The sequence below is a fragment of the Crotalus tigris genome, unplaced genomic scaffold (genome assembly GCF_016545835.1).
Source record: "Crotalus tigris isolate CLP2741 ecotype Arizona unplaced genomic scaffold, ASM1654583v1 scf7180000017814.3102382, whole genome shotgun sequence".
Taxonomy (NCBI): Eukaryota; Metazoa; Chordata; class Lepidosauria; order Squamata; family Viperidae; genus Crotalus; species Crotalus tigris.
In genome coordinates this window covers 1-1,099,694 of record NW_024096652.1, presented here as the reverse complement: position 1 = coordinate 1,099,694, position 1,099,694 = coordinate 1, and the positions used below count along the sequence as shown (strand labels likewise).

At 39.7% G+C, this 1,099,694-nt stretch overlaps 6 protein-coding genes and 1 long non-coding RNA gene across 26 annotated transcripts; 4 read left to right on the top strand and 3 right to left on the bottom strand.

Annotated features, from left to right (window-relative positions):
• The first annotated feature begins 3,735 nt into the window (after nucleotides 1–3,735).
• On the top strand, nucleotides 3,736–32,627 carry LOC120307743 (MYCBP associated protein). The gene is made up of 19 exons (XM_039342837.1): nucleotides 3,736–4,070; nucleotides 7,193–7,320; nucleotides 8,705–8,867; nucleotides 10,851–10,957; nucleotides 11,540–11,720; nucleotides 11,934–12,049; nucleotides 13,456–13,603; nucleotides 13,809–13,924; nucleotides 14,097–14,209; nucleotides 15,660–15,762; nucleotides 19,890–20,079; nucleotides 21,994–22,181; nucleotides 22,606–22,752; nucleotides 26,829–27,149; nucleotides 27,545–27,666; nucleotides 29,535–29,650; nucleotides 29,903–30,012; nucleotides 30,534–30,716; nucleotides 32,482–32,627. The coding sequence occupies exons 1-19, from the start codon at nucleotides 3,986–3,988 to the stop codon at nucleotides 32,578–32,580; spliced, it is 2,736 nt and encodes a 911-aa protein (XP_039198771.1). The 5' UTR covers nucleotides 3,736–3,985; the 3' UTR covers nucleotides 32,581–32,627.
• Nucleotides 18,489–37,711, bottom strand: LOC120307745. The gene is made up of 2 exons (XR_005556631.1): nucleotides 37,004–37,711; nucleotides 18,489–18,645 (listed from the first exon to the last, which is right to left on the bottom strand). It is a non-coding gene; the product is annotated as an uncharacterized LOC120307745 (long non-coding RNA).
• A 10-nt stretch (nucleotides 37,712–37,721) lies between these two features.
• Nucleotides 37,722–74,403, top strand: EPN3 (epsin 3). Of its 7 annotated transcripts, none has more exons than XM_039342842.1 (10): nucleotides 37,722–37,880; nucleotides 49,203–49,921; nucleotides 52,595–52,713; nucleotides 65,551–65,631; nucleotides 66,422–66,529; nucleotides 67,720–67,804; nucleotides 68,521–68,817; nucleotides 70,491–70,595; nucleotides 73,218–73,445; nucleotides 73,910–74,403. In XM_039342842.1, exons 2-10 carry the CDS (start codon nucleotides 49,336–49,338, stop codon nucleotides 74,230–74,232), a joined length of 1,932 nt encoding a protein of 643 aa, XP_039198776.1. In that variant the 5' UTR covers nucleotides 37,722–37,880; nucleotides 49,203–49,335; the 3' UTR covers nucleotides 74,233–74,403. The 7 variants fall into 7 exon arrangements, with proteins under 7 accessions (XP_039198776.1, XP_039198774.1, XP_039198775.1 ...); XM_039342840.1 differs by having other exon boundaries at nucleotides 67,720–67,882; XM_039342841.1 differs by having other exon boundaries at nucleotides 65,548–65,631.
• Nucleotides 74,404–81,530: 7,127 nt separating this feature from the next.
• On the top strand, nucleotides 81,531–131,646 carry SPATA20 (spermatogenesis associated 20). Of its 5 annotated transcripts, none has more exons than XM_039342831.1 (16): nucleotides 81,535–82,267; nucleotides 89,157–89,294; nucleotides 91,611–91,675; nucleotides 93,215–93,369; nucleotides 93,456–93,599; nucleotides 94,325–94,526; nucleotides 94,624–94,754; nucleotides 98,363–98,467; nucleotides 102,347–102,421; nucleotides 103,419–103,631; nucleotides 105,253–105,445; nucleotides 106,459–106,627; nucleotides 110,692–110,900; nucleotides 113,173–113,372; nucleotides 114,868–114,948; nucleotides 130,671–131,646. In XM_039342831.1, exons 1-16 carry the CDS (start codon nucleotides 82,173–82,175, stop codon nucleotides 130,839–130,841), a joined length of 2,346 nt encoding a protein of 781 aa, XP_039198765.1. In that variant the 5' UTR covers nucleotides 81,535–82,172; the 3' UTR covers nucleotides 130,842–131,646. The 5 variants fall into 5 exon arrangements, with proteins under 5 accessions (XP_039198766.1, XP_039198765.1, XP_039198769.1 ...); XM_039342833.1 differs by lacking the exon at nucleotides 81,535–82,267 and adding an exon at nucleotides 82,400–82,604; XM_039342832.1 differs by lacking the exon at nucleotides 98,363–98,467 and having other exon boundaries at nucleotides 81,531–82,267.
• Nucleotides 131,647–347,102: 215,456 nt separating this feature from the next.
• LOC120307736 (tyrosine-protein phosphatase non-receptor type 13-like) lies at nucleotides 347,103–450,560 on the bottom strand. Its single transcript, XM_039342816.1, has 14 exons — nucleotides 449,702–450,560; nucleotides 407,903–408,022; nucleotides 394,746–394,915; nucleotides 392,652–392,717; nucleotides 389,867–390,052; nucleotides 382,589–382,682; nucleotides 378,398–378,952; nucleotides 372,588–372,683; nucleotides 369,264–369,366; nucleotides 349,577–349,629; nucleotides 349,189–349,211; nucleotides 348,111–348,173; nucleotides 347,560–347,684; nucleotides 347,103–347,226 (listed from the first exon to the last, which is right to left on the bottom strand). Exons 2-14 carry the CDS (start codon nucleotides 408,015–408,017, stop codon nucleotides 347,103–347,105), a joined length of 1,773 nt encoding a protein of 590 aa, XP_039198750.1. The 5' UTR covers nucleotides 408,018–408,022; nucleotides 449,702–450,560.
• Nucleotides 450,561–566,060: 115,500 nt separating this feature from the next.
• LOC120307740 (mitogen-activated protein kinase 10) lies at nucleotides 566,061–778,292 on the top strand. 7 transcript variants are annotated; one of them, XM_039342825.1, is made up of 15 exons: nucleotides 566,061–566,431; nucleotides 610,659–610,869; nucleotides 671,549–671,620; nucleotides 685,178–685,347; nucleotides 708,751–708,880; nucleotides 712,870–712,928; nucleotides 714,571–714,709; nucleotides 715,640–715,805; nucleotides 730,157–730,228; nucleotides 740,135–740,317; nucleotides 743,183–743,307; nucleotides 756,623–756,686; nucleotides 758,714–758,791; nucleotides 765,672–765,810; nucleotides 777,906–778,292. In XM_039342825.1, exons 3-15 carry the CDS (start codon nucleotides 671,555–671,557, stop codon nucleotides 777,955–777,957), a joined length of 1,443 nt encoding a protein of 480 aa, XP_039198759.1. In that variant the 5' UTR covers nucleotides 566,061–566,431; nucleotides 610,659–610,869; nucleotides 671,549–671,554; the 3' UTR covers nucleotides 777,958–778,292. The 7 variants fall into 7 exon arrangements, with proteins under 7 accessions (XP_039198759.1, XP_039198758.1, XP_039198763.1 ...); XM_039342824.1 differs by lacking the exon at nucleotides 730,157–730,228 and adding an exon at nucleotides 722,680–722,751; XM_039342829.1 differs by lacking the exon at nucleotides 730,157–730,228 and adding an exon at nucleotides 722,680–722,751 and having other exon boundaries at nucleotides 671,549–671,637.
• A 6,254-nt stretch (nucleotides 778,293–784,546) lies between these two features.
• Nucleotides 784,547–1,090,186, bottom strand: ARHGAP24 (Rho GTPase activating protein 24). Of its 4 annotated transcripts, none has more exons than XM_039342819.1 (9): nucleotides 1,089,894–1,090,174; nucleotides 1,037,676–1,037,763; nucleotides 848,825–848,947; nucleotides 821,828–822,035; nucleotides 805,379–805,511; nucleotides 805,163–805,236; nucleotides 802,870–802,991; nucleotides 794,524–795,595; nucleotides 784,547–785,624 (listed from the first exon to the last, which is right to left on the bottom strand). In XM_039342819.1, the coding sequence occupies exons 1-9, from the start codon at nucleotides 1,090,071–1,090,073 to the stop codon at nucleotides 785,381–785,383; spliced, it is 2,244 nt and encodes a 747-aa protein (XP_039198753.1). In that variant the 5' UTR covers nucleotides 1,090,074–1,090,174; the 3' UTR covers nucleotides 784,547–785,380. The 4 variants fall into 4 exon arrangements, with proteins under 4 accessions (XP_039198753.1, XP_039198757.1, XP_039198755.1 ...); XM_039342820.1 differs by lacking the exon at nucleotides 784,547–785,624 and adding an exon at nucleotides 791,123–791,278 and having other exon boundaries at nucleotides 1,089,894–1,090,186; XM_039342823.1 differs by lacking the exons at nucleotides 1,037,676–1,037,763; nucleotides 1,089,894–1,090,174 and adding an exon at nucleotides 928,626–929,358.
• Between the last annotated feature and the right edge of the window lie 9,508 nt (nucleotides 1,090,187–1,099,694).

Here is a 1,099,694-nt window from a genome sequence, read left to right as displayed (position 1 = left end):
AGCATAGCATAGCTATTTATAATCCCAAAATTTTTCTCAACTTCATTCTAACTTCACACAAAAAATAAACAAGTTTAATAAGATATTCTGAGTTACTGAAAGTTTTTTTTTTTCTAAACTCTAGTATTGCTTTTAATATAAAATTAGTCAAATTCCAATTTAATCAAATTCCATTCAGATGGAAACAGATTTCCATTAAATTTCCATTAAATAGGGAGAACATTTTACAAATCTAAGCAAACTTTCTTGGTTGATATTAAACAATTTAAACTCAAAAATTTCCCCAAAAAAGTTGTCCAACAATTACTGACTCCTCTTTTGAATAGAAAAAAATTGCAAAAGTGGGCATTAAATTTTCACAACCACCCAACCTTTCTCAAACCTGAATTCTAAGCAGGGAAAAAGTTAAAAAGATCAACCCCCCCCCCTTTTCTCCTCTCTCTCTATCTCTCTCTATCTCTCTCAAAACAACCACAGCCAGAAAAAAAAAAGCAGGGGGGGAAAGGGGGTTGTGTCTGCAGATAGAATTTGAAAAGGCATTAACACACTAACATTTGCCAAAGGGAGAGAGCAGAATAGGCAAGAAAATGGTATAGGATTTCCTGCCTGAGCAGGTAACTTTGGGCTGTTCTTAAGAGGGAGGAAAAAAAATAAATAAATAAACAAACACATCTTTCTTCACTTTGTTTGTTGGCCAGACAAACAGAGTGAGGTTATATATTTTTTTGTATCTTCTTTTCTCTTGAGGTTAGTAACAGTCATATTTACTTCACACACAAAGACTCTGCTTTCAAATCCACAACTGATCTTCCTGCTCCAGTATCCACCAAAAACGTTGTCTGTTTGCCCCCTATATCTAAAGTAACCAATGGCTCAGGGGGGGCTTTCTCCAAGCCAGGTCCCCGTCAATCCGACCAGTTAGTTCCTGCCAATCCAATTCCTTCAATCTCCCTATTTCTATTTTCATCTGTCACATTCCTCAAACCATCTCCTACATTCCTCAGACCATCTCTTACCATCCCTGGACCCCCTCTCTGCCCTCTACCCATGAAGGGGGAGTGCATGGGGGGCCCACTGCCAACACCTCCACATCCTCTGCCTTCTCTTCCTCTCCAACCTCTACCTCGCATCTGCCTTCTTGGACATTCTCTTGGACATTCTCTTGGACATTCTCTTTGCCAATGACCTCCCTCCTTGCAATTCCACAGCCAACAACTCAGTTTTCTTATGCATTCTAGCATCTCTTTCCTGTTTTTCCACCTTATCCCTATTAACAAACACTTTCCTAGCCACCTCCAACAATTCTGTAGTGTTCTTTCCTAATGCTCCTTTCTAACCTCTACAACTTCTTTCTTATATCTTCATAACTCTGTGCTATGAACCTCTCATTCAACATTCGCACCTTGTCTGCACTCCTTGGATCAACCTGTGTATAAAGCTCATAAGCCTCAATCAGCCTTTGCAAAAAAAAAACTTTCCGGACTTTCATCTGCCTCCTGCATCACAAAAGACGGCTTTAACACATTCACTGAAGGCTTTCCAGCCTTGCCAAGAGCCTCTACTACTAAATTCTGATATTCCTTTAACAAAGTCATGTGTGCTGGATTTTGTGTATTCCATTCAGGGTCCTTTTCTGGTGCCCTGGCTTCCATCTCTGGCTGTATATCCCGCACAGCCGACAACCTATCCTTCAAACACTGCCTAACAGCAGCCTTCCACTTCTCCCTTTCCTCGGGAGTCAACAAAATATTCAACAATTGCTCCTCTTTACTTACTTCTCCCCTCACATTTACAGAGAGACCTTCCAAATCCCCTTCCTCCTTGGGGGCTGACAGCCTCCCCCTTTCTGTTTTCGTTTCCCTTCCTCCGGCAGAGCGGCTGCTGGCTCTGTCACAGCCGGCACTGGGGGAGGGAGGGGGAGAAAGGTGGAACGTAGGGAGGAGGTCTGAGAATCAACTCCTCTACCTCCATCCTTATCTCCTTCTTAGCATTTGACACCTTAGTTTCTGAAATCTTCACATCTTTCACTCTTTTAGTTTGTACTTGAAGCTTTTTTTTCCTTTGGGTCTAGCCACACACAAACGAACCATTTCAGCCTGACATTGCAATAACTCATCAGCTCGTCCTGCTACTGCATCCCCCCCTGATCTATATACTGAAATTGGTTAGGATAGTTTTCTTAAAAGTCCCCTCTGGGGGCCACCCCACATCCATACTACGCCCCCCCAGTCTAACACACTGCCAATGACCTACAGCGCCGGCGGTCACTAGTAGGGAATGCACTGGCTTAACCACCCACACAACCTAACACGGACGTCATTAGGATCGCCGTCCCGAGTCCAGGGGAGTGATCAGGCCCCCTCTTCTATCTTCAAATGAGATAGGTACCATTACTTTAAACACATACTCGCCTGCCTTGTAGTTACACCCATCCTGGCCAGGAGTTGGTTCAGACTTCCTTTCCTTTCCCCAAGGGTTCTTGGACTGGCCTTCAGTACTGTCGGCTCTGCTGAGAAGCCACAGCTGTCTCCTGGAGGAAACACACCCCCATGGCGCCTGGAGAATTGTTCAGAGATGGCTTACCAGCAGGTCCGAAGGGTCCAGCCGTCCTCAGCGAAATATCGCCTCACTCAGCTTTTCCGGCCAATGCACCAGAAATGTTTGTAGAAATCAAAGACTTGAAATCAGCTCTTTGAGGAAGGGAAGTTTATTGCTGCAGGTTAGAGAGCCATCCTGGCCTTAAAAACCAGTTCTGAACTCAGATTGTACTTTGATGACCACTTTTATAACCCTTTCTGGCGGGTGTTATTTTCGGGTCACATTACATTCTATAGGTCCTTATTCTAACATAGAAAAACTACTAGACAGATCTATAATCGATAGCTCCTCGTTTACATTGGAATGTTTTTAGCAATCAGCAATATATCAAGTGTTAAGCAATTTAGATATACCATGTGACAGGCAGTTAGTTATATATCATGTGCAGAGCTGGGAACAGGATGTCTGGCCATCCTAAATTTAAGAGTTGTCTTGTAAGCAAAACAAACCCACATTTTTGTTGGGCCATCTGCTTTTTATACACATCCTTTGTCGGACCAGTATTTTTCCAGGTACCACTTTAGTTTAGTTGCTGAAAAGGCAAGTTCTCATACCAAAATAAATGGTTAAGGAGAAAAAAATATTTTTCTGAAGTCAAAAAAGAAGTGTAGATTGCCATGCTAAAATGCTAATATTGCTTTTAGTAAAAAGTTAATAATTAGCCTAAAATTGCAGGCAACAATGGCAGATCCCATCCTTGACTTATCAGCAACAATGCTATGGATAGAGAGCTGGATTGTATGTATTACAAAAACTGGCTGGAGAAGACCAAGTCCCACAGCAGAAAAAAATTAAATGGCATCAAAACTCATTTATACTATAGTCAGTAGGAAATGAGTAATAGTCCTTGAAAACGCTGTTGTGAGACTCTACTTATACTGCACTATGGAGGAAACAGTCTTTCATTTGAAGCTTAATCTCCCGTGAGCAAAAACATATACGGATCAGGAAAGAAAATCAGCAAAATAATAATAATAATATTGGGCCATTGTATTCAGAAAAATAGTATAAGCGGAACAAATAGTATTTGCATGCCCTCCTGCGGAGCCAGGCGAGTGGAGTTCAAAGGGTTTCGTTTACATCTTTAATGAAACAAAAAACTCTAGATTCTAGAAGCTCACGGCCCGACTGAACACACCAGATATACGCAATCAGGCGCGTGCACAACTGCGGGGGGCCTCGACCACCCGAGCCAGCTTCTTTCCACGACCTCTCCGAAAGCGCCCCCGTCCCGGGCAGGCGTGGCCTTCCTGTGCCATGCGATTAGGAGCACAAGGAAAGCGGTAGGCTTCCAGGCTTGGTTGAGGAAAGCGATTGCCATGGAAACGAGAACGCGGCGCCTTGCGCGTGCTCCAGGCTTGTGGGAGCACAGCAGCTCGCCTAGGATATGTTGGGGTCTTTCCGGAGCTTGGTGATCATCACAATGAACAAGATGGGAAAGAAGGAATCGCGCAACAGTAAAACGCCCCCCGGTAGGCTACTAAAGGGAGCCCACGGGGCTTCGTAGCGGGGAAGGGGAGGCCTTCTAAAAACTATGCCGTTTTTGCAGGAGGTACAATGCATCCCTTAATCGTGTGTATGTGTGGAGGATTCCACAATGTTTTTAAAAGGCTTGGCCTTAGAAATAAGCATTTGGAAATGCATCTCTCTAATAAATTTCATGTAAAACTCAGTCTGTCGGATCATTTTCTGTATAGCTTAGTATTGTTACAGTGACTAGCAGTAGTAGTGGAGAAAACAGGGCTAATGCTTAGTGTGTTACTTATAATTGTCCTGGTACCCTCAGAGATAAAGGATTATTATTAAAAGCTTTAATTAAAATGTTTACCATATTGAACTAGATGTTTTCTCTTTAATTCCATGGGAGTGGCTGCAGCAGATTAATGAACTCCGTGTGACCTCATATTTGCTGTATTCTCTTACCATGTACTGCAATCCATAAAATTCATTGGATTTAAAACATTTAGAACTATTTAAATCAGATAATAAGGTTGAGTGCTTGCTTAACTTGATAGTGACGATGAGCATTATGCTGGCTGTTATGTCCTGGGCTGGCAGGCACAGGCTGCAGCGATTGGCCCGGGGCAGACCATGTGGATGCTCGGGACAAGAAAGGCTGCTTCCAGCCTTTGCAATGATTGGCCAGCAAGTATTGTGCAGGAGGACTTTAAAACTTGTTCTGTTGGTGTTGCAATAAAGGAGACTGTTGCAACTCGTTGCTTCATTTCAATGCCTCTTTTCCTGAAACAGAACACTGGCAAAAGAAAGTATAAGGAATGGGTTTGATTATTAGACACTGGAGGTACCGGTAGTTGGGATGCTTTAATGCAGACAGAGCACAGCATGTGGGTGCAAAGTGAAGGGAGAAGATGCAGTGAACAACATACAGTGTGGGCAACATACAGTAGCAATAGATTCCAGGACAAACAGTGTTTAATGTAGAAGAATATGATTGTGGTCTTTAATAACTTTAAAATGTGGTTAATGAATGAATAAAGGAATAGACCCTATTGTCTGCATTATAAAAACAACAAATGAACTCCTGAAGCTCAGAAAAATCAGGCTATGTATTTCAGTTTCTGTGGTCACTTCTTGCAGCTATTAGTAATATCTAGCCACTGCTAAACATATGGTTTGAACCTTCAAAGTTCTTTTTTTCTTCCTTTAGTCAGAGAGAAGCAGCTAACCAAAAATAGCTTATGAATAACGATCCTGCAAATGTGTTTGATATTAATATACACTATATAATTTGTATGGCAGGATCCATGTTTTCAGTGATGGAGTATGACAAATGTAGGTATCTGGTAGGACATTTTCCATTGTTTTCAGGTATAAGATCTGTAAGAATCTCAGACAAATATTATCAAAATTTCCGATACAAATCTGCTGGAAATGTGATTGTGATGCTCGATACCGAAGTAATAGATTCTCAAAATAGATGTATGATAAGATTGTGGAATAGCTGAATCCTGAACATGCTGTACAATGAGGTGAAGGTTTACCTAAATTAGCTTAGTAAAAGGGATAATGTAAATTCACCAAGTGTGCTTTAACAAAAGGTAAGAGGGAGGCAGATGAACAGATATTCCAATAACGAAAAGCAAAATATAGGGCAGTGGGTCGGGATCCCATTTGGGGTCGAACGACCATTTCACGGGGGTCGCCAAACAACGCAGTCCGCCATTTTTCCCCCCCTTTTCCTTAGCTGTGCTACTCCCTTTTATTCTATTGGCTTTTGAAAGCCAATAGAATAGACTCTCTTGAATAGAGTCTAATTCTGTTGGCTTTCAAAAGCCAATAGGAATTGTCCAGGCTGTCTCTGCCCTGCTGAGCCTGCCAAAAATCCCATTCTGCAAACGGTGCTGGACCAGTTGAGTAGTCCTCGACTTACGACCGGTTGAGTAGTCCTCGACTTACGACTGGTTGGGGGTTGCGGCATTAAAGAGGTTGAGAACCACTGATATAGGGTAAAGACAATATTCAATTTCTGTTTGATCAGTATGTAGAAAGGCTTGTATTTTTTTTATATAAAAATAAGGTTCCCTACACAAAAGCACCAGAATGCAGCACAAAACATGAAATGTGCTATGAACTTCACTATATACAGTATAATGACAGAGATCATGACTATTATATTGGAACGCACTGCTAAAGGAAATGTTCTTTTAGAAAGTGGTCAAGATCACCCCCTACCATAGGCATTTTCTATTTTTTAAAAAACTGACAATTTGCATTGTACTATTTAGCTGAATTTCAAATGTATGCTACTTTAATGTTTAGCTTTAATCTGATATTTTGGAGGCATTATTGCTTCAGGTTTTTCATACCAAGAAGCAGGATAGAAAAGAATAAAAGAGAATAGAGGAATTATTCTTACAAAGAAAGAGAAACACATCACATTCAAGATCAGGGTTGGGTGATAGTATTAGGAACTGCTTCAGTTATCATTATGCAAGTTTAGGTCATTTGGAAAATAACTGTTTGACAAGTCCTATCTCCCTTCTGTGTGGTCCACTTTCTTCCATTCATGAAGAGGATGTTTGTGACTATATTATGTATGTGTGATCTCTGACTAACTTCCATTTAGCTTTACAAGCTTCTCTTTGGACCCAAAAACATGACATCTTTGATTTAGAGCAGAGGTATGATTTTTCACCCAAAGTCTTGGCTATGGCCTTTGTAATCTCTCCAAAAGTTACCTTTTCTAATTTTTAATAATTAGCATAATATTGAATTAGCTGTATGCATAACACATACATTAATTAAATGTGAAAACTTTCTGATTTGGTCATACTAAAACCACCATATATATTGGAATTTACTATATGACTGGGAAAATGCCAGATGTGAGGAATTTGTAATACATTTTTGCATAATAGAATAATAAAAATTCTAATGATGATCATGTGTACTTGCAGTTATGCCTCTACCCACCTACCAGAAAAGAGGAGTCCTTTCTGAATTATTTTTAATTTCATGTAGACAGTATGCATGTATTCTCTCTCTCTCTCTCTCTCTCTCTCTCTCTCTCTCTCTCGTACAGTACACAGGGAGAGCTATATATGCCATAGAGAAAATTAATGCTTTTTTTCAGAAAAAAAGAGAATCAAACCATTTGAGCAGCCTTCTTCACCAGTCCAAGAAGAGCCAGAACCTGTAAGCTGTGTACTGCAAGGAGACGAAATCCAGGCTCTTGCGATAAAGCCAGAAGATTTGGCAAAGGTGGGTATAAATTTTTTCCCTATTTCAGGTAATTCCTTTTGCTGATGTATCTTTCATGACCTTTATCTGTCCACTATCTGTGGACAGTGTTGAGCTTCAGTGTTTAGTGAACATGGTCTAGACCAAGGGTCTTCAGACTTGTCTCTTTTATGACTTGTGGACTTCAACTCCCAGAATTCCTCAGCCAGGCACACTGGCTGAGGAATTCTGGGAGTTGAAACCCACAAGTCATAAAAGGGCCAAATTTGAAGACCCCTGGTCTAGACAGAAGATTTCCTTATGTTTTGCTAGCATCTGTGGCTGGCCTCTGTGGCTGGGTTCAGTTGCCTGTGGTCTCTATAGCAGATCTTTTGCCTCTGAAGATGTCAGCCACAGTTGCCAGTGAAATGTCAGGAAATCTGCTGCTAGACTATGGTCACTAAACACTGAAACTCAACACTGCCCAATTGCTTTGGTCTCATCCCTTGGGGGGAAAACCTTCCAAAAACGTGAATGTGTAAAATAGTCATCATGGATCATTGCTTCTCATTTCAGTTTTGTTAAGAGTTTATGGTCATCTCTTCCTGTGGCTCTGCCTCCAGTCAGGCTTTGCACTATAGGCAAAGTGGAACCAAAGAGACAAGCTTGCAAGAATCCAATATGACCGAGTATGAGCTGTAATAGAGCCATCTCTCTCTTGATTGGAGAAAAAAAATAAGGCACTATAATGGAAACATGTCAGAAAAAGTATGTTGCCAGGGCATGTTTGTAGTTAGGCACAAGTGGGAAAAGGACCGTAGGCTTTTGCAGTCATCCAACCATCATTGTGCCAATGAACAGTAAAGGGGAGAGGATTTTTTTTAAAATCTCAGTAATGGCAATATGACATTAGAAGATGCCATATGTGACTGATATGGAAATGGTCTTTCTGTATGTCATATTGTGATAATATTTCAAATTCTTTTTAACTTATATGGGAAACAGTACCTTAATTGCGAGGCAGCTGCTTACCAATGGGTGACATCCTGCGAAATAATTACATGTACATTTTATGTGAAATAAATACAGTTATTCCAATTTATACTAAAAGTTTCAACGATAATAGGGTATTATGTATGCAATTTAATATATTCAGGTCAAGAAAAGGAAGGGGTGCCTGTGGTGTGATGGAAGACAGAAATGTTGTAAGAGAGATAACGAAAACCTAAAAAGTATGTGGATATCCAGAGTCTGACATGAAAAAAGATTCTATCATCTTGTTCATGCAAAAGGACAGAAATGTACATCAAGCTTCATTCCATCTTTTGGATAAATTCTGTAGCTCCTATTATTGGCAGTATAATGAAAATTGTGAAAGTAGAACCATTATAAATATTGTTTGATTGAAGATGTATTTGTTATGTAGCTCCGGGCTGGAAAACGTTCTCAAGAAAAGAAAGAGGAACCTGTTGTTATCAAGAAGTATCTTGTACGCAAATCTAGGCCACAAGAAATTGGAAAAAAAGCTAATTTCCTAGTTGCTTATCCAGCTCTCCCAGATGAATCAGAGAAAACATTGAATTATTCTGGTACAGTTGTCTCATTTTTTTCATACTGTGGTCCTGATCTTAAAATGTGAAATAATTTAGTATCCTTCCTCACTGCTAAAAGAGCCATTTATCCATCTTTCAATAAACAGAAAACAAAATTGGCATGAAATTTGGCTTCCCTATTGCAGTCCTGATTGTGCCTCAACTGCTTCTTTTCATTGCAGTCATCTGACTTCAGATAATGGCTGACAGAGCTTAAAGATTGCACGCACACTGAGAGAAAACTTTGCACATAAGAAAAAATATTACTTTAATACCCAGTCCAGTTAGTCATGAACTATGCTGTCTCACCTGTGGACATATGATGAAAATAACATTATGGAGACAGAACAGAAAAAAATACTATCATAGTTATATGCAGTTTGGGAAAGATGCTAAATATCAGAAATTCCTGAACAGATTTTTAATTTCAGGATTCTTTGGGTTTTAACTAATTCTGGACAGAATGAAGATAGAGATGTACAGATCAGTCTGTACTTATTTTGAAACACTATATTTCTTTGTTGTTTTATTTCATCAAAGTTTTTCATTATTTTGTAATTTTTTTAAAAAATGGCAAGAAAAACATACATTTCTTGATGTATGCATTTTGTACATATTGTATCTTATATGAATAACTTTCCTAATACATGTTTCCATTCACATCTTTCTACAGTGTATGAATATTTGTATGGAGTTTTTTTTTTGAGGAGGTAAATACGTGAGATAGATGTTAAGGGATTTCATGAATTTATGTCATGACAAATTCCATTTTAGGACAATTAGGTATTTCACTAAAAAAGAAATCCATGATTTCAATTTATGGGTAAATAAGTAGGTTATTGCAATTGAAGAAAGTGTTGGAGTAATCAGGCAGGATTTTTAATTTTCTCCAACCCAATAAGATGCTAAAAAAGAGCTAGGTAAAGGAGCTCAGAACTGTCTGCCAGAAAGACAAATCTCTGAATACAGACCGCATTGGAACCAAATTTGGTATTCTGGGAGAAACCAGCTAAAGAAAAAATAGATTTGAAAATTAGTCAGATTTGACTGGGGACTACATGGGAAAAAAATGCAGAAAAAAAAGTAGCAATGCATCCCTATAAGGAAAGGCAATTGGGCAACACTTTGGAATAATATAAACTAATCCTTTTGTGACCTGGAATGAAGCACACCCTACTTTGAGCTTCGTGTGCATACTTAACTATAAAAATTCACAAACAAATCAAAGTAGAAACACACAGCACATTTAAGTATTCACCTTGCTTAGAAATGCTCAGATCTACATGTACAAAAAAACCATAGGCAATTTATGGACACACTCTCTGATTATTCCCCGTGAAAAATTTGGATGCTTGGCCAACCAGCATGTATTTATGATTGCTGTAGCATCCTGGGGTCATGTGATTGCCATTTGTGACCTTCCCAGCCTGTTTCTGACAGCCAAAGTTGATAAGAGGAAGCCAGATTTGCTTAATAACTGTGTGATTCATTTGACAGCTGCAGTGATTTGCTTAACTACTGGGGCAAAAAAAAGGTCATAAAGTTGGACATTACTCATTTAATAAATGTCTTGCTTAGCAACAACAATTCTGACCCCAATGGTAATTTTGAGTCAAGGATTGCCTGTACTACATTCTAAGCCTCCCCTCCCTATGGTCATGTGTCCCAGAGCAAAGCCCTGTACTTCCTAGTATGCCTATGCAAACAATCACTGCTGCAAAAGGATCAGAAAGAATTGCAGAAGATAGCCTTTGCATGCTTTCCTTTCCTTGTTTATGTGGAAGGACTGTGAATGGCTTAGAACCAACTCTCAGATTCGGAATTCTTAAATTCTAAATGCATGTCATTTTGACTACATTCTGATTGGTGGATTCCCAGTTGTAAGCCAGAAATAGAAGAATTTGCATCTACAGTCTTAGAATGTGTATGCTGCACGATTTATTTAACATGTTTAACATTCTATATTATATATTAATATAGGTGTAGAAGGACCTGTGGTTGATACCTTTGGATATATCACCCCATATAGCATTTTAGGAACTCTCCAGGAGTTCAAGAAAGAAGCCATAAAAAAAGGTCACGCTCAGGTTAGTATTATTATGTTATTTGCAAGTTAGTTAAATATTTCCATTGATATGCGATTATTTAACAAGGTCTCATAATTTAGCTATAGTATTACAAAAATGCAAAAGTATTGTGAATATATTAATCAAATCAACTTTTCTGTAGGATTTTTATTTTTATTTATTTAATTTGCCACCCTTCTCGTTTTGAAGTGACTCTGGGCCTGCAGTGGTTCTTCCCTTGGTGTGATAATCATAAGGTATCAAATTTTATACTGGAGGGCTTATGATATTTTTTCATGATTTCAGCCTTGCATTTTCAGCTACTGCTTTAGTTTTATATTATTTTTCTACTGTTCTTCCTTTCTGTGCCAAAGCAGCATTTTTGAGAACATTGTTAGCATAATAGCTATCATGTTTATCCACGTGTTGGTTAATTGATTTAGTATGGAATGAATTGTTGAAAGACCAACATATGTCTGAAGGACAACTCAACAGCCCTTGTTCAAGAGCAGTGCCATGGATCATAAAAAGTTAACATAATTAGCTAGGTCACCCATCAGGACACCGCTCTGCCTTTCTGAATTTCTCCTTGTCTCCTTTCAGATAGTGCGAATGATTCCTGAGGAATCACACCTTTCTTGTGCAATCTCAGTTTTTGGAACTTACAGAAAGAAACCTGAGGAGGAAAAGAAAGTCGCTCAGGGCCCTCCATCTCAACACCGGGCCCTTCAGAACTGGCAGCGCAACATGGCACTCAGGAGGAAACAACAAAAAATGCTGTCTGGTAATATAAAACTTGAACAGATCTACTCTTGTTTTCTGTGACAAATACATCTTAGTGTTAGCAATGATCTCTGGAGGGAAATTCTGGACAAATGTGAAAGTAAAAGAGAAAGTCTTCAAGGATGAAAGCTCTATAGGAGGTTGATTCCCTGGCAATTGTGATATTGAACCCACACTGTCATCATATTGTTTCATTTCTTATTTTTATTCTCAGAGTGTCTTCAGAAATCAGAAAATCAGTTGCTGATGAATTTTTCAGAACACTACAGGAGAATCCAGGAACAACGAACTTTAATTGACCGCAGTATTCCAGCTATGTATTCTGGAAAGGTGATAATTCTGCAAATAATTCTTCTGGTTTTATTTAGGTCAGAAGTTCATGCTCTAGTCATTTTATAACATTGGAAAAACATGCAATATTTTGATGTCTTTGGATGAGATCTCATGAGATTTCAGCTTAGAATGTGTATGATTGTCAGATTCCCTGGAGAAGTGATGATCTTTTGGGAGTTCAGCCACTAAAAAAAAAAAAAATCTGCTAATTTTTGATTGTGGAGACCCACTGTGCCTGAATAAGCTGTTGATTATTTACTTTTCTAAATAATTAAGATGGTGTATATACATCCATAGTGTCCAGAAAAATAGTTACTATAGGAAACTTCTAAACAGTTGTACTGGAAAGGAATGACCAAAGCACCTATATATTCCAATAGAAAAAAAAACATAGGTGGCTCAGAGTTGAATTGTGGAGTGCAGTGATGACGTTACCTAATTATGTAATGAAACATCTTCAAGCAAACAACAAACTTGGTGAGCACCAAGAATTCTTTACCTGTATATGATCACAAGCTGTAACACTGAGGTCAAAGTACCGTAGAAATGTGGTTGCAGATGCTCAGTGTAAAGTATTAGTTATAGGCATTAACGAGCCTATTAAAGCCTATTAAAGAGCCATTAATGCTATTGAACTTAGCTTTCTGCTTACTGCAGGAATACAAATTAAAACATTTCACGCACAGAGGTATGTCTAGTCCTCATTTGAACAGGTCTGGTAAGTAATTGTTGTGCTGTCAAACTCTTCTACTAAGAGAATGTTGGTTTTTTTTTTTTTTTTTTTAAAAACACCTTTCAGTTAGAATTTGCATTTCTGTAACTCAAGGTTCTGTTCTGTTTATTTGTTATGTTTTAGGTTCTTTAAATCCATCCACTTGCTTAGCACTTCTTATTTCGTGAGTTTTCCAATGGAAAATAGCATGGATTTTTTTCCTTTTTTAATAGATGTGTAGGGCAATACATATCTAAATCAGACATGTCAAACTCGTGACGTCAGGTGATGTTACACGATGTAATGGAACTTTTCCCCCATTGCCAGCAATGGGGTGGGTGTGGCTTCCTCGTGATGTGTCCGGCCTGTGGGCCAGCAGTTTGACAACCCTGATCTAAGTTATCAAAACAGGATAGGGAAGACAGTAATTACAGATAGTAGGAACAAATTTGGATATAACTTTTATCATCCTTTGGTGAGCCGTTATATAACAATTAGAATAATTTTCTTATTCCGGCACCACTCCCTAGAGTCAGACATGACTGGAAAGGGGAAATCTTTACATTTACCTTACTCTTTTTCTGTTGTTTTTTCATTGGTCTCTCTGCCAAATGTTATTTTATATTCTTTACTCTGTCTCTCAAAACTAAGCTTATATCTGTATGACTTTGGCTTTCTTCATTATTAATAGGGCTATTCAGGGAATGAGTTCTGGAATCAGCCTGTGCACGTTGGGGATGAACTCAAGGGTCTAACCACGACATTGGGTCAGACAGATCTGGGATTTCCCGAAGAGATTACTCATGTTGGGAAACCACGTAGCATCTGGAGAGAAATGGGTGAGGCCCTATAAGCACTGGATGTTTATACAGGGTTGTGTCATTAGAGAAAAAGAACTGAAATCACTTCCTGAATGGCAGTATACAACTGTGAAGAAACTTGGGCAATCATAATGCATTTTGGCAGTGGATATGCATCCACTTAGTAAAGTTTTTACATGTATTGTTGTGTACCTGCCTAGGTCACTTTCAGATATTCCTACAGGTACCAGTCCACCAAAATATCTCCCTTTTCATCGCCCCTGGGAAAAAAGTCTCTTCCTGCAGCATCGGAGAAATGAGTTAAAGGAGGTTTTAGAAACGCTGGATTTTCATAGCCCGGTATGATATTTTCAACACATAAAGCCATTTATAGATCAGAAAATTGTCATTTAACAATTCCTGTAAGATTACATTACACATGTCATTTAAACAGTCTGATTCTTCTTTTGAACGATAGAAGAAAAACAAATGAGAACACAGTGCTTTTTCTTATTCTCCCTTCTTGAGGAAGGATCTGGATGGCCTGGAAGTCATAGGCAGAAACCAACCTTTCACCAATGTGTCAGCAGACAGTTTTTCAGCTTGTGATGAAGACAATAAAGAATCTTCTGAAGAAACAATCTCGTATGTTGCAATATTTCATTCAGTCATCTTTAAGGCTTTTGCAGTGGATCAGGTTTCATTTGAACGAGTTGTTAAAAGTGCACATGCATGAATATTCTATTTGTTTGTGTCATTAAAATAGCTGTATCTGTTTTCATGTGGCTTTAGCAGAAATCAGATTGAATTGAAAATATACCTGGATATGGGTGGGCAGTTTTAAGTGCCTCAGTTTAATCTCTAGCACAATTAGTTCAACAACAATATTATTTTGTATGTATTAAAGCCTTTTAGGAAGAATCATTGGCTTAAATAATTGTTGGAAATGTAATGGTCAAAATACATCACTGGTTTATACAGTGTGTTCATGGACTGTGGGGCGGGGAACATAGAATTTATTTCATACATGCACCTACATTGTACGGCAAGGCACATGTATAGCACTGTGCCTCGATATATGGAATGATAGTCATTAGATTCTATCATATAAAAATCTGTACTGTAGCAGTATAGAATAAATAAGTAAATACAGTATAAAGCAGTGGTTCTCAATCTTTTTAATGCCGCGACCCCCAACTGGTCGTAAGTCGAGGACTACTCAACTGGCTGTAAGTCGAGGACTACTCAACTGGTGCAGCACCGTTTGCAGAATGGGACTTTTGGCGGGCTCAGCAGGGCAGAGACAGCCTGGACAATTCCTATTGGCTTTTGAAAGCCAATAGAATTAGACTCTATTCAAGAGAGTCTATTCTATTGGCTTTCAAAAGCCAATAGAATAAAAGGGAGTAGCACAGCTAAGGAAAAGGGGGGGGGGAAATGGCGGACTGCATTGTTTGGTGACCCCCGTGAAATGGTCATTCGACTCCAAATGGGGTCCCGACCCACAGGTTGAGAACCACTGGTATAAAGCAAAAGTTATACCTTGGCTTTTGTACAGTGTGCAGATGTTCACTTTCAGTTACATAGTGTCTGAAGAATTCATCTCAAGTGTTTTACCAGTTGGAACTATTTAGAAATTTATATTGCATATTCAGACTACTGTATACACTTAATTTTCGTACTAGCTAATATGTTTGAATATTTTAAAAAATCATCCAATTGAAAATTTGCTGTAAAAAAAAGGGTTCTGCCAATTCTTCTTCATATTATTTTAATATACAGAGGGTTGAGTGAGTGGGATAGTGCAACCTGGAGGCCACTTTTGTCATTTTTTAACAAAAGTGGTGTTAAAAAGTTTCTATTTGCATTGTCAAGTGAGTTGTTCTTTACTTTTATTAATGTAATGTGGTATATATTTCTATACTTAATTTAATCTTACAGTATTGCACTTCCATTAGAAGCTGGCTTGGATTCATCCCTCAAGTGAACTCTGATTCGGCAAGTTTTTTAAGTCATGAGCTGTCAGCAATACATAAAAGCTGAAGCCTGAATCTTAAAATTATTTAAGATTTCTGATTTTCACTTTGCTTCACAGGGACCTATTAGATGAGTTTCCAGATGTATTTTCAGAACCAATATTTGGTCCCTCTCTGAAGTTCTGTGGACAACCAGCTCGTTGGATCACTACTTCTCATGCGGTAGAGTTGTAAAGAATGTTCAAAATAAAGACTTCCATGTCTTTTACTTTTACTTTTGGGTGGGATGGGTAATTTGTCCAAAACATTTTTTATAATATCAAACAAATTAACAAAATGTTATGGCATCATACTGAAATGTGAAGAAGAGGGAAAAAATCTGGAAAATTATAAACAAAACAGCTAAAAAGACAGTTAATCATGTTGCTTGAAAGTCCTCCTTGTTGGTGGAGGAAATAATTTAATTCAGATGCTATCAAGAAACATATAGGCTTCAAATTAGATGTGGATTTGTTTCTGGCTTTATCCACCCAGGTGTGAACAATTTATAATTCTTTCTTTAGGTACTAATTTTATTAAAGATTACAATTACAACCATAAAAGCTAATGCAAACTAAAAACTAAAAGAATAAAAAGAAAAAATAGAAACTGCAGAAAAGAAAGGAAAAAAAAAGAAAAATAAGAATATAGTAAAGGAAAAGAAGTAAGTTATCATTTATTAAAAAAACACCAAATTTAGTCCTGATGTAAGTAAAAGTCCATTGAGTGTTACCAGAAATAACAACACATATAATTGAACTTTAAATAAACCAATTTTATATTTGTGCCTTTTTCTTCTAAAAATCTTAAGTTTCTTTCAGTAATGTTCTAGAAATTGATTTCATTTTTTTCTTTGCCCCTTCTCAAAAATTTTTTCAAAGCTTTAATAGGTCTCTTTTGAAATCCAATATAGGAAAATCATCCAGCTCATTCTCTTAGTTTATTATTTACATATCCCTGTTAATTATTAAGACTTCAGACAGTTTCTTTTGTATGTCCAATTTAACCTTTCCCCCCTCCATGTCATTCTTGTATCCGATCATTTTAAATCCACTTTCAAATCAATCTCAGTCTTGTCAGGTAAATCTTGTTCCTCTTCCATAATGTCTTTTAAATATAATCTGTATAATCTATCTGTCCTTTCATAGATGCCAATTGTGATTTGAGCAAGATGTCTATTCCCTTGTCTCCCAGAACTCTAAAACTGCTGGGAATCACTATCTTGCAGTCTCCTCACAAGGAGCAGTTGTCTGGAGGACTTGTGGGTGATCTTAAGTTTTCTTCTTGTTTGGGGAGGAATCATCAAAAAGCTGGTCCAATTTTCAGGTCTTCATTCCACCAAAGTTGTTGATTCTGCTTTTCAAAGAGCCATCTTGAGTCCATCATTTCTTCTCTACTAGTTGTCTGAGCAGTCCATAATTCTTTATGGATTCTCAGCTCTGTGGCTCACATTGAAAGCATACCTAGAGCTTGTGGGCTTCAGTAAGGACCGGAAGTGCATCCAGCACTGACAGAATCTACCTGTGGGCCCTCTGTTCGCTCAACATGAAAGGCCAGCAGTTTCCAATGTGAGCTACACTCAGGATGCACATACCACCTCCAGGAAGTCCCCATCTCTCTATTCCCTATAGTTCCACTGCCACCCTGAATAGCTGCCAACTTCACCTGGAGAGCCACTGCCTCTTCTGCCTTGCCAGCCCATCCTGCTGTGCTCGCCATGATTTGCAGGTTATCAGTTTTTTCAGTGGTGGCTGAACATGAGGTATCTCTGCTCACACTGCTAACCTGCGCCCCCAGCAGGGTTTGGTAAGCCAGTTTTGGCAGACAAAGCTCCAACAGCCTGCTATGCTCGCTACACACATCCCAGAGCTGTGCCCTCACCCAGTCACAGGAGGAAGAAGTCGGCAAAGGTCATTTGGGGGAGTAGCAGCAGTGGGGCACTTCAGGGATATCAGCAGAGTGCAGGACAGCCAAAAGGGCAGAGGTAGAAGGAAACAGGTGGATGGGAGGAGTTAAAGCAGAGACAGTTCACACGCAGCAGAAGAATGTGATTGTGGGATGCCGTGACCAGTCATAAATGCAGGTTGGTCACTAATTATCTAAGCTTTAATCCTGGGACCATGGAGGTGCTGTAATCGTAACTTCAAACAATTGCTGAATAAATGGTCATAAGCTGTGGACTATCTGTCTATGAGTTAGTGTTCCAACAGCAAGGCAATTTAATAATTTAGCATTCTGAGATGTGTAGTGTACAAAATGAAATGTTCCCTTTTAAGTTTAAAAGAAACAAATTCTATGTTTTTAAAAGACTGGTTCTTTACAAATCTGGAAGTTACCAAAGTTGGAAACACTGTTTTGGACCATCTCCTTGATCTTCTTTAATCTGAGGCAAAATTAATGATAAATTTAAATTTACCACCTGCAAAAAAAAAACTTTCTAGAACTCTTGATTGACTGATTGTGTGTCATCAAGTCAATGTTGACTTTTAACAACTACATATGGTAGGTAGACCTATATATCTTTATAACAGGATGAATAAAAGAATCAGAACAGAGCCTAAACCCCGGCCCATTAAGATATCAACATTATTAAGACATAAGGTTTCTCAGCATCAAAGAAAATAATTCTATTTTGAATTAAAGTGATTTTATCCATTTAAAATCTTTGATGCTTCCTATTTATGTAGTGATATCCAAGATACTGCTACAACTTAGTCAGTAATTCATGTCCAAAATAGCACTTTAAATCTTAGCATCTACATTAATCAAGAAAATAGATCATTAATTGGAGCATTTAATAGGATGCTTGCCCAGTTGGATTGTAATATTCACCTCATAGAAATTGAGAGTAAAAGTCTTTGGAAAAAGTAGCAGTAACTGCCATCACAAATAAGATAAAACCAATATGCTTTTGTTTGAATCAGTTTTAATAGGAAACCATCAGAGCAAATTTATAAAGGATTTCATGATGGCCACCATTTTTTGAGGAGAAACATATACCTGGTATTGAGGTTAGAAATCTGATCTTCTAATAGCTGTTGAAGTTCCACATGTTGTAAAAGGAGTCTGTTGATGAGAAATGGGAATAAAAAATTAAGTACTGTTGATTTGTATATCTGGAATCTGTATGTTCTGCATACATTTTCCATATAAATCACAAACAGAAGACACACTATTGCGGTGATGGCAAACCTATGAATGCTTCTCAACAGTGTGATTTTTGGTGATATGACTAGAGACTGTATGAGAATCTATTGTACTCTCGTGCAGGTTCCAGAACCTCTAGAAGTCACTCAAGTCACAGCCTCTGCAGCCTCTGAAAAACATGTGAGAACTTCCTGCACTTTTTTGGAAGCTCTAGAGACCAGAGGAGAATATGGTGTATTCCAGACCAGTGTTCTCCAGACCAGTCACATGCAAGGGCCCTGCTCTCGTGTGATCTTTGGAGCTTCTAAAAAAAGAGTGAGAACAGTTCATGCTTGTCTGCTTTTTTTGGGAGACTGAAAGACACTGAAGTTTTCAGGTCTCATGCAACTCATAGCTGCCTCAGATAGGTCATTTTTTTTTTAGACAAAACAAATAGAAAATATTTACAATTATGTAAATTTTTAAATTATTATTTATTAAAATTATATGTTGCCTATCTCACTGTCCAAAGCAATAGCAATAGCACTTAGAATTATACATCACTCCATAGTGCTTTACAGCCCTCTCTGAGCGGTTGACAATGTCAGCCTATTGTCCCCAACAATCTGGGTCTTCATTTTACCGACCTCAGAAGGACGGAAGGCTGAGTCAATCTTGAACTGATCAGGATCAAACTCCTGCTGTGGGCAGAGTTTGCCTGCAATACTGCATTCTAACCACTGTGCCACCAGAGCTCATACACTTTTTGCAACTTTCTGTTATGAATTGTCTCTTTTGTCCATGTGTCTGTGCATGGTGCATATGTGCATGTTTGTGTGACACACCAGCAAACTCAAGTTAGGCATTTTCTGAATTTTTGACATGTCAAGCTCAAAAGGTTCACCATCCATTGGTGTTTCTTAATTTTTTATAAGTTAGTTGCTCATTAGATTTTAATCCTCTTGACAGTGCTGTCTGATATAGTAGAATAAAAAAAAAACACAATTTGGGTAGTGTAAAGGAGAAATCCATATACCAATGATCTAATAATAATAATTATTAAAGTAATATAATAAAAATACTTTAATGCAACTAAAACCCGACATTTACTTTTAGCTCTTTGTTGGGCAAAGCCAAGGAAAAAAGTAAACATCCTGGCAGTTTGTTTTCTTTCATTCCAATAGGGTGAAGTTGGCATTGCAGCCAGGGTCACCTTTGAAATTCTTGTAGGTGATAAAGCTGAATCTCGCCTCACAGTGAGCAATGATGGCACAACAGCCATCTGGTATGACTGGCAGAGGCTACCTCCACCTTTTACTTTTCAGGAGAAAACAAAAAGAGGGATACAGAATTTTTACTTTAATACTAGATCAGGTGGGTGATCTGTTTATTATTTTTTTAAGTCAAGCATTCATTCATTCATTCATTCATTTGCCTTCCATCTCACTCTGCAAGCAACTTTGGGCAGTTTACATTTAAAATAATAAATATTAAAATACTAACAATAGTAAATAGAAAACTAAAAAATGAAAGGCAGAACGGTATGGTAGAGGCATTTTCCCTATTCATCTACCAGGCCCTCTAGCATAGAGCGTCCCCAACTGGAGCCCAAGCCAATTGACAGAGCCAGGTTTTAATGACCTTCCAGAAGGCCAAAAGGTTGCAGACTCAGGTGGGAAGATGTTCCAAAGAGGGTGGACCATAGCAGAAAAGGCGTTGATCCTAAACATCAAAACTCTTTGATTGATAGGGTCTACAGCATGCCCCTTTTGCTGAATTGAGTGGAATGGGCCACCAGTCCTATTTGGGCAAGAGAGTTCCTCAGATAGCCTGGTCCCGTTCCATGAAGGGCTTTGAAATTGTTAACCAATAACTTGGAAGCAAACTGGCAACGTCCAGTTCATGCAACAGTGGTGCACCATTCTAGGGGCAGCCAAAACTGTCTGTGCTTGTGATGGCTGATATAAAAGTTTAATATATATTGGAAGAGAAATCTCCCTATATGGCTGAATTTTATACAATAGATCAAATCAATCATGCCAATTCGATCATCATCACACCTTACAAAAAGATCTCAAGAGATGCTGAAGAAAATGGACTGGTTCTTTCTCTCTGATATCCTAATTCTGACAAAGCAATGTCAAGAGAACAATGTCAACAGAAGCATCCCTAGGAGTAACTGAATCATCTTCCTATGTTTTCAAGCAAACATTTAAAAGTACTTGGGTTCTCTGAATTTTTGCACATTTGTGACTTTAACTATTACTAAAGCTTGATGTGCATCCTCCTGTGTTCCCAGTGGGCAGTCTGAGTGAACAAACAATCCCAAAGTTCAATGCTTGTTCCATTTATTTCATAAACAATATAATACAATCTGATATGCCAGGGTGAAAAAAAATCTTCATCTTAAATAGCATTTCCAATAAAAAATAAATTGTTTAGATTAAAGTTGGGATTCACAGGCAGAATTGGCTATTTTTCCTTGTATTATTATTATTAAAGTCCTTAGAAGTACAGAAAACTATGCAGTACAGTATGTGGTTATTAACATGTCTATAATTTTGATGCATTTTAATGTTTTTATCTTACACACAAATTGCTTTCATTGTTTGGTTTTAACATTGGGAGATACCATGCAAAAAAAGGTGCAAAGGAAAGCTGATAATATCTTTACTGGAAAGCAATGTCTGTTTTTCATTATTTTTTATAATCCTAATTTGTTTACTGCAACAATAGCCTAAACTTAAAAGAGTTTGATGAATTTGACTGTTCTATTAATCTTTTTATGTCCAAGATCCATCTTCTGCTTATGTAAAAAATAATGCAAATGTAATCAGCCCATAGTATTCTGCATTCTTTTCTTTAGATAGTTTTGCAAACTCATTTCTTATCATAAAACAGTTTGCTTATGAGGTTTCTGTTAGCTAATTTAAGTTCTTTTGAAGCATTTGGAGGATACTTGAATCCTGGGCTTATTATGTTTTAGGAGTACTCTTAAATCCTGGCTTTTAAAGGAATTCCAGAGAGAAAAATATAACATAAAGTAGAATTCTCATCTTGAAATATGCTTGGATGCATTGTTCTTGGTGGCCTTATTATTTTCTTAGTAACTTTTGTTATTATTAATATGTATTATTGTTTCTTCTTTTATTATATTATTTTTGTATTTTAATTATCTCTTATGATGGGGGAAAAGATTGGGAATGTCAGTACGATGAACAAAATCAGGTGTCCTGCCAGAGTCTGTGGTCCTCTGTCCTTCCCAGTATGTGCTTTTTGTTCCCACAGGTGTTATCCTACCTGGAGAAACCATAAATTTTTCCTTCATCTTTAAATCATTGAGTGCAGGCATTTTCAGTGAATCCTGGGAGTTTAGTACTCATCCTGAGTTATTAGGAGGAGCTATGTTACAAGTTACTCTATGGGGAATTGCACTCTATGAAGATACTACAGTTAAACTGAGAGAGGATCTGGAGGTAACCAAACCCATTTTCATGAGATACATGGTAGAAGAAGTTCACTTTGCTCCAAGTTTACATTGCTTCTAAGATTGGATGTTGTGAAAGATGAGTAGATTTGCATTGCAACTAATATTTAATTGCTTGCAGAAAAACAAACTTTCCGATGAGGTTTTCTATAGAGGGAGGTGTGGAAGTATTACTGAATTATGATTCTGTATGTTAGCACAGATCCAAAATGGCAACTGTTGGAGTTCAAATTACAACTGCTATAAAGCCTGGTAAAGTTTGTGATGATGGGGTAAAATTAACCAGATTTTCTAGCTTAATGTGTTAACGTGAATATGGCCTATCTAGGCATACATTTTATACATAGACAAGCTATGTTCACATGACACATTAAGTTAGAAACTGTATACTATTATTTTGCTTGAAATTCCAGAAAGACTTAGAAGCTCGAGAAATTGCCCTTATAGTAGAAGAAAATCTAGAAGACTTACTTAATCGGATTCGAACACCTGCACGAGTAAGATCCCCAGTTGATGCTTATGTCACAGAAGAAGAACTATTTCACAGAAAGAATCCAGAGGTATATTCTGTCCTTTACAGGGAATGGGGGATGTGGGTGGGGAGGGAGAATAAATAATATGGGGCTGATACTGGTGAGAGAATTGGGAACCTTCTTTTTTTTAAAAAAAATAATTTTGATAGAAGTTTGTACATAAGTAAAAAATAAATACAAAAACATATAAAGACAAGAATGAAAAAAAGTGCAGAAAATAATACAGTTAAGGGGGGAAACCAAATGACTTTCACCCTTTACAGCAGTTACAAACTTACCCCTCCTTCCTCTTTAACATTACAATAATCCCTTCAGTTCCACGTTCAATCTTTTCTCAACCATCACATCCAGAAATCATCATTTCATTTTTTTTCCATTTTGTCTATAAAAGATTTCCAGTCTTTTTAAAAAGAATTTATTATCTTGTCCTTGATACAACAGATGAACTTTGCCATCCCGCTACTTCTGCCATCTTCACAATCCATTCTTCCATTGTGGGTACTTCAATATTTTTCCATATTTGTACATATGTTAATCTTGCTGATGTTATCATATATAAAATCTTCCATAACTCTTTTCTAATGGACCATTCCTAAGTTCCAAAAAAAAAGAGTTCTGATTTCATCTCAATATTAAACTTCAAAAATTTTTGTATCATCATTATGTATTTATTTCTAATTTTTTGCATAGTATAAAGTCCCTTCATGTTTTTTGCATTTCTAGTATTGACTAGAAGTATTTTTTGTACATCTCTGATAATTTATTTGGTGTCAAAGAAAATGAAAAACTTATCTCTTAAAACTTAGCTCTTAAAGTATAACACAATCTGAATATCAGTGTCTTTATACACATTCTCACCCATTGATCCACTTATATATTACACATGTAGTCCTTCATTAACAATGGTAATTGGACTGGAATTTCTGTTGCTAAGTGATGCGGTCGTATATGTGGTGATGTCACATGGCCACATTGTTTAGCACCACAATCCCAGCAATCTCCCTTGCCATATTAACTAAATTCCACCTCGCCTTGTTAGGTAAGGATCCACTCCATCCCCACCATCCCAGCCCCAAGCCTTGGTAAGATTGCCTGCTCTGTCTCTTCTTGAATTCCCTCCACCTGCCTATCTCCCACCCTTTTCTACATTTTGGGCTACCCACCTACCCCTGCCGCCTGCCAGGGGCCTTATTTTCTGCTGCCTTTTTCACACTGGTGGCTTCTCTTGTTGGCTACTCAGGGTCTCTGTTTAAACATGCCAGCCAGGGCTTCTGTTTATACCCTGCTCAGGGCCTCCATTTGTGTACTAGCCAGGGTCTCCATTCAGACCCTGCCTAAGGCCATGTTTCATGAATAAAGGTCCTAGTTATGCTGGTGCGATAGAAGGACCTGATTAGAAGGCCTTGGTAGCGCACAAATGGAGGTCCTGGGTGGCATGTAAATGGAGGACCAGGCTGAGTGCAAGAGAAGCCCTAGCTGCCCTGGTATGAAAGAAGATCTTGGCCAGAAAAGTAATAGCAGGAAGTATTGTGGATGTGATGGTAGAAGGCAGAGCTGGGGGGGGGGGAGGGGGACAATTGGTGGCAGAGAGTAAGCGGCCTGCCAAAAGGCAGTCATAAATGTAGGTGGGCCCAAGTGAGCCAGAATTTTATTCATGTGACTGTGGGGCCGCTGCAATGGTCAGAATCTCAGGCTGGACATAAGTCTCTGTATTCAGTGCCATCATAACTTTGATCAGTTGCTAAATGAATGGACATTAAGCGAGCTACTGTAGCCAAAATTCTTAGCCTATTTTATCATGTAATCTTAATTTGCTTCTCTTCAGTTTCAAATCTGAACAAAAAATATATAGTATGTTTGCAACTAGATGTTTATCATTTGTGCCCTATTGATTTCCAAATTCTGTCTTATATTGTTCATATGAAAACCATTGGAAATTAAATGCCCCTGCAGTTAATTTCTTGAGTTGCCTTCTTCCTGTATTAATAAGTCTTGATACGTTAATCATTTTCTTTGTCTGCTGTTTCTTTTCTATAAAATGTTTCCTGTGCTGAGACCAGTAAAAGTATTTTGGGGCCTAATCTGGGTTTATATGTATTCCATATCTTTAATATGGCACTTCTTATATACTGATTTTTGAAATCTACATTAACTTTATGATATCACAAAAACCCGTGCCAACCACAGATTATATTCTTCTAATTTTAGCATTTTATTTCTCAGCAAAACCCACTCTTTCATCCAAATCAAATAGCAGACAGCAAAATAAATTTAATATCAGGCAATCTAGTCCTCTTCTTTCTTCTGCATCTTAAAGAATTTTATATTCAATATTTGGTTTTTAATCTTGCCATGTAAATCTGGATATGCATTTTGCCATTGCCATTTATCAAAACAGGTATTCTTTGAAATAAAAAAATCTCCCTAGGTAGCACATTCATTTTTACCACAAGAATTCTTCCAAACAATGATAATTGTAACTTTTCCTGTCTTATTAGATCTTCCCTACTTGTAGTAAACTTCTATTAACATAAACTCAGGGACTGGCTTGCGAAGGGCTCCATTATGTGCTCCTTGTTGGACTGACAAAGGAAATAGGCATGCCCAATCGGCAGGCAACTTGTAAGATCTTTTGTTGCACTGCCAGATTGGGAACAACTTCTTGGGTCAAGGAGCAACCTAACTGGTCCTTGGGACAAGATTTCCAAATGTAGAAAGACAGATCAAAACATAATTCAGGTCTGTTTTTGAAGCATATGAAGAAACAGTCAACTGTCAACTTCAGCCATTATGTTGCTGGTTTCTCCCTTCCACATTCCCAATTTCAGCTGGATTAATTGCTGTGGGCACTGGGAAGAATTGTAGAAGAACCACATTCTTGCACACAACCATTTCCCTTCATTTGGCAATAATTTCTTCTTTACAACAGATTACATACTAACCACTAACTTTCCATCAGCATTTTCATGTCTTAAAATTGTCTTCATCTGTTTCCCCAACTTTAGTTGGCATTGTACCAAAAGGCACAAATTCATCCATTTGCTCTATTTTTCTGTCAGTTGGATTTCTTCTTTAGCAGGCTTTTTACATTCTTGAAATAAACATAGCTTATTAAAAAGTTTATCCTAGAATCACTGCCTGTGAGGCTTCTAGTTCTGTTATTGGCCAGTGAAAGCCCATGTGCAACTACACATATGCCAGTTCTGCCAGCTGATCCTTATAAACATTTGCAAGATAAAGTAAAATTCTGAAGCCCCATTTCTGTCTGTGTGTGCTTAGTCTAGAACTGAACAATGCCAAGAAACTTTATAATAGTAAAATAAAATGTGAAATACAATGTTTGCCATAAAGTTGCCCTCCATTTGTGTACATAATTGCAGTCTCAAGTTATATGCTGATATATATTAAGGTGTACTTCAATTATTTCCTGTGTATTGGCAAGAAAATATTTCTGACTTACAAATGCATAAAAATGTGCCTTTTACTCTGTTTGGGAAAGGTAAAAGAAGTAGTAGTAGTAAAACAAATATCTAAATGGTGAATGGCAGAAAGGAAATGATTTTTATTTTAGACCTCTATAATTATTTAAAAGAAAGTGTATGAATAGAATAGATATATTAAATACCAGTGTACATAGGAAACGATGCATTCAGGGTGCTAAAAAGAGAAAGGCAATGAGTCCCACCGCAAATGGTAAAACCATTTCTCAGTCATTCAAATGAAAGGAATCAAGCACTATAGCACATCCATTTGTGCTATAGTACTTTGTGGACATTCCTGGTCTTTTCTTTATTAAGTCAGTTTAGATAAAAAATGAACCAGTAAGAGATAAAATACAAGCTGTTGGCTGAAGCACCATAACACCTGATGCTCCACGAAATTAACATAACGAACTGTTGCCAATGTATCTGATTTTTAAAATAATAAATTAGTATGCTCCCAGAGCAAATGTGGGGCCACTTTTTGTTTTATATATGGATTGAAGTATCAAGATACATACAAATTCAGAAAGGTCTCCATTACAGAAACCTCGATGAGAGGATGTGTCAGAATCTGTTGATTCCTTATATATGCCATTTCATTTGTCATCTCTCTCATTACAGCTGCATTACAATCACCAAATTGTAAAGGGGCTTCATGAATTGTGGAACGCAGTTATGAATCCCCAACCTGTAGAAGTGAATGTAGACGAAGGACGGAGAAAAAGCACTGTCAGCGACTCTTCTCCATCCAAAAGCACTGCAGACTCTCAGAAAAGTCCTGAGGATATGCTTAAAAGTGTTTCCTCGCCTGCTTCCGTAACAAAGAGGCTTGGGTTGGAAGAACTGGTGGATGAACCGAGTAGGGCTGAAATAGAAGACGTGGCTCAAGTAGAGGAGGCCCCCCATGTGGAATGGAACCTTTCTGTTGCTGATTTTAGGCAGGTATGTGAATGAGGTTTCTTATTCTTCAGTCTGAGGATATTCTGAGAGAATCCCATCCTTTTACCAAAATGTCCAATATTTTCTATTTGGGAAAATGGAAAGATTTGAACCTTGTCCATAGGCACCTTCCCCCCCCCCCCATTCAAGTAGTCTCCCTGTTGGTGAGTGAAGGAAGAGACACTTGCAAGCCCGACTAACTGTGCCCAATTTCACTAGCATTACTATTGACTGAAGTAAAGGAAGGTTGGCACATCTCTTTTGCTCAGGCTGCCATTTTATAATTTGACACCCTTTAGATATTATGACCTTGGACTGAATGTAAATATTTGTAGTTCTGCTTGTGTTTGTGTGTGCATTTTAGAGAGAAAAAATGATACTGATTTCTATTTCTTTAGACATTGCTGACAGTCCCTGAAGAAGAAGAACGGGAAGTTGCCCTAGCTCAGCTCAATAAAGCAGCAATGGAACTTTGTACTGCTCCCCTGACAACTCAGAAAGATCTCTTGTACCAAATATGGTACGGTACATAGGAGTAGGCTGTTCCACCCGTTGCTTTGCATACCTAATATTGGCAGCAAAAAGTCTTAAAATAAACCCATTGTACAGTCGGTGAGGAAAAATACAGGGCAGCTAGCAAATCTCATTTTTCTTTATGTGGCACTTCCTCCAGATAGCTCAGAGCAATATCCATTCGTTGTTCTGTTCCATCTTCCTTTATAATCTGACATCAGCCTTGCAAGGTCGATTAGTGGAAAATAATAGCATTTCAGTTTGGAGTCACAAATCAGTTTTTTGGCTGGCTAAACCCAATTCTCTCTTTTTTACTCCAACATTTGCATACTAATTCACAGATTCTATTTTCTTCTCTAAGGAAATGCCCTTGATTTATTAGCTAGCAAGCTTGATTTAGGACAGAAGTGAGCAAAATATGACTTGAACCTCTCCTTGGTAACTTCTGAAGTTTCCAAGCTTGTGCTGTTTAAGTTTTCTAGCAACTAGCAATGCAATTTAATACATTTTTTGAGAGAGAGAAATACACATCTAGCATAGCATTATTTTAACTCTCCAACTTTCAAAATGCTTTTTTAAAAACAAAAATTTTCATCTTGTTCCCCAAATGATATCACTGTATTAGTGTCAATTCCCCAATGTGTTTGAAAGCCCATAAAATGGCCTTAACAGCTACAGTCCACTCCGATTTATGGATCTCTTATTTGGGACATCAGGAACAATAAACTTATTCTATATAAAATATTAACTTAGATAGGAAATAAATTTCCAGTTTCAATTGTGGAGCTGAATAATTCAGTAAAAATGTTAATGGGAAATTCACAAACAAACCTGTTCACTGTTTTGGACAATTTTTTGTTTTTCACCCGAAACCTGTTTGAGAACTCCAAAGCTCTTGTAAAATACAACCTTGGGAAATTTAAATAATAGTAACAACAATACCTTTTTTTTAAAAAAAAAAAAATCTTTTTTTGCTTTTTAAATGTTTATAACAGCAAATTATGATGAGGCTTTTCTCAGATTTAATCCTTCATTTGCTTAACCATTGTTTTTGGAAAGCTAAGAAGGTCAGGTAAATTGGAAGAAACTAAGAGTTTGGCTTGTAAATCTCATTAAGAGTTTCATCCCCATCCCTGCAAAGATTTCCCCTCCTTGGTGGATTGTTGAAGAACAGCAGTTCTCAAAATGGAATTAGACATGTTAAATATAGTATATGAATGTATTGTGAAAAATGAATCCAGCCATACAGTGTCTCCTGGGTCTCCATGTATGCTGTTCTAGCCTTACATCTTTCTTTTATTAGTGGGATTCATTCTGCTGTTTCTCTGCAGTGGGCTTTTAGGTAATTCACTTATTCCCAGTGATGAAATAGATACAAGTTATTCTCATTCCTGGTTGTCCAGTGCATCTGTGTATGAATTAATACTCCATGGTTGCCACCTTCCATTCTAAGATGACTGGCACAGAATCATTGATATTTTTTACGGGGGGTGGTGGTTGGGCAATCAGATTCTCTCACTGGAGGTTTTATGTATAAAAGCCTTGTTCTGTTCCCAAATCTCTTTTCTCTTTTTATGTATGGATTATTATTTAAGGAGCAGGGTGAATAATCATATCTGATGGAGTTGGCATCTCTTTTTAATTAAAATTTATTCTGAAAACAAAAACCTTGTGCTACAGAAACCACCTATTTAGGAAACGCTGCCTTTGGAGAATAATTCAAAAGATTTTTACTTAAATTAGCAACAGCTCCTGTAAATTTGGGTCTGCCTTTGATTTAGAGAAAACCATAAAAATGCAGTAACAGAATGTTGACGTGTCTCCTTTGTCTCTCCTTCCAAAGAGAAATAAAATCAGATTTCTTTTTCCTATTAGTTTCCAGTTGTGGCGAGAAGTAATTGAGGGGCTGGTGAACTGCTCCTTAGTGCTCAGGTCTCTACTTGGTATGCCTGAGAAAGACACTTATGTTGAAACTTCTCCCGAAGAACTAGGTAGGTTCGCCAGTCAATTCAATAGTAACTCTTAAGAAAATGTACACCTTAAGAACGGTGGACAGTTCCTGCTTGATTCAGGTATAAAGTCAATATCATCCCTCTTTCCTAAACTGCATTTAAAATTTTACTAATGTTTCCAGCTTATTGCTTGCCAGAGGGTTTGCTCACTAATCAGAAAGAGGGTTGTTCCACTAATCAGAAATAATGATTAATCCTAAATGGAAGAAAATGATCCTACTTATTTTCCAGCCGAGGTAAAATCAGCTGTTGCAAAGGCTGTCAAAGAAGATCGGAAAGTTCAGAAAGAAGATAAGAAAACTGCTTTGAAGGAAAAGGAAAAAGGAAAGGCAATCAAAGAGGTAGATGTGTGATTGGTACCTTCAAAATTAATATAGAAAATGAAGCTTAATCAAATAAAACTGCATTATGCAATCTATTTCAGGCTGAAGACTACATTTGGCCTGTGGGTGGTATACAGAACTTCAGTGCAAAAAATAAGCAAAATTGAACTGAAAAGTGGGTGGAAGCAGGAAAAACAGTTCATTTGATTTCATTTAAATTTAATATATATTATATTGAATAGATTAAAGAGTGTGATTATCTTCCATATATCCTTCTAATTTTGCTTTTCTCACGTTAAAAATTTCAGAGTGATAGCAATTTGGGGGTGATATTCTGGGGATATTATATAAGGCTCTGAGAGTTCAGATTTTGCATCTGGGAGATAAATGAAAGATAAAAAGAATTTTGTAGTTTTTTTTTTTCATCTGAGTAACCCTTTACTGAAAGTGCTGTTGGTTTCAGATATATTCTGTGGTATTTGAAACTATGCAAATCACATTGTTCTGATCTCCGTTTGGTGTAATTGCATCTTTCTTAGCAAGAACGTCCAAATAGCCGAAAAGGCAAAGGAAAAGAAGAGAAGAAAGTAAAGACTCTCATGAAGGAAACAAAGGATGCTCTCTCTTTCTCACTGGAATCTTCAGAAGCAGAACTTCAGTTACGCCGAGAACAAATTGATCCCATTGTGCAGGAAAAATACCGTGAAAAACTCTATGTTGAAGTAAGTTTGTATATACACTTTACAATAGGGAAAATACTCAACAATGAAACAACACTCATAATAAACCAAAGAAAACTTATAACAGCCCCAAATTTACACGAGTAAAAATCCTGAATGAGCAGAAAAGTCTTTACTGGATACCCAAAAAATCACAGCCCATTGGTGGGCAAATATCACTGGGGAAACTACAGTGATTATAGCCCTTTGTTCAACTGACTAATTCCCTTGTGGTATGTTATGTCAGAAGAGATATCAGGATGCTTCATGTAGTTATTAAATAGCACTGGGAAGTCTGGAATCATGTAGTAGCCCTATACATGATTACCAAGGGGTTTAATACTAGTTTCTCAGTGCCACTCTCTGGAAATTCCCATCCAGACAAAAGGAAAACAGAGCCACTATCAAGTACTGCCTCCATGCAAACTTGGATGGCTAATCTGAAAGGATATATGGGCTGCTGAGGTCAAACATTGTTGAGAAATAAGCAGAATGAATCATATAATACATAAGTTGCACCAATATATTACCAAATAGGAAGTAATATAGTCACTTCTTCTGGCCATAGTTGTTTTAAGCTGTCAGAGTTGCTTAAGATGGGCAGCCATACAAATCTTTTAAATAAATACAATCTCTGTCTTCACTAAAAACCAAAGCTTCATACATTTAACTAGTATTTTACTATTAAATAGTCCCAACTAAAATACATATATACAGTAAGCTTTTATTTATTTTATAATATAACAAAGTGGATGAATTAAAAGAAAAAAAAAACCTTGACAAAAGGGGTTTAGTATCAGCATATACCGGTAGTTGCTTTCCCTGGTTAGGCACTTTCAAAATCCTTAGCCCAGGGGTCCCCAACCCCCCGGTCCATGGGTCGGCACCGGTCCGCAGCATGCCAGAAACCAGTCCGCGCAAACAAGCAAAGCCCCATCCGCAGGATGCAGGCAGTACATGAAACCAGGCCCCCTTCGGTCCATGGAAAACCTCTCTTCATGGAATTCGTCCCTGGTGCCCAAAAGGTTGGGGACCTCTGCCCTAGCCAGTGTAAAGTTATGCTCTGGGCTGGGCTTCAGTTCCATACAGAGATAGTATACAAACTAGCCTGCAAAGCCTCAACTCCAGGGCAAGTATGTAGAACAAGCAATTGATTCCCTCCACACAATACTCCTAATAGCATGCACTCAACTCATTTTATATCAAACATATGGAACAGATTATTATAGCTACATAATGCATTCCAGGCATGGGTTCTCTAGCCGACTTCTCTAATTTGGCACCCTTCAGATGTATTATTTGTTGGATTTCAGTTTCAATAATTTTCAGATATGAACTGTACATTACCTTCAAGTATGGAGCAACAAATTTAGGTTTCCAAATGCAGGGCTTTTTTTGGTCATAGAACGCACCAGAACAGAGTTCCAGCACCTTTTTTCAACGGATTTTCAAGAGTTGCCTTGAACAAAATCCTAGTCTTTTAGATAAACTAAAAATTGAAGGGTTTTTTTCAGGTAAATCTTGTAGGGTAGGCAAGGCGGGTTGTATGACGTGTGTGAGTTCAGCACCTTTTTTTTTTTTTTTTTTACAAAAAAAGCACTGTCCAAATGTATGGTATAAACTATTACAGAATACCCTCTTGAGCAATATTTGTTCTGGAAAAATAAAATTATTTGTAAAACTATGTTGGTTTGGTTCATTGTATATCCACATAGACTCAGTATTTACTTATAAACAAAAGCTTATTTGAATTTGATCTTTCATTCAGGTTTATGGACTGCTGAATTCAATGGTGAACAAAATGGTTTTCCTCTTTGAAACTGTAAAGAAGAATGCTCTAGAGAAGACTAAAGCTTCCTTTGTCTAAGTGGTATTTTTATAACAAAATAAATTATATATGTACACACACATAAATAGTATCAGAGAAGTTTTATTTATGAAAGACTAGAAATTATGTCTTTCCTGCAGGCTTTTTGTAGACAAATACATTTGAATACAGTAAGTTCTCTCGCCAGCTGAAGAATATTAACTAGGTATATGAAGCCAATATTTTCATATTGATGGTATATGGAGGTAGCCACCTTGGCCCAGTGGAAATCCTTAAGAGCTGTGCAAGTGAATTGAATTGATTTTTCCATCTATATACTGTGCTCATTCTCTCTCCCTTTCCCTTTCCCGCTCCTCCTCTCCTCTCTCATAAAGTTGAGGCCCCTATTCAGTAGTCCTTATCAAATTCACTATTGTTCCACTTCTGTTATCAGCAACTGAAACATCACTGTCACTAAGGAGCACAGTGAGGTATGGGAACAGAGACTTCAACTGCTTCACTGTCTTTATTAAGCTTGCCATTTTCCTGTTCCGATTGTATTCAGAAACAATCTCTTCCTGGCAGCCCACCTAATGGCTAAACTGCTGGATGATGGAGAAAAAGTAAGTGGAGTGATGATAGACCACAAAGAGAGCAGTTGTGAGCCATGTGTGGTTTACAGCTTGCCCATGTGTGTTGTATGGGAATATCTAGTTCATACAATCACCGTCACATAATTGACTGCGAGGGTACATTATAATTTTTATTTGGATGGATTACTGGGTGCCTACCAGCCAAATACAGCTCTCAGCCTCCTACTTTGCCATGCTGATAGATCCATTGTTGCCATCGGAAGTCAATAAATGTCTCAGCCACTTTGTCTTGGAGAGATATAATATGAATAGGGGAAAAGGTTTTCGCAAGCCCCTTTCCTCTTTCTGTGTACTTTTCAGCCAACTTCAAACATAAGTAACGTCAATGAGGCCTTTATCTTAATCACCCAGACATTGAGTTGGAAGGGTTCATTTATGTCGTCATCTCCAACTTCCTGCTCCATCCATGAATGATTAAAATATCATTGAAAGAGGATATTTAACCCTTGCTCAAACACCTATAGCAAAAGAAAACCCATCACTTCAGGGTGTAATTTGTTCCATTATCAAACTGATCTTTCTGTTGGATTTTTTTTTTCTAACATTCAAACAAAATTTGCCTTTTTGCAACTTCAAACAATTTTTTCAGATCTCCACTCTGCAAGGAGAAGAGTGAAGTCCTAACTTCCTGTGGGATATTTCAAACATGCTATCATGTCCTCCCTCATTTTTCTCAAAGTTAAACATAAGCAATTCCTTCAATCACTTTTTCAGGATTGTTTCAGGTCCCTTAATTATTCTTCTCTCAATCTATTCCAGTTTATCTGAATCCTTAAAAGTGTGACATCTGAAACTGGAAACAGTACTTGAGATGGTATCTGACCAAATCCCCCTGTGACTGAAAATTATAAGTCTGTCAATACAACATAAAATCACATTTGTCCTTTTGTAGTCCCAACACACAGCTGCAAATAGTTTGTTTTGTTTCACGGGCATTAGAAACTCCCACAAATCTTGACTTCCATTTCCATTAGCATTTCCTACCCTGGAATTCTATTTTTATTTATTTATTATTAAATTTATTTGCTACTGATCTTGTTTGATTTTGAAGTGATTATTTTTCATTGCTCTGAAAGTATAAAAGTCTACTTTCTAAACATTTCAAATCTAGTTACACTCAGGTTTAAATTCCTTTCAAATCAAGAATTCCAGCATCTCCCAGTCATGCTCCCTTACTACTCCTGTAACCTCCACTTCCTTGACTAAGGGCACATCCATAGATCCTGATATTAGCTTTAAGTTACATTGAAGGACACATGCTTCCTCTTCCCCCTAACGACCAGTGTTTCTGAACCTTGACAATTTTAAGGCATGTGGACTATAACTCCCAGAATTCCACCACCAGCAATGCTGGCTGTGGAATTCTGGGAGTTGAAGTCCACAAGTCTTAAAGTTGTCAAGGTTGAGAACCCCTGCCTAGCCTGTTATAAAGTGGTGTTTTCTATCATCTTCCAACACAGACCTTGCAAATGTGGCATATGCTAATGATAATGCAACAGCAACTGAAATCTGCCCAGACTCTGTTGATTGGGTTTGGTGACTGTGGGTATGCTCCTCTTTTCCAATTGCTTCTGACTTCCTTCCTCTGATCGCTGATCACATTTAGAAAAACTGGGGAAGATTGGGAGAAGGAAATCACAACCTGATTTGGTCTGGAGAATGTTCTTGCCCACCCTTAATCAACTGCTTTTGCGGTAGTAAATATTACTACACTTTTGCAGTAATAAAGGAAATAATCACTAAAGTCTAGGAAAGCTCCGGGACCAGAATGGATAAGCTCTGCTAGATGGTAGAACCAGCAAAATGAAGTACCCTTGACCTATTATCCTGAAGGGTGAAAAAATCTCTAGAAAGAAATCAGTGTCTTTCTAGAAGGTTTTGTCATCCTAAAGGCAGCAGAGTCCTGGGCTGGAGAGTCACTACAGGGAGAGGAGGGAAACACCAGCAAAATGCAAGAAGAAGAAGAGTTTGAGGGGAGGGGAACAGTTGCTTCTTACAACTACTGGTAAGGGCTGCCAAAAGTAATTTCTTGGAAAGAAAGAGCTTGAGTGATCTGAGGAGACAGCTGCTTTTCACCTACTAAATTCTGCCTGGAGGAATAGGGTCCTTTAAAAGTTACCAAGCACACTCCCCACCCTTCCCTTAGTTGCCCTCTGCCTGCCTCCAGAGAGGATTCCCTCATCCTTCCTATTATGGAGGCAGTTGATGCTTGTTTTTCCTGCCTGGCAGGTGGGAGGAAAAAATAGGGTACAAATCACGGTACCTGAATTTGCCTCTAATAAAACCGAGAAAAGCATCACCTATCTATTTTGTTAACAGGACAGAGTAGAGGCTGGCTATCAAGACAGAGCAAATTGATGCTGGCATTCTTTGTGTTGCCTCACAGGCTGGTGGAAAACACATTAAGCCATCTCTCTGTATATTCCTCTAGTTTTCCTTATTGATTAGGATCTAAAGGATGTGCTCTTGTGCCTTCCTTTAACTTTTGAAAGAAAAAGTTATATGTACATTTCCTGGAAGAGCCATATTTGGCAAAGTTTCTCTCGCAAAGATGTTGGAGTAATTAAAATCCATCACTACTACTACACCTTTCTTTGCAGAAAGCGTTTCTGCTTTGGCATTTTCAAGCTTCTTACTTTGAAAGAAAATCTTTGAAAAGTAACAATAGAGCTTTTAAATTTTTCTATGCAAATATTGGATACCTTGATGCAAACTATAAATGAAGCAGGAATAAAACTTCTTTTTCAAGGAATCTGGATTCCTGGATTGTTCTATAATTCCAGGTATGTTTAAAATGTCATGGATATATATTCATTACTAATTGCAGAACTAGCCTGACAACTAAAAAGCACCTGCCATGTCCAAGCCAAGGGATGAAAAATGCAGATCAACCATGGCATGTATATCAAAATCTTTGCCAATATCATTTGTTTGGGGAGGATGGATCAAATCCCTTTTTTCAGTACTTGAAGAATGACAGTGGGCTGCTGAGCATGACACACACACACTTCCTGGCATTGCCACAGTCAGTAGTAGTGTTTCTGCATTTGATGGCTCCATAATCCACCTCTCTGGTGCCCTCTGCATTTTGCCGTTTGCTGTAATCACGCAATCTCCGGGGAAAAGCCCAGATGAATTCTCAGCAACCTCTGACCAACCTTTCCAGAAAAATCCAGGACAAGGACAGCAGTGGCCCCGTGCAGGACAGCAGCAGCGCTCTAGATTGCATCCTGATAGGTCTCCGTAAGAGACCTGCCATCCTTAACGAGGTCTCAAATCCGGTGCCTCGACTGGCTCCCTGGCCTTGCTTCTTTGGCAGTCTTACATCGGCTGACCCATCCAGCTCCCCACCCCACCTCCCAATTGCCCAGATGAATTGCAACTTTGGCTTGGAAAGGATTTCTTCGAACTTGCTGCTCCCTAATAACTTTCCCCCAGCGCAAAAGGGAAAGCTAAGGACCTTCCTAAGCGGTAGGGCCACTGGGGGGGGGGGAGGAACTTCCATACACCGGCGCGTGGACCACCCTGTGTTTTAGTGGGGTTTCAAAAATGCAGAGAGGTCTCATGCTTTCGTGAGAAAAGGGAGCCAGTTCGCAGGATAGCACAGAGGGTATTTTCATTCCGGAGACTATGGGAGGGGATCACCCACTATGAGGAAACAGAGTGGGTACGGTGGGTAAATGCACGCGCACGAAAATCGCCCGCCTCCGATTCAAATAGGGCGTGAAAAGAAGCTGGAGAGAGTTTTTTGGGAGGGGGGGCAGGCGGCAAGGGAGGAGAAAGGCTCTATAATGGTAAAGCCGTTCCCTCGCTCGTGGGAATGGCTTTACCTCGGTTTCAGTGTGGCTCCCGCGCCTGTCAAAATCTCGCTGAAGAGAGTTGAGGAAGCATCAGCCGCATGGTGGGCGGCCTCGCTTGCAGCTGTGGGTTCCGAGCACGAATGCTGGCGACGGAAAAGACCAGCGAGCCTCCCGCACAGCTCCGGTCCCAAAGCAGAGAGGGGCTGGCCGGACCCCGGCCACGTTATCCTTTCGTGCCCTCTGACAACACCGCCGAAACACGCGAGTCACTAGTTCCTCTTTCATAATCTCTCGGTCAGATCTCGCTCCAGATTTCCAGAGAGAAGGCGCGAAAGTACGCGGCAGTTCGGTCAAAGGATAGAAAGGTGCCCAACGCCTGTTCTATCAGGAGCAGCGTTGCAGCCGCAGGGTAGGACTCGCAGGGGAGTCCGGCGATGATCCGAACACTCCCGTCCGGCGAGCCGAGCAACTTTCCACCGTGGCGGACTGACAAAGCTTCCTCCCACCCAGAACGCGCGCGCACCTGGCCTGCCTGACGCGGCGGTGGAAAGGCGGTGCGCCCCACCTCAGCGCCAGGTACCCGGTGTGCGGGTTTAGGCGCGGAGCGCTGCGCTGACGGATTCGGGTGGGCTCGCGTGGGCAGGGCTAGGCTGCGGTAGCAGCTGGGGAGGGCCTCGCCACCTGCCGCCCACAGCGAGGGCTCCCCGGCCCTGGAAAGAAGAGCTCGGCGAAGCCCGAGGTGAGAAGGCCCCTCCCCCTCTTGCCGCAGCTCCTCCCCCTCCTCCTCTTCCTCCGTTGGCGATCGCTTCGCATCCGTCTCTAGCAAACCTGCTCCATCTCCGCTCGCTCTTGCCCGATGGCGCTGCCGAACCAAGCCCTGGCGAAGAGCAGGAACCCGAGGCGGCAGGTATGACGGCGGCAACGGCTCGACTGGAAAAGTCATCCGGGAGGGCGGAGGGAGTGAAGGAAAGTTCTGGACGCCGAGAGCTCTCCTGACTGCAGTGAAGCCCGCTCCGAGGGTCAGCAGTACTTTGGCAACACTCAGCCGCAGGGACGCTTCCCCCGCCCGCCCCGTGGCCTCCCCTCCCCCTCCGCGGGCTCCCCGCACTACGGCTGCCACTGCCTGAAGTTTTCGGCCACGTCTGGAGATACTCGCTTCTTTCTTTCCCGCCGAGGATACTGCCCTAAAGCAGGGGCAAGGGAGAGGAGGCGATGGTTGCGGTTGGCGCCGACGAGGCTGCTTCCCTCGCTCAGTGTCGGAATGACGGTGGCGCGGCGGGTAGCCTGGGATAGCAGGTCGGTCGCCCTCCTCCCGGCTCTTGCTTGTTACTTGCGAGGTGTGGTGTCCTGCTGCCGCTGAGGCCGCCGGTTCGCGACGGTCCCCGCTTCCCTCCCCCTCCCCTCCCCCCGCTTATTTGGTTAGAAAGATCGGGCCTCTGCTAGGCAGCGGCTGCCTCCAGCAACTCCTCTGGATTTCCCCCCACCCGGTGCGTACGTGTGTGTTCTCCACGCTGGTAGTCAGGTTGTGCGTGTGTGTTCCTAATCGAGCCGGCACCCCAGTTACCCCACCCCTTGTTCGTTTGCCTGTGGCTTTTTCTGGCTCCCGGGACCAGACCGGGATCGCGGCAAGATTATGTAACGCCGGCTGGTGGGGCTGGGCTGCCTGCCGCCTCGTCGCATGCGCGCACAAGGGGGCAGAGCGGTGAGTGCCAGCCGAGGGTCCCGAAGCACGTGGCGGCCCGTGAGCAGGACCACCCACTAGGGCTCCTTGACTCGAAGGGACGCCTCGAATCAACCCAAGTTTCTCCTCGGTTTCGCAGCTGGGGAAGGTCCCTCTTTCAGAGATGCCATCAGAGGTGGCATCAAGGTAGGAGTCCTCGGGGAAGAAGCCCAGAGCCCTCTCTGGCAGAATGAACGCATCTATTGCAGCAGGGCTGGTTTGCTTGCTTGCATTATGAAACCATTGAGGTCGCTTTCTCTGGCAATGTGCTTTTGTGTTTTGGGTCAGCTCTACTCCTGTGGAAAGTTTGAATTGTTCTAATTCTACCAGTTTCAGTATTTCCCCTTAATTTTTAAAGTCCCCTCAGTCCCTTCCAATCAATTGAAGGTTGTTCGAGTTAAGATGCCAGTCTAGCAGCTTCTTCAAAGGATGAGGAAGTCGGTTTCTTGCCTTGACTTCTCAGAGAAGCGGTGGGGACAAACCAAATTAAAAAAAAAAAGAGGAAAAGTTCTTGAAATGGGAATCTCCCTGGAGAAATTTGTTCTCAGAAACCCCGAATTTCTTGGAGTTTTAAAGACAACTGCTTGAACCCAGTGCTGGAGGATTATACCCAGTGACGTAGCCTTCCTTTCATGCTTGTCTCCAGTGCTGGAGAATTATACTCTGCTACAAATTGCTTCCACCACTCCACATGGCCATTCGCGTCCATTCATTTACTACCACACCTGAGCAAAAGAAATGGCTTCTTTCCATCCTTAGTTTTACAAGGCTGTCAGTGCTTTTGATGCCCAAGTAAAAGAGAAGTCCTTTACTCTGAGGAACATACAGCAGCTTATCCTACTTTTCCCTCTATGGAGAGACAACCAAGGAAGGAAAAGGGAGAGCAGCAAAGTTGATGGGGGTTGCAAAATAGTCCATTTCGCCTCTTCTTTATGTCCTTTCCTATCCATATTTTCTTCCCACTGGTATGCTTTCCCTGGATTTATCCAGTTCTGAAGTTAGGACTATTCTTTTTCCTCTGATGGGGACTGAAATATGGACGATGCCTCCAAAAACAAGGCAGGATATTATTGGGCAACTCAGAAATGATGAGCCAGTCCACCAGGAAACTCTTTTTCCAAGCCTTGTCTGTTTAAAAAAAACAACAACCTGGAGCCATGTGAGAGGGATGCCTTCTCTGGTTTGTTGCAGCTGAGAAAACCTGGCATCAGGATACAGGAGAGTTTGCCCTACCATTCCCTATTGACTGGGCAGCAGCTCTTCTTCTGGAATGTGTCACGAACATAAGGAATTCTTGGCAGTCTGGAATGATTGCTGGTTATCCTCTTCACTGCCTCCTGTTCCCTTCCTGATGGCTCTTTTATTCAAGGTCACTGCAGTAATTTCATATGTGGCTGCCTGGTGCTGCTCCCTTATCTACCACACCACTTCTTTCTCTCTCTCTCTTTGTGTTCTGGGAATATTGTGTTCAATAAAAGCTGCTGTTTTTAAACGCCCTTGGCAGTACTCTATAGGCAAAGATATTCTCTCTTTTCTACCTCTTGTTTCTAGAGCTTACAATGAAAAGTTACAAGGCTCATGCTAGCCTTGAAAGCAAGGAGTTCTTCGATGGGAACGTTATTCTCCCACCCTCCTAAATCTTGGATGTATGCAAGTTAAAATTACAAGACATTCTGCACAATCTCAGGGCATAGGAAGAAATCAACACTGCCCATGTTCCAGTGCTCTGCTTTGATCCATGCCAGTCCAAAACCGTCCTTGCAACTGGGGTGGTCCTGCATCCCAGTATTTGCCAGATTTTTTTTTATATTGTCTAGAAAGAAAAATTCTGACCCCACTCCTGAAATTTCAGTGATTATTTTTTAAAAGAACTATAGAGTATTTATTTGCTTCAGGAGGAAGAGGAAGTAGATTTTTATCATAGCCTTGTATAAACTCAGGTGTGAATTCTGATCTCTAGAGTTAGCTGTTTGCCTTCTTTGGTGGGATGCTGCTTAGCTCAGGGGTCCCCAACCCCCGGTCTGTGGAACAGTACTGGGCCGCAGCATGCCAGCAATCTGTCCGCACAAACAAGCAAAGCCCCATCTGTGAGATGCAGGCAGCACACAAAACCACGCACCCTCTGGTCCACGGAAAAACCTCTCTCCGTGGAACCTGTCCCTGGTGCCCAAAAGGTTGGGGACCTCTGGCTTAGCTCATTAAGAGCTGACGTACCTGGCAGCCTACCTCTTTTGATTTGCTTTTTTCCAGGAGCCACCAATATTGCGCATGAATCCAACTTGCAACTTAGTTGCTTCTGTAGCCTCAAGCTCTCTCTGCCTCTTTTAGTTGCTCCTCCGTGATTGGCCTTTCAGGCTCAGACTTCAAGACTTCATTCCCCTTTCTTCATTTATTTCCCAGCGTACTCATGGCCAAGGCCTCATTTGGCCTCCAGCTTGTTCTTCAACCCTTTGCCAACATTTTTTGGTATTTTCTGCCATCGTAGCAGGGAAGGAAGCACACATTTCACGTGCAGATTTCTGTCGGTTGAGATAGGCCACCTATCATCTTCCAGATGTGCAATTTCCAAAATGCCTCCACCATTGGCTTGAAATTCCTTTGAAGGCCAGCAATATCCCTGCTGTTTCGGTAGCAAAATCCTTGACATTCATCATTTCTAAAAGTATAAAAGGTGATGAAAGACATTCCTGAAAATCTGCTGGACCAGAGGGACAAATGATTTGACCTGATCATTGTCATTTTCTAATACAGTATATAAATCAGTCTCTTCCCCACACAGTTTTATATAGTATTTGATCCCTGTATTTATTTCCTCCTCTTGGTACTTTTCTTTATTTGCCCGCCTTGCATTTCTCTGTAAGGAGCACACCCAAAACCTTGCCATTTCTGATTTTTTTTCTTTTTTTGGATTAGCAGACACTAACTATGGCACTAACTATTAGCAAACACTGCTATAGCTATCATATAAATACTCAATGCTTCTCAGTCCTAGAGTTCTGTGTTCCATAGGGATGCAGTCACACAACATCTTAGAAACTGTGACAACTTGCTGATGGTTCTCAAACAATTGAGTCATCCTGGCTGCTTTGTGTGGCTTGTCATTAACTTTGCAGCTAATGCAAGTATGTTAGCTTTTGCTGTGATTTCTCCATTCTCCAATGATTCTTAAGCATATTAAGTATATCAGGCTCCAATTCCAGTCAACTTAGTTGCATCATGTTATTCCTTTTCTATATAAATATGTGGTTCTTGTTGTTTTTTTTACCTCTTTTGATGGTGTGTACCAATTCTGTACAGTGCTGTGCTTGGCTTTGGTCATTTTTCCTGGCACCAGTATGTTCTAAAAACAGTAACTGGGTTGGATTGTGTACAGAAATCAATATAGGGAAATGACTTTTAAAAGAAACTCTGCAAGCCATGTATTTCCAGATTCTGCATCCCTGACTCACTGTCATTTCCTTTGGGTGGAGAAGGATATCTCGTGTCTCACCTTGAGTTAGGATGAAGGAATATACCCAGGTTGTAGGTTTTGGAGTTTCCCTAGAGAAAAATGGATATGATTCATTTTTGTCCTGCTTTTGGGGTCATACATACTTCTCCGGTGTTTGTTTCACGATTGTAAAACTATAAAACACTTCAGTCATGGAGAAAATAAAGTTATGTATGAGGAGGTTTAATTCTGAGTAATTTAAGAAAGTAAAATATGAAAGCAAGGAGGTAAAACTACTGAATTGCAATGAATTTCCTGTAAAAGCAATAGCACTTAGATTTATATACCGCTTCACAGTGCTTTACAGCCCTAAGCAGTTTATAGACTCAGTCTATTGCCCCCAACAATCTGGCTCCTCATTTTACCGACCTTGGATGGATGGAAGGCTGAGCCAACCTCGAGCTGGTGGGAATCAAACAGCCAAAAACTGCTGGCAGTTGGCAGTCAGCAGAAGTAGACTGCAGTACTGCATTCTAATCACTGCACCACCATGGCTCTATAACAGTGGTGGCGAACCTATGGCACGGGTGCCAGAGGCGGCACTCGGAGCCCTCTCTGTGGGCACACATGCCGTTGCCCCAGCCTCGCCTCCCCCCACGACCTCCTCCTCTCCAGCAGCCCCTCCTGAAGGAGAGTCGCCCCTGAGTGTGGCCTACACAGAGCAGCGCAGCCAAGGACATGGCAGCCAGGCAGCATAGACAAGACTCTGCCCTCATACCTCATCGTGCACAGTTGATGCTGCAGGCAGAGGGCGTGACCACCATAGTGCTGCTGGGCTGCCTGGGCGATCTGTGGCGGTGAGTGGCCCTGTGGGCAGTGGGGTGGGAGATGGGGTGGAGTGGGGGTGGGGCAGGGGGGAGCAGGGGCTGGGCCAGTTTTTGGGCACTCGGTCTCTAAAGGGTTCACCATCACTGCTCTATAAGCTTCTCTAAGGGGTTACATTTAAGAGATATACATAATTAAGATTTCAGATGAACCCCAGATACAGGATTGGAAGATCTTTTGTCCATAGTTTCATTATTGGCTAAAGAAATTCAGAGGAAAATGTTACTTAACTTGTTAGTCTCCCAACTATGAAAAAAGATTCAAACACAAATTCCTATCTTTCAGATTAAATTTATTGTGATTATTAATGTTCTTTATTTTAAACATTTACATTTCATAACACACTCTTGTTTTATTCTTTTGAATTCTATTCTATTCTATTCTTTTATTCTTTTTATTCTATTTTTATCGTCTTTTTTCTTTGGGATTTATGATTGTTATAAATTGTCTATTAACATGCAGCAGTACAGGAATACATTTCATAAATGCAAAACAAGTGCTATTTTAAAGCAGTGGTTCTCAACCTTTTTTGTTTGTAGTTTATGTATTTATATTTCATATTTCTAAACAGCCCATCTCCTTCAAAGAGGGGTCCTGGGCAGTATACAACATAATATAACTATAAAAACTATATAAAAATTAACATTAAAATTAAGTTCTACCACGATGAAAACAAAAAGCTCATTTTTCCCCAAGAAAGACATGTATAAGCATTATATTATTAAAGTTTTAGAGATTTATCCTGTGCCCCACTTAGTTTATTTCAGAAACCCACCTGGATTCCAAGAAAGCATTTAAAATTCTTCAGATCCACCTTGGCCTGAAGATTGAAAGATAAGACTGATAATGTATGCTGATTAGTGTACATTCAAAGTGACAATAAAGTTATTATTCTATATTATTCTATTCTAATGCTGGCACATTGACTGTAAGGGAAGTTTCTTCCCATTATTAATCTTTTCATCAGTTTCTGGAAAATTTAAGGATAACTCCCTCAAAGTATCCCTCAAATGGACTAGGTAGTCCTCGACTTACAATCACAATTGAGCACAAAAAATTCTGTTGCTAAGTGAAGCATTTGTTAACTGAATTTTGGCCCATTTTACAATCTTTCTTGCCTCAATTGTTAAGTGAATCAGTGCAGTTGTTAAAGTTAGTAACACGGTTGGGACACTGCAACCGTCATAAATATGAACCAATTGCCAAGTGTCTGAATTTTGATCACGTGACCATGGGGATGCTGCAACAGTTATAAATGTGAAAAATTGTCATAAGTCATTTTTTTCAGTGCTATTGTAACCTGGAAAGGTCACTAAATGAACTGTTGTAAGTCAAGGACTATCTATACTTTGGATTGATGGAACTGTAGATACTCAAATACTATATTGCAGTGATGGTGAACCTTTTAGAGACCAAGTGCCCAAACTGCAACCCAAAACCCACTTATGTATCGTTGGGTGCCAGGTGGGCGTGGCCCATTGGGTGGGTGTGGCCCATTGGATGGGGATGGCCCATTGGGTGGCCGTGGCTTTGTTGGTAACAGCAGACTGGGTGGGACTAAAAAGTTCAATCAATCAATTCCAACTTTGTGAGATTTTTCCCTCCCCCCCCCGCAAGAAGTTGAAATTGATTGAACCTTTTTTTTTGCACACGGCGGCAGAGGCCTAAAAGGTTTTATAAAACCCAGCTGAAGGCGTAGGACTGGGGCGACGGTGTGTGTGCCCACAGAGAGGGCTTTGTGTGCCACTTGTGGCACGTGTGCCATAGGTTTGCCACCACGGCTATATTGCATGTGGGGAGCAAAGTTCAGGGTTATTTCCCCTCACCCTCCAAGCAAGGCATATTTCCCATGTGCCCTACTATATAAATCGTCTGTGCAATAGGAAGTGAGAATGAGCCCAGAAATCTGACACTCTTATTAAGTCACAACCCATATGGAGCAACTGAGTGGGAAGTGAACCCACATTCTTACTAGGACGGAATGGGCTAAATTTTGGGGCCGAAGGTCTGCTTTTATTTTCTAGCTCCAAGGCTGCTAGGGCATGGCAATGATAAGGAGAGTGTCAGGTAGATAGCGTGAAACTGGAATTTTCAGTTTTTCCTGTGCAGGCCTTTTTGATTTATTAAAAAATAAAATAGATCCATTACATTTACTGGGAGCTTAGTACACCTATTTTGCTTTTTTAAAAAAAAATCCAAGAACCCCAGTATGTTTACTTAGCACCTTCTTCAAGCAGCAACAACTGAATGGTTCTTCACATCCAATGTACTACCTATACCTTTGAAAAAAAAGGGACAAAGCTATCTTTGCTTAGAACATCTAATGCATGTATGTGCATATAGAAATCTATGTATCCTTGGGTGGGGATATGAAGAGTGCTCAGAAGCAGTACTTCTTTATTGCTGCTCTGATATTGTGAAATAAGTTCTCACCTGAGATATATGACCCTGATAAACTTCATGAAACTACTCAAGATTTGGCTGTTCTAACAAAGTTTTGGAAATGAACATCAGTGCCATTCTTAATTTGATTGTGTGTGTTAACTGATTTTATCTTATTGCTGGTATGTGAGGGCTTAACATGCTTTTGGTTGTATTGTGCATCATTTAGTGTTTTATTTTAACAGGATTCAAATACACCGAAAAACATTTGAAATTTAGCAGCTGGGAAAACCTGAGCATAGGTTTTTCAGTAAGGCTGAGTTATTGGCAGTGGTACAGAATCTCCTGTCACTTCCATTACAACGATGCTTGTATGAATTCATGATCTCATTGTTGATTTCCATAAAATTCAATAGGTAGCATGTCCTAATATATATGTGCTTGTATGTCTGTGTGTATTGGGGGGAGGAGCTGCACAGTTATCATCTCTATCTATTGAGTCATGTAGCTTGAAAGAAATGACAAATGGCGACTGAAGTTTTTATTTTAATGGATATTCAGAAGTCAGAGATACAGAGAAAGTAATCAAATTACAGGAGAGCTAACTTGAAGACAAAAATGGGAATAAGATTCCTTTTACCCTATAGTATTTAGATGTAATTCTTATGTATTTTACTAGGTCAAGTAAAAATGTGCCAGGCTAGTAAGATATTTAATACAGCCTTCCATAGTTCCATGTCCTACACTGTTTGATGAAAGCTGAGAACTGTAGAATACATAGGGAAGTTTGACCTTGACCAGTGAGGAAAGGTTAAAAAAAGACCCTTTTCTCACTCATCTGTCTTCTTATTTTAAAAATGTTCATAGTAAATTTAGCCCTTTTATCAATAAAAGATGATGCCAATTTTTAAATAAATGTTAAGATTGTACTGTATTTTATAACATTTTAAGAGTTTAAAATATTATCTTGTTTTTGTAAATTATAATTCATTTTTGTTTTACATTGAGGAAACATGAATATATGTTTTTGTTTTGTTCTCAGATACTGTAGATTTGTAAAGTAAAACAAGTATCATGAAATATATACTCACAACATGTGTGCTATGTTGAATTATACAGATGCCAAATGAATAGAATAGAATAGAATAGAATAGAATAGAATAGAATAGAGCTGGAAAGGACCTTGGAGGACTTCTAGTCCAGCCCCCTGTTCAAGTAGGAGAACCTATACCATCTCTGACAGGTGATTTTCCAGTCTCTTCTTAAAAATTTATAGTGATGGAGCGCCCACGATTTCTGGGGATAAGCTGTTCCACAGGTTGATTGTCCTCACTGTCAGGAAGTTTCTCCTTAGATCCAGGTTGCTTCTTTCCTTGATCAGTTTCCAGCCATTGTTTCTTGTCCTGCCTTCAGGTGCTCTGGTGAACAACCTGACCCCTTCTGCTTTGTGGCAGCCTCTCAGATACTGAAATACTGCTATCATGTCTCCCATTTCTTCTTTTCTTTAGACTAGTCAAACCCAAGTCCTGCAGCTGTTCTTTGTATGTTTTAGCCTCCAGGCCTTTGATCATCCTAGTTGCTCTTCTCTGAATTTTTTCCAAACTCTCAACATCATTTTTGCGATATGGTGACCAGAATTGGCTACAATATTCCAGGTGTGGTCTTACTAGGGCTTTGTAAAGTGGTACTAGTACTTTGCGTGATCTCGATTCTATGCCTCTGTTTATACAACCCAGGATTGTATTAGCTTTTTTTGGTTGCTGCTGCACACTGCTGGCTCATAGTCAAGTGATCATCCACTAGGACTCCAAGGTCCCTCTCACAGTTACTGTTTTTAAGCCAGGTCTCATCCAATCTGTATTCATGCCTTTGTTTTTTTCTGCCTCAGTGTAGACTTTGCTTTTTCTCCACGTTGAAACTCATTTTATTAGATAGGGCCCATTGTTCGACTTTGTCAAGATTTTTTTGGATCCTGAGTTTGTCTTCTGGAGTGTTGGCTATTCCTGACAGTTTGGTGTCATCTGCAAATTTGATGAGTTCCCTTTCAATTCCCTTGTCTAAGTCATTTATGAAGATGTTGAAGAGTACTGGGCCTAAAACGGAACCTTGTGGTATCCCACTGCTTATTTCTCTCCATGTGGATGTAGTGCCATTGATGATTACTTGTTGAATACGGTTTGTTAGCCAGCTACAGATCCATCTGGTAGTGATGTTGTCTATTCCACCTTTTTCTAGCTTACTAAGGAGTGGGTTGTGGTCTACTTTGTCAAATGCCTTACTGAAATTTAGGTATACTACTATGTCCACTGCATTTCGCTGGTATACTAGTTTGGTCACTTTATCAAAGAATGAGATAAGATTGGTTTGGCATGATTTGGTGTGATGTCTATTAACTACCTGTAAACCTGATTCCATATTATTTGGGGTATCTTATCCACCTTACTCAGAAAAACCTAAAGTAGAAAAACATAAAATGCTTTCATCCAGCTTTCACAATATGAAGAAAGGGCTTCAGATAAAGATTGGCATTCTTATTTGAAGCAGAAATGTGTTCAATCATTTCAGTGAAACCTTGATCATACTGTAAATGGCAGTGTTTATTCACAGCCTGCTCTTTGCACAGATGGATCCTTAGTTTGGCACGTAGATCTCTTTTGGTGGATAATATAATTATTCTTTCTGAGACTGCCTACTATGAAAGAAAGCTGTTATGTACAGTACAATGATGTGCCAATAAATGTATAACAACCAGTTCTGGTCCACTGCTGCCACTTCCCTATCTTGCTAGCCACCAAACAGTTGATCCATATGACTTGCAAAATTCCCCCAAAAATATAACCATTGGCTTTTATGAACTAGTATGGGCTGGCTTCAGCATATCACTGCTTATACAGTACTTGACCTTGTCGAGGTACACAGTCCAGGATTTCCTGATATGTATTTCTGTAACATCAAGGACTTGCTATTTTCTTATCTTCTTTCAGAAAGATTTTTCCCACTATAGTTGCTCATGAAATACAGTTCTATGATAATATGGCCCATCAGACTGAAGGCCATGGTAACATAGTGGCTAAGGGGCTGAATTTGGGCTGGTGACATCTAGATTTGCATCCTCATTTACTCAATCTTGAAGTTCCTTGGATAACTGAATATTTCTTTTTCTCAGTCCACCATGTAGGACTGTTATGGGGAGGAAGGAGAAACCACCATGTGAATTAAGATAAGCTCTTGGGGAAAAGACTGGGTGTTAAAAAAAAAAAACCCATAATCATGAGATAATATATTACCAAAACTAACATAGGCTGCCTATTTACTTTCTAACCATGCATTTTTGAAGGTTTTTACTGGGTGGAGATAAAAGGTAGAAGAAATGCAGAGGCTTAAAACATTCATTTCCTCTTTAAAACCCTTCAAATCTCTCCAGAACCGCAGCGCTTGGTCCCACATTTTTGGTGTACTGTATGACCCTCAACATGACAAAAATAAATTTAGATGGCACTGCAATATGTCCACCATGCCGTAATTGTACTCAGAAAAAGATTAGCATAGAAGTATTTCAGGAACTAAAGGAGTTTCTTATATAAATTTTACCCAAATACTCTAGCTGAATAACTCATGGCTGGCTTAGAACTATCTGGAATGGCTCTAGGTTTTGAAGAAATAACATAAAATAGAAAAATTGAGCAGAGGGTGAGGGATAGAAAGGAAGAAATGCATTTTTTTTCCTGACTGGATAGAATAAAACAACTGATCAGCTAAAATGGCTGAACTGAATCATAATTTTAATAGAGTTTCCATTATTTGTTTTCTAGCTCATTGTAGAAACTGAAGAATTAGCACTTCTTAACCAATCACTCTGAAGCTTTGATTCTTCCCTGGGGCCTCTCAAGTTTTCTTCTTTGGATCATTTTTTTCTGCAAGTGAGGTCTTTTTTCAGGTTCAGCCATGACGACCTCTGCCTTGCGTCGACAGGTGAAAAACATTGTGCACAATTATTCTGAGGCAGAAATCAAGGTGCGTGAGGCCACCTCCAATGATCCCTGGGGACCCCCCAGCTCTTTAATGTCTGAGATTGCTGACCTGACCTTCAACACAGTGGCTTTTGCGGAGGTCATGGGTATGATCTGGAGACGGCTGAATGACAGTGGCAAGAATTGGCGTCACGTCTACAAGGCCCTGACTCTTCTAGACTACCTCATTAAAACAGGCTCAGAGAAGGTGGCTCATCAGTGCCGTGAGAATCTGTATACCATTCAGACTTTAAGGGAGTTTCAGTACATCGACCGTGATGGCAAAGATCAAGGCATCAATGTTCGTGAAAAAGTGAAGCAGGTGATGAGCTTGCTGAAGGATGAAGAGAGGCTGAAACAGGAGAGAGCCTACGCCTTGAAAACAAAAGAACGGATGTCCATTGAAGGTATGGGCATTAGCAGCAGCAACAGCAACAGTCACCAGCTTGCCTATGGACGGCGGGCATCACAATATGGCGATGACTACAGCAGATCAAGAGGTTCTCCATCCTCCTTTAACTGTGAGTACTGCAATGGTATGTGGCTGTGCCACTTTTTCTCTGACAGATCAAGTCATCTTTGGCAAAAAACAAACTTGAAAATGTATAATCTAATTTGTGAATGCTTTCAGGGGGGCTGGTGATCCTGTAGTAAAGTTCATGGACATCTTGACCAGCAGTTGCAATACACTGCAATGTAAAGATTAAAGCATATGCTTTTGGAAGCAGTTGTTTGCAACACTGACTGAAATGTTTCCAAATTTCTACCATTTATCGTAATGGAGCTTGAGAAATGAAACCTGGCAAATACCAAGTAATATTTGAGGGACACAGATTGCTGATAGTAGGAATGGGCACAGATTCAAAAGGCCCATAGATAGAAACTGTTCCAAGTATGTAGATTTCATTTCTTCCTTGACATTTCCCCCAGTGTCCTTTATGAATCCACAGCCAAACCTTCACTGTTTCTACTATCATTAAGCAGAAATTTTATAAGTCTTTACATTGCTTTTACAACCTTGGTATAAAGTGTAGTTTCATTCAGTTGAATGCAATCAAAGAATCCTAGATAAATCCTAATAAGTTGAATTCCCTGATCCTGTAGGAATCTAAAAGTATAATTAGCGGAACAAAGTTACATATATTTCCATTTGAAGCTCTCTGGATCACATAGAGAATATAAGATTGAATAGGGAAGCACCATGGTGTACAGCCCTATCATTTTGCCTTTTTGAAAGCTTTCAGAAGGCCAAATCGTAAGAAGGGTATATGGCTATCTAGGTAGGATTTAACTAAGATTTCCAGCATCTTTTACCATCCTTTATCTCTTGTGTTAGCTGGGTTTGCTGAGAATTCTATATATCTAGGGTAGTGATGACGAACCTTTTGGGCTCAGCGTGCCAAAAATTTAGAAAAGGCCTAACTTGACTCTGCTGGTGTGTCACACTTTCTTGAACAAAAGAGAAGCATCTCCTACGCCCCCCCCCCTTCCCCCATCTAGACCACCCCGAATAGCAGCACTTGGAGGCATGCTGATGCTGGGCCTGAAGTAAAGGCCTGGGTCATGACGTTAGTCCTTGCAACACCACTGCCACTCAAAAAGGCTGAACATTCCAGTACTGTACAGTATTATTAATTGAAAAATAAACAAGACATTCAGAACAGTGAATTTGTGCAGATGCCGATGTAGTCATAAAATAAGCAAGGGCATATTCATCTTGCAGGATCACAGTTGTTGAATTTTTGCAAGCTGAGTAAGTAGTAACCTTGCAAAGAGTTTAATTTTAAAAAATGCCACTTTAGTGCTCAATATTTCTATATAATGTACAAAACTATCAGTTTTTTAATTAACCACTTCTACCATGCATCTTATAGAAAATTGTGGATATTGAAATGTCTGAGTTCCTAGATTCCTTGAGTGGCTGTAATTAACTTTTTTTTTTTGTTTAGAAGTCATTGTGAATATATTCAGTGAGGCTTCTGAGGTAAAAGTACATGACTAGAAGAAAGCCCTTAGAAGTGGGGTTGCCATCTGAATAAACTAACAGAAAATTGCATTTTAATTCAATGACTTTGATGTGGATGTGGGGAAAAATAGCACTAGCAGTATTAGCATGCCAGATGTTGAAAAAAACCCCATCCTTTGAGCCTAGGAGAACACATTTTTAGGCATATGGGCCTTAAATCGTACACCATTCCTGACAGAATTTTAGGAACAGTGTCATCTGTGTGGTTGGGGAAAGGGGATTAGACTAACTAAACCTCAGCACTGTAGCAAAGGCTGGTGTTTTTTCTATGTGCCTCACAACATCACAAGTATGATCCAAAGGAGCTTGTGCTCTGACCCAATAACCTTGCTGAAAACACCAGCATCACCCTGCAGATGCCACTGATTCGAATCTTTGTGCAGCGGTACCAATGTACTTTGTTTTTTGTTCCTCCCCCCAAACTCAAGGAAAATGTTGCTATAGAAACACAAGTGGATTGGAGTTTTCAAAATAAAATGTAACTTCATTTTTTTCCCCTCCACTGCATGTGGGTTAGTCATAGCCTTCGACTGTTGGACATCATATGAAATTAAAACACAGAAGGTTGGTAGGCAGAAAATGGAGACAACCATCAGCACAGAAAGAGATATTGAAAAAGAAAAACATTTTTTAGGACAGAATGGAGGACTGCTTTTCTCTCGAGGGCAGCATTTCTTTGAAGAAAAATATTCTTCTTCAGCTTCTTGGATGAGAAGCAAAATTTCTTCAAAGAAAACCAAGAAAGTCCAGTTGCCTCATGAAAAAGCACCTTTCGGATAACTATGACCTGGATGACTGAGAATCTCCATAGACTCTTGTGACCATCCATCTTTCAATCCTCTGTCTCCCACTCTTCTCTCTCTTAGCCTTTCTTTCTCTCTCTCTCTTTCTCTCTGTTCAGTGAGGCAGGATTCAGAGTGCTCATGCTAGACAACTCAAGAGTCACTGAGAGTTGGGTGGCATGTATATTTAATAAATTGTTATTAATAATTGACTGATAGCTTACAGGGGAGCTTCTGTAGCTAGCCTAATCACCAATGACTGTGCACCCATTTTCTAAGAAAGCACTGTAGAACCAACTGGGCTTTCTTTCAGAGCATATTGTGGATGGCTTTCATTCTACTTGCCCTTCTAATTGGTTTTTTTTTTTTTTTGTCTTTGGCTTCAGCTTCTTCATCGTCTCCTCGGTTCAGCTCTGACCTGGAGCAGGCAAGGCCACAGACTACTGGTGAAGAGGAGCTCCAGCTTCAGCTTGCCCTGGCAATGAGTCGAGAAGAAGCAGAAAAGGTGACGGTTTTTGTTCCTTAGACCCTGGCAAATACCAAGGGAGAGTACCAAGCACACTCGCTGCCAGAAAGGTTGAATGTGAGCTGGACCAAAAAGCCAGTCCCAATAAAGTTGAAAATGGGAATAAGGAGAAAGAATAAGATGTCTTGCTTCATTCCCCAAGGAAGGTTTTGTTGGCTTGTTGGAACCAGGGGCAGGTGCACTTAGATAAGGGAGCAGCTTTATTTGTTTGTTTGTTACAGCAATGTGGAAGCTATTATACCTGATTTTAATTGCATTGATTTTATTTTTTAAAATTTTATATTTTTGTTTATTTAGTTGTAGCTACCATAAATGCTGATGCAAGTTAAAAAGTGGTTGATAAATATAATTAAATAACTAAAATACACGAGGAAGACAAATTTAATCCCAATATTGGCACTTGGAAGATGTAGTAAGTATTACACAGAATCATGGAATGTAACAATTTGAAGGGATCTTATAAGTCAACTCAGTGCTGAGTGCAGGATTACGTTTGAAAACCTCCAGCAAGAGGGAGCCCGCTGATGATCTAGGATAGGCTGATTCATTGCTTAACAGTTCTTAATTTCTGAAATTTTTCTTAAGTCCAGTGAGTCAAATGTGGTTGTTTTATTAAGCCAGCCTTCCCCAACCCAGTGTCTGTCAGGTATGGCCTTTGGGCATTTGGGGTAGGTTATATGAGGACTGAAAGCAACAGGGCTTGAAGACAGCCAAAAAGATTGTCTCAGAGCCAGGGGCATCAGGGTGGAGTGTTTGTCAGAAAAGTCAAGCTGGTGCACGGCAGTATCATTTGCACAATTGAAGGTCCATCCTAATGTGGCACACATTAGGAAGGGACAAGACTTTATCCCATGGGTGCTTGCCCTCTTGTCTTTTTTTGACCCTGCCCCAGGGATAACCTTATTTGGAGCAACACTGAATGGGAGCAAGGCAGAGATTTCTGGATATCTCTGTCTGCAACCTTGTTGAGTTTGGGTTTTGATTTTCTTATGACTGCTCAAGATAAGCAAAAGAATTCCAGATATCATCAAAGAGTATTAACACTTTGTTGGTTTAACTATCTTTTGTCTTGTATGCTAACACATGCAGAGTCACCTACGTGTAATAGCAGGTTACACGGTGCCTTAAATCAATAAGATAAGCTTTTGTAGTGGCAGCATGGTCTACCTCCTTTTATCATGAATATCCTCTAGCGATGACTTTAAGAAAAATAAAGGACATATCAAGGTCTTTCCTCTTCCCTCTTTTTTAAATGCAATTCCCTGAAGATGAGGCATAACAATAAGTGTTCTGTGAGTAGAAGGGAAGACTGCAGAACATGCATTTATTTCGTCCCTGCTCCTGCTCACTTTCAGAGGAGTGGGATGATATAAAGTGTTATTAGCTTTATTTTATAAGACTGTAGTGAAAGCTTTATTTAAAGAACTCCTATTATTATACCCTTATTTTGGGCAACTCCCCCTTTCCCCTGGACATACGTCATAACCTCCAGAGTTTGATTGGCTCATCCTCTGGAGGGATTTTGGACGGGCCCAGCAATTGCCCTTTTCCTATTTACATTATTGTATTGGATATTTCGGTATCTGTGGTCTGAGATTTACACAGTAGGCACTGAAATGAATTAAGATAAAATGGGGCGTTATTTAGTAGATTTTTTTTCTTGCATCCTGATGATGTGCAGGGAGCTGAAGTTACCATATCTGGAAGGAAGGAAGTTTGGACAGCCTGAATTGTGGATTACTTGGTAGGATTCTGTTGTTTGTACTTTTAAAACACTGAAGTATGCCCAGGATTTATTTCTGGCAGCTATAGAGAAGAATCCTTGGATTTTATATGTGATAGGATTGTAACATAGCTAAAACAAACAATATGTATTGGCTACTAGCTTAAATTCCATGTTGTCCTTTAATGATGCAGGAACAGTTCCTTCTAGTCAGTTCTGGATATGTCATCTATAATGTAGCGAGTGGGTCATGTACAATTTCCTCACAAGTGATTTCCACTTGTGAAGCTATGAAGATGCGGTTAGTCACTAGTAGGAAAATGTGTTTTCTTTGTTTTGCAATTTTGAAGATGAACTAAGGATGTTACAATTCTACTCTGTCTCCTTGCAACCTATGACACATAATATTTTCTCATTTGATCGACAGCACTTACAGATCATGCTAGAGGGGAACTTGCACAGAGTGCATCTACAGCTATGGGCTGTGCAAATTGTCTCCAACAGAAGTGCCTTTAGACCTAGAGAAACTGCATCTGACAGGGCTTTTTCTTTTACTTCTATGAAAAGATTGTTAGAACTGTAGCACAGTGATTGGCATCCCATGGTTTCCTATCAGAGATTTCCTGCTCTCTTTCCAGGCAGTTAAAACATTTGCTTACATACACAAACAAGGTCAATTCCAAGTATCTTTCTTGCCATAAATGGCACCAGTAACATTGAATAAGCAGAAAGCTGATTAAGACTGTCCCAGTCTGGAGATTTTGACTTGGGACAATGTCCCCTCATCTAGAGGTTTACACTCTTCTGAAAGCTATAACTATTTCTGAAAGTAGTTCACAAGCTTGTTTTTGTAAAAATTAACAGATCCACTCTGATGTCCTTGTGTAACAGGGTGATAAACCAGCTCAATCTTTAGTACCTTGAAGAGATTATCATGTAACCCCAACTGTTTACATTTAGATTTTTGCTTCAAGTGCCAAAATATTCAAGGCCAACTTATGATCTCCTTGAATGAGGGTTGAAAAGTTGCTTATACAAACAAGTTTTGGATGTTGTTCTTAATATAATATCAGTCCTGAGATGTATCTGCATAGCAATATTGGTTGAATATGCATATAATTAAGCTTAGTTTGGATGAAGACATCTTTCAGACTACTTAAGAGTGAAACACCATTCCATTCTATTACATTTTAATATAGAGTGTTAGTTCCTGGTTTTGATAAATGTGTCTGTGTGTGCCGGTGTGTGTGTGCGTGTGTGTTGCAAGGTTCACTTCACTGGATGGTGGTTGTGAGGCAGGAGAGATTGGCTTGATGGCTTTTCCTTTCTGGATTCTACAAGAGTCAGTTCTTGCTCCTGGCTGTTTACCATTTACATTAAACCACCAGAAGAGGTAATCCAAATGTTTGGGGTTAACTATGTTCCCCAGGCCAGACAGGAAATGCAGTTGGAGTCCTGTCCAAGTGACTGGAGGCTTAAGTCCTGGATGGGCGAGAACTAACTTAAATGGAATTCTAGTAAAAAGAGTTGCTATTTGCCCATCTGAATTCTGTGCTTGCTCCAGTGGTGTCTCTTGATGAGATGGCCTTACTCCTGAAGAAGCAAGCCTGTGATGTGTGGGTTTTTCTAGACTGACTACTTTTGTTGCAGCAGCACATGGAGGTTGTGGTCAAGAAAGTTTTTTTTTTTGCATCCTCATTGATATCCAGTTGCAATCCTACCTGAGTAGGAGAATCTTGCTGCCTTCATTACCACCTGCTTAGACTACAGCAATATGCTACATGTGGGACAGCTTTTCAAGATCATATGGAAGCTGCAGTTGGTTCAGAGCACACCTTGTGTGATGAACATTCTCCAGAACACAGCAATGCTGTAATGTGGTTGCCAATATAGTTGCCAATTATTGACTACTTGCCAATACTGGAGGGTCATAGATGCAATTTAAAGTTCTGGTATTAACCTATAAAGTCTTACAAAGTGTTGTGCCTAATTATCTGCAAAGTCACATTCTCCTATTGGAATTGGCATGGTCAATCTATCTGGGAGAAACTATTAGTGGATGCCCCATTTTAGTGGGGTAAAGGGGAGGAGAGTCTAGCCACAGCTGCTTGTCAGTTTTTGGGAAGGACCTTGTAATGAACATTCAACTGGCTCCCATCCTGTTATATTCAAAACATAGGTCTTAGAGAAGCCATTTAGGCCTTTACTCCATCTTGCTTTGGTTATAGATGATTTTGGTTTATTTTTTTGATTCATATTTTCATTAATTTCTCTACTATAGTTTTGTATATGTTTTGTTTCTTGTATATCTTCTCTATAAACCATTGAGAGTCCTTAGGGGTTTAGCAGTCTATAAATATAAGAAATGTAATATAGTTAGCTTGTAACTACTCAGAGGCCAGTTTTCATAGACAAATAAACTAGGAAAAATCAGTGGCAAAATGAAATCTGATGAAACCTTATTAAAAAGTTAATAAAGAATTGATGTTTCCATTTGTGAGAGAAAAATTCTTAAGAATCTAAATATGATTCCAATTTTTGAATGTTTTAAAGTTCGAATCATTCTATGTTCTTAATCTTTGTAGGAAATTTTGTTCCTACAACAGAGCCTTATAACTCTTTATAGGACTCCTTCTCAGTTGTGCATTAGCTTCACTGAAGGAAATAGAGCCAGATGCTTCGTAGTTAGCTTCTCATGATGGGAGGTAGATTTAGCAAGGTGAAAGTTTCAATATTAAGTTGAGTTGGAATCTGAAAATTCAAAAGTTGAGTAGGATAAGGAGGAAAGTGTTTTTTTTTTTTTAAAAAAAAAAAAATCCAAAATATAGTAAATTGGTTGTAAAGAATCTTTCAGGACATAATTGCAGTGAAGACTGTTCCAAAATGTTTTGGATGAAAGAAGTGTTGAAAATCTTTTCACTACATTCATTAGAAGAGTGAACCATAGGCAGAATCCCCTTGTGTGTTTTGGCACGATGACCCATTTATAATTACAAATGCGAACTATCTCTGAAAATAATTCCTCAGACCGGTTATGCTGCATTCTAGGTCAAAGATGGGAACGTTGCAATTTGTCATTTGTGGCCCTCAAATGTAGGAGCAATTTACTTGGCTCATTAGACAAGTTCTGTTGGCTCTTTCTAAGTTCAGCAGCCTGGAATAATCCCTTAAACAGACAGCACTGTAATATTATTTCTTTCTTTCTTTCCGAGTGTAAGCTTCTGTCAAGAACAGATGTCAAGCCTTCAAAAATCTTCAAATTTTAGCCAGCTGACCTGATGACATTCAGTCCTGCTGGTTGCATCTGGCAGAGACTTCCTAGAAAGTGGTGATACTCCAGTCATTCTTGAGCAAAAAGAGAAAATCGGGATTTAAGGCTGACATTTTGCTGAAGCAGCTTTCAAATATGGTGTTCTACCATCCAGTGCAACGAGCAACATTTTAGAAACTCTCACAGCGACATCCAGGAACCACTTTTTCTTTTTCTGCCCTCTTAGATGTCACTGCCTGAAACGGCTCCACTTTACTGAATGCAGATTGATGTTCCTTTGCAGAGAGAAACTAGGCATTTGTGTAAGGCCAAGGCAGGCGTGAAGACATAAAATGTGTGGTTGGCATCTCTCAACCATGCAATGGCCAGAGTTTCCTAAGGCTTCTTCCCACTCCATATGTTGCCAGGGCAAATTACTGTAATTACAGCACATATTTATTTTCCTTGGGGGGGGGGGAGGAACAGCCCCTATCTTATTTCTAAGATAGAAGTAGAGCTCCAGTCAACATAGATTAGAAGGTTAATTCCAGGGACTCCTCCCTTCATCACCAGTGATCGCAGGAAAAAGGGGAACAACTGTTAGAATATTTGAAATGGATATTATCCAGGCAGCTTAGGCTCTGAGAAATCCTTTACTTCCTATAATATTCAGGAGCAAGGAATCTAAAGAAGAGCTTTCCTATTTATTGCAAATAGGCCACGATACCTATAATTATAAAGTTTTAACATTAATAGCTGCAATATGGTATCTAGAAAATCAGACAAGAACTATATATGTATAGAATATTTTTATGATTGTAGATGCATAATAGGGCAAAGAAGAGAAGCAGACCTAAAGATATGACTCCAGAGTACCTTTACTAGACAACAAGACAACTTTTGGAGTTACAGATCTCTGATTTTTCACAGCTGAAGCAGAGACGAGCCTCTGAATAAATGTGTACAACTAATTAGAAATCACAACATTTGCAGCACTTACAAATACTATATTGGGCCCTTCTCTAGCTCTGGCATTCTCGGGCAAATCCATAATTACCTTACAATATATCTTTATGCTTGGATACACCAGACTACATTTTTATATTCATATTCATATTTCAGTGGAGTACTGCTGTATGTTGTTCTCAAACTGGGATGCAAGCCAGCCGATGGAGGTCCAAAACAAAGCTGTTTCTTCCTCTGTCAATCTGGTAAACTCTGGAAATAAATATCAGAGACTACAACTATCCAATTCCCTGTGGTATCTCTTGTTAATTGAAACGTGTTGTCTAAATTTGCACTTTGATCTTTGATTGTAATTAAGATTGGCTTTTGGTTTCTTCTACCAACATCTGGGGGACATTATCCTTATCCAGCTCCATCAAGCAATGTTCTTGTTTTAAGTCAGTCTTCTAAAAGAGGATGTCCTCCTGGGAGACCGACTTGAAACAAGAACAGTATTTGGAGAGCCTGGATTTTTTCATGCTAGGTAGGAGGAGGCATCTCTGTGCTTATAGAAATCCAGAAACAAAGAGATTCAAAGACTGACTAAAGTATAGAAAGAGTTATGGTGGCAAGAACTAACCTTTTAACCTAGTCAAGACAGAGAAACCTGCTCGTCAACTATGCATCAAAGTAAGTAGGACATCCATCAGGAGGTTTATTGAGCCCCAGCATAATCATAAACATAATCATCATGTTGTCATATCCTTTCATTATTTTTAATTAGTATGTCTAGAAAGCAGGTCGGGGTGCCTAATACTGATTATTCTGCTGCACAGCAATGTTATCAGCTGAGGGCATTTCAGACACAGTCATGCTAGGTATCCTATTTTTCCCCTTCCATCCCCTCCTCTCATTTTTCCTTAATACTGAATTTTTTGAGATTTGCACGCAAAACACTATGACATGGAGAAAAATCATGCCTGTGTAATCAGCCTCTCTCACTTACAAAATAATTTTGTGTATTTTAAATTAATTGAAATTAAATATTTACATCACTGTTATGTTCCAGAGTGACTCCAGGGAGGTTATATACTTAACATTTAGTAGGCCACGAAGTAAGTAGCTTGAGATTTGTTGTGTTTCTGTTGCATATTGGGTTGAATTGTTTAAAGTTAAAGTAGCTCTCTTACAATGGAGGACCTTGTAATAAAGCGCAAAATAAGGCAGGACGCTTTGAGGGTCTGGTTTTACAAGTGGCAGCTGGGCCCAAAATATGTAGTTTCCTGCACAGCTCAGGATATGCTCTAGTATTAGCCTTGAACTTAGTTTTCTTCACGGCAATGCACGTACAGAAGGTGTTATTTGAAATTAGTATTTTAAAGACCTGACAGATGGATTTATCCAAAGTATCGTTCCTCCTTTAATAGCATTTTAAATTTACATAACTGCTACTAAATTACAGGTATTCCTTGACTTACGACCATAATTGAGCCCAAAAGATCTGTTGCTAAGTGAGACCTTTGTTAAGTGAATTTTGCCCCATTTTATGCCCTTTCTTCTGCTGCAAGTGAACCACTGCAACTTGTTAAATTAGTGATATGGTTGTTAAGTGAATCTGGCTTCCCCGTTGACTTTGCTTGTCAGAAGTTTGCAAAAAGGTGATCACATGACCCAGGAACACTATGACCATCATAAATATGAACCAGTCGCCAACCATCCCAATTTTGGTCACATGACTATGAGGAGGCTGCAGTGGTGGTAAATATGGCCATAACTCACTTTTTTCAGTGCCATTGTAACTTTGAAGGGTCACTAAATGAACGGTTGTCAGTCGAGGATTCCCTCTAGCTATGTAGCTGATATTTTTCAGCTACACAGATGTCTGAAAACACATCATGGATCTTTGAGAAAACCATTCTCGACTGAGTTAGGTCAGCTTGGGAGGGAAAAACAGGACAAGGAAGTTCTAGAGGCATTCTCTGTGGCTGAGTTCACACACTGGTTTTAATGACAGTTTGTGCAACAACTAATTATGACCTGCTTTACACTCTACACTCAAGTCATAACCTCTGATTTACAAACTATAGAGGGTCAGTTTACACATGCTAAGCAAAATCCAATATTATGGACGCCCATTATCATCAGAGTGGTTGTTTTGTGAATTTATTCTGTTATATATTCACTCATTTATTCATTCAAATTTATATTTTCATTTCCTTCCCAACCATAACATTACATCTGATTTCTGTACTATTAAAGACTTCCCATCCTCTGATATATTTTTCATGATTTTCAAAGTTGCCCAAACTTGATCTAAATTTCAACACTTAATAAAAGAATTTTAATTTTGAAAAGAGACAGGGAAAAAAGTGTATACATGGCAGGGTGACTAGCAACAAAAGAAAACCAAACTTCATTTCTAAAGAACTATGTAGATGATTAATTTTTGCTGTCTCTACCTAAATATTGTACAAAAATTGAATTGAGTATCTTTAAGCCCTGTCCAAATTTGTGCTGCTTTCAAGAAGTTGTAATTAAAAATAGTATCTCAAAAAAAATACCAGCCTTATCAATGAATCAATTGCTTTAACAAAGGAAATGTTATGCACAATCTTGCTTATCTTCACATCCCAACTCAGTCTTTAGATATTATTTTCATCTTCATCTACTCTGAAGTGAAAAAAAAAAGATTTACTATTGATACAGGTACAGCCATTTCAATCTGCCAGTCTTGCAATTTTAGGTGTTGAATAGTAAAATGGGATCCATGTTTGTCCATATATAAAAATGCTGCCACTTTTTTTAAAAACAAAAGCAATTCTGCCCCTTTCCCAAAACTAAAAGAAAAACATTCTTAAGGTTCTAGAGAAGAAAGAAAAGAATTGTGCACTGTACTGTACAGTATAGGATTACAATGTTCAAGTTTATCAAGTTCCTAGAAACATTGTCAACAATTAAACAATAAGTTAGGGAACAGATTCTTCTAGAAATATTTAATAGGGATGATTCTGATACAATTTGACACAACTGAATAAAGCAGATAATTGGAAAACTGGCTGGGGAATATCTGATATGATGAAGAAACTCACGTTCTAAATCAGCGGGATCTTTCTACCAGTATTTGCCTTAATAATAGTAGATGAATTTGGTTCAGCAGATCTTTCTTTTCTTTCTTTCTTTCTTTCTTTCTTTCTTTCTTTCTTTCTTTCTTTCTTTCTTTCTTTCTTTCTTTCTTTCTTTCTCTTTCTTTTCCGTCCCTCCCTCCCTCCCTCCCTCCCTCTTTATCCCATCTTTATTATTTTATAAGTAACTCAGGTTGGCAAACATACACGATACTCCATTGTTCTTCTATTTTTCCCTTAACATCAACCCTGTGAGGTGGATTGGACTGAGAGAGAGAGTGATTGGCCCAAAGCCACTCAGCAGAACTCAGTTCAAATTTTAGGTAGTAGCTGCTGCTTAGTGTGGGCAATAGAGGGACTTGTGGCCTAAGCCAGATTCAGATATTCCTAATAAGGCAGAGTTCCGTGAATAAGATTTTAATGAATTTCCTGCTGTTGGGTTGTCTGGCAATGTCAAATTCTAGTGATCTTCAGCAACACATGATAGCATCCACTCTGAGGATCAGTTGACGGAGTGGCTGGCATTAGACTGTATATAGGTCTCATATTCCACCTTGGCCATCAATTAATGGCATGGTTTTGTATAAATTGTTTTCTTATAGCCTCAGCTGGAAGACACAGAGAGCTATATTTCAAGGAGGCTAGCAGGCAACATAATAGAAGGAAGAGGGAACAGGAATGATTTGTGCAGTAATGGGAAGCCAGATAGATGAATCTCATTACTGTGCTGAAAACAAAGATGGTGATTTTAGCTTGTAACTGTTGCAGACATACAAGTACCAAATATGAAGCCCCTGGATAAATATTTCCATTTGTCTCCCAACCTTACCTTTTAATGCAACTGAAGTGTGTTCTGCATGGACTAACTTTGTGTTCCCTTCAGCTAATTTGCTGAGAAAGAGTAAATCTACATTGGGTCAAAAATCTTGGCAGATTGACATAGTTCACCAAATCCTGGTTTAAAATAGTTTGTTATATCAGGCACATAATGCCAAGTCATAAATAATAGTTTTGGAAGTAAAAAGGCTGGTTCAAATGTCATGCTAAGCCAAAGCCAAACATTTTTCTTTAGAAGGATGCAAGAGTTGGGCAGCCTTTTGCGAATTAAACATTTACACGATTGCTAGCAATTAGCAATAACTCTTCAGAAAATAAAGTTAATGGTGGTGTGTGACAATACCATTTTTTTGGAATGAATGGGCACAATCTGTGTTTGTTCTTTTATGGCAACAGCATGACAATGCCTTGTCTAAAGTTAAGGACAAAGCAGATTGTGCCTACTAGTGCCAAAATCTGTTTGCTTGCTGTTTGGCTTTGTTGCAGGCAACTGAGTTTTAGAACAACATCTGATAAACTTCAAGGTGAGGTCATAGCAGCCAGCAAAGCAAACTCTCAGGTTACATTAGCTTGGCAAGCCAGCCACATTGCTAAAGGTGCAGCAACTCCCTCCCCCACCCCAAATCTACATGTACCACAAATATGTAGAAAGTCACCAAGTACAATAAGGCCACAGCACCTATCATATAATTTTTTGTTTTTTTTATTTCATGTTTATAGATTTTAATAGGATCATTTCTTTATAGGAACCTTGTAACAGTGGCCTAAAAGGACAAGAAAGTTTTTTTACTTTATGGGGAATACACAGATGTCTCTGTTATCATGTGGGGATATCACCCATGCAACTTTTTGTTTGTGAACCCTGGTGACTTCTTTTCAAAACATTTAGTTGCTCACATTTTCATGACTGGGATGCCCTGTAGGTTGCCTAAATCTGGCTTAGGTGCCACCTGGTGTCCAGACTGGTTGACTGTCCAAATACTGCTATGCAGGGTTGCTTGGATCAGCTTTTGATGATTTCCCCAGAAGATAAAGCACCTGAGAAAATTCTGGAGCAGAAGTAAAAGTTGTTCCCTCAATCCTTGTTATTCTTGGCTGTTGGCAGATCATGGGAGACTGACCAACCTGCTTGGCTGGAGACTTAGTATTTCAACTGCAGAGGAATATATACACTCGTGGAAGGCCGTATTACCTCCTCCACAAGAAGAATCTTTGTGAACTGTCTCCATTTTTTTCTGATTTGAAATTTCTGGGAATTTTGAATTGAAAAGCAGCATAGACATATTTGAAATAACATCGATAGCGTTGCAAGCACTTTTGGAAGAAGTGGGTTATCTAGAGTTCCGTAGACTGTGGGCCTTCTGATTCTCTTGGCATTAGTGACTCCAGTGCTCAAGCCAGGAAAATAATCGATCAGAAGTCAATTGGCTTAAAAGGGCTTGAGGAAAAGGCCTAGAAACTGAAGCCCTAAAGCAGTGGTTCTCAACCTTTTTAATGCTGCGACCCCCAACTGGTTGTAAGTCAAGGACTACTCAACCGGTCGTAAGTCGAGGACTACTCAACTGGTGCAGCACCGTTTGCAGAATGGGACTTTTGGCGGGCTCAGCAGGGCAGAGACAGCCTGGACAATTCCTATTGGCTTTTGAAAGCCAATAGAATTAGACTCTATTCAAGAGAGTCTATTCTATTGGCTTTCAAAAGCCAATAGAATAAAAGGGAGTAGCACAGCTAAGGAAAAGGGGGAAAAAATGGTGGACTGCGTTGTTTGGCGACCCCCGTAAAATGGTCGTTCGACCCCAAATGGGGTCCCGACCCACAGGTTGAGAACCACTGCCCTAAAGTGTCTGTTTCTATATCTATTACACGATTCTTGTATTCTGCAGTAGACAGATCTGTTACCTGTTACGATTATTCTGCAATTAAGCAATGAAAGTAAGTAGCCATATTAAATCTTACTGAAGTGAAATTGAATTCCTGGAGGGCCAATATTTATTGCTGTACTTAGTGCGAAGTCTGAGACCCCCTAGTCTTTTACACATCAGACAAAAATACTGTTGTGGAAGATTATACATAGATATGGGCTGAGTTGCCGGTACTAGGCTGATTACTTTAGTTCTTTTTTCCACATCTAGGAAAAAATACTTTTTTGATGAGAGAAATTACAGATGGTCCTCAACTTACAACAGTTCACTTAGTTTCCTTTTAAAGTTACAACAGCACTGAAAAAAGTGACTTATGACTGTTTTTCACACTTAGGACCATTGCAACATCCCCGTGGTCACATGATCAAAATTTGGATGCTTAGCAACTGGCATGTATTTATGATGGTTGCAGTGTCCCAGGGTCATGTGATCACCTTTTGTGACCTTCTGGCAAGCAAAGTCAATGGGGAAGCCATATTCATTTAACAACCGTGTTACTAACTTAACAAGTGCACTGATTCACTTAGCAACGGTGGCAAGAAAAGTCGTAAAATGGGGCAAAACCTACTTAACAATTATCTCACTTAGCAACAGAAACTTTGGGCTCAATTGTGGCTTTAAATTGATGACTACCTGTAACTTCAGCTGACCCCTGATAAAATAGAATCCTGATAATAGAAGTGCTGGTGTCAGCGAACACACTTCAAACTTGATGAAAAAACAGATCAGCCAATCTTATACTTACCAGATGTGTTGGATCGATTCTTGTAGCTGTGGATGGGCATTATTCAAGTTGTCTCCAACACTTCTGGAGTGCACCAGTGCAGAGAAGGCTAAAAGAGCAATTCAGCTGTCTAGTTCAATACTGAAATGAACAAATATAGATTAATTCAATACCAACTTGGCATATGTCCACAAAGGGGAAAAGGGGTTGGTGGTGGATTGTTTACTCAAAACAAATGATTGAGCAGAGAATTCTGAGCAAACTTTTACCCAGTTCTCCTTTGTTATCAGCAGCCACTTCCTCCAGTCTCCAGCACAGATGAAGATGTGCAATTACAGATAGCGCTTACCCTGAGCAAACAAGAGCATGAGAAGGTACCCCAAGCCCAGGTGGTGAAAGGGCACTTTACCTTTCCTCTTCTTGAACTCACATCTCTTCAAATGGGGCAGCTTTCTGTAACCTTCACATTGTCTTCCTGGCACAGTGCTGTTCTGTCCCCAGTGGTCTAGGAATTCTACACACTGCTCACTTGCCAAAAGCTTTGGAATCTCATTTATTTGCTGAAATTCAGAAATTGTTTACAAAAGTTGTTGACCTTTATACATATGAATCAAATCAAGAATGAGAAATGTCAGAGCCCCAGAACCCAGGAATGGGTGTCATGGGTTCTTTCTCCTAATGACAAAAATATTAAATATTGGGATTGGATTTAAAATTTGATCATCAGAGCAAGTGAAAAAGTACAAGCATATTGCTTTTCCTAATCAAATCCAGTCATGAGCTTACTTGCCTGACAGTAAGTCACATTGCCAAGCTCAGTGGAAATTATTGCCCCAAAAGTGTGCATAAGATTGCTACAATTATAGAATTTGTGACATTTTTAGGTGAGAGAATTCTAGACCTTTTCCTTCCTATCATTACTCCCGGCTCTGTCCATTTTCTTCTGCCTTCTGATACTTTTCCAATTAATAGCTTTAATTTTCATGGTTCTAAAGACTAACCTTATCAAGGAGTATCTTAAGCTGGATTGTATTTGAAAACTAAAAAAAGTGATTGCTATTACGAATGCACGTGGGTAATATCTGAATGATGACTGTTGCCTTTAGGAGATAATCATTCCACTTTCTGGTCCTTGGCTCAGGCATGTGTTCATTCTGATTGCAGGAAGTTAGGGCATGGAAAGGAGAAAATTCATTACTACAAAAGGCCCTGGAAGAAAGTAACGTAGGTATTGAGGGAGTTGAAGAAGATGATAAGGCAAAGAAAACACAGGTATGAGAAACCAATTGCAGGCATGCTATAATGCCAGCTTTGAAGTATGCAAATGTATATATCTCATGTGTTATCTCTACGTGGAATTGTAAACTGTGTAGCTTGGAACTGAAGTTATTGATGGTGATTTTGGCTCACATCCTCATTAGGCAAACGGGATGAGCAAATATTGACTTGGATGCTGCATCCTGTCATGCCACAAATTTTGCAGATTCTGAGTCCATAATTCTACAAAACCTTATGAAATTGGTTTTATTTATCCCTGCCGCTGTGATTTTATAGAATAACTGGACTCAACCCCAAAGAACTTTAGAAAGGCAAACAATAAAGCCTCAAAGGAAATTTTTGGAAGCGAGGATGGTTATACATTTAACATGAGGAAATACTCTTATGTTTCATGCTTTTTTTCCATTGGTATTTCGTGTTATTTTACTTCCTTTTTTTAAACCCACATCTACTGTATTGGTAGAATAAAATACCAAATACCAAATATATGGCAGATGAACGTTTGTTTCTATTTCCAATATTGTTAAGGTGAATTATCAGACAATTTTCCTCTCTACAGGTGTATCTATTCTAGAGCCAGGCCTATTGTTCATAGTCAGCCTGGCAGTTTCCAGCCTCCGATAAGCATAAACTATTCTCATATTCCATAGCTTATTCAGCAAGTGATCCCCTGCAGAATGTTATTTCCAGAAACACCCATTGTTCAGGCATGTTAATGTCACCATCATTTCTATTCCACAGGAACTTGAGAGCAGTGAGAATCCAGCTTATTGTGACCAACCTCCCAAGGCTGAGAATGACCCAATCAGTTCTTTCTTCCAGCTATGTATTAGAGGAAGGCACAGAATGGCATTTGGTCAATGCTCATAAGTTTAATGCTCATGTTTTGTGCATTTATCTAATGATTCCTTACCATCCACCTGTGAACACAGATGACACCATGAGATCATTTGGGTGTAGAGTTGATTCTGGGGCAATCCATGCCCATCAGATTACACACTTTAAGAGCCAAGGAATGTCAGCACCATACCTAAGGAGAGCAAGGAGATGCGTTTGATTTCTTTGATACTTTGCAAAAATGGTTATATTCTGGCTGTATGTTGAATTCTTCATAATTGTTTCCGCTCTATAGGAACTATAGAACTACAAGCTCTAATACACGGTATTCCTTTGTATCTTTCAAGTCTTCTGTGTTGGAGCTGGCAGACATTTTTGGACCAGCACCAGTCACCTCTACCCATACTTCTGCTGACCCATGGGATATTCCAGGTGGGGGCACTGTTCGATCTGTTGACACAGACTTCCCTCCTTCAGCTCTATCCTTGTCCAGTTCTTGGGACCATAATAGTAAGAAGTTTTGAACGTGTTCTCTTCTTTCTCTTTTCGGTTCTCCATTCCATTCTTCCTAGGGGGCAACAGGGGTCAATGTTAAACCATTGTCTATTATTGTGTGATTCTACCTTAAGTAGTGGTATCTGTTAGGTAATAAAAATATTTCAATTCATTTTTGTAGTTTTATATGCATTTTGTAATTTTATGTACATTTATATAAATAAATACAAATTAGAGTTTTAAAAATCTTTATTTAAAAATGAGTCATTATGGAAGTACTTTTAAACACCTTAGTAAAAGATTCTTGAGTAGCAACTGTGATCTTAAAAGAAACATAAACCTGTCTGCCTCTATTTACAGCTTAAATGAATTTCCCCCTAAGATTATTTCTGTTGGACTGATATATAGCATCCAGACATTTCTTTCTTCCTTTAGCATACATTCTTATACATGTATATGAAGATTTGATCAGTTAAAGCTCATAGAATAGCTAAGGTTTCTTTCGTCACCTGGCATCTCTAAGGTTGATCTTACTCATTTATTCAATCCTGACTTCATCAAGCTATCTGCTTCTTAGTTGATTCATTCCCTATTTCTTGGGCAAATCAGATTCCACGTTGATAGGCTCTTTTCTATCTGCTTGTTCCTTTCAGATGCCAAATCTTCTGTAGAATCAACAGGAACATCCTGGGGTCCTGCTGCAGACCCTTGGGTGCCATTGCCTTCGGAAGATCCTTTGACTCACTCTTCTGCCGGTCAAGCTTCTTCCAGCCCCTGGAATCTTCCTCCTGTCTCTTCTGCCTCTGATCCATGGGGGATAAAATCATTGCCTTCAGGTGTCTCATCTTCAGACCCCTGGGGAGAACAGTCACCACCTGCTCCACTCTCTGCCAATGCCACTTCTGCCGCTGATCCTTGGGGAGGTTCTGTTGATAATTCCTCTGCCCCTGGTAAGAGAGCCAATACGATGGGATGGGTGAGGTGTTGGACAAGGAATGGGGAGGCACAAGTTCTAGTCCAAACTCAGCCATGTGCCAGACCAGTGGTTCTCAACCTTTTTAATGCCGCGACCTCCAACCGGTCGTAAGTCGAGGACTACTCAACCGGTCGTAAGTCGAGGACTACTCAACTGGTGCAGCACCGTTTGCAGAATGGGACTTTTGGCGGGCTCAGCAGGGCAGAGACAGCCTGGACAATTCCTATTGGCTTTTGAAAGCCAATAGAATTAGACTCTATTCAAGAGAGTCTATTCTATTGGCTTTCAAAAACCAATAGAGTAAAAGGGAGTAGCACAGCTAAGGAAAAGGGGAAAAAAATGGTGGACTGCATTGTTTGGCGACCCCTGTGAAATGGTCATTCAACCCCAAATGGGGTCCCGACCCACAGGTTGAGAACTACTGTGCCAGACCATCAAGGTAGTTCAAGCTAAGAAACCCAATGCCATATAGGTCAGGCATACTTACATTGTATCGGCAATAGTAAGCAAATCTGACCAGTCTGAATGTGCTTGTGGTAGCAGCTCTTCATCCTTCTTCTCTAGGCTCTCTTCAGTGGGCAATTTTGAGCAGTCATTCTCATCCTAGTCTACCTTACAGCGATGTTGTTGAGGGGAAAAATAGGATGAAGGAACACTACTGGTGCCACCTTGAGGTCCTGTACAAAAGTTATAAATCAAGTTTTGATTTATATGTGATGGATGTGATGGATTAATATTATCTGTTCCCCTCATTTCATAACTGCTGGCCATAATTTCTCTCCTGCTTCATGTGAGCCATGTAAAGGGTTTGGCTGCTTTGCAAGAGGAACGTGCGCTTGTCCCAGTTGAGTTCCTAAGGGGCAAGTTGTGTGACCTTCCTTACTGTAAATAAAATGAAAGACACCTAAATGCCTTTTTAGCTGTCTTCAGAAACAGAGATGAAACAGCTGAGTGTCATATAGGATTAAACAAGCTTCTTTCTCTGCTTCCTTTTTAACTGTACGGATGTCTAGATCTTGAAGTAAACGTAAAACAAGAGATTCCATCCACAATCTCACTCTCACTTCTGCAGTTAAGACTCCCAAATTCAACAAACTGGTTACAGACTGGTAGCGGAGGAAGAAGAGAAATATATTTCTTTTTTTCCCCTAGGCCTTTTAGTGGAGTACTGGACAGTAAATCTGTCCCTGTGCTAAATTTCCTTTCCATAGTGTGTGAAGGATAAGCCTACTGTAAATAATAGTGCTATTGCTTTCCCTGAGTTTCCATTCCTTCTCAATGGTACTGAGATTGAACAAAGCATAGAGAGCCAGTTTGGTCTAGTGGTTAAGGCACAAGGCTAGAAATCAAGACACCATGAGTTCTATTCCTGCCTTAAGTGTGAAAGCGGGTTGGGTGACTTTTGGTCTGTCTTTCAGCCCACAATATCAGGCTTGGGCAACAAACAGTTGCTTTATTCTTATCACAACCAAGGGATCAACACTGGGTTAATCTGGAAAAGTGGACTGGAAAATGTTAGGCAGAGAGAGAGAGAGGGAGAGGGAGAAGGAGAGGGAGGGAGGGAGGGAGGGAGAGAGAGAGAGAGAGAGAGAGAGAGGGATTGTTAACTGAATAGATTTTTTTTTTCCTGTCTTTACTTCTCTATAGACAATAGTACATTTGACTTATTTGCAAAATTACCTGAATCTGTGGACCTACCAGCACATGAAAGTTCTCAGGCTCCATCATCTGTGAAGGCCAACAGCTCTATAGGTAAGCAAAGCTCTAATGTAGCCATCTCCAAACTATGTCTTTCCTTGGAAAACAGTGCCTATTAATCCCAGGCAACATGGCCATTGGACCAACCTGACAGGAGCTGTAAGGTGCAACATTTGGAAAAGAGAAGGCTGATCATATGTATTCATGGAGAAAAAAAATGTGATGGGCAAAAATAACTGTGGATGCTGATTCTTGCTGCACATACTGATCTCAAAAGTTTGACAGACCTTGCTGACAATAAAAATCTAAAACCAACTAGTACATGGACAGTTGTCCTAGCAGAAATAGGGAAGTGTTTTATGTACACATTCTTCTTTGATGTTTTTTTTTTACCTTCCCAGTTTGGATTGCACCCCTGGGTTCTTTCATTTAAACAAGTCCAGTCCTTCTTACAATCTTTAAAATCAGAGAAGGGATGGTGTCACAACCAGAAGTAGTTCCATTCTAGTTTTTATTTCACAAGATATCCCCATACTCAGAAAAGTACTTTCCATGCAGGAATCAGTCTTCAGTTACACTTCTCTCTCTAGAACAGGCATGTCAAACTGCTGGCCTGCGGGCCGGATGCGTCACGTCGAAACCGTGCCCACCCCATTGCCGGCAATGGAGAAAAAGTCGCAATACATCTCGTGACGTCACGTGACATTGCGAGTTTGACATGCCTGCACTAGAACTAGTTTAGCTCTTATCTTCCTTTATGTGCACCTCCGATTCCCTTCATACTGCAAGAAGCTTTTTAAAAGCTCTCAATGTTGGATCTGCATGAATGGAATCTCATCGCTGCTTGGAGAAAGGGGCTTCTGGCTTGCCCATTTGGGAAGGATTTCTTATCAGCTTGCAGTCATTTTTAATACCCTATGAAACAAGCATCTCTCCAAAAAGAGAAGTGTAAAGAAGATGGCAATATATTGGCAAGCTGCTATTCCTTGTACAAAGGGAAATGAGATGACTTCAGAACAGTTCTACCCCATATTTGGAGATAACAGTCAGGCAAATTCCTCTTCCTATTAAGCAACCGTGTTTTTTAGGCTGTCAGTAATAACAGATTATTTAATTAATTATTGTAGGAAATTGATGGGCAGGCTTCAGTATTTATAAAAATTTGGATAGTAGGTCAGTCTTTATATGTTGCTGTGCTACATTAGCCATTTTGGCAAATGCTTTAGAACAGAACGACCTAAGGACCTCCCCAAATGAAAAGAAGTGGCCAGAGTCCAATAATAAATACAATCCATAAGAAAAAAAATGTAGATTACCATCTACGGAGTGGCATTAAAAGATACTGTAGTTTGAGCCAGATGGCATTCCGCTCGGCTCCTTCTGTTTCTTTTCCTAAATTACATTCTCAAATTATTTTGATCAAGTTTGGTGCATCTGTTTCATAGTGTAAGTGAACTGCTTCTTTTTTTTTTAAGATTCTTACCACATACGTTGCCTGAACTTAAGGTAAATTCTGCAAAAGAGAAATGGAAGGGCTGTTTAAATAAAAGTACTGACTGGAACTATTTCAATATGAGAACAGAACTGACTATTTTGCATTTTCTACTTAATATATAACTCAAACAGATATAGAATACACATTATCATGTCTTCAAGTGTGCAAGAGTTGTGTTCTTATTCTTTTTTCTGATTATACTTATTTTATATTTAAAAATTATATATTTTAAGAAAGGTAGCAAAAGGGACTTTGCCCAGGTGCTTATATTTGTGTGCTCAAGCCAAATAGTTAACTTTGATTTTGGACAGAGAGTGATAATACAGGATAACATTTGGTGGAATTAGTTAAGAATAGAATTGATTTATGCCAAGTATATAAATACCCCAGTAGCAATATTTCCATTAAATCCTGAATTATTGGATGGATTTTTGATGATTCCAAAGCCAGCTTTATTTGAACCCACTGGACACAGGAGAGTAGTAATTGTAAGTATTAACTGATGAAGCTTAAAAATCATAAAACTGTACTATTTCATTATTCTCAGCCCTCTTCCCTTTTATGGTTATACAATATTGCTTGCTGAAGCCTAGATTTCTTCCTCAAGTGGATAGCGGTGATGAATTGTTTTGCCAACACTGGGAACAATGTGATAGAAATCAAATGGACAATTTCTGTAACAAAATAATTCTGATAATGTCATTTTGACAACTGCAATTTTGCCAAGCCAGAACAACATTAGTTTTTTTTTTGTTAAAAGGAGTGCAAGATCTGCTTAGTGTTTATCAACAGTAGCTCAGGATTTATTTTCCTTAGCTGGCCTACATTTTTGTAAGAACAATTTTCAAGAATTTCTCCCATAGGTCAGAAGTCCTCAAGCATACTTGCACAATTACTGTTAGTGTTGATTATTATAATTGCTGGATTTCCCATATTAACTTCTGATTTGACACTTGGTTAAGTTGTTTTATTAACTGGGAATATCCCGGCATGGTTATTGAAGAAAATTCTATAGCATCAGTAAATATATTAAGCAAATATTTTGAAACCATCTTATTTCAGAAATGGTTAAATATATAAAAAAATAATGAAGAACCAAAAGGAAGTGAGGAACAAGCAATGAGATCATGTGAATACAGTAAAATCTCTTCTCTCTCTCTCTCTCTCTTTCTCACTGGTAGATGTGGATCTATTTGGTAGCCTTATTCCAAGTACCACAGAGAATGGAATTCAAAATAAAGATATTTTTGACATTGCAAGTTTAGGAGATTCTTTACCTGATTCGAAGGAGAAGAAGGACAACAAAACACCAGAGACCTTTCTTGGCCCCAATGCCTCTTCCTTGGTTAACTTGGACTCCTTGGTTACAGCCCCCCAGAGCGTGAAGTCACGAAATCCATTTCTGGCAGGTAGGTTGCATAGGCAGGAACAACAACATGGGGTTGTGTACAGAAGTCTAAAGGAACCCTATAGACTCTTGTTTGCAGTAATTTTGTGGGACTCAATGCTGTATCTATGCCCGGCCATACCTTTCTTCTTTGTTCCCCTTTCCACTGAGCTCATTTCTTCATAGGTTTCAATACTTGCCCCAAAATTCAGAATACCTATATCTGCTTTTGGTTGAGCCTGTTTTTCAATTCTTGAAACCAAATATCCTTGGAACCCGTGGGAAAATATTGCTCTTCAGAAATACTGATGAGATGCCTTTTCACGTATTTCTTATTTGACAATAAAGAAAATGGTGGGCTTTCTTTGGAAACTGTCAGTTTCTTTTGCCGAATCCCTTGATGGTGGGGACAGGGATTAACTTCCTCAATTTCTCACAGTAATTGAAATCAAGATGACTCATGTTTTTCTCTTTTTTTCTCTCTAGGACTCAGTGCCCCTTCACCTACCAATCCGTTTAATGTTGATCAGCCCAAACCAACTCTCAATCAGATGCGGACCAACTCCCCAGTGCCTAGTGTTCCTGTGGGGATGCCAATGAACTCCATGACCTACAGTGCTTCTCTCCCTCTGCCACTCAGTAGCATCCCCTCAACAATGACTCTCCCAGCCTCTGTGAGTGCCTTCCCTCAGGCTGGAGCAGGGCCTTTCCCAGAGCTACCTAGCAACTTGCCTCAACCTCTCCTGCCACTCTCTGGCTCGATCCCACCACCATTAGCTTCGCAAAGCGGTATGAATCCTTTTCTCTGAGAAGACCTTGATCGTTGACGTGTGATGTATCCCTTACTTCTTTCCCAACTGTTATGGAGGATCTCCTGTGCAAAGCACATTTGTTTTGAAGCAAGCATCTCCCTGGAAGTTCTGATCAAAGAGACTCAGCATGACTCTCCTTGCTCGATGAGATACTGTACAAAAAAAAAACAAACCCCTCACTGTCACGCTGAACATTGTCTATAGTCTGCTGATGGTGGCAGTTGGGACCTCAGCTGACACTGTTTGGATGGATTAAAAAGGAGGTTGGAGGGCAGTTCTGCAGAAGGGCAGTTCTTTTTCTAAGGCTCTCTGCTCTCCTGCTTTTACGTTGGCACAAATAGTGACTAAATTGAACAAAACAAAGCAAAAAACTCAAGATTACTTCTTCAATGTGAAGGAAAGAAGTCATTTTGTAGTCTGCATGGAAATACACAAATAATTGCCGAGGCTTATGACTCTACTTCCTGCATGGCAGGGGCACAGTCTCATTCCTGGGAATCTTGACAGCTCAGCAAATTTTGCAATGCCATATGCAAGGGGAGAAGATTTTTTTGTTTTGTTTTTTTGCTACAGTCACTTTCACTGGGTTGCCTAAAGGAAAACTTCTTCTGTTTCCTGCTATTTCCACTCAGTCACATTTTCATCAATGATCTTCTTGCACATCTTTTACTTTGCTTGTGAGCTTTGGATACTCTTTGAGATTTAGTGAGGGACCAGTAGGAGCTACATAGAAGGAAATAATAATGTTTGTTTTTTTAAAAAAAGTGGAAAGTCAAACTCAACGCCTGCACTGTGTGGATACAATGGCAAGAATGCTGATCCATGAAAGGGAGGGAGAATAGAGTTATAAACTCCAACTCTCTAAAAAAATGCCTGACCAAACTATGGCTTCTAAATCAAATGTCTCCAAAATAAATAAATAAATAAAGGCCCCAATACCAGGCACTCCAAATACATTAAGAACTGATAGTTCTTCCTGCTCCTTTTTGCGACTCTACCACTGTATATTAAATCTGATATCACTACTGTTCTGCTTCTGATAGCTTTGATCCAAAGACTTTTCTTTGTGAACTTCTCCATACAGTACTTATAGAGAGGAACATGATGGATGTTCTGAGTTTCGCTTTGGATGGTCCCTTAGCTACATGGCTGATCGCAGACTCTGTTTTCTTAGTGCCTGCCTTTCAGTCTCAAATCCAGTCTGCAAAACGTGGTACTCAGCAACAGCAAACCCAGTCCAGAACACTTGAATGGACTTTGTGAAGTGCACGAGAAAGCTTGGACTATCTTGCATGGTGGGCAAGGGCTTTGTTAGTGTGTTTGGGAACTCTATCCATGAGAACCTTAATATTGGGCTTGATGGCCTGGATGCCTTTCATTCAAGCTTAAAGTTGCTTTGAAAACATTGATATTTGTAACTTTTCAGTGAGCCTCTCCCCCCCTCCCCCCAAGGTCCTCCTTAGGATATCAATGAATGTGGTATAAACCAGAATGCTAGAACGGGTGGTACAGCATAAGCATCCCAGTTACCAGCTGTGTCTTAATTGACAATTTCACTCAGCATGCCAATACAAATTACATCTGCAGGGTATGACTGTGGAGCGCTGATTCAGCTGCAATGGGAGAGAAATCAGGGCTACCCGTGGAGAGCAATGCAAGACAATCATTGGGGCTTTTTAGCCTGTGTGTAAACACAATGCAATCATGCCAATACAGGTTTTCAACCTATATACCGCAGAATAATGGGGGTGATGAGAAGAGGCCAATAAAAAACCCAAATGTGCTTGCTAATTTAGAGTGTTTTATGTCCTCCTTTTAAGTGTTTAGCTATAAGCAAGGGGAGGGCCTGAATGAGATTGAAAGAGTAAGCACAAATGTACACAAAACATTAATCCCCCCCCCCCATTTTACGTCTTTTATTTCTATATATTGCTCCAATTGGAATTGACTTTTGTGCTATCTTTGATCATTGTCAATTCTGAGTTAAAGTTAAGGATTTTTGTTTCCATGCTCAAGGAATAGAGGTTTTTCAGCCTGTTTGGCCAATCCTAAATAATAATTGCTAGGACAGAAATTTTTTGGGTAGAGGGAGATGAAAAACATTCAATGTAATCATCCGCTGATACAATAGCATTTTAAGAGAGCCATGATGATGTCAAAATGACATGTGCACGTCAGACAAAAGAGGCAATTATATAGTTGTGTCAGAATGTCTGATACAAGAAAGTAGTTGTGTTGTAATGTCATGACACGTGCATTGTCATTTGCCTCCCTCCCTTTATCATGTCCTGTGGATGACTATATCCAAGCAGTTGTCAGAAGAGCTGAATGAATTGCTTGTTGTATAGAGCAGAGGTCCCCAACCTTTTGGGCACCAGGGACTGGTTCTGTGGAGAAAGGTTTTTCCATGGACCAGAGAGTGTGGTTTTGAGTGCTGCCTGCACCCCGCGGATGGGGCTTTGCTTGTTTGTGAGGACCGGTTGCTGGCATACTGCGGCCCGCTACCGGTCCACAGACTGGGGGTTGGAGACCCCTGGTATAGAGAATACAGGTAGTCCTTGACTTACGGCCAAAACTGAGCCCAACATTTATGTTGCTAAGTAAACAACATAAGTTGCTAAATTGTTAAGTGAATCTGGCTTCCCCATTGACTTTACTTGTCAGAAGGTCGCAAAAGCTGTTCACATGATCTGATAAATATGAACCAGTTGCCAAGTATCCAAATTTTGGTCATGTGGCTATGAGGATGCTGCTGTGGTCATAAGTGTGAAAAATGGTGATAAGTTATGTTTTTCAGTGAAGTTGTAACTTTGCACTGTCACTAAATGAACTGTTGTAAGTTGAGGACTATCTGTAGTGTGTTTGATTCTGTTGTGCTACATATTCAAGTAAGCACTGAAATAATTCCATGAGAATTAGCCTGGCAAGAGTGGAGATGGCCTTCGTTTACCTGGAGGGAGGTTATTGCTGAAATATTTTTAGTCATCACCTGACTTTTTAATGTAGGCCTGCAGAATTCCAGACTAAAACACAGTACTGGTTTATCCTGTTAAAACAATAGCAATTAATATTTTTATTATAAAGAGAAACTTCTCCCTATGTTAACTATAGTTTCTAGCAGCCTCAACCTTGAATGGTAAATTACAAAGAATATTTGGAGTACCAGATAGGCCACACGTTCTCTTCTCTATGTTACAAACTAGAATTACTGGGCTATTTAAGGATAGCTAAAGTTGCTGAATGTCTTGCCAAATTGCCAGCCATAACATATGCAAAATCAATCAGCAAGAATATAATTTATGAACGTATGTATATGTTTAAGCTTTTAATAATCACATCATAGCTAACCCCACCTCAGATGGGATACCTCAGATCAGGCATGTCAAACTGCTGGCCAGCGGGCCGGATGCATCATGCTGAAACCATGCCCACCTCATTGCTGGCAATGGGGGAAAAGTCCTGATACGTTGTGTGACGTCACATGACACCATGAGTTTGACATGCCTGCCTCAGATGGTATTGTAAATAACTGCTTTACCAAGAAAAAAAATCACCTATCCTGCAAATCTAATAACATGTATGTTATTAAGCTTGCCAATACTATAAAAATAATTTGTTTTTCCAGTTTCCCAATTGAGAACAAATTTATTGCTTGATAATGAATTTTGATAGAACAGACATTTTCGTTGATAATCATGACTGTGATATCCAGATAGCTGTTTGTGAGAGAATGTGTTTCTTCTGCTCATATGCCCTTTAACTGAATCTATTTTCAAAGTAACCTTTTAATTCAGATATCGTTTCTGGTCCACTTCAGATGTTGATCATCCCACTTTTTAAATCATTCATATCTGTGAGAGAGTACACATGACCAATACTGACAGTGGCCTATTTATTTTTGGCATTCTCACATTATGATATTAGAAAGATATTTTCCACAACAAAAGCTTCCTTGCAAAAGCATCTTGTAAACTAGGGTCTGGATTCCACTTAGATTTATATTTGATGATATGAATTTAATAAACCCAAATGAACAAATGAAGATGTAATTTATATTTTACAATCACAAATATAGTCACTGCATAAAACATGAGCAAGGCTGTGCGTGAAAGGAGTATATTCGGTTCAGTGAACTAATTCATTCTTTATAATGCTTTGTGACAATATTTCTCAGATTGGTTCTTAAAGTTTTTATCATAAATGTTATTCAATGAGTGCTATTTTTCAGAGAAATTTCAATTTCAGTCAATAGTGGTTTGCAAAGAGCCAAATAAAATCTCTCTCCCTCTCTGCTGGATTGGAAGTTCTTAATCATATTATAATAATTAGGTTGTATTTTGCCCAGTTGTCAAACATATACTAAATTCTTTATTCCAAGTGTCAGGAAACCTAAATCAAATCCTTAACAAGCCGTCTTTACTGTTGTTAGATTTCACACTATGACGATAAACATCTCCCCAGAAAAGCAACCCCATATTCAGCAACTAGCAAACAGGGGAAGCTTCAGACCTGACATAACACAAAAGTTACTTTAATGCAGAGATAAGTAATGCGTAAAAAAAAAAAAGATTTGTCTGCTGCAGAATTCAGCAATCACACTCTGTGTGATTGTCAGCCCAAGGTTTAAACCACAGACTTTTTCTTGATTTTTTCCCCCAAGTCCATGGACTTTGGGCCATTCTAGACTAACACTTTGAGATATCCGTTTCATATTTATGTAAACCATCAGGTCTGAAAATAATAAGTTCTCAATTGGCAGGACATGGAAACAGCTTGCCTTTGACTTTTATAATAATCTGGGTTTTTTCCCCCCAACCTCGTAGTCAAGCATACAGTCCTATTATTTCCTAGAAGTCTCCCATCCAAGTACTAAATAGATCTGATGCTACTTAATTGCAGAGCCCAAAGTTACTTAGGTGCTGCAGTCTAGTTGGACATCTTGATTTCCAAGTGTGTTGCTTTTTCCATAATGACAGCAGATAAAACCTAATTTATATGTATTCTGTGTCCATTCTCTGAAACTTCACAAAAACTATATAGTACTTGGTTCTATTGGCATTCCTGCTTTCATAAAAAGAGATAATGTCTAGTTACTAATGGTATTCACCAACTCAAATGGCCTTTAGAGCATGCTGCTCTCATGCCTTGCTTGTGGGCTTTCCAGAGTCACTGATATGTCACTGGAAGAAATATGACAGGAGAAACCTTTGATTTTTCTTAAATTGCTTTGGTGTCACCAACGTTGCACAATCTTGAGCCCTGAAGAGAGGTTGAAATGTAATTCCAATGGTCATATGCCTTGGAAAGTATAGTACTGGTATGTCATATCTGAGAGACACCAAGGCTGGTCTATGTTAACAAATTAAGAGCAAAGTTTTGGTGCACATTAGGATGAGATGCTCGTTCTGCTAAGAGCTGGCAAATGCTAATAGCCCCTTTTCCAGCCATTGTGTTTTCTTTTCCCATCTACTCTACTAAAACATTATTTTAGATCATTTTTAAAGATCTCTTTTAACCCAGCTTTTAGCACAATTCCAGTTAGCTTACAGAGGAAAAAAAATGTATTAAAAACTAATTGTAAAAAGCTGCCTAAATAAAATGAATTTATATCTATAAAAATCAGTTGTCTCAGTATCTTAAACCTGTCTATGTGCACTTACAAAAAATAAGCTATTGAATATAATGGTGTATTTTGAAGCAGACATGCACATCCGTCATTTCAGTATTCAAAGCTCTTTACTGTAGAATTTTGGATCTGAAGCAGTAACAGAAGTTGACTGCCATGCCAAATACAGGACTCTCCATATTTCTAATCATTCATTCTAGAGCAGACAGAAATTAAAGGCTTATAAAATCTGAAACAAAACATGCATGAAAAGTGGATTGGGAAGAGCAAACTTGCAGGACTCCAAAAGCTGCCTCAATTCAACTTTCAACATCCCTCATTACTATGTAGCTGGCCATCAGAAGGATCAGGAAGGATCTTGGTTTTTCATTACAGTTTAGTCATTCAACAGAGACCAGTGCAGTCCAGCAGAACACATTTCTAAATAAATTACTGTAAAAGCAAAGATTTCTACTTCACCCAAGCTACATTTCAACAGTTCCGTCAGAAACAATATTCATGCAATTCATGCCATTTAATCAACAAGTTACTAATTTATTTTCATGATTATCTTTCTGAAATTGTTTTTCTTAACTGTAGAAATAGGAAATCAGTGTTCAAAAAGGCACAGAGCAAAATTTTAAATTACAGCATTTTTATTACATCATGTCTTGCACAATGAATATTTGAGATTTAAGAAAACTCACTCTCATTGACTCTAGGAAGCTTACAAAGATAAAAACCCAATATAAAAACAATAAAAAAGGAATAACTTCCCTACCCGCCCTTTCAACAACAGTCAAATGAGCCATTTGATGAACTCAATCCCATTCTGGCTTCCCTTCCCATTGCATCACTTTTCAAGCATCATATCAGAATCTCATTTTGCTTTTAATGTAGTGGACTGATTACATCACTAGAAGCTGGTTCTGAGCATGCCTACTTTTCTTTTAGATTTTAATCTGAAGTTTAAACCTAAGTGTATTTATGTAAAGAAACCAATTATGGACTTTAACTTGATAAGATCAGCAGGCAAGGGAGTCCTGAGGTTTCTGCTTCTCTAATTGCTGAGTCAAAGAGCTTTTCCTGCTAGAATGAAAGGAAATATATATTGGTTGAGCTCACACATCATACTCATGTTTTAAGAACAGGTAACAAAGACTGGGTCTATACATTTGAAACTAATGGATTAACACAATCAAATCTGTATTTTGCATCTGGACAGGAGAAACAACACAGCTCAGTAATAGCATTTCAGATACATGGTTTCCGGTTTTATCCACTTGCTTCAACGTTATCTCCAGTAAAAGGTGAGAAAAAGCTGTCCTTTAACATTTTTACCTCTTAGCAATACCGAGACAGAGGTGAAAGACTTGCAGAGGATCTCTGAATCTTTTCTAAAAGACAGCCTCCTGCAGCAGCAGGATGAGACGTAGCTGACCTGGACAGCTATTCTCACCCAGAAAAGTCGGCCTAGGTCCTAGTAGATCAGTAGTTCTCAACCTGTGGGTCGGGACCCCATTTGGGGTCGAACGGCCATTTCACGGGGGTCGCCAAACAAGGCTGTCCGCCATTTCCCCCCTTTTTCTTTGGCCATTCCCCTGGCACCCAGTGATGTATAAGTGGTTGGGGGTCACCACAACATGGGGAACTGTATTATGGGGTCGCGGCATTAGAAAGGTTGAGATCCACTGTAGTAGATGGACAATTACTGTAGTTTGATCCGAGACTAAATGTGTGGCAATCTACACAAACTGGCGTAGCCTCCCAAAAGATACTAGGAATGCGTACATCTAAAGGATGCTTAAGGACTGGCTTCCTTGCAGGAGACTAGGGGATCCTGCCTTGAAATTCACAGACCTATTAGAAAACGGCTCGGCCCATGTGTACTAGGATGTCTCTTCAATGTGCATGTGCGTGCGCCTTCAACTAGTTTTCTTTGCAACGTTTTTTGGGAAGTGCTTGCCATGGCCTGCTGCCTAGGGCTGAAAGAGTGACTAGCCTAGCTGGCTTTCAGCCTAAGGCAGGACTAGATCTCACCATCTCGCGGTTTCAAGCCTGATGACTTAAGCCACTACACTACAAACTAGCCTCTGGAATAGGTATCCAGTTTGTTTCGATGTAATGTCAGGGAGAGCCGATCCTCTCCCGCTCACCCTGTCTTTTCTCTGTCTTGTTCTGCTGAAACACCCTTCCCCTTTCTGAAACCTGTGTCAAAACAGAGTCACACCCCTTCCGTGACGCTGGAACAGAGCTGTGAAAATCTGGGGAGGGACTCCAATGGCGCGTCCGGTTCTGACGAGACCCGGTGCTTCCTTCTGACTAGGCCCCGATGATCTCCGCCCCCGTCGCGCTCTGGCGCCGCACGAGCTGTAACCTGCTGCTCCGCCGCCGGCCCGGGCACAAGCGAACCTCCTGGACGCGCAGGTATCGGGGCCGCGCCGCAGAACCAAGAGCGGTTCTTCCTGGTCGCTCCAATTCCTCGGCCTCTTGCGGGTTTTTGTTTGGTCCAGGCAGGTCACGTGCTTGCGGTGTTTACATGCAGATTTTTTTTTTTGGGGGGGGGGAGGGGAAACAGATCTGGGAAACCCCCCGAAAGGGGTTTCTCTCCGGCCACGGAGAAAAGCCGTGTGTCTTTTTACCCCGCTTTCATTTGACTGGGGCAACTTCTTTGTCGGTGCCAGTTCTTCTTAACTGCATAACGTTCGCTCGACCTGGAAGAGATTCCATCTCTTTCTGTTGCCGTTTAGGAGACTCTGAGAAGGTATGGCCTAGTTTTGATCCAACCCGGCGGTCTGTAGGCTTGATTTTTACCGTTGGCATGGCTGCAGCAATATCTAGTTCCTACTTCTGAAACCTCGTGGATGGAGGTTTCCCGTGATGGTATGCATAAATTCAATGGGACGTGAAGAGCAAAGGGACCCAGGAAAAGCCTTACAGGGCACGAACTGTCAACTTTTTTCTCTCTGGCACGCTGATCCACTAGGAAGCAGACTTTGGTTCTCCACCTGCCCGTTCTGTTACCCTGATACAACTAGCTTTTTCAGGCCAATGTTGATTTTGGAGAACAGTTAAATTGTTTTTCCTCCCGTTGTTGATAATTACGTTTTTGATACATCCTTATTGGTATTTACTCCCCCAGTCTTGGCCAACTTTCTTTCTCAAAAAGCTATGTGGATTTAGTTTCATGCTGAGCAAGCCATCCATTTGGAAGATTGATGAAGCTTTAAAGGGTTGAATCAGTGTAGAGTCTGAAAAGGAAATCTTTACCTATATTTCTTAAAATCTATTACAGAAGAAACCTGGGATATAAATGCTCTAACTAAAAAAAATCAGTATTTAACATAATTGATTTTTATTTAGAGCATGTATATCCCAGATTATACTGCTATGAATAATAACTGATAAATTATGGTGACTTAAAGCCCCGTATAAATAATACTCATTATTCTCAACTAGTATAATCATGTGAGCTGGAGAAAAATTGAAGTTGTAGTCAAACACATCTAGAAGGTGTCAAGTTGGGAAGACTGATGTATAAACTAAAAAGTATATTTGTGTAGAATATTGTGTATCCAAGAGCTCCCTAAAATAAGTATTTTCTTTGGCTCTGAGATATTCAAGGCCTCACATGCAATGCATGCATACATGCATACTTAACCAAAGCTCATTCCTTTGCTCAAATTGCAAAGGAGGAAAGGTTAAAAGTGCCTCTTCCCACCCTTGTCTGCTTTTCTCCTAATAGCTAGCATTTGTAGTCATTATTTTTTTCCCCCTGAAGTCCTTTTTCCTATAAGGGACAGTGCCTGCAGTCCTAGCATTAGGCCAGAGGTTTCCCATAATAGTATGCATAAATTCAGTGGGAGGTGAAGAGCAAAAGGACCTATGTACATTCTGTAGGAAAAGTCTAAAGGGCACGAACTGCCAGCTTCCTTTTCTCTGGCACACTGATCCACTAGGAAGCAGACTGGAATTAACCTTTGGTAGTAACATTAGGCCACAGCATCAGATACCTTGATTTCTGCAGTGAAAAGAATCTTTGGCTCCTGGGCCTGATGGACCAAGGATGCTAAACAAATTAGTGATGTAGCAACATCAAGGAAGGAGTTAACCCCTTTGACTTCCAGGGGTGTTTACTCAACAGGATGCATTCAAGACTCTTGGATGACAACATACAGCTCGAGGATTGTAATCTGCCCATTGCTGTTAAAGAAAAATCTCAGTAACATTTTGAGAGATGATATTTCGATTTTGAAATCGAAATATATATTTCAAATCTATGGACTCAAGAATAAAGTTGTATAATATGCTTCACAGATATATTATAAACGTGATAAATAATTTATCTGAATATAACACAGAACCCAGCCAGCCAAAATTCTTAGTCACGTGCAGTTTATGCAGCAAAAAAGGCAGATTCTATTATATAGTATATGTGTGTGTGTGTGTGTTTGTGAGAGAGAGAGAGAGTGAGAGAGTGAGAGAGAGAGAAAGTGTAAAAAAACAGAAATAGTAAAAATAGTATAGTGCTATGAGACCACCAATATGGAAAATCACAAGCTGATTTACAATATGTAAAAAGATCTACTGAGTATTTTCCAGAGGTCTTGGTTCAATACAGCGCTTACTTCAATGAATCCTTACTGCTAGTGATCCACGTTATATTCTGGAATGTGGGTGGAGTCAGGGCCAGTTTGAAATTCCTCAGCTTGAATATGTCAACCCTCCCAGGTAAACCCAGACAAGAAACACGACTAGAAGAACTAATCCTACTTTATTGTAAGGCTACATTAATAGAATCTTGCAAGAGTCTGAAGGTACAAACTTCCCACTTTTGAGCCACTTTTAACTATCTGATCAATTAGGGTGGGTCCATCCTAAGTTTTTCTCCCTGACTGTTAAGCCACTGGGAGCTCCTGCCTTTCTTGTCTGATCGTTTCCTCGACAGCATCTCTACTTCTCAATCACCAAGGTCATCCACACATTCCATTACAGATGTAGATTAGTAATGATGGTAGAAACAGGCAAGGGTCTTTGAAAAGGGTGCAAGAGAGGCTGCTCTATCACAGTTTTGAAGTGTGATAGTTTTGAACTCTTAGAAAAGAGTAAGGTATTTTTATCTTACCTATATTTAATGAGAGGCTCTTTTCTAAGCATTCCTAAGGAATGCTTAGGAATAGCAGATATTTGAATATAAAAGACCTCTGGACCCCCCAAAATGGAAGGAAGATTGATATTATCATTAAGCATCTTCTATTTATTGTGGTACTGGTTGATCTTAGGCCTCACTTGCAGTTTCATGAGTGTACATTTATTGATTTATATTTATATCCCACCTTTATTATTCTTTAAAATAACTTACGGTGGCAAACACACATTACTACTACTACTACTACTACTACTACTACTACTACTACTACTACTACTATTAAGTTGGAAGGGACCTTGGAGGTCATATAGTCCAAACCCCTGCTCAGGCAGGAAACACTATACCATGTCAGAAAAATGTCTGTCTAGTCTCTTCTTAAAAACTTCCAGTGTTGGAGCATTCACAGCTTCTGGAGGCAGGTTGTTCCACTGATTAATTGTTCTGTCAGAAAATTTCTCCTTAGTTCTAGGTTGCTTCTCTCTTTGGTTAGTTTCCATCCGTTGCTTCTTGTCCTGCCTTTGGAGAATAGCTCTGCTCCCTCTTCTTTGTGGCAGCCTCTGAGATATTGGAACAATATCCCTAGGGATTGGGCAGCATATAAATTTTACTAATAAATAAATAAATAAATAAATAAACACTGCTATCATGTCACCCCTCGTCCTTCTCTTCATTAAACTAGACATAACCAATTCCAGCAACCGTTCCTTATATGTTTTAGCTTCCAGTCCCCTAATCATCTTTGTTGCTCTTCTCTGTACTCTTTCTAGAGTCTCAACATCTTTTCTACATCATGGTGACCAAAACTGGATGCAGTATTCCAAGTGTGGCCTTACCAAGGCATTGTAAAGTGGTATTAACACTTCACGTGATCTTGATTCTATCCCTCTGTTTATACAGCCTAGCACTGTGTTGGCTTTTTTGGCAGCTGCAGCACACAGCTGGCTCATATTTAAGTGATTGGCACTAGGACTCCAAGATCCCTTTCGCAGTTACTACTATTGAGCAAGGTACCACCTATACTACACCTGTGCATTTGGTTTTTCTTGCCTAAATGTAGAATCTTACCTTTTTCACCACTGAATTTCATTTTGTTAGATAGCGCCCAATGTTCAAGTCTGTCAAAATCCTTCTGTATCTTAACCTATCTTCTGGAGTGTTGGCTATTCCTGCCAGCTTGTTGTCGTCTGCAAATTTGATGAGTTCCCCATCTATCCCCTCATCCAAATCATTGATGAAGATGTTGAAGAGCACTGGGCCCAGAACAGAGCTCTGGGGCACCCCACACTTCCCTCCATGTAGATGCACTTCCATTGAGGACCACACGCTGAGTACGGCTGGTCAGCCAACGAATCCATTTGGTGGTGATGCTGTCTAACCCACTTTTTTCTATCTTATCAAGTAGTAGGTTGTGATCTACTTTATCAAATGCCTTACTGAAGTCTAAGTAAATTATATCCACAGCATTCCTTTGGTCCACTAATTTTGTCACCTGGTCAAAGAATACAATAAGATTTGTCTGGCACGATCTGTTTTTGACAAACCCATGTTGGCTTTTGGTAATGACTTTGTTTGCCTCTACGTGTTCGCTGATTCGTTGCTTGATTATCTTTTCCAAGATCTTCCCAGGTATTGAGGTTCTTATAGTTCTGCAGTTTCCTGGATCCATTTTTTTTTCCTTTTTTGAAGCTGGGAATTACTTCAGCTCTTTTCCAGTCCTCTGGTAGTTTCCCAGTGCTCCAGGATCTTTGAAAGATATAGCTCAGTGGTTCTGAGATCACATCTGCCAGTTCCTTCAGAACCTTGGGGTGTAGTCCATCTGATCCTGGTGATTTGAACTCATCTAGGGTGGACAGGTGCTCACTTACTATTTTCTTGCCTATCTTAACTTGCGTTCCTAATCTTTTTTTTTACGATACTGTTTTTGATAGATTGGACTGTTTTTTCCCTCTGTGTAAATACGGATGTGTAAACCCTTCCTCCTCCGGTTGTGTAAATCCTACCTCCTGTTTTCCAACAACAACAACCCTGTAAGATGGATTGGACTGAGAGAGAGACTGGCCAAAGTCATCCAACTGGCTTTCATGTCTAAAATGGGATTAGTCTCCTGGTTTCTAGCCTAATGCCTTAACGATTAGACTAAACTGCCTCTCGGAGCTAAACTGCTGCAAATGATGAAATATTCGTGGTGACATGTTGCTCATACTGTATGACAAGGTTTCCCTACTTACATCAGAGGTTGGGATGCACATACATGTGGATGGCATTTCTATGATCATGTCACTGTATGTGTATCATCAGTTTAGATTACTATGGATTGCCACTGTACAACTTCAAGCAGCTGCTCCTATTATACTGGTATTATCCGCATTTAAGATGTTCATTTCTTTCTTTTGTGTAGCTGCCCATAATATAGAGAATTTGTACCTAATGTTCCCAAGTGCGTGAAGTTTTATATGCATTTCCCCCAAATATGTGCAGTTTCTACCAAATGTTTGAGCCAAGAATGATGGATTTTGTACATCAGAGGTACTATGCATTACTGTTTTCTGTGCCCTAACAGGAATATGGTCTAGCCCTTGGCAGGCTACCTAGTTTGTTTAAAATAATGGCAGATTTCTTCTTACTTTGAATCTTTATAGCATTTAGAAAGTTTTAGACCCTTGAGGAATGATCAGCAACCCTAGATAAAAAGTGCAGGTTACAAATATTCCAGAGAAGATAACGAGAGCAAAGAGGCTGTTATACCAGGCATAAAGCAGAAAATGTTATTTATAAAGCAAACAACAGGAATAAAAAGAGTAGAAAGTTTAGGAATGATGAGGTTACTGTAGAGCAAAGGAAAGGCTCATTTGGGACAAATGGGCACATTGGTAATTTTGAGAGCCTCTCCTCAGCACATTTATAAAATGGCTGCCAATGAGAAAGCACCCATTTTTCAAATTGTAGGGACTGGCACTCAGCTTTATAGCATGGTAGCTTCTTAAACAAACTATATAGGTATAGGAAATGACAACATGTGCTGGGGGGGAGCTGCAATACAATTTCTGTCCTGTACATGGCTTGGGTTTGAAATCCTCACTTTCTTCCAACTCAGATGCCAGCTGAGAGCTGAGATAGTCTGAGGAGGTCTGAGGTAACTGAAGGAAGTAGTTGCGGAGCTAAAGGCCGCTTCTGCTGCCTTCCTCATAAACGTGAGCATGAATTTTGGAGATACTGTATCCTTTGTGGTTGATCTGGGAAGGGAATCTTATTCCTTTCCGGTAGGCCTTCCTTTCTAGCTAATATGTAGTAATATATAATAAACTTTACCATGGCCTCAGAAAGAAAGGGAACAAGTAAATGAAGGGTAAAAGCCAATGCCTCCAGTAATAGACTGAAATTAAGAAGACAGTCTTGATCATCAGTCTTAATATGGAGGTGATATAATAATAATCGGAACAGCTTACATTCTGCGATGATATCTAACACATCAGACAAAAACATCTGTCTATCCCAGGTCCTTGAGAAGGACTGAGTACTGGATAAACATGCCAAATCCAGTCTAAACATGAGGGGTCCTTGGTGCTCTCTGAGCTTGCTTGTTTTCTTGCACTAGTTTGGGTAATGAAATGTCTGCAAGAAAACAAGCAAGCTCAGAGAGCACCAAGGACCCCTCATGTCAACCCTAAGCTACAATTATTCTCCTGTATTTGCACCAGTCTATTTGTCTGAGTACAGACAACAACAACAGCAACAACAACTTAGGAATTTTTCTACATTTTGAACGATGTCCTTAAACTTTAGGCTAAAAAATGACTTCCTTCTGTTACGCTTAATGTGTGTAAAATCATGATTTACTCCCTGGGGCCTATGCAGGGAGTTACCTGGGAAGGAAGGCTGTTTGACTGAAAACCACATGCCTGCTGAGCCTAAGATCTAGCAGTAGGCCTCCTAAGTTCTGCTGGCTATCCAGTTTTGATTTGGACAAAATGCCAATTTGTTTGTTTGTGAATTCAGATGGGTCTGTTTCCTGGCAATGCAGTTTTGAGTCTGATAAAAAGCCAATTGAGGAAGTATATGCTGTACATTGCCCTAGAAACCCAACCTGAAATCCAATCTACATCTAGCTGCTTGGGAAAGAAACTGACCAAATTGCCTTCGGTCTATATTTGGCATTTCTTGTTTCAGGACGATCTTTCTGAGGGCGACCTCAAGCATGGCTACAGGGGGGAAAGGCAGCCAGACCAACAACAGCCTCTATACTAACCGGCTCCTCCATGAGAAATCTCCTTACCTCCTTCAACATGCCCACAACCCTGTTGACTGGTAAGGATTTTTTTCCCCTTTCTCTTACTAGGCACAGGAGTGATGTGAAATAGATCATTTGGGGATTTCACAGACACTTTTCTTTAAGAGTCTACCATTTTCCTTTAATATTTATAGCAGCCTCCAGACTTTCCATTCTCATAAAAACATTTTTCCTCCTGTAACTCAGTGTCTAAACAGCACTATCTCAACTTTCAGATACAGACCATAAGTTTAATTCCATCCTTGTTTCTGAATTCCTGTTTGTAGCTTGTTTCTGAGTTCCTCCTTTATCTTATCTGCAAAGGAGATGAATCTAAGGTTTATATAATCATATTTATTTATACCTCTTCCTTGTTATTCTTGCCTCTCTCTTTTATTTCCACCCTTTTATATAATTGAGATTTGGATTTCCTCTTCTGCCTTCTCCTTGCCTATTTTTATTTTATTCTGTTCTGCATAGGTTATATGAGACTGCCTAATCCCTACTGTTAGACGCTGAGGCTCAAAATTGCTGAAGGTTGGACATGGTGATTAGTGACAGTGACTGAGATCTCCCTTGGATAACAAGGGAGAAACTAACAAAGTGCTTTGATGTGGCCCTGGGTGTGTGCTGTCAGCACCTCCTTAATTCATATGTCTTTGTCAGGATTGTGTAGGTACTCTGTGAGCCCAGGAAAAGTTGCAGCTGCTTTATGGAGGGCCAATGTACTTCTTTACTTTTTTATCTCTGAATCTGAAATGTATTTTGGTACAGAACAAAAGGAATCTTAAAACATTTTATTCACACAGTTGTTTTAGTAGCATAATTGTTTTTCTTCCATTGTAATTCTCTTTTATGTTGTTTTAGGTTATAGTTAATCTTAAATTTTTAAAAATTTGTATGTTGTTGTGACTATTTTGTATCTATCTTACTGAAAAAATGGACTGAATTTATTGGTTTGATCTATGTCTTGAGGTGAAATCTAAAATGTTTAACCAGACTGAAAAGCTGAGACATGTCTGTGTTTGATTTTGGATGTCTTTTGTTCTGTAAAACCTAAAAATTGTATATATAACAGGTGTCCTTTGTTAACATTTGAATTAGGATGTTGTTGAATTTTTTGATAGAAGGGCAAGGAGAGGACTTTTGAACAATTTGGTCAAAGTTTTTTGGAGTAGCTTTGCTTCTAATATTATTGTCCTTTCCCTTCCTTTTTTATTTACATTTACTTTTATATTATATTGTATTGCTGATACAATCATACAGTAATTGGTTTCTTTAATACAATGCCTCCTTGCTTTGGGACTATCTTAGTTAGCAACCATTTGCCAGTAAGATAGTAATAAATGGTAGTACACCATTCATTTTCTGATTCATGCCATACAATACTTACAACCAAATTTATGCGCTTGAAAATAACATATGGCAGAATGAGAGTAACAATGGCATTGCCGCACAAGAGGATTTTATCTAAATGAGATAGCAGCAACCAATGATCTCTCTGAATCATGTGAAGCATGTGCTTCACTTAGTGACTGTTTTGCTCAATGACAAAGTAGCTGAAATGGAGTGATGAAAAATTATTTTTTTAAAAGCTAATTTTTAATATGAGATTAAAATCCTGAAAACTAATTCTCTGAACTTATCTTTCAAGAATTCTCATAGAACAATAAGAAGTTTCCCATTGTTTATTAATTAGATACATAGTCCAGTTTTCTTCCAACAGCTTAGGATAACTAACATGCAGGTCTTGTTTAATTTTATCTTCACAACAGCCAGCTTACGAGGTAGGTTAGTGAAGAGAGTGTCTGTTTTAAAGTCATTCTGTGAATTTTTATGAAGATGGATCTGAGTATGGGTCTCCCCAATCCCAGTCCAACATCTGACTGGCCAGAACACCCTGATTGTTCACTACATAGCAAGCTACTTTTAATTAAAATGGTTTCATGGATACTTAAAATCAACAACAACAATGAGCTCAAATTCTAATGAAGTATACACTTGACACCTACCTATGCTAAATTGCTCTGCTTCCCCTCCTCTTCAGATGGAGACCATCTGAAGAGTTACTTTGGAGAGTTACTTTGGCATAGTTCCAGATCTTACCAAGTGTGTAATTTCCTGTGCAAATAGTTCAGGCAGCACTTTTTAGAATGCACATGGTTTCTTCTGCTTGGCAGAAAATGTTGGACTGCAAAGCAACAGTAGATGATGTCTTATATGGATGCTGTCTTATAAAAGCTGTCCAAGCAGTTAGAAAAGACTGCAGCCCCTTACCTACATTTAACATAGGTATATTACAAAGGAAACACTATAAAAAAATCCAGCTTCTTCCTTTCCTCAATCTTCTTCAGGTATCCATGGGGCCAGGAAGCCTTTGATAAGGCAAAGAGAGAGGACAAGTTAATATTTCTGTCAGGTAAAAATGAATGTGTGATATGTGTTTGTGAGCTTACAGATAAAAACAATACTATATCTTTGAGAGCAGTTTGAAATCCAAAAGGGTAAACTTGTGGGTAAAGAAATAAATGTTTTTCAAAGCAGATCTTCAGCTGTTCAGTATTTTTTTAACATCTTAATTTTTTCTGGGGGAAAATGAGAAGCCCATCTTTCTTTTCTTCTTCTAAAAATTGTATTTTTTGATATGCAATTTGCTCCTGTAATGAGAAGGAGCTTATATTACAAATATCCTAAATAGATTTGCTATTGATCATCATCATCTTCATTATCACCATCAATAGATTTGTTATTTCATTAGAAACCAATCCATTGGTTGCATAAAACAACTGAGAGTTAAAAGAGTATGGATAAAGATATACATTGGAGGAATGGGGTGAAATTATGCATTGGATTTTTTTAAATAATTTTGCTTGAGTTTATTTATTTCATTAAATTTGTTATGTCTGCCCACTCCAGTAGACTCTTGGTAATGTATAAAATCTATATATGCAGTTTTTATATATATATATATATATATATATATATATATATATATATATATATATATATATATATATATATATATTCTGAGGTTTTCGCGGGTGTTTGTATGTAGGTCTTTGGTTGTTCGGGTTTTCTCCCGCGTAAAATTGGAAGTGTCTTGGCAACGTTTCGACGAAGTCCCATTCGTCATCTTCAGGCTGGTGTTTTCAGCTTCGTGCTTCGAGGAGCAATGAAGCTGAAAACACCAGCCTGAAGATGACGAATGGGACTTCGTCGAAACGTCGCCAAGACACTTCCAATTTTATGCGGGAGAAAACCCGAACAACCAAAGACCTACACACACACACACACACACACACACACACACACACATACACACATACATACATACATACATACATACATATCTTGATAGCCCTGGCTTGGGAGCAAAGTCTTTCTGGAACTCCAGGGGTTTGGGCATCACCTGTATATTTGGGAGGGGTTTGCTGTCTGGAGGGCAGGGACAGTAATCGAAAAGGCATGCTTCCTTGATCCCACAAGATGATAATATTTAATTGAGGGTATTGTAGTATACAAGGAACCATTCAGCAGAACAAAACCTAAAAAGGCTTATCATTTCCAAGGTGCTATTATTGCTTTTCTTGCTTCTACAATTTTTACAATCTTTTTTCAAAACTTCACTATTGAAACTTTTTCTTAAACATTCAAATCACATTTATTTACTATTATACTAATATTATTGCTTCTTAGAAGTAATATTTTCTCATTTTTTTGAAAACCTATGTAGGATTAGAATCACTAGCATTGCTTATGGTCAGCAATTCTTGTTTGATCTGCAGTTCTTGTTCTTGTTTTGCTCAGCCCCTTAAATGTGCTAAGGGAGATTTTGGGATGATCTCATCTTAAACTCCCATCATGCCCCTTCCCTTGGACTAAAAACCAACACTTTATAAATTATGGTTAATCATTTTTTTCCATAAATAATCTTTCTTTAATTTATACTTTTTTTCAGTTGGCTATTCAACTTGCCACTGGTGTCATGTTATGGAACAAGAATCCTTTCAGAGTGAAGAAATTGGTCAGATTTTGAATGAGAATTTTGTGTGCATCAAGGTGGATCGGGAGGAGCGTCCAGATGTTGATAAAGTTTACATGACCTTTGTGCAGGTGGGGAGTTGGATGTAGAGAAAACTTGGTTATTTCCAGAACATATGTGAAGGGATTCTGATCTATATCATTCTTTTTCACTGCAGGCAACCAGCAGCGGAGGTGGTTGGCCAATGAGTGTGTGGTTGACTCCTGATCTCAAACCATTTGTAGGTGGAACTTATTTCCCTCCTGAGGATGGAATTTATCAGGTTGGCTTTCGGACTGTTCTACTTCGCATCCTAGAGCAGGTATGAGATTCAGTATGCATAATTGAAATTAGCTGAATGTGTCATTGGAATAGCACACGAGAGAGTAAGCTACATACTAGTGTCAATTTTGAGCTTTTACTTGAAGGGTTTATAAGAGAAAATGTAATAAATAAGAAATTTTAGCTTAAGCTCAGCTTAAACATGATTTAAGTAAAGAGAAACTGAGTTATACAGAACTTTTTAATGGAAAATATTCCATGGATAGATATCAGTTTTGGTTAAAAAGACATGTTTTTAATATTTTAATTTACATAATGTTGCATATCGCTGAAGGTAGGTAATACATTAACAAAAACTATTAGCAAACATTATTGTGGATTAAAATTTTATATAGTGATTTTTTTTCCTATATGGTCATGATACAGCAACTTAGAGCATCTCATTAACTAGGCTCATACATTAGCTCATTTAACCTATTTTTATTGAAGGAACTATAGGTAGAGTTCATACAATATTCTAACCCATTAGTTATGCATGTAACTATAATGGTTCAGTTTACATAAGAGCAAACATATATATGTAAAAACTCAACTGGAGTGTATTGTCCCTAATGCATTGCTATCTCATTTTTAAATTGATATGTGAGGAGCAGCATCTATGATGTGAAACCATTTTTTGAAGCAACTTGAAAAGATATGTTTTTACATGAGGCACATATAAAGAGTAGCAAACTATGACTTAGATATCTTCTCCCCACTCCTCAGTGGAAACGGAACAAAAATATCCTTTTGGAAAACAGCCAGAAAATCTTGTCTGCACTGTTAGCTAGGACTGATGTTGGCGTTCGAGGGGAGGAAGCACCCCCATCCTTAAAAGAAGTGACAACCCGATGTTTCCAACAACTATCAGAGACTTATGATGAAGAATATGGTGGATTCTCAGAATCTCCCAAATTCCCAACCCCAGGTTAGTTCAAGATTGTCTAGCTATTTCTGTAGGAAGAGCTACTACTACATAAACAATTGACTAATGTTCGTTACTTTACTGTTTTCTTTTATTCCAGTTAATTTGAATTTTCTCTTCTCCTATTGGGGTCTTCAACGGTCAAATGCTGAGGGAGCACGAGCACTTCAGATGGCCCTGCATACACTCAAGATGATGGCATATGGTGGTATTCATGATCATATTTCACAGGTAAGATCGTAATTTGAAACTTTTCATTAAGGAATTCAGAAATAATGTTTGTCAGAGCCTGTTTGTCTGCTTGTCTGTTCCTTTCCAGTTTACATTTGTGGTTTCATAAATCTACTTTCCATTTTGAGAAGTTAGATAAAAAGTATAATCAACAAATACAAAATTGCCTTTGGAATGTAATAATTCTTAAAAATTGTGGCACACTTTTGAATTCTAAAAATATTGCCAAAATGCAGGTGTTTTAAAGCATATTGTTTCATATTCTACTCTGTTAGAATCCTCTCTCTAGGGTCCTACTCATTTTTTCTTATGGGGAATGAATCAGTCCTCTCTTTCCAGTGTAATCATATCATACATAGCTTGCTAAATAGTTGATTTGATGGCGTTTGTAATTGGAAGGATATTGCAAAAGAGGAACTGTTCCTGCATCTCATGCTTTACAAGAAGGTTGTACTGCTTCCAACATGTGGAAGAATTGAGCAGATTTCTGTGATGAAAAGCAGTAGTAGTAGATACATGGAGACTTTGGGTACCTACATAAACTAAGGGCACACTGTAGGCCAGACACATGGCCTAACTAGTCTCTCCCACACATTTTTTTTTTGATTAATTGAGTTGAAATTTACTCCTAGTGATCACAAACCTCTTCCAAGATGATCCCTCCAAAACCTGGTCTTTCAGTTGTGCATCCATCTTCACTATAATTGAAACATCCATTTTTCTGCTGGCCATCCTTTTTTCCCTTCCACCATTCATAGCCATTATAGGTTTCTCAAGAGAGAATAATACGAAATTCATTGGTGAAAAAAGTAAGGTTCTACATTTAGGCAACAAAAAACCAAATGTACAGGCATAGTATAGGGAGTACCTTGCTCAATAGTAGTAACTGAGAGGGATCTCGGAGTCCTAGTGGACAATCACTTAGGCTGCATTAACAGAGGGATAGAATCAAGATAACATGAAGTATTAATACTTGGTAAGGCCACACTTGGAATACTGCATCAAGTTTTGGTCACCATGATGTAAAAAAGATGTTGAGACTCTAGAAAGAGTACAGAGAAGAAGAGCAACAAAGATGATTAGGGGACTGGAGGCTAAAACATACAAGGAACAGCTTCTGGAATTGGGTATGTCTAATTTAATGAAGAGAAGGACGAGGGGGGACATAATAGCAGTGTTCCAATATCTCAGGGGCTGCCACAAAGAAGAGGAAGTCAAGCTATTCTCCAAAGCACCTGAAGGCAGGACAAGAAGCAACGGATGGAAACTAATCAAGGAGAGAAGCAACCTAGAACTTTCCTGACAGTTAGAACAATTAACAATCTGGAACAATCTGCCTCCAGAAGTGGTGAATGCTCCAACACTGGAAGTTTTTAAAAAGAGACTGGACAGCCATTTGTCTAAAATGGTGTAGGGCAGAGATGGCGAACCTTTTAGAGACCGAGTGCCCAAAAACAACCTCACCCCTACCCCGCTCCCGCCTCTCCTGCCGGCAGGGCCACCCACCACCTCCATGGCCTGCCACAGCAGATCGCCCAGGTGGCCCAGCAGTGTCATGGCGGCCCAGCAGCGTCATGTTGGCCACACCCTCTGTCCGCATCTCGCAGCATCATCTGTACATGATGGGGCGCGAGGGCGGAGTCTTGTCCCCGCTGCCCAGCTGCCATGTCCTTGGCTGTGCTGCTCCACACCGGCTGCGCCCAGGGCGACTTTCCTCCGGGGGAGCTTCTGGTGAGGAGGGGGCCACGGGGGTGGCAGGGCTGGGGCAATGGCATGCGTGCCCACATAGAGGGCTCTGAGTGCTGCCTCTGGCACCCGTGCCATAGGTTTGCCACCACTGGTGTAGGGTTTTCTGCCTGAGCAGGGGGTTGGACTTGATGACCTCCAGGGTCCTTTCCAACTTTATTATTATTATTATTATTATTATTATTATGGATCATCACACAGTTAGCCAGATGTTCAGACTGGATTTGGCATTTTGTCTACCTATCGAGTCCTTACCCAGGACCTGGGATAGGCAGATGTGGATGTTTGATGGTATTACAGGTATCGTCGCAGGATGGAAGCAGTTCCTATAAGGCCGCCTTTTGCAATTGACTAATAGCAAATTTGTCAATGCCAATGGTGTTCAAGTGGTGCTCCAGTTGTTTTGGGATTGCACCCAAGGAGCCTATGACTATTGGTACTACCCTTGCTTGCTTTTGCCACAGTCTTTCTATTTCTATTTGTAGGTCTTTGTATTTTGTTATCTTCTCCAGTTCTTTCTCTTCTATTCTGCTATCTCCAGGCACTGCCACGTCCACTATCCAGACTTTTTTGTCTTTCTTATCGACAATTGTTAAGTCTGGGGTGTTATGTTGCAGGTGCTTGTCTGTTTGAATTCTGAAGTCCCAGAGCAGTTTAATTTTATCATTTTCTATGACTTTCTCTATTTTATGATCCCACCAGTTTTATTATTATTATTATTATTATTATTATTATTATTTCCCAAAAGTGATAACTTGAGCCTGGTCATTTGTACTGTGAGTGGGGACTCTGCATTGGATTATTCTGTGATCTGGATTATAAGCCACCCAGAGTTGCTTGATGGTGAGATGGGTGGCATATATATTAAATGAATGAATAAATGAATAAAATTATTTATTTTTTGTCTATCCATGGTGTTCTCAAGAGTTATTTTCAACTCCAGGTAGAGTTGTTTTCAACTCTACATCTTCAATGGCTAACTTTGCTTCTACAGAATATTATAGGAAAAAAAGTCTGAACAGTTTAGAGTTTTGTAGATATAGACAAATCAAGGCATCCAAATATCTCTTCAAAGGCCTTCATTGCTACCTATCAAGTGGTAGCCTGTGACATCTTTCTTGTCTGTTAATACCATTACTGTTACTAGTTGAACCCAAACTTTGAGGACTCCTGTAATAGATCATTTTAGTATGCGAATGAGCTAATATGCTCTTCCCTGGTTATATTAAAATCGTCTCTATTGATTTCTGTAGCAACGTTCACTTTGCCCATGGAGATCTTTACAGTATGATTCAGGAAATAACCTGTCTAGGATAGTCTTTTAAAATAATCTCTTCTCCCATCCCCTTTTCCAGCCGCTCCATCAGTCCAGGCTTTTAACATTTATGAGAAATGACTTTTAGATGATTGATTTGGAAATAGAATATATGCTTTGCTGAAGTGACAGATTCTAGAAAGATAAGCAGAAAATGAAGAAGTTTGTTTCCTGGAATTTTTACTGCTTATGCCAGTCATCACATCGTGGTTTGCCAAATCCAACTTTTACTATGCTTTTACTGTTCTATTTCCATCCAGTGTATTAGCTAGTAGATATTTATGTTCTGTGAATGAGTTAAATCATTGCAGATTGTGATGTGACTGACGTACTGGCAGTTTCATATTATCATTAGGCCATTTATCCACCAACTAATCATCATGATCATTTGGTGACCAGTGAAATTGTTGGCCTGATCAGTTAACTCTCAAAATTATTCATCTTCTTATTTTGTACTGCCTAGGTAGAAGATTGAATCCTAGTTCTTACATGGCAAAAATAACGAAAAGATTTTTCTCCATCCCTCTCATCCTCAATTCTTCTGCAGGGGTTTCATCGCTACTCTACTGACCAACGTTGGCATGTCCCTCACTTTGAAAAAATGCTGTATGATCAGGGTCAGCTGGCAGCAGCGTATGCCAAGGCATTTCAGGTATTCCTTAGCAAAATCTTTTGCCAGCATATTAAGGCCCAAAAGAACCGATGAATTCACTCTGTTTATATGAGCTAGAAAGCAAATTGTAATGGTATCCGGGAGCAAAAAAAAATGGGTAATTTTCATTACCTTTGTTTCTTTCTTGCTGATTTAGATGAATGGCAAAGTGAAAGTTACAGTTTTACCCAGGTATAAATCTTGTGATGCCTAGTAGCCATACCTTTGTGGAACAGTACTATTGGTGTGTATAGAAAACCTACTGTTCAATGCGAGAGAGTTGACCAGTCTTCGGGGAAGTGTATTTCCTTGGATCTGGAACAACAGTTGAGATTCAAATTAGTCTTTGATATTTGAACGAGAATATGTTATTGTTAATGACTAGGGTGAGTTCTTGAATCCTTTTTAATGTTACAGGACATTCTCCACTTATGGCTGAATGAATATGGAGATAACCATGAATTGTAGGGCAAAAAGAGGAGGATGAGGCAAGAAGAAAATATTGTAGACTGACATTTCATTTCTTTACTTCAGTTCTTGCACATAGAATTCATTTATTGGTACAGATAAAACAGAGGGTTCTTCTTTCTTTTGTTCCTTTAATGACATCAATGACAACTAAAGGGAATGCTGATACTATTGATACAGCTTCCCTGTGCCACCATTGTTTCTTACTGCCATTATTTTTAGCAATAATTTTGGCACCCCAAGTGTGATATGAAAACCAAAAGCAACATTTAGACATATCACTTGGAACTTTACAGAATATTTGCCTAGCATTGTTGAGAGGATGAACCCCCCCCCCAAAAAAAAAGCAGTTTACTGACTTGGAGACTATTGCACTTTCTCTATGGCAGACAAGTTCTGGGATTAAATGAATTTCTTTAGTACTCCACCTAAAATTACCTCTTACAAAATTTTGGGGTGTTAGCACCTTACAGCCCAACACTTCCAATATTATTTTTCACATGTGATTTCCAAGTGTCATAAATGTGTCCATCCACTATCACGATGGATTTCATAATCAAAGGCAAACAGTGATAGAGGGGGATTGTTTTTCATCCAAAGAGAAACTAAATCAGAATTAAATGATACAAGACAGCCCGTGCCCCATTGGGTCATTTTTTCAGAGATATTTCTTTACCAGTTTCTTCGAAGCCTTGAATAACGATAGAGCTTCTAATGTGCTTTTTTTTCTCCAGCTGGAGAAGTTGGGTTACATTCAGATATGTATCTGCCTTGAAAATAGTCCTATTGAATTGTATAGGAGAAACATCAGCACAGGAAATGTTTTATGATATTTTATATTATGACATTAATAGTTTAACCCATGCTGAACTGCATAGCACAGTCAGACATGAGCATGAAATGTTTTATGACATTTTGTATTATGTCATAAACTGCTTTGTGATATTGTTGTAATAATAAATACTGAATTTTGAACATATTCCTTAAATTAGCTCATTTGAGATACTTTGATTCAAAAGGTTTTGTCCTGTGGTGCATTATTTTACCCCATTAAAAGTTTATAGAAATCATTTTTAGCAGTATATTAGCAGCATGGCAGGATACCTTTTGTTTTTTAGGTTTCCAAGAGAACCAGCATAATTATATGATATCCCTTTGTTCTTCAAAGTCTCTTTGCAGATTTTATTTTTCCTTCATAACTAGTTTGTTTACTTTTCAAAAACATCCTGTATTAATTCTAGCATTTATAATGCCATTCTTTCTCTTGAAGCAATGCAAATATCTACAAATAAAAATATATTTGAGTTGTAAGATCCTCTGAGACATCCTGAAATACTTTAAAACAGATAATATTAGAATTGTACTAGAGGATATATCAAATATATGATAGTACTTGCATTTGTTTAGATTTTTAAGAAAATAAATTGGAGTCATCAGGTTTCAAATCCATGCATCACCATGATATTATAATATGTCCTGAAGGGGAGTTTTGCTTTTTTGTTTTTACTTCACGCTGCTTATAATTACAAGAGCAATAGTTTTGAAAGCTGACTATTCCTTATTTAAAATGAAAATGGTAATGTCATTTCACAAATGTTCTGTCTTTTGTGGTTTACATCATATACCTCGAGTTGGGTCTGCAACCAATTACTGTTTGTTTATATAGAACACAAGGCCTTTTCCTGTAGCAGTATTTTTTTTGCAAAATAATCTCCCATAAAAGGTGTACCAAACATGTTCCGTTAAAATCTTCTGAACAGCTGTATTTTTGTTATTCACTCAGCTTTTGGGGGGAAACAGAAATTGAGGTATAACTCTTGTTTAAGTTGATGTCAGTTTACAACTGTGTTTCATTAAGGGCTAAGAAAGACTAATATTTTAATATATTTATACTCTAGTACTATGGAAAACCTATGGACCGTATAGTTCTCAGGTCCAATCTTCATAGTCTGCAGAGGCCTAAGCATCCGGCTCACTTTTCCTTATTGTCAGCTGATCAGATAAACATGGGAACAGATTACTGTGGTGAAGGATGGAAGTAGAGAAGTTTATCATTATTTGGAGTTCTTTATCAAAATGTCTGTTTTCCATATTATTGGTATCAGCAGAAAATAATGATCATTTAATTATTTGTATGTATTGATTTGTAAAAAGGAATTGGTCTCCCACTTTATTACAGAGTAACTTCCGCAATAAATAAATAAATAGACAGACAGACAGACAGACAGATGTAATGCTGTTGTATTGATGAATTTTAATTGTAAGTTGTGTGATAGCTCTTTTGAGACAAATAGGCTGGATATCCATCTAGTGATTGACTGTACATATGACACTTTTTGTTTGAATTTTGGGGTAGAATTATGAGTGAAATGACTAGGAGTAGAGAAGAGAGCTTAAAGGCTAAGCCATTTTTCTTTCTCCTACTCTGATTTTAATTGGTCATTATCAGGTTCCCCAGAGGGAGTTCAAAAAAAGATTTCCAACTGTGAAATTCACAAGAATCTACATTTGGCTGAATCTCAGAACTGGATTTAATCAGGAAGCCTTTCTATGTTTATTTAAATAGTAATATTTGTGAAGTATATTCCTATGGATTTGAGATTATATTCATGGAACCTGGACAAATGATTGCATGCTTGTCTATATACTTAGGATTCCCAGCATGGTTTCCACCAGATTTTGCCCCAAGCTGAGATAATTTTTTAATAGATCTTTTGCAGGTAACCTGCAAAGCAAAGCATTGGCCTTTAACAATATCTTTCTTTGCAAGATTACTTGTTTTGCTCCATATGGGCTGTATTCTTAGAAAACAAAAATGGATATTAGCAATTCCAGCCTATTACTTTGTTGGAAATTTGCTACCTGTCCAGAAAACAAAAAAAGACAATTGTAAAACAGCAAAATAAAGGAATAGAGTAGGGGTAGGCACAATCACTTTGTCTTCTAGTAGATGGGCATATTGGGTCTGGTTGTTTTCCACGTTAATACCTGTTTTAGGAATAGTCAGGCTCTGTCTCCTTGAAGCTCTTTAACCTACAGCAATTTTTCAACACTGTAAATATGCTTATTGGCCAAATTCCATATCATGTATAACTTTAAATGAGTTTAAAAGATTAAATGTGAGATATTACAGCTGTAGGGCTATTAGATATTACTCAGATGTGAAATATGAATAGTAAACACTGTCTCAGGGTGTGTGAGTTGTGTAATATTACAACAAGTAAATGATTTCTTTTCAAACTTCAGATTTTGGTCTAGATATTAGGCAACCTGTGGTTTCATGGTTTTGTATAAAACTTCTTCTTACTCCAAATTGGTTTTTTACATTGTTTATTCCAAGAAAAGAATTATTGCGTAGTGTTCTTCCAATTTCATTTTTTCTGGAATAATGTTTTCTTGTATTTTATGCAGATTTCTGGTGATGAATTCTTTGCAGACACGGCAGCCGACATTCTGCTTTATGTTTCTCGAGATCTGAGTGACGATGTAAGGTTTACTGCTATTAGATGATGATAAGCTGCTGAGTTGCCAGCAACATCTGGAATAAATGCAGCTAGACTATGTTTGGTTGGTTTTCTGGGAGCTATAGTTTATGAATGTATGAATGTTCAAAAATTATCAGTCCTACTTAGCCAATTTATAGTTCACCAAACTAAACACTGGCAGTTCACCCAGTTATCAGCTATTTTCTTTGCTTTTTTGAAATGGGTTAAAATGGGTTGTCAAAACCAAGGCAAGTGTGCTATATTCACCCAGTTAAGGATCACCAGTTCAGCAGGCATGGTTTAGAACAGAAAAGTCAAAATGTTTAAAGTATAGTAGAGATTGATGGTTTAGGCCAGAGATTCTTTATTTAGGAATGTGTTTATTTTAAGTTCAGAAATGTGAAAGAATCTTTGTATCTAAACTTTGTTCTTCATACTTATACATGATTATAAGTACAAGTACTGTAGAAAGCCTCTAGTTTTTAAGGAAAATGTCTAGGTTTTTTTTTTCTTTCTCATGCAACATTCTTTATTTTTGCCTCTGAAGATTAGGCTAATATCTGGGCCTATTGCAGACATCACTCACTCCTCACTTAGCTATTACTTTGCTTAGCGACTATTGGCAAATGCAATGGTAATTAAAAACATCTTTTTCTGAGCAAAGCACATGTTTAAAACCAAATTTCTTATGCCTGACAACAATTCATGCTGAGTGAGAGTAACGATGGTATAACTGTATGGGACAACTTTATCTAAATGAGATGGCAGCATCTCTCTGTCTTTCAGCCAATCACATGCTCATCTAGCAAACATTTCACTTAATAACCTGGCCATTGATTACTCAACAGGGAATGGGTACGTTAGGCAGGCTCAGGAGGGGAAAAAGGAGACCTCAATCAGTCCCATTTCTTAGGCAGATCTTACCACCTCGCATACACGTTTTAAAAATTGGGTTGTACATTAAAGCCTGTGATACTGTTAATTCTATGGTTTTTCAGTCAGGGGGTTTCTACAGTGCAGAGGATGCCGATTCATACGCTACAGTCCAATCAGAGAAGAAGCAAGAGGGTGCATTTTGCGTATGGACAGCTGAAGAGATTCGGCAGCTCCTGCCAGATCCCGTTGAAGGGATCCCAGAGAAAAAAATTGTGGCAGATGTTTTCATGCATCACTATGGAATGAAGGAAGATGGCAATGTGAATCCAATGAAGGTACAGTTGGGAAGGGGTGGCTTAGAGAGCCTGTAAGAGTGGGAGAGTTGAGTCCCTTCTTAGTAATGACACACGTGTCAGCCCAGGGGTTCCCAACCATTGGGTTGTGGGCTCACTACTGGGTCTTGAGCCCTTCTGAACCAGGTCGCGAAAGTGTTGGGTGAGGACATGCGTGCATCCTCACTTGTATGAGCAGCAGGTGAACTTGTGCGCATGCGTTACATTTGCATGAGCAGTGGGTGTGCTTGCCGCTTACGCAAATGGAGCTACATGCATGTGCTTGCCCTTGGCTTGCATGGAACTGTTCCCTCTCCCCCTCCCCCACTGGTCTGCAAAGCAGGAAAGGTTTGGGAACTCTGTGTTAGCCAACAGATATCTGTGTCTTGCTGGGCACAGGATTCTCAGTTCTGATGAGACGATGAGCTTTCTAAGATCTCAGAATTCAGGATCACTAATTCTCAAAGCTGATAGAATACTAGAAGCTTTCATTTATTGGAATAAATGTCCAGTTGTCTTGCCCTCGTTTAGTAACCACAATTGAGACTGTCAACTCAGTCGAGAAATGAAATAATCGCCAAGAAAAACTATGACTGTGCTTACGATCTTACCTTAGCTTTTCTTTGCTGCAAAGATTGTAAATCAAGGATTGGTCATGAAGTTACTTTTCCATCACTGTTGTAACTGTGAATGGTTGATAAATGAGGCAGTCACTAAACAAGGACTACCTATATCCACGAGTTGTTCATTAATAAGGTTTGCCTTGAAATATAGCCCTACTTGAAATCAATGAAATTGTTAGCTAAGACAGGCTAAGGGAAATCAGCAGGATCAATTGCTGGTCCTAATTAAAATTTCTTATTTCTAGGACATGCATTTGATAGCTTTATTTGTTTTCTCTTGATTGTATTGAGCTATGTTGTGTTTAGCTAATTCATTGAGGCTATTCATTTTGTTTTGTTTTGCTCTGGGAATGACTTATCAAGGGAAACTGACATATCTAGATGATCTCACAAGAAATACTGATCAGACAATGTTTCATCCCCACTTGATCATTCCAGGAAGGAAGAAAATGATAGGGGAGAGCTCTGTGGTGCTGCAAGATATTCAAGGGGTTCTTTTTTTTTTTTTTAAAAAAAAGATTCAGACAACAGTTGCTATGTAAAATAAGGCAACGCTGATTGATTAAAAACTTCAAGTTGGACTTGAAAACGAATTTCACTATTTGATGCTCCCAAAGTAGTGAAAAGGCTTTATAGGTAATTTAGTCTTTTGACAGAAGAGAATAATTATTTAGGAGATCCAGGAAGGACTGTTTTGATAAGGTCATGACAGTGTTGTGATAGATGAAGTAGTTAGGAATATTCAATCTTTTTCAAATGGCAAAACTTTTGGAATATTTAAGTAATGTTTCAAGCACCTCCCTGAACAGGAGGGAAATTTAGTGACATAATGCACATATATATATAAAAAATCAAACACAAAAAAGAATAATATTGGATGATGTCAATAAAATTACCCATCTGAGAATATTCCATTGATAGGTCACATACCTTATATCGTTCTACCATGTGAAGGCTTAAGGAAGCATTCCTTATTTTCTTACACTAATCTTCTATTTCAGGACCCTCACAATGAATTAAAAGGAAAAAATGTTCTGATAATGCAATATTCCCTGGAACTTACAGCTGCTCGATTTGGACTGGGGCTGGAAGAGCTGAAGACATTGCTGGTTAAAAGTAGACAGAAACTATTCAAGGCACGAACTCAGCGGCCACGGCCCCATCTGGACAGCAAGATGCTTGCATCCTGGAATGGTGAGGTTTGTTCTTTTGCATGGAGCTCAGTAACACACTTTTCCAAACTGCACTGACACTTGGAATACTTCTGTGAGGAGAGAGCAGTATATTTGTTGTAGTAAAATTCTTCCACTGTGTGGCCATTCAAGAGAAATCATTTGGTTAGCCAACTTAACCACACCTGATAAGTCTGCTTCTGTGGTGTTAGAAGAATAGTTTGTAACTCACTAAAGTTAGCTAGTTCTTTTTTCCTTCTTTCTCCTGGCTTTTGATCTTTTCCTCTTTTTTCTTCTGGCCAAAAGTAATCTAGAGAACTATTTATTGAAACTGTTTTGACAGCAGGGGGCAGTAGCACCTTTTTCCTATTCCCTTGCAGCCAATAAAATAAAATAAAATAAAAAATCTCCCTTAATCCATGAAGGTGTTTATGTTATTGTAGTTTTTCACATTATATAAATATAGAGGGAGCACTTCTCTCCATTATGAAATGAAGATACTTGAACATACTGTATAATGAAAAAAATAATAGACAAGCTCACTTAACTATCTCTCTTGGCAATGCATATGCTGTCCAAGTGGTTCCAGAATTCACAGGTAAGTTTTCAAAAACCTTCTATTTAAGTTTCTAAGTTCATTTTTTAATATAGTGAAAAACAATTCAGAGCCACGAAGACCTACTGATTGGTGATCTTTGCAGGCAACTATTTTCATCAAGCCCTGACTTCTGTGAGTGAATCATTGTGTCATGAGTGATGAAGACATTGTCTACTTCTTTTTGCCCGAATCACTGATTTGGAGCAAAATAAAGTATATAAAATAATGCTCTGCTCATGTGGCAAGTGAAGCATTTGATAAATGATAATCTGCTTTTACCTGTCTTCAGCCTATGTGCAAAAGAATCATTTTAAGGAAGAAATGATTTAAACTGATTAAATTATGAGGGGACGATTATCAGGGTCAAAAGAAACATAGATTGAATATTCCGAGGGTATGAATTCAAATGAGCATTCTCCCACCAATTTGCCTTCTAGGACTGATGATCTCCGGCTTTGCTCAGTGTGGAGCCATCTTAGGCAAGAAAGAATACATTGACCGAGCTGTACGTGCAGCTTCCTTCCTGCAAGACCACATGTTTAATGCCAGCAGTGGAAAGCTGCTAAGAACCTGTTACCAAGGACACGGCAACACAGTGACCCACAGGTAAGTGGCAGGCAATCCGAAGCACTGCAGTGCCACCAAAAAGAAGAAAAAGCGGACCGAGGGAGAATGAATGGGACTTTCCTCAGGGATAGACCACCTGCTGTAAATGCTGAGGTTCTGATTCATCCTCCTGGATCCAGTTAAAAGCATTCGTTAGTAGGCGTTGGGAAAGATTTGCGCCTGGGTCCATGCAGAGTTGTTGCCAACTAAAAGCAAAACTATTCTGGGATGCAAAACTATTCTGGGATGAATAAATACCCTGGCCTGGAAACAAGCAGACTTCTTTCTTACACAAACACGTGGCAACTGCATTTTTGTTTCTGTGATATTGAAAGGCGTGTGGATGAGAAGAGGCAGGTTGGTATTGGAGAATGGTAGACCTAGAATTTTGCTGAGTTGAGAAACCAGTGAAGCCTGCAAGATAAAACCTCTAAGGGCATGCTAGGCAGATGTGGCCTATATATATATATATACTTCAATCTTATTATAGATCTGAACATGAAATTTGGAGTTTCCAGCCTGGGTTTTTTCCCCCTCACTTGATCCTTGGCTTTATCCTCAACCTATTTGAGTTACGAAAATACAATTGATATTTAGATGGCACAAAAGACTTTTCTGCTAATTAGGAAATCCAGATATCATAACCATAGTTAAACTGGAGAAACAAATCATATTTTAAAGAACAAAACTGTAAAATTCTCACTAATATTAGTACCTATGGATTGGTACCAGCTTGAATTAGCAGGGCAACATCTGGCCTTAGTAATTATAAGCAATTTATCATTTTTTGTTCTTGCTTTTGTTTTTTATTGTTCTTATTTTTTAAATAACTTAATGGAGAGTATAATACTTTTGCTTATGTGCTCAACCTGCTTCATGTACTCAATCTCACTGTCCCTTCATGGATACCATTTACCACTAGGCAAACACTGTTATTATTGACATTTCAGATGGCAATTTTCAGGTTGCACTTATAAGGTAAGTACTATAGAGCAGTGGCCCCCAACCTTTTGGGCACCAGGGACCAGTTCCTGGGAGAAAGGTTTTTTAATGGACTGGAGGGGGGCGTGGTTTTGTGTGCCTGCATCCTGCAGATGGGGTTTCTCTTGTTTGTGTGGACTGGTTTCTGGCTTGCCACAGCCTGGTGCCAGTCCACAGACTGGGGGTTGGGGACCCCTGCTATGGAGAGTCAGTATTTAAATGATAGAAACATTTAATTGCAGACCTGTAGAGTATGCTGATCATATACAATCATATTGATACTAATAAGTGTGCTTAACTTGTAATGATAACCATTAGATAATGCCGTGGTATACTGATAATATGGTTTTATACAGATAGTCCTCACTTAACAGCCACAATTGAGACAAGAAACTGTTGCTAAGCAATGCAGTCATTAAATAAGACATAACATGACCATGACTTGCAATTTTACTGTCGGCTTCTCCATTGTCTCTACTTGTTGAAATCCATCTATGAAGCACACAAATGGTGATCACATGACCACAGATACACTGTAATGATCATAAGTCTGAGGATTGGTTGCAAAGTAACTTTTTCAGCACATCATAACTTTGAATGGTTGCTAAATAGGGCAGTTGTTAAGTGAGGACTACATGCATCATATATTTGTGTGAATAGATGGTATGAAAGATGGAGTATATAAAGCCCATTTAGGTTAGGCCAGAGTGGTAGAAAGCCTTGTTCTAGATAGAAGATTGCAGCCTATTTAGTCTAGGTAGAATGATGCTTTGAAGTAGATATAGCAAAAGTTGCTTTCAAAACAACAGGTAATTTCCATGAGAACTGGATGAGGTGAAAAAGTACCAATCATGAGAAAACTGCCAAAATTGGATAATGAAGCCATTCCAGAGGATCGAGGAGTGTGCATAGTAGGGTCCTGCTTCAATGCTTTGAAACTCAAACCTAGCCTACCCGGTCATGCTTTAAGTTGGGTAGATATGAATGGACATGTGTATGTGAGAGTAAATGGAGGTTTTAAATAGTAAACATTGTAAACCTGTATTTGTTTCTGTGTCTTGTTTGTGGATGAGTAATAGTAACCAGTAACACTGGAGGCATTATAAGACCCTGTTGACAATTAGGATTCCATCTGAAAGCGGAAACCTTTTGATTAAAATTAGGTATACAGTGGAAGAACCTAAGAGTACATTGTAGTTTAAACTGGTACAGTATAAGGCCTTTTACTGCCTCTTACCTTTTCATAGGAGCCAGTAGGTACCTCTCTGAGATTGGCTAGTTGTGCAAATACTCACTTTCTGACAGGCTATGTCATCTTAAAATTGGCTCTTCTCTTGACCAAACACAAATTACATATCTGTCAATAGAGTTAGAGGTAATGAGGAAGGAAAGGTGATTTGCTTGTCTACTTTATGACAACACCAGTTTCACACCTGCTTTTTAAATCTCAGAATGAACTTTTCTTAAGTAGATAGCAAATTGAGCTGATGGGAGAAAAGATGGTGAGAAGAGACAAAGAAGGGGAAGACTGAAGAGGTTAAGAATAGGAATAGGAATAGGAATAGAAATAGAATAGAATAGAATAGAATAGAATAGAATAGAATAGAATAGAATAGAATAGAATAGAATAGAATAGAATATAGCTGGAAGGGACCTTGGAGGTCTTCTAGTCCAGGACCCTGCTCAAGCAGGAGATGTTGAAACTATTTGCACTCATTTTTTCATGGATAAATATTTTGCTCCCAGGTTAATTTCAGTGGTGAAGATCTTCACCTTTGTTAATATCACTTCAAGAGAGATTGAAGTACTATTTTTCTTATTTGGTCCACACATTTGGAGAAATATATTGGTTCTTCACTTGCCTTGTTTCCAAAATACAATAACCACTGTTTTCAAAAGGGGGTTGCTATCCTTCACTTTCCGTCTAAGAAGATAGAAAACATTTATATTGAATTTGAGAACTGTCTATGCTGTCTTTTCCAAACATCCAGAGCAAAACTGGAATTAAAAAAGTGTATATCTTTTAATATTTTATAAATTAGAATGGTGGTAGAAGATGCTGGTCTAAGAGTAGGGAGAGAATGTGTATATAGACCAGTGGTTCTCAACCTTTTTAATGCCGCGACCCCCAACTGATTGTAAGTCGAGGACTACTCAACCGGTCGTAAGTCGAGGACTGCTCAACTGGTGCAGCACCGTTTGCAGAATGGGATTTTTGGCAGGCTCAGCAGGGCAGAGACAGCCTGGACAATTCCTGTTGGCTTTTGAAAGCCAATAGAATTAGACTCTATTCAAGAGAGTTTATTCTATTGGCTTTCAAAAGCCAATAGAATAAAAGGGAGTAGCACAGCTAAGGAAAAAGAGAAAAAAAATGGTGGACTGTGTTGTTTGGCGACCCCCGTGGAATGGTCGTTCGATCCCAAATGGGGTCCTGACCCACAGGTTGAGAACCACTGGTATAGACACATACATATATTTGTATGTTATACAAACATAAAAATATTACATCCCTCCCTCTACATTGTATAAAATGCTGCTAGACCAGGGGTCCCCAACCCTCAGTCCGTGGACCAGTACTGGTCTGTGGCATGCCAGCAACCGGTCCGCACAAACAAGCAAAGCCCCATCCTTGGAATGCAGGCAGCACACAAAATCACGCACTTTCCGGTCCATGGAAAAGCCTGTCTCCACAGAACCGGTCCCTGGTACCTAAAAGGTTGGGGACCTCTGAGCTAGATTATCCAGCAGTACTTAATGTACCAATCTCCTGTAGCAGTTTCTGGTATGAGAGTGACAGTAATTTCTCAGAACAAATACTTATAGTTTCTCAATTCTCAATCTCATATTCAAGAAGACAAGGTCAAAGTCATTGCCACAGTGCAAAAGAAATAGAATTCTGCCTGGATATTAGAGAATGTCATTTAACCAATCAGAATCTTGTATCTTCTCTTGGAATATCAGAAATGGCTGGAAATATTTCACAAACATTTCTCTGTGGGGCTCATAGCAAGAATTAGATTTAGTAATGATCGCTATGAACTTCTATTATGAGGCTGGATTTTTTCCCTCCTTTGTTTTCTCAGTTCTGTGCCTATCCATGGATTCCTAGAGGACTATGTCTTTGTAATCCAAGCACTCTTTGATCTATATGAAGCTACACTGAACCCAAGCTGGTTAGAATGGGCTGTGGAGTTACAGCATAAGCAAGATGAGCTCTTCTGGGATCCAAAGGGTTTTGCCTATTTCTCCACAGAAGCTGCTGATCCTTCCTTGCTCTTTCGCATGAAGGATGGTATGTATTCTTTCAGAAGGAGAGTCTAGTTTTCAATGGTGGTCAAAGAGCAATCTGTGGTCTGGGTATTGTACTAGTAATACTGCTCACCTAGAACAGAATTATTCAACAGTTAATGTAAAAAAAAAGCAATTTACAATTAATTAGAGTTTGTATTTTCTCCTGAGCTTATTTTATAAACAATTTTCCAGGATACTTAAAAGATTACCTCAAAGGAAAAAATTCCATTATTTTTCAAGCTTGGATTAATATCTAACCAAAGGAGGATTTCCAACTTCTCATTCACTACCATGTACTGTCTCAAAGTGCCCCCTTCAATTCATTCCATCCTTACTTAACCTCAGGTACAGATGTAACCAGTAGCAGAGGTGTCAAAGGTATGAACAGGAAGATAATCAGATTTTTTATTGGCCCATGGGAAATCTTCAGCTTGCCACCTTTGATATTCTCTTTGCAGTTGAAGCTAAGTTAAGGAACAGATGTGTTGGGGATTAAAGAACTGGTATAGAGGAGTGATTTTTTTTAAAACTTTATAGGCCCTTGTTCTAATTGTTGATTTGTCTTTGAAAATAAACTAACTTGCCAATGGAGGAATGAATCTGAAGATAACTATGTGTTCTCTTACAACCTTTTAGTCTTTTGCTGACTAAAAAACTAGAAGGTGAATATGCAAGAATAACAGAAGTCACTCAGCTGGCTTTCATGCCTAAGGCAGGACTAGAACTCACAGTCTCCTGGCTTCTTGCCTGGTGACTTAACCAGATCTTTTTAAGCTAGCTGAAGCAAGTTAAGCTTTACTTGGCAAAGAACACTGTATATAAGCATAATATATATTTTTTTACTTGAGTGACATTGTAATAGATGCTTATGAATATAGATGAGCTTTGCTAGGTGCTCTTACAATCTAGTACCTCTCCAATATGAACTTGCAACCCTCAGAATTCTCCAGCATTGCCTTAGTAGAGACGATGGAGGTATCTTGTCCATTGGGAGAGTTTAGAGTAAGGAGATATGATAGTTAGCATTCCTTTCCCGATTAGCACTGTGGTAGTCTAGCACAAGGGTTCCCAACCCCTGGGCCACGGCTCACTATCAGGCCACGGCACATTTGGAACTGGGCTGCGCCAGCGACGGAAGAGCACACTTGCATGTGCAGGCTCACTTGTGCTCACACAAATGAAGCCATGCATGCACACCTGCCCTTCGCATAAAACCATCCCTTCTCTTCCCCCCCCCCCCGGGCCACCAACCCGGAAAGTTTGGGGAATGCTGGTCTAGCAATCTCTTAATCTTTCTCTGTAACAAAATGTACATGAATACTATATGGTAGATAAGGTTCCTTCTGACATGAGAATGCCAAAAAGTAGTTTCTGTGCTTCTTTTCACTATACAAACATCTGCAAAAAATAATGCATGGTATCTGCTTAAGGGGGGGATCTGATTAATCAGAAGCCCCAATTTATCTTCCAGTTTTTAGTCTTGGTAGGTATAAGTGGTGGGACTGCAAACATGGAACATTAATGGGTTGTGCAGGTATGAATAAGGCATATAGACTGAGGAAATAGAAAAACTGTATTTCTGCAGCAAGCCTATACATTTATTGCCCTTTAACGCTTTTATGTTATTTAACATGTTCTCAGTACCGTTGGCTGTCATTTATTGGTATTAAACCGAACAGTCTAGGTGGTACAATGTCAGTGTATATGTAGACTATAGTGTGACTTAACTGCTCTTTGGCTATTGTCCTAGATAGCCTGGTGTTAGGTAGGAATTGGGTAGGCCCCGTGAGAGCAGTTGGCTGACTGCAGTCAGACATGGGGGAGCATACAGTGTGAATGCTAAGACCTAGAAGCAAATCCCTGACAATTATATAACAGCTCTCAGCTATTCCTATTTTATTGGGATTTGGCCTCACTTAATTTAATGGGATTAAAATAAATTGTACCTCTTAAGGCTGGAACATTGAAGAACCTGACAGTTGAAAAAGAAACTGATAACATAAGAAAACTGAGAAAACAAGTGTCATGAAAATGGAATGCAAGCTGCACTCCTCTTGTATATGTATGCAGGTCACAGTGTCCATACAGAAAGGAACGGTGACTGTATTGTGATGGCACAATGTTAATTGCTTATCCTATGCACCCACCCATCCACCCCCATTTCTGCTTTACGGTATAGAAGATGCTAGAGCATTACCAAAAAAACCTTTAATTAAAAAGTGTGTAGATGTTTTGTGTTCAAAAAATAGTTGATTTACTGACCTTTGTTATAGATCAAGATGGTGCAGAACCCAGCCCCAACTCTGTTGCAGTTTTTAATCTGCTCCGGGCAGCGAGCTATACTGACCATGAAGAATGGGTAAAGAAAGCTGGGCAGATCCTAACTGTCTTCTCAGAGAGACTGGTGAAGATTCCTGTTGCCCTTCCTGAGATGGCGCGAGCCACTGCTGCATTTTATTTGACACTCAAACAGGTACTGTACTGGGCAGAATAAGATTTAATAGGCAGCATTTAGAGCAATGTTCCCCAATTTAATAGTTTCCTAGGAGTTGAGAGATAACTCCTATATTCCCAGTGGTTATTCACTAGTGATTCTAAAAAGTTGTGGTAAAACAAATCTGAATGGCACGAAAAAGCAGAAGGCTAATTTAGACAGAGGGAAGTAATAGCATTGTGTAAGAAATTTTGGGGATATCAAAACACAAATAGTCCTCAGCTTTTAACCACAAGTGGGAGCAGGATTTTGGTTGCGATGTGGGTTGTTAAGCAAGTCATCATGTAACCAAACCTGATTTTAAGACCACTTTTATTATAGTCACTAAGTGAATCCCATGATTGTTGAATGATTCACACAGTTGTTAAGTGAATCTTTCCCAATTGATTTTCCTTGTTGGAAGCTAGCTGGGAATGTCACAGATCACAACCATGTGAGCTCAAGATGCTGCCAGCATCATACTGTAAATGCAAGCTGGCTGACAAGCATCCAATCACATGGCTGCAGGGATAGTGTGATGACCCTAATTTTAAGGATAGGTTGTAAATTACTTTTCCTGAGGCTGTCATAGCATCGAATCATTGTTAAATGAATGGCTGTAAATCGGGGATTAGAGGGAAGATTTGAGATTTTCACAAGTAGACTCATTGTATTAAAGTTCTGCCCTTTTTTCTTGAGTCTGCTCTGTATTTTCCTTACTAATAGTGAGACCACTCTGTCCTTGGAAAACTTCCATCCTGGTTGTCTTGACTCCTGCTTTGAGCCTTCATTAACTGGTACAATGCGAAACAAGGCTAATCTGCACACGGTTTCAAGTTCTTTTTGCACTATGTTAGAAGAACTTCAGCAAATACTTTACAATTACAGCTTAGTTTCTTCCCAGTTACTATTTGGTTGTTGGTATCATTTTTTACATGTTTTTTTCCTCCCTTTCTTTATAGTTATGAATTGTGACAATTTGTTTGATGTTCTGTTTTATCATTGCCAGTCTAAAGCCAAGATCATTTTTTGGCAAAGCTCACCTCCTGTTTCTCTTCTAAACTTTAAATTCCAGGATTTGTGGTACATTTTGAATAGCCTTAGTTTAAAAAGTGGGTTAAGCTGGGGCAGAAATCGCATAAGCCATAAGCAGAGCTAAAAAAAAAAATTAGAATATTTCTAATTTCTAAGTTTTGGAGGGAGACTAAAAAGAAAGATCAAGAGGAAAAAAACTATACCTAATATGACTGTTCCCAATCAAAGAAACTCATGAATTTGGTTCCATCAGTTGAAAATGTCAGTGAATTCAATCTAGCATTCTTATGTTACACATTGAGAATGTCCTCTTCAGTGCATCCAGGGAGACGGAATATTTCTCCTTCTAAACCCATGTCTGTTGTATTTTATCAGTAAGTCTTTACTAGAGAGTTTTCTTACTGAGTCACTTACTCTTTAGAAAAGACTGAAAAAATGTATTACTTTATACTTTGAACAGGTTGTTATTTGTGGTGATCTAAAAGGAGAAGATACCAGAGAGTTACTGCACTGTTACTATTCTACTTACACACCTAATAGGGTAAGAGTCAATAAGCTAGAAATTGGCTTTTCTGTTATTCCTTTTTTGTGTAGTCTGTCTTTGATGTTTTCCTATGCAACATGAGATTGGATTTTTCTGGTTGGAGAGTAAATTACTTTCATAAATTCAAGGCCATCAGAGGGTGTTCTTTAAGAACCAAATCCTTCAGAAATGGCTCTTTGGCCCTCCCCCTTCCGCCTTGAAAATTTTCACACTTTGTGGGATGTATTTCAGGTCCCATAGCCTTCTTTTAGCCTGTCACATATCCCTGTTTCTTTTACATTAAGGCTGCAGAATCCAGGTTGATGGAGGCTGGGTATCTAGAAATGGCAATGCATAAGTTGCTTTATCTGTGCCTGCTTTTGAGGCACATGAGTCTTAACATGGGGTTTTCATTATGTTTTCTTCATGAGAAAATATAATTAATATGATATACCTGTCCCAGCTCTCATCTTTGGACTGCCCATGTAACTCTGTTTATATAATTGACAGAAATTCTATGTGGAAATGTACAGTTTTCTTAACAATGAATGGGTTGGGTAACAGCAAGGAAAATGTTGATTGCGCAGTTTATTTAGTTTTTATGGCGAGAGGTCAAATTAATGTTGCAATTTAAATGGATTTAATTGTATTAAATGTTTAAGCCCTTCACCCTATATACTCTTTGATTTTATCTAAGTTCATGTGCTAGTTTGTCATACCTGTCTTTTGTTACTTAAATTTAGCGGTGTTTTGTATGTAAATTTAGCCTGAAAATATTTGTACTCCAGCAACCCAAAATATTTAACATAGGGATATAGTTGGAAAGAAAATCAGTTTGGGGTGGGTATGAGCTAGGCGTGCATATCTTTTAATTGGCCTATACAGAAGGAGCTTTATTTGAGTTGAAATCAACAGCAAGGGTGGGACCTGGCTTGTCAGATCCAGACGAGCACATGTTGCTGGTTACCTTATTTAAAAGAATTAGTTAAGAAGATTTCAAGGTAAAAGTGAATGCGATACATGCCAGAGAATTTGGGAAATGTGGGGAAAAAGGTTGTAGATTTTTTGGCTTGGGAGAGGTAGTATCCTGCTGGAAATGAAGGACCAATCTGAAAGCAGCTTTTATTAACAATGCTCCCTTAAGTCTTCTGGCAATTGTTACATTTGCTATGATGCATCCAATCTCCTGATTGACACCTAGCTTTTTGGAGAATATATCCCATTGAATAAAACTGAGAGACAGATAAGAGAGGATAGCAGTAACTGTCTGCATCTGGCATAAGAATATCTCTGAGAGGCTAGGAGTCTTGAAGCAAGCTGTAGAACAGTGGTTCCCAACCTTTTTAATGCCACGACCCCCAACAGGTCGTAAGTCGAGGACTACTCAACCGGTCGTAAGTCGGGGACTACTCAACTGGTGCAGCACCATTTGCAGAATGGGACTTTTGGCGGGCTCAGCAGGGCAGAGACAGCCTGGACAATTCTTATTGGCTTTTGAAAGCCAATAGAATTAGACTCTATTCAAGAGAGTCTATTCTATTGGCTTTCAAAAGCCAATAGAATAAAAGGGAGTAGCACAACTAAGGAAAAGGGAAAAAAAATGGCGGACTGTGTTATTTGGCGACCCCTGGGAAATGGTCGTTCGACCCCAAATGGGGTCCCGACCCACAGGTTGAGAACCACTGCTGTAGAAATTTGTAAACTTATCTGTAATGTACTAATCCATATCTTAATGCACATTTCTCAAAGATGGTGCCCTTTTTATTTTGAGAGCACCAGTGAGAAAGGCAAGAATAGTACAGTGCAAACACATTCAATCACTTGCATCAGGGTCTTTAATTTCCAATTTCCATTTGTACATACTCTGATACCCTTATATGGACATATATTCTGACCATTTTCTGGACAATTGCTTCATTGTATTTTCAGAATGCGACGAGCAATAATAAAGGAAGAAGTCTTATAAAGCGGCAGTACTTGCTAGACCAGGGGTCTTCAAACTTGGCTCCTTTATGACTTGTGGATTTCAACTCCCAGAATTCCTCAGCCAGCATGCCTGGCTAAGGAATTCTGGGAGTTGAAGTCCACAAGTCATAAAAGGGCCAAGTTTGAAGACCCTTGTGCTAGACAGTTGGTCAAAGCAGTTGTCTCTTTGTTCCCACATTTAGAGTATTATAAACAGGTTAAATAAATTCTTTTTGAAGGTCTTGGCTTGAACTGCTCTGTGGCCACATCGTATCAATCTCAAGCTATCCTACCTCAAAAGTGGTTGAGAAGATGAAGTGCAATAAGCATACACCCACACATATTTATATATGAAGAGCACTGTGTGAGTATGTGTGTGTGTATGAAAAATAGGAGGTTGGAGAAAGGGGAGAAAAAGAGAGCATGTGTGCAGAGAGTAAGACATGTAAGAATTCCTCAAGAACTGTCCTGATTACCACCACAGTGATTTGCTACAGTAGATGATCTTTCAATGAATGTTTGCTCCACAAGCATCTGTTGGAAGAAGAAGTGACTATCTGACCTCTTCTGAATTTGCAATAGTGGCGAATATCTGTAGCTCGGGTATAGGATGAGGGTAACGGTTCATTCTCTGAGCTTGTGGGTTGGTTTCCGAACATTTTGCTACCAGGCTAGGTAACATCTTCAATGGTGTTTAGGGGATTTAGGGGAACGCTGTTGAAGATGTTACCTAGCCTGGTAACGAAACATTCGGAAACCAACCCACAAGCTCGGAGAACGAACCTTCACCTTCACCTTCTGAACTTGCTCCTGGAGGGGCTTGTCTTTATTGTGCTTTTCATTGCCCACGTCTCTTTTTGCTTCATCTCTTCTCATGCTTTCTCGTATGTTCTTTGAGAAGGAATTAAAGCCAGTGACCCATTTTCCATGTGTTGAAAACACCATATTAGCGGTGGGAAACCAAGTCCGCCTGTGTCGGTGTTAATAACCTATTCTTTCCTCAAGAGCTGTATCGGCTTTTTGTTCTGTGCAACCTTTATAAGTTCTGGGAGAAACTCCCAGATGAACCAGGGAGTAGGGAGCTTGATCAAATCAAACAGCCTGGAAATTAAATTCTATTCTCACAGTTTAATTCAATTTCCTCTTCACTGCAACAAAGAGCTTTGGAAGGAAAGCTTTGCCTGGCAGGGAGATAGGTTCACTGGGAAAAATATATATATATATGCAGGCCTGATTAGAAGTTTAAGGGATTTGGAATAAGAGAGTGGGGTTAGGTAGTTGGCTGTAACTTTTTCTCTATTTATCCATGAATAAAGAGAGGAGAAGGGATGTGAGAGAATGATATGTGAATGCCTGCAGCTTTTAAAGACTTCCCAATGCCACCAGTCAGCTTCATGCACGCATTTGTGACAAGTTGCCACCACCTGCTGGTAATTCAGAGGGCAAGCAGCAGATTTGCTAACAAGAAATCTCTGGTCATGGGCTTACCAAAAGATATGAAAAGTTAGGATCAGTTCCTTCCTTTAGCAATAGGGAATTTCATAGGTTGATGAGGATTGTCAGTGGAATCTCTATTGAACTGCCCAGTCAATTGGTGTAACATTCAAAGGAAGATTGCACGGAATATGTTCACAGTAAGCTGTGGCTGTTCAAATTCTTTGAAAAAGGTACTTGAACTGTAAAAACAGTCAAATCTTTCCTTAGACTCATAGCTGCTTTGCACGTTGCTTCTTCTGACTCCATATGTGCATGCAAGAATAGCTACATTTAGATTTTTTTCCTGATTTGGGCTAAATTCACTGTATCCATACCTTTCCATATACCAATGCATATATACCAATTTTGTTCTTTAAATTTTAAACATTGTTTTCAGGATCTCTTCAATTCTATTCTGCTATGATTTTTTGCTTTTCCCTCTTTCTTTCAGTCCATGGATTCTTCCTTCCTAGATTGGTTGCAATTTCTTTCATTCTCTGGAGGATTAAACTACATCAATATATTTTCATAATAATCTTCATTCTTTCCTAATCTCCTCCTATATTACCATATATATTTCTTATCTAATCCGTTTCTATTTATATGTGACTTATTCCACTCTCAATTCTATATAACAAAGTAAGCAGAAACACTCTCAAACACAGGTGTTTTTGCTTGTCAAAATATATATTCCTCACTGCAGACTAATCACTACCTTTTACTAGTTTTGCCCAAAATAAGATATTTCTATCTTTAGTAAGCATTCTAACAAGGAATATTTTGCCACTTATGTGAAATTTGCAGTGACTCACCTCATTTTCTCTGTGAAACTCAACTACTTTGGTTTTTGATAGATATATCTTGTTGCATCTTGTTGCAAATTGTCTGGGTTCTTAGCCGTCCACACAGCATCATAACATAAAATCCCTGTATAAAAACGTACATCACTACAAGTTTATAGGTATATTAAATAACCAAGGTGGCATATGATTTTTACTCATTGCTTGTTTTGTATCATTTGGTAATCCCTCTGTATGCTTCACTTTAGCGTAATTTTTGCCTTTCACAAAAAACTTTCCGTAATTCAAACCTGTTTACTATGTGATATGTTTTTCTTATATCAGCAAACATGGAATGAACTTTCTTACATTCATATGTCTCAGTGATCTGCTGAAAAACAAAAATCTAATTTGCACATGCTCTGAAACATTGCACTTATTGGCATTTTTAACACTCTTTCAATCAGAGTTCTATCAGATACCTTCCTAAGCACCTGCATGAAATAGTTCGCCAGATGAAGGGGGTATTAATGTACAACCCTTCTACAAATACAGTCTCCCATATTTTAATGTTTCCCCATTGTCTTTATATTCAGCCTTAGTGGTTTTCAACATCCTCGCAGCATGTTTGACTTTCCTTTCATTCTGTTCTTCTGGCAGTTCTTCTTGTTTGTTAATATATCACCATCATTCTCATTCAGATTTCTAAAATGCTCCTTTAGCATTCCTTCATTTAGGTTTTATCCTAAATAGTTTCATAATTTATACTTTCTAATTCTGTTTTCTTTGTTGGAAGCTCCTGATATAGTCCACTTCACCCACTTCCATAGCATAAAAAAAATATTTAATCAAAATTGCTCTGCATTTTCTCTGCCTCTTTTTATTGTTCCTTTTTCTGTTTGATTACATTCTTTCACCTGTCCTTTCTTTCAAATACAATATTAAATAAATCTCTTTTTTTGTAACAATCACACTTCAGTTTGCATTTTTCTCATACACTTTTTTCAATCATTCTACCAAGTGTCTTTTTCACATTTATCATTTGCATAATTCGATGCATTTTTGTTATACTTTTCAATGTATCTTTGAGTAACTACTTCCAAGCAGATTCAACATTATCTTTCCTCATGTCTTACTTTTCATTCATTTTGCTATGAGACTACTTTATATTTTAATACTTTCTCATAAACAGCTTGTACTTTCTTTTCTTGGAATCATTCTACATCCATTCTAGATTATTTCTGCCTTTTTATTCCATGACAATTTTTTCTTCTGATCCATTTTTGACACCACTTATCCTACGTTCAGAATCTCCAATTATCCTTGTATCTTTCACTTGTTTCTCTCAATTTTTCATCATAAACAATCAAAGCAATCATCCTTTTTAGATTCTATCTTTTGGGTAGTGTTAAGCTTAACTCATGAAATGAAAACAGCTTTTCTGAGTAGATTCTAGCAGCGATCATTCTTATTTTTTAGTTGCGCTTGTGAATGGACAATCATTTTTGGTATACTTTTCATCTCATTCTCATCCATCCATAACAAAATGTCTTTTTCCTCAGATTCATTCAAAATATTGCATTTTTCCCATATTCATTCTTTTTTTTTAAATCATCCCCATAACCAGAGTGCACTTGTCTCCGGTCTAGGGATTTTTAGTTTCATAGGTATTCATTACACTCCAGATGATATACATTTCAAACTTAGATATTAGGCCTTTTATACATATTTAAACTCACAGTTTTACTTTGTTGCACCTATTCATCTACTACAGGCCATAACGTAAGACTACTTGCATTCAGAACTATTATCTCCTTCCCCTTTCTCTTGGTTTCATAGACACAGAACAGATATCTATTTCATTTCATTCATTAATTCATGATTTTTACCACTTATTCCTTTTATATCCCAAATCACAATCTTCTGTTCACCATGGTCTTCACCAGATGAGACCATAACTATGGACTTCATTGGTCATCAAGCTTTCATACAATACACTTTAGAAAGATAAAGATTAGATTGTATTACCAGGTATTGTAATGGCATATATAACAGACCCGCCTAACAGTGTTCTAATATTCTCAAATAAAAATTATAAATGAAGATAATGTAAATATAACAAAAAAGACAATGCTAAATCTTATCAGAGGCAGAGGGGATTGGAACAAAATAAGAATTTGTGCTTTGGTATGTGGGATCTTTTGAAGCTTATCTGTACTATGGACTGCACATATTCTAGCTAAGCAAAACTAGTAGTGTTAAGTCTGTGGAAAAATCAAAAAGAAAGCCTGAGGCTTGGAATTCAGATGAATAAGACAGAGGTGGTATTTATTAACTAGCCTGAGAAGAATTATCCTGCTAATTTGTTCCATGGCCTTTTGCAAAAAGCATCTCTTAATTTTCTTTGTAGCTTCTCTTTTCTGTTCATTGAACCTCCTTCCTGTAGGTGATGAAATAACTTTAACTCATTTTATTCTATAGATGAGATTGTTGCTCAGACAAGCCAAAAAACAGGATTTTAAAAGAATGTGCTATTGTCTCACTTGAAACCTCTCTTTAGTTCATAGCAGCAGAGTATTGGTAGCTAAATCTGCTGGGATGAATATAATGAATTTGATGCTCAGTAATTAATTTCTTCTGGAAGAATATAGTAAAGATACCTTTGAAACGAAAAAAACCAGTGACAGAAGAAACCACCTTTACTTCAGATATAGATGCTGGGCATGTTCTAACTTGCACCTACCTACAGCACAAATATACCTTGGCAACTTCTTTTTTTTATGCTATATATCCACAACGTTGTTTTCATCTCATTCCCAGTCCATAAGTAAGGTAAGCTTAAATAGTCCTCAGCTATAGATAAAATAGTGGTTTCCCCCTTGCTTCCAAGCTTCAAGGTGTATAAAACCTCTTAAGGTTTGTCACTCAGTACCCTGGAAAGAAATCAGGTGACTGCAGTGAATAGAGGCAGGATTGGGATCAACACCAGGACAACGAATTAATTGTTGGCATAGTTTTCTGCCCACTTAAGAATAGTTAGGTAGCATTTCAACTAAGGGGCAAAAAAGCTCTAAGTTTGGAGCATACTTACTTTCTGTACTGAGGTAAAATCTCCTCAACGGGTAGTTGCTCTTTTTCCACTGCAAACTGGGATCACAAAGAGGGGGCTATTAGTCCTTTTCCATTTTTTCTCCCCCCCCCCCCCGGACAAGTAGGCCCTGATTTGTAGTTGAGGAAACAATAGCTAAATTTTCAGGATAACCAAGATTTAATGAATCCTTCATAGAATCCCCAGAAGTGCTAACATTAGGGGTATAGCTAATGTTAATGTGGAGAGGGTGGATGGGTGGGTATTTTCTTGAGAAAATGTTTCAGAATTAAAGTTGATGTTGACTAATGATTCTCAGAAATGCAAAATAATAGTACTCTGACATGATGATCTTCTGGACATTCAAGAACAGAATTGGTCAACACAAAGGTACTTGGATGAAGTGACAATGAATCAGTAGATGAGACCAAGGGAGCTAAATAAAGAAAATAGTGAGAGGAAGCAATAGTGAAGGAAAGAAAAAGTGTTGAGCAATCAGAATATTCTGGATAAAGGTTAGCACCCTCAAAGCAAACAACAAAAATAGAGAAAAACATAATGCATCCCTTCTCCTATAAACTATAGTACCTTCCCAAGGTAAAAGGGAAGGTGGCATATCACTCTATTTTGGCAGAGAATCAGAGCAATATGGATAGATAGAGCATGATTTGGGAAAGGAGAATTAGCTTTCTAGTTTATTATTCCCTGCCCTACTAATAGCCAAAGGATAATTGTAAAGGATTTCATTATCTCTACTGTCCACTGAGTGCTAATCTTCTGTTTTTCCTTTATCCTGCCTGACCAAGAAGACCTCAGGGAGGCAGTAAAAAAACCCAACAATACCAAATTAATGAATTTCAGATTGGCCATGAATTGGTAATTAATCACTCCCAGAATTCAAGATAAGGCCAACATAAAAGAATGCCAGGGAAAAAAAGTAAGAAACAAAATACATCACATGTTGATTGTGAGGAGGGCTTCTGTCTATCCTGAAGGAACCCCGAATGTATTAAGTGGCAAAGAAAGTGGCCATAGGAAGATGTTTAGCATTTCCTGGTAAAACAGGTGGACAGTATCATGAGACTTGGAGTTTTTGGAAGTGAAATTGTGGCAATTTGTCTTCCATGAAAGGAAGAGATGACATAGGAGGGGTCGGGGGTTGACGTCTCAGACTGGGGAAAGAATAAGTAAACTAAGAGTCAGGGCTAGGAAGTCTACAGAGAAAATATAAAAATAGCCAAGTTTATGAAGAGACTATTTGGGACATCTCAATGAGGAAGAGGAGAATTAATAATACACTGCATTCTAGCACAGAATCAAGAAAAAAAAATGAAGTGTGTTGCTGAATGGATAAATATGATTGTGATTATTTTTATCTCACAGTACTCAAAAAGTGCAGCAATGTATATGTACAGTAAATATGGGGGGTGTAAATAGAATGCATGTTGATATATTTGAGACATAGTGGTGAAGAAGTGCTTATTAAAATAGATAATAATAGGTAATAAATACCTTAACTGTGATGAGTATATTGATTTTATTTGGAATGATATATGTGTGTTTCGTAGTGTTTCAGAAATAACATCACTTCTTTCCAAGATAGTTGATGTGAGAAACACATTTCTTCTTTTTTATGTGTAAAGTTTTATTAGCTTATAGTATAAGATATAATGAAAATATAAAAATAAATAGTGGAAAAGATGGGGAAGGGCAAAGGGAATAGAGAAGTGAGGTAGGGAAGAGAAAAAAAGGAAAAAAAAGGCATTGACTTCTGACTTCCTTTGGTGCAGCAAAGTAGAGTACAGGTAATCCCCGAGTTACAAGTGCTCATTTAACACTTGTTCAAAGTTATGTGATGAGCGCCCCCTAGTGCTTACGAGCAACTCCCAAAATTACGAGTATTGCAGCACCACAGCAGTGGTTCGTCCTTACGAGCGACCGCAGTGGCTCTGCAACATTCATCTGGGTTATTCCCTTCCTCCCTCTCCGCCCCTGCCGCGAGTCTCCCAAGGCACCAGGCCTTCAGTACCACCTTGAAAAGATGGAGAATTTTCGCTTTCTTGGCTGCTCCAGGCCTTCAGTTTGTTTGCAGAGAATGGAAACCTAAAATAATGCAAGATGACGTGAGATCAGTGGAGCGAGATCTCATAGTACTGATCTCACACGATCTCATGGTTCTTTAGGCCTCTCTGCAACAGAGAACCAAACCGAAGCCGGGGGACGCTTTGTCATGCCTCCGGAAGCTGGATCAGGGCTCTGGAGGCCTGGAAAAGGCCTCTGCCAGCTGGATCTATGGCTGCAGAATGATTTTGCGCCCCCCCGTGGCCTGATCCGGGCTTCGGAGGCCTGGAAAAGGCCTCTGGAGCCCGAATCGGGCCACAGAGGGGCCGCAAAATCACTCCGTGGCCACGGATCTGGTCTCTGGAGGCTTAGAAAAGGCCTCCAGAGACCAGATCAGGCTGCGGGGGGGGGGGCACAAAATCGCTTTGCAGCCATAGATCCGGGCTCCGGAGGTCTTTTCCAGGCATCCAGAGCCTGGATCAGGCCGCAGGGGGCTGTGGACACGTCCCCTGGCCTCAGATCAGAGTGGCAGCAGGAACCGGGGCAGAGAGGAGAGAGACCTTTTCCAGTGAGTCCCGCATGGCAGGAAAGGAGGGGGAAGAATGAGGTATCTTAGTTGGTCGGGGAGGCCTTGGGGGCCTGTTTCATCTCTAGGCCCTCCATGGCCTTCCCCACCCTGAGATACCTCATGCTTACTTAATGAGCTGCGTGTGTTTTAATGAGGAAGAGAGTGATCTCGCTAAAGAAACGAGATTCACTCTACGAGTTTTCGATTTATGAGTGGAATGGGCAGGCTCCATTACACTCGTAACTCGAGGACTGCCTGAATCAAACCTCAACTTTTTACTTTTACAAAATAGTATAAGCTAGCCATTTCGATAACATCTAATTGGTAAAACCCAAAATTAAAGTTTCATTTTTTTCCACCTCAAGCACAAAGTCTAGAAGCAGTTTCCACGTAGCAATAAAAGTGTTCGTATTTTATTCTTTAATCAGTACAGTCAGTTTAGCCATCTCTGTTAGCTCCATCAGCTTTTGTAACCATTTGTCCATTGTGGGAATCAATGTAGTCCTCCATTTTTGAGCATAGAATAGTCTTGCTGTTGTCAACATATATAACATCAAAGTTCTATAATTTTTTTCCAGGTCTTTGTCCATTAGCCACAAGAGAAAAATCTCTGGTTTTCTTTCTATATTCACTTTAAGAATTTTCTGTATTAACATTTGAATCCTACTCCAGTATTTTCTTGCTTTATTACATGTCCACCGTAAACGGTAAAAAGTCCCTTCTTTACATTTCCAACGTTCATTTGAAATACCTTTATACATTTTTGATAACTTGTCTGGTATTAAATACCAACGGTACATCATCTTGTAAAAATTTTCTTTTAAATTATAATTTAATGTAAATTTTAATCCTTTATTCCACATATTTTTCCATTGTTAGAGCATTATATTGTACCCAAAATTCCTTGCCCATTGAATCACACAATGTTTTACTTGTTCATATTCCAGATTTAAATTCAATAACATTTTATAAATTTTAGCAATAATATGTTCATCACTACGGTACAGTAGGGTTTCCAGTTCACTTTTAACAAAATTAAACTCATGATTCTTTTTATCTAACTTAAATCTTCCTTTCAATTGCATATATGAAAACCAAAGGCAAACATTCTGATTCTAGCTCCTCCTTGAAATTTGAGGGTAGGCTCACCCAAATTAAGAGATATTATTTTACCATAAGTCCACCAATTTGGTCTCATCGCCATCTCTTTTTTAAAAAAGGCCTCTTGTGGGGAAACCCAAAATGGCACCTCCATAGAGAACCTTGTTTTATATTTATTCCAAACTCTCAAAATGGCACGCCTAGTAAAATGGTTATTAAAATCAACATTTACTTTAACTTTGTCATACCACAAGTAAACCATGCCAACCAAACCTTAATTCATGGCCTTCTAGATCCAGTAACCTCTTATTCTGAAGATTCACCCGAGAAACACATTTCTGAGTTTGATCGTTGCATTGTGTTTTTTTAGTTTACTGAGTTGATTTTGGTTGCATTATTTTTTTTAAAAAAACCCCAATATGTGTGGATATGTATATGGGAGTGCACATACATGCGCTCTCACACACAGTGCAGTACTCTTTCTTTCCCACTTGTGTGGTTGAGTTTCAATTCATATAGTTGAAGCCAAAATATGCCGAATGAACCCGGTTGGAGAAGGCTGGATTAAGAGGTATTTACGTTTGCTTTTTTGATCCAATACATTTTCTCTGCCTTTGTACATTGCTCATTTAAAGACACATTTAAATAAAGAAAAAAAAGGTTGATCACTTGTGATCCTTTCTGTCTTTCTTCTGTTTATAAACTAGCCAATGTAAGAAGGAAGCCCTTTAATAACAAAGATGCTGGGTATATTTTCCAGTACTTTTGTTTCAACAATGTTAGTTTTGTTTTAGACATTGAATGAAGGTAGATAATACCCAGTCTTGATGAGTTTCATGCCAGTGCTCTTTCCATTAGCTTCCAGGACCTAGGAGAGCTAATAATAATTTCTGTATTGTAAAAACTAATTAGTGCTGCAGTCATTCATTTCTCAGACATGATTAAGGATGACCTAATGACACTATAGTAGGAGCTGCTGCAAGTTTTGAACTGGCCAAGAAAGCATTCCAGAGGACCCAACTTGAACTGTGGTGGGAAAGATGAGCGACATTTTTCATAGGTGTGTCGAATAAGAAAATGGAGAAAAGGAGGCTCTTGTCAGAATGTAGCCTGACACACCCTAAGGTTAAGCTCTGCATAAGAGAAATAGCATTTAGAGAAGCAGTCAGGCATAGTTCAATTACAGTGCAAGTTGAATGGGAAAGAAGGAAAGAGGAAAACATAGAGGCATTTACAATTTAAATGTCCCTCTGGAGAAGGGTGCAGGTTTTGAGCATCTGGGAATATAAGTAACGTACTTAAGAAAAAAGACATTAAAAAGCCAAGCATAATGGACAATAAGCAGGATTAGGACTCCCATGAGCTGCCCTGTTTTGTCTGGAAGCAAGCCAAAAGATCTGATATGAAATTGGTACAGGGGCTGTGGAACTCAGACACTGTGCTATTAACTAGAATTTTCTTATCAAGAAAATAAATAGCTTTTGGCTGTGCTCTTCACATCAGCAGGAAAAAGGGTCAGCTTGAAATGCTGATTCCTCTACTAGTGCAAAGGAGCAGATTTCTAAAATAATGAGGATAGGGCCACTTACCTCACAGAGGATGCCTTGACCTTCTTGTAAGGATGACTTCCCTGGTTGCCCTTATATGGATCAGTAAAATACTTGCATGTGTGTTTGGGTAAAGTTGAGCTGGCATCTTTCTACCCCCAAAGACTGCTGGTGGGAAACAAGATTCAAATTTTCTGCAGAATGTTATCTTGTCAAGTTCAGAATAAAGAATCCTCTGTTCTGTGTCATATCTTCTGAAGATGAACCGAATCAGGATAGGGAACTTATTTCCTGATACTTACAAAAAAAAATGACTTGTCTATGGGAATGAATAATATTTAGGGAAGAAGATAACTGTATGAAGTAAGTTTGAAGCTGACATTGGCAATTCCGATCTCATATCAATAGAATTAAAATAGGAAAATGTGCTGGATATGTTTACATAGCAGAGCTGTTTAGTTATTAGGAGGCTGTCATTTCTGACTTATTCTAAATACAACATCTTCTGGGCTTTAATAGTTTGTTGAATTTGTCACATTTTGTTCTCTTTGTACAGTTTCGTTTTGGTGGATTAACTAGGAAAGAGATTGAATTTATGTAGAAGTGAGAGGTCTTTCCCGTCTTTGGAAACAGAAAACCAGGCTCTGAATTTAAATGTCAGAATAGCCAAAGGCATCAAGACTGGTTTCTGCTTGTTTCTTGAAGGGATGAGCAAGGAAAAGAGAGGCCTGTCTCTACCGGTACTAGCCTAGTATAGAAAACCATGATTAATACACACCCCAACTTGATGAGGACATAAGTGGTATCTAATTAGCTGTAAACCATCTTCGTTAATTATTATTGATACTCTTGCCTTTTCTGATGGGCTTCCAAAATGAAAACAATATGACTGGAGACAAATGCCTTTTTGAAATATGTGAATGCTCGGGTGGGATGAGCTAGATATTCCAGAGAATGGGCTGAGAAAAGCCACACAAGTATTCTTGATGTTTTGTTTCTTTTCAGTTCCACAATAGAGTCCTCCTAGCCTTCCTAACAATTCCCCAAATGCCACCAATCTGCCCATTAATGTTAACATTCGTGAGAAAGGCCTAATATATTACGTATATAATTGATTTCTTTGTCTGGAAACTATGTTTGTCATGTACAGCTTCTTTTTATTATTGAAGGGAAGGAAGGAACGTTCCAGTGGGAATGACTTGGTTTGGAAGAGATCTGATGGCCAGGCCATTCCTTCGGAGAATGTTCCTAGGAAGACTTACTCTGTTGCTTATGCCAGCTTTCGACATAGAAAAGTCCCATAAGTATAGTATTTATCTTTTCATTTTATTTTATCTTTAGCTTAATCTTCAGCTGCTCGCATAATCTTGCAGCAATTCAATATTTAGGGCAGAAGCACAGGGATAGACCACTAGTTTAGGCTTCAGATCCTACGTACAGGAAATTGGCATGCTGTAAAAGTGATTAATGCAGTTTGAATTTTAATTAGAATAATGTTTTTGAAGACTTCTGGGCAAGTGGGGGTGGCAACAGTATGGTTATATTGATTACAGATTAGTTGTGGCACAGATGGAATAGAAGTGGAGAGGGCGGCAGGGAAGTAGGAGCAGGAACACAAACTCCCTTCACCAAACTGCAACACAGATCAGAATCCCTGATCACAAGTGTCAGGAATTGTGAAAAGAGAAACTGTCTTGAATAAGTCATAGTGATATACAGTATCTCCTCAATCAGAATATATGGACTTGTATAGAGAGCTGGGCTCCCTGATTGTTTCAGAGGCTCTTATTTATTGTTCGTTAATTTGAATCACAACCTATCCCTCCAGCTTTCTTATACAGATCAAGTTTATCAATTCAGTTGGACAGCATTACAGTTCCTGAGTACTTGAAGTGGGAGGCAGCAAACGTACATTGTCCCTTATTAAAATGAAGTTGTTACGCCTTACCTCAGTCTGTCCAGAATGCTGATAGGGACCATCGTATTACTTTCAGTGCATGTTCTCTTGCAATGAAAACAAAACAGAGGAAGAAGTTGCTGATTGTTCCAAAAACTCTTTGTGCTTTATCTGAAACATACACCGGAAAGGATCTGTATCTAGTTGAAATGTATAGTGAGACTGATTCCTATCTCCCAAACAATCCCATCACAAGCTGTTTAGTTGAAAAATACTGGGGGGGGGGGGTTGGGGGGGAGGCTATTGTATGTTGTTGCCAACCAATTGCCTACTTTTTTTTATGGTCTCCTGACTTTTTTGGGGGAGAGGAGAATGTACTTGTAGTATATTTTTCAGTGTAAAATTCAATCACAATACATGCAGCTAAAGTATTACTGAGTCATTTTAGAAGTGCTAAATCTTTGATTAGAAGCTTTCTCCTTGTAGTTTCTATCATTAATATCTTTCTTTTGAGCATCTAGTACAGCCATGCTAATTAAGTGCCTCGTTGTCAATTGCTGTTTTCTGCAGGGAATGGTGGACTTAAATTATCAATGTACTTTCTTTTTTAATGATGACATAGGTAAACACTGCAATTAAAAGAAACAGTGAAGAAAAACCCTATTTTGGCAGCTGATGCCATGAATAGGGTATTATTAGTGGTTGCAACAAGAAACTTCTAACTGAAGTTGCAGATCAGCTTTCCACCCCATTAAACTGGATTTACTTTTGAATAAATATGAAAGAAACATTATTGGATAATATATTGCTATATTAAATTACTTTTTTATTCTGTTGCTTTATTATAGGAAAAGATTGCTTTAACAGGGCTATATAGAATCTTAGTCTGAAGAGTTAACTGATGGTATGAAGAGTACAGTGAGTGATGCGAGAGATGTGTTATTACAAAGGTGCCAGGAAAAAGAGAGGAGTAGAGAAGAATTATGGGAGAACAACCAGGTTTTGAGCATTTGTCGGAAGACCAGCAGGATCAGGGTTAGGGTCAATGTAATTGTAGGTGGTAGGATGGTTCATAAAAACAACAGGTGCTCCGTGTGTTTGGGGATATGAAACATCAGCACATTTTTAAGGTTTTATAAGGTTTTCTCCATGTTAATCAAATCCATAGTGCTTGGGGGAGGAGCAAATTGTATTATAACCATGGACTTAGTCCCTGATCTTATTTACTTTGCTAAGCTTTGTGATAAATTTGTTTCAGGTGCTGATTCTTGCTGATGGTGATACAACAGGATTCCTCTACCGTCAGCTTGGTTTCCTCTCCTCTCTGGAAAAGAAAGATGGAAAAGCTACTGCTTATGTCTGTGAAAACTTTACCTGCTCACTACCTGTCACCTCCAGCCAGGAGCTACGCCGCATGTTGCTGCCCTAAGTTACTATCCCTGGTAGTCCTCACATTGCAATAGATTTGAGAAGAAAGAGGCCAACATTGGCAGGGTGGATCTTAATAAAATCACCTTCAGTATAACCTGGCCTGTGGTCAATTTAGCTTGCCTCTCTCCTGTTTTAATAGCATCCTCTTTCATATCCCAGGAATATGCACATGTTCTGAAATGTATTTATTATTTGTGGACAAGGCAATATGTCTTAAGGGGATTTGCAACCTGCATTTTCAAGAACCTGAAGACTGAAGTTTAATTTAAAATAAGACAGGAGTTTGATTTCTGTGTAATCTCAGTTCTTGCTATACAGCTTTGAGAACAATGCTCATTCTCATATGCTGCAGAAAATCATATAATTTAGACTACTAAATTTCTTTGTTTCTTTATGTTTCGTTTTTGATTTGCAAAGGAAATAGTAGGCTTCTCCTCTGTCTTTACTCCTCAGAATAAAGGTTCTAAGAATGAGGATCCTCTTCTTATCATCTTTGTGTCTTGCGGTAGATATATTATGAATAATTTTTATTCAAAGAAGATTTTACAAAGATTTAAAAAACTACAAAAACATAGAGGAAATAGAAAAAGGAAAGATTATAAAGGGGTAAAAGAAAAACTAAAAATAACAAAAAATCAAGAAAAAGTAATCTAAAGAAGCAACTTCCAATCTTCTTCACAACAATTACAAACAACTGCACCCTCCCATTTTGCATACCAGAGTTCTTCCTATAAACAAACCTTTTTAATCAATAAATCTCAAAAAATCAGGAGTATATTTTTTCCATTTTCAATTAAAAAAAATCTACAAATGGTGTCAATCTTTTTCCAGTAATTGTAGTTCCGTTCTTAATTAAACAAGTCAATATGTTTACGAGGTCTTCCATCTTTGCGCATATAACAGCCTTGCTGCAGTTACCGTATATAGAACCAATTGTCCATGATCTGGTAAACATTGTCTGCATGTGTGTGTAATAACAATGGCTAAGAAAAGAGTCACCAACATAGATATCTGCAGCAAATCAAAATTACCACAAAATGACATCACACAAATGATATTATGATGCAAACTTTACCTGTGTATCCTTACATTAAATGTTGGGATAAATAGTTCCACTTAGGTTTGCCTTCTCATCTCCCTCAAACACCTCTGATTACCAGATTATCTCCATCCTGCTCTGTGGCATTAGCAACAAGCCTTGATTGTACCAGAATGACCTCATGTAAGCAGTGATATGATGCAAAAGCTCTCTCTATGTATCTTGATTGACACAAGTGCATTGTTGGGAGTTATGCTCGATGGTATATGTCTTTGTTATGTATGTACCCAAATGTACAGCAGATGCCTATGAATTCCTGCCGTTTTAAACTTCCTGAAGTATCATCACTTCATAAGTGGCTATTATGAATATTCTCCTGTGACAGATACTTCTAGAAACATTTAAAAAGTTCTGTATTGTCCTACTTTACTGTTGAAAAGGAAGGTTATACATACTAGTACAGGGGTCCCCAACCCCTGGTCCATGGAATGGCACTGGTCCACAGCATGCCAACAAGTGGACCGCACAAACAAGCAAAGCTCCATCCTTGAGATGCAGGCAGTATTCAAAACCACATCCCCTCTGGTCAGTGGAAAAACCTTTCTCCATGGCACTGGTCCCTGGTGCCCAAAAGGTTGGGGACCTCTGTACTAGTGGACAGGAAAAAATTGGGGACATGAGATGAAAATAATATAACAAAATATTCAAAGTCTGTACAGCTATATCACTCAGCTTGTTATACAATTCAAGAAACGGGCATGAGAAATAACATTTCCATTTTCAATTTTAAGTGAAAAACAAGTTTCATGATTGAGAAAAAAAAGTGACTTAAAATGAAACGTTCCATCCTGGTTTCTTTTAATGAATAATAGTAAAAAGTCAAATCTAATAAATAAGTTTACAAGGCTCATAATAGCCAGTAATTGCACTTCTCCTGTTATCCTGCCAAAGTTCTAAACTTCCTAATGATCTCCCAAATTAACTATAAATATACTAAGAAGTACATTAAGACTTGTATTCATCTTAGGTATAATTAGATTAATTTGAATATTTTTTTATTAATGTAGGGCTTAGAAATGGTTTTGCTATGCTCCGTGCATTTTAATATTACAAGATCAATCCTAGATGATGAGGAGGACCAATTATTCAGGACAGCTGTTTCTGTGCGGCTAAGAAATGTGTATTTTCACATAGCATTGTTAATGATCTGCTCACTGGGGGAGTTAAGCCTACTTTTGCACTTCCTTTCCTTTTAATCTCCTTCATGGGATGGCAATGATAGAATCCTCAAGGTATCTTGGGATTACTGCTCCCCAAATTTACAGCCAGCAGCTGTACTTATGATCCAAGAAGTTGCCTCTTGATACACTAAGTCAGGATGTCAGGAAAGGAGAATATGTACCAAGGTAATAGAATCTAATGAAAAATCAAGTCATTATTTCTTTGGATGAGGAATTGTGTTAAGCGCTGCCAAGGCCATTTCATTTTGCCAGTTCCCCACTGATGAGGAAGGAGACATTTCGACCAAAATTCAAGGAAAAGAGCCAGAATGAGCTGATGTGGAAGCCAAGAAACTTTGCTCTTGGGCAGAATCGCATTTACTGCTGCTCTGGCTGCTCCCTATTGCCATGTCACAGCAGTAGAAGCTGAATTATTCAACACTTGCCTATTGTGGAGCTAAATCTGTCTCCATCCAAGCAGCGCTCTCATTCCTTTTCATTTTCCTGTCTCAGGTACGCCGAAGCTGCCAGGTATCAATCTTTTTCCTGTGCCAAATGCCACAAACAGTGAAGAAGTGAGGTACTAAATGTTACTTTCTGGAAGGAGAGGTGATTTTGGAATGCTTCCAGGCCATGCAAAACTGCTCCATATTAACTACTTGTAAATATGTTCGAATGAGTGCATTTCCTACATTGAGGACATTTTCTTCTCAATTTTAAGTGTGTGGTAAATACATAGCTAGCAGGGCAACCACACACATTTGGAAATATTTAGTGAATGCTAACAAGCTCCATGTTGAGCAGAGGAATAGCTAAATTCAACCAATTATCTCTGAAAACTCCCCTATTTGGTATGACTTTGAACTTGGCTTTCTTGTAAGGCATTGCAGAGAAACGTATGATGTAACAGTGTGGATGAAGTCTTCTGACACATAGGAAAAATGCAGTGGTAAAACCCTCTCTTTGACTAAGTACATCCTGTGGTTCTGTTTACAACTGCCTGTTTCACAGACTGTTGGCTGTTACTAGAAAACCATAGCAAAGAAGAAAAACTAGAGTCTTGGGGATCGGATTGATCTGCTTGTTAAATCCAACTCTACCAGACAGTGAATATGGTGTGTTAATGGGACTTGTGTGCAATATGGTCCATTCGGTGGCTAGTGGGGAAGTTCTGTCAATCCTGTCATCGCTTTGGCACTTTGACCTATTGCTCCCGGCCAAGCAACACCAGAGAAGCCTTTGCACAAGACAGAAAGAGCCATTTGGAACAAAGAGGGGTGATTGTGTAGAGCAGAAGTGCTGGCTGTGCAGTGACAGTGATGGATAGATTTAGTTATGGGGTCATTTGACCCTGCTGCTATTCCTAGCAGTAAATTAGATAATGGCACCTTCAGACTCCAGATAGGAACCATTTCATTCTCTGCTGTGCAAGTTCTCTCATCATTTTTCCTTTTGACAAGGGGCTTCATCCCAGCTAAAGAATCAGTCTATACATCTTCCTGTACATTCCTTGGCTTAGGGCACAATCAAGTGTTAAAATAGGAAGAGTGGGACATTCAGCATCATTAGCTGGGCTGGTGCTGGTACCGAGGATGCCCCAATAATCCAGGATGCTTCCAGAAAGAAAAAGCACTTCAGATGGTCCTGCAGTAGCTGCATTTGCAAATGCAAGGATGATTTCTTGTGCAGGTGTGTAAGGAAGAAGAGATCAGGTAGTTGCAGTTGATTGCACATTGCAGACACTTTAGGACAGCCAACAGGTAATTTAGCTGTTTCAGCAAAGGAAGAAATATGTAAGGATGCATTCTAATGAGAGAGGGGGCTGGATGAAGCCAGGGAAATAAGTGCCATATTATACAATTGTTAATTAAGGTCCAATGTGTTCAAATAAGTGTTAATAAAACATTATAGTCAGAGGTAACTGCAACTCAGTGGTAAGACAAATGCTTTGCATATGGGATTCAATCTCTTATTAGGGAAGACTACCAATGTTAGGCTAGTCTTAACTTGATGTATGGCAGTTTCCTGTTTTCTCATGCAAGAGATTTACTGCTATCCCTGAATGGGTTTTAGTGAGTCCACATCTATTTCCATTCTGTCGTAAAAACGAATAGCCCTTTTCAGACTTACTTAGCAGCCAGCAGAATATTGAAATATATATATATATATATATATATATATATATATATATATATATATATGTTCTGAGGTTTTCGCGGGTGTTTGTATGTAGGTCTTTGGTTGTTCGGGTTTTCTCCCGCGTAAAATTGGAAGTGTCTTGGCGACGTTTCGACGAAGTCCCATTCGTCATCTTCAGGCTGGTGTTTTCAGCTTCGTGCTTCGAGGAGCACGAAGCACGAAGCTGAAAACACCAGCCTGAAGATGACGAATGGGACTTCGTCGAAACATCGCCAAGACACTTCCAATTTTACGCGGGAGAAAACCCGAACAACCAAAGACCTACATATATATATGTATATGTATATGTATATGTATATGTATATGTATATAGCACCTCTTCTTGGGTTAACTCGTAGAATCCTAGAAGAAGCGATCAAAAAGTGATACATTTTCCTAGGCTTGGAAAATAATAGTCTTCACTTCCCAAACCTTCCAATTTTATGCAGAATCGATTATGCAGTAAAAGTTTAGTATGTGCACACATATGCTAGAAAACGCTCAATGACATTTTGGACTATAGTACTAGGGTAATGGCCTAGTCCCCTCAAACCACATCTAAGACTTCATACTCCCATAGAACATAATGGATATCATCTTCTGTCATCTAAAACTTTGCATTAGGACATTCTGATTGGGACTTTATTCAACTTGTAGGATCTCCCTGGGTTGTTTCTAATTGGAGCATGTAAGACGGTTCTCTATAAATAGGCTTACCTTTGCTTCCAGAAAGCTTAGTCCAACTATTTTAAAACCATGATGTATATTGACCAATTTCTTTTAACAGCGTTGTTTTCTTCCATTTTGTTCCAAGCATTAATTTTTCATTGAGGTGGTATTTGCTATGGTGGTCCAAACTCACTGGAAACCACAAAACTATTTTTAAAAATTCATTGGCCTTTAACAATGTTTTTAATAAGAAGGTAATAAGGACCAGATAGAATGTGCACATCTTATGATGAAACAAACAAGTGTTAACTATGAAGAAAACCAGTTCTGTACTGTATAAAACTTAGACACTTTCATTTTTAACAGAAGCAAACAAGGACTTGCATGCTTGCAAAAGAAAAGGGGAAGTCCTTGAAAGATTATATACTTTTTAATATTGCAAGAAATATTGTATGTATAATATCCATTATATTTATTTAACAACATTTCTCAAGTAAGTTTGCTAGTGGCTTCCATTGAAATGCTTTGGTTATGCCTTTGACAAAAAAAAAATATATTCCCAAACACTTTGGATTTTTGCACAATAAATTCACTGATACTTGAGATGTCCTCACTTCTTTTTTCTGATTCTCAATGACCCCCTTTCCCGCCCCCTCTACAATGTAAACAATTTTATGGAAAGCAGTGTAACTTGCTAAACTACAGCTGAAGTGGACCGCTGTGTGCCACTGCCTGGATGGACCAACAGTTGCAAAACAATGGAAACAACGCAACAGGGCCTGAGAACTTGAGAATCCATCTTAACATACATTAGAGTACATTCAGCATTGGAACAAGATACATGGTAGTGTGAATATCCTGCATCTTTTCTGAATTTATGCAGGGCCTGTAATAATAATTTCTCAGTGGCACAGAAAAGCAAACTCTCTCTGCTAACCCAAATGCTTGTGATTTCTAAGTCGATTTTAAGATGTCGGAAAGAGATCTGATATAATTGGATATTACACACCAATTGAGTAAACACAGGAAAGCAGCTGAAACTTGTACACAATGATACAATGGAAGAGAGATTTCACACAAGAGAGTTCTTGTATCCACACTGCAGTACTTTTCGTTACTAAGATTAGGAAAGTAGTTTTAACTCCATATACCATCCTTTGTCTTTGCTGAAGATACAGTAGCCTCTCCAATGAGGGGATTTAGAAAAAATATTTTAAATATTAACCTCTCCTGGATATTCTGCTTAAAATGCTAGAAACAAATTGCCTTAACTCTGATGGTTTGGAAAAAAAGGTTACAAAATACTCCCCCACCTGCCCTATCACTTCATATATCTCTCAGTCTTCATGAATGGTTGTTGCAAATTGAAAGGTGTAGTAAAGATTCTGTAATGTGTGTGAATAGCTGGTTGTATCCAGAGCTTTCCAAAAGGGTATTCCAGGAAACAAGAAGAGGCAGCCAGCAGAAATGCCTTTGGAAGAGGTATTTTTCACTTCGTTTCTTTGTTTTTCTAATGAATCTTGTAGGAAAGTGTGGTTTGGGTGAAAGATGGTTCTTTTCAAAGTCACCATACCTATCTTTTTTTTTTTTTGTGGAACCACGTAACCATACTTCGGTTGTAATTTCCAATCTTTTTTAAAAAACGTGGTAAGATGCGGAGAAAACTGTAGATGACTTAGGAAAACAATGGATATGTTAGGCTGTTGTCTGGGGCCTTTGTTTAGATCTTCCAATTTTCTTTCAGAGACACAGAGAAGGTAAATCTTCTGCCAAGCCTTGACCAATAGGGAGTACATTTTGCCAATAAAATCACTCAGATAAGTGCTATGAAAATTATTTCAAATCATTTGAATATCTGATTCAAACAGCACAGGTGTCACTTGGACTTCACAAGATAAACTTCAGTGTAAAACAGATTGACTATGTCCCTTGCAGCCATTGATGATCCAGTTCGATCTTCCCTGTCAAGACATATCCAGATGTTGACTGCTGTTCAAATCATTAATTGTTGGTTGCTAAGAGCAGATCAAATAATGCAACATCAATAAGATAGCACCACCAAAGACATTTGACATCAACAAAAATCCTTCCCAAGTATGCAATTGAAGTGAAAAATAAGTTTGAACTGCTAGACGCTTCTGAGAAGATGCCCAATGAACTATGGCAAGAAAATCAATCAACCATCTTTGAAATAGCTGTTAAACACATATCATATAAGAAGCCAGAGAAAAAACACAATTGCCTCTCAGATGAAACCATCAGAATAACCAAGACAAGAAAAGTGGTTAAAGCAACAGGCAAATAGAAGGAAGCAAAGAGATTGGATGTGGATTTCCAAAGAGCAGAAAGGAAAGACAACAAATTGTGGTGATGGTGGCAAATATGTGTAGCTTGGGTGTAGGATGAGGGTGGAGGTTCATTCATCGTGGGCTGATTTCCAAATGTTTTGTTACCAGGCTAGGTAACATCTTCAGTGAAGTTTAAGGGATGTCAGTGTCAGTATTCTTCTGTTTAGAAGGGCTTCGTGCAGTGAGTAGGTATGTGATGGGGAGGTCACATCTGGTGGAGGCCACTTCAGGTGAGGGTCTTGTGATGGATCTTGTGATTCCCACCACCATTGTTCATAAAAGTATCATAAAAAAAAAACAAGCAAGGGAAAGAACTGTCTGAGCAAGGTGTCAAAACCAGATGGCAAGAATATACAGAAGAGCCATATGCCAGCAATAAAGAGACTCAGCTCAAGATGATGAAGGAAAGGGAAGCAGAAATAGAACCATCCATTCTTTAGAAAAAGTTGTGCAGGCAATGAGTCAGCTGCCAAGCAACAAGGCCCCAGATGTTGATACCATCTCCACAGAGTTGCTAAGGCCTGTACACTCACAACTAACACAGCTTTGTGCCAGAAAATTTGGGAAATGAGCACCTTTCTACAGGACTGGAAATGATTAGTGTTCATTTCATTGCCAAAAAAAGGGTGACCTCAAAAATTGTTTCCAATTACTGCACAATTGCCCTTATCCTTCACACTATCAAGATTCTCAATATCATTCAACAATGTCTGGCACTGAACATCAAAAATGAATTAGGATGTTGAAGAATATCTTGAATTCGGCTTCAGAAAGAGGTCATGGCACTCATAACCATATTGCAAATCTACACTGGATCATGGAAAAATCTCATGAATACCAAAAGAACATCTACATTTGCTTTATTGACTTCAAGAAAGCCTTCAATTGTGTCAATTATGATAAGCTATGGAGAGCCCTTGAACAGAGGTCCCCAACCTTTTGGGCACCAGGGACTGGTTCCGTGGAGGGAGGTTTTTCCGTGGACCGGAGAGTGCGTGGTTTTGTGTGCTGCCTGCATCCCTCAGATAGGGCTTTGCTTGTTTGTGTGGCCTGGTTGCTGGCATGCTGCGGACCGGTATTGGTCCACAGACCAGGGATTGGGGATCCCTGCCCTAGCCTAGAAGACCTAGGGTACCAACATAGGTATCTGATCAAGTTCATACAGCTGCTTGCCTCTTGCCTTTTAACTTGGATCAGCTGACTGGCATCTCTGTGTGTTTTGAATACTAGATATTGTGGACCACATTTGCTCCTCTCTTGCTGCCATGCCCCATTTCCCTGAGTTTGTATTCCAGTTGGTTCCTACAGCTTGACTATAAATTGAAATCTTAATTGCTAGTCATCAGACAATGATCTCATTCGCTTATGTTTTTCGGAGTTTGCATCCACCCAACCAGTTATCTGTTTGCCTTTATCATTGCGGTAAATTCATCAGTAAACTAAATTGTAAAATGAACTCCTCACTCTGAAACTGGATGCTTGAGAGAGTCATTACCTCTGAAGGAACAGGTCTTTGACCTGAGGGTCCTCCTAAACTTAAAGTTCCCACTGGATGAGCAGGTGGACATCATAGGGCTGATTACTTGAGAGACTGATTATCTCTCATAATATCTGGGAATATACAGTCACTCTGTGAATGAGATAGGTGGTCTAAATCTGGCAAAATTGGCACACTCCAGGTTCCTCGGTTAAATAATGCCATCTATTGGCGTCCTAGAAGTGTGCCTTCTTTATAATGGTGTTGCCCATTAGAAAGAAGCTATTCTAAAATTTGAACAGCCCCCATCCTATTGGTGTTTCAAAGGGCCTTGAAGAGCTGGCTATTTGACCAGACCTTTGGCAAGGGTAGTTCTCTTTAGATCAGAGGTGGGGAACTATGGCCCCTTTTTATGACTTCAGAATTTCTGAGCCAGCATGGTTGGCTCAGGAATTCTGGGAGTTGAAGTCCACAAGTCATAAAGGGATCATAGTTTCCTATCCCTGCTTTGGATTGTGAGGGTTGATTTTCTTTATTCCTATCCAGTTTTGTAATTTTTGCTATCTTTAATCTTCATTTTTGTATTTTGTTATTTTTAATGTTTTAAATATTTTGTCAACTACCCAGAGTCACTGGGAATCAGGCAGCATATAAATGTACTTGATGATGATGACAATGAAATGTCATTAATTCTGTAAGCCATCGAGAGTCATCTAGGTATAAGTTGGGCAGCTATATACATAAATAAATAAATAGTAAATAAATAAATAAATAATAAAATAAATGATGTCCAGCTTCATCTGATCTATCCAGCCACAGTTCTATATGCAATGAAAATATTTTCTAACTGTACCTTATGTCCTATCACTATTCAGTTGGGATATTGCAACAAATGCTGTGTGGTTCTGCAACAAACACAGTCTTTGAGGATTACTTGAACAGCAATTGACCCAGTATGCTGCAGCTAATTGTTGGTTGATTCTTGCCACCATAAGTCTATACAACTTTTTTGTGGGTCCTGCACTGGTTTCCAATAGGTTCTGGGTGCAATTCAAATGGTTGGTTTTAATTTATAAACCCCATAATGGCTTTGTGCCTAGGCATTTTGCAAGATTACTTTCTCTAACTGGAACAGGCCCATCCAATATAATTTTTGTGGGAAAAACTGGTGGTGGTTCTGTATTTTTGTGAGGTGAAGGAAGCTGATCCTCTGGAATAATTTTCTCCAGAAGTTAGAATAATTTCCTAGTTGTAGCTTCCCAGAAGTTAGTTAAAACTAAAGTTTTCCAAAGAGAGTTTGGGGTTTAAATTGGAATAGTGCTGTCTGTATTTTACTTTTTTTCTATCTTTGGTTGTTTGCCTCCTTTTTAAAATGTAATGATTTTATTATCTACTGTGGACATTTTACTATGACTATGCATAGTTGCAGTGCCTATGTTAACTGCTGGATGTCCTTGAAGTGTGTCCCTAGAACAGCAGATGTTATACTGTGCGGTATCTCTGCTCTGTGAGCTCCATTGATTGCCAGTTTGCTTCCAGGTCCCAATTCAAGGTGTTGGTTTTTATCCTTAAAGCCCTTCATGGCATGGGGTGAGTCATTTGAGGGACTGCTTCTTCCAAACTATATCTGCCTGTCCCACCAGGTCCAGCAGAAGTGATATATTGTGTTTCCATCTGCTGAAGAGCTACATCTGGAGGGACCCCAGAAACGGACCTTTTCTGCCATAGTTGTCCAACTACCAAGCCATATGGCAGCTACAATTTCAGCTGTTCACTTTGCCTGTCTTTAGATATATCCCCTTTAGGTACAGTATCCTCGTTCCAATCTCCAGGCATGGGCTTAAGAGCTTCTCTGCTTGGTTCCATACCATATCAAGCAATCTCTCCAACAGTGGTTAATTTCAGACAATTAAGAATGTTCCCTTTGTGCATCCCTTCCTGATGTGTATCACTGCCACCAACACATCCATTTCTGTGTGTTCTTTCCTGACACTTTGGAAGAACTCTAGCTTCCTAGGGCAAACTCCACAGCCAAAAGGCCCATGTTATTGCAAACAATGTCATAGAAGTCTAGTCCATAAGCAGGCAAGATGGCACAAAGTCTACCCTATTGTGCCTGTTATGGTAACTGATTTATCTTAACATCATTCCAAATCCATCCTGGGACTCTATATATCTGTAACATCCTTGACAACCAACTCTGCTGTACCACAAATGCTACCAGCAACGATCGTCACAAAACCGTATTGAGGCACCTGTGGTTGTTCTGTTAGCATCATGAGATAAAAATGTAACGATTAATCTTTTGGGGTTTAAGCAGTAGAGGCCATACTCTTGGCAACACCTTGCTTTTTACTTCAAATAGAGCTTTGTTTTACATATTTCTACCCATTTCTTTGCTGACTTCCTCCTACAGATCAACAGGGATTGGATCAAATGCATTCTTGTCACATCTTGGGGCCTTGGCAGCCATGGTTTGTCTGTTCCTCCATCTCATCCATATTAAGAATACATCCACTTTTCAACTCAAGCAAAATTCCTTTCTGCATATCATGGACCAAGCTTCTATGATCAAGCCCCTTTGGTTTTGGGGTCCTTTTTTTTGATCTTCTGATCAATATTCCGCTCAGTTGTATTCTCTTTTTTATATATGTACTATTATTTTTTAATTCTGTGTTAATTGTAAACCACCCAGAGTTGTTGTAGAATTGTAAATTAAATTAAACTACAAGACAATGCTCATCAATCTCCTGTACTAGATGAGATGCTCTGTATGAACTTTAGCAGTGACTTTTGCTTCAAAACAAGAGGGACAAGCAAACAGGAACAAACAAGGGGTTATCTGTCATTTTGCTGGATTTCTAAATGTCTTTATGGTATTATGGGAAGACTCACAAGTCAGAAATTCAGTGGAAAGTGCACAGTGGGTAAGCTCAGAACAAAGAACTTAGCTTCTCTCCAAAAATAGTTTGTCCCAGCATGCTGAGCTGTTTGCATTCTATCCATTTGTGTCCAGTTGCAGTCTGTCCCTCTCACACAGCCATTGAAAACAAGTTGTCAATTTTAATTGGACTGAGCTAAGGTGAAAAAGTATTTTGATAAAGAAGAAAGATAGGGATTCTCAAGTCTTTTCAAGACTGCTGCAAAAAAAATCCTACCAGAGTGCTCAAATATTGAAAGAAATTTCAGTGCTTTTTTTCATGTAGGACAGATTTTATGTTCTCCTGAGGAATATATTAAGCCAGGCTAAATAGTTCCCTGGTTGAAATATAAAAAAACATTTTGTATTGCCAAATAATTCGGGGAAAAAGAGAGGCCTAGATCATAATCCAGAGATCATTTTAAAGTATTAGGGCAGTGATGGCAAACCTTTTAGAGACCGAGTGCCCAAACTGCAACCCAAAACCCATTTATGCATCGTCGGGTGCCGGGCAGGTGTGGCCATTGGCTGGGTGTGGCCCATTGGCTGGATGTGGCCCATTGGGTGGGCGTGGCTGCAGTGGTAACAGCAGACTGGGTGGGACTAAAAATCAATTCAACTTTGTAAGATCTTTTTTTCCCTGCAAGAAATTGACTGATTGATTGAACCTTTTTTTTTTTTTGCACATGGCGGTGGAGGCCTAAAGCGAAAAGGTTTTATAAAACCCAGCTGAAGACCTAGGACTGGGGCGACAGTGCACGTGCCCACAGAGAGGGCTCTGAGTGCCACCTCTGGCACCCGTGCCATAGGTTCGCCACCACTGTATTAGGGTCTGTTAAATAGTGAACCAAATTGAACAGATCCAAGAACAAAACTTTTAAGAAGATTGGATCCAATTTTTTTTAATCAGATTCATTTCAGATTCCAGGACAAAAGAGAGCTGTGATGGTTGCCTTATTTTTCTTCCTAGCTCAGTTACATAGAGCCCACTATTCCCATTAGTGATGTTCTGAAGGGTTTCAGTGGGAACCAGTTTTGTGGCATACTTTGTTCCTTCATGATTGGGCGCTCATAGCTTGAGGAAGGAGAACCTATGGTACACCAGTGCTGAAAGTAGCTTGGGCTGGCCTGACCTCGGTAACTGCCCTCCCTCCCTCCCTCCCTCTCTCTCCCCCCCTCTCATACACACACAGAGTCCTGGAAAGCTTGCCTGAAATTAAAGATGGAAAGATTTGATCAGCATTACCCACCATGGAGGAATGGCTGGTGAAATAAATAGATCTTGCTGCGATGGATAAACTAACTTCATTGATTAGAGAAAAGACAATCGGAAACCCCTTATGGACTTCTTGAGTAAAAATAAAAAGAAAAAAAAATCTTGTGATTTATGGCTTGGATGATCAGAGAGGATGAATAATAGAAATAAGAGAATCATGAACTAACTTTAAAGAGAGAGGTCAATATATAGTTGTACATTTATTTATTTTACTTAGATTTCTTTTATCCACCTTCATCATTTTTATAAATAACTCAATGTGGTGGACATATCTAACAATCCTTTCTCCTCCTGTTTTCCCCACCTTCCCCCCTGTGAAGTGAGTTGGGCTCAGGGAGAGTGACTGGCTCAAAGTCACCCATCTGGCTTTCATGCTATGGAAAAAAATATCAGAAGCCTTTATACTTTTTCCTTTTTTTCTTGTTTTTCTTACCCTTTCTTCCACTTTGGCTTTCTCTTGGATTTCCTTCTTTTTCTCCTGCACCCACTTTCTGAAATTGATGCCTGGCCAAAGTTTCCCCAAGCTGCTTCCCTTATTCTGATCCTGGGAAAGATCACCTATGATGAGATCTATTCCTAAACAATGATACTGTTTTCAGCAGCTTGGACCCTTATTCAGAAGGCTTTCAGACTGTTGGGTTTCCAAAGGCAGCAGATAATGTGTACTGCTGTAATAAGATGAGGCACTTGCAATATTTTCTGGTGTTAAATCAATTTAGCTGGCCTTGAATATTACATATTTTGACTTCTGAGTTTGCTTTGCAACAAATAGAGAAATATTTTGACCACTCCCGATTTTCAATATATCTGACAGACATGTGCTCTTCCCTGGCTGCCTCTCTGCCTCAGTCTCCTAATGTATTTTAAATGAGTTTCTTTCATCCAGGCCTATATGGTTATCTAAAAGGAGAGTATAAAATTTCCTCCAAAGCACTTCTGACAATTTGCCAGGTTCCCTTCTTCAGTAAAGTTTCTCTCTGAAAAAAATTGATGGCAGGTATTAGAATAAAGTATTGGTCACAGCAAATATCATCTTCCTCTGCTCTGTTGAGCTTGGGGATTGATTATCAAAAGAATCCAGATAATAATACATTAAGGTAACTACATTTCTTAAAGAGAAATATAAACTTAGAAAAAGAATGTATTGAAACTGTTCCTGCTGCTGCAGGAAAACTCAGGCACAGAGTTTATTGATGAAAGGAATGTCTGTCTGCCATGATCACACCTGTCCAGCATCCATAACAAGGACACTACGTTATCTTGAAGGACTTGACATAGCAGGATGTAAATTCTCTACTATTACTCTACTGAGTTGCAGATAGCCTTGCTTTTGTTCAGCCTCACAATACACACATGTTAAACTCATGGCCATAGCCATCCATGACAAGTACAAGCCCTGGTGTTCACAACTGAGAAATGTCGCTGTACCGAGAAAGATTGCACTTGATATTTTGAGCTCAGTTGACTGAATTATTCTGAACCAAAAGTAAACATGCTTACAGCTTCATTCATTTTCTGTAGCGAACTAAGTTGGGTTCTGTTTTCTTTCAGAAATGAACGATGAGCCACTCTTGAGTCAACATGCTAAATACCTTCTTTCTCCCAAGGCAAGAATGTTTTTGTTTGAGGGTGGTTTCTTTTTCTTTTTAAAGGAATGTGTGCCCCAAAGTCACTAAAACTTGAGCATTTTTGGAACTGAGTGGCCTATGAATTTCAGAAATAAATAAACTTTCTGTTTGTCTGATTTGGTACCCATACCAGACAGACTCCATGGCCTACCAGCAACAAAGTTTCATGGCACCAGCATTTCTTTTTTCTGCCATATCCTTCTGCCTCATCTGTATATAATAGGGTTTCCCAACCTTGGCAACTTTAAGACGTGTGGACTTCAACTCCCAGAATTCTCCAAGTTGGTTGGGGAATTCTGAGAATTGAAGTCCATGTGTCTTAACGTTGCTAAGTTTGGAAAAACACTGGTATAGAAGAAGACATGTATACGTGAGACCAATTTTTCCCCTCATATACCTAATGGTTACTTAATAAAACCTTTTTATAAAATATTTTATCACAAAATATTCTATATGGCATTTAGAAATATATATTTAATACACTTTAATATATTTTAAATCTGGGGATCAACTGAGGGAGATTATTAAAAGGAAAGAATGTGTGAGAAAAAAATAATAATAATTAATTAAACAATTAATATTGGATTTACTTTTTGTTCCCTGTCCAATTTTAAAATATTTTTAATTGGACTTACTATCTTTTGCAGTAGGGCCTTACCTGGACAGCTATTCAAACACTTATGTGCATCCATACTTTAAGGCAACCAAGAATTTAATCTTCATTCTTTTTTTTATAAATTTTATTAATTTTCTATTTTCACAAACAAGTGCTCAATAGACAACGTGATGACTGAGTCCATTAGTAATTCTGTGGTAAATCCAACTAAGCTTCATCCAACTAAATCCAATATTACACCCGCCAGTACATCCTCTCTTCTGGTAATTTTTTTGCACTAAGCAAATACAATTCTTATTATTGTTAGTAAACATATAATTGCATATCAACATTTGTTATATTTTCCTAATAATATCAATAATATAAGTTTAAAATATCTTTTCTAACCAAAGCCTATTTTAATTGCATTTGCACTCAATTTCCATTTATTTAACCCATATCTTATTTTTGCTTTTTTCGATTTTAATTTCCCATCCATGTTCAAAGTATCCCAATCATTTATAATTTCAAAACAAGTTAATTTGGGCAACCAAAAGCATCTTAGTCAAAGTTTTTAGCATATTCTTATTTCCCTTTTCATGCCAAGATATAAAATTCTGATTACAAATCCTAACTATCTAGTTATAATAATACTTCTATTTCTAACAATCTATTCTTAACCATATTCAAACCTCTAATTAATAGTGTAGCATCCCCTCTAATAGGTCAAACCTTCTGTTTCCTTCAATCTTACTCTAGCTTTCTTCCTTTGCCAACTAACTTTCCAAGTCAGTATATTTGGATCATCAAATAATTCTTCCTCTATTTTTGTATATATTATTTGAAACAAGAGAAACAATTTGGTTAAAGTGTTTTTGCAAGAGCTAGCCCGCTGATATTCATTAAGGCCAGCCAAGATCTTCTCTAGTTCTGGGCTTCGAGCCATGTTTCTTTTAGGCATAAATAAGTTGTAGTGCCATAATTCACCACTAGATGTCATCAATGCCATTTTCCAGTTTTTAGATCCAAAACTTATATTGTGAATTTTTCAAGTCTTTTATTTTTTTTAAAAAAAGGTCTTAAAAACAATTTTAGTCTCCAAATTTTCAAGCTGTATGTACAGTATATATTAATTCCAAATAAGTTTTATAGATTTTGCCATTTTCCCCAAGTAATTAATTTGCCACTTTTCTTTTCTGAGGGAATGGGGTGGAAATTCCCTTTCCCTCTTTCATTGGGGGGAGTGGTTTGGGCAGATTTTCAGGAAGAGGTCTTAAAATCATAAAGAGAAGATCAGGTCTCACCCAGTTTCATCTACGTTGCTGTAATGCTTGTTGTCTTCTGTTGTCAGCAGCTTCGGACTGGCTACACGGATGTAGCCAGTCTATCCCCTGCCAGTTTGGAGGGCTTCCTTGGATCAAACGGGAGGGCTGCCCCCCCGCAATCAATGAGAGTCCCCTTTTTGCCTTTAGGGAGCGACTTTCGACCCTTTCCAGTGTCCCCAGCAGGGCTAAACCTGATATGAAAGACAGAGCCCCATCTTCCTGCACCTGTGCTGCCGCAATGTCACAACCAGAAGAATTTAATCTTCAATCTTGATTACTACGTGCATCCTAAAATGCCAGACATTGTGTATGGAGTTTCTGTGTGGAATAGCTGGATAGAAGTGAAGGCTTTGTAAAACCATATTTATTTGCTGTTTTATTTATTTATTCAATTTCTACAGCCACTCATCTAAGCCAAATGATTCATATGGTCTAGTCCAGTGGTGGGATTCAAATATGTGAACAACCGGTTATCTGTGTGGATGCCACTTCCAGAAGTCCATTCTGGCCTGAGCAACAAAAAATTAGCTACCAATTCTGCCGAACTGGTGCGAACTGGCTGAATTCCACCACTGGTCTAGTCTCATGCTCAGTGAGAAAAAACCCAGTTCTAGGACTTCTTCAGGAGGCAACTGTTAAGAGTAGAGGTCCTGCTAAAGTCCTAAGATCAATTCATAGGATGGAATAATTTTATAATACCCTCTCTACTTGATAGGCCCCATTTAACTCTGCTGCAGAACAATACAGTTAGAGGAGGACCTGCACATTTTAGGATAGATTTACATGCCTATCAGGCTACTGTGTTTGTGTTCATTATGATCTCACAATGAATGTGATATGGGAATAGGTCAACTATTGTGGCTTTGGGTACAGAAAAACAGCTCATCAAATGCACTATGGAAGCTGATGCTTTCATCTCTGCTTCTCACTGAGAATTTGTACAAGTGAACTTCGGAGTGACAGACAGATCTGCCCTTACCAGAGTACAGAGATTTCTACTTAAATTTTAATTGCTTTTGCAGATTTAAAAGGAAAAGGAATGTAGGTTAAGACAGAAAATAGTTCCCATCTCTTACTCAGTCGCTGCAGTTGAGCAAAACTTCTATTTAAAGGAACAAAAGGGGAAAGGAACAAGGAAGGAACATGCTATTCAGTAATGGATGGCCTATCTTAAACACACGTACAAACACCTTCGCACAGATTCAATCTGCCCCAAGCCTTTGGGATAACAATGTCTCGCTTCAACTCAATTGTATGACATGCTTAGTGGGTTTTCCCTCAACTTCCTTCTTCTCCAGGGAGATGGTAAAAGTATCCATATTGGAAACAGAAAGGTTAACTTTAGAGCTAGATGTGTCATGCTGTTAGGTACAGCACCCAGGAGAGACACCAGATTTTGTTGCTAAAGAAAGCATGCAATCCCCCCCCCCCCGGCTCTGCTTTGCACCAAGACAAAGTGTGTTTTCTTGCTGGAGAAGCTGCACCTGCGTAGGTCACTGGAAGGTGTGCATGGTGGGCACAAGCAGAGACTGTAGCTCATGCTATTTGGAAAACTTTGAACAGGGAGGGTTTGTAGTGTTGTGTCCTGAGCCTGCAAAAGCAGGCTCGGGACATTGCTATGGTCCTGGGACCAGACTGAGAGGCGCGAAAGTGTGCCATTAATGTTGCTGTTGCCCGGGGATCCGGTCACTGAAAAGGAGGCATGCAAGCCTTGCTGTTGTTGTTGGAGTGAGCTAAAGGAGAAATAAAGAGTTCTTGATTCTACCATGTGTGATCTTCATTCGCCATCGAACAAAGGACTTAACATGTAGCATTCAAGGAGGTTAAGCTGTAAAAGGAGAATATTTGTAGCTCAGTAAAGGAGAATATTTGCAGCTCGGGGTTGAAATGAAGGTTCTGGGTGCTCTCTGAGCTTGGTTGGGGTTTTTTTGAAGACATTTCATTCCCCAAACCAGGTAACATCATCAGTGCTCACTGATCAGTCTGCAAGAAAACAACCAAGCTCAGAGAGCACCAAGATAAAGGCATCTCCTTTATTTGCTGGTCTCTCTTTGCAGGGGCTGGCTCTGTTGCCGGCCTGGTTGGTGTCTCCCATGTAACTATCCCTGAGGGGTCAGGCTAGTCTGCCCCCAAGCATCCTTGACAGCTTCCAGATTTGTGGAATGGGGAGACCTGCCCAAGAAGCTACAAACCTCTGCACCATTATTAAAGCCTCTTCTGTCTTTATTACATTTCCTGCCAGTGGCTCATCCATTTCCAAGTAAATTACACTGATTTGCTGAAACTATTGTTTTTCACCCCTTGCTTGTCTGCACAATTAAATTAAAGTTCTGTTGACAGCCACAATGCATGGACATGACAAGATGCAGTGAAGTGAAAAGTTGCCACTCGATGACTCACAAGCTGATTGCTTTCTGTGTTTAAGGGGTCTGTGGCTCCTCTTTTTGAGCTCCAGAGTCCCAATGCCGATTTCTTCCCTGTGTGGAAATGCCATCAAGCCAAATCATCCATTGTAGATTCTTCGTATCAAAGTGGAAATGGAAGGCTGCAAGCATGGCGTGTACTTGTTCTCTGAGTAGGTTTGGGTCAATGTGGATCATTTTAAAAGCCATCATAAGAAGTAAATAATGGTAGTTCTGTAAAATATATCTTTGAAATTCCTGGGAGGCTGTGCTTGGTGATTTCATAAAACTGGCCCATGGCAAATTGCTGATATAAAGTTGGCTTGGTTTGAGAATCAGTTTCATAATTTGCATTAATATTACTTTATTTTCAGAATTTGTCTGAGAGCTCTGTTGACCAACTTATGAGATTTCCACCACTGTCACAAAAGAGGATGTACAAAATCCTGGTCCATTTGGGATGTTAAATTACTAGACTTCAATGAGAAGTCTTCTCCCATTCCTTTCCTTTTTCAGAGTAACCTCCCCATGTTACAATCTTCTTGAACGTTGTCACCAGATGGTATTTTTTTTTAGCCAATTAAACTATGGTTTACTGAATTAACCCATCTACATGCATCCACACAAAACACACTGATGAACCTAACCACAACGGTTGGTTCACGCAACACACATATAAAGAGAAAGAGAATCATGTAACTTTGAAATGGGAGAAAATAATTGACATAAGGAATCCTATACATGGATGTTTAATCTTTCTGCAAGATTTAAACCTCCTCTCAAGTCTTATTTTCCATACACTACCTTGAGTGATTACACTGGGTATCCAAATTAATCTACCTGCAATCACAGGTAAATGCAGCACCCAGCATATCAGGTGCATCCAGGCACTGTGACAGACAGATCTGTATCCAGACTACTATACAACAATGATCATATGGGTAATATAGGCAGTTAATTGTGGCAATTCTGTTAAACTGCCAGATTATATAACAATCAGGCTATGTTTTCTTCCTTCTGTCTAACTTTTATCTGAGCAGAGATAATCTGTTTAGGCAGAAAAGCCTGAACCAGAAGTGTCATTTGTGAAAGTTGTGTGGGTGTCTAGGTGTCAGCATTTATTATTATTTCCCTCACCCCATCCCTTTTGTTCATACTGTCACGTATTGCCCCTCTCACAGCCATTGTACGTTTTGCTATTCTAGCTATTTGCAGACTAAACAATGTTTCAGGGATCTGGAATCCCTATAGCAAACAACAACAACAAAATGATGTGCCAGTGAATTATTTGGCTCTGTGAATGCACATTAAAATATACAAATTGGAAAAGGGGAAAAAAAAGAAGGAACAAGGTTCAGAAGCAGTCAGGGGAAAAAAAAGAACCTAAATATTCCAACATGACCCACATAGATTAGGACAGAGATAGAATACATTTTAAACAGTAAGATATAGAATAGCACTGAAATGGAATATGAAATAATACATAGTAAAGCTATGGTTCTGATAGCCAGAGAGAATGGGGAAAAGAGAAAATATTTTGCAAACCACAGCTTGCCTCTGTCTACAAACCATTTTGGACCTCAAGGGATATTGGTTCAGTTACCCCAAAATTATTTCTGAATCAGTTTAGGTGAGGGAATGAAGGAAGCTTTATTGGGATCTCTCCCAATATTTAAAGAGCATGTGAGAACAATGAGTTCTGTTGCCCTTTATGATGTGATGTGATTTGATGTATGTGTGTGTATTCATATTTATACTCCCTGGAAAAGTCAAGATTTCTTAATTACCAGTTGTTTCTGGAAAGTCTGGCTTTTAATGATGATTATATTAATGTTACATTAATAGGAGATAAAGATTTTGAAATTTGTGAAGGTGCTGCCAAGGTGCTGCTCATAAAACAATAGGAGAGCCCACAAAGAGCCAGGCAAGCAAGCAGAGTGAAACATCTGGAAAAGATATATGCAGTAATGGAAAATCTCAGGTACCACATTGAGCTTATTACAGTGTGTGGGCTATTTCTCTGCTGCTTTACCAGCATTATGGCAGTTTTGATCAGCATTTCATTTGGTAGCAGGTGCCTCAAAGATGCATTGCATTATCTCATTTTCTTTTACTGCAGGGCCATTAGAAGTGCTGTATGAGTCTTAAGCCATACTCTCCATTTCTAGTTTTCGGAGCAGTCAGAGAAAATAGGTTAGCTATGTGCCAGTATGTTGAATTTCTGCTGTGGTCTTCTTTGTAACAGAATGTTCTGGCAGATCATTCTACTATTGGTTTAACCAACACCCAAGGAAGTGGGAGTGGGGAAGCGATCATCCCAGGATCCTCTTCGTTTTATGGTGAAAGGCAGGCACCCCAGTAGTTGTAAGAAAGCGTCATCTTCACTACAAGTATCCCAAGTGTCCCACCTTTCAGGAGGTGCTTCCCCTGTCAATTAAAGGCATCCTTCTATATGATGGCAGTCATCAATGCAGTGTACAGGGAGATAATTTGGACTGGAATTTATGGTATGAAGATTTTCACTTGAACCAAAGGTGCTTTGTCAAGAGGCAACTGGACTTTCTGCCTCTTGAAAAACCATGACCTGGATGACTGAGAATCTCCATAGACATTTTAACTTAAAATGCCGGGTGTGGACATTATGGGTGATTATTTGTAGAAAGGGGAAAGTTTTTCTAGAAACTCATGAAGAATATTATAATTGGTGCCTGGCAGGATTGCCAACTTTTCTTTTTAATGTGGTGGCCCAGTTTCCTTCCTGTGGCCATCAATCACCACTGGCCAACTCCTCTGTTCAACGACCCTGAACCATTGTAGCCTTGGGACATCACAAACATAACATTAACACAAACATTAAAACAAAAAGAATAATTTTCTTTCATATGATATCCTTCTTGCTGACTTCCTAGAAGCTGGCTAAATAGTTCCATTGCCAGAGCCAGACATTTTTCTATATTCCTTTGATCTTAATTGTTATTGTTGCTTCCAGTGGAAAATCTCTACTCACAAGGAGTATCCCCACACCCAGTTTGGTCTGAGTAAATGGGACTGTAAGTTTAAGAAATCATTTTCACTCAATTCCTAATATTTATGCTTCGACACTCATTCAGTTATAAAGTTCCCTGGAGTCCACTTGGTCAGTTTCCCTCTCATGTCCCCCACTATGGAAGGGGGACAGGCAGGCACAGGACTCTTTCATCCTGGTCTCCTTATGCTTCTGATGGCCCAAACTCACTAACCTCAGTTGGTGGGGCTAAATTAGTAAAGTCTAATAGTTTGTTGGCTGCAAGCAAGCTCCCTATTTAAATTAGAACCCAGCATGCAAGGAACAGCTACATCCTCAGAGTTGGTACCTTTTGGCCAGATGAGTTGCTTTTTAGGAGCAGATCCAGTTCATTTGGCTCCCTTCAACTCCTCTGAGAAAGGGTGGACTATAACCGGATAGTCTCAAGTCCTCCCAGGACTTTTTCCAATAGATGAGGATTTCCTTCATTTTAAAAAGTAAGAGAAACTTTTATTAAGAATTATTAAAGGGGCTCATCTTTAACTTGATGCCTTCACATGCCCTATTTGGAAGACTTGGAGTTAAAATGGAAAAGTTCTGTGTTCCCTTTCCCTGGACCATCAGTTACAATTGGAGTTATTGGTTCTGATTAATAGGTTCTATGGAAGCATCATAACAAGGGATATTTGGATCATATTCTTAACATGAAAGCTGAAGATTCAAGATGTGTGTCTGATACCCAGGACTGTTGTTGTTAGTCAGACCCTGGGTGGGACTACACCAGATACACCTGCCCCCTAAATCTTGCTATCTTTGCAAATGATCTTCCACTACAGGGATTTCTTTTGAATGACTGGAAAACCATATGAAAAAAAAACTGGTAGAATGGTTTCCTGAAAAATGCCTTAAAACTGTAAGTTTAACACAGTTTACAATAACCCTCCAACCCTTGATGAGACTCAGGAAAAAACAAGGAACTTGGGACCTACCAATGTATTTTTCTTACTCTACGTACTGTAACACTATTAAACTAAGTTAAAATGCAGCCTCTGGCTCTTGGACTAGCTCCACATTGAAGCTGACATTCACCTTAATAATAATAATAGTAGTAGTAAAGTTGGAAGGGACCTTGGAGGTCATCTATCCAACCCCCTGCTCAGGCAGGAAACCCTACACCATTTCAGACAAATGGCTGTCCAGTCTCTTCTTAAAAACTTCCAGTGTTGGAGCATTTGCTGCTTCTGGAGGCAGGCTGTTCCACTGATTAATTGTTCTCACTGTCAGGAAGTTTCTCCTTAGTTCTAGGTTGCTTCTCTCCTTGATTAGTTTCCACCCGTTGCTTCTTGTCCTGCCTTCAGGTGCTTTGGAAAATAGCTTGATTCCCTCTTCTTTATGGCAGCCCCTGAGATAAAGCAGCTTTGTAAAGAATGAATGATTTATATTTACGCCAGTCCAAGTGGGAAAGCTCACTTCAGAAGTTCAAAAAATCATAGTCAAGCTATTTTGGATCAGGAATCGTGACTACACAGGGTGATATGAATGAGGAATTCCTTTTTTTTCTGATTATTTGCTTTTCTAGTCTTTATGGCTATGTTCAGATGATATAAGTATGATATACAGTGGCTACATTCGTATAATCCGTGGTGGAATAATGTGGTTATTCAGTTCAGGTGCTTTCACAGGAGGCTCTTTTTCAATTTGAAACTGGCTTCAATTCTCTGCCAGCCTTGGCTGCCTTCAAGGGAGGGAAGCCAATTTATTGTCAGTTTAGCTGCTCTCTGTTTGAAAGCATAGCCATGGTGGTGTTTTCCTTATCACAAAATGGCTCAATACAGTAGAGTTTGTGGGCAGTTGATCTCCAGATCTCTGGATTCAGCTGTCCTAACAAAATTTGTCAGGTAGACAAATAGCCTCTCTGCTTTTCAGCTGACTCAATGAGGAAGCTGAGGCAAGATCCTGAATGGACACAGCATCTACACACGAGCAATTTATTATATTTCTTTTTATCTGCATGGCAAGGGGACCAGGGGAATTTGGCTTCTGAAGGATCGGTACTACCTTGAAAAAAGGAGAGGAATAAAAATATTGCGAGTCCTATTGGGAGAGATTTTTGCAGTGTCATTCAAAGCCAGAGACTTTTCTTGGCACATTTGTTAAACAAATCACTGCAGCTGTTAAGTGAATGACCCGGTTGTTAAGTGAATCTGGCTTCCCCATTGACTTTACTTGTCAGAAGGTCGCAAAAGGGGATCACGTGACCCCAGGGACATTGTGACCGTCATAAATATGAACCAGTTGCCAAATAGCCAAATTTTGATCACGTGACCATGGGGATGCTGCAGCGGTCATAAGTGTGAAAAATGGTCATAAGTCACTTTTTCAGTGCTTTTGTAACTTTGAATGGTCGCTAAATGAACTGTTGTAAGTTGAGGACTACCTGTCCTTGATAGCTTCTGTCAGCTATGTAGATACTGACAGTCTTAGTGCAGAAGAACCCTAAGATGCACCTGAATTTCATTCTAAGGGTTATAAGAAGAAAGGATAACAAGGGATAAAATTCACTTCTAATCCATGTTTAATTCACACTCCAAATAGTGCATATTGCAAATTGCATCCAAGGCATTCCTATTCTGTAGAAGATGGGTGAAAAGGCAGTGTGACTGTCAGGGCTAAATAAATCTGTCTTGTACTGATACCTTTCAAAACCTTGGAGACAAACAACAGGAAACGGTAGCTCTTTTATACCCTGCTGCCAGAAGGATCCACTGGCAAAACAGGATTTTGGACTGGATGGGCCTTAGTCTGATCCAGCAAGACAGATCTTCTCTCCCTATGCCAGGTGCCTGGTGGGCGAATAGATGAGTACATGGAAAAATTAGGAGACAATTTGGCCACCCACCACTTGAACATTGTTTTGCATGGATTTTCTCATTTCTCTTTGGCAAAAAGGACACAGCCTATCCTCACCCCCCCCCCCCGGCTTACTCACTCTCTCTCACATATATGTGTGCATAATATATGATTAGCTCCTTCTCTCTGCCCCTGCACTTATTTCCCACTGTTCCTCTTTTTCCTTTCCTGGTATTAAGGAATTGAATCACAATGTTTCAAGAGGATGTCAGAGTACAAGAGCTAGGCCAAATATTTGCTTTAGTTTTCTATCATTTCTATTTGAAACATGTTTCATTGTTCTGCACCAGGGATGGGAATTTTTGATCCTCTGAAAAACCTAGGTAAAAGGCAAAGGGAAGGGAAATAAAGAAAACAAGGAACCCAAACAGTTTTGTAACTACAAACATTCCGCTGGTATGTCGCTGATCTATTATTTAATATCTTCCTACTGTAACAGATTAAGAGTTGATATTAAATACTGCTGCTATTTCACATCAACAGCCATGCCAGTTTTAAAAGGGACATCTCAGGATTTTAATTATTGTCTGGCCCACTACATCAGGTGTGTCAAACTCAATCTCATTGAGGGCCACATCAGCATTGCGGTTGCCCTCGGGTAGCCCAGTGGGTGTGGCCAGGGTCGGTGCGGCCTACTGGGTGGGCGTGGATGGATTGGGTGTGGCCTACTGGGTGGACGTGGCCAGTTCTACATCATTCACGTCAAGGGTGCCTATGGAGGTGGGGCTGACGCAGCAGGGGCTGGTTCCTCACTGTTTCCAGACGGCCTTGTGGAGCTAAGACTGAATGCGTTTCAGCATAGATGGCCACCACAAAATTGTATATTGGCTACCAGCCGGCCTGGGCCAGGGCCAAGGCAGAGGGGGCCGTTCCCTCACTGTTTCCAGGATGGCTTCGCGGGTCACATGAAACCACTTTGTGGGCCGCATCTGGCCCCTGGGCCTTGTGTTTGACATGTCTGCACTACATGATTGACGTGGGACATTAAATGAGCTGTATCTAAGTAGACTTAGGAGAATTATGACTTGGAGGACCCTTTTTCCTGATAAGATTTAAATCAGAGGTGGGGAACTACTATGGCCCTTTTATGACTTGTGGACTTCAACTCCCAGAATTCCTGAGCCAGCCGTGCCAGGCCACAATTCATAAAGGTGCCATAGTTCCCCATCTCTGATTTAGATGGTGGCCATTTCTTTCTAGATTAGGAATCCTTTGGTTCTTCAGTGCCGCCGATGACAGTTAGGTGGCAAGACTGGTACATCTTTTAAAGTTCCACTTTCATTGCCAAATATTTTGATAGAAAAACAAAACAAAGCATCTTCCTCCACAGGACAGTGACTTGGAGCACTTTCTCACTTTCTTTTCCATACATAGAAATTCAATAAAAATTTAATCTTAAGTGCTGCTTCAGAGAGGTCCAGAGGAAGAATGCAAAAATTCTTGGAAGCAGTATGTGAGGTAGATATTTCTAGGATAAATTGAAGAGCCAATTTGGTCTAATGGTTAAGGCACCAGGATAGAAATCAAGAGACTGTGAGTTCTGGTTTCATCTTAGGCATGAAAGCCAGCTGGGTGACTTTGACACAGTCACTCTCTCTCAGCCCAGCCCAATTCATCTCATAGGATTGGGCTGGGAGGTACGTTTGCCACCTTAAGTTATATATTAAAAAATGGGCTAAAATAATAATAACAACAGGCTGACTACAAAAAACAACAACATGACAAAATAATAACAATGGTGCATTGAAATATCTGTGAGAAATATCATTTGCCTGAAAGCAAGAACTGTTGGGACCACAAAGCAGACAAAGTAATAGAAAATGAAGAAGCTAAAAGCAATGGGACTTTGTAATTCAAACAGACAAGTACCTGCCACAAAACACGTCAGACTTAACAATTGTTGATTAGAAAGACAAAAAAGGCTGGGTAGTGGGCATTGCAGTACCCGGAGACAGCAGAACAGAAGAGAAAGAACTGGAGAAAAATCACAAAATACAAAGACATACAAACAGGAATGGAACAACTTTGGCAAAAGAAAGCAAAGGTACTACTACTAGTAATAGACCCCTTGGGTGCAATCCAAAACATCTGGAGCACCACTTGAACACTATCAGCATTGACAAAATCACCACCAATCAGTTGCAAAAAGCAGCTTTACAAGTCTTAGAACAGCTTACATCCTACGATGATACATTTAACACCATCAATCAACATCTGTGCATCCCAGGTCCTTAGGAAGGACTTTTAATACATGAATAAAGATGCCAAATCCAGTTTAAACATCTGGCTGCCTGTGAGACCAACCATAACAATCCATCTGAGATCTATGTGATACAACAAGTATCACTCCATTGCAAATATCCTTTTCCTAATGAAAGACTCAACAATATTGACCATTTAAGTCTCATATTTAGTCCTTCAAATTGGGAAGTTTGTACTTTATTATTCACTTAGGGACATAGGTGATCTTTATTGTAGAAAGAATCTTTCACTATTATAAAGTCCACGGATGTGACAAAATGTGCCTATCAAGCTCACACAAATGTTGCATCCTACATATTTGTGTCATACAATGGGACATAGCTATGTACAAAACAGCAGCCTCTGTGTGATGATTTTCTGAGGTTGCTGTTTGCTGTGGATGCTACTGTTCAAGAGGGCATCAGCTGAAACCTGTTTCAGGCTGAAGTGCTCTTGACTACAGGATAGCCATCCATGCTCAGATAAAGATATATTTACATTATTTCCATATGCTTTATGCAGAACAGCTTTTGAATATGGGATGGAAGCCTCACTTTGTGCAAAGTAACCAATGGCCAGAGCATTGAATGGCACTGCTTATTACAGGAATGTACACCTTCTGTCAGCTCAAGCCCCAGCTTTTGTCAGCGTATCTCAAAGGTCATGCTTTGAAAGAGGTGTACTTCTACCACACACTTCGTGGATTCTAATGCACGGGGTCAAATCTTTTCCTGATCCGTCCACTAGTTTAAAATTATTAATTTACATTCTCAGATTTTTAACAGGACACTCATCTGCAACTTTGACTTGATATGATTGCTGTATAGTGTCTTGTAGTCTTTCATAGGCAGTAGTATTGAATACCTTCTATTTTCTACTTATTATTTTAAAATGGCTTTGCTTTAATTCTTCCAAGTGTTAAAATACCAACAAATTTGCATTACATTTTTTTTCTTGAGCTTTTTATCAACACCTTCAGAATGATCTTGCATCAAAATCCTAAGGCTTAGCCCGACTCTTTCCAGATTAATGACTGTGCTTTCCCTTATACTGTACTTCCTTCTTGTTTCAACCTCTGTTGATTTTCTGGTATATGCTTCCACCTCCGCTTCTAGTTAACCTACCATAATGAAGGTCTGAATTGGCAGGGAGGAAAGAGAAATTTCCATCCAGGCGTTTCAGTGAACATCCTGGTGTGTGAGTGACACTTGGCTTTCTCTTGGCTGGCAGACCTCTGTTCTAATCTATGTCTGCTGAATCTGGGGAGCACTGCTTTGGTTTACTAAGTGAATTTCTCTTGATTTAATTCTATTCCTATCTGAAAAGTCAGTTACGCCTAATTGGAAAGCTGACTTTCCTTACCCCTCCTTATCTCTCCATGTCTCTACATCAGCAAAATATATACAAAAGTTTCCATGTTTAGCTCATGGCATCTCCAAGAAAGAGGACTGTGGGTAGCCCTAGACAGCTTTTATAGTCAGTTGTGTAAGCCACTCCACCACCAAAGGCCCCAAACTCAGTTTGGAGTTTGTGTACATGAACACATAACTAGATAGTTGTTGTGTACTTTGTTCGCATGCAAACGATGAAGACACATGGCGATGCTGAACAAACACTTTATTCTCCTTCTACAACAACCAAGCAAAAGCAAAAGGCACGCAGGCCTTTTTATATGGTCAGATGCCCGGACAGTGTCAACCAATAGGAACAGAGCGTTTTCACGCCTTATGCATGCGCACAAGGCCGGCGCCGCTCTGTCTGGTCCCGGGCAGCTTTTGGAATGCCCGGGACCAATGCAACGTCCCGAGCCTGCTTTTGCAGGCTCAGGACACAACAATAGTTATCTTGATTACTTTGCAGGATCCAATCTGGGTGGGTCATGGGTACCAGAGGTTTAGTTTTCCAAGCTTTCAGACTTGTGTTGAGCTCATCCTCAGGGAACTTCTCTCTACCAGAATGTGATTATTTCCCACATAAATAATTATTAGGCATCCAAAGGCTTGGTATAAGACACCTTTTTAGATTTCCAATAATAAGTGCCAAGTTGGAGACTGAAGTCCTGGCTGACTTTTTTTTTTGTAAGCAAGCTATCTTCATGTGTGCCTGAATCTTTCCTGACTTTTTCTAAAGTTATGGCTAAAACAGAGCCCAGGTTGCAGAACTAAAGGACATCTCTGGGATGGTCCACAGAACAGCATTGGCATATTTCCCATTCTTTTCATCTGATTACCTGTCAGTGATTAAATGCTTTTGAAAAGCAGGTGTTTCTTGCAATTCTCTTTCCATGGGAAATTATCCCAGTATCATGACAAATAAAAATAAAACCATGTCCTTTTTAGAATGTGATTGCTATTACATAATACGGCTCAACTTCGGCAGAGCAGACCTGGTTCCAAAAACACTTTAGGGAAAATGGCAAAGAATCATTTTGGTGCCTCAATCTGATATGTACCCAGAGAATGCAAAGATATCAAGTTTAACAACAACAAAAAACCCCAGTTTCTTTTCTTTTATTCCAACTGTTTCATTTTGATCTGTGATACTGTTGTTCATCAAGCCCTGTTAGCATAAGAGGCTTTCACAAAATTGGATCCAACTAAATCTGGTCTGGAAGTATAATTTCTTTGCTTTTCCAAAGTATACTATCCTATTTCATGTTTTCTCGTTTCAACAACTTGGAATAAATAAGCAATTTGAACTGCTGGCTTGCAGAAAACAAGCACAGAAGCTGAAAAAAAAAATCCCCTTTCCTTTGACATTTATCTCACCTGGTTCTCATCTCCTCCATTCTTACTTCACTTGGTTCCTTCATTAGTTTCTTCCTATGAAATGCCTGCTTCCCCTCAGCTGGCTGACCCTGTGTGGTAATGTCAGGCGGAGACCCTAATGAATCTTTGCATATCTCTCTGGATGTCGCCTGACCTACTTATGGTTGCTCTTGGTACTTCTTGTTGAACATGGTTTGTTCATTATTCAGTCTTTCTCCTCCAGCTGTATTATCAGCTCGCAGTTTCTAGAAGTGGCTGTATTTCCTCAGCTATGTCTCTGTAATGAAACCCACTGTATATAAATACATAAATGGAATTGCTTCTCTTTGTCGCTTTTTCAATAAACCTGATAAATGCTTATTTGCAAAATTTAGACAAATATGATCAGGTGAGGCCCAATTATTTTATTTATTTATTTTATTTTTAAAATTTATAAGCCGCCCCACTCCCAAAGGACTCTGGGCGGCTAACAATAAAAAACACATAAAACATAACAAAACAACAATACAAAAACAATCATCCAGGGGTCAGGTTTTATAAACCCCGGGCCTGCCGGAAAAGCCAGGTCTTAAGTAGCTTACGGAAGACCAACAGGGTGGGAGCGGTCCTAATCTCTGGGGGGAGCTGGTTCCAAAGCGTGGGCGCCATCACAGAGAAGGCCCTCCTCCGCGGCCCCGCCAAATGGCACTGCTTGGCCGACGGGGCCTGAAGGAGGCCCAGCCTGTGGGATCTAACCGGACGTAGGGAACTATGAGGTAGTAGGCGGTCTCGCAAATGATTATTACCTCTCTAGTGGGCATTAGTTACATGGCATTTTGCTCTGTAAGAGTCAATAATTGACATTTTGCCATAGTATTATTTGCCACAAGTTTCTAGATATAGTATTATATCTAGAAATGTGTTCCTGCCTAGGCCCTCCCCTTCCTAAATATTTGTCTATTTATAAAATGGCTATATCTTTTGAGAACTGTAGGTTAGGTTTTATGTTTCTGGTTGTTTTCTGAAATTCTTGTGTTGTCGACTAACTTTGAATTTGCAGGATGGATAGGGAAGCAGGAAGACATTAAAGGGGAGGCCAAGACTAAAACAAACAATATCATATTAATTTAAATTGTCTCCATTAATTACATACAGTATCAGAGGCCGCTCCTCCATCTGCTATGATGAGCCTGAAAGATAAAGATGACCTTCGGAATTTGACTCATGAAGAGGTTGCTTTTGATTATACCCTTGCAACTTCTCTTTCCCACTCCACTTCCAAAGCTGCTGCATTTAGGTATCAGCAAAAGAAGGTTAGCTATTATGGTATGAAGATTAAATGTCTTGCAGGCAATGGGTGCTGCTATGACAAAAGAAGGAAATACAATAATTATTTGATTGGAGTTAAAGTGGGAAGCTTACTATCTCACAGCTGGCAAGAGTCAATAGGAAGAGCAGGTCAATCACACCACATCATTTTAACTGTTTTTATTGATATGAGTTTTTGTTGTTTTACTTGTGAATCACTTGGAGTCATGTATGTTTGAAACAGAAATAAATAAATATGTGCATGCAGGCATGTATTTCTATTTCTTAAGCGCCTTCTTTTCATAATCTGAAGAGCATTTATCAACAATAGGTTGTACTTCAGACATATACTCTTAATTGTTATTCTTTCCAATTCTGTATCTCTGAAATTAGAAAGTAGGATATAGGACATTGCTCTATAACTCACCTCACATTACACAGCAAGGCTTTGCTTTCTGGGGTCGATGGGAGCTGTGCTCTGAATAGATAAAGCAGGTGCCGGATTGTGGAAGACTGATATAGAACCTATACTTTGCCCAGTTATTAGGAGATGGTAGTGCACAGCCTGATTTTGTCCTCATCTTTGGATAACTGTGCAGGCAAAAGTTGGGAGTGGGTGAAAAAAAGGTAACAGTGAGGCAAAAATGGGCCCAGGGACCCTTTGAGCACATCCTGTCTAATGGCTCCTCCAGTTCTGGCATCTAATGTTATGTCTGGTATTGCCAAGCAGGCACCAACATTATATGGTGCAAAGCATATAAGAGAGCACCACCTTTTCCAGGAGAAACCTGGAAGTGGCCAATGAAAAACTGCATGTTTGGCAACTAAGAGATCTTATAGGATTGCTAACTTGACTGCAGGCAGCATGGTGATGCTATAAGGAGAGAAAGGGGGTTGTTGTGTCCTGAGCCTGCAAAAGCAGGCTCGGGACATTGCATTGGTCCCAGGCATTCCAAAAGCTGCCCAGGACCAGACAGAGCGGTGCCGGCCTTGTGCGCATGCGCAAGGCGCGAAAACGCTCTGTTCCTCTTGGTTGTCACTGTCCGGGCTTCTGGCCATATAAAAAGGACTGTGAGCCTTTTGCTTTCACTTGGTTGTTGTAGAAAAGTGTTTGTTCAGCATCACCATGTGTCTTCATCATTCGCACGTGAACGAAGTATACAACAGGGGTCATGTTGCTATATTGCTGAATTGCATTTCAGGATAATCAGGCAAGCTTTCCAGGACTCTCTCTCTCTCTCTCTCTCTCTCTCTCTCTCTCTCTCTCTCTCTCTCTCTCACACACACACACACACACACACACACATACACACAGAGAATGAGAGAATAGTGCTGTTTTCCTGATGCCCGTTTGTTTTCTTTTAGAAGTGTATACAGAAAACTAAATAACCAATCAACGAAGATTACTCTTTACGTTTACTTATGTTATTATTCTGTTAAGATTATGCTTCATGTAGTGTCTAGCTCAGTGGTTCTCAACCTGTGGGTCGGGACACCATTTGGGGTCGAACGACCATTTCACGGGGGTCGCCAAACAACGCAGTCCGCCATTTTTTTCCCCCTTTTCCTTAGCTGTGCTACTTCCTTTTATTCTATTGGCTTTTGAAAGCCAATAGAATAGACTCTCTTGAATAGAGTCTAATTCTATTGGCTTTCAAAAGCCAATAGGAATTGTCCAGGCTGTCTCTGTCCTGCTGAGCCCGTCAAAAGTCCCATTCTGCAAACGGTGCTGCACCAGTTGAGTAGTCCTCGACTTACGACCAGTTGAGTAGTCCTCGACTTATGACCAGTTGGGGGTCGCGGCATTAAAAAGGTTGAGAACCACTGCTCTAGTTATTAGTGTCTTTAAGCCATTGAGTTTTTTTTAGGACTTTACATGCTACATTTAAATGGACATGAAGTTGTGCTTTTTCTGCAGTAGTACAGTTAGAGTGATTTGGTTCTTGAGATGTTCGAATTGTAAAGAAACTGGGTTTGTCCTGTACGACAAGCATCTCTTGAGGGAGTCACCGGTACAATCAGGGACAGAAGCAGGGCTTTTTTTTTGTCATAGAACGCCCAGAATGGAGTTCTGAAACATTTTTTGGATGAAACCTTGTAGGGTAGGCAAGGCAGGTTGTATGACGGGTGTGAGTTCTGGCACCTTATATTTTTTTCAAAAAAAGCACTGGACAGAAGTATCTGTAACTTGGAAGCTCTGAAATGCTTAACATATCCATGCCATGTTCATAATGCTGTGTGTATTTTGCACTAGGGAAAATGATTATGCTGCACCCCAGCAATCCACATTCTATTTCAAACAAAGCACATTGCTGTGACCTGCTTAAATTTTGGCCTCCTTTGTCTACTACTTATGTAATCTTCCCCTTATAGAATATATTCGGGGAGAGCAAAGCATTTATGGAAAGCACCTTGTTCCAACTTCCAGTTGCTGAAACCGTAGTTCTAGGAGATTTGGGCAGATGTTTTCTGCTTGCTCTTACATTCTGCCATTTATTTGAAACCAGTGTTACAAAAAGTTGATTTTTTTTTAAATACTTCAAAAGCTATTTTCTATGTCTTGTGTTATATTCTGTCTTCTATCTGGTGAATTACTTAACATCAGTCAGAATACTGCAAACCATTAACGCAAATATTCTGATTCTGCATTGTCTGGAGCAGAAGTAGCAATAATTTAGGCTCAAACAAATTTGAAGGAGTTGTTTTCTCAAGTAACAACACATTCTTGAAACTGGCTTCCTGGACTGGGAAAGAAAGACTAGCAGCTAGACCACAGGTCGGCAACCTGCGGCTCCGGAGCCGCATGTGGCTCTTTGAGCCTTCCCTTGTGGCTCCCAGCCTCCTCTGCCTTTGCAGAGAGAGACAGAGGCAATTGCACTTCCCTGCTTCTCTCTCTCTCTCTCTCTCTCTCTCTCTCTCTCTCTCTCTCTCTCTCTCTGTGTGTGTGTTTTGTGTGTGTGTATGTGTAAAAGAGAGCGCACTCAGTGTTCTCTGAGGAGCTGAAAAGCTTACTGGGCGGAGCTCCCCCCCTTTGCTGCGTCTCTGCAGGAAGCAGGAAGCAGGAAGGGCAGGAGAGAGCTAGCTAGCCCAGCTAGGCTGACTCAGGAATTCTGGGAGTTGAAGTCCATGAGTCATACAAGAGACGAGGTTGCCTACCCGGAGGTTGTTGGACAACAGCTTGAAGCTTGCCAGGTGAGCAGCAGATAGGAGGGGGGGGAGAAAGAGAGAGAGAGAAAGAGAGAGAGAGGGAGAGAGAGAGTGGGGGAAGAGGAGTGGCAGACCAAGGGCAGATAGAGAGGGAGGGAGAGAGTCAGACAGACACACCCTTTTGACATCTAAAATGAAGATAACACTGCATATATCCTTTTTTTATCTGTGTGTGTATGTAATTTTATTCTCTTAAAGCATTCTCTTGGTGATCATTGTTTTAATAGTATGGATATTCCCAAGAGTCATATTTTTACTTTTATTTTTAATGTGTATATGTGTGTGTGTGTGTCTATGTGTGCGTGCGTGTGTGTGTGTGTGTGTGTATACACATATACACATACACACACACACACACACACCTATAATAAAGGTAAAAAAGGATATATGCAGTGTTATCTTCATTTTAGATATCAAAAGGGTTTTGCGGCTCCCAGTGTTTTGTTTTTGGTGGGAAACGGGTCCAAATGGCTCTTTGAGTGTTTTGGGTTGCATACCCCTGAGCTAGACTCTTCCTTTTGTTCACATTTTGCATTGTATTACCTAGTTTGTGCAAAAGATGATAGATACCAAGGGCTTTCTAATGTGCCTTGTGAGACAGCATCAATACTAATTATCTGGACAAAGATAAAATGCAGGCTGGAAATACACATAATGAACTAGCAAACAGTAGGAGCTTCTTTCTCATTTACTCAGCCTGACTCATGTTTCCTGACTACTGTCTTATGCTCAAATATACTTTGTGGCCTCTCCCAATTAGAAATTAGGTCTGTTCCAACAGAAGCTAATATTTGTAGCTCAGGGTTGAACTATGGGGCCTTTGGTGCTCTCTGAACTTGATTCCCAAAGGCCCCACAACTGGATCTGTCTTTCAAAGTTTAGCTATAGGCTGTTGACAGATATGGATTCCCATTTCATATCTTTGATTTTCGTTTGATTAGATTGAAGCATTGCCCAACATGACTCAAAATATGGTTGCCAGACCTTCACTGGGACATTGTTCCTTTCCTTTAAAGATCAGAGTTGTGGTGAAGAGGGTCCTGTTTATTCCTTTACAGGACCCCTTGTCCATCCTTTTCACTTCCCACCTGAGGCCCAAGTGCTGCAATCTTTGATAGAGGGTAGAGGTAAGGGAGAGAAAATTAGTTGCTTCATTATTAATGTTTGCTTCTTGTTTTGGTTGTTTCTGAATATTTATAGATATGGATCATGCTGAAGATGTACCGTGAGAGATTTCCTCAAGTCAGGTTTGACTCCTGGGAATGTCAAAGACACAACCATATAACATGCTTGGCAATAGTAGAATAATGGTTTGCTAATTCCTTCATCTGGGATGTTTAAGCATCCCAGATTGTCTAAAGCTGGGACTGTCTAATTGTCTCTCATGCAGGTACTAATCACATGCCACTGGGTTCAAGATCAGTCACTGCTGGTGGATATGCTGGACTAGTGTGTGCCAGGTTGAAATTGCATAATCAGTCTTGCAGTTAGGACTTGCACACAGAAAAACTTAATTAGAATACCAGAGTGGTCCAAAATAGTCTTCAGCTTGTAAAACATCAAGATGCTTCCTTGCTTTCTTACTTTACTGATTTAGAAAATGTACATAGCTGTCCATCTTAAGCAAATAGCTCTGGGTAACCACATGCTCTGCTATAGTACATTATTATAAGCATTATACTGCATGTAGCATATGACAAAAATGTAGAGCAACCTTGAAGCTCACAGATATCTGCTGTACTATTTAGGCAGGGTAAGTCCAAAGGCTCATGAGGTCACTGACTCTTTCTTGTTATAGTATTGATATGGCTGGGATAGTGAATAGTTAGCCAACCATTTGCTTACGGTGCTTGTGCCTTTGGGTCAGGTCATGAGTAGATGTGCCTTGACTTTAAATAGCTGGATTCCATTGGATGGCAAATATATGAGTGTTAGTTCATTTCTAGTACTCTGAATTAGGATTTTCAGACTTACAACCAGTAAGTTACTCTGAGTTCTGAATACTGCAATTCAGCCTTAGTTTGCATGCTTTGGAAAAGCCAGTGACATAAACATTGGGCCTAAAAGTTTTAAAGGGCTGCATCAGCGTTTGTGTGATCATAGACTCCAGTGCTCAGTTTCTAACTGGTTTAAATTATTTTTTCTTCCAGGAGCGTTGATATTACTCGACACCAGGAACTAATCTTGTAGGATCTAATCCAATAGTCTTTGAATTAATACGTATTTGTCTGACTATATCTCATTTTTGGTTCAGGCATTCAAAGCAATGTATAGTACTCATTCCTCTTAATTTTTCCCTACAACAGCAGCCCTATAAGTTAGGCTGGACTTAGAGGCAGTGTCTGATTCAAAGTCACCTAGGCTAAAACAGACTAGAACTTGCATTTCTCTGGTGCTTGTCTAATACCTTAACTACACCACACTCAGTCCCCCAAAATACAAAAGAGTTGATTGCTACCAAGAGCTTGCTTCCAATTTAAATATTGTTGACATGCTAAATTAGGCTGCACAGCAAATATAATAGACAGGTGGTGGTTGTCAATTTGAGCAAAGCTTTGCTTGGCTTGAGTTGACTAACTGTTTTAAAGCAGTTGGCTGCATACTAGGAGACAAGTCACACCTACGAGCTAAGAGAAGAGTGTGGTAACAACTGAGCTGGTTTCGTAAAGCAAGGAACCGGATTTATTACTCTCTTGACTTTGTTGCTTGGGGTGTCTGGGAACTGTAGTTTTGCAAGACCTTAAACATATTGATCAATTATCATTGTCAACCCCACTAGGTAGACCCGACCAGGGAACCAACTCCACAGGAAGACTAAATTGAGATTGACTGTTATAGCAATTCTGATTGTGTTATATCTCCTTCTCCTTATATTTTGTGAATTAGGGATCTGCCTGCCAAGCCACTTCCAGACGTTATCTGGATGTTTTGGACTTAAAAAAATACTTTAGCCACTTTTGCTTAGACAACAGCTTCTGTATATCTGTGTCAGGGTCATCTTCCTCACTTTGTACACCCCCAAGTTGTATATAAAATTGAAACTCCCATAATTTCTAGCAGCATGATCTTTGTAGGCCTGTGCCTCTGGAGGACAATTGGATGGAAAAGGTTAATACAGGAACAAGTTTTTAATATCCTGGATTAAGAGGCCAACTAATTTTACTCAGTGAGTAAGTCTATTGTTCTGTTAATGTTCAGTAGTAGAAATGGAATTATATATATTTAGACTTCCAATTCTCACTCCTGTTGTACTTAGCAGATTCTGTCATGTTCAGCTTCTCTATTCAGTCACTGCCTTGTCTTCTTGTTTTTCTATTACTGTTCTGACACTACCATTCAATAAATGTTTTGCCTGTTTCATCACATCCTAAGTGCATCGATTCCTTTGAGGATGCCAGAGAGTTCCAAGGCTGGCTGCCATTTATCAATAATTTGGAATGGGTATGCACTCTTTGGGTGACTCTAGTGTGACTTTCAGAGTAAATTGTGATGTGAGTGGTGATTCTGTTTCATGTGGTATTATTGTCAACTTCTGCACACTATTGATATATTGATGGAAGTGATGTGAAGAAGGAAATAACTTCTGAGAGTTTTAAGTGCATTCTGCATGCTTGATACAGAAGAGAAGAGACAGACAGTCATCTATTAACTTATCACAAGGAATTTCAAGGTTTTCCTCTTTTAGCTCTGTTTAGAGGAGGGTAAAAAAAAATCTCTGAATACATTTTCTTAGCACAATGAAAGCATGGTGGGCCATGAGACACGGGTCTTGTGTTTAGCATCAGAATATTAATCCATTTTATTGCTGCTTTATTATTAATTGCATCAGGTTTATTTTGGGAAGAGTTGTTGTATCGACTGTCCTAAAACTATGTACCCATATTGGCAAATAGTTATATGCAACGTTGATGTCATAATTGCTTACATTATTGCTAGTGATGCATATGAGCAGTGGAGAAGCACAATGCAGAACTAAGGTACCAATTGTAAGTCCCCAACCTGACAAGACTTTGCTCAAATATACGCCTTTCTGAATGCTGTTGGTTAGTTGTTGGCCCTGCCCTTGTCAAGCTTAGCTTTCTGCTGAACTAAGTCACCTGATAGTACAGAGCTGTGGAACCCCCCCTTTAATTCCTACTTCAGCTTGACTTCCATTCTTTTTCTTGATCCCAGAAATAACTTTCACTTATCCAAGTGACAATGAAAAGCTTATTTGCTCTGGGACATACTGTAGAACCATGTATTTTTCTGGTTGCTTTTACAGGACTGCGGTAACAAACATCCAAATGAACCACCTTTTGGCCTTATAGCAAGTGAATGTTGACTTCACTTGATTAAATAAAACCCACTGATTTAGTTTTCCTAGCAGTCTGGTTGAGGATGATGGGGAGTGTAATAAAAAACATCCAGAAGACAGTTGGTAGGAAGAATTGCGCTAATACTCTCTAGTGTTGTAGTCTGCTTTTCTCTCTCTCTCTCTCTCTCTCTCTCTCTCTCTCTCTCCCTCCCTCTCTCTCTCCCTCTCTCTCTCTCCCTCTCTCTCTCTCTCCCTCTCTCTCTCTCTCTCTCCCTCCCTCCCTCTCTCTCTCTCCCTCCCTCTCTCTCTCCCTCTCTCTCTCTCCCTCTCTCTCTCTCCCTCTCTCCCTCTCTCTCCTCTCTCCTCTCTCCTGTCTCTCCCCTCTCTCTTTCTCTCTCTCTCTTCATTTCAGACATTTCATGACAACAGACCTTGAATTGATTATTACATTTCATCGACTGTCCTTAGTAGAAAAAATGATGAAAGGAAATTACTTTTCTACTGGGAAGAGGGTTGGACAGAGTATTGGACATGTAAAGGGTATTTTTCTTCTCTTAACTGCAAAAGAAGCAATCTTCTAACCATTGGGCTATTTTGTTCCTACTGCAAAAATAACACAAGGGTCTGAGTGGCAAACAACATTCGGCTATGGGAAAAATGACCTTTTCTGGACTGCAAGGCTACCCCAACTAGAAATGTGCTGGCAATACAACCCTGTATAGATTTAGTTGGAAACCTTTACCCTGGCAACATCAGTTTTGTCTTGCATTTAAAGAGTTATTTTTTTTAAAAAAAAAAATCACTGAAAAACAATACTAACTGAGTTACAATGCTGAGTTTAAAACTCAATCATATGAAGAGAGATTGTGCCAAGGGCAACACATACTACCCGAGGAATCCACAATTACCATTCAACTGCATTTGATTAAAAGGAACATGACCCTGAATGTTAGATGATTGGCACACCCAAGGGGAAGGACAGACAAAATTATGGACAGAGTTTAAAAATCCTGTGCAGTGCCTGCCTTTTCTACCTTGTCAACTTAAGGATTCCCACTCTAACTGAAATCCACTCTGGAGATTCCTCCCATCCCGTGAGATATACTTGTTTATGATATGCATGGATGAATGAATGTAGTTAGATATTTGTTTACATAAACACACACACACACACACACACACACACACACTGCTGATCCAAGATAAAGTATATTAATGGAAGGTACAACTACTAATTAAAGTTAATTGTCTGCAAAGTAAGCTACCCCATTTATAAAAGATCTCCCACTTGCATATGCAAATGATTATTTTTCTCACGTGTGCAAACAGACGTTCCTGTCCAAGGAAAAACAGACCAAGGTTTACCCTCACCATCCACTTACACCCTGGATCCTCAGTACAGAAATGTGGCAGAAAACAATACGGAAAAGGGAATAGGAAAAGGGAAGAGAAAATTGGCTGGAAGTGAGATGAAGGGAGTCAATAATTGAACAGACAGATGAGAGAAGACCTCTTTAGATATTACAAAAGGGGTTAAATTCACCAGACAACACTGCAAACAACATATATTCAGGCTAATCCTTGTAGCAATCAGATTTGTATCTCTTAGCCCTTCCTCCCTCCCTCCCTCCCTCCCTCCCTCCCTCCCTCCCTCCCTCCCTCCCTCCTTCCTTCCTTCCTTCCTTCCTTCCTTCCTTCCTTCCTTCCTTCCTTCCTTCCTTCCTTCCTTCCTTCCTTCCTTCCATCCATCTGCAAATATAAGATAAGGTACCAGTTCAAAACTATATGGGGAGAAAATCTCTTCTCATGCTGGCAAATGCAATATAAACATTCTAAGAGTTAAAAATCAGAACTTTTCCATCAGTAGAAAGACGCCCCCATCCTGATTAAAAAAAAAAAAAAGAGAGAGAGAGAGAGATCAATTCCTTAGTTGGCTAAAAGGCTAATTAAATGACCACACTAAGTGCTAGTTTAGAAACAGAATAGCAGGGAGGTGCCACTAATCAGCCTGGAATTGATTTAGAAGTAAAATCAAATGTGTAGGAGCAGGAGCAGCTGAGGGATTTATAGTGGTATTTAAACCACTCAGTGGAAAACCCCAAAGAAAGAGGCCCAGGAGCCAAGAAAAAAGAAGACCAGAATTCACTCTTATTTACAGAAGGCCAGTGGGAAGCCTGTGATTTAGGTATAGCAAAGTCCTCTGCTATACCTTTATAGCATAGCAGACGTCTGCTATAGAGGCGAATCTTGCTATACCAAGACCCTTTGGTAATTCAATTTTTACCTCATTTAGGGATACAGGTAGTCCTCAGCTTACAACCAGTCACTTAACAACCATTCAAAATTACAGTCGACCTGAAAAAGAGGACTGACGACCCAAATCTAAAGTTTTCTTTTTATCTTAATGTTAATTTATCTATCATGTTTACATACATTTATATCCCTATAGCATCTTTGGCATGTGTTATTTTTGTGTTCTTATTGACTGACATATTTTTAATTCTCTCTTTGCTATGTAGAATTTATTAAAAAAAGATGAATCTCCTTATCCTGATGAATAAAACAATGGTAGCACATATGAGATTTGAAGAGGAAAGAAGGGAGAAGGAGTTCTCCACAGAATATATTAAGAAAGGGAAGACTGTAGAATGATTCTGCCAAAATATGAAAGTAAGATTTCCCAGATAAGTGTTCCTCCAATTGCAGTCTTAGAATTCCTAACCCGGATTTTTTTTTGTTGTCAAAAACACAATGACTTTCACAATCTTTTCATATAAAAATTGATTGACTGCCACAAGTTTTCTTCCCTTTCACCAGTATAAATTTCAAACTGTGGATGAATCATATTTCTGTTGTTAACTAAGTGAAATGCTTGCAGGATCTGAAACTTCCATCAAAATGATGAAAGTAGAGTCTCACTACCTTTGTACACGTGTGTGACATCCCCATGTATGTATAAAGGGGGTGGGGCTTGTGCCTTGACAATGTAATGCTGTTTTTGTTATTCCCCCCACACCCCCATTCCCCAATAACTTTCCAGGGATCAGAAAATTTTCCTATTTGATTTTTAATCTGCTGGAATTGAGCTGCTGATTTGCCAATATCCAAACTGATCTCTTGTGTGTAACTCCAGTAAAGACCTCCATGTTGAACTCACACTGAGAGAAATTTGGGATTCTTAACAATTATTTATCAATAATTTGGATTATATCACATACGTTCTAGTAGGTTGTTTCAGAAGTTTTCTAAACTTCTTAACTGAATTATGCTTTCTAGGGCTGTGCCTGGCTTAGAAATGACTTGGAAGAAGCTCCGGAGTTCTTGTGTAAGCCCACCTATTCATTAAACAAGCTGACCTTTTCCAGGCTTTAACACATGCCTGAAAAAAGCAGCTCAGGAATCCAGTCATTAAAATTAAGGGGACTGTGTTAGAATAGTGGCACCTTTTTCTTCAAGCTCCCACAAAAGCCTGGAGAAGATTGGGCTGTTTAATGAGTAGCGGAGAAGTGTTGTGCTCTTCTGAACCATTTTTGAAAGCTAAGCCCCATTCCAGGGTTCAGACTGCCGTTTAAACCCATTTTCCTCTCAAAATGGCAAAAAGCCGCAGGGGTCAGTTTTCAGCAGTCATGGTTAGAAGCAGCTTCGAAGGCTGCCAGAAGAGAACTCGGTGGTGAATGCTGCAACAGTATGAGAAGGACAGAGGAAATAAGCTCTGTTTCTGATGACTATAATCTTGGTTAGCAAAAAGCGGAAAGAATGTGCGAAGGAGGAAACACTGAATTAGGGGTATAACTTTTGTAAGGAAGAACTGCATATTCTTCTGCTTTGCTCATGGTTCTCCTTGTCTACTTCTGGTCAGTGGTGGGATTCAGCCAGTTTGCACCACTTCGGCAGAACCGGTAGCTAATTTTTTGCTGCCCAGGCCCAGAATGGACTTCCAGAAGCGGCAACCACACAGAGAACTAGTTGTTCACATTTTTGAATCCCACCCATAACATAAATATGTTGCATAGGTGAAACAGCAGGCAGTGATCTAAAAATGAAACTTATAATATAGATAGCCTTTGACTTACTATTCATTTAGTGATCGTTCAAAGTCCCAATGGCACTGAAAAAAAGCGACTTATAACTGCTTTTCACACTTATGACCATTGTAGCATCTCCACGGTCACGTGATCAAAATTCAGACGCTTGGCAAATGACTCATATTTATGATGGTCACAGTGTCCTGGGGTCACGGGATCATCTTTTGTGACCTTCTGACAAGCAAAATCAATGGGAAAGCCAGATTCACTTAACAACTGTGTTACTAACTTCACAACTAGGGCAAGAAAGGCCATACAATGTGGCAAAACTCACTTAATAACTGTCTCACTTAGCAACCAAACCTTTGGGCTCCATCATAAGTCGAAGGATTACCTATGGTCATCAAGGCAGAATTATAAAACAAAACAAGTCATTACTAAAAGCCAACATGGGTTTGTCAAAAATAGATCATGCCAGACAAATCTTATTGCATTCTTTGACCAAGTGACAAAATTAGTGGATCAGAGGAATGCTGTGGACATAATTTACTTGGACTTCAGTAAGGCATTTGATAAAGTAGATCACAACTTACTACTTGATAAGATAGAAAAATGTGGGGTAGACAGAATCACTACCAGATGGATCCGTAGCTGGCTGACCGGCCATACTCAGCGAGTGGTCCTCAATGGAACTGCATCTATATGGAGGGAAGTGGGTAGTGGGGTGCCCCAGGGCTCTGTTCTGGGCCAAGTGCTCTTCAACATCTTCATCAATGATTTGGATGAAGGGATAGATGGGGAACTCATCAAATTTGCAGACGACACCAAGCTGGCAGGAATAGCCAACACTCCAGAAGACAGGCTTAAGATACAGAAGGATCTGGACAGACTTAAACACTGGGCACTAACTAACAAAATGAAATTCAATGGTGAAAAAAGTAAGGTTCTATATTTAGGCAAGAAAAACCAAATGCACAAGTACAGCATAGATGGCACCATGCTCAATAATAGTAACTGTGAGAGGGACCTCGGAGTCCTAGTAGACAATCACCTAAATATGAGCCAGCAGTGTGCTGCAGCTGCCAAAAAGGCCAACACAGTGCTAGGCTGCATTAACAGAGGGATAGAATCAAGATCACGTGAAATATTAATACCACTCTACAATGTCTTGGTAAGGCCACACTTGGAATACTGCATCCAGTTTTGGTCACCACGATGTAAAAAAGATGTTGAGACTCTAGAAAGAGTACAGAGAAGAGCAACAAAGGTGATTAGGGGACTGGAGGCTAAAACATATAAGGAACGGTTGCTAGAATTGGGTATGTCTAGTTTAACGAAGAGAAGGACAAGGGGGGACATGATAGCAGTATTCCAATATCTCAGGGGCTGCCATAAAGAAGAGGGAATTAAGCTATTTTCCAAAGCACCTGAAGGCAGGACAAGAAGCAACGGGTGGAAACTAATCAAGGAGAGAAGCAACCTAGAACTAAGGAGAAACTTCCTGACAGTGAGAACAATTAATCAGTGGAACAGCCTGCCTCCAGAAGCAGTAAATGCTCCAACACTGGAAGTTTTTAAGAAGAGACTGGACAGCCATTTGTCCGAAATGGGGTAGAGTTTCCTGCCTGAGCAGGGGGTTGGACTAGATGACCTCCAAGATCCCTTCCAATTTTACTACTACTACTAGTACTACTATTATTATTATTATTATATAAATAAAACTCATTCAGTTTTTATTTATTTATTTTATTTATTCAGTTTGTTGTTCATGGGAACCGTTTTCGATTCCTGCATGTCTTTTCTGCTTTCTTTTGATCTTTTTGAAATGCTTTTCCTTTCTTCTGCTCCCCTTCTCTGCTGAATGGATCCTAGGCTCTCATTGTTTTGCAGTTGTGCTTCCTTAGTCTGAGGAGTCTTGGGGCTTTGAGAAGCTTTACTTTTCTAGACAAATGAGGCAATTTGCACAATCAAGGGCAATGAACATTTCCATTGTGTCTTTTTGTTGAAAGGATTCATCTTTAAGTACAGCACTGTAGTTATGCACTCAGCATATTAAGAAAAAAAGCTAACTATGAATCTAACATATTTTAGAATATAAGAGCAAAAACTGAATGCAGAAGCTCTGCTTCGCAGTAATTTGGCTTTATGCAGAAGATTTGAGTTGTGTTAGCCATCCAAGAACAGGTTTCCAGGGAAGGTAATGGGAAATGCAAACAAAGTTGTTGAAGAATAAGTTGGGCTTGCTTATTATACTTGAAACAACACATGTCTGAACAACACGTTTATGACCGTACATTTTGTCATTATGGGTACATACTCTGCAAACTCATATGTAGTACGTAGGAAATCTTCAGTTCCCTCATCTTGAGAGATGAGATATCTTATAAATCCTGAAAATGGCATGTGTCAGTTTTTTCAGGAAATGATTTTTCAGAGGCAATAAAACCGATTCATCTGAGCTTACATTCAGAGTCTGAGGAGAATCACCCTGAAATTGTTTCACTCATCTTGGGAAGATATTGAGGGATTTATGACATCTTAAAGGGGTCAATTCTATTTGCCCTGGACTGTACAACAACAACAACAACAACAACAAAAATGTCTCAGTGGTTCTTCCAGGATTCAGACCAGTTTGCACTTGCTCTAAAATAGGGAGATGGACAGTTCCAGTCTTGAGATGCAGATGAATCAACAGGATTGCTCCTTGTGGTAAGGAATGCCTCCACTACCATCTTGAGTTTTGTTCTTATAGCAAGAGCACTTAAACTTATATACTGCACCATAGTGCTTTACAGCCCTCTCTAAGTGGTTTACAGAGTCAGCATATTGCCCCCAACAATCTCGGTTCTCCTTTTACCAACCTTGGAAGGATGGAAGGGTGAGTCAACCTTGAGCCAGTCAGGATTGAACTGCTGAATCACTGAACTGCCGGCAGCCGGCAGTCAGCAAAATTAGCCTGCAGTACTACATTCTAACCACTGTGCCACCATGGCTTATAGGAGTTTGAAAGTATGCTTGGTTTGCTTGATCCTCTGCTTTGTTTTGGGGAGGGGGGCTGCAAACTTCAGTCCACTGCACACACATATTCCCTTGCCTTATGAGATAAGTGGTGCTGCAGAACATGCCCTGCTACCCTGAGGATGGGCGAGCTTCATCTGGTAGATGCATCTGTGCAGCGCAACATGGAGACATCTAGCATTGCTGAGTGTCTTCCATGAACTACACAGCTTCGTAGAAATAAGTCCACAGAATCCAAGCTATCCTTTGTGCCTGCCGCTGCCCCCCCCCAGCCTCAGAGGGAGAGAGCCAGTCAGAGGATGCGTGGGTGTAAGAGAGCGACCGAAGCATTGAATGCTACTGGGTTGAGGTTTTTGTCTGTAACAATGAGCAGCACAATCCATTTCTCCCAGAGCCAGGGATAAAAAGAAAGCAGAAGAGAAGAGACTTGCAGGTGTGTCCCTTATTCCTCTGAAGGCCGGTTCCTTCCTTGCCTGTGACAGTGCCAGCAGAGAATGTGTTTTTTCACAAATGCCTCTGACAGCCCAATGTTTGAAGGTGACACAACTGGCAGAATTCAATAAACCCGCTTTGCATGGCTGTTGGCATTGTTTGGTGCTCAGGTGGTGTGCTGAAGAGGGTGAAGGAAACTGAACTGCCGGAGGAAACTTCTTTATCTGAGCGGCTATTATGATAGGGCTAAATTAAACAAGCCCGTTGCTGAGAAGAACCAGGCACTAAAGTCTCCCAGGAAGACTCTCTTGTTAATCAAAACAGAAAAGTCCCCCTCCTCCCCCTCCCTTTTTCTTTTCTTCCATTTAAGGATCAGAAAGACTCCCGCATTTCTTGTGGCTGCAGAGAATTCAGGGGGAGGAGGAGGAGGAGGAGGAAATGCTATACCAAATATCAAATCCACAGGACTGTGTTTGTGTGGCTTTTTGTGCTTCTGAATAAAAGTGGGTTAACCCCTGTGATATTGATGCTCATTCTGGACCGTTTTGCAGACACGGCCTAGGAATGTCCTATTTCCCTGCAGTGCTTATGCCATTAAATGGTCACAGCAGCAGTTCTGAGGTATGTTATAATCCATGAAAACTTTTTGACACTGCATTGTGACAAAGACCGGGCCAGCTTTTCTTTTTTAAGACTTTTTCCTCTTCTTTTTGCTGGCCTAAGTCTTTAAAGATCTTTTGGGTTGTGGGTACAATACTTTCAGTTGGATCTTTCAAACTGGCTTGAGATGGAAGAGGCGGCACCATGGAGGAAGAAATCTCTCTCTCTGAATCCAGAGAGAAATTGCAGCATTATGCTGTGACCATGGTGGTACTCTGTATAGGCGATGCTTCTGTCTTGCATTTTTGTTGAACCTCAACCTGGTACTTTGCTAAAGAATTCATTTTGTTCTAGATAAAGCAAGGTGATCAGGAACTCCTAGGAATGAGATGCGAGTCCCGTGATTGTAGACAAGCTAGTGAGGGAAGTTAGCCCAGAGAAGGAAATATTAAAAAGGGCAGAAAAATATATTTTTCCTCAAAAGGACTTTTTAAAACCAAACCTGGCCCCAAATCTATCTCTCTGCCCCAAGCAAGAGCTAGGCCCATACAAATGCAGATGTAAAACCATTAGAAATTTGGAGCCAGAGCAATCAAGAAGACAAAAGAGAAGATCTGCATACCCCACCCAAACTCTAGGAGTCAGCCCCATCACCTGGGAAGCAGGATATGATAATAGAATTAAACCACAGATATCAAGGCCTAGACAAACACTCAGAAACAGCCTTAAGGTTCATGCCACAGGAACAGGAAACTATTCCAAACAAAAATCTAGAGGGGGTATAAAAACCTACTACACCATGTGCTCAGCCCTTCTCTCTTCTGCACTTTCCTGAAGAAGCATCTTTCTGCAATAAACTGTAACCTTCTTCCCAAAGCAGTCGCCATGTTTGCTTATTTATTCCCGGCTTGGATGAACCAGGATGAAGACTTTACTTCTAACAGTAGAGAAAATCCATTTCCTCCAGTGATTAATTTAAAGGAAGCTAGGGGAGCCTTGGCAGCCCAGAGCTTTCCCAGGCAGGAAGCAGCACATTCCAGAGAGAAGCCCAAATTAAGAGGCTGTACAGTCCCAAGCCAGATGGAGAAGCGGAGAAGAGGTTCAGGGTAGTCACACCCTAGCATCTCTCAGGGTGTATCTATCAGAGTAGAGGATTATAGCTTTAGTGTGACAAGATTCTGTCCATTAGTTGTAAGCACATGAAGGATTGGACTCAATTGGATTTCACCGTGTCATCTTTGGGCTTGGACCTGACATATTACAGCATTTGGGAATATGTATAAATGCTTTCCTGGCTGTCAGATCACTACCCAGATGGCTAATCATTAGTGGCCTCTATAAATCAGCAAATATTGTAAACAGGCTTAGTGGGGAATATGCCCTGATCCTGAGGCATTCCCCAAATCAGGTGGTTTGATAGATCCTCACCCCCCCCCATTCCATCTTGCTTTATATGTTTCTCGTTCTGTGTTTTTCTGAAGTTTTGCAGATTTGCATTTTCTCATTTGTTCCAGTGGACAGGAGATGCTTGAAGTTGCATTCCATTCCTTACAAAATATTCCCCATGCACTCTAAGCAGAATGGATAGAATGGCATTATTGCCTTCTGTGATCTGGATGCAATGCATCTGTTTATTTAATTAGATTTGCATCGGTCTTTTCGCTCATGTATCACACCATTTGTGCATGTTCAGCTGGTTGTCCGCTAGCCTAGATTTTCATACTCAGAGCTGCAAAGATAAGTTTCCTCAATCCTGTTTTCGTGGGAGGGTGGCTTTGGCGGCAAGAATAGTCATGCTATTTTCTCTCATATTATTGCTCTTAATAGCTTAACACCCCTCGTCAATTTCTTCCCGTTACTGGTGAGCTGACTTTTTTTTTAAAGGTTAGCTAGGGCACAGAAAAGATGTGGAGGAGACTTGAGTGGGTGATAGCAGAAAAGAGAAATAGAGAAAAGAAGAAAGAAGAAAAACCAGAAAGAAGGGAAAGTGGGGGGGGGCAGGAGAGAAAATAAAGCTGATTAATGGAAAGGAAAAGTTAAGACAAAAGCCTGTGTTGAACTCCAAGTGACTGGGGGGCCTGGGAGCCATTCTGTATCAGCATTCAGGGAGCTCTTCTCTACCTCAGGAGTAATCCCAAGCCAGCAAAAAAAAAAAAAAAAAAAAAAAAAGTCAGGGACATCAGCTGCACAGAGTAACTGTCATCCCACATGAGTGATGATGCAGGAGTCATAGGATAAAAGCAAGTGAAAGCAACTGTGAAAGAAGTATTTGACAGCAATTTGGTACAGGGAACAAGGACAAGGGTTGCCTCTTCATGCCAAGATTAGGCATGACAGATGAGGTAGGCTGAAGTGATGATGGTCAAGTGGTCCAGTTGTTCAGAATAAGCCAGATGGAGCAAGACTCAGCTGGGAAGCCAGGAAGGTCAGCATCAATAGTGACCACACAAAAGTCCTGGCGAGTGGGTGTGAGCTTCAGAGACACCTGCAAGAAGGATGTCAGGATGGTCAAAAGTGAGTTGACAAGGAAGGGTGCTAGTGAAGGGAAAGGGCTCTGATGAGAAATGCACAGACTGGTATCTGAGATTGGGGCCAGGTTAGATAATGATAATATAGACTTAACAAATAGAATAGAATGCTAGATAGAGATTATTGATTAAAAATTGAAAGTATTAGAGAGCTATAGATAGCAAGTAAGTGGTTAGAGCTATAGATAGAAGGCAGGTAGGTATAGATATTTAGAAGGCTGTTGGATAAGAGAAAAAAGCATGAAAAAGATAGTAAAATAGGACAGAAACAGAACTAGAATAAATGTTAAAAAAGAAAATGTGAAACCTATAGAAATAGCAGAGACAAGAGGCTTATTTAAATAGAAAGTAATGGAGAGCTTTTCTTTGTAATAAAAGTAACATATTTTACAATAAGAATATTGGGCCCTTGGAAGACAACCTTGGAAGACAACAGAGAGACACAGATTGATCCTTATTTTCATTTTGGCTATTCTAAGAGTTTGGATTTGTTAGAGCATTCTGATAATATTAACTTTGCTCTGCCCATCTATTTATTATATTTCTACCCTATTTTTACCAATCTACTACTCTAGATGTTCCGTTATATAATGTCCCAAATGTGCATGGCAATTATGAATTCCCTAACTCCACGTTTCTTTTAGAATGATTAAAACATTTATATTGGTCCATAGTATCAACCAGGGTAGTACCAACCATACCATTTTTCTCCTTTATTAAAATGTGTACATTGATGCAAAAGCAGCAGTTGCTGTTTAACTTGTTTAAATTAGTTTTTAGAGAACCTTTTCCCTACCTATGAAACACAAGGCATAAACCTTTTTATGTGGGCACACAGTCTGTGGAAAAAAAATATTTCTTTTTTTTTAAATGTATGTTGACATGAGTGCACACAGATTTTCATGAAATAAGGAACCCACAGTAATAACTTATTTTTTTACTGGTTCAGAATGTTCTTCACAAGTCCATTGTATGACAAGACTGTTGCAAAATTGTTTATAATACTGCATTAAAATCAGAGGCAGGGAATGTTAGCCCATTTTTATGACATTGCTCTTTAGCCAACTTATCAATTCACCCACAAGGGATTTGCAAGTACCTATTACCCAGCCATCTGAAAATAAACAGTTCGCCATGTCAGCACTAGTGAGCCAGGATAGAGTGATTTAATAAGCGTTGCTATGCATTAGATCTCCCACATGGAGCTAACATGACCTGGTGAAAGGGGTGGGGGAGTGGACTTGGCGTGAAACACAGGATACAGCATATTCATAGTATAAAATAACATATCTGAATGTTGTGCAATGAGAAAATTATATACAGTAAGTTGAGACTCTCTTATCTTCACAACATTATAGATATGACTGTCTTACAAGATATGTAAGCTTAATATAGAAAATACTTTCTCAGGTACATACTCCACACTTGACATATTGGAGATTCTGCAGTGTTGCATCTTCTAAGTGGCCTTTTTAAAAAAAGTCACCATAAAGATGGGTTGAGAAATAGTTCAGTTGGAATAAGTCCTGGCCCTATGAGAATTTTGGTGAAAAAAGTGTGACAGAAAGATCCCTGTTCTTTATTGTTTTGGTTATGCATTCTCCACCATCCTAAAGGTCTAGGACAGTGTGATACACACCACAGCAAGAGACAGTTTGAGGACTAGTGGTCTTTGTCTCTGTAGAGCTGGAAGGGGTAGCAATTGGTTCCTCTGCACCTAAAAATTAGATGTAATCTGATATTAAAAAGATTCCTTAACATCCTGAGATTTTCCAAAGATCCTGAGGCTACAAACTCCCTCATGATTTTGAAATGCACTCTTTATAGTTAAAAATCCACCTTAATTGTTAAACTTTCTTACATTTCTTTGTAACACCTTGTCTGAGGAGTGATAGAGAACTTGAAATCTTGCACACCCTTATTTTGTTTTGGTTGATTTGAATTTCAGGGTATTTGTTTGAATGGAACCACAATGGCTGGTTGCTGTTTAAGATACTTACTCTATTATGTAGTATCTAGTGGAGCTTGTGAATAGTAATACATTTGTTGTCCCACACTGGAACTTGTAGAGAGAAGTATTTGCCTCCCAAGTTGCCCTTTGGTCAATGCTCTAATTCTCTGTGCTTCAAAGCTGTTCTACAAACAAATCTCAGAAACTGCTTAGCTAGACAGAAGGTTAGTACATTTTCTCCAAAAGCTGCTCTCATTCCAGGAATGATCAAGAAACTGCCTTCTAATAATTCTTACAAATAAATACATTTCATTTATTCTGGGCTGTATAGCCATGACCTTAAAAAATTCATTGGCTGGCAGATAAATTATTTGAGCAGGGCAATAAATGTAACTATATATGAGGAAAAACAGACATGTCTAGTATTTTCTAAATATCTATTGGTTTATTCTTTCAGACGCAGAATGAATCCATCTATTAGATATGTGTGTTTGACAAAATGAATTTGGTCTTCTTTTTCAATTAAGAAATAAATGTATCACTTGCACAACTGGAAGCCACCCAGTAACTGACTTGTAACAAATTACCTCCACAAAATGATAGTTAATTTGGGTTAAATTACAGAGACTAATCAGATCAATAGGTTGGAGTGAAATATGTGAACAGAATCAATGGCTTCTAAGGAATGCATTGTGCAGTGAATATGTGTGGCAAACCCCAACATTGTTCATTCATTGTTAAGTGAGAAGGGTAATGAATATTTGCTGGGAATAAATTGCTGTCAGGATCTATGTAGGAATAATAGTAAAAATCTTATCAGTTTAGATTTCTTCATTGCATTAAAATAAAGAAACAAATAGCTCAAAATCAATGAGGTAAACTAAGATTCTAGTATTAAGCTATTACCTCTTAGAAGGCTGGAAGTGGGGGCTGTCCTGGCTGAAAATTCATTAGTAATAGATAGACTTGGCCAGGAAGACAGGACCTTGGACAGCTCCAAGCCGATAACCTGGAGACCAAATGACTTCAGTCTGGGGGGAAAAGTTTAAAGTTAATCCTTTGGATTCTGTTACCGTTCATAAATTCCAGCCAGGGGCGCTTTCAATATCAACAGACTGAGGTGGGAAGTCAGGCAAAGTCCAAAGGAAGCAACAAAACGAATTATTCCTTAGGGATGCTGACTACTGGATCTAATCCTGAGGACAAGATCTGGGTTTAATTGCCTTCTTTAATTATATCATTGGGCTTGTCAGGATTTCCAGATGAATCCTTGCCCTGTTCACTGCTGGCAGCTGAGATTTTTAGTCTTGCAATCATACTTTAGCAGTTGTGGGAATGTTAGTGATGTATACTGATTCAGATGAACAATAACATTATTCAGTCTAATTTTATCCCAATTGATTATGTGATTGCCATTCTGGAAATGAAACACCTTCAACAGAAAAGAAGGAGAATATTCATGCCTTGATAATTTTATACTCTGATGAACATACATTTTACCTAATGGGAAAGTAACAGGCACTAAATAGCTTCTTCTGAAATATAATTATTTTAGTGGTGTCGGTATTTTCAAATGCAGTAGCAAGAATCAAGATACAGAAGAAGAAGAATAAACAATGAGCTTGGGAATGATAAAGCATAATCCCACAAGAGACTTGTGGTGGTCTATTCCAAATAAACAGTGAAGTTCATTGTACAGTTTGGTGGCTGTTCTGCCAAGGGAATTTTAGATGGGCACAATCAATAGACCTAGGTTTTGAATTGGACAGATGAATTAAAAATGAGTGAATTGTGGATATTGAAGGAACGGGTATGCTCAAAACATTTTGTTGCTTCAACCATAAAACAAGCCATCTTGCTTCTTATGTTCTGTGATTTTATCTAGTTTTCAGTTAAACAGCTTTTAAATATTAAACATTAATTCTGGAGTGGGATATCCCAATCTGAGTGTTTTTCTTTTCTGCAAGTGATGGAAGAGTATTCTCTGCTACTCTATGAGTAGCAAGCTATCTTAGAAGATACTGTCCTTCCCCACTCGTAGTCTGAGATAGGTGGTCACATTCTGTCTAATGGTAGAATTGGTTCTGGGAAGAAGCATTTACTCTGCGATGAGGCTATCTGAGCAAGCATTTATATTCTTGTGTAAAAATCTAAGAGAATAATATGATTACTCCTCTATAGACTAGCAACTTCTGGACACATTGTGCTGAGCATCTATTTCCTGTCAGCTTGGTTAGATATGAGAGTTGAAATCTAACACATCTGGAAGGCAGCAGGTAGAGAAAGTAGGGGTGTGCTTTTCAAGATCTCTTCAGCTTCTTCAAGAAAACAACAACAATGGCAATATACCCATGAGAGGAAATGGTTCAGCTGGTATGTTTTGTTTTGCAACTAGAGAGGCCCTATTCTCAAAAAAAAAAAAGCACCTGCTATTTTATTTACCCACAAAATAAACTGGAAGAAGCCTAAAGACAGTATATTTATTTTCAAATTTCTGTTGTCCTTTTAGTGTGCACTCTTAAGTTTTGTTTTGTCATGTTTTGCATTTTTTTTTGTCCATTCTCTGCTGATGCAGACCATGGCTCTTGTTGTTTCTCTGACTGAATGCCAGTTTTGTCTCAATTCATTGGTTGCAACCCATTTGTTGTATTTTACTACATCTGCTTAAAATGACCTCATAGGTTTTAGAGAAGAAACAGTAGCTTAAAAATTCATGTTCTGTTTCCACTACACACTTACAGTTAAATACTCATGGCAGCCAAACTATATTTCAGAAGATAGCCTTATCTATAAAAGCAGTACATGAGGTGATACATTTGTTTTATGGAAGATTTTCTCTAAAGTGATACAGCTTTCCAGCTAGTTAGACTGACAGGATGATGTCTTGCTTTGAGCAAAAGTAATATATGGAATTTGCTATCTACTGTGGACTTTCATATGAATGCCAGACTTGCTTGCCCTTTCTCAATGTCCTCCAAGGTGTGGAATTAGAATTTTCATCTTTCCCAAAATGCATTGTAGATCAGTTGTAGAAAATTGTAGATTAATATTAGTAGGCCTAATATTTCTCTTCCTAATAGTAGGAGAAAAGAGGCCTGCAGTGCAGATGAAGCAAAAAATGGAGCTTCTGTCCCATAAGAATTTAGCCAGAGGAAAGAACATCTATGGAATACAGATAGTCAGTGCTTTTTTTCTAAAAAAAAAAAAAAAAAAAGGTGCCAGAACTCATACACATCATACAACCCGCCTCGCCTACCCTACAAGATTCCATTCAAAAAAGGTGTTGGAACTCCATTCTGGGTGTTCTATGAGAAAAAAAGTCCTGCAGATAGTCCTTGACTTATGACCATAATTGAGCCCAACATTTCTGTTGCTAAACAAGACAGTTGCTAAGTGAGTTTTGCCTCATTTTACAACCTTGCCACAGCTGTTGAGTGAATCACTGCAGTTGTTCAGTTAATAACCTGGTTGTTAAATGAATCCGGCTTCCCCATTGACTTTGCTTGTCAGAAGGTCACCAAAGGGGATGACATGACCCTGGGGACATGGCAACCACCCTAAATACGAACCAGTTGCCAAGCATCTGAATGTAAATCATGTGACCGTGGGAATGCTGCAATGGTCATAAGTGTGAAAAATGGTTATACATCACTTTTTTCAATGCCATTGTAACTTCGAACGGTAACTAAACGAATGGGCTACCTCAGTGGTGGGATTCAGCCAGTTCGCACCACTTCAGCAGAACCGGTAGCTAAGTTTTTGTTGCCCAGGCCCAGAATGGACTTCCGGAAGCGGCATCCACACAGAGAACCGGTTGTTCACCTATTTGAATCCCACCACTGGGCTACCTGTATGCTCCTCTGATGTGCGTGAAGTTGTTTGTTTCTGGTTCCCTACTCACACAAAAAATGGAAATGCAGTTCAGTAAACGGACCACAAACATAACATGTATGTAAGATTGGAGTTAAAATTAAATACAGAATTACCCCATATACATTTGTCATCAAGAAAGATTTTGCCCTCCCAAGTAATAATAATAATAATAATAGTAAAGTTGGAAGGGACTATTTCAATATAATAAAAATAATTATCTTTGAACAAGAAAATTTACTGCTTGACACCAAATGCAACTTTAGGTTTATATTCACAATCCCGACATGGCTATTCTCCAAAGGTTCACATAAACAAGACACTGGGAATAACCAAGCACCACTGTCTCTTCCTCTCTGTTCTAAGAAGTATGCTGGCACCAGTTTATAAAATATTTCTGAATAAGAAAGTTACTTCTATTTTTTTCTTTGGAAGTTTCCCAACAATTACAATTCAGTCCTGCCAGACAGAACTCTCTGTGTTAAAAGTAATGACAAAAACTGAAAATTAATGGTTATGCCACAATATATTTAGTAGTTTTTAAGATGCCATTTTTCATTAAAATCGCTGAAACTTATATAGACCAGCCCTCTTTCCCCTTTCACCCTTTCTAATACCTGCTTCTCTCCTTTTTTTCTTCAGGTTTGCTTTCAGACACCCTTTTGTGCCCCTTTCCCCACCTAGCAGGAACTGCAAAAGATTTTGAGACTGAGATGATGCTCTGAATGCAATTTACAGGTTGCACAGTGTCCTGCCACCTATTCCATTGGACAAAGATGCTTGAAATAAAGTACAAATTAGGAAAGTATGAAGTCTTTTTTGCCCGTTCCTTAATAGAAATAGGTAAGTGCTATTCTATTTTCTTTTCTGAAGCCTTTCCCATTATGTCAGCCTCTGGGGTGCTGGCAAGACAAGTTTGGACTTTGGTTTTCTTGGCATATGCCTGAGATCATGAAATGATCTCAAGTGATCGTGTTGAAGGTAATCCATTGTATGATACCAACCACACCAATCTGTCTCCAAGCAACTGATTAAGTAGAATGCTGCTGACCATGAAAATTTGTCCAATGCAACCTCAGGCTTTTACATGGCAACAGCTATTTATGAGTTTATAAGTTAGCATACCAAATTATTAGGACAGCATCAGTGATTTCTTACTGAACGGAAGAGCAAGAAAGGACTTTCATTCTTCCCCTAAGTTTTTTTGCAGCAACTGGCAATAGAGCCTATTCAACACATTGACAAGTTATACCTTCAAGATGGACAGTGATTAATATTTATATGTTACTTATATGTAAGGGTGTAGGTCTATACATATGTTATATACAGTATGTTCAAATGTGTGTTATGTATGTGTACACTTTGAGAGCAAGCAACTAAATTTCATTTTTAATGTGTGCCATTGTGCCCACAGTAAAAAAAATGACAATAAAGGTTATCTCTCTTTCTCTCTCTCCCTACCTCCCTACTATCTATCTATCTATCTATCTATCTATCTATCTATCTATCTATCTATCTATCTATCTATCTATCTATCTATCAAGGCTGCTAACATCGGATGTTCTTGCTTGCCATATATGAAGAAGCAAACCTGTCTTATTTAGCCTGTATAGCACTTCTAGAGTTAAAGCAGATAATACTAGCCTAGTGGATGGGAAAATATGCTAGTTAAGCATAACAATGTCTGAGCACAGTGTTGCCAAGGTCAGCTATAACGGGAGGGGCACTTCACACTTCACATTAATTGGAGAATGTGATTGATGACTGTAAAATGAAGGAGTGAGTTATGCTTTGTTATGGGTGTTTGGGGGAGGGAGGATTCAGTTTTTGGCTTAACTTTGAATGTGCCGAAGCTATGCAGAAAATAAAGGATTCTTTAAGGTAAATAAGCCTCAAAGTTCTTTGAAAAGCTGCTTCTTTTTGGAACCATGACACTATCTCTCTCTCTCTCTCTCTCTCTCTCTCTCTCTCTCTCTCTCTCTCTCTCTCTCTCTCTCTCTCTCTCTCTCTCTCACACACACACACACACACACACACACTCTCTCTCTCTCTCCATCCATCCATCCATCCATCCATCCATCCATCCATCCATCCATCCATCCATCTATCTATCTATCTATCTATCTATCTATCTATCTATTTATCTCTCTATCTATCCATCCAGTTAATTGTTACTAGAGACAACAAAAGAAGAAAGAGTTTGGGCAAGGAAGGTTAAAAAGGAAACGAAGCTCTTTTTTTCTTATTTCTTTTGCAAATTATCATTACCTAAGCTTTGGAAAAGCCTTTGCTTCCATGCTGAGCTGCCCACACTATCTTTTGGTTGTTTTTTAATTTTTTTTTTGAAATGTATGAATAATTATTTAGGTTTTTTCTTGCTCCCCGTTAATATAGTGGTTAATATAGCGCGGTATTATGTAGGACAAGTTTGCAAATGAGACGTTACAAGTTTCAGGATATAATCTTGGCAACTGTATATATACTGTGCAGTGATATATTGTGAGCCTTTCTTTTTTTAGTGTCTATTTAAGAGAAGTATGATTTTGCAAATTCTTTGAAGCTTATGAGGGATTTTTTCCTAGAAGATATGAACAGCTAAGGTGGGTTCTGCCACCTTTCCTATTAAGTCTGCTGCATCTTTTATCTTCATTGAGTTCAAATTGTGGTGATTTAAGGGATATTAAATTCATACCAGGACTTTTTTTTTTTTTTGCAGTTGAGCAAGATATATGTTTTCTTTTACTAAAATATGGGTAACCTTAACTTACCATAGATTTCATAGAAGATTGAGGTATTCTGAATTGCAGGGTGGGAAATCTTTTTCCTGAAAAAGGAAATTTCTGAGAGTTTGGGTCTCATGGTGGCTGGATCATTCCCTAGTACAGGGGTTCTCAACCTTGACAACTTTAAGACTTGTGAACTTCAACTCCCAGAATTCCTCAGCCAGCTTTGCCAAGGTTGAGAACCCCTGCCCTAGTAGATGGGCAAAGCTCAACCAATAATAACAGCATGCAAATGGAATTTAGAGTTCTTTATATATATATATACATTTCTATAGTCCTAGCATGGCAAGATATTTTGTACCTTCCTTAGGCTGAGTCTCCAGCTTTTCTAATAGTTGGGTTGAATCTCACAGCTTGTAAATACAATGTACACTATTAAATCAAATTTTGAAACCGAATTCTATCTGAAGATGATTGTTCCAGCCTTAATAATGAGTCTAATCCATCTAAAGATGCACCAGTCCAAATTGGTCCCCAATGATCATTGAATGTTTCCATCTTCCCACTTTTGCTGTCCATCTATATTGTCTATAAAACCCACAGCCCTGTTGCTAAGAAATAAAAGAAATGTAAAAATACAGCAAACTCAAGAAATAAACATTTCCTGAGTCTGCTCTATGCAGTATTATGATTCTTTCTTGGCAGAGACAGCTCTCTGTCCTGCTGGCAGAAAAAACAGAAGTGAATTGACAGATCTGGTTCCCTGGGCTGCAGTTTCTGACAGTAGTTTTAATAATCTGGGAACCTTTCTTGGACATGTTCCTTTCCCTACACTTTATGAAGACAGATCAAAACATAGCCATGTTTATTTTTTAAAAAATTTGGAGAGGCTGTGCTGGGTAAAACACAACAAAATGTTTGAGGTGAAAGAAATGCAATTGTTTTAAGCTTCAGAGTAATGGGGTAGGACAAGATGAAAAATGAAACTTTTGGGAAATTGAGTGCAAGAAAGGGAGTGAGATGGAGCGAAAGGCCATGTTCTCATACCATACCACGGTTAATTTAGACAATAAACCACTTACATCTGCTTCTCAGATGTTCTAGTCATACAAACTAGGTTTTAAATAAAATCATTTTGAAACTGAGAGCCACTCGTTTCTCTAAGTTCTTGACCAGGAGAGCATTGGCAAGGCCTCATGACATGATAGCCTCTTCCCATTGGCCAGTCACCAATGGCTAGTGCTGCCAGTCAGGGTTAGGGGTGTGTGTTATGTTCTGTGCTGCCAGGTCTTAGCAGTGAGTTCTTGAATGGAGAAGTTGTTTTTCCAATCACTCTTGTTCTCCATCTTTTTCTTAGAAAACTAAGCAGGCAAAAGGATCATCTGATTTAAATGCTCCCATAACATGATGGACAGATGAAGTAGTTTAACCCTATGCAGAGTGAATATTTTTAAATCTAAGTTTAATTCCTATTCCATGATCATGTGATCCTTTTTGCTGTCCACCCAATCTCATCCCTTGATCAAATATGTGTATGTACAAGGAATTCCCAGGAAATATTTCTTCACCAGTGTCTTTTCTGGAGCTGGGTTAGCACCAAAGTAACAAACACAGACGTTTTCTTTTTCAATTTCTCAATTCTACTGCCTCTGAAGTCTACTGCCTTCCACTTTCTCCAAGCAGAGGCATTTACAGGATCCATTGCTTTTGTCAAAGTGATGAGAGCAGAATTCTCAGAGTTGTGCTGTTGCACTGTGAGCGTCTCCCCTTTTGTGCATGTTTGTAACATCTCAACATATGTAGAAAAGGGACGGAGCTTGTATCACATCTGTGCAGTCCCCATCCCTCCACCTTGAGCAGCTGCTATCTCCACAGTTTAGACTTCAACCAGGAAGGTGTCCCACACCCCAAGGCCAAGTACTTCACTGCCAGATGAAAGAACAAATGATTGCTAAGTTTAGGCTGAGGTGAGCCTGTCTGTGTTGTTGTTGTTAGTTGAGAAGTTGTGTCCAACCTATCGCGACCCCATGGACAACATTCCTCCAGGCCTTCCTGTCCTCTACCATCTTCTGGAGTCCATTTAAGCTCACGCCATTTAAGCTCACACCCATCCAGCCACCTCATTCTCTGTCGTCCCCTTCTTCTATTGCCCTCAATCTTTCCCAGCATTAGACTCTTCTCCAGTGAGTCCTTCCTTCTCATTTGGTGGCCAAAGTACTTGAGTTTCAACTTCAGGATCTGGCCTTCTAAAGAGCAGTCGGGGTTGATCTCCTTTAGGATTGACCGATTTGATTGCCTTGCAGTCCAAGGGACTTGCAGGAGTCTTCTCCAGCACCATAGTTCAAAGGCCTCAATTCTTTTGCGCTCAGCTTTCTTATGGTCCAACTTTCATAGCCATACATTGCAACTGGGAAAACCATGGCCTTGACTATATGTACTTTTGGCCCAGGCCCAGAATGGACTTCTGGAAGCAGCATCCACACAGAGAACTGGTTGTTCACGTATTTGAATCCCACCACTGGTCCCGGGATCACCTGATCCCCTTTTGTCACCTCCTGACAAGCAAAGTCAATGGGGAAGCCAGATTCACCTAACAACCATGTTGCTATCTTAACAACTGCAGTGATTCACTTAACAACTGTGATTCTTTGATTCTCCTCATCATCTTGCTGCTTGAATAAGAGTGTTGTTATTGTTGCTTCTGTGTTATGTTTCTGGTTTCCCTCCCCCAAGGCAGGACTAAATGGTTGTGTCTTCTGTCTCCTTCAAGCATGAACCTGACCAGATGGATTCATTGCCCAACACATTGAGGAATGGGGTGTTCAGAGTTGTTTAGCCTTTTTTGGCCTTGTGACAATTGTAATTTCAAAATCATTAACCTTGACTGACAGATGACTAAATGGGAAATCTTTAGTAGCTTCCACAGCTCAGATGGAGAAGAATCAGGAGAAGAACCACATGAGAAAATAGAAAGAAAGAGGCAGCCTCCCAGCTCCAGAAGGTGAGCTTTATTTATTTAGCAGGTGAGGAAAATCCAGTTTATTTTATGAATTACAGCTTGGGGGAAAAAATTGCAGAGTGGGTGTGAATAATCAAGCAGCTATTCTATCACACTTTCAATCAGTTGGATATCACTGAACCTAGTTGGTAAAGATTGCATTGGGGATCTTATTTTGAGAAAGGAGTCTTTGCATTTCAACAACAATATGTTATTATTTCCCCCCCTGAATGCCTATCTTTGCTAAAAAGTAGTTGTAAAAAGGTTATATTGGAACATATCCCTTCAGACCAATGTATTGCCTTGCCTTGTAGAATTCTTTCTATAGAAATTAATATTCACTTACAATTTGGGGAGGGGAGCAGCATTTCCCAGTCAAATGATTTTTGGGATAATTAGCTTCAGGCATGAAAATGAATCATGACGATGAAATGCCATGAAGCTGGAAGACAGTTTGATCCCAATTGCTTTTCAAAACAGATGAAGCATTGTTATTGCAGCCATCAATATTTAGATAGAGAACATTTCTCTCCTCACGTAAAGTGCACTTATCTGGTATCATTCCTATGTAAATTAAAATAATCTAATCACCTTATTGGAAAGGCTGGTGGAAAGAGTGACAACTGTCATTTGACGTCATCTGAAGTAGTGGCTGATCCCTTTCTTATATAGAGAGTCTAGTGCGGTGTTTCTCAAACTTGGCAACTTTGAGACGTGTGGATGTCAATACCCAGAATTCCCCAGCCAACATGCTGGCTCGGGGATTCTGGGAGCTGCAGTCCAGACATCTAGCTATTACAGGTACTCCTTGATTTACAACATTTGTCTAACCACTTCTGGAAGTTACAACAGTACTGAAAAAAAGTGACTTACGACCGATCCTCACACTTAAGACCATCACAGCACCCCCATGGTTGTGTGATCAAAATTCAGGGGCTTGACAACGGGCATGTATTTATAATGGCTGCAGCATCCCAGGGACATGTGGTCACCATTTGCAAGCTTCCCAGCTGGCTTCTGACTAAGCTATGTCAATAGGGGAAGCTGGATTCTCTTAATGACCATGCAATTCAGTTAATTGCAGTGATTTGTTCAATAACTACTGCAAAAAAGAATGTAAAATCAGGTGCGACTCCCTTAACAACTGGCTTGCTTAGCACTGGAAATTCTGATCCCAATTGTGATCGTACATCGAGGACTACCTATATAGCCTTTGCACTTTGGGAAAGATGGCCATAGTTCCTATTATACAAAACTCTCTCCTCCATCCCACTTCACTTCCTCCGTGTCACATACACAATTTGGCTCTTAATCATGGGAAACATCATGCAAAAGGTAATATGATTTGTGCTAATGCACCATGACAACAGTTTCCACAGCCTGTAAGTACCTTTAAGTGCCTTCATCAAAGCTGTGACTAAAGCTGTCAATGAGCCTGTCAAGAGATGGATACCTTGTTAGGCCAGCAATGACTTTATTACAGGGTGGATAGATGGATGGATGGATGACAAGACAGATAGGCAGGAAGAAGACCTGCGATCTCTGCATTGCTGCTAAATCACACGTGCCAGAAAGTGAAACTGCTCCTGATAAATTATAGCCATTTGTTCAAAAGAAAGAACACAGAAGTATCTGATCGTTTCATAATCCAATCCAAGGTACTCAAACTTATTTTATGCTAAGTGTAATAGCTATAATATAATTAAGTACAAAATTCCCCACTCTCTTTTAAACTAGATTAGATAATTTCCCTCTCCTAGCTGTGCTATTTAAACTGCACATAAATCTTAATGTTCAGAAAATCAAACGTGAGTTCTTCCCTTGCTTCCCTTTGTATTGCTATATTATCTCTCTCTCTCTCTTTCTCTCTCTCCATATATATATATATATATATATATATATATATATATATATATATATATATATATATATATATTTTCTGAGGTTTTCGCGGGTGTTTGTATGTAGGTCTTTGGTTATTCGGGTTATCTCCCACGTAAAATTGGAAGTGTCTTGGCGATGTTTCGACGAAGTCTCATTTGTCATCTTCAGGCTGGTGCTTTCGGCTTCGTGCTTCTAGGAGCAATGTGTGATTGTAGCACATTGTAACAATCACACATTGCTCCTAGAAGCACAAAGCCGAAAGCACCAGCCTGAAGATGACAAATGAGACTTCATCGAAACATCGCCAAGACACTTCCAATTTTACGTGGGAGAAAACCCGAATAACCAAAGACCTACACATATATATATCGCCACCCCCGTAGGGACTGCTTGAGTCCAGGCCCTCCTGACCTCCCCTCCACTAGCCCAAAGAGGTCTCTCACATTGGCGCCTCTGCTTAACAGCACGTAACACAATGATATTCAGTCACTATCGGCAGCCACACACATGGGACAGTGATGGTTGCTCTCTCTTGATGGTGACTCACCTGGGATGATGGTGGTTGATCTCAGGCAATAAGAACTTACAGGGAAGATGGCAGTCAATCTCTAATGACAACAACTTGCCCAGAATGATGTTAATCAGCCTCTAGTGATGACAACTTGCCTAAAACAATGGCAGCTAGTCTCTGGTGGCAACAACTTGCCCAGGATGATGTCAATCCGTCTTTGATGACAACAACTTGCCTAGAATGATGGCAACCAATCTCTGGCATTGGCAGAGGCCTCCCTTGTCTGCTCTCATAGCCCCTCTCTGACCTCACTCCATGTAATCCCTTTTTATTTCCCCCAGCTGATCCTATAAAGAAAAAAACCCCTTACCTCCCACTAAAAGACATATGTTAAACTCTTCCCTAACTCTCCTTCTGCCTAACTTAGGAGGGAAAGGAATTAAAACTCCCCAAAGTACCCTCTCTCCCTCTCTTCATCTGGCCTGCCTGCAACGAAAGAGAAAGAAACAATAAAACTTCACCTTTCTCCACCCACCCCCTCTCTCTCTTTGCCTGGCCTGCCTCAAACAAACAGCTCCAACCAGCCCCCCCTCTCTCCCCCTCCCTCCCTCCCTGCCTGGCCTGCTTCAAGCAAACAGCTCCAGCAACTACTCTCACTCTCTCTATCCCTCCTTCTTTCGTCCGGCTTGCCTGTAACGAAGCAAAAAAAGCAAACACGAAAACCCCAGCTTCTTACTCTCTCTTCAATCAGCTGGCTCAGAACGGCAAGCTTCACCAAGACTTTTCTCTTCCTCCTCTCTATCAGCTTCCTCCTCCTTTTTCTTCCCTCCTCCAAGCCATACCTCACCGCCAGACCCATGGCAGCTGCTGGAGCTCCTCATCTTCCTGCCTAATCAGCAGGGCTCCTGCAAAGTCTCTCAGCTGGCCCCATTCTCACCATTCTCACCCCAACTATGCTACATATCTGTCTGTCTGTCTGTCTGTCTGTCTATCTGTCTGTCTATCTATCTATCTATCTATCTATCTATCTATCTATCTATCTATCTATCTATCTATCTATTTATCTATCTATCTATCTATCTTTCATCTCTCTCTCTCTCTCTCTCTGTTTGTTGGGATATATATTCTCTTGAGATGAGGAAGAAGTGTATTTTTTTATTTTGCTAATAAAACTGACATAGGGTTACTAGCCACCTAGAAAAAAGAGGACGTCCTCCTTTTTCTCCTCCTGTCCCCTATCAGCTCTATAAGCCTTATTTAAGGCATAGCTTTAAAATAAAATATTGTCCATTTATTTTGAGAGGCCTAGGAAGCTACCTGAGCAATGCTTCCTTAATTGTTGGCCTTGCAAAGTAGTCCAGACAAGAAGCAAACCTAATTGTACTATCTCTACTTTATTGTAAGTATATATTAACAGAATCTTGCAGATCTGATAATACATTTCTCCCCCATCATCTTTACAGGCCAAGAAACTAGGGAGGGTCTCTTCTGAGAAGTTTGCCATGCTCATGTTCCTTCTGCATGTTGAGCTGCCTTTTATCCAACCATTCCCTTGGCTGTGGCTCTTTACCTTGTCTCCCAAGATCACTCCCACATACCATTATATTAATACTCTAAGTCAGTGGTGGTGAACCTATGGCACGCGTGCCAGAGGCGGCACTCACAGCCCTCTCTGTGGGCATGTGCACCATCGCCCCAGCCCTGCCTCCCCCCACTGCCCCTCCTCACCAGCAGCCCCCCGGAGGAGAGTCACCCCCAAGCATGGCCCATGCACAGCAGCGCAGCCAAGGAAATGGCAGCTGGGCAGCAGGGATATGACTCCGCCCTCATGCCCTGTCGCATGCAGTTAATGCTGTGGGGCGCAGATGGAAGGCGTGGCTGCCATAGCACTGCTGGGCTGCCTGGGTGAACTGCGACAGGCTGTAGAGGTGGTGGGTGATCCTGCAGGTGGGGGTGGAGTGTGGGGGCAGAGTGGGCAGGGGTGGGGGTGCAGCGCAGGCAGGGGTGAGGGGAGGGGCTGGTTTTGGGGCACTCGGTCTCTAAAAGATTCGCCATCACTGCTCTAAGTGCTAAGCACAAGGTAACAAGCTCCTCTCTTTGACTCTAATTGTTGATTAGTATCCTCTCCCTTGTGCCCCTGCTTGAAACTGACAAGCTTTTAATCAGTTACATACTAAAGGTTTTTGCTTCCCAAGCAAATGCTCTAGCACATTCCTGCAATTGAAAATCTAATATTTCTAATGCTGGAACAAGTAATTTCACATATAGGTAGAACATAGTCCTTTCTTCTTCTTCTTCTTCTTCTTCTTCTTCTTCTTCTTCTTCTTCTTCTTCTTCTTCTTCTTCTTCTTCTTCTTCTTCTTCTTCTTCTTCTTCTTCTTCTTCTTCTTCTTCTTCTTCTTCTTCTTCTTCTTCTTCTTTTGTGCATTTTTTCACTGTATTTTTTTTGGGTCACAGATGACAAGAACGTTAAACAGTAAATGTATTCCCTTTGCCCTGTCCCTGCCGTTTGTCTTCCATTCCAATTATCCATGTCCTTGTTTCCTCCTTTGCCTGTTGAAATATCTGATAACCTTAGACATTTTCATACATAAAGATGATTTTTTTTCTTTTGGGGAGGGATTAAGCATTATGGAATAATGGGTATTATGTTAGATTTGTTATTGTGCTTGAAGGGCTGACTGTATAATAAGTATCAGGATTTCTTTTCATTAATGTAGGGTTTTTTTCGGAACTAAGAGCAGAGATTAACTTTTTGAAATGGATGGCCACGTGAATTCACATCCATCACAGAGGGTATTGTGCAACTTCATTTGTGGTACACTGAGCTCTACCCAGTAGCATGGAGCGCATCAGCTTCTGCCTTCCTGGTCAACAAGGTCTCATGATGCCTTGTTGATAATGAGTATCCTATCCTTATATGGATTTAGAACAGCCATTAGTTCCTTGCCTTAGCCAGACCTGAAAAAGCTTGCATAATTTGTGGCATTACTGGCATTGTGCATGAGCAAAAGGTAGGCAAAAAGCAACTGGTAGAAAGCTGGTCATTTTTAGGGGAAACACCGGGCATCCTCTCATTTTTGGGCATTGAACTGATATGAGGAACTGGAACAGCTGTTCCTTCAACCTGTTACCCTCCAGATTGCCTGGGATTAACTACAAGGATTGTGAGCCAGCAGAGAACCACAGAATTTAAATAAAATTAACAAGTCTTAGGAGTAGTGTAAGAATTAAAAAGTAGGTGCTGAACGCTCAGTTGCTTGCATCTCTCAGAGATGTGTCTGTTGTGGGTCTGATGGCCTTTGATTAGTCTTTGTTTGCTTTCTCTAAATGACTGACTGGCAGTGCTTTGTGGTCATTTGGGGACAGAGAATAACTTCCGCATGCCTTGGCCAATAGGGCAGTTTTAATAGGAATCTTCTTTGAATGGAGTTCCAGTTCAGATGTGGACTTCAATACATTCATACAGGTGGACTTCAGCTTCCAGAATTCCTCAGTCAGCCATGTTGGCTGGGAAATTCTGGGTGTTGAAGTCCACAGGTCTTAAAGTTGTCAAGGTTGGACACCTCTGATTTTCCTAATTTGGCATTGACCTGCACTGACTGGTAGCAGTTCTACAAAATTTTCCTAGGCTCTCTTTGCCTCTCTCTCCTCCTATTTCCTGGCAATATTAGTATTTTATTGTGGCATTTTGGCATATAAACCTTGAGATATTGCACATTTTGGACATTCTTAATAATATAGTGCAAGGAGGAAGGAATTTTAGCTTTTGGGGGTTCTGAATGACCCATCATTTTCTTCTCCCTATTGATTAAAAACAATAACAACTCTGATTTCTTTTGTTATTGACTTGGACTGTTTCAAATGATTTTAATATAAATTCTTCCAGGAACACAGCAGATGTTGGCATTTAGTGCACACGGCTCCATATTTCCGTTTTGCCTCAGCTTGGCCAGGCTTCTGCTGCTTGCCTTCTGCAAACTGAAGTGACCACTCAGCTTCAGTACTGCAGCCAGAAAAAAACCCAAACACGATTTGCTGGATGTAAGGGGTGTTCTTTCTATCTGGTCTGGCCAAGTTAAGGTGGGGAAATGTGAAGTAATTAATAAAAGGATAAAAGAGTCAGAGATAGCCAGCCAAGAAAAGAACAGAAAATATGAAGATTAGCAGCCCTAATAAAATATTATTCTATCATCAGGCTTTTACAAACACTCCTGACAGGAGCTGTTAGCTCACCGTTGAGTCAAACAAATACAGTGACACTCTCTGAATTGAGGCTGTGGCCTCACCGCTAGTGGTTGTTGAGGTGTCAAAGATCAGAAACCCTTCTGGCCTGAGCTGTGATGGACATGAAATCTGGGCAAAAAAAAAAAAAGTCTCTGAACACTGATATGGAGCACATTTGGCTAAACAGACAGGTTATCCATAGCTGGAGCAAAGGCAAGGCCCAGCAAGATTCTGCGCTGCAACAAGAGATGGTTATATATCTGTGGAGATTCTCAGTCATCCAGGTCATAGTTGTCTCAAAGGTGTTTTTTCTAAAGGCAACTGGATGTTTTTTCCAGGAGAAGGAGGAGGAGAGGAGGAAGGAGAGGAGAAGAGGAGGAGAGGAGGAGGAGGAGGAGGAGGAGGAGGAAGAAGAAGAAGAAGAAGAAGAAGAAGAAGAAGAAGAAGAAGAAGAAGAAGAAGAAGAAGAAGACGAAGAAGAAGAAGAAGAAGAAGAAGAAGAAGAAGAAGAAGAAGAAGAAGAAGAAGAAGAAGAAGAAGAAGAAGAAGAAGAAGAAGAAGAAGAAAGTTTTGCTTCTCACCCAAGAAGCTTCATCGGTTCTGTCAGGATGGTGGGGTCGATGGAAGGATTAGTTCTGACAAGATGGATCATATTTGTTTGCAGTCATCTGCCTTTAGTACTCCCCCTGAGAGCTCTTGAGGCCCACTTGGGGGTTTATCTGTGCCCTCAGGGTCACCTGAATCGAAGTACAAATGGGGAGGAAACTTCTTGGAACTACTGAAAGGGTTGCGTTGTAGACAGGAGATAGGTGGTGTCTTATCCCTCACTCTCTGTTGAGAGAGGGCCGCTTAATATTAACATAAATGACCTCTTTTACCCTTCTTTCAAACCAATGGTCCTCTCTATTCAATGGTCTTCTCTCAAAATCAAAGATGCAGGTAGAGGGCAAAGTGGGGCTGATGGGGAGCTGTGGGGCTGAGCGAGGAGTTCCTTGAGGGCCTGTGGTGGGGATGAAGGAAGCCACTTGGGATGGCCACGGGCTCCTCTATTGCTAGGAACGGACTCAGCGCCTTCCCTTCCCTCTCAGGCATCTGTCGCTTTCCCGGTTGGTTAGGACAGGTGGCTGTTCAACAGGTGGAGTTTCCTTACTCCTGGAGGAATGGGGGGGGGATAAAGCTGAGGAATGCCTGCCTGCCCAGAGCCTGTGAGGGGAGAAGGACCCTCCGTCGCGGAAGAGCCTGGACACCCCTTTGTCTGGAATGGTGTCAGGACAAGGGGGTGGACTAGATGACCTCTGAGGCACCTTCCAACTTTGAATTGTTCTGAAATGGGGCAAGGCATTGAGGGAGGGATGCGAGGGTTCCCTGGGGTGGGTTTTGATGAAACCACAACCATCACACAACAGGGAAGCTTTGGGTTTGGCGACACGACAGATTGTGTGAACCCAGGCTGGCCTTCAGGGTTCATCCCAGGCAAAGACGAGGCTGGACAGCCATTTGTCTGAAACGGGATAGGCTCTTCTGTCTGGGCAGGGGGTTGGATTAGACGACCTCTGAGGTCCCTTCCCACTCTCTTTTTCGGAAACCTTAAAGTCAACATTCTGGATATAGCATGCAATGGACAGAAAAGAAGCAAACCATGCACAGCTATAACAAGAAACCTTGTTTTTCAGGGATAAAAAATGGCTAGGAAGATAAACAGGAGTGGAAAACTTTGCCCACTGTCCACCCTATGAGCCCACTTCAGCTGGGACTTCTGCTGCTAATTCTAGGAGTAGTAGTCCCCAAAAAGAGCGGAGAGCATAAAACTGAGGAAAAAGAATAAAATAATAACAGAGTTTGAAGGGACCTTGGAGGTCTTCTAGTCCAACCCCCTGCTCAGGCAGGAAGCCCAACAGTGACTGCACTGCTCTACAAGGCTGTCTTGTTGGGGGATGGATAAAAGATCTAATCAGGCCTGAGGATGAAATCCAAGGGGCTCCTGGGGTGGTTGCTGTTGACTCCTGGCAGAAGCGGATTGCGGGAAGCATCACCAACGGCCCATTTCTGGCAGTTGGGCGGGAGAGGGGAGAGGTGACCAAGGCTCTCCTTCAAACAAGCTTCTGCCTGGGAAGAGGAGGCATACAAGACAGAGCTTCACCTCTCCCCTTCTCCCTCCCCCCCACAGGTACAGGTAGTCCTTGAGTTACGACCATTCATTTGGTGATCATTCAAAGTTACAAAACGACCTATATGACCGTCACAGCATCCCCCTGGTCACGTGATCAAAATTCAGATGCTTGGCAACTGGCCTATACTTACGACGGTTGCAGTGTCCCGGGGTCATGTGATCACCTTTTGCGATCTCCTGACAAGCCAAGGGAAGTCGGATCCACTGAACAACCGTGTTAGTAACTTAACTGCGGTGTTTCACTTAACAACTGTGGCAAGACAGTTTGAGAAAGGGGCAAAACTCACTTAACAACTGGCTCGATTAGCAAGAGAAATTTCGGGCTGAGTTGTGCTCGTTAAGTCGAGGGCTGCCCGTAATCTGGCCTAGTAACACTGTGTCACTGTTCTCTTCCTCTCTTCCCTGTGGAGCCTTCCCTGGAGAAAAGGCCACACTGGAGCCATGACAGAAATGCAGCCAGAATAATCAGCGTCTTAGGCTGAGAAGGGACAGTTAATGGGAGAGTTAACTTCCTGCTCGTGGTCAGAGTTTGGGGCATTTTTGCTCCAGGGGAAAAGGCTCTAGTGAAAACGGTAATAGTCCCTCTGCTCATTTTTCAGTCTGATTGCAGTCAGAACATAAGGGCGCCTGAATAGAGATGGTGATGATGATGGCCATTACTTTAGGGAGAAGCTAATCCGTGGTGAACGCTCGCTGTTCATTGTTTTCTGGTCACGGTGACCTGCTTGATGGTGTTTTGCTGCTACCAATCCCCGCCCCCGTTTGAACAACAAGTGCAGTGCTGTTTTGTGCAGACCTTTTCTTCTCCCGATGGCTGAGAATGCTGTGAACCTTTCTCTCGTGACTGCTGGGCTGTCAGAGAAGCTGGCCTGGCTCCCAGCAATCTTTCGCCCGAGAGGGAGCAACACCTTGTCAGAAGAAGTGAGATCTGAAGATCTACTGATGCTGGGCAGAAGGATCAGGATCCTGGAGGCGATCTGAAGTTGTACATCACCAAGACTGACAATCAAAAGCACCTCTTGTGAGGATGCAGATGACAGATTGAGCTGGGAAGAAGCTCAGCTTTTCGTTTACTTTGCATTTATTTCTCTGGACCTCATGGAAGCACCTGTTTTCAGACTCTAATGGGCCTCCCATTGCTGCCACCAAGGCAGGGCCATTTTATGGTCTTTTGAAATGGCAAACTTATGGCCAACCAACTGGCCTTCCCATGGTTCCCTGTGGGGGTGACATCTCACTTCCCAAGAGTTCAGAAGAAATGCTCCTTTTTCTAAACAAGCCTTGTTTTAGCAAAATGATGCTCTGAAGTTTCCTATGTCCATATAAAGGAAAAGATAGGCCAGTCTCCTTCACTTTCCATGTTTAAGTTGTTCAAAGGCCTGTTTTGCTTCCCAGAAGCTACCTGACCTCAAATAGTGGTGATGAAAGCACCACTATTTGAGGAAGAATGTTGTCTTCCTCTTATTGCTGGCAGGGAAAGACAGAGATCATCAAGAAGCACCTGGCATAAAGAAACCACAGATCCCTAAAAGACCTGGGAATTGAGGGAGGTTGCAGCAGAGGACTGAGGAGATGATTGTACAACGAACAGTATTCACATACAGCTCTTTATCAGTGTGTAACTAAACAAATGCAGGAGTATTTTCATTGCACCTGTTTCAGTTTCTCAAATTCCTCTTCTCTTTTGAAACAGAATCTGAAGGCAAATTCTCTGGCGTAGCATTAAGCGAGAGCTGGTGCAAACAGATGCATGCATCTTTCTCTGCTCCTGCTTTTGAGCAGAAAGTGATGCAGGGGGAGCTGATGTAGAAGAAGAAACACCTGTTGATCTTCTTGGGCTAGGGCTGATTGGCCCCTCCCTCTCTCCTCCAGCCTTCACAGGGCCAGTAAAAACAGTTGAAGGAGCCATGCAAGTGGGTGGGTTGGCGGTAAGAACTCTGATGTGAAAAAACCAGTACAGCAAGATCAGTTCCTGTGAGAAAGGATGCCCATGGAGGGGAGGTGGCGTGATCAACTACAGTGAAGTGGCAGTTTCCCAGAAAGGAGGGAGAACATTCTAGAAAGAGGTGGGAAACAAGAGGCAGCATTGCCTGGAGTTGGAAGGAGGCGGAGGAAGAGAATAATTATAGCCACTGCCTAGACCAGTGATGGTGAACCTTTTAGAGACCGAGTGCCCAAAAACTGCCCCCGCCCCCACTCCGCCTCCCGCCCTACCTGCTCCGCCCTGCCTGCAGGGCCACACACTGCCTTCATGGCCCACCACAGCAGATCACCCAGGCAGCCCTGCAGTGCCATGGAAGCCACGCCCTCCACCCACACCCTGCAGCATCATCTGCATGCTATGGGGCGTGAGGGCGGAGTCTTATCCCTGCTTCCTGGCTATGTCCTTGGCTGCGCTGCTCCGTGCGGGCCATGCCTAGGGGCAACTCTCCTCCAGGAGGCTGCTGGCGAGGAGGGGGCCACAGGGAGAGGCAGGGCTGGGGCAACAGTGCACATGCCCATAGAGAGGTCTCCAAGTGCCGCCTCTGGCACGCGTGCCATAGGTTCGCCACCACTGGCCTAGACGAATCATCCAGGGTATATCTGTTAGGGTGAGCATAATAATAACGATTTAGTCTGGCACGATTCTCTCTGTTCTGTATAAGTAAATAAAGTACTGAACCGTCATTGAATTGTTGTATGTTATTCTTGGGCTAAGCCTGACAGTTCCTGCTTGAGCTAGTTGGTGAAGGTTGTAGAGCTGGTTCTCATTCTATCCTCCCCCATCATCCAGTGGATCATGAAGTTAATCTTAGTTTTTGGAAGTAAAATGGGGGGAAAGATGCAGAGCAGGGCTTCAAGAGCTGTTTCCAGTCTCCTAATGACATATCCATTCTGAGTCACATGACATACAAGGAAAGCTGGTGCTCAATTTGCTTTCCCATAGGAATGTATTAGGGAACTTTTTTGCCCCCCAGACTTTTCTCTTTTCTAGCCCCCAGTTGGATTTGGCCCATTGTTAAACTGAATCTTACTTTCTGCCAGACTAAATTTGGTCTTGTTCCATTATGCTTTTAGAAATGTATCCATGGATGGACAAAAAGAAGGACAGAATTTTGACTCTGCTTCACATAATTACTTTTCGACATTCTGTCAGGTTGGGAAGAATAAAAACACCATCCCCAAACCTATCTCTAATTCATTTTCTGTGAAATAGTATTACTGTGAATAATAGAGACATTCCAAAAGATTTCCAAATTGTATTCAATTTTTTAATTTCATTTAGGTTTGAATTGTTGGTCTTAAGCTTTATGGGGGTTTGGGGCTTGACATCATCGGTATGCTGGTGATATTGATGGCAATGATGCTGATACCTCATTATTTCTTTTGACCCCAGACCATCTGTGAGGTTGTCAAGTTTCTGCTCCTATGAGGGTTTGGATGAGGAGGAACTGTCTCCAACTTGGTCCTACCAAGACTGATCGAGTGTTTGAGCCATCTAGATCTGAGGATATTCCATCTTTGACCTTGGATGGGGTAGCACTTCCTTCTTCAAGGCTGGAACACAATCTGGGGGTCTCCTTGGACTTGCAACTCCAGTTTGGAGAGCAGATGTCAGCTGTGGCCAGAAAGGTCTTTGCACAACTCCATCTGGTGTGCCAGTTGCATCCTGCAAATCCCTCCCCTTCCCGATTTTAACAAAAAGAGCATGATTTTGCAGAAGTCTGGGCATCCAGTTACAGTGATCAAGTCTCTCCTCATTCTCTACCTCCCCAAAGCAGGCTCGAGAAGATTAAATAAGTAGCTTTATTGCAGAGAATTAGGATGAGCCACGTACAAGAAGTTCTCCATCTAATAACATCCAGAGTCCCTGCCCTTTACATATATATGTATAAAGGGCAGGGACTCTGGATGTTATTAGAACTTCTTGTACGTGGCTCAGCCTAATTCTCTGCAATAAATATATCAGAAAAGTTTCTGCCATCTGTCTCTTGTTTGCAAAACAGCCTTTTCTGTCAGAGATTCCCCTTTCACCAGCTTCAGCCCTGACATAGCTTCCTTATTGTGAGCAGATCGGATCGAATCAATGTCTGGATTGCCAAGGGATGCGTGCTTTTTTTTCACCAGCAGGGAGCGGTGCAGGGGGCTTGATCGCGAGGCAATTATGGCCGTATGCTCGCTCGGCTGGTTTTCTATTGAACACAAGTCATCTGCAAGAGCAGGATGGTGGAGGGGGGAAGGGCAGGAAAAGGGAAATATGGTAGAAATCATTGTCCTTTAATTTTAATATAAAATATTGGAGTGCCAGAGAAGACACCGGATGTGCATTGTTCAATTGAACCCATTTATACCATGTGAAGAGAAATAAGTATAAAGGAAAACCATAGAACTGTAGGACTGAAAAAGAGGGAAGACATGTGAAGGGGTGTGTGTGTGTGTGTGTGTGTGTGTGTGAGAGAGAGAGAGAGAGGGGGGGGGAGAGGGAGAGGGAGAGGGAGAGAGAGAGAGAGAGAGAGAGAGAGAGAGAGATGTTCACTGATACACTTTAGGCGTGTGTGCTGCTGGCAGCTTTATGTATTGGGGTTGTGCTTGTTTCTGTATAAGAGAAATAAAGCACATTTGCCCACTTCGTCTTTTTCCCTCGTAGCTGAGTTAATTCCTGAGGTTACTGGATCCCCCTGGTGAGAGGGCTTGCGTGTCTGAGGCCTGTGTATGAAAACAATGGCAGCAATGAGGAGCTGACTCAGGCCCTCCAACGCATTGGCTTCATTTCACCAAAGTATTTAGATCAAAATCTCATCCGTGGAATGCAAATTGGAAGCAGATTTGGTCACAGTGACTGGAGGCAGATGTTCAAAGGTAATGTGTGTAGAAATCTCCCTCCCTCCACCCACTCAAAGATATATGATAATTTTGTTCCTCCCCAAAGGAACCGCTCAGCTAAGAGAGTTGGAAGGAGTGATGGAAGCTGAAATGTTAGCAAGACTGTTTGGCTTCCTTCCTTCAGCACCACTTTCGTTCAAGACATCTTTAATTCTAAGAATTATCAGAGGACCGTCTACTACCTAACAATATTATTTTTGAACCATTGTCCAGTTCAGGGGTAGGCAACCTTGGCTCTTTTATGATGCGTGGACTTCAACTCCCAGAATTCCCGAGCCACCTTATCTGGCTCAGGAATTCTGGGAGTTGAAGTCACGCGTCATAAAAGAGCCAAGGTTGTCTACCCCGGTCCAGTCCAAGACTGATTTAAACATATATTCCCATTAGAAGATATAGGGCTTTGAAATTCCCATCCAGACAATTCTGATTTGTCTGTTTGGCAGCGAAAGAGAAATGAAACTTGCTAGAAAAGATGATATCCTAAAAATGTTGTTAGGGTTTCCAGCCTATTGTGGATTACTTTGTTTAAAGAAATGCTGATATGAAGCAGGTGTTTATTCATTGATGGTGTTTATTGCTACTGACATTTGCCATGTCCTGCTGCTGTAAATCAATGAATGCCATTGAGAAGATAGAGATAAATTATTTTTGTGTTCTCCTAGAAGAGATCAACCCCGACTGCTCTTTAGAAGGCCAGATCCTGAAGTTGAAACTCAAATGAGAAGGAAGGACTCACTGGAGAAGGGCCTAATGCTGGGAAAGATTGAGGGCAATAGAAGAAGGGGACGACAGAGAATGAGATGGCTGGATGGAGTCACTGAAGCAGTAGGTGTGAATTTAAATGGACTCCTGAAGATGGTAGAGGACAGGAAGACCTGGAGGAACGTTGTCCATGGGGTCGCGATGGGTCGGACACGACTTCACAATTAACAACAACAACAACTCCCTCTCTCCGCAACTGGTCCTTAACCAAAGAAATGACAGGGCAGCCATGCAATCCCAGGAAGGATGCAGCTATTTTAAAGTGTTCAAGACAGATGCCATATTCATATTTTGGTATGCTCTGAAGTACTTGCAATGTAATCCATCAGGCTGTATAATTCTAAAATTGTAAGTTTTAAGGCTGAATTTTCCAACTACAACATTTTTTATTATAATATATTTTATTGATTTTTTTAACATAGTCACCTTAATATTTGGTAAACAGTGTGTTGTCTGGGTTTACATTTAAAAAACATTCACTAACAGTTGTTTTCTATGATCTATAATCCACATAATAGCTTTACTTGATTTCTTCTTTTTCCCATAATGTTATCTTTTATCAACCTTTAGTTAATACAATTCTTGTTGTTTTGGTAGATAAATTTTTTTCTAATATTTCTACAGATAATCACATCAATATAATATTTCTTTTCTATCTAGTCATTCTAGTTGCCTCATCATAGATCCTGTTTACAGTTCTTGTTTACATTTGTTTTTCCCACAATGTTCAAGACATTCTTACTGGTTAAGATTTTCTCAAAGTTAATTACATTTAAATATTTAAGTCTATTTTTTCTCATGTAAGCCATCCCAGTACTTTTATCTTTCTTAAGGAATAAATAAGACTAAAAAAAAGAAAAAAGAAAAATAAGAGTAAAGAAAAATAAAAGGATAGTATGCTACTTAAAATCCATATTTCCTATAAGCTAATACATATTTATTTCCAAACTTTTTCCATTCTTTTTTACCATAATTAAAAATACATTTAATCTTTAAATCTTCCATTTAATAAATCTAGTCATCTAGTCTTTTAACTCTTATTCAAAACATTTTTGTAATTTTCTTAAAGTCAATCACATTTAAATATCTAAAACATTTCCTTTATATAAGCCATTTCAACTCTTTTATATTACTCATATCAAGAAATAAAATAAGAAAAGAGAAGAAAAAGAGAGTACTATGTTACTACCACATTTATTGCAGCTAAGGGGACAGGTTTCACAGAAGCAGCTGCAAATAAAAGGGCGAAACATTAGCTAGAGCACAAGAAGGGAAATGGGACATCTCCATCATCAATAATTTGAAACTCATTTGTAAGCCAAATCCAGAATAACAATTCTTTACTGGGATCATGTCTAAAAATCTTTCCCAGCAAGATTTGCCTCAAATATGATAGCTGAGCTAGGATTTTTTTTGAGTAATAATAAGCTCTAGATTTGCTGCAATTATTTGAGTAGCTACCATTGATTCCATCTTTCATTTCCAGTTTAACTTTATAATCATCCAGGAACTATCCCGATCAATTATACAAACAGGCAGAGATTTACACAGCACAATCAGTGCAGGCACTGTTCTTCCATGCGAGCAGGTCCATTTAGGACTGGGATAATAATCTCCATTCTTATGAAACTAGTTGTACCATATTACAATTTTGCTAGAATGGTCCATAAGTGACATTTTGGCTTTTAATTTTTTGCTGGAATGCTGGAGTCCCCAAATCTGAGGCAAGTGCAAGATAGTGGCTTGGTTCACAGGGGAAGATACACTAGGAAAAAACAAATAAGCTATGTCTAAAGCTCAACCAGATATTCCAGTACATCTTCTGCTCATCCTTTAGGTTGGGATTATTCAGCATAAAGTGAATAATGTGGTCTCCTAATCTTTTAATGTGGTCTCCTAATCTTTTAATAATCTTTTATCCCAGAGGCAAAACTCACCGTGGATAAAGTTTCTTTTTTTTAATATATACATTTTGAGAAGGAGCTTTCTATGTTGTCTCGCACATATCCTCTATGGTTTCTATTTGAGTTTCCTAGCTGCTGAAAGCACCCTGAGCTTCTGAGAAGGGCCAGCATAGAAAGTTCTCGCTCCCTTTTTTCCATGTTCTTTGGAGCCTGAAGGGAAAAAGAACCCCGTTGGTAGCCTAAAAGAGAAATAAATAAATAAATAAAACAACAACCCACCACTACAGACAATTTGTTTGCAAAATCCTGTTTCCATGGTGACATTTATTGCAGCCTATGAATTAGTGAGCCTTTCCCTGCTCTCTCCAACCCTCCCCCCCGCCCCCCAGAGATGCCTCTGACAAGGCGGTTTTGCTGAGGGGGAATCCCTGCTTCCCACTGAGGAACTCCTGGCTCAGCCTCACCTGGCAGAGGGAAGTGGCTGAGGCAGCAGGAGATCAAGAAGATTCCCCAGCTGGATCCTGGTCTATTTGCAAGAAGATAAGAAGATCCGAGGGCTACTACCCCAAGCAGAATAGAACTGAATTCCGCAGAGGGCTTGGGATTTTCTTTCCAGCCCCTGCCAGTACCTTCAGATTTATTCTCAGTGATTACAAACATCTCTCCCAGAGCATATAATTATGGAATTAAAATCCAATCTTTTTGGTCCCTTAAGGGCTTTAGCCAATCTGTCAGTGGCTCTCTGTGTTAGATGGGAAAAGCTAAGGCAAGGAAGCAGGATGCTGCTTTATGATACGGCCTCATCAGTAGTCCGACCCCGAGTGAGCTCCCTAGAGCCTTTCCTACCCTGGAAAATGTCACCTGTGTTTTTAGGCCTAGCACTCAACCAGCACCCCTCTGAGATTCGTGGCTGTTTTACGCAGCCTTTGAAAGGCAAGGCCTTGTTTGGCTTGATTTTAACTAGAGCTATGCTGTGAAGATGCACACAAGCTCATTAACACTGGGAGACGAGCAGTGGTGGGATTCAGCCGGTTCGCAGCAGAACTGGTAGCTAATTTTTTGTTGCCCAGGCCCAGAATGGACTTCCAGAAGCAGCATCCACCCGGAGAACCGGTTGTTCACATATTTGAATTCCACCATTAGAGACGAGGAATAGCTTCAGAACACGCAAGGCTGTCTTACTGCTGAAATGAAGCAGATGGCGGAGATCCTAAGCTGTCCCAAATGGGATTATGCAAATAAGCAGGGTAGTGTACACAAACTCCATCACAGTCACAATTGGCAGGTACCCAAATCTGTGTCCTGGCAGAGGCCACACGTGAACGAATGTTCCCTCTCGTGCCATCTGCTCTGATGAGACGCATCTTTCAGAAGCTCCTTTTAGACCTTTTCCAGGCCTTTACTCGCAGTAGGGCCTGATACAAATCTACCCAAATATTTGATACCATGGAGCAACTTTCCCTAATCAGGTGCCCTGCATGATTACTATTTCTGTACCCTTATTGTTTTTATTACACTCAGTTCGAAAGATTAATTAAATGGACAAGTTCTTCACCCTCATTGCATTATGCAGCTTGAAGGGCTGATTCTCTTTGAAGGTGCCAGATGTTGTACAGAGATCTGTCGATTATGCCTGGTTCAGATCCTTGATGCAAGATGTTATTTAGTTCAAAGCTCATTCCCATCTCTTTGCTCACCTAGGGAGAGGCTTTGTTCTTGCTTCTCTTTGGGGGAACAACACAGCCACCCTTTTCATTTTGTTCCCAAAGGCCCAGGGCTCCCCCTCCTTAAAAAGAAATGAAGCTGTAATCTTTGAATTAGCTTCAGCAGTACATAAATCCAAAAAATTACAGCACTCCAAAATATACTTAAGATCTGGGTTAAATCCAAGAATAGAAAGCAATATATTTCGCACAGGATCACTTCTCATGCCAAACTCTGTTTCGCCATAATGGGCACTATATTGGATTGTAATATATGCCTAGATTTTAGCAATCTAAATCACTCTGCAGACATTTTTTCCCACTTTGTACCGAGATCAGACCGTAGCCTATTTTTTTTTGTTCATCAATCTAAGCATTTACATTTAAGATCATTCTCATAAGCAGGTTCATTGCTTTTGATATGCATCTGAAGCATTTATTTTCCCTTTGCTGTTAGTTATTTGGACTGCAATACTACCCAGCCCTGCAGAGGGAAGGAGCCACGAGTTTAGTCTTTGGGAAGTCATGGATGAAGCTAACGTGTGCTACAGGAGCACATTTACTGTATACTGCAATGATTTTATGATCCTTATAATAATGCAGTCATAAGAAGCATTACAAGTTGGGTTCTATCCGCTCAGTTCGTCACATAACGTCCAGAATGCTTAGCTTTGTTCTTGGCTGATGGTGAAAGAGAAGTGGTGTCATGTGATCCAAGATGGTGAATTCAAATACAAACAAAAAGCTACCTTCAGACTGTAAAGTTTTCCATTTCAGCAAATAACTTGAGAGATTTTCACTAATGGCAAAAGATCATCTTGGAAATTGTGGCTATCTCTTACTGCTTACATTTTTTAAAAAAAACGTAACTTAAGAATTTTGATTACAATAGTAAAAACTAAGACAAACTAAACTTAGACAAAGAGAAGGGAATAAAAAGTCCAGGAAAAAAAGAAAAAGAGAAGAATGTAATAAAAAGAAAAGAAATATATAAAGAAGTGACTTCCAACCTTCATCACAACAAGTATAAACATACTGTATTTCACAATTCTTCACCCCCTGTAAGGTTACAAATAGGTATCTCTTCATTCCATATCCTATCTCTTATCTATAAGTGAATTCATAAAACATTAACTTTTCAGTCCTGAGTTCAGCAAAAAGTCCATAAGGAGTTGCCAGAATATTGCTCTCCCCCAAGTCTTATTTTAACCTTGATCAAATAAACCAACTTTATATTCTTTCCTTTTACTTTTAACAGTTTTAATCTTTATCTAATCAGTATTATAATAAGATTAGATTTCTTTTCAATTTTTCTTTATCTCATTACACAGATTTCTTCCAGGCTTTAACAAACCTCTTTTATAAATCCAATAAAAATAATTTTGCAGGTCATCTTTTGGTTTGTCATTTGTATTTTCCTTTTAATTTTTAAAACTTCAGCCAGTTTCTTTTGTATAGAGTCTATACTATACTATAGACAGTAAAGTGTCCTTTTACAAATCATTGTCTTGGCCTGTTATTGTATTTGTAGTTCCATTCTTGGTACTTTCTCTGTCTTGTCAGATAAATTAATTCCACATCTGACATTCCTTTATTAGAATAGTTTGGATATAGTCTATCCATAGAAGCATACATCATTGCCGACAGTGTTGTTATTATAATACTGTAATTTCTGGCTCCATTCTTCAAAGAACTCTTTTAATGTTATAATATTTTGTGTTATTATGTAATTCCTAGTATTAACTGACATCAAGAATAGGCTTGAAATAGTTTTCTTTCTGTGAGCCCCAAGGAAGATCCAGTAACGTATCTTTGTTATGGCTTTAATAGTCAGGATAGCAAAAGTAAGTACTTAAATGACAGGCCATTTATTTATTTTTTAGTTAATTCCAAAATCTTACAGTAAATGTCAATATCCCAAATTTATCTTGACCCTAAAACCACTTATAACATTCTTAGATCAGAATCTTATTTAGCTTTTCACTGTTTATTTGAAACTTAAGTTTCTAATTAATTATTCTTTTGTTCAGAGTTGGAGATAAGCTTTTCATTATGAAGGTCTCTAATATTTTTAAGAAGGTTAATAGGCATTTTTCAAAAGTGTTTAGAAAGTGAGATTTGCAAATTTAGTGTCCTTTAAAAGGCACCACTGCAGCTATGAGCAAGATGGTTGATTCCTTTATCTCCTGGTGGTCAAACTCATGAAACTGCTGCCCTGCAATCTCCTTACAAGGGGTAGCTATCCAGAGTATATATGAGCAATCTCCTGTCCTCTCCTTATCTGGATAGGTTTCAGGGAACTGGTCTACTCAAGGTTCCTTGGGCTTTGCTGCTGTGGTCAGCTCTGTGAATCCAGTTCATCATACCTTCTCTGGAAATCTTGCTTGCTTATATAATAAAGACTTAGTATTTGGTCTTAATTTCTTGATTCTGAACACTTCCTGAGAAAGGAGTTCTTCATTATAATTAATGATCAATTAAACCCTAGATAAAACTGAGGCTTTTCCTCTTCCTTCTTAATTCTCAGTCTTAACCTTTCTGTTATTCTTAACCCAACAAATGTCTGATCAAGAGCACAAATTGTATTGTAAATTTTCTCTGTGAGTGTGTCCACTTAGCTGAGTTATAATATGCCATTTTAATCTGTTTAATCTCTTTTCTGGACTGGAAGGTGATGCCTAGCTTGTGGATGCAGGGTTCTGCCAGACATGATGTGGCTGTTGGCTGGACATGGCAAGACCTTGTTTTTCGCTCCGACCTTGGCTCAGAAATAACTTCACTTTGCTTCAATCAGCAAAGTGTTTACACAAGCTAGGCTAAAATGCTTCTTGTCAAACATTCAGTCACTTTAAGGCTTGGCCTGCCCAAAGTATGAATTGGATAACTTTTGAAGGATGGCTTGCTCCATCTCATTTCTCCATTCCAAATTTAAACCTGGCCATGATTCTTTAGTAGAGAGTTTTGGGCAACAGTTTTAGTATACTCCAGAAGGATTTGATTATATTATTGCTGGTATTGAGTTATCAGGCTTAATAAAAATTGATCCCCAGAATTAGTGGGGAAAGTGGGAGAGACATGCCTTAATAGTTGTACTGAGAGTCTCCTTCAAGAGGTTGGTACAAGGCTTTGCAAATAAAATAGGAAAAAAGGCCAGAGATGCTGCCTTGTATTTAACTGGTCCCACTTGGATCAGACTATAGGGCTCATCAACTTGATCGGAAACATTTAAATCAATTCTAGCAACAACAGCAAATAAACTTCATAGGAAGATTAGTATTTTTATTAAGATTGACTATAATAGCCTAACTGTGACGTACTCCCTCCCTTTCCTTATACTGTGTCTGATGAGTCATTTCCAGATATCTCATTTCTCAGACTTTAAAAAATGTTAAAGTCCCTTCTGCCTAGCCCTAGCTAATTGTTCTTGCATATTTCTATCAAGGTTGTTTTCCTTATTCTCTGCATAAATCTCCTGATAACCACACAAAGAAGCCCAAAAAAAAAAAGTACCATTGGAAATTAACAGATTAATCAGCTTTAGAATTATGAACTAAGCATTAATGGCAGCATGGAGCTTACACTGACCTATTGATGTACTTTGGAAAATTTGGTTATTTCTGTGGTTTGCAACTGAGTGTGTTATTTCACATTAAACAATGGATGCCTTCTTCCCAATTGGTAGTTTCTCTGGTAAAGGCAGGCTTCCAAACCAATGCAATTGGTTTGTCTCACATGCTTCAGGAACTACTGGGGAACGAACAGCTGCTGAGAAGAAGTATTAGACATTTGGGCCTTCTACTGTTTTCTTTCCAAGTTTTAAGCAAAAAAACCCCCCAGAAAACAAAAACAAAACACCACCTTTGCAGAGGCCTTTAAATGGGGCTCTTTTTCCAACTAGTTCAACATAGCATGCAAGTAAACTATTGGCATTATCAAAAGTTCAGATCCATGGCCACGCTGTTTACATGGGGCAACACCAACACAAGCTGTTAACTTTATAGAATTTTAGCAGTGGAAAAAAGAGTTCTTATCTAGTTTAAAATTAGGCATCACATTGCAACTTGACTCAAGCAAAGATTTGAAGTGTGCCAAACCAGAGTATTAAAGGTCAAGAATACATATTAAGTTTAAATCCAACATAATTGGGCAGTAATTTATAATTCCACTTCATCTATGTCCAGTGCATGCTGAGTAGAAGGTAATTCCATAAAGGGGAAGACTGGGGGATGGAACTGCCAATCAACACATGGGAATGCAACGTATCTCTTCCTAGTTTATATTCCAGGAAAAAGAAGGAACCGGAGAGGGATTTGGAACAGATGAGAAGAAGGAAGGTTTGAGAGGCTCAGAGCCTAGGAGCTATACTATGACAAAGTTTTCTGTATTTAAGGGGGCTATGAGCAATAGCAAGAGCACGTAGACTTATATACTGCCCCATAGTGCTTTACAGTCCTCTCTAAGCAGTTTACAGAATCAGCCTATTGCCCCCAACAATCTGCATCCTCATTTTACCAACCTTGGAAGTTTGGAAGGCTGAGTCAACCTTGAATCAGTCAGGATCGAACTCTTGGCAGTGAGAATGCAGTCAGCCTGTAATACTGCATTCTAACCACTGCGCCACCAGGGCTCTTATAGCATATGTGAGCCGTATAACCAGAAAAGGAGCAAGGGATATATTTCTACCTGGGTTCATACATTGTCTTAAACCACAGTTTTGTAAACTATGAGCTGATGGTTCATATTGGTCTGTGAGGAAGATGGGCGGTTTTAAAACTTGATAATAATAAAAAAACAATTGTGTTTTCACATTGCACTAAAGCACCAAAGAACAAGCCACATTATAACTTAGAAGGATATTTGAACCCGGTCAGGGTCTTCCAGTACTGCCTCATGGCTCTGGCTCATAAAGGTTGGCCTCCCTCTTTCGGTGTCACTCCTCTGATCTATTTGGCCCAGTGCTGCCCAGATTAATCTGGGGGCCTTAAGCCATGTTGCAATGAGATTCTCCAGAATTCCTTGTTATCATGAGGGATCCCAGTTGTAAACAGCTAGCCTGCTCTGGTTTGGCAGCAGCTTTCCAGTTTTGGAGAACTGCCTTTCCCAACCCTTTTTCGAGATGCTGAGGATTAAATTGGGACCCTCTGCATGCAGATGAGTTGCTCTACTGATAGCTCAACAGTACTGAACGCCAGAGCTTTGTTTTAATTAATTCCACAAGATGACATGGCTTTCATCGAATCACTTTAACTTACTCAGCTGGCCCATTTCATATTATCTTTGTTGCAACAGACATGCCTGGACAAAAACAACAAAATAAAACACCTGAGGCTTGCTATCTGACAATTGCCTTATTGGTTGTTCCATCATGCAAGTTGCTAGTTGCATGGGAATGAATGGAAACATTTGAGATTTTTTTCCCCCCAGCAATTCTAGAAGATACCTAAACCATCATGGAAGCACAAGGCATAGATATGGTTTTTTTTTTTTTTTACAACATGGTTTCCCATATATTTTCTTGCCAGGTGAATTCTGAATTGCTTCTCAAATGAGTGATGCTCTGGAAAGTTTCTGGAGCTTACTCACCCTGGGCTAATAATAATAATAATAATAATAATAATAATAATAATAATAATAATAATAAAGTTGGAAGGGACCTTGGAGGTCATCTAGTCCAACTCCCTGCTCAGGCAAGAAACCCTATACCATTTCAGACAAATGGTTGTCCAGTCTCTTCTTAAAAACTTCCAGTGTTGGAGCATTCACCGCTTCTGGAGGCAGGTTGTTCCACTGGTTAATTGTTCTAACTGTCAAGAAGTTTCTCCTTAGTTCTAGGCTGCTTCTCTCCTTGATTCCACCCATTGTCCCTTGTCCTGCCTTCAGGCGCTTTGGAGAATAGCTTGACACCCTCTTCTTTGTGGCAGCCCCTGATATATTGGAATACTGCTATCATGTCCCCCCTCGTCCTTCTCTTCATTAAACTAGACATACCCAATTCCAGCAACTGTTCCTTATATGTTTTAGCCTCCAGTCCCCTAATCATCTTTGTTGCTCTTCTCTGTACTCTTTCAAGAGTCTCAACATCTTTTCTACATCATGGTGACCAAAACTGGATGCCCTTCTGCTCCCCTGCAGTATTGCTACAAGAAGGGACGAGGGAGGTAAATTAAATAAAACTTCCAAGTTCCCAAAGTGGCCTATTTTGGCAGGGCTATGGAAGGACTTTGCCTCTCTGTGCCAGCAGCAAGAAAAGAGGTTTTGTATCTGTTAAATGTTTGGGACTAAAGCTAACAGTTTAAAAGACTCTCCAATTTTATTCTTCAATTACGTGCTTTCTGTGAAGAGCTACCAACGTAGAATTAACACCACTCTAAGAACTCGGTGGCATCTTCTGGATGGCCAGAATAGCAGATGTTCTGAGCATTATTGAGGTTTCAAGAGGTACAGTATGTGATAATTGGATGTCACAGGTCAGGTAAAATCGTAATGGGATTTTATTTGGCTTTAGCTTAAAATATGCTGTGAACTCTGCTACTATGATTTTTTTTTTTTTTTTGGCTAAACCAAGGTTTCTGGATAAATGCTATGAATGGGTAGTGCTACTGTCACTTAAAACATAGTTAAAACAAACCATGCTTTTTTACAAACATGCGCAACCTGAGGCCCCTGAGTTGCAAGTGTTCCTGCAGGCCTTGAGTTTCGCCCACAAAGATCTTCCACATGTTATTAGGAAAGCATAATGTTTAGGGTGGCGTAAGGAGGATATTTTAACAGTGCAACTGGAACACAATCATTTGTGCTTGTGTATGGGCTTCAAGTCAGTTTTTGACTCCTGGCAACTGCCAGGACAAATCTCTGCAGTTTTCTCGGCAAGGTTTCAAAAGTGGTTTGCCCTTGTCTTCTTGTCTATGGAGTCTATGGAGCTGAAGAAGCTTCTTGGATGAGAAGCGAAACGTCTTCAAAGAGAAAAAAGAAAGTCCGGTTGCTTTGTGAAAAAGCACCTTTGGGCCCCATGTCTTCTTGTTCCTTGGGCTGAGAGGAAGTGAACAGACCAAGATCACCCAGCTGCTCTGTGCCTCACATAGGACTAGAGCTCATTGTCTCCTGGTGTCTAGCCTGAAATCAAATCTGGTTTTTATTCTGATTCTGCCCAATATTATTTGGAGTGTGACCCCCTTCCAGCACGCTGTTCAAAGGGCAAATATAGCTATTGGTCTGGGATGAAATGGGGATTTATTGTAATTATTTTGGGGGCTTTCAAATCAGTGTTGATATCTGGTCACTGCCTGGACAAACCTCTGCAGTTTTGCTAGCAATTTTTTTTTTAGAAGTAGTTTGCTATTGCCTCCTTCCTAGGACTGAGAGATGCCCAGTGACACCTCACAACAGCTGTGGCCATTTGTGGATAGTGAGAAGGGAATGTTGGGAGTTACGGTCAAGTAACTTCATCCAAATAACTACATGACCCACAACCTGGACGATGGAGGTGAATGTGAGACAGGCCAAAGAAATGAGACCTTTGGTTCCACCAGCCGTGTGATCCATGCAGCAGAATGCTATGCTATGTGCAGTGCAAAAATATTAATAAAATAATAACATAGCATGGTGACTTGGAAGGGGTACAACCATCCCCTCCATCTGCCAATTGCCTGCAATGCCCTATTTTATTGGTAGTAATTCACAGAGGGTTCATTCCAGATAAGGAATTATTCCATTTCTTCCCTCTTCCTTCCTTTTCCCCCTTTTCTTCCTTTCAGAAAAAGATGCTCAGAAGTGGTTCTTTTAAGTTACTGCCTGAACCCATTGATTCATGTCCTTTCTCAGGGCCCTTCATCTCCTTTACAGCAACATTTTCAACATGCAATGAATACCATTGATCCTCCCCCCCCTCCAGGCTTAATGTGTTTAGTTTTCATTTTGGTCTTCTTACATCTGTCTAGCTTTTCAAATACTAATGGCCTCCTTTTGAATTCTTTCCAATTCGTTCACCTTAAAAATTTGGCCATTAAAAAAAAAGACACACACACAGACACATACACACATGTCTGGAGAAAAAAGCTTGGTTGTGTTGGTTGCTACTTCTGGTGGTGTTATTGTTGCTACTACATACAGTCCCAAAAGGCCTTTTGTATTCTGAAAAAAAACAACAACCCATGATTGCTGACATGTTTGGCCTATGATCTTCTTTAACTTCTAATCTCTTTGGGTATTGCTAGTTTTCTCCAACTTGGCAACTATCATCAAGTACTTATTTGGCTGAATAGAATAGAATAGAATAGAATAGAATAGAATAACAGAGTTGGAAGGGACCTTGGAGGTCTTCTAGTCCAGCCCCCTGCTCAAGAAGGAGAACTTATACCATCTCAGACAAGTGACTGTCCAGACTCTTCTTAAAAACTTCCAGTATTAGAGCATTCACAACTTCTGGAGGTGAGTTGTTCCCCTGATTAATTGTTCTAACTGTCAGGAAATTTCTCCTTAGTTCTTGGTTGCTTCTCTCCTTGATTAGTTTCCATCTGTTGCTTCTTGCCCTGCCTTCAGGTGCTTTGGAGAATAGCTTGATTCCCTCTTCTTTGTGGCAACCCCTGAGATATTGGAACACTGCTATCATATCACCCCTACTTCTTCTCTTCATTAAATTAGACATATCCAATTCCAGCAACCGTTCTTTATATGTTTTAGCTTCTTCAAATCTAATCACATCCTATTTGATCTCGTGATCTTAAAATCTAGGCAGCTTCTGCGTTAAAGACAGATGCTCCTCCAGACAACCAGATCTTAAGTCAATCAGTGACAATCAGTGCAGATCTTTCAATATAGGTGGCAATAGGATTGTGTGTTAATTAGCAGTTTATCTGGCACATTAGCTTGTTTCCACAATATAATCAAAGAAATGATCTAAAGGTTGTATTCATTCAGTATATTATACTTGTTAATGCTAACTTTGGTTAGTTGGGTGACATTTCATATACTAGGTGTTATGTCCCGAGCCTTGCAAACGGCTCGGGCGTTTGCAGGCAGTCCCGGGCAGGTGCAAAGCTGCCCGGGACCAGACAGGCTGTCGCCAGCGCCGTGCGCATGCGCGGATGCTGGCATGGGAAAAGTATCGCATTTACCCGGGAAATGTCTATATAAGAAGCTGGGAGGTTTTGGGAGCTGCTGAAGCCATTTACTTGTAAGCTGAACGCAGAATAAAGAAAACTGAGAACTTCAACTGCTTCTCGTGTCTGCTTCCCGCCAAGGACTCAACACTGGCGACGAAGGTGGGATTGCCTTACACCGCCTGGAAAGGAAGAAGTGTAAGCTTACCCAAGTGAGTCCTGATCGGCGGAACGGCGTCGACTCGGCAGCTACCCGCCAATCCAGTGCGCATTCGGGGGTAGGCTGGCTGATAGACCCGTCTCCTGAAGATGGCGAAAATCGGAAGGCTTTCGGAATTCGACGTCTCACATCCAGAGCGGTGGGAGTCATACGTAGCCAGGGTGAAGAACTACTTCAAGGCAAACCAAGTGAGGGAAGAGAGCTTGAAGGCTGCCACCCTGCTTTGTGTTTGCGGTCAAGACGCCTTCGACATCGCAGAAAACCTTGCAGCACCTGTTCCAGGAGAGTCTGTCAGCTACGCAGATCTGAAGAAGCTACTGAAAGAGCACTTCCACCCCAAGATGTCCGTCATCGCATGGCGCCACCCCTTCGAGCAGAGGGATCAACGGCCCGGCGAGTCGGCCAAAGAATTCATCGCCGCATTACGGAAGGCCGCCAAGCACTGCGAGTTCAAAGACCTCGAAGAACGACTGAGGGACCGATTCGTGTGCGGGTTAAGGCATCGAGATCTACAACAGAGACTTTTCGCTAAAGGAGAATTGTCCTACCAAGATGCCTTAAGGGAAATCACCGCAGAAGAAGCAGCAGGCGGCGCTGTCAAGAACATGCGGCCGATCAGAAACAGTCCAGAGGTTGCATCCGTGCACCAGGAAGACGTCCAAAGAAACTCCGAGGAGGATCCGGACGAGGAAGTCGACCGTCTCCACCCCACGAAGGAAGAAAAACAGAAGGGAAGCTCTTCAGCTCCGCTCAAGTGCATCAGCTGTGGAGGTCGCCACAGGAGAACCGACTGCAAGTTCCGCTCCGCTACCTGCCGGGCATGCGGTAAACAAGGGCACATTGCAGCTGTGTGCCTGGGCCGACGAAAGGCACAACCCCAAGAAGAACGCCTGAAGGGTACCAGATTCCCCCGCCAGAATAGGGTAGGTTTTTGCGCTTCGCGAAGAAGCATCTGTAGAACAGGCACACACAAGCCCATGAAGAAAAAGCTGTCACTCAAGGTGAAGCTACAAGGGGTTCCATTATCTATGGAACTAGACACAGGGTCTGCCTTTTCAATTATCTCCTTGCATACATTTAGGAAGATTTGTTCCGGTAGTGGAACTCAGGCCAAGTTAAGGCCTTCTGGCATTGTGTTAACAGATTTTCAAAATTCAAGAGTGTGTGTTAAGGGGGAGGCCACCCTTAACGTGCAATACAAGAATTTTGAAGGTCCACTAGACTTATTAGTAGTAGGGGTGAACGAACGAGTCTCATAGGACTCGATTGGTTTGAGGCCCTGGGGATACATGTCACAGGACTCAACAGCTTACAAACACTCGACCTACAGGAAGTCTGCAAAGAATTTGCAGATGTTTTCAGCCCCCAGCTGGGCACATTCAAAGGACCACCTGTGTCCTTAAAGCTAGACCCCACTGTCACTCCCATTAGGATTAAAGCAAGAAGTGTCCCTTTTGCTTTAAAAAGTAAGATTGACACTGAATTAGACAAACTAATCCAACAAGGAATCCTAGAACCTGTTGATTCCAGCCCATGGGAGACCCCCATTGTCACGCCTCTAAAGGCAAATGGGGACCTTCGCATTTGTGCTGATTACAAATGCACACTCAATAAGGCATTGCAGCAACATGCCTATCCTGTTCCTGTGGTCAGTCATATTCTGGCCTCCCTCAAGGGGGGGCGCGTTTTTGCAAAGCTTGACCTAGCTCAATCGTATCAACAGCTGCCTGTTGATGATGATGCTGCTATAGCTCAGACTATTGTGACCCACAGGGGAGCCTTTAAGGTAAAAAGGCTGCAGTTTGGAGTGAATGTCGCTCCTGGGATTTTCCAAAGCGTACTGGAAAACACACTACGGGGTATACCAGGGGTTTGCCCCTACTTTGATGATGTCTTAATTGCAGGAGACTCCACACACATTCTAGCTGAAAGGCTAAGAGCTGTTCTGTTAAGATTCAGGAAATCAGGCCTCAAGCTCAAAAAAGACAAATGCATGATTGGGGTGCCTTCTACTGAATTTCTGGGGTTCAAAATTGATGCTGCTGGGATTCACCCTGCTGAATCCAAACTGACTGCTATTTTAGAAGCACCTAGGCCAAAGTCCAAGGCCGAACTTCAGGCCTTCCTGGCCTCCTGAATTTCTACAATTCTTTTCTTCCACAAAAAGCTAGTGTAGCTGAGCCTCTTCACAGGCTACTAGACAAGCAAGCAGTGTGGCAGTGGTCACAAACGCATGAGGGTTGTTTTAACAAAGTCAAGGCTTTGCTCACTTCTAACAGTGTACTTGCACATTTCAACGAGTCCCTTCCTGTGTGCATCACTTGTGATGCGTCCCCTTACGGGGTTGGAGCTGTCCTGAGCCACCTCAGGTCTGATGGAAACTCAGGTTCCTGTTGCATATTACTCCAGAACATTGTCTTCTGCTGAGTGCAACTACGCTCAGATAGACAGGGAGGCTCTGGCTGTTGTTGCTGGAATTAAAAAATTCCATGACTTTCTATATGGCAGGCACTTCACGGTCTTCACGGACCATAAGCCTCTGCTGGGACTGTTTACCACACGTAAGCAGACTCCCCAAATCATTTCCCCTAGAATGCTTAGGTGGTCTATCTTTTTGTCTGCATATGATTTTTCCTTACTCCACAAGCCTGGAAAAGAAATGGTCCATGCTGATGGCCTCAGTAGATTGCCTCTGCCAGTAGTAGAAGCTGACCCTGCGCCAGCTGTCAACATTCTATCAATCCCAGCCTTGCCCGAGCTCCCTCTGAGTGCCAGGGATGTTGCCGCTGAATCAGGTACAGATCACACACTTTCACGTGTCCGTTCCTGGGTTTTGTCTGGTTGGCCTGAACACTGCCCTAGTCCTGAGTTTCAGAGTTTCTGGTCCAAAAGGAACAAGCTGTCCCTTTCTCAGGGTTGTCTGCTTTGGGGAAACAGAGTTGTCATTCCCACCTCAATGAGGACTAGGGTCTTAGAATCCCTCCACGGGGGTCATCCTGGCATTGTTCGTATGAAGGCTCTTGCGCGCAGCCACTTGTGGTGGCCTGGTTTAGATAAAGATATTGAGGCTAAGGTGCATGCATGCCACCTGTGCCAACGATCTCGCCCAGAGATGCCCCAAGCTCCCGTGCATTGATGGGAGGAAACACAGTCCCCATGGTCTAGGGTGCACATTGACTATGCTGGACCCTTTCAGGGCCAGTTCTTCTTGGTCCTTGTTGACAGCCATTCGAAATGGCTTGAGGTTGTACCTGTCTCATCCACCATCACTGCAAAGACTATTCAGGTACTGAGGGGGATTTTTGCTGCACACGGGCTGCCAGATGTCATTGTGTCCGACAACGGCCCTCAATTCACTTCCTCCGAATTCCAAGCTTTCTTACAGGCAAACATGACTCGTCATGCCACGTCTGCACCTTTCCACCCGTCCACCAACGGTATGGCTGAACGTATGGTGCGCATCACAAAGGACGCATTGAAAAGACTCACCTACGGGGACTGGCATCACAGGTTGGCTGACTTTCTCCTTTCTTATCGCACCACACCATCCACTTCTACAGGGAGAAGCCTAGCTGAACTTCGCTGGGGGCGCAAACTGACTACGAACCTTGACCGGTTGCATCCGGACAGACTGCCTTTATCTACCTCACACCCTAGGGCACCTAGACAACTACTTGTGGGTGCCCCGGTTTGGACTCGCAATTACGGGCCTGGTCATACATGGGTCCCCGCTTCTATTTCCAGGGTCACATGTCCTCTCTCCTACGAGGTAGCCCTGGACAACGGTCGTGTCCTGCGTCGGCACATCGACCAACTCCGCCCTAGGCGGGACCTTTCAGATGAGACTCCTGGTTTTTTTCCAGGGGGGGAGGGGGACCCTTTGGAGCAAAGGGAAGGGCACGAGCTGCTGCCCATCTCCACTGATGGAGCCACAAATGGCCCATCCCAGGGTTCCGCGAGAGCTCCGAACAAGAATTCTATGAGCCTACCTAATTACCAGACATCCACGCCTACTCCAGCCAGGGAGTCACCCCGGGGGCATACTCACTTTACACATACATCACACAGCACTCCAGTCACGGAAGATACCCGGGGGCATCCCAACAAATCAGTCCCCGCAAGAGAGCTGGCACACAATTCCCAAGGTTGGCCTGACCTTACCCCAAATCCTACAGGGGGTCAAACATACAGGGAGGTGGTTGAGGAACCAAGTCCCGACTACAACACCTCTAGCCCAAATCAGGGAGTAACTGAGTTTTGGGAAAGTACAGAAACCCACACAAGCACGGACACAGAACGGGGTTCAGGGAATGGACAGCCTCCTGACAGGTCTTGGACGGACCTAGGAGGTTCAACAGAGACGCCCAGCAGTGGCTATCACTTCAAGGGGCCCGAGGGTCTACAGCTAGGCAGGTCAACCAGGTCACAAAGTGACAGAAGCCCTGGCCTGACTAGCCCGGTGGGCGAGCAAGCAGGCCAGGCAGCGGGGCACAGTCCTTGGAAGGCACCAAGGCAAAATAAGGAGAACAGGCTCACATCTCCCTCCAGTCAGGGAACTCATGCTAGTAACCCATAGCTGAGAAGGTCACAGAGAGCAAAGAAGTCTCCTAAATACTTAGAGGATTACATAACATTGCTGGCTAAACAAAAGCCAGGTAACGATAGGAGCACTGAGAAGCAGAACACTGCATAAAATAAATGATTATATGTTGGTAGTAGTTTTAGCCTGGGGGAAAGGGGTGTTATGTCCCGAGCCTTGCAAACGGCTCAGGCGTTTGCAGGCAGTCCCGGGCAGGTGCAAAGCTGCCCGGGACCAGACAGGCTGTCGCCAGCGCCGTGCGTATGCGCGGGTGCTGGCACGGGAAAAGTATCGCATTTACCCGGGAAATGTCTATATAAGAAGCTGGGAGGTTTTGGGAGCTGCTGAAGCCATCTACTTGTAAGCTGAACGCAGAATAAAGAAAACTGAGAACTTCAACTGCTTCTCGTGTCTGCTTCCCGCCAAGGACTCAACACTATGCAAATCTAGTTCAATGTATTACGTGAACTCAGAAAATGAGTTATATGAACCCTACCATCCTGTAATAATTTAAACTTCTAGAATCTAGATATTATTGCAGGGGTTGTTCTATTGCACTGTAGTAGCTGTGCCATGATGTCATCAAGGAAGGAGGACTGTTGCCAATTCTGAGTGACATCAGAATAATGGCTTTATAGAATGCTTTGCTGTAGGTTCATGCATGACCCTTAGATGTGTCTTGCTGAGATGATGCAGTTCTACCTGCTGATGTGCTAAGTTTAAGTCATCTCATAGCCTCATCCAGCCATTCAGTTGGTTGCACATCCCCAGAAGCCTCTCCAGAAATTGTCAGAAGAGACTTCAGAAGCAAATAGGATAGAGCTTCCCAAGGCAAAAAGAGGCACTCCTTCCAAGTTTTGTACTAGCAATGACAGTCTGATTTTCATCATCCCCTTCTTGACTAAGGTTGTTACATTAGTGGTTGCCAACCAACTTCAGGCACCTCTGGGTGACCTTTTCTTACTTTTATGCCTCCTCTGAAACAAAAACAGCTGTGGTGTCCCTATGAAGTCATTTTCACCAAGAGCCAAACAGAAGAGAAAGTGCAACCTCTTGATTCTTTTGAATGTCTCCAGCCTATCTGGATAGGGTTGACTATCTGAGTTGGAGCAATACTTTATAATGTTTTGTTCTTATTCGACTAGCCATTTTTAGAAGATGCTGCTGGAGATTTCAGCTCTGTTTTGTTGCAATTGTGTTTTGAACTCCAGGGTTCAGTTTCATGACTACTCTGTGGGACGACCTAAATCAAAGGTTTGATCTTGCTGTCCCTAACTGAGGGAAAACAAAGAAGGGAAAAGTTTCCCCCCCCCCCTAGAGGGAGAGGATTGTGAGTCTGTCAGCCTGAATAGGCTTCAGACTGGGATAATTGATCTTTCTTCTAGATATAATCGATTCTGAATCAATAATAAAATAACAAATAATAATAATAGCCTGAGCTAAGTCATTAAATAGAATTAAACAGTCTTCTGCTCCAGGAGCGAAGACAAAACGCATCTTGGGGCAAAGAGACTAAGTCTAAAACTGGGGTGCAGTTGGCACAGAGGGGGCGGTACTAAATTTCAGACTTAGTCTAATTGGAGCAGATAGATTAAGACAACCCATCCGTGAGTACTCCATCCAATCATGCTGGAGAAAGTGCAACCTCTTGATTCTTTTGAATGTCTCCAGCCTATCTGGATAGGGTTGACTATCTGAGTTGGAGCAATACTTTATAATGTTTTGCTCTTATTCGACCAGCCATTTTTAGAAGATGCTGCTGGAGATTTCAGCTCTGTTTTGTTGCAATTGTGTTTTGAACTCCAGGGTTCAGTTTCATGACTACTCTGCTTAACAACTGCATTGACCTGCTGGAGGACATCATCTGGAGATAGCCACTGAGAAAAAGATTGCGCCGGTTTTATACCTCTGACCTTTCCATTCAGGCAGTTGGTGTCCTTCATTGAACACAACAGTGGTCTGGATGAAGGCCAGTAAATTGAAGCTTTGTCTAGCTGAGAAGGAGGAACCGTCCATGAATGATCTATTGATCTAAGTGAGTCATGTCCAACTTGTTCTGCAGAGAATGCATGCCCTTTGAAAGATCAGGACAAAATTTGCGTCTCTTCTTGTTCCTGTTACTGTCACAAACAATTCTGATAGCAAGAAGAACCTTTTATCAGCTTAAGAACTTATAGCAGCTTGGTCATTATAGTAATGACCAGTTCAGGAACATCTTCATTGCATGACTGCAATGCACTGGACATGGGACTATTTTGAACATGGTTCAGAAACTTCAGTGACTTCAAAATAGTGCAGCAGCATTACTAGGAATAGATAAGATCATGCCGTTCAATTTCTGGACTCAGTCCAAATGATTTTTTTAAAGCATGAACAGCTTGGGGTTTGACTATATCCATATTTTAAAATAACTCACAAATATAGTGAGGGGGTTACATGGTGAAATGGAAAAGCTCCTCCCTGCCTCATTGTTCCATCACTCATTAGTTGGGTAACAATATTTTCTTCAACACATTTTGTTAACTATTGATAACCTATCCTAAAGGAAGAAAGCAAACTAGTAAAATACAATATAAATAACCTGGAATTTAAATACTGAGCCAGTCAGTAAAACTCAGAAGGATATACAGCATAGTAACATAACTCAAAAGCCTGGGGGAAGAGCCAGATTTTCACTTGCTGCTATTACAAAATCCCCCCTCCCCCCTCTGTGTGTGTGTGTGTTATCCCAGAGGAATGGCATTGCATAATTGGCCAAAGAGATCTCCTGCATCCCACAGTAATGGAATGCCAAGACAATCCACAAAGTATACACAGGAAGAGGTATTCCTTTTGAGGATTTTCAGATTGCTTAATTTAAAAGATGGAAGTAACTCAAGAAGGCTGTATAAATACAGTCCTCTAAGAACTCCTAGAATTACTTTTGTCTTAACAAGGAGCCCACACCATATTGATGTTCTGTTGGTTCACATATTCCACTCCAGCATTACATTTAATTGATTGGTTCTGTATAGAATCGTCACCTTAAAACCCAGAGATAAGGACACATGTTCCATCCACCTGTTTCTTTCAGGGCTTTGATTTCTGTTCCCTCTGTCATCTCAAAAATTCAGTTCAAACTGGCAGAAGGGCATAATTTGGGTGATTTTGTCAGATATTTTAAAAGAGCCTTCACGTTCTAAATCAGAAAGTCGTATCTTTTTCACTTTGGTTCCCAGGTGATGCAGCGGTATGGCTGTGACAAGGAACTGTTGAAATTATACTCCAAAAATACTCAGAAAATTCCAGATCACCTATCATTTACCTTAAGGCATCCAGAAGAGTATTGGGGTTCTTCAGAAAGGCATTCCCATCCAGAAAACCTCAGAACCATCACACGTGTCAACATTTGCAGAGCTGTTCCATAACAAGGCAAACAAGTTTGTCTCTTTGTTTACAATATATTTTTATATCAGAAAGTCAGCCATAGCTTGTCTAAAATCTGGATAGAAAAGCAGTATGGTGCTGGCTCCAAATGTCTTTTAGAAGCAACTTTGTTAATTGAATTACACTTTTTGGTAACTGAAAAAATCCTTCAAGGCGAGCCTGACTAATTTATCAGTGTGATCTGTCTTGCACAACCAGGTGAATTTGAGCTATCTCTATGCACTGATGGGATTCACATATAATATTAAGTCATAATGTGGTTTGGTGACTCACCCTATCTATAAATCTAGTCATTGTGGTTTGTAACAATGATGTTAACGCAACCCAATCAATTTATTCAACTAACAATGGCTTAGCAAAACAGGGATTTCCCCCGTTTTGCTAAGCCACTGTGGGATATCAGGGCTCCTTCTAAGGGAACTGTGAAATAGTAAAATCCTACTGATGTGTACTTGCTTCCTCGCACTCCTAACTTTTCATGATTTTTTGCAGAAATAGATCTACCTAGTTATTTTTGCAATAGAGATAAGTGAAACATACAATGCACACTAACTTTCTCTTCTTTGTTTTATATAGTTAATCTTATCTCATTTATATCTATACCCTATTTTCATAAAAATGGAGTATTAAAGTGGTTGTCAACCTGTGGTCCACAGACCCCTTGGGGGGGGGCGCAATGTCACAGGGAGTCCTTGAAGGCGTGAAGTAATGTTATTATTTAAATCTTGAGTTAAGTCTTGGTGGTCTGTGGACATGGTCTGTGGCCACAACAGGTATTTAAAGGGGGTCCATGGTGAAGAAAAGGTTGAGAAGCACTGGAGTATCACAGTAGATGTTATAGCTGGCCTCTGTTTTCATAATCTATAACATTTGCCTTCTTTTAAGTTCTGCATTGTGCAATTTCTTCTGTTAGAGATACATGGATCCTTAACAGATCCAAGAGAAGCTTTTATTTCCAAAGGCTAATAATTTGCAGCCCGATTACCTAAATGTGGAAAATGTTTCACCAAGCTCAGAAGGGGATTTCTGAGATGCTTATAGGCCTGAAGTATCCACTGTATGCTTTCAGACTTGCCTATTTATAGCAACAATCATAGCCTTGATGTCTTGATTTACTCTGATCTATCTGGCGTCACTATGCCAGCCTGAGAAAAAGAAAGCCATTCTTTGCTGTCCACATGAGACAGCTTCTCTAATTCTGTTCTCCTTATCTGATGTTTCCGCATGTGTTTTTTCTTAAATTTTGGGCTCTTATTGTTAAGGTATGCATTTATATTTGGCTCTTGGTCCCTTGACTCTGAGATTGTTTTCACATCAATAAAAAGTAACCAGGTCTAGCTATTCACACAGCATACTAAACCTGGGCACTCATTCCACCCATTTTCTGGACTCGTACAATCACTGAACCCTAAAATAGGAAAGTTAGGTATGACAAGCTAAGACTTTTTTAAAAAAGTGAATAACAGCTAAGGTTAGCATGGTGGGCCAGTGCATCTTTTGGTGTTTACCTGACTTAGTGTTATGTGAACAGAATCTCAAAAGTTGCAGATTAGACACAGATACATAACTGAAGCAAAGAAGGTGAAGAGAAAAAGAAACAGAAAAAAGTAGTGAGCGATGTGTTACACAGGTAGGCAGCTTGGAAAGATAGGCCAGGGCAGTCATGCTGATCTTCCTTTCCCAAAATTCTTGGCTGAACAACTATTAGCCAATGGACGGGTCCAAATGTCTTGCCTTTGTGTTTTGTAGTGTTGGGGCAAGAGTCAAAAGGAATACAGTTATGGATGGGCTGAAGCAAGCTCTTACCAAACTCCCTGTAGATGAACAGCAGGGAAGTCTTGGTTGATGAATGGGACCAAAGGGTGCATTTCTTCAATTTGCAATCCTAGGTCAAATGTTGCAAAAACTACCATCTGAAAGAGAAATTAGCTATAGGCCTGTTTTTTTTCTTCAGATCCTGACATGTAGAAATAGAGGGAATTAATTAGTTCCTTGAATTAGTCTGTCTAAATATAGAAATGGCTCACTTTCTTTTAGGGTAGAAATTTGTTGCAAATATTATTTTTGTAATGATTGATATGAAAAAAGGTTGGATGCCTTTTTTATATATCTTTTCCCCAAATGTACTCATCTTTTTGGCAAACAGATTTCACTAATATATCTACCGTATTTCTCATTCTGGTTATGGAACTTTGAGATAGGATACAAGCACAAGTTCACGGGAAAGAAAGAAGGAAGCAGGACCACCCAGATTTCCAGGTTTTTTCCGCTTCCCAATTCACCTAAAAGGCAGTAAGAAGCAATTTCAGATGAGCGTGGTCAGAACTGTGAAGCAGTTCCATTTTCTTGGCTTTAAGCCTAATAGTTTTGCATTCCTCCTGCCCAATAGAAAACCAGATGAAAAACTACCAATTGAACATGTTTTTCCTGCTTTCTAGTCCTAGAGCAACTTTACCTTAGCATACCTTGGCAAGCCTTGAGAGTAACATATGCATTTGCTTCAAGTACTGTATATGTACATCCTTCTTGGTTGCTAAATACCAGAATCGGTCTCATTTAGATTTTTAATAGGCCATCTTCCATCTTTCTCAGCAAGATGAATAGGCAGTTGGCCTGGATCCAGCTGGTGGCCCTCCAAGATTTTCTCATTTTCTATGAGAAAATTGGTGCCCCATCATTCCATCTGCTTCAGTTAATAATTTGTCTCATGGTGCTTCTCCTTTTTAGTGAGTCTTCTTCAAGTTTCAACCCCAAAGGCTTTGTGGGTATATAAGTACCCATGAACTAGCAGCTTAACCTTCCATCCGAATACTTACTGTCTGGCTGTCCAGTATCAAAGCTCAGGCAAGTGGGCAAGTGCTTCTAGCTGATGAGATGGTCTTTGAAATATCTAAGCTGTCAAACCTTTGAGATTTGAAAGATTGCCACCAACAACACATATTTGCCCAGGAAACTGTCTTTTTTATATTTAATTTCCCCCCATGTAGATATTTTTAATTGCAAAATTCAAAGATGTGTGAAAACCAAATGATAATTGAAGCTGATCTGCATATTACTTTCGGAACTAGGTCAAGTCATATTAAAGTAAAAACAAAATGAATTATGCCCTCACTTCTGATTCCTGTGCCTTCAGTAGCTGCAGTTCCATATGCGGTTCAATCAGAGAAAGAAGTAGATGAACTAGAAAGCATAGCAAGCAAATAATATGTCAAGCTATGCTCCAAAGCACCTGAAGGCAGGACAAGAAGCAATGTATAGAAACAAATCATGCAGAGAACCAGCTTAGAACTAAGGTGAAATTTCCTAACAGAACAATTAACCAGTGGAATGACTTGCCTCCAGAAGTTATAGGTACTCCAACACTGGAGGTTTTTAAGAAGAGATTGGACAACCATTTGTCTGAAATGATATAGGGTTTCCTGCTTGAGCAGAGGGTTGGACTAGAAGACGTCCAATTCTGTTATGTAAACACTGCACTGACTCTAATCTCCACCAGATCTTGTCAGTAATGGAGATCTATTTTAATCACACCTAGGAAACCATTGTTTTCATATTGTTCAATTAAATTTTTTAAGTTAGAACTCTCATCATACCCGACTAGTAGAACTTTTGGATGGAGCTGACTGGAGTTTGTAGCCCAAGCATCTGAAATTTATGAAGTTCTCCATTGTTACCTTAACATTTGAGTACACAACCTGCAGTTCAGAAACCACAGGTGAGCCCTTTCCAAGCTCATTAAATCTCCAGCCCATTCTGTAGCTGCTGCCAATATTTGGTAGGTGCATTAACTGGTTGGTAAACCTGGATAGATTGGGGGAATCTGGATTATGAGGCATAATCCAGTCAAAACAGCTAACAGAATTGAAGAAAAATCTGGTTTTTCAGCTCAACATGCCCGCTTCTGCTTTGGCCTCCCTCATTTACCCTCTGATCCTGCAAACCTATTATTCCCAGGGCACTCCAAACAGCTATTTGTGCCCCTCAATCCGCAAAGCTGATGCATTCATGCTTTAAATGGTAGGTAATCAACTAGGAAAAAATAACTGATGAATATCTGAAGTATTTGTTCTCTTGATATAATCTTGGTGCAAGTCTGGCAAGCAGCAACTATAATAACTAGGATGGCTTCTGGGCTACTCCTATACCACATTCCTGCTTGCCCTCAAGATGTCCCCCAGTTTCACTCATCTGGGGTGCAAGATCTCAACTGGAGGCTGGATGGTCCCTAATTGACTTTTCCTTTGGAAAAGGAAGACAGCTCTGGTAAGGTTGGCTGACAGCTCCCAATCCTTTGTTCTGAGTCTATTCATGATCTTGGGTTTTGCAAAGTTACACTTACTTTTCCTCACTGTGTTGCAGCTTGTTTATAATTTCAGGTAGTTTTAATGGGCTTGTAATTGACGTGCCAGAGGGTTGTGTATCAAGGAGAAAATATCAATACTTACCGGTAGCATCTTCTGCTGCTAATGAGGATTTTCATTTACTTCATTTTGGTTCCAGGGACATGATGTTCTACATCCCATCTCTTGGTTAGGATATTGCAGTCAGACCTTGTTATGCAGCATAATGCTAATGACAGGCAGGAAGCCAAGTCTCTTAAAATAGTTAATAACATTAACTTTGCTTAACTGGTGGATAGAAAGTCGGGAGAGAAAAGTCTGTCGTTTATGGGAGAGTGTAAGTAAAAAAGCACTCAACATCCAAGAGGGAAACAATCACCCCTTTTTTTAGATTTTACTAAATTTTCCTGCAAAGCTACAGCTGGGGAAGAGTTGCCTACAGAAGTGCCTGAGCTCACAAATGAAACTACACAACCTTCTCTACATGAGTATTGGAAGCAATTCTCAAGGCATGAAGGAGGCCTTATTCATGGCTAGGACTGGACTATCCCCCACCTTACAAAGGATGTCAGCTTTCTCTATCTAATCCATCAATGTAATGGTGCATCTTTGAAAATGCCATAACAGATAGAATAGTGGAACTCAAGCAACCAACCAACCTTAGCACTGAGAGGACTCTTTTGGAAAAATGACTCTGACGGCTAAGATGTCCATGCGAACTTTCTGCAGGCACTTGCGCACTGTTGATGAGATATTTCAGAATATCTTTCCAATGAAGGTTTGCTTTATTTTTAAAGGTAACTCACATCCAGAGAACAAAACATATCAACAAGCTCACTAAATAACTCAAACGGTGTCCTGGAAAATATTTGAATCTATGGCACCATATAGCAATAGCAATAGCATATAGAGTTATATACCGCTTCACAGTGCTTTACAGCACTCTCTGAGCAGTTTACAGAGTCAGCATATGGTGCCCCCAACAACCTGGGTCCTCATTTTACCAACTTTGGAAGAATGTAAGGCTACGTCAACCTTGACCCGGTTAGGATCAAACTCCTGGCTGGGGGCAAAGTTGGTCTGCAATACTGCATTCTAACCACTGAGCCACCTAGGGCTCCTACCGTATAGCTGTTTCAAAAGCAGGTGGGTGGAATTCCACCAGATGGGTACAACCTGCTAAACCAGGATCAGGTAGGCATTTGTCACACTTGCCAATATCCATACTGATCTCGTTTGCTATGTAATTTAGCAATGGCAACTTTGTCTGAAGCAATATGCATCTGGGATCCTGCACCTCATAACGTGCTAGTTGGCTACAGTTTTTGATATCCCATTCTTTATGCTCCTTTACACCAGTGGAGGGAAAATAAACACTTTCCATCTCAACTGGACTAGACATCCGAAAGTGACTCAACGCTTGAAACAGAACCTGCTTCTTGCCACAGTTTTGCTAGTTCCTTCCTGCAACAGTAAAACAGGGAGAGCTCCATTCCTTCCTTTGAGGCAGGGTACAACAAGGTCCAACAGTTAATGGCAACTGGATGGAAGCATTATTAGACTCCATCCACCTCTATCCCTTCTGAAAGACTGATTAAGGCCACCCACCTTGTACTAGCTCACAGCAGGTCCATTGCCTTGGACCATTCTGCCACTTCTCCTGAGGGTTCCTGCAACTACAGCAGGGCAGCTTCCTTTGCTTGAGGAGAAGATAAATCACCACCAGGATGGAAGCTGCTTATTGCTGCATGTCCTTGCTACAGATGAAGAACTCATGATACCACCTCCCACCAGTGTGTGTGTGTGTGTGTGTGTGTGTGTGTGTGAGTGAGTGAGTGTGAGTGTGTGTGCTCTCTTTTGGCCTCTTTGTAAGATACAAGCCAGACCTTTCCTGCCATGTTTTCTGGCTTTGATCTTAGGCTTTGATACGAAAAGAAATTCATAGATGCACTAAACCCAACTAAAGACAAAATATCCTCCTGGCTCAGAAGAGATCAGAACCATGACAGTAGGTTACCGTCACTGACCCTTGCTAAGCTGAGCCCTCCCGTAGGATTAGGAAGGCTAAGTAGGAGTTTCATCCAACCCTCGACACAATAAAATTGGTACAATATTAAGTCTGTAGAGCTAAATGGCCAGTTAACAGCCTTTCCAGAAATTTACACCCAGAGAAACGGCAATTAACAAGATCCTCATGTAATAACAATAAAAATATACCCCACTCCAGCTACAATACTAACCACCTGCTGTCTCAATGGGGGTTGAACCTGCTTCACTAGTATAGCAGCTGCCACGGTGAATTGTGAGTTTGCTGAATGATTGATGCACCAGAGATGGTACAGTTCATTTTATGAGCTCTTTTGGGGTGATTGTCCAAAGGACAGCTGTTAGGTTGCTGGTGGCATCTGCAGGAACACCGAGAGATTCAGATAAAAGCAGTTACTAATAGCAATTACCTACTGAGTATAAACAGATACCGTCTCTATGAAGGGAGGTCTCACCTGGGCAGCTGTGCTAGTAGACACCTGGCTTCAAATGAAAGTTAAATGAGGTCACTTCCACCCTGATGATGCATCCAGCCTTTCCCAAACAAAAGCATTTGAAGGAAATCCTTTGTCATTAGATCTGATCAACTCACAAAGTGGACCACAAAGGAACAAAATCCGCCTCCTGCTCTGAGTTGCTCCAGAGCAGCCCAGCAAACCATTCCACGCTAAAGGGAAGTGAAACCAATTACAGTATTTGCATTCCCCCTCCCTGGCTTTACTTCATTTTGTGCTCATTAATTTGTCTGCAAAAAATGATTCCAATGATCCCTCTCATGGGAGAACCGACAAGTCCTCAAGCCCTCCCCCCCCCCTTCCTTGAAAGACCTGCTAACACAGCAGAGTCCAGGATCTGGGAGGCTGGGTGAAGGGAAAGAATCCATTTAAGGGGAAATAGCCTGTCTACAAATGCCACAGATCCTTAGCAAGCTTCATAGAGGCTTCAAACACACTCAAAAGAGCTGGAAATAGTTTGACTCAGCTACCAAACCAGGACAAATTATAGGATCCCAAAAGCCCAGAACTGACCCAGAACAGTACAAAGGCTTCAGGAGCAGATCCCCTGAATTGATAGGCTCTTGAGTGCACGAAGAAGTTTGGATAAAATAGATTTCTAGCCAACTCGTGTTTTCTCAGTATAAAGTATATAGTTACTGTATAAGTGCATGAAGTAAGCTATCATACAAGGTTGTTGCCTGGAAATGAGTGGCCTTTAAAATCAAATGAATGCATGCATGAATAAATCAGAAGGGCTTCCTAATAAAATAGTCCAGGATGACATGATAGATCAATCACCAACCAGCCAGCCACTGTTTAGTTTAGTGTGTGGTTAATTTATGGTTCAGTATATCACACGAACCATATCTAAGCAGTTGAGTTAACTGAGTAAAATATAATTAAATACATCAAAGTGTTTTGAAAGCACAGCTCTATTTGTACACCGGCTGCTTTTGAAAATGGTATATTCTGAAGATTTGTCAGGGCAATACAGCCACAATGTGGTTGGGGGTCACTGGGCCTTGGGATCATTGATGCCACATTTGCATGCCTTCTACCTGCCTTTCCTTTGTAAAGCTTCAAAGGGGGAAAAAACTATAATTCAACTGACCTTGGGTGGAAGATGAGATGGAAACTACATTCATAGCCCAAAGTTGAATACATTCCAAGCTGAATAAGTTTACCCAGCTCATGCTGGCTTCTTGAGAGCTGCGGTCTCAACATTTCAGGAGAATGCTTAACGAAGATGGTTTGCTGTAATCCACTAAGCTAAAGGATGTGCAACATAGCTATTATTCAGATGAGAGTTTGGAGTGATTTGCCTTGCTGAGGCTTGGTGATGAAATAATTTATCTCACTGAGGAATCTTTTTTCACCTCAACACTTCGATTTGCTGCTGCATCAGCAATAAGGGATCTTGAGACGTCTGCTATACATGTGTAGAAGCCTCTCATTGCTGATGGAAGCAGAGCTGAGCTACATAACCTCTTCACAAAGCAGCATTATTCAAAATAGAGCACCCCTTCCAAATCTTTGCACAGACCCACTACACCCCAAGCCTGTGATAGATCCCCAACTATAATTAATCTCCAAAGTCATTCTCAGCATTTGGCATTCTAGGTTCACCTTGGTGTCAAGTGCCGGGAAAATCAGGAGATTCAGGCAGTTCAAAAGTATAAAGATTTATTGCAAGCTTAAGCTCTCTATAAGAATCTGAGCTACTAAGGAGTCAAAGGAATTCAAGGTGGGCTGGACTTAGTTCTCTTGTGGGCATGCAGGGACTCATAACTGATGATGTGTTTGACCCCTCCCTCCCTCATGCTCAGCCTTGTCATCTCCTATACTTGGATTAATTAGAACAGCATATTTAAAAAATGGCTTATCCTGGCAAATTCAGTAGCCATACATAGACACTTTTTTGTGGCCTGTCTGTCCTTTTTCTTCTTCCATGATGCTCCTTAAGCTGCTAAGATAACTTTACGTTCCATTCTCCTGTGCCAAAGCCTGAGTTGATGACTGGGGCATTTCCATATTGGGCTGTTTTTGTTCCTCAGTGCCTCCCAAGCGAACCTGCTGAGAATACAAGAAATTAGTTAGTGCTGTCTTTTCAGCTGACCAAGAAGATCTTGCAAAGAGAGATAAATAGGTAGGTAGGTAGGTAGGTAGGTAGGTAGGTAGGTAGATAGATAGATAGAACTCATTCAATTGGTATCAGTTCTGCAGCAACCAAATATTCAAGAGGAAAAAATGAAAGAAGTTACCGCTGCTCCTTCATATTATAAGTACAAGTTACATGTAATCATTTGCTTAAAAAGAAGAAGCAGAGGATATGCCGCACTGAAAGCTACGAAGAGTTCATGGTATCATTTTTAATTTTCTTTTTTATTGAATTTAAACTCTTTTATTCCAGCACTGCAACTCAAAATTGAACTTTGCAGTAATCAAAAGATATAGGTTATAAAACAACAACATCGACATTGCTACAATCAAAACCAAAATGAAAACCAAGTATTAAAAAATACACACTTAAAATCTTGGCAAGAGAGATGCATTCACTTTTTTAAAAAAATTATAGACACACCGGTATGCCTTTCACCATCACACGGGAACGATCCCTTTCTAGGTGCCTGATCCTAAATTGGTAGCATTGGGGGCACCTTCAGAATGGCCTCCCCTGCTGACCTAAGTAATGTGCAGATTCAGTGCATCATGGCATAGATAACCCCAATTGGCTCAGGAAGGGTCCCAGTTATTAGACTTCTGCCATGACTGTACAAATACTCCCCCTGCATTTGTGCATTGTGCTAATCAAGTGACAACTGGAGGCCAAATAGTACGTTTAAAACTGTGAGCCTGCTCTTTCTGGGGGGAATGTAACCCCATCCAGAACATGTTTTGCTTCAATCTCAGAGTCCTAGTTTCTTCTTACCAACAGCATCTGCATTATGTCTGGTTTTTTTGTTTTTTGTTTTACTTTAGGCAACTTTCAAGAGTATTTGCTACTTCACTGAAGTTAGATGATAGGGAGCAGTAGAGTTGGCATTACCAGCATATTATAACATCCTGCTTCAAAGTTCCAAATGACTTCCTGTAGAGGTTTAATGTGGATAATGAACAATATGGAAAACAAGGAAGACTCTGTTGGATTCTGTATGCCCATGAACTAAGTCAAACAACTTCTTATCATGTCCTTGGAGGAAAAACTAGAACCTTTGTAAAACAGTGTCCCAAAGTTTGATTCCATCTGAGGGCCAAGAAGGATACCACTGTTGATTATAACAAAAGGTATCAAAAGTCCAGAAAAACTAACAGGATCACATTCCTCCCATCCTGTGTAGTATCTGGAGAAAGTAATCCAATAAGGTGTCCAAGGGATTCTCAATGACATATCCTGGATCAAACCCCAGTTGATTTGGATCTAGAAAATTAGTTTTATCTTAGTGCCTCTGGAGATGCTAGACCATAACTTTCTTAATTGTGTTAACCCCAACTGAAACTGGCCAACAAACTTTCAAAATACACAATTGCTGCTGGTTCCACTGATGCCACTGTGCCATACTGCTAATTTAGCTGATTGGCATGTCAGCTGTCATTTCTCAGTTCTGCTCTCAATTCTGGAAAATGTAACAATTGGTTCTCATGAGCTGTTACAAGCCATCTCCAACACATCATAGACTCTAATACAGGGGTGTCAAACTGCCGGCCCACGGGCCAGTTTCATCATACCAGAGCTGCACCCACCCCATTGCCCGGCAATGGCGAAAAAGCTCCGATACGTCGTGCGACGTCATGTGACGTCGCGAGTTTGACATGCCTGCTCTAATACCTTCTGGGTCAAAAAAGGACTTTTTCAATAAAGCTTTACTGCTTCCTTTAAGCAAGTGAGTAACACTTCCTGGACTCAAGAAATGACAATTACCTCCCTTAACCACAGAGCTATTCCCAACTATGTTGATTTAATTAGCTAGGAATGGCAAGACTTGAGCAAGCAAGGGGTGTCTCTCATCTCTCCACAAACCTACTTGTGTCCTGGAAATATATCAGCTGAAAAAAAAAAACATAAGAACTTAACAAGCAGTTGACAAAGCTACAGCCCTATTGTCTGCCCAACACTGGAGTCCAAAGTGAGGTGAATCTAGTTGTCTTTGTTTTTAAGACATGGCAATTGTTCAGAATGACCCTTGGATTGATCTGACTCTCTTCTCCCCAACATCTTAATGAAAGAGATGGTATGGAAAAATGTTGCTACTGCAGGAAGCTTTTTTTCATTATACCCAGTGCTATGGTGTGGGTTTTCAAAGGGCCTGAAAGAGAGACCCACTGCATGCTGTACTCCAATGCGTCCTCCATTTGTGTTCCAACCCCTGTCTGCTTTACCGATTTAGTTGTTTGGTAAGCCAGCATATGCATCTGATGTCTGCTAGAAGGAAGAGGCATTTAGCAACAGTGAGAACTGCCAGGACTATTGCTAATTCTTTAGATTAGCCAGAGGTTCAACAATGTCATTGACAGACAGTCCTTCCATAGTTGCTTCATATCGTTTCCTAGGCCATGCTCCATTCCCTACCTCCCTAACCTGTTTCATAATGACAAGCAACCTTTAATCAAGCCAGCCAAACAAAGCAGTTATTCTCCTTTGGAGTCTTAGCCTTTGAAGATAAACAGGATGGCCTGCCCTAAGGGCTCCCATCCAAAAAGCAATTGTCAGCCTAAGCCTCTGGGGTTGCCTATTCAGCAGCAATCCTACCACTTTGGGTACTGTTTATTCTAGCCCAGGAGCAGAAGGGATAATCTCAGAGCAGAACGGCCCCATCTGGGAAAGTCTTCAATGATCTTGGTCTTGCAAAAAGAGCTGGCAAAGCAGGCGTTGACTTCAGCAGCTTTTCTCTCTTAACATGTCATCCGTTTTGCAACCTGGCACTGTTCCTAGTCCCTTTATCTGGCTGAAGTGGGAAAGGCAAGGTGGTAAATTCTAAAGAAAGTATCTAAGTGTTTTAGACTGCAACTCCCCCCCCCTCCTAGGCTATGTTAGCATCACCACCGTTTCCCTCACCCCCACTCCACTCCATCCGAAACAGAGAGAGATCAAAATTTCAAAAATGAAGCTTCCTGATAGAACCTTTGTCCCCACACAAAACAGAAAGGCGAAATAGACAGCACCATTGTCACTTTCCACAATTGTTCTTGAAGGACTTTCTAGGATGGGTAAAATTGAGGATGGGTAAGGCAAGAGGGGAAACGGGTTCTGCACAGCTTCACTGCTACAGAAAGGACAGTCACTTCTTTGATTTTCTGACTGTGGGAAGATTCCAGAGAAAGAAATATTTTGGAAACTATTAAAAAGGCAGAATATATTTCCCCAAAGGATTTTAAAGGCAGAAACCAACCCCCCCCTCAAGTCTCTCTGCCCCAAACAGAAGCCAGGTCTGCAGAAATGCAGATGTGATAATCTTGTCAGAAAGATTGAAGTCAGGAATCTGGGATTAAAAAGAAAGATCCCTAGAATCATCAATCCCTCACACCAAAAAATCCAACAGTCATCAACCACAGCCACAGGGAAGCAAGATATGACCTGTGGGACATAATAGGATTAACTCACCACCATCGGAATACCAGAAAGGCACATTCAGACTCAAGTCAAAGTTCATGCCACAGAAACAACTCCAAACAAAAGCCCAAGAAGGTATAAAAACCCACTCCCTGTTACATGTGGTCAGTTTTTTTTCCCAGAACCATCTTTCTGTCTGACTCTCCTCTTCAATAAACTACAACCTTCTTTCTATTTGTTTATTCCTGGCTTGAACTGGACCCTAATGAAGATTTTTCCTCCAACATGACTAACACCCCAGCTGAGCCAGAAATAAATAAGTTCAGCCCCTGAACACTGCTGACGCCATGGGATTTAAAGGCTGCTTTGGAATTGGTATGCAATAATAGGTGAAAGGGCCCAGGGTTTATATACCTAGGCTAAATAACAGGGTAGTCTAATTTATTTTAACATAGCATATTTTGTGAGCCCTGACAGCTCTGGATTCTATAATTCATGATTAAGTATACATGGCTTAGCTTGTTATAATATATGGGCTGCAAAAATCCAGATCACCCTTACAAATGTTGCTCCCATTTAGAAGTCATCCAAATAATTGTGGGTTTTAATCTCTGCTATAGGGTTGCCTCTCAGATGTGTCCATGAAAATATTATCAGGACTGGCATTAACAGCTTATGCTTGATATTTATTTAGAACTTCTGTCCTCATAACCAGATTTTCCGCTTTCTAGAAACTGAAGCTTCTCTATTTCCCTGAGTTTAGTTCTGTGCTTCAGCCAGGAAACAAGCCACAGAAAGCAAGAAAATACCACAAAATCTCAGCTCAGCTTCTACAACACACCTTCTGCTTCTTGGATGGCTTGCTGGCCTTTCATTTCCCCAATAGTGCTGGCCTATTCTTTCTAACCTTTTCCTCTCTAGCTTGGAAACCAAAGAATTACAATAGGTAGGTGACTTAACATATTTCAGTTTTCTGGTGCTAGATGTAAAGTTCCCCTTGGAGATCTATGAATATGCATATCATCCCTACCTTCACTACACCAATGGAATCCAAATGAGAACTTTACAGGGGAAAGTAAGTTTCTTGAAGTCAGGTCAGGCTTTAAAAATATGCCCCAACAACTTGATTTTGCCTCAGAGTACAATCAAAATATTTGAGATCCACCCCAGTACAATTAGTATCCTTCCTTCTCTCCAGGGATATGCTGCAGTTGTTGAGCTTTGTATTTGAAAGTGCTCTTTTGTCATTTGAGGGAAATTTCGTTTACTCGTATCCCCCCCAAGTCCACCGCTTCCTGAATCCTAATTTCCTCCAGGTTATAGAGCAAGCCACTGAAACAACAGTGGTTAATCTTTAGCCCTACAGCCTTTTCTTTCTGGGTCTGGCTGGGGATCCAGTTGCTTTGGTAACCCAAATGGCTCTCCCTTCAACTGATTAACAACCATCTCTGATAACTTGATCCATGGTTAACTAATTTGCAGTTTACGTTCCACGTTGACTCATATATTAGTCTCCCTGGCTAGATTTGCACAACACATTAAGGGTGGTTCAACATGCTGTGCAATTTTTAGCTTGAGGGCTTTTCCTTTGATAGAAAGGATCCCCCATATATTGCTATAAATTCAGCAGATGTGCCCAGATCTTTCTCAGATTTTTTTGGAAATATGGACAAAATACAAGAAGGAGCAAGAAAATGAGCTTGAGAACAAATGGTGATGGCTGTGTTCCTGCTGGAAGTCTGTCTGGATTTTCACTCATTAGTCTCCATTCATTTTTTGGGAGTGATTCTGGAAGACTCTTATCCACTCTCAATATTTTAATTATAAGAAACTTATAATTTACATTCTCCTCTAACAGGGCTCCAATTGATCTCTACAGCTTGGTTAGCTTGGCCTCTAGTCTAGGTGTTCCCCTGCCTTCCTGCTTGCAGCCCCCCCCCCAAATCTGCGGGGACTTAAATCCAGGAAACCATAGTTTTTTCTTTGATCAGCCCATGCATTCATTTCCATTTCCTCCAAACCTATAGCAGAGAAAACAAATTGCTTGGAGGAGGAAGAGGCAAAGAGACGAGTGCTAGAAATCTTTGGCAAAAGATTGCATTTGTATGCCTCTATATCAGGGGTCTTCAAACTTGGCCCTTTTATGACTTGTGGACCAACTCCCAGAATTCCTCAGCCAGTGTGCCTGGCTGAGGAATTCTGGGAGTTGAAATCCACAAGTCATAAAAGGGCCAAGTTTGAAGACCCCTGCTCTATATGATCTGGCAGGGTCTGCTCTTTCCTGCTGGAAAAGGTGACATCTCCACAGACTTACCATTTAATATTATTACGATGTTCTGCTTTATGTGAACAAAAGCAGCTCTAGTAGAGTGAACATATCTTGCATGTGACACTTTTTTCAAGTGCAGCTGGTTTTGCATCCCACTGTAAACTGTAAATCAACTAGAAGGCAATTGGAACCATCATTTCAACTACAAGAGTCTTTACTCAAAAACATACATCCGTCTTACTGGTAGGCGATTTTGTTTCTTGATTTGCTCCCAAGTGGAAACCCAGCCAGCCAATCATTCTGATTTAATAGATGAAGCAAATCCCCTGGAATGGTAAATAAGAGAAAGCCAGCATGCTCTTACCTGCAATTTTGAGCCTTTGGGAAAGGCTACGTTTGTGCATCTGCTGCCAGTGCCTGCTTTGGTGAGTGCATTCACTAACATAGCAGAAAAGAAAGGTCAGGTTCTCATGCAAGGATGATGTGCCAAGTTGTAAATCATCACATATTTGGCAATTAGGTGGTAAAGTAAAATAAAACATCACATACTTAGCTTGCAGGTGGTCCCAGATACGACTGCTGGCTTCTTCAAAGTAAACCAGGAAAGACCTTCGCCTGAAATCTTGAAAAACTGAAGCCAGTTAATGTAGTTATTAAGTAAGTAACCTACTCTTTTTCTTGTGGGAATGTCTTTCTTTTTCTTGAGGGATCCCTCTATCCCAGTGGTTCTCAACCTGTGGGTCAGGACCCCATTTGGGGTCGAACAACCATTTCACGGGGGTCACCAAACAACGCAGTCCGCCATTTTTTCCCCTTTTCCTTAGCTGTGCTACTCCCTTTTATTCTATTGGCTTTTGAAAGCCAATAGAATAGACTCTCTTGTATTCAACTCTGGGAAGGAGGGGGGGAGGTATTTTATTGTAAAAAGTTTATAAATATTTCAATAATAATAAAAAAGCCAATAGGAATTGTCCAGGCTGTCTCTGCCCTGCTGAGCCGGCCAAAAGTCCCATTCTGCAAATCGTGCTGCACCAGTTGAGTAGTCCTCGACTTATGACTGGTTGAGTAGTCCTTGACGTACGACTGGTTGGGGGGTCGCGGCATTAAAAAGGTTGAGAACCACTGCTCTATCCTCTCCAATTTTGATATTTAATCTCTCTGATTCTAACCCACAAGCAACCTAGAGAGAAAAGAATAGAAGGTGCTTACTTAAAATAGCAACTGCCCAGAAAAAGGATAAAGGATTCCTCCTCATATGCCACTAATTACAGTATGAAGATGTTATGATCACCTTTTTCAAAGGACATTTCCTCATGACATTGTCACATTCACAGTCCATAGTAGATGCAGCCCAAATTCATTGTTGCTGTACTACTTGTAAAGTAATGTTTTCCTCTAACATACGCTTGCTGTGGAAGGGATCTATAGGGCCAGGTAATTCATGGGGTCTCCTGTCCCCTATTGTCTCTGTTTGTCCCACAAGACCCAGCAAAATAGGCATGGTTCCAATGCTCTCTATAAAAAAAGATCACACAGCGGCACCTAGAAAGTGTGTCTTTTTTGTAGACTGTCTGTCTTATAGAATAGCATTTCTCCTGAGATTCAGATGCTCATTGCCTTTTAGTCAGTGACATTGTGTCACAGGTTTATGGCTACTGTTATGTCCCGAGCCTTGCAAACGGGCTCGGGGCGTTTGCAGGCGGTCCTGGGCAGGTGCAAGCTGCCCGGGACCAGACAGGCTGTCGCCAGCGCCTGTGCGCATGCGCGGGTGCTGGCACGCGAAAAGTAACACATTGACCCGGGAAAGGCCTATATAAGAGGCCGGGAGTTTTGGGCGTTGCCGGAGCATTCAATCTGTAAGCTAAATGAAGAATAAAGCAATCTGAGAACTACAACTGCTTCTCGTGTCTTGCCATTTCGCGAGGGACTCAACACTGGCGACGAAGGTGGGATGCCTTGCATCGACTGAAAAGGAAAAGGTGTAAGCTTACCCAAGTGAGTCCTGAGTGGCGGAACGGCGTTGACCCGGCAGCTACCCGCCAATCCAATGTGCATTCGGGGTTAGGTTGGCTGATAGACCCGTCTCCTGAAGATGGCAAAAATTGGAAGGCTTTCGGAGTTCGACGTCTCACATCCAGAGAGGTGGGAATCCTATGTAGCCAGGGTGGAAAACTACCTCAAGGTGAACCAAATGAGGGAAGATAGCTTGAAGGCTGCCACCCTGCTGTGTGTCTGCGGTCAAGACGCCTTCGAAATCGCGGAGAACCTCGCAGCACCTGTCCCATTAGAGTCTGTCAGCTACGCAGATCTAAAGAAGCTACTGAAGGAGCACTTCCAGCCCAAGATGTCCGTCATCGCATGGCGCCACACCTTCGAGCAGAGGGATCAACGATCCAGAGAATCGGCCAAAGAATACATCGCCGCATTGAGAAAGGCCACCAAGCACTGTGAGTTCAAGGACCTCAAAGAACGACTGAGGGACCGATTCGTGTGCGGGCTAAGGCATCGAGAGTTACAACAGAGGCTTTTCGCCAAAGAGGACTTGTCCTTCCAAGATGCCTTGAGAGAGGTCACCGCAGAAGAAGCAGCAGGCGGCGCCATCAAGAACATGCGGCCGATCAGGAACAGTCCAGATGTTGCATCCGTGCACCAAGAAGAAGTCCAAGGGAACTCCGAGGAGGATCCGGACGAGGAAGTCGACCGTCTCCACCCCACGAAGGTAGGGAACCAGAAAGGAAGCTCTTCAGCTCCCCTCAAGTGCATCGGTTGTGGAGGTCGCCACAGGAGAACCAACTGCAAGTTCCGCTCCGCTATCTGCCGGGCGTGCAGAAAACAAGGACATATTGCAGTTGTGTGTCTGGGCCGACGAAAGGTACAACCTCAGGAAGAATTGCGCCTGAAAGGTACCAGGGTCCCCAGCCAGAATAGGGTAGGGTTTTGCACTTCGTGAAGGAGCATCTTTAGGACAGGCACACACAAGCCCATTAAGAAAAAGCTGTCACTCAAGGTGAAGCTACAAGGGGTTCCATTAACTATGGAACTAGACACGGGGTCTGCACTTTCAATCATCTCCTTACATACATTTAGGAAGATTTGTTCCGGCAGTGGAACTCAGGCCACGTTAAGGCCTTCTGACATTGTGCTAACAGACTTTCAGAATTCGAGAGTGTGTGTTAAGGGGGAGGCCACCCTTAACGTTCAGTACAAGAATTTTGAAGGTCCACTAGACCTATTAATAGTAGGGGGTGAACGAACGAGTCTCATAGGACTCGATTGGTTTGAGGCCTTGGGGATACACGTCACGGGGCTCAACAGCTTACAAACACTCGACCTACAGGAAGTCTGCAAAGAATTTGCAGATGTTTTCAGCCCCCAGCTGGGCACATTCAAAGGACCCCCTGTGTCCTTAAACCTAGACCCCACTGTCACTCCCATTAGAATTAAAGCAAGAAGGGTCCCTTTTGCTTTAAAGAGTAAAATTGACACTGAGTTGGACAAACTGATCCAACAAGGAATTCTAGAACCTGTTGACTCCAGTCCTTGGGAGACCCCCATTGTCACGCCTCTAAAGGCAAATGGGGACATTCGCATTTGTGCTGATTACAAATGCACACTCAATAAGGCATTGCAGCAACATGCCTATCCTGTTCATGTGGTCAGTCACATCCTGGCCTCTCTCAAGGGGGGGCGTGTTTTTGCAAAGCTTGACCTAGCTCAAGCGTATCAACAGCTGCCTGTTGATGATGATGCTGCTATAGCTCAGACTATTGTGACCCACAGAGGGGCCTTTAAGGTAAAAAGGCTACAGTTCGGAGTGAATGTCGCTCCTGGGATTTTCCAAAGCGTAATGGAAAACACACTACTGGGTATACCGGGGGTTCGCCCCTACTTTGATGATGTCTTAATTGCAGGAGACTCCACACACATTCTAGCTGAAAGGCTAAGGGCTGTTCTGTTAAGATTCAGGAAGACAGGCCTCAAGCTTAAGAAGGACAAATGCAAAATAGGGGTGCCTTCTACTGAATTTTTTGGGTTCAAAATTGATGCTGCTGGGATTCACCCTGCTGAATCCAAACTAACTGCCATTTTAGAAGCACCTAGGCCAAAGTCTAAGGCCGAACTTCAGGCCTTCCTGGGCCTCCTGAATTTTTACAATTCTTTTCTTCCACATAAAGCTAGTATAACTGAGCCTCTTCACAGGCTATTAGATAAACAAGCAGTGTGGCAGTGGTCACAAACACATGAGACTAGTTTCAATGAGGTCAAGGCCTTGCTCACTTCTAACAGTGTACTTGCACACTTCAATGAGTCCCTTCCTGTGTGCATCACTTGTGATGCTTCCCCTTACGGGGTTGGAGCTGTCCTGAGCCACCTCAGGTCTGATGGAACTCAGGTTCCTGTTGCATATTACTCCAGAACATTGTCTTCTGCTGAGCGCAACTACGCTCAGATAGACAGGGAGGCGTTAGCTGTTGTTGCTGGAATTAAAAAATTCCATGATTTTTTATATGGCAGGCATTTCACGGTCTTCACTGACCATAAGCCTCTGCTGGGACTGTTTACCACACGTAAGCAAACTCCCCAAATCATTTCACCTAGAATGCTCAGGTGGTCTATTTTTTTGTCTGCATATGATTTTTCCTTACTTCACAAGCCTGGGAAAGAAATGGGCCATGCTGATGGCCTCAGTAGATTGCCCCTGCCAGTAATAGAAGCTGACCCTGTGCCAGCTGTTAACATTCTATCCATCCAAGCCTTGCCAGAGTCCCCTCTGAACGCCAGGGATGTAGCCGCTGAATCGGGCACAGATCACACACTTTCACGTGTCCTTTCTTGGGTTTTGTCTGGATGGCCTGAGCACTGTCCTAGTCCTGAGTTTCAGAGTTTCTGGTCTAAAAGGAACGAGTTGTTCACCTCTCAGGGTTGTCTGCTATGGGGAAGCAGAGTTGTCATCCCCACCTCAATGAGGACTAGGGTCTTAGGGTCCCTCCACGAGGGTCATCCTGGCATTGTTCGAATGAAGGCCCTTGCGCACAGTCACTTGTGGTGGCCTGGCCTATACAAGGACATTGAGGCTAAGGTGCATGCATGCCACCTGTGCCAACGCTCTCACCCAGAGATGCCCCAAGCTCCTGTGCATAGATGGGAGGAAACACAGTCCCCATGGTCTAGGGTGCACATTGACTATGCTGGGCCCTTTCAGGGCCAATTCTTCTTGGTCCTCGTTGACAGCCATTCAAAATGGCTTGAGGTTGTACCTGTCTCATCCACCACCACTGCAAAGACTATTCAGGTACTGAGGGGGATTTTTGCTGCACACGGGCTTCCAGATGTCATTGTGTCTGACAACGGCCCTCAATTTACTTCCTCCGAATTCCAAGCTTTCTTGCAGGCTAACATGATTCGTCATGCCACTTCTGCACCCTTCCACCCGTCCACCAACGGTATGGCTGAACGCATGGTTCGCATCACCAAGGACGCCTTGAAGAAACTCACCTATGGGGACTGGCATCACAGGTTGGCTGACTTCCTCCTTTCTTATCGCACCACGTCGTCCACTTCTACAGGGAGAAGCCCAGCTGAACTTCGCTGGGGGCGCAAACTGACTACGAAGCTTGACCGGTTGCATCTGGACAGACTGCCTTTATCTACCTCACACCCTAGGGCACCTAGACAACTACTTGTGGGTGCCCCGGTTTGGACTCGTAATTACGGGCCTGGTCATACATGGGTCCCCGCTTCTATTTCCAGGGTCACAGGTCCTCTGTCCTATGAGGTCTCCCTGGACAACGGTCGTGTCCTGCGTCGGCACATTGACCAACTCCGCCCTAGGCGGGACCTTCCAGCTGAGACTCCTGGGTCTTTTCCAGGGGGGGGAGGGGGACCCCTTTGAGCAAAGGGAAGGGCCAGAGAGCCTACAGCTAGGCGGGTCAACCAGGTCACAAAGTGACAGAAGCCCTGGCCTGACGAGCCCGGTGGGCAAGCAAGCAGGCCAGGCATTGGGGCACAGTCCTTGGAAGGCACCAAGGCATGATAAGGGGAACAGGCACACGTCACCCCTCAGTCAGGGGATACCTGCCAGAAACCCAGAGCTTAGGAGGTCACAGAGAGCAAGGAAATCTCCTAAGTATTTAGAGGATTACATAACATTGCTGTCTAAACAGAACCAGTAGAAGGGTAGGAACACTGGAGAGTAGAGCACTGCATCAAGAAAATGGGTTGCATGTTGGTAGTAGTTTTAGCCCGGGGGAAAGGGGTGTTATGTCCCGAGCCTTGCAAACGGGCTCGGGGCGTTTGCAGGTGGTCCCGGGCAGGTGCAAGCTGCCCGGGACCAGACAGGCTGTCGCCAGCGCCTGTGCGCATGCGCGGGTGCTGGCGCGCGAAAAGTAACACATTGACCCGGGAAAGGCCTATATAAGAGGCCGGGAGTTTTGGGCGTTGCCGGAGCATTCGATCTGTAAGCTAAATGAAGAATAAAGCAATCTGAGAACTACAACTGCTTCTCGTGTCTTGCCATTTCGCGAGGGACTCAACAGCTACCATGTTATTTTGTCAAGACATTCATTCCATGGCAGCCATTTCACACAGCAGAGTCTCAGAATTTCACAGAATTTAGGCCTAACCCTACCAGCTTATCAGGTAATCCTGTTTTTTATTTGAAGTCCAGGGATTTATAGTGTGTTCCAAAACAGTGCAAGCAGAAGAGAATTAATTAATTTGGCTAGAGCTGGAAAACAGAACTGTTGAACTGGATGCAGAGAAAGGCAAATCCCAGGATGACAAAATGGTAGAGCCCGGTATAAGTAAACCTGAAAAACCATGAGCTCAGCTGGCACTGAGACTGTCAGATCAATAGTGGCCCAATGACATATCTGATGTGTACATTTAGGAGCAAAGAACGATGATGCTTGGTTACATCTGCTTGTCTAAGCCTTTCATCTTTTTGAAGGCCTAGATAGAAACATGACTGATCCTCTTGCTTTACCTCTGCAACAGTTTAGGTTACACAGGATATCCAGGATCAATGAGAAAGGAAGATATAATACAGCAATTGTATTTAAAATCTCTGGAGTGCTCAGTAATACAAGTATATAAGAGAGTTAATGTTTCTGAACAAAGTCCTGTTCATTCAGACTAATCGGGAGGCTATCCAGTTCAACTAAGAACTCAGACAGAGGTACAGTTCTGAAATTTTCACACCTACTATGAGCAAATGCTCATAGTAGGTGTGAGAGGGAGAAAAAGTGTCTGATTCTGAGGGGAGGACTGAAGACCCCCCCCCCCACTTCCTAGAATGCCTGACCAACCCAGAAGTACCACATGATTTGCCACCTTCTAAAACTGGTGATAAATAACACACCATTTTAAAGTATGCTTTAAAAAAAGGAAGTAACACGGACATAATATACTTTTAAAAAAGAAATTCTTGTACCCCAAAAAATAGTGAGACAAAAGCAATACAAGTAATAATAATTACTGACAACAGTAAAAAAAAAACCTTAGAAAATGTGGAACTTCTTTCTAAATAAAAAATAACTGATAAAATATTGCTGTACAGTCAAGATAATAATTTGATTCTTGGAGTCTGCATGAAGAAGTCCATTTTGTTTCTTGGTCACAATACAAAAATGGTTTGCCATTGCCTTCTTCCAAGATACTGTATGTTTCAACTTCCAAATCAAGAATACTTCCAGTCTGAGGTATTTTGGTAGTTTTCTGCCAAAGTAGAAAGGCCAACCTTGCCTAGTTTTTCAAAGTCCACCAAAGTTGACAAAATTTGACTTCTGTTGGTACTAGAGCTCTCATCAAGGTGGATTCACCAAATGTAGCTGTGATGTGTTTAGAGATTATGTGTTTCACGTATTTTTCTAATTAGTTCAAATTCAGTATTGCAGGCTAACTCTGCCCACTGTCAGGAGTTCGATCTCATCGCCTCAAGGTTGACTCAGCCTTTCATCTTGCCAAGGTCGGTAAAATGAGGACCCAGATTGTTGAGGGAAATATTCAAATAATGCTTCTTCATTGTAAACCACCTAGAGAGTGCTGTAAAGCACTATAGGGTGGTATATAAGCCTAAATGCTGTTGTGATTGCTATACTTAATATTTTGGAATGGGGCTGTGCAAACCCCCATTTCAATTAATATTAGGGCTGCTTCTTAGAACTTTGATTTGAAGGGCTAAGAGAAGATTTCTTCTGGGCATGAAAGATACTCTGATCAAACAGAGATCCTAATCCTTGGAGAACTATGCTCCTATTCAAACAAATAAAACAACTCTTGTCAGATCTTGTTGTTTAATATGTACAATTCAAGATCCAAGAAAGTGGGGCAGTAGCATATCTTGGTATGGCAATGAAGACCACTTTTTGTGTAATTGTCCTTCTCCTCTGTTTTAGTTCTCATTTGTTTGGGAGGATGCATGAGGAGAAAAACTATTTGATGGCTTATTTTAATCAAAGTTTGGTTCATGTTTTCCTGCTCATCAAATTTATACCCTGCTTTCCATTAGAAAATAACAATGGCTTTAGTTAATGACTCCTCCTTATCAATGATTCTTTGGTCCAAACATTGATAACCATCATGGAAGTTACCTGCTTCAGAGCTGTCATTTGGGATATTTCGCACAAGCTTCATCCTGTACTCTTTCTCTCCTCCACCATCATTTATTTATTTATTTATTTATTTATTTGTCAATCAAATTCAGCAAAGGTGTCTTATTCAATGCTCATCAGATCATTTTCCACACCACCATGCCACATCTACTTCTGCAAAAGAGCTAGAATACTAATTCTTCTTTTTTGATGAAATCAGCCACATTCAAATAGAGAACTGAACTCCCTTCAACATTTCTAAAGTGAGTTACCATTCTGCTCTCAGTCCATAGACCTGTCTCAGTGACTCACAATCTAATAGAGTTAGCAATGCACAATTGCATACTAGTGAGGCAAGGAAACGTGGTTATTGGTGAGATACAGAGTCACTAGGGCTTTATTGACATCAGCAGTTAAACTCTCCATAGTATCAATATATTGAGAATTCTGTCTCTGTGAAGTCCCCTTGGGCCACTTAATGGCCTAAATCTTTGCTCTTCTACACTTGAGACTAACATCAAAAAGACTAAATGATTTTTAATCCTTTTGCTCCTACAGTTGGGAGCAGATGAGCATTTGATTAAGAATTCAGCCACTGAGTTGCCACCCAAGCAGGGAAAATTTCTCTTTGCCAATCAACAAATAAGGTCAGTGACCAAATTTCTCCAGAGTAAAAGATGCTTTGAACTCTGCCTCAAATGTCCATCAGCTCTTTCCAAATGTTAAGTTAGACCTGACTCTATTTCCCCAATCTCAGAGGAGAAATGTGTACTCAAAAGCAACATTTGAGAAGGAGGAAGATGAAAAGTGACCGTATCTGCAAGGAAGCAATGAGATGCAGCTTCTATCCTGTTGGCAAGACAACTCCACAGAAGTATCTTTAATAGCTGAAGTTGGCACAAAAAGTCTAAAGTAGCATTATTTAACCTTTTCTTGTATTAATTGTCTATTCTAAAAAAAAACCTACCAATATTTGACCCTTTTCCTGCACGGCCCCATAGCTTCCAGACAAACAGTTGTAGATAGAATAGAATAGAATAGAATAGAATAGAATAGAATAGAAAGTGACCTTGGAGGTCTTCTAGTCCAGCCCCCTGTTCGAGCAGGAGAACCTATACTATTGCAGACAAGTGACTGTCTAGTCCAGTGGTTCTCAATCTTTTTAATGCCGCGACCCCCAACCGGTCATCAGTCGAGGACTACTCAACTGGTACAGCACCGTTTGCAGAATGGGACTTTTGGCGGGCTCAGCAGGGCAGAGACAGCCTGGACAATTCCTATTGCTTTTGAAAGCCAATAGAATTAGACTCTATTCAAGAGAGTCTATTCTATTGGCTTTCAAAAGCCAATAGAATAAAAGGGAGTAGCACAGCTAAGGAAAAGGGGAAAAAATGGCGGACTGCGTTGTTTGGCGACCCCCGTGAAATGGTCATTCGACCCCAAATGGGGTTGCGACCCACAGGTTGAGAACCACTGGTCTAGTCTCTTCTTAAAAGCCTCCAGGGATCGAGCGCCCACGATTTCTGAAGGCAAGCTCTTCCACTGATTAATTGTCCTCACTGTTAGGAAGTTTGTCCTTAATTCCAGGTTGCTTTTCTCTTTAATCAGTTTCCAACCATTGTTTCTTGTCTTGCCCTCTGGTGCTTTGGAGAATAGTTTGATGCCCTCTTCTTTGTGGCAGCCCCTCAAATACTGGAATACTGCTATCATGTCACCCCTGTTTTTTCTTTTCTTTAGACTAGCCAAACCCAAGTCCAGCAGCCATTCTTCGTATATTTTAGTTTCCAGGCCTTTGATCATTTTAATTGCTCTTCTCTGAACTTTTTCTAAGGTCTCAACATCTTTTTTGTAGTATGGTGACCAAAATTGGTTGTGAAGATATCATTTTTATTTGCAGAAGGATCCATAAAATATGGAAATGGTAGCCTTTATATAACATTATGTGTTTCTTACAAATACATTCCAAACTTCCTGTATGGAGTTTGAAGAAGCTTTTAACCCATAACAGTGCATTCAAAAAGTATTCAGACCCCCTTCACTTTTGTCAATTTTGTTATGTTGCAGCCTGATTCTACACTTGTTGAAATTCATTTTTTTCTCTCATTAATCTACACTACCATATTGACAAAGTGAAAATAGAATTTTAGAAATGTCTGTAAATTTATTAAAAAGAAAAAAACTGAAATATCACATTGGCATAAGTATTCAGACCTTCACTCAGTAATTTGTTGAAGCACCTTTGGTAGCAATTGCAGCCTCTTGTCTTTCTGGGTATGAAACAACAAGCTTTGCGCACCTGGCCTGGGGGATTTTCTGCCATTCATCCTTGCAAATCCTCTCAAGCTCAGTCAGGTTGGATGGCGATCATTGGTGGACAGCCATTTTCAGGTTCCTCTGGGTTCAAAGTCAGGATTCTGGCTGGGCTATTCTAGGACATTCACAGAGTTGTCTCTAAGCTACTCCTGTGTTGTCTTGGTTAAGTGCTTAGGGTCATGTTGGAAAGTGAACCTTTGGCCCAGACTGAAGTCCTGAGCACTATGGAACAGATTTCCATTGAGGATATCCCTTTATTTTGCTCCATTCAGCTTTCCTTCAACCCCGACTAGTCTCCCAGTCCCTGCTGCTGAAAAATACTCCCACACCATGATGTTGCCACCACCATGCTTCACTGTTGAGATGATATTGGGCAGGTGATGAGTGGTGCCTGGTTTCCTCTAGACATAAAGTTTAGAATTGAGGCCAAACAGTTCAGTCTTGGTTTCATCAGACCAGAGACTCTTATTCCTCACAGTCTAAGAATTCTTTAGGTCAGTGGTTCTCAACCTGTGGGTCGCAACTCCTTTTGGGGTCGAACGACCATTTCACAGGGGTCGCCAAAGTCCTGGAGTTTTTCCTCATAGGATCCTTATGAAACGCAGTCTGGCATTTTTTTTTTTGGTTCCCCCCCCCTTTTTCATGAGCTGTGCTACTCCCTCTGATTCTATTGGCTTTTGAAAGCCAATAGAATAGACTCTATTCAAGAGAGTCTATTCTATTCGAACGCCAATAGAATAGACTCTCTTGAATAGAGTCTAATTCTATTGGCTTTCAAAAGCCAATAGGAATTGTCCAGGCTGTCTCTGCCCTGCTGAGCCCGCCAAAAGTCCCAGTCGGCAAACATTGCTGCAAGTTGTCTGCAGCTAAGGCGAGCTTTCTGGAAATTTCCACCTCTCCCTGCTGAGCAACTAATAAATGTAAGTAAAAGAGGGCCAGGGGTGGGAGGGCCACCCAGGAGTGCCTGGGTCTGCCTGCTGCTGCAGGCAGGCGGTGGCCATGGTGAGGCTAGCGGGGCAGCAACAAGCGCTGGGAGGGTGGCTGGCGCGCTTGGGGCCCGGCGGGTGGCTTACCTCCCTTGGGCTGGGCCAGCTGATGGCCCAGCCGGTGGTCAGCCTGCACCGTCACTGCCGCTTGCCATGGCTGCCCAGGAGTACCTGGGCCTGCCTGCCGCCGCACCGAATGGACATCTTGCTCCGCAATTGCCGGCTCCGCACAAGAAGCAGAGTTTTCTTTTCTTTCTTCTACCCCCCCTTTCTTCCCCTCTCCTGTCCCCTCTCTCATTCTTTTCTCTCTTCTCCTTCCCTCCCCTCTCCCCTCCTTTCTTTTCTTTTCTTTTTTTCCTTTTTTCTTTTTCTCCTCTCCTCCCCCTCCCCTTTCCTCCTCTCTTGTTCCTTGTCCTGTCCTGTCCTCTTATCCCCTTTCCTTTTCTTTTCTTTTGTTTAATTTTCTTTTCTTTCCTTACATGGTGCAACTTCTTAATTGATTGCCTACTCAAATAATGGAGTAATTACTTTGTTGAAATGTTTAATTACATGTTATGACTTCCAGGAAGAGGGTTTGGAAATGGGGAATAAAAGTTGATTTCTTCTGCTCTTTTCCTTTTTAATATTTCATTCCCAGAATGAAATCTGAGGGCAACGTATTTCAGCAAATATTGGGCAGATTCTGCCTACACTCCCTGAGGTTGGGTGGTGCATCTTGGGCTCCCAAATCATGATGAATACTCGGTTATGTGGCCACCTAAATATGGACTTGTGGTTTCTCATGGTCTCAGATCTCTGGCTAAAAATCTGAATTGCGTGAGCCTGGGTTTTTTCCCAGGATAGTGGAGTTGTGCTCTTGCAAAGACTGCCCCGAGAATTTCTGATCTGGTGAAAAAGAAGCAATCTCAACCTTCACACTGATGTTGACTTTTTATGCATACTGTTGAAAAATGTAGCAATGTAGTTTAATGTTGTTATATTAAGACTGTTATCCATGCTACAACCATGCTTCAAGACAAAATTTCATTTTTTTGTAATTAAAAATAAATATTTAACAATATATAATTACATATTTTTTTGTGATTAATCGTTATGCTTTAATTATGTTCAATGCAAATACATCCTGCATATCAGATATTTACATTGCGATTCATAACAGTAGCAAAATTACAGTTATGAAATAGCAACAAAAATAATTTTATGGTTGGGGGTCACCACAACATGAGGAACTGTATTAAGGGGTCGCAGCATTACAAAGGTTGAGAACCACTGCTTTAGGTGCTGCTTTTTTTTTTGGCAAACTTCAAATGGGCTTTCATGTGTTTTGCACTAGGAGAGGCTTCTTTTTAGCCATTCTGTCATAAACCCAGATCAGTGGAGAACTGCAGTGATCGTTGTCCTTCTGGAACTCTGTCCCATCTCCACACAGGATCTCTGGAGCTAAGTCAGTGTGACCATCGGGTTCTTGGTCACCTCTCTTACTAAGGCCATTCTCCCCCAATTGCTCGCTTTGACTGGGTGACCAGCTGTTGGAAGAGTCCTGGTTGTGCCAAACTTCTTCCATGTGAGAATTATGGAGGCCACTGTGCTCTTAGGAACCTTCAGTGTAGCAGAAATTTTATTGTGGCCTTCCCCAGATCTGTGCCTTGCAATAATCCTGTCTCTGAGCTCTTCAGGCAGTTTCTTTGACCTCATGGCTTTTGCTCTGCTACAGTATGCATTGTCAGCTGTGATGCCTTTGATAGAGAGGTGTGAGCCTTTCCAAATCATGTCCAATCAATTTAATTTACCACAAGTAGATCCAATCAAGATGTAGAAACATGTCAGCAACTATCAAGAGAACTAGGAGGCACCAGAGCTAAATTTCAAGTGTTGTTGCAAAGGGTCTGAATACTTATGTCAATATGATATTTCAGTTTTTTCTTTTTAATAGATTTATAGACATTTTTAAAATTCTGTTTTCACTTTGTCATTATGGGATATTGAGTGTAGATTAATGAGGGGACAAAATGAATTTCAACAATTGTAGAATTAGGCTGCAGCATAACAAAATTTTCAAAAGTGAAGGGGGTCTGAATACTTTCTGAATGGACTGTAATTACTATAACAAGTAAGCCTGATGGAGACTTTGTATAACAATTTTTTAAATAACTATAATGCACCAAATTATAAACAACATGTGTTATACAACATGCTATACCATAAGCCCCATAGCTACATTCATGTATGACAGAAAGCCAAAACGTTCAATTGACAGCTTTTTGAATTAGCAGTATTTATAGAATAAGGTTTTGACCATTCTCTTTATTACATTTGATAGCTGGGGAAGGATGTCAATCTGGTTTCTTTGGAACCAGTCCCAATAGCTTTACCATTACACTGTCTCACTGGCTTATGAACTTTAAAATTTGTTCTTAAATTCATCAAGTATAGAGTTTTCTATAGCATCCAACTGAAAGCTGTACTGCATTTTTTTTACTTTCTTTCTGGATTTTGATTCAGGAGAGTTTCCGTTGTAAGTTTTTATTGGGAACGCAGTGGGCATATAATTGGACTTTTATACTGTTATACTGAATGTTTTATATTTTGATATAATCCACCTTGAGGATTAACCCTTAATAATTCTTCAGTTCTGCCGGGTTTTGTATGCCCAGAAGATCCATCCCAGCAATCACTTTTCAAACATTCCTGGCTTACAGAACGCTGTGGAATGTCTAAATCAGAATACTAAGGGAAGAAGTGTTGGATGAAATTCCCAGGTGATTCTTTTAAATTAGAGGCAGGGTACCTATGACCAGTAGAGGATTTTCTTCCATTATCCTCTATCCTTGGCTATGCTGGCTGAGGTTCATGTAATTTCCGTGCGATATGAAGATTCCCCAGTCCTTATTATGATCTAGACTAAATAGTATAAATCTGATCTTGCTTGATTTTCTATTCCTCTAACAGAAGCTGAATGCACTAAACATGCATGACAAGCTGCTGAGCTAGGATGTAAGAAGGATTTCTACTGAAAAAGAACTGTGTGATCATATTTGTGGTAAGTTAAAGAAGTGTACAGGTATAGTATAGGTGGTACCTTGCTCAATAGTAGTAACTGTGAGAGGGATCTTGGAGTCCTAGTGGAAATATGAGCCAGCTGTGTGCTGCAGCTGCCAAAAAAGCCCACAGAGTGCTAGGCTGCATTAACAGAAGGATAGAATCAAGATCATGTGAAGTGTTAATACCTCTTTACAATGCCTTGGTAAGGCCACACTTGAATACTGCATCCAGTTTTGGTCACTATGATGTAAAAAAGATATTGAGACTCTAGAACAGGGGTAGTCAACCTTTTTATACCTACCGCCCACTTTTGTATCTCTGTTAGTAGTAAAATTTTCTAACCGCCCACCAGTTCCACAGTAATGGTGATTTATAAAGTAGGGAAATAACTTTACTTTATAAAATTTATAAAGCAGAGTTATAGCAAGTTAAAGCATATAATAATAATTACTTACCAAACACGACGAGTTGTGTTTCTACCAAACAGTTCTACTTTGGTTTCATCTGACCATATGACATTCTCCCAGTCCTCTTCTGGATCATCCAAATGCTCTCTAGCAAACTTCAGACGGGCCCGGACATGTACTGGCTTAAGCAGGGGGACACTTCTGGCACTGCAGGATCTGAGTCCCTGGCAGCGTAGTGTGTTACTGATGGTTGCCTTTGTTACATTGGTCCCAGCTCTCTGCAGGTCATTCACTAGGTCCCCCTGTGTGGTTCTGGGATTTTTGCTCACCGTTCTTGTGATCATGTTGACCCCACGGGGTGAGATCTTGCATGGAGCCTCAGATCGAGGGAGATTATCAGTGGTCTTGTATGTCTTCCATTTTCTAATTATTGCTCCCACAGTTGATTTCTTCACACCAAGCTGCTTGCCTATTGCAGATTCAGTCTTCCCAGCCTGGTGCAGGTCTACAATTTTGTTTCTGGTGTCCTTTGACCGCTCTTTGGTCTTCACCATAGTGGAGTTTGGAGTGTGACTGAGGTTGTGGACAGGTGTCTTTTATACTGATAACCAGTTCAAACAGGTGCCATTAATACAGGTAATGAGTGGAGGACAGAGGAGCCTCTTAAAGAAGAAGTTACAGGTCTGTGAGAGCCAGAAATCTTGCTTGTTTGCAGGTGACCACATACTTATTTTCCACCATAATTTGCAAATAAATTCTTTCCAAATCAGACAATGTGATTGTCTGGATTTGTTTTCTCGTTTTGTCTCTCATAGTTGAGGTCTACCTATGATGACAATTACAGGCCTCTCTCATCTTTTTAAGTGGGAGAACTTGCACAATTGGTAGCTGACTAAATACTTTTTTGCCCCACTGTAGAAACAGGAAGTCTGATGAAATTACATTTAATTAATTAAATTATTAATAAGATCCCTGAGGCTGATGCTGCGAAACTAAATACTGGATATCTGGCTCAATTTTTGTAAGGAACAAACGAAGGTCTCCTCTTTCGGAAATATTCAGGCGGTTTCTTTCTTTGGTCATAATATGATTAACAGCACTAAAGCCTGATTCCACAAGATATGAGGTAGGGAAAGGTATCAATAAACTGAATATCATTTTCCACATATTTGGATATAAGGCAGGCATTTTTTTACTTTGCCATAGGTTTTCATATCCACCACTTTCAAATTTATGTTTACTTTCTTCATCATATCTAATTTCTAACAGTTCTTCTTGGCAAGTTATATCAGCCTCTTCAATATTTGCGGTAAAAGGATTTTTCATCCAGTCATACACCTTCAATTTCAAAATATCTTCAAATCGTTTTTCCATGTCCAATTTAAGTCCTGGGCAAGCAGGAATGAAGAGAAAGCCTTTATGGCCTCTACCTTGGTATTGAGGGAATGCCCAGTGGAGTCTGGTTTGCCCCCAATCCGTGCCTGTCACAGCAGGATGAAGAGAGAGCCTGGTTTTTGTCAGAGATGCCTGAAATCTCTATGACTGAGGGCTCTGTGCGGCTCTCAAAATGGCGGCCGCACCAAAATTAGCGGCCGCTTGTATTTCGGCTGGGCCTTCCCAGCCATGAGGGGCTCTAAGAGGAAGCTTGTTGTTCGTTGTGCCTTTAATTTCCACCCCCCAAAGCGGAAAATGAGGCACTTGCAGTTTTATCTCGTTGCGCAGCCTCTGCTGCGATCCGGATTGTCGAGAAAGTTGACGGGAGCCTCGCGATGATGGCGCACTTCAGCGAGGCTCTCTGGCCTCCAAGAGCTCCGTGGGGGGTCGCACAGCTGAGGCTAACACCCCACGCCTGCTGGAAAGCTCTGTGAGCCGATCGGAGGGCTCACTGGATCCAAAAATTTAAACGGCTCGATTGAACCCCTACCGCCCACCAAAAAAGCTGGAACGCCCACTAGTGGGCGGTAGGGACCAGGTTGACTACCACTGCTCTAGAAAGAGTACAAAGAAGAGCAACAAAGATGATCAGGGGACTGAAAGCTAAAATATATAAGGAACGGTTGCTGGAATTGGGTATGTCTAGTTTAATGAAGAGAAGGACGAGGGGGGACATGATAGCAGTGTTCCAATATCTCAGGGGCTGCCACAAAGAAGAGGGAGTCGAGCTATTTTCCAAAGTGCCTGAAGGCAGGACAAGAAGCAATGGATGGAAACTAATCAAGGAGAGAAGCAACCTAGAACTAAGCAGAAACTTCCTGACAGTTAGAACAATTAACCAGTGGAACAACCTGCCTTCAGAAGCTGTGAATGCTCCAACGTTGGAAGTTTTTAAGAAGAGACTGGACAGCCATTTGTCTGAAATGGTATAGGGTTTCCTGCCTGAAGGGGTTGGATTAGATGACCTTCAAGGTCCCTTCCAACTTTATTATTATTATTATTAATCATTGCACAGTCAGCCAGATGTTTAGACTGGATTTGGCATTTTTGTCTACCTATCGAGTCCTTACCAAGGACCTGGGATAGGCAGATGTGAATGTTTGATGGTATTACAGATATCGTCACAGGATGGAAGCTGTTTCTAGTAAGGCCGCCTTTTGTAATTGACTAATGGCAAATTTGTATGATGATGATGATGATGATCACACAGTCAGCCAGATGTTCAGACTGGATTTGGCATTTTGTCTACCTATCGAGTCCTTATCAAGGACCTGGGATAGGTAGACGTGGATGTTTGATGGTATTACAGATATCGTTGCAGGATGGAAGCAGTTCCTAGTAAGGCCACCTTTTGCAATTGACTAATGGCAAATTTGTCAATGCCAATGGTGTTCAAGTGGTGCTCCAGTTGTTTTGGGATTGCACCCAAGGCGTCTATTACTATTGGTACTACCCTTGCTTGCTTTTGCCACAGTCTTTCTATTTCTATTTGTAGGTCTTTGTATTTTGTTATCTTCTCCAGCTCTTTCTCGTTTATTATTATTGTTGTTGTTGTTGTTGTTAATATTATTATTATTATTATTCATCTGCCTGCCTCATTAAGGTAGGAAATATTTATTGGTTGTGGGTTAGAAAGAGACAGGGCTGTGATATGTTTCAGATTGAGGCAGAAATTGCTAGGTCTTCCTACCATTTTCAAAATTCCTGTTGCTTTTCTGTAAAACAACCCATGTATTGCTACAGAATGGGCTTCCTCCCTTTGCAGTGGGATTTTCAGTTTTTCATTTTGGGTTCAGATAGCATATATCTCAGACTGGTGAATATTTCCACAAGAAATGAATTTGGATCCTAGATGATAGCTAATATTCAACCTGCAAATTGGATCCCTTTTGTTCTTTTCAGAAAGAGAATTCTAAAATTACCTAAATTCTGTTTCTCACCTATCTTTCTGTTCTCTTTAATTCCTCTGGCTAATAGTAAGTGCCATATCTCTCTTGTGCGACTCTACTAGGAAATGGATTAACTCTAAACATAATCAGTGGCATTTTCCCAGATCACCAAGTGCCATAATTGGTTTCTTAGAGGACTATATTCTAAGGACAGTTCCACACGAGTTGCTTGTATTGCTTCATAATCAGTTCTGAGGTTTTTTTTGTTTTTTGTTTTGTTCCCATGGCACTGACTGCATTGGACAGCTGAGCTAATTTATTTCTGGCTTTCTTTATAAACCAAACTGTGAAGAAAAACAATTTCACTTCTGCAGTGCTTTTTTTGTCATAGTTCCGGCACCTTTTTTTGACGGATTTTCCAAGTTTTAAAAGTAACTTTTGAAAACTTGATGTTTGGTCCACATGGAGTTGAATTGCCCCGTTGAGCGTAGCAGGTCGGCGGCAAAATCATTAAAACGGTGCATGCGGGCTGCTTGTGTGTCGAGTCCGAGTCCAATGCATGCGTACTTTGTCCGCGCTGATTGTGATGGCACTGCTCGGCTTGTGATTGGTCTTGTGGTCGCGCACCGAGTGCTTACTGTGGGTGGCGACCATTATGTTTCATTACACAACTGATGTGTGTGGGTGTGTGTACAGTGATTGACTACATGCGAAAGGTGCATAATTTCTTTATTTTAAAAAATCGTTGGTGAATTGAAAATCTTTTTTTAATTTTTAATGTAAAATTTACTATGAACATTTGCCTTAAATACAATAAATTAAATTTATGTTAAGAAGTGAATATATAATTTTTTAAATAAAACATTAACAAGATGTGAGTTCCGGCACCTTGTTTCTTACAAAAAAAGCACTGCACTTCTGTAACATTAAAGCTATGTGTTGTTTACAAATGATCTATTTTTTTCTTACTGCAAAGCACTCTTACTTCAGTCTTTCTCACAACTTCTGGGTTTCAGGCTAGGTTGCACTGAACAACCTATGAGGGGAGAAAATGACAGGACAACTTAACAGCTCTCCCTCATAACCAGCATGTACTTTTTTGGGGGGAGGGTGGGAATAAGACAACCAGGTAAATGCACTCTTAATCAATTTTTGAAAATAGGATTGACTAAGGACTGCTTTAATTCTTTGCAGTTGTTTGAAACCTTTGCATGCAGAGAAACTCAGGTGAAGAGAGAATGGAAGAGAAGCTAGCATGCAAAGACAGTGCGTCATGCATCAGTTGCCTGACCTCATGGATGTGGAAGGTTGCAATCTGGTTTTCCCTTGTGTGAAACTGGGAGGGGGGGTGTAAGGAATTTTTGTTTCTCCAAAACCATCTCTCCCCACTATAGGCAAGCTTTAGATTTCTGTTTCTGGAACTTGACTACAAGCATTTTTTTTAATTAATGTTTCTATATTACTCCTGCAACTGCTGCACTTTTTGCTGATCGTCATAATGATTGGCAAGGTATCTAGCTGCAAATTTGCCACCAAGCTATTTTAAGAAGTTTTTAAATGCAGATGAGGAATGAGGGCTTAGCATCTCTGCAGCTGCCCATTTAAAACAGTAGGTCAAGTTTTGTTTTGCTCTCTTTGTAGGGGAGCAGACAAATGCACAGACTTTGTACTGGAAATATTGATTGGGATGGTTTTGACTACCTTTTTTTTTTCTGCAGACAATAGTAGATGAGATACTTTTTGTTCAGGGGTCCTTGGTGCTGTCTGAGCTTGCTTGTTTTCTTGCAGATGTTTCATTACCCTAACTAGGTAACATCATCAGTGCTAGTAAGGAGTGCAGTTTGCTTTCAGTTTATATTCTGGTGTCTTGCCTGTCTGTGTGGTTGAAGGCAGTATTAGGGATTCTTTGGTTGGGCTGTTTACTAATGGCTCTCTGTGGCAGTTTCTTGACTGGGGAATTGCTTACTTGATTGTTGGTCTGAAGTTGACCTTGGAGTTAATCTATGCTGATCTGAGTGCTGATTACTGGTGGGGAAGTGCTGGAGTCTTTTTCTCTTTTGGGCTGGTTGAACACTTAGTGACCTCACTAAGAAAAGACAAATTACCAAAGAAGAACAATGGCAGATGAGAAGCAGTGGGCCTATCCTCCCATGGTTCTATGGATGCCCCAAAATACACAAACCTGGCATACCCCTCCATCCAATCGTATCTCTACCAGGGACCCCACGTACAACATTGCAAAAGAAGTAGCAAAAAAAGCTTGGGCATCTCACAAGAGGAAGCCAACATTCCATTAACTCTCCACTGCAATGTCTTCAAACAATCAGGGAGGTGACTATAGATGAAGACGAAATCATGGTCTCATTCTATGTCACAGCCCTGTTCACATCTATAGATCCAGAATTAGCCAAAAAATCCACGACTGCATTGTTTCACAGTAGACCTGACTTAATTGAATACACGAAAGTCAAAACACCCAGGATTATGGATCTCATAAACCTCTGCTTAACTACATGCTTCCAATTTGATAACTAAATTTGGCCAACAAATTAAAGAGACACCTATGGGAAGACTGCTTTCAGTACTTATAGCTGAAGTTGTCATGCAACATCTAAAAGCCATAGCATTTCCACAGATACAACCAAAAATATGGATCAGATATGTGGATGACACCTTCACTATAATAAAAAGGAACATTTACAGAACACCCATAGAACCATCAATAACATTTTTAAAGGAATCCAGTTTACTAGAGGAGAAGAAAACAACTCACTACACTTCCTGGACATCCTGATTAGCAGAAACCGCAATGGCAAATTAGAAACACAAGTCTACAGAAATATGACAAATACTAACCAGGTGCTCTATTACCAAAGAAACAATCCAAACTCCCACAAGAGAAGCTGTGTAAGGACTTTATTTAGACGAGCCCAAACTCACTGCAGCAATCTGGAACAGCATAAAAAAGAAATGGAGCATCTATATAACACATTCCAACAAAATGGATACCCATGCAGCTTCATCAACAAGTCCCTGACCACTCAACCCAATACAGCACAGCTAACACAATCCCTAAAAAGAATTACACTGCCATACATCAAGAATACCCCAGAAACTGCAAATAGACTACTGCAACTACATGGAATCAGTGTAGCACACAAGCCAACTAAAGCCCTTCAAGACATCCTAAGCAAATCAAAAGACAGAACGCATCCATGAATACCAACTGGCAGTCAAAAAGCATGATGAAAATTATTTAATTTCACAACATATAGACAGATTTAACGATAGTTTCAATTGGGAAAATGCGAGAATCCTAGACCAGGTCACATCCAAAAATGCCAGGAAATTTCTAGAAGCCTGGCACTCTGACAAATCAGCCATCAATAGACAGATAGACATTAGTAACATCTATAGATTATGCAAAAGAGACAATCAACCAGCCCCCAAAAGAAAAACACTCCAAGCACCTCTCCACCAGTAATCAGCACTCAGATCAGCATAGATTAACTCCAAGGTCAACTTTAGACTAACAATCAAGTAAGCAATTCCTCAATCAAGAAACTGCCACAGAGCCATTAGTAAACAGCCCAACCAAAGAATCCCTAAGACCGCCCCCACCCAGACAGACAGGCCAGACACCAGAAGATAAACTGACAGCAGACAGCACTTCTTACTAGCACTGATGGTGTTGCCTAGTTTGGGTAATGAAACATCTACAAGAAAACAAGCCAGCTCAGAGAGCACCAAGCCAGCTCAGATTGAGCTACAAACATTCTCCTTCATTGATACTTTTTGTTGTCCCAGGATCTTCGATAGTTTGAGCAAGGCACAGATGAAATAAACTTGTTTGAATTCCACTAGTATGTTTATTTTAAAAGACTTTTATGCCATGTCAACCTGATTGACTGTAGATGATCCAGATCACGATAGATGCAATAAAAATGGGTGCAATGCACTCAGCCGATAGAATGGAACATCCCTATTGGTCACCTGGAGGGAGACAACTGATGAGCTGATAGCATGGCATCCTTTTTTGTGTGTTTCAGAGGAAAGTGAAGGTAATTGTGAGGTTCGCACTGGATTCTGCGAGATTGGTAGAAATTGTGCCATGTGATTATGCACAAAAGTCAAGTTCCTTATATGCTTGTGTAGTGTTACCTCCTCAGAAGCCGCCAAAGCCCAGGCCCTCCCAGCCCCGCTCCCCTCCATTGTGTTCTGCAGCTGCATTCTCAAGGTGTTAGTAAAGTGTCTTTTCTAGCAGAAGCTCATGTGAAGTGAGGAGGTGGCAGACTCTCGTCATCAAAAGGGAGGGCTTTCAGGAGCAAAGATGACTGGCCCCTAGCCCTGATAGTCAATGCGTGACGGTATTTAACAGCCCCAGGCAGTCATAGCAGCAATAGTCAATGATTTCACAGCATTGGAAACAAGTGGGGTGGGGAAAACCCCGGCTCCAGGCAGCGATAGGAACATGAATGAAGATAGTCAGCGTTCTGCAGTAACAGTTTGCCCTGCAACTCCCCACAATGTCTATAACTTACACAAGTAACAATAATCAAAGTTTGGATGGCCGCTAGTCTCCAAAGCAGTAATGACCAGCTTCTCCTTCTCTCCTGTTGTCGCTCACAGTCTCAGGTCTCGTCAGTGTCAATAACCCTCCCCTTTCTTTCATTGTTAAAATCTGAATTTAGCGACCCCAGCAACTTTCTCTCTCCTCACTCTCTCTCTTGCCTCCACTTGGGATATGCCCCCCTGCGAAAGAAAGTAGTAAAATTCCACCTTCTCACTCTCTCTCACTCTCTCCTTCCCTCTCCTTCACAGAAAGCGATCAGCTTAAAACCTCAAATCCCTCTTCGACTTCACCTGGTCTCTCTCCAGAAACAGCAACAGCAACCACCCCACCCCCTTTCTTTCCTCCTTTTTCTTTCCTTCCACCCGATCCATGCCCATTGCACCCAAAACCGGCAGCAGCTGTCCAAGCTTCCCCTCCCCAGGCAGGCTCCTGCAAAGCCTTTCAGCCAGCCCCGCTACACTTGTTTTTAATCTTGGGTTAAATTAAACTTATCTAGCTTGTAAAGGTAGTGATGGATCATTAGGGAAAAAACAAATGATTGTGGAATTAACTGTATTTCTCTTCCCATAGTCTTGCTTTATATATCCTTCAACAAGCGAACATGCAGATCATACTGATCATTGATTTAGCAATCGCAATAGCACTTAGAATTATATAATGCTTCGTAGTGCTTTATAGTCTTCTCTAAGTGGGTTGTATTTTATTTTACAGAGTCAGCGTATTTCCCCCAACAATATGGGCCCTCATTTTACTAACCTCAGAAGGATGGAAGATTGAGTAAACATTCAGCTGGTCAGGATCAAGCTGCTGGCAGTGAGCAGAATTAGCCTGCAATACTGCATTCAAACCACTGCACCACCATGGCCATAGATTATATGAATGAATTCAGCTGGTTGCAATTGTATGGACCACAAGGTTTTAGGAAGGGAATAATTACTTTCTTGGCCATGATGACTGGATACCTAATCCACCTCAAGAAGCAACTTATTCTTATCTCTGAGAATGAGGGTCATCTGTCCTTGCTAGTCTTTAGTGATTCTATTGAGCTGATCTTAAGTCACTCGTTCTTTCTCTCCTATGGCACCACATCTTGAGAAGCATTAGCTTTGTTGCAGAAAGCATGTATTCATTCAACTGAAACAAGAATTGCTATTTTCTTGAGGAATTCATTCGTTTAGGGATTAAGACTGTGCAGAATTAACGAGGATGGATTGGAATTTATTTTGACTCACCTTGAAGGAGCTTTATTTTTTTTCCCCCAGCATTTTTTTTCAAGAAAAGTAAACTGAGAACTGTTTTGTTTCTAGAAAATCTTTCCTCTACTTCTGAAGTGCTTTGGGGAAAAATTCAAATAATGCTTTTCTGTAAATGTTTTATTGTAAGCCAGAATTGAGACCTTGATTGAAGAGCAAAAATGTCAGGCATTTTTTACAGTGCAGCAGGCAGAATTTTCACAGACTAAAAATGACTTCATATATGTAGCTGCAGGTTGAGTTTATGGGGTGAAAGGCCTCCCAACCATCTCCTCTATATCCAAAGCCATCTCCTTAACATTTTAACTCTGCCACCTGCCTTGGTGCACAGGTTGATAATTAGCGTGGCTGCCACTTATCTTTGAAGGAGATACCTTTATCTAGTATCATATTCCCCCAACCCCAATGTATGTAAGAAGTAGGGCTCACACTGCCTGGGATTCTTATTGGGGGGTGGAGAGGGGGGGAGAGGGAGAAGGAGAGAGCAATCAGGAAGGGAAAAGTTATAAAGAGAAAACAAATTCTGTAATATTGAGGCAATACTATGTGACTAGGGTGATCAACCCTGTCTTTCTGTCCTTTTTTAAGGGGAAAATGGACAAATCTCACCAGAGATAAACAGAATCACATTTTATTTATGTATTTATTTTTTTAAAAGGAAAAGAGAATGTTTTTTTTTTTTACTTTTTACTTTTGATTAGTCCAGGGGTAGGCAACCAGTAATTGAAGAAATTAAAAAAAAAATCTAGAGATGCTCAAATTACAGGGTTTATTTTTTCAAAAGATTTCCAAACTCCTGAACAATATACAGAGTAATGCACAGCTCTGAGTAGATTCCACGATGACTTTGGACTGCAGCTTCCATTTAAAAACCAATATGATCGAAAGAGGTGCCATTTTGCATACAACAGTGGGATTGTATAGAGAGAATAAATATTGAAGATGATAAATTAGATATAAACACATAGAAAAAGAAATTAAACCCAGGTCAGTTTTGAGCTATGTTTTCCCTATTCCTTTAAACAATAGATGACCCTTGGAACAGAGGTTACCTCTGTACCGATTTATTACCTGCAAATTGCAACTCTAATTAAGTAATGAATCCTAGTTTTTTTTCTTTCTTCCATTATCTTCCCCCCTCTCTCCAAGGCAGAGAAGATTCCTCCTTTTCTCCTGAAGTTTTTAAAGATAAGAATAATTCCTCTCCAGCAGAGAAAGAAGCCAGGAGACTTTTATGTGACCCAGAATGGGCAAATCTCCCTGAGATGTGCCAGGCTGTCAAGGACAGTTGGGTAAAAGCTTTTCTACCTGTTCATTATAAAAGTTGCTCCTAGCAGTCAAACCTCACCTCAGGACATAGCAATAAATCTCAGGATATAGAATCTAACCAGCCAGATAGGAAAGAGCCACAGGTTTGCTTTGATCCTCCCTTGCCTTGGAGTTAGCAAGAAATCATGCATCCTCAAGCATGGTGTCTCCACAACACAGCCCTAGGATGTATCTAGAATGGTCCATGCAGAGCTGCTGCCCTGAGCGCTTTAATTTGCAACATTCCAAGAATCAGGACTGGAAGTTTTCTTGGCTGAAATCCAGACTTGCCCAATGTTATCTGCCATGGGTATCATCCTGTTCTGCTTACTCTGTATATCATATACTCTCTATATCATCTAGTTATGAATCATCCAGTTGAGTACTTGGCCTTGAGAACATTAAGCGGCAGCACGGAGTTAAACATTTTTGTAGCTCTTGACTGCCATCTGGTGGTTAGCTGGATTGGTGCAGCTCAGAAGGACCCGTCTGATAAGTGTTGAACGGTTTGAGTTCACAAAGAAACTGCAGACTGGAGTTTGATACGGGAAATTTAGAACATGATGAGATGAAGTGAGGGGCCAGAGATTTCCTGGGAGCAGGGCCCACTAAGAAGGGAATTATGCAAATTACAGAAGTAAAATAACCAAGTCTTTTCACTTTTAGCCACCTACATTTAAACAGGGATGGACTAATCCTTTCCCTAAGCTTTGCACTTTCTAGCTAGTCAATCAGTTGACCAAACAATATAAAAAAACAGGGTGGCATTTTTACACTGGGCAAGGAAGCCATTGTGGATATGACCCAGGATCCAGCTCAGATATATAAGTTACCTTTATTGCAGACATAGGAAGAGCAAGTAACAAAGAAAATCTGCTACTGCAGAATCTGGCAATCCAGCTTGCTATATAAATAACAGCCGCAAGCTTCAATCTTAGATTTCTTTCTCCTGCCTTTATGTAATAACTTTTTACAGCTCATTTCTCAGCCTTGGAGAAGGGCACCCATTCTGTGTTTTGAGAAAGATCCTGTCTGGTCTCATCATCATTTGTAGAAGGGAAAAAAAAGGAGTTCCTGTGGACCGCTAGTCATTGCCGACTATAGAGGGTGGTGCTCATCTCTGTTTCAAAGCCATTGATCCCGTGCTGTTCAAAAATATTTCCGTGGTCACATGGCCAGCATGATGTCACGGAGCACTGTTACCTTCCCACTGAAGTGGTATCTATCTACTCGCATTTGCATGTTTTCAAACTGCAGTTGGTAGGAGCTGAGGTGAGGATGGGAGCTCACCCCATCACGTGGCCCTCAGGTCTCAAACCTGGGCTGCTGGATTTCCATCTGACAAGCCCAGCATCTTAACCTCTGAGTCACTGTCCCCCCCATTATTTGTAGAAGAAGGTGTCAAAAATCAGCAAAATGGCAAATAGAACATATAGTGGAAGCCACCTCTCCCTTTGAACATGTGTGCAACATGTGTCCAACATGTGTGCAACCTTGACAACACTTACAAATAGGCATCACAACACTGTTCTTGCTGATTTTGATGTGTCCTTCTGTGGACACCAGTGGATGTCAGGCTTTTTGGTTCCAACTTAGCAGCTTCAGTCCTCTTATCAACTGCTTTTCATCCTCTTTCCCACATGCTAGGTGATTCCATACATGGTAGCTGTTATGTCCCGAGCCTTGCAAACGGCTCGGGCGTTTGCAGGCAGTCCCGGGCAGGTGCAAAGCTGCCCGGGACCAGACAGGCTGTCGCCAGCGCCGTGCGCATGCGCGGGTGCTGGCGCGGGAAAAGTAACCCATTACCCGGGAGTTGCCTATATAAGAGGCTGCGAGGCGTTTGGGCTGAGCTGAAGCCATCTTCCTGTAAGCTGAACGCTGAATAAAAGAACTGAGAACTCCAGCTGCTTCTCGTGTCTGTTTTCCCGCCAAGGACGCAACACTGGCGACGAGGATGGGATGCCTTGCACTACCTGGAAAGGAAAAAGTGTAAGCTTACCCAAGGAGTCCTGAGCGGCGGAAGAGGAACGGTGTTGACTCAGCAGCTGCCCGCCAATCCAGTGCGCATTCGGGGGTAGGCTGGCTGATAGACCCGTCTCCTGAAGATCCGAAGATGGCGAAAATCGGAAGGCTTGCGGAATTCGACGTCTCACATCCAGAGCGGTGGGAGTCCTACGTATCCAGAATGGAGAACTACTTCAAGGCAAACCAAGTGAGGGAAGATAGCTTGAAGGCTGCCACCCTGCTTTGCGCTTGCGGCCAAGACGCCTTCGAAATCGCAGAAAACCTTGCAGCACCTGTTCCAGTAGAGTCTGTAAGCTACGCAGACCTGAAGAAGCTGCTGAAGGACCACTTCCACCCCAAGGTGTCCGTTATCTCATGGCGCCACACCTTCGAGCAGAGGGATCAACGGTCCGGGGAGTCAGCCAAGGAGTACATCGCCGCGTTACGGAAGGCCGCCAAGCCCTGCGAGTTCAAGGACCTCGAGGAACGACTGAGGGACCGATTCGTGTGCGGGTTGAGGCATCGAGAGCTACAACAGAGACTTTTCGCTAAGGAAGAATTATCCTTCCAAGACGCTTTAAGGGAAGCCACCGCGGAAGAAGCAGCAGGCGGCGCCGTCAAGAACATGCGGCCGATCAGAAGCAGTGCAGAGGGTGCGTCCGTGCACCAAGAAGACGTCCGACGAAACTCCGAGGAGGATCCGGACGAAGAAGTCGACCGTCTACACCCCGCGAAGGGAGAAAATCAGAAGGAAAGCTCTTCAGCTCCGCTCAAGTGCATCGGCTGTGGAGGTCGCCACAGGAGAACCGACTGCAAGTTCCGCTCCGCTACCTGCCGGGCATGCGGCAAACAAGGGCACATTGCAGCTGTGTGTCTGGGCCGACGAAAGGCACAACCTCAAGAAGAACGCCTGAAGGGTACCAGAGTCCCCAGCCAGAATAGGGTAGGTTTTTGCGCTTCGCGTAGAAACATTTGTAGGACAGGCACACACAAGCCCATGAAGAAAAAGCTGTCACTCAACGTGAAGCTACAAGGGGTTCCATTATCTATGGAACTAGACACAGGGTCTGCCCTTTCCATCATTTCATTGCATACATTTAGGAAGATTTGTTCCAGTAGTGGGACTAAGGCCAAGTTAAGGCCTTCTGATATTGTATTAACTGATTTTCAGAACTCAAGAGTGTGTGTTAAGGGGGAGGCCACCCTTAACGTGCAATACAAGAGTTTTGAAGGTCCACTAGACTTGTTAGTAGTAGGGGGTGAAAGAACGAGTCTCATAGGACTCGATTGGTTTGAGGCCCTGGGGATACACGTCACAGGACTCAACAGCTTACAAACACTCGACCTACAGGAAGTCTGCAAAGAATTTGCAGATGTTTTCAGCCCCCAGCTGGGCACATTCAAAGGACCACCTGTGTCCTTAAAGCTAGACCCCACTGTCACTCCCATTAGGATTAAAGCAAGAAGGGTCCCTTTTGCTTTAAAAAGTAAGATTGACACTGAATTAGACAAACTAATCCAACAAGGAATCCTAGAACCTGTTGATTCCAGCCCATGGGAGACCCCCATTGTCACGCCTCTAAAGGCAAATGGGGACATTCGCATTTGTGCTGATTACAAATGCACACTCAATAAGGCATTGCAGCAACATGCCTATCCTGTTCCTGTGGTCAGTCACATCCTGGCCTCTCTCAAGGGGGGGCGTGTTTTTGCAAAGCTTGACCTAGCTCAAGCATATCAACAGCTGCCTGTTGATAATGATGCTGCCATAGCTCAGACTATTGTGACCCACAGGGGAGCCTTTAAGGTAAAAAGGTCTGCAGTTTGGAGTGAATGTCGCTCCTGGGATTTTCCAAAGCGTAATGGAAAACACACTACGAGGTATACCAGGGGTCTGCCCCTACTTTGACGATGTCTTGATTGCAGGAGACTCCACACACATTCTAGCTGAAAGGCTTAGGGCTGTCCTGTTAAGATTCAGGAAATCAGGCCTTAAGCTCAGAAAAGACAAATGCAAGATTGGGGTGCCTTCTACTGAATTTCTGGGAGTCAAAATTGATGCTGCTGGGATTCATCCTGCTGAATCCAAACTAACTGCTATTTTAGAAGCACCCAGGCCCAAGTCTAAGGCCGAACTTCAGGCCTTCTTAGGCCTCCTGAATTTCTACAATTCTTTTCTTCCACATAAAGCTAGTGTAGCTGAGCCTCTTCACAGGCTACTAGACAAACAATCTGTGTGGCTGTGGTCACAAGCACATGAGGCTTGCTTTAAAGAAGTCAAGGCCTTGCTCACTTCTAACAGTGTTCTTGCACATTTCAACGAGTCTCTCCCTGTGTGCATCGCTTGTGATGCGTCCCCCTACGGGGTTGGAGCTGTTCTGAGTCACCTCAGGTCTGATGGAACTCAGGTTCCTATTGCATACTACTCCAGAACTGTCTTCTGACGAGAGCAACTACGCTCAGATCGACAGGGAGGCTATGGTGTGTTGCTGGAATTAAAAAATTCACGTTTCTATATGCAGCATTCACGGTCTCACTGAACATAAGCCTCTGATGGACTGTTATACCACACGTAAGCAGACTCCCCACATCATTTCCCCTAGAATGCTTAGGTGGTCTATTTTTTTGTCTGCATATGATTTTTCAGTACTCCACAAGCCTGGGAACGAAATGGGCCATGCTGATGGCCTCAGTAGGTTGCCTCTGCCAGTAGTAGAAGCTGACCCCGAGCCAGCTGTCAACATTCTATCAATCCAAGCCTTGCCCGAGCTCCCTCTTAGTGCCAGGGATGTTACCGCTGAAACGGGTACAGATCACACACTTTCACGTGTCCGCTCCTGGGTCCTGTCCGGGTTGCCTGAGCACTGCCCTAGTCCTGAGTTTCAGAGTTTCTGGTCCAAAAGAAACGAACTGTCCCTTTCTCAGGGTTGTCTGCTTTGGGGAAACAGAGTTGTCATTCCCACCTCGATGAGGACTAGGGTCTTAGAATCCCTCCACGAGGGTCATCCTGGCATTGTTCGTCTGAAGGCTCTTGCACGAAGCCACTTGTGGTGGCCTGGTTTAGATAAGAATATGAGATAAGGTACACGCATGCAACATGTGCAACGATCCGCCCAGAGATGCCCCAAGCTCCCGTGCACAGATGGGAGGAAACACAGTCACCATGGTCTAGGGTGCACATTGACTACGCTGGACCCTTTCAGGGCCAGTTCTTCTTGGTCCTTGTTGACAGCCATTCGAAATGGCTTGAGGTTGTACCTGTCTCATCCACCCCCACTGCAAAGACTATTCAGGTACTGAGGGGGATTTTTGCTGCACACGGGCTGCCAGATGTCATTGGGTCTGACAACGGCCCTCAATTCACCTCCTCCGAATTCCAAGCTTTCTTACAGGCAAACCTGATTCGTCATGCCACATCTGCGCCTTTTCACCCATCCACCAACGGTATAGGCTGAACGCATGGTGCGCATCGAAAGGGACGCCTTGAAGAGACTCACTACGGGGACTGGCATCCAGGTGGCTGACTTTTACGTTCTTATCGCAACCACCCGTCCAACTTTTTTTTTTCTACAGGGAGAAGTCCAGCTGAACTTCATTGGGGGCGCCAACTTACTACTAGACTTGAACGGTTGCATCCGGACAGACTGCCTTCATCTACCTCACATCCTAGGGCACCTAGACAACTACTTGTGGGTGCCCCGGTTTGGGCTCGCAATTACGGGCCTGGTCATACATGGGTCCCCGCTTCTGTGTCCAGGATCACAGGTCCCCTCTCCTACGAGGTTGCCCTGGACAACGGTCGTGTCCTGCGTCGGCACATCGACCAACTCCGCTCTAGGCGGGACTTTTCTGCTGAAACTCCTGGGTCTTGTCCAGGGGGGGAGGGGGACCCTTTGGAGCAAAGGGAAGGGCAAGAGCTACTGCCCATCGCCACGGAGGGAGCCACCAACGGCTCGTCCCAAGGTTCTGCAATTGCTCCGAAAAGGAAGTCTTGGAGCTTACCCACACAACAGGCACTCACGCCTACTCCAGCCAGGGAGTTACCCCGTGGGCATACTCACTTTCCACACACAGCACACAGCACTCCAGCAACGGAGGATACCCGGGGGCATCCCAACAAATCATTCCCCGCAAGAGAGCTGGCACACAATGCCCAAGGTTGGCCTGACCTTACCCCAAATCCTACAGGGGGTCAAACAGACACAGAGCTAGTCGAGGAACCAAGTCCCGACTACAACACCCCTAGCACAAATCAGGGGACACCTGAGTTTTGGGAGAGTACAGAAACCCACATGAGCCCAACCACAGAATGGGGTTCAGGGAATGGACAGCCTCCTGACAGGTCTTGGACTGACCTAGGGGGTTCTACAGAGACGCCCAGCAGTGGCTATCACTTCAAGGGGCCTGAGGGTCTACAGCTAGGTAGGACAACCAGGTCACAAAGCAACAGAAGCCCTGGCCTGACGAGACCGGTGGGCAAGCAAGCAGGCCAGGCATCGGGGCACAGTCCTTGGAAGACACCAGGGCACAGTAGAGAGAACAGGCTCATGCCTCCCTCCAGTCAGGGGACTTATGCCAGTAAACCAGAGCTAAGAAGGTCACAGAGAGCAAAGAAATCTCCTAAGTACCTAGAAGATTACATAACATTGTTGGCAAGACAGAAGCCAGTAAACAGTGGGAACACTGGGGAGCAAATTGGCGTGTAAAATAAATGTTGTATGTTGATAGTAGTTTTAGCCCGGGGGAAAGGGGTGTTATGTCCCGAGCCTTGCAAACGGCTCGGGCGTTTGCAGGCAGTCACGGGCAGGTGCAAAGCTGCCCGGGACCAGACAGGCTGTCGCCAGCGCCGTGCGCATGCGCGGGTGCTGGCGCGGGAAAAGTAACCCATTTACCCGGGAGGTGCCTATATAAGAGGCTGTGAGGCGTTTGGGCTGAGCTGAAGCCATCTTCCTGTAAGCTGAACGCTGAATAAAAGAACCTGAGAACTCCAGCTGCTTCTCGTGTCTGTTTTCCCGCCAAGGACGCAACACTACCTATAAGGTCCATCCCCATTGGAGTATGACATGCACCTGTTGGACTTTGGTTTAACTCTTCTGGAAGAAACTGGGGACTGAGCTCATGGAATAAAAGCAATTGTGGTCTTAGGATTTTGGGGACAGAGGCAGATGAAGCTGGTGTTTGTATAGTATGCTAAATTTGGTTAACTAAGCCACATGGAATTTTGAATCAGTATAGCATTTATGTATACAATTCTCTTTGTTTGACTCTGGAGATCAAGAAAACAATAAAATGTCAACAATATGTGCCCCAGCTTTATTAAAAATGACTAAAGGAAACAGTGTTATGGGTCTGCAAGCTGACAGTTTAAACTAAATGGCAGCTGCTGGATTAAATCTTTGTAAATACATTATACACAGTATTGTATTTCAGATGTCAGTGCAGATTTTGCTAGTAGTAAACCTAATCTTATTGCAGAAAATACAGGTTTTCAATATTACATAGTTTTGTAGAATGATCCCATTCCTAAATTGTTTCCGGAGGGTGGGAGATGGCTTTATGGGATTTGAACCTGGGAAGTTTACATACAAGGCAGTGATTTAACCACCAAGCCACAGGCTCTCCCCCCTCTTTGCCAATCGAGTCAAGGGAGTATATGCAGGAAGTTTTTCAGACAGATGTCTGATTGATTACACCTTGACATTTTTAACTGCTATACTGCAGTTTTACTTTTTACAATCTCTTTTGCCTTGCAGCCCCCCAACTAGGGGCGTTAAGCAGGCTCAAGTCGCAACTGCGAAATATTACAAATCCAAATTTCTTTTTCTGACAATATATATATATATATGTTTTCTGAGGTTTTCGCGGGTGTTTGCTTCTAGGAGCACAAAGCCGAAAACACCAGCCTGAAGATGACAAATGAGACTTCGTGGAAACGTCACCAAGACACTTCCAATTTGACGCAGGAGAAAACCCGAATAACCAAAAACCTACATATATATATATATATATATATATATATATATATATATATATATATATATATATATATATAGATATATTTGTTTTCTGAGGTTTTCGCGGGTATTTGTATATAGGTCTTTGGTTGTTCGGGTTTCTCCGCGTTTAAAATTGGAAGTGTGCTTGGCGACGTTGCGACGACAGTCCCCATTCGCATCTTAAGGCTGGTGTTTCAGCTTCGTGCTTTGAGCAGCAATGTGTGGTCTTAGCGTTTCTTCCTTTTAACTGCCAGTGGGGGTAGGAACTGATTGGGTGGGAGCTTGGCTGTGTTCTGATTGGGTGGAGGTGTGTTCTGAATGGTTAGGGGCTTGGCTGTGCTCTGATTGGCTGGGGGAGTGTTCTGTTTGGTTGTGCTCAGGTTAGTCTGAGTTGCAGAGGGGTTTGAGATTTTGGGCTGCCTTGTTATTTTTTGGCTTCACGTTCGTGGTCGTGCTTCCTCTTCATGGAGGGTGTCAGTTTGCTTCATGTATGGCTTGGAGGGGTTTAAAGTGGCTAATGATGCAGCTGTGGTCTGGCTTCTGGTTTGTGGTCGTGCCTCATCATCGGTGTGGCTTTGGGTTTGCTTTTTGCGTGGATGTGTGGTGGTGACATCCTGTGTGGTTTTTGTGAGTGTGGGTCTGGTATCATTTTTTGTGTTAGGGAGTCGTTTGTCAATAAGGGCGGGTTTCCAAATGGCTGGTAAGCGGGAGGTATCATCTCGCTTGTTCATGCTGTGTGGGCGTTTTTCTATCTCGATGGCTTCTCTGATTATTCTGTTATTAAAATGTTCACTTTTGGCAATGGGTCTGGTATTTTTAAAGTCAATTTCAGGTCCTGTGGCTTTAAGGTGTTGGACCAGGGAAGATGTTGGTTCCTCTTTTTTGACTGAGTTCTTATGTTCTTCAATGCGTGCACTTATTCTTCTGTTGGTTTGTCCGATGTATGTGGTGGGACAAGTGGTTCATGGGATTTCGTATACTCCTTGATTTTCTAATTCAATTTTATCTTGGGGGTTTCTAAGGATGGTGGATATTTTTCTGTTTGTGCAGAATGCTGTTTTGATGTTGTGTTTATGGAGGATCTTACTGATTCTGTCTGTGATGCCTTTTATGTATGGGAGGATGGCTTTGCCGTTTTCTTGTTCTTGTCTTGGATTTTAGTGGGGGTTTCTTTTTGGATTAGGTTTGTAATCTTATTTCTATGGAATCCAATAAGAGCACAGCCAAGTCCCCTAACCTATTCAGAACACACCTCCACCCAATCAGAACACAGCCAAGCTCCCACCCAATCAGTTCATACCCCCACTGGCAGTTTTAAAAGGAAGAAGAAACGGCTACGACCACACATTGCTGCTCAAAGCACGAAGCTGAAAACACCCAGCCTGAAGATGACGAATGGGACTTCGTCGAAACCGTCGCCAAGACACTTCCAATTTTACGCGGGAGAAAACCCGAACAACCAAAGACCTACATACAAACACCCGCGAAAACCTCAGAAAACAAATATCGAACCTCTACGGGGAGGAAATCCACCATCTGACCAGGACCTATGAAAAACTTGAAGTCCAAAGAGCTTCCATTTTATGTGACCTCACATTCCTACGCAACTGCCGAGATCAAAATCTAATCCCCACATGTTTCCAACTGAAATTCCACTCCAACTCTGCAGCCACCAAACGGATCCTGACAAGAACAGAATTGGCCCTAATCAGAAATGAACTTCACACAAAAAGATTCCTCCTAGACCGAATTAACAAAGATCTCCTCACACTCCACCTCAAATCAGCAACAAGATCCACCCCGCACTTTGGGACAAATCCAAACAACTCGCCGTCTGGAGAGCCGAAACACAGACCACCCTCAAGACAGATACACACACCAACAAACTCCGAAGACTACAAGAACACCAGAAACAAACCCCTCCTCCCTCACAGCCACACATGAAACAAACAGTGCATAACATCTCAGATAGGATCCTCACCAAAGCCGAAACCAATGTCCTTTCCAAAGGATTCAACTTTGCAGTCGCTCCCAAACACATCCCCACTGAAACCATTATATGTGGAGTTGAAACCAGCCTGACCAAAATCAACCCGACGACGCTAACAGAATCAGACTCGAAATCACCAACATCCTCTGCACCAGCAAGCCACCCAAAAGCAACTTACCCAAAGAGGAACAGACAGCACTACGTAACCTGAAAGAAGACACCAGCATAATAATCCTACCAGCAGACAAGGGCAACGCCACGGTGGTTATGAACACATCTGACTACCAAACAAATTAACCAACCTACTCCAAGACTCCACATACAAACCCCTAAATACAGATCCCACCAACTACCTGGAAAAAACCACCAGATCCAAAATAAAAGCCTCCCCCATTAGCGAAGAGATCCAGCAAAGAATCATTCCCAGAGAGAAATCATCCAGATGCCCCAAACTCTATGGTCTCCCCAAGATACACAAAGAAGGAACCCCACTCAGACCTATAGTCAGCTCCATAGGCTCACCTCTACAAAACCTAGCCAAATTTCTCGCCAAACAACTACAGCCCTATGCAGAATCCATCACCTCACACGTAAAAAACTCATTCCAGTTTATAGAGATCATAAAGAAACAAAACTTACAGCCCAGCGACCTACTAGTGAGCTTCGATGTCATATCCCTCTTCACCCAAGTGCCTATCAAAGAAGCCTTGACAGCTATTCAAAACAAATATAACCCCCCCAAACACATCTTAGATCTGACCAACCACTGCCTATCCAACACATATTCATCATAAGGACAAAAAATACAAACAAACAGAAGGAGCACCCATGGGATCACCCCTCTCACCTGTCATTGCCAACCTCTACATGGAACACTTTGAAACCCAAGCTCTAGAAAAATCGGATCACAAACCCAAACTCTGGCTCAGATACGTAGACGACACCTTCATAATCTGGCCACATGGGAAAGAAAAACTGGACAACTTCCTCACACACCTCAACAGCCTACACCCCAAAATACAGTTCACCATGGAAACAGAAGCTAACAACCAACTTCCCTTCCTGGATGTCTTAGTCTACAAGAAATCCAATGGCTCCCTAGGACACACCATCTACCAGAAGAAAACACACACAAACCGCTATCTGCACGCTCTCTCACACCACCACCCAGCACAGATCAACTCTGTAGCCAAGACACTCATCTCCAGAACAAAACGCTTAGCTGACGAACAACACCTAAAACCCGAACTACACACTCTCACCAATGTACTAACATCCAATGGATTCCATAGAAATAAGATTACAAACCTAATCCAAAAAGAAACCCCCACTAAAATCCAAGACAAAGAACAAGAAAACGGCAAAGCCCTCCTCCCATACATAAAAGGCACCACAGACAGAATCAGTAAGATCCTCCATAAACACAACATCAAAACAGCATTCTGCACAAACAGAAAAATATCCACCATCCTTAGAAACCCCAAAGATAAAATTGAATTAGAAAATCAAGGAGTATACGAAATCCCATGCACCACTTGTCCCACCACATACATCGGACAAACCAACAGAAGAATAAGTGCACGCATTGAAGAACATAAGAACTCAGTCAAAAAAGAGGAACCAACATCTTCCCTGGTCCAACACCTTAAAGCCACAGGACATGAAATTGACTTTAAAAATACCAGAACCATTGCCAAAAGTGAACATTTTAATAACAGAATAATCAGAGAAGCCATTGAGATAGAAAAACGCCCACACAGCATGAACAAGCGAGATGATACCTCCCGCTTACCAGCCATTTGGAAACCCGCCCTTATTGACAAACGACTCCCTAACACAAAAAATGATACCAGACCCACACTCACAAAAACCACACAGGATGTCACCACCACACATCCACGCAAAAAACAAACCCAAAGCCACACCGATGACGAGGCACGACCACAAACCAGAAGCCAGACCACAGCTGCATCATTAGCCACTTCAAACCCCTCCAATCCATACATGAAGCAAACTGACACCCTCCATGAAGAGGAAGCACGACCACGAACGCGAAGCCAAAAAATAACAAGGCAGCCCAAAATCTCAAACCCCTCTGCAACTTAGACTAACCTGAGCACAACCAAACAGAACACTCCCCCAGCCAATCAGAGCACAGCCAAGCCCCTAACCATTCAGAACACACCTCCACCCAATCAGAACACAGCCAAGCTCCCACCCAATCAGTTCATACCCCCCTGGCAGTTAAAAGGAAGAAACACACATTGCTGCTCAAAGCACGAAGCTGAAAACACCAGCCTGAAGATGATGAATGGGACTTCGTCGAAATGTCGCCAAGACACTTCCAATTTTACGCGGGAGAAAACCTGAACAACCAAAGATATATATACATATATACATATATACATATATACATATATACATATATATACATATACATATACATATACATATACATATACATATACATATACATATACATATACATATACATATACATATACATATATATATATATATATATATATATATATTCCCTAATTATACTAAAAATGTGAATCCTGGGTAAATCCATATAACAGAAATGAAATAGTCCGAGCACCAGGATAATGTTAAAACAAAAACTGTTTAATACAAAAGCTAAGGCTAAGTTTTCATCGGCCAACACTGCTGACATCATCAGAGCATAATACAAAATTACTGGGAGTCCTTTTTATATACTGTTGGATGGCTCTGCGCCCGGCTTCTCGATTTAGTTATCGGTCCATCCGTTTTCTCTACTTGGTTTGTTCTTAAAGGGCAGGCGTCTCTTACTGTGTTGGTATCTTCCGAGGTTGCTATTTTCCTTTTCTTGAGCTCGATCACTTTCTTTCTGCTAGCATACGCAGGTTGCTTTTGCTCATTTACACTTATCCCCTTTTTTGGTTCTATTCCGGGATCCATCTGATTTTCCTTGGCAGGGTTGTGCACGTGTGTGTTCGGGGGAGGGGGGATATTGAATGGATCCGGGCGTCTATCAGGACAGTCTCTGATGGATATGCTCCTGCATGTGTTCCCCCACTCAGGAGTGCTGCCTTCTTCCATGGACATCCGTGGGTTGTCCCCCCCTATCTTAAGGTCCTTTGCTGCTCGATCGTTCATTGGGTTTTTCATTCCCCCTTCATCGTTTGCTAGGTTTTTTGCCCTTCTTGCGTGCGTGGCTTTCCATTGTTTGCTCATGGATCTCTTTTTTGTAGTCATCAGTGAAGTGTCTCGTCACTCCCCTCTTGTTGGCAGGGGTCGTGGTGCAGGTGCCCCATGGGTTGTCATCCAACCATCCGTGTTGTTCGCACCCATCATTATTTCTTGTTGTAGGGTGGATTGGGTGTGCTTATTTGAGGTGTCTATAAGGGGTATTTTTTGTCTCTTCTTTGTTCCCCTTGTAGGATATACTGTGAGTTCGTTACCGCACAAATGGGCTATCTCATCCATCCCCCCTTCCCTCTGATGTTGTAGGGGATGTGCAAATTGCCTTCGTTGTGAGCTATGGTGTTGTTTTTCCCATATCTTAAGTGTTTGGTATGTCGGGCAAAGTTCTATGTGGCAATTGATAGAATCTCCATCAGAAAGCCAGGCTTCCTTAAATAGGCGGCCTCCCTTAATGTGTCCCTGGATATAGGTTGTGCACTGGTAAGATCAAATTCATGCCCACAGTTGGTCATATGGGTCCAAATCTGTGAATATTGTTCCTGTCTTTTAACTGCCAGTGCATGCTCATGTACCCTAGTTTTTAATCTTTTAGTAGTCTCCCCAATGTAATTGCAGGAACAGAGCTTGCACTTGATCTTATATATTATCGAAGATTTTTATTTGTTGGGGAGTGGGTTTTTTGGGTGCATGATCTTGGTCTGTAAGGTTTGGTCTGGTTTATGCACCACTTTTATATTAAAGGGGGCCAGTAATCTGGCTGTTGCCTCCAACACACATTTTGCGTTGTCATTCTATTGGCTTTTTGCAAGTCTTCACGGGATCTATGTGGTCTACTATGCTTCCTGATAAATTCGGTAGGGTAACCATGGTTTGAAAGAGGTGGTTTCTTTCTTCAGTTTTGGTCCTGGTTGTACTGCAATGTGAGTCTATCCATTTGAATAATGTTCTTACACAGTTGATCTTGTGAGCCACTGGATGGTTGCTTTTATAGTGGAGGGTCCTGTTGGTATGAGTCGGTTTGCAGTATACCCTTGTGTGTAGAGTTCCATCCGGTTGGCAATGGACCAACGCATCCAAAAAGGCTAAGGAACCCTGGTTCTCCTTCTCTGCTGTGAAGTAGATGTCCGGGTATACAGAGTTTAATGCATCCATAAAATTGGCCTTATCTTGCTTCTTAATAATTACAAACGTGTCGTCCACATACCGAACCCAAAATTTGGGGTGGTACTGGGTCATCACTATGGCCTCCAGGCATTTCAGGACAGCCTCCGCCACTATACTTGAGATGGGGGATCCCATTGGTGTTCCTTTGACCTGTTCATATGTGGTCCCTTGGAAAGTAAAGTATGTTTTTAAGCATAATGTTATTAGCTTCACTAGATCCTCAGTGTGGAGGGAATCCTGGTGTTGTCCTTGTTCCATTTCGTTAAGGCAATCTCTTAATGTTGTGACTGCCAAGTCTTGTGGGATGGAGGTGAAGAGTGAGGTGACGTCAAACAACACCATCACTTCATCTCCCTCCACCTTTAAGAGCTTGACTTTCTCTAAAAATTCCCCAGCCGATCTTACTGTGGTTTGGTTGTTATCTACCAAATGGCTAATATGGCCACTCAGCCACTTAGCTAGCTCTGAGGTTGGTGTGCCTTTGAATGAGACAATCAGACGTAGGAGAGTACCCTCTTTGTGAACCTTTGGTAGGCCGTAGAACCTAGCCATAGCTGAGTCCCTCGGGCGTATTTTCCTCAAGGTGTTTTCATCCATTTTTCCACGACATTTAAAATTATTTAAAAGTTTGTTTATGCTATTTTTAAGCTTGGTCATGGGGTCTCCAGTGATGACTTTGTATGCTGTTGTGTCACTAAGTAGTGCCAGGGCTTTGTCAGTGTATTGTGTTCTATCCATAACTACCATTGCCCTGCCCTTATCCACTGGTAGAATAACGATGGTATGGTCTTTTCTAAGTTGCTCTGAGGCCTCCTTCTCCTCTCTGGATAGTGTTTGGCACTGTTTGTGACCCATTAGTAGCCCCATGACCCTTTGTCTGATGGAGTTTTTGATCTCATCCCCCACCTCAATCCGCTGTATGGTGGGTTCCAATGCGGCCATGAAATCTAATGGTCGTGCATCTGCCAAATTGTGTCTCGTATCCCGTTTGAGCAGGGTGATCTGTTCTCAGGTCAATGTTTTAGAGGATAAATTATGGACTAACCCCTTGGTCTTCCAATGTCCATAATGTTGCCATTTTGCATTGGAGTGCCGTGGTTGTCTGGCAATTTGCCCTCATGATGGCTTGATGAATCTGATGGTCAAGTGCCTCAAAGTGTTGATGTGTTAGTTCCGCGTTGCAGCGTTCACGACAGCCTTGAATCCATGTCTTCCAAATGCCTATCCGCCTGTGATGGTCATTAATTAGAGCACGCAAGGTGCGATGTTGGAATTGGCAGACAACCAGTTGGCATTCCATAGAGTCAGTTATGGGTCTCCTTCTCAAAGACTTGGGGGGAAGATCTCCTCAGATGCAATCATGAAGAAACGTTAGCTTATGGTAGCTACTGGACATACATTGTGCCAGTTTCTCCCATTTTCTTGCATGGAGCAATACTGCTCTATCGTAATAGTCCCTAATTATACTAAAAATGCAAATCCTGGGTAGAATTAGGGACTATTATGATAGAGCAGTTATATATATAGAATGTGCTGCTTGCACATTAGGCAGCTGTGTTGACCTCTAGGCCATAGGCTCTTTCTCACTTTGTCAGCCGTGTCAGGAAGGGAGGAAACCAGGGAAGGAGATATGTCTTATCTATTACATTTATAGGGCAGCCATCTCATTGTCACATTTCCCCCCTCCCACTTTTCATTCCTCTTCAAATGATAAATGGAGAATGTAGAGTGCGGTGCTCTTGGGCCTCTCTGATGATGAGAGAGAGAGAGAGAGAGAGGGAGGGAGGGAGGGAGGGAGAGAGAGAGAGAGAGAGAGAGAGAGAGAGAGGAAAATACATACTCACAAAAAGCTCAAGAAAGTTTGGCTTGAATCCTTGCTAGGTGGGACTGTCTCTTAGCCCAATCTACCTCACAATGTTGTGGTTGTGGGGAAAATAAGAGGGGGAAAGAGTATTAGGTATTTTATAAAAATAATAAAGGTGGTATAAAAATCTAATAAATAAATAAAAGGCTGGGAGGGGGAATTCACATTCTCTCTGCAGTGAAGTACTCCTAGTTATTTCTCTGACTGTAGCCTGGGCTGAGAGCATCCGTAATGCCTGAGAGTTGAAGAATTCCCTCTACTGCAGAGGTAGCTTTGAAGAATATATGAATCCCTAACAAATTATGCTTATTTTGATATTGGCTGAGCAATAACATAATGCAATGCTGTGTTAGCCCTGACATGCTGTTAACTCTTTGCTCAGCACACCAAAGTGCCTAGTGGCATCCATTTTCACTTTATATGTATGTTCCTTAGAGTGACCTTGGGAACCATTACTAGAAACCTTTCTGTTTTGCTATTCTTAAATAATGCCTAAATTGTTTTTGGTTCATGCCAGTCATATGGTGTAAGGTTTGTCTCTAAAACAATGAGGATGGACCTATGACATACATGTCAAAGGTGACAAACTATGACTTTTGGGATGACATGCCTGTGTTCACCAACACCTGACAACAATTATTCTCAAAAGCAGACCCTGTTCTCACAGAGGCTGTGCGGGACAGGCAGAATGGGGTGTGCTTGTGTGAGGCTTCCTGGCCCTCCAGAAGTTCTCTGAGACTGCCATGCTCTTACCCAGCCTCCAGGGCTCCAAAATTCATGTAAGAATGGGGCGTACTTTCGGATGATTTTCAGAGGCTGTGGAGGCCATGTGAGAATAGGGTGTGCTCTCGATAGCCTTGGGAGCCTCCAAAAATTCTGTGAGAGGATTGTGCTCTCGCTTGACCTCTGTAGCCTCTGAAAATCATGTGAGAATGGGGTGTGCTTTCACATGGTTTTTGGAGACTGCAGAGGCTGTGGAAGAGCATTCTTCGAAGCTGCTTCAAGAATGAAGGCCTCATGCGACCCAGAGCAGCCTCAGGTAGGCTGCAAGGTCCTGTGAACAGAATATCACCTGAAGGTGTACAACAGATCCTGGGGATCCCACACATGATTGAACCGTATTGTTTCTTTTAAAAGTGAATATGTAAAGAATTGATTCTCTTTTGTTGGGGAGAGAGGTGACAGTTTAGCAGAGACAAGTTAGGCATTTCCCCAACTTTTGACACATTGAGCCCAAATGGTTTGCTATCACTGCTTTAAAAACCAGGATATGCAATTCAGCTTCAACTTTCATGCTAGTCATGTAGCTGTATAGGCATTATGAGCAAAGAGGACAAAAGAGTTTTTTTAAAAAAAAAAAAAGGTTTCAGAGTTTGTACTAAAAACTATTCTACTTATAGAAACAACATCCCTAGGCAGCAGTAACCCAGGCAGCTTTGGTTCAGTTTGCTTTTTAAATGCTGTATTCATCACAGATTTAGATTACTGCAGGAGAAATAAAAACAGTTCTGAGATTACAGTGTATCATTTTGCAGTTTTTTAGCATTTGTGCATTGTCATACAGTTGGTGTGACTCTTTTGGGGCTGCAGTAAGGAGATTTCAAGTGCTTCTCAGGAAAATAAATGATCAAATGGCCTGCCTCTCTTATCTGAGACTGCTACCCAGCCTTTTTTTCCATAGGTACAGGAAAGCTTTTCAAAGAAATGATCTGGATTTTTCTTTATTCTGGTTCATGTCACTGACAGCTGGGCCTGGAATGCCAGTGATAGCCTGCAGCCATGAGTCATTTTGCAAATGTTACACCAATTGCTTTTCATCTAAACCAAGTTGAAAGAGAATGGAATAGCCAAGCATATATCAAAGCAGTGTTATTTATCTTATTGTTCTTCAGATGGTTTCGTGGGTTTTGATTTATTTCAATAATCTCCCCTGTGAGGTTAAGGCAAAGAGGTGCATTGTTCCTTATTTAATGATAGAGAATTGGAAAAACATAAGGAATAAGCCTGTAGCCCTTTTCACTGGTTTGCTTGAGCCAAAGACAACTTAAAGTTGATTTATACAGGGAAGATACTGCCTCAGTCAGATCAGCAGCTGAGTCCTTTGACTAGTACCGTATTATGGTAATACAATACCTTGGCCTGTGACTGGACTTGGTTGTATTAGGCACATGTCTGTGCTATTGATGAAATGTTTATATGTGCTGCCATGACCCATCCTGAACCACAGTGAATTCAACCGAAGACAATAAAATCCAAATTTTTGTCCCTGCGTCTTGCAATTCTAAACATGTTCTACCCTAATATAAATCTGTGGTGATTGGTGTTATTGAAAAATGGAAGACAAAATGCTGATGTTACCTACTGATGTATTTGCATCAGTCAGTAGATAAACAATCTGGATAATGCACTAAAAGTAGGCATATATTTTTATCATGCATATTCCAAAATTTGCAATTATTTTGTTAATAGTTTACATCTCCACTGAGGAAAATCAGAGATACAGAATTGATATTCATTTGCTATATATTGTCAGATGACATTTATTCTATTCTATTCTTTTTGCCAAAGAATTGTTTCTCAAAATACCCAAACCCATGTCAATAGCGAACAGTCCAAACTATCTCCAGGCGGTGCTGGGGAAAAACTCAGTAAGGTTGGAGAGTCTGTAGTCAGCAGTGAAGATGTCCTTGAACTAAGGGGGGCAATCTTCTGATTGAGTATGAGACAGTGTCCTGGCATGAAGAGTAGCAGGCCTTATCTTATTTAAGATTGCAATTGTCAGGCATACCTCAAAGTTGTAAATTCAGGTAAACTTTTGTGTACATATAATCAGATATACCAGGGGTCCCCAACCCTTAGTCTGTGGACCGGTACTGGGCTGTGGCATGCCAGCAACTGGTCTGCACAAACCAGCAAAGCCTCATCTGAGGGATGCAGGCAGCACACAAAACCACGCACTCTCCGATCTGTGGAAAAAATTTTCTCCATGGAACTGATCCCTGGTGCCCAAAAGGTTGGGGACCTCTGAGACACACCATAGAAACTGTTTCAAGAACATTAAGAGACTGAGGCTCTGAAAACAAACTGAATCAAATTCCAAGAAAAATCTTGGCAGTTAGGCATTATAGGATAAGAATCCAGAGTTGCAACCTAAATTCTAACCACCTTTCATCCTACCAAAGCATAATTGGCCTCAACAAGATGTAGCCTCCTTCAATTGGCTGTTCCTGAGTAAACAGCCAAGTCCAATTCACACATAAGTCTTTTGTTGCTCTTTTTTAGACACCAGCATTCTTGGGAACTAGGTGGAAGACTTTCTTAATCTAGGTGAGTGTCAACAGAGTCTAGGGCTATAAGTCATGGGAAATACTGTTCAAAGAATACATTGTAAATGCCATGACTTCGGACTTTAAAAGTCATCCAACAGAATCAGATCAGACAATGTCCTGGATACTTCTGCATATTTCTAAGGCTGCAATTTAAGTCATGACAAGCTTGACTGATTTTATACTCTAGGTGTTAACCATATGTCATAGCTATGTAATGGGATAGATCTCCAAACCACTCAGAAAATCTGTACAAGAGAAATGATAAAATGGTAGAGAAAAAAAATATTCTTTGTAATTAGTTTTTACTAAGGCCCCATTAAATTTCAGAAATAATAATAATAATAATAATAATAATAATAATAATAATAATAATAATAATAGAGGAAACTCTATACCAGGGGTAGGCAACCTTGGCTCTTTTATAACTCGTGGACTTCAACTCCCAGAATTCCTGAGCCAGCATGGCTTAGCTTGGAAACCTCTCTCTTTCCCCTCAGCATGGCTGGCTCAGGAATTCTGGGAGTTGAAGTCCACGAGTCATAAAAGAGCCAAGGTTGCCTACCCCTGCTCTATACCATTTCAGACAAATGGTTGTGTTTTCCTCCACAAGTTTTTAGTCATTGCCTAGTTGGTTGCACTACACTTATTTTAAGAGTATACCAAAGAGCTTAATGACATCTGTATAGTGCAAGAAAGCACTCTTAGGGATTGTATTGATTGTGTGAGACATCACCAAACTCTATACAATAATCAAAGCTTTGACATGAGCACATATAGTTTCATATTAGATGGGAGTTCCCCCCAAAGATCTTTTTAATACATTGAGAATATTTAACCTAATTGGTCCTTTACCCTACATAAAGGAATAAATATTACAAACCTAATCCCAACATGAAGTGATATGACCATGACAAGGTACTAAAAGCAAAATCCAGTTTTAAACCACATCCTTTTGTTCAGTAGAAATATAGTCCAAACCCAGAATATATCTGGATGTTTGTTCAATAACAAGTTGGTAAATGCATTTTTATGAAATTTTTAATTGCTTCAAGCTTGGTAATTCCAACATAGATATTGAAAGTCTCTAACACCATCTTTCTAGGAGTCCTCAGCACCAAAACCAGGATCACTTCTCACAGTTCAGGCAGGAAGACTGCCAATGAAATGGGCAGTAAATCAACAAAATCCTGGGTAAGTCATGAGTAATCCACATCAGATACTAGCACTTCATATTGGCAGTAAACTGCCATCTTACTGTACTATATTAATAATATAATGTTCCTTGAGCAGCCTATAAAAATGGATGTTTTTGCTTGGCTTACCCAGTACATAAACTGATAGGATTAACTATGAGAACTGTGCAAAGCACTCAGAAAGGTTGTTTTCTGAATTTGAAAGCATCCCTCTTTAAAATGTTACAGCAGCCAGATTTTCTGGAGCCCTCAGCACAAATCCTCTGAAAACTGTCCCCAGTGGACTTTATGTGCATTTCACACATAGAGACCATTTAATTGCAAAGACAACTTAAGGTCGTTTTGAGCTGTTCCAGTTTTATTGTAGTGTTTTCTCTCTTCTCCCAACATATAGACATGATCTTAGAAACTTTGTTGACACAATGGTTGATGGCATGGTCAGGTGCTTGAAACTATCCAGTTCCTATTGGCCAAAGTAGTAAAGTATGCTACTGTAAACACACACACACACACACACACACACACACACACACACACACTCCTGTGGTTGCTAGGTACTACCCTCCATGGCTATTTTGGTTTGGATATCACAAATGATTGGAGTCCTGGTGTAGCTTCTGGAGAGCTTCTGGCAATTTCTGAAGTATTTAAGTGTTTCATTGGTTCCTTTCCTACATGGATTTAGCACTATTTGAAAGAGCAACTTGATATGTTTTGAAAGCATTGGTTAGGGTTTGGTTCATCTGGAAGATAGGGGAGACTGTTGCCCTTATCTGCCTTAGCATTAAAATATAAGGACAGGATTATTTGCTGCCTTTACCAATAAACCAGAATTGTGCTCAGCTAGAGAAAAGAAATATGCCATAAACCAGCACATAGCAGAGTAGAAATGAAGGCATTCAAGGAGATAGTCAAATGCTGTGATGTGCCTACCTACAAAGATTAGAATTGTGCAGAAAATGGTTTTCCCTGTGACACTCTATGGATGTGAAAATTGGACTTTAAAGAAGCAGGATAAAAATAAGTATTGCAGTGGAATGTGTGGATGACCTTAAAGATGATGAGGGAAAGAGATGCTTCCTAGGAAACAATAGGCAAGAGAAGGGAAGCCTATAGTCGCTTAATAGTCAAAAGTAGAAACCTAGATAGGACCCCTCCTAACTGATCTAGCAGTTAAAAATGGTGGTGGGTTTGTACCTTCAGACTTGCCATTACTCTGTTAATGTAGCTATAGTATTCTAATTCTACTACAATATAGTAAAATTAGAATACTGGCTCATTTAGTTGTGTTTCCTGTCTGGTTTATCCCGGAGGGCTGATTTGATACATTTGTATTATGGGGTTGGAGAAGGCTCTTGAATGGATAACCAGGAAAACAAACAAATAGATCATAGAACAAATTGATCCAGAATTCTTGAGACACAAATGATCAGGCTTAGTCATAATAGTCATGGACATTTTGTACATATGCAAAGATCCATCTCCCCTGAGAAATCCAAAATGCTGAGAAAAGTGAAAAGAGAGAAAGGAAAAAGATGACCAGCAGTAAGAGAATGGATTCGATTACAACAGCAATGAGCAGACCACTGAGGGGCCAGATCCATCTTGAAGAAAGTCTATCCGTATGGCCACTAAAAATGTTACCCTTTGGATGGCACCTAATCAATCAGTATCGTTTTTGAAGATTGGTGGTTGAGAAATTCAAGAAATAGATGCTTTTCAGATGGCTTCAGGATTAACTGAGCTATGAGGAAGTGTCCTAACCCTCTCATACAAATGAATAGTTGAGTTTAAGTTAAGGATACTTTTTTTTTCTTCTCCCAGCTAAATAATATTATATAACAGGATTTTACTTTACTCTGTATTAATCCCTATTTGTTGTCATAAAATTGGCTTTTAATAGAAAGCAATTGTATAAGCCCAAGTCAGGATGTATGAAGACAATATGCATGTATTCAGTTATTATTTCGTTTTCATTTAGATCCAGTTTAGTCTAGAGGTTAAGTCATGAGGCTAGAAAATGGGAGACGTGAGTTCTAGTTCTGCCTTAGACATGAAAGCAGACTGGATGACCTTAGCACAGTCCCTTTCTCTAAGCCTAACTCACCTCTCAGTGTTGTTGTTGTGGTGGTGAAAATAGGAGGAGGAAGGAATATTAGATACTTGCTGCCCTGAGTTGTTTATAAAAATAATAAAGGTGGGATATAAATAAAATAAATACATAAATTGCATCTAATCTTGTATGAATCTTTTTTTAAAAAATGCATTTAAAAAAAATTCATACGTAAGTTTCAGTTATATAGGATATACCAAATGTCAGGCCCCACAGAAACTTTCTCATATAAATTACATTAAATGTTCAAATTGGTTGCCATTTTCTTCTAAACACTTGTTTACTTGTTAGTATACTTTTTGGACACATTCTCTCCAAGTATATACTGTTTTGTATTAATTTGTGTAGTGGGCAAGAATTATACATTAGTCACGTTTATTGAATTGTGCCATTCCATCATAAAAGAAAATGATATAATAATTAATGAAGCAATAGTTAAATACTAGATAGTTGTAACCCATCCATTAACTTCATGATGAGAATCATAACTTGCTTTGTCTAATTTTGGCATTCTCAATGCATGACCAAATGCTTAGCAACCATTCAGATTTATGATGGATCTCACCAGAGATAGTTATAATCCAGTTTTAGAGTTATGACATGTGAATTCATGTTGGATGCTCAGCAACTGGCCTGCATTTATGGCCATTTGCAGCATCCCATTGTCACGTTATTGCATTTTACAATGGGGATTTTGCTGAAAACCAGCATTTACTTCCAGTTTTTGGCAAAGCTGGGCCAGAGCAAATCATTAGCTCACTTAGCAACCATTACAAAAAAGATCGGAAAATCAGATTGGTCATGTGGATAACCCATTTTACAATCGTCACAACTGACGATCTTGATGGGCAGACTCCATTATGGTTGTAAGGCAAGAACTCTCTGTAGCATTCTATATAATCAATGCACTATGTGTTTTGCAAACCATGTATGAACCCAATTATTTTTGAATTATCCATCAAAGTATGGATTAAGAAAGCCTTGACTTAATGTGATGGGTAAGTCTGGCCACGGTGGCAATATATCCTTGCTCAGTAGTTCTGTTCTTCAAGAAAGAAAGGAGGAATGGAGCAAAGAGGTCTTTTGAGCAGATAAAAGTGTATTGCTTGATAGACCACCCATCCACCTGTGAGTCTAGAAAAAGAAAATCACAAGAAGATCAACAGATGATCACTGCCGTGTTTTCTGAGCATCAGTGTAGTATTGGGGGGGGGGAATTACTTTTTCCTGAGGCTAATAAAGAAGTGGCTTTCCCCCCTTTTTTGTGCTGATTTCAGCTATATTCAAAAAAAACAGTAGATTTTTTTTAAAACTTAAATGCTACAAGAGCCTTTAAAGCAGATTTTAGAGCATGTAACCAGGTCACTTCAGCAAAAGGTTTAAGGGCCCGTCACCTCACAGTCTAATATTGTTTCATTTGAAGCAAGCCTAGCAAAAAGAAAGAATTACTCTTAAAAAAAGGTAAGCCCAGCTATTTTTTTGTTTGCTCCTACAGTGATGATAGTTGCTCTGTTAAAATGAAAGCGACAGATTCAATATTGTTGTGTGTACTTAGAAAGTATTTCCCCCTGTTGCCAACACTACAGAAAGTCTCTCATCACGACCCTCTTCTTTCAAGACGAGATTTATCGTTTTTAGCTCTTTCATATTTCTCCCTCATTCCACTCCCAAGTACAGGAGATCCATAACATTTGTTTTCGTGTATTGCCCAGAGAACAGTCTGCCATTAGGAAAATTGGGGAAAGAAGGAGCTTTTAAAAAGAGGATAAGGTAGGAAAGCTCAGTTATAGTTCTACATTTGCTGGGTTTTTTTTTTAAAAAAGCCCATCAAACACAATTAGGCTTTATAGCTCTAGCAGCTGTTTAATGGGCAATAATCATTCCAAACTATAAGGAGTATACCAGTGTTTTTCAACCTCAGCCATTTTAAAATGAGTGGACTCCATTTCCCAGACTTTTCATCTGGGAGTTGTAGTCCAATCACCCTGAAATAGTTGAGGTTGATAAACACTGAAATATATACTTGGATGTGAAATCATGGACAGGACCAGCATTAGATATTTTGCCGTCCTACACAAGATAATATTCTGGCACCACCACCATCCCCTTATGGTTTGGCTCGTCTTCCAATTTTGTTAGAACTTTCAAATGGGCCCCTCTTGTTTCTCTTTTTCTTCAGGTTTTTAAGCTTTACACATAACATTTTCAGCCCAACTTTTTTGTTTCTTCCCCTCCCCTTTTGGGGGGGGGACATTTCCCCTCAATTCATGTAAGTAATTTTAATTACATCAGCACAAGTTATTGTCATAGGACAACAATTCTGCAAAATTATATTTAATCCACCAGCAGGTGCTTGCTTTTACTAATTTTTGCTTTTTTACTGCATTTTTGGAAGCCTTTTTCCATTTTGGCACCCCTTAAAAATTGATGCCCCTAGAGTGATGCCTACTTGGTCATCCCGGATCATGGATAGCAATGAAAGTTCAGTGCTTTCAGGCACTCCCAGGTGTCAAGTTTTATGGGGTCCTTCAGATGCTTTCTGAAGCTTGGTTTTCTTACAGATGTTTCATGATGAAACTAGGAAACTTTATCAGTGCACTGATGAAAGGTCTGCAAGAAAAAAACCAAGTTCAGAGTGTTATGTCCCGAGCCTTTGCAAACGGCTCGGGCGTTTGCAGGCAGTCCCGGGCAGGTGCAAAGCTGCCCGGGACCAGACAGGCTGTCGCCAGCGCCGTGCGCATGCGCGGGTGCTGGCGCGGGAAAAGTAACCCATTTACCCGGGAGTTGCCTATATAAGAGGCTGCGAGGCGTTTGGGCTGAGGCTGAAGCCATCTTCCTGTAAGCTGAACGCTGAATAAAAGAAACTGAGAACTCCAGCTGCTTCTCGTGTCTGTTTTCCCGCCAAGGACGCAACACTGGCGACGAGGTGGGATGCCTTGCACTACCTGGAAAGGAAGAAGTGTAAGCTTACCCAAGGAGTCCTGAGCGGCGGAAGAGGAACGGCGTCGACTCGGCAGCTGCCCGCCAATCCGGTGCGCATTCGGGGGTAGGCTGGCTGATAGACCCGTCTCCTGAAGATCCGAAGATGGCGAAAATCGGAAGGCTTTCGGAATTCGACGTCTCACATCCAGAGCGGTGGGAGTCCTACGTATCCAGAATGGAGAACTACTTCAAGGCAAACCAAGTGAGGGAAGATAGCTTGAAGGCCGCCACCCTGCTTTGCGTTTGCGGCCAAGACGCCTTCGAAATCGCAGAAAATCTTGTAGCACCTGTTCCAGTAGAGTCTGTAAGCTACGCAGACCTGAAGAAGCTGCTGAAAGAGCACTTCCACCCCAAGGTGTCCGTTATCTCATGGCGCCACACCTTCGAGCAGAGGGATCAACGGTCCGGTGAAACAGCCAAGGAATACATCGCCGCGCTACGGAAGGCCGCCAAGCCCTGCGAGTTCAAGGACCTCGAGGAACGACTGAGGGACCGATTCGTGTGCGGGCTAAGGCATCGAGAGCTACAACAGAGACTTTTTGCCAAGGAAGAATTATCCTTCCAAGACGCCTTAAGGGAAGTCACCGCAGAAGAAGCAGCAGGCGGCGCCATCAAAAACATGCGGCCGATCAGAAACAGTGCAGAGGGTGCGTCCGTGCACCAGGAAGACGTCCGACGAAACTCCGAGGAGGATCCGGACGAGGAAGTCGACCGTCTACACCCCGCGAAGGAAGAGAACCAGAAGGGAAGCTCTTCGGCTCTGCTCAAGTGCATCGGCTGTGGAGGTCGCCACAGGAGAACCGACTGCAAGTTCCGCTCCGCTACCTGCCGGGCATGCGGCAAACAAGGGCATATTGCAGCTGTGTGTCTGAGCCGACGAAAGGCACAACCCCAAGAAGAACGCCTGAAAGGTACCAGATTCCCCAGCCAGAATAGGGTAGGGTTTTGCGCTTCGCGAAGAAGCATCTGTAGAACAGGCACACACAAGCCCATGAAGAAAAAGCTGTCACTCAACGTGAAGCTACAAGGGGTTCCATTATCTATGGAACTAGACACAGGGTCTGCCCTGTCCATCATTTCATTGCATACATTTAGGAAGATTTGTTCCAGTAGTGGGTCTAAGGCCAAGTTAAGGCCTTCTGATATTGTATTAACAGATTTTCAGAACTCAAGAGTGTGTGTTAAGGGGGAGGCCACCCTTAACGTGCAATACAAGAGTTTTGAAGGTCCACTAGACTTATTAGTAGTAGGGGGTGAACGAACGAGTCTCATAGGACTCGATTGGTTTGAGGCCCTGGGGATACACGTCACAGGACTCAACAGCTTACAAACACTCGACCTACAGGAAGTCTGCAAAGAATTTGCAGATGTTTTCAGCCCCCAGCTGGGCACATTCAAAGGACCACCTGTGTCCTTAAAGCTAGACCCCACTGTCACTCCCATTAGGATTAAAGCAAGAAGGGTCCCTTTTGCTTTAAAAAGTAAGATTGACACTGAATTAGACAAACTAATCCAACAGGGAATCCTAGAACCTGTTGATTCCAGCCCGTGGGAGACCCCCATTGTCACGCCTCTAAAGGCAAATGGGGACATTCGCATTTGTGCTGATTACAAATGCACACTCAATAAGGCATTGCAGCAACATGCCTATCCTGTTCCTGTGGTCAGTCACATCCTGGCCTCTCTCAAGGGGGGGCGTGTTTTTGCAAAGCTTGACCTAGCTCAAGCATATCAACAGCTGCCTGTTGATGATGATGCTGCCATAGCTCAGACCATTGTGACCCACAGGGGAGCCTTTAAAGTAAAAAGGCTACAGTTTGGAGTAAATGTCGCTCCTGGGATTTTCCAAAGCGTAATGGAAAACACACTACGAGGTATACCAGGGGTCTGCCCCTACTTTGACGATGTCTTGATTGCAGGAGACTCCACACACATTCTAGCTGAAAGACTTAGGGCTGTCCTGTTAAGATTCAGGGAATCAGGCCTCAAGCTCAGAAAAGACAAATGCAAGATCGGGGTGCCTTCTACTGAATTTCTGGGATTCAAAATTGATGCTGCTGGGATTCATCCTGCTGAATCCAAACTAACTGCTATTTTACAAGCACCCAGGCCAAAGTCTAAGGCCGAACTTCAGGCCTTCCTAGGCCTCCTGAATTTCTACAATTCTTTTCTTCCACATAAAGCTAGCGTAGCTGAGCCTCTTCACAGGCTACTAGACAAACAAGCTGTGTGGCTGTGGTCACAAGCACATGAGGCTTGCTTTAAAGAAGTCAAGGCCTTGCTCACTTCTAACAGTGTTCTTGCACATTTCAACGAGTCTCTTCCTGTGTGCATCGCTTGTGATGCATCCCCCTACGGGGTTGGAGCTGTCCTGAGTCACCTCAGGTCTGATGGAACTCAGGTTCCTATTGCATACTACTCCAGAACACTGTCTTCTGCCGAGCGCAACTATGCTCAGATAGACAGGGAGGCTCTGGCTGTTGTTGCTGGAATTAAAAAATTCCACGATTTTCTATATGGCAGGCATTTCACGGTCTTCACTGACCATAAGCCTCTGCTGGGACTGTTTACCACACGTAAGCAGACTCCCCACATCATTTCCCCTAGAATGCTTAGGTGGTCTATTTTTTTGTCTGCATATGATTTTTCATTACTCCACAAGCCTGGGAAAGAAATGGGCCATGCTGATGGCCTCAGTAGGTTGCCTCTGCCAGTAGTAGAAGCTGACCCCGCGCCAGCTGTCAACATTCTATCAATCCAAGCCTTGCCCGAGCTCCCTCTTAGTGCCAGGGATGTTACCGCTGAAACGGGTACAGATCACACACTTTCACGTGTCCGCTCCTGGGTCCTGTCCGGGTGGCCTGAGCACTGCCCTAGTCCTGAGTTTCAGAGTTTCTGGTCCAAAAGAAACGAACTGTCCCTTTCTCAGGGTTGTCTGCTTTGGGGAAACAGAGTTGTCATTCCCACCTCAATGAGGACTAGGGTCTTAGAATCCCTCCACGAGGGTCATCCTGGCATTGTCCGTATGAAGGCTCTTGCACGAAGCCACTTGTGGTGGCCTGCTTTAGATAAAGATATTGAGGCTAAGGTGCACGCATGCCACCTCTGCCAACGATCTCGCCCAGAGATGCCCCAAGCTCCTGTGCATAGATGGGAGGAAACACAGTCCCCATGGTCTAGGGTGCACATTGACTATGCTGGGCCCTTTCAGGGCCAGTTCTTCTTGGTCCTTGTTGACAGCCATTCAAAATGGCTTGAGGTTGTGCCTGTCTCATCCACCACCACTGCAAAGACTATTCAGGTACTGAGGGGGATTTTTGCTGCACACGGGCTGCCAGATGTCATCGTGTCCGACAACGGCCCTCAATTCACCTCCTCCGAATTCCAAGCTTTCTTACAGGCAAACCTGATTCGTCATGCCACGTCTGCGCCTTTTCACCCGTCCACCAACGGTATGGCGGAACGCATGGTGCGCATCGCAAAGGACGCCTTGAAGAGACTCACCTACGGGGACTGGCATCACAGGTTGGCTGACTTTCTCCTTTCTTATCGCATCACACCGTCCACTTCTACAGGGAGAAGTCCAGCTGAACTTCGTTGGGGGCGCCAACTTACTACTAGACTTGACCGGTTGCATCCGGACAGACTGCCTTCATCTACCTCACATCCTAGGGCACCTAGACGACTACTTGTGGGTGCCCCGGTTTGGGCTCGCAATTACGGGCCTGGTCATACATGGGTCCCCGCTTCTGTGTCCAGGATCACAGGTCCTCTCTCCTACGAGGTTGCCCTGGACAACGGTCGTGTCCTACGTCGGCACATCGACCAACTTCGCTCTAGGCGAGACTTTTCTGCTGAGACTCCTGGGTCTTTTCCGGGGGGGGAGGGGGACCCTTTGGAGCAAAGGGAAGGGCAAGAGTTACTGCCCATCTCCACTGAGGGAGCCACAAACGGCCCGTCCCCAGATTCCGCAATTGCTCCGAAAAGGAAGTCATGGAGCTTACCCACACAACAGGCACTCACGCCTACTCCAGCCAGGGAGTCACCCCGGGGGCATACTCACGTTCCACACACGTCACACAGCACTCCAGTCACGGAGGATACCCGGGGGCATCCCAACAAATCATTCCCCGCAAGAGAGCTGGCACACAATCCCCAAAGTTGGCCTGACCTTACCCCAAATCCTACAGGGGGTCAAACATACACAGAGCTAGTCGAGGAACCAAGTCCCGACTACAACACCCCTAGCACAAATCAGGGAACACCTGAGTTTTGGGAAAGTACAGAAACCCACACGAGCCCGAGCACAGAATGGGGTTCAGGGAATGGACAGCCTCCTGACAGGTCTTGGACTGACCTAGGAGGTTCTACAGAGACGCCCAGCAGTGGCTATCACTTCAAGGGGCCTGAGGGTCTACAGCTAGGTAGGACAACCAGGTCACAAAGCAACAGAAGCCCTGGCCTGACGAGCCCGGTGGGCAAGCAAGCAGGCCAGGCATCGGGGCACAGTCCTTGGAAGACACCAGGGCACAATAGAGAGAACAGGCTCACGCCTCCCTCCAGTCAGGGGACTTATGCCAGTAACCCACAGCTAAGAAGGTCACAGAGAGCAAAGAAATCTCCTAAGTACCTAGAAGACTACATAACATTGCTGGCAAGGCAAAGGCCAGTAAACAGTGGGAGCACTGGGGAGCAAAATGTCATATAAAATAAATGTTGTATGTTGGTAGTAGTTTTAGCCCGGGGGAAAGGGGTGTTATGTCCCGAGCCTTTGCAAACGGCTCGGGCGTTTGCAGGCAGTCCCGGGCAGGTGCAAAGCTGCCCGGGACCAGACAGGCTGTCGCCAGCGCCGTGCGCATGCGCGGGTGCTGGCGCGGGAAAAGTAACCCATTTACCTGGGAGTTGCCTATATAAGAGGCTGCGAGGCGTTTGGGCGAGGCTGAAGCCATCTTCCTGTAAGCTGAACGCTGAATAAAAGAAACTGAGAACTCCAGCTGCTTCTCGTGTCTGTTTTCCCACCAAGGACGCAACACAGAGAGCAACAGAGACCCCACAATTCAACCCTGAGCTACAAATATTTTCCTCTGCTACTCCAGGGAATGTTAGACTATAATTTCCAGTATTTCACCATGTACCAGACTGCCTGGAGCTTCTGGAATTCGTAGTTCAACGGTAAGCCTCAGGCTTCACTCCAAAGCAGATTTGGATCCTATGTGAGGGTTGTTTGTGGGGGTCTTTTTATCTCTACAACAACAACCTAATGTCTACTCTCAGGTAGACTGAGCTGAGAGAGGTGACTGATTCAAAGTCACCCAATCAGCTTTTGTGGCTAAAGATGGACTTGAAGCTGAGGCATTCCAATGTGGTCTAGTACCTTAACCACTATACCACAATGTCTCTCTTTAATTATATTAATGTACAGTAGCTTATATCCTATTGCTATAAATACAATCATTGTATGCGTCCAGCATTTGACAAAGAACCACTATCAAATAGTTATTGATTCTTGGAGTTGATTTAACTATTTTTTGTTTCAGCATGTGACCTTTCATGGAAACCAGGCCAATGAGCTTCATGTGAAGCATAAGCTAATTATGCCCTCCAAAGGGAAGAATAGAAATAAATGGTATTATATGGATTCCCTGTTCTCATGTGAGTTGTAAGCCCTTCCATTTGTTTTATGGATTCTTAAGTTTGTTTTTGTTGTTTCAACATTTTACAGTTGTTCTAGGTTTTAAATGGCATCGTAAAGTGGCCTGGAAAGCAGATAAATTCTTTCTGGCAACAGTCCCTCAAAGATGTAGGACCAAACGAAGCAGAAGGAAAAAGTTGGATAAAGACTAAAATTAATGAAATGCAATTGATATGAATCCTCCTTAGATATATAGCAATTCCTGTTCAGCCTAATTAAAAAGTTGCATTTTATGAACATTTTTAAAAGGCTTTCGGGGCTTCACCCAACTTTTTCTAGAGCAGGGGTGTCAACCTGCCAGCCCATGGGCCAGATGTGTCATGTAGAAGCTGCGCCCACCCCAGCTCCGGCAAGGGGGAAAACTCGTGATATGTTGCAACATGTCACGTGACGAGGCGAGTGTGACATCCCTGTTCTAGAGGGTGCTGAGATGTGTTTCTAGAATTCCAGGTTGCACATCTTTTTTCTTGAATTTGAGGGATCTGAAGAGCATATTCATATTTCTATGGCAAACTAAGGGCTACGCTGAGAAAAAGTGTGACAGAGCAAAACAGGCAGGACAGACATACATTTATTAAAAGAATAATTACAATAAATATTGTATTTACTTCTGGCCAATTTACTATATTACTGTGCATTCTGCTATATCTTTTTTTAACCTTTGTATATTTTTGCAGATAACTGTTCATAATCCTCTAAATTTAGATGCAAACATAAATATGGTACAAATATGCACCCTTTTGTCACGAAGAGAGGCATTTGAAGACAAGACATACCTTCCATAAGCAAAACAATTAGCAAACTATTCTGGAAGTTTAGCTTCATATAAAAGTAATCTCTACTTATTAGATTCATAGAGCATCCTGGGTATTTTTCATTTGTCCATTTTTGCCTTAAGCATGCAAGAGAGGGGAGGGAGGGAGACAGCAGGGGGACTCTTTTCCTGGGGTTTGCCCAGTGGTGGGATTCAGCCAATTAGCACCAATTTGGCAGAACCGGTAGCTAATTTTTTGTTGCCCAGGCCCAGAATGGACTTCCGGAAACGGCATCCACACAGAGAACCGGTTGCTCACATATTTGAATCCCACCAATGGGTTTGCCTCATTTTCAGCACTAAATGAGGAGGATTGCCAAGAGGCCCACTCCAAAACTTCAGGTTGCTCCTGGGTGTCTGATTGTCAATTCCTGATCTGACTAAACATAATATGCTCTAATGCATATTCATATATATCATTAGATTGTAGAAATTCCACTGCAGTTTCAGGAGGATCCCCCAAGCTTGATCTTTTTCATACAATATATAGTATGTGTAAGAGTTCTTCTACTGGAGTTGGAATTATAACTGGGCCAGAGTCCTTAGAGAAATTCAATCAATCTCTCTTAGCCCTGAAGAGAAGACCAGGGTACACCACTTCTGCAAAGCTTGTCACAAAAGCTGCAGGAACTTGTCCAGGTAGTCACTGGGAATCAACACTGAATTGAAGCACAAACAAAACTGACATATAATGTTACATCTATAATCGCCTTTCACAGATTTAAAAAATCACTAAATGATGATGATGATGATGATGATGTTGATGATGATGGAAGGGACCTTGGAGGTCATCTAGTCCAACTCCCTGTTCAGGCAGGAAACCCTATATCATTTCAGACAAATGGCTGTCCAGTCTCTTCTTAAAAACTTTCAGTGTTGGAGTACTCACAGCTTCTGAAGGTTGGTTGTTCCATTGTATAATTGTTCTAACTGTCAGGAAACTTCTCCTTAGTTCTAGGTTGCTTCTTTCCTTGATTAGTTTCCATTGCTTCTTGTCCTGCCTTCAGGTGCTTTGGAGAATAGCTTGACTCCCTCTTCTTTGTGGCAGCCCCTGAGATATTGGAACACTGCTATCATGTCACCCTTCTCATCCTTCTCTTCATTAAACTAGACATACCCAATTCCAGCAACTGTTCCTTGTATGTTTTAGCCTCCAGTCCCCTAATCATATGCTGGCTCATATTTAAGTGATTGCCCACTAGGACTCTGAGATCCCTCTCACAGTTACTACTATTGAGCAAGGTACGCCCTATACTATACCTGTGCATTTGGTTTTTCTTGCCTAAATGTAGGACCTTACTTTTTTCACCACTGAATTTCATTTTGTTAGATAGCACCCAATGTTCAATTCTGTCAAGATCCTTTTCTATCTTAAGCCTATCTTCTGGAGTGTTGGCTATTCCTGCCAGCTTGGTGCTGTCTGCAAAGTTGATGAGTTCCCCATCTATCCTCTCATCCAAATCAGTAGTTGAGAAAGTGCTATGCAACAGCTTCAGAGGACTCTGGATGAAGTGGATTATCTTGGCCCATTTTTGAACAAGCATTCATGCCCAGAGATGGAATAGAAATAGTATTGGCTGTGCTTTTAGATGATCTGTGGGATGGGAATGGTTCATCTATTCTTGCTCTGCTTGACCTCTCAATGGCCTTAATATCATGGACTATGGTATCCTTTTGAACTGATTCTGGGCATTGGTGTGGTTGGTACTCTATTGTGCTTGTTTGCCTCTTTTTGGGGTCAATACGTATTGCTAGTTATTGGGTTGGGAGCATCCATCCTCAACCCCTACTATGTGGGGTGCTGTAGGGTTTGATGGTCTTTTTGCAACTATTTAATATTTATATGAGTTCATTTGTTACCGTGGGATAAGGTATAAATTGAGCATAGTGTGAAACCCAATTATACATTTCTGCCCCTGACAAATTAAGCAATACTGTTAAGACTTATCCTGCTGTCTAAAGATTGTGAGTTTTGAATGAGAAACAACAGGGTTCAACAGAACCCCGGCAAGATTGAATGGCTCTGGGTTTTGGGATTTTCTGGTTCATGCCATGTTTGGTGCTGGATGGGGGTTCTTCTAGATTCGTGGCTCCTGCTCAAAAAGCAGGTGACAGTTATAACTGGGATGGCCTTCACACAGCTTTGTGTTGTGTTCCAGTTTTGCTGTCCCTAGAATGAGAGGCTCTGCTCATGGTCACTCATGCCCTGGTCACCTCCTGGATGCACTACTGTAACTTACCCTTGAAGAAACTTCAGCTGATGCAGTATAGAAAAGCATCAGTTGGTGCAGAATGCAGCAATGTGGGTAGTTATGTGTTCCCCTATAAGGGCACAGATTATATCTCTGCTCTGTGACCTGCATTGGTTAACAGTTTGCTTCTGAGTCCAATTAAAGGTACTGCTTTTCATTTTTAAAACCCTTCATGGGACCAGGTTATTTGTGGCACTATCTCTTCCCAAGTACATCTCACCATCCCATCAGATCCGCAGAAGAGATATGTCATGGGTCACATCTGCTAAGGAGATAATCTGGCAGGACTAAGGAGACAGGCCTTTTCTATCATGGCTCCTGTCTTATGGAATATCATCCCTGCCCCCCCCCCTGCCACCCACAGAGGTGAAGTTTGCTTTGTCTATGTTAATTTTCTATAAGTCCCTCAAAACCTGGTTATGTCATCAGGCCTAGAGATCCCAAGGGAATGAATTGCTCAGCTCACTCCACTGTTGTTAATATCTGTAGCTCTTTTCTTGACTTTTAATCATATTATTATTATTTTTTAAAAAAAATATTGTCTGTTTTTTAATATTACTGTTTTAATAGTTTTTTTAATGTAAACCATTCAGAGTTACATTTTGTATGATATGTAAATATGATAAATAAATAAAATTCACATTTATTGAATTTTAAAATTTTTTGCTTCGAATGGAGGTACAAGCTATTGAACCCAAAGATTTATAGCATTTTTTCACTTTGAAAAAAGTGAAAATAGAAGAAACTATCAACATTGTAGTGAAGCAATGAAAATTATTAATTTGGATTTTATACTCCAGTGTATCAAAAGAAAATTAAAAACAATAAATGGAAGCAGAGAACTCAGAACCATTTCTATTTTTTCTAAGTCCAACCTATTATTACTTTTAGTAGCTTCTACTTCTTCAGATCCTTTTCAAAAAATATGTTTATCATTTTCATGGACTTTTCAAACCAGAAGCTCTGCCTTTTTTTGAATATTTGTCTATATCCTTTTACCCTAATCCTAATCTTAACTCTAACCCCCTTTTTGAATATTTTTCTAAATCTTTTTACTTTAATTCCTGATTTGGTATAGTATAAAATGAAAATATTAAGTAATATTTCATAATTCCTTCCTTTTTCTATTATTTTTTTAAAAAATAACCTCTTAAGAGGATAAAGCAGAAAGTCCACACGCAGAGAGACATTGAGACACATTTTCCCTATTTTAATTTTCCCATTTTACTATCTCTTAGGCAGGATGGAAGAATCTGATTCATCCTATTCTCACTTCAGATTCCTCTTCTGATATAGAATTCAAGAGTTCAACATGCTAGCTAGACTGTACTATGGACCAAACAGGAGAGGATTGTTTTTTTTTTTTTAATGATACAATCTTAATTTTAGTTTTTTGGTTTGGGTGATAGTAGCCACAAATCAGAAGAGGAAGATTTTTTTTAAAAAAGCAAAACCTTCTGACACTTGGGGTCCAAAATGTATAAATGTCAATTCCATAAAGAACCATCCGTTAAAATAAGACTTATTTAAGAGTCGTTTTGCAAGGTTGTAAGTTGTAATGTAAGTTTTCACAATGGGTCCACTCTGCTATCTGAGCATAGGAAGGGAGTCACATCCAACAGCATCTGCTACAAAATATGCCATAGTGGTTAAATTGTTGAAGTAGGAGAAAAAAGACCCAACTTCTGATCTCTCCTTAGCCATGGAATTTCAGTAAATGACTTTGGGTCAGTCACTCTTTTTCAGCCTAATCTACCCCACAAGTTTGTAGTTTAAGAAAGGAACACTATATATGTTGCCTTGAGCTCCTGAAAAAAATAGAGGAATATAATCCAATAAAGTCCAGCACAAATGACTCTTACTCACACTTTTTTTTTTTTCACCATTTTCTTCCACCTAGTGCCCTAGCACAGAGGTCCTCAACCTTTTGGGCACCAGAGACCATTCTGTGGAGAAAGGTTTTTTTGAGGACCGGAGAGAGCGTGGTTTTGTGTGCTGCCTGCATCCCACAGATGGGGTTTTGCTTGTTTGTCCAGACAGGTTTCTGGTATGCCGTGGCCCGGTACTGGTCCACGGACTGGGGGTTAGGGATCCCTGCCCTAGCACATTAAAACATCTGAAGTAGCTAAGTGATAACGCTATATCTGTGATAAGTGAATTAGACAAACTAGACATAAAGGAAGGGTGCTTATATTTATGGCTTCATGGCCTATTTGTCAAAAGACCTCAATGGAGGAGCATAAGATGCCATATTTTCCAACAGAAACACTTCAGAAATTCTTCTATGCACTGTCGGATGTTTCAGGATCAGATTACAGCACTCCATAATCCAGCCACAAAATTGACATTTAGAAAGAAGTCAAAAATATACATTACTTTTTTAAAAAGGAAAGGGAGACTTCGCTGCAACTGGTGTACTTTGGTCTATTTTATTTCCTCCTCCAAATTTGAAATAATTTTCTAATCTAATTTATTTTTTTTCACAAATGTTTTAATGCTTTCTGTTCATTTATATTAGATTTCTCATAGAAAACTTTTTAATATGGATTATTAATAACATATTTGCTAATACACAGTCTTATAATTTTTAATATAGAATGTTAAATGAACAGCACACACCAAGTGTACAGCAAGAAAATTACTGGATAATTTTTCATCTCTTGAAAAATCCATATATGCCCACACAAATGAATACACTCACGAAAGCTTATTGGCCATCTCTTATGTATAGACTGTAGTGATTTGTAGCATAAAATAGAAGCAGAAATAATAGTAAAGAATTGCTTCTCTGGGAAGGTAATGAAATGTTTCAAACTGTAAATTACAATAAAAAGCAAAGGGCAGGAATCAATTTTTCTTCCCAATCATATTTTAACCATAATAACACCAACCTGATAGGTTTTCTATCTTTTGGAAGATAAAAGAAAATGGGTGCCAGTGATCAATGTTTTGTGTTTTATTATTATTATTGTTAAAAAGGTATCAAGAAAATGGTATAGCTGAATGGAGAAAGATTCTATTACCTATTACTGAAGAAATGTATAATTTGTGCATTTAACTTTCTAGATTTTACTTGCCTGTTTGTCATCCAGTTTCTATTCACAATAATTTCCCTTCCACTCCATGTTGTTTGGAAACATATTAATTCTTTAAATATGATGTTTTCTGTAATAAAAAAAACCTTTTCATCAGGTGAGTGATTGGAATTGATTATTGTGAAGGAGAGAAAACCCTCAGGCAGGCAGTCCCAAAGGTGCTTTTTTAAAGAGGCAACTAGACTTTCTTGTTTTTCTTTGAAGACATTTTGCTTCTCATCCAAGAAGCTTCTTCAGCTTTGTTTCTGAAGAAGCTTCTTGGATGAGAAGTGAAACATCTTCAAAGAAAAACAAGAAAATCCAGTTGCCTCTTGAAAAAGCACCTTTGGGACAATCATGACTTGGATCACTGACAATCTCCATAGACCTTAGGCAGGCATTTTTATTGGGGCATACTATCTGCACATCTGGCTAATATTAGTTTTGCACCTGATCATATCTGTAGGATTTAAAATGGGAAAGACAGTGGAAATGCAAATACACTATATGCCCCAACAGTGTTGTGGAACTTAGCATAGAAAGCAGTAACTATGGAAGATTCCTTCCTTGCTACTTAGAATGTTATCTGAGTTATACATTTTAATTATGCATTTTAATTAATCTTTCCATAAGAGGACCAATACATGGCTCAAAATAAGAAAAGAAATAATATGTGCAAAAATAATAATAATAATACACGTATGAGAAGTGCTGTTGCACACATATGTAAACCTGAAATGTAGTCCTTTCATTTCATTTCAAGGGCATTCAGACTTGCAAGAGTCTATTATTTATTGCTATTCTAATAAAAATAGTATTAGAACTATAAGGCACGGGTTTCTCAGTTGGGTCTATTGAGTTGACATCAGCTGACCAAAACACAAGTGACCATACAGAGCGCCTCCTAATGTAAGAAAGGGCACAGTTGACACATAAAATGAAGCTGGGCAAAAGTCTCCTTGGCCACAACTGTCACACCTCAAACAAGAGCTGTGAATCTACTCTATACAAATTCTACATGGTATAGTATAGCCCCCATCTAGAAATAAAGATACTTGATCACCTGACCCAGGAAGCCCTAAAATCCAAAGTCATACCACATTCCTAGGATTGAACCGATGCCTATTCTTCCCCATTCGAATCCCCACAGCTACAGAACATTCACAGCATTACTTGTTGGGCCCCCGAGATGTACAACTGAGAAAGAATCAGCATAACGATGCTATATCACCCCATAAAATAATATCAGCCAGCAGCTTCATAGAGATGTTAAATAGGAGTGGGGAAAGCAACGAGCCTCACAGAGAAGTGTGGGGGGGGGGAAGGGCTCAACCTCCAGCCTCCATCAACACTGACTGCCTTTAATTCCTGTTTTTAATGTACTTTACTTTCTACTTCTTCCCCCTTTTTTTCCTGTGATTTATAAATGTTGCTTAGGCCAGAAAGGAATAGCACATTATGTATGCGTATTTACATTTATGACAAATGTTGTAGATTTTAAAGCTTTTGTTGTTGGTTTTTTTAAAGTTGGTTTTTTAATGTGAGCAAACAGAAAAACATGCAGACAATGCAGAAAATTCACAGGGAGCAAGATTTGATTGATGTGAACACCCTTCATTGTAAATGCTTAATGTTTTGGGGGAGGAAGAATTCAGTGCTCTTGGCAATCTCACTGTCCTTTTCATTGCATAAGTATAGATTTGGGCCAATCTGAAAACTTACAACTTTTCAAAACTCAGCATAGGTATATAGTAAGGTGACCAACTTTTTTACAATGAAAAGGAGGATACAAATTGAAGAAAGAAATATTGTACATAAAAGAAACATTTTATTCATTGCAACAATATAATATAATAAATGCAGAGTGGGCCCGGCAGCTCCCAAAGCACCAGCTGCGCCGGCTCCGGCCCCGGGGGGCAGCCCGCCATCGACACACCCCGCCTGCAGCCGCCCCGCCAGCATCACCACCAACCCTGAACAGCCCCATGTAGAGCGGGCCCCGTGGCTCCCACAGCATGGGAGCAGCCAGCCACCACCACCCCTCACACCGCCGCCTGCAGCAGCCCTGCTGCCCCTGCCTTTTGCGCCCGCAGCCATTATTGCCCTAGCAGGCCCAAAGGTCAAGAGAAAGTTACCATGGCATCGCCGCTCCAATCTCCTCCAGGTATCTTTGGGACTAACTAGGAGATGGTGTAGTCGGATAGCAGGAAGGGTTGCAAAGTTCCTGCCAATTCACCTTCACTGCAAACAACTTGCATGTGCAAAGTTTGCCGGTCAGGTGTTTTGGCGTGCTCAGCAGCAATTCCTATTGGCTTTTGAAAGCCAATAGGAGGAGTAGCACAGCTCATGCAAAATTTGAAAAAAAAAACTATCAAAAAAAAGGTGCCGGAACGCCATTCTGAGCATTCTATGAGGAAAAAAAAGCCCTGCAGATTAGTCTACAAATATGGAAAAGGAGGACATGTATGAGGACGCTTTTCGAGGGAGGACAGAACTTACAAAAGCAGGACTGTCCTCCCTAAAAGAGGACGGTTGGTCACCTTGTATATATAAAGTAAAAAAGGGCATGTGCCTTATTAACATTCTACTAATTTTTATAGTTTTTTTTTCTTGTTCTACATCTTGATTTCTTGTGCAAGTACTTTAAAAAACAAGAGGGGCTTATTTTCCACAATGTAGAACAGGGGTCCTCAACTTTGGCAACTTTACGACTTGTGGACTTCAATTCCCAGAATTCCTCCGCCAGCTTTGCTGGCGGAGGAATTCTGGGAATTGAAGTCCACAAGTTTTAAAGTTGCCAAGGTTGAGGACCCCTGATGTAGAATATATCAGCAAAAGACTGTGTTTGCTAAGAAGTATAGGTTATTCTCAATATTTAAAAGAACCCTGATTAAGTACTATATTGGGGAAAAATTTTAAACTGTTTTACTTAAATAGTTGCTGTATAGTTTTGCATACATATGACATCCAAATATTTATTAATAACAGTGCTTTTTTGTAAAAAAAAAAAAAAGGTGCAGTACTCACACACGTCATACAACCCGCCTTGCCTACAAGGTTCCATCCAAAAAAGGTGCCAGAACTCCATTCTGGGCGTTCTATGACAAAAAAAAAAGCCCTGATTAATAATATAATTGTTCAAATTTGTTTGAAATGGTGCTGCATTTTACTTTTTCTAGTCTGGTTCTCAGAGGTTAATCAGAACATTTATGAAGTATAAATTTATTCATCAAATAAAAAAGTGAATAAAATCTGATGGGAATCACAGTGCTAATTAATTGCCAATCACTTCCCAGATTTAATTTAAGGTGTTAATTTTAATCTAAGATTCAGGCCCTGACTTTCTGAAGGATTGCTTCTCTTGATATGAGCATTAATACTGATATTACAGTGAGCTGGAGTGAGCTCTTAAAGATATCCTCATTTTCTGAAGTCATTTTCTCAGGCTCACAAATGAGGACTTTCATTGTTGTTTTCAAACTATGGCTTGTCTTTCTTCAGGAATTGTATAAATATCCTTATTTCTGATTTCACCATCCTCTTCACAACCTGCCTTTTCAATCAAAGCTAGATTAAGCGCTAAACTGGCTTTATGAGATGTTTATTGTGACAATATGCATTCTACAATCAGAAAAGCAAAAATGAAATCTTAGACACGAATCATTGCTAGTCTTCATTGATCACTCTAATTTTCAAGCCAATTGAATATTTAGCAAGATTATTTCAGTGGTTTTAAAAATCATTTATAATTGAGAACATCGAGGTTCACAAGCTTTGCATTGAATTTACTTTATAATGAAACATGTTAAACTTCTTAAAGTTTTGATATCCTGACTTACAATTAAATTCAAGGCCTCTCAAAATTCTGAGTGAGCTTGGAGCCCTAAAGATAAATGAAAGTAATCCTTGTGCATCAGCTGCCAGTTGATTTTTTACTCCATGTGAAGCATATTTCTTTGAACTCAAATGTTTCTATTTATCTTTTGCTTTTTGCATCTCTGTATTTTATTTTCTAATTATCTCATGATCACATATTAAAGCTAGGTCTGTGTCTATAATTTATTTTTACAAAAAAAATCATAATAATTTATGTATTGTGTCTTATATCCTTTGACCTTTCGGAACTGGAGAGAAATATCTGCTTCTTTTGAAAATGTTAGTTATGGCTTTTTAAAAAGAAAGTTATTAACGAACTGGAGAAGAGGTTGCATAGGTTCAAACAAAACTCTACAATTTTTACTTCATTAGTTTGCCAAGCAGAATCAGAAGAGAGTTGGAAGGGACCTTGGAGGTCTTCTAGTCCAGTTCCCTGCTCAAGCAGGAGACCCTGTACTAGGGGTAGGCAACTTTGGCTCTTTTATGACTCGTGGACTTCAACTCCCAGAGTTTCTGAGCCAGCTTGGAAACTTTCCCTTTCCCCTCAGCATGGCTGGCTCAGGAATTCTGGGAGTTGAAGTCCACGAGTCATAAAAGAGCCAAGGTTGCTTACCCCTGCCCTATACCATTTCAGGCAGGTGGCTATCCAGTCTTTTCTTAAAAACCAGTGATGCAGCACCTACAATTTCTGAAGGCAAGCTGTTCCACTGGTTAATTGTTCTGTTAGAAAGTTTCTCCTTATTCTTTGTGGCAACCCCTCAAATACTGGAATACCGCTATCATGTTACCTCTAGTCCTTCTTTTGTCTAGACTAGCCATGCCCATTGCCTGCCACCATTCTTCATATGTTTTTGTCTCCAGGCTTTTAATCATCTTAGTTGCTCTTCTCTGAACTTTTTTCCAAAATATCAACATATTTTTTGTAGTGTGGTGACCAAAACTAGATGCACTATTCGAGGGATGGTCTAAGGATTTATAAAGTGGTATTAATACATCATGTGATTTTGATTCTGTGCCTCTGTTTATACAACCAAGGATTGTATTAGCTGTTTTGGCTGCTACTGCACACTGCTGGCTCATATTTAAATGATCATCCACTAGGACTCCAAGGTCCCTCTCACAGTTACTGTTTTTGAGCCAGGTTTCTCCTAATCTGTACTTGTACCTTTGGTTTTCCTGCATAGGTGTAAAACCTTGCTTGTCTCCACATTGAATTTCATGTTGTTAGATAGGGCCCATTGTTCAAGTCTGTCAAGAACTGAGCTTGTCTTTTGGGGTGTTGGCTATTCCTGACAACTTAGTGTCATTTGCAGATTTGATGAGTTCCACTTCTATTCCCTCATCTAAGTCATTTATGAAGATATTGAAGAGAACTGGGCCTAAGGCAGAACCTTACGCTAATCGATGGGCAGCTCTCAGAGAGCATTCTAGACTTAGCTGATTTTAATCAGACAATAGGTTCCCTTGTTTTCTTCTGGTGATACAGCTGCCTCTATTTTCAGGCTGGTGGAGGAATGCAATTTAGATGATTCTTGGTACCGCACAGCTAAATAAGTTATTTTTTCAAATGTGACAACAATGGTAGAATGTTTTCCCTTCAGATTTAGGTTTCTCTATGCTGAGATATTTTTATATGCAGTAATGAGTCAGTTAAACCCTCACTATCTGTGGTATAAAACTTTACAGTGTAGTTTCTATTCTATTCTCCAGCATGATGAGTGGAGAATCCACTGGTGGGTAATCTCAGCCTTCCTGCTCAGTTGAGACTAAGTCAGAAATCTGCCACGCTTCCTTCTGGGCTGGACCTTATCCAGTTTTTGACTTAGTCTTAGCTCAGCAGGACGCAATTGTTCTTGGCTCCTCTGAATACTAGATTAGGTTAAATAATTAATAATTAATTCCAAATTCCCTTACTTCTACTGGATAATTTGGCTCCAAATTGTTTGAGGTAGCTTGGAGCTGACTGCAGCCTCGGCTCCAGCAAGCCTCGTAGACTCCACCCGAGCTGTCCTCCATCTTTAAACTCACCAAGACTCCGGTAACATCAGACTTTCCAGGAGGCAAGGGGTGTTAGCCCCAGCTGGGCAATTCCCTGCGGAGCCTTGGGAGACCGGACAGCCTCACAGGAGTGCACCGTTGCCGCAAGGCCTTTAAAAACTCCAGACGATGATCCGGATCGCAGCAGAGGCTGCGCAATGAGCAAAATCACAAGTGCCTCGTTTTCGGCCTCAGAGGGAGACAAAAAAACTTTAAAAACTGTCACAAGCTCCCCTCGGGGTTCCCCAGGCAGGGAAGGCCCGGCCGCCTCACAGACGGCCCTTAATTTTGGCGCAGCCACCATTTTGAGAGCCTCGCAAAGCCTCATTTTCATGATTCAGGCTTCTATATTGAATCCAGGCTCTCTCACTTTATCCTGCCATGACAGGTATGGATCGGGGAGCATACTCCATTGCATCCTCCTCATCCAGGAGCAACTTCTCCCTGCCCAGTGTGCTTATCAGGGCACAAAATCAGTGGTGTGGCCGCCATTTTGGACTCCTCAAATAGTCCCTTGATCCATCTCAAAATAATTGGCAGGCCTTTTTGCCTTTCTGACAACACAACAGGCCTTCCAAAGGCATCACAGAGCCTTCAAGGCTTAAGGGCTGGGCCAGAGGGAATTTATTTAAAGAACACTTACCTCTGCAGGGCCTTAGCTTTTGGTCATTAACATTCAAGGTCCATTTACAAGAGGGGGAATTTTGTTAGACTCCATCTGTCCCATTTAGCCACATGGTGCTGTGCCACAGGCCCTAACAGATAGTTCTAGGTAACTATCTGGCTGCCAGCCATTGCTGTTGCTCAGAGCACAGGGTTTCCCTCTCTGACAACCAGATCTGCGTTCCTCCCCTCCCTGGACATCTCCTGCCCGGAATATCCAGGTGGCAATGGCAGACAGTGCAACTCCTCAGTCATCGCAGGGCTCTTCTGCCCCCCCCCTGCAGAAAAAAAGCACAGATCTTCTGATTTGGAAGCGGGGGGGGGAAGGGAAAAATCTAAGGCAAAGGCTCAAGAAGCCCTCCAAAGCTGCTGAGAGAGAGGCCTCGAGGAGACATCAGGCGCTGGAGAAGGAGTTCTCCAGAGCTCAAAGGCTCACCTCCAGTGGAGCAGAAGTGGTTTCCCCCATCCCACTGGACCGCTCAGCATTTGAGTCTCAATTCGTGCCTCCCCAGGCTTCCCCTAAGGCATGGTCTCCTCAGGGGGAAACTGGACAGGTTGTTCCCCCTCTCCCTTGTTTTGCAAACATTCGGGGAATTTCCCTCTCCCCCACAACACAACAAGGCCCAGAAGCCACATATACCCCTATGGCAGCTGGCATCCACCCAACAGACCAACAAGGGATGTGGCCGGATCAATTTCAGGCCTTTATGCACCAGGCATTTGCACAATACATGGCCTCTTTCATGGGTCAACGGCCTTTGCAGATGCCCCCGCCTCCCCCGGCATCTCTGCCTCAGACAGGACCCGCCCTGTTTCCCAGTTCGGGCATTTTGGACACATCCTTCCAAGTAGGAGAGGATGACTCTGTGGACTTCGAAACTTAGGACTTGCCCATGTCAGAGGACAAGGAGATGCCTCCGGATCTGTCCCCGGCATCCGGCCTATTTGACTCTTCTCTATTCAGGTCACTGCTCCTGAAGGCCTGTACTTCGGCCAACATCACTCCTGAGCAGGAGCCTAAGCCGGTGGCCACCACCACCCAGGACTTGAACCCTCTGTTCTCAGAGCTGGTGGTCGAGAGAAACAGATTCCCTGCCTGCCTTTCTTCCGCAGCATGGTGGAAAAGCAATGGTCTTCCCTGGGCACTCTCCCCTCTCCCAGCGGGATCGAGAAAAAACTTTTCAACATTTCTTCCTCCTTCTCTTCCCTCCTGGAGGTGCCACTCATGGACACTCCCCTAACCTCCTTGTTTTCTTCCTCCACCATACCAGGAGACATGGCAGAGGCCTTGAAAACGGAGGAAAAGAGATTCAAATTTTCCCTCCAGATTGCTCACCAAGCCTCGGCGTGGGCAGTCAGAGCGGTGACATCATCTTCCTTCTTTGCCAGGTTGTCCATCATATCGCTCAGCGAGCTCCAGGTGCTTATTCCCCCTGACCAGGTGCGAGCACACCAGACATTGGGCAAATTAGTCGCAGCATCTGAATATGTGGCGGATGCATCGCTTCACTCTGCCAGGTACTCCGCCAGATCTATTGTGTCTCATCCCGCAGACTTCTCTGGCTAAAACAGCGGCAGGCCGACCTGAAGTCCAAGTGGCACCTGGCGACTACTCCTTATAGCGACATGTACCTCTTCGGCCCCATCCTCGAACCATACCTAATAGAGGGAAAGGACAAATGCAAGGTTCTTGCACATCCCTCTGGGAGGGCAGACAGAAAGTCACAACAGGATTTCCGGAGGCAGTCCTTTCGGGCCGGGACTGCCTGGGACTGGAGACAGCCCTTTCAGGCTGGGCTGTCCTGGGATTGGGCCTGGAACTCTCGATCCTTCCCCCCCAGACAGGATCGCCAGCAGGACCGCCAGATCCCCAGAGCCAGGGCCCAGTACCAGACCAAACGGCCCTTTTGGGGCTCTGGAGGCCATCCGTACAGATGGAACAAGTGACTCCAGGAGATCTCTCCTATAGGGGGTCGACTATCCCTATTCAGCAATGCTTGGGAGGCCACCACCACAGACTCATGGGTGATAGACACCATCTGATACGGCCTTGCCCTGGAGCTCTTATCCATACCTCCAGGGCACTTCCTAGTGTGCCCCAACACAAGAAACGCCACCAAGGCAGGACTCATGTCCATGGCCATCTCCCATCTACTGGAGATAGAGGCCATAGAGCCAGTGCCCATGGAATAGAAGGGACAGGGGTTTTATTCCATTCTGTTCGTGGTACCGAAGGCCTTTGGGGGCTGGAGGGTGATGTTGGACTTGAAAGGATTAAACTACTTCTTGGCCTACAAACGGTTCAAGATGCAGACTCTCAAGTCCATCCTGGTCAGCATCAGGAGGGGGGATTTCCTGTCCTCCATAGACCTAACGGAAGCTTACCTTTATGTCCCGATCCTCCCCGAACACCGCAAATTCCTCCGGTTTTGTTATGCACACCGGCATTTTCAGTACAAAGCGCTCCCGTTTGGCCTTTCCTTGGCCCCACGGGTGTTCACGAAGATCTTAGCGGTATTAGCCGCCCATCTGAGAATGATCCCGGTGCGCATTCAATGCTATCTGGACGATATCCTTATCCAGTCCCGCTCCTTCCATTTGGCCCAGTCGGACCTGGAAATCACCAACAGGACTCTTCAAGTTCACGGCAAAAAAGCCACACGGTCCCTTCAACTCGCCTCAACTAGTTCCTCTAGTCCAACTGTCACAACTGCTGGGGAAGATGGTCTCCTGTATGGGGATCGTTCCTTGGGCCAGACTACATTCCAGAGAACTCCAGTAGTTCCTTCTCCCTTTTCAGAAGTGGAACATGAACTCTTCCAGCAGGAGGGTGAGAGTCCCATGACAGACACTGTCGTCTCTCCTGTGGTGGACCTCACCCTCTTCAAGGAGCCTGCCAGGCTCACCTTGACCACAGGTGCCAGCCAGTTTGGCTGGGGTACTCACCTCCAGAAACATCTAGCCCAGCATCAATGGTCCTGTTCGGACCTGAGCCACAGTATAAACTGGCTAGAACTCAGAGCCATTCACCTAGCACTCCGCCACTTCTCCACCATAGTAGCGGGACAGCATGTACTGGTATTGACAGACAACGTGGCAGCAAAGGCGCATGTAAACAGGCAGGGAGGGACCTGATCCAAGTCCCTTATGCTCGAAGCCCACAGTTTGAACTCTTGGGCAGAGATCAATCTAGGATCCATCAAGGCAGAGCATATATCGGGGGAGGCGAACCATCAAGCGGACTCCCTGAGCAGTAGACCACTCAGAGTGGCGCTTGGACCCAGTGCTGTTCAGGGAGATCTCGGACAGATTCGGCCAGCCCCAGTTGGACCTCTTTACCTCCCCGAAAAACTCTCAACTGCCCAGGTACATCACCAGGTTCCCATCCCCAGGGGCAGAAGGAACGGACGCTCTTCGCAGCGTGTGGCCCAAGGGGTTGCTATATGCATTCCCTCCCCTCCCACTGATTCCAGCAACTGTCCGCAAGATGCTTCAAGAGCAGGTGGAGGTCATCTTGGTTGTTCCACACTGGCCGAGACGCCCGTGGTTTGCCGACCTCATGGAACTTTCCATCTCACCACCATGGAGGATTCCTCCAGAACGCATCTCCCTCAGCCAGGGTGCCCTTCAATACCCGGATCCCCAGTGGCTCCAGTTGGCCGCCTGGCACTTGAGCGGAGAAATTTAGCTAGACAATCCTATTCGTCCAGGGTGATCTCTATGATCCAAGCTTCCAGATGCCCCTTGACTAATAGGATATATGATGCCACGTGGCAAAACCTCTGCACTAAGCACCAACTCCAACCCCTTTCTGTCACCATTCCCAATATTCTAGAATATCTGATGGAGGGTATGGATAAGGGGTTAACACCTAACACTATCTGCAGACAGGTAGCGGCCTTATCCACAGTTCTTATCTGTGACAATCTAGTCCCTTTAGCCCAGCATCCAGTGGTAAGCTCCTTTCTCAAGGGGAGGACTAACGCCAGGCCACTGGCGGTTCATTGCTACCCCTCTTGGGACCTGCCATGGGTGCTACATAGTTTCAACACCGTTTGAACCTATCAGGTCTTGTTCCTTAAGACTCCTTTCTCTGAAAGTGGCTTTCCTGATTGCAGTCACGTCAGCCAGGTGTATTTTGGAGCTGGCTGCCCTTTCAGTTAGGAGTGACCTGTGCACCTTTTATGAAGACAGAGTGGTGCTTCGCTTAGATCCATCTTTCATTCCGAAGGTCAATACCTGGTTCCATAGGGCCCAAGAGTTGGTACTTCCAAACTTTTGTCCCAATCCGTCTCATAGACTGGAAAGACAGTGGCATAAACTGGACATACACAGGGCTCTGCACTGTTATGTGAAACGAACCTCTGCCTTTCGCAAGTCAGAGGCCTTGTTCGTGTCATTCCAACCTTCTTCCATGGGTCAGAAGGTTTCCTCTTCAACCATTGAGAGGTGGATTAGAGCGTGCATTGCCCGTGCCTATCTTTCTTAATCCCTACCGGTCCCTGGACACATCACTGCCCACTCCACTCGCAGTGTGGCTACGACAGCGGCCTGGTCTACCCAGGCGTCCATTGAGGAAATTTGCAGGGCGGCAACTTGGTCCTCCCCTTCCTCCTTCATCAGGCATTACAAGCTGGACAAGTTTGCCTCTGCAGATGCTTCGTTTGGCTGGAGGGTGTTGTAGCAAGTGATTTCATCTGGTGAGACACAAGCACAGACTAGTTTCCCCCCCATAGGGACATGAGCGGTTTTGGTATGTCCCTCCATTCATCATTCTGGAGAAGGGGCATTGTCTTACCTGAACGCCTTTTCTCAGCATGATGATGGAGAATCCACACCTGTCCTTATAGGCCGTCTGGGCCTGTGTCAGAGCAGGAGGAGCCAACGTGTCGGACTTCGTCATTTTTGCTTCGCCTTGGTCAAAAACTGGGTAAGGTCCAGCCCAGAAGGTGGCGTGGCAGATTTCTGACTTAGTCTCAACTGAGCAGGAAGGCTGAGATTACCCACCAGTGGATTCTCCATCATCATGCTGAGAAAAGGCGTTCAGATAAGACAATGCCCCTTCTATTCTATTCTATTCTATTCTATTCTATTCTATTCTATTCTACTCTACTCTACTCTACTCTACTCTACTCTACTCTACTCTACTCTACTCTACTCTACTCTACTCTACTCCACTCTACTCTACTCTACTCTACTCATGCCACCAAACTCCAAACAATTCCGAGTGGTTCATAATATACCAAAACAATATAAATACTGTGTTTTCCCAGAGAGACTGTATTAGAGAGACAGGCCCTGAAGCAAGGTAAAGAAACCTGACCTTGGTCAGTTTTTTGCGCTGTCAGATCTAAAGCACTGCACATATCTATTAAATGGATCAATATAACTTGGTCAGTATACATAATACTGTTCTGCTGTGTGACATATTCCAGTTGAGGCATGCTCCTTCTAAAATGTATCCTACTGAGTTCTGTAAGACTTACTCTCAAAGTTATCCCCATCTAATTTGTCTTATTGAGTTTGCTCTTGTACACCATTCAATGTTCCCTGGAAAGAAAAAACAGTACACAAATGAAATAAATTCTTATTGTTTTGGGTAACATCAAAAATTGAGAATATATGGCACGCTTCTAAATGAAACTAACAGAGATGTCAGGGGTACTTATTTTATGTGATATATAATATGCTCTTAATCTAACAAACAAAAATGATATCCTTAAAAGAATAAAAAGATAATAAAATCAAAAAGAAATCACCAAAGTTCCAGTGAAAAAACCCAGCAAGCATTACAATTTAAACTTACTGGATACTGGAACATGAAATTTAGAAAAACCCTAAATTTGAAAATTGGAAGACATATAAACTTTTAAAAAGCACTTTTGATGGAAGTAGAGTTTGGGGCCATTCCCTAGCAGATAGTCAAGTTAGGAGAATACTATACCAGCATAAAATTGACTATTCCTTTTGCTAATTCCTATCCTGTCACTGTTGTCTATGTTGCCAGATACTGCAATCAATTCACTTCCATTCAAGTTAATGGGTGACCTGCAAGATTTTACATATTTTTAGGGTGTTCTAGGATGGTTTCAGAATAAAGAAAAAAATACAGGTAGTTCTCGACTTATGTCCACAAGTGGGACCAGAAATTCAGACATAAATCATTGCAGTAGTAAATCAAGGCACTCATGTCACTTCACCTGTTTTATTGACATTTTTGTGACAGTCATTAAGTGAATCACTGTGCAGTTGTTAAGTAAACTCCTTCTTCTGAATAACAGTTTTTCTTAAAAACCCACAAAAATGTTACAAATCATCATCATGTGACTGCAGGATGCTGCAATAGGTTGTAAAGGCAAACAAGTGCCCAAAATGTAATTGTGTGACCACCAGAATGCAACAATTTACAATAGCTGGAAGTGTTTTACAAGTCATGCGGCACCTGTTCCAAGGCCCTTGTAAATCTGAATGATCATAAAACAGTGATCGCAAGTTTCGGACTATCTATACTACAGTGCGAGTGGGGCATTCATAAAATGATAAAATCATAGATTGGAAGGGACTCAAGAGTTCTTCTACTCCAGCCCCCTGCCTAGCGCAGGAATCTCCAGACCATCTACCCAATTTTACCTTGAAACCATTGAAGGATAGAGCATCAATGAGTTCAAGAGACATGCTGTTCCATTTCTTAACAATTCTCAGAGTCAGGAGATTCCTCCTTATTTCAAGATTGGATCTCTCATTGTAAAGCTTCTACCCATTGGTTCTTATTTTATCTTCAGGTTCTATGGAGAATAAATCTACACCTTCTCCCCTTGACATCTCTTCATGTATTAAAAGACCATCTCATGTCTTCCTTTAGCCCTCCCTTCTTTGGGCTAAACGTACCAAGTGCCTTTATCTTTTCTTTGTAGAATTTAGCTGCTTCACCATCTTTGTGGCTCTTCTCTGCATCATTTTCAGATCTTCAGCATCCTTTTGTGGCAACCAGAACTGGACACAATATTCTGGGTATGGGTTGACCAGTGCAGCATAAGCATGCTGTCACTTCCCATGATTTTGATGTTCTGCCTTTGTTGATGCAATCCCAAATTGCTCTAGCTGCTTTGCCAGCTGTGGCAAATTGCTGATTCATGCTTAATCTGGGGTCTACAATGACCCCCCGATTCTTCTCACAAGTACTATTGCTAAGCCAAGTATTGCCTCTCTTGTTCATGTTCATTTGTTGTTGTTTTCCTTCTGGAGACTTTCTCTGATGGTGATGATGATGATGATTTTATTATTTATTACATTTATATGCTGCTCATCTTGTGGTTGTGCTTGATCCAGGGAGCATTGTAAGAATCTGGTCAAATGGCCTGTCGCTCTGGTGTCCATTTGTTCATTTAGAGGATTAATAGAAATGACCCCATCTCTGGTGCCTCGTACAATAAAGTAAGTTCAACTTAATTGTGTGAACAGTGCTGCTCCATCATTTTTTGCCCTCAAATTTTAAACTCTACCCTCCCCCCCCCCAAAAAAAAGAAAGCAAGGGAGAAGAAACCATTACAAAGTCAGGCCTCAAGGGCACAGTGAAATAGAATAGATTTTATTTATTCCATCATTCTTAGCAAAAATAGCAGCATCTTTTGAAGAGAATTGATTGGTCCTGCTTTATCAAACATAAACATTAGGTTATCCAAGGCCACTAATTGTTTGGTCTTGCTCTGATAACACAGTAAACAAAAACATCTAAGGGAATGTTTATAAAATATTGGAGCAACTTTGATCGATGGAAGAAATCCTACTGATATGCGCTTTTTATTTAGTAATATTAGCTGATAAGAGTGCTTCAGGATTTTGTTTGGACTGGTTTTCACACAGTTTGATTGGCATCTCCCAGAGCAATGTATGGGTCAAACATTAGCATTATTATTAATATTATATATTTGATATGTGTCCTGCTTTTCATCTGAAAAGGATGCTTAAAGGAACTGACAGCAATAGTCAGAAGGATTGTAATAAACTATAAAAAGCACCAAGTCCTAGGTAACATAACCTTAATTTAAAAAATAATAACTATTATTGGAGAATTTTTCTTCACTGAATTTTTTGATCCCGTTCTCAGTTCACAAAACATACCAAGATTATTGTTATGGGGAAAATAGAAGGCACAAGGAAATATCATATACATCTCATTGATAAAAGCAGGATATAAATCTAATAAGAGTTATGTTTATTCTATTCAGTTGATTCTCTGATTCTCAGAGACTGCCTGGACAAGTCGCTGCAGTTTTCTTGGCAAAGTTTTTCAGATTTGCCATTATCTCCTTCCTAGAGCTGAGAGAACATGACTGGACCAAGATAACCCATCTGGCTTCGTGGATAAGGCAGAACTAGAACTCATGATCTCCCATTTTCTAGCCTGATGCCATCACTTTTATACCACATTGACTGTCAATGAAGCTATACAGAAGGGAAAGAGTATAGAATGGACATAAGAACAAATGTATATGACATTGATACAACCATCTTTATTTTCCAGCAATATTTCTTAGACTATCACAGGGGATCTATGTGAGATTTTTGTGGTGACATATTTTATAATATGAGGGGCAATAGACTGTGCCAATCCTCTTCCATTTGCTTAGCTGTTGTTCTGGCAGGGATAGAAGTACCGGAGGAATGAATTTTCTTCTAAAAATGTTAATACTGAAATCTACACCCAACTGGATTTACTGGAGATTTTTCCTCAACAGACAAGATTCCACTGTCTATATATAACAATATGTAGCCAGAAATACTGTCTGTATATTCTTCATTGGAACGCTGTCTTGTCTTTTCACCAAAGTTATATTGCTCATTTCCCAATATCCCTTACGAAATACAAGTTTCACTGGAATCCCAAATGGTCTTTGGGCTATTTTTGACCAAGTTTAGTTCTTACAAGGGAGAAAAAGGTTAGGTGTCTTAAACAGTTCTTTAGGCCCTGTCTAGAAAAAGCCATTTAATCTATTGATAATGGGTATTACAAAACTATTTCTAATAAAAGAACTTGTTCGTTTCTTCCCAGCTTCCCAGGTGATTGACGGGTTTGATATTGCTTATGTTGCTCATTTAGGAGGAGACAATAATACAAGGATGAACTGACTGCTCATTAACATCGTCTTGGACTCAGGTCTGACCTAGAACAAAAAGGAACTTATAGCAAAGAACATACTATTGCTCTCCATAATAGGAGTAGATTCAGTTTATGGGAACTATCAACTCCTTTAGGACCAAAAAATATTTTACTATTTTTATTTATTAATTAAATTTACATGCTACCCATCTCACTGTTACAGCGACTCTGGGCAGCTTACAAAATGATAAAAAGGTTAAAAAAACATAACACAAAATGATTAAAATTAAGATTAAATAAGAAACTAAAAATGAAGAGGATAGGCAGCATGAGATAGGGAATCTTCTTTCTATTCCACCAGCCACCCCAGGCCAGCCAGCAGAGTCATGTTTTAAAGCTCTTCTGGAAGGTCAGGGGGTTGGGGGCCAATCTCATCTTGAACTGTAGAATATGCCAAAGGGCAGGGGCCACAGCATCAAAAGACTCTTCTCCTGGACCCCACCAGCAGTGGTAGGATTCAAATATGTGAACAACCGGTTCTCTGTGTGTATGCCGCTTCCAGAAGTCTATTCTGAGCCTGGGAAATAAAAAAATTAGGTACTAGTTCTGCCAAAGTGGTACGAACTGGCTGAATCCCACCACTGCCCACCAGTCAAAATTATTTGGCAGATAGGATCTCAGGTAGGCCTCTTCCACTGGAGTGAGTGGAGCAAGCCAATGTCTTTGAGATGAGACGGCTTCTTAGATACCCTGGACGTATGCCATTAAGGACTTTAAAGGTAATGACCAACATCTTGAATTAGACCCATAAACAAACTGGCAACCAATGCAGCTCACATAACAACAGAGTTATTTAAAAAAATAACTTCCAGAAGCAAAAGCATATGTTTTTGCAAGAGTAAATCTCCACTTTTTCCATCCTTTCCTTTTTTTACTTTTAATCAAAAACTTCCGAGATAAAAGCATCATCATTCATATGGAAAATTGCTTGGAAGTCTAAAAATCCAGTTTAAATTAGGATTCTAATACCTTGGGCAAACCTATATATGGTCTCCTTTTTTATCATCTCCAAATTTGTTTCACTTTTTCCAATCAGAGTAATTTCTTAGTGAGAAAAATAAATGACCCAGATATTTGCGGTATAAGGTTATTTGCAGAGATTTTAATGTTGAAAGCAGGTTGGTTTTGTTTTCAGTTTTGAATTCATTCTATTTCAGAGTTGGTATATTATTTTCATTTGAAAAAATATTCTGTGTCTGCTATTTAAACTTCTATAACAAACCAAGGACAATATCAATCTAAGGATGTCCTTCTAAATGTTTATGGACCAAACATGGGGGAAATGGTATTTCTTTATTTTTATTAAAATTTACAGTTAACTATAGAGAGAGAATTACACAAAAAGCAAAGAAAATAAAAACATTCATACACCAATCCATCACTCACTCAATCACAAAATAATCTGCAGTGTATGCAAATATATACAACATCATTTATAAACTTAAAAAAGATGTGCTCAAATATCTATATTTAACATTTTCTTCAAAAGTACTTTTGCATAAATATAGTGTGAAAAAAATAGTATATGAAGTTCAGTGTGAATAAAGCTATATTCCTGTTATGTTAATTTTTCAGTATCCATTTCATCTCCCCCAAAATGCTTTGCTTTTCTAAATCTAGCAACCAAAATTAAAACTCAACTAACTTCTGTTTCAATATTTTATAAGTCCTAGGGAAACAACAAACAATGCTATAATAATATTAATTACTGAAGACTAGTATTTCCAAATCCCCCCTCTCAAATAATCAACCCCAAAGTGGGAATTATCCACAGATGTATTAATACATATTAATATGTATTAATACATATTAATATGTATTAATACATATTAATATGTATCAATTGAATTAGAACCCCACCCACAGAATTTGAAATGATTTGAATTAATATACTGCCATTTAAAGCCAGTGTAGTATCATGTATGAATTATTCTTACTGTAGGGTCAATGACAAGATTTGCTCAAGCAGATTTAAAAGAAAATGTATACCAAAACCACTTTTGAGATAACACATTGTATTAATTAGATTTCAAATTATCCCAAAGAATTTTTTTATTTTATTTAAATGATGTATATACACATTCTTTATACATTATTAATGTTCTTATTGCGTAAGATCTCATGAGCTAATAAAACTGATTTCATTTTGTCTTCTCTGAAGCCAAACCAGAATATATATTGTTGGAATATATTCAACAGAAATAATTTTCTATCAACAGCCAAGTCTCTAATTTTACTATGTCTTCTAATTTCCCATTCTTGGAATTATTTTTGTATACCCTTGTGTTTAAAAGAAATGAACAAATTAGTTATGCCTTCATGTTCATACTTATTCATTTTTCATGTGTACTTGTGAATATTATGCTTAATCAATGTGTTCAAAGCCAACTATCAGTACATGTTTGGAGTATAGTACATGAGCAAAAATAGCTTAGTATAAAAATGAGATGTCCTAGTTTTCAGAGAACAACACTAGTATGGATGGGATAAAATTGGTCTTTGGTTCTGCTTCTGGCATACTGGTCCAGATGTGCCAAAACTGATTCATAGTGCCAAATCATTAGCTAACAATGCTACGTTAATAATCTAAAGCTTTGGGGTCTTTGGGATTAGTCTTTGGGGTTCGATCCTCACCAGCTCAAGGTTGACTCAGCCTTCCATTCTTCTGAGATAGGTAAAATGAGGACCCAGATTGTTGGGGCAATATACTGACCCTGTAAAACACTTAGAAAGACCCATAAAGCCTTGTGAAGTGGTATATAAGTCTAAGTGCTATTGCTATTGCTTTGACTTCTTTATCTTACTGAAAAGCATTATCTGCAAGGCCATGACAAAACATTTATTTTTTAATGTTTGTTTCTCCTAAGATTTTTCTAACACTGGGCTGTAAATGTGAATTATTTCTGATTAGCTTTATTATAGACCAATTAAGTCTACATTGCTAAATGTAGGAATGTAGACTTAATTGGTCTATAATAATGCCTTGACCTTACTTTATTCAGGATCTCAGAATAGGGCAGATTAGGGATCCCACGCTCCAAAGAATATCGGTAAAGCTAATTATATACGTGAATTCTTTTATATCATTATTTAGTATTCTGCTATGAAATTAAAGTTAATATCAATACGTACCAAGGAAGAGAACAGCATATAAAAAAGAAAACTAAAACAAATTGAAGAATAGCTTCCATAAAAGATTTTGTTCTCACATAGTGTTACTAATTCATAGTTTAGAGAAATTCCATGTTTTCATAAAAGCATGTTGTCCATAGAAGTAGGTAAGTAAGAAGTGAATTTTTCTCTCTCTTCTTGCCCCATCCCAAAAAATGAGACAAAGAACAGGAGAAGATCAATCCTAAAACACCTGAAGCACCACTTGAACACCATCAGCATTGACAAAAATAATCATCAGTCAATTGAAAAAGAAAATTTACTTGGAACAGCTTACATTCTGTAATATCTTTAACCCCATCAAGCATCCACATCCGTCTATCTCAGACCCTTGGGAAGGACTCAATATATGGATTAAAAATGCCAAATCTAGTCTAACCATCTGACTGTGTAACCAATCAATAGTAATAGGGGCCTGGGCAGTGGTGGGATTCAGCCGGTTCACACCACTTCAGCAGAACCAGCAGCTAATTTTTTGTTGCCCAGGCCCAGAATGGACTTCCGGAAGTGCCATCCACACAGAGAACTGGTTATTCACATATCTGAATCCCACCACTGGGCCTGGGGTGCAATCCCAAAACAACTGGAGCACCACTTGAATACCATTGGCATTGACAAATTCACCATCAGTCAATTGCAAAAGGCAGCTTTACCCGGAACAGCTTCCATCCTGTGATGATGTCTGTAACATCGTCAAACATCCAGATCTGCCTATTCCAGGTCCTTGGAAAAGACTTGATAAGTAGACAAAAATGCCCAAACCCTGTCTGAACTTCTGGCTGACTGTGTGATGAATCATAATAATCATCATACATTTGGGTGACTGTGCAAAGAGCAATAATAGTTGATGGAAATGCCAAATCCACTCTGAACATCTGGCTGACTGTGTGATGAATCCTAATAATTGCTGACCAACTTTCAATGATTCTGAGTGGCTATTTTTTTTTCTCTTCCATTCTTCTAATCAAATTTTAATCATTTAATCAGTATCTGGGCTTATATACTGGAGTGTTCTTTTCATGTTTTGATTAAATAAGAAGAAATTCTCTATGACTGTCAGTCTTAACAATAAACCTGAAGTAGCTGGCTTTCACTGTCTGCATAAGAAAACCATGGGAACAAAATTCTTCAAGGAATTCATATATGCCCATGAGAATCTGTGGGGGTCAGCAACTAACTCCCCATTTATCTGGACATGATTGCATTAATGACATTAATTATGCAGTATGTGTCATTTGCATCATGATGCAAGTGACACAGATTCATAATTTATATCATTAGCACAATGATCTCATGATGCATATGACATCTTCATGTACCAGCCACCTACACTTATGCCAATTTCTGCTTGAGATAATCAGGTTATTAGAAAACTAGATGGACTCAGTCATTCATCTAATATATATATAGCATTTGTAAATTGTATTTTGTAATACCATATATTTGGTATTTGGCTAGATTTAAAAATCAATTAAAAAGCCATCAATAAACATCAAGTAGTAGTAGATTTTTACACACCATTTGAAATTGTTTGAAATGAACTGTGGGTGGGTGGCACTAACAGAGAAAAGAAGCTCTGTTTTCTCAAATTCAGAGGAGAAAGTACTTCAAAGTAGCAATTGTCTGATATACATATATTGTATGACACTTTTTTCAAGTGCATGGTTTTCAAATCAGTTTTTAACTGGTTTGATTGATTTGGTCAATTGGTCAAAGTTGGTTAAACTTATATGATTTTAGGAAGAGGGGAGGGAGAGGGAGGCACATTCAGATTTGCAAGATAAATAGAATTAGCATCAATAACCTTGGTTCCTAATCTGGCTTGCCTCAAAGGGCTGACATTCATCCTGACAGCAGCAAAAAAAAAATTGACTACATATGGGTAACAGTGATTTTATGATTTGCTAGAATGTAAGAGACATACCACTGGTTATCCCAAATTAGTACATTGTGCAAGGTCAAATAGAAAAAAAAAACAGCAACAGGACATCTGCACCTCCCCTATGGCACTGGAGTCACAAGGGCAAAATCATTCATGGAAGGGAAATTTCAAGAGTATTTACTATCAATCACCACAGAAGGGCGTCAATTGGATCTAGTCAGATGCTGTTTTGACTTCTGGGAACTGAGCTTAGTCCTTCCAGTGTGTGGTCTGGATCAGGGATGTCATCCATCATTAACCTTGAGTTAATGATGGTTCCATCCATCATCATTAACTCAAGACCTTGCCAAGTAGGAAACCACCACCAACTGATGCTTTGATTCTCCTTCTTCTCCCCCCTCCCCCATCCAATTATCTATGTAGCTTTCAGATTTCTCCTCCTTTTTCCGTTCTTCTTTTACTCACAGGTTGACTTTTCAGTCCCCCCTTTCCTTTTGCCTCCTCCTTTTCCTGCTGCTGAACTCCTGACTCCCCAACCAAGGCTTGGGCACCAGCATTCTTTTCTCCTGCTTACCCAAACTTGTTTCTGAAGCTAAGAAAAAGGCTTGGAGTGGAAAGACCCCAGACTTACCTTCATCCCTAAACACTGCAATGTTCATAGTGTTCCATCATTAGCCTCCAGGGATTCTTTGTGGCTATTCCCTCTTCTTGAATGCTCTCTCTTCCTATCAGGTGCTATTTCTCCAGTGGCTGTTATTTTCCCCCTCATAGCCATTTTCTCCCCACTGCTATTTCCCCCCACTGAGTGCTTTGTGGATGTTTTTTCTTGTTTTCATTGCTATTACCTTAACATTATTAGCTGCTTTAAAGCCTATTCCCCATTCATGTTGTTTCCCCAGTGATCACTTCTTTCCCCTTCACTGCCATTTCCCACTAACAGGCTTTCTTTGTGTAGCTCCTCAGTAAAATCCAGCCCCTTTCCCAGAGGCTTCTGGTTGCCGTTTTTCAGGTTTTTCTTTGCTTTAGGATGCATACCTCTTAAATACTCTTTAGATAAAGCATCTTGCTTGCAGGCTACTCCCTGCTGGGTGATCCCTGCAAAACAGAAAGAAATTGCTGTGATCAGAGTAACTCCAGGAGATCTGATGGTTCAGTCAGATGGGCATTTCTAATTATGTAATTTGAGAAATGCCAGCAGTTACCCAGATTCAGTGGAAACGGTAGTATTTTTGTAATTTAATGGGTATGCTGTATTTTTGTTTGACTTGAGCACAGAAGGTGGCTTACACTTTCAAACAGAGTACACATAATTGTTTGTCTTTCTTCTCTAATGTTGAAAGGCTGCATTCTGGCTGAACAAAAATCTTTCTTTAAAGTTTTGCATGCTTCTCCGGTTGAACTTATGTCATCCATTGTAAGCTCTGCTGAGTTTGGTGATACTTACTTCCACATATTCATATAAAAGACTGAGTAAATGCTACATGAAAAAATGAAGCATCGCGCTATGTTCTATTGTTATTTGGCATGGGTTGTATATGCAGGTCTGTGCATATTATTTGTGTGCACTGCCACAATGAGCTTTCCACCCCAAAATTGTATTAGTAGGTTCATCCTAAAATGGTACTATTATGTGAATACATGCATAGAGTTTAAAGAGAAGATAAGGAGTTAATAGTAAATAGTGTGGAATTATTACACTCAAAGATTCCTGTTCCCATAAAATTACTCAGGGAACTTCTAGAATTTGCCTCAAAATTGGAAGGGAACTCTCTGCCTCATTTTCCTGGTCAGATAATTTCTTGATCAAGTAATTTTCATTAAGGTTAGAAAGCACCAGAGCCAATATTAAGTGAAGGATGATGGACATGAATAAAATCATGGATTAGATATATAACTGGTTGTGAGTCATTATGTGTATAGAATCCATTTTCCTTGAAGTCAGCAGTTAGCTAGTCAATAGAAGAACACATCCCAATTTCAAAAGAATTTTCACAGTGACAAGTTGCAAAGCCTTACCCAAAGCAGTTTATTATTTGGGAAACTGTAAAAGAGAGTTTATCTTGGAGGGTCTGGGATGTTGATTGATAGCACACATCCTCCTAAATTAAATGTTTGTAAAGATATACAACACTCTAGTACTGAAATCTTGCCAGGGTTTCTATGATGTGGACAAACCATTTTTTGATTGAGACAAAAAGAAAGACTGAGAGAGAAAAATGTTGAAATGTTGTGGAATGATCTGTAGAATCAGAGAAGAAAAATGTATCACAGTCCCTTGATAGACAGTAGTCAGTTTCTCTGTTTTAACTGTAAAATCAATTTATTTTACCATTTTAGGTTTAGATATATTTTATGCTGATTTATACCATCTTGTATATGTATATATTGGATGATCAGTGACAGGAACTCAATGATAATTATCTATATGTCTTCTAATCAGGGTTCAGGCTTTGCCATGGGACAGAAGCCACATAACTGTGAGGTCCTTGGTCTCTCAGAGCTTGGTTTTTTTCTTGCAGATGTTTCATTACCAAACTAGGTAACATCATCAGTGCTAGAAGGGAGTGGGTTTTGCTCTGCTTTTATATATTAGTGGCTTGCCCTGGCAGACTTGGTGGGAGTAGTCTTGGTGTTTCCTTACTTAGACTGTTGTTTACTGTTAGCTTATTTATCTGAGTTGGTAGTTCTTCTTCTTGATCATTGGTCTAATGTTGTTCATCTCTGCTCATCTGAGTGTTGATTGCTATGAGGAGGCATTTTGGTCTTTTCGTTTCCTTTTTGACTTTTTTATTATCTCTTTTGAATGATATGTAGATGCTCTTTATCTCTATGTTCCTGTTGATGGCTGATTTTTTTGAGTGCCAGACTTCCAGGAATTCTCCAGGATTTTCGGATTTGTCTTGGTTTAGGATGCTTCCAGTCCCCCAACTGAAATAGTGGTTAAGTCTGCCAATGTGTAGTAAAATTAGGGAGTTTTCATCATGTCTTCTGACTGCTAGTTGGTGTTCCTGGACACACTCTGCTAATTTTCTGCCTGATTGGCTTTCTAGTTAAAAGACAGTGACATCACTCCTAAGCTAAACTGCATGAGAAAATAATTAACTATGAGAAGCAATTATGGAGGAGGGAAATTATATGAAATAATATCTGTAATGCAACCTCTTGGATACATAATTTAAAGACATATTCAGCCCTTCCTTGGAAAATAGACCTATCTCATCATAGTTGAACAAAATCAAACTTTTTAGGAGGATAAAATAAAAGGTAAAATAAAATAAACTTTTCTAACTGTAATATTGAAATACGGATATTCAGTATAGGAGGTAATTACTTACAGAGCTGTTCAGTTTATGAGACAATAAAAGTTTGATTTGAAATAAAACATTTTTATGAGGACCCAAATTAATACATTGTGCAGTCCCATATTTTTCCCATTCATATCTCAGGAATGGGAGCATCTCTCCATTCAAGAACAGCCTGAGTAAAGAAATGTTGTAATAACACTGGGTCTGTATTCCTGTGAGAAAAGATTGCCCCAACTTTGTATTTATTGCATTGCCCAATTAGAGACTAAGAGAAGTTAGTTTTCTTGATAGTTCTGAAAGAGAACAAGAAACAGTTTCAGCTTTTCAAGTTAATCATGCCCAAATCTGAAGTGAGCTTTAAAAAAATTGATTAACAATGACACATTTAAAATGAAAGTGCAAGTTAATTTCTGAATTACACCATTAGTACAAAATCAATTTCTCTGCTCTGTGAAATATACCTCTGATGAGTTTAATTACCTGACCCAGCAAGAAGAGCTACACTCAGTCACCCCTAAACACAGAGGGAAAGAAAGTGGGGCAATCCCAGGAAGAGTTTTGGCAGAATAGTGGTGAGGGTGTGATGGACAAACCTTACCCTTTCCTTGTTTGCAATTTTTTCCTCCCTCAATCTTTATACCTTGTAGAACTGCAAAAACAGAGTTTTGTCAAAACAGTGAAATGTACATGGTGACATCACAAAGCAAGTTCTTCCCCTTACCAACTTGTGTGGGATGTCATGCAAGCTCAAAAGGTGTGGATTCTGTGTTGTGATGTCACAACATATGCTAGTTATTTGTCCCTTTCCCCTTTATGAACCCTTTGTCAACACACATGCTTCATTGATATAACAAGAGCAAAAAGTAGCCATTGAACAGTTTCTAATAGAAAATCAGCACAGACCTATCTGATTTAGTGCACTCTGTCACTTGTTTTCCTTCAAAGGAGAATCTACAAAATGAATGTAATTGTACAGCGTTCATATCAGGTCCAAATCTAGAGACATGACAGTGTGACCCAATCGAGTTCAATCCTTTATTAGCTTACATCTAACAGAAAAATCTTGCCAAACTAAAGCTATAATTTTTTAACTAATTCAAATTCGGAGAGATTCTAGACCAGGGTTCTTCAAACTTGCCCTTTTATGACTTGTGGACTTCAACTCCCAGAATTCCTCAGCCAGGCACACTAGCTGAGGAATTCTGGAAGTTGAAGTCCACAAGTCATAAAAGGACCAAGTTTGAAGAACCCTATCTTAATCGGTATCTTGGGCTAAATTCTAGCATTCTGTTGGTGTGAGCAGGAAAAGATGAAGCATATACTTAATTTACATCTTCAAATGAGTTGTTCTGATATAGGTTAAAGTCAATTGCTTGTCTGCAAGTTGATCCTAGATTGCAAAATAAACCTCCAAGTGGCCTCAATGACTCTCAGAAAGAGTGCTAACAATCAGATGGCTGCAAGGAATATAATTCCTTTCCCTCCACCATCCAGTCAGAACTGAAGAAGTTTCTTGGATGAGAAACTAAACAGTCTAGTTGCCTTTTGAAAAAGTACCTTTGGGACAACCATGACCTGGATGACTGAGAATCTTCATAGACATTTAGATTGCAATAATGTTGATATTTATTCAGAAATTTGCTCCATTGATTTCAGTGAGACTTACCTCCAAGTAATTGTATGCAGTGTCTTGCTTTGATCTCAGTATAATATTCATCTCAGTATTTGTGGAGGTTGTTATTGTTGTTGTTGAAGGAAGATAGGCAAATACTGAATTTAACCCTCCATTCATACTATAGCATAAAGTTGCCATGGCGTCCCAATGATGGGTTGTTCCCAGAGTTGGTTATTACTGAAAGTGGAATGTGATTTAAAAATGGGGGGAAATGCAGAAGCACTTTAAGTCTCTTCACTGCTGTTTATAGATCTCTCTATGACATATGATTGCAAATGCATTATCTCAGCAGCTTTGAAGTGTAATGTCACTCTCTTTCATGTATGCCATTAAAAATAAACGCTGTTGAAGGTTAAAACCTTTTGTGATATTTGAGATGGAAAAATGTTTTGCAATACAGCAAGTGTTTCTGAATGTTTTAAAATGAAAATCTGATTTTGCACAGTTCATCATGAGCTGCATAATAATGAGTTTAATCCAAAATATTTTTTTAAAAAAAGATTCTAAATGGCTTACTGTATGTAAATATCTCTCTCTCATGGATTACTGCCTTATCGTGGTGAAAGGGCTTACGTAACTCAATGATGCTATGAGCTATGCCATGAAGGGCCACCCAAGACGGACAGGTCATAGCAGAGAGTTCTGACAAAATGTAATCCACTGGAGAAGGAAATGGCAAACCACTCCAATATCTTTGCCATGAAAACCCCATGGACGGTACCAAAAGGCAAAAAAAAAATGATGCTGGAAGATGAGCCCCTCAGGTCAGAAGGTGTCCAATATACTACTGGGGAAGAGCAGAGGGCTAGTATTAGTAGTGCCAGAAAGAGTGAAGTGACTGGGCCAAAGCTGAAAGGACGCTCAGCTTTGGATGCATCTGGTGGTGAAAGGAAAGTCCGATGCTGTAAAGATTTTTTCTCCATAGGAACCTGGAATGTAAGATCCATGAATCAAGGCAAACTGGATGGTCAAACAAGAGATGACAAGACTGAACATCGACATCTTAGGAATCAGCGAACTAAAATGGACAGAAATGGGTGAATTTAATTCAGAGGACCATCAGGTATACTACTGCAGGCAAGAATCCCTCAGAAGAAATGGAGTAGGCTTCATAGTCAATAAAAGAGTAGGAAAAGCAATACTGGGATACAATCCCCAAAATGATAGAACGATCTCAGTGTGAATCCAAGGCAAACCATTCAATATCATAGTAGTCCAAGTCTATGCCCCAACCACTGGTGCTGAAGAGGATGAAATTGACCGGTTCTATGAAGCCCTACAGCACCTTATAGAATCAAAACCAAAAAATGATGTCCTTATCATCATGGGGGATTGGAATTCTAAAGTAGGAAGCCAAAAGATAAATGGAATAACAAGTTTGGCCTTGTAGTACAAAATGAAGCAGGGCACAGGCTGATAGAATTTTGTCAAGAGAATACGATGGTCATAGCAAACACGATTTTCCAACAACCCAAGAGAGGGCTCTACACATGGACATCACCAGACGGTCAACACAGAAATCAGATTGACTATGTGCTCTGCAGCCAAAGATGAAGAAGCTCTATACAGTCAGTAAAAACAAGACCAGGAGCTGACTGTGGCTCAGATCATGAGCTTCTTGTTGCAAAATTTAGGCTTAAATTGAAGAAAGTAGGGAAAAACACTAGGCCACTCAGGTATGAACAAAATCATATCCCTGATGAATATACAGTAGATGTGACAAATAGATTTAAGGAATTAGATCTGATAGACAGAGTGCCTGAAGGACTATGGACATAGATTCACAACATTGTACAAGAGGTAGCAACTAAAACCATCCCAAAGAAAAAGAAATGCAAGAAAGCAAAATGACTGCCTGAGGAAGCTTTGCAAATGGCTGAGGAAAGAAGGGAAGCGAAAGGCAAGGGAGAAAGAGAAAGATGCACCCAATTGAATGCAGAATTCCAGAGAATAACTAGAAGAGGCAAGAATGCCCTCTTAAATGAACAGTGCAAAGAAATAGAAGAAAACAATGGAATAGGGAGAACCAGAGATCTCTTCAAGAAAATTGGAGATATGAAGGGAATGTTTCATGCAAAAATGGGCATGATAAAGGACCAAAATGGCAGGGACCTAACAGAGGCAGAAGAGATTAAGAAGAGGTGGCAAAATTACACAGAAGAACTATACAAGAACAAGCTTAGTGTCCCAGATAACCACGATGGGGTGGTCACTGACCTCAAGCCAGACATCCTAGAATGTGAAGTGAAATGGGCCTTAGGAAATCTGATCAACAACAAAGCTAGTAGAGGTGACAGTATTCCAGCTGAGCTATTCAAAATCTTAAAAGTGCTACATTCAATTTGCCAGCAAATTTGGAAAACTTAACAGTGGCGACAGGATTGGAAAAGGTCAGTTTACATTCCAATTCCAAAGAAAGGCAATGCCAAAGAATGTTCAAACTATCGCACTATTGCACTCATTTCACATGCAAGTAAAGTTATGCTTAAAATCCTGCAAGCTAGACTCTAGCAATATGTGGATCAAGAACTTCCAGAAGTATAGGCAGGATTTCGAAGAGGTAGAGGAACTAGGGATCAAATTGCCAACATACGCTGGATCATGGAGAAAGCTAGGGAATTCCAGAAAAACATCTACTTCTGCTTCATTGACTATGCTAAAGCCTTTGATTGTGTGGATCACAACAAATTGTGGCAAGTTCTTAAAGAGATGGGAGTACCAGACCATAACTTATATGCAGAGCACATCATGAGAAAGGCAGGGCTAGATGAATCAAAAGTTGGAATTAAGATTGCCAGGAGAAATATCAACAACCTAAGATATGCAGATGATACCACTCTAATGGCAGAAAGTGAAGAGGAACTAAAGAGCCTCTTGGTGCGAATAAAGAAAGAGAGTGCAAAAGTTGGCTTGAAACTCAACATTAAGAAAACCAAGATCATGGCATCCGGTCCTCTCAATTCCTGGCAAATAGATGGGGAAGAAATGGAGGTAGTGACAGATTTTATCTTCCTTGGCTCCAAGATCACCACAGATGGGGACTGCAGCCAAGAAATTAAAACACGCTTACTCCTGGGGAGGAAGGCTATGGCAAATTTAGACAGCATACTGAAAAGCAGAGACATCACCCTGCCAACAATAGTCAAGGCCATGGTTTTCCCAGTTGCAATGTATGGCTGTGAAAGTTGGACCATAAGAAAGGCTGAGCGCCAAAGAATTGAGGCCTTTGAACTATGGTGCTGGAGAAGACTCCTGTGAGTCCCTTGGACTGCAAGGTGCTCAAACCGGTCAGTCCTGGAGGAGATCAACCCTGACTGCTCTTTAGAAGGCCAGATCCTGAAGTTGAAACTCAAATATTATGGCCCCCTAATGAGAAGGAAGGACTCACTGGAGAAGAGCCTAATGCTGGGAAAGATTGAGGGCAATAGAAGAACGGGACAACAGAGAATGAGGTGGCTGGATGGAGTCACTGAAGCTGTAGGCGTGAGCTTAAATGGACTCCAGAAGATGGTAGAGGACAGGAAGGCCTGGAGGAACATTGTCCATGGGGTCACGATGAGTCGGACACGACTTCGCAACTAACAACAAATGTAAATATATATAGACTGTCTTAGGATTCCTCCCTAATTCCCCAGTGGTGACTTTGTTTTGGTAAAAGTACACTACCCTCACCCAGAACAGGTCTGTCATTTCCACTGTATTTTGATTACTTCCAAGCCTATATGCCACATCCCATTCTGTTCCCAAGAATCCTCTAATTGACAGGCTAGGGTTTTTTGATTTCTGGAATTTTATTTTATATTATATTTTATGTTTATGTTATGTTGCCTATAGTTCTAAGATTCCCTAGTAGTCTCCCACTACGCCTGACTGTATTTAATTTCTGAACCCTGTCGTGATCCACCAGCTGATGTCATTTATTGATAAATTCCATAATATTTATTTATTAAACAAATTTATACAGCCACCCAATCCGTACACATTGACTTCTCTATGTGTAATGGGAACCGTAAAACTTTACTTTTTTTAATACAAATAAAACAAATATGAGAAAAATGTAATGGAGATGCTGAATGTTTGCCAGAAGCACCAGAATCTGCACAGAGCCTGTCTGCCTAGATTGAAAAGTTGATGCAGATGGTTCCCAGTGCCCTGAGGCTTGGCGGGAGGAGGAGGGGCCAGATAGGGAGAAATGACAGGGGAGGGCATTGTAGTGTTGAAGGGCACAAGGAGGAATGGTGGTAGTCAGGGAGCAAGCTGTTCACAGGGAAGACATACCCTGTATTTAATATCAATCTTCTGTGCTTGATCCCAAGACTCCTGGTTTCTGGAGTTTTATTGGCCCTGATCTCTGGCTGCTGCTGCTTAATGCTAGAGTGATTTGCAATACAGCCTACCTTATCCATGATTTGATTGTAGATGAGGGAGGTGACTTGGCTTATATTACTATAATGGAATGTGACAATGACCTGGAAGATGAGGGGAAGAGATGTTGCCTAGACCTAGAGAACAATTAGATAAAACAGGAAGGAGACCTCAACCAAGTAATGGGCAGAGAAAGAAACTTTGGAAGAATCTGCTCTAACTAATCAGCTAGTAACAAGAGACAGCAGGGGATTTGTAGATTTAGACTTGCAAATCCTCCCAAGTAGACCAAACAGGAAAAATATTATTTTACTGTAAGGCTATAATAAAAGAATCTCACAAGTGTGAAAGTTGTACATATTTTTGTAAGCCATGGTTTGTGTTTTAATATACAAAATCAGAGTTTATGTCTTAAGGTGACCTCAGTTCTTGCTTGTTCCATAGAGCAAAATGGCGACTTAACACACTGTGCAAAATCCACTGACTTGCCACCGGAGAAAGGTACTGAGTAGATGAAGCAATAGCCTGACATTGCATAAGGCAGCTTCTTCTGCTCATAACGGTTTTTAATGCTGTACGCTCTCCAAGTTGCTCTGAAACAAGATAGGTGGCAAATAAATTTAATAAATAAATAAACAAGGTTTTTCTCCTGCGTAAAGACACACCTCCAATGCTAAAGTCTTGAATAGTGCAGCCAGTGAACTAGCTGTTGAAATTTATTATGAGCTTGTCTTAGCAAAGTAACTCTTACCTTAGGCTACAAATACACACAATGCTTTCAGTTATGAAAATGGACTAAAAATATGATTTACATATTTCCAAAAAAGGAAGGCAATAATAATTGCAAGAATAATTGTATAGTAGATCCCAAGCATTCAGCTTAGGCAGTCAATCCACAGGAATGCCAAGCTTAGCAGTATTAGAAAATACTAATTTATTATTAAATGAATTTGCAAAATATATTAAACTGCATTAGACTGTCTCGATAGTTAAAAAATCAGAGAGGGTTAATATTTTCAATCATCTGGAAAATCACATCAGGTTTTTTGGAATTTGTAAGATCAGATTTTCAAGATCAGATCCTTCAAAGGTCTTGCTGAAACTATAATAGTATTTTGTATATCATATATAAAGAAATAAGATTAAAAAAGGATGAATCTGCATCTTTTATAGAATTAACAGATCATGGCTTCAGATTATTTTTTCTGTGAATCTTTCACACAGTCCTGATTATGAACTTCAGTAGCCCTTTTCTAGTACATAAAGCAAAAAGGAGACAGGGAAATGTTTCACTTTAGGGTAGTATCAGAAAACACAGTTCCAGCTATTTGACAAAGGTACAGAAACTCCCTGTGAAAGGAAAACAAATGAAAAACAATAGCAGAAGGACAATGGATTGACTGATTGAACAACAGTGTTCTTATTGTTATTTAATTTTCAAATCCTTTTGCTTCTTTTTTTTCTTGAATAGTGGCACATAGATTTTGAACCTCAGCTAGGAAAACATTTGCAAATAAAACAGTCTAGAATAGAATGGCTCTTTCTCAAGGTGAAGGTGATAATCATGAATGTTGCAATCCCATTCTTCTCCCTGCTTGTCAGTTAATGGGAATTTTTCTTGGGGAAAAAAAATACGTGTCAGAAGTAAGTCTTCATCCTGGTTCATCCAAGCCGGGAATAAATAAGCAACATGGCGACTGATTTGGGAAGAAGTTTACAGTTTATTGAAGAAGCAGGAAGATGGTCCTTGCAAGAAAAAGCAGAGGAGAGGAAAGAGGAGTTGAGCACATGGGCAGTAGGTTTTTATACCCTCTAGCTTTGCTTGGAATAGTTTCCTGTTCCTGTGGCATGAAACTTGAGGCTATTTCTGAGTGTTTTTCTAGGCCTTGACATCTGTGGTTTAATCCTATTATCATATCCTGCTTCCCAGGTGATGGGGTTAATGACTCTTAGAGTTTGGGTGGGGCATGCAGATTTTCTCTTTGTCTTCTTGATTGCTCTGGCTTCAACTCTCTGATGGTTTTACATCTGTGTTTGTATGGGGCTAGCTCTTGCTTGGGGCAGAGAGATAGATTTGGGGTCAGGTTTGGTTTCTGCTTTTCAAAAAATACCTTTAAAAATCCTTTTGGTGAAAAATATATTTTCCTGCCCTTTTACTATTTCCTTCTCTGGGCTAACTTCCCTCATACGTCATTATATTATACTACTTAATTTCATCTGTAACCAAATGATCTTGTCTGTGAATCATGAGAGTTGAGCTACCGTCTTAGGAGTGACACTTCATCAGGACTTACTTTAGAGCTCAGTAGCAACTGGAGCAGTAGCTGCTAGGTAAAATGACAGATAGGTAAGAAGACAAAGAGGTTAGTGAGGAAAGCCAGAGTGGTTCATATTGGACAAGAAAAGCTCAGGGAAAGGGGGAGGGGGGACAAAGCAAGAAAATGGTATCTAGCAAATGCACAAGCAGAGTTTGACGTTGATATTTTTCCCAGGAATAATGAGAAACTGTTGCTTTATGAGAGAGAAATGGACATTATGTTAAGAGAAGTTCTCTTAACCAAATAACACAACTCAAATTATTTGAACTGTAATTCAGGACCAGAACATGTGGTTTACCTCTAGTAAGTAGGTCCCAATTTTGATTTCTAGCATTCAAGAAGAGACCCCTGTTTGAAACTATTATCAGTTAGGCAACAGTACTTCAATATGAATTAAGAATGTAAATCCAAAAGCAGTGCCCTGCTGGATCAGACCCCTGGCCCATCTCATCCAGCAGTCTGTCCTCATACTGTCTAGCCAACTGCACAAGGAAGCCTACTATCTCTCAGCAGATGGCCTTCAGAGGAAGTCATACTCCCCCTCAAGGCTAATAGCCATGAATCCCCATGGCTTCCATGGATTAGGCAAACTTTTTTTCAAACAGCCAAGCTAGTAGCCAGCACCACATTTTGTGATAGTCAATTCCAGAGTTTAATTATATGTTGTGTAAAAAAAAAAAACTTTTTTCTGTCATGATTCTTTCAAGAATCAATTTCATTGTGTGACCTCTGGTTCCAGTAAATTAGAAATTTAAAAAATAGCTTCTTCTTGTTCACTTTATACACCGTAGATATAATTTTCTACACCCCCAAATAATGTCTCCTCTCAATCATTTTTTTCTAGATTAAATGTCTCCAAATATTGCAACCTTTCTTCATAGAGAAGCTGCTGTAACCTTTTAATCGTCTTAGTTGCCTTCTTCTTTTTATTTTACTTTCTCTAGCTCCATTATATCCTTTTTTAAAACATATATTTTATGGGTGTAATATAACAACCCAAAATATAATGTACATTATATCCTTTTTGATGTGTAGTAACCAAAACTGCACCCAATATTCCATCGCAACATTGATTTATATAAGGGCACAAAGATATTGGCATCTCTATTTTCAATATCATTTCTTATTATCCCTAATGTGCTATTGCCTTTTTTTTTTTACAGTGGATGAACACTGTGACAACACCTTCATTGAACTGTTTATCTTTACTCCAAGAGCTTTTGCCTTTTCAGTTATTGCCAGCTCTGATCCCATTAGTTTGTATGAGTTGTTAGGATTTTTGGCACCAAAGTGCATCACTTTACACTTGCTCATGTCAAGTGACATTTGCCATTTTGACAGCCACTCCCCACTTTAAAGCTCTTCACAGTCCCTTATTGTTTTTACCACTTTTAGCTGCATAGTAATAGCAAGTTAGCGCTCTATTTCTAAGCCACAACATTGAAACTCGTTTAAAAATATGGTATATCTATGAGATCAACGCAGAGGCAGTGTGGTCATCTATCAGATGCCCTGCACTGAGCAATTAGATCACCTATAAGGTCTTTTACAATTCTGCAGGGCTTTTTTTCTCATAGAACGCCCAGAACAGAGTTCCGGCACCTTTTTTGGATGGAACCTTGTAGGATAGGCAAGGCGGGTTGTATGATGTTTGTGAGTTCCGGCATCTTTTTTTTTTTTTTAGAAAAAAAAAACACTGCAATTCTACGACTCTGTGGCATGCCGTTTATTTATTCACCCATTCATTCTACATTGTTTATAATTGCCCATCTCACTATAGTGACTGTAGGCAGCTAACATTCAATGAAACCCCAAGAACAAAATACAGTTCATAAAACACACACACACACACACACACACCAGATGCCTGGGATTGGAAAAAAAATCATTTTTTTTTAGTCATTAAAACAACTAACAACCAACCAACCAATGTCTCATTAAATCTTGCAGCCCAAATAACAAAATGTAGGAATTCCAGATCTTTAACATCTTGTGAAATGTTAACAGGATTCCCTGTATCTCCAGGGAATGCAGCTCCATAACTTAGGTGTAGTAACAGAGGAAGTTCCTTGAATGTATCATCTATTTTTTCTGTAATATCCAGCTTCCACTGGAAATCCAGTGTCATAGTTTTAGGACTCTATGAGGTAGAAAAGAGATTGCCATTGCAGGAGGCAATCACCTATAACAACAACAAAAAAAATTGGATAGATTTTAAGAAAATCTAGACTTTGACCATTTCTGCTTTTATCATATCCATTGACAGATCCACAAGGCTTAGGCTGCACAAAACTTTGATTTTCATTCATTGCTTTCTTGAAGTCAGACAAGAGTGAAGGAGGAAATAATGGAATAACACCAGAGATTGATGCATTCTGCTTAGTCTGTATTGAAATGCATTAAACTTGTAGGATGTTGCTTCTGAATAATTATGCGTGGAATGCTGTAGTATCAGAGGCATCATGGCATCAAAGCTTTTCATCAAAAGCAACATCCCAGCATTACAAGACAAGCTCCACCTCATTTGTATATGTGTACAAAGTCATAACACACGTAAAAAAGAGGCAGAGCATGCCCTGCAATGCTGCAATGATGCTTTCATTATTTGCCCACCTGTGTATTCTTCCCTTCTCTGGGCCTTCACCTAATTATCAATAAAGGTATCCTTTTTGAGATAAGCTCTTATGTTAGCTTTACATGCTGTCACCAGAGATATACTCCACTAAGTTCAAAATCAAAGGCAGTTAAAAAAAAGAAGCCAGAAGAGGATACGGTACAGTAGATAAATACTATCCCCAATGACAGAAGCAGGAGCTTAAAAGAACTCAAAGAAGCAACTACGGACAGACAGTTCTAGTAAAATGATGCCCATTGGGATACAAAAAGTTGGGATCAACTAAATTTAGGATTTACTTGAACAAGAAGATATATATATTAAGCCTGAAATCTTAATTATTAAAACTTTCCTACAATAAAATTCTCATAAAGCAATTCCAATATTGTAAAATGGACTATAATCCCAAGTGCTGGAAATAATGATGCAAAATGAATAAGCCAATGCAAAATGTGGAATGGGTCCTTTGCTTTAATGATCTTTTAAATATTCTGAATGTAACTTCCTAACAAAACCTGATTTCATTTTACAATTACACATCTATCCAAAAAAACGGGCTAAAATTTATGAAGCACTCTGAAGTTTTGAAAATGATAAATTTCTACAATGCAAAATGGATTAGGAATTAAAGCACTAACCTTAGGAGGAAAAAGTAGGATACCTTAATCTGAAAAGTATTTTGCTTTATATCTCCTTAAAATTTAAGCACTCAAAAAACACTGCTTTGTACAGGGTTTTTTTTTTTTTTTTTAAACCTGCCTCAATATGTTACATTGTGATCTTGGTACTCTGTTTCCTTTAAGATGAAATAAATGGAATATATAAGTTTAAAGCATGCTTAGAAATGAATTTTATGGAGAAAGTCAAATGAAAAATAATGCCTCTTATGTTGTAAGTCACCAATAGATGGCACAACTAATGAACTATAATCTCTGAGGCCTACTTTAATTTCTGTTCTCCAATATCAGTTAGCAAGACGTTCCTGTGAAAAAAGACTGTGTTGCTATTATTTGTGAAATTGAGGCTTACAGTTAAGTGCTCATCTGTGCTCTTTAAGCAATGCACCATGGCTGAATTTTTGACTGCTAAAGGAGTTCCTTCTACTGAAATTCATCATCAAACGCAGGTGGTTTATGGTGATGACTGTGGTAATGTGAACACTATGTGTTGCTGGATCCAAATGTAAAAGAGACCTGGAAAAAGCTGATTTCGGTGATCTAGAACAGAGGTCCAGGGACCGAGGAGAAAGGTTTTTCCACGGACCGGTTTTGTGTGCTGCCTGCATCCCACGGAAGGAGCTTTGCTTGTTTCTGCGGACCAGTTGCTGGCATGCTGCAGCCTGGTACCGGTCCACAAACCAGGGGTTGGAGACCCCTGATCTAGAACAAAGTGGATGAATTGTAACAGCAACTGACAAGTTTCACATAAGAAACTTCAAAACCAACTCTAAGCAGCACAGAGCTGCTTAGAAGCATAAGACATTTTGATGCAACATGGCAACACTAGGTCTCACACAACATAAGCCACCCAAGAATTGTATCACACTATCTTATCCCATCCACCATATGGTCCTGATTGACGTCAAGCAACTTCCATCATTTCCCAAAAGTAAAGATATAGCTTCATGGGCATCTATTTAACCCAAATAAAGAGGTGAAACACACTGGCTGGAAAGACAAAGTGTGGAGTTCTTTTAGGACAGCTTTAAAAAGCTTGTCATCATTGGCAGTAATATTCAGAAAGGCAGTAATTATGTGGAGATGTAAATGCTATTAACTGAAGAATTCATCTCAGGGATTTTCCCATTTCATTTATTAAAATATCCATATTTAAGCTAAAGTTACAGAAGCATTTTTTTCATTCCACCCTGTACATGTCTACCTTCTAGGGTGGTTTAATTTACCTTATTGATGTATTTAATTTATCTTATTGATCTTGATTTAATTTATCTTCACTGCATAGAAATTTGAGTCTGGAAATGCTGCAAGGTAGTTAAATGTTACTTAAGGCAAGCTGTATTCATTACCAATGTTCTCTTGCAACTGACTGCATTGACTGTTGCAAAACTGTTCCTATATACTGCATGCATAATAGCTGAATTGGCTAAAGAACAGGTCCTATTCAAAGTTGAGTCTGCTCTGTCCATTCCATTCCCCTGTCAAATGAGTCTTAGATGTGCAGAATTGACTTCAGACTGAAGTTCCTGCATGGCCATGATGACAGGCAACTCTAAAACATTTTTTAAAATTTCCTAATTCCAACATACTGTCCCTTTGAAATAGCAACATACCTTGTACCTTTTAGGCACTCATCATATAGCGTGGATGAGGCCAGGACAGACCTCGGCATTACCGTAGGGCCATACTGAAACCTCATCAGTTGCCTAAGGGTGCCATGTTTATGTTGTTTTACTGCTGTGTTACTATGTTCTACCATATGCAGACATGATGGTTCAAATAGGAACACTCCTGTACTTCCATTTAATACTGGAGTTAGCAGAATGTATTTAGATCTGCTGGTCCATCATTGTTTGATTTGCTGAAGGGATTTTTGATTCTCCCATTCATAGCAATAACATAACATCTCCTTCATAAATCATACTGCTGAAATGAAAAAAGTTTGAGGTACCCCTAAGTGAACTTTTATGTGGACGGGTGGTAAAATCCATTCACTTCTGGGGTTTATAATAAAGCCTTGGATTCAGAGGTCATTCTGAAAGTGACGATTTGCAACAGGCGATAGTTGGTGGACTACATAGAATAAACCCCAGACGATGAAGCTTGCTCAACCAACAGACTTTATGGAAAGAAAGTTGAAAAAAAAATGGTTATGCTCCAAAACCATTTCACACTTGTTTCAGCCTCAAGCTAAACACTTAAACTAGCTGAGAAGTGAAATTGGAATTATTCCTTCATTTTCTTTCTTTGTTTCTCATACCAATTTCTCACGATGTTTCAAATGGATACATTCCTACAATGCTTTATAGAAAGCTCAAAGGGAGCTTTTATATGCCATCTCTCCAGGCTGAAGAAAAAGAACATTAATATCCTAAGAAATTATCAAGAATCTGATATTTGTTAATCCACTCTCTACTCTTGAGCCTTGCAAGTAAGGGGGGGGGGAATGAAACATTTATACTTATTGGAGGTCTAGTCACCTCTGCAATTTCATTTGCTTTGGGATTTTAGCAGTAGAGTTATACTGCTTGCTGTACTTGGGTGTTTTTCTAAAAATGTATACTATTTGTTCAACCTGTCACAAATATTAGCATCCCTTGAAGGGGAAATAGAATGCATGACCATATTGTTCTATTTATAACGACAAAATAAACAAGCTTGAGAATATAATAAAAAGATGGACCGCCACAGAAAGCAAATTATAGGCTTTTGCCATTTTTTTAAATAATTGCTTAGCCAATGTACCTGCCATTTGTCATTTCTCGCCCTGAAGCAGCAGAACGTAAGTCATATCTCCCTATGATCTAAATTTAATGATAAGCTTAAGGATTCCAACTTCACATCATTATCTGTCATTCTTATATGGATCTTTATATCTTCTCAATTACAGTGTTTGTATTTTTGTCACTTTTCATTTATTTCAATATATTCAATAATTGCAATATATTTAGATTTCATTTTTTCACTGTTTAATCATGGGTTTTTTTGGTGGTGGTGCTGTAGTATTTTTGTATTTCACTATTTACAGTTTTTTGAAGCTAACGTTTCTGAAACCAATGTAAATATTAAAACTTAAGGTGAAAATAAATGCAGGTGAGGGCTATAAAAGTAAAGCCACCATCAGGGTGCATATAAACAGATTCTTTTCTTTTCAAAAGAATTAGCCTGAGAAATTGACAAGCCAGAAATGACAGCCAGGCCTAGGGAGTGAATAGCCAACCAATTGGAGACCAGAGCAAATGATACTGATTTAAAATTGGAGACAAAGAGAATGTTCCCAATAAGAGCTGAGGTTTTGCAGAATTGAACACTAGAAAGTAAAGCTGCTGAGCTTTAATGGCACCCACTGCGTAGGGATCAGCAGCAGGTTTACTGGAAGCTATGTATCTTGTGCTTGCCTCTGTAAATTCCTTGATCTCTAGATCAAACTCTTTATATCTTGATGCTGGAACTTTGACATTCAGTCTGAAATGAACATTGCTACTTCCTGGCCCTTGCAACTCCAATGAAAGTCTGAGGATTGATTCATAGCTTTAGAACCAAGTATAATGGTACCCGGTTTTTTTTTATGACTAGTTTTCCAGCTAGAATCTTGTTAGGAGAGGAAAACCAAACAAATACAAATGAAACTAATGTGAAACTCGGTACAGACAGACATTATATATGAACTGAAGAATTCAGTTTAAAAAATAAACTTTTATTGAAATTTTGAGAATATTGCTTTTTATCAGATTATTGCCTTTAATGCCCTGATAATCAATTCAGCAGAAATGTGAACTAGATTTAATATACAACCTGCACAAAATAAGTGACCAGGTTATGGTGTGTGGAATTTCTGCTAGATTATCCAGATTGAAATACACTATCAAGGCCAAATTTGGACCATAGATATAAGAAAAACTAGATTTTCCAATACACTAGATACATGCTCAAATATCCATACTGTGGAATTTAAAAGGATTTCCAATGCATAAAAAAATATGCTTTCTCAAAGACCTTACAGAGAGACAACTGGCATTCTGTCAGCTTATTTCTACTCCAAACCCCAACAAAGCCCGTATCTAAAACAATATTTTGCAAATACTAATAGATATTAACATTGTTTCATTGTCTCTAACTTTTGAAGAAATAAAGCTGAAGCTAACTTGAAACTCTAGAACAAAATATCTGAAGTATTTGAAGGAAAGATGTGTTACCCTTTATTATTTGTTTATAAAATTTATAGGCCTCCAACCTTACTCAAAGTAACTGGACTTACAATCATAAAAAAAGAAAACTATATAAATTAAAAACATAAACAAGTCAATGCAAAATCTAAAACACTACAATCCAGTTGTGATATATGCATGACTATTTTAGAAATTAAACTGAAATTATCTGAGAATTATTACATTTTTGTTTTTTCTACTGTGAAATAAATTAAGTAAAAAATGTAACCAGATAAAATAAGTTAAAAGGAAAGCAGAGTATGGTTATAATTTCTTGTGGGTTTTCTAAATAGCAAATTAGGCTAAAAAGTCATAGCATTTATTGTTTCAGGATATTGCTATACAAATTATTCCACAAAGAAAACCCACATTAGTTATTTATTAGTTTTTTATTCATTTACTATATAAATTAAATGCTTAAAACCTACAACACATACAACAAACAAATCAGAAATGACATAAAAATTAAAAATGAATCAAGAAATATAACATATATTGACACATTTATTTATTTTTCAAATTTATATAGCCAAATGACAAAGGGTAGATGTTCTGTTTTAGAATCAGAGGCATTGAAGCGAGGCAGGAATAACAAAACACAACTTCTTTATAGAGATCACAAACAGAACAGAACAGCAAACAAAATGGCGCTAGCCCTTTTATACTCCCTTTGCAGGGACAGCATCAGCCTATCAATGCAAGGCTAGTCTCCCACCTTGCGCATGCTCACAAGGCTGGAAACAGCCTGTCTGGTCCCAGGCAACCACATGGTCTGCCCGGGCCTTGTGCAGCCTCCCAGGACATAACAGTAGCAAACATGAAAGAGGGATCAGATAGATTTTTCACAATAGTTCTTAATACAAGATGCATTCGAACCTCTGTGAAGGGTAACATATTCCATAATACAGTGGCTGCCACAGAGTAGGCCTGCCATCTCATCCAAGATTTATAAACTTCAAAACCTGGGCCTTGCATTTCAGCCTTGGACAAGTCAGCATACACCCTGCAGTGCTGCATCTTCCTTCCCAGCAGTCAGCAGGAAAAAAGCCACACTTTGCTAGTCCCTGATTACTCCAATCTATCAGATAGTAATATTTGGCCACATTTGCTTGTTCTTCTCTATCAAACAGCCACAATCATCTCGTTCCTCAACTTGAGCTACCTTCACTTCTATATTACTTTGTTATGCTATTAAATTTTTGTGAAGACATTCTTTTGTTCACGGAGTTGTACTTCTGACAGCCATTTTTGTTACAGTTTTTATTAAGCAAATGGCCTCTTTAATCTAATTTCTTTTTCATTACATTTTTAGTTGTTGTTTCTTATTGTTTTACATAAATTTTATTAAATGTTTTAAAGAGCAAATAAAAACCAACACAGAATTAAAGAAAAGGAGAAAGAAAAACACAGAAAAAAATAGAAAGAAGCTTCCTATTTCCTTTGCAGCAAGTATACACATGATTACAAAATTATCTTGCTCTATGATTGTGTTGTTGTTTCTTGTTGTAGTCCATTCCACTTTTGATTAATAAAACACATTTAGCTTTTCATCTATGGTTACAACCCTTTAAATACATCTACACCTGAAAGAATAATACATGTTAAACAATATGCTGAGTGTATACAGGATTTCTTTCCTTTATCATTGAAAGTAGTACATTGCTACAAGCTGCATAGTTTCCAGTGGAAGTGCAACTGAGTCCCATATCTCTCTTTTAAAAAAATAAGCATTGTGTTTTTTTATTTCTTCCGACAATATTCGAGAGACATAATAAAACAATTTTAAAAAAAGTTTATACACCCAATATTTACTTTATCCTAATAGCATCTACCATACATTCAATTGCTGATCCCATTGAAAAATTACAGTCCTTTATGGATACAGTTTAGTGACATATAATACAAAGCACATAGACATATAATTCAAAGAAAGTGTTCCTATTTGTTGGGTTAAACTGGTAAAATGACTTTGTGAGATGGTGCTGAAGCTGCCATAACTAAAGATGAAACAGAAACATAATTAGAGAAGACAAAAAGCCTGGAATCTTGTGTAAAATATCCCTTCAGGAAGATAGAAAAGAAGGAAACAAGTAATTAAGGAACAAAAGGATAAATATAACCTGAATCGAACAAAGGAAATTGGGCCTGAATACATACTAATCAACAAAACAAAAACTTTGGGGTACAAAAAGGGTTCCTGAAGCCCCACCCCCACCCCTTGAGTCATCTTTGGATCCATACTTGGCACCCACGATCCTTCTAGCTACTGGTTGGTAACCTAGTAAGTGTGGATGAGGGGTGTATGTATGTATGAGAAAGAGCAAATATACACTGTATCCATTAAAGTTTGGTTCTTTAAATTCTTTTGGTATCCTTGTATCTCAAAGAACATGCTGTGCCTTAGTGTTAAGGATTTGGATGTATCCTTAATTATTTCTGCTCTAGCAGCACCTATCTGGAAAACCCAGACAGAAAGGAACGGGGGCTTACAAGAGCAACAGACTGTGAGTGGGTGAATGAGTGATCGTAAACCTCACCTGAGCTTGGAGATTTAATTGGCAGAGACAAGTCACACATGGACGTTCATCTCTGTTGTTTCTTTGTTTGTTTATATTTCTTACATTTATTATTTTTACAAATAACTAAAGGTGATGAATATATCCAACATACTCCCCCCTCCTATTTTTCCCACAACAACAATCTTTTAAGGTGGGTTGGGATGAAAGAGATTGACGGGCCCAAAGTCACCCCTCCGGCTTTCATGGCATTGAACTCATGGTCTCTTGTTTTCCAGCCTGGTGCCATAACCACTAGACCAAACTATATGCATACACACAAACACACATACACATCAGTAGAACAGATGAAGATTATAACTTACTTCAGGTGTAAAGTTCTCTGCAATATTTCCTTTAAGTGGAGATTTTATACAACAAAGTTCATTCTTTGGAATATGGAAGATAAAGATATGGATCCAAGTATTCAACAGTCTGCAGAGCTGATGTTATTAGCAACCTATAAAAGAACTACTAAATGAAGTAGATTAGCTAATGCTGTAATGAAAAGTGGCTATCATTTTTGAAATGTTTATGTAGCTTTTGTATATCTGTGAAGATATGTCCTGTAAACCTCTGTTTCTTTTGACTTTTCTTTCTTTATAATTCCGTATGTTTCTTATTTTTCATTTTCTTTTTTGACTCAATTAAAGCAATTGTTCTTATACCCTCTCCTAATATTTTACAGAAAATCCCATTTAAGAACACATTATAAACAAATCTTTTTGTTCTTATATCTATCACAAAAAGGCGTTCTTTTGCATATCTACTGAGGAGCTTGATTTATTGATAGTGGGTAAAAGACCGCACTAAGGTACTCATGGGTGGCTGCTTTGAACTAAATACACACTTTGTGAAATGGATTTACTCTCTCCTCATACAACTCATTCTAATCATTTTATATTCCATGCTGCCTATATTGCTATCATTGCTGCTATAGAAACCCATTTTATCTTGAAATTATTAAACTGATCTCACTACTCTCCATTTTCTTCCCATTTAATGGGAAGATAAGAAAGAAATGAATAACAGATTAGCAGACATTTTAGCCCATTAAAGGCACAATGTTTTCTTTCATTAATCCTTTATGTTACAAGAGTATAAAAACTTAGCCAGTACTAATTTTTCATGTAGTTTTCATAATTGTTTACAAAAAACAATTTCTTTTTGAGGGCATTTGTATTGGGGCATTTCAGACCACTGTGTTTTTCATCTGAATAAACCATTCTGAATCTATTTTAAAACTCATCTCAGACTAGGAAAAGTCTAAATTACCTGGTTTAATCTTTGCAGGAAAGTATTCTGTAGCAACTGCCACATTTATTTTTGCAAGTTTAGGCAATTGCCAGTCAGTTCAGCAATTGTCCTTTTTAGACAAAAAAATGCAGTCAAAAACTGACTCACCTGTTCAAATGTGGATTCTTTTTCTAAGTTAAAAATAAGGAAAAAGAAAAGTCTGGCATGGTATTAATCCTCTCTTCTCCTAAAAATACTAGAAAGCTGGGATAATAGCTAGATGGGGAGAGGGGGGGTGGGCAAAGCAGGAGAACACAAGATTGTCCCTGGAATGAAGGTATAATGTAGCCCAGGCTTTCAAGAGCAGCCAGTTCTGTCGAGTCTTTCTGACTTTTCTTGTCAGAAAGAATGAAGAGAGTCAAATGTATGACACCACTAAATCACAGGGCAGAGGCTTATTTCACTTGAAAAATATGAAGGCTTTATCTCCTAGTACCTGGAAGAGCCAGGCATGGAATTTAGGACTTTTTGCCTGGAACACCTGTGTGCTACTTACCTCTTTTTCCCCCCATATAGGTTCCAAAGATCCTTGAACTAGGAAACCATTCTCTGATGTGAAAATATAGAACTAAACTAAATTGAATAGCAAGAATGTTAATTTAATGATCTGGTGCCGTTGCTAGCATTTCTTTCTTTCATTGAAAAAAGGGGGAAGGATTCATTGTTGATCACCATGATTTTTTTTTCTTTATAAGAGAGACAGACAGATGGGTATTCAAAGCATATAAAATTTTGAGGAGTATTTTTATAAACCTTCTCAAACATTCAATACATGCATGTAAAAAAGAGGAGGAAGATGTGAGACCTGCTATGGAAGATATAAATACTGGTCAGATGCTCGACAATGCCGCTTTGATAGTAGCAATAAAGATGCTCAAAGGGAATCAACTGTAGCAATAGCAAAAGCACTTAGAGTTATACAACACTTCACAGTGCTTTACAGAGCATATTGAGTGGTTTACAGAGAGCATATTGTCCCCAACAATCTGGATTCTCATTTTACCGACCTCAGAAAGACAGAAGGTTGAATCAACCTTGAGCCAGCCAGAATTGAACTCCTGGCAGTGGGCAGAGTTAGCCTGCAATGCTGCATTCTAATCATTGCTCCATCATGCTTCTGGTGTATCATACAATCCTATGTATCCACATAGGATTCCTGTCTCCAATTATAAAGAGAATTTCTCCCTTTTTTTTTACAGTAATTCTGACTTCAACATGAAGTCACATGGCCAATGACTTTTCTGGTCCTGCCTAAAAAAGTCTGCAGTTGTTCCTTGAACTTAAAGAGCTCATGTTTCCAATTATTCAGCTACACCTTTTCTTCTTTCCTGTTTTCATTTCTTGAAATTAGTAGTTGATTTTAATATGACATTAGCCAAGGCTCTTCCTGATGTCTGTTTTAAAAAAATAAATCATTTTTTCTTGTTGATACCCATTTCTACAGATTACCTCCAACCTTTGTGTGTTTTTCAGCTCTGTGATTGCCAGTAGCTATCAAGGGAATGATAGATACATAATCCTCCTAATCTGTTTGTGAGAAGATTGGATGAGTATGCAAATATATGACCACATGAGATTTGGATTGTGCAATTTAAGCAACACTTTGACAGCTTGAGCAACACAATCCTTCAAAGGCAATTTGCGAAGCAAAGTGGCACTATTATTTAGGGACTTCTGTGCATGCATAAATCACAGGCAGAAGTCCCACCAAAATAAAAAAAAAAGCATCCTTGTAGTGAATAAGAAAGCGGACACAGACATAGTTAGGCAACCACTGCCACCCCCTTTCACTAGATTTGTTCAACTCAGCTATCACAGGATTAACAGCAAGGGCTTGAAACATGTAATCCAGGAACAGGAGAACAAGTTCAGTCTTGCTTAGGTAGCCCTTTGTGGTAAGGCAAAGGGAGGAAGATTTCTGGAAGATGGCCCAGAGATGCAAAAGGAAACTGATTACCAGAGAGGAACCAAAGAGAAAAAAGGCCTGGATAACTGAGGGATGGCTGAAAAAAGTAGGCAAGATGGAGCCTGGAAGCAGCCGTGTGATTTTGATGAGTTAGTTTTTCAGAGAACTAAGTGGTGCTCCAGGGAGAAGGAACTCTAGTAAGAGCAAAACTAATCGTCTCTGGTGCTGAAAGTGAGGAAGGCTGCTGAATCAGAGTCTAGAAGATCACTAGGCACTAGGCTACATATCAGAAGATGGTGAGTTCTAGTCCTGCATTAGAAATGAAAGCCAGTCAGGTGATTTTGGGCCGTCACTCTTTCTCGGCCCAATCCACTTCACAGGGTTATTATGGGGGGGGGGAGCAAATAGGAGGAGGAAGGTATGTTTGCCGCCTAAAATAATAAAGGTGGAATAAAAAAAGAGACCTGATAGAGCAGAAAGGAGGCAAACATTCTAAATAAAACCAGGAGACTTGCTACCATCCAACTATAATTGTTTGGGGCATCTGATTACATGAAGCTAAAAGAAAGTTTTACTCTTTCTTTTTCTAATTTTTAATAAACATCATTTTTCAATTCATAAGAGAGAGATACTACTGTTTTCAGCTCCTTGCAAGGAGGCAGGACTGCTCTTCTATGGCCACATGCCTCAAAACTATTAGTTACCCTGTATAATTCATGTTCCTTTCTTTCTTTCTTCCTTCCTTCCTTCCTTCCTTCCTTCCTTCCTTCCTTCCTTCCTTCCTTCCTTCCTTCCTTCCTTCTCTGAGGCCACTCTTTCACCAGCTGGTGTTAAGGAAACAATTCAAAGTATTTCCTTACTCAAGGGAGATAAGGGAGTGAGAAGTACTACATAACCCATAACCACATGTTGCAAGCCAGGCAAGGAAGCATGGTTTGAAGGGCATGGTGAAGAAGATCAAGACTACTCCCACAAAGTATTTAGCAGGCCTTTCTTCCTCCAGCTATTCATGACAACCAGATGAGATCTCCTTGGAATACTGTTGAGGTTGAAGAAAGCAATTGCATGAGACATTTCAGTGTGTTGAAATGAATTGCGAAGTTTTCTGAAAGGGCCTCACCAAATTAAAGCTCCAGTATGAGATTTTTTTTTCACAGTGAACGCTAATCTATGTAATTTATGACTGTTTAGTAAATTAAAGGAATTTTCTAATGAGGCCAACAGAATTTCTTTGTTATCTTCTAATTTAAAAAAAACAATAAAATATAACAAAGAAAATATAACTGTTTTGTAAATACTTTTCAACCTGTATAGAATAATTATCTTTGCCAAACCCCAGTCTTGATACAGAGTTCTTTGTAACATCTTAAATGCTAGCATAACATTTTTCCTGTTTAACCTCTGCATTTTTCCACAAAGTTACATAAACATATTTAACGATTTGAAGTCTCTGTCATCCCTCACCAAAGCCACAGATGGAGATGACCAATTCATGCAGGTGACAAAGTCCTCAAGTTTCTTGTAACACCAAAATAAGAAATCTAATATATAACTTTTTTAAAACTTACCTTGAGGAGGCCAATGAACTTCATTCTTAGATCAGGGATTTCTTTATTAACTCTTTGTATGTACTGTTTGTTATGGTTCATTCTAGTTCAATGTGTCAGTGATTTTTAGATTTTAGGGAGCTTTTCCCTTTTGTTTGCACTCCCAATTTTGCTTTTCCCCTAACATTTCCCTTTCTTTTTAACTTTTTTCTTTGCTTGTTTGTATTTTATACTTTTCTAAAAAATGTAATATAGATTTGGGGAAAAAATCTTTATTAATTGGAAATGTGATAGTTTAACTTTGGAGACATTTGTCTATAAAAAAAGATTACAAAGATAAACAGATCGGTCATTCAACATAACATTTCCCAGAGTGATGAGTTTGAATTTGTCTAATATTTCTCTGGAGTGTTTAGCAATAGGATTAAATAAATTGGAGTTAATTGTTATGATAGAATGGTTCAGATCTCAGAGATTTGAAATGTGCATCAGCGCTTCTGAAGTAATTCAGCTGAGAAATTTTGAAAAGAAAAAGTATGAGCAATCACGTGCTGATAGCCTAGTTAATCCATAATTCAAATGAAACATTACAATCTATTATCCAGAGAGACAAAACCACCATACATTCAGGCATAGAAATGGGTTTCATGCCAATTGTTAGTTGAAATTCTAACTGTAATAATTTAAAATAAAAAAACAGCTTTAAAGAAACTCAACTGCTCGTTAGTATCTTATTCAGAATAGGGAAGCCGAAATTGCTCAAGAGAACACATTAGTATCTCAAATTTGGGCACTTTAAGCTCTGTGAACTTCAACTCCCAGAATTTCCCAGCCAGCATGCAAAAAACTGGATTAGTGATTGCAGCTGGAGGCTTCTAAGAATTAACCTTGGGAACCTTATCTGGTTTTAGAAGTTAAACAGGACCAGGCTGGTGAGTACTGGGATGGAAAATTACCACAGAATTCAAAAGTGGGAAGCTAGACTGCGAAGTTAAAAAAAAAACAGGCTGGTAAAATCAAGAGCAAACTACTTCCCTACTATTGCAAAAAAACAAAAACAAAAACTACAACTGATTTCTAAACACTCTGTATTTTTTAATGAATATTTTGGTCATTGCAACTTTGCCTAAGAAGGCTCTCTTCCATAATAAAAATATTGAATTGACGAACTCAAAATGGAAAGCTAGTTTGGTGTAATGGTGAAGGCCGCAGACTAGAAACTGGGAGACTGTGAACTCCAGTCCCATCTTAGGCACAAAGCCAGCTGGGTGTGTTATGTCCCGAGCCTTGCAAACGGCTCGGGCGTTTGCAGGCAGTCCCGGGCAGATGCAAAGCTGCCCGGGACCAGACAGGCTGTCGCCAGCGCCGTGCGCATGCGCGGGTGCTGGCGCGGGAAAAGTATCGCATTTACCCGGGAAACGTCTATATAAGAAGCTGGGAGGTTTTGGGAGCTGCTGAAGCCATCTACTTGTAAGCTGAACGCAGAATAAAGGAAACTGAGAACTTCAACTGCTTCTCGTGTCTGCTTCCCGCCAAGGACTCAACACTGGCGATGAGGATGGGATCGCCTTACACCGCCTGGAAAGGAAGAAGTGTAAGCTTACCCAAGTGAGTCCTGAGCGGCGGAACGGCGTCGACTCGGCAGCTACCCGCCAATCCAGTGCGCATTCGGGGGTAGGCTGGCTGATAGACCCGTCTCCTGAAGATGGCGAAAATCGGAAGGCTTTCGGAATTCGACGTCTCACATCCAGAGCGGTGGGAGTCATACGTAGCCAGGGTGGAGAACTACTTCAAGGCAAACCAAGTGAGGGAAGAGAGCTTGAAGGCTGCCACCCTGCTTTGTGTTTGCGGCCAAGACGCCTTCGACATCGCAGAAAACCTTGCAGCACCTGTTCCAGTAGAGTCTGTAAGCTACGCAGATCTGAAGAAGCTACTGCAGGAGCACTTCCACCCCAAGATGTCCGTCATCGCATGGCGCCACACCTTCGAGCAGAGGGATCAACGGCCCGGTGAGTCGGCCAAAGAATTCATCGCCGCATTACGGAAGGCCGCCAAGCACTGTGAGTTCAAAGACCTCGAAGAACGACTGAGGGACCGATTCGTGTGCGGGTTAAGGCATCGAGATCTACAACAGAGACTTTTCGCTAAAGAAGAGTTGTCCTACCAAGATGCCTTAAGGGAAGTCACCGCAGAAGAAGCAGCAGGCGGCGCTGTCAAGAACATGCGGCCAATCAGAAACAGTCCAGAGGTTGCATCCGTGCACCAGGAAGACGTCCAAAGAAACTCCGAGGAGGATCCGGACGAGGAAGTCGACCGTCTCCACCCCACGAAGGAAGAAAAACAGAAGGGAAGCTCTTCAGCTCCGCTCAAGTGCATCGGCTGTGGAGGTCGCCACAGGAGAACCGACTGCAAGTTCCGCTCCGCTACCTGCCGGGCATGCGGCAAACAAGGACACATTGCAGCTGTGTGTCTGGGCCGACGAAAGGTACAACCTCAGGAAGAACTGCGCCTGAAAGGTACCAGATTCCCCAGCCAGAATAGGGTAGGGTTTTGCGCTTCGCGAAGAAGCATCCTTAGGACAGGCACACACAAGCCCATTAAGAAAAAGCTGTCACTCAAGGTGAAGCTACAAGGGGTTCCATTATCTATGGAACTAGACACAGGGTCTGCCTTTTCAATTATCTCCTTGCATACATTTAGGAAGATTTGTTCCGGTAGTGGAACTCAGGCCAAGTTAAGGCCTTCTGACATTGTGTTAACAGATTTTCAAAATTCAAGAGTGTGTGTTAAGGGGAGGCCACCCTTAACGTGCAATACAAGAGTTTTGAAGGTCCACTAGACTTATTAGTAGTAGGGGGTGAACGAACGAGTCTCATAGGACTCGATTGGTTTGAGGCCCTGGGGATACACGTCACAGGACTCAACAGCTTACAAACACTCGACCTACAGGAAGTCTGCAAAGAATTTGCAGATGTTTTCAGCCCCCAGCTGGGCACATTCAAAGGACCCCCTGTGTCCTTAAAGCTAGACCCCACTGTCACTCCCATTAGAATTAAAGCAAGAAGGGTCCCTTTTGCTTTAAAGAGTAAAATTGACACTGAGTTAGACAAACTGATTCAACAGGGAATCCTAGAACCTGTTGATTCCAGTCTTTGGGAGACCCCCATTGTCACGCCTCTAAAGGCAAATGGGGACATTCGCATTTGTGCTGACTACAAATGCACTCTGAATAAGGCATTGCAGCAACATGCCTATCCTGTTCCTGTGGTCAGTCATATTCTGGCCTCCCTCAAGGGGGGGCGCGTTTTTGCAAAGCTTGACCTAGCTCAAGCGTATCAACAGCTGCCTGTTGATGATGATGCTGCTATAGCTCAGACTATTGTGACCCACAGGGGAGCCTTTAAGGTAAAAAAGGCTGCAGTTTGGAGTGAATGTCGCTCCTGGGATTTTCCAAAGCGTAATGGAAAACACACTGCGGGGCATACCGGGGGTTTGCCCCTACTTTGATGATGTCTTAATTGCAGGAGACTCCACACACATTCTAGCTGAAAGGCTAAGGGCTGTTCTGTTAAGATTCAGGAAAATAGGTCTCAAGCTCAAAAAAGACAAATGCAAGATTGGGGTGCCTTCTACTGAATTTCTGGGGTTCAAAATTGATGCTGCTGGGATTCACCCTGCTGAATCCAAACTAACTGCTATTTTAGAAGCACCTAGGCCAAAGTCCAAGGCCGAACTTCAGGCCTTCCTGGGCCTCCTGAATTTCTACAATTCTTTTCTTCCACAAAAAGCTAGTGTAGCTGAGCCTCTTCACAGGCTACTAGACAAGCAAGCAGTGTGGCAGTGGTCACAAACGCATGAGGGTTGTTTTAACAAAGTCAAGGCTTTGCTCACTTCTAACAGTGTACTTGCACATTTCAACGAGTCCCTTCCTGTGTGCATCGCTTGTGATGCGTCCCCTTACGGGGTTGGAGCTGTCCTGAGCCACCTCAGGTCTGATGGAACTCAGGTTCCTGTTGCATATTACTCCAGAACATTGTCTTCTGCTGAGCGCAACTACGCTCAGATAGACAGGGAGGCTCTGGCTGTTGTTGCTGGAATTAAAAAATTCCATGACTTTCTATATGGCAGGCACTTCACGGTCTTCACTGACCATAAGCCTCTGCTGGGACTGTTTACCACACGTAAGCAGACTCCCCAAATCATTTCCCCTAGAATGCTTAGGTCAGGGGTAGGCAACCCAAAACACTCGAAGAGCCACTTGGACCCGTTTCCCACCAAAAACAAAACACTGGGAGCCGCAAAACCCTTTTGATATCTAAAATGAAGACAACACTGCATATATCCTTTTTTACCTTTATTATAGGTGTGTGTGTGTTTGTGTGTGTATGTATGTGTGTGTGTATATATATGTATGTGTATATATGTATGTGTATACACACACACACACACACACACACATACACACACAGGTAAAAAAAGGATATATGCCGTGTTATCTTCATTTTAGATGTCAAAAGGGTCTCTCTCTCTCTCTCTCTCTGTCTCTCTCTCCCTCCCTCTCTATCTGCCCTTGGTCTGCCACTCCTTTTCCCCCGCTCTCTTTCTTTCTCTCTCAATCTCTCTCTCTCTCTCTTTCTCTCTCTCTCTCTTTCTCCCCCCACTCCTATCTGCTGCTCACCTGGCAAGCTTCAAGCTGTTGTCCAACAAGCAACTTGGTCTCTTTTATGACTCATGGACTTCAACTCCCAGAATTCCTGAGTCAGCCTAGCTGGGCTAGCTAGCTCTCTCCTGCCCTTCCTGCTTCCTGCAGAGAGCAGCAAAGGGAGGAGCTCCGCCCAGAAAGCTTTTCAGCTCCTCGGAGAATACTGTGAGTGCACTCTGTTTTACACATACACACAGACACACACACACACACACACACAAACACACACACACACAGAGAGAGAGAGAGAGAAGCAGGGACGCGCAATTGCCTCTCTCTGTCTCTGTCTCTCTCTGCAATGGCAGAGGAGGCTGGGAGCCACCGGGGAAGGCTCAAAGAGCCGCATGCGGCTCAGGAGCCGCAGGTTGCCGACCTGTGGCTTAGGTGGTCTATTTTTTTGTCTGCATATGATTTTTCTTTACTCAACAAGCCTGGAAAAGAAAGGGCCATGCTGATGGCCTCAGTAGATTGCACTCTGCCAGTAGTAGAAAGTGGGGGGGGGGGGAACCCTGCAAACCCGCACAGCTCTTCAACATTCTATCAATCCAAGCTTGCCCGAGCTCCCTCTTAGTGCCAGGGATGTTGCCGACTGAAAACAGGTACAGAATTCACACACTTTCACGTGTCCGTTCCTGGGTTTTGTCGGGTTGGCCTGAGCACTGCCCTAGTCCTGAGTTTCAGAGTTTCTGGTCCAAAAGGAACGAGCTGTCCTTTCTCAGGGTTGTCTGCTTTGGGGAAACAGAGTTGTCATTCCCACCTCAATGAGGACTAGGGTCTTAGAATCCCTCCACGAGGGTCATCCTGGCATTGTTCGTATGAAGGCTCTTGCGCGCAGCCACTTGTGGTGGCCTGGTTTAGATAAAGATATTGAGGCTAAGGTGCATGCATGCCACTTGTGCCAACGATCTCGCCCAGAGATGCCCCAAGCTCCCGTGCCTAGATGGGAGGAAACACAGTCCCCATGGTCTAGGGTGCACATTGACTACGCTGGACCCTTTCAGGGCCAGTTCTTCTTGGTCCTTGTTGACAGCCATTCGAAATGGCTTGAGGTTGTACCTGTCTCATCCACCACCACTGCAAAGACTATTCAGGTACTGAGGGGGATTTTTGCTGCACACGAGCTGCCAGATGTCATTGTGTCCGACAACGGCCCTCACTTCACTTCCTCCGAATTCCAAGCTTTCTTACAGGCAAACATGATTCGTCATGCCACGTCTGCACCCTTCCACCCGTCCACCAACGGTATGGCTGAACGTATGGTGCGCATCACAAAGGACGCATTGAAAAGACTCACCTCTGGGGACTGGCATCACAGGTTGGCTGACTTTCTCCTTTCTTACCGCACCACACCGTCCACTTCAACAGGGAGAAGCCCAGCTGAACTTCGCTGGGGGCGCAAACTTACTACGAAGCTTGACCGGTTGCATCCGGACAGACTGTCTTCATCTACCTTACATCCTAGGACACCTAGACAACGACTTGTGGGTGCCCCGGTTTGGACTCGCAATTACGGGCCTGGTCATAAATGGGTCCCCGCTTCTATTTCCAGGGTCACAGGTCCTCTATCCTACGAGGTAGCCCTGGACAACGGTCGTGTCCTGCGTCGGCACATCGACCAACTCCGCTCTAGGCGGGACTTTTCTGATGAGACTCCTGGGTCTTTTCCAGGGGGGAGGGGGACCCTTTGGAGCCAAGGGAAGGGCAAGAGCTACTGCCCATCTCCACTGAGGGAGCCACAAACGGCCCATCCCAGGGTCCGCGCGAGCTCCGAACAAGAATTCTATGGCCCACCTAATTAACCAGGCATCCACGGCCTTACTCACAAGGGAGTACCCCGGAGGCATACTCACTTTCCACACACATCACACAGCACATCCAGTTCATGGAGGAACCTGGGGGCATCAACAAATCATTCCCCGCAAGAGAAGCTGGCACACAATCCCCAAGGTTTGCCTGACCTTACCCCAAATTCTACAGGGGGTCAAACATACAGGGAGGTGGTCGAGGAACCAAGTCCCGACTACAACACCTCTAGCCCAAATCAGGGAGTAACTGAGTTTTGGGAAAGTACAGAAACCCACACAAGCCCGGACACAGAACGGGGTTCAGGGAATGGACAGCCTCCTGACAGGTCGTGGACGGACCTAGGAGGTTCAACAGAGATGCCCACCAGTGGCTATCACTTCAAGGGGCCCAAGGGTCTACAGCTAGGCAGGTCAACCAGGTCACAAAGTGACAGAAGCCCTGGCCTGACGAGCCCGGTGGGCGAGCAAGCAGGCCAGGCATCGGGGCACAGTCCTTGGAAGGCACCAAGGAAAAATAAGGAGAACAGGCTCACATCTCCCTCCAGTCAGGGAACTCATGCTAGTAATCCAGAGCTGAGAAGGTCACAGAGAGCAAAGAAGTCTCCTAAATACTTAGAGGATTACATAACATTGCTGGCTAAACAAAAGCCAGGTAACGATAGGAGCACTGAGAAGCAGAACACTGCATAAAATAACTGATTATATGTTGGTAGTAGTTTTAGCCCGGGGGAAAGGGGTGTTATGTCCCGAGCCTTGCAAACGGCTCGGGCGTTTGCAGGCAGTCCCGGGCAGGTGCAAAGCTGCCCGGGACCAGACAGGCTGTCGCCAGCGCCGTGCGCATGCGTGGGTGCTGGCGCGGGAAAAGTATCGCATTTACCCGGGAAACGTCTATATAAGAAGGTTTTGGGAGCTGCTGAAGCCATCTACTTGTAAGCTGAACGCAGAATAAAGGAAACTGAGAACTTCAACTGCTTCTCGTGTCTGCTTCCCGCCAAGGACTCAACAGGGTGACTTTGAGCCAGTCATTCATTCTCAGTTCTTAGAAGGAAGCAATGTCAAAACATTTCTAAATCTTGTCAAGAAAACTGCAGGAACTTGTCCAGGCAGTCTCCAGAAATTTGATATTGACTCAAAAGTTATCCCTCCAAATCCAACTCCTAATAGGTTTTTGAGCTCCTGATACCATTCTAAGGCTCTTTAATTTAATCTTTAATTTGTCACATCACATATATGTTGTAATATGAAGAGCAACTGTATTGTGGTAAGTCAACCCTACCCCCTGAGAAAGAAATATTTTTGGAAATATTTAAAAGGCAGAATATATTCCCCTAAAGGATTTTAAAGGTAGAAACCAACCCCACCCCCAAGTCTCTCTGTCCCAGACAGAAACCAAGTCTGTAGAAATGCAGGGATAATCTTGTCAGAAAGACTGGAATCAGGAAACTGGGATTAGGAAGAAAGATCCCTAGAATCAACACCAAAAATCTAAGAGTCATCAGCCACAACCCCAGGGAAGCAGGATATGACTTTTGGGATATAATAGGATTAACCCACCACCATCAGAATATCAGAAAGGCACACTCAGACTCAGACTCAGGTCAAAGGTCATGCCATAGGAACAACTCCAAACAAAAGGCTCCAGAGAGTATAAAAACCCACTCCCTACATGTGCTCACTTTCTTTTATTCCAGAGTCATCTTTCTGTCTGGCTCTCCTCTTCAATAAACTGCAACCTTCTACCTAAAGCAGTCACCATGTTGTTTATTCCTGGCTTGGACTGAACCATGATGAAGACTTTTCCTTCAACAGTATGTTGCTAGTAGTCACTATGTTTCAAATACTGCTCTGCCTGGTAGAAAGGAAGAAGAAAGGATACTAAGGATATATATAGAACAGGGGTTCCCAACTGAGGGTGCGAGACGATATTCCAGGGGTGCAAAAACTTGGGTTTTCAAAATTATAGTGTATATGCATAATTATACAATATAATAATAATAATAATAATAATAATAATAATAATAATAATAATAATAATTTCAGAATGCCATACCGGCTCGGACGTCGCCCGGGTTAACAAGGTCCGCACTAGATATTGGAGTTCCTGGATATCTGGTGAAAAATGGGTTACAGGAATCAGGACTGTTGGCTGAGCAACCAGGGCCAGCAGCTGCAGAACTACTGGAAGAAAAGGTGTTTACCCGTCGCAGATACACAGTGATGGAAAACAAAGAAATAATTATCTGTTACTACAGATCAAGTCCAACAAGAAGAGGATATCTAAAACGAATGCACCAGTTCTGGAAAGAACAACATCCAGAATCAAAAATAACAGAACAGAGACTAGCAGATCAACGCCGATTTATAACACGAAATAAAGTATTCACAGAAACAGAATTGGACGAACTGCAAAAGTTTACCCAGGGCAAAGAAATCAAAGCCTTACCAGAAGTAATTCAGAATGTAGAGGCAAACCAGGGGGAGTTGGGCAGTGAAGGAATCTAGCAGAGATATACAACTGTTCTCATTTGGAAACCAGGCACCTCTACCTCAGGAAGAACAAAACCCTCTAACTAAAGAAATAAAAGAATTGAACAAAGAATAACTGAGCATCTAGAACAGCACAAAAACAACAGAATAAGGCTACCTGCATTGAAGCTTGTTCCAAAGAAACAGCTCGCACAAGCATTAAAAGATGCAAATATTGCAATATCAAGTATAAGCACCAATTCATTGCAAGAAACAAACCAACTAATGTACAGCACCGCTGCAGTATAACATAATACTGGAGCAAAATCAACAAAAGAAGAAAAAAAAACAAACAGTGCACCAGAACATGTAAGGTTAGACTAGAAAAATAAGCTCAGCAGTTAAGATCACATGAAAGAAGCTAGACAGATGAAGAAAAGAAGTGAAGACCAAGAAGACCAAAGAATACCTAATCAAGAAATACCACTTAGAAACAGGAAGATACAAGGAAAGCACTGGAAATAATAAAGCAACAAATAACAGCTAGAGCCAGGAAAATTAGTAGATATGAAGCTCGAATTGCAAACTATAGGCAGAACCTCCAATTTCAATCCAATCAGAAACGTTTCTACCAATCATCAATGGAGAAACTGCAAGGAATCAGTCAGTACCTGACAAGGAAGAAACAGTGCAGTTCTGGAAGCAGATATGGGATAACCCAAAGAAATACAACAAGGATGCGGCTTGGTTAAAAGAGGTGGATGCAAATAAAACAGAAGTTGAAATGAAAGAACTAGTAATAACAACAAAAATGGTAGAAAAAAAGAGCAAAGAAAATCAAAAATTGGTCAGCACCAGGTGAAGATGAACTGCATGGGTTTTGGTTGAAACATCTAACTGTTATACACCCACTCATTGCCAAGCAGTTCAACAATATACTACAAGGAGGAGAAATTGAAAAGTGGCTAACAACTGGGAAAACCTACCTAATAATGAAAAATCCAGCAAAAGGGGCAACACCAGGCAACTACAGGCCAATTACCTGCTTACCAACAACTTTCAAATTACTAACTGGTGTGGTAGCTGATGCAGTACAACAGCATCTAGTTGAAAACAATCTCTTTCCACCTGAGCAGAAAGGAAACCGCCCCAATAGCAGAGGAACAAAAGATCAACTCCTAATAGACAAAATGATCTTGGAAAACTGCAAGAGAAGGAAGACCAACCTGAATGTGGCATGGATTGACTACAAAAAGGCATTTGACTCTCTGCCACATGACTGGATAATCAAGTGCCTAGAAATAACAGGAGTCAGTAGAAACATCAGAAAATTTGTGCAAAGATCGATGGCACAATGGAAGACACAGTTGCAGATCAATGGTGAAAGCTGGGAGAGGTTAATATCAAGAGAGGAATATTTCAAGGAGATTCATTATCACCATTACTATTTGTTATTGCACTGTTTCCTCTGTCAACAATACTGAATAACTCAGGACATGGCTATCAAACATCAAAAACATCTGCCAGACTATCCCACCTCCTTTATATGGATGATCTGAAGCTGTATGGAAAAACATCATCTGAAATAGAATCGCTGCTCAACACTGTCCGTATATATAGCCAAGATATTGTAATGGAGTTTGGCTTGGACAAATGTGCCACACTTACTATCAAACAAGGAAAAATAGTGAAAACTGAAGGAATCAAGATGCCCCACGAAAATAACATTAAGAGTCTGGATGAGGAAGAGTACTACAAATACTTGGGTATCCTTCAAGCTGACAACATCAAGCACACTGAAGTCAAGAAAAAGATTAGAGGTGAATACATCAAGAGAGTGAAGAAGATCTTAAAATCCAAACTCAATGGAGGAAATACCATAAAGGCAATCAACACCTGGGCAATCCCAGTCATTAGGTACACAGCTGGAATAGTGGACTGGACTCAAGCAGAACTAAAAGCAATGGATAGGCAGACCAGAAAAATAATGACAATGAATCATGCCCTTCATCCACGCAGTGACATTGATAGACTTTATCTACCAAGGCAAATAGGTGGGCGTGGAATGCTACAAGTACATCAGATGGTTGAAGAAGAAAAAATGGCTTTGGAAGAATATCTGAAGAACAATGATGAAGATGCACTGAAATTAGTATATCAGGAAGGCTTACTAACTACTGGAGAGACCAAACTGGCCTACAAGAAAGACCAAATGAAGAACAGAATAGAGGCATGGGAAGACAAAGCACTACATGGCCAATACATGAAAAAAATAGCTGGGAAAGCAGATAATAATAAAACCTGGCAATGGCTAAGAGCAGGAAAATTGAAGAAAGAGACCGAGGGACTAATTCTGGCTGCACAAGACCAAGCCTTAAGGACAAATGCATACAAAGTCAAAATTGAGAAGACAGCAACAGACAGTAAGTGCCGCCTATGCAAAGAAGCTGAAGAAACAGTGGACCACTTGGTAAGCTGTTGCAAGAAGATTGCACAGACTGATTACAAGCAGCGGCATGACAAAGTAGCAACAATGGTGCATTGGAAGATCTGCAAAAAATATCATTTGCCTGTAAGCAAAAACTGGTGGGATCATAAAATAGAGAAAGTCATAGAAAATGATAAAATTAAACTGCTCTGGGACTTCAGAATTCAAACAGACAAGCACCTGCAACATAACACCCCAGACTTAACAATTGTCGATAAGAAAGACAAAAAAGTCTGGATAGTGGACGTGGCAGTGCCTGGAGATAGCAGAATAGAAGAGAAAGAACTGGAGAAGATAACAAAATACAAAGACCTACAAATAGAAATAGAAAGACTGTGGCAAAAGCAAGCAAGGGTAGTACCAATAGTCATAGGCTCCTTGGGTGCAATCCCAAAACAACTGGAGCACCACTTGAACACCATTGGCATTGACAAATTCGCTATTAGTCAATTGCAAAAGGCGGCCTTATTAGGAACTGCTTCCATCCTGCGACGATATCTGTAATACCATCAAACATCCACATCTGCCTATCCCAGGTCCTGGGTAAGGACTCGATAGGTAGACAAAATGCCAAATCCAGTCTGAACATCTGGCTGACTGTGCGATGATTGAGAATAATAATAAAAAATTGAGAAGACAGCAACAGACAGTAAGTGCCGCCTATGCAAAGAAGCTGAAGAAACAGTGGACCACTTGGTAAGCTGTTGCAAGAAGATTGCACAAACTGATTACAAGCAGCGGCATGACAAAGTAGCAACAATGGTGCATTGGAAGATCTGCAAAAAATATCATTTGCCTGTAAGCAAAAACTGGTGGGATCATAAAATAGAGAAAGTCATAGAAAATGATAAAATTAAACTGCTCTGGGACTTCAGAATTCAAACAGACAAGCACCTGCAACATAACACCCCAGACTTAACAATTGTCGATAAGAAAGACAAAAAAGTCTGGATAGTGGACGTGGCAGTGCCTGGAGATAGCAGAATAGAAGAGAAAGAACTGGAGAAGATAACAAAATACAAAGACCTACAAATAGAAATAGAAAGACTGTGGCAAAAGCAAGCAAGGGTAGTACCAATAGTCATAGGCTCCTTGGGTGCAATCCCAAAACAACTGGAGCACCACTTGAACACCATTGGCATTGACAAATTCGCTATTAGTCAATTGCAAAAGGCAGCCTTATTAGGAACTGCTTCCATCCTGCGACGATATCTGTAATACCATCAAACAACATCTGCCTATCCCAGGTCCTGGGTAAGGACTCGATAGGTAGACAAAATGCCAAATCCAGTCTGAACATCTGGCTGACTGTGCGATGATCGATAATAATAATAATAATAATAATAAAGTTGGAAGGGACCTTGGAGGTCATCTAGTCCAACCCCCTGCTCAGGCAGGAAACCCTATACCATTTCGGACAAATGGCTGTCCAGTTTCTTCTTAAAAACTTCCAGTGTTGGAGCATTCACCGCTTCTGGAGGCAGGTTGTTCCACTGGTTAATTGTTCTAACTGTCAGGAAGTTTCTCCTTAGTTCTAGGTTGCTTCTCTCCTTGATTAGTTTCCATCCGTTGCTTCTTGTTCTGCCTTCAGGTGCTTTGGAGAATAGCTTGACTCCCTCTTCTTTGTGGCAGACCCTGAGATATTGGAAGACTGCTATCATGTCCCCCGTCGTCCCTGTCTTCGTTAAACTAGACATACCCAATTCCAGCAACTGTTCCTTATATGTTTTAGCCTCCTGGCTCATATTTAAATGATTGTCCACTAGGACTCCGAGATCCCTCTCACAGTTACTACTATTGACCAAGGTACCCCCTATACTATACCTGTGCATTTGGTTTTTCTTGCCTAAATGTAGAACCTTACTTTTTTCACCATTGAATTTCATTTTGTTAGATAGCGTCCAGTGTTCAAGTCTGTCCAGATCCTCCTGTATCCTAAGCCTGTCTTCTGGAGTGTTGGCTATTCCTGCCAGCTTGGTGTCGTCTGCAAATTTGATGAGTTCCCCATCTATCCCCTCATCCAGAGGAGTTAGTTAATTAAGCCAGTTAATTTCCAGTTCAGCATTTATAATGGCTGCAATATCCCAGGGGTCATGTGATCCACCTTGTACAACTTTCTGACCAGTAAAGTCAAAAGGGAAGCCAAATTCACTTAACAACCACGTTACTAACTTAACAACTGCAATCATTGTTTCCCCACTGTGGCAAGAAAGATTGTAAAATGGGGCAAAACTCACTTAAAAGATGTCTCGCTTAGTGACAAAAATTTTGGGCTCAACTGTGGTCATAAGCTAAGGACTAGCTGTGCAAACTATCTATCCCACAGCTCCACAGGGATTGCAGCAAAACTGTCTTTATGGTGTTTCCTTAAGAGCGTTAGCTGAACTGGAAGTTAACTGGCTCATTCGATGAAGACTTGCAGGAATCCTATAGTGCAGTGTTTCTCAACCTTGACCATTTTAAGGCATGTGGACTTCAACTCCCAGAATTCCACAGCCAGCATTGCTGGCTGTGGAATTCTGGGAGTTGGAGTCCACATGCCTTAAAATGGTCCAGGTTGAGAAACACTGCTATAGTGTCACATGATCCAGGAACACGGTACAACATTCAGATTGGTAACGGTCTTGCAGAGGGTCCTAGAAATAGACCTTCATTATAGAAGCGCCTTAGTAACGGGTGTAAGGTACTCAAAAAATGTTAGGAACACATTGCATACAACACTGAGGGTGAATTCATAATTAAGATCTTACTTTTGTTTAGACTTGGCTCAGAACCCAAGTTGATAACACAAAGTTCAAATGCAAAGAAAGCCTTGACAGCAGAAGTCTGACAGCACTGCAGATTTGAAGAGAAGCTCAGTTCACAATGAGCTCAGTGAATAAGCTGTGACAGAGCAATTATCACAGGTTGTTTCTTGCTTCCCTCTAATATTTGGGACAGGTGATCCATGCCTATTATGGATGCCCTCCACATTCCAGAGATGTATTTTATTTCTGTATCTGGCAAAGCCATTCATTGTAGGGGCAGGGGAGGAAGTGGGCTGAATAAATATTCTTTATTCTGCTGTAGACAAATCCTTGCACACCCACACATTTCTTAGGGAATGAGTCACAAAAAATTCTGCCTTAGTCTCTACCTCAAACTTGAGCATTTCAAGTCTGAGCAAAGCCAAAGCATGGGGGATATCAAGACACATTTCTTAACTGTGAAAATAGTTGGGAAACATAATACATTTGTCTGTGAAATGGTAGCATCTTCTGCTTGGAAATGCATATCTTTCTGGGGCAGGCTAGAGACCAAACTAGTACTGTAAATTATAGACTATTATCAGTTGAGTATATTTCTTTGCTGTACATATATTCCATCTTTCTTCCAGCAGAAGAAAGATGGAATATATCTTACAGCAACGTAGAGGTAGTTCTCAACTTACAAACATTCTTTTAGTGACCGTTCGAAGTTACGATGGCACTAAAAAAAGTGACTTATGATCATTTTTCATATTTATGACTGTTGCAGCATCCCCATGGTCATGTGATCAAAATTTGGATGCTTGGCAAGTGGTTCAAATTTATGACAATATTACAATATCCCAGAGTCATGTGACCTTTTGACAAGCCAACTCAATGGAGAAGCCAGATTCATGAATAACTATGTGGCTAATGTAACAACTGCAGTGATTCATTTAACAACTGTGGCAAGACACATCATAAAATGGAGCAAAATGCACTTAAAATGTCTTGCTTAGCAACATAAATTTTGGGCTCAATTATGGTCATAAGCTGAGGACTACCTGTACACAGTCTTCTCTCCTCCGATTTTTTCCCCACAACAGCAAAGGTGTGGGGCACGTTGGGATTTATTTATTTATTTATGAGACTTATATACCGCTTTAAGTGCAAGCACTCTCTAAGCGGTGTACACCAGTAAGCAATGTATATATATATTTACATTGCCCCCAACAATCTGGGTCCTCATTTTACCTACCCCGGAAGGATGGAAGGCTGAGTCAACCTTGAGCCGGTGAGATTTGAACCGCTGACCTGCTGAACACAGTCAGCAAAAGTGGCCTGCAGTACTGCACTCTAACTGCTGCGCCACCTCGGCTGAGAGATTGACTCACCCAGACACCTACTGAGCTTCTGTGCCTATGATGTAAGGAAGGCCTATGTATGTCAGGACTAGAGCAGAGATAGCAAGACAGTTAAGCAAGAAACAAGGCCATTACATATGAAATTATTAAGTCCATTGCAATGGGAAAAAGTATGAGAAAGAGTTAGAAGAACTTTGCCTTATTATACTAGGGATACATTGTGCAGGATAATTGTTTTAATGTTCTTGTTTCCTGAGTTTGCAAGCCTTGCAGGACATGATGGGGATTGGGAATGGATTTGAACTGGCATCTCTTAATCCTAGTCCAATCGCATTCTGGCGCCTGTTTTTCTTCTTTCTCTTTACTGCCTAAAGCAAACTATTTTCATCTCTCTCACAGGCAATAACATATAACAGGTGTGTCAAACTGCCGGCCCACGGGCCAGTTTCATCATACCAAAGTTGCACCCACCCCATTGCTGGCAATGCAAAAAGAGTCGTGATGTGTCGTGACATATCACGTGATGTGGCAGGTTTGACACCGGTGACATATAATGTATCTTCAATTAAAGACTGGATAGGAAGAAGCATTGCAACTCCTACATTACAGAAACTGCATAATAGAAAAGGCTGGTTCCTTCTGCTTTTTCTTTGTTCTATAACAAGCAAAATCTGAAATCAGTCTTAAATATTAGGAATGCAAACTGGACTTGCTTGAAGCCTATATGGATACCCCTCATGACTCTTATCCAATGACTCTATAGAAATCTGCCTTACGTTAAATTAAGTCATTGATGCATCAATGCCATTCACACTGCCCATTAGTATTTTTCCTTGGATTCATAAGCGGGTCACCTACTTGGGTGTACTAGGAATTGAAACAACAATTTGCTAACATTTGTGCATTATGGCGGAAGTGACAGTTTTCAGAATTGGCTTCAGCTGGAGTTGAAAAAATTGGGATGATTAGCTAGAGAAAGTGAGTGATGTGCAGGACTTTTGATAGGCTTAAATCCACCTTCTTCTGAGAGGGCATCGTCTTTCTTTTGGATAAATATCTAAGTAGTTTTTTTCAAAGAGTTTGGTTATTTATACAAAGGCATTCAATTATGAACCATACCTGTAGATCTGGAGAGGAACTGTTAACATTTTAACTCTGAGTTTTTTGTTCTTTTTTTACCTTGATCTTTGTCCTTGTTTTTGACCTGATGAAGAGGTATCATCTATTCTTAAGGAGGAAACACTGGATTCATCTTTTAGAGCTTCATACCTCCTCACTGGCACTTGAAGAAGAAACAAGAAAATTCATGATTTAAAGCTGGATGAAGATATTTTATTGGCACAGAAAATATTCATAAAATAATATTTGATAAAAAAGTTGCTTCTGAAGGGACCATATACATCATTGTGTCCACAGTGGCAAGATCAAAAATATCTGGTGGTCCCCAAAGTTTCTTAGAAATATTCCATCTTTACTATAGAAGAATGGACCCTTAAGGTCTCAAATTTAGCAGAAATGGCAAAAATTTCGGCTTATTTGAAGGATCATTCACAAGAGAGATATATTTCGGTTTGGAGAAGATGGATAGATTATATTCAGAATAAATATGGGATTAAAAAGTTCCATTTACTTTATGAATAAATTTTAGAATATTATTATTATTAATAGTTTATTATAGTGAAATTTTTATTATATTGTATTGTTTATGAATTAGGATTTTAATTTGTTTATATGATTAAGTTTATTTGCAAATTGTTTATTCTGTGTTGAAGGGGAGTTAAAGCGCATTATATTTGTTTATCTATATATTTGGTTAATGTTAGTTAGATTATGATTATTATATTTGTTACCTTGTATTCAACTCTGGGAAGAGGGGGAGGGGATGGTGGGGAGGGTGGGTGGGTTTTGGGGTATATTTTGTAATTTTTGTAAAACTTTTTAATAAAAAAAAAAAAGAAATATTCCATCTTTTTCCATAGAAACAAAAGCTTTATTAACCAAGTAACACTGAAATATGTGCTAACTGCACTTCCAGATGGGGCACTGTTTATCTCAAGAAAAAAAAAATGTCTATGGAGATTCTCAGTCATCCAGGTCACAATTATCCCAAAGATACTTTTTTCATGAGGCAACTGGACTTTCTTGTTTTTCTTTGAAGACGTTTCACTTCTCATCCAAGAAGCTTCTTTAGCTCTTTCCATTCCCCATCACCCAGTCAGAGCTGAAGAAACTTCTTGGATGAGAAGCGAAACATCTTTAAAGAAAAACAAGAAAGTGCAGTTGCCTCATGAAAAAAACATCTCTGGGGAAAAAAAAACATTCTAGGCAAAGAGTAATAAGGAAACAGAGTTCAATCTTTTGAGAATCTCTGCAGCACATTCACAAGAATTTTGTCCAATAATAGCTATAATACCCAGTAGAGATTCATAACATGGCACTCAAGTCCATCAAAATACCCATGGATATCTTTTTTGGCACCAATAACTTTTGTGTTTTCATAATTTTTATTTTATTCAATTTCTTTTAATTAAAGGGAAAGATAGGGAAATGGTCATGCTTCAAAAGGCCAGCTTTCAGAATCATATTAATTTTCAATGAATATTCTGGGGATACATACTATAGAATGTGTAGGTATTCTTAGAAAACAAAATAGTTGCACCCAACCTTTCATTTGAAAGCATATCTATCTATTCAACACGGAAAAAAAGTGATAACATAAAGCATCCTAATTGCTGGAGATGGCAACAGAGAGCAATTTCATCATTCTGTCCTCTAATACAGTGTTTCTTCTCAGCATGCTGGCTGGGAATTCTGAGAGTCGAAGTTCACACAACCTTAAAGTTGCTAAGATTAAGACACAGTGCTCTAATAGATGGGAATTTTGTAACTGGTGATGCTCACAATTCTACCTGTAGCTTCAGTAATCCATGATCTAACCCCTCAGGATCAGAACAGCAATGCACTCTGCAGAATGCAGCCCTTGAAAGTGGTCCACAAGGAGCAATGTAGGCAGAACACAACTGGTCTTCTGTGAAGTGAGGTGGCTACATGGCTGAAAGCATCTCACTGCATGTGAGATTCCAGGTGCAAGTTAAAGTAGTTCACATTTGTCTATATAGTGCTAGAGCCTTAGGATATAAAACATCATCCTCCAGTACGTGCAGGTAAGATCACTTGGGAAAGCCTTCTCAATGCCAGCACTTCAGGGGAAAGTTGCCTAGCAACTTCACTTTCATCTCTGCCCAGAGATTTATAGGATACCAGTCAATTTAAGGACCAGATTATATTTTAGATTTCCTGCCGACGTATTTTTCTAAATTACACTTGTATTTTTTGTTTTTATCATTTTTAAGAATTGTTAATTTTATCCTGTTGATTTTATTTAACACTACTTGTACTCCTTTCTTGTAAATTGCTCTGGCCTTGTGCAGAAGAAATGGCAGTATAAAAATAAGATGATAACAATAAAGCCTCATGTTTGTTTTATCATTCAATCCATTGCCAACCTCAGATTCCCAAAATTGCTAATAATAATAATAATAATAATAATAATAATAATAATAATAATAATAATAATAATAATAATGCCAAATCCAGTCAGAACATCTGGATGACTGTGCGATGATCCAAAATAATAATAATAATGGTAAAGTTGGAAGGGACCTTGGAGGTCATCTAGTCCAACCCCTGCTCAGGAAGGAAACCCTATACCATTTTGGACAAATGGCTGTCCAGTCTCTTCTTAAAAACTTCCAGTGTTGGAGCATTCACCGCTTCTGGAGGCAGGTTGTTCCACTGGTTAATTGTTCTAACTGTCAGGAAGTTTCTCCTTAGTTCTAGGCTGCTTCTCTCCTTGCTTAATTTCCACCCGTTGTTTCTTGTCCTGCCTTCAGGCGCGTTGGAAAATAGCTTGACTCCCTCTTCTTTGTGACAGCCCCTGAGATACTGGAAGACTGCTATCATGTCCCCCCTCATCCTTCTCTTCATTAAACTAGACATACCCAGTTCCAGCAGCCGTTCCTTATATGCTTTAGCCTCCAGTCCCCTAATCATCTTTGTTGCTCTTCTCTGTACTCTTTCTAGATTCTCAGCATCTTTTTTACATCGTGGTGACCAAAACTGGATGCAGTATTCCAAGTGTGGCCTTACCAAGGCATTGTATAGTGGTATTAACACTTCACATGATCTTGATTCTGTCCCTCTGTTAATGCAGCCCAGCACTGTGTTGGCCTTTTTGGCAGCTGCAGCACACTGCTGGCTCATATTTAGGTGATTTAGGTAGCATGGCTACCACCCTCCTAAATCTTGAGAAAAACCAAAGAACTATTTTAATTTTTTCCCCTCTGCCTAAGTATGAGTACTATCTATATACATCCATTCTTAAGCAGCAACCATGGAAATGAAAAAATAAAATAATACTGTCAGCATCACCAATGACAATGGAGCATCATTTCTAGCACAAATAGTCTACCAACTGAAGGCCAATTACCACATAATTCTTACCTTGTCTAAAATCTGTCTCGGAAGAAATGAATGATGGGCCCTCACTGTCAGTGCTGCATACATCACTATGGTAAGATTTATATTTTCGTACGCGCTCTGAAAGAATTGTAAAGAAACAGAAGAGAACAAAGCTTATCCAGGGTTTAATGCAGTCACTGACTTCTTCCACAATAGGAGTGCATAATTTTTTCCTGGTAGGTAGAGGGTTGCATTGTACATCCCATTATTAGTGGTGTTGAAAACTGTTTCTGGATTCCATGGATTATAATGCACTGTCCAAAATAAAAATATTTCCTAAACCAAAGTGACCTTTTCATAAACGATGTCTGCGTTTCACTAGATACGTTTTGGATGAAAGATTATCTACTTAAATGAAAAGAAAACTAGGAAGGAATATTGGCCCAAATTGGTATCCTTAACATTTATGTTTGTAAAGGCAAATCATAATTTCAGTCATTTGCTAAAGTATTGAGGGTCTTTGATGTAAGTTTTTAATATTATTTTTCCTGTAAAAGAATAATTTCTGAGATAGGCTGCCTACCTATTAAGTTAATCAATTTTCAGAATCCTTAGGAACTGACAAGGCATTCTCAAACCTGATTAGAACTAGAATTCTAGGTGCAGAGGTACTTAGAAATAAGTAAGTAATGAAAAGACTCTGTAAAAAACATTTATCCCTTCTCTCACTTTCTTTGTATAGTAATTTTATTTAAAATTACAATTGAAACAATTAAAAAGAAAAAAATAGGATGTGCCAAAAATAGAAAAAATATAGTCAATAAAAATAAATATATGAAGAAATTACTTTCACCTTCATTGCAACAAGTATAAATAATTTTAGTGAGTTATAAATTTATCTAAAAATACAGCAAATGATTTATTTTTCCCATATTCCATCTCTTATCTATAAACAAACACTTAAAGCCTTGTCATTTCAGTCCTGGTATCAGCAAAAGTACATTAAGGGTTACCAGAGATAACAAAGTGTATATTTCAACCTTGATCAAATAAACCAACTTTATATTCCTTCCTTTTACTTCTAACTATCTTGATTTCTATTCCCTTCAAATAATGTCCTGGAATTTCATTTCTTTTCAAATTTTTTTGTTTCTTCTCACAAAATTCCTCAAAGTTTTAACAAGCCTCTCTTGTAAATCATATAGAAAATATGAATATGAAAATTATCCAGGTCATTCTCTTGTTTTGTTATTTGTATATTAATTATTAAAACATTACCCAGTTTATTTTGTACGTCATTCTACTAGCAAGTCATTTTAAAATCCATTTTCAATCTTGTCAGGTAAAACTTATTCCTATGCTATAACATCTTTTAAACAGTCTATCTAGCTCTCTTAAAATTAACTTCTGGGTCCATTGTTCAAAATTATCCTTCAATGTGTCCAAATGTAAGTATTCTTTAATTCTTCTACTTCTCTTCAATGTCCAATTTTTAAAATCTTATTATGTTACTTTTAAGAATTCAAAACAAAAGCATTTTCCCATGGCAGGGATTCTTGTAATTAATTCCAAATTCTCATTTCAAATCCATCTGGATCCTCAGTCCATTTGTAATCCCCCCCCCAAGAAGCTCTAATCACCCTTTTGCTGTTTAAAAAAGGAAATGTACATTTAAAGCTTGGTTTTCATTTCAACATGTGCAAGATAATAAAAACAAAATCCAAATAAAAGCAAGGATTTTCAGTATTCATTTACCACAGTATAAATCATTAATTCACTTCACGCTTCTTCTTTTTTTCCCCCTGCCATAAAAAGACATATTTTGGCAAATATCCTGACTAAAGAGATTTCCCCACTACAGATTACAGTGGAAAACAAGATATGTTAAATTGGCATCGTTGACTAGGATTAGGATGCATATCTATTCTCCAAATTATCTGGGTCTTCATGACATTTTATGAAGATTTTCATCACTTCATGATGACCAGTCATCAAATTATTAAAGGGATGGAGAGTTTGTCGTTCCAAGAAGAGAAAGCTGGCAGAAACCTAGACCTGTTTAGTATTGAAGGCACTGACAATCCAGGTCTAAAGAATGTGAAGGACGGTTCCTTTTGACTGTTATTTGGATATATTTTTTTTTTATAGCTAAGATAAATACTGCTACTAGTTTAACAAAGCTTTAAATCATTTGTTTTTTACACTCTGGAAGAAGAAATATGTGTTCATAAAAACATATTAATGGTGTTATTTTTAAATGTCATAAAGTTATTTAAAATATTATAAAAATCCATTCTAATGAGAAATGTCATATTATAACTGGGCCAAAATCATATAAACTTTCTGACATGTGGAATTAGGAAAGGTTGACCAAGGAAAAAATGTACTTCTCTTCTCTCAACCCTAATCCTTCTGAAGCAATAGCCCCCAATCCTGCTAGCTTATTCAATAAGCAATATATTACATTCCAAGTCTAAAGTTTTACAGCTGCCCAAACCACATTAAATCAGATCTAATAACCACTGGATTTAATGAGAAAAATGTTGCTTGGTTAAGCAATATATTTTGCATATAGTGTCAGATTTGCTCATCCACAAAACCACAAACATGTTGTGAAACCGAGAATTTGTCTTCTAAAATAAAACAGAATTAAAACATTTAAATTATTGGTAAAGATGAAGGAATGGTTAGCCTAACTAAAATAGTAATAGTTGTTTTTTTATTCCCTGCTGCAGAGAAGTAATTATTATAATATTATAAGTTTAACTATGCATTATTTTTATATAGAAAGACAGCAATTACAGATGTAATTGGATATTGTGAAGCTAGCATGAAAGACTGGGAAGAGGTAATTAGCACAGTAATAACAACTTCAGCATCCTGTTTAGCTAAATCCTGGATCTAGCATATAATGTGTACCAAATAATTCTCATGATACAAAGAAGATGGTGATGTTACAGAATTGACATAACTGTGGGAATATCAAGCTCTATCTATAACCCCTGAACAAGGATAAACAATGGAAACAAGCAACACTCATCAAGTTTTATTTATGTATTCATTCATCAGAGCATGGGATGGTCAACCTGAGAGGCATGTGGTTGCAGATAAGCATATAATTTTGGGAAAAAAAAGTCACTGAAGATATCAAGGTTAAGTTAATCAATGAAAACATGATCAATTCTGAATCTCTCTGGGCTGAATTTAGATTCTGAGGTAGCTCTCTACCTTAGACAGCCAATTGCAAATAACCTTATAGAACAAAAGTATTATGGAACAAGATAATTATTACATTTTGATTTCTGGTTTTAACGTGTTGCTTTTTGATTTGCTAAGTGGCTAATTTGACCAGCATCCAGATTCTTATATCATTCAATCAACCTAGCAGTTTGAAAACATGCAAATGAGAGTAGATAAATAGGTGCCACTTCAATGGGAAAGTAACAATGTTCAGTGTGCCTTGGCATATAGTCATGCTGACCACATGACCACGGAAGTGTCTTCGGACAATGCTGGCTTCCTTGGGTAAGAAACGGAGATGAGCACTGCCCCTTAGAGTTGGACATGACATCATATTCCTAGGCAGTGCTCCTTAACAAATGTACGAAAGCTCTAAAGGAGGTTTGTACATGTATAACTGGATCCGTTTTCACACCCTTGATCAAGTATAGTTCCAAAATGTAATTGTTATCAATTATGTAATTATTACATAACCCTGGTGCTGATGTCTTTACAGAACAAATAAGTCAATCCAGGAAAGTACAGAGAACAGCAACAAAGAGGATCAGGGGACTGATCATAGGGAACGGTTGCTGGAATTGGGTATGTCTAATTTAATGAAGAGAAGGATGAGGGTGACATGAGAGCAGTGTTCCAATATCTCAGGGGCTGCCACAAAGAAAAGGGAGTCAAGCTATTCTCCAAAGCACCTGAAGGCAGGACAAGAAGCAACGGGTGGAAACTAACCAAAGACATAAGCAACCTAGAATTAAGGAGAAATTTCCTGACAGTTAGAACAATTAATCAGTGGAACAACTTGCCTCCAGAAGCGGTGAATGCTACAACACTGGAAGTTTTTAAGACGAGATTGGACAGCCATTTGTCTGAAATGGTATAGGGTTTCCTGCCTGAGCAGGGGGTTGGACTAGATGGCCTCCAAGGTCCCTTCCAACATTATTATTATTATTATTATTATTAAGATGTCTTTGTGTGTGCATATAAAGACACAGAACAACTCTTATGCTTAGCTTACCAACGGAGCAACATAAATTTAATAAACAAATACAACTTTTTTGCCTTTTAAAATGAAGTCTTTATAAAGAAAAGAACACAAAATAATGCAATGCACAGAGTTCCAGGATGAATGAATGATACTAGCAAAGTCATCATCTCCAAGAGTCAAGAGCCAAAACTGACCAGAATTATTCCTTCCTTTCCAAATGTCTCAAAATTGAAAGAATAGAAATACGTGGATTTTGTTTCACTTGAACAATTGTGCTTTGGGCTCCATCTGAAACAATACAGGCCAATTTTATTTTTATTGGTGGGACTGCTGTAGTAGAAATTATTGTTGGGTTAAGGTTTGGGTTGCTGTTGTTTTAAATAAAGTTTAGGTAGTTGTAAAACTAATTGCACTTTTACTATCAGACCCTGATATCAGAATGACAAGAAATAATTTCATTATTTGGAATTACTATGTGGTAATTTTCGCATGGTTAAAAGTATGTGGCCTAATAACAAATCTATCTGGGAAATGGCTGGAACTAGGCTTCCTACCCCAAAAAGAACATTTTAAGGCTTTTTTTGTTCTTCGGGCACAAGAATTTTGAGTATTAATTTTATTATAAACAGAACTTGTATTTGATACACAGTACTTGCTTTTCTGACAGTTTCACATATATTCTACAATATACCTACGTACTTATTTGAGCTTTTGTGTTCTTGGAAAACTATTCTTCATTTCTTTGGTTGAATTATTAGCTGGGAAAAACTGTTATTTTCTGCATTTGAGTTTAAATGAAGTTCTACTGAGATTCCAGTGTCAATGTCAAGAGCTAAACTTTTGTTCATGCTAGCCAGGATTCTGCACACACTCCCCAAGTTGGATTCAAGGCATTGAACACAATGTTTGCCAATGGTTTTTCAACTAGATTATACCTAAACCTAGGTATATTTAACTTAAGATTGCTGCAACATCTAATTCAGGGATGTGGGGACTTGAAATCTCACCATAGTGTAGACCTTCCTAGTTTGTCTAACAGGAACTGCAATCTGGAAACCTCTGCAGGATCATACTTAGCTAATTGACAAAGCTGAAAGATTAAGGAATCATGGAGAAAAGGGGTTGTATCATAAATTCCAGGGTAAACAGAATATAACAAATGTGGAAACACCTGTTGGATTCATGTACTCTATAAACTGTTTTTATTTTTTTCTTATATACCTTCCACTAAGGGAGTACAATGGCTCAGTGGTTAAAGACATTGAGCTCCTCAACTGGAAAGCTAACAGCCCAGGTTCGAGACATGAGCGCTGTACACTGGGGTGAGTTCCCGTTACTTGTCCCAGTTCCTGCCCACCTAGCAATGCAAAAACATGCAAATGTGAGTAGGTAAATAGGTACCACTTTGGTGAGAGGATCATAAACTTTGGTGGGAAGGTCATGCTGGCCACATGACCATTTGGACAATGCTGCTTCCCTTGGCTAAGAAACAGAGATGAGCACCAGCCCGGAAACTAGTTCAGTACCAAATATGCAAAATAGGAAATGTCTCTCTCACACAAACATATATTATTTTGACAATGTGAAGGATGTCACATGTCAAATATAATATGTAGAAAAATCTACTGACCTTCTACATTCATGGCTTCTCTCAGCAACTGCAATTTCTTCTGCTTCTCTTTGATCCTGTCAAAGGCACATAATAAGGCTGCTGATGTTGAGGTCTCTGATACATGAAGCACTTGGTCAAGTTTTTGAGGGCCAAATATATCCAGAGCTATGCTCCCATCAGAATATCTGCTTTCTTTGTTTCTGAGAGCTCCTGAAGTCCGCCCTGAAATGGTTCCGCCTTGATGATGGTGCTTATGAGAATCTGCGACATAGTCTCCCTCTGTGACTTTGTGAGTTGTGCACAACAGATCAGAGGAAGAAGCCCATACTTTGCGTTTGGGATTACTGTTGGCTTTCTTTTCCAGGTTGGAAGCTCTGAATCGGTAAGGACAGCAAGTATCTGCACTGTCTTCATGGCCAGAATTGTAATCAGAGACAATATTTTGAGCAAGCTCCTTTTCACCTCGTGAGTCACTGATTGACAGGAACTCCAACGACTTACTAAGCCCTTTGTTAAGCATGGTTTGTTGAGAAAATGGAGCCTGGTAACCAGCTGCTGCATCAGTCATTCTTCCTGGAATGAGAATGAGAAGAATCTCTCTTGGATATGGATGTAGTTGAACCCTTCCTAATTGTCAAGTTTTCTAGAAGAATTGGATTGGATACAAACGCTTTTAAAGTTAGGAGGATTTTTTGTGGTTAGGTTCTAATGATCAGCTGACTATCAAACTAATGAAAATAATTCTATGCATTCAAAAGAAATTACATTGCTTCTTATCAACTATAACATCTTAAATAATATTCTCTTGAACTACAGTATGCCATTTTTTTTATCCTGAAGACTACAGGTTTTCAAAAAAAAAAGCTAAATCTTTCCTTCCTTCCTTCCTTCCTTCCTTCCTTCCTTCCTTCCTTCCTTCCTTCCTTCCTTCCTTCCTACCTACCTACCTACCTACCTACCTACCTTCCTTCCAACAATCTGTGGACCAACTTAACTTTCTTTGCTTTGCTTCTTGGTCATTCTGTATATCAATACTAAAGTATCTCCACAAAGTTCTTAAACAGACCAGCTCACAACATTTGAATTTATTCAAGCAGTACCACATAGCACTTGGTATTCTTAAACTCATTCTGTTGCTTCTTCATAATAAGCAGTGTTTCAGAGAAATAGGAACTGCTAATTTTCATATTGCACCAAATAAGAAAGAGTCAAAGGATACATTAGAAGGACAAAATTCAATTCTGTCCAAGAGATAAATATAGCTTTTATCGGCAAAGTGTCAACTAGGAAATCCATCAATAGCTGAGGCTGTTATCTAACCCTTAATAAATCACATTACATGTTATCAACAACCAATGATAAAAAAATCTCATATTAATTTCATTCAACTAGTCACAATGAAGTTAATGGACATTATCAAGCTTTTCTCTGGTAATGTTTCAACATTTTTCACTTTCAGCTCATGAAATTGTTTATATTGATTTTTTTTTATTTTCTTCAGAAAAAAACATGCTGGATAGGAAATATTGGAAACTGAACTCCACACTTCTTAAGACTTGCCAAGTTTGAGAAAGACTGATCTAGGACATGCCATTTTAATTTCTCTTAAAAACTCATTACATTATTATTCAAGATAGACAGACAGACAGACAGACAGACAGATAGATAGATGATCCAAATTAATATATAAATATGAAGGAATATATAGGTGGTATATGTAGGTAAGCAAATTTGTTTTATTTCCCTTTTATGTAGCTTTAGGGTGAGTATTCACATTACTAAAAATTCAGGACAAACCATAGGATTAAAAATATTCTCAATATTTCAGCGTTGGGAGACCTCAAGATAAAAAAGAAAACATTATCAAATGGCTATTGAGGATTTGGGCAGTAGAAGCTATGACCGCGTGGATCTTAAATTAGCCTGTAAAGGAAGATGCCACTAAACATTCAAGAAAACAGCAAAAGCTGTTCTTAATAACTTGGTTTTGCCATGCTAAAAATGAACACAACAGCTGTTTTAGGCCCCCCCCCCCCAAAAAGAATCTCCATGAAGTTACACCAAAGATGAATTCATTGAATTTCTGCATCACCTATCTCACTTAAATGATTCTGGGTGGTTTACAAATGAATAAGAATGGAGTAGCAACAACATACTGTATATTGCAATAGAGTGAAGTTGAAAAAGCCCTAGAATTGTGTATCTACTTTCCATGTTCATTCTTTCTTCTAATTAATTGGGATACCTCATTTTTTCAGGTAATTACCATTCATTTTTTCAGTTCAAGTTACCATTAGTTTTCAAGTTCTGATTTGAAGGAATGTATTTGTAGCATACCTCATAAGGTTTTATTATATATTAGTAATTTTATTAGATAACAATTAAGTAATAACATATTTAACCATTGATTAATTAAGTTATTGAATTATAATAAAATCAAATATCATATGACTGTAATAGTAAACTCAATTACATTTATTTAAATTTAAAGATGTACAATTAATTTAAACATGTACCATTATAGTCAATTGGGTATGTCTAGTTGAATGAAAAGTAGGACGGGGGGGGGGACATGATAGCAGTGTTCCAATATCTAAGGGGCTGCCACCAAGAAGAGGGGGCCAACCTATTCTCCAAAGTACCTGAAGTCAGGATAAGAAGCAATGGCTGGAAACTAATCAAGGAGAAAAGCAAACTAGAATTAAGGATAAATTTCCTGATAGTTAGAACAATTAATCAGTGGAAAGAATTGCCTCCAAAAGTTGTGACTACTCCTAGGACAAAATCCTAGGGCAAACATGTGTCCTTCCCACTTTCTTACAATACACCATAACAAAGAGAAAAAAACTGTCATTTATTTAAAAAGCACATATGCCTCTAACAGTGTGATAGAAGACAAATTACATTAGAGTTGTGTGTGTGTGTGTGTGTGTTTATGTAATGCATCTCATGCCAAACATACATAAATATGTGCAATTATGGGCATATATCAAAGATGGTTGTGCATGAATGAATGTGCTAAAGCCTGAGACATCCTTTCATCCCAGCATGTGGAATATGGAATAGAGAGTGTGAAACACCTAACACTTGCATTAACTTAAGATCAAACTCAACACTTGTATTAGCTTAAGATCAAATTAGATGACATGTTAAGTGGATGAAAGCAATTCAGTTCCTCAAAAGGACAGAGATTTGAGGAGTGGGCTTGACTGAAAAAAAATCCCTCCCCTTCAGTTGCTCGAACTCAGATAAAAAGTTACCATTAGTGTGAACGGAAGCTTCCTTTCCACAGCCAACAGTCAAGGTAGGGAATAAGGGAGGAGAATTTTTATTGGGCTGACTGTGAAAAAGGAGCAATTAAGACGTCAGGCTTGTCGATCAGAAGGCTGGCAGTTTGAGACCAAGTACCACAGGATGGACTGAGCTCCCGTTACTTGCTCCAGCTCCTGCCAACCTAGCAATTTGAAAGCATGTAAATGCAAGTAAATAAATAGATTACACTTTGGTGGGAAAGTAACAGCATTCCATGCGCTTTTGGCGTGTAGTCATGCCAGCCACATGGCCATGGAAAGGATCTTCGGACAATGATGGCTCCCTCGTCTAAGAAACGGAGATGAGCCCTGCCCCCCTAGAGCAGAGGTAGGCAACCTTGGCTCTTTTATGACTCGTGGACTTCAACTCCCAGAATTCCTGAGCCAGCCATGCTGAGGGGAAAGGGAGAGGTTTCCAAGCTGAGCCATGCTGGCTCAGGAATTCTGGGAGTTGAAGTCCATGAGTCATAAAAGAGCCAAGGTTGCCTACCCCTGCCCTAGAGTCAGACATGGGTGGACAAGAGAACCCTTTACCTTTTTAACTGTGAAAGAAAAGGTTACCTCGTCTTTCCCACAGGCCTTTTTATCTTAACAAAAGATATCAGAAAAATATCTCATCTATTTTGTTCCTAAGTTATCTTCCTGAAAAGCAACGAAGATGCTTTATAGCCAATTCTTCACAACTCATGGCTTCTACCTCTTTTATGTTCAGATTGTTACCGTATCATCAGGCCATTTATTAGGAGAATCTGTGAAGAGATAACCTGTGAAACTATTATACTGGTTGTAACATCAGGAGGCACTCTGCTGCTTTTATGAGACTAATCTAGAAGGTGGAAGATTAAATATCAGCCATATTTCCATTCCATTAATGTTTCCTTTGTAAATAAACCTTTACCTGTGGGAAGCCGTTTTCCTCTCAGCCTCTCTCGAATGGCCTGGCTCTTGTCTGTGTGAAGTTTTTTGTCCCCTGTGCAAGGAAGCTGGTCTACCTATTGCAACAAAAAAGGCAGAACATGAAGAACTAAAAAAAGTTAGACTAGCATAAACTCACTAGACCAGGGGTAAGCAACCTTGGCTCTTTTATGCTGGCTCAGGAATTCTGGGAGTTGAAGTCCACGAGTCATAAAAGAGCCAAGGTTGCCTACCCCTGCACTAGACAAACGCTCTTCCATCCACTGAAAGTAGAAACTTAAAACGATTAAAACTCAGGTAGCCTAATAAAACTATCCTTCAATATCCACATATATATGATTTGTGCACTGCGTCAACCATGGAATGTTTTAATCATGGCTTGTGCAACAGCAGGATTTTTCCTGAGTTATGATTTGCTTTAACCACAGTGAGCTGGTTTGTAGCTTAGCATAATAAGCCGCAGTCTGCCTTTCTTTTGCAGTCCTTCCTAAATTATGTCCCAAAGATGCTTTTTTCAACTGGACTTTGTTTTTCCTTGACGACACTTTGCTTCTCATCCAAGAAGCTTCTTCAGTTCTGATTGAAGAACTGAGGATAAAATGGAGACCACCAAGTAACCTGTCCTGAATCTCTGGAAGAAATATAAACATCTAAAAAAAATGAACAAACTGGCAAAGAAGCTAACATCTTTTATTTATTGTTCATTTATTTAATCATTGCCTGCCTTTTATTCTGAATTGACAAAATTTTAATTTAAAAAAAAACCAGAATAAAAAAAAGAAATGAAAACAGCCTGATTTCCAGAATGATTTCCAGAGCTTGGGGAAGGAACTTAGCAGAATAGGCTGTAGGCTTACTTTCTCAGAGGTTTTACCAGTGTATAAGGAGCAAAACGGAAAAGGCCAGCGCATAGCACAATTCAATATGTGGCTAAAGGAATGGTGTAAAGGGGAAGGCTTTGGATATATTAGTCACGATGTCAGTAGCTGGTCCAATCAAAAGATGTACAAAAGAGATGGTTTGCATCCATCAAAAAAAGGGACTGAGTTACTCGGCTATAAATTCACAGATTTTCTGGAGGGAAATTTAAACTAAACAGCGGGGACAGGGAGTTAATTGATACGGAACAACCCTGTCCCCGGCAATTTAAAAACTATAGGGCTATCAGTGCATGTAGCACAGATGTGTGTGTGGACAAGAATACCAACCTTGCTACCAATCAAAATGAAGCCTCTAATAGCGAGTGCCATATAAAGTGCACTAACCAAATAGGTGGTAAGACAATAGGGGAACTCAGGCACCACACAGGTTATGTAGAAAGGAAACACAGGGCCACCCACAAAGGACTCAAATGTTTATACACCAATGCACAAAGTATGAACAGCAAACAGGGTGAACTAGAAATTCAGGTTAATGAGGGCAGATACGATATTGTTGCCATTACGGAAACATGGTGGGATGAAACTCACACATGGAACACACAGCTAGAGGGATTTAAATTATTTAAAAGAAACAGACCAAATAAAAGAGGAGGTGGAGTTGCTCTCTATATAAGAAATAACTACATCTTCACAGAAATAGAGTACAACAATGATAAAAACTGTCTTGAATGCATTTGGGTCAATATAAAAGGGGGGGGGAATGACATTGCCATAGGTGTATACTACAGACCACCCAACCAAACAGAGGAAATAGATGAACTTTTTGCTAGTCAGCTAACTAAGGTATGTAGGAAGCACATCACAATAGTAATGGGGGACTTTAACTACCCTGACATCAACTGGGAGACAAACTCCGCACCAAGTGGAAGATCAAACAGGTTCCTGGCAAACCTAGCAGACAACTTTGTCTCCCAAAAAGTAGAGAATGGAACTAGGGGATTAGCCATTTTGGATCTAATTCTCACTAACAGAGATGAAATGATAGACGGTGTTGGAGCCATAGGAACCCTGGGAGGAAGTGATCATGCAATATTAGAATTCAACATTATAGAAGCACAACCAATAGAACACAGTCAAACTAGAGTCTTGGACTTCAAGAGAGCTAATTTCAATAAACTTAGAGAGGGCTTGGGAAGGATTCCATGGATGAGAATCCTCAAGGGGAAAACAACTCAAGAAGCTTGGGAAATTTTGAAAAATGAGATAATAAAAGCACAGTCTAGCACAATACCAACAAAGAGGAAAAATAACAGCTCTCAAAAGAAACCAGCATGGCTGCATAAAGAACTCTCTGACAAATTGAAAGATAAAAAGGACAAGTATAGAAAGTGGAAAGAGGGGAACATAACTAAGTCAGAATATCAGCAAATAGCCCGAGCCTGCAAAGATGAAGTGAGAAAGCCAAGGCTCAAAATGAACTGAGGCTTGCGACCAAAGTCAAAAATAACAAAAAAAGCTTCTTTCAACATGTAAAAAACAAGAAAAAAGTGAAGGAAATGATTGGTCCATTAGTGGGTGGAAGTGGCAAGAAGGTGACAAGCAACAGGGAGAAAGCAGAACTATTTAACTCATTTTTTGCATCTGTCTTTACACAAAGGGAAAAAACAGACCAACCTATCAAAAATAGTGCCACAAAAAACAAAACAGAAACACAAGTTAAGATAGGCAAGAAAATCGTTAGTGAGCACCTGTCCAGCCTAGATGAGTTCAAATCGCCAGGACCAGACGGATTACACCCCAGAGTTCTCAAGGAACTGGCAGATGTGATATCGGAGCCACTGAACTATATTTTTCAAAGATCCTGGAACACAGGGGAACTACCAGAGGACTGGAAAAGAGCTGATGTAGTTCCCATCCTCAAAAAAGGAAAAAAAATGGATCCAGGAAATTACAGACCTATCAGCCTGACCTCAATACCTGGGAAGATCCTGGAAAAGATAATCAAACAACGAATCAACGAACACCTAGAGGCAAACAAAGTCATTACTAAAAGCCAACATGGGTTTGTCAAAAATAGATCATGCCAGACAAATCTTATTGCATTCTTTGACCAAGTGACAAAATTAGTGGATCAGAGGAATGCTGTGGACATAATTTACTTGGACTTCAGTAAGGCATTTGATAAAGTAGATCACAACCTACTACTTGACAAGATAGAAAAATGTGGGGTAGACAGAACCACCACCAGATGGATCCGTAGCTGGCTGACCGGCCGTACTCAGCGAGTGGTCCTCAATGGAACTGCATCTATATGGAGGGAAGTGTGTAGTGGGGTGCCCCAGGGCTCTGTTCTGGGCCCAGTACTCTTCAACATCTTCATCAACGATTTGGATGAAGGGATAGATGGGGAACTCATCAAATTTGCAGACGACACCAAGCTGGCAGGAATAGCCAACACTCCAGAAGACAGGCTTCAGATACAGAAGGATCTGGACAGACTTGAACACTGGGCACTAACTAACAAAATGAAATTCAATGGTGAAAAAAGCAAGGTTCTACATTTAGGCAAGAAAAACCAAATGCACAAGTACAGCATAGGTGGCACCATGCTCAATAGTAGTAACTGTGAGAGGGACCTCGGAGTCCTAGTAGACAATCACCTAAATATGAGCCAGCAGTGTGCTGCAGCTGCCAAAAAGGCCAACACAGTGCTAGGCTGCATTAACAGAGGGATAGAATCAAGATCACGTGAAGTATTAATACCACTTTTCAATGCCTTGGTAAGGCCACACTTGGAATACTGCATCCAGTTTTGGTCACCACGATGTAAAAAAGATGTTGAGACTCTAGAAAGAGTACAGAGAAGAGCAACAAAGATGATTAGGGGACTGGAGGCTAAAACATATAAGGAACGGTTGCTAGAATTGGGTATGTCTAGTTTAACGAAGAGAAGGACAAGGGGGGACATGATAGCAGTATTCCAATATCTCAGGGGCTGCCATAAAGAAGAGGGAATTAAGCTATTTTCCAAAGCACCTGAAGGCAGGACAAGAAGCAACGGGTGGAAACTAATCAAGGAGAGAAGCAACCTAGAACTAAGGAGAAACTTCCTGACAGTGAGAACAATTAATCAGTGGAACAGCTTGCCTCCAGAAGCAGTAAATGCTCCAACACTGGAAGTTTTTAAGAAGAGACTGGACAGCCATTTGTCCGAAATGGTGTAGGGTTTCCTGCCCGAGCAGGGGGTTGGACTAGATGACCTCCAAGGTCCCTTCCAACTTTACTACTATTACTATTACTAACAGCCTAAATTAAAATGTAGATTGAATTATCAAGCAGCAAAAATTGAGATTTGCTACTGAGGAAGCAAACTGAACCGTAATGCTGCATACTGGAAGCACACAACTTTTGTCAACTCTCAGGATGATACACTTCTATGTAGCATGTTCAAAGGATGTAACTTTCCTGTTACAAAGCCAGCGCTTTGGAATGTGTAATTTTCCAAATTACATTAATTTAGAAATTAAATTAAAATTAATTTTAATTTTCTAATTAAACAAACAGAAAGTAATACATACAGTTATCTGATCACATTAGATGCATGTTTCCAGTGCAACTGAAAGACACGATACTTATCTTCAGTGACTTTTGCAGATATAAATCTAAAGGAAGTTTTATGCAGCAATTAACAGATCTGTGAGAACCAATTAATTGTGTAAACAGACCTTCTGGAAAGAATCTCTGGGTATAATTCAAAGTGCTGCTTTTGACTTATAAAGGACCCGCATCTAAAGGACTGCCTTCTCCTATCAGAACCTAGCTATGTGAAAAAATGCTCCTAGTAGAAGCTATTTGTGCTACAGATAGGATAAAAGCTGTGCTACAGACAGCTTTTCAATCTTGGTTTCTAAAACCTCTAGAATAGGGGTTCCCCTGGGGGTGTGAGACGATATTCCAGGGGGCGCAAAACCCTGGGTTTAGAAGTTTCAAAATTATAGTGTATATGCATAATTTGTTGTCGTTATTTTGAACTTTGTAAGGGGTGTGAGAATATATCAGAAGCATTCTAGGGGTGTGGGATATAGAAAAGGTTGGGAACCACTGCTTTAGAAGCTGGTCTGATGTCCTTAGGATGGGCCCTCCAGAAAATAGTAAAAACTACTTCTTCTGGATGGTCATGGAGAAAGACTGCACCATCTGGAATAGGATTTTATTAGCTATTTTATTAGTAGTAGACATTGTCTTGTGGCTTTTGCTTAATTTATGTAAATATATTGTGTGCCTTTTTTATTGTGGGCATTTTAACTATGTTTTTATGTTGCATGCTGCCATAAGCCTAATATAACAAATTAAATCAATAACAGGAACATACAAATGCTATTTGCTTTATTAATGTCAGGCACGAAGAATCAGGACCACACATTAAGCTCCGGTTAAGCTGATTTATTTCCCATGCCTACACTACACAAGAATCTCATCAACTAATGGTCAGTGCTAAATTGGCGCTAGATAAGAGTTAATGGAATTCAAGAGGGACTGGATTAGACCACTTGTGGAAATGTAATGACTCCAGGCTGATTCCTCTCTTAATTCTACCCCCAAGCTCTGCCTGTCCTTTTCCTACTACAATCAACTTAATGGAAAAATGTTATTTTTGGGGACATTCCATAAACCACACATCCAGTTGACTAAAATGAGCAGATGAACTTCTGGGGCAGAGTGATTTGGAAAGGTGTGAGAAACCAGTTGTCCAGAACAGCAATGACTCACAGCCAGAACTTGTAAGAACAATCCTTATCTAAAAGGTGGGGCTCTAATCGCAGCTTCTGCAAAGTTCTTTCCCAGATTCTCACATCTTTGCAGAACATATGATTAGAAAGAAAAGAAAAGAGCTAATAACTGAAAGATTCAATAAGAAGTTGAGAGAAATTAAAGTAGCAAGAGCTACTAATGGAGTATGATAGATTCCTCAACATAAATAAAAGGGAACCTTGGTCAGAATTTTGACTAGCTTGTATTAATTGAAATTATTTGCCTTGGCTCTTGAAAGGGGTTACAAATTTAACTGGCAGTATTCTCACTGTCTGTACAATAATTTAATGGCTTGCTAATTAAAGCCCCTTTGTCAAGCATCCTCAGAATGAAAGACAAACTTTTCAAAATGATTCAGTACCAATCATTCCAAGCAGTGATGCAGGCAAATTAACAGTAGTAATAATAATAATAACACAAAGACGTGCAAATAGAATAGAATGCAAGTGGACCTGGCAAAAGAAAACAAGAGTAGTACCATAGCAAAAGGTGCTTTCGGTACAGTGACAAAACATTTGAGGCACCATTGAACATCATTAATATTGACAAATTCACCATCACTCAACTGCAAAAGGCAGCTTTACTGGAAACAGCTTCCATCCTGGGACGATATCTATAACACCTTCAAACATCCACATCTGCCCTATCCTAGGTCCCTGGGAAGGACTCAAAAGGTGGACAAAAATGCCAAATCGAGCCTGAACATCTGGCTGACTGTGTGATGAACCGAAATAGATTTAAATGGCTGAATTCTCACAGCATTACCAACTTTTAACAGTTTTACAAGAGTCGCAGTGGCATAGTGGTTAGAATGCAGTATTGCAGGCTAATTCTGCAGACTGCCAGCAGTTCGATTCTCACCAGCTCAAGGTTGACTCAGCCTTCCATCCTTCCGAGGTCGGTAAAATAAGGACCCAGATTGCTGGGGGCAATATGCTGACTCTATAAACCCATTGGAGAGGGCTGTAAAGCACTGTGAAGCGGCATATAAATCTCAGTACTATTGCCATTTTGCAAGATTTTGGCAATGTCATCAGGATCCTGGGGGCAGAGTCAAAAGAGGAATCAGCCTGGAGTTGTTACATTCGCACAAGCCATCCAAGTCCAGCCCCTCTTGAATTCTGTTAATTCTTATCCCATTTAGCACTAACTGTTAGCTGACTAGATTCCTGTGTATAGGCATCAGCAATAAATCAGCTTAACTGGAATTTAACACGTGGTCCTGATTCTTCGTGCTTGACATATATTCTAAGAAAATTTAAGGGAGGAGCTTTCTGCTGACCAAACTTTCCAAACTTTGCCGCTGCTGGAGAGCAGCCTTTCCCTCCTGGGAATCCAGACTACATTCCACCACACTGATGGATGATCAGGACAGGGAACAAGGCTTTTACCAAAGAGACAGTGAGTAAGTCCTGAATTTTTTACAGTGTTTTGCCAGTCTCAGCTTTAGGAACTACTTAAGCCCAAGTGTCATGCTGTCCAGCAAGAAATGATGGTGATGACAAGCACAGGAATTTTTATTTTCAGTGACTCCATTCAAGGTGATAGAAGGAAATGTAAACACTTACCGCAGGAAAACTCCCCAGAACCAGTTTGACTAACTGTTTCACATATGAGAAAGAAGGTGCACAGTTGCTGTTCCGTATGTGAGCACTACAGGCATCAAGAACGGTCCGTACAGATACACGAGCATAAGCAGTATCTTCACACATACCAAGGAGAATGCTGTTCAGATGATCTCCAAGTTTGATTGGCTGATATTAAAAAAATACATGTATGATAAAAATCCAGTTATTGTCTCCTTGTCTGATTGTCTTTCTCACTTTCACACATTTCACTGAAACCTTCCAAACTTTGTGCCGAGACATATTGTTTTCAATTTCCCTCATTTAGTCCAATATATCTGCAAGACACCAGACCAAGGAAGACTCAACCAAATTAGTTTAAGAGACTTTTGAAACATCTCTCCATTCTCAACAGAACAGAAAGTTGTATTTAAAAAAAGAGTTAACAATCTTAAATTCAGTGAGTTTCATCATACACATTTAGTGTTACCCTATGTAATGGATTCCATTGTTCAGCTAGCTCTTAAGTTGTTTGTAATTCCACATGTACACTCTGTCTTAACCATCTTCTATGTGTAACAGTGATTTGATAGCACATGATCAATCAATCGATGTTGCAATGAATCACTGAAAGAGTACTATTTATGTATATTACTAAGAATTTTGTTAAAAAAGTTAAAATCAAAAAATCAGTTAATTTATATTCTATTAAATAAGGATGGACTAGGCTGGGCTACTATAGCATGGCTGCAAAAATACATCATTATTTTAAGAAACTAATCTGAGGTTCACCTCAGTGGGTCTTGGCGGTTCATAAAGATCATCAACTAATAACACACAGCAAGGTAAAATCCATAAAACGAAAATCTTAGCTGAATGGCTATATGTCTGAGTCTTTTCTTAAGTCCTAATAAAGCAAGGGTCCACCTTACAACAATGATGAAATCATATACCAGGAGAACCATAGAACTGGTGGAAAGAGACCTTTCAACTACCCATTTAATTGCTATTCCATGCAAGAAACTAACTGAAAATATCCCTAATAGTTTTGAACATATCCTGTAAAGAATTCACAAATTCCATAGGTAACTAATCTTACTATTAGGAAAGTAGAATATTTCCTAGCTGAATTATTTGTCCATGAAAGTTATCACCTGACAATTGGATCAACCAAGTACAGGGGTAGGCAACCTTGGCTCTTTTATGACTTGTGGACTTCAACTCCCAGAATTCCTGAGCCAGCATGGCTCAGCTTGGAAACCTCTCCCTTTCTCCTCAGAATGGCTGGCTCAGGAATTCTGGGAGTTGAAGTCCACGAGTCATAAAAGAGCCAAAGTTGCCTACCCCTGACCAAGTATCTACAAACATATGTGAATTTGAGCTTTTCTTAGATATACTATGCCATAACACAGAAACATTATAAAAAGAGGATCAGAAGTAATGATGCAAACGGCCTGGATATCTGTAGCAAATTGAGTTTACAATTAAAGGACAACTCCCATGCTCATGGGAAGGACATAATATTTTTTCTGGACTTACTAGCTGATTTTTGCGTTTTCTGCTGGAAAAGCACAATACATATATTCATTTATATTCTCCTCATTCAAATTTTTCTGGGTGTATCCTTACCTGATATTTTTATGAGCTTGTAATATTTTTATGCATGTACAGTATTTAGATTTAGATACTGTATTTCACTGTCAAGCTTGAAAGTGGCTGGCTGGCTACTGTCTTAAGGCATACCCTGTCCTGAATTTCTTATCTAGACAACTATTTTTCCAATCTATTTGTTCCTTGGCAGCCATATAACTTTTTTTTTTTATTGAAAATTTTTATAAATTTTACAAAAAAACAGAAAAAAAATACGATTCAAAACCAAAAAACAACATATACAAAAAACTAAACATAACATCCCCTTCCCCATCCCCCCCAAAAACACCCCCCCTTCCCCCCCCTGAGCTTCCCAGAGCAGAATATAGGCTTAATTAAAAAGGAATTAAAAAAAATTATATATAAAAAAGAAAAAAAAATTAAGACTGAAATATATATATATAAAAATAAAAATTATGAAAAAGCAATATGATATTTTTTTATATCCAATTTAAATTGTATAAATTCTATCCATTTATCCCAAACAGCAAGAAATTTCTCTTGCGTTTGTTCCTTTAAAAAAGCCGAAATCTTTGCCATTTCTGCCAGATAAGACACTTTGAAAAACCATTCCTGCAGTGTAGGCAAGGATTCCTTCTTCCAATATTGTCCTACTAACAGCCTTGCGGCTGTAATCAAATTTAACATCAATATAACCTCCTTTGTATCACAATCAGTAATTATACCCAACAAAAATAGCTGCGGAGTAAATTTTACCCTCTTTCTGAAAATTCTCTGAATATTCCACCATATCTTAATCCAAAATGCTTTTATCTCTCTGCACGACCACCAAATATGATAATAGGTGGCATCCAAGCAACCACATCTCCAACATTTAGGCTGTAAGTCCGGGTACATGAAAGACATTTTTTAACTTTTTAAGATAGCCTCTCCTCTTAGTCTTTCTTTCCTTAACAACTCCCAATTTGGAACCAGTTCTTCCCATTTCTACTCAAGAGTTCAAAGGTCAAGAGAAAGGCTAATCATTGTTCTTCCACCTTCTCCTTTTCTTTAGTAATCTGATCTGTTCTTTGGAACCAAAGTGTGGGAGGGGGGAGTGAGTTAAGTTATTAAGCTTTATTGGGTCTGCAGTTTCTGTATTATGGACTAATTATATTATTTTTTTCCCACTATTTACCTGGCTTTCTGGAACATCGTAGTCAGCTCCCCAATAAAGGGTCATTCCAAGAGAATAAATGTGGATCTGCAACACAACACAGCCAAAATGATACCAGTGGAATTAATGCTGTAGCAAATATTGTAAGAAGAATTTTATTTATGACAGAACTGAAGCAGACAAAAAAAATGGAGTGTTTCTGAAAAGGCACCAAAAGACTTCTAACTATATGAGTATCGAATCATGTGAAACAGCTGCTGCACAAAACACTTTCTTACATAAACATTTTCATTAAAAAAAAATCTTTCTCTTTTCTGGAGCAAGAAAGGTACTGATTTTAAAACCTATTATCTTTTGGTTCTAATTTAGAGAGTGACCAAAACTGCATTCTTTGTCTGTCTAGCATTCTGCCAGAAAAGTATCCAAGTACACAATTTCTTTGGTTTGGAGAGGGAATCATAACCAAAAGACTCATGCAACCCTGTCATTGTGTTCCTGGAGGTGATTATAAATGTGAATTGGTTTTTGCGGCTAGCATTTTTGTGGGACACACTCATATTTCAAGAAAAAAGCTGAAAATAAAGCAGACTTCAGCTGAGAAGGTTCTTTCATAAACAATTGAAACACACACACACATATACAGTAAATATGTATGTGTATATGTATATACACACACACATGCCTATGTATAAGGTACACACATATACATATAAGCATATTTTTCTGCTGAAATCTATTTTTTCACTACATAAAACTAAATGCAAACTACAGTTTGCTTGATGGTAAAGTATTAATTTTGCTAAAACAAAAAAATTTCCGTCTTAGAACAGTAATTTTATCTTAACTATCTTATCTTAACTTGGAAAGTGTTGGGAAAGTGTTAGAAAAAAAACACTCTGCCTGCAACTTCTATTTCAGTGGAAAAAATGGAAATAAATTAAAGACAAGGAATGGAAATGTACATGTAATTTGCCCAGTTAAAAGCTTAGTTGACATGTAATGATCAAATTATGGCTTGGCTATCATTATTTGCCTAAGTTACTAGAGGAACAGCCACATTAAAATCACAGAACTTAATCTGCAGTATGGATATTCCACATCCTAACCATGACCTAAGCTTATAAAAATTATATGATGAGGACTGCTTGTTACAAATGCCAAGCTTGCTTTACAAATACTGTCACACCAATTTACACATTTTCATAATAGTTAATTAATTAAATGTATTTGTATGCTGATTCTCAAATCTCGAAACAATATATGTGCATAGGTTCAATAAATACATAGGTAGTCCTTGATTTATGACAATTGAGACATTTGTTAAGTGAGTTTTGCCCCATTTTATGACCTTTCTTGCCACAGTTGTTAAGTGAATATGGCTTTTCCATTGATTTTGCTTGTCAGAAGGTCGCAAAAAGTGATCACATGATCACGGGACACTGCAACCATCATAACTATGAATCAGTTATCAAGCATCTGAATTTTGATCACATTGACCACAGGGATACTGCAACAGTCTAAGTGTGAAAAATGGTCATAAGTCACTTTTTTCAATGTCTTGTAACTTTGAACGGCCACTAAATGAACTGTTATAAATCAAGGACTACCTGTATGTGATAGAATTCAATCTACTTTTCCGTAAGAGCATATACTAAGACAGTGGTTCTCAACCTTTCTAATGCCGTGACCCCATAATACATTCCCCATGTTGTGGTGACCCCCAACCACTTATACATCACCGGGTGCCAGGGGCGTGGCCAAAGAAAAGGGGGAAAAAATGGCGGACAGCCTTGTTTGGCGACCCCCGTGAAATGGTCGTTCAACCCCAAATGGGGTCCCGACCCACAGGTTGAGAACCACTGTACTAAGATAACGGAGAAAGATTTTCAACACAAGCTACATTGTTGCTGTTTTTGACTAATGGCAAAAAAGTTAACACACACTCAGTCAATTTTCTATTACTAGAGCATTGCTTCTTGAGAAAGAAATTAATTTTTAACAAGCTCCACAGCCTGAAAGCAGTTTGAAAGCCCTTGGAATAACCTATATTACCATTCTTTTCTCATTTTACTAAATGCAGTCTAAAGAAATACATCAGGAGTGAAAACGCTGTACCTTTTCAACATCAGAAACAGATAAGAGTGACTGATTTTTGAGAACTTCTGGTTCTGTGAATGCTTGCAGATCTTGATTAGAAACATTTTTATCTGTAAAAGATACGCTGCCAGATGGAAGCAGCAGAAGAGACCACGGAGATATGAGAAAGCCCAGAGCAGTTGGATCAGCTGTATTTGAAAAACAGAAAGATCTAATTAGCAAGTCAAACAGCAGATCAAGATTACTTTTATATATTCATTCAAGAGAGACAGTGTAAATTAAAATAAACAAGAAGAGTTTCTTGTCCAAACGTAGACCAATGATTCACTAATAAAAATTTTAGGACTTACTCATTTTTCAATACCCATCCAACAAACCCATTCTTTGAATCCAAATTCTGAAAATAATTTCTAATACATAAATATCAAAAAATGAACTTTGAATCATGTCAAAATAATGAGATATGACCTATAATGCAGAATCTGGAAGCTTCTGTAGTCTTCAGCCTGCTGAATTTTAAAGTTAAAACTAGATCTAATAAGTGGATATCTGTCAAGTATGAAGAATCAAGACCATACCTTAAGCTCCAGTTAAACTAATTTATTGCTCATTATGTCTATACACAAGAATCTTGTCAACTAATAGTCAGCACTAAATTGGCGCAGGTTAAATCCAACCCCGTGGTGGGATTCAGCCAGTTCGTACCAGTTTGGCAGAACCGGTAGCTAATTTTTTGTTGCCCAGGCCCAGAATGGACTTCCGGAAGCGGCATCCACACAGAGAACCGGTTGTTCACATATTTGAATCCCACCACTGATCCAACCCCCCCTTGACAAGAAGGGTTGGATTTAAATTTACTTATTTATAACATACTGTTCATCTTGCCACTCAATAATTTGTTTTGATGATAAATTATTTCCTCTTTTAGGACACATACATCTATATCAGTGATGACGAACCTTTTAGAGACCGAGTGCCCAAACTGCAACCAAAAACCCATTTATGCATCGTCGGGTGCCGGGTGGGTGTGGCTATTGGGTGGGTGTGGCCCATTGGGTGGGAGTGGCTGCGGTGGTAACGGCAGACTGGGCGGGACTAAAAAGTTCAATCAATCAATTCCAACTTTGCAAGATCTTTTTTTTTCCCGCAAGAAGTTGAAATTGACTGATTGATTGAACCTTCTTTTTTTGCACACGGCGGCAGAGGCCTAAAGCAAAAAGGTTTTATAAAACCCAGCTGAAGGCCTAGGACTGGGGTGACGGCACGTGTGCCCACAGAGAGGGCTCTGAGTGCCGCCTCTGGCACCCGTGCCATAGGTTCACCACCACTGATCTATATACTGCCTATATTTCTTTTAATACACACATTTGTGTTTATTTTTACTAGAATTCTACAGAAGTCTAGAACTTATGCTCATTTGGACATAAAGTGAATTAGGAAGCCTTCTAAAATCCTTGTACCCTTATTTATAAATCAGGTCATTGATCCAAGTCAGCTTGTTTATTATCTTCAGTAAATAATACTCACAGAATTCCTCATTAACAAAGTAGATAATGTGTCATGCATTTAATACAGTTGGTTTCAATTCCACATTTAATCATTTTAGGGATTAAATTGATTAAAACCGACTTACTAACTAAAAATAATTAAAATGGTGCTTCTGAGATGTCCTTTGTTAAAACAAAGAATTTAATTGATAGAGCGAAGGAGTTATATCGGAAGAAGAGAGACACAAGAACTTCCATTCATGTTCCATAAATAATATTGCTATAAAGCAAAACAAACACTGAAATAATGCAGCCTACATTTGACCTTTCAAAACAGGCAAATGTTTACCATGAAAAATGGCTATTCTTGTAATAATAAAATCTCTCTGTGTAGAACTTGTCAAACATACTACTTACAATGCATATAAGTTTTTCTAATGATTAACCTGTGTCTGATTGTACTAGAGCAGGGTGTCCAACTGCCGGCCCATGGGCTGGTTGTATCATGCGGAGGCCGGGCCCACCCCAGCTCTGGCAATGCGAAAAAAGTCATGATACGCCGCCACATGTCACGTGATGTGGCGAGTTTGACACTCGTGTACTAGAGGAATGATAGGATCCATTGAACCTAATATTGAACCTTGGGCCATCAAAAGGAGCTAATTGAGGGCAGATTCAGAACAAATGAAACTACTTTTTAACATAATACATGGTTAAAGAATGATATTTGTTATTACAAATGAATTGGTGGCCAACTTGAATGGCTTTAAAATGAATGGACAAAATCACAGATAATACTCTTATCAGCTGCCTCAGAGAAATTTTATTATCCCACGTTTTGGAAGCAGTGTAGCTCTAAATACCAGTTTCTGGAAAAAAATCACTAAGAAGTTAGTATTTCATTCATATTCCAGCTGTGGACTTCTTGTAAAACTTGGCTTATTCATTGGGGGGGGGGGGGGGGCAAAATGCTGAACCAGACATTTCCTTTTGCTCTGATTCAGCAGAGATCTTTTCAATATCCTTAAATTTTAATCGAACAGATGGTTTGTTACCGAGAAGCTCATTTTGGGCTCATACGCTGTGTATGATTTAGTGACTGGCAAATGGTAATAGCCAGATGTAAACCATTTTATAGCAAGAGGAGAAAGTTTGTCTTCTGATCCTGAAGCAGCTACAGGACACTAGGCTTCCTCTATCATAGATAGCATTGGTTGACTCTGCTGTTGTAATGCAGTCATAATGAAGGCAGAAAACCTGAAACTGGAGAAAACTATTTAGGTTCCATATATGTATGAAGCTCTTAGAAAATATCCTCCTTAAGAATATCCACTAAGCAACATGACTGTCTAATTTCTGCCAGGAAGTAAAAACTTTATAAAGGCCTCTGAGATCAGGTAATTTAACTTTTGGTAACTGTTGATTTTTCTGAGTGTTTCGCTGTTTTTATGTTCTCTTATGTGGTTTTAAGCACGGTACGTCTCTGAGTTTATTAATGATCATCACCCATATGCACAGGTAGAAACAAGCAATGGACATATATTGTAGCCTGTTTGATAATAACCATGTTCCTGTGTCTGAGGAAAAAGGGAATGCCACTTTTAAGATAGAACTTGCTGCTGACCTTTATATATTTCCAAAAACATTTATAGAAATAACTTTTGTTCCACTTCCATTGCAGGTCAGTTAATCGTTTTAAAGCAATTAATATAAATCAGATCACTGATGCAAGTCAATTTGCTATCTGATGGTGATGGAGTGAAAAAGCAAAAAGGAGTATTACACAACACAATGCTGATTTAATGATAAAACCACATAACTTCAGTGAGGTATACACAAATGTTCAACTTGCTGTTTCACAACTTAGTAGCAAATAAAATCTTGCTGTTTTGGGAAGTAGCCCATACAGTTATGTCGAAGAGGATGTAAAATTGTAAGTAAGAAGGAAAAAAATTAAATAAGACCAGTGTTTTTAAAATGTTCCTTTCACATGAAAGGACTTGCTACACATTTGATATTTTTAGCACTGTATGAAAGTACAGCTTAACATTAGGGTAAACTCCAAAAGGAATCAAATAGTCTCAAATCTCAATTTATTTTTAGGCAAACTCAGACCTGTCTATACATTTGGCAACATTATGGTCCAGGGTGTCTGTTCAGGACATTTTTTATCAACAGAAAGAAGGCTGAACATCCATGACAAAGCACTAAGCCATATATAATAAATTAAAATCTACTCCTGAAATCAAATCAGTTTTCTTCAGGTGTTATCAAAAGGAACCTTCTAGTGCCTTCAGACATCCAACCCAATAATTGATGCTTTCGTTTTATTTCTACATTTGACAACAAACAGCAAAACAAATTACAGTCCTGTATACCATCTTTATTCACATGGCCCTCAGAGGCATTCTTAACTCTTCCAATTATTCCAATATGAAATATTCTTTTGTCTTGCTGAAATAATCAAGTAAACTATCTGCTGTTGTCTGGACTACCACTGATAATAGAGAAAACACTACTAGACATACAATTCAACAGAAAATAATGTTCTGTATAGGTAGTCCTCGACTTACAACAGTTAATTTAGTGACCGTTGGAAGTTACAACAGCACTGAAAAAAAGTAACATATGACTGTATTTTCACACCATTACAGGATCCCCAGGGTCAAGTGATCAAAATTCAGACTCTTGGCAACTGACTTATATTTATGATGGTTTGCAGTGTCCCAGGGTCTTGTGATCAACTTTTGCAAAATTCTGGCAAGCAAAGTCAATGGGGAAGCCAAATTCACTTTACAACTGTGCTACTAATTTAACAACTGTGGCAAGAAGACCGTAAAAATGGGGCAAAATGTGCCTTGCTTAGGAAGAGAAATTTTGGACTCAATTGTGGTCGTAAGGACTACCTGTATCAGCAATATGCTTTCAAATTTCAAATGAGCCCACTACAGTAAAATCTTGATTAAATTATTGTCAACACACACACACACACACACACACACACACACACACACACACACACACACACGAAGTCCCTTTGTTCCCTCATACAAGCAGAGATGGAAAGGTTACAGCAGGGGTGCTCAACTCCCGGTCCATGGACTGGTACCGGGCTGCAGAATGCCAGCAGCCGGTCCGCACAAACAAGCAAAGCCCCATCCGTGGGATGCAGGCAGCACACAAAACCACGCCTCCTCTGGTCCATGGAAAAACCTTTGGGTTATAGAACTCTAGGCCTTTGGACTGATATTTTGTAAAACGGGCATCCAGTAGATCCACCACGTATCTTAACAGTGTTCCATTTTCCACTGTAAACAATTCTTCAAATCTGAGGATGGCTTGGGCCTAAACCTACTCAGCAAGTGTGGAGATCATTGTGAAGCAACAAAGGAAGGCTACAAAATAAACTAAACTTTTTGCTATAATGCACTTGGGATCTCTTCTGTCTCTCTCTGAGCATATGTCAAAACTGTGTTGAAAATGGCATTGTAAGCACTTTGACCAGACCTTGGCCGCTGCTCATCTAGAAGAAAAAAGTATAAAACCAGTGTCTGCAAAACATATTGGAGGAAAACATTTTAAAGGTTACAAAACAACTGCGTATAGACGTGGATTTAATTTTTAAAAAATACACCTGGCAGAAACAACAAAGACAACAAAAGCTTTTGGGGATTCAGAGATCCAGCAGTTCCACTGTGAGGTTTCTTACGTTTGCCAAACAAAAATCAGCCAAATAAACAGAACCGAGTGCCAAGTTTCTTGAGAAACAAGTACAAAGAATCTTAATAGGAAAAATGTGAAAGACAAGGCAGGGGGAATGGCATGAAAACCAACCCTTTCATAATTCACTCATAGAGTCGGAGACGGAGACTGCATGAAATCAAGGCATAATCAGCAAAATGAACATTGTATAAGTCTTGTATATAGAAAGTTACCATATAGGAGAACCAACTTGGATAGAACCTTCTATGAACATTATCAGTGTCCATCCGATATGGTGAAGCACTTAAACACACATTTCTTACTTATTTATTGTACATGAAAGGACCTTACCACCTACTTTTTGAAATGCTCAGGAATCTGTACGGGCTATACAAAAAGGGCTTTGGACAACATATGTATCCCACAAGCTGACTTGCTGTGTGTGTTTGTGTGCGTGTGTGTGTTGGTGTGCGTGTTTGTGAGTGAGAGAGAGAGGGAGAGAGAGAAAGAGAGAGAGAGAGAGATCTTCTCCAATGTTTATTTTTATTAACTAAATAACTAAAAGTGATCTTCAGTGGGTTACGTTCCAACTACAATCTCCCACCAGCAAATCCATTCTGGGCTAATATATTAATAAGCAATCTCAAACAAAGGAATGATTTGCAAGTTGCCATAACCATAGTTTATGTTCCTGGCCCACCATTGGTGTTTTCCTGCCAGATTCTCTTCTCCTCCTCCATTTCCTGGCCTCTTGTCCTGAGCTGAGTTTTTCCCCAGACTCTCTCTTATAAGAACCACCCACTGTTCTTTTCCCTATTAAGGTTACAGACAAGACTGTACTTTTTAAACTCAGCTAAGCCTAATTAAGCATGGGATGTTTCTTTTGTAATATGTCTCAAGGAACATCTGCTTTTTTTTTTTTTTTTTGTACCTTGCCTCACCACACCCTCTGAAGTGTCTGGAGTCAAGCAGAATGCTTCGCCGTTTGGATCCTCCCAATCGTGAAAAATTCTTCCATTCACAAACTGTTTCTCAGATTTCATCTTGAAGTGAAATTGTGAAGTGGAACAAGTTTCAATTCCTTTTCTCTCTCCCCACTTCTAATATTCAAGCCTTTCCAAAAAGAAAATCTTAATCTTCTTTCCAGGACCACTGGATTTTTTTTTTTTTTTGGTAATATGGCAGGTGATCAGTTCTGTATCATTTTCAGCAAATTGATGACCTATATCCAGAACTATGCTGCCTGGTCAAAAGAACATAAGAGTGGAGTGGCAGAAACCAGAACTAGGCAGTGTGGCTTCCTCTGTTTTTAAAATAATATTCTGAATAGCAGCGTATTGCTTTTATTCAAAAGTTACACCATTCTGGCAAAAAGAAAATCATACAAAGGAAAGATACTGGAGAAGAGAATTTTGTGATTGTTTTGGAGGAGGAGGGGGGGAAGAGAAGGAGGAAGAAGAGGAGGGGGAGGAGGAGGAGGAGGAGGAGGAAGAAGAAGAAGAAGAAGAAGAAGAAGAAGAAGAAGAAGAAGAAGAAGAAGAAGAAGAAGAAGAAGAAGAAGAAGAAGAAGAAGAAGAAGAAGAAGAAGAAGAAGATCCCAAAGGTGTGGTGGATTATAGTAATTTATCTTGCTGTTCGGTTAGCCAATAGTGAGCCAGTATGGCATCACTTTTCTTCAATGCAGTACTTTGATGGGAAGGTTTTATTTAGAATGCTTATTCAGCATAAAACCCATCGCAAAAATAACAGTGACCCTCTGGCATCTTAAAGACTAAACCATTTCACCATTTCCACATACACAGTTTAATGTTTACGATAGAAATGACTTGATAGTGCAATTAAAAATAATGAGAAAGGTTGTGGCATTTTAAAAATAAATTCATTTACTATGGCTTAAGTACATACAGTATTTATCCTGGAGAAAATTGCCTAGGTACTAAGAATTTACATCAAATGTACACCAATTTGAAGGTACATAAAAGCCATATAGAGAGTTCATCAGATCAATAGAGCACAATTTTTACGTTGTTGTCTCTATAAACAGAGGCTGAGTGGGTGGGGAGATACAAAAAAGCTGCAGTTGCCACAAATATCTAATTGGGTAACAGCTTTTCCAGCAGAAAACAGCCCAAAAAAATCCCCTACCCACTGAATATGCTGGATTTGCTACTTTATTGTTCTATGCCTATCATACAGGAATCTCCTCAAACTGGTACCTTTCGCCTGAGAAAGACTTGATAAGGTTCAAAGGCATTGGGTTGGGTTGTCAACCCTCTTGTGTTTACATAATGATTCCAGATTAATTTCCCGCTTGAGCCCTCTGAGATCCTGTGTTTCCCCGAAATTAAGACCCAGTCTTATATTTTTTTTCCTCCAAAAGAGGCACTAGGTCTTAATTTCAGAGAATGTCTTATCTTAGGACCACCACAGCCAGGCCTCCCACACCCTGACACCTGTTGCGCCACTGCTTGACTCCTTCTGCAGCCACTTGTTGCCACTTGTGGCCAGACACCATGTGGCGCATTGCACTATTGCCACTTCTCCTGGCATGCCGCACGGTGCTTTGCACCATTTCTGCTGCTCGCGGCAGGACGCTGTGTGGCTCTTCAGGCTGTTCCCACAGTGGAAATGGCCTGAAGCACCATGTGGCCTCCTGCCACGAGCAACAGAAGCAGCCCAAAGTACAGGAGCAACAGAAGTAGCCCAAAGCTCATGAGCAGCAGAAGTGGTCCAAAGCACCATGTGGGGTCCTGCCGGGAGAAGCGGCAATGGCACAATGCACCAGATGGTGGCCAGCCACAAGGGGCAGCAAGTGGCCGCAGAAGAAGTCAAGTAGCGGCGGGACAGCTGTCGAGTGTGGTGGGCCTGGTTATGGTGGGCCTACCGGTAAGGTAAGTGGGTGCAGGGCATGTGGGCAGCTTCACCCCCCTACCCCCACCCTAGCTTGATTTTTAGGGGTGCGCCTCACCCCAAAACTGTAATGATTATGTACCATTATGATTCGATATCACTCAAAATGTCACAAAAATATATAGTTTGTGACTAACAGTTAGATATGCAATTTATTATTCTTTCCAAGGAATTGTCTATGGAGATTCTCAATTCATTCAGGTCATAGTTGTCCCAAAGGTGCTTTTTCCAAAAGGTAATTGGACTTTCTTGGTTTTTTTTTCCTTGAACACGTTTTGCTCCTCATCCAAGTAGCTTCTTGTTCATGTTTTGCTCCTCATCCAAGTTCATAACTGAAGAAGTTGCTTGGATAAGAAGCGAAACGTTTTCAAAGGAAAAAAACAAGAAAGTCCAATTGCCTTTTGGAAAAAAGCTCTTTTTGGGTTTACAAGGCATTGCTTACCCCAGAATATATATCCATGAGATCCATAAGGCTTACATTCAAACAAAAGGTTATGGCAGCATTCTCCAATCTGATGCTTCTAGATGTGCTATATCAAACTCCATTAGTTCCAGCAGGATGATGTTTGACCACTGAATGTGCCTCAGAATAGAGGGGGCTGAAATTCAACACACATGAAGTACCAGATTGGGTCAGTTGACTGCTACCTTAGACTTAACTATCTCAGTTTAATTGAATTTTCTTGTTCTCTATGAATAAAGGACTATGACTGAAGCTTTATATCTACCACATCTTGCAATGGACCATATAAACTTTAGAGACTGATATGATTTTATAGTAACCAGCTTCAACCTGTTTTATTTACCCAGTTTAGAAATGTTTACAATGAAAAGGGAAGGCCGCTCTTTTACATGTACAGAAACTCATTACATGCAAAAGACCCAGAAAGTCCTGTTGCTTGTGACCTCAGATGGTACAAGAATGCAAGATTCAGCATGCAACTCCATGCAGTACAAGAATAAAAGATGAATAGAATAGACTAGAGCTGGAAGGGACCTTGGAGGCCTTCTAGTCCAGCCCTCTGCTCAAGCAAAAGAACCTATACCATCTCAGACAAGTGACTGTCTAGCCCAGTGGTTCTCAACCTTTTTAATGCCGCGACCCCCCAACCGGTCGTAAGTCAAGGACTACTCAACCGGTCATAAGTCGAGGACTGCTCAATTGGTGCAGCACCGTTTGCAGAATGGGACTTTTGGTGGGCTCAGCAGGGCAGAGACAGCCTGGACAATTCCTATTGGCTTTTGAAAGCCAATAGAATTAGACTCTATTCAAGAGAGTCTATTCTATTGGCTTTCAAAAGCCAATAGAATAAAAGGGAGTAGCACAGCTAAGGAAAAGGGGGAAAAATGGCGGACTGTGTTGTTTGGTGACCCCCGTGAAATGGTCGTTTGACCCCAAATGGGGTCCCGACCCACAGGTTGAGAACCACTGGTCTAGCCTCTTCTATACCATTTCGGACAAATGGCTGTTTCTTAAAAACTTCCAGTGTTGGAGCATTCACCGCTTCTGGAGGCAGGTTGTTCCACTGGTTAATTGTTCCAACTGTCAGGAATAATAATCCTTTGTGTCCACAGGTTGGCTAAGGCAGATTGTCCAATTGCCAAATATGCTAAAGAATTAAAACTGACTGGATTTTTATCGAGAGTTTCCAGCCATTTCCAACCCTTATGAGAACTGGAATTCTTCATCATAACTGGAAAACACCTGGCTGAAAACGGTTATTTAAGATCTCAGGCAGTCATTCCGACAGCTACCTAGAAATCTTATTTATAGATGAAAGAATAGAAGCTGAATGGCCAAAATACCTTAGGAGGTTCATGGCTGAGCAGCAACCAGGATAAAAAAACAAAAATCAATGCCAGAGACACTTTCTCATTTAAAAAGAATTATAGGCCTATTTTATTATTTTTTAAAATTATTTCTAAAATGCACAACAACATTTGCTTCACTCAACCACGCATTAAAACTCTTTTCCTGTTAACAGCAAAAGACTCAAAACATCTAGCTTCATCTCACTGAAAAAGAGACAAATCAATTCAATCTGACATAAACCATCAATACTGGGCAAGCAGCCATGTCTATAATTATGAACATCAAATATGTCAAAATCTCAAGAGTTGTGAGGTGTTGCCTGGGAACCACAGAAAGAGCCAGGACTGGCTTTATTCTTATCTCTTGGATCTTTGAAGAGAGTAATAAGCAACTGCTTTAGTAACTCAAGAGCAGGTCGCAGAAACTTCTGAAGAAGTTGGCCCACCCTCTTATTTTCTACAAATAATGATGCTTTCTAGAAATCTTCAAACATAAATATCCAAATCATGATGAAAAGCCATTTTCATGAATGAGAACCATTTTAAAGTTTTAAGGAAAGGATTTGTAGTGCATATAGTCTGAATTTACTCATGTACGCTATATCTTAAATCTTGGCATATCTACTCAAGAGACACTCCTGACAATCTAATTGAAAATTCTGGACTTAGGAAGCAAAGCAACAAAGCTTGACCCAAGTCAAATTGAAATTGTATGAAGTTCCCTTAGAGAAAGACAGCTTTAAGGTGCGCTTGGCTATTTATTTATTTGGTCAATTTATTGTACATAGCCAGCCTTTTGATTTCCAACTCAGGATGGCGTACAGTTAAAACAGAAATAACACTATTTAAAGCAATGGTTCTCAACCTGTGGGTTGGGACCCCATTTGGGGTCAAACGACCATTTCACGGGGGTCGCCAAACAACGCAGTCCGCCATTTTTCCCCCTTTTCCTTAGCTGTGCTACTCCCTTTTATTCTATTGCCTTTTGAAAACCAATAGAATAGACTCTCTTGAATAGAGTCTAATTCTATTGGCTTTCCAAAGCCAATAGGAATTGTCCAGGCTGTCTCTGCCCTGCTGAGCCCGCCAAAAGTCCCATTCTGCAAACGGTGCTGCACCAGTTGAGTAGTCCTCGACTTACGACTGGTTGAGTAGTCCTCGACTTACGACCGGTTGGGGGTGGCGGCATTAAAAAGATTGAGAACCACTGATTTAAAGAAAACCTTACTGAAACATATATTAAGGCGTAAAACAGTTGTGTCGGAGGCAACTCAGCAATCAAAAAATAAATAAATAAAATACAATCCAATCCGATTCACAAAACAAGTGACCCAGTGCCTGGGGAAAAATCAGGTCTTTGGGGTTTTATGAAAGGCCATCGAAGTCAGGGCCCCTGAATCTCAGGGGGAAATGGCAATCCCCAGGGGATGCAGCAAAAGGGAAGGGACATGCTTAAATGAGAGGGTCTGGAACAGGGGTAGGGCCCTTTTATGACTCGTGGACTTCAACTTCCAGAATTCCTGAGCCAGCTCCCAGAATTCTGGGAGTTGAAGTCCACGAGTCATAAAAGAGCCAAGGTTGCCTACCCCTGGTCTGGAACATGCCATCCCTGTTGGATCTTATCAGAGGGGGAATTTCAGAGGAATATCAGGTAACAGAACCCTCCCCCCCCCGCCAAGCCACCAAGCTGGAAAGGTTGGGGACCATTGTGCTATACCAGTGATGGCGAACCTGAGTGCCCAAAATGCAACTCAAAACCCACTTATGCATCGTTGAGTGCCGGGTGGGCATGGCCCACTGGGTGGGCGTGGTCCACTGGGTGGGCGTGGCTGCAGTGGTAGTGGCAGACTGGGTGGGACTAAAAAGTTCAATCAATCAATTCCAACTTTGCAAGATTTTTTTTCCCGCGAGAAGTTGAAATTGACTGATTGAACCTTTTTTTTTTGCACACAGCGGCAGAGGCCTAAAGCGAAAAGGTTTTATAAAACCCAGCTGAAGGCCTAGGACTGGCGCGCATGCCCACAGAGAGGGCTCTGAGTGCCGCCTCTGGCATCCGTGCCATAGGTTCACCACCACTGTGCTACACAATATTTCTTCACCTCTCTTCTCTACAGCCTAGAAAAATATAGAAATATTTCTAAATTTTTTCTTTCTTTCTAAAGCAGGTACAATGCCAACTTTTAATAGGGAAATTAGCATAAATTTAACAAAAATGAGGAATAAAACTTTCAACCAGAAATTAATTTTGCATATTTGCTCAGTTCACAGAACAAAATATATGTTGTTTGTATGTACACTGACAGCTTATGCACCAGAGACAAATTCCTTGTGCGTCCAATTACACTTTGCCAATAAAGAATTCTATTCTATTCTATTCTATTCTATTCTATTCTATTCTATTCTATTCTATTCTACTCTACTCTACTCTACTCTACTCTACTCTATTTCTTCACAGTTGTGTTTATATGTATAAGGAACAGACTCCTCAATGTTTCACCTCTACATTCAGATAGATGATGATGAGGGTCTGGGGATTTTGGTTTTGGGCAGGGGGGACAGAAAGAATATGAGAGTTTGACCTCTGAGACTAATTTTTACATTATAACGTTTAAAGTAGGAGGTGTGGTTGCCTCAGGCTTTGCTTCTTGAAACAGTTCAAAACATGTCATCACTAAGTCAGATTTCCAAAGGCTTTAGATGGGAGTGGCTTTTTTTTCAATGCACCTTTTTAAAATGCTGGAACTAAATGCTACTGGTTCATCCCTTGACCTTCTCCATGCTCTCTAATATACTCAGGACTTTAACCAATGATAGGTTAAATGAACCTGACTCCTAAAAGATAATCCTAACATCTTCCTTACACATTACCTATTTCATTAAAACAAAAAAACAAGCCCTCTTTTTCACATGCAGGTCCTGCACTCCCTCCAAAGTGACCATGTATAGTAGGAATCAATAAAGGCAAAGCCAGAACAAGGTCTTGGACAATCAGAAAGAATGCTATCAACATGGCCAGAGGAATGTGTCCTTTTCCGAATCCTGATCAATGAAGTTACTGAGATGATGGATGTACCTGGCATATTTCTTCTCCATTTAACAAGGAATTTAAATTTTGCAGATAAATTAAATTTAAACCCTAATCCTAACCCTAACCATTTCCACTCATTGGATTACTTATTCAAATTTTCTATCCTTTGTATTATTTTCCATCCCATATGGTCTTACTCCAACACACCTACCTTGAAGCTAAAATCTAGGCCTTACCTTTTCGGAGTAACTCTTGAAGACTTTCAGCACTTTGATTCAGCACAGCCCATATTTCTTCTTCCTGTAGTGGTCCACCCCGAACTTCCAGGGCTTCAGCTAATGACACATGCATTTTATCTGAGAAATCAAAACAAGACAACCTTGTTCAAGAAGGCATCGGTACTTCCTTTCCATTCAGCATCTGTACTAAATTTTATTCTAAGGCAACAGTCATTTTGATAGACACAACTCTAACTCCAACTTGCCTTACTTCCACATTAAATTTATAACAAATGATGACATATATATTTGGTCTTTCTCCCATCAGGCCAGAAACTATAAGAATAATGTTATGATTATCACAAATCTGTAGCCCTGACTCATGACTCTTTCTTGGAATCAACCATCTAATCTCTGGGTCTTATGTGACATTTGTGAGGCTTCTACTTTTGAAATTCTGATCTTTGGACTAGCTAACAATCCTGACATGATTCTTGAAATTTTGGACTAGATTGTGACTATTTTTCTACATCTTCCTGTTAAAAGCAACGCCATTCAGGCAAGCTTCTTGTTACAATTATATCTTTGAAAAACAACGTGGCGGCTGAGTTACAATAATTCAATTACATACAGATATTATTAGTAAACATCTCAAACTATTACAGCCAATATTTCCTCTCTTTTTCCTTTAATATGTACTGTCTCTTATTTGAGTTGGTGTACTTCTTATTCTATCAATCAGATTAAAAAATAACTTTCTTACATTTATCAATAATTTTTAGTTTATATACGTCTCAATTGTTTTAACATTCCATCTTTTAGACAATCAGTAACCTAATATTCTTATTTTCTTATATTTTCTAAATATCTTAAATTCAGTAACCAAAGTTTCTTCTATTTCAACATTTAGTACTTCCTCACCCTTCTTCTTTATATATACTTTCTCGTATTTAAGCTAATAATTTCCATTCTTACTGCTACATCAAAACATATTTATTTACATTCATCAGTAAGTTTTTGGCATATATATGTCTTAATCACCTTTACCTAACCTTTATAAGCAACTCAATGTTCAAATTTAACTGTCACTATTTATACTTCTAGATATTGAATAGCCAAAATTATTCTTTATCTTCAATTCATAACAATATCTTGTATTCAAAATACACATCTTATCTACTTAAGATAATTTCCATATTCATTGTGTGTGTTATGTATATTTGAAACCAGAAGCATGACATGGTTCACACTCGTGTAACTGTGGGCACATTGTAACAACCAGAACTCTGAGGACCAGTTGTAACTGCCATTTGTTCAGTGCCATCATAAGTTTGAAAGGTCACTGAATGAGTGCTCATAACCTGAGGACCACCTGTACATAATTTTTTATCATCAAGCTTTATGTACACTTTTGTAAGTGTTTCTTTGTAGTTGTATGTTGAAGAAACATATACATATTCAGAGAAGAAAGAGTAAAATGCCTGTGGATATATAAGAAATCCCCAATCCATATAACTAGAAGACAAAAAACATGCATAAGATCCTATCATATCAGTGGTGGGATTCAAATATGTGAACAACCAGTTCTTTGTGTGGATGCTGCTTCCAGAAGTTTATTCTGGGCCTGGGCAACAAAAAATTAGCTACCGGTTCTGTCGAAGAGGTGCAAACTGGCTGAATCCCACCACTGTATCATATGCAATACAAAACAAAATGTACACTGAAATGTAAATGGAAAACATATCTTAATCTTCAACTTTATATACTCACAGTAAAATTAGCTGAATTTCTTAGATAATGACAGGAGTCAGAAGGAAATAGCAACAGGTTTTGGAAAAGGATAATTACAAGCAAGAAATTTTAAAATCAAATTATTACTGTAAAAGGAATAGAGAAGCCAAAACAGCCCAATGAGAATTCAGTATGTCCTGTATCAAATACTGAAAGGATTAGAATATTCTGAGAAAAAAAATGGTACACAAGATTGAAAATGTTATTGCAGTGTCTTCTGTAAAAACTGATATAACTGCACTTGAAAGTATCTTTGTTTTTTTTTTACACATGTGGGAGTGAGAGGCTTCTGTCTAATCTGTCTGAATCTGGGGTTGGTCCTGCTATTCTTGTATTTCTCAACATAAAAGGTTAAGCTCACGTAACAAAATACAAGTAAAAGCTTCTGTTTAAAAATTCAAGCTCACTAAAACCGCCTGAAGCAGTTTCATACTTGGTTGTAATCCCATCAATATGAACTGCCAAGAATGGTGTGACACAGACGTAGACCTGCAGAAAGAACTATGTAGCGGTACAGATGTCTGGGAGATAAAACATCAAGTTGACAGTGCCACTGGTTTCCTAAGAACATTTCACTTCAATCCCTAAATTTACTTTGATAATGTTTTATTTGCTCTGATAGCGACTTCAAGAAAAACAATGCATACAGGTAGTAGAATATAATCTCGACTATTACAGATGCTGTTGGAGAAAAACAAGGAAAACACTGGAAGATTGAAGGGCAAAAGTGACTTGAAAATGGAGGTGGAGGAGGAAGAGGAGGAGGAGAAGGAAAAAGAGGAGGAGGAGGAGGAGAAGGAAGAGGAGGAGGATAGTATGATCCTATTCTTATGCTCCTAAATCAATCAGACAGCTGCACAATGAAAAGAGTGTTATCTTTATAATGTGTCTCAGAATGCTATTTCACTCTGGCTGCTGTAATCTCATAACACGATTTCAGGATAGCTCATGGAATTATAAGGGAAATGAAAGGCAAGTGAGTGAGGGGAAGTCAAACTAAAGAGAAGATCTAGGGAAAGGCTGAATGCCCTACTATAAGAAAGGTAATGAAATGATTTGTAGAAAAATATTTGGTGCCAAATTGTATGCAATTTTAATTTAAGTGTACATTTCAATGCACTTTTTAAAAGGAAGTGGTGGAAAAGAAATGAGCACGATTAGGAGCCGGGGCATGTGGGTTAGATAGTTTACTTCTTTCTTTACCCACTATAATCCTTTCAGAAATGTGTACACTACCCAAACTGTTATTAGCCAGAGGAAGAAAGATTTTGCTGGTGTCAGCAGGAATTCCTTCCCAAAGCTAATTATTGTTGGATAAGTAATTTACTGTAGGACTGTGGCACATGAGGAAATGATTAAAGCAGGATGATCATCATGGGAACCTCCAAATTGTGTGGAATTCCAGAACCCATAATGCCAATAACAGGATTTGTTGCTGAAAAAGTATGTTATGATCACATGGGTTTACCCTGGGTAAAAAGAGTCCATGCTTACTTATTTTAAAAGAGGACATTTAATGTTTTTACACATTTCATAGCAAATGTAGTTTAGTTTAGCGCCCAAAGAACATGAAATGTAAGGCTTTAGAAAAGAAGTATAAAGAAGGGGGACCATAAGGAACAAAAAAAAAGTGGGCAGACATTGACGTAGAAGTAAACACAAAAAAGATGCAATTAAAGAAGAAGAAGATGGGAAAGAGATCATCTTAAACGTTTGGTTTTGGTGCTTTGTGTTCAGACTATGGACTTGTCTTTTGACTTCAAACCTAGTGGGTGACTCTACGGACTTGCTCTGTGCTCCTGGACTTGAGAATTGGACTCATGGGGTTTTTCACTGGTTCCTGTATGGGGTGAATCTGAGGGAATACTATTTGGGGCTGGCGAAGCCTCAATAAAGACTTTAAACCCACATGGTGTGTGTGTGTGTGTGTGTGTGTGTGTGTGAACAGGACAGCCCCACATTTTCAAGTTAAAAAACATAATCATTTCAAAAAAGGAAATCAGTTTGCATTTAAGTCACAATCTTCAGTTCTGCTTTTTGTCCCCATCAATTTCATTTGTTCCAGGCAGTCACTATGCAAGAAAAATACACTGCATAAAACTAGAACAGAGAAGGACATTACCTAACTATCCCTCTGTTATACTTCAAATATTATTATTTGCCCATCAATGGCTTATTTGACTGTGTGTTTTCACCGGAAAAGAGATTGGGGTGGGTGGGTATTGTTTTTTATTTCTGTTTTTATTTTCTATATGGCTTTATTGCTTGTAAGCCCCCTAGGATCACTGTGAGCAAGTAGGCGGCTATATAAATTTTCTAAATAAATAAATAATTTGCACCTTGACTTTTTAACTATGATGGAAGTTGCTTAAATAGATAGAGTCCACTGGGTCTTACTTTTAGAAACTTCCATAGTCAACCACATTTATGCTGTCCACCGAGTTCTGCTCTTGAAAGCAACCAAAAAAGAAAGAAAAATCTCACTGTGCAATTATTCTTTCAATTTTGAAAGATGTTCTCCAATCTAAAATCTAAAACTGGTTAAATTACCATCTTGTTATCTTTCCCTTAGTTATACCCAAAACCACTGGATTGCTGGTTTTGTAATGAGCGGAAGGGTTGAAAACTGAACTCATACAAGGTCCCTAATCTAGACATGTCCTACCATGAGAGTAACTAAGGAAATCCCTTTACTGTTTGTCACACATCATGCTCAAACTAATAAGATCCCTGATCTGTTGCCTCCTGACCATAAAAGATTAGAATTAGACTTCCTTCTCACAATTCTACCTTTCTCTCACGTTGAGTTTGCTCTTGTAGCCAAAGTCTAGATTGAGTCTATAGTCCACTGGAATAAAAAAGCTATGAAAGGGATCTGCAGTCCTCATGCATCTGGTTGAGTATGTTGACTCATTCTTATATAGTAGATTAGCTAGTTTCCCTATTATTGAGTATTATGTAAACTTTAACAGACTTTGAATTCCCTATCCTTTCTCTGAAAATCTTAAACATTAGAGGCGACTCCAGTTAATGGCTCAACTTTTGCCTGTCAAAATTCATCAAGTTTTCTGCTTGGTGTATCATTCAATCTTTCACACCAACCTGATTTCACAATGGATATTTTTTTTTCTCCTCCACAAACCACACCTTCTTTTCTTCTTCCCTTCCCAGATTCAACCAGCTGAACTTGTTTCTCTGTTGTATCGTGTGAAACCAAACCAATCTCCCATTGCACAAATGGCAATCAAACTTTTTTGAGAGGAAAAAGAGAGAGGGAGAGGGAATTTGGGACACACCCTTCTTCTGAGGATGAATTCAGCAATTTTCTTTGCTCAGGCCTGATAGATAAAGATGAAAAGGAAGCTTAATCCCTGTAATGCAAATCTTTATTACCATCATAGACCAGCATAAGAGATCTATTAAAAGAATTAATAATTTTAAAACCTAGTACACAAAATTAAAAAAATGTTAAAAAAAACCTATAGAATCTGATAAAAACATTTAAAAAACTATAACATCTATAAAATCGGATACAATATTAAATATAAAAATATAAAAGTTAATATATGACTAACTAAAGCTATCATAATATAAAATATTCTTGACTAACAAGTTAAATACTCATTAAATTAATTGTTTGTATTATAGCCCTCTTATGCAGGGCTAGGAGTGTAATAAAGATTTGTGTTGTAATCCCTGTTAAGCAGAATGGTCCTTAAATAATTACAATTTTTGATTCATGTTCTTCATATTAACAAATAGATTCCATTCTTACATTTGAACATAAAAATAGGCCATCAAACTACTTTTCTCCATATAACTTGTTCTGTAAGATGCATTGTCTGCTCCTTACAACCTTCATTTTTAAATAATATATAATAATATTAATAATAAATCCAATTAATCAATAAAAGTGGTGAGCAGAATTTCAGATTCATAATTATTAGTAGCCCTTTTTAAATAAATGATGAGCTGAAGAGTTATTAACATTTCTTTACTACCGTTAATAACTGCTTATTTTTTTCTAGCCAACAAATAATTATGACAGGGATATCTTGTTTGTTTTGTAATATTTAATCACACAGTCCTTATCTTGATTCTGCTCATAACTGAGATTTGAACCAAACAAGCTTGATTCACCCATGTAACAAAGCTTTGTTTAATATGCCACAAAAACTTAAAATATTCTAAACCAGCTTTCTCCAATCTGTTCACCCTCTAGATGTGTAGATTTCTGGACAAGACAATATAAATAATGATTTCATTTAATTTCTAACCTATTGTATGTCATTGACAATTCAAAGACACAATATTGTTTAACAAGAAACAAATTTTGTGTAAAATACTGAAATTTCCATTAGAAGGCCCAGTGTCCTTTGCTACTGTCATTATATATTTCAAGGAATTACTCAAACTAATGTCATTGTAGAAAGAAAGCCTTACGGTAGCCAAAAATTAGAAGGAGTCTGTTAGCAACATTTTAGACTAACTAATATGATTGAAAAGCAAATTTTTAATGAGCTATTTCTTACTTCATTAGATATGTTGTGTAAATTGCCTCTAGGTGAGATGGGTGGCAAACAAGTTTAATAAATAAATAAATATTTATGTATCTGGTTAGGTCAACGGAAAGACTCTTAGATCTGAAAACCAGACTAGGGACTGACAACATGTTGCCAATATATCTAAACAATATGGTGTCCATTGGGCCCTCTGTTCCATCTATATTTTAAATAAGTTACAGATAGTCGTCAAGTTACACCTGTAATGGAGCCTACCTATCATGGTCATAAACTCATGACGGTTGTGAAGCAGGTTTGTCACATGAACCTTTTTTGTGGTGGTCATTAAATTAGTCCATGATTCTTAAGCAAACAATGGTTTCATATGGCTGCATTTTTGCCCAAAGCCAGAAGTAAATGTCAGTTTTCAGCAAAACTATTTTAAAACATGGTCACGTGACTGCAGGATGCTGCAAACAGCTATAAATGCAGCTTCGTTCCGAGTGTCCAAAGTGCAGTCAGGTGACCATGAGGGACCATCAGAACTTTGAAGTTAGGTTGTAAGTATCCCCCAGTAGGTCTGTTGGAATTCTGAATGGTTGCTAAGCCCAGAATAACTGTTATTTTCTTATACATGTCTAAGCAGCCCAAACACAATATTCTTCAAAATAAAGTTGGCTGTAAACCAAAGGGTTTTACTTGCTCAGGGAAAAAAGTATGTTAGAAAGCATCTGGATAAACAACAGGAGATGGGGGGAACTTTCTAGTGAACAGGTGCTTTGTTGCTATCTATTCCCACCTTCTCTGTGGTAGCCATTTTGGATACTTAGCGTGATTTATACTTAATTCGAAATGTGCCTCCCAGTCAAAAACTGATTGCTGTCCCTGATAGACATTTTCCTGAATGGTCTCTGTGTATCCCACAGATGACCCTATGATGAATCAGCTTCCTAGAAAAAATGTTGTATGCCTCCAAGGAAGATTAAGCGCCTGGTTTTGACTCATTTCTACCTGCCAACAAAAAATTACAGATTCTTATAAATGGTTCTTAACAGAACAATTAAGAATGGACTTTCCTACCCATTTAACCTGACCAAACACTTTTACAGAAACCACAGATATTAGATCACATGGATGTTTCTTCCCCCATTCAAAAGCTTTATCTTTTTCTTTTTTCTGGTTAATTAAGAACTGAGATTTTTCTGAAGGACAGGTAGAACTGTATGAATTGTTTCAAGGTCCCTTGGGAAAAGGTTGCCATTATCAATAAAAGAGATACCTAGAAATCTGACTGAGGTTTTGAGGCAAAGACAGCTTTGTATCAAGAATCCACATCCCTTTTAAAACAACTGAGGTTATAATGCCAGACAGAATAAGATTGTGGAATGAGCTCTTCCTTTATGCAAGGGAACCAAGCTACCAACCAGTCCTTTCAACACGGCACGTATAAAATTATCTTAGACAGAACAGCTCATTTTTGCAAGTTGCAACTAGCTTGAAAGATTAATCTTGCAGACATATCTGAAATTTTCATCGTCATTAGTGACAATTTCATAAGAAGAGTCTAAAGGCACCGTGGTATCTGCAAATAGCTTGGGGGTTCACCCAAAAAATGTCTCATGTAGAACTCTAATCACCCTCCTCTCTGATACCTATCATACTGGCACCAAGAGAAAAACATTCCAGAGTTGTTATACTACTAGTGTTTTATACTTAGCATACAGACATAAAAGGCTTGTAGTAGCATTTACTGACTTGGGAAGAAGGCATCAAGGAGATAGTAACACACACCATAGTTTCACCCACAATATAAACAGAAGAAGCTACAGTTCTTAAAACTGCATATATACAGGTAGTCCTTGATTTACAGCCATTCATTTAGTGACTGCTTGAAGTTACAGCAGCACTGAAAAAAGTGACTGATAACCATTTTCACACTTTCAACCACTGCAGCATTCCCATGTTCATTTGATCAAAATTCTTGCTAACTGGCTCATATTTATGATGGTTGCAGTGTCCTGGGATCACGTGATCACCTTTTGCAACCTTCTGATAAGCAAAGTCAATGGGGAAACCAGATTCACTTAACAACCATGTTAGTAACTTACCGTTAGTACCTACAGCTGCAGTGATTCACTGAACAACTGTGGCAAGAAGAGTTGTAAAGTTGGTCAAAACTGCCTAGCAACAGAAATTTTGGGCTCAATTGTGGTCATAAGCCGACGACTACCTATAATTGCTTTCTAAATGTTGTTTTGCAAACAATGGGAAAAAACAGCCCTATGCCAAATCCAAAGAAGAGTCTCAACAAATGACAGCATCTGGTATAGATGCTAAGAAGGGTTGAACTCTTTACTTCTTAGGTGGAAGACCCTCAGGGCTGGATTACACTGTGGAAAATCATCTCATAATATGGCAATGCCAAACCAGTTCTATGCTTCTGCCAAGAAAATGTGATGGATGTGTGGTTGAAACACCAGGAGCTGAGGTTAACTTAAAAGCACTTATCTTCTAATGCACTTTGGGGCTCCTCAACCTGATTCAAAAAATTCAGTCATAATTTCACAAAGTTAAAAACATAAGCATAGAAGAACATGAGTCAGCAAAAGTACTTCAGATATAAGGATAAGACAGAATAATAGCCCGTTTCCAGATTTCCAAAATTTTCAGGTGTTTGATGCTGATCTTCTCATTGTTTTGTTCAGTCCAATTTACTGATTCTTCCCCAATCTCACTTGTGATTTCCATTGTGCGTATATATAACATATGCACTGATATTAAAAAGAGAGAGAGAGAAGGTCTTATATATTAAGTAAGAACTGTTTTTAAATATAGTAGAACAGGGGTCCCCAACCCCCGGTCCGTGGACCAGTACCGGGCCGTGGCATGCAAGCAACCGGTCCGCACAAGCAAGCAAAGCCCCATCTGTGGGATGCAGGCAGCACACGAAACCACGCCCCCTTTGGTCCTCAGAAAAAACTCTCTCCACGGAACCAGTCCCTGGTGCCCAAAGGTTGGGGGCCTCTGTAGTAGAATATAACTTTAGGTAAAGATTCATGCATAAATAAAAGGGAAATTCATAAGAATAGCTATTGCTTTTCCCAAATAACTGACAAACTGGCTTAGTCTAGTGTCATCTCTTGCAGATCAGGAACTTTATATCAACTCTCATAATTACCCAGCCTTTCAAAGAAATTAAGACAGCTGCATTGGAAGGCTAGTCTATGATTAACCTATAACTTTATGCAAGTCTCTCATTTGGCACTAAAGCAATAAGAATCCTGTGCCAAGTCTTATCCTCCAGCCCATCATAATGGCTATCATAAAGCAGGAGTGGACAAGAATTACAGTGAACCAATGAAGAAGATTTTTTGTAGTTTGGCAAGGGTTCCAGCAAGACTACTAATAACAGCAGCATGAAAACACAAAACCCCACATCAATCTACTGAAATGAACAAAGTATGAAGTAACCAGAAGTAGATTTTTGTGTGAAAAAACTACTGTACTCATTCAAGTCTAGTTTTAAAGAATTAGCTTTATAATTATAGGTTCTAGTTGCTTAATCTCAATGATAAAGAGGAAACAGATCTTGCAAGCCTGAGATTTGTTCATTCCTGTTACAAGGATTGCAACTAAGCCATGTTTTGTTTTAAATAAGTTTTTGAACATTTTTTATTTCTAGTGAGGATGCATGGCAAACTAGATGTCCATGAAGGAACGGGGATAATATTGTGGCAGAGATCAGCAATCAAACAATGAACTCTGGCCAGCAAAGATTCTCTGGAAAAAGGGGAGACGTGCATCCTTGACAGCTGCTCCTAGTGAATACAGCACAAGAACTGAGTTTTTTGTGACAAGAGTTATGAATTAAGCAGCTGGGAATTGAGGAATTCCAACTATGTTCACAGTCATAATGTAGTCTATATGGACATAGGGTTTCCCAAAGCCTCATTTTTTTAACATCATCTTTGGAAATTACTAAATGGCTTTTCGACTATTAAGAACCTTTGGATCAATACCTTTTATAGCAGTGATTCTCAACCTGTGGGTCAGGACCCCATTTGGGGTCGAACGACCATTTCACGGGGGGTCACCAAACAACGCAGTCCGCCATTTTTTTCCCCTTTTCCTTAGCTGTGCTATTCCCTTTTATTCTATTGGCTTTTGAAAGCCAATAGAATAGACTCTCTTGAATAGAGTCTAATTCTATTGGCTTTCAAAAGCCAATAGGAATTGTCCAGGCTGTCTCTGCCCTGCTGAGCCACCAAAAGTCCCATTCTGCAAACGGTGCTGCACCAGTTGAGTAGTCCTCGACTTACGACCGGTTGAGTAGTCCTCGACTTATGACCGGTTGGGGGTCGCAGCATTAAAAAGGTTGAGAACCACTGTTTTATAGCATTTACTGGGTGAGTTTATTTTTATTTAGATTTTTCTTTTATCCCGCCTTTATCGCTTTATAAAAAACTCAAGGAGGTAAACATGAATAATACTCCCTCCTATTTTCCCCACCCTGTCAGCTTTCATGCCTAAAGTGGGACTAGAACTTACAATCTCCTGGTTTTTAAGCCAGTATCTTAACTACTACACCAAACTTCAATTCTTAGTGAAATGAGTTTTAAATACAAGTTTAAGGACTTACCAATTCTTTTTTAAAAAAATATATTAAACACCAAAAGGGTGATTAGAATGCTGATTTTGGAAAGTTACAATTGCACTAAAGTTCCAGATGGATTTAAGATTTTGAAATTAATTCCCCAAGGAAAATGCTGATGTTTAGACTTCTTTAAAAAAATGATACGATGAAACTCTGAAGGTTGGACACTAGAGGGAACTATAAGCAATTAAAGATTACAATTAAAGAACAACTCTTCAATTTGACTTACTAATACAGAATGGAGTTTAATATTGCTTGTAATGAAGGGTATTTGTGGAGTGTGGACAATGGACTTAGAAATTAATTTTAAGGATACCTATCATTAGAGATAGACTATGTTTAAAATATGTTATGGAAGAAAAGCAGGTTTTACTGAACAAGATTGAGACTGATTTGAAAGTGGAATTAAAAATGACAGGCTGCAAGAATGAAAAAGATGCTACAGTAGCTGTACAGTGGCTGATGTCTTAATAATTAAAAGGGACATAGAAAGGCAAACCAAAGAATGATCTGGATAACTTTCTTATATTGAGTTTACAAAGGATACTTATTAAAACTTCAAAGAATTTTGTAAGAAGGGACAATGAAAAAATGAAAAGTTTTAAGACATTATTTGAAGGGATTAAAGAGAAAGGAAAAGGAAGTAATATACAGTTAGTTTATTTAATCCAGGTTGAAACAGACATGTTGTTATGTCTGGTAGCCTTTAATAGATTTTTGCTGACCAGGAGGAATGATGAGGCTTTAAGAATTTCTTTATAGATAAGGAATGAGATATGGGAAGAACAGACCATTTGTTATATTTTAAGAGAGGATGATTAGCTAAAATTGTTTCTACTTGTTGTGACAAAGAAGTCATTTCTTTACATATTTCTTTTTATTTTCTATATTCTTACTTGTTCTTTATTTTCTTTCTCTTTTTTTGCACTCTCCATTTTTTCTTTTCATTCTTTCATTGTTTAGTTCATAATGGTTTTTATTTTTAAATGTGATGTTTAATTAAATTAAATGTTTCTTTATTAGATGTTAAACAACCACCCAGTCCACCCCTTCTTATAACAACTTACATTTGTCATTTTGGGAAGCACATATATAGACTGCCAAATAAAGCATTATGCCCAACTATCCAATCCCAAATGTGTTTATCCAAAAGGCAACTGGACTTTCTTGGGTTTTTTTTTTCCTTGAAAACGATTCGCTTCTCATCCAAGAAGCTTCTTCAGTTCACTTCTTCAGAACTGAAGAAGCTTCTTGGATGAGAAGCAAAACATTTTCAAGGAAAAAACCAAGAAATACTAATAGCCTTTTGGAAAAGCATCTTTGGGACAACCTGTGATGCCCCCACCTGACACTTCCCCAGATACTTCTCCAGATGTCAGTTCAGAGGAGGATGAACCAATCCCGACATGTCAGGACAGGGGGGGGGGTGTTAATCAATGGCTCCAAGCAGCCAGCTGAGAGGGATTTGGCCAATGCATAGATACAGCAGACAGCCCTGAGACTTCTGGTGGAGAAAATATGCAGCTACAGCCAGTCAGAGATGATGAGGAGGAACTGCCCTCTGGACCTGATCCGAGAACATATAGGACAAAAAAAAAGGCAGATCAACCTGATTACTCCAATTGCTTTGGATTGACACCATGCCTTGACTTTGGATCGTGCCTTGTGAACTCTGGACTTTTCTTGAGTTGTAGATTTAATTTTGCCTGGTGGATTTGTCTTGTTTGGGAAACTTTCAAGTGCCTTGTGGACTCATTGGCCATTGCTCTGTGGACTATAATTGGCCTGCTTTTGGCTGGACTTAATTGGGGCAGTTCTGGGTCTTTGGTGAAGGGAATTGCTGGGGTATATTAATAAACCCACTAAACCATAATTTCATGTGTGTGTGCGCGAGTGAGCAGGACAGCACACAACTATGACCTGAACGATTGAGAATCTCCATAGACAACAACCATCTAGTATTTTTACTTGTTAAGAATGAGTTATGAGCAGAGCTCAGGTGTATACTAATTCATAAAGAATATGCAAGAGGCTGGTATATGAATTTTCCATTATTTTAATTTAAAAAATTATAGCTGGGAAGAGGGAAATCCTCATGGGCATCAAATCATTTTCCTGGGGCTATATTCGTGCTCATGGCTGATGTCTAGATTATATATTACCGAGAGAAAAAAATCTGATATTTATAATATAGCTGGTTATGTAGTGTATGTAGCAACGTAAATCATATCCCTGAATGCAAGTGAGTCATTCACTGGCAGAAGGAAGAGTAATATACTATACGCAAAAGAAATAGGTCTTCTCAAAGGAAGGAGGACACAGGAAAGAGAAGTTCAGAAAGAACTTATCCAGTTCTCCAAATTGTTTCTTGAAAAGCTGAGTTTTTTGGGCTAAGCATGAATGGAATCTTTTTTCTTATGCCATCCAATCTGCATCATATATGCCTACATTCTCCATGGTGGAAATCTCTTGTTTTTCTTACTTTTGTTAAAAGATAGGTTTCCCCTGTCCTGTTGTGACCAACTCAAGAGGGCGGTGCTCATCTCCAATTCTCAGCCGAGAGACCCATGTTTTGTCATAGAGATGTTTCTGTCATCATATGGCCAGCATGAAAGTACGGAACACTATTACCTTCCCACCAAAGTAGTACCTATTTATCTATTTGCATTTGTCTCCTTTCGAAATGCTAGGTCGGCAGGAACTGATGCAAGAACGGACGCTCATTCTATCACATGGTGCTCAAGTTTTGAACCCAGGCTGTCGGCTTTCCAACTGATAAGCTCAAGCATCTTAACCACTGAACCATCAGGCCACCCTACTTTTTGTTACTTCTTGCCATATTTTCAATGTGCTGTGAAAGATCTTTGGGGATGGCATCCAGTGTACCAATAACCCCTACGACCCTGGCTGCTTTAAGCCATAATCTCAATTTCAATTCAATTTTTAGAATTTCGCTAGATTTTGATAGAAAGAAATGCCTTTTGGTTACTTCTCACCATATTACAACTTCTAATGGCACCCCTTTATGGCTCAAAGCCACTGGTTTATATAGTCTCTATATTTTAATACAATAAAACATTTGGACTGCTTTATGTGTTCTTTGTAAGATAGGGTGTGTGAAATCGATTTTAATTTGTACAAGTGCTGAAGGAAATGGAGTGCCTCCACCTCCGGAACTTAATTTAAACAAGAGATATTTTAATCAACAAAAAGAAAAAGAAAAATAATCTTTGGGATAAGCTCTTTTGTTACCTGTATTTATTTCTCCCCATAAGCACCACTATTCATTACATGCTTCTGCCAACAATGGGTAAGCTTCTTAAAGCTATCATAACTTCCACACTTTTAATTGAAGATATAATTAACAACCTTAATCAGGACCTGACAGTCATTTCCACCTCTTCATTTGAGTCAAACAATGTCCGCCCAACAAGTTAGATCAGACCAAGAAATCAACGTTTTATATATATAAAGATTTACTTTTATTAGTTATAGTAATAATCGTGAAAATCTGAAAGTATTCCCCATCCCTCACTTTAATTTCTTATGAACTAGGGAAGGGGTTATCTGAAATATTTTCTTATGTTGTTTTCTTAGCCTGGGCTCAAGCTTCTCTTATCTGACCACTGCCTTGGTAGCTTCTGTTCCTTCTTCCCTCCATCAGCAGATGCTGATAAAGTTATTCTTTCAGTTTTGGGAAAAAGTAAAAATTGAGTGGTATCATGTCTGGACTTTTTGGCAGATGGGATGGGATCCAACAACACCATGGGCTTTTGGGTGGCAACTCTGTTTAGTGGTTGTTGTTTCAAAATTGTGAAGATGAGTATTGCAAGGTAGCTTTCTGATAAGTAAGACAGTGATGCCCGATTCAAGGGATCTACGTGAATAACACCATTTGTGTCCAAAAACTATAACCATGATGTTTCTTGCCAAAGCCTGGATTTTGAATTTTTTGAATCATCATCACCATCACCATCATCGGGTTGATAATGCAATCAACCATAGTAAATGGTGCATATTGTACGAAGAAGCAGAAGAAACACTAGATTTGATATTCAGCTTGTGCAAAAATATCATACAAACTGATTAGGAACAACAATGTTAACACAGTTGCTAATATGATTCACTGGAACATCTCTTAAAATTATCATATGGTGGGAACACAGAGTTGAAAAAGCAGTTGAAAATGAGCAGCTTAAAATAATGTGGGATTTCCAAATACAGACTCATAAAGTCTTGGCTCATAACACACCAGATTTATCTGTGGCTGAAAAGAAGAAAGTGAGGATAATTAATGAGCAGTGGTGGGATTCAAATAGGTAAACAACCAGTTTTCTGTGTGGATGCCGCTTCTGGAAGTCCATTCTGGGCCTGGGCAACAAAAAATTAGCTACCGGTTCTGCCGAAGTGGTGAAAACTGGCTAAATCCCACCACTGTTAATGAGGCAATACCAGGGTAACAATAGAAGACAAAGAATTGGAGAAGATAAAGCATCAAGATCTGAAAATCAAAACTGAAAAATGTTGGCATAATTAGCCTTGGTGGCCCCAATGGTTATTGGAACACTGGATGCCATACCAAATGAACTTAGACAGCACTTAAATAATCCATGCATTGACATTTCATCTGCTAATTACAAAAGGCCCCTGTCATGGTTCCAACAGATGAAACTCTTCAAAGAATTTTGAGGCATTGTTTACCTTAAAGAATCTTTATTTTGAGTAGCATAGCATCGGCACTGTTATAATCAAAGCCAAAAACTAAATCCCCCTCCCCTGAACACATAGTATCAAAGCACAATTCCCTTCTCCAATTAACAGTCATAAATCACATACTCCAATTAGCTTGAAGCACGGGCTTCCTCTCCAGTTCTCCAGCCGCCAATTCCTTATAGCTTTGGTTAAATAACCTTGTTTTTCACAGCTAGGTTTAGTGTTGTTATGTCTAGCTGGACTCTCATTCACATCCCCCTCCCAGCATCATCTAACTCTAAAAGCAAAAAGTAAAATATGGCTGCATTTCCCTTTGTTGTCAATGCAAAAATATCCGATGAGCAGCGTTGACAGCCCCATTACTTGGATCCGTACATATATTATACTGATATATTATGATATCCTAGGTTGTTGGAGAAAACTCAGTGCATATGAAAACCAACAGCAACTAAAGAACTGGCATCTGTGATTTCACAGTGTTGTGATATTATTATTATTATTATTATTATTATTAATAATGACTTGCAGATCAAAAGTTGAATGCTTATGGGAAAAGAAATCTGTTTTTATACCAATTGTGATTGAAGCCCTCGGAGTGATACCCAAAGGACTTCTTTAATTTCTAGCAATATTGAATTTATCATCACAGAACATCCTAATTTTACAAAAATCTCCACCCTGCTTGGAACTGCCTATTTACCATAGTCTTAGACACTACCTTAATAATTCTTAGGTCTTTGGTTAGGACTTGAATTATTAAGTTTCTACAGATCTTAAAACTGTGAATCTAAAAATAAATTACCAGCACATAATAATAATAATCTTTTGTAAATAAAGCTTTGCGATGATATTCCATGGTCTAAGACTTTGTTTCTGGGTCATTATTATATATAATTATATGGCCATGTTTCATCAGCTGTCCTGATGCTGTAAACAAATTCCTTAGCTTCATTTTTGCGATGTGACAACAATTATTGGCAAAGTCCAATTTTTGAAGCGTTCGTTTCTGCAATCAGTATTTGAAGGACCCATATTGCACAAATTGTCCAGTACTGAAGAACATCAATAATGGGACCCACTCATTCCTATGAAATCCCAAACATGGCATTAATTTCTTTCTGAGTGAGAGAGAATTGTCCTGAATTAATTCAACAACCTTTCTCCTGTGAAACTAAGTTGGTTGCTATCACAAGTCAACCATTTTGTTTTTGGTCAGACAAAAGAGCTCTTCCCAGTTCATTATCTTCACATTTTTCAGCCCAGGAATCCACAGTGTTCATGTCAACATAGTCATTATCATAAACAACCTGCTTTTTTGTGGTGAAGTTCAATTGGAGGGACTCCTTAGGCGATCAAAAATTCAATTACGGTGCATTGCTTAAAGCACACCAATGAGTACTTCTTTGAAGGTTTCCATTTCATGAATGTTAACAATGCACCTTTTCTCACAGCAATTTCCCACCAATGAAACAACAGAACATCTCACAGCTTCCAGCACATCAGTATAGCCATCTTTGGCTGTATCTTGTAACCCCAGATATTATTTTTCCTTCAACTTTGAAACATTGTTTAGAGATGCCCAGCATGCCAGAGGGCACAAAAATAATTTAAAAAATGCATTTATTTTCTTATCCCTCTGGGCCTAACACCAGCAATTATACCCAAAAGGAAGAAACAAGGATGTTAATTCTCCTTCTTGCTCCTTCCGGCTTTTACTCATTAAATAAAATATCCATAATATCCAAGGGGGAAAAATACCTTCTTCCCAACTCCTTGCATGCATTCACAATATTTCTATACTTCAAAAGACTAGAACTACAGAATGTCCTTCAGAGTTATAGTAGGGGGGAGGAAAGAACATATGTGGAAGAGAAATAAGACGACCCCTCATAAGTGGAGGTCACATCTACTATGGGAATTTCAGACCCAGAAATCAGAGTTCATGAACTACTTCACAGTGTGTCAACAACAAACCCTTTCATATTATTAGAAATTCTGGACAAAGGAATGCATTATATATGCAGGAGTACAGCTCTTCTAAACAATCATCCAGCTACAGCGATGTGGGGGGAAATAAAAAAGGATAAAATTATTTCTTTCTAAGTTTCTCAAACTAACTACTAGGAAGATAGGAACTAATAGTGCTGAAATGGCTATGTCAATTTGGAGGGAAAAAACTATGGGGAGACTGATGAGTAAATTGCTCATCAGGGTGCAACAGGCAGAGAGATTAGGTTAACCACAATTCAGGCAAAAATGAACCTTTTCCTGAGGAACAAAATTCCTCAGCATTATGAAAGCAAACATACCATGTTACTAGCTTAATTGCAGTGATTCAGTTAACAGCTGTTGTAAGAAAGGTTGTAAAATGAAGCAAAACTCACTTAACAACTGCCTTGGGTAGCAATGGAAATTTTGGGCTCAATTGTGGTCATAAGTTGAGTATTATGCGTAACAAATACACTAGGTTTACATGTATAGCAAACAGCATATAATATAAACAGCCAGATGGTATTACTTTCTGTGAAACAAGTCCCTCTAGATCCCTTGATTACAACTCCCATCATCCTCAGCCATCAGGACAATTGAGGATGCTGGCTGAAGGATGAGGATGCTTGAAATCCAATCTAACTAGAGAACATTAGTTTGAAGGGAAGCAGACTCAGATGTAAATCCTTCTGTATTAAAGCAGGTTCACCAGGGTTTCAGGATAAAATATTCTCCCACACACAAAGACAAATCTCTTGTTAATCAATTATAAAAGTCACTGTTAGCTACTTACTCCTTAATATAAATGTAGACATTGTAGAGAGTCTACAACAGGGGTCTTCAAACTTGGTCCTTTTATGACTTGTGGACTTCAACTCCCAGAATTCTTCAGCCAGCATGCATGCTGGCTGAGGAATTCTGGGAGTTGAAGTCCACAAGTCATAAAAGGACCAAGTTTGAAGACCCCTAGTCTACAAGGTGAAAAAATCTAGTACCCTTTTACATCTCCTATTGATGGCTCAGCAGTTAAAGACGCTGAACTTGTCAGGTGGAGAGCTGACAGCCTGGGTTCAAGTCCCGAGCTCTGCACTACAGGGTAAGCTCCTGTTCCTTGCCCCCAGCTCCTGCCTACCTAGCATTCAAAAGCATGTAAATGCAAGTAGATTAATAGGTACCACATGGTGGGAAGTATAACAGCATTTCATGCATCTTTGGCATATAGCACATGACCATGGAAATTTTCCTCAGACTATGCTGGTTCTCTTGATGAGCACCAAGCCCCAGAGGCAGACATGACTCACAGGGAAACGTTTACATCTCCTGTCAACCCAAGCCCATGGACTAGAAATTGGATTTCATAGTGAGGGAAGCAGGCATCAAGCAGCAAACTAAAGGATGCTCAAAATTTTGATTATATAAAATATTAAGATGAAACATAAACATAAACTGCTTGTCAGTTACATTGGTACTATTGTCTTCATTACTACAAAAAAATCACTGAAATTGACTGATCAATTTTATTAAACACTTAATAAAATATATTACCAACTTATTTTGCACCACAAAAGTCAGCTCACATTTAGCAACTAAATCACAGATGAATACTGTGCAACCATCCATATATTGCTGGACTCCAATACCCATAAATGATCAATATAAGAAGTAGGCTTAATTTCAATCCTATAATATCTGAAAGATCATGTTTGGTTATCTTAAGTTAAGTTGGTATGACTTAACCATGATCTAGATTTCCAAAAAGTACCTTCTGAACATCAGTTTTCTAGGCATGATTGTCTGCAGAGAGAGGGCATGATGCCACTATGCTGAAGGTCTGTATCTTTAGCTTTTATTTTGAGGATTGGGCAAACAATGGTTTTATCAATAACAGCAGCACAGACTTATGTACTGCTTCACAGTACTTTACAACTCTCTCTAGGCCAAAGGTGTTAAACTAGCAACGCCACGTGATGTGTCGCAACGTATCACGACTTTTTTTGCCATTGCCAGCAATGGGGTGGACGCGGTTTTGCTATGATGCATCCGGCCCGCGGGCTGGCAGTTTGACACCCCTGCTGTAGAATCAGAATCAGCATATTGCCCCCAATAATCTGGGTCCTCATTTTACTGAGGTTGGAAGAATGGAAGGCTGAGTCAACCTTGAGCCAGTCAGGATCAAACTCTAAGCTGTGAGTACAGCTAGCTTGCAATACTGCATCCTAACCACCACCCCACCATGGTTTTGTTGCATTATAGCATTCTATTTATGCTATAATAAATCTTTAAAATGCTACAAGATTGTTTTAATTATTTTTTTGTTAATAAAAAATACAATGTGGAAAAATAGCACTGACTTCCAACTTTTTTCAGTGCAGAAAAATTACATAATGAGATTATAATCTCAATTTTTTAACTATATAAATATAGTAAGTACTTGCCATTCCTATAACAACCTATTGAATCATCAAAACCCAAAATCAGATTTTTGTTTTTCTCTCTTCCCAGTAAAAGGTCCAGAAGCAGTTTCCAAAACGGAAACAAGTGTTCTTTCCCCTAATTAATGCAGTTAAAATGCTAGAAAATTCTTAATAATTTTCTAGCACATGAAAGTAAAAATAAAGCCTTTTCCATTCACAAAATCTGAAAAGGCTAACACAGAGAGGCCAGAGAGTACATTAGGGTCCTGCTCCACAGGTATATTGATATCTTAATTGTTACACCAATGAAGAAATTGGTACGTATTTCCTTCCCACTGAGAAATGTCATAATTTTAGAGAACGTACTGTCTCCTCATCAGAGGGGCTTAAGATATCATTTATGCATATTTTCTGATACTTTTACATTTTGTAAAATTCAGTTTTCATCTGCAGATCTTGGCTAGATTGATTTTAATTATATGGCTTTGCTATTCTACCTTTCTGCCTTCCAAAATAAAAACATTTAAGGAAATGCACAGGTCACACAGAAAAATAAAAAATCAGACATTGTATGATGGAGGAATTTTCAAGGCAGAAAAATTAAGCAAAAGAGAAAAACTAAAATAAGAGAACAACATTAAAAGCTTGAATGGGGCTGAAACAACTTCATTGTTTTCCTGAAAAATAATTTTAAAAGACGTCCCAAAGTGTTTTTTCAAGAGGCAATTGGGCTTTTGTTGTTTTTTCCTTGAAGACATTTTGCTTCTCATCCAAGAAGATTCTTCAGAAGGAAAAAAAAAAAAGTCCAGTTGCCTCTTGAAAAAGCATCTTTGGGGCAATCATGACCTGGATGAGAACCTCCATAGACAATTTTTAAAAACCTAATTCCCTAGAAATTTTCTGTACATATCAACTCAACTCAACTCATTGTAACCTCTCTTCATTGAGACAATTGTTCATTTATTTCCACTCTTTGCTTTCTATTTCTTAGTCATGTCCTCTTAGCCCAGAAATATTTTTTTCAAATGTTGTTGGAATGAGTCTTTTATACAGCTAGTTTGTGTCTCAACAAAGACAACCACAAAGCAACCCATTTGCAACATTAGCCTTTTTCCTTACAGTATTTCTTGAAATATCTATAGCTTTTCAAACTGGATGCTCACTCTCAGAGACCAATTATTTGTGTTTTTGTTTATTCATTTTACAGTTTTATAACCGACACATTAGAAGACTCTGGGCAGGTAAGAACACATTAAAAATTATAGTAATATATTTCAACACTGCTCCCCCCCCCACACACATAGATGCCAATGACCCTTAATTGAGCCTGAAGCCTTGATGGAATAAAACTATTTTCAATTATCTTCTGAATGCTTTGTGGGCAGGAGATTCACAGACTTTATAAAAAGCTACTCTGATACTTTTTTTGATGTTATCTGCCAGCAATCTGGTTGTGTTTCAGTACAAGAGAAATCCATCTTCTCTTGTACTAGTTCAGCTTGTTCCCCAAACAGTACATAACAAATCTAAATTCTTCTACCTGACGCCATCATGTCATCCACACTTGCCTACATAGATGGACTTGAACACGGAACAGATAGTATATCTGAAAATCCTTGCCAATCCTTAATGCAATGGGACTAGATCTAAGGTTTCCACAAAGAATCACACCTAACTTGGCATTTCACCACAATGAGTCATCAGCCATCAGACAATTTGTTTAATGGTATTATGGAATCAGATAATATTTGACAGTTACAGAAGTTGAAGGACAAAGGCCAGAAAATATGAAACCGATAATCTTGGCACGAGCAATCTTCAGCATACATAATTTATATAATCTGGATTCTCTCTGAGATGCTGTTCTCTGAGTTAAACCTTAGGTAGATATGGCTGCATAGAGGACACAATTATCTAGCATCAAAGAAACCGAGTGAGAGGTGATTCTTTGTAATTAATGAATTCAACATTCAACACTGCCCATCAGTCATTCTTTATAAAAAAAAATATTTTGACATTCATTATTAAGGACAAACACATCAAGAGAGCAACATAACATTTAGTGATTTAGAACATTAAGTTTTGGACAATTGTATTCATTCATACTCTTAAACCCAACAAGTATTGGGTTGCTTAGATTGCATAGAAATTAACAGTTTCCACAGACTTCTTTTAAAGCCAATTTTGGAAAGCTGCTTAAGTCCACTGACTTTGCCCCGCTATCATTTTCATGCACATTCTTAAGTGGATTATCCCAACAGGCATTGTAATTAAAATAACAGCATTCTTCATTTTTTAACGGTCTGGGCCTCAAAGATTGCTGAGGAAACATTCAACAATGCCATATGAAGGGTGAACTTTCTTTCATTTTCTAATCACCAATGCTATTTGTATACTATGAGAATAATGTGGTAACTCAAGCTCTTGATACAACTATTTGATTAAATTTGTATCATAAGTAAAAGAGCACAGAGAAAGTATGTTGTAACCCAGAATTGCTCAAACTCTGCATTTAGACCAATCATCATTGGCCTTAGATACTTCCCACTCAATGGCAATTGATGTCACTTTGATTGCTGGGGCAGATCTGACATAAGTGAAATTAAAATGTAGGTGATAAGAACTAAATCTAAGGATGAGTGATAAGCAGTGGATAGACAGTTCCCAAGTAGAGGTGTTTCTCCTTTACACACCTCCAGAAAACTGAGGGGAATGAAGTTAAAGGCAAACTGACAAAGGTATACTGGAAAAATAAGGAAGAGATATATACATTAATGGTTTTTCTTAATAATATGCATTGGCTTTCTTAATTAAAAGTCCCTCATATATACCCAGACTGTGCTTATTTTGATGATAAATACTTTATGCCTGACTCCATCTTCATCTGGTCCACCTTGCAGATGCTTAAGACTCCATCATTTTTAGCTCCCTCAAATGGTAGAAAATACAGGATCCCCATTAATGTCATATTATAGTGGTTCTCAACCTTTTCTTCACTACGGATCCCCTTTAAATATCTTTTGTAACTCAAGATTCAAATCATAACATTCCTTCAAACCTTTGCAGACCCATTGTGACGACATTGTGGGTCTCCCAAGGGTCCACGGACCACAGGTTGAGAACCACTGCCATATTAGATAAGCCACAACAAAATAAAACAGGAATGGGAATATTTTTAGAGAGTTAGTTGTGAAAGAATAGAACTGTTATTTTCATTCCACTAATACAAAGTCCTTTTTATGCTCATGAAATGACATTAGGTATATCATCAAGAGAATACAATGCAGTTCCGCACTTTCTACACAAATAGTGCAATATGTTGGGAAGGGGCATGATTCACAGGCAAGACCCAACTTTGTCTGCAAAGGGTCTTGCATTCAATCCTGACACCACCAAATAAAACCATGTAAAATTAGATGATTAGACAATGATTGGTTACATTATTAATCATTATTAAAAACAGCAGTATAAAATAAACCCAAAATCTCACCAATAACTAGGTTTATGGTAAAACATAAGATTAATAATACAAAGACACCTTTGGTTTTGCACAGTTCCTCAAAGATTCTGAACACAAATGATACACAATCAGCACTGAGCTTCTAAGGCAGATTCAGATGGAACCCTAAGCTCAAGTAATAATATGCTGGAGTAAAATTAGTATCTATCTAGACCTCCAGATAGATTGTCAGTAATCTCATTTCAATAGGAAAAATAAGGATTTCATTTTTAGAACTTTCAAACTTTGCCCAGGCAAAACTCTCAAAATTATTTCCTGGTACAACCCTGTCAGGCTCAAGTCTGATTCACTCTCTTTGATCAATAGTGGCCTATGTAACTATTTGTAGAGGTTTGTTACCTATGATCACATCAAACACAAAACTTCCCAATGGAGGAAGCTCACCTCTGCCGCTTCGAGAGACTGATAGAAGCATCACTGGGTGGGGAAACACTGCCTTGTTTGTATGATATAATCAACCTCACCATTTCTTCTCCTAGTTAACCAATTTATATTTGTATGCCAGAAGCATAAGAACTTGGATGACTCACTTGGTTAATCAGAAGTCATGTTTTCAGTTCTCACAGATACCAATGTCCTTGGTTATTGTCTTTCTAGAACACAGGTGTCAAACTCGACTGTGTCATGTGACGTATCGTGACGTATCGTGACTTTTTTGCCGGGGTGGGCTTAGCCTGTGCATGATGCATCAATCCCATGGGCCACCAGTTTGATACCTTTGTTCTAGAACAGGGGTGTCAAACTCAATTTCATTGAGGGCCGCATCAGCACTGCGGTTGCCCTCAGGGGGCCAGGTGGGTGTGGCCAGGGTGGATGCGGCCTACTGGATGGGAGTGGATGGATTGGGTGTGGCCTACTGGGTGGGCATGGCTAGCTCTACATTGTTCGCGTCAAGGGTGCCTGTGGGGGCCTGGGCAGGAGTGGGACAGCAAGTGCCAAGGCATGTTCCACTGGAGGAGCCTCACTGTTCCTCTCAGGCCATGCGGGGGGGGCTGGATGGTGGTGCAGGCTGCCCAGAGCTCTGGGCAGCAGAGGTCAAATGCCCAGCCTGGCCTTTGAGCACCCGCGGCACCAAGCCCAGCCCCATGCTGCTGCTCAAGGTTCTCCTGGTTCCTTGCTGTTTCCAGATGGCCTTGTGGAGCTAAGACTGAATGCGTTTCAACATAGATGGCCACCACAAAATTGTACATTGGCTCCCGGCTGGCCTGGGCCAGGCCAAGGCAGAGGGGGCTGTTTCCTCACTGTTTCCAGGGTGGCTTCGCGGGCCACATGAAACCACTTCGCGGGCCACATCCGGCCCCTGGGCCGTGTGTTTGACATGTCTGTTCTAGAAGAAGAAAATGATTCTGCAGAGAAATTGACCAGGTGTCATGCCCATTTCTGCCCTCTGAGAGGATATGGGAAAACTAAAATTGCCGGGACAGAATGTCTAGAGAAGCCATCTTTTACAGGGTCTCTCTAGTTCAGGCAAGTCAAACTCGCAACATCACATGACATCACGTGACGTATCGTGATTTTTCCCCTATTGCCAGCACGGTTTCGTCATGATGCATTCGGCTCGCGAGCTGGCAATTTGACATACCTACTCTAGTTGATCTCAAGCATGGACATTAGAAGAGACAAAGAGTAAAAGTAGTTTTCACAACATGGGCTGGGGGAATTAGTTGAGTAGAGGCACTTGGCTTAACTGGGTATATCTGAGATGCTCTTGAGTTAATTAGTGACTGAAACCCTGGTTATTGGTGTTTTCTTCGCCACAATACATAAGTGATTTGCTATTTGTTTCTTCAGGAATTGATTTCTACTTCCAATCTAATTCAGATTTTTTCGTGATCTTCTATCTATCCAAGTCTGAGCTATGACTGACTCTTAGCATTTTTAAAATCAGACATTAGAAACACATGTTGCCTGGATCAACACATTTTTTGGAATTTGTACAAAATGCTACCGTCTGCTTCCCTGTGATCCAGATACCAGGACTAGGTAAATAGGATATATTCATCTATTTTTAAACTTTAAAAATGTTTACATCCTTAACAGGGAAGACTATAAAATTTCTTGTATATATGGTCAGAGAGCAGAACTGTCAAGAATTATATTTAGAATGTCAGGAAGCCAAAGCTTAATGAAGAGTAGATGAAAAGGTTGAATTTATTTTGTCTAAAACAGTGGTTCTCAACCTGTGGGTCGGGACCCCATTTGGGGTCGAACGACCATTTCACGGGGGTCGCCAAACAAGTCTGTCCGCCATTTTTCCCCCTTTTCTTTGGCCACGCCCCTGGCACCCGGTGATGTATAAGTGGTTGGGGGTCACCACAACATGGGGAACTGTATTATGGGGTCGCGGCATTAGAAAGGTTGAGAACCACTGGTCTAAAACAACAAAAGACTGGTTGTCTAAGATTAAAAGATTACGAAGAGAAATAACTATTTTTGAATAATGTATTGAAAAAATAAAGAGAATGAAGTAAATTTGCTGTTCTTCATATAAAACAGTGATGGCGAACCTTTTAGAGACCGAGTGCCCAACCCCACCCACCCACCACGCTGCCTCTGTCCCACCCACTGCCTGCCCACAGGGCCACCCACCACCTCCACGGCCCACCGATCGCCACAGTGGCCCAGCAGCACCATGGTGGCCATACCATCCGCCCACGCCCCACAACATCATCTGCACATGATGGGGTGCAAGGGCGGAGTCTTTTTCCCAATGCTCGGCTGCCATGTCCTTGGCTGCGCTGCTCTGCGTGGGCCATGCCTGGGGGTGACTCTCCTCTGGGGGGGGTTGCTGGTGAGGAGGGGGCCGTGGGGGGAGGCCGGGCTGGGGCAACAGTGTGCTGGGCCACAGAGAGGGCTCTGTGTGCCGCCTCTGGCACACGTGCCATACGTTTGTCACCACTGATATAAAATATTCAGGGATAAATTTTAGCTAAACTTTAGAAGCAATTGCCTAATTATAACTGCTGATCAGCTTTGAAACAAATTGTCTTAGGAAATGATAGAGTGTTCTTCATTAAAGATGTTTAAACAAAATTAGGGCAATTATCAATTATAAACAATAAAGGTTGAATTGAACTACCCTCCAATTTGAGCTCTCTCCAGCTGCACGGATTTCAATTCCCATAATCTTCAGCAATAACCACGCTGGTGTGGACTTTTGAGAGTTGAAGTCTATACATCTAAAGAGGCTTTGTTTGGGAAAGACTGGGTCGGATGAATATTTATTTATTTATTTATTTATTTATTACATTTATTTGCTGCCCATTTCGCCACAGGCAACTCCATTATTCAGTATTCATTTTAGTGCTTCTTTCATTATTATTTTTTTTTAATTTTCCATGTTTCTTTCGGGAATAAAATGTCTATCAAGAAAAAACTCTAATATTTAACCTAAAGTGTTTACCCTAAAGGGATATTATTAGAACTAAATATATTTACATACAGGTTACAGCTATTAGAAATTTCAAAGTGATTTATTGTAAGTAATTAAAATGAAAATAGTACATTAGAACAGTTGAAAATGTAAATGAAGGAGAAAACAAGACTATTCTGGCATTCAGGAAACACCTGGATGCAGAGACCATTTTAACAGATACCTAAAAGATGTCATTTATAGTCATTTCAGATACACCTTACACTTCCCTATGCAAAAGTCAACATTTTTCAGCCACATACTCAGCCTCTCTCATGGATCCTTGCAATTGGACTCACTGACATCATTCTCTGAAGAACTAATCTCTTTTAAGGGTACCCATGAAAAAAAAAGGCAACGATCCTTGCTCTGCTATTTCCTAACTCAAAGCTTGTCCTTTTTCCATTTAACTTAACAATGCTCACCTGCACATTGTCACATGTGTGCAAAATTCACTATGCAAGGTACAGAGAATCACCATTTTCATATCATTTCATCTTCCTGTGTATCAATCATCCGGATTATTTCATCTTAATATTTCTACCATACCTTTGTCAATGAAGGATGCCTACGTTCATCCTCTTGCATGCTGAAGAGATCTGGTAGCAAGGAAAGGTAACTTTCCAGAGAAGTGTGGAATTAATAGATGGGAACAAGTTCCACTGCAGAAATGAAGGAGTTGCAAAGCACAGTGCCTATAATCTTGATGATAATAGGCTAAATCAAGTAACACTTGTTCAAAGTATCATAGCCATTCAACTGGTAGGCCACATCCTGCAGTCTTAAGTGTTCATACTTGCATCTTTTTCCAGGCACAAGAATAGACAAGCACAGAACTGTTCAACCTATTTCCCCAGTGGGAATAACAACTATGGTTCCAGTAGAGATTATTATTATTATTATTGCACACTCAAACTGCTCCAATGGGATACAGCCACGAGAGTTGTTTACCAAGTTGTGATGTGATGGAATGGGGACAACCATCCCAAAATAAGTCTTTGAAAGCAAAATGTTTGGCAATGGGTGTCAGAGGTCTCTCTCTAACACCATTTCCTAGACTATATAATATATTAGAAATACAGTTTGCTAAAAATCAAATAAAACGTAACATCAAAAAACATAGATCATGTGGTCTTGATGGTAATGTGTTAAATGACTGAACTACTTTTATATGAATATTATATATTCTTCTCCCTTGTTTTATTATATATTATTGTTATATATAATTTTATTACACCTCTGCCATTATATAACTTTTTCTTGCATTTGTTATATTTCACTAATATACCTTCACCAAGTTAATGCAGTACGAACACTAAAAATAAATGAAGTTCAAACAATGTTATTTAAAATGTTGGAAATTATTAAAAAACAAACTAAAAAGCAATTTGCTCGGGACAAAAACACCCTAATATTGCACTACTCTGTCTTCTGCAAACAGAGTCCCTAACCTAGTCAAAACAACCCAAGTTCATCAGTGATTGTCCATTACTGGGAAGAGGAAAAAAAAACCCATACTAAGACTTTGCCACTCTTGGAAAATATTCCTTAATATTCCTTAGCGTCTGTTATCATTAGAAGATCTAAATGCACAATTTGCACAGATTCCAACAGCTTTGCAAGACAATTGGTCTCCTAGGTCCCCCTTGAACTTCTTGATCTTAGGGAAGAAATCAAATCAAAATTTTAAATGAATCTGCCTGCCTGCCTGCCTGCCCGCCCATCCATCCATCCATTATCTATCTATCTATTTATCTATCTATCTATCTATCTATCTATCTATCTATCTATCTATCTATCTATCTATCTATCATCCATCCACCCACCCACCCACCCACCCACCCACCCATCCATCCATCCATCTATCTATCCATCCATCCATCCATCTATCCCCCCATCTCGTCTAAAGGTGAATTTAAGCTATATTTTTCAGAAAGACTAGTATTTTTTTATAGCACTTTCCTTAGCCTTCCCTTTCCTTAGCTCCGTATATCTAATTCACTATTTGCAAAACTAGTCCTGTTGCTGCATCTCAAGAGAACATTCCTCTCAGGGGCTTTACCTATAGCAGCCTTACCATAACTGCAAAGCAGGAGTCTTGGGAAATGATTAGAAAAATTTTCTATCCATAAAAAATAGAGACAGAAAGAGTGCCAACACTCAACACCCTTGGTGTCCATTGGGCTGTCTATGACACCTAGCTTTAATCACTTAAGCATGGCTGGCTCAAGAATTCTGGGAGTTGACGTCTACAAGTCATAAAAGAGCCAAGGTTGCCTACCCCTGACTTAAGGGATAAAACTGTTCATAATGCAACCAAAATATGATGCAACAATTGCCATTCTCTTTAAAAAAAAAACTCTTGGAATGTTTCTTTTTAGAATGAGATTCAACACCGCACGCACTGCCTATCAAGCCAAGGTGCTCCCTGAAAGGACTTCTGTTCAATTTCTGGCACAAATCAGTATTATTCATCTCTTCTTAAAATAGCAACACATTTCTTGTTAAGAGCCAAAATGTGATCAAAACAGAAGCCAAGAGGGCATAGAATTCATTGCACTTTTTCCGTCAAAGAATTTTTATTTCAAAACCATTCAAACAAGCCTTTGCTGACTAATCTTTAGTATAGGTAGTTCTTGATTTACAACAGTTCATTTAGTGACCGGTTACAACAGCACTGAAAAAAAATGACTTATGACCGTTTTTCACATTTGTGACCATTGCAGCATGCCCAATGTCACTTGGTCAAAACTCAGATACTTGGCAACTGATTCATATTTATGACCGCTGCAGTATCTCGGGATCATGTGATCATCTTTTGATACCTTCTGACAAGCAAAGTCAACAGGGAAGCCAGATTCACTTAACAACCGGGTCACTAACTTAACAACTGTAGTGATTCACTTAACAACTGTAGTGATTCACTTAACAACTGTGGCAAGAAAAGTTGTGAATTGGGACAAAATTCACTTAACAATTGTCTCTCTTAGCAACATAAATTTTGGGCTCAATTGTGGTCATAAATCGAGGACTACCTGAATTTGAGATGATTTTCTATATTTCATAACCCATCCACCCCCCCCCCAACAACTAGCATCTCACAGATAGTAGCAGAGTGAAAAATAATAAATGTGTTCTACTTCCAAATAGGAAAAATATACAGCTAACTACAGCCTTCCAGTTTCCCATGAATTTCCCAAGTGATGTGATTCACAGTGATGAAAGGCTGTTGGCCTTTGGATATAAAAGCAGCCCTTCTAAGCAAACATTCCCCTAATCCCCCACAAAATTGTTTTCAGTGTGGTATTGGATGAAAAGCTTCCCGAGGCTACACAAGAAATCCATACCAGGAGCGTTGTCCTAGTTTCCGAGTTAACTTCTACATCAATGGGCCTGTTTGCTTTTTTTTATTACCATCATAATCATTTTTTTCCCCAGAGCAAACTCATCTGGCTTCTTAATATATGGGACATTTAATAGTACAGAAGTTTTGCCAGATCAGCAGTTTGTTCAATCACACAGTCATGATTTTCTACAAGCCAAGAGAAAAAAAGTTCAACCTAGAACTTTGTGCTATGTGAAATTATCCACCACCAGCACCCTACCTTAAGAGACATGGAAAGAAACAGGAACAGATTTCTTAGTTAAACTCTGCATTTATCTTCAGTGTACAGCTCATAAAAAGCTCACCTGTACTTTATAAATGGGCAGACTAGCCATCCAGAGTGCCTTTCAAACAGGAGAGTTTTATACTAGTGCTAAACAAGTTCAGACATGCACTTAGTTCTCTCATTTTTCAAGTCTTCCAGAAGCAGGTTTAAAACAGCAAGAGCGTGATTCACTTTTCAAAGACTATATCATATTACCCCTATAATAGGCCTATAAGACTTTCTTCATTTCATCCAAGTTAACCCCACTGGCTAAGGCCCCCTTCTATTTATTCTAAAATTGCATATTTCCTAATTGATAGGAATAAAATGTAGTTTTCTAGAAAATAAGAGTGTAGTCAGGTTTTACTACTCCCTCGGGTACTTAGTTAGAGATAAAAATGTGTGTTTGCTGTACCAGCCTATTGAGCTACCTTGTATAGCCAGAGATGGATGGACTTTAGTACAAGTAGTCCTGAACGTACGACCACAATTGAGCCCAAAATTTCTTGTTGTTAAGTGAGTTTGCCCCATTTTACGGCCTTTCTTGCCACAGCTGTTAAGTGAATTGCCACAGTTGATAAGTTAGTAACAAGGTTGTTAAGTGAATCAGGTTTCCCCATTGACTTTGCTTGTCAGGTCACAAAAGTTGATCACATGACCCTAGGACATAGCAAGGATCATAAGCATGAGTCAGTTGCCAAGCGTCTGAATTTTGATCATATGACCATGGGGATGCTACAAGGGTGGTAAGTGTGAAAAACGGTTATAAGTCACTTTTCAGTGCCGTTGTAACTTTGAATGTTCACTAAACTGTTGTAAGTTAAGGACTATCTGTACTGCTGTTTCCTCACTGGAAGGGATCAACATAAGGATGCAATGAGTAGGAACCATTATGAACTGAATTTCTTATCTCAGGAAGACTAAAATTCTTCTCCACTTGTCTGTCCATCTCCTTAATTGCTGTTTACTGGTTTGCTCCATCTAAGGTTGAACATCTGCTTACCTTCAGGGGTCAACAAACTTTTGGCCAACCAAAAAGTAAGACACCTTGTAAAAATTACATTGTCAAAATGATGTCTAACTATTTAAGGCAGCAACCCCTGTAGTGTGGCTTTAATTAGCTACCAGTTGTGGCTGTAAGGTTTCATTTGCTACTTGACCTGTTCATATACTGATCTCAACGAACACCTTAATTCTCTGATGATACTCCAGTGAAAATAAATTACCAGAGTTTTTGCTATTCATTTTTTTAAAAGAAATCACATGTTATTTCTGAAATTTTATTTATTTATCATATTTAGAAACCACCTATCTCCCCCACAGAGGGACTGTGGTAATGGTAAGATATGATATTATAAAACTATTTTTCCCCAATCTATAAAGAGAAGAGAGAAAGAGAGAAGCAACTGTGCCAGGAGCTTATATCCAGAACTTTCCAATTATGCACAGGTCCTTACTCCTTCCCATACCATTAGGCAACATATGTAATGATATGCAATAAATTAACATAATATGAATGGGAACAGAAACAAGAAATTTGGGTGATGGGTGAGGTGAGAACTACAGCTGCCATACCTGTAGAACCAGAAAACTGGCCAACTGTTTATAGATGATGGCAGAGATGAAACTTTTGTTAGGAGTGGTTTTAATGCCTTGCAAGTATGAGTTGTATCTCATACTCTTTCAAGTATGAGTTGAGGTGTATCTCTCAAGGGATAAGAAGGTGTAGGAATAATGAAGAGTGTGGTAAAGATCTGAGTCAAGACATTTGAGATCCTGTGCTCCAAATAAGCTATGAATAAGAGAAAGTATACTGAAAAATATGACTGTGACTAAATAATACACTCAGATAATTTAATAGACAGAAGAGGGAGGGAGGTAGAGATAGACAGATAGATGATAGATACCGTAGATATTCTTTATTTCAGAATTACACAAAAGCTAATGACATTCTACCGAAAAACTGTATTTCCCCAAAATCGCTTTAATGCTTCAATTAAAAACTCACAGTAGGAAAAAAAACCAAAAGGAAAGTATAAAATATGAGATTAACTAGGAAAGATTGAAACCAAGCACAACCTGGGGTTATGACAATATGACCTATTTGTATAGTATCAATGCCAGTTTCCACCCTCTTGGTCCTGAGGCCTGGTCTTCAGAAATTTGGTGGCCTTGGTCTTTATCTGTTGAAACTTAATCTGAAAGTCAGTCTTGAAAGGACACCCTTCATCCATAACTTAATCTTGGATGATAAAACAAACATGGTATACATTACTATGCATGAGTGTGTGTGTAGGGGTTCCCTTTTTGAAAATGTGCCCTCCCTGATTTCAAATTTGGCACAATCACAAATCAGCAGCAGGGGTGGTTGTTGTCGTCCAAGAATCCCTGGTGACCTTCAAGGGCCTTGCTCTGGACACAATTGGACATGAGATCCCAAGCTGGGTCATAGAGATCAGATGGTATTACTGCTAGTGTATTAGCCTCTCTGCTATGTAATGGCTACTCTACCTGCAATCTTGTCTCTAATTCTGATTGGGAGTGCAATTATCTAACTGCATTTAAATTTGCATTCTTTAGTAGAGAACTGGGAGTTTGGGAACATCATGGCAATTCTGGACATAATTGGGAGTCTGATTTGTATCAGGGGTTCAACACTAGATCTAGCTTTTGTCTTGGGGCAGTGGTGACATAATCTTGTGTTTGCAGATGGTGGCATCAGTTCTTTTTAATGGACAAATCACTTTCTCCTAGCTATGGAGTTATCCCTTACTACAAGTAAGAAAGAACTATTCACTTGGTCCACCCCAAGTTCATGCATCCTGATTTTCAGAGGAGCTTTAGGAGTTGAAATGGTGTACACAGAGAACACCACTCGAGAACAGCAAATGTGATTAAACATTGGTAAAGAATATTTATTTGGCCTTATTTTGAGTCAATAAGAGTGACAAAATGAGTTCGTTTTTCTGCAGCAGATAGCCAGCTACAATCTATGCCACTTGATTAGATAGATCCTTTTTTAATCAGGAAGGACCGGGAAGCCTCTTTAGTATTGCTGTGAAGATTATTTTAGCAATTTAACAGAAATGTTACTCAGAGCTAAATTCTAACTGGACAGATCTTGTGGAATTGACTGAAGCACTGTCTGGCTTGATTATCTGTTTAGATTTTCAGCTGGCTAGTCGTGAAGAAACTGACAGGGTCCTTGGGACTATGTTATAGATATAGTGTACATCCCTCCCGGTTGATCAAAGCCTCCAATGGTGGCGAATGTTTCTTTGAGGGAAGCGACACTTCCATCTGCTTTGCAGGAAGCAATTGTCTATCCCTTCCTCAATAAGTCATCCATGGATCCAGCATTATTACTAAACAATCTTCATCCAGTTTTTAGGAAGCTTTAGAGTAGTGGTTCTCAACCTTTTTAATGCTGCGATCCCCAACTGGCCGTAAGTCAAGGACTACTCAACTGGTCGTAAGTCGAGGACTACTCAACTGGTGCAGCACCGTTTGCAGAATGGGACTTTTGGCGGGCTCAGCAGGGCAGAGACAGCCTGGACAATTCCTATTGGCTTTTGAAAGCCAATAGAATTAGACTCTATTCAAGAGAGTTATTCTATTGGCTTTCAAAAGCCAATAGAATAAAAGGGAGTAGCACAGCTAAGGAAAAGGGGGGAAAAATGGCGGACTGCATTGTTTGGCGACCCCCGTGAAATGGTCGTTCGACCCCAAATGGGGTCCAGACCCACAGGTTGAGAACCACTGCTTTAGAGGCCTATGGAGAAAGTAGATTATTCAGTCAGGTTTCCAGTAGGTCATAATATCAAGATCACATTGATTGCACTTGTGAATGATCTTTACAGAACTTGGGATTGGGGTGATTTGTCCAACCTTGTCCTCATGGATATATCAGCATTTTTAGTATTACTGACCCTGGTATTCTTCTGGATAGAATACCAGGGGGGTTGGGAGTTGGGCAGTATTTTTGCAGTGGTTGTCATGGCTAGTACTAGTTGGAGGAGAAGTTCAATGCTAGATCCCTGATGTGTGGAGTGCCTCAGGGTTCAACTCTCTTCCTACTTCTATTAATCATCTGCATGAAATCACTGGCAAAGGTCATTTGCTATCAGGAAGTAAGGTATCATCAGTAGGCTAGTGATACTTAATAATAAATCTCTGCCACAGGCTATGCAAGTGATGCCATTAGTGTTATTACATAATACTCAGAAGTGGTAAAGGTCCCGATGGGGAAAAACAGACTACAACTCAACAAGACTGAGGGGCTGTGGGCTTGGGGTTCCCTAATATTGGGGAGTATCTACCTTTAAAGCTGGATGGGTTAGAACTTCCCCAGGCAGACATTGGTTGGTCACTTAAACCCCTTTTGGACTAAAGATTCTTGCTCAAGTAATTTGGTGGCAATCGTAAGTAGGTTTTGCATACATTTGCTCTGTGCACTTGAGTGGGAGACTCTGATCACAGTCACCCATGCCTTAGCCATTTCTCATAACTGCAAGGTGCTCTACCTAAGGATGCCCTTCAAAAACATTTGGAAATTTCACTTGGTCTAGAATGCAGCAATGTGAACAACATGGAGTACACCAGAGTTGTTCACCCATGTAGCACTGCTGCTTTGTAAGCTATACTGGCTACCAGTCAGCTTCTGGATGCAACTCAAGATGCTGGTTTGCCTTTGAAGCTTTACAGAACACAGGACTAGATTACTTGTGGGAATTGCTTGTTTCCAAAATTCTGTGCCTGTCACACCAAGTCTGTCAGGCTGGGCATGACCAAGTCCTTCTAGGACAGGGGTAGGCAACCTTGGCTCTTTTATGACTCGTGGACTTCAACTCCCAGAATTCCTGAGCCAGCATGGCTCAGCTTGGAAACCTCTCTTTCCCCTCGGCATGGCTGGCTCAGGAATTCTGGGAGTTGAAGTCCACGAGTCATAAAACAGCCAAGGTCTTTCCCCTGTTCTGGGGAAACAATGTCACATAGTGGTACCCAAGAGACATACTTTCTCTGTCATCGTACTTGCTTGCTCTATGGCAGGGGTCCTCAACCTCCGGTTTGTAGACCCACACTAGTACGTGGGTCCCGAAACCAGAAACCAGTTCGAGCAAAAAGTGAAACCCCATCCACCGGATGCAGGCAGCACACAAAACTAAGCCCCCTCCAGGCCACAGAAAAACCTCTCTCCACGGAACCGGTCCCTGGTGCCCAAAAGGTTGGGAGCCACTGCTCTATGGAACAAACCAAAAAGAATATTAAACTGATAAATTCATAGACATGACAATCCAAAGTGACAGGTTGCCCATCTCCATTCTAAATCAAAAATACCACAGCATTGCATTTGGTCTCTATTCATAAGTAAAGCTACAATCTAAGCTGCAACAGTCTCATACCAGAGGAGATGAATGCTATTTCTTAACTATTCATGAACCTTTTCCCCGAAATATTCAGAGTACATATGATGCATTCGTTTTTTTAAAAAGGGAGTATTTGAAGATACATTTTTTCTTTTTTTTCCAGCCTCTAAGACAGTGATGGTGAACCTTTTAGAGACTGAGTGCCCAAAAACTGGCCCCGTCCCAGCTCCACCCACCTGCCTGCAGGGCCACTCACCACCTCCAGGGCCCACTGCAGATCACCCAGGCAGCCCAGAAGCACCATGGAGGCCACACCCTCTGCCCGCGCCCCGCAGCATCAACTGTGTGCGATGGGGCGTGAGGGCAGAGTCTTGTCTACGCTGCCTGGCTGCCATGTCTTTGGCTGCGCTGTTCCGCGTGGGCCACGCTTGGGGGTGACTCTCCTCCAGGGGGGCTGCTGAGGAGGGGGTCACGGGGGGAGGCAAGTCTGGGGCAACGGCATGTGTGCCCACAGAGAGGGCTCCGAGTGCCACCTCTGGCACCCGTGCCATAGGTTCGCCACCACTGCTCTAAGAGCAAGCAATAACTGTAACTCTTATGTATGCATTCAAGATACTCATCTTTAAGTATATCTGTGGGATGTACTTTTATTTTTTACATCAGGTTTATCAAGCGAAACTAGATCCAAAATAGTGGCTCATCCCCATTGCATTCCCTTAGTCAGAATGGATTTTAAAAAATTCATCTGCTTGCCTGAATAACAATGTGGCTTGCTCAATACCACACAGCAAACAACTGCAGTGACGACTTAACACTTTTTGATTAAATAGGGCTGACTGTTTTGGAAACACAACAGAAGCTGGAAGGCTAACTTTTATTATAACTCCCAAAGCAGTTCAAGCTCTCTAGACATGCTTGATTTTAAGGCACCACTTTTGTTTTACCTGAGGTAAGCAAGAGAAAAATGAAGGAGCTCTATGGGCATAATTTTATCCCAAATCACAGCATTTAAATCTCTGTTTCTAAATCCTGCATGACATCTCCATCAAAGCACGTTAGAATACGCAAAGTGCTGCTTGTCCCTTACAACTTTTCTCTCCTTGAGAATTTTTATTTTTAGCATTTGCTTTTAAAAGAATTAAATTTCAAGTGCTCATATGAGGGAGGGTCTGAAAAAGAATGCTGTGCATCAAAGGAAGTCTTTGTTGAAATCTTTTTGATAAAAACATCTTGGTCATCCTTCTTGAGTGATATAACAGTTACAATGGCAAATTGTATCTAAGTCCTGTTTGTGGATTTCCAAATGCCTGGCTAAAATACTGGATTACCTGGATCTTTGACCTGATCCAAGAGGCTTTATGACCCTCATCTATATGTAAATAAGTCAGTTAACCTCAACCGGATTATTTCAAAGTGAGCTCATAGGATCTATCTGCTGACAATGTCTTCCAATCCCAATTCTCCTATTCCTGCTTCTCTGACTTGAAATAACTGTATTTTTGACACAGGTATGCTTGTGAAATGTTATTATTTCCCTTCTAGGAAAAAAAAATAAAATTGAATGGAAGGATCTCTCATTTGTTTAAGGAAAGGCAGCAGCTGCCTGCTCTTCATACTTTGGGAAACATCTGTAGGATAGTCGTGGAATGCATAAAAAGGAAGTTAAATTAAAATCCCTACTAAGGAGCCTCAGAATACCAGAAAGATTAACAGGTTTATTTGATATGAACCAGAGTCCTCTTCATCAGTCAAATTCACAGAACAGTATTTTCAGCAAGTAAACACAAATGTAGCTGAGTTTGTGTTAAGAAATATAATCAAATGAACTAATTGACTATGAAAATGAAAGGGTTCCAGTCTACAAAGACTATTAGTAAATCACAAGTAGGTTTATCGGAAAGGAACAATGAATATTTGAAGTGTAATTCATTAGTGGTAACATATTAACTCAAGTTTTCTTCCATGCATTTACTGTAATTCCTGTAGTGAAAGAAAGCCATGTCTTGATTCTGCTCTAAACAAATGATATCATTACTTTCTGATAAATTCTAAATTGAGCAAAATGCTGGCAGAATGAATCTCTTTTGAAATTTCTTCCTCAAACTATGCCAATGTTCAACCCAACATTGATTTAATTTGCTTTTAATGATTTCTCAATAACTTTCCTTACTGGTGCCAAATTTGCATCAGTTTGTTCTTTTACGTAATAATGGAATTATCTGTTCTAAAAAAAATTTGAAAAATCAAAAGAACTCTTCAAGAACAGAACAACATACTATCACTGGAAAATGAATAAGAGATATGGAAACTCCTAAATTTGCCAGCCTGTATCATTGGGTCCTGCATTGTTTGCAGTTATGTTGGGACAAAGTTGATGTGTGTATTTGTAATCCAGGTGTCTTGGTTATGTGGCCTATTATTATATATGTGGCCTATTATTATAGTTGAACAACCATTCTATCTTTCAAGGTCTTACGGAATCTCATCAGTTGATTACGTTCTAATCCCATGTTCAGCTTCTCCCTACTCTACTCAAATGCTCTCAAGAGGCAAACCCTCAAATTCTCCTGAATCATAGCTACTTCTTCCACATTTCTGTCTCTATACATGGGAGAAAGAATAAAGTGAATGAATTGATTCTGCTGCAGGAAAGCAATTCAGGCAGGCCAAGACTGGGAGCAATTATTGGTGCGCTTTTGGAGGAAAAAGGGAAACGCTATCAGGTGCCACATGAGGTTATTCTGAATTTGTCCTATGTCCCTTCTCCAATATCACAAGAATCAGCAGGTAGGCAATAGGAAGACAAACCGTGTTAGGACAGATGGACCCATGATCTCACCTAAGATAAAGCAGCTTACGATAATGCTAAAGTCCTTGGCAATCTTTCCCACAATTAGCAGATCATATGATTTCTCCGTATTTAGATCATGTTGAAATGGAAATGTTGAACAGAAACACTGTCACTGTGGACAGAACCTTTCCACACCTTTTGCACTGGCTTATAATATGCTTTTACTACGCTTTCCAAAACTGTAATATTTTATATGGTATGCTAGTTTTTTACATCCTGCAAAGGTTAGCAGGTGAAGAGTAAGAAAAGAGAATATCAACTACTGTGTTCTTCTTGTCAGGAATGTGCAATAGATTACATGTAAACCTTTGTAGCAGGTTCCAAAATTCTACTCCCAAAAATTTGGGGGGGGGAGGAAGAGGGCAAAAAAGGACACTGATGCTGGAACCAAAGAAAGACTGGAAAATGTTCTTATGTTGCTTTTACTCTCTGGACAACTGCAGAGAATATGGTTTGGGATCAAGATTTCTGAGATGTTGGGAGCAAATTAAGGAATGAAACGGAAGGCTTGAAATTTGTAGATATTTAAGACATGAATTTAGTTCCTTAAGGCCCCCAAGCTAAGAAAAATGGGTCACTATTTTTGCAGCTCTGACTTAAAAGGCACAAATGATCTAAAAGGTAATGAACTGGGCACAAAGGTTAAATATGGAAACATACTATATTTGCAGAATTCCAGAGACAGAAGTCAAAACACACATATTATTTGAATGTCAATAGTAAAAGAAAGAAACAGATCAATACCTTAGACTGCGTATTAGACAGAACAACCTATTGGGTCCTTATATTAAAACTACATATTTCATGTGTGGTCAGAATTCAAAAATCACATATCGTACACGTCTTTATTTGAATAAATCAATTCACTGAGAGCTGCATATATGGGCCTGACTGGGATAAACTGCAGGGATGACACAGAAATACGATTTATATTCTTTATTTTTATTTAATCTGTTTCTTTTATTCCATTTTACATATGCTTTATTAACTTTCTATGTTTTATATTCTGAATTTTGATTCTGACCTAGTGGCTAGTCAATAATAAAATTTAATAAAGATATAGTAAAGATAATGGCTGGGATGAAGGTACAGGCTTATGTGTATGACGTTGATTGTCTGGGACTCTAAAAATGTGATCCTATTGGGAAATAAAGAAGTCATATTGATGGTTATCAAATGTCACAAATCAGTAAACTGGGTGAAAAAAAAGATATTAGTATGTAATTTCACCAGTAGCATGAAAGCATTGTTCCCAACTGAAGTGTATACTTCACGGAGTTTTCTCCTTCTCATCTTTGTGACCCCCAAAAGCATCATCTCATTACAACAAGCATGCCTTGGATTTTTTCCAGATATAAATGGTCAAAATTCCATTTGGAAATTACCCCTTTCTCTCTCCAATAAAACTCATAATGCTGCAAGCAATATTCATATCCTGTTTCAACAACAGGAGAAAAGCATCATATTTACACCCCAAAGAGCTACAGCTGAGAGTTTGGATGCTCCAGATCCACCCAGCACAGAAAACCGGTTATCCCTTTTTTATTCCCAACAAACCAAACCAGTAAAGAAAGCAGCTCTTGACAGTTTTCTTGTGAAGTCACTGCCACTGTTGTTTTAAACATTTAATTTAAAAAAAAATGACACCTTCACCAATGTGGGAAAGGTTCTGGTTCAGCTTTGTGGAGGTGCTGACTGGAATTAAAGAAATATCAAACAAAACAGAGTATTGTCTCCAGTTAAGTTTTCTTCTTTCCGCTCTATTATCCCCGCACTATTGCCTTTTTTCCATTTCTTAATCAAGTTCAACAAGATTACTGATTAAGTGACTGAAGCATCACATGTCAATGTTTTCAGGATCTATTCTCTCAACAAAAGTTGGGACATCTTGATCTCTCCCAAGAACTGCATATGTTCAACTTGCTTTCCAAAGGTTTTCTGGGATTGCTGCTTCGCAAAGCTGTTTCCCCCTAGAGTCCTGCTCCACGCTGAGGTTTTTGCACAGGAAGGAGTCAAAAGCCATAACAATAACAGCAAAACAGCTAGTCCCGGGATTTTTCTTTCCCACACTTTCAACAACTATTTCAACACAGAAGGGCTGATCAGCAAAGTAAAAGGAAATGCATTGAAATTCCATCCTCACCTCTGCCTTACTTTTAGCTTCGCCAAACCTTCCTTACAGCCCAGAACCATTTTATTGGCAATTTACAGGCACGTAACCAGCCTAATTCCAAGGCAGGTGGTGCCTTTCTCCCTACCTTGACCTCTGAAACCCTAGGACAGCTGGGAGGCAGAATTATGCATTCCAACTTTCACCCAGGGCAGGTCAGCACAGCAGCGCATTTTACATTGTCAAAACAACAAACGCCCTTATAAGATGTTCTTACGGTTTTCCCATGGCGGAGAAGAGCCCATCCCACTCACTACAACTGGGCTGGAAGTGCACTCCGTATTGCAACTTTCCCCCCACCTCTTGATGTTCTCCAAATGAGGACTGGGGGACGCATAGTCCAACCTGTCTGCACACACACACACACACACACACACACACACACACACACACACTCCAGCTTGGGGAAGGGGCGTCTTGACAGCCCAGTCCCTTTTAATTTCCAGTTAACTTTTTCAAAAAGAAAAAAAAGAGGGGCGGGGTGGAGTCCCGTGCGAATTCGTGAGCAGCAAATCCCACCCGGGAGAGAGGGAGACGGAGGGTGAACTCAGCCACTGAAACTTTTAAAGCCGCAAAGCCTCTTGCAACGAGCAAGCAGCGCAGAGGCTTCTGCGTCCATCGAAAAGTCCCTAAGAAGGCGAGAGCGGGGCGCGCGTCTCTTATTCGGGCACATCCCTCTGCGTCCCACCCCCCGATCCGCAAGTGTTGCACACAAAGGGAAGCGCCCCTTCCCCCCCAATCCTTCCCACCCGGCGAAGGCACACCAGGCTGCCGACGTCACTTACCAGCCGCGAGAGGCTCCGGGAGACGATCCGGTGCCGGGAACGCGCGTCGTAGTGGGAAGGCTCCCCGCGAGTCCACGGCGAGGCTCGCTGGAAGACGCGCACGAGTGGCGGGAGCGGAGGGGCCGGGGCGGCGGCAGGGACGGCGGCAACATCTCCTCGCGGCTGCTAGTCCGCCTGCTCCGACGCCCCCGACTCTTCTGCCCTCCCCTCGCCCGGCTTGGACGGAGCCGAGGCAGGAACCGCTCCCCCGCCCAGCCTCGCTCCCTCCTCCCTGCCTCCCTCCTTGCGAGCCGGGCTCCTTAAGCACAAGCAGGCGGGGCAGGGTCCGACGCGACCCTTTCTCCCGCCCCGCAGCCGGGACCGGACGCTCTTGAGCTGTCCGCCTGGCTGGCTGCGAACGCGGGGCCGCCCGTCTCTACCGCCGCTTCTGGAGGGCTGGGACCGGCGCAGCCACTCGCGCCTCCCTGGCAGCGGGGAAGCTGCTGACACAGGCTCGCCGGCAGCTCTTCTCTCGCCCGCCTGGCCCGCCCCGCGCTGGGGCCCTGGCAAGCCGAGTGGCTCTTGGGTTACTAAGCCAACCGCAAGGCCGGCCCTGCTGGTTGCTCTTGCTGCCGCGCCCTCGGCAGCCTTCGCCACTATTGCGAAGTCTTCTCTGCCTTTGGAGGGGGGAAGGAAAAAAAAAAAAGCGCCCCTCGGCTGAAAAAGCTCGGCCTCCTCAGCTTAACGCGCGAAGCTTGTTTAAGTCGACCGGATTCGACTTCAAAATTGGTATTTTAAGAAGGTGTTTGAGCCGGGGGGGTAGGAGAGTATTTAGCCCACCCCCGCAACCAAAAAAGGTCCAGCGGTTCAAAAGACATAACTCTGGAGCATATCGTCCAAAAAATAAGGCAGGAAAGGGAAAAAAAATATTCCGGCGGGAAGGAGATGAAAACAACCAGTTGCGTTCGGGGACAAAGTTCTTTAGAAGTTTTAAAAACTGCATGAGATTTAGTTCCAAGGAAACCTGCAAAAGATTGTGCTCCTTTTTTTTCCTATGGAGGGGATTACAGGGAGAAGAAAAGGAGCACGTTCTTTTTTTCGCTAAGCAACTTTACATAAACAAGGTCATTTTTTATAGCCACCTTTCTTGGTGGCTTTTTTCACTTATATTTCATAGAGCAAGTTTCACAATCTCAGCTTATTTTATTTTGCTTACGTTATCCTAAGAAGATAAAATGACGGTATTTATTTATTTTTATCCCAACTTTACTGTTCTTATAAATAACTTGTGGGAGGAAACCCACACAATACTCCTATTTTCCCCATAACAACAACAACAACCCTGTTAGGTGGGTTGGGCTGAGAGACAGTGACTGGCCAAAGTCACCCAGCTGGCTTTCATGTCAAAGGCAGGACTAGAACTCACAGTCTCCTGGTTTCTAAGCCAGCATCTTAATCACTATACCAAACTGGTGTATATGTCATGAGTTGATTGAAAGATGTGTGTGGAGGGGTGTGTTTTGTTTTTTCTTTCTTTTTTTTCTTTTAACTTTTAAAATTAAAAATGGCAAGCATTTAGCATGAAAGGGTCTGGTCTTGAAAAGATTGGAGCAAATTTAAATTACATCTTCTGGTTCATATATTACAGGGGTCTTCAAACTTGGCCCTTTTATGACTCGTGGACTTCAACTCCCAGAATTCCTCAACCAGCATGCCTGGCTGAGGAATTCTGGGAGTTGAAGTCCATGAGTCATAAAAGGGCCAAGTTTGAAGACCCCCTGATATATTACCTCAGGTTATCAAACTGCTGGCCTGTAGGCCGGTTGCATCATACAGAGGAGGCTGCACCCACAGAGCACCGGCAATGCAAAAAAAGGCACGATATGTCGTGACACATCACGTGAGGTGGCAAATTTGATGTATGATATCATGTATGTATTACATGATACCATAGGTCTTTGTTTTTAGCATTTCATTCTCCAAATGATTTAGCATTTTGCACAGAGCAAAACTGATTTTTTTTCAATGTTGTTTAACATTCTGGCATACTGTGCATGTGAACCACGCTAAACTGATTTATTTAAATATGGTTTGTTGACTAATTCACAATCAGATGGGTTCACAAACATTTTGAGTCTAGTTGGTTTTTCTGTTTTTTAATACCTACAGACCTTGAAAATATGTGGTAAAGGAGCAAATGATCATTCAAGGAGCAGCCATTAACTGCTCAGACTACAATATTTGCTAAACTCTACTAGCTGCTGGATACTTAAGCTCAGTCTTGCCAGTTTATGATGGGTGTTTGTGTGTCTAGGTGTCTGTTTATATCCAGATCATTCTAAAATCGTGGTATGGATCAAGAATGGATTTTGTCACCAGCTGGAAAATCACCTAGCATTGAGATTCCTAAGTATCCTCATTTGGTGGCCTGACAAAAGTCACTATTTGGAATTTATTGAATGCAGTTTCAGAATTCAGGAACACAGAAAACATCTAGAAATGGAACTTGAGGAAGGCGAAAAGGGAAATTGGGATGCTAAGTCATGTTGCTAAGCCATTGTTTAACCAAGCTGGATTGTACTTGACTTGGTTTATATACTATGCTGTTAATAAACTACAGTTTCTGGATTTGTAGAATTTAGTAGCTGAACCCTGAGCAAACTATACTAGTATGAATCAAATGATGTATGCAAGCTATCATAGGCAAATAATAATAATAATAATAATAATAATAATAATAATAATAATAATAATAATAATAATAATAATATAAAAGAGCCGAGGTGGTGCAGCAGTTAGAGTGCAGTACTGCAGGCCACTTTAGCTGACTGCGTTCAGCAGGTCAGTGGTTCAAATCTCACCGGCTCAAGGTTGACTCAGCCTTCCATCCTTCCGAGGTAGGTAAAATGAGGACCCAGATTGTTGGGGGCAATGTAAATATTTATACATTGCTTACTGGTGTACACCGCTTAGAGAGTGCTTGCACTTAAAGTGGTATATAAGTCTCATAAATGAAATAAATAAAATAATAATAATAATAATGTTGGAAGGGACCTTGGAGGTCATCGAGTCCAACCTCCTGCTCAGGCAGGAAACCCTACACCAGTGATGATGGTGAACTTTTTAGAGACCAAGTGCCCAAACTGCAACTTAAAACCCACTTATTTATCACCGGATGCCAGATGCGCGTGAGCGTGGCTGTGGTCATGGCAGACTGAGTGGGTCTGGCCAAGGTGGGCGTGATCACCTCAATGTTGCTCATGGGGAGGGACGCATGTGGGGGCCGGGCAGGGTTGGGGGAGATCCAGGGAGTCTCTGGCAGGTCGGACAGTGGGCAGGAGGTTCGTCCTGCAGGGTGAGGCGAGGTAGGGCGGGGGTACCACTGTTGCAGGGCAAGGCAAGGTGAGGCAGGGGCCGGGGCAGCTGCTGCCTGATACCATCGGCCCCCACACACAGAGGCCAGCGAGCGCATGGGTGCATCCGGCCACGTGGGACCTCAGCAAGTTAGCAAGCGGCTGGTTGAAGAGGGACAGTTGCCATCTCCGGGGCATTGTGCGCGTGCCCACAGAGGGCTCTGAGTGCCGCCTCTGACATGCATGCAATAGGTTCACCACCACTGCCCTACACCACTTTGGACAAATGGCTGCCCAGTCTCTTCTTAAAAACCTCCAGTGTTGGAGCATTCACCGCTTCTGGAGGCAGGCTGTTCCACTGGTTAATTGTTCTAACTGTCAGGAAGTTTCTCCTTAGTTCTAGGTTGCTTCTCTCCTTGACTAGTTTCCATCCGTTGCTTCTTGTCCTGCCTTCAGGCGCTTTGGAGAATAGCTTGACTCCCTCCTCTTTGTGGCAACCCCTGAGATATTGGATATTGCTATGTTGTTCTTTCCCTTGTACAAAAAATTGTTTATGCTTGTGCAAACCATATGGAGCATGAATTGCCTTGAAATCTTATCTCAAGACCAACCCATTTTTTTGCAAATACAGATATTTTCAATAAATTACTTTATAATATTTTATTGTGTTGTACATGAAGCATTGCTACATTTAAGAAGTTTTACTGATAATTCTCAAATTTATTATCATGCATTAAACTGAAGTCTGCTAAGCTATTGGTCATGAAGCAGTACCCTTAGTGAACTGAGAAAATATATCCTCTCCCTGGCATTGCCTCACTGAAGATCAGGAGAGAAGTAGGAGCAGATGTCGAGAGAACTGAGCAAGAGAATGATTCTCAACATCCTCTGAAGAAACATGTGCCTCAAGCCCACCAACTCAGATCTAGGAACAGTTTTATGGCAAGAACAAATATTCTTCAGGGTACACAAGAACAAAATCAAATTAGAAGCTGAAGAAAGGAGACCACCAAGCAAGGAATAACATTAAAGGAAGATATGGCTGAAAGATCTGACGTCCTTTATACTACCTGGAGGACCCTGAAGAGGCTGAGAGTTGGAGTGCCTAAATGTAAAACCAATATGCTTAAGTGAGGCGCTTAATGGATAACAATGTGCTATGTCAGGGCTTTTCAACCAGTGGTACGGGTACCACCTGTGGTACATTGGCACCTGGCAGGTGGTACGCGACCATCCTAGAAAAGTGGTAGTGGGGGAGGGGAATGAGGTGAACCGGTGGCAGCACCGCACAAGCCTGAGCAAGAGATGGCTGGAGCTGCAGGACTGTCAGGGCTTAGCGGAAGCTCCAGGATCAGCGCTTCTTCGGGGTTGTCAGGGCTCAGTGGAAGCGCCAGGATCAGTGCCAGGCTCCAGCTGGAGCTCAGCACTGATCCTGGTGCTTCTGCTGAGCCCAGAAGAAGGCCAATCAGCTGGAATGTTGCAGCATCTCCAGGGTCTTGTGATTTACATTCAGATACTTGGCAACTGATTCATATTTATGATGGTCACAGTGTCCCAGGGTCATGTGGAGTGACCAAAACCTGCTGCAACTACCCAGCAGATGGGGGGAATAAAAACCAAGCACCGCCCCACCCCACCCCCGCTGCCAATCCTCAACAGAAATGCTCACAACAATGAAAACCTCGGACAGGAGGAAGAGCGCCGCTGGGTGGGCAGGCAGGCGTCTTGTCACTAAGCAAACTGTTATAAGTCATGGACTACCTGTACGTTTATCACTTTTTTCCTTTTTTTGGGGGGGGGGTTATCAAGTTTTTGACACCTTGCTAGGCGACTGGTGGTACTCGGATACTGCCATATCTTAAAAGTAGTCAATGGGTGAAAAGGTTGAAAAGCCCTGCGCTATGTGACATGACTGCCATTGGTTTACATATTTACAATTGAAAGAACGATTTAAATCAGACAAAAAGAGTTATGGGTTTCACTTTGTCAAACATGAATTGGAAATCCTACTGTGTGGTAGTGATGAACATATTGCTAAGGTCTATAAATTGTTATTGAATTTGAATTTGGAAAATGAATATGTAAAGCCTTGCATGACTCAGTGGGCAAGGAACTTTGGGTATAATGTAATGCTTGAACAATAGAATATGTGGGTGAAAGGTTTAAAGTTTATACTAAATTGTAATTTAAAAGAAAATTTCTATAAGATGATGTATCATTGGTATTTAACACCAGGCAAGCTGTCAAGAATATGTAAAGGTATTTCAAATGAACGTTGGAAATGCAAATATAAAGAAGGGACTTTTTATCATTTATGGTGGACGTAAAAAAGCAAAGAAATATTGGAGTAGGATTCACATCTTAATACAGAAGATTCTTAAAATGAATATAAAGATAAAACCAGAAACTTTCCTTTTGGATTTAATGGAAAAAGACTTGGGGAAAAAAATTGCAACTTTGATGTTATATATATTGTTGGCAGCAAGACTACTTTATGAACAAAAATGGAAGGACACTTCGATTCCCACAATGGATGAATGATTGCAAAGGTTGATCGAGTTAGCAGAGATGGCTAAACTAGCTGCTTTGATTAAAGAAAAAAATACAATTACTTTTGCTTCTACTTGGAAACCACTTCTGGACTTTGTGCTTCAGGTGGGAAAAAATGAAACTTTGATTTTGGATTTTACTAATTTATTGTTATTATTAAAATGGCTAGTTTATATTACTATGTAAAAATAAAAAGTTGAGGTTTGATGTTATCCTATTCTACTGCACCAAAGTCAACACCTTTTCTTTTTCCCCTCTTTCCTACACTTTTCCCTTTTCCCTCCCTCTTTCCTATTATTTTCTTTTGATCTTTTTGTATTTTACATTATAAACCAGACATGTCAAACACAAGGCCTGGGGGCCGGATGCGGCCCGCAAAGTGGTTTTTGCAGCCCGCGAAGCCATCCTGGAAACAGTGAGGGAACGGCCCCTGCTGCCTTGGCCCTGGCCCAGGCCGGCTGGGAGCCAATATACAATTTTGTGGTGGCCATCTATGGTGAAACGCATTCAGTCTTAGCTCCACAAGGCCATCTAGAAACAGCGAGGAACCAGCCCCTGCCGCGTTGGCCCCGTCCCCTGGGTGCATGCTGGGGAAGTGTCACCCTTTGTGAGGAATGAAGAAATGGACCATGCCTTGGTGCTTGCCCCAGTCCCAACCCCTTTTGCCAGAGACCCTCAGATCTGTCCCACTCTTGCCCAGGCCCCCACAGGCACCCTTGACGCAAACGATGTAGAGCTGGCCATGCCCATCCAGTAGGCCACACCCACTCCATCCACGCCCACCAGTTGGCTGTACCCACCTTGGCCACACACACACCCCCGAGAGCAACCACAATGCTGATGCGGTCCTCAATGAAATTGAGTTTGACACCCCTGTTATAAACTAATAAAAAAATAAACAAAAAAACATATGTCTCTATGTGAATGTGGAGAGACACAGATCCCAGCCCATCTGTTAGTATGTTGGCTACTACCAGAAACATATACCGATAATGACTTATTTTTAGCCAATGACAGCCAAGAAGGTAGCTTCATTTTAGCAGTTTAAAGTTTGATCTAGATATGGAAGAAGAAGAAACTCTTGGTCTGAAGTTGCTTCTTAGGAAAAACTGTTCATTCCCTGTTCTTAAGATTAAAGCCTCCATGTTGCACATTTTAGCTGGGCGACCGTTCTTGCAAGTTCTGTGGCAACTCCCACTCTTCCTCTGAGAATTACCTTTCTTATCCTGCTCAAATGAATGTGAAAATAAGCTAAAACTCACAAAGGATCCTGGGATTCGGTTTTCACCATTGGGTGAAAATCAGGATTTGACTCTTACAGATAAGCTTCTGGTCTTTTTCAGTGTTTAAAGAACTGTCAGTGTTTGAAAACCAGTTTGTGACCCCTTACACCTCATTTTTAAGGAAAATAAAAAACAAATGGAGTGGTTTCTGATTATGTAACAAGAAGACCTATCCATAACCTGCATAGAATTAGCATATCAGGGAGACAAAGACATCTCTTGAGTGATCCCTCCAGACAAACATTTGGAATTGACCCTGTTGGCCTTTAGAAAAGCAGTAAAACCCTGCCTTTTGGTTTAGGTCAGGGACAGGCAACCTTGGTTCTTTTATGACTCGTGGACTTCAACTCCCAGAATTGCTGGTTCAGGAATTCTGGGAGTTGAAGTCCACGAGTCATAAAAGAGCCAAGGTTGCCTACTTCTGGTTTAGGTGTTGATGCCAAGATGGTTGAGGTTCTATCCAGTATGAAGTATGAATCCTGGGCATGGATTTATCAATTAATGGGTTTAATGAAATTGTTTATCTTGTTTTACTTTTGATTTACTATACACTGACTGGAGTCAACAGTTCAGACTAGGCAACCATATGGTACATAAACTAATAGAATTGGAAGGGACCTTGGAGCTCTTCTGATTCAACTTCCTGCTCAAGCATGAGGCCCTATACCAGGGGTAGGCAACCTTGGCTCTTTTATGACTCGTGGACTTCAACTCCCAGAATTCCTGAGCCAGGTGGCTCAGGAATTCTGGGAGTTGAAGTCCACGAGTCGTAAAAGAGCCAAGGTTGCCTACCCCTGCCCTATACCATTTCAAACGACTGTCCAATCTCTTTTTAAAAATCTCCAGTGATGGAGCATCCACAACTTGAAGGCAAGCTGTTCCACTGGTTAATTGTTCTCTTTGTCAGGAAGTTTTTCTTTAATTCCATCTTGGATCTCTCTCTAATGATCTTCCATCCATGACTTCTTGGCCTGTCCTCAAGTGCTTTGGAGAATAAGGTGACTCCTTCTCTAGACAACAACCCCTCAAATACTGGAAGGCTGCTATCATATCAGCCCAGTCGTTTTTTCGTTACACTAGTCCAGCGGTTCTCAGCCTGTGGGTCGGGACCCCATTTGGGGTTGAACGACCATTTCACGGGGGTTGTCAAACAACGCAGTCCGCCATTTTTCCCCCCTTTTCCTTAGCTGTGCTACTCCCTTTTATTCTATTAGCTTTTGAAAGCTAATAGAATAGACTCTCTTGAATAGAGTCTAATTCTATTGGCTTTCAAAAGCCAATAGGAATTGTCCAGGCTGTCTCTGCCCTGCTGAGCCCGCCAAAAGTCCCATTCTGCAAACGGTGCTGCAAGTTGTCTGCAGTGAAGGCGAGCTGTCTGGGAGTTTCCACCCCTCCCTGCTGAGCAACTACTAAAAATGTAAGTAAAAGAGGGCCAGGAGTGGGAGGCTGGCGGGCGCAGGGGGGGTTGCTGGCGCACGTGGGGCCCGGCAGGTGCCTTACCTCCCTTGGGCTGGGCCAGCTGGTGGCCCAGCCGGTGGTCGGCCTGCTCCGTCTCTGCCGCTTGCCAGCTACGCCTTGGCCAGCGCAGGGGGCGGCACCATGCATGTGCGGCGCATCCGGGCAGGGAAAGTCCTCGACTTACGACCGGTTGGGTAGTCCTCAACTTACGACCTGTTGGGTAGTCCCCGACTTACGACCGGTTGGGGGTTGCAGCATTAAAAAGGTTGAGAACCACTGCACTAGACATAACTAGTTCCCTCAATCATTCATTGTATGATTTAGCCTCTAGACCCCTTATCATCTTTATTCTTCTCTATACTCTTTCTAAGGCCTCAATATCTTTTTTGTATCGTGTTGACCAGAACTGGATGCTGTATTCTAAGTGTGGTCTCACCAGTGCAATATAAAGTGGCACTGTCACTTCCTATGATCTTGAAACTACCCTTCGGCTGATGCAACTTATTACTGCATTAAATTCTTTTAAAAATACATCTTTAAATAAAAATAAATTACAGTCTATGGAAAGGGGGCATGGATTTTTCCCCACTAGCTTTTTAAAACCAAAAGGGCAACAAGGCAGAAAAGAGACAAAAACCGCTCTGTATGACTTTTTTCAAGAATAGCCTCTCTTGACCACAATGTACCATTATGCACCAGAGTCAAAGAAGGTCTAGCTGATTGCAAAAGGGCAAATGAGGGGGATGATATTTGGAAAATACTGTAATGCCGTTACAATGCCCTCAGTGAGAAATCTGAAATTGCTGGGACTTGAATGAGAGTTGGCAACCTTGGAGCTTTCTACCCTGGAAATATGGTTGGTTGCAACTTTTCTTGCATTTAGGAAGGTTGATTTAATTGATTCATTTTGGTAGACTTTGGTCTAATGTGAAATCTGGGGTGCCCTAGGTTAATTGTGTTAATTTCTATTGAATTATTATTAAAGACTCGGGAAGAAATGATTATTGCTTTTTGGAGTTTTAGGATATTTAGAACATAAGCAGTGCTCCAATAGTTCAGACTCCCGTCCCATTTAGTCCAGTAGTCAGTTCTTTACTAGCGAACCAACTCCATAAGGAAGCCAACTAATCTCCCGCCGTATGGTCTTCAGAGGCAGTTACACTGCCATTAAGGCCTGTAGTCATTGATCCATGAGCCCAACTCTTTTTTGAAGCTATCCAAGCTGATATCCAGCACCAATTCTTTTCAGGGTGAATTCCAAAATTGAATTATGAGTTGTGGATAGCATAGCATAGCATAGCATAGCATAGCATAGCATAGCATAGCATAGCATAGCATAGCATAGCATAGCATAGCATAGCAATGAATAGGATAGAAATTAATAGGATAGAAATTAATAGGATAGGTTAGGAATGAGAGTAGAGTAGAGCAGAGCAGAGCAGAGTAGAGTAGAGTAGAATTCTTTATTGGCCAAGTGTGATTGGACACAAAAAGAATTTGTCTCTGGTGCATAAGCTCACAGTGTACATATAAACAGCAAGTAATAGGTCATAGGTCATAAATCATCGTTAAAAAGCATTAATCGTAAGTTACAAACAACAATTAATAAATCATAAGAAACCAATAAGAGAAGATCATGGAGAAGATGAGAAAAGAGGAGAAATTAAACAGTTCTGTGGGAATTAAATGTTCAGCAGAGTGATGGCATGGGGGAAAAAACTACTTTTATGTCTGGGTTATTTTGGCATGCAGTGCTCTATAGTGGGGTCCTGAGGGGAAAAGTTGAAACAGATTATGTCCAGGATATGAGGCGTCCGTAGATATTTTCTCACCCCTCTTTCTGGTTCGTGGAGTAACAGTATATAGATCCTCAATGGAAGGCTGGCTGGTTGCAATTATTTTTTCTGCAGTCCTAACTATTCGTTGAAGTTCGTACCTGCCCTGTTTTTATGTATGTATCAATTTAATTGCATGGCTTCTCTTTATAGCGCTTCTAAAGAGGAAAATAGCTTCTCTTTGTCCCCGTTATCCATGCCATGCGTAATTTTGTATACCTTAATCAAATCTCCTTTCATTCACCTCCTTTCCAAACTGAAAAGCCCCAGTGGTTTCTCTTTCTCTCTTTCCCTCCCTCCTCCCTCTCTCTATTTATTGGTTGCCCTTTGGTAACTCTGGGTGTTACCCTGGGTCAGGAGTAGGCAACCTTGGCTCTTTTATGACTCGTGAACTTCAACTCCCAGAATTCCTGAGCTAGCATGGCTCAGCTTAGAAACCTCTTCCTTTCCCCTCAGCATGGCTGGCTCAGGGATTCTGGGAGTTGAAGTCCACGAGTCATAAAAGAGCCAAGGTTGCCTACCCCTGCCCTGGGTGCTACTACAAGAAAGCTGCCCCAGCCCTTTAAATAAATTACCCTTTACTTATTATTTGTATGGTTATTAAATTTATATATTGCCTGACTTCCAACAACTTTTCCGAATCTTCTCTCTCTCCAATACATCTGAGGTGCACTGACAGAACCACATAAAATATTCCAGATGTAGTCACATTGCTGATTTATATATGATCATGATATTGGCCTATCTATTTTCAATACCATTTCTTATTATTTTTGGACTTTTATACTGGATGCACACTATGTTGGCAGCTTCATTGAACTATTTACCAGAATTCCAACTTTTCTTTCCTCATCAGTTACTGCTATCTCTAGTCCCTTTAATGTTATGAGCAGTTGTGATTTTTGGAACCCATAGACATCACTGGATAAGTGATCTTCAACTTTACAACTGTAAAGGGAATGTCATCTGTGTTACATTTTCAAAAGGCGTTTGATAAAGTTCCTCCAACTTCCTGCTGGCTTTTCCATTAACTTTGCTTGTGAGAAACTGGCAGAGACATTAGAAACCATGATCACCTGACCAGGGCAGTATGGCAGCAGTGCAGCAGTGCAGATGGCACAATTTTGCCAATACAGCGGGTATGAACATCCTTGAAAATTCAATCCCAAAAGGCTAACGGGTCCTGAATTTTGGACACATTCTTTAAGTTAGCCAATGTTGATTCAAAAATTGTTGTCCTACGTTTTACTCAGTTGAAGTTACACACAGACAGCGTTTTAATAGTATATAGATATGATTTGATGTGATTTAATCACAATATCTTGAGATGAAATGTTTTTTTCAGCTTTGAAATTTTTGCTCCATTCTATGCTGAATAATTTAGATTCTTGCAATGATTATACTTGATGGCCTTATTAGGTCCCTTCCAATTCTATAATCCTATACAAGCTGCAATGAAATTAGAGGGAAAAATCTCTAAATCATGCTGTTGCAGTGTAAATAAGTATATTGCTTTTTTACTGAATCAGCTGGATCCAGTAACCCATCTAAGGCCCATTGTTTAGGTTTACATCCATTTCAATGTTTTGTATAAAGTCTGTTGTGTCTTTTAATGTGTTTTTAATAGCTATTATGTTTAATTGTAAAACTGTATTGATGTCCTGCTATTTTATATCTACAGTTCAATGAAGGGGGCTGCAATAATGCTTCTGAAAAAACATCAATCAGCTAATTTTCAGTACATTAAAAATTATCTGAATGAATTTCATGATCAATGGATCATGCCGAGAATGAATTAAGAAAAACTTCGTAATGTTTTGATCTTTTAAATGCCTTAGGCAATCATTTAATAGGTTTAAAATTATGGAGTAAATTATGCTTTCAGAGCCTTTTTTTTCTACAGAAAAATCTTAAACTAGGTTTGATGGCATTTTAAAAGTCATTGGTTACTAAGGAAGCAATACAGATTCAACAACTTCCTTTTCAGTAGTTAAACAGAACTATTATCCAGCTGTTATAGTAGAAGAGAAAGGAGAGAACAGGAAAGAAAAATGGAATTCTACAATGACTACTACAGTTCTCTTTTATGAATTTTTTCTGTTTTAGAAAATGGGAAGGAATGGCATTTTTCCAAAGATCTGTCAAATTGTATTTCAGCACAATTCTTCTTGAAGCACTACTTTGGATTTAAAAAACTCTCATTTCATCATCATACTAAAACATATTTTTGATTTTCCATTGATTGCTGTTGTAAATGGGCATCTATTTGAGGAAAACTGTTGCTGCCTAGCTTGTTTCATTTTAGCTAAAGTTAGATCTTACTTTAGCTTACAAGATTTATTTTAATGACTTGAATTCACACATGATGCTAAAATGGAGTGCAATTTATTTTGTTTTTGTTTATTGGCTTATCTGAGACCAGCCATATTGGCTTGTGAATGATGAGTTTTGGCTTAATGTAATGACTGAATTCAGCTTATTGTTTATTCAGTTAACAATGAATAAGCAAACTATGGCATTGTGTGATTTCCATACCCTCTTAATGACTAAGACTGTATAACTCTGTCTTTCATTAGGAGCTGGATCCTGTGTATTTCTTTTCCAGTTTAATGGAGAAAGGTTAGAAACAAAATTAGTAGAAAATGTGTTGAAATGTCAGTTTAGAAAAGATGGACTTAATGAAATTACTATTTCTCTGCCTGGCAATTGTCAACATACCAATAATGGACTGATTAACTTCATTATGAACCATTTACATAAATTAGATTCCACACTTTCACTTGAACTTCATTCGCCACATGTAATTTTTGGGGGGATAATCTTAGAAATTAAACCTGGCTTTTGTAGTTTAACAGCTACATTCCGTGCACTGTAATCACTTTAAGCTAACATTTGACAGCAATCAACTTGATGGAATTCCTTGCTCCCATCTTTTACAGCAAGTATTTTTTTTTACAAAGTAAATCTATATCGTTAGCAAAAGTAATCAAAAGCTCCTTCATCCACGAGCAGCTTGTCAGATAAATGAATGAATTTCATGTACCATCATTTAATCTTTATTGAATACAGTGTAAATTTTATAGCGCTGTATGGTATTCAAAGAAGGCACTTTCAGGAAGACTCTTGGGTATTGTTATGGTGACACCTGTCTGGTGCCAGGTTTTTCATATATGACCTTCTATCCCTCATAACTGCTTCTTCTACACCAGGGGTGTCTAACTGGCGGCCTGTGGGCTGGATGTGTCACACGCAGGCCACGCCCACCCTGGCACCGCAAAGGCAAAAAACATCATGACACATCACGATATGTCACAAAACGCCATCGAGTTTGACACTCGTGTTCTACACATTCATACTGTAGCCAGCTCAGCCCCATTACATCATGAACATCAATAGTCAGCTGCCTATTATATGCTAATTAACTGAACCATACAAGTGATAAAAAAACATGAGGACTAAACCCAAGCAACCTAAAATAAATAGGAAATACAATGATTTATTTACAAGTCCTGACAGCCTCCAAATATATACTAGTTCTCGTATTTGGTTCTGGGTGGAAATAAATAGATGAATATCCTTTGAGGGTACCTCCCTTTAAGTCAGTGTTTCTCAACCTTGACAATTTTAAGGCATGTGGACTTCAACTCCCAGAATTCCACAGCCAGCATTGCTGGCTGTGGAATTCTGGGAGTTGAAGTCCACATGCCTTAAAATTGTCAAGGTTGAGAAACACTGCTTTAAGTGATCTCTCCAAGAAGCTTCATGAAGATGTTAAGCATAATTTAAGAATCACCGCACTTTATGTCATCTCTTTGTTCTGTGAATTCAGAGAAACTGGCTTAATTCTAGTCAAGTCCTTTAAAAACATTTCTATTGTCTTTCACAACTCTGTGGATAAAATTGACCCTACAAGCATGTGCTTTGGGATAGTTTTTCAATCTAATTTGAGTTCTTTTCATATCTATACAAGGATGCGTTGGAAAAAAGGAACTTTCCAGCATGAAAAACTGATGAAGTTTTTTTCGTCTCTTTTTTTCTTAAACAAACAAACAAACAAACACCTTTGAGACAATTATGACCTGGATGACTGAGAATCTTCACAGATATTTTTCCAACATGAAGAAAAAAATCTATAATTTCTAGCAGTTCATGCTTGTTTGTTAGTATATTATTGCGGTGAGAATCCTGGAAAGTATTGTATTCTGAAATTAATTATTTTACATTGCCATTATTTAGTGAGATATAATTGCATTGCTGTATTTTCACATAATACTAAGCCAGCATTTGTTTACCCCGATTTGTTGCATAAACCAGTGTATCACTGCAGAAAAGAAAAGAATAAAACCTGACTTAACTGATTTGTGGCTAGTTTTCCTTTCAATTCTTATAGCAGTGATCAAATTTGAGATGAAGTATAAAAGGAAAGAAAAATCCATGAAAAAAAAATCACAATTCTGGATTAAGGAACATAGCTGGATTGTTACCTTAAATTCGTGATTTATTGTCAAAAAGAAACCATGGTTTCTTTCTGGAAATGAGTTGGTTTGCTGATTACAGTAAGCCAAAGCACATTAAAATTTATTTGTGGAAACCGAGTTTTAGTCAGCTCCACTCAACTCACAGAGTCATTATTGTGGAGAAAATTGGAGAAAGGAGTATTAGGTAGGTATTCCACCTTGATTTATTTATTTTAAAAATAATTAAAGTAAGATAAACATTCTATCTATCTATCTATCTATCTATCTATCTATCTATCTATCTATCTATCTATCTATCTATCTATCTATCTACCTATCATCTATCCACTATTATCCACCTATGTATCATTAGTTATCTATCTATCTATCTATCTATCTATCTATCTATCTATCTATCTATCTATCTATCTGCTGTAATTAAAAAGGATTAAATAGCAACTTTATTCTACAACAACATCCATACTGAAGAAACCTTAGTATATTTGTTTCACTGCTAAAATAACTAATTTGGTTTTTTTTTTTTAAAAAAAAAATTTTATTGGTTTTTAACAATAATAATCTTCAGTGCCTGGTGTACAGCGTGTTGTCTTGGTTTATATATTTGAGAGGGAAAAAAGGCAATAGTAATTAATTAACAGTCAATAATAATAATTAAATTTGATAATTCCATAATTAGTATATTAATTAATAATATATTTCTTTGATCTTCCCTTCTCCCATTTGTATTCTTCTTCAGCCTTAAACAAATACAATTCTTAATACATAAATGATTAAATATAGACATTTTTTCATATTTGTACAGATAGTGATGACATCTATGTATAACATTTTTTTTAAAATCAGCTTATATTATTCTTATAACCATCATCTCATTAATTCACCATGCATCCTATTTTCGTGATTTTTGTTTAAGCTTAATTTTCCCTAAAACAGACATGTCAAACTCGCGACATCACGTGACGTCGCGCAACGTATAGGGAGAGTTTTGCCATTGCCGGCAATGGGGTGAGTGCGGCTTCCAGATGACGTGTCCGGCCTGTGGGCCAGCAGTTTGACACCCTTGCCCTAAACTAATTTGTGATGATGATGCTATTCATTCAGTTGAGTCAATCTCCTGGAAATTCTGGGGGCCAGGTCTCTCCACATCTTCCAATCTTGCACTAAACTAATTTGTACCAGGCCCAAAGTAGTCATGTGGAAGTCTCATGGATAAAATTCCTGCAGAATTATTACCAATATGAGTGAGTAAATTATCTCAAGGAAATTGCACAGGGAAAAATTTTAATTTCCACCACCTACTCATTGCAACAATCCAGTCAAATCTGAAATCCTTCTTGATCATGACAAAATCAGATCCAGCCATAGATTTCCCACCTTACATGTTATCTGGATCATACATTTCATCAATTTTACTTTGTTATCCTCCTATTATTTCTAGCTACATGGGGTCTAGCAGCATCTTCAAGACTGATTAACTTTCTTAGAACGTGAGCTTTTGTGAAAAGTCATGCCCTAATAAAATTGATTAGCCTTGAAAGTGTTACCAGACCCCCATGTGTAGTTTGTTAACATGCATTTCATACAGATTTTTGTTGAGCCCTTCGCGAAATGGCAAGACACGAGAAGCAGTTGTAGTTCTCAGGAAATTCTATATTCTTTAGTTCAGCTTACAGTTAGTAGACGCCGACAACGCCCAAAACTCCTGGCCTCTTATATAGGCCATCCCCAGGTCAATCTGCAACTTTTGGCGCGCCAGCACTTGCGCATGTGCACAAGTACTGGCGACAACCTGTCTGGTCCCGGGCAACTTGCACCTGCCCGGGACCGTTTGCAATGCCCCTTGCTTGCACAGGCTCAGGACATAACAATTTTCCTCCCATATCTTATAATTATGAGATTGTGTTGGGCAAAGGAAAGAAGAATATTTTTCCCCCTGTTTAGCTGATCCCCCTCCTTCATTTTCATTTGATGTAATAAGAGAGAACTTGCTTTGGAAATTCATTTCCAAGAAGAAAACAACTCCGGTGGAACAATTCATATACAGTATTCTTAAATTTAAATGGATAGCCAAGTGGCATGTATAAAGGCTTCTCATTGTTCCAATTACTTCCATGATGTCCTGCAGTTCTTCCTAGCTTCTTCCATTTCGATTCACTCTTTGACCTGGGAGGCTGGAAAGTTAGAGATAGTCCCAGAAAAGAAAAACATCATCAGCAGAAGCACTGCTTGCTGCTGCCTCCAACAATCACGTAAATTATGTGGAATTTAAATGATCAAGCCGCCTGAGAAAAAGATAGAAGAGCAGATGACTCTTCCACAGATGAAGAAAATATTGCAAGGCAGATTTCAGCATAGGGCTCCTCCCTGAAGTGGAACTAACTCTTTGGATAGTGGCACGTACTGTATTTTAATGCAAGTCAGGCTGTTATACAGAGAAGGCAGATCTTAAACTTTTGCTAGTGATGTAATTTTGTCTCTGCTGCAACAGCCAATCTATGTTCATGACCCATGAGGGACTATAGTTGTATATGCACATCTGTTCTGCTCTAGAAAATATAGAAAGGTAACCCTTTTCACTCTGGGCTCTTTTCTTTTAAGTACTGAATGAAGTAAAAGAAGAAACTACATCTTACAGCTCAAAAATAAAAAATGCTCGCATGCAAGGCCTTTTTGCATCCTTTTGTTCTTGCTGAGTCTTTTGCCAGCTGTGTAGTTCAAAGATGGTGCCAAAAATTTTGCAGAAGACATCAGATGCTTTACAGAAATCACTCTATAGTAATGGAATGGGGGAAGTTGCTTCCTCTTCAAGTATGTGAATATACAAGTCAAAAGCCAAATTCTTCTGTATTTGCATAATTTACACAGTATTCTGTTTACTTAGAATGCATTATACACATCCTGTTTCTTAGCAAGAGAACATTTTAAAGAACATATTTGCCCAACACATTTGGGTAGGTCAGTAAGACTGATACATCCCGCACAGCCCTTTAATTATATCCTATCTGTTATCTAAGGATGTAGGTCATTGCTAAAAACCATCACCATTGAGCATGGCTGGCTGAAACCTGTACTTTAGCAGCTTCTTGAGCATTTCAGTTTCCTCACTTTTATTCTACAGAGATCCAGACAGTCCTATTAAGGACATGTTTAGAAAATTATTAACATCTCTGCTGTGGATCAGACCTATAATCAACCACATTTATTCAAGTTGATCATGGTGTTCAGTTTGAAAGCCACAGCAGTGAACCATAACCCTTTAACCATAAGACTACGTTATGTGTAAGAATTTTCTGTAGCTTTGGTATGTTGCATAAATTCAGTTTCTGTGATTTGTAAAGCATGTTTTATGGGTTAATGTATTGTGCAAACATGGTATATTTTTTATAACAGATTTTGATTAAAGCAGCTTAATGCATTTTATAGATCCTCCATTAGTTGGCCAACACGTAGTACTTTTTATGCCACTAGCAACATATAAGAGGCAGATGATCATATAACAAACATATGTGTCAGCTGTGCTCAATTAGTCCAAGTTTCTGGATCTGAGTGACACACTAAGCCATAAACTATACACAATAATATAATTGACCATATACTAAGCTACAGTAAAATAGATGGATTATTATTGTAACTCTTCTTTACTATTCTTCTACTTCTTTCATCTCCCTGCCTTATTACTTTTGCCAAATTAGTTTTGCTTTATTAGTTTTGGTCAAATGTTTGGTAAAGTGTGAGAGTCAAATATGCAACGAAGGACAAAGGAAGAATGGACCGTAAACTCTGTAACTCTTCTATCCTCCACTTATCATAGAAAGAAAGAAAGAAAGAGAAAGAAAGAAAGAAAGAAAGATTACAGAGTACAGTTAAACTAAAACCCCCGCATAACAGAATAAAAATAAAAAAAAGTGACATTAACCAATACCATAACTACACAGTACCCACAGTCTGCAAATATTGAACAAAAATAGCTTTCAAAAGCCCTTTGGATTAGTTCTATTTTTACAGTTGTATGGAAGGAAGCCAGGTAAAGGGACAATCTGACATCTGGAGGAAGACTATTCTACAGTAGTTGTGGAGATGGTCACAAGGATGACTAGCCTCTCCTATGTCATTCAGGAGCACAACACAATTGTGCTTTTTTGCTAAAAAGCAAAAAGCTTTTTCAGCATTTGGAAAAAGGATGATCATCTTAGTTCTGCACTTGACTCCACAATATCTCCTGGAGACGCTGCTGCTGAAAACCTTTTCAATATATTGCCCAAATTGTACACACCAATATTGTCCACATCATCATGTGTCAACATGGATTATAATATCGTGTGCATAAGAGAGAAAAATATACAAATACTTTGAATTATGCTGAAACTTCAGCAGCCTTGCTAAAAGCTGATGCAGCATCACTGACTACCAAAATTATGAATTAGAAGTTCCCAGGAGAAAGGAAAGCTTAAGATTTTAACTCTCAGATCTGTGTCTTCACTACTTTGCTTTTTTTTTTTCAAGACAGGATATAATTTCCCACAACTCCCAGCTTTTTAAGAAGCCCATTTATCATAAGAACTCCTGTCAACTCAACGGCACAACTTATCGTTAATGGAGGTTTGTCAGAGGTTTTTACAATAGAGAAAGGTACTAGACAGGGCTGCCCATTATCACCATTGCTGTTTGTCTTAACACTGGAAATACTGTTGATCAAAATTCGAGAGTCGCAGGAAATTAAAGGAATAGAAGTTAATAAAAAAGAGTATAAGTTAAGAGCTTTTGCGGATGACTTGGTCATCACTTTGTCGCAACCTACTTATTCTGTAGTAAAATTATTACAGCTGATTCATAATTATGGTTTGGTTTCGGGTTTTAAGATTAATGTTAATAAGACAAAAATTTTACCTAAAAATATGACTAGTCGGGAGAAGCAGACTTTGGTTAACTTGACGGGTTTTGAAATTGTTAATAAGGTAAAATATTTGGGGGTGATGCTATCTGTTTCTAATGCAAAATTATTTAAAAATAATTATGAAAGGTTGTGGGTTAGGGTACAGAGAGACTTGAAGAATTGGGAAAAGTTGCAATTATCCCTCATGGGAAGAATTGCAGTGATAAAAATGAATATTCTACCCAAGTTTCTCTTTTTGTTCCAAATGATACCGATTTTGAAGAATGAGATCAATTTAACTGAGTGGCAGAAAGGCCTTAATAAATTTATTTGGGCAGGGAAAAAGCCAAGGGTTAAGTTTAAAATTATGCAAGATTTCCGTGAGAGGGGAGGACTCAAGGTGCCGAATTTGAAATTATATTATGATGCGGTGGTTTTAACATTAGTTAGTGACTGGGTAAATTTGACAAATTCTGATATACTTCACTTAGAGGGATGGAATTTACTTTTTGGGTGGCATGCCTATTTAATATTTAATAAAAAAATGGATTGGGCTTTTAAATCTCATATCTTAAGAATTTCTTTACTTAGGGTTTGGAGAAAATATTACAAAAGTGATTTTAAAGTACCATTATGGGCCGTACCTTGGCATGCAATAGAAGGAATAAAAAGAGGGGTTAAAATGGATATGGTGTCCTATAGACAGTTACTTAAATGGGATGGACAAAACTGGCAGTTAAAATTACGGGAAGAGTTAGCACAAGAAAATATTATTTATTCTTGGTTCCAATATAGGCAATTATTAGATAGATGGAAGATGGACTGTAAGGTGGGTTTTTACAGAGAAGATGAAAATCTTATTAAGCAAGTGAAGGATCAAAGACAAACCCACATTAAGAGGATCTATGGGGTTTTAGTTGAATTGGATTCAGAAACGGAACTAATTAAAGATTGTATGATTAGATGGGCGCAGAATTTTGGTGAGCCAGTTCCATTGGACACCTGGGAAATTATTTGGGTGAGAAATGTCAAATTTACACAAGCACAGAACTTAAGGGAGAATTTTTATAAAATGTTTTATAGATGGCACCTTGATCCACAAAAAATGTCTTTTATGTACCCTGACTTACAACCTAAATGTTGGAGATGTGGTTGTATGGATGCTACTTATTATCATATTTGGTGGTCGTGCAGAGAGATAAAAGCATTCTGGATTAAGATATGGTGGAATATCCAGAGAATTTTTAAAAGGAGGGTAAAATTTACTCCACAATTACTTTTGTTAGGTATAGTTACTGATTGTGACACAAAGGAGGTTATATTGATGTTAAACTTGATAACAGCTGCGAGGCTGTTAGTAGGACAATATTGGAAGAAGGAATCTTTGCCTACATTGCAGGAATGGTTTCTTAAAGTGTCTCATTTGGCGGAAATGGCAAAGATTTCGGCTTTCTTAAAGGGACAAACGCAAGAGAAATTTCTTGCTGTTTGGGATAAATGGATAAAATTCATACAATTTAAATTTGATATAAAAAATATTATATAGTTTTTTCATAATTTTTAACTTTATATATATATATATTTTCTATTTTATATTCTTTTTTTATAAAATTTTTTAACTTTTTCTTTAATTAAGCCTATATTCTGCTCTGGGAGGTCCTGGGGGGGGGGAAGGGGGGTTTGGGTAGGGGTGGGGGAAGGGGGGTTTTGTTGGGTAATGTTTGTTTTTTATTTGTATATGTTGTTTTTTGTTTTTGTATTGTTTCTTATTTTTTGTAAAATTTATAAAACTCTTTAATAAAAAAAAAAGAACTCCTGTCAACTCAACGTCAGTCAGTTCTGGAAAATGCTCTTTGATAGTATTGTAAGACATTTGCAGGAGATTTCTGTGGTTCTTGCAAATGCACTATTAAAGTCATTCGCATAAAGGCTTCAGACTTGCCACAATTTTCTGTTTCACTCCTGTTGCCAGTAATTGTATGATGTTATTTTGAAATTAGGACAATTCTTAAAAGCTCTTAGATGCACAATCTACACCATCAAACTCAACCATCAGTGCTACAGCTTTAAACAAATTGCCATGGTTTGGTATACACAGATATCCTTAAGTATGCTAATTTCTGTGTAGCTTACTTTGTTATAATAGCAGTGGGCTTTGCAGAATATTTTGCCAATAAGGATTTTCTGATGCAGTCATCCTATGAGGATTATTTGTGGTGGCTTCTGAAACTCCTGTCCACTTATTCAACACTCTCTGGTGATTTGCTGTTTCTCATAGCAAGTCAGATTTTTATTGAGATTAGGGCTGGACTCCTGGAACATTTTACGCCCCAGCCCCTGACAAACTATAATAGAAATACAGCGCAGAATGATAGCATCCCACAGACTATTAAAGCATAATTATTGTGTTCAAAAATTTGCAGATTGTACATTTGTGGAAGAAACATCTGTGGAAGCAGAGAAGTTTGCATTGACTACAAGGAACCTTTCTACGGGAAAGTTTTCAGATATATCTTTACTTCCCTCTAGTGGAGCTTATATGAGTAGCATATCTTTTGAAAGCTCTTCATCCTTGGGTTTGGATGTTCACTGAATTTTGAAATACAATTCATGAAAGGGGTGGATAAATGTCTACAGACAAGCTGGTTTGCATTAAATCAGCATTCTGTGGTTCAACTATAATGGGATGTAACATAACCATTCTCAGCCTTGGGACCTCAGGATTATTTGGAATTATATGAGCTGTTGTTGTCTGAGACCGTATAGGTTCTCCTGCTTGAGCAGGAGGCTGGACTAGAAGACCTCCAAGATCCCTTTCAGCTCTATTCTATTCTATTTCTATTTCTATTTCTATTCTATTTCTATTTCTTTTCTACTTCTTTTCTAATTCTATTCTATTTCATTCCATTTTATATTTTCTATTCTATTCTATTCTATTCTATTCTATTCTATTCTATTCTATTCTATTCTATTCCATTCCATTCCATTCCATTCCATTCCATTCCATTATTTCAGAGCTATAGTCATTGGGCGTATTTACAGATAGTCCTTGACTTACATGCATTCACTTACTGACCTCTTGAAGTTTTAATGGCACTGAAAAAAGTGACATAAAGGCAATCTTCATGCTTACGAGTGTTACAGCATCCCCATGGTCATGTGATCATAATTCAGGAGATTGGCAACTGGCTTGTAGTTATCACATGATAACTGCAACATCCCCAGGATGCTGCAACATCCTGGGGTCATGTGGTCACCATTTGTGACCTTCCTAGCCAGCTTTCAACAAGCAAAGTCAATGGGGGACATCAGAATGGCTTAATGACTGCATGATTCACTTAACAACTGTAGCAATTTGCTTAACAATAGTGGCAACAACTGCCTTGCTTAGAAACGGAAATTCCGGCCCTAATTGTGGTGGTAAGTTGAGGGGACTACTCACACAAGGTGCTGAGTAGAAAAAAAAATGGTTTTGTGCTACCCAGATTTTCTCTGAATGCATCCATGAACACCAACTGGCAGTCAACTGGCATGACAAAAACTCTTTAATTTCACAACAAATAGACAGATTTAACCATAGCTTCAATTGGGAAAATGTGATATTCCTGATCAAGCCAAATCCCAAAATGCCAGGGAATTTCTAGTAGCCTGGCACTCTGACAAAACAGTCATCAATAGACACTTAGACATTGACAACATCTACAGACTATGCAGAAGAGACAATCAACTAGCTCAAAAGAGAAAGACTCCAGCATCACCCCACCACTAATCAGCACTCAGATCAGCATAGAATAGCTCCAAGGTCAGCTTCAGACCAACAATCAAGTAAGCAATACCCCAATCAAGAAGCTGCCACAGAGTCATTAATAAACAGCCCAACCAAAGAATCCCTAAGACCACCCATACACACCCAGACAGGCAAGACACCAGAATATAAACTGACAGCAAACAGCACCTTTTTACTAGCACTGATGATGCTACCTAGTTAGGGTAATGAAACGTCTGCAAGAAAACAAGCCAGCTCAGAGAGCACCAAGGACCCCTCAGATTTACTATCCAAAAGTAGTTCGTAATAGAAAGAGAGAACAGAAAGAAAAGATTAAGAGGCAATAACCCCGATAGAAATACAGATGGATGAGTGTGCCAGTTCAGTTTTTCATTTTTAAAGAGGATTCTGTCAACTTTAGGATTATTTTCCTTTTTAAAAAAAAAGTTAAATTAACAGTATAAATATAATGAAAGCATTATAATAGGGTCTCCTGCTTGAGCAAGAGGTTGGACTAGATGACCTAGAAGGTCCCTTCTAACTCTGTTATTCTGTGGGGTCTAGAGTTTCTGTTGCTTATACCTCAGCTGTATGAGCAGAAGCAGCCTGGCTGAGGAATTCTGAGAGTTGAAGTCCACAAGTCATGAAAGGGCCAACTTTGAAGACCCCTGCTCTGGAGTTTCCCTAACCAATCACAGCTGGCCATTAAACTTTCTCTTCTCATTCCTCTTCCAGCTTGTGAAGGAAGTCAGAAGAGAGAGAGAATAGGATGCCATGCACCAGATAGTTTTGGATGAGAGAATGAGAGCGAAAAACTGTCTACTATGACAAACTGATATACTCACAGGTGGTTTCTTTTCTTTATACCCATCCATCTTTTTTAGGTTTATTGCACTGTAATTTCTTTAATTATTGTGAGCTGCCCAGAATTGTGGAGAGTTGGGTGGCCTACAAGTTTAATACATTATGATTATGGTTCATCACACAATCAGCCAAATGTTTAGTCTGGATTTGGCACTTTTATCCACCTATCGAGTCCTTCCCAAGGACCTGGGACAGGCAGATGTTGTTTTTATTATTATTATTATCATCATTATTTACCTCAGGTATTTTTAGTCATTTAATCATGAAGCTTAATCCATTTGATCCCCTATGGCATTTTTTAGATTATAAAGTGCTAGGGGTAGTGAACTGCTCCCTTATTCTTAGCATAGCATTGTATAGGTCAGGGGTAGGCAACCTTGGCTCCTTTATGACTCGTGGACTTCAACTGCCAGAATTCCTGAGCCAGCCATGTTGAAGGGAAAGGGAGAGGTTTCCAAGCTGAGCCATGCTGGCTCAGGAATTCTGGGAGTTGAAGTCCACGAATCATAAAAGAGCCAAGTTTGCCTACCCCTAGTATAGGTCATTCGCTTCCATCAACACCATAAGAATTAGTGGAATTGGCAGAGACAATCAAAAAGATCAATTGGTGCTTGTAGCATTCAACTGAAACCCCACCCTTTTTATATACAGTATATTCCGGCGTATAAGGTGACTAGGCGTATAAGACGACCCCCAACTTTTGAGAAGATTTTCAGAGTTTAGAAAGTCATCTTATACGCCAGAAAATACAGTACAATATTGAATTTTTGTTTATAGATGAGCACAATAGGAGCTCCTTTGCTGCTAGAAAGCTTTGTCTTGTTAGTGCTTATTTCTGTAAAAAAAATAGGGCTGGCCACTAGGGAGCAGATTGGTTGTAAATTCAGAGAACAGCTACCCATATATTCCTGCGTATAAGACGACCCCTGACTTTTGAGAAGATTTTCAGGGATTAGAAAGTCGTCTTATATACCGGAAAATACGGTATGTTGCCAACATTCCATACAGGTCCAAAAGGGCAGGGCATTAATCACATCGCTATAACTGCTACCCTAACCCAAAGGTGCTGGATTGTCTTGGGGTTTTTTCCCCCTTGAAAACAGGAGAACAAACCCACTAGGACAAGATTCAGCAGTCCATCTGCATCTGAAAGACAAGGTCACTCTTTTGAGTCCACATTCTGGACAGAGAGGACCACTGGTTTGAAAGAGGGACCAAAGAGCACATCTATATTAAAATTGAACAGCCCTCTCTCAACAGAGGGGGAGGGATATGACACTACTTACCTCCTGTTTATGACATACTCTTTTCAGCAGTTCCAAGAAGATTCCACACCTATTTGCACTCTGGTTTTATTCAGGTGACTCTGAAGACACAGATAAGCCCACAAGGGGCCTCCACAGTTCTCAGAGAGGTAACAATCAACTCTCGGAGTGTTAACAATCTGATGACTGCAAAAAATATACTGTAATTTTTTTTTCATTCCCCACCATTCTAAGTTTCTTGGATGAGAAGCAAAATGTTTTTAAGGAAAAAACCAAGAAAGTCAAGTTGCCTTTTGAACAGCTTCTATGAGTAACATATCTTTTGAAATCTCTTCATCCTTGGGTTTGGATGTTCACTGAATTTTGAAATACAATTCATGAAAGGGGTGGATAAATGTCTACGGCGAAGCTGGTTTTCATTAAATCAGCATTCTGTGGTTCAACTATAATGGGATGTAACATAACCATTCTCAGCCTTGGGACCTCAGGATTATTTGGAATTATATGAGCGGTTGTTGTCTGAGATCGTATAGGTTCTCCTGCTTGAGCAGGGGGCTGGACTAGAAGACCTCCAAGATCCCTTCCAGCTTCTATCCTATTCTGTTCTGTTCTACTCTACTCTACTCTACTCTACTCTACTCTACTCTACTCTACTCTACTCTACTCTACTCTACTCTCTATTCCTATTCCTATTCCTATTCTAGAACTGTAGTCATTGGGCATATTTACAGATAGTCCTTGACTTACATGCATTCATTTACTGACCGCTTGAAGTTTTACTGGCACTGAAAAAAGTGACATATGGGTAATTTTCATGCTTACGAATGTTGCAGCATCCCCGTGGTCACTGTTAAATTAACAGTATAAATATAATGAAAGCATTATAATGAAATATAATGGTGTAGGGTCCCCTGCTTGAACAGGGAGTTGGACTAGATGACCTAGAAGGTCCCTTCCAACTCTGTTATTCTGTGGGGGTCTAGAGTTTCTGTTGCTTATACCTCAGCTGTATGAGCAGAAGCAGTCATGTGTCCCTGGAGCAGAGCCTCTGGAGCAGGGGTCTTCAAAGTTGGCCCTTTTATGACTTGTGGACCTCAACTCCCAGAATTCCTCAGCCAGACAACCATGACCTGGATGATTGAGAATCTCCATATATACCTACCCTAATCTTTTTTGATGTTCTGTGAATGCTGCTAATAAGACTATAGACAGAGAAGTGTGTGATAACCACAAGCAAAACAAAAAACAACAACCTTGAACTACTGTACTTGTTTCTGATTACATATGCAATCCTTAAAAGTGACACTGATCGACCTTCTCATCCTATTATTAATTTATCCAGCAATTTCAAACCTTTGATTAACTGCTTTCTTATTTTCTTCCAAACCTGTCATCTGAGGTTCATGTAAGGCACTATACCTGTTTTCAAGTATAGGTTATTGTTTTTAACAGCCAATATATTGGGGATTTTTGGCAGTTCCATATGAAATCTTGTAATATTTGGAATGAAAACTGTAACATGTTTGAGATTTGATAATTTCGATAGATTGTGAGCATTTTAATCTTTTTCTTTAATTGTGAACTCTATGGCATACTGCCAGCTTTTGATGATGGTATGATGGTCTCAATAAAGCAAGTTCACTCTGTTGTTGTCAGGATTAGATTTATGCCTCATCATTTCTCCAGGAAATTAAAGGACTTTACATGGTGACTTTCTTTCATTTTATCCCCATGACAGCTATCTCATAAAACGTATGATTGACCCAAAGTTTCTGTGGCTGAATCTGGACTTGTGCTCTTCCTGTCTTAGACCAACACTTTAACTTATGCAAAATACTTCAACAGTAATCTAGGACATATATGAACCCAGCTGATGTTTTCTACTGATGTACAGGTAGTCCTCGACTTATAACACTTCATTTAGTGACTGTTCAAAGTTACAAAAGCACTGGAAAAAGTGACTTACAACCATTTTTCACACGACTGTTGCAGCATCCCCAAGGTCACGTGATCAAAATTCAGATGCTTGGCAATTGACTCATATTTATAGTGGCTGCAGTGTCCCAGGATCATGTGATCACCTTTTGTGACCTTCGGACAAGCAAGTCAGTGAGGAAGTCAGGTTCACTTAACAACCGTGTTACTAATTTAACAACTGCAGTGATTCACTTAACAACTGTGGCAAGAAAAGTTGTAAAATGGAACAAAATTCACTTAACAACTGTCTCACTTAGCAACAGAAATTTTGGGCTTAATTGTGGTCGTAAGTCAAGGACTATCAGTATTATACTACTTAGGCTTAATTTAAAAATGAAGAACTCTAAAGATCTATATTTCAATCCGCATTCATCTGGTATAGCAGTGGTTCTCATCCTTTTTAATGCCGCGACCCCCAACCGGTCGTAAGTCGAGGACTACTCAACTGATCGTAAGTCGAGGACTACTCAACGGGTGCAGCACCGTTTGCAGAATGGGACTTTTGGCGGGTTCAGCAGGGCAGAGACAGCTTGGACAATTCCTATTGGCTTTGAAAGCCAATAGAATTAGACTCTATTCAAGAGAGTCTATTCTATTGGCTTTCAAAAGCCAATAGAATAAAAGGGAGTAGCACAGCTAAGGAAAAGGGGGAAAAATGGCGGACTGTGTTGTTTGGTGACCCCTGTGAAATGGTCGTTCGACCCCAAATGGGGCCCGACCCACAGGTTGAGAACCACTGTGATATAGTATATCTCAGCTTAGAAGAAGTACAATATTTCCACTGAAATTATCATTTCTAAGTAATGTGTCTATTGTAAAGAACAAGCATATTGTTTATAAATATAACCTGTTTTAGGTTTTCTTTCAGGGGGCGGAAGTATGTAAACAGCCACACTAATATTCATGGGGAAAATGCAACAGAATGGTTTACAAATATCCAAAAAATGGTAATTGATGATAGCAGCAGAAAAAGCAAGATCTGAGTTTTGGATATAAATATTGTGTTCCATCCTGCGCACAGACTATAACAGTTTTTAAAAAAATACTGCTTCCTCTGCTTTTGTGGCATTGCATTAAAAGAAAAATCAGTCATCAAAGCTGAGATTGCAAGACAAAGGAGCAGGATCTTGTAGCATCTGGTTCACCATCAATCCATCAAATTGTGGTTGCTGCTGCTGGAGGAGCAATGTATGGCTGTATTCTGAAAAAAGAAGCAGATTAAAGCCATTTGGACACGTGCAATTCTAATGCAATAACATTACAGTTAGAGACGTATCAATTGATTTGCATATTGCTGAGGTGAATTGTATCAGGCAGATGGGACATGGTGCTAAAGGACGAGACTCTTTTTTTTAAAAAAAACCAAAGTCTTCATAAAAGAAGAATCCAGAAGACTATTAAAGGTTAGGTTTTCAGAAGTGCTGCTAATAGGTCATCCTTACAATAAGAGGTTCAAAATGGCTGTCATATCATATTATGTCTGCACTACCTTCAGGGCTGCATGGAAATGTGCTTTGATGGTTTTCATAATCTTCTCCTTGGAGAAATATATGCAGGGTTTATTTCACATCACCAGCCAAGGTGTGTTTTCAGCCATTAAGAGCTGAGGTGAGCTGTGTGGGGTCACTGAGGGAGGTTAGAGGTAAGAACTAGGACAGTATGAATTTAGGGAATTAACTGGAGGCATTTGGAAGATGCTAAAATGCCAACAAGCATTCTACTAGAGACTTATTTTCGTCAAAAGGATCTTGGAAGCTTTGGGACTTTGATGTTATATATGTTGGCGGCAGCAAGATTACTTTTTGCAGAAAAATAGGACATTTTGATTCCCACAATGGATGAATGGCTGCAAAAGTTGATGGAGTTAACACAATTAGTTTTGTTTCTACTTGGGACTTTGTGCTTGAGGTGGAAAAAAGTGAAACTTTGATTTTGGGTTTTGCCGATTAGATAAGTTTGTTATTATAGAAATGGCTAGTTTGCATTATTGTATACAAGTAGAAAAGTTGTTTGATGCTATTATCTTATTCCACTGCATCAAAAGAAGTCGGAAGTCGCAAGAGAGACTGATATGGATTGTGCTTATAGTAGATGCAACTGGCTATTAGACAGAAGATTATGGATATTGAATGAAAATTTTAGATAAGAAGTTTGTGTTTATAGTGGATGCAACTGGTTATTGGACAGAAAATTATGGACATTGAATGAGAACTTTAGACAAGAAGTTTACTATTGAGATTGTGGGAGAAGTAAAACTTATATCGTTTTTGGAAAATGTCTTATGTAATGTCTAAACATGTGTTTTGGGATAATAATATATTTCAGCTTTAAGTTTTAAATCTTTAATGATAATATTGTTTAAACTTGTGTTTTGAAGGGATTATAATTTGTTTATTTCAGTGAGGGGATTCTAATAAATTTGTGTTTCGAAGGGAGTATAACTTGTTTAAGTTTCAAGTAATGCTTAAATTTGGTTTTTAAATATTATTATTAATATTTCTAAGAGAAAATAATTTGTTTAATTAAATGTATAGATTTGTTTAGGAAAGAAAGTAATGTTTAAATCTGTGTTTTTGGAGGAAGTCTATATAGAATGATGATTGTATTTAGATTTGTTTAGGATTCAAAAGTGTTTCAAGTTTTTAAATATTATTATTAATATTTTTAAGAGAAAATAATTTGTTTAACTAAATGTGTCTAGATTTGTTTAGGATTTTTAAGTTTTTTTTTTTTTGGATAGGTGAGAAGATTATGAAGATTGAAGGAAATATGTATTTACTTTAAGTTTTCTAAGAGTATTTAGTTTTAATGGTATAACAAAGGTTTATATGTTTATTTTTTTGTATTAGGATAAAGAAAGAGGGAGAAATTAGATTTTATATTATAGGCATAGATATTCAAAGAAAGTAATGTTTAAATTTGCGTTTTTGGAGGGAGTTTATATAGAATGATGATTGTATTTAAATTTGTTTAGGTTTTAAAAGTGTTTTAAGTTTTTTTCTCAATTAAGCCTGTATTTAGCTCTGGGAAGTCCAGGGGAGGGTTTGGGAGGTTGGGGAGGAGGGGGGTGAGGTAGGGTTGGGGGGGGTATGGGAAGGGGATTTGTTTTTGTAAAAATTTAAAAATTTTCAATAAAAAAAAAAAAAAGGAGTCGGAAATCAACGCTTTTTCTTTCTTTTTTCCCCTTTGCCCTGCACTTTTCCCTTCCCCCTTTCCTCCCTTATTTTCGCATTATTATTTTTTTCTGTATTTTTGCATTTTATATTAATAAAATTGTGAAGGCTAAGGAAAAAAAGGATAGCTGATCACAACCTGAAGAAATGTCAACAGGATGACATGGTTGTAAAAGGCAATTGCAATTTTAGACTGCATTAATATTGTTTTGAGCTCCATTCAGTTTTGTGTTATTCTAACCTTAATCTCAAACACTGTATTCTATCCCAGACATAGATTGTCAGAGTGCAAGCTGGAACAGGTGCAAAAATAGAAGCAATAAGGATGATCAGGAGACTGAAAGAAGCAAATCCAAAAAATAAAAGTGTGAATTGAACCTATTTAGCCTCTACAAGACTTTGATTATAGGTAGTCCTCAACTTATGATCACAATTAAGCCCCAAATTTATGTTGCTAAGTGAGACATTTGTTAAGTGAGTTTTTCCCCATTTTACGACCTTTCTTGCCACAGTTGTTAAGTGAATCATTGCAATTGTTAGTAATATGGTTGTTAAATAAATCTGGCTTTCCCATTGCCTTTGCTTGTCCAAAGGTCACAAAAACTGATCACATGACTCCGGGACACTGCAACCGTCATAAATATGAACCAATTGCCAAGTGTCTGAATTTTGATCACATGACCATGGGGATGCTGCAACGGTCGTAAGTGTGAAAAATGGTCATAAGTCATTTTTCCAGTGCTATTATAACTTTGAAAGGTCACTAAATGAATGTTGTAAGTTGAGCACTACCTACACTTCCAAATAAGGTGACCAACCATCCTCCTTTAGGGAGGACAGTCCTCCTTTTGCAAGTTCTGTCCTCTCTTGAAAAGTGTCCTCCTACGTGTCCTCTTTTTCGATATTTGAAGACTAATCTGCAGGGCTTTTTTTTCCTCATTGAATGCTCAGAATGGCATTCTGGCACCTTTTTTTTATTTTTTTTTCAACTTTTGCAGGAGCTGTGCTACTTCCCCTATTGGCTTTCGAAAGCCAATAGGAATTGCTGCTGAGCGCACCAAATTGCTGCTGAGTGCAGCCGGCAAACTTTGCACATGCAAGTTGTCTGCAGCGAAGATGAATTGGCAGGAACTTTGCACCCCTCCCTGCTACCCAACTACACCATCTCCTAGTTAGTCCCAAAGATACCTGGAGGAGACTGGAGTGGTGATGCCACGGTAGGTTTCTCTTGATCTTTGGCCCTGCTAGGGCAATAATGGCTGCGGGCACAAGAGGCAGGGGCAGCGGGGCTGCTGCAGGTGGGGGTGTGAGGGGCGGTGGCGGCCGGCTGCCCCCTGTGCTGTGGGAGCCGCGGGGCCTGTTCTATACGGGGCTGCGCAGGATGGGTGGCGGTGCTGGCGGAGTGGCTGCAGGCAGGGTGTGTCGACAGCGGGCTGCCCCCTGGGACCAGAGCTGGCGCGGCTGGTGCTTTGGGAGTGCGGGGCCCACTCTGCATTTATCATATTATAGTGTATTCTGTATTATGGTTGCAATGAATAAAATGTTTCTTTTACGTACGATATTTTTTTTCTTCAATTTATTTGTGTCCTCCTTTTCATAGTAAAAAAGTTGGTCACCTTACAAATCTCCACCATATTTTTGTGATCTCATATGACAAATGACCTGTCATTTGAGCCAATTTTTCCCCAGTTCCATTGTGGTGCATCCCAGACCACTCTTTATGTTATTTTCCTTTTTTACACCTTATAGTTCTGTTGAGATTGGGCCTAGCTTAGTTTTTAGATATCTGTGTATCAGGCTTGCATTTGGGTTTGCTTTAGATGCCTAGAAGGGTACTGATGTCAAAACGTTTTGCATTCTGCTTGTATCTTTTACCCTTTTCTTGCTACTCTTTCTCTGCCTGATAACAGAAGAATGGAATGTTTATCCTTGGTTATACTTGCCATAATCCAATATTGCTTTTAGGTATTGTTATGAATTCATAGACATTAGAAGGAGAAATGAATTGTGTTAAAATTTCTACCTTTTATTGTTTATACCAACCTGAAGTACTTGTGTTGCCTGCAGAGCAAACATGCTGGAAAGCTATATTGTTGAAAGCAAGTCAAGAATCCGTTGGTCTGGATAATGTCAAAGAAAAAGCTAATGAGAAAATGAGCAAGAGTGAAGAGTGAGGCACCATACCATAGATTCTGTTCACTTTGGATGGGGTGTCAAGAGTCAGAAGTGATACCATTCACAAGAGAGATATTTTAATGTATGGAGAAGATGGATAGAATATGTTCAGAAGAAATATGGAACTACAAAGTTTCATTTATTTTATGAGTAATGAATTTGTTTATAAATTTATAATGTTAAAGTTTGAAGAGAGTTAAGGGTTAGTATGATTTTGGTTATTGTATAATTAGTAAACTTAAATAGATTATGTTTAATATGTTGGTATAACCCTGTACTTGTCTCTGGGAAGTCGGGGGGGGGGGAGGATGGGTTGAAGTTTAAGTAGCTCAGATAAGTAGAAATAGTTTTATTGTATATAATATAATATTGATGTTTTATTTTGGAGAGAGGAATTGCTCGGGCATTTCCCCGGGACCGCATCCGGAGTGAGGGAAAAAAAAAGAAGTCAGAAGTGATAGCATCTTCCCTGCCAATCATAAATGGACACTTGCCCTGAAAGGGCCAATCCTGAGCAAAGCGGCGCTCTGCAAATCCAATCCAAATAACTAAATGGTCAGAAGTGATGATACTGTTGACAGAAGGCAACTGGATGAGAATCTTTGAAGCAACAGAAATTTTGAGAATGGTGATGAGGGAAGGAATTGTATATTCAATTGCTTGGCAGAGAGATTTTTACCATCTGTTTTCTGGATAGAGATTGCGTCTGGGCTTCTTAATTGCATGTCATTATCCTCCATGTTTTGGCTATTACTGAAGCCAAGCTTGTTTGCATATTTCCAGGTGAGGCTGCACGACTAGTGGATACAGTCATATAGTTAGCCATTTTGGTCTTGTATTTCGATATACCAGGTGGTACCGTGTTTTCCCGAAAGTAAGGCCTACCCCAAAAATAAGCCCTACCTTGATTTTGGGGGATCGGCCTAATATATGCCCTACCCTCAAAATAAGGCCTAATTTTGGGGTGAGGCACACACTTAAAAATCAAGCTAGGGTGGGGGTAGTGGGTGGATCTGCCCCATGCACCCCACACCCACTTCCTTTGCAGCCAGGCCTCTCCTTGCCGGCCCACTTCTTCTTCTGAGGCCTCCTCTGCAGCCAGGCCTGCATTTCTCAGTCACAGGGCTTTCCGGAAGGCCTGTGGAGCCAAGAATCGAGCTATAGATTCAACCTGTAGCTCGGTTCTGCAAGACCTCAGCAACTGAGCACCAAGCCATGGGTTGAATCCATAGCTTGGTACTCGGCTGCTTAGGCTTTCTGGAAAGGCCTGACTGCAAAATTCAGGTTGGAATGCAGCTGCAGAACTTCGGCCCCAGAAGAAGTGGACTGGTTGGGTAGGGCTGTCAGTGCCGGAGGCGAGGTAAGGCCTACCCCGAAAATAAGACCTGGTGCCTCTTTTGGAGGCAAAAAAAAAGACCCAGTCTTATTTTTGGGGAAACACAGTACTTGACTTATGACCACAGACGGGACCAGAGTTTTCATTACTAAGCAAGGCAGTTGTTAAATGAGTCATGCCAGATGTTGTGACCTTTTTTGCCATGGATGTTAAGTGAATCACTGCAGTTGTTAAGTGAATCACACTGTTGTTAAGCGAGCCCTGCTTCTCCCTCTGACTTTGCTTATCGGAAACCAGCTGGGAAGGTTGCAAATGGTGATCACATGATCTCAAGATGCTGCAACTGTTGTACGTACATGTCCACCTTTCGATCATTGACTGTGGAGATGCCGTGATGATCGTAAATGTGAAGACTGGTTATAAGTCACTTCTTTCAGTGCTGTTATAACTTTAAATAGCCACTAAATGAATGTTTTAAGTTAAGGACTATTTGTATACTCTTAAACTTGTAACATAATATCTGTAACCTTCCAAATTTTCTTAGGAAAACTCAAGAAAATAAAATACTGAAATGGATCCTTTCCTTGTGTTTCACTGTATGATTAAAATGTAATTTATAAGAAAAAGGAGTTTATTGCTTTCTGAGTAAAGCAAGCAAGAATGAGTATGCCAAGATGGATAATTCACCCACTTGTAAAAAGATTTATGAACGTGAGACATTTGAATATTAGCTCTCAACCCTAGGAGGCAGAGCCTTTAAGTAACAGTTAAAACAATTAAAAATAGATCGCAGACACACACACACACACACACACACACACACAAAATAATTTGGCTGAGCTGAAGTTTGACTCTTCAAGGATTCACCACAACTAAGGAGTAGCTTGATCTCAGTGCTGTGATAATTCGAGATGAGGTATGATGTAAAGAAGACCTGGCTTAGTGGTGGCACATCATATTTTGTCTAAGAATTGTTGGAAAGAGGAATACAGTGGAAACTGGGTTTGTCAGTCAAGAACTACATCAGGTCTGCAACAATATGTCGACAATAAATGTGAAAAATCTTAGACTTAATGCTGTAAGCACATCTATTGATCTTGTGTCACCCCATTTCCCAGCTCCTAAACTTAACACTGTGTTTCCCCACACTCTGTTGAGGGATTAGCTGCTGTTGCATCTTGCCAATATGCTATGTGTTTCAAAGCTCATGCACTTACAGACTTAAGGGAAGTGAAGACAACCGCAGATTAGCTTTACACTGCTTTGGAGGAATTGGAGAGCAGAAATGGTGGTGTCATGAGAATGCCGAACTAGGGGAAAGAACAGTGTTCTTCAGCTGTCTGAAGGAATATCACATAGAAGAGAGCCAAGATCTGCTCAAAAATGGGGCAAGAAAAATGGTGTGCTCTCCTTTGCTGGATGGGTTTAAAAAGAGGTAGAACAATCTTTCTTGTGCTTTTTTTATTTTATTACTCATGGTACACATTTTGGACTAAGTGGTCTAATGATGATGATGATGATGATGATGGACTTTAGATATCCTCCAGGTTTAGGAGAAAGGAATTAAATTTGTGTCTCTATATTGAGAGAAGATAAGAATTCATTTTGGAGGCAAATTCCTGTAACACTTCCAAATAAAATGTAATATTTAAAAATATAATGAAGGAAAACAAGATGGGGAAAAAAGGAGAATTTGGCTTTTGAAATGTGTGTGTGTGTGTGTGTGTGTGTGTGTGTGAAAGAGAGAGAGAGAAAGGAGAAAGGAAGAAAGGAAGGAAGAGACAGAGCAAAAGAAAGAAAGAAAAAGAGAGGGAGGGAGGGAGGGAGGGAGAGAGAGAGAGAGAGAGGGAGGGAGGGAGGGAGGGAGGGAGGGAGAGAGATCTAAATTATTTCCAGCTTCTTTATCAGCAATAGTTGTCTGTGAGTATCTGTGTGTATGTGTAGCTGTGCACAGGAAAGTAGAAGATAGGTTGTAAGGTCGCATATGCGGTACTCTAGGTTTTGTAATCACAAGAGAAGCAGGCTTAGAACAGAGCAGTCAACAATGTTCTGAGTTATGATCCAATTGTCTCTATAGAGAAATGTTGAAGACATTTTTCCGGAAGTTTTTCCTTTTCATAGCTGCAAATTGGATTCAGCCCATTTTCAAGTTTCATCTGTGCTAGTCAATGGTTAATCTAATAAAATTAGATTTGGTTTGAGTTAAGTTCTTCTTTTTTTTGCTAATTCCCCACCCTTTCTTACAGTTTTGTTTCATTCTTGGAGAATGAGAATCCTGACAGACAGACAGACGGATGGACGGACAGGCAGACAGACCAAAAGAATCAGAATCACCTGTACATATATTATTTCCCATATTCTATCATGTTGGAAAGAATAAGAAGAAATTACACCTCTCAGACAAATGTCTAGATTCCTGCACAATCCTCTGGGGCTTTACATGTTTCCAAATGTTACAATGGAGATTTCTGATTCCAAAATCATAGAAATATGTATAAAATATGTACTTCGGATTAAAATATATTTTGGGAGTGTGCTGTAAAAATATGTTAAAAATGTACTGTATATCCAAAAAGAAAAAAATACATTCAAAATGCTTTTTAAATATTAATGTTCATGCTGATTTTGTAAAAATAAGTTGCATGCTAATGCAAAAAATGGGGCAGGAGTGACTTACAAATGACTGGAACTGGTACAGACTAGAAATAGATTGGTCTATCCATCTCTGTTAGAGGACTCTGACTTTCCAAAGAACATTTCTTTGCTTTGCTTTCCTTTTCTCACTAGAGGGAAGAAAAAGGTCTCAAGTGCTCAATAATAACTAGTGCAGGAAAATGAATACATTTTCCGAATGACTGCCATTGAATTCAATTACTGGTGGGGTTGCACATGCTTTAAAGGTTCTGGATATTAAGCTGAATGAGCCTAACAATAGATGTTTGATTAGAATATGGTTCTTGAATGGCGAGCCTCTTTTTAAATAATCTCGCAAAGCCAGCTTGGCAAAAAAAAAAAAAACAACAACCCACAAAACAGTTCTTTTAAAAAGCACTGCAAATCATAGCAGTTGTGGGGAAAATGGTCATGGGTCACTTTTTTCAAGGCCGCTGTAACTTCAAATGATCACTAAACAAACTGTTGTAAGACAAAGACTACCTCTATGTAATTTGACACTCCTGCCCGTAAACTCCCTGTATCGCCTCGGCTGAGAATCCATGATCTCCTTCGCCAGTCTTGTTATTGTAAGCCACTTTTCAATGTCCTCCCAGAATTATGATGGTGATGGTGATGGCGATGGTGATGGCGATGGTGATGGCGATGATGGTGATAATAATAATGTTGAAAGGGACCTTGGAGGTCATATAGTCCAACCCCCTGCTTAGGCAGGAAACCCTATACCATTTCAGACAAATGGCTGTCCAGTCTCTTCTTAAAAACTTCCTGTGTTGGAGCACCCACAACTTCTGGAGGCAGGTTGTTCCACTGATTAATTGTTCTAACTCTCAGAAAATTTCTCCTTAGTTCTAGGTTGCTTCTCTCCTTGATCAGTTTTCATCCGTTGCTTCTTGTCCTGCCTTCAGGCGCTTTGTAGAATAGCTTGACTCCCTCTTCTTTGTGGCAGCCCCTGAGATATTGGAACACTGCTATGTCACCCCTCGTCCTTCTCTTCATTAAACTAGACATGCCCAATTCCAACAGCCGTTCCTTATATGCTTTAGCCTCCAGTCCCCTGATCACCTTTGTTGTTCTTCTCTGTACTCTTTCTAGAGTCTCAACATCTTTTTTACATCGTGGTGACCAAAACTGGATGCAGTATTCCAAGTGTGGAATTGTAGATCTAGAAACTCATATGCAGTATTAGACCTGGATTCCCGAATACTGAAAGTTATGAACTGTGCTAGATACAGCTTCATTGATTGATTGATTACATATCATCAGGTCTTTGTCAACTCTTAGCAACCATAACTGCTTAAGCATCCCCATGGTCATGTGATCAAAATTTGGATGTTTGGCAACTGGTTCATATTTGAGCCTGGTCATTTGTGCTTTATGAAAACTATGGATTATTATTATTATCTTTTTTTTGATGAATCAGTGATTTCTGTGGTTTGTTTTCTGGCTGATCATGGAAGATTCTCAGGAATCTTCTCCATCATCAATGTTCAAAAGCATCAATACTGTAATTCTTAAAGTCCAACAACCTCATGCTACTTGAATGATGTCATTTAATCATTTGTATTCTGCCTTTATTAGGTTTACAAATAACTCAAGGTAGCGAACATATCCAACACACTTTCTTTCTCCTATTTCCCAAACAACAACAATGCTGTGAGATGATTTAGGCTGACAGAGAGTGAGTGGCCCAAAGTCACCCATCTGGCTTTCATAACTAAGATAGGACTTGAACTCATAGGCTCCCACTTTCTAGCCAGGTGCATTACAGTACTAGACCAAACTGGTTCTTATTGTTACTTGAAACAAATATGAATACACTTTTCTCTGAGAGGTGAGGGAAAGAGTGAAGTGAAAAAAGGCAAATGGTAAAAAAATTAAGGTAATTTCTGACAAGTCATTTTGGCTCTGTTCTTCTATATATTTTGTATTGTGGGCTCTGCCCCTTTTATCATTTTTTAAAAGCCTGTAAGAGACTCTTTCCTTTGTTTTGGATCATTGAGTGATGGTACTTTGGTAGCACAGAAGAATCAGAGAAAAGGAGCAGAGACAAAAATAGCTCCAGTGAAGGTGCTTTGACAGCCCTGTCAAAACGAGGATTTGCCTGAGGCCACTGTACATTTTAATCCTAGAAGTTTAGGCCTCCCTAGGTTCTGATCCACTGAAACGCAGATTGTATTATTGTTGTTGAATGGGAAGGTTCTAGAAAAGTTTAAAATTTTCTATTCAGTAACAGGCTCACTGAGCATGTGCGGGAAAACCTGAGTACGTGCCTGGAACTAGGTATGGAATGTCCACATGTAGAGAACAAAAGAATGCCCATATATGGTAAAGTAGGAGGTAAGGTAGGATAATTGTGTCGTCTGATAGGTTTGTGACCTGCCACGTCAGGAATAGCTGACGTAGGTATAGGAGGAGATAGGGAGGGGTATAACTGCTGTTCCGCTTCTGTAGGAGGTGTGGCTTTTCCCTGCAACTCTTGTGAGTGCATGGTTAAAGTTTCACCACGCTTTGCAAACCGTTTTCTTTTACTAAACTCAACTTTGATAATAAAAGAAACTTTATTCTGCTACTCCGAACCTCGTCTCTGAATTTCTTTCAAGGAATTCTACAAACAAATTGGGGGCTCGTCCGGGATCCAATCTGCGCTGGGACTCTGAGGGGTCCTCCTTAGGTGCACCCCTTTCCTTTTGGAAGGAGGGGAACCACCCAGAGGACTGCGGAGCTCTTGGAAAACCCGTAAAATTTTAATAAAGACGAGTATTAGGAGAAGGGTGAATAAAGTGCGGAGCAGCCTGAAGACAGACCGGGTAACATCTGCGCGCAGACCCTGGTGAGTACTGGTTTTTTTTTTTTTTTTTTTTTTTATTGAAAATTTTTACATTTTACAAAAACAAATCCCCTTCCCATACCCCCCCCTACCTCACCCCCCCCCTTCCCAACCTCCCAAACCCTCCCCTGGACTTCCCAGAGCTGAGTACAGGCTTAATTAAAAAAAAAAAAAGAAAACTTAAAACACTTTTAAAACCTAAACAAATTTAAATACAATCATCATTCTATATAAGCTCCCTCCAAAAACACAAATTTAAACATTACTTTCTTTGAATATCTATATCTATAATATAAAATCTAATTTCTCCCTCTTTCTTTATCCTAAAACGAAAAAATAAACATACAAATCTTTGTTATACCATTAAAGCTAAATACTCTTAAAGAACTTAAAGTAAGTACATATTTCCTTCAATCTTCATAATCTTCTCTCCTATCCAAAAAGAAAAAAAAAAAAAAAAAAACAAAAAACAAAAACTTAAAAAACCTATAAGTCCTAAACAAATCTAAGCACATTTAATTAAACAAATTATTTTGTCTTAAAAATATTAATAATAATATTTAAAAACTAAAAACACTTTTAAATCCTAAACAAATCTAAATACAATCATCACTCTATATAAACTCCCTCCAAAACCACAAATTTTTAAAATTTAAAATATTAGAATCCACTCACTAAAATAAGCAAATTATAATCCCTTCAAAACACAAATTTAAACAATATTATCATTAAAGGTTCAAAACTTAAAACAACAAAGTTAATAAACACATTAAACATTTCAATCTTCACCAATAACTAATTCCATCCGTAAAAAACTACATCCTTATCAATCTCAATTATATTAGTATTATTAATTATTCACATTCCAGTTTTTTCCATTCTCCATTCTTCCATTCTTCCATTTCCCTTCTCCATTCTTGTATCAAACTCGTAAGAAATGCTGCAAGTTCTGCCTTAGGAGACTGCTCCAAAATTCCTGAATCTCCCATCGACTCCGAAGCCAATAAGGGTTCCTTAAATTCCTCCTTGTATTGATCTTTACAATTGTAAGTTGTACAAGTTATCCTCTGCCCGTTCCTCTCTTGTTGATGCCCCTCAGACTGAGATTTCCCAGTTTCCATTTCAGGCAACAATTCCACCCTTAAAGATTGCTCCAAAGACTTTGTAGGTCTAACATCTCCCAGAGATTCAGAAACCACTAAATATGAAACTTCCTTAACCTTCTTCTGTTGCTGCTTTTCTTTGGGATTATATACTGCACAAGTTGTCTTCTGCTCCTCAACCTGGACTTGTTGAGGCCTCTCACACAAAGATTCTCCAGTTTTCATAAATATAGGCTCTTCAAACTGTGATTCTACATTCTTTTCTTCCAAAGCTTTAAACTTAATTGATGGCGATGCACATACCCCCAGGACCGAAGTATAAAAATCTTTTGCTTGAGAAACAGTATTAAGTCTATAACATGTCCCCAGGTAATTCACCACCATTCCAATCGGAACATCCCATCTGAATGAAATTTTTCTCTTTTTAAGTTCATTTGCTAAAAAAGCAAACTCCTTTCTTCTTCTTAAAATTTTAGATGGGATCTCTTTAAAAATTATAACATCTTGTGAAGCAATTTGAAATCTCTTCTTATAATAGGCTTGCACAATTTCATTGCGTAAAGATCTTTTACCAAAGTAAATTACCACATCTCTTGGCAGATTCTTCTGTGCTGCCACCACAGAGTTAACCCTAAATAATTTTTCAATTTCATTAAGTATTCCCTCTTTTCCTTTATTCAAAATCAATGCAAAGTCCTTTGCAACCATCTCCTTCAGATCTCCTTGCAAAGACTCTCCCAGGCCTCTAATTCTTAAGGCATATTCCATTTGTCCATATTGAAGCATAAGAATCTCATTTTCCATTTCTTTTTCCATACTTTCAATTTTCCCCTCCATTATGTCCACTTTTTCAGCTACCTCTTCCACATGGGAGTTCACCTTTTCAAGAACAGAAGCAACACCTTCTAAAGCCAAAACAAAATCTTGTCTCAAGATCTTATTGTTTTCCTCTAAAATCTTTTTCATTTCTGCCCTAATTTGAATTATAACATCTCCCATCATGTCTTGCAAGTCCTTCATAGTTATTAGCTGACCCCCAGAAGAGGGTGAAACTGTTGATTTAGAAGCTGTAGAAATCCCTGGACGCTTTGGAGCCATCTTAAAGAAAAACCTTTAGTCCTTCTTAAGCAATTATAAAAATTCCTTCAAAAATATAACTCCCTCCAAAGAAGGTCATTATAATAAAAAGAAAAAAGGGAAAAAAAGGAAGAGAAAAAGAATTAAAAAAAAGTTTTACTCCTTCTTAAAAATTACAAAAAATTAAACAGAAAAAAAGTCCTTCAAAAAAGGGTCATTACAATAAAAAAAAAAAAAGGGAGTTCAAAGGAAAAAAAAAGGGAGAAGGGGAAAAAAAAAATAATTAAATAAAAAAAGTCCGTTCCAAAAAAAATACTTAGAGATACCAAAAACAACCATTCCAATCATAAGGAAATAAAAAGAGAAAGGGAAAGGAAAGAAAGAAAAACACCAAAAAGCCTGCCGGTCAGCATTCTAACTTCCAGAAAAAAAAAACACCGAGGAGTTTGCCGATCGCCATTTTACTTTCCCTTTCAACAAAGAAAAAAAATAAAAAGAGAGAATAAAAATAGAAACAAATCTTAAAACTTAAAATCCAAATAAGTCAAAGAAAGCAAAAACTAAATCCTCTACTCAGCTCTGTCCATTTAAAAAAAAAAAAACTCACCAGTTCTCTTTAAGCACGGAGGTGTTTGCGGCGGCTCGTTTTGTCCCTGAGGACAAAAACAGCTGGGAAGCGGAGACAAGTCTGAACTCCGTGGGAGCACTCCTTTCACCCCCCCAAAAAAAAAAAACTTGGGGGGTGCGAAAGAGGCTCTACCACTATTCAGACACTCTCTACCCCCCCCCTTTGCCCGGGAGGGGGATTTTGAACCGCTGAACAGCTGATATCTGCTGTTCATAGCGGTTCTTACACTTACCCAGGAGGACGGCTACAAAGTAGCCGCCATCACGCACGCAAAATCCACCGGAAGTGTGAGTACTGGTTTGAAAACACCAGAACACAAGAGTCCAGGGCGGTCGGGATAGAGTGTGTGGATGTGAGAACTGGCAACGGGGCCGGGTGGAAGTCCTTTTGAGGGACCTCGGGGAGGTCTGCAGGACGGAGTGAGTGAGGGGGATATTATTGAATATCCGGAGACGGTGACGTGTGGAACTGGAAGGAGTTGCTGGGAGGGACACAGGCGCACATACTCAAGATAGGCTGAGCACCCATAAAAGAAATGGGGGGCAATACAGGGTCGACCAATCCGGGGAAAAAGTGTGTTAAAAGGATCCGTAAAAACCCCAAACTTAAAATCGACCCGAATGGCCCTTTGGGCAAAATATTGGCTGGATGGGGATCCCCGCCCTATAACCGGGAGATTTTGAGGTTGGGGTTGAATAAAGAAGATATGGTTAATTTATGTTGTTTTGTTTGGTGGGAGGACGATAATGTGGAGTGGCCAAGGAATGGCTCCACAGATTATTTTCAGTGTCACAATTTATATAACTATGTGAAGAAAAAGAAATGTAAAAGTTTAGATAATGAATTAGATTATGCGCTAATTTGGGTGACAGATGATGGTAGCAACAAAACAGCAAGTAATGAAGCAGGAAAAACCTCCTAGAAGAGAGTTTGGGGATAAGAAGAGTCCCTTTGAGACAAGATATAGGGGGGATGAAAGGAACCAGTATGTTAATGGGAGTAGAGGAAGGGGATTTGGAGGATTTCAAGGTGGATACCAGAATAAGGAGACAACATGCTTTGGATGTGGAATGAAGGGCCACTTTTAAAAAAAAAAAAAAAAATTGCCCTAAACGCGCGAGAGAACAGCAAGTTTACTCAGTGTGGGAAGAAGAGGATAGTTTTTACTAGGGGAGGGAAAGGAGCTCATTGGCTTTTGAACAGCTCCTTGAAATAATAATAATAGTTATTGATTTGTCAAGAGAAAGTATGAAATGAAATATCCCTATATGAAAGTGTTTATACAAGCAGTTTGAATGGAAGTGAATGTATGGATATGCTGATCCTGTCTCTTTCTCTCTCTCTGTGTGTGTGTGTGTGTGAGTGAGTTTCTCCCCCATTTAAACTGCAGGTTTTATTGTTTTAGCAAGTGTTTGCATGAGAAGAGTTCCATGGAGAATGTGAGAGAATTTATGGCAAATTCATGTGAAGGAGAGAAAGCTATTCCTCCCCCTTCGTTTTCAGCTGGCTGTGTTGCTTTAAGAGTGAGAGACAGAAAGAAAAGGGGGGGGGGCTGCTCATTTTAACTTTTTTTTCTCCGCTTGGAATTCTGCTTTGGGAGGAAGGTGGGGTGGATGTGAAATTTAATACCCATTCTTATAGTAATGAAATATGAGAAGAACTTGAATACACCTATACTGTAGTTTTATTATTATGTTTTTATGTCTGTGTGCAGGACACACTGATAAAAACATAATATCTAGGAGACCTGAAGGAATGGTAATTCAACCCTTGTTTAAAACGAAGGAGTTGAGAAAATTTTGGGATTATAAATGAGCTATGTTTTAAATAAAGATTTGTATGCAAACAAACTCAAGCAGAGTTGGTGAGCGCTCCTTTGTTGGCTCTTTACTAAGCAATGTGTTTGTAAATACGGATAAAAGAAATGGCTAGGGGAGGGATAATTGATACTTTTCTATGGTTAATATATGGTTGGTTATATGATATGTAGACAAATACATAAAATGCTCTATAACATCTAATGGTGAGGCTATTTCAATGCATTCAAGTTGATTTTAAATCATCTCAAGTAGGAAATTCCACAATATAAAAACTAATGACATGTTTATAAAGAATTAGATACTGGGGCTGTTTTCTGCTTTGTCTTATCTCAGGAAACAAGGCTTGCTGATCTAAACACCCCCTTTGAAATTTCCTGTCCACAAGTTTGAGGTGGGACAGTGGATCCTGATCCGAACGTGAAAGGAGGAAAAACTGCAACCTAAGTGGGAAGGACCATTCCAGTGTTGCTGACCTCTGAAACAGCAGTCTGGACGAAAGAAAAAGGGTTGGACTCATTATACCCGAGTAAAGAAGGCTAATCTTGAGGAGTCGGAAACATGGAAAGCATTTCAAAAAGAACCATTGAAACTGGTGTTAAAAAGACAATGACTTATATCCTTTTGAATATGATAATAGTGGCGATTGGGGGAAAATTATGGATTGAGCCGCCTAGAATCTTTGAACCTAATGGAACTTGGACACAAATTCGGTGTTATAATGACAAAGAGAGTGAACACTGTCCCATGAACTGGATCTTTGAACCCAAAATTTGGTGGTGTGAATCTAAGTTGCAACCAAACTGGCAGCAAGTAGGTCAGGAGAAAAGCTGGGTAACGCAAAATAAAGGGGCTTGCCTTCCTAAAAGATCCTGAAAACGATACCCTCCTCTGGACCACTCCTGATGGGTTATATTGGATCTGCGGAGCATTTGCATATAATATTCTCCCTGCTGGATGGTTTGGGTCTTGTATTCTGGGTGCTATACAACCCTCTTTCTTCCTCTTGCCATTACAAAGAAGACAATTATTGGGTGTCCCTGCCTATGAACATGTGGGAAACTTGGTAAGGCGGTCTGTGGCTAAAGTGAGAGAAGGGTTAAAAATTGGGAATTGGAAAGATGATGAATGGCCACCTGAACGAATAATTGCTTATTATGATCCAGCTACTTGGGCCCAAGATGGAAGTTGGGGGTATAGGACCCCAATTTATATGTTAAACAGAATTATCCGATTACAAGCAGTAGTAGAAATTATAACCAATAGAACAGCTGAGGCTTTAACTAAGTTGGCTAAAGAAAGTGTTTTGTCCAGAACATATATTATGCAAAACCGCTTGGCTTTAGATTATTTGTTGGCTAAGGAAGGAGGTGTCTGTGGAAAATTTAATTTAACAAATTGCTGTATACAAATTAACGATTCAGGCATGGTAATTAACCAGATAACGAAAGATATGGTTAGAATTGCACATGTACCTGTACAAACTTGGACAGGGATATTGGATGATGAAGGGTTCTTGGGAGGAATATTCAGAAATTGGAAACAGGCTCTGTTTATGGTATGTATTATATTCATTGGAATAATGATGTTACCTTGTCTGATTCCAGTAATAAAGAACCTAGTAAACAGTTCAGTCCACGGTATATTACAAGCCCAACAAAATGCTAAGTCCATAATGGTATTAAAAGAAATTGAGGACCAAATCCAGTTGTTGGAAAATATGAATACTTCACATCCAATGAAAACTACCAAAGAAGAAACTAGTAGGTTAAATGAAATAAAAGAAAATATTAAACTAGTGACCAAATAAGAAATGGGGGAATTGAATGGGAAGGTTCTAGAAAAGTTTAAAATTTTCTATTCAGTAACAGGCTCACTGAGCATGTGCGGGAAAACCTGAGTACGTGCCTGGAACTAGGTATGGAATGTCCACATGTAGAGAACAAAAGAATACCCATATATGGTAAAGTAGGAGGTAAGGTAGGATAATTGTGTCGTCTGATAGGTTTGTGACCTGCCACGTCAGGAATAGCTGACGTAGGTATAGGAGGAGATAGGGAGGGGTATAACTGCTGTTCCGCTTCTGTAGGAGGTGTGGCTTTTCCCTGCAACTCTTGTGAGTGCATGGTTAAAGTTTCACCACGCTTTGCAAACCGTTTTCTTTTACTAAACTCAACTTTGATAATAAAAGAAACTTTATTCTGCTACTCCGAACCTCGTCTCTGAATTTCTTTCAAGGAATTCTACAAACATTGTCACAAATTCTCGTGATGCCAAAAATGAAGAGAATTTTAGAAAAAAGTATGCTGCAGAATATAGAAATAAAGAGGTAAAGAAGACTTGAGACTTTAAAGACAAGGATGCTTATTTGATATATTTGTAGGCAGTTAAAGTTCATGAGACGCCATCAAACATATGATTAGCAATACATCTTATCTTTTTTGAACGTGTCTTCTAATATGTGATGACGATTGTCAGTCCTCCAGGTAGAATTGTCAGGAAGCTGAATCATGGCAACTGGACTTATTTTGTTCTTGTTGCTTTGAGACATTTTGCTGCCCACCCAGGCAGCTTCTTCAGTCTGAACATGTTGGTTAGGGGAATCTGAGTGGGCAGAGAGTCGTTGGAATATGCTTTGTTGGAATGAGGGGGAAAAAAAAGCCCAGTTGCCATGATTCAACTTCCTGACGATTCTACCTAGATGCCTGAGAATCTTCACTGAGGTCTTGCCACATGCTTTGGGGAAGAAACCCCCGAGGGTTGAAAAGTCCCAAATCATCACCAACAACAAAGAGTCCAGTTACTGTGACACAACTTCCTGTCTTCTAATAGTTTCCTGAAAGAGAAAATGGGGAGAGTCATTAAAATTGATGTTAACTGTGAGAAGGCTTAAATCGGTATTTTGATATTTGTGCTTGGCAATTCCCAACAGTCAAATTATCTGGGAGCAAAAGTGTACTTAGATGAGCAGATATTTACATGAACATGGAGCATGCATTGAACATGGAGGCCTACCTGTTTAGTAGTAGCTAGCTAACCTTAGCTTATTTAAAAAACTAAGGAGGGTTATCCTTGGTAAATGTTAGGATGGATGAGGAGACATATGAGGAATTCAAGGCTGTAGTTAAAAATGGGGATTTGCAAAAAAGAAAAAAGAGAGAGAGAAAAGGAAGATGACAATGGCAAACCACCACCACCACAATCTCAAGATAATTGTATAGATGTATCCATTAATGTCACCAGCTGCTGAAACCGGCTTCAAGAAAAAAAATATTTATTTTGACTGAGAAGAAAAGGGGTCAAATCTCAGCTTTACCTTCTCAACTGTAGTGTTGAGGCAAAATCTTCATCTGAAACTATTTGTTTGACAGAATGCTCAGCTGTGTGTTTTTAAAAGTTAGATTCAAACTGAGCATCTGCAGGTGCTAAGGAACTGATGGTAATTCATATTCAGATAAAGCAACAGGCAATGGGAAAAATAAAGCGAGAAAGTCAAAGGTCTTCTGAAACTCCAAATGCTGATGTATTTTACCTCTCATTGAAATGCAGTTCCTGGCCCTTGTCTTGAGAGTGCTTCTAAGCTAAAGGAAATCATTCTTGAAAAGAGCATTTCATTTTGATGAGTCCCACAAAGTTGTCAATATTATGACAAGGATGGTGATGTCAAAAGCTACAGAGCATAACCTTCTTAAAAGGTTGCTTTCCTTCTCTTGTTTTTAGGCCAAACTCTGTGACATTTTGTTTGAACAAAAAAAATCTCTTGCATAAAGTTTTCAAGTTCTGAAGACTTTGCGACCTTCTGCACAGGCTGCTAAATATCGCAATATGGGACTCTAATAAAAAAAATGTGTGGAAAAAAAATCTATATGCAATCTATCTGCTGCCAAAGCAATTTATGATCTCTTACTACAATGCAGTTAAAAACACCTGCTTTGATGAAAGGGTTTTTCACCAAATCAAGTGACACATTTAAGACAAGGATTTATCTGAAGATAAAGGGAAAGGGTTGCCTTTTAGAAAAGATTCTTGGACAATTGATTTTATATATGGCAACTGCTCTGTAGAAGAAGTGGCAGAACCTGAGGCCAGAATTAAAAGAGGAATCAGCCTAGAATCCCTATGTAGCCACAAGCAGACTAAGTCCAAAGTACTTGAATTCTGTTGACCCTTATTGAACTGTTAATTGAGAAGATTTTTGTGTATAAGCTTTTTACCAACAAATCAGTTTAATTGGACCATGTTGGACCTGGTCTTTCGCATTTGACATACAGTGAGGTTATTATATGCACAAAAATGTAAAAATACAGAAATACTGTAGCCACAATGCAAGAGTGGATTGGGAAGACAGGACTTGTGAATGGCCAAATTGTCTTGTCTCATTAGGGAAAGAACAGTAACTACCTTTATATAAAAAATGGAAACCCTTTATGGACTTTTTACTAATAATCAGTGCTTTTTTTGTAAAAAAAAAAAAAAAGGTGCCGGAACTCACACATGTCATACAACCTGCCTTGCCTATCCTACAAGGTTCCATCCAAAAAAGGTGCTGGAACTCCATTCTGGGCGTTCTATGACAAAAAAAAAGCCCTGCTAATAATGGACAAAAATGAATAGGATCTCAGGATTTACTGATTAAAAGGGATTCTTTATTGGAAGAAGGAGGTCATGATAAATATATAATTTGGGAGGGCAGAAATGGTAATAATTAAGTTTGCAATTGCTGTAAAGAAACCTGATGGTCACTTCTTTAGATACTTTTCATTCTCTTTCTTTTTAATTATCTTCTTTTGACTTTTATTGTTTTTCACTTTTTCCACATATTTGTTTTTCTAATACTTCATTTATGTTCCTGCAATTTTTAATTCTTCTCAATAAAAATTCTCTCTCTATGTGTGGAAAAGGTTACATTTTATCTGCATGCCTGCTCTGATCCCAATACTTACATTCATCTCAATTAATACTATTTGCACTTTAAAAAGCCTCATATTAAATGAAAACTTACCATGAATGTTCCTTTCAAGCTGGTTCTAAAGAATGGAACTTCAATATTATGGAGCAAAGTGAGGTTTCTGGGAAAATGACAGCTCAGTCATACTGGCTGATCAGGATTAGTTGCCTTCTTTTATATCAGGGTTTTCCAACTTGGTCCTTTTATGACTTGTGGACATTCAACTCCCAGAATTCCTCAGCCAGTGTGCCTGGCTGAGGAATTCTGGGAGTTGAAGTCCACAAGTCATAAAAGGGCCAAGTTTGAAGACCCCTGTTTTATATTGTGGGTACAAGTTATCTCCTTGCATTATTAGAATCCCAATGTCAAGTTTGTAAGGACTGGCTTGCCGTGTTTCATGTTTTTTCATAACTTTGCAGTCTAATTTTTAACTGGTAAAATTGCAGTGAGTCCCATTCATCCATTACATTTTTTCCAATGAATGCCTAGCATCTGTTCTTCCAGCTAGTAAAGGGCATGGTGAGTTAGAATTGTAAGACAGTTCGCTCTCCTGAAACAATGTCTGCAGTGGATGCTTTAAAAAGCAAATTTGCTTCTCTATTGTTAGGATAAGAAACTAATTTAAAAACCAGGCACTTGCTGAACTGTAAGTGAAGATGAGAGGGAAGAGAAGAGGATTAATTAACCTCACACAAATTTATCTCCTTTTTCCCCAATGAGTTTAAAATAGTGAATTCTTATGTCCAGTAGAATTCCAGCTTGCAGAATATTTATCTGCCGAGGGGCCATTATTGCTCATCGCAGATTAGTTCACTCCTAATTATGATGCCCAGCTGAAATTATAGGCTGCCTTTAAATGAGGTCAAAAGAAGGTTGTTAGATACGATACCAAACTGTATTTTACATACACTGGTTTCATCCAGATAGAGAATGCTATCCGTAGGCAATTATACTTATATTTACATAGCACTCTCATATAAATCCTTGCCTCCTTCTACCCTGTTTTATTTTTTTAAAGGCTTTTCCAGAGGCGTCCCCAGAGTGTAATAAAAAAGATGGCGGACACGATGGGGCAACCAAATCTCTGCCTATTTTGTATGCCTGTGTCCTGGATGCCCCATAGGGAATAGTTAGAACGATGCAGATTGAAGAATGGAAATAGAAAAAGTATCAGCATCAGGCAGGATCAAGAGAGACAGATTGCAGTAGGAATACTGTATATCATAAGAGACTTCCTGGCTGAATAATATGCTGCAGGCAATCAGTCTCTGTCTATTAATAATTCCACTAAGCTCTCCATACTGCAGAAAAACATCTAATAAGCCAGTTTATTTGCTAGTGCACTATCATAGCCATGCAGAAGCTGGGCAGGAGGCCATTTATCTCAACAATTTAACCATAGCAGTCAGTTGCTGCTATAGTTTTATAGGCGGCAATCATGTTAAAGGATGGATTCTTGATGGTACATTCGGTTCTTGGGAGTATAACAAGTTATTGCTTCTACATGGAGAAAAACACATTTCAGTCATTTTCTTCTGAATTTGTTTCAGACTGAATGCATTGATGGTTGATATTTATCCTTTCTTGTTTAGGAAGATGATTATTCCAGGTGGTGAGTTCCTGGAGTTAAATTTTTGAAAAACAAAGAGGAAGAGAATTATAATTAGATCTACACTCAATCATACCCAGAATAGAGCTGCTCAAATCAATAGGAGAAGTCTTAATTTGGATTATCTACAAGTCTGCCTTCTATCCGCCATGATTAAGATTTCAACTTCAAGCTAAAACACTTAAATAGCACCGTTTATGCATAGCACTTCAGAAAGGGGAAAAAAGGAAGGCATTATTTCTCATGAAAATGCCATTATGAATCCCCTGCTGAAATAATCTACTGAGTCTTCTGCTTAAATCTTCCACCTAATTTCAATGATGAATGCTATATAATGGTAAATGTCTATGGAGCTTCTTAATCATCCAGGTCATGGTTGTCCCAAAAGTGCTTTTTCAAAAGACAAATGAACTTTGTCAGAACAGATAGCAGCATTTGAAGTCAAAATTGAAAAAGCTTCTTAGATGAGAAGTGAAATGTCTTCAAGGAAAAACAAAGTCCACTTGCCTTTTGAAAAAGCACTTTTGGGGTATATAACTGGTACATAAAACATATATGGCAACATGTTCTGAATTCTGAAATGTTCTGAATTTTTTTACTATGTCTCTTTTACCCAAAACCTGCATTTTACATCTGCTATGGTTTAACATCAAGCCAACTTCATATGACATCCGTTTATGAATGCACTGAAGTTCCATGCAATTAACAATTAACCCTCAGAGAGGGTTATTCAGAGAGACTATTCAGAGAGACATATAATATAGATAAGAGATAACCAAATGTGGAGATGGATTTTATAATTTAAATCTCTTAGAGCCACAGGTGTAATTGGTAGAGATATGCTAATGTTGAGAAGAGACCAAAGACAATATGGTTTATGGGTTTGAATCTTCATTAACAGACTTGAGTTAATGTCATAAAAAGCAAGTAAAATAAGATTTCAATTATTTTGACTTAGTTGAGAAGTCAGTGCTATGAGGCTTCTCTATGTCAATAATCCATCTGCATATTTTAATTAAAGAGGAATTCAGAAGCTTTCTGAGCCTTTAAATAATGTACACATATGCCCATCCTGCTCTGCTGATAAGTGCAAGGAAGTCCTGTAGATCGCTTCTGCTTTGTTGCCATACTGTTTGGTCTTTTAAAGACCATAATGGAATATGCAAAACTAAAAATCTGCTTCCTGTTCTAGTGATAATTGCCATCTGGATGAACAGTTGTTGGACATCAGCCACTGAGTGCAAAAAGTGGTCCTCGTCAATACAGGGCTTCTCCTGGCTTTGTATTTTTGCCTTCTGAATGGGAAAGCACAAATTTATCACCTCACTAAAATGGTAGCCCTAAACAAGATTGAGCTTGTTGTGTGAAAGAAGATGATTAAATTGTTGAACTGCCCATTTTACCAGATGATGACAGGCTGAAGAGGAATGACTTCATAATGACTTCATTTGTAGTGTTCCCCTTGGCAGGAATCAGGGCCTGGCAATTTGGTTGACTGCCAACCCTACAAGGAAAGGACCATGGAGATAACAAATGACTGAATCTGGATTACACCTGCCAACCATGGTGGCACAGTGGTTAGAATGCAGTACTGCAGGCTGACTGCCGGCTGCTTGCAGTTTGGCAGTTCGATTCTCACCAGCTCAAGGTTGACTCAGTCTTCCATTCTTCTGAGGTGGGTAAAATGAGGACCCAGATTTTTGGGGGCAATACGCTGACTCTGTAAACCACTTAGAGAAGGTTGTAAAGCACTGTTAAGTGCTATATAAGTGTAAGTGCTATTGCTACTCTCTCAGAGATATTTCTTCAACAACATACATGTTATAAGGCCGGAAATGGACAAAGACATTATAAATCTCAGTCATGTGACCATGGAACACTGCAGCAAGCACCCAAATTGCAGTCATGTGACTATGGGGCTGAGTGCAGCTGTTGGTACTCTCGAACGGGGTCATAAATGACTTTTGGGGGGAATCAGTCATAACTTCAAATGGTTGCTAAGTGAATTCTCGTAGGTCAAGGACTACCTGTACAGAGTGCCACAATGAAAACCATTGGCTGTATAATTCTAATGTTTTAAGTATAGACACATTTTGTAGTTATAGACATATAACAGCATTTGAAGGCATGATCTGTCAAAGGCCTTCTTTACTACCCTATAAAGTACTAGTTCGTGGTATATATCTTGAATGTATGCGTGCATGTTTATACCTTTCAGTCAATGTTGATCCCTGGCAACTGCTTGGAGTATTGATAGAAAAGAATATTTGTAGCTCAGGGTTAAATTAGACTAGAGGGTCTTTGGTGATCTCTGAGCTTGGTGGTTTTCTTGCAGACATTTCATTACTAAGCTAGCTAACTTCAGCAGTGCCTTGTTTGGTAAGGAAACATCTGCAAGAAAACTACTAAGTTCAGAGAGCACCAAGGATCCCACTGCCTAGAGCAGTGATGACGAACCTTTTAGAGACCGAGTGTCCAAAAACTGGTCCCTTCCTGCCACCACCGCCTGCCCCTGCTCCGCCCCCCCGTGCCCGCTCCACCCCAGCTCTGCCCCCACCCACAGGGCCATCCACTGCTTCTACGGCCTGCTGCAGATCAACAGGCAGCCACGCTTTCCACCTGTGCCCCGCAGCATCAACTGTGCGCGACAGGGCGTAAGGGCGGAGTCATGTCCCTGCTGCCCGGCTGCACTGCTCCACGCGGGCCATGCTTGATGGCGACTCTCCTCCGGGGGGGGCTGCTGGTGAGGGGGGGGGCTGTGTGGGGAGGCGGGGCTGGGGCAATTTGGTTGTCTTTATATTTATTAATAGCCCATTGCTGACTTGGTGATTTCCATAATTATATTATTTACATTTTCAGCTATCAAACAATGTCATCAGCATAACTCTGGCTATTTATATTTCTTCATCCAGAGTTCATCTTTCAGTCTAGCTTCCTTCAATATATTTTCAGCATACAGAATAGGGAGAGATTATACGGTATAGCCTTGTCTTATTCTTTTGATTATCTGGATCCAGACCGCCATGCTCAATCTGAATTGTGGTTTCCTATCCTACATATAATTTTAACATGATAACAATGACATGTTCTGGGATTCCCATTTTCCTAAGCTCCTTCCACAGTTTGGCCTGTACAACGCAATCAAAGATGTTTCTATAACCGATGAAGTTTATGTTGACTTTGTCTTTAATTCCTTGGTTTTCTCAATTATCCAGCATGACTGTTCCATAGCATTTTTTAAAAGTAGCTCTGGCATTTCCCTTTCTGTTTCTATGTTGATGTGTATTTCACAGGATTCTTTTTTCTCACCATGTATATGTATACATCCGAACTAGACTGTGTTGTTTCTCTGTGTCATATATGTGTGTGTATGTGGACATATGCATAATTTTTTGTTATGTTTAGGTAGTGTATACTGGAGGTGGTTACTCTCTGAGAGCTGAATGCAACAAAATTTTATTTTAATGTATGCTGATTAGTGTACATTTAAAGTAACAATAAAGTTATTCCATTCCATATTCTCCATTCTATTCTATTCTATTCTATTCTATTCTATTCTATTCTATTCTATTCTATTCTATTCTATTCTATTCTATTCTGATGGATTATCTGAAGCATTAAGAACATGTGAAATTAAAGATATTGTAGGATAATTTACACTATACAAGTACCTGTCTTTTAACAACTGGCCCCTTAGCAACTGTTGAAGTTACAGCAGACCTCCCAAAAGAGACTTACAACCTGATTCCAATGGTCGCATGATCACACACACACACAAACACACACAATGCTGTCAAGTGCATTTTGAGCATTTGGCAATCCACTTACCTTTACGGTCACTTGCAGAGCCTCCATGGTCAAATGATCCTGATGTTTGATATTTTGCCAGTTTCTGGCATTCACTTCCAGTTTTCCAGCAAAAATGCCCAGTGGATAAAATGGATTCACTTAATGACTGTGGTGTTCACTTAATGACCTCTACAAAAAAGGTCATAAAATCAGGAGCCATCACATGGTGACCCACTTAACAACTACAATGTCTTATGGTCATAATTCCTGGCTCAATTCCAATCGTAAGTGAAGGACTGCTTATATCAGCAGTCACTTTACTTTGTCTCTCTTGTAGTGGGTTTTTGACAAAATACAGTGGTACCTCGGTTCTCAGGCTTAATTGGTTCTTGGAGGTGTGACCAGTACTAAAAAGGATGAGTAGCAAACCAATCATGTGACTTACTATATGACCCTTTCTTTCATTAGGAAAGGACTTCCTATTTGTCTCTTTTCCTATGTCAGCCATCTTTCCAGCATGGCTAACTTCCTGTCCGCCCTCTGCAGCTGTCCCCAAGTTCCTTTGCAGTGTGTTAAGTACCAAACAAAGATAAGTACCGGGACAACATTTTTGCATCAATATTATCGAGTACCAAATTCGATGAGTATTGAAGCAGTTGAGTACTGAGGTACCACTGTATAGGAAAGTCTTTTCCTGTGCAATATGAAATAAGGTCACTGTCGCTAAGGTAATAACCTGCTTCCAGGTTATATATATATATTCCTTGTGGGAATATATACTCTTGGCATATACTCCTGGTGTGTTTCACATCTTTACCGCAAACCTCAGCAATGATGCAGCCTAGCAGGACTAGGCAGAAAGCATGTCTTAATCACAGAGATTAATACCAGAGATTTAAATACGATATAAAACTTTTGGGACTTCTATTGCCAAGACTCTTGAAAAAGAAAATTGGAATAGAAAGGATTATGATTATTTACCAGTCCAGACTGATCATTGGCAACATCAAAATCTTGTTTTTAATTAAGAATGTATACTGAATTCACTTTGGACACAAATTAAAACTGACACAACCAATTGGTAATGTAAAAGCTGAATCATTCACAGAAGTGACACAAATTGCACCTTGGAGTTCTGAGCAAAATTTATTTCCTTCGCAGAAGGTTGCGGGAAAATTAACAAATCTAATGAATCTTGTAGAACATCTCCATAAAACTAATCAAGGTAACAGAATGATTTATTGGAAAAGCAAAGCAGGTACGAAAGTGAACCTTAACTTGATCAAAACATACTAGCTTTGATTTGTACTTCAGAAAGTCTTAAACAAAAATTGTGTTTGATCTCTAGCTGGGAAAAGATGGGTAGCAAGAGAAATGAATTTGAGATGGTTAATTAAATTAAAGAGGCGTCTAAAAGAGAAAATATTGGAATAATAGGAGTTTCAACTATACTGTAAATACAGAGAAGATACTGGAGACATTAATCATTTTTTTAATAATAATAATAATAATAATAATTTTGTTATTTTGTTAGAGAAAGAACTGGAGAAAATAACAAAATACAAAGATCTACAAATAGAAATAGAAAGACTGTGGCAAAAGCAAGCAAGGGTAGTACCAATAGTAATAGGCTCCTTGGGTGCAATCCCAAAACAACTGGAGCACCACTTGAACACCATTGGCATTGACAAATTCGCTATTAGTCAATTGCAAAAGGCGGCCTTATTAGGAACTGCTTCCATCCTGCGACGATACCTGTAATACCATCAAACATCCACATCTGCCATCAAACATCCACATCTGCCTATCCCAGGTCCTGGGTAAGGACTCGATAGGTAGACAAAATGCCAAATCCAGTCTGAACATCTGGCTGACTGTGCGATGATCCATATATAATAGTAATAATAATAATAATAATAATAATAATAATAATAATAATAATAATAATAATAATAATAATAATAATAAAGTTGGAAGGGACCTTGGAGGTCATCAAGTCCAACCTGCTGCTCAGGCAGATAACCCTATATCGTTTCGGACAAATGGCTTTCCAGTTTCTTCTTAAAAGCTTCCAGTGTTGGAGCATTCATCGCTTCTGGAGGCAGGTTGTTCCACTGGTTAATTGTTCTAACTGTCAGGAAGTTTCTCCTTAGTTCTAGGTTGCTTCTCTCTTTGGTTAGTTTCCACCCATTGCTTCTTATCCTGCTTTCAAGTGCTTTGGAAAATACTTGACTCCCTCTTCTTTGTGGCAGCCCCTGAGATGTTGGAACACTGCTATCATGTCCCCCTCATCCTTCTCTTTGTTAAACTAGACATACCCAATTCCAGCAACCGTTCCTTATATATTTTAGCCTCCAGTCCCCTGATCATCTTTGTTGCTCTTCTCTGTACTCTTTCTAGAGTCTCAACATCTTTTTTACATCATGGTGACCAAAACTGGATGCAGTATTCCAAGTGTGGCCTTACCAAGGCATTGTAAAGTGGTATTAATACTTCACGTGATCTTGATTCTATCCCTCTCTTAATGCAGCCTAGCACTATGTTGGCTTTTTTGGCAGCTGCAACACACTGCTGGCTCATATTTAAATGATTGTCCACTAGGGCTCCGAGATTCCTCTCACAGTTACTGTTATTGAGCAAGGTACCCCCTATACTATACCTGTACCTTTGGTTTTTCTTGCCTAAATGTAGAACCTTATTTTTTTCACCATTGAATTTCATTTTGTTAGATAGCGCTCAGTGTTCAAGTCTGTCCAGATCCTCCTATATCCTAAGCCTGTCTTCTGGAATGTTGGCTATTCCTGCCAGCTTGGTGTCATCTGCAAATTTGATGAATTCCCCATCTGGCGCCTTGTCCAGATCATTGATGAAGATGTTGAAGAGCACTGAGCCCAGAACAGAGCCCTGGGGCACCCCACTACACACTTCCCTCCATGTAGATGTGGTTCCATTGAGGACCACACGCTGAGTTCTGCCAGTCAGCCAGCCAACATAGATAGGATACTTACAACTTAGGAGTTAGTATGAAACTATCCGGAGAAAATCTAATGGTAGACTTAATCCATACTGGTATAGTGTCTCAGACCTAGTAAGAAGTGTGACATTTGCTAAATTCAGAAGTCAATGGTTTAACAGCAGCATCAAGGAAGCTGTCTGAAAAAAATGTTGTTTTTTTTTTTTTTTAGCAAATGTACATGTTACGCAGACAGAGGACCAAAAGGAATGTGATGATGATGTTATCCATTCAGTCACGTCCAACTCTTGGCAATTCTATAGACCAGGTCTCTCCATGTCTTCCAATCTTTCATTACTACATGGAGTGTGGCTGGTGTCAGCTTTAACAGTGTCCAGCCATGATGTTCTTTGGAGGCCTGGTTTCTGTTTACCACTCACTCTTCCAAACATAATTGCTTTCTCCCCGTGAATTCCCCTACACGATATGGCCAAAATAAGTGAGATGGAGTTTTGTGATTTTAAAAGGAACGCAGATTTGCACAAAAAGATAGCAGACTAAAAGATGTTCAGAAAAAAGAACTTGAGGAGCATATCACTAATAATATTCATGATGTGATGACTTGTTTTCCAGATTCCAAGGAGAGAGGAAGTGCATTCCAAAAGAGCAAATAGCTTTGTGGGAGAAAGAAAGTGAAGACAGCTCCTTCCTATTGGGGTCCCCAATCTCTGGTCCATGTGCCGATACCAGTCCATGGCATGCCAGCAACCGGGCCCCACAAACAAACAAAGCCCCTTTCGCAGGATGCAGGCAGCACACAAAACCATGCCCCCTCTAGTCCGCAGAAAAATCTCTCTCCATATAACCGGTCCCTGGTGCCCCAAAGGTTGGGGACCTCTTTTTTTATAGTGCAAATAGTCTGCTTTAGTTTGGCAAGATTTCTGTTTATAGATGAAGGACAATAAAAAAAACTGCTTGGAGAACCTCAATGTATCTTTATCAGAGTTTGGAGACCAACACAGGGCACTTTTTGAATTAATTTTGGACTTACCTGATCTCTTGGCTGGTTTGGTGAGCCAAATGAGTTTATTTTCAGGTTTCCATCTGCTTATTTAATAGCACAGCCAAGGTGTTCCCCTACCTGCTTTCTCTGTACTCAGCTTGTGGACATTGCATCAACATTTGCCTCATTGGAGTTCCAGAAACTTGTTTGTACTCTCTTATTGATTTGCTAAATGGAGCAGCAATCGGTTCATAATATTCTAAACATTTCAAAGTAGGTAGAAATAAATGTGGTGTTGCTTGGTTTCAAATTAGGAGGGAGTCAGAGAAGATGGCACACAAAACCCTTGTGTAGATTTGCCCCAAGACCCAAGCAGAAAATTCTTTAACTGTATCAGAAGCTGGATACTCATAAATCACTAGATGAAAAGGGAATAGTGGCGGTTTCATGGTGATAGGTAATCAATTTGGCAGTCGTGACCTCATGATCAAAGCCACCATCTTGATTTTTTAAGCCTCCTTATGGATATTCTTGAAAGGGAGTTCAAGAGATTAAAAAAAAAGATAAAGACATTTCAGAAAGAGAGAATAGTTCCTTTGAACTGTTGCTACTTATTCTTGAAATGATGTTTTAGGAAAGGAGTATAGGAGACTGTGGACAGAAAGGGGATAAGATACTAACATACACCAAACTAACAGGAGTAGCCAACACCCCAGAAGATAGACTCAAAATCCAGGTGGATCTTGATAGATTTGAACACTGGCTCTATCTAACAAAATGAAATTCAGTGTAGAAAAAAGTAAGGTTTTATACTTTGGCAAGAAAAACCAAATGTACAGGTACAGACTAGGTGAAACTTGGCTCAACAGCAGTTAACTGTGAAAGGGATCTTGGAATCCTAATGGACAGTCACTTAAATATGAGCCAGCAATGGGCTGCAGCTGTCAAAAAAGCCAACAGAATCCTAGGCTGTGTTAACAGAGGGATAAAATCAAGCTCACGAGAACTATGGTAATACTACCGCTTTATAATGCCTTGGTAAGACCACACTTGGAATACTGCATCCAAATTTGGTCACCACAATATACAAAAGATATTGAGTCTCTTGAAAGAGTGCAGAAAAGAATGACAAAGATGATTGGAGAGCTGAAGGCTAAAACATATGAAGAGCGTTTGCAGGAATTGGGTATGTCTAGTCTAGTGGAAAGAAGGACTAGGGGTGACATGATAGGAGTATTCCAATATTTGAGGGGCTGCCACACAAAAAAGGGAGTCAACCTATTCTCCAAAGCACCTGAAGGCAGGACAAGAAGCAATGGATGGAAACTGAACAAAGAGAGAACCAACCTAGAACTAAGGAGAAACTTTCTGACAGTAAGAACAATCAACCAGTGGGACAGCTTGCCTCCAGAAGTTGTGAGTGCTCCAATACTGGAAGCTTTTAAGAAGAGACTGGACAACTATTCATCAAAAATGGTATAGGGTCTCTTGTTTGAGCAGGGGGTTGGAGTAGAAGACCTCCAAGGTCCCTTCCAACTATTAATCTGTTAAATATATTGTCAGCTTTACAAGTTATACCAGACAGAAAGCATGGCTAGATGAGCAAATTCTACTTGGTTGTAACAGAAACTTGCAAGTTTGAAAGGACATGTCTACCCCCCACCTCCTTGAGAGCCCAAGAAACTCGGGAGGCTCTCTTCTGAGTTGCTTGTCCTGTTCACATTTCTGCTGGGGTCTAAGTTGCCTTTTATCTAACCATTTCCTTGGATGCATCTCTACTCCCTCTTCTCGCAAGGTCATTCCCACAGGCTGTTGCACATACAAGTAGTTCTCAATTTACAACAGTTTGTTGAGTGACTGTTCGAAGTTACAGTGGCACTGAAAAAGGTGCCCTATGACCGTTTTTCACACTTATGACCACGGCAGCATCCCTGTGGTCACGTGATCAAAATTCAGATGCTTGGCAATTGACTCATATTTATAATGGTTGCAGTGTCCCGGGGTCATGTGATCACCTTTTGTGACCTTCTGTCAAGCAAAGTCAGTGGGGAAGCCTGACTCACTTAACAACTGTGTTACTAACTTAACAACTGCAGGGATTCAGTTAACAACTGTGGCAAGAAGGGTAGTAAATTGGGGCAAAATTCATTTAGCAAGTGTCTCGCTTAGCAACAGAAATGTTTGGCTCAATTGTGGTCTTAAGTTGAGTATACTGCAGGTATAGCGCACGTTTCCTAAATAAGACTATTTCATAAGTCTTATGGAATTGGGTAAGGCAGTGTCAAGTTTTTTTTTTTTTTTTTAAGAAACAGGAAGATCCAGGAAAGCACAGGCTATTTAGCTTAATCTTTTGCCTGAGTAAATTGATGTAGGGCATTATTAAAGATGATTAAAGATAAAAATTAAATTAAACTGTAGGATAGAGTTGATCATCCCAAGCAGCTCAAGACTGGGGGGTGGGTTGGTGGGTTATTATCTTCTTTCTGAAAAAAGGAGGGCCTGGTTAACTGAGGTGGGAGAATTAGCAAGGTAGCAATAGGACAGAATTTATTCACCCGATAGGATAGGGAAAGAGAAAACCAAGGGCAAGCAAAGAAAACTGAATATGAAACTGGGGTTCAGGAGAGATAAAAGGAAGCATTTCTCTAAATCTATGAAATTTGCAACCATAAAACACAGGGATGGTCAACAACTTGGAAAGTTCTAAAAAGAGATTAGAGAAATCCATGAAAGATAAGATGATCTGGGATATTAATCATGATGGTTAGGTATGATTTGCAGTAAAGCTATAGGCTTTACGTTGCTAAGAAACGTGGGCGGGGCACTTCATTCACTGCTGCTTGGAGGCATCTCGTTGGCCATTCTGCGAATGGCCTGTTAGTTGACTGCTTTATTATCATTTTACTTGTTGACCCGGAAGCGCTAGCTATAGGGCTGTTACTAAACGTGAGAAATAAATACATGAAACAAACAGAATGCATAACTAGATTGGTTTTAGATGTGATCTAGCATGCATCCTCTTAGCAGAAAGAGATCGAAATTTTATTACGGAGGAAGTAAAAAGTGGGGACGCCAGATGATGGCAGCATTTTGCAAACTCTGTCCTGCCAAATTGAAACTTCTGTGCCCGTGATAAAATATTTAAAACTGAAAACAAGGCTACTTCTTGTCCATCTCTTCCCAATCAGCAGTATCATTCTGACTTTCTGTATTAAATATATGTTACCTATCAGTAATTGAGCACCCTAGGTATATGCATTACTCTCCAAATTTTTTTGAATTAGTTTAATTTCTTTCAGACTCATATATACCACTGTTTTCTTCCCACAAGAAAAGATGGAAATGACATAATATTCTTTCCTATATATAGGTAATCCTTGACTTACAACAGTTCATTTAGTGAACGTTCAAAAAAGTGACTTATGACCATTTTTCACACTTATGATCGTTGCAGCATCCCCACGGTCTTGTGATCAAAATTCAGATGCTTGGCAACTGATTCATACTTACGACAGTCGCAGTGTCTCAGGTTCATGTGATCACCTTTTCTGACCTTCTGACAAGTAAAGTCAATAGGGAAGCCAGATGCACTTAACCTCCTTGTTACTAACTTAACAACTACAGCGATTCACGTAACTACTGTCTTGCTAAACAACAGAAATGTTGGGCTTAATTGTTGTAAGTCGAGGACCACCTGTAACAGCATTTTGTCTTCTACTGTCGACTCTTCTACTGGACAAATCCTGCAGTTTTCTTAGCAAGATTCTAGAACAGGGGTCTTCAAACTTGGCGACTTTAAGATTTGTGGCTGAGGAATTCTGTGAATTGAAGTCCACAAGTCTTAAAGTCGCGAAGTTTGAAAACCCCTGTTCTAGAAGTAGTTTGCCATTTAAGCTGCAGTTTTAAATGCCATATGATTTAGTGAAATAGATCATCATCAGCATGGAAACCTCTGCTGCCCTCTTTATGCTGGCACTGGTGCTGGTACTGATGAAATGCAAATATGCCCTGAGCAGTTTGGAAGCAATGTTGGAACTACAGAATAACAGAGTGGGAAGGGACCTTGGAGGTCTTCTAGTCCAACCCCCTGCTCAAGCAGGAGATTCTATACCATTTCAGACAAATGGCTGTTCAATCTCTTCTTAAAAACTTCCAGTGATGGAGCACCCACAAATTCTGAAAGCAATCCACTGAATAATTGTTCTAACTGTTGGGTCCAGATCAAACTACAGACCCAATCTTCCTGTCTTATAATCTGCTCCTGGAATGGGGAAAAATATTACAGTTTATCTGGGTCAGAATAAACACAAGAAGTCACAAAAACACGAACAATTGCCACAAATGTCTATTTGACTGAACTGTAAGATCTCATTTTAAAAAGCTTTCCCAAGTTTGTGGTCTCCATTAATTTCTTGGATGGCAATTCTTCTTAGATGCTCTTTCTACTGTACATCATCAAACTCAACCACCAGCCCTTTAGTTTAAAGGAAATCCCAGCTGTTTGGTTCATACAGCTGATTTGAAATGTCACCCAGTGTTAGGTTCTATGTAGCAAACTTTCTCCAAACAGCAATGGGTTTTTCAAAATATTTTGCCAATAAGGAGATTCTGATGCAGTGCTCATCTGCTGCTGATAATTTGTGGTGGCTTTAACCATAGTTTCTTTTCAAGATCCCTTCCGCCTATGAAATACTCTCTGGTGATTTGCTGCTTCTCAAGGCATGCCAGATTTTGGATTTTGCCTATTGTTTATATTTATGAAATCAAATGCAGCTAGAAAGTAGATTGGAAGTGTTTGCCACAGGAACAGTGTGCAAGATGTTGCAGTTCTAAGCATATGGCCAACTAATATGGCCACTTTGGGGATTTTATTGTATACCAGTGATATGCTGAATAATGCGCCTGCATTTTCTGCGTCGCATGAGAAAAGCACATCTTCCTTCCCCTGTCCTGACCACTTTCTACAGAAGGACGACCGAGAGCATCTTGTCATACAGCATCACAGTCTGGTTTAGAAGCATCACTGCTTCAAACAGGAAGGCAGTGCAGAGAGTGGTGAGAATGGCTGAAAAGATCATTGGCAGTTGCCTCCCTCCCATCCAGGACATAGCACAGAAGCGTTGCTTGACCAGGGTCCGTAAGATTGTCTGGAACAGTGGTTCTCAACCTGTGGGTCGGGACCCCATTTGGGGTCGAATGACCATTTCACGGGGGTCGCCAAACCATGCTGTCCAGCATTTTTTCCCTTTTCCCTAGCTGTCCTACTCCCTCTTATTGGTGGCCACACCCACTTGGGGGTCACCACAACATGGGGAACTGTATTATGGGGTCACGGCATTAGAAAGGTTGAGAACCACTGGTCTGGAACAATACCCATCCTCTTCACAACCTGTTCTCCTTGTTACCTTCTGGGAGGAGGGGGCTCCGTGGTATCCGAAGAAGAACATCCAGATTCAGCCACAGTTTCATTCCATACAGTGTAAACCTTGTGAACTCTAAAGCTTCCTCCTTCCGTAACGCATTCAAAATGGTCACTGATTAATATTTATATGTTATTTATATGTAATGGTGAAGGTTTATACATATGTTGTATATAGTATGTTTAAATGTGTGTTATGTATGTGTACACTTTTGAGAGCAAGCAACTAAATTTCATTTTTAATGTCTGCCAATGTGCCCACAATAAAAAAATGATAATAAAGGTTATCTTATCTCTTATCTTATAAAAAATGTTCAATTTCAGTAGCCAGTGTGGTACAAAGAAGACCCTCAGAGAACTGCCCAACTGGATGCAGCAACTTCTTCTGATGCCTCCTCCACCATTTTAATTAAGGTAACTGTTGAGTCCTTGGCGGGAAGCAGACACGAGAAGCAGTTGAAGTTCTCGGTTTTCTTTATTCTGCGTTCAGCTTACAAGTAGATGGCTTCAGCAGCTCCCAAAACCTCCCAGCTTCTTATATAGACATTTCCCGGGTAAATGCGATACTTTTCCCGCGCCAGCACCCGCGCATGCGCACGGCGCTGGCGACAGCCTGTCTGGTCCCGGGCAGCTTTGCACCTGCCCGGGACTGCCTGCAAACGCCCGAGCCGTTTGCAAGGCTCGGGACATAACACCCCTTTCCCCCGGGCTAAAACTACTACCAACATATAATCATTTATTTTATGCAGTGTTCTGCTTCTCAGTGCTCCTATCGTTACCTGGCTTTTGTTTAGCCAGCAATGTTATGTAATCCTCTAAGTATTTAGGAGACTTCTTTGCTCTCTGTGACCTTCTCAGCTCTGGGTTACTAGCATGAGTTCCCTGACTGGAGGGAGATGTGAGCCTGTTCTCCTTATTTTGCCTTGGTGCCTTCCAAGGACTGTGCCCCGATGCCTGGCCTGCTTGCTTGCCCACCGGGCTCGTCAGGCCAGGGCTTCTGTCACTTTGTGACCTGGTTGACCTGCCTAGCTGTAGACCCTCGGGCCCCTTGAAGTGATAGCCACTGCTGGGCGTCTCTGTTGAACCTCCTAGGTCCGTCCAAGACCTGTCAGGAGGCTGTCCATTCCCTGAACCCCGTTCTGTGTCCGGGCTTGTGTGGGTTTCTGTACTTTCCCAAAACTCAGTTACTCCCTGATTTGGGCTAGAGGTGTTGTAGTCGGGACTTGGTTCCTCGACCACCTCCCTGTATGTTTGACCCCCTGTAGGATTTGGGGTAAGGTCAGGCCAACCTTGGGGATTGTGTGCCAGCTCTCTTTCGGGGAATGATTTGTTGGGATGCCCCCGGGTATCCTCCGTGACTGGAGTGCTGTGTGATGTGTGTGGAAAGTGAGTATGCTCCCGGGGTGACTCCCTGGCTGGAGTAGGCATGGATGCCTGGTAGTTAGGTAGGCTCATAGAATTCTTGTTCGGAGCTCTCGCGGAACCCTGGGATGGGCCGTTTGTGGCTCCATCAGTGGAGATGGGCAGCAGCTCGTGCCCTTCCCTTTGCTCCAAAGGGTCCCCCTCCCCCCCTGGAAAAGACCCAGGAGTCTCATCTGAAAAGTCCCGCCTAGGGCGGAGTTGGTCGATGTGCCGACGCAGGACACGACCGTTGTCCAGGGCTACCTCGTAGGAGAGAGGACCTGTGACCCTGGAAATAGAAGCGGGGACCCATGTATGACCAGGCCCGTAATTGCGAGCCCAAACCGGGGCACCCACAAGTAGTTGTCTAGGTGCCCTAGGATGTGAGGTAGATGAAGGCAGTCTGTCCGGATGCAACCGGTCAAGTTTAGTAGTAAGTTGACGCCCCCAACGAAGTTCAGCTGGGCTTCTCCCTGTAGAAGTGGACGGTGTGGTGCGATAAGAAAGGAGAAAGTCAGCCAACCTGTGATGCCAGTCCCCGTAGGTGAGTCTTTTCAATGCGTCCTTTGTGATGCGCACCATACGTTCAGCCATACCGTTGGTGGACGGGTGGAAGGGTGCAGACGTGGCATGACGAATCATGTTTGCCTGTAAGAAAGCTTGGAATTCGGAGGAAGTGAATTGAGGGCCGTTGTCGGACACAATGACATCTGGCAGCCCGTGTGCAGCAAAAATCCCCCTCAGTACCTGAATAGTCTTTGCAGTGGTGGTGGATGAGACAGGTACAACCTCAAGCCATTTCGAATGGCTGTCAACAAGGACCAAGAAGAACTGGCCCTGAAAGGGTCCAGCGTAGTCAATGTGCACCCTAGACCATGGGGACTGTGTTTCCTCCCATCTATGCACGGGAGCTTGGGGCATCTCTGGGCGAGATCGTTGGCACAGGTGGCATGCATGCACCTTAGCCTCAATATCTTTATCTAAACCAGGCCACCACAAGTGGCTGCGCGCAAGAGCCTTCATACGAACAATGCCAGGATGACCCTCGTGGAGGGATTCTAAGACCCTCGTCCTCATTGAGGTGGGAATGACAACTCTGTTTCCCCAAAGCAGACAACCCTGAGAAAGGGACAGCTCGTTCCTTTTGGACCAGAAACTCTGAAACTCAGGACTAGGGCAGTGCTCAGGCCAACCAGACAAAACCCAGGAAGGGACACGTGAAAGTGTGTGATCTGTACCTGTTTCAGCGGCAACATCCCTGGCACTAAGAGGGAGCTCGGGCAAGGCTTGGATTGATAGAATGTTGACAGCTGGCGCAGGGTCAGCTTCTACTACTGGCAGAGGCAATCTACTGAGGCCATCAGCATGGCCCATTTCTTTTCCAGGCTTGTGGAGTAAGGAAAAATCATATGCAGACAAAAAAATAGACCACCTAAGCATTCTAGGGGAAATGATTTGGGGAGTCTGCTTACGTGTGGTAAACAGTCCCAGCAGAGGCTTATGGTCAGTGAAGACCGTGAAGTGCCTGCCATAGAGAAAGTCATGGAATTTTTAAATTCCAGCAACAACAGCCAGAGCCTCCCTGTCTATCTGAGCATAGTTGCGCTCAGCAGAAGACAATGTTCTGGAGTAATATGCAACAGGAACCTGAGTTCCATCAGACCTGAGGTGGCTCAGGACAGCTCCAACCCCGTAAGGGGACGCATCACAAGCGATGCACACAGGAAGGGACTCGTTGAAATGTGCAAGTACACTGTTAGAAGTGAGCAAGGCCTTGACTTTGTTAAAGCAGGCCTCATGCGTCTGTGACCACCGCCACACTGCTTGCTTGTCTAGTAGCCTGTGAAGAGGCTCAGCTACACTAGCTTTATGTGGAAGAAAAGAATTGTAGAATTTCAGGAGGCCCAGGAAGGCCTGAAGTTCGGCCTTGGACTTTGGCCTAGGTGCTTCTAAAATAGCTGTTAGTTTGGATTCAGCAGGGTGAATCCCAGCAGCATCAATTTTGAACCCCAGAAATTCAGTAGAAGGCACCCAAATCTTGCATTTGTCTTTTTTGAGCTTGAGGCCTGACTTCCTGAATCTTAACAGAACAGCCCTTAGCCTTTCAGCTAGAATGTGTGTGGAGTCTCCTGCAATTAAGACATCATCAAAGTAGGAGCAAACCCCTGGTATACCCCGTAGTGTGTTTTCCATTACGCTTTGGAAAATCCCAGGAGCGACATTCACTCCAAACTGCAGCCTTTTTACCTTAAAGGCTCCCCTGTGGGTCACAATAGTCTGAGCTATAGCAGCATCATCATCAACAGGCAGCTGTTGATACGCCTGAGCTAGGTCAAGCTTTGCAAAAACGCGCCCCCCCTTGAGGGAGGCCAGAATATGACTGACCACAGGAACAGGATAGGCATGTTGCTGCAATGCCTTTCAGAGTGCATTTGTAGTCAGCACAAATGCGAATGTCCCCATTTGCCTTTAGAGGCGTGACAATGGGGGTCTCCCAAGGACTGGAATCAACAGGTTCTAGGATTCCCTGTTGAATCAGTTTGTCTAACTCAGTGTCAATTTTACTCTTTAAAGCAAAAGGGACCCTTCTTGCTTTAATTCTAATGGGAGTGACAGTAGGGTCTAGCTTTAAGGACACAGGGGTCCTTTGAATGTGCCCAGCTGGGGGCTGAAAAGATCTGCAAATTCTTTGCAGACTTCCTGTAGGTCGAGTGTTTGTAAACTGTTGAGTCCTGTGACGTGTATCCCCAGGGCCTCAAACCAATCGAGTCCTATGAGACTCGTTCGTTAACACCCTACTACTAATAAGTCTAGTGGACCTTCAAAACTCTTGTATTGCACGTTAAGGGGGCCTCCCCCTTAACACACACTCTTGAATTTTGAAAATCTGTTAACACAATGTCAGAAGGCCTTAACTTGGCCTGAGTTCCACTACCGGAACAAATCTTCCTAAATGTATGCAAGGAGATAATTGAAAAGGCAGACCCTGTCTAGTTCCATAGATAATGGAACCCCTTGTAGCTTCACCTTGAGTGACAGCTTTTTCTTAATGGGCTTGTGTGTGCCTGTCCTAGGATGCTTCTTCGCGAAGCGCAAAACCCTACCCTATTCTGGCTGGGGAATCTGGTACCTTTCAGGCGCAGTTCTTCCTGAGGTTGTACCTTTCGTCGGCCCAGACCCACAGCTGCAATGTGTCCTTGTTTGCCGCATGCCCGGCAGGTAGCGGAGCGGAACTTGCAGTCGGTTCTCCTGTGGCGACCTCCACAGCCGATGCATTTGAGCGGAGCTGAAGAGCTTCCCTTCTGTTTTTCTTCCTTTGTGGGGTGGAGACGGTCGACTTCCTCGTCCGGATCCTCCTCGGAGTTTCTTTGGACGTCTTCCTGGTGCACGGATGCAACCTCTGGACTGTTTCTGATCTGCCGCATGTTCTTGACAGCGCCGCCTGCTGCTTCTTCTGCGGTGACTTCCCTTAAGGCATCTTGGTAGGACAATTCTTCTTTAGCGAAAAGTCTCTGTTGTAGATCTCGATGCCTTAGCCCGCACACGAATCGGTCCCTCAGTCGTTCTTCGAGGTCTTTGAACTCACAGTGCTTGGCGGCCTTCCGTAATGCGGCGATGAATTCTTTGGCCAACTCACCGGGCCGTTGATCCCTCTGCTGGAAGGAGTGGCGCCATGCGATGACGGACATCTTGGGGTGGAAGTGCTCCTTCAGTAGCTTCTTCAGATCTGCATAGCTTACAGACTCTACTGGAACAGGTGCTGCAAGGTTTTCTGCGATGTCAAAGGCGTCTTGACCGCAAACACAAAGCATGGTGGCAGCCTTCAAGCTCTCTTCCCTCACTTGGTTTGCCTTGAAGTAGTTCTCCACCCTGGCTACGTATGACTCCCACCGCTCTGGATGTGAGAAGTCGAATTCCGAAAGCCTTCCGATTTTCGCCATCTTCAGGAGACGGGTCTATCAGCCAGCCTACCCCCGAATGCGCACTGGATTGGCGGGTAGCTGCCGAGTCGACGCCGTTCCGCCGCTCAGGACTCACTTGGGTAAGCTTACACTTCTTCCTTTCCAGGCGGTGTAAGGCGATCCCATCCTCGTCGCCAGTGTTGAGTCCTTGGCGGGAAGCAGACACGAGAAGCAGTTGAAGTTCTCAGTTTTCTTTATTCTGCGTTCAGCTTACAAGTAGATGGCTGCAGCAGCTCCCAAAACCTCCCAGCTTCTTATATAGACATTTCCCGGGTAAATGCGATACTTTTCCCGCGCCAGCACCCGCGCATGCGAACGGCGCTGGCGATAGCCTGTCTGGTCCCGGGCAGCTTTGCACCTGCCTGGGACTGCCTGCAAACGCCCGAGCCGTTTGCAAGGCTCGGGACATAACAGTAACCTTTTGTTACCTTAATTCTGATTGACTGGAAGATGAAACATCTTCTCATAGAGAACATTCTGTCTAAATGTCTCAGAGAAATGTCTTCATGCTGAAGGAATGCTTCGTGAGAGAGAGAAGCATTTTCTCCTCTAGGTCCTGATTCCTCTACTGTGCCCGCCTGAGTTGAGCATCACCCTTGGAATGTATCTCTCTGTTCCTGATAACCGAATCACCCATACCTATTATTCACCCAAGGCTCTGTTGTGCCCAGGTGTTGCTGGCTAGAAGTTCCATGCAGAAGAATTTCCCCTGGTTGGTTTGATTTGTTCCTCTTCTCCTGCTGCATTTTGGTTGTTCTGCTAAAGAGGATCATATTTATAAATTTTCTCAAGAAATGAACAAAAATAGAGGGGAAAAAATAGAACGTTGCTTACAAAAAAAAAGCAGCTTTGGGGGCATTTCAAATTGGTTCAATTCCACATTTTTTTCTGACATCACCTCTATTTCTACAAGGCTCACTTAGCCAAAATGCAATGATTTTTGCTTAATTAAAATGACATAATTCCACATTTGAGGTACGTGGAAATTGAGACAGCTTGGCTGCGTTTGAATTACATGACAGCTTCAGCTTGTTTTTATCTACAAAAGAACACCTGCAATGTATTCATAATTTCACCCTAATTCATGTAGTTGGAAAACTGTTTTTCATGGTTTGTTTTAAGCTGCGGTACCAGAAACTTTCAATATAGTGTTTCCATGCTTGATAGAAATCCCTGATGTCCTGTATTCTCACTGCACAGTAAGGATTCAGTATGTCAGGAATAGAGAGCCATTTTAATGTAGTGGTTAAGGCATCAAGGCTAGATATCAAGAAACAGTGAGTCTTAGTTCCACTTTAGATACAAAGCCAGATGAGTGATCTTGGACCTATCACTTTATCCCAGCCCTAAGAAGAAAGCAATGGCAAACTACATCTGAAAAACCTTACCAAGAAAATTCCAGTGGGGGATTTCCGGTTTTGTGTCATGGGGGAATGGATGCAGAAAGGCAGGGCTCTACCATCCATGCCCAATTTCACCCTGCTGGGGCCCCTAAAAAGGGCCTAAAGTCACCCCGAAGAGGTGATGAAGAGGAGGGGTACCTCGTTGATCATGAAGAGATGGCAATCTGTTCATTCGATTTGAGGAAAACCCTCCAAACCGGCAGGGGAAAGACTGGCTACATTCCTCTGGCCAGCCATTAGCTGCTGATAACCGAAGAACAAAAGCACCGATTAGCACATCGTAAACAGCATGTTTGGGACTGGGTGAGAATATTGATTCTTTCTTTACTATTTTACAACTGAATTTCCTGGGAAAGGCTCCCAAGAAGCTAAAAACCTCCGAATGTGAACCGAAGCAGCGTTTTAATTTTATGGAAGTAACATAAAGCTACAGTTTTGATAAATTTGAGAACTGAGATAGTTGTTAAGATTTTCTCTTTGGAAAAAACAAAACAAAACAAAAAAACATTGAGGTGAGAAAGAAATCAATCCTTTGTCTTAAGAGTAGAAAATGAACTTTGAATGACATCTAGTGGTGGTTTTATGTACAGCACTATAACTTGCTTCCTGGCTGCTTGGTGACTCCTAGCTTGGGAGAGCAGCTGGCAATAAAGGAAAATATTTTGCCATACTTATTACCCTGACCTTCTTGGACTATAAACACCTACTGAGCTTAGACTTTTAATCTCAAGAGCTAGTGGGAGAGAAGGAAAATTTGACTTGGGACTATGTCTGGCTGGAAGAGACTTTTGAACTGTTTTCAGGGAGGTTGAACATTTTTGAACATTGTGGATTACAGCCTTGCCTGATTGCCAATTTTGGATGCCTGAGACAAAGGATCACTATAAAATATTGCTTTTGGGACTGGACCTGTATTTTGGAATCTATTGGATTATAAAGGCTACATATAAAGACCAGAAAGATAGAGGAAACTTTGTTTTACTCTTACTGAGACTGGTGATATTAGAGGATCTCCAGGAATGATGCCTCAAGAAAAAACAAACACCTTTCAGAAGAAAATATACTCTATGGTACAACTAATTTACCAAACAATTGTTACATACAAAGAGGACATAAAAAGAAACCATAAGGAGACTAAAAATAATTTAGATAATATAAATGAGCAAATCTCCAAATTAAATCTATAGTTATAAAGTTCCCAGACGACTACAAAGTATGAACAAATAAACCAGAGATCGGAAGATGAAGCAGAGGAAATGGATCTAGAGACAGAAGAGATGAAAGAAAGGAAATATAAACTACCATATACAAATAAAAAACTGCAAGACTTACCCATAACAATGAAAATGCAAAAGACCCTTTACCCTTTAAGTCTGCAAGATGCACCTGATGACAAGGAAGAAGATTTTGGGGAATGGAACATAGAGCTGTCAGGGGAAATGTTACAATTTGGGAGACAAAAGATAAGGGGAGAAATTGAGAGAGAAGGAAGGTGGGAGTTGCTTAAGGAACATAATTAGGTAGAATTCCCCCCCCCCAAATTACCCTACCTAAATTGTCTTCCTCATGCCAAGCAATTTTCATAAAAATAAAAAGAGAATTCCTGGGCGATTTAATTGCCTTGCCTTGGAAAGCCACTTGGCAAAGAAAGAAAACAAAAGTTAGATTTAAAAAATAGAAGATTTGACTTATTAGGGGGGCATCATATGTTTAAATACTTATATGAATATGATTAAAAGAACGGATGACCCTTAGATATAATTAGACCTTTATAATGAAAGATATGATTTAGAATTAAAATGGCATTTTTTTCTTCTTTGGATAGGGGAAATACGAAAATAAGAGGAGGATTGGTATGAATAAAAATTTTAGCTATATAAATGTAATTAATATTGAGAAAATCATAACTGACAAAGATACTTTAAACATTGATGGGAAATCAAACTTTAACAAGAGCATGAAAAACAGGATATTGATTTATGAATTGATATTATTGTTATTTGTATAAGATTAGTAAAATATGATGAAGAAGTTTATATCGAACTTTGTATACATCAGTAGTACCAAGAATGGTGATTGTGTAATGAGGGAAAATGGAAAAATATGGGGGGAAAAGGAGGATCAGGGAAAAAATATTGGATTGTGCAGTACTGAATGGATTTATATTGAAGAAGTTAATGTTAAATATGTAAACCCAGACAACATGTTGTTTACTAAGCTCTAAACATTGTCATTCTTAAAAATTAATAAAACTTTTTTAAAAAAAAGAAAAAGAAAATTGCAGGGGATTGTCTAGGTCAGGGATAGGCAACCTTGGTTCTTCTATGACTCGTGGACTTCAACTCCCAGAATTCCTGAGCCAGTATGGCTGGGTCAGGAATTCTGGGACTTGAAGTCCACCAGTCATAAAAGAGCCAAGGTTGCCTACCCCTAGTCTAGGTAGTCTCCAGGAATCAGGTTGAACCAAAGGAAAAAAATGTCATGAATATCAATATCCAAGATATATGACTGAAGTGGTTTGCATGGACCTGTGTCCTCATAAGAAATACTGTAAGTCTGATTTAATAGAGCCTGATAAAAACATATGATTTAAAGGTTTCTGTGAGAGAAACCCTATCATATTAGTCACTCAAAATATATTGGGTAAGACAATAATTGTATTCAGTGTCTATTTCTTTCCAAGACTTGGAGAGATGCTATTAATAAAAAATTGAGATATTTGCAACCTTCCCGATCCGGTATTGTATTATAATTCCTACCGTATTCACACAGCATGGGATAATGGCTAAGCAGCACAGAAAACTTTGGGGCCTAAAACAATGTAAAATGTTTAAGTAGAACTATATTTCCAATCTTGGGAGTCACAAAGCAGCACTAATATAAAACGATACATCCTAAGTATCTACTCATTTAATTCCTCCATTGATCATCATTGTTACTGCCGTTGATTTCTTTCTTAATTGGATTGCTGGTTAATGTTCCAAGATGCTTGGTTGATAAATATCTGCTTAATAGGATCTAATCAAAATTTGGACATATGGGCATCTGTACCAGTTAAAGAGAGCAAGACTGTATTGGGTATGGCAAGATAGACTGGAGACATAAAGCAGCCTCTCACTGTTTGGACCATTTTATTTTATTTTACATTGTTCAGAATTGTAAGTATTGTAAATCCTTGTTCTTGCTCGTAAAATAGACTTTTCCGTATGTGGCAAAGATCTTGGGAGATAGTGCAAAAAGATGCTACTTAAGGAATGATTAGATAAGAGACAGCATAGTCCTCAGTTGAATAGTAGGTGGGGCAAGAGGTCCAGAAAGACCTAGTTTATCAGGTTGTAACGGAGAGGGTAGGAAACTTATACAGGACTTTCCAACTTGCAAGATTCTGTTAACGTAGCCTTACAATGAAGTAGAATTACTTATCTGGTTGTCTTTATTGTCTAGTCCAGGGGTGTCAAACTGGCAGCCCACAGGGCAGATGCATCATGCACAGGCCACACCCACTCTGGCTCCACAAAGACAAAAAACATCCCGATATGTCATGATAGTCATGTGACACAATCAGGTTTGACACCCGTGGTCTACTCTATCTGGTAAGGCTGATACTCTGAGTGTGATTATGTCATTTGGCAGAGTTGAGGTCAACTCATATGAGCCTGAAATTTCTGCAGAGGTAGTCCTCAGCTTACAAGCATTTGTTCAGTGACCATTCAAAGTTACAATGACACTGGAAAAAAAAAGACTTATGACTGTTTTTCACATTTAAGACAATTGCTGCATCCCCATGGTCACGTGATCAAAATTTGGATGCCTGCAGTGGTAAGATTCAAATACCTGAACAATCGGTTCTATTATGTGATGCAGGCCTGGACCTCCGATGCCTAGAACGGACTTCTGGAAGTGCATAAATGCACTTCCGGTGGGCTGTTCTAGGCCTGGGAAGCCTTCGGGGTCTAGACTGGACTTCCAGAAGCCAGCTGGTTCTACGAATTCAGGTAAATTTCGCTACCGGTTGTCCTGAACCGGTGCAAACCAGCTGAATCCCACCACTGGATGCCTGACAACTAGTTGATATAAGGAACGATTGCTGGAATTGGGAATGTCTAGTCTAATGAAGAGACTAGGGAGACATGATAGCAGTGTTCCAATATCTCAGGGGTTGCCACAAAGAAGAGGGAGTCAAGCTATTCTCCAAAGCACCTGAAGGCAGGACAAGAAGCAATAGATGGAAACTAATCAAGGAGAGAAGCAACCTAGAACTAAGGAGAAACTTCCTGACAGTTAGAACAAGTAATCAGTGGAACAGCCTGCCTCCAGAAGCTGTGAATGCTACAACACTGGAAGTTTTTAAGAAGAGACTGGACAACCATTTGTCTGAAATGGTATAGCATTTCCTGCCTGAGTAGAGGGTTGGACTAGATGACCTCCAAGATCCCTTCCATCATCATCATCATCATCATCATCATCATCATCATCATCATTATCATTATCATTGTCGTTGCCGTCGTCATTTATTATTATTATTATTGTTGTTGTTGTTGTTATTATTTATGACGGTTGCACCATTCCCGGGTCATGTGATCATGTTTTGCACCCTTTTGACAAGCAAAGTCAATGGGGAAGCCAGATTCACTTAACAACCGTGTTACTAATTTAACAACGGCAATGATTTGCTTAACAACTGTGGCAAGAAAGGTTATAAAATGGAGCAAAATCCACTGAACAACTGTCTTGCTTAACAATGGAAATTTGGGGCTCAGTTGTGGTTGTCGAGGCCTACCTGTTTGTTTTATTCTTCTTCCACTATTCTTCAGAAACCTAGCGGGCTACCCCCATTCAGTAGACAGGTTCTAGCTGAGGCTAGGCAGATAATTGTCTGCAATTTTTTAAATTTGGATTTCTGCACTGAGTAATAGATCTTGATGACCTCGATGCACCTTTCAGCTATGTGATTCTGATAAAAGAGAAAGGAATTTGTACCTCATCATAGCACTTAAAAGTTCAAGCATTTTGCTGTTGTCCATGCCATTCCATATGATATGAACCTACAGACAAAACACTTTACACATTGGCTATTTATTATGAGGATTGTCAAGAGAAAGTAGAAGCCTCTCATTTTAATTGTATTCAGCTCTGTGTCAGGCATAAGTTGAATGGGGGAAAAAAAATCAATGGTTGAAGAACGCAGAAGATAAAATTCCGATTGTGTATATGTGGAAATGGAAATTCAATTAATGAAAAATGTAATTGAAAGCGGAGGAACAATAATGAAAGCATAGTAAGGAGCTGTTCGGGGAAAAATTATAGTTTGGTTCCATTTTTAAAAGTTAATCTCCTTTATTACTTGTCACCTTGTTCTTATCTAATCAGACTTTGTTGTAATTTGGCTAGTATTTAAAATCAAAGTGATAAGAATAAAATGGGCTGTGCTGTGCCCTGGAGTTTATCTCCAAAAGTTGCTTTGCAGGTTTTTGAAAGAAAAGGAAGGCCCAAAACACAAAACCTCAGCAAAAAACATACTGCTTTAAAATATTACACATTGCTACGATGTTTGTGCTCCTGTGTGCTCCAAATTTTTTTTTTTTTGAGACTTGAGTTCAAAGTGCTTCACAATCCTAGCAGTAAATAATATATGACAGATAGAATGGAGAGATCATGGTTCTGAAACTCGCTGTTTAACCATAAACCAAGATTCGTGCCTTACACTAAGCCATAGTTTATTTAATCATGGTATATTGAACAAACCACATGGATTCCATTTGCAAAATAACCTTTGCCATAAATTGTAGATTACTAGTCATAATGACTGGATTCCTATAAGTCAAAACCAAACAAATGATATTATACTTGATGTCTTAGGAGAACTCAGCCAGCCTTCTACTTAATGTACCTTAGAGTTATTTTTAAAGGAAAAATGAATAATGAATAATGCATGATACTGAACCCATTGTAGGATGAATAGGGAAATAAATAGCAATAACAATATTAAGTAGTAGTAATGGTAGTAATAGCTGTTCTAGGTGCATTTATTTAGTGTAGGGATTTGTGTTAAAATGTATTTTATAGCGATTGCCAATGGCATGCTCTACAATAGTACCTGATTGGTATATAAATGCTTCATAGTCCTTACTTACTTTCTCCTGTCTGGTGCTTTGCAAAAATAGATATCAATTATATGGCAACACAAAAGAACTCAATAATAACTTGTTCTTAATAACTTTCCTAGAGACTGATAAGGTCTTAACCTGAAGAATAAAACCCATTAAGTATCAATTCAAGTTTTTTGATGATATCCAGCTTTGTTGTGGTTCGCACAATCTCTAGATCTTCAACAGGCTAAACTCATGAGGTGGTTCCCTTAATAACATCCTTCCATCTAGGAATCTTTCTGTTTTAGCTTTGCAAGCAAGAGAACAAACAAATAACAGTCTACATTTTTAATTCTGTCTATCCTATTGGTCAGTCCTAGAGGAGATCAACCCTGACTGCTCTTTAGAAGGCCAGATCCTGAAGTTGAAACTCAAGTACTTTGGCCATCTAATGAGAAGGAAAGACTCACTGGAGAAGAGCCTGATGCTGGGAAAGATGGAGGGCAAGAGAAGAAGGGGACGACAGAGAATGAGGTAGCTGGATGGAGTCACAGAAGCAGCAGGCGTGAGCTTAAATGGACTCCAAAAGATGGTAGAGGATAGGAAGGCCTGGAGGAACATTGTCCATGGGGTCACAATGGGTCGGACACGACTTCGCAACTAACAACAACAATCCTATTGGAATGTTGAAAGAAATTGATGCAAAAACAAAGGACTCTGTGCATCTACCTATAGCATCTCTGATAGCAGAGAACAATCTAAAAACTGGCCAGACCAAATTTGGTGTTGCAAAAGAAGGACTGGATTTGAAAGATGAATGGATCTGGCGATGGCTTGTGGAGAAAAAAATCCTGAAAAATTCCCCTCATGCATCTCTATATATGAGGCAATCGGCAATGAGTCACAATGTTAGTAACTCTATTCTAAGTCCTCCAGTATATGGTGATGCTAATTTTCTCCATTCACTCATGTCCAACTCTCAGCGATTCTATGGGCCAGGTTTCTCCACATCTTCTCATCTTGCACTGCTTCTTTGAGTTTATCTATGTTCTGCCTGGTGTCAGCTTTGATGGTGTTCAGCCATCATGTTCTTTGATGGCCTGGTTTCCTGTTACTACTAATGCTTCCCAACATAATTGCTTTCACCAGTGAATTCCCTTACATGACATGGCCAAAATAAGTGAGACACAATTTTGTGATTTTTCCTTCCAGGGACATGTCTGGAGTTATGTGCTCCAGGACTTGCTTGTTAGTCACTTTTGCTGTCCAAGGAATATGTCCAGCATCACAGCACAAACCAGTCAATTTTCTTCCTGTCTTGTTTTTTTTTTTTCAGATACAACTTTCACAACCATGGATAGCTACAGGGAAAACAATAGAGTAGACCCTCCACTATATACTTTCTAGATTAGAGCTATAAGCTGGTTGGAAGGAACTGCAGAAGGCATGCTCTGCGTATTTTCCTCACTTGTTCTTGTATGAATAATGACAGAATAAATGTTGTAAGACTTTTCATAAGAGATTTAAATGAGTTTCCTTCGTCAGCTGGAACCACAGTGATTTTTTTCCCCCTATCTCTTAAACGGTATGGATTGCAGGAAATTAAGAAAAGTTCTCTAATATCCTCCCACCACGTTTAAAACACGAAACAGAGGAGACGGGAACATCCAATGCTGAGGAATTTCTGCATATCTGAATCAGATAATTTTATTTTTTTAGGTCTTTGGTGATGCTGAAAGGAAGGCATGACAGCAATGTATGAGTTTGAGTGATACGCAACAATAAATATGAAACAATTGCTACTTAAAACCATTATAAATAGTTATTAAGAACATTAAAAACTACAGGTACTCTTCCATTACAGTAACATGCTTGTTCTATTAGATCTGGTGGGACAGGCAGACGGAACTGGGAAGAGGGTCCCTCAAATATCCCAGTCTCCTGCCATATTGGACTTTAATGTTCAACACCAGCTCCTTGAATCGAACCTGGAAACAAACAAGAAACCAACTTTGTGCCAAATGCATTACTGTTGTTATTGTTATACATTCTACAAGCTAGTCCTGGATTTGATTATTTAATCTTTTTCCAAGGATCTACAATAGTTATAGGTATTCCCATAATATATGCGCTGTTCTAGTAATTGACGATTTGAGATGCCATCCATTCCAATTGTGCTCAAGAGTTTTTCCAGAACTTTTGGTATGGCATCAAGCACATGAACCGCTATTGGCATTGCTACTACTTTCTTTCTTTTCCCACATTTGCTTGATCTCTTCTTGAAAAATTTTGTAATTTTCTATTCTTTTTTAGTTTGTTTTAATGGATGCTTCTGTTTCCAGCTACTACAACGTCAGCTAATCTTACATACCCATATCGATGCAGGTACTATTGACCTATCTATTCTTTTCTTATTCACAAAAGTCTCCCACTTCCCATAGCTTTATATTTCCAATTTAGACCATAAAATCTTCCCTTTCATACTTTACCTTGCCTTTTTCTACTGTTTTTATTGTTGCTATCAGTATCTATCTCCTGCTTTTAGTTATCACTTGCCCTCATTTCAAGGTTCCTCATTTCTCAGAGAGCTACTTGGCAGAGTGAGATTACTTAAGAAAAAAGGCAATAAACCAACAAAGGACCAATAAAAGTGAAAACTGATAATGTGAATAACACGTTGAATCTCCTCTGGGTATTTATCAGATTAAAAACTGTTCCTTACAACTTCTATTTCCATGTGATCAGAGCTGTGCCAGAAAATTGGTCTAGCTGAGTAAACCATGGTTGATTCCCCCATTGATAGATGTATCATGTAAACTGACTCCAAGAGTGGGTGATCAGCATTAGATTCAGCCAATGATAAGCCTCTGAGGATAGCAGACTATAACAGGCCCCTTAATCTTCTAATCATGTTCAATATATTTGTGGAAAATATACATAATGAAAAGTCGGTCTAGCCAGGGGATCTTCCTTGGTGATAACCAGATTGTCCATCTAACCAGATATAAATAATAACAATAACAGTAACAGTAACAATAATAAAGTTGGAAGGGACCTTGGAGATCATTTAGTCCAACCCCCTGCTCAGGCAGGAAACCCTACAGTTTTAAATCTCTTCTTTAAAACTTCCAATGTTGGAGCATTCTGGAGGCAGGTTATTCCACTGATTAATTGTTTCTCCTTAGTTCTAGGTTGCTTCTCTCTTTGATTAGTTTCCATCCATTGCTTCTTGTCCTGCCTTCAGGCGCTTTGGAGAATAGCTTGACTCCCTCTTCTTTGTGGCAGCCCCTGAGATATTGGAACACTGCTATCATATCCCCCCTTGTCCTTTTCTTCATTAAACTAGACATACCCAGTGCTTTTATATATATATATATATATATATATATATATATATATATATATATATATATATATATATAGTGAGAAATAAAATGATCACCAGGGTAATAAAAACTATAAAATTTATTAAAAAGCGCCTAGCTTTCGCCGTCACCTGCCGGCATCCTCAGGGCTAGTGCGCCAGGGAGTGAGAGAGTCACTTTTATAGGTGCAAACAGGTCTGCGCACGACTCCTCGACCTCGTCATCGGGCCTGAGTAGAGTGACTGCGCACGGCTGGTCTGTTCTTTTCTATTCATTTCAACTGCACATTCATCCTCCTCCATCCTTCTTTCCCTCAATCTTAAGGTGGATGGGCAAATGTCTCTGTAATTGCAATAGTCTCTATGTTTTAACTCTTCTCCGCCGGGGGCAGGTGGCAATACACATTTCATGTTTATTTTGCGATCCTCTTTCGTCCCATTGTTCTTCCTATGGCAGGTTTTTCTTTTAGTTTTGATGTTTTTACTTCTTATATGGATGTCGTCTGGGTGGTCCTGTGGGTCCTTTCGGGGTAGTTGTAATTCACCGCTAGTCTGGAGCTGGAGGGGAAGCCGTTCGATCACAGAGGGGGGGGCGGCGATTCCTCAATCACCCCTGCATCTGGCCGCTTTACGCGTGCCGCACCATAATCAGGCAGTCCGGGAGGGGCAGTGACGGAACCATGTCCTCGCTCTTCCCTCTGGGGCAAGCACCGTCCAGATGATCCCACAGACCCCTCCCAGATGGGTGCAGCTCGTCGATGGTCCGGAACTAGAGAATGAACCGCTCGATCGTGGGTGGAGGGGGGCGGCGGCTCCCCGGTCGTCACTACGCCCAGCTGTCCTGCGCGTCCTCTACTGCGGGTAATCGGTCCGGGGGGGAGGGTAATGGTGGAATCACGATCTATTTGATCCTCGCAGCGTCCCTCCTCCGCTTGTCTCCTCCCTCTTGCGTCGTTGGTGGCTGCACAGATCCTCCGGAGTTCTCTGGGATGCGCAAGCCGGGGGGATGACAGTTTGATCTCCTGAGTTCTTTCTCCTTCTCCAATGCCATTCAAGGGTCCGCCTCCGATCGTGCTCTGCGGTTCCCTCCCTCCCAAACCGGTCATCCTGATCTGACAGGGGGATCTCTCCTTTCCTTCCGAAATAGCCAACACATTTTCTTCCATGTGCGGATGGATTGCCGTGTCCAAGAGTCTCTCCCCCCCTCCAATCGCAATATCTTCCTTTATACTGGTCACAACACCTCGAGTATCTGTGGTATCTGGGTTCTGAGTTTTGATTCCCACAGTCCCTTTAATCCTTCGGAGCTGTGATGGTGTTACCGACATGGTAGAGGTATTTTCCGATTATATTTCCTCATTCGGATTACTTTGGGTCAATTGGGGAGTTGGTTCCTCCTCCTTAGTGTCATTAAAGTTGTTATTGGGACGTCGGGGGTGCTGTCTTTGATTATTTGTGCTCCACAACCTTAAAGCCATATATGCCGGGCACAGGTCCACATGCCGATTAATAGAATTGTCATCTGAGAGCCATGCCTCCTTGAGTAGGCAGCCCCCCTTGGTGTTATCACCAGTCAGTATGCTAACCTCACTGAAATTGAATTTATGGTCTAATTCCGCCATGTGTGCCCATATCTGGGAGTGTTGGTCTCCCCTTTTCACTGCTAACCTATGCTCATGGACCCTGGTTTTAATCCGTTTAGCTGTCTCCCCAACATAGTTGGACTGGCAGTCCATACAATTGATCTTGTAGACGGCTGCCGATCTTTCAATGTTGGGGAGTGGGTCCTTGGGGCGCATTATAGCTGCCCGCAGTGTTTGGTTAGGTCTATGGGCCACTTGTATCTTGTGCGGTGCCAAAATCCTTGCAGTAGCCTCTGAGACATTGTGAATGTAGGGGAGAGTAACGCGTGTGGTTGCCTGAGGTGTAAGTCTTTGGGGTGTGGGGTCACTCCGGGGTCCAGATGGTTTATTGAACCGATTAATAAACTTGGCCGGGTACCCATTATGTTTGCACACCTGGAAGAGATAATTTCTCTCCTCTCTCTTAGCTCTGGCAGTGCTGCAATGCGACTCCACTCGCTTAAATAAAGTCCTGACACAGCTGACTTTATGGGCCATGGGGTGATTACTCTCGAGGTGTAAAATCCTGTCTGTACATGTGGGTTTTCGGTATACCTTAGTAGTCAGACATCCGTCCACCTGGCGCTGCACTAACACATCTAAAAACGCTAAACTGCCCTGGTGTTCCTCTTCCATGGTGAACTGGATGTCTGGGTATACCGAATATTCCCAGGGTTCACGTTTTTAATTTTCTTAAACACACACACACACATATATATATATATATATAAAAGGTGCCGGAACTCACACATGTCATACAACCCGCCTTGCCTACCCTACAAGGTTCCATCCAAAGAAGGTGCCGGAACTCCGTTCTGGGCTTTCTATGAGAAAAAAAGCCCTGGATATACCTAATTCCAGTGACCGTTCCTTATATAGTTTTATAGATCCATCTTACAGATAGTCCTTAACTTAGGATCATTCAGTTGAACCATTTGAAGTTACAGTGGTACTGAAAAAGTGACTTAACCAGTCCTTGCATTTACAACCATTGCAGCCTCCCTGAGTCACATGATCAACATTTGGCTGTTTAGCAACTGACATGTATTTATGATGGTTGCAATATGCCAGGGTCACGTGAATGCCATATGTGCAACCTTCCCAGGGGGCTCCTAACAAACAAAATCAGTGGGGTAAGTTGGATTTGCTTAACAACCACAGTGATTCACTTAACAACTGTGACAAAAAAAATGTCATGAAAATTAGGCATGACTGACTTAACAACCACACTGATGCAAATTCTGATTGCAGTTGTGGTCATACTGTATGCTGAGGACTACCTGCATAAAAGAAGCAGAAGCAGAAGGACAAGGAGATGAAAGTTGATTCTTTATAAAATACCAATAGTCCTCAACTTACGACCACAACTGGGCCCAACATTTATGTTACTAAGCGAGAATGTTAAGTGAATTTTGTCCCATTGTACAACTTTTCTTGTTACAGTTGTTAAGAGAATAACACGGTTAAGTTAGTAACACGGTTGTTAAGTGAATCTGGCTTTCCCATTGAATTTGCTTATCAGAAGATTGCAAAGGGTGATCACATGACCCTGGGGCATGGAATATAAATATCAACCAGTTGCCAAGCAACCAAATTTGGATCACGTGACTACATGGATGCTGTAATGGTTGTAAGTGTGAAAAAATGTTGATAAGTCACTTTTTTCAGTGCCATTGTAACTTTGAATGGTCACTAAACAAATGGTTGTAAGTCAAGAACTACCTATATCAGGAATTTTGGAGGCCCCAAATACTATTTTCTACTAATCTTTATAGGAAATAAAAATAGTGGTTGGTCCCTATGCTTTGCTGGGAAATGTGTCCATTTACCCAGAGGAAAAAAAGGGAAAGGCAAGTGAAGCTGTAAGAATGCACTGTGGAGACTAGAATTTGTGTAGGAAAAAAAACATACCAGTATGTCTTCTTATAAATGAACATTTTATGATTGTCTCTGCTCACGGCAAGAGGTGATTTATGGGCAGCTAAGTCTCCCGACATCACTCTTATTTTGTGAATCAGATCATAACATTGTTCCAAAATCTGAAATGTGTTCACACAAAAAGCACACCATTGTATAATAGTTTATTATTTATTCATTAAACTCAGGGCTCTTTTTGTCACAGAACGCCCAGAATGGAGTTCTGGCACCTTTTTTGGATGGAACATTGTAGGGTAGGCAAGGGGGATTGTATAACGTGTGTGAGTTCCAGCACCTTTTTTTTTTTTTTTTTTTTACAAAAAAAGCACTGATTAAACTTATATGCTGCCTATCTCACCCGGAAGCTACTCTAAAGGTAAAGGGTAAAGGTTTCCCTTGTCTAGTTGTATCCAGCTCTAAAGGGCGATGATCATCTCCGTTTCTTAGCCGAGGGAACAAGCATTGTCTGAAGACATTTCCATGGTCATGTGCTGGCAAGGTTACATGCCGAAGGCGCATGGAACACTGTCACCTTCCCATTGAAGTGGTACCTATTTATCTACTCGCATTTGCATGCTTTCGAACTGCTAGGTGGGCAGGAGCTAGGTGGCTTAAAACAACAGGACAAAAATTGAAACAATAAATATTAACGCTACAATTGACTTAAGAATTAACAAAGGTAGCAAAGAAAGGAACAAGATGCTCATGGAAATGAGGTGGGATCTTATATAAATCCATTAACCACGTCTGGTATCCCAAGCCTCCATCAGGGCTCCAGGCCAAGTGGCATAGCTAGGACTTCAGGTCCTTTCAAAAAAAGGTGGTTGAGGATATCTGGATCCTGCTTTCTCAAAAGAAAAGGTCTTTGTCTCTCTCTGCTTAAATTGGGGAGTAATTATTTTCCCCTTTATAGTTGGTGGAGTTTTAGTTTTAAAGAGGCAGCTTCATGTCGATAATTTGAATCTGGAAAGTGAGGAAGCGCAAGATCAAATTCTATTGTCCCCTGGCTATATACAGGCAATATTTCTTGGAGTCTTTTAATGTTCTCAGCAGCTATCCCTCCATATTTTCTTATCTTGACTCTGAATCCTTAAACCAATTAAAGTTAATGGCATTAAGTTCATATAATAGGCCGACAAATAGACAAAACGAGGCTATCACTCTTTTTAAAATGCTGTGTGGCAAAACACAGACATTGACAAACAAGATAGAAGCATTAGCACATTCGTGGGAAACCCTGCATATACAAAAGTACAAGGGGAAAAAAAAGATCTAATAAGCAAAACTATCCTGAAGGGGCAAAACACATCAGCAACGAATATAAAGACAACAAGACATGGCTGGTTAGACTCCTCAGCAGGGATTCTCAATCTGGCATTGTATGTTGCAGGTCCTACTTATATGCTTTTTAAAATTCCAAGTTTGCAGGGAGTTGTTACAAATACTTGTCTCTTGCTTTTGAGGTCAAGATAATATAGAAGTGGTCAATGTGCTGTGCTTTAATCTTCAAAATGTTGCATTCTGATGAAATTCAAACACCTGCACCTTAAGATTTAATCCACGGAGCCCTTGGTGCTCTCTGTGGTTGGTTGTTTTCTTGCAGATGTTTCATTACATCATCAGTGCTGGATCAATGCTGGCAGCACTGATAAAGTTACCTAGCTGGGTAATGAAACGTCTGCAAGAAAACCACCCAGCTCAGAAAGCACCAAGGGCCCTACACTTCAACTCTGAGCTACAAATGTTCTCTTTTATTAGTAATATCTATTTTATTGCTTATTCTGAACATATGAGAGCTGGGCCTGCCACTCAGTTCACCTATTCTTCTGGAAAAGGACAGCTAGTTTTAGAAGCATATTGCTTCCTTCCTTTTTCCCCTTAATCATGGTGCCTGATGCGTTAACTACTATTATGTCTATTTTCTAGTAATCTTTGGTGGTGTCCTAAGTAAAGGGGTTTGGCTATCACAAAAGCTTCTCTATCCCAAGCGGCATTCATGGTCCATCTTTCTGAGGAAGTGATATTGTTAATTTGGAATGGCTTAAGGCAGGGGTAGGCAACTTTGGCTCTTTTATGACTCGTGGATTTCAACTCCCAGAATTTCTGGCTCAAGGGAAGGGTGAGGTTTTATCAACTGGCAACTTATTTTACTCACCTCTTGAAGAGTCTTCATTCCAATCTTAAAGTGAAACCCTGAAAACATTAAGCAACTGTTCTCTTTCAGCCCTGATTATTCCAGTGTGGTTTGTCCTTTCTAATTGATAGATTTGTTGGCATCAGCAAAACAGGAAGCTAGGGATCAATTCAAAAGGAATCATTATTCAGACACAGCATCATTTCCCCTCTACCTCTTGTTTCAAAAGCAAAGTTTTTCATGGACATTCTTATCTTTCTAAAGGGAGAGAAGAACATCTATGACTCGGTTCACATAACAAATGTCATGGTTCCGATAGATGAAACCCATCAAAAGAACTTCAAGGCAAGAATTCTTCCTGAAAGAACATTTTATTCAGGAAACAATTGCACTACATAGTTGAACCCAATAACTAGATTCCCTTCTCCCGGATACAAAGTAACAAATTGCAATTCCCACCCCCAATAAGCTGTCATAAATCACATTCTCCAATTAGCCTGAAACGTGGGTTTTCTCTCCAGCTCCTCAGCCCCCCAAAATGTTATCAGTTGGTCCTTGGGTTCTGTTCTGGATCAGCCAGTTAGATGAGAACTATATGTTAGAATGTTTGGCATTTATAGGGTTAAGTGCTGTCTCCTTAAGAGATAGTTTATGGATAATGTAGTTTAGCTATTCAGTGAATCCCATGTTAACAAGTCAGTAGGAGGGGCTACTAAGTTCATCACAGGATATCCTGGCTATGTGCCAGCAGTTTGGAATGTCTTTGTCTGAGATAAGCATGAGATCACCTGAGGACAGACACGGTCTTAATTCACACTAGAAGTTGATGTGAAGGAATTAATGATTTTACCTACAAAGATGAACAAATATGCAACATCCAGATGAAACTACTGAAACGTGAATACTGCCAGTATTCCTGAATAAATATTTGTTTTATAATCATCTTTGTTGAGTTATCTGTCTGGATGGATGTATGATTTGAGAGAACATGAGAGTTTTCATCTCTAGTGCCAGAGGAATGGCATACTAAGATACAGAAGGTATATTTACTGACAGCATATCCAACCTTTATGTAATATCTCTGAAGAATTATCCTTAAAGAGTGTTACTCAACCAGAGTAAAATGCCATCAGATTCATTGGTCTCTGTGTTCTTTGACTGTTTCTGTTTTTCTAATAACATTAATTAATGTGATATACTGGGCTCATCCTTATTAAGGACTTTGATGAAGAGGCAGAGGGAGAGTTATCTGATCTGTAGGTGACCCAAAATTAGGTGAGTTAGACAAGACTCTAAAACGAAGACACTAAATTCAAACAATGTAGACAGGTTAGGAAAATGGGCTGAAAATAATGATAATGAAAGACCATTCTAGTGTTTTCTGGGAGGACAACAGGAAATATGTACTGTATATGTAAATTGTGCGGATTTTAACAGTACTTGTGGAAAAGATAGACATGATAGTATGACATTTGAGAATACTGGACACAGAAGAATGGATTTAAATCATAGGAAGGTAGATTGTAATTCTGTCTGGAAAAAAAAACCCGTCCTCACAAGAAAATGGATTTGACAATAGAAACCAATTACTCAGAGATTCACTAGGCCAGGGGTCCTCAAACTTGGCCTTTTTATGACTCATGGACTTCAACTCCCAGAATTCCTCAGCCAAGCACACTGGCTGAGGAATTCTGGGATTTGAAGTCCACAAGTCATAAAAGGGCCAACTTTGAAGACCCCTGCGCTAGGCTCTTGTTCACTGGGTATGTTCAAACAAAGTTTAGATAGTCATGTATCAGGACTGCTTTAATCTGCATTCCTGAGCTTAAAAGGGAGTCTGGAATTGATGATCTAAATCAGGGATCCCCAACCCCCAGTCTGTGGACCAGTACCGGGCTGTGGCATGCCAGCAACCGGTCCGCACAAACAAGGGAAGTCTCATGCATGGGATGCGGGCAGCACACAAAACCACACCCTCTCTGGTCCACGGAAAAAGCTCTCTTCCTGTATCCAGTCCCTGGTGCCCAAAAGGTTGGGGACCTGTGATCTAAATAGCCTTTTTCAACTGTATGATTTTCCAAAATCCCAAATCATGGTATCAGTTTATGAAACAACCCAAACTTTATTTTAGGATTGAAGTGAATGAAATGGAGAGCATAACAGGCAACAAGTACAATCATGGGAGGACTGCATAGTCCATCAGCCTTGAAGAGAAAAATAAAATACAAATAGTCCTTGACTCACAACGGTTCACTTACAGCCTTTTTCACACTTACAACCATTGCAGTATCCTCATGGCCCCATGATCAAAATTCAGATACTTGGCAACTGACTCATATTTATGACCATTGCAGTGTCCAGAGGTCATGTGGGCACCTTTTGTGATCTTTCTTACAAACAAAGTCAATAGGAAAGCCAGATTCACTTAACAATTGTGTTACTAACTTAACTGTAATGATTCACTTAACAACTGTGCCAAGAAAGGTCATAAAATGGGCAAATATTCACTTGACAACTGTCTCACTTAGCAACAGAAATTTTGGGCTCAGTTGTGGTCGTAACTCGAGGACTACCTGTATTAGGGTAGCCAGGAAGTGGAATGTTTTGGCTGTTCTCAGTACATGGCAGGGGAGAATAATTGCTACGCTGACAATGCAGGATCAGAATGTACATTTGAAAGAGGCATGTTTAATTGATTTACCGTCAGCTGAATGATGAGACTTGCCTTTATTACTATTATCATCACTGATCTTTTATGCGATTCTGGCATTGTCGCATATGCAGTGGTGTTGCAAATCTACTTTTAAATAAATAAATAAATAAATAAATAAACAAGAATATGAGCATTAAAAAAAAATTAGGAATGATGGAATTGGCCACATTCTGTGTGAAAGAAAAATAACAATTATTAGTACAACCTTAAACTAAATATGTGGTCATGATTTCACTTATCATTCAGTGACACCTGTCTCACTATAATTCATAGGTATGACTTCATAAATTATTCATTCTGCCCTATTTTAAACTGACAAGTCTGCACATGTGCTGTGGACTGAAACGGTTAGCCAACTATACGCTAGCTAAAATCACCCCATTTATTGTTGTTGTTTTTTAAGTGAACCAGTCAGTGAAAATTGTTTCACTTTGGGAAGGTGCTGGAAGTAAATTACCTTAAAATATGAATCCTATGTAGCTCTGAAGCTGCTGTCTGTGAGGGACATTTAATTGTTTGAATTTTGATGTGAGATGAAAAGGATTTTATCTGTGCACAAATTATTAAACAGCCTGCTTCAAAAGGAGAGTACTTTGCTTGTCTCAATATTTGATTGCAGGCTTTGTCTGGAAAAGAGGACTCCCTTTTAAATCAACTTCATTTTTCAAATCTTATAGCAGCAAACAGACTCCGTGTCTAGGTTCTGGCACTGCACTAAACCTTGGCTTATTTAATCATTCATGAGTTAACCACAATTATTTTCTTCACATAGCATACTAAGCAAAGCCTAAATATGACTTCGTGTGATATGCCAGCGAAGCAGCAGTGTATGAATTGCTAACAAAACCAAATAAAATAATATTAACAATTAAGTCCAAATAAGCAATTCAAAGTGAAATAAATTAAAGATAGTGAGGAAAGCTATGGCAAATCTAGACAGCACAGTAAAAAGCAGAGACATCACCCTGCCAACAAAAGTGCCTATAGTCAAGGCCATGGTTTTCCCAGTTGCAATGTATGGCTGTGAAAGTTGGACCATATGAAAGGCTGAGCGCAAAAGAATTGAGGCCTTTGAACTATGGTGCTGGAGAAGACTCCTGCGAGTCCCCTGAACTGCAAGGTGATCCAACCGGTCAGTCCTAGAGGAGATCAACCCTGATTGCTCTTTAGAAGGCCAGATCCTGAAGCTGAAACTCAAGTACTTTGGCCCCCTAATGAGAAGGAAGGACTCATTGGAGAAGAGCCTAATGCTGGGAAAGATTGAGGGCAATAGAAGAAGGGGACGACAGAGAATGAGGTGGCTGGATGGAGTCACTGAAGCAGTAGACGTGAGCTTAAATGGACTCCAGAAGATGGCAGAGGACAGGAAGGCCTGGAGGAACATTGTCCATGGAGTCACGATGGGTCGGACAGACTTCGCAACTAACAACAACAATAACAGGAGGAATGGAGTCAGTTTTAACTCTAAGGTAGTGTTTCTCAAACTTGGACAATTAAAGATGTGTGGACTTCAGCTCTCAGAATTCCCCAGCCAACCACGTACACTGACCTGTGAATACATTTTTAAACAATGCAAGAGATACAGAAATCTCTCTGCAAAAACCAAGCCTGTTTCCATGTGCTGTCATTTCATGTCCTCATCTCCATCCTCCATGTTCAATTTTTGTGACCCTCCGACAAGCAATGCCAATGGCGAAGCCAGATTCACTTAATGACCAAATGATTCATTTAACAGCTTCAGTGATCCAGTTAACTGTGGCAAGACAGGTCATAAAATTGGGGCAAAACTCACTTAACAACAGTCTTGCTTAGTAACAAAAATTTGGGGTTCAGTTGTGGTTGTTAAGTTGAGGACTGCCTGTGCTTTTTCTTGGAATAAGTGCTAAATTTTTCTGAGAGTAAACAAAGGAAGAGTACAATATAGCTTAGATACTACATTGCTAATATTGAAAACAGAAGTGCTTCATTTATGATCAAATATAACCAGGATTTTATTGTGTATTTTTTCCAGCCCATTATCTTTACTTATAAAAAATTACAGCTGTAGTTTATAATAAGTTTGAAGTTTTACATGAATTGCTGTCCAAAAACATAATTTTTTTTTCTGCACAGGAAGCTGAAAAATATGTTGCAATCTTCTTTGTATATATTTAAGGAATAAGCTCAACAGAACACAGCAGGAATACCTTCCGAGTAAACAGATTATATCTGTAAGTTCTGGAAAATATATTTAACAAGATTACTGCTCTGTACACTGAGCTGTATATATATTTTTAAACAGTACAACAGATACAGAAAACCTGCTGCAAGAACCAGACCTGTTTTCATGCTGAGAGAAGCAGATGGCGTATACTGCTTGCATTCTATGGTTTTTATCTCCTTCCTCCATGTACACTGTGAATGGGGGCGGGATCGTTTGGCTGATCTCATCTCCTTTCCCGGACCCCTCCTAACAGTGGTGATAGTAGCACTGTAATCACGTAATGGTATGTGTTATGTCCCGAGCCTTGCAAACGGCTCGGGCGTTTGCAGGCAGTCCCGGGCAGGTGCAAAGCTGCCCGGGACCAGACAGGCTGTCACCAGCGCCGTGCGCATGCGCGGGTGCTGGCGCGGGAAAAGTATCGCATTTACCCGGGACATGTCTATATAAGAAGTTGGGAGGTTTTGGGAGCTGCTGAAGCCATCTACTTGTAAGCTGAACGCAGAATAAAGAAAACTGAGAACTTCAACTGTTTCTCGTGTCTGCTTCCCGCCACGGACTCAACACTGGCGACGAAGGTGGGATTGCCTTACACCGCCTGGAAAGGAAGAAGTGTAAGCTTACCCAAGTGAGTCCTGAGCGGCGGAACGGCGTCGACTCAGCAGCTACCCGCCAATCCAGTGCGCATTCGGGGGTAGGCTGGCTGATAGACCCGTCTCCTGAAGATGGCAAAAATCGGAAGGCTTTCGGAATTCGACGTCTCACATCCAGAGCGGTGGGAGACATACGTAGCCAGGGTGGAGAACTACTTCAAGGCAAACCAAGTGAGGGAAGAGAGCTTGAAGGCTGCCACCCTGCTTTGTGTTTGCGGCCAAGACGCCTTCTACATCGCAGAAAACCTTGCAGCACCTGTTCCAGTAGAGTCTGTAAGCTACGCAGATCTGAAGAAGCTACTGAAGGAGCACTTCCGCCCCAAGATGTCCGTCATCGCATGGCGCCACACCTTCGAGCAGAGGGATCAACGGCCCGGTGAGTCGGCCAAAGAATTCATCGCCGCATTACGGAAGGCCGCCAAGCACTGTGAGTTCAAAGACCTCGAAGAACGACTGAGGGACCGATTCGTGTGCGGGTTAAGGCATCGAGATCTACAACAGAGACTTTTCGCTAAAGAAGAATTGTCCTACCAAGATTCCTTAAGGGAAGTCACCGCAGAAGAAGCAGCAGGCGGCACTGTCAAGAACATGCGGCCGATCAGAAACAGTCCAGAGGTTGCATCCGTGCACCAGGAAGACGTCCAAAGAAACTCCGAGGAGGATCCGGACGAGGAAGTCGACCGTCTCCACCCCACGAAGGAAGAAAAACAGAAGGGAAGCTCTTCAGCTCCGCTCGAGTGCATCAGCTGTGGAGGTCGCCACAGGAGAACCGACTGCAAGTTCTGCTCCGCTACCTGCCGGGCATGCGGCAAACAAGGACACATTGCAGCTGTGTGTCTGGGCCGAAGAAAGGTACAACCTCAGGAAGAACTGCGCCTGAAAGGTACCAGATTCCCCAGCTAGAATAGGGTAGGGTTTTGCGCTTCGCGAAGAAGCATCCTTAGGACAGGCACACACAAGCACATTAAGAAAAAGCTGTCACTCAAGGTGAAGCTACAAGGGGTTCCATTATCTATGGAACTAGACACAGGGTCTGCCTTTTCAATTATCTCCTTGCATACATTTAGGAAGATTTGTTCCGGTAGTGGAACTCAGGCCAAGTTAAGGCCTTCTGACATTGTGTTAACAGATTTTCAAAATTCAAGAGTGTATGTTAAGGGGGAGGCCACCCTTAACATGCAATACAAGAGTTTTGAAGGTCCACTAGACTTATTAGTAGTAGGGGGTGAACGAACGAGTCTCATAGGACTCGATTGGTTTGAGGCCCTGGGGATACACGTCACAGGACTCAACAGTTTACAAACACTCGACCTACAGGAAGTCTGCAAAGAATTTGCAGATGTTTTCAGCTCCCAGCTGGGCACATTCAAAGGACCCCCTGTGTCCTTAAAGCTAGACCCCACTGTCAATCCCATTAGAATTAAAGCAAGAAGGGTCCCTTTTGCTTTAAAGAGTAAAATTGACACTGAGTTAGACAAACTGATTCAACAGGGAATCCTAGAACCTGTTGATTCCAGTCCTTGGGAGACCCCCATTGTCACGCCTCTAAAGGCAAATGGGGACATTCGCATTTGTGCTGACTACAAATGCACTCTGAATAAGGCATTGCAGCAACATGCCTATCCTGTTCCTGTGGTCAGTCATATTCTGGCCTCCCTCAAGGGGGGGCGCGTTTTTGCAAAGCTTGACCTAGCTCAAGCGTATCAACAGCTGCCTGTTGATGATGATGCTGCTATAGCTCAGACTATTGTGACCCACAGGGGAGCCTTTAAGGTAAAAAGGCTGCAGTTTGGAGTGAATGTCGCTCCTGGGATTTTCCAAAGCGTAATGGAAAACACACTGCGGGGCATACCGGGGGTTTGCCCCTACTTTGATGATGTCTTAATTGCAGGAGACTCCACACACATTCTAGCTGAAAGGCTAAGGGCTGTTCTGTTAAGATTCAGGAAATCAGGCCTCAAGCTCAAAAAAGACAAATGCATGATTGGGGTGCCTTCTACTGAATTTCTGGGGTTCAAAATTGATGCTGCTGGGATTCACCCTGCTGAATCCAAACTGACTGCTATTTTAGAAGCACCTAGGCCAAAGTCCAAGGCCGAACTTCAGGCCTTCCTGGGCCTCCTGAATTTCTACAATTCTTTTCTTCCACAAAAAGCTAGTGTAGCTGAGCCTCTTCACAGGCTACTAGACAAGCGAGCAGTGTGGCAGTGGTCACAAACGCATGAGGGTTGTTTTAACAAAGTCAAGGCTTTGCTCACTTCTAACAGTGTACTTGCACATTTCAACGAATGTCTTCCTGTGTGCATCGCTTGTGATGCGTCCCCTTACGGGGTTGGAGCTGTCCTGAGCCACCTCAGGTCTGATGGAACTCAGGTTCCTGTTGCATATTACTCCAGAACATTGTCTTCTGCTGAGTGCAACTATGCTCAGATAGACAGGGAGGCTCTGGCTGTTGTTGCTGGAATTAAAAAATTCCATGATTTTCTATATGGCAGGCACTTCACGGTCTTCACTGACCATAAGCCTCTGCTGGGACTGTTTACCACACGTAAGCAGACTCCCCAAATCATTTCCCCTAGAATGCTTAGGTGGTCTATTTTTTTGTCTGCATATGATTTTTCCTTACTCCACAAGCCTGGAAAAGAAATGGGCCATGCTGATGGCCTCAGTAGATTGCCTCTGCCAGTAGTAGAAGCTGACCCTGCGCCAGCTGTCAACATTCTATCAATCCAAGCCTTGCCCGAGCTCCCTCTGAGTGCCAGGGATGTTGCCGCTGAATCAGGTACAGATCACACACTTTCACGTGTCCGTTCCTGGGTTTTGTCTGGTTGGCCTGAGCACTGCCCTAGTCCTGAGTTTCAGAGTTTCTGGTCCAAAAGGAACGAGCTGTCCCTTTCTCAGGGTTGTCTGCTTTGGGGAAACAGAGTTGTCATTCCCACCTCAATGAGGACTAGGGTCTTAGAATCCCTCCACGAGGGTCATCCTGGCATTGTTCGTATGAAGGCTCTTGCGCGCAGCCACTTGTGGTGGCCTGGTTTAGATAAAGATATTGAGGCTAAGGTACACGCATGCCACCTGTGCCAACGATCTCGCCCAGAGATGCCCCAAGCTCCTGTGCATAGATGGGAGGAAACACAGTCCCCATGGTCTAGGGTGCACATTGACTACGCTGGGCCCTTTCAGGGCCAGTTCTTCTTGGTCCTTGTTGACAGCCATTCGAAATGGCTTGAGGTTGTGCCTGTCTCATCCACCACCACTGCAAAGACTATTCAGGTACTGAGGGGGATTTTTGCTGCACACGGGCTGCCAGATGTCATTGTGTCCGACAACGGCCCTCAATTCACTTCCTCCGAATTCCAAGCTTTCTTACAGGCAAACATGATTCGTCATGCCACGTCTGCACCCTTCCACCCGTCCACCAACGGTATGGCTGAACGTATGGTGCGCATCACAAAGGACGCATTGAAAAGACTCACCTACGGGGACTGGCATCACAGGTTGGCTGACTTTCTCCTTTCTTATCGCACCACACCGTCCACTTCTACAGGGAGAAGCCCAGCTGAACTTCGTTGGGGGCGTCAACTTACTACTAAACTTGACCGGTTGCATCCGGACAGACTGCCTTCATCTACCTCACATCCTAGGGCACCTAGACAACTACTTGTGGGTGCCCCGGTTTGGGCTTGCAATTACGGGCCTGGTCATACATGGGTCCCCGCTTCTATTTCCAGGGTCACAGGTCCTCTCTCCTACGAGGTAGCCCTGGACAACGGTCGTGTCCTGCGTCGGCACATCGACCAACTCCGCCCTCGGCGGGACTTTTCAGATGAGACTCCTGGGTCTTTTCCAGGGGGGGAGGGGGACCCTTTGGAGCAAAGGGAAGGGCACGAGCTGCTGCCCATCTCCACTGATGGAGCTACAAACGGCCCATCCCAGGGTTCCGCGAGAGCTCCGAACAAGAATTCTATGAGCCTACCTAATTACCAGGCATCCACGCCTACTCCAGCCAGGGAGTCACCCCAGGGGCATACTCACTTTCCACACACATCACACAGCACTCCAGTCACGGAGGATACCTGGGGGCATCCCAACAAATCATTCCCCGCAAGAGAGCTGGCACACAATTCCCAAGGTTGGCCTGACCTTACCCCAAATCCTACAGGGGGTCAAACATACAGGGAGGTGGTCGAGGAACCAAGTCCCGACTACAACACCTCTAGCCCAAATCAGGGAGTAACTGAGTTTTGGGAAAGTACAGAAACCCACACAAGCCCGGACACAGAACGGGGTTCAGGGAATGGACAGCCTCCTGACAGGTCTTGGATGGACCTAGGAGGTTCAACAGAGACGCCCAGCAGTGGCTATCACTTCAAGGGGCCCGAGGGTCTACAGCTAGGCAGGTCAACCAGGTCACAAAGTGACAGAAGCCCTGGCCTGACGAGCCCGGTGGGCGAGCAAGCAGGCCAGGCAGCGGGGCACAGTCCTTGGAAGGCACCAAGGCAAAATAAGGAGAACAGGCTCACATCTCCCTCCAGTCAGGGAACTCATGCTAGTAACCCAGAGCTGAGAAGGTCACAGAGAGCAAAGAAGTCTCCTAAATACTTAGAGGATTACATAACATTGCTGGCTAAACAAAAGCCAGGTAACGATAGGAGCACTGAGAAGCAGAACACTGCATAAAATAAATGATTATATGTTGGTAGTAGTTTTAGCCCGGGGGAAAGGGGTGTTATGTCCCGAGCCTTGCAAACGGCTCGGGCGTTTGCAGGCAGTCCCGGGCAGGTGCAAAGCTGCCCGGGACCAGACAGGCTGTCGCCAGCGCCGTGCGCATGCGCGGGTGCTGGCGCGGGAAAAGTATCGCATTTACCCGGGAAATGTCTATATAAGAAGTTGGGAGGTTTTGGGAGCTGCTGAAGCCATCTACTTGTAAGCTGAACGCAGAATAAAGAAAACTGAGAACTTCAACTGCTTCTCGTGTCTGCTTCCCGCCACGGACTCAACAGTATGCATATGGGAGAATTGGTTTCAATCTAGCCCAATATAAGCATTTCATGCTAAATATTCTATCTGCAGTTTAGAGCGGGGGTCCCCAACTCCTGGGCCGTGGCCCATTATCAAACCTTACCTGTTCAGAACTGGGCCACGGAAGTGGCGGGTGAGCACACACGCAGCTCCATTTGTGTGAGCGGCGGGTACACGTCCCTGCCACTCGTGTAAATGGCGCTGCGCACGCACACTCGCCTGCTCCTCGTGCATAATCATTCCCTCTCCGTCCCCTCCCGCCAGTCCGCAAAGGGGATTGCTGGTTTAGAGATTTTACTTTTTTTCAACTTTAGTTTAGATCAAAAGGGTCAAGTCTTCATCTACTGTCTCAGTAAAATGGCAGCACAACCGTCATAAATCCTTTACATTACAGGGCAATGGCTCTGCTCATTCTTTTCCAGCAAAAAATACCTTTTTAGAAAAAATTATTTTGAATTAGATACTGGTAGTCCTTGACTTACAGCCACAAAGGGGACAAGAATTTCCATTTTGAAGCAAGGTTCTCGTTATGTGAATCATGCCCAATTTTATGACCTTTTTTTTTTGGCCACAGTTGTTAAGCCAATCGCTGCAGTTGTTGAGTGAATCACAATCTGGCTTTCCCCTTTGATTCTGTTTTTCAGAAGTCAGGGTGATTCAATGATCCCACAATGCTGCGATCATCATAAACATATGCCTGTTGCCATGTCTGGAATTTTAATCACATGACCCTGGGGATGCTGCAAATGGTTGTAAGCAGTGGTGGGATTCAAATATGTGAACAACCGGTTCTCTGTGTGGATGCCACTTCCGGAAGTCCATTCTGGCCCTGGGCAACAAATAATTAGCTACCGGTTCTGCCGAAGTGGTGCGAACTGGCTGAATCCCACCACTGGTTGTAAGTATGAGGAGCAGTCGTAAGTCACCTTTTTCAGTATCATTGTAACTTTGAATGGTCACTAAAAAAATGATTGTAAATCAAGAAACCTGTATGTCCATGAAAAGGGAAAAAAAGAGAAAAATGAAAGAAAAAGAAAAGAAGCAATCTTTATTCACCAAAGTTAATAAACTGAGAATTTATATAATATACTGCAAATGGTCATAAATTTGGGCTGGTTGCTGAATGTCCAAAATATGATCACATTATCATGGAGCAGAGGCAACCATTACAATGTCCTTTTTTGTGATCTGTCGTATCTTTGAACAGTTGCTAAGTAACTGGTCATAAATTGAGGTTTACCTGTAACTGCAGAGTACAAGTGTGCTGTTTTAACCTTCATAAATTAAAAAAGTAAATGTATATTGAATATTCTATTAAAAACTATTTTAGTTCTTAAGGGCTTAAAGGTCTATAATTGGCATGCTATCAATTTCCTGTCGAGGCTCAGGCTATTTATTAATATTTAACATTCCTTCTAACAGGTGTGTGTCCCATTAATACCTTTTTATTTACAAAATTTCTAATCTACCTCCCCAAACAAAGGCTAATTCCTAAAGAAGAAAAGATAAATTTTTGGTAAACACAGTGGGTTTATATTTTTTTAAATTATGGTTTATTAAACGAATCATAATTATTTACATTCAAATTTTGCATCAAGCCCTAAAATATATTTTTAAAAGATGCAGTGGCTAAGACTACAAGTTATTCTAATCCAAAACCAAATTAATTGCATTTTGTAGTTCATGTAGCAAGTTGGTTAATAATTGAAGCAATTCCCAAATTATTAAAAAAGCAAACCAGTATTTTATTAAAATAATGTGTATACGTTTTTTTAAAAAATGGAACAATTCTTATTGTTTCCTCTTTGTCATTCCAGCAATGTACACAGTCTCTTCATTTCCTGCCCCTCCTCCAAACATTCACACCCAGTTCCTGCTGGTTGTGTTTATTTTATGGTACCCTTTGGAGCACTAGAAAGCAAATATGCTTACATTCTTGCAACAAACCATCATACTGCCTTTCCATTATTCTTCTCTTGTCTAACAAAATCATCTCCCCCAACTTTTCATGGTAAAGCTTGTTACCCATCCTTGACATTTCTACTGTTCATCATTAGAGATATTCCTGTCAATTGGTCTGGATCAGGGCTAGAGATAATGTTTCTTCGATGAACCATACAGTAGGTAGCACAACACACTATTTAATTGCTTGCTTGTGTTTTTGTGTTTGTTTGTTTTGTAACCCCTTTTTTTGCCAGGTATAAATTCTTTTTCTCAAGTTCCACAGACACAGTTCTAAATAATATATTAGCAATTGGGATTTGAAGCCACCTTTAACTACTTGGATGAGCAGATTTCTCGTAAACCCAACCTAAGAAATGAATTGAAATAATGAGAGAGTGCTAAATGGCATTTGGTAATAGCTGTTGTTGTATAACTGCATAGGCAAATCCAGAAAGTAAGCATTGGTTATCCCAAAGGTGCTTTTTCAACTGGACTTTCTTGTTTTTCTTTGAAGATATTTCGCTTCTCATCCAAGGAGCTTCTTTAGCTCTGACTGGATGGTGGGAAAATGGAAGGATTTATACTCCTTGCAGACAGCTGGTCATTTGCATTCTCTTAGATCAGGGGTCCTCCGTGGACCAGTGCCAGGCCACGGCATGCCAGCAACTGATCCGCACAAACAAGCAAAGCCCCATCTGCAGGATGCAGGCAGCACACAAAACCACACACCCTCTGGTCCATGGAAAAACGTCTCTCCACGGAACCAATCCCTGGTGCCCAAAAGATTGGGGACCTCTGTCTTAGAGAGTCATTGAGACCACTTGGAGGGTTATCTTTGTCCTCAGGGTCACCTGAGTGATACCTGCTAAAACTCAACAACTGTATTTATGGTCATTTGCAGCATGATGTAGTCATGTGATCATAATTTATGATGTTTTTTCCAGAAACCGGCTTAATCATCATAAAGTTGGAAGGGATCTTGGGGGTCATCTAGTCCAACCCCCTGCTCAGGCAGGAAACCTGTATCATTTCAGACAAGTGGCTGTCCAGTCTCTTCTTAAAAACTTCCAGTGTTGGAGCATTCACCGCTTCTGGAGGCAGATTGTTCCACTGGTTAATTGTTCTAACTGTCAGGAATTTTCTCCTTAGTTCTAGGTTGCTTCTCTCCTTGATTAGTTTCCACCCGTTGCTTCTTGTCCTGCCTTCAGGCACCTTGGAAAATAGCTTGACTCCCTCTTCTTTGTGGCAGCCCCTGAGATATTGGAACACTGCTATCATGTTCCCCCTCATCCTTCTCTTTGTTAAGCTAGAAATACCCAATTCTAGCAACATTCCTTATATGCTTTAGCCTTCAGTCTCCTGATCATCTTTGTTGCTCTTCTCTGTACTCTTTCTAGAGTCTCAACATCTTTTATCTTCCAGTTTCTAGTAAAAACCTGCTCATAGTGAATAATGGGTTTGCCTGAAGACCGTGATGTTTGCTTTACTATTGTATGTTTGCCTAAGAAGCAAAGAAGCAAAAGAAGCAAAAGAAGGTCGAAAATTTGACTTGATCACACACTTCATACTGTCACAATTTATGACCGTAATTGCCAGGCTTAATTAAGGTCATATGTTGAGGACTACCTGTATAACACATTTGTCAAATTGCCACCTGTATCTAGAAACAATTATGTATTTTTTTTAAATACCGGAAATATGTGCTCAGTGCTTTGGGATGGCACCTGTGTTTCTTTTCTCATGCAAAAGATAAATTGGCTTGCTTTTGTGACCAGATGCATATCTTTTACTTATTTTCTTATGTGAAAACACTCTACATATCAGTTTACTGAAAACTGTCACTTGCCACAGATAGCAAGTGATGCTGCAGTTAAACAAAACACAACAAAAAACCTCAAATATTCTTCATTTTTTTTCTATTGCTGGCTATGGGTGGAATGGTCCAACATCCCACCTGCCTTTGGAATTTTAAACCCTTTTCTCCTTCTGCATTCTCTTAAGTCCTTGAATTTAGACAACCCTCCAAGACCATCCTGACCAACACTGACAGGGCAAGCCACTAGAATATAAACTGAGAGCAAATCCCATTTCTTACTAGGACTGGTGATATTACCTGGTTTGCATAATGAAATGTCTGCAAGAAAACCACCAAGCTCAAAGAGCACCGAGGATCATTCATTTCAAACCCAAGCTACAAATATTCTCCTTTATTGGCAACTCTCTATCAATCACACACTGGATTGTGCCTCTATCCCTGTTGCTGGCCACTCTTCCCTTCTTCTATGGCAGTAGTCTTCAAACTTGGCCCTTTGATGACTTGTGGACTTCAACTCCCAGAATTCCTCAGCCAGGCACGCTGGCTGAGGAATTCTGGGAGTTGAAGTCCACAAGTCATAAAAGGGCCAAGTCTGAAGACCCCTGTTCTATGGAGTGCTGAGTGTCAATATTCCAGTCAACAGAGACAAAGGTAGAGTGCTTGTGCTGTTGTAACTGTTACCATATTCATCCTCGCATCAATGCCATATATATGCTTGTGGGATTGACCAAGAAGATTTTTTAAAAAAAGATGGTAGCCACAACTGCACATTTAAACCCTGTCCCCTTTTTACATGATTTGCACCTCTGAGCTTCGTTGTTTTCTTGCAGGTGTGTCATTACCAAAACTAGGTACCATCTTCAGTGCTAGTAAGGAGTGGAGTTTGCTTTCAATTTATATTCTAGTGGCTTGCCCTGTCAGTGTTGGTGAGAATGGTTTGGATTCAAGGACTTAAGGGAATGCAGAAGGAGGAAAGGATTTAAAATTCTTCCCGAGACAGGTGAGATCTTGGACCAATCCATCCGTGAATGGATGAATATGGGCATCAAAATGTCAGTCTGAGTTTTTATGGAGAGTTTTCAGGCAGGAAGATCTACCTCAGAATGTGGTCCAGCTGAGATAGACCTACAAATATTTGTCTTAAATTGCAATACAAAAAGCCAGGCACAGCTTAATCACATTACTTCATCAGCTAAAAATTATTGAATCTATTTATGGTCCCGATGATTGTCAACTTGAAGCTGATAGTAAGTCAATAAGGTGAAGAACACAGCATGTATTTAAAAAATATATCCATGTTTGTTAAAAATATTTGAGAGCTGGGTTTTCTAAGGCTGAAGATTTGTGAGTCCCAACTCAGAATTATTATGTAGATCCACCAGATCAATTTTACCAAACTTTCAAAGGCTACAGTGGAAGAAATCATCTTTGCAAAGTACAATAAAAAAGGTAGCTATAGACGACTTTATATCGTATAAAGCTTCTCAACTTTCAAGCACGAAGCAAAGATAAAAGGCAGGCGTGCCCAAATGGGTGGAAATATCTGTGTTTCCTGTCAAAGTTAATCGATCACTTTAAAAGTTTGACATTGAAGATTCTATTTTTATAATTCTGTATTTGGGGTCCCGCTAATCATAAACACGGTTGGAACTGGGATGGTAATCTGATTGGCAGTAACCTTCTCTTTTGATGGGCTACATCAAATTGGAAGGACATTCTCGCAGCTTCAATTAAATGTTTTTACTGTTTCTCTCTGTGTTCCTCTCTCTCTTTCCCTCCCTCCCTCCCTCTCCCTCTCCCCTTTACCTCTTGACTTCTTGCATTTTTTGCTTACCAAATGATTTCAATCTGGAGTCTAAAATCCAACAAGCAAACTGTTCCCAGGAGTCTCCCTATTGTGTTAGGTCTGTTATGTCTACAGAACTGTAGTGTAATCATTAGGAATTAAATTCTAATGATATGGATTTTGTATTGCTGCAGAACAATGTGATCAAGTCATTATTTTCTTCTTTGGAAAACAAATTTCATTCAAAACCTCAGGGTGTAATGTTGCAGGAAGCGGAGCACCTTTCCAAATAAGGTCACTTTTTGCATAGAGTCATACATCATCTGAGCACTGATTCATGCCAGAATCAATATCAACATATGGTTCTGTGCTAATCTGACATGAAGATGAAAAAAAATATCACCATTTCTAACCTGCCTGTAATTTCTGCTGACACAAGTAGCAGGTGTGATGCAGAATTAATCTGTTGCAGAGATCTCTTCTGTATAATAAGGGACACCATTGCCTGTTCTAGAAGAAAAAGAAGAAACTGAGAGAGCAATCTGATTAAATTTTTCAAATTACTGAAGATCCAGAAGGAATGACAGCCAAGTGGTGTTTCTCAATTTTAACATGCATGGATGTCAACTATCAGAATTCCCCAGCCAGTATACACAGGTTCAAAACCATCCTTGACTATGAAAGTTTACTAGATAACAGAGAACCAGCAACCTGTATCCAACAACGGTCAGCCAGACAACCATATAGAACAGGGATCTTCAAGCTTGGCCCTTTTATTACTTGTAGACTTCAACTGCCAGAATTCCTCAGCCAGGAATTCTGGGAGTTGAAGTCCACAAGTTATAAAAGGCCAAGTTTGAAGACTCCTGATATAGATTCTAAACTTAAAGCCATGATGCGAAATCAACAAAGTCTCTCTTCTCATTTCACAACCAGAATTCAGAGTTATACTATTTCTGATTCTGAAAGTTTTATTTTACTAATGCAACATTAGCATACTTTGGATGGAGGAAAATTTCATAAGTTGTTTATTTGACACATAAAAGAGAACTTATGTTTGTCTGTCTTAATATCTTAATTTTTCTCAATTCACTGAATCATCAGCTGTAACCTCAAGGTCTGTTTCTAGAATTGGTGAAGCTAGTTTGGATCATAGCAGTGTGTGACTGCATTTATTCTCTATGCTTATCGTGTTTTAACCCTGGTTTCTTCATTAAACAGTTAGTTGGGTCCACACAATATACTGTAAGTATAAATCCCCCAAGCCTGAAAATATGCTATGAATGTGTATAGTGTGAATCTATATGTGAAGGCTCCCCCCCCCTTTTTACTGCATTGTTACTAAGTCTTGTCTTCCATTTTATGGCTCATAGTAAGAAGGTATTTATTTAGAGCAAGGGTGGGGAATGATGGCCTCTTTATGATCTATATGGACTTCGGCTCCCAGTAGCTCAGGAATTCTGGGAGTCAAAGTCTACAGATCATAAAGGGGCCATCATTCCTCAGCACTGATTTAGAGTCTTAGCTGAGCCTAAGTTTGGATGTTCCTTAATTCACCCAGAAAGGATAAAGATTTAGATACCAGAACCAAAGAATTATAGAATTAGGAGTGACGTCAAAAATCATTTTAGTCCCCTTCTGATGCATTGCTGGTAGTACCGGATTGCGCCAAATGGATTCATGCCACTGTTAAGAAGGTTATACATTTGTTATTCCCTGTTCGGAGCTAAAGATAGACAATTCAATCATGGACTGCTTACAGCATTAAAGGTGGGCATTGCTTATGTTTGCCTGATCAGATCTTAATTGGCTTTGTTCTTGTTTCTGAGACGACAAGGGAGGCTGAAGAAAACATAGATCAGGTACAGTTACGCAAGTGCTCCACTTAAATCTTAATTTGATCTCAGTCATACTCAGTATTTACAAAGATAACTAGTTTTACAGAAGATATCCGCATCCCATGTGACCAGCACTTTGAATATTTATTCAAATATTTGGACAGAATTTATATCTGTGTAAATGTACAAAGGATTGAGCTTCTTAGTGGATTATGTAAGGGTAAACAGTGGATACACTATTAAGATCAAACTATCAAGTGCAGGTAAGTGTGCTTTTGCAGTGGAACTTTTAACATTCTTGTTCCCTGTCTGCACTTTTTCCCCTGAATAAAAATAATCTATGCTCCAGGAAGTTCCTCCAGAAAGCTCCTAGTTTTGTGAAACTTCAGAAGAATTGAAGGGTTAGAGCAGTGGTTCTCAACCTGTGGGTCGGGACCCATTTGGGGTCGAACGACCATTTCACAGGGGTCGCCAAACAACGCAGTCCGCCATTTTTTCCCCCTTTTCCTTAGCTGTGCTACTCCCTTTTATTCTATTGGCTTTTGAAAGCCAATAGAATAGACTCTCTTGAATAGAGTCTAATTCTATTGGCTTTCAAAAGCCAATAGGAATTGTCCAGGCTGTCTCTGCCCTGCTGAGCCTGCCAAAAGTCCCATTCTGCAAACGGTGCTGCACCAGTTGAGTAGTCTTCGACTTACAACCAGTTGAGTAGTCCTCGACTTACGATCGGTTGGGGGGTCGTGGCATGAAAAAGGTTGAGAACCACTGGGCTAGTGGGAATTACTCCTTCCAATTCCACTCATTTCCATCAGAGGAAAAAAAAAGAACCAGATTTCATCTTCAGTTTCTTGATTTAAAAACATTATTTTGCATATCTTTATCAGACTAAATTAATTTTTTATTTGCTTCATTACCCTTTAATAACAAGTGAATAATTTCTGAACAGTGGATAAAAGGGGATGACTTCTTCAATGCCAGTTCTTTCATTCTTCGTTATCTTTTTATTTTTATCTCATTTTTTTCTGCACATGAAGCTTTCCAGAATTCATTTCTGATATTGATTCTGGCCATCATAATTTTTTTTAAAAAAAAACATGTCTGTGGGGTGAAACATAGCCATTGCATATAAGAGCATTCCCCAGTGTGGTGCCCTTTAAATGCCCTTTAAACTCCCATCATCCTCAACCAATAAACATAGACTTCATATATGTCTTATTTGGTAGCCATACTCAAGACTTTAGGGTTCTGTGGATTTATGAAATTGTTTAAATACAAACAGCTTGGCAAAATAGAATAGAGAACCAGTTTAGTGTAATGGTTACAGTCTCATGCTAGAAACTGGGAGACTCTGAGTTCTAAGCCCCACCTTAGTCATGAACCAGCTGGGTGACCATGGGCCAGTGATACTCACTCAGCCCTTGGAAGGAGGCAAAGACAAACCACTTCCCCAAAAAATCTTGTCAAGAAAAACCGCAAGAACTTATTCAGGTAGTTGTTAGGACTTAAGACTGACTCAAAGGTATTATATTTGCAGACAGTGTGCGTGTCTATATGTATATATATGGAAAGGTTATTTTTCTGCCTTCCTGTTTTCCATTTTGATAGCTTATTATTAACCAATCAATGATTTATTCACCAATGTAAGCTCTCCCCCCTCCAAAATACAAGTGATGACGTCATCTGCTAGAGTGCCAAGCCCCCCCCCCCCGACCTATCTTCTTGCTAGCAAATGTGTAACATGATAACACGGTTTTCAACTTCTGTTTCTGCTTGTAGAACTGATTACCAAAGGGAGTTGATGGATGAATGAAATCAAACTGAAAAGTGGATTAATTTATCCCTTTTCTGCAACAAAGTATTATTTCAGCCCAATCATATTTTGTTGCAAGATTGCACACATTTCCAATTAAAAATGAAACATTGTATTTTAGGAGGCTGAGGATATTTCATTTGTCAGTGTGTTTTCCAAACCGCATTCACATAATCAGACGTGAACATTACTAATTCCAATGGAGTATAGTACAATGGAATATCCTCAACTTACAATCGCAATTGAGCTCAAAATTTATGTTGCTAAGCGAGACAGGTGTTAAGTGAATTTTGCCCCATTTTATGACCTTTCTTGCCACACCAGTTAAGTGAATGACTGCAGTTGTTGTTAGCAATAGTGTTGTTAAGTGAATCTGGCTTCCCCATTGACTTTGCTTGTCTGAAGGTTGTAAAAGTGATCACATGATCCCAGAACACCATAACTGCCACAATATGAACCACTTGCTAAGCATTCAAATTTTGATCATGTGACCATGGGCATGCTGCATCTGTCGTAAGTGTGAAAAATGGTCATAAGTCACTTTTTTCAGTGATATTGTAACTTTGAAAGGGCACTAAATGAACCATTGTTAAGTTGAGAACTACCTGTACTTCCAAAATATTATGCTCAGGGTTAAAGTCATGCCCTGTAAAACTTACTAGTGAAGCTTATTAGTAGTTTGCTTTGAATGTTTCTCTTTTGTTCTGTAGGAAAGAATAGAATAGAATAGAATAGAATAGAATAGAAGCTGGAAGGGACCTTGGAGGTCTTCTAGTCCATCCCCTTGCTCAAACAGGAGAACCTATATCATTTCAGACAGGTGATTGTCTAGTCTCTTCTTTAAAATCTCCAGTGATGGAGCTCCCACGATTTCTGGAGGCAAGCTGTTCCACTGGTTGATTGTCCTCACTGTCAGGAAGTTTCTTCTTGATTCCAGGTTGCTTCTCTCTTTGATCAGTTTCCAACTATTGTTTCTTGTCCTGCCCTCTGGTGGTCTGGTGAACAACATGACCCCCTCATCCTTGTGGCAGCCCCTCAGATACTGGAATACTGTTATCATGTCTCCCCTATTTCTTCTTTTTTTTAAACTAGCCAAACCCAAGTCCTGCAGCTGTTCTTCGTATGTTTTAGTCTCCAGGCCTTTGATCATCTTAGTTGCTCTTCTCTGAATTTTTACCAAACTCTCAACATCTTTTTTGTGACATGGTGACCAAAATTGGCTGCAGTATTCCAGGTGTGGTCTTACTAGGGCAGTGGTTCTCAGCCTGTGGGTCGGGACCCCATTTGGGGTCGAACGACCATTTCACAGGGGTCGCCAAACAATGCAGTCCACCATTTTTTTCCCCTTTTCCTTAGCTGTGCTACTCCCTTTTATTCTATTGGCTTTTGAAAGACAATAGAATAGTCTCTCTTGAATAGAGTCTAATTCTATTGGCTTTCAAAAGCCAATAGGAATTGTCCAGGCTGTCTCTGCCCTGCTGAGCCCGCCAAAAGTCCCATTCTGCAAACGGTGCTGCACCAGTTGAGTAGTCCTCGACTTACGACCGGTTGAATAGTTCTCGACTTACGACCGGTTGGGAGTCGCGGCATTAAAAAGGTTGAGAACCACTGTACTAGGGCTTTATAAAGCGGTAATAATACTTTGTGTGATCTAGATTCTATGCCTCTGTTTATACAACCCAGGATTGTATTAGCCTTTTTGGTTGCTGCTACACACTGCTGGCTCATAGTCAAGCGATCGTCCACTAGGACTCCAAGGTCCCTCTCACAGTTACTGTTTTTAAGCCAGGTCTCTGTATTTGTACCTTTGGTTTTTCCTGCCTAAATGTAAAACTTTGCTTTTCTCCACATCAAAACTTATTTTGTTGGATAGGGCCCATTGTTCAAGTTTGTCTAGATCTTTTTGGATCCTGAGTTTGTCTTCTGGGGTGTTGGCTGCAAATTTGATGAGTTCCCCTTCAATTCCCTCATCTAAGTCATTTATGAAAATATTGAAGAGTACTGGGCCTAAGATGGAATCTTGTGGTAACCCACTGCTTACTTCTCTCCATGTGGACATGGTGCCATTGAGGACTATTCATTGAGTATGGTTAATTAATTAGTATGTTAGAATCTGTGGCCAAACAAAGAAAAGCAGGTTATATATTTATTTATCCCAGGGGCATGATTATGGATTCTCTTTTCTCTTATGTCTATTATGAGTCCCTACTCTTTAAAGCAGTGGTTCTCAATCTTTTTAATGCCGCGACCCCCAACTGGTTGTAAGTCGAGGACTAAACTGGTCGTAAGTCGAGGACTAAACTGATTTTAAGTCGAGGACTACCCAACCGGTTGTAAGTCGAGGACTTTCCCTACCCGAGAGCACCGCGCATGTGTGGTGCCGCCCCCTGCACTGGCCGAGGCGTAGCTGGCAAGCAGCAGAGACGGAGCAGGCCGACCACCGGCTGGGCCACCAGCTGGCCCAGCCCAAGGGAGGTAAGGCACCCACCGGAAAAGGGGAAAAAATGGCAGACAGCCTTGCTTGGCGACCCCCGTGAAATGGTCGATCGACCCCAAATGGGGTCGCAACCCATAGGTTGAGAACCGCTGCTTTAAAGTTTACTAAAAAATTTAGAAGCATCCTTTATTGTATAAAAATACATAATAAATGAGGCAGTTCCAAGTTTCTTTCTGAGAATATATGAGTTACCTCACTACGGTATAGTAAGAAACCAAATAAAACCAACTGTTAGATGTGCAGGAATTCAATGCTGATAAGGTCTGTATGGAATGCAATTGCCTTATCATAAGACAGCTACTGGGAAGATACAATTTTCTTTCATCTTGCTTGTTCACAAGATAAATACCGCAATTACTTTTGGGACCTTTTGCTACCACTTTGAAAGAACATAGACTTTGCCCTCTCATAAGGATTTTTTTATGGCTTATAAGTGGGCTTGCAGATATAATCCACTGAGCTGTAGTAACTGGACATAGGCATCCAACCTCACTGGCCAACAATAGGACAGAGTTTTTAATAGAAGGAATTTGAATGGCTAATATTTGGCAAAAATGAACTATCCTGGGCCAGGTATATAGCCAATATTTGGAAGACGAAGTAAGGGACCATATGCACTCTGCACAACTGTGACAGTAACTCCTGGCTGTCAAAAATCCTTTTGGCTGAATTTGTGTTCATCCATGTGACTTTTGGCTGGTGGAGGCACAATCCAAATAAAATGCAGATAGCACAATTTAAGAAGCCAAATGCTGTAGAACAGTGGTTCTTAACCTTTTTGAATGAATCGCCCCCTTGAGCCAATGAGGAAGTTGTCATCGCCCCCCTCCCCCAACATAACCTCTCAATCACAACATAGGAAATAATTCTTCAATTTATCCAAACACTTTTTTTGTTTCCTTTAAAATTGTCATCAGGACATATCAATGCAAATAATTTATTTTCAGTCTTTTTCCCATATCTCAACTGTGTGAAAAAATTTTGGCACCACCCGTCATTTTATTTCCAAACTTCGTGATACATGTATTTCATTATTATCTTATTTATTCAAGACACTTAAATGTAGTGAAAACAAAATTCAATTGCAAGAAAGTGAAATGCCTGAAAAGAAAAACAGTAACATTTAATGATTGAATTACAAGTGAAATTTAAGATGCAAAAAGAAATATAAAAAGGGCATAAGAACAAACCGCAATGCAGGAACTAAGAATTTCAAGATGAAAACTCTGAAACTAAATTAAGATTCGAGGAAAGTATATAGTCACGCACACTTTAAAAAGGATTAAAAAGACACAAAGAAAATATAATATCGAAGTGGAGAGCATGCTAAAAAAATACAATACAAAATGTTTTACAGAGCCACTCAGCATGCGATGTTTCGAAAGAAGCACTCCTCCCTCCATCAGATATACGCTCCATCGCCCCCATATCGTCCTCTTTTTGGTCCTTCGCCCCCCTGAAAAACGAAATTGCCCCCTGGGGGGCAATATCGTCCAGGTTAAGAACCACAGCTGTAAAAGATTAGATAACCTATGGACTACCTAACCTATTTTTTTTATGCTCTGGAGTAGGGGTCTTCAAACTTAGCCCTTTTATGACTTGTGGACTTCAACTCCCAGAATTCCTCAGCTGGCTGAGGAATTCTGGGAGTTGAAGTCCACAAGTCATAAAAGGGCCACGTTTGAAGACCCCTGCTCTGGAGCCTCCACGAATGAAATTCAGTGAAATATCATGAAAAAAATACCAATAAAATTCAGCAATTTTGGTCACTAATAACAACAAAATACAGGCTAAAATAGACATCTTTAATAAACTTTAAATTATTTTGAAATTAACAAGAATTAAGGTTGAAAATGTTTGTCACTTCCTATTCTAATCACATCATCCTCATCATAACGACTGTAAGCTGCAACTTTTAAGTTCAGTTTTCATTTGCAAAAAGATACCTGCTCTAGACTGTGACTCTTGCTAATCTTGGATGTGTTTATATTTCTCACAAAGGTCCATGTTTTACATTAATTGTGCTACTTGAACTTCAGGTTAATTGAATAAATATAGGTGTCTTTGGTAGCCAGGGATCCTTTCAACTGATTGAATTATATAGATTCTATGCCCTGCACATGACTCGGTACTGATTATGGGCTAGTACTTCAGATTTCCCTAGCCCAGGGGTAGGCAACCTTGGCTCTTTTATGACTCACGCTGACTCACACTGGCTCAGGAATTCTGGGAGTTGAAGTCCACGAGTCATAAAAGAGCCAAGGTTGCTTACCCCTGCCTTAGCCTATTCTGGATATTGTTAGCACAGCTGTTTATGCATTAATCATATTCAGATTAAGCTACATAGGGATGCTATTGAAGATGTTCTTTGATCTACTGCAGAAAACAGCTCCTCCTGTAAGAAAAAGGGGCACTAGGAACTAGACCCCTATACTGCACCATGTGTATTTCAAAACCCAATTTAGAGTATCATTTTTTTAAAAGCCAAAAAGGAATAGATCTAAATTACTGATGGACCAACTTCATCTGTAGAAATATGCTTACATGTTAACATTAGGAAAGGAAGCCTTTTTTTCTTGCTGAGTTGAAAGAGGGAGGACCTTTGGGATCATGGCCAGCTTTTCAGAAAAACTTAAAGACCTAATTATGCGTCCATGCTCTCTCATTAATGACTTTTATTGGTCTGGCTGATTCTAGCAGGAACTAGGATTAGAGTAGCATATGGAGAGGGGAAGTGATTCTAAATTGAATCAAAAGTTTTAATATATATTAGGGAAACAGAGTGGGAAGGTATGACTTCATTGGATAAAATCCAGTTAAAAAATTGATTATAATGCCATCAAGTTGGTGTTGACTCTTAGTGACCATATAGCTTTTCTTCAAAACGAGTCTCTAACCATCAGCTCTTCCAATGGTGCACTCATTGCCACTGACACCTTGCTGCTGGTCATCTTTTTCCTCATTTCCTTCCTCCTTTTCCAGATAGTTGGGTCTTCCTGGAATTAAAGTTTAGTCGTGTGTGCCTGAAGTGAGAACTTGATTGAAAAAATATATATCATTTTTTCCCCTTAAGTATGTTGTAATAGTGCTGTCAACGCTGCTAACATCGGATGTTTTTGCTTTGACAACATATGGAGATGAAACCATTTTCCTTCTTATGTTTTACTCTTAGAATTGGAGTTAGAATTAGATGATACTGGGGGGAGGAGGAGGAATGTGCATGGGAGTTTAGTTAGACATAACAATACTGTAACTAGTGTGAGAACCAAGGTTTTTGAAATAAGAGATGATAAGAATTGGTGGATTGGCGAACTGGAGGAAAAGTCTGCATTTCAAACTAATTGGGGAATGTGATTTATGACTGTAAATTAGAGGAGGGAATTGTGCTTTGATACTATGTACTCAGGGGAGGGGAATTCAGAGTTTGGCTTTGGCTATGTAAGTGCTGATGCTATGTTTCTCAAATAAAGATTCCTTAACCTCGAGATTCCTCGAAGTTCTTTGAAGAGTTTCATCTGTCAGAACCATGACAACTGCTTTACAAAATTACTGTGGACATACATTGTTTACAGCAATGGTGTTATCTGTAGTGGCCAGGTGCCCTATAATATACATGACACATTATTTATTTACAATCATTAACTACTTTTTCAAGGCTATTTTATTCTGGTTCTCTTTGAATCAAAGTCTCTTGATGGTATTCTTTTTGTCATTTTGCTGTGAATTAAACCTAAACTATTGTTAAGTTTTAGTTAATTATTTTAACTAACTAATTAATTAATTATTTCTTGATTATATTTGAAATGAGTTGCAATAGTGTTTTCTGCTGAAACGTTGTGTTAGTGATTATAATCCGGTCAGGCTCTAGGAAAAATTGATGTGACTGCATCACCAGTTGTTGCTGATTATTACCTATTTATTCTCAGGTTACTCATTATGCTTCCCTTAGAATATTTGTTTGTTTCTATCCCACCTTTACTATTTTTAAAAATAACTCAAGGTGGCAAACACACACAACAGTTCTTCCTCATCCTATTTTCCCAGCAACAACCCTGTGAGATGAGCTGGATTGAGAGAGAGAGAGCTAGTGGGCCATGAGGAGATTGCAACTGTGGCCAGTGAGCGCACACGCCCACATGCGCATCCTTACTTGCACGAGCAGGTGAACGCGTGTGCATGTGCTCCATTTGTTTGACCAGCAGGTGAACGCGTGTGCATGTGCTCCATTTGCTTGACCAGCAGGTGCACGTGCACGCCATTCAAGCAAATGGAGCTGTATGCACACATGCATGCTTGCCAGTCACTTGCCTGGCATCATCCCCTCCCCCTCCCTGCCATTCACAAAGCCAGAAACATTGGGGAACTCTTCTTTATAGCTAAGGCAGGACTTGAATTCATAGTCTCCCATTTTCTAGCCTGGTGCCCTAGCCATTACACCAAACTGGCTCTAGAAGAAACAAGAAGGTAGAATAAACAAGATCAATAAAAATAAAAAAGATCAAGAACAATAGAAGAAACAAGATCTGTACTAGGATTATTTTTTTCAATAAGCTGACAGTTTTGTCTCCATATTAGTAATAATGGCTACTTTGTTCCATTTCCATTGTCAGAAGTAAGTCTTGGATAAATAAGCAACATGGCGACTGCTTTGGGAAGAAGGTTACAGTTTATTGAAGAAGCAGAAAGATGATCCTTGCAAGAAAGAGCAGAGGAGAGGAAAGAGAGGTTGAGCACATGGGCAGTAGGTTTTTATACTCCCTCTAGCCTTTTGTTTGGAATAGTTTCCTGTTCCTGTGGCATGAACCTTGAGGCTATTTCTGAGTGTTTTTCTAGGCCTTGATATCTGTGGTTTAATCCTATTATCATATCCTGCTTCCCAGGTGATGGGGCTAATGACTCCTAGAGTTTGGGAGGGGGGGCATGCAGATTTTCTCTTTGTCTTCTTGAGTGCTCTGGCTTCAACTTTCTGATGGTTTTACATCTGCATTTGTATGGGGCTAGCTCTTGCTTGGGGCAGAGAGATAGATTTGGGGCCAGATTTGGTTTCTGCTTTTCAAAAAATACTTTTAAAAATCCTTTTGGTGAAAAATATATTTTCCTGCCCTTTTTAATATTTCCTTTTTTGGGCTAACTTCCCTCACCATCAATTTCAGACTCAAAAATGGAAAGAAAGAAAAAAACAGGTTGTTTATGCCATCCTTTTGTCTGCCTTTCAAATAGCAATAGTAATTGTACTTAAGCTTATATACTGCTTCATAGTGCTCTCTAAGCGGTTTACAGAGTCAGTATATGCCCCCCCCCTAAATCTGGGTCCTCATTTTACCGATCTCAGAAGGATGGAAGACTGAGTTCAATCTTGATCCGGTCAGGATTAAAGTCCTGGCAGTGGGCAGAGTTACAATGCAATAGGGATTGGCTTGTCTCTTGCCCTTTTCAGGATCATTTATCAATGTGTTTCATAATGATTTTCTTGTAGTTCTGACAAGGGCCAAAGAAATGTTAGCCCTTAACTTTAGCTTGAAAAACAGTGTTCATTAAATTTATATAAAAATACAATTTCCCAGTTTTCCCCATCTTGAGAAGTTGAGGGTCAATGACAATGAAAGAGCTCATGACAGAATTTCTGTAATTTTTAACCGAAAGCTTGTAGACTCCAACTATGCCTATAGGAATGTATAGATGTTTCTCACAGTTCTATCCATCAAAAAAGGACATCAAACAAGTCATAGATCATGGTGGTGGCCAATTGCCTTGAGGCCAAGACATCTACCAGACATGCTGCAGAGCTGGTTCTTTTGTCTATAGGGCCACCATGATGTTGCTTCCTACTTAGAAGCATGAGAATACGAGAATAACCTGTCTAATGTCTGGTGTCAGAATCAAGATATCCTTGATCTTGTTGAAATCTCATAGAGAATCTCTAAATATAGAATCTATTCTCCCTTTCAAAGGCACAGATGATTCCTTTAGATACTGTGTTAATGTGACCAGGAGTTCTTTCTACGCCGATGTTCTTCTCTGTCTCTGCAGTTTGAGAATCAAAGAATCATCAAGTCTGAGGCTTCTTTGGGTTTTTTGCTACAAATGATCTCGAAAAAAAATGTGTCAGGAAGTGAGAATCAGAGGACCCATAAAGTTTGAAGAGGCTAATTGTAGGCCATTGAGTGCAACAGCTTGTACAATGCAAGCATTTAAGGCGCTCCCAACCAGAGAGCTGTCAAATTTCTGTCTGAACACATCCAGTGAAGAACCGCTCACTACCTCCTCCGGTTTCTAGAGGAGGTCATGGCTGACTGCTGCAACCCAAACAATAAATACCTTTTACTGGCAGGGATATGTAAATTCCACATACCATATGTCTGGCAAAGGAATGATGGGACCAGAAGCCTTAAATCAATGGTGTAAAAAGTTCAATGGAAGACGACCGTTCCCTTGAGACTTATTAATTTTGGATTTGCATGCTGCTTACTGGACAATCATTGAAAGACAAGAGACCAAAGGCTTTTTCTCTGCATGGGCTGTCCAAACTGATGTGTGAGTGACACACTTTGGTGGTGATGGGGGCTGATCGTGGTAAACAACTTGCACGGGAGTTTCAGCAAGGGCTTAATGCTTATTCTGCATCCCTTCACTGGATGAAAGAGATTTGGTGGAGGGTGAAAAGCCAGGGGATCCCTGGACAGAATTGCTGTTTGGGCTTGCACTTTCTTTTCCCAAGGAGCAAAAAGCTGCAGTTTTCTGAAGCCCATCCAAGCAATTTTATAAATGAGAAGACGTACCCCCCCCCCCCAAAGAAAATCTGATTAGAATGCAAGGAACAAGAGCAGAGGCGATCAGGGCTCCAAGGAGCTGAGGAAAGGGGGCTGGGACATCTTTTATTTGGGGCAGGGGAAAGAAAGGGAGTTATCCACCGATGCAAATTCCTAGCTGGTCTGCCTTATTTTCAGTGCCACTCTGCTACCCGCCATCCACCTGCCAAGGCGCAGAGGACAAAAGAGGCTATTGAGGTCTGCAAGGAAGCAGGTGGTGGCAGGCCGTAGGCCAGTCGACCAAGGGGGCCGGGCCGTGTCCGGCCGCGTTTACCTTTCGAGCCACAGGAACCGGCCTGCTCCTCCAACAGGGGCGCGCAAGCGTGCGCCCACGAGTCTCGGCCCCGGCCGAGGTCACCGCTGCGGGCCCTTTGCAGGTTGCCGCGCTCAGGCGGCCTTGATATTCCAGATGCTGCCCCCTCTGCGCGCGCGGCTGCGCCTCCCTCCCGATTCTTCCAGGAGATACAAAAGCCCGAATTGCGGATTAGGCGCCCCCCTCCTCCTCCCCCCTTCGCTTTGACGTCACATGTGCTCCTTTCCGTTGCCATGGCAGCCCAGTTCCCCAAGCCCTCCGCCTGTCTCCTTTGGTAGCATCCACAAGGGGAGAGCCAGTATCGCGATGCCCGGTGCTCCCCCACCCCTCCCACCCCAGACAGTAAAAAAAGGGTGATTCAGCAAGCCACAAACCCATCCGTTCCCGCCACCCCCTTCCTCCGGTCTCCCCGCTTCTTCTTCTTCTTCCTTCTCATTTCAGGGCTGAGACCTTCTCCCCTCTCTCGTCCTTTCCTTTTGCGCGGCGGGGTTATTAATGGGCGCGCGTGCCCCCCTCCCTTACCTGCCGCCCCCCCCCCTCTCCCCGGTCGCCGCTCACCCATCACCTCCAGCCAGGAGGCCTCTGCTGCCACCTGCCTATCACCCGCCCGGCACCTCCCTCCGCCCCTCCGCGCGTAAGCTCTTCCCGCGCCTCTCCTCTCCCCCCCCCTCCTCTCCATCTCTTCTTTCTCTTCTCCCTCGCCCGGTTCCTTCCTCTGCTCGGAAATGAGGCTCCCAAAGACCAAGTGAGGTCGCGGCGCCTGTTTCGCGGGAGAGGAGGGCGGGAGGGGGTGGGCTGGGGAGGAAAGGTCGCTCGCAGCTCACAGGAAGGGCTAATCCTGGGAATGGGAGGTGAGGGGCGCGGGCGGCGAACGCGCGGGTTTCCCGCTGCCGCGCGCGCGCGCGCGCACACATACACACACGCTCTCCCAGACGCGCAGCAAAGCTCTGCCCCCCCTCCTCCTCCTCCCGCCCCATCGGGCACGCACACAAAGGCGAGGAGGCGGGGGGAATGAATATTGATTGCTGTTAAAAATAATAAAGGGGAGGAGGAGAGTGTGAGGGTGCGCGTGTATGTGTGTGTGTGTGTGTGAGCAAGCGAGCGGCCGGGGGAGGCAAGTGAATGAAACAAACTGGTGTCGGAGGCGGGAAGGCAGTAGCTGCGCTCCTGGCGAGGAGAGAGAGACAGAGAGACAGACAGACATCTTTGAGCTTGTTATTTGGGTTAGTATCTGCTTGTATCTTGGGGGCGGGGGTGTCGTTAAGGGACGGGAAGGTGCCCCGAAAAGACGGTCGTGAGCCTGTTTTGAACCTGCGGCGGTTGCGTTGGTGGCGGTAAGGGATGTAAACAGTGGAGTCCTTGGGGCTGCTGGTCTCCATCCTTTCTCCTCTGAACAGGAAGCCTTAATCATCACCTTCTTTTTTCCTTAAAAGATCTGACGGAGAGGTCTCTTATTTGAGTTCGTTGGAACAGATTTCTGTTTTGTTTAAAAAAAAAAGATATTTTTTTTTTTAAAAAGATATTTCGCTCTGGCATTTCTGAAACCTTCCTTCTCTAGTTTTTAATCCCTCTCCTTTCTTCCCAACTCCTTAAGCAGCAGGATGCAGGTGTGGGGGGAAAATAAAGGAGGAAAAAAAAAAAAACCCAGAATGGGAAGTCTGGATCGCTTTAGAACTCTGTTGGTGGGATATGGATTTCCTATGTAGAAGGTGGGGGTGATGCTCCAGAGGTGAAGATGGAGCAAAATATCAAATGCTTGTGAGGAAGTAATTTCTTAAGCGAAAGGCCGTGTCTTGCATAACACAGCTGTTGGTGGAAGAAGGGAAAGGATCTTTCCCTTCTTTTCAAGAAAAACTGTTTAGAGGGAGAAGAAAGTAGATTGGCCGCATGCTGTGGAGGGACACTAAACATTTAAAGACTGCAGTGAAATCAATGAGCTTTACAGAAATAGTCTTTGGATGGCCCAGCTATTGCAATAGGCAAAATGTTCACAGAGAGCAAATTTTTTTCCCCTTCTGCAATGCGGGACGGAATTAAAAAGATGCTGGAGTTTTCCTGCGTGTTTCTTAGAGGTCAAAAGCCAGCAAATGTCTTTAATGAAGGATTTTGCTTCCTCCTTTGGATAATTCCAATCTTTACAGTATTGATGGTGGTGGTATGGGGGGGAAGGAACCATAGGCTTGTTTACATGGGAACATTTTGCTGCATCAGCTGGCTGTTTCTCCAATGCAGTTTTTCCATCTTCTCGTCTTGTCTTGTTCCGGGTGACTTAGAGCCTTATGAAAGACGGATCTTGCTTATAGTGGTGGGAATGAAGGCAGTGGGGATGGGGTGGGGAATGTGGCTATGGTTAATATTCACTGTATTCTTTTCTCTATGTTTTTTTTTTAATTGAGCAGACCAGATCTGGATTGTTGATTTTGTTCTTCTCATGCAAGGCCATTAAAGGTGGCGGGGGGGGGTAGGGGGCAAGTGCGTTGCTGACAGGGAAGACAGAAAGGGCTTGTGTTGTGCGCAACAAACCTGAGACTAAGGCTTAACAATGGCTGTTTGGAGAATATTCTTGATTTTCTGAAGGGAAGGGGAAGGCACCATGCATGCTTGAATTTGGCAGTTCTTTTCCTCGGCATTTGCTTTTCCCTGTAACATTTCATTTTTGCCCCCCTCCCCTCCCAAGATAGCAACGTGCACCATGTTGCCAGATTAAAATTTCAAAACAAAGGAATGCTAGAGAGAGCTCAAGCTCAACCCTTCTTAGCATATGACATCCCATGAAAGCAAGGGAGACCCGATAACCCTAAATAATATTTGCACATCTTTCTCTTTTCATCTCTTCCCCCCCCCTATTATGAAATGAATGACAGAGATGGTGTGATCTGAGCTGTTAAATTAGGACAGGCTCCTGTACCAGTGTTTTAGAGCATCTAGTTTTTTTTTCTATATGACCTCTTGTTTATTGTTGTCGTGCACAGTGCTGTAATAATATTGGAGAGGGGAATAATTTTGTTATTGGAATACAAGCCACCCTCGTCAATCTCTGCTTCATGCTGACTGTTGGGAAAAACGACAGTTTCCTCTTCTTGTTTGAGATGTGTATAAGGATGTGTTTATAGGGGTGTGTGTGTATGTATGTGTGTGTGTTTTCCATGAGAAAAGCTGTTTATGAAATTCTCCCAGAGGGAATGAGTGTGTGTTTTGCTGGCTTATCTGTAACTGTTATTTAATGGTTTCCTAGCACAGGTCAATCACTTGGATATATAGAGGGGGAGGGGAGAAATGTCAAGGAGATCAAAGGCTTTCATTTCGGCAGGGGAGGTTGCTACCTTACCGAAATGTTTGTATACCTTCAAACCATGATGGAGTTGCAATGGCATTCAGAGGTCATCAACTCAGTATTCTGCCCTGAAAAGGGCTCCATCCGTAGAATAGCACAGAATAATAGGTGCATAGGACAACAAATGCAACAGACAACGTGGTGTTGTGATCAGAAGGCAGATCTTGTCCCAAGGAATTCTGAAATCAAATTCCCTGCTCAGCTAAATCTACAAAATATTTTGTAGAATAAAATGAAATAACGACTATGCCCTGAATACAGAAAAAATAGTGATGCCACATCTGGGCTGCAATAATCTAGATCAGGGGTAGGCAACCTTGGTTCTTTTATAACTCGTGGACTTCAACTCCCAGAATTCCTGAGCCAGCATGAAGTCCACGAGTCATAAAAGAGCCAAGGTTGCCTACCCCTGATCTAGATGATCATTAGATGGTAGCAAAGAGATACAGAAGCTATAATTATTTTCTGCCATCTAGTGAGCTCTGGATTTTAACAGCGAAGGCATCATACAGCTAAGAAAGTAAGTGTATAAATGTAATATATCTCCAGCAAGAATTATCCTCCACACTGACAAATATTTTGTATACTGGAGCTAGTCATTTTCAGTTCCAAGAAAGAAGCAATGGCAAACCACTTCTGAAAAAACTTGCCAAGAAAAATGCAGGGACTTGTCCAGGCAGTCTATGAGAATATGATTGTATGGAAGAAAAAAAAAATCAATGTATTGGTTATTTGAAGGATTAAACAGATTATTGTTAGAATCAAGCCTAAGGGCTCACAGCAGTTAGTGCTGGAGCTAAACAGACCACTTAGGCTCAGAACAATATAATTTCATATATCTGTTTATATAGTATGAATTTAGGCATAAATACTATGATTTGATTTACATATGGTGAGTCACAGCTTGTTTAATAGTGGTTTGTTACAGTGAGCAACTTGGCACAATGCACTAAAATATAAAACTTGGCTGACAATTACAGTAAGATTCACAAAACACGCTAAACTAAAAGCAAGGCAGTTTTACAGTGGTTCTATGCAATGTATGAATTTGGCCTGCATTTATTAGGAAATAAATCTCATTTGATCACAGTGGAACTTGCTTGTTAATAAACATGCATTAGAATGTGTTACAGTTAGCAAGTAGAAACAATCTTTCTTAAAGAATAATTGAGGCTTTGTCTCAAAAATGATTTTTCTAAAAAGGAACTGGACTTAGCTTTTTCCCTTTGGAAATGTTTTTGCTTCTCATCCAAGAAACTTCTTTAGTTCTGGGTATTCCTTAACCTATGACTATTTAACAACAGTTCCAAGTTACGATGGTCTCGCAAAAAATGACTTATGAATCATCCTCAAAGTTATGACTGTTGCATGAGCCCCGTGGTCACATGATTGCATTTCAGCCACTTGGCAACCAGGTTGCAATTATCATGGTTGTCTTGGGGTTTGCAATCTTCCCAGCCAATTCTCAACAAGCAAAATTAATTGGGGAAGCTGGATTCTCTTAGCAACCACGCGATTCACTTGATCACATTATGGACTTAATGACCATGGTAAAAATAATTGTATAATGGGGTAAAAAGAAATCAAGTGATGACTAGATTTACAATGGAAATTGCTGTCCCAATTGTGATCATGAATGGAAGTCTCCATCATGTCAATGAAGAAAATAAGTCAGCGTTTCTTTTCCTAATATATTCTGTATCTGCCTCTTGGACTTTGTGCTTCTCTCTACTGAACAATTTGGCTCAACCCTACAAAAGGGCTGATTTCCCTGATCTAAATAGCTTCTCCTGCTTTCACTTTGAAATCTTAGGAATGATATTCCACAATGAGTGCATCTCTAAGGAACTTGTCTTGGGACGATGTCTATGGAGATTCTCAATCATCCGGGCCATGGTTTTCCTTTATGGTGAGGTGGTCTCTGAAGGTCGTCTACAATACAGTCCTTTCAGCAGTCCCAAAAAGGTTCCACAACCATTTGCACTGATTCAGGTGACCCTGAGGAGACAGATTAAACCCCCCAAATGGCTTCAAAGACTGAGTTTCAGAGGACCAGAGGACCAGATGATTGCATAGAATATAAATCCTTCCATTCTCCACCATTCAGTCAGAACTGAAGGAAGCTTCCTGGATGAGAAGTGAAATGTTTTCAAGGAAAAAACTAAGAAAGTCCAATTGCCTCCTGAAAAGCACCCTTGGGATTTCCAAGACACCATATTGTAAACAATTATGTGCTGTCGGGTAATCTTAACTAAAACCATATTTGCAATAGGGATTCTCTCCCACACGTAGCCTTTACATTATAAAACTCTAACCTGATCAGATAAAGAAGGTATTACTGAATACTTACAAATTGTGAGAAGTAGCAGTTGTGTCCCAAGAGAAGGCAGAACTGAAGAAGCTTCTTGGAGGAGAAGCGAAAGATTTTCAAGGAAAAAAAAACCTCAAGCAAGTCCAGTTACCTTTGGGAAAAGCACCTTTGGGACAACCATGACCCGGATGATTGAGAATCTCCATAGACATCGTCCCAAGACAAGTTCCTTAAAGATGCACTCATTGCGGAATATCGTTCCTAAGATTTCAAAGTGAAAGCAGGAGAAGCTATTTAGATCAGGGAAATCAGCCCTTTTGTAGGGTTGAGCCAAATTGTTCAGTAGAGAGAAGTACAAAGTTCAAGAGGCAGATACAGAATATATTAGGAAAAGAAATGCCGACTTATTTTCTTCATTGACATGATGGAGACTTTTGGCAGTGAGCAAATCTGCTAAAAAAAACCAAGTCAGTTTCGGAGAAAACCTTACTATTCAGTAGTATAACACTGGCTTCCCAGGTTTCAACTCTGACTTGTAAGCTCATAGGACAAGACAGGCAATCCTCAACTTAAAACTGTTTATTTAATGACTGTTCGAAGTTTCAGTGGTGACTTATGACTATTTTTCACAATTACGACTGTTGCAGTTATCCCCAGGGTGACCTGATCAAAATTCGAATGCTTGGCAACTGACATGTATTTATGATGGTTGCAGTGTCCCAGGGTCACTGCAGGCCACTTTAGCTGACTGTGTTCAGTAGGTCAGCGGTTCAAATCTCACCGGCTCAAGGTTGACTCAGCCTTCCATCCTTCCGGGGTAGGTAAAATGAGGACCCAGATTGTTGGGGGCAATGTAAATATATATATACATTGCTTACTGATGTACACCGCTTAGAGAGTGCTTGCACTTAAAGTGGTATATAAGTCTCATAAATAAATAAATAAATAAATAAATAAATAGATAAATAAATAAATCCCCTTTTCCCCGACCTTCTGACAAGCCAAGTCAGTGGGGAAGCCGGATTCATTTAGCAACTGTGCTACTAACTTAAAAGCTACAGTGGCTCACTTAACGTCTGTGGCGAGAAAGGTCATAAACTGGGGCAAAACCTCACTTAACAACTGTCTTGCTCAGGAAATGTTGGGCTCAATTGTGATCGTAAGTTGAGGACTACCTGTATTGCAAATATAACCAATTTGGCTAGTTTATGATTCATTGTAGTGGCAATCCATAAAATGAATCAGCTCAGTAACTAGATTGTACATGCATAGCAGCATAAGGCATTTCATTGAGTGCCTTAAAAATACTGAATATGAATTTTATGTACACTATAAATAAATGCTTTAAATTTTAAACAATTATGGGGTGGGGAGAAATATGGCCTTCCAGGTGTTGAATTTCAACCCTTATTAATACTGACCATTGACCATATTGACTGAGCCTAATAGGAACTGAGGTCTAACAATGCTTAGAATATTGTAGGCTTCCTACTTTTACTATGCCTCAGAACTGAGAATTATTATTATTATTATTATTATGGATCATCGCACAGTCAGCCAGATGTTCAGACTGGATTTGGCATTTTGTCTACCTATCGAGTCCTTACCTAGGACCTGGGATAGGCAGATGTGGATGTTTGATGGTATTACAGATATCGTTGCAGGATGGAAGCAGTTCCTAGTAAGGCTGCCTTTTGCAATTGACTAATAGCGAATTTGTCAATGCCAATGGTGTTCAAGTGGTGCTCCAGTTGTTTTGGGATTGCACCCAAGGAGCCTATTACTATCATCATCATCATCATCATCATCATCATCATCATCATCATTATTATTATTATTATTATTATTATTATTATTATTATTATTATTATGCACCTTGGATGCAATCCCAAAACAACTGGAGCACCATTTGAACACCATTGGCATTGACAAATTCGCCATTAGTCAATTGCAAAAGGCAGCCTTACTAGGAACTGCTTCCATCCTGCTCAGGGTTTTGTACATTGTGCTAAACCAATTTGTTGAATTGGTTTTTTTTTTTTTTGAATAAGGCAATGATTTCTACATTAAAAATAATTCATAAATAGTTTACAAGTTTAAGGCCTGGATTCATACAATATACTGGACTCAACCCGAAGGAACCTCATTATAGTTTAGAAAGATCTTTTTGTCTTTCCTTTAGAGTACCCTGGATAGATTTTTTTTAGGTGTTAAATATCGTGAGACAAGGACCTATATATTTAATTTCTTTCTTGAAAAATAACCAGAGAGATTGGTCAGACTCATAAATAATACATTAGGTTATCAATGCACATCAAGGAGAATCAGGAGAATCTTTTATATATCCAGAGTGGTAGACAGATTGTTACAAAATTACACTTACATGGAACATTCTGTTAAGAAGAAGTCTCAACATAAGCAAATGCCTCTGACAGCTACCAAAAATATAGACTGTATTTTAATGTACTTGCTGCGCTTTAAGGGTCTCTAATGCACTGCTGCTGCCCTTTTTAAAAAGAACTGTCCTGTAGTATGGCTGCATTTTATTAACGGAGAGAATTTTGTTAACCTCTGTTCTCTTCCTCAGTTATCTGCTTTATGAATGACGATTTTGTTTTGCTAACTAGTTAAAACTAGGTTTTAATAGATAAAGCCACACAATTTTCCTTGTGATTCAGACTTAGCTTTATATATTAAATTACCTGTAGTCTTTCTGAGTACAGCTACAGAATATATCCCTTTAAAACCCCCATTCTTCCTTTAGCTGAATATTACAAGCCATGATTTGCTCCAGAAAGCTAATGCTATGCTCTAGGTAGATCCTATTGGAAATATCTTTTCAAAAGCAGTTTTTAATGACCATTGTGTTAAAGTAAGACAACCATTTAGGATCTCTTTGATTATTTCAGTGTCACAGTAAAATGATCAAGAGATATAGCATCTTCCCTATCAGAAAATCTTTTAAACAAAATAAAATAAAATCAGGCTTTTCTATTTTAGAGTCAACGAACAAGAACCTGATAGGCAAGTAGGCTGAAGCCTTTACAAAGAAAAAAAAATACTGCTTTAGGCACATACGAAATACATAAATTGAGTTCAATTCTTCCAAACCATAATGTGGTTTATTTGGCTTAGTATGTATAATAGTAATAGAAGAAAAGGCACACAAAGGGTGAGTTCATTCTGCAGAAATTAGATCTATGAATCTAGAATTATCATAAATTATTTGCCATGACAACTAAGTGCATCCTCTTTTTTGAGATATTTTTGATAATCAACACTGGAGAGAATCAATGAGGTATTCCTTCTTAGTCTATCTACAGCAGACATGTCAAACACAAGGCCCGGGGCCGGATGTGGCCCGCAAAGCCATCCTGGAAACAGTGAGGGAACAGCCCCCGCTGCCTTGGCCCTGGCCCAGGCCGGCTGGGAGTCAATGTACAATTTTGTGGTGGCCATTTATGCTGAAACGCATTCAGTCTTAGCTCCACAAGGCCGTCTGGAAACAGCGAGGAACCAGCTCCTGCAGCGTCGGCCCCACCACCTGGGTGCATGCTGGGGAGGTGTCACCCTTTGTGAGGAATGAAGAAATGCACCATGCCTTGGCGCTTGCCCCGGTCCCCCCCCTTCTGCCAGAGACCCTCAGATCTGTCCCACTCCTGCCCAGGCCCCCACAGGCATTCTTGACACGAACGATGTAAAGCTGGCCATACCTACCCAGTAGGCCACACCCACTCCACCCACACCCACCCAGTAGGCTGCACCCAACCTGGCCACACCCCCCCCAAGGGCAACCGCAATGCTGATGTGGCCCTCAATGAAATTGAGTTTGACACCCCTGATCTACAGCTTCGAGAAGCCCTATGATCAGTCAGTATGTGGACAACTGTGTAGGCTGTATTAGGAAAACTTGTTTTTTCTCTCTAATAAGAGGATGTTAGATTCTGGCAATACTGTAATGGAGGCATCTTTATATTTGTCTATCTAGACTTGGGGTGGAAATGGGGTGGAAAGGGGGAATTGTCTGAAATCCATCATTTTCTTTTTGGTAAATAGATTACCTCTTGGGATTATGCTATTCAGGCAGTTCTCATCTTATTTTTAGTTTGAATTAATAATCTAGAAGATATGAAGAAAACCAGGTCATTATTAAAATCATATTCATGGCAATAATGTTCACCTTTTGATGACTTTTTTTGATATAGTAGTAGTCCTCAGGTAACGATTGCTCTGTTTAGAAATTGTTCAAAGTTATGACTCCCTGAAATAATAATTTTATAACTGACCCTTGGGATATGTTTTCCTATGAAAGGAGTTCTAAGATCACAGTTATGAAATACTTTACATCAAGTTGAAATGGCAATAGTACCGTTGCAATAGATTGAATATCATTATTGAAGAAAAGCCATAATAAAATCTTGATGATCACAGCATGAAGTGGAAAGTAACACTGGGAGGGTCTTGGGCTGGGAATCAGTTTGTGCACTGGGTGCGTTGAAGTTGCTTTTATGGACAAATGGAATATTTCAATATTGTAAAATGTTATAAAAATATTAAAATGTATAGGCCTAATATTTTGTTTATATTTATTCAGGTAGTGTACTTTAATGAAACGAACTGATCAAAACAGCCGAGACAGTTATCTACAAGTCCTTCTTTCTACAATTTTCTCTGTCAGTTGAGTTTCTTCTCTTTCATAATGTTTCAAATATATCGGCTATTATTTCTTATGAATTGACAGGGGAGAAGGACACCTGTGGAAGTTGATTCATGGATTCGGTAGTTATTAAGCATATGTTCTCTTTCCTTTATTTCATTTTCTGAGTGAGATGCCTTTGTCCATAAGCTAGCATATGATGATATATCTTAAAGTTCCCCCCAATATTTTTAACAAATAAATGTGAACTTCCTTATTCTACTGGGTACCTAGTAATTTAGGTGTTTGTGTGTGCATTGAGAAATAGACAATAGCCACATCTTTGTAATCTAAATAGCTACAGCTGTTGTCTCCAAAAGACATCTGTTCCCTTTGGCCAAAATGGAGTGCTCTCTTAAAGGATAAGTACAGCTTTAAAAAGCCAGTCTGTCCCCCCCCCCCCCAGGTAATGGTAATAAAAGATTGATTTACATTTTCCTTCCCTTTAGGTGCCACTGTATTTACAGAAAGCATTACATGTAAATGATAATGATAATAATAATAATAGTAGTAATAGTAGTAGTAGTAGTAGTAGTAGTAAAGTTGGAAGGGACATTGGAGGTCATCTAGTCCAACCCCCTGCTCAGGCAGAAACTCTATACCATTTCAGACAAATGGTTGTCCAGTTTCTTCTTAAAAACTTCCAGTGTTGGAGCATTCACCAGTTCTGGAGGCAGGTTGTTCCACTGGTTAATTGTTCTCACTGTCAGGAAGTTTCTCCTTAGTTCTAGGTTGCTTCTCTCCTTGATTAATTTCCATCCGTTGCTTCTTGTCCTGCCTTCAGGTGCTTTGGAGAATAGCTTGACTCCCTCTTATTTGTGGCAGCCCTGAGATATTGGAAGACTGCTATCATATCCCCCCTCGTCCTTCTTTTCTTAAACTAGACATACCCAATTCCAGCAACCATTCCTTATATGCTTTAGACTCCAGTCCCCTAATCATCTTTGTTGCTCTTCTCTGTACTCTTTCTAGAGCAGTGGTTCTCAACCTTTCTAATGCCGTGACCCCATAATACAGTTCCCCATGTTGTGGTGACCCCCAAGTGGGTGTGGCCACGAATAAGAGGGAGTAGGAAGCTAGGGAAAAGGGAAAAAAATGGCGGACAGTGTGGTTTGGCGACCCCCATGAAATGGTTGTTTGACCCCAAATAGGGTCCCGACCCACAGGTTGAGAACCATTGTTCTAGCGTCTCAACATCTTTTTTACATCGCGGTGACCAAAACTGGATGCAGTATTCCAAGTGTGGCCTTACCAAGGCATTGTAAAGTGGTATTAATACTTCACGCGATCTTGATTCTATCCCTCTGTTAATGCAGCCTAGCACTGTGTTGGCCTTTTTGGCAGCTGCAGCACACTGCTGGCTCATATTTAGGTGATTGTCCACTAGGACTTCAAGGTCTCTCTCACAGTTACTACTATTGAGCAAGGTACCCCCTATACTATACCTGTGCATTTGGTTTTTCTTGCCTAAATGTAGAACCTTGCTTTTTTCACCATTGAATTTCATTTTGTTATTACATTAAATGCAGTCATGTAATGACAGCCATATATAATTTGGTTCTGTATGGAAACATTGCTGTTATATAAAGTAATATAAAAAAAATACTCTCCAATCTGGTTCCCTGCAGGTATGTTGGACTCTCAAAATTCCCAGCCAAATAGTTTTTGTCCAAGTTGACTTGGAATTTGGGAGATGAAGCCCAATGTATTTGGAAGAACTAAAGGATTGTTCTGTGCTACTTTGGCTATCTGCTGTAGATGTCTCAAGATGTATCTCTAGCTTATTTAAAAATAATTGTGTATAGTAATAGACAAATTGTCTGTTTGAATACAAGTAAATGAAGAGGTTAAAAAAACATCCTATGTATGACAGCTATTGAACACAACAGTGGTATAAAAATATGTAAGTAAAACATTTGGAGAAAATGTCTTACTGTCTAAATAGTTTGGTGAAACCGCTAAACAAAGTAATTTCTTGCATGGAATATCTGAAATCAGGCTGAGTCCTAGGCCTGATATTTCCAGCCACTGAGGTACGCATTTTATTTTTCATCAGACACGTTCTAATATCCAATTGTAAGATACAGGTAAAGGATATAAAGATAATGTTGCTATGGGGTTCTTGGTGCTCTCCGAGCTTGCTGATTTTCTTGCAGACGTTTCATTACCAAACTAGATAACATCATCAGTGCTAGAAGAAGTTATATAATTACTATTATATAACTAGAACTCTATATTGTCTGTATTCAGACTTGGTAATAGTAGGCTCTTGCAGCACATAGTATATAGACCAGTGATGGCAAATCTTTTAGAGACCGAGTGCCCAAAACCCACACCACCCCCTGGCCCGCCCCCACTCCACTGGCCCACCTCCTACCCCCGCTCCATTTCCACTCTGCCCTGCCTGCCCACAGGGCCACCCACCACCTCCACGGCCCACCGTAGCAGATCGCCCAGGGTGCCATGGCAGCCAAACCCTCCACCTATGCTCCGCAGCATCAATTGTGTGCGATGGGGTGTGAGGGCGGAGTCTTGTCCCTGCTGCCCGGCTGTCATGTGCTTGTCTGCGCTGCTCTGTGCGGGCTGCGCCCGGGGGTGACTCTCCTTTGGGGGGGCTGCTGGTGAGGGGGCCGTGGGGAAGGCAGGGCTCGGGTGACAGCGTGCGTGCCCACAGAGAGGACTCCGAGTGCTGCCTTTGGCATGCGTGCCATAGGTTCGCCACCACTGATATAGGCTGTACTCATTTTTTTTGTCTTTTTCCCTCCTTCTGTGCATCATCTAAACAAGGAGAACTTGTTTGTCATATACAGCAAAATACTATTACATATATTAGATCTCACTATTTCAATTTATCTTGATGGATTCCTGGCCAGATCTTTATAATGATATGCTTTTATCACAGCTTTTATGATTTTATTTAGGGATTTGACTGGTATGTGAGTAATCTAGTCTGGGTCAAGAAGAAGTACAGAATTATGGGATTTTGGATAGTGTTTGGATTCATGGAGCTGCGATTTAGAACCCACTGTCTGATTTAGAGAAAATGCTGTAAGTTGCTTTATATCTATGGTGGCGAATTAAGCTACTCTGGGGCTCAGTCCTTAAAATGGTAAAACAGATTGTACAGGTAGTCCTCAACTTACAACCACAATTGAGCCCAAAATATCTGTTGCTAAGTGAGAGATTTGTTAAGTAGATTTTGTCCCTTTTTTATTAAAAGTTTTATAAATTTATTACAATATAACCCCCCACCCCTTGCCCCCCTCCCCCACCTCCCAGAGCTGATTACAGGGTAAAACAAAATAATGAACAAATATAATCCTACTAACATAAACCAACTATACTTTCAATCAAAACCATAAGACACTTTAACTCCTTCTCAATACAAATGTTAACAAATTAAGTCAAAAATAATAATATAATTAAAACTATTAATAATTATCTAAAATCTACTCAAAAGCAAGGTAATACTTTTCAACTTCATATTTCTTCTGAATATAATCAATCCATCTTCTCCAAACCATAATATATCTTTCTTGTGAGTGGTCCTTCAAATAGGTGGAGATCTTCGCCATATCTGCCAAATTAGACGCTTTAAGTATCCATTCTTCCAAAGTAGGCAACAAATTTTTCTTCCAATATTGCCCCACCAATAATCTTGCAGCTGTTACAAGGTTCAACATCAAAATATACGGTAATACCCAACAAAAATAATTGCGGAGTAAACTTAATCTTTTTCTTAAAAATCTTTTGAATATTCCACCAAATCTTAATCCAAAAAGCTTTAATATCTTTACAAGTCCAGATTTTGTCCCCTTTTATAACCTTTTTTTTGCCACACTTGTTAACTGAACCAGTTGTTAAGTTAGTAACACAGTTGTTAAGTGAACCTGGCTTCCCCATTGACTTTGCTTGTCAGAAGGTTACAAAAGCTAATCACATGATTCCTGGACATTGCAACTGTCATAAATATGAGTCAGTTGCTAAGCATCAGAATTTTGATCACGTGATCACGGGGTTGCTGCAATGATTGTAAGTGTGAAAAACAGTCATAAGTTGCTTTTTTCAGTGCCGTTGTAACCTTGAATGGGCACTAAACAAACTGTTGTAAATTGAGGACTACCTGTACTGAATAATTTCCACTGAAGTCTTCATTTTTTATCTCGGTCTTTCATACTATCCAATTCTCCGTCCCTCAAATTTAACAATAATTTCTATAGGATCAATGGCTCTTGGGCAAAGAGTTGGACGAGAAATATGGCTAAAGGCATCCTGTAGAAATAAAGATACACAGTTGTTTCTTGTTTGTTCTTTCTGCTGCTCACTTCTCTTAAGCTTACTGAATTAAATTCAGTTGACCAAGAAAATGCTTGGCAGAGTACTAAATCTGTTGCTGGATCTGAATCTAGAATTCATTTCTGGAAATTGTGAAGTAGGAATATGATGACCATAGAAAAGGAACGTAACTAAGTGCAGACTTCATTATTATTTTAAAGGAATTTATGTTCATTCTGGGGATTTAGAATATTTTGAAATTGTAGAATAAATATAACTCCTTCTAAGCATATACAGAGATCACGTTCCCCATTAATGAAGGAACATATAAGAATATACTTATTTTCAACTAAATCAGTAGAGGAAAATGTGCTTAAAAAATAGAAATGTTTAGCTCTTTTTCAATGAGATCGATCTTATTCTATAGGAATTCCAAATGAGCTGAGCTTTTATACAGTTTGTGTGAGTTAAAATATTCCATGTTCTTTAATGAGGTTTCAGATATTTCTACCACGTTCCCAATTTACATCAAACATCTTTATGGGCTAAAACTGGGTTAACTAGAGTGATGGATGTTCCAATTGCTTGTGAAATTTTAGAATAATTTTAGCTTTGTTTAAAAATCTACAAATATAAGTACTGACTTCTATTCCAAATTCTAACTTCCATTAACAATAGTCTCCCTCGTAAATTATATGAAAGGATATAAAGATCTAATCATTTGTAGGTTAGGTTACTACTTTATATATTTGCTAAAAAATTTGCTTAAATTTACAGTCATAGCTATGTTTAATTTTTTCTGTCCCTTACAAGATATATTTGTAATTTGATAATGCATCAAATCTGCTCAGATTTTAACCTGCTTAGTTTTAATCTGTTTGGGTTTTGCAAACAATGATTTGCTTGCATAGTGCTGATTTCACTTTTTGAAAGCCAGAACAGTGACCTAATCATATACAAGGTATTGTTCAGCATTCAGAAATGCTGCTGAAAAAGTAGGAACCTTAAATACATATACAGCACTTACTATAGCATTTAATACTTGAACGGCTTGCTATTTCTCAGGTCTTAAACGGATGATAAAATTAATTTCTGAGAAAATCTTTTTTTAGCTAGGCACGTCTTACAGTCTTTGTGCTTAGAGAAGGACAAATGCCATATGTATTTTTAATATCCTAGATATCATTTTTTAAATTGACTTTATTTCAGAGAAACATAAAATAAGATAAAAGTTTCCCTGTCAGTTGTATCCGATTCTAGGGTGCGATGCTCATCTCTGTTTCTTCCAAAGACAATTTCTGCAGTCATGTGACCAGCATGGCTATATGCTAAAGGCGCACAGAATGCTGTTATCTTCCCACAGAAGTGGTCCTATTAATTTACTCACATTTGCATGCTTTAGAACTGCTCGGTGGGCAGGAGCTGCGCCAAATAATGGGAGCTCACCCTATTGTGTGTAGCTTGGATCTTGAACCTGGGCTGTCAGTCACTCTTTGGGCTTAGAGAAAGACAGATGCCATAGTTAACCTGACAGATACTTATTTTTAATATCTAGATCAGTGGTTCTCAACCTGTGGGTCAGGACCCCATTTGGGGTCGAACGACCATTTCACGGGGGTTGCCAAACAACGCAGTCCGCCCTTTCCCCCCCTTTTCCTTAGCTGTGCTACTCCCTTTTATTCTATTGGCTTTTGAAAGCCAATAGAATAGACTCTCTTGAATAGAGTCTAATTCTATTGGCTTTCAAAAGCCAATAGGAATTGTCCAGGCTGTCTCTGCCCTGCTGAGCCCGCCAAAAGTCCCATTCTGCAAATGGTGCTGCACCAGTTGAGTAGTCCTTGACTTACGACCGGTTGGGGGTCGCGGCATTAAAAAGGTTGAGAACCACTGATCTAGATATCACTTTTAAAATCAACTTTATTAAGTTTCAAAGAAAAATTAAATACAAATTAACAAAAAGAGATTTGAAGGGGGAGGGGATCAAAGGGGGGAAAAGTTAAAAAGTGACTAAAGAAAAAAGAACAAGAATAGAAAAAGAAGGACTTACCTTCCTTAGTATAGGTACTTAGTATATAGTATATACTATATACTTAGTATATAGTAAAATAACTTTTTGCTCTAAATTAAAACAAAAACATAATATAAACAATTATGCATATTAAATAATGATAAAGCAACGAAAACCATAGAACAAAATAACCACATTCTAAATGTAAGCACAAACCTTAAAAATATACAATCTATGTACCAAATAGCAATAAAAATACACAACATTTTTATAATCATAATGAATCTAGTGATCAAATCCTAAAACCAACCATAGCATTTTTAATGGATTAATTTGTTTTGGCATTATGAGACCTTTATAATTCATTGCACTTTTGCAAATCATGTGAATAATTATGGCTGTAAATACCATACAGTAGTTCTCTGAAGAGCTGTTAGACAGCTGTCAAGAATGTAAAATAATTCTCTGCTTTGAAGGGATGCCCACATTAAAACTGTTTCAAATGTTAAAAATAATAAGGACAGAATGAGAACTTTGAAGCTGCTGACCTACAATTGACTTCTAGCTACAGAATGAAACCCAGTTTTCTCCACTAGAATGAAGTATCCTGCTGTTTAAACATAGATTTATTTAAAAAGATTCATATTGGGCATACTTGGTGAACCTTCAAGGGGAGTAGTTGCCTGGACTGCTTTGATGATTTGTTTGGCTGACAGCAGAATGCTCCTTCCTGCCACAGATCTAATTACAGAAGTGATGGGGATGCTCAGGAGAAGATGCTAAGCATTTCTTAACAGGTTGGCTGGGATTTACCATGCCTTCCTATACAGATAGTCTTTGACTTACAACAGTTCAAAGTTAGAACGGCACTGAAAAAAGTGACTTATGATCGTTTTTCACACTTACGGCCATTGCAGCATCCCCATGGTCATATGATCAGAATTCAGATGCTTGGCAACTGGTTCATATTTATGATGGTTGCAGTGTCCCAGGGTCATGTGATCACCCTTTGCAACCTTTTGATAAGTAAAGTCAACGGGGAAGCCAGATTCACTTAACAAATTTAACCAGGGAACTTGGAGGTCTTCTAATTTACGCCCCTGCTCAAGCAGGAGACACTGTATCATTCCAGACAAATAGCTGTTCAGCCTTTTCTTGAAAACCTCCAGTGATGGAGCATCCACAACTTCTGGAGATAAGCCATTCCACCGGTTAATTGCTCTCACTGCCAGGAACTTCTTCTTAATCCTATGTTGGATTTCTCTTTAATGATCTTTCACATTACTTCTTTTCCTTCCCTCAGTTGCTTCAGAGAATAGGATGACCCCCCCCCTCTTCTCTCTGACAACCCGTCAAATATTGGAAGACTCTATGATGTCATCCCTAGTCCTTCTCTTCATTAGACTAGACCAGGGGTAGGCAACCTTGGCTCTTTTATGATTCGTGGACTTTCAACTCCCAGAATTTCTGAGGCTGGCTCAGGAATTCTGGAAGTTGAAGTCCACGAGTCATAAAAGAGCCAAGGTTGCCTACCCCTGGACTAGACATTCCCAGTTCCTGCAATTGTTCATCCTATGTTTTAGTCTCCAAACCCTTTATACTCTTTGTTGCTCTTTTCTGCATTCTTTCTAGGGTCAACATTTTTTTGTGTGTGTGGTGACCAACAGGATTCCAAGTGTGGTCTCACCAGGGCAGAACAAAATTGTATTAGCATTTCATGTGATTTTGAAAGTATACATTTGTCGATGCAACCTTGGAATGCATTAGCTTTTAAACTAAACTAATACAGTTCTATTTCTGCTAAAGGTTTTGGTTGTTGATACATTTTTTTTGTGTTTCTGAAGAGTCTTGAGAACACATGGCTATTTACCCTTAGAGTGCTGGCTAGCTCAATACATATATTCACAACACCTGCATAAGCAGATTCATTTGAAATATTTAGTTCGATCTTATACCTTACAAAAAAGTTAAACAATATCATTTGTCTTTCCTTCTGTTTTAGAAACAAGATGTGTTGAGGCAAACACAATAGAACAGAGTGCAGTACTGTAATAGAAATTTAAGCAATATAACAGAAAAATGACATGCATAAAAGGTTCATCATCTGGGGAATCAAGGTTGTTGCTGCATGTCAGTTGAAGTGGTCAATAAATTTCTATCAAATGAGATAGGACTAGATGCAGAAAGAAATAACTCAGAGCTTAGCACAACAGAATAACATTGCCTGCAAAATTGTTTTAGTGATGTAAAGGCTCTACCAAGGGATAGTTGGGTATATTTTTTGATTGTTACTTTCATTACGGACACCTTACTGTTAATAATTGATCTTAGAAGCAGAACTGCCCATCACTTCAGTATCATCATCATCAATTCTGTACCTATTGTCATTAGCGTGTTCTTTATACTTAAACCCATTTTTTAACTGTGGTCCTTGATTTTCACTACTAGAGTTGTAGATCATTTTTAGCTGCCAGAGTAGTCAAATCCGCATAGACAATTTATTGATGTTTCTTCCTCTAAAACAACACTCATTTTTTTCCAGAGCAGATTCCTTCATTATATATTCAGAATATTTGATTGGGAACCACCCTAGTTGGTTATAAGATGAGTGGCTATATATAAATATAGCTGGTTATAAGATGGATGGCTATATATAAATAAAAATAATAAATAAATAAACCCTAACACTGATGACGTTATCTAGTTTGGTTAATGAAACGTCTGCAAGAAAACAATCAAACACAGAGAGCACCAAGGACCCTTCCTTTTAACCCTGAGCTACAAATATTCTTATTTATTGGTAATGTGGCTTCTTGGGCTATGTATAGGTTTTACATGAGGACAACAGAATATTTTAGGATTCCCGTTTTCTAAGCATGTTCTACAGTTTGTGGACAAAACAGTAGACCGGCGGTTCTCAACCTTTGTGTGATGGCGACCCTGTCACACGGACACGCCGCGCATGCACGGTGCGACGCGCATGCGTGGTACCGCCCCCATGCGCGGCGCGCATGCCGGCGCCGCCCCCTGAGAGGGAAAAATGGCAGATCGTGTTGTTTGGCGACCCCCGTAAAATGGTCGTTCGACCACAAATGGGGTCGCGACCCATAGGTTGAGAACCACTGCAGTAGACTAAGGTAGCATGATCTCCTTTCCCCCTCTGAGGTCCAGACCTGAATTCTTGGAATAAGACATGGTAGAGTATCATCAGAAGTAAAATAAGGGTTAGTTTTCACAGAACTTTAAAATATATCACAGTATCGTGAGCTTTTTCCCCTCAGAACTTTTCATTAATCCTGAACCTTAACCAGTGGAGTGAAAGAAGGGTCTAACTGGTGTTTTGATATTTTGGATGTAAATTATGTATTACTTTCAAATCTCTATTGCACATTTAGCTCAAGTTGCTGAATGAAAAAATCAAGCTTTTCTGTTCCATCAAGTCTGTTGAGCCTCTTTTGTTTCTCAACAACGTAAACATTATTAAGTTTTCAATTCATTCAGTTTGGTCTGCATTTTGAGACTGCAGTGCTAACATGGCTTAGGTTCCTAACACTTTTAGTTGCACTGGAAGAAAGTTACTTTTATTCATACCAATAGAGCTTGTTCCCCTTCAGCAGAGAAAGACACTCCCAACTTGTTACCTGTTCATAGTCACATTGATAACAAGGTAATAAATTCCCCCCCCCTGCAGCACTAATCTAGATCCTCCTCTGTGGATATTTAGTTAAAAAAAATCATTTACTTACTCATGGAACTTTGTCCTTAGCCTAATAAGAGTAAAATTGAGTATGCTGCTCTTTTATGCCAAACAAAAAGAATATCCTCTCTATATCTTTCCATGATCTGCTGATTAAGCAGCATATTCTGTAATAATTTGCTAGTATTCTTCTTTTAAGAGCCATAATGTTCTTAGAGTAGCTCTCTCCAGCTGGTGCCCTCTGGATCTATTGACTTCATTTCATGTAATCCTCAGGTTGTAGTAAAATGCTCCTTTGGAAAATAGTTATCTATGAAAGTGCAGGATGTATGTTAAGGGAACAATTTATACTCTTAAATGAGAATATATACGTGTATATCCAGAGCAGAAGTTACATGTTAGTAATGGCAATTTCCTTTTGCGCCATTATATTGATTAAAATTATCTTCCGAGAATTGCATCCTACACTACAGGTGTTGGGGCAAAATATAACAGTATAACTCTGTCAGACTTGGGATGAGTATCGTGGCTTTTTTTAAAAGCGGAAACTTCATGCTTAGGGTTTTTATGCGATATCTGGTTGCATTACTTTATCACAATTGATTGAGTAGCAGTTCTTCATCCAAGCTGCTCTATTATTTGCTCATATATAGGAACCTTTGTATTAAATCATGCTTTTCAAAGGAGTTAAAAGACAGTATCTATCTTTCTTTTCATTCCAAAAAAAAAAAAAAAGGAATTCCACTATAAAGTATTCCACCAGAGTCAGAAAACAAAAATGCCTTTGATAATTTATTGAAGCTTTAGGCTAACCCAGGGGTAGGCAGCCTTTGGCTCTTTTATGACTCGTGGACTTCAACTCCCAGAATTCCTGAGCCAGTATGGCTCAGCTTGGAAACCTCTCCCTTTCCCCTCAGCATGGCTGGCTCAGAAATTCTGGGAGTTGAAGTACACGAGTCATAAAAAGGCCAAGGTTGCCTACCTCTGGCCTAGGCCTAGGCCGCTTTATGACTTATGGACTTCAACTCCCAGAATTCCTGAGCCAGCATGGCTCAGCTTGGAAACCTCTCCCTTTCCCCTCAGCATGGCTGGCTGAGGAATTCTGGGAGTTGAAGTCCACGAGTCATAAAAGAGCCAAGGTTGCCTACACCTGGGTTAGCCTAAAGCTTCAATAAATTATCTTCTGAGCCTTCCTTTCCAACCTGGATCCCTCCAAGTTATGGCAAGTTTATTTTAAGCAATTAAATTCCAGGAGTTGTTGTGTTATCTGTATCAGGGAAATTTCCAGAGTGGAAATCAAATAATTTGGGGAAGGACCAGTGTAGTCTTATTCATTTTAGCACTACCATCATATGGGAAGATAATTCCTCAGACCAAGGAATAATCTTTGAAACTAAAGTGTTATAGATCGTTGAGCAGTGAATGACCACGAGATCAGCTGAATGAACACTAGATATTGGATTACAGAAAGTGCTCTAATTCAATTTATCATGCTTTTAGGTATGGAAATCTGATAATGTTTATATTTGGGTACGGAAATCTGATAAGTTGAAATCCTGCTATGAAATTTTCCTCTCAGTTTGCCTGGCCTTATAGTAGTAAACAAGCAAGATGAGTGGCTTATAAATTTGATAAACTATAAATAAATAAAAAACAAGTCTGATTATGTGCCACCAAGGTTTTTTCAACTCTTGTGATCTAGCAAGCAGGAAGGCATGCCTAATGATGAGCATAGAATTTACAACAAATTTATAACAGATAGTTAAGTACGTGGTTTAATATTGTAGAATTATTTATATTTAAATTGCGAAGAGTCATTATTAATTTGCAGATAATTTTGTGTTAAGATTACATAGGGGAACTTCCAAGAAAGAAGCAAATGATTTGTAGTGCAGCAATTTTACAAAAACAAAAAGCAATTTGGTAAAACTCCTGAATAACGTTTTGTGCTGATCTTTACATATTAACTCAGTGAAGTGGAAGACTGCTCAACTTCTTTAACTGGTGTGTGTTGCTGGCATAGTTTTTTTCCCAGGCTTTTTTTTAAAAAAGAAAATATACAACATTGAGATTCTATTGCAGACAATCGGGTTGTTTGGCAGGCATTTATAAATTCTTCCTCTCCACAATTTCCTGGTGAATATTCTTCTCTTTTCTGATCTCCTGTGTCACTCTTCCACATAAAACAGAAGACCCTGTAAAGAAGGAAGTTGCCAAGGGAAGTAGTATTTAGAATTGCATGCTAATGAACCATTTTAGAGGAACAATCCAGTTACACATTACACATCACCCATGCATTCAATTAGTAGAAGAGAAAATTTTCAGAATTGTGCTAACTAGCTGTGCCCTGGCATCTGTGTGTAAAGCAGAGATGGAGGATCCATTTGAATGCAAAGCTATACCCGGGCTCTGAGATTGCCTTTTGTGAGGAGCCTTACAGGCATACAGAAGTACGGATTAATAGTCTCTCCCTGTGGGCCTTTATACTTTAGGCCAGTGATGGCGAACCTTTTAGAGACTGAGTGCCCAAACTGCAACCCAAAACCCACTTATGCATTATTGGTGCCAGGTGGGTGTGGCCCATTGGGTGCATATGGCCCATTGGGTGGGTGTGGCCCATTGGATAGGCATGGCTGTGGTGGTAACGGCAGACTGGGTGGGACTAAAAAGTTCAATCAATCAATTAATTCCAATTTTGCAAGATCTTTTTTTTTCCGTGAGAAGTTGAAATTGATTGATTGAACCTTTTTTTTTTTTTTGCACATGGCGGCGGAGGCCTAAAGCGAAAAGGTTTTATAAGACCCAGCTGAAGGCCTAGGACTGGGGTGATGGTGCGCGTGCCCACAGAGAGAGCTCTGAGTGCCGCCTCTGGCACCCGTGCCATAGGTTTGCCACCATTGCTTTAGGCAGAGATATCAAGGGAGACCTAGTCGGTGGGCCCTGCTGGTTGCTCACATTCTATTTAGATATATGGAACTCATTGCCATTTTAAGAGTACGCCTTTGATCAGTTTGTGACCCAAAAGATCAGTTCACCTGCAGCAAGATCTTTGGCCAGAACTGTGAGAATAATCTCTCCTTAGCATATGGGATCCCCAGATAATGTAAATGTTGATGGTCCAGGCAAGGTGTCCATAATGAAAGCTCCAACTTCAGTATTCTGACAACCTTGTGCAAGCTTTTCAGTGATATTTGGGTCATCAGTATTAGAGATTGTAGGCCTTTCAGATCAAAAATATTATTAAAAGTTGGCGAATGGAAAGAAATAAATCTCCATATATTTAGATTCTCACATGATAGATGATGTCGCAGTTGACATTTTTTAAGAAAGAGTGTAGAATAGATCTTAAGCAACAAGTATCTTAAAAGCTCCTAAGTAGTTTTTTTAATTGTATCTTTTCCCATATGTTTTAAAGTGTCTCAGAAATACCTATTTCCTAATAATCAGAAATGTATTAGCTAATATCAGATGGGACTATAATTTTATCTTTCAAATGTTGAATTTACTTACAGGGTAATATGGTTGAATACAATGAAATATAGTAACTTTTATTGATGCTCTGATATAGCTTTATATAGTTATGTGTATGAAAAACCACATACACATGTAAGATTTCTTTTTTGTTCTGTTCCATTTTTATGCTCTTTCTTCTGTTTGACTAAATAAATGAATCCCCTCTACAAAATTTAGAAAAAAAGCCCAAGAGAGGATTATAAACTTCAGTGTAATTTCAGGAAGGTTGAACTAGAAAAAAATTTACAAACTACTGTTGACAGTCGCAACAATGGCACAAATCCAAATAGTAAAATATTATTGCTTTTTATAATTTGCTTAAAGCATTTCCATCCAGGCCTTTAGCTGAAAAGGCTCCAGATTGTCTTACTGGTGATATTTATAATTCACTCTTTTTCTTCAAGATTATGTTCTAACAGAAATGACATACAGGAAAACTTACTTTGGGAGCAGGAGCGGGAAGAAAAGGACAATGTTAAGTCCTTCCAACAATGGCGAATGATGAAGACACATCTTGCATTAAACTGCTCTTTATTTCGCTTTCAGCCAAAACACCAACAATGAGCAAAGGCACACAGGCCTCTTTTTATATGACCAGATCCCCGGACACAATGGCAACAAACAGAGTGCTTTCGCGCCTTGCGCATGCGTGCAAAGCCGGCGCCACTCAGTCTGGTCTCGGGCAGTTTCTGGAATGCCCGGGACCATTGTAATGTCCCGAGCCTGCTTGCGCAGGCTCGGGACCCAACAGACAACTTTTAGCATAATTTTTTAACATTGCAGTTCTTACATAATCAGTCAGTATCATTAGGATCATAAGAGCCTTGGTGGCACAGTAGTTAAAAGCGCAGGCAAACTCTGCCCACAGCTTGGAGTTTGATTCTAATGGGATTCAAGTTGACTCAGCTTCCAGCCTTTCTAGGTCAATCAAATGAGGATCCAGATTGTTGGCAGCAATATGCAAATAATGCTGCCCAGTGCTTTTTTTGTAAAAAAAAAAAAAAAAAAGGTGCCAGACCCACATATGTCATACAACCCGCCTTGCCTACCCTACAAGGTTCCATCCAAAAAAGGTGCTGGAACTCCGTTCTGGGCGTTCTGTGACAAAAAAAGCCCTGATGCTGCCATTCTAAACTGCCCCGAGAATACTGTAAAGCACTATGGGGCGGTATACAAGTGTCAATCATGCCATTAGGTTAGACAGCAAAAGAAACTCCTGGGATATTTTTTCCCCCAAGAGTATAACTTTACTGAAGATTCCATGTGGTTACACAAGTAGAAAAACCATTTCTAACATTTTCCTGCAAAAATAGCATAGGTAAACTTCCTTTTTGTCTCCTGGACCTCCCATTGTCCATTGCCCACCAATCATTTGCATTCACTTTGTTTGGGAATGATCTGATTGCCTCGGACAGCTGCTTAGTAAGTCAACCATGACAATATATCTAAGTGCTATTGCTGTTGCTATCATTAGCTAAGTGACTGCTGGCTAGGACCTAGTTTGGGGGGGGGGGGGCTAAACAACTAATTCCTAAGGAGGTGCCTTGCTGATCTTCTCCCTCAGCAGTTGAAAAGGCATCTTGTCATGAGCCAGTAATTTCAGAAAATGACCAAAGCCCAAAGTGAGCATAAAAAGGAAGGTAAAAAATAGAAGAGAGAAAGCATTCAAGGTCAAGAAATAGGAGCTATAGATCCTAAGGCAATCTTGAAAGATGCATTAGATAAGCGTCAAATGCTTGACCCAGTAGGACATTTTGGCTTGTTGCTAGTGTTGAGTATGCATCTCTCAACACTGCAGAAGGTCAGCAATAATTATTACGGTAAGGTAATAGTTATTGCTTGAGTTGATGAAATATCCTTGCTCCATTGCTCCTTGAAAATGAAGCATTTGGGTATAATGTGACATTAAGGTGGTTTTTAAAAATGTTTTTATATTTATGTCAATTGAGACTAGCCTTGACCCAGAAAGATCATTTATCATATGCTCTCCTACAGTTTTCCCAAGGAACTGATTTAAGGTGTTTTATATAATAAAGTAAAACTGTTGCTAATATTCTAAGTCCTTGGCATTAAAACTATTCAGTAGTAAAGAAGAAGACCTTAAGGAAGAAAAATATATCTCATGAGCATGGTAGATTTTTTTCCACATCCATTTATTCTAATCCTTGTCTGGAAAGATATGGAAAAGTAAACCACATTTTCTGTTGATATCCAGGAGCGCATGGCAGCAAATAACCCTCTCCCCTAATAATTCTATGATAATCAAATAGGGAATAAAGAAAGCACCGTAAAGCTATGAATAAAATTACTATGAAATATAACACAAATATAGAATTCGAGAAAGGGAGAGATACAGAGAATATTCACAAAAATAATTGGTATGTGCCCCAATTTCCTGTTACAGCTGCTGTAATACATTCATATGCAAGAGTTTGCATCGCCCAATGTAGACTTCTGTGAACGTTCCTGCAAGGTTGCAGAGTCCTGTCCAATAGATAATAGTGATAACTTTAATATACAGCCATCATTTAATGAAAATAATCATAGAAAATTATTTGGGGCACTTCCATAGATTTTACAGCTGAGTTTTGCACACAAGCCTTATCTCTAGATTCATTGTAGTTGAAGTTTATAAGGTACAAAAATTTTCAGGATCTTAACATAAATGGCTGATACCACAATTACACTGTGTAAGTCAAAATCTGTGTGTGCATACGCATATAGGTAATATATATATATATATATATATATATATATATATTATATATATATATATATATATATATATATATATTAGAAGTTTATTCCAATTTTCCTTCAGAGCTTAAGCCAGGGGTCTTCAAACTGGGCCCTTTTATGACTTGTGGACTTCAACTCCCAGAATTCCTCAGCCAGACACACTGTCTGAGGAATTCTGGGAGTTGAAATCCACAAGTCATAAAAGGGCCAAGTTTGAAGACCCCTGGCTTAAGGTGACATACCTGCTTCTTCCTATTTCAATCTTTCTCCATTGCAGCAGCAGCTGTTGGACTGAGAAAGACTGATTGGCCTAAAGTCATCCAGGGAACAATTATGGCAAATTTATATACAAATATATTCAACACCTTAACTATGCCATTATAACAATTTTGTCTATTATGTTAAAAATATGCTGCATAGTGAAGTGCAGAAAAAGATCACCAAAATAATAAAAAGGAGGAAGAACCACCAATACAAGGAAAGGTTATTGTGTACAGGGCTGAATGATTTGGAGAGAAGATAACCAAGAGGAGGGCAAGATATAAGTACATAATCCCCCCCCCCCAATCTTTATTATGGCCATAGACCAGCAAATACATTAAAAAAAATTCTTTGTAAAAGCTGCTTAGATAGATCCCTTCCATTCTCCAGTCTCCACCTGTCTGACTGATGAACAGCACAGAAAATTATAAATAATAATTAGAAATAATATAAATAAAATTAGAAATAATAAATCAGAGGCTATTTAGGTTATTTAAAATTAAAGCATTTTTTACCAGATACATTAAGCTTTCTGGTTCTGGCAAAGTCTGCTTTGTTATCTGAGGAAGCTAGTATGTCAATTGAATGTTATTGTAGCTACTTTTACAGTCTATCCCTATTTCCTACTTAGAGAAACAGATAATTATGCTGACTGGAATGTTCTTTATCAAGCTGTCAGTCACTTCCTCTCTCTGTCACTTGATCTTCCTTTATCTTCAGCTTTTCATACAAAACAGCTTGTGTTGAATTGTTCTACCCCTTAATGCAGTGGTTCTCAACCTGTGGGTTGGGACCCCATTTGGGGTCGAACGACCATTTCACGGGGGTCGCCAAACAATGCAGTCCGCCATTTTTTCCCCCTTTTCCTTAGCTGTGCTACTCCCTTTTATTCTATTGGCTTTTGAAAGACAATAGAATAGACTCTCTTGAATAGAGTCTAATTCTATTGGCTTTCAAAAGCCAATAGGAATTGTCCAGGCTGTCTCTGCCCTGCTGAGCCCACCAAAAGTCCCATTCTGCAAACGGTGCTGCACCAGTTGAGTAGTCCTCGACTTACGACCGGTTGAGTAGTCCTTGACTTACGACCAGTTGGGGGTCGCGGCATTAAAAAGGTTGAGAACCACTGCCTTAATGGGTCCTAATAGTGGGTTTTCAGATCTTCCTACATTGCCCAAGTCTTACCCAGGTCTTATGGCATTAATAGCATTCCTACAGCAGTGATAAACTACCCAGTGCATCCCAAGACTATAATCAACCTTGATCTTTGTTAAAACCAATAAGCAAACACTGTTTTGATTCATCGTGCTTGCCAGCCATGACTCCTATTCAACTCCCTCTCAAAGTTCCTTTTTCCCACAAGTCCCTTTATAAAAGACCTCTTCTCTTCCAACTTGGCAGAATTCTCTGCCTTCTAGTATGGAAAAGTAGTTCTTATAAGAAGCCTATGAGAGTTTACTCTATTACTCTTGCATCTCCTAATCATCTAACTAGATCAGAGTGTTATCTAGAAGACTCACAGATGGTGTAGCCTTTCCTTACCTAGAAATACCATTTTAATTAACCTTTCCCAATTTGACCAGTTAAATGTTTTGGGACTGTAGATCCCAGAACCCTTAGCCAGCATGACCAAAGTATTCTGATTACTGCTATCAGGTTGGTGAAACTGTTGTTAATTATCTCCTCTATGCAGAGATTTAGCTATCATAGTACTTGTCTTGACCATCTTTTAGAGGCTCATTGTTCAACTCTTTGGGGCTTGTTTTGGGGCTGGGAAAGGAGGGGAAAGCTAGATGAGATAAAGTACATTTTAGCAAAGAAGGGAAGAGTTGTGGCTATTCTTACTTGCCCTATCCTGAACACTGTTTAGGTGTTCAGAAATCTTATCCATGGAAGGAAGAAAAGATATGAGGTGCTATTAAGGTAGTCAATGACCTGTGAGAGCACCTTGTCAGCGATGACAGCCACTCATAAATTTCTTTCCCGAGAAAAAGTCTTTCTGGCACCTATATTGTCATTCTTTCAGCTTTCATTCATTTTAATGCATTTCAATGTATGTTTAAGGACCCAGCTGCATGGGACACAACTTCCTCATTGACTTGCAGTGGTCTAGTGGTGCTTTGTCACATTAATTGGCCAGAATGCTGGGAGACAAATCTCCATAGTACAATGTGATTTGAGTCATCCTTTGACTTAAAATCAGGTACCTCATTTTTTTTTTTAAGATTCTGAAAATTGAAGGGTAGAAAGAAGAAAGGATGAGATTCGGGAAACACAATCATGGGACGAAACGAAATTTTTCAGATCTTCTGCTGCTTTTCAAGTACAAAAGGCTCACAACTGTTTCATATTTCAAATATATCTGTGTTAACAGTTGGATGCTAAGCTCCAAACCATTTGGTTGCCAAGGGGACTGTGTACCTCTTCTCCAGATGCTCTTTTTATCTGCTTATATGGCATAGATACCTACACATAACACCCTGCAGAGAAAACCAGATCCACCTGCTATTTTAGGCTACAAATAACCATCTGGGTTTTGCTATTTGCTCCAGGACTTAGTGCATCCAAATTCAGAAAGTGTTATGAAAACTGTAATGGACTGGTGATGTCTGTTATGTGGATGTAATTAGAGGTTCAGAGGACATGAATATGAATTAGGACAAGAAAAGGGAGAGGCAAGATCTTCAGAGAATAATAAAGATAATATGGGTATGGGGGAAAATACTTCACATCCACCATAGATGCATAAATAAATACTTTTAAATAAATACAATTTATTTTCTAAGAAATTTTATCTGAACTTTCTACAAGCTGGTGTCTTACTTTTCCCAATTGACACATTTGTTAGGGATTTGGGGAGTTAAAAGCCAACAATTCTGGTAAGCACCAACTTAGCAACTAATCTTGTATTCATTCATTCACTTAATATGGATTGAATTTTTTTTTTTATAATTAGGTCTTACTCCTTTTTGGAACTTGACCTCTGATCAGTGTGTGTATATATAATATCTGCATCATTGTTATAGCCATCAGTACACTGTACGTACATGTAGATCTGCATCCTAATTTGTATATTATTTGTTGGGGAAAAATCTTTCCAAGGTTCATTTTACTGAAAGTTGGTACTCTAGTTGACAGGTAGCATATAGGAATTTTGTGTGGGCTGTAATTTATTTTTCTATCTAATCTTTCTTGGGATGAAGGAATTTCATCAGTGTGGTCTTCCTTTCAGATAAAATTCATACAGTTATGGTCTTCTGTTCTTTTAGATCAGAAAGTCAAGACATATCTCTTCCTGTATCAAGAGGAATAGCTCTATAGAAAAAACAAAGATCCTTTGAGTTGGAATAGTTCTCTATAATTAATTAACTATAGACAATTCTCCTAATATATTCCATCCTTCCTACCTCCTTTCCCTTCTCTTCTTTAGATTTTGAGCAACCCTGTTGTAAATTTAATCTTGTTTGTAATCTTCAATAATCTTAGGTTCTTGATGGAGTCAGAGTCTCTTGCCTAATACATAAATTCTCTCCTTCATTTTATGAATGCCCTTTAAATTAGCCAAGCCAGCATTATTTTTTCTAAAACATCTTTATTAGGAGGCACCATCTGTTTGAAGAATTTTCCAGTTTAAATCCAATTCAGTATTAAAAAGGAAAGGAGAACAAAGACCTTGAAATTGCCCATACAGAAGATTCTACAGGGAGGGCTGAGAGATACGTTCCTTTCAAATTTTCTCTAAATATTAGATAGCAAAAATGAAAAACATTACATTGAAGAAAGTGATGGCATATTCATTCTCTATTTTGCCAGGAAAATAACATGAACTTCAATGCTTTTTTTATTTCTAAATTTTCATTGGATAGTTAGTTAGTTAGTTAGTTAGTTAGTTAGTTAGTTAGTTAAACAGACAGACAGATAGACAGATAGATAATTAGATAGTTAGTTAGATAGTTAGATAGTTAGTAAGTTAGATAAATAGATAGACAGATAGAGAGATAGCTTATATACTTTATTTTAGTTATAGCTTACTGGCCAGAATCTGGCCTGCTTTAATTATCTGAATTATCTCTGCATGAAAACCGTCTTGAAGGTGGGAAAACAGATCAGTCTTAGCCTTATTAAATATTATTTCCTATGAAATAAGTGAATATGTGCGAGTTGGAACAAATACCTCTAATACCATTTTCTTGAGCACAGGTTCTCCTCAGGGCTATGTCTTAAGTCCGCTGCTGTTCACCCTGCTGACCCATAACTATTGTGCTAAGTTTGCCACCAACCATATTGTGAAGTTTGCAGATGATACAACAGTAGTGGGCCTTATTCAGGATGACAAGGTGGAAGCTTACTGCAAGGAGGTTGAAGGGTTGGTGAACTGGTGTAAGGAAAACAGCCTAGTTTTAAATACTGGAAATACCAAAGAGATCATTGTTGATTTCAGAAAAGGCAGACACAGCCACACTTCTCTGTGCATAAATGATTCACCTGTGGAGACGGTTACCAGCATCAAATTCCTGGTTGTGCAGCTAACGAGTAGACTGTCTTGGTCGCTCAACAGTGAGAAACTGGAGAAACAGCAGCATCTGCATTTTCTGCCCCGCGTGAGAAAAGCACATCTTTCTTCCCCTGTCCTGACCACTTTCTACAGGGGGACAATCGAGAGCATCCTGTCATACAGCATCACAGTCTGGTTTGGAGGCATCACTGCTTCAGAAAGGAAGGCGGTGCAGAGAGTGGTGCAGATGGCCGAAAAGATCATTGGCAGTTCCCTCCCTCCCATCCAGGACATAGCACAGAAACGCTGCTTGAGCAGGGTCCGTAAGATTATCTGGGACACTACACATCCTCTTCACGACCTGTTTTCCTTGTTACCTTCTGGGAGGAGGGGGCTTCATGGTATCCGAAGCAGAACATCCAGATTCAGCCATAGTTTCATTCCATACAGCATTAACCTTGCAAACTCTCAAGCTTCCTCCTTCCGTTATATATTCAAGATGGACAATATTTAATATTTATTTGCTACGTATATGTAGGGTTGTGGGTCTATACATATGTTGTTATATGTTTAGGTGTGTGTCATGTATGTGTTTCACTTTGAGAGCGGGCAACTAAATTTCATTTTTGATGTGTGCCATCGTGCCCACAGTATAAAAATGACAATAAAGATTATCTTATCTTATCTAGTGGAGCAGTCATACTTTTCAATGCAAAAAGCAAAGAATGACAATGTAGATTGGTGGATTTTTTTTCTGAGTCATTCCAAACTCCAGGATTTATATCTTATTGATAAGAAGGCCAGGGGGAAGAAGAGGGCAATATTCAAATCCTACACTAAGCCACAACTAAACCTATCCTTAGGTAAAGGATAAAAATTAAACTACTCTGCAATTGGCAAGCAGGAAGCATTTTTCACCAACCGTTGCTAGAAATATGGTTGAACTTGTGCTGCAAAATGAAGTGCATAGTAAATAACTAAACCTGCCTCTGTGAAAAACCTTCATTGAAACAAAACCTATCCTGTCCCATAGTGAGGCATGGTAGGGTAGGGGTAAAGCAAGACATCATAAGTAGGTATTTGGGGAAGGGAAGGTTACCTGATAGAACAGGTCTTGAGATAAGAGGGAAAGGGCAAGTGAATATTTACATGGATTTATAGTTGTTGTAGATCTGAAAGGTTTGAGCTTCTCTATTTTCCTCCTTCCCTCTCTCTTTACTCACTCACTCATATACATTTATCTCATATGAAGCAGTAAACTCCAGAAATAGCCTTACTTGTTTTATGTGCAAAGTGAACTTAATCAGAGAATTATAGAAGTCTTTAATCCACTGTATTGTCTTGCATCTGGCAGCCAGTGTTCTCTGTTCTGCTAGCTGATTGCTCTGAAATTTGTTGATCTAGGGCAGGGGTAGGCAACCTCGGCTCTTGTATGACTCACGGACTTCAACTCCCAGAATTCCTGAGTCAGGGCCACAAAGACCTGGAGTTAAAATTTAGAGAAACCCTGGTGGATACTGATGGTGGTGGCGCAGTGGTTAGAATGCAGTATTGCAGGCTAACTCACTGCTCCTTGCCAGGAGTTCGATCTGGACCAGCTCAAGGTTAACTCAGCCTTCCATCCTTCCGAGGTTGTAAAATGAGGACCCAGATTGTTGGGGGCAATATGTTGACTCTGTAAACCTCCTAGAGAGGGCTGTAAAGCACTATGAAGTGGTATATAAGTCTAAGTGCTATTGCTATTGCTACTGGAACACTAAGGCAAAAAGGGGATATAAATGCAATAAATCAATACAGAGTATCTCTGGAAGACATCAGGTGTAGAAGACCTTTGGCCAACATTTTGGGTGCTAGGATCTCACTTCCTTTTTGACTGGTTCACCAGGGAATATTCACACTAGAGGTGGTCAGTGCCAGATCAAGCAGCATGTAGGTCAGGGGTCTTCAAACTTGGCTCTTTTATGACTTGTGGACTTCAATTCCCAGAATTCTTCAGCCAGGCACAAGTCATAAAAGGGCCAAGTTTGAAGACCCCTAATGTAGGTCATGTCAGACTGAAGGATGTAACAGAGTGGCTGCATGGCAGTTTACAGGATTCCTTGGTGTATGGCCTCTGTCTCTAGGTATCGAACGGAGGGTAGACAGCAATTAAATGTAAATGTAAACTTCACCTTAATTCATTGCATTTAATATGATTGTTATTCATGTATTTAATATCAGTTTCCAATCCTTTCAGCAGGAAGATTTCTGACAGGTTGTCCCAAAGGGAACCCATAGTTTCACATTGTACATTTTCACTCGGGGGGGGGGGGGGGTTGGGTTCCCATTGCACAGTCTATGTGAGCTTGAAGCAGACGTAGTACCCTAAAACTAACTACAGCCTAACTAACTGAGCCCAAAATTTATGTTGCTAAGTGAGAAATTTGTTAAGTGAGTTTTGTCCTGTTTTACGACTTTTCTTGCCACATTTGTTAAGTGAATCACTGCAGTTGTTAAATTAGCATGGCTGTTAAGTGAATCTGGTTTCCCCATTTACTTTGGTTGTCAGAACGTTGTGAAAGGGGATCACCTGACCCTGGGACACTGCAACCATCATAACTGTGAATCAGCTGTCAAGCATCCAAATGTAAATCATGTGACCATGAGTATGAAAAATGGTTATAAGTCACTTTTTTCAGTGCTGTTGTAACTTCAAATGGTCATTAAATGAACTGATGTAAGTTGAAGACTACCAGTATTACAGGAATGGGACTGTAGTTAATGAATATACTGGAATAATCAAAAGAGTTCAACAACTATATGCTTTTAGTTCATTCCTAAGATGTTTGATTTTTCAATTCACTCAACATTTTGACAGAGAAAACTAGATCACATGAGAGAGAATATCTGGGACTACTGGCAAACGTGTTTTTGTTGCCAGCTAGATTTATAAGCCTGGAAAGAGTAAAAAGCTTAATCTCACAAGTATTTGACATTTTGATTTCTCTTTCCACACATATAAATAACCTCCATATTGAATAATATGCGCAATCAGCAACATATCTAGTATATTCAAGCTCATAGCAAGCTGTTGCTCATAATCTTTATTTTTGATATCATCATAGTAATTCAACAAGTGTGACTAGGCAGATAAAAAATTCAGAAAGTTTTTCATATATTTTTCATGTATATTTCATACATGAAATCTCTTTAAAGAGCAAATACTCAACTTTTTAAATGTGGAATCAAAACTTCCTCCTCCCTTCCTCAAGTGATATCTTTAATTTCTCAAGGCATTTGTTGTGATCAGCAGTAGAAAAACACCAAATGCAACTTTTAACTTAGATCTTTTGAATGACATTATAAATATCAAACAGGAAGTTTGATCACTACCAAAACATTTTAATTTATTAGACACTAAAAATTCAACCTCGGCACTGGGGTTTTATTATATGGTTTTAGCCCACTAAAATCTGCCCTGGCTTATTATTTGTTTCACTTAGAAGATTGAAAAATAATGTATGGAAGCAAAAAGCAATCCTTGTTTCTCCTTTATATTTCATGAGTTATCCCTGTGTCTGTTATTGGGAAATCTGCAAGAAGCTTAGCAGTCAAAGTGATAAATGCAATGTATTCACTGCGTTTAACAGCCTAATGAGAAGGGGTTATGCCCGCATTCATGGTAACAGGTGACAAAATGGCTGTTGGTGCCAATTCAGCCATATTGTATACAATAATTAGCCACAGCTGGACACATTTCTCCTGCAACAAAAAATGTATCCTGCTTGTAAATGGACTTAGATGCATATTATAATGTGGGGTAGTGACTCTGTCTAAAATAAAAACAAATCACTGGACTAGCAATTAATTAAATAAATGGAGCAAATAGATATGTTTAGTGCTCTTCAGATGTTTTTTGTTAGAATTTTTATTCACTCTGGCTATTGGAGGTTTCCAAATGAAGAATGTTTATAATGGAGCATATAGTAATGATGGATGCTATCGGTTGGAATATCTGAAAACTTTATGGGAGGCAGATCATCCCAGGGAAAGTCTACCTATGTGGTGACTAAGAGTTAATATTGACTAGTTAGCAAATTATCAACATTTGATAGGCTGTAAAGGAGTTAAATAGGTAGTAGCAAGGCATTATAGGTAATGTTTGGGAAGTATTATGACTCCTCCTTCAGAAATTATAGCCCTATAAAAGACCTTCCCCAAAGAAGAATGGGTCAACCTATTCTCCAAAGCACATGAAGGCAGGGCAAGAAGCAATGGGTGGAAACTCATCAAAGAGAGAACCAACCAACCGACCAACTATTTCCTGATAGTTAGAACAATTAACCAGTGGAATGGCTTGCATCCAGAAGTTGTGGATCCTCCAACACTGGAGGTTTTTAAGAAGAGATTAGACAACCATTTGTCTGAAATGATACAGAGTTTTCTGCCTGAGCAGGAGGTTGGATTAGAGCAGGGGTGTCAAACTGCCAGCCCGCGGGCCGATTTCATCATACCGGAGCCACGCCCATCCCATTGCCGGCAATGGCAAAAAAGCTCCGATATGTTGGGAGATGTCACATGACATTGCGAGTTTGACATGTCTGGATTAGAAGACCTCCAAGGCCCCATCCAACTCTCTTACTCTGTTATTCTGTTAAAAGGCAAAAAACCTGGTTCAAGTTACTATTGTCATGTTTATGGCTTAGTCCAGTGGTTCTCAACCTGTGGGTCGGGACCCCATTTGGGGTCAAACGACCATTTCACGGGGGTCGCCAAACAATGCAATCTACCATTTTTTCCCCCTTTTCCTTAGCTGTGCTACTCCCTTTTATTCTATTGGCTTTTGAAAGCCAATAGAATAGACTCTCTTGAATAGAGTCTAATTCTATTGGCTTTCAAAAGCCAGTAGGAATTGTCCAGGCTGTCTCTGCCCTGCTGAGCCCACCAAAAGTCCCATTCTGCAAACGGAGCTGCACCTGTTGAGTAGTCCTCGACTTACGACTGGTTGAGTAGTCCTCGACTTATGACAGGTTGGGAGGTCGCGGCATTAAAAAGGTTGAGAACCACTGGCTTAGTCTTATGATTTCATGAGGGTTTTAAATATTTTAATGTTATGTACGTCATTTAGAGTTGTGCAGTCAACTGAGGGGGCTACATAAATTGAGTAAAACTGTAAATAAAATATTCATGTGACAATTAAGAATGCACTAAGTTCCTGATTGTGCTAGCTTTATTAAATTAATAGATGTGGAAGCACCTGAGAAGCAGGCAGTAATCCTTATCTTTGAGAATCCGTCATTGGGACTTTGAAAGTATCTCCTGGGTCCTTGAGAGAGAAATACTGAGCCATGAATTCTTGCTGAAATCACTGTGTTTCATCCTTCACTCACTTCCCTGATTGTGATAAATGAGATAATACTTTGTACTCTCATGAGCACCTTGGAGAAAAGATGTGATAAACAGATGCTTTATTGGGATTTAGGATGTTGTGAAGTAACTGGACCAGTGTTTGATTGGAAGGATGTATATTATTTGTATCCTGTCTCATTCTGAAACTATGACGGAGGAAGAAATTTAACTGCTGTAATAGCCCCTCGAGACTGGAAGGAAATGGCTGGGATTAATATTTTGCATTTTTATAAAGAAGCTTTTCACGCCTAATTTATTTATTTATTTATGAGACTTATGTACCACTTTAAGTACAAGCACTCTCTAAGCGGTGTACACCAGTAAGCAATGTATATATATATTTACATTGCCCCCAACAATCTGGGTCCTCATTTTACCTACCCCGGAAGGATGGAAGGCTGAGTCAACCTTGAGCCGGTGAGATTTGAACCGCTGACCTGCTGAACACAGTCAGCTAAAGTGGCCTGCAGTACTGCACTCTAACTGCTGCGCCACCTCGGCTCATTATGCCTGTTTTATGTCTTTGTAAACTTACCAATAAGCCTTTCAGTGATTCTCCAAAGGAGCCCGGATCCTATTTTGACTGGGAACTTCATTTCTTTTTTTCATTATAATTTTCCTTTAACTAAAGATTAGAACGTAAACACGGAAGTAGGAAGGGAAAAGAAAAAGAAGAATGGTACGTCCAGTTTTTAATTTGGGAGTGCATGAACTTAGGGTTCTCCTGATCTATTATGTAGAGTGTGACATTGTAAGGTTTATACCTTATTTATTTGTTTGGCTCAAATATTTATATAGATAAATATACATAAAACATATACATATATATATATAACATATAACTAAATGAGTCAAGCAAACAAATAAGATGTAAACCTTACAATGTCATACTCTAAATCAGTGGTTCTCAATCTTTTCTTCACCATGGACCACCTTTAAATACCTTTTGGGGCCACAGACCATGGCCACGGACCCCCAAGATTTAACTTCAAGCCTTCTTCAAGCCTTCTCGGACCCCCTGTGACAAAATCACAGGCTCTCGGGTTCATGGACCACAGGTTGAGAACCACTGCTCTACATAATATTATATGTTATGTCTATTGTATTGTACTGTACTGTACTGTACTTTATTATATTAACATTACACTACACTACACTACACTATACTGCAACTATACTATACTATACTATACTATACTATACTATACTATACTATACTATACTATACTATACTATACTATACTATACCATACCATACCATACTATACCACACCACACCACACCACACCACACCACACCACACCAATACTAACATATAAAAGAATGAATGGGATACACACAAACACACATTATGACATGCATCTTGCTAGGAGGATTAGCCTGCTTTATTGTTCTTTTTTTTTTTTTTTAGTATCCTCTCCTCCACCACCCTTCTCCATGGTACACATTCTGCTTCTGAGTGACAAGAAAGGATGCTTTGTCTGTTCTTTTGAAATTGTCTGACATCGGCAGTGAACTCTGTGCAAGGCTGCCAAACATCTGCCTTCCACATTTCTTGATCCAAGAGAACTGCTGTGTTTCCCCTTGAATATTAATTACTGTTTTGAAATGTTCAACTGTTTTTACTTGAAGGCTAGATGATGATCAGTCATGCATGGATGAACAACTGTGGCAATACGGCACAATTGTTTTGTTTCATTTTGTGTCCTTTACAATATATTGATTTATGTGGTAGGTAATAACTTTACTGAAAGTCATCAACAGGGATTCTCTCTAATCAGTAAACCTAATCCTGCAGGCTATGAAAAGATCGCTATGCCATTTAGATACACAGTATAAATTTTGGATTTAATCTCTGCATTAAATTGAATCCTTACCACATCCTGACGCAAGGTTTCTACCATAATCTGATTATCAACAAAAATTCATCAGCTGCTTTGAATCTAGAGAGCTATTAAAAAAAAGGTTTAAATGTGGCATATGTTTGGGACCATAAATAAATGATAAATGATGCTTAGCAAATGTTTGTATAGTTTATGTATACAAATAAAAAACGAAAATTAACCAAATAAAAAGTAAATCAGCCTACTAGAGTTTGGCAGCCAATAAATTTAAACAAACAAACAATAATTCATTTCAGGAGTTTGATTTATTCTTTCTTCAGCTAACTTTCACTGAATGATTGAATTTAGGCTGGTCTCATTTTGAAAGTATAGTGGTACCTAGGTACTCACCATTAATTGGTTCCAGGATGTGTGATGAGTGCCAAAAATGATGTGAACCAAACAGATTTTTCCTGCCTTGTGACTCCTATAGTGAGTCACAAGGCAGCCGACAGCAACATGTTCTACCCTGTATGTTGAGTACCAAACAAATAATGAGTACCGGGACAAAATGTTCACATCAAAATATGTTGAGGACCAAATTCAATGAATTTCAAAGCAGATGAATATCAAGATACCACTGTAATTATTATAATTACTGTTTGACTATTAGAAAAGTTATGGCATTTAGTCTTTACAATATTTATGTCAGAGGTAGACCAGTAGTTATAAATGGATTCCAATTCATATGGCTGATCTCTATTAATTGCATTCTTGTATCTTTATCCTAGTGGGACTTTCCAAAGCCACAGAAGGAACATATAGCCTGTTTTACAATCTTACTTAATGCCTATATATATTACTTAATTTACTTTATCTTTGTTCAAGCCATGGTGGCACAGCGGTGAAAATGCAGTATTGCAGGCTAATTCTGCTGACTGCCAACAGTTTGATCCTGACCTGCTCAAGGTTGACTTACCCTTCCATCTTTCTGAGGTTGGTAAAATGAGGACCTGGATTGTTGGGGGCAATATGCTGACTTTGTAAACCACTTAGAGAGGGCTGCAGAGCTCTAGGAAGCAGTATATAAGTCTATTGCTATTGAATTGCTATCAAATATGACAACCTTTATAACTGAAAAAATATTGTGGTCATGTTCAGTAAAGTATTCCAGTTGCTATACTCATTGCTTTGATCCAAGGCTCAGGAATTCTGGGAGTTGAAGTCCACGAATCATAAAAGAGCCAAGGTTGCCTACCTCTGAACTAGGAGAAACATGTTGAGTTTTGGAAGTTAAGAAGACTTGGGGATCTCTTGGTGAAGGTTAAAGAAGACAGGAAAAAAGCAATGTTCTGCTTCTCATTATTAAAAAAAAATGAAGATTATGTTAACAAGCACTTTCAAAATGAGGAAATGTGCCTAAAATTAATTAATAATTTTAATAAAAGTGCTTCAGTTTTTATATCAATTTCCATATTTGCCTATAAAATTAATGATGAACTTAGAGCCATTCCCTCTCCCTATTAATATTCTACTCATATATACTTTCAAATTGCTAAGGTTGAGAAACGCTGTTCTAACAGATGCCAGGTTTTTCTGCATCAGTGTGGGAAGAAAAACACTTGGTCTCTTTTTTTCTTTCAACCTATAAAGTTGAAAGAACATAAGGCAGTGGAAAACCCTTTCCATGTTGTTGCCATTAAAGCAACACTCAAAGTCGCCATGAGTTAAACTTTACTCAAGGGGAGACTTTATTTAGCTATTGCTAAATCAGTTCCTGGTTCATTTATAAGGGGTAGCAGTGGTGGGGGAATTCTACTGAGATTTCTGGCAATTAAATGCCAGTTTTCTGTTGCAGTGCATTTATGAAAGCACACACCAGAGACATGCATGCTTGCATACCGAGAGAAAGTACAGACTTTTCATGCTAATAATTTAAAAATTTAGTTATTCTGTCCAAAGGCCCCTTCTCAAACATTCTGCAGAGGCAATTTCATTGCCTTCCTTTTTAGCAGTTCAGTAACAAAACAGCATCAAATGCATTTATTTTTTTTATCATTTACATTCAAACTTTATTATCAACAGTAACTGATGACTCCTAAAATTTCAGCTGTAATGTAAGTGACAATCCACACTAGAATTTTATTTTTCCTAGCTCTTGGAATACATTGTAGACCCAATTGGGGATATTTTTCAAGAGAAACACTTCACAATTGAAATAGCAATTCCATTATAACTGCATCACCTTTGAGAAAATGTTTTCGCTATAGTCTTCCTTCAGGGAATTCAAAATTGAATATTTTCCTGCTATCCTGGAGGCTCCAGTGCTTTGCAGAGTAGAACTTCAACAGCACAGACTCGAGGGACCAAAGTAGTCTCAGCGGCCCTCCTTAAATTGGGAGGGGGATGTGGGAGGGGTCGCAAATGGAGATTTTCTTGGAGGGCTAGGAGCAGAGTTCCAGCATAGTTAGCTTCTTGCTGTTCCCCATCCCCTGCAGGGCTCAGTGCCACCTTGCAAAATCCCGCCTCTAGGAAATGTAAGTCCTTGACTTACAACCTTTTATTTAATGACCATTCCAGCATCTCCATGGTCATATCTGGGCGTTTGGCAATTAGCTCATATTTATGATGGTTGCAGTGTCCCGGTGTCATGTGTTCACTTTTTGCAGTCTTCTGACAAGCAAAGTGTCACGCCTCGAAGAAGGCCTATGCCGTGTCAGCCATTACTGCTTTTTAGCTTGCCTACAAACTCGGGAAGGGAGGGAGAATGGAATTCAAACTGCTTATATAGAAGAGGCCAGTCCATAAGAACCAAGATTTGTTTACTGAGAACTAAAGACATTCTCTCGTAATAATTCTCTGACTTATAATTGGATAATGTCACCTGCACTAACGAGGGGAGGGAGGTTTCTATATTTTTAATATAGCAATTTAGGTGCAAAATAACCAGAGCTGGTTTTCCTTTCATCTGTGCCCAAATGATGTGCTCAATAAAGTTTTGCATTAGAGATTGGAGTGTCTCAGCTCTGCTTACTTTTTAGGTTCGCCAGTTGCAATATTGACACAAAGTCACCGGGGAACCTAGATTTCAGTTTACAACTGTGTTACTAGCTTAACTGCAGTGATTCACTTAACAACTGTACCAAGAAATGGGGCAAAACTGTATCATAGAATGGGGCAAAACTCACATAACAACTGTCTTGCTTAACAACAGAAATTTTAGGCTCCGTTGTGGTTGTAAGTTGAGGACTACCTGTACTGAAAACCTTGCAGAAGAAGCAGTTGGTCTGTAGCATGAACATAAAATTCCTTTTCATGAGACTCAGGCTTCTGTTTGTTTTCTTTACAATATCTAATTCCCTCCAACTTGAAGAGTCATTGTGTGTTGGGTGCCTGATATATCTACAAGATAAATAAATAACAGTATCTTCTCTCCTCATCTCCTATTTTGAATAATCAAAAAGAACAAATACTTTGGGAACTATCGTAGGATTTGTCTGTAAATGGAATAAGAAGTGAAAGTGAACCTTATTTCAACTTCATTGTCGTGATGCTTTTATTATCCAGTTACAGTGTGGCTGAATATATTTTTATTGCTTTGTTGTGTTGTTTGTTTGTGTCTGCCGCAAACTGGATAGATATACTTAAGTATACTGTTTTCCTACCAATACTGAAAAATGTCTAAATCAAATGTGTAGACAATTTTTCTTTCCTTCCTTCCTTCCTTCCTTCCTTCCTTCCTTCCTTCCTTCCTTCCTTCCTTCCTTCCTTCCTTCCTGATAGAAGTTTATTGGATAGTTTATTTAATTAGACATTTTAAAGAAGAGAAAGAGAAGAAAGAAATAGAATGAATAATGAAATGTTGAAATTATTCCAGGTAATTACAAATAAATTATATAGTTTTACAGGGTACCAAAGTTAGAAAAGATTATTAGCAACATGGATTAAATATATTCTCATATTTAATAAAGTAAATTTAAAGTGTGGAAACGAAACATACTTTAGACATTCCTTACAACTGGCAATGCAAGTACTATACTTAGTTGAAGCAGCATACCTTAAATTGTGGAATTAAGCAAAATGTGATTTGATTTGGAAAATTCATCCATATTGATCCAGTGATTTGAATCTAATTTGAATCAGATCAATTCAGAGTTTTGGACTGATTTTTGAAAAAGTTGTTTCTGTGTATGTAGAGAAATTTCCAATTCGTCCAGTTTGAGAACAACCAATTTGATTATTCAAATTGATCCTACAGCATACATTCAGACTTTCACAATGGCTGAATGAGGATCAGTAATGGATCTAATAGAGATGGGGTGATGTGCAACTCTGTGTCCTCTTCACATATTATTTCCCTATGGTTTGGAATCACACCTGGGAAGAGATGCTATTATTATTTTATTTGTATTCTGCCTTACAGTGAGAACTAAAGGTGGTGAACATTGGGGATCTTCATTGTATCAGAGCAATTCTATAAAGTAGATTGGGCTGTAGAATAGTAACTGGGCCAAAGTCTATAAATTCCATGATTATGGCTATACATACTTGGAAGTCGGCTATTACATCCAGAATCTTGCCATCAATCTTGTGCAAAGGATAGTGAACCATTGTTTTACAGTGCCAGTTCATTTGCAGAGTTTCTGCGTGCTATATTTTCAGTACAGTCTGTTTCCTGTTGCCATCCAACTCAATTATGGGCACTTTATAGAATAAATATAATTAGATTTACTCTAGCCAAAAGGAAGTCTGTCTAATGCAAAATCAGAGAGATTGTCCTCTGTTGTTCTTAAAGATTTGCCCAGACATTTCACAGAAGCGAGCTAAAGTGAATGATGGATACACAGTGAAAACATAGTTCCTCTTCTATTCAAAATCAAGGATCAAATTAAAAGCATCATTGCATCTAATATATAAAGAGATTTCTTTTCTTAATGCAGAATGCTTCCATTAGAGAGCATAATTAATGAGATTGTATAATAAAGCTATAGTTCTAAACCCATTGAGAAATAAGTCATTCTGAAATAAGAGAGTTTTGTGTGAATGTGTGAACAACTTTGATACAAAATCATTTCTGCCATCAGAATTTAGAGTGTAGATTCTGGCAGATTTTACACCTGTATGATACATTGTTTGTTGAATATTTTCACTAAAAATATTGAGTTTGTTAAACATCAAGTTTATAATATCTTATTTTCCTGATCATATGCCACTGAGTTTTTCAAGTGAAATAAAAAGAAAGATGAAATAGTGGTGTGTTTGTGGGTACGTTTCCTTCCTCATTCGTTTTACTGTTCTCTCTCTCCTTTAAATCTTCAGTATTCTGGCTGGGTTGTTTTCTTTTCAGCAGCTCCAAAACTTCCTACATTTTCATGAATTAAATAATATAACTGACATTATTTTAGTATTGTTAATACAGGTAGTCCTCGACTTACAACCATTTGTTTAGTGACCATTTGAAGTTACAATGGCACTGAAAAAATGATTTATGATTTATTTTTTCACACTTATGACCCTTGCAGCATCCCTGTGGTCATCTGATCAAAATTTGGATGCTCGGCAACTGGCATGTATTATGACAGTTGCACTTACCCGAGGTCTTGTGATCACCTTTTGCAACCTTCTGACAAAGTTAACGGGAAAGCCAGATTTACTTAACAATTGTGTTACTAACTTAACAACTGTAAAATGGGGAAAAACTCATTTAACAAGTGGCTTGCTTAGCAACGGAAATTGGGCTCAATTTTAAATCAAGGATTACCTTATAGATGATACACAGTAGAAAGGATTTTGGAGTCTATAGGACACGGGTGACAAACTCGCCACGTCACATGATGTGTCGCGACGCACCACGGCTCTTTTTGCCATTGCTGGCAATGGGGCGGATGCGGCTTTGTTATGATGAAACTGGCCCCTGGGCCGGCAGTTTGACACCCCTGCTATAGGAGATCTCTATATAGGTTATAACTGCATAGTTATTGAGTTCCAATTGCCTAAAATAGCAACAGTGAAAAGTTTATTTCACTTTCTTCCCTTAAATATTTTAAAAAGCTGGCTTTTGCATAGTTGATACAGAGATATGCATGAAATAGACTGCGATGCAGATGGTGATGGTTTCTACTCTCTGAACGTTTATTTTCCATTTGGCAAACGCCCAATGGGCCTTGTCCTGAAGGCAGCCACGGAAAATTACTTCTGTATTTGTATTACTTCTGCATGGCCAATAATGCTTCATAGTCTTGTCTGTGTAATGCAGGGGTGTCAAACTGCCGGCCCGTGGGCCGGATGTGTCACGAGGAAACCATGTCCACCCCATTGCCGGCAATGGGGAAAAAGTTCTGATGTGTTGTGCGGTCACATGACGTTGCGAATGTCACATGTCTGGTGTAATGACAAGGAACCAACTGGATTCAATGGAATCCAGTAGAAACGTATGGAATGAATGGATAGTTATGATATTATGATGTAGACCAGTGGTTCTCAACCTTTTTAATGCCGCGACCCCCAACCGGTCATAAGTCAAGGACTACTCAACTGGTGCAGCACCATTTGCAGAATGGGACTTTTGGCGGGCTCAGCAGGGCAGAGACAGCCTGGACAATTCCTATTGGCTTTTGAAAGCCAATAGAATTAGACTCTATTCAAGAGAGTCTATTCTATTGGCTTTCAAAAGCCAATAGAATAAAAGGGAGTAGCACAGCTAAGGAAAAGGGAAAAAAAATGGCGGACTACGTTGTTTGGCGACCCCCATGAAATGGTCGTTCGACCCCAAATGAGGTCCCGACCCACAGGTTGAGAACCACTGATGTAGACAATTATCGGCAGTATCAGCTTCAGTTTTTTAGTGTGATTGCTTCCTATTCCTTCATACTTTATGGTTAGGAGCTTATACCAACCATTCTTGTTTCCTCAGGTGTGAAACTGGGGATCAAAAGTCTCCCTGCACTGCCTTTCCTCTGAGCTCCAGATGAAGCGGAGATTCTACAAACAAGGAAACCTAAGGAGGGAGAGCAGCAGGAGGAGTTGGCATTCAACTGCAGAGCCTCAAGTCTTCCCATCCATAGGTGGACCAGCACCAACATTTTAAAGGTCTTGATCTCCCTTTCCTGCCTTTAGATACAAAGGTATGGCATGTTCTTCATGTGACTTGTGTCTAAATACTTCTTGCTTTGTGGTTTGGCTCCTTCAACTTCCTCTACAGCAGGGGTGTGGAATGATGGCCCTTTTCTGACTTGGGGAGTTCAACTCCCAGAATTCCTGAGCCAGCATGGCTGGCTCAGGAATCCTGGGAGTTGAAGTCCACAAGTCAGAAAAGGGCCATGGTTCCATAACTCTGCTCTACAGGAAGGAAGCCGAATGAGGGTTGGGGGCTCATTAGCTTTCAGTAGCCACAGCAAACTATTGAATGATATGATAGAGAGCCGAGGTGGCGCAGCAGTTAGGGTGCAGTACTGCAGGCCATTTTAGCTGACTGTGTTCAGCAGGTCAGCGGTTCAAATCTCACCGGCTCAAGGTTGACTCAGCCTTCCATCCTTCCGGGGTAGGTAAAATGAGGACCCAAATTGTTGGGGGCAATGTAAATATATATATACATTGCTTACTGGTGTACACTGCTTAGAGAGTGCTTGCACTTAAAGCGGTATATAAGTCTCATAAATAAATAAATAAATAAATAAAGTGTGGTAGGTAACATCACTGAAAAGGGTAACGCGGGCCATATTTTGGGTTTGGGTTGGGTTTTTTTGAAATGGGAAGTGAGAGATGAGACGCCTTTTACATTCATTCTACAAAAACCCTACAAACCCTCCCATCTTCCTTTCCCATCCATTATTTTGAAAGATGGCATCCTTCAGCTATTTTTCTGACAAATTTAAGCGTCTTAGGTTGCTAGGGTGTCATTCTCTTCTGTTTTCACTTTTCTGTCAGTTCCTGCATACTTTAAGCTGGCTGCAATTTTTCATGCTTGGCTGTGCAAGAGATTCTATCCACGTCAGGAAATCCCACAAGAGCAGGGGTAGGCAACCTTGGCTCTTTTATGACTCGTGGACTTCAACTCCCAGAATTCCTGAGCCAGCCACACTGAGGGGAAAGGGAAAGTTTCCAAGCTGAGCCATGCTGGCTCAGGAATTCTGGGAGTTGAAGTCCATGAGTCATAAAAGAGCCAAGGTTGCCTGCCCCTGCAAAGAGGGATGGGACATCAACCTGTGATCCTCTTTGGGAAGTTTCTTTGTAGTTACTATCATATCCAAAAGTTGGGGAACAGGGAGAAAAAGGATAGAGGAAAGTGCAGCTTGATAATAGAGCCTACATTTTGAATGAAGAAAGTCTTTTAATGAGTCCTTGGTTTCTCCAGATAGAAATGGATGGGAAGAGCAATTCTGCCTTTATAGCCATTGATAGTTCAATACAGATAAAATTGAGATAGGTGGATTGGTGGCATTCCTTAAAACAAGTGCAGCTAGTCCTCAACTTAACAACCACAGCTGAGCCCAAAATTTCTGCTGTTAAGCAAGGCAGTTGTTAAGTGAGTTTTGCCTCATTTTTGCTACACTTGTTAAGTGAGGCAGTTGTTAAGCACAGTTTTTAAGTGAATCTGACTTCCCCATTTACTCTGCTTGTTTGGAAGGTTATAAAAGGCGATCACATGACCCTGGAACAATGCAACTGTCATAAGTACATGCCAGTTGCCAAGTGCCTACATTTTTATCACGTGACCATGGAGATGTTGCAAAGGTTGTAAGTATGAAAAACGGTCATAGATGACTTTTTTCAGTGCCATTGCAACTATGGCCATTGAACGAATTGCTGTAAGTTGAGGACTATCTGTAGTTTCTCTATGTGGGTATCAGCTTATCTTTCTGCTTTCAAGAACTGGGATCTGAACTATTTCTACCAGTAATTGCAGCAGCAACAATTTGAATCATGGGTCAGTTGTACCTCAAGTGAGGGAAGCCAGGTTAGATTTAATGTATGGAAATAATTCCATTTGATGAGGTTCCTGAGCAAGACAGGAGTTCTCTTAGCACGATGTAGAACAATCCTACAGCCTTGGGATTTCTTGGTGGTATCTCACCTAATAGGTCTTACCCCCCACCCACCCCGCCATGTACTTTTCCTTTTTTTAATCAACCAAGGTGAGCTAGGTGGTTTTCTGTTCTTCCAAAATGCCCTTAACATTTCTTTTTGGCAATTCCTGGGCTCGCTTTGTCCTGTTTCGCGGTTGGTTCTGCATTTGAAACCACAGTGAACACCTTGGCTGAAAGGAGATGTGATTATCCTTTGAGTTTGAATGCTGTTAGAAATGCTGATTGTAGTTGATATTGGAAAGCTCCAGCCCTATTTCAAAAGCTTTCACTTCTTTTAACCATTTGCATCAGTAGCAGTTTTTCTGTCTTGGCAGATAATATATTAACGCTGGGAACTGGTTCTTGCCCTGCAGAGTCACCTCTTTTTTTCTTTGCACAAGTGATTCTGTGCAGGAAAGGCTATAGATGAATCCTTGAGAGTAGCTGTTTACAGTATAAAGAAGCCATAATGTTGCAGGTGGTTGCTAAAGCTTCCAAGAGATTTCTGTGGGTTCTCAGGATTTGACAGAGAACCGATTTCATCCACCCCTCTTTTATTTAAATCACTGGATTCAAAAAAAGCAAGTGGTTTTTGTTCTACATTTAATTTTGCTTTCTTAGACACATTCTTTAATAAACTTAGCATGATTATTTATGGCTAGAGATGCCAAACTTCAGCACTTCTATCTCTTCCTCACCATTTTAAGATAAGTCACTGATTTTGTTTTGTTTTTGTTTCTTCTACTGGTAATTTTAGTGTTTTCTGCCTGGATATGTAGCATTCTGTAATGCTGGATTAATATACAGCATGTGTGTTGTACCATACCTATTTCCTAATTTAGAATTAAATGCAGGTAGTCCTCGACTTACAACCACAATTGAGCCCAAAAATTATGTTGCTAAGCGAGACAGTTGTTAAGTGAGTTTGGGCACATTTTATGACCTTTCTTGCCAAAGTTGTTAAGTGAATCACTGCAGTTGTTAAGTTGGTGACACAGTTGTTAAGTGAATCTGACTTCCCCACTGACTTGCTTGTCAGAGGTCATAAAAGGTGATCACATGACCCCGGGACACTGCAGCCATCATAAATATGAGTCAGTTTCCAAGCATCTGAATTTTGATCACGTGACCTTGGGAATGCTGCAATAGTTGTGTGAAAAATAGTCGTAAGTCACTTTTTTCAGGGATGTTGTGACTTTGAACGGTCAACTGAGCAAACTGTTGTAAATCGAGGGCTACTTGTAAGGGCTTATAGATCTTGGCATAAATTTCCCTCTATGAGTTTTTCCAGCACTGCTTTTCTCTGGATGGTAAATCTTTGATTTTCTGTCCTGTTCCCTGGTGGGGAGGATAATCTCCCTAGAGTGGACCAATTTCTGTGGTGTACCTTCCTCTTTGAGTCTATAGCGCTTCCCCCCCCTCCAGATCATGCCCAATAGTGATTTTCAGCAATTGTTTTCAGATTTACCTTCAAATCACCAAACCTTCTGCAGTGCAAACTCTGCCTGGTTCAACTCAGGAATACAAGCCAATGCATATATTCTTTCTTAAAACCACCATCTTCAACTGCCAAAGTTCTCTATGTCCATCTTAGTTGCTAGGCATTACCCATCTTCCTTCTTTTCTGCATCTATTTCCTTTCCTACTCTTTGTCTTTTGTGGAAACACTGTTAGGGATTAACTTGTCCCTAATCTCATTTACTCTTATTAGCTAACTAGTCCATAGCATTTGTTCAAGTTTCTGTGTGGATAATGGCTGGCAGGAAACTAGGGCTGAATGCTGGTTGTCACATTAGGGGTAGGGAAGAAATACACTTTGCTCATATTATAATCCGCACTTACTCAAGTTCACCTTTCCTAATTCATGTGCAAGGTAAACCCACTAATATTTCCAGTTCTCCAAATAATTTTCTGCTGCAAATGAGTATGTCGGGGAAAAGCATTAATTTTAGGGGAAAAAAATGCTGCAGGGATATATATTTTAGGCAAAAATTATATCAAATGCATACATTAGAAGATATGTTCACAGTATGAGCATAAATAGTCACTATGTGAGATGAGCAGCCATATAAATTGTTTAAACAAATGCATTCTCGTGCCATTCTTTTTGCTAGAAATATTCTGCAATTGGTATAGTGAACTTAATATAGGAAAAATGTGAAATAAAGAGAAACGGGAACAGAAGATTCTGTGTAATACTCCTGATCCGATTTGGAGGATTTGGTTTAGAATGTACATCAGTGGGAACACAGCATCTATTTGTGGCTCATTAAAGCAGCTATGCCTTTTCACAGTAGTTGTGTCTTTTCATAGTACTGCATGTCTGCGTGCTGCTGCTGCGTGCTTCTGAAGAGAGATAGGTGTCAACTCTACAACGAACCTGGTTGCAGCCATCTTTATCATTAGAGGTTGCCACAGGGGAGGGGAGAGGGGAAAAGCTATTTCTGGTAATCTAAACATGAGCAAAACTTGTGGGAACCAAAATCATTCCCATACCAAGGGGGAGAAGGAAGATTGTTTAATCAGAAAGCCCACCAAGCCATTCTATTGGATAGTATGAGTAGAGGGATGGAAATTGTTACATTGCATTACTTTGATTCTTGGAGGGAAAGTTTAGATCTAGTTTCACTTTTGTTCATACCAATATTATGTATCCAATAAACATGTTCTTTGAGGAATTTTCCTGCCTCGGAGTTCTGATTTATTTGTCTCATTGATTGGAACCATGACAATAGGTGCTTTAATGGATCAGAGACATATGCACGATTCCTTCATTTGCATTCTCCAAAGCCTTCCTCTGAAAAAAATTGGAAACATTGCATCTAGCAAGGAGGAACAAGCAGATTTTTAAAGAGAGTGATTTAGTGTCTTGGCCCTTCAGTACAACTCAGATAAAAATTCTTTCATTCTCTAATGGAGGGATGTTTCTTAGCACAGTTCATATATTAATGGAGTGCCCACTTCTTAATTGATTCTGCCTTGATAATTTCTGCACAATGATGACTATGTACAGTAGTGGTCAAAATTGTGGAAACCTTTTGGGAAAAGTGTATTTTTGAGGTTTGATGGCTAATAACACCACTTTTTTTGGAGTAGCACCATAACATTATATATCAATGGAAAGATAATTTAATCAAGAATGTAATGCAACAAAGTTTGTTCAATTATCTGTACTGTATTCTAGGAAAAGTTATAGCCAATTAACCAAAAAAGGAAGCACAACTTGCTTAGGTTGATATCAGGTAGCTTTCCTTCATCTGATTGTAGCCAATGAGCATGAGTGTTTAGAGAGCCAATCAGGTATCATCTTGTTTTGGCAATGAGCCAATCAGATCACAGTAGGATTCAGTTATTGATGTCATGTATTGAAGCTGAGAGGAGGATATTTGTCAGTGTGTTATGTGATCGCTATCAAGTTGGTTGGGGTTTTTTTTCTCTTTCATTTAGTGAGCTTGTAAAACATAATAAAATTAAAGTAATGGTACAAAGAGTTGACTGGTTGCCCAGAAAGCAATGTAAAATATATTATTAAGTGAACAAGGCTACAGTTATAAAGAAATTAGAAGAAAAATTGGTGGAAACTTAATCAAAGGTGGTATTTCTACTGTACATTTTTCCCAAAAGGTTTCCATAATTTTGGCCACTACTGTAGATCTCTGTGAATGTTCTGGTTCTAATCTATATCATAATTTTTAAATCTTCTTTTTTGGGAACAATATTCCATTTCTAAGGATGATAGTCATTCAACCATATGGGAGAAAAGGCTCCTTTGCTGTTCTGATAACGATAGGCATATACATTTAATAAATAATAATAAAACAATAACCCATTAAATAAATTTTATCTTCAAAGTCACAACTATAGAATCATTTCACCCAGGTAGATAGCAACCAAATGAGCCGAGGTGGTGCAGCAGTTAGAGTGCAGTACTGCAGGCCACTTTAGCTGACTGTGTTCAGCAGGTCAGCGGTTCAAATCTCACCGGCTCAAGGTTGACTCAGCCTTCCATCCTTCGGGGTAGGTAAAATGAGGACCCAGATTGTTGGGGGCAATGTAAATATATATATACATTGCTTACTGGTGTACACCGCTTAGAGAGTGCTTGCACTTAAAGCAGTATATAAGTCTCATAAATAAATAAATAAATAAACCACAGGGTATTTTCTTCTTTTAGAATCTTTAAAGCATTAAATATAAGATATTCCATAGGCTGTAGGTATGTATTATTAGCAACTGTGAAAAGTCATATGCCTACTGATAGTTATTCAGAAATTATTTGCAGTCAGTTAGGTGCTGAACAAATTGTAAGGGCAGGCTGTTGTCTGCTAAAAATAGTTTTTAGAGGATGCATTTCCCCCCCATCTTGACAGCTGGAGGCAAGGAAAGAAATACTTGTGCAGTGCTTGTGAAAAGGTTCTTGCCTAAATAAAGAGCTGTGAATAAATTGAAATGGTGCCTGTTTCTACATCAACAGATGCTGGTGCTGTGTAAGAGAATAGAATGTTTTCTTTGGCCAAGTGTGATTACACACACATGGAATTTGTCTCCGGTGCCGAAGCTCTCAGTGTACATGCCAAGCAACAAAATAATAATCATAATCATAATAATACCACCAATAAAAGAGGGAGTAAAGAAGATAACAGGAGTGTTGTGTCCTGAGCCTGCAAAAGTAGGCTCGGGATGTTGCATTGGTCCCGGGCATTCCAAAAGCTGCCCGGGACCAGACAAAGCGGCGCCGGCCTTGTGCGCATGCGCAAGGCGTGAAAACGCTCTGTTCCTATTGGTTGTAACTGTCCGGGCTTCGGGCCGTATAAAAAGGCCTGCGAGCCTTTTGCTTTCGCTTGGTTGTTGTAGAAGGAGAATAAAGTGTTTGTTCAGCATCGCCATGTGTCTTCATCATTCGCACGCGAACAAAGTATACAACAAAGAGGATTAAAAAATAATACTACAGTCACACTACATGAGTTAGTAGGCATTAGGAGAGAATTAGTGTTTAACAGAGTGATGGCATGAAGGAAAAAACTGTCCCTGTATCTGGTTGTTTTGGCCTACAATGTCCTGTTCAACTCCTGAGGGAAGGAGTTGAAATAGTTTATGGCCAGGATGTGAGGGGTCTGTAGATATTTTCTCAACCCTCCTTCTGACCTGCTCGAAATGCAGGTCTGCTATGGAAGACAGGCTGGTTCTAGTTGTTCCTTCTGTGGTTCTAACTATCCTTTGGAGTCTGGCCTATCCCGTTTGGTCGCTGTACCAAATTACACCGTTATAGACATACAAATGATAGATTCAATAATTCCTCTGTAAAACTGTATCAACAACTCCTGGGGCAGTCTGAACTTCCTGAGTTGATGCAGGAAGAATATAAGATAGCATTTTCCTGCTGTCAACATGCAGACTCAAAAAATTGCCCATGGCCAGGATTAATAGGGCTGTCTCTGCAAATCAATTAACATCTTGCCCAGTTTTGTGAATAACTATCAACCACCAGTGAAAGCAACTGAGGCATAGTGAGGAAGGGAACAGATACACATACTTGGACCTATGGATTCAACTGTTTGTTCAAGGCTTTGTTTTATAAATGTAGAAATGAGAGGAATTCCAAATGCCATAATAAATATTCAGATATGCGTAAGCAATGACGGTTGAAAGATGTAGCCCATGGACATGTCCTGGCCACCATATGAGAGTGCACAATACAGCCATCTAGCTCATGTGGCAACTTAATCATTGCCAAGTAAGAAGGCCAAAGAAGAATTAATTGCCTAACATTTATATAGAAATATAATAGAGGTGTGCAGTGCTTTAGATTCAAATGCTTCGGAGCTCGGGGAAGATCACCATGGAACTTCTGAAGCAGCTATGTCTTTTCCTAAAGTTGCTGAAGAGTTGCACAGTGCTAAAATTCTGTATATCTCAACATAATGTAGAATGGTATTATAGATTGATTCAGTCTGCTATCCAGCATGTTGTTCCTTATCTGCCCTTACTTTAAGCTGAAAAATCCATTTTGTACTGAGCTTCTAGATCAGAGGTCCCCAACCTTTTGGGCACCAGGGACCGGTTACATGGAGAGAGTTTTTTCTGCAGACCGGAGGGGGCGTGATTTTGTGTGCTGCCTGCATCCTGCAGATGGGGCTTTGCTTGTTTGTGCGGCCCGATACCGGTCCATGGACCGGGGTGGGGGACCCCTGGTCTAAATGATGCCTGCAATTAAATGCTCAAAGCTCCATCCATTTTTTAAATCCATAACCTACCTCTGATCTAGTAACTTTGCTGAGGTTAAGCAGGTTAAGTAGTTCCCTAGGTGGAAAGTGCTCTGGGATGCAGGATATAAACTAAAAGTATTAATAATTGAGAAACTGTATTAGAGGTTCTCCACATTGCACGTATCTATGAGGAAGAAGTGAAAAACCCAGTTGTGGGTTTTAAATTTGAGAAGAACTAAAATCTTAGCTATATGAGTTAGAAAAATTCATAGAGAACTGAGATTACACTCTCTAACCATGTCTATATACCAAACATCTGATGTTTGGGTGCCCTGGTTTATTGCCAACTGAGTATAATTTAACATTACTCGTGTGAACAAGTGATTGAAAAGATTAGTAATAATGATCATCATTCTGCAAAAATAAAATAAAATAAATTCATTATTAAAAGCACTTATTTGCTTCATTTCAGAGCTATTGCAATATTTGTATTCCATGTTGTTTTTTTAAAATTGATTATGTACCATCAATTTGTTGTCAACTCTTAGCAATCACATACAGGAATAATCAATTTTTCTTTTGTTCCACTTAAATATACATTGTTAGGACTCCATGTAGGCATTTCAGTAGGAAATTATAAGTATAAGGGCCCCATTATCTTTTCTCATCTGTTCATCTATTAAGCCATAATCAGTGCACTTTCCGCTACACTGGAATTCTGATTAAGCTACTTGAGATATTATCCAGATTCACAGTTTCAAAGAAAATTGAGCAGAATAAGCTACTTGTTTTCATAGAAGTCAGCCAACATCATGGATGGACGTAAGGCAGGGGTAGGCAACCTTGGCTGTTTTATGACTCGTGGAATTCAACTCCCAGAATTCCTGAGCCAGCTTGGCTGACTCAGGAATTCTGGGAGTTGAAGTCCCTGAGTCATAAAAGAGCCAAGGTTGCCTACCCTTGTCCTAGTCCAATTTCTACTTCTGCTAGTCCAGCATTTCATTATATTGTATATTCTTTATGGGAGTTAAACAACCACAATTGACAATATACAACCTTGAAATGGTCCTTCCCTAATTCCAAAACATTTAATTTCTCCATTGTCCATTCTAAGTGTTGCTTTCTGGTCATCATACAAAGACCTCAGTAAGTATATAAAGTGGCTTGGTACAAACTCAAGCACATATAATCAATAAAAGAAAATATATGTGTTTTTGGAATTCTCTTGGAATATTATTCCTCAGAGGGTGATCATGCGTGACCTTGCCTCTTCTAAATCCAGCTTGTTCACCTGGGAGTTTCTAGTTTCATGAGGGAGAAGGGAGAGGTTTCCAAGCTGAGCCATGCTGGCTCAGGAATTCTGGGAGTTGAAGTCCACGGGTCATAAAAGAGCCAAGGTTGCCTACCCCTGACCTAAGGAAATACTAAGCAAAATCAGACTTATGAACAGCTCCAAACCCAAGGAACTCCCAGGACTATAGCCAGACTTAATTTTTTAAAAATCCCAGAAGAAAAATAATGACCTCCAGACTGATGGATGAATTAATGGAATTTATAAGGCCATTGTGTCCTTGGTGTTTTCTGAGCTTCACTTTTTGCTTGCAAATGTCTCATTACCTGAGGAGGTAGCCTCACCAGTGCTAGTGTCAGGTTTGCTCTCTATTTATAAACAGTAGCTTTTCTGCCAGCTGTCATGGAGTTGTGCCATGTTTATAATGCAGTAAATCATGATTTACAATTCTGGGAGTATGCATTAACAAAAATAAAATTGTCAAAATCGAACACAAAATGTAATACCAATTTATGGAAAACAATTACACAGACCAAGGCTGGGCAGAACAAGCACTCACCTCTGCAAAAAGCTAATAGGGCTGGAGCACCTGGCACTTTTTTATTGTGCCAAGGAAGCTACATGCACCTGTTTGATGTGATCATCAGGAGTCAAGCTCAATGTGAGCGATTTTTTTAAAAAAAGCTTTTCTTTTACCAATTTTGGGGTCTGCATTTCTCATGCTGTTCCTACTGTTCCTTCAATGTCTTGCACAATTTTGAAAGGTAACTTCTCACACAATACGGGGGGGGGGGGGGCAGATCAATAATAAAGCATCTCCTTTAAAGTCCCAGATTGTCTCTTTAGCACCTCCTTGTCTGAGATCCTGACAGGATTTTGACATTCAGTATAGCCCAACTGCTCTTAAATTGATACTTTCTTGATGTGAAGGATTTTCAATATTTCTGAAGGACATCAGGGTTCAGTAAATTAATTTAGACAGTACATGATCAGGTGGAATAATGCCCTGTCTTTTTAGAAAATAGCTTCCCATGTTTCTCCACCAGAGCACCATAAGAATTTCACCATTATTTTAGATGTATTTGCAGCACAGGATACTGAAGGGGGGGGGGGTAACTGAAGACAGCTAATGGAAAAAAGATCTATGTGAGTCCTTTCTATATTCATAGTGACTGATTTCTTGAAAGATTTTTAAATAAATACAGTTCTGCCAACAAGGTGGGAAACAAGGTAGTAGGTTATGGTTTCAGGTGAGATGCTTTCTTTCATGCTTCTTAAGATTTTTTGATACAGAAAAATTGCAGAGAGGGAGGAAGAGTGGAGTGGAGACCTCTGAACAAGCTTTTGCAGTTGCTTGTTCCTGTTTCCCCCCCCCCCAATTTAGCTGTCGGCTTGGGAGTATGGCTGCATAGTATATTCTTTTGCACATCAAATCTTTCATTTCAAGAATTGTAGTGTTTGGCATGAATGTTTAAAGAATGTAGATCTGAGCAGCCTTCTGTTCTGACTTTAATCATTTGTTCAGGGCAGGGGTAGGCAACCTTGGCTCTTTTATGACTTGTGGACTTCAACTACCAGATTTCCTGAGCCAGCATGGCTCAGCTTGGAAACCTCTCCCTTTCTCCTCAGCATGGCTGGCTCGGGAATTCTGGGAGTTGAAGTCCACGAGTCATAAAAGAGCCAAGGTTGCCTACCCCTGGTTCAGGGTATCTGATAGTGAACTGTTGCTGTTTTAAAGTTCTCAGTCAAACTCTTGTTCCAAGTTCTGATAGGATTCTGACTAAATTGGAGTTTGTCCCATTTGGGAAGTTATTCATTCCACAAAAAAGAGAAAACTCTGAATGAGTATTTGAAGCTGCAATAATATAAAAGTTCGTATTTCAAATGCTGGTGCATACATTCCTTGATTTTTCTCTGTGCTTGAAAACATATACACAGTAATATTTGACCCTTTGCAATTGAGACTTTGCAGAACTGACTCCGAAAGAATAAAAAAAGCCTTGGATTTAGGATGATAAATTATCATGATACTTATAATAAATATTACAGTAAAATAATGTATTTATAATAATAATTATAAGAAAGTGATGAATCTACATGGGTGAACTTGCTTGGATATTTGCTCTTGACTTCAAATATTGTTATTAATTATAATTAGACTACTAATGACCATAATGAATAATACAGATTTTTAATAAGTTTTTAATTTTTTCCTAAAGTGGAAATCCACAAATGTAGAAAATGGGAATAATATGTAAAATAGTATCAAATCAATAAAATCAAACACATATGAGGATGTCTTATTCATTCTCTTTCTCACACACATCCAACACACACACACACACATACACACAAACACACCAAGAATCATGTTGGCTAGGGAATTCTGAGAGGTCCATGTATCTTAAAGTTGCTAAGTTTTAAAAACGCTGACCTACTACTGCCAAAATAAATCAGATGAAAAGAGGAGTTATGTAGTTGCCCTAAATTATTTCTAGGAATGGCAGGATTGAAACGTAAAACAATAATAATAATTGGGGAGGAAAATCTGCAGATTGGTCTTTTCAATATATTCACTTGAGAGTCATTCATAATACTATGGGGGGGGAGAAATCAGAAAATAAATTCATTAATCGTGTATAAAAAGTATTCGTGTATATTTAGTCCTATTCACTTGTGATTCTTAGTATTCATGGTCAGAGAATCGAATACTTAACTATTTAGGACTCTGTGCCAATTGCTCCTACATGAAACAAATTAGCAGGCAAGGCCATCTCTGGGTTTGATGGAAGCATAATTAAAAATCCTTCTGGTGGGTTTTTGCTATGACATGACATTCTCCTGTAATCAGTGCCTGTCTGCTGAATCTGGGAACTGTCAATTCAATTTCCTACTATTCCCTAATGTTTTATCATTCTAAACAATTATGGTGCTAATTGTTTAATTTCCTTTTAATTTCACATGATAAGCTATTCCATACCAACAGCAAAATAGAAAATTAAACATGTGCATCTTGGATTGACTCCTGCCCAGAGACTGTGGTGGTGTTCATGGGGCACTTAGTAGGATCAGCACAAGAGCAATCGTTGTGTCAAACCGGTAACACTGCCACTAAACATATAACATTGAGATATATTAATACATTACTTCTATTTAGAGGTAGACAACAACAGAAAGGTAGGTTAAATATCAGATCAACTAAGATAAACATTCCATTGCCTAAACTGGTCTGGGTTTGGGATCTGTGCAGGATTAGGCCCATTTACTATTGAATGAGTGATTACTAGAGGAACCTAGGTTTCTGGGTTAGATCAGAGGTCCCCAACCGTTTGGGCACCAGAGACCGTTCCGTGGAGAGAGGTTTTTCCGTAGACCGGAGGGGGTGTGTTTTCATGTACTGCCTGCATCCTGCGGATGGGGCTTTGCTTGTTTGCGCGGACCAGTTTCAGGCATGCTGCAGCCTGGTGCCGGTCCAAAAACCAGAGGTTGGGGACCCCTGAGTTAGATTGTTAAGTTAAAACATTTCCCCAAAAAAGGCAGTGGGATCTTGCTTCTATACTGTTGCTAAGAGCACGAATGCCTACATTAAAGTCACTTGAAGTGTATTTATTTATTTAATATTTGTGCAGTTAACATTATTCACTTTTTTATATTGAAGCAATCGAAAGATTCTTTGGGCTTCATACAAAAGACCCTTGACTTGATTTCTTTCATGGAAATGCTTCTGTGGCAGTCCTCCTTTACTGTTGGCACTTGGGACAATGAGTGAAAACAACGATAGTACATTGAGTTGAATATTTTTAACTTCCTAGTTAAAGGAAGTTAAATATCCTTGCTGATATTTTTGCGTGGTTGCTCTCAAATTAATTAGGCATTTGAATAATCATTTGCAATTGAGTCACATTTTGTGAGGAACATGTCTTTCACTTTGATTGATTGGAGAGGCTTCTCTTTGACTAGAGAAATTCTAAAGCTTCTCATTACATTTTATTCCATTTATCTGAAATCTCTCAAAACTGAACTGTCTGGCATGGATCCCTTGATTTAAAAAGCCTGCATAGCATGCTAGATAATACGAGATAATGCAACCCCTTCCTTGTTTTATTGAGCATGGATAGGTTGCAGCTGTGGATATGTAACATAATGTTCATTCATATACAGCAGAATATTTCCAATTCTGCATGCCATCTGTCTGATTTCGAGGCCTTTTGATTTGAGCTCACATGGAGTAATTTAAGGAACTACGGGCTACCACATAATATATCCACACACATTAATTTGATTCAGTAGGATTCAGCCTTCCAGGATGTTTAAAGGTGTGGCCCCAAATTCAATTTCTCAGTAACATTTCTACAATGGCAGATGAAATGATAGAAAATTTCCTATAAGGTGTAAATCAATGACTTCCAAAGAAGAAGCATGTAGAGAAATGAGATGCCACGATGGAGATTGCAAAAGATCATAGAGATTATGGAGTTAGTTTGCAAATACTGAACAAAGTTCAGAGTTGAACAGCTGAAAGCACCAGCCTGAAGATGACGAATGGGACTTCGTCGAAACGTTGCCAAGACACTTCCAATTTTACGTGGGAGAAAACCCGAACAACCAAAGACCTACATACAAATACCCGCGAAAACCTCAGAAAACATATATATATATATATATATATATATATATATATATATATATATATATATATATATATATATATATATATATATATATATATATATATTAATGAACATTGTATGAACATAGTTTTAATATGAAATGAACATATAGAATGAGACCAAAAATATATTCAATGCTGAATTAAAATCCAAGTGAATTGTTAATACATATGAAAAAGATGGTTTGATCTGGATAAACTCTGACTGGCAATTTTCCCAGTACACCAAACAAAACTCACTTTTTAGAAAGCAGATTTTCTCTAAGCTGCAGCTTGTTTCTTTTTTTCCTTTCCTTTTCTTTTTCTTTTTGCCATGCACAGCTGGAGTTAGAAACAAAATACTTCAGTTGTATTAAAGGTAGGAGGTTACCCAAATAATAATGTGTAGGAGAAAACACTGGAGAAGAAAAGACAGATATAGATTACCTTTGTTCAGCTTAAGGTTTAATAGACTTTTTTTTCCAATGTAAAATCAACACAATGTAATACAAACACTTTTAAAACAACAGTCAATTCATAAATAAGATAGCCAGCATAGAAAGTAGTTCAGACTGAAGAAACACAACTTTGTGTGGGTTTTTTGGTTACAAAAACTCACTGGATGACTTTGGGCCTGTCACTCATTCTCTCTCTCTCTCTCTCTCTCTCTCTCTCTCTCTCTCTCTCTCTCTCTCTCTCTCTCTCTCTCTCTCTCTCTCACACACACACACACACACACACACACACACACGTTACTGTATGGAAAAATGGGGTGAGGGAACAATACATATGTCCATTTGCGCTCCTGAAGGAAAGGCATGACAAATAACTAAGCAATAAAATATAGCAAATAATAGAGGTGGATGAAAGAAGAAACCTTTAATTTCAGTTAGCTTGTTCTTGTTGAATCGCACAATCATAGAATGATAATGTTGGAAGGGATTTCCCGAAAGTTGCTCTTCAGGGTCCTTCAGAATATATCCAGTGAAGAGAGACTTGCTAACTGTCTGGGTAATTGGTTCTACCATCAAATTCTTCATACTCTTAGGAGCTTCTATATTTGACTGAATTTTGCTATCTTGTAACTTAAATCCATTGTTCTGTCTATGCCTTGCATGCTGGAGTGATGTATGAAATGCCTTAGCCATAAGTGGCGTCCTTCCAGATAACAGAATAACAGAGTTGGAAGGGATTTCTTGTAGTCTTCCTGAAGACTAGAACCCCCTGCTCAAGCAGGAGACCCTATATCACTTTGGATAAATGATTGTCCAACCTCTTCTTAAAAACCTCCAGTGTTGGAGCACCCACAGTTTGTGGAGGCAAGGTGTTCCATATTTGAAGAGTGCTACCATAACGCGCTTCTTTCAGTGTTCTCAAGGCTACAACATTCCCACTTCTTTCAGTTTAGTGCCTTGATCCCTGATCATCCTATTACTACTTCTTGTGATGCAGCCCAAAATTGGTCATCTTCAGTTTGCGTTGCACTTCTGTTCCATTATTTCTTCCCCAAGTACTATTGCCAGACATTGATTTTTTCCCCAGTGTGTTTAATGTATTGGATTTGTGACCCCTAAATGCTTACCCTCTCATTTGTCTCTCTCGTTCACTTTCCTTCTGCTCCTCTTCATCTGCAAACAGAAGCGATCCTCCCAGTGCTCAGCCTATAAAAATATAGCTATGCAACTCCATGGAATCCTGTAAGATTGCTTACAGAATTTATCTTGTCTTCATCAAATTCATATTTTGATGAGCATCTATCCAATTCCAGGATGATTCTTTTCCTTGCATCTAAGGCAACGTTTGGCACATTTATTTACATTTTGCAACTAGAATTCCTCTAAAGTAAGAAATATTTCAGGTATTCTAAACAAGTGTAATTTTTAATCTTAAGAGTGCATGTTCTAGATAGGTTGGTGTTATTTATGATTGGGGAGATATTCTGCATTGTTTCATTATCAAAATATTGCAGGTTCACTTCACTTTCCATCTCTATATCTGTTCTCAGTGCCCTCCTGTTCATTGACAACACAATTTCTCTGTAGTTTCAGGATATTATTGTGGAGTTTGGGGACACAATCCATAAAGAAAATTAGGTTTGGGTTGAATATTTTTTACAGTTTATTTCACAGAACTGATGGAAAGCTATTTCCGCAAGTCTCTTCTCACATTTAATGCCAGCAGAGACATTTCACTAAATAGAATAAAGCCTTACAGCTATTGGCATTAATGTTGCAGAACAGATTCATATTATTTTTTCTCACATGATAGTTCTGGCCTCAAAACATAATAGTGCTGGAGTAAAATGAACTAAAAATATTCTAAAAATATAGGAACTAAAAATAAGCAGGAAAGCATATAATAATTAATGCCAGTCAACAAAAGAAAATGGCTAATTAGTGAAGAGAACCATATAAAGCCAAGGGCTTTTGATTGAACATAGTTTCAGCCATCTTTATGGATCTGGATCTGGTAATTTCTATTAAATAGAGAAAGAATATTTATGGACATAAGCTAGGGATTTGTAACACTATTGTCATTTCCTTGAGCAGAAAAAGCTTAAAAAGTGGAACTAAAGTTATGCCAGACTAAATCTCTATGAAGATAAGAATAGCTCTTTACAAGTCACTGCACTAATGCATAATTTGTACAAATCATGTTAATAATGAATAATATTAGTAATAATTTGAAGAGCTTAAATATTTTATTTATCTCAATCATTCCCAAAACAATCATACAGAATTGGACACTGCTGTCATTGCTATTTCCTAGAATAGAGTTGTAATAATAGAATTTGGTTTATTCAGGCTCATTTTGTAAGAGATGTGGTTTGCTGTAGGGATTTTATTTTCACTACGTACTGACTTAAAGTCAGCAGCCACTGTTATGAATGAATGAATGAATGAATGAATGAATGAATTGTGATGGAATGTTACAAGTTCAGATCTCAACTTAGATTCTAGGTTATTTTACTGGATTCAGAAAGTGCCCTTATGTAAGTCCCTCCCCCCCTCTTGTTTTAGGATGTCATATAAACTCATTATTATCTGAGGATAAAGAAAGGATGTAGCATTGCAGTTGCTTTACAAATGAGTACCTGCTGCACTTTGATGAAATTGCATCCAGCGGTTCACACGGCTTTCTATTTATTCCTTGGTCTGATTAGTAGTTGCAGGTGAACGGATCCTGACCAAAAAGGTTTGCTTTGTGATAACTTCTAGAGCAATTAGTCATACAGTATCAATACTGCTCTTGCAATGAGAGACATTGCTGTTCATTAATGGCCCAATTATCACTTTAAATCCTTGAACAGTGAGAATCGATATAAGAAGCAAGGGATACATTTGCCCAGATGCCCCATAAGTAATGATATATCTGTGCTCAGCAATAACTTCTACCATGAATACCTTTTCATACTCCAATGATGATATGTACAAGTTTTTCCTATTTTCCTGTTTACGATATATACTTTTAGATCAACCCACTTGTTTATAGTATATGGAGATAACATGACTACAGGTGGCCCTTGATTTACAACAGTTTGTTTGGTGACCGCTCTAAGTTACAACAGCACTGAAAAAAGTGACATATGACTGTTTTTCCACACTTATGACCAGGGCTTTTTTTCTCATAGAATGCCCAGAACGGAGTTCCAGCACCTTTTTTTGGATGGAACCTTGTAGTATAGGCAAGGCGGGTTGTATGACATGTGTGAATTCCGGCGCCTTTTTTTTTTTTTTTTTTAGAAAAAAAGCCCTGCTTATGACCATTGCTGCATCCTCATGGTCACATGATCAAAATTTGAATGCTTGGCAATTGGCTCATATTTATGATCATGGCAGTGTCCCGGGGATCATATGACCTTCTGATAAGCAAAGTCAATGGGGAAGCCAGATTCACTTAACCACTGTGTTACTATCTTAACAACTGCACTGAATCACTTAACAACTGTGGCAAGAAAGGTAAAATGGGGGCAAAACTCACTTAACAAATGTTTCACTTAACAACAGAAATTTTGGGCTCAATTGTGGTCGTAAGTCAAGGACCACCTGTACGTCAGAAGTGGGGTGTCATAGCTGAATAGCTTCTTCTGACTCCCAAGAACAAAATCTTGTCCTTATAAAATGTAAACATTGTTATACCAATACTGAGAGATAAAATATGATGGTAAGAAGAAGAGACAGCAAACAATATGCCTTTCCCTTTTGTTTTTCCAATAAAAGAAGGAATCATCAAAGAGACAGACCTGATAAACGTAAACTTTAATCACGGAGCTGATTACTGTTCCGTGAGTTAGAATTATAGAGCCATGGCAATTATTTTTGAGAGAGCCATCAAATCTATGAGTGAAGCATCGGGAACAGATGGCTGTGCACTCTTTGCTTGAAATGATGCACTAAGGGATAACTCATCACACGCACAACCAAAAACTAAAGGTTATGTATAATACACACACACACACACAGTGAATTCACAGAGCATATCACATTGATAGGTGTGAGTTTATTTGTCTTTTCTCCTTCTATATTGCCCTACACCTTGATGAAACACTGCATATTAAGCCTATTAGGTCTTCAACAGGTTATGTCCGTGTCCCATGAAGAGCAGATGTATCATTGGATAAAGGCATTACAAAGGGACTTCTGTAGAGTAATAGCTTTGCAATGGCAAGTCCTAGAGAGGGTTGTTCATTACACCAAATCATAACAATAGTTTGTTTTTTTGGGGGGGCTTATAATTGTATAAGATAAACTATTATAGCTTTAAAACGGTGGTTTATTACATAGTTTCGTATGTAAATCTAGCTATTCTAGCTTGTTTAACAAATAATGGTCGACACAATGCACGGTGAGTACAGCATGTGAGCTCAGTTTTTATCCATAGGAACTGCTTAATTCTGTCTCACCCATCTTTCTATGACTTACTTTAAGAGATAAGGGCCAAAGGAAATTGGACCTGCTTGGTTGAGAAATCCATCTGGTTTGTAGGCTGGCTTATTTGTTCTCTGTCCTTTCCTAGTCGGGAATGCCTTACCAGACTAGCTGCAATATTATAGAAATCAAATTGATAGAGGAATGTTATAAATAATGTAATACCACAGTGGAGTTAAAAATAAAATGATAATAAAATTATTAAAAAGCCTCTTTGAATAATCTTTGGTGATTATCTATTGCAGGGGTCTTCAAACTTGGCCCTTTTATGACTTGTGGACTTCAACTCCCAGAATTCCTCAGCCAGGTACGCTTGCTGAGGAATTCTGGGAGTTGAAGTCCACAAATCATAAAAGGCCAAGTTTGAAGACCCCTGATCTAAAGATTGTAAGAAGAGTGATTTTAATGGAAAAAAGCTACAGATTGTCAGTGAAAAATCCCTGTACTGTTGGAGCCAGTCTTCATTACTGGCAGTAACTTTCAAGTATTTTCTTAGGGCCTGTCAGTTCTGTGTGTGAATGGTCTTTGGAGTAACATAACACTGGTAGGATTTCCAAGTTTCAAATAGGACATTAGGGGGAAAAGAAAGGAAAGAAAAGAAGACAAAGAAAAAGAAAAGAAAAGAAAGAAAAGAGCCAGTTTGATGCAATGGTTAAAGATCTATACTAGGAGTCTTCAAACTTGGCCCTTTTATGACTTGTGGACTTCAGCTCCCAGAATTCCTCAGCCAGTGTGCCTGGCTGAGGAATTCTGGGAGTTGAAGTCCACAAGTCATAAAAGGGCCAAGTTTGAAGACCTCTGATCCATACTAAAAACCGAGAACTATGGGTTCTTGTAGTCCTCTCTGTAAGGTCCAGAACCTGGTTATGAAAGTAGCCAATCATTCTCTTTCAGCCCTCCCCACCTCACAGGGTTGTTGTGGAAAAAAGAGGAAGAGGAGCATTACTGTATGTATATCACCTTGAGTGAGGTACAAATAAAGGTGGGATATAAATATAATAAAGGGATACATCATGTGATAGATGTGAAATTATTGTGGTGAGAATTAACCATATACAGTACATATAGCAGCTGAAGTTGTTTGGGGAGATTATTTTAATAAGTTCCTTTTCTACAGAAGGCAGAAGAAGTGTGAAATCCAAAACTGAACAAATGATAGTCAGCCCATAAACCATCTGTTACTCCTTGCTGATGACTTCTTAACCCATTATACTAAGATATCCTCAACTTGGGTTTCAGGAGGATGCAGGCATTGAATTAAAAGGTTTCAGTAACTTGTTAAAAAGCTGCCTCAGGATTGAAAATAAATCTTTCTAGCCAAATCTTTCTATTTGCATTGTTCAGTCAATAATTGCACAGGATGCCTCCATTCTTAGCAATAACTGTGAGAGATAAATATACTGAGGAGATTCGACAGGCTTTGACAGGTTTAGCCGAAAAGAAGACAATGGAAGCTCAAGTGCAAATGGACGTAGGATGAACAATAATACATCTCTGAGGAAACATGTGAGAGGTGAAGTCAAATTTCAAACTATAATGACCTTGCCAAGATTTGATGTCAAGATACTGTGCAGCATCTGAATTCCACTTGTTCCCTTTTTATTGCAAGATGTGGGTGGGTGCTGTTGTCCTTAGCAACCACTCTATGGAATAGATTGGCTTGGGTGGCTGTCAATGTTGGAATGATAATTAAGAGCTTGGTTAAGCAGACCCAAAGCCATTTTGCCCTCTATTTTTAATCCTGCTACTTATCTTACTTATCTTTTTATCTCAATAAATAAATATTGGTGTTTCGGTCTAGAAATACAACCCAATTGTTTAAGTCTTCTGTAGGCCTTAGAGTTACCTCTATATAGTATAATCGCTGCTAGAATTGTATTATATAGTATTCTATATATTTTGAGATTATTGTAGTATATATTTTGTTGTTTCTTGACTGTCTTGGGGAAATAGATGTGTGTATATCATCATTAAAAAAATCATGTAAATGATGATGCAAAATTTTGATTAGGAGTCGCTCAGAGTTCATTATATGATGGGTAGCTATATAAATGTTTCAAATAAAATAAATATCTCTTATTTTCTTCCCTAACAATTGAAGTATCACATTTCAGATATATGGGTGAGCATGCAGAATGTATGTGCAATGTCTGCATGAAGTTTTACCAATGCACAAATTTTGAAGGACAGGTTATATATATCTATGAGCATAGTCTCGTGAAAATATTACAGGTGTCAAATTGATTATCTGGATATGTGTTGGGAAGGATATCTTGGCCTTTCCCAGTGTGAAAAATTAGATTGTATGTTTTCATGTTGGTGTTATTCATCATGCACAATGGTAGATATAGCTGACTGACTCATTGTTCAGATCCTAAAGAAGAAATGGACGTCAGAAACCAGAATTAATGCAATCAGCAAAGCTTTGTTAATTAATTCACCAATACTTACGTAGAAAAAATATTTTCCCTGTCAGCTGTTCTGAGTATAAGCAACAAAAGAGGTCAAAACCACAAAACCACCACCATCTGCTATGTTGCTTTGTTGAGCAAATTTTATAGCCATTTATTTTCTCTCATTCTTTCCCACTTACAAAGGGTTACTTAGATTGCTTTGGGAAAAATAAGTTAGTAACCTAGATGCAGAGTTTGGGCATCACTAAGGGAAAGTTCTGTATTAGAAGGATTAGCAGCATTGTTAGGTGTCTAATAGGGATTAGACACCTAGTTAAGGCAAAACCAGGAAATAATTATGTTCATATTAGTAAAGTTGGAAGGGACCTTGGAGGTCATCTAGTTCAACCCCCTGCTCGGGCAGGAAACCCTACACCATTTTGGACAAGTGGCTGTCCAGTCTCTTCTTAAAAACTTCCAGTGTTGGAGCATTTACTGCTTCTGCAGGCAAGCTGTTCCACTGATTAATTGTTCTCACTGTCAGGAAGTTTCTCCTTAGTTCTAGGTTGCTTCTCTCCTTGATTAGTTTCCACCCGTTGCTTCTTGTCCTGCCTTCAGGTGCTTTGGAAAATAGCTTAATTCCCTCTTCTTTATGGCAGCCCTGAGATATTGGAATACTGCTATCATGTCCCCCCTTGTCCTTCTCTTCGTTAAACTAGACATACTCAATTCTAGCAACTGTTCCTTATATGTTTTAGCCTCTAGTCCCCTAATCATCTTTGTTGCTCTTCTCTGTACTCTTTCTAGAGTCTCAACATCTTTTTTGCATCGTGGTGACCAAAACTGGATGCAGTATTCCAAGTGTGGCCTTACCAAGGCATTAAAGAGTGGTATTAATACTTCACGTGATCTTGATTCTATCCCTCTGTTAATGCAGCCTAGCACTGTGTTGGCCTTTTTGGCAGCTACAGCACACTGCTGGCTCATATTTAGGTGATTGTCTACTAGGACTCCGAGGTCCCTCTCACAGTTACTACTATTGAGCATGGTGCCACTTATGCTGTACTTGTGCATTTGGTTTTTCTTGCCTAAATGTAGAACCTTGCTTTTTTCACCATTGAATTTTATTTTGTTAGTTAGTGCCCAGTGTTCAAGTCTGTCCAGATCCTTCTGTATCTTAAGCCTGTCTTCTGGAGTGTTGGCTATTCCTGCCAGCTTGGTGTCGTCTGCAAATTTGATGAGTTCCCCATCTATCCCTTCATCCAAATCGTTGATGAAGATGTTGAAGACTACTGGGCCCAGAACAGAGCCCTGGGGCACCCCACTACACACTTCCCTCCATATAGATGCAGTTCCATTGAGGACCACTCGCTGAGTACGGCCGGTCAGCCAGCTATGGATCCATCTGGTGGTGGTTCTGTCTACCCCACATTTTTCTATCTTGTCAAGTAGTAGGTTGTGATCTAAGGAGATGTTTTATTACTAGACTCACAGAAAACAAAAACAGTGAAGAGTGGAGAAACGAGGAGGCTAGCTTTGACTAAGCAAGTCTTAGTCTGCTAATTAAAAGCACAAGTCATTCACAGATTATATTAATAATTAGTAACTGCAAACATGCATATTCCTTAGAATTTAAGAACTAGGATTTCTCTGTCCACCCTGAATCTTACAAAGAAACAGAAATAATGTCAATACTGCAACTCACAAACAATTCTTTTTAATACAATCTTTACCACATAGGCACAGATAGTAAGAAGGTATAAAAGTGTTTTCAAGATTCAACCGTTCCATTTTAATTATGCAGAGGTATTATCTATAGGATGGATCCATTTTTTGAGTTAAACTAGAGCAGGCATGTCAAATCCTTTCAGGTTCCTTTGTTGATTTAGCTGTCAGACTAAAAGCATATGGTGAAGCAAAGGTCTACAAATTCCATACGCTTTGTGTTTTTTTATTTTTGTGTGGTACATGTTATGTCATAATGTTATCATTATTTCCTTGGCTAGTTATGGGTTAATCAACATAAAGACAGGTTACTTCAAGGGATATTATGGACATCTTTTCTGTGATTAAGGCTTTATTTTATTTTGAGCCACTGTAGTGATAAACATTACAGCCTTATATAATAAGGAAACTCAAAATATCTTACAGAAGATTGAAATACTCCATCAGCTCACCACTACAATTAAAACAAAGCATTTCAGAATCTGTCCAATAACTATGTCACACAAGCAATTAAATCCCTACAATACTCCATCTAATGCTCATCATACAAAGCAAACACTTTAATCGAATATCAAGGAAACACAATAACAACAAGACCAAGGAAGACAAAACAGGAGGCATCTACAAAATAAAACACCATGATAGAAAAAAAAAATAGTATACCAGGCAAACAGATAGAAAGCCAGTTGATTGTATCTGCAAATGTTTTTGAAAACACATGTTGCAATTTTATAAACCATTTCTACAAGGAAAGGTCAGGCATCAGCTGAGAAATATGGCTATTTTAGAACAAGCTAAGTTGAAAAATGCAGGAAAATTCTTAGAAGAAAATTGTAGAAAGCACTACAACCAAACCAAACCTATAGATTTAAACATATCTATGATTTTATTGAAAGACATAACCAAAGTCATCAACTGAATACACAACAACATTCTTCTCCTTATCAGAAAGTATTAAGTCAACAGCTTGATAAATTTCAGCCATCTTCTTATCAACCTAAAAAGCCAAAATAAACTGCATTGCAACAGTCACAGGAAAATAGCAACACCTTCCCATCACACAGCTATCTACATTTCGGGTCATCCAGGAAAAAAACAACAAATAAAAAAGGCATAATCACCATTTTATCAGTGAAATAAATAATCTCCTAACAACAAGGTATCAATCACTTGTAAAAGGCAGAATAATACATAATCTCTGCCAACCATTAAACATCACTTCTCAAACTCCTATACTGATTGATTTATCTAGGAGGTAATTGAGGGAAGTTAGCCCAGAGAAGGAAATATTAAAAAGGCAGAAAAATATATTTCTCCTCAAAAGGATTTTTTAAAACCAAACCTGGCCCCAAATCTATCTCTCTGCCCCAAGCAAGAGCTAGCCCCATACAAGTGCAGATGTAAAACCATCAGAAAGTTGAAGCCAGAGCACTCAAGAAGACAAAGAGAAAATCTGCATGCCCCACCCAAACTCTAGGAGTCATTAGCCCCATCACCTGGGAAGCAGGATATGATAATAGGATTAAACCACCGATATCAAGGCCTAGAAAAACACTCAGAAATAGCCTCAAGGGTCACGCCACAGGAACAGGAAACTATTCCAAACAAGGCTAGAGGGGGTATAAAAACCTACTGCCCATGTGCTCAACTTCTCTTTCCTCTCCTCTGCTCTTTCTTGCAAGGACCATCTTTCTGCTTCTTCAATAAACTGTAACCTTCTTCCCAAAGCAGTCGCCATGTTGCTTATTTATCCCCGGCTTGGATGAACCAGGATGAAGACTTACTTCTGACATAATGATCTGCAATTCCCAGATCAAACTTGAAGAACTTTAACAGTATAATATGACAATCTGAGTTACACACATTTGTTAACCATCCTAATAGTAAATATTATAGAGAGGAAATTTGCCATTTGTATGATGGAAACTATTAATATACTTTTTGGCAAAAGTTTCATTGATACAATTTTTTAGGATGACATCCTCACCAAAAACATAATTGTAAAGCTTTCTTATGATTCTCAGGGAGCATCATACAATGGAAGTGTTTGATTATTCATGTAATGAAGTATAAACAAGTGGTGGCTTTTTAAAATACGTAAGCCTTGACAGACATTATTGCCTGTATATTACAGGTAATGCATATATTACATTATCTGCTGCTAGTCTTCAAAGAATAGTATATTGTGATCCCAGCTGTATGCCTCTTGGTATATGGCAATATTTTATGCGAAGTCAGCTAAGGGCAATAGCAGAAGTTCAATGTCCTACTCACCTTTCTATTGAGAAATCTGAGATTGCAATAATGCAAGCTAAAGGTTATACAATAAAACAAAATAATGCTTTATACGACAAGATAATAAAATAAAGTTATCTCCAATTTCCTGGAGCCAATTGTAGACTTTTATAGTTTTGCAACCAGTTGTACTTAGAAAAGTTGGTTCAGTTCCATGCATCTAAGAGGGCTTTCAAGACCAAATATCCAGAGCTTCAAACTCAATACTTCCTCAGCTCCTCCACCTTGCTCAGGAAAGAGGCAGCATGTTGAGACTCAAATCAGGCAGAACTATACAGAAATGTATTCATTATATATTATTAATGATCATCACACAGTCAGCCAGATGTTCAGACTAGATTTGGCATTTTTGTCTACCTACTGAGTCCTTATTATATTATTATTATTGTTATGTTATTGTTATTGTTATTATTAAACAATGCTTCTTCCCAAGGAATACATCTGGCTGTCTAAAGCAGTGGTTCTCAACCTTTCTAATGCCGCGACCCCATAAACAGTTCCCCATGTTGTGGTGACCCCCAACCACTTATACATCACCGGGTGCCAGGGGCGTGGCCAAAGAAAAGGGGGGAAAATGGCGGACAGCCTTGTTTGGCGACCCCCGTGAAATGGTCTTTCGACCCCAAATGGGGTCCCGACCCACAGGTTGAGAACCACTGGTCTAAAGGAAGATTACCCATAAGGTTACTAAGTTTAGGACAAATACAAAATTATTAGTTATTGGTAAGTGTAAAATGATTTGCACACCTATCCAATGGCCATTGGTTGTGCTGTAGTGGTTGTGGGATGCTCTTCTGCATGCAGTATCGAAGAAATAGGATACCATTACATTCTCTGACAAATCTGTATTCTCTTCCAGTAAGAATATAACACAGTGGATTGATCTCCATAGTCTACCAGAATTTAGTCCAGGTTTATGTCATTAACTTATTCTCAAGTAGTTTAGTGAGTAACTTTATAAACAACATAAGACTGTTTCAAAAGCTTATTGTAAGATTACCTTCCTGGATCTGACCAACAGTTTTTCTAATCTTGCACATTGAAAAGAGAGGCACAAAAGGGACTAATTTTATATATGTGTATTTTGATCATGGAATATACAGAAATGTGTTGTCTCTGTACCTAGAAGTTTGCATTATGGCACATGACTACTGACAGATCTTTCTTTTTCCATCAATGACTCTGATTTTCTTTGAAAGTCATTTAAATCATTACCATAGACGCATTTTTTTTATTAGAAGACAAAGTTTTTCTATTTCTCCTGTTTAAAGTTACTGAGAATGGTAAAATGCCTTCTCTTATCTTCTAAGTATATTGGACTTCAGTTGAAAGCCAACATGACCATTTTATAATATTTTAGCACAAGAATTTAGATATAAACTTGTTCCCTTGGATATTAGTTTTTGAGCTGCAAAACCAGCCTAACTTCTCAGGAAAGCAGTTTACATAGCTCTTTATTCTTTTGGTTGTTCCTCTATATTTTTGAAGTGGGTACATCTGTTAATTGGGGATGTTGTAATGTTGTATTTTCTGTTGCTTTTCCTAATTGAATGTCTTCTTTTCACTGCTATTAAGTATAGTGTTAATGTGAATAATTCATTTTGCTATTAACTTTTCTTTGCAACTTTTACACATGCCCAATAGCTAATGTTTTTTTCCTAGTTCTCATCACAACCAAATATTTTCTGAGATGATTCATCCTCCCTTATTTGCAGTGTGAAAGCAAGCATGCATTTCCCTTCCACAAATTCATGAATACAGAGTATCTTCTACAGTATTTCATTATTCATTCAATTTGGAAGGCATAATTTCCCCACAATGTGCTTTGGATTTAATAATAATAATAATAATTAATAATAATAATGATAATGATAAAGTTGGAAGGGACCTTGGAGGTCATCTAGTCCAACCCCCTGCTCAGGCAGGAAACCCTATACCATTTTGGACAAATGGCTGTCCAGTTTCTTCTTAAAAACTTCCAGTGTTGGAGCATTCACCGCTTCTGGAGGCAGGTTGTTCCACTGGTTAATTGTTCTGTCAGGAAGTTTCTCCTTAGTTCTAGGTTGCTTCTCTCCTTGGTTAGTTTCCACCCGTTGCTTCTTGTCCTGCCTTCAGGCGCTTTGGAAAACAGCTTGACTCCCTCTTCTTTGTGGCAGCCCCTGAGATTTTGGAACACAGCTATCATGTCCCCCCTCATCCTTCTCTTCGTTAAACTAGACATACCCCATTCCAGCAACCATTCCTTATATGTTTTAGCCTGCAGTTCCCTAATCATGTTTGTTGCTCTTCTGTGTACTCTTTCTAGTGTCTCAACATCTTTTTTACATTGTGGTGACCAAAACTGGATGCAGTATTCCAAGTGTGGCCTTACCAAGGCATTGTAAAGTGGTATTATTTCACTAATGCACTGTGTTCATTGACTTTTTCACAATATTTTTTTTTAAAATCACCTTTTTAATTTCTTTCCTGTGATTTTGAAAATAAACTGATTTCATTTCTTCAACCAATCATGACAGAGTTTTGTCCAGGCAGTCATTAGGAGTCAACATTGACTCAGTGAACAAAACAAAAAAGCTACCAGGAGATTCATTAGGTTTGCACAGTGTGCTAAACCATTTTGTGATTTTTTTTCTGATGTACTATGAGATTCCAGTGATAAAGTGATAAAGCTTTATTCAGGAAATCAATATATCAGCCCATTTTGTACTTGGTAACATCTTGATCCGGTAGATGCTATTTCTATACATAACATACTGTAGAAATGAAGATTTTTGATCTTAAGAATTAAATCTGATTTCTTTCATTCTTTTCACTAAATCCCAGCTATTGTTGATTCTAAATATTCCCTTTGAAATTGTAAAGAAACTCATAAATCTTTTTGTACACTCCTTTAATATCATTAGGTATTTAACTTGTTGCATTGGAGTCTCTAGTAGTTTTATAGATACCATGTAAACATACTTCAGTATAATTCTATTCAAAATTGGGAGGAAGATCAAAGAATTACAAAAAGGAAAAATCTTCAGTGGAATCCAGTAATTGATGCTTACTAGGTTCATATTGCAATGTCTAGTTTAAACCACAGTATAACTTCAGAGTTGTGGGCTTAGAGGTTAGTGATTAAAAACTAACAATGAAGTGTGAGGAAGACTGAGCAATATATGATAGCATTCATGAAGTATACAAATTCTGTAACACAGAAGATAAAGACTGTTCTGGATGAAATTATGGGCTTGAACTGAAGGAGGGCAGATTTTCATTGTTTGAAAGAAGTCAGTTAACAAGGATGTTGGTGGGTCTCCTTTGCTGGATATCCAAGCTGAATCTATTATATCTAGGCTGCAGCCATCTAGCAAACCACTAGATTTTAGAAAAATAATACTGAAAAACTCAACAACTTGCTATCATATAGAGAATTCAAGAAATTTTGCACTACAGTTACTACACCCTAATCCAAAATAAATAAGCTTTGAGTTTTCCTTCTCAATTGAAGAAGGTTTTGCATGGAGAGGAAAAAAGATTCATAAATAAACAGAGATATATTCTAGCATGTTTCACCTGTGCCAGGAACAAGTATTTTGTAGAGATAATGATTCTTAATAGCTCAGTCGAGAGCAAGATTCATTGCAATGCAACAAGGGCAGATCACAACATTAAGAGTTTCAATCACCTTCGTGAAAACTAGGCACAATAGATGGAGATCACCTGGCTAGTTAATGTCTCCAGGCAGAATGGAGAATTAATGTACTACTGCTATGAGTCAGCCCACATAATGTTGTGTTTAATTGCTTTTTTTTTTAACTGAGCAGGTTGTCTATTAATCATATAAAAGCATTTGAGAAAGACTTTGATTCTGATTGGTTCTGAAATTTGTGGATGCAAATGACTGAACATTGTAGTCCACCAAAGCCCTTTTCAGGCCACCTGGTTCTGGTTTCCCTCCTACATTAATAGTATCCCCTACAGTTCCCCCAAGCACGCATACACTTCTGCTTTCTTCCCATCAGCAACAACAGCTGCTCTAGGCTCTGCTGATGCAGCAGATCTTCAAGGAGCAAAGGGCTGCTTTGGAAATTGTGCCATTCTTAACAATGAAACCTAGCCTCCCCACTGAATGGGTAGCATGTGCAAATTATTTTATTTTTATCTCCATTGATGTGCAGCCAAGGCTAGTCAGGAAACCACTCAGCGCTGGAATGAGTCTCTGTGGCAGGTTTAATGCAAATCTCTGAGAACTGGAGGAGCTAGGCTGCCCTTGATCGCCCCATTTGTTTCTTCTAATGACAGCATCTTCGCTTAGACAGCATCTTCTTCAGCCCATGGAAGTAATAGCTCTATTTTGCTTATGTTACAGCTGCAATCCATCCTCTTTTCCCATCCCACCCAAATTTTCCAAGATGGATTGCAAAGTGGTAATTTAAACTTTGGTCCATAAACCTATGGATTATTGTGATGTGAATGATATAACCTGACAAAGTTAAAGCAAATCTTGGCAAACAAATGTAACAACTCCATCCTGCTATGATTTCTAGTGTGACCAGTGGAGTCAAACACATATTTGTACCATTTCTTCTTCCTTTGCTCACCATACTGAAACTTCTGTTGCTATAATGCACTGATCAAACAGAATATAGAACCCATCTCCTTGAATTCAGTGGGATATCCCACATATTGGCACAGTTGATTGAGGAACTATTACTTTAGTGGAACCCTCAGACACTGGAAGCCTAATGAAACAACAGGGTGTACAGCAGGGTCTTCAAACTTGGCTCTTTTATGACTTCTGGACTTCAACTCCCAGAATTTCTCAGCCAGCATTCCTGGCTGAGGAATTCTAGGAGTTGAAGTCCACAAGTTGAAGTGGGGGGTTGAAGTCCACAAGTCATAAAAGGGCCAAGTCATAAAAGGGCCAAGTTTGAAGACCCCTGGTACACAAAATGGTCATGAATCTTCCCACTGTTGACATCAACTGGAAATCTGACAGCCTTGGTTCAAGACCCAAGTGCCGCACGATACGTGCTCCAGCTCCTGCCATCCTAGTAGTCTGAAACCATGCAAATGCAAGTAGATAAATAGGTGCTATTTTGGAGAGAAGGTAACAGCATTCTGTGCACCTCAGCATATAGGCATGCCAACCACATGGTCATGGAAGTGTATTTGGATAACATTGGCTCCCTTGGCTAAGAAACGGAGATGATCACCACCTCCTAGAGTTGGATACAACCTGTACCTTTATAGTCACATAAATGAGATGGGTAGCTATGAAAAATTGTGTGATAAATGAAATAAAGACTCATTTGCTCATCTAGCTTTTGATTGAATTTACCTGGGTATACATAATTTGATGGATCTTAAATTAAGTTTTTAACACAGTTGCTGTGTTCACCTTTCATGCCTTGTTAGACTTACGAGTTCCAATAATGTTGTTGAGGTTGGTTTAGGTTCTTTTCTTGCCCTTGGGTGGCATTTTGGGGGCATTGAGTTGACCTAGAAGTGGCCTATTGAAAGCCGAAAGCTTATTTTAGAAGCTGCATGTGTGTAACCATCTTGGCTCCTCTCCACCAGAATTCAATGAATAAATATGTTAAGGTTTAACAGAATAAAGTAATAGCCAACTGCCTATAACACATTGAATGACAAAGTGTCCATTTTAGCCAGGTGTTTTATATTATAGAAAATCGACCTTTGTGATGTTGAGTGGTTTTTTTTTCCTGTTTACCCATGTTCATTAGCTAAATCACAATTGGCTGGGTCCACCTAGTACAGGGGTCTTCAAACTTTGCCCTTTTATGACTTGTGGACTTCAACTTCCAGAATTCTTCAGCCAGCGTGTCTGGCTGAGGAATTCTGGGAGTTGAAGTCTATAAGTCATAAAAGGGTAAGTTTTGAAGACCCCTGACCTAGTACATACTAAATCCAAAACAAGAAAATTGTGTTTGTGAGATACATGAGTCACATCTTTCTTTTGTTGTTGGCCTAATTATTATTGCTTTTTTTTTTACTATGAACTCTGTTTTAGACCTGTTAATAATGAGGAATTGATAATATGTTTGGTAGATAAAGCAATATTTGAGAGGAATTGTAGCATAATACAGGGGTCCCCAACCCCCCTAGTCCCTGGCCTGATGCCATGCCAGAACCGGGTCATGGATGTGATGTGCAAGCATGCATGCAAAGCTGCATTAGTAAAAGTGGAAACTAAAGCTATGAGTTTGGTTTTCTAACTATACTACCTTTATTGTAAGGTTGTTATAAGAAGATTTTGCAGTCTGAAAGTGTTTTCCCATTCCTATGCTTTTACATTTCAGAAGGTATTATTCTGAGATGCTTTTTCCATCCCAACCTTCCCCTGAACTCAGATTTCTCTTCTCAAATGATTGTCTAGCCTATGGCTCTTCCTCCAGTCTCCCAAGGTTATTCTCACATCTTTTTACAGCATTTTGTTTACTTGTTCCAGCCACATCCATACACATTTTCCAATCACCTGTTTTCTTTCCTACATACACAACATCAAATTTTCCCTAGAAATTGGTCCTTGAAACATTAATACAATGTTTGCCCATTGGTATGTTTCCTTGATAGACTCCATCCTAAACACTTGTATGGTAAGCTTTCTTGGAAGGAAATATAACTACTGTACTGATTTGGCAGGATGATACGTAATACATAACTTTCAGTAAATTTTTGGCTTGCCTCTATCACTGTCTGAAATGCATCATAGTCTGGATTGTATAATTTAGTCTTTGAGATGCCAATACATGAAAGACTGAATCGTGTAACACTAAACTAGAGATCATGACTTTTTCTCATTCCTTTGATTTTAACTGTGCCTCTTGTCAGTTTTATATATTGTATCTGATGCTGAATTACACTGGTTGGATAAGCACTTCCTTTTGCATAGATAGCAATTTGGCTGCACATTTTTCATTTTACTGACCTGCTCTGTGGATTGTTCATGTACATTCATATTGATTCATTTTCTTAATTGACTTTGATGGTTTTTAAACTTAGAAGATAAAAAATAGGATTCTTTCATTTGGCTTGTCAGTATGAATATGTTCCGAAGTGTAGTTAGACACTTGAATTAGACAATACATCACTGTAAGAGAAAGAATGATGGTGAGTAAATATATTTAAAACCCCACTTTTTAAGAGACTTCATCTTTCAGTCTCTTGCACCAGGGGATAATTGGCATTTTTAATAGATCGTTTCAACTTCCTGACAGTTAGAACAATTAACCAGTGGAACAACCTGCCTCCAGAAGCCGTGAATGCTCCAACACTGGAAGTTTTTAAGAAGAAACTGGACAGCCATTTGTCCGAAATGGTATAGGGTTTCCTGCCTGAGCAGGGGGTTGGACTAGATGACCTCTCTTCCAACTTTATCATTATTATTATTATTATTATGGATCATCGCACAGTCAGCCAGATGTTCAGACTGGATTTGGCATTTTGTCTACCTATTGAGTCCTTACCCAGGACCTGGGATATGCAGATGTGGATGTTTGATGGTATTACAGATTTCGTCGCAGGATGGAAGCAGTTCCTAATAAGGCCGCCTTTTGCAATTGACTAATAGCAAATTTGTCAATGCCAATGGTGTTCAAGTGGTGCTCCAGTTATTTTGGGATTGCACCCAAGGAGCCTATTACTATTGGTACCACCCTTGATTGCTTTTGCCACAGTCTTTCTATTTCTATTTGTAGGTCTTTGTATTTGGTTATCTTCTCCAGTTCTTTCTCTTCTATTCTGCTGTCTCCAGGCACTGCCACGTCCACTATCCAGACTTTTTTGTCTTTTTTATCGACAATTGTTAAGTCTGGGGTGTTATGTTGCAGGTGCTTGTCTGTTTGAATTCTGAAGTCCCAGAGCAGTTTAATTTTATCATTTCTATGACTTTCTCTATTTTATGATCCCACCAGTTTTTGCTTACAGGCAAATGATATTTTTTGCAGATCTTCCAATGCACCATTGTTGCTACTTTGTCATGCCGCTGCTTATAGTCAGTCTGTGCAATCTTCTTGCAACAGCTTACCAAGTAGTCCACTGTTTCTTCAGCTTCTTTGCTTATTATTATTATTATTATCGATCCTCGCACAGTCAGCCAGATGTTCAGACTGGATTTGGCATTTTGTCTACCTATTGAGTCCTTACCCAGGACCTGGGATAGGCAGATGTGGATGTTTGATGCTATTATAGATATCGTCGCAGGATGGAAACAGTTCCTAATAAGGCCGCCTTTTGCAATTGACTAATAGCAAATTTGTCAATGCCAATTGTGTTCAAGTGGTGCTCCAGTTGTTTTGGGATTGCACCCAAGGAGCCTATGACTATTGGTACTACCCTTGCTTGCTTTTGCACAGTCTTTCTATTTCTATTTGTAGGTCTTTGTATTTTGTTATCTTCTCCAGTTCTTTCTCTTCTATTCTGCTATCTCCATGCACTGCCACATCCACTATCCAGACTTTTTTGTCTTTCTTATCGACAATTGTTAAGTCTGGGGTGTTATGTTGCAGGTGCTTGTCTGTTTGAATTCTGAAGTCCCAGAGCAGTTTAATTTTATCATTTTCTATGACTTTCTCTATTTTATGATCCCACCAGTTTTTGCTTACAGGCAAATGATATTTTTTGCAGATCTTCCAATGCACCATTGTTGCTACTTTGTCATGCAGCTGCTTGTAATCAGTTTGTGCAATCTTCTTGCAACAGCTTACCAAGTGGTCCACTGTTTCTTCAGCTTCTTTGCATAGGCGGCCCTTACTGTCTGTTGCTGTCTTCTCAATTTTGACTTTGTATGCATTTGTCCTTAAGGCTTGGTCTTGTGCAGCCAGAATTAGTCCCTCGGTCTCTTTCTTCAATTTTCCTGCTCTTAGCCAAAAAAAGAAAGAGAAAAAGAAAGGAAGAGGAAGGAAGGAAGGGAAGGAAGGAAGGAAGAAAGGAAGGAAGGAAAAATCATTTAAAAGTCTTATACAGAGTAGAAATTTAACAGAGCACCACTGAAGCAGCATTAGTTCCTGGAGTAAATATAGATTCTCATGACTTTTTTCACTATTTTAATTGATGAAATAAAAAGCAGATAAAACGTCAGTGAGTGATCTTCCTATGCATCTTGGGGCATTTTGTTTAGTTTTTTTTTTTTGTTTGTTTGCTTGCTTTGCTTTGCTTTGCAAGGCATCAAGTTGGATGTGAAATGCTAAGCCTGTTCTAACCTGGTTTTAGAAATGCAAAAATCCTGGCAATTGCTCTTGTAGCGAACGATTATTTATGTAAGTTATACAGCACTATGGAATAGGTGGAGTGACTGAGCAAAAAAACAGGGACAGATGCTCATGAATTAAGGCTGACATTTCTATACTGCTGCAGTGAGAGATAAGAAACCCGAATGGAGGCTTATAGAAATAGGGCTATGATAGAAATAATTCTTGTTTTTGTTTTGTTTTGTTTTAAGAAAGTTTTCATTTTAGAACTTTGTTTTAGAAGATTTGCAAATATTTGTACTGGAATAAAAAATAATATGTTTGTGCAGAAAATATTGGGCTGGACCTGGTGGCCTATTCTTAAAATCTGTAATGCTGTAAACTGGGAAGAGGATTATGAGCAATGTCAATCCTTTGTTTTCATGAAATACTTATCTTTTCTGCCCTGTTTTTAAGAGAAGCTGTGAGAATCATAGGAAGGAGCTCTTGGTGACTTTATAGGCCAGGGCTCTCCATGCTACCCTGTCAAGCAGAGCTTCTTTTAGTTGTTGGAAGTTCATCTTTGTATCAGTTTTGATGTTATCAAGCTAGTGTGTTCTTTGCTTGCCCCTTCCGCTTGTTCCACTGCTATAGTCCGCTATAGGTAGCTATTAATGAATGGATTTCTTATAAATGCTGTTTTTCTCTCTCTTAATTATAAGCTACCCAGAGATGTTAAGAAGTTGGTTGGCCTAGGAAATGAAATTAAATATATAAATAAATGATAAGAGAAGCTTTAACAAAAATGGAATTTAATCTGAACAAAGGGAAAATAATTTTCCTCCTCCGGTCCATGCATCTACTTCAAGAACAAATCCAACTGTTCTGAACTGAGCTTACTTCTAAGGAAGTGTCCCAAGGTTGTGGTTTCCTTTAATTGTAAGAACAGCTTTGCTTATCTTCTGAAAATTTACTCAGACAGAAGAAAGGAGTTCTAAGCACCAGAGTGTGGCCAGTTTTCCTTGCTCCATTTCACTGACTTTGCTGAACTGAACCTGCAGCTTTGCTTTGTATATAAAAGCCAACGGAAGGAAATGCACTGACTGAAGGGGTGGGAAAGGAGGAAAATTAGTGTAAAGAAAACTTTGCTACAGCTGAGTTCTAATGCATTTCAAGGGAATAACTCTTTGCCAGGGGGAATAGTACAATAGTATGAACAGCTTGCAAAAAATGGGCTTGCTCATTTTATGTAGAGAACAGCCATATTTTCCACCTATTCTAGAGAACAGGCATACTGTGGAAAATGGGCTGAATTCTGCTGAACATTTGACATAAATTAAACGGGGGGGGGAGATAAAGCAACGAACAAGAAATAAATAAAAAGGAGTTATATTTGAAACAAAAACCTTCATCACCCAGGGCAGAAGCAAAGTCATACATTTGGAAGGGAAGCATTCCAAAGATGGAAATTAAATTTGAGTACCAAAAGTTCTCAACTTGCAACCTGTTGTTTAGTGACCATTTGAAGTTCCAACAGATCTCCAAAAGGTACTTGGTGTCAAGGACTACCTGGAGCAGAACTGAATTTACAGTCCTTCCACCATCACCAACCAACCAACAAAAAGTCATACTCTCAAGAGTCTTTGATTTCACCATTGTAATTAAGATTAGGTATGGGAGTCTGTGCACTGCTACAATCACTGGACTGTTAGGAGCCAGAAATCCTTGATAGGCTAAGTAATAATGGGGTATCAGTAATGGAGCAAGACAAAAATTCAGAAAATGAACCTTAAGGTTCATGTAACTCATGCAACAGAGATGTAACATGGATGAACCTAGGGGCTGCCGCATTCTAGACCAGTGGTTCTCAACCTGTGGGTCGGGACCCCATTTGGGGTCGAACGACCATTTCACGGGGGTCGCCAAACAACACAGTCCACCATTTTTTTCCCCTTTTCAATAGAGTCTAATTCTATTGGCTTTCAAAAGCCAATAGGAATTGTCCAGGCTGTCTCTGCCCTGCTGAGCCCGCCAAAAGTCCCATTCTGCAAACGGTGCTGCACCAGTTGAGTAGTCCTCGATTTACGACCGGTTGAGTAGTCCTCGACTTATGACCAATTGGGGGGTCGCGGCATTAAAAAGGTTGAGAACCACTGTTCTAGACCAATTGTAATTTCCAAGAGCTCTTCAAGCATAGCTGCATGTAGAGTGCATTTAAGTAGCCCAACTAGGAAGTGTTCAAAATCTCAGTGATCATGAGCAAGACCTCCAGGTCCAGTTGGCATACAAGATGAATCTTTACATGACTGCTATCTGCTTCTTAAGGAAGACCCCCAGAAAGTGTACCAACTCAATCCATGGGAGTTCTACCTCATCTAGAGCCAAAAATAACACATTGCAAGAGCCTGGGAGCCCAAACATCAAACTCTCACTAGGATCTCAATCTAGATGCTCCATGCACTGGTACAACAAATCTTGACTCTGAGGGCCATCTGAAAACACTCCCAAAATCCGAGGAAGATTTTCAGCCATGGAATATTTGCAGTCCCAGGGTGGAAAAGCTTCAAAGTAGTCTCTCAACTCTGGGCCTAAAAAAACAAGCAGTTCTGCAGCCATTGTGCCCCCTTCCTGACCTTCCCATGCATCCCCATGTACCCCTTTGTTTTCTCTCCCACATGTCAGGGCCCGGGGCTTGCAACTTCCTGCTGATTCTGGGATGTTTTTCAACAGCATTGTTTAGTGACAGCAATCCCGAGTCCCAAATGCCATCGTAGATCAAGGACTACCTGTAACTGGGTAGCATCAGGATACTAATGATGCTACACCTTGTGCCATTGAATGGCATCACCCAGCAGTTTCATGCAGCTGTTAAAGAGGAGCAAAGAGACAGCCAAGCTTCGATTACTTTTGCTTTGGTGCTTTTTTCACAAAAGTGCTGTTTTGTATGCTCTGGCTTCTGACTGACATGTCTTAAACACATTTGGTACATTTTTCTGAAGCAAGATTTATATCATAGCATTTGAAAGTCAAGTGGTTTGAAAATGTGAATCAGGTTGGTTTGCTGATACAAAATAGTGGGCCTAATTCTTGAGCATATGCCAGTTAAAGCAGGAATCACATTTTTAGGATATTTGATGTGGCTGCTCTAATATTTATTGAACATAAATATAACCTTCTTTTTCTAAAGGAGAAGAAGGAATCAATTCACGTTCCCTTAGCAAGGCAAGACTTAGAAAGGCAGACCAGAGAAATTGGATTTAAAATGATTTGTCTTACATGATACCCCTATAATGGTTTTATACAATAACTAAATGTTAAGGGACAGCTGTAGCAGACTCCCAGGGTATTTGTTCGTATTTGGTAAATACCTTCCAAGTATGTTTCTAACATATAAAATAGTATCCTTGATACTGTGCCCTTGCTTAGCATTAAAATCTCACACTTGGTAGAGCTGCCTTGGTTTTCTCGTATTATTGGAGTGTAAGCTTTCCTATATATGGCTTGCTTTCAAGGTGAGTAAAAGTGATGGATCATCTGTAAAATTTTGCTGTAAGTCACGCTGCCTTCCAGGAATTGATTACAGCCAGCAGAGCTCCAGCTAAGCAGAGAAATGATGAGGTCCTGGAGACAGTTAGACTCTGATCTGGTACGGCTGAAATTACTTCAGTTGCGCCTAATGTTGTACATGTGGAGCAAAAGTGATCCTGATTTAGACTTTCAAACACACACATTTTGAATTTACAGCACGTCTGCCCAGAACACAAATTATTCATTTGTTTAGTGTACCACAACTGAAAGTTCAAATCTTCGTTTCTATTTTATTCTAACTCAGACTTCCAGAACTAGTTTTATGTGTGGTCATGCCAGCACCGTTTTTTTTTAGCTAAGCCTTTCTTGAATTTATCAGCCATTTAGATGGTAATATTCCTTCCTTCCTTCCTTCCTTCCTTCCTTCCTTCCTTCCTTCCTTCCTTCCTTCCTTCCTTCCTCCCTCCCTCCCTCCCTCCCTCCCTCCCTCCCTCCCTCCCACCCCTGATATCTCTTTAGCTATTATGCACTCTTAATAGACTCTAAATACTAACTTTTGGCACCAAATTGTATCTCAGAGGGGAGAGGAGATTATAATATGGTAATCTGCCCCAGACGACCTAGATACATTGACTACCGTCTTATGTCACCTCAAACCATGAGATGGGCAGCATATAAATTTAATTAATAAATGTTTTTATATTTCTCAACTATCAGAAAGAAGGAGTCATTCTCTTCTTTTTGCCTTGCTCTATAACTGGTTGAGGGAAGGAAAAGAAGGCAATGGTAGCAAACACCACCTGAAGAAAACAAATCATGGTTGCATTGCTTCAGGTTATTCTGGTTGAGTGGGCAGACCTGTTATGAGAGAGAAAGAGACTTAGAACCATGCTTTTAGTTTATTTGCTCAATTCTTCTCCTCATTGTGAATTCTCTTCCATTTTGTGGTTCAAAGCCATAGATTGGAATCCACAGATTTAAAATCAACTACCAGAACTGAAGTTGGAATCATTGAACACAGTCAGAAGCCATGTTGGCTCCCAGAAGTAGGGATGTCTAGATATCTGGTTTTCATATTACCGAAATTATAGCTCTTTATCAATCGATGATATGGTAAATCCAAATACTTGGCTGCGGTGTGGGATAACAGAGTAAGAAAGAGACCTATGAACTCTCTTTAACCAAGCTTTTTAGTTCAGCATATCAGCAAAATATTAAAATATGTAGAAAGGAAATGGAGATTGTGCTCATTTCCTTCACATACACCACAATTTATTAGACTAACACTTGAATTAGGTTATCCAAATATCAGGGTTATATGAGAGATACTGCTGTGACGAGCTGATATATTTAGGTGGAATGATGTAGCTAGCATACATAGACACCTATATTTTCCCCAGGAACTAATGGAGGATTAATCTTAGTTATCAATTTTATGTAGAATTGCAGAACTATAGACTAATAGAATTTATTTATTATTTATTTATTTATTTATGAGACTTGTATACCGCTTTAAGTGCAAGCACTCTCTAAGCGGTGTACACCAGTAAGCAATGTATATATATATTTACATTGCCCCCAACAATCTGGGTCCTCATTTTACCTACCCCGGAAGGATGGAAGGCGGAGTCAACCTTGAGCCGGTGAGATTTGAACCGCTGACCTGCTGAACACAGTCAGCTAAAGTGGCCTGCAGTACTGCACCCTAACTGCTGCGCCACCTCGGTTCAGCAGAATTGGAAGGGACCTTGAAGTTCTTCTAGCCCAACCCCCTACTCAAGCAGGAGACACTTTATGATTCAGGAAAATGGCTGTCCAATCTCTTCTTAAAACCTCCAGTGATGAGGCACCCACAACTTCTAGAGGCAACCCATTCCAAATTTCCACTCACAGATAGGAAATTTCTCCTTAATTTTAGGTTGGATCTCTCCTTGATAAGCTTCCATTTGTTACTTCTTGTCCTGCCCTCAGCTGCTTTGGACTATATGTTGACTCCCTCTTCTCTGTGGCAGCCCCTGAAGTACAGAAAGACAGGTACCATGTCACCCCTAGTCCTTCTCATAATTAGACTAGACATACCCAGTTCCTGAAACCATTCATTCTGTATTTCTTTATTTTGAATCATTTCCAATTCGCTAAAATGTGTATGTTTGCAATATCTATAACAATTGACATGTTTTGTGATATATTATATGATTATGTACATGTGGAAGCAGAAAAACATGCAGAAATATATGTTAGTTTACTAAATGTATATAATTCAGATAGACCTTTATCTTTGCTATTATTCTAGGTTAGAATTTTCCACACAAGAATAAACCCTACTGAGACTCAGTGGGGACATCACTATTTTAATAGGTATATTTTGGGATATATTGCTAAGCACATTATAAATTAATGCACACAAATGTATGTATTAATAAATAATAATGCATATTTAATGTTTTACATAGTGTATATCAACAGGGTTGCATTTTTTCATGTTGCACAGGAGCAAATTTTGTCATTTTAAAATTATATCTCAGAGCACAGCCTAAATATTCTGCAATTAAACATAAAGTATTTATTCATATCGTAAAACAAATTTGAAGAGATTTTATGAAAAAGAATTACTACAATGTTAAAATACAACCAAGCCTAGCAATATGTCTGGTGATAAAACCAAGGCAATTTATCTTAGTATTAAAGTATTCATATACTAACTATACATATTCTTCTGGTATCCCTTAACAATTCAGTTTCAACAAGATTATAATGAGTAATACTAAAATTATACTGAATGTATAAGGAGAGTGTATCAGTCCATGAAATTATCTAAGGATGATGAAATTATAGGTTAGATCTCAAACTTCTCAAGCAAAATATTTACTATTGTGATGGCTCAGTTTTCTGAGTCATATATGGCAATTATAATATGGCAATTATCCTAGTCATACAGTTTTTAAGGATGTTTTGCCACCCTTGTTAGTGTAGACTAGAAAGTTAATATCAGATCTTCACTGTGATTGCATCATTAAGTAGAGTATTGATTGACTGATTATATGCCATTTAGTAAGTATCAACTCTTAGTGACCATATCAATAGATTTCCTCTAAGGCAATTGGTCCTTGACCTGATCTTCCAAGTCTTCTAACAGTGCATCAATTGTTCTGTAACTGAGCTCATCCATGTTCCTGCCAGTAGTCTTCTTTTCTCTCCTTCCATCTTTCTCTGTATTATAGTCTTCTGAAGACAGCTAGGTCTTCACACAAGGTGTCCAATATTTGCTAATTGGAGGCTGATCAATTGCACCTCAAGTGAGATTTATTTGATCTACGATCATTTTGTTTGTTGTCATGACAATCCATGGAATTCTCAGAAGCTTCTTTAACACCAAAATTTAAAAGCATCAATACTTTCTCTGCCCTGCTTCGTTATGTAGACAGTTCTGATTGGATGTTGAGTGAGTGAAGTGCTGGATTTACAGTGTCTCACTACAGCTCTTCTACACCTATATAACTTCTTGGTACAAAGTGAGTCCTTTATATGGGGAATCCTGGTGTACATTCAGAATAATTCTGTATTAAAAAAAAGATTACTTTTACTGATGCCTCTTAATTGGCCATTGGTGCATCTGGTTTATTCATAATGTGGGACTAGATTGGATAACATGAGCTATTTCCTCTTTTTACAATGTTGGATAGACATGACTGCCGTTCTGTGTAACTTCACTATTTTCTCAAGTTGTATGAATCTGAATAGAGTTGACTAATGTTGTTCAGTACTTCCTTGTTTATCAGGGAGCAGTTCTGTGGAGGTGTAATAAAATTCACTAAACAGCTGCATTAGAAGTTGGCATTTTGTGCACTAGGGAAGCTACTGTATCTCCAATTGTTTTTGGATTGGGTGTTTTGCCCCAAACCCTGTCAAATCTAGTTCCTTGGAATGAGAATATTAAAGATGGATGTAGCATTATAGGCCAATACAAGTACAATACATTGGTAGCTGAGGTCCATTTTATTTTATTTCATTTGGAAGGGCTATGAAAGCCTTCAAAGGGTATAACAAGATCGAAGATTTTCAGCTGAAAGTTGATGGAGAAGATGGGGAGAAATTGGAAGTGTGATAAGTCTAAAAGAAGGTCTTAGATTCCTTTCAAACCTAGTTTAACAACAAAGGATATTAGGTAGTTTATGTCTCTGTGTCTTGTTGATTTGGCACAAATATTTGGTCTCATGATGGGACCTCTGGGAGGCAGAAAATAGGTCTGTGGATCTGCATGCAGTTTATGGAAAACATGTTGCCTATCCTTATTTAGAAGATAATGGAAATTTAGTTCCAACATCTTTTATATATACAGATAATCTTGGAAGAGAGGAAGAATATTGAAAAAGAGGTTTGCCAATCACATGAACATGATACAATCTGAAGCTTGCAAAACATCGTCTATGCAATCTATTTATTTTGGGATATGCCAGGACCCTGTAGGAGATGACCAGGCTGAGCCCAAGGGAGGGGTCAAACGTATCATTAGTCATGAATCCCTTTGTGCCCACAAGATATCTAAGTCCAGCCCACCTTGAATTCTGCTGACTCTTATCTTCCACTAATTTCCCTTGGCCATTAGTAGTTCAGATTCTTGTAGAGACCTGAAGCGTACAATAAATCTTTTTACCCATTTGAACTGTCTGGATCTCCTGATTTTTCCTGGCACTTGAGAGGCTCAATTTCTTTAATGTATTATTCTGCATATGTATATTTTGGTTTCAGATTTGAGAAGGTGGTGGAATCATCCACATCATTATTTCTAGATTTTTGGTTTACATGTCACTGAATAGTTGAGGTGCAAAGAAGCTAAAATCGTGCCATCTTTATGGGATTTTTTTTTTTTAAAAAAAAGCCCAACTAATATATCTTGGTAGATTCTAGAGAATGGCTCTCCTAACTTCCTCTGTCTCCTGTGCAACTCTGGGCTCTGTTGCCTCTTGTCTTGCCTTCTTTCCCCTTCTTAGGAAATTGCCTCTTCACTGTAACTCAGCACATCACTTCTCCATCTGTTGGCACCATCCCTAACAAATGTGGAGACAGTGTTTGCTAAGATTATACAGATAATGAATGCTCCCTGGGTTAATCCTGAGTCAGACTGATGTACGGTGATCCTGGGCAAGACCATATATAAGCAGCCCGCAACAAGGAATAGCAAGTTACAAAGTCATTTATTCTCTGGACTGAAACACTTCGTACCTTTCTAGACAATGCCTTCAAAAATGCAATATTTTACCAAAGAAAGCTATAGGTTAGTCCCTGGACTGCTTGATTACCAGTTATTTAGAACCCAACTGCTAGAAATAAAAGAGAGTTGTTCTGAATCATCATAAATTTAAATGATGCTTGAAATTGATCAAGGTATTTCCTGTCAGAGCTTTATACTGGCTAATCTAAAGTTTCTTCTTTTGCATTTACTGGCAGGATGGTGACTCATGATTAAATATACAATGCAGAATTCTACTATCTCCTGGGGATGCTTGCATCAATTCCATTAGTGGAAGGATGACTCTGCCTCGTCTTAGTTCACTTATCCAAGAAGGTACACAGGCAACAGTAATCAGCCCTTCTTTTTCTTGGCAGTTCCATCAACGTATTCCAGTTGGGCTGCTTTCCATAACAAAATAAAAACAAAAACAGGGACTTTGAGCCAAGGTTTGGGGTAATGTTCCTAAAGAAGCATAGTGCATCTATAAAGGCTTGAGGGGAGTGCTAGTATATTGAATTGCCGTTGTTGTTAGTTGTGAAGTCATGTCCGACCCATCGCGACCCCATGGACAACGTTCCTCCAGGCCTTCCTGTCCTCTACCATCTTCTGGAGTCCATTTAAGCTCACGCCTACTGCTTCAGTGACTCCATCCAGCCACCTCATTCTCTGTCGTCCCTTTCTTCTATTGACCTCAATCTTTCCCAGCATTAGGCTCTTCTCCAGTGAGTTCTTCCTTCTCATTAGGCGGCCAAAGTACTTGAGTTTCAACTTCAGGATCTGGCTTTCTAAAGAGCAGTCAGGGTTGATCTCCTCTAGAACTGACCGGTTTGATCACCTTGCAGTCCAGAGGACTCGCAGGAGTCTTCTCCAGCACCATAGTTCAAAGGCCTCAATTCTTTGGCACTCAGCTTTTCTTATGGTCCAACTTTCACAGCCATACATTGCAACTGGGAAAACCATGGCCTTGACTATACGTACTTTTGGATTGCCTTACCAACAACAAAAAAAAGGACATTAGCAAGACATTAATCTGGATTAATAAAATACATCTGCTTGTTTAATGTTGCCTTGAAGTTTTAAGATACAAGACTTCACATTTCCTTTCCATTGTTCCTGTATCTTTGGAGTTTAACTCATTACAGGCAGTCCCCGACATATGATCAAGATTGATCCCCAAATTTCCATTGCTGAGCAAAACAGTTGTTAAGTGAGTTTTGCCCCATTTTATGACCTTTCTTGCCACCGTTGTTATTTGAATCACTGCACTGCAGTAATTATGGTAGTAACATGGTTGTTAAGTGGTTTCCCCTTTGACTTTGCTTGTTAGAAGGTGGCAAAATGTGATCACGTGACCCCGGGGCTCTGCGACCATAATAATTACATGTCAGTTGCCAAGTGTCCAAATTCTGATCACGTGATCATGAGGATGCTGCAATGTATGAAAAACGGTCATAAGTTACTTATTTCAGTGCATTTTGAGTGGTCACTGAATGAGTGATTGTAAGTTGAGGACTACCTGTACTATTTCTATTATTTATAGATAGTTCTCTTACTTGTAGACAATAGACAAATACTTTACCTTACCCTATTATGATATCTTTGCATTCATTTATTGCTCCATGTTGAATGCATCCCATTTCCTCCATATGTTTTTCCTTCCCGTTCCTTTAATCATCTCTCTTATTCCTGTGTAATGTCTTTTCTGATATTTTAACATGATCTGGAATTTTTGCAATGGCTGAGTAAAGTATTCTGATGACTGATTTTTATGTTACTGCTACTTTCTCTAACTTATGGCAGCTTAGAAAATGTTCCAAAGAGGAGCAGAAAATTAAGGGAAACCTGGCAACTCAGCTGTGCTCACCATTGAGCAGTATAATCCACAGTCAATTAAAACTGCATTTGATATTATTCTGATATGCAAGCTGCAATAGTCACTAGTAGTAGCATGCCAAAGGTCCCAGATTCCATCTATAGATTGGTTTGCTTGAAGTTTTGGATAGGGTATCCTGGATTTCTGACTTGATGCAATGCATTAGCATTCCCATTATCCTATGTGTTTTGAATTACTAAAAAAGTCAGACAATGTAAGAGAGAGAAAGAGGGTTTACATGAGCTAATTCTGGCCTGTTCTATAAAATTAATTTTTCTAAAATATTTCTTATTAGAAATGAAGAAGTACGTTTCTGTACTGAAATATGCCAATTTAAGAAGGAGTGAAAAGCACTTGAATAGGATTGAATCCAATATATAATTTATAGACTATGGACTGGATTAAAATGTATTCAGTTAGAGAAGTGGGATTCAAATTAATTATTGCTAAGGGTAAGTTTCGTGGATTGTGATAATTTATCTATGATTAATGAAAGCTCTTGAAGCCTTTACTTCCTACTGAATATATTGAAAGTTTTTGTTTCTTTAAATATCGTAGGATATTTAAAAAGGACCTTTAAAAAATCATCTGGTCCAAACATCTTATCCAGTGTAGGAGTCTGCTAATGTATGACTCTGAGAGATGGTCACCAAGCCTCTATTTAAATATCTAAAGCAAAGAATCATTCACCATCTTCTGAAACAGTTTCCATTAATAGTGCATTTTTTTTCTTGGTGTTCAACCAAAATCTGTTTGCTTTTTTATTTTATTTATTATTCCTATTTTTAAGCTGCCCATTTCCCTCAGAGTGGGATTCTAGGCAGTGCTTTAAATTCATTACATCTTCTTCTGTCTTTGGGAACATCAGTGAAAAATTGTATCTCATTGTCTACAGGACAGCCCTTCTGATACTTGGAGATAACTTCTGGGTCACATAATGGTCCACTCTTCTGCAAGCTACCTAACCTCCCTTCCTGCCCACCCAATTTCTTAGAAGACCTCCCCCACGCACATTCCAGGTTTTCAATGTCCTTACTCAAGGTTGTGCAATAACTAGATATAATATTCTATGTGGATTTTGACCAATGAAGAATAGAGAGGACTAATACCATCTCTTGATCTTGACATTACTGATGCAGCTATCTTTTCCAACCCAGATGTAAACCACGATGAGCCGAGGTGGCGCAGCAGTTACAGTGCAGTATTGCAGGCCACTTTAGCTGACTATGTTCAGCAGGTCAGCGGTTCAAATCTCACCGGCTCAAGGTTGACTCAGCCTTCCATCCTTATGGGGTAGGTAAAATGAGGACCCAGATTGTTGGGGGCAATGTAAATATATATATACATTGCTTACTGGTGTACACCGCTTAGAGAGTGCTTGCACTTAAAGCGGTATATAAGTCTCATAAATAAATAAATAAATGATATTGTTTTTCATGTTAAATTCTATTCATTCCAGCTCACTGCTCAAGTTCATCAAGCTCACCTCAACCAGTTACTTTATGACTTGATTTGGCATGATTTGTTCATGGTAAATCTGTGTTGGTTCCTGCTAAGCAATAGATTCTGTTTCAAGTAATCACAGGCTATTTCATATAATGGCCCATAGTGACTGGTCTGTAGTTATCCTCTTTTTCACCTTTTTGAATTTTTGTTTTCTGAGAATAAGTTAGTGCTATCTAAGGACTTCCTTAGATTCTAGTCCCAGAATAATCATTCTCAAATTATAATGGGATTCTGGGAAGATACATGTCTAAATAGAAGTGGAATTCCAATGTATCAAGCAGAGACAACTTCGTCTGTTGGATATTGTGTGTTGACAATGGAATGACAGTTCTGGTTGTTGAACAGGAACACAGGGCAGGTGTCAGGAACAGATATATTAATTCAGGATCAGACTCAGCAGCCAAGCAACCTACAATGCAGTTTCAGCTAGTCCAGGGGATCTTCAAACTTGGCCCTTTTATGACTTGTGGATTTCAACTCCCAGAATTCCTCGGCCAGGCATGCTGGCTGAGGAATTCTGGAAGTTGAAGTCCACAAGTCATAAAAGGGCCAAGTTTGAAGATCCCTGAGCTAGTCATCTTAATTTAATGGTAGGAAGCTAGTAATTATTTGAGGGATTGTCTTCTGTCCTTAATTCATATTCTTTGACATATCTCTTGATATATTTTTAAGGTATAAGCAGTATTATTAATATCAAGAAATGCACTGGAAAACATCATTCCAGTATCTGAGCAGATACTAATTTTATCCATTTAAAGAATGATCTATCTATCCTCAATTTGGTTTTGATTGAGATGTGTATAAATTATCTTAAATTATTATCCATTTTGTTAATATAAAAGACTATCTATTTGGTTTCTTTTCTGTTTACTACCAGCCTATCGATCTGTACAAGTTACATAGCGTAGGACTAATTCTGACTTTAGTTTATAGCAGTGGTTCTCAACCTGTAGGTCGGGACCCCATTTGGGGTCGAACGACCATTTCACGGGGGTCGCCCAAAAACGCAGTCCGCCATTTTTTCCCATTTTCCTTAGCTGTGCTACTCCCTTTTATTCTATTGCAGTGGTTCTCAACCTTTTTATACGGCGACCCCGGTCATGAGCAGGCGGCGTGCATGCGCGGCGCCGCCCCCTGCATGGCATGCATACGTGGCGCCGCCCCCTGCACGGCACGCATGCGCGGCGCACATACGCGGCGCCGCCCCCATGTGCCGCCCCCTGCGTGGCGCGCAGGCGCGGCGCCGCCCCCTGCGCCGGCTGATGAAAAAAATGGCGGATCGTGTTGTTTGGCGACCCCCGTGAAATGGTCGTTCGACCCCAAATGGGGTCGCGACCCACAGGTTGAGAACCGCTGTTCTATTGGCTTTTGAAAGCCAATAGAATAGACTCACTTGAAGAGAGTCTAATTCTATTGGCTTTCAAAAGCCAATAGGAATTGTCCAGGCTGTCTCTGCCCTGCTGAGCCCACCAAAAGTCCCATTCTGCAAATGGTGCTTCACCAGTTGAGTACTCCTCGACTTACGACCGGTTGGGGGGTCGCGGCATTAAAAAGGTTGAGAACCACTGGTTTATAGCTTGCTTAATGCTTAACTTGGCCCCTAACAACTTGCTTCAATTAATATCATCTAAGAATTTTCCACTGGGCAAAAGACCATTAGTAACTTCTAGATAAGATAACCTTTATTGTCATTTTTTTTTACTGTGGGCACATTGGCACCCATCAAAAATGAAATTTAGTTGCTTGCTCTCAAACGTGTACACATACATAACACACATATAAACATGCTATATACAACATATGTACAAACCTTCATCCTTATATATAAATACATATAAATATTAATCACTGACCATCTGAATACATAGCAGAAAGAGGAAGCTTTAGAGCTCACAAGATTAATACTGTGACTGAATCGGATACCACAAAGCCCCCTCCTCCCAGAAGATAACAAGGAAAACAAGGTTGTGAAAAGGATGTCTAGCATCCCAGACAATCTTACAGACCCTGCTCAAGCAATGCTTCTGTGCTATGTCCTGGATGGGAACTGGGAATAATATTTTCTGCCATCCTCACCACTCTCTGCACTGCCTTCCTGTCTGAAGCAGTTGTGGCACATTTTCACCAAGGTATCCATCATCCCTGGTGTTATGTGCTCCTGACAACTTTCCTTCGTGACCAGAGGCAAGCTCGCCTGACCAATAACCAGCCAAGACACAGTGAAGACCTTTTGTTTCATTTATTGCAATAAGCGGGGAGAGAAGCTATCAAAGCTTGGTTCTCTCCAAAGTTTTAACCCAAAATATTTCCTTCTTTTATTCATCCCTATCACCGGCCGCTACATCCCTCCTCTTTCCCCACTGGCTGAGGTACTATGAGGTTACACTCTTTCCGTCCGCTTGTACACATTTCCTGATAACATATTAAATCATATTCACATATACAATAATAATAAGAAAAAAATAGACATTTAAATGGTTATTTTAAACTCTGTAAATATTTATGTCCCCATTTTAAAACAATAGGTTCTTTTCCTGCTTTTCAGTTTGGTGTGCCTTTCCTCTTATCTTATTCAGCTTATTTTCCTATTCTCCAATTCAATCTGTCTTTCCTGGCTAGCCATTTCCTTTTACAGCTATATATTTGTTATAGCTTCTCTTCTTCCTTTCTCAGACCCAGCTATTTTTGCCTATATGTTTATCTTACTTCCTTTATGTTATCTTTTCCTGACTCCCACCAATTGTACTTATTCTTCTATTCAATTAGTTTCCATTGTATTGTAGGTTTAATTGACTCTGAAGATTTATCATATTGATGCATATTTATCATCTGTGATCAGAAAAGACTAGGAAACTGTCAAAGAGATGATCAGAGATATAGAATTCTAGAATGATCTAAGTCAAACATCCAAATGTTTTCATTATCTTAAATTATTTATACATTCATTTTATATCTCTGAGGGGATGCTTTTCCAGAGGGCGGAGGGAGTGATTTGAAAGAATTGGACCAGCAATTTACCAGTCATTCATTCATCCGAAATACTGATGGATATTCTCTGCAATTTGCTTCAGTGTGTTCTACTTTCAATGCTCTCAGAAAGCAAATTTCAAAATACTGCAACTTTCCATTGATTTACCCATACAATTCAGGTGAAATTAAATCAATTTATCATACTCCACTATCCTTCATTTTCTAGATTTCCAGTTAAGATTAACCCAACCTAAAATTAAAAAAAAAATTCTAGGTCACTGAGATACATTTTATATCCAATTTCTTTTAGATGGCAAAGTCTGCAGGATAACATTTCCAGGAGCCTTTTTTAATGGTACAGTACCTTGAATTGATAACATTTTTGTAATTCCCAAAGGAGTGGCCTGAATAAGACATCCGAATCAAGAGTTTGCATGCACAAATTTATACGGCATGCTATTATTGCATGGTCCTTATTGTTATCTTTATTTTAACAACCAATGTTTTGTTTGTAATCTAATCTAAGACTGTAATAACATTTGGAGTAGACTTTAGTTTTGTAAATTGAAGATTCATAATCTAGTTCTTCTTTCTGCTTCCCAATAACCTATGATGACCCAGGGCAATGTAGTCATCTGGCAATTCAAACTGCCCTTTAATTGCTCCAAATTTTCCCCAAATGCTCCCACCTTTCTGGCAAGCTTCCAAACACAGGAACACACACACACCTTCAGCCGCCTCTGGTTGCAAGTAGTTTCACATACAGTCTGATTAGGAGAGGAATTTACTCAAGGCCATGGAGATAACAAGGAAATGACACATGCATCATAAATCTACCGAGTCTGTGTGAATACATGCTTGCTTGAGCAGTTTCAAAAGGGAAGCCAAAATACAGTCCGAGATCTTTAAACATCCAAGCAACGTTGTCAGCCAGTCCAGTGGTCAGAGTTTCTGGGTATCCAAGCAGAAATCACAGAACAAGAGATCAGCAACAACATACACAAAACTCCAAGGAATCAGTGTTTGTTCCTGACAAATGCCTTTCCCCACAGTGTCTTCTTAAATCTCAGTCTCCAGGTGTGCCTTGTGGAGAGGGGCGGGATGCTCTCCTTCTGTTGTTCCCTCCTTCTCTCCACTCTCTGTGCTCTAGGATCAGGCGGGGATGGCCCTTGCTCATTGCCTGAACTCTGTCTCTCCTGTTTCTCCTGTCCCACTCCTGAAGGGCCATGGCCTGTCTTGGCTTGCTCTTCCCCACGTTCCTCTGAAACCATAGCCACCTCTCCCTCGACCTCCATAGGGTCCCGTTCCAGCTCATTTTCCTCCACAGATTCAGGCTCCAACAGAGGCATGACATAACCTTTGAGAGAAGTCAAAGTTGTGCAGTGCTTCAAAGTCAGTAACTCTGAATTGGTTTAAGTTGAGGACTGCCTGTATAAACCCAAAGGAATGTCTCTTATATTTTGGAGGCAAATGAAGCTGAAGTTACATAAACTGTGAAAAGTTATAGTTGACTTGGAAATGCATTGTGGACATTTCTTAATATGGTTCATTACATAGCTCCAGGTATCTTATACTGCTGACATTTATCTGAGGAACAGAATTTTAATTTATTTTTTCCCCTCTGTGATGCGTCTGCAAGGGGATCTATCTCCTAGCTGCAACTCTTACCTTTTTAATCACAAAGCATTTTTACAGCAGGCAAACAAAACAGATGCCCCAGAAGCTGATGAGAAATCTATGCCTTTTGGGACTGCAGTACATCTGATGTCATAGGAGAGTTTCTTGGAAGAAATAAACATTTTCCTTTAATAATGTGTCATTCCTTCTCATTAGAGTGGGGAAAGGTGAGGATGGGCATAAATATAAGGAAAAGTTCAGTATTTTGCTCCCTTAATATATGCTGCTGCATTTGAACCATGAATGTATTTCTTGTTTAGATGGGCAGAAGATAATATGTGGACGTTGGTTGAATCAGCGAAGGAATGACTTTAATAGAACGTCCCAATGGTGCTTTTTCAAAAGGCAACTGGACTTTGTTTTTCTTTGAAGATGTTTCGCTTCTCATCCAAGAAGCTTCTTCAGTTCTCAGAAGCTTCTTGGATGAGAAGTGAAACATCTTCAAACGTGAACGACAATCTCACTTATGATTGGTGTGCTTAGTGGGAAAATATTATGACAGTCCAGTCCCATTAATTCATAGTTGGTGTGTATTAAAAATATTGACCCTCCTGTGTGAATATCCGCTATCAGCAAAATTTTAAATCTGTATCTTCTTATAGCCTCTTCTGTAATATTTATTCAACAGGAACATTCTATTTATCAGACGGTCCTTATTTTCAATAATGGTCTGGGCTTCAGTCATTTGTAGAGCCCCACAGATGTGTTTTATCTAGGTCCACATATTCTTTTCTTTTTAATTCTTTTCTTCTTTTTAGCATCTGTAAGCTGCTCAAAATCATTTGGGAGTCAGGGATTCTTCCAAATATAAGAAATAAATGTATACATGATTAGAGAATCCTGGTGAACTTACATCAAAGTTAACATGTTTGGAATGAATTTGATTTGTGTTTTTATCACTAACTATTAACATTTTGGCTATTGCATATTAATGCATCCTTCACCAGATCTGTATCTTTCACAGGTACACAGGTATATCTCCCATCATCCCTGATGCAGCAGAAATGGTATTCCTTGACTTACAACAGTTCATTTAGTGGCCATTCAAAGTTACAATGGCACTGGAAAAAGTGACTTATGGCCATTCTTCATACTTACAACTGTTGCAGCATTCCCATGGTCACATGACCAAAATTCAGATGCTTGGCAATTGACTCATATTTATGACAGCTGCTATATCCCAGGGTCATGTGATCTTTTGTGATCCTCCGGGAAGCAAATTCAATGGGGAAGCCAGATTCACTTAACAACTGTGTTAGTGACTTAACAACGACAGTGATTTACTCAACAACTATGGCAAGAAAAGAAAAAAATGAAAAAAATGTTTCATTTAGCAACAGAAATTTTGGGTTCAATTGTGGTCGTAAGTCGAGGACTACCTGTATATGCTGGCTGGGCTGATGAAGATCATACTACAACACAGTAGGATCATACCAGCTGAGTGAAAGCTGTATTAATGCGTAGCTCACCTTAAATGTCACTGTGTCAGAAAGTTCACGTTCTCATGAGATGAATCCCTTTTTTTGTGATCAAAGTTTTGATTAAGGACGAATGCATTCTGGCTTTATCAAAGAACCTTGAAGTTCCTCAGATGTTTCATCCGTATCTAATCCTCTACATTGGTTCTCGATTTGACTTCAAAGAATCCATTTTCCATTTATGCTGTTATCTCTTAAATTGTAACTGAGATGGCAGGGTCTTATCGATTTTCTTACTTTTTTGATAAGCTACTTCAAGGAAACATTATTTCAAAATGGAGCAAATGTTTCATATATATCTATATACTACTAAAATCCTCATGGTCATGACCTTTACCTGGGCGAAATGGTGTATTATAGGGCAACAATATATGAACCAAGGTATTTCAAATGGGCTAACATACAGTATGTGTCCAAAATTCGGGATCTGTGACTCCCAAGGGAATGAAATTTGGGAATATTGTTGCTGCTTCAGTCATGTGATCTTCCTTTTCAACATTCCATGACAATTTCCCAGCCAGTCTCACCATTCCTTGCTCCTCTCCCACCCATCAACAGCTACATATCATCAAGGAAGGAAGGAAGGAAGGAAGGAAGGAAGGAAGGAAGGAAGATTGGTTTTCAATACTCCTTGCCAGATTCCCATAAGGATTTATAATGGGGAAGCCATATTTTGGACATAGAGGACCATTGGTTTGAAAGAGGGATCAAAGAGGCCTTCTATGTCAAAACTGAACAGCCCTCTCTCAACAGAGGGGGGAGGGGATACTACATCATCTTTCTCCAGTCTACAACACAGTCCGTTCAACAATTCCAAGAAGGCTCCACCCCCATTTGCACTACTCAGGTGACCCTGAAGACACAGATAAGCCTCCAGGTAGTTTTAACAATTCTCTAACTAAAAGAAGGCAAGTGACCAGCTGTCTGCAAGGAATATAAATCCTCTCATTCCTCACCGTCCAGTCAGAGCTGAAGAAGCTTCTTGGATGAGAAGCGAAACGTCTTCAAAGAAAAACAAGAAAGTCCAGTTGCCCCGTGAAAAAGCATCTTTTGGATAAAAATTATTACCTTGTATTCAGTTTTACTTTGCCCACTCATCCCAATAATCACCTGCAGCCTACTGAAAAATGTGTGCTAAGGTTTCTCCTATCCAGTCATTTCTTAGGGGGTGGTTCTCATTTCCATTTCTTAGTGGAGGGAGCCAGCGTTGTCCAAAGGCATAATGTGGTGTCTAGTAACAACAACAACAACAACAATAACAGACAAGCACCTGCAACATAACACTCCAGACTTAACAATTGTCGATAAGAAAGACAAAAAAGTCTGGATAGTGGACGTGGCAGTGCCTGGAGACAGCAGAATAGACGAGAAAGAACTGGAGAAGATAACAAAATGCAAAGAACTACAAATAGAAATAGAAAGACTGTGGCAAAAGCAAGCAAGAGTAGTACCAATAGTCATAGGCGCCTTGGATGCAATCCCAAAACAACTGGAGCACCACTTGAACACCATTGGCATTGACAAATTCGCTATTAGTCAGTTGCAAAAGGCAGCCTTACTAGGAACTGCGACGATACCTGTAATACCATCAAACATCCACATCTGCCTATCCCAGGTCCTGGGTAAGGACTCGATAGGTAGACAAAATGCCAAATCCAGTCTGAACATCTGGCTGACTGCAATGATCAATAATAATAATAATAATAATAATAATAATAATAATAATAAAGTTGGAAGGGACCTTGGAGGTTATCTAGTCCAACTCCCTGCTCAGGCAGGAAACTATATACCATTTCAGACAAATGACTGTCCAGTCTCTTCTTAAAAACTTCCAGTGTTGGAGCATTCACCCCTTCTGGAGGCAGGTTGTTCCACTGGTTAATTGTTCTAACTGTCAGGAAGTTTCTCCTTAGTTCTAGGTTGCTTCTCTCCTTGACTAGTTTCCATCCGTTGCTTCTTGTCCTGCCTTCAGGCGCCTTGAAGAATAGCTTGACTCCCTCTTCTTTGTGGCAGCCCCTGAGATACTGGAACACTGCTATCATGTCACCCTTTGTCCTTCTCTTCATTAAACTAGACATACCCCATTCCAGCAACCATTCCTTATATGTTTTAGCCTCCAGTCCCCTAATCATCTTTGTTGCTCTTCTCTGTACTCTTTCTAGAGTCTCAACATCTTTTTTACATCGTGATGACCAAAACTGGATGCAGTATTCCAAGTGTGGCCTTACCAAGGCCTTGTAAAGTGGTATTAATAGTTCACGTGATCTTGATTCTATCCCTCTGTTAATGCAGCCTAGCACTATGTTGGCTTTTTTGGCAGCTGCAGCACACTGCTGGCTCATCATGACTACACACCAAGGAACACAGAACTCTGTTACCTTCCCACTGAAGTGGTACCTATTTATCTACTCGCATTTGCATGCTTTCGAATTGCTAGGTGGGCAGGAGCAAGTAATAGGAGCTCATCCCATCCCGCGGCACTTGGGTCTTGAACCCAGCTGTCAAGCTCAGCATCTTTAACTGCTGAGTCATTGTGCCCCAGCTAACCAAGTGGTTACCGTGACCAAATCTGCTTAGCTTCTGAGGTCAGACAAGGTCAACATGTTGTCTTCAGTATACCTCTCCCCACAAAAGCAATACAATATAAACAGATAATTATTTAAAGGTGACACAATATGTGAGAAAAAAGACCCACGTGCCAATTTTGAGATTTTTGTCATTCTATTAAAACAGTGTAACTGTGCATATGGTTTTGTGGTCTGTGATACTCCTCAGTGAAATATATAAGAATCCCTTATTTACAGTTGCTATAATACTGATTAATACTGAGTAATCCATGTTTGGATTTGTTGTTTCAGATGCTACACCCTTATTCATTTATCAGTATTTATTTACCAGACACATGGGATAACTTTACATTGTTTTCTTGGGCTGTAAGAGTTTGTTGATTCATTTATTTGATGGATTTCTATTCCACCTTTTTCTGATTCCTGAAATGCTAATTTGACATTGGGTAAGGAATGAGTTCTTCAGAAAGCATTTCTGCATAATTCCATTTCCAATGAACGCAAGTACATAAAGATATGTCTTTCACAATGGATGTCATACTTAAGGCTCTGTAACAGTTACTTTCCAAAGGGTAGTAATTTCAATTCTTAAAACAGAGGGGAAAAATCCAGTTGGTCTCCACAAAGGTGCCAAGTAACACACACAAAAATTATTACTTATTAGTTTTTTTTAAAACTAATCTGCAAAGGTGATCAATTACTAATTTTGGAAAGAGAAATTCTGCATTCATTTTATGTTGAGAGAACTTGATTTAGAAATTCATTCAACACAGAAGAAAATTTTGGTGAATTTTTCATAGATGTCATGTTGCTTTGCTTACACTTAGTTGTAAGACAGGCAAAATCATTTCTAGGAAGGTTCAACCTTTTATGATATGCTAATCTCTCCATCACTCTATAATCTACTACCTTCCCATGATTCAATTAAATCTCAAGGGGAAATGTCCCTTGAAATGTATTTCATAGCATTGCCACTGTTGTTGCTAAGGAAGAGTTCTGCCCTTGAGAAATTAGGAGAAAAGAAAATTTCAGAAAAATTGGTGGAGAGTTTTAAAAAGCAATTTCTGTCCAGATCTTTTAATTGCATAAGTATTCATAGGCAGACTATCCCTACTAGGTGGGTGAATCTGTTTCTTTAACTTGGACTTTCCCAGTGGTTAAAAACCATTTGCCCTCATTCCATTGAAGAAGAACTTACAGGTAGTCCTTGACTTACAACCATAATTAAGCCCTAAGTCTTTGTTGCTAAGCGAGACAGATGTTAAGTGAGTTTTGCCCCATTTTACGACCGTTCTTGCCACAGTTCTTAAGTGAATCCCTGCAATTGTTAAAGTCGGAAACACGGTTGTTAAGTAAATCTGGCTACCCCATTGACTTTGCTTGCCAGAAGGTCACAAAAGGGGATTACGTGATTCTGCAACAGTCATAAATACGAACCAGTCGCCAAGTATCTGAATTTTGCTCACATGACCATGGGGATGCTACAAGGGTCGTAAGTGTGAAAAACAGTCATAAATCACTTTTTTCAGTGTTGTAACTACAATCAGTCACTATGTGAACTGTTGTAAATTGAGGACTACCTATAGAACATTTTCTCCAGTTATCAAAAGTAATCGGAATAAAATGTATTCTTATCCCTGCATATAAATAGAAATATTAAAAGGCATTATCAGAAATAATGTATGCACGGAGATATTTTCTGGCTGAGCAGGAAAGGAAACTGCAGGAAAGTTACAATCAGTGCACATCAAATGTATTGATGCAGAAGAAAACTCAATGAGCAACGGACGTACCTTCTTCCCTCACCTACTCTGCTTCAAATCCAGGGTGTTTGAAAGGTGTCATGGGAAAAAGCATCCTTTGATATTACAGCAATGCTCCGGCAGCATTGCTTGCTTAATGGGACTTAGATGCTGAGGGGACATCATTATCTTCTGGGATTCTAGAAATCATTGCAATTTTGATTAATATTGAAAGCTTTTTAAAACAAGGGAGGAAGAGGCGGGGGCGAAGCCAAATCAAACCATCTGAGGAACAGAAAGCTTCTGTAGTGAGTCACTGAGCTATGAGACAGCAAGCTGAGCTATCACAATACGACGTTAGAAAGGTCATGTACTTGATTTTTGGGGGGGAATAAGAGTGTAACTCATTCATTAAAAATCGAATGCATGAGGCACTTTAGACTGAGCTCACGGCGAGAGATTTTGCTCCCTACCTACTTCCTGATTCAGTGGCGTAAGGAATTGAGCGCTTTAAAGTCTACTAGGAAAACTGTGAAATAGAATCTCAGACTCAAGAGATGCTGAACAGCTCATAATTTTTCAATGCAGCTTATAAGCAATTGAAATGATGGTTTGCGTAGGACTCAGGGGTAGGCAACCTTGGCTCTTTTATGACTTGTGGACTTCAACTCCTAGAATTCCTGAGCCTGCATGGCTCAGCATGGAAACCTCTCCCTTTCCCCTCAGCATGGCTGGCTCAGGAATTCTGGGAGTTGAAGTCCACGAGTCATAAAAGAGCCAAGGTTGCCTACCCCTGGCATAGGTCATGTGACCTATGAGGTGGGTGCTAGAGGTAGTCCTCGACCACAATTGAGCCCAAAATCTCTATTGCTAAGCGAGATATTTGTTAAGTGAGATTTGTCCCCTTTTTACGAACTTTCTTGTCACAGTTGTTAAATGAATTACTGCAGCTGATAAGTTAGTAATCCGGATGTTAAGCAAATCTGGCTTCCCCAATGACTTTACGCGTCAGAAGGTTGCCAAAGGTGATCACGTGACCTTGGGACACAGCAATGGTCACAAGTATGAACCAGTTGCTAAGCATCTGAATTTTGATCCCATGATTTTGAGGATGATTCCAAGGTTGTAAATGTGAAAAATGGGCATAAGTCACTTTTTTTCAGTGCCTCTGTAATTTTGAACGGTCACTAAATGAACTGTTGTAAGCCGAGGACTACCCGTACTGAGCAGAGGTGGAAGCAGGGACCACAGGCAGACTGGCAGGGTTGTGGACAGGTGCTACTGAGCACAGGTGGGCCAGCTGATGGGTGCTAGGAAGTATGAGATCTTGTATGTCTTAGCATGGCGGAGGAGGAAGGATTTAATAATAATAATAATAATAATAATAATAATAATAATAATAATAAGTTGGAAGGGACCTTGAAGGTCATCTAATCCAATCCCCTGCTGAGGCAGGAAACCCTATACCATTTCAGACAAATGGCTGTCCAGTCTCTTCTTAAAAACTTCCAGTGTTGGAGCATTCACCACTTCTGGAGGCAGGTTGTTCCACTGGTTAATTGTTATAACTGTCAGGAAGTTTCTCCTTAGTTTTAGGTTGCTTCTCTCCTTGATTAGTTTCCACCCGTTGCTTCTTGTCCTGCCTTCAGGCGCCTTGAAGAATAGCTTGACTCCCTCTTCTTTGTGGCAGCCCCTGAGATACTGGAACACTGCTATCATGTCCCCCCTCATCCTTCTCTTTGTTAAACTAGACATACCCAATTCCAGCAACCGTTCTTTATATGTTTTAGCCTCCAGCCCCCTAATCATCTTTGTTGCTCTTCTCTGTACTCTTTCTAGAGTCTTCTAGAGTCTCAACGTTTAGGGGAGTGACTTGCAATCTTCCCTGCTGGCTTCCCCATTGATGATCACATAACTGCTGTTTGCTGCAATGTTGTAATTGTGAGCCATATAAAATCTTTACATGATCACATGACTGTGGGAATAGCACTTTACTTATATACCGAATGCTGTAACAGCTGCAGATCAGTTGTAAGTCCTCCTCATTCAGCACCCTCATAACTTTGGTTGCCGAGCAAATGGTGATGCCACAAGGACTACCTGTAGCAAGGGTTTTTTCATCATATATCTTGATGGTTATTATCTACCCATCTTTATTTTAGATATTAATGCAAATGGGTAGAACCTGGGATCTTCCACATGCAAATCGGTACTCTACTCCTGAACGATTGCTCCTGCTTGTTCAGAACCTTTTGCTGCAGTATAATCTGTTGATTTTTGTTGTCTTGTAGAAGAATCTACCCGGGCCTATTTTAAAGCACATATTCTTTGTTTTCTTTTATATTTAATTCAAGCATGGAAATTTAATAACATCGCTGAATTATTATTGGATTAGTGCATGGAACTGGGTGTGCTGCTGTGCTTTTTTATCTTTACTTTTTGCATAAACAAGGTATAAGTAAGCTTGATACGTATGAGGGCAAAAAAAATACCAATAATATTTCAAACAACTAAGGGACGCATGTTAATGCTGCATAGAGTAAGATTTGTAGGTTTGTGACTGTACTAGCTAATATGGCTGAGCAAATAACGTGGAAGGGTGGTTTCTGGCAGAATTGTCGTCTGTGCGTGCAAACAGAGACATGGGTTCCCTCAGTAGCGTTACAAATTATTCACATACTCCTACCTAGCTAGTCATATCTCAGCCAGTCTCCTTATGAAAGAATCATGCTAAGCAGTAGTAAACATCCAGGGGCAGCTCTGGAAAATGCTCCACATGTTTCAAAAAGCTGTATCTTATCATTTTCTGATGTCCAACACGAAACAATTCTTTCCAAGTCCACAAGCCAATTTTAATTTCTACTCTGGCTCTTTATTGTTTGGTAGCTTTTTTGTTCTCTATGGAGGCCCTGAATCCTCCCTTTGCTGTGCATCCTGGTCATTGCCATCTAGGCAATTATACTGTCAGTCTTGCTCGCTAAATTAGGAATAGTCAGATTGCCAGAACTGGTTAGCTGAACATGCTTGTGCTGTGAACTTGGTTGTTGGTTGCACCTGAAGGACAAGAAGCAATGGATGGAAACTAATCAAAGAGAGAAGCAACCTAGAACTAAGGAGGAATTTCCTAACAATTAATCAGTGGAACAACTTGCCTCCAGAAGTTATGGGTGCTCCAACACAGGAGGTTTGTAAGAACCTTGTCTGAAATGGCATAGGGTTTCCTGCTTGAGTAAAGAGTTGGATTTGAAGACCTCCAAAGTCCCTTCCAACTCGGCTATGCTGTTATTTTGTTTTCTTGCAAATATTCTCCTTCACTGATACTTGTGTTCATAAACTGAAAATATTTTTCCTATAGGAAAACAAAGGTTTGGCCTTGAAGAATTGGATTTGTATTTTCTTTACTATTGAACCAGTATCATAGATATTAAATATATCGAGACAGCATTATAAATAAATCCAGTTTGGATGAAATACATTTATGCCATTGTTCTTTGAATTTCAGATATTTATGAGCCGCCATTTCTTACATTACTGCAGTGAGCCTACTCTGGATGTGAAGATTGCCTTTTGTCAGGTGTGTGTTCCTTACAGGTAAAACAAGGTACAGTATATACTTGTACTTACATATTTTGTGATCAGTATTTCATATCAATCATATATGTGACTGCAAGTCTACAACAACCACCTCAATCGGTTTCATTCTATCATTAGTTATGTTGGCTGGAATTCATGGTGCTAAAACTTGGAAGTGATTTGGGCATAGGATTTAGCAGAATGTTTAAATCTCAGGGTAGGCCATTGCACAACGAGGATCCCGGTCACTTAGTGATAGTTTGAAATTACCACTGCAAAAAAGATTGTAAAATCAGGCACAGTTATTTGGAGACCCGCTTAACAATCTACATGACTTAACAACCATAATTCCATGCTCAACTATAGTCGTAAGTCAAAGACTATTTTTAGTAATATCCCATCTAAAAAGGGTAAAACCAATAAAGCTAGAGGATGCTATCCAAGTATACGCATAGGCCTGGAAGGAATACAGTTAACTGTATATTTTCCATGTATAATCATGCCCTCAGTGAACATGCAGTTTTATACCAGGCCTGCTGGAGGAAATTTTTCTCTCACTGACTTCAATTGGAAAAGGGAGATTTTAAAAGAAGTTCTCTGCTTCAGGTTTTGGTTAATAAAATAACTGCTATTATCTTAGCAATTCAAGTTTTTTTAAAAAAATATTGAAATTTTTTAGATAAAACATAAACCTAAAAAAATGTAAAAAAGTTAGAGAAAAAAGATTTTTAAAAATGAAGAAATCAATAATAATAATAATAATAATATAATAATAATCTTTCTCATCTATTCGGCAGTGCCTGGAGACAGTAGAATAGATGAGAAAGAACTGGAGAAGATAACAAAATACAAAGACCTACAAATAGAAATAGAAAGACTGTGGCAATAGCAAGCAAGGGTAGTACCAAAACAACTGGAGCACCACTTGAACACCATTGGCATTGACAAATTTGCCATTAGTCAATTGCAAAAGGCGGCCTTACTAGGAACCACCTCCATTCTGCAGCGAGATTTGTAATAACATCAAACACTTCACGTGATCTTGATTCTATCCCTTTGTTAATGCAGCCTAGCACTGTGTTGGCTTTTTTGGCAGCTGCAGCACACGGCTGGCTCATATTTAAGTGATTGTCCACTAGGACTCCGAGATCCCTCTCACAGTTGCTACTATTGAGCAAGGTACCCCCTATACTGTATCTGTGCATTTGGTTTTTCTTGTCTAAATGTAGAATTTTCTTGCCTAAATTTGGAATAAAGGAAGGAGAAAAAGATTAACAAGAATAAGTTCATCTTATTCTTTATACCAAGGGTCCCCAACCTCCGGGCTGTGGCCACACAAGTGGTGGAGTGAGCACACTTGTGTGTGCAGCTCCACTTGTATGAGAGACAAGAGCTCACGCTTGGTGCACAGCCCACAAACATACCTACTGCTCGCACAAATGGAGTTGTGCCCACAAGTGCTCTCGCCTGCTGTGCACACACAACCATCCCCTCTCCCCCTGTCCCCCCCGCCGCCGCTGTTGGTGGTTTGAAAAGCTGGAAAGGTTGGAGACTGCTGCTTTATATGATTATGCCAAAAAAGTATCTAGAATTATGCATCTCTACTGTGGCAAATTAAGTGATGCCACGAATGTCTTGTCCCCATCCCTGGAGGCTGTGAGGGTCTGGATGGGGGACAACAGGTTTCACCTGAATCTTGGAAAGACTGGGGGGGCTTTGATTTTGGGGGGACCACAGACTTGAGGACTATGCCATCTTTGGAGCTGAATGGGATTGCTCAGACCCAGTGCACAATCTGAGGGTCTTTCTAGAATCACGATTGCTGTTTGAGGAGCAGGTGGCAGTCATGGCTAGGAGGGCCTTTGCACACAAGTTCGTCTTGCGTGCCAGTTGCACCCGTTCCTAGATTGGCAGGCCCTATTTACAGTCATTCTTGTCCTAGTCACCTCCAGATTGGATTGCTCCAATGCGCTCTATATGGGGCTTCCCTTGAAGAGTGTCTGGAAGCTTCTGCGGGTTGTGAATGCAGCAGCACAGGCAATTATGTACGCTCCTAGGGCAGCACATGTTACACCTCTACTCCACAAGCTGCACTGTTTGCCAATTTGCTTCCGGGTCCAGTTCAAGGTACTGGTTTTAACCTTAACGTCTTTCATGGCATGGGACTCACACTATTTGAGGGACTATCTTTTGCTGCATATATCGGATTACCCAATCAGACTTCACAGGGAAGGCATGCTGCATCTTTGGCTAGGGATTTACATTTAATGTGTCCCAGGAATTGTGCCTTCACTGCTAGGTAAAAGACCTCCTAGTCATGACTAGGGTAGAAATAATCAATGCTCTTGCTACTCCTTGGCAACCTATGTAGCTCATAGTAGCTCTGTTGTTGAGCTTTCCAGCTGACTTCCCTTGTGCCCATTCACTTGTCTTCCTCAAGTTTCTCATTCATCTTCTATTCACGCACTATAATGTTAACACTGCATTTAAATTGTAACAGTGAATATGGTGTTGCACCAATAATGATCAAAGCAGATCCACGATTACAAAAATTGGAAGAAACCTAATGGCAGCAAAAATACTAACAAAGATGACATGCAGCATTATCCACAGTGTTCAGTGAGTCATAACTCTGCTAAAAGCATTAAGGTATTGGCAGCTTTATTTTTGGCTCCTTTACTAGTGACCTCTTCCAGGAAATGTGGTAGAGATGCTGACCATTGGTGTCTTCTATTTTTCTCTTTCCTTGCCAGCTGCCCCATGCCACCACGTATCCTACTTCCCTACTTCAAGTACCATTGTTGCATAAGTAGCATCTAGAAGTGCAAGCAAATTGATAATACTAGTAGAAGACACCTCAGGCCTTGTTCTGAACCACGGCTACTGTGTGAAATACCTTGTATCTATATGATGGCACTGAAGTAAAATTCTAAAATTGCTATTTCTCCCAGTCAAAGAGCAAATGACCTCATTTCTTTGAAATGAGTTTGCAAGTGATACTAAATGCTGCAGGCAGAATGTTGAACACTTTAACTGAACGAAAAACTTGGTCCCAGTTCTGTTCAAAGTATTCTGGCTCTTGGCTTGTTTGAGATTTTTTTTTTTTTTTGAGCTTATAATTGACTGCTGGCAGAGTAGTTCAAGAATCACTTTCTTTGACATACAGCAAGTCTTTCTGCCCCATGCAAGTTTTAGAATTGTATCTATTTCATGTTCCCTCGTGATTAGATATGTGGCTTGTGTCTATACCTAAAGCTGGTGCATACTTTGGATAGGCAAGTAGATCACTGAAGCATGTGTGGATATCCATGTAGGAACACTCTGCAATTACCTAAACCAGTCTTTCTCAATCTTAGCCATTTTAAGCTGGGTGGGCTTCAACTCCCAGAATTCCCCAGCCAGCTGAAAGTGGTAGGGTTGAGAAACACTGACTTAAACCAAACATTTATTTTCCTGAGATCATGTTATAACTATAGAGGACAGTTGCTTGATCCTGGGAAAAGATATACCGTATATGCCGGCATATAAGGCGACTTCTGCAAGCGTTAAAATCGGCGCCAAAGTTGGGGGTCTTATACGCTGAGTCGTCTTATACGCTGGAAATACTGGTAGTTTCCGGTGTATAAGATGACGTTCTAGGCATGCGACTCGGCGCCAAAGACGGGAGTCGTTTTATACGCCGGGTCGCCTTATACGCCAGCATATATGGTAGCTGCTTTCAAAAGCTTATGACAGTTGCTACAAGAGCATTCCATGCACTCTGAATCACCTTTTAGTTTTCAAATCCCATACAATAATATAAATTGTAAATATACTTACATTAGAATTTATTTTAAATAGCGCATAATGTGACAATCCCAAATAACCTAAGTACTATTTAGTCATTAAATAAGGGGAGTTTTCAAATTAGTATCCCATATTTCTGGCACCTTTATATAACTCTCACCTAAGCAAAGTTGACACAAGCAACCATGTAATGATTTCCCTACAATAATTTCCTCTGCCAGCCTCTATGTAGGAGTCACCAGGGTTAATTCAGGGTCTCCTGCAGTTAGTTTTCCTTGAGAAACAATTTCCAATAAAATAAGTTAAATTAAGAATATGACATTATTTAGTAAGTGAATTACTAAGAGTAATGGGATTAAATTTTCTTGACATTCTCTTAAATTCCAATGCACAAAGGCATCAGAATAAAAGCGCTCATTATTTCAGTGTTTTTTCTCCCCTCCAATCAACTAGAGAAAGGCTGGTTTGGCCTTGTTATTCTATTTCTATTCTGTTAACATAATCTCACATAATGTTGCACATAAATGTTGCACATAAAATGCATTAAATTGCCAGGATGCTTTTGGTCATTTCATGTTCTTTGTAATCCATTCCATCACCATCTTATTGGTTTTGAAGTGACTGAGTCCATTGCCAGAGAATTGTGGTTATAAGGCTTAAATTCATTTCCAAACTTCATAATGTTGATTTTAACATTTGCTGACTAAAAATAACAGCTGCCTGAAGTGTAATTGAATATAAATATCAGTGAACTTTGGAAAGATCTTAGGCTAAGAATGTATGTTTAAAAAAACATAACCCTACTTTTGATATTAGAAATGTCTTTTTCAAAGAGATGCTTCTAGCCAATTTTTTTTTTATCATACAGTATTTTGATTAAAATCTGATAGTACCACCAAGGGCCAGATAAAATTGTTGTATCCAAAGACTGTCAGTTGACAATTGCTCTGTTAGTGCACTAATAACACATTTTTCAGGTTTAGAAATATTGTTTTGTATATTTCACCATCTGGATATTCCATCAGTCCTTTGCATCTAGTATTTTTCCCTTAATGCTTGTTTAAAACCAGAACTTAGTCAATATTTAAATTTAATATGTGAAGTATAATTTGGGAAAGAAACAGAAACAGTTACCCATCTGATAAAGAGAATGCTTGCCATCTGCTTTAGGAAACTTTTCTGTTTGCACAGGATTTCAGTGCCCTGCCGTTAGCCTTGCACATTAAGTGGAAAGATAAGGCACAATTATATGAGGTCAGGTGTTTAGCTAACTAGTGAGCCAACTAAGCACCAGAGGGCAGGATAAGAAACAATGGTTGGAAACTGATCAAAGAGAGAAGCAACCTGGAATTAAGGAGAAAGTTCCTAATAGTTAGGACAATTAACAAGTGGAACAGCTTCAGAAATCATGGGTGCTCCATCACTGGAGGTTTTTAAGACGAGATTGGACAGTCACTTGTCTGAGATGGTATAGGTTCTCCTGCTTGAACAGGGGGCTGGACTAGAAGACCTCCAAGGTTCTATTCTACTCTATTCTACTCTACTCTACTCTACTCTACTCTACTCTACTCTACTCTACTCTACTCTACTCTACTCTATACTCTACTCTACTCTACTCTATTATGTTGTATTCTTGACGTAGTGGTGCTTCAAGTTCTTCAGCCAAATATATATTTTGTCTACTATTACTTCCTTGTTGGATTTGCTCCATCTTAAAGAATACATCTACCAGAGAACATTGTGCCTTATATTTATTCATCTTCTGATGAACTTGAGGAAAGCCAGGGCCACAAGTATTCCTAACCTACGTTGTTAGAAAGGAAAATAAATCAAGATTCTCAAGAGATGTAGTTCATAGCTCCCAGAGTAAGTTATATTCAGTCATCTACCTACTTCTTCACCTCTTTGAAGGATGTTATATAATCATAAAAAGGATGATTGAATTCCCAGAGTGACATCATTGGCCATTAAATGATCTTCTCACGGCCATACATTCAACTTTTCCTATTCCAAACGTATTGAACTCATATCTACTGAATTTACTTACTGAAAGTAATTTTCCCCGGTTGTGGACTTAACTTTGGCAACTTTCTCCACTCCAAATTCCTTACTGAGTTTTAATATTTAAAACAGGATTAAGTACAGTTTTGTGACTAGATTGCAAGGTTTGTGAAAATATTAAAAGAATTTAAGCAGTAAACATCATACATCATAAAACATTCAAACGCATTAATAGCAAGGAAAAGAATATGAAAATAAAAATATATAAACGTTAAGACTTATTATATGAAATATTTTATTATTGCAAAGAACTCAAGCAAGTCTCATTTTAAGTATTTCCTTAAGTAACAGTCATGCTGACACTGTATCAATGTATCATCCACCAATTCTTTGCTATCAGAATGGAAAATAGTTCAAAGAAATGGGTCAGCTTCTAGAACCATGTTTCATGCCGTTAATAATTAAAGTATTTCCATTTCCCTTCTCAAAATCATTCTTTCGGTTTGGGTTTTGCTTGAAAATATACCACAGAGTTGGTTATGATGGCAATGATCTGTCTGCACAATATTTTTAATTATAAAAACTCAAAACTGATGCATCCATTCAAGCAGAAAGCTTCAACCACAGTTTATTAGGAATCACAAAGTGAACCAAGAATTCAAGATATTGTTGAGCTGCATGCTGTTCATTTCTGGACTGTCGATACCAATGAAATTATTATTACTATAAATAGTAGTAAATCTGAAAGCCAACGTATAATAAAATGCACCTTGCCAAGCTTAGCATTACATGATAATTAGTTAAGTCATCATAAAATAAAATTGTGCAGCATAGTTCATATATAATGACCAAAAACACAGCATGGAATTTTGCTGAAACCAGAAAAACTGATGAGTTCAGTGTTTTTGTTTTTACTCTCAGTTAACATGAATGTTTGGAACTGACACATTTAGAATAGCACACCTCCTTTTCTCATTTATATTATCCTGTGTATTGTGCTTAGTTGTGTTGGAAGACAAATGCTAATAATGAATTACTGACTCTGCCTTGCATCAGAGTATTGAACTAGATTAGGGACCATGACTCCAAGAACCTCTAATTTTTTTCTGATTTACCTGAAAAATAATTATCTGTGAAATAACCTGGGATAAAACTTTGTTCCCATAATATATGTAGTGTAATCCAGTCAGCGTGTGATCAAATCTTGCTGGTAATTCTGGCCAATCACGCCATAAATGCATTGGGGAATTAATTTATTTTAATAAATGAATATGGTTGCCTATCTTACATAGATCATTGTAAATAACAAAAAGTGTATTTAAAAATGTTGAAAATTAAATCTCACCTTTTAGAGATGAGACCCAAAGCAAGCTCACTTTATCAGATTTGCTGGGACCTGTAGAAACGTATTGGCCCTCTTCCATATAGGTTTATCAAATGGTAACCAGAACATTGAATTGTACCCAGAAGCCTGCTGGGTTACAGTAATGTAACTCAAATAAACCTTGTGCTTCAAAAACGGGCACTGATGCATTCGGGATTAGCTGATGCTTCCAAGTACCTTCATATGCAGGTCCATGTACAGCATTGCAGTAATCCAATTGAGAAGTGTCTAAGGCAGGGCTTTTCAACCAGTGGTATGGGTACCACCTGTGGTACATTGGCATCTGGCAGGTGGTACGCGACCATCCTAGAAAAGTAGCGGGGGAGGGGAATGAGCTGAACTGGTGGCAGCACCGCACAAGCCTGAGAGAGAGATGGCTGGAGTTGCAGGGCTGTCAGGGCTCAGTGGAAGTGCCAGGATCAGTGCCAGGCTCTAGCTGGACCTCAATGCTGATTCTGGCATTTCTTGCTGAGCCCAGAAGAAGTGCCAATCAGCTGGAATGTTGCAGCATCTCCAGGGTCTTGTGATTTACATTCAGATGCTTGGCAACTGATTCATATTTATGACGGTCACAGTGTCCCAGGGTCATGTGAAGTGACCAAAACCTGCTGCAACCACCCAGCAGACGGGGGGAATAAAAACCAAACACCCCCCCACCCCACCCCCGCTGCCAATCTCAACAGAAATGCTCACAACACGAAAACCTTGGACAGGAAGAAGAGCACCGCCGGGTGGGCGGGCAGGTGTCTTGCTCGGCTGTACCTTGGGGGGCACTTTTTTCCAGTGCCATTGTAACTTCGAACAGTCACTAAGCGAATTGTTGTAAGTCGAGGACTACCTGTACTTTATCACTTTTTTCTTTTTTTTTTAGTCATCAAGTTTTTGACACCTTGCTAGGCGACTGGTGGTACTCGGATATTGCCATATCCTAAAAGTGGTACAATGGGTGAAAAGGTTGAAAAGCCCTGGTCTAAGGCACTGTTTCTCAACCTCAGCAACTTTCAGATGTGTGGACTTCAGCTCCCAGAATTCCCTAGCCAGCCCTGCTAGCTGGAGAATTCTGGGAATTGAAGTCCACACATCTGAAAGTTACTGAGGTTGAGAAAGGCATGAATGATTTAAGCAGAGCCTCCCAAACCCGGAATGAATGCAATTGGTACACTGCATATGTGCAACTCGTCTTATCTGCAGCTGCCCTATGGTCTTCAAGCATGAGTCATGAATCAGGAGTCATAACTATTCAGGATATCAACACTGTGCACTGTCAAGAGTTAAAGATGAAAAGTCCCCATATCCAGCACCTTCCAAAACGCAATGAGCCAGTAGGCAAACAGTAGGCTCATTTCTTGCACTCAGACATGCTTGTGAAATGTGTTTGGTGCTACCAAGCCTTGCCAGGGAGTTCTGAGATAGAGCGGTCTGTTTTCTTAGTCATCCTTTCTCTCCCACTTATTTTCTTGGAGGACTAGACCTGCCAAATGGGTAAATTCCCATGATACAATTGTCTGGGTAGAATTTAACTTTGTCTATAAACATTTAGGGTTAAATTGACGCTCTGGGAATTAACTAACTGAACCAACATTAGGAGGATTTAACTTCTGGTATAGAAATAAGAGTTACATTGAACCAGAACTATGGTTGAACCACATATGGCTTATTGTTAGATACGTTTGGTTTTTAAATCTTTCCAGACCTCTGATTCTTCTGGACAGAAACAGTACCAGCTCATTGGCCATATGGGTAATGCTGTATTAAAAAAATATTTTGTTTAATTTACTCTGTCAAAGTGGCATGTGGTTCCTCTTATTGTGCAACTTTCGAATGTAGTTTCCAATTTCATTTGTGAGGTGATAATGCTCAGAAACCCTTCTTGTTACTATGATTGAAGCTTCCAAAAAACACAATTCATAGTAGACAGATGGCAAGCTTACTCCTAGCACCTGCAACCACAGACTTGAGTGTGCCTTCTGGGTATTCACCAACATGTGACTGCATCTTCTAACATGCGGTGTTCGGGGTCTTCACACAGAGACAATATAAGAAAGTCCACAGGGAACTAAATTATGCTATTCAGTTTATTTCACAAATTTGTTCATATCAACATCTCCTTCTGGCATTTATAGACCATCCCCCCATCCTCCATTCCACAAATGCACGTCTCTGGCTTTTGAATGCCTGTTCCTGCTGGGCAGCTGGTAAAATTAAACACACTGAAAAGTGGAAGGCAATTAGGAGGAAGCCATTTTGGGCAATTATCCAGGAACCGATTAACATACTGCACTTCAAAGGGACACGGAGAGAGAATGAAGACTTCTGTGCTTTGGGGGACAAAGCCACAGAAGTCTTCATTCTCTCTCCTTGTCCCTCCCTTCCTGGTTTAATGACAACCGTTACCATATGCTATCTTCGGTGCTCTGTTTTGCTATTTGACATTATTTTTTTTAGTTTTCCCTAAAAAATGTAAGGGCAAAATCTTGGGAATTTGTGCTGAAGCAAGAACATCTAATAAGGCAAACTCAGGTGACTGGCCAAATTGGTTGAGAATTTTTATTAATATCATTAAAATACTAAAAAGGAAGAAGAATGTACAAAGTTGTAAAAGACAAAGAAAGCAAGCTATAATCCGCCCAGAAGATATAAGACATATATACAAGACATACATTCACACACATGCATACAAATACAGGTAATCCTCATTTTATGACTGCATTTTAGCAACTGTTTGCAGTTATGACAGTGAAGAAAATGTAACTTTGTGACCAATGCCCACTTTTATGACCTTCACAGCATTTCTCCCTCAGTTGTGTGCTTGCCACTGCTATTGGTTGGTATGCATTGTCCTGTTTAAAACCATAAGCACAGTTGTCATATAATTTCACTTAGTAACTGTTTTGTTTAATGACTTGAGTTGTCAGTCCAAATTGCAGTTGCTGTATGAGCACTACCTCATAAAGTTGTACAGTAAACATTTTGCTGAATGGAAGACATGATTTCTTACAATCATCCATAGCTAATGTATGTTGATAAAATATTTATTCATAAATTGCTGATGACATCAATGTGCAGATTACTGAATAGTTGGAGCCATCATGCGCTAAAAGAATCCAAAGGGGGGACTGTGATATTGCATGCATAAGATTCCCCTTCTCGTTCATAAATACCATAATAAGGATTGGGATCTACCGGAAAAGATGTTGGACAAAGTGGGCATAGGTGGACTGTAAGGGAATTGCATAGCAGCTGTCCAGATGAAGTCGGAGACACTAACACAAACTTGTATTGTCATCATACGGAAAGAAAAAACACAAGATAGTGAGGAATACAAGAACATCATGAGGCAAATTAAACAATATACAGAACACACAGAAGGAGGGGGAAAAACAGAAACTCCCCCTTTTATACTTAATGGCAACCAATCATAGTGTAGATTGCCTCATGCATGAGCACCCTCCAACCAATCAGCTACAACTATGTTCTGGCCTGTTGTACACTTTACTGTTCCAGTTACCAAATTCAATATCCTAATGTGGACTCTTTCTTTTATCAATTCCCTGGGAGGATAAGCAGCGCTGAGCATCTGTGTCCATCCTACATTTAAACTTCTTACAAGAGGGATGTTAAAACAGGAATCTTAACATTAAAATGGTGCATACTTCTAACTAGCTCTGAAGCTTGGAGTGTCAAGCCAAAAATAAGACAAATAAATTGTACAGATTCAAATAGATCCAGACAACCCCTTGATAGTAGCCCTTGTTGGGACTGTGATAACTGCCTAGAGATATTCATGTGTTGATGGCGATAACCACTTTAATTCTCTTGATAGTAACTTATAAATTATTGTCAGAAGCTTTTCTCCTGACTCCTTCCTAGGAGAATTAGTTGAAATGTGCCCACTGCAGTGTGTTAGCAATGAAAACACACTCTTGCTCCCTTGATATTTAATCAGTTTTTCTTGTGCATTGGAGGCTGGTTCTTTCTTTTTCCTTCTTTGGGGTGAGCAAGTGTATTTATCTAGGGATGCTTGATTGGGAGAGACACAATGGCTTAAAGATGCTGAGCTTGCCAGCTGGCAGTTCATGCAACAGGGTAAGCTTCTGTTGCTTGCTCCAGTTCCTGTCCACCTAACAGTTCGAAAGCATGCAAATGTGAGTAGAATAATAAGTACCCACTTCTGTGGGAAGGTAACAGCATTCGGTGTGGCTTTGTTGTATAGCCATGCTGGCCACATGACCGCAGAAATTGTCTTTGGACAACGCTGACTTCCTCAGACAAGAAATGGAGATGAGCATCGTGCCTTAGAATTGGACACTGCTGACCGGGAGACCTTTACCTTTACCTTTGCTTGATCAGGAATAGCAAGAGCACTTAGATTTATATACCGCTTCATAGTGCTTTACTGCCCTCTCTAAGTGTTTTACAGAGTCAACATATTGCCCCCAATAATCTGGGGACTTAACACTAACCATTGCGCCATCACGGTCCTTAGCTCCAATTTAGCTGGGAATCCTAGCATTAAATTTCTCTCTTCAATTTGAGGCAAGCTGCCATAGACAATTAATGATATTGAAGATGAGGGTTAGGACTTCTACATGTCGCTGCTGTGTTAGTGATGACTTCTGCTTTCCATCATTATCCTTTCTTTGCGGTCATCATCCATTTCTGATTGGTTCACCACAATCAGAAGCAGACAGCCATTTTTTTTATTCAACTTATTTTTGAACTCCAGGAAAACGGTGGCTTAAATGAAACAACTCAAAATGCCAAAATGGTTCTGATTTGGATAAAGCAGTGCCCAGCTAATAATTTAGTAGTGCTTTCTTCTTCTTCTTCTTTTTAAAAAAAAAGGGGGGGATACTCCTCTGGTTAGTATAAAAGAAGTAAATGTATATGTCTATCTTCATGAAAAATGATCAGATTAAATTTAGTAGTTTAATATGCCAATACAATAATTCTTTTTAGAAAGTAGCTGTAACTTTCATGTTCACTTTTTATTTTTTTGTGAAGATGACTTTCTTACTGGAAAAGGCTATGAAGATAGCATGTCTTATACATGAAACTAAGATCTATTGTTACCTTACAATAATTAAACCTTTGATTAGTTACTGAAGGTTAGGAATGTTGATATTATTATTATGAGCATTTTTCTAATCCTGACCTTTTGCAAAGATGATCATTCATTAATTCATTGATTCATTTCTTCATTCATTTCCTTTTACTATTGTTACAAATAATTCAGGGGGCAAACATAGCCAATATACTTTCCTTTTCCTGTTTTCACCACAACAGTAACCCTGTGAGGTAACCCTTTGAGCTGAGAGAGACTGGCCCAAAGTCATCCAGCTAGCTTTCATGGCTAAGGCAGGACTTGAATTCATGGCCTCTGGCTTTCTAGACTGGTGCCTTAACCTCTAGACCAAACTGGTTCTAACTCTGCAAATTTCCAAATATAATTCAGAATGCGTGTGCTCATTTTTAAAGACAAGCATGACTTAAGAAACCTGTAGAGATTCTTTACTTTCAGCTTGCATCTGTCTGCTTGGACACAAATGTGTTTGCCAGTTTAAATGGGTGCTGCCCCTGGGAAAAACTTTACCTGGCATCTATTCTGATATCATTTCTTCATTATTTAATGTTATTTAAATGTTATTTAATGTTTTCTTTCCCAATTTTTTATCAGCTTTTATTTCCCATCGTCCTGTTGTATACAGATTATTTGTGGTACTACTTTTTTTTATTCTTGTCAGGTAGTACATAAATAGTAATTTGTTGAAAAGAACATGTTAATTTATGAAATAAAGTACAAGGGCATGAACACAAATCAACCTCAAATCTCATTTTTATTATAAAACAGGAATGTATTAAGGATATATGGGAATTATAAATCATAATATATTGTGGATTTCGGTGCCTTGGGATTTTGTTTATTTTAGGGCACACTTTGAATGATCCGAAAGATTCCTATTTGCACTAGGATTTAATCCTGGAAATATAATAGAAATATAATGTGAAATTCTGCTCCTGTTCTTTTTTTGCGTGTGCCATAACTAATGTTAAAATCTTATGTCCATTATCGACTGGAGCAATATCTTTGTCGTGATTAAGGAGTACATAAATTCACAGCAGTAACTGTCTACCATGATCGATAGCCCTAAATCTAACCTTAACCCACTTGGCAGGAAAAAAAGAGAGCTGAAATAAACAGGCTTAATTGATTGGTGGGCAAAATTTTGGCAGGCAAAAATAGAACAAGAGCCATAAAAGTCTTAAGATTAGCTATCCTGAAGGACATCTAGCTTGAATTGTTTGAGATCCTGCTGTTTATGCTCCTAATTTATTGGCTTTCTGTTTTCTTTCTCTCTTGCCTACATCGTTCTGTCCCTATGACAGGGATTTGGGAAGCAAGTGGATGTGTCATATATTGCCAAATACTACAACATGAGTAAAAGCAAAGTTGACAACCAGTTCTACAGTGTGGAAGTAGGTGACTCGACCTTCACAGTTCTCAAACGCTACCAGAACTTAAAACCAATCGGCTCTGGAGCTCAGGGAATAGTTTGGTAAGAGTCACTCAATTTTTCTCAATCTATATTCCTTGTGTTTGTGAATTGAGTTATGCCCCCTGTGGTATGCATTAGGTAGTCCTCAACTTACGACCACAAATGATCCCAAAATTTATGTTGCTAAGTGAGACATTTGTTAAGGGAGTTTTGCCCCATTTTGTGACCTTTCTTGCCACCGTTGTTAAGTGAATCCCTGCAGTTGTTAAGTTAGTAACCGCGTTGTTAAGTGAATCTGGCTTCCCTATTGACTTTGCTTGTCAGAAGTTTGCAAAAGATGATCGTATTACCCTGGGACATTGCAACTGTCATAAATGTATGCCAGTTGCCAAGCAAGTTAATTTGGATATTGTGACCATGGGATGCCGCAATGGTCATATGTGTGAAAAATAGTCAAAAAACACTTTTTTCAGTGCTGTTGTAACTTCAAATGGTCACTAAATGAACTGTTGTAAGTCAAGGACTACTTGCATGTGTCATGAGTGTTGCTGTAAATTACAATAAACATGTATGCAAGGGCTGAAGTAATAAAAAAAATGGTTTGATGCATAAAGATTATAAGATTGCTATTTTGGTTTGCTGTTTTTTCCCCCTCCAAATTCTACATTGGATGGTACTAAATGCCACAGATGAAAGTAAATTAACTGTGATTAATTATGATTGTTTTGGAATAGATACTGGTCAATCTAATAGTCCATCTATCAAAAGTAATTAAAGTATTTTGAGTCTAGTGCGGCATAGATATAATAGTTTCTTAGTCTTCCATGGTTATAAAAATACTAGAAGTAAGGCATGCTTTGAAAACACTGTTCCTAGACTAAAGGTACCACTAATCTCTGCTAAACTCTGCTTATTTCTGGAAATAAGAGCATTTGTTTTTTTTCCTGCACATATTAGATACTAGCTAGCAAAATGATATTGTGGTACACAGTTTACACATTTTTGCAGTTTCTTCCAGAAATAACATTTCAAGCAGAAGAGTAATTTCCCCTTTTGCTGTTCAAGAACAATCTGGGATTTGCCAGGCAATATGTCTCATGCTGTATAATTTTGAAATTGTCACAAATTCAAGGTTCCCAAAGTTGATGTGACCATTACTCTTTCTTCATGGAGAGAAAAAGAAAAGCTGACATTTCAGCGAAACATATAAATAATATTGTGAAGGTTGCATTATAAAACAGGAAGCGCTTATCAATCTCACAGTGTAAATAATCAGGTCTTCTATGGTTTATGGTAGGATTTCTCTGATAAATGGATCTACTGCCTTAAAACCCTGTATAGACAAGTTGTTGTTTTTTTCTTTCCTAGAATGTTTTGATAGATTTTCGATATTCTTTCTACTTTCATTATGAATGAACCATTAGCTTTCTATTAATTTAATAATTTTATGTTATAAAAAGTGAGAAAATGTCCATCATTTTCAGAAGTCATGGTTTGATAAGACTTCTGGTTCCAGTTCGCGGCGTCTCTAGTCATACGCAGACACTTGTCTTCTCGTTGGCTAGCTTTCCCTCCACCGGCAGACCCTTATGCGGGTCCAAAGTCGCCCTGGAGAGTGCAACTTCTGTCGAGGAGGCTCTGCTCGGCTGTTGAGGAGTGGCGGCTCCTTTAGCAGTCCGAGCTATCTCTGAGGGCCGACAGAGAAGAAGATCGGCCAGTAAAACGGCCGATCACCCTGCTGCTTCAAACTGCAAGTCAAAGAACATCTAAGCTGTAAGAACCCCTGTGGTGAATCCGGGTGAGACCTTTGTTTGCTATTCTCTCTATACTATTTTGTATTTGGTACCTGAAAGAGCCTTGTTGGAATTACTTCCCTGGCTTGAAAAGGCAGCTTCTACATTTTTTGGGAAGAAAGGTGTTCTATAAAAATAGAACAAAATTTTAAAAACTGTATTTACTTTTATATTTTTGGGGGTACAGAAAATTTTTTTTCTTTTCCTTTCCTCTTTTTCTAAGAACTATCATCCTATGCTGGAAGATTATTTATTTTTCACATTATACTTTAAAAGATAGAAAAGGGGAAATGGTGTTTGGAAAAGACCTTTTTTAACCTACTGAGGACATCTAGTGGCGAAATATTAATACTGTCACTTCTGGTTACTTGGTTTGAAGATAGCTGACCTTCAATACACTTCTGAAGAGGAAAGATAAGCTGGGTAACTATGGGAACTGTAGGAGTGGATATTGCCTATATTATATCAAATATAGCCTCCACAAAAAAGAAAAGAGAGACTCTTTTTAATCACTATCAAAATGGAGAAACCTCAGTCACAATTAAACTGCACACTTACATTGGAAAAGATCTATGAGGCTACTGCAGAAATATGTGCTACAATGAAAAAGTTTACTACAGAACTGAGATCCAGAAATTTCACTTCAAATGTTCAAATGGATGTCCAGGCTATATCTGACTATGGTATAAATCAAAATATATTAGAAGAGGAATCAACAGAGATAAAAGAGGAACTTATTCTATCTTACAAACCTTCCATCTCCAACTTTGAGGAACAGAAGAAGTAAAGACTGAGATTTCAAACTAGAAAGCAACGACGCTTCAAGGAGGAGAGAAATAGATGTCTAATGCAGAGGATGGGATTTCTATTATTTCAAAGGCTACTGTAAGCAACAAAGATAGATCCATTGGCTGAAAGGGAAGCGTCCCTATGGAAACCTGCTTGGCACAGGAAAAAAGCCAGAATTAGACTGAAAAGAGAAATTTAAAATTGTGTAATGGATTAAAAGGCAATGTTGGATTTATGGTTGTTTTAAGGATTTTGATTTTAGAGTTAGAAGCAAGAAAAAAATATAAACATATATACATGAGGGTGATTTTTAGAATGGATATTTTAAATCGATTAAGAATACTTTGGGGAATATTAGATATATTTTGATGAAAATTATGTATTGGAATTGAAAAAACGTTGATTTTTTAGATTGGGGTGGGTTTAATAATTAATGGAGTGTTTTAATTTAGTTAAATGATTTTTTGTACAGTAACATAGATGTGATAAGGTATGATAATCAATTGGATGAAATTTGAAGTTTGTGTAATGAATTGAAGTGAATTAAGGTTTAACATTATTTTTTAACTAAGATAGCTATTGTGTAATGGAAGAAGAAATAAATGAGATTGGTGATAAAAGGAGGGATGAGAGAAATTAAGAATACATCTGGAAGGGATACCTGAATTGATAACTTGTTGATTTAAAGTTAAATTTGATTTTGGTAATTGTAAACTGATAAAGTTTTAAAACAGATTTAGTAGTAATAGAAATTTAATTTAGAAATTGAATATTTTAAACGTATTATGTTATTTGAGGGAAATTGTTCTGTTCCAGCCTATTGTTGTCCTTGTTAACTTCACAAGGACAAAACCCCTGCTACTACAATAGGCTGGAGACTTGCAAATAAAAACAAAAACCCCTTTTAATATCATAGCCAAACCTGTCAAATACAGCAAACTTAAGTCCAAAAGAGCATGATGAAAAACAAACAAGAAATCACAAGAGAAGTCATAGATCAAGATTCCAAGATGCGGTTTTCAAATGGTGGCCTTCAGCAGCCAGCACCACCCATGCTTCCTCCCTTTAATTAGCAGTCCTAAGGCGGTGCCTCCCCTTGCCGTTTCTTCTTACTTTGGAGGTGCTTCATTGACCTCTGTTGTCTTACTCTGGCTAATTGACGCCGCCTGCGTGCGTCAATTAACAATTCCATCTGTTGTGATTCTTCCAAGTCTGATTCATGCTCCTCACCCAGCTGAGCTTCATCAGAAACACGACTGGAGGGCCCAGGCTCTGAATCCAACTGTGAGTTCTGTACTTCAGAGTCTCCCTCTGGCTCTGATGGCCCCCCAAATGCCTCCTCCACCTCCTCCTCAGATTCCTCCGACTCATCTGTTGGGAGCACAGGCTGGCACGGAATCACAACAGAAATAGAGAGGAGACAGTGAATGCATTAAGTTGAGTTGTTTATTTATGTTTTTACTTTTGAATGTCTGATTACCTAAACACCATGGTGTGTCCTGAGTACTTTTTCTTAAAAATTAAAAAAACAATAAAATATTTTTTTTTTTAAAAAAAGAAGTCATGGTTTGATATGTGCGGGAGAGCAATTAAGTTTGGTGACCGCTACATGCCCATTGCATGGATCAAAGTGTTATCCTAAATCAGTGATGGCGAACCTTTTAGAGACCGAGTGCCCAAAAACTGACCCCATCCCCACTCCATCCCCTGCCCCGCCCCCACTCCGCCTCCACCCCACTTGCCTGCAGGGCCACTCACCGCCTCTAGGGCCTGCTGCAGATTGCCCAGGCAGCCCAGCAGCGCCATGGCGGCCACGCCCTCTGCCCACGCCCCGCAGCATCAACTGTGCGTGATGGGGTGTGAGGGCAGAGTCTTGTCTACGCTGCCTGGCTGCCATGTCCTTGGCTGCACTGCTCCGCGTGGGCCATGCTCTGGGGTAACTCTCCTCCAGGGGAACTGCTGATGAGGAGGGGGTCGTGGGGGGAGGCAAGGCTTGGGCAACGGCACATGTACCCACAGAGAGGGCTCCGAGTATCGCCTCTGGCAGCCGTGGCATAGGTTTGCCACCACTGTCTCCCTATGCAGTACATACCATTTTTGACATTTCATCTTATATTCACTTTCCTGGTAAGATCATACTGAATTTCCGTCCTAACAATGATTAGGGGGCTGGAGGCTAAAACATACTAAGAATGGTTGCAGGAATTGGATATGTCTAGCCTAATGAAAAGAAAGACTAGGGGTGACAGGATAGCAGTGTTCCAATATTTGAGGGGCTGCCACAAAGAAGAAGGGGTCAACTTAAGCACCTAAAGACAGGATAAGAAGCAATGGATGGAAACTAATCAAGGACAGAACCCACCTTGATCTAAGGCAGTGGTACTCAACCTGTGGGTCGGGGTTGAACGACCATTTCACGGGGGCTGCCAAACAATGCAGTCCGCCATTTTTTTCCCCTTTTCCTTAGCTGTGCTACTCCCTTTTATTCTATTGGCTTTTGAAAGCCAATAGAATAGACTCTCTTGAATAGAGTCTAATTCTATTGGCTTTCAAAAGCCAATAGGAATTGTCCAGGCTGTCTCTGTCCTGCTGAGCCCGCCAAAAGTCGCATTCTGAAAACGGTGCTGCACCCGTTGAGTAGTCCTCGACTTACGACCGGTTGAGAAGTCCTCGACTTACGATCGGTTGGGGGTCGCGGCATTAAAAAGGTTGAGAACCACTGATCCAAGGAGAAATTTCCTGACAGTGAGAACAATTAATCAGTGGAACAGCATGCCTTCAGAAATTGTGGCTGCTCCATCACTGAAGGTTTTTAAGAAGAGCTTGGACAGCCATTTGTCTGACCTGATATAAGGTCTCCTGCTTGTACAGGGAGTTGGACTAGAGGACCTCCACGGTCCCTTCCAACTCTGTTATCTGTTATTCTGTGAACTTGCAGATTAAAAAAAAAACACCAGTTAGAAATAGGCATTTGTGATGAATCAGTAGGAGGAACACACTTCAAATCTACACAGCAGTTGAATTTGATTTGTTTGTTGCTTCCACTACTGTCTCCACTCCTGTGGGGATAGAAACCACCCCCACATCTGTTTAGAAACATATGATAGTGTCTCATAGGACAATATTTTCTAGCAGATGGGTTTAGCTTAGACAGGAACAGTCTTTCTCATTTCCTGCTTTTTCATCCTTTCGGTAGCTGGAGGCTGGGAATTATTCTAACGGAAAGTGGGTGTAAAAGTCATATAAGTAGGTAAAAATAGAATCCTAGACTCATAGAATTATAAAAATTGTAAGTAGCTATTAATGAGAGACCATTGTGGTGGTTAAGGCATCAGGCTAGAGACAAGGAGAACACGAATTCTAGTCCTGGCTTAGGCCCAGGGCTGGCTGGGTGACCTTGAGCCACTCTCACTCTCAGCCCTATGAAGCCGACAGTGGCAAATTATTTCTCAAGTACAGGGGTTCTCAACCTTGGCAACTTTAAGACTTGTGGACTTCAACTCCCAGAATTCCTCAGCCAGCAAAGCTGGTTGAGGAATTCTGGGAGTTGAAGTCCACAAGTCTTAAAGTTGCCAAGGTTGAGAACCCCTGTTCAAGTACCTTGCCAAGAAAATTGCAGGGACCTGTCCAGACAATCTCTAAGAACTGGACATGATTGAACGGGGGGAAAAGTAGCCATTTAGGCCCTCAAGATCAATTCCCTGTTCAGAAACCAAAATTGTCAGCCATTCAAGGTAGACCAGACCAGAATACCAGAGCTATTAATGCTAATACTATTTTATTATAAGATTACAGTGACAGACTCTTGCCAGTATGAATGTGCTTCCTTCTTCCCTTTCATTATCAGTATAGAGCTGAAATACAGTTTCCACTCCAGGATAGCTTGAGATGGAGAGAATTTCTTTTTTTATAGGCTTGGCGAGAAGAGCAAGAAAGACGACTTTGACAGAGATTTGCAGGAAGTATTAGCTACATAAAAGGGGCTGAAACGTTTTTTAAATTCCAGAATAATGAGAGGTAGCTCAGGTAGATTCTTCCGTAATTAACTGGAATATAAGAAAGAGGAGGAGGCATCATCAGGCTTGCAAGATTTGTTATTATAGCCAGCCTCAATAAAAGTAGCTTTAGCTTTCCAGTGGAGTTGATTTTCTTGATCTGGACTACCTAGCAGCCTTGACACTTTATCCACATGTTGTATTAACTGGGGTACCAAGGGATCCTGTTTTCAAGTCATGCAGTATCTTTTGTCTCATCTTCAGCCCAACCCAGAAGCAATTTCCATTGTCTTTAGGGGATTGAAAAGTCAAGAGGGCGACATTTATTTATTTATTTTTCACATTTCTAAACGGGCCTTCTCCCATGCAATCAAAAGCCTTGCCTCTTTTCTATGAGTGTCATAGCCAGGGAAATGGGCCAATAATAGAAATAATGTCAATAATGTAAAACTTTACACATCAACAGAAGCGCACAGCCCATGAAGCACACAACTGATTTGATCTGATGTTTCCCGTGCTTCATTAAAAGTAATCTCAGAGTGGGTTTGACTTGCCTTTTTATTTTTCTCCTTTATGCATCCCAAGTGGTCTGCAGGGCTTATTTATTTTACCACCAAGCCCTATTCAAACCATATGAAAAATAGGTTTAATGCTTTTAAAGTTTTGCTTTCACATCAACTCTGTTCACGTGACAGAATTGACTGGATCATGAGGAAAGGTAATAGGTTGTGCAAGCAAATGGCCCGTTGTAATCCAGGCAGTCCTGGATTATGTTGGTTAATCATGACATATGAACTACACGAGCAGCTATATGGCCCTTATCCAGTAATGCGATTCAGCTGGTTCACACTACTTCGGCAGAACTGGTAGCTAATTTTTTGTTGCTCGGGCCCAGAATGGACTTCCGGAAGCAGCATCCATACAGAGAACCGGTTGTTCACACATTTGAATCCCACCACTGCCCTTATCTCCTGATATGAAGACAACAACCTAGAGATTCACTACACCACTGTTGTCATTTTGTGGTGTTTGATTTCTGTGGCCTTAAGTGAGGTGTTTTTTTATTTTTATTTTAAGAAAAAGGCAAAAATGGATTTGTTGTTGTTTAGTTGCCAAGTCGTGTCCTACTCTTTGCTACTCCTTGGACCATAGCATACCAGGCCCCACCATCCTCCACTGTTTGCCCAAATTCATGTTCATTGTGTTAATGACACTATCTAACCATCTCATCCTCTGCCGTCCCCTTCTCCTTTCGCCTTCCATTTTTCCCAACATCAGGGTGTTTTCCAATGAGTCCTCACAGAACAAATGGAATAAGGTAAATTGCCCTTTATGAAATAATTTGGTTTTTCATTCTGAGGGCAGAAAAAAACGGAAGTAATAAAGCAAAATGTCAGAGTTTTTGTATTGCCTAGGAAGTTTAAAAAAATGATTGACATACAATTGATCAACATTGCATGTCTGTGCTGCCAAGATATGACTATGAGCTAAATGATGGGGAGAAGGGATGTCTGGACCCTTTATGTGTTTGTGTAATTTGCTTTCTAGAGAGAATCCTGAAAGCTTATTGTGTCATACTAAGTTAGCAGGGCTCAGGCAGACAAGATCACTATGGAGAATAAGGTAGCCTGGATGAATGGAATCTAACCAATTCATATCCAACCACCAATTATGTTATCTCTTTCCTTCACCATTAATGCAGCTACCAGTTGCAGTAATCATCCCTTAAAATCTAAAGAGAAAAGTAGTACTTTAGGCCAGACTAAAAAAAAAAAAAAATGCTGTTTTTATAGAAGCATCATGAAGTCTGATCTTTTTTGTGCCAAACGTCCAATGATAAACATTGAACCAACATAACACATTTTATTTTCTCAAGCCTAGCAAGGAAAGACGCTTAATCTCTGTCAAATAGTCTTGGCAATTTAGTCTCAATCCATTTTTTAGCTTGCAAAGCAAAAGCAGACCAAATGAGACTGGGAATTTCTGGCCAAGTATGCTTGCTGTACAAAACTTTCTCCTTAAATGTTTGCTGTTAAAAAAATTATATGGTAGAAGGAGTCAAGTGGTTAAAGCCAGTGGTTGTTCACTCTTTAGTCCTTGCTAAGTTCAAAATTTATAATCCATCACTTCTGACAGAGCAATATGAAAAAGCAGCTTCATTCAAAAAGAAATATATTTTTGGGTTTCCATGACATTGATTTCTATGCAGTTTCTGTATCAAGGGAGAATGAACAGCTGTATCTCTATCCTCTCCTAGCCTTCCTTCCTTCCTTCCTTCCTTCCTTCCTTCCTTCCTTCCTTCCTTCCTTCCTTCCTTCCTTCCTTCCTTCCTTCCTCCCTCCCTCCCTCCCTCCCTCCCTCCCTCTTTCATTGGAACTTGATCAAATTCAGTGTTGTTTAGAATGTCATTACCCATTGGATGTTCACTGTGAACTGATGAAGCTTCTTGGATGAGAAGCAAAATATCTTCTTCCTCAAGGAAAAAAAAACATAATCCAGTTGTCTTTGAGATACCTTTGAGACAACCATGACCTGGATAACTGAGAATCTCCATAGATGCTTCAGAGAGACAGGAGAGGAAAAAAAAAACATCCAAAAAAATCTACTTAATCTTATTTTTTTTCCTGAGTGCAACAGTAAAAGGTTGGTTGTACATAAATAATATAGAAGCCCCGTGTTGCATCTCTTTGAACAGTCCACAGAAATGCAGTTTATAACAGATAGAAGAAGGAACTGTCACATCACCTGATGTGAAGGTAGATTGAAGAAAGAGGTCTTCCGCAAATTGTTTCTTCTCACTGGCTATGGAATCATTTTTCCATTGAGCAGCTCTATAGATTCAATTAATCAATCAATTCTGGGATTACATGGATGGTACTAGATTGGGAGAGAGTACAGTATAAATTGGAAACCCAATCATTTAGTTTGGTACCCTTGCATAAATTAAATTTTCCATTTTCCTTGATCCCCTAGTACTCTCACACTCTACTGAGTTCTTTATGATCCACCTGCAAACCACTTTAGGATAATTTTATGAAATTGTCTGTGCTTCTGCTGGTCAAATAAGCTTTATTCACTATTTAGTCCTTGATTTGCTGCTATATAGGGGAGAGCAATAGTTTATCAACACTTAGCACCTGAAAGGTAGGTTATTTATTCACTCTTTACTCTAAAAAAGTAGAATAGATTAATAATATAAATCATAATTACCATTTTGAAAACGATAACTATATTATCTGCATTCTTGTGCATCAATTAGCAGAAGAAGACTTGATTTAAATCACTTGTCTTTTGGGGACAATGCATTTTTCCCTTGTGTGGAATACTTAACTAGCTACTTTGATTCAGTCTTGCATTCCCCTCATGATTCTATATCCAGTAAATACTTATTTTATTTCATTATATTTACATTACACAAGGACTATGTCAAGTAGTCTGTGACATAATAACTCTGCATACCAACGGTCCATTGATCCTATTTAATGAGCAATATTTACATAAGGTTCACATAATATATTTTGTCAAATATCCTATGTTGCTGGAGTGGAACTGTAGAAGCTATAACTCAGTGGTGGTGAACCTATGGCACGGGTGCCAGAGGCGGCACTCAGAGCCCTCTCTGTGGGCACGCGCGCTGTCGCCCCAGTCCTAGGCGTTCAGCTGTGTTTTATAAAACCTTTTCACTTTAGTCCTCCGCCACTGTGTACAAAAAAAAAAGGTTCAATCAATTTCAACTTCTTGCGGGGAAAAAAAGATCGTGCAAAGTTGGAATTGATTGATTGAACTTTTTAGTCCCACCCAATCTGCCGTTTCCACCACAGCCACGCCCACCCAATAGCCACACCCACTCAATGGGCCACACCCACCCAGCACTTGACGATGCATAAGTGGGTTTTGAGTTGCAGTTTGGGCACTCGGTCTCTAAAAAGTTCGCCATCACTGCTATAACTTCTTTCATTTCATTTGCAATTCATTTTGAAATTTCCAAGATCTGTACATACAATATAGCAAACTAACTTCCATTGACAATTTCAATAATAGTTTTTGTACTCATTCACTAATGAGTGATGCAAAGGCTTATCTTCAAGGACTCGTTTCTGTTCGACAAGCACCAGGCAGCTTGAAGTTGCCATTTAAATGCCTAACAAAGCATGGATCTATTCTAATACAGTTTTGGAGCATTACAGGAAATTAAAATCCTGGCCTTTGGGACCTCATGGAGTGGGATGGGGGACATCAAAGAAACCAGACTGTTAAAAGTACAACGTAGTTCTTCAAATCTGCAGTTGACCTTGTTCCTGTGTTAAACAGTGTAATAATACCCTTTTCAAAATCCTGGCTTAGAAAGCCTAAGTCTTTTTTTTTTCTACCAGAGATAAAGCTAGAAGCAATTATTTTAGACCGTAACAGCATTTTTTCTTCTGATTTACTACTATTAAAGAACTAATGTACTGATCAGAATAGGAAAACAGGCTAGGGAGTAGGCTTTTTTACTTGATAGAAATAATAATAAAAAAAGAAACATGCAGGAGCCAGCAAAGAACGGAACCCATGAATATACAGTATACTATTGGTGCTTTGCTGCTAATAGGATAACATTAATTTATTCATCCACTGACATTCTTTAGTATTAGGCTGATATTGCTAGTCAGTTTGAAGAATGGTTATAAATATCATTTCACTTTACATTGAAAAAATGACAGATTTTATTCACTACAGTTGGACAATTTTCATTCCATATGAACGTTTATCGCAGTGGTCCCCAATATTTGCACTTGGTAGCCCGGTTGGATGGGGAGAGGGACACCGGGCTGCATGAGTGGCTGACTGGCACACATGTGCATATGCGCACAGCTTGACTTGTATGAATGACGGGCTGCTGCGCACACACATGTTGAGCTGTGTGCACGCATGCTGGCTTGACGCTTGTGCAAGTTGAGTTTCGTGTATACATGCCAGTCTACTGCTATGCACCCCGGTTCCGAATAGGCCATGGCTTCATAGTGGGCTGCGGCCCAGGGGTTGGGAACCCCTGGTTTATAGCATAGAAGCCAAGATCCTCTTTTGCAAAGCAGCTGGGAGTTGGAGAAAGCAAGCATCATTGGCAAAAAGAGTTAAGCTACAATTTTTACAGATTCAATACCTGTGAATTCAAGCCATAATGGCCTTGTCCAGACATGATACTATATCATTTTGGAGGGCTTGCATATCATGCTAAGCAAGAAGATACATTACTATATCACAAGACCATATTATATCTAAACTATGACCTTGGGTTAGCATGTCAAGGAGCAGATTTTCAGCTTACCTCATTAAGGCTTCATAATTTAATACAGAAATCAATTAAAAACAGGTTAAATAAAATATCGAATGCCTGAGGCATTCCTGACACCATCTCAGTGCATAAAAGCAAGTGTAATAGTATAAAAAGTAAACATATAAAAATTGGAACGGTTGTAGCACAGAGAAAATCTAAAGCAGCCTTTTTTTGATACAAGAGAAAATTGTAATTCAAGCACTGAAATATAAATTATTACTGGGCTCCTTTCAAGCTTAAGAGTTGTGTAGCAATAAAATGGAAAGATTGGCATGGTGATTATTCGACAAATCCTTCCATCCTTTTTATAAAACCCTTGATGATGCTATTGAGAAAAGCAGGCACATACTGTGTATTTATGTTCTTTTATGTTTCAGACATCTTTTGTTGCAATACAAAGATACTCTGTGAAATGTAGAATTCAGAAAAATCTTTTTGGTGGCATTATTTCCTGTCTTTTTATCTAGTTTTGTCCAATGAAAATGGGTGGTGGAAGTCACAGTTCAGTAATACCTACGGCAAAACTACTTTTTTTATGTCAAAGTAGCACAAAACTTTTTAACTCAGTTTCAATTTTTCCCCCAGTGTATTTGTATGAATAAATTGTGGCTGAGATAATGCAAATAAAAATTTTCTGTCAAGGATGCCTTCGGAGCTTGGGATCTTTTTCAATCAGCTTGAATTTTGCCTAGTTTTTTACTAATTCCGATATATAATTTAGGATATATCTGTCAAAAGGTGTTATTAAATGTATACCAGATGCTAAAGCCAAATGCTTAATCCTTATGAAAAAAAAAAACTTTCTGTATTCTACAGTCATAATTGGTTTGCAACAGCAATAATTTCCATGTCATGTATATACCCAGAGCCAAATGTGATGCTTATGCAAAGCTCATCATCTGCATTAAATTATTCTTTGAGAGAATTTACTCCAAAAGTAAAAAAAAAAAAAAAAAAAAGTCCAAGGAATAATTGTTCCTGATTTCATTAAGTGATACCTAGAGATATTTTTAATAATTTTTTTAGGTAGGTAAAAGGGTGAATTTTAGAAATGCAATTGTAACACACACTTAGCATTTCAGTCCCTTCCCCCACTTCCCCCCCTCTCTTTCTTTCTAGGGAGAAGTAGGCAATGGAAGCAAATGCAGTTTATTGTCCCCATGTTTGAAGATAATGTTATATTATCATTCCCATCCTATTGCATAGTGATGGCTGCCGAAATGATATCACTTGGTCTATTTTCAAGCTGCAGGAGTGACCCTGTAATCTTTGCAAACTACCAAAAATAAGCAAACAAATAAATAGTGTCAGAGATGGGTTCATTTAATCCAAGAAGCAGCTGCAGCTATATTCCAGCCAGTAGGGTGGTTTGATTGGAAATCCTGATCCAACTAGTGTCAAGGGATTGGAACAAAGTATGTGCTGGCTCGAAGTGCGGATATCCACTGGAGCTGGGAGTTATGCCATACAAAAACCTATCTGGTTATTAGTCTGTTCTATTTGAATACTGTGTTCTGTGAATTAAGAAAAACAGATACAAAAGAAAGATTTATTGCATTTCTCCATATTTATTTGCTTATGGAATGTTCCTTATCACTCACTATGCATGTGCATTTAGTAAAGGAGAAGTATTTGTAGCTCAGGGTTGAAACGAGGGGTCCTTGTTCCTCTCTGAGCTTGGCTGTTTTCTTGTAGACATTTCATCATCTAGGTAACATCATCAATGCTAGTGCTAGGAAATGAAACATCTGCAAGAAAACAACCAAGCTCAGAGAACATCAAAGACCCCTCATATGCACATCTTTTTTCCTAATAGTTTCTATTGAGGGAATCATCTTCAGAATGAATTGCTTTAAAGGGGCCTCACAATTCCTTCTACTGTTCCCTCTTTCTCAGTGTAGTGAGTGATGGTGGGGTTTTTTTTTTTTTTTGCTTACTTTACCACCTGCACCTTCTTTCCTTGGGTCAAGTTGACTCCTCTTGTTTGGGGCAGTCCCTCAGAAATTGGAACACTGCTATCATGTCACCCCCAGTCCTTCTTTTCACTAGACTAGAAAACCCAGTTGCTAGAAATATTAGCAATGGGACCTATATAAGTCTGACATGTTAGAAACGTGGTTTTTAGTGCATGGACTAAGCATCTCATGATCCACTAACTGCATGGGGTGATGTAGATAATTATAGAAATATTCTGTGTTCCCTTCTTTGTCTCTCACTCAGGCTGAGATTGCTATCTTAGGTAACTTCCTTCTTTTCATCCCAGGAACACATTTGTAGAGTATAGAACAGAGGTAGGCAATCCAAAATACTCAAAGAGCCACTTGGACCCATTTCTCACTGAAAACAAAATACTGGGTGCTGCAAAACCCTTTTGATATCTAAAATGAAGATAACACTGCATATATCCTTTTTTAAACCATGTATATATGTATGTATGTATGTATGTATGTATGTTTGTGTGTGTGTGTATATATATAAAATAAAGGTTAAAAAAAGGATATATGCAATGTTATTTTCATTTTAGATGTCAAAAGGCTCTCTCCCTCTCTCTGTCTCTTTCCTCTCTCTTTCCTTTCTCTTTCCTCTCTCCCTCCCTCTTTCCTCTCTCTCTTTCCTCTCCCTCTCTCTCTTTCCTCTCCTCCCTCTCCCCCCTCTCTCTCCTCTCCCTCTCTTTCTCCCTCTTTTTCTCTCTCTCCTCTCCCCTCCCCCTTCTCTCTCCCTCTCTCCGATCTTCTGCTCACCTGACAAGCTGGCTTCAAGCTGTTCTCCAACAAGCTCAGTGGTAGGCAACCTCGGCTCTTTTATGACTCATGGACTTCAACTCCCAGAATTCCTGAGTCAGCACAGCTGGGCTAGCTAGCTCTCTCCTGCCCTTCCTGCTTCCTGCCCAGTAAGCTTCTCAGCTCATGGAAGCCACTCTCTTTTTTACACACACACACACACACACACAGAGAGAGAAAGAGAGAGAGAGAGAGAGAGAGAGAGAGAGAGAGAGAGAGAGAGAGAGAGAAGGGAAGCGCAATTGCCTCTCTCTCTCTCTCTGCAAATGGCAGAGGAGGCTGGGAGCCGCAGGGGAAGGCTCAAAGAGCCACATGCGGCTCCAGAGCCACAGGTTGCCAACCTGTGGTATAGATAGAGTGAAATAAACTTGGAGTACTTTTGAACTCAGTCCTGGTTCTTGATTTTTTTTCCATCTGATAATTATTCTGTACACTTGTATATAGATTTAAGAAGAGTTTGGTGAAAAAAGTATATTTAATTTTCTTGTGATATATATATTACACATAACAAAAGGAATTTGGGGGAATTAAGATATGAAATCCATCTTCTAAGGTAGTTTAAGATATGAAATCCATCTTCTAAGGTAGTTGCCCACTATTTGATCTTTTTATTAAATATAATTCATTTAAAATCTGTTTCTGCAAAATCCAAGAGGTCCACAAAACATTTTTCATTGATCATTCTAATGAATAAATCAACTAAAACTGCATCCCTAAAGGAAATATCACAAGAATGTTCTCTCCGGACAAAATATCTGAGGTCTTTAAGTTTAAACCTTGAAAAAAACCTTTGAATGTTGGCAGTACTCCTTAATAGAATTTCACAATTCTACACTTTTGATAATTTGGATACCTGAATACAATAACAAAATACATGGTTGTGAAGAATGCAGATGCATTTAAACACCTTTTTTTCTCAGTAAGCTATACAGAAGCAATGTCTGGGACGAGATTATGTCTCTGCTGTCACAGATCCTAGACCTAGAGAGAAAATTGGTTGGTTGGTTTCATATATCTACATACTGATCTTTCTCTAAGGAACTCATTGCAATTTAAATTGCTCCCAGAGGCCTTTCATCAAATGAATAGCTGTCTTATCTTCAATAGTTGAAGCTTATCATGTCCCTACAGACCTTTCCTTGGTCCTACAACCTTGATTTTGAAGCCAAAGGTTTTGTCTAATATTTTAAAATAAGAGGGGTCTTCATCCTGAGATGAAGAAAAACCTTTGTCCGGACTCTTATTAGTGCTGGTGAGGTTTAAAATTATTGCATGTTTGAAATTAAAATAGAAAAATAAAGGGGAAGTTAGGTTACCACCGCTTTAAGAATTAAGCCAAAATACCATTTTTAGTATGTACTGACAACTTAGAAATTATCAATCATTTAAGAATTCTCTAATGTTAAGTAATTATAACAGCTAAACAAGTAAGATTTTTTTTTCCTCTTTGTGCTCCCCTTTTAATTTTAAGCATTCTTTTTCAAGTTTTCCTCTTAAGATTTTGAGCCAAGTCTCATATCTGGAGGACTTCAAGTTGAAGAAGGCAAATTTATATTTTCTCTCTCTGGTTTTCTCTCTCACCTCACCTCTCTGAAGTATGTCCTTGCTTATGTCACATTATTCATATTTAAATTTGGCAAATTTATGGAGTGCTTTTGCTTTAGGCCGTTTGATTTTCGTTGCCATGCTAAAGTGGATATTCTCTGAGGTAACGTTCATCTCAAACATAGTCTTATGCCTGTACATGTGAAATTTCTTTGTGAAATTTCTTTCCCTTGAAAGGGCACAACCTTGTCCCCTTCAATATTATCCAGGAAGACAAGCAAAACAGAAATTCACCTCACGGGATTCTTGTTGAGGTGCAAATAGGAGGAGAAAGAAATATAGGTAGTCCTCGACTTACAGCAATTCATTTAGTGACCATTTGAAGTTACAACGGCACTGAAAAAAGTGACTGTTTTTCACACTTACGACCCTTGCAGCATCCCCATGGTCACATGACCAAAATTCAGACCCTTGGCAACTGGCTCATATTTGTGACGGTTGCAGTGTCCTAGGGTCATGTGATCACCTTTTACGGCCTTCTGATAAGCAAAGTCAATGAGGAAACCAGATTCATTTAACAACCGTGTTATTAACAAGTGCAGTGATTCACTTAATAACTGTGGCAAGAAAGATCATAAATGGGGCAAAATTCACCAAACAACTGTCTCACTTAAAAACAGAAATGTTGAGCTCAATTGTGGTCGTAGGTAAAGGACCATCTGTATTAGGTATGTTAGCTACCTCGAACTATTTATCAAAATAATAAAGGCAGGAAATACATAGATAAATCTTCTCATCTGGGCTAGATTGCAAATTATGTACTGTATGTGTTTCACTTTGAGAGCGGGCAACTAAATTTCATTTTTGATTTGTGCCGTTGTGCCCACAGTAAAAAAAACGACAATAAAGGTTATCTTATCTTATCTTATCTTATCTTATCTTATCTTATCTTATCTTATCTTATCTTATCTGTTTGTCTCTCAAAGTATTTATTTTGATTCCTGCAACATTTGTTTCGTAAAACAATCATAACTCAGATGATTTATTTCCTGCCAGTTGAAATCAGTTCTTTGCAGGTCATTAAAGACAACTAATATCCAGACTGAGACAGCACTGATTCACACATCATGCTGAGCTTCAGTTTAACTATAATATATTGAATGAATAAAGTTAACATGGTTTGCACAATTCATAAACCATGATCATACAACTTTAAGCACAATCTAATAAATTTATTATAATTAAATATAATGTATGAATGATATGACTTAGATATGTGCATACCTAATATGATGATACAATACTCTTGTTCATAGTTCATTTGTTTTGGCTTTAGCAATTTATGTGTTTAGTTAAAAGCAATATTTCTCCCAATTAAACTGGGCCATTAAAATTGATTTTTACTGTTTTGTGTTTATTTTAATACACTCTGCCACAACTGATTGATGTTAAATCAGTATTTTTAATTGTACATATTGAAGTTAAGTTATAGCTTTTGTGATAAAACTATAACTGACTTAGAATACTTGTATTGTTTTTAAAAAAATACAACAGCTATACGTATAGTAAGATAAAGATATGGTTTAAGCAAGAAGTTTAACTATAAATCCTTCCAGAAATATGACCACATTTTTTAATCCACAAGCTATGTTTTCAAATGTGTTTTGTAAATATTGTACTTGTTGTCCCCTAGAAACAGGCCAGGTTAGGAAGTAGGAGTTGTTAGGAGTTTTCAAATATAATTTATTGCAGTCAGAGTATTTTATCAAAACCCTGGAAGCCTGATAAAGCCTCTGTGTATTTCAACTTACACAGGGAGGGAGAGTTATTTTGAGTGTATTTCTTACCTTCTTTATTTTTTTGCAGTAATTTGTTCTTTAATGGCTCAACACTGCCTTTACTCCTTCTCTGCATTTCTCTGCTGGTATGGCAAGTAAGATTACAATGATTCCAGACCAGCATATCTTAATTTGGGCAGCTTTACTCTCTGTGGCCTTCAAATCCCAGAATTCCCCAGCCAGAATGCTGGCTGGGGAATTTTGGGAGTTGAGTTCCACACATCATAAAGCTGTCAAGGTTGAGGTTCTACATCAGACATGTCAAACTCCCAATGTCGCACAACATATCGGGACTGTTTTGCCATTGCCGGCAAAGGGGTGGGAGCGGCTTCTGCGTGACGCATTCGGCCCGTGGGCCGGCAGTTTGACACCCCTGTTCTACATGGTCAGGAAGTAACAAATGCAAGCCGGCTTCTCTTTTTCCCCATTTTTAAAAATCTTCATCTGTTTGATGTTCTGTAATTCTGGATTGGTAAACCTAGCTTTGCCTTCTCAAGAGGAAGTTCCACTGAATTCAGATATGTATTGGATTCTATCTAAATTACGGCCAGGCTAACTGTGATTTTTTTTGTGGACAAGTCCTTTTTATAGTTAGCTTCACAAAGCTTTTTATACTTCCTGTACAGGCAATCCTCGACTTACAACCACAATTAGGACAGGAATTTCCATTACTAAGCTAGACAGTTGTTAAGTGAGTTGTGACTAATTTTACAACCTTTTTGCTATGGTTGTTAAATGCATCACTGCACTTAAGTGAATCAAAGGGCCGTTAAGCAAATTCAGCTTCCTCCATTGACTTTGCTTGTTGGAAACTGACTGGAAAGGTCGCAAATGGTGACCACGTGACTCCAGGATTCTGCATCTGTCGTAAATACATGCTGGTTCCCCAGCACCCAGATTTTAGTCATGTAACCATGGGGATGCTGCAATGGTGGTAAATGTGAGGACTAGTCATAAATCACTTTTTTCAGTTCCATTGTAACTTTGAATGGCTGCCTTCATGAATTTATCTTCTGAATTTTGGTATTAAAAATATTTGCTAAATTAGACTATCAACACAATCTAACAGATGGTCTGAAGAGGAAAGAATCAGACAAAAAAATAATCTCTAAAATTAAGGCATGTTTATGTGCATTTCTATCTGAATGCTAGGAGGGAGAATAAGTTGCCAGCAGGAGATGCCAGTTTTCATTATGGGTCCCTACTGATTTTCTATTGCCATTGTCATTTGATTTCTGATACTTGCTTTAAGACATGTCGTTACACAGCAGGCATCTGAGGGTGTTGGGCAGAAGATTTCCCTGATAGCTTTCACACCAACTGCAGCAGAACCAACATAAATCAGCGAGAAAGAGTCAAGAGGTCGAAAAAGAAGTAATGCTAGCAGCCAAAAGTGAGCTGTGCAGGAACACTCCAGTCTTAAGTCTGTCAGTGGTTTACCTACTTGCAGCCGAGTGCTTTTCGATTGCTTAAATTTACTTTCTTGTTTTATAGTGTATGTGAATATGTTTGTGTGGGGAGGAAGAGGTCATGTTCATGACAGAGCACTGGCTCTGAAGCCAGAAAGTTGATGGTCCCCTAGCATTTCCAGTGAAAAGAAACAGTAGCAAATTGTGGTGGAACATAGCACAGTCCTACCTCGACATTCGATTGCTTAAAACCCATCGAATTCGGTATTTGACAGGTTTTGAAGCAGAAATCTTATCCCAGCACTCAACTTTCTTCTGGTAGTGGACACACAAGGAAGAACTTGCTGATGTCAGCTGTTTGTGCCACTCTATTTCTTCTGGCCAAATATCATGTGGTTTTCACGGTACCTGTTGGTTTTAATATTTGTCACATCTTCCAGAACAAATTACCAATGAGTACTGAGGTACCACTGTTATCCATCTATCTATCTATCCATCCATCCATCCATCCATCCATCCATCCATCCATCCATCCATCCATCTATCTATCTATCTATCTATCTATCTATCTATCTATCATACTTCTTAACCACCCAAAGAGGCAAATCAGCTTGGAAACTTGGTGTGCAGGAAGAGAGACAAGGCAGACCTTCCCTAGCCTTTCACAGGTATATCTAATAGCTATGCAGATTTGTGCTTTAGCCTGGCAAGATTCCTGTATATAAGTGAGCAGCAATAAAGAAAATAATTTGCTGAAGTAACTCTTCCTGTCATTCTTTAGCCTGACTTCCTTGAGCCTGACATAGATAACGCAAAGACTTTTGTCTTTAATTCTGGCAAAAGAAACAAAACTAGCCTAAGCTAATATAAGGCAGTATTTTCTGTCAGTAAATTACTAGAAGATAAGCTGTTGGGGGGATTGGAGAATAAGACTTGTAGCACCCTGTTTCCTATGCATTAGGTTAATAAATAGGGTGCTTCTATGTAAGAATGAACCCCATGGAATTGTTACTACTGAAACTATTTTGACCTTGAAAATATATTTGACACAGAAAGAAGAACTTGATTCTTTGCTTATTGATGGCATATATTTTTCTTTTAGCTTTTCCTGCTTTAAAAAAATGTGGCCATGAGGATGAACAAATAAAATCTTTGCTCCATTGCTGAATTAATAAGTTTTTTTTTCATTACAACTGGAAATGAATGGCAGGTGGAGAGATGTGCTACAGCTATATTACATTTGATTTATGTAAGCTCAGAGCACTGTATTATGCATCTTTAAGTGATATCTATCTGGGAACATGGCTGCAACCTTTGCTTGAAATTATGATGTTCTCCATGATTGAAATATTCAATTTGATAGAAAAGGTCAGAGAATCCAGTCTGCCTATGCTGCTTGTTGTTGATCTGCAGTTCCCAGCCTTTGGCATAGCTGCTTTTGATTGAAACAAGCTGATATGAGGAGAGGGCCATGTGGAGGGTCTTGTTTACCCTTATTTCTTGTGCGTCAGATGCAACATTCATGAAGAATGTTAGCCACACATTAACAGAACAAGCGAGCCAATAAGTGCTAGACTCTCTAGAGGCTTTTTCTTTCCCTGCCAAATTATTGAACCTTTATATTGTCACAGTTCTAAGGAGACTAAAGGGAATTCTGGAAAAATGAGCCTCTCCTTTTCCAAGGAGAAAAGAAAAGCTTGAATATCTCCTGTGAGAATTGAGGTTAAAAGTCGCTAACAATAGCAGATTATTGTGCTGCTGAAATGTATGGTGATTATACCTCTGAAATATAGATTAAAGTGTCTACCAGTCTACTATCTTACAAGCTGGGGATGGAGACATAAGTTTCTTACAGTCTCTCTTTCTGAATGGCACTTCCCTTTAATAAATAGAACTGGGAATTCTTATTTCTCTCTCGCTCTCCCCCATAAATAAATTATTAAACATAGATGATATGCTTTTTTCAACATTATATCTTCTGTGAAAAGGTAAGAAATAAATCAACCAGCTGTAATTTTCTAGTTAAGTAAATCTTTCTAGATAAATAAGTCTTTATCCTCATTCTGTTATTATTATTTGGTGATGGTGGAGGGTCAATGTTCTGAAATTACTACTGTATAGACCCAGCATTCCATTTTTTAAACATGAAATTTCAGGTTTATCCATGCATTTCCTGAAACTATGCAAAAGAAGTCTAACCCAGTGATACTATTATTAGATGAAATTAGAAATAACATCAAAGGAAGAGGCATTTTAGTTTTGGTTATTAGTTTTATAATAGTACCCTAATCGTATTAATTAGTAGATTAAGAGTATTATTAATATTAATAAGAGTAGCCTCTAGGCGAGTGAACTGCAAACAAGTCAAATAAATAAGACATTTTCTAAAAAAATATGTTTATTTCTTGGTCCCTCTTAGAAGTCTCTTTATAAATTGCACTGAAACAGTATTGCTGTTAGGAATGCTCAGCAGCCTTTCCTGATCTATTGCCCACTAATTTTATCAGACTTCAATTCCCAGAATAAAAGAATGAATTCCTTTTATAGGTTGGGAGGAGTGAGTAGAGAAAGATTATATTCTTTATTCCAAGAATGAATCCAGTTCAGATCAGAGTTTGGCCAAGCACACAATTCATTGTAGATTAATATAGATGAGAATATGGGTCAGTGAGACTATATACATTATAAATTAAATTACATTGGAATAAATTAAATTCAATTAATGGAAAGGATAAATAATTACCAAGCATGCAGGTAGTCCTCATTTAGTGATTGCCTTGGACAGTGTCTGTTCACAGTTATGACAGTGATGAAAAAGTAACTTATGTCCTTCACAACCTCTGTCAATCAATGTACATCTCTCCAAACACTATAAATACAAACATCAATTCTCTTTTTTGTAATCATCCCACTGCCAAGGTAAGCATTCAAAAAGGCAGGCAAGTACCTAGCTTCCTCTTTAGCTGAGTTTCAGAAATCTGACTTGCTGTTTGGACTCACCTAGTTCTTTCAAGTTTCAGACTTCTGATGCAGTAAAATAAATGATAGCTGAAATAAAAGTGTATGCATGGTGTGGGTCATATGGTTTTTCGCTTATTATTATTAGCATATGGCATTGTTACATTAGCCAGGAGACTACAGTGCTATTGTAGAGTAGTAGTTTGGCTGTCTGTTTACCAGCTCTGTCAGAGAAGCTTGACAGAAGCTTGTGTGCTTCTCAAGATGTCCCACAAGAGGGTGAGCTAGATTCTCACAGAACAGGGGTAGCCTGGCTGAGGAATTCTGGGAGTTGAAGTCCACGAGTCATAAAAGAGCCAAGGTTGCCTACCCCTGCACCAGAAAGAAAGATGACTGGCTCTTCATGCAGTGTCATCCAAGGCCCCTTTCTTTCCCTCAGAGCCGCCTCACAAATGGGAGTTGCAACCAGGAAGGTTCAGAGCCAGCAGGAATCTGACTGGCTGCATAAAACACCAACTCATCTCTCCACTGAAGTGGTATCTATTTATCTACTTGCACATAACATGCTTTCAAACTGCTAGGTGGGCAGAAGCTGAGGTGAGTGATGGGAGCTCACCCTGCCACAGAGTGCTAGGACTCGAAGCACTGGAGCAAACTGAACTTAATGTGCTGGAGATAGTTTTTGCTCCAGTGGTTCGAGTCCTAGCACTGTGTGGGCAGGGTGAGTTCCCATCACTCGCTATAGCTTCTGCCCACCTAGCACCTCTTTTCACTTAGCTTGGCTTAACAACTGAGTTGCCAGTCTCAATTGTAGTCACTAGGTGTATTTTTCTAAGCTGTATTGATGCATATTTATTCAAACAAATTGGGATAAGTCTTGGAAGGAAAGTAGAACTATTGAAGAAATGCAAAATTCTATTTCTTTTCTTTTGAAAAAAAACATTGGAAGTGAATAAAACTCAGGCAATGATATTTGAATGGGAATGCTACAAATTAATAGGTTCTTCTATTGTCATTTTCTTTTCCTTTTATATTTTAGTGCTGCGTATGATGCTGTACTGGACAGAAATGTGGCTATCAAGAAGCTCAGCAGGCCATTTCAAAATCAGACACATGCTAAGCGGGCATATAGGGAGCTAGTTCTTATGAAGTGTGTGAATCACAAAAATGTAAGTATTCCTTTGCTGAAAGGACTCGGAAGCCTGTATAGTTCACATTGCTAAGTGAAAAAGATTATGCTAACATGTTGCTGCAAAGTTGACTGTATAACCTTCATTATTTTAAATGCAAAATCCGATAGGGCGTGTGTGCCAGCAAATGGCAATTTTTAAAAAATATTCTGTTAACAAACACGTAGATTTGGATAGAATGCTGAAATGCAGATGTGATCACAGATGCTTTATTCCCTTCCCAAAGCAGATGTCTGGGAAAGGGCACCACACAAACATACTTTATTTGTGGCAAGAAGAAAATGTATTATAGTACAGCCATGGAGCAGCACATTCGATTATGCTTTCCTTATGGAGATTCTTTCCCCTTTAAAGTTAATGGAAGTTCTCTAGAGAAGAGTGAAAAACGTATGTTGATTCCTGGTGATTGCCTGAATTAGTCCCTGCAGTTTTCTGGGCAATGTTTTCGAAAGTGGTTTGCCCTTGCTTTCTTCCTAGGGAGAGCAACTGAATAGAATCAGGATCAATACTAAGGGCAAAAGTTATTCATGAGAAGTAAAACAGCTGTGAGATACATCCTGTCTTCAATTAGGTCGCAAAATATTTGAACCATTCTCCTTAACTCTTTCCTTTACAAAATTCAAAAGCAATGAATGACTCGGGGAACCAGGTATGTCTAGTCTGACAAAGAGAAGGGATAGGGGTGTCTTTCAGTCCTTGAAGGCTGTCATAAAGAAGAGGAAGACAACCTAGTGTCCACACTTCCTGAGGACAGGACAAGAAGTCACAGGTGGAAGATCACTAAAGAGAGATTCAGCTTAGAACTAAGGAGAAATTTTCTGACAGTGGGGACAATTAATCAGGGTATCTTACCTTCGGAAGTTGTGCTCCATCACTAGAGGTTATCAAGAAGAAACTGGACAGTCATTTGTCCGGAATGATATAGGGTCTTCAGCTAGAGCAGGATGTTGGACTAGAAGACCTCCAAGGCCCCTTCTAACCCTATTAATCCATGTTCTAGGTTCTATCAAGCTAGTGTCAAGAAGCAGTTTTAGGGCCCTGCGTAATTGGAAAACCATTTGGAAGAAATGTTTCAAACCCTGTGTACACGTGAACAGAGTACTTATCTACATTAATGTTGGCAAATCCTTTTTTCTTTTTGAGGAAGAATTCATCACATCTTTAAGGCACTCTTCAGTTCATAGAAAAAAGATGTTCCTGTCTTCATAAACTGCAGAGAGATGCTATGCTTGCATAAGGTCCAAAGTTGTTCTTCCAAATTGTTTTTAAAGCATGAATATCCCTAATACTTTTCTGGTTCTTGGGCCATATTGCTATTTTCATTGTGGCAAGGTGTAAAATTACTGGCCCAAGATACAGCATACAGGAAAAAAAACGTATTGAACATCCATCATCCTAAGCAATTGTAAATGTTACCATTCAAAATCCAATTTATCAGATTGAATTCGGATTTTGAAAGTAAACTTTACCTGCCTCAAATATGAAATGTGATTCCTTTCGATTCAGCTTCTGTTCTTCACCTCTTTGACTAGGGAAGTTGCCAGTTAGGACAACCTGCTGTTGGAAGGTCCAAACAGCACTCTGTTCTAGAGCATTCTAGAAAAAGAGGTTTGTCATATGCATTTGTGGCTTTGTGGGTTTTAATCCAAGCGTAGACGACACCGCTTACATTTTTTTCCCTATGTATTAGCATCGAAAAGCAAGTTTTTTTTCATTTCCATTTTGGTATGCAAGCACTGGAATTGAGATTTATTTATAGCTAGATAGGTCAAATTTCTTTCCTCGATATTTCTTCTTTCAACCGGAACTAAAGGTTTAATTCTGGCTAGGCTAAGCATTTTAAAATTTCATACTTTTCTACTCCATAGGCATGCAGCCTACAGTGTTGACTAAATATAAATTCATGGCTGTTTCTGTGTTTAAATTCCCTTCCTTCTTAGGGATAAGTAATGGGCTATCCATACTTGTGGCTTTCTCTCTCTGGCAGAATTTTCTCTCTCTCTCCCACTCCTCACCCCCAAATCCATCTTTCATGGATGTCATTGGTGCAGGATGATTTGTCCATCAATAGCCTTCTTGGTCCACTTCAGATGTCTTGACCTGGGCATCTTGGAGAAATAATTATGTTTCAGCATTCAATGCTCTATATAATTCCTTTTGGTTTTCTAGTCATTATATCTCCTCTATCTCTCATTCCCTTTTTTCTGGACGAGGAATCTTTCTTGAAAACCTTTCGGTTTTTAAGTGCTTTTTTGCTTCAGTAACAGTAACCATAAGAAAGGCTGAGTGCAAAAGAATTGAGGCCTTTGAACTATGGTGCTGGAGAAGACTCCTGCGAGTCCCCTGGACTGCAAGGCAATCAAACCTGTCAGTCCTAGAGGAGATCAACCCTAACTGCTCTTTAGAAGGCCAGATCCTGAAGCTGAAACTCAGATACTTTGGCTCCCTAGTGACAAGGAAGGACTCACTGGAGAAGAGCCTAATGCTGGGAAAGATTGAGGGCAATAGAAGAAGGGGACGACAGAGAATGAGGCGGCTGGATGGAGTCACTGAAGCAGTAGGCGTGAGCTTAAATGGACTCCAGAAGATGGTAGAGGACAGGAAGGCCTGGAGGAACGTCCTCCATGGGGTCGCGATGGGTCGGACACGACTTCACAACTAACAACAACAACAACAACAGGCTGCCAGTCTCCCTATGAGAAAATAAGGCTTATGAAAAATCAGTGAGCATCGTTCAGGGTTCTATCTACCAGCAACAACAGAACAAAACATAACTAACATGTCTAAATTAATACATGACAATATTGTAGCACACTCACACATTATTGAAGAGAAATTCCATTTTCATATGGCCACATTAAAAATATTTGCCAAAGGAGAGAGGGGATCAGTTTTAATGAAACTAAATTTGTCCAGTTTGGAAAATGGCCCATAAACTCTTAGTCCCAAAGCCTAAATCAGGAGCCCTGTAAACAATTAATTGAAAGAATCACAACTAAACATCTGCCCAGTTCAAATAGAAATTAAATACCAGGACAGAAGGAGGAATATATATAATCAGGATATCAAAATTAGCAGTCTTAAGGAAGAAGAACAAAAGTAAAGTAAACATAACTCTGTGGATTTTATTTTCTGAACTGCTGTCAAATTCTCTAGTTTGAGCTTGTGGTGTCATTTAAGTACCTGACTCTCAATTTCACTCTATAGTTGTACAGCCTACTATTAGCACTTTATCAACCTCATCCCCAAATTTAACTTGACAGTGGAAGAAACAAATTGTCACATATCCATAGCATCCAATCTTTAATGTCAGCTGCTAATGATAACTTTTAAGACCTCTCCAACAACAAATTTGGCTGACAGCAAAATTGAAAGATATACCATATTTTCTGGCGTATGACCCGGCGTATAAGACAACCCCCAACTTTGGTGCCAAGTTGCATGCCTAGAAAATCGTCTTATATGCTGGAAAATACAGTACCCCTGCAGATTTAGGCTTTAAATTTACATTTGTTGAGTACATCCTTCAATTTTTCTAAATACATCCTACCTAGCTAAACATAGGAATTCAAAAGTGGCAGTAACAGCAAAATCCAATTACAGTGGCAGCTAAATTAGTAACTGCAGTAAAAGTCAATAGTTTAGCAATGGTCCTTTTGTTTTAATGGGCAAGCTGCCATTCCTCAAAAGTTCTCTGTTTCCTCTAAGCTTCTGATCCATCTTTAAAATTTCAGAGATGTTTCATGGTTTTGCAAATTCGACCTGTCCTTCCAGTGAAGCTGAAAATGTAGCCACAGAACTCTTAGCTAGGAAGAAAACATTGTTGAATTTTGTACAAAGTTTTTCCCTTTCTTTTTACTGCATAGGGTAGTGAAAACTGGAAACAGTGAGGCAGTCTGGGTTAACCTGTTCAACTACTAATATTTAATTATTCTTTTGTCTCCCTTTTGTCTCTTGTTGTGTTTCAGATTATCAGTTTATTAAATGTCTTTACACCACAGAAATCTCTGGAGGAGTTCCAAGATGTGTAAGTAATGCAGCCAAGAGAGAAACTTTGCTGTGAGGGAAGGGTAGAAATTGCTTTGGTATCTTGCAGGGAAAACTAAGAGCTAAGAATAACAAAATGTAAAAAGCTGCTCTTTCTTAGAAACTGCTTAAGGAGAAGCTCAAGGTAATCTTGAGTTTTGCAGATTCTATCTTTCTATTACTTTGGGTGTTTCAGAAATCAATTACACCTTGGTGTAGGAATAGAAAAATAGAAAACAGCCACTGAGAATCCTAACAGAAACAGCTGAGCAAATGTACAATGAGCTACAGAGAGTGAGGAAGAAGAATGAATACAGGACGCATACATATGGCACGGCTCCTAGGAATTTGATTTAATTGCTTTGTGATGGCACTGGCTTCTGAATTTCCTGAGATATGCAGGATTTTGAAAAAATTGGCAATTCATTCATAAGTCATCTCACTTTAAAAGAGGAAGAGTAGAATAAAGAAACTTCTTCTTTCGGAACCATGACACAGGAAACACTTTCTTTCATTAGTTATGATAACTGATGGCTCTAAAATTATCTGACAGAAAAATATTAATATTTCTATAAAGCATTATTTTCTCTTGCTTGGCAAATAATCAGATCCTGATTGGAATGAAATCTGAGTAATCTATACATTCATTTATTGTCTTCACTTTGTGTCTTATGAAAGAAGGCAAATCTTGGCTGGGCAATCAATTCCTCTCCCAAATATTTTGAGTAGGTAGTTATTCTAAAATCTACCAAATTTCAGACTCTTCTTTATAAAAAAAAAGATAACGAGTATAATAAATTTATACATTCAAAGATTTAATGAGATGTGTGAATCTACTCCATATGTACCTAAGCAAAAGGAAAGGGAAATTATAGGTTTGTTACAATAAACATTGCAGTAAAAAATTATATTTAGGATTAGAAATAAGGTCAAAATTTAGAAATTAATCCTTGATATATCTACTTAAACAATGCAGGTGACAAAGATGTTGCCAGTCAGAGTTTGGGTTCACATATTATGCTAACTCATGATTGTTTATTAAAAAAAACTATAGTAGGTTTTTCAAGCGTAATGCTAAGTCATAAATCACTCTTGATAAGGTATGATGTAAAATACATTATGATTTGGTGACTGAGGACAAGCAATTTGCTAGTTTGGTCTAGTAATTAAGGCACCAGACTACAAAAGTAGAAGACCATGAGCTCACATTCCACCTTAGTCATGAAAGCTAGCTGGAGACAATGAGTTCTAGTCCTGCCTTAGTCACGAAAGGTGATTTGGTGACTTTGGGACAGTCACCAAGAGATGGTGAATTCTAGTCCTGCCTCAGCCATGAAACCAGCTGAGTTACTTTGGACCAGTCACTCTCTTTCAGCCCAAGTTACCTCACAGGGTTATGATAAGGACAATAGGAGACCTAGGAGGAAGATGATGTGTTGGATATATTTGGTGCCTTGAGTTATTTCTAAAAATAATAAAGGCGGGATACAAATAAATAAATTTAGGTCAAGCAATATATGAAGCAAAGTTTGATGGCTGTTATCAGTTATTTGTGAAAGGCTGAAGCTGTAGAATGGAATGCTACACTGGACTCGTCTCACAGTTGCCAAGGAATGATGATGTGACTTTGTTCTTTTATTTAGTTATTTAGTAATGGAGTTGATGGATGCCAATTTGTGTCAGGTGATTCAAATGGAGTTAGATCATGAGCGAATGTCTTACCTGCTCTATCAGATGCTGTGTGGTATCAAGCACCTTCACTCTGCAGGAATCATTCACAGGGTAAGCTGGCCTCTCTCTCCACAAAAGTAAGAACAATTTTCCTGCGAGAATGAAATACAGAGAATTGTGAATGCTCCTCCTGTGCCTTCTTCATTATTTGTGGGCATGCCCATCTCAAACTTTTATTGTACTTTGATCCATAGTCAGACACACTAGAATGAACAGCAATGTAGATTTCAAAGCCCAAGGGGTGGTTCACATGGAAGCTTAAATTCATTGTTTGCATCCCTGAAATCTAACTGTAGTTGCTATAGTGGCAAGGTTTTCTGCCATTTGATAGAAAACATGCAAAAAAGTTCTCTTGTCTTAGGAACAAAAGGGGGAAAAACCCACAAAAAGTCCTCTTAAAAATCATTGAGAGAAAATCCTGGTCTGTGAGACCAGATCAAGAAATTAACTCCACAGGAAAACTAAAATTATATTTTAAAAATTGGCTGAAACAGAATCTTGCAAATCTCATTGAGCTTTACCTCCACCCCTTTCTTATATTCCAGTGAATCTGGAAGGCATCTCCCTGATCTGCTTCCAAACATTGTCTCATTTCTCAGATTTTAAGAAGTGTTTCAGCCCCTTTTGCCTAAATAATGGATCTTGCATTTCCATCAATGTCATCTTCCTGAGCCTCTACCCGGTCCCAATAAGGTGTTATGACAAAAACACAACCACTTTGTTGCATAATTGGCCCATTATTGATTATCTCAGTTGCCCCCCCTCAAAATGTTAAATGAGGTCTTTGTGTGGTCATTAAACTTTTGGCCACCCCTAAAATACCTATTACCTTTTTTTGTTCACCAATGAATAATTTTCAGTCAGCTGTAGACCCTCTTGGGTCTTTCATTTCACATTCTTCCCCCACAATAGACAAAAATCAATGATATTGTGGGTGTAAGGCTAATACCTTTTCCTTTCTCACTCTTGTGACTCTTTCAGGATTTAAAACCAAGTAATATTGTAGTAAAATCAGACTGTACGTTGAAGATCCTGGATTTTGGACTGGCCAGGACTGCAGGCACTAGCTTCATGATGACACCCTACGTGGTCACACGTTATTACAGAGCACCAGAAGTCATCCTGGGAATGGGCTACAAGGAGAATGGTAGGATATATAAATAAGGAGAAAATTGGGACAGAGAAAAGTAAGGACTGTCAATTGTCTGGGGAGTGGAGGGAAGGGAGGAGGAAAACAAATCTGGATAGGACCTGACTCTGCACATGTCATTTGATGAAGCCAACATGCGGGGAAAAAAACCCAACCTTGCTATCTACACAAATAAAGGATTGCAATACCATCAATCTAGATTCAATTGACTGTAGGGGAAAATTTGCCAGTCTAGTATTAAAAGCCATAATCACTGGCCATCTTAGTTGTCCTTTTGAAAGTAGAAATAAGAGGTTCATTGAATTATCTGCTAAATTACTACAAGAAGAGTTACTAAAGATAAGAGTAAGGTACAGATCACGAGGCAATTAAGAAATAACATTGGATGCCACCCAAAACATTGTTATAATACCGTATATGCCGGCATACAAGGCGACCCGGTGAATAAGACGACCCCCGTCTTTATCGCCGAGCCGCATTCCTAGAACGTCGTCTTATACGCTGGAAACTACCAGTATTTCCAGCGTATAAGGCGACTCGGTGTATAAGATGACCCCCGTCTTTGGCGCCGATTTTAGCGCTCACAGAAGTCGCCTTATACGCCGGCATATACAGTACTATACAATATACAATATATGCCCAACTGAGATATAAAGAACTAATTTAGATAGATATATAACCAGTGGTGGGATTCAAATATGTGAACAACCGGTTCTCTGTGTGGATGCCGCTTCCGGAAATCCATTCTGGGCCTGGGCAACAAAAAATTAGCTACCAATTCTGCCAAAGTGGTACGAACCGGCTGAATCCCACCACTGTATATAGCCCTTTTACATACATTAAGTGCTATATCCAGATGTGCCTACAGTGCTGTCAGCAGCTGAGCTCTTCAGCAGCTGAGAGGGTTAGCTTCCTGTTAGCTGCTAAGCCTGAAGATTATTATTATTTTTTTGCAGTTTTACAGGATTTATTCTTAAATGCAAAATAGGCTTGTTACTGATGGCAGAAATTCCTACTCTTTCATTTTCTTTTTTTCCCTAGCAAAAATACCATAGCATCTTGATATAACATTCCCCTCATTTTTAAAAGAAAAACAAGTTTTATGTATTTATCCACATAGTGATTTTTCATTGCTGCAGAAGGAAACAGTGAAGAAAGGATAAGGACGGGAGCAAGGGGGAATTAAGCTGTAATCTCTACTTTCTCGACTTCAGGAAACAGCAGCAAGGTCACAGACCTTGTGATGGCACAAAATTGCTGCAGAGAGTAAGAGGGAAAGCCCAAAGACAATATGAAAATGTCCTCATGTTAGAGCAAAGGAGCAGACTTTGTCTCTGCCACATTTCTGGTCTTTTAATCTTTACTGAATTCAAAACACAGTCTTTATTAATCCTTCCCCTCTCTAAACTGGCCCTCATTGACTATGTTTTCCAAACTCTGCAGAGGTATGGAGCCTTCAGGCCTAACTATAATGTAGTCCAAAGCAAGCAAAGAACATGATGGCTTTGCTGAGACAGTTGGGTTTTTTTTTTATCTGCGACTCCTTCCCTCCCCACTTCTTTCTAGTAGAAAGTTTCATGCTGGCTCAGGAATTTTGAGAGTTGAAATCCACAAGGGGACCATCGTTGCCCACCCCGATCTAGAAGGAGAAAGTTTATTAAGGTCAGAGCAACAGCAAAGCCATTTTTGTAATGCTTCTTCTGGAGCAGTGTTTGAGCTAAATGTTTATCACAGGGGTTCTCAACCTTGGCAACTTTAAGACCTGTGGACTTCAACTCCCAGAATTCCTCAGCCAGCTTTGTTGGCTGAGGAATTCTGGGAGTTGAAGTCCACAAGTCTTAAAGTTGCCAAGGTTGAGAACCCCTGGTTTATCAGCTCAGTGGTAGAAAACCTGCTGAAACCCTCCCATTATCATAAAAATGCATCACCTTGGATGGGTCCATTTTGATGCTACTATATAATGAATGTAGTTCTTATATTTAGGGCCCTAGGTGAGTAGAGAAGATACTGATATAAAAATTGTACCCTACTATATCATGTTGTGTAGTGCTTTTTTTTTTTTTTAAGGGTGGATAGAGTTGGGGAGGAAACTTTTCTAGCCCAAATGACCTGCTAACAAGAGAAGATGATTATTTTGTTGTGCTCAATTCATGTTATCTTATCAAGCATTTGTGTGCTTAAAAAAAATCTGTACTAACAGTACATTATTATGATATGATTGCATAAATGACATCAATCAAAACTTCAAATAAGAAAACAACAGAAATACATTCATTAGATTGCTATTTTGCTAAACAATTTTAATTGTTTAGTATCTTGTGTGTGTGTTAAATGTAATGAGGAAATTCTGCATCTTTGAAAGTCTTCCATTTTAAGTTGGGGAATCCAATTAGCATGCTGCAGCTCTTTTCACTGACATCTGACTGCAATCTATAAGCTGACATTTAGTAGCTGATTTTTAACCTGATTTCTCTGCTGATTAAATCTGATAAAAATTCAAAGTACTACTTTTAAAGTACACCTTGTATTTGCTATTTCAAACTGACAGTTGTCCTAAAAATAATTCTAATTGTAGTTAGTTATCAAGTAGTACTCACCAGCTTAGATTTTTTTTTAAAAAATATATTTTTAAAAATAATAATAATAATAAAGGGCGAGATGCTTTGGAAATCTTCTTATTTAGACGTTTTGTAACAGCCAACTGGGAAAAAGTTTCAGGTGTTGGTTTTGATTTAGATCATAAGCTCTAATGAAGCACAGGGCTTATTAAATTAGATTTCTGTGGATAGGGTACATAAGAACATAATTATTATAGAAAATCTACAGTGGATCAGACAAAAGGCCAAATAATCATTGGCAATCATGGAAAACTACAAAAGTGCACAAGTGTGATGCCATCTTCCATTCAAGTTGATCTTCCCTTTCCACTGAATTGAATTCAGACACCCCTCTGAACTGAAACATCTAGTAGAACTTTCTCATGAAATCCATGATCAGGCTCCTTATGTCATTCCTTTGATAGCTAAAATTAATTGATATATTTCACATAGGCAAACTAGATTATGATATTGTGCAATGAACAATCCAATAATTTTGCCACTTGGTGAAAGCCAAGTGAGAAGGGACATCTATAAATGGAGCTATAGACTATTGTGATGTGAGAAATTAATTTCAGGTTTTGGATTCCCGGAACATTGTAAATATAATAGAACCATTGTAAAAAAGAAGAGAAAGAGGTTTTATTTTTAATTTTCCTTCTAGATTTAAAATATCAGGAAATCATCTTAAATTTATGGAAAGAAAGTCTTTTATTTTAAATTAATGACCATCCATTGTGCTACTTGCCTTTTTTGGCCATTCCATGCTTTCATTTTTCTCTCAATCCAAGTTTATGAATAATATATTTTACCCTTGTTTGCTTACATCCTGTTCCCAAGATTCCTAAATTACAGTTCTCTTTAAAATACTGGTCCAATATATTGGACTTGCATTTTCAGACCTGTCCATCTTGTCCCCTAAATGAAACATTTTATATAGTATTTGTTTTGGTTAATAAAAAGAATTGCTTGGGTCCACAGTATTTTGTTTTTGTTTCTTTGTCAAGGGTAGAAAAAAAGAGAGGAGGCAAAAAAAAAAAGATTCAAAGAGAATTACAAAATAATCACTAGGTATACCATGGATGATACTGGATAAAATGTTAGCCCTTTTTCATGGTGGGTTCATATTGCTAAAATGGTTGGATTTCAGCCTGAATATTATGTTGTGTGCACCTGTAATAAACAACAACAACAACACACACATTGTTACTTATAACTGGGAAAAAGTGACATCTGCAAGTTGACAGGACTCTCCAACTCCTGACACCTGGATTCTGCCAGTACCCAGCATTCATTTGAAATTTTCTCCCCTTTAGAGAGAAAAGTAGACAACCAGGATAGGATACAGTTAATAGGCAAAAGAATCTATGACTATCCTATGTTGAGAAAAATCATGTTATATCTCCAGGTTGTAAGAGGTATTTGTATAATGACCCTCTATAACAGGGATCTCCAAACTTGGCAATCAGCATTGCTGAATGAGGAATTCTAGCAGCTTGAAGTCCGTAAGCCTTAAAGTTGCCAAGTTTGGAGACCCCTGCTCTATAAAATCATCATCGTCATCCTCATCATCATCTATAACAAACTGGTGGCCCACGGGCTAGATGCATCATGCACACAGCCCACGCCCACCCCATCTCTGCAAAGGCAAAAAATGTGATAAAACGATTGAGTTTGACAGCTGTGCTCTATAATTTAAAAATAATGTTGGTTGGGGCTCAATTCCATACTGGCAATGCCTTTAACCAGATATAATTTTCAAAGGTAAACCATGTTAAGATAAGAATGGCAAGGAGGCTTGATAGTGATAGGAAATCCTAGTTTCAGTTGGAACCAAAACTGCTGACACCAGTTTGGGTTACCTAAAACTGACTCAAAATGGAAATCATGTCTTTCTTGAGGAATGTGGTAGGTACCATATATCACACACTTCCCCTATGTAGTCCTATCACTGCTAAATATACAGATGTAAGGCTTTTTTGAGAGAGAAAGATGAATATTCCATCATATTTCATATATTCTTTAAATTTCATTAAACTGGATCATGGGCAATTCTTTCCTTGTCTGCCAAGTCTGGTCTAACTTCCTGGCCCCTATATTTTTATTTTGTAATTATGGACTTGGGACTTAGTTAGAGCAACTATTAATGAAAATTATAATAATATGAGGCTCTTAATTAAACTCTGTTTCTCATGATAACGTTACCTAAGAAAGTACCCATAGCAAAAGTTGCTTCTGCATTTATCTTGTAGCTAGTCATTTCAGCTTAAATCAATGGCCTATGATGGAATATCTCTTCAGTTAGTCTTCAGCTGAACATTTTGAGGAGTGCCAGTTTTCTTAATGACTAAAAGTATGCAGTATCACTGATTTTGTGTGTGACAGGAAGAAGATTATGATTGCTTTGCCTTCTGTCTCTGTTCATTCCCAAGGACTACTTGCTAATTACTTACCACTCATGGAAGGAACCTGCAAAGCAGATCTAAAGATTATATTTTCTATAAATCTCTCTCTATCCATTTATTATCGACTTTGTAGGTCCTCTCTGTTGTGATCAAAGAACCACCACAAACATTTTTAAAGCAATTCATCAGCACCCAACCACAACTTTTTGCTCTTTCATGGATACATAAAACTGAAAGGCCACATATTGTGGCTTATTCCTCTATAGCCATCATTCTGAGAGACAATAAAAAGGGGTGAGAAGGAACAAGATTGATTATAACCTGTTGGCTGTACTGTATACTGTAATTTATAGGCATTCTTAGCAAGTGGCACTGTGCTAAAAGAATGAGTGCTCTGAAGAGTCTTGCAATTGCACAGAAAAAAAGGACTTAGGACAATATATTGCAAGACTCTTCAATATATTGTCTCATGTGTGTATATATATATATACATGAAATTGACTTTAAAAATACCAGAACCATTGCCAAAAGTGAACATTTTAATAACAGAATAATCAGAGAAGCCATCGAGATAGAAAAACGCCCACACAGCATGAACAAGCGAGATGATACCTCCCGCCTACCAGCCATTTGGAAACCCGCCCTTATTGACAAACGACTCCCTAACACAAAAAATGATACCAGACCCACACTCACAAAAACCACACAGGATGTCACCACCACACATCCACGCAAAAAGCAAACCCAAAGCCACACCGATGATGAGGCACGACCACAAACCAGAAGCCAGACCACAGCTGCATCATTAGCCACTTTAAACCCCTCCAATCCATACATGAAGCAAACTGACACCCTCCATGAAGAGGAGGCACGACCACGAACGCAAAGCCAAAAAATAACAAGGCAGCCCAAAATCTCAAACCCCTCTGCAACTCAGACTAACCTGACCACAACCAAACAGAACACTCCCCCAGCCAATCAGAGCACAGCCAAGCCCCTAACCATTCAGAACATACCTCCACCCAATCAGAACACAGCCAAGCTCCCACCCAATCAGTTCATAGCCCCACTGGGGTATATATCGGGAATCAAGAGCTCATAAAAGATTCATTTTTATTACATCTTCACCACATGGCAACCACTGACCCCGTTTTTATTTAATTCTCCCCAATGCTATTAAGTAGCCCTTTTGGAATGATTAGCTTTTCTCGTCCCCACGTCCCAAATCCATTTATTCTGTAATTTCCTTGTGCAGGAGAATAAACAAGAGCATGTAATGAGAATAAATCAACTTTTCTGGTGCTGTGTAAATGGAGTGACCTGGGTGAAATAGATTACTGGGTTTGACTTTCCCTGCATATGGTCAGTTAGAAATGATTGGAGCCATATGCTATGCTGTCCACGTCTACATTGAAACAAGTCGTCATGAATTTAGAAGGCTTTATTCCCAGAAAAGGGGATAAGATTTCATCTCTAAACAAATAAGGTCTTTATCTGTGGCACACATTATAAGAAAGTGGAACATTAATACCAAGTGTCAATGATTTTGAAATTAAATTTGCAATTCTTTCAATAAGAGGAATAGAATTTTGATGAAGCAGATATTTTCTGACTTGGTGGACCTCTGAGCTGCTTCTTTTTATGAAATACAGTAGTTGTGCATGGGTGGGTATTGTTTGTGTGTGTGTGTGTGTGTGTGTGTTTCCGTATTTTTTAAAAAAAATGTTTGGTGGAAGGTACATAAAATTGTGCTTTCTCTGATAAAACCTCTTCTTTTCCCCCTCCTATAGGATCCAAAGTGTTTTAGTTAACTTTTCCTGTCCTCCCCTCCCCTTTTCTCTCTTCATTTCCCTATCTCTGCTGTTCTAGTGGATATATGGTCAGTAGGATGCATTATGGGAGAAATGGTGCGCCATAAAATCCTCTTTCCAGGAAGGGACTGTATCCTTATGCCATTCGCAATTTTCATTGAATTATTTATTTCCCATCCCGCGCAGGCTCATTCTGCACTTTTCCAATGAAATACAGAATGTACAAGAGGAACACAAAGCTAGAAGCAAAAAAAAAAACAAAACAAAACAAAAAAAAAGCTGAATTGTAGAGGTGTGTGGAATTATTACTGGAGTCATCTGAGATCCAGAGATGATGAAAAAAAGCTACATGGCAAATATTGTCACGTCCAGTTTTACTACTCTACCATTATATCTGTTAACACTTTTAAGAAAATGGCTGATGTGTTTCTTTAAGCTGTTCTGACTTTTCCACTCCCGTTTTGGCTTGATGTTTTGAACATTGTACTCCTTTTGACCTTTGTGGTGGCATCATAATCCTTTCTTTGCTAATGCATCATTGGTTTGGGTCCACCTTCACGTTGTATGGATTCAGAGATGGGTCAATACAATATTTATGCTGAATGTTTTGATTTATTCTTTTGTTGCCTAGAAATGTTCTTCAGTTCTTCTGATATAGTTACTCAGATTTTCAGAATAAGCTTTCCTTGGTGTTGCTATTAATATTACTGCTATTATTATGCATGCGGTTCTGTATTATGAACAAGACTTTGCTTGTTAGCCCTATATAGCCTATTTTATTTTGTCCACTTGAGCTTCGGTTATATTCTTTCTACCATCTCTCAAGATGGTGAAAGTAATATTGGAAAATGAAAGAGTTGAAAGAAAGAAAGAAAAAAACGTTTTATCTTAGTTGTGGTAGGATGGCATAAGAAATTCTATTAATGAGAGGGAAAATGTATATTTATTTTAACATTCTTTGTCTTAAAAGGAAACAAATATCTCATTGATAAACAGGTGTTGAATCTTCTGAGAGTTGATATGATGGCAATTAAGTTGAGCAATTAAGTTAAGCAATTTTGGGTTTAAAAATATGGTGATTTGTCCAATATATTGAGGCAAATTCTCCAGTCCTCATATAGAGGAAGTGGGCTGTATCATTCTACGGACACCAGTTTGCGTTGAAAATCAGATGTAAAGATTAACAGATAATTTGTCAGATAACCACACATCTGCAGAGATTTCCATTTTGCTTGAAAAAGCGACCTGGAATGTTATCAGCAACACAACAGAAACACCACTAAATAAATCTTCTATTCATCACAGCTGTAATCTATCTCAAATGGCCAGCAGGTTGTGATTTAAGCCACACATATTTGTGATATCTCCAAGATTTTCTGTCTCAGTGACAAGGGGAATTTCATCCTATATGAACCAAGGGAGAGAAACATTGCCTATTCAAGAGTTTTGAGTGTGTCCTGAAACATATAAACTTTTGTTCAGCACTAAGCTTCAAAAGTAATATTTGCTATTTTGGTGTGTTTTTTCACCAAGGGACATTGAAATATGTCTTTGGAAAGTTGGCTTTCTTGTCATACTTCTCAATAAATATGAATCCAGGATCACCCCCAAGATATAAAATCATATAATGTGTGTTATATATTCACACAAGCAAACTCAATCATGAATCACTGCTTGATCTTTTCATTTGCTAAATGTAAAATGGATGGCTCCAAACATTTCCCATATCAGAGATTCAAAGTTAAAACATATTCTCCTGCACCCCACTCTATAAAAACGGGAGATAATTAATTTTATCTATAATATAGAGGCTCCACTTTGGATTGCTACTACAATTTGGATTCAGGGAAATATGTTTTAACTAATACGTTTTAACTTGAATGCTCAGTGTGATCTCTAGATTATAATTTCCATGGATTTATTTACATTGCCCAAAAAATGATTCATCCAAACAGTGGATCACTGTAAGGCAGTGTTTCTCAACCTTGACAATTTTAAGGCATGTGGACTTCAACTCCCAGAATTCTGGGAGTTGAAGTCCACATGCCTTAAAATTGTCAAGGTTGAGAAACACTGCTGTAAGGTAATATAAGTGGCAGTTTAGTGGGATTTCAATCAAGAACATAGGAACAGAGCAAAGAGTTAGATTTTGCCTTCTTTGTAGATTAAAGTCTTGCTCTAGATTGGACTCCTTCTTACATAAAAATAAAATATAGCTGTTGATAGGTGCATCTTTTAAAGTAATGTATCATGGACTTGCATTGGATTAAAATAGTCCTTTAACTGTATTTGTAAGCACGATTGTACCTATAAAAAGGAATTCACTTTTCATATATTTTAAAGATTTTTTTTGCAGTATATTTATTTGCAAACATGTTCCATTCTATTATAGTGACATTCAAATAGCAAAGAAATATCTCTTCCAGACCTTTTCCTGCAAATAATACTGTACAATTGATGTTGTTTAAACGGCCAACAGAATTCAGTAGCAAAATAAATGCCTTACCAAATAATGAAAAAGTATATTCTCACACTTAGCAGTACAGATTTCCACTAACCATGTGGCCTATACTTTAAACTGTTTCCCCATCTGGTGGGTTAAAAAATAATGTCAGACTTTACTTTTACAGGAACTAAATACTTTTACCCATAGACTAAGTTTTTACTTTGGCCCTATCAATGTAAAAAATAATAAGAGAGAAATGTACTCATCAACTGAAGAAAAGGCATTTGGAAACTTTGAAAATTTGTAGATAGGACAACAATATTAAATGGAAAATGTTTACAAACTGAAGTGGCAAAATCTTGATGTTTTTTATTAGTTTTAAAGAATAGAAACCCTTTGTAAAGGCTTACATATCACAAAAAAGTGTCTGATACAGGGGTAGGCAACCTTGGCTCTTTTATGACTCGTGGACTTCAACTCCCAGAATTCCTGAGCCAGCATGGCTCAGCTTGGAAACCTCTCCCTTTCCCCTCAGCATGGCTGGCTCAGGAATTCTGGGAATTGAAATCATAGAAGGGCCATGGTTCTCCACCCTGATATAGTAGAACAATTATGAACAAAATGAGGTAAGCTAGGAAGGAAAGTACTGGCAATTACATATTTATTGAAATTAACTCTCCACTCAGAAAAAAAAAGCATTTACTCACTTTACTCATCATCAGAAATTTTGATAGGAGCAAAACTTTGCTTAAAACAGATGGAGATTCTTTCTAATTAACTGCAATGTCTTTTGAGCTTATGGAGAGATAAAGCGATGGTCATAGTTTCTGAATAGCCTGTGAGCTTAACACCTCCTCCCTCTCAACTTCACAGAGATAGTCATGCTAACAAGCCAAAGTGATTTCACACTACTGCTAAGAATAAAATAAATGAAATTCAACATACTGGCAAATTTAGATGTGAATGAACTCAACATAATATGGTGACTACCTTACAGAATAACAGAACTGGAAGGGACCTTGGAGGTCTTCTAGTCCAACCCCTTGTTCAGGCAGGAAACCCTGTACCATTTCAGACAAATGATTGTCCAACCTCTTCTTAAAAACCTCCCCACAACTTCTGGAGGCAAGCTGTTCCACTGGTTAATTGTTTTAACTGTTAGGAAATTCTCCTTAGTTCTAGGTTGCTTCCCTCCTTGATTAGTTTCCATCCATTGCTTCTTGTCCTGCCTTCAGGCGCTTTGGAGAATAGCTTGACTCCCTCTTCTTTGTGGCAGCCCCTGAGATATTGGAACACTGCTATCATGTTACCCCTAGTCCTTCTTTTCATTAAACTAGACATACCCAATTCCAGCAACCGTTACCCCCTTCTTACACCCTAACTTATTTGTGGATTGGAATGTACATACTCCTCATTTAACAACTGTCCTGTTTATGACTGTTCAGACTTAGAATAATGCTGAAAAAGTAACTTTGCAACTCAAAGTTAGGACAATTACAGCATCCTATGATTGCTGTTTGCGAGCTTCACAACCGGCTTCTGACAAACAAAGTTGATGGAGAAGCTGGCAATAAGTCACAAATCATGATCATATTAAGTTGTGCTTAATGACTGCTGAGACACTGATGGCCTTATGAGAAATTTATAAGTCTTATAGCCCAGTCGTGTGATGTTTTGTTTGACAACCATTTTTCTTAGTAATACAGTTGCTGGTCGTTAAGTGAGCACCAAACTTCTAAAAAGGAAAGGTATCAGAAAATCATGGAGTCATAGACTGGAAGAACAGCTGATTTCCTACAATAAATCCAAATAAGACTAGCCAATAACAGATCCTTATAAATACTGGTTTTATTTTATTTTTTTTAAAAAAAATAATTAAATCTTTTTCATGGCTAAGATCCAGAAAACATATTCCAAGACAGGGAGAACCAAGATATACTGATGACCCCAAAGACAACATTTCCCAGCATAGAACTTTCTGGATGAGTTAGGCTGTGGATTATGGGAGTTCCTATCCCAAAGTCCTAAATAAGAAAGACTGTTTTAAGGTTTGCTCTGTGGTATCTTCTTGCAATTGGATTTTTTTTTTTTAAATCCTCTCCTTCCCAATCAGAGATACAGATATTTGTGACAAATGATTTGAGATCATATGAACAGAGGAGAATTTCCTCTTTCATTCTGTTCATGCTCTGAAATCAAGAAGATGTTTCGGCAAACTTGCTAATCAATTAATTGCAAGCTAGTCACTGAGATGTTTGTAATTCTGCACGTAAAAGGCAATGACATCCAGATGGAGCTGAACTGAATAATGCCTGTGAACTTTTGAAACTGTTTAATCAGTATTGCCATTACCAAATCTAGTAGCAGTGAATTTCAGAGGATAATTGTAGCTAATAGCAGCTAATTTTTTTTGCTTATCCCAATTGAGTGCTAGTTTCACTCACTGATTCTAAGTTGTAGCAGAGAAGAAATATGCTACCGCCATCTGCTATCTTTCTATTATTGTAGATATTTCACACTTCAGTCATTTTTCCCCTTAGGTTTTTTTTTTTTTGTAAAATACCAACCCCACATACATAATTTGATATTCGACAGGGAGAATTTACTGCACATGAATACAGGTAGTCCTCAACTTACAACCACAACTGACCTAATATTTCTGTTACTAAGTGAGACAGTTAAGTGAGTTTTGTCCCATTTTACGACCTTTCTTGCTGCAATTATTAAGTGAATTACTGCAGTTGTTAAGTTAGTAACATAGCTGATATGTGAATATGACTTTCCCCATTGATTTTGCTTGTCGCAAAAGGGAATTACACAATCCCAGGATACCATAACCGTCCTAAACGTGAATCAGTTGCCAAGTGTCCAAATTTTAACCATGTGACCATGGGGATGCTGTAAAGTGTGAAAAAGGGTCACAACTTACTTTTTTCAGTGCTTTGTAACTTGTAAGTCAAGGATTACCTGTATCTGGAACGTTTTTCTAATGGCCAATTGCATTTTTTAAAAATGGGCACCCTGCTCAAGTTTGTGGTTACCTAGTCTTCTGCCACTTTGATAGGAATTATAAGATCTGAAATCCAACATTTCCATGTATTCAAATGATGACAATACTATTTATTCAAACTTTGATGTTTTCACCCCAGGACACTGACATCTTTTTATGTTATTTTTATAGTACTTTCTTTCCCAAAGGAGCCTGGAACAATATACAAAAACAACAATAAAACAAATTAAAACACCCATGGGAACAACCCCATTTCCCTTGGGTGAGTTTCTAATTAGGCAACCAAAAATCCTATAGTCTTCTAGTCCATATTACTGCACTATGAGCCAGACCCTCTGATAGAATCATAATCAGGGTTTTCCTGCTGAATTTATTGCATGGATAGGCTAGTATACTGGGAAATCACCTCTGCATTCAAATATTTTTTAACAGAACAGTTGTACTTGGTATGTCATCTAGTTTGGAAACAGAGGGTTTCCCAACATTGCATTGTTTGCACCCCTGACATCAGACAGGGATGTCAGATGGGTTTAGATCAGTGGTTCTCAACCTGTGGGTCGGGACCCCATTTGGGGTCGAATGACCATTTCACGGGGGTCGCCAAACAAGGCTGTCTGCCATTTTTTCCCCCTTTTCTTTGGCCACGCCCCTGGCACCCGGTGATGTATAAGTGGTTGGGGGTCACCACAACATGGGGAACTGTATTATGGGGTCGCAGCATTAGAAAGGTTGAGAACCACTGGTTTAGATAGTTCACTCCAAATCCACCTTAAACCCCTTAACAGTTACTCATGGTTTCCACAAAAGCTGGACTTTCCCCAACAATCTTTCAGATGCCTCTGCTTTACTGATTTGACTGATCTATGAAACCTACAGAGGGTGATGGCATTAGGCCAAGTTCAAGAGAAGATCAGGGGTCCCCAACCCCCAAGTCCATGGACAGCACCGGTCCACAGCATGCCAGAAACCAGGCTGCACAAACAAGCGAAGCCCCCATCCACGAGATGCAGGCAGCATACTCCCCCTCCAGCCCATGGAAAAATCTCCACGGAGCCAGTCCCTGGTGCCCAACAGGTTGGGGACCGCTGCTGTAGATAACCCTAGAGGAACATTTCAGATCTGCTGCAGTCAGGATTTGGTGTAGACGGGACAGGAACAACATTAGTTACACTATTGAATGAGCTTAACAAGAGCAACAGACTAGCTTTAAATCTTCTTTCCACAGTGCTCACATGCATGCAAGCAAACCTAGACATATTTAGCAATAAAACAACCCATTCTATCCTGTAGTTGCAAACTCTTTTTCTCTTTTTTTCCATCCTCCTTTCACCCAGGTGGTAAACCTCAACAAACATTTTCTTTTGTACCCTAAAAAGGTATTCCCTAGTTTCTGAAAGGGAATACTTTTAACAGTGAGAAGGATTTCATTTGGAGAATGGAATATTGCTATTCTTCTTTTCCGGCTCAAGTTATCGATGTAAGTCAGGGGGGTTAAGCTGGGAGTGGTAGGAGACAGGAGGAAGAATTCAATCAATGAGTGTCTTGAATTTACAGGATGAATTGCCCATTTAATGGGGAATCTGTTCATAGTTACGTTGCAGATTGCACTGAAACACTAAGCCTGCTTTATGCAGAAATGTGAAAAATAAATTGTGGACTGGGAAAAAGAACAGATTTTTAATCTGAAGCTAGAGGGCCAAAAATAGGGATCAGTGGCACCTTCATTAGAGCAGTTCCCTTGATTTTGTTTTTAAACCTTCTGTCTGGCTGCTGCCCTTAGCAACCACTTCTGTTGCTAAATCACCGAGAACATGATAGAAGGCCCTGCTAGGAAAGACAAGCAGAAGAAGCAGATGGATGCAACAGAGAATGGTTGCCATGGAATTCTGATTCTACTTCTAATTAGAATATCTGATTCGGGATAAAAAAACAACAACAACAGCAACATTCCCAGGAATCCCACATCCTAGTAGCAAGGAATCGTGCCTGTTCTTTTGATCCAACCAGATAAGTCTTCTCATTTGTTTGTTGTTCTGTTGCTGTGTTCTTGTTTACCTTCATTTCATTTTTTGTTTTCAGTTGACATGTGGTCAGTAGGGTGCATCATGGGAGAAATGATTAAAGGTGCTGTGTTGTTTCCTGGCACTGATCGTATCCTTCCTAGGCTGTGGGCTTCTCTAGATAACATTGTTGTTCTAATTTAACTTCTGATTTGGAGTAGCTTAACACTTACAGACTCTTATGAAATGCAATAAACATTGTATATAATGATGCCTTTCCATCACTGCAATATCTTTATTTGAAAAGCGACATCAACCTTTGCCATAGATTCAGAATTCCTGAATTCCTCGTTCCCTGTTTATCAGGCATTCTTCTTTAACTTTCTGAGTTACAATAGATCAGTGTTTCCCAAACTTGACAATTTTAAGGCATGAGGACTTCAACTCCCAGAATTCCACAGCCAGCAACGCTGGCTGTGGAATTCTGGGAGTTGAAGTCCACATGCCTTAAAATTGTCAAGTTTGGGAAACACTGCAATAGATCCTCCTGGATCTCCATATTTTAATAAAGCTTATGGCAGTACTTTATAGGTTTAGTCTGCTTTGCAGGAGCATTAATTTAATTTTTCTAGTGAATCCATGTCCGTGCAGTCTGGATGACTGTATTAAATTAACTGATTGGGGAGAGAAATTCATTGCTAAAATATAGGATGCCGCATCTTAAATAAATGGGCTGTAATTTTACAATAAAGTCATTATAGATAGTTATAGTATCTTCATCTGATGTTACGTAGTGGAAGGTTGGTTTTAGCCTTTATACCCTAGCTTGCTCATATGGAATCGGTTGGGCAGATAAATGAATAAATAAGCATCACAGACCCATTTCTTGTTTTGTATTGGATTTACAAATTCAAAAGAGCTTGAAATCCTTAATGGCACCTATTGAGACAAAATTATATGCTTGAGAGTGTCACAGTTTTGAAGAATGAGTCAAAATAGGTTGAGTTGGTGTTATGTATTTAAAGATCCATTGCTTTGGGCCTTGTGCAGAGACAGCACCTCTCTGCTGTTCATTAAATCAGGTACTCCTTATTTTCATAGCTTCATACAAGCTAATTTAGTGTTTCAAGCAGTGTGTATATACTGTGACTGGTGAAAAAAGTAACCTGCAATTTCTTTAGCAATATTGTTATTTTGGATATCACTACTGGGATTGATTCTTACATATCTGACAACTGAGTCAATGTTCAGAACTCAATGATATCCTTTTGCTTTATATCCTGCCTCTCCTCCAGTAAATACTGAACTAATAGAAGAGCATACATATACGTATACATATATACATACGTATACGTATACATATACGTATACTAGGAAATAAAACGTGAGCACCAGGAAGAGTTAAAACATTAAAAGTTTTATAAAACGTTAAAAGTTTAAATATAAAACATTTAAAAGTTTTTTAAAAAGCAGACCTAGCTTTCGTTGGCTCCTGCCAACATCATCAGGGTGCAAATGAATCAATGGGAGAGACATTTATAAACAAGCCAGCCCCTGCGCTCGACCTCTGGAACGTGTAACAGGTCCCAACCGGCCGGTCGCTGCACCTGTGTCAATTGCTACATAATTACTCAGTTTGTCCTCATTCCCCCCATCTACATGCGTACTAGCTTTCATTTTCCCACTTCTCTGCATCTGTGACTCAAGAGGGCATACGGTCTTTCTACAATCCAGCGTGTGATATACGTATACATATAGCGCAGAGTTGAACTCTAGAGTCCTAAGTGCTCTTTGATCTTGATTGTTTGTTTGCAGGTGTTTCATTATCTGACTAGACAACATCATCAGCGTTAGTGATTGTGTTGTTTGCTCCCTGTTTATATACAGTCGCTTGCCCTGCCAGGTGTACCAGGTGTGGTTTTCTCCTATCAATGCATGCATACCCAATCCTTGCTAGCATTAATGATGTTATCTAGACAGGTAATGAAATGTCTACAAGCAAACAACCAAAGTCAGAGAGCACCAAGGATTGCACAATGTTGAATTGCACTCCATCTTCTAGTGTTTTCTCCAACAATGACTCTGTTAGATAGATTGGGCTGGAGGTTAGTGACAGGACCAAAAGTTACCAAATGAGCTTCTACTGTTGAGGGTGAATACGAACCTTGGACCTTCAGCCTAGTCCACCCCCATCATTTCTATCCTGTACTACACTGGCTATCATTTTACAATATGCAGCACCTTCCTTCTGAGAATTCACATCTATTCTTGGTGCTCTGATAAATATAATGCAATATAATCTCAACAATGGACATTTTTGCCCAGCTGTTGCCTTTTTACCCAGCTATTTTAGCCAATCTCTAATATTGTCTTCCAAACCAGACATAAATATGAAATGTGTTTTGATTAGGTACCCTATTACTCCGCAATACGTTCTGGATTCAGTCATCGTTCTGATGCAGTTAAGTAAATAGAATAGCTTTTTAACGTAAGAATAATTCTTTCAAATAAATCAATAGGAAAAAAGAAAAGATAAACCTAACCCAAAATGTCCTATAGATAATGCATTTTAAAAGCCCAGTTTCTTTCAAACAGCTGCATACTTATTAAAATTTGTTCACAGAGCCTCGATAATTAAACCATTAAAAGCATTTGCTGTAGAAAAATTCCCTAGAAACAGCCACTAACTGCTAATGATTTGTTTCAAATTCATTCTTAACAATGTTGGTATTTTTAAAACAAATAAGATGAGGGGAAATGCCATTAAATATGCACCCCATTTTCTATAAGGCTGTGCACAATATACATATACATTTGTTCTCATTTACACTGTAACTTTTTCAACAAATTTTATTTTATTTTATTTTATTTTATTTGCAAAAGCTATTTCTATTGATTGTAATTTTGTATACTGTGTTCAAAGCTGATTTCACATGTTAAGGTTCAGGCTTGGGTCCATAATCTGCTGGCAATTATGTCCATATTGATAGAAGAGAATATTTGTAGCTCAAGGTTGAACTCTAGGATCCTTGGTGCTCTCTGAATCTGGTGGTTTCCTTGCAGATGTTTCATTATCAAAGTAGGTGATATCAACAGTGCAAACCGTACCTTCACCAGCACTGAAGATGTTACCTAGTTTGGTGATGAAACATCTGCAAGAAGACCATTAGACTTCGAGAAAGCAAGGACCCCACAGTTTTTTCCATCTCTGATCTGCATCATTAACCAGGCTAAACCACCTGAGAAGAAAACATATCCAGACTACGTATCAGAATATGTCCCAGAACAATGAGAAGTAGCTTTTTGTATTGATACATAAAGATCATCCAAGTATCCTGCGTTAATAAGCCACAATGTAAAGAAATCCCTATGATTTTCCTGTTGAACAAATGGCAAACTGCCATAGAGATGAACGTTACTTGATGTCCAGACCCAAGATTGTGTTCCAGTGTCTGCAGACAAGCTAGAAATCATAAGACAAACTAAGCTCTTTTTAAATTTAGCTTATTATTCTGTCTTTTTGGACACCCCTAGTTATGCTTTTGGGTTTTACTGTCATACTATCTGATTTGTTTAGGCTAGATTGATACATAATGCCAAATCAGACTTTTTGATGTATTGAATAACCCAGAGGGCCCATCACAATAAACCCCAAAGGTTATGGTTTAAGGCTTTGTGCAAAGGGGCATATTGACAACAAACAAACAATACACTAGGATATCTGTTCAAGATGCTCAGAATGGAGGGGGGCTGGATTAATAGGGATTGATAATAATATTTTGCTTTCCCTCCATGCAATGCTTAAATAATTTGGGAAAATAATTTGTTTTTTATAATATACAATCCATAATATCCCATGAGGATATTTACCATAACTGTTAGTAGTAGAGTTGGTGACAGGTAGTCCTTGACTTATGACCACAATTGAGCCCAAAATTTCTGTCGCGAAGCAAAACAGTTGTTAAGTGAATCACTGCAGTTGTTAAGTTAGTAACACGGTTGTTAAGTGAATCTTGCTTCCCCATTGACTTTGCTGGTCAGAAGTTTGCAAAAGGGGATCGAATGATCCTGGGACACTGCAACCGTCATAAATACATGCCAGTTGCTAAGTGCCCAAATTATGATCATTTAACTATGGGCATGCTGCAATGGTTGTCAGTTGAAAAACAGTCATAAATCACTTTTTTCAGTGTCCTTGTAACTTCAAATGGTCACTAAATGAATGCTTGCAAGTCAAAGACTACCTGCATTTCTTTTTAAATTTTTACCCTCCTAGTTTTCCCCTGGTATTTTTATAATTCTAAAAGCCTCCAGATCTTTCCTATGATGTTTGAACTGCTCCTATTTTTGCTGTGCCTAAAAACCTATGCATGAAACAGAGCTCTTTATATGTAGAAATTCCATTTTATTCCATTGATACTTGTCAAATACCAGAGTTTGCTTTTAAAAGAAATGGCGATGATGGTGAGCCTGGGAAGGTTTTCAGCTATGTTCCTAAGGATTTTTGGAATTAAACAGTCTTCTTTGATGATCTTTCTAATCAGTTAAAGCAACCAAAATGATTACTTTCTTCTCCCGACTTCCAGCTTTCACCTTCTCCAAATCAATTTCCAGGGATTGTATTTCTGGCATTTGGAGAACAGATCAGCTATCAGAATAGACTGGAAAAGAAGGGGACAAAAATTAGGTCAGGTTGCAGAATTGTATACCATCTACTTGTCCCTGTTGCTGTTTAAAACAATGTTGTTTTGTTTTGCATTCTCTAACCCTGTTTCCTAGATGTTGAGAAAAACCCATAGAAAAGAACCTGTGGATATTGTTGCATACTTGGTGATTGATTGTGATGTGTTTCTTGAAATATATTGTGGGTGGCTGACCTTGTTAAGATCAAAAGCTTTTGAGATTGCACAGAAAGAACCCTATTCTCTATCTATGATGCAAAAGTTTTCGTTGCCCATTCATTGTAAGCACCCAGAGTATTTGGTGTAGACTTTAAATGTGTGTGGCATAAGATAATGAGATGATGCAATAATCTGGATTGTGTTGCAGCCAATTTTTGAATTTCTCTGAAGAGAAAGAAGAGGAGAGAACATTAGATTTTATAATGGGTCTCTTAGCCACTTCCTACAGAAACCCCAAGGAAGAACAAGATTTGACTAACTGTGGCAGACGTTTGGGTGGAAATTGTGAATTACAGTGAATGTTTCCCCTACTTTTCCTCTATAAATTGGAATTAATATTTATATTCCACAAACTGAGATACTCTAGGACAGGGGTGTCAAACTGCCAGCCCACGAGCCAGATGCATCGTAGCGAAACCGCGCCCACCCCATTGCTGGCAATGGCAAAAAAGTCACGATATGTCGTGACATGTCACGTGACGTTGCGAGTTTGACATCCCTGCTCTAGGATGTAATTCTTGGGCCAGCTCTTATTAGCTACTTCACTGCACTAATAACCACAAGCTAGAATTATCCTAAACTTCTGAATAGGTATTGTTGTATATTCAAAATCTGAACTGGCTTCATGTGTCACTATGTTTTACAAACATTCTTTATTAAAATAATCCATTCCTTTGCTTAATCTTAGCAAATCTCATTGTTGCCATTCATATAATGATAAAAATGGAAAATGGTTCTTTATTAACCTAAGGAGTTCCATGCTTTCATTTCCGCTTGTTGAGCTTTCAATCCATGTACACTAGTCCATTGGCAGAACCTGGCCTGGACAAATGTAACAATATATTTGCATATATCCTTGAAGGAGATTGGTAAAAAAAAATGCTTGTTCATTTTTCCCGGCAAGATATACTTAGTGTTATGTCAGCTGAACTGAAAGAGCTGTTTGTTGAAAGCTTTATATCGCTGCGATCCATCACAGAACCATTATTATGACCTTGTTGTGGTCTGTGATAATAAGTGGGAGTTTTCTAAATGAATGATTTTTATATCAAAAAGAAATAGCATTTCGGAGGCTGATTCTTAATTAGAAATTGGAATAGGTAAGACAAGTGCAATAGATCAGTATATTTTCATCTAATATTATGGTAAAACGCACTTGGAAAAGGCATAAACTTATGTAGCAAGAAAAAGAATGAAGGGCAGGGACAATGGGAAGTTAGCTGCTAGGCTATGTGCCTTGATCTATTAATGACTGCCCCTGGACTCAAATTCATCTCATCTTCTAATTCATCTACACCAGCGGTTCTCAACCTGTGGGTCGCGACCCCATTTGGGGTCGAACGACCATTTCAAGGGGGTCGCCAAACAACGCGATCCACCATTTTTTTTGTCAGCCGGCGCAGGGGGCGCCACCGCGCATGCGCGCTGCGCAGGGGGCGCCGCCGCACATGCGCGCCGCACAGGGGGCGTGCATGTGGGCGCCGCAGTGCATGCACGCTGCGTAGGGGCAGCGCATGGGGCAGCGCCACGCATGCGCGCCGCGCAGGGGGTGGTGCTGCACATGCGCGCCGTCTGCTTATGACCGAGGTCGCCGTATAAAAAGGTTGAGAACCACTGATCTACACTTTTAACAAAGATTCATCCCAATCTGATTTCAGATTAATTTTTCTTTGTTCAACCCAAAATGTGACTATTGTAATGTTTTGCAACCTGTATATTTCACTCATATCTAACATTTTTTGGACTTTTTTCTTTTTTTCCTTGTTCTTATATGCCCTACAGCTTTTCTACTGTCTTTCATAAATAAACCATATTTGCCTTTGTGGTATAATATTAGAGACAGTTGCAAGAAGTGGCATTTTTTGGGATTTAAATTTTACCCCCACCCCGAACCCTACCATCCACCCACTTACTAACTTAAATCCTTAAATGGAGGGATGATAAGCCTCACACTAGAACATGTGAGCAACAGCCATGAACACTAGATAAGCCTCACACTAGAACATGTGAGCAATAGCCATGAACACTAATGTGTCCTGGGGTGTTCAGCCTTTTATTCCAAATAGAGCAGGGGTGTCTAAACTTGGCAACTTTGAAACTTGTAAACTTCAACTCCGAGAATTCCCCAACCACAGGAAAGAATGCTAACAAGCAGATGACTACAAGGAATATAAATCTTTCCATCCTCTGCCATTTGGTCAGAGCTGAAGAAGCTTCTTGGATGAGAAGCAAAATGTCTTCAAGGAAAAAACAAAGTCCAGTTGCCTTTGGAAAAGCGTATTTGGACAACGATGACCCGGATGACTGAGAATCTCCATAGACACAAATCTTAAAGTTGCCAAGTTTGGACACCTCTACAATAGAGTCGGGGAAAGAGCTCAGAATGTTGGCATTTGCGCCATTCCATGCCCCTGTCCTCCCAGTCACATGCCAAAGAATGGGCTTTTATTAAGGGATCCTGAAAGAGATCCGGAAACTATGATTTGCGTGCTTTCCCCTATTTTTATTATTTTTCAAATACAACTTTTTTGTTTTGAATCAGAATAGGACAGATTATGGCAGACTAGTCTAATCTAGTGTCATCTATCTAATCCCATAGTAGTCAATCATTTGGGAAGTCCATAAGCAATTCATTTGGGAAGTCCATAAGCAGAATTTTCCCACAAGTTCCTAATGACTGGAACTTAGAAGCATTCTCGAATCCAGTACATATAGCCATCATGACTCTTGGTCACTGATAACCTTATTCTAATTGGGTTTTATGGCTGTTTAAGCTTGTATCCGGTTTCATAATTTACTCTTCATTTGCTTGATTGCACTATTTCTGCAGAAATGCTTCACAAGTAATAGATATAAAAGACCTCTGAAATGTAGGCATAGGAAATAATTAAAAAAACATGAATAAGCAGGGAAGTAGTTTAAACTTTAAATTAAAAAATTAAAGTATACTTTGCAATAATGTACAATAGTATCTCGGTACTCATCGTTAATTGGTTCTGGGAGTTTGATGAGTTCCAAAAGTGATGGGTACCAAACAATTTTTTCCCATAAGGAATAATGTAGTGAGTCACAAGGCAGCCGACACTGACAAGTTCTAACTTGTACATTGAGTACCAAACAAACGATGAGTACTGGGACAAAAATTTTGCATCAAAATGAATTGAGTACCAAATTCAATGAGTTTCAAAGCAGTTGTGTACCAAGGTACCACTGTATATGCATTGTGGGGATGAGCTAAAAGCTTCTTTGGAAAAATTAATTCTGATGACGAATTTATGAAAATAAGAGATATGGCCATTAGGAAATGTTGTAACCGGAGACAATGCTAAGCGAAGCAATTAGCAAGGGATAATATGTGAAACTGCAGGAGTAGATCACATTGGAATTTAAAATGCACGCTGCTCCTATATATTGGTTATGGCATATAATGAACAAAATGTATATGTCTGGGTATATTTGAAGAACTTGTGTTTGAATTCACTGGACTGTTTCAGTAAAGGCTTCTCTTCCATTATTCAGCATCATATTTCCTAAAAGAACACATAATGTTAAATAATACAAGGTGTCTTGTGGAGGATGGTTAAAGTTATTTCTGGATTAAGGTTTTGCAAAAAGAGGTGTTAATATTTTTACTCCTTTGGATTTTGTTCTGCTCAAAAAACAAAACCCAGTATTAATGAATACGCCAAACTCTATGTGCATTTTTCCTGTTGTAAGTAAACAAATGCAAACTCATTGTCTTTGATGGTTTTCCTTTGTTACTGTGAAACAGAAGTATCTTGGTGGAATGACAATATGTCCAACTACTGATAGCAATTAATATTGATGAACAAAGGGAAAACCACATGCACATTTAGGGAACTGCTACAAAAAGAAATCTAAATAGAGTTATACTCCATTGTTGTTCATCTGTCTTGGTAAAATGCAGATATTTTAATCCTGGGAGTCTTGCGTTCAAATTCCATCTGGCTGCAGATACTGATATAAAGTATTTCAGATGCTTCGGCTGTCTGTTTCATCCATCACATTTAGATTATGAAGTAAAAATCAGATATGGACTGATGTGGATGGTCCATCACCACTTAAACCACAAAGATTGCTTACTTATACGGGTAGTCCTCACTTAGTGACCATTGAGACTGGCATTTCTGCTCCTAAGTGGTATGGTTGCTAAGCAGGAAATCATGAAAGTGTGACAGACTTAATGACATCACTTCCCATTCAGTCATTAAGTGAACCAGCATGATCATTAAGTGAAACATAACATGAACACGATTTGTTGATTTTACTTCCTTGTTCTCCATTAACTCTATTTGTCGGAAGCCGGTTGCGAAGCAAACAAATTGTACTTGCTGCAATCGTGGTAAATGTGAAATGTTGGCTACGAGCTGTTTTCTTTTACACCATCGTAACTTGAACATTGTTTAATGAGGCAGTCGTTGAGTAAGGACTATCAGTGTCCAAATCAGTGGGAATAACCTAAGCTTAATTTCCAAGTCACTGATCTTATTTTGGTATGGATGATATTGCACTAATGTTATATTGCTCTGGAAAGAAAACTCAGTTGACAGAGTTTTCATAAACTGAATCAAAATAGAGCTGGAAGGGACCTTTGAGGTCTTCTAGTCCAACCCCCTGCTAAGTAGGAGACCCTATACCATTTTAGACAAGTGACTGTCCAGTCTCTTCTTAAAAACCTCCAGTGATAAAGCAACCCCAACTTCTAATGGCAAGCTGTTCTACTGGTTAATTATCCTCACTGTGAGGAAGTTTCTCCTTAATTCCAAGTTGCTTCTCTCCTTGATTAGTTTCCATCCATTGTTTCTTGTCCTGCCCTCCGGTGCTTTGGAAAATAAATTGAACCCTTCCTCTTTATGGCAACTCTCAAATACTGGAATACTGCTATCATGTTCTCCCCTAGTCCTTCTTTTCTCTAGACTAGCCAAACCCAAATACTGTAACCGTTCTTCATATGTTTTTGCCTCCAGGCCTTCTTTGCACTTTTACCAAAGTCTCAACATCTTTTTTGTAATGAATCCAGTTTGTTACCTTTCAATGACAAAAACAGCGAGATTCTAAGAAAGCTTGGAGTGGTTGCGAAGGGGAGTGGGATGGGATTTAGCAGCAATTCTTTCCTTAACTCTTTGTCTGCTCAGATATTGACCAGTGGAATAAGGTAATTGAACAGCTGGGAACTCCCTGTCCAGAATTCATGAAGAAACTGCAGCCCACAGTGCGGAACTACGTGGAAAACCGGCCTAAATACGCTGGCCTAACTTTCCCTAAACTTTTTCCAGACTCTCTTTTTCCAGCTGATTCAGAACACAACAAACTCAAAGGTAAGAGCAACAGTGATGCGCGAAGCGTGCATGAACTAGGACAAGAGTTCTTGCATTAGAAATGTATTTATTGTATTTACATCCAAGACTCCTGACAGGATGAAACCCATGGCAGCCTATATTGGATCAGCCAGACTGTCTTCCTTCTGTTCACTGACTGGATCTGGATCTATTAAGCTTTACTAAGTGTCCTGCCTCATGTCATTGCTAAATACATCTCTAACTTCTGCTGATCCCATTGTGGGGACAGGATCACTGCAAAAATTCCATTCACTTTCTTTTCAGCATTAAAAATACTTACAGGTAGTCTTGACTGATGGCCACAATTGAGCCCAATTTTACATTGCTAAGCACGATGGTGGTTAAGGGAGTTTGGCCCCATTTTATCACCTTTCTTGCTACAGTTGATATGTGAATCACTGCAGTTGTTAAATTAGTAACACAGTGGTTAAGTGAATCTGGCTTCCCCATTGACTTTGCTTGTCAGATGATCCTATGACCCCGGGACAATCCAACCGTCATAAATACGAACACTTACCAAGCATTCAAATTTTGATCACATGACCATGGGACGCTGCAATGGTTGTAAGAGTGAAAACCAGTCATATAAAGTCATTTTTTTCCAGTGCCGTTGTAACTTTGCATGGTCACTAAATAAATGGTTGTGAGTCAAGGACTTCCTGTGCTCAGATTTACCCCAAATGATCTAATTGGTGTTTTATATATCATACTTGAAAATGCTAAGCAGTGATGCCAGGTAGGATAGAAAAAGTCAAGAGGGGACCATAATCAATGTGTAATCAAAGCCTGCCTGCCTTTTTTTTTACACACCTTGCATGTGGTATATGCTTAAAGGGAAGTTCTTTGTGCAATTGTGGCTGCATCTTGGCTTTTTGATGTTCTGGGATGCTATAATGGAATCAACAATTATGACAGATTTTCTTTTTCTAGTCTCCTCCTATTTCTTTTAGTGATATATAGGTTAGTGTATCTACAAGGTAGGGATTATGCATATGCACAAACTCATACATATACATGTATACTGGTGCTGCTGGCCATAATTTATTTCTTATTTTTACACACCAGTCACCAGAATAAGGTCATCATTGTGTCGTCAAATGTCACTGGCTAAAGGCTTGATTTAAAACCAGAGTCTACTCTGAAATTTTGTAGATAAATTTAAATGAGTGGTGAGAATGTCCTGGGAAATATAATTGCTACATGAATATATGTTTATTCATCATCTACTATTTTATCCCCATCTGTTTTTCCTGAACATGTTTAATCCAAAGCTTACAATTCTTACTATCAAAGGAAGGACAATTAGGACTGTTAAATTTAATTTCCAGGGATGGGTGGATTAACCTAAACCTCTCCAGATGGGTAGGGAGTGGAAAATTCTGGGACTTGAAATCCCAACACATTTGTTGGTACCAGTTGGAGAAGGGTGATGGAGTCTCTTTCTGGTTTGTTTTATTATGAAAAGTTGTGTTTTTACTGTAGGTGTTGTAGCTTAGGGCATTAACTAATTTTGAAATAAATATATTTGTAAATCTATTCTATTTCATTTCCATATGAAATTGCATCTAAACCTTACCTGAGCTTTAATTTTCCAGTTTAACATGGAAAAGGAATAGAACAGATTTGTACATATATTTATTTGAACAAAAGTTGTGAATGAATGCAGAAACAAAACATAGTAATCATTCATGTTAGCTATTTGGAAGGTTTTAATTGTTGAGAGGCCCCTTCAGACAATGAGGGTCTAGCTGAAGTCCACGAGTCATAAAAGAGCCAAAGTTGCCTCCCCTGGTAAGCTGTAACTTGCATAATTCTGAATAAATTCACATGAAACTTTGATAGAAATTGTGAAGGGCAGTAGTCAAGTTGAACTTTTGTTAGTAGAAGATGTATCACCTTTGCTTTTGGCAGATTTGATACCAGAAAATTGAAAACTGCCTTGATAACATCCGTACAAGAGGAGATATAGCCATTATCTGCAGAGATTTGAATAGAGATGATTTAAATATAAATGAAACCTGTGATTGTCTGCAACAGGAAAATAAACTTCCCAAGAAAATATAAACAGATGGGAAATGTTTTCATTTACAGCTCTGGAATCTACCAACATAAATGTGTATCAATTTTGAAGACATAGATTCCTGATGCTGCCTGCAGTGGCAATGCACAATGTTTGTTAATCCGCTACAATTTGCATGTCATTTATTTACACATATATTTATTTCCCCCTTGATTCCTTCCTCATCCAACTTCACTCCTGTGGTGAAAAAAAAAGGAGGGAGGATTTAACAGAGGATTTAAAGCATATGCAGAAAAAAGATGTGTTTTCTTTTGTTGCCTTCTTGAATTAAACTTGTAAATATGTTTGTACCTGTGTGAATTCTTCCTCTAGTGTCAAAAAATGCTCCATCTCTGATAATGATATGATCCAGGAACAATAAAGAAAAGTATAATTCAAAAAACTATTCCAATGAATATTTAAATCTTTGTTTGACTCAATCAGGTTTATGTTGTGTAAATGATACTATCTATCCCATGCAGTTTGGCCTATGCAGGAATTCCCATGTTCCTTACAATTGTGTAATTCCTCTGATGCATTGTAATCTAAATTTTAGAGCAGAAAAAGGTCAGAACAATTTACCATGCTTGGACTGTATCTATCTATCTATCTATCTATCTATCTATCTATCTATCTATCTATCTATCTATCTATCTATCTATCTATCTATCTATCTATCTATCTATCATCATGCATTGGTCTGACTACACTGAATATGGCATTGTAAGTCATATTTCCATCCATTCTTTCCTGTACTGATGCATTGTCTGTTTTTGTTGCTCCAGCTAGCCAAGCTAGGGACCTTTTATCAAAGATGCTAGTGATTGACCCAGCCAAACGGATATCAGTGGATGAAGCCTTACAGCATCCATACATCAATGTCTGGTATGACCCAGCAGAGGTGGAGGCGGTAAGTAGACCATTAGATTTGAAATTAGAACTTTGAATATTTCAGTGCTAACCTTCCTTAAACCCTCTTTTTATTTGTTTTCTTTTTATCATTATAGTGTTTATCACAAGCAGCTCTTTTCAGTAGAACCAGTTGTTTCCTAAACCAATTGTTAATCAGTGCCACATAGTATATTTTATTATAAAACGTCGGTCCTCTTCTTCCCATTACTTAAAAAAAAGTCTTAAAGTGGTTTACAGTGTACTCTTTCTGTTCTAAAGTGCTACTTTCAGCAAATCTTAGTACCAGTCTAGAAGTTGTGCAACAGCTGGCATGTCAGGAAGTAGATTCCTCAATGGCAGAGGTGGGCAATTAGTATTTTAGACTCTGGACCACTTTCTTTGTAGCTTTTAGAGTTCACCCCAAGGCTGCATCATTATATAATTGCCAATATATAGTGGCCTTACTTTATGCTGCTTTTATGATGAGAAACAGAAGAAGCATCGCAAGACTCAAAAAAGATTTAGTAGTTTAAAAAATGAAGAGCAGGCGACCTTTTCCTACCAATGTAAGAAAAATGCTCAAAAACTCCTCCTTTCAATGACTTAGCACCTAGGTACATTAAGACTGTCTCCTTCATGTTCAACCAGCTGTCTAGTCTGTACATAACTGAGTAGATATGTTCAGAGTATCCCCTAGATGAGGTTTGGAGGGCAGGAAACGAGATTGTCAATAACACTTTCATCCTGGAATTCAATTCAATAGTTTTATTTCTGAAGCTTCTTACAGTAAGTGAGAAAGTGATGAAGACTGAACTAATTTGCTGGGCTTTAACTCAGAGACTTGCTAATACTAAATGCTGGGAGACCAGTGGGTGGTTTCAATTTACTTTATGGATTGGTTGTGTATGCATACAATGTAAACTATAGTGTGCTATCGTGCTGAAGTCTGAATCCATAAGAAGAATAAAATAAACAAAATAATAACACTATTATCTTCTCATTGGGTGTTTGGCTGTCTGGATGAGAATAAAAGCTTGGGTTTGTCTGCTGAAAAAGTTTACTATAGGGGTGAAGGTTCGTTCTCTGAGTTTCTGGGTTGGTTTCAGAACATTTCATTATAAACAGAACACTGACATCCCCTAAACTCTGCTGAAGATGGTACCTAGCCTGGTAATGAAATGTACAGAAACCAACCCAGAAGCTCGGAGATCGAACCTTCACCCTCATTCTACACCCGAGCTACAGATATTCACCATTATTGCAAAGTTTACTATCCTGATCAGTTGATCCGACTTTATCCAGGCATCTCTTACATCTGCCTCTGCATTTCTGGGCACCTGAGAGATGAATCCACCAAGACTTTCATTCCATGGCTTGAATTATCGTACAACCACAAGTCCCAAAGTCTTCTAGAACTCACATATTAATGCAAGCCAGTCATAGTCGTACCAAGTCAAAGTCTACAAACCCTCTTCCCTGACATAAGAGATTGGGTTCCATGAGGAACAAACAAAAAGCAAGGCTCCTCTGCCTGTCAATACGTGGCATTCATCTATGACATTTGCTAGGTGTCAGGTGGCCTCTGAGAAGTATAATGGGAAAACTATATTTCCCAGGAACTGCTTGCAATCTGAAATATTAAATAGAGGTTCCTAAGTGCCCCAGCAGGAGGAAATTATTTTCTCTCTTTTTTTGTTTGTGTAGTGTCCTTGCACTTTAGCTTACTGCCACCCATAAGTCAGTCCTTACCCTCAGATAGTTTCAGGTTGTTCCCACTTCAAGGATGAATCATCTCAGCATGAAAGAGACTAAAGGAGTGGTAGAAGATGGGAGATAATGTTATATGTAGATGCAGAGATGCCTCACAATTGCCTAAGGTAATGCCAACCTTGGGATGGAGGAAGGACTTAAGTGAGAGATAGTATCTTCAAGCCTATTTTGTCCTTCCCCCCCCTTCTCCTTTTTCTTCTTCTTTTCATAAAAGACTTCTTAGAGTGACTTTAAAAAATGAAGGGCTTACAAACTACAAGACAAAGTACAAATGGAAAAGGTATTGAGGAACAGAAAGATCTGAATAATCACAGAAATTATTTACAAAATGCTTACCCTGGTCAACTGCAATAAAAATGCTTCAGGCAGAGCAAGAATCCAAATTTACTACACTCTGAGCTTAACTGATGGAAGGACATGCCTAAGGGACAAGTTGATAGCTGATGGACGGAGGTGCCTCAGAGAGGCAGTTTCTCATTATGACTGGTCATGATCCTGCTTCCTCTTGACCCTCACTGCAGTCCAGAGGAACTGGATGTCAGATCATTTGCCTGAATTATTCTAAGGGTATGCCCATGTGATGGAATATAAAAATGTTCAATTTGTAAGGTTGGAGGAAAGATTAAATGGGTAATCTGATTCCTACACCAAGGTGGTAGAAGAGTCTTTATCCATAATGTATCTAGTAGGAATGGGAATCAGCACGTTCCTTCTTCTGTACTAAAAACTATTTAAGCATCATTAACTCTTTTTCCCTGGTGAGGGAAAAGATCAGGGGTTAGTACCCAGTTACAGGAGATGCAATGAATCATAAGAAGCCTCTTAAGATCCCCTGCAGAGAATCTTATAATCTTTCTCAGCGTTTGTGTTGCAGTGGAAATGAATTCATTAGTATTTATACAATGCTTAATTGCCATTTGTGATGAGGCGTGGTATGAAAAGATGGGTATAGACTACAAATGTGTTTTGACAATGAGACCCAGAACTGCAGAGCTGAGCTGTATGCATGTGTGCATGAATGCATGGGAGCACCTCTAGCAATTTATTTTAGCACGTTGTAGTAGAGTAATTCAATTTCCTATTTTCTAGGGCCTGCAACATTTGTCTTCTTCCAGCTATCTTTTCTACACTTTCTGAAGGCCTTCCTAACTATTCCACAAACATTGGAAACGTAATAAAAATAAATAAATAAAATAAACAGCAGTTTCTTGCAATTTTGAGTTGGAAAACAAAATAACCTCTCTGAAAATCTCTCAAAAATAAGTGGATTTTTTTTTTTTTGTTCCAGCAAATTATTTGACACGAGCAAATCCTTAAGGTTCTCTCCATTAGAATTGCTAAGAGATTGGAATTTGATCCTTAACTTTTTATTTATCTATATCTGAAGTTTAATCTTATTTTTTTGGAGGGGGGGGGAGGGAACGGGGAAGTTGGAGGTAAATCAGTCACAAGAAAATTGACATTTAATTGCTTGCTTTCCAGCTTTTCCTGTTCTCCAAACTCCCCAATCTGAATTCATCTTCTTTTAAGTCTGTTCTGTGTTTTTGATAAGGGAGATGTGCCCATTTTTATTTTATTATAAGAGTAGCAGATGTTGTATAGCAATAATAGTACAAAAGAAATAAAAAAAAAACCCTACCAAACACCTTCGCTTGAGATAGAACTGAAAGGTAAGAAATATATAACTTTGCAAATAAAAGCAATGTTAAGCCAATTTAAAATCCTGGGTGATAAATAAGTGGGTTTTGGGTTGCAGTTTGGGCACTCGGTCTCTAAAAGGTTCGCCATCAGTGGTATAGTAGAAACTCTGCCTTTAAGAATTTGGAGCCCAAGTTATTAAGGTTTTAGAGAATAAGCATCAGCATTTCATCTCAGTAGGTAACACCACCTCAGCAGAATTTGCCTGGCCTAGTAGCATTAGTCCTGTTTATTATGTAGATGGAAGCCCTGCAGGGAACAGCAAGGCTGTAGATTAGATTGGGAAAACATCCCAGAAGAAGAGACTGGAAAACCATATCTGAATTGCTGCTAAGAAAACTACATTGATGTGCTTTTGAAGCCACCAGGATATATGTTTCAGTTGATAGAGACTTTAACACTTTGAATAGGGCTGGGAATAATGAATAGTTAGACAAAGGAAAGTCATTCTGTACAAATTGGTGTAATGTGGCTCCACCTAGCTGAATCATTCAAAACTCTAGCAGTCAAATTAGAGCATATTACAGCTTTTGCAGCATGTTCAAGGTCAGTCCCTTTGTGTGCTGGTGCTTCAAAACTCTATAAGCTATAAAGACTTGAAGATTTCTTCCTTAGATGAGGAAAAAAAAGCTTGAAAGTTAATTTGATTTATTGTAGCTGTTCTCACAGTTTTAGTTTTTAGTTTTGGCTTAATGCATTCTCTTTGTCTCTCAGTGATCATTAGAAACAGCTAAATCAAGTGATAGTCTTCATGCAAATCTGTCATCTTAAATCTTCAATTTTCTGATGCTATTTCCCACAGTGCCTGTCTAGGGTGGATCCACCATTCTTTAACAATCAGCAGAGATGCAAGTAAGATGGCTTAGATAAAATAGTTGTGATGGTAAGGGTGAGAGAGCACATGGCTGGAGAGCATTGCCTTCTTCTACAACAGGAGAATCTATAGCTGGACTGCAAAAATCTGCATGCCCACTAGAGAGCAGCAAATATTTTCAATCTCTTGCTCTCTTCTCTTTGCTGTCATCTAGCGTTTATCTGTATTTGCACAGCCCAAATATTTTTGATCTATCACATTCCTTCAGAGATAACTGTCTGTGATTGGATGCCAAGCAAGCTGAGTAAGGATCAAAACCCAAGATAGACAAAGTTATGATATCCTCTTTCCTCCACTGCAGTTTCTGATATTCCTTTCCATCCATTCATTGTCTTCCCCCTTCCCAAGAAGCAATTAGTCTGGAAAAAATCCAATTTTGTCTGGATCAAAATACTTCTTCCTTCCAGGCTAATAGACGTATTGGTATGACACCTGTGTCCTTTAAAGCTTCCTTCTTATCTACTATCAAGCTACTCTGGAAGGAATTTGGTGTGATCCAATTACTTGTATAAAGTAGCATGCGTGAACCCATGAAGACAGACAACCTTTGTACAAATACTCACTCCAAAGTGCTAGGATGAATGTGGAAGCTGCTATAATAAATCTGGAGTAGAAGCCACTAATAACAGCTGTGCAACTAGAATGATGCCTAAACAAGTCTTACTTAATTTACCATTGTATCTATTGGAGTCACTGAAACTTCGTTGGTGAAGAATATTCCTTACAAAGTATTTTTTTACTCACAACTTTCTAGTTGCATCAAAGTTATGTCCACTTGGTCCTTGGGAACCAAAGCTAAGTGGTATTGTCTGTCAAGATCTCACATTTTGACTCCAAGTATTGAAATGTATAAGTAACAGTAATGATTATAAGATCAGGGACCAACAACATTTAAAAATATGAAACACAAAGGGGTGAGATTAAATACTAAGATATCATACATATATAAACAAATATACATACATACAAACGTGCTTGCTTGCATGCAAGTTACTATTAAAACACTCCCCTCTGATCTTACTTTTGTGTATACCTGCTATGTTAGTATTTAATCTTACCTTTTGGTTTTATTTTTGTGTTGCATATTTTTAATTGTTGTTGGTTCATGACCGAATATATATAAAATGTAACATATACTACTATAATTGTATATTCATTAGCAGTACAAGTATACATCTAAAAGTATACAATTTACAAAATAAAAGTATATATCACCTAAAAAAAGATAACTAACATATAATGAACTTGAAGTGGTGAATAAAACAAGTTATTCCTGTGACCCACTATGCCTTATTTTCACCATGGCAACACAAAATTTGGCTATTGCAGAAATGATGAATTATTTTGAATCTTCTAGGAACTAATTCATATAGAAATAGTCTGACCTTCCTGGGAATTTACCTATTAGGGCCACATGTAAGCTGACCTGATATCTCCATGGAATTTGCAAGTAATAGTAGGTGAGAAATGGATTCAATTTCCTTGTCACCACCTGGGCAGATACGCTCAGTTAATGGGATTTTGGAGTATCTGCCTTGCAGCACTGTGATGCTAAGATATTATGTCTGACTTTGAAAAATGTTATCTTCAGCCTGAGAAAAGTTAGATTTTGTAAATATTTTGTTGGTTCCCAAGTAGCCTTGTTTATCCAATTTTTGTCATGTTGAGGCAACCTATTTCTTATTCTTTGGGCGAGCAGTGGTTTGGCTTGGTCATACCCTACAGAAATAAGGAATCGTGGAAAATTAGGAACTGTGTAGAAACCTCTGCTCCATGGGAAGAAGGAAAATTATCCATTAAAACTAGAGAGGTCGATCTGAGCAAAAAGAATTGGGTTTTCAGCCAGTAATTTGTCTTCCTCCACGTCCCTTCCTGGGTTGTGGGTATTCCTGTCTCAAGCCTTAAGTGGCCATTTGTGGTTCCTTTTAGTGCAGTGAGGATTAATCTACAGAATGTTGTTTGCATCCTTCCTCACACACTGTAAATTCCCACTTGTGCACCATAAAGGATTTGAGCCAAAGACTTGGCCTCAAAAAGTTTTAATATTTCAGGAATTAATTATCTCCTTCCACCCCCCAAGGCACCCCGTGCTACTTATCTGGGACTCCGCTTAATGACCTGTGAGATCACTTAACAACTGCAATCTGGAGTGTCAGGATTGCAATTATTGATATTAACAGTGATGTAATGTCTCACTTAATGACTGTCTCATTCAGTGAGTGAGATTCCAGTCCCAACTGTGGTTGTAAATTGAGGATTATCTGTAATTCAAATGCATTAAGGGAGCGGCAATTTAACAGAAGGACAACGATTTGATTTCAAATATTTTGTGTCCACGTATCTGATTTGAACACAAAACCATCAGAATAAGTTCCATAAATATTAGGAAGAGAAACAGGAGCACTAAAAATATAAACCAGCATTAGAGAAAATGCTATGGTTTTGTATCAAGAGCTTAATCTAGAGCAGGGGTGTCAAACTGCCAGCCCGCAGGCCGGACGCGTCATGTGGAAGCCACGTCCACCCCATTGCTGGCAATGGCAAAACTGGCCCGATGCGTTGCGCGACGTCACTTGACGTTGCAAGTTTGACATGCCTGACCTAGAGGCAATGCCCCTATATGAAGTTTCTTGGGATTTACTGTATCAATCATGTAAGTAAAGATATGGTAGGCTAGTTGGCATCCCATTTAAGAAGCAGAGCCCTTATCCAGCTAAAATTTCTTTTTATACATCCATTAAAATTTTACGATCTTTTCACGGCCTGTAGAAGAGCAGTAAAATTAAGATGTCTCATTCAAAAAGCAGTGAGAATAACAAGGTAGGGAAATAGAAGGGTGACAAGACCCTTATACTTTTGACAGCTTTAAAACATGTAGACTCTGGTGGCTTTTCTTTAAATGCCAGGTGATGACCTATTGCTAATATAAATTATTACTCAGGATGACTGAAGCGTAGGTCAAAGTCAGGATTTTGTCTTTAGAGAGCGATTTGTAAGAAAGTACAAGCCAACTCTAAGCTGCCTTTGCATCTGGCTATTTAAGAATAGATTGGCTTCTGACTTACCAATGATCTATGTGCTCTCCTAGAAAGCCGTGGACATCTTATAAAATAACTATTAAGCTTTTTTGATTTGGACAAGTTGAAGTTTTTCTATACTTGGTCTTACAGCCCTCTTATGTTTTTATACCATTTGCAGGGTATCATTTGTCAATATTGCGTAACTCAAGATTGCTTTGGGCAGTTTTAATGAATAGAGACTTTATTTATTTCCGTAGAGATGAAATAAAAGTTGAACTTTTGGAAAATAATTATATATATTAAAATGTGTACTAATGCGAACAAATGCCAACCTGATTTCTCAACTGCTCAGATTTGTTCTGACTCCCTTTTATAAAGGCAAAAAGATTTTAGTGCAAGAAGATTTTAAGGAGCATTTAAGTGACAATGTGATTTTTAAAAGATACCAGAATAGATCTAAGCTAGTGGGGTCTTCCTAATTATTCTGGAGGTACCCATAGAATAGAATATTTGGGTAACCTGGTTGGGCAGTAAAACATCTGCAAGAAAAGAATCCAGACCTGAAGAGCAGCAAATACCGCACATTCAGGAGGTGTTTAGTAGATTAGCAGAAGATCCCACCTCTACCTGGTTTGCATATTCATCCTTTTTGAATCCAGTTTGTAGTTAATTTTAATGTTTTAACATTTAGTGTTCAATGTTTATAATGTTTTTAACATTCTGATTGTTTTATATTGTTATTTTATGACTTCAGCTGCCAGAGTTGCTTGACAATAGAATAAGTGGAGAGTGGAGTGGGGTGGGACGGAATGAAATAGAAATAGGAGTAGAGTAGAGTAGAGTAGAGTAGAGTAGAGTACAGAATATGGAATGGAGTGGAATGGAGTAGAGTAGAGTAGAGTAGAATAGAGTATATGGAGTGGAATGGAATGGGATAGGATAGGATAGGATAGGATAGGATAGGATAGGATAGCTTTATTTGGCCAAGTGTGATTAGACAAACAAGGTCATATGGGAGGCATATACAAATAAAATAAAATGTAATATGAAGTTTATTACATTGTCCTACTCATATACTATGTGCATGTGGCCAAATGTGGACTAAATAAAGCCTTAAAACTAGCTTTCTCCTTATTGCCTTAATTTGTTTGGCTTATATGTCATATAGTGGGGAGATGCCCATTGTGGGAAAATTAAACTAGATGCATGATAAATATATTCAAGCAACCCATCCAAATGGTGGTGAATACCTTGCAGGGTTAAAGTATCAATATTAGCCCTTTAAAAATGCACTGGTTATTTTCATTTCAGTCTGTTTACTGACAAAAAGTGTTCTTTGAGGAGTAATGAAGAAGACAGGGGTTGTATGGCTGTGCGTGGATATAATTCAGGCATTGTGATTTTAAATGCTTGTTCACCCATGAAATGCACTGGGTGGCTTCGGGCCAGCCATTGTCTCTTCAAATAATTCCTGTTACATAGTGATTGCTCTAGGACCTTTTTCAATTTTTCTTTTTTTTTCTTTTTCTTTTTTCTGCTTGTTAAAAGCCAGTACAATTCTGACTTTCAAAGCACGTTTGTTAGGATGCTAGGGTTTTGCTTTGACTGGTGATCAGGCTGAGTCATTTTCCTATTTGAGAAAAACCAGGACAGTGGAGAAATGGATTAGCTGGTTTTCTTAACCAAAATGATTTCATACAGATAGTGCCATTCCATCCCTTATATGTTTTTTATGGGCCAGAAAAGTATACGATTCATCTTGTTCTGTAAAATTATACATTCCTTTTTGCATGCATCTGCATTTAATCTTTTTTATCTAATTTCTTTTATTATTAGCAACTCCTAGACATTTCTTTGGTAAAATTGAACCTCCTCCTCCTCTTCTTCTCCCTCCCTTTCCTACTCCCCCTCCTCCATTTGAGAAAGCATCTTAGAGTTGGTCAGCTGGTAGGTATGGAGGGGAAAGCAAATGATAAAAATTATCAGATTCTGTAGACTGTCATGTGTCTGACTGATGAAACACTTCAAAGAACTTTTAGGCATGTTTAAACCTAAAAAGCCTTTATTAGTGTAAAAGGAGTGTCAGCACGGCATGGAGAATGCCAAGATCTGAATTTCCCTTTCATTGCACATACCGTAATTTCCGGCGTATAAGACGACTCGGCGTATAAGACAACCCCTGACTTCGGCGCCGATTTCCGCGCTTTAGAAAGTCCTCTTATACGCTGGAAAATACGGTAACATTTCAGGCATTTCCCCTCCCCTATTTTGGGGTCATGATTCACATCTTCCAATTAACCTGGAGGGCAAAGATTCACTTCTTTCCCTTTTCTCTCCTCTCTCTTTCTCATCTGAATTAACTCTAAAAGTACCAGACAGTTCTGTATATTTTGTCAAAGCAAGAATATTCAATATTAGCAGCATTGACATAGACATCTTTGGCTATGTACTTAAAATTAAATGACTCCATATTAAAGAACTGATGTTATCAAAGTTCTCATTCAACTTTAATTGCCTTCCATTTGTATGTTATTTTGGGCTTTATGCCCTCCCTAACATTTTTTTTTTGATGAATTGCTCTGTTATCTGTGTTACCAAACCTTCCTTTCTAAAAGAGTATGAGGTTACGTGTTGCTTCTTCTCCCTGTTCCCTTGCCTTCTTGCAGAAGAGTACGATTTTAAATTTTAAAAAGCCAATAAAATCATGAAGGAAAAACCAGTAAAAGCGAACCTTGGTCTCTTAAAGGGAAGCAGAACTATTTATTTCCCCATTCTATATCAGAGACTGCAAGAAAGAAGCTATTAGTTAAAGTTGCGTGGTATCCTTGTAGACAAGGACGTTTCCATATACAAGTAGTTCTCGACTCACAACAGTTCATTTAGTGACTCAAGTTACAACGGCGCTGGAAAAAAAGTGACTTATGACCGTTTTTCACACTTACGACCGTTGCAGCATCCTCATGGTCACATGATCAAAATTCAGTTCAAAATTCAGATGTTTGGGAACTGAGTCCTACTTATGATGGTTGCAGTGCCTTGGGGTCATGTGTTCAGATTCTGGGACCTTCTTACAAGCCAAGTAAAACAAGATTCACTTAACAACCGTGTGACTAACTTAACAACTGTAGTGGTTCACTTAACAACTGTGGCAAGAAAGGTCGTAAAATGGGACAAAATTCACTTCACAAATGTTTCACTTAGCAACAGAAATTTTGGACTCAGTTGTGGTTATAAGTCGAGGACTACCTGTATGTTACGTAAAATCTTGGTTCTAGACTGAATCATTGCTTGATAATGTAGCCCAATAAGAAGTAAAGTGTTTAATCATTTTACTGCTTCCAGCAAGTGAATACAGGGAAAACAGTGACTCATCTAATGCAGTAACAATTGGGATCTATTTTGGTAGCAGAGAAGAAAGAGCTCATGGGGCACAGGGACTGTCATTTTGCTGTAGACCTATTCTTAAATCGGATATGACCTCCTTAAAAATATCTGCATATGTCTCCTATGTGGCATCTCTCCATTGCTTTGACAAACATACAACAGACATTTGATCTCTATTTACAACAAATAACCTGTAAAGATGCTCAAAAACATGCCTACTTACAGAATGTTGAGAAGCAATTATCCGTAAATTCTGCCACACACTTGCCCTTTTTTATTACTCATTCTATAGACATATTTAGTCTTTGCAATGTTAAGAGGATCTCAAATTCCAGATGAAAGGAACTGGACAAGCTAGAAGTCCAGGCTTTTCCTTTTTATTTCCTTGGCAACAGTAACCATGGTTACCTGCATCTGTCTGAAGATTTAAGGGGCAAGCAAGTTCAAGAGCAGCAACCAAATCCATGAGTTAATATAATTATTTTATACTCTGTTCTTTTGTTTATTAACAACATTGTTTGGAAGCAATCTGATTTTAAAAAGGATATAGATGAAATTAAGCGAAGAACAAGCTTTTGAAGGAAAAATACAAATTAGCAGAGAAGTCCTCAACGTACAGCCATTTGTCTAGCAACCTTTTGAAGTTACAAGAGTACTGAAAGTCCTCACCCTTATGACCACCACAGGTCATAATTCAGGTGCTTGGCAACCGGCATGTATTTACAACAATTGCTATTGATTGTTAAGATGATGGTTGGTTAAGGTGATTCATTTAACAACTGCAGTGATGTGCTTAACAACGCTTAAAAATTGTAGCCAAGAGAGTCATAAAATTGGGTCTGACAAGTGGTCAGGTAGTCCTCGTATACAATGACAATTGAGCCCAAAATTTCCGTTGCTAAACAAGGCAGTTGCTAAGTGAGTTTCTCCCCATTTTATGACCTTTTGTCACAGTTGTTAAATAACTCGTTGCAATTGTGAAGAGAATCGGGAGGTCATTAACTGAATCTGGCTTCCCCCGTTAACTTTGCTTGTTGGAAGCCGGCTGGGAAGGTTACTGATGGTGATTGCGTGACCCTGGGACAGTGCGACCGTCACAAATACGGGCCAGTTAGCAAGCGGCTGAATTTTGATCACGTGACCATGGGGATGCTGCAACAGTTGTAAGTGGAAAAAAGGTCATAGGTCGCTTTCTTCGGTGCCATTGTAACTTCAGTCGCTAAATGAATGGTTGTAAGTTGAGGATTACTTCATTTCCAATTAACGAAGATAATCAGGGGACTGGAGGCTAAAGCATATGAGGAACGGCTGCTGGAATTGGGTATGTCTAGTTTAATGAAGAGAAGAATGAAGGGGGACAGGATAGCAGTGTTCCAGTATCTCAGGGGCTGTTCCAAAGAAGAGGGAGTCAAGCTATTCTCCAAAGTGCCTGAAGGCAGGACAAGAAGCAACGGATGGAAACGAATCAAGGAGAGAAGCAACCTAGAACTAAAGAGAAACTTCCTGACAGTGAGAACAATTAACCAGTGGAACAACCTGCCTCCAGAAGCGGTGAATGCTCCAACACTGGAAGCAACTGGACAACCATTTGTTCAAAATGGTATAGAGTTTCCTGCCTGAGCAGGGGGTTGGACTAGATGACCTCCAAGGTCCCTTCCAACATTATTATTATTATTATTATTATTATTATTATTATTATTACTACTATTATTATTATTAGAGGATTACACATCTACAAATATAGCTATCTACAAATATAATTATAACTCATGATTAAATCCCTGGTTGATGAATGCAAGAAATTGGTTTCCCCATTTTGCCTGCATGCAATCTACGTGTGGTTAAAGGTGCTGCATTTTTAGCAGCCTCTGTCATAACCAACTAAAATTGCTTCAAAAGCTGAAGTGTGGCTCACACTAAACTGCTTCTCCTCCTCCTTTCTGAGAAAGGACACAGCGATTTTAAACTTTTTCCTTTGCTTTACCTTCTCCCTCTTGGATGAACAGTTTAATGTCTCAGCTGATGTGACCCAAACTTAGTTCAGTCCAACTTCCCCCTCCGCCATCCATTAGTTCAAGACCTAGAGAGGGGCTATCTAAAAAAGAAAAGAACTGCATCATTTTGGATGAGATGTCACATCTCTTTTTTTTTGTCTGGCTCTTCCATTCCACCCCTCTCTCCTCCTGCCCTGTGACTTGCACTCTTTGCTCTCTCACTCATTAACAAATGCTAGCTATAGGTCTGGCAGAGTGTGGGAACAGTCAGTTGTCAGACTTCATAGGACTGATCCCAGGTTTTCGTCTGTCTGAGCCAGGCTTGCATGCTTCGCTCTTTAGATGAGCAAAAGGGCTTCACAAAATCATGACTAGCTGAAAAGGGAGATCTTGGGCCGGGTTTTCAAGAATTGGATTAGATCTGTGGTCTGCCAGCCCGTTGCAGCTGTCTTGGGTTGAGGCACAGATCATGGTTTGCTCATATTTGCTGAGTTTATCCTAACTATTTCGGCATTTAAGTTAACTGAGCTCAAACTTTTGTTTTATATTCCAGTTTAACTTATTCTACTGACCTCTCTCTGTTTTAATTCGCAGCCACCTCCACAGATCTATGACAAGCAATTGGATGAAAGAGAACACACAATTGAAGAGTGGAAAGGTAATTTTTACTTATACAAGCTATAGGAATTGATTTTGCACTTGGTGTCTGCTCTTGGCTCTCTGTCTCCCTGCCCCCTGTTGCCTCCTGTACTCCATGGGGATTGTATTTTGGAAGATACAGTGAGTTGGCCTAATGTGCTAAAAAGAAACATGTTGTCACAGGAAAGCTATAATGCCATAATCGGAACCAATCTACCATTGGGCATAGTGATAATAGATTCAGGCAGCGGGTGCTGAAAGATGGCATCAATGACTTCATATTACGTTTCCTATTACTCCCTTACTGCTATAATTACTGCAGGACAGAATTGTGTTCATTATACAGCCTGCACTTGATTCCTAAATTGTTTTCAGATGCAGTACAAATAGTCCTCACTTAGCGACCTGTCAGAGTTACAAGTAACCCCCAAAATGTAGTTACAGACCGATTCCAGAGTTCCAGCAGCTGCCTCACTGCCTTACTGTGGTCACATTTGGGGCACTCACATTTATGGATGTTTGCAGCATCCCATAATCACATGACTACAATTTTGCTGATTTCTGGCATTCACTTCCGTATAAAAATGGATTCATTTAACGACCACCGCATTTGCTTAATGACTAGGATATTCATTTAACAATCACGGTATTCGCTTAATAACTGCCACCTAAAGGTCATAGAATCAGGGGCAGTCATGTGGGAATCCACTTAACTACCACACAACTTACAACTGCAATTCTAGATCAGTTATGGTTGTACATTGAGGAGCATCTGTATTTATTATTTAATTATTATACTATGCAATAGCTAGTGCTGAATTACAATCCACCTGCCTAGCCTATTGGCTTCAGCAGGTGGTGTAGTGATGGGAGATTTATGCCTCAAGTTGTGAAATTTCTTGAGCTAGCCCTTTATAGAATACTTCTAGAAATATCCAGGGTTTTCTCAGCAGGTGTAATGAACAAGCCTTCAAAGTCTGTGGCAATCAAAGCCAAGGAAGCAGAAAACTCATCAAAGATACCGTAAATGCCGGCGTATAAGACGACTTCCGCGAGCGCTGAAATCGGCGCCAAAGACGGGGGTCGTCTTATACGCCGAGTCGTCTTATACGCCGGAAATACTGGTAGTTTCCGGCATATAAGACGACGTTCTAGGAATGCGGCCCGGCTATAAAGACGGGGGTCGTCTTATACGCCGGGTCGCCTTGTACACCGGCATTTACGGTACTTTTCAAGAAATTGGTAGGGCATGAGGATCACCGTGAAGGAACTGAGGGTGGATCAGTTTTGCAACCAGAAGACACGTACAGGTAGTCCTTGACTTACGACCACAACTGGGACACTGCAACCATTAGTGAGATAGTTGCCAAGCATCTGAATTTTAATCACGTGACCATGTAGATACTGCGGTGGTCATAAGTGTGAAAACCGGTCACAAATCACTTTTTTCAGTGCCGTTGTAACTTTAAACTGTCACTAAATGAACTGTTGTAAGATGAGGACTATCTGTAATTCCTCTGTTCTTCAAAGCCAATTTGGCCATTTTAAGACTTGTGGACTTCAACTCCCAGAATTCCCCAGCCAGCATGGAATCCTGGGAGTTGAAGTCCACAAGTCTTAAAGTGGCCAAGTTTGAGGACCCCTGTTCAAAGCAGTTGACTTGACTCAAGGGGAATTGTAGGATAGATGATAGCTAGGAAAAACATAGGCGGCTATTCATTTTTCCGCCCTTGCCTAGGAGGTTTTTATTCACTGTTCAGAGTGGTTTTAAACAATATGGGGAAATACAACAGCGGTCCCCAACCCTCGGTTTGTGGACCAGCACCGGTCCGCGGCATGCCAGAAACTGGTCTGCACAAACAAGTGAAGCCCCATCTGCAGGAGGTAGGCAGTACACGAAACCACGCCCCCTCCAGTCCACGGAAAAACCTCTCGCCGTGGAACCAGTCCCTGGTGCCAAAAAGGCTGGGGCCCGCTGTAATAAAACTTCTTTAGTATGGGGAAATAATAAAACATCTTTATAACAAGCTCTTTTGTCTCTTGCAGAATTAATCTACAAGGAAGTAATGAATTCTGAAGAAAAGACTAAAAATGGTGTAGTGAAAGGACAACCTTCTCCCTCAGGTACTCAGTCCTAGTGAATGACAGTATTTTATAGGGTTACAGACCCAGACCTTAAGACAGGTCCTTTTTTCTCATCTGCATATAGAACTAGTACCCAGAAACAGTAGATTTTCATTGATTTGAAGCTAGGATGTATTCAATGGTGGGATTCAGATAGGTGAACAATCGGTTCTCTGTGTGGATGCTACTTCCGGAAGTCCATTCTGGGCCTGGGCAACAAAAAAATTGCCGAACTGGTGTGAACTGGCTGAATCCCACCACTGGATATATTCCAAGTAACTTTATAGCCTTTTCCAACATGGTCCCTTTTAAATATATAGGGATATGCAGATGTGTTTATGGAACCATAACTCCAGAATTCCTATCTACTATTTTGAGAAATTGTAGGATTTGGGCACCAGATTAGGAAGGCTGAAATAGAGCACTAGAAGATAAGCTCTATTAACTGAACTCAGTTAAAAAAAGAATTATATTAACTCCCAGCTAATCCACTTATCTAGGAATAAGCCCTGCTGAATTAATTGGGGCTTACTTCTAAATAATAATATATCAGATGGCACTGATTTGCTTTCAGAACTTTGAATGAATGAAGCTAGCTTCCCATGTCGTGTATTAATTCAGTGTTCAATGAAACATTAAGGTTCTGTAGTCAGTTCCTTAGCCATCATTAAGGGATTGACAGATGGGCTCATGGTATCTTTTGTCTATTCCCACACTTGCCTTTTCACTTCAAATGCAGATTTATCACATATAGTCCTCTGTTTTCTGTTATTATATTAGAAATTATTTCTGCATTGTTTTTCAGTCTGCTCTAGATAATATTCAACTTACATGTATTGTATGTGACTTACCAAAGGTTTGTTGCATCTCTCTCTTGTTTGTTTGTTTTTGCAGTTTGCTAGGAGTATCAAAACTTGGTGTGTGTGTGTGTGTGTGTGTGTGTGTGTGTGTGTGTGTGTGTGTGTGTGTGTGGTAACAGGAAGGTCAAGTCGCTGGTTGATGAGCTGATATTCCAAGATTACTTTTAACCATTGTGAATGAAGATAAATTATATGTGTCCCAGGATAGTGCTGGGACAATATTGCAGGATCCAATCTGAGTTGATCACCGGGACCAAAATTTATTCTTCCAAGCTTTTGGGCTCAAAGTTCTCCAAAGATGGGTTCCATCACGAGCCTGAAAGCTTGGAAGAATAAACCTTTGGCCCTGGTGACTGACTCAGATTGGACCCTGCAACTTTTAACCATTGTTTATTAAGCAGTTGAAAATCTTGGGTTCACATGATGGTTAAAATAAAATGATTGACAACTTGAAAAGGGAAAAAAGGGGGGGAAAAATCAGACTTGTTGACTGTCCCATTAGAATATACAGTGTTTCTAACTGCTTCCTCTGGATGTAAAGGAGATGCATTTGTCATATTCAAACAACAATCCTTTTAAGATTTTATTGAAGCATATTATAATATAAAATACAAAGAAAAACAAAGATAGCAGGGGTAATAGGAGAAGATAGAGAAAAAGAAAGGACTGCATGGTAAGAGAAAAAGAAAAAAAGCAGTGACATCCAACTTTTTGCACTGCAGTAAAATACAAAATACGGTTACAACCTCAATTTTTTGCTTTATATATTTAGAAAGTATCAGCCATTTCTTTCATAACAAACTTAATCTAATTGTTAAAACCTAACATTAAAGTTGTAATTTTTTCCCAGTTTCAAACATAAAGTCCACAAGCAGTTTTCAAATTGGAACAAAACTGGATAATTTTTCTTTGATTAAAACAGTTAGTTTTGCCATCTCTGCCAACTCCATCACTTTTTCCTTCCATTCTTCCATTGTATGAATTGATGCATCTTTCTATTTTTATGTATATAGTAGTATTTGTTATATAAGAACAAATTTTCAATTTTTTCCAAGTTCTTTATTCAACAGTCTCTGTTTCATTTTTACAGTATATTTGTTATAAGGATCTTCTGAATAGAGACCAAAAAACCCCCCTCCTGGTCCAAATATTTATTTAGTTTATCATATGCAAACAATAATCTTATAAGCTATGGTTGTCTGCATCTATTTCCCTTCAGTTATGTAAAACCTAAAAAAATTCATATTCATTTTGACAATGAGTAAGGTTCGTTTATGGATCATTACTGATATACTTTTCCACTAAAGTTCAAGAACAATTAGACCCGTGGTTCTCAACCTGTGGTCCGTGGACACCTGGGGGGGTGTTGGGGCGGAGTTGCGATGTCATCAAGCAAAGGCTTGAAGAAATGTTGTGATTTAAATCTTTAAGTCTTGGTGAGCTGTACAAAAGGTTTTTAAAGGGGGTCCATGGTGAATAAAAGGAACCACTGAACTAGGCTGTCTAGCTCAGGGGTAGGCAACCTTGGCTCTTTTATGACTCGTGGACTTCAACTCCCAGAATTCCTGAGCCAGCATGACTCAGCTTGGAAACCTTTTCCTTTCCCCTCAGCATGGCTGGCTCAGGAATTCTGGGAGTTGAAGTCCATGAATTCTAAAAGAGCCAAAGTTGCCTATCCCTGGTCTAGCTAAATAATTTCTTTGCCGTTTTGATTCAAATGTGGCTATTGAAACTATATTTGGCTTAGGACTCTGACCCTTTTCTACAGGAAAATTTATGATGCTATGTTATTCCTCTTTGGATGCTTGATCGCTGACTTTATCCTCACGAACAAGTACTGCTTCAAGTGCTATAAACCAGAGATGGTTAATATCTTCCACAGAGCCACAGAAGGCTTGCTGAGCTCATAAACCTGATTTCTTTTTTTTTTTTTTTGGCCTGTTTTTAGATTCCTAAATATAGGAATGGAAAACAAAGAGCTTGGAAACAAAGTATTTCCATTTCAATCCTTAAAATCTTCCCAACCTAAAAAAAGGAAATCATGTCAAAGGAATCTTTTTATGTTGCTAAAGTGGTTGAATTTCAATGATGTGATTTAGAGATAATTGTCAGGATTTTTGATAGGAGAGGATTGGGCAAGGGTGACCCTGGTCCCTCTTTTCCTCAAGATTTTAGTGATGCTAGAGAGTTATCTGAGATCTAATGCTAGCCTGAATTCCAGCCCAAATTTACCATTCTGTGCATAGTATATTTTCTTGCTCCATTTTTCTGTTAGTCATATTTATATTTCTGGATGATTTCCACATTTGCTTCTCCTGTTCAGTTTAGAAGGTAGCAAGCAGAGGAAGGAACAACCTTTGTTGTTTCCACTGGTCTTAAGCGAACATCACAGGCCAACAACTGTCCACAAGGAGGGTAAAACAGAGGATTCAGATGTCCCCCCCCCAAATTTATTTTTGAAACTTCCCCATCATGGAGAGCGAATGCAAAACTAACTTCAATATTGGTTTTCTTTTCCTCACTAATCTCCCTGCACCATGTTTTTGCTCAGCACAGAAAAGCCGAAAGGAATTGCGGGTAGATGGCTGGATTAGCATAAGTCTTTCAGTACCACACATTTGTTTCAGTTATGTCAGAAAGGCCATTTAACAAGTTCTTACGGAGCTGAAAGTGAGGGACAGAATACACAAATTTGATTTAAGAGCTTACTGAGCTGTGGCCCAGCACCATCGTTCCCGAAGATGGAGTGGATATCAGAATAAATCATTGCTCATGGGCAAATTTGTCTTATAAAGCCCTGCCTCGTAGGTGATTTATAAGGAACAATAGTAGGATGTGCTTGTAGGGTGAAATAATATAGAAGTACTAATTAAACTTAGCCTTCGCTTAAAATGGAGGATCACCTTACTCCAGACTACTGTTTGTGACTGGCAGAAAACTTGTTACTTCCCTCTTTCCTGATAAACAGAGGACTGTTGTTTTAAACACACCTCACTGATTTCCTTGCAATTGCAGGTAGTCCTCGACTTAGAACCATTCATTTAGTAACTGTTCGCACTTACAATGGCACTTGAAAAAATTGGCATGACTAGTTTTCATATTTATGAACATGGCAGCATTCCCATGGTCACATGATCAAAATTCAGGTGCTTGGAAATTAAAATGTATTAATAATAATAACAACAATAGAGTTGGAAGGGACCTTGGAGGTCTTCTAGTCCAACCCCCTGCTCAGGCCAGAAACCCTATACCAGGGGTAGGCAATCTTGGCTGTTTTATGACTTGTGGACTTCAACTCCCAGAGTTCCTGAGCCAGCATGATAGCCAACATGGCTGGCTCAGAAATTCTGGGAGTTGAAGTCCACAAATGGTTGTCCAGTCTCTTCTTAAAAACTTCCAGCGTTGGAGCATTCACAACTTCTGGAGGCAGGTTGTTCCAGGTTTGTTATGATAGTTGCATTGTCCTATAATCAACCATTTGTAATCTTCCCAGATTGCTTCCAACAAGCAAAATCAATTGGAGAAGCTAATTATTGCATGATTCACTTAACAATTGCTATGATTCACTTAACAGCTATGGCAGAAAAAGGTCATAAAATGGGGCAAAAGTCACTTAACTATTGCCTGGCTTAAGAATGGAAATTTTGTGTTCCATTGTGGTTGTAAGTCGAGGACTATTTATACATATTTACTTTTAATTTCATAGAATTTAAGTTGTATCATTTTTATTTTTATCAGGAATGATAAAATGAACTGTAGCATAAAACAGTAATTTTCCAGGTTCCATCTTGAGAGAATTGTGTTTGTAGAGATAATGTGTTATCTGAACACCAAGATCATGCAATAAAACTAATTAAAAATAATAGAAAAGGACAGTGAGGGAGGGAAAGAAAAACCTATTTCTTTATTATAACTAAAGAAACAGCTCTCTAATACAACTCTTCAGCCACAGCCTGCAGTAATTCATGGCTATCGGTCAAAGACTAGATATTTATATATTTAAATGTATTTGTTGCCTGACTCCCAGTGACTCTGGTTGGTTACAATTTTGTTAAAATCTTTAAAAGAAGAAATTACAATTAGAAAAGTTTATCTGAGAAACCATCTCAGATATCAAAGGGATTAACCTGCCCCACCTGGGCCAGCAGAAAGGGGATGCTGCGGATCTGGTCAGACCAGGAATTTTGAAGTCCAGGGGAAGAGCCTTTTCTGCTGTGGCTCCCGCCCTCTGGAACATCTTGCCCCGCCCCCTCTGAGGTCAGATCCACTTCGGAAAAGGCCTTGAAGACAAGTCTGTGCCAACTAGCCTGGAGCCCCAACAGGTGTGCAGCACTTCAAAGGTGGTTAATGGAGTTGAGAACATCCTCCTCTCTGTGTGCATTTTGCTCCCTCCCTCTCTGTCCTGCTTAGTTTTATATTAACTGAATTTTAAATTTAAGATCCTTATTTATTGTTTTAATGTTTTAGAGTGCATTTTAATCTGTAAGCCACCGAGAGTCGCTTTTGGCAAGATTGGCAACTTATAATTTTAATAATAAATAACAATAATAAATAAAATAAAAAATGTAAAGAAATAATAGTAATATTAATAGCACTTATATACCGCTTCATAGTGTTTTACAGCCCTTTTTAAATGGTTTACAGAGTCAGCATAATGCCCCCAACAATCTGGGTCCTCATTTTACCAACCTTGGAAGGATGGAAGGCTGAGTCAACCTTGAGCCAGTCAGGATCGAACTCCTGGCAGTGGGCAGAGTTTGTGTGCAATACTGCATTCTAACCACTGCGCCACCAGAGCTCCTTATAATAAGTGCATATTGGTCCCTTCTCAAGGATGGTAGAAAACACAAGATTGGACAACTGAAAAGCACATGGGTTACTTTAAGGAGTTGGTGATTGCAGTGGAAAACCAAAGTAATACAAAGCATTTTCTCTTTATTCTATTCAGTATTGATGAAATCCAGTAAGGGATGCATTATATATCTCTAAGCAAATCAAATATTGCAATCTCTTGGGTGGTAAACGTATTAGTTGTATTAATCAATTACATCAATCCAATTCATATTTTTAATGACGTATTAGTCACATTCATTACATATTAATTACATTACATTAATGTTAATTCATTACATTTAATTACTAATTAATTAATTGCAACTAATTTTATGGCTCTTGATAGGAAATCTTCCACCACCCTCAGATATTTTGGGGGGAATTGTAGCATTTCCCAAATAAATTTTACTAGAGCCAAAATTAGCAAGCAGACCTCTTTTGTTCCTGCGACTTAAAAAAACCCCAGATCCCTAACCCAATTTATTATCCTTCATATCACCCTCATGTAATTGACTGCCAGAAGCCTGATAACTTGGAAATTAGGCCAAGGACTCATATATCTCTTCCTCTGTCTGGCCACCTAAGTAATTTTTTTTCCTATTGAGGGCCATGTACCAACAATGTTAAGGATGGAGGAAACCCATGGTTAAAGCAAGACCCCTCCTTTCTCTTCCAACCAGCCAGTCTTCCAGGGAATCAGGACTGGGCATAGACCAGGGGTGGGGAACTATGGCCCTTTTATGACTTGTGGACTTCAACTCCCAGAATTCCTGAGCCAGCCATGTTGGCTGAGGAATTCTGGGAGTTGAAGTTCAGAAGTCATAAAGGAGCCATAGTTCCCCACTCTGGCATAGACAATGTAACTAGCCATTTTTGTTTAGCTTAGAGGAGGGGTAGGCAACCTTGGCTCTTTTATGACTTGTGGACTTCAACTCCCAGAATTCTGGGAATTGAAGTCCACAAGTCATAAAAGAGCCAAGGTTGTTTACCCCTGGCTTAGAGAAGCTGAGGAACATTAGGCATTATCTCCCTCCTTTCACAAATGTTTAGAATTTGTCCTTTAGAAAGAAGAAATGCCAGACAGCACTGGAGGGCTGGATCTGAGAGGTACGTGCATTTATTCTGGTCTCTTGAGTGTTCCCTTGCTTCCAGGTTGAATCACGTCGGTGTTCATTTTCTTAGCACAGGTGCAGCAATGAACAGCAGCGAAAGCCTCCCTCCCTCCTCATCTGTCAATGACATTTCCTCCATGTCCACAGACCAGACCCTGGCATCGGACACCGACAGCAGTTTGGAAGCTTCTGCAGGACCCCTTGGTTGTTGCAGGTGACTAGCCGCCTGCCTGCGAAACCCGACGTTCTTCAGAAGATGATGCAGTTTATAGGGTGACAAATCAATGGTGATTAGGAAAGAATTTGATGATGGCAAGGAAGAGAGAGAGAGAGAGAGAATGAGAGAGAGAGAGAAAGAGAGAGAGAGAAATCAAAATACACATACTGATTAAGCAAATAAAAAGTCCCTTTCAGCCTGCTTCTCCTAAAAAAAAAAAAAAGAGTAATGTAAATGCAGCTAAGCTCGAGTGTATATTTAACTTATAGTTGCTCTGCTTTGGTCTTCTTCCAACAATGCTTACTGCATAAAAAGAGAGAAAGAGAGAGAGAGAAAAGCAAAAAGAATAAGAAAAAAAAAATTAAGAAAAAGAGTGAGAAAAGAGGAAAAAAGTTTTAAAAGAGCTTTTTTTCATTAAAAATGGCAAATTTTAATGGTTGTAAAAACAGCAATCTGCAACTGTCCTTTCTCATAATGGCATGACAAGGTGGACAGTCCCCTCCCTTTTTGTGTATACATGTGTGCTTATTTAACTGCTCTCTGTTTCTGTTTTGGATAAATATACAGAGAACTGCACATGTATCTTGGTGTACATACATACAAATATGCATTTGAAGATACAGTATACATGAAGCTGTGTGTATGCATAAACTGAAGAAGCAGGAGTCTTTATGTCTACACACAGCCTGCAGTGGAGAACAACCTCCTGTTGTGTTTTTAATGGCATTTTCATTTGTAATATAATCTCAGTGTACAGTATAGCTTGTTTAGTTGTTCCATGGGTTAGTTTAAATTATTTTATGGCTAAAATCTTAGAAAGCTCACTTCTGAGTTGGTATGTGTGGGGCTAAACTGGAATTGTGTACAATCAGAATCAAACTGAAGTTTTCTCAGAATCTTGATGATGTAGCATCTTAAATTCAGTGTTGTTTTAACAGCAATTTTTGGGGAGGAAAAATATAGGATGGTGACCTAACCAGTTAGTTATTCATACCCATGGCCATAGAAATTGGTTTTTAGAATATTCATATATGGAAATAGCATGTTTTTCTATGGACATTGTTAGGAGAGGAACTCATTTCTATCATATTGTTCATGTGAACTTTTTGGAAGCTCTTAGTTGGTGCCTGTGGATCTTCTGATCCAATGTGTGTCATCTTAAGTGAAGAGAGAATTACTAAGCACCACCCTGTCTATTGAAAGTGACCATCAGTTTTATTGAAAGGTGTTATATAAATTAGACAAGTAATAACAAGCATGGATAACTGGTCCCTAGCCTCAATCACATCCCTGGACCTGTGTCTTGGAAAAAAGTTGCATACTTCTGTCCTAATTTGGTTTTGGGAAACTAAAATCCACCAGGCATAAAATGTTACAAGATTCCTCTTTGCAGAATTTTCAGCAAACTGTCAAATAATTATCAGGTTCTACATCAAGGCAGATTGGATAATTTGCTAGGCAAATATGAGCCTTGGTTTTATTTCTTAGATCTGAATAGAACATTACAATATCACAGTCTGAAAATTTTTTACTGGGAGAGGCAAACATTTTTTCCTGGGCAATAACAGGTACTTATTTGTAAACTACATATTTTGGCTGCTTCTTGAACCATATGGTGTATTCCCTGTATGCAGAAACATAATGAAGTCCAATTACAAGAAGATAATATCGCAGATCTGTTTATTCATAGCAATTTACCAAGTCAGTGTGTTTGAGGCTGTGAATGACTTCTTAATTTGGTTTAAAGTTTCCCATTTATGTAAGGGTTATATCTCTAACTACTTTGAGCTTTCACTTTTTCATCCAGACAATCTAAGCCAGGCATGCTCATGATGTTAGTAACTTTATCAACCAGTGTTGTTAAGATATATCACTTGAGCAAGAAGTTAAGGCAAAGATCTGCCTGCTTCATATGGGACAATGTTCAAACATGTCATCTGAGGACTTGGGAATGCAAGAGCAAAAATGTTCTGGAATGATGAAGAAGCTCTGAAGGACTCCATCTTCTCTGCACATATAGCTTGTTCCCTGTTCTCAGTCAGACCAATGGTGTACTGTACCTGGTCATGAAGAGCAATGTCACAAACCTGGCTTTTTTTCAAAACTCAGGTGCTGAATCTGTTGATACCTGAATGAATGGTAGGACTGTAGTCTAACTTTTAAAGGATATCCGAGATGTCATTTATTTCCCCTAAATAAAGCTAGAAATCAATGCTTATGGATTAACCTGTACAGATTGCCATTAAGCCATGTTCAGAATGGCAGAAAATGTTAACATCATTTGTTATGTTCCATTTTCGTTCATGAAAAACTTCAACCTCCTTACTTATCCAAGTGGTTAGAGCAATTCTGCTCTATTTCCCAGATGGCTGTGATATTGGGAAGAGTCATTCCAGAGACTAAACCAAACAGGGAAGTCCAATGTCTTCTCCAAGGTTAGAGTCAGGGATTCAACTCTGGAGGTTGAAATTCAGCCCCTTGTATAGCCCTTGAAAACACAGTCCCAAAATATCAGGTATTTATCTTTAACAACTGTCAGGGTTAGATGATGTGAATCAAAACAAAATGAACTTGCTAGTTAATTTCAGTGAAGACAAATAAACATAAAGTATGCACAATTAATACACAGCTGCAAGTCACCCTAGCAACCATGTTTAATTAAGCCTGTTAATATTGCACCGGTCTGAATGCCATACAATATTAGGAGTATTTCTAATGATGTAATATAGTTTCAGTTGCTAAGTAAGATAGTGAGGGAGTAGATTTTTCTTTGAAGAAAACGAATCAGAAAGTTTAGTTGTGCAGTATGTATAACAGCAATAAGCAATAGGTTATTACTGCAAATATACATATATAGATATAGATAGATAGATACATATATATATATATAGCAATATAGGGGACAATCTACTAAGTGCCACTAAAAGTCATAGCCATGTGGGTGGTATGTATACAAGAATCACATGCAATTTCTGTACAAATGAAAGTCACACAGCGGTGCTTAATCTGGTGCGCCCGTATTCTTTTCAAAGCCATGAAATGATGTTATCTCATGTGGCATTGTAACTTGAATCCAGCCTGGAAGAAATCCCAATACACAAGAAATGGTATTATTTACAAGAGGGACAACAGTGCGTTTGGGGATTCCATAAAGGCAATAACAGAGAAATGATCTTCTAAGCAATAATGATGTTTGCTTAATGTGTATTTTCTTTCCTAATATCACGGGCAATTAAAAGCCATTTCCCACTGTCCGCCATTTTGGTACTGACAGGACTAAAACCTGGGAGTTGTTTGGAATCACACATTATCGTAAGATGTGATTGTTAACTGTCACCAGAAATCACATTCAACAGCAAAAGCAGCTGAGTTTAGCGAAGATACTAAATCGCTCAGGACAGTGAAAATGCCAAGCCGCATTTATAAAAATGAATGAATGAATGAATAAATAAATAAAATCTCTCTGCACACTGGATATGGCAGATGAGATTTTACAGAAGCACAAGGTGAGGGTGTTAGGACCAAATCTAATCAGTGCACTAATCTACAATGGCTTAAGAACAATACAGGTAGTCCTCGACTCACGACCACAACTGAACCCAAAATTTCTGTTGCTCAGTGAAATAGCGTTGAGTTTTGCCTCATTTCACAACCTTTCTTGCTACAGTTGTTAAGTGAACCATTGCAGTGGCTAAGTTGGTAACGCGGTTGTTAAGTGAATCTGGCTTCCCCATTGACTTGTCAGATAGTCAAAAAAGGTGATCACATCATCCTGAGACACTGCAACCGTCATAAATATGAGTCAGTTACCAAGCATCTTAATTTAGATCACGTGACCATGGAGTTGCTGCAACAATCATAAGTGTGAAAAATGGTCATAAGTCACTTTTTTCACTGCCGATATTGAATGGTCGTTAAATGAATGGTTGTAAGTCGAGGACACCTGTATCTGTATCAGGTGGTCCTATATATTAAGAGAATTGTCATTACTAATCACTAAGAAAAGGATTCAAAATCAAGCAACTGGTGTCATAAGTCTGTTGCATCATCTTTTGTCCACTCATCACTTAAAAGTACTGGATACCATTCTGGGCAATTTATTTCTAAAAGGATGTAATCAAAATTGAGAAAAGAATGACGGATTAATGATTGAGGAATAATTTGAGGCAATCAAGTTCTTCTGAGGATATGTTGATAAGCTTTATTGTTCCATTCATAAAGTTTATAAAGAGAGAAAGTGAAGAAAAACGGCTAATATTAAACAGTTGAATGCTCAGAATTATCTACAGATGTAATTGTAGTGGTTATAAATAAAGGGAAATAAGTATTTAACCATGCAATCGATGATTAAGATGAATATTATTGTTGCAGAATGGGTCAAGGTCAATTCAGAAAGATGATTAACTGAAAGTCAGCTACTTTCTTGGTATTTCAGATATTCGAACATACATTAGAAAATTATCAAGACAATGGCCAGAACATGTAGGATTTTATTGATTGATTGGTCCATGAGGTTTGTTCATACTCTTCGTGATGATAACTTGTCATAAGTAAAGCAAATTACAATGTGTCTCATTTATTGTCAACTTCAAAATAGGAATGCTGGAATATGTCACAGGCAATTTACTCTGCCTTCTAATTGTTGAACCTGAATTAAATAGATTTTTCAAAATCATATCAAAATATGTGTACAACAATGTTAACAACCAGTTGAATGAAAATTGGATTGCAGATGGAAATGGAAGGGCATGCAAAGCTGCTTGTATCCCAAAAGTTCTAAAGTTAACTAGAAGCAAAGTAATGATATAAAGTGTTTCATTTTATCATACCCACAATGAGAACTGATAGAAAGGATAATGTCCAACTGACATTATCTTAATTTAAGATAGCATAATGCAGAACCCTTTATAGCTTGGTGGTTAGAGGATGAATAATAGCCAGTTTGACCACAGTAGGTATAGAAATTCTGCAGAATAATTCACAAACAAAGCAATAATTTGCACTTCAGTGCCCTGCTTTAAAGGGCTACTTGAACTGTAGTGTTGTTATCTAGTTCACTAGAAGAAATACCACAATCCTTGCCTTGAATTTGGTGCCCAGTTCTTAGATGACCAGTTAAAAAGGATATTAATAAACTAGAATGTTTATGATGAAGCTCCTAGATACCATACCCTAGAAAGAGATATTAAAGAATTGGGTATGGCTAGTCTAGAGAAAAAAGTATGGAGAAGCAATCCAATAGCCATATTCAAATATCTGAAGTATTTTCAGAAAGATGGACAAATTGGCTTTTTTTTCACCATAGAACAGGGATTAATTATTTCTGTCTGGAAGCCACATAGGTTCTGTGCAGTATGTCAAATGTGAAAGTAGAAAGACTTCAAAAGTGGGTCAGATTTAGGATGGGGTAGCATGGGGCAAGGTAGAGCTTTTTAAAGAGGTAAAATAAGTTTCTCCAAACACTCCCCCATCAAAGAAAAGGCAAAGGGTTTGGACTGCATGAATTGAGCAGCCAAAAACAAAGCCAAAAAAAAAAAAATGCTAATAAACTTCAGGAGGGTCAGAGATGATACTATTCTTGCAACGTGGCCTTTGAGGTCAGTACCAATTACAAATTTCAAATTACAAGAAAAGGATAATTCGTTCCTAATGCTGGAAGTTGTTTGGCAATGTCATGAATTGGCTCTGGAGCGCTGTTCTCTCCTTTTCTAAATTTTTAGTAGGACCAGATGGCCACCAATCAAGAGCACTTTTGTGGAATTACTGCTCCAGAAACGATTTTGGATAAAGATCATTGAGGCATCTTTTAAGTGCTAAGATTTTTTATGAATTCAAGGAAGTAGGAAATAATTCAGCTTACCATAATTTTACTTTTAAAAGAGATCAACAATCATCAGCATCACATATCAGGGAGAGTATAACTAGAAACAAGGTTATATGATGTGAAGAAGAAAATATCCAGATATAATGATGCCTAAGACAGCAACGTCTTTTAAGAGACATATTTTCTTAGGCTTTTTTTAATGGCTGAGCTTGCTGTCTTATTTTGCTCCAAAATTTTATCTCAAGCATGGCAGAGTGGTTGGGATGTGGTTCACAACGTCTAGATCAGCTGCTCAATGGCTGTGCAGCTCCAAAAATATTTGGTTAGTCCTACATGCATTTTTTTAAACCTCCCTCCGAATTCTCAGGGGTTTTAAACTTTTATCTTAGTAAGTTGTTCTAAACAGATACTGAATTTCATTTTAGTTCCACTTCCCCTTGTTTCCAAAACATTTAGGTTGCTTTTACTAAAATGGGTTCAACTCTGGATTTTCACATTTAAAACAGTATGCTTGTCCAAGAAGCTGATACGTATAAGCTGAAGAGGGTGTTTGGTGTTTGAATTCACCAATCTAGACACAACACATGAGCTGTGGGTACGCCAATACTGGAGGTTTTAAAGAAGAGATTGGACAATCATTTGTCTGAAATGGTATTGGGTTTCCTGCCTGAGCAGAGGGTTGGACTAGAAAACCTCCAAGGTCCCTTCCAACTCTATTATTTTGGATCTATGAGCTCAGAAGTTTCTCTCAGCCAATTCTGAATTGTCACAAAAACCTCTGAGGGCTTTTTAATAGGGTATGGGTTTTGCAAGGAAGTATATTGCATTCAATAAGAAAGCAAGTTCAGGTTACTAAATGAACTAGTGTTCTAAGGAATCATTGATTGATTAAGTGCCATTGTTTTTCATTCCTAGTGCCTACAGTAAAAATGCCATCTTAAATTTTCATTCTCTGCTACTTGCAAAACCATCAAAAACTGACAAGCTGAAGAAAACTCTGTTGCTTTTTTTCATTTTCTGCAGACCAGTCATGTTTTAGGATGGATAGTATCTTTCCGCCCAAATCACCGTAATCATAATCAACTAGGCCAGTGATGGCGAACCTTTTAGAGACCAAGTGCCCCAAAACTGGCCCCGCCCCTGCTCCACCCTCTGCCCCGTCCCTGGTCTGCCCCCCATCTCCCACCCCACCTGCCCGAAGGCTACTCACTGCCTCCAGGGCCCAACGCAGATCACCCAGGCAGCCCAGCAGCGCTATGGCAGCTACACCCTCTGCCCGTGCCCTGCAGCATCAACTGCATGATGGGGTGTGAGGGCAGAGTCTTGTCTATGTCCTTGGCTGCATTGCTCCATGTGGGCCATGCTCGGGGGCGACTCTCCTTCAGGGGGGCTGCTGGAGAGAAGGTGGTCGCAGGGGAGGCAAGGCTGGGGCAATGGCATGTGTGCCCACAGAGAGGGCTCCAAGTGCCGCCTCTGGCACCCATGTCATAGGTTCACCACCACTGAGCTAGGCTCTGTAGTGTGTTTATGATGATAAAAGTACTATCTTTGCAGACCTCTTATATTGTAGGATGGCACGGCTAGAGAATCAGTGATTTGGCAGAATGTGTATTAAAGGAAATTTTGTTGCGAGTCTTTTTGTTGCTGAAAACCTTCCCTGTTGAAATTCAGTCTACTATGCAGCTGTGAAAGATACATAGGAAGTAGAAGTGAAGAAATATAATCTTCAGCCCTTGGGAAATACTCTAAAGATAAGAATGTTGGTAGATTCTTCTGAGCATTTTGAAGATACTTGGTTTTCTTCTTTAAATACTTGTTCAAAAGAATATTTTGTCTCACAGTGCAGAGAGGTTTATATCTGTATGAATGTCCCTTCAGACTGCAGGTGGGGCTGACATATATATATATATATATATATATATATATATATATATATATATATATATATATATATATATATATGTTTTCTGACGTTTTCGCGGGTATTTGTATATAGGTCTTTGGTTGTTCGGGTTTTCTCCCGCGTAAAATTGGAAGTGTCTTGGCAACGTTTCGACGAAGTCACATTCGTCATCTTCAGGCTGGTGTTTTTAGCTTCTTGCTTTGAGCAGCAATGTGTGGTTTTAGCTGTTTCTTCCTTTTAACTGCCAGTGAGGGTATGAACTGATTGGATGGGAGCTTGGCTGTGTTCTGATTGGGTGGAGGTGTGTTCTGAATGGTTAGGGGCTTGGCTGTGCTCTGATTGGCTGGGGGAGTGTTCTGTTTGGTTGTGCTCAGGTTAGTCTGAGTTGCAGAGGGGTTTAAGATTTTGGGGTTAGGGAGTCGTTTGTCAATAAGGGCAGGTTTCCAAATGGCTGGTAGGCGGGAGGTATCATCTCGCTTGTTCATGCTGTGTGGGCGTTTTTCTATCTCGATGGCTTCTCTGATTATTCTGTTATTAAAATGTTCACTTTTGGCAATGGTTCTGGTATTTTTAAAGTCAATTTCGTGTCCTGTGGCTTTAAGGACAAAAAAGAGGAACCAACATCTTCCCTGGTCCAACACCTTAAAGCCACAGGACATGAAATTGACTTTAAAAATACCAGAACCATTGCCAAAAGTGAACATTTTAATAACAGAATAATCAGAGAAGCCATCGAGATAGAAAAACGCCCACACAGCATGAACAAGCGAGATGATACCTCCCGCCTACCAGCCATTTGGAAACCTGCCCTTATTGACAAACGACTCCCTAACCCCAAAATCTTAAACCCCTCTGCAACTCAGACTAACCTGAGCACAACCAAACAGAACACTCCCCCAGCCAATCAGAGCACAGCCAAGCCCCTAACCATTCAGAACACACCTCCACCCAATCAGAACACAGCCAAGCTCCCATCCAATCAGTTCATACCCTCACTGGCAGTTAAAAGGAAGAAACAGCTAAAACCACACATTGCTGCTCAAAGCAAGAAGCTAAAAACACCAGCCTGAAGATGACGAATGTGACTTCGTCGAAACGTCGCCAAGACACTTCCAATTTTACGCGGGAGAAAACCCGAAAAACCAAAGACCTACATATATATATATATATATATATATATATATATATATATATATATATATATATATATATATATATAAAATCCTGTATAGAGAAAATGTAACATAGTTCTGGTAAGAATTGAGAATCCTAAGTTTGCCTATGGCCATCAAGGACACTAAGAAAATCAATATCTTTTTATAAATTGCTTAGTCTATAGCAGGGGTCTTCATACTTGGCCCTTTATGACTTGTGGACTTCAACTTCCAGAATTCCTCAGCCAGGCATGCTGGCTGAGGAATTCTGGGAATTGAAGTCCACAAGTTATAAAAGAGCCAAGTTTGAAGACCCCTGGTCTATAGTTTATTTTCAGCTCCCGTTTTAATTATGTTTAGAGGGTTTTTTGTTTGTTTGTTTTTGTGCCTGTCAGTCAGTTTATGACTCCTGGCAACTTTCTACACAAATCCCTGTAATTTTCTTGGTAAGGATTTTCAGAAGTGGTTTTTGCCCTTTCCTCCTCCCTGGGTTTGAGGTAGTGTGACCTCTTCAGGTCACCCAGCTGGGGTGCTTAGGACAGACTCTTGAAATAAATGGGATAACAAGACATGGCCCATCATACCAAGGAGTGCACTGTAGATATGGTTAGATCTGAATCTAATCTGTCTGAATCCAGAACAACAATTTAAAGGACTTTCCACCTTCCATCTGGTCAGAATTGTACAGATGTGTGTCAGACTGAAACTTTCCTCACTTTTTCAGAAACAGTGCAAATACTTGCATTTGGCAAGATGCAGTCTTCTACCTTACTTCAGTAAAGTATTAGCAAAATTCTGTTGCCTATCAAAAAATCTGCCACAGAGGGGTATATATCATGTAGTCAAGATATAAGCCAAGAAGATTTCTTAGAATAAGCTTTTGTGTGGAAAACTGGAGAAAAGAGACAATTTGCTATTTACTTGGACTGAGTTCTTTAAAAAAAAAACACCAATTTCTGATAGACCTGTGCAAATGTTGGCTAGGTTGGTAGTTTGCTGAATTTAACGTGATTTTGTCTTTTTAAAATGGAAACAATTTGTTGTAATCTGGAATTGGTTTGAGTTTTGAATGAGAAGGCACAGTCCATTTGAATTATTCTACATAAATATAACTGTGTGAGTGCATTTCTGTGTGGCGAGGAGAAAAGAACTTGTTAATTATTTTACTGATCTGTGAACAAAAATAGCCTTGTTCGTAAGATGTAATAGATTAGGTTTTGTTGCAAACTGTTTGCTTACCTTATGGGCTGTATCTTAATTAAATTTCATCTCGGTTTAGTCCCCATGGAAAATGGAATCTCCAATCAATTGCCCATCTAACCGGGAAAGTTTCTTTAAAGTCAAGAGCTCTGGGGAGGTTTAAGATTGAAGCTTAAAGTTATGCTGTAGAAACAATGTTAACTTTTAAAAAATGATTTAATTATATAAATCTATAATAGTAGGTGATGTCAAGCAGTCTTCTATGTGCGGAATGCTTTTTAAAATTAATTTAAGATCAGCGTGAGTTTTTTGGATCAATGGTTTATCACTTTACAGCAAAAAACTAGACTAGCTTTCCTTCCGATTTGCTTAGGTGGGATTATCATTATCCAAGTCTAACTTTAACATATTTCATTTTTAAAATGTCAATGGCAAAGGGAGGGGGGCAGCAGCAAATTGGCACTTTCAGTTGAGGATTTTCTGGCAGAAGTGAGATTAGGCTCTCTCCATCTCCAATTATCTTTTTGAGAATAGCACAAAAGGAATAATGATGATGTGGCTTTGTTTCCAAGGGACAATTTTCCTTTGAAAGGAAAGAGGGAAAGGGTGACGCCTCCCTACAGCAGCTTTATATCTAATCCTTGTGAAAATCTTTTTGAAATGTCATTAAGTGAAGGCCTCTGAAAGAGGCACAGGAAAAGCATCCTTTTGCTTGATAGACAACAATTCTAGATTGGACTTCATTATGAACCAGAGATCAAAAAAAAGGGATGCTGTTGGTCAGACAGATAAAATCAGAATCTTCTGCTCAGCCGTGATGAATGTTAACCCGTGTATTGATCCCAGGATAAAAGTAGTCCAGTAATGTCGAATATTTAAAGCAACTTGTAAAATTGATTCAAATATTTCCCTTTTAGTCTCAAGGAAATGGGCCAGCTATAAATCCATATCCATTTTGCCCAAGGCAAGTTTTCATTTTTATTCAGTCACAAAAATGGAAAGTTGTGTTAAGTTTTTTTTTTTTTTTTTGCAAAAAGCCTTGTTGTACGAACAATATATGTTTTCCTTCTACCCTCCCTAAAATTCCAGTTTTATACCTGTGGATTTCTGGATGACATTGCCACATCCTTTTGTGACTACAGTATAAGGAGGAATAGGCACTCATATCTAGTTACAGGGGTGTGTTCTGTGTGAAAAGCAGTGGAAGTGGAGATATAGGAGTATGTTGATCAGATAAGTCCACCTGCACCCTCCTCCACTGTGTGCATGAATCTCTTGCTGGCTTGGGCGTAAGAGGTGGGGTTTTATTATGCTTGTTTCAATAATTGTATTTACTTAGCCCAACCTGCTAATGCAAGTATATCTTAGAACTAGTCAGGTGGGTTCTGACTTGTTGAAGTCAGCAACCTAATGTCAACTTCACTAAAACGAATCTGTCCTCCAGGGCACAAATACTTTGATTCTAAGATAATAGAGCTAATTCAATTAAATATGCTTTTTTTTCCTGTTGAACAAGGCTATGCAGTTCTATTTAGTAAGGAACATATTGTATGTAAATATCTGTACTGATTCTCTCCTTTTGTTTTTGTAAACTTTCCTGTAACAAACCATTGTTCCTTTTGTACATTTCAAAAGCCACTGTATGCCTCCATGTGCTACCATTGGTCATTTCCTCTGTTGGTATTCTCCAGCAAGGAAAAGGCTTAGGGGTTTCAGCTGTATATAGAGACAATTATGTATATTTAGCAAATTGAGTAAGTGGGACTTCTGGCCAGTAATATGTTTTGAAACAAGGATATCCGGATCTCCATATCCCAGTAGCAAAGCCAAACTGTTCACCTTGCCATGTCCATCCTATAACACCTAAATTGCACTTGCTAGATTTCTGCACAATTGGCGTGTCACGTATAATTTACAACGACCAAGAGCATGACTTTTCGTGTTGAGGGGAAAAAAACCAAACCATTTTTTTAAAACACCTTTTCTCTCTCTCCATATATATGTATGGAAGAAAAAAAAGAACACACAAAAGCCCAAAGCCGCTTGTTCAACATCAAGACTAGAAGAGGAAGACGTGTCCAACTTAATTTCAAGATCTTAGCTTTGAACTTGATAAGTCACAATAAGTGATGTGGATGAACTGACCAATGTGACGCTTGAAAAGGAAATGAACATCATTGCATTTTGTTTACTTCTCCAGCCATTTTACTTTCTACCTTTCATTGTTTCCTGTGGGTGGTAAGAGGGGGAATGGAGGGGTCTTGGCCTTGTTCATCAACTTTTTGTGGATCAATGTTGAGTCAATGCATTCTAACTTCTATTTGTTTTGAGTTATTAAAAGCAGAAGGGAGTCTATTTTCCCCTTTGTGCCAAAAAAAGAAAAAAAAAGAAAAAAAATCCTTTTGGAGTTCTTGTCTAAATATTTTTTTGCACTGTTGTCTTGACTCATTTTTCCCAGGAAAGAATCAAGCTAGCTTATCGTCAGAATGTTGCCTCTGCAGAACAAGAGATCCTTCCTATAAATCTATGGAGCTAAGCGGTACATGTATGGTTACTATACATTGAGGGCATTTATTTCATTTTTTAAAATATAAATTTTAAACTATTTCACCACGAAAGGGCTTTTGAACAGGTTTATGGGATTTAAAAAATATATAAACTAAAACCAAACTGACAGACACCATGAAATAATGCTGAGAAAACAAAGCAACGAAACTCAGAATAGTTGCAATAGACTTTCAACAGGTAAGGAAGCAGAAAAGCATTTGAGAATTAAAACACGGCTCTACACACAGTTCTCAAGGTGTTTTGCAATTCCACAACAGGAGGAACCATTTGGATATTTTGAGATGGGAGCAGCAGCAGTCCGGGTTAGTGGTTTGTGGAATCTGGAATGCCTTACTAAAACTGTTCACCAGCGCTCCTTATTTCAGCTACCTAGGTGAAAACTAAATCCAGAAACAGTTCCAAGTTATGGATCAGATCTGTCAAGAGATAACTAGCATTCACATTGCACAATGCAGTATAATTAATGCTGATCATCTTGGCTAGTATTCAAAAGATCTGCCTACATTATACTTAAAATGATTAGCCACAGCATCCATTTAATTCCAGATACTGATCAGAATATGCCATTCTTCACAACATTCCATTATGGATTGGCTGCTAGAAGACCAAAGCAGCTTTAAATTAAGTCTCCTTCTTAGGTCTGAAGCCATGGGAGCACCTTGAGTGATTAAATTCTGAGTACCTTCTTGAGCTAAATGGTGGAACTAATTTATAGCAGCAGCTTCTCAATGTAAATTGCTCATTCACTTCCCCTTCTGCTTTGGATATGGCGGCATCGAAAACAGCACCTTTGTCTCCCTTCAAACCTTCAAACACTGCTAGATCAGGGGTGGGCAACGATGGCAACTTTATGACCTGTGGACTTGCATGTTGTTCAAGAGTTCTGGGAGTTGATATCTACAGGTCATTGGCCAGCCCTGAGGCAGATAGTAACTTAGACTTCTACCTCCACTACAGCTATGTTGATCCAAAGATAGAGTGCCGTAATATCACCTTTGACTCTAGTATCATTTCCAATTTAGCAAAAAAAAAATGATTTTGCTGGACAAAAACACACCAGAACAGTCCGGTTCACTAACAATGGGAACAAAACATAGCAATAAAATCTTCACCTTACAACCATTCATTTAGCAACCGTTAGAAGTTACAACATCACTGAAAAAAGTGACTTGCAACCAACCCTCACATTTACAACTATCGCGGCATCCCCAGGGTCATGGGATCAAAATTATGGTAACTCCCATATATTTGCCACAGTTACAGTGTTTCAGGGACAGGGGATTATCATTTGTGACCTCTTCAGCCAGCTTCCGACAAGTAAAGTCACTAACAATTGCATGATTCACTTAACAACTGTGACAAAAAGGTAGTACAATTAGACATGAATTATTTAACAACCTCTTTGTTTAGCAACAGCAATTCTACTGCTGGCTGGGGAATTCTGGGAATTGAAGCTCAGAATGCCCAGGAAAACCTGTCTTATGGGGACATGTAGGAGAATTTTGAGAAATTAAAATGGCGGCTTAAAATGGCACAACATGAAACCCTGCTGTTATCTGGTGACAGAGAAAGAATTAATAAAATCTATAAGGAACGTGTGTGGCAGGCTAATCATAATTTATCAAAAAAGTGATCAGTAGCCTGTTGGGTGCAGGACATTGAGAAACAGATCAACCTTCCTTAGTGCCTTTATCTTCCCCCAAACCATCATTACCTGCAGGAGAATATGGGAAGAATAGTAAAATCATAGATTTGGCAGGTACCTTTGAAGGCTATTTTCTAAACTATTTTATGTTTAGTGCAGGAAATGAAGGAATGTTCACAAGAATGGCTGTCAGGTGATCTGTTTAAAGCCTGACAGCAAGGAAGAATCTTCAAAGAACATCCTCCAGTGCTCTTTTTTGTTTTATTTTAGTTGTCGAACAAAAGCTACTTTTTAAAAGCTTTAGCCTTTAAACGAACATTTTGTTTTACCCAAGGAATATGCCTATACTATATTAGACACATATACTACACACATAGACACAATGCTGTATGTCTAAAGCAGCTTGGAAATGTCTGCTATATAGGTAGTCCTTGACTTAATAACTATTCATTTTGGGACCAAGGTTACAACAGCACTGGAAAAAAAGTGGCTTATGAGCATTTTTCACACAATTGTTGCAGCATCCTCACCGTCACATGATCAAATTTCAGATGCTTGGCAACTGGTTCATATTTATAATGGTTGCAGTATCTTGGGGTCATCACCTTTTGTGCCCTGACAAGCAAAGGCAATGAGAAAGCCAGATTTACTTAACAGCTGTGTCACTAACTTAACAGCTGCATTACTAAACAACTGCAGTGATTCATTTAGCAAATTGTGGGAAGAAAAGTTGTAAAACAGGGCAAAACTCAATAACTGTCTTGCTTACTGACAGAAATTTTGGGCTCAATTGTGGTCGTAAGTTGAGGATGACCTGTAGATGGGGAAATGGAAAAATGGTCAAAGTTTGCTCCACAGCAGTGTTTTAACCAAGGTGAGAGCCCAAAAAATGCTTATATCCCAGCTGGCAGTGATCAGTAATAGGATGTGGGTAATGAATGATGCTATCTGCGGTGTCATTAATGTTACAGCACCAAGCTGGCTCTATACCACATCACAGCTAGTTTGCAACGGAGAGAAAAGTATGAAAAAAACCAAGGTTGGTTCCTGTAGCATCTTCTCACCCCTTAGCACTGCATAATTGCAGACCCTCATGTTGCTATATTTCAAACTGGTCATACTGAACTTTATATATATTACGAGGCTTCTCAGCTATCAAGCATATCAAGTTGTGAGGTGCCTCGTCTATCATAAAGGTCCCCTTTCTGTGGGATGTCTTGGATTGAAGGAAGCCCTCACTGAATGACCGGTTGCTTAATGATCATTCAAAGTTACAATGGACTCCCAAAAGTTACTTATGATCTGTCCTGCACATATCTCAGCAGTCACGTGATAGCAGCTTGGGCCCTTTGCAATCCACTCACGTTTATGACTGGTTTCAGTAACCCACTGCCATGTGACCATGATTTGTGACTTTGCTTTCCAGCAAAAAACACCTATTCAGGAGAATGGATTTGCTTAAGGACTACGATCACCATTTGTGATTTTCTCATCTGGCTTCCAACAAGCAGAAGGGGGAACAGGGAAGCCAGGTTTGTTTAACATCCTTTTGATTCAGTTAATGACTACAGTGATTTGCTTAACCACCATAGCAAAAAAGAATGTAGCCTCAAGCACAACTCACTTAATATCCACGCTTTAGTAAATCTACACTTGGAATACTGCATCCAGTTTTGGTTGCCACAATATAAAAATGATGTTGAGACTCTGAAAAAGTGCAGAGAAGAGCAACAAAGATGATTAGGGGACTGAATGCTAAAAAATATGAAGAATGATTGCAGGAATTGGGTTTGTCTGGTCCAGTGAAAAGAACAACTAGGGGTGACATGATAGCAGCATTCCAATATTTGAAGGGCTGCCACAAAGAAGAGGAGTTCAATCTACAAGGGCAATTTGGAAATAAACCTCTGTTTGGTTATCGATGACAGACACCTCACAGATACAGAACTTTTATTATACACATTAGAAAACTACAACATTCCATTACTTTTTGACATGATAATCGCCATTCAAACTGAGGCACTTGTCATAATGTCTTACAAGGTTTGAAATTCCTTAGTAGTAGTTGCTCGGCGCCAAATCTGGGCTACGGGAGAATGATCAAAAACATCCCAATGGAACTGCTTCAAAGGTTCTTGGGTGTATTTAGCAGTGTGTGGGCAAGCATTATTGTGAATCAATACCACACTGGAAGTGGTGCCATAGAAAATCCCGGCAAATGTGAAGTTCATGGAGCATGGTTCGACCATCAGTTCAGAAGTCTACTGTGAAACATTACAAAAAACTCAGATGAGCCATCCATAACAAGTGTTGGGGCATGCTGACTTCCGGTGTGGTGTTGGTTCATGAAAATGCTCGCTCACACACCACTAGACGCACCCAAGAACTTCTGAAGCAGTTCCATTGGGATCTTTTGGCAACGAGCAGCTACTACTAACAAATTTCAAACCTTGAAAGACATTATGACAAGTGTCTCAATTTGAATGGTGATTATATCGAAAAGTAATGGAATGTTGTAGCTTTCTGATGTGTATAGTAAAAGTTCAGTATCTGCAAGTGTCTGTCATTGACAACCAAATGGAGGTTTATTTCCAAATTGCCCTCGTTTTTTCCAAAGCACCAGAAGGCAGGAAAAAAAGCAATGGATGGAAACTAATCAAGGGGAGAAGCCACCCAGAACTAAGGAGAAATTTCCTGACAGTGAGAACAATTAATCAGTGGAACAACTTGCCTCTGGTAATGGTGGGTGTTCCAACACTATAGGCTTTTAAGAAGAGATTGGACAGCCATTTGTATGAAGTAGTACAGGGTCTTCTTCTTGAATAGTGGGTTGGATTAGAAGACCTCCAAGGTCCCTTCCAGCTCTGTTATTCTCACAATGTCCCATTACTTCACAAGCCTTTAATAGAAAAGCTGGAAAGATTGACTTGTTGGTTTATGCAGTGAGGAATGCGTTTGTTTTACATGTCAAAAAAGGTGGCAACAATCATCCAAATGCCTACTCTTTTTAATATGTGTCACAATGCAGATAAAAAAGGAATGGGGCTTCAATTGCATGGTTATTGCCCCCTTGACTTTTTTGACACACATATAAACACACATACAAACATACACACAGTGAGTGAGTAAGCAAGAGAGATACATATGAACACCCTGTCTGAGGGGCTCCCAAGACTGAAAGTGGGGCTTTCAAAAAAGTGGCAGCACCTGCTGTTAACATTGTGATGTACGGAGGAGATACAAATCTAGAAATGATTGGGGACACGAAAATTGCTGCAACAGCCCAGGGCACACAAGTTATCTGTCTGTCTGTCTGCCTGTCTGTCTATCATCTACACACACACACACACACACACACACACACACACACATCCATATTTGTCAGTACAGATAAGGTTCCCATCCCTTCTCTTGAACCTTCAACAGCCCAGGGCACACAAGTATCCGTCCATCCGTCTGTCCATCCATCCATCCATCCATCCATCTATCTATCTATAGATAACTATCTACACACACACACACACACACACACACACACACACACATCCATATTTGTCAGCAGAAGTAAGGTTTCCATCCCTTCTCTTGAACCTTCAACGGCCCAGGGCTACCTACCTACTTATCTATCTATCATCTGGCTATATCTATACACACACACACATATCCATATTTGTTAGCACAGATAAGGTTCCCATCCCTTCTCTTCTCATGACATGATCAAAATTCGGATGCTTGGCAACTGGCTCATATTTATGACGGTTGCAGCTTCCCGGAGTTATGTGATCATCTTTTGCGACCTTCTGACAATCAAAGTCAATGGGGAAGCCAGATTCACTTAGCAAACATACTACTAACTTAGCAACTGCAGTGGTTCACTTAATATGTTGTAAAATGGGGCAAAACTCACTTAACAACTGTTTTGCTTAGCAAAAGCAATGTTGGGCTCAATTGTGGTCATAAGTCAAGGACTACTTTTTATTAGCTCTATTATAATAGGGTGAATGGCTGTTGCTTTTTTCTGAGAGAGTCAGTCAGTTGGTTAATGATCAGATTTTTGTCAGGATTGTGATATAGTTAAAAACTATCTTCTCTCCCTAAGGTCGCCCACTTCAAAACCACTCCCAGAATTCCAGTGCAAATTATGTCTTTAATTAATGTTTGGATCTTGTGGATATAATGCAGTGACCATAGAGGAGACTTTTGAAGGTGTAAGGCAGTGTTTCCCAAACTTGACAATTTTAAGGCATGAGGACTTCAACTCCCAGAATTCCACAGCCAGCAACGCTGGCTGTGGAATTCTGGGAATTGAAGTCCACATGCCTTAAAATTGTCAAGTTTGGGAAACACTGGTGTAAGGGCACAGGTCAGGACTGACAGTTATAAATGAAATATTAGAAACACAACGAAAAAAAGGGGAAAATAAAACAAACATAATCAACGATGATGTTATATATTTATAAAATTATTTACAATTCCTTCTGGTTTTTTTTTTCTTTTTGGTCATGGGCAACAAAGTTGGCATAAACAGCACAATCACACAATACTTTTTTGCTTGTTTTAATAGCTAACATTTTATATATATACACACGCAAAGACACAGACTTGTGTGTGACAGTGTGTGTGTATAAATATACATATATTATATATATATTATATAATTAATTCTGCAATGACAGGGCAACAGAAGGGGGAGGAAGTAATATACAAAATTAGCTGATTATAACACAAGGCCAAAAATAGCTTACTATGTTTAAGTGCAAGGGAGAAAAGCTTGATTGCAATGAAGTTAACATTTGACAGTTTAAATATAAGACTTGCATTAAAATAATCTTTTGCCTCTTTCTATCGTACCCCCCGCCCCACATAACCTATTTAAAATCTATAAGCCCAAAGCCTGTTGTAACACTTAACAGTAGCATGATGATGGATAGCAGAGTAGGGATTTCTCAATTGAGAAGCAACTTGCAGAGAAAAGGTTGGTTGATGCAGTCATGTAGAGTCTCTGGAAGTCTCATAACATTACATTGAGTGCTAGCCTCAGTCAGGTGACCAGTCACCTGTTAACAATAAAACAGTGTTTCTCAACCTTGCTGACTTGAAGATGCGTGGACTTCAACTCCCAGAATTCCTCAGCCAGCAAATCTGCCTGGGGAATTCTGGGAGTTGAAGTCCATGCATCTTCGAGTTGCCAAGGCTGAGAAACAATGCGATAAAATATCACAGTTATCCTCTTCCCAGAACCCCACAGTCTTGTTGAACAGCAGGAACAGCCCTCACTGGATCCATATGGTGTTTCCTCGTTCTGTCCTACGCGGCTCAACTGTCAGTTCCCCAAATGTTGAGAAAAACTGCTCCATCTCTTTCTGCAACATGTCGTTCCGTTTTTCTGCATCTTCTTTGGCCCGCTCAGCCTTGCGCATTTTGATTTCGACCATTGTAAACTTCTTCTTCTCTTGCTCCAATTCGTCGTGGAGGTTCATCATTTCGGTCTCTAGTGAGAGATTCCGCTGTTCAAGGCTGGGAATGGAAAGCAGAGACAGATAAGACAAAAGCGGAAGATTACTTGAACAGATCTCAGTTTGCTACCTTGGTACCTAAGTAGAGAGAGAACTTCTGCAGAATCTGCCCACTTGTTTGACTCTGCTTTGGTGTCTTACTAGGAATATAAATCTATCCTATCTCTGGTGACTGTGTTTCAGGTCAAATTGATTCATCTCAATTCTCCTAGCGTTGTGAGCTCCTGTTGTGATTCCTCACCAGCCAGTGGATCCGGCAGCTGAGTCTGAGGAATCAGATGAGGAGGAGAGGCCTGGAATGACATTAGAGTAGAGGAAGGCTCTGAGGAACTCCAAGACTTACAGTCTGACGTGGAGTCTGGCCCCTCTACTCGCGCTCAGACTGAGACACAGCTGTGCTGGGAGCCTGAAGTGGACAGTGATGAAGAACAGTTGGGACAAATCCAGGATGCACGAAGGTGTAAGCAAGAGAAATGAGTAGGACAGAGGAATGCAATGGGGCGGCTCCAAAGGCAAAGGAGAAATCATTAGGAAGCTACGCCTTGGCTGGATTATAAAAGGGAAGATGTGGGAAGTGCTGGTTGCCGAAGGCAACCGTTCGTGTTGAGGATTGAGTTTCTGTGGACTGTGTTTGTTTGCCTTGGACATTGACTCAGGTCTGTGAGAATAAAAGGGGTTGGTTTTTTCTTGCGGTTCCTGCCTGTTTCTTGGAAGAGGGGTTTCTCCTTGTGAGCATAACAAGGACTCACGTAGGCTGGGACAGAATAGCTTCTTGGTGTTCTCTGAGCTTGGTTGTTTTTGCAGATGTTTAATTACCCAACTAGTTAATATCATCAATGCTAGAAGGGATTGGGATTTGGTCTCTGGTTATATACAGGAGGCTAGCACTGATAATGTTACCTAGTTGAGTAATGAAACATCTGCAAGAAAATAACCAAGCTCAGAGAGCACCAAGGACCTTACAGTTCAGCCCTGGGCTACAAATATTCTCTTTTATTCACCTCCTAACTTTCCCTGTTCCTGTTTTCCTTTATGGTAATCAGTTCCCTGACTTTGTATTTCCTTGTAAAAGGTTATTGTTAATTAGTTAGTTAGTGAATTTCAGAGGGTCACCCAATTCTATAAAATCTCTGGGCCATATAAAATTGAATGCAAAGCAATATAAAAATTTGTATTTGTTTATTAAATTTTTATGCCACCCATCTCCCCTATAAGACGACTCTGGGCGGCTTATAGATTATAAATGAAAAGGTTATAGCTTGTTGTGCTTTGTGTTTTTATTCAAGTCTACTTTCTTTGTTTCTTTTAGGTATTTTGATTTTGATTTTTTTTTTCCTCCTTGCCCCTTGTGACACCAGAATCTCAAAATAATAATAATAATAATAATAGTAAAGTTGGAAGGGACATTGGAGGTTCATCTAGTCCAACCCCCTGCTCAGGCAGGAAACCCTATACCATTTCGGACAAATGGCTGTCCAGTCTCTTCTTAAAAACCTCCAGTGTTGGAGCATTCACCGCTTCTGGAGGCAGGTTGTTCCACTGGTTAATTGTTCTAACTGTCAGGAAGTTTCTCCTTAGTTCTAGGTTACTTCTCTCCTTGCTTAGTTTCCACCCATTGCTTCTTGTCCTGCCTTCAGGTGCCTTGGAGAATAGCTTGACTCCCTCTTCTTTGGGGCAGCCCCTGAGATATTAGAACACTGCTATCATGTCCCCCCTCGTCCTTCTCTTCATTAACATTTGCTATATGTTTTCTTGTTAGTCAGGATAGTTTTAATAAAAATTAACTGCATTCTTTTATTTGCTTTTGAGCATCTTTTGGGTATTATAAATAGTCAGAAAATTGTGGCATATATGATATCATTCAGGCAAAGATCCTACAGCTAATGGACAGCTAGTAAGATAAATTTCTTAAATTAATTTTTATATGATCTCTCTCTTGATTTGGATTGAAAGGCATTTATTTATTATTATAGATATTTTATTTATAGCATGGTTTAATTGTTTGTAAGGATTTGAAGTCTATAAAGATTGAGCAATATATAACTTTAATAAAAATATTTGCAAAGGCTCATGAATAAGTCGAGCATTCCAGTATGTGGATTTGAGAAAGCTGTTTGATTTGCATTTGTGAATTTAACTAATGCTGTGGTACAATTGGTTTGCAAGCCAACAAAAAAACTGAAATTTGTACATGTTTTCAAGTGCAGTTTGGTAATTAAAAAGAATGTTTTTAAAAGGCTGCAGAAAAACGTATGCCCTTGTGAATCTAATGTATAAAACTGGAGCATATGGGCTAAGACAGTTCCAATGAAATAATATCAATGTCAAATCACTATATTTAAGGAAATGGCATAAAATACGAACAATTTTAATTCAAACTTAAAATAAACAGATTCTCAAATAACCATGGGCATGTGAAGAAAAAAGTTCTAAATGGAAAGATGAGCAGATTAAAAACTTTAAATTCAGTCAAGCATATTTCTATTACTTCACAGATATTTTATTGGTATGGTTTTTCTACCATAAATTAGTAGTATAACTTATCTGTCATACTACAGATGGTAAGTGCCATAGTTTACACCTTCCATTCTGAATTTCATCCTCAATTATCTATATTAAACTTGACATGGTCATTTCTAATAGGGTATGTATTAAAATAGTAAACCCTTTAACTTGTTCGATCAAAATTAAAGTTGTTTTAAGAAGGAAGGAAGGAAGGAAGGAAGGAAGGAAGGAAGGAAGGAAGGAAGGAAGGAAGGAAGGAAGGAAGGAAGGAAGGAAGGGAGTAATGATTGAAGGAACTAGGTAGTTCTAGTGTAATGAAGAGAAGAACTAGGGGTGATATGATAGCTGTCCTCCAGTACTTGGGAGGCTGTCACAGAGAGGAGGGAGTCAACCCATTCTCCAAAGCACCTGAGGGCAGGACAAGAAGCAATGGATGGCAACTAATCAAGGAGAGAAGCATCCTAGAACTAAGGAGAAATTTCCTGACAGTGAGAACAATTAATCAAGAGAATGACTTGACTTCAGAAGCTCCGAGTGCTCCATTACTGGAGGTTTTCAAGACGAAATTGGACAATCATTTGTCTGGAATGGTCTATCACAGGGGTAGGCAACCTTGGCTCTTTTATGACTCATGGACTTCAACTCCCAGAATTCCTGAGCCAGCATGGCTCAGCTTGGAAACCTCTCCCTTTCCCCTCAGCATGGCTGGCTCAGGAATTCTGGGAGTTGAAGTCCATGAGTCATAAAAGAGCCAAGGTTGCCTACCCCTGGTCTAACATCTCCTGCCATGGGCCAGGGATTGGACTAGAAGACCTCCAAGGTCCCTTCCAATCCTGTTTTTCTATGTTCTATGTCTAAGGAAAGAAGAAAAGTTTCATTTCATTGATGACTGCCTAAGGGTTATTGAACAACATGGGCACAAAACTCCAGCATCCATTAATCAGAATTGATTGGTAGCTATGAAAGGGGTTGACAAAAGCACTTTTGCCAATAAAACCCTTTAGTTAAAAATGTTTTGTGTACTTAACTATGTTGCCTGTCCTTTTTTTTAATTTATGCACAGAAAGAGTAGCAACTAATATTCTTTTTCTATTTCTGAACACCATGTTCTAATGCTATAGATATAAACACCTACCTCGAATAAAAATGTTTATTTATAAGCAAGACATTCATGCCCTCAGATAATTAGATTTCTTCTTTTCACACTGGAAAGGTGACCATCAGATATTTATTACTTATGACCAAGCTCATAAAGCAATTGTCCTGACATAAACTAGTCCAACATTATTAAATCAGATAGTCAATGATAATAGAAACTTTATTTTTTTAAAAAAACCTCTTATGCAAAGATAGTAAAGAGGAAATTGATGTAAACAAGGTCAGTAGCAAATCCTTACAGGAGTGCATACATTTTTTACTATTATGTTAGGCTCAATCTTATTGCAGCTGCCATTTTAATGATTAGCATGAAACAATTATTGCATTACTTGAAACAAAGTATCTTATGAACAAGTATTTCACAGATCATAGGAGTGCTTTTTTTCCTTTAATGTTATGGGGAATGGAAAACTTGGAAGCCTACCAATGTCATTATTTAGTGCAGGAAGTAATGTCAAAGTTTTCTCACTAACTGCCCATCAATTGCAGACTTGACTAGACTTCAGAATATAGAAGTGAGTCCTACCTATGTGATGAATATTTATATGCTTAACAAGGCATAAATAAACACGTTTATTATAGGCCAGTTTTTTTAAAATTATATTGACTCAGCACTTTGTCTTTTTAAAATATTTATGCTAAGGTCTTATGCTGTGCAGGTGTTCCATTCTTATAAATATTTATAGACAAAATTGTATGCATTGAAACAATTCTACTGCTCAGCTCAGGAGAGACCAGCCCTCATTATATCTCAATGGGGCCCTTATTTTCCCCCAAATAATGATAAAATAAAATAAAATATCTATCCAAAATATGTCTCCCAAAGGCTCAAGTATACAATTCATATACTGATTATGAAGAAGGCATAGTTCCTCTATTGCAGACATGTCAAACACGTGACATTGCGTGACGTATCGGGACTGTTTTGCCATTGCCGGCAATGGGGTGGGCGCGGCTTCCATGTGACGCATCTGGCCTGCGGATTAGCAGTTTGACACCCCTGCTCTATTGTATGATCATGATGTAACAATGTGTGATCCAGATCAACATGTTCACAATTAACCAGATACCAACAAAGAAAAAATCCATTCCTCTTTGTAGTCGGATAGGATCTGATGACCATCCAAAATCCACCAGAAAGTTTCTTTTCCCATCTAGATTACTGCCAGGGTGTTAGAAGAAACACAGATGCTCAGGTGTACACAAGTAAAAAAAAGAACGAAAAGAAACATGGAACCAAACTATAAAGCTTACCTTTAATTAGTTATACTTTAGTATTTATCTTTGATAAAATCTCCAATCCAAGCTAAAAACACAAGTAGTAATTGGAAGGACACTAGAGAAATTACATAATTCTCAAACACAGCCAAGCTATGACGAAATTGGACAATCATTTGTCTGGAATGGTCTATCACAGGGGTAGGCAACCTTGGCTCTTTTATGACTCGTGGACTTCAACTCCCAGAATTCCTGAACCAGCATGGCTCAGCTTGGAAACCTCTCCCTTCCCTTCAGCATGGTTGGCTCAGGAATTCTGGGAGTTGAAGTCCACAAGTCATAAAAGAGCCAAGGTTGCCTACCCCTGGTCTAGGGTCTCCTCCTTGTGCAGGGGGTTGGACTAAATGACCTACAAGCAGTGGTGGGATTCAGCCAGTTTGCACCACTTCAGCAGAACTGGTAGCTAATTTTTTGTTGCCCAAGCCCAGAATGGACTTCCAGAAGCGGCATCCACACAGAGAACTAATTGTTCACATATTTGAATTCCACCACTGCCTACAAGGTCCCTTCCATCTCATCTCATCTCTTCTCATCTCTTCTCTTCTCTTCTCTTCTCTTCTCTTCTCTTCTCTTCTCTTCTCTTCTCTTCTCTTCTCTTCTCTTCTCTTCTCTTCTCTTCTCTTCTTCTATTCTATTCACATGCCATGGTAAACCAAAACCAAACTGTGATTTAATTCAGTAGATGAATCCAACCTGTGTGGTCTGGGCAACAAACTGGGTTTAAAACAAAAGATGAATTACCATAAGGTATGAACCCAATCAATATGGAACTGGAACTGCTGTTCCTTACTAAGGATCTTGTTTGCAACCTCATAAAAAGCTACCTCTGTGGTTGAATTATTTCCTTTAGAACCAAAAAGAACCACTCTTCCCTGTCTTATCTTCCTTTATATAGAATTGCATCTGACAATGGAAATCTATTGTTACCAAGAGCAGAAATTACATTCTCTAGATCAGTGGTTCTCAACCTGTGGGTCGGGACCCCATTTGGGGTCGAATGACCATTTCATGGGGGTCACCAAACCATGCTGTCCAGCATTTTTTCCCTTTTCCCTAGCTGTCCTACTCCCTCTTATTGGTGGCCACACCCACTTGGGGGTCACCACAACATGGGGAACTGTATTATGGGGTCACGGCATTAGAAAGGTTGAGAATCACTGCTCTAGATGGTAGATGTTTGGAAAACTCAACATAGCCAAAACTGCAAGACCTCCTCATAATGCAATTTTTATTTTATTTTTTTAAAATCTGCATCTTTACTGGCCCCAGCTTTACACAGAACCGTCTCATGACTGTAATGTTAAAGTCATTTATGAGGCTCATTTGCAATTTTCCATAAATAAATCAAAGCCCCCTCCCCCCGAGCTCATTAAAACCTTGCTATGAATTTGAAGCAGCAATCTTTAGAGAGGGACTTTTCCATCTAGTCCTGCTCTGAAAATTCATTTCCTTTTCCAAGTGTCTTCAGCTCTGTCCCATGGCATCCAACAAAATAAATTGTGATATTCATTAGTATTCATGCCAGAGTTTTTAGATTACTTGGAGGCAAAGTGGAAGATGTGATATATAATCCCCTAAGAGATAAATTAAGCTAAAGGCTGACCTTTCTCCACCTCCCCTTGTCTCATTGTTCATGCAATGCTTTCTGTCGTGGCATGTATAATTTAAATGATTTTCCCTCTTCCATCTACCTGAAAGGACCATGTGCCACAATTTTAACTCACTTGACCACAGGTAGTTCTTGCTTAACAAGCGCCATGTTTCGAAACCGTTTGAAGTTACAGCGGCACTGAAAAAGTGACTTTATGTCTTCACACTTACGACTGTCAGAGCATACTGTGATCACATGATCCCAATTTATACATTTCATAGTTGGCTTCTCATAAGCAAAGTCAATGGAGAAGTCAGCAGTGAAATCACAAGTTGCAATCACATGTCTTGATTAATGACTAGGGGTCATTTGCTTAATGGCCGAAGTGGAAGTGACATTGTAAATCTAGTGCAGTCATGTGATGTGGTCATTAGTGACAAAGTTGCCAGTTTCAATGATGGTCATTAAGCAGAGACTATCTGTAGTAAATAATATATTGGCATTCCCCCTCTTTGGTCAGGAAGAAATACAAACAACTCAAATTAAATTGCCTGTATTCAGAACAATTTTGAATTGCTTGATGTTAAACATGGTTAGTTGTGTGACTATATCAGTGTCATATAAAAGCTACATTTGCAACCCTTACCTGTGAATACTATCATACTGCAGGGCAATTGGAGAAGGTAGCTTTGGCTACACATCATAATATTAATGTAGATTTAATTTAATGAAAGACAATAAGATTTAATGAAAACCATATTTCATATTTCTAAACCATCCATTTTCTTTGAAGAGGGCCTGGTGGTTGGAAGTACTGATTTATGTTCTACAAATTGTGGGATTAGATCTATGTGACCTAGATCAGAGATCCCCATGGCCCGGTATCAGACCGCGGCATGCCAGCAACCAGGCCGCACAAACAAGCAAAGCCCCATCTGAGGGATGAAGGCAGCACACAAAACCACGCCCCCTCCGGTCTGTGGAAAAACCTCTCTCCACGTAACTGGTCCCTTGTGCCCAAAAGGTTGGGGACCTCTGGCCTGAATGATGCAACCTGGAAGAAGGACTTAGGGACCCATTTAGTCTTTTGTGTTTGAGTCAGGGCCACACTCTTAAAAACACATGAGCGGCCAGGGGAAAAACTGCATTTGATGCAATGAAATGTAAATTGTGTCACCTTAATTTAATTCACTATATATTTAATAGTTTTCTCCCTATGACCATTAAAAATTACAATTTGCTGGCAAGTTTTGGAAGGACTCGGGTTGAAGCTGAAGTTTTTTGGGGGGTGATGTGCAGATTTTGGGCCCCTGATCTAGATCAGGGCTTTTCAACCAGTGGTACGGGTACCACCTGTGGTACATTGGCACCTGGCAGGTGGTACGCAACCATCCTAGAAAAATGGTAGCGGGGGAGGGGAATGAGCTGAACTGGTGGCAGCACCGCACAAGCCTGAGCGAGAGATAGCTGGAGCTGCAGGGCTGTCAGGGCTCAGCGGAAGCGCCAGGATCAGCGCTTCTTCGGGGCTGTCAGGGCTCAGTGGAAGCGCCAGGATCAGCGCCAGGCTCCAGCTGGAGCTCAGCGCTGATCCTGGTGCTTCTGCTAAGCCCAGAAGAAGGCCGATCAACTGGAATGTTGCAGTATCTCTAGGGTCTTTTGTTTTACATTCAGATGCTTGGCAACTGATTCATATTTATGACGGTCACAGTGTCCCAGGGTCATGTGAAGTGACCAAAACCTGCTGCAACCACCCAGCAGACAGGGGGGGGGATAAAAACCAATCACCCCCCACCCCACCCCCACTGCCAATCCTCAACAGAAATGCTCACAACAATGAAAACCTTGGACAGGAGGAAGAACGCGGCCGGGTGGGCAGGCAGGTGTCTTGCTTGGCTGTGGCTTGGGGGGCACTTTCTTCAGTGCCATTGTAACTTCAGTCACTAAGTGAACTGTTGTAAGTTGAGGACTACCTGTACTTTATCACTTTTTTCCTTTTTTTTTTGGTCATCAAGTTTTTGACACCTTGCTAGGCGACTGGTGATACTTGGATGTTGCCATATCCTAAAAGTGGTACAATGGGTGAAAAGGTTGAAAAGCCCTGATCTAGATGGACCAACGGTCTCAGCATAAGCTCACTTGATATAAGAACAATCTACCAGTCTGGTTGAAACTGAAGTTGGAATCTAACCCAGTGAACGATTCCTTTGCCTCCAGGTATGAAATCCCAGACAGGGATTTTTGTACCTCCATCACTACCTTGTAAGTCAATCTTCCCTAAATTGTTACATACCAAAAATGGAGTCCATTTCTCATCATCCCCAACCAGCATATCCCTTGGCTTCAGAAATATCTTCCGCTGAACTCTTACCTTTTTATCCTCGTTTCATACTCCAGTTTTTGCTTCGTCATTTCCTGCTTTAAGCTGGAAACAAGGCTGTGCAAAGCACTGTGATTGCCTGTGTTGTTAACAAAGGTTTCACTGTTGTCACTGCTGCTAGTAGCCCTGCTGCTTCGGCCCCCAACACTTCTCCGATCCACTTTGCTCTCACACTCGGCCACGTTCAGGAGATTGTCCTGTTGGGGCTCGTCTAAAACCGGGTCTTCAAAATTGCTCCCGTAAAAGTCTTGTTCAGGACACGTAGTGGTGGACGATCGGCAGGAGTTGGAATGTTCTGGAAGGGATATTTCACAAGAGGACGTGGACCAAGTTGCACTGTCAACACTCTGCTTATCTTCAGCATTCACTGCTGAGAACTGTTGGTGCACATTGTCATAAGTAGAAAGTCTGTTATGCTGGCCTGAGTCACTCATAGGCTCCTTTTGCTTGTTGTCCCTCAACGTCACGTACCCATTAGGCATCCAGCTCTGGCAACGGCTATTCAAAGAGTTGCTATGGGCATCAGTGCTGGAAATACCCATTCGTACCCCTCCATTGGGTACACTGTGCGTACCCATTTTGGTTACTGGCCCTTTCAGAGAAGATGTTCTTCTGGTCTGCAAGGTACCATTGGGGAGAGATGGTGACGTTTTCTCTTGACTCTCTACAGAACTACTGAAGGACCCATTGGTGACTATGCCACTGCCTTTATTAAAGGCTGGATTTTTTTTCACTGTAAGGGGTGGACTCCTAGTCATGTCCAGTTTGTGAATGCTGTTCCTTGGACTATTAGATTTGCTTCCAGGCTGAGCTGTAGGAGACCCATTGTCCACTATGGTTCTTTGAGGAGATTCAGGCTTGTCCCATGAGCAATGCCTTACTGGTGATGACTCCTTAGTATTATTATTTTCTCTGTTCTGGAGCTGACCAATGATCACTTTCTTTTGGATCTCATTGTTGTTATTGCAAACCTCCTGTCCACTTTGAGAATCTGCATCCTTGGGAAACAATAGCTCATGTTCACTTATCATCATGGACATTAATTGCTGGACCACAACAGTACCTAATAGAAAATAAGACAAACAAATTTAGATTAAGTGTGCCATAACTTTTGAAAAAGAAATGCTATGTTTGCATATACTTTGCATCAGTGGTGGGATTCAAATATGTGAATAACTGGTTCTCTGTGTGGATGCCGCTTCTGGAAGTCCATTCTGGGCCTGGGCAACAAAAAATTAGTTACCGGTTCTGCTGAAGTGGTGCGAACTGGCTGAATCCCACCACTGCTTTGCATCCAAGCTTATCTTTGCATGAGATTCAACATCTTGTGGTGGGTTTATTTTCCAATGGAAAAAGAGGAGACTTTCTCAACTAGAAAGTTCTTGCAATCCTCATTTGTCACGGGCAAAGCACCAATGATGCAGGATCCAATCTGGGTTGGTCATCGGGACCAGAGGTTTAGTCTTCAAGCTTTTGGACTCATACTGAAGCTCATCCCCAGGGAACTTCTCTCTCATCAAAATGTTGAGTGAGAGAGAAATTCCCTGAGGATGGGCTCCAGCACAAGTCTGAAAGTTCAGAAAACTAAATCTCTAATCCCAATGACCAACCCAGATTGGATCCTGCAACATTATCCTGGGATATGTATATTTGCCTTCATTCATGAAAGCACCAATGATGTTTATATTACATAAAATAGTCTTTGCGTAAAAAAGGTTTTTTTTTCCGTCTCTATCTCTCTCCATCAATCCATCCCACTTTAACAAGGAAAAGAACTGATCACCATCTAATTGTATACCAAAATAACTCATGATTTCCAGCAGTAAATGAAGTTTGACAGTCTGTCTTAGTCTCACAGTGAATGTTTTCCTGTAATTGAGTAGGAAGCAGTGAGTGTGAAGTTGAATCGAGACAGCCATTATCTCTTTAAATAGAGTTTATTACATTCTTTTAAAAGCTAGGATAGATGGATAGATTTTTTTAAGGGCTGGCCCACTTCTTTTGCTTTATCTGGAGACGAAGCCAAGGCTGTATGCTGAGGGCATTGAAGAACAAGTGACAAGAACTAAATATTGTTGACATGCTTCACTTGCCTATGAATTGCTCAGTTGTTTACACTGAGTGGGAAAACAGCATGAAACTTGGTGCAGGATATGCCATCATACAGGCTAGTTAAAAGACGATATATAGAGCTTCAGAATAGTTGGACTTGAGTCCCTTCTGCTCTCGTTCTCCTCTGTGATTCCATAATTTGCAAAATAAAAATCAATCTCTACAATTTATAACACCTGCAGGGGGTTCTCCAAGCCCCTCTGTCATCCCCCAACACAGCTGCTGACAAACCTCCACCCAAGAGGTTTGGTGGAGCATATAGAGGGGTGGTGGTCTCAACCACCACCACCAAGGCTACAGGGGTGGCAAGCATGGCCGATCTGGTAAGTACTGCTGGTAAGACAAGCAAAACCGGCACAGCCTGTTCCTCCTGGAACAATGCCGAAACAGGTCCAAATCCAAGAGTAAAATGAAGTCCAAGCCAATCCAGGTAGGTGGTCACTCAAACATTCCTCCAATCTTCTTTAGAACTATGTAGCTATGAGGAAAATCCATGTGTGGCTGCTGCTTCTTCTCCTTCTCCTCCTTCTCCTTCTCCTTCTCCTTCTTCTTCTTCTTCTTCTTCCTCCCTCCCTCTCTCTCTCTCTCTCCCTGAAACATTCCTCCGATCTTCTTTAGAACTATGTAGCTATGAGGACAATCCATGTGTGGCTTCTCTCTCTCTCTCTCTCTCTCTCTCTCTCTCCTCTCTCTTTCTCCCTCTCTCCTCTCTCTTTCTCCCTCTCTCCTATGTTTCCATTCTATTAATGCCACATTTATTCTAACTATACAGTATACCAATATTAATTGGACTAAAATTCACAGACCCTTCACTGAAATTAGTCCCACTGGCTTAGAACTGTGAAGACTATAAGACAATGCAGCAGATTGAAGTCCATACTTCACAGGACAAACACTATTCTTCTCACATCCCTGTTTAGGCCATACAACTTGACCCTCTGTGGATTCCACAGTATAGAAAAAGTTCATTTTCCATACCACAACAAAACAAGCAACTAAAGAACCCTTAAGGAACTCTGGGAGAGCACCGTGGGAGCAAAGCCACACAGAGCAGAGAGATGAATGGTCTAATTAGAATTTCTGAACTTCACCAGATGGCTTGAGGGTCACCTGCCATACAGGAGGCCCACCACAGAAATCTTCAGAAGGAAGAGGGTGAAGCTCCCTGGCTCCCATTTCTACAAATCTAATTTTGCTGACTGTAACAGCACATTATAATGAAAAGACTTGTAAAATTAATCTGATATCAATAGAAATAAACACTCTGGAATGAAGCTTGGAGCAGCCTCTAGAGTGCATCCCTATCCTTGAGTAGAGAATATGCTGCAAGTACTATAAATCAAAGTGAATTCCAGGAAATCAGGAGGGGTTGTCATTCGAGATGCAGGTAATGAATTGCCAGTCTCCTTTCTTCAAACATTCCTGGAAGCCAAACAGCATGCTTCTTTTTTTTAATTTATGGACCTTTCATGTGGAACATGGCATCTAAGCACTTCACAATCCTTTCCACCTTCCTCCATATTTCTAGAAATAAAATGAAGGTGGTGGTCTTCGGGTAGCTGTTTTAAGCATATTTCCAAAATGTGTTTTTTTTTAAATTGTATAAGCAAATGCTCAAATGTGTTTTTTTTTTAATAGTATAAGCCTGATAAATGTTAAGAGTCAAATATTTATTTATTTATTCACATTTCTGTGCTCCCCCTTCTCCGACTCCTCAACGATGCTGGAGAGCTTACAAATAAAAGAGGAAGCAATGCATATAAAAAGAAGAAAATGTCTCGTCAGAAGAACAAATGCCCATTTTTAAATGAAATAAAATGAAACTGATTAGAAAGGGCTACGTGACCACCTTAACTCAATGCCTGGAAGGACAACCAGATTTCGTGTAATTTATGGAACACCCTCGGTATCTCAACCATATGAATCTCTGCAAGGGTGTCATCCCAAAAAGTAGGTGCTGCAACCTTGGGTCCCATAAGATGAAATTGCTTCATAGATAGGATCCAGAGTACAGAAATAGGCAGAGGTAAATGGTCCCTCAGATAGCCAGGTCTATGCCGTGAAGGGCTTTAAAAGTGGTAACCAACGTGAACTGAATTGCACCTGGAAACCAACCAGTAAACAATGCAGCTCACACAGGAGTGAGATCACATAAGCATAATGTACTGTACTGTAATGTACAAGTAGTCCTTGATCTATGGCCACAACTGAGCCCAAATTTCTATTGTTAAGCAGGACAGTTGTTAAATGACTTTTACAACCTTTCTTATCACAGTTGTTAAGTGAATCACTGCAGTTGTTAAGTTAGTAACATGGTTGTTAAGTGAATCATTAACTTTGTGTCAACTCTAAAAACAAAATCAGCTGAAGCCATTTTCCCTCTGTTCTTGTTTGCCACAGAATTGGGAGGGGGGGATGAGTGTTTTATCTTAGACATAACAATAAATTGTTCTGTGGGAACCAAGGTCACTGCTAACAGCATTTTACGGCTGCAAGTAGTTAATTGAGGAATGTAATTTATGACACACTGCTAGCCTGGGAAGTGTAACTTTGTAACTTTGTAACCTTTGGGGGGTGTTTCAGTTTTGGGTTCACTTTTGAACGTGCCAATATTATGTAGCCAAATAAATATGTTCTCTAAGGAAATTCTTTTTGCCTTATAGTTCCTTTTTTTTGTCTCATCTTTTGGAACCATGACCCTTGGCTTGCCAGAAGGTCACAAAAGGGATCACATGACCGCAGGTCACTGCAATGGTCATAAATCTGAACCAGTTACCAAATTCTGACCAGGTGGCTAAGGAGATGCTGCAACAGTTGTTAAATGTGAAAACCAATCATCAGGCATTTTTTTCGGTGCTGTTGTAACTTTGAATGGTCAGTAAATGAATGGTTGTGAGTTGTATACCTCTCACTGTCACAGGTTCCGACTAATGAAGCACTTCAAAGAACTTTCAGGCATGTTTCCTAAAGTCTTTATTACAGAGCTACAATTTTGCCGGTCACCATCATGGACGTATTGATGCCAGAATCTGACTTCCTCTCGCTGGCATCAATCTTTTCTTGCTAAACCCCTCCCTTGTCTTGCAGTCACAAGTCACATTATCCAATTAGTGTGAAGGTGAAAAGTTTACTTCCTCTTTCTTTCCCGGGCTTTCCCCCCCCCCCACTCTAAGCTATGTATTAACCCAGTAATTACCAGACAGTTTTGCATATTGTCAAAGCAAGAATATACAGTATTTGCAGCATTGACACTCACACTTGAGTCTCAGTTTGGAATAAAACATCCAGGCTGAGCGGCAGCTACCCAGGAAAACTGCATATCTTAGCTGTTTTGGTAAAGTGAGGGTCCAATTCGCCACTCAGCCTGTTCTACTAAGTGAAGCCGTTGATTAATGTCCCCACTTTCCAAAAAGCAATCATGACCAGCCTGCTTACCCACACCAAATGCCAAAACAGATTAACAGGGTCATTCTAGGCACAACTACTCAAATGTGACCTCTGCTTCTTTTAGTGGAAATTACCCTTGGGCAGCTGTAAATAGAACTGAGTTTCAAAAATTCACCAGCTAGATTTAGCTACTAAGATGGATGCCCTTTTGTTTTTGTCAAATGAGGATTAGATAAAAGGAAAACAGAAAGCTTGCAAAGATGCTGACTGAACTCACAGTCATCTGCCTTCTCGGATTGGGGGTAACACCTTGACAATCCGGACATCTGTAGGCACAAGACAGATATGCCCATTTCTTCATGCTACTTTCATCTAAGATCTTAGATTAACTTAGATCGGGATCTTTTTGAAGCAAATGGAGTGCTTTCACTTTCATAATTAGATTTTAATACTGTAACAAGAATGTTAGCGGCTTATCTAATTGAGGGCTGGGGAGTCTTTAAGCATGTAGGATGGATTCTGGTTTTTAACTAGAATCCAGAGATCAATTAAAGTTGGAATAAAAGCACAGAGTTTGAAAGGATCATTTAGACCACTAGATCCAACTATTTTCTCGGTGCAACAATTTATATTCCTCTCAAATGTGCTTGTTTGAACTCATCTAGCAAAACAGAGTCCACCACGTCCCTCCAGCATTGGTTTCACTGTAAAATTAATTTTCATGCACCTGCTCTTACATACTTATATAGAATTAATTCTAAGACTACCAATTGATGTGGTCTGCCAGAACTCAATTGAGTTCACAATTCTTCCAAACAAAAATCCATCTCTGAGCCCTCCATGTATTTATATTTATGTTTGTGTATTTATCATTCTACAAGCATAAAGCAATGGACAAGCTCATTAATATCAGTATTGTCAAGCCACTGAAATGTAAAATCTTTTCCTCAGTATTCTAAATTACCAACAATGTCCAGGATATGCAGAGCTGAGTTCTCCCAACCCAGATCTGATTTTTCCAATGGTGTTGAGTTTTCCCTTGAGTTGGAAAGGGTTATGTAACAGTAAGAGAGAAGACAAGGCCAGAAGGACAATAATTTTATCCCTCCTGTTATCCATAGGTATTCATTGTACGGCATTGAATTCCATAATTGTAAAGAAATGAAGGAAGAGGAGATCATTTTAATGGCTTTTGTTGCCATACATAATTACTGTCTGGATGATTTAAATAACACATAGCAAATGAGATTATCTATGTGGACTACCTGTTAGCCCTGTGAAGTAGTCCAGACAAGAGCCCAATCAGAAGTACTAGCTCTATCTTTATTATAAGATTATATTGACGGAATCTTATAGGGCTGAAAGTATTTTCCCACTCATCTGTGGAGAGTCTCAAGTCATCCACATCATGGTTGTCTCAAAGACGCTTTTTCAAAAGGCAGATGGATTTTGTTTTTCCTTGAAGATGTTTCACTTCTCATCCGAACCGATGAGAAGCTTCTTGGATGAGAAGCAAAACATCTTCAAGAAAAAACAAAGTCCAGTTGCCTTTTGAAACAGTACGTTTGAGATATTTCTCTACTCCTTTCATTTTACTCTCTAGAAAACTAGGGAGTGTCCCTTCTAACATATTTTCCACAGCCTTCCTCCTTCGGTGGGCCGAGATATCTTTTACCCACCAGTTGGCAGCTCCGTGCTTTGCCTCCAATCTCCCAAAGTCATTCCCAGATACCATTACACAAGGGGTCCCCAACTCCCAGGCTTTGAGCTGTTCAGAACCAGGCTGCAGAAGTGGTGGGTGAGCGCACCTATGCATCCCCATTTGCTTGAGTAGTGAGCGAGCGCATGCACGCCTGCTCCATTTGGGCGAGCTTGCCCGCTGCTCACGTGGAACTATCCTCTCTCTCTTCCCCTCCACTGCCAATCCACAAAAATGGAAAGATTGGGGAACTCTGCATTACCTTACCTTAGGGCAGTGGTTCTCAATCTGTGGGTCGGGACCCCATTTGGGGTCGAACGACCATTTCATGGGGGTCGCCAAACAACGAAGTCTGCCATTTTTTCCCCCTTTTCCTTAGCTGTGCTACCCCCTTTTATTCTATTGGCTTTTGAAAGCCAATAGAATAGACTCTCTAGAATAGAGTCTAATTCTGTTGGCTTTCAAAAGCCAATAGGAATTGTCCAGGCTGTCTCTGCCCAGCTGAGCCCGCCAAAAGTCCCATTCTGCAAATGGTGCTGCACCAGTTGAGTAGTCCTCAACTTACGACTGGTTGAGTAGTCCTCGACTTACGACCAGTTGGGTGTCACGGCATTAAAAAGGTTGAGAACCACTGCCTTAGGACACAATGACATATATACTTTTTTTCTAGGATTATTTCTTCATGTGTCTTCTAACATGTTCTATATATGATGTTTGAGTGGCTCTTTCAGTATTTACACAATTACTATATCTGGAGTTCGTTATGACTATTTCAATCTCTACAGCATTTAGACCGGCTCAGAAATTGGAATGTATGGATGATTGGCTTTAAATCCTTCTTGTCTGTGAAAGGTCAAATTCTGAAATCAGTTATATTCTGTGATATTTAGCTGTTTTTCAACGCGCAAGATGGATCCTTAAAGTTCAGTATTGGATAGGAAAATTTTTACAATTTGGCCATGCCACCTAGCAAAAATGTAAACATCCAGCATTTGTTTCAGATAATGTCCATGCATTTAACTAAGCATGAGAAAAGAAGCTTCTTCCAAACAATAGAATTTATACTGTATCTTAATCTTTCAAAACAGTTCATAGAATTTGGACAATTTGCATGATCATTTTCATCCTCGTCTACTTACCTTCCATGATTGTCAAAGGATCTTCCACTTTGGGACGGAGGATGTTGGGGCCAAACACAGTAGCAAGGTTTTGCACACTCATTTTGTTGACTCCAGAATAGGATTGAACTTCATCCAGAAATCTACTCAGACATTCAAGGAACCAGAAGTAGGTAGGGTAGGAGGAGAGCGAAAGTCCAGGATTCAGTCACAAAGGATGACAAGATCTCATCAAATACATCATGCAAAATAAAACTAGGAATTGTATACATAAATTCTTTTTAAAAATAAGCCGCACAGCCTCTGCTGCAATTTTCAACTAGACTGGCCTGTTCTCTGGAGCTGCTTTTATATTGAAAGTGGAGAAAAGACACAGAGAATGTCATTGGTGAAGAAATAGAGAAAGACATACTTGTATCATTCCTGGAGGAGGAACAGAAGATTAAACACTCCCTTGTTCTCCAAGGATTGATCTGATTCTTATTTGCTGTTATTTTTTAAACAGCAATTGGGTGCCATTGATTATATTTTGTCTATTTTAATCCATAGAAAAATTCCCTGGTTGAATTTAAAAAAAAAAAAAAAGTGGGGGAAATAAAGTCAAGAGGAAAGAAAGATAAAAACTAGAAGTTTTGGCTAGACTCCAGGAAGAATAACTATAGTTCTTTACCATGTTCGTTAAATTCTCATCCACCTATTCATGTTTTCTCTCTATTTACTCATATTGGATTGAATCCAGATGTATTGAAATGTAAAACGGATTTATTAAAACCATGGAGACTTCTATTGACTCTATTGATTCCAGTGAGCTTGCTAAAAGAAATCATATAAAGCATTAAATGATTTTGCTTTGTTTGGCTTAGCATGTTGTATGAATCAAATCATTGAACTTTGTATAGCACAAATTAGGGCTTGCTATGTTGCATGATTCCAGATCATTATGGCTTAGTCAGAAAATATGATTAGATGTTGGGTCGATTCAATTATTAGACATAGATCTCTTCATCTGAAATATTTGCTTATATATTTTTCTCATTTAGTAAGGATGAGAAAGTCTATAATTATTTGTAGACCCATTGTGTAAGGGTAGGAGAATTTATTGGGTTTTTAAAATTTATTTTCTTTCCAGCATCTAAACAGGGTGGATTTTTTTTTATGTTTGCTAGATTTATTTGATGTTTGGGTTATGCTTTGTTCTCTTTTTTGTACACATTTTTTTTGTTCCTGTTGGATATATGTTTTTCTGTGTCCTTTGTTTTGCACTTTATTCTTGTTGATAAAATATATATACACAAAAAAGTCATGACAGCACAATATATGAAACAGATCTATGACTTAGTCTAATTCCTATTTAATGCATCTCACTGAAATCAATGGAACATACATCTAGAATAAGTTTCAATTTCAATTTCCTCAGTGTAGCTTCTCCTGATGTGACTGGAGGTTTTAACATTTCCAGCAATTCTCAAGAGATTGTAGCCTCCATATAGTCTCTCATACTTGTAATAAGGATTCAGACAAAAATCAACCAGTCTGCAATTATCCTAATAAAACTGCTGAAACAACTGGACTGTGTAATGATATATTGGGCACAGCCTCCTCCTCCTCCTCCTCCTCCTCCTCCTCCTCCTCCTCATTATAATAATAATAATAATAATAATAATAATAATAATAATAATAATAATAATATTGATCATCGCACAGTCAGACAGATGTTCAGACTGGATTTGGCATTTTGTCTACCTATTGAGTCCTTACCCAGGACCTGGGATAGGCAGATGTGGATGTTCGATGGTATTACAGATATCGTCGCAGGATGGAAGCAGTTGCTAGTAAGGCCGCCTTTTGCAATTGACTAATAGTGAATTTGTCAATGCCAATGGTGTTCAAGTGGTGCTCCAGTTGTTTTGGGATTGCACCCAAGGAGCATATTACTATTGGTACTACCCTTGCTTGCTTTTGCCACAGTCTTTCTATTTCTATTTGTAGGTCTTTGTATTTTGTTATCTTCTCCAGTTCTTTCTCGTCTATTCTGCTGTCTCCAGGCACTGCCATGTCCACTATCCAGACTTTTTTGTCTTTCTTATCGACAATTGTTAAGTCTGGGGTGTTATGTTGCAGATTGCACCCAAGGAGCCTATTACTATTGGTACTACCCTTGCTTGCTTTTGCCACAGTCTTTCTATTTCTATTATTATTATTATTATTATTATTATTATTATTATTATTATTATTATTATTATTATTATTATTATTATTATCATCATCATCATCATCATCATCATCATCATCATTATTATTCAGGATGACGTACCTGCAAATGTACTTGAGTAGATTAAAGTTGACGAGCGGCAAATTTTTCACTTGCTTTGCTAATTCATTTAGCCCCTGTGTGAATATGTTAAGAAAAAATAAAAAATGGTGAAATATCCAGCACCAATACAAATAATTAGGAACTAAATTCATTTAGAATCTGCAGATAAGGGAATTTAGGTACTAACACAAATCCAAACCAAGAGACAAAACTCACCGCTTCCTTTTCTTTGCTGAGCATTTTGGCACAGGAGAGAAACTCTTCATATTTGGAATATGGGATCACAGGCTCTGGCAACTCTCTGAGGTAGAGTTTCAAAAGTGAGGCCACTGTGTGTACATCTGTATTTCTGCAGGAATGGAACAGTAAATATTCAGTTGTAAGTGTAAGATTAGATCTCTCAACATCTCATATCCATTTTGGACCTCTTTGGATGCTTCTAAAGCAGGGGTCTTTCAACTTGGCCCTTTTATGACTTGTGGACTTCAACTCCCAGAATTCCTCAACCAGGCATGCTGGCTGAGGAATTCTGGGAGTTGAAGTCCACAAGTCATAAAAGGGCCAAGTTGGAAGACCCCTGTTCTAAAGCAACTCGTATTACCTATTCAGAAAACCTACATAGAGGCAGTCCTTGACTTACAACGGTTCGTTTAGTGACCATTCTATGTGAATTAGGAGTGTTTGCACAGTTACGACTGTTACAGCGTCCCCATGGTCAAATAATCAAACTTCCATAGCTTAGCAACTGGCATGTATTCATTCCTTGCTTATGACCATAATGGAACCTGGTTTTAAGTTTAAGTTAAGTAAAGCGAGTCACCCACATGACCGGCTTGATTTTACAACCATTTTTGGTTGTAAAAGGCCATGTTTATAAAACGAACCCATTGTTTGCTATGGATCCTTTTTGGCAAAAATCTCAAAAATTGTGGTCATCTGAACACGACACTGCAAACAGTCATAAATACAGGCCAGCTGCCAAGTGCCCAGAATGCAGTCATGTGATCCAGGGGCTGGGGGGAGGCAGTGACTATCAGAATTTTGAATTCAAGTTGTAAGTACCTTGGGGGGGGGTCCTTAGTGACTTTGAATGGTTGCTAAGTGACTGGTCATAAGTCAAGGACTAAAGGTTAAAATAGTCCCCATCAAGTTGAATTAGAAACACAATGATTTCATGAAACTTTCACCTCCATATAGATTTAGAACAACAGTTCAGAGGCGGCTTACTATTGTCTTTTTCTAAGTGACTTCTTTTGTTTCCAGCCTAGTCTATACCTCTGTATTTCTGAAAAGATTCCTAAATTCTTCTGATATCACTTAATTTTTGAGATTGGACGATCAGCTAGGTGCTGCCATGAAAATTACAATCCCTAAATCAGATGACCCTAGGAGAAATCAACCAATCGATCAATCAATCAATTAATCCACCTTTTTTCCAGAAACGTTGAAAGCTCTTGGAAATTGTTAGCTGCCTCTAGGTCCACTAGATGGCGCTCTTGTAAAAAAGACTGTAGACGTTTTTGTATTATACTGAATTTAATGGCCATCCTGAAGGCAGGTTTTTAGTACATTGAATAATATGTGTTCTTTAATTTTTAAAATGAGAACTTCCTGGTCTGAAAGCTCATATTTCAGGAGCGAGGATTCCTCTACTCTCGGAAACTATATGAGTCAGATAGCTGTTTATGCATCCTGGAAAAAAGAATTGCATCACCAGAGGGTGATAAAACATAACAGAAAAAAACATTTTCCTCCAAGTTAAAAGCACTGTATGTGGAGTACACATATTCTAATTTACCAGATTTTCGTAGGCACTGCAGGTTGTCAATCATGGTTTATGGCGTAGTATGGCATGCAAGAACTAGGCCACCGTGACTTATTCAAAAATTGATGAAATACAGCATGGTTTATGGTGAACCCACAACAAGGACAGTATGACCTTGACAAAATATACTATACAACTTCCATTAATACCAAGACTGTTGCTGACATACAACATACCCTTCTGCAGAATTCCACTTGGTGTCCTCCCATATAAATTATTCTATTTAGAGCAGTGTTTCTCAACCTTGACAACTTTAAGGCATGTGGACTTCAACTCCCAGAATTCCACGAGTCATAAAAGAGCCAAGGTTGACTACCCCTGGACTAAAGTTTGTAAGAAACAGAGCACCAGAAACCAACAGAGCCTCAGTTTCCCCAACATGGTAAGTCATATAGTTATTGGCTTTATTGGATTTAGCAGTGTTGGCTGAATATCAACCAATTCAATTTTAAACAAAAATTCCCGGGTTTAAATGGCTGTCGTCTGTGAATTACACACAGCCATCTCAAGTTGCTTCATTCTTCACAAAAGATTAGTTTGTCTCATATCCCTACCTCAACTTCTTTGGCAAAACCAATACAAAATTTGTATAAAAATTTTGTGTGTAAGACTCAGGGCCATCTTCGGAAGAAGGACAGAATCTCCAAGATGGTAGATGCTGCATCCTTATTGAAGACCTATCATTTTTATATCAAATTCATAAGGTAGGTCAGAGATTACCCATGCCTGCCATCTTGCAAATTTTGTATGCACACCGGACATCTTTGTTAGGACTGCTAACTACTAAATGTTTTAAGTAGCATCTACTGATTTTACTTAAGACACTCTTTTCCTAATAGTATTCCGATGCATCCTGCTTCTTTTTCTTTTTTAATGTACCAATATGAAATTTGATCCAGAACAGAGCTCTGTGAAATGCATTAATTGGAAAACTATCACTGGGCTGCTTTTAAGCCAAGCTCAATTTTTATACAGAAACTCATTTTGCCAAAGTAATATTATTACACGGCTGCTTCAAAATTACCAGGGAGTATTGAACAATGACTGCTATTTTCTAAATTAGATTGATTTCCTCTCCATTTTCTGTGTAATTCAATGTTTTGCTCTTTTTTTAAGCTACCCATTATACGCTGGCTAGCTTATCACATAAATATCCCCCCCTCCATTTTGAAATTTCAGTTCCTCTGGGCCACAGCCTAAGAAAATCGTCCATGGTATCTGGAGTTCTGTGGCTGGCATTCAACAGAATAAAAGAGTTGGAACGGACCTTGGAGGTCTTTCTATTCCAATCCTATACCCTTCCAGACAAGTAGCTGTCCAGTCTCTTCTTAAAAGCCTCCAGTGATGGAGCACCCACAACTTCTGAAAGCAAGTCATTCCACTGGTTAATTGTTCCCATTGTCAGGAATTTTCTCCTTAGCTCTAGGTTTCTAGAGCTAAGTTGGATTAGTTTCCATCCATTGCTTCTTGTCTTGCCTTCTGGAAAATAGGTTGACCCCCTCTTCTTTGTGGCAGCCCCTCAAATACTGCAACCGTTCTTCAGATGTTTTAGCTTCCACCCCCTAAACATCTTTGTTGCTTTTTTCTGCACTCTTTCCAGAGTCTCTATATCTTTTTTATAATATGGTGACTAAAACTGGATGCAGTATTCTAAGTGTGGCCTTACTAAGGCTTTATAAAGTGATACTAATACTCCACGTGATCTTCATTTTATCCCTCTGTTAATGCAACCTAGAATTGTGTTGTCTTTTTTGGCTGCTGCCACACACTGCTGGCTCATATTTAAGTGATTGTGAATGGATTAAGTGATTTAATGCTTCTGTTTAGAATTCCTATGAAAAGGCTTTAGAATGTTGCTATAGCTAGACCTATTACAGTCATATCAAACTTTCTTCCTAGTTGGAATGATTAATACAAAGCCCACATGCATTCGGAATATTCTAAATTATTGTCCTTTCTGTATCAATTTTTCACAGCTTCGTTATACTCTTCCTTTTAAAGAAACATGTTAGAAGAGCTTTTAGGAACAGATAAGTTCATTGTTCATTTTATGCTTACACCACTGGACCATGAATCTCTCATAGGAAGATAAAATAAAGGCTTTAGGATGTGCAAACAGTCACAGATCTTTTCCTGTGTAATTAAGCAACCTGGATTCAGAGCTCTTTTTATTCCAGCCACCTTTGACACTGATTTCCTTCCCAGCAATTGCTATGTCAACAAGATCTTTTGCTTTGTGGTATTGAAGAAATGGCTGTCAGGCCAATTACAAATCTGACGGCAGTTCAGCCTGTAAGACACAGCAGCTGATCTTACATACACGAGAAAGCTTACATGCAAAAGCAAATATGGAGACTGAAGTGTGCTCATGATGATGCCATCACTATGAAAATAATAAGGCCACCAATTTCAGGCAGAAGGTGAAGACATCTAATGAAAGAAAGGCTGTCAGGTTGTTTGTTGCTTCCCAAAATGTGTAAATCTGCCCAAATGACAATAACCGTATCTGCTTTTCAAAATTAAATTAAATGCTTCTTGAAATTAAGAATTGCCTCTTATTCTTCAGATGATATTGCAGGTATCTTGCCAATTTGGAATATTTGATGGGGATTTACCTACATGTAGTTTCTATAAAGGTAAAGGGTAAAGTTTCCTCCTGTCCAGTTGTGTCTGACTCTACAGTAGTGGCCAAAATTGTGGAAACCTTTTGGGAAAAGTGTATTTTTGAGGTTTAATGGCTAATAACACCACTTTTTTTTGGAGTAGTACCCTAAAATTATATATCAATGGGAAAATAATTTAATCAAGAATGCAATGCAACATAGTTTGTTCAATTATCTGTACTGTATACTATGAAAAGTTATAGCCAAATAACCAGAAAAAGGAAGCACAACTTGCTTAGGTTGATATCAGGTAGCTTTCCTTCATCTGACTGTAGCCAATGAGCATGAGTGTTTAGACAGTCAATCAGGTGTCATCTTGTTTTGGCAATGAGCCAATCAGATCACAGTAGGATTCAGTTGATGTCATGTATTGAAGCTGAGAGGAGGACATTTGTCAGTGTGTTATGTGATTGCTATCAAGTTGGTTGGGTTTTTTTTGTGTTCTTTCATTTAGTGAGCTTGTAAAAAATAAAGTAATGGTGCAAAGAGTTGACTAGTCACCCAGAAAGTGATGTAAACTAGTATTATTAAGTGAACAAGGCTACAGTTATAAAGAAATTAGAAGAAAAATTGGTGGAAACTTAACCAAAGGTGGCATTTCTACTGTAGACTTTTCCCAAAAGGTTTCCACAATTTTGGCCACTACTGTAGGGGATGGTGCTCATCTCCAATTCTTAGCTGTGGGAGCCAGCATTGTCTGTTGATACTTCTGTGGTCCTGTGACCAGCATGACGACATGCCAAGGCACACAGAATGCTGTAACCTTCCCACAGAGGTGGTACCTATTTATTTACTCTCATTTTCATGCTTTCAAATTGCTAGGTGGGCAAGAGCTGGGGCAAGTAATGGGAGCTCACCCTGTTGAGCAGCACTCAGACCTTGAACCCAGCTTGTCAAGCTGACAAGGTCGGTATCTTTAACCACTGAGCCATCATATCCCCTGATAGATTTCCATCGATAACACTAAATCACAAACGCAGTGATCCATCCATAGCATGAATTTCTGCAAAACATTTCCAGATCACGAGCAACTTGCTACGCCTCTGCTGTAAGAAAGTCCTCAAAATATTAGTGCATCTTCTTGAAGAAAAACAACTGTAAGACATGTTCTTTTGTTATGGTTTGAAATGATACTATAAAATTGGGAATTTGGTGAATTTGTTTGCCCATTGATTAAAAAAAAAGTCCATTGGTTTTAATATCCGTCAGAGGGAGATCTAACCAGAGGCAACAGGATTCCTCTCCTATTCTAATGCTATGTAAGACAGAGAGAGAGAGTGAAAAGATGCTGCCTAGAAAATGGTCAGATAAGAGAGGTCATAGCCTCCAGCTGCATAATGGGTGGAAAAAGAGCCTCAGAAGAGATCTTCCCTAGCTTCACAGGCTGTAAAGGAGACAGCAGGAGATTTGCACTTTTAGACCTGCAAGATTTCGTTAATGTAGCCTTACAATAAGATAGTATTAGCTCATCTAGTTAAAACACTCTACAAAGTGTTTTATGCTCTCAACACAGGGTACAGAGAGAGGTAGAAGGATGTTATGTTTGTTAAAGAGGAACTTCCTGACAGTTAGAACAATTAATCAGTGGAACAACTTCCCTCCAGAGGTTGTGGTTACTCCAACACTGAAGGTTTTTAAGAAGAGATTGGATAACCATTTGTCTGAAATGGCATGAGCAGAGGGTTAGACTAGAATACTTCCAAGGTCCCTTCCAACTCTGTTATTCTGTCTGCATTGTCCCAACTGCCCTTTCCCCTTTCCTTCCCCCCACATTCTATCACTGATCATAAAGTCCCAGGACAGGGAAGACAGGTGAGACATAGATCAAAGAAAGCGCCCTTTAGAAAACAATCAGGTTAATTTAGAATTAAAAAGAGAAGAAACAAAGGGATGTAAACTAGTATATTTGTTTATTTAAACTTTGCTTTCCATAAGGATCACCTACTGTAAAGTAAGGGAGTTAAAAAAAAAAGATAAAGGAGAATTAATTCCATTTCTGTAGTTCTTTCAAGAAACAATGGATAATATCACTCTATTTTGGAACTGAACCCCATTTTTTAAAACAGTGTAAGTCATCTCTCCCTTCAGTTCAAATGTAGAACTCAGTTTTTACAATTGGAAGAATTAATTATCCCATTTCAAGTTTAAAACTTATAATGTTAATTGACTCAATTATTCGATTTCAGCTTCCATGATTATACAGTACATACACAACACACACAAATATACACACATATATACAAGCCGGAATATTAGAGTAAAAAAGCACCCTTCTCTCTAACAGGTCAACTATAATTGTGATTTACAACAAAGGAATTTGCGCAAATGAATTTGCAACCGGTAATGCTGCAAAGGTAGGTCAACAAAATTCATGCTTTTTACTATTCATCTTCCTTCCTTCCTTCCTTCCTTCCTTCCTTCCTTCCTTCCTTCCTTCCTTCCTTCCTTCCTTCCTTCCTTCCTTCCTTCCTTCCTTCCTCCCTCCCTCCCTCCCTCTTTCCTTTTCCTTTTTCTGTTATTTTTGATTCTTCTTTTCTTTTTTCTTTCTGCTGCTCCTGAAGGTTCTACAAACTTCTAACTTCCTTAATTGCAACATGGCTACCTTTTAAATGAATTAGGATATTATACTTATTTCTCTGCTTGCAAGTCTATTTTTAGTTGCTTCTTTGAGCATGCTTCTATAAAGTAAAATGTTTTCTGGGCTGTTTAGAAATGTTCCTCAGAGTTCAATGGGCAGCGATGACAGATGCACATTAAACCTATCCTTAGGAGCTGATATATTGTGGTATTTCTGATACAGGGAGCAGAATTTAGGAGACAAGAGAAACACCCAGCACCTGGGACAGAATCATTCTTCCATAATTTTGAAAAGTATTGCCTTTCTTTATATTATATCACCAGAGCTAAGTGGGAATATGATGTTGATGGGCATTTGTTTTTATTATTAACAAATTTTATTGGTTTTTTAACTTTTACAACAGAATGCTCAAGACACACCATGGTGGTTAGGTAGTCAATCATCCAAAAACAAAATCATATAATAGCTCAAATAAATACATTAAATGTTCCCTCTCTATTTCCCTCAAATGATATAACCTATTTAACATAATCCATAATACATATCTATAAATCCTAATCCTGTTTTGAGCTTTATTAATTTACAATTACCATAGTCCAATTTAACCTTAGATAAATGTATTATCACTTCGGGTATCCCTTTTAAAATACTAATCCAGATATATTCTAATTCATAATCTCATAAACCATTGATTTTATCACAGATCTCTCTTATTACTTCAAATAGCATTTAAATCTCATTCAAATAATTATCATATCTAAAAAAAAGAACACACCTATTATTACACAAAACATCGTCTTACTAACTTAACACACTCAATTAGTTGTTAAAGCTATCTGAATTTCTAAAAGCCTCTTTCATATTCTTCTCATTCCATTACAAAATAATTTTCATACAAATAAACATATTATTCAAGAAAACACATTCTTACTCTGTTTAACATATATATTCTAATAATCACAAATTTTCAACTCTAAATCTTAATCCTTAAATCCGTCCATATTTCTCAAAACCTTTTTAATCCATTACATATAATTTTAAATTTCTCTTTTTAGTCTTATTCTGGCTTTCTTCCTATGCCAAGAAGGCTTCCATAACAAAGCCTCTATTTCCCCAAATAGATCTCCCATTATTACTTGTAATATCATTTGGGTCAGTAAAAGACCTCCATGTTGATGAGCATTTGTGATCCAGCAGTTGGAAATAGCACAGTATTACTAGATTTTACTTACTTATTCCATCAATGTTTCATCTTGAATCTTTAAGAAATGATGCATTTGGACCATTCATACCTGCATATGCCAGTGTTCAGTCTGAATGAGCACCTGCAAAAGCTGATAACTATCCTGGGCAAAGTTTACAGAACATTTAATTAGATTGATCTATGTGGATGGAAAGCAACAAAGGAGAGCCATGGCAACACAGTTATGTTTTGTGTGGCAGCCTGCTGGTGGATGTTTCAGATAATTGCACATTGTATTAATGATCTGAACAAATGACTTCCAATTTCCAAAAGCACAAGGAGATTTGAAGTATAGGAGATACAGAGTATTCAGTCAAGGTGACCTTGATTTCAAATCCTTCTTGAGAAGCCAATCTTGGACTGGGCATTATGTTTTAGATTAATTCTAACTTCTTGTAGTTGTTGACAGCATGCAAAAACATCACACTGATGACTCGGAAAAAGTCAGAGAAAAGCTAAGATACAATGTGATAGAGCATGATAAATACTTCCAGTTTTATGATCACTTTCCACATGTAAACCTGTGGATCTCTTTGTTTGGATCACACTTTGTAATAAATCTGGCAAGTCTATTCTCACCTCACAATAAGACTTTCCTTCAAGAGTATAAGGCTGCCACAATCTGGCTTATTGGGTTAATTTCTACAATGTCACTTCAGTCTCCTTCAGTATGCAGGTAAGATTATGGTGATTTAAGACATAAATTCCAAAGTTTGTGACCAAATCTAATAAAGTTCAAGCACCCAAACACATGTGCTATTATCAACACAATGTAGTATTTCAATTAATGACAGCCACTAAAAGTGTGTTGTGTTCATTTGATACTCAGTATTATTGTTATAATACTTATCCAGTCAAACATCAGCAATCTTAGTTGGCTCACTCTTAAATTCTTCTGAGCTCAAGCATGCCCTAGCTTAGTCCATTATATCTTCCCAATTCATGTAGCAATAATAATCAGAGAAGGATGGAAAAGAAATTTCCTTCCCTTAAGAAAACCTTTAAAAATTACTTTTACAAAACATAAACCTTCCAATTAATTTCCTGTTTATAACTGAAAGTTATCCATAGAACAAAAAAAGATGGTATTTCTAAAATATAAGCTCAAATTATGATTTCACTGGCTTCTCAGATGATATTGTAATGGAATATATGTTTGAGCAGTAACTATTCAGCAATAGACAGAAACTATTTTGTCTTTCTTCACGAAATATGGAAAAGAGAATGTAGTTTGGTATAATTGATATAGTTGGAGCTGTGTTAAAATCTCTACTCATCCATAAAGTAACTTCATATATACTTTCTCTCTCCCAACTTGACCTACTTCATAGTTATGACATGGAAGATAAAACAGGACAGAGACTACATTGCTTTGAATTCCTTCAGGGATAAGGTGAAAATCAAATAACTTGCAACCATCCATGGCTGTAGGTACTAATACCCTACTTATCCACAGACAAGCTCATAACTACCTTACTTTCAATGTTTGTTGCAGTGTAATGTATTAGTTAGCACTCTAATCAGTTCTTGCTCTGAATTCAAAGTTAGATCTCTCTCTAAGAGTCAGTTCTCAAATATGGGCAGGTCATACAAGCTACAAGTCATTTTAAAGATCTTTGAGATTAACCAGGAAGTGTGCATTTCTTTTAATGTAGGTTTGACTATTCTTATGTTATTTTTCAAACTTTGATTGTGATACACAACCCAGAGTTGGTGGACTGGGGATTATAAAAGCTATGAATAAACTAAAACCAAAATAAAGATTTTGATTCTGTTTTGTAATGATAGTTACCTTATGTATTTTGTAGATTAAGAAAGAAGGGTATTAATAAATAAGTAATAGACTAGGCAGCTGATAGATAATTAGGTAGATCCCTATTAATTAGCCCTCCTTTCATTAGTATTACTTCATTCTTGCTTTCCATATCACTGACCATCATTATTGCATTCCTTTCAGCTTATACCGAGAATGCCTTTTGTCTTTATGTGGGACTCAATAGACTTACAGTTTACCAGGTTATGTCTAGCTAGTAGAAAAAAAAAAGTTGAGTTACAGAGTTTTGCAGCCTATTGCACCAAGCGAAACTTAAAAAGAAAAGAATTATGTCCTGTGCACTTCCATATTTCTACTCAAATGACACTTGGAACATTTTACTAATTAATGTTTGCAATGTGCTTTGAGGTTGTGTGATAAATTGTGCTGCTAACGGGAGCCAGCTATTTAATTATTAATTCTTCCAATGGAGAATTTGCAAACCATTAACTAATCTGAGACTGGAAGCAACTTAAGTATACAGCTTATCCTGTGATGTTGGGCTCTCTGTCTCGCTTCCAATTTAATATGCACAATTCATTTCCTGAAGTCTTTGGCTGAAACTGGATAGAGAAACACAAAAGTGCAGAGAGAGCAGAACCTTGGACAGCAGCCACTTTCTGCACTGCTTGCTCTATGTTACAAATCATTCATTAGGTCAGCCAATGTTCACTAAGGGCATAGAATAAGTGGATATTAAGCATGTCTCCAAAATTTCCATCTATCTGTGGACATTCTTTCTTCCTGCTGCTCTTAATAGCTTCCCACCTAAAAACCTGCCTTTTCTGAAAGGTTCCTCTAAACCTGGGGTAGGCAACCTTGGCTCTTTTATGACTCATGGACTTCAACTCCCAGAATTCCTGAGCCAGCATGGCTCAGCTTGGAAACCTATCCCTGTCCCCTCAGCATGGCTGGCTCAGGAATTCCAGAATTCCAGAGTTGAAGTCCACGAGTCATAAAAGAGTCAACGTTGCCTACCCCTGGTCTAGACACTATTGGCACCAGATTCATGCTATAGTTCCTATCATTTTGGGGGTAGTCCAAGGAGCCAATAAAGTTGGGGGGAGGGGGGAAGAGAGAGAGAAAGAGAGAGAGAGAGAGAAGAAGAAGAGAGGGAGAGGGAGAGAGAGAGAGAGAGGGAGACAGAGAGGGAGAGAGAAAGAGAGGGAGGGAGGGAGGGAGAGAGGAAGAGAGAGAGAGAGAGAGAGAGAGAGAGAGAGAGAGAGAGAGAGAGAGAGAGAGACAGACAGACAGACAGACAGAAAATCACTCTCTATTTTTTTCAGCCTGATTTGCAGAAAGCAAAAGTGTATGTAAGTGAAATATCTACTACCAGGGCTATTTTAAGATGGAAGGTAAACTACATCACTAGTAATGCAGGGCTGTGAGAGTTGGATCATAAAGAAGGCGGAGCATTGAAGAATTGATGCTTTGAATTGTGGTGCTGGAGAAGACTCTTGAGAGTCTCTTGGGCTGCAAGGAGATCAAATCAATCAACTCTAAAGGAAACCAGCCGTGACTCTTCTTTGGAAGGACAGACACTGAAGCTGAAGCTCAAATGCTTTGGACACCAAATGAGAAGAGAGGACTCCCTGGAAAAGATGCTGATGTTGTGAAAGATGGAAAGCAAAAGGAGTAGGGGGACGGCAGAGGATGAGATGGTTAGATCATGTCATTTATGCAATGAGCATGAATTTGCAATGAACATGAACATGAATTTGGGCAGGGAGACAGTGGAGGAGGGGAGCCTGGTCTGCTATGGCCCATGGGGTTGCGAACTGCAAACAGTCAAAATAGGAGTTGGATTGGACTGCCTTTAAATTCCATTTCAGTTCTGATTCTACAACACAGCAATGTTCTAAATAAATGATGGTTACCAAATACAAGTTGAGTCACATTCACCTTAATAAAGGTGAATGTAGAAAGGTGTAGAAAACATGTGAACAGTTAAAACGTTGAATGTTCTTGTATATTCATTAAGGTGATACTTTACATTGTAACTCTGAAATGAAATGGATCATCCTGGCACTTGCAAGATGAAGAGATAATATACAGGGTTTAATCCAGGGGTCTTCAAATTTGGCCCTTTTATGACTTGTGGACTTCAACTCCCAGAATTCCTCAGCTAGCATGCCTGGCTGAGGAATTCTGGGAGTTGAAGTCCAGAAGTCATAAAAGGGCCAAATTTGAAGACCCCTGGTTTAATCCAACATTTGCGATATCATCATCAAAACACAAAAGGATTTGTGTTTTGTCCACATCTTTTGGGAGTTAATAAATACAAACAGTGTGAAAGATACAGTGGCTCGCCCACCCTTCATCCCACAAGAAGTCCCCTTGCTTGTCATCTCCCCTAATGGTATGCTTAAGGATGAGGAAATGGGAGCTTGGTTAACATCTCTAGCTCCTTCACAGAGAATTAAAACAAAACAAAACAAAACGCAATTAGAAGTTCCTAATTATTGTGCTGCTGAGACTAACATTTCCTGCTCTAATTTCAAGGCACTTTTAAAACTGCAGCCAAAAACTAGTACATGTTTTAGCTGTGATTTCCTTTTCATTAATGGGAATGTTTGAGTGAAATATGCATGTTATCACTGTTTCTTGAATATACATGCACTCACGCATACACTCAAACTCTGGGAAATATATGTCATGGTTGTTTTGCTGGGAAGATGAATATCAATATTCAGCCCCACCTCTTCACACTTCAGTTAGAAAACTATAACGTTACATACTGTATTAAAGCAAAACAATAAAGAAGTCAACTGTTGAGACCCATAAAAGTACAATTAAATAACAGACTGATTTGAAGCAATCTTGATTATGAGTACATTTATCTTCCTTTCTCCCTTCATTGTACTATTTATGGAATCCAGTGCTTTGTCTTCTTGCACACTGCACAACTGCCATGGAGAAGTTTTAAAAAATAAAGATATGGAAGATAAAGAAGTGAACTAAAAAGCCTTAACTTATAAACAAACTCACTATTAAAAAATACTTTTCACTCTCATGATTGCTGCCGCGTCCCCATGGTCATGTGATCAAAATTCAGACGCTTGGCAACTGGCGCATATTTATGACGTTTGCAGTATCCCAGGGATACTGACATTCTGACAAGCAAAGTCAATGGGGAAGTCAGATTAAATTTACAACCGTGTTAGTAACTTAACAACTGCAGTGATTCACTTAACAACTGTGGCAAGAAAGATCATAAAATGTGACAAAAGTCACTTAAGTCTTGCTTAGCAACAGAAATGTTGGCTCCATTGTGGTCATAAATCAAGGACTACCTGTACAGAAGGATATTCAGGGATATTTAGGTTTTCAGCATTGAATCTTCCTACTTGATTTTTGCATGTTTGTGAAAAATCAAAGGAATACTATTAGTGACTGCCTCTAGCTAAGATCTGTAACTGTCCATTTTTTGAAAAAAAAAAAAAAAAAAAGCCAAGGTGAGAAACAGGCAGCTGAGCAGATAACTGGGTACCCTGTATCACCCACTCCCTCTGTTTGGTTGCCCAGGTGAGTCTTAGTCAAACCGACTTGTAAGGTAAGATCCCTGATCAATTTTAAATTGTCAGTTAAGGTACATAAGGGAGAAGTTGAGATCCTTAGGTTGAGCTATGGCCTTTACCCTTTTTCTTATAGGAAATGAAGAAAATTAATGAAGGGATATAACCGCATTGGTATTTGAAAGGGGGGGGGATATATAAAAAGTCCTCCCTATAATAATTACCAATATTTATTTATTTTTGGGGAGGGACATTTTTATACTTGCTGATAAGTATAAAGCAGGGGTTCTCAACCTTGGCAACTTTAAGACTTGTGGACTTCAACTTCCAGCTTTGCTGGCTGAGGAATTCTGGGAGTTGAAGTCCACAAGTCTTAAAGTTGCCAAGGTTGAGAACCCCTGGTACAAAGGGAAGTGATGGAAACAAAGCTCTGGGCACAAGAAATAAATGGCTACAGCAGATGATTTGAAGACTAGCTTGGAAGAGTTCCTTGCCTAGTAAACTTAATTTTTTGTAATGGGATTATCTTTCTTTTCTTTTTTTCTTTCTCCAGTTAGCTATTCCCTATCTCAGTTAGCTGTTCCTCTTCTCTTCTCTTCTCTTCTCTTCTCTTCTCTTCTCTTCTCTTCTCTTCTCTTCTCTTCTCTTCTCTTCTCTTCTCTTCTCTTCTCTCCTCTCCTCTCCTCTCCCCTCCCTCCCTCTCCCTTTCCCTTTCCCTTCCCTTCCCCTTTACTCTTATTTCACCTCCATCATTTCCTTCATATTGGAGGTTGGTGCTGCTGAAAGGAAGATGTGTGTGTGTGTGTGTGTGTGTGTGTGTGTGTGTGTGTGTTTCATTTCTTTGTGTGAAATTGGGTTATGTATCAGAAAGAGATCGGTTGCCATATGCAGATAGAGAACAATTTTTGTAATTGGGACACTTCATTTTGCAAAAAATTAACTTTAATTGGCAGTAGTTAACTTAATTAGTATATATATTTGTTCTTGGCCCTGCCCTTTTTTGTGGGAATGTAGCTTCTGGCAGGTGCATACATGTATGCACGTACATGCAAATATGCGATGTGCACCTATTTCAGGTGTGCGGGGATGATTAATTTCAGCTGAAACTAGCAGCTATATTTTTGTTCCATTTTATTTTAAGGAAGAGAACTGTACGTTCAGGTCCATCTTTTGTAAATATATGACTTGTGTGTGTGCCTGTAACTTGCCACAATGTGAAGAGGTTGAGCCTCCAGTCCACTTTTGTGCCAATTAAACAGCTTGTGCCTTCAGGCAGGTACAGTATAGCAGGTCAGAAAGACACTGAACAGCAAAAACTCTGCAAAGTTTCTTTTGTCGACTTGTGTTTTCCTGCAAGGTCCATTTTTTAGAATAGCCACCACTAACTGACAGTTGCTGAGCCCAGCAAAAATGTGCTTAATCTATAAAATCACGGGAGCTCAGCTGGAACTTTCTTTTCAGCATTATCTCTCTTGAGAAAACTCCTAGGCGTAGAATTGTTACAGAGGAAGGAGTGCACATCTGCATGAAAAAGGATTTCATATGGATATGTTTTCACACAGACCTTTCACTGTGGATTAAATCAATGCACAAACAGCTTCAGGTGCAATTACCATGCCTGGAAGGTTAAACAACCAGCAGAGCTTATGAACTTCCAAACAGTGATGGATTCTACCGACAAATGGATGGATGAATGGGTTAAGATGAACATCTGGGTCACAGGTGACCTAGGGAAACTACATCTACCTGGAAGTCTTTGTGTCAAGGAGGGGAAAAATCAAAGTGGGGTCCTTGGTGCTCTCTGAACTTGGTTGTTTTCTTGCAGACATTTCATTACCCAACTAGATAACATCTGAAATGTCTACAGGAGAACAACCAAACTCAGAGAGCACCAAGGACACCGCAGTTCAACTGTGAGCTATAAATCTTCTCCTCTGTTACGAACTAAATTGTCTGAAATGCCATAGAGTCCCAGTCATTGTCAGCAATATTGAACCAGATAGTGCCATGGCTTGACCCTTAATAAATGATTATTATTTCATATGCAGTGGCATCATCGATCAAAATACAAATGTATACTTGGCATTTTATTTTTTAGCTTTTTTGTCTTATAAAAACTGCCTCTTTAGATTGGCAATATGCACAGACACGTTGCTCATTTCATTGAGATATTATGACAATTTTATAGTTGATCAGATGTGAGTAGGAGTTTTTGGAAAGAAAGAAAGAAGGGAGAAAGGCAAGAAGAACAGTCATAAAAAGAGAGCAATTGGCACATGAACAGAATGAAAGGAAAAACATAAAATACTTTGCAAGACTAAAAAAAATACATATAGAATAATGTGAAAAGTAGGATTCTTGGTAGTGAAATATTAAGTCACCCACAGCAGTTTGTTTTTCTCTATTGCCTCCAGTTCGCAGCATTCTGGAATGTTTAGTCTCAATAGACTATCAGATTGAGGGAAACTGTTCCACCAAATCAAGAATTCTTGGATAGCATGGAAGCTTATAAGTTTATTTATCAAATTTATATGTCTGCCCAACTCATAAGCAGTGACTCTGAGAGGTGCAATAATTCTTTAAAGAAAGCCCCAGGTTCTATCAGATACAGTATTTCTGAAACAGTTTTGAAAGTGTAACGGAGACCCAAATCTCACGTTCGTTATTAGTATATTGAATAATTATTAACACATCTGAATGATTTGGAAGGATTTATACCTGAGAATGAATTTGAATTAGACGTTTCAAGTCCAAATCTCCTTTTATTATAAATTGCCACAATAGAAAGTTTTTAATACAGTTTTCCCCAACCTGGTGTCTTACAAATGTGTGGGGATCACAACTCCCCAAATCTCCAGTCAACGTGACCATGCTGGATTGAATTTGTACTTGCCCTCATATAACAAATGCATGCAGAGTTATAGTCAAATAGACATGGCGGACTGTAGGGTGGGAGGGGGTGCTTTGAGAAATACGTTCTTTAAGCCCTGAAAGAGAAGTCTATAAAAAGATACATTTGTGGCCTTACCTGTCAAACAGTGGCTTCTCTCCACAATCAAAGGCATCCTGTAACTCTTTGACGAGGTTAGCCTGGCCCGGCAATCGGAAAAGTCCTTCCTCCTTCAGCCCCCGCAGACGAATAAAATCTACACACTGTTCTACCAGCAATGGAGCCAAATGGTTTCCATATCGTTTCTCATAACGAACTGTGTCTTCCAGCTTCTGCCCAAATATTCCTGTGTATGACAACAATAGCTGTAAATACTCAAGGTGAACTGTGGACAGAAAATATGTCTTGCATTGCGCCATTTTACCTGGACCTGGGAAACCGTAACACTAAAACTACATTAATTGTAATGATGCCAGGTGCAAGAAGTCAGGAACCAGAATAGACTTCAAAAGTACTACACGTTTATTTCACTACAAGGCGTAAGAAGAAAGGGCCAACAGAATGTACATAAATATATACATAAATATAAGAAATCTGGTAAACCACAACCTGAAGCTGATCTGCTACCAATACGGGAAAACGTACTGTAGCTCAAGCTGCCTTCCCTTAAATGTTGCCATCAGACACACCCATACACCCACAAAATACAAACACACAAAGAGGACGTTCAGAGGATGTTCACACTATTAGCCCTCTGGTGGGCTGTAAAAACCGACTTTTTGCCTAGCATTTGGTCTAGGGTAGAAGTGAGGCCCCCAAAATGGAGGAGTAAGTAGAGTTTAAGGAAGGTTGAGGCCCTGTGATTGGGCTAGATGGTGTCGTTATAAGATTTTGTCACCTCAATTTACTCTGCTTTTATTGAATATTATTGTGAGCTAGATAGGCTTATTCTGTAAAAGATAGATGGCCATATATATAATATATATAACAATAATATAAGTTTATAATTTTTTTTAAAGCTCAGTAGCACAGATTTCTTGAAAATTTTTTTTTTCAAACTGACAGAAAATGTCATGCACTTTAAATTATAAAGAGACATAAAAATAATTGAACAAAGAATAAATTTTAAATGGAGCACAATTCTTAATCAACATTTATCTATTTCTAAACAACAGAACCATGACAAACACAAATGCTACCCCATATACTCTCATCTCTCCTTCAAGCAGAAACAGCACAAAGGAGAGAAAGAGGGAGAGAGAAAAAAAATGAAAGCAAGAAAGCAAGAGAGAAGAAAGAAAGAAAGAAAGAAAGAAAGAAAGAAAGAAAGAAAGAAAGAAAGAAAGAAAGAAAGAAATGCTGTCATTATTATTTAATAGAGTTGAAATCTCCTCATCCTGTTTGGTAAAAAACAGTATAGTTCACCATTTAGAACTTTCTGTGTGATAAGGGAGCATCAAGCCATTTTTCTATATTGTTTGGAAGAAGTTTCTCATTCTTAAAAACTGAAATGCTCTGAAAGTTGTATGCAAACAACATGGGGCAGCTAAAAGTATTTGCAAGCAAAGCTGACCAAAACAAACATGAGCAAATTTCATGTTAAAACCTTAGCAAAGTTATCTTTGTCATGCATTAGGAGGGGGGGAGAAAGAGAGAGAGAGAAAGAGAGAGAGAGAGGGAGGGAGGGAGAGAGAGAGAGAGAGAGGAAAGAGAGAGAAAGAAAGAGAGTGGGGGAAGAGGAGTGACAGACCAAGGGCAGATAGAGAGGGAGGGAGAGAGAGAGACAGAGAGAGAGAGACCCTTTTGACATCTAAAATGAAGATAACGCTGCACATATCCTTTTTTTACCTGTGTGGGTATGTAATTTTATTCTCTTAAAGCATTCTCTTGGTGATCATTGTTTTAATAGTATGGATATTCCCAAGAGTCATATTTTTACTTTTATTTTTAATGTGTGTGTGTGTGTGTGTGTATGTGTGACACACACACACACACACACACACACACCTATAATAAAGGTAAAAAAGGATATATGCAGTGTTATCTTCATTTTAGATATCAAAAGGGTTTTGCGGCTCCCGGTGTTTTGTTTTTGGTGGGAAACGGGTCCAAGTGGCTCTTTGAGTGTTTTGGGTTGCCTACCCCTGGTCTAGTTTAATGAAAAGAAAGACGAGGGGGGATATGATAGCAGTGTTCCAATATCTCAGGGGCTGCCACAAAGAAGAGGGAGTCAAGCTATTTTCCAAAGCGCCTGAAGGCAGGACAAGAAGCAACGGGTGGAAACTAACCAAAGAGAGAAGCAACCGAGAACTAAGGAGAAACTTCCTGACAGTTAGAACAATTCACCAGTGGAACAACCTGCCTCCAGAAGCGGTAAATGCGCCAACACTGGAAGTTTTTAAGAAGAAACTGGACAGCCATTTGTCCGAAATGATATAGGGTTTCCTGCCTGAGCAGGGGATTGGATTAGATGACCTCCAAGGTCCCTTCCAACTTCATCATCATCATCATCATCATTATTATTATTATTAACAGTTTGAGATCTGAGACCCAGGAATGTCCACTTATAATCTTATTCCTCTGCAATCCAAGTGAATCTCCATTTGTGCCTAGTTCTGCTAGCTACCTGTTGAAGGGGGTCCTTCTTTTTCCCATCATGTTTCTATTAGCAACCAACATGGCTTGCATTGTATTTTAGCTGCACTTTCTTTTACCTTTCTGGCTCAAGGACAAATCAGCTTCTGTTTTAAAAGGCACACACTTGTTTATTTATAATGTTTTAGCCACATTATTCATAATGACAACAGAGAAGAAGACCTATCTGTTTGGCTACACATTGTCATCCTCCAGACCAGGGGTAGGCAACCTCGGCTCTTTTATGACTCATGGACTTCAATTCTGGGAGTTGAAGTCCATGAGTCATAAAAGAGCCAAGGTTGCCTACCCCTGCTCCAGACTCTTCATCCGTGCTCATTCCATAAACTGTACAGGTTCATTGTCTGATGTTTCAAAACTGCAACGATGCTTGAATAATACGTTGGATATCATTACAGACGGGTTTTTTTTTTTCAGAAGGAAGTGGTTTTACAGGTGGTGGAAGTTGAACAGAAGCAGGCTTTGTTTAAGCACTAGCAGAAATGAATGCTGGGCTGAAGTTTGATGTGCAGTTTCTCAAAGGTTCCCTCCCTCAGCTCCTAGAAAAAATGTATTCTCACAATTCAGCAATTCCTTTTGATCCCCCCCCCTACTTTTAAGTCTCCCCGGCTACTTGTACTAACTACAAAACTGCAAAGTCTCATGGGCTGAATTCTTATGACAATTTTGGGCTTGGATTGAAAGGTCAGAAGTCAGAGGTCTACAGGAATGAGGGTATAAATGAAAAACAGGACATTTACATGTAACATTTGGTCAACAAGAAAATAAATAAATGCAAGAACACAATAGTCCATTCATCAGGATCTGACCAAAATCTAGATGAGATAGGTGACACAGAAATCAAGTCAAATCAAATACATATACCCACATACGCACACACACATGCACACATACATACAAACATACATACATACAGTTCTCTTCTTTGAAGATATTTCAAAAGAAGATTATTTTCCATCAATTTGAATAGGCTGGTAAGAAAATGCAGGAGACTTTTTCAATATGCAACCAGCATAAATATTCTGACAGTAGAGCTGTCTCACAAGGAACAGAATGCTTGAGCAACTGTTGGGTTTGCTATTAATGAAGATGTTTAATTAAGCAACCATTTGTCAGAGAGGCTATATCTCACCTTAAGAACATTCTTAGAATAGCTGGCCATTGAAGTATATTATTATTTTGGATCATCGCAGTCAGCCAGATGTTCAGACTGGATTTGGCATTTTGTCTACCTATCGAGTCCTTACCCAGGACCTGGGATAGGCAGATGTGGATGTTTGATGGTATTACAGATATCGTCGCAGGATGGAAGCAGTTCCTAATAAGGCCGCCTTTTGCAATTGACTAATAGCGAATTTGTCAATGCCAATGGTGTTCAAGTGGTGCTCCAGTTGTTTTGGGATTGCACCCAAGGAGCCTATGACTATTGGTACTACCCTTGCTTGCTTTTGCCACAGTCTTTCTATTTCTATTTGTAGGTCTTTGTATTTTGTTATCTTCTCCAGTTCTTTCTCTTCTATTCTGCTGTCTCCAGGCACTGCCACGTCCACTATCCAGACTTTTTTGTCTTTCTTATCGACAATTGTTAAGTCTGGGGTGTTATGTTGCAGGTGCTTGTCTGTTTGAATTCTGAAGTCCCAGAGCAGTTTAATTTTATCATTTTCTATGACTTTCTCTATTTTATGATCCCACCAGTTTTTGCTTACAGGCAAATGATATTTTTTGCAGATCTTCCAATGCACCATTGTTGCTACTTTGTCATGCCGCTGCTTGTAATCAGTTTGTGCAATCTTCTTGCAACAGCTTACCAAGTGGTCCACTGTTTCTTCAGCTTCTTTGCATAGGCGGCACTTACTGTCTGTTGCTGTCTTCTCAATTTTGACTTTGTATGCATTTGTCCTTAAGGCTTGGTCTTGTGCAGCCAGAATTAGTCCCTCGGTCTCTTTCTTCAATTTTCCTGCTCTTAGCCATTGCCAGGTTTTATTATTATCTGCTTTCCCAGCTATTTTTTTCATGTATTGGCCATGTAGTGCTTTGTCTTCCCATGCCTCTATTCTGTTCTTCATTTGGTCTTTCTTGTAGGCCAGTTTGGTCTCTCCAGTAGTTAGTAAGCCTTCCTGATATACTAATTTCAGTGCATCTTCATCATTGTTCTTCAGATATTCTTCCAAAGCCATTTTTTCTTCTTCAACCATCTGATGTACTTGTAGCATTCCACGCCCACCTATTTGCCTTGGTAGATAAAGTCTATCAATGTCACTGCGTGGATGAAGGGCATGATTCATTGTCATTATTTTTCTGATCTGCCTATCCATTGCTTTTAGTTCTGCTTGAGTCCAGTCCACTATTCCAGCTGTGTACCTAATGACTGGGATTGCCCAGGTGTTGATTGCCTTTATGGTATTTCCTCCATTGAGTTTGGATTTTAAGATCTTCTTCACTCTCTTGATGTATTCACCTCTAATCTTTTTCTTGACTTCAGTGTGCTTGATGTTGTCAGCTTGAAGGATACCCAAGTATTTGTAGTACTCTTCCTCATCCAGACTCTTAATGTTATTTTCGTGGGGCATCTTGATTCCTTCAGTTTTCACTATTTTTCCTTGTTTGATAGTAAGTGTGGCACATTTGTCCAAGCCAAACTCCATTACAATATCTTGGCTATATATACGGACAGTGTTGAGCAGCGATTGTATTTCAGATGATGTCTTTCCATACAGCTTCAGATCATCCATATAAAGGAGGTGGGATAGTCTGGCAGATGTTTTTGATGTTTGATAGCCACGTCCTGAGTTATTCAGTATTGTTGACAGAGGAAACAGTGCAATAACAAATAGTAATGGTGATAATGAATCTCCTTGAAATATTCTCTCTTGATATTAACCTCTCCCAGCCTCTCACCATTGATCTGCAACTGTGTCTTCCATTGTGCCATCGATCTTTGCACAAATTTTCTGATGTTTCTACTGACTCCTGTTATTTCTAGGCACTTTATTATCCAATCATGTGGCAGAGAGTCAAATGCCTTTTTGTAGTCAATCCATGCCACATTCAGGTTGGTCTTCCTTCTCTTGCAGTTTTCCAAAATCATTTTGTCTATTAGGAGTTGATCTTTTGTTCCTCTGCTATTGGGGCGGTTTCTTTCTGCTCAGGTAGAAAGAGATTGTTTTCAACTAGATGCATCTTGTTTTCAACTAGATGCACTGCATCAGCTACTACACTAGTTAGTAATTTGAAAGTTGTTGGTAAGCAGGTAATTGGCCTGTAGTTATCTGGTGTTGCCCCTTTTGCTGGATTTTTCATTATTAGGTAGGTTTTCCCAGTTGTTAGCCACTTTTCAATTTCTCCTCCTTGTAGTATATTGTTGAACTGTTTGGCAATGAGTGGGTGTATAACAGTTAGATGTTTCAACCAAAACCCATGCAGTTCATCTTCACCTGGTGCTGACCAATTTTTGATTTTCTTTGCTTTTTTTTCTACCATTTTTGTTGTTGTTACTAGTTCTTTCATTTCAACTTCTGTTTTATTTGCATCCACCTCTTTTAACCAAGCTGTATCCTTGTTGTATTTCTTTGGGTTATCCCATATCTGCTTCCAGAACTGCACTGTTTCTTCCTTGTCAGGTACTGACTGATTCCTTGCAGTTTCTCCATTGATGGATTGGTAGAAACGTTTCTGATTGGATTGAAATTGGAGGTTCTGCCTATAGTTTGCAATTCGAGCTTCATATCTACTGATTTTCCTGGCTATAGCTGTTATTTGTTGCTTTATTATTTCCAGTGCTTCCTTGATCTTCCTTGTTTCTAAGTGGTATTTCTTGATTAGGTATTCTTTGGTCTTCTTGTTCTTCAGCTTCTTTTCTTTCATCTGTTCTAGCTTGCTTGCATGTGATCTTAACTTGATATTATTATTATTATTATTGTTATTATTGTTATTATTATTATTATTATTATTATTATTATTATTATTATTATTATGGATCATCGCACAGTCAGCCAGATGTTCACACTGGATTTGGCATTTTATCTACCTATCGAGTCCTTACCCAGGACCTGGGATAGGCAGATGTGGATGTTTGATGGTATTACAGGTATCGTCGCAGGATGGAAGCAGTTCCTAGTAAGGCCGCCTTTTGCAATTGACTCATAGCGAATTTGTCAATGCCAATGGTGTTCAAGTGGTGCTCCAGTTGTTTTGGGATTGCACCCAAGGAGCCTATGACTATTGGTACTACCCTTGCTTGCTTTTGCCACAGTCTTTCTATTTCTATTTGTAGGTCTTTGTATTTTGTTATCTTCTCCAGTTCTTTCTCGTCTATTCTGCTGTCTCCAGGCACTGCCACGTCCACTATCCAGACTTTTTTGTCATTACTATTATTATTATTTTATTTAAGATTAAAGCTGTTTAATTATTTTTTAATTATTAAAAATTATTTTTAGAAAGTGGATTTCAAATGTGTGTCTGGAAAAACTTTATGGGGGGGGGAATCTTTTCAATGAGAGAACCTCTAATTGTGATTTTGATTATTACTCTGATTTCCACCAATTTTCTCTTGTATAGTGGGAATGGAGAATATAGAAAATGAGGGCTAGTCAAAAAGTAGGTCAAGATTTATAAAACACCAGTATGACATTTCTAACAGCAATAGCAATTGCACTTAGATTTATATACTGCTTCACAGTGCTTTACGGGCCTCTCTAAGTGGTTTACAGAGTGAGCCTATTGCCCCCAACAATCTGGGTCCTCATTTTACCTACCTCGGAAGGGTGGGAAGCTGAGTCAACCCTGAGCCGGTCAGAATCAAACTGCTGGCAGTCAGCAAAATTAGCTTACAATACTGCATTCTAACCACTGTGGCACCACAGCTCTTTTATATATACAAGGTGGATTAGTGGCTAGATCTTTATTTGTCCCAAATTATAAGAAAATGCCAAGGGTCAGCATTTTTTTTTTAACCTGGTGAGTCCATTTTATGACTTTGCAGAATGTTGCAAAGAAAAAAATGAAAATGAAAAAAAAAACTTAAAATCTCATAAGAGTATGGTGTTCTTAACTGAATTTTCATGCGATTTTAGGCACACTCTTTGGACCTTTTTTAAGTGGAAAGAACAAAAGAGGATTATTTAATTTGGGATATCACCCACTGGTGGGTTATAGAGCAAACGAGGTTAGGAGGGCATTAATGATGAAAACAAATTCAATGGAAACTATCTATTGTGAACCTTCCCCTGCTCTGATACATCAATGGAATGCTATGTGGGTTTGCTTTACTTTTAGCAATCTTCCCATCGGTAATAGCTAGCCTTGTAGAGTGAAGTGACTGTCAACTGTCCAGTAGGCATTTCCAGAAAAAGAAACTCCTGGGACATGATTTTACCAAGAGTATAATATTTTACTGAAAGTTTACATTGGCATAGAAGAAAGCAAAACCACCTCTGGTTCTGCCGCTCAAAAACTTGTTTTCCCTCATCCTCACCCACCGGGTGTTCACATTGCCCAATAGTAATATTTCTTCTTGTTATGGGAACAGTCCACTTCTCCTTCGAGAGCTGGCCTTGGGCTATCAGTTGCCTAGACCCCATTCCTCCCATCCTTGCATTCCATTGTCAAGATATGAGCAAAAGAAAAAATTTAGGTGAAAAGCTAATCAGTCTTGACAGTGACACATTCTGAAGGCAGAATATGATGGAGGCATTTTGGATACAAAGTTCCTTCATTCATCAGAGATGGCCCAGGGATCAAGTCCTCTGGATTCCAGAGTAGATCTGGAAGTGGTGAGATTCAGCCAATTCACACCAATTCGGCAAAACTGGTAGCTATTTTTTTGTTGCCCAGGCGTAGAATGGACTTCCAGAAGCAGCATCTACACAGCGAACCAGTTGTTCACATATTTGAATCCCACCACTGGATCTGGAGTAACTAATTTCCTCATCATTGAAGAAACAGTGATAGGGGATCCAAGCAAAAGAAGAATACAGAAGAATATAGAATAGTCATGTTTTCCACAATGGTCTGAATGAACTGAAAATTTCTAGAAGTGATTGTTAACTTGATGCTTGCATCTTCCAGTACCCCAAAGCATTATTCTCTGTCCTTTATGTGCTCCCTTCCTAAAAAAATGTTGAGCTAAGGATTTGGCCTTGCTGATCTACCACATTTTCCTAACCCTATTAGAATACTGAATGATTGTTACTAAGTACTCGTTGCTTTGGTCTACTTTAAATATGATTTAAATAAAATATTTCTGTCTTATAATTGTTTCCTGCTGTTCCTTCGCTATTTTCCCTTTCCTTTACCAAATCTGGCATTCTTCAAATACGGTATACAGTACATTTCCCATAATCCCCAAATATTTGAATAGAGATTTTGACACTTGTATTCCAACACATGTGGATGGTATTAGGCTGGAGAAGCGCCTGGCCTAAATTATATATTACTTTCTGGAATGATAGGTATTGCAGATTGTTAATACATCTGACAACCACAAATAAATTTTGAATACTTGAATAACTTTGACACACTTAAATTAATTTCAGCACACCTGAGGTAAGAAAACAGGGAAGCACTGGGAAATTCTACAGGTTTGACCAATTATTCACGGTGAGATTGTCATAACATTAAAGAAGGCAGAATTTATGCAACTCATAGAGTTTAATATTTACGAATGAACACATTTATTAATATTTATGAGTGAACACTTCATTCATAAATATTTTTCATGGTGAAAATGTTATAGATATATAGAAAACACCCTCTTAGCATTTTTTATCTGTTTTCTATTTCCTTTGGCTAATGCTTTGGCACTCCTTTTAAAAATGGACCAAACTTGGCTAAACTATTCCATTTAATATGATTTTGAAAAGTGATGACATCAATGAGATCAAACGATCATAGCTCAAACTATTAAGATTGGCCCTAATCCTGCCAAACATCCCTCAGAGGTTCAGACTACATTGCACCTTGACAATTTTAAGGCATGTGGACTTCAACTCCCAGAATTCCACAGCCAGCAATGCTGGCTGTGGAATTCTAGGAGTTGAAGTCCACATGCCTTAAAATTGTCAAGGTTGAGAAACACTGCTCTATTTGCTAATTTGCATTGTGATGTTTTCATTGCCACGGCATATAGTGTTATAAATCACAGACTACTTCTAGAGTGTACTGGTGACGCTTTTTGATGGAGTGTGGAAATGATAACGAAACTCAGCCTCTCTTCTTAGTGAAGAATCACTAAACTCTCTTTGCAAGGACAATGAGGTTATGAATGGCAGTAAAATTCCTTGTAACTAGCTGTGACAGTTGCAGGCTCAGGAGATCGGCTGGATTCTTCGCTTACTCAATCAAGATGAAAGACTGTGACCTACAAAGCACACCATTGTCTGCCCCCCACCCCACCCCGGGCGAGACAGCAAACTGCCATCATGATTTCAAATGATTCTCAACAAAAGTATTGAGTGTTTCATATTTATAAACCATCTAAGAAATTCATTGGTGGTCCACACTGCTCCATCTGGCTGGGTCTGTGTGTGGGATGGGAGAAGGAAATGTGTCTTTATAAGTCTGGATATACAGGTAGTCCTCAACTTACGACCATGATTAAGCCCAAAATTTCTCTGGCCAAGTGAGACATTTGTTAAGTGAATTTTGCCCCATTTTACCACTTTTCTTGCTATAGTTGTTAAGAGAATCACTCCAGGTAAATTAGTAACATAGTTGTTAAGTGAATCTGGCTTCCCCCATTGACTTTGCTTATCACAAAGTCGCAAAAGAGGATCATATGATCCCAGAATACTGCAACTGTCATAGACATGACTCAGTTGCCAAGCCTCTGAATTTTGATCACATGAACATGGGGATGCTGCAATGGTCGAAAGTGTGAAAAATGGTCATAAGTCACTTGTTTCAGTGCTGTTGTAACTTTGAATGGTCACTAAATGAACTGTTGTAAGTCAAGGACTACCTGTACTTAGCTTTGCTTAGGAGGTTCTAGCATTATGTGGTTAGTATTGTGAATCAATGGGATAAAATCTACATATAATTTATATCTTGTGATATTATCACAAAATACCGTGAACATCCGTGCGAAAAGGTTTTGATGCCACTTATAGAAAAGGAGCTACAGAAATATTGTAGATCTTATAATGGAGCAAAACTTGTACATGAATATTGACTGTCTCCCTTTGTAGGATATATAATATTCTATATTATACAGAATATAGAATATATACTCTGTGAATTCTCCAAGAACATTTATTGTGTTCTTCCCCTCCTTCCTGCTATTAACCCAACTCTATTCTTTAAAACTAATAGAAGAATCAGGAAGAAAAAGTAAAGTCAGCATTATTTTCTGCATAGCACACATTCTGTGGTTTCATCAACATGGGGCAATATAGCAGTATCCCATCCCATCTGGACGAAGAATGGATAAATCTGATGAATTCTACTTTTTATGACCTTTGCACTACTCCAGGGATCATTTGACCGCAATCTGGGCAGTTAGCAACTGTCTCACATTTACGGCCAGTTACATTTTTTCAATTGTTAAATTAGTATTAACTGTCTGCAGTTCATTGTGGACTTTTGTTTTTATTTTCAAAAAGAATCACTTGTATATTCATTTCACTGGTATTCATATTCTGCACATTTTTCTCTGGCATTCTTGTGTGCATCTTTTTACTAAAGAACTGTAAGAGATGACCAGGCTGAGCCTGAGGAAGGGGTCAAACATGTCATAAGTCAGGAGTCCCTGCACACCCGCACCAGATCTAAGTTCAACCCACCTTGACTTCCTTTCTATTCTTATCTCCCGCTAATTTCCCTTGATTGTTAGTAGCTCAGATTCTTGTAGACAGCTTAAGCTTGCAATTAATTTTTACACTCATTTGAACTTCCTGACCCTCCTGATTTCCCTGGCACTTCACAAGAACATCATTGTCAATCTGAGAAAAATCCAACCAGAACTCTATTGTGGTTTAAGACAGAAAAGATTTGTTGGGTCTCTGTAGCCCCCCCATTCTAGCCACAGTACCATAAATCCAATCAAATTTGAAGATAATGTTTGGCTAGTGATCAAGAACTGGCCACTCAAAAGTGCCTCAAAAACTTGGAAAAACACATGGTTCATGACCAGAAAGAGACTTGACTTGGTGAAATATGTCATTTATAATTCCTAACCTAAACCAAGAGAAAAGAGGGGCACCACCAAAGCTTTAAAAAGGCCCTTTGTGCTCAAAACAATACTCTGAAACAATTATGTTACAGCTAGTCCTTGACTTATGACCGTATTTGAGCCTGGAATTACAACTGTAAGCCATGCCAGTTGTTAAGTAGGTCATCATGCGACCAATCCAATTTTATGACATATTTTTGTGATGGTCATTAAATGAATGCTACAAGCATTAAGTAATGACTTTTTTTTAATTGGAAGCAAACAGCAAATGCCGTTTTCTGTCAAAAAAGTTAGTAAATTGTGGTCATCTGACCATGAGACACTGGAAATGCCTGGAAATGTAGGCAGGGTGCTAAGTATCCAAAATGTATTGTGTGAGAGGAGTCACCATTGGAACTGCAAATCCAGGTCGTACTTTTTTGGGGGTCTGTTATAACATCATAAGTCAAGGACAGGGCTGTATAGCAAAATGTCTATTTCTAATACGATTTGTAAAAATTCTTTGGTCACCAGGATGTTTTATTCCTTTTCATTGTTCTTCTTCCTCAGAACTTTACCGCTCAAACAGAAATTGCAATAAGCAGCTGAAACAGGTAGTCCTTGACTTAGGATTACAAGCCCAAAATTTCTGTTGTTAAGCAAGATATTTATTAACTGAGTTTTGCCCCATTTTACGACTTTTCTTGCCACAGTTATTAAGTTAGTAACACAGTTGTTAAGTGAATCTGGCTTCCCCATTGACTTTGCTTGTCAGAAAGGGGATCCTATGACCCCAGGACCGTCATAAATATGAACCAGTTGCCAAGCCTCTGAATTTTGACCATGTGACTGTGGGGATGCTGTAGCGGTCGTAAGAATGAAAAATGGTCATATCATTTTTTTTAGCGCAGTTGTAACTTTGAACTGTTACACTAAACAAACTGTTGTAAGTCAGGGAAGTACCTGTACCCAACGAAGGAATGCAATTGTACCCATGCAAATTTCTTGGGATATGAAACTGGGTTGATCTTCAAAAATTAACCTGTTCCTTTTACTTATGGCACATGTCCATCTTGATACTTTTGATGCTTTTATCTCAACATAAAAATATCCACCATTTTTTTCCCCCCTCAGCTTTTTTGATATCACCGGCCAAGTTTTTAAGATGGCTTCCAGCTCTGATGGGAGGAATATATCTGGTGCAGCCATGCAGTGAAAGTCCTGACAATTCTATGCTTTGACCTTCCTTTAATATATAGGCAAAGAAGCCCTTCTCATTAATGGTTATTGCTTTCAGAACAGAGGGCTGATTTCTTTGTTGAATTATATAGGGTGATAAACAGCTGACAGTCTTATTTTCTTATGAAAGTCCTGGGCAGATATTTTTTTTAAAAAAAATGGGAAGGAGTTTGGAACTCATTAATGGCAAATTAAGCAATCTTTTTTCTCAAGTTCTGAACAGGAAACTTTACCTAATGCAGCATAATAAAAGCTGAGAGCAGGCCAGTTCTGAGACCACAGCCTGTACTGTTCCACTAATGGGTATACTGGCAATGGGCCCAGTATTAGTGGAGCAGGTGACTCCAGGTGAGGACATCCTGCTGCTGGAGAAAGAATCACAGAACTGCCTTGGAAATCTTCTAGTCCAATCTGCTGCTTGAGCAGGAGATCTTATACCATTCAGTTGTACCAGGTAGGGGTAAATTAATTAAGTGAACTTAATTAAGCTGTAAAAACATACAGTTTTAGTTCCTTATTCTAGGTCCTTCCTAAACTGCTTCTGAGATCCACTTCTTCCATGGGTAACAACAATAATAATAATAATAATAATAATAATAATAATAATGATGATGATGATGATGATAATGATGATGATGATGTTGGAAGGGACTTGGAGATCATCTAGTCCAACCCCCTGCTCACGCAGGAAACCCTGTACCATTTCAGACAAACGGCTATCCAGTCTCTTCTTAAAAACTTCCAGGGTTGAAGGATTCAAAGCTTCTGGAGGCAGGTTGTTCCACTGATTAATTGTTCTCACCATCAGAAAATTTCTCTTTAGTTCTAGGTTGCTTCTCTCCTTGATTAGTTTCCATTCGTTGCTTCTTGTCCTGCTTTCACGTGTTTTGGAGAATAGCTTGACTCCCTCTTCTTTGTGGCAGCCCCTGAGATACTGGAACACTGCTATCATGTCCCCCCTCGTCCTTCTCTTCATTAAACTAGACATACCCAATTCCAGCAACCGTTCCTTATATATTTTAGCCTCCAGTTCCCTAATCATCTGTTTGTCTTCTCTGCACTCTTTCTAGAGTCTCAACATCTTTTTTACATTGTAGTGACCAAAACTGGATGCAGTATTCCAAGTGTGGCCTTACCCAGTGGTAGGATTCAAATCCCTGAACAACTGGGTCTCTGCGTGGATGCAGACCTGGGCCTTTGAGGCCTAATACATACTCCGGAAGTGGCATCTACGCACTTCCTGCTGGCCGTTGTAGCCTGGGAGGCCTCCTCCAGACCTCCTAGGCCTAGAATGGACTTTTGGAAGTGGCATCCCCCACTCCCAGCTGACCATTCTAGCCTGGGATGCCTCCTCCAGGCTTCCTAGGGCTAGAACGGACTTCTGGAAGTAGTGTGCATTCAGCCAGTTCTCTGAACTCAACAAAATTTAGGTACCAGTTCTGCCAAACCAGTGCAAACCGGCTGAATCCCATCACTGGCCCTACCAAGGCATTGTAAACTAGCCTTTTGGAGTCTAGAGGCCAGATATCACATGCATTATTGAACAAAAAGCTACATTTCAGTTAGTGGTTAGTGAAAACAATTCTTTTTTTCCCACTCAAGAGGATCAAGACATTTTAGAGCAATGAGTCAGACTGGATGAGGTTTCATGGAAATCCAAAGACAAGATAGGATAGGGGATCCAACTCAATTTCTTTTGAAAAATGTAAACAGAATAACAGAGTTGGAAGGGGCCTTGGAGGTCCTCTAGTTCAGCCCCCTGCTCAAGCAGGAGACCCTACACAATTCCAGACAAATGGCTGTCCAATATCTTCTTGTAAACCTCCAACAATGCAGCATCCACAAGTTCTGGAGCCAAGCCGTTCCACTGATTAATTGTTCTCACTGTTAGGGAATTTCTCCTTAGTTCTAGATTGGGTCTCTCTTTAATGTCAGCTAGATACCCACTGGCTTCACAAAAGCTCCAGGAGAAATCAAAGTTCATAAGATGATAGGTACCATATGCTTCTATTTTGGGGGGAGGTTGTTTTAGAGTCCTAGTAAACAGGGAATTTCTTGGTAAATATTTTGTCTACGATCTTTGCAAAACTGGGCAAAACAGGCCCAGGAAAGAAAGCACTGTCAGCCATCAGAGAAAGAAGAAAAGAGGAGAACTGAAAAAGAGGATGGCACATAGGAGAGAAAAACAAAGATGAGAACATAGGGAATTTTATCCTTAAAGTATTTGAATGTATGCTTTCTGTTATGAATACATCTGTCAAAATGAATCTTCTGATTTCTTCAAATTAAGTAAGCTTAAGTATATTTCCATTTTGCTTTGTGAATGTGCTGTAAAAAGCATGAAAAGTTTCAAATAAGAGAACCCTTGAGGTAAATCTGAACCCAAGAAGTTGATTTTGCATAGATGAAGATGGGCAGATATTTAATCAGACAAGGTAAGTTCACAGTTGATTCATTAACACGTTGGATTTCATGGGCATAAGAGCCATATGGTTATCAAGCATTCAAGCTGTACTATTGATTTTCTACAGACTGTTGACATACCCTTTCAGAGGACTGAGTAAACTCATTAAGAAATGTAAGAAAACAGAAACCTGTCTACTCTGGACTTGTCTGCCAGCAAAAACTTCTGGATTAATTTTCAGCTTTTTATTTTGTACAACCACCAGTCTTATTCAGGAGACAATGCTGTTGAGCAGGAGAATCACAGATGGTAACTGGTATAAGTCAGCAGCTGGGATACTATCTAGTGCACAGAATAGGCACCATGTGACACCAGTGTTGAAAAAGCTACCGTGCCATGTTCTGCTGCTTGCTAATTGTTTTCTGCGATCAATTTGAAACATTGATTTTAATCTTCAAAGCTCTGAGCAGTTTATGACTTGTCTTCATAAAGGACAGCCTGTCTCATTATGAACCTGTTCAATTATTAAGAACTCCTGAAAAAAAGGCTTTTTGAAGACTTCGCCATTTCAGAAGCCCTTAACAATAAAGGAGAATATTTGCAGCTTAGGGTTGAAATGAGGAGTCCTTGGTGCTCTCTGAGTTTGGTTGTTTTCTTGAAGATGTTTCATTACCAAACCAGGTCATATCATCAGTGCTAGGGCTAGTTTGAGTAATGAAATGTCTGCAAGGAAACAACCAAGCTCAGAGAGCACCAAGGACCGTTCCTCCCCCCCCCCCGAAGCTCTTATGTCAGGCACAAAGATGCAATATATATTTCCTTCAGTTCTACAACTGTCCCCCTACTCTATTGACGACTCTTGTTTGGTTTATCCCCTAAAAGTTACGAAAGTTTCAAACTGGGTGGAACAAGGAGTTGTGCAGACTGAACCCATCCCATATATCTTCACATCTTGCCAACCCCATCTTCTCCTGGATGTCCATTCATTTCACCCTGAAGGTTTGAAGGCAAATTGTACTTTCATTTCTCAGAGTTCAAGTAATGGTACTCTTGGCTAACGACCACAATTGAGCCTGACATTTCTGTTGCTAAGCGAAACATTTGTTAAGTGAGTTTTGTTCCACTTTACAACCTTTCTTGCCATAGCTGTTAAGTGAATTTATGCAGTTGTTAAGTTAGTAACACAGTTGTTAAGTGAATCTGGCTTCTCCATTGGCTTTGCCGGTCAGAAGCTTGCAAAAGGTGATCACGTGACCCAGGGACACTGCAAACGTCATAAATATGGACCAGCTGCCAAGCATCCAAATTTTGATCACATGACCCTGGGGGTGCTGCAACAGTTGTAAGTACGAAAAATGTTATAAGCCGCTTTTCTTAGTGCTTGTTCACTAAATGAGGTTTGTACCTGTATGTGTGAGCAAAAATCCAAACGAGACAGGATCCCAGATTTCTCAAGAGTTCTATTTGCATTTAAATAAATCCAAGGCCTTCTTCAGGTCTGTTTATAGATTCCATTGTGGCTAAAAGCAACATGAAATGAGATGGGCAGACAGGGATAGAATGTGCTATCCCATAAACAGACACAAGGAACGGATAAAAATAGGTCTATTAAAAATAAAGAAACTCTCTGTCTTCTAAATACCAGGCAAAAGGAATTGTGTCCTTTTATTCTTCTGAAGCAGAAAGGAGCCAAATATTACTTTTCAGGCACTGCATTTGACAGAGGAGGGATGAATTTATACATTCTTGTTGTTTCCCTTGGCTTCTAATTTTTCTGATGTTTAGTTTGTTTCGGCTATTAGTTTGTAAATTCATCACAATTTTCTTGTGTGAAAATCCAGACCTATTTGTGCATTTTATCATTTGCAGTTTTGCACACTTCCTAATGTTATTTTTTTTGGAAATATCACTAATGTTATATACGTTTGTAAATATTGCCACATTGTGTATTTAGTGAATATTTCCCTAAAACATGGTTTTATGAGCGTTTTTGCGTTGCTTATGTTATTAAATTTTGAATAGTGAGTATTTCAACACACATGTGTACTCACCCTTCAAGAACAAAACCTCATTCAGACTGAATTATTTAAAAATTCTTCAGTTTAGCTTTCAGCTTAAGACATAAATGGTAGATTTTTATGCTTTTAATACTTTATTTTTTTATTTGTCAACTATGCAGTAACTGGGAAAGCTTTTTTGTGGAGGCATGATATAAAAAAAAAAGAAACAAAACCACATTCCAAAATACTGGATTCTCTCACCCAGCAGACAATCATATTCACTAGAAAATAAATCAGACAAACTTCCCAAAGCTTAATTCCCATTGTGTCAGAAAAGGTAACCTGGTCACAATCTATTCTCAGCTACCTGGACTAATATTACAGTCCAAAATATCTGAAGCATCAATTTCCAATCATTTATTTATTTATTTTGTGGACTGCCATTGAAAGCTTTTGCTGATCACCATATAGGCAAATATTAGAACATGAATACCTCCTGAACTGACATCTGTGAATAAAAAGATATTTTAAAAAGTCTAAATGTTAAGGATCTTGTGAGATCACCAAATTCTGGGAGATTTAAGTACAATAAAACTTCAGGAAAACCAGAGAAGTCTTGAGTTTATGAGGAAAGATTCTTGATATGGTATCTCTTCTGGATATGAATTCAGGAAGGCTGAATGGTCATTTCTTGATCTTGCTCATTGCTTTGATCCTCAAAATTCTGTGCTTGCTCTTTGCTTTAAAAAGCTTGCTAAGAAATGAGATTTTTAATTCTGATTTAGTCAGATGTGCCAGATCAAATGCCATTTTTTTGTTCAGTAGGGTCTCTGATGTTCAGTTTTGAGCTAAAATTGATTGCAGCTGAGCTGAGATGGCCCTGTTCCTCTGATTTTCACTATCTGGGTTGGAATCAGTTGAGGGAGTGGTCTGTATATCTCCAGATGAAAAAAATTCAACTGAAAAATATCCTCAGAAGAAATCTACCCTCAGTGGAATCTTCTAATTCTATAGTGTGCTTCAAGATGTCCTTGGAGATGAATCTGGAGACTCTTTTGTAGGAAAAACTAAAGTTTAAATTCCCCCCAAAGCAAAAGGTTTCTAAAAGACTACCCAAATACTTCATATATCCCTTGAAGTATCACTGAATTTTGTCTAGAGATATTTTTTTTTAAAAAAAAAAATTAGAAATGTTTAAAAGGATGTTCGGAATGTTGAAATCATTTATTAAATTTCTGGAAAGTGACAGAAAGGTCTATCCTTTTTTTTAAAAAAAAAACAGCAACAAAAAGACTTCTTTAAATAGTTCATTGCAATTGTATATAATCCCAAGACTTGCATTATAATCAACCCATACATGTTTTACACAGCAAGTTAAATACATTTAGGAAACGACTAATACCCATGATACAATTCCTTTTCTACGTGGTCATTACCCATCGAGTGAAACTCTGAAAGTGTCTTACTGTCCATTATTTATTTCATTTCTTCCAAGTTTCCCACTGGAAATAAATGGAATGATACCAACAGAAGACTAACAATAAAGGGATCACTGAGTTTCTCTTGACCCAGGGCAAGATCCTATTTCTTAAGTCTTATCTCAGATCTGTACAATAAAGATATTTAGTTCCTTGGGTTCCCTCCCACTACAAAAAGCACACTGTCCCTTTTTATATTAATACGTGAATTTCAAGGCTTCGTGCCAAAGAACATATTGCCTCCAGAGGTGAGGAGTCATTAACTGTCACAGGTAAGGGGAATGTAATTAAAACTAAACAGTCTGAAGATACTGGATCTTAAGGGAATTAGTAGAAAGTGTGCTTGCTCCTCTGCCCTATATCTGTGTGCATATTGGGTTTGCCAACTGGATCAGTTCTGGGGAATTCTTTTTTATGTTTTTAAAACTAACACTATGCCTGCTCTTCCCCTCAATACATTTTGTACTGCCACCACCAGCGGCTGTGTTAGACACACATGCATGCACACACATGCCCAGGAAAAATCCTATGCATTGATTAGAAGTATAATAATTAAGCAAAAGGGGTGGGACAACCAGCATGAAAAGGTTGTGTTGTTGGGAGTTTTTTTTGCAGCAGGGAAATGAAAAAAGAAATGAGCTGCAGAAGGCACGCAAGCAAACTCACACAGCAAAATGTTAACAGAAGAGATTGGACCCTGCCACAAACCTTTACAGCTCACCAATCCTTCTCAAACACGAATGGCTCTCTTGCCCCTGCTTTTAAGCTCTATCGCTGACCATTTCTTCCGTGCTTAAGTGGGAGCAGGTGTCCTGGATGCCCGACTGATTTTTATTGCACCCATGCACGGTGATTTTTAAACCCTGCTAAACCTTTGGAGCCCTATTTGTTTCCACTCGTGGGTCTGCAAGCCTGCAAGGAGAAAAACAATGGCGATCCTGCAACGTGAACTTCAATCGAGGTGAAATAAAGTTAAAATCTGGCAAATCGTGTATCGCTTCGCCTCCTTTGTCTTTCTGTTAAATCATTTCTGTTAAAAAGGCATTTCTGCTTTCTCGCATTCCCAAGCTCCCCTCATAGAAAGGAAAAGAAGGAGTGCACCTACCTTTTCGGAAGCTAAAACATCGCTTGATCCTCCTGTAAGTAGTTTTGGGAACAAAAGGAGAAGATGCCAGGGCACCTGAGGCACGGACCCCCGTATTCCTGTCTTCAGGCATCATGCGGGCCTGAGAGAGAGTTGCTAGCCCAAAGCAGATGTTAAAGACTATTCTGTGATGTCATGGTGCAATCAATCATTCTCATTTACTCCTGTTTGTCTTCTCATCACCACTCCTGAGTGTCTCAGACTTTTGACGTTCTCCGTCTCGGCTGAACGTGGTGAGGGCACGCTTTCAAGGAAAAGGGGCTTGTCCCTTTCCTTCTTTGCTAGTGGTTTTCAGATGCTTTCGTTTCACTCTTCCTTGGCTCCTTTTGCTCCTTCACTTCTGGTATGATTGCCCGTTGGAATGGTCACACAATGTCCTACCACCTTGACGAAAAAAATCTCAACCCCGAGGTTCATTGTTCATGGAAGGTACCACCTGGGTGCTTCATGGCACAGTTTGGGGAAACAATGCCTCTTCTCAGCTGGAACTGTACAGGGTGGAGCAACTGGGAAGGGGGGGGGGGAGCAGAGACTCCAGTGCGAAAGGTCAGCAAATAGCAATGCATAAATGGAAGATGAGAACAATGGCCAAAAAAAGGACCCCAAAGAATTGAGTTGGAGGCTCCTTTTTCATCTCGGTAAAGAGGGGACAAAAATCACGACAGCATCTCCCTAAAGGCTCCCCTTGTCCGTTACAGATGCTCTTCAAAGAACTGCTTCTTTCCCCCTTAATTATCATGCAAGAAAATGCTCTCCCTTCAGTTAGTCTGGATGATTTCTTGCCTTCCTCTCTCCCAGCTCTTGAGGCAATGGCATCGGGCTCTGGCAGGATCAGCCGTTCATCAGCACCACCTTTAAGTTCCTCGGTGGATTGGCTGAAGCACACACGCCTCTTCCAAGGGATGCCTGTGCCAAGGTTTTCCCCCCATCCAACTATTCTCAATGGAAGGGTTTCAAAGGCTGCGGCGGCTGCTGCTGTTCGCACTGCTGCTTTCGGCCACTGTTTTTGCTTTCTGCTCCAGCCTGCTGCAAGCGTGTGGCAGGTGCGAGCAAAACAATATAGAGGAGGCAAAGCGCACCCGGGCAGCAGTCTGCAATGTTGATTTTCTAAAAGGTTGACTTTGACTTGACTTCAAAGAAATGTCACGTGTCTGGCATTAAGAGCCCCTGTTTGCTTCTTGCAGAAGTGTCCCACTCCCCCTCGGCTGTCCCATTAATCTTTCCTGCTTCTGGGTCCCCTTGAGTCCCACTGCTATTTCGACTTTCATGCTGTGTAATCAAAGCTTGTTTTCACTCCTATCAAGAGCAGCAACAAAAAAACGTCATCTTCCAAATCTAATTAGGAAAGAATTTAATTCACACAGAAACATTCAGGGAGCTAACTTGGAATGCTTGCCAATGCTGTTAAGGCTGGTTTTGGTATCTTCTTTGTCCTCACCGTCCATAAACATTTATTTTCCAGAGGGTTTCTTCCCCTCTACCCCCCTTGCTGGTACAAGTCAACATCACAGTTTAATAAACTGGTTAATAATTTGCAGAGCTCCTGCTCTGTGAGTTTCTGCCTTTGCACTAGGCTGCCAGAAGGTCAACCCCAAATATTAGGGTTTTACCAAAGGGCGCTGATGCATTTTTTTTTAACAGTTCAGAAAACATGCCTTTCATTCCAAGGAGATGGGGTGATGGATGCAAGTCTTGAAATGCACATGCAAAGCAGAATTTCTGTTCCAGGTTTTTTTTTCTTTTTCCCCTTGCTCCTTTCATTTCCAGCCAGATTTTTATCACAGACCAGCACAGTTTGAAACCCATCACTGCTCTCCAGCTAGTCTAGTGATCCAGGACAAGGTTGATAAATTTCTTCTTTTTTTGATTCCTACGTAGAATTTCAAAAATGATAAGAAGGTGGAGCTGGCAAGCAACCAAAAGGCAACCGTACATGACTTAGTTCTGCTTAGTAGGTGAAATGTTGCAGGCTGGGCTTAAATATATGGAAATTTAAAAAGCGGAACAATGAGGAAGACAAAAGAGCATTTAAAATAATATCGGAAACTGCCTTTTGTCTAGGTAGATTATTTTTCCATCTAGTCCAGCCTTGCCTACTCTGACTAATGGCAACCTTCCAGGACCTGTGGCTAAGAAGTATCTTTGCTTCCACCTTCTATTTAGAATATCTTTCGTAGGAATATCAGACACTGACTCTTCAACTTTACACATGCAAAGCAATGTACAATCACAGTCTCCACAAAATATGATGCATTAATACAGCAAAAGAGAAGACTGGATTCTCTGCAGCTACATGATCTTGGATATAGTGTAACACACTGGTCTTTCCCACTGATTTTCTTCAATACAGAATATTCAGGACCATGGGTCTTCCACAAACTCACATTTTATGTTGCTAACAAAAGTACTCCGCTTATTTATTCAACCAATTCATTAAGGAAAACAGGAATGGAAGAGAATGACCATGGTTTCAAAAGTGAAGGAAGAAACATCAATAACCTGAATAATGCTGATGACGCTACACTACACTGGCCAGCAAAAATGCAGAGGATCTGCAAAATCAGATTGATTTAAAAATCAAGGAACACAAAGGGACCAAGAGTAAATGTAAATAAGACCAAACTAATTTCAATGTGTAGAAAAACTAAATCACATGAAGTGTTAATACCACTTTACAATGTTTTGGTAAGGCCACACTTGGAATACTGCATCCAGTTTTGGTCACCACGATGTAAAAAAGATGTTGAGACTCTAGAAAGAGTACAGAGAAGAGCAACAAAGATGATTAGGGGACTGGAGGCTAAAACATATAAGGAATGGCTGCTGGAATTCGGTATGTCTAGTTTAATGAAGAGAAGGATGAGGGGGAACATGATAGCAGTTTCCAATATCTCAGGGGCTGCCACAAAGACGAGGGAGTCAAGCTATTCTCCAAATCACCTGAAGGCAGGACAGCTGGAGCTCGGCACTGATCCTGGTGCTTCTGCTGAGCTCAGAAGAAGCACCAATCAGGTGGAATGTTGCAGTATCTCCAAATCTTGTGATTTACATTCAGATGCTTGGCAACTGATTCATATTTATGATGGTCACAGTGTCCCAGGGTCATGTGAAGTGACCAAAACCTGCTGCAACCACCCAGCAGACGGAGGGAATAAAAACCAAACTCCCCCCCACCCCACCCCTGCTGCCAATCCTCAACAGAAATGCTCACGACAATGAAAACCTCAGAGAGGAGGAAGAGTGCTGCTGGATGGGCAAGCAGGTGTCTTGCTCGGCTGTGGCTTGGGGGGCACTTTTTTCAGTGCCATTGTAACTTCAAAGAGTCACTAAGCGAACTGTTGTAAGTTGAGGACTACCTGTACTTTATCACTTTCCTTTTTTGGGGGGTCATCAAGTTTTTGACACCTTGCTAGGTGACTGGTGGTACTGAGACGTTGCCATATCCTAAAAGTGGTACAATGAGTGAAAAGGTTGAGTTGAGGGATCTTAATTCAATAGTAACAATCCCCACTGATCCCTAGAACCAAACTTAAAGAACAATGCTTTACACTGGGTAACCTTTGGACTAGTGCCCTTCAAGCTGTAAGAGACTCCTGGATGACACCCCTGCCCCTGCCCTAGAATCTCGTCGATGCCATGCCTGATACCTATTGGCCACATTACCTTACGGATCCAGCCAGGATTCGGTATTACAAGTAAGTCATCCTCTCCTCAGTGCTCAAGTTACATATATGATATGTAAGTCAAGGTATTCTCCAAAGCACCTGAAGGCAGGACAAGAAGCAACGGGTGGAAACTAATCAAGGAGAGAAGCAACCTAGAACTAAGGAGAAATTTCCTGACAGTGAGAACAATTAATCAGTGGAACAACCTGTCTCCAGAAGCTGTGAATGCTCCAACACTGGAAGTTTTTAAGAGACTGGACAGCCATTTGTCAGAAATGATATAGGGTTTCCTGCCTGGGCAGAGGGTTGGACTATATGACCTCCGAGGTCCCTTCCTCCTCCTCCTCCTCCTCCTTCTTCTTCTTCCTTCTTTTCTGATTACTTCCTAGCATTCCCCCCACCACCACAAGTTCAGGTTCTGCTTTTGTCAAATCAACTGAGTGTTTAGCCATTGGTTACAACAGAAATTGATCAACCAGCAAGTTTGATGTTGTGGCTCGCCCAAAATTGCAACAAAACTATCTGAGTTTTACACCTCCTCACCTCCACCTCCACCTCCTCCACCTCATTACTACTACTACTACTACTACTACTACCACTACTACTACTACTATTATTGCTATTATTATTATATGGGAGGTCTTATTATAGACTGACTTAGCAATAAGCCTAGGCACCACAGGTCTGCTGACCAAATAGAAGGAATGAGCATAAAGAGATGGAACATGAAACCAGAAACAGCAATCAATCAGCAAAAATAGAAATTCATCGTTGATTATTTCTTTAAAAAAATCCCCCAAGTAGTTTTATATCTGAAATTGAGTATGAGAAATGGGTGACCAATAAATGAAATAAAATAAATTGTATGGAACCCTCTATCAACAAACTTGAGTTCGGGGTATGCTAATTAAGTTAACGTAATCAAATGGCTGTGTAGATTCTTAGTCATCCAGGTACGGTTGTCCCAAAGGTGCTTATTCCCCACCATACAGTCAGAGCTGAAGAAGCTTCTTGGATGAGAAGCGAAACATCTTCAAAGAAAAACAAGAAAGTCCAGTTGCCTCCTGAAAAAGCATCTTTGGGATAACTTCAGGGGTATGCAACCTTGGCTCTTTTATGACTTGTGGACTTCAACTTCAGAATTCCTGAAACACCTTGGCTCAGCTTGGAAACTCTCCCTTTCCCTCAGCATGGCTGGCTCAGGAATTCTGGGAGTTGAAGTCCACAAGTCATAAAAGAGCCAAGGTTGCCTACCCCTGACTTAAGTTGTAAAAACATACAGTTTCAGTTCCTTATTCTCTGTCCCACTTAAACTACTTTTGAGATCCATCTCTGACATGTGTAACCAGCCTTGTGCATCCTATAGAAATGAATTCCATGTACATAACAATAGACCTCTGTGAACCTGCTGGTGGAAGCCCTTCTCTTCACAAAAGTAAAAGCTCTCCCTTCACAAAGCACCAGGATGAAGCTGATTTGCTTCATTTATCACTTCAGTTCAAAATAATGGCTTCCCTGCAGGCATAAAAGCTCTTCTCATTGGCAGGAAGTGATGTAAAGCAGTTATTTGCTCCAACGTTTACAAGACAAGTTATATCCTTTCACTTAGATCAAAGCAAAGCACCCACTTGAAAATCTGCAAATCCCCACTAATACAGGTTAATACAATTAATGCAAAACCCAGCTAGGGGGCAGCATCTAGCTGACTGCAGCTGATCTTGAAAAATCTAAGCAGAATCAGATCTGGCTAATTGCTCCGATCTGGCACTTCCAGGAAATTATGGATTATGTGCTGTAGACTAGGATATTGAATGCAAGCATCCTGAAATAGGTTAATGGCAAATCATCTTTATCATACTACAACAAGCCTATATGGAAATGTTCATGCTTGTCCCCTAGAATTGAGTGCAACTCAAAGAAGCCTTTACCTTTTAATTTACGTGTCGCATGAATTTCTGAATCTAATACCAATTAACATCTTAATTGGGTAATCTTGGATTCAAGCACTTTGAGAGTAGAAATAACATTTCTATTTCTTTTCTATTTCTATTCCCATGTACAGCCAGTACATAAAGAGCATACGAGAATAAAAAAAAATGACCTTTAACACTCCACAGGGACAATTATTAGAAGAAGCAAAAAGAAAAGAAAGAAAGAAAGATCGTTCCTGCTACACTTGACACAAGCTACAACCAACATTTAAAATTGTTAAGTGACAGCAATCAAGCAAAACTACTTTTACAGTGAATTAGCTTGTTTAGAAATATTTAAAAGTAAAACTTTTTTGAAGTTTGTAGCTGCAAAAGAAAAGGCCAATATTTCTAGCAGTCCCCAAGTTTTGCAGGCTTGGTGGCCTGGTTGGGGGTAGAAGGGAACCAGGCTGCACGAACAGTAGGCTGGCACACATGAGCGCATGTGACTCAACTGATGTAAGCAGTAGGCTGGCGCGCACGCAACTCAACTTGTGCACATGCATGTCGACCCGCCACTCATGCAACCCAGTTGCAAATCGGTTGCAGCTTGGTAGTGGGCCACAGCCCAGGGGTTGGGGACCCCTATATTAGACTACAGAGGAGTTGGGTTTACTTGAGTACAAGGGTAACTTGGGAACAACAATAACCACAGCAACAGCAACAAAAACAACAAAGGTGTAGCGTGTTCAGTGAGCACAGAAAAAGTAACTGTAAGAGTAAAACACAGAAAAAGTGAAATTTGAACACTGATATCTGGTTCATCATCACATTATCTCACTAATGCCTAACACTGAGGTTCTATGACAACTGTTCTTCTTTGACCACCCTTATTTATGAAAATACAACTTTGCTAGTTGATAGGTTTCTGAAGATAAACGCTATTTTAGGAACAATATACTGACAGCGTAAGGCTACCCAAACGATCCATGTACTATTTCGAGTGTATATGTATGCGTATGCACACTCAGGTGCACACATATACACACGCACACTAATATACTGAAGGTTATTAAAGTCAAGGAAAGGATAAGTTGACCAGTGAAATAGTTTATTGACTATATTATTCTTAATTACCGATACACATGAAATCAAACCAATATATGTATTTTTTGATCCATACTAGAATTCTCATTTCATTTCATTGGGTCCTTAAGTGCTCTCTGAGTTTGGTGTTTTTTGCAGATGTTTCATTACCAAACTAGGTAACATCATCAGAGCGTCTAGCACTGAGGATTTTACCCAGTTTGCTAATGAAACATCTGCCCAAAAACCGACAAACGAACAGCCAAGCTCAGAGAACACCAAGAGCCCCGCACCCAGTTCAACCCTGAGCTACATATATTTTCTTTTATGTTTTATTTTTATTACCAGCATTTTCTAAGAAGCAGTTTAAAAAGAATTAACCACAGGCAGAATTAATTTTTTTTCTCACCTCCTCCAAAGGGTGCCCATATAACCCTGCGGATGGACCTCACCCAATCCTCCATGTCATTCTGAGTGCTGGCCATAAGGAGGTAAGTCTCATGATTTGATGTCATTCGTTCTCTGTCTCCTCCTATAAAAGGAAAAAAACAACAACACTGTAAAGAAAACTGTTGTCGTTTGATGCAAATCTTCACACTTATGTCACTGCTGGAAAACCCAGCCGCAGAATCACGATCGAGCAGTAACCAAATCATGGATAGTTCATTACCCAAAGGCAGGGGGGGAACCCCTCTTATCGCTGGAATTGGAATTGCTTATTTATGAGGTATGAAGTCCTCTCTTTGTTTGCCAGAATATTTTTCGAAATATATCTAATACTAGGGAGGTCTGGAGTGTTAGGTTTCTATTAAAGGTAACCTGCCTGCAGTTATTGATTATCTCTTGCAGTACACAATTGCAAGACAACAATTAGGGTTTAAAGCAGAAAGAAAAGTTCAGTTTGAACATTCAATTCTGCTCAACAGATTTGATAAATGAAATGCATGAGAAGATTGGTACAGGAGCACTTTAAAAAAAAACCAAACAATTGGGATGCTATGGTGATGAAATTTACCACTGGATGAAATTGTCCCTTGCTCCAAGTACCTCAGAAGAACACACAACTGGTGTCCAAACACTTTAAAAATATTATTCCCCTTGAAAAAGTGCTCCGGTGGCACTTACGTAGATGGTTTTGAGATTTTTCTGCATTCCGCATTCATTTCTGTTGATCAGAAATATTATTATTGCCTTTCTGGATACTGAAAATTGCCCAAAATCTTCTTTCTCCCCCAAAATAGCGATTCAGATATGAGAGTAAGAGGAAATCCATATCTTTTTAGAAATCTAGAACTTTGCTTCCCATTGGAATCATTCTGCATCACCAAGAATAGGGGGAGTCACAACTGTATAGGACAGGGGTCTTCACAGAATTCCTCAGCCACAAGTCTTAAAGTTGCCAAATTTGAAGACCTCTGGTATAGGACATCCTCAAGTTGCAACTGCTTATTCAATGACCATTTAAAGTTATGATGTCACTAAATGAAGGGACTTAACAACTGGTAGTTGAACTTCTGGCCACTGCAGTGGCCCTGGTAATCATGTGAACAAACTTTGGGGGTCTGGCAACCAGTTTACACTTATGACAATGGCACCATTCTGTGATCATATGACCGCCGCTTGCAACCTTCTCTGGCAGATTCTCACACACAAAGTCAATGGGGAAGCCAGCAAGGAAAGTTGCATGTCACTTAGGTCAGTCTCCCTCTTCCTTTCTTCGCTTGTATGCACCACATCCTCCTTCTCGCCTTCAGTCCTAGATACTCTGCACCCTCTTTCCCTGGTCTTTCTACAATTGCACGACATACACCTGCATCCTGCCCTTCTTTTCTTGACCAACTAGTGCTCACCCACGGTCGTCCATGCACCCTGCAGCCTGTTTCCTTGAGATTGTGCACATGTACAGACACACCTTATACACCTCCTTCTGTGATCTCCCTCAATTGCACACATTCTGCATCCTCTTTCCTCAGCCTCCCTGAACCCACACTGCTCTTCAGGGTCCCCAAAACTTACATATAGCCTCCATCAGGCCTTCTCCCACCACAGTTGAGCAACTCTATTCTCTATATTTGGAGCTCCCTTTGCTTCCCACTTAAGCACCCACATATTTTGAGTTTCAACGATAGTCAGGATTGCCTGGATGGCCATCGCTAAGGGATGCAGTCCCGTGACACCATGCTTTATGACCACATTGCTTAGTGACAGCAATCCCAGTCCCAGTTACAGTCATAACTTGAGGATTACCTGTATAGTCCTATCTAAATATCTGGAGGCCACCATATTGCCTAACTCTTGTCTGTACTATATTTTCATTTTATGGAACTTCATTATCTACTAAAAACAATCAAACATGCCGTAATAGAATTGTTAGAGCCATTTCATATAGTTCACAATGATTGTGAATGATTATTTCAAGGCAATATGGCCTGTTATCATATGATGACCACTACAGTAAAATAGGATTTGGATTTTTAAAAACTCCAGTTTTTATATTCCCATTTTACCCAAAGTTACTTTTTGAAGAGGCAACTGGACTTTCTTTGTTTTTCATGGAATAGAATAGAATAGAATAGAATAGAATAGAATAGAATAGAAATAGAATAGAAATAGAATAGAATAGAAATAGAATAGAATAGAATAGAAGTTGGAAGGGACCTCGTAGGTCATCTAGTCCAACCCCCCTGCCCAAGCAGGAGTCCCTACAGCATTTCTGACAGATGGCTGTCCAGTCTCTTCTTGAATGCCTCCAGTGATGAAGCACCAACAACCTTTGAAGGCAGTCTGTTCCATTGGTTGATTGTGCTCAGAACAATTGTCAGAAAATTTCTCCTTATTTCTAGGTTGAATCTCTCCTTGATCAGTTTCCATCCGTTATTCCTTGTCTAGCCTTCAAGTGCTGAAGATGTTTCGCTTCTTATCCAAGAAGCTTCTTCAGTTCTGACTGTCAGAATCGAAGAAGCTTCTTAGATGAGAAGCAAAACGTGTTCAAAGAAAATCCAGTTGCCTCTAGAAAAGCATCTTTGGGACAAACGTGACCTGGAAGACTGAGAATCTCCCAGACATTCCCATTTTACATTTTTCCGCCGATGGCTTCGTTTGTTGATTAACTGACCTAAACCCCTGTCTTCTTCTGCTGTCTGCTCTGCATTTCATTCTCCCCAATTTATCAATGAGAATATGATTCAGGGAAGAAGATACTTAAATCAATAGCATCTGGAGAGCCAGTGTGGTTACCGTTTAGAGCAGTGTTTCTCAACCTTGACCATTTTAAGGCATGTGGACTTCAACTCCCAGAATTCCACAGCCAGCATTGCTGGCTGTGGAATTCTGGGAGTTGAAGTCCACATGCCTTAAAATGGTCAAGGTTGAGAAACACTGGTTTAGAGAGACTTAAATTCATGTTCATCCTTAGTTGTGGAAACTCCCTTGGAGAATTGGGAACCGTTCTCTTTCCGTTTCCTTTACTCCAGAGTTCTGCTGCTTCAAAGGAAGAAACTTTCTCACATAAACTAGCTTGGATTCCTGGAGGAAAGGCAAGAAATAGCCTCATAAATAAATCAGTAAATAAACCAGAGTCAAGTGAACTACCAAGAACCAATAGCAATGCTCTACAGAACACTCTGACTGGCAATGTTCGACCATAGCGTGTCCTTCCTACGGGTCTTAAATAAAATATGATGCCCTGGATGGTGTAAAGTCTTAAGTGCTTCTTTTGTATCAGGATTGTATTGATTTTATTCTGGGATAATGACCTTTTTTTCTCTGACGGTGCCTTTAGCCTAACCAGAAGTTTCTCATATTTTATTTATGCCCCACAAGGAGTCCGTCTTCTTTTTGTTGTGTTTCTTTATCCCCGCTGAACTGTGATGTAATGCGATGCCACCTAGGGACTGAACTGAAATTACTTTTTTCTTTCCCCCCTTCTCCTCTCCTCCATTAAAGCACTTAAGAAAGCTGCAGCTTAGGATTTCTAAACTGGCTGTTCCATCAGATGAATGGCCTCTAAGTCAGAGTGCTCGGTTCAGAATAGAGTTGAAAGAATAGATTGGCGGTTGAAAAGGCAAGCAGGAAATGTTTACCATGGTGAAAAAAAGCTTCTGCTTTCTCATGACCACCCATGGTGTTTTGTTCAATTCTCCAAAATAAGGTAAAATAAAAATAAAAAAAATCAGGGAGATCTGAAAATGAATCCTTGGAGATTTATCCAGTAGTCTCTAGAACAGGGGTCTTCAAACTCGGCCCTTTTATGACTTGTGGACTTCAACTCCCAGAATTCCTCAGCCAGGCACGCTGGCTGAGGAATTCTGGGAGTTGAAGTCCACAAGTCATAAAAGGGCCGAGTTTGAAGACCCCTGCTCTAGAAAGTCGGTTTCCAGTGATGAAATTGATGACTGCCCATCCATGTTATACCTTATAGATCTGTCCTTGAATGCATTAACAGAGAGCGAAACTGGCAAAAAAAAACAACAACCCTGGGGGTGAATTGTTTATTGTCCTTATGATAAGTAGTACATTTAAGGCAAAAAGAAACAGCATACTGGTAGTCCTCGACTTACAATCACAATTGAGCCCAACATTTCTGTTGTTCAGTGAGACATTTGTTAAGTGAGTTTTGCCCCATTTTTACAACCTTTCTTCCCACAGTTATTAAGTGAATCATTGTAGTTCATAAGTTAGTTACCCAGCTGTTAAGTGAATCTGGCTTCCCCATTGACTTTGTTTCTCAGAAGGTCGCAAAAGGGAATCACATGACCTTGAGACACAGCAACGGTCATAAATAGGAACCAGTTGCCAAGCATCTGAATTTTAATTACATGATCAGGTCATAACTGTGAAAAACGGTCATAACTCACATTTTTCAGTGCCATTTTAACCTTGGATGGTCACTAAATGAACTGTTGTAAGTCGAGTCCTCAACTTACAACAGTTAATTTAATGACAGTTCAAAGTTATAACGGCACTGAAAAAAGTGACTTATGGCTGTTTTTCATACTTACGGCTGTTGTAGCATCTCCATGGTTGCACGATCAAAATTCGGAGTCGGCTTGGCAACGGATTCATATTTATGATGGTTGCCATATCCTGGGGTCACCTTTTGTAACCTTCTGACAAGCAAAGTCAATGGGGTAGCCAGATTCACTTAACAACCATGTTGCTAACTTAACACCTGCAGACACTCGCTTAACAACTGTGGTAAAAAAAGATCATAAAATGGGGTCAAACTAACTTAACAAATGTGTCACTGAGCATCAGAAATTTTGGGCTCAATTATGGTCGAGGATACCTGCAATCAATTTACAAGAGTTTATGCCTGCTTGTGTAAATTGTTTTAAAAAAATAATGGGTTAAAATGCACAGGGTGGAATCTATTACCAGCCTGTAGCAATGAGAGGCAGAAGCACATTTTTCATGTTTAGTCTCATAACAGCCTTCTTTAAGAGCTTTCCTGTATATTTGGCTGGTGGATGATGCAACCACTGACCAGTTGGATCAAGCAGTTTTTACCTTTGGAACCTGGACCCTTCATTTGTCTTAATAAGCTGAAATGGATATTGCAGTACCGGGATAAAGTTCAGTTGTGCTGAGTTTCTGTGAACCTACAGAGAGCTAACCTCAGATTTTTCTGTCTTTGTGTAATTGGCGTCACTTCCTTCACACTCATTAATGACACATGCATCCTGAAGGTCTGTACGGGGTTTAGTTGATGCATCCAGTACATTACTGTGATATCTTAATAGATGACTAAGCAAATAACATATTGAATCAGGTGATAACTGTCCAAGTACCATCTCATTGTGATGGCTTTCACTGAGAATTTAGATATAGTCTGTTTAATGGCTCTTTGAAACCCATTTCGTAAATAATGCATCCCTTATTGACAGCATCAGAAATGCAATCAAGAACACTGCTAGAGAAGCTGACGGTTCTGCACTATTGACTCTAAACCGCCATCTGCTTTAATTACATTTCTGTTATGTACCAGAACTGAAAATGGGCAAAGAAAGGAATAGAATGGTTATAAATAGACCTTTTACTCTTAAGACTGCCTTTTCCAACCTGAACAGATGTTGAGATTACCTGCCCAAAGACTCCTTGGACAAAACGTTGCCTGGGGACAATGGAGGGACTTGTAAACCCAACATTTGGAGGACAATAGATTGGAAAAAGTTGTCTTAAAGTGTAGATAAATACCAAAACTGGCAACTTTTGGTCTCTGAATGATTTGAGCGAGTGAAGGTCAGAGCAAAAACGACTGCTATCTTTGACTTTCACTACAAAAATCAGTCAGTGTTTGTTCTTTGCAGCAAGTTTTGTTGTTCAGAAAATGGTTGGTGAACAATAGCCTGTAGACTGTAACTGTGAAGAATAATTAATCTATGGGTTGAATAGGAGAAGTGATACTAAAAAAAAGGGGGAGGGGTCAAAAAAATCAGATGTCTGGTATCACTTTTTCCAGCTTGATTATCTACCAGATTCTTCCTTATTTTTGTCTTCCACAAACTAGTACAGTTATTTCCCTATAATACCTACATTGGCTAGGTGTCAAAGCTGCTAACATCAGATGTTTTTGCATTGACAACAGATGAAGATGCAACCATTTTCTTATTTTACTTTTAGAGTTAGATGATGCTGGGGGGAGGAATGTGCATGAGAGTTTAGCTAGACATAATAATACTGAACCCAGTGTGAGAACCAAGGTTATTGAAATAAGAGATGATAAAGAATTGGCGGGCTGGAGAGCTGGAGGGAAAGCCCCCATTCAAACTAATTGGGGAATGTGATTTATGATGGTTCACTGGAGGAGGAATTGTGCTTTGATACTATGTGCTCAGGAAAGGGGGACTCAGTTTTTGGTTTCAATTATATTAGTGCCGATGCTATTCTACTCAAATTAAGATTCTTTAAGGTAAACAATGCCTTGACGTTCTTGGAAGAGTTTCATCTGTCGGAACCATGACACTGGGTTTACATGCCAAATCCTAAACACTGATCAATAAATTATAATTGTGATGATCCCTTAACATGCTACATCCAAACAAATAAGCTGCACTATATCCCACCACACAGCTTAACAAGACAATGTCTGGGTCGTCAAAATACATTTTGTACCATTGTAGCCTAGAGCCCTAGACTAGCATGTGTGCAGACCCAGCCCAGTGACTAAATGTATCCAAGGGTGGAGAAAAATGTCATTTGATTTTTATGTGAAGTCAATGCCGCATAGTTCCCAGAGACCGGTGAGGTCCCACAGATTGGGTCTCCTTCAGGTCCCGTCAGCCAGACAATGTCGGCCGGCGGGCCTCGGGGAAGGGCCTTTTCTGTGGTGGCTCCGACGGTGGAATCAACTTCCCTCCGAGATTCGAACTACTCCCACCTTGCCGGCCTTTAAGAAAGCCATTAAAACTTTCCTGTTCCAGCAGGCCTGGGGTTGATGTCCCCGGGGGGCCGGGATACGATTGGGACATGCTGTATGAATGCACTTATTTTTATTGTTATATTTATTGTTTTAATTTTGTACGCCGCCTTGAGTCCCTAGGGATTGGGGCATATAAATTTTATTAATAAAATAAATAAATAAATAAATAATAAATAAATAATTTTAAGCACAGCTGGCTCAGGAATTCTGGGAGTTGAGGTCCACCAGTCATAGAAGAGCCAAGGTTGCTTACCCCTGGTATAGAGCATGACTTGATGTATTTTTAATGTTTAAAAGTCTGTATAATTCCTTCTTTAATGAAGCTAGTTTGGTAGTGCAGGGGTAGGCAACCTTGGCTCTTTATGACTCGTGGACTTCAACTCCCAGAATTCCTGAGCCAGCCATGCTGAGGGGAAAGGGAGAGTTTCCAAGCTGAGCCATTCTGCCTCAGGAATTCTGGGAGTGGAAGTCCACGAGTCATAAAAGAGCCAAGGTTGCCTACCCCTGGTCTAGTGGTTAAGGCACCAAGTTAGAAGCAGAAGACCATGAGTTCTAGTCCTGCCTTAACCATGAAAGCCAGCTGGGTGACCTTGGACCAGTAACTCTCTTTCAGTCCAACTCACTTGACAAAGTTGTTGTGTGGAAAATAGGAGGAAATTGTGTTTGATGTGTTCACTGCCTTGAGTTATTTGTAAAAATAATAAAGGCAGGATACAAATTAATTTTAAAAAAGGATAGAAGGACAAGTAAAGCAGTAATCAAACCCATTATCTTGATGTTGGACTTCAACCATTCTGCTCCCTTCATATTGCTTTTATTAATGTTCAAATAGCTTGTCTATATTCCTTTCTTAGCAACTCATCTGTATTTATTGCAAAAAGTTGTGACTAAATGGATATTTAGACAAGGAACTTGAAACCCAATAAAGCAGGTCCAATAAAATTTATTTTATGCCTGTTGCATTTTCTGAAAGATGAGGGGTGCATCAATCCAGGGTGATTTTCCTGAGGAAATGTTCAAAGAAAACATGGTTTCTGTATTGATTTAGAAAATTCTATTAACAAAAAAAAAAAAAACCTAAAAGGGTTTGCAAAAGAGTAATAAAATAGGATAAAGTACCTGAAAACAATTCAGTTTTGCAAAAAAAAAAAATGAATATACCAAAAAATATATAACCAATAATGAGCTTATTTTCCCAGAAAAAATCTATCTATGGGTCAATATTGCCTTGATGGCACACAATTAATCATCAATCAATTGCTTTTATTGGCAATAAAACAAAAGAGAAACCTATCACAAAATGAGCCTCAAGGGTCACGCAAAACATTGAGACTTATTAAAATAATGAAAAATGATATCATATTTCCTGTTCTTCCAACTTTTAATTATTCTGTGTAATCAAACATAGCATCTTTGTTCCCATAATTATCTAGGCTCCCCTAACCAGTTTTTCCAGTATCAAACTCTAGCGGCAAATTTGTTGGAAGGGATCTCATCAAAAAACTTTGAGCAAAAAAAAGTTTGAAGTTTGGGTTTAGGAATCAATCTCTCTAAGGAGCCTTTAGAATCAGCATTTACACTGGCCTTTTAGAGGACATGCTTGCCTCCAGAGGTTTTGGGTACTCCGTCACGGGAGTTTTTTAAAGAAGAGATTGGACAACAATTTGTCTGAAGTGATATAGGGCAGGCGTAGGCAAACCTTGGCTCTTTTATGACTCGTGGACTTCAACTCCCAGAATTCCTGAGCCAGCTGGCTCAGGAATTCTGGGAGTTGAAGTCCACGAGTCATAAGAGCCAGGGTTGCCTACCCTGGTATAGGGTTTCCTGCCTGAGCAGGGGGTGGATTGGAAGACCTCCAAGGTCCCTTCCAACTCTGTTATTCTAAAGATGGAGCTGCGATCTGTTGTAATATAAGATATCTCCCATACACCTGTGAGTTGTATTCATTACCAACCCCATAAGGGGTCTCCCCTCTACAAGAACAATAGCCTCGTGGAGTCTTTGGAGCTCTTTGAACTTGGTTGTGTGCCTGCTGATGTCTCATTAAGTAACACCATCCATGTGATTCAGTGTGGGGTTTTCTCCCCGTTTATATACAGAGGCTTGCCCTGCCAGTGTAGAATACTTGATTTTCCCAATGTTGCTTACTATTGCTTTCATTACAGTAACATTACTGAGGATGTTACTTAAGAATATTGCAAGACATCAGCAGCCCTCAAGCTCCAATTTCAAAGTGGTAGCAATTACTTTTTTTATTTTTATGTGAAAAAGAAAGAAAATTCAGCCTCTTCCTACTGACATCTCATACTGACACTTTCTTACTATCCTTTCTTGCAACACTCAATTGACTCTTGTAACGGATAGGTGGTTGGTTGAGACCCACTTTGCTGAAAGGAACTGGGCTCTTTACATCTTCTGAGAACTAATCTAAGAACATTTGATGGTGTCACTAAAGTTAAGCAGGCATGTCTGGCATGAGAAATTGTGTAGGATCTCAAAATATGAAGTTACCTGAGTTCCTGTAATGGCCATGAGTGGTTTTGAACCTGAGAATAAATTAAAAAAATATTATGCAAACCGAATTCCTAATCTGTGGGGTGTATGTGTGCACATACGTGTATACGTGGTTGACGGATCGACGGATAAATAAATAAAAACACATTTTGAGAATACAGAATAAGCATTGCCATGGTGGCGCAGTGGTTAGAATGCAGTACTGCAGGCTATTTCTGCAGCTTGGCAGTTCGATTCTCACCAGCTCAAGGTTGATTCAGCCTTCCATCCTTCCGAGGTTGATAAGATAAGGACCCAGATTATTGGGGGTCAATATGCTGACTCTGTAAATCGCTTAGAGAAGGCTATAAAGCATTATAGAGCTCTACATAAGTCTAAGTGCTACGGTATTGCTATTGCACATAGCAATGAAAGTCAGCCAAATTCCTAGCATAAGTGCAGATCAGAGGTGAGACACAGTTAAGTGATTTCCTCCTGATGCAACTCATATATAGAGTGTCCTTCTTGTGGAGTCAGCTTTTGGAAAGGAACATTCTTCAACTGCACTACTTTTTTCCAATTCCTGTTTGTTTTTCCTTAGTACCCTCCAATTTTCTATCCTTGTCCTTCAAGCCACAGAAGAAATCTCAGAAGGACACCAAGCCTTTGTTTAATTAAATCCAGTGTTTGGGTTACTGAGTTATTTTTCAAGAGGCTGTTACTCTGCTTTTGCATTTTGAAAACTGGTTCTGAAGGAGGGAATGGCTTTGTGATTGATTCTAGATTCAGCTAAATCAGTGGTTCTCAACCTTTTTAATGTCGCAACCCCCAACCGGTCGTAAGTCGAGGACTACTCAACCGGTCGTAAGTCGAGGACTACTCAACTGGTCGTAAGTCGAGGACTACTCAACTGGTGCAGCACCGTTTGCAGAATGGGACTTTTGGCGGGCTCAGCAGGGCAAAGACAGCCTGGACAATTCCTATTGGCTTTTGAAAGCCAATAGAATTAGACTCTATTCAAGAGAGTCTATTCTATTGGCTTTCAAAAGCCAATAGAATAAAAGGGAGTAGCACAGCTAAGGAAAAGGGAAAAAAATGGCGGACTGCATTGTTTGGCGACCCCCGTGAAATGGTTGTACGACCCTAAATGGGGTCCCGACCCACAGGTTGAGAACCACTGAGCTAAATAGTCCTAGCATTCTTGAGAGGCAGTGCTACCATTTTCACAAGGGCCAGTCCATCAGTTTCTGGGGAAATCTCTTTTCTACAAAACAAAAAGCAAGTTTGGTTGATTTCCTGAGTCTGAGTCCAAGGAAAGAGTCACATAAATAACACAATGATGGTGAATGTACTTCTATAACAGACTTGCTGTGATGCATTGTGCATCACTGACTAGCAGGAAAGAGGACAATTCCAGATGAGAACCACACATAGACCCAGGCTGAAGTATGCATGTTCAGAAAAGCACACTCATATGATTCCAGGAAGATAATAATAATAATAATAATAATAATAATAATAATAATAATAATAATAATAATAATAATAATAATAGTAAAGTTGGAAGGGACCTTGGAGGTCATCTAGTCCAACCCCCTGCTCGGGCAGGAAACCCTACACCATTTCGGACAAGTGGCTGTCCAGTCTCTTCTTAAAAAATTCCAGTGTTGGAGCATTTACTGCTTCTGGAGGCAAGCTGTTCCACTGATTAATTGTTCTGACTGTCAGGAAGTTTCTCCTTAGTTCTAGGTTGCTTCTCTCTTTGATTAGTTTCCACCCATTGCTTCTTGTCCTGCCTTCAGGTGCTTTGGAGAATATGTATTATATCTCTCTATCTCTATGTATATGTTGAGAATAGAGTTTTAGTGACATCTCTGGCACCAACAGAAGTGTTCAAAGCTACATAATTGAAGCAATAAGAGAAGAGATGAAGTAACCTGTCTTGAGGGTAAATCCTGAAAAATGAGTTTTGAGTTCTTCTTGTAGCCAGTGTGTGTATGTATGATGTTTACAGTATAGCAATAGCAATAGCAGCTAGACTTATATACTGCTGCACAGTGCTTTACAGCCCTCTCTAAGCAGTTTACGGAGTCAGCATATTGACTCAAATAATCTGGGTCCTTATTTTACCAACCTCGGAAGGATGGAAGGTTGAGTCAACCTTGAACCTATCAGAATTAAACTACTGGCAGGGTCGAACTGCTGGCAGTCAGCAGAATTGTCTTGCAATACTGCATTGTAACCACTGTGCCACCACGTTGCCTCCACCACAAGTATAAATGTGTGATGTCAACTAAAATTAAACGCAGACTCATTCTCAAATAATACAACCTCTGTTATCTTGGGCAGAATACTATCCCTGGGAAAAAGAAGACACCGACATTATGCAGAAGAAAGATGGTTTACACTACAGCAATGCAACAGAAACTGCTCATTTCCAGTGTAGCCTGTAAAAGTCTAGGACAGTGATGGCGAACCTTTTAGAGACCAAGTGCCCCAAACCCATCCCTGCCCCCGCCCGCTCCAACCCCACTTTGTGCTCTGCCTGCCCGCAGGGCCACCCACCGCCTACACGGCCCGCCGCAGCAAATTGCCCAGGCAGACCAACAGCGCCATGGCAGCCACGCCCTCTGCCCACATCCTGCAGCCTCATCTGCACATGACAGGGCACAAGAGCGGAGTCTTGTCCCCACTGCCCTGCTGCCATGTCCTTGGCTGCTCTGCTCTGCACAGGCCACGCTCGGGGTGACTCTCCTCTGGGGGGCTGCTGGTGAGGAGGGGGCCGTGGGGGGAGGTGGGGCTGGGGCGATAACACATGTGCCCACAGAGAGGGCTCTGAGTGCCACCTCTGGCATGCGTGCCAGAGGTTTGCCACCACTGGTCTAGGAAGTGCTGCTGATTTTTCTCAGCTGAACCTCCATTAGTTGGATCTGCAGATCAAGAAAGACAATTCGATGTCATGATTAAATTGCCTGCAACTGAGAAACCCATAGTCAAGTCCTTCCTTAGTCACAGAAGCTAACTTGGTGAATCTGGGCAAGTTGCTCTCTCAACCCCACTTATTTAAACAGTGAACTTTAATGTGATGCAGATTAAACAGATTGTAATTTAAACAGTGAACTTTAATGTGATGCAGAAAGGGAAGGAGACGTGACTTCTTATTTGCCCTTGCATCCATGTCTAGTTTAACGAAGAGAAGGATGAGGGGGGACATGATAGCAGTGTTCCAATATCTCAGGGGCTGCCACAAAGAAAAAGGAGTCAAGCTATTCTCCAAAACACCTGAAGGCAGGACAAGAAACAACGGGTGGAAACTAAGCAAGGAGAGAAGCAACCTAGAACTAAGGAGAAACTTCCTGACAGTTAGAACAATTAACCAATGGAACAACCTGCCTCCAGGAGCGGTGAATGCTCCAACACTGGAAGCTTTTAAGAAGAGACTGGACAGTGATTTGTCCGAAATGGTATAGGGTTTCCTGCCTGAGCGGGGGGTTGGACTTGATGACCTCCAAGGTCCCTTCCAACTTTACTATTATTATCCTGCTGTTCTCTGCTGCTAACCTTGACAAGGATCATCTAACGGATACATGGGCCATACTACCCATTTTGCTGCTTTCACAGAGAGACATCAATCTTGATCAGAAATCATAGCATTAGGTCAGACACCAGGCAGGGATGGTTAACAATAGATGGGGTTGAGATTGCTGCTTGTTCCGTAGGGACACAGTCAATTCCTAATTAGATAACACCCCACCTCCTCCCCCTGAGAACTTTGCTCCCTTCCTCTTCATCTTGGTCAATGTTATTTTCACTGAATTTAAGATCTTTATTCATTGTTTTAATGTTGCATATTGCATTTTGATTGAATGACTGTAAGCCACCTAGAGTCACCTGTGGTAAGACGGGCTGCATAGAAGTTAAATAGATAGATAGATAGATAGATAGATAGATAGATAGATAGATAGATAGATAGATAATTTTCCCCCATTTTAACAACCCTGTAATCCCTTGCATTGCGGTGGAATCGTGCTGACTGAATGGAGCTGAGTGTTTACTGGCCAGATGCCCTTCCTGACACCTATATGGAGCTCACAGCAGATATTTTCCCTTTGCACCCAGAGAGAGAAATAAGTGCTGCTAGCTAGGCTCGAACTCACAGCCTCCTGATTGTGAGGTGAGAGCTCCACCTCTAGGCCATCACGCTGCAAATGAATGAATGAATGAATGAATTAATGGTGTTTAATATTGTGGCTGTTCATACAGTTATTGCTCCACTCAAGAATTATTTTCTTAACCCAAACATCCTGTCGAATAGACTGCTAATAGCCTAGCTAGGGCAATAGATCAGCCTCAATAGCAAGAGCACTTAGACTTATATACTGCTCTATAGTGCTTTACAGGGTCCATAATTTTTATGACAGCTGCTGTTATTTTGGAACATTGCCCTATCCAGAATTTTATGGGGAAAGGAAATAGCAGCCCAACTGGTGGAAAAAGAGAGCTGATGGGTCCCAGGGTAGCACCCAAATCATGCTACACCATTGGTTACAGCTAAGGAATTCTGGGATTTGAAGGCCATACATCTTAAAGTTGCTGAGGTTGAGAAATACTGGGTTACAGTGATAATCCTCTGCCTACAATGTCATGGCAAGCTTTTCTGTTCCTTTCAGAAACGTAATGAAACAGCTCCTAACTTTGGGAAACTAGTTGAATCACTTCTCTGTGCTTGTCCCAACTGGGGAGTGTTTTAGATTCTACTGTTTTCCTATAAGTTCAGGCCAGTATGAGCCAGATTTAAAGGGAAAATGCAAATGATTTGGAGGAGGATGGACTTGTCCGCATTGTTTTAAAGAACTAGCATCTTTCCTAAGACATGCATGGCTACCATGAGCAATCCCAGGATTTAAGAAAGTGTCAACAGATACAACACTGTTTCTCCTTCTCCTTCATTTTTTTTCTTTTCCACTTTTGAGTTCAGATAATAATAATAATAATAATAGTAATAATAATAAAGTTGGAAGGGACCTTGGAGGTCATCTAGTCCAACCCCCTGCTCAGGCAGGAAACCCTATACCATTTCAGGCAAATGGCTGTCCAGTCTCTTCTTAAAAACTTCCAGTGTTTGAGCATTTACCGCTTCTGGAGGCAGGTTGTTCCACTGATTAATTGTTCTAACTGTCAGGAAGTTTCTCCTTAGTTCTAGGTTGCTTCTCTCCTTGGTTAGTTTCCATCCGTTGCTTCTTGTCCTGCCTTCAGGTGTTTTGGAGAATTGCTTGACTCCTTCTTTGTGGCAACTCCTGAGATATTGGAAGACTGCTATCATGTCCCCCCCTCATCCTTCTCTTCATTAAACTAGACATATCCAATTCCAGCAACCATTCCTTATATGCTTTAGCCTCCAGTCCCTGATCATCTTTGTTGCTCTTCTCTGTACTCTTTCTAGCATCTCAACATCTTTTTTACATCGTGGTGACCAAAACTGGATGCAGTATTCCAAGTGTGGCCTTACCAAGGCCTTGTAAAGTGGTATTAATACTTCACGTGATCTTGATTTTATCCCTCTGTCAATGCAGCCTAGCACTGTGTTGGCTTTTTTGGCAGTTGGAGCACACTGCTGGCTCCTATTTAAGTGATTGTCCACTAGGACTCCGAGATCATTGCACGGCCCTGTTTAATGTTAGCAGGAAAATATCAATGGCTAGTTTCCAATATGATTTTTGTGAACAACGGCTTAAGTTCTTTAAATCCCTTCCTGCTTTCTTTCCTTACATGCCCAATAGCAAAAGGTGGAATGCAAAGAAAGTGTATCCTGATCCTTCCTTCCTTATTTCGACAAATTCTTTCAGCGATAAGGACGACATAATATTGGGAAATCAGACAAGTTGTAACCCGTTTCCCAAAAAGGCATTTTCTTTCATGATTATATTTATTCTTTTCCCCCCATTGCTAGCCAGATGTTTCAACATATTGATGCTCACATCTGAACAGGGCCAGGTGGATGAACAAACCTGCATCCAGAATGAGATGAAGTGGCTGGAGGAAGCCTGATCAAGTAGCTCTCTAACTGCCACCGTCTGTTTACTAAAGCACCAGAGGAGGAGAAGCAACTAGAATGCATTATTTATAAACCACGTTGGGGAGGGAGGGGGGAAAGGCTTGAACTTTTCTAAGCAGCAGAGGATACAGGGTATAGAATCATAGAGCTAGAAGGGACTTGGAGGTCTTCTAGTCCAACCCCCTGCCCAAAGCAGGAGAGCTTACTGCATCCCAGACAAATGGCTGTCCAATCTTTTCTTAAAAACTTCCAGTGACAGGGCGTCCACAACTCAGGAAAGAAGTTTATTTATTTATTTATGAGACTTATATACCGCTTTAAGTGCAAGCACTCTCTAAGCGGTGTACACCAGTAAGCAATGTATATATATATATTTACATTGCCCCCAACAATCTGGGTCCTCATTTTACCTACCCCGGAAGGATGGAAGGCTGAGTCAACCTGGAGCCGGTGAGATTTGAACCGCTGACCTGCTGAACACAGTCAGCTAAAGTGGCCTGCAGTACTGCACTCAAACTGCTGCGCCATCTTGGCTCTTGATCAATGTCAGTCAAGTTGTTCCATTGATTAATTGTTCTCACTGACAGGAAACTTCTTTCTAGTCCACAGGTGTCAAACTCGTCTCACCACGTGATGTGTCGCGACATATCGTGACTTTTTTTGCATTGCCGGAGCTGGGGTGGGTGTGGCCTCCATATGATGCAACCGGCCCACGGGCCGGCAGTTTGACACCCCTGCTCTAATCCTAGGGTGGATCTCTCTTTTAACAAGTTTCTACCTGTTGCTTCTTGTCCTGCCCTCAGGTGCTTTGGAAAATAAATCAACCCTAGCACTGATGATGTTACCTAGTTTGGGTAATGAAATATCTGCAAGAAAACAACCAAGCTTGGACAGCACCAAGGACCCTTCATTTCAACCCTGAGCTAAAATATTTTCCTTTATGGGTAATTCAACCCTCTTCTTCTCTGTGACAGATCCTCAAGTACTGGAAGACAGCGATCACATCACCCCTAGTCCTTCTCTTTTCCACTCCTTTCGTTCCAGATTGCTGAGTGGTGTCAGAATGAAGAAAACCTTCCTTGCAATTTCCACAGTTTTCTTCTCCCATGAGAAAGGATTTTGTTTCTCTACCTTATTCTTTGGGGGTTTCAGAATTTCTTTGGAATTTCTGTTTTTGAGCTTAGGTGATTAACACCTAGCCTTCACTCAGAGTCTAAGCAGTCCTGCAATAAAAGGATTGGACTAATGACCTCCAAGTTCTAGGATTCTAGGAATGTCTCTAATTTCCAAGATTCCCCATAGAAAAAATGAAAACAGTGGGAAGAGTTTTCTCCTGACAATTTATTTGGGATTTAATTAAAGACAAAGGACAGTTGGAGAGTTTCTAACATTGTAAGAAACAAGAGCAACAAAAACTGCTATTCGGTTTCTCAGAAAGTCACTAGAATTCTCTTATCCTTGGAAAATATATTGGAAAGAAATCAAATGTTTTCAAGCTGTTTCATCAGATTAGTGACCATTCAAACTTACAACAGCACTGGAAAAAAGTGACTTATGATCATCCCTCTCTTTTATAACCATTGTAGCATCCCCACATCATGTGGGAATTATTTAATGAAAAGAAGGTCGAGGGGTGACATGATAGCAGTGATCCAATATCTCAGGGGCTGCCACAAAGAAGAGGGAGTCAAGCTATTTTCCAAAGCGCCTGAAGGCAGGACAAGAAGCAACGGGTGGAAACTAATCAAGGAGAGAAGCAACCTAGAACTAAGGAGAAACTTCCTGACCGTTAGAACAATTAACCAGTGGAACAGCTTACCCCCAGAAATCATGGTCTCTCCATCACTGGAGATTTTTAAGAAGAGACTGGACATTCACCTGTCTGAGATGTTATAGGTTCTCCTACTTGAGCAGGGGGCTGGACTAGAAGACCTCCAAGGTCCCTTCCAGCTCTGTTCTATTCTATTCTATTCTATTCTATTCTATTCTATTCTATTCTATTCTATTCTATTCTATTCTATTCTATTCTATTCTATCCCTCTCCTTATAACCACAATTGATTCCAAAATGTCTGTTGCAAAATGAGACAGTTGTTAAGTGAATTTTTCCCATTTTACGAGTTTTCTTGTCACAGTTGCTAAGTGAATTCACTACTATTGTTAAATTAGCAACACAGTTATTAAGTGGATCTGGCTTCCCCATTGACTTTGCTTGTCAGAAAGTTGCAATAGGGGATCACATGACCCCGGGACACTGCAACCATCATACATATGAGTCAGTTGTGAAAAAACGGCCAGAAGTCACATTTCAGTGCTGTTGTAACTTGGAACAATCACTAAATGAACTGTTGTAAGTTAAGGACCACCCATACATGAACCTGGGTATCTCTAGTCCAAGTCTATTATCTTATGAAAAAGCATATTTTATTTAGTTCATGATCCATTGGTTTTCCAATGTGTAAAAACGGTTGCTCCAAGCCTATTTTCATCTGTAGTGTGTAGAGGAACCAGTGCTAAAGAAAACAAAAGCAGAAATCCTGCAGGACAGAACAGAATAATAGAGTTGGGAGGGACCTTAGAGGTCTTCTAGTCCAACCCCCCCACTCAAGCAGGAGATCCTATACCAGGGGTAGGCAACCTTGGCTCTTGGACTTCAACTCCCAGAATTCCTGAGCCAGCCATGCTGAGGGGAAAGGGATTCCAAGCTGAGCCATGCTGGCTCAGGAATTCTGGGAGTTGAAGTCCATGTGTCATAAAAGAGCCAAGGTTGCCTACCCCTGTCCTATACCATTCCAGACAAGTGGCTGTCCAGTCTCTTCTTAAAAGCCTCCAGTATTGGAGTATCCACAACTTCTGGAGGCAAACAGTTCCACTGGTTAATTGTTCTCACTGTTAGGAAATTTCTCCTTAGTTCTAAGTTGATTCTTTCCTTGATTAGTTTCCATCCATTGCTTCTTGTTCTGCCTTCAGGTGCTTTGGAGAGTAGGTCGATTCCCCACTTCTTTGTGGCAGCCCCACAAATATCGGATGTGTAAAAATGGTTGCCTCCAAGCCTATTTTCATCTGTAGTGTGTAAGAAGAACCAGGGCACTATAAAATACAGTTCTGAGAAGAAAAGACGTGTTGATGTAATTAAGAAGGGATGACTAGCCTCCCAAAAGAAGAGTTCCACTCTGTAACATTTTAACTTGATCCAAGAGGAAGGCCAGGTTCAAAGTCAACCAAGTACTAAGCTTATTTATCCCAAAGGCAACTTCATCATGCTCAGAAGACTTTACTTTATACGAAAGGGAAAAGCAACCTGAGATCTCTTGGAAATGGAGTTTAACTACCATGAGCCCAGGATGGCCTATGGCAAGATATAGTGGGATTTGTAATCTAAAGGATCTGGAGAAACATTTATCAGAAAGCAAGCTAATGAAAAGTATTTCTTTTCCTGTAGAGCCCCGAGTCATTGTTGGGAAAAAAAGAAGAATGCTAGAGGCTGGTGTTTAATAGCTCCCCATTTAAATTCAGCTCACTGAGGGCAATAAAGATACTTGCACTTCTTAACTTCCAGTAACCCTGTGAATGTGGTTGGCTCTTGAAAGGAAGTAGGAGGCTGAAAATCCCTGGATAACAGATAGGAAGAAAGCCTGGGACTGTTTTACAATGCAGTTGTGAACTGGCTGAGCCCTTAGCGGTCAAACAAAACTGGAGCTCTTAGCATCTACGAAAATTGCCACTTTCCCTTCTGCTTGAGAATATTTTACAGCAGCTGCCTTCGGAGTCATGCTGTAAAAAGGGGCTGTAAAAAGACAGCAGAGGATATAGTAATACAGTTGGTAAATCATCTGTCAGTCAGGACTTTGCCATGAATGTTTTCTTGGAAGAGTCCAGCTCATTCAGCATTTCAGAGGTGGCTTAAGCTGCATCTTAAAATCAGTTCCCTCAGCATCTGATTTTCAGGTTATACGTCAGGGATCTTCAAACTTGGCCCTTTTATGACTTGTGGACTTCATTTCCCAGAATTCCTCAGCATCCATAAGTCATAAAAGGACCAAGTTTGAAGACCCCTGTTACAGGGTATCCAAAAGAAACAATTTCCTAGAACAATGGTTCTCAACCTTTTTAATGCCGCGACCCCCAACCGGTCGTAAGTCGAGGACTACTCAACCGGTCGTAAGTCAAGGACTACTCAACTGGTGCAGCATCGTTTGCAGAATGGGACTTTTGGCGGGCTCAGCAGGGCAGAGACAGCCTGGACATTCCTATTGGCTTTTGAAAGCCAATAGAATTAGACTCTATTCAAGAGAGTCTATTCTACTGGCTTTCAAAAGCCAATAGAATAAAAGGGAGTAGCACAGCTAAGGAAAAGAGGGGAAAAAATGGCGGACTGCGTTGTTTGGCGACCCCCATGAAATGGTCGTTCGACCCCAAATGGGGTCCCGACCCACAGGTTGAGAACCACTGTCCTAAAATAATGCTGCTGGTGGTTTTTTTATTCCTTTGATTCAATTATGTCAGATTCTCTGAGATTGCCTGGACACGTCCCTACAGTTTTTCTTTGCAAGATTTTTCAGAAATGGTTTGCCATTGCCTCCTTCCTAGGGCTGAGAGAAAGTAACTGGCTCAAGATCACCCAAAACTGGCTTTGTGTCTAAGGTGGGATTAGAACTCACAGTCTCGTGGTTTCTAGCTTGGTGCCCTAACCACTACACCAAACTGGGTCTCACACTGTTTATAATGTCAGGCCATAAATGTCCTCCCCACTAATATTGTTAATAACTATTGAGGCTTTAAATCTGTTTCCCTTTGCCTCAATGTTGCTGTCATTATTTGTTTTAGTTAATGTCTTCTGTACAAGCTTCCAGATGTTTGTAACATATCTACAAACAACTGCAGTTAAAATATTCAGTTAGACAATCTTTTCTGGACTTGCAGATTTCAGTGTCCGTTCTCATGCAGTGACCTGTGCTAAAGAAAATAAAAGCAGAAAAACTGCAGTATTTTAACAGGACAGAACAGAATAACAGAGTTGGAAGGGACCTTGAAGGTCTTCTAGTCCAACCCCCTGCTCAAGCAGGAGATCCTATACCATTTCAGGCAAGTGGCTGTCCTGTCTCTTCTTAGAAGCCTCCAGTGTTGGAGCACCCACAACTTCTGAAGGAAAGCCGTTCCACTTGTTACTTGTTCTCACTGTTAGCAAATTTCTCCTTAGTTTTAGGCTTCTTCTCTCCTTGGTTCATTTCCATCCATTGTTTCTTGTCTTGCCTTCTGGTGCTTTGGAAAATCGGGTTGACCCCCTCTTCTTTGTGGCAGCCCCTCAAATATCAGAACACTGCTATCATGTCCCCTCTCGTCTTTCTCTTCATTAAACTAGCATACCCAATTCCTGCAACTGTTCATATGTTTTAGCCTCCAAGCCTCGCATCATCTTAGTTGCTCTTCTCTGCACTCGGTCTCAGCATCTTGTTTATAACGTGATGACCATCGTGTGAAATTATCAAGATTTGATGAGATTTTGATGTGTTTGCGTGAGATGTACTGAGCTTCTGCAATCTGGCAAGCTTTCAGGTTTTTTTTTCTTTTTCTTTTTTATTTAGTGAGGGTTTCAAAAGATCAGGTGAGCAACCTGGTCCCACCGTGCTATGTGCTATTACACTCACTTCACTCCCCTCTTGAAACCCCCCCCCATTCTGTAAAATGGGGGCATAGGTTACATGTTTATTTATACATGACTTTCTTCCCAAATGAGGTGAGATAATTAGCTCCTTCCTTGTTGTTCAGCAGAGCAGAGAAAATGTTTTCATTTTGCTAAACACGCACCGGCTTTTAATATACAAGAGAAGGTTTTACCTCTGCTCCTGCCAATTTTAAGATTTCAATTAAAATTATTTCATTTGACAGAGGAATGAAATAATATTGGATGCTTTTTATGTAAATTGCTTTGAAGCCCATGTCAAAGACAAAAAAAGATTAAAAAAAACACATGAGAATGCCATTCTATGTGTAAACTGTACTTTATTAGTATCGTAGCTTGCGCAATATGGACGTGTTTTCTCACTAGTATTCCAGAGCAGAAGCTGTACAATCTACTAAAATCATAATTGTTTCTCAGATGAGTTTTAAGAGGGAAAGCTATATACGGTTCTTTTATTTAATATCCTAACTGTTCCCATCAGATGTTAGCAAATGGGAATGATGTCAGTGTTGAAAACACAACTTCTATCTTGTTACTTGTGGGAACCATGAAAGAGAGAGGGGGGGGAGGGACAGAGAGAGAGTGAGTGAGAGAGAGAGATTGAGTGAGAGAGAGAGAGAGAGAGAGAGAGAGAGAGAATGAGAATTACTCAGTGGGGGAGGAGGGAAGATATCTTTGGAAGGAAATAGTAACTCACTAACCCTACTTTCTGTCTTCAGAAAGTTTTTTTCACCATGCAGATAGTCCTTGATTTACAACAGTTCATTTAGTGACCGTTCAAAGTTACAACAGTCCTGAAAAAGTGACTTACGACTGTTTTTCACGCTTAGGACTATTGCAGCCTCCCTAAAGTCACGTGATCAACATTCAGATGCTCGGCAACTGGTTCATACTTATGACGATTGCAGTGTCCCAGGGTCACGTGATCCCCTTTTGCGATCTTCTGACAAGCAAAGTCAATGGGGGAGTGTAAAATGGGGCAATGTTCACTTAACAACTATCTTGCTTAACAAAATAAAATTTGGACTCAATTGTGGTCATAAGCTGAGGATTACTTGTAATTTGGCCAGCTGAGGTCAATGCATTTTAGGGTTATTTACTCATTCGTTTTGAATCAGTGACCAGGCCTGGCCATCACCTCTGTGTCTATTGTGATCTGAATGGATTCTTCCACTATTGGATAATAAGAGCTACAAAAAGTGCATTGGAAACAGTGCTTTTCATCTTACAACTGATAAAAATACTTCATCGTGTACATCAGTTTTTCCCAACTTCCGCAATTTTCAGGTATGTGGAGTTCAACTCCCAGAATTCTCCAGCCAACCTTCTGGCTACGGAATTCTGGGAGTTGAAGGCCACACATTTTGACGTTGCTGAGGTTGAGAAACACTGATGTACACAAATGAATATACATCAGGCAGATTGGGATTAGCGTATCAAAGACATTTAAACTGTTGCAACAACAATCCAAAGACAATGAATAAGACCACCAGTAAATTAAACAGCTTTGTGCTATGTGCATTTAGTTTGTATTTAGCCAAGCTATTAAAAAAAAGAGGACAGAGAGTTTCTTACTAGATGATTTATAATAAATACCTATCCATCCTTTTTCAAGAACTGATGCACAGTAATGCCACTTAAGAGATGCAGAACAGCCTCTATATTTTAAAAAAAAAAACATAGGAAATACATTTTGCCTTGGGTTCCAGTACAATAACCAATATTAAACAGATTAGCTGAAAAATGTCATATTTTCAGTGTCTATTTGTATTGCCGGTCAGATGGCTGAAAAAGAATGGCTAAAGACACAGGCAAGCTCTTTCATTATGAAGCTTTTTTTTTTTTTAAGGAAATGAGCTTTGCCAAGTAGACCAGGATAGACTTTTTATTTCCAGTGGCCTGATATAAAAACTTCAGACATCTCATTAGCGTCACTAGCGAACTAAATCTGATCTTGGAAAAGAAGTTCTTTTGCCTCCAGGGTGACCAGTAATGAATGCCACATCTTACAAGGAAGGCAGTTAAGTGGCTGTTAATAATCTCAACTATCAACAAATCCTCATTAAAATATCAGGAGTTCATTATTGTGAAACTTGGAAGTGGGATCTCGGTGATACATCTGAATTTCTGATACATCTCACAAGTTGAGACAAGGGTCCACCTGAATTATGTGGAAAAGATGAAGTGAGATGCAAGGGTAATTTTGAATAACCATGTACTAGTGATAGATGTCTACAAAAGGAATGCAAATGCAAATGACAGGATAATTACAGAGTTATTTCCTTCACTTTAGCAAACATCCAAATGCTGCTAGCTAGAATATCAGGCTCTATTAATTATTGCTGCTTGCTTTGGCCTCCTGTTTTAGTTATTATCTCCACATGATAAGCAGGGAATTATTGCAATTATTATTTTCTTGGGGAGTGGGCAAAATGACAGTTTAATATCTAATTCTTTAATGGAGGGAGTGTAATCTACTTCCAACGCAAATCAATTATTAAGAATGAAAGAAAAAAGCCCAACTTTCTCTGCATATATGAAAATTATATTCAAGTTGACGGTTTCTATCATGGCTGGATTTGGACAGAATAAAAATTAAGCCAGGTGCTCAAAAATTCTGAGCCTGGAAGGTGGTTTTTTTTTTTTTCCTGGAGGAAAATGTTACATTAATTTTTACGAATGATTGGATGTTTGCTGGCGCACCTGGGTTGGAATTTTTAATCTGATTTCACTACCAAATTCTAGGTCAAGTACCAATGCTTTTGAACAAGCAAAGAAAGGAAGAAACTTCCAGATTCCTGGAGAAAAAGGTTCTGTAATGAAATAATCTGGGCAGATACATAAGAAAAGCAGAGTTAAAATACATGACGATCAAGATATCTGATTTGGTAGCTGGGCTTTTCCCCCCATCTAGTGTGGAAGTGCTTGAGAGAATAGCTGTCATTGACTGATTAACCATTTATAGATCACCGGTGTCAGAATATAAGTACAAAAAGGCAAGCTGGTGCTGTTTCAATGTCTTCCCCCTTCGTACCAGATGGCTACCCCATGGGGTTGTTCCCATTTACAAAATGGCTGTCATGCTAGGCCTTGTCTGTCAATAAAACAACAATAAGGGAAGAAATAAAAACTGCAGCTCAGAATCACTGTTGTGAGACCAGTACCGGGCTGCGGCATGCCAGCAACTGGGCTACACAAACAAGCAAAGCCCCATCTGTGGGATGCAGGCAGCACACAAAACCACATGCCCTCCGGTCCACGGAAAAACCTCTCTCCGTGTAACCGGTCCCTGGTGCTCAAAAGGTTGGGGACCTCTAACCCATCCAAACTGCAAATTGTTCAAAATGGTTCCAGCATTCCAAGAAGGAAAATCAGACACTAGGAAAAGTAGCAGACAAGTAGAATTCTGGGAAAATCAGCAGCCACTTGAATTTTGCAGATTGCTTGGTCAACAATCCCAACAATCAGTATGTCCAAAGCAAAGGGACCTCGGAGTCCTAGTAGACAATCACCTAAATATGAGCCAGCAGTGTGCTGCAGCTGCCAAAAAGGCCAACACAGTGCTAGGCTGCATTGACAGAGGGATAGAATCAAGATCACGTGAAGTATTAATGCCACTCTACAATGCCTTGGTAAGGCCACACTTGGAATACTGCATCCAGTTTTGGTCACCACGATGTAAAAAAGATGTTGAGACTCTAGAAAGGATACAGAGAAGAGCAACAAAGATGATTAGGGGACTGGAGGCTAAAACATATAAGGAACGGTTGCTAGAATTGGTTATGTCTAGTTTAACGAAGAGAAGGACGAGGGGGGACATGATAGCAGTATTCCAATATCTCAGGGGTGCCATAAAGAAGAGGGAATCAAGCTATTTTCCAAAGCGCCTGAAGGCAGGACAAGAAGGAATGGGTGGAAACTAATCAAGGAGAGAAGCAACCTAGAACTATGGAGAAACTTCCTGACAGTGAGAACAATTAATCAGTGGAACAACCTGCCTCCAGAAGCAGTAAATGCTCCAACACTGGAAATTTTTAAGAAGAGACTGGACAGCCATTTGTCTGAAATGGTGTAGGGTTTTCTGCCTGAGCAGGGGGTTGGACTAGATGACCTCCAAGGTCCCTTACAACTTTACTACTACTACTACTACTACTACTACTACTACTACTACTACTACTACTATTATTATTGTCTAAAAAAACTGTGTTGAGATGATTCTTTACTACAGGCAGGGCTTTTTTTCTCATAGAATGCCCAGAATGGAGTTCCGGCACCTTTTTTTGGATGGAACCTTGTAGGGTAGGCAAGGTGGGTTGTATGACATGTGTGAGTTCCGGCACCTTTTTTTTTTTTTTTTATAAAAAAAGCACTGACTACAGGGATGAAGATTGCACGGTCTTCTAGATGCAGCTGAATTATAACATCTGCCCTGATTAGAAAGGATGTTGCCAGTTTGGTGTAGCGGTTAAAGTGGCAGCCTAGAAACCAGGATCATATGAGGTCTAGTCCCTCATTAGGCATGAAAGCCAGCTGTGTGACTTTGGGCCAGTCACTGTCTCTCAACCCAACCCACCTCAGGGATTATGGGGAAAAGTATTAGGAGGAAGAGTATTAGGTGCTGCAGGATCCAATCTGAGTCAGTCACTGGGACCAATTGGACCCTGCAACATTATCCTGGGACACGTACAGTATATTTACCTTCACTCACAAGTATTAGGTGTGTTTTCCACCTCGAGTTACTTATAAAATCTAATAAATAAATACAGCTCAAGGATTATACATTCCCCATCTCTGTTTTGGGATACCCATTCCCGGTAGTCACTGGAAACTTTATTTGATTCTTTTACACAGTACTCCAAAAATAATCAATGCATCTTCAAAGTGGAAGGTAAGAGGGTCTCAGATGTAGAGAAATGTGGGTATCTTGATTTAGAAAAATAGTACACATCTCACCATTGTGTAGATAGCTATCCCCAGATGTGCTGGGTATGTACTTAATTTCTTGTCCATGTGTCATCTTCTGGCCTTCAGCTTCCAGATATTCACTGTCCTTCTAAGAATAACTAATGCAGGATCAATCAGTCATTCAAACAGAAGAGGATCGGCAATACAATGTCTGTGGAAACCAGGATATCCAAACCACCCCTAGATGGCATCCAGGGACCACCAAAACTACAAGACTTTGATGTTCTCACATGAGATCTTGCTAAGAGTTTTCTCATAATCTTGTAATCTCATTTTTTTGGCATTTTTACACTTTATATGCAGTAACACCTGGCACTTGACAAGATTATTGATCCTTGAAATTATGACTAACTTCAAAAAGAGAGCTATCTTCTGACAGCCATTCAAATAGAAAAATATAAAATAGGACACATGGCCACCTCAGCAAAAGCATCATGGTTTGTGCAACTCTTAATCCCACTTTGAATAAACAACTCCTTTGCCATAAGCTGGCCCGACTCTCTTTTCCCGTCTGTCTCACACATCATTCACTGACTTTAACATAACAAGCTGTCTAGTTCATTAACATTCAAAATAATTTTTAAATGGAAGATCTGCACATTTTAACAGACTATGAAAGGCAGCCATAGAAAACTGTTTGACTGATGTTCTCAGCTGGAAGGACTTTCAAATATAAACAGACAGCATATAATTAACAATGACAGAATTTGTCCAGATAGTCTACAGTCACTGTCCCCTGAGTTGTGAAAACTGACACAAGAGCTGCAGTAGCAAAGTCTGCAATCAAGATTTACTTCAGTAATTTTTGATCTGATTTAAGAGGAACAGCAATGCTTTGTGTATTACAAACAGAACTTCCATAATTTCTAAAGTATTTTTTTTTTTGGCCATGTGTGAGTTATCTGTTTTGGATCATTTTGGGTTTTTTTCTAACTGTGCATACCTATATTTTTCCCCCCTCATGATGTAATGGTATGTGGGAATGACCTTGGGAGACTGGGCCGAGAGACACTGCCTAGGGAACAGTCAGATAAGAGAGAAGCATAATCTGCAGCTGGATAGTGGGAAGCTCTGAAGAGATCCTCCTTAATTTCTCAGGGGGTAAAGGAGACACAAGGACAATTGTACTTTCAGATTTGCAAGATTCTATTAATGTAGCTTTAATACAGGTAGTCCTTGACTTATGACCACAATTGAGCCCAACGTTTCTGTTGCTAAGCGAGACAGTTGTTAAGGGTGTTTTGCCCCATTTTACAACTGTTTTTGCCACAGTTGTTTAGTGAATCGCTACAGTTGTTAAATTAGTAACACTGTTGTTAAGTGGATCTAGCTTTCTCGCTGACTTTGTTTGCCAGAAGTTTGCAAAAGGTGATGAGATGACCCAGGGACACTACAAGTGTCATAAATATGAGTCAGTTGCCAAGCATCCAAACTTTGATCATGTGACCATGGTGAGGCTGCAACGGTCATATGAAAAATGCTCATAAGTCAATTTTTTTCAGTCTGTTGTAACTTTGAACGGTCACTAAAAAAACTGTTGTAAATGAAGGACTACCTGTAAAGAAGAATTATCTCATCTGGTTATGTTTCCTATCCTGTCCACCTGGTAAAGCTGTCACTTATATCCTTATAAGAATAATATTTTTTTCCTTTCACATGACAAATATGTCTTATTACTTATATAAAGGCAATGTAATCATAACTACTTGCAAATAATCATAACTACTTGCAAATTCACCTGGAAGCATCTGTATACCAGATTTCATAGCAAGGTTGTAATAATATGAAGGCTTAGATCAGTGGTTCTCAATCTTTTTAATGCCGCGACCCCCAACCGGTCGTAAGTCGAGGACTACTCAACCGGTCGTAAGTCGAGGACTACTCAACTGGTGCAGCACCGTTTGCAGAATGGGACTTTTGGCGGGCTCAGCAGGGCAGAGACAGCCTGGATAATTCCTATTGGCTTTTGAAAGCTAATAGAATTAGACTCTATTCAAGAGAGTCTATTCTATTGGCTTTCAAAAGCCAATAGAATAAAAGGGAGTAGCACAGCTAAGGAAAAGGGGGAGAAAATGGCGGACTGCGTTGTTTGGCGACCCCTGTGAAATGGTCATTCGACCCCAAATGGGGTCCCGACCCACAGGTTGAGAACCACTGGCTTAGATTATATCACCAGTATCTCATCTATTTAGAAGAGTTAATAAGGAATTGACTACAGTACCAAAACAATCACTTATCAATAAAAGTTTAATATTAATATAATCACTGAAAATAAAGACATTGTAATGTCTTTATCTTAACTGATTAACCATTCCCACCAATGCTGACTAGGCTAGCCACTAAAACAGGGGTCTTCAAACTTGGCCCTTTTATGACTTGTGGATTTCAACTCCCAGAATTCCTCAGCCAGCATGCCTGGCTGAGGAATTCTGGGAGTTGAAGACCATAATCATAAAAGGGCCAAGTTTGAAGACCCCTGAACTAAAATATAAACTGAGAGCAAACCTCACTCCTTACTAGCACTGATGATGTTACCTAGTTTGTGTAATGAAATGCCTGCAAGAAAATAACAACCAAGCTCAGAGAACAGCAAGCACCCCTCATTTCAACCAAGCTACAGATATTCTCCTTTATTGGTAAGACAATAGTATCCTGAATGATTGAGACTGCTGTTTTTACTTTCCCATCAGCTCACAACTTCTTTTTCAAAAAAGGTCAGCCCAGCAATTTACATATGTACATTTACATAAGCATGAAAATTCGTATTTAAACCTGAGTGAATTTTTCCTTTTTTATTGCTAATACATGTTTTACTCTGCTAATTTCCTAACAGAAGTACGTTTTTATTCCCATTATCCATTTTTAAACAAGGAACACAACAATATTTCTAAGTTCTATAAGGCCAATGTGTTGCACTACAATTTGGACGTGAATTTAGAAAGTGCAAATGTTTCAAGTTGATTTTTCGGCACATATTACCCAAATGCATTTCTTTGCCATCCTGATAAATAAAAGAGAAGAAAGACAAACTTCTTCCCTTCCTCCTACATGCTTCCATTAAGTTTTCTTGATGCTGGTTTACAATGAGAGTATATCTCTGTTCTGAATTTAGCAAAAAATATGCATAGGTCAGTGATGGCCAACCTTTTAGAGACCGAGTGCCCAAACTGCAACCCAAAACCCACTTATGCATCGTCAAGTCCCAGGTGGGTGTGGCCCATTGGCTGGGCATGGTTGTGATGGTAATGGCAGACTGGGCGGGACTAAAAAGTTCAATCAATCAATTCCAACTTTGCAAGATCTTTTTTTTCTCCGCGAGAAATTGAAATTGATTGATTGAACCTTTTTTTTTTTGCACACGGCGGCGGCGGCCTAAAGCAAAAAGATTTTATAAAACCCAGCTGAAGGCCTAGGACTGGGGCGACGGCACGTGTGCCCACGGAGAGGGCTCTGAGTGCCACCTCTGGCACCCATGCCATAGGTTCGCCACCGCTGGCATAGGTTCATATGCATAGGTTCAACTGGCATTCACACACTTTGTCTTTGTTTAGCTTGTATGTGTCTGCTGACGTCTATGTGGTATTAAAAAGTAAATATCCTTCTGATGCAAACGAGAATCAGCTACGGGTTTTTTCATCAACACTTAATGAAAAGAGCCAGCGTAGAAGGGCGCTATCAATTACACTCAAGAAAAGAGCTGAGATGAATATTTGTAGCAATCTTCATATCTAGTTAACGTCACTAATTTAAAATGGAATGAATGTGAACCACTTGGGAGGTTGAAAGGAATGTTGAGTATGAAGAACAGAAGTATTTGTAGGAGAGTCCGAAGCTCAGAAAAATGCTTTTCACAGCAATTTCAGGGCTACTTAAGGCTAATTGGTCACTTGATTATTTCTTTTTTTTTGCATTTCCAAGAATGATGTTCTAAAATAATATTCATGTTAGTTAGTTGTGATTTAAAATTGGTTATAGCTTTTTATTCCCTATTCAGATTCCTTGCTCTTCTTTGTAAAGTTATTTGTGCTTCTAGCATATTGGCATTCCGTCTCCTGTGATTAGGAATCAATAATGTCGCATGAAATGCAGAAATGGGACCTGTGTTACATCAAACCAAGTTTTTACTATGTTACAAGAATCATGATTAAAATAACTGGTTCTTTGGGCACTGGGGCTGTGTATTTGACTGTAGTCAGTAGATTTTTGTTTAGAATTATGAAATGCCTTCTTTTCATGTCATAGAATCCTTATTCATATCATAATATGCCTTGTTGACCTATCACAATAAGCTTCTTCAACTACAACTGACTTTGTTTTTGTATCACAATATGAAGACAAGATATATGTAGGCAACACACATGACCTCAGCAGCCATGAACTTAGGAAAATATGTCTCTAGTTTGCACTCCTGTTCTTTTATTTGTAAAAAGGAGTCACAGTCATGGATCAAGCGTGAGTCCTGATGACTAAATCAATGCCATTTTCTTGGCAGTTACCAAAGTGCATTGCCACTGCCTTTTTCCAAATGATTTTTTTAACTTTTCATGCTAGCCAATAGCCTGCATATAATACTTATGACCACAGTTGAACCCAAAATTTCTGTTGCTAAGCAAGATAGGTAAGTGAATTTTGCCCCATTTTATGACCTTTCTTGCCACAACTGTTTAAGCGAATCACTGCAGTTGTTAAATGAATCATGAGTTTATTTCCTCCATTGACTTTGCTTGTCATAAGACAGCTTGGAAAATTACAGCTAGTAATCACAGGACCCTGGGATACTGCAACTGTCATAAATGTCAACCAGATATCAACATCCAAATTTTGATCACGTAACTATAGGGATGTTACAATGGTCGTAAGTGTAAAAAAGATCATAAGTCATTTTTTTCAGTGCTGTTGTAACATCAAACAGTCATTAAACAAACAGTTGTAAATTGAGGTCTACTCTATTATAGACAGAGGTAGAAAGGATTTCCTTCTCTTAACTATAGATAGAGATGTTAGAGGGAAAACTTCTCCAAAGGATGGCTAGAACAAAATCAAATTAGGGACCTTCAGCCATTTTTCCTCCTCCTTCTTTTTTACAATTCATTTGTATTCTTTCCAACTATACCCTTTACTCTATTTTTCTCTTTCTGGCTCCCCACTCTCTCTTATTCTGCCATCTCCTATGCAGCAAATTATCAAAAATCCAGTTACCAGAACCCAGAATCAACAGTTTATAGAGAATTTTTTGAAATGGGCAAGTACGCATAAATTTAGGCTGAAGGGTGCATTACATCCTCAGATTATTAAAATAACTTAATAGAGATTGTTGCCTTCATGCCCAATTGGCAAACTCCTTGACTACTGATTCTGCACAAAAAGAAACTGGACTTGATTTACTAGAATTCAATTGACGTTTCCTTGCACTCCATCTATAGACACACACGTGTGTGTGCACACACACACACACACACACACACAGAGGTGTAGCAGAGAGAGAGAGAGAGAGAGAGAGAGAGAGAGAGAGAGAGAGAGGTGTAGCAATGTTATATACTAGCTCCTGAATAATGCAGGAGAAAACATTCTTGAGAATAGTCATCAGCAATCAAGGACAATTGATTTCTTATTAAAAACCAGGGCTAGAAGCCAAGAACTTCTGGAGGGTATTCCCAAGAGCTTGGCCATGTATAATGCGATTTTTTTTTTTAAAAAAGAATTCTTTTCTTTGAACAGCAGGCTCCACTCAGTAACTGTTTTTCCAAACCCCTAGGTTTCAAAGCAATTTTTCCTACTGCTCTGTGATCCTTTGGATCTTGGCCCATTAATTTACATAATATTTATCTCAATGATACAGCTGGTTTAACATGTTATGATAATGGTTTAGCAAATAATATACAAGACATCATCAGCTTGGAGGAAAATGCACATTTGACAATTTGAGATGGGGCTTTCTCTTCCAACTAGTAGATTCTTGTCACAGAAAAGACTATCTACAGTATTTATTTATTTATTTAGCAGATTTATACAGCCGCCCATCTCACTGAATGTGACTCTGGGCGGTGTATCACCAGCAATAATTAAAACAATATCACAACAATTAAGACACTTGAAATATATAAACATAAATACAAATAAAAAGCTAGATTGGAGGACAATAATTAATTTGTATAATCAAGAATTACCCAATAAAAATGGTCCTTCCAATTTATTTCCTTCATCATACGGGGTATAGGAGCACTAGCACCCCCAAAACCACATTCCTATGCTCATGCATTTTCAAGCTTTATAAAATATAAGGTTTCACCACACACATACTTGTTAAAAAGAAAACAGAAAGCCTTCCAAAGCAAGTAATAGACATGTAAGTAATCCACTTTTTGAAAATGCAATTATTTATTGACTGATTAATCTGTCCAATTTATATTGTCACCGATTTTTCCAAGAAACTCTGGGCAAGTTAAAATCCCATTACACAAACAAACAAAAGACCCAAATGAAACTGTTTTGAGATTCAGTAAAACCACAAAAACACTAATCACAGGCAGCCATGCCAGAGCCCCCACGCTAACATCCCAATCCCAATTAATTTATTAGTTCTTAAGGAGCCAAATCTCCTATGCTTTCAGCATTGGAAGAAGACAATAGAAACCAAGTCAGCTTTAGCAGTAACATCTAACTCAGATCAGGAGGAGAAAAAACTTGAGAGAGGGTCCTTGGCCCTTGTGATGTTTAAGAGCTCAGTTTCTTTTTCTAGGAACTGTATGATATGAAAAACAATCACTGAGAGACGAAGTTAATCAGTGACTGCCTAGAACATGGAACGTGTATAGCTCAGAAGGTTCACAATTTTGCAAATATTCCCCAGCAGTAGACTGACCCCAACTGCCCTTTATAAAATCATTAACTCTTTCAAGACTTAATTTCAGAATAAGCTCTTAAATTTACCCAACAGTTTGAAACCATTTGTTCTGAATCACAGTGGACATGAGTCATGTCTAGAATCTTGACAATGAAGATGCATCAGAGAATACCTTTAACAGAACTAGGGTAGATAATTGGCTAAAATTTTAGACTGAGTCCAGGGAAATCCAGGTGATCACGGAGTTGACTGAATGACTTTGGATCAACTGCTCTTTTACAGGAATATGATTGTGGGGATAAAATGAAGAGAGATCCTTCGTGTACTTCATAAAGATACAATAAATAAAGAAATATCTTGCCTTCATCTCTTGTTCCTCTCTCAATATTTATAAAGCATCTGTTCAGTTGCTCCATGCAGGGGTAAGCAACCTTGGCTCTTTCATGACTCATGGACTTCAACTCCCAGAATTCCTGAGCCAGCCAGCATGGCTTGCTCAGGAATTCTGAGAGCTGAAGTTCACGAGTCATAAAAGAACCAAGGTTGCCTACCCCTGCGTCTATAGCCATATTTTTAAGTCTGCCTCAGAAGTATCATATCTTAACATGATCATATCTCATTCTATGTCAATGCCCAAATCTAATTCTATTTTGTACATAAACAGTTCTGCTAGATTCCTTGTCTTGTGGCCTAAACAGAGGCTGGGGATATATTTCAGATTTCAGCGGTTTTTTTCAGGCTTATCCAGAACAAACTTTAGGGCCTTTTCTTCTTATATCAAATTCACACAAGTACTGTACACAGGAGAGGGGAACATGGCAGAAGATCATATGGCAGATAATTGAGCAAAGAATGTGCTAAGAAACAAAAATTTACAGCAGCTCAGCAGCCATAATTCCTGCTGAAGTATCATTAACTTCCTCAGTGGGGCTTTGCTTGTCTCTAATTAAACTCTCTAAAAGTTTGTTTTCCCTTGAACTTCCCTAACTCTGTGATCATTCTGAGTTCCAAAATAACATTTTATGGCTTTTTAGAGACTATTCAGAAACTTGCCTTAATCCAGATCAAATGATCTGTTCATTCAGCAGAATATTCTACAGCAGTTGTTTATGATTTTAAATTCACTAGGTGTTACAGCAAGGGAAGATTGGATTTATTGTCCTTCATCTGTGGGTTGAAATAATTGGAAATTCTTCTTTTTAAAAATGATTATTATTACTGGACTTCTTTTTTTAGTTTGATCAACTGAAGTTAGCAAACATACTTACCTTCAGTTGAAGGTAGCAGGTTTTTTGCTACCTTCAGTTGGTCAAATTACCTTAAGTTGATCAAACTACCTTCAGTAATCAAACTATTTCCCCCATAACAACAACCTTGTGAAGTGGGTTGGGCTGAGAGCAAGTGACTGGCCCAAAGTCACCCAGTTGGCTTTCATGTCTAAGACAGGACTGAAACTCACTATCTCCTGTTTTCTAGGTCCATTGCACCAGTGACTTTCAAATTATTTGAAAGACTGCCCAGTTCAAGGAGAGGTTAAATTGTCCCAGACTGAGCCTTCTGCAGGTTAAAAAAGGAATGTTTTTTGAGCCTAAGCTACTGTTAGAAGTAGCAAAGATAGATACCAATGATATTCTTTTTTCTAGTATGCATCTCTATTTTGCCCTGACATATATCTGGAATACTGGATCAATTCTGAGCATCACATTTCAAAAAGGACAGTGACATGTCAGAGGCTAAATGCAATAGATAGGGGTTTGAAAACCAAACCCTAGGAGGAATGATTAAATATGTGGACATGTTTAGACTACAGAAGAAATGACTCTTCAATAATTTGAAGGACTATCACATAGAAGAAGGATTGGAGATACTATCCTTTACCTCAGAAGGCAAAAACAAACCAATGGGTTAAAATTACAAGGAATGAGGTACAGCCAGGATGTCACACGAAACTTCCTGACTGTAGATTAATCAATAAAATTGGTGGCCTCATGGTATGGTGCATTTTTCTTCTCTAGAGGTTCCTAAACAAAAGTTGCATGGAGATGTCAAAGATGGTATAGTGTAACCTCCACTGAACAGGATTAGGACTAGAACAGGGGTTCTCAACCTTGGCAACTTTAAGGCTTGTGGACTTCAACTCCCAGAATTCCTCAGCCAGCTTTGCTGGCTGAGGAATTCTGGGAGTTGAAGTCCACAAGCCTTAAAGTTGCCAAGGTTGAGAACCCCTGGACTAGAAGAACCCAAAGATATCTTCAAACCATGATCTTTTTAATATTCTGAAGTTTCTGGCTGTTTACTGGGAAGACATTTTTTCAGTCCATGCTTCTAAGTGTTCCAATCTGAGTCTTACTTCCTAGACTAAAATATGGATCAAAGTAGTGCAATTATTCAGTGGTAGTTTTTATAGTTCATTAAAGTTTGTGACACAATTTCATTTAAATGCATTTTTAAAACTATTTTGCAGATAAACAAGCTCAAAATAGGTCTTTAATGTTATGAGTTTTAGCATGCAAAGTAAGTATGGTTTGCATTATAGAAATATTAAATATCATGGCTGAGGGCAACTTTCTTGCTTCATTTTCAAATTTCTATTTGAAATATCACCTTCCTTGTTTTGCATAAGGGAGCAACAGAGTTCAGCCTTAATTGTATTGGGAACAATGTTTAATTTCATCAATTGTGCCACTTCAGCTTAGACTACGATGGCAAGAAAAGATAACCTTTACAAAGGGCAAAATGAACCACGCAGGCAGCCCTTTGAGAATAGCCATTGTGTTGGCCATTGTGTCAATCAATAGACAATAAAGGCTGAGTAGACAGTTAGTAGAGAAAATATATTAAGTGCAAATTTCTAAACCCAAAGCCAAAATATTGATTGAAACCTAGTTCTGTGGATGGAAATCAAATCGAGAAAAGCAACTCTTGCAAATTCTGGAAAAGGCCAAATTATTGCACAGCCCAGGGAAGACATTAAGGCATTAAATACTAACAATAAAAAAGATAATAATTATTCTGAAGCACTAAAATGAAACATTTTCCATTTATTATTCAGATTGCTAAAAATACTGCTCAAGGCTAAATTAATGGCATGAATTGTCTTATTTTATGGTGGATGCACCGATGCAAACTCATGCAATATTTGTGCAAATATAAAAAGAGGTAGGTTTGTCATAACCGAATATATCAAGTGGCTACCATACTTACTCTAACATAATCTTCATGCTATAAGATGAAATGCCCCAAGTTGCTATGACAACACATTAACCTTGTAAATAGTCCTCTGGCTTCTACGAAACAAGGAGATGCTATTCTAGCAGCTTTTGGATGAAGGTACTTGAGCTCACCAGCCTTGGTGCCTGCTGAGTTCCTCTTGTGCCCAAAAACAACTATGCAAACAAAAATCCACAGCATCATATTTATATACTGGAAACCTGGGGACCCATCGAGGCCCTTATATATTCTTAAGAAATAAGAGCAGTGAGTGGCTACAGCATCAGAAATGAATAGCTACTCTTTTGGAAATGGTCACTGGGGAGAGGGAAAGAAAAAATTAAGTTGGGGTGGTAGTTTTGGATACATCTTATGCCTTTTATGGTTCACAATAGAGGAGATGGTTCCATCTCTATTCTGCTATTTCTACATACATAAAAGGGTTAAGGCTGGACTACCAAAGGCTACTCCATGCTAATTATGGTTGGTTCTAGTGGTGCTGGAAAGGTTTGTTTCAACCTTTCCAATATTTTAGTTCCAATATTTGAGGGGATGCCACAAAGAAGATGGGGTCAATCTATTTTCCAAAGCACCAGAAGGCAAGACAAGAAACAATGGATGGAAACTAATCAAGGAGAGAAGCAACCTAGAAATGAGAAACTTCCTAACAGTGAGAATTAACCAGTGGAAGTTAGTGAGAATTAACCAGTGGAAGTAACCTTCAGAAGTTATGGTAAGGTGACCAACTTTTTTACAATGAAAAGGAGGTCACAAATAAATTGAAGAAAAAAATATCGTAAATAAAAGAAACATTTTATTCATTGCAACAACTATACAGAATACACTATAATATGATAAATGCATAATAAAAACATTTGTAACAATAACATTTTATATTGTAATTATGCTTACATGCCTATTAATTATTATTTAAATGAGTACTTTTCCATTGAATGAATATTTTTTTGTCAATGTATCATCTTCTAACAATATATTGGAAATATTTGAACAAGAAATATCCTTCATATTGAATTTTATGGCAAGTGCTGCAGCTAGAGTATCAACATTCAATCTCGATTTCTCACTTTTCCAAAAATCATTAGCAACTGAAAAAACCCTTTCAACTGCTGCATTAGTTCCAGGGCAGCACAACGTAAATTGAACAAGAATAAATAAATTTTCACATGGAATATGTTCATTTTTGAAATGGCTGAATATTTCCACCCATCTTTTATCAATTTCAACATGTTTATTTTCCCATTGTATTAATTTTTCAGAATTTAAAAATACATTCAGTCTTCTAATTTCTTCAAAGAGACAATTGTCGTCTATTTTAATGTCTGGCATTTCTTTAGATTAAAAACTCAACACAAGATTCAATATCTGTCCAATATACCTGCAATGAAGTAAAAAAACACCATTGAAAACTGTTATTTCCTGTGATGTTTGTTTCAGACCATTCTTCGATATATTGAAAACATGTTTGGTAAAAATTCTGCACTTCTTTGATAAACTTTTCTGTTATGCCCGGATTTGATTCCTCTAAGTCTGACAATTTTCTTTTTATAACTAAAGGAAGAAATTTTTCTTCAAATCGAGTTTTATATTGAAGGATAAAGTCATTCAAAATAAGACTAACTTCTGTAGCTGAAATGTGTTCACCTTCAATCTTTTGAATTGTTTTGTGAAAAATAGATGCTTGTTTATGTACAAAATACATTAATATCTCAGATATTTCATTATTGAAAAACAATTCCAGGATTTTAGGACATTTGCCTAAATTTAAAAAATATGAATGGAGAGGCTCAAATAATTATAGAACACGCTCTATAGCAGGTGTTAGAGCAAGCCATCTAACTTTTGAATATCCTAAAAGTTTTTTGTATTGAACATTCGCTTCTTCACAAAATTGTTTTAAAGTAGCCACACGAACGGTAAAACGACTAAAATACAAATAAATTATAGTTATTATTACTTCTACATCAATTGGCATAGCACATGACACCGTGTTGATTGCATTTGACAAAATATGTGCATTACAACCTATTCCCAGTATTTTCTTTTGGAGTAAATCTTGTAATTTTACATACACATTATTCACCCCTTTACGTCTTCACCCACCAAAATTTGTGTTTGTATTATCAGCTGTTAGTGCAACAACTTTGGATTTCAAATTGTTTTCATTTATTACTCTGTATAGATTTGACAAAATTTCAGCAGTTTTGCCCTCAATGGATTCTAAATTTAAAATTTTTACTTGAACGCTCTTGGTAACATTAAAATATCTTACTAATATTGGATACAATTTAGTTTCATTATGATTGGATGCATCAGATAAAACCGTTACAAATGCTGCATTTTCCAAGTCTTCTGTAAGTATTTTGTCACAATAATTTTTAAATACTGATTTAATAATAGCCTCGCATTTTGTCCTGATGCATGAAAATTTAGCATCGTGAAACTTTTTCAATAATTTAGTTGTACAATCCATACTATAAAAACTTTGATTGTGAATTATGGTATGGTATGGAATGGAAATGTCCCTCCATTGCAGCTAACTGTTTTTCATCTTCAGAATACTTTGAAGTTTAAAAAAAACTTGTTACTTTACAACTGGAAGCAGATACATCTGATGATTGTTTATGTTTCTTGGTGGTCAAGTGTTTCATAATAGCTGCTTTGCTCCCCAACTGCAATACAAAATTCTCCGCTGCAAATATTGCAGAAAACAATGTTATCCTTCTTCGATGTGATGAATGGAAATTCCTTATTCAATTTATCGTTGAAATGGCATTTCCTCTTTTTTGATTTTTCCATCCCTAAATGGAAGTTAATCTTCTCCAGTTATCTTCAGGACTAACTAGGAGATGGTGTAGTTGGGTAGCAGGGAAGGGTGCAAAGTTCCTGCCAATTCACCTTCGCTGCAGACAACTTGCATGTGCAAAGTTTGCTTTGGCGCGCTCAGCAGCAATTCCTATTGGCTTTCGAAAGCCAATAGGGGGAGTAGCACAGCTCATGCAAAAGTTGAAAAAAAAACATCAAAAAAAGGTGCCGGAACGCCATTCTGAGCGTTCTATGAGAAAAAAAAAAGGCCCTGCAGATTAGTATTCAAATATCGAAAAGGAGGACATGTAGGAGGACACTTTTTGAGGGAGGACAGAACTTACAAAAGGAGGACTGTCCTCCCTAAAGGAGGACGGTTGGTCACCTTAGTTATGGGTGCTCCATTACTGGAGGCTTTTAAGAAGAGACTGGACAGCCACTTGTCTGGAATGATATAGGGTCTCCTGCTTGAGCAGGAGGTTGGCTAAAAGATCTCCTAGTCCAGGGGTAGGCAACCTTGGCTTTTTTATGACTCGTGGACTTCAACTCCCAGAATTCCTGAGCCAGCATGGCTCAGCTTGGAAACCTCTTCCTTTCCCCTCAGGATGGCTGGCTCAGGAATTCTGGGAGTTGAAGTCCACAAGTCATAAAAGAGCTAAGGTTGCCTACCCCTGGACTAGTCCCTTCCAACTCTATTATTTTGTCTGTCTATTCTTTCTAGACGGACAGACAATGCAGGTTGACATTATGAAATCTTCTGCCCTTTTATCTTTTGCTTGTTGGGCTTGTCTGTCTTCACCTATATATAACTTTTAGTCCCCTTTTCCCAACTCATTTTGCTGATGTTTACTAACTAAACATTCAAACTTCTAGTGGATGGGTGTTTTGTGCCATTTTGGCAGTAATTTTACAAAAGTGCAATTCTCCCCATGACAGCTCTTTTGCAGGAACAAATGATTTGGAATACGAAGACACAATCTTCATATGCCAAATCATTTGCACTAGACTTGAAAAACCAAATATCCTGAAAGTCCACGCAGGCCACTGAAAAGAGAAACTTTGCAGCTAGCGTGGAGTTATGGAGGTATGGAGTTTTTGTTTTTTGTGGAGTCGTTTGATGCTCTCTAAACTTGGCTGTTTGCTTGCAGACATTTCACTACCCAACTAGGTAACATCATCAGTGCAAGGTTTTTTTTTCTAATGCCTTTCACCAAATGCACTGATCCAGCCAGGATAGATTTGCTGTTGTGGGGGAAGAAAACCCCACAATTATTGTGCATCTGTGCAGAAAGGCCTGCCTGTGAAAAGCATACAACCACGTGTGTAATAGAGAAGATGCAAAGTAATCCTTTCCTGTCTTGCCAACCCTTGCTTGCACTGATTTGTTAAATATAAGGAAGCCATAAGCATTATCTTAAGAGATAATCACAAGAAAAGCACAATAATATTGAAAAGGTGATATAAGTTTCGGTGATGCTGGGTTTCAATCACCACAGCAAGAAAAGAATTTAAAAGCATAACAATGTAGGTTAAGTTTTAAGCTAGCACTACGTCCTGGTTTGAAACAATGTCCATGTAAGGCTAAATTACTAGGAGTACATTCATGCCTTGAGTTCTATGTAAGCAGAATGTCATTGAGATTAAACATTATCCGTCCCAATAAAAACCATGCGAAGGAAAATATAGTAGAAAGAGCATCCAGGTGTTTTCTTTAAGCAGTCTAATCATGTTGTGAAAGAAATCCCAGAAGAAACACACCAAATGTTTTTTCTGACAGCAGGCTGCATTGTTCCCCAATGCCTCGAAGTTTATTTCCTAAATTCTTAGCCATATTTATAAATAACATAATATATAGAAGATGTTCCAGATTTTCTTCTTCAACAGGAAAAGAAAAATGTTTGTGGAGAATTATGCATAGGGGTGCTCCCAAGTCATTCTACTGTGTCAGGTGACAAAGGAGAGTGTGGTGTTCCCTTCCCAGCTGCCCTATTCCAAATATAGGAATAAACTGGCAATGGAATCCCTGTGTCAGCATAATTGACTCATTCCCAAGGGCAACAGGCTGTTCAGGCAGGGTTAGACAAAGCCTACGACAAACCCAGCAATACCCTACAAACAAAAAGGGAATCATTGAGGGCTCAGGAGGAGCAGCTGAGAGCATAAAGAAGCTGCCACCCTCTGCCTTGGATTAGGCCACCTCCAACGTGTTAATCCGGATATTAGGATTTATAACCACTGCTCACGGATTAGTGTATCTTTGAATCAGACAACTCTGCAATAATAAGCTTTGTGCTACAGCTAGTCCTCAACTTATGACCACAATTGAGTCTGTTGCTAAGCAAGACTGTTATTAAGTGAATTTTATCCCATGTTATGACCTTCCTTGCCTCTGTTGCTAAGTGAGTCGCTGTAGTTAGTAACACGATTGTTAAGTGAATCTGGATTCCCCTGTTGACTTTGCTTGTTGGAAACCAGCTGGGAAGCTTACAAACGGTGACCCCATCACTCCTGGACACTGCAATTGTCATAAATATATGCAAGTTGCCAAGCATCTGAATTTTTATCACATGACCACAGCAATGTTGCAACAATTGTAAGTGTGAAAAGCGGTCATAAATCACTTTTTTCAATGCCATTCTAACTTTGCCCTGGTGGTGCAATGGTTAGAATGCAGTACTGCAGGCTAACTCTGCCCACAGCCTAGAGTTCAGTCCTGACTGGCTCAGAGTTGACTCAGCCTTCCATCCTTTCAAGGTCGGTAAAATGAGGACCCAGATTATTGGGGGGCAATATACTGTCTTTGTAAATCGCTCAGAGAGGGCTGTAAAGCACTGTGAAGCGGTATATAAGTCCAAGTGCTATTGCTGTTCTATTTGCACCATCACTAAATGATGTGTTGTAAGTCGTGGATGACCTGTAATTGTTTGACCAGGATTAGGGATTTTTAAGGTAAGCCATTTGTATTCTATTATGTTCAATAGGATTTAAATGATATAAAACAATAAGAACAATAAGAATAAATTCATCCCAGCTTGGTAATTTTTTCCTGTCAAATCCTGGTGGTTCATAACTTTACAAATTTCCAAGAAGAATTAATCTTCCTTTTGGGATGGGGGGAGGGGAGAACTAGTTACTGAAAAGGAAACAGCTGATTAAGCATACCACAGAAACCAATTCCAGCCTTATGTCAGCAAAATACTGGAGAAGATATAAGAAGCAGATGGCATTTAAAAATTCGCAATATTAACTATTTTTTGTTTACAGGCCCAATCTTGGGGCACTGGATTGGATATAATCTCCATATTGGGTTTGGTTCCTAACCCTTTGTTTTCACCACTTAAAGATCAGGCAAAGCAGAAATAAACAATTACTTATGTTGGTAAATAAAAGAATCAACCAACTTTGTCTGAGCCAATGTGAACAATAAATTTGACCTTGGAAAGAACCACAGTAAAGGTTGCTCCTCATTGGTTTCCCAAGATGAACATTCAATTAACCAGAATTTTTAAATAGAAATATCTTGGTTGATATATGGAATAAGTCAGAAAGCAAAGTTAGTGATAAATTCTCCATTATAAAAAATGCAGGAGTCTCTAGCAAAAATGTTCTTGTTGCACAAATATAACCTACCGTACTTTCCGGCATATAAGACGACTTTCTAGGCATGCGACTCGGCGCCGAAGTTGAGGGTTGTCTTATACGCCAGGTCGCCTTATACGCCGGAATATACGGTATATAGATAGTCATCGACTTATAACCACAGCTGTGACTGAAATTTTTTCTGCTAAGAAAGGCTCCATGAGCTGCATTGGTTACCAGTCTGCTTCCAGGTGCAATTCAAGATGTTGGTGATCACGTTTAAAGCCCTTCATGACATGGATCCAGGTTACTTGAGAAACCATCCCACCCGTGCCAGCATAGAAAGCAACATCCTTCTCTGCTGTTGCTCCTGGCCTCTGGAACATCTTGCCCCCCCCCAATGAGGTTGGCCCAAACCTAACCCAACTCCTTTTATAAGGGCCTAAAGACCTGGCTTTGACAGTTGGCTTGGGGCTCCGTGGAGGAGCAGCCCAATGGAGGTGAATGATTAATAACAGACCCCACCTCCTCCCACTCTGCCCCCGCCCTCCCCATGATGTGTCCTTGATTTTAATGTCTGATTTTAACTTTTTATGTTTTAACTGTAAACTTACTCATTCTGAAGTAAACTGAGCTGCCTTTTACTTTGCAGTTTAAGATGTAATAGTCAATCGGTCAGTTGTGTAAATGTATGTTTTTTTCCACAACAATTCGTATTTTCTTGCCTGATATTTTTTATCTTTGATCACTCCTTCAGATTACCTGACCCTGCATGGTAACCAGAGTGATAGATTAATGTAGATTCAGAAGCAAAGAATAAAATGTAAGAAACCAGCCTACGGAGAAAATAAATAAAATGGAAAACTAACAAGCCTTAATTAACCATAGGAGACTTCCTTTAGCTTTCATACACAAAGAAACAGAATAAATCATTACTACCCATGTGGGGGGGGGCTGGTTTTTAAGAATTTTCTTGAAGAGTAATATGATTATTCCTTATGAGTTTGTTCATATCCAGAAACACTGGTTTTAACATTTCTTTTTTAGTCAGGAACAGATTTTCTATTTGATGAACTGCATGAACTAAAATCTCATGAAGTGAAGAAATCCTTTGTATCACAAAATTTTACAAGCAACTGGAGTATATAGTCACTGGCCATTACTTATAGTTATCCTATTTTCAAGGCAATCTGATGCCCAGAAGCCTTTATAAGAATTCTAAATGAGCATAGATTACATTTCTAAATGACAAGAAGAGCCAGCTAAATCTGTTTGTATTTGCTATTATCTGAATCCATCAGGACTGAATGACTATACATGAAGCTTTTGAATGCAGAAACTTAAACTATAAAAATGTAAAATAATGACAAAGGTGCCATGTGCCAACAGCTTTAATAGCTCGCCATAGGGCTGCTGAGAAACATCTGAGGTAGATATTATAGGTTTGCTGATTTATTTGTCAAATTTAGAGAGCAAATATAAATAGCAATAAATGAAGTAAAGCAATAGTGTTGAAAAATCCCATCAACTCTAAAGAGATAATTCACCAACCAAAAAGAGACTGGTGATGTTCTATAATGGCAGAATATTAATTAGTAGCTAAAAAAATGGAAACCAGGGAAAGAAGGGATTAGAAAAAAGATAAGGATTTGTCAAAGACAACTTCTGTGATAGTAAATTAGTTTTCCTCATAACACTTTGAAAGTGCTTTGTCAATCTATTCTTCTGGGATCATTTGGTTTGCCCAAACTAACCCAGAGCTAAGATTTCATCCAATCCAAATACTAACCAGCTCCCACCAAAATAATTTTTTTGAATCAGCCATGATCAGCCAAGTACTGTTACCCACTAGGGTGGGAATTGGAATACTCTTAAAAATTATTGGACACTGGAAAATTTTTGGTCAGTGTCATGGTGAGCTGATGTCCTGCTGCTAATGGTTCAACATTTATGAAGAAAATCACAGTTGATCTCAACTGGCAAAATCTCTCAGAGGAAGAAGAGAGCATTGAGATAACCCACATAACATGTGCTCTTCATGACTAGATTGTAGGAACTGTGATTGGCTTATGAGCTGACTCTGAGTTGACACTGTAGACGAGGGGTGTCAAACTGCCAGCCCATGGGCCGGACGTGTCACAAGGAAACTGCACCCACCCCATTGCTGGCAATGGGGAAAAAGCTCTGATACGTCGCACGACATCACGTGACATTGCAAGTTTGACATGTCTGCTGTAGACAATAATTGCAGTCATGAAATTAAAAGGCACTTGTTTCTTGGGAAGAAAGCTATGGAAAACCTAGACAGCATATTACGAAGCAGAAACATGACCTTGCCAATAAAGGTCCCTATAGTCAAAGCTATGGTTTTCCCAGTAGTAATGTAGGAGTTGGATGATAAGGAAGGCTGAGCACCAAAGAACTGACCCTTTCAAATTATGGTGCTTGAGAAGACTCTTGAGAGTTGCTTGAACTGAAAGGAGATCGAATCAGTCAATCTTAAAGAAAACCAACCCTGACAGGAGGGAAAGACAGATACTGAAGGTGAAGTTCAAATAGTTTGACCACCTAATGAGAAGAGAAGACTCATTGGAAAGACCCTGATTTTGGGAAAGATGGAAGGCAAAAAGAAAGGGGATGGCAAAGGATGAGATGGTTAGACTGTGTCATTAATACAATGAAAAGGAATTTGGACAATCTCTGGGACACAGTGGAGGACAGGGTGGCCTGGGATAACAAAGAATCAGACACAAATTCATGACTGAACAACAACAAATATGAGTTGAGTGGCTGGGTGTTGAGAGATAACTAAGTTCATACTCATAATGCAGTTTATTAAGGACAAAAAGCTAGACTAAGCCTTATTTCTTAATTCATTTTTAAATTATTATTTTTTCATTGCTTTGGAAAGATTAAGACCCTTCAAATTGTCACTCTTTTACTGTATTCACTGGGTGAGTTGTCTTCTCGTTGGGGAAAGAATTTTTAAAATACAATTTTAGAAGTTCTCGAAAAATAGTATTTTCAAGATTAAATAGAGAAAGACTGTGTAGAATATGGATTTTGGAAAGTTAACAACAGATTTTGGGTCCAGATGGACCTGGAATTATAATTTTGAATAAATTAGTAGAATTCTTCCAGTGGGAAATAGTGATTCTTTGGTTTTTTTAAAGAGGAAATATGATAAGGGGACATTGAAGGTTGGACACTAGAGGGAGGTAGAAGATAATACATTTCTCCTGTTAATCAAGAATGGAGCAAAAAGCTTTGACTGAAATTTTGGAATATCAAGATTGATCTTTGAAATGACTTGATATGATAACTACATCATGTGTTAATGAAGATATAGAAGAAGTGCAAGCTATACCGGATAAGTCTGAAATTAGTTTGAATGTGGATTTAAATGTGTCAAGCAATGCAAAAGGTATGGACAAGGATGTCCTGGATATACAAATGAAAACGGGTAGATATTTCATTAAAGGAAATGTACCATTACGAAACCAGAAAACCGATTTGGATATTTTTCTCTTACTGTATGTACAAAAGAGGTCTATTAAAGTCTTGATGGACTTTACGAGAAGTGATTAAAAAGGGACCAATTTTACTCACTAGGATGTACAAGAGAACTCTGTCAATGTTCTGCAAGATTCTTTGGACACACACACACACAAAATTATACCACTTTTCTTTTTCTGTACTTTTTGGATTTCTATCTTTTTTAAAAAAATTGCATTCATTTTTATTCGTTTTATCTGTAAATCTTCATTGCATTATTTGAAAAACAAATTGGACCCCAGAGGAGGGCATGGTTGGCTGCATAACTGATTGGCACCTTGGACTGGAACACTGCGATTAGAGATAATGCTGCATTACAACACTGTGCTGCATGTGGAGTGAATGAAGTACTGTTTGTTTAGTCAATGACTTTTGCCAAGCTGAGGGTAGCATTTTTCAAAGCCAGATGTAACATCTTACTATCCACATTGCTTCAAGGCAGATGCTCCAAATCCAAAGCATTCCTGCCCATGGGGTGACAAGGAGATCAAAACCATTTTGCATGCATTGTTTCACTGTAAATTCTACAAGGATATTAGATGCGCTTATATTCTGTTCCCAATATGTACATTTCCGCAAAGGACAGGACATTTCTATGTGAACCATCTTCCAGAAGATTCAAAATCCATCATCCTTTGTGCAGTAGCCAAATTCATGTAGCCATGATGAAAATAAGGCATCTTATTCATCTTATTCTGTCTTATTCATCAATTCAGGTTTAATATGTTTTAGGTCAGTGGTTCTCAACCTTTTTAATGCCACGACCCCCAACCCATCGTAAGTCGAGGACTACTCAACTGGTGCAGCACCGTTTGCAGAATGGGACTTTTGGCGGGCTCAGCAGGGCAAAGACAGCCTGGACAATTCCTATGGGCTTTTGAAAGCCAATAGAATTAGACTCTATTCAAGAGAGTCTATTCTATTGGCTTTCAAAAGCCAATAGAATAAAAGGGAGTAGCACAGCTAAGGAAAAGGGGAAAAAAATGGCGGACTGCATTGTTTGGCGACCCCCGTAAAATGGTCGTTCGACCCCAAATGGGGTCCCGACCCACAGGTTGAGAACCACTGTTTTAGGTGATACCGTTTGTATTTTACTTAATAGGTTGTAATATTTTAGATTTACACTTGTACAGTCAGTGTACACTTGCACAAAGTAATTAACACATTATTGTAATTTGTAAAAAATATTTTCATGTATTATTTTATCTTTGTTATGCTAGTATTTTATCTTATCCATTTCATTTTACTTTTGTGTTGCATACTGCATGTGTTATTCTATCCACAAACAGCAACAGAATGAAGAGGTCGGAAAGTATGGTTAGTTAGAAGCTACTCTCTGAAGTTAGAATATATCTTCTTTACAAATTTCTCTTTTGCAATAGGAGACAATACCAATTTTTTTGCCCCTTTTCCATAGCTAGGAGACAGATAGACAGAAAGCAAGCATTTGGAAACTTTCCCATTACTTTGTCAGTTTTCTGTCAATTTCCATTCAGCAACAACAAGGAAGTAATATTCTGGTGTTAAAATACTCTCATGCAGTGATATCACCAGTGAATGACATCTATACACTATAAAAGTCCATTACAGGTATTCCCAAAGGTGCTTTTTCGAGCACCTTTGCTTTGAAGATGTTTCGCTTCTCATCCAAGAAGTTTCTTAGGCTCTGACTGTAGGATTGGAAGAAGTATTGGAACAGGTCACGCACAACTAACACAACAAGAACAAAGAATGACAAAAAGGCAAATTTTCTACCCTACTTCCAAGAATAAACAAGAAAGTCCAGTTGTTTTTTGAAAAAGCACCATTGGGACAATCGTGACCTGAGAATCTCCATAGACATGTACATGACAGGCAGTTCTCAATGTCCAACCAGAGTTGGGACTGGGATTTCTGTCATTAAGAGATGCTGTTGTTAGCTGAGCTGCACCTGATTTCATGACCTTTTTTGCTGAGGTTAAGTGAATCACAGGGTTGTTAAGTCCTTGGAAAGGCTCCAGTTGGTGATAATGTGAGCTGGGACATTGCAACCATCATATCGGTTGCCAAGCGCCTGGTTTTTGATCACGTGACTGCTGGGAACTGTGACAGTAATAATAAGTGCAAGGACCAGTAGTAAGTTACTTTCAGTACTAAGTCACTTTTTTCAGCACTGTCATATCTTTGTTCTTCAAATAAAGGATCATACGTTGAGGAATAGTTGCATAAAGCAGGTCCATCTCAGATCATTCCAAGAATCAATAGTCAGTAGTTATATAGCAGTGGTGGCGAACCTATGGCACACGTGCCAGAGGTGGCACTCAGAGCCCTCTCTGTGGGCACACGTGCCATGTCCTGGAGATGGCAACTATCCCTCTTCAACCAGTGGCCCACTAACTTGGCACACAGAGGCAGCACCCATGCACTCACTGCCTCTGTGTGCAGCGGCTGATGGTGTTCGGCAGCAGCCGCCCCGACCCCTGCCTCACCTTGCTCTGTGACAATGGCACCCTCGCCTTGCCTCGCCTCACCCCACAGGACGAGCCTCCTGCCCACCGCCCCACCTGCCAGAGACTCCCTGGATCCCCCCCAACCCTGCCCGGCCCCCACAGGCGTCCCTCCCCATGGGCAACATCGAGGTGATCACACCCACCTTGGCCACACCCACCCAATCTGCCATGACCACCACAGCCACTCCCACTGCGTGGGCCACTCCCACCTGGCACCCGGCAATAAATAAGTGGGTTTTGGGTTGCAGTTTGGGCACTCGGTCTCTAAAAGGTTCGCCATCACTGTTATATAGTATGAGTTCACACCTTTAAGCTTCTCCTTCTTTGCCCACAGAGATGAGATTTTGATTTGATGCACAAAATATATTGCAGTGTTTGAAGCCCAGCCACATTCTGCATCATAAATTTCATGTCTAGAAAAAGCATTTATTATGGTGGGACATTAATAATAATGTAATATCAGAATATTACAGCGAGCGCTGTAGGCAGCGCTGCATGTCTTTGGTGTCTTAAAATATAATAAATAAAAGCAAAACTGTGCCCTGAGATAGAGAAAGTTCTACCTAGAGAAAATTAAATGCAGTCTGCAGCCTATATAATTTATGGACAGTTAAGCAAATTTTCTCTCTCTGTGTTGGTTTGCATAATTTATTTGCATTTGTCATGGCTTCTGAATTTTTAAGCCCTAGAAATTTTATTCTGCAACTTTTTTGGGCAATGAGATTTGCTCAGATGATGCCAGATATGTTCAAGCATCTGTTACAAGAAGTAAAATACTGGGAGAAACAGATGAACCAGTATAATGTAGGGGTTAAGGAGTTGCCCTTACACCAGGTGTTAGCCAGTTGTTAGCTCTTCAGCTGTAGGCTATATAAGAAGCACAATAAGGAATATCAGCTCTACCTTTATTGTAAGGTTACATTAACAGAATCTTACAAATCTGAACATATTTCTCCCTTCCTCTTCTTTTATTCTCTGGAAAATTAGGAAGGATCATTTCCAGGAATGCAGTTGCCCCTAAAAATATGGAGCCACCTGAATAGAATCAGGCAGGCCATGCCAAAACTAAGGCAAAGCTCTTTAAGTAGGGAATAGTCGAGAGTCCGCAATGTGACTGTGGCGCTCCAGAACAAACTATAACATATATAGTTTAAAAATGTCCCCTCAGGAAATTTCAAGGAAGCTGAAATGATCTCACTGCAACCACACCAGAAGCAGAGCTTCCTTAAATATCAAATTATAACATCTATCCCTTTGCAATTCTATGGTTCCATATTATGGTGATCTTATTATGACACTTGTATATATTTGCTAATGCTTTGTTTAAACTAAATTTGTATATCGGTGATTGCATGATCTCTGTAGATATGCTAAATAAATAAATAAACTTTCAGAATACTTCCCACGCAGTCTGCAGTCCTTCCGCCTACTTTCCAAGACAATTGTCACATATCATTATACCAGGAAAGTGAAATACAACTTTTACTCATCCATGGATCTCATAGTGCAGGGGTTTTCAAAGTTGGCCCTTTTATGACTTGTGGACTTCAACTCCCAGAATTCTTCAGCCAGGCATGCTGGCTGAGGAATTCTGGGAGTTGAAGTCCATAAGTCATAAAAAGGCTAAGTTTGAAGACCTCTCTCATAGTGCCTCTGTGGTAGCCTTGTTCTTCCTAATCTGCTCTATAAGAAATTCTTGCTGAACTGATAAAATTAGAAGAGATCTGTAAATGCCATCCTCAGTTCTAAGAACAATGGGGATATAAATGCAACCAGGGGAAGTTTTTTTTCCCTGTTGTGGCATACCTAATACTACTTCCTCCTTCTATTTTCCCAACAACAACCCTGTGAATTGGGCTGAGAAAGAATGACTAGCCCAAGGCCACCCAGATGGTTTTCATGGCTAAGGCAGGACTTGAATTCACAGTCTCCTGGTCTCTAGGCCAGCATCTTAACCACAAGACCAGGGGGTCTTCAAACTTGTCCCTTTTATGACTTGTGGACTTCAACTCCCAGGATTCCTCAGCCAGCATGCCTGGCTGAGGAATTCTGGGAGTTGGAAGTCCACAAGTCATAAAAGGGCCAACTTTGAAGACCCCTGCACTAAACCAAATTGGCTCTCTACTAGCCTTCTCTAAGAATTCAACTGTTTCTCTTGGCTATCAAAACTAGTTTTTCCCCCCCTTAATGTCTTTAAGACATCACTTGACACCATGAATGTTAGGATTAATTTCTTTATGTTCCTTTGATTTATTTGTTTTTACCATAGGCGTTTCATCAGTTCGTACTGATGGATGCTGTTAATCATTGTGAGTCTGCTGGATGGTGAACAGGGAAAAATCTAATCAAGCAAGCCAATAGAGAAAACTAGCCCAGTGTTATTTATTCTGACTTGCAGCTGCTTTGCAGAATCTCAAAGAAAGAACATTCCTATTACCGGTATTTGTTACTTGATTCTTTGAGATGGAGGTATCAAAAACATTTTCTAGGAGAATTTTTTTTCCTAGGAATGGCATGGGCAACCACTCATTTATTTCAATGGAATCTTAAGATACAAAGAAGTTCTTATACCTTGATCTTATCCTATTCTGCAACGGCCGTAAATGTGAAAAATGGTCAAAAGTCACTTTTTACAGTGCCATTCTAACTTTGGTCACTAAATGAATTATTTTTAAGTCCAGGACTATCTGTATTAAAAAAGAACTGTTGACCATGGCTACAAATTTGGCATGCTCCCAGGGGTTATTATTTAATACCAGTTTTTGAAAAGTAACCATGTGAGAGAGTACTGTAGCTTTGTGCAATGTCGGCAGGTTTTCTATTAACATTTGAGCAGCCACTGTAGAAAACAGGGTAAGCTTTTAATCTGTTGTAGCATAGCTTGTGTTTTTTTAACATTATACTGCCTTTGCCCATTAAAAATGTACTGTTCTAGCCACAGCTTTTCTCAATTAGATACTTTTCTTTCCTCTCACACATCCAGTTAAAGCATCTACTATTATTTTAATGAGAACAGTAAAATGAATGTTGAGCGCAACTTAGTTAACTTCCCACGATTTAATGGATCAATATAAATCTGATCCATTTTAACGTCTAACTTAATTCCGGTCTGCCAGGTATTTTTATTTGTAAATTTCCCTAGCACACAGAAATCTTGATACAAAACGCCCTATAGCAGAATAGAGTAGAACAGAACAGAACAGACTAGAATAGAATAACAAAGTTGGAAGGGACCTTGGAGGTCTTCTAGTCCAACCCCTGCTCAGCCAGGAAACCCTATACCATTTCAGACAAATGGTTGTCCAGTCTCTTCTTAAAAACTTCCAGTGTTGGAGCATTCACAAGTATTCATTAATATGCATTTATGACAGGCAAGTTGAATATCCAAATTTCTCTGATGCAGCTTTTTAAATACACATCTCCTGCCAAATATATTATTTTAAAATACCGGTAACTAGTGTCTGTTTTTATACGCAACTTTTTCCAAATAATTTTATTGTTCAGAGGAAAGAAGTGAGCAATACTGCTGGCTCTCCCATAAAATCAGGGAGAGATCTCTCCCATAGTGGTAATGTAAAATATATTCCTATTTTAGAATTGCAGTTTTGAAAATATTTCACCTAGGTAGGCAGGACTAGAAGCCCTTCAAATGGGAAACATACATAGAGTTGAGGAACCTCATTAAGATGTTATTTTCTTATTTATACCAGCAAAAGCAGGTGTTGTCCCTAATCCTTACACTAACCCTGACCCATGTAGCTATTGTAAGACTCTCTTCTTAATCTGTGACTCTATAAAATTCACTTTTGCCGAAGTTAAATCATGGAGTCAGGCATCAGAATTTAGAAGCCACATGTGATGCATTGTTCAGCAATCCTTCATTTGCAATTAAAAAAAAAAACCAGACAACAAAATCCTCAGAGTCCGTCTGTCCACTGGAAAGCAATTGTGTGTTTTTTTTGTATTCTGGAGAGAAAGCCAATTTTGATAAAAGCTTTGTTTACTGAAGAAAGGCTAAGCAAGTATGTCTTTGTCTTTATAACAGTGATGGTGTAATCATTGCCTATAGTTGCACAAGACGGTGGTTCGAATTGGGAATAAAGAAATGAGCAGTTTAGAGAGGATCAGTACGAATAGCCTTTCAAAGCTTCCTGATGGCTGTCTGTCATGAAGGAGCATGATGTCAGTTCTCACTACTTAACAAACTGTGGCAAGAAAGGTCATAAAGTGGGCAAAACTCACTTAACAACTGTGCTGGGCTCAATTGGGGTCGTACATCGAGGACTACCTGTATTTGGTTTGCAATGAACATGCAGTGAATTTCAAACCCTCCTTTTTTTATCTATTCATCTCAGGTTTCAATTTTGTACCTTACAAGTTCCTGGTGGAATGGATCCTTTAGGGTTGGTAGGGAAAGTTGCCAAAGAAGACCAATACGTGGAGTCCTCGCTTAGTGTCTGTTTAAAGTAATGACGGATCTCCCCAGAGCTACTTATGACCCAAGTTATCATAACCACTGGTCCTTTCCCCCCCCACCACCACCGGTCCTTCCCCCTCATAGTTACATGATAACATTTTGGGCACTTGGCTACCTATTTATGGCTATTTGCAGTGTCCCGTGCCACTATTTTCTGGCATTTTTGACCAGTTTCCAGTGTTTACTTCCAGTTTCTGGCAAAAAAATGCTTAATGACTACAGCGTTTGTTTACCAACTGTGGTGTTTGCTTAATGAACGTGGCATTTGCTTAACAACTACCGCCAAAAAAGACGGCAAAATCAAGAGCGATCCCATGGTGGCCTGCTTAGCGACTGCCATAACTTATGACCATGATTCCAGGCTCAATTATAGTTGTGATTATAGTTCTGTCCTATCTGTAGAACAGAAGCAGCTCTGCCTTTTCTTTGTTACCAGTTAGCATCTTCCCTTTGGCACTCAGCAATATACTAATAGTTTTATTAGTATACTAATAATATACTAATAGTTTTCTTTTCCTTTTTATTTGCTCATATCTAAAAAAGCCCTTTTCTTTTACTGTTTCCATGCAGTAGCAGCAAGACACTTATGGCAGCATGGCTACAATTTTAAAGTTCCCTGATTGGCTATCCATATTCGTATACACACATACAAATACGTATACTGTTCCCTTGACAATTTTTTTCTTTTGCCTCAGCTCTCATAAAGAGAGTGCGATGCAAAGAAGAACAAAGCCATTCCTTCGGCTTTTCTGAAAAGCCATCTCTATCAAACCACTCCTGTCTGTATCTGCATTCAGCAGGTCATTATTTAATAATTTACATGCAGTTTAAGAAATGGGCATTCTGTATCTCTCCTCCATCTCCACCTCTTTTATTTCTGTGCCATTATGGGCAGCCATTCCTAGCCACAGAGACACCGAAATCAGAATAGAGCTGGAAGGGACCTTGGAGGTCTTCTAGCCCAACCCCCTGCTCAAACAAGAGACTCTAAACCAGTGGTTCTCAACCTTTTTAATGCCGCGACCCCCAACCAGTCATAAGTCAAGGACTACTCAACCGGTCGTAAGTCGAGGACTACTCAACTGGTGCAGCACCGTTTGCAGAATGGGACTTTTGGCAGGCTCAGCAGGGCAGAGACAGCCTGGACAATTCCTATTGGCTTTTGAAAGCCAATAGAATTAGACTCTATTCAAGAGAGTCTATTCTATTGTCTTTCAAAAGCCAATAGAATAAAAGGGAGTAGCACAGCTAAGGAAAAGGGGAAAAAAATGGCAGACTGCGTTGTTTGGCGACCCCCATGAAATGGTCGTTCGACCCCAAATGGGGTCCCGACCCACAGGTTGAGAACCATTGCTCTAAACCATTTCAGACAGGTGGCTGTCCAGTCTTTTATTAAAAACCTCCAGTGATGGCACACCCACAACTTCTGAAGGCAAGCTATTCCACTGGTTAATCGTTCTCACTGTTAAGAAATTTCTCCTTAGTTCTAGGTTGCTTCTCTCCTTGATTAGTTTCCATCCATTGTTTCTTGTCTTGCCTTCTGGTGCTTTGGAAAATAAATTGACCCCTTCTTCTTTACAGCAGCCCCTCAAATACTGGAATACTGCTATCATGTCACCCCTAATCCTTCCTTTCTCTAGACTACCCATACTCAGTTCCTGCAACCGTTCTTAATATATTTTAATTTCCGGGCCTTTAATCATCTTACCATGTTTCCCTGAAAATAAGACCCGGTCTTATATATATATTTTTTTGCCTTGGGTCTTATTTTCGGGATCTTACCTTAGGATTGCCGCAGCCAGGCCTCCCACACCCCGACACCTGTTGTGCCCCTGTCTGAGTTCTTCTGCAGCCGCATCGCCATGTGGCACATTGTGCAGTGACAGCAGCGGGATTGGTGCAACGAGCCTTGTGGCCTCCAGTTGCAAGTGGCAGCAGCGGTGCAATGTGCCACATGGCATGCAACTGCAAGCGGCCTGTCAACGTTGCGACAAACTGAACTGAAGCCATTTTCATTTCGTCTTCGTTGCCACATATTTAGTTTAGAAGAAGGAAGGAGGGGGTGTAGATTTCAGTTAGCCAAAGCAATTCAAATGTACAGGAACCAAGGTCCGTGCTGATAACATTTTGGCAGGCTGGAGAGCTGGGAAGAGAGCCTGCGTTTTCTAACAATTGATGAATGTGATTTATGACAATTAATTTGGGGTGGGAATTGAAACTTGTAACTTTGTAACCAAGGGGAGGAGAATTTAGTCTTGGGTTCACGTTTGTAGGTGCCATTATTTTGTAGCCAAATAAAAATGTTCTTTAAGGAAAAATCCTTGCATTGAAGTTCTTTTAATTGGTCTCATTTACTGGAACCATGACACGGCTGCAGAAGAACTCGGGCAGCAGTGCAACAGGTGTGAGGTTATGGAAGGCCTGGCTGCAGCGGTTCTAAGGTAAGCGGGTGTGGGGCCCCTGGAGCAGCTCTATCCCTTCCCCTCCCCTTAGCTTGATTTTTACATGTGTGCCTCTCTTCAAAACAGTATTTTGAGGATAGGGCTTATATTGGGTGCACATGTAAAAATCAAGCTACTGTAGGACTTATTTTTGGTAGTTGCTCTTCTTTGCACTTTTTTTCCAAGGTCTCAACATCTTGTTTGCAATGGGGTGATCAAAACTGGATAAAATGACAAAATGGATATCATGGTGTCGCGATATAAGCTTCATCCTTTTGTTTTTGTGTTGCAGCACTGCATATAAACGCATAAAGAGCAGAGTTAGTCTTGATATTATGATACCCAGTTCATTATTTGACCTTTGCAAATTTGCGGACACCCCTGTGTGGCATTGCAGATTCACCGATTGTCTCTTAAGTCATTGTGAGAGCTTTTCTGGCTGAGAAACAGGATGAAAAATATTCTACATAACTACATTTGCCCCCTGTACCTGTATGGTTTTATAATCTAAACCCATGTGGGATGGCACAGTATTCCATTAGCTAAATAAATGACTAATACTAATTTCATGGCTTCAATTTTTATTCCTCATTTTGCATTTTACCCCTATTCCTATGGTGCATAATTTCCTGATTTATAAAAACCAAAGGCCATTACAAGAGGGCTGTCATGATATGATGAGTCTTAGTCCCCTCATTTAATGAGGTGTGATTTTTTTTATACCCCTCAATAATTTATTATTCATGGAAAAGAAATAGATGGATCTACCAATTTTGGATTTTCTTGGTTTTATTTTTTTCCTATCTTTTAGTATTTCTTTGTCCATTTTTGCATCAATTTGGGTTTTTTTAACAATTAAACAGAAAATTGTGTAAGAATATTTTTTTCTAAACTTAGCATTTAATATTAGTTTCATTAATAAATTTAGTGCATTTTCCATCATTACATGCATTTTTCATACATTTTAATTTAGTTAGGGAATTAATTACAGCATTTAAGTAAGATGAATAGGAAGATATAGTCTCTATTGTCAATGCAGACACTCCTCAACTTACAACTTAACAACCGGGTTACTAACTTAACAAGTACAGTGATTCATTTAACAACTATGGCAAGAAAGGTCGTAAAAAGGAGCAAAATTCACTTAACAAATGTCTCACTTAGCAACAGAAAGTTTGGGCTCAATTGTGGTCATAAGTCAGGGTTTACCCTTATTTCGTTTGTCCATTTTTGCATCAGTGTGGTTTTTTTTTAAAAAAAAAAAATTAAACAGAAAAGTGTGTAAGAATATTTTATTCTAAACCTAGCATTTAATATCAGTTTCATTAATATATTTAGTGCACTTTCCATCATTACAGGCATGTTTTGTAAGTTTTAATTTCTTTGGGGAAATCTATTACAACATTTAAGTAAGATGAACAGGAAGATGTAGTCTATAGTGTCTATATTTCTATTAGCTATCATGAATAAGGCAAATGCTACCAAGTACATACAAAAATATTTCGTAAGGCCAATTCTCCAGCAGGCCAGCAAATTACTATGGATTCACTATTGATTCCACTAAGAGTAAGTATTAAAACAACTCCTGATGACTAGTCATGAAAAGCTCACTGATAGTTTAGCCCCCAGGAGTTTTTTCTCTCTTACAACATCAATGTTGCTTGCTCAGTTGATTCTTGTCTTTAAGTGAAGCTATCAATATTGTGTGTAGCCTTGTCGACAGTCAATGGGTCTCTGGGACATAACTTTAATTTCAAATGATTATCCATTAAGTCCCTCTTATAGTATCATACAAACCCACTGTTTTCTCGTAGACACAAAGCTAGATACTTCATATATTATACTCTGGGGGGAAAATGTCACAAGTAAAACTTACAGGATATATGAGTTGCTTCCGAAGAAATAATTATTGTAAATCCCAGGTTTCCTCTTATAATATGTTGCCTTTTTTTCATCCGCCAGCTTAAATTGTCTGATGCTCAATCTGTACTATTTATCACCCTTTAACATATTTTCCATAAGATTACCACTTTGCCCTGCATTTATTCCTTGCATCTTGTCTGTTTAGAACCTGAATAACTAACTATCCATCATTTTGGGTTACATTTGCTTATCTGAGCATTCTTTATTTTTAAAAAATCTTCACACCAAACTGCTCAGCTCAGTACTTCTTAAAGTCACTTTAAACACCCTGATCTTCAAAAATGTGTTTTGATATGAGTACTGTGCTGAAGCTTAAAAAATAGTCTTATCTAGTTTTCCTGAAAATAATAGAAAATTTGCTTCAATCTATCAGCTAGAAACTATATATATAGAATTCTGAATGAAGTGGATGACAATATGCAGAATTATCTCCGATTGACGCAGCAACCATTAAAATCCTATCATGTGACCTGCAAGTTAACTATGTAATACTGCATCTTTAATTCAGTTCTGAAAATCAGAGATTTATTTTTCCCTCTAGCTCTTTTGGGGGTTCATTTTAATTTAGCTTATTTTATGATACACAAGAGGCTTATTTTCATGCCTAAGGGAGATAACTTATGACGGTAAACATAACCTCTTGAAAAGGTAGCAAGTAGTAAGCCTGTTGACGGAAATAAACACAAAACTGCATCCTTCTACCTGGATAGTATTTCTGACAAGAAAAGAAATAAGCCTAGAAGAGCATTCTAGATTTTTAAACATTGGGTGGAAAAACAGGAATAAACAACATCTGCTTGACAACGCACATATTTTAGAACCAAATTGTCCTGGAAGAAGACTTTCTCCTGATTTGCTTTAAATTAATCTTCATTATGTGAACAGTTAATTATAAAATTGCAACCCTGAATCATATCAAAATTCTTCTGGTCCAAAATGCGTTAAAGTAAGATGGAGAAGGTTAATTTCTTTTGGGCCCCCCTGTGGTTCTAGAATCACCTCAGTTTGAGCCATGATGCCTAAAGCTCCTGAGAAATGATGTTCACAACATCATGAGGGCCATAGATTTCCCACTTTGTGGAAAATGATCCCAGCAAACCTGGCCTAGCTTTGCCCATCCTAGAGAAAGTGCTGAATTTGACTGCAAGCGGTGTTTGTGTGAACATTTAAAAACAAACAAACATATTTTCAGTATGAGAAAAAGTCTCAGGAATGCGTGCTTTTTTCTCAGGGAACTTCTGTGTGTGCTTTGGGCTATTCTCTGTGTGGTATTTTTTTTTCTGTAGCTTTTTAAATGTAGATTGGGGAGTTGATAGCTAGCTATGAAGTTGTTGGCTGTTGTTTCCTTGTGCTGCCAAGCCCTGCCTTGATAAACTGGGGGGAAATTATCACTCCTGTTGATTGACAAGGGCCCTGTTTTTCTGGCTGTTTTTGTGCCTGCTCATCCAACAAACAAAATGGCTCAGACACAATTTTTATATTTTGTATGTGGGGAGGGCAAATAGATATACATTGCATTAAAACATGCTTGAGGGATGAGCTTCTGCTGGTGCCCAATTACTTCAATTTTCTAGTGCCAGCCCTAAGTTGAGCAGAGCTTTCATTTCTCAAAAAGTTCTTTATCAGCACTTTTCTATCTCTTTCTCTGCCTATTCTCCCACAAGCACACACACACACACACACAGACACAGACACACACACACACACACACACACACACATATCTATATATATACACTGCCAATGATTGTAAAAACAGAAGGCTCATAGCTAGCTCTAAATCCAGCCAAAACATGAGGAGAAGAGAGGGGGGAAATTCAACCCTATTAGGCAGTCTGACATATGTTAAGACAACAATGTAAATTTTTAATTAAAGCATTATTCTTGCAATGTATGTTCTGCTGCAGTTGCACTGAATTCTCTGGACACACAACAGACATCAACAGCGCAGCATTAAAAGTGAAAATGTACTAATTTCCCTCTGATGACTGGGTTCCTCTCTCTACTAGATAATGAGGATGATTTAAATTCTCATTTTCCTCCTGGTTACCAAAATATACAATTGATTTTCCTGAAATTGCTTGCTTCCTTTAAATATCTTGTGCCCTATTTTTTTTTTTTTTTTTGGCCACTTCCACCCAAAAAGAACAAAAGAGATGAGGAAAAAATCCCCTTTCCCTCCTACTCCCTCCTCTCCCATATTGATTTATTTATATTAAAAGTGTCTCCTGCGCTGCCTGAACTCTTGGTTACTCATTTACCTCAACTACCCTAGAGCAGGGGTAGGCAACCTTGGCTCTTTTATGACTCGTGGACTTCAACTCCCAGAATTCCTGAGCCAGCTTGGCTCAGCTTGGAAACTCTCCCTTTCCCCTCAGCATGGCTGGCTCAGGAATTCTGGGAGTTGAAGTCCACGAGTCATAAAAGAGACAAGGTTGCTTACCCCTGCCCTAGAGCTTCCATACAAGTAGTTCTCGACTTACGACAGTTGAGCTCAAAATTACTGTTGTTAAGTGAGACATTTGTTAAGTGAGTTTTGCCCCATTTTACGACCTTTCTTGCCACAGTTGTTAAGTGAATCACTGCAGTAAATAAGTTAGTAACCCGGCAGTTAAATGAATCTGGCTCCTCCATTGACTTTGCTTGTCAGAAAATCACAAAAGGGATCACATGACCTTGGGACACAGCAACGCGCATAAATATGAACCAGTTGCCGAGCCTTTGAATTTTGATCACATGATCATGGGGATGCTGCAAAGGTCGTAACTATGAAAAACAGGCATAAGTCACATTTTTCAGTGATACTGCAACTTTGAACGGTCACTAAACTTACTGTTGTAAGTCGAGGACTTCCTGTAGCAAAAATCCCAATGAAGATTTGAGAGTAGTTGAATTACTAAAACTCTTTGCTGCCGTCTCTTGTCTGTATGCGATTTGCAATCTACAGGTAATCCTTGACTTACAAGCTAGATTTACTTAACAACTGCATGATTCACTTAACAACTGCAGTGATTTGCCTAACATCTGTGGCGAAAAAGGTCATAAAATGAGACACATTTTAGTTAGCAACTGTGATGCTTAGCAATGGAAATTTTGGGCTCTATTGTAATTGTAATTATACTTAAGTATCTGGTATCTTACCACAAAGAGAAAACGCAGGTAATCCTTGACTTACAACCATTCATTTAGCAACTGTTGGAACTTACAACAGGGCTGAAAAAAGTAATTTACAACTGGTCCCCACGCTTACAACTGTTGCAGCATCCCCCTAATCATGTAATTAAAATTTGGGCACTTGGCAACAGGCATGCATTTATGATGGTTGCAGCATCCCAGGGTCATAAGATCGCCATTTGTGACCTTCCTAGCTTTGCTTCCAACCAGCAAAGTCAATTGAGGAAGCTGGATTCTCTTAATCGCCACATGATTCATTAAACAACTGCAGTCCTTTGTTTAACAACCATGTCAAATCTGATCTGAGAAATTGTTTCTTGAGTCTGCCTGCTATGTGGGCCATCAGCCCACAATTATTTAGTGTTCTTTGCTTCCTAACCTCTTGATAACCCCCCCAAAAGACCAACACATGTTTCTATGTGTCTCTCTCACATGCACAACATTCATTAGTTTAGATTAAAATGCTTCCGCTAGCGCAGGGGTCTTCAAACTTGGCCTTTTATGATTTGTGGACTTCAACTCCCAGAATTCCTCAGCCAGCATGGCTGGCTGAGGAATTCTGGGAGTTGAAGTCCACAAGTCATAAAAGGGCCAAGTTTGAAGACCCCTGCTCTAGTGCCTAAATCCCCAACTTCCTGTCATTCCCCATTATCCCCCGTGAAATGGTTGTTCGACCCCAAATGGCTGAGAACCGCTGTTTTAGACAGAACACAATTGGGGACACGGAAAAGAAATTTAGAACTCCAACCCTTGTAAATGCAGCCTGATTAGCAGCTTGACCAGACTCTCTATTGTAGGATGTGCAAAGTATTAACTGTTATGGGAAAAAATAACTCCTATACAAAATTACAAGTTCATAAGAGCTCTACAATGGGATGTTTCTTGTAAGGTTAATGTAAGTTCTTGCCTTTGAGGCACTCTCCAGCTTGTAGCACATTGCACCTTATTTAATGCCATAGGCAACAGATGCATTAAATTGCCAGCACTGCAAATCCTACAGAAGATAAAAAGAGAGAGAGAGAGAGATAAAGGGTCACTTTATAGGCTTAAGAAACTTACTAAAGCTCAGTCAATGGTAGAGTAAATCTTCTCATTGATCAGGGCCCAGTCGAGTTTGAACATAAATTGAGGATTATGCGCCAAGAAAGGGAGCAAATTGAACTAGTAGAATTGGGATTTCCCAGAGCCCCTGAAGATTTAGCAACAAATCTCCAAAGGTTTTGGCAGAGATAATATTCACTTGATCCTCTCAGAAGCTGCTTAACCAATCAGGGATCACATGATTAGTATGCAAGTATCATGGTGTCCTAGGCAACCAATGGCACTGTCATATATGGAAACTGGACTATAAAATTGACCACAAACACTGGATATCTTCACTTTGAGTTTGGGACAAATTGGTCAATAGCTTGCAACTGAGATCAATCCTTAACTTATTTACACATAGCCAATTGAAATGTTTATGTGATTGCCAGCACTATCATGTTGATGGCTCACAGTGATGATCATTTCAGCCTGTCCAACTGAGCCAAAATGCAATTCCATTTCAATGAAATAATCTCTGAAAAACTATAATATCATCATATATGTAGGATTATGATCTTGTCTGCATAATTCTGTGTATCCAGCAGGCCTTCAGTAGATGATGAAATAAAGTGAATAGATTTCAGCTAAGCAATACTGTAAGAGAATTGCCTTGAATGGATTTACACTCCAAGAATGAAACTTAAATAGTTTTTACTCTTGTGAATCTAAATAGATAGCAGGGTGTGTGTGTGTGTGTGTGTGTGTGTGTGTGTATGTGTGTGTTGAAGAATTTTTGATGGGGATGCTTAAACCAAAGATATTAAGTGTCAGAGATTAGCTGAATTAAATGACCAATATTACCCCAATTGTTAACATGAACAGAATATATGCAAAGATTCAATGAGAATTGAATGGAATGCTAATTGTGAGTAAAGGCAGGTCCTATGTAGTTCTTGCATTTATTTACACTACACACAAGGAAATAGTATGTCCCCTAAGATTTTTTTTTCGATTTTACAAAGATTTAAAAAAAACCTGCAGAAACATAGAAACAGAAATAGCAAAAGAAATTATAAAAGAGTAAAGAACAAGTGAAGAAAAAGAAAGATGTCTAAAGAAACAACTTCTATTATTTGCAGCAATCATCTCCACCCTCCCATAGTCCTTATCGTAACTCAGTTCTTTCACAAACAAACCTTTTTAATCAATAAAACCCCAAATCAGGTTCATTTTGATCCAATCAATTCTGTTCAAAGTACATTTAGTCTTGTAGTATGGCTATATTACTATTATCCTTGTCATCTGTTCCACTTCTTTTTCCTATTGATATCATTATTATGATTATTACTTTGCTATTATGATTTATTATTTTGTGATTTTGCATGTATGCTGGGAACCTATGCACCAGAGACAATTTTTTTATGCATCTAATCACACTTGGCCAATAAAGCTAGTCTAAGTCTAAGTCTACGTCTAATAATTCTAATTCTTTGGGGCGAGAACAGAGGGGATAAAGCCCAGAGCTTGATAGGAGACAAAGGAAAGAGTTAGGAAAGCCACTCCTAGAATCTCTCAAGGTATATTCTCTGGGGTGAGAGTAGTAAAGAGTTACTCTGGAAAGATTCTGTCTATTGCAGGGGTGTTAAACTCGCAACGTCACGTGACATGTCACGATGTATCACGACTTTTTTTTCCATTGCTGGCAATGGGGTGGATGTGCTTTTGACATGATGGCAGTTTGACACCCCTGGTCTACTGGATATAAGCAAATAAAAATAAAAACAGAGCTCTATAACTTTTTCCCAACTGTTTATCCATCAATCCCCCTTCAAAACCCCTCTGGTTATCAATTGCATATTAATTTTATAATTCTCTAACTCAATATATATATTTGAATCCAGAGGGTTTTTTAAGCTTTTTTACCCATCTACCAAACATGATTAAATGTCCCTTCCTCTTGCTCACAATTCCAAAATAAATCTGAAGTGCCTTTTCACATTCTAGACAATTTCTCTAGGAAAATCCTTTTATAAAAATTCTCTTCAAGTTTATAACATAGTGTAAACTTCAATCTTCTCAACCACATGGTTCCCTTTGTTCCATCTGTATATTATAATCAAAATGTTTAGCCTATTTTTTAATACATTCTTTCACTTGTCCTCCTTCTGTTTCAAATTTTAATAAAAGTTTATATGTTCAGTAATTACCTGTTTATCATTTTGCACAACTCTACTTCAAACTCAGTCTTACAGTGTTCAAAGCTATAAATCCTTTTGCCTGGTTTAGATTTTTCTAAATAAACAAGAGAACCGTTGAAAACTATATTCCTTGGCCATCAGTTTTTCTCTTAATTTTATTTTCCATTCTCCTTGACAAAATTCTAGTATCTCACAGTAAGTTAGCTATTTATGTTTGCCTATTTATATCTCATTAATAAAATGCTTTTTGTGTTGAGAGCAACAAAGGCGTTTGTAGGCATAACCTGGATTTGTGTCTATTCCATATTCTCAGTATGGCACATCTAAATTAATGGTTTTTAAAATCCATGTTAACCTTAGCTCAAACCTTGCTCTTCTTTGATGAAACTGTCATTTAATGAATAAATGCTAAACGCTGAGAAAAAATAGAATCCTTGTCCATCTCAAAATCCTAAAACAAAGCAGGGAAAAGGGGATTTGTTATTAAGGAAATAAATACTTGTTGAATATTTATCCTGACAAAAAGTAAAGAACTAATTTGAAGAATATCAATCTAATATAGATAGTCCTTGACATGACTACAATGTTGCCCAAAATTTCTGTAGCTAAGTGAGTTTTGCCTCATATTACAACACAGTTGTTAAGTGAATCACTGCAGTTAAGTTAGTAACACGTTTGTTAAGTGAATCTGGCTTCCCCAAGGTTGCAAAAGATGATCACATGACCTTAGGATACTGCAACCATCATAAATATGAGCCAATTGCCAAGTGTCCAAATTGTCATCATGTGCCCATGGGGATGCTGCAACTATTGTTAAGTGTGAAAAAACAGTCATAGGTCACTTTTTTCAGTGCCATTGTAACTTGGAATTAATGGTTGTAATTTGAGGACTGCCTGTAATGGTGCAATCAAAACCACCTCGTCCAAAGACTCCACTTCCAAATGATAACCACTCCTAGCCTAGAGTTAGGCCACTGTTCTAGCACAACATGCAAAATCTCTACTCTGTAAGGCAAAAGACAGCATTGTTAACGCATGTCTTGTTATAAGAGCTGTAATTTAAGAGGCTGAAAATTAATCTCTTAAATATCGATCAACAATGCTTTATTATCCATTTAGTGCTCATCCTGCAAGATACCTAACAGCTCTTCTCCCATACTTTTTTAAAGAGCTCACTTTTTTTAGTAATAAATTAGTATATGCCACAACCAAACTTTATACTTTTGCCACTCATGAAGGCCTCTACTTCCCCATAGTTAGATGGATGAGAAATATGAGGTTTGTGTGAGTGTGTCCACATGGATGCAGATGTGTTTGAGAATGCATAAATAATTCTCTATATGCATTCCTCTTCATCTCAGCAATATTGCTTTCAGGATCCAGATGTGGAGTTAAGATGTCAAACCTAACAAGACTGAAAATGTATCTCTTGAGTTCAGCCAACAGCACATCCAATAACATGTTTAGATATGAACCTCATAACTCAAAAGGTAAAAAAAAGAAAATGTGTGTTCAAAAGGACGATCCATATTTCTTTATGCAGTTTGTTACAAAGCCAAAGCTTGGCTCCCTATAATATTTCATTGTTTCCTTCCATCATTTGATAATCTCCAGATATGTTAGACTTTCACAGTCATAACCCCACCTGGAATGTTCTTTGGTTATATAGGCCAGGACTAAGTAGGAAGACCACATATCTTATGGAAAACTTTCATTATTTTGAGCTCTCCTGCCTTGTGATCTTTACTAATAGGCATCTTCAGTCACAGTTGTGTATACACTGGGATCATCTTTCCTTCCAGAAGTTGACCAAAGTCCAAACCACAAAGAGATTATGGCTTTTTATGTCAGCAGTTGTTACTACTATTTCAGGCATATTCTAAAATAGTTGGAATTATTATTAGACCATACTCATTCTTTTACTAAGCTCTAATCATTCTTTAATCATTTAATCAAAACATTTTTTTCTATTTTTATTTATTTCATGGCTGGTTGCCTGCATAATGGGCTAGGTGGAGGAAGGAATTAAACTCAATTCAGTAAGCAAATCTATGTCCATTATTACTTTTTTGGTTAATATGAAATGAACTAAGACTGGGGAAAAACCCTTGTAAAATCAGAGAAAGATTCCTGTTTTTGAATCTGGCTGATGAATAAGTTAACGGATGAGAGGCTGCTTGTGAATTTGATGTAAGTCTCCTTGAAGTCTTAAAGAAATATACGATATAAATAAAATAATAGATTGATTAGGTGCTAAGTGTAGTAAGAAGTAATTAAGGAGCTTTCTATCAAATGCTTGTTAGATTAACCTGGCTGCAGGTCTAGTTTACCTTTTCAAGTCTACAACCTGGTTGTTATCTGATTGAGATTACAGCTCCCAGAACAATCAGCTGGCCAATGACCATGCTGGTGAAGATATCCATGAATTGTAGTCTTAACAAATTTGGAAGGATAGGGAAGATGCATGAAAACTTCGTTACACAATTAATTCCACAGTCTAACATTGCATAGTTTGCACCTCTGTAAGGAATTAGCTTTACAAGCATAACACCCTGAGTTTTAAACATGGGAGACTTAATTTTGCAATATTTTGAACAGGAGATATAAAGCTATTTATTAATCCCTTCTAATGCTTTTTACTAGGTTGCCATGAAGCCTGTAAGTAATTCAGAATTAATGAATACACTGCCTATTGGCACATCTCTAATACATTTTTTTTAATGAATTGCCTTTCAGGCTCATAAAGTAGAAGCAACTTACTTACTATAGAGCATAATTCCTGCATTGGTAAAGATCTGAGAAACTCCCTGTGCTTTTCCCCCCAATTCCATGGACAGGTAGGTGATCAAAAATATATTTAGTCAAATATTATGTAGGTCCATGTGTTTTATTGCTGCTTCTTTAATTTTTTATTGGCCATGAGTGATATATGACTTACTCAATAACCTGTTCATTAATTTGAATAGATAAGTCAAAATGATTTCATGATTTGAATCATCAGATCAATCTGATTCAGGATTTGATAAAAAGTGTGTATTTACATAGGCCAAAGTCTGTTGAATCATTGACCAGTTTGAAGTTATCCAGTTTGATGCATCAGACTGATCTATCCAAAAGGGTCACTGGGGAGAAGCATCTTCAAGCACAATCTTCCAGTCACATTTACCCTTCAGCCATAACCTTCTCCACTTTAGAAAAGTTTAATATAGTTTAGTTCCTGCTTTCCCCAAAGAACAACGTGTGAACAGTGCCAACATTATGCTAGTAAAGAGCAATGTTTCATTTTCTTTACTGATCAATATAGTGGTAAGAAGGAGGTGTGATGGCTCAGCGGTTAAAAACACTGACCTTGTCAACTGGTGAATTGACAGACTGGGTTCAAAACCCGAGCTCTGCGCATGCAAATGCGAGATTAATAGGTACCCTTCAGTGGGAAAGTAGCAGTGTTCCGTGAGCCTTTGGCTTGTAGCCATGCTAGTCACATGACCCTGGAAATTTTCTTTGGACAACGCTGACTCCCTTGGCCAAGAAACGGAGATGAGCACCATGGCGCAGAGTTGGACATGTTGACCAACAGGGAAACCTTTACCTTTTTTATATGGGTAAGAACATTCTAAATTTCACAAAGCAGAAGAAAAGATTGTTGGCTAAAGAAAGAAAAAGGTTTTATAACCTTATACCTAAAGAAAAAAAAGGTTTTATAATCCAATTAATTTCACTGTTGATTCCCAATTTCATTTCTTCTTCCATCAAAGAAAGGGTTTAGTGGAAAAAAACCCTCCACCAGTGTATTGATCGCTGTCCCTTAATTGTCACCCAAGTCTGTATCAGCCTCTATATATCTATTGAAAATGATTTAGTGTATCCTTTGTTTTAGATCTTATCTTTATTTCTTTGACCCAATATTTCCAGCCTCTGACCCAGGTTTTACTTCTAAAGAAAGATCTAAAGATAAGCAACCATTTTGTTTTATTTCATACCAGCTAGAGATCAAAGTAGCAAGCGAGCAGACTCCATGACAACAATATTAACCCTCCCCCAATTCTGGTCTGATAATGTCTGCTCTTGTTGAGACTAACACTTAACTCAATTTCCCATAATCTATTAAGTAGCCACTGCAGAGTTGATGCATTTTATATGAAGCCACAGCATGTGATGTTCAATCTTTGATTTAAAGGTACTGGATCCTCTTCTGAATTAAAGATGCAGCCTCACATCTTTAAACTCAAAATGCCAAAAGGTATCATTAATCTGAATAAATCTCATTGAAACGAGTTGAAAGGAACATAGAAAGTTGTTTTGCATTGAGTCAGACCATTCATCTACTCTTTGACACTTTCAGACCTATGGAGTTTCCACTCTCTTTGATTTTCTAGGATGACAAGATGACTCATCTATAGGATGTCCAGATTCTGTTCTAACTAGGTCTTCTTCCATTCTGAGCAAAGCCACGATGTACCAGCATTGAAAAACAGCTGACTCAAGTTGTCCACAACCAGGAATTCATGTCTAGTAAACACAACCCTTTCTTGTGTGTTTTTGCTCTGGGAAATCTGTCTATGCTGTTGTCATGAGCTTCTATTATAAGGCGGTATCATGGTCATAAATTATTTCACTGCTTAGTCATATAATGACACACTTTCCTTACTCTAATCTTTCCACAGCTGATACAAGGCCTTCTACAATTTGTAAGAAGATTTTCCTGGACTTAACCCAAGCGTCCATCTACTTCTTCCCACAACTGTTGGCCATATGCTTCTGAGAAGCCTATTAATACAGCTTGAGAGATGTAGCCTTTCCATAAATAATTCTTTCAGCAAACGATCCCAATATTTTGTTTTGTTTTTTGCCTTTGAGTCAGTTTTGATTCCTGGTGGTTGCCTGGATGAGTCCCTCCATTTCTCTTGGCAAGGTTTTTTAGAAGTGACTTACCATTGTATGTTTCGTACAAATATAATATTGTGTCTCTCTTGGCCTCAGTAAAGATAGTCATGCCCCTTTCAGATACTAATTGGAAAATGTCCAGATCTATAAATGATCTATTTATAAGAATCAGAAGGGAACAAAACATTAAAAAAATAACCATAAAACCTCACAACCTCTCATCACATACAAGTCCTGGTAAAAAGTGCTCAGACATATCTTCAAAAATCTGTCAGATAACCTGAAAAATGTATTTCTCTTCCAGAATCTTGTGCAGCAAGGGTCTACTTGTGTATAATTAGTTATAAAACTTCACATCAGTTATTTCCCAACAATAGATCGTACTCCGTTGATGGAGAAGCAGAAACCAAAACCTGTGGTGAGACTAAATTGCTTATTTTTTCCTATATCTTATTAGACATTTCAAAGACCTAATAATGTTACCCACAAGCTCATGGACTCATAAGCTTGCCTACCTTCCAATACGAAAGATGCTACTATTATTCAATACAGTTAGTCCTTGACTTATAACTATTTGTTTAGTGACCATTTGAAGTTACAATGGCCTTGAAAAAAGTGTTTTATGACTTGTTTTCATACAACCGTTGCAGCATCCCCATGGTCACGTGATCAAAATTCAGGCTCTTGACAACTAGTTCATATTTATGACGGTTGCAGCGTCCCGGGGTCATGTGATCACCTTTGCCAATCTTCTGACAAGCAAAGTCAATGGGAAAGCCAGATTCACTTTACAACCATGTTACTAACTTAAAAACCACAGTCGTTTGCTTAACACTTGGGGCAAAAAAAGGTTGTAAAATGGGGCAAAGTTCACTTAACAACTATCTTGCTTAGCAACAGAAATTTCAGGCTTATTGTGGCCGTAAGTTGAGGACTACCTGTATTGATAAATAAGATGTCTGCATAGGATAGCTAGTATTAAATATGTTCATATCAAAAATAAAAATGGAATTTATGATCTCCCAGCTTCTACTTCAATGACTTCAAACACCTCAAACTGTTTCTCATGCTAGACAATAAATGGCTAGCAATCAGATATCAGAATGTTATCTTAAAAAAAACAACGGGGAACCTTCCAATAATCATTCTCAATCACATGAACTATAAGAGCAGGTTTCATTGTAAATTAATAATTAAGTAGGAGGTTCAACTCATATTCCCTCCAGAATATATTGATATTTTTGCTACAAGTAAAGAATCTTCATCCAGAAGGACCCACAAAATGAGTACTGGGAGTGATCATGCAATTTTGTAAACTATTGTTTTTCAAAACTTAATTTGCCATACACCCCCACCCCCCCCAAATATGGCTAGAATGGTTTGAGTTTCTTGAAAGCACTCTGATTATGTTCTATTTCATCTGCCACCTAGTGGCTAACAGTAAACAGATAAGAATAACTGAGTGTCTTCATATAGGTTTACAAGCATCTTCTTCAAATCCAAATTAAATACCTATAGCAGTTTCTAAAGTAATATTGTAAGACACTGTGGCATGATTAATTTGAATAATGCATATAGTTTTTTTTATGCAGCCTTTTTTTCAAACATTACTTGCAGTTCATATACTGTTTCTTCTTTTATCTGTCCTCTTTTTCCCAAAATTCAAGCATTGAATTCAAAGCTGACCTATCAAATGCATTCAGACATCCACAGAGCAAACTATAATCTTCCTTCCTTCCTTCCTTCCTTCCTTCCTTCCTTCCTTCCTTCCTTCCTTCCTTCCTTCCTTCCTTCCTTCCTTCCTTCCTTCCTTCCTTCCTTCCTTCCTTCCTTCCTTCCTTCCTTCGGATTAATGGCCATTATGTTTTCAAAGTGGTGGAAAGCAATTATTTTCCTTTATTACTGAATGCTAGGTGTTAAATGACAACATCAACATCTATCTCAAGTTTCATCCAGACATTGACACTGAATTGCAGATCTTTTGGCTGAAACTTCTGGCATAATTTTTTTGTTAACAAAAAATGAGATAGCACAAATCTGGACAAATCAAGAGTTGCATATTCTTTAACATAGTTTTTATTGGACCTAATAAGACCATGTGGCCTAAAACTGTTTGGATTTCTAAAATGCCTCATCACTACTGCCACTACGGAAAATTATGGAAAATAAATTCTATACCCAAAGAATAGTATTAGGAATAAAATAAACATCACGTTATTTTCCCCCTTTCATGCCCCAATTGGTGCATTTCCTCCTGTTTGTCATTTGTACTAAGGATTATCGAGCTATGAATTTTGGATTAATTAAAATATTGATAAAATAAATAATGAAACAATAAACAATGATGGGTCTTTGGTGCTCTCTGACCTTGTTTTTTTTCTTGCAGATATTTCATTACCCAATCAGCTAATATCATCAGTGCTAGAAGGAACTGGGGTTTACTCTCTGTTCATATGCAGATGGTTAGCACTAATGATGTTAACTAGTTTGGTCATGAAATGTTTGCAAGAAAACAATCAAGTTCAGAGAGCACAAAATACCTCTCATTTCAATCCTGAGCTACAAATATTCTCATTTACCAGTTCAATAAATAGTAAAAAAAAAAAAGTGCTCTTTTAGGGATAGCAGTAGCATCATGCAAAGGAGAAAGAAACGAGCTTACTTTTTAATTGTAGTCACTGACCCCAGGATACCTAACAGAGGCAAAGTTAATTCAAGAACATTGTAGAATCAAACTGCCCCAAAATGAGGTGAAATGTGAACTTCATCTACAAGAACTTCAGGCCCATTCTACTAAGATGCTTGTGGTTTGCAGCACAGATGCTATTGTCATGGTTCCGAAAGAAGAAGCTCTTCAAAGAACTTTGAGGCATTGTTTACCTTAAAGAATCTTTAATTGCAACGTAGCTTCAGCACATACCTAAGAGAAGCCAAAGTCTGAATTCTCCTCCCCCAAACAGACAGTATCTAAGCATATTTCACTCCTCCATTTAACAGTCATTAATCACATTCTCCAATTAGTTTGAAGTGCGAACTTTCCCGCCATTTCTTATCTCCTCTTATTACAACCAACCTTGAAGAATACTCTACTGACATATTGTTATGGCTAACTAGTCCCCATACACATTCTTCCCCCTCCCCTCCAGCACCATCTAATTCTAACTCTAAAAGTAATACACGTGTTAAATAGAAAATGTCTGCATCTTCATACTGTATATTGTCAAGCAAGAACATCCGATGTTAGCAGCGTTGACAGCTATCTTTGAAGAAATGTAATGAAAGTGTTTAAAGTCTTCCAGCATCAGCGAGATAAGAAGTGTGGCACTGGAAACATTTGAAACAATTATTTCAGTGTAAAGATGCTTTACAGAATTTGTCTGATCTGAACATTAGCAGTAACATTTTTTGAAATATTCCCTCAATCTGGTGCCAGACACTTCTAAATTTAAAGGCTGGGAGTTCTGAGCCTAACATATCTGAATGACACATCTCCAGGTTGGAGAAGTCTAAGGCATTTTAGCCTAAGGTATGGAAACACCACCCAATTCTAAAACTCTGGGAAATGCCTGATTTAATTGGGTTGGAGATAATTTAATCTGACTGGATGCTTTGTTTCGGAAAACTATTTCATTTTCCCACAGACTTGCACAGGAAAAAAAATATTCCAAATTTTTTTGTTTTGTTCTATTTTAAAAAGATAAGATGGGTTGCTTTAAAAACAAATTTCAGTGAGTACTTTAGAGACCAAAATTTCTTGGAGATACCCAGTGGGAAGACCTGTACAGTCTGACCAAATAAATAAAATTCTATTTAGAAGCAAAGGTCTGGAACCAAATTTTGGACTGTTTATATGCAAAACATCTATACAGAGGTTGATGTTTTCCAAATGTGAGGACTTCAATTCCCAGCCTTCTCAACAAAGACCATATTGGTTGGGAAATTCTGGGACCAATCCGAAGATAGAAAGGTTGTCCTTCCTACTACTGTGTAATAATAACCTTTGCTTGTAACCCAATGAATACATGCTCCTATTCCAGGAGAAGAAACTTTGCTGTGCCCTGCAGCTGAACAAAGACCAATCCATATATTATTAAATCCATTGGGTCTGTTTGATACTTTGTAACCTTCAATTAGGCAAAATGGGTTAGGCTTAGGGCAGGGGTAGGCAACCTTGGCTCTTTTATGACTCGTGGGCTTCAACTCCCAGAATTCCTAAGCCAGCCATGCTGAGGGGAAAGGAAGAGTTTCCAAACTGAGCCAAGGTTGCCTACCCCTGGCTTAGGGCATCACAGAGCAGCTATTTTTGAAATAACATATGTCAAATGGGCTATATACAGAATGCATCCAAAATCTGGGACCTGTGACTCCTGTGGGATAGAAACCTGGCAAAGATGTGGCCACTTCAACACCACCAGGCCTTTCAACTACACTTCCCAGAAACCTGTAGGCTGTGTGGTATAAGGAAAAGGGGAGGGGCACACCCCACCCTCTTTCCTGCCCCCTTTGGCCCCTGTTCCCAATTGGGTGAGCAGCTATAGGCTGCTTTGAAACTGAGGCTGAAACTTGAAATCTCTTAATGGTGGAGGTCAGTGAAGGAGGAATGGAAGATTGACTTGGAGGGGGGCCATCAGTTGAAGAGTGAGCCCTCTTCCTCCCTGGACAGAGGGTCCTTTGGGGACATGTCCGAAAGAGAAGCATGGGTGCACTTTTCCTCAGTCAGGTCAGTCGAGGAGGAGGAGATGGAGATGAAGAGTTCACTGGGACTCTCCTGAGGATCATGAAAAGAGAGGAAACAGCACAAGCCTATATTATATTGTGGGAAGTCAGCTCCCCAGAGAAGGAAATATTAAAAGGGGAGGAAAATATATTTCCTCAAAGGATCTTAAAGAGGCAGAAAAGCATGCCCAGTTTTTCTTAACAGCCCCAAGTCTCTCTTCCCAAGCAGAAACCAGCTCTATAGATATGCAGATATCAGGAAGGTTGAAGCTAGAAGCTTAGCAAAACAAAGACACCTAAAATCTACATACCCCACTCAAACTCTAAGACAGGACATAATAGAATTAATCCACAGATGCCAAAGGGCACACCCAAACTCAGGTCAGAATACATGACACAGGAAATAGCCTCAAACAGGAACAGGAAACAACTCCAAACAAAAGGCTCCGGAGGGTATAAAAACCCATTCCCTACATGTGCTCTCTCTTTTCTGCCAGAGCCATCTTTCTGTCTGGCTTTCCTCTTCAATAAACTGCAACCTTCTTTCTAAAGCAGTTGCCATGTTTATTCACAGCTTGGACTGAACCACGATGAAGACTTTTATTTCAACAATATATTGGAAGAGGAAGGACAAGGGAGCAACCGGGATGCCTGGTCACTCCCTTGTCTTTCCTCTTCCAACATATAATATAGTAAAGTAAGGCTGGCTGGAGGGCAATGGTGATGGGTTAGCTCTCTTCCTTCCTGGAAGAGGGGAGGCTCTTGGGGACCCCCTGGAATGGGGACTGGGGATGCAGTTTTCCTCACAATCCACTGCTTCTTCTCCTCCTCCCCCCCACAACAAAGTGGTAGGCAGCTCCATAGGTCAGTTGAAGAGGAAGAGGAAGAAGGCGCAGCTTCACCAGGAACCATGAAGGGAGGGAGAACATGTGAAAAAAGGAAAAATGACCCAATGGGTCCCAGGTTGTCTAATATACCAATATGAGCAGTGGACTAATGTAACAAAGCTTTTACATTGCTAAGCAGTTCATTACAAAATCTTCTCCTCCTCCTTCTCCTCCTCCTCCTCTCCCATGGCCAATAATAAAAGTGTTACCACTGAGCTCTTACTTCAGAACAGCTTCTTCATTTAGAATTCAACAGGCTGAGCTGACTTTTGAAAGAATGAAAGTGTTAGCAATCCAAAGTCACCCTCTCTGATACTCTAAATTCAGTCAACAAAACTAGACTACCGAAAACAAAGCAGAACCATGACAAATGACAGACTAGCCATTTTTATTTATTTATTTATTTTGGTTTCCAGACAAAGGCAGAAGCAGTGGAGCAGCAACAGCTCTTATTAGAGGAAAAGGACAAACGTGCCCTTTGAGGTTAGTAAATCTTAACTAAGGACTAAACATCATTCATGCATATATAAATAAAGCCGAAAACATTTACAGTTACTAGGCAATGCATAATGAGATGGAGCATTTGGGCTGCAGCAATTCTAATTAACCTTCTCTGTTTTTTATGGCTTTTATTTTCCTGAAGTGTTTCAGTTATGTTTGTGTAGTGTGGTATACATAATGGTAATCTCTTTCAAATGTTTGCATGACTTGCCAAAGTGGCAAGTTGTTTTAAAGAGAAACTCCATCTCAGAAAGTGGAATAAAGCCAGTATTGCATTCTGGAACTTTCTTTCATATGCATAGCCAACTGGCCCCCATCAAAAGTAGGCATAATAACTAGGAACCAGTCCAAGATTGTTTCAGAATTGGACTTAGGGAAGTTGAGTTTCGGATAGATAGGTCAAGGTAAAAAAAAGAGCATACAGCATAAGACAGAAAGACATTATCCCTTTTTAGGCCCTGTACATTCCTGGTTACCTAAGTTTTGTCTTTTAGAGCATATGAGCTATACCAGGGGTAGGCAACCTTTTCTCTTTTATGACTCATGGACTTCAACTCCCAGAATTCCTCAGCCAGCATGGGGGAAACTTTGGCCCCTTCATGACTTGTGGACTTCAGCTCCCAAAATTCTTGAGTCAGCCATGCTGAGGGGAAAGGGAGAGTTTCCAAGCTGAACCATGGTGGCTCAGGAATTCTGGGAGTTGAAGTCCACAAGTCATAAAAGAGCCAAAGTTTCCTACTTCTGAGTTATACAGATGGTATACAACTGACAACAGTTCATTTGAAGTTACAACAGCATTGAAAAAAGGGGCTTCTGACCGTTTATCTCACTTTCAACTGAGGCAACATCCTCGTGTCATGTGATCAAAATTCAGACACTGACTCGTATTTATGACAGTTGCAGTGTCCTGGGTTCACGTGGTCCCCTTTTGTGACCTACTGACAAGCAAAGTCAACAGGGAAGCCAGATTCACTTAACAACCATGTGACTAACTTAACAACTGCAGTGATTCACTTAACAACTGTGGCAAGAAAGGTTGTAAAATGGGGCAAAATTCACTTAACAAATGTCTCGCTTAGCAACAGAAATTTTGGGCTCAATTGTGGTCATAAGTTGAAGACTACCTATATTTCAGCAAAATATCCTTACTAGTTCATGACAGCAAGGGGCTTTATGTATACCTGTAAATATTCACCTTTCTTTTTCTTCTTCTTTCTTTGCATATGGAAACAACTTGTCAGTGCCACAGGATTTCAAGAACAGGATGTTTAATATATCTTCACATGTTTTTTAAAAGTTCAATTTCTAATAGCAAAATTGTTTTCTGATAAGCAATAATAAAAAAAAACACATGAGAGAAATATATTACTGCACTTTTCTTCTGATCAACATTAACAAGATTAGGAAGGCAACAACTGGTATTTGCTATGAGTGTTATCTACTTCCTACAAATCTCACATATCCAAAATTGCTTCTATCAGGATGGTAATTTAACTATCTACTTAATTGCCCAATTCTGCTGCATGGATGAAATAACCTACAACCTCTTCTTAAAGGTACTCTGGACAGATTTCCATAAAGTTGAATTCTTATTGAAAACATAAAATATTATGTTGTGTACAGATGGGCAGATTTTGCTCATGTCACAGCTGAACATCACTACAGCCCTTCCTAATAACGTCATTAAATGCAAATGATTTTGTTTTTGTAAGAAATGCTTTTTTAATGGCTATTAACCCAACTTTATATAATTTCAAATGTTATTAATTATAGTTTAGTGTTTTATTGCACACCTGATAACTGTATATCAGGTATAGACAATGAGTTGGAATAATACATTATTATTATTATTATTATTATATTATTATTATATCCAGATGGAACGGAGTTTAGGAAGAACATCTCTTGCTATGTCAGATATTACAGTTCTCTTGTAATATGGAGAGGGATTTGTTCATCATTTCAATTGTGCCATGGCATCCTTTTGTACCAGAAGACCAGTGTTGGAAATTTTAAGAGCTTCATATTTTTGTTGATTTTCCAGATACACATTTTAAATTTGGATAATGGCAGGCTGTGAGTCATCTAAAATCAGGGAATCAAAGAGTCATAGTGCGAAAACCTACCTACCTACTTACGTACTATGTGAAACTGCTGCCAAAATCCCAAACACTAAGAATTTTGTCCTGTGTCCACTTTCCTTTCTGGCAACATTTAGTAAAGCTGTCCCAAAGACTACCAGCCATTACTGTAACTGCTATTTGGTGGATCATTGTCTCAGAACTTCAAACACATTCATGTAGGAGATGACCAGGCTGAACCCGAAGGCAGGATTAACTACATCATCACTCTGGATCCTTACACCTCCAAAAAAGACCAGCCTCCCTTGAAGTCTGTTGACTCTATCCTGGCTATTGGTTTCTTGAGTCTTCTCATTCAATCTGAAGAAAACATTATTTTAAAAGAGAACAGAAATTCATGGAGGTCTCAAGATTGTTATTGAAGTCTTTGTATGCGACGTTACTATCCATGCTGAAGAGGGAGACCTGTCCTTGAAAATTGATCTGAAGACTCCAAAAATTATACTTTTGCCCAGCTCTATAACACAATTGGAAAGGGGCTTCTGTGAGGTTTGTATGAAGTGGCTCTGGCTCACCTTGACAAAGAGCTTCACACCCTGTGATTGTTTTAATCAGTAACCCAATTTGCTTTGTCACTTCACCTCAAAGATTTGACCTGTCATTTCCAATAGTCAGAAGAGGTTTCAACACATGAGCTGTGCATACACAGAAATCTATTTCAGCTCTTTGAACTAGTAAAGGGGTTTCAAAGGAGAGGCGTAGCAAAGCCATCCAATTTTAAGAAATTCAGAACTACTGATGGTGGTCCTGTCTCTCTTTTAAAACTCACAGTAAGATAAAAAATAATATCCTTAGGGCTTGGTAGAGTGAGATGACATTAGATTGAATTATTAACCAGCTGTCTAGAAATCTCTTTCTCTTCCTTTTTGGAGGAAGTCTTTGAAGGTTGAAATCAATCAACTTGATCACCCAGTTACTATAAAACCAGTCAATCACCTACCCATCCTCTCTCTCTGTCTCTCCCTCTCTTCTTCTCCATCCATCCATCCATCCATCCATCTTATCTTATCTTATCTATCTATCTATCTATTTATCATCTGACTATCATTTGTCTGTTTATCTCATACTACTAATTCCAGCCAATCTTTCACAACGTTCCATTATTTTACCATGACTATAGAATGAGCAAAATTTAACCATTAAAATTGGACTATTATTAATTTAATGGCCTAAAATAACTTTAACTCAAACTTAAGTGATGTTCTTCCCAGTGCTCTAGATTTTCACATATATTTGATTAATTGTCAGTCTAATGATAAAAAGTCTAAGGACTTTACATAGGAGTGCAATATGTTAGTAGGCACAACATGGACAGTTTCTGTACACCATAAATCAGCCCCATATGCATAGAGTACTGTTTTTCCACTCACCCAATGTCCATCATACTTGCAAATCCAATCCAATCCAATCCAGTCAAGTCCAATATAATATAATGACCAAAGACCAGCAAATAATATATTTGCAAGTAACTTGCTAATTTAAAATAAAACCACAAATTAGTAGACTGAGTGTGGGACAATATATAAATGTATAGGATACAATGGCTATGTGGATATGGGATATCTGGGAGATCAATATCCTTCATGTGAAAATGTCTCCTATCATATTCCTATGTCTCTCAACTCTATATCCCTGGGTGTTTATACACCTGTTTGTCTGCTCTATCAAATTATAGTTTCAATGTTCTTGACTTACATCATGACAAAAATTAGAAACAATTCTAAACACTGAATGGAGAAGCCAAACCACCAGCAAAAGTGAAATAGTTATGAAGCAGCACAAATGTCTTGAATTTGCATAATTTATACCTGTACCAGTTACAAAATCCCATTTTTCTCTTAGTAAAAGTTCTATATGCATGTATACAGCTCTAGGCCCTTTCTCTTTGCGAGGAACAAATATACAAATCTGAAGTACTGATATTTAGGAAATTGCACTATAAATTCCAAAAGAATACTGGGAATAAGTTATTCCAGAAATGTTATTGCAATAAATAACATATGGGTCTCAGTTTACATGCTAGTGAAACTAAAGAATATATTCACAAAAGCACATAATGTTAAACAATAGGTTCTTATTTGGTTGTTAAAAGTCTGTTTGGATATAATTTTCATTTACAGAATTCAGATTTTACAAGGACTCATGGGCTACAACCATAATGTAGATTGTTAGTTGGATTACCAGAATACTATTTAAACCTTTTATGTTATATTTATTTCGAATTTATTGGGACTCAAGTTTTACAAGGAATCATGGAAGAAACCATAGAACAAAGAGGCAGACGATCCTGTTGTTCTTCAAAGTTTGGATCCTGGTTTAAAGCGAAGATCATAATCATTGTGTGATTTGAAAAATGAAGTATCTCCAAAATGATACGGGAAGTAAAATTATCAGAAGACAGGCACCTCTGCTGCATAGGGATAAATTAGTTAAAAGCTACTTTCAGACAGAATTATTCAGTCTCACTAAAAGGTCACATCACTTAAAAACAAGGAACCAAACAAACAAAACGCATCACTTAGCAAAACCCTGAGTAGCAGATCCCAATCAGGAAGGAGTAAGGCTCCCAAGAGTTGTGCAAGAGATTTTCTGAAGATTCTGGCAGCATTCAGAATGTGTTAGATATAAACTAGAAAGGCGAGGGCAAGCTCTCGCCTGATCCCCGCTGCTCGCTCTCTGCAGCTGGAAACAAGCGAGAAATTTATCTAAAGCAAGTCTGAACTCTCACCTTACTCCTACAAGTGCTCCAGGGGAAGATCCAGCTCCAGATGTAGAGGCTTCCAGCTTCGCCAGCCGGAGCTCCTGCTGCTATGGGCTGCTTCCCAGCCCAGCCAGCTTTGCGGCTTGCCCCCTTACTATCTGTATGCTCGCTGCAATTTCTCCCATGACTCTATCACACAGGAATGGCAACAACTTTTCTCTGTCTAACACCGGTGCTGCAGGGAGACAGGCATAAACATTTGCATGCATACACAGAGAAGCTGCTGAAGTTAGCGGAGGAAAAGAACACAAGGACGGCGCAAGGTGAACAGAATCGAAACAGGAAAAAGACACACATACACAGACACAAATCCTTTGGACTGGCTTGCCTTTGGAAGTGGCACTAAGTGATCTAAATCACAGCTTGAAACAAACAGAAGAGCAGTGAAACAGAGAATCGAAGAGGGGCATAGACTCTGAAGCCAGCCTTCTCTGAGCTCCAGTCATAAACAAAACAAAGAAGTATATTTTAAATTACGGGGGTTTATTTTCAGACTCAGTGGATGTTTGGATGTGAGCAAGAGAAGAAGGAAAAGGGAAGGATTAAAATTTCAGCTCTCAGACTAAGAAAAGTTAAACCACAAAGATCCAGAAATTTCTTTCTTTCTTTCTTTCTTTCTTTCTTTCTTTCTTTCTTTCTTTCTTTCTTTCTTTCTTTCTTTCTTTCTTTCTTTCTTTTCTTCCTTCTTTCTCTCTCTCTCTCTCTCTCTCTCTCTCTCTCTTTCTCTCTTTCTCTTTCTCTTTTTCTCTCTTTTTCTTTTTTTTCTTTTTTTTCCTTCCTTCCTTCCTTCCTTCCTTCCTTCCTTCCTTCCTTCCTTCCTTCTCTAAAACTCCCAATATGTAAGGAAAGATCTTTTAAAAACCCTCCGCTTGTACTGGGTTGATGTTTTGACCCAGATCCTGCAAAACAATCTTTTTTCTTTTAAGATCCGTTTGCAAATCTGGATCAAACATCATATTAGGGGTTGCTTTTTAAAACACACAGACACGCACACGCAAACACAGACACACTAAAGTAGAAAGGATAGAAGTAATGGCTGATGGTGGTAGAAAGGAATTTATGGAATGAAATCGTGAAAGTCTTAATCAGATACCAACAAAGGCTGTGTGCTAAACATACTCATATTTCTTATTTAGATACAGGATATAGGGTCAATTAATTTCAGTGAGCATTTCATGGGAAAACAATCTGGCGAGCTAGAATCTGTATGACAAGGAGTACAATTTATAGGAAAATGGGGGGAGGATGCAATATGTAAATTGTGAAGAGTTGACTGTAGCCCAGAAAACAGCACCAGCGGCACAGTAGAAATGCATAATATTTACTATTGTTGATACAGCTTCATCCTGTTTGTTCACTGTTTTAAAAAAAATCCCAAAGCAAAAGTATTTTACTATTAATACAGTCAATAAGTATTGATATTGTTTACCGTTGACTTATTGAACTCTTTAATAATCGTCCCCTGTTATTTTGATGCAAAACTAGTCTTCTTTCATCTGCCAGGGGTTTACTGAACTATGGTGCTGGAGAAGACTCCTGCGAGTCCCTTGGACTGCAAGGCGTTCAAACCAGTCAGTCCTAGAAGAGATCAACCCCGACTGTTCTTTAGAAGGCCAGATCCTGAAGTTGAAACTCAAATACTTTGGCCACCTAATGAGAAGGAAGGACTCACTGGAGAAGGGCCTAATGCCGGGAAAGATTGAGGGCAATAGAAGAAGGGGACGACAGAGAATGAGGTGGCTGGATGGAATCACTGAAGCAGTAGGTGTGAACTTAAATGGACTCCAGAAAATGGTAGAGGACAGGAAGACCTGGAGGAACGTTGTCCATGGGGTCATGATGGGTCGGACACGACTTCACAGTTAATAACAACAACAACAACAAAAATAGATTTTTAGAAGAAAACTAAAGATTTTCTTTTTTAAGGTAGGTGTTGTGTCCTGAGCCTGCGAAGGCAGGCTTGGGACGTTGCAACAGTCCTGGGCAGCTGCAAGCTGCCCGGGACCAGACTGGTCAGCGCCAACACTCACGCGCATGCGCGAAGCGCTCAGCGCGCCAAAATGTATCTTTTTGGCCTGGGGAACGTCCTTAAGAGTGGCTGAGAGATCTGTGCTGCTTTGAGTTGTAACGGGGCTACTGAAGACCAATAAAGCGTTCCTGAAACAACAAGAATGTCTCGCGCCGTCATTGCCATTAACCGAGGACTCAACACTGGCTACGAAGGTGGGATTGCCTTGCAATTACGCAAACAATTGTAAGCTTACCCTGGAGTCCAGCACAGCGAGGAAACGGCGTTAAATTCAGCAACTGCCTGCCAATACAGCTTCGTTGGAGGTAAGCTGGCTGATAGACCCTTCCTGCTTTACTAAGATGGCAAAGATTGGAAAACTTTCAGAGTTTGATATTACACATCCCGAAAGATGGGAATCTTATGTGGCCCGAGCAGAAAATTATTTCAGAGTTAATCAAGTAAGAGAAGAGGGCTTAAAGGCTGCCACCCTGCTCTGCGTTTGTGGTCAAGATGCATTTGTAATCGCTGAAAACTTAGTAGCCCCTGCACCTCTTGAATCTGTTACCTACACAGATCTTAAGAAATTACTGAAAGAGCATTTTCAACCCAAGTTGTCTGTTATTGCTTGGAGACATACTTTTGAACAGCGGGATCAACGGGCTGGTGAATCAGCTAAAGAGTACATTGCTGCATTAAGAAGGGCAGCTAAGCATTGTGAATTTAAAGATTTAGAGGAAAGACTGAGAGACAGATTTGTATGTGGACTGAGAAACAGAGATGTACAACAAAGACTTTTTGCCAAAGAGGACATATCATTCCAAGATGCCTTGAGAGAGGTTACTGCAGAAGAAGCAGCAAGTGGGGCAATCAAGAATATGAGGCCCATCAAAAGCTCTCCAGAAGCTGTTTCCGTGCATCACGAGGGAGTTCAAGGAAGCTCAGAAGAGGAGCCTGATGAAGAAATAGATCATCTCTACCCAACCAAAGAAGGAAAGCAGAGGGAAGGCAAAGAAAAGTCTTCACCTGTACCCAAGTGCTTCGGGTGTGGAGGTCGCCACAAGAGGACCAACTGCAAGTTCCGTTCTGCAATCTGTAGAGCATGTGGGAAGCAAGGCCACATAGCAGCTGTGTGTCTGGGCTGACAGAAGGTACAACCCCGAGAAGAATTGCGCCTGAAAGGTACCAGGGTCCCCAGCCAAAACAGGGTGGGTTTCTGTGCTTCACGAAGAAGCATTTCTAGGACAGGCACACACAGACCACTCAAAAAGAAATTGTCACTTAGGGTGAAGTTGCAAGGAGTTCCATTGGTCATGGAGCTAGACACGGGGTCTGCACTTTCAATCATTTCTATTCACACATTCAGAAAGATTTGTTCTGGTAGTGGTTTTCAGGCCAAGCTTAGGCCTTCTAACATTGTACTCACAGATTTTCAAAACTCCAAAGTGTGTGTTAAGGGGGAGGCCACCCTTAACGTACAGTATAAGGATTTTGAAGGTCCATTAGATGTATTGATAGTGCAGGGGGAGCGTACGAGTCTCATAGGACTCGATTGGTTTGAGGCTCTGGGAATACAAGTTACAGGGCTCAATAGCTTGCAAACAGTAGACTTATAGGAAGTCTGCAAGGAATTTGCAGATGTTTTCAGCCCACAGCTGGGCACATACAAGGGACCCCCAGGTCCTTGGACCCCACTGCCACGCCTATCAGAGTAAAGGCAAGAAGGGTACCTTTTGCTTTAAAAGGGAAAATTGATGCTGAATTGGACAAATTAATTCAGCAAGGACTCTTAGAACCTGTTGACTCCAGTCCATGGGAAACTCCCATAGTCACGCCTCTTAAGGCTAATGGGGATATTCGCATCTGTGCAGATTACAAATGTACTCTCAACAAGGCATTACAACAACATGCCTATCCTGTGCCTGTTGTCAGCCATATTCTGGCCTCCCTCAAGGGAGGGCACATTTTTGCAAAGCTTGATTTAGCACAGGCTTACCAACAGTTGCCTGTTGATGCTGCTGCTGCTGTGGCACAAACCATTGTAACTCATAGGGGAGCATTCAAGGTCAAGAGACTACAATTTGGAGTAAACGTGGCTCCTGGAATCTTCCAAAGTGTAATGGAAAATACCTTGAGAGGTATACCTGGGGTTTGCCCCTATTTTGATGATGTCTTAATTGCTGGAGACTCCACCCAAAACCTAGCTGAGAGATTGAGGGCTGTTCTGCTGAGATTCCGGAAAACAGGCCTCAAGCTAAAAAAGGACAAATGTAAAATTGGGGTGCTTTCTACAGATTTTCTGGGGTTCAAAATTGATGCCAATGGGATTCATCCTGCTGAGTCCAAATTAAGAGCCATCACGCAAGCTCCTAGACCTAAGTCCAAAGCTGAACTGCAAGCTTTTCTGGGACTTTTGAATTTTTACAATTCATTCATTCCTAACAAGGCTAATGTAGCTGGACCACTTCATAGACTTCTAGACAAACAGGCAGTGTGGGAATGGTCACAAGCACATGAAGCAAGCTTCAATAAGGTTAAGGCCTTGCTAACATCCAACAATGTGCTTGCACATTTTAATGAAACTCTTCCTGTGTGCATCGCTTGTGATGCTTCCCCTTATGGAGTAGGAGCTGTACTCAGCCATCTTAGACCTGATGGAACTCAGGTTCCTGTTGCTTATTACTCCAGAACCTTGTCCTCTGCTGAGAGGAACTATGCCCAGATAGACAGGGAAGCCTTGGCTGTTGTTGCTGGAATTAAAAAGTTCCATGATTTTTTATATGGTAGACATTTCACGGTCTACACTGACCATAAGCCTCTGTTGGGGTTGTTTACAGCTAACAAACAGACCCCTCATATCATATCCCCCAGAATGCTCAGATGGTCAATATTCCTGTCAGCCTATGATTTTTCTTTAATTCACAAACCCGGCAAAGAAATGGGCCATGCTGATGGCCTCAGTAGATTACCCTTACAGGTTGTTGAGGCTGACCCCGCCCCGGCAATCAACATCCTTTCAATTCAGGCACTGCCTGAGTCACCTCTCAACGCCAGGGATGTGGCTGCTGAATCAGCCACAGATCTCACACTCTCTCATGTCTTATCCTGGGTTTTGTCCGGTTGGCCGGAGAGTTGTCCAGGTACTGAGTTTCAGAGTTTCTGGCTAAAAAGGAACGAGTTGTCCACTTTCCAGTGTTGCTTGCTGTGGGGTAGCAGAGTTGTCATTCCTACCTCAATGAAGTCTAGAGTCTTAGGATCCCTTCACGAGGGTCATCCTGGCATTGTTCGAATGAAGGCGCTTGCGCGCAGCCACTTGTGGTGGCCTGGGTTAGATAAGGAAATTGAGGCTAAGGTGTATGCTTGCCACCTTTGTCAACGCTCACGCCCAGAAATGCCTCAGGCTCCCGTACATAGGTGGGAGGAAACACAATCCCCATGGTCTAGGGTGCACATTGACTACGCTGGGCCCTTTCAGGGTCAATTCTTCTTGGTCATGGTTGATAGCTATTCAAAATGGCTTGAGGTTGTACCTGTCTCGTCTACCACCCCTGCAAAGACTATCCAAGTACTGCGGGGGATTTTTGCTGCACATGGGCTCCCGGATGTTTTGGTGTCTGACAACGGCCCGCAATTTACTTCTTCCGAATTCCAAGCTTTCTTACAGGCCAACATGATTCGTCATGCCACTTCTGCACCTTTCCACCCTTCCACCAACGGGATGGCTGAACGGATGGGCCGCATCACCAAGGATGCTTTAAAGAGACTGACCTATGGGGACTGGCATCACAGGTTGGCTGACTTCCTCCTTGCTTACCGCACTACACTGTCCACTTCTACCGGGAGGAGCCCAGCTGAACTTCGTTGGGGGCGCAAACTGATTACTAAACTTGACTGGTTGCATCCGGACAGACTGCCGCCTAGGGGTACACAGCCCAGGGCACCGCGTCAATTGCAAGTGGGTGCCCCTGTATGGACCCGTAACTACGGGCCAGGCCATTTATGGGTTCCTGCCACTGTTTGCAAGGTTACAGGCTCTTTGTCTTATGAGGTCTCCTTGGAAGACGGTCGTATTCTACGACGGCATATTGACCAGCTGCGTACAAGGCTGGAAGCACCTGCAGAGACTCCTGGTTCTTTTCCGGGGGGGGGAAGGGGACCCCTAAGGGCAAAGGGAAGGTTGTTGGCAGAAGTCAGACTCTCACAGTGAGGCCACAGATGGCCTATTGCAAGATTCCGCGAGTGTTCCAAACAGGAATTCAAGGGAACCAGTTAGCGCACAGGCTACAGTGCAGACTCCAGCCAGGGAGTCATCCCGGGGGTATAATCATTACACACTTACACCTTTCAGCACTCCAGTCAGGGAGAATAACCGGGAGCATCCTAATAACTCAAACATTGCAAGAGAGCTGGCACACAATCAATACAATTGACCCAACATAGACACAGTTCCCAGAGAAGGACACTGCCACAGGGAAGTGGGAGAAGGGCCAATTTTAGACATTGAACCCTCTGGAGGGGGCAACTGAGTTTTGGGACAATGCTGAAATAACAGACAGTCCTCCTATGGAACTGGGGAGTGGAGGAAGCCAGCCTCACGTTAGGCCCAGTGTGGGCTTGAGAGGCCATTCAGAGCTACCCAACAATGGCAGCTTAATAGAAGGGCCAGATCGCCTGCAACTAGGCAGGTCAACCAGGTTAGAGAGAGAGCAAAGTCCTGGCCTGACGAGCCCGGTGGGCAAGCAAGCAGGCCAAGCATCAGGGCACGGTCCACGGGGGCCACCAGGGTCTGAGAAGGGGGGTGAACCTATAACCTCCACAGGACAAGGTGTACTTGGAAATAATCCAGGCCTACGCAGGTCAAAGAGAGATAAGAGATCTCCCAAATATCTAGAAGATTTTATAACCTTATTGGCCAGGCAGAAACAATAAGTGTGTTTCTGTGAAAGCCAGAAAAAGGAACACTTGGAGTAATGCCCAGAACAATAGCTTGGTACCTCGAGCAAAGTGGATTTACCACGCTCGTGTTGAGGTCGCGTTAATTGTTCATGTAGTTTTAGCTGGGGGGGAAGGGGTATTGTGTCCTGAGCCTGCGAAGGCAGGCTCGGGACATTGCAACAGTCCTGGGCAGCTGCAAGCTGCCTGGGACCAGACTGGTCGGCGCCAGCACTCGCGCGCATGCGCGAAGCGCTCAGCACGCCAAAATGTATCTTTTTGGCCCGGGGAACGTCCTTAAGAGTGGCTGAGAGATCTATGCTGCCTTGTAACGGGGCTACTGAAGACCAATAAAGCGTTCCTGAAACAACAAGAATGTCTCGCGCCGTCATTGCCATTAACCGAGGACTCAACATTTGCCTAAAATCAACCCTTCGGCTGATTCTCACAGGATCTAACTATCAGTTAGCATCAGGAGACAGTGCAATTCAGAATTTTGTCAAAAACTAGTAAAGGTGAAGGCTTTCCTCTGTCTAGTTGTGTCCGACTTTAAAGGTGGTCATATGGTCAGCATGACTATACACTGAAATGCACAGTAAACTTTCCAGAAAGATATAAAGGCAAAGATATTCTGAAGTCAAATCTTCAAATCTTAGGTATTAGGGGTTTTTTAATATGATTACTAAAATGACTGGCATTACCTTCTTCTGGGACGTTTCCACCAGCAGATCTTCCATTGAGATAGTAAATCTGATCCTGCTTAGCCTTTGAGTCCTGTATTTCTATCTGCTGAGACTTAAAATCCTTTCTCAGAGACCCCCAGAGATCCCTGAACTGTTGCTCGTAGTCTTTTAGATCCCCAATTTAGCTTTGCCTTTTTTTCTAGATAGGTGTGCACTCTTTCAAAGAGGTTGGACCCCTAAACGTGCTTGAAAATATAGAAAGTGCCATAGGCTGTCATATGGCCCAGCAGCATTTCAGCGTATCATTTGGGTAAAAAAATGAAGAGGCTCACACATAAAATAAGCCTGCATTTGTTCCACAATTCCTTATTCATTTGCAGATCAGATGGAGGGTTATTGGGGGAATCTATTATCTTTTTTAGTACTACATATGCTCAGTGGAGTCACAAAACTTTAATGCCTGTTAGCAGCATAAAGCCAACAAATTACAAGGGCATTCTAGTTTGTGTGCAGATTGACTGTTAAGACACTAAAAGAATGTGTATGGATTTCACATCTATACAGTGTAAATTCTACAGGAATTGACTGATGTGCAATTGCAATTTTTTATTGGACACCAAGGTCAAGTATGAAAGGAAAGAAGTACAATTACAAACTGGGTAAGTTTGCCCTTAAAATTAATTCTGTGCTCCCATTTTCTCCCTTAGCTTACTCTTGGAAACAGGGAAGTGTCTTATCACTGTGCTTTTGTTTTCTCTTACATGACTTTTTATCACTCTGAAGTGTCCCTGACTGCTTTCACTTTGCAGACCCAAGGGTAGAGTTTTCCCTTGATGTTTCCTTTTGGGATTGAACTGCAGGGCTGGAAGTTGGAAAAATTGCAGGATGTTAGCAGAATGGGTTGTCTAATAACAAAGTGATGTTTACAGTCATATTCCTTCCACTCTTATCTATTATTTTTATTCTAATCATCAAAACCATATCATGACTTGATTTTTTTTCTGTTTCCCACCAAAGGTCAATAAAGACTTTTTAATCTTAAAAAATGTACTATCTTTAATTAAAGCAGTCAATTCAGCCATCTCAACCAGTTCCATCATCTTCACCATCCATGTCCCATGATGAGTAAAATTGAATCTTTCCATCTTTGTGAATACAGGTAATCCTTGACTTATGGATGGTCACTTAACAACCTTTGAAGTTATGAGGGACCCCCCCCATAAAAGGGACTTATGATCTGGTTTTGAAGTTCTGACATGATCCCCTGTGGTCACATGACTGCATTTATGGCTGTTTGCAGCACCCCATGGTCATGTAAGCACAATTTATGGTGGTTTTGCTGGAAACCAGTGTTTACTTACAGTTTCCAATAAAACGCAGCCCACAGTGTTCACTTAATAACCACAGTGTTCACTTTACAACTGCAGCATTTGCTTAATAGCTACCACACAATAGTTGTAAAAATGGATCCAGATCTACTTTACAACTTTCACAACTTATGATGATATTTGCCAGACTCAGTTATGATGGTAATTTGCAAACTCCCTATATATATTTACTTTTATTTATTTTTTTGTATCTCAACTTTATTATTTTTACAAATAACTCAAGATGACGAACATATCCAACACACCTTCTTCTTCCTATTTTCCCCACAACAACAACCCTGTGAGGTGGGTTTGTCATGGTTAAGATAGGACTTGAACTTACAATCTCCTGCTTTCTAGCCTGGTGCCTTAACCACTAAACCAAACTGGCTTGTAACAACCCTATAACTCTAGATAATGGTCTTTCTGCAATTGCCATAAAGTTCCATCATTTGTTTTTCAGTTGTTTATTCACAATCCCCCCAAAATGTATCTGGTTTCAATTATACATGAATATTTAAAACCTTCTGCTTAAGGCTTAAGGGAGACATGATAACATCTTCCAGTACTTGAAGGGCCGCCCCAAGGAAGAGGCAGCTGATTTGTTCTCCAAAGCACTTGAGGGTATCACAAGAAGCAATGGGAGGAAGCTCATCAATGGAGATCCAACTTGGAACTAAAGGAAATTTTCTGATAGTGAGAACAATTAATTACTGGAACAGCTCGCCTCCTACAGTTGTCAGTGCTCCATTGCTGGAGTTGTTCAAGAAAAGATTGCACAACCATTTGTCTGGGATAGAATGATTCCTGTCTTGGACAGCGGGTTGGACTAGAAGACCTCCAAGATCTCTTCCAGCCCTAAGATTATTTTAAGTCAACTGAGTTATTAACTCCATTGTCTCTTGGTTTAAAGTCTTTGGTCTTCCGTGAACATTTTTCGCCATGTATTTCAAGGGCATCCTCTTGATCATTGGGCATTGGGGAGGGGGTCCATCTCATTGCCATCTTGGGGATTCAATTGTTCTCCAAGCAGAGAATATGACATGGGAATAGAACATCACATGGGAAGACGCTGAAGTACTCGCCCAAGACTGAAAATGCTGGAGATCCCTTGCTGCTCAATATGCTACATAGCATGGGAGGTTCTAATACTAAATGTTCTCTTGGTATAGTCTACATCTGGGTGGTGGGGAAAAGCCCTAAGGCAGCGGTTCTCAACCTGTGGGTCGCGACCCCTTTGGGGATCGAATAACCCTTTCACAGGGGTCGCCTAAGACCATCGGAAAAGGGGCGTTGTCTTACCTGAACGCCTTTCCTCAGCATGAGGAATTTCCCATGATCTTAGGAACCGAGACACTGCTCCTCTATCCGTCTCCGCACGGCTTCGAGCTGGGGGCCGTTGCAGCACCAGATTTGTTTCCATCGAGCATCTCCTAAGGGAGGCTGTGCTGCTTCGCGGCCCTTTCCGCGGAGGAGGCTGAACTAAGCTCTGCCGGCATTGTCTCCCTCTTGGCGCGCTCTCTCTCTCTCTCTCTCTCTCTCTCTCTCCCCACCTGGGCGCTTCTCCAACCAGGCTGGGCAGAGCCGGTGGAGTGGCCTTCCTGCCCCCCCTCCCCGGCCAGCTGGAGCCAGGCAGGCTGGCGACCTTCAGAAGTGAGGTGAGGACAGGCGAGGTGCGCTGAGCCCCGGGTGTGGCGGGTGGGTGGGCGGCGTCGGTGCGCACTTGGAAAGCCCTTAGGGTTGGGCGTCACCACAACATGAGGAACTGTATTAAAGGGTCGCGGCATTAGGAAGGTTGAGAACCACTGCCCTAAGGTAAAGCAATTCGTACATCACTAAAATAGAACTTTAGAAAGATATGTGTAAACACTGAGATCTTTCAGAGCACAAGGAAAGGAAGATGATATAGCAAATAAAGAACTATACAATTTTAAATTATATGAGGAGCCCTACATAGAAAGCAAAGTGCTTTCAGAATAACAAAACCTGAATTGAAATAAAATCCAAAACTATAACTTAGAGGGGCTGACATTGAAGTAAGCACCCTAATCTCAACAGATCCTTGTTGCTATTATCTCTCCCCACTTGGGCCTCTGGGGATATTAGCTTTGCTGGTACTGCTAGATACCAGGCTAGATAACCTTCTCTTCAGGAAGCTGGATAACCTTAGGAAGACTTACTGAATCATGCCTGAGTAGACTGGGTCAGTGAGATCTCTTCTCCATTCACAGAAAAGATACAATGGAGAATACAACACTGATTTATCAGAAAATTATTCTCTCTGGCTCTCTTTCCTAAAGGTGGGAAATAGTGTAGATCTGACTTTAGGAAGGGGGAAGAGAGAAATGAACCATTAAGAGATGAGGTCAGTCCTGAGAAAGCATAAAGGGTGATAAAGAAACCCAGAGTAGTTCCCCTTGATATCCTTTGATAAGAGTTGAGAGGAACACTGATGGGCTTTCAAGATTTTTTTATTCTACCCCACAGCAATAAAAGGCATTCCTGAAACCCCTGCTGCTCCTGTTTCTTGACCTTACCTTCCTCAAAGGGCTAACAGGCAGGCTTTCTATTATCCCTGTTTAACTCAGTCCTTTTTCTAGACATGAGTGACAGCTCAGTCAAAGCTCTGAAGTGCAGCTGCCTGTCCTTTTTATTTCTAATAATGCTTTTAGGTCCCATTCAGGGCTTAAAGACACTCTGGAAATAGAGATATTTTTGGGAGGTTGATGCTTTACAATATTCCAATTTCCCATTTTTTGTATATATTTTCTCCTTCTCTGCGATGATTATAAAATTGCTCTGTTTGCTATTTTTTAATGAAAAAGAGGACATGACGAAGTCTTGCATATAATGCAAGAATAATGCTGATAAATTGATATATTAGGCACTCTTGTCTTACAATTACAACGAAATATAAACGTAGAACTAGCAGCCTATTATAATAGCAGTAGCCACTGGAGGCTGAGGCAAAACTGAGTTGGGAAGAGACCATTTTGTTAAGCCTGTGCAAGGTAGCTTCAATTTGCCCTGACAAAGATGTTCATGCCATGAAGACAATATGATTTTCTCTTCTGAGGTGAAAAGGTTGAGGCAATTTGTTTCAAGCTTTGCAGACTTGATCTGGCATTTCCAATAGCAAGAAATGGCTCAAATGCCTGTGCTTGTTCATACAGAAGTCTTTTCTAGTTATTGAAACTGCTAACAGGAACCACAGAAGAGAGGTGAAGCATAGCCATCTCATTCCCCTCTTCTTGTACGAAATTGAAAAATAAAAATATTCCAACCATTGTTTGGAACCACCAATAAAGGGCAAAATTATTCTTATGGCTTAGTCCTGACCTTGGGTGAGGCACAATTAAATGAGGTTATGTGAGACCTTCTGAAGCAAAAATCAGGTTTTTAACCTGTAATAATTTACAAAACTATACTGATGTCTAATACTAACCAGGGAGTTGGTTGGTTCTAAGAACAAGATGAAGCCAGATTTTGAACACATCTGTGAACTAATCAGAAGATGGACTGACTACGTAGACCAGGGGTAGGCAACCCAAAACACTTAAAGAGCCACTTGGACCCGTTTCCCACCAAAAACAAAACACTGGGAGCCGCAAAACCATTTTGATATCTAAAATGAAGATAACACTGCATATATCCTTTTTTACCTTTATTATAGGTGTGTGTGTGTTTGTGTGTGTGTGTGTGTGTGTATATGTATATGTATGTATGTATATATATATATACACACACACACATACACACACAGGTAAAAAAAAAGGATATATGCAGTGTTATCTTCATTTTAGATGTCAAAAGGGTCTCTCTCTCTCTCTGTCTCTCTCCCTCCCTCCCTCTCTATCTGCCCTTGGTCTGCCTGCTACTCCTCTTCCCCCGCTCTCTTTCTTTCTCTCTCTCTCTCTTCTCTCTCTCTCTCTCTCTCCCTCTCTCTCTCCCTCTCTCTCTTTCTCTCTCTCTCTTTCTCCCCCCCCTCCTATCTGCTGCTCACCTGACAAGCTTCAAGCTGTTGTCCAACAAGATAAGGGGTAGACAACCTCATCTCTTTTATGACTCATGGACTTCAACTCCCAGAATTCCTGAGTCAGTCTAGCTGGGCTAGCTAGCTCTCTCCTGCCCTTCCTGCTTCCTGCAGAGACGCAGCAAAGGGAGGAGCTCCGCCCAGTAAGCTTTTCAGCTCCTCGGAAAACACTGTGAGTCCACTCTCTTTTACACACACACACACACACACACACACACACAGAGAGAGAGAGAGAGAGAGAGAGAGAGAGAGAGAGAGAGAGAGAGAGAAGCAGGGAAGCACAATTCCTCTCTCTGTCTCTGTCTCTCTCTGCAAAGGCAGACGAGGCTGGGAGCCGCAGGGGAAGGCTCAAAGAGCCGCATGCGGCTCCGGAGCCGCAGGTTGCCGACCTGTGACGTAGACCAATCCCATTTATTACAAAGGTGATTTTTTTTTCAGGAAGATCCTTAAAAATGGCAATCTGAATGTCTATTAAATATCTAATCTTATACAAAAACACAGATTGGTAACTGCTGTGGAAAAGCATATGAATGTACTTCATATAGTTATAAATAAAGTTATATAAAAGCAAACATATTAGTGGACCTGTGATTATTCCTCCTTGAACCAAGATAACACCATTTCAGGTGATCTGGTGCTTAAGCACTGTCAACACTCTAATAAAAACAGTGAAGTACAAAATATTCTAACATACTATTTACCAAAGACAATCAATTCTTGGCTAATTCCTTTTAAAATGAACTTTAGAACCAGATAGATTATCTAGCTAGATAGCTAGACAGATCTCTCTCTCTCTCTCTCTCTCTCTCTCTCTCTCTCTCTCTCTCTCTCTCTCATCTTTATCTCTACCTCTATCTCCCCATCTCTTTCTGTTTCTCTCTCACACTATATTCTGTATATAAAGACCATGCACTATTGCTGATTGGCACATACTCAATCCCCAAAATATGCTTTTATATTTGGTATTTTCCCCCACAGAATAATCTGGTAGGGATAACAATAATTTTCTTTTATTTCTAAGACAACTCATTCCACCTGCTACCTATATCTTTCTAAAAAAAATGAAGACATAAGGTGGTGAGTACTATTGAAAAGTGGGACAGTTTTTAAAATAGTCCACTTTTTCTGGCAATATAGGGAAAGAAGAAATACTATTTTTAATGACAGTTACTTTTACTTTTACCTCATACAGTGCTAAGGAGCCAAGGCATTCTCTACCCTATTTCTGCACTGGAGGGGTTTATGAAAGTTTGTTTCTATGTTTTAATTTTAGTGTCGGATTTTTTGCAATTTGATAGTAAAGCCTCCAATCTATGTTCCAGAGTGAGAATAAACCTGTTAATCTATGTTTAAAAAGGAAGGCTTTTGATTCCAATGTTCTGTGTGAACTACTCACTATTGGTTCCTCTTTAAACTATTTTCACGGGACTCCAAAATGGTGGAACATCATAAAGAGCTTATGAGAGATTCTATGTATGTTTCCTTCCACCATTCCATATCATCATTTTGCCTTTAAATCCTGAATACTTCATGGCCTCGTAAAAATATCCATGAGATATACTGAAGTCTTGCTGTCAGGTCTCTCAAGAAGCATATAGCGTGAACAGCACAATGATTTCTTGCCGCATCATTTATTCTGACCACAGCTAAGCCCTGATTTCATTTTGTAACACAATCTGCCAGCACAGCCCTATGTGAGAAGATTTCCATTTGCTATTAATGGGAAACCATTTAAAAAACATTCTAAAAAAACTGTTGTCCTTTTATCCCTTCTCTGAAAGCGCTGAGTTCCTTCTTTCAAAATGAGCCAGGTTGTTACTGCTAATTCTGAGGGAAAACGCAACCGTCCTTCAGAGGCCTGTTCTTATTAAGTGTTGGTTATTAAAGCTCAATTATTTCATTTTTGAAAGTTCCTTGTCGTCTATGTTAATGGTAGAATCATTCTCTTGAATGACAATTAGGTTTCCTTTGTTTTATATGTTTGGAGAACCATTGTAATGGCAATAAAATAGCGGAGTTTTTATATATGAGATACGGTACATCTTTAGAAAATAAAGCCAGAGATGGGATAAGACCCAAAGGGACCTTATAGGCTTCCAGATATGTTAAATCAGCAAAAGAGGTAAAAAAGCTATTAGGGAGGATGGAGACAAGTGAATTGCTTAAGGGATAGAATTGAATATCTATTTCCATTTTCAAAAATGGCCGACCAGCCAGAATCCTGAACTGAAGTTACTCCATCTTGCAACAGTTTGTTTTGGGTTCTCTTTATTATTACTCATAAATGTCAATGAAAAATGCTACAAAGTTTTGGCTTTGGGAATCCCACCAATGAAGGCTGCCACATTCACTTTCTCTTTCTTTTGTTGATCTAAAAAGGATAGAGTTTACATTTTTAAAGGGCTACTAAAAAAAACATAGATGCTTCTAAATCAGGCTGCTGATCTAAGCTTTTCATTTAAAAGCCCAATTCGGTCTTCCTTTCTTATAGCTGGGACAGCGATAGTATTCTTAGTATTTATGTATTTGTAAATAAATTGTAAAAGCAAGACAGGAAGAAAATCAACTTGTCTGAGTTGTGGTGCTGGAGAAGGCTCCTGCGTATTCCTTGGACAGCAAAGATGAGCACCAAACAAATAATGGAGCGCATAACCCCAGATATGTCACTGGAAGGAAAAAATAACAAAACTGTGTCTCACTTATTTGGCCATGTCAGGCGGGAGAATTCCCTAGAGAAAGCAATTAACAGAACAACAGAGTTGGAAGGGACCTTGGAGGTCTTCTAGTCCAACCCTCTGCTCAAGCAGGAAACCCTATACTAATTCAGACAAATAATTGTCCAATCTCTTCTTAAAAACCTCCAGTGTTGGAGCACCCACAAACTTCTGAAGGCAGGTTGTTCCACTGGTTAATTGTGCACACTGTCAGGAAATTTCTCCTTAGTTCTAGTTGCTTCTCTTCTTGATTAGTTTCCATCCATTGCTTCTTGTCCTGCCTTCAGGTGCTTTGGAGAATAGGTTGACCCCCCTCTTCTTTACGGCAGCCCCTTAGATATTGGAACACTGCTCTCATGTCACCCCTATTATGTTACTAATTATGTTTAGAAGAATTAAGAAAACCAGGCCACCAAAGAATACTGGATACCATCAAAACTGATGCCAACCAGAGCATAGAAAAACTCAAAGAAGTGAGTGATGCAAGATTGGAAGACATGGAGAGACCTGGCCCATAGAATCATCAAGAGTCAGAAATGACTGAATGGATAACATCACCATCATCATAATCATGCCTCCCATCTAGCCTAAGTATTAGCCTTAGTTTGATCAGATTCAGGCTGATTTTGCTGGGAACAGGGGAAGGCCTTTTTATTTATGATCTTTGATGTTTTTTGGAGAAGAATTTGAAACCAAGGATCTCTGAAAAAGCCACATTTGGAACAGATTTGGCTTTAGGGCAATGGGGAGCATTTTGTTTGAATCAGGAGACTTTTCAGTATAAGAGTTCTCACCCCCTTGACGTCGATAGGCAAAAAAAGCTGGTGTCACAAGGAAGAAAACTAACGGAAACTTATTCATTTTAGGTTTTTCATGAAGACCTTTCTCACACATTCCCATGTGGTATCTTTATTTGATGTGTACATGTGGGGAGCAACCTAAAATTGAAGCTCTGTGAGATCTTTGCATTTAGTTGTCCCAGAGATGCTTTTTCAAGAGGCAACTGGACTTTCTTGTTTTTCTTTTAAGCCGTTTCACTTCTCATCCAAGAAGTTTCTTCAGCTCTGGCTTTCATGGTGGGGAATGGAAGGATTTATATTCCTTGCAGACAGCTGGTCATTTGCATCCATTTCAGCAGTTCCAAGAAGGCTCCACACCCATTTGCACTACTCAGGTAGCCTTGAGGACACAAATAAACCTCCAAGTGGTCTCAACTACTCTTTAAAAGAATGCAAATGACCAGCTGTCTGCAAGGAATGGAAATCCTTCCATTCCCCACCATCCGGTGAGAGCTGAAGAAGCTTCTTGGATGAAAAGCGAAACAGTCTTCAAGGTAAAACAAAGAAAATCCAGTTGCCTCTTGAAAAAGCACCTTTAGGACAACCATGACCTGGATGACTGAGAATCTCCATAGACATTCGCATTTAGTTCTGAATTTTTGTGTATTCATTTCAGGTTTTGCTCTCCATATGCGATCCAAGTTTCATGCTTGAAATAGAAAAGAATGGAATTATTTTTACATGTGTCAGCAGCCTGACAAACTGATTTACAAGGTTTGCAGATGTACAATTGTCACACTCCAACCTTACAAAATCAGGAAGGAATAGATATGAATCCTTCTCAAAAACCGTCTTACATTGTTACTCCTTCACCAGATCAGCTAATTACTCTTCATGTGCTCTGGGTGACCTAATTGTGATGGGTATTAAAGGTAATGCAACTAGTACAAGTAGTCCTCATCTTACAACAGTTCTTTTAGTGACCGTTCAAAGTTACAACGGTACTGAAAAAAGTGGCTTATGACTGTTTTCACACTTAGGACCATTGCAGCGTCCCCATGGCCACATGATCACAATTCGGATGCTTGGCAACTGATTCATATTTATAATGGTTGCAATGTCCCAGGTCATGAGATCACTTTGGCAGCCTTCGGACAAGAAAGTCAAGGAAGAAGTCATATTCATTTAACAGCTGTGTTACTAACATAACAACTGCAGTGATTCACTTAACAACGATGGCAAGAAAGGTCATAAATGGGGCAAAATTCACTTAGCAAATGTCTCACTTAGCAACAGAAATTTTGGTTTTGAATTGTAGTCATAAGTCATAAGTTGCCTCTAAGAGTCCTGATAGACAAGATGAATTGAGATGGAGAGGTGGAAAGTGACAAGAATTTCAGACGTGCATTGCAGTTTATACACATATGGTGATAATACTTAGGTAATATTATGAACTTCACAAATTTCAGAATTATACCTATGAATCCTCGCAGTTAGTTTTTTTAAATATGGTTAGTAACTTATTTATGCCTGAAATAGAAACTATTCTGCATCATTTCATATAAACAGTCATGAAGTTTTTATAGAGTCTCTACATGCCTGAGGATATTGCCACAATCACATTTGGAATATTCATTGCAACAAATGCATAAAATCTGCAAAAGTCTGAAAAAGAAAAGCAAACTAAGTTATCTTCCTGAACCTCAGAGCACTGAAGAGTATGTGTGAGTCACAATAAATGCCCCAAATTTAGATATTTTTATTAATTTTGTGAGCATTCCTTAACATATAGCGTGATGAATATAGAACCATCATATATAGCACATGTACACATTCTGTGGTACATGGTTCAACTTGATTTTTGATACATTCCTCAAGATGCTCTTTAAATATGTTTGTGCCTTTCCTCTGCTGTCAAATATTTGGAAAAGAATCTTGAGTGCATCAGACTGACACAAATTGTACTCAGCACATTGTGCAGAAATCATTTCAGGCTTAATGTAATGACCCCATAACATCTAACAAAATGTCCATTGCGCTGACCAAGCAACTTTCAATGTAACAGTGCAAAGAAATTATCACCAATGTTATAGTAGGTATAGTCCTGAAATTCTATTCCTATGCTATTGTACTTATCAAACAGAACTTCCAATGATGCAATGCAAATAAAGAAGATAAGAGGAGTATGTTTAATAGATGCTCCAACATCATTAGTGTTTTTTCTGTTCTGTGTAGAATAGAATACTTTATTTGGCCAAGAGTGGTTAGACACACAAGAAATTTGTTTCCGGTATAGGACTACTCAGTGTACTTGCAAAACAACAGACAGACAGACAGACAGACATAAACAAACAAACAAACAAACAATAGCAACAACAACACCAGCATCAAACATCCTCTTCTGCCTATCTCAGGTCCTTGGGAAGGACTTGACATGTAGATAAAAATGCCAAATTCAGTCTGAACATCTCGTTGACTGTGTGACGAATCATTTTAATAATAATAAAAGTCTGCAACAGTAAAAGGGGGAAATGTGAAGTAATAAAAGGATACACACACACACACACACATATATGTAAATGTTCGTTTGTTCAAAATCTTAAATCTCCAAAAGTTCCTTGCCGATTGCTTTGAAATTTTGATACAATGTTGCATTCAAATACACACATGTTTTTATATACCTATATTATATAAATGTCACACCTGTGACAGGTAAAACATGCTTTTTTTGAAAAACAGGGCCATCTGTTGGACATAATCTCTATATCTGCACACACAATGGAAAAAACAAAAAATATTGTATACCCACAAGCATTGTGAAATTAAACATATTACAAACGTGTGCTTTCTCTTTTCTTTCTTGAGCCACAGCAACGCGTGGCTGGGTACAGCTAGTATATATATATATATATATATTATATATATATATATATATATATATATATATATATATATCTATATATATATGTATATATTATATATATATATATATATATATATATATATATATATATATATGTTTTCTGAGGTTTTCGCGGGTGTTTGTATGTAGGTCTTTGGTTGTTCGGGTTTTCTCCTGCGTAAAATTGGAAGTGTCTTGGCGACGTTTCGACGAAGTCCCATTCGTCATCTTCAGGCTGGTGTTTTCAGCTTCGTGCTTCGAGCAGCAATGTGTGGTCTTAGCTGTTTCTTCCTTTTAACTGCCAGTGGGGGTATGAACTGATTGGGTGGGAGCTTGGCTGTGTTCTGATTGGGTGGAGGTGTGTTCTGATTGGTTAGCTCTGATTGGCTTGGCTGTGCTCTGATTGGCTGGGGGAGTGTTCTGTTTGGTTGTGCTCAGGTTAGTCTGAGTTGCAGAGGGGTTTAAGATTTTGGGCTGCCTTGCTATTTTTTGGCTTCGCGTTCGTGGTCGTGCCTCATCTTCATGGAGGGTGTCAGTTTGCTTCATGTATGGATTGGAGGGGTTTAAAGTGGCTAATGATGCAGCTGTGGTCTGGCTTCTGGTTTGTGGTCGTGCCTCATCATCGGTGTGGCTTTGGGTTTGCTTTTTGCGTGGATGTGTGGTGGTGACATCCTGTGTGGTTTTTGTGAGTGTGGGTCTGGTATCATTTTTTGTGTTAGGGAGTCGTTTGTCAATAAGGGCGGGTTTCCAAATGGCTGGTAGGCGGGAGGTATCATCTCGCTTGTTCATGCTGTGTGGGCGTTTTTCTATCTCGATGGCTTCTCTGATTATTCTGTTATTAAAATGTTCACTTTTGGCAATGGTTCTGGTATTTTTAAAGTCAATTTCATGTCCTGTGGCTTTAAGGTGTTGGACCAGGGAAGATGTTGGTTCCTCTTTTTTGACTGAGTTCTTATGTTCTTCAATGCGTGCACTTATTCTTCTGTTGGTTTGTCCGATGTATGTGGTGGGACAAGTGGTGCATGGGATTTCGTATACTCCTTGATTTTCTAATTCAATTTTATCTTTGGGGTTTCTAAGGATGGTGGATATTTTTCTGTTTGTGCAGAATGCTGTTTTGATGTTGTGTTTATGGAGGATCTTACTGATTCTGTCTGTGGTGCCTTTTATGTATGGGAGGAGGGCTTTGCCGTTTTCTTGTTCTTTGTCTTGGATTTTAGTGGGGGTTTCTTTTTGGATTAGGTTTGTAATCTTATTTCTTGGAATCCATTGGATGTTAGTACATTGGTGAGAGTGTGTAGTTCGGTTTTTAGGTGTTGTTCGTCAGCTAAGCGTTTTGTTCTGGAGATGAGTGTCTTGGCTACAGAGTTGATCTGTGCTGGGTGGTGGTGTGAGAGAGCGTGCAGATAGCGGTTTGTGTGTGTTTTCTTCTGGTAGATGGTGTGTCCTAGGGAGCCATTGGATTTCTTGTAGACTAAGACATCCAGGAAGGGAAGTTGGTTGTTAGCTTCTGTTTCCATGGTGAACTGTATTTTGGGGTGTAGGCTGTTGAGGTGTGTGAGGAAGTTGTCCAGTTTTTCTTTCCCATGTGGCCAGATTATGAAGGTGTCGTCTACGTATCTGAGCCAGAGTTTGGGTTTGTGATCCGATTTTTCTAGAGCTTGGGTTTCAAAGTGTTCCATGTAGAGGTTGGCAATGACAGGTGAGAGGGGTGATCCCATGGGTGCTCCTTCTGTTTGTTTGTATTTTTGTCCATTATAGATGAAGTATGTGTTGGATAGGCAGTGGTTGGTCAGATCTAAGATGTGTTTGGGGGGGTTATATTTGTTTTGGATAGCTGTCAAGGCTTCTTTGATAGGCACTTGGGTGAAGAGGGATATGACATCAAAGCTCACGAGTAGGTCGCTGGGCTGTAAGTTTTGTTTCTTTATGATCTCTATAAAGTGGAATGAGTTTTTTACGTGTGAGGTGATGGATTCTGCATAGGGCTGTAGTTGTTTGGCGAGAAATTTGGCTAGGTTTTGTAGAGGTGAGCCTATGGAGCTGACTATAGGTCTGAGTGGGGTTCCTTCTTTGTGTATCTTGGGGAGACCATAGAGTTTGGGGCATCTGGATGATTTCTCTCTGGGAATGATTCTTTGCTGGATCTCTTCGCTAATGGGGGAGGCTTTTATTTTGGATCTGGTGGTTTTTTCCAGGTAGGTGGTGGGATCTGTATTTAGGGGTTTGTATGTGGAGTCTTGGAGTAGGTTGGTTAATTTGGTTTGGTAGTCAGATGTGTTCATAACCACCGTGGCGTTGCCCTTGTCTGCTGGTAGGATTATTATGCTGGTGTCTTCTTTCAGGTTACGTAGTGCTGTCTGTTCCTCTTTGGGTAAGTTGCTTTTGGGTGGCTTGCTGGTACAGAGGATGTTGGTGATTTCGAGTCTGATTCTGTTAGCATCGTCGGGGTTGATTTTGGTCAGGCTGGTTTCAACTCCACATATAATGGTTTCAGTGGGGATGTGTTTGGGAGCGACTGCAAAGTTGAATCCTTTGGAAAGGACATTGGTTTCGGCTTTGGTGAGGATCCTATCTGAGATGTTATGCACTGTTTGTTTCATGTGTGGCTGTGAGGGAGGAGGGGTTTGTTTCTGGCGTTCTTGTAGTCTTCGGAGTTTGTTGGTGTGTGTATCTGTCTTGAGGGTGGTCTGTGTTTCGGCTCTCCAGACGGCGAGTTGTTTGGATTTGTCCCAAAGTGCGGGGTGGATCTTGTTGCTGAGTTTGAGGTGGAGTGTGAGGAGATCTTTGTTAATTCGGTCTAGGAGGAATCTTTTTGTGTGAAGTTCATTTCTGATTAGGGCCAATTCTGTTCTTTTCAGGATCCGTTTGGTGGCTGCAGAGTTGGAGTGGAATTTCAGTTGGAAACATGTGGGGATTAGATTTTGATCTCGGCAGTTGCGTAGGAATGTGAGGTCGCATAAAATGGAAGCTCTTTGGACTTCAAGTTTTTCATAGGTCCTGGTCAGATGGTGGATTTCCTCCCCGTAGAGGTTCAATATTTGTTTTCTGAGGTTTTCGCGGGTGTTTGTATGTAGGTCTTTGGTTGTTCGGGTTTTCTCCCGCGTAAAATTGGAAGTGTCTTGGCGACGTTTCGACGAAGTCCCATTCGTCATCTTCAGGCTGGTGTTTTCAGCTTCGTGCTTTGAGCAGCAATGTGTGGTCTTAGCTGTTTCTTCCTTTTAACTGCCAGTGGGGGTATGAACTGATTGGGTGGGAGCTTGGCTGTGTTCTGATTGGGTGGAGGTGTGTTCTGATTGGTTAGGGGCTTGGCTGTGCTCTGATTGGCTGGGGGGTTGGCTGTGCTCTGATTGGCTGGGGGGTTGGCTGTGCTCTGATTGGCTGGGGGAGTGTTCTGTTTGGTTGTGCTCAGGTTAGTCTGAGTTGCAGGGGGGGTTAAGATTTTGGGCTGCCTTGCTATTTTTGGCTTCGCGTTTGTGGTCGTGCCTCATTTTCATGGAGGGTGTCAGTTTGCTTCATGTATGGATTGGAGGGCTTTAAAGTGGCTAATGATGCAGCTCTGGTCTGGCTTCTGGTTTGTGGTCGTGCCTCATCATCGGTGTGGCTTTGGGTTTGCTTTTTGCGTGGATGTGTGGTGGTGACATCCTGTGTGGTTTTTGTGAGTGTGGGTCTGGTATCATTTTTTGTGTTAGGGAGTCGTTTGTCAATAAGGGCGGGTTTCCAAATGGCTGGTAGGCGGGAGGTATCATCTCGCTTGTTCATGCTGTGTGGGCGTTTTTCTATCTCAATGGCTTCTCTGATTATTCTGTTATTAAAATGTTCACTTTTGGCAATGGTTCTGGTATTTTTAAAGTCAATTTCATGTCCTGTGGCTTTAAGGTGTTGGACCAGGGAAGATGTTGGTTCCTCTTTTTTGACTGAGTTCTTATGTTCCTCCTCCCTCACAGCCACACATGAAACAAACAGTGCATAACATCTCAGATAGGATCCTCACCAAAGCCGAAACCAATGTCCTTTCCAAAGGATTCAACTTTGCAGTCACTCCCAAACACATGCCCACTGAAACCATTATATGTGGAGTTGAAACCAGCCTGACCAAAATCAACCCCGACGATGCTAACAGAATCAGACTCGAAATCACCAACATCCTCTGTACCAGCAAGCCACCCAAAAGCAACTTACCCAAAGAGGAACAGACAGCACTACGTAACCTGAAAGAAGACACCAGCATAATAATCCTACCAGCAGACAAGGGCAACGCCACGGTGGTTATGAACACATCTGACTACCAAACCAAATTAACCAACCTACTCCAAGACTCCACATACAAAAACCCTAAATACAGATCCCACCACCTACCTGGAAAAAAACCACCAGATCCAAAATAAAAGCCTCCCCCATTAGCGAAGAGATCCAGCAAAGAATCATTCCAGAGAGAAATCATCCAGATGCCCCAAACTCTATGGTCTCCCCAAGATACACAAGGAAGGAACCCCACTCAGACCTATAGTCAGCTCCATAGGCTCACCTCTACAAAACCTAGCCAAATTTCTCGCCAAACAACTACAGCCCTATGCAGAATCCATCACCTCACACGTAAAAAACTCATTCCACTTTATAGAGATCATAAAGAAACAAAACTTACAGCCCAGCGACCTACTCGTGAGCTTTGATGTCATATCCCTCTTCACCCAAGTGCCTATCAAAGAAGCCTTGACAGCTATCCAAAACAAATATAACCCCCCAAACACATCTTAGATCTGACCAACCACTGCCTATCCAACACATACTTCATCTATAATGGACAAAAATACAAACAAACAGAAGGAGCACCCATGGGATCACCCCTCTCACCTGTCATTGCCAACCTCTACATGGAACACTTTGAAACCCAAGCTCTAGAAAAATCGGATCACAAACCCAAACTCTGGCTCAGATACGTAGACGACACCTTCATAATCTGGCCACATGGGAAAGAAAAACTGGACAACTTCCTCACACACCTCAACAGCCTACACCCCAAAATACAGTTCACCATGGAAACAGAAGCTAACAACCAACTTCCCTTCCTGGATGTCTTAGTCTACAAGAAATCCAATGGCTCCCTAGGACACACCATCTACCAGAAGAAAACACACACAAACCGCTATCTGCACGCTCTCTCACACCACCACCCAGCACAGATCAACTCTGTAGCCAAGACACTCATCTCCAGAACAAAACGCTTAGCTGACGAACAACACCTAAAAACCGAACTACACACTCTCACCAATGTACTAACATCCAATGGATTCCAAAGAAATAAGATTACAAACCTAATCCAAAAAGAAACCCCCACTAAAATCCAAGACGAAGAACAAGAAAACGGCAAAGCCCTCCTCCCATACATAAAAGGCACCACAGACAGAATCAGTAAGATCCTCCATAAACACAACATCAAAACAGCATTCTGCACAAACAGAAAAATATCCACCATCCTTAGAAACCCCAAAGATAAAATTGAATTAGAAAATCAAGGAGTATACGAAATCCCATGCACCACTTGTCCCACCACATACATCGGACAAACCAACAGAAGAATAAGTGCACGCATTGAAGAACATAAGAACTCAGTCAAAAAAGAGGAACCAACATCTTCCCTGGTCCAACACCTTAAAGCCACAGGACATGAAATTGACTTTAAAAATACCAGAACCATTGCCAAAAGTGAACATTTTAATAACAGAATAATCAGAGAAGCCATCGAGATAGAAAAACGCCCACACAGCATGAACAAGCGAGATGATACCTCCCGCCTACCAGCCATTTGGAAACCCGCCCTTATTGACAAACGACTCCCTAATACAAAAAATGATACCAGACCCACACTCACAAAAACCACACAGGATGTCACCACCACACATCCACGCAAAAAGCAAACCCAAAGCCACACCGATGATGAGGCACGACCACAAACCAGAAGCCAGACCAGAGCTGCATCATTAGCCACTTTAAAGCCCTCCAATCCATACATGAAGCAAACTGACACCCTCCATGAAAAATGAGCACGACCACAAACGCGAAGCCAAAAAATAGCAAGGCAGCCCAAAATCTTAAACCCCTCTGCAACTCAGACTAACCTGAGCACAACCAAACAGAACACTCCCCCAAGCCAATCATAGCACAGCCAACCCCCCAGCCAATCAGAGCACAGCCAACCCCCAGCCCATCAGAGCACAGCCAGCCCCTAACCAATCAGAACACACCTCCACCCAATCAGAACACAGCCAAGCTCCCACCCAATCAGTTCATACCCCCACTGGCAGTTAAAAGGAAGAAACAGCTAAGACCACACATTGCTGCTCGAAGCACGAAGCTGAAAACACCAGCCTGAAGATGACGAATGGGACTTCGTCGAAACGTCGCCAAGACACTTCCAATTTTACGCGGGAGAAAACCCGAACCAAAACCAAAGACCTACATATATATATATATATATATATATATATATATATGTGTGTGTGTGTGTGTGTGTGTGTGTGTGTGTGTGTATGTATATATATTTGTTTTCTGAGGTTTTCGCGGGTATTTGTATATATATATATATATTAAAATCAATAAATAGTTGAACACCAAGAGAATAAAATTATACAAAAGTTAAAAATGTTAAAACTTTTATTTACTAAACCTAGCTTTCGTCAAGAGCTCTTGACATCATCAGGGTGTAAACGGCAGTCGTTGGGAAGGCTTATATGCAGCCTCCAATCATTTGCGCTCGGCTCTTGGATCGTGTCATATATATATATATATATATATATATATATATATATATATATATACACACACGAATCCCTGAAGCAGTAGGTGTGAACTTAAATGGACTCCAGAAGATGGTAGAAGACAGGAAGACCTGGAGGAACATTGTCCATGGGGTCACGATGGGTCGGACACGACTTCGCAATTAACAACAACAACAAAATATATACACATATACATATACCTATACATATATATATATACATATATACATTAAGCAGAACTTAATAAACATCGTGTTTGTCAAGTGCAAATATTAGGTGTTCAGCAGAGTGATAGCACTTGAGTGGGAAAAACTGTCCCTGTGTAGTTCTTTTGGCATGCAATGCTCTATAGAGCTGTCCAAGAAAAGGAATTGAAATAGTTTATGTCCAGCATGTGAGGGATTTGCAGATACCTTCTCAGCCCTATATACAGGTCTTCTATGGAAGACAGTATTCACAGGATAGTGGGTAGGATAAGATGTTGAGACTTTAGAAAGTACAGAGAATTGCAAAAAAAATAATTAGGGGACTGGCGGCTAAAACGTATAAAGAACAGTTGCTGGAATTGGGTATATCTTGTTTAAAGAAAAAAAGCACTATGATGACATGGTAGTAATATTGCAATATTTAAGAGGCTGCCACAAAGAAGAGGTCAGCTTATTCTCCAAAGCACCTGAAGGCAGAACAAGAAGCAATGTATAGAAACTAATCAAGGAGAGAAGCAACCTAGAACTAAGGAGAAATCTCCCAACAGTTAGAAAAAATAATCAGTAGAACTTGCCTACAGAAGCTGTGGATGCTCTAACACTGGAAGTTTTTAAGAAAAGGTTGGACAACCATTTGTCTGAAATGGTATAGAGTTTCCTGCTTGAGCAGGGGGTTGGACTAGAAGATCTCCAAGGTCCCTTCCAACTTTGTTATTCTGTTATATATGTAGTGGAAAGAATGACTTGCCGTAAACAGTTTGCTTTATTCCTTCAGCAGAAATATGCCTCAGGCAGAGTTTGGTTCATAGGAAAAAAGTGGGACTTTCATGGCAATGTCATGCCTGCCATCAACTTGCAGATTTTGAGCCCAGGCCTCAGTTGGGACATTCCTGCACGCTTCACCCAGTTTCTTTCACAAATTGTTTCAATTTTCCAATAGAAAGGTAGATGATGATGAATGACAGGAAACCTCACAGAACAACAAGACAGTGCTATAAGATTTATGAGCTTTTAACACTGATAAGGCTGTTTGGCACAGGATATGATATAGCCCTAAAAGGTCACCCATAAACTTGAAGACCCACCTAAAGAGGAGCACGTCTCATGTGCAGCTCCATTTCCTTCTCCAAGAAAAGTAAATGAATAAATTTTGGATTCATAAATTCAGAGGAAGAATGTATGTACAGCAGCAAAGATTGCCTAATAGAAAATTGCTAGCCTGAAGTGGGTGGGCAAAGGAGAGAAGGTGCCATTATTTCATTCACTTTGGCAGCTGTTTCCAAAGGTAGATTGTAAACTGAGCTAAGAAAGGCTTTGCATGTGTTATGAGGATGTCTTAACATGTGATATATCATATGGCTCCATTTTCTTCCCCCACTCCATCACTGAAGTTCCTCATTCATTGTTGACTTATTAATAACAGGATGCCTTTGGCACTATAAATCAGCTGGTAGCCTCTAAGAGGCCTATTACAATGCACTCTATATAGGGCTGGCTTGGTTTGAGATCCAGCTTCCACTTTGAAAGTCAGGAAGCACTTGAAGACCTGTCCGTTCTCCCAAACCTTGGAGCAGATTTTGGTGATGGTTGAACCCCTGTTAGATGTATGGCTTTGTTAGTCTTCAGGATACATGGGATGACCCTCTTAATCTCTGAAGTTACTCAGGGAAATGAGATCATGCTTTTGCTTAGTTGTAATGCAATGGGGAGAAATGCAAAATATATTCCTGATTTAACTGCAAAGTCTACACAGCAGTCAGGGACATATACATAGACTTTTGCTTTGTAGACCAATTTCAGCTTGTTTCCTTATTATGTTCTACAGAATTCTGAAAATGACAGTTATGTTCTTCCATAGCTTTTGTTTGTTTGTTTGACCCCATTTTGCATAAAGCTAATCAGGAGAGATGCATCTTCAGGTACCATCAGCTCCTCTCAAAGTGAGCCTTCTTGGTCAATGTAGAATTTACATTTAGTAGGCTTTAATAAGCCCTTTAAGATCCATTTTTTCAGGGTTGATTTATAATATTTAAGAACTTTATTTTTTTAGATAATACTCTGTTATTACTTCTTTTTAATGTATTGAAACTATTTAAACGTTAACACAACCAGCCATGATCTGCTTAGGAAATAAAGGTAAAGGAGTCCCTGTAGACTGCTCATCTCTGTTCCAAGGCCATTGAGTCAGGCTGCCAGAAGACATTTCCATGGTCATGTGCTGTTACCTTCACACTGAAGGTAACAGGTAGCACTCACAAAGAGTGCTGTTACCTTCACACTGAAGTGATAACTGTTTATCTTTTCCCATTTGCATGCTTTCAAACTGCTAAGCTGACTTAGGAAATGGATGACTGAAAATAGAAGCAAATGTTATTTAAGAATCCATCAATAAGATCCTGAAGACTAGGCCTGGATATTTCTTACTTCTTTGATTGATAGCATGATTTCATTCAGGAGTAACAATGCTGGCCTAATACAGCATGTTTATCAAACAGGTAATGGGGCTGTTCCAGCGGTGTCCACAGAGTGTAGCAAATAATAATAATAATTGTTGGTCACAGTAATACAATTGAAAGCCTGCCTGTTATGTGAGTCAGGGAATTTCAGTCACACATTGTTGTGGCTGCCATGTGGTTTGCTTGGTCGGTTGGTTGGTTGCTTATTTATTTATGTTTACCATAGCTACCTAGCTCGCAGATTGAGTAGACTTTCAACACATTACTTGGTTACAATTTTCAATATGGTACACAATATATTTCAATAAAAAGTGTAACCAATATTTCTATATCTGTGCTATCCTTCTCAATTAGAATATGCACAATCTACCCTAATTATTTAAATAATCACCCAATGGCTAACTACACTATTAATAAATTTAGGTCTATTATTTAGAAATAACTTTTAAAAAATGCTGTGTTAAGTTCTCCATACTGGCTTTTCTTTATTTATTTAGTCCTTACTCTGGACCTAAAATGAAACTGACACCCTATTAAAAATAAAACATTTGTTGGACACATATAATTATGTCACACATGTAAAAAAAATTTTTTTTCATAGAATGTTCTACTTTTCAGTCATTGATAGCAACATTCCTTTGGTGTTTAAACATTTATTTCTATTGGATGATGGTTACTAGCAGAGTGAGCTAGTTTGTTTCTTTAAACTACACATACACACATACCAGTTTTTGTTTTCATGGCAAAATACTGTAAAGTCCATCAGCAAAAAAATGACCAACAATACTACAATCACTAGGGACAGCTACTACCAGGGCTTTTTTTGGTCATAGAATGCCCAGAATGGAATTCCGGCATCTTTTTTGGATGGAACCTTGTAGGGTAGGCAAGGCGGGTTGTATGACATGTGTGAGTTCCGGCACCTTTTTTTTATATACAAAAAAAGCACTGGCTACTATAATTACAAAAATATCTGTTCAAGCAGGTTTATCTACAGTTGCTGGCAGAAATCCCCATGCAGGGAGACCACCTGTCTTCTGTGGACAGTTCATTCACAGAAGAAAATCCACAAGGGTGACTCTTTTTTGTGGCTCATTATTAAACAAGTATCATTAGGTCTTGCCGCAACAAATGAAACATCCTTGATAAAGGCTTAACTGGAATTTACAGAAAAAGACTTTTTCTCCATGCCTTGAAAACATAAAGCTAAACATCAATGTCTAGCAAAAGTATTCAGCTAAAACATAATGAGTTGAATTAATTATCTGCAGCATCAAAATAAAGGTTGCTATCTAAGTTAAATGCTTGCTTAAAAATTCATTTCACTAATTTCCATTATTGTAATAATAGGAAATGTAAAGGATACTATTGTTTGAGGCATGAAAAAAACAACAACTGGAATATAATGTATTAGGCAATCAAACCATATTATGTTTTGCTACAACAATGCTGCATTGTGGTGCTGAATCAGCAGCTTTGGCGAAGATAATCTCAATTGATTTCACATTAAAATCACCCATTGATTTCCTTCTTGGTTTTCCAGGGGATTGAATCTGTCTGTGCAATTAATGTGTGCAAAGATTTCCTCTTAATCCATTAAAGGTGCTTATTTACAGATCTGTATCTCAGTGATAATCAACCAGGTCTAATCCAGCCCAGAATTGATAAACTGTCTTGCATTTGTGCCCCATACATAAAATCAATGCATGAGGGGTTTTTTTTTAGTATTTGCAATTTGATGAAGAAAAAAAAAAGAAAGAAATCAACTTCAGCATTTAAATTGATAGGATCAATCCATTCCTCTGCATTACTGCTCTTGAAGAAAGTCAATGGAACTATTTTAGAAAGTCCAACAATTTTAGTTTGTTTTAGTCCTTGGTATAAATTGCTATTTCATTAAATTAGTTACCGAAGAGATTGCATAAGCTAAGGAAAAGAAAGCTAAAATATCAAAAGGCCTGGAAAAATAAAACTGAAGAAGATTAAAATAATGTCCTGAGTATCACTCGGGGAAGGGATTTTCAAAAGCAAAGCATCACAAATGCAGAATTCTACCTCTCGTCTCTAACTGCAACAGATGTGATGAGCATGACCATCATACCACTTTCCCTGGCTCCACCGAAAAAACAAAATGATTCTTGTATTGGTTTCAGAAAAAAAGTGTCTAAAAAGTCTTTACTTCACATTAAAGCTGTCCTGAAATACAGGTAGTCCTCAATTTACAACCACAATTGAGCCAAAATTTCTGTTGCTAAGCGAGTCATTTGTTAAGTGAATTTTGCTTCATTTTATGACACATTTGTTAAGTGAATCACTGCAGTTGTTAAGTTAGTAACATGGTCATTAAATGAATCTGGCTTCCCCATTTGACTTTGCTTGTCAGAAGGTTGCAAAAAGTGATCATGTGAGCCCGGAACACTGTCATAAATATGAATCAGTTGCCAAGCATATGAATTTTGGTCACCATGATCATGGGGATGATGCAACAGTTGTAAGTGTGAAAAACAGTCACTTTTTTCAGTGTAACTTTGAACAATCACTAAATGAACTGTTGTAAGTCAAGGACTACCTGTATTCAGTTTTTGTTAAAACACAATGGGAATGAAGGAAAAATAATATCACAACGTGCCTTTATTTGATTGAGAAAAAGTGGCAAAAGGACTTTTTGTCTTCTTTGGAAGTCTACTATAACCCTTCTCTCCCTTCCCCAGTCCCCTTTCCTAAGGACCATTCCTCCAAGCGGGCCCTAAAATGATCAAGGTTTTCAGAGATATGATGCTCAGCTGCTTTTCTATGTTGCTATAAAAACAATGAAGACTGTTCATAGCTTGAAAATTGAATACTGGACAGAGTTTATGAAAGCTGAGGTCGAACACATTTCTGGGATACCAGGTTGAGGAAAGTATTGTATCATATATAGTATAATACTATACATATTGGATTAATGTAATTATATGGCACTTGTCAGGGAATTGTGCAGCCAGTGTGCAAATGGAATCAGAGATGCTGACACGTACTTTTTTATAAATAAAGTTTTATATAAATAAAGATATTTTACATTTATATTTGTAGTAAACAAGATAGTCAGGCAGATCACTACATCATGAGGTAAATCATCAGGTAAATCACAGAACAGCATACAGATCACACAGAAGAAAAAGGCGAGAAAAAGGAAAACTCCCCCTTTATACCTAGCAACCAATCATAACATAGATTGCCTCATGCAGGAGCCTGCACTTTTCAACCAATCAACTACAACTGTGTGTTCTGGCCCATTATACACTTTACTATTGCAGCTATTAAATTAAATATCTTAACAGCTATATAATGCTTATGGTCCATAAGGAAGTCACCCCCAAAGAGTAAGAATAGACAAAAAGAATGATACAGATAAAAAAAACCCTACAAGTACCAGTTGTTCCACCCGTTTCTCCTCAATAAGTGAACATGCATTCAGGAATGGGCTGCATATATCTGCTAGAAGCTATTGTTCAAATCAGTGGGGAAGGGAAAGACCAAACAATAAATAATAATTACATTGCTAGCCAACTAAAATTAGTTTCCAGTAAGATATGGGAATCTATTTCCCATTTATAGAATTAATTGATTCCCATCAGCATTTACTGATCATTCTCCATGTCTTATACCCAAACCTCACTTACCCATCAAAGCACATAGAAACTACAAAAGAATATGCAGCCAGCGTGCTGTAAGTTATCTTCACCATTTCATGGACAACTGAAGATGTAATTATCACATTATCCAAGGGACATACAGTATTTTCACTGAACAGTTTATTCTATGGCCTATTCTTGTCTTGCCTGTGGTGATTTTCTATTGTTGTGGCAACAGCAGTTAATTATTTCCATAGAGTAGAAACATGTAATATTTTAAGACTCTTTCAAAAGTACTTTATTTGCTTAGGGCATTCAAAGCAACTACCCATGACTATGGATTCATTTAGTTAAGAACCAGGGTTTTAAATTACTACCTGCTGGGAATAACCTCTCTTTCCCACCAGTAATCCTATCTTCTGTGTATCGTTTTCTTTTTTTTTCAGTTCTTCATTAACTGTGTCATTAACTAATCAAAAGCCTTCTTCATATTAAACCTCTTTTAATTAGGACATTTGTACCCTGGAAACCTTTTAAATGACCCTTGCTTAATTCCATAATTTATGCCATTCATTATGAGGAACTACAGCCCATTGGATTGTTTACTGCTATAGCATTATGGCTATTGAAATGTCTTATAAGTATAGTGTTGTAAGCATAGAGCATTCTTCAATTAACAAACTTTGAAAAGAAAGCTGGCCTTGAGGAATGATATTAAAATCATTGCACCATTTAAGAAGGCCAGAGATAAACAATTTAAATGGTTTTTCAACACACACACACACACACACACACACACAATCTTGAATAATATCATATTACAAATCTTGAAAATATTTTATGGATAATATATTATTATTGTTATTATTGTTGTTGTCGGTTTCAGGGGCTGGCAGTTTTTTGCCAACATCGCTAGAGGAACAGTGATTACAATTAAGACATCCTCCAGCTCATTACTGAACAAGAGTTTTTGAATGCTAATGGATGTTACATTAGTTAATAATGGAGATGGCTTGGTACCAAATGGCTTGGTACAAATCTCCGTGGTTCAAATAAATATAACCACATATATATATGCCTCTTTTTGCCAACTTTTTGATTTATAGGTGGTCCAAATAACTCAAGGTAGGGAATATATCCAACACTCCTTCCTCCTATTTTTTCCACAATAGCAATTCAGTGAGATGACTTGATCTGGGAGAAAATGACTGGTCCAAGGTCACCCAGCTGGCTTTCATAGCTAAGGCAGAACTAGAACTCACAATCTCTTGGTGATCGGTCCAAAGTCATCCAATAGCTTTCATCCCTCAAGCAGGACTAGAACTCTCAATCTCCTGGTTTCTAGCCTGGTGCCTTAACTACTAGACCAAACTAGCTCTACGTACATACATTTATGTATATGATAGATAGATAGATAGATAGATAGATAGATAGATAGATAGAGATAGATAGATAGATAGATAGATAGATAGACAGATACATAGACAGACAGACAGACAGACAGACAGACAGACAAACAGACAGATAGATACACTTTTCAAACCAAAAGAGGATTATGTGAGGGTCATGTAACCCACAAACGTATGCAAGATGGGTGTATAAATAAACAAATAAATACTAGTGATAATAGCAATGATAATTGTTTAGAATGTTTTTGAAGCATTTACATTAATACCTTATTATGCTTCTTGCAGAAAAACATGAGATATAATGTAAAAAAATGAGAAAAGGAAGGAAAAGCAACTTTGAATATATATGTTAGAAATCACAGTTTGGAAATATACAAATTAAAACTTGATCAATAAGAGCATGAACAATTATGTGTTTCGAATGCTGGATATTCATTCAAGTAAAAGTCAAGGGAAGAAATGGAAATGACTTGGCAAACTATTGGCTTTTTGTTTAAAATTATTAAAACAAAGTAACTCTCTCTCTCTCTCTCTCTCTCTCTCTCTCTCTCTCTCTTCCTCCCTCCCTCCCTCCCTTCCACTCTCTATCTCTATCTCTATCTCTATATCTCTATCTCTCATTAGAGATTCTTTGGGGATAATTCATAACCATTACAATGAAGTTAGTTCTCTTATAAAATTTACTGAATTTTAACAAGATATAATATTCTGTCAATATAAAGATCCCATTGAGTAGGGAAGCCCTTTTTTAAAATGGAATTAATCTTCCAGAAATTTTAGCTGCACATTCAACACATCATACCATATTGCATAGAAAGCATTTATTTTAAAAATAGGAAGGTATCCTATGGACTGTGTGAATTATTCCCCTAAATCTTGGCCAAATGTTGATGCCAAATTAACACCTATTTTGGTACAGAGAATGCAAACAGCATTACTTGCAATTATTTATTTTGTGCAGTTGGGTTTTATGAAAAAAAATCAAATCCCAAATAATACTAGATTACTGATATTATATGAGCATTATATGCTAATAAAAATAAAACAGCTGTTTGGGCTTCATTAGAAGAGGAAAAAACACTTTGCTAGGATGCAAATTATGTTTTGGGAGCAAGTTATGAAGACAAGTAGACTTGCAGATAATTTATTTCTTGGATAAAAATTATTCTCCTAATTCTTCTGCTTGGATAACTGCTAATAGGATTATCTCCTCTCTGCAATCAAGATGAGATATCGAAAATGTCAAGGTGCCTTTAATATTTCCTTTAATACTTAGCTTGTTACTGGAACCATTGGTGTCTTTAATAAGACAATATGGCAATATTCAGCTGGACATGGAGCTGAAAGGAAATGCAAGCTACCATGATATGCAGATACCATTTTTTCATCTTTATAATTAGGGTTTTTTTTAAATTCAGAATTGTTGAAATGGCACAGCAATATAGTAACTCTTGGAGCATACAATTAATTGGATTAGGTCTAATAATGCTAATGGTAATACAATAGCTATGGACAAGTAGAAAATGACCAGATTTAGCCCGAGGGAGGGGTCAAATGTGTCATCAGTTATAATGTACACAAGAGATCTAAGTCCAGCCCATCTTGAATTCCTTTCTATTCTTAACTCTTGCTAATTTCCCTTGACTATTTAGTAGTTCAGATTCTTGTAGAGAGCTTAAGCTTGCAATAAATCTTTATACTCATTTGAACTGCTTGAATCACCTGATTTCCCAGGTGCTTGACAGGAAGCAACTATTTATTGCCCAGATTATATTAAATGTAAAAGGTAACCTGGTCCCTCCTCAGTGGGGAATAGACCACAGGACTTTCTGCAGGTCTATTGTGAGAAATATTCTGAGATGAGGGTTTTTTTTGGTGGATAATGATGCTAAGATTCACACTGAGTTAAACTTTGACTGGGCAAGTACAGACAAGTTGCAGGATGCATAACCTGATGGTGTCATCTTAATTTAAGTTGGAGACTCTTAAGGAAGTGGACAGGGTCTCTGTGCTATTAGTCTAACCACATACTTGTTGGAGCAAGGATTATGTATGCAACATAATTAACAGAAATTAAAGCTGATGCAAATTAAGGGAACTATATATTTCAATATGTTCTTTGATTGCAGCCCACTTTGCTTATCCCGCTGTGATAATCACCTCATCCATTTCTTTAAATGATAATTAATTTGAAAGAAATGGCTTACAAAATAATTGTTAATCCTTTTTCTTTTCAAGTGGATACCACACTATCTAGTTTAACACCAGATTGCAACTGAGTTAGAATCTTCTCTTTCTTTCATTGATCTCTGTAGTATTATTATTGCACATCCCAGTGATACTATGAACTCATGGGAGTCTAGACTCCCAAATGAGCCATCCATGATAGGTAAATCATAGATGAAGGATCAGACTAAATAAAATCAACTAAAGAAGGAACTGCCAACCTACTCTAACATTCTGCAATGATGACCAGGATTTGAGGTAGGATTAGCTGAGTCCCCAGTTCATCAGCCATCTGATAGAAGCTATCAGTTCTGAGTACCATTTTGATGTTTCAGAGGGTTAATGATTTGCATGTTGTAATAGTTAACTACAATCGTTTTTTTTTCTTGTACAGGTAGTCCTCAATTTATGACCACAACTGAACCCGAAATTTCCATTTTAAGCAAGACAGTTATTAAGTGGGTTTGGCGCAATTTTATGACCTTTCTTGCCACAGTTGTTAAGTGAATCACTGCAGTTGTTAAGTTAGTAACATGTTGGTTAAGTGAATCTGGCTTCTCCATTGATTTTGCTTGTCAGAAACTCACAAAAAGTGATCACATGACTCCAGGACACTGCAACTATCACAAATACATGCCAAATGTTCGAATTTGCCAAATGTTCGAATTTTGATCATATGCCCATGGGGATGCTGCAATGGTTGTAAGTGTGAAAGACGGCCATAAGTCACTTTTTTCAGTGCCATTGTAACTTTGAATGGTCACCAAAGGAATTGTAAGTTGAGGAATATCTGTGCACAAAATATTTTTCTCTTTAAGGTTAAAATCTGAAAGAATACAGTGAATTTTGTTAATATAAATGGTGATAGTTTATAAAGATTATTAAGAGCAAATAGAAGGGGTGTTGTGTTACCTGAATGCCTTTTCTCAGCACGGAGATGGAGAATCCACCAATGTGGATTCTCCATCTCCTGTGCTGGAAAAATATATATTATTTCTACAGCAAGGAAGATAAAGCAGAATTGGTTAAATTGATTGCTTTATTCAAAGAGAAGAATATATTTAAATATGTTTTTTATTTAGATATCATTCTAGATTTTGTGCTTGTCATAAAAAAATGAAACTTTGACTTTGGTTTGATAGATTTGTTGTGATAGAAATGGCTAGTTATATACTAATGTCTAAAAGTAAAAAGTTGAGGCTGGAATGTCGTTATCTTTTATTATGCTAAAAAGAATCGGAAGTCAATGCTTTTTTTCTTTCTTCCCTCTCTTTTTCCTTCCCTTAATTTCCTATTTTGATTTTTCTTTGTATTTTATATATTGATAAACAAATAAAAGTCATTAAATGAAAAGAAAAATTCAGACACTTGGCAACTGACTCTTATTTATGATGGCTGTAGTGTCCCACAGTCATGAGGTCATCTTTTGTGACCTTCTGACAAACAAAGTCAATGGGGAAACCAAATTCACTTAACACCGTTATTACTAACTTAACAACTGCAGTGATTCACTTAACAACTGTGGCAAGGAAGGTCATAAATTGGGGCAAAATGAACTTAACTCACTTAGCAACAGAAACTTTGGGCTCAATTATGGTTATATGTCAAGGACTACCCATTGAAAGAAAGAAGAAATGGTGTGAATACACAAAGGTATACAAAAAATATCGCCAAATACATGAAGTGCACAAAGATTTCAGTCCTTGGATTAGAAACCAAGAATCATGTTAACTCTTCATTAGCTGCAATGTGAGCATCAACAATGCTATAAAAAAAATCACTTAAACATCAATACTGTTGGACAACTGAATACTGTAGAATAGTTATTTGTGTGAATCCTGTTTCAGAAGTTTAGAAACCACAAAAGAACCATATGAATTATAGACCCCAAAATCCAGGGAGCAAAATTGCCTGGAACCCATTACAAATGAAATATCAAAGTTGCATCTTCTTATCTGAGGCTGGGAGCTGAATGCAGACTGAAAAAAATGACATGTTATCTCAAATATGTTGAGATATTTCAGAGCAACTCCTTGACCCTGGGTGCTATTTTATGTGTGATTATCTTTCAAAACAGCAGTTCACTCAAATAATTTTCCCACAGTATTTAACCTCTGGGATAATATTTAGTCTGGAGTAATTTTTCTACAGCATTGTTTATCGTAGGCTTATATTCCAACCAATAAGGAGTTAATTCATGCTTTGTTTTATAGTATTTATCAGGTTTTATCAACTTTGTTTTGATACTGCATTAGAGACAGGCTTCCTGGAACAGGGAGTGAAAGAAAATTGCTAACAACAAAACTTCAAGAGCTGATAAAATACAAAGCAGAACTGTATAAAATCTTGACAACACAGTTTAAAATGCTGCTTGCAGATTTGCAAGAATGGAAAATTCAGAAGTGATCCAGGGATTGTAAAAAATGAATTTATATTCCATACTAAAAAAAAAAAAAAGCTACTTCCAAAGAATAGTCAGTGCTCATCTCACGTGCAAATAACACTCAAGATTTAGGCTTCAACAGCATAGGGAATTAGAATTGCCAACAGCATCTTGCTACTTTTGTTTAAATGCTGAAAACTTGGGACGTTGTGATGGATGCAGAAAAGAGCTGGATTATATATTGTAATGCAGTGACACTTGCCGTTATTCTGATCCTTGTAAATTCACTGAATGTCAGATGTACAAGTTGGATTTGGAAGAAACTGTGGCATCTGAAATCAAGCCACTAGCATGTGAAAGAGGATGGAAAGGCAAACAAATTCAAAAAAAGTTACTACTACTACTCCTCCATCATCTCTGGAAGTTTTCAAAAATTGATTGGACAACTATTTGACTGGGATGGTATAAGACTCCTGACTTGAGTATAGGGTTGTCCAATGCACTTTCCAGCCCTATGATTCTATTGGTTTCCAACTGTTGTGGACTTCAGCTAATTGTGGCAACCCCTTTGAAACACAGATGGACTGGGCCACCTCATCTTCCTACTGAACAATTTATAGAATGGCCACAAAACAATAATTATAATGGACTAAGGCAGGGGTCCCCAACCCCCGGTCCATGGACCAGTACTGGACCACAAACAAGCAAAGCCCCATCTGTGGGATGCAGGCAGCACACAAAATCATGCACTCTCCGGTCCGCGGAAAAACCTCTCTCCACGGAACCGGTCCCTGGTGCCCAAAAGGCTGGGGACCTCTGGACTAAGGAATATCTTGTTAAAGAAAGTACAATGGCGGTCTGTCCCTCAATATTAAAATCACCAACCCAATGCACAAGAGTAGAGAAGTTAAACTACTGCATTTTTCTACTCTCAAAAATTCATAGGGTTGGCAACATGAAATAAAGAAATGGAGAAACATCATACCAGCAAGAAAAGCTCCCAGCCTATTATTGCTGTTGCTATTTACATAGTTTACATCCTGCCCAATTTCAGAGTCCAGGTGGCTCATATAAAATGTCATAAATATCAAAGAAATGTCATCAAAATAATTAAATGAACAGGCATTAAAAACAGCATGATGTGCTAGTAACTGAGGTTCCTAAAGTCTGCAAACAGCAGTAACCTTTTTTACATCCTAAAATTGTGAAGGCCAATAAGCTCTTTGGCAATATATCCAAAGCGATGGGCTGCCATAGTAACAGTCTGTTTCTATACCCCTCCCCTTCTGACATCCTCAAGAGAAGAAAGTAGGCACTATGTCCCTGACTGAATGGACAAACTGCTTAAACTTGCTTATAGTGCTGTAAATAACATGCACTCGAGCATTTATTTATAAAGAAGATTTAGTGGTTGCCTGGATTTTTGCAGTCCATGCCCAATAAATCTAAGAAAAGTACTGCTCTTTTTTTTTTACCTTCAACAAGAGGCTAAGAATAAAAAAAAAATCCAAACTTTCTGGGTCTTTGTTACTAACTTAAATTATCTGATCAGCCATAGTCAGATGATCATCATTTCCAGCTGTCCCTGACAACTTCCTACAAGTCAATGGGAAAGCTGACAGGAAATGTAAACTCAGCCCCGCTTGCATAGGTTTCCCCAACTTATGCAACCTCTCCAGCCCTTCTGAACTCTTGCCAAGTGGCCACTTGCATACTCCCATACACTCTTTCCAAATGTGCCATATCCCCATGGTACCTATTATTTATTAAGTCAATGGGGAAGCCAGCAGGAAGTCTAAACCCAATGTGGCAGAAAGGAAGAAAGGAGGTAGGAAGAAGGAATAGAGGTAGGAAGGGAAGGAAGGAAGGGAAGGAAGGGAAGGAAAGGCAGGAAGGAAGGGAGGGAAGGAAGGAAGGAAGAAGGGAGGTTTATGATGTTCCCTGCCAGCTTTCCACAAGGAAACTCAATACAGACATTGACTAGAAATTGGAAGCCGCTACTGCTCCCACTGATTTTTTTAGTCCATCTGTGGTTATTAGATAAGAGAATTATCTCTGGAAAAATGACCCTTCAGGTCATGTGTTACCTAGTGAGGTTTAAAAGCCTTCTTGGAAAGAAAGAGGATGCCAGAGACTAATGCCAAAGGAGACCGTTGAAGGTACCGTTGTGTCCAACTGATATTATGTCATTTATTTCTGGAGAAGAAAATGGCTACTGTAGAAAACGATCATTATATTTATTTGTGATATAGATCTGCACAGGTTTGTATCTACAGACACCTAACACCATCATAACTGTTCTTTGTTAGCATGATCCATTTCAATATCAGCCCACAGAAGAAGCCATACCAGGCTACAAAGAGTAACAGTTTTGTTCACTCTTTGGTTTGGATCCAGAAGTAAATTAATTCCATTTAATACCCATGGGGAGTTAAATCATGATTTCAAATGGTTTTATTCTTGTGGATTCAACCCAATGGTTTTGATTCAAATGTTTTTGAATGATTGCAAAATGTGGATTTCAAATATAAAGCTGGTATGTAACAGCCTACTCTTTTTCCCATGCAAGAGGACAACAAATACAGAATTATACAAGAACCTTCTGTGAAGTAAAATTTTCAAATAGGTTTCTCTAGTGTTCTGTTACTTTTCTCAAAGGTGACTTTTCCTCCCACTCTGCAAAGGTCTTACAAAGCTTGGCCTTTTATAATTACAAACTAATAGCCTATTTCACAATTAAGAAGCAAATTACATTAAAAAAGTGTATTAGCTGTGCTAATCCATTTATCTTACTTCTTTACATAGAGCCAAGAAAGACATGCATCTTGGGTAACATTTTAATTAAAAATATTCTTTTTAGATGGAGCAAATAGTTCTTTTATTTTTTTAAGAGCTTTTGTTTAACTATTGTAATACCACTTTACATTGTAATACCACTTTACAATGCCTTGGTAAGGCCACACTTGGAATACTGCATCCAGTTTTGGTCACCACGATGTAAAAAAGATGCTGAGACTCTAGAAAGAGTACAGAGAAGAGCAGCAAAAATGATTAGGGGACTGGAGGCTAAAGCATATAAGGAACGGTTGCTGGAATTGGGTATGTCTAGTTTAATGAAGAGAAGGACGAGGGGGGATATGATAGCAGTGTTCCAGTATCTCAGGGGCTGCCAGAAAGAAGAGGGAGTCAAGCTATTCTCCAAGGCGCCTGAAGGCAGGACAGGAAGCAACAGATGGAAACTAATCAAGGAGAGAAGCAACCTAGAACTAAGAAGGAACTTCCTGACAGAACAATTAACCAGTGGAACAACCTGCCTCCAGAAGTGGTGAATGCTCCAACACTGGAAGTTTTTAAGAAGAGACTGGACAGCCATTTGTCTGAAATGGTATAGGGTTTCCTGCCTGAGCAGGGGGTTGGACTAGATGACCTCCAAGGTCCCTTCGAACTTTATTATTATTATTGTGACCACAATGATCTTTAAAGTTTTTTATTATTATTATTTAATTATGGAAGTCTTGGCACTTTTATCTTACTGTAAAAAGGAAATAAAATTCTCTAAGCAATATTTTAAAGGGAAACCAATTTTAGGTCATATTTTCTTAGATGATATAGTTTGACTATATATGAATATGTATTATCATGTTATTTTCCAGGCTATAATTTTGGGTGATAATATTTCACACTCAGAAATCATCTAAATCAAAGCTAGATTGATTTTTATAATTGAGCAGAATACAGAATAATAGAATTGGAAGGGATCTTGACGGCCTTTAGTCCTATCCCCTGCCCAAGCAGGAGACCCTGTACCATTCCAGACAAATGACTAACCAATCTCTTCCTAAAAACTTCCAATAATGGAGTACTCACAACTTCTGGAGGTGAGCTATTCCACTGATTTATTGTTCTCAATGACAGAAAATTTCTTCTTAATTCTAGATGAGCTCTCCATTTGGTAAATTTACGTCCATTACTTCTTGTCTTGCCATCAGGTGCTTTGGAGAATAGGTTAACCCCCCTCTTCTCCGTGACAGCCCCTCAAACATTGGAAGACTGCTATTATCTCATTCCTAATCTTTCTCTTTTTTAGACTAGACATACCCAGTTCCCGCTACTGTTCACTTTCCGGTCTCTTAATTATCTTTGTTGCTCTTCTCTACACCCTTTCTAGGGTCTCAATGTTATTTTTTGGTATCATGGTGACCAAAACTGGATGCAGCATTTCAAGTGTGGTCTTACCACTACAGTATAAAGCGGTATTAGCACTTCACATGATACTATCCCTCTGTTGATGCAGCCTAGGACAGCACTGGCTTTTTTGGCAACTGTTTGCACAATGCTGGCTCATACTTAAGTGATTGTCTACTACAGGGGTTCCCAACCAGGGGTGCGAGACGATATTCCAGGGGGTGCGAAAACTTGGGTTTTCAAAATTATAGTGTATACACATAATTCGTTATTTCGAACTTTTGTAAGGGGTGTGAGAATATCTCAGAAATGTTCTAGGGGTGCGGGGTGTAGAAAAGGTTGGGAATTGCTGGTTTACTAGGACTCTTAGATCCTACTCACAGTTACTACTGTTAAGCCAACGAGCACCTATTCTATGCTTGTGCATTTGATTTTTTTTTTTTTTTTGCCTAAGTATAAGACCTTATTTTTTTCACCACTGAACTGATTTTTGTTGAATAGGGCCAATGTTCAAGTCTGTCAAGGTCCTAGATGTACGAGTATGGGTGGGTGCGTTTTTTTTAACAGGGCTTCTGATAAACTACCAGTTAAGAAAAAGGGACAATGCATGAAAGGTTTGAAATTACATACCACAAAGAACTAAGCATCAGACTCATGTAATGAACAGCTTATATGTATTTCATTCATTTTTGAAACTAACTAGGAGACAAAACAATAATTTACAAAGCTCTAATTGGAGGAATGGTACAAATGCAGAGAGAATTCCTCTGTCACTTTGATAGCTTTCTAAGTTTTGATAGCTACTGTGGCCTGTTGATGGGGCCAGTTTATATATTTTTTAAAATAGTTCAAAGAGAAGAGAACGTAAAGCTCATATAAGAGGCATCACATAGAAATGGAGACTTCTATGACTTTCTGATGTTATTCCCATGTTCCTCATTTTGCCTTTTTACCAGTCCAGGAACATTTCTGTCCAGGCTCTGGATCAAGATTTTGCTTCTGCTGTTTTACTGTATCTTGCCTTTTAAAATATCTTATCTGCCTTTCCAGCAAAAAGTTTGTAAAACCTTTGTGGAATATTTTGATTTCCCTGTTTTCAATTTGTTTCATATTCTGAACTTGCCATGTCCAAGCTTCCAGTACAATGTCCTAGAACTGCCAAATTTTGAATCAGGACAAAAACAGAACCAGCTTCTGAATGTTTGGGAAAATATGTTGATATTTCTCACTCCGCCTTACAGAAACAGTCATCTCTCTTTATCTCAGCGGAGGCTTAAATATTCAGCTGTCCTCTGATTATTTGATTTCTTATTCATGGCTTTACAATAATCCCCATCCCTTCTGTCTCCTAAGAAAGCCACATGTTTGGAGGGCATGCTTATAATTATAGTACAATAATTATTATAATTATTATTGGAGTTCAAATTGTCAGTTATGACCTTTAAAGCCATTAATGGCATAGGTCCAGGGTACCTGATAAACTGTCTCATTCCACTAGGACAGGGGTAGGCAACCTTGGCTCTTTTATGACTCGTGGACTTCAACTCCCAGAATTCCTGAGGCAGCATGGCTGGCTCAGGAATTCTGGGAGTTGAAGTCCACAAGTCATAAAAGAGCCAAGGTTGCCTACCCCTGCACTAGGACAAACCCACTCCATTTGTGCCAGCAAAGAGGGCCTACTGCGCATCCTATTGGTTAAAGAACTCCAACTATTGGGATCCAGAAGAAGAGACTTTGCTCCAAAGAGTGGCACTGAGATCTGCCTCCACCCTTTTATCCTTCTGTAAGAGCCTGAAAATCCTGGCTCTGCTGGTTGCTCTGGTGACCCCATGGGAGAGTACCACACTGAGGTGCCTACTAAAGAGCCGAGGTGGCGCAGCAGTTAGAGTGCAGTACTGCAGGCCACTTTAGCTGACTGTGTTCAGCAGGTCAGTGGTTCAAATCTCACTGGCTCAAGGTTGACTCAGCCTTCCATCCTTCCGGGGTAGGTAAAATGAGGACCCAGATTGTTGGGGGCAATGTAAATATATATATATATTGCTTACTGGTGTACACCGCTTAGAGAGTGCTTGCACTTAAAGCGGCATATAAGTCTCATAAATAAATAAATAAATTGATAGCAAACTCCACTTTCCCCTCGCTCCCTGTTCCTCCACCCACCTATCTTGTATTCTCATATCACTGCCTCATTGTTTTGTTTTTCATTTCTTATTCTATTGTTGCATTACTTTACTACTGTTTTGTTTACACTTCTTTTCATGTCTCCTTTTTCATTGTTGTAAGCTGCCTAGAGAAGTCCCATGGTGAGATAGGTGGCAAATAAATTTAATAAATAATAATCATCATCACTCAATTGCAAAAGATGGCTTTACTCAGAACAGCTTACATCCTGCAACAACATCTGTAACATTATCCAACATCCACATCTGCTTATCCCAGGTCCTTGGAAAGGACTCAGTGAATAGACGGAAATGCCAGACCATAATAATGTCCTCTTTAGATGCTGCTTGGAAGAAGTCGAAGAGTTGAAATCATGGGATCATGAATTGTAGTGCTGGAAGGGACTACAAGAATTCTGTAACACGATCCTTTGCAAAGCACAGGAAAAGCAACTACCCACCCCCCCAAAGCTATCTGTCCAGCTTCTTTTTACACATCATCAGAAAAGGAGAGCATGTCCAATACACACTTTAATATCATCTATTCTACAGTATAATTTAAGCAATCAGGCGAGTCTCAAAAACTTGTTTTTTCATCAAGCATTTGAGTGCATAGAGACCATAAAGGAATTAAAAAAAAAAGACCTGTACTTTGGCTGACCACTTTCTGATTTGTATTACAGATTGAAATCGCCTTCAATATGCCATTAATTGGAAAGGTCTTTGGCTTTTTTCCCAGACATAAAATTTTAAACTCTGGAAAAGCAAGGCGAGGGGGGGGGGAACGATAACAAAAAGAAAACTATCTGATCATAATTCTTTTCAAGAAAGAAGCAGTTGAGGAATTGCCAAATATAAACAAGCAGGCACTGATAAACAGCTATTGGTTCCTGAAAAGGGAGCATTACTGCACAGTGAGACACCAATAAAACTGGATGCAAATGTGATGGATTTTTCACCTACCTATGAATGCCCAATTACCCATGTTCACAACAAGCAGCTTGGTTTCCATCTGGAATTTGACACCCAATTTACGCAGACTAAAACAAGTACAAAGACAACAAAACATGAGGAGAAGGGAAGAGACTCAGAAAGAGAATCCTTTAGATTTCCATAGTTGTTGCTTACAGTCAATAGATTTAGCCAACCAGGAAATCAGCTTAATTTGTAGAACAAAGAAGAAAATAGAAAAAGAAAGCTTCTCTTCCCACAGTAAAAGCACTTTCTTGAGTCAGGGACAAATGGAATAATAGTCCTACTGGATTAGTCCAAAGATCTAACTGGCAATAAAAGATTTGCATTTAGGCGTAAAAAATGTGCTGATAATGTCCTAGGGTAATCCACTCTCTTAAACTGACCGGTTTTGAGAAGGAGCCGGACTCACTTGAGACATAAACTTCCTCCATATAATCATAACTTTTGTGAGTGGATCACCTGGCTACACAACCACATGTGAAACATAATGACAAGACATAATGTGCAAATAGAAAAACGAAGCAAAACTCAAGGATGTAAGTTGAGCAAATCTTTTGGAAACTGAAGTTTATGATTGTTGTAATTGAAAGGTGAGGGCAGCATCTGATATGATATTTGTGCAAAATGGGAGTATCATAATGGAGCAGAATTTTCCTTCCCCCACCCACCCTAGGTTCTCTTTACATTTTAACTATTTTTCATGTATTTCTAGCTCCAGAATGGCACTAATTTTAAAAGTACATTTGAAATACTGAGGGCTACACAAAAGAAGGTACATTAGCATCTGAGTTACCACTCAAGAAGATAATATGGACATAAAGTGAAAGGGTATAAAGAATGAGCAAAAATTGTAAGTGTCTCCATCTCATAGTGGAATATTATCCTTACTGTCAGAATACAAAACCATAAATGAGAGTCTCTTTATTATAATATTATTAATATCAACATTTATCCATAGAGAAATTGAATGAATGCTATGGCATTAACTTCTTAGGTCATATTTATAAGTAATAACTCACATTCTAATATCTAATTATCATGCAGAAGTACTGCATGATCTTTACAAGTACTGCATGATCTTTACATGATCTTAATGGGATGATTATTATTGTTGTTTTGTAAATAATACAACTGTAATGGTAAGTTTTATTGCAAAGAAAGGAAGGAAGGAAAATCATGCAAAAATCTGGAGAAAACAGTCCTGAGAAATTTCCCAGTGTGTGGATAACTTCTCTATTATAATCTCTCTCCCTCTTCTCTCATAGTAACATATTCCAGAGAAGATCATGTTCCACTTACACCTTGCTGCCAGAATACACATACATATGAATGTACAAAGACTATCAGTAAAAGGGTTGGAAGGAAAAAAAAATCTGGATAGTCTTCCATTCCTGTTTTAACCAGTCCAAACCTGCTTGTTTTCAAGATCAGCCATGGTTGGCATCAAGTCTTTATATCCAACTCAACTCTATATCCAACTTGAGCAAGATTCTCAGTCTTTTTTTCTTAGCAAAATGTACTGTATTGAAGGGATTAAGGTTAAGAGATGAGGTTTCAGAAATTTCAACAACTGGATTACTTTATTTTATAACCCAATTTATCTCCCCCCCTCATTATGACTGAGATTTTTTCAATTTCTAACATCTCTTCTCTGAACTAATGGTCTGGCTGCCCTTTCCCCAAACAACTGGGGAATATATGAGAATATTCTGAATTTTATAAATAATGCCCTGAATTCTTCTCATGCTAGGATCATACTATTACAGTTGATTTAGCTATTTCAACTTAGCCAACTAAAAGATATGGTTGTTTTATTGTTTTTTTCTAGGCTACCTGAAGGTGATGATTGTTTTTCTTATTCAAAATTTTATTATTCTAAGCATAATCAAGAGGCAAATATTCAGGCTGGAAAACAGAGCTCAGATAATTTCAATATAGTTTGTTTAGTTATTTGTTAGACTTATATATCTGTTTTCCTCTAGGAACACAATACACCCCACTTTTCCCCTCCATTTTCCCCCCATCAATCTTGTGAGTCAGGTTGGACTGTGAAAAGGTGACTGACCCAAAATCAGGGTAGACTTGAACCTGGTCTCTGATTCTAATCCATAATCTTAACTGCAACAACATCCTGGCTTTCTAACGGCAGCAAATGAAATGTTGCGTTACCAAAATCAACTGAAGGTTTAAATAGCCATGTTAAGTCAGGATTCCTAGTTCTTCCTTCTATGAAGAATTTATGAGGACTGAAGAAACCATCTTTGGTCTCACTAGCAAAACTGAAGGGCACCTTCCTTGACCCCGGATTTAGAAATAGAGACAGAATAGCAACAGGGGTTCCTACTCTCCTTACACAAATATCCTGTTAATTTCTGTACTGGTGTATATTGATAGGAATCGCTGAGTGGTAAGTATTTTACTAGGCTGTTCATTTCAGTTCTCAACAATGCTTGTTCAATTGGAATCCTAAAGATCCTACTCTACTCTAAAACTGTTGTCTTACAAACAGCATGGTCTCCAAATGACACGGATTGTTGTATGTTAAGAATAGATTTGTGTTCTTCAATTGTTTCTTGATATAATTAGAATTAGAGTAGAACAGAACAGAGCTGGAAGGGACCTTGGAGGTCTTCTAGTCCAGTCCCCCGCTTAAGCAGGAGAACCTATATCATCTCAGACAAGTGACTGTCCAGTCTCTTCTTAAAAACCTCCAGTGATGGAGCACCCACGATTTCTGAAGGCAAGCTGTTCCACTGATTAATTGTCCTCACTGTCAGGAAGTTTCCCCTTAATTCCAGATTACTTCTCTCTTTGATCAGTTTCCAGCCATTGTTTCTCGTCCTACCCTCTGGTGCTTTGGAGAATAACGTGAGCCCCTCTTCTTTATGGCAGCCCCTCAAATACTGGAATACTGCTATCACGTCTCCCCTATTCTTTTCTTTAGACTAGCCAAACCCAAACCCGTTCTTCATATGTTTTAGTCTCCAGGCCTTGGATCATTTTAGTTGCTCTTCATACGGCAAACATTAGGTAAATGTGGAGGTAAATGGATTGTAGCTGTCCAGTAGGATATGAACTGCTTGGGAACCAATTATTGATATTTCACTTTTAAGAAACCAAAAAAGCATGGAAACAATTTCTATGCGTGGAATGTATCATTCTCTGATGTTAATTCTGTACTGGCCTTTATGAAAGGTCTTTGGAGAAGACAAATTCTCTAAAATGTTTTGATGCACTATTACTTTAAGATACAAGGACAAAGCTCTAGATAAGTGATTGCAATGATCCATCATTCTTGACCTTTCAATTATAATGATCAAAATTTCTCTATGCTTTATTAAAAAGATTTTTTTTGCTGCTGCTGCTGCTGGGGCTATAATTATTATGTAACACAGCCTCTACCAAGAAGTGTTTTTGCATTACTTTGTAGTAACTCATTAATGTATGTACAATATTATTGGTAACATAAACTACCTTCTGTCTGGAAGTCACTGCTCTAAGGTTATATTGATTGAACATGCTTCAATTTAGTCTTTCTACTAGGGCTTAAATTGCCTTTTTGCCATAGCTGTCTGTTATTTTATGCAAGCATCTGACTGAGCTGGTATAATTTGATTTTAGGAACAAGTTATGATTGCCTTAGTATTGTTTGCCTTGCTAATGTATGTATGACTTTGTGTTTTGCATCCGGTCAAGTACAAACACTGAATTGACCTGACAAAATGATCATCCCACTTGGTATCTAAGAAATTATAGATAGATGTAAAGGGGAAAAAATGATTTAGATTATGACTTCAGAAGAAAAAGGGAGATCTTGTTATGAGGATCAGTGGTGGATAGGTGAGAATATAGGTTGAGTATCTAAAAAGCTGCAGGCTGTATTTTAAACATGTTGATCCTGCCTATATTTTTTTTATGTGGTGTTCTTGAACTTTTGTTTATTCGTGTCCTTTTGCTTAGATGTTAGAAAGTATTCACTGATTTTTTTTTCAACAAAATTTAAAAGGATTGTATAGTTCCAAGATTATTGTCAATCTGTCAGTATTAAAGAATAAGGGCATCCCTAGAGTGAAAAAAAGTCAAGATTATAATCAAAACTATGTGATGGAAGCCCTGTCCCTTTATATGTGCTTCACATGTGGACATTCCCTGTTCAAGAGGACTTTGTGTCAAGTTGCTTAACACCACGTCCATTAAATATATATAGAGAGAAAGCAGTTCTCCATTTGGACTTATTTCTTTCCTCCTGATATTAATTGGATAGAAATGAAACATATTTTCAGAGCTAAGAAGGCAAGGAATTATATCTCCTGGTATTGCCAGCAAAGGAAATAGAAGACACACCAATGAATTGTGATGTATTGTGGCTTACATAGTGGCCTAGTCCAAGATTTTTCAAATTGTGTTCCATTGAACGCTATGAAGACTGACTAAGAGCAAAAATCCACTCATTCCCCATAGTTCATGAATGAAGTCAATTTCTTCTGTCATTAGAGCTTTGCCATGGATTCCAGGTTTATTTTTTTTAAAAAAAACTAGAGTTTTTGCAGCCTCAAAACATTTGAAAAACCCTATTCTGGTCTAAGTCAGCATATTGTTGTTACTTCTTGGAATCAAAGTGATTCTTAGTCACTATATTTGAAAAGTATTAAATATGGAAAGAAACAGATGTGTTTTGTGAATGCATACAATACTTCTCATATTCCAAAATCGGTGATCCAAACATATATTGCTGTTTTGAAAATATTCTTCTTAATATATATTTCCTGACCTTTGACATGTATAAATTAAATTTAAACTGTTTTCCCCCAGGAAATTTGATATCAGCCTTCAATTTTCAATAGGTTGATTTGATCAATGTATTAGTTAGCAAGAGGTCATTACATCAGAATAAATGTTATGTGTGTTTATATTCTTGAATGGTTCTTTTTATTTGTCAGTATAAGTAACAATTTCCAGCCATGAAAACAATGGGAATTGCTGTAGTGCGTGAAAATTCCATTTCCCAGTAATTTTCATATTTGGTGAACAATCCAGTGCTTTAATTCATGGTCCAATCAGACAATTTCATTTCTTCCCATCTGGCTTGCCAGTTGCTAGTCAGCCAACCTGCAATCCTAGCCAGAGCTCAATTTCCCAAATGTTCCATTTCAACAATTACCAAGAGTGCCCAGCTGTTTTTCTATGTGCAAATGGAGCCAACCTTCCCATCACTGGAGGAGGAAGGAAGGAAGGACAACAAATGAACTGTAGTCAGTGGAGAAACACTCACATAGAAGAAAGGATGAATTAGAGCCAAGCTCCAGAGGGATACAGCTGGCTGACCAAATGGAGCTGCGATATTCTAAGCACTTTGAATTAGCATTCATTTCAGATGAACATATTCCAGTATAAAATTCTGCTGGAATGCAACAAAAATTGTCCCTAAACACTCCAGTATTTCGTCTAATTCATGGTTATGATCAAACAGACATGAATTTGTTTCTAGGAAAGTATATAGCCATTTGTCCGAAATGGTGTAGGGTTTCCTGCCCGAGCAGGGGGTTGGACTAGATGACCTCCAAGGTCCCTTCCAACTTTACTACTACTACTATTATTATTATATATAGTATGTGTATATTAAATCATGGTGGAACAGCTAGCAAGAGTGATCCTTGTAGATGGAGGATTGAATCATCCCAAAATCAGCCTACAAGTGATCAGATTTGGAGAAGGAACTATATGTTGCTAAGTAAATTCTGTGCCCAGATGTTAGGCTGATTTGTCTGTTGCATTTAGAACTGTTTTTTTAGGCCAAAGTAAACGTAGTGTGGATGGTAAAATTGCAATTGTTTCATATGTAAAGAGCAGGAGAGAAGAGCCTGAGCAAAAGAGATTGGCTGGGGGAATTAATCTGTTGTGCACACACCTCGTTTCTGGACCTGTCAAAATCCATACCCCCTGCCAGCTCTTGATTAGTATGAAGTGGAAAGCTGGCATTAATGCAGACGACATCTTTAAACATGTGGGCGCTAAAAGGATTATTTCCCTTTGAAACAAGGTCATGGGGGAGTGGACTAACCTGGAACAAGGATCAGTGGCCCATGTGGGATCTCTATTGTCCCCTTCTATTTGATTAGTTTAAAGTCATTATATAATAATAATTATTATATGTAAATTAATAAAGGTAAAGGTAACAGTTCCCCCTGTTAAGTGGTTTCTGACTCTCCGTTTCCTAGCTGAGGGAATCAGTGTTATCTGAAGACGCTTCCATGATAATGTGGCTAGTATGGATATACACCGAGGTGCATGGAGTGCTGTTACCTTCCCACTGATGTGGTACCTATTTATCTACTCACATTTCCATGCTTTTGAACTGCTAGGGGGGCATGATCTGGGGCAAGGAACCCCACATCTTATATCACTCGTGTCTCAAACCCAACCCGGGTTGTCAGCTTTCCAACTTCTAACTCTAACCCTAACCTTAATCTTAACCTTTCCAGATGACAAGCTCAGCATCTTTCTGCTGAGCTTGTGCCCCTATGTAAATTAACAATTATAATTATATTGGCCCATTATCTTGCTTTTAAATTTAATGGTGAACTTTCCATATTTTAAAAGGCAACTGCCATTCTGCTGGGTAATATTTTTTTCTGTGATTTTTGCAAGTATTTTTTTTCCTTTCTGGAAGGTATCTTCATTTTTATTTTATTTTTTTTCAGTGTTCCCCATTTTCCCTTCATTTCATGCAGTGGGCAATCCCACTCATTACTGGCTCCTGATCTTTCCCAGAGTTTCAAAGAAACTCTATTGCTGAAAAATAAGGATAGTGATGTCCTTGGGCAAGAACACTTTTTCCTATCTCTACTGTGAATTTCTTTATCTCCAGTGGTTGCAATGTCTTTTATATAACAAAACTGTATGTATCTAAGTTGTAACACTGTTGCCTTGGAGATCTCCGACTGACAAGGGTAAGACAAGTGCCCATGGTAGACAGACTTTTATTTTGTACAATGTTAATCATGCAAGTTCACCGGGCAATTTTCATATGGGCAGAAATGAGACCCTGCCAGATCCTGACAAGTGACACCTTATCTTCCACATTTTATATGCCTGAGGAAGACTGGAAAAAAACCCCCTGCATTAATAATGACTACCTAGCTAGCCTCTGGCTCAGTAAGTGTGGAGACCATAACTACATGTTTCATTGCTCTCCAGCTGCTGTAAAAGCACCTGCTTCCCCTGTTTTTATTTCTGATGGGTTGAAAGATACAGGTGAAAATGTACAGTGATGCATTCATTTTAGGGGAACAGAGACAGAAGACAATTTGTAGCAGATCGTCAGCAACCCTTGAGCCAAGGAACAAAAAAGAAAGCAGAAATATTGAGTATTCCTTAATAAATCAAATGAAGGGCAAAATGTCTATGGAGATTCTCAATCATCCAGGTCATGTTTTGTCCCGAAGGTACTTTTCCAAAAGGCAACTGGACTTTCTCGTTTTTTTCCTTGAAAACATTTCACTTCTCATCCAAGAAGATTTTTCAGTTTTGAGGAACTAAGAAGCTTTTTGAATGAGAAGCAAAATGTTTTCAAAGAAAAAGACCCCCAAGAAAGTCCAGTTGCTTTTGGGAAAAGCACTTTTGGGACAAATGAAGAGCAATTATCCACATTTTGGCCATTGTGTGTGCATTGGTGTTCCAACTGTGTTTGACTGAATGTGGTGTTTAAATGCATAGATGTATTACTTCTATATGTATTAGATGTATTTGTAAGCATGTTTTGATGGTCTGGACTGTTGCAAGACATGGTATATCCTTGCTCTATATATAGCATATTCTTAAACAATTGAAAAAGATATAATTGAAATCCAACACAATGTTGATGTCAAATGAAATACTTTGTAGTTTTTCCTAGCAGGAATGCCTATAGATATCCCAAGCAGTAACCCATGTTTATTAATTTATTTGGGCTGCTTGTGGAACAATCTTGCTGATAGTTCAGCTATCTTATAACTAGTTGAAGAAAGCAATATCACCAATAAATATCTGGAGAGAGTTTAATGATGCATAAGTTATTAATTTAAGTGCGCAGGAAAGATCCCCTTAGGGTATCTAGTGCCTGACGTGTCTCTTTAAAATAAATGAAAGCTTCCCCCCCCCCCCCCGGTTTAAATGAAAACATGTTATGCAGAGACACAACATCAGGAATTATTCAATTTGGCAAGTTTATTGCAATATGAAGGAAGGCAGATTGCAAGGATCCTTTTTCAACAAGCTGAGGGCACATATGATAGAGCGCTATGGAGCTGCAGATGGGTTACAGCTCACTGGTCCAAATTTATCTAGCCAAATTAGCAAATCAGATGCTGAAAACTTTATACTACGGTCTTGTATATCTACATTAAATAATGTATCTTTATGTCTCAAAAGCAGACATTCACTTTACAATAGCAGATGCTGGACTACTAGCCCAAATAAGCCAGGCCCAGTCATGCTGGCTAAGAATTCTGAGACTGTTAATCCAGCATATCAAAAAGGCTTTCAATTTTAGAAGAGTGCTCTTTATTCTATTAGAATAGAATAGAATAGAATAGAATAGAATAGAATAGAATAGAATAGAATAGAACAGAACAGAGCTGGAAGGGACCTTTGAGGTCTTCTAGTCCAGCCCCTTGCTCAAGCAGGATAACCTATACCATCTCAGACAAGTGACTGTCTAGTCTCTTTTTAAAAATTTCCAGTGATGGAGCACCCATGATTTCTGTGGGTTAGCTGTTCTACTGGTTAATTGTCTTCACTGTCAGGAAGTTTCTCCTTAATTCCAGGTTGCTTTTCTCTTTGATCAGTTTCCAACTATTGTTCCTTGTTCTGCCCTCTGGTGCTTTGGTGAATATCGTGACTCCCTCTTCTTTGTAGCAGCCCCTCAAATACTGGAATACTGCTATCATGTCTCCCCTATTTCTTTTCTTTAGACTAGCCAAACCCAAGTCCTGCAACCGTTCTTTGTATGTTTTCATCTCCAGGCCTTTGATCATCTTAGTTGCTTTTCTCTGAATTTTTTCCAAACTCTCAACATCTTTTTTGTGGTATGGTGACCAAAATTGGCTGCAGTATTCCAAGTGTGGTTTTACTAGGGTTTTATAAAGTGGTATTAATACTTTGCATGATCTTGATTCTATGCCTCTGTTTATACAACCCAGATTGTATTAGCTTTTTCGGCTGCTGCTGCACACTGTTGGCTCATAGTTAACTGACTGTCCACTAGGACTCAAAGTTCCTTCTCACAGTTGTTGTTTTTAAGCCAGGTCTCACCCAATTTGTACTTGAACCTTTGATTTTTCCCGCCTAAATGTAAAACTTTGCTTTTCTCCACATTGAAACTCATTTTGTTGGATAGGGCCCATTGTTCAAGTCTGTCAAGATCTTTTTGGATCCTGACTTTGTCTTCTGGGATGTTGGCTACTCCTGCCAGTCTATTAATGTGAATGGAATAGTGAATGTAGTTAAAGGAAAAGGCTTTATTTCGCAATGCATAGTAGTGCAACTAGAACCAATGACAGCAGCAACCTTGACATATTAATAAAAGGAATTTCCCTGTGTGCACTGGAAATGATCCTAGGGCAAGTGACCTAGCTTCATACTTTGCACCCACTCCAGCCCATTGACATGACCTCTTTTTATCCAATATCAGGTCTTCCCCACCATCCATTTCCATATGATTATATTAATGTATGCCACGGTGCTTTCAGATGTAAGTTCAGGTGCTTGTTATCAATTCTAAACCCTGGTTATTGGAGAGTCTGCCCATCTTCCATGTCCCTCCAAGTCCCTTCAATTGAACTGTATCATCTATTAGGACCCAGCAAGCGTGCCTTCTTGTGGTGCCTGCCTTCTGGAATGTGATTCTCCCTAAGACCTGTGTGGCTCCCGTCCTGATGGCATCCCCTATTAATACCTTAAAACTCTGGCTGCTCTCCCACCCCCTTGGGCTAGTGTGAATGGAGCCCCTCATTGGTTATGTCTATATGTGTTCTTCTATGGGGGTTGGCCGGGCTACGCAACTTTTTCCTTATTTATTGTGCATTTCATTTCTTAATTGTATACCGGTAGTTTCATTGTGAGCCATCCAGAGACAGTCTAGTCAGTGTCTCAAACCAATGAATAAAATTAATTTAAACAGTTCAGTCAGGAATTTTAAGTCTAGAAATAACACCAGCAACACATGCCTTCAAAATTGCAACCTAATTTTTAGAGATTGAAATCTTTAGGGGAAAAAAATCAATCTACATTATATGTGAAAAGTGAGCTACGACTATAGTTTAACAACTATTGACAACAAAAAGTCTTATGCAAGTTTAAACACTAGCACATTATATTATCATATTTTATAGATCGCTGTCTAGTTTGTCAAATGTGGAACCTTACACATCACATATAATCAGCTTGGCAGATTCCTTATGTTTTTAACCAAAGACCTTTGCAAGACCTATAGTGGAAATCTATATGTAAAGTGTCAACACAGGTGGAGTTTGCCTTTATATTACCACTCTACATTTTTAATTCTCATGTATACAGTATATCCTCTCCCAGAGATCAATTATTTTTAGCCCTCACTTTTTTTCTATTCATTCATTCATTCATTCATTCATTCATTCATTCATTCATTCAAGGTGTTGCAAAGCTTCCATGGATGCTATAGATTCTTCAGCAATTTAGTCTTCTTGTATCATCATCTCTAAAGCTCATCTCCTCTCCAACTACTGTATACTTGACTTAAAAGGTAGCTGTAATGCATACTTCTTAATGCAAACTCTGTTTAGGAAATTAACAGAGCAAATAGTTCATTCATCTTCTTAGCTACACTTCTCCATCCACAGTCGCAGACTTAACAAATGTGAACTTTATATCGTCCAGACTAAAGATGCTACCAAAAAAACCCATCCCTTTCATCATCTTTATTTTAATAAGTTCACTTCTTCCTTCCTTTCTATCACCACCCAGGAAAAAAAAATTCTTTAACATGACCTGGAAATGAAAACAGTTTCTCATGATGTGACTTCTCTACAACCCCAAAATGCATTCAAGTAATCCGAGAAAATAAAATTTTGTGCAGAAATTCTGCTTTGTATAACAAAGCTAAACACATATCTTTGGTTGGAAATGATTAGAATGAAAACTGAGTTGAGAAGTTTAAAAAACATCACATGAATTCAACCCAAACTCAATATGTAAGTGATATGATAGTTGATAGAAAAATAAAATAAAGATATCTTGATTTTAATAGTCTGACCATTTCTTCATAGACTTTTTTTCCCCCAGTATAACTATCTCAACTTCCTAAGCATGCAGCTCAAATGGAATGGTTTGGTTCGTTCATCTGACAAGCAATGGCCGAGTAATTTTTTTCTCCTGAAAAATTGGAGTTGGATTTAAGCCACTGTAGTTACTATTTAAGCACTCGGGGGCCACTGGGGAAATAAAACTCATATTTCCTCTTCTTATAGCTTAGCCAACATCTATTCTCCCATGGCTTTAAGAGAGAAAGAACAAGAAAGAGTTTGATGCTATAAATAAGTGGAATGCACAAATGTTGTAAATTTTGCTATTTTACAGGAGCTTTAGTTGCAGCCAAACCCAGGTTTTTCTGAACAGAAAATGTGCATGAAAAAATATTGTGCAGTGACTGGTAGATTCAGTTATTCTTAGATGAAACAATATTTTTGGATATATTTCAACTGTGGTTTATGCCTGAGTTTTTTTGCACTGAAACTGCTTTGGTTAACCCATCGGATTATTATTGCTGAAAGAGAGGCAGGGAGAATGCAACCCTTCTGATTCTCTTAGACCAGTGGTGGCGAACCTATGGCACGCCTGCCAGAGGCGGCACTCAGAGGGCACGCATGCCGTCGCCCCAGCCCTGCCTCCCCCATGGTCCCCTCTTCACCAGCAGCCCCCCCGTAGGAGAATGGCCCCCGAGCAGCACAGCCAAGGACATGGCAGCCGGGCAGCGGGGACAAGACACTGCACTTGCGCCCCGTTGTGCGCAGATGATGCTGCGGGGCGTGGGCAGAGGGAGTGGCTGCCATGGTGCTGCTGGGCTGCCTGAGCAATCTGTGGTGGGCCATGGAGGCAGTGGGTAGCCCTGTAGGCAGGTGGGATGGGGCGGAGCAGGAACGGGCTGGGGGCAGGGGTGAAGTGGGGATAGACGGAGGGTGGGGTGGGGCCAGTTTTGGGGCACTCGGTCTCTAAAAGGTTTGCCATCACTGTCTTAGACCTTTCAATAGCTTTCTTTCAATTCTTTTTAAAAAAACATATTTTACTGATTTTGTACAATAGGAATACATACATCTCTATATATGGTTTTTGTCATCCAATGTGTTTCCAATTGTCAAAGTACCATTGAAAGCAGTGTTTTATAACAGTTCTTCTGTTCAGGGGTCTTATAATTATCAACCAGTCAAAATTACAATCCAGAATGTTTAGCCTCCTAAAATTTTTCAGTAAATTCCTCCCTAGAAGATTAGCCAAAAGTCAAGGTTTTTCTTTCTCTGCAAACAGTTCTTGAGCTTAGAAATCACAGCTCAGTAAGTATTTATAATCCCAGAAGGTCAGCAGTTTTTAAAACAAATATAGTTCTCACTCTGTAGTAGATACACCAGTGCATTTTCTTTCCTCTGTTCCCAGCTGTTCTTTATTTGGCTGAGAGCACTGAGGAACAGTTTTTTCTCTATTTCTGGGCATCTTGCCAATTTCTGAGTCAACGCAGCTGTAGTTTTATACTCTAATTCTCCACTAGATGTCAGTAGCTATTCATTTTCCAACTTTTAAGACAAAGAATTATTTTGTTATAATTACATCAATATTCTTTCAGATGTGAAATCTTAATAGTTTTCATAGTTTTCAGATTTATCCAGACTGTAATATTATTAACTTCATTTCAATATATTTCTGTCCCCCATAAACATTAATTTGCTGCTTCCATCTATGAAAGGGTGGGGTGTAGTCCCCTCCCTTCTCACTTTTGGAGGATTTTTTGCTTCTTGGGGATCTTTTCCAGGAAATCAGTTACAAAATAGGAGATAGAAGATCGAAATTCTCACCCAGTTCCAAGCACGCTGTTCACAGTTGTTCTGGTTAGTGCTTTTGAACTTCGGCTGTTGGTAGTTTGGGCTAGTCACCAAGGTGTGGCTAGCCTTTCTCCTGTCAGGTTAGAGGGCTTCCCCCAGATCAAACGGATCAATCACCTTCATTCTGTAATCAGTGGGGGGGCTCCTTCTTTGTTGCCTCTCTAGGGCGACTTTAGACCCATTTTAGGGTCACCTGGCAAGGCGAAACCAGCCATGGGATGCAAAGCTCTGCAATCCCTCGGCCATGTCATTACGACGCAAGACTGGAAGTCAGCTTTTTTCAACTTATTGTTTGGGTATGTTTAGTAGGTTTTCCAAATTTTACTTAAATTTGTTGTTATTGGAGAGGATTTTTAGCTTTGGGATTTTATTTCATTAAGAAATTAAAAGGATCTTTTGTGTGTGTTCACTCCTCCAATATGGAAAATAGATCTAAACTTAGGTTTTGCCTCCTGTTCTGTGCTTCAAGGAACCATTCCTTATTTAGAATGTAATTTCCCCTTTCAGATTAATAAGAAATACAGTTGATTTGTTTTGTTTTTGGATTGGGGTGATAAGAACAAAGCCCAAAAGCAATGTAGTGAAACTAATTATTACATGAATTATCCCATTAATTTCAGAAAGAATATTGACCAAGCTTCAACGGTAGTCATGAATACTATTGTATTTGTTGTTATTTTAAAATGTCTTTTATGTAGTGAATTAATGAAGGAGAATATTTGTAGCTCTGGTTGAAATGAGGGGTCTTTGGTGCTCTCTGAGCTTGCTTATTTTCTTGCAGATGTTTCATCACCCTAACTAGGTAACATCATCAGTGCTAGAATAAAAAAATGTCTGCAAGAAAACAAGCAAGCTCAGAGAGCACCAAGGACCCCTCATGTAGTGAATTACTGGGAGCCAAGCAGTCAACAAATGAATGAATCAATCAATCAATGTCATGAATAACTTTTTTAGAAAGGATAGTGTATTAAACACAATGCAATATATTTTAATAAGTAGTACTTATTAACACATTCATGTACATCTTTTGATCTAGCTTTTCACAAGTAGCAGTTTACAAATATAGGATGGGTACAAGCTGGTCATGGTCCAAGATCTTGTCACTTGGCCAAATGATCCTTCCCAAGCAAGATGCATGCACATGTGTATGTAGTCTGTGAAAGTGACCTTAGCACTATTTTTCTTCTGGCTTCCATGAAAATTGGGAACCTGTTTATTTCATTCATCTAAAAATTAAAAGTTTAATAAATCTGCCAGGCACCCTGAATGTTAGATTGCAATCCACGTTCCACTGACTATAGATCAACCATGTTCATGCTGTAAACAAGCATGTCAGACATTATCTTTCAGTGCTCCTTAGGATGTTATAATGAGATCAATCAGAAATCTGCTCACATCAGGAAGGCACATTTGAGGCTCTTTTGCATCATTTATACAACATTTAATGACTTCTAAGAGAGACTAATGACGCTTAGCTTTGTTGCACTTGTCCAAGCTTCCTCATTTACTGATTTCCTGAACTGCATACATTGGATTCATTTTAACTATAGATATACTTTCCAACCCATCCAGTTTTGCTAAGATTGATTGCACCTGACACTTCATCAGATATAACTCTCTAGGCTAGGCAATATCTTAAACAGAGTTTAGGGGGTGTCAGTGTTCTTCTGTTTATAAGGGTCTCCAAGAGGTCAGTAGGTTTTGTGATGGGTCAGGTGTGGATGTGTCAAGTGAGGGTCTTGTGATGGGTCAGTATAGGTGTGCCAAGTGAGGGTCTTGTAATGTGTCTTGTGATGGGTCACTGATGACTCATGCCCATTACAAGACCCATTTCGAGACCCTCACTTGACATACCCACACTTGACACATCACAACACAGATACTGCCATCCCCTAAACTCTGCTGAAGATATTATCTAGCCTGGTAACAAAATGTTCGGAAACCAACCCACAATCTCACAGAAGAAGCCTTCACCCTCATCCTACACCCGAGCTTTACATATTCATCACTATTGCATAACTCTCTATGCCTGGATCTAAAACTTATGATTTAAGAATCCAAGACCATGCTTTCACATAAGTAGCACTGAAGATTGTTCGCTACCAGAGTCACTTGCTGAGATGGGAAACCATAGACATTGACTGAATAAATAAATAGATGGAAGATAATTTTACTGTATTATCTAACGGGAACTACGCTAAGAAAAAACTTCAGGAAGTGTGCTTGCAATCAATTCCATTCTCACACCTGCTCTCATGGAGTTGATCAACATCTGCAGAGATTGAGAAAGAGAATGGGTAAGCTAATTCTCTGAGAAGAGAAGAGAAGAGAAGAGAAGAGAAGAGAAGAGAAGAGAAGAGAAGAGAAGAGAAGAGTTGGAAGGGATCTTGGAGATCTTCTAGTCCAGGGCTTTTCAATCAGTGGTACGGGTACACCTGTGGTACATTGGCACCTGGCAGGTGGTACGCGACCATCCTAGAAAAGTGGTAGCGGGGGAGGGGAATGAGCTGAACTGATGGCAACACCACACAAGCCTGAGCGAGAGATGGCTGGAGCTGCACGGCTGTCAGGGCTCAGCGGAAGCGCCAGGATCAGCGCCAGGCTCCAGCTGGAGCTCGGCACTGATCCTGGTGCTTCTGCTGAGCCCAGAAGAAGCGCCCATCAGCTGGAATGTTGCAGCATCTCCAGGGTCTTGTGATTTACATTCAGATGCTTGGCAACTGATTCATATTTATGACGGTCACAGTGTCCCAGGGTCATGTGAAGTGACCAAAACCTGCTGTAACCACCCAGCAAATGGGGGGAATAAAAACCAAACACCCCCCACCCTACCCCCGCTGCCAATCCTCAACAGAAATGCTCACAACAATGAAAACCTCGGACAGGAGGAAGAGCACCGCTGGGTAGGCAAGCAGGTGTCTTGCTCGACTGTGGCTTGGGGGGCACTTTTTTCAGTGCCATTGCAACTTTGAACAGTCACTAAGCGAACTGAACCCTTTTGGGGGGGGTCATCAAGTTTTTGACACCTTGCTAGGCGACTGGTGGTACTTGGATGTTGCCATATCCTAAAAGTGGTACAATGGGTGAAAAGGTTGAAAGGCCATATTCTAGTCCAACCCCCTGCTCAGACAGGAAACCCTGTACCATTTCAGACAAATGGTTGTGCAATAATGGAAGTCTCAGCTCAAAATGTGGAATTTGGTCCTGCTTCCAAACTCACAAAAAAAAAAAAAAGTTTGGATAAGTCATCTTCGATATCTATGGAGGTTCTCAGTCATCCAGGTCATGGTTGTTACAAAGGTGCTTTTTCAAAAGGCAACTGGCCTTTGTTTTTCCTTGAAGATGTTTCCCTTCTCATCCAAAAAGCTTCTTCAGAACTGAAGGTTGCCTTCCAAATATAGAATTGGAGAAGCTTCTGGGATGAGAAGTGAGAAATCGTCAAGGAAAAAGAAAGGAAGTCCAGTTGCCTTTTGAAAAAACACCTTTGGGACAGGTAGTCCTTGATTTAACAACCACTCATTTTGTGACCGTTCAAAGTTACAAAGCAGTGAAAAAAATGAGGCATGACTTTTTTTCATACTTACAGCCATTGCGGCATCTCCCTAGTCATATCATACGATCAAAATTTGGATACTTGGCAACTGGCTCATATTTATAACGGTTACAGTGTCCTGGCATCATGGGATCACCTTTTGTGACTTTCTGACAAGCAAAGTCAACGAGCAAGTCAGATTCACTTAACAACTGCGGCAAGAAAGGTTGTAAAATGCAGCAAAACTCACTTAACAACTATCTTGCTTAGCAACAGAAATTTTGGAGGCTCAAATGTGCCCGTAAGTCGAGGACTAACTGCTAAATACTGTACATCTGTTAGCTTTTATGTTTTATGTAGCTTTTACCACTGGGGTGAAAAGTGGTACTTCATTAATATTACAATTTGTAAGAGTCTTCTGCTGTATAGTAGGGTAGGCTCCTAATGTTCCCACATTTTATGCACAGAAAGCTAATTGCCATCTACTTTATGGGTACATGGCTACTCAAGATTTAGTCCTACACTATCATCTTGGCTATTTCTACCATTTGGACTTGCCCCCTAATTTTACTTAATGAGAGAAACGTAATTAATCTGGCAGCCTCTACTAGAGAAAATCTTTGCAGCAATTTCAAGAAAAGATATATTTGGAAGGCAACCATTAACATACATGCACCAAATTCAGCAAAAGAAAATCCGCACTCCTTAGAGAAAAAACATCACTATCTTTTTTTTTTTAAAAAATGAACAATTGTTTTTCCTTCTTTTTCACAGTATTTTGGGTCTTTTACCCTGACTGACCTTTTTACTAAGAATGCATTAAAAACATCAACAATAAAGAAATAATAATACAAGTAACAATAAAAATAACACAAATCTATATTGCTTCAATTTCTATAGTACATTTGATTAAGCATCTCATTAGTCAATAAGGACCACTACCAAGAAAGTCCCAAACCTCAGAGCCTCCTCTGAAGGTCAAAATATATGGACAGAGATAATTGTTGGAGAAGTTCCTAATAATAATAATAATAATAATAATAATAATAATAATAATAATAATACCCCCAGTGAGGCACTACCTTGACGTGGTTGTGGGGCTTGTATACTCTGAGGAAGATGAGAGCTATGCCAGAGTGTCAATCATACTGGACAGGTCTCATCAGAGGAGTCAGACAAAGAGTGTCTCTCCCATAAAAAATATGGACTTCAGAATTCAAATAGACAAGCACCTGCAACATAACACCCAGACTTAACAATTGTCGATAAGAAAGACAAAAAAGTCTGGATAGTGGACGTGGCAGTGCCTGGAGACAGCAGAATAGACAAGAAAGAACTGGAGAAGATAACAAAATACAAAGACCTACAAATAGAAATAGAAAGACTGTGGCAAAAGCAAGCAAGGGTAGTACCAATAATGATAGGCTCCTTGGGTGCAATCTCAAAACAACTGGAGCACCATTTGAACACCATTGGCATTGACAAATTCGCTATTAGTTAATTGCAAAAGGCGGCCTTACTAGGAACTGCTTCCATCCTGCGACGATATCTATAATACCATCAAACATCCACATCTGCCTATCCCAGGTCCTGGGTAAGGACTCGATAGGTAGACAAAATGCCAAATCCAGTCTGAACATCTGGCTGACTGTGCGATGATCCATAGTAATAGTAATAATAATAATAATAAAGTTGGAAGGGACCTTGGAGGTCATTGAATCCAACCCCCTGCTCAGGCAGGAAACCCTACACCATTTCAGACAAATGGCTGTCCAGTCTCTTCTTAAAAACTTCCAGTGTTGGAGCATTCACCGCTTCTGGAGGCAGGTTGTTCCAATGGATAATTGTTCTAACTGTCAGGAAATTTCTCCTTAGTTCCAGGTTGCTTCTCTCCTTGATTAGTTTCCATCTGTTGCTTCTTGTCCTGCCTTCAGGTCCTTTGGAGAATAGCTTGGCTCCCTCTTCTTTGGGGCAGCCCCTGAGATATTGGAACATTGCTATTACATCTCCCAGCTATTACAGTCCATTGCCATTGGCTTTGCTGGGGGATCCTCAGTGAAGTTGAAGTCAGTGGGCACTGAAGTAATTACAGAGTTGTCTACTTCTGATTTAGAGAGTTAAAAGCCAGAAAGAAGACTCTTAATTGCAGTGCATTTTGCATAGTATGGCACAAAATGTGTGAATGAAATGATCAAGGCTTTTAGGGTTAATAAGACTCCCTGTTATAAGCAAAAGGCATATCTGCTCTATCACTACATTCAACCCTATTTAGTAATAAAAGATACATCTAAGGTCTCTATTATATAATAAGTAGGGGTATGCTGAAAGCAAAGGATCACTTATCATCATTATCATCATCATCTCCCAGAAGGACTTTAAGCTTTGGTAAGGCCACACTTGGAATATTGCATCCAGTTTTGGTCACCACAATATAAAAAAGATGTTGAGACTCTAGAAAGAGTGCAGAGAAGAGCAACAAAGATGATTAGGGAACTGAAGGATAAAACATAAAGAACAATTGCAAGAATTGGGTATGTCTAGTTTAATGAAGAGAAGGACTAGGGGTGACATGAGAGCAGTGTTCCAATATCTCAGGGGTTGCCATAAAGAAGAGGAAGTCAACCTATTCTCCAAAGCACCTGAAGGCAGAACAAGAAGCAATGGATGGGAACTATCAGGGAGAGAACCAACCTAGAACTAAGGAAAAATTTCCTGACAGTCAGAACAATTAATCAGTGGAATAGCTTATCTCCAAAAATTGTGGGCGCTTCAACACTCTTTTAAGAAGAGACTGGACAACCATTTGTCTGGAATGGTATAGGCCAGTGATGGCCAACCTTTTAGAGACTGAGTGCCCAAAACCCAGCCCTGCCCTGCCCCCAACTCCAACCCCCACCCACCCCGCTCTGTCCCCGCAACCCGCCTGACCACAGGGCCACCCACCGCCTCCATGGCCTGCCGCAGATCACCCAGGAGGCCCAGCAGCACCATGGCAGCCCCCCCTCCACCCACGCCCCGCAAGAGAGTGAGACGGCGGAGTCTTCTTCTCCACTGCCCAGCTGCCATGTCCCTGGCTCTGCTGCTCCACACAGTCCATGCTCAGGGGTGACTCTCCTCCAGGGAGCTGCTGCTGAGGAAAGGGCAATGGGGGGAGGCAGGGCTGGGGCAATGATGCGGGTGCCCATAGAGAGGGTTCTGAGTGCCGCCTCTGGCACACGGGCCATAGTTCGCCACCACTGGAATAGGGTCTCCTGCTTGAGCAGGGGTTTGGACTAGAAGAGGTTCAGGTTCCCTTCCAACTCTGTTATTCTGCTCTATTATGTAATTGGAAAATAAAATAATGGGCAGCAGTAACCCCATCTTTATTTCCAAGCATTGCCATTAAAAGAGACAGAAGGAAGTAGGAGAAATAGGGAACATTTTAAGAGGGAGCACTAGAATTAATGATAGGTAGCATTCTGACATAATAGCTATGTAACTTATAATCCCCGTGACAGCTATTTTGTAAATGAAGTCCTATGGAAGAAGAGCTGGATCACATAGTCACGAAATCCTTTTTAAAGCCTGGGTTGGATTTCGCCTCTCAAGTAACAGATCAATAATGAGTTCCTGTTTAGCTGCCACTTTTTCATTCGGAAAGATTTATTAATAATTTTAAATCCCCAAATCAAGCATATTATCATTTTCTCATTCCTAATTTTGGAATATTTGAATGAGCAGTTTCATATTCAACCATTTGGAGATGCAGATCAAACAGAAAAAAAAAACCCAATAGTGCTGCATACATTCCTGGAAACTGTATGATTTACTTACTGGGTAATCAATTCTTAAGTAGATCTGAAGACAATATTTATCATCTTCCTATTGAAAGACAGAGTACAGGAGACAGGCAGCAGGATTTTTGCCTACTGGCTAATGCCGTCATTTTTCCCAATTATTATTATCAGCAATTTCTTTGAAAGATACTGTGAGTCTCTACAATTGCCACTGCTTATCAAACCAGAGTTAATTAAGCAAAATTAAAACCTGAAATACTTTGCCCAAGGAGCCAAATTCTCCATTTTTAAATACTATTCTCCTATCTCCCTTCCATTAAACCGGTGTTTCTCAATCTTGGCAACTTTGGGTGGACTTAAAATTGCCAAGGTTGAGAAACATGCATTAAACTAAGCCTCTCATCTCAAATGTCCTCAGTGTGTGATTTAAAACTAGAATGAAATATTCTGAAGCTTGCAGAGGAAAGTGAGTGAGGCATTTCAGACACAGAAAGAGTTTATCTTCCCTTTTCTTTTCTTTTTTTTTTCTTTTTAAGAGAAAATCCATTTCTGCCGATTTCTTACTTCTTGGAAAGCTTCCTAATGTTTATTTGACTTGTCACAACTCAAGTGTTTTGGCACAGACAAGTTCAATTTGTCATTTTCTGCTGCTCTTGATGACTGTTAGAGCTCTCAGCAACCCAGGGCTGTATATCATTCTGTGAGGTTATGAAAAAGAGAACAGGAATGGATGGAAAGAATGGGGAAACTCAGCGTCCAATTATAATTCATAGCTGGATTCAAAGAGAAGGCTAAGCAATTGTTTTATAGAGCCCATTCCAAAGCTTGACAACCGCAGATTTTTCCTGTGTTGCCATTTTGTAGCTAAATCGGACGAATGAGAAATATCTTGATAAGAAAAACTAAAAGACGCATGGACAAACATGAGTTAGTGGACTCATTTTTCTCCCCTAACTATTTTGGGCAGCGAGGGATGGAAGGACCTGGTAAATAGAATGGGCAGCAGTGGAGAAGACAGGGAAATACTCTGAGTGAAGTCATGTAGAAATATGCAAACCTAAAGTTCCAAAAAAGGAGAATATTTGTAGCTCAGGGTTGAAATGAGGGGTCCTTGGTGCTCTCTGAGCTTGGTTGTTTTCTTGAAGACGTTTCCTTATCCAAACTAGGCAACATCATCAGTGCTCTGTACGCAACACTAATGAGTGCGACTAGGCCAGGGGTAGGCAACCTCGGCTTTTTTATGACTCATGGACTTCAACTCCCAGAATTCCTGAGCCAGCCATGCTGGCTCAGGAATTCTGGAAGTTGAAGTCCATGAGTCATAAAACAGCCGAGGTTGCCTACCCCTGGACTAGCCTAGGCCTAGGCCCAGTGGTGGGATTCAGCCAGTTCGCACATCTTAGGCAGAACCAGTAGCTAATTTTTTGTTGCCCAGGCCTAGAATGGACTTCTGGAAGCGGCATCCACAGAGAGAACTGGTTGCTCACATATCTGAATCCCACCACTGCCTAGGCCAGGGGTAGGCAACCCAAAACACTCAAAGAGCCACTTGGACCCGTTTCCCACCAAAAACAAAACACTGGGAGCCGCAAAACCCTTTTGATATCTAAAATGAAGATAACACTGCATATATCCTTTTTTACCTTTATTATAGGTGTGTGTATGTGTGTGTGTGTATGTGTGTGTGTATATATATATTAAAAATAAAAGTAAAAATATGACTCTTGGGAATATCCATACTATTAAAAGAATGATCACCAAGAGAATGCTTTAAGAGAATAAAATTACATACACACACAGGTAAAAAAAGGATATATGCAGTGTTATCTTCATTTTAGATGTCAAAAGGGTCTCTCTCTCCCTCCCTCTCTATCTGCCCTTGGTCTGCCACTCCTCTTCCCCCACTCTCTCTCTCTCCCCCTCTCTCTCCCTCTCTTTCTCTCTCTCTCTTTCTGGCCCCCCCTCCTATCTGCTGCTCACCTGGCAAGCTTCAAGCTGTTGTCCAACAACCTCCGGGGTAGGCAACCTCGTCTCTTTTATGACTCATGGACTTCAACTCCCAGAATTCCTGAGTCAGTCTAGCTGGGCTAGCTAGCTTTCTCCTGCCCTTCCTGCTTCCTGCTTCCTTCAGAGACGCAGCAAAGGGAGGAGCTCCGCCCAGAAAGCTTTTCACACACACACACACACACACACACAGAGAGACAGAGAGAGAGAGAGAGAGAGAGAGAGACAGAGAGACAGAGAGAGAGAGAGAGAGAAGCAGGGAAGTGCAATTGCCTCTCTCTGTCTCTGTCTCTCTCTGCAAAGGCAGAGGAGGCTGGGAGCCACAGGGGAAGGCTCAAAGAGCCGCATGCGGCTCAGGAGCCGCAGGTTGCCGACCTGTGGCCTAGGCCACCATACCTAAAGGTGAAGCAAACATGTAAGCAGGGAGAAGAAATCCAGGAAACAATCCAGGATTTTGGGGTGGGAAGCCGCTCCCCAAGTTTCATCAACAGCTAAAAAAGAAGTTGGATCTGAGCACATGGGAAGCCTCTCCTCACCAACAAAGCAAGGGCTTTGGGAGATAAAAGGGGTCCTGAAGCCTCCCCACTCTTTGAGTCGTTTTTGGATCCAGACTTGGCGGCTTCTGTTCCTCTGGCTAGTGCCTGCCTTCCTAGTTGAGGATATTGGGTAACTGTAGAGAAATGACTGTGTGTGTGTGTGTGTGTGTCTGTGTGTCTGTGTGTATATCTGTGTGTGAAAGAGCAAATAGATATACATTAACTAGTAAAGTTTGCTGTTATAAATTCACAGGGTCTCTGTGTATTCTAAAGAACCGTTTGTGCCTCAGTGTCCACTGAAAGTGATTTGAGTATGGCTATTTTCCAGGGCTGTGACTGAGTGAGTGAGTGAGTGACCATAAGCTGAACTTGAGAGCACAGGTGTGTAACAGATGATGTTACATAGTTGGGTAATGAAACATCAGCAAGAAAACAGCAAAGCTCAGAGAGCACAAAGGATCATATTAACTCCAATGCAATGGCAATGCTCTTCAGCACAATGGTGACTCTGACGTCAACCCATTCTTATTTAGAAGTCATTTCAATCCAAATAGTTTCAAGCATACTTTTCAAAGAAGAGGGAGTCAAGCTATTCTCCAAAGCACCTGAAGGCAGGACGAGAAGCAACGGATGGAAACTAATCAAGGAGAGAAGCAACCTAGAACTAAGGAGAAACTTCCTGACAGTTAGAACAATTAACCAGTGGAACAACCTGCCTCCAGAAGCGGTGAATGCTCAAACACTGGAAGTTTTTAAGAAGAGACTGGACAGCCATTTGTCTGAAATAGTATAGGGTTTCCTGTCTGAGCAGGGGGGGTTGGACTAGATGACCTCTAAGATCCCTTCCAACATTATTATTATTATTATTATTACTATTATTATTATTATTATTATTATTATTATTAAAGTTGTCCACAAAGTGCCTTCAACATGGCCCATTTAAAGATAAAACGTACTGCCAACTGGACAGTTTATGGCAGGGGTCTTCAAACTTGGCCCTTTTATGACTCATGGACTTCAACTCCCAGAATTCCTCAGCCAGCGTGCCTGGTTTATGGTATCTACTTTTCTATCCACTTATGTGCTGGAGAGCAGCCCTATTTTTCAATTCCAAGTCAGCCTCAAAATCAAGAGCCACTAGAAGCCTGTCCTGTATGGTTACTGAGCCTCATTTCACTAGATTTCTGATGCTGTGATAGAAAACTGAATACGGAGAAGTATTGTAAAACCACATTCGACAAAAATGAAAGAAGGCATATTACTTAACAAGCTGTGGTCGTTGTTCTGGCTTGTTTTGCATTCTCTTGCACACATTAATTCTACACTTTGTGGCAATAAATGCAAAACAAAAATGTTCAGGCTAGCAATCTCATTATTACTGCCTGAAGTTCATTAAAAAAAAGACTTTGATGACATAAACAATTTGATTCTAACTACTTTGCTCTCAGAGCTAAATCAATAGCATGCTAGTTGCTAAAAGGGTAGCTTCAAACTACAGTTTGTCTCTGGCTAATGGTGTCAGTAAAAGGTGATCTCAGTGTAGGATACAAAAGGTCAAAACCAAATTATTCCAGATCAATCAAAACATCATTGCATGCGAAGATTTCCATTGATTGTGTACATTTGCCTTTTTTGAGATATCTTTTAATTCTATGAGCTCCTTATATAAAGGGACAACAGTGGATGTCTTCTTTGTCAGTATTTAGAATTAAAAAAAGATATCCCCAAAGAAGATTACAATTTAGTTTTTCAATTGCAGCGGATTTCCAAATAGCCACTGGATGTATGTGGATGGTTAAGCTTTTATTGGAGAAGTGAAATTAAATATATTGAGAAGATAGTGCTGCAGTTTTTCTCTTGGTATGAAGAGAATGGACATGGTTAAGTCTTTTTTTGCTCTCTGAGCTATCCTGGTTTAATAGAACAAATTCAATCCATTTTACAGCCCAGCTCTAGGGACAGATTTCTCATCTGGTAGACTTTCAGGCTGTTTTTTCAAATAAAAGGCTGTGTAAAATTTCTCAGATTAGATTTGAGAGGGATTGTGAATATTTTATAAACTTCTAAAGTAGCAGAATGCTCCCTTTTATGCTTGTTTTTTTAGAAGAAACATTTTAAAAGCCTGGGCACCTGTATTAGAAGCAGGCGCCTCAAAAAAAATGCAGGTTTCACTTTTATCACTTCTTGAATTGGCCAAGAGACAATGTAAATATGTATGACCATATGGCCATTTTAGGAAGAACATTTTTTAAATGCTACAAGTATCCTGTATATTTTAGGCATAATAAAATGGAGGAAAACAGTTTAAAAAGATAGAAAAGTTTTCTCAGCTATCTCCTGCAGACCTATGCAGACGGTATATGTAACCCTAGATTGTTACCACCATAATTTTTTTTTTCACGGGAAGATGTACTACTAGTTGAAAGTCTTTTTCACTGGCCTCCTTCACTGGCAGCAAAATAATCAAATTTACATTCTTCCATATTCTGGATAATATCCAATTTATTCCCTACTAATATTAAAAGAAATTGGGGATCATCCAAGAAAATAAAGCACTTGAGTACAAGGTAGATCAAAGGAAGCATTTTACTCCTAAATTGCATAAATACAGCTAGATGGTTTGCTGTACAGAGTCTTGATTAGTCACCAATTTGAATTATGGGAAAATGGTTACAGGCAATGGTTATGATAGGGAGCTGTTGTGGCACAGTGGCTACAATGCAGGTTAACTCTGCCCACAGCCTGGAGTTTGATCCTCAAGGTTCACTCACCTTCCATCCTTCTGAGGTCAGTAAAATAAGGACCCAGGTTGTTGGGGGCAATATGGAAATAATGCTTCAACATTGTAATCAGCCAAGAGACTGCTATAAAGCACTATGGGTCACTATATAAGTCTAAGTGCTGTTGCTATTATGAAGATTGCGGATGTTATTTAATAGAAAGCAAGTGGAAGAGATCTACTCTCTTATGTCCTTTAAGCATCTTCAGATTGAAATTAAGATTATCTAGAATGAACAAAGACAGATATTCTAGGACTAGTACAAATTGGAAGATACTTGTTTCATTCAAATGCAGATCTGATACAATACAATAGTGTGAAGGAATGGCAAGCTTCTTTCCTGGAAGCTGAACTAGAAACAATTAAACAAGCATACAAAGGCCACGAACCTCTTTAAATAAATCCATTTAAGAGATGAAACTACCTTCAGTAGCTCTGAATTAGAATCAATTCATGCAAATTATATGCATGGCCAACAAGAATGCTATTCACCTTTTTCTTGTGAAGCTTGACTATTGTGGTGTATAACTGGCCACCTAGAAAACATGGGTCCAGATAAAACTATTTCTATTAAGTTAGAGTGTGCAATCTTTTGAGCTCCATAAAGTTTTATCAGGAGCAAGTCTGGAGGGTATGTTTTTGTAATTCATCAATGGTTTTATGGTATGATGCAGCTATCTATGAATGTTGAGCAGAACCTTCTGTACTGGAACATTATCTTTAATATTAATTTCTTCCTGCCTTGGTTAGCCCTGCCTATGGTTTTCCAGTCATTCCATTAGTACTCAAGTGAATCTAATTACATTGCCATGAGCCATTGAACTAATAGGTTTCATCATCTGGGATGCCCCCTGCCAGCTGTTTATCTTGCTGGTGTTTGAAAGCATCAAGCAGCTTCTCCTTAATTATTTTGATTAAAAATGGGGGGCAGTATGGGATTTAGAAGTGGAAAATGAGGTATCCAGAATTTGCTTGTTTCTACTCAGTTTCATGCCATTAGGGGGTGATCGGATTTAACTGGTACTAGGTGGCAGCAGGTAGCCAAATCTGGAGGGAGGGTGTCTAAAAGGTTAACCCTGTATGTACTTAGATAGGGAATCAGGTTGTCATTTAATTTTGAAGAATGTTGATGGCTTTATTTCTCAACCACATACTCAAGCTTGTTATGGATAGTATTTTGAAGGGATCACTATGAAGAAATAACCTTTGGTTCTGTGAACTGTAATACTTTTTCAACAAGCACAAACCATCATGACTATATGTATGTACAGTAAATTCTGCTTCTCTGAATTTTTGATCAGTTGATTGTACAGTATCTAGATCAGCTTTTTCCTTGAACTTTTTTCCAAGTAATGTTACAATGAGTTTCATCTTGCTCACCATATTCATCTATCCAGTTGTTGACTCTTAAGGTTTTAATCTGTCTTACTTACTAAATGTTCTTCTCAGTTGAGAGAAACAGGTGTATCTTCTACTATAAAAGAATATTCTATCTTCCCCTAGATCAGAGATAGGCAACCTTGGCTCTTTTATGACTCGTGGACTTCAACTCCCAGAATTCCTGAGCCAGCCACGCTGAGGGGAAAGGGAGAGTTTCTAAGCTGAGCCATGCTACCTCAGGAATTCTGGGAGTTGAAGTCCACGAGTCATAAAAGAGCTAAGGTTGCCTACCCCTGCCCTAGATGACAGCATGCCAACCTAAGTAACTTAAATAACAGCCTTGCATGGTGACTTGACATATAAAGTATATTTGGACATTTAAGAATGACCCCTTATAACAGCAATACAATATTCTGATCCTTTTGCTATATAATTTTTCATGATAGTCTTTCATAGAACTCTGAAATATGCACAATAATCCTTACTATAAAAACATTTTAGTACATTATAGATGCGCAGTATATCTAAAGTAGGGTGGTCTCCCCTTTAAGTCTGTTCTAACAGTATAATACTCTGAAGATCCAGTAAACAATAAAGATCATGACAAATAGAGGCTCGGTCTTACTCATATAGTTTTCCGGTAAAGTCTCAATGAATGTAAATCAGCTCTTCAAGACAAGCCTGGTCAAGACTCAAAGCCCACAAGGACTACTAAAATTCTGTTTCATTGTTGCAGGATATAATAGTAGAGTCTTCCTGTCTTCCTGCTCTTATAGTCAAGAAAATCAAGGTGGGGCAATCTTGAGTTTGCTCCTTACATTCCCCTCTCCTTCAAAACTGATATGTATATAAATATCCTTGCATTCCTCCTTCAACATTATCTTTTTACCCATGTATAGGAGGAAATAATTTAATTGTGCTAATTAAGTTAATATTTTTGTTTTGTTTTATGGATGGCATATTAAATTTGAGAGATTGTTCTATTGTTGGTTCTCCCAGAGATAGCAATTACACTGAAAACAATATCACATCTATGCAGAGTATTAGCTCATCTAACCTTGCACATTCTTATCATTTCTTATCACTGATTAGATCTATACTGTCATTCTTATAGAAGCTGGAAAAGGTACACATATATCATTATCTGTAATAATGTTTCTTTGTTGGGTAATGAAACATCTGAAAGAAAGCAATCATCCTCAGGGAGCACCAAGGAACCCACAATTCAACCCTGAGCTACAGGTATTCTCTTCTATAGGATTCATAGGGTTGCTAAAGGAAATAAAGTTGAGCCAAAAAAAAAATGGTTCAAAGTCCACCCAAGGAGCTATCCTGGTTGAGGGTAGATTTGAACCTAAAGTTCTCCAATCCTAAACTAAACATTTAACCACTATAGTACAGATATCTTTTCTATTCTAATTAGGAAAAATTCTTTGCAGGTTCACAATGAAAGAAGTTCCCATAATCTGCTGTCTGACATATTTAAATGGACGTACCAAGAGCTGAAATCTGGAGCGTCCCCATGAAAAATCTCTTCTATAAATGAGCCATTTATTTTGTTGGGTCCATGGAAACTTTTAGCTTTTTGAGACGCAAATGTATCAGAAAAACATGATGTTCTAGAAAGAAATCTCTGTGGGTCAAAGAAGTAAATAGTCATTGCTATTTGCATTTAAATTAGAAGACTTATTTTTGAAATCAAAAATCACTGATCTGTACAGGCATAATGTTATTATAAAAATGTCAAAGTTTAAAATTAGATCTCATTATACTGATGTGTTTTCTCACTTTAACTTACTTACAAAAACGTTTCCTATTAATTTATAGGTATACCATTAAAAGCTTCTTAATTGCAATATTTGCTGTCCATCTCTTCGTAAAATCAAAAAAAAGGGGAATGATATTTCAAGCCCATTAAAGCCCCCAGGAAGCCTCTTAGTCAAAGTAAGGAACAGGGCGTCTGTAATCAGCTCTTCTGAAAAAGAAGTCAAGCGAAGCTTCATAGAGATTATATAATTTAAATCAGGGGTAGGCAAACTTGATTCTTTTATGACTCATGGACTTCAACTCCCAGAATTCCTGAGCCAGCCATGCTGAGGGGAAAGGGAGAGGTTTCCAAGCTGAGCCATGCTGGCTCAGGAATTCTGGGAGTTGAAGTCCATGAGTCATAAAAGAGCCAAGGTTGCCTAACCCTGATTTAAATGGTCAATGTGTGCTCAGGAAAGACTCCAATGCAATGAAATAACAGAATAACAGAGTTGGAAAAGACCTTTGAGGTCTTCTAGTCCAACCCTCTGCTCAAGCAGGAGATTCTATACCAGGGGTGTCAAACTGCCGGCCTGTGGGCCGGATGTGTCATAGCAAAACCGTGCCCCCCATTGCCGGCAATGAAAAAAAAGTCATGATACGTCACAACACATCACATGACATTGTGAGTTTGACACCCCTGCTCTATACTATTCCAGACAAGTGGCTGTCCAGTCTCTTCTTAAAAGCTTCCAGTGATGGAGCACTCACAACCTCTGAAGGCAAACTGTTCCACTGGCTAGGAAATTTATCCTTAGTTCTAGGCTGCTTCTCTCCTTGATTAGTTTCCATTCATTGTTTCTTGCCCTGTGTTTGGTGCTTTGGAAAATAGGGTTGACTCCCTCGTCTTTGTGGCAGCCCCTCAAATATTGGAACACTGGTATCCTATCACCCCTAGTCTTTCTTTCCATAAAGTTTGGAGACTGCTGGACTAGACATACACATATCCTGAAACCATTCTTCATCTGTTTTAGCCTCCAGTTCCCTAATCATCTTTGGGTTTCAGCATACCTCTGAGTAGTCACTATAGCTAACCAAACTCCTATTCTGGTGGTGTGTTTTTCTTGTTCCTACTTGTTAACTAAAATATATACTTTCTTTGGTCCTGATGGCTACACTTAGCCTGGGTTATAAATCAGTACAAGTAAAGCAAAGAAGTGGGACCAGGACACAAATGAGCAGTATGATATGGATGTACAAATGATACTTCACACTGCAGGAACAGAAATATGGTTTAGAAATCACAGGGGGAAAAAGCAGTTCTACTACTCTGAGCTTTGGTCAAAGCCACCAAAAGCAATATGTCCACTTTAAGGATTCCAACGTGGAATAAGGTTACAAGGACGATTAGGGGACTAGATGTAGAACTGTATATCAAGAAAAGACAAGTGAGTGGGATATGATAGCCCTCCTCAAATACTTGAAGGAATGTCACATTGAAGAAAGTCAAAATCTCACTCCAGAGAATATGGAATGAAGTTCAAGTTGAAGGAAAGCTGATTTTTGACTGAATTATTCCTAAAAGTACAATTTGGACAGTAGAATGAATTACTCAGACATCTTAGATATGTTCAGTTGTACCTCCATAATTGGGATGCTACTATTGAGAAGACAATATCCTTGGCTATTGCTATTGAGCTATGAGAAGAATCTATGAGCCAGGTCTTCCATGCTGACTGCAAGATACAAATTGTATGATACTGGGGAATGCAATTTTTTAAAATTTGGGGGGGTCCTAATTTATTTATATACTAATGTCAGTTCTTTAAGTTGGGCTTGATAGATGACAACCAATCAGCACAGTCCTCCAGCATTGTCCTTTTAAGGTAGCAGTTATACCTGTTGATTTATTACACTTCTAATCTCTATAGACCACTAAGCTCCAGGCAATGTACCAAATATGAAAATAAAACAATATAACAGCCAATATAGAGAATAGCACAAGAATCAATATAACATCAAAAACAAAAACTCTTTTCAGTCAGGATGAAGTATAGTTTGCTACATCAGCTGTCAAGTGGTGTGGTGGAACCCTCAAAGCATCTAAGCCTGAAGAGTCAAAGAATTAAGCTTATCCTAGCAGGTTATTTGAAAAGAAAAAACTGCTGCAATAGAAAGTTGTAGTTATTTTTTAAAATATTTCTAAAATAATCTACAGTTAAATTAGCATATGCAGATTGGGTGTATGTATGCTCATCTGTCTTTTTTTGGTAAAATGTAGTGAGCATATTATTTCTATCTGCTTTAAGAAGAAAGATTTTGATATGTCTAGTTGAATGAAAAGAATGACTAGGCATGACATGATAGCAGTCTTCCAATGTTTATGGAGCTGCCATAAAGAAGAGGGGGTCAGTTTAATCTCCAAAGCACCTGAAGGCAAGACAAGAAGCAATGGATGCAAACTAATCAAGGACAGAAGTAACCTAGAACTAAGGATAAATTTCCTGACAGTTAGAACAATTAATCAGTGGAACAACCTGCCTCCAGAAGTTGTGAATGCTCCAACACTGGAAGTTTTGAAGAAGAGACTGGACAACCATTTGTCTGAAATGGTATAGGCTTTCCTGCCTGAGCAGGGGGTTGGACTAGATGACCTGTTTTAACTCTGTTATTTGGTCATTCTACAGTCATCCACAGAGATATCTATAACATCCATTAACAAGAGCAGAAAGAGTTGGCGCAGCTAGATTGTTATGTTCTCAAGATGTGTTGAGATTGGGGCTTGAAACCCAACTCATCTGGAAAATGCCTGATACAGAAGTCTGCTTTTTGGAAACCACATCAGATTTGTTATGTTCTCAAGATGTGTTGAGATTGGGGCTTGAAACCCAACTCATCTGGAGAATGCCTGATACAGAAGTCTGCTTTTTGGAAACCACATCAGATTTCAGAGCGGTGAATCATTTTTCTCTTTCATGATGTTCTTTATGTGTATGAAAAAATAAACCTATGGAATGCTTCAGTCAGCAACATTATGCCATGTAGTTATATTGCTCTGCTTTGCTTCATTTGTCTTGTAGTTGAACCTGTGAACATTTGTAGCTACCAGCTTTCCATATGTTTTGGAAAGAGTCTTCAGGGAAGTCTACCTAAATCAGTGGTTCTCAACCTGTGGGTCGGGACCCCATTTGGGGTCGAATGACCATTTCACGGGGGTCGCCAAACAATGCAGTCCGCCATTTTTTTCCCCTTTTCCTTAGCTGTGCTACTCCCTTTTATTCTATTGGCTTTTGAAAGACAATAGAATAGACTCTCTTGAATAGAGTCTAATTCTATTGGCTTTCAAAAGCCAATAGGAATTGTCCAGGCTGTCTCTGCCCTGCTGAGCCCGCCAAAAGTCCCATTCTGCAAATGGTGCTGCACCAGTTGAGTAGTCCTTGACTTACAACCGGTTGAGTAGTCCTCGACTTACGACCGGTTGGGGGTCGCGGCATTAAAAAGGTTGAGAACCACTGACCTAAATCAATGCTACCACAAAGCTTTAGATTTAGGACTCTCAGAACATTCATCCCCCTGTATCTACTGCAGAGGTCTTCAAACCTGGCCCTTTTATGACTTGTGGCCTTCAACTCAAGGCCACAAGTCATAAAAGGGCCAGGTTTGAAGACCCCTGACCTACTGTATTGAATGCTTCCTTTCTAGCTACTTCCCAAAGTTCCCAACAAGCACTAATTGGATTGATAGGAATGTTGGGACATGTAGTAGAAAGGAACCAGTTTTGTAAAGCTGAAGTAGGCTCTTAAAATTTTTAAGCATACAATCCTCTCTTGGATTGTATCCTCACTGGGTTTCCACTGTTTTTCTTTCTTTAACCATCTCTTTCCCTTGGTTAGGATCCGTTTTAGCATAGCCAAACCCCTTGTCTCTTTTGGAAAATGAATTAGTTAGCAATATTACTGAGGAATTCAGGGAAATTTGGCCAAATTTATTTCCCAACAGATACTGGGTAAGTCTCCCATTGTTAATCTATCTCTCGATCCCCAAATTTCTGTAATATGATCCAAGGACGCATTGTCCAAATTTTATACTGAGTTTGGGGATCATCAAAATATTCCTGTTTAAAATGGCTTTTGCTCACCCCAGGTTCACTGTGGACCTGGTAGCAAACACACCTTTTTTTCTCCCTCTCTTTATAATATACATGGGTAAAAGGTCTGAATTAATGGTTGTGTATGTATATTATCCCTATGAAATAGAATTGTGTTTATGATTCCCAATAGGGGGCAAGAATAATCATAAAACTGGCTTAAGAGATCTCAGCTGAAGCCATATGATGGAATTCTGCAGGTTTCAAACTTGCTCTTGCAGAAACCTTACGGGTTTTCATATCTCCTACTTTGCAGTAGCAGCTTGCTAGTTCCTCCTACCATAATCTATTTTCCTGATGGCACCTTGCCTCTAACTCTTCCGTGCTGGCATGGCCAACTATCAGTGAGTAAATTGGAATCTCCCATGGGCCAAATAAAAGCAGGTTCATGTCCTTTTATGACTAGTAAAAGACTGAAGTAAAGCAGTCTTTACAGAAAAATAGTACCTCTGCACAGCACTCCCAATCCAATAAGCAACTCTGAATCAAATGGCAAATCAATCCAAAGAAGAAGCAAGAGACCAGTTGAGGTGAAACCCAAGGCCCCAACCATGGCAAAACAGTCTATTCACAAATAACACATGAATTTCACACAAGTTGTTCTCAGCAGGGCCCTGAGCAAGTGAGTACAGTAAATAAACCAAGCAGAATGCCTAGCTGAGATCCGTCAAACAGTACCTGGCTTGCTATATCACTCACTTGCCATTTGGCTAGCTTCTTGGATCCATGAAGTCCTGCTTTCTGATTCTAGATCAGATATGTCAAACACAAGGCCTGAGGGCTGGATGCGGCCCGAGAAGTAGTTTCATGTGGCCCGCGAAGCCATCCTGGAAACAGTGAGGGAATGGCCCCCGCTGCCTTGGCCCTGGCCCAGGCAGGCCGGGAGGGAGCCAATGTACAATTTTGTGGTGGCCATCTATGCTGAAACACATTCAGTCTTAGCTACACAAGGCCATCTAGAACCAGCAAGGAACCAGCCCCTGCCGCATCGGCCCTACCCCTTTGGTGCATGCTGGGGAGGTGTCACCCTTTGTGAGGAATGAAGAAATGGACCATGCCTTGACGCTTGCTCCGGTCCCACCCCCTTCTGCCAGAGACCCACAGATCTGTCCCACTCCTGCCCAGGCCCTCACAGGCACCCTTGACGTGAATGATGTAGAGGTGGCCATGCCCATCCAGTAGGCCACCCCCACTCCATCCACGTCCACCCAATAGGCTGCACCCACCTGGCCCCCCAAGGGCAACCACAATGCTGATGCAGCCCTCAATAAAACTGAGTTTGACATCCCTGTCCTAGATCTTTATTAAATGCCTCTGCCTAGGATTGACTGGTTGAATTTCTGAGATGCAGGACAGGAGTCCTATGTGGTTGCTGGATCTGTCAAAAACAAAGTAGTAGTATTGGCTCTGTTACAACTTGGATCTCCAGCAACAGGATAGCTGCCAGTTATTTCCTTTGGCTCTGATTTCCCCTATCCTCTTATCCGAAGAGCCATAAATTTAATCTGGTCTGTGAGTGTCAGCTCTTCCAAGTAAACACAGTCAGAAATACAAGAAACACAATAACTTTATTTTATTGGTGTAGAGTAGAGGTCTTCAAACTTGGCCAGCATGTCTGGCTGAGGAATTCTGGGAGTTGAAGTCCACAAGTCATAAAAAGGCCAAGTTTGAAGACCCCTGATGTAGAGTGTAAAATAAAACATTGAAAGTCTGACTAAATTCCTCTTTCCTTCGCTTTTATAACCAAGAGAATCAAGGAAGGCCATTCCTACATTTGTTCTGCATCCCTTCCTATCTTCCTGAGCTAAGCTAATGTCTTTGTAACACTCTGCAAGGCTATCTTTATATTCCCTAAGGTGAACGATGTAAAGATTTCACGTGGCGGGTCTGCTTTTCTAGCAATAAAGAGATTCTAAAAAGTGAAATAATCAATATAGTGCCACCCATTGGCCATATATCATGGTAGTATGTGCCTATAGATTAGGCCTTTTTATTCCTTGTAAGAAAGACCAAAAAAATCAATCTTTTTTTTAAAAAAAACAGTAAATGCAATCATTCAGTAGAGGACTGTGATGGAATGTAATAAGGATGTGGATCTCCGGGTGGGAAGGCTTACATAACAGAGGACTAAGGGGCAGTTCAGTCCAGATATCAAGTGTGAGAGAAAAAAGGGTGAAGACAGCCTCTCCCTGATAGTTCCCAGAGTATATTGTAGATGCAGACAGTAGAGTGCTTCAGTCTGGCAAGATTCTGTCAATAGATTTGAAACAATCTAGAACTGAATTTGGAAAAATCATCATGGGTTATTTTTGGTTTGGGGTCTGACAAGGACATCAGTTAAATAACTGCTCAGATTATGAGTAAAACGTACAAAAGAAAATTAAAACCAGTTTACTGTATTGGCTAATAGGTTGAGTTGGAGACAAAGAACTGTAGAATTATAGTTCCCAATAGGTAGCAAGATTAAAACAAGGCATTTGTGATACCTGAGGACAAAAACTTGGGATTATGTTTCATAGATCACCACATTCTGATATAAACGAAATACATGATCAATTTTCTAGTTTCAAAAGTATGATTAAATACACAGTGTAATTTCAGTAATATTTGTAACTCTTTCAAATAGATGTACACATGGTTAAGAAAAGTTAAATTTCTCTTTCTCTCTACCACAGTGGTTCTCAACCTGTGGGTCACGACCCCATTTGGGGTCGAAAGACCATTTCAAGGGGGTCGCCAAACAACGCAGTCCGCCATTTTTTCCCCCTTTTCCTTAGCTGTGCTACTCCCTTGAATAGAGTCTAATTCTATTGGCTTTCAAAAGCCAATAGGAATTGTCCAGGCTGTCTCTGCCCTGCTGAGCCCACCAAATGTCCCATTCTGCAAACGGTGCTGCAAGTTGTCTGCAGCAAAGGTGAGCTGTCTGGAAGTTTCCACCCCTCCCTGCTGAGCAACTACTAAAAATGTAAGTAAAAGAGGACCAGGGGTGGGAGGTCGGCAGGCGCAGGGAGGGTTGCTGGCGCGCGTGGGGCCTGGCGGGTTCCTTACCTCCCTTGGGCTGGACCAGCTGGTGGCCCAGCCGGTGGTCGGCCTACTCCATCTCTGCTGCTTGCCAGCTACACCTCGGCCGGCACAGGGGGCGGCACCATGCATGCGTGGCACTCCCAGGCAGGGAAAGTCCTCATCTTACGACCGATTGGGTAGTCCTCAACTTACGACCGGTTGGTTAGTCCTCGACTTACAACCGGTTGGGTAGTCCTCGACTTACAACCAGTTGGGTAGTCCTCGACTTATCACCGGTTGGGGTCACGGCATTAAAAAGGTTGAGAACCACTGCTCTACCATAACTTTTAATATTCGAAGTAAAAACTCTTTACAGTTAAACCGATAATACTTTTTGAGCATCAAAGTCATGAAATTTATTTCTCGGTGTTTAAATTGGCTTTTATTATTATTACTGTAAAGAGTTATAGTTCAGTTGATCAGTCCCTTCTGAGCTTTTGTGACCCAATGGACAGGATTTCAGCAGAAGAGTCTGTCAGTAACTACTCCTGTCTGGGTTATTCACAACAATAATTAACTATTCTGTGTTCTGTTGGCCTTCAGCTTTTTCTTCCTTAAGTAGTGTCTCCAGTAAGCAGTCTCACCCTAGAAAATTATTTTCATTATTTCTCTGCTCTTTCCTACCTTCTACTATATATGATGGACAGGAGAATATCTGGCCACACATAAATCAACACATTATCTCGCAACACTTGCAGGAGTGTGGGAAGGAGACCCCAGTTGTCTACACCCCCATTTCTTCTGAAATGCCTTTGTGTGATTAAACATGCCGCAACATGCATATGAAAATATACGAATGAAATCTGCAGAGAAATAGGTTTTAAAGGTGATAAAAATGTACAACTCAGAAAAAGAAGCATCCAGGATAGATGAACACGTGAAACACCCATAAAGACATCCATAAATATGAAGCCCAGAAATACATCCTGTGAACACATCTATGAAAGATCGCATCATATAGCACACCTTTTCCAGCTTTATGCATTAGTAAAATTGTTTAATCTCCTGCTGTCTTCTGCATGTATTTACTAAGCACTTGCTGTGAAAAAGAGAAACAATGCGCTCTTTCTGTGGGAATGATATTATGGAGATAAAAGTTGATTCTAACAATAAACTAGCATGTGATGAAAATATATCAATATAACAAGATAGCAAAAAAGAGTAGCCTTTTTTGTCAAACTCAGCTCATGGTGAATACAAGGGTATGTTGTCTTCTTAAGGATAATATTGTCAAATCAACTAAAGTTGAGTTCATTTGATTATAACCCTTCACAATCAGAGTGAAAGAAAAAAGTATCAGATATACAAAATGATCTTAAAATACTGCATATAAAACTCCATGGCCAACATAAGATTACAAATTTCCCAAAGTTTTAAATGTACAGGTAGTCCTCAACTTACAGCAGTTCATTTAGTGACCGTTTGAAGTTACAACGGCACTGAAAAAAGTGGTTTATGACCATTTTTCACATTTTTCACAGCATGCAACACGTGATTCACATTCAGATGCTTCATATTTATGGCGGTTGCAGTGTCCTGGGGTCATATGATCATTTTTTGTAATCTTCTGACAAGCAAAGCCAAATTCACTTAACAACCGTGTTACTAATTTAACAACTGCAGTGATTTATTTAACAAATGTGGCAAGAAAAGTTGTAAAGACGGGCAACATTCACTTAACAAATTTCTCACTTAGCAAGATAAATTCTGGACTCAGTTGTAGTCGTAAGTCGAGGATTGCATGTATTATACAAGCCTAATTATACAACAAGTTAAACCAAGTATGCATAATGTTCATCTATTTCAGTGTTTCCCAAACTTGACAATTTTAAGGCATGTGGACTTCAACTCCCAGAATTCCATAGCCAGCATTGCTGGCTGTGGAATTCTGGGAGTTGAAGTCCTCATGCCTTAAAATTGTCAAGTTTGGGAAACACTGATCTATTTTATCCTGACATGAATAATAAAAGGGTCTAAATAAGTATGCAGTTAATAGCAATACACACAAGGTCACCCAGCTGGCTTTCATGGCTAAGACAGCACCTCAGGAAGAGTTGCAATCCCACCTCAAGAGTTGTATTTCATTTTTTTTATTGATTTTTGTATATTGCTTAATTTGCTGCTATTATTATGCTTGGCCTTATATTGCTTTTAATTATGTTTTTAAATTCACTGTATACTGCGTTGAAGATTAGGCAGCCCTATAAATTGAATGCATCATCATCATCATGCTTACTTAATTAAATTTTGCAAAAGATTAAAAACAATTATTGTAAGAGAAAAATACACAAGTGCTGATAGACCCTTTCCCCGGAAGATCCATGTTTATATCCCAGCTGACATTACTTTAAAAATGATCTTTTCTCTCTTGCAACAGAGAAGAATGGATTATAAAAAGCCCAAAAACTTCCATCTGCAATTTCTAAGCATTTACATTAAAAATAATGAGGTTTTTTTTTAAAAAAAATGTCACTTGATTAATCAGGTTTGATCTTTGACCCATCAAAGATTTTTAATGATTCACCAATTAAGCCTCCAGACCTAATTGATAAAGCACATTATCTCAGTAATTTTACTAGTAATGAATGTGAAAGGAAGAGAGTTGAAATAGAGCAGGGGTGTCAAACTCAATTTCATTGAGGGCCGCATCAGCATTGCGGTTGTCCTCGGGGGGGCTGGGTAGGTGTGCCCAGGGTGGGCGTGGCCTACTGGGTGGGCATGGCTGGAGTGGGTGGGCATGGCTGGAGTGGGTGTGGCCTACTGGGTGGGCATGGCCAGCTTCACATCATTCATGTCAAGGATGTCTGTGGGGGCCTGGGCAGGAGTGGGACAGATCTGAGGGTCTCTGGCAGAAGGAGGTGGGACCAGGGCAAGTGCCAAGGCATGGTCCACTGGAAGAGCCTGCCGAAACCCCTCCCGCAGAGCCCATCAAGCCGGATATATGAAGTAGGCAAGGGCCATTTGCTGGCCACTTCCAGGTGATGGTGCATTTCTTCATTCCTCACAAAGGGTGATACCTCCCCAGCATGCACCCAGAAGGCGGGGCAGATGCGGCAGGGGCTGGTTCCTTGCTGTTTCCACATCGCCTTGTGGAGCTAAGACTGAATGTGTTCCAGCATAGATGGCCACCACAAAATTGTACATTGGCCGGGGTCAAGGCAGCGGGGGCCATTCCCTCACTGTTTCCAGGATGGCTTCGCCAGCCACATGAAACCACGTCGCGGGACACATCCAGCTTCCGGGCCTTGTGATTGTCATGTCTGAAGTAGAGGATCTTCTTTAAGATTGGTCTATCATATTAACAGAGAGAAAGAGAGAAAAAACTGGCTGTTTTTTATTGTAAAAATTAATCAGAAAAATCGTCAGGTACCCAGAACTCTACTTGCATGTTCTAAAGTCTACTGCAATTAACTCCACACTGCGTTTTGATCCTTCTTTCTTTCCTGCCCAACCTTTCTTTTGTTAACAATTGAGAAATACTTGCAAATGCACCAGGACAACTTTTTAAACTAAAAGCAGAGAATGGAAAGCATATGTCAGAATCATTTGAAGGTAATTGGGAGGACTCCCAGGCTGGGAGGGCTTGAAAAATGGAAGACTTTTGCTAGGAAAAGGAACAATTTGCTCTCCAGAAGCCATTGATTTTAGGCAGATGGCTGCTGCCTGTCACTGTAAGTGCTGCACGTTTCCTGAAGTTGCTCTCGCTTTGTGATTCCTTTTCTGCCTGGGGCCAGAAGGTGAGTCTATAATTTTCAAAGCCTCTCCCTGGTGGTCATTATGAAAAATGCCCAGACTCTCAAGACTTTATGTTGTTTGCCAAAGCAAGGCAAGTCGGAGAGACGTCGCCCAGGGATGCTGGCTTTTTGTAGCTTGCCAGCTGTTGGGACAATGTCTGCAGAATCAGGCAGTGCCATCTGCTGCTATTTGGCATGACTGCTCCTCAGGAGAACAGAGCTTGCTATTGTTCCTGACTGGCAGAAAAACTTGGTGTCGAGCCCATAAGTCTGCCGCCTTCAAGGAGACACATGGAAGGAACGGAGGGAGAGAGACTATTCTCTGTCCTTTGATCCTACAGAAAACAGCAACTGGAAAAGCGAGGGAGAATTTCTTAAATGCACAGCACTTTCATCTGACTAGGCACAAGACTTTCTAAATGCCAAATAACTACACACTGAGCGAAGCCACTGTCCACTTTGTCCATGAATCCACAGTGAATATTTTACCAAAGAATTTGTCCTCCAGACTGCAAAAATCCAGATGGCTATTAGGTGGCAGAAAAGAATAACAGAATAACAGAGTTGGGAGGCATACTGATGTTGCCTGACCCTTATCACCCTTTCTCTGTCTCACATAGATTTGAAATTCGAAATTGGGGAAGTCCCAAGGAAGCCTATAAAGCAAGGGTCTTGAACTTTCCCTACCAACACCAACCAGAACTAAGCATGGAGAAAGGAAAACCACTGCAGAACACTTTCCTCCATTCCTAGATTCCAAAACCATCCAGAAGAATACCGTATTCCATGCTACCCAAAGCCATCAAGAGATCCAGAAAGACCGGGCAAGTCAATCACCCAGATCCCAGTCATCTACAGCCACAATATATCATCCACTTAATTAACTAAGATTTTATTAACTTGAAGCAAGGACACAAAGTGAAGCAGAGCCCTGATGAAGCATAGCAGTCCCTTCACATTGCTTGAAATAAGTTCTTCATGGGCTTATTGCTGGAGAAGCAGGTTGATTCAATGAGATAGACCAGGGGTCTTCAAACTTGGCCCTTTTATGACTTGTGGACTTCAACTCCCAGAATTCCTCAGCCAGGCATGCTGGCTGAGGAATTCTGGGAGTTGAAGTCCACAAGTCATAAAAGGGCCAAGTTTGAAGACCCCTGAGATAGACAGATTGGTTTTCCCCTCCATATTAATCAGTATGGAGTGACACAATCCCAAAATGCAAAACACCTTCTTGAGGCAGAATGCCTAATGATTTGAATAGTCTATAGCAGTGGTGGCGAACCTATGGCACGGGTGCCAGAGGCGGCACTCAGAGCCCTCTCTATGGGCACGTGCGCCATCGCCCCAGTCCTTGGCCTTCAGCTGGGTTTTATAAAACCTTTTCGCTTTAGGCCTCCACCTAAAGGTTCAATCAATCAGTCAATTTCAACTTCTCGTGGAAAAAAAAAAGATCTTGCAAAGTTGGAATTGATTGATTGAACTTTTTAGTCCCACCCAGTCTGCCGTTACCACTGCAGCCATGCCCACCCAATGGGCCACACCCACCCAATGGGCCACACCCACCCAGCAACCGAGGATGCATAAGTGGGTTTTGGGTTGCAGTTTGGGCACTTGGTCTCTAAAAGGTTTGCCATCACTGGCCTATAGATTTCAATCATATATATTCTCTCTTTCCCTCTCTCATCCTACAAAGTGGAAATGATAACTATTATTGCAAATTTCAAAGGTTTGCACAATGGCTTGCCTGCATTTTCAGATGTGTTACTCTTAATATAAACACTTCTGTGTGTGTTTCTCCGTCTATAGATAATCCTTGACTTACGATCAGTTGTTTGACTACCATTCAGAGTTATGACAGCTTTGGAAAGAGTGCTTCTGGTTGTAATAAAATGTCACACTGCCCTTCCCTCCGTGGTCACACAATCACATTTCAGGCATTTGCAAATGCCTCACATTTAAGACTGGTTGCAGCATCCTGCAACCGTGTGACCACAATTTGCTATGTTTTTTTTTGACAGTTTTCAGTTAAAAACATCCATCCAGGAAAACGGATTCAGACTTTTGACTGTGTGATTTGCTTAATATCTGCCATAAAAGAGATATAAAATCAAGTTTGGTCAGGCGCAAGAAATCAGGAGTCAGGGCAGTGGTGGGATTCAAATATGTGAACAACCAGTTCTCTGGGTGGATGCTGCTTCCAGAAGTCCATTCTGGGCCTGGGCAACAAAAAAATTAGCTAGCGGTTCTGCCGAACTGGTGAGAACTGGCTGGATCCCTCCACTGAGTCAGGGGTAGATCCAAAACGAATACAAGCTGATTCCATACTTGCTCTAAACAAGAATCTGAACTATTAATGGTCAAGGCAAATTGGCAGTAGATAAGAGTCAACTGAATTCAAGTTGTGCTGGACTTGGATCACTTCTGGGCCAGAAGGGACTCAAAACAGATAATGTGCTTGACCCCTTGCTCGGGTTCAGCCTGGTCATCCACAGCAGAGTTCCTTAACCTTTCTGGCTTTGTGGCCTGGCGGGGGGCAAGAGGGGATGGTTACCGGGCAAGCATGCACACACATGCTTGCCCACCACTTATGCAAGTGGGATGCGTGCATGAGCATGCTTGCTCACCATTTCCACAGCCCACTTCTGAATGGCTCAAGGCCCAGTAGTGGACCGTGGCCTAGGGGTTGGGAACCCTGATCTACAGTGCCTTGACTTACAACTGTCATGACTTACAACCATAATTCTGGTCCTAATTACAGTCTTAAGTCAAGGATGATCTGTTTATATATTTTTCAAATTATTTTCTCTTACACCTATTTGTTTGCTAGCTGCTACATTCAACAACATGAGATGACAGACCCTGCACTTGCAGGAGGAGACTAAAATAAGAAAAAGAAGATTCTACATGTTTATTCCTCCATCTAATCATGGCATCCGGCCCTCTCAATTCCTGGCAAATAGATGGGGAAGAAATGGAGGTAGTGACAGATTTTATTTTTCTGGGCTCCAAGATCACCTCAGATGGGGACTGCAGCCAAGAAATTAAAAGACGCTTGCTCCTGGGAGGAAAGCTATGGCAAATCTAGACAGCATTCTAAAAAGCAGAGACATCACCCTGCCAACAAAAGTGCGTATAGTCCAGGCCATGGTTTTCCCAGTTGCAATGTATGGCTGTGAAAGTTGGACCATAAGAAAGGCTGAGCGCCAAAGAATTGAGGCCTTTGAACTATGGTGCTGGAGAAGACTCCTGCGAGTCCCTTGGACTGCAAGGCGTTAAAACCGGTCAGTCCTAGAAGAGATCAACCCCGACTGCTCTTTAGAAGGCCAGATCCTGAAGTTGAAACTCAAATACTTTGGCCACCTAATGAGAAGGAAGGACTCACTGGAGAAGGGCCTAATGCTGGGAAAGATTGAGGGCAATAGAAGAAAGGGACGACAGAGAATAAGATGGCTGGATGGAGTCACTGAAGCAGTAAGTGTGAACTTAAATGGACTCCAAAAGATGGTAGAGGACAGGAAGACCTGGAGGAACGTTGTCCATGGGGTCGTGATGGGTCAGACACGACTTCGCAATTAACAACAACAACAATATATTCCATAGTTTGCACACTGCTGTCTAAGGCAGTGGTTCTCAACCTTTTTAATGCCGCGACCCCCAACCGGTCGTAAGTCGAGGACTACTCAACCAGTCATAAGTTGAGGACTACTCAACTGGTGCAGCACCATTTGCAGAATGGGACTTTTGGTGGGCTCAGCAGGGCAGAGACAGCCTGGACAATTCCTATTGGCTTTTGAAAGCAAATAGAATTAGACTCTATTCAAGAGAGTCTATTCTATTGGCTTTCAAAAGCCAATAGAATAAAAGGGAGTAGCACAGCTAAGGAAAAGGGGAAAAAAATGGCGGACTGCGTTGTTTGGCAACCCCCGTGAAATGGTCGTTCGACCTCAAATGGGGTCCCAACCCACAGGTTGAGAACCACTGGTCTAAGGTATACATTTATCTGATTCTTTATTTGAATTATCTTAGAAATGTTGCATGCATTTGTGTTCTACAAGTTAATGGTGAGTGAGCATAATAAAGTTTTACAAAAAACAATAATAATTCAGATTGATTAAAATTGCTCATCTACTCCTCAACTTCTGGCTGAATTCAGTGTGACAGATAGAGATTCAGGAGAGATATAGTTCATCTTTACTGGCAACAAAACTCATCTCAGATATTTTGCTGCAATTGGATGCAGTAAATTAGGTGGGGCATATCTTTGCACACTTTGAAAGAAAGAAAATCCAGTGCTTTAAGTTAAGAGGCCTTTTTCAGAAAAAATGCAGCAGGTCTCTTCCTTGACTTGCTTCTAACAGTTCAAACTCATATTATATAATTACTAATACCCCCCCCTTTTTTTTGGCCTCCTTTCCAAAATTATCTAAAATCTCACGGCACTGCCAAAACTCATGAGATTTTATCATTCCCACATTAAATATTTTCCAGTCTTTGCTTTCCTCTTCCTCCCTTTTCTTCCCTACTTTCCTTTTCATAAAATTTTAACATTTAAAAAATGATTAAGTGCCAAGTATAGGCTAATAGATGTAATGTATGACACCTCTGCATTCTACTAAAGATCCATTATTCTAAAATCAGTTGTATTTAAGGCTGTTCATCTACATATAGGCACATTGTGTGTGTGTCTGTGTATCTCTCTCTCTCTCTCTCTCTCTCTCTCTCTCTCTCTCTCTCTCTCTCTCTCTCTCTCTGTGTGTGTGTGTGTGTGTGTGTGTGTGTGTGTGTGTGAGAGAGAGAGAGAGAGAGAGAGAGAGAGAGAGAGATTTCATTAACACAATTAAGAAGTCCAGCCACTTTTAGAAGTGTTTAAGCCTACTTACAGGGCAGGAACATGATATTAATTTGACTTGATTTTAGGCTGAAATATTCCAATTTAGCCAAGCTTTTTCACAATATATAGCACAAATCATCTAATTTCTGTGCATTTGCTCAGTTGGTGGTTGCACATTAATTATTGCATGCAGCCAAAGCAAAACTCCACATTAAACCAGAGGCACATTTCTTACATTGGTTTCCCAAAAGGCAAGCTGGGATAAAGGAAAGCAGTAAGGGAAGCAGCCGAGAGGATCACCTGCCCATGAACAGCTGAGGTCCAAAATCATAACCCAAAATAAGTCCACCCTTCATTTAGCACAAAGGCCAGCATTCTTCCTGCTGAGAGATAATACAGTAAACTAGAAGTATGTCTCTACCCCCCCCCCAAAAGGAGGGGTATTTGCCATGACCATTAGTACAATTTTGCCCTTTTCCTCCTTCTCTACTTTTTGGGGCAATATATCCCAGGATGTCTATTTATACTACTCATGTTCCTTTTCTGATGACTTTTGCACCTATTCACACAGATAAATGCTTAATGTATGCCACTTTTCAGCACGGTCAATGACAGGATAGTCTTTGCTACATGAACAGGGAGAAGAAATCACAGCTTCGGTCAGCCCCAACTTGCTGTTCTTCTAATGTATTGGCCTATTACAGCTTTAATAAGATATAAATAACAATACCACAACCAGAAGTTGCCAAGTTGTACATCATCATGGGAACATACTTGGAAAAGCCAATGTACCTTATCATAGGGACTTATAGAAAGCCAGACCATTTCATTCATCTGCATTTCTAATTTGCTTATAGCAGTGTTTCTCAACCTTGACAATTTTAAGGCATGTGGACTTCAACTCCCAGAATTCCACAGCCAGCAATGCTGGCTGTGGAATTCTGGGAGTTGAAGTCCACATGCCTTAAAATTGTCAAGGTTGAGAAACACTGGCTTATAGCTTCACCATTTCAGTCTAGAACAGCCCGCTCTGTCACAATCACATTTCAACCAGGTGTAAATCTGAAATATCAAACCATACCTACATTATGCCCTCCCTATATTATGTCCTATGTACAATGGCTAGCAGGATGTATTGATTAATTTACCTATCCACCGAGAATAATAATAATAAAAAAATAGCAAGAACAGAAACCTTCCATTTTATTCTCCTAATCATCTGCAGTGATTCGATTAACAACTGCAGCAAGAAAAGTCGTATGTGTATAAACTGCATGCCGTGGGGACAACCAGTTTTTCCTCCTTTTCTCTATAGGATGGAGTGACAGAGAGGAATAGCAGCAAAAAAAAAAAAAAATCATTCAGAGCATGAGGACTCAATGACTTCAGTATCTGTATAAGGTTTACCAGTGCTCAGAGTGGCAAAACGATGCAGCGTCACCTTGCCGCACAATAAATAACCCTTCTCTTCTCCGTGTACAAAACATCACAGGTAAAATTAGTTCTGCTGAAGTCTCACCAATGCCCTTGAGGCTTGGGGCTCCTGGCAACTAATGAAGAAGTACTGCTGACTGTCACCCAACAGTGTGGGAGGCATTTATCTTTGTGGCAGAAGCAATTAAATCTGCTCAGCTCTCTGAGCATGACGTACATGGAAGCCCCAGACTTTGTTTTCCTTCAAGGAGGTTTGAGGGGGGAGGCAGACATATGAAGATAAGCATCTAGGAAATGTCACATTGGCTCAGACATCCCTTGATAGCTCCTGGAAAGGGTGGAAGAAGAACCTCATCTATCCATATGAGAACACAATAAATCCTTAGAGAACATGGCTAGGATAATAGACTTTTCAGACACATGTTGCTGCTAGGGGTTTTCAATTGTTCAGCTTTTGAAAGGATGGGATGGCTGGTTACACTGCTGTGTATCCAAGAGGTTTATTTCTCTGAAGAAGCCTCTGTAATCATTCAATTTACTATCTTTAGTTAATGGATTTTCATTGGCTGAAGATGTTGGATTTAGAACTGGAGAGATTCATGCTGAAATTCTAAGGACGCTAAAATGTATTGGGTGACTTTGGGCCAGTGACTATTTCCTAGCTTTTCTTTCACCATAGAGTTATTATTTGAGAGTAAAATTGCAGAAGGTCAATCTATAAGTGTTGAGCAGAAGTTGTATGTAAGCTAACTCACAAAATTGTTTATGCAAATACAAACCAACAAAAGAGATACTATATATTCAACTTCTCTTTCAAAATAAGTTATGGGTGGTCCATCACTGGAGGTTTTTAAGAAGGGACTGGTATAGGATTTGTCCGAAATAATATAGGATTTCCTACTTGAGTAGGAAGTTGAACTAGAAGACCTCCAAGATCCCTTCCAACTCTGTTATTCTGTTTAAGATTTTTATTGAAGCAGTAATTAAAGATTAATAATAATAATAATGAAATATAGCAACAGCTAAAGAGTAAGTAACACCAAATTTTAATTAGTCACCTTTGCAATAAGACATAGCCTTTGAAAGTATGACTCTCCAAAGGCAGGAAGTGTTATGGATAGCTCTATCAAAAGGACGTTTCCTTGTAATCATCTACCTCAAACAGAGCTGTGAATCTTGGTGTCATGGTTCTGACAGATGAGACCAGTAGAAATAAGAACTCTGAGGCAATTGTTTTCCTCAAAGAACAATTTTAATGGCTACATAATATCAGCACGAACAAAGGTGAAACCAAGACTGAAAGTTCCTCCCCCCGAAAAGGTTACACTTAAACTCCCCACCCCTAAATGTGTCATAAATCACAATCCCCAATAAACATCTTTGGCGGGCTCTCTAACCAGCCCGCCAAAAACTTAGGCTGCTTGACCTTAGTTCCCACAAGAAAGTTATTGTTATGACTAAACTAGGAGAATGCATCTCCCCCCTCCCATTGCTGTGGTAAAGGAAAAATGAAGAAAGATGGCTGTAGGCAGAGTAGTTTGAAGGTTTGACACTTGGGGTATATAAATATTAACATGAGAGCAAATCAGTCTATCCTTTCTGTCAAGTCACCTGAGATGGGGCAACCTCTTAAGTATTTCAAAGAATGACTTATTTAAAATAAACATGTCATTTTCCTTTTAGGTTAAGAAGGAATGCAGTTTCTTCTTTTTATCATCAATTGGCCTTAATGGAGATGCACTATAAAACAACTTTAATTTAACCTTCTGATTACATAAATTGACTGAGATTCTATCCTTATCCAGATCTGGCATTACATTACAATATTATATGTCAAGATTGTTATTGTGATTTAGCATTGAGACAAACTTACCCAGATCTGTGACTAAAACCAATGAAATACTTACAGTAGTTGACTTCTATTGATGTCAGAGGAACTTAACCATGACTGACTTCTCAAAATTGTAGAAACAACTTAGAAACACTGTGTATAAATATACATTGAACTCATACACTTATTGAACTAATATATGTTAAACAAAATTCACTACGGGTAGTTCTCGACTTATGACCACAAATGAGCCCCAAACTTGTGTTGCTAAGTGAGACATTTGTTAAGTGAGTTTTGCCCCATTTTATGAACTTTCTTGCCACAGTTGTCAAGTGAAACACTGCAGCTATTACGTTAGTACCCACATTGTTGGGGTCAATAGGTTGCTGGCAATCGGCAGAGTTAGCCTGTAATACTGCATTCTAACCACTGTGTGTCACCAGAGTGCAAAGGGTGATCACATGACGCAGGGACAGTGCAACTGTCATAAATATATGCCAGTTGCCAAGCACCTGAATTTTGATCACCTGACCATGGGGATGCTACACCAATCATAAATGTGAAAACGGTCATGTCACTTTCCAGTGGCATTGTATCTTTGAATAATCACTAAACAAATGGTTGCAATGCGAGGACTGTATGTACCTCAAGAAAAAGAAAAATGGTTGTTCTTATCTCCTGTTCTATATTAGTTAAAGATAGACCATCTTTAACCATCTATGGCAGTCTGCCACATAACTAATTTTCTGCCTAGAGATGGGGAATTACCAGTGATGTTTTGCTTTATTTATATTGTTAATATTCAATTGTTCATATCCCGAAGCAGTGGAAAATTAGATATTGCAAATGCATATATATTACTGTATTACATTCAAGGCATTATTTTAACAATAGGGAAGAAAGTTACTTTCAATATTTCCAACGGGAACCAAGAGCAAAATTGTATTTTGTATTTTGCCATACACGCTGAAGCAGTCCAAGAAGCATTTTAGTTTAAAAACCAACAGACCATCACATCTGATATAGTAATTACTCATTTCAAACCCTTTGTGCCAAGAATGGCCCATTTTCCCCTTTCTCACATTCAGCAAAAATGAAAAAAGACTTTGTATCTGAAGAATGAACGTCTGGAAAATGTCTCCAAAATAATCTGACACATCATATCGAAACTCCACAGGCCAGATTGCGTTATTTTGCATAGGCTGCAATTAAGCATCATTTCAGAACCATATGTTTTCTCAATCACACAACCTTCTGCTCCAAATCTAGCCTGGCATTTTATTCCTAAGTACCCCAGAAAGAATCCAGAAAAAGCCGATTTTACTTAATTCTTCTGAAAGCAATAGAGTTTTCAGCCAAATCCCCTATTTTTTTCAATGGGGAGCTGAATTCAGTGGATTAACTGTCAGGTATACCTGTACAGAATTATAATCTTAATTATGGCATTGTAATCAAATACGATTTTCGTTAAGTCATTCAGACTGTATGGTAGGCCTTTTATTTTCAGGGGGATATATTATGAAATGATGAATGCAGAATCTTAGTTTCCATATTTTAAAAATGCAATGGCTAGAATATAAACTGTGATCCATCTCTGGACAATTTATAGTTAATCTAGAAGTGCCCCAATAATTTTTGGCACTTAAAGTAGAATACTCCAATGATACCAAGATATAATTGAAAATATCAACATTATATGCTATTTAAAACTGCAAAATGTGTGCATAAGCCTGTCCTAATACATTTCATCAACAGCAAGCAAAAAGTCCACATGCAAATTTCCATAAGTCTGTGCAATCATCTCAACCTGTGGCTCGTGACTCCTTTGGGGGTTGAACGATCCTTTCACAGGGGTCGCCTAAGGCCATCAGAAAACACTATTTCCGATGGTCTTAGGAACCGAGACATCGCTCCTCTATCCGTCTCTGCACGGCTTCGAGCTGGGGGCTGTTGCAGCACCGGATTCGTTTTCGTTGAGCATCTAAGGGAGACTGCACTGCTTCGTGGCCCTTTCTGCGGAGGAGGCTGAACTAAGCTCTGCCAGCACTGTCGCCCTCTTGGTGCTCTCTCTCTCTCTCTCTCTCTCTCTCTCTCTCTCATTCTCTCTCTCTCTCTCTCCATCTCCCCACCTGGGCACTTCTCCAACCAGGCTAGGTGGAGCCGGCAGAGCGGCCTTCCTGCCCCCCCTCCCCATCCAGCTGGAGCCGGGCAGGCCGGCAACCTTCAGAAGTGAGATGAGGACAGGTGAGGCGTGCTGAGCCCCGGGCGCGGCGGGTGAGTGGGCAGCGTCAGTGCGCACTTGGAGAGCCCTTAGGGTTGGGGGTCACAACATGAGGAACTGTATTAAAGGGTCGCAGCATTAGGAAGTTTGAGAACCACTGATCTAGAGCATGTAGTGATACAAATGTAGAATCTCTTTCATCTGCAACTCTTTTTTTTTTTTTTTTTATTAAAAGTTTTATAAATTTTACAAAAAAGAAAAAAGAATACAAAACAAGAGACAACATATACAAAAAAAAATAAAACTAAACAATACATATATAAAAAAAAAACCCCCCACCCCTCCCAAACCCCCCCCCTCCCTTCCCCCCCCCTGAGCTTCCCAGAGCAGAATATAGGCTTAAAAAGTAAAAATAAAAATTAAATTAAGAACTTTATATTTATATATATAAAAAGATTATCTATAATATATATGAAAATAAAACTTATGAAAAAAATATATAATATTTTTGTATACCCAATCTAAATTGTATAAATTTTATCCATTTATCCCAAACAGCAAGAAACTTCTCTTGCGTTTGTTGCTTTAAGAAAGCCGAAATCTTTGCCATTTCCGCCAGATAAGCTACTTTAAGAAACCATTCCTGCAATGTAGGCAAAGATTCCTTCTTCCAATATTGTCCTACTAACAGCCTAGCGGCTGTAATCAAATTTAACATCAATACAACCTCCTTTGTATCACAATCTGTAACAATACCTAACAAAAATAATTGCGGAGTAAATTTTACCCTCCTTCTAAAAATTCTCTGGATATTCCACCATATTTTGATCCAAAATGCTTTTATCTCTCTGCATGACCACCAAATATGATAATAGGAAGCCTCCTTATAACCACATCTCCAACATTTGGGTTGCACGTCAGGGTACATATAAGACATTTTTTGTGGATCAAGGTGCCATCTATAAAACATTTTATAAAAATTCTCCCTTAAGTTCTGTGCTTGTGTAAATTTGACATTTCTCACCCAAATATTTTCCCAGGTGTCCAATGAGACTGGCTCACCAAAATTCTGCGCCCATCTTATCATACAATCTTTAATTAGTTCCGTTTCTGAATCCAATTCAACTAAAACCGCATAAACTCTCTTAATGTGGGTTTGTCTTGAGTCCTTCACTTGCTTGATAAGATTTTCATCTTCTCTAAGAAAACCCACCTTACAATCCATCTTCCATCTGTCTAATAATTGCCTATATTGGAACCAAGAATAAATAAAGTTTTCTTGTGCTAACTCTTCCCGTGATTTTAATTGCCAGTTTTGTCCATCCCATTTAAGTAACTGTCTGTAAGACACCATATCCATTTTAACCCCTCTTTTTATTGCTTCTATCGCATGCCAAGGTATAGCCCATAATGGTACTTTGAAATCACTTTTATAATATTTTCTCCAAATCCTAAGTAAAGAAATTCTTAAGATATGAGATTTAAAAGCCCAATCCATTTTTTTATTGAATATTAAATAGGCATGCCACCCATAAAGTAAATCCCATCCCTCTAGATAAAGTATCTCAGAATTTGTCAAATTTACCCAATCACTGATTAGTGTTAAAACCACCGCATCATAATATAATTTCAAATTTGGTACCTTAAGTCCACCCCTCTCACGGAAGTCTTGCATAATTTTAAACTTAACCCTTGGCTTTTTCCCTGCCCAGATAAATTTATTAAGACCCTTCTGCCACTCATTTAAATTAATCTCATTTTTCAAAATTGGTAACATTTGAAACAGAAAAAGAAACTTGGGTAAAATATTCATTTTTATCACTGCAATTCTTCCCATGAGGGATAATTGCAACTTTTCCCAGTTCTTCAAGTCCTTCTGTACCCTGACCCACAACCTTTCATAATTATTTTTAAATAATTTTACATTAGAAACAGACAACATCACCCCCAAATATTTTACCTTATTAACAATCTCAAAACCCGTCAGGTTAGTCAAAATCTGCTTCTCCTGACTAGACATATTTTTAGGTAAAATTTTGGTCTTATTTACATTAATCTTGAAACCCGAGACCAAGCCATAATGATGAATCAACTGTAATAAGTTTACTACAGAATAATCAGGTTGCGACAAAGTAACAACCAAGTCATCCGCAAAAGCTCTTAACTTATATTCTTTTTTATTAACATATATTCCTTTAATTTCCTGAGACTCTCGAATTTTGATCAATAATATTTCCAATGTTAAAACAAACAACAATGGCGATAAAGGACACCCCTGTCTAGTACCTTTCTCTATTGTGAAAACCTCCGACAAACCTCCATTAACAATAAGTTGTGCTGTTTGTTTTTGATATATTACCTTAAGGGCTTGTAATATGTTTTCACCAAAATTCATTTCTTCCATTACTCTTAGCATAAAATGCCAATTCAATTGGTCAAATGCTTTTTCAGCATCTAAAAATATGAGCCCTGCAGGAACTTGGTTGTTCTTATCTAAGTATTCTAATAGATTAATAATTTGTCTAACATTGTTTTTCATAGACCTTCCTGTTATAAACCCTGATTGATCTTTATGCACAAGATGATGCACCACCCTCATAAGCCTATTTACCAAAATTTTTACAAATATCTTATAATCCACGTTTAAAAGAGATATAGGCCTATAATTTTTTGGTAAAGTAAGATCTTGATCCTCCTTTGGAATCAATGATATAAAAGCACTACGCCATGAAGGAGGAATCTCTAAACCCTGTAAGATACCATTAAAAAGATCATTTAATGGTTGGATCATCTCCTCCATTAAAGCTTTATAATAAACAGCTGTTAACCCATCCGTACCCGGTGCTTTCCCTAATTTCAATTGTTGAATTGCTGAGGCAATTTCCTCCTTAGTAATTAAGCCATTAATTTCATATTTCTGATCCTCAGTCAGTTTAGGAAAACTTGCCTCAGCTAAATATTTATTTATATCTAACAATTGTACATTAGTAGATTTATATAAGTTTTGATAATAATCCAAAAAAGATTTTTTAATTAATTCCTTCTGAGAAACTAGTTTACCCTTGTAATTTATTTTCTCTATTATTCTCTGTCTCTGTTTCTTTCTTAATTGATAAGCCAACCATCTCCCCGGCTTATTAGCATTACAAAATGTATTTTGTTTCATAAATAATAAGTTGGTTGCAGCTTGATCTGCTATCAACATATTAAATTGTGACCTTAATAACTTTACAGATTCTTTAGTACTTTCATCAGAAGGATTTAGAATCAAAGCCCTTTCTTTTAATTTAATTTCATCTTCAAGTTCTCTACGTTTCTGAATCTGATTTCGCTTATAAAAATTATTCATTTTTATCAAAACACCGCGCATAAATGCTTTACCTGCATCCCATACCATTGACATTGAAGTCCCCTTGTACATATTCAAAGCAAAATAGTCCTTTAAACACTCCTTTAATTTTTGAACATTCTTCTCTTGTCTAAACAAATTTTCATTAACTCTCCAGGATCTTCTTTCCTCTTTCTCTTGAATCAGCTCCATCCAAACTGGACTATGATCCGTCAGTGATCTAGGAAAAATCTTAACATTCTTTACTTTATTATACAAGTCCGTGGTAATCAAGAAAAAGTCAATTCTTGAAAAAGATTGGTGTCTATCAGAAAAAAAAGTAAAGTCTCTCTCCTCTTGGTTACGTTCCCGCCAATAATCCCTTAATTCCCAGTCTTCTTTCATATCAAAAAAGGCTTTAGGTAGCCTTGCTTGTTTAAGAAAAGGAGAGGAACCTTTCTTGTCCCTTTGTATATCTAAGACACCATTCCAATCACCCATTAATACCACTGATCTATAATCAAGCAATGTTATTTTTTGATGTAACTGCTTATAAAATTGTTCCTGTTGTTGATTTGGAGCGTAAAGTCCAACTATAAGTATTTTCTTACCATAAATACCAAGTTCAATCATCACATATCTCCCCTGGGGATCTGATTCTACCAGACAAGCTGGTAGGTTTTGTTTAACATATATAACAACTCCCCCTTTCTTCCCAGGAGCAGAAGATATAAAATGAGATCCCAAACGAGCATTAACTAAATATTTCTGATCTTTAAGTAAAATATGAGTTTCCTGTAAGCAAATAACATCATTAGTATGTTGCTTCAAATAATAAAAGATTTTTTTGCGTTTCTGAGGAGAATTCAATCCATTAACATTCCAGGTCAAAAACTTTGCCATCTCCCTTGGCACGCAGCCTGGAGAAGACACCATCAAACTCTGAAAGAGCTGCGTGTGTTGCATAACTCTTGGGTCTTGCTCCTCCCACCGGCGGTGATGCACTTCCAGGAGAACTCTCTTTAGGCTCTTTTTTACGTTGCTCCTTCTCTTTACGCTTATAGGCTGCACGGGTCATCCTCTGCTCTTTAACCTCCGTCTGGCGTTGCTTTACAGCTTCTATCATCCCAGCGGAAACCAAATCTAATGCCTCAGATTGCTGCTCAACTTCCTTGCCACTCAGAGATTTCCGACCAGATGAGGTTGAGCCTGCACCCAGGACCGAAGTATAAAAGTCTCTAGCTTTGTCAACTGTGTTCAATCTGTAGCGTGTCCCAGCATGGCTCAAAACAATACCCATCGGAATTTCCCATCTAAATGGCATCGATCTAGCTTTAAGCTCATTGGTTAAAAAAGCAAAGTCTTTCCTGCTTCTTAAAATTTTGGATGGATTTCCTTTAGAATGATGACATCTTGGGCAGCAATCTGAAATCTTTTATTGTAAAAAGCTTGTATAATCTCATTCCGCAGGGACTTCTTTGTAAAATAAATCACCACATCTCTAGGCAAGTTCTTCTGCTTAGCAATCCAGGAGTTGAGCCTATAAATTTTTTCCACTTCTCTCTGTAATTCTCCTTTATCCATATCCAAGGCCAGCGCCAGATCAGTAAGGACCACCTCCACCAGATCTTGATTCACATCTTCCTTGAGGCCTCTGATCCTCAGGGCATACTCCATTTGTCTGTACTGAAACATCAAAATATCTTCTTGTGAGGAGTCCACCTTCCTTTCCACATCTTGAATTTTGTCATCCAAAGAGTCAACTTTGTCTTCCACTTCCTCAAGCCTTGCATCGAGCTTAACCACCACAGTAGCCAAACCTGAAACAGCTGCCAGTATATCTTGTCGTAATTCATTATTGTTTTCTTGCAATTTAGTCTTTATCCCCGTTATCTCTTCTTTGAGATCAGATTTAATTTCTAATTTAATCTGTGAGACAAATTGATTCATTTCCTCTCTCATTTGAACTACAATCTCTCCCATTATGCCTCTAACCTCTTGTGCTGAAAGTCCAGATAGAGGAGGGGAGGGTGGTGGCTGAGCCGGTGGTACATGTTTAGATTGTTGTTGTAGCTGTGCAGTGGAAGTTATAGGAGAAGAAATAACCTTGGGTATTGAGGAAGGCTACTGCCTCTTTGAAGCCATTTTAAAAAGCACAATTGTCACTTCCCTTTCCCCTCCAGCCAGGAAGGGAGGAGGGAAAAAAAAAAATTTTTTTAAAAAGAGACAAACTATAGTCCTTGAAAGTCCAGAGTAAATCCAAAGAATAAAAAATAAAAGAGCAAACAATTCAAAAGAAAAAATTCTAAGCCAAAAGCAAAAGTAAAAGCAAAAACCAGTCCTTAAAAAGGGAAAGTAAAACAAAAGAGAAAGGAAAAAAAAACTCCGACACTTTCAAAGCGCCATCTTAAATCCTTTCACTAATATAACAAAAAAAGGAGGAATAATAGTAGAAATCAAAAAATAAAAAAATAAACACCTAAATTATAACAAAAAATCCTTTAAACTGCTCCGTCCGTTTAAAAATTACTCACCAGAATGCTATAAACACGGAGATAGAAGCGGCGGTTTCTTTTGCTTCCTAGGAAGCAAAAACAGCTGGGAGGCGGAGATCAGCAGGAGCTCCGAGGGAACACTCCTTTCACCCCCTCTAGAAACAAATCCAGAGGGGGTTCAGGGGTTCTACCTCTATCCCTGCACTCTCTGTCCCTTCCCTTTGCCCGGGAAGGGATTTCCGAGCCGCGGGCCAGCTGATGCACGCTGCGCTCCGCGGCTCTGACACTTCCCCAGCTGGACGGCTAAAAGCTAGCCGCCATCGCCGTCGCCTCACACCGGAAGCTCCTCTCATCTGCAACTCTTTAAAACAGCCACATTTTACAGGTCAGTTGTAAAGTATAACCGTATAATCAAAGGGGAAAAAAATGCAGCAGCTTTAAAGAGATGCAGATAGTTACTGTGCTCTTATTCTGAAGCATCCTTTCAGAATTATTTATGAAGAGCCATATCGTTTTAATACAGTTGGATTTCTTACTTATTGCTATTATTATTATTTGTAATAAATATTGCATATTTAAATATAAGTGATTTTCATCATAATGAAGACCGTGATCTATGCTGTTTTCTTGAATTTAGAGGCTGTTGGTGGACAACTTCAAGGTCTTTAGTGACTCATTCTTTGAATAACCTATCAATAAATCCAGTAAAACCCTCTATCCTTCCACTACAAACACACAGTCCTGTTTTTCACGTCCATCTATTGTAACTCCTTGGATACACTTAGTCTAATTTTCTCAAACCAGAGGGTTATCATAGGCCTTAAGATATAGCACCTACAGGTAATCCTCAACTTACGATCACAACTGAGCCAACATTTCTGTTGCTAAGTGAGACATTTGTTAAGTGAGTTTTGCCCCATTTTACAACCTTTCTTGCCATAGTTGTTAAGTGAATCTGGCTTCCCCATTGACTTTGCTTGTCAGAAGGTCACAAAAGGTGATCATGTGACCCCGGGACACTGCAACCGTCATAAATATGAGTCAGCTGCCAAGCGTCTGAATTTTGATTACGTGATCATAGGGGTGCTACAACAGTTGTATGTATGAAAAATGGTGATAAGTTACTTTTTTCAGTGCCATTGTAACTTTGAACAGTCAGTCACTATTGCAAACCAAGGGCTATCTGCATAGGATTTCACTGCATTCTTTACATCCTTTGATACCAACAAAGCCAATTATATAATGTACCTGAGACCAATTTCAATGGGACTGAAACAGAATTTCAATATTTCTACAGCTAAACCTTGAAACTCAGAGACATTAACATGGATAGGAAGTAAAATCTGCATCTATATTCATGGGGGGAAAGTCAAAATAATTGATACTGCTAATTAAAAATGTAAATCCAAAACAATTCCATATATATATTTCAGAACAACTGCATGCATTTTTGCCAGAATTTGTTTTATTCCTGGATTCAGAATTCAAACACCATGCAACATCCACTTGCATTCTCCAAATAATTTCAATGTATTGCCAATAAATAAACCAGAACAAAAGAGAGATGGTTTTTGGATACTGCCCATGGATTTGACATACAAATATAAGTTTGTCCCCAGCTTCCTTTGAAATGATAAAAGAAATGCATACATAATGCAAACTTAACAGACTTGGAGAAATGGCCAGTTTCGATATTCAACGAAAGTAATATATTGTAGTATATTGGTTAATCTGAAGTCTTTGTTTCTTTATGCAAGCACAGTCAAATTCACTCATATTTGAGGGCCTGCAATGACTCTCAATGGGATATGATTTCTTTCTGCTCCCCCACTTCTCTGAACAGCTATGCTATATTGCTACGGATAGTCCTCAACTTACTACCAGTTGCTGAGTGACTATCAAGTGCAGGAAATCAGGAGTCCAGGCCGTTCAAATGAATATAGGTTTATTTTATGGTAATGCTCTCTACAAGATTTTGAATTACTAATGGTCAAAGCAAATTGGCGGAAGATAAGAGTGAATGGAATTTAAGGTGGGCTAGACTTAGATCTCTTGGGAGTATGAAAGGACTCGAGACTAATGACATGTTTGACTCCTCCCTCACTCTCAGCCTGGTCATCTCCTACAGCATGGCTGGCTGAGGAATTCTGGGAGTTGAAGTCCACAAGTCATAAAGTGGCCAAGGTTGGGGACCTCTGTCCTACAGTGACTGTTAGAAATTAGAATGGATTTTCCCACAACTACTTATGATCCAGATTTAAAATTCCAATGGTTGCCCCACCATGTGATTGCATTTTGGATGCTCAGCAACTGGTCTGCATTTATGGCTATTTGCAGTGTCCCCTGGTCATGTGCCCGTGATTTATGATTCTTTTTGACAAAAACCAATGCTTACTTCTGGTTTCCAGTAAAAATATGCCCATTGCAGACAATGGGATCGCTTAACGATCACAGTGACTCATTTAATGACCATTGCAAACAAGGTCGCAGTCATGTGGCGACCCACTTAACATCCAGCATGACTTACAACTCTAAGTCCAGGCTCAGTTATGACCCTAAGTCAAGGTCTACCTGTAGTCATTTTTAAGGTTCCTTTCTCAGTTTCAGAAGTAGTTGTCACTTACATCCCTACCTCTGGGATCAATAAGAAATTATATTCAGTGATGATGAACAAAGGCTCCATCTTTTGACATATTTCATTTGATCCTTCATCGTGGCCACAGAGAAGGAGAAATGTTGTGAATTAGGAATCTTCTTCTTTGAACAGAAAACTACATCCATTTACTTCCCTATCAACTTGGTCATCTACAGAACAGGGAAAAATACAGCATTTGCCTTGAGATCTGATTTACATTATTTTCCGCGTCAGCACTTCTTGCATGCAAAATGCTGTCTACAGGTCCTAGCTAAACTCCTTTACTCAGAACTGGAAACAAAAGGTCAAGGATAGGCATCCAGGGGATATGAGTAATTTATATTTAGCAATATTATCTGAAACCAACCAAAGCATTTATGGTAAATTCCACACGGACTTGGCATACTGGAAACGGGTTGAAATGCATTGATAAATCAGTCTGATGCCACAAAACATGATTGCTAGTGCAGCATTAATAGCACTTAGACTTATATACCGCTTCATAGTGCTTTACAGCCCTCTCTAAGCGGTTTACAGAGTTAGCATATTGCCCACAACAATCTGGGTCCTCATGTTATTAACCTCGGAAGGATGGAAGGCTGAGTCAACCTTGAGCCGGTTAGGATCAAACTGCTGGCAGTTGGCAGAATTAGCCTGCAATTCTGCATTCTAACCACTGCACTACTTATAATTTAGATTCTACCCCCACCCCCACCCCAAAAAGATCTTGGAAAGATGGGAGATAACTATAGTCAGTTTCTACTGGGTCAAAAAAAAAAAGCAGAAAATAATATTACTGTATGCATTTCAATAAAACACGTGAAACAGTAAAAAGCAAAGAATGAAATACAGTGAACGTATAACTAAATTAGGTGATAAACACAGCCCCCACACTCTGGCTGTGTTTATATTTTGTGGTAAGTCATGGTTTGGTTTAAGTGTGGTTTACTGAGTAAGCTGTGATTTCTGTGGTCCCAGATCACACTAAGACGTAAATCATAGTTAACCTCAGTTTACCTCACATTTACATAACAAAATGTAATGGTTAAGCATGACTGCTAGTGAATGTCCTCCAACTTAATTGATTTGCAACCCCCTGGATTTCTACAGTGACATGTAATCGATTAAAACGAAAGAAATATAAACCCCCATGCTAGTATCTCAAAAGTGCTTATTTTCTAAGAGAAGAACCATTCCTTTCCATACCCCCCTCCACCCAGTCAGAACTGATGAAGCTTCTTGGATGAGAAGTGAAACGTCTTTTTCTTCAAGAAAAAAACATTCCTTCTATGAGAGGGAAAAAAACAGCCCAGTTGCCTTTTGAAAGAAAAAAAAATCAGCTTTGAGACCACCATGACCTGGATGACTGAGAATCTCCATAAACACCCAGCACTTTAGTAATACCATTTGTATCAGTTTTCAATCCTTTAGGAAAAGATGATTAAGAGAATTGTTTCCATCTCTAATTCAAAGCATGAATTCTGGAGAGTAGAGTTCGCGCATAGAAAGCTTTGTACTCGTATAGCAAGATAGATGTGAGTGGAGGAAGTCGAATAAGGCCAAGTGTTTATATCTGTTCTCCAGGAAAACAATAACCAAGACTATATTCTCTGTCCTTCGGCTGCATCCATTAACATTTAGCCACGGATTCCATTGTAAATCAGCCCACACTGGGGTCCATATTGCATTGCGAAAATAGTTTTCATGCCTGAAATGTTTTGCTTTTTAAATCTGGAGAGAGAAAAATCTGAGTGTTTGCCAAGATTACAACAGCTTCCTTGCACATAAAAAAAAACAATAGCCAAGTAGGGTGGGCGTAACAGAAGTCCAAATTTTATTCCCACTTGATAAACTCAGTGGGGCCAAGGCTGCATTCCTAATTACAGGAGACTAAATCTCACGAAACATAAGGAATAAAAATTGTGTTGAATAATTCCCTAGCAATTGAACTATTGTCTTGTAAATAGCTGAAAATTTCAACGCAGTTGAGGGTGGGATGATGATGATGATGATGATGATTTGGATGGGGTGAAACTACAGGCAATAAATAGGGTGTTCACCAGCAGGTGGAGCAATACCACAGCAAAAACAATTGGTAGGAAATGGGTTAAAATAGACCAGTCTCTACTGCACCTTTATGGGTTTCTACCTATTTTTTTTTTCTAGAGAATTCTAGAACAGTCCTACCAAAGCAGAAATTAAAAGTTACAGATACAGCATTTTCACAATTTGCCAAATTGCCTCCCTACCTCAGAACTAAAATATTTTCTCATTTCATCCTCTCCTGGAAGTTTGTGAATTGTTTCCTGTATAGGGTATGTCTATGGAGATGGTTGTCCCACAGGTGCTTTTTCAAAAGGCAACTGGACTTTATTTTCCCTTGAAGATCTTTCACTTCTCATCCAAGAAGCTTCTTCAGTTCTACTTCTTCTGCTGAAGAAGCTTCTTGAATGAGAAATGAAACATCTTCAAGGAAAAACGAAGTTCAGCTACCTTTTGAAAAAGCACCTTTGGGGACTGTGTGTTGTATGTTGCAATGAGGACATATCAGGCAATGTCAACTGAGGCATCCTAAGATGACCTTCTAGGGCCACTAGAAGGCAACAAAGAAATGCAGTTTTCGGCATCTCTTTGCCACCATTTATGGTCAACCAACCAAGCGTGAGCTTAAATGGATTCCAGAAGATGGTAGAGGACAGGAAGGCCTGGAGGAACGTTGTCCATGGGGTTGCGATGGGTCGGACATGACTTCGCAACTAAAACAACAACATGGTCAACCAAATGATCTGCGGTCCAAATCTAGTAGCCCCGTTCCTCCTAAGGAGCAGTGACTCTAGAAAGTCAGAAAATCTTATATCCTTAGCAATCTTTTCCAACTTAATTCTTAGCCAAAAGAAAGTTTTTCTTATACATTATATTCTGACCACAGTGGGTGCTAACAATTTGCAAAGATATTATTATTATCTTGCTGGTGTCCACCTGCACTGGATTGATCCACTAGTAGTAACTTTGCATACAAAATGAAATTCTCATGACCCAGAAGAAGAAGCCCCAATGTTTGGAGAATATTTACTCATTTATTTACTCGTGTAAGTATTCTTCTAAATGATTGTTAGGATTCTCATCTATTCACAAAAGGTGAATTATGCTGTAGCAGAGACATAATGAAGTGCAGAGCAGTGATTTATCAGAATGCAACCTACCAAATCTCTGAGTCTCAGCTCTTGAAAACTGCTGCATATTACTCCTGCTTATGGTTGACCTTTTTCCAGGCAGGTGAGCTTGCTATCAAACAAAGTTCAAGGCTCCAATCACCTTTCATTCTAATTTTCTGTTGGGTTAACTTGAGGTCGAGAACCATTCTTGAAAATAAAGTTGAGTCTGGATGTGTTGGGCGGGAGGTCAGAGAGCTTATGGGCACCAAAGGAATTGTCTGCAGGTATATTTATGTTCCTGGATATCATAGTGGGGGGACTAAGGCCTAGTAATTGTCAAAGGACAGCAAAAAGTTTTGCCGAACAAGAAGAAGAATATGAAAAATTGTATTTCCCTGTTGCGTATTAAAAATGAGAAAAAGCCTGCATTACTTGAGATGAATGGGAACAATTTCTTTACTGTCTTTTTGTTCTTTTGTTCCTTCAATTTTTATATGCTGTTTTCCTTCTAGAGCAATAGATCTGCCAAAGACAGTGAGAAAATCCTCTTTTCTGCAAATTGTCAGTGTGCGAAGCAACACACATGTACAGTCTTCCTACAAGGACATGCGTAGGACTAGAATAAGATACTTGGAGGTTCTTAGTACCTTGCAAACATTTTAATTCTTATTGTATGAGGCAGGGCTTTGATTCTGGCAAATGAATACATGGATATGGATTGTTGCCATAGCACGCTGAGATACCTGCCTAGATGTTTAACTACTTTTCAGCTGATTATCAATTTGACTCAGGAATGCAAACCCTCCTTCGTTTCAGTTTACTAATTTTCATCTATCTTTTTCTCCTGAAAAAAATCACTGTATATTTATCAACAGCTTGCTTCAAGACGTTCTCTAATAATAACACATCAAATGTTTCACGTGATCTATGTATTTATTTGGTGCTTTTGAGTTGATGTTAATTCCTGGGGACCTCCTGGATTAGTCCTTGCAGTTCTCTTGGCAAGATTTCAGTAGTTCACCATTGCCTGCTTCCTAGGGCTGAGAAAGAATGACTGGCCCAAGTTCACCTGGCTGGCTTTATGCCTAAAGTGGGACTAGAATTCCCAGTTTCCTGGTTTTTAGCCTGATGTTTTAACCACTACACTAAACTAGGTCTCTTGCATTTAATTATTGACAAGAAATGACACATAAACAAGAGTACGCAGTTCTAAACACATGCACCAATAAAATGCTAATCTTTAAAAAGTATTGTTTTTTTTTTAATTTTGAAGTTTTTAAAAACTTTTTAAAGAAACAGGGCAACTATGTTATCAGTAACACTATCATTACCAAAAATGTTTGAACCCGCTTTTATAAAATTTATAACACTGGATTATTAATATTCTTCAATCTATAAACAAGGATGAACATTACATAGACATTAACCAATCAGTAAACACCGCAAAAGATCCACAATGAATGAAGAGACGTACCTGGAATCACTTCAAAAAGGAACTTTCCTGGGTTTTCATCGCTGGAAGGATGCTCAATCACACGATTTCCAGGTAAGAATATGGTACCCTTGAAAATAAAATTAGGAAAAAGGACAAGATGAATTTTTTAGATAAAAGGAAGAAAAAAAACCAGTTAGATCATTAGGGGCACACTTCCCCCAACCAGGTCTCAATTAAGATCATGTACTGGGACAGTATCTAAGGGACTGGTTTGGACAAAACTCAGCAGCACTTTTTTGTGCGGTTGCTGATAATAACAGGATCGCCAACACGATCGCCAATGTCCGATAACGGATATGGCACAAGAAGAACTGGGACAGGGGTCCCCAACCCCCTGTCTGTGGACCTGCACCAGTCCACAGCATGCCAAAAACCAGGCTGTGCAAACAAGCAAAGCCCTCTCCACTGGATGCAGGCAGCACACAGAATCACACCCCCTCTGGTTCACGGAAAAACAGTCCCTGGTCCCCAATAGGTTGGGGGCCCTATACTAGGGCAAGGAACATTCCTCTAAGGCAGGGGTAGGCAACCTCGGCTCTTTTATGACTCATGGACTTCAACTCCCAGAATTCCTGAGCTGGCATGGCTCAGCTTAGAAGCCTCTCTCTTTTCCCTCAGCATGGCTGGCTCAGGAATTCTGGGAGTTGAAGTCCACGAGTCATAAAAGAGCCGAGGTTGCCTACCCCTGCTCTAAGGAAAAGAATCAGATAACCAGCTTCTTCTAAGCCACTTTGTAGCTTTTCTCCCTATCTCAGAAGTCTTGTGAAAGTTGGAGAGTAGATAGTAATTGCCAGATCCAGGAAGGCCTCTTTCAAGACTGCTGGTATCATTCTCTCTCAAAAGGTGAAAACTGACTGGATACAGATTGTCATGCTTCCTTCAGGCAACAACTAGGAGGTGACAGAGGTCATTCCAGAAAGCACTAAGAGAGATCCACCCTAGGGGTAAGGGGAAAAATTCTGACCGTGAGAACAATTAATCAGTGGAATAGTTTGCCTCCCAGAGTTGTGGCTGCTCCATCACTGAAGGTTTTCAGAAATAAATAAATTGGATAACCATTTGACCAGGATGGTATAAGATCTCCTGTCTTGAGCAGAGGATTGGAGTAGAAGACCTCTATGATTCTATGTTATATGTTATATTTTCTCTAAGAGCCATGGTGGCGCAGTAGTTAGAATGCAGTACTGCAGGCTAATTCTGCTGACTGCCGGCTGCCAGAAGTCCAGCCGTTTGATCCTCACCAGCTTCAGGTTGACTCAGCCTTCCATCTTTCCGAGGTCAGTATAATGAGGACCCAGATTGTTGGGGGCAATATGATGACTCTATAAACTGCTTAAAGAGGGCTGTAAAGCAGCGTGAAATGGTATATAAGTCTAAATACTATTGCTAAGTCCTATTTCATGGTACTCTGCGGATCAAAATTCATTTCAGTAATATGGCAACTGGATGCCATAGCACTAGATTCAGCCAGAAAGAATCAAGACAGGCAAACTGGAATAACTTTAGAGGCAAAATGTTGTGCTTCCAACAGGGTGATCATGTGCAAAATCTACTTGGTAACACCACCCTCCCAAAAAACCCAAGGCAACCAAAAGCCCCCTAACACAATAAAAGTATTGTCAGTGTTATACCACTAATAAAAAGCAAATGCAATTTACAATGAAATTGATTTGGCTTGCAAGAAGGGAGACATCACTGAACCCTATTTGCTATCTTGGTTCACAGTTCACGTTTAACCATGGTTTTTGCAAGACACAGTAGCCTGGCTCATTGTTTTATAAATGGAAAAATGTCAAAATCATGGTTTACTCTCTGTAAATGTAATTCTTAAACAAGCGTAACAGAAACTGTAATTTGCAAATGACACCCAATAATAATAATCCTCCTCTACAGCCAGTCCTCCATCATAGTTTTGATTTTCAGAGTTGACAAAAATCTCAACTGGAGTTAAGGAGATCAGATTATGATTCACGGTTATTATCTCTGTGCAGGGTCTCAGACAGTAATCTAGAGAGAGAGGCTCTTTCAGGAATGCATGAAGAAGTAGTTTAATATTTAAAGTCGACACTTAGTACAACTATGCAGTGGTTATGTTTCCCTATAAATACAGCTGAAACTGAAGCTATGCTCCATCTTGTTTGCTGATGATCGATCTGAGACTTCTGTTTTCTCTTCCATCTGCAGCCATGGAGCATGCAGAGTATAGATTTTCATTTTTACATCGTTAATACTTATTTTTCCAGCAAATATTGCACAATCAGGCAATAGAACTAGCATCTAGGAGATGAAATATTTCTCTGCCTTGCTATCCCAAGTATCCATTACTTAATTCCTTACCTGTCTCTGCAACCCCAGAATTCTTTTTGGTATTACAGACACAAGTATGCATTTTTCTCTTCTTTTTAGTTTGTTTCCTATCAGCATTATAGAATAAGGATAGAATCAAGATCACGTGAATCATTAGTACCACTTTATAATGCCTTAGTAAGATCACACTTGGAATACTGAATCCAGTTTTGGTCGCCACAATGTAAAAAATATATTGAGATTCTAAAAAGAGTACAGAGAAGAGCAACAAAGACGATTAGGGGGCTGGAGGCTAAAACATATGAAGAACGGTTGCAGGAATTGGGTATGTCTAGTTTAATGAAGAGAAGGATGAGGGAGGACATGATAGTAGTGTTCCAATATCTAAGGGGCTGCCACAAAGAAGAGGGGGTCAACCCATTCTCCAAAACACCTGAAGGCAGGACAAGAAGCAACTGATGGAAACTAATCAAGGAAAAAAGAAACCTAGAATTTCCTGACAGTAGGAACAATTAACCAGTGGAATATCTTGCCTACAGAACTTGTGGATGCTTGATTGATTGAGCTATAATTAGAAATGTATTAACTCGAATGTGATATAATAATTAAGGGAAACAGAGAGAGAACCTTGAATGATGTAACCTGAGATATGTATAAAAGACTCTGTTATTGCACTATTGATCACCCAATCACCACACTGCTTCCTAATTATCTGAATGTAAAATTGAAAATTAATAAAACTTGTTTTAAAAAAAGGAAGAAGTTGTGGATGCTCCAGCACTGGAGGTTTTTAAAAAGGGACTGGACAACCATTTGTTTGAAATAGTATAGGGTTTCCTGCTTGAGCAGGGGGTTGGACTAGATGACCTCTAAGGTCCTTTCCAATTTTGTTATTCTGTTCTTCTGAACAGAGTGACAAATCAGTTATGGTTATGCCTACCTTTATGCTTTAAGATAGTAACTGAGATTAATTGAACAGACTGGGCAGCTAACATGGATTAATTTATCCTATCACTTTCTGGATGCTTTTCGAAGCAGGCGTTTATTTTGTTTCTATGGCAGTTTATAATCCTCCCTATCAATGTGAAAATTCACATGACTTTAATTTGCAATTTTATTTAACATACACATACAGAAATTTATAAGAGAAACTGACTATCACATTCCTTTGCCCACCCTATATTCCTAATGCCTTTTTGTGCATGCATTTCCTTTATGAACACATTCTTATATGCATCTTCAATGAAAAACAGTCTAAAAATTGTAGAGAAATTGGTGGGGGGAAATCAAGACGATCAGTTAAAACGAGGAGCAAAAAATTCACTTATCTTTTTCAATCTTCAGCATTATAATGTTCAGTTGTAGGGCTAAATTTTTATTTATTTATCTATTGAGGTGGATTTCAAACAAAACTAGAGACACCGTTTTTCTAAATCAGTTATCTTATCTTGTCACTTCTAATTACTTTATCTTACATTATCAGCACAAGCTGTCTTTATTTTCAGATTTCACAAACTTTTACACATGGCCCATTCAATTCTAATCTAATAAATGTATCTCTCTGGAATGGAATCTGAACTGAGCTGTGTGTGTGTGGGGGGAATATACAGCATGAAATATTTGGGTAAAAACTAGTGAAATATTTACCAGTGAGGCTATGACTGAACCAGAAGAAGATAGGCAAATATGGTGTTGATGGAGTCATTAAACAAAGTCTACAAAGCAATGAATGTATGGGTTAACTCAGGGGTCTTCAAACTTGACCCTTTTATGACTTGTGGACTTCAACTCCCAGAATTCCTCAGCCAGGCACACTGGCTGAGGAATTTTGGGAGTTGAAGTCCACAAGTCATAAAAGGGCCAGGTTTGAAGACCCCTGGCTTAACTAGTCAGCTGAATAGGTCACAATTAAACTCTCATGAATGTGCAGTCTCTGGGAACTGGAAGGTTGAACTGGATTTTGCATGGCATGTCAAGGGTCACAGTCAAAAAGTGGATGTTACTAAGACCAAAAATAGTTCTGATTTAACAACCAAGGTCTAAGGCAGTGGTGGCAAACCTATGGCATGGGTGCCAGAGACAGCACTCGGAGCCCTCTCTGTGGGCACACGTGCCATTGCCCCAGCCTTGCCTCCCCCCGCGACCCCCTCCTCTCCAGCAGCCCCCCTGAAGGAGAGTCGCCCCAGAACGTGGCCCACGTGGAGCAGCGCAGCCAAGGATATGGCAGCCAGGCAGGGTAGACAAGACTCTGCCCTCATACCTCATCATGCAGTTGATGCTGCAAGGCGTGGGCAGAGGGTGTGGCTGCCATAGCGCTGCTGGGTTGCCTCGGCGATCTGCGGCGGGCCCTGGAGGCGGTGAGTGGTCTTGTGGGCAGGCAGGGCAGGGATGGGGGGTAGAGCGGGGGTGGGATAGGGGGTGGAGTGGGGGCGGGACCAGTTTTGCAGCACTCGGTCTCTAAAAGGTTCGCCATCACTGGTCTAAGGAGTGCCTTCAGACTCTACTCTTTAAAATCCTCCCCAATCTTTCAAACATTACAACAATATTTTTCCCTCCATCACCCCTGGAACTCTCAGGAGCCAGGACAGAGATACTGGAATCCACTTTGCCAGTCTGTCTTACGCCATAAATATTTGTTTGCGAAGCACAGCAACTAGGTTTACACATTTTTATGTATTTTATTATTAAACGTCTATGCCTCCCACCTCACCAGGAAAACAATACAGATGTCTTTGACTTACGACTGTAATGGAGGCTGCCCATTATGATCATAGGTCATGACGGTCCTAAAACCATGTGACCAACCCAATTTTATGACCTTTTAGTGGCAGTCATAAAGCAAATGCTGTGGTTGTTAAGTGAATGCCACAGCCTTTAAGTGAACTGTTTGTTATGGAGCATTTTTGCTGAACACCAGAAATTAACATCGGTTTTCAGCAAAAATGTTGTGACCTTTCACTGGCCCTGATGATAAAATTAGACAGTCAGTCTAATAAATCATTATATGTATTAAAGCTTACAATTAAGTGTCAGCTATTACACTTACATTACAACATTGCTCAACATTAATTAATAATTACTGATTTTAAAAATATTCTCAACGCATTGTTTTGACTTCTGTTTTCATCATCAATCACATACAGTGTTAATCACCAACGAAGCTTCAATCTCACTGGTTCAATTGCACTGCGGCTGCTCATAGCAACGGAAAAATGCACAAGAAATCATCTCCTCAAAAACCTTTCTTGTTTTTTTAAAAAAGGTAAACAAACAGTTTATTCTATAGCAACTTGGTAGTTTTGATTTCCACTGCATAGTTTGAGCTGAAAACAAATAATTAAAAATACTAAACTCTCACCAACCAACTTATCAGGATATAAGTTTCTTAGTATAGGAAGACCTACGACCAGAGTTGAGCCTAACATTAATGTTGCAAAGTGAGACTGTTGTTAAGTGAATTTTGCCCCATTTTATGACCTTTCTTGCCACAGTTGTTAAGTGAATCACTGCAGTTGTTAAGTTAGTAATATAGCTGTTTAACGAATCTGGCTTCTCCATTGACTTTGCTGGTCAGAGTATAGGGCAGGGGTAGGCAACCTTGGCTCTTTTATGACTCGTGGACTTCAATTCCCAGAATTCCTGAGCCAGCCATGCTGAGGGAAAAGGGAGAGGCTTCTAAGCTGAGCCATGCCGGCTCAGGAATTCTGGGAGTTGAAGTCCATGAGTCATAAAAGAGCCAAGGTTGCCTACCACTGGAATAGGGGAATCACATGACCCAGGATACTGCATTGGCTCATAAATATGAACAATTGCCAAGCATCCAAATTTTAATCACGTGATTATGGGGAAGCTGCAACGGTTGTCATAGTATCAAATCTCTCTTTTCCCCTGCACAGCCCCTTCCAATTAATTCTCTCCATATTTAAGAAATTGCTCTTGCTGTATTTCACACATAGTTAGCATTTGAAATCAGTTGACTTCATGGGAAAGATGACTGTGAATCGTTCTGAAAATATGTCCTTTAAACACTTCAGTTTATTTTTTTTTTTTTTTTTTTTTTTTTTACAATGATTATGAAAGACAAAACGGAACACGAATACTTCGAAATCTGGGGCAAATTTTACCGCTGGTATGAATTAAGAACTGCTCGGACTTCAAACTAATGGTAGAACTAAAAGATATACATAACTGTACATATAATTGTATATATAATTGTATTGTATAAAAGATGAGGTTTATATAGAGGTTAAGAACAAAAAATTATAAAATTATAAAATTTTTGTACTATGATAGGAACTGATAGAAAAATTCACTCTGGAATGTCATGTTTGTCCATTGTTGTTTTAATTGTATTAATGAATAAAAATTTAAAAAAAAAAAAAAAAAAAACACTTCAGTTTAGAGAGTAAATGTTGGACCACCATCGCATGTTGTGGTAAATTATTCCTTGCTAAATTTGCCAACTCTAAAAAGCAGGCATTCAAAGAAGCCAGTTTTAAAAAAAGCACAATCCCAGGCTAACCTATCTATAATCTAGATTTAGGAATCGATGCTTGGGGATTAGTCCAAAAGAAATGGAATTAATTAAATTTAAGACTTTTACCTGATATATGTAATAATCCAGTCAATCTTTGTTTACCACATGGGAAATTTCTATCCCTCCCTCAAATGAAATTTGTATCTGCCTTGTTGAGTGTAACTGTAGACATCTGCTTGAAGTTCCCCCTAAACCCATGTCCCTGATAGAATGATGGTTTGGTGATACTTCAAGAAGAAAACTGTCCATTATATTAGCTTTCTATGCCACCAAATCATGTAGAAGTCATCATTCGCGATTGTCATTAAATTGAAAAACACATGCAAGATGGTGTGTTTTTCCACATATTCTAGTGATTGTTATATACATAACAAAAACAGCCAAAAGCCAAAAACCAAACCAAATCAAATCAAATCAGAAGAAAATATTTAGGAAACTGAGTCTCAGAACAGCCAGATGTATTAATGGTGTGGCACTGAAAATTCAATTTTCAAGCAACTCTTCAATTAACCTTACCATAAACTCCTAACATTACAGGGAAGGTAACCATGTTCTTAGCTCACCTGACTTCATGAGAAGTGCTGGCACCATCTGAGATTAAACAATAGATTGTTGTGTTAGTGGAATGCAAGTAAAAGATTAACTGGCCACTTTCTTAAGAAAAGAAAACATAAAACTAAAAGAACTTGAAGAGACAGGAAAGAGGACACAGAGAGAAGATTAAAATAAAAATAAAAATTAATGGACAAGATAAAAATAAAGAGAAAGGGATAAGAGAAAAGGCAAGAAATTATGTACGTGTGTATGTAATACTGTAATATCAGTACTAATTTTTCTATAATTAAGTACTGAGGAACAGTTTTCTTGATGAACCTTTAAACAGATACAGTTTATATCCTACCGGTATATACTTTCTAGTTATATAATGCTATTGTTAAATAAAGATTTAATTGTTCATAATTCTATTCTGTTCTGTTCTAGTCTAGTCTAGTCTAGTCTAGTCTAGTCTATTCCATTCCATTCAATATACTCTACTCTACTCTACTCTACTCTACTCTACTCTACTCTACTCTACTCTACTCTACTCTATTCTCCAAGATGACCATGGCCGACATGAAGGAGGCAGTGCGACACAGAGAGTCATGGAAAGTGCTGGTCCATAGAGTGGCTGAGAGTTGGACATGACTAAATGGCTGACCACACTGATGATGCATTACAGAAATGGATGACTACATAGAAGGATATGAACCTCTGTAATTATAAGCTGGTCATAAACATGGCAACCTATACAGACTATTTTCCCTTCCAAACCAAGAAATTTGTGGTACCTTGAAGATTAAGCTTTCATATCCTGAAATGTTTATTCTAAAAAGTATTAGTTTGGTTTAACTTGAACAAGTACTCAGGCAGCAAAATAAGTCTTTTTTGCTGCTCTCCCTGCCCTGCAGTGCTCCGAATCTCGGAAATGTTGCTATAACATATGATGTTAGCACTCTCCTTCCCTATTTCATTGCTCCTCAGAAACCTGGAGCAGAGCTTAGTTTCCATGGTGCCTGAAGAAGGGGAAGTAATTGTATCAGTGGTTCATTCTATCTCATCATTCCACAGTCCCATTAGGGCAGTGACAGGCACACTTGCTCAGGCTTCTGGAAATTCCCCCAGAGCATCCGTAATCTATCAGATGCTTTAAGTCCTACTAACACAGAAGATGTGTAGCTCAGAGTTGAACCCTGGAGACCTTGGCGCTCTCCAAGTTTGGTTGTTTGCTTGCAGAGATTTCATTACCAAACTAGATAACAACCAAGCTTAGAGACCACCAAGGACTCTATGATTCCATGAGTCTCTGCAGACCATCTAAAAGATTCTCCACTGCTTATTGCCACCGTGGGCCCAGTGCCAGTAGATCAGTGATTCTTAAACTGTTTGATTCAATTACCCCTTTCTCCAATCTCAAATAACATTATTAACCCTACAAAAACCAGATTCTGTTGTTTTATACAATATTTTGGCAGTGGTAATAATCTCAAACTGGATCCATGGCTCACAAACAAGCAATTACAAATTGTTTCCAGAATGTGCTGTAATTTAAAATCGCTATACTGGAGGGTAGCCTGATCAGGACCATATGGCAAACCATGGCCACTTTACTCATTATCCAAGCCAAAAACTAATTTCTAAGAAGGTCAAGCTATGTCTTCTCTAACTGCAGAATTCAGAAGACTGATTATTTCAGTTACAGAGTGGCAGATTCCAATTCCATGTTAGGGTAGAAAAAGGTTTTCTAACCTTAAGAATAGTTGAAGAGATCTGAAGAAGCTTCTTGGATGAGAAGCAAAACGTCTTCAAAGAAAAACAAGAAAGTCCAGTTGCCTCATGAAAAAGCATCTTTGGGACAACTATAACCTGGATGACTGAGGATCTCCATAGACATTAAGAGATAAACCTATTGTTCTGTGGGTGGAATTCCTTTTACTGGGGTTGTTCATGAAGAAAATAGGCAACCGTCTTGATGTTGTAATCTGAATTGCTGCACAGAGCCGGGTCTCATTTGGACAGCCTAAATTGACACTTCCATCATAATATTTCTAAGACTGACAGTATATTCTACCTTATATGAAGGCTGATAGTCCACACCTGGTCTGAAAGAGTCCAGATAGATTGACATCATGCAGCCCACAAAATCCAATAGTAGTTCAATAAGAATACATGGAGATAACATTTTCCAATGTACTTCTGTGGTTATTCTGAGAATAAAACGAAAGGAACCCCACCCTGAATGTAAGATTCCTTAATTTATTAGGGGAAAAATAGAATGAGGACATACTAAACCAACAAATAAATAAGGAAGCTGGATTAGACAAACCTATAACCTGATCAATAAGGGCTCTTTTGAAGTCCAGTTTCCCTGCAGAGAATTAGATTTGTCTCCATATTATTTCTCTCTGTCCTGGGTTAATACTCCACACTTTATGCCTGACTGTTTTTCTCTATCTTTTTTCTGCCTGAACAATCTTCTGACACAGATTTATCATGGCACAATAGCTTTTTGTGAACCAAAGTCAGTCACTATTCTATTCCATAAAAGCTCATCCTATGATAAATATATCCACAGTGCCCCAACATGCATTATTCTGTTGCTGGAATTAATAGTGCATCTAGCAATTTTTAGAAGGAATAAAAGAATCCTACACAGTGTTATCGGCCAGACACCAGAAAATGTTCTTGGTTAATTGATATGGCTTCTGACAGTATCTTTTTAAAAAAAGGGCTGGCAATGCCACTGAACAACAGAGGTGAAAATCCACCTTATTCGTGCACCACAAAAATAACCACTGTTTTCTCTTTCAGTACTCATTTAAAAGGTTGCATCATTTAACTAATTTGGGGTAAAAAAAAAAAAAGTGGAATGAAATACTACAGCAAAGCAAAATGATAGCATTAATTTACCAGGTTTCCCAGTCCTAAAACCAGAATTGTTCATTAAAATCCTAAACAGGTGGCATCTTTGGCAGTCTATGCAAGAGACAGATTTATTATGCCTTTCATTTTTAAAATATTTATGCAGGGATAGAAGGCAAGGCACAATGTCTTCAGTTATCAAAACATGCTTTTCAAAATTGCAGCAAAACCTGGCAAACCATTCAAAGGATAGTATTGCACTGCCAATTTTTCAATCATTGTCTATACAAGAGAAAAGTGTGTGTTTTTTTCTTTCAAAGGGCCACATTCTGTATAAAGATCAAGCCTAGAACAGATGCCAGCCTTTAGTCTAACAGGTTAGGTTTGGTTAATGCAAATACCCCTCAACTTATAACAGTTCATTTAATGACTGTTCAAAGTTACAACACCACTGAAAAAAGTGACATGACCATTTTTCACACTTACGACTGTTGCAGCATCCCCACGGTCACATGATTTACATTCAGATGTTTGATACCTGGTTTCACCTTTATGATGATTGCAGCATACTGGGATCATACGGTCACTGTTTGCAATCTTCTGATAAGCAAATCTATGAGGAAGTCAGATTCACTTAACAACTGTATTACTAACTTAACTGCAGTGATTCACTTAACAACAGTGGCAAAAGCAAGATCGCAAAATGGTGCAAAAGTCACTTAACAAATGTCTCGCTTAGCAACAGAAAAGTTGGGCTCAATTGTGGTTGTAAGTTGAGGACTACCTGTAAAAAGGGTCATCTCTTAGTAAGGTTTATATCAATCCAGGCAGTCCTCTTTTATGCAATAAGCCATCATTAACATGGTTTGGTTTTGTGTGCTTTGGGAAAACCATTCATAATTAGGAGTCATGTTGTACTTGAAATTCTCCTTCTATGGTCGAGGACCAGTTGCTCATGTTGGAGAAAATAGCTGAACTGACAGTTTGAAGTGATTTATACGCAGGTTTTTAAGTAGAAAAATATGAAAGAGAATAAATAGATGGTAAGGCAATGCTATATAAAATGAGCATCGTCCAGCCAGATATAATTGCATTTAAAATTACTAGTGACCATATATGAAGCTTACTTACAGTTAATGGAACTGGCTTGTGCTGACTTGCAAAACCCAAATGTAAAATTTTCTGGAATTTTGTGAGCTTGTTGAGGGCAAAACTTAGCCAAACTCTTAAAGTGCCAATCAATGTTTTATAGCTAGTAGCACAGCAACAGCAATGGAGCTAGCATAGCTGGTTCTTAAATATTTACCCGCACATTACTGCCCACAGTGTAGAACCTGTTCAAAATTTCCATTGCTAATTAAAGGATGGTGTACAAATGATAATTTCAGTTTTCATAATATATTGAACAAAATCCAAGCAAATCAGGGCAATGCATAAACATTTTACTGGTAATGTCCAACATCTGTTTAATTTGCTTCCATTGCAGTACGTAAGGTGGAAAAATGGTTAGCAAAGTTAAATTGTTCCCATAGAACAAACTTTTATAACAATATCATAAATATTGCTTTAAATACAGCTCCGGTTGTATTCCTTAGTATTCCTTTATAAAAGCTGATTTAAAAAGCAGCAAAGAAAAACAAAGAAATCACTGTAATTACTTAATTTTATCCAGTTCAAACAAGTATGTTAAGCCTGCCCAATTAAATGCCACAAGTTCTTTTTTTTAAAAAAAACCCAACAGTGGAGCTTTACATTTATTCGTTTTTTCTTTTCTTAGAAGCCAATGCATTTGGCAGGAAACTACTAATAAAATCTCTACCCATAGTAACAAGTCCTCTTCTAGTTGCTTATTCAACTGAAAATACTGCTTTTATCTCAGGTGTAATGGAGAGAGAATTCCCTTGAGCTCTAAAATAGCTACAAGAATTTGATTCTTTTTCATTCTCAACTACAAATTAATGAAAACGGTCTCAGATATTTTGCTTTGCCAGTTCAATTGCCATGCAGGGCTTATCCAAAAGGGGGTTATGTTTCCCTCCCCAAAAAGAAGAATTGATTCTATCTAAATGTGTTGTGGTAACAGCTATCAGAATTCTCACTTAACACAAGAAACTGCTTTAAAGGAATAGTGAAACTATCTGCTTTTTGGATAATGAAGCAACAAAATCAAAGCTCACTCCACCCTGTTTTGCTATCATCCAAGGGCATCCATGGAGAAGAGAGAGTCAAGATGGCAACTGTGACCATGGCTAGCATCTTGGCCAGGGGTGGACAACTATGGCCACTTGATGACCTGTGGATTTCAACTCCCAGGATTCCTGAGCCAGCATGGAAACTGTCAGTTCTGGGAGTTGAAGTTCAGAAGTCCAGGTCAAGTTGCCATTAGTTGCCCACATCTGATCTTGGGGTTTATGATCCCCTACAGATGCTGCTACCATTTCTTTTATTCCCTTTTAAAAAAATCTCTGAATTGCAAAATGAATTGCATTGTTACCTTCTGTTTGATATGACAAAAATGAGCTCATGCTATTCCATTTTATTTGTTTCTTGCAGAAGGAATGTTCAGTGCTTGGATCAACGGTCCATTTACCAAACCATAAATCCAGTTGTCTAATATTTTGCTGTGTAAAAATGTGGCTCAAAAAATAATAATCAGATAACACCTTTGGAACTCAATAATTTACCAATCAATGAAGAAATATCAGTATGTCACCATAAATCACTATATAACAAAAAGTGCTGTTTATCTACTTTCTTTACAGCTTTTCTTGCCAATGCCTGCCAACCAGACTTGGATGGCTTTTTCCCCAGCAGACCTTTAATGTAGCTCATTGCAACAAACATGGCAGTTTGAAAGGATGAAGACAGCGTGAGAAGAAGGATTTAAAAACTAAATTTCTGAATGATGATCCAACAACATGAAACACCTCCAATTTAAGGATGCTTTTGAGCTGGGGTTTATCCAGCTTGCCTGATTGCCCCAGGTAGGCAATTGTTTCTGGAGGGCAGAAATACACAACATTACTCTCTATTAATTCCTCACTCGCCACCAAAGAGACCTCTGAATGTGTTTTTCAGTTACACTCCATAACTCTATCATGTTGCCTTCAGTTTTCTTGTCCATTTGAAATAGTGCTCTTTAGTTTATAATAATAATAATAATAATAAAGTTGGAAGGGACCTTGGAGGTCATCTAGTCCAATCCCTGCTTAGGCAGGAAACCCTATACCTTTTTGGACAAATGGCTGTCTAGCCTCTTCTTAAAAACTTGCAGTGTTGGAGCATTCACCGCTTCTGGAGGCAGGTTGTTCCACTGGTTAATTGTTCTAACTGTCAGGAAGTTTCTCCTTAGTTCTAGGTTGCTTCTCTCCTTTATTAGTTTCCATCCATTGCTTCTTTTCTTACCTTCAGGTGCTTTGGAGAATAGATTGACTCCCTCTTCTTTGTGGCAACCCCTGAGATATTGAAACACTGCTATCATGTCCTTCCTCATCCTTCTCTTCATTAAACTAGACATACCCAATTCCAGCAACCGTTCCTTATATGTTTTAGCCTCCAGTCCCCTAATCATCTTTGTTGCTCTTCTCTGTATCCTTTCTAGAGTCTCAACATCTTTTTTTACATCATGGTGACTGTTATGTCCTGAGCCTTGCAAGCGGGCTCGGGGCGTTGGAGGCGGTCCTGGGCAGGTGCAAGCTGCCCGGGACCAGACAGGCTGTTGCCAATGCCTGGGCGCATGCGCAAGTACTGGTGCGCGAAAAGTAACACATTGACCCGGGAAAGTCCTATAAAAGGAGGCTGCGAGGTGTGGGCTTTTGCCGCCATATTCCAATGTAAGCTGAACTGAAGAATAAAAGGTTTCCTGAGAACTACAACTGCTTCTCGTGTCTTACCATTTCGCGATGGACTCAACACTGGCGACGAAGGTGGGATGCCTTACATCGAAGAAGAGAAGGTGTAAGCTTACCCGAGTGAGTCCGGAGCGGCAGGAACGACGTTGACTCGGCAGCTACCTGCCAATCCAGCGTGCATTCGGGGGTAGGCTGGCTGATAGACCCTTCCTGATACGAAATGGCGAAGATTGGAAGGCTTTCGGAATTCGACGTCTCACATCCAGAGAGGTGGGAGTCCTATGTAGCTAGGGTGGAAAACTACCTCAAGGTGAACCAGGTGAGGGAAGAGAGCTTGAAGGCTGTCACCCTGTTGTGCGTTTGCGGTCAAGACGCATTCGAAATCGCCGAGAACCTCACAGCACCTGTTCCTTTAGAGTCTGTCAGCTACGCAGATCTAAAGAAGTTACTGAAGGAGCACTTCCAACCCAAGATGTCCGTTATCGCGTGGCGCCACACCTTCGAGCAGAGGGATCAATGACCCGGAGAATCGGCCAAGGAATACATCGCCGCACTAAGGAAAGCCGCCAAACATTGCGAGTTCAAGGACCTCGAAGAACGACTGAGGGACCGATTTGTGTGCAGGCTAAGGCATCGAGAGTTGCAACAGAGACTTTTCGCCAAGGAGGACTTGTCTTTCCAAGATGCCTTGAGAGAGGTCACCGCAGAAGAAGCAGCGGGCGGCGCCATCAAGAACATGCGGCCGATCAGAAATAGAGCCAGTAGAAGGGTAGAAACACTGAGGCAATGGAAACGGGGGAACTCCGAACATGGAGGGGAGCAGAGCATTGTAGTAAGAGTGGGTTGTGTATTATTTGGCATTGGTCGTAGTTTTAGCCCGGGGGAAAGGGGTGTTATGTCCTGAGCCTTGCAAGCGGGCTCGGGGCGTTGCAGGCGGTCCCAGGCAGGTGCAAGCTGCCCGGGACCAGACAGGCTGTCGCCAGTGCTTGTGCGCATGCGCAAGTACTGGCGCGCGAAAAGTAACACATTGACCCGGGAAAGTCCTATAAAAGGAGGCTGCGAGGTGTGGGCTTTTGCCGCCATATTCCAATGTAAGCTGAACTGAAGAATAAAAGGTTTCCTGAGAACTACAACTGCTTCTCGTGTCTTACCATTTCGCGACGGACTCAACAGTGACCAAAACTGGATGCAGTATTTCAAGTGTGGCCTTACCAAGGCATTTTGGTATTAAGTGATATTAATACTTGTGATATTAAGTGGTATTAATACTTCATATTTGTCACAGCCCAGACTTGGCTGTTCATTAACTACTTTGCAGATATTATCTAAGAATATGTCAGTTAAAGAAAGGGAAAGTTTGATTAAAGCCACAGGTTTTCAGATGGTAAAAAAGGTTAAATACTTGGGAGTATATCTAACTGCTTCAAATGGAAAATTGTACAAGAACAATTATGAACCACTATGGGCAAAAGTCCAAAAGGATTTAATAGATTGGAAAAAATTGCAATTGTCATTGTTGGGGAGAATTTCAGCTGTAAAAATGAATGTTCTACCAAAGTTTCTTTTTTTGTTTCAGATGATACCTATTCTTAAAAAAGAGGCAAATTTGGAGGAATGGCAAAAGGGTATCAATAATTTTATATGGGCCGGGAAGAAACCAAGGGTTAAATTTAAGATATTACAGGATGCTCGAGAAAGAGGGGGACTTAAGGCACCCAATTTGAAATTATATTATGATGCAGCCGCCCTAACTTGGTTAAGTGATTGGCTTAATTTAACAAATATGGATATTCTTTTTTTGGAAGGTTGGGATTTAATATATGGTTGGCATGCATATTTAATTTTTAATAAGAAAGTTGATCGGACTTTTAAATCACATATTTTGAGGAATGCCTTACTTCGTGTTTGGAAGAAGTATTATTATAGATTAAATTATAAAATACCTATCTGGGGGATTCCCAGACATGCAATTGAGGGAACCTCTAAGGGGACAAATTTTGATAAAATTTCATATAAAGAATTGTTAATTTGTTCTGGTTCGAATTGGCATTTGAAATCCCTAGATGTATTAAGGCAGCAAAATATTCTACAGTCATGGTTTCAATATTTACAAATAATGGATAGATGGACTGTAGACAAGAAAGAGGGAATAACACTAGAAGATAGACAATTGGTTATTCAGATTAAAAACCAAGGTCCGGCTCATATAAAAAGAATATATAATGTTTTATTAGAGTTAGATTCGGAAACAGAATTGGTTAAAGATTGTATGATTAAATGGGCTCAGAATATACAGGAGCCGATTTCATTGGATTTATGGGAGATAATTTGGATAAGAAATGTTAAATTTACACAAGCTCAAAATTTGAGAGAAAATTTTTATAAAATGTTTTATAGATGGCATTTAGATCCTAAAAAATTATCTTGTATGTATTCCAACATACAGCCCAAATGTTGGAGATGTGGCAATAATGATGCGACATACTTTCATATTTGGTGGAATTGTAAAAAAGTAAAGGCTTTTTGGATTATGATTTGGTGGAACATTCAAAAGATTTTTAGAAAGAAGATAAAGTTTACTCCTCAACTATTTTTACTTGGTATTTTTGTTGACTTAAATGAAAAAGAAACTACTTTGATGTTGAATTTATTAACTGCAGCAAGGTTACTAGTAGGTCTATATTGGAAGAAAGATTCTTTGCCTACTTTAGAAGAATGGATATTTAAAGTATCTAGTTTTGCAGAAATGGCAAAAATTTCTGCTTATTTAAAGGATCATACACAAGAAAGATATATTACTGTATGGGGAAGGTGGATAGATTATATTCAGAAAAAATATGGAATTAAAAAGTTTTATTTATTTTATGAATGAATATCAAATATTATAGAGAATTGTTTTATAAGTTATGGAGTTAAAGGTTAATTATGATATTTTTTTTTCTTTCTCTTTTTTTTTCTTTTTTTTAATTATTATAATTTTCTTTTTCTTTTTTTTTCTTAACCCTGTATTCTGCTCTGGGAAGTGAAGGGAGGGGGGGTGGGGGTGGGAGGGAGGGTAAGGGGGGGGGGTTTCTCTATTTTAAAATTTTATTGTATTTTTATAAATGATTGTATGTTTTAAAAAAATAAAAATTTTCAATATAAAAAAAAAAACTACTTTGCAGAGGAACAAGTCCCTCTTCAATGCTTTTCATATGCTCCAATAAGTTCTATGCTTTACTTCAACAATGCTGCACAGTGCTTGTGATCGTTACTTAGCACGGGGAAGTTTGCCGGTTGAAAAAGAAAATGTCAGAGAAACTGCAAACACTTCACATGTTTGAAGGTTTTTCTGTCCCAATTAAACTGAGTTTTCAAAGCAAATTATATTACAATTTTAAAGCAGCTTTCCCTAATATGAGAATCTTCTAGATCAGGGGTTTCCAAACTTGGCAAATTTAAGACTTGTGTGCCAAAGGTGCTTTTCAAAAGGCAACTGGACTGTCTTGGGTTTTTCCCCTTCCCTTGTTCAAGGAAAAATACCCCAAGAAAGTCCGGCTGCCTTTTAAAAAGCACTTTTGAGACATTCAGAACCTGGATGATTGAGAATCTTCATAGACTTTTAAGGCTGTGGACTTCAACTCCCAGAATTCCTCAGCCATGGCCATGCTGGCTGGGGAATTCTGGGAGTCACAAGTCTAAAAGTTGCCAAGTTTGGAGACCCCTTGTCTAGATGTGTGGATTTCAAGACCCAGAATGCTCAGCCATCGTTAATGCTGACTGTAAATTATATAAGTTGAAATCCACCCATTTAGAATGTGCCTAAATTGTGATAGGCTATAGATATTTGTGTGTTTCCCCATTGTCTAAATAAGTGAAACTTTTTTTATAGCATGGGTGTCCAAACGTTGGCTTGCCTGGGCTGCATTGAGTAAAGAGAAATTGTCTTGGGCCGCATGTAAAATATATAATATAGTTAAAATCATATAATAATGTTAATGGTTTATGATCTTGTGGGGCCACATTATTCTTTGTCCATGTGGCCTGCAGGCTGCAGGTTGGATAAACCCAATTGACAGTTTTGGCCATACCTATGTGTGAAAAGGGGAAAGATTTAAAATATTTTTTGTACCTATTTGTGGCATTCATTTTGTGTATGGTATGACTTAATTGTTAAATAATCAATCGATTGTTTATACAACACACAAAGTCATAAATAAGATAACTACAAGGAGATGGAAACTGTACAGGATGGTCCAAAACTCATACAATGTTATGTTCTTATGCATTTTTTATTATCATTCTTTATAGCTTGATCTTGGGCCAAACAATTAGTGAGTACCAGTCTATTCGCTGTATTGCTTTAAAATGAAGCATTCAGATCAATTGTCTCCTTCATTTCTGGTTTGTTTTTTTTAACTTCCTCTGATTAATGTGAGACCAGAATAGCTTTATTCTCTGTCAGAGGCATAATATAAGTTAATAACACTTGAATATCACTTTACAGCTACAATCAATTTTCTTCGATCGAACTCATGACTGATGGAGTTATCGCCATCAAGTTACAAGTCTTTTCACGTCCTGCTCAGAAAACACAAATGCTACTTTCATAGTGATCTAGAGATTTTAGGCTCAGTTGATGACATCCTAAGGAAGTCCAGGGAGAGGACTTTTTCAGTAACTCCTGACTCAACTTCAGAGTCATCTCATAGGGTTAGGGTTCACCGGATAGACTGATTCATAACAAGGCAATCACCGTTTTGCATTATCAATAAAGGAGAATATCTATAAGTCAGGGTTAAAATGAGGGGTCCTTGATGCTTTTTGACATTGGTTGTTTTCTAGTTTGGGTAATGAAAAGTCTACCAAAAAAAAAAAAAAATAACCAAACTCAGAGAGCACCAAGGACACCTCACTTTTTTGTATTGTGTGAACCTACCTCTGTCATTATTTTATGACACCCACAAAATTAGCTTCATTGAATATAGCTACTATAGTTAACATAATCACATTGTTGCTTTTCCTTAAGTTGAAATAAGCCCTGAGCAGAAAGTATACCCAATGTCATATCTTTGTCATCTATCCCCTTCAGATTAGGAATAGTTACCGAGGTCCGGGACGTCGTAATTAGTTTAAAAGATTTTTAGATCTTGGCATGATGTCATGTGTCTGACTAATGAAACATTTTAAAGAATTTTCAGGCATGGTTTAACCTAAAAAAAACCTTTATTAGCAGAGACGTGTCAGTACGGCATGATGGATGCCAAAATCTGAATTTCCCTTCCCTTTGCACACAACATTCCAGGCATTTCCCTTCCCCTATTTTGGGGTCGTGATTCACATCTTCCAATTAACTTGGAGGGCAAAGATTCACTTCCTTTCTGTTTCCCAGGCTTTTCCCTCCTCCCTCCTCTGCTCTACATTAACTCTCAAAATACCAGACAGTTTTACATATTTTGTCAAAGCAAGAATATACAGTATTTGCAGCGTTGACACCCCACCTTGCAGATGTTGGTATTTTTACTTGGATTATTGCATCCAGTTTTGGTTGCCATAATATAAAAAAGATGTTAAGACTCTAGAAAGAGTGCAGAGAAGAGCAACAAAGATGACCGGGGGTCTGGAGGATAAAACATACAAAGAATGTTTGCAGGAATTGGGTATGTCTAGTTTAATGAAGAGAAGGACTAAGGGTGACATGATAGCAGCGTTCCAATATCCCAGGGGCTGCCACAAAGAAGACGGAGTCAAGCTATTCTCCAAAGCAGGACAAGAAGCAATGTGTGGAAACCTATTAAGGAGAGAAGCAACCCATAATGAGAACAATTAATCAGTGGAACAACCTGCCTCCAGACATCGTGGGTGCTCCAACACTGGAGATTTTTAAGAAGAGATTGGACAGCCATTTGTCTGAAATGTTATAGGGTTTCCTGCCTGAACAGGAGGTTCGGCTAGAAGACCTCCAAGGTCCCTTCCAATTCTGATATTCTGTTATTATTAAAATATATCTTAGCTAGCATTATCTGTAACTGAATTTTTGCAAACAAAATGAATAAAATCCCTCTCTCTCCATTTCTTTGGACATACCACTGCCATTTGGGTATGCCAATGTTTGATGGGATTTGTTAAGCTGTTTTTGTGCTTCTGCAGTATCAGTTCTGGCCTGTGATTCTGTTTGGGGCTTTATGCAGAGGATTCAAGCTCTGAGAGAGGTTCTGTGTTCCAGTTCAAGCACTAATAAAAGGTGCTTCTGCTGCTAATCCTCAGAGGTCAATTGATGGCAGACAGACTTGCCTGGTTAGTTCAGCTCATATTAGTCCCAAGGGGGCTTTTTCAGGAGGCAATTGGATTTTCTTGTTTCTCTTTGAAAACATTTCTCTTCTCATCCAAGAAGCTTCTTAAGCTCTGACTGGAGGGTGGGGAATGGAAGGATTTATACTGCTTGCAGTTATCTGGTTATCTGCATTCTTTTAGAGAGTTGTTGAGGCCATTTGGAGGTTTACCTGTGTCCTCAGGGTCACCTGGATAGTGCAAATATGTGTGGAGCCTTCTGGTGATAGAATGTTTTCTGCTCTGTTCCTGTGGTCTGCAATGTTTTCTGGAAATCTGTTCATACTCCTGCACCATTTGAAGGGTGTTCATCCCAAAGTGCATAGCTAAATGTCTTATGGATGGTCTCAACTGCTCTCTAAATTTAAGAATGCAAATGACCAGCTGTCTACAAGGAAGATAAATCCTTCCATTTCCCACCATCAAAGTCAGAGCTGAAGAAGCTTCTTGGATGAGAAGCGAAATGTCTTCAAAGAAATACAAGAAAGTCCAGTTGCCTCCTGAAAAAGCACCTTTGGGACAACCATGACCTGGATGACTGAGAATCTCCATAGACGTGTTTTGTTGGAGATGGAACGAGGCTAATGCTTCTTTAAAACATGCTTCTTTAAAACATTTCTACAATGTCCCATACTTATCCAGTCTTGGGAGAAAGTATTGGATTATATAAATATGATTGTGCAACAAAAGCCAAAATGTTCAGCGAATAATATTCCTTTCAACTATATACCTAGTACATGGAATTTGACAACTGGACAATGTAAATAGATTCTCTCTGCCCTTACTTCAGTCTAAAAGACTGATATTGCAGCACTGAAAAGATAAATGCATAGCTCAATTTATTCAATAGATTGAAGACTTGAATGCACTTACAAGCAAATTGCCTATAAATGTAAACTTTGTATAGACAAGAATAATGAAATGTGGGACTCATTTATGCAGAATACATTAGTTAAAAAAACAGTCATATAAATGTATTATAAATATATATGTATTGCATTAGACATATATAGCATTGTAACTGCATTACTATAATGACGTATTATGGGGGTTTTATTGTATTTCTTTTGATTTTTCGTTAGAGCACCCCATCACTTTTATCCTTGCGTTTTGCTCCTTTTTCCATTATAAATTAAAAAGCAATAAAATATGGGTAATTTTTAAAAGCCTAGTTGATTGATAAGTAGAACATAGCATCAGATTACATACTGCACAGTAAATGTGATTATTTTTGAGGGGCATGCTTAAAGTGGCAATCTCTCAGTCTAGAGATTATCCACTCACAGTTGTTGAGTATTTGGTATTTGTCTTTAAGCAAATTATGGATTTGGGGAATTCTATGCCACTCAGACTCAGTCTGGTTGGAGCCATTTATAAGTGCTGTAAGTAAATGTGTGTATATTTACATAAGCTTTAGAGTACCTTAAACATTCCCCTCCCATTATAAAATACACAGACGGAGAAAGGGGTCAGCATGGGGCAGAAAGCAGAATGTTTAAAAGGTCAGCAGACAGTTGTCATAGTCATACACGTATCATCAGATAAACTTTTTTGTTTGGCTTGAAGATAGCCAGAATTAAGAACTGTACCCATTCAAGCATAACAGTAAAACCTATTTGCCCACCTATATCACTCTTTCTGCAGCCAAGATTTTCTGTTTCATCAAAGGCAACAGTCCATAAAGCAATATCCACCACACAGATTTAGAAAACAATGCATTGCTAAGTATAGTGGTAAAATTATATATTTTTTTACTACTTATAATTCAGCAAAGTTATCTTATTTCAAAACAGAGAGGGGGAAAAATAGCTCAAATATTACCGAGGCAACGTTTTATTTAATAAATAAAGATCAATTGTCCTTCCCTGGGTGTCAAAAGTATTTCGTAAATATTTATTTAGTGTACTATAAATCAATCTATAATTACAACAGGCAATCCATTTAACTTTATAGCAGTGAAGGAAACTCTTGGGTAGATATGTACTCCCTGAAAGGAAATTATTAAGGACCACGTTGGTAGACTTATAATCAAAACTGAGTGATGATACCCTTGCTTTCCATTTATTCATCCATCAACTGGTAACATTCTCCATTCCTGTAGCAGCAATGTTCAGATGTAAGAGAAAGAGGACTGGAAGGGGGCCAAAACACAAGCTACACTTTCAATCATGCAAAAGCCATATGTGACCTACAAATATATAGAAAGTTCTTGACTTACAATCTGAGCTGGGATCAGAATTTCAATTGCTAAGCAAGGCAGTTCTTAAGTGAGACACATCTGATTTTTTTTTTTGGCCTTGGTGAATCCCTGCAATTAAGTGAATCATGTGGTTGATAAGTTATCCTGGCTTCCCCTTTGCCTTGGCTTGTCAGAATCCAATTGGGAAGATTGCAATGGTGATCACATGGTCCTGGGATGTGGCAAGGCTCGTAAATACATACTGGTTGCCAGGCGCCCAAATTTGATCACGTGACCATGGGGATGCTGCAACGGTTGTAAATATGAAGACTGGTTTAAAAGTCACTTTTTTCAGTGCTGTTGTAATTTGAATGGTTGTTAAACTGTTGTAAGTCAAGGACTACCTGTGTGAAATAGAGACATGATACTGGTCTTCTGGATTTGTGTTAGGTTTATCTTTATTTGGAAGGTGCTCTATCCCCTTTCTATTCATTTTAAGAGAGTATGCTAAGTATAAACACCCACAGGCTTCTCTCTAGACCAAAAAGTATTAATAAGTTCAAAATGATGTAGTAGACCAGCCTTCCTCAACATCATGTCCTCTGTATCTCTTGAACTATTCCATGTTCCCAAACATTCTTTGTCCTTTCTTAGCTGGAAATCACAAAGATGCATTTCAATAGATCTAGCAAGTACCAGGCCAGGGAAGAATAATGTGGATGAATCATAATTATTTCCATGTGGATGGTTTCCTAATTACTGACTCCAAATCTGATCTTTTCAATCATGCTGGCTGGGGAATTATAGGAATTGAAGACAGCATATCTTAAAATTGCCAAGGTTGAGACATTCCGATTTACTTTTATTCATATGATGGGTTTTTTTTGTCCTAAGGGACAGAAAACACATGGATTGGTCGCTGATTGTAATATTCTTGACTGGATCAAAAGCAACCAAATACATGTTATGTCCAAACACTGGAACAATTCACAAAAGACTCCAACGTGTAATTGCTTCAGTGCATCAAGTTACTGCAACGTAGATGGCAGAGAAATTGCTTAAGGAGCCCAATCAACCAGAGGTTGCATATGATGGCTGTATCAACTTGCTCACCCAGGTAAAGGCTAAGAAACTGATAGCAGACAGCACAAGAAAATTAGCTGTCAGAGTAATTACTGCTGGGATGGCAATAAATAGAAGCTGTTGCCTGCAACTCCTGACCAATTCCTCAAATGGCTTGCTCACAGGTGAATGCTTTTTCGATTGCCTACCTTCTCTGGTTATCATGGCCTAATGTTGGACTACATTAAAGGAAATAGGCTTGAATTATTGTTTAGCCCAGATAATATAGATAACAAAGGACACTCCACTATTAAGGTGATGATGTATTAGGATGAGAAATAGAAAATGTTTATGAAATAAAATTAGAATATACCTAAGTAAGTAATATGTGAATTTTAGACATTATAATTTTTATGTAGTGAGATAAAGGAAATTTGGGTTATCCGAAACCTAAATACTTTGGATATTAAAAGTTAAATTGGAGTACTGTAGTTAAAAATTAAAAATTAAGTAAAACTTCAAAACAGGACATGGATATGTATAAGTAAAAAATGTATTGATAAATGTGATAATGAAGTCTTAACTGAGTTTGATACAATTAGAAACTTACTAGCTTAAATAGGATATAGCAAATGTTAAGGGAAACAGAGAAGAAATATTTGATGATGTAACCTGAGATATGTACTAAAGATTCTGTTATTGTACTTTTGACTAATCCAATCACCACGTTACTTTCTAAATATTCAAATATAAAATTGGAAAACCAATAAAACTTATATCAAAAAAAAGTGCTGGAGTACAGGTAGTCCTCAACGAGGACTATGATTGAGCCCAACATTTCTGTTGCTAAGGGAGACAGTTGTTCAATGAATTTTGCCCTAATTTATAACCTGTCTTGCCACAGTTGCTAAATGAATCACCGCAGTTGTTAACTTAATAAGGCGGTTGTGAAGTGAACCCACCTTCCCCATTGATTTTGCTTGTCAGAAGGTCGCAAAAGGAGATCATGTGACCCCAGGATACGGCAACCGACATAAATTTGAGTCACTTGCCCAGAGTCTGAATTTTGATCACATGACCATGGGAATGCTGCAATGGCTGTAAGTATGGAAAATGGTTATAAGTCACTTTTTTCAGTGCCATTGTATCTTTGAATGGTCACTAAATGAACTGTGGTGAGTAGAGAACTACCTATATAGGAAGACAATGCAAACAGTGACTCATTTGGATTCAGCAATCATTTTACTCCCTAGATCAGTGCTTCTGAACCTCAGCAAGTTCAAGATGTGCGGACTTCAACTCCCAGAATTTCCCAGCCAGAATGCTGGCTGGAGAATTCTGGGAGATGAAGTCCACACATCTTAAGCTTGCTGAGGTTGAGAAACGCTGCCCTAGACAGACCAGGGGTAGGCAACCTTGGCTCTTTTATGACTCATGGACTTCAACTCCCAGAATTCCTGAGCCAGTCATGCTGAGGGGAAAGGGAGAGGTTTCCAAACTGAGCCATGGCTGGCTCAGGAATTCTGGGAGTTGAAGTCCACGAGTCATAAAAGAGCCAAGGTTACCTATCTCTGGCCTAGGCCTAGGCTGCTTTATGACTTGTGGACTTCAATTCCCAGAATTCCTGAGCCGGCCATGCTGAGGGGAAAAGGAGAGTTTCCAAGCTGAGCCATGCTGGCTCAGGAATTCTGGGAGTTGAAGTCCATGAGTCATAAAAGAGCTAAGGTTGCTTACCCCTGCCCTAGACCAGGTCTTTCCTAGGGCAAATAACATGTTCCCTAGGATTCCATGTATGATTTATTGAAATCACAGCTTATTATAATTGAAACTTCATTTAGTATCCCCTTAGCTCACAGGTGTCAAACTCGCCACGTCACGTGATGTGTCATGACATATCGTGACTCTTTTTGCATTGCTGGCAATGGGGTGGGCACGGCTTCCATATGACAAAACCAGCCCGCGGGCTGGCAGTTTGACACCCCTGCCATAGCTGAAAAAAAGAATATCAGTATTGAAGGGACTGAAGAATGGAATGGATTGGTATCTCTTATATCAGTGCTTTTCAAACTATACAACTTTAAGATGTGTGGATTTCAAAGCCCGGAATGCTGGCTGAGGAATTCTGAAAATAGAAGTCTGTACATCTTAAAGTTCTGGATTTTTTTAAAAAAAAAACACACTATCTTATAGGAAGACTTGATTGGCTGGAAATGGAGAATTTTTCCTTTCAATCCCCTTCAAATAAAAAGAGGTTTTTTTTTTTACGACATCTAAAATACAGTGGGGGGTTTTCCCCTCTCTTCTCTTCCTTGCCCTCCCATGTATTACTGGTGCATGCAGATAGGCTGCAAAGTGATGAATAAAAATAACTGAAAACATCAGCAATCCCCTGTTTTCTTAGGAGCAGCTAAACAGATAGAGCCATCAATCCCCTAACTGCAATTAAGCAGCTTGTTAGAAACATTTAAAGGAATACTACATCCTGAAAATTACATGTACCTTCTCCAGAGACTTTTTTTTTGTAGCCATTATTTAGCAATGGTTAAATAAAGCCATTTATTATTAGTTCTTGAGATGCTTCTAACTGGAAACAGGATCTCTCAGAAAAATTCTACAAGGTGCAAATTCTCAGATGCTGGAGGCAACGGGGTTCAAACTGTTGAGATACACTTATTGTTGTCTGGGGAGTAAATATCTTTTTTATTTTGTTCTGTTCTGATTTAGATAAATTGATATCATACCGTAGGTTTTGGAAGCACTACAAAAATATGCATGATTGCCTAGAACAGTGATGGCGAACCTTTTAGAGACTGAGCGCCCAAACTGCAACCCAAAACCCATTTATGCATTGTTGGGTGCTGGGTGGGTATGGCCCATTGGGTGGGTGTGGCCCATTGGGTGGGCGTGGATGCAGTGGTAATGGCAGACTGGTGGGACTAAAAAGTTCAATCAATCAATTCCAACTTTGCAAGATCTTTTTTTTCCCCACGAGAAGTTGAAATTGACTGACTGATTGAACTTTTTTTTTTTTGTTTTGCACACGGCGGTGGAGGCCTAAAGCGAAAAGATTTTATAAAACCCTGCTGAAGGCCTAGGACTGGGGCAACGGTGCGCGTGCCCACAGAGAGGGCTCTGAGTGCTGCCTCTGGCACTCGTGCCATAGGTTCGCCACCACGGGCCTAGAACAAATTTGTTTGGTTCACTTCCATGACAAATGTACTAAAAAGCCATGGGATGGGTTGTTCCTTGCTTAGTAACCATTTGAAGTTACAATAGCTGCACACAGACCCCTGATCACATGACTGCATTCAGGTGTCTAGCAGCCAGCCCGTCTTTATAGCCAGTTGCACTATTCCACAACGGAAGGGATCATGGAATCTAGGCTGCAGGAATCATGTTTCATAAGAACAGCCCTACCACAAAAGAGGTCCCGCCTCCATCTGTCAATCACTCAACTCAGCATGCTTACATGCTGTAGTTCTGCCTCCCCGATCTGTATTTTATATTTTAATTAAACAATTCAGTGCTGCAAATCAAAATCCTAACTTGTAGATGAAGAAATTGCTCTAACCCAGTGCTTCATTGGAAGTCTGCCCATTTATCCAAAGGGGGAGAAACCCCCCCCCCCACATAAAACTAAATAGGTTGTTGTAAAGAGCACTGCAAGGCTGAAGGGATAATAGCAGTGCAAACACTAGCTTCCCTTTGAGTGAATTGATGGTTTTTGACTCCTGACATCTTTGAGAAGAAGCAAACATCACCATGGCACCTTTTTGGAGAGACTGCTTTTGAGACATTCCCCAAACTCCCAAGATTCTTCTCCTCAAAGGCAACTTCACCCAGACTAAGTCCCTCAAGATCTGAAGATTGCTCTTCAAGGGTCTTAGATAATCAGCATCACAGGAAATAAATCAAGGTCTTTTAACATTGATCAGATATGTCCCACAGAATTAGGCAAAAATACAAACTGATGCAGTAGATTTTATCCTTGTTCAGTAATTAGTTCTTTCTAATACTACAGAAGAGTAATAGGTTCTTGTTTTAAACTTCGCTATTGCTTTGTACTATTTGAACAAAGAATAAAAGAAATAGAAAGCGTGAGAAAGTGGAGCTGGCTTTAGATTTTATTCACAGGGAAAAGAAAAATCAGTTTGCAAACTGAAGTTTATACACCTGAATTGGCTGCAACTGTCTTACCCAAACTGATGCTCTCTAGAGGTCTCAGACACAATACAAAGTTAGGAAAATACAAGGAACCGTATTGGTGATGAACAGATCTTTGAAACTATTAAAAAAAGATGATCAAAATGTAGGATGTATCATTCATAAGCAAATTCAATAAATAGTAACCTCATTTTCCCCCATTCTGACTTCTTTATTTCCTTATTCTCCTTTTCAGGAAGGATTAGACCTTCTTTAATTTTTTTAAAGGAAGGGAGGGAAAAACCTATGTAGCATTGAATTTGTGATCATTGTACCTGAGTCCATAGATCTGAAGGTCATTTCAGAGAGCTTTGGTTTAAGTAGATTATCCTGTGATAAATGGGTAGCCTTAAAGGTTACTTGCATCCAGATCTGCCATGCCATGGATCCAGGCTTATCAATAGCCAAAGAGGCATTTAATTTTCATGGAGTATCAGATGGCTAATATAAATCAGAGTTCTATTTTTCTTTTAATTTGCAACGAAGATTTAATAAACAGATTTTTAATATTTTTTTTTGCAACTGCATTTATATCTTTGGCAGGAGGACACATCCTAAAATTGAGTGTAATAATTCCAAATAAATTAAACACTATTTTGGGCTGCCAACGTGCATAACATCTGTTCTCTTGCAAAGGGAAAAATATCTCATTTTGACTACTGAAGTTCTAAGACATTCCTGTTTCCCAAATGGCAACCCTATATGGAAAAAGATAGTAGGGAGGCCAAATAACATATGGGCGCTCTGTAATTGAAATAACAAAGTAAATAAAACAGATAGATACAAATACTTTGTGGGCAATGGTAGTGTAAGCTGTCTTTCTAATAAACGGAACAGAAGATATCCAGGCAACATCATACTGGCAAAAATAAAAATAAAAACAGCTCTTCTTATATTGGGGGAAAAAACAAGCATTAAGAGGATGGATGGGATCACCCTTCACCGTATTCAAATTGAGAACAATTTTATTTGTCTTATGGGTAGAACTAATACTTGAGTACCTTTCCTTACCTTAGTCCTGTGGTGGCGAACCTATGGCACACGTGCCACAGGCGGCACGCAGAGCCATTTCTGGTGGCACACGAGCCATTGCTGGGCTGAGCTGTTCCCTCCTCCTCTCCATGCATGCACAGCTCTCCACGCATGCGCAGTCTGGGAATAGGCGAGAGACTATAAAAGGAGCAACTTTTGGCGGAAGCAGCATTTGCTGCAGACAGTGAGAGAACAAGCACGAGTCGGAGCGGACAGCGAACGAGCAAGTGAGCGAGCGAGCAGGAGCTGACAGCTCGGTGGCCATACCCACTCAGTGGCCACGCCCACCTGGCACCCGGCAATGCATAAGTGGGTTGCAGTTTGGGCACTCGGTCTCTAAAAGTTTCGCCACCACTGCTAGTCTTTCATTGACATTGTTTCTCAATCTTAGCAACTTTAAGATGTCTGGACTATCCCCCAGAATTCCTCAGCCCGTATGCTTCAAGACATCTTAGACATTTTAAAGACATCTTAAAGTTGCCGAGGTTGAGAAACTCTGTTCTACACTTTCCAGAACCTGGAAGGGTGGTCTAAATTTAAATGTCCATCACAGAGATGGGAAGTCTGATAAGGATGATAAAAACTGGGACACTCTTCTCCAAGCTTATCTTATTTTTCTGGGTAGAGGTGTGGGGACAGAACAGGTAGGGAGCAGCCAAGCGAGCAGCCAAGCTTTCTGTCACAGTGGTTCTCAACCTTTCTAATGCCACGACCCCATAATACAGTTCCCCATGTTGTGGTGACCCCCAACCACTTATACATCACTGGGTGTCAGGGGCGTGGCCAGAGAAAAGGGGGAAAAATGGCGGACAGCCTTGTTTGGCGACCCCCGTGAAATGGTCGTTCTACCCCAAATGGGGTCCTGACCCATAGGTTGAGAACCACTGTTCTATCACATTGTCCATGGTGATTCTGAGGGTAATTACACCACTCTGAATTTATCTGATTTTATTTTTTAGAGTGAACTTTGAAAAGTGAAACTGGTTGACCACCGTACGTGACTAAGGTACAAGCCAAAATGGTCATAAGCGGTTCACGTGTGTTACTGTAGTTTCTAGTAATCCATATATGTCCAGTAAACAGCAGAATCTCTGGAGATGTGTGGCTGTTTATATATAAATTGTCCTGCTAATTTGGTTAGGTTGTGGTTTCTTCCTTGAACTGGTGCCGTTCCTTATTTATTTGAGAGCATCAAAGGGGAAGGAGTGATATCCTAATCAATAAATCATCAAGAAAGAAACCAAAGTTGAACAAAGATCGGCAGTGAAATCTATATATAAACAGCCAGGCGCTCCACTGTTCCATGCACTGCTTATGTTATCTACCTAGAAACATCTGTGAAAAAAAAAACATCAGGCTCAGAGAACATCAAGAACCCAATTTCCAGTTAAATATATTCTCTACTGCTGGAGGTGTCTATTTTAGCACTGACATGCTAGAAAGGTTGATGCTGGATGCCCTTTGGGGGGGGGGAATGACATTCCATGGGTCACCATGTTGATTTGGGGCTTATAGGAGTAGGTCTCGAGCCAAAAAAAGGACACCAGATCTGGAAAGGCTGCATTACATCTTCCCTGGCAGCTTTTCAGACACACCAAACCACAGCATGCTAGATGCCAAGGTGGTCCCTCTGACCTCTTCCTTCAGGAATTAGGGGAAGCAATAAAAGCTTATATTTCTAGCAGGAAGCAATTAGGGGCCATCATCTTAATGTCCTCAAAGGCTAGGGATACATTAATGAACTCCAAAGGACTCTTTTCTGAGTAAGAGGTGATCTTCGGAGCCTCACGATACAAAATAGTACCATTCTCCATGTGTTTGCAATACCCTAGGGATATGATAAATACAAATCTTTCTGCAGTATAGATTTCAGTCTGCCTGAACCACTCTATATATGCATGACTCTCTTAAGTAGGCTTCATTCTTTAGCTGCCAGATATTTTGTCCCTAGCATTAGAACTAATTAACAAGCAGCAGACATAGGCTTTAATGGCTCCGAAAAGCCTTATTGATCATCTTTTCTTTTTTGTTTTTCTTTACAAAAAAAAAAAAAAAAAGCAGTAAAGTAGCAACTCTACCGCTTGAGCAAGTTCGGTTTTATTTGGAATTTCTTGCAATTATTGTGATCAAAATCTGATTTATTAAAAAGGGAATTTTGCCTGCTTAAATTCAGATCTGTTTCCCCCCCCCCATTCAATGAGGAAAATAGCTCAGTTGTTTTCAGAACCTAAAAGGCTATGCATTGCTCGTCAAGAGTGCAACAATCAAATTATAGTTTCTTCTCATCTCCTCTGTTTTCATTCTATTTGATGACTCACTTTTCCCCCCTAAAGGTGAAAAGAATTTTCTTTTTAGATCTGAGGTGGCCAAATAACTATGTTTGTATGTCCTATTTTTCACTGATCTCAGTGAGGCTTTATCTATCTGATAAGCAAGTAGATAATATCTCCTTTGCAATCTACTACTATTGTGTAGCTGGGCACCTGTAGCCAAGAGTGCTAGAATTACAGTTTTCCCAGTTAATACTAATAGAACTTCTCTTCTGCTCTTAGAATTGATCATGACTGGCAGAATGGAAAAGATGGAGTGATGGACCTTGCTCCATTTTATCCTCCTTAAGTAAGAAGTAATATAGATGAGAAGAAGGAACTTTGTGACTCTACATTGGCTATCAGCTGATGGAAAAAGCTGCCACTTTCTCTTTCACTGCAGATTTTCAAAAAAAAAAAAAAGGCTCATAAAACTACTGGAAATGCTCCAAGGTATCCTGGATGGAATAGGGGATTGGACTGGAATCACTTTAGGACCATTTCTAACACTATGATCCCATGACTGTAATATAATTATGCAATAAATGGAAAAGAAGCTAAACTTATATTTTTCTTCAATTCAGATACACTCCAAAGTAATTTCATCCATTTCTAAGGGTTGGCTTTGTTGTTTTTTTAAATCTTTCAGGATGACTGAAATTAAGAAACATCTACCATAGCAATTAAAATTTTCCTAAGTCAGGGGTCTTCAAACCTGGCCCTTTTATGACTTGTGGACTTCAACTCCCAGAATTCCTCAGCCAGCATGCCTTGCTGAAGAATTCTGGGAGTTGAAGTCCACAAGTCATAAAAGGGCCAGGTTTGAAGACCCCTGTCCTAAGTCCTTTAACATTGTCATTCTATGCTATTTTTAAGAGCATAGGAAATAAAAATAAAGGTAAATATAGTAATATCCTATTAGAGCAATTATCAGAAGAATGAAGGTGAGTATATGTGTCCCAGGATAATGTTGCAGGATCCAATCTGGGTCGGTCACCAGAACCAGAGGTTTAGTCTTCTGAGCTTTGGGACTCATGCTGGAGCCCATGCCCACAGAACTTCTCTGAGCTGAAGTGATTGCTGTATGATAGAAACATTTATGAGAAAATAACAGCTCTCAGTAGGTAAATATCTCTGATTCAATCTCCCGATTATTCAGGAATTTAAGTGATCGTGCTGGAGCACTTAACACTTTATTGCGAAGATACCAATTTCTGCTATTTTGCTATTTATCTGAAATAAATAAAAAAACCCAATCCAGTGTACCCAACTCCAAACTCTGAATAGGAAAAAAAAAAATACATTCAAGGGCATATCAAAGAGAATGTTTTAGGGGGCAAAAATGAGGATAAATGAAATATATTGCGTATATGTAGAGAGAAGGAATCGGTTGTAAATAAAGTAGCTAAAAGAGCAACAAATATTTAAAATTAAAAAGACAGCAAATGCAAGGTGAATTTGATGAAAAATAATTGGTCTGGAAGTAGGTAGAAAGAGCTAAACAAGAAGTCTCCAGAAACTTAAATTAAAAGAAAGAAAAACTGAAAATAAAACTGGTAAAAGAATTTGGGTTTAAACTGAAGTGTAGGAATGTTGGAAGGATAGCGATTTCTCAAAGAGTGGAACTGAAAGGCGTATTGAAACTATAGTGCACAAGATAACATGATGATGTGAAGAAAGCCATCAATACCATGGGAATGTTGAAATATGTACACACATTTTAAAATATTGATGTGGTTTTCTTACGAAATAAAACACAGAATAATACAGATGGAAGAGACCTTGAAGGCCTTCTAGTCCAACCTCCTCCCTGGCAGGGGATCCTACACCATTCTAGACAAATGGCTGTCCAGCTTCTTTTTGAAAACCTCCAGTAATGGAATACCCATAACTTCTGGAGGCAAGCCATTCCACTGATTAATTGCTCTTGCTGTCAGGAAATTTCTCTTTAGTTCTAGGTTGAATTTCTCTTGAATGATCTTCCATCCATTACTTCTTGTCCTGCTCTCAAGTGCTTTGGAGAATAAGTTGATTCCCTCTTCTCTATGACAGCCCCTCGTGTACTCGAAGACTGCTCTATAGATGCTATATATAAATATAAACTAATCTAATCTAATCACACATGGCCAAATATTCTATTCTATTCTATTCTATTCTATTCTATTCTATTCTATTCTATTCTATTCTATTCTATTCCATTCCATTCCATTCTTATTCTTTCCTATTCTATTCCATTCCATTCCATTCTTATTCTTTCCTATTCTATTCCATTCCATTCCATATATTCTACTCTACTCTACTCTACTCTATTCTACTCTACTCTATTCTACTCTATTCCTCTACCCTACCCTACCCCACCCCACCCCACCCCATCCTATAAAGAGGCTATAGTATGCAACTTTTTAAAAGAGGGATGAATCTGTCCTGACAATTGGAAGAATTTTATCATTGTTTCCCTATCCAAAGAGAAAAGTGGCAAGACTGAAAACTCCAAGGAATGAGTTTGCTGAACATGCTGTGAAAAGTGTGGTAGAATTTTAATCAAAAGTGTGCAAGAGCTGCCACAAGTAATATTTGGGAATTGCCAGATGGCTTAATGCCAGTATCAGAGGAAGACCACATTTTTGCTCTTTTAGAAATAAATAAATGTGAGAAAAAAAGTTCATTGCACTTAAAAAAAGAATATTTCTAAATTATGGGATATTTGTATTACTATGGAGTTGAAGGATGGCTGCTTAATGTGATAAGAATAGGTAGCATTTAATGAGAGTAAACATGTGTGAAAATATATGGAATGCTAAGAAAATAGTTGAAACCTGAGCACAGAATTATACAAGAATGTGCAATGGCCTCTTGGTTATTTCCTGTATTTGCTGATAGATTTATATGGAATGCTTGGGATTACATTAAATTTTTGGTTGAGAATGAGAATATCCACATAGTTTGGATGCAGTTGATGTCACTTGTTGGCTGGGAAACCACATAATTTTCAGCAAATGTTCTACTTTATAATATTCCAAGGAGGTCAGATCTGAAAATGAAGCATTTAAATGAAGCATTCAGAATAACATAATAGAGTTGGAATCGACCTTGGAGGTCATCTAGTCCAACCCTTTGCATAAGCAGGAGACCCTGTATTATTCTGGACAAATAGCTGTCCAATCTTTTCTTAAAAACTTCCAGTGATGAAGCACCCACAACTTCTGGAGCAAGCTGTGCCACTGATTAATTGTTCTGTCAGGAAATTTCTCCTTAGTTCTAGGTTGCTTCTCTCTTTGATTAGTTTCCATCAGTTGCTTCTTGTCCTGCCTTCAGGTTTTTTGGAGAATAGCTTCTCCCTCTTCTTTGTGGCAGCCCCTTAAATATTGGAACACTCTATGATGTCACCCCAAGTTCTTTTTTTCTATTCTAGACATACTAGACTAGACTAGACATACCCAAATCCTGCAACCATTCTTTGTTGTGTATAAGAACATATTTCTCTATTATTTGCCAGGTGGCTTTCCACAGGACTGGGAATCATTTAAGGATATGAAATTTCCAACGGAGTCGCAGGCATTTTTATCATTAAGGAAAAGATTGAATGTCCAACTAAGGCAGAGTGAAGAAAAATAATTGCAATCTAGGCAAAATCCCTTCCTGAATTAGGAATCTTTATACTGCATTAAATAAATGCAACAGCCATGTTGCCTGATTGCAGCTACTTCATTATCTGGAGTCCTCTGATATTGTATGGTCCTAAGGTAGGAAATGGGTAATGTGTTCCCAGTTCTCAACCAGCAGTGCTTGGCAGCCATTCAAAATACCCCTGTTTCTATGCTATTGGTATTTAAGAAATGAAACATCAATTGAAAATATACTGGGCATGATCCACTATTTTGCATCGAGAGAAGAATTAATGACATATGAGAGACAATCACAGTCTGTTCTTTAATTATCTTAGTTTTTAGCTTTTGTGCTTGCTGTGTACTCTGGAAACAGTGGCCAAACACAGGCTCATTAGAAGCCTGCTCACATCTGAATAGAAGTTTAGTAGTGAACCATAGCTGGATTCTTTACACATAGCTACTTTTTGTACAATGTACATGCTCATATCCATAGTGCAAAATGATTTGAAACGTCCAAAACAGCTGTAATAATTCATAACACAGGATTTGTAATGAGCTATTGCATGATTCAGAATGCCAAATACATTAGCTTTCAAACTCTTTGTCTCCAAAACAAATGCCAGAAAGAATATTACAACAAGATGCAGCAGGATACAGTACTTCCAACAGGTTTTCATAGCCTAGAATTTATCCCCCATTCAATGAGCTGAGCTAAATACTCAACAACTTTTCAGAAACAAGGTTGGAACACATAGAGGGAATAAAGAAGATTTTCAAGTCCCATTTCTACATCAGAAATTTATATAAGTGCTAGTATTGTGTGATATAATACCATGTCTCTCACATTCAGAATAATTGGATGTTCAATACTTAGAAACATGAAAGTGCAGAAAGGATATTGAGTTAGACAAAGAAGCTCAGAAAGGCTACTCTTTGTGAACATATACTCAAATTCTCCATGAAACATCACATGGAGAAGAACATGAAATAATACAACCAAATAACCAGGGAATTAATTAAAAAGAAGATTGCATCACCTAAGCGTGGATGAAAAGAAACAGGATTTAATGTACAGGTGACATTGTCCTCAATTCAGTTTTGATTCTAGATGCTCCAAATCATTTCTAAAGTAGAAACATGTTAGAAATAGATAGTGTAACTTTATTATTTGTTATCTGCAACCATTAAAGAAAACATTTTATACCTTCATAGAAAATTGAAAAGGATGTAAGATTGAGTAGATGTTCCTCAAACACCCAAAAGGAAAATAAAATTAAGGACACTGTTGACTATATTCAGCTATTAGTAATAAAGACATTTTGTTACTTTTCCAAAGAAATGTTTAGCAGGTTATGGAACCCTTGTGAAATGCAAGACAGCTCACAATACTTGGAAACTGAATTAAAGCAGTAGTAAAACTTCTTCGTAGAAGTCCTTTTTCTTCGCTAGCATGATCAATGGCTGCAATCCAACAGTTTTTGACGAGTTAACAGTTACTTTATTCCTGAACTATTAATTTAAATATCTGAAAACTTAAGCATCTATGAAACAGCTTAAAACCTAATAAAATGCTACAAAAGTCTATTCATCAAACTAAGTTTTATTTCAGAGTACTACAAGTGCCTTGTACTTCTATTTCCTAGTTTTCCTGGAGACAAACATAACTTGCTCTAATCCATTTTCTCTCAAATGTGGTAAAGTGGAAAGGGAAAGTCAAAAATAATTACCACAATTTTGGGCGGTTGTTTCCCTGAAAATTAATACGAATGTGACTTGATCTGATTAAAGATAATTTCAAAACAAAATTTCCACACATATTCAGCCTTTAAGCTTGAACCTATCTAAAATCAATAAGCTGTTGATACATCATATCGACCTAAATATCTGATTAACAGTGTAGAAATTTAGGTGCTGTCTAACTAGTCAATCTTGCCTACTGGACATTATGATCCTAGACCTTGGGCCCTGCAGTTTTGACTCCCTTATGCATTGGATAGGTAGGCTGCCCAAGAGAAATTCATAGACATGTTAGAGATGACATATGTTCACGTTTGGACATTATGTGCATGAATGTTGTACTTATAAAGCATCAACAACTGGATTTGCACTCTTCAATGCTATCAATGGCTTTCCGTCAATTCCAATGTTAATATTTATTATTTTACTATTTTAATGTTTTATCTTGCTGGTTTTAATTGGTTGTAAGTCATCTGCAACCTAGAGTCATCTCTTAGCAAGATTGACAGCATAATAAACAAACAAACAAACAAACAAATAGATTGCAAACAAGATTTAAGCCTCCTTGGTTTTTACTAATTCTAGTAGGCTGAATTACCTCCTTGCAAAGTCCATCCATTAACAACATCTTCCAAATACTTGATAATCAGGGGTCTTCAACTTTAAGGCTTGTGGATTTCAACTCCCAGAATTCCTCAGCCAGCCCTAGCTGGCTGAGGAATTCTGGGAGTTGAAGTCCACAAGCCTTAAAGTTGCCAAGGTTGAAGACCCCTGATCTAGGTACTCTTGAAAAGGATCGTTTAAGACAGGGGAAGACAACAACATTAAGCAGTAAGTCCAGTGCTTCTTATGAATCTTTATCAAAGACGCTGCAGCTTCCTCTGACACAAACTGCCTAAAATCTATAGTGCAAACTGCACAAATGCAGGGAGTCCTTGACTTACAACCATTCATTTAGCAACCTTTTTCAAGTTACAACAGCACTAAAAATAGTGACTTATGACTGGTCCTTACATTTACAACAGTCGCCGTATCCCTACGTCACATGATCAAAATTTGGGAGCTTATGACCCTCCCATCTGGCTTACCACAAGCAAAGTCAATGGGGGGGGGAAAGCTGGATTCACTTAATGACCATGTGATCCACTTAACGACCATGGCAAAAAGAGATTATAAAATCAGCACGACTCACTTAGCAACCATTCTGCTTAGTAATAGAAGTTCAGGTCTCAGTCGAGGACTACCTGTATTGCACTAGAAGCCCCAACATAGGCTTAGTGTAATTTTTAAGGAAGAGATACTCCCTCCAAACTCAAGAAAGTTCATAACACCTTAGATGTTTTCACCCACTTTGCACAATTTCATTTTACAATGGTGCGGAAATGTATCTCAGAGACAATTCAAAGCTGGTCACCCTGCAAATATTTTTTAATATACCATTCACTCAACCTGTATTTTGCAGATGACAACAGGACTTGCGTTACAATGTTCAGAGTCAGCCCAAGAAATGTTTCTGCCTTTACTGGAACGCCTCCACCCTACATTCCTCACTAGGTTGAGAGCTGAATGCAACGAAATTTCATTTTTAAGGTATGCTGATTAGTGCACATTCAAAGTGACAATAAAGTTATTATTCTATTCTATTCTATTCTATTCTATTCTATTCTGTTGTTCTATTCTGTTGTTCTATTCTGTTGTTCTGTTCTATTCTAGATTGTAGGCAAAATAAGATGGTTGGTAAGAGGCAGGAAGAAGGGAACGTATCTGGAGAGGAAATTGAAACGGGTAGTTGGGAGGAAGAAAAAGAGAAAGCAAATGAAAAGAATGAAAATTTTAAAAAAATGAAAACAAGACCCCATGAGGGGATGGGTGTTTGTTTGTTTATTCGTGTTGGAAGTGTCGCAATTAAAATAAGGCATACTATATGACATAAAATATAAAATACGAGATTAAAATATGTGCAAATTACACAGATTTTGCCCAGAAACTAGCAACATTAATTTCATTCTGTCATGTTGCCATGAGGTCTTCAAGTGAACACTGATCTGTGCACAAAAACAGGTTACATAAGTGTTGTCTGCATGTCATCACAATTGCAAAGAGCAGAAGCAACTGGACAGCCCCATTTGTTCAGAGTATTTCTGGATCTTGTTTTACCAGTGCGCAGTTTATTCAATGACTTCCATACTTCCCAGACATTGTCAGACATTGGATCCATCCAGTGGATGGACTGGTTGTGAGGATCCTTCGCACACCATGCTTTTGATGTTGTCAGATAAGTGGATTGTTTGATATATGCCTAAATTGGACCTATTATCACACATCTCTTTGCCACGAATGGAAGGGAAAATTGATTGCTATTTTAAAACAAGAGTGCTGAAATTCCTGCCTGCCAGTTTTGGAATACAAATATAACCCCCACATATATTTTGGATCAGAAGGAAAGATCTTTTCTTTGGCAGCAACAACCAGCACCCAACAACAAATAATGATGTGCGGTTTTCATTTACAGCGTGGCCAACCATGGAGAGATCAAATAATCTCTAGCAGGCACCGACAACATGCGAAAATGCATCTCTTTCCCATCTTCTACACAAAGAACACTGAGTCTCACCACAATGGAAGAATATTTTTTATTTTAGGCCTGCATTTATGTACGTAAACATTTATCCCTTTTCAATAGCTTTTAAAATAATGATAGGAAAGGAAAGGAAAAAGAGCAGAACACAAAAAACATATTGTGATAGAAATTAGTAGTCAAAGAAAAGGAAAAAATAACACATAGAAAATGCTTTTTTGAAAAGGTGAAAAAAATACCAAAAATAAAAGGGAAAATATAGTGTGATATGTCATTTTAACAGTAAATAGTTACAATTCTACAATTCTATAATTGTGTGTGTGGGTGGGTGGGTGGGTGTGGGTGTGGCATAGGTTGGAAAGATGTGGAAGAGGCCTTCATCCTGCAGTGGCTAGACAATAGCTAAAATGACGATGATGATGATATGATATATATATATCATATCATCATCATATATATATGTAACTATTTACTGTTACATATATGTGTACATGTACACGTATACAGGCACACACACACACACACACACACACACACACACACACACACACACACACATTCCTAATAGACTTTTATATTCTTAACACCAAGGGCATAAATTCTCGCCTGATCTTCTGAACAGTCTAAATCAGGGGTCTTCAAACTTGGCCCTTGTATGACTTGTGGACTTCAATTCCCAGGCATGCTGGCTGAGGAATTCTGGGAGTTGAAGTCCACAAGTCATAAAAGGGCCAGGTTTGAAGACCCTTGTCCTAAGTCCTTTAACATTGTCATTCTATGCTATTTTTAAGAGCATAGGAAATAAAAATAAAGGTAAATATAGTAATATCCTATTAGAGCAATTATCAGAAGAATGAAGGTGAGTATATGTGTCCCAGGATAATGTTGCAGGATCCAATCTGGGTCAGTCACCAGAACCAGAGGTTTAGTCTTCTGAGCTTTGGGACTCATGCTGGAGCCCATGCCCACAGAACTTCTCTGAGCTGAAGTGATTGCTGTATGATAGAAACATTTATGAGAAAATAACAGCTCTCAGTAGGTAAATAACTCTGATTCAATCTCCCGATTATTCAGGAATTTAAGTGATCGTGCTGGAGCACTTAACACTTTATTGCGAAGATACCAATTTCTGCTATTTGAGTTTCTGAAATAAATAAATAAAAACTACTCCAGCGTACCCACTCCAAACTCTGAATAGGAAAAAAAAATATATGCAAGGGCATATCAAAGAGAATGTTTTAAGGAGCAAAAATGAGGATAAAAGAAATATATTGCGTATATGTAGAGAGAAGGAAACGGTTGTAAATAAAGTAGCTAAAAGAGCAACAAATATTTAAAATTAAAAAGACAGCAAATGCAAGGTGAATTTGACAAAAAATAATTGGTCTGGAAGTAGGTAGAAAGAGCTAAACAAGAAGTCTCCAGAAACTTAAATTAAAAGAAAGAAAAACTGAAAATAAAACTGGTAAAAGAATTTGGGTTTAAACTGAAGTGTAGGAATGTTGGAAGGATAGCAATTTCTCAAAGAGTGGAACTGAAAGGCGTATTGAAACTATAGTGCACAAGGTAACATGATGATGTGAAGAAAGCCATCAATACCGTGGGAACATTGAAATATGTAAAGCTACAGGAATTCTGGGAGTTGAAGTCCACAAGTCATAAAAGGGCCAAGTTTGAAGACCCCTGGTTTAAATGCATCTTTGAACTTTCTGCTAAAATGTCATTTTCTTCTGTAACGCCTTTCAGACAATTACCACTTCAAACTCTCTTTTGGAACCATCTTTCTCCTCCTGCCTCTTATTCCCTTTCATAGTGCACAACATTCATCTGATATTAAATGATAATAAAAGGGGATAACCTAATCCTGACAAAATGCTGGAGATAAGATTTATTATGACTATATTTTCCCTGCCTTCTGTGAATGAAAAGACCCTTCAGGAGAAATGATATTAATATGCAACATCCTTTTCTATTACTGAACAGTAGAAGCCCTGAGGTGGATTTCCCTGTTATTTTTTTTTATCACAGTGCTAATTTAATCTCTCCTAAAATCTGTCAATCATCTTAGAATTCTCTGACTAACTCAGAGCAGGGATTCATTTTTTTTTTTCTTCAAATAAGAGAGGGACAATGAATAGAAATCCAAAGAATAGGGTTATATTATCTGTGGCACCAAGGTTCCCTCTCTGGAAGCTTTGAGCATGACTCTAAAATTATTAGATATATGGGGAATCATGGCATTGTAATTAAATTTAAATTTTGGACTCAGACCTACTCATTTTTCTGAAGGATAGTTTATGGTCACCCTCCTCCCCACCCCCCACACCCACCCCAAAAGCCATGCATCTCTGCTTCAGAAGTGAGAGACTTCAGAATGAGAGACCAAGGATAATTCATGTGAATCATTTATTTAAAATAGGAAGGGCTTAATCCACTGGTCAAATGAGCTTGAGCTTTCTTTCTTTCTAATATTGTTCCTTTTGAGGAGAATATCTATAGCTCAGGGTTGAACTAAGGGGTCTTTGGTGTTCTCTGAGCTTGGTTGTTTTCTTGCAGATGTTTCATTATCAATCTAGTTAACATCATCAATTCTAGTAGGCATCCCCCATTATGTAGGATAAACAGGCTAGAAGACTAGCCATGAACACCAATTAGTTGTCAGAAGACATGATGAAAACTCCTTAATTTTGCAACACATGGAGAGACTTAAGCATAGTTTCAATTGAGAAACTAAGCATCCTAAACCAAACCAAGTCCAAAGACACTAGAGAATTCCTGGAAGCCTGACACTCAGACCAATCAGACACAAAGAGATAAACAATATCTACATACCATTAAAAAGTGACAACCAACAAGCCAAAAAAGGAACAAAAAGACCAAAACATATCTCCACCAGTAATCAGCACCCAGATGAGCAGAGATTAATATTAGAGTAACAATCAAGAACCAAACAACACCCCAATCAAGGAACTGCCAAACAAACTAACAGTAAACAGCCCAACCAAAGAACCAGGAAGACCATCTCACCAACACTGAGAGGGCAAGCCACTAGAACAGGGGTCTTCAAACTTGGCCCTTTGATGACTTGTGGACTTTAACTCCCAGAATTCCTCAGCCAGTGTGCCTGGCTGAGGAATTCTGGGAGTTGAAGTTCACAAGTCTTCAAAGGGCCAAGTTTGACGACCCCTGCACTAGAATATAAAATGAGAGCAAACCCAACTCCCTACAAACACTAATGATGTTACATAGTTTGCTAATGAAACATCTCCAAGAAATGAGAGCACCACGGACCCTTCATTCTTCCTTTTCTTTTGCTTCATTTGCCTGCTCCCAATTTAACACACTGTCAAAACTATGCCAGATTAGATGAAGAATCATTCATGCTTTAGTTATTATTTAATGTTTAAGGTATTATCCAATCAAATTGCCAAGGGCCAAATTGTCAAGCAAACTGAAGGCACCAGAGGGAGCCAGGCTTCACCCCTGAAGTGTGTTTCCTCCAGTAAAGTCTATTTAAAGTTTTTAAACATTATAAACATTTTGAAACTGACTTGAATAAGCTTCTGTTTGAAGGGGTCCAGAAAGGGTAACTGCTGTGGTGAAGAAAAATAAGTCCCATAAAACTGCTTACAATCTTGACTAGCTGGATTCCAAACTAAACTTACAGCGTGATGATTAATATGAGCACAAATGTTCTCAAATGTATGCCAATACATGGTATACATGCCAATACAATGTATGAACTTTACGGATGAGAGCTACCGTTTTAAATAAAACTGGCAAACCTTAAGGAATTTTCAAAGTTGACTTCACCTGTCTGGTCCTTCTGCTTTCTTCAGAAATAATCTTGACTTTGCCAAGCCATGTTTGAAAAACAAAACAAAACTCAGGATCATGGCTCACATAGGTAGGGTTTTAAGCCAAGTGCATAGTATACAATCCCAGTTGGCAGTAATAATGTAACCAACCACATCTTGGCCTCAATTCCTGGTGCTGTCAATTAGCCATGGAGGACTTCTGCTGTGGTTCCAAACATGACAAAGGGGAAGTGAAAGCAATATTACCTTATGTGGAAAACGTTGAAAAAGAAAATTGAAAATTAAATGTTCAAAGCCGTAAGACATTACAGATATTCTCTCATTACTTCCCTAATGGATTCTACTTCATTTTTTTCATAGTCACAGTGTTATCAGCCCTAACAAGAGCTCCTTCTCTAGTATGTGGAAATGACCTAAATCAAGCTCTCTGTCTTGTTTGCTGAACATTAAACTTGACCTTGCACTTAGAGGGAGAATGCCTGTCATCTTCAGCTGTTTTTATGCACAGAGTAAAAAACCATGTGGGAAAATAGACTACAAGATAAACATTCGACAAGGAGAAGTGACTGGAATGAGAAAAAGGAGCAGGTCCCTATAGGGGACAATCGACTCTCTTTGTGACCTTCGGCAAACTGAACACTCTGCTCTTAGCTCTGTGTGCACACAAATTTTGCTCCTTGATCGTAGCATATTGTGGGAGGGGGTTATTTTTTTTTTTACATTTGGCCCAGGAAGCAACTTATCAATCAAGGAAAAGGCTTGACTCTTATTCTGATGCTTATAAGAGAAAACAAGTCCTTAGTCATTTACATCTTATTATGCTGTAATTCTTTGCAAGTTTATCCAGAAGAAAGATGCAACTGGTTTTGAATCTACCAAGCCTTAGCATGGGTTAAGTGAAAGGCTATCTTCCATCCAAAGAACTTAAAGAGTCTAGAGGGGTCCTTGGTGCGCTCTGTGCTTAGTTGTTTTCTTGCAGATGTTTCAATATCCAAACTAGGTAACATCATCAGTGCTGATGATGTTACCTAGTTTGGTAATGAAACGTCTGCAAAAAAAAAAAAAGCCAACCAAGCTCAGAGCCCACCAAGGATCCCTCATCCCAACCCTGACCTATAAATATTCTGCTTTATTGGAACTTAAGATTCCTTCCGAAATGAATCAAATCACTCCATGTACATGCACTCTGAATAGTTTTCCCAGAAAGATTGATCAAACACTTTCCTTTTGGCCTTTTAAATGCCTAATAAAATGTGTTTCTTTGCTTCAGTCTGCTGCTATGTGTCTTCCAGATGTTGTTGAACATCATCCCAGCAGTTATCACATCCTGGCCCACCGTGAAAGATGTTGTAGTTTAGCAACACCTGGAAAGCCATCAGATATCCTTCCTTAACCTACGTCTTTAGAATAATTTGTTTTTCTTGGCTTTTCACTTTTGCTCTGGGATTGAACAGGTTTTTTTTCCTTCTGTTGCTGTTTTGTCCTGGCTTTTAAAAGTGATGGTTCTGAGCCTTATTTTATATTTAAGTCTCTATGCTTGCTACTTTAATTGTGCTCAGAGGTGATTTTCCAACAGCTAGCTAGAAACTGAAACTGATTTTTTCCTGGCTGGAGCCAACATTCTCAGCCTGTACAACGTATGACCACAATTAAGCCCATAATGCAGTGTTTCCCAAACTTGACAATTTTAAGGCATGTGGGCTTCAACTCCCAGAATTCCACAGCCAGCGTTGCTGGCTGTGGAATTCTGGGAGTTGAAGTCCTCATGCCTTAAAATTGTCAAGTTTGGGAAAGACTGCCATAATGTATGCTACTATGTAAGACATTTGTTAAGTGAGTTTTGCCCAATATACGACCTGTCTTGCCACAGTTGTTAAGTGAATCACTGCAGTTCGATAAATTAGTAACCTGGTTGTTAAATGAATCTGGCCTCCCCATTGACTTTGCTTGTCAGAAGGTTGCAAAAGGTGATCACATGACCTTGGGACAGTGCAACGATAAATATCACCCAGTTGCCAAGCATCTGAATTTTGATCACATGGCCAGTATATATATATATATATACAGTGCTAGGCTGCATTAACAGAGGGATAGAATCAAGATCATATGAAATGTTAATACTACTTTACAAAGCCTTGGTAAGGCCACACTTGGAATACTGTATCCAGTTTTGGTCACCACGATGTAAAAAAGATGCTGAGATTCTAGAAAGACTTCAGAGAAGAGCAACAAAGATGATCAGGGGACTGGAGGCTAAAGCATATAAGGAACGGCTGCTGGAATTGGGTATGTCTAGTTTAATGAAGAGAAGGACGAGGGGGGACATGATAGCAGTCTTCCAGTATCTCAGGGGCTGCCCCAAAGAAGAGGGAGTCAAGCTATTTTCCAAAGCGCCTGAAGGAAGGACAAGGAGCAACGGATGGAAACTAACTAAGGAGAGAAGCAACCTAGAATTAAGGAGAAACTTCCTGACAATTAGAACAATTAACCAGTGGAACAACCTGCCTCCAGAAGCTGTGAATGCTCCAACACTGGAAGTTTTTAAGAAGAGACTGGACAGCCATTTGTCTGAAATGGTATAGGGTTTCCTGCCTGAGCAGGGGGTTGGACTAGATGACCTCCAAGGTCCCTTCCAACTTATTATTATTATTATTATTATTATTATTATTATTATTATTTTGAATGATCGCAGTCAGCCAGATGTTATTATCATTATCATTATCATCATCATCATTATTACTATTACTATTACTGTTTGATTGAAGATAAATATGTCTTCCACCTGAAAAAAAAGGTCTTTTTCAAATTCTGAAAACATTGCAGTTTAATACAGAAGAGTTGTTCAAATCTCGGAGTGCCTAAGCGAGTGAGACATGCTTTTGAATAAACACGGATAAGATTATACAACAAGAGTCGCATTTTTTAAAAAAAAACAATAATCCAACCTAGGGAAGAAAGATAGGATCAGGATGTGGGGACTGAAACACTTTTTTCTTAGCAAAATTGACTTCTGAATCTCTTGTCTTCTGAACAAAAAAAAAATACAGATCTTTTATGAACGGTTATTTTTTTTCTCTCAATTTCTACCTTTTAAGGGTCAGTTTTTAAAAGGGGAGGAAAAAATCATTCTCTGTGAGCCTTTATGTCCCCTGACTCTTTTCTCCATAGCTACAATTTTGATTAATGCAGATTTTAATTAGAGTACTCCCATATCATATCTAATTGAATCCTTAGGCTGCAATACAGTACTCTATATATTTACCTGACTGTAAGCCTTGTCTTAGACAAAGCTTTTTTCTTTTCTTTTTTTACCCCAAACTACCCTGCCAAAAGGCTTTTTTTTCATGTACCCATGAGTAACCAGACCTATGCGGATTTTCCCCAAGTCTCCGGCTTCATTTTGATTCATGTAATTTATGTAATTATCACATTAATTTCTATTTAACAGATCCATTAGAAGTTTTAAATTATTTTAATTAAAATTCAGCTGAATCTAGGCAGTTGTTCTCCATTAACTACTAACAGCTGTCTTCAATGGACTTCTCTGCTAATGAATTTTCTACACAAGTTAGATTAGATGGAAAGTATGTATTTTGCCAAAATAAGGGCCCTGTAAATCCTGCTTTGTCCATAAAAGACAAGTTTCTCACCCAAGGACGTCTGGCAAAGTGCAGTTTAATTAAACCATAGATAATGCACTTTTATTTGCAAAACAATTCTTCATATCAGTGGAAGATGTGCAAATACTATTTAAGGGCTCTAGAGATCACACTGATTGGGAACTGAATGTCCCATCAAATTATTGCCACAGAATATGTGGACATCTGAATTTAAGTCTGTGTTGTTTTTACTGTTTCTGAAACTGGATTGTGAGATCTTGAGAGTCCCAGATTAATCTGTTTTCTATGTTTCTATGTTTTTCAAGAAACTGAATAGACTTTTAAACTGTATGAAGGGAAGGCATATAGAAATGAGCAGATTACCAGAAGGTTTTTTTTAAAGGTTGGGATGGTCAACATTTTTCTTTGATGACCCTTATACTTTGATTTCTCTTGAAGAACTTCACATATCCTTCAGACCACAAAATGACAGCTGAGGGTCATGCATGACTTGACAACTGCGAGTGTCTACTATATATTACTTCAGGGGAAAAGAAACACTGAAAAGACCATAAGGATGGGAGGTCACTTGTAGAAATGACAGCTGCTCTTGTAGGGAGAAACCTCCAGGTTTTGTCATGTTTATGATACCATGGTAGCGTGGAAATTTTTTTTTTAAAAAAAGAATGCTCATCTTACAGCTGCTCCTAAAATTGTAGGGAATGAGATACATTCTTGAAAATATTCTGCAATACATTTATGTTTCTCTGTTTGGTTATGCATGTGATTTTATAAATATATTGCAGAATGTTTTCAAGAATGTATCTCATGTCAAAAGAGTCAACAGTATTTCAGACAGAACAGAACAACAGAGTTGGAAGGGACTTTGGAGGTCTTCCTGTCCAACCTCTTGCTCAGGCAGGAAACCCTATACCAGGGTTAGGCAACCTTGGCTCTTTTATGACTCGTGGACTTCAACTCCCAGAATTCCTGAGCCAGAATTCTGGGAGTTGAGGTCCACAAGTCATAAAAAATCCAAGGTTGCCTACCCCTGCCCTATACCATTTTAGACAAACGGTTGTCCAATCTCTTCTTAAAAACCTCCAGTGATTAATTGTTCTGTCAGGAAATTCCTCCTTAGTTCTAGGCTGCTTCTCTCCTTGATTAGTTTCTATCCATTGCTTCTTGTCCTGCCTTCAGGTGCTTTGGAGAACAGCTTGACTCCCTCTTGTTTGTGGCAGCCCCTGAGATATTGGAACACTGCTATCATGCCACCCCTCGTCCTTCTTTTCATTAAACTAGACATGCCCAACTCCAGAAACCGTTCTTTATATGTTTTAGCCTCTAGTCCTGTAATCATCTTAGTTGTTCTTCTCTGCATTGTTTCTAGAGTCTCAACATATTGTGGTGACCAAAGGTTTGTTCCTTGTAGCTCTCAGCTAAAACTGAAACTGTCCATATCAGCATTCAGCCTGCAAGGGTCTTTTGAAAAGACACCAAAAATGAATGGTAGATAACCAGGAGATCTCTGTCTATCTCCTCCCAGCTCTAAAGCAGACCAAATAAGCTAGAAAATCCCTAGTTCTGTTCCAAAGCAAAGTAGCAAAAACTTTCTAGTCCGTGACACTCAAACAATGATTGTATTATGAATCTGGAGCATACTAGATGTTCACTGGTTATATGAACTTCAAAGCTCACGTATAATCAAAATAAAATACATGAAGAGAGAGAGAGAATAAAATGACCAGAGCAACAATGAGGATCAATCCTTGCCCACTATAATGAAATAGAGCAAAGTCTTGGAAAAATTCAAATGTTCAACTGTTGAAAAATTCAAATTCTTCTCAAGTTCAAATAATTCAAAAATGATTTGTTGCCATGTTGCATTAACTTGTTCTTCTCTATTTGCGGTTTTCTTGCTGCTTTTCCCCATGCTTTCTCAAACAAGAAAGCAAAAACTATTTGTAACATGATCTGCTTCATTATGGTTTGTTTTTTTTTTTCATTTTGTTCTCCAGTGTTCCTCAAGAATTTTTCAAGGGCAAGAAGGAAAAACTAGTTCCTCTGTAACCAATGTGTCATATGTGAAATGTACCGGTATTCTCTTGCATTTGATAATTGTAAAGTATTATTATCTGTGGCTGTAGAGAAGGGGAAGGAAGGAGAAGAAGAATGCAGGTGTTCCAATTGTCTGTGCATCTTGATGTACCTTCATGTTTCACAGTAAAGAATCCCATACCAGATGGCAAGGTTCATTAAGAATATCAAAGATGGACTGTTCATCATAGCAGCAATAGCCTGTAATGAATAATGTCTCCTAAGGGATTGGGGTGCAAAACAGATCCAGCAAAGCATTCAGATTAGTTAACAGTAAAATATATATTAGAAAACTACGAATCTGTTAGTAACAGAATAACAGAGTTGGAAGGGATATTGAAGGTCTTCTAGTCCAACCCCCTGCTCAAACAGGAAACCCTATACCATTTCAGACAAATGGTTGTCCAATCTCTTCTTTAAAACTTCCAGTGTTGGAACACCCACAACTTCTGGAGGCAAGTTGTTCCACTGATTAGTTGTTCTAATTGTCAGGAGATTTCTTCTAAATTCTGGATTGGTTCTCTCTTTGTTTAGTCCATTGCTTCTTGCCTGCCTTCAGGTGCTTAGCAAGATGTTTGTATATCTAACCCATCTTGGACCTTGCAACGGGATAAATACTATCCTCAAGTGAGGTCTGGCATTCAGCTTTTCAGAATTAAAAAATGATTAGGCTGAATTAAGTTGTTTTTACTTTGTAAAAACTATTCGAGAAACCTTCTTCATTTATGTGAATGGTAGAAGGAGAGTTCCATTTTAAATTGGCTCCTCTTAAACAGTATTTTCCAAAGTGCCTGATGACAGGACAAGAAGCAAAGGGTGGAAACTAACCAAGGAGAGAAGCAACCTAGAACTAAGGAGAAACTTCCTGACACTTAGAACAATTAACCAGTGGAACAACCTGCTTCCAGAAGCGGTGAATGCGCCAACACTGGAAGTTTTTAAGAAGAGACTGGACAGCCATTTGTCAGAAATGTATAGGGTTTCCTGCCTGAGCAGGCAATTGGACTAGATGACCTCCAAGGTCCCCTCCAACTTTATTATTATTATTATTATTATTATTATTATTATTATTATTATTATTATTATTATTATTATTACTATAGTATTTGCTTTTGAAATGTCCAGGTGCTCCTGGTATTCAAGGAGATGGTATTTAGAATGGAAGCACTGAAAATCATTGGTTTCTATATCATTTATGGGTTTAAAAAAGATGGAGAAGGAAGAAGAAGAGCAACATGAGATAGCAGCTAAAGATGCTTTGGTCACCTATAAAAATCATAAATTAGCCCCTTGGACTAATCTCACCATTTCCTTTATGATCACCATTTTGAAAAGCATCATTGCATAAAGAATTGGACTAGGATAGGTATCTACATGTGCCAAGTGAGTGGTTACATTTTCTGCTCAGAAATAATTTCAAGGCTGAGATTTCTAGAAATATTTTTAATCTCAACCAGAGAAATGAGCAGATTCTAGGACAGGGGTGTCAAACTGCCAGCCCGCGGGCCGGACGCCTCATCCCAAAACTGCGCCCACCCCATTGCCGGCAATGGAGAAAAAGCTCCGATATGTCGCGCGATGTCACGTGATGTCGCGAGTTTGACATGCCTGTTCTAGGAGGAAGTACAATTTTAGATTCTGCATGGCTACAGGTTTTATTTTTATTTTAAACTTTTAAACTGCTGACCATACTTAAAATGTTTAATAGTGTTTTTCGGCAAGCAGATCCATCAATGTACTGATCACTCTTAAGTATGATGGAGAAAAAGACGTCAACACAAATGATGTCAAATACATCATCATCACCATCACCACCACCACCAATCCCTCCATCTCTTTCAGACATTGGCCAAGAAAATTCAAAATAAAATGAAATGAATGAATGAAACTTAAAATTAAAAATCCCAATGCTCCTATACTAATCTTCACCCTTTGAGAATTAAAGAGCTCTCAAAGGGATCATGCATAGCCTCCGTTCTGGTGGTGGAATTGCCAGATAGACTGGAGAGACGTGCTAAGAGGAGGCTGAACTTGGAGTCCTCGTACTGCAGAAAGTGGCACAGGTCTTTCCTCCCCCAGAACCCCTGAAGCCCTATCTGTCCACTCCCAAGAGTATACGGTCAATGTGGTGAGATTCTTGTATTATAGGTGACTGACAATAAAGCTTCTGCTTGAGATTATTCATGAGTGGTTCTAGTTGCTTGTGCCTGATGATTCTACATACAGGTGGTCCTCAACGTACGACAATTGAGCTCAAAATTTCTGTTGGTGAGACAGTTGTTGAGTGAGTTTTGCCCCATTTTATGACCTTTCTTGCCATAATTGTTAAGTGAATCACTTCAGTTGTTAAGTTAGTAGCATGGTTGTTAGGGACTCTGGCTCCCCTATTGACTTTGCTTGTCAGAAGGTTGCAAAAGGTGATCACGTGACCCCATGACACTACAACTGACATAAATATGAGTCAGTTGCCAAGCATCTGAATTTTGATCACATGACCACGGGGATGTTGCAATGGTCAAAAGTGTGAAAAACGTGGATAAGTCACTTTTGCAGTGCTGTTGTAACTTTGAATGGTCACTAAATAAACTACTGTAAATCGAGGACTACCTGTATACAGTACAAGTGGTCTACACTTATATTGCATCAACACCCTAATCCTAACTTTAACTGTACTCCAGAGTTATGTATGGGCATATACAGTTTTATTTTCCAAAGACGTGGTATTCTCTCAACATCAACACATTGACTGAGTTACTTTGCTTAACAGTAAGATCAACCTTGACAATTCCAAAAGAAAGGCACTTGCAATTTTAGAGTTCAAAAATCACATCACATATTCAAAGGACTCTGAGTCAAAGTGATTTCATGTTTGAGAATTACAAAGAGACCCAGAAACTAATTATCTCATTTTGAACTTCATTAGAATAACCACCACAGCTGAATAGAGGAAGAAACCAGTCATGTGTTTTTTTTTTTAAAAAGTCACATTTGAATTCCAACATTCTCTTCTATTTTGAATGTGTACAAATGTCATTTCACCAGTTTTGCTGTCCCAGTATCACCTTGCATAAACATTCTCTTCCATTCTGAATGTGTACAAATGTCATTTCACCAGTTTTGCTGTCCCAGTATCACCTTGCATAAACATGCCAGGGCACGCAAATACCGTGCTCTTACTTTATAAAATTCCCAGACTTTGCACTGCATGGCAAGAAACTATAAGAAACAGAAAACACAACAAGCTCTCCCTTATGATGCCACATACTTTCAGACTAAGTAGCATATCAAGCTGGAGCCCATAGCTGAGTTGGCAACTAGAGAGAATCTGTTAGAAATAAAAACTTGCAAAATTGGGAAGAATTCTCCGTTGGACTTCTGCCTTCCCTAAATCAGTTGTACCAAGAGATGCTGCAGCACATTCCACATCAACCCACTGCCCATGGCTATGTTGGCTGGAAGAGATTGAAATTGTGGTACTCCAGTTTAGAGATCCAAGGTTAAAAAAAAAAAAAAAATAGCTTCCACACCCCAAGCTCTCTGTCTTCTTTCCCATGCACTCCCTTTGTACTTACCAAAGGTTTGGCTTCATCTTCATCTTTGAAATAATATAGCTGCTCTCCTTTGAGTACAAACCAACGAGTGTGCCAAGTCTTCACAAAACCTCCTTGCTTCCTCAGCCACCCACACTTAATGGCAGTGTGCCTTCCTGGGCTCAGCAGGGGGCTTTCTGCAGAGCCGTTGTGTTCTTCCATAATGAAGTCAGCAGCCTCTCCTGGTTAGAGAAGAACAAGTGGGAAAGGAGTGGTATGAGTTCAACTTCCAAAGAGTAGGCCCATCACTTTTGATTGGAATAGAAAAACAGCAAACAATGCTTGAATTATTCAATTATGAATTGCTTACACTGAAAAAAATTCATTACAAGGGCAGTTTTGCCATGTTCAGATATTGTTTCCCCCAGGTAGTGCTTCACTTCTTTTTTTTTTTTTTCTTCCTAGCATTTTCTCACAAGTGCTTTTTCAGATCAATTGGTTCTGACAGGAATTTACTAACTGAGTTGTTGCCTCAGACTGACAGTTGTGGGCTAACAGAGAGTAACTTACCAAAGTCACACGACCAGCTTTCATGCCTAAGGCAAGACTATGACACACAATCTGCAAACATCAGGGGAAGAAGAAGCATCAGAATCCAAGAAACCTCTTCATGTAATTATAACAGAATTTGAAGAAGGAACTTCAACTTTTAGGGTTCTGTATTCCAATAAAGCAGTTTTCAGGCAAAGAAAATGGAGGACATATTTTTGCTATAGGACAGCGTATAAGCCCACTCAGACTAGAGCAGTGGTTCTCAACCTTTTTAATGCCGCGACCCCCAACCGGTCGTAAGTTGAGGACTACTCAGCCGGTCATAAGTCAAGGACTACTCAACTGATGCAGCACCGTTTGCAGAATGGGACTTTTGGCGGGCTCAGCAGGGCAGAGACAGCCTGGACAATTCCTATTGGCTTTTGAAAGCCAATAGAATTAGATTCTATTCAAGAGAGTCTATTCTATCGGCTTTCAAAAGCCAATAGAATAAAAGGGAGTAGCACAGCTAAGGAAAAGGGGAAAAAAGGGTGGACTGCGTTGTTTGGCGACCCCCGTGAAATGGTCGTTCAACCACAAATGGGGTCCCGACCCACAGGTTGAGAACCACTGGACTAGAGGGTCTGGGGAACCAAAAGAAGGCTGGCTATCAATATGGACCAGTATCTTATCCTGAGCCTCTAATGAACAGATCTCATGATCTATGATAATAAAGATTTGATTTGATCTCATCCACATACTTGCTACTTCATGTTTAGGAAATGGTTCAACTATTCAAGATTTGAAATATCTGCTGCTATTGCTTTCACTCTGTCTACTGCTCTGGATCTTGACAATACAGAATTGACTACACAATTTTTTCTGATATTCTTAATGGATTAGAACAGGAGGTTAAAGGCTCCAGGACCCCATATGTTCCTCTAAAAAAATACAGTTCCCAGAATTGCCTATGGAGATTCTTAGTCATCCAAGTCATGGTTGACTAAGATCATGGTTCAAGAGGCAACTGGAATTTTTTTTGTTTTTCCTTGAAGAGGTTGCCCTTCTCATCCAAGAAGCTTTTTCAGTTCAGAACTGAAGAAGCTTCTTGGATGAAAAGCGAAATGTCTTCAAGGAAAAACAAAGTCCAGTTGTCTTTTGAAAAAGCACCTTTGGGACAGTTCCCAGAGTCCATACATATGTGCCACAATGTGAGTAGTGATTTTTAATCCAAGGGGAGAATTATTTAAAATGTAAACAGCAGGAATCATAGAGCCTACTTTTAATTAATAGGGTTAAGATTAAATCAAATTTAGTGCTATATTTGGCATTTATTTATACTGATATTCCCGTTCTGGGGAGTCCAGCTTCCAATATTTCATTTTATTTATTAAATTTTTATGCTGCCCATCTCCCTTATAAGGTGACTCTCAAACATGCAACCCAAACAAAGGTCAGGTACAGCATTCAAACTGCAAAATGTTGTAGATCCATTAATTATAGGCATAGGCCTGGAAGGCCTTAACAGGGATGGCATAATTGACATTGATTTCATTGATTGAAAAAGGGTTGTATGAACAGAAATAAGAATCATTGCTTTGAGGATATCTGATCAAGGCATGTTTTTGTTAATTACAGTATGGAAAAGGAATCAGGTCTACCTTCAGTTGTATTGTGAAACAGATGGCTAAAATGTTTATTTCAAAACATTTGGCTTTTTCTCTCATCAACAACTGTGGTCTTTATGATCCAGCATGGACTGTCTGACTTTCACTGGCAGCATGATCATCCACCCCCACACATGGTTTCATGGTTGCATTCATTTTTAGCAAGCATCTGTGAGAAGCATCAGATGTAGAAATCTTTAAATTATGAAAAGCTGGACTAAATTAAGGGACTGAAGGTGGAAATGAAAGCCAAAAGAATTTACATGAGAAGCCCTTGTGTGTGCAAAGGTCTTTCATCAAAATTCTTTGGAGGAAGATGGCTGGTTAAGAAGTACAAAATATAAACAAACATATTCAGATATGGGATAAATTCCCTTGATTGCTGCAGACTATCACTGTCACCTTAGAAGGACACCTGACTTATTGATGCTTCAGATTCTGAACTAATTATGTGATTTTTAATTTGTTGGCACAAAGCTAAAAAGAAACCAGGATACAGAAAGCCACTGAGAAACTCAGTGAAAAAGAAACTTAAAAAGTTGGAAATTACAAAAAAAAAATCTGCATGAATAACATGCAATTTAAACCACGAACTTTACCTTTTTCTAAGAAAGTAATGACAGAAATACAGAAGATGGCTTCTTTGCACAAATAAAGATTATGACTATTGCAAATCAGTGAATTGATTTTTTTTAAAAAATGTAAAAAGCACAGTTGACAAATCACAAGCATTTTTCTTTAAATTAAGGTTCTTAAAGATACAAAGGTGTAATCAAATCTTGAATATATTTAAAAGAAAGTAAAAAAGATGGTTAATAGGGCAACAAAATGCATTCAAAATGGACCAGTGGTCTCAGCATAGCTGCTTCACAACTGTTTGCATATGTGTGTGCATGTACAAAGTAAAGTAGTTTCTATACTTCAAACATGTGAATGAATATCTGTCATGGGGGGGGAAACATATTTTTTTCTGATTGGCTAAAGATAAAAAACGCATCTAATTAACTGAAGTTAGAAAAAGGTTTCCGTTGAACATTAGCAGGAGCTTATAAATAGTAAATGCATTAGCCAGATTCTGCCTCTATCTCATCCTCTTCTAGAAAGAAAATTTTCCTTAGAGATTAATGATAGGATACTGGTTGGCCATTTATTGTAAAGTGCTAGTTTTTGATTTCATGCAGCTTAGATTAGCTGGCTTATAAAGCCCCTTCCAGCTATATTTTATCATTGTTTCATTGCTGCTTGTTTTTGTTGTTCTATACCACCCAGAGTCCTTCAGGATTTGGATGTGTTTTAAGTACTGTTAATAAACCAGCAAACATTATTTGCAGTCACAAGAGACAGCTTTCCAAGCAACATAAATCACTAGTTCATAGTATTTCTTCTACAAAAAAAGTTAATCTATATTAGTCTTATCCAACATGGCACTCTCCAAATAGTGGTTGGGAAATTGCAGTGACAACATGTTTGGAATGTGTTAGGTTCAGAGTATTAATGTAGACTGCTTAAAAGTATAAAATAATAAAGTGTCTTTCAAGTCTAGCTTGACTTCTGACGATTTGGCAGACAGATCCATATGATTTTCTTGGAAATGATATGGAAGTGGCTTGCCATTGCTTTCTCCCATATTTTTTTGACTTCTAGATTTCTAGTGTAACTGGAGTATAGAGAGCTCAATGTCAGGCACAATAAACCAGAATCCAGGAAGGAGTTCTAAAGCCCTGCAATTTTATCCCATACTACCTATAACACAAGAATCTGATCTACTAAGGGTCAATGCAAATTGGCACTTGATAAGAATCAAGGGACTTCAAGGGTTGGACCTAGGTCTCTTTAGAGAGTGTAAGGACCCCAGACCAATGAGGTGCTTGACCCACTCTCAGGTTCACCCTGGTCATCTCCTACAGTAAAGGTCTCTTATGCAATAATATATCAGAATTTTCCGATGAAATGTTGAATGTAATAATGCATATTCCAAGCTTTCATGAAATTTCAGAGCTAGTTTTCAAATTCTATCTATCTCTGTGTCCATAACTGTGTAATCAGTACAAATCACTGTCCAAATCTGGGTTGGCTACAAATACTGCTACTAAGGAAACATAAATACAATCAATTAGGGTTAATCCTTGTCCTAAAAACATGACACCTAGATCAGTTTAAACTGGTTGGCCTTTCCTGTCCTGGCTCAAGCATAGAAACCTATAATACAGTTAAAGCCATGGCAGTTCACAGAAGCTCTCAAGATAAATGGCAAACGTGAGGACACATGGCAACATACATCAAAGAACAATTCTGGCTATCCTGGTAACTGAACTATTCCTTATTAACCATTAGCAGGTAACTTGAAATTACAACATATCAAGTTATCTACTTTTCTAGCAACATTAGCTCTGCTAATTTTATTACCTTAAATTACTATTTAATTTCCTATAATTTCATTTATTACAATCCACATTGCAATAGTATTTGATTTATGTTGGGCTTCATGCCTTATTTATTTGGTATCATGATTACTATTTGCTCTTTGTTTATATAGCTGGCCAACTTACACACCAACTCCAGGTGGGGTACAACATTAACAATCCATAGTTAGAAATTCACAGTCTAGCCCTACCCCACCACCCAGCCCCATGGCAGTCACAACAGAATCAGACAAACCATGATATTGGCTCTGGATGGGGTCCCCAAGCCCCCTGACAAAATCATGTCTTCAAGGCCTTGTGGAAAAGCAATGAGTTGGAGGTCAATCTTATCTTTAAGGGAATATAGCAGTGGTGGTGAACCTATGGCACGGGTGCCAGAGGCGGCACTCGGAGCCCTCTCTGTGGGCCACGTGACGTTGCCCCAGCCTTGCCTCCCCCTGCGACAAAGGGAATACAAAGGGAAGGAGCCACCATTGAGAAGGCCCTTCTCCTAGGCCCTAAAATATATACTTCCTTGATAGTTGGATCTACAGCATACTTTGCCTTTCTGCTTTGGTGAACCAGATAGATATATTGTTGTTATTGTGCTAATATTGGGAACAAAACATTTCAAAACATTCTCTAACATTTCCACTAACCTGAGTAAAAGCAACCAATAATTTTTTTGATGTACCACAAAGCAGCATGGGAATTTTGGGTTTGAATGTGACACAGCAAAGTTCCAAGAACTTTGTAATTATATCTTTCAACAGACAAGGAATAAAATCATTTTTTCCAATAAAACTGGCTAAGGTATTATTTGAAACCAGAATAGTCATATACTGTACATACACAAACCTATATCCTAATATCCACCTTCACAGTAAATATTAATATAAGTTAAATCCCAGAATTTAGTATATTGCATGGTAAATGTTGTTTCATACTTCATAATAAAATATACTCTTGAAAGCAAAGAAAATACATTTAAGGATGTTGTTGCGTCCTTGGCGGGAAAGCAGACACGAGAAGCAGCTGGAGTTCTCAGTTTCTTTTATTCAGCGTTCAGCTTACAGGAAGATGGCTTCAGCCTCGCCCAAACGCCTCGCAGCCTCTTATATAGGCAACTCCCGGGTAAATGGGTTACTTTTCCCGTGCCAGCACCCGCGCATGCGCACGGCGCTGGCGACAGCCTGTCTGGTCCCGGGCAGCTTTGCACCTGCCCGGGACTGCCTGCAAACGCCCGAGCCGTTTGCAAAGGCTCGGGACATAACACCCCTTTCCCCCGGGCTAAAACTACTACCAACATACAACATTTATTTTATATAACATTTTGCTCCCCAATGTTCCCACTGTTTACTGGCTTTTGCTTTGCCAGCAATGTTATGTAGTCTTCTAGGTACTTGGGAGATTTCTTTGCTCTCTGTGACCTTCTTAGCTCTGGATTACTGGCATAAGTCCCCTGACTGGAGGGAGGCGTGAGCCTTTTCTCTCTATTGTGCCCTGGTGTCTTCCAAGGACTGTGCCCCAATGCCTGGCCTGCTCGCTTGCCCACCGGGCTCGTCAGGCCAGGGCTTCTGTTGCTTTGTGACCTGGTTGACCTGCCTAGCTGTAGACCCTCAGGCCCCTTGAAGTGATAGCCGCTGCTGGGCGTCTCTGTAGGACCTCCTAGGTCAGTCCAAGACCTGTCAGGAGGCTGTCCATTCCCTGAACCCCATTCTGTGTTCGGGCTCGTGTGGGTTTCTGTACTTTCCCAAAACTCAGGTGTTCCCTGATTTGTGCTAGGGTTGTTGTAGTCGGGACTTGGTTCCTCGACTAGCTCTGTGTATGTTTGACCCCCTGTAGGATTTGGGGTAAGGTCAGGCCAACCTTGGGAATTGTGTGCCAGCTCTCTTGCGGGGAATGATTTGTTGGGATGCCCCCGGGTATCCTCCGTTGCTGGAGTGCTGTGTGATGTGTGTGGAAAGTGAGTATGCCCCCGGGGTGACTCCCTGGCTGGAGTAGGCGTGAGTGCCTGTTGTGTGGGTAAGCTCCATGACTTCCTTTTCGGAGCAATTGCGGAATCTTGGGACGAGCCGTTTGTGGCTCCCTCAGTGGAGATGGGCAGTAGCTCTTGCCCTTCCCTTTGCTCCAAAGGGTCCCCCTCCCCCCCTGGAAAAGACCCAGGAGTCTCAGCAGAAAAGTCTCGCCTAGAGCGAAGTTGGTCGATGTGCCGACGCAGGACACGACCGTTGTCCAGGGCAACCTCGTAGGAGAGAGGACCTGTGATCCTGGACACAGAAGCGGGGACCCATGTATGACCAGGCCCGTAATTGCGAGCCCAAACCGGGGCACCCACAAGTAGTTGTCTAGGTGCCCTAGGATGTGAGGTAGATGAAGGCAGTCTGTCCGGATGCAACCGGTCAAGTCTAGTAGTAAGTTGGCGCCCCCAACGAAGTTCAGCTGGACTTCTCCCTGTAGAAGTGGACGGTGTGGTGCGATAAGAAAGGAGAAAGTCAGCCAACCTGTGATGCCAGTCCCCGTAGGTGAGTCTCTTCAAGGCGTCCTTTGCGATGCGCACCATGCGTTCAGCCATACCGTTGGTGGATGGGTGAAAAGGCGCAGATGTGGCATGACGAATCAGGTTTGCCTGTAAGAAAGCTTGGAATTCGGAGGAGGTGAATTGAGGGCCGTTGTCAGACACAATGACATCTGGCAGCCCGTGTGCAGCAAAAATCCCCCTCAGTACCTGAATAGTCTTTGCAGTGGTGGTGGATGAGACAGGTACAACCTCAAGCCATTTTGAATGGCTGTCAACAAGGACCAAGAAGAACTGGCCCTGAAAGGGCCCAGCGTAGTCAATGTGCACCCTAGACCATGGGGACTGTGTTTCCTCCCATCTATGCACAGGAGCTTGGGGCATCTCTGGGCGAGATCGTTGGCACAGGTGGCATGCGTGTACCTTAGCCTCAATATCTTTATCTAAAGCAGGCCACCACAAGTGGCTTCGTGCAAGAGCCTTCATACGGACAATGCCAGGATGAACCCTCGTGGAGGGATTCTAAGACCCTAGTCCTCATTGAGGTGGGAATGACAACTCTGTTTCCCCAAAGCAGACAACCCTGAGAAAGGGACAGTTCGTTCTTTTGGACCAGAAACTCTGAAACTCATGACTAGGGCAGTGCTCAGGCCACCCGGACAGGACCCAGGAGCGGACACGTGAAAGTGTGTGATCTGTACCTGTTTCAGCGGTAACATCCCTGGCACTAAGAGGGAGCTCGGGCAAGGCTTGGATTGATAGAATGTTGACAGCTGGCGCGGGGTCAGCTTCTACTACTGGCAGAGGCAACCTACTGAGGCCATCAGCATGGCCCATTTCTTTCCCAGGCCTTTTTGGAGTAAGGAAAAATCTATGCGACAAGAAAATAGACCACTAAGCATTCTAGGGAAATGATGTGGGGAGTCTGCTTACGTGTGGTAAACAGTCCCAGCAGAGGCTTATGGTCAGTGAAGACCGTGAAATGCCTGCCATATAGAAAATCGGGGAATTTTTTAATTCCAGCAACAACAGCCAGAGCCTCCCTGTCTATCTGAGCGTAGTTGCGCTCGGCAGAAGACAGTGTTCTGGAGTAGTATGCAATAGGAACCTGAGTTCCATCAGACCTGAGGTGACTCAGGACAGCTCCAACCCCGTAGGGGGATGCATCACAAGCGATGCACACAGGAAGAGACTCGTTGAAATGTGCAAGAACACTGTTAGAAGTGAGCAAGGCCTTGACTTCTTTAAAGCAAGCCTCATGTGCTTGTGACCACAGCCACACAGCTTGTTTGTCTAGTAGCCTGTGAAGAGGCTCAGCTACACTAGCTTTATGTGGAAGAAAAGAATTGTAGAAATTCAGGAGGCCTAGGAAGGCCTGAAGTTCGGCCTTAGACTTTGGCCTGGGTGCTTGTAAAATAGCAGTTAGTTTGGATTCAGAAGGATGAATCCCAGCAGCATCAATTTTGAATCCCAGAAATTCAGTAGAAGGCACCCCGATCTTGCATTTGTCTTTTCTGAGCTTGAGGCCTGATTCCCTGAATCTTAACAGGACAGCCCTAAGTCTTTCAGCTAGAATGTGTGTGGAGTCTCCTGCAATCAAGACATCGTCACAGTAGGGGCAGACCCCTGGTATACCTCGTAGTGTGTTTTCCATTACGCTTTGGAAAATCCCAGGAGCGACATTTACTCCAAACTGTAGCCTTTTTACCTTAAAGGCTCCCCTGTGGGTCACAATGGTCTGAGCTATGGCAGCATCATCATCAACATGCAGCTGTTGATATGCTTGAGCTAGGTCAAGCTTTGCAAAAACACGCCCCCCCTTGAGAGAGGCCAGGATGTGACTGACCACAGGAACAGGATAGGCATGTTGCTGCAATGCCTTATTGATTGTGCATTTGTAATCAGCACAAATGCGAATGTCCCCATTTGCCTTTAGAGGCGTGACAATGGTGGTCTCCCACGGGCTGGAATCAACAGGTTCTAGGATTCCCTGTTGGATTAGTTTGTCTAGTTCAGTGTCAATCTTACTTTTTAAAGCAAAAGGGACCCTTCTTGCTTTAATCCTAATGGGAGTGACAGTGGGGTCTAGCTTTAAGGACACAGGTGGTCTTTGAATGTGCCCAGCTGGGGGCTGAAAACATCATGCTAAAATTCCTTGCAGACTTCCTGTAGGTCGAGTGTTTGTAAGCTGTTAGAGTCACGTGACGGTATCCCCAGGGCCTCAAACCAATCGAGTCCTATGAGACTCGTTTTTTTCACCCCCCTACTACTAACAGTCTAGTGGGACCTTCAAAACTCTTGTATTGCCACGTTCAGGGTGGCTCCCCCTGAACACACACTCTTGAGTTCTGAAAATCAGTTAATACAATATCAGAAGGCCTTAACTTGGCCTTGTCCCACTACTGGAACAAAATCTTCCTAAATGTATGCAATGAAATGATGGACAGGGCAGACCCTGTGTCTAGTTACATAGATAATGGAACCCATTGTAGCTTCACGTTGAGTGACAGCTTTTTCTTCATGGGCTTGTGTGTGCCTGTTCTACAGATGCTTCTTCGCGAAGCGCAAAAACCTACCCTATTCTGGCTGGGGAATCTGGTACCCTTCAGGCGTTCTTCTTGGGGTTTTGCCTTTCGTCGGCCCAGGCACACAGCTGCAATGTGCCCTTGTTTACCGCATGCCCGGCAGGTAGCGGAGCGGAACTTGCAGTCGGTTCTCCTGTGGC

What these genes read in the sequence shown, in the direction of transcription:
- LOC120307743 (XM_039342837.1), top strand. Translation starts at nt 3,986, where the DNA reads ATGTTGGGGTCTTTCCGGAGCTTGGTGATCATCACAATGAACAAGATG. An exon ending in TCTTCTGAAGAAACAATCTC is followed by an intron (nt 14,210 to 15,659) that starts GTATGTTGCAAT and finishes TTTGCTTCACAG; the next exon opens with GGACCTATTAGATGAGTTTC. An exon ending in TTACTTTAATACTAGATCAG is followed by an intron (nt 20,080 to 21,993) that starts GTGGGTGATCTG and finishes TTGTTCCCACAG; the next exon opens with GTGTTATCCTACCTGGAGAA.
- EPN3 (XM_039342838.1), top strand. Translation starts at nt 49,336, where the DNA reads ATGACGACCTCTGCCTTGCGTCGACAGGTGAAAAACATTGTGCACAAT. An exon ending in GTCGAGAAGAAGCAGAAAAG is followed by an intron (nt 52,714 to 65,547) that starts GTGACGGTTTTT and finishes CTTTGTTATCAG; the next exon opens with CAGCCACTTCCTCCAGTCTC. An exon ending in GAAGGCCAACAGCTCTATAG is followed by an intron (nt 70,596 to 73,217) that starts GTAAGCAAAGCT and finishes TCTCACTGGTAG; the next exon opens with ATGTGGATCTATTTGGTAGC.
- SPATA20 (XM_039342831.1), top strand. Translation starts at nt 82,173, where the DNA reads ATGATCTCCGCCCCCGTCGCGCTCTGGCGCCGCACGAGCTGTAACCTG. An exon ending in CGAACCTCCTGGACGCGCAG is followed by an intron (nt 82,268 to 89,156) that starts GTATCGGGGCCG and finishes TTCTTGTTTCAG; the next exon opens with GACGATCTTTCTGAGGGCGA. An exon ending in GGCAACACAGTGACCCACAG is followed by an intron (nt 106,628 to 110,691) that starts GTAAGTGGCAGG and finishes TTGTTTTCTCAG; the next exon opens with TTCTGTGCCTATCCATGGAT.
- LOC120307736 (XM_039342816.1), bottom strand. Translation starts at nt 408,017, where the DNA reads ATGCATGTGTCATTAGCTGAAGCCCTGGAAGTTCGGGGTGGACCACTA. An exon ending in TCAAGAGTTACTCCGAAAAG is followed by an intron (nt 394,916 to 407,902) that starts GTAAGGCCTAGA and finishes TTTCAAATACAG; the next exon opens with CTGATCCAACTGCTCTGGGC. An exon ending in ACGATGTTCCAGAAAGCCAG is followed by an intron (nt 390,053 to 392,651) that starts GTAAATAGTGGG and finishes TTTTAATATCAG; the next exon opens with CCAATCAAACTTGGAGATCA.
- LOC120307740 (XM_039342825.1), top strand. Translation starts at nt 671,555, where the DNA reads ATGAGCCGCCATTTCTTACATTACTGCAGTGAGCCTACTCTGGATGTG. An exon ending in CACAATTGAAGAGTGGAAAG is followed by an intron (nt 756,687 to 758,713) that starts GTAATTTTTACT and finishes TGTCTCTTGCAG; the next exon opens with AATTAATCTACAAGGAAGTA. An exon ending in GGACCCCTTGGTTGTTGCAG is followed by an intron (nt 765,811 to 777,905) that starts GTGACTAGCCGC and finishes TATGTATGGAAG; the next exon opens with AAAAAAAAGAACACACAAAA.
- ARHGAP24 (XM_039342819.1), bottom strand. Translation starts at nt 1,090,073, where the DNA reads ATGGAAGAACACAACGGCTCTGCAGAAAGCCCCCTGCTGAGCCCAGGA. An exon ending in ATGGGCACCCTTTGGAGGAG is followed by an intron (nt 822,036 to 848,824) that starts GTGAGAAAAAAA and finishes TGTCATACACAG; the next exon opens with GAATATTTGGGCAGAAGCTG. An exon ending in TCAGCAAAGAAAAGGAAGCG is followed by an intron (nt 805,237 to 805,378) that starts GTGAGTTTTGTC and finishes ATATTCACACAG; the next exon opens with GGGCTAAATGAATTAGCAAA.